The 1,152,049-nt window shown below is 36.2% G+C and overlaps 1 protein-coding gene and 2 pseudogenes across 9 annotated transcripts; 2 read left to right on the top strand and 1 right to left on the bottom strand.

The window, feature by feature from the left end:
- Positions 1-224,678: 224,678 nt before the first annotated feature.
- On the top strand, positions 224,679-1,115,295 carry NLGN1 (neuroligin 1). 9 transcript variants are annotated; one of them, XM_060298408.1, is made up of 8 exons: positions 224,679-225,031; positions 401,439-402,251; positions 402,678-402,737; positions 617,955-618,014; positions 625,243-625,395; positions 1,104,110-1,104,322; positions 1,107,575-1,108,364; positions 1,109,164-1,115,295. In XM_060298408.1, the coding sequence occupies exons 2-8, from the start codon at positions 401,759-401,761 to the stop codon at positions 1,109,984-1,109,986; spliced, it is 2,592 nt and encodes an 863-aa protein (XP_060154391.1). In that variant the 5' UTR covers positions 224,679-225,031; positions 401,439-401,758; the 3' UTR covers positions 1,109,987-1,115,295. The 9 variants fall into 9 exon arrangements, with proteins under 9 accessions (XP_060154391.1, XP_060154386.1, XP_060154392.1 ...); XM_060298403.1 differs by having other exon boundaries at positions 224,679-225,486; XM_060298406.1 differs by lacking the exon at positions 224,679-225,031 and adding an exon at positions 226,617-226,883.
- LOC115856807 (mesoderm-specific transcript homolog protein pseudogene) lies at positions 659,850-661,886 on the top strand (annotated as a pseudogene).
- Positions 1,115,296-1,130,767: 15,472 nt separating the features above from the next.
- Positions 1,130,768-1,131,142, bottom strand: LOC115857551 (anaphase-promoting complex subunit 15 pseudogene; annotated as a pseudogene).
- Between the last annotated feature and the right edge of the window lie 20,907 nt (positions 1,131,143-1,152,049).

Here is a 1,152,049-nt window from a genome sequence, read left to right as displayed (position 1 = left end):
GGAATCTCAAGTTTAAACAGCTTTAAAGGTAACTATTATTCAGAAAGAACTTGAAAGCAGAAGAACGTGGCCTTCACCTTCTCATTAAATATGGAGTCACATATTCATCTTCAGTCTACTCTATTCATATTTTTGTAGCAATGGTATCAATATTGTATTATATGAAGATGAGGCATTTTCCTAAATCACTTATGTTCAAAAAATATGACTAACAGTCTTTCGACTCAAAGGTTTCTGCATACAATTTCTGCTTCTAGATTAGTTTCAAAATATAAAATGTGTTAAGACCTAATAATGATGGAGTCAGTTTGGTTCCTATTTTTAAGACTCTTTCACCTATCATATCCTGTCCTGGAAACAACTCTGTAGGATAAATAGGAGTAAGGACCACATTTTTCAAAGAAACTAAGGAATAGAGAGGGTAATTTGCTTGTCAAAGTCACATTAGCAGAACCTGGATTGCTATTTCCTCCCTGGGACTTCTACTCACTAACTCCTAGTCCGGGGTACTTCCTCTAAAGCATGCTGTTCTTTAGGATAGCTAATAGGAAACTCACATCAGAACACAAGGAAAAGAGAAAATGCAAGAAAGAAGGGCTGAGTATTACAATAAGATAATAATGAGATAAAAGCTAACATTCTTGCTTCTTTTCATCTACTACAGGGACAGTGCCTGACTCAAGATAAAGTCTTGACTAGCTTGTCAAATCTTATGATTTTGTTAATGTTGTTGATTATTTTCATTTGTTTGCTTGAAAGACTGGTGTGCCCCAGAAAACCTTTAAAAGACCCTGAAATTTGACACAGTGATTCTTAAGGAAAGTACAGGAAGATACAAAACTGTATGTATGACTCTAACTTTTGAGGCACTTTCCTCCTCCCCACCACTGTACTTGTGTCATCAGAAAAAGGTTTAGGTCAAACGTGGACGTATCAAAACATCTACTATGATGATCCAAATTATCTCATATGAAAGATGGCATTCCCAATAATTTTAATAACAGCTGTCTTGGATGTTAATTAGCAAAAGTTGAATACTAGAAAAATATTTCCCCAGTGATTTATAATGATGTATTAGAGTTTTGTGTCTATGGGGGGGAAGACACCTAAAAGATTAAAAATTTTGCCAGTCTGTGTTAATGCTCAATATTGAAGGAGATAGCCATGACTGGTCATCATGAGACCCATTACTGCAGCTTTACTTCAGGAAGGGTCCTGTTTTCTTTTCCTCTCTTGGATTCATTGCTGGCATCCAGTATATCTTTTGGGCCCCTAGTGTGGCTACTCAGGGTGGTGAGGAAAAAACTGTCTGCCATAAGTCTATCTTACGTTTGCCCTTTTATGCCGCATATGGTTTAGTTTGAGAAAAGTTAGCTTCAGTCCTTGAATTAAGATCTCCAGTGGATGGACACTTGAGATATACATTTATACTGATAAGTTTCAGTAGCAGAGATGCGGAAATGGAAGTAGCACAACTCCAGTGCCCCACATGCATTGTATGATTCTTTTAAGCGTTATGTGAAATTTTTAGTAAATTTATATACTGCAGTGTGGCTAAGTTCCAAATAAAGCTTGATACTTATGAATACTATAGAAATTATATTTGTGTTCCCCTCTTTGTCAAATACTATCTGTAATGCAAAAGAGATGTGAAGCACTGGAGACTTGTTTAAAGCTCAAAATATCTGATTTTAAGGATCTCTGATTCATATCTGTTCTTACAATCAGCTTTGAAAATACAAACAGGAAATGTCGGTGAGCTATTTCAAAATTTTCATAGTATCTCCCACGTATCTTTTCTAAACTCTCTCCCTACTTCAAGCAGCAGTAGCTAAAATGTGTCAGAATATCTGTAGTTGGTTGTAGTTAGTAACAGTTTTAACATCTATAGTAGCATTACTTCTCTCTTTCATATTTATTTCATATCTCTTGAACATATAAACTTATCTTTACAACCACTTCTTGTAGAAGGTAATTGTTTTTTTTTCCTCTCTCTCTCTCCCTCTTCCCCTCCACCTCCCTCCCTCCCTCCCTCTGCCTCTTTTCCTTCAAATTCCCCTAGTCCAATCTTCCTGTCAGTCGTCTGCACCCCCATCCCAACTTTGCACCTTTTTCTTTGCAAGAAAGAAAGTTTTATTGTTTTTAAGAAACAGGTTTCTGGGTATTTCTTCATTAGTCCTTAAACCTCTCTATAGAAATCATAATTTTGTTCTTCAGTGCAGTTTTTTACAAGAAACAATAATAGAGGGGGAAAAAGTTTACACTGTATATATAGCGCAATCAGAGGAAAAACATTTGTAACATTTTCAAGCACCTGGAAGAGCAAGTATTCCAAATTTGTCCAAGAAACATATAATTCAGGTCCCCACAAAAACCCAGAATAAATATCCTAATGTCAAAAAAAAAGGGTGTAAATGTACAGGCTGAAAAAGCATGGCCAAACCCAACCAATATTTTTCAGTGTTGTTCCAAACAGGGTGACGTCAGCTTCAGATTTAGAGCCTGTTCTTTATAAAAATTGTTGCATGTGTACAGAAGAGTTATGAAACTGCTCACTTACCGCTTTTTAAAAAAAATATACAACTCTATTTAAATAATTTGGAATTTAAGGCCTTTCACCAGCTAGCTCAATGTGTGTTTCCAGATTTATTTAGCACACCTTCTGTAAACTGCTCTGAAGTCAAGGGGAACTTCTTGTTACTTCCAGAAAGATACTTATTTTCAGTCTGTCTGCTAAGAATTCGCCCTCTTCCTGTTCTCACCTCATTCTACCTGTCCAAACCTAGCCAGAAGTTATCCGCCCCTCCCTCCTCAGAATACTGACGGCATTCATAGTCCTATTTTCTACATTGCAATTATGCACGAATGACTTATTTCTTCCACTAAGCTCCCTAAAAGTAGAAATGTGCTTTACGTATCTTGACATTTGTTCAATGCTTTGCATAGAGTAGAAATTCAATAGATGTTGATCAATATGGATGCTGTGAATCAGAGGCTAATTGAAACATTTTAAGAGAAACAAAATTGGATTTTTTTTTTAAGGTATGGTTTTGTAACTTTGTGAGAGGTGTTTCGCTAGATTTTGTTTGGTTTTGTTTTAAATTTGGTCCTGGGTAAAGTACATTTTCTTCTCTGATAGTTCAAGTGAATCACCTACCACTAGATTTAAATTATCAACCTCTTCATTTTTTTATTTTATTTTTTTAGTTGTCAAGTTGATTAACATGACATGAGTCAGTGTTCCTGAGGCACTGAGTTACACTTTAATCATTACTTCAATAAAAATACATTTAGAGAAAACTATCAGACAATCATTATGTATGTCAAAGAAGTATTCACTGATAACATTCTGTAAAAATGCCCATTCTTTCATTTAGAAGACTGTAAGATTGATTTCCTCATAGAGGCATGCCTTAAGAAAAGATCTCCAGCAAATATTGATATGAAACAGAACAATCTTGAAAGTTTTATAATAAATACACGTACTAGAAAAAAGGAGAGGTTAATGTTCAATCATTTCCAGGGGGTAACCGTTAAAAATGTTTTCAGTGGATTTTCAACACATCTATTTTTTTCTACAAGCATTTCATTAAGCATTCTGTTTTACGTGGGAGATTCTATCGCTTCATAGATACAATCAGTGGTTTACATGGCTATTAGTAAAACAAATTATTTATTAGCATTTTGATTGAAATAGGCAGCTCAAACATGGGTAATCCAGTAAAAGAGAACCCTTAAAAATTTGCTCTTTGAAACATTCAACATCACAGTTGCTATGGTTTTGTTTCTTAAAAAAAAAAAAAGAAAAGATCTAATTTTAACTTGCTGTTAAATGTAACCAGAGAGACATCATAAGGAAAAACATCTTGCTTGTTAGTCCACTAGTACACCTTGATATTTTAAAAAACACACTACGAAAGATTTTTTTTTTGATCCAATAATTATTTATTGGACACCTACCAAGAGCAATGTACTGTGCTGTGTGTTATAAAGGAAACTAAGGATGACCAAGACAGCGTTCTTGGCATTCTAGAGCTCATAGCTGGGAGTAAAGGTGTAGGATGGGGAGAGGGATGTACAGAGAAATAACTTTATACAGAGGAGACATTCTCTTACAAGACTGTGAACTGCTGGAGGGGCAGAAATGTATCACAGTCTTTTTTCTATACTGATGTTTAGTTCCTTCAGAGCCTGGGACATAGTAGGTCCTCAGTACACATTTGTTATTCATATGAGTGCATGGTTGGTGTGAGTAGTATGGTAGCAATAATGAACATGCTTCTGTGGGAACATGGGACTGATGGAGTTTAAGAGATTCGCTTTTGAGAGGAGGAAGAATGAGAGGCATCCCTATACAGGCGATTTTTCTTCTCTTTTATCCAGGTAACCATAAGGAATAGTTCACCATTATCAGAAGGGAGAGTGAATTGGGCTCATGACGCTTATTAAGAAATACAAAATAAAACCTACTGTGTAGTGTTGTATGAATAATAATAGCAGCCAACAGGTACTCCCAGTGTACAAAGTTATCTCACTGGACTATTCCCCTTGTTTCTCACAGCAACTCTTTTGCATAAATATTATTACCCTTATTTTACTAATGAGGAAAGCAAGAGGTTAAACAACTTGAGGGATCACCAAGAGAATCTACCAGATCTAAGACTTGAACTTGGGACATTCGATGTCAAATTCCATAGCTTTTGGACCATAGGATAATAAATTCCTCTGCATTTCACCGTCATTGATTGGGATTTATACTTTCCCTACCTTAGAAAACATTTTTAAAAGTTTCGTAACTAGGTATTCAATTTTACTGCTATTTTATTGGGTAGGATTCCTTTTTAAATGGTAACAAAATGAACTGGCGATTTATGGTTAACAAGTATATGAACCAACTTTGTTGAGAAACGCATTAGAATTTAATTGTTTTTCATAAGATCTTTAGTTGCCAGTGTAAGGATGGCCCTGTTGTATTCCAGAAGTCATTAAATTCAGAAAAAAAATAATGTGGACATTATGTGGACTTCCACGCTGAGTGGATTCCAGGGATTTCAGACTTGAAATTGCCAAACCATTTGCTGATCACCAAGTCACCGAATGGGAATAATGGCATCAAAGCAACTGTGCTTCATTGTACCTGGTACACTGTGAACAACTGCTGTGTTGCATCAGAGAGAGGAGAGCATTAGAAAGGTGCCTTCATTGTGGTATTACGCAGTGGAAAGAACATCCAGTTTGGAGATGCAAGAAAGGTTTGATTTCTAGATTTATTACTTATGAACTGTATGCTCTAGGAGAAGTTATTCAATCTCTCTAAATGATATTTTCCTCCTCTGGAAACGGGAATGATTGGGTACAGGAGAATCATGTGAGAATCAAAAAAGATAATTTATGTAATACTCCCAGAAGTTCAAAATTGTGTACCCCACTGTTTATGTGACATCTCTACTTGGTTTGACTAATATGCATCTTAAAACTAACAAGCCCAAAACAGGTTTCTTAAATCTCATCTCATCTTAAATCTTGCTCATCTCCTAGTGTTCCCCATTCCAGTACATGCCCCCACATCCATTGGCCAGGACAGAACTTTACAAGTTTTCTCTGATCCTTTCCTTTACTTAACTCCAATCCATCATGAGGTCCTGTTGACTCTTTCTTTCAAAGGTCCACCTCTCCATATTCATGACGATACCCTCTAGGCCCCATGATCTCCTGCCTAGACTATTGCAATTGTTTTCTCACACACAGCAGCCCAAGTCGTCCTTTTAAATGAAAATCAGATCCCACCATGTTCTTGCTTAAGACCTTTAAATGGCTGCCTACAACACCTAGAATAGAATACAAATCCCTTATCCCCCTGCACCCTCTGAAAATTCGTTACGTACTTCCTCCCTTGTCTACTGTATTCCAGCCACCTGGCTTTTATTCTGTTCTGCTAATTTAACAAGTTCATTCCCACCTTGGAGCCTTTGCATTAGTTGGTCTAGAGTGTTCTCTTCACTGTTTTTCATGTTACTCAGATCATAACTTAAATGTCTATTCCTAAAGAAACCTTCTCTAATGAATTAAAGTAACAACGCTCAGTCATATATCTATTTTAAATCTCACCATACCACTTATCACAGATATATTTACTCATATGTATATATGTGTGTGTGTGTGTGTATATATATATATATATATATATTTCATTCATATATACCTTTTATCCAACAGAATATAAGCTCCCTGAGAGAATACACCTTGTATGCTAGTTCACTGCTATATATTCAGAATGTTCTAGACACAGAGTAAGCATACAGTTAATATTTTTTAACTGGACAGATGACTGTATCTTATTTTATTGTACATTTATTGAAAAATTCAAAATTACCTCTTTTTTCCTGCTGTACCATATTACAGAAACTTAGACAGTTTAGTTGGGAGTCACCTAAATATAAGCTAGCTTTTTACAAATGGACTTCACTATGGAATGCTTCTCCAGACACTGTGGCATCCTTATTTTGTCTTTTGTTTTGTTTTGTTTTTCCTATTTTTATTGTTTGCTACTCTCATTCAACAATATTTATGATGTGCCTATCCTGGTCTCTTTTACTTTAGTTTTTGTTGAGAAATAAATAATTTCCCTGATTCTTTGTTGACATAAAGTGTGGCTCATTCAGAACCAAAAGCATCAGAAAAATCAGAGCTTTTTGGGGAAGTGATAATGATACAACTTGCTCTCTTTACAAGTGTGGTCCATGAGGACACAACTGTACTTCTCAAAAATCCTTAATCTAATTTGATGGTAAAAACTGTAACTCATTTGTTGTGGGAGGAATATGAGGGTAGGGCAAGTCATGTTTCAATGTACTTCAGAGACATTTGGCTACATTTCTTCTTGAAACACAAATGCAGTCAGCCTGCCAAATTCACTGGCATTCTGAGAGAAAGTTCTGTTTCTTTGCAAACACTGCTCTGTCCTTCTATAAAAGTAATCCAAGTTTCTATTTACCTAAGAGGCTGAGACTGTACAGATGTATAAAGAAAAAAAAATTTTTCCCCCAACTTTGGCCATCTCTTTAATTCTGTTGATATGGCTCTTACTTCTTAGACTTTAACGTTTTATTTCTTAAACTATAACTCAGAATTGTAGAAGGATAGAGATGGACAGCCTTCCCAATACGCTCTCATCTAATATCCTTATTTTGCTGATGAAGAAATGGAGTCTCATGCAGGTGAAATGACTTGCTCATGGTCACACAGCAAATCAGTGCTTTCAACCACATCTTGCAACTCTCAGAGTTCTTTCTACCTCACTCCACTGCCTCCCCCATAATACACAAGGTAAATGGTTATCGCAGTTGCAGTTTCCAAATGAAGAAACATATATTGAACAGTTCGGTGCTTTGTTTGCAGAAAGTCACACAATTAATGAACAGTAACCACAAAGATTTCTTATCCTTTGATTTACCCTTTAAATTATTAACTTTTCTCAAACATGTTTTAAAGTTATATCTACCCAGAGGTAGGAAATGTATCTTTAAAATGAACCAATTGAGACCTTCAAGATGGCGTAGGAGTAAGACGTGGACATCACCTTCCTCCCCACAAATACATCAGAAATACATCTACATGTGGAACAACTCCTGCAGAACACCTACTGAACGCTGGCAGAAGACCTCAGACCTCCCAAAAGGCAAGAAACTCTCCATGTACCTGGGGAGGGCAAAAGAAAAAAGAAAAAACAGAGACAAAAGAATAGGGATGGGACCTGCATCTCTAGGAGGGAGCTGTGAAGGAGGAAAAGTTTCCACGCACTAACACAGCAATAGGGGCAAAGGGCAAAGCTGAGAGATTCCCTCACAGAGGATCAGTGCCGACCAGCACTCACGAGCCCGAGAGGCTTGTCTGCTCACCCGCCGGGGCGGGCGGGGCTGGGAGCTGAGGCTCGGGCTTCGGTCTGAGCGCCGGGAGAGGACTGGGGTTGGCGACATGAACACAGCCTGCAGCAGGTTAGTGCGCCACAGCTAGCCAGGAGGGAGTCCGGGAAAAGGTCTGGACCTGCCTAAGAGGCAAGAGACCATTGTTTCAGGGTGCGTGAGGAGAGGGGATTCAGAGCACCGCCTAAATGAGCTCCAGAGATGGGCGATCAGCACAGACCCCAGAGACGGGCATGAAATGCTCATGCTGCTGCTGCTGACACCAAGATGCCTGTGTGCAAGCACAGGTCGCTATCCACACCTCCCCTCCAGGAAGCCTGTGCAGCCCACCACTGCCAGGCTCCCGTGATCCAGGAACAACTTCCCCGGGGGAACACATGGCACACCTCAGGCTTTAGCGATGTCATGCCAGCCTCTGCCACTGCAGGCTCATCCTGCATTCGAATTATGACTACTGTACCCCTCCCTCTCCCTGGCCTGAGTGAGCAAGAGAGCCCTAATCAGCTGCTGCTGTAACACCCTCCTGTCTGGGCGGGGAAAAGCCTTTAGGTTTTGGCAAAGCCAAAAGCAAAGCTGAACCCCAGGAGCTGTGTGAACAAAGAAGAGAAAGGGCAACTTCTTCATGCAGCCTCAGGAGCAGCAGATTAAATCTCCACAATCAACTTAATGAACGCTGAGTCTGTGGAATACCTGAATAGACAACGAATGTTCCCAAAATTGAGGTGGTGGACATTGGGAGCAACTGTAGACTTGGGGTTTGCTTTCTGCATCTAATTTGCTTCTGGTTTTTATGTTTATCTTAGTTTTTAGTGCTTGTTATCATCGGTAGATTTATTGGTTTGGTTGCTCTCTTTCTTTATTTTTAATTTAATCTTTTTAATATTAAAAATTTTTTTTTTCTTTTTGTGAATGTGTATGTGTATGTTTCTTTGTGTGATTTTGTCTGTTTAGGTTTGCTTTTACCCTCTGTCCGAGGGTGCTGACAGTTTGTATTTTTTTTTTGTTGTTGTTTGTTTTCTTTTCATGACCATGTGTGTATGTTTATTTGTGTGATTTTGTCTGTTTAGTTTTGCTTTTACGATTTGGATTGGGGTTCTACTTGTTGGTTGTGTTTTTTTTCTTCCTTTCCTTCCCAGCCATGTGGCTGGTATGGTCTCGGTGCTCCAGCCAGGTGTCAGGCCAGAGCTTCTGAGGTGGGAGAGCCAAGTTCAGGACATTGGACAACCAGAGACCTCCCAGCCCCATATAATATCAATCAGCGAGAGGTCTCCCAAAGATCTCCATCTCAACACTAAGACACAGCTCCACCCAACAGCCAGCAAGCTTGAGTGCTGGACGCCCCATGCCAAACAAATAGCAAGACAGGAACACAACCCCACCCATTAGCAGAGAGGCTGCCTAAAGTCATATTAAGTCTACAGACACCCCAAAATGCACCACCGAATGTGGCCATGCCTACCAGAAGGACAAGATCCAGTCTCACCCACCAGAACACAGGCACTAGTCCCCTCCACCAGGAAGCCTACACAACCCACTGAACCACCCTCACCCACTCGGGGCAGAAACCAAAACCAATAGGAGCTACAAACCTGCAGCCTGCAGAAAGGAGACCCCAAACACAGTAAGTTAAACAAAATGAGAAGACAGAGAAACATGCAGCAGATGAAGGGGCAAGGTAAAAACCCACCAGACCAAACAAATGAGGAGGAAATAGGCAGTCTACCTGAAGAAGAATTCAGAGTAATGATACTAAAGATGATCCAAAATTGTGGAAATAGAATGGAGAAAATACAAGAAACAGTGAACAAGGACCTAGAAGAACTAAAGAGCAAAGAAACAATGATGAACAACACAATAAATGAAATTAAAAATGCTCCAGAAGGGATCAGTAGGAGATTAACGGAGGCAGAAGAACGGATAAGTGACCTGGAAGATAAATTAGTGGAAATAACTGCCACAGAGCAGAATAAAGAAAAAAGAATGAAGGGAATTGAGGACAGTCTCAGAGACCTGGAACAACATTAAATGCACCAACATTCGGATTATTGGTGTCCCAGAAGAAGAAGAGAAAAAGAAAGGGACTGAGAAAATATTTAAAGAGCTTATAGTTGCAAACTTTCCTAACATGGGAAAGGAAATAGTAAAGTCCAGGAAGTGCAGACAGTCCCATACAGGATAAAACCAAGGAAAACATGCCAAGACACATATTAATCAAACAGTCAAAAATTAAATACAAAGAAAAAATATTAAGAGCAGCAAGGGAAAAGCAACAAATAACACACAAGGGAATCCCCATAAGGTTAACAGCTGATCTCTCATCAGAAACTCTGCAAGCCAGAAGAGAGTGGCAGGACATATTTAAAGTGATGAAAGGGAAAAACCTAAAACCAAGATTACTCTACCCAGAAAGGATCTCATTCACATTCAGTGGTGAAATTAAAACGTTTACGGACTAGCAAAAGTTAAGAGAATTCAGCACCACCAAACCAGCTTTACAAGAAATGCTAAAGGAATTCTCTAGGCAGGAAACACAAGAGAAGGAAAAGACCTACAAAAACAAACCCAAAACAATTAAGAAAATGGTAATAGGAACATACATATTGATAATTACCTTAAATGTAAATGGATTAAGTGCTCTAACCAAAAGACACAGACTGGCTGAATGGATACAAAAACAAGACCCGTATATATGCTGTCTACAAGAGACCCACTTCAGACCTAGTGACACATAACAGACTGAAAGTGAGGGAGTGGAAAAAGATATTCCATGTAAATGAAAATCAAAAGAAAGCTGGAGTAGCAATACTCATATCAGACAAAGTAGACTTTAAAATAAAGACAAGAGACAAAGAAGGACACTACATAATGATCAAGAAGGTGTTAATCCAAGAAGAAGACATAACAGTTGTAAATATTTATGCACCCAACATAGGAGTACCTCAATACATAAGGCAAATGCTAACAGCCATAAAAGGGGAAATCGACAGTAATAGTAGGGGACTTTAACACCCCACTTTCACCAATGGACAGATCATCCAAAATGAAAATAAATAAGGAAACACAAGCTTTAAATGACACATTTAACAAGATGGACTTGATTGATATTTATTGGACAGTCCATCCAAAAACAACAGAATATACTTTCTTCTCAAGTGCTCATGGAACATTCTCCAGGATAGATCATATCTTGGGTCACAAATCAAGGCTCGGCAAATTTAAGAAAATAGAAATTGTATCAAGTATCTTTTGCACCCACAATGCTGTGAGACTAGATATCAATTACAGGAAAAAAAACTGTAAAAAGTACAAACCCATGGAGGCTAAACAATATGCTACTAAATTACCAAGAGATCACTGAAGAAATCAAGGAGGAAAACAAAATATACCTAGAAACAAATGACAATGAAGAAATGAAGACCCCAAACCTATGGGATGCAGCAAAAGCAGTTCTAAGAGGGAATTTATAGCAATACAATCCTACCTCAAGACATAAGAAACATCTCAAATAAACAACCTAACCTTACACCTAAAGCAATTGGAGAAAGAAGAATAAAAAAACTCCAAAGTTAGCAGATGGAAAGAAATCATAAAGATCAGATCAGAAATAAATGAAAAAGAAATGAAGGAAACAATAGCAAAGATCAATAAAACAAGAAGTTGGTTCTTTGTGAAGATAAAATTAATGAACCATTAGCTAGACTCATCAAGAATAAAAGGGAGAAGACTCAACTCAATACAATTAGAAATGAAAAAGGAGAAGTAACAACTGACACTGTAGAAATACAAAGGATCATGAGAGATTACTCCAAGCAACTCTATGCCAATAAAATGGACAACCTGGAAGAAATGGACAAATTCTTAGAAAAGTACAACCTTCCAAGACTGAACCAGGAAGAAACAGAAAATATAAACAGACCAATCACAAGCACTGAAATTGAAACTATGATTAAAAATCTTCCAGGGCTTCCCTGGTGGCGCAGTGGTTGAGAGTCCGCCTCCGATGCAGGGGACGCGGGTTCGTGACCCGGTCCGGGAGGATCCCACATGCCGCGGAGTGGCTGGGCCCATGAGCCGTGGCCGCTGGGCCTGTGCGTCCGGGGCCTGTGCTCCGCAACGGGAGAGGCCACAACAGTGAGAGGCCCGCGTACCGCAAAAGAAAAAAAAAATCTTCCAACAGGGACTTCCCTGGTGGCGTAGTGGTTGAGTGTCCGCCTGCCGATGCAGGGGACACGGGTTAGTGCCCAGGTCCGGGAGAATCCCACATGCTGCGGAGCGGCTGGGCCCGTGAGCCATGGCCGCTGAGCCTGTGTGTCCGGAGCCTGTGCTCCGCAACGGGAGAAGCCACAACAGTGAGAGGCCCGCGTACTGCAAAAAAAAAAAAAATCTTCCAACAAACAAAATCCCAGGACCAGATGGCTTCACAAGTGAATTCTATCAAACATTTAGAGAAGAGGTAACACCTATCCTTCTCCAACTCTTGCAAAATACAGCAGAGGGAGGAACACTCCCAAACTCATTTTACAAGGCCACCATCACCCTGGTACCAGAACCAGACAAATACACCAGACAAAGATGTCACAAAAAAAAGAAAACTACAGGCCAATATCACTGATGAACATAGATGCAAAAATCCTCAACAGAATACTAGCAAACAGAATCCAACAGCACATTAAAAGGATCATACACCATGAGCAAGTGGGGTTTATCCCAGGAATGCAAGGATTCTTCAATATATGCAAATCAATCAATGTGATATACCATATTAACAAATTGCAGGGTAAAAACCATATGATAACCTCAATAGATGCAGAAAAAGGTTTCAACAAAATTCAACACCCATTTATGATAAAAACTCTCCAGAAAGTAGGCATAGAGGGAACCTACCTCAGCATAATAAAGGCCATATATGAGAAAAACAAAATTCAAAAAGAGTCATGTACCAAAATGTTCATTGCAGCTCTATTTACAATAGCCCGGAGATGGAAACAACCTAAGTGCCCATCATCGGATGAATGGATAAAGAAGATGTGGCACATGTATACAATGGAATATTACTCAGCCATAAAAAGAAACGAAATTGAGGTATTTGTAATGAGGTGGATAGACCTAGAGACTGTCATACAGAGTGAAGTAAGTCAGAAAGAGAAAGACAGATACCGTATGCTAACACATATATATGGAATTTAAGAAAAAAAATGTCATGAAGAACCTAGGGGTAAGACAGGAATAAAGATGCAGACCTACTGGAGAACGGACTTGAGGATATGGGGAGGGGGAAGGGTGAGCTGTGACAGGGCGAGACAGAGTCATGGACATATACACACTAACAAACGTAGTAAGGTAGATAGCTAGTGGGAAGCAGCCGCATGGCACAGGGATATTGGCTCGGTGCTTTGTGACAGCCTGGAGGGGTGGGAAAGGAAGGGTGAGAGGGAGGGAGACGCAAGAGTGAAGACATATGGGAACATATGTATATGTATAACTGATTCACTTTGTTATAAAGCAGAAACTAACACACCATTGTAAAGCAATTATACCCCAATATAGATGTTAAAAAAAATAAAAATAAAGGCCATATATGACAAACCCACAGCTAACATCGTTCTTAGTGGTGAGAAACTGAAACCATTTCCTCTAAGACTGGGAACAACACATAGTTGCCCACTCTCATCAATGTTATTCAACATAGTTTTGGAAGTTTTAGCCACGGCAGTCAGAGAAGAAGAAGAAATAAAAAGAATCCAAATTGGAAAAGAAGAAGTAAAACTGTCACTGTTTGCAGATGACATGATACTATACATAGAGAATCCTAAAGATGCTACCAGAAAAATACTAGAGCTAATCAATGAATTTGGTAAAGTAGCAGGATACAAAATTAATGTACAGAAATCTCTTGCATTCCTGTACACTAATGATGAAAAATCTGAAAGAGAAATTAAGGAAACACTCCCATTTACCACTGTAACAAAAAGAATAAAATACCTAGGAATCAACCTACCTGAGGAGACAAAAGACCTCTATGCAGAAAACTATAAGACACTGATGAAAGAAATTAAAGATGATACAAACAGATGGAGAGATATACGATGTTCTTGGATTGGAATAATCAACATTCTGAAAATGACTATACTACCCAAAGCAAGCTACAGATTCAATGCAATCCCTATCAAACTACCAATGGCATTTTTCACAGAACTAGAACAAAAAATTTCACAATTTGTATGGAAACACAAGAGACCCCCGAATAGCCAAAGCAATCTTGAGAAAGAAAAATGGAGCTGGAGGAATCAGGCTCCCAGACTTCACACTATACTACAAAGCTACAGTGATCAAGACAGCATGGTACTGGCACAAAAACAGAAATAGAGATCAATGGAACAGGATAGAAAGCCCAGAGGTAAACCCACACACCTTTGGTTACCTTATCTTTGATAAAGGAGGCAAGAATATACAGTGGAGAAAAGCCTCTTCAATAAGTGGTGCTGGGAAAACTAGACAGCCACATGTAAAAGAATAAGATTAGAACACTTCCTAACACCATACACAAAAGTAAACTCAAAATGGATTAAAGACCTAAATGTAAGGGCAGACACTATAAAACTATTAGAGGAAAATACAGGCAGAATATGCTATGACATAAATCACAGCAAGATCCTTTTTGACCCACCTCCTAGAGAAATGGAAATAAAAACAAAAACAAATGGGGCCTAATGAAATTTAAAAGCTTTTGCACATCAAAGGAAACCATAAACATGATGAAAAGACAACCCTCAGAATGGGAGAAAATGTTTGCAAATTAAGCAACTGACAAAGTATTAATCTGCAAAACATACAAGCAGCTCATGAAACTCAATATCAAAAAAACAAACAACCCAATGCAAAAATGGGCCGAAGACCTAAATAGACATTTTTCCAAAGAAGACACATAGATGGCCAAGAAGCACATGAAAGGATGCTCAACATCACTAACCATTAGAGAAATGCAAATCCAAACCACAGTGAGGTACCACTTCACACTGGTCAGAATGGCCATCATCAAAAAATCTACAAACAATAAGTGCTGGAGAGGGTGTGGAGAAAAGGGAACCCTCTTGCACTGTTGGTGAGAATGTAAACTGATAACAGCCACTGTGAAGAACAGTATGAAGGTTTCTTAAAAAACTAAAAATAGAGCTACCATACGACCCAGCAATCCCACTACTGGGCATATACCCTGAGAAAACCATAATTCAAAAAGAGTCATGTACCAATATGTTCATTGCAGCACTATTTATAGTAGCCAGGACATGGAAGAAAAATAAGTGTCCACTGACAGATGAATGGATAAAGAAGACATGGCACATATATACAATGGAATATTACTCAGCCATAAAAAGAAACAAAATTGAGTTGTTTGTAGTGAGGTGGATAGACCTAGAGTCTGTCATACAGAGTGAAGTAAGTCAGAAAGAGTAAAACAAATACTGTATGCTAAAACATATATAGAGAATCAAAAAAAAAAAAAGGTTCTGCGTAACCTAGGGGCAGGATAGGAATAAAGATGCAGATGTAGAGACTGGACTTGAGGACACGGGGAGAGGGAAGGGTAAGCTGGGATGAAGTGAGAGTGTAGCATGGACATATATACACTACCAAATGTAAAATAGATAGCTTGTGGGAAGCAGGTGCATAGCACAGGGAGATCAGCTCAGTGGTTTGTGACCACCTGGAGGGGTGGGATAAGGAGGGTGGGAGGGAGACAGAAGAGGGGGGGGATACGGGGATATATGTATACATATAGCTGATTCACTTTGTTATACAGCAGAAACTAACACAACATTGTAAAGCAGTTATACTCAATAAAGATATTAAAAAAAGAAATAAAATGAACTAACTTTTTGGAAATAATTTTAAATTTATTGATGAGTTGTAAGAATAATATCAAGAACTCTCAATTGCCCTTTACCCAGATTTACCAATTTTAAACATTTTGCCCTTATTTATAATTGTGTGTGTGTGTGTGTGTGTGTGTGTGTGTGTGTAGTGTAGACAGGTATACAGAGACACATACACATATATACATTTATATTTTTTTTTTCAGAGTTATTTGTGGGTTAGGTTGCATGTATCATGTCTCATTACCCTTTATTACTTCTGTGTACATTTCTTAAGATCAATGAGATTTCACTTATGTAACACAATACAGTGATTAAATGCAAGGTTTTCCTAGAGAATTATTCTCTTGGTAATGCTACTTTACTGGTGCTCTAAGTATGTCCAAGGTCAGTCTACTCCATTGGAGTCTGATATAGGTAGTTGGGTGACCATGCTGGCACTGAGCCAATGATGTATATATTTCATCATGCTGTGGTAAAACTGGTACCTGGGCTGGCACTGATGAAGCAGTCTAATAGGTAGATAGATGCTTCCTTTATCTGATGCTAAGGAAATACTTTAAAGTCTATGTGATTAGCGTCCCGAAAAAGAAGTTTATAAGGATGGACTATTGTTAGACGTTCATTCATCCATTTAGTCAACACTTGTTGAGTTCCTACTAGGGGCAAATACTAGGCTCTTTCCTGGGGAATTATAAAGGTGAATAAAATGGGTTGTGCTTCATAGGAGCTTGGGAGTAAGAGCTCAGAACTGCTATCTGACTTTCCCGGGAGGGTGCTCCAAGCTCAAGAATTGAAATGGCATAGTAGACAGGACCTGTGTTTTAGAGTTGAGGACATATAAGCTCAAATCCTAACTGTTTCTTCTTTGCTGAAGAAGCTTTCAGTAAGTTATTTTACTTTGATGGGTCTTGTTTTTTTCATCCAGTTCATTCCTCATAAGGATGACTGAAGGATTAACAAAGCAACATTTGTTAGGAACTAATGCATCATTTAGCATATAAGTTCTCTACAAAGGGTAGCTATTATGGTGTTACATATAGTATATATACTGTATCATGAGCAAATTATAAACATCATATTCATATATAAAGCATACTAATGACTTAATAATTGATGCTTTGCTTTACCTTGTGAAGCTTTGTTTCCATTCGCATGCGCACACACACATCATTTTTCTTCTTAAATTTCAAAAGTTGGCGACTAATATTTACATAAAAATTGAATCTCAGGATATTTATTTTCTGGGAATTTTGTGTCCTGGAGAGCAGTTGGTCAAATGGGAGAATAGCCACACAAAGAGGGATAGCTAATCTATTTTCACTGTCATCATATATAACCAGTCACATAGTGCGTGATCCATAAAATGGGTGCACCATGGGTAATGCATGAATAATTAATATTTGCCACTCTTACCTCACAAATAGAACCTGAGGCATGAATATGAGACTGCTCCTAAATTATTTTCCCCTGAGGCCGAACTGGATATTTATTTTCACCTAAGATCATTATAAATCTCTGTAAACTATTTTTTGGGGGTGGGGTGGAGACAGGTAGAGAGTGAACATAGAAATCCCCTAATCTCCAAACATATTGTATAACAGAATTATCACTATTGTCATTTTAATATTTTCTAGTATGTTTACAGTGCCTTTTAACTTACCCTAAACTGTCGTCTCCTTTAGAGGCTGAAGAATAAAAGGCATTTTTAACACTTGAGAAACTATTGGATAAGGTATTTTTGTATGATTTGCCTGTGGATTAATGGTACAATGTTATATGCACTTACCATGCAACCTGGCAGAGAAGAGAAAAAGAGTGAGAGAGAGAGAAGGAGAGAGAGAGAGAAGGATTAGAATATGAACTATTTATCTACCTTCCTATGCATGCCAAGCCATTTCACATCATAAATATCTGAGCTAAAAGTAGGGTTTACCTGATTCTTTGCCAGAGTTTTAGTTTGATATTTTACTAAAGATAATTATGAAGTTCTTTCAAATGGAACTATTTATATCTTGTATATATTTGTTATTTTTGCACAAATGACTCATATTTAATTTGACTTCACTGCTCCCCTCTTGAAGCCAGTAGGCTCAGTTTACAAATCTGTGAGCTGCTGTTGGTGGTGCCCTCCTTCCCAGTGAAACATGCAAAGCAATAAGCATCATGTATCCTCCCCAATACCCCTCTGCTTCTGGCTCAGGTTGCCCAAAGCACAGATCCTCTCTTACCCCTGTCCCCAGGTTTGAAGCCATAGCCTCATTTCAAGGCAGAGGCAGCTTCCCTCTACTTTCCTTTAGGATATAAAAAGGGGGTAAAGGGGCAAAGAAAGTCCCCTGGGCCTCTCCTCTCAACCACACTACACTGCCCCTTCTTCCCCCATGAAAAATAAAATAAGTAAAGAAAAATAATAATTTAATTTCTTGTATAGTTTTTAGTACTATTATTTGAAGATTTCTTCTGACTCTTTTTCTAGTATAAATAATTATACTTTTTCTAGAATACATAATTTCTCTCATAGACAAATCAATACATTTGTCTATGAGAGAAATTAATTTTGGAATTAAGCTAGAGAAGATATCAAAATAGTTTAGAAATACATTTTTTATTTTTTCAATCATATTTCAATTAAATTTAATGAAGATTTACAGGTTTACAGAGTTGAATAATATTTGAAAACTGGTTGTATATCAATCATCCACTAATATTTCCCCACTGATCTCAGAAAAAGAGAACCATGAAATCAAAGAACTTCTTGGGGAAAAAAATAGTTTTGATGTGTATCAAACTTTAAAAAAGTCATATTTCAAAATTACTATTTCAACAATTTGAACCTGCCAAAGTATATCATTCAAACTATTCAGTTACATGTTAGCTTCTGCTTATCCGAGTGGAGTAGTTTGTAGCAGACCAGAATTTCTGTTGAGACCAAGTAGAAAAGCAGGATTAAATACCAGGTAATCAGTATAAGTGTACTGGCAGGCAATGAGAAATGGATAGGGTATAACTTCTTCATGGAAATGAGCTGACTTTTACAGCCGTTTTGAATCAGGGCAATGTTTGCCAATTTGGTATGGGGAGGGGGCTGAGAATCTCAGCATTTTACTTAGGGTACTGGGTGAAACCAGTATGGTTTTGGGTAGCTATCTGGGGAAATTCAAGCACAGAGATGTTTACTATCCAGAGAAAAGGCTAACTTGGGGGGCTACATGGGGCAGGATGCTAAAGACCTAAGTAGGAAGCCTCTGCAAAGCAATGCAAAGTTTTGGCAGTCTTGTGAGAGCTGCAGGAGAAATGGCCTCAAAGAAACATCAGACTTACAGCTGAAAACTCTTGAGAACCAGCGTGAACTAGAGATAGACCATTTCCAGGCCTGCAACCCAGTCTCAACATGCAACAGTCCCCGATTAAATTAAGATGAATTACTGTGTTGTCTGCCTAGTGAAGGGAATGATGAATCCATTATAGAGCAGGATACATCACCTGGATCTTCTACAGTCTCCTATACAAAATAGTCAACATTTAATAAAAAGTTACTGGACTTCCCTGGTGGCGCAGTGGTTGAGAATTCGCCTGCCAATGCAGGCGACACGGGTTCGATCCCTGGTCCAGGAAGATCCCACATGCCGTGGAGCAGCTAAGCCCATGCGCCACGACTACCAAGCCTGTGCTCTAGGGCCCACATGCCGCAACTGCTGAGCCCGCGTGCTGCAACTACTGAAACCCACGTGCCTCGAGCCCGTGCTCTGCAACAAGAGAAGCCACTGCAATGAGAAGCACACGCATGGCAATGAAGAGTAGCCCCCGCTCGCTGCAACTGGAGAAAGCCCCTGTGCAGCGATGAAGACCCAACACAGCAAAAAAAAACCCAAAAAATTACTAAGTATGCCTCAAACACCCCAAGAAAACATAATCAAAAATCAAAAGAAAAAGTAGACAATAGAAACATATGTATAGGTGATTGAGATATAAGAGTTAGCTAGGAATTTAAAATATCTCTAATATGTTCAAGGCAATAGAGGTAAGACTTTCCCAAACACATGCCCTTTACTCCCCCACCTACAATCTCTGCTCTGTTTGAGAATACAAGTAATAAGGCAGGGAAAAAATTTGACAGTAAATCAGAAGGTGTTTTTCTACAGAACTCTCCAGGAGGGCAAAACCACACAAAACAAATGAAATGCGGTTCATGTGACTGGCTTGGGAATTATTAGATTGTGTGTAGGGTAGGTAGAGTAAAAGAGATTCTCTGCCTGTGTTTCTGAAGGCCCTGAAGAGCCTGAACAAACTGCACTGGGCATGAATGATTTGCTTGCTATCATTATCATAATTTTTTAAAGTTTAGTTATGGTAAGGGAAAAAAAAAATCCCTCCAGTCTTGCTTTTTTATGACCCAATCTCCCTGCAACTGTTTGATATATTCACTGGTTAATCTGATGACCTGAGGACCAGATCAAGGAACTCAGGATCAACTGTACCGTACTTCAGTCAACACTCAATCCTGGGGAAAAGGTGGAAAGAAGGATGTATCAATAGAGGCCAGGGAGGACTAGAGAAGGCATTGACACAAGGCCTCTTCCCATTTCGGTTGCCATGAAGGTAAGCTTCCCCTGTCCTGCGTCTTGGGGAGGAGGAAGATATTTACCCAAAGAGGCTATTTTAAATCATTACTGAGTTATCTCTGATTGGTAAGTAGAAATAGTCCCTTTCTGCATCCCTACTTTCCAACTTTAAAAGAAATGAGGCCTCAAGAGCTCACTCAATGAATTCTGCTACAAAAATTAATGGAATCGTTTTTCCTCTGCCCTCACTTTAAAACATCCATACCAGCATAGGTAACATCTCCTGGTATGAATGTCCCAAAGTGAAGCAGTGTTCTCAAGGCTGGAGGAAGAGATGCGTCAGGCTCCTGGAGGGACATTTTTAAACTACCTCTCCCTCCCCACCCATAACCCAACTCTGTCCCGTTATTCTTGACAGCATATTGTAGATATGAAAGATCTGGAAGAATGAAAAATATTGAGAATTAGGGAGAGGGAGAGATAAGTGGAAAACAGATAGTCACCTACTACTGGAAGATAAGACCAAAGCCAGATGACCAGTGTAGTGTGGGTACTGGTTGAACAAATTCTGTGACAACAGACAGAATAACATGAAGGCCCATGGAAGGCAGAATCTCTGGGAGGAAAATGGGAAGAAATGGGAACTGCATGAGAAGACGGAGCCTCTGTGAACTGCAGATTACACTTTTCTGTATTCATGGAATTGACCAATGAATATATGGGCAACATCTGAAGGGATTCTGTACGCAGTCAGGTTGGAATGTTTAAATTAATAAATGTTGTGATTTTTAACGTATATCAAGTCTTGCCCATCAGTCTGGTAATGGCTCTCATATTTAACACGGTGTTCTCTTCACTGTGAACTAAATTAGTGAATATAAAAGATGAGGGAAGATGAGGGAATTAAGTGAGGTCTGAACTTTTGAGTCTTTAATTAAGCCTTGCTCCCAGTACCTAAGAACATTGAGATGCCTTCCTCCATTATCTTCATCATCTGAGTAGGATCCCATGGGCTTTCAACACACACACACACACACACACACACACACACACACACACACACACACACACACACCCCTGCCTAAAGTAGAACAGATAAGTTACGTTTGGGAATATAAGCTGAGAGCTGATTGTGGAGGTCACGGGACTATTGCATTCCTTTTTTTCTGTGCTTCAACCTACGTTTCCAAATGTCTGTTGAACAGAGGTGTGAAGTGGTTTCTATGTCATAGTTTTGCTCCTTATACCTTCCTTCAAACTTAACAAATCTGAGCTGATTTCTAACAAGTTAATTGCACGCTTTTTTTGGAAGGAGGGGTGACAATACAATGTCTTTTCAAACTATAAGTTAGGTGATCTTCAAAGACAGCATTGAATTCTTCTGCTTGAGTTATACTGGCTAATAGGAACTTAAGTGATAACTGGTAGGAGAGCATTGAAGCATTCATGCATGTGGAATCAGATGAACACCCAGAATTGGAATTTCCTAAGGAAAGTTATTCTAGTGGAGAAACACCACCCAGGTTGAGTGCCAGTAGCTTTTAAACTAACATGTGGAACTATCATCCTAATAAGTAACAACTAAAGGTGCCTGAAGAAAAGCAAAACCAATATTTTCAAGTCTGTCTTTTCAAGCACATTTTAAAAACAACAGATTAAACAGAGTTATATACAAGTCTCTTCCTTTGTTAAAGGGAATTTAATCCTACTGTCTTAATTTTGATTCCATATGTTAATGCTTACCCTTGAAAAGCACACATGCAACTTAAGTAAATCTTGAGAGAAAAAATTGTATTATTTACTTTAATAAATTTTATTTATTAATATTTTTAATCAATTAATTACTGTTTTATCATGTATCTATTACAGTTTAATAAATCATTTATTTAAGTAAATAGATAGAACAACCAATTCATTTATGAAAAGAAATTGCCAAGAGCTCTGATTTCTATTGGTAATTTCTGTTTCTAGCCGGTGATAATAACACTCGTCTTCCTGAAACATTTCTTTTTAAATGATCTACTTAAAACCGTATCAGTTTTCCACTTGTCATGCAATTCTAGACTGCAATGTGACTACAGCTTCAGCTTCTACTAATTAAGGTTAAAGGGACACATTCTAATGCTTATCCTGTGTAAAGTCAGCTCAGTTACCTTTCAAAGTTGCCTAAAATTTGTGAAATATTAGTGGTTCAAATACATGAATCCTCAACATTTTATAATAGACATACCTAGGTGTATACAGATGTATACCACATCATATGGCATGTAAATAAATTTACCCCTTAAGGCTTTCTAAAATGTAGAGGTAAAGCTGAATCGTTGCCATCACAGTTATTTTTCCCATCGTATGGAGAATCTGGAATGATGTTGATATTGGTAATGGCTATTGTGTTCTCAGTTTCCTCATTTACAAAATGAGTTAATGATATCTGCCTCATAGTTGTTGACAAGAGTAATAGAAGAAGGTTGCCTGGTAATAGTAAGTGCTTGAAAAATGCTGTTATACTGTTGTCATCTTTTTTAGTGTTGTTATTATTGCTCAGCAATTTAAAAAAATTAGACAGGAAAATGCTCTTTCTATTGGACCCCTCACTCATGCTCATTCATCATGTGTATTTTGAAATTTAGCCAGAGCTGTGATAAGTTATAGTCTCTACTTCAGTGATCTTTAAACTAGACTGCTGTAATATTTTATTAACAGCCTGAAAAAAATTCAACAAGGCTCTTCATGGGTGCAAAATGTTACAACTTGAATGTTACTTTCCAGGAAGATGACTCAATATATTTTACACTAGTTGAGAGACAATAATCCAGGCTCCCTGATATAAAAGGATTTAAACACCCATGAGCATATGGTGTTTGTATGGCTTTTGTTACCATAGCCTTCCATTGTTTGGGTACCTATTCATCTATTTTAAACTGATATGTCACATAAAAGGAAAAAAAAAAGAAATTGCAGTCAAATGCTGTGTGGAGAGATGTGGCTTTAGTCATTGTGTTTATTTTATTTTATTTTTTTTGCGGTACGCGGGCGTCTCACTGTTGTGGCCTCTCCCATTGCGGAGTGCAGGCTCAGCGGCCATGGCTCACGGGCCCAGCCGCTCTGCGGCACGTGGGATCTTCCTGGACCGGGGCACGAACCCGTGTCCCCTGCATCGGCAGGCAGACTCTCAACCACTGCGCCACCAGGGAAGTCCCATTGTGTTTCTTAATTAGAAAAAATTCTCCTGCTGTAAGGAATGAACTGTGGGTTTATGCCTGGAGACCATTTTAAGGTCCTGTATATCGTGATTATTATTCATGTCCATTTGTTGTTTTCTTTTAAGCTGTAATTAATTTCCAGCTTACTGGTTTCAGTGCTCAGAAGATGAACAGCTTTATGAATTTAGGGCAGATACTGTTACAAGTAGTTATTTTCCATTCCAAACTCTGACAAAGAAAAAAGAATAAAGGAGAGGGTATTTTTCTCGAATGGCCTTTAAAATTATTTCTCTTTGGAAAGATCTTTGAAAATGACCAGATTGGAGGTTTTAGCTATTTGGTTATAATAATAGGGTTGAAAAGGTACTTCAGCGAAAATTTCACTTTGGGAATAAAAGAAATCTCAGTTCTATCTTGATTATGTATTTGTGTTAAACACCATGACAACTCACCAGTTTACGTTGTTTCTATGCACTTGAAAAAGAGGCTTAAAATTAAAAGCCTCTTTGAAATACTACACAACACAGTCTCGCCTCCGGTCGTATCCCTTTCTCCCATATCAGAATCAATATTTCACTCCTTATTCAGATCAGGACAATGAAGAAAAACTACATGCTGTGTGCAGAGTTAGGTGGTTAGAAGGATTCTGGCCTATCTCTTGCTTCCAGTGCATTCTTTTTCTCTTCTACCTTTATTTACCTTTCCTTTTACAAAAATCCTTGAGCTCTTGTCTCACATGAAGGGGGGGAAAAACCTGTAAAATGTTATAATTGGGTCCTAATTTATTTTTCCATTTGGAGGAAAAGAGTCCATCCGGCCTGCAATAATATGTAACAGAGAGCACCTGTATGGCGCCCAAGGTCTTACTGGTGACATGTGAAAGACCCACAGCCCTTTGTTGTGTATAATAACATTATTAGTACATTAAATGTAATCATAGGGAATTAAACAAAAATATTTACCATTACAAATAAATTTTTATGCATTTATTTAAAACTAGTGGCTTACTAAAAGTGGTAAATATTCTGCTGGTGTTCCAAAAACAGAGATTCTTACTGATACCTATAAATATTTTATAGACAAGTAATGTGCAAAGCAAACTTTAAACAAGCTTGATACAATTTTTCATTGCTCATGCCGAGCCACCTTTGAATGGAAGATTCCTTTTAAAGACAATCATTCATTCAACCATTCATTCAGTCACTCATACATCGAACATCTCGGAGCACACATTTTATGCCAGGTATGATGTTAGAGTACACAAATGAAGAAATGGTCTGTGTCTTAGAGATTGTCTCTCTGACAGTTGTCAAAGAGAGAATTGTGTCAGATTGTCTCTCTGCCTAAAACCACACTCAGTGACACAGGATGTCTTCAGTTCCTCAGTGATGAGTTACAGACACAGTAATATCATGAGTTAGGGAGAAAACAGGTGGTAATAAAATCTGGACTCTGCACTAGTGATCATCTTTCGCTTGACCAGAGGTCAATGTCCTCATATTATACACTTTATGAAGGAATACAAGTTAGGACAAAACAAAATAAAAAGTAAAAGTCTGTTACTCGGGAACCAAATAGGATCTTGGCCTTTACTTTCTCATCAAATGTGATAGGGGGTGCCGCGTATAGGGGACAGGGAGCCACTCGGGAACTCCCTGTCTTCTAACTGCCTGCAGGAAATGATTTCTTGGCTACTTATTAGGGTTATCAATAGGCAACGTTCTTCGAGTGGTAAGGAAGAAAGGAGGTCCTACTTTCTCCAGCTTCCTCGAGCTTCTTCCTGAAGGCCCCCTTCCTTCTCACCCAGCCAGGGGAATTGAAAAGTTTTAACCGACCAGACTTGAATGGCCTCCTACCTACGCAGTTGTGCCTCAGCCCAGCGGAGGCGGTGCGAAGCTCTGGATTCCTCCCAGCTGCCGCATCTGGCCGTGTCAGAATCCAAACGTCCCAGTCCGAGGCCACGCTGGTCTGTGTGCTCGTGGAAGCCCAGGTTTGAAACATCACATTCGCAAGGCCCCGCCCCTCTGCACGCGGCCCCGCCTCTGTGCACGCGGCCCCACCCACAAACCCTGCCTGCCCGTGACACCTGCGTGGCACCTGATTTTTTTTTTTTCAATCGTAGAAAGAGTTTGTATTTTTCCTTTCAGATTCTAAAAGTAATATTATTGTTAAAAATACTTTGGAAAATACAAAAAGATGTACATAAAATAAAAATAACCTGTAGTCTTAAGAGAAACACTAAGACCATTCTAGTGTATTATCTTTGCAATCTCTTTACCATGAACAGATAGATAAACAAATAGATCATGCTTCTTCTCTGCCTCTTTCACACACACATAAATGCACAGGTAGGGTATACATAAATATACTTCATAAGATTTTGTATATCTTTTCTCTTTTAAAGAAAAATACTCTAAAACTTTTTTTTTGTACTCTAAAGTATATGTATGTAGGAGTTAAAGTTGTGTTGTATACATTAAAAAGTTAAAAAAAATGAAAAGATCAGCCATATACCTTCCACACATTTCAGGAAGTAGAACATTATCCATACATAAGGATTGAATCTTTCTCCTCAACAGTGTTATGAATTGTATGACAAACATTCCCTTGCTTTTCTTTATACTTTAACAAATATATGTATAACTTTTATTGAAGTATGGCACACGTACAGAAAAAGGAGTCAACTGCAAGTGTGTTCAATGAATTATCACAAAGTGAACCCACCAGGATAACTGCCACCCAAGTAAAAGAAATAAGACATTCTTAGCACCCCAGAAGACCCTCTTAATCACTATCCCTTTTCTATTCCCCAAAGGTAATGACTGTCTTTGGTTCTAACACCATAGTTTAGTTTTGCCGATTTTTGAACTTTTTAAAAATAGTCCAGTCATTGTTTTCCTGTTCAGTACTGCCATTGATTATAGTTATCTTTTACAAAGTACACTCCATGTGCTAACTACACATATTGCAAGTCTATATCCTGCCTTCCTTACTTGACATGTATAGAGTCATTTTGCATGCCATTTAACATTCTGCTTTTAAAAAATAGTTTTTGCCTTATAGTCTATTGGATGGATGTACCATGATTTTATTGGAAGTACAGGGTTTGGTTTTTGGCGGGGGAGGGCAATTTCTCCCAAGCACATGTACTCTCTTGCATATCTTTTTTTTTTTTTTTTTGCGGTACGTGGGCCTCTCACCGTTGTGGCCTCTCCCGTTGCGGAGCACAGGCTCCGGGCGCGCAGGCTCAGCGGCCATGGCTCACGGCCCCAGCTGCTCCGCGGCATGTGGGATCTTCCCAGACCGGGGCACGAACCCATGTCCCCTGCATCGGCAGGCGGACTCTCAACCACTGCGCCACCAGGGAAGCCCCTCTCTTGCATATCTTTTAATGTAAATCTCTGGGTTATTTCTTTAGGATTATTCCTAAAAATGGAATTCCTAAGACAAAAAGCACTAACTTTATTTTTTTAATTTTTAAATTTTATTTTATTTACTTTTTTATACAGTAGGTTCTTATTAGTCATCAATTTTATACACATCAGTGTATACATGTCAATCCCAATCTCCCAATTCATCACAGCACCATCCGCACTGCCCCGTAGCTTTCACCCCTTGGTGTCCATACGTTTGTTCTCTACATCTGTGTCTCAACTTCTGCCCTGCAAACTGGTTCATCTGTACCGCTTTTCTAGGTTCCACATACATGCATTATATACAATATTTGTTTTTCCCTTTCTGACTTACTTCTCTCTGTATGACAGTCTCTAGATCCATCCACCTCTCAACAAATGACTCAATTTCATTCCTTTTTATGGCTGAGTAATATTCCATTGTATATATGTACCACCTCTTCTTTATCCATTCGTCTGTCGATGGGCATTTAGGTTGCTTCCATGACCTGGCTATTGTAAATAGTGGTGCAATGAACATTGGGGTGCATGCATCTTTTTGAATTATGGTTTTCTCTGGGCATATGCCCAAGTGTGGGATTGCTGGGTCATATGGTAATTCTATTTTTAGTTTTTTAAGGAACCTCTGTACTGTTCTCCATAGTGGCTGTTTCAATTTACATTCTCACCAACAGTGCAAGAGGGTTCCCTTTCCTCCACACCCTCTCCAGCATTTGTTGTTTGTAGATTTTCTGATCATGCCCATTCTAACGGGTGTGAGGTGATAACCTCATTGTAGTTTTGATTTGCATTTCTCTAATAATTAGTGATGTTGAGCAGCTTTTCATTTGCCTCTTGGCCATCTGTATGTCTTCTTTGGAGAAATGTCTATTTAGGTCTTCTGCCCATTTTTGGATTGGGTTGTTTGTTTCTTTAATATTGTGCTGCATGAGCTGTTTATATACTTTGGAGATTAATCCTTTGTCCATTGATTCGTTTGCAAATATTTTCTCCCATTCTGAGGGTTGTCTTTTTGTCTTGTTTATGGTTTCCTTTGTTGTGCAAAAGCTTTGAAGTTTCATTAGGTCCCATTTGTTTATTTTTGTTTTTATTCCCATTACTCTAGGAGGTGGATCAAAAAAGATCTTGCTGTGATTTATGTCAAAGAGTATTCTTTCTATGTTTCCTCTAAGAGTTTTATAGTGTCCGGTCTTACATATAGGTCTGTAATCCATTTTGAGTTTATTTTTGTGATTGGTGTTAGGGAGTGTTCTAATTTCATTCTTTTACATGTAGCTGTCCAGTTTTCCCAGCACCACTTATTGAAAAGACTGTCTTTTCTCCATTGTATATCCTTGCCTCCTTTGTCATAGATTAGTTGACCATAGGTGCGTGGGTTTATCTCTGCGCTTTCTATCTTGTTCCATTGATCTATGTTTCTGTTTTTGTGCCAGTACCATATTGTCTTGATTACTGTAGCTTTGTAGTATAGTCTGAAGTCAGGGAGTCTGATTTCTCCAGCTCCGTTTTTTTCCCTCAAGACTGCTTTGGCTATTCGGGGTCTTTTGTGTCTCCATACAAATTTTAAGATGATTTGTTCTAGTTCTGTAAAAAATGCCATTGGTAATTTGATAGGGATTGCATTGGATCTGTAGATTGCTTTGGGTAGTATAGTCATTTTCACAATATTGATTCTTCCAATCCAAGAACATGGTATATCTCTCCATCTATTGGTATTGTCTTTAATTTCTTTCATCAGTGTCTTATAATTTTCTGCATACAGGTCTTTTGTCTCCCTATGTAGGTTTATTCCTAGGTATTTTATTCTTTTTGTTAAGAACACTAACTTTTTAATGGCTTAGTATCCTTCTGTCATATTGCTTTACTAAAAAATTATGCCAATTTATAGTCTTGCTAGTGGTGTGGAACAGTATCTCATTTCAACTTCCCCAATATTTTTTAAGATTTGTTAATTTGATAAGTGAGAAATATTTTCTGCTTGATGTTTACATTTGCACTCCTTTGATTGCAGGTGAGGTTGATTACGCATGTTTATTATTAATTTATTTTTTTTATTACGATTTATTTATACATTTTTTCCCCAGTCTCCTCACGTTTTGATGTTGGTTTCTCCATGATTTAGCAGCTGTTGTGCTTGAGTCCCTTAGGTTAACTGAATGAATTGTGGTCCTTAGGTCAACGATTGGCCTAAATCTCAGGACTATCATAGGAATTCCTTCAGGGTTCTTTAATATCTGTTGAATCCCCTGCCCTCCCTGTAGATGACAGGATTGTGATGGATGATTTCAATTTCATTACCTCATTGCAGTAAGAGAGTGAGGAAAGTCGGGTTTCACTACTGTCACATTACCGCTGAAGAGAGTGAGGTTGAGTCCATAGGTGACTTGCTCAGGTTGCTGGATGGGCATTTGAACCTGTACATTCCCGCTTAGATCCTCTACCTCTGATAGTTTTAAGCTGAAAGTTTTCCCTTTGTCATCACAGATCAAGTAGTTGTGGTTCTGTTGGGTATGGTATCTGTGAATTTGAGACCCAGGGGAGGAGTTTGCCAAACTGGGCTCAGGAGGTAGTAGTTGCTGAAGAGTGTGAAACGTATGAGATCACCTCTTATAATTATAGGAAAATGAGCCCCCAAGGAGATGATGCCACTCGCATGGCCATGCAGGTTGTACATAGCACAACCCCAGAGGGGGCACCATCCACATCCATTATGACTTGAATGGCATCCCTTGGAATTCTACTGATCCACACCTGCATCATCAGCAATTTCTCAATATTTATTTAATTTTTGTAATAACAAGTGCTTTTCAAGCATAGGTCAGTGTAAACTAGAAATAGAATAAGTGATGGGGGATTAGAAACCTCATTCTGAACTTTGCTCTTAGCTGTCAAAACAATTGATACAAAAATTTGGTACCTCAGTGCCATTCATTGTTCCCGAAAACATAAAATAATGCTGAGGCAAAAATTTAAAGCAACTTTGTCCCTGTAGAAATACAGTCAAAGCACTCTCTGTGGGTGTATATAAAGACTTCTCATGTGTCAAAAGAGAGTTGGACATTTTCTTACAAATACCAGGCAATTGCAATGCAGATTCTGTAATAGCAGTTACTTGGCAAGCCAGCACATAGGAAAGTACTCATGTGGATAAGAAAGTGACCATGCACTTAGCAATGAGCATTTTACAGTAGAAGCCATTTTAGAGGCCTTCTTGTCTTGCAATTACCCGTTGTGGTTACTTGGTCAAAGTCATTCACCACGAAGTTAGGAGGAAGGATTCGAGATTGCAGATGGCCCTAACTAAAGCCACCAGCTGAGGCTCTCTTGGGTTGCTGCAGGTAGGATTATCCAGGCTTCATAGTATTTTGCTTTTGGTTAACCTGCTTTGCCCTCACTCCACCTGAATTGTTAAATATACCACATACTTTAATATTTTATACCCCTCAGTCAGTAGTTATTAAGGTATTCCTTTTCAGGGAAGCAGTGTATCATAGTCTTAGAAAGAACACTGGTTTCAGAGCCAGAAGATTGGACTTGAGCTCTTCCATTAACAAACCAGCAGAGTTTCCTCATTTGTAGCATCTAGGCTTCGAATTGATTGATTACTATGATAATTTTCCTGCTCTAAAACAGTAAATACATATATATATACACTTTAAAATGAAGATTTTCTTGAATAATGAGTTTTTAAGTATGAGTTTTTAAAAAGAAACATCAAGAAGGTTTTTACATGAGCTCAAAGTAGAAAGCTCAACACACACACACACACACACACACACACACACAGTATACCGTATACTTGTACTTAGTTTTGATAATATCCCTAGTCATTATTTTACCTATTCTTTATAAACTGACGATTACATTTGCAGTAGTAAGTAAAATAATTTCTCATCAGAGCAAAAGAGATGAATGCTCTCTCTTGCACATACTGGGTAATTTCATAATCAGAGTTGTTTTAAAAATTCTTTATCAGGATTGGCAAAACTTTTGGTACAGAAAATATAAGAAATGTGTTTCTTTTCTGTTCTTTGGAATAGGCTTAGCAATTATCTCCTGCTTAAGTGTAAAAGTGATGATCTGCTTGCCCATACAAACACAGATTGTCAAAGGTTTGTCCTTGTCTTGAAGTTACAGGAAAAGCAAATTAATGGGCAATTTTGATATTGTTGAGCAAATTCAGGGGCTACCCCTGAGGGTGCCAACTGAAGCGCTGTTCATGTATTTGGGGCTTTTACTGGTGTGTGGGGGTCCTCTGGACTCTCTGGAGGCAGCTTTGCAAATTCCAGGTATAGCTCTGCTTGCTCAAATAGCTATTAGTTTCTGTTTGGAAATGGGCAAAGTTTAACTTTACATCCTTCTTGCCATTTTGGTATCTCTGTCCCACTCCCTGCCCTGGCTCCAGAAACATCATTTGGGATTATCAAGACTAAGGTTTAGAAACAATACTCCTTAGGACAGCAAACACAGGATTTGAAATTGTTTTTAAAGAAAATTCGGGAAGCAAACAAAATAAAAATAAAAATGTGCATGTTTACAGAGCATTGATTTCTAAATATTATTTAAAATTTACATGTTCTCTTTTCTCTACCTCAACGTAATTTGAGATAAACTGCTTAAATTTCTATTCTGAATTAGTTTCAGATAGGTAGGACTTTTAAATCTGGGGAAATTATACCAGACTCTTCTTTCCAATTCTATTTCTGGGCCTGCCTCTTCTGCCTCAATGAACACGTCCTCTGGCCCCAGGCCATCTTCTTTGAAGGCATCCTGGGCTTGTTGGTGCTATACCATTCCTGTCATGTTTCTTCTACTGGGTTTTAGATAGTGGGCAGTGCTGTGTATGTAAACTGGCTCTCAGGAAAGCAAAACACACAAACACTGATTAGTAGCATTTGTCAATTTCCATATATAAATATTCCTACCATGGCCACTTTCAAACTACCAACATGAGACGCTGGGAAGAGAAGTACACCACTGGCCCCCAGAGGCTAGCCAGAGCTGGCTCCAGTACCCTGTATATGTCTGTCTTTACAGGCACAATCTGAGTTTCAGTCCTAAATGTCTCTATGGCTTTTGCACCTGATCCATTTCTCTCTGTCTTCTTTAAGTTTTATGAATTGCATTTATTAGTAGACCAGGTCTTCTTTTTGCTTGGTTTTCTAGTTCCAAGCCAGTTTTTCTGTGTGGTTTACATAGTCACAGGATCCCTTTGATCACGTACACTGCCTTTCCCTTGTGCCTGACTACATCACATCACTCCAGCCACCAGCACAATGTAAACCTGTTACTCCTTCTTGTTCCAAAGCATATGCTAAATTCCCACTTAGCTCACCTTCAAGACAGACAGCAGACAGGCTCTGAGCTTCACGTATTATGAGGCCTTTCTCTGCTCGGAGTGTTATTTCCATTGAATTCTCTGATGGCTGCGTCCTTCAGGAGCCTGGGTATGCTCTTGAGAATCATATGTCTGAGAGTTTACAGTATTAAAATTATAGTACACTTCAGGAACACACAAGAGAAGCCATATAGATGGATGTTTTATCTGTGGGGGAGTAGAGTGAAAGTTCATGAGAAGACCAGGCCCATACTTGGACCCACAAAGGCAGTTGTCTCTAAGCATAAATAAGTTGAATATGTTCAGATATACATGTATCATTTTATGTTGATTGTTTTCTGATGTGCCTTTACATTGGTAAGTATCAGTTGTGCCACGCAAGCCCATCACTGGTTTATAAAGGCTCTTGTACAGTCCTGAGGAGAAACCATCAGGGTCCCCAGGGGCTTTTCTGCTTCCTTGGACATGTAGACACCTCTAGTGCTAACTCTTTTCTGTGTCCTCTTGCTACACCTCCATATACATATTCTTATTCCTGGTTTAACCACTGGTTTGCTGAGCATTATACTGCATGCAGTTCAATTAAGTGGATATTTATGTGACCTTTCTACTTTCTAAGAGAGGACATAACCATCTCCCACCCAACCAAGTTTAGCTATCTTTGTTAGTGGCATTCTGAAGAAAATGACTCTGCTTTTCCCCCCCACAGTCTAAGACCTTTAGAATGCAAGGCTTGTAACTAATAACAACAACAATAACAACAGAAAAATGGGACCCCTTCCAGCTCCACTAGCCCATTACTGTGTGTCCTTGTTGAAGCCACTGAACTCTGAACCCCTGTTTCCTCAATGGAAAATGAGGAGGTCGGGCTTGGATCTGGACCTGAACAGCTAAGCCCTTTCCTGTTGCATCTCTGAGTTGGTAACTTTTATGGTGAGGCTTTTCAGGTAAGGAGATGAGATGGTGGGAAGGGTGGGTGGGATGTGGCTGGCTAGGAAATAGAAAGTGATTTTTGAGATGATCTCTTCCTGGCTTCAGCCCTCATAGCTAGGCTTACTAGATTTAGCAAATAAACTTAGAGGATGTCCAGTTAAAATTTAATTTCATTGATTAATGGATAATTTTTAGTATAATAGAAATATTGCATGGGATATTACATTTGAAATTATTCATTGTTTATCTGAAATTCAAATTTAACTTTGTGTCCTGTATTCTGACTGGCAACTCTGCATAACGGTAAATAACAACTTATTCTGTCTCAACAAGTTAGACTGGACAAGTAGGGCATTACAGCAAAAAATAGAACATTAGTTTGTAAAGACAGAAGCCAGGTAGTTGTTTGATACCTATGCAGCATGGGATGGGGAAGGTGTCATTTTTTCTTTTTTTTTTTTTTGGCCCAGGTTGTAATACCACTTCTATAATAAAATTTAAAAGAACAACAACTGTGTGACATTTTAGTACTGACATAAGAAGTTGCCAGGCTAATCCCTGAATAGACCTAAAGACTCTACATGGAGTGATAGATAGGAAAGGTCTGTTACCAGAAGAAGAGAGAGATGAAAGAAAAGCTATCAGACTTTTTACTTAAAGCAGAAAATACTAAAATTGTGTCTGGCTTAGGAATTGAGTTGAATACCTTTGTAGCTTGTATATTAACATGGAGAAAGAAAACTTAGAAGAGTTTAAAATTTTAGTAAGTGTTAAGTAAGTGTAACATTTAACTAGTGGGCTGGGCCAGTATTTTCTTAATCTTCAGCTGCTTGTGAAAAATGATGGTCGTGTGGAAAATTATTGTACTGCTCCCTTTTATTAACCTATTGTGTATTTAGTAGCTAGAGCCTATGAGCTAGATAACAGGAGCCACACATTAGCTTCTGTGACTGCTGACATTTCTGCCATCAATTCACTGGTTGATAGGCCTTATTACTGATGGCAAATGAGAGGTCCAGCTTCTGACCTGCCTGAGTTCAACAGTCTTAAACCACATCCAGTTTTCATATAATATATACTCTGTCTCTCCCGCCTGCTGAGAGATTATCATATGTTTCAACTTTCTGTTTTAAAATGAATGTACTTATTCAGCTAAGGAGAACCCACATTGTGCCTTCTTTTCCATATTTGTTTGGGAAATGAATCATGGATAAGGTATAAACACTTGTACAACAAATACCTGCTACAGGGTGACTTAATTTTTCATGCATTCAAAACTGTTTACATAGCACTTACTCCGGCCTTGCCGTGATGCTAGTTGGATAAAAAAATAAGAGAAAATCATGATGCAGTATGCATGCCAATAAAGGGCTAAAGCACAGGGTACTGAGGAACCACTGTGAGGGCAACTAACCTATGGCAGGGAGTGTAGCAGAAGGGTTTTCTGCAGGTGATAACCTCCGAAGAAAGACTGGGGAAACAGGAAGAGGAACTACACAGAGGAAGAGGGCGGGCTGAGTAGGGAGATCCAGGCATTCTAGACAGAGGTACGGACATGTGCTAAGGCTTGAGAGGAAAGAGAACATTACTCTTGTGGGGCATTTCAAAGAATTCAGTTGGATTGGGATGGTGGGTGACAAGGGATGAGGTGCAGGGCTGAGGAGGGACAAGATAGTGATTTTGAATTTTTTTTTTTTCTTGCCCTGCCATGTGGCATCTTAGTTTCCCAACCAGGGATTGAACCAGTGCCCCCTGCAGTGGAAGCACAGAGTCTTAACCTCTGGACCTCCTGAGGAGTCCCAAGGCTGTGATGGTCTCCATGTCATGCTCAGGTTAGAAATTCCTGAGGATTATGGAAAGGGATTGAAGTATTTAAAAAGGATGTCTGTGTTTTATTATTATTATTATTTTTTTTTTTGCGGTACGCGGGCCTCTCACTGCTGTGGCCTCTCCTGTTGCGGAGCACAGGCTCCGGACGCGCAGGCTCAGCGGCCATGGCTCACGGGCCCAGCCGCTCCACGGCATGTGGGATCTTCCCAGACCGGGGCACGAACCCGTGTCCCCTGCATCGGCAGGCGGACTCCCAACCACTGCACCACCAGGGAAGCCCAGGAGGTCTGTGTTTTAAACAGTCAGTCTGGCTGCAGTGTGCGGTATGTAGGAAGGACCACACGGGAGGCAGAGAGATGAGCTGGAAGCTATAACGGTAGTCTACAGAGGGTTTCCTTAGGTGCCCTCTCTCCCAGTCTCAAATCGGCAATTTCAAACATCCTCCCTCTCCTCACACCTCCTACCTCATCTCCTGATTTGTCCTTCTCAACCCAAGACCTCTCCTCTCATTCAGAGAGAGACAGCATTTAGATCTTTATTGCTGAGTTCCTCCTCCCAAGCCTGGCTGGCCCCGCCTGGGTCCCAGGCCCCACACGTCTGGCCTCCTCAGAGAACTTGCCCTCACACTCAGGCCCTCTCCCTCCTGCTTTTGTAGCATCCCTCTTCTGCTTACGGCTTCCTTCCCACCAGCACTAACCCAGGTATGATGATGGTGTGAATTAGGCAAGCAGCAGTGGGCTTAGAGAGAAACTGACAGAATCAAGGTATATGGAGAAGGAAGAATTGCATGGATTTTATGTTTAAAGTGAAATGATGTTATAAAAAATGTGTACACATGTGTGTGTATGTCTGTGTGTGTGTGTGTGTGTGTGTGTGTGTATATATATATATATAACTCAATTTATACGTGCATACTTACATATGTTTCTGGCTTAAGAAACTGGGAGTTTGAGGTGCTACTTACTAAACCAGAGAAATTCACAGAGAACCAGGAGAGGGTAGATGGATTTGCAGCAGGCAACCTGTCCCTGTCCAGTTATGCTTTGAACATACGAGTTTTAGGACTCTATTGCACGTCTCAGTGGAAATATCTAGTGAGTAGTTATATATAAGGGTCTGAGTTTCAGCAGAGAAAGCTGGGTTATAATTCTGGAAGTTATCAGCATATAAGCGGTAAGTGAGTCTACAGAAGTAGATTAAATCATCAAAGGACCGTATTTAACATAACAAAAGAAGCAGGCTGAGGGTGGAGCCTTGATAACCTGCCTGAAGAGGATAGGCAGAACACCTTGACTGGAGAGCTAGAAAGAGCATTGAATACTGGACAAGGAAAATCCAGAGAGTGTACTGTCATAGAAGATGCAAAAAGGAAGAATTTTAGGAAAGAAAAATAAATAGTATCACAGAGACCGAAAAGATCAAATCAGAGTAGGATTAAGAAGCATATATTGGATCAGTGAGAAGAGATCATTGGCGGCTTGGCAGGGGCAGTTTTGGTAGTTTGGGGATGGGGTGAGATGTTAGGAATTGGGCAATGAATGGGAGGAGAGTAAATGGAGTAACTCGTATAGGAGAGATCAAGAACGTTTATTTATTTATTTGTTTATTTATTTATTTATTTTGCGGTGCGGGCCTCGCACTGTCGTGGCCTCTCCCATTGCGGAGCACGGGCTCCGGACGTGCAGGCTCAGCGCCCATGGCTCACGGGCCCAGCCGCTCCGCGGCATGTGGGATCCTCCCGGACCGGGGCACAAACCCGTGTCCCCTGCATCGGCAGGGGAACCACTGTGCCGCCAGGGAAGCCCAAGAACGTTTATTTTAATGTGGGTAACACTTGGGAAGGTCAAGGCTAGTGGGGAGGAGGCCATAAGCAGAAGAGGGATGCTGCAAAAAGGAGGGAGAGGCCCTGAGTGTGAGGGCAAAGTTCTCTGAGGAAGCCAAACATCTGGGGTACAGGACACACATGGGGCCAGCCAGGCTTGGGAGAGGGACAGTTCAGCAGTAGGGAGGATCTAAAGGCTCTGGATGCGAAGAAGAGTCCTGTGATGAGAATGACAAATCAGGAGACAAGGTAGAAGGTTTGAGGAGGGGGGAGGATGTTTGAAATTGCCAATTTGAGGTTGGGAGAGAGGGTGACTACAGAAACACAGAGGGTTTGCCAGGCAGTTTGTGAGTGCCCAGTGAATGTGGAGGCCATAAATTGGAATCGATCTGAGCCATTGTGTGATTTTCTCCATCAGAGCTCAGAAGCACTGATGTAGAGGCTGAGAAAGCAGGCAGTAAAATTTGTTTAAGGCTGGGGTGTGCCAGGCAGTGTGATGAATGTCAAAAGGCTCCTAGCCTGAGCGGCAGAATTGAGGAACAATAAGACGAGGAACTTCCCATCTTCAAATGAAGAGATAAGGATTGAAGGACATGGAGAAGAACTTTACATCTTCAAGTAAAAGGCCCACATAGGAAGTTTGATTTGCAAAGACAGGTGCTTGCCAAGACTTTCTAATGAAAGTGGTAAAACTAGAAGTAAATTAATTACAAATTGTCTCAATTAGCCATGTTGAAATACTACCTTATTGTAGAAAAATGATGGAATATTACATGAAAATGAAAACTGCTATAATGTCAATGGGAATTTATTGTACATAAGTATACTTTAGGAAGATATAGATGTAGCAGTTTCCTAACTAAGGGGCACATATTACAAGCAATAGGAAATTGATTTTTAAATTTCTAGGTAATAATTGTTGAAGTCAGCAAAAAAATGTTAATAGTTCCTATGTCATTTGTAAAGTCTCTTATCATTGATGAACTTTCCTTATTAGCATAAATATGCAGTTGGACAAAAATAGCGTTACATATGGTACATGAAGAACACACTGACAGTATTAAAATATATGAAATTAATAGCAATCAACCTCTGAAGCAGTTTTCACTGATGTCAAAATTATGCATATTCCAGGTTAGAATCAAGTGGTTTTGGAAATAATACATATGAGATAGAGAGAAACCCCTGGATCCTCTAAAGTCTATATACATAATGCTATCAAATTTCTTGGTACAAGAATAGTATAGAAGTCTACCTTGGAGTATGTAATTATTCTTATTAAAATGCATTTTAAAATGGTAATCAGAAAAATACTAGAGACTCTACAGTTGCTTACATCACCAGAACAAGTCGCTCAGATTATGGTGGGCTGCTTTTTATTGTTTCACTTAGTTTTTCTGCATATTGCAGGGCTTTTCATACATTTAAAATGTCTCCCAGACAAAAAAGTGAAAATATACCTTGGCACTCATTCAACCTATACATGTAAATCTGGCTGAAGTATATTTTAATTCAAATTGCTATTTAATACCACGTGGAGTTCCATCTTTAAAAATGGATACTGTTGGACTTCCCTGTTGGCACAGTGGTTGAGAGTCCGCCTGCCGATGCAGGGGACACGGGTTCGTGCCCTGGTCTGGGAAGATATCCACATGCCGCGGAGCGGCTGGGCCCATGAGCCATGGCCGCTGAGCCTGCGCGTCCGGAGCCTGTGCTCCGTAATGGGAGAGGCCACAACAGTGAGAGGCCCGCGTACCGCAAAAAAAAAAAAAAAAAAAAAAAAGGATACTGTTCATATTGAGTAACATTATTTCATAAATACCTTAGTGGTTCTAGTGTTGAACTTCATTAAGGTCAGTTAGAGCCCTACAAATATAGCCATGTGCCCAGAAATTATCTTTAAGCTGTTTCTAAAAACAAAATAGAAAGTAAATGGAAGGCATGTGCCAGTGATTGGTATCTTATTCCATGAGTAGGGCTGCAAAAAGTTTTAATTTTTCCCCAAACTCCTTTTTTACTGGGATATGTCTTCGGTTTCACATGGTCCACTATCTGCATCATAGCAGCAAATTTTCTGGAATATGCAAAGGGGACACTGTTTTTGGGAGCCCACTGGTAAACTGCTACCAGTAAGGAGGAAGATCTTCTTCTTCCATAAGGCTTCCTCCCTCTATGGCTATACTACAGGGATATATATATATATATATATACACACATATATGTATATCTATATATATATGTGTGTGTGTGTGTGTGTATGTGTGTGTGTACATACATACAGGTATGGACCTTCTTCTCATCTTGGTTGAGTGTGGAAAAGGAAGAAAGTAATAGAAGGGGAGAGGCAATTGTATTTCTACCGTTAGCAGCAGACATGGGTGAGAAATAATGAAGAGGATGAAACGGAAAATGGAGGAGCCATGAGATCAAATGTGGTCTATCTGACAGTTTTGCCTAGAGCTAGCTTCTATCCTTTCATGCATTAGGAGCAAAAATGTAAAATCTTGGGAGCCAAACATGACTTAATATTTATGTAAGCTTTAGAGTTTACAAAGGATTTTTACACACAATATCTCTCTTGGGCTGGGCAGTAACCTAAATTACAGATAAGGACCCTGAAGCTCAAACTCAGTGAGACTCAGGTCTCATAGGGCAGTACAGGCATTTGAACTCAGATTGTTTGATCTAGAACTTATGTTCTTTGTACTACATGACAATTTATTTTAAAAATAAATGCTTATTAGTGTAGTCCAACTACAGCAAAAATTATAAATGTTAACTTCATTTAATTCTCTCTCCCCTCTTTCATTTCTCCTTTCTGCTCTCTATATTTAAGGCTTCTATATCCCAAGAGTAATAACATTTTAGCAAGTGCTGAACTCAAATTGAAAGAGGGAGAGTAAGAGAGAGACAGAGGCAGAGAGAGAAGAGGAACTTTTCTGTGAAACACTTAGAAATATGTAAGAAAACTTGTTCAATTACACGTAGGTTTTTAATTTTTATTTAAAAAAAATGTTTTCTAGGGTGTAAAACCCATGTTTTATTCTTAGCCTTGCCATGAGTCATTCTCTGCCCTTGGGCACCTCACTTAACACATTGTAACCTAGTAAGGTTTTCCTTTTTTTCAAAACTAAATTGTGTTCAGAAAGAGAAAATTTTAGTTTTCCTCATCGTGCTGTTCCTCTGTTTTCTTAAAGCACTTGAGATCCTGGGTGTCCTGCTGTGACTTGTTCAAGCATAATTTGTAACAGAAATAAGATTGAAAGTTTTCTGGACTTAGAGTGAAGATCTCTTCAAAAGCCATCTTTCAAGTTGGAGTATGGCTAACCTATCATTTTCTTGTCTATTGCCTTGCATTAGGTCATCCTACAGCAAGGTATTAGGGAAAACATCCGCTCGCTGCCCAGGCCCCAGTGAGGCTGTGATGCTGTCTTACTATGCCACAAAGAGGACTTGACTACCAACATTATTTTTGGTTTGTTTTTGTTTTTTTGGTTTTTTTGCGGTACGCGGGCCTCTCACTGTTGTGGCCTCTCCCGTTGCGGAGCACAGGCTCCGGACGCGCAGGCTCAGCAGCCATGGCTCACGGGCCCAGCCGCTCCGTGGCATGTGGGATCATCCCGGACCTGGGCACGAACCCGCATCCCCTGCATCGGCAGGCGGACTCTCAACCACTGCGCCACCAGGGAAGCGCTGACTACCAACATTTTAACCTGATTTTTGTTTCATGAGTGGGAATAGGATTAAATTTTGTTTTTCATTTTTAGGGTTATTTAATCATTTAGGACCCTGCTATGGTTATTTTCCTACTCATGTTCCATGTCTTTTATGAGTAGCCCAGTCATTTTCACCCTCACATCTTAAGGGATGTCTGCAATTAGAAAATTAGGCACTCACAGTTGTGAAAACCAAGATTGTAAAGGTTGATCATTAAATTTGATTTTCCTAAAACTTCTTTATAATTCCATGTAAACTTTGAAAGTCAGTCATCACTGATTTTTATTCGTTTTTGATTTTAATTGATGGTTTTTGTTTGGATACCAATTTTTCATACATTTGAGTACCCCCAAAAAAGTTTATTTTGTTGGAATACAAAAAAAGATTCATTAATACATTGGGTAGGTTAGACTTCAGATGGTCGTAGGTTAAAAGTAGGTTTAAAGATGAAAATTTTCATTTATTTCTGTATAAGTTAATGTTTCAGATGGTTTTTTTTTTTTTACGGTACGCGGGCCTCTCACTCCTGTGGTCCCTCCCGTTGCGGAGCACAGGCTCCGGACGCGCAGGCCCAGCGGCCACGGCTCGCGGGCCCAGCCGCTCCGCGGCACGTGGGATCCTCCCGGACCGGGGCACGAACCCACGCCCCCTGCATCGGCAGGCGGACTCCCAACAACTGCGCCACCAGGGAAGCCCTCAGATGGTTTTTTAATTGACATCTGTATGCTAGGTACACTTTAGCTGGTGTAAGTATTCTATAAAACCAATTCCTGCTTTTGAGGTACTAATAATCTAGCTGAAGAAATATTATATTTACATTAAATATCAGTGGGAGTTGAAAGCAATACTCATATAAGAGCTGCCACAAAATAGTATGTGCTTAACTGTCAAATGACTGATATAGGTAATAAAATGTCACTCTATGGGCTTGGAAGAGGAGAAGACGTAGATAGAAGAGATGGAACAAACCAGATCTTGAAGGATTATGAGACTATTTGTTATGAGACTAGAAATAGGGAAAGCTAAGCATGTAAAATAACTTGAATAAAGATAAGGAAGTGGCAAGGAATAAACCAGTTAAAGGGCAAATTGTTTCCTAGTGGGGGAGAGGAAATAAGGTTGATCAAGTAGGATAGATCAGGGGAACAGAAGAGAGGTTAGAAATAAAGAGCTAAAGAAAGCTTTATAGAAGAGGAATTGCATGATGAAAATATCATGTAAGCAGGAAAGATAGTTGAAAGGCATACACATAAAATAGGTAGAAGAGATTCGTGGAGGGCAGTTCAGTCGAGTAACATAGTAATAAGGACTCAAGGAAAGATATGTCAATAATAGTGGTAAATGATTTATATAAATCCAAATTTTTCTGTTAACACTTATGTACTTTTGTAATTGTGGTAGGCAGCTTATAAAATAGCTCCCAATGACTTCTGCCTTCTATTCCTTGTGTAATCCCCTCCTTTGAGTGTGGGCTAAATTTAATGACTCTCTTCTAAAGAGCAGACTATGACCTAAGTAATGGGATGCCACTTCTGAGATTAGGTTACGAAGAGATTGTGGCTTCCATCTCATCCTTGCTTGCTCCATCTCTGGTTTGCTCTGAGGGAAGCCTGCTGTCAGGTTGTGGAGAAGCCCATGGGGCAAGGGACTGATGACCTAGGCTACCAGCCAACAGAGGCCTCAGTGAGTGAGTGAGCTTGGAAGCATATCATCCTCCAGCCCAGCCTTGAAATAACTGAAGCTCCAGCCATCACCTTGATGGCAGCCTTGAGAGAGACCCTGAGCCAGAGACACCCAGCTAACCTCCCAATCCCATGTTGAATTCTTGACCCACAGAAACTGTGAGCTAAGAAATGCTTGTTGTTTCAAGCCACCCAGTTTTGGGATAAGTTGTTACACAGTAAGAGATAACTAATAAATCATTAAAGAATTTTATGTTCTTCTACCTCTACTAGCACAGCTGACTGAAAACTATGAAGGACTCTCCCACAATAATACAACAAAATTCAAGCTAAAATATACATTTTTTAATGTACTACTTGAATCACTAACATCACAGAAAATAAGAGATACTTCTAAGGACAAAATAAACTAAAACCTATGCATGGAAATCTTCCCCTAAGATAAATATCAACTTGTTTCTGGCATTAGGAGACCAAGACTGAGTTTCACTGCAAGACAGGAGACCAGAAAAAATCCTTAACTGGGACTCATGAGGCTCCAGAGCAATAGTGCCCCTGAGAAGTTTACCCAATTCAAGCCTTTAGGATAATCCTTCCCAAAAGTTAGATTAAAAAAATATGAACTCACAAAGAAAATAAAACCAACAGCAAACCAAAGGCAATAAGCAACTTGATGTGGAAGAAACATCAAGATGTAGATCTTCAAGGACTTCAGTGATTGGAATTATCAGATAAAGTGTACAAGTTAAATATTTATGGAACTTGCAAAGAAAAGGAATATAAATTGAGAAAACAATAAGTAATCATTAAAAACTTTCAGTTATTCTTAAAAAAGAAAGAAAAAGAACTTTTAAAATGTAATTATTGAAATTAAAAAGTTAAAAAAATCCAAAATGATAGAGGTTATATGATGAAAATGAATAGCTCCTTTTTTCTCTTTCCTCACCTAATTGCTAGAAAGAATAGACTGTATCTGTTGATTCCCCACCGTTAAAGATGAAGAACTCAGTTCACTTGGTCTGCACTTTCTCTTCTCCCTTTGCTCCATCTGCATATTTCTGATAGTTGTGATTTTCCTTTTAGGTCTTATTAAATTTAAAGATTCATTTACCATCTTAGTCTTTATCATCTGCCAATGTTAGACAGCACTGCTTGCATTTTCAGAATGTAAACTTAGGAATTAGTGCCCTTATATATTCCTTCATCTTTCCACGTTCTCTCCAATTCTCAATTGCCTATTACTACATCTTTATATTTTTGTTGTCAAGGGTATTATTACTCACCTTCTGTTCCATTACTGTATATCAGTCTTCCTTGCTATGCTTATAGGTTGTATCTAAAAACAGAAACAATAGCCAACATATATAAAATCAAAATTATGTAAATATACACCATAAAACAAAGGTGAAATTTAATCTTTTAAAAGAAGATGGTGTGCTCCTACTTTACAAAACCTGTGTTGCTCAGAAAGAAACATAGCTAACAGACATGGTGGAGGTTGGAAGAGGGAGAGTGGGAGAGTACATATAATGCATTATAATTACTGTATTTCATTCATTTGAAGATGGACTTTTTGTTTTTAACATTTGAACACTTCTAAGTTTAGGATGCACCTTATAATTATGGTTGGCCAGGCAGTGGTCAGTGATCTAGTAGTAATTGCCTACTTATATGAAAACTTGATCACAGTTGCTCATAATATCATCATTTCAATTGAATGATTCACAATGTTGGTACTACACACATTGAGTTTAATTGCTATTTAAAATATCATCAGGGAGAGTACATTATGATTCAGCAATAATACAGAGTCATTGTGTACGTAGAAAGATGGGAAACAGCAGTGGATATGTGCGAAAATGCGTATATAAATAAAACTTGAAAACTTAACACAATAAGTATAAAATAAAAAGTCTAAATAATAAGAAAGCATTGTGGCGTAGTTTAATGGGAAATTTTCTTAGTGGTTATAAGATAGTGGTACATCTAATAATCATTTAATTGGTGGCTTTTTAAAGTCAATGAAATATGATATTAAAATGTGTATGATCTTTCAGTAAAGTCTTTCACTAAGATCGTCAGCTTCCTTAATGTAGTATTTGTTGTAGGGAATCACTTTCTTCTTGATGTCTATGTAGAACCTTTTAACAGTCTGATCTCATTTGGTTTTCAGTCCTCTGTGGTAGAAGCAGCAGCTGTGTCACCCCTCCAGTCCTCATGTACATTACCCCTTTCTAAAGGAACAGTGGTTTTTGACTGAACACATTTCCAATCTCCCTTACAGCTATGACAACGTGAGTAGGTTCTGCCCATGTGATGCAAACAGAAGTTATATATGCAATTTCTGGCTCGGACATCTAGAATAAAAATAACTTCCTCCACTTCTCTATCCTTACATTCTTCTTGCTCTCCCTCCTCCCTGAGGTTGGAGTGTGGATATGGTGGGGAGCCATCTTTGACAATAAATCCAAGGACAAAAAAAACAAGGATGCAAAATAAGAAGAAGAAAAAAAATCCCTAATGCCCCTGAGTCATCCTACTAGCATTGGACTATCTTTGCTTATCCATATATGAGAAAACATAATTTTTTATTTTGTTTAAGTCCACATATTTTAAAAGACAATAAGATCGCTATGTTAACGTGAGGTCGGTTCACAAAAGTTTGGAGGATTCACCTTAAAGAACAGATGAGATATACCAAAGTCTAACTTCACCTTTTTAATAACTTTTTCTGGAGAGAGTTACTGAGAATTAATCCAAAAATTAAATTACCTGGTAAATATTATTAAACTCTAATTTTGCATATTAGGAAATATGAAAATCATAATTCCATGTGTGAATATAGAGACCCAAGAATCACAGGGTGTGGGAAAAGCAGAAAGGTACCTGTATTAGTTAAGGTAAATGCTAGATACTGCAGTAGATTCACCCTGAAAGCTCAGAGACTTAATAATTGTTTAATTCCTTGCTCATATACAGTGTATGCCAGTGGGCTGAGGACTCATGTCTTCTAAGTCCTGCCAGTCATTTCTATTCAGTAGGGGAAAGGAAAAAGGAGTGAGGATCACACATGAGAAGTTCTAGTGGAAACGTCACTCATCATTTCTGCTCATATTACCTTGATCAGAACTCAGAAACGTGGTGTTAGCTGTCAGAGCCCCATCAGATAGAAAGAAACTACTTTAAGGATCTAAAATAAAGAATTTGTTACAAGAAATTTAATGCAGAAAATGACACAGATGATAACAAAGCTGAGTAGCCAAACAAGGGACACTAAACTAGCCTCAGGGATTAGCAATAACAGGAAACTGTTAGCCCCTCTCACTGGAGGAGGCAGTGTTATCAGAATCTACATCATGTTGCTTTTGGGAAGCTGAAATCACGGTGGCACTGTCTGGTGGGAGCTGGAGCCCTGAAAGTCTTTCCCTTCCTCCTACGCCCTGATATTCCTCCAGTACCTCTCATTTGCCAAATCCAGCTTCAAGCTACTACTGCAAGCCTGGGAAAGACAGGCTTCAGGGGTCAGTGCCCTGAAATGCAGAGCTGATAAGGGAAAGGGCTGAAGGATCTGGGAGAAAATAGGTCACAGATGGACACGATGACCCAGCCTTACTACAGGGAGGATAGAGAATATTGTCCCTGTGCCCAGAGGAGAATACTGATGTTGATGAGCCAGGAAAACCCAAATTAAAGGGAGAGGTTGAGGACTTCTAAAGTCAGTTGATGAATCCTTAATAAAAGGTACCAAATCACTGTTGATAGTTTTTATAAATCAGCTTCTTAATATATGACTTAGTCTGCCAAAATTAGCAGAGTTTAAAGTCTCATACATTTTAAATAAATTTGATTTTTAGTGTATTTGTTATAAACTTAACAATTTTGCAGAAAGTACCGGGCTATCAAAAATAAAAAAGGTATATTTGATTTGAATTAATTGTGCTAAGAATTCAGTTTGTAGTGAGTGCAGTAAGAGAAGTCTAGAAATATTCATTTCTCTAATCTTAGTATATTACAGTGTCTTAAATTTTGGATTCTATAGCTAAAATCTTATTGGTTGTTTATTTTCAGCTAACAAAAGGTTTTGTTAATATTTGTTAGAGAACACAAGAAGGGAATGTCTTCAGTCTCTTGCCTGGATGTTCAATGCAACAATTTTTTAAAGTATATAAATGGTAGATATATTCTTCCGTTCTCTGACTATTGCTTTCTCTGACTCTATATCACTCTCATTTGACTTTTCCACCTTATCTACACAACTACTGCATTTTTATTTAACAATTATTGGTATCAATAACTGGTCTGCAACAAGGGATTGTTTCTAGTTGAGAAGACCAGAGGACTCTTACAATCTAGTAAATTGGTCACCTTGGAGAAAAAAGAATTTGGGTTTCAAAATAACAAGGAATTAGATTAGAGATGATTACACAAATAAGCATTTTTGTTCTAAAAGTTGTTTCCTATATTAGCAATATACATTAACATGGTGAATTTGAGGTGGACATATTAGAAGGTCTACTCCAAGGAAGAAATAGTGCTTAAGAAGTACTTATTAAAAAAACAGAATTCTTTGATGTCATAAACAAGGATATTTGTTTTGATTTGACTACAGCTGTTTGAAATCTCAGTTTTATGTGTCATTTTAGGAAACTTGCATGTCTTTTTCCAGTTTGCTAGAGGTAGGCAAGTTAAAACACTTTGAAAATAATAATGTATCCCTGTGCACTTTCAGCCTGTTTCACCAAATGCACTAAAAAAGCATAGCAAATAGTAATTCATTTTAACTCACATGGTCTCTGTTTCATTTGAAGCTAGAAGATGCCATGATGGTTTTAGTACTGCACTTCTGACTCCTTGATTTAAATCATAAATATTACTCTCCTCATTTTATAGCTATAGAATCTGGATCAAGTAAGGTCATACTAATGGAAATTCAGAACAAGGATGGCAAGTAGTTTCATCTCACTATAATGGTAGTGGCTGTCTCAGGTACTGTGGTAAGAAAGATTCTGAGGCCATACCTGGCTCAGAAGGATAGAGCATGGTGATTGATACTGATGTCTTCTGTAAGCATGGGAAGGGAAGAGATGTGCCGTTCCTGTTTCAATAGCTGAGATATCTAAATTTCTGTTCGAAGTGGAAAATAAGATTAAGTTGGAGCAGATTTCCAGTGGGTAGTACTATATAGATAATTTTCAAATTAATCAAGAAATTATTTATTGAATGTGAAGACAACAGAGTTCTTTCCACTTGCCAGCTGGGTATAAAGGCTTTTCCTTCTTCCCCTACTGCTTCACAAATGACTCTTCCAAAGATTAACCATAGGTGAGAAGGGATAATTTACCAGCCATGAGGGAGTGCTGTTCAGTCACAAGTGCATGAGTGTCTGTGTGTCTGTTGACAGGGCCAATAAAGAATGTATTGGATTGCTACTCTGTGTTTTCTCCTTTTGTTTTCTAAGAAATCAACAGAAATTGATACTCAAAGAAGAATTCTGTTTGCATGTTTTGCAAAGAGTCATTATATAAAATATATGATGAAAAAGGAAATGGACATAATGGAAAAAGTGGAAGTTAAAAATTTGAATGCTGTCAAGTTTGTGGTTTTAAAACTTTCAGAGAGCTGAAATTACCTTTTACCCCACTGTTTTAGTGTGGGGCTGATAACTTCCTAATTTTAGGATAAATGCCCTTTCTAAGTATTTATTGAATAAATAATGTGTTTCAGCCACTAGGAATGATAGAACATTCACTAATTCTATATGTTTGCTGAGCCTATTTTTTATTTTATTGTAGTACTGGAGATAAGAATGTGAAAACAGTTGGGGTGTAAGCAAACAGCAATCAAAGACAATTTTAGGATATTCTAATTGAAAGCCTTTTATTCAGTGGTCATTTTACTTTCTCTTTCTTCTACAAGAATTATAGTTACCCACTAATAATAGTAATCTTTCCAGAGGAACAATTTTTATTTATTTATTTTTCTTTTTTCTATTGTTGTATAATTATTGTACAATCAAATGCACATATCTTAATTGTTTGGCTCGACTGTTTTGACAATTGGGTTCACCACTGTAACCACCACTCTAAGTACAGAACATTTTCATCACTTATAAAAAATTTCCAAATGCATTTTCCCAGTCAACTCTATTCCCATCCTCCTTTTCCTGGTCAGTCATTTTCTGATGTCATTACCTATAGTTAGTTTTGCCTTCTGGCACTTCTTATAAATGCAGATATTCAATGTGTACTCTTTTGTGTCTGGCTTCTTTTGCCCAATATGATTTTAAGATTCATCCATGTTGTTATATGTATCAGTAGTATATTATTTTTTATTTCTGAGTAGTATTTCATTATGACTACACCAGTGTTTGTTTAATCATTTTCCTGTTGGTTTGTTTCCAGTTTTGGGCCATTTATGAGCAAGGTGGCTATCATAATTCTTACAGAAATATTTTGGTGGTCATATATTTTTATTTCTCTTAGCTAATACTTTAGGAGTGAAATTTCTGGATCATAGGGTATATATATATTATAAAAAGTGCAAAACAGTTCCCCAAAATGATGGTATCATTTTATGTACCCATTAACAAAGAATGAGAGTTCCGGTTTCTCCCCATATTTGACAACATTTAATGATGTTGTTTTTCTGTTTGTTTTGTTCTGTTTTTAATTTAGCCATTGTGAAAGCTGTAAAATGGCATTCTGTTGTGGTTTGGAGTGCTTTTACATGTACTTATTGGCCACGTATTTAACTCATTTTTAAAATATCTGTTCAAGCCTTTTCTCCATTTAAGAAAACTGAGTTTCTCATCTGTTTATTGACTTTCCTTTTCTCATTCCATTGACCTGGCACCTTGATGGAACATCATTTTATTCTATATTTGTAGGTCTATGTCTCGACTCTCTATTCTGTTCCATTGATCTGTTTGTCCTTATGCTAATAAAACATCCACACTCTCTAGATTATTGCAGTTCATTAGTGAGTCTTGAAGTCAGGTAGTGTAAGTTCTCCAAATTTGTGTCTTTTTCCCAAGATGGTTGTGACTATATTTAGAGTCATTGCATTTCCACATATATTTTTAGAATCAGCTTGTCAATTTTGTTGTTGTTGTTGTTGTTGTTGTTGTACTCGGGCCTCTCACTGTTGTGGCCTCTCCCGTTGCGGAGCACAGGCTCCGGACGCGCAGGCTCAGCGGCCATGGCTCATGGGCCCAGCCGCTCCACGGCATGTGGGATCTTCCCGGACCGGGGCACAAACCCGTGTCCCCTGCATCGGCAGGCGGACTCTCAACCACTGCGCCACCAGGGAAGCCCTCAGCTTGTCAATTTTTAAACCAAATCCTGCTATAATCATGATATGAGATCTTGTTGAATTGATAGATCAATTTGGGGAGAATTGCGATCTTAAAAAATTGTCTTACAGTGCACAAACATGGCATATCTTTCCATTTATTTAGGTGTTCTTTACTTTCTTTTAGCAAAGCTTTGCAGTTTTATCCTAGATGTTTTACACACCTTTTATTAAATTGATTCCCAGATTATTTAATGTTTATTGATGCTATTAAAATTGAATTTTCTAAATTAAATTAAATCTATTTTCTTTGCTAGCATTAAAAAAAATAGATCTTTGCATATTGACCTTGTAACCTGCAACTTTGCTTAATTCATTTATTAGTTCTAGTAGATTTTATTTTTGTAGATTCCATATAGTTTTCTATGTACATAATCATATCATCTACAAGTAATAAGTTTTCTAATCTTTGTGCCTTTTATTTTTTTTCTTGCCTAATTATTGACTAGGTACTGTAGTCATTGTTTACTAGAAGTGTTGAAAGTGGATATCTTTGCCTTATTCCCAAACTTAGGAGAAAAATATACAATATTTAATCATTAATTATGATGGTAACTAGATTTTTTAAAGAGATGTACTTTACTGACTTGAGGAAGTTTTCTTCCATTCTTAGTTCATTGAAAGTTTTTTCATGAAGATGTGGAAAATTTGGTCAAATACTTTTTATGTACCTACTGAAATGATCATTTTACCATTATGAAATTTATCTATTTTAGTCTTACTCTTTTTCGTGAAATCTATTTACATTAATATAGTCGCTTCAACTTTCTCATGCTTAGTATTAGCATAGTATATCTTCCCACCCTTTCACTTTTAACCTACTTGTGTCTTTGTTTTCAAGGTGTGTTTCTTTTAAACATCATAGAGTTTGGTTTTGAATTTTCTATCTAGCCTGACACTCTGTTTATAGTTAGTTCACTACAATTAATGTAATTATTGGTGAGTTAAATATATCATCTTAATTTTGTTTTCTGTTTCCTGTTTACTGCCTTATTTTGGGTACATTGTATATTTTTTAGTATTCCATTTTATCTCATGCATTTATTTTTAGCTGTATATAAGTCTTTGTATTATTTTACATGTTTTCTCTAGACATTACACTAGGTATCACTAAGTTGGCACACTTTGCTATAGCACACGTTATAAGTGATATTGTATTGCTTCATTTACCTTACATCAATAAAATTTCCTTTACCCTCCTTCTACCCTTTGTACTCTTTTTGCTTTATATTGTTATTTATTCCACAGCCCCATGATACATTGTTTTAATTTGTGTTTTATGCAGCCAATATTCTTTTAAATAAATTCAGAAATAAATATAAACTATATGTATTTATATTTATATAAGCTTTACATTTATATGTATATAAATTTAAAACACTTTTTATTTTCACAAACATACTTACTTTCTTTTATGCTCTTCATTTTCCCCTGTGTTTCAGAATTCTATCTGGTATCACACTTATACTAGAAAGGGACTGCTGCACTACGGTCAGCTTTTGTCTGCCTGAGAATGTTTATTTTGCCTTCAATTTTGATGGATATTTTAGCTGTATATCTAATTCTGAGTTCACAGTACTGACCCCCTCCCCCCAGCACCTTATAGATATTATTTCCTTTTCTTCTAGCTGCCATTGTTTGTGCTGAGAAGTCAACTATTATTCTACTCTGCATAATGTGTCTGTGATACTGCGATTTGTAATAAGAAATATGTATTTGGTCTTCATCGTCATTCCTGGCACAGAGCTCCTAAAACTAAAACCCTTGGAATTTCCTAAGTGATAAGAACAAGAGTGATTAAGGTATCTTTTGTTATTCCTAACAAGCCTCTTTCAACCTGAGTTTATGCTAATGAGGTGACCTTTGGAAAGCCCCTGAGGATGGGGAGTTGTTGCTAGGAGGAACCAACCATGTGATTAGAGGGTTGGAACTTTCAGCTCCACTCCTGACCTCCAGGGAGAGGAGAGAGGTTTGAGAGTGACTTAATCACCAGCAGCCAATGATTTGATCAATTACGCTTGTGTAATGAAGCTTCCATAAAAACCCAAAGGAAAGGGTTTGGAGAATTTCCAGGTTGGTTAACACATGGCAGTGTTGGGAGGGTGATGTGCCCAGAGATTTGGAAGCTCCCTACCCTTTCCCCCATACCTTGCCCTATACATCTCTTCCATCTGGCTGTTCCTGAGTTATATCCTTTTATAATAAACTGGTAATCTAGTAAGTTTTGAGAATGTGAAATTTATGACCAGTTGGTCAAAGTGTAAGGTCGGATCTTAACAAACGGCACCGCGAAACAGAGGAAAGTTTCAAGTGAGCTTTATTAGGGAGCGCTCTCGGGCGAGGTTCACTGGTCCGAGAGAAAGGGGCCAGAGAAGTCGCACCCGGGCGAGGGTCGTGCAAGATTTTATAGGGGAAGAAGGGAGAGGGGTGTGGTGAATCTGGGAGAGCGCAGAGTATTCCTTATTTGGTGGTCTTTTTGGGTATCCTGGGGAACCGTTAGTCCCGCCCCTCGAAAGGCGGGAAGGCTGGGCCGGGTTCAAAGTCCCCAGGTCAGTTCCTGGAACTGGGTGGTCCGGAATGTCTCCAGGGCAGTTTCTGGAACTGGGTGGTCCGGAGAATTTCGGTCTGATGCAACCTGTGAATCTGATTGTGTTCCCCTGCCTCGGGCCAGTTGGCCTTACAAAAAGCAGAGGTGATTACCTGGATTTGAGATTGATGTCTGAAGTGGAGGTGAGGGTTCAGTCTTGCAGGACTGAGACCTTAACCTGTGGGATCTGATGATAACCCCAGGTGGACAGTGTCAGAACTGAAGGAAATTGTAGGACATCCAGCTCATGTCACAGAATTGCTTGGTGTGGGAAACACCTCCCCCATTTGGTCCCCAGAAGTGTTCTGGAAGTATAGTATGAGATGAGAGGAGAAACTCAGGGGCATATTTTGCCTCTATGGTGTCCTTGTTCTCTAGATGCTTTAAGACATGCCCTTCGTCTTTGGTTTCCAAAGACAAACTTGATTATGATGTACCTCGAGTTTTATTTCGGTTTTTGGTATGTATCTTGCTTATAATTCACCGAATCCGTTGAATGCATAGTTTGATTTTTTTCCATCAGTTTTGAAAAATTAACAGCCATTATCTCGTCGAGTAGTTTGCCTTATTCTTTCTTTCATCTTTTTTGGGGCAGCCTAATTACATATGTATTACACTGTTTGATACTATCCCTCATATTTTAGATATTCTGTTCGTTTTAATTCCTATTTTAATTCCTATTTTTATTTTATTTTTTTCTCTATGTTTCTGTTAGGAAGCTTTTTATTGATCTGCTTTCAGTACTGATACTGCCCTCTGCTGTGTCCAGTCTATTAAGTCCATTTTTTACCACAATTTTGACATATAACATTTCTATTTAGATCTCTTAAGTCTTTGCTGAAACTTAACATTTCTTCATGCTTATTTATCCACCATTTTAACTATATTCTTTAACTTTTTAAAAAATCATGGTCATTTTAAATTGCTGGTTTGATAACTCTAACATTTGAGCTCTCTCTAGATCTACTTCTATTCACTATTTCCTCTCTTGTCCATTGGTCATATATTTTGCTTTTTTTGTTGTCTTATAACCTTTCATTTTTTGCCACGTATTTGTATAAAAGAAAGAAGGAACTGAAGTAAATAATATTTGCTTTTAGAAAGGAGCACTTTTAAATTAGGCCACTAGAGCAGGGACTGAGTCTATATGATCTAGTTAAGCTGGGTTTGACTTACTTCAACATTAGCTTATTTTTGTTTCCCACTGTCTTCAAACGTTTCGAGGATTGGAATCAGGACTTTTCCTTCTGCTAGGCTTGAGGTCAGAGCACTGCCAAGACTCCAGAGATCTGCATGTGCTTCAAAGCTGAGCTGTAAGCTTTTAGAACTGTGGAATATCTCCCCCGCATAGGGAGATTTGTACTCAGTTGAGCCCTTGTACATGTCGGTGGGGCTGTTCCTTAGCTCTCATTCTTTGACACCACTCCCCACTGCTTTTAGTGTATTACTCCTTACACTTGAGCAAGAATTGGCGGGTAGGTGCGGATTTGGTCTGTGGGTGGAGTTCTAATTCCAATCTGCAGTGCCAGCTCACAAGTGACTGTTAACACTTTAAGTCTGTATCTAATGTCTACTTATGCCCCTCCCACACTCCACCCTATGTCATTCTTCCTCAGCACCTTTGTTCTTTTCTCTTCTATGAAGAACTTGGCACTTTCTGGACATTAGTTCATTGAAGTTTCATTGTGTCCTCAACTCTTCAATGAGTTTTAAAAACTATGATTTTTGTAGCTTATCTGGCTTTTTGTTTTTATTGTTAGAGTGGGAGTAATAGTCTCTTGTGACTTTCTTATCTGATTGGAAAAGAAACTTCATTTACATTGTTACTGTCATCATTATAATTATTATTATTAATTTGAAATGCCCTCATTATGCATGGGATCTCTAGTATAGTTGCAAGTGACACATATAACAGAGGAATCAAACAACTACAACGCCCCCTATTCTCACTAGAAAATGCTTGTAAGAAATTAGATGTTTTTGTTCTCTTCTGAGTTTAGCAAACTGAGTTTTGTAGTACTTAAAACATGAGGGAATTTTGGAGCAGGGCATCTTAATGACTCATGCTCTCCTTCTGGTTTCTTGAAATTCAAATTTGGAAACATTTAGCAGAAATATTTTGGTGCTCTGAACTGGTGATGGTGTATATAGGACCCTAATTGTCACTGACTCATTTCACAAAAGATCTTTTTCCCTGCATTCTATTTCCTACTTCTCTAACTTCCAAGAAATATTTTTGATAATTAAGGAAGACCGACCTGTACTTTCATGTGTTGCTCTTCTTCTACTTTACAAATTAAGACATCCTCCATATCCATGCTACAGTTTTTTCGGATGTTGCGTGATGTGATTATGCTATTAATGTTTTTACTTTCAAACTTCATATATTTACTTATTTTAGTCTGTCCTTGTACATCAGTGCCTTTATCTATTTAATTACTTTCATTCTTACTTGAATACAATCCATGGTGTTTATATAAAATTTCTGGTACACTTATCCAAACATAGTCATGTACACGTGTATGTGTGTGTATATATATATATTACATGTATGTGTATATATTAGGTGTGTATATATATATTACATGTATGTGTATTCATAGATAACAAATATTAATAAACATGCACACATTTTAACAGAATTTCTGTATCAGCATAAAGCTTTTCATATTACATTAGTACCATCTATACTCTGAAATAGAATAGACAGTTTTGTAACTTGTTTCTCCCATTTACTATCCATATATTCTTAAATATATGGATATTGATAGCCCATTTTTCCTTCTGTTGTGAGAATTGTCATATTTAAAACTTCAGTAGCTTATCCTAGCAATTTGATCATGCACCTTGCCGTGATGGAATTCTGCCTGGACAAGGATTAAGTAGCAATTTGACACATATTTGTTTTCCTTTGGTGAATATAAATCTCCCATTCTTGGAATGGAGAATAGGTACCTTTTTAAATTTATTTTTTAAGCACTGGTTTGCAAACTCTTCAGAGTAATTCCCATTCCTAAAATCTCTTTTATTGGTTTTGTATTGATGAGTTTTCTTGGTATAGTGGAAAGTAAAATTGCATAGAAGCAATGATGAACAGCTTTCTTTACTTTTTTATATTATAAGTTTATTTTAGTCTGATTGTCCAGTGTTGGATGGGACCCAGTGGACACTACTCCACAGATGATTTACTTTTCTGGGCTAGGGAAGTACAGATGGGGTTTGAAATATTGCATACCATTGTCAAACAAATTGGACAAAAGTAAATCATATATGGAGTTCCTGATTAGGTTAACTTGAAACAACATTGAGGGACCTTTCCAAGTTTTTAGAATTGCTGGCTTCTTCAACAAATGCTCCTCTAACATTGAAAATAACCTATGACCCCTAAACTTGACCTGGACAAAAGGGTCTCCTTCCTTGGGTCAGCAAGTTAGATATTCCTTTATAGCACAAACAAACACAAAAATACAAAATACAGACAAAAAACAACCTTTAAAAAAAGGATACCTCTGTCACTTGAGATCTGGCACTCAGCACTGGCATAACATGGCTTATAGTCCTAAGCATCTATTCTTGTGGCCAGCTCCATTCAGGCACCAGGGAAAAGCGTCTCCACGTCTTTAGTTTTTTTTCCTAGAAATCACAGGAGATGGCCTCCACATGTGGTGAAGGTTTGGGGATTATGCCTTCATGAACATTGAAAATTGACAATGTTTTATAGTGCAGGAAGGATTTGAGAGGCAGAAATGCTTCATTGGCAGAAAAGACATGTTAATTAACTTGTCAGATGCTTCCTTCCAGATAGCATGACTGCAATAGATTTTGCAGTATAATGAAATATTGTTTCTCAGTAGTGATGAGAGTCCTTTATTTTGCTTAGTTTCCTGTTCTAATTCATGGTTCTGGATGTACTAATGACATAGCATGAAATTTACAACAGTTGCATATGATGACTGAGAAATTTTTACAATAAAAAATCATTGGTATTTACTCACCTTGTGTGTGTATGTAGATCTAGAGGTAATTTAGGTGAAGTGTGACACTAGTTTTTTACATTAACAACAAGATGGGCATTGATTGCAAGAACTGAGAATAGTGGTCTTATCAAAAAGTAATGGCTTAATTAAAATTTTCAAAAATTAAGCACAAACATCAGATTTTAAGTAATGGATTTAAATTTTAATATTATTAATTTTATGATTTTAATAGTTGACAGAATATTTTATAAGAAAATAAGACAAAATAATTTTAATTAAAAAATTTGATAGCATTTAATGAAGTATATTCAAATTTAATAAACTTTTGAAAATATGTATCAATACAGCACAAGTTATACTAAATCATGATCAGAATGATAAAAATCAGTGTTTCTGTTGAAATCAAGAAAAATAAAATATAATAAATAAGTTATGAATTACATATATCTGTATTTCATTACACGTCCAAACATTACCAGCTGACCAAGGAACACCCAGACATTTGCAGTAATAATAATCTTTTGATATTTTTTAAACTTTCAATTATATAAGAACCATAGCTGTATGCATATTTTTCAAGGTTTTTATTATGTAAAGGTATATTTGTCAATGTAGACGAATAAAAATAATGTATCTAGTAATTCATTTGCTTGACATATAGTTTTAAAATTATTATTTAGTGGTTAAATATTTAGTATAAAATTTTAAGTATTTAATTATGATATATGGATCTCATTTGGCCTTTGATTCTGCATTTGTTAAGCATAGAACTGCACTTAATTCAAAAAAAATGTAAACCAGTTATTATATATTAAAAGTTATCATTGATTTCCTTAGGTATGATAATACCATTATACAGTTAAATGTCTATGTTTTGTAGATACTCTTACAGAATTATTTAAAAGTTGAAGTGATAAAACATCAGAAATTTGCTTTTAAGTATGACCCCCAAAATCATTGTAAGTTCCCTTGGTTTTTATTATCTTAATGGAACTCTATTTGAAAAGAAAACGAGTAGGCAGATGTTCCATTTGTAAGTTAGAGTTTAGTGAAAAAATGTCTCTTATTCCATTTGATCAAGAACTTTATTTTCATTTACCTCAAAGTATATTTTGAAAGTCTTAAAAAAGTCCTGGTGGCATTAGAGTTCAGGGGCTAAAACTGTGTGTTTTAAAATGAGTCCGACCTGGGTTTCAAGTCTACATTTTTAGTAGCTTTTTGACTTGTGGGTAAGTTGTTTATCTATCCTAAATCTCAATTTTCTCATTTGAGAAATGACAGTAATACTACTTATACTATTGTCATAGCATCATAGTGAGAATTAAACAAAATAATATATTTTGCTTAACACAGTGCTTGATACAGAACAAGCACTCAAGATGATAGGTACTTAGTAGCATTAGTCTTCATGAGTTTGGGGTTATAAAAAGACTAGATATGAAAGTGGTTGTTCTCCTTTGTTTATGGAAATAGATTATTGGCAATGTTTATAGAGCATTTATGTTTTTCTGGGCATTCAGTTAATTGGACCTTTAGCTAAAAGTGTATCTTTTCTTTCCATCTAGCATAAGTTTCTGAAAGGAAAGTGAGCGTCTCTGGTTTGGACATGGTGAAGCTCAGAAATTCTGAGGTTGTCATATTGGATGTTTGTACTTGAGCAGACATCATTGCCTGGTTGAAGTGGGATCATTGGTAGTGGGAGAAGAGGGCTGAGGTTGGATGGGAAGAGAAAGAAAAGAGGAAGAGAGAAGAACAAGAGAAGGATTTAAAGAACTAAAGAAAGAAATATTGGTGCCTGTCACTTAAAAATGGCAGACAATAGGAGAAAATGTTCTAATTTTCAGAGTAATAGAAGTCTTCAAACTACATAATGTGAGTCATTTTTAGTATTAAAGGTGGGTATATATACAATAGAAATATATATATAGTACATATTTTGTATATATTCCCACATATGTATATATGAAAGATGAAAGACAGAATTAGAAAACAGGTATAAAAATTAACAGCCATGCCTTTGCTGCCTATCATCTGAAATCAAAGAGGCTGGGAGTTTTCCTTAGGCTACCACTTACAGCCAGATATTGTAGATTTTATATATATATATATATATATATATATATATATATATATATATACACACATATTTAAGGAGCCAATTAATTGACATGCTAATTGATAAGTCAGTAGCTCATATGAGTTTTCTGTGGTATGACATAATATTAATGGAACAAAAAGTGCTCCAAATACTCTTAGAAAAATTACACTGCGTTAAGTTGCTCATTTTGGACATCTCCTGGGTGAGAGTCATAGACTTCCTGCATATATACTCCTCAGCTAATGTTAGGGGCTCCAGAGCTCTGGGATGACTAGAATAAAATTCAAATAGCTTCAGGATAATTTAAAATTTTAATATTATGTGAGCTGTTTCCTCTTGATCTTTCTGACCTAAAATCTTAGAGTTATTTTCAGCACCGTTCTCTCAACCTCACGTTCCAATATTTATAACACCCTCGCATTACACCCATTTCTCCTCTGCAGTTACTCAAGAAAACAGTAACTTATTTATTCTCATGCTGACAGTCTTTTCCAGTTCCAGATTCCATATAACATAGGAGAAGCAGGAAATGCTACCAAGGCATAAATGCCCATGAGAGAGAGTGAATTCTGTTGCAAGGTTCTGTTGTATATTCTTTGAGGGTGAGGGTTCCAGAGACAGGGTTGAAATCTTGTTTAAAGCTAACCTTCTACAGCGGGTTTACAAATCAACAAATAGAAGAGGATGAGTCTTAAGCACGTCATCAGTAGCTCTTCCCTAGGGAAACAGGAGCTGCAAAGAGGCAATTCCCATAGTATGTATATGGAGAAATATATCAGGGGAGCTAAAGAATTACTCCTGAGACCCATTACATTGGAGCATGGTGGCATCTGTCCCAGTGATCTGTAGCTTATGTGCTATGCATGTATTTTTGCTTTGGATGATCATTAGCTATGTGTAACTGCAAGTGCATCTCCATGCTAGAGGAAAAGGGGAAAGGAAACCTTTGGCGAATGCTCTTTTATTGAAAGGGTGAATTGTTCTTAGGCAGGTTGGAAGAAGTAAGCCAGGTAGGCATGGGAACAGAGGAAATCAATGATAGGACGTTTGTGATTAGAAGTTTGTGACTCAAAGTAAATAGTGGAGAAGAAAACCGTAGCAACAATAAAATGCACAAACAGAAAACCTATCCACCATGGAAATTTTAGCCTAGTTAAGAGGATTTCCTTGTTGGAGTGTGTGGGAACTGTTTGAAGAAACACAGGATATCGAACAGTGGGGACTGTTTGATACACAGGAGAATCATGGGCTCCGCCAAATGGGAAGAACCTTGCTAATAAGCCGGGAGGAAAAGACTTAACATGACAACCCTCCTCTGAGGGGTTAAGAGGCAGCTGCAGGTGGGCTTGCCATGGCTGTGAAGAAAGCTTTTCATTCAGTGCCCAGCACGGGGAAAACCAGAATAAATGGGACACTGTTGCTCCCTTCATTGCATCAGTTCTCATAAATGCCTCCGCTCCAAGCAGGCACATAAAAACTCGAATCGGATACCACCTGAATTCTAGCTCAGAGAATTTCTCCAGTTTCACCTTTCCTTCATATACACTTTAAATTTTTTCATTCATCAGATCATGCTTCATCAATTCTTGATTCATCAATTCCTGACATACTTAGATTAAGATATTGGTCTCCACCATTTAACTTTATCATGTTTGGATTAGGTCACCCTGCTTCAGACAGTAGACTGTGTACCCATGTAAGGTGTTACTTCTGGTAATTGCTCCTTAGTTCTCTAGCTGCCAGCATGGGCACAAGGTCCTGAAATTCTGGGCAGAGCCCTGTTCCCTGGGACACTGCAGGCTTGATCCATGGTTCCATTCAGCTTGCTGGCATCTGACTTCGAGGTGATAGAAGTAAAAACAAAAACCATAAGGAAGTGCTATTACAGAGGTACAAACTAAGTGCTGTGGGAACTAGTGGATGGAGCAGACAACTAGGTTTATTTTTATTAAGGCCTCTGAAAAATATCTCACTATATCCAGTGGGAAAGATGGGGAAAAAGTAGGTGAGTAGTTTAAGTACTTTTCCATCTCGTTGGACAGCTATCCCCAAAGTAACTAATAATGTTAATCAACTAAGTAAATGTTGGAATGAAATCCTGAATCGCAGCACTTAATACCAAGCAGAGGAAAACAGAAACAAGTGGTGACAAGGACTAGTACCTAGGAAGACAACAGCAGTGGCAGCTACCACTTATATGATAGTTGAACTGTACTGGAGCTTTGCAAGTATCATAGTTAATCCTCTCAAGACTCTTATGAGCTGAGCTCGGTCCTTATTTTATAGAGTCGGGAAGGGGAGGTAACTTGCCCAGGTTTGCACAGCTAGTACAAAAGAGCCAAGATTTTACCCCAGGTTGGTTCACATAGAAGGCCCCTTTATTTGTGTTAACTCATTTCATTCTCACAGCACAATGAGCTAGATTTTGTCAGCATCTCCCTTTAACAAACAAGGGAATAGAGGTAACTCTAGCTCCAAACTTTGGCTCACCACTAGAACATAATGATAGTTGTAATAATAACATAAACACTTGGTAAAAGCTAATGGTCAAAAGCTTGGTTAGAGTAGAAATTAAGGCTTGAAAAAACACATATGATTTATTATTTTGTGGATCAGAAAAGAGAAGACCTGGGTTATAGTTCTATTTTATCATTTATTAGCTATGTGCCCTTGGGCCAGTGTGTTAAACTCTCTGTACCTCAGTTTCATTATCTATAAAGTGTGGAAAATAATACCAGCCTCCATACCCCATAAAGCTTTAGAAGGAGAAAATGTGACAACGTATATGAAATTGATTTGAAAGTATGAGTGTTATGCAAATCTATGCTTTTGTTTTGTTGTTATTTTGAAAAGGCAACTGGTCAAAAAAAATAATCATCTGAAAATGGTGCAATAAAAAGTGTTATTTTACGCTTACATGAATTAAAATAATTCAGACACATGATTTTAAAGATCAGGGAGCTAGAATTTTGCCTTTGCAATGAAAATGAAAATTAAACACACTTAAAAGCCAAGCCTAATAAGGTAACATATGGGTCTGAAGTGTAGCTGTCCCCTTAATATTCTTAGGGCTTTTTATTCCTTCAATTAAAGACAAGAAAAAATGAGTCTTATAGACAAGACAACCTGTGGGTAGTAGAAGCACAAAAGAACCCCTCACTAGACACAAGTATATATTTTAGGATATATTCTTTTGACTCTTTGATGTGAGTGTAAATCTATTTATTTACAGAATTGCAAACCCACTTACCCACACTATCATCCAGGCACAGCATTTCTAAAAGAAAAATAATTATCAATAAAGTTTCCGCCTTCCACAGGATCAAAGAAAATACAATAAAAGAGAAGTTAATTGAAAACTAATTTAATTCCAGTAGTAGATTAAAAAAAATTATAATTTGAAATAAAATTTGAATTCCAATTGTGTGGTTTCTTTTCCTTTTAAAATATGGGGTCTTTCTCCCAGGTTTAAATAACTATATTCCAAAATTGTTGGGGAGAAAAACCATCAACTATTCTTTTCTCACTTGCTTTCGTCGTGGTCCCCACCACAGAGAATGACCATGGCTTAATTTACTTGAGATCATCTTTTGAATGTTTCTGTCTTTAGAGTTTTTAAAATTTATGTCCTTCACTCCTATAAAGTAAAGGAATTTCCAGCATTGGATAGCAGAGAGAAGGTCTGTTGTATTCATAGCTAATACTAAGGGATGAGAAATATATGTAAAATGGATTACGTGTCATCTTTTGAAGCTGTGACCCCTATGGGTCAATCTCAGAGTAATCTCTCTTGCAGAAATGTATAGTCTAAACAAGAATTTTATTGTTTCTTCATTTCTCTAGAAGAATATAAGGAGCCATGTTTCACAGGAAAGCTTATAAAAATTCTAGGTTGTCTCCTATTCTCTAAAACCCCATATCTCTTAGGTATTTACCTCATAGGACTATTACAAGGAATAAGTAAGGTTTATTGAACTGACTGATTGTAAGCACCTAATAAACATTAGCTATTTTCAATAGCATCTGAGAGGACCCTTCTCCTCATTCATGACTTTCTGTCCCTTCCATTTCTCTCCATCCCCCATCCACAAACACAGAATCCCCTCTGAACTCCTCTGGAACCCCTTTGTCCTCACCTTGCACCTTCACTATCACAGCCCACGGTTTCTCTTTTACTCCCACTGTATTTCTCTCCACAGCCTACCAGGAAAGTTATAACCTTCTATGTTTTGACCTTTTTTTCCCAATTCTGCAATGCTGAAATCAAAAACAAAAAACAAAACAAAACAAAAAAACGAATGTGGCAACAGCAGAAATTTCCTTAGAGGGATGAAGAGGACCAAGAACTGAGCAGGCAAAGCCAGGACCCTCTGGCAGACCAAGGGAGAGAAAAGACTGAGAACACTCACACTTCACAGATACACAGGATCAGGGAGTGGAAGTTATTTTTTCCTGGTCTCAGGGATAGGACAGGACGCTGACATTTGTGGAATGTGTTCTAAATGGCAGCCACTTAATCCTCCCACAACTCGGTGATGCTGGTATTATCACCATCATCCTTACAGACAAGGGATTTGTATGACATTAAGTCATGAATCTGGGTTGCAGCTCAAAACCTTGTTTCTAAAGACCCTACTCTCATGAATAAAAGGTGCTGATTCACCCAGCTGAGGATGAAGCAAAGCATTTGGTGAAGGAAGTTTGATTTGTGAGCTTTCTACCAACAAGCATTCAAAATGTTTTTATTGAGGGGCAGTTAGGCACCAAATATTGGTTTAGGTACTGGAGTGGTTTATAAGACAACAGCAAGTTTACATCCTAATAGTGAGGGCAATGAAGAAAGCCAGGAAGCAAGGAAGGGAAGGTGGAAGGGAGGGAGGAGGGAAGGATAAGAGTTACAGTAGATTCAGATCTACTAGAGATTGGGTGGTTAGAAAACCAACTTGATAAGGAGAAATTTGGATTTTATCCCAAATGCGATGGGACTTTCTTTCTTTCTTTTTCAAAGACACTTAGATTCTCAAAGTAACTTGGTGACCATACTTCCTTCATCATCGGCAATGGACTGGAGATTTATTTTCTGGATGGGTTGGAAAAGAGGGAGTCTGGGTTTATTGACGTTAAGCCAGATGAGGATTTTGGTACTTTATTGAAAATAAAAGAATTCAATAAAAATTTACTCAGTTAAAAATGAAACTGTCCAACTGTCATTCCCTCGGTGGCCATCCATGCTTATATTCTCATTCCACACCGTGCTTTGCCCACTCCCAGAGAGATTAGGAGATTTTCCTTGGATAAACAAAATAGGAAAGTGATAATACTATAGATGCTAATTACAGTGATCCCCCAACGAAATGTCTGAATTCACACTGTTACCTCAGAGTAAAGCCTGCCACTCCCCAGGCCAACCCATCACTCCAGAGACCTCTCACCTATCACGACAGTCAATAGATGCTACCTAAAGCAAACAAGCAGATAGAAATAAGAGTTTAATCAGATTCTTTAAAATGATATAAACACCAGAGGAAACAGTTAAAATGACTTGAAAAATGGTTGCTTCTGGAAGATGGAAATCATGGGTAAAAAGGGTTGGGGAGGTCCTTTATTTAAAGTGTTTATAGAAATATTTGACTTTTAAATTATATATATGTCTCACTTTAATACACGTAAAAATTAAATTTAAAGGGTGAACCATTATTAAAATGTGCCCAAATTCCTCCAGAAAAGACTATTGGTCAAACAACATTTAAAATCTAAATAAAAATTCACGGAAAGGCTTGATGAGAAGTATAATAGAAAAAAACATGATTCACTAGGTTAGATGAAGGTGATTTTATGTGGCTCTAGTGAGCGTTAAGTTTACATATTCTGATATATGATCTCTATATACAGAAAAATGTCTTTGGATATAGACAGAGGAATACTTTAAACTTATAATCGTACACAAAATATCCCATAACATTATTTTTTGTTCTTTCACAAGAGAAGCATCAGTATGTAATGGTTAGGAGCCCAGAAGAGCCAAACAGCCTGGGTATGAGTCCTGTCTTTGTCATGAACTAGCTGTGCCTAATTTCCCAGCTGGAAAATGGGTGTTATAATAATACCTAGCTCATGGCATTGTTATGAAGAGTAAATGACAATATTTGTAAAGTTAAAAGAGTATTTGACCCATAGTAAGCACTAGATAAGATTTTCTTAAATAAAAATCACAAACATATTTTTTTTGTTACAAACTTTATTAATGCTATAGGCCCATTCCAAATTTATTAAGTTTTAAAACTAATATCTCAAATATTGAAAACTCTTTAAGACATTTCTTATATTAAAACTTACTACAATTTATTAAAAGAAACTAATTCTCTATTTTATCCATGCATATAAAATTAAATATTCATGTATATAAAGTACACATATCTCTGCATGTACCTTTAAATGATAGTTCTAGTGGAATAAAGTTATGAACAATTAACCAAAGTAGACAAGAGATGGACACATTTAAGATAGAAAGCTTTGCACTGAAAGGCAGCATTTATAACTTTTCAGTGTCAATTTGATTATGGGTTTGTTTTAACCTGTTCTCTAATGGTTAAAGTTAAATAGCATTATGAAGACATTGTAACTAAGAAAGGACTCTGGGAAAGGAAGTTGCTTATGGGATTAAAACTTAATGAAAAGTAGACTTGAACTGGATCCTTAATGGTAAGTTTTAAAAGCATTGTTAATCTGTCAGCATGTGGGTAGTATTTGTAGTATTTGTGTGGACATTTACAGGGTCCAGGCTTTATAGTTTCCATCAAGGAAAAAAAAAAAAAAAACTCTTCTTCTGTTAAACAACTGAGGGAAATTGCTGTGGCTTCAATCAACCAATATTATTGAGCACATACAAAATTTCTAAGGCATACAAGAAAAATTACACATTGTTCCTGGCCTTGTTAGGGAGATAAGACATAAACCTGAGTTAAACAATTCAGGAAAAGTTCACCTAATGTCATAAAACCATAGGAGTCTTAACTGAAAAACAAAGACTGATATAAAAAAATAAAAAGTACCTGAGGGTGAAGAAAGGAGGGATAACTGGTGTGGCTGAAGTGGTGTGGAATTCAATCCTTTATGGAGAAAGTGGAAGTCAGCAGGTTCTTGGAAGATGGATACAATTTGAGTATTCAGAGAAGAAAGGAAATGATATTTCCATTCATGGAAGATAAAATGGGGCAAGGTCTGTCAAGTAACTAGTTTGGTTAAGGAAGTAGAAAGGACTAGAAATAAGGCTTCTAGATCTCTTTTTCAACCAAATAAATGGTCCAGGTGCACTGACTTGAGCTGAGCTTTCTCAGGGTTGAGCCCTGAAGGAAGTACAGGTATGATCTGTGACTTTGAAGCATGGAATAAAGGGACATCTGAAAAAATAACACCAAGGACAAAAATAAATGAAAACTCAAAGTGGACAGCCCAGAAAACCATGTGTGAGTTAAAGGGACTGCCTTTAATGAGAACAGGATGAAAGGAACAAATTTAGGTGGACACACAATAGACAGATGTTGAGGAATTCTCCAAAAGTTCTCCTCTAGAGAGTCAGGGATGCACGGACATATGGCCTCATCTATGGCTGGTGATGGAGCCGTGAAGGACACCATGCAGGTTCCAATGTAAGTTGGAATGCTAGTTTGGGACCAAGTTATCAGAAATCATGAGTTTTAGGGCAGGCATGAATTTCACTCTGGAGGCAATAATGATCTCCTGGATCATTAACTAACTGAGATAAGGAAATAATAAATTTAGGAAGACCACGAAGGAGGTTATTCGTGTATCCCAAGTGATAGGTGGTGATAAGACATGAACCAGAAAATTAGAAATGGGAATAGAAAGAATGAAAAAAATATAAGAGACATTGAGGAAGAAGGATTGTTAAGGTTCAATGATTATTTGGCTTCCAAGAGTGAGGTCAAAAAAAGAAATGAGTCAAACATAATTCTCAGGACTTGAGAATAGGTAACTGGGAGAATCTTCTGGGGGAGCTGCTGAAGGAAGAGGAAGGTGAAGATTACATTGCTTTCAGTTGGCTGGCATTGAAAATAAATTGTAAAAGTAAAATCATTTACTGAATTTAATTAATGAGGAATTCATAGCCAACTATTGGGCTATGCTATTTTAAAAAGGTAAAAATTCTTAGGCTTTGCTATTTTAAAAAGGTAAAAATTCTATATCTATTAATACTGGTTGATTCATAATTAATCTTGATTAGCCTATGGGTCTCATGCTATTTTTCTTGCAAGCTGATAGACAATATTTGTATTTGCCTCAGCATTAATTAGTTAAATTTAACTCTAATGGTTTTGATTTAGTTTCTTGGGGATACATGTTATTTCACCTTTTGCCGTATTCTTAGAACTAGCTATTAGGATGAAAATTATATCATTGAGGCCAAAGTTCACTCCACCATTGAAATTTCTTCAAGTTACAGGCCAGTCATGGTCCAACACAGCTTTGAAAATTTTACAGAGTTGGAAGAAGAGACACTAGGAAAGGATACATCAAGGCAGTGACCAATGAGGTAAGAGATAGGGGAAGAACAAATATTTTAAGACTTGAGAACGATGGTTCTGAAACTTTAATGTGCATATAAGTCACCTGAGGAGGGATTTTGTTAAAATGCAGACTTCGATTCAGTAATTCTTTGGAGAGGCCCAATACTCTGCATTTCTAACATGTTCCTAAAAGATGCTGAAACTGCTGATCCCTGGACCACATTTTGAGTAACAAGGCACTAGAAATCAAAAGAGAGGATTTTTAAATGAAGGAAGGTGTCCGTGCTCCTCGCTTTCAGTTTCTTTTCAGATGCACCCTCCACCCTTCTCCACCTGGCACTGTGCCCCAGGAGGCTGATGTTTATGGATTATAACACTGGGCTTCTTTGTTTTGGTTTTCTGTTGCTTTGGGTTAGTAAGAAGAATTGGCTGAAAATGGAAGGAGGCATGTGAGTGAGATCTGGGTATGTACAATTAGCTTTGCTATAACAGGACATTTCTTGTCCTAAAAATCACCACACAGTGCAAAGTCATGCAGTTGAAATCACAGGGTTGGGCTTCCCTGGTGGCGCAGTGGTTGAGAGTCTGCCTGTCGATGCACGGGTTCGTGCCCCGGTCCGGGAAGATCCCACATGCCGTGGAGCGGCTGGGCCCGTGAGCCATGGCCGCTGAGCCTGCGTGTCCGGAGCCTGTGCTCTGCAACGGGAGAGGCCACAACAGTGAGAGGCCCACGTACCACAAAAAAAATAATAATAATAAAAACAAAACAAAACAAACAAACAAAAATCCCACAGGGTTATGGGAAAATGGGATTAGGGGCAGAACACACAAAATCTTTATCAGTGACACACACACACACACACACACACACACACACACACACTCAAAGATGGAAACCCAATAAAAAATATAGCACAGTTTTACACATGTTAAATTGTTAAAAATACACAGATATATTACAATAAATATGGCACTTTACCTCAAAAAGGACCTGCATGCAGTTTGATGGCAGAAGTGGGCATTGGAAAAGTTGTAGAGTATGAGTTATCGTAAAGTGGTGGAAGGTGGATTATCTGAAATTGGAAGGAAAGTTGTAACACCAGATGTGTGGGTGTTCGTGGCTCATAACACATATGGTGAACTGAGGTAGCAGGTAGATATTTGAGGTGTGTGCGCATGTGCCTTTTGTGTGTTCCTGCTCAGTATAGTTTAGCTATGCACTTTTCTCTGTTCGCTCAGTATTTCTCATGGGTGAAATTGTGCATAAGCAAACATCAAATTTAGTTATGCTTAAATTGTTCCCTAATATATCAGTCACATTGGAACAAATCTGCATTTTCAAAATAAGAGTTTTGTTGCAGGTTGCTGCCGATCGTCTGCATTTCTCTGTGTAGGTACGTGGCTCTTGTAGGTATCCCTTCCTACAGCTACAGAACTTACTTCTGGCTTCTGGTAACCACCGGTCTCCTGTCCACTTCAGAGAGGGTATGGTAACAACTCCGTTATTTCTAACCCTGGGTGATTTCACCATTGACTGTTAGTTTTACTTAACCTTGCCTACGCCTTTGTAAATAGTCCTTTTAATGTCGTATTACCTACAATTACCTACACTGTTTGAGTTGCCCAAATGTGTCCTTGCAGACCTGGATAGTGTTCAAATGTGATTAGTGATGTGAAGAGGTAAAGGAGAATGAGGGCTTGGTGGAGGACTTTGGATATAACTTCTATTGGGGTCCACTAACAGATATTTTAATGAACTGGTTCTGCACACAGCAGCCTTTAAAAAGTAAAAGTAAATCAGATCACGTCATTCCCCTTCTCAAGAACTTACAATGGCTTTCCTTTGATCTTAGAGTAAAGGCAATGGTCCTTTCAATGGCTTACAAGACTCCGCATGGCCTGGTTTTCTGCTCCATCTCTGAATTCTTTACTCTCTAGTACCAAGTCTCCATTTTGCTCCCTTTGCTCCAGAGACCCTGGCCTCCTTGTGGTTCTGGGACACAACAGGCGGTGTTTTCAATGATGTAGGCAGGAGTTTGTGGAGGCATCTTAACTGAAGAGATTGGAAGGCTATTTTCTGGATTAGGAGTATAATTTGTAACAAGGAACAAATTTCCTAAGTATGAAGACCCTTGACTTTTCTGGCTGGGTCAGACAATTCATTCATCCACTGAAAAGCTAAGCAATGTTGTTCAGATTAAAATGTTTTCAAATTGTGCAAATATGACTTGAATGAAAAGGGAGGGCTACAGAACTACCACAGGCTGTTGGAACTCATTCAAGAAGCCCACTGCCTGACCCATGCAGGAATCTTACCATCTGTGAAGCTGGTCATCCAGTCATGGCCTGAAAATATTTCAGGTTCTGTCTTACATTTTATTAGGATTCAATTGTAAGTCATTTTTGAGTAAAAAAAAAAAAGTGTGTCTCCCTGCCCAATAGCTCCAGCCAGGCACTATGGCAATAATATACCACTTTGTTTCATTAAAATTAAAATTTCCTTTCGTGTTTAAGGTTAATCCCTAAAAAGTTCTGAAACGCAGCAATTCTCCTTCAGATTCTAACAGTTTCATTCAGCTTTGCTCCAGAGCACAACCAGAATTTTGCCCACTTTTCAATGTTCATTTATACTTTGCTGGAAAATGTTCTGTTTTACATTCTTATAACCATCACCAGCATCATAAGCTCTTAAGTGATTTAAGGCAGACAGATGAGGGAAGCTCTTCTAATGATGCAAATAAATTACATCTCATAGTTTGAAAGATTAAAGAATGTGCCTGATTTTTCTCCCAACATTCTTAGCTTTAGTTAGAATAGATGAATTCCCCAAGTTTGGAGTTTCCATATGTTTACACATAAGAAAACCAGGGGATCTATTTTCTTACATTTCTATCTGAGAATAAGTTTTATTGAACTTTCAAGACTAGTTTAAGGTGAGTGTTATTAAATTGAAGTCACTGAGTTGGCTATAAGACAAAGCTGTCATTTGACTATGATGCCTCTATTATAGGAAATATTTAAATTAGGGATCTATTTCACTGTTCTTAATTGAATGGTTCAAAACAAAGAGGAGAGTAAAACTTTAATTCATATACCTAAAACAGTTTCTGTGAATGGCAGTTATATAAATTCTTATAGGGCGTGAGTAGAATAATGACATCTAAATAATCACAATATTCATTCATTTTCATTTATTTGATGTTTATAGAGCATTGCTTATGTGGAAATATTACACTAAAATAGCAAAGAAGAGTGGTGTTTAATAGTGTTTCATGTTTTTTTATTGAAGGACACATTAGCCTTAAAACTGATAAATGATAGACTCTTTGGGCAACTAAATTACAGTTTTTGCCTTCTTATGATGAAAATCTTCCTGACATAGATGTTCGAAGATAAATGCTATTCTCCAGCTGTTTATGGTAAATTCATTTATGTCTCACGGACTAGAAGCCAGACACAAAGAGCAGGAAACTCACAGTTCTTTTGTGTTCCTCAAATGCCTAACTGAAGTGTATGTAAAGGCAAGGAGTGGAAACTGAATGTGTTGAGTGATGTAAAATAATTCACGTAATCACGTGGATGCTTAGTGACTCAAAGTGATGAAATATCTGCAGAATTGAATTTATGTTTATGTAGATGTTTTGTTACTCTTTATTCATACTCTCAGGTTGAAAGCCTTTATTATAATCATATAAATACTAAGTATGGAATGAATTGTAAACACTATTATCAAGCTTTTGCAAAAGTTTTATGTGGGGAAATCTTAATCAGGAATTATTTCTCTTCAGATACTGTGTTTTCGCTTTCAGAAAAGTCAGCTGCCCAGGAAAGACACTAGGGGAAAATACTACAAAATACAGAAGACAAACAAAAAACGATGTTAAAAAAATCCATGGCAATCATTTTAGACGGTTACACTGTAAAATAACAGAACAGCCGTTGTACAGTTTGACCAGATAGGAGATGTGTATAAAAGTGGCATGGAAAGAAATAATTTAGTATATTTGTGACAGCTGGCTTACAGTGAGACTGATGGACAGGAAGGTGAGTTCTGAGGAAGGCATTGATGGTACCAGCATTAAGTGAAGATCAACAGAGACTTACTTTCCCAGCCAATTTTCTGTTCTTGTGTAGAAACAGAAAATGTACAGTGATGAGTGCAACATCTGTTGAATTGTTTTCAGTGTGCCAAGCTAGAATGGGCTTTTTAGTTTGAGAAACAGGTTTTAAGAAAAGAAATAAGGAGAAAAATGTGGCACAAAGTTAGGAAAGAAAATATTTATGTAAAGAAAGCTTTACAAGAAATACTGTAAATTTCTGACTGAAAATAGGTTGACAGGCAGCTTCACAGCATGGCTGAGGGAGACAGGCAAGAAATTCTGGGTTCTATTTTTTCATACAATGACAGTTAAATGCAACAGCAGTTTGGTACAGTTGGGCTTTAGGGAAGACGTTTTTGTCATGCATGTTCCTTCTGCTTGCTGGTTTATGGGGAGACGGTTGCATTGAAGGAAAGGAGGGGAACAGCTATCTGTCTTAAGATGAGGAAGAGCCCGTGCAAGGTGGCAATTATAGGGAGGTGGCAGGAAGCTGGCCGAGGGTGGTGACGCCTCATTGTCAAAAGTCAAGGAGGATTTAACAGCAAACAGGAAACCTCACCATAGAGAAATAGGAGCACAGAACATGGATGATGTGATTATAGGAAGCTTAGTGAGGATGACATCTGGGCCTGGCTGAGTATAAATATATGTATCGGTCTAGAAATTAATGAGATCTACTTATGTTCAATACTGAATATGGATTATTACCAACAAATAACTCCTTGCCTACCTGTCTAATTCTACTGGTTAAGATTGACATGTAATTAGGTGGGTATATAGTCTATTTAACTACTAATCTACTAAGGTCCTTTTACCCAGTTGAATTCTATTGCTGACTGAATCTGATCCTGTTGCAGGGATGGGTCAGTGAAGAACTAGCTAGGGTGAGTGTGAAGAATGAGCTGCTTGTCAAAGCAGTTACCTATATTCATAGGAAGTGGGGCTAGAAAAATAATGACTTCTTTATTTCTTGGCTAGGTCCCTCTTTCTCTTTGGAATAATTCACTACATTCATGACAGGCCCTTAAAAATATCAGTTATTAAACAATTATAAAACAGTGGCTTCTCTACAGTCTACATCTTGATGTAGCATTTGTCAGGAATTCCAGAGTTTTTGAAAGGAAATTTGTCTTATTTCTATGAATACTACAGTTGCTATAGTCCCAATAATTCCACATTGCAAGTGGTATAGCCTCTGGAAAAAAAAAATTAAAAACGTTTTATGGAGAAAAGAATAAGAGTTAACAAAAAAACTTGCTAGAAATACAAAGAGAAATAGAAATACATTGGTAATGAAAGGCTTTATTTCACATGTTACTGTCCATGCATAAGCTAAGTAACATAATAAGGTACATGTAAAAATCTGTTCCCTGAAAACACTACCTTTTCACATGCATGTGGATTATTTATAAAAATTACAAAACTAACCCAAGTAAAGTTCTTTAACTCAAATAGACTAGTTGCCGTGGTAAAAACGAAGTTTCAATGAGCAAATAATATACATCCATCCACTCTCCATAGGCCCCAGTTCTTTATTTTTTTATTCAAACAGAAAGTCACAAAAATTATAATCATCCTCATCAGTTCACTCAGTCCCATGTAATTAATTATTTTTTTAATCTTGATCTTTTGTTAGCACTTTTATGAATTCACCAGTTTTCCATCAGAGTTCTGAAAATGCTTATTCATTCAGTTCAGCAGTACAGTCAGTTACCAGAAACCTGTGCTTGTCAGAGTCTTTTCCATGAATTCCTAGAAGATGAAACCCTTTTATAGGAACATTTTTGCGAAAGCATCAGAGTACACCCGAAACTGTCTGTAAATGACAAAAGACTTAAAAATGACCACGGTTAAAGATTTGATGAAAGTTCGTAATAATGCAATTGACAAGGAAATTTAGTTGTTTCTGAGATATACATTTTAAAGTAATAACTAGAGTTATGACTTATAACATTATACTGGAACATATGAGATTTTTAGAAATTTCATGTAATGTCTGAAACATTTATATTAACTTATTTCCATACAAATAACCCAAAGAAAGTTTAGTATTAGTTGGTTTCTTTTGTTTGTGTGCTTTTCTTTTTTTATACTGCAGGTTCTTATTAGTCATCAATTTTATACACATCAGTGTATACATGTCAATCCCAATCGCCCAATTCAGCACACCACCATCCCCGCCCCACTGCAGTTTTCCCCCCTTGGTGTCCATACGTTTGTTCTCTACATCTGTGTCTCAACTTCTGCCCTGCAAACCAGTTCATCTGTACCATTTTTCTAGGTTCCACATACATGCGTTAATATACGATATTTGTTTTTCTCTTTCTGACTCACTTCACTCTGTATGACAGTCTCTAGATCCATCCACATCTCAACAAATAACTCAATTTTGTTCTTTTTTATGGCTGAGTAATATTCCATTGTATATATGTACCACCTCTTCTTTATCCATTCGTCTGTCAGTGGGCATTTAGGTCGGTCCATGACCTGGCTATTGTAAATAGTGCTGCAATGAACATTGGGGTGCATGTGTCTTTTTGAATTATGGTTTTCTCTGGGTATATGCCCAGTAGTGGGATTACTGGGTCATATGGTAATTCTATTTTTAGTTTTTTAAGGAACCTCCGTACTGTTCTCCATAGTGGCTGTATCAATGTACATTCCCACCAACAGGGCAAGAGGGTTCCCTTTTCTCCACACCCTCTCCAGCATTTGTTGTTTGTAGATTTTCTGATGATGCCCATTCTAACTGGTGTGAGGTGATACCTCATTGTAGTTATGATTTGCATTTCTCTAATAATTAGTGATGTTGAGCAGATTTTCATGTGCTTCTTGGCCATCTGTATGTCTTCTTTGGAGAAATGTCTATTTAGGTCTTCTGCCCATTTTTGGATTGGGTTGTTTGTTTCTTTAATATTGAGCTGCATGAGCTGTTTATATATTTTCTTTATATATTTTGGAGATTAATCCTTTGTCCGTTGATTCATTTGCGAATATTTTCTCCCATTCTGGAGGTTGTCTTTTTGTCTTGTTTATGGTTTCCTTTGCTGTGCAAAAGCGTTGAAGTTTCATTAGGTCCCATTTGTTTATTTTTGTTTTTATTTCCATTACTCTAGGAGGTGGATCAAAAAATATCTTGCTGTGATTTATGTCAAAGAGTGTTCTTTCCTATGTTTTCCTCTAAGAGTTTTATACTGTCCGGTCTTACATTTAGGTCTCTAATCCATTTTGAGTGTATTTTTTTGTATGGTGTTCGAGAGTGTTCTAATTTCATTATTTTACATGTAGCTATCCAGTTTTCCCAGCACCACTTATTGAAGAGACTGTCTTTTCTCCATTATATATCTTTGCCTCCTTTGTCATAGATTAGTTGACCATAGGTGTGTGGGTTTATCTCTGCACTTTCTATCTTGTTCCATTGATCTGTGTTTCTGTTTTTGTGCCAGTACCATATTGTCTTGATTACTGTAGCTTTGTAGCATAGTCTGAAGTCAGGGAGTCTGATTCCTCCAGCTCCGTTTTTTTCCCTCAAGACTGCTTTGGCTATTCGGGGTCTTTTGTGTCTCCATACAAATTTTAAGATGATTTGTTCTAGTTCCATAAAAAATGCCATTGGTAATTTGATAGGGATTGCATTGAATCTGTAGATTGCTTTGGGTAGTATAATCATTTTCACAATATTGATTCTTCTGATCCAAGAACATGGTATATCTCTCCATCTGTTGGTATCGTCTTTAATTTCTTTCATCAGTGTCTTATAGTTTTCTGCATACAGGTCTTTTGTTTCCCTAGGTAGATTTATTCCTAGGTATTTTATTCTTTTTGTTGCAGTGGTAAATGGGAGTGTTTCCTTAATTTCCCTTTCAGATTTTTCATCATTAGTGTATAGGAATGCAAGAGGTTTCTGTGCATTAATTTTGTACCCTGCAACTTTACCAAATTCATTGATTACCTCTAGTAGTTTTCTGGTGGCATTTTTAGGATTCTCTATATGTAGTATCATGCCATCTGCAAACAATGACAGTTTTACTTCTTCTTTTACAACGTGTATTCCTTTTATTTCTTTTTCTTCTCTGATTTCCATGGTTACGACTTACAAAACTATGTTGAATAATAGTGGTGAGAGTGGACATCCTTGTCTCATTGTTTATCTTAGAGCAAATGCTTTCAGTTTTTCACCATTGAGAATGATGTTTGCTGTAGGTTTGTCGTATATGGCCTTTACTATTTCGAGGTAGGTACCCTCTATGCCCACTTTCTGGAGAGTTTTTATCATAAATGGGTGTTGAATTTTGTCAAAAGCTTTTTCTTCATATATTGAGATGATCATATGGTTTTTATTCTTCAATTTGTTCATATGGTGTATCACGTTGATTGATTTTCGTATATTGAAGAATCCTTGCATCCCTGGGATAAAACCCAATTGATCATGGTGTATGATCCTTTTAATGTGTTGTTGGATTCTGTTTGCTAGTATGTTGTTGAGGATCTTTGCATCTATATTCATCAGTGATATTGGTCTGTAATTTTCTTTTTTACTAGTATCTTTGTCTGGTTTTGGTATCAGGGTGATGGTGGCCTCATAGAATGAGTTTGGGAGTGTTTCTTCCTCTGCAGTTTTCTGGAAGAGTTTGAGAAGGATAGATGTTAGCTCTTCTCTAAATGTTTGATGGAAGTCACCTGTGAAGCCATCTGGTCCTGGAGTTTTGTTTGTTAGAAGATTTTTAATCACAGTTTCAATTTCATTACTTGTGATTGGTCTGTTCATATTTTCTGTTTCTTCCTGATTCAGTCTTGGAAGGGTATACCCTTCTAAGAATTTGTCCATTTCTTCCAGGTTGTCCATTTTATTGGCATAGAGGTGCTTGTAGTAGTCTCTTAGGATGCTTTGTATTTCTGTGGTGTGGGTTGTAAGTTCTTTTTCAGTTCTAATTCTATTGATTTGAGTCTTCTCCCTGTTTTTCTTGATGAGTCTGGCTAATGGTTTATCAATTTTGTTTATCTTCTCAAAGAACCAGCTTTTGGTTTCATTGATCTTTGCTATTGTTTTCTTTGTTTCTATTTCATTTATTTCCGCTCTGATCTTTATGATTTCATTCCTTCTGCCAACATTGGGTTTTGTATGTTCTTCTTTCTCTAGTTCCTTTAGGTGTAAGGTTAGATTGTTTACTTGAGATTTTTCTTGTTTCTTTAGGTAGGCTTGTATAGCTATTAACTTCCCTCTTAGAACTGCTTTTGCTGCATCCCTTAGGTTTTGGATCATCGTGTTTTCCTTCTCATTTGTCTCTAGGTATTTTTTGATTTCCTCTTTGATTTCTTCAGTGATCTCTTGCGTATTTAGTAACGTATTGTTTAGCCTCCACGTGTTTGTTTTTTTTATGTTTTTTTCCCTGTAATTCATTTCTAATCTCATAGTGTTGTGGTTAGAAAAGATGGTTGATATGATTTCAATTTTCTTAAATTTAATGAGGCTTGATTTGTGACCCAAGATGTGATCTATCCTGGAGAATGTTCCGTGCGCACTTTGGAAGAAAGTGTAATCTGCTGTTTTTGGATGGAATGGCCTATAAATATCAATTAAATCTATCTTGTCTATTGTGTCATTTAAAGCTTCTGTTTCCTTATTTATTTTCATTTTGGATGACCTGTCAATTGCTGTAAGTGAGGTGTTAAAGTTCCCCACTATTATTATGTTACTGTCTATTTCCTCTTTTATAGCTGTTAGCAGTTGCCTTATGTATTGAGGTGCTCCTATGTTGGGTGCATATATATTTATAATTGTTATATCTTCTTCTTGGATTGATCCCTTCATCATTATGTAGTGTCCTTCCTTGTCTCTTATAACATTCTTTATTTTAAAGTCTATTTTATGTGATATGAGTATAGCTACTCCAGCTTTCTTTTGATTTCCATTTGCATGGCATATCTTTTTCCATCCCCTCACTTTAAATCTGTATGTGTCCCTAGATCTGAAGTGGATCTCTTGTAGACAGCATGTAGATGGGTCTTGTTTTTGTATCCATTCAGCCAGTCTGTGTCTCTTGGTGGGAGCATTTAATCCATTTACATTTAAGGTAATTATCGATATGTATGTTCCTATTCCCATTTTCTTAATTGTTTGGGGTTTGTTATTATAGTTCTTTTCCTTCTCTTGTGTTTCTTGCCTAGTGAAGATCCTTTAGAATTTGTTGTAAAGCTGGTTTGGTGGTGCTGAATTCTCTTAGCTTTTGCTTGTCTGTAAAGCGTTTGATTTCTCCATCGAATGTGAATGAGATCCTTGCTGGGTAGAGTAATCTTGGTAGTAGGTTCTTCCTTTTCATCACTTTAAGTACATCATGCCACTCCCTTCTGGCTTGTAGAGTTTCTGCTGAGAACTCAGCTGTTAAGCTTATGGGAGTTCCCTTGTATGTTATTTGTCATTTTTCCCTTGCTGCTTTCAATAATTTTTCTTTGTCTTTAATTTTTGCCGATTTGATTACTATGAGTCTCAGCATGTTTCTCCTTGGATTTCTCCTGTATGGGATTTGCTGCACTTCCTGGGCTTGGGTGGCTATTTCCTTTCCCATGTTAGGGAAGTTTTTGACTATAACCTCTTCAAATATTTTCTCTGGTCCTTTCTCTCTCTCTTCTCCTTCTGGTACCCCTATAATGCAAATGTTGTTGCATTTATTGTTGTCCCAGAAGTCTCTTAGGCTCTCTTCATTTGTTTTCATTCTTTTTTCTTTATTGTGTTCCACAGCAGTGAATTCCACCATTCTGTCTTCCAGGTCACTTATCCGTTCTTCTGCCTCAGTTATTCTGCTATTGATTCCTTCTAGTGTAGTTTTCATTTCAGTTATTGTATTGTTCATCTCTGTTTGTTTGTTCCTTAATTCTTCTAGGTCTTTGTTAAACATTTCTTGCATCTTCTTGATCTTTCCCTCCATTGTTTTTCCGAGGTTCTGGATCATCTTCACTATCATTATTCTGAATTCCTTTTCTGGAAGGTTGCCTATCTCCACTTCATTTAGTTGTTCTTCTGGGGTTTTATCTTGTTCCTTCATCTGGTACATAACCCTCTGCCTTTTCATCTTATCTATCTTTCTGTGAATGTGGTTTTTGTTCCGTAGGCTGCAGGATTGTCGTTCTTCTTGCTTCTGCTGTCTGCCCTCTGGTGGATGAGGCTATCTAAGAGGCTTGCTGGGAGGGACTCGCCCCCAATTCTTAAGACTAGCTAGTGTTAAAAGGATATTCTACCAAATCTTTAAAATTAATATATCAAAAGAGAAAAATAATGGTGATCATCTCCATAGATTCTGAAAGGTGTTAGGTAATATTTAATATCTAAAATAAGCATCTGTGCATACTTCTACAATATGATGAAATATGAATAAATATCATAAATATAAATATAAGAGTAATAGAAGAATAATTCCCCAGTATGTTAAAATTGAAATAGATGAGACTTTCATAGTTGTGGCATAATTTGTTAACCCAAAGCCAGCATCATGCTTTAAAACTAAAAGCAAAAACAAGATATCAGATATCACCTTTATTATTTAACATTGTTATAGAGGTGGCAGCCAATGCAATTAGACAAGAGATCAAAGTAGGAGGTATAAAAGTAGATTGTAAAAGAATCATTGCTATCAGACAAAGTGAGTCTTTACCTAGAAAACCTAAAAGAATCAATGCAAAAACCATGACAAAAAAAAATTTAGTAGATGGCTATGTATACATTTCATATACAGAAATAAAAAAAATCAATTATAGAACTAAAACTAGTTAGAATTAGTTAGAAACTAGTTAGGAAATCTGATAGAAGAAATATCCCATTTACAAAAGCAACACAATAATAACATACCTACAATTAAATAAACCTACACACACATTGGACAGAAGTACAAAGCTAAATGGGCAGATTCCTGATCTTAATGGTTGCTTTTGACACACTTTTTTCTGACAATGAGTGATCAAGCAGAAAAAAATCGATTATTGAGGATAGTAAAAATTCAGACAACATAGTTAATAAGCTGATATGATGAATAGAATCTTGCATTCATAGAACATGCTTACTCATTTCCAGCACATATGAAGCATTTAACAAATCTGAGCAAACAATAGAACTAAAAATAAGAACCTGCAAAATCATTAGTTTGTGTTTCTTATTTTATAACCTCAATGCAATGAATTTAGAAAGTGGAGAAAAAAAGCTCCAATCCCTATATTTTTGGAACCTAAAACAAACAAAAAGCCACAGGCATTCTAAGATATTCATAGTCCAAAACAGAAATTAGAATGTGAATTATGAAACAATTCTAATTGAATGACAAGGAAAATAAAAACTTGTAAAATAAAGAACATAAAGATATTTACATTCAAATTCGTATGTTAAAAAGGCAAATAAAGAAATGTAATATTCAACTCACAGGCTCAGAAAATGAAAAACCATGAGGACCCAAATTAGTAGAAGGAAAGAGGTTAAAAAAAAAATAGTTAATGAAGTTGAAGACAAAGGAACAATGGAGATGTTTTATAAAACCCAACCAAAAAAAGATTTACAATAAAATAAGCAAATAATCTAAAAAAGTTGATCAAGAAAAAATAAAAAAACAGAGCAAAATTGTACATGTCAGGAATAGAAAAATAGAACAACAGATTTTAAAAATCTCTACAATGAGAAAACAAATTTATGACGTGGATAATTTTTAAAATAAATTTAAATTAAAAAACTGATTCAAAAGGAAAGAGGAAAATGTACTAGATCTATAGGCATTAAAGAAATTGAATTGGTAGTTTAAAATTTAGTCATTTCTCATTATTCATAGTAGATATGTTCTATGAAGTTACTGTGAACACTGAATAAGGAAATATCAACCATTGCTCCTTGGGGAAAATACAAGGTGAGACTCCTGCAAGCTTCTGATCACATTTTCATCAAGCATTAAATATGTAGTCTTGTTTTATGTGTGTTTCTGTTAAAGACACTGTGTATAATATGTGTTGATTCATTAACATTGAACTCATGGCCAACAGCATTATAACATGCCTGAACAAAGCTTATCTAACACATGTAATTCTCTGTAAGGTCTATCACAGTCTTCTTTCACTTAGAAACACTAGACAGCACTTCAGCACTACACTTGAGGACTATTTTAAACAGTAAAATCACCAGCTAACAGTAGAAAAATGTGAAAACGTGGCACTAAATAGACAATAAAAAGGACACTTGTTTACAATATGAGATCTGGAACAAGAAGGCAGAGTGTCACCTGGTTTGACCTCAGGTAGAAACATTCACATTGCGTAACTGAGATTTTTCAAAAATATCTGAATGTCTGTGAATGACTTAAAAAGAGCTGTGAATATCCATTTTGGGGTTGCAAATAAGTTTTAGTGATTAGGCAAATTCAAAGATACAGAATCCTCTAACAATGGGGATTGAATGTCTATCACAATAATTACAAAGCCCAATTTTTCTTTATAGAAAGATTTTATAAAACTTTGAAGACATTGATAATCCCATTTTATACAAACAATCCCATTTTATAGGGAGAGAAAAATAGAAAAGCTTCCCACCTCATTTATAAGATTGATGGCAAAACTAGATAGGGAAGAAAAATTATCAGCCAATTCACTTACTAACATAGAGAACAAATTCAAATAAATTATTAACAAACTAAACTAGAAAACTATTCAAATAACCAAGTAGATATGAAAGAATAGTTTAACAGTAGAAAACAAGAAAGCAGTTCACACTGTTTACAGATTGAAGAGAAGAACCCTACAATCATCTCAGTAAATGCAGAAAATAAACAAAAGGATGGCATAAAACTCAACGCCTTTTCATCATTAAAAAACAAAACAGGGCTTCCCTGGTGGCCCAGTGGTTGAGAGTCCGCCTTCTGATGCAGGGGACACGGGTTTGTGCCCCGGTCTGGGAAGATCCCACATGCCGCGGAGCAGCTAGGCCTGAGAGCCTGCGTGTCTGGAGCCTGTGCTCCACAACAGTGAGAGGCCCACGTACCGTTAAAAAAAAAAAAAAAAAAAAAGAACATGTAATGGTTTTAAACAACAACAAAAAAGGTTCTTGTGATATAGATTTTTGCTCAACGGAGTTAATGTTTCATTTTAATTCAGAGAAGAAAATAATACAAATTAAAAGTGAAGCATAACTGTGCATTTAACTAGGATTTTCAGTTACTTATGTGAGAAATCATGAGCAAGCTTACAAACATGTTAAAATGAGGAAGCTTGATTAGTGCAATAATCATTTTTCTAAAATTCAATATACACAATTTTTTTAACATCTTTATTGGAGTATAATTGCTTTACAATGGTATGTTAGTTTCTGGTTTATAACAAAGTGAATCACCTATACATATACATATATCCCCATATCTCCTCTCTCGCGTCTGCGTCCCACCCTCCCTATCCCACCCCTCTGGGTGGTCACAAAGCACTGAGCTAATCTCCTTGTGCTATGTGGCTGCTTCCCACTAGCTATCTATTCTACATTTGGTAGTGTATATATGTACATGCCACTCTCTCACTTCATCCCAGCTTACCTTTCCCCCTCCCTGTGTCCTCAAGCCAATTCTCTACGTCTGCATCTTTATTCCTGTCCTGCCCCTAGGTTCTTCAGAACCAATTTTTTTTTTAGATTCCATATATATGTGTTAGCATACAGTATTTGTTTTTCTCTTTCTGACTTACTTCACTCTATATGACAGAATCTGTGTCCATCCACCTGACTACAAATAACTCAATTTCGTTCCTTTTTATGTGTAAGTAATATTCCATTGTATATATGTGCCACATCTTCTTTATCCATTCATCTGTCGATGGACACTTACATTGCTTCTGTGTCCTGGCTATTGTAAATAGAGCTGCCATGAACATTGTGGTACATGACTCTTTTTGAATTATGGTTTCTCAGGGTATATGCCCAGTAGTGGGATTGCTGGGTCATATGGTAGTTCTATTTTTAGTTTTTTAAGGAACCTCCATACGGTTCTCCATAGTGGCTGTATCAATTTACATTCCCACCAACAGTGCAAGAGTGTTCCCTTTTCTCCACACCCTCTCCAGCATTTATTGTTTGCAGATTTTTTGATGATGGCCATTCTGACTGGTGTGAGGTGATACCTCATGGTAGTTTTGATTTGCATTTCTGTAATGATTAGTGATGTTGAGCATCCTTTCATGTGTTTGTTGGCAATCTGTGTGTCTTCTTTGGAGAAATGTCTGTTTAGGTCTTCTGCCCATTTTTGGATTGGGTTTTTTTTTTTGATATTGAGCTGCATGAGCTGCTTGTAATTTTGGAGATTAACCATTTGTCAGTTGCTTTATTTGCAAATATTTTCTCCCATTCTGCGGGTTGGCTTTTCGTCTTGTTTATGGTTTCCTTAGCTGTACAAAAGCTTTTAAGTTTCATTAGGTCCCATTTATTTATTTTTGTTTTAATTTCCATTTGTCTAGGAGGTGGGTCAAAAGGGATCTTGCTGTGATTTATGTCATAGAGTGTTCTGCCTATGTGTTCCTCTAACAGTTTTATAGTGTTGGGTCTTATATGTAGGTCTTAAATATATTTTGAATTTATTTTTGTGTTTGATGTTAGGGAGTGTTTTAACTCCATTCTTTTACATGTAGCTGTGCAGTTTTCCCAGCACCACTTATTGAAGAGGCTGTCTTTTCTCCATTTTATATTCTTGCCTCCTTTATCAAAAATAAGGTGACCATAGGTGCATGGGTTTATCTCTGGGCCTTCTATCCTGTTCCATTGATCTCTATTTCTGTTTTTGTGCCAGTACCATACTGTCTTGATTACTGTAGCTTTGTAGTATAGTGTGAAGTCTGGAAGCCTGATTCCTCGAGCTTCATTTTTCTTTCTTAATATTGCTTTGGCTATTCGGGGTCTTTTGTGTTTCCTTACAAATTGTGAAATTTTTTGTTCTAGTTCTGTGAAAAATGCCATTGGTAGTTTGATAGGGATTGCATTGAATCTGTAGATTGCTTTGGGTAGTATAGTCATTTTCACAATGTTGATTCTTCCAATCCAAGAACATGGTATATCTCTCCATCTGTTGGTATCATCTTTAATTTCTTTCCTCAGTGTTTTATAGTGTTCTGCATACAGGTTGTTTGTCTCCTTAGGTAGGTTTATTCCTAGGTATTTTATTCTGCTTTTGCAATGGTAATTGGGAGTGTTTCCTTAATTTCTCTTTCAGATTTTTCATCATTAGTGTATAGGAATGCAAGAGATTTCTGTACATTAATTTTGTATCCTGCTACTTTACCAAATTCATTGATTAGCTCTAGTAGTTTTCTTGTAGTATCTTTATGATTCTCTATGTATAGTATCATGTCATTTGCAAACAGTGACAGCTTTATAGTATCATGTCATCTGCAAACAGTGACAGCTTTACTTCTTCTTTTCCGATTTGGATTCCTCATATTTGTTTTTCTTTGTATTCCTCTTATTTGTTCTCTGATTGCCATGGCTAAAACTTCCAAAACTATGTTGAATAATAGTGGTGAGAGACCCTTGTCTTGTTCCTGATGTTAGTGGTAATGTTTTCTGTTTTTCACCATTGAGAACGATGTTGGCTGTGGGTTTGTCATATATGGCTTTTATTATGTTGAGGTCAGTTCCCTCTATGCCTACTTTCTGCAGGGTTTTTATCAGAAATGGGTGTTGAATTTTGTCAAAAGCTTTTTCTGCATCTATTGAGATGATCATATGGTTTTTATTCTTCAGTTTTTTACTATGGTGTATCACATTGGTTGATTTGTGTATATTGAAGAATCCTTGCATTCCTGAGATAAACCCCACTTGATCATGGTGTATGATCCTTTTAATGTGCTGTTGGATTTTGTTTGCTTGTATTTTGTTGAGGATTTTTGCATCTATGTTCATCAGTGATATTGGCCTGTAGTTTTCTTTCTTTGTGAAATCTTTGTCTGGTTTTGGTATCAGGGTGATGGTGGCCCCATAGAATGAGTTTGGAAGCGTTCCTCCCTCTGCTATATTTTGGAAGAGTTTGAGAAGGATAGGTGTTAGCTCTTCTCTAAATGTTTGATAGAATTCGCCTGCGAAGCCATCTGGTCCTGGGCTTTTGTTGGAAGATTTTTAATCACAGTCTCAATTTCAGTACTTGTGATTGGTCTGTTTATATTTCTATCTCTTCCTGTTTCAGTCTCGGAAAGTTGTGCTTTTCTAAGAATTTGTCCATTTCTTCCAGGTTGTCCATTTTATTGGCATATAGTTGCTTGTAGTAATCTCTCGTGATCCTTTGTATTTCTTCAGTGTCAGTTGTTACTTCCCCTTTTTCTGTTCTAATTCTATTGATTTGATTCTTCTCCCTTTTTTTCTTTCTGAGTCTGGGTAATGGTTTATCCATTTTGTTTATCTTCTCAAAGAACCAGCTTCTAGTTTTATTGATCTTTGTTATTGTTTCCTTCATTTCTTTTTCATTTATTTCTGATCTAATCTTTATGATTTCTTTTCTTCTGCTAACTTTGAGTCTTTATTTTCTTCTTTCTCTAATTGCTTTAGGTGTAAGGTTAGGTAATTTATTTGAGATTTTCTTGTTTCTTGAGGTTGCTATAAACTCTCCTCTTAGAACTGCTTTTGTTGCATCCCATAGGTTTTGTGTCGTCATGTTTTCCTTGTCATTTGTTTCTAGGTATTTTTTGATTTCCTCTTTGATTTCTTCAGTGATCTCTTGGTTATTTAGTAGTGTATTGTTTAGCCTCCATGTGTTTGTATTTTTTACAGATTTTTTTCCCTGTAATTGATATCTATTCTTATAGCGTGTGGTCAGAAAAGATGCTTGATACAATTTTAGTTTTCTTAAATTTACCAAGACTTGATTTGTGACCTAGGATATGATCTATCTTGGAGAATGTTCCATGAGCATTTGAGAAGAAAGTGTATTCTGTTGTTTTTGGATGGAATATCCTATAAATATCAATTAAGTCCATCTTGTTTAATGTATCATTTAAAGCTTGTGTTTCCTTATTCATTTTCATTTTGGATGATCTGTCCATTGGTGAAAGTGGTGTGTTAAAGTCCCTTACTATGATTGTGTTACTGCAGATTTCCCCTTTTATGGCTGTTAGCAGCTGATTAGGGGGCTCTGACTCAGTCAGGCCGGGGGGAGGGAGGGGTACGGAGTGCTGGACGGGCCTGCAGCGACAGAGGCCAGCATGACGTTGCAGCAGCCTGTGGCGTGCCGTGTGTTCTCCCAGGTAAGTTGTCCCTGGATCACAGGACCCTGGCAGTGGCGGGCTGCGCAGGCTCCCGGGAGGAGACGTGTGGATAGTGACCTGTGCTTGCACACAGGCTTCTTGGTGGGTGCAGCAGCAGCCTTAGCGTGTCATGCCCGTCTCTGTGGTCAGCACTGGTAGCTGCGGTGCGCACCGTCTTTGGAGCTCGTTTAGGCGGTGCTCTGAATCCCCTGTCCTCGTGAACTCTGCAACAATGGTCTCTTGCCTCTTAGGCAGGTCCAGACTTTTTCCCGGACTCCCTCCCAGCTAGCTGTTGCGAACTAGCCCCCTTCAGGCTGTGTTCGTGCAGCCAACCCCAGTCCTCTCCCTGGGATCTGACCTCCGAAGTCAAAGCCTCAGCTCCCAGCCCCCACCCGCCCCAGCGGGTGAGCTGTCAAGCCTCTCGGGCTGGTGAGTGCTGGTCGCCACCGATCCTCTGTGCAGGAATCTCTCAGTTTTGCCCTCTGCACCCCTGTTGCTGCGCTCTCCTCCGTGGCTCTGAAGCTTTCCCCCACCACCCGCGGTCTCCACCAGTGAAGGGGCTTCCTAGTGTGTCCTCCTTCACAGCTCCTTCCCAGAGGTGCAGGTCCCGTCCCTATTCTTTTGTCTCTGTTTTTTCTTTTGCCCTACCCCCGGGTACGTGGGGGAGTTTCTTGCCTTTTGGGAAGTCTGAGGTCTTCTGCTAGCGTTCAGTAGGTGTTCTGTAGGAGTTGTTCCATATGTAGATGTATTTTTGATGTATTTGTGGGGAGGAAGGCGATCTCCATGTTTTACTCCTGTGCCATCTTGAAGGTCTCCCAATATACATACATTTTTATTGTATGTTCATTATTTCCTGTGTCTTTCCATTTTAGATTTGTTGTTCCTAGTATCCAGAAATAGTGTTTAGCATCATATATTGAAGAAGGAAAATCCAAGAGAAACATAAAAGCTTTTTGATCTTAGCAACACATTAGTTGATTTTTATATAATTATTTTTGTTCTAAAGATATTTGTCATAGTGAGACATTTGAAAACATTTTATAGTGCTTAAATTAATATTTAAAAGGAAACAATGGTACTCGTAAATCTGTGTCATTAAAATTGTTTTCACAAATTCAAAATAAGTATTTTCCTTTCAATTTAGTATTTTATTTCTATTTTAAAAGGAGAGGCCAAATTTTGCTGTACCATTTAGTGATTGATGAATGGTAGAGAGTGCCCCTCTCTGATACTTTAGCCTGAGAATGGGGTCAAGTGCATAACTGCCCAAAGGACCAGGGTAAGCAGCAGACTGGCTCCAAAATGAGCCTTATGTTGATGAAATAATAAGAATTTCTTTTCTCCATGAGGAGACAAATTGAAATAGGGGCGAAAAATGGATTGGATAATACAAGTCATAATGAAAAGTTTTCATTCACTTCCCTTAACTTTTCTTCAAGATAGGCATTCAAAATACAAAGAAAAAAGAGGCGTGAATTTTGCATTTTGTATGCAGAATCAATCGTTCACATCCTCAAAAGATTTATTTTGGTCTCTAATATTTAAAGTAAATCATATTGATTCTGTGGATCACTGTAAATTCTCAACTGTCATTTAGACTTTTTGTACCTAGGTGGAGTTCTTCATTCAGGGAATGCTTTCTTAAGTGACTTATACATCCATGACTTTAAATTCTTTTCCCTCATTTGTCTTTGAAGTTCAATTTTTATTTTATTCTCCTTCTACCTCCAAAGAAATCTAAGCTTTAGTTTTATGTTCTCTTTGTATCCCCACATTTCTAGGTTTAGTTGGCGTTCTTTCTGATATCTTTTGAATTTCTGCATCACATCAGTTTCATTCTGACAGATGCAGCCTCTAAAATAAGCTGTGCGATGCACTCGAACCTAAAATAAATGAGGGTTAGGTGCGTCATACCTGCAAATAACACCATTTATCTAGAGAAATGTATTTAATGCTTATTGTATGAATACCAGTGTTTCCACGTGCTGTATAATACCATCTGTCGCTTCTTTTCATACAATACATAATTCAATATATCCCTTATTCCAATTTTTGAAATGCAGGATTCTTGCATATAGCTGTACATACTGTGACTAGAATCCAGGTGTATTATGAAAATTATATCAAATATTATCCAAGACAAAATTTAACTGCATGTTGAATCAAGTACTTTCTCTGTTGCTAAGATATGCATCAAGGTAAGCTCATATCATGGCATCTTTCACCAACTTCATTTAAAGTATATTTTAAACACAATGTTCTGGAAAGTAGAAAAGTACCTGCTGTTTCTATTAGGGGAATCAGTTTGTCTCTGGTTATGTCACGGGGGCTCCTCAGCTAGAGTAGCAGAAGGGAGAAAAACGAAAACATAAAATGGCAACATGTTATTGGGAAATGGGCATTCTTTTTCTCATACCTTGCTTGAAATGTAAGAATAAGATCTTAATTGGATTTATATTCACTGGAACGTTGATCCAGAATATATAATATAAAGAGGTTAGATTGACAACCATTTGTTGAGTGAACACTAAGTGCCAGGCCTGAGGCTAGGTTGAGGACCCTGAGACAGATCAGATCCCTGGTGCTCAGGCTCTGATAGACAGACTTACACATAGAGGATGGTTATGGAGCATTAGTGCTACTGGCACCAGGGATGAGAGCCTGGGGACAATGGAGCTGCTGAAAGAGGTGTCTAATTCAGCTGCTGGAAGGAAGAAGGTGCCAGGGAGAGCTTTCCAAGGGAGGTTTTACCTGAGCTTCAATTTGAAGAAAGAGTAGGAGTTAATTGTTTAGGTTGTTTTTAGATCATGTATCATCTAAGCAGTTTTAGGAAATAGAAATTCTGAAATTATCTTGTCATGCACAGTTTAGTAGGTTGGATCAAAAGCCGACAGTTCGTACATCTTCTCTTTTCTACTTTCTTACATACACACACAATTTGTGTGCGTGTGTGTGTGGCTTTACTATCAGATATACTGCATTATAGCTAGAACTATAGGATGTGTGTGTGAGAACAGATGATAGGAATTATATATTAGATCATCATTTTAATGTGACTAAAATTTACCTTCTAAAGCATAATTGCATATTTCTCTTCACACTGACGTTTTCTCTAAACATAAAGAATACCTGTCCTTAAAACACAACACAGAAACAGGCAGTTTTATTGGGTGTGGTCTGCATTTCTTTTGGACATATTATCTCATTACTGTGGCAGATTCCTCTTTATTTCAAAATTTCCAAAGGTGAAATTAAGAGAATGAATGCGTGCTTGCTTCATGGGTTCCCCTCAAGGGAAGGAATAACTTCACATTCTAGCTTAGACACTTTCCATTTCACAGCTTTGGAGAGAGGATAATATATATCCCATCCCACATATCTTTTTGTCAATATATTTACAAAATGTGCATGTTACTAGAAACCAGGTTGGTCTTACATTGAACAGGAGTTACTTTGGCTATGAGTTAAATTTTATGGATAGAGGAAAGTGTCTTAAGAGATGATTTTAATCAATATGGTACAAAAACCTAGAGAACATACTCCTTTGATAAGCTGTTTGGTTGTCTTCTTCAGAGAAGAGCCTCTGGCAGATTAGTAAGAACAGGCAAAGATTCATGAATAGTGAATAACATTTTCCTCTATTTATTCCTGAAAGACTTTTTATTGATCCTTCTAAGATCTATCATTCTAAGTTCTAACAAGGTCAACATAATCGCTTTAGGCCATAATGTGCAATACATTTTTTTTCCTTATCTGGCTGGATAGTTTCATGGTATTTTAGTTATTTTTCTTACTCATTTACATTATGATACACTTCACTTACAAAAGAATACAAAAGTAATACACTGTTCTCCCTTGTATCTGCTATATAGCTTAATAAAGAAAGCATTACAAATACAGATGAAGCCCTTTTACGTATGGCTCCATGATTTCATTGTGTGAGATCAAGCCTAAAAGTAACCACAATCTTAAATTTGTAGTTTAACCTGCTGTGTGTTTATACTTTTACCAATTAAATGTGTATTGTTAAATAATATTTGATGTCATTTTGCATATTTTAGTATCGTATTCTCTGTGTATACTGGGAACTGCTTTTACTCAACATTATGTTTTTGATATTTTTTCCATATGTGACTCCAGCACATACATTTTCATTGCTGTATAATATTCCATTGTATGACTTCACCACAATTTGTCCATTCTCTTGTTTCAAGTATTTGCTATTGCAAACAAATCTACTATGAATATTTTTATAATTGTCTCTTTGTGTATGTGTGTAACTGTTTTCTATGTCATATGATATAACAGTGAAATTGCTTGCTTATAAACCATGTGCTTTTGAAACTATAAAATATTGGCAAATTGACCTCCAAACTCTCTTGTACCAATTTACTTTTCCACCAGAAATTTGCAAGACTTTGGATGCAAAAGAAAATGTATCTCTTCCCTCCCCAAATACATGTTTTTTATTCATTGTTGAATAAAGTGATGAGAGCTGGTATCCTCGTTTCTTAGCTTGACGGAAGCATTCAGTTTTTCACCCTGTGGATGTTACTTGTAGAATTTTATAGATGCCCATTATCAGGTTGATGAAATTACTTTCTACTTTTAGTTTCTGAGAATTTATGCAACTGTTTGTTTTGCTTATGGGTCACAATTTCTGGTTTCTTGGCCTTTCTGTTGTTTTCTGGGTTGTTTTTGTTTGTTTTTTTGATTGACTGCTGGACATTGTGATTTTATGTTGCTAAGTGCTTAGATTTTGTTATCTTCTTTTAAAAATTCTTTTGCTTTGTCTGGAAAACAATTTAATTATTATGGATCAGTTTGACTCTTTTGAGGCTTATTTTTAGAATTTGATAGCATCGTATTGACCAGTCTTTAGGAATAAATTAGTCTCCACTGACTGTCCTGATGATCATCAAGGATGGTCCACTCCAGTTGGTCAGAGTTTGAATGGCTCCCTATACTATGTGAACTCTGGAAATGCTGCAGTTTTCAGCACACTGGTCATTATTTCCTGACCTCAAGGAGTTTTATTGTGTGCATGTACTGTTTAGTGTTTAACAACAGACTCAAAGGGATTCCTATACAGATTCCTGGAGTTCTTTTTTTTGAATAGTTTATCTTTGCAACTCTGCCTTGCAGCTTCTAGCTACCTCAGATTCATTGAACTGGAATATTTTTCTCTTCAGTTGGTGAGACCACCATGTCATGCTTGTGATTTTCCTGATTCCACCATAATCCAGATAGTGCTTCCAGGAGGAGCGACATGGTGCTTGTAGGGCTCATTTCTTTCATTTCCCTGTTTTGAGAAGTCAGTTTCACCCTGGGTATATTTTCCAGTATCTTAAAACAGGTTTTTGATGTATTTTGTCCAGTTTTCTAGTTGTTTCCAACATGAAGTTAAGTCGAGATTAAGTCTTGTCCCTCTATCATGGCTGGAAGCACAAGTCATTGTAATATTTTTAATTATAGTAAAGATTTTAGAGCATCTTTAGGTTTACAGCAAAATTCAGTAGAAGGTACAGAGATTTCCCATGTACTCCCTGTCCCTACGACACATGTGTAGCCTCCCGCATTATCAATATTCCCCACCAGAGTGGTACATTTGTTACAATCAATGAACTTACACTAACACATCATTATCACTCAAAGTCTATAGTTTACATTAGGATTCACTCTTGGTGTTGTACATTCTATGGCTTTGAATAAATGTATAAAGACCTATGTCCATTATTATAGTATTAGACAGGGTTGGTTTCACTGCCCTAAAAATCCTTTATGCTCCACCAATTTATTCCTCCCTCCCTCCTAACCCCTGGTAACCACTGATCCTTTTACTGTCTCCATAGTTTTGCCTTTTCCAGAATGTCATATATTTGGAATCATACAGTATGTAGGCTTCTAAGATTGGTCTCTTTTGCTTAGTAATACGAATTTAAGTTTCCTCCATGTCTTTTCATGACTTGATAGCTCATTTCTTTTTAGTGCTGAAGAATATTCCATTGTCTGGAAGTATCACAGTTTATTTATCCATTCTCTTACTAAAGGACATCTTGGCTGCTTCCACATTTTGGCAACTGTATATAAAGCTGCTAACAACACTCATGTGCTGGTTTTTGTGTGGACATAAATTTTCAGCTCTTTTAGATAAATACCAAGAGGTATGATTGCAGAATCATATGCTAAGAGTATGTTTAGTTTTGTAAGAAAATTCCAAATTTTCTTCCAAAGTGGCTTTACAATTTTGCATTTCCACCAGCAATGAATGCAGTTCTTTTTGCTCCACAAACTCACCAGTATTTGGTGTTATCAGTGTTTTGTCAGTGTTTTATTGACTGTTATAATAGGTGTGGAGTGGTATCTCATTGTGTTAATTTGTATTTTCCTGATGACAGATGATGTAGAGGATCTTTTGTGTGTATGTATGTGCTTATTTTCCATGTGTATATCTTCTTGGTGTGATGTCTTTTAGATCTTTGTCCCATTTTAAAATCTAGTTGTTTGTCTTTTTATTGTTGAGGTTTAAGAGTTCAATACATATTTTGGGTAACAATCCTTTATCAGATGTGTCTTTTGCAAATATTTTCTCTCAGTCTGTGGCTTGTCTTCTCATTCTCTTGACATGGTCTTTAGCAGAGTAGAAGTTTTTTTATTTTAATGGACTCCAGCTTATCAATTATTTCTTTCATGGATTATGACTTTGGTTTTGTGTCCAAAAAGTCATTGTTATAACCAATGTCACCTAGTTTTTCTCCTATGTTATCTCCTAGGAGTTTTATAGATCTTTATTTTACATTTAGGTCTATGATCCATTTTGAGTTGAGGGTTTTTGTGTGTGTGGAGGATGGAAGGTCTGTGTCCAGATTAATTATTTTGTGCATGTGTATGTCCAATTGTTCCAGCACTATTTATTGAAAAAAAGTATCTTTGCTCCACTGTATTTCCTTTGGTCTTTTGTCAAAGATCAGTTGACTGTATTTATGTGTGTCTATTTCTGGACTCTCTATTCTATTTCATTGATCTATTTGTCTATTGTTTCACCATACTATGCTGTCTTTACTGATTACTGAAGCTTTATAGTTAGTCTTGAAGTTGGGTAATGTCAATCCTACAACTTTGTTCTTCTCCTTCAACGTTGTGTTGGCTATTATGGGTCTTTTGCCTTTCCACATAAACTTCAGAATAAGTTTGTCAATATCCACAAAAATAACCACTGGTATTTGATTGGGATTGCATTGAATCTATAGATCAAGCTGAGAAGAACTGACATCTTTACAATGTTGAGTTTTCCTATCCATGAACATGGAATATCTCTCTGGTTCTTCTTTGATATTTTTCTTCACAGCTTTGTAATTTTCTTCATATATGTTATGTACCTATTTTGTTAAACTTATACCTAAGTATTTCATTTGAGGGGGATGCTAATGTACATGGTATTGTGTTTTTAATTTCAAATTCCAGTTGTTCATTACTGGTATATAGGCAAGTGATTAACTTTTGTGTATTCACCTTGTATCCTGCAACCTTGCTATAACTGTTCATTAATTCCAGGAGTTTTTTGTTGTTGCTGTTGATTCTTTTGGATCGTTCACATAGACAATCATGTCATCTGCAAAGACATGATTATTTCTTTCTTCTTAATCTGTATACCTTTTAGTTCCCTTTCCTATCTTACTGCATTAGCTAGATTTTACAGTATGATGTTCAAAATTACAGTGAGAAGAGACATCCTTGCCTTGTTCCTAATCTTAATGGGAAAATTTCAAGTTTCTCACCATTAAATATGATGTTAGTTGTGTTTTTTTGTAGGTATTCTTTATCAGGTTTAGGAAGTTCCCCTCTATTCCTAGATTACTGAAAGTTATTGTTACATTTAAAAATCACATTTATTATTACTGGAGTATGGAAATTTTATGGTTTTGTATATTAACCTTCTATCCAATATTCTTGCTTAATTCTTCTAATTAATTATAACAATTTGCCTGTATATCCCTTCAGTGTTTTTCTATGATAATTACAGTTTTCATTTCTCTCTCCCAAATCTCATAGATTTTAGCTCTTGTTCTTGTCATCCTGGACTGACAAGAACAGTCAGTATGCAGCTAAACAGAAGCAGTAATGGCAGGCATCTTTGTCTTGATCTTAATTTTTAAAGATAATGTTTCTAGAATTTCAACATTAATTATGGAAATCATTGCAGGTTTTTGTCAGGTAATCTGGATCTCTTGTGGATGTGTTCATTTGTAAGGTGACAGAAAATGTGACAAGAATCTAGTATCTCAAATACAAGAAGTTATCTTTTCTCATGCAAAAATAAGCCTAGATGTAGACCTTTCTCTCATGCTTTCAGAATGCCTGCTGCAAGTTCAGCTACCCAGACTAGAACTCTTTTAAGGCAGGCTGGGAAAGTGAACATTTGGCTTTGTGGCTTATATAATGGAAGACAGCATTGGTAAAAGGGTTTTTAGATTATACTAACCCAAACTATTGTGTCTACATAGTTCATTTTATTTGTATTAAGAAGATTCTCTTTTATTTACGATTTGATAAGTTTTTTATTTTAAAATATAAATTAGAGTTGATTTAACAGAATGCATTTCTTTTTTGCATGTGCAAAAATTATGCTTTCTGCTCTTTATTAATGTGTTGTATTACGTTACAAGAGCTTTTAATATTATATCATCCCTATACTTCTAAGATATACGCAACCTGATCATTATTTATTTTTTTAAATACGTTGCAGATTTCAATTTGCAGATATATATTTTTAGGAGTTTTGTGTATATTTGTAATAGGCTACAGTCGAGCCTGCTACAGAGCCAGTAATGCAATAAAAACACAATGCATTGATGACACAAAATTGTGGTCATCTTAGTGTAAAAAGGAATTGCTTTGTATAGTAGTAGATAGACCCTTGAATGATATGACCCCTCTCCTTTTTCTAAAGCACAAATGGAAGAAAGCTGGTTACTTTGGCTCCTTTGATATGGTGGGTTTCTCCTCCTGCCCTCTCTTCATTGAAAACAAAACTTAAGAAGCATATCTCTGAGAAACCAGGCAAGAATTGGGAAGCTGTATCTACTTTCTCACTTGTGTCTTTATCTTATATATTTTGTATTTTACTTGTTAACTGATTCCATAGGAAACTGAAATGAAGGTCACCATGTATTAGATTTTAGTCATCATTCTCGACAATCTTTAAACTGAAATCAAACCTTTTTGTTCTAGCATCACACTGTATTAAAAGTGAAATTGGCTTATAATTGTTGTTTCTTATAATGTCTTTTTTGATTTTGTCTCAAACTTATATTAATCTTATAAAATTAGTTGAGGGGTTTTCTTTTCTTTCTTTTTCTTTTTTGGAAGTTTGGTATACATTGCTAATAGAATTACTTGGCCTTGTCCTTTTGATATTATTCTTTGTGTTTGTGTGGGTTGGAAGGTAGATCTTCATCTACTGATTTAATTTCTTTAATGATCATAAGTGTTTTTAGAATTTTTCTCTTTCTTCTTGAGTTAATTTTGGTAAGTTATGTCTTCCTAGAAGGATTTTTTGTCTAAGTTTTCAAATTTATGGGTTTAAATTTAGTTATAGTGTTATTTTATTTGTATGCCTCTGCCATAATTCTACCTACATATTCCTTATCAATCCTTTTTTTTATGAGTCTTCAGAAATTCTTTTCTTGATCAATCCTGACAGAGATTTGTCTCCTTTGTCTTTTCAAGAGTCTGCGTGTGTGTGTGTGTGTTGTGTGTGTGTGTGTTTGGTTTTTTGATTCTTTTATTGTATCTTTTATTTCTATAAATTTGCCTTTTTTTCATTATTTTCTTTCTTCTATGTTCTTTGGAATTATTATCTTTTTCTGGCTTCACAAATGGAGGCTATGATGGTCATTGACTTATTGACTCTCAATTCCAAATTCATGCTTTCTTTTTGTTAAAGGAGCTTAGCCTTATAAATATTTCTCCTTAGTCTGCCAGAAAGATCTTGGAGGACTTTCCTGCTTCCAAAATAGCTTGCTCACCAGATTCCTGAAGAATGTGGCTTGTTTTGCACCGCTTGGTCTGTAGAGAACCTCTTGTTTTAGATGCCTGTAGGGATCAGCATTCTCCAGAATTTTCCTGTTGTGTGCTTTCTGTCGCTCTTAACTTAGGCAGCAACAACATAGCTAGGAGCTCGTGACAGCATGAGCTGGTGCCTCAGCCAAGATCTCTGCTCCCTGTACCCTTCCCTCCGTCCTATTGGTACCATGCTAGGAGCCTCAGTGGGCCTGCTATTTAGTGGAACTTTTGCCCAACTTAAAGCTGGCCCAGAACCCCACAGGCCCAAACTGCTCACATGAAGAGCACTAAGTTCCTGCATAGAGAGTCTTCTCCAGCTCCTGTCTCCAGTAGCAACATCAGCAGTGCCCCCTTCTCCCACATCAACCAACCACCTCCACCTTGCGACACACCAGTCTCCCAGGGCTTACCTGTCAGCCTGGCTTGCTTGTGTCTTGGAGGTTTATTTCCTCCACTCATCCTGATGTGAGCACAGCACTATTTATCAAATCCACAGTGATGTCCCAACTCCATCTGCCACCTGTTCACCATCAGCCTCAATTTGTCTGTTCTCCAAAGTGTTGTTCCTGCTTGTCTGGCAAGTGTGGATCAGCTCTGGCTTGGCAATCTGGCAAACTTCTTTGTTATCTAATTGGCTGCAACCACACCTTCTTCAACAAGGTTTGAACCACCCTTTCAAATTTGTCCTTCCTTGGACACTCTCCCACAGGCATAGGATCGATTCCCTTTACGGTTTTCTTTTTATCTTTATTGTAACTTTCCAATCATAACTAATAATTCTTTATTATATGATATTAAATGATATCAAACTTCCTCTTGTTTCTTTCTCTTGACTGAACCCAACTTATTCAGATGCTAACAATTTCAGCATGTTTTCTAATAAAAATATTTAAGGCTATTAATTCCCCTCTAATAGTGAATTTTTACATATGGTAAGACTCTTCTGCTATAAGGTTTTCTGTAATAAGAATTAGCCCATGTGTGATGCATAAGAGAATGATGACAGCATAATGCATACATTGCTTTGGTTCATGCATTAAAAAAAAGTTAACATGTTAATAGTTTATCTTACCAAAAGTAAGAGCAGTAGAACAGAAAGTACACTAAAATAGAAAATGCACTAATATTGCTGAATGCTGCTAGCTGGGTGGGGGGTGGAATATGGTACTGTTCATGGTACCTATTCACTCAGTGTTTTTCTTTTTTATTTAGTTAAGCCGTGTGCTTCCTCTTGCAGTTGCTGATTGTGTGATTTTTCCTCATCTCTATGCCTTTCCCCCTTGCTATAATTCAGCACCCTCAATGCTTCCTTACAACCCTTATTATATTTGCCTATCAAAAAAATAAAGTTTTATATTTACTACAGCACTTATTTAAAACAAAGCATGTCCTTTAAACTATGCTATTTATTATTTTAGTAGGATTGTTATTCTTTTTATCAGTTCTCTAGTTACAAAGTACATAAAGTTTAAACGTTTCACTCCTAGACCTATTATTCTGACATGTTCTGTTATTTTTAGTCGGTGATTTTGCAGAAATCAATGTTTTGTAGCAGATAGCTATATCATATTACACACAGAAGCTTATGTTTCTCAAGTTCAAGTCTTTCCTAATTTCCTTTTTAATTTATATTTGATACATAGATAATTTAAATACATGTTATTTAATTTCAAATGTATGGAAATTTTTATTTTAGTTTTCTTATTGATTTTTAACTTAACTGCACTTTAGTTGGAGAATGTGGTATGAATGGTACAGATGTGTTAAATTTATTGAGCATTGCTTAATGGCTTTAATGCACTGGACAATTTTTATAACGGTCTTCTGTGTTCTTGTGTATTGTCTAATCGCTGGATTCAAAATTCTATATATCAAGTGCTATAGATTGAATTTTGTCCCTTCAAAATTTATATGTTGAAGCCCTAACCCCCAGTGTGACTGTATTTGGAGATAGGGTCCTTAGGGGTAATTAAGGTGAAGTGAGGTCACAGGGGTGGGGCCCTAGTCCCATAGGACTAGTGGCCTTATAAGAAGAGGAGAAGGGAGATTGATCATTCACTCTCTCTCCACCTGTGCAGAAAGATGAGGTCAGGTGAGCACATAGTGAGATGGTGGCCATCTACAAGCCAAGAGAAAAGGTGTTAGTATCAAACTTACCTGCTGGCACCTTGATCTTGAACTTCCAGTCTCCAGAACTGTGAGAAATACATTTCTGTTGTTTAAGCCATCCAGTCTGTGGTGTTCATTATGCCAGATTGAGCAGACTAATACATCAACCTTCTTAGCTGTTCAAATCTTTCTCTCTCTCATTCCCTTTCTCTCTTTCTCTTTTTTGCTTGAGCTCTCAGTTACCAAAAGAAACAAAAACAAAAACTGTATCAAACTTTCACACATTATTGTGGATTTGTCTTCTGTAAAATTCTGTCATTTTGTTTTAATAGTTTTGAAAAATACTATGAAATGTATAAATATTTAGAATTGTAAGAGACCTGGTGAAATTCATCTTTTAAAATTATGAAGTATATCTCTATATTCATAAAAACTTTTGATCTCAGAATCTGTTTTATGTAAACATCTATAAAGCTACAGTATCTTACTTCTGACTAGTAATTTCCTCATATATAATTTTCAACATTTTAATTGCAACCTATTTGCTTTCAAGTTTTACATGCACATCTTGTAAGCAATTTTTAAAAATCTGTTCTTGCAATTTCTGCATATACTGTCAATCCTGATACATTCTGTGTTTTCCATTTAGACTTCTTTTTCTGTAAGTTGTTTTTCTTTCCTGTCTGTATTTTGATATTTCAAGTTTGTTTTGTTTTTATTCCGTTTCCCTCCCTGTACAGGTTTTGCAATTTATATACCTTCTTTATAGTCTTTTAGTGAGTGTCCTTAAAATTTTAACATGCATGCATATGATATTTAACAAACTCTAAGGTTAATCAGCATCTCTGTTTATCTCTAAAACCATACAAAGATCTTAGAACAATTCATTTCTGATTTTTCTTCTTGTCTTACATGACACCATTGTCATTTTTTAGTTTCATCTTGTTTCATAACCCTTAAAATAATTAGTTATTATTGTTGTTTCATTCAGTCAGTATTTTGTGTTTATTCACCTTTACCAATTTCTTTCCTCACTTTTCTTTTTGAAATTTCAAACCTTGTTTCAGTTTATTTCTTTCTGAAGTATATATATGTGTGTGTGTGTGTGTGTGTGTGTGTGTGTGTGTGTGTGTGTGTGTATATATATATATATATATATATATATATACTTTAGGCCACAGCATGTGAGATCTTAGTTCCCCCCTCAAGGGATTGAACCTGTGCCCCCTGCATTGGGAGAGAGGAGTCTTAACCACTGGACCACCAGGAAAGTCCCTGAAGTATACTCTTCAGATGTTCCATTTTTGAGGGTCTATTGCTGCTAAATTTTTCAAGATATTTTTCTTTTTCAATCTAGAAATGTCTTTATTTTACAATTGTTTGCAAAGATGGTTACATCAGATATAAAATTCTAGGTTGATAGTATTTTCCCTCAATATTTCCAAATTATTATTTGCCTGTTTTTTTATTTTTCTTGTCTTTGGATTGGTTTTTTATCCATCCATCATTCCTTTTTAGATTTTCTGTCTTTTAAAAACAGCTAATAAGATCTTCTCTTTCTCTATGGTATCCTGAAGCTTATAAGAATATGTCAGGGTTTGTACTTATTTTTATTTATGCTAGTGATGTATTTTCTGAACAACTTTTATCATTTCTGGAAAATTTGAACCCATATTTCTTCTAACTTTGCCTCTTATCCATTCTCTCTATTCTTCTTTAATATCAATTAGGTGCATGTTGGACCTTCTTATTCTATTTTCCAAATCTCTTAACGTTTGCTTATATTTTTCATCTCTTTATTTTTTCTGCTACATTCAACCTCTTCAGAGCTACCCTCCAGCTTATTATTTCTCTATTCCCTTGTGTCTGTTTAACTTGCTAATTGAGTTTTATGTTCAATGGTAACGTTTTTCATTTCTAAAATTTTATTTTGTTTTCTACAAATATGCTACATATTATTTTTAATGGTTTTGTGCTCTTCTGTAATCTTTCCACAACAGTTTTAATTCTTTACACACTTTAAACATACCTACAGTGTATTCTAAAGCTGAGAATTTCATTGTCTGATATTCTTAGAGGCCTGTTTCAGCTGTTTTCAGTTTGTGAAGTTATTTGTTTCCTCATGAATTATGTAATTTTAAAGGTGGGTTTATATTTGGTGAGATGTTATCTGTGATAACCCTCTGAGGCATGCTTTAAGGTGTATCTTTTCAGAAAGAATGTGCATTTTTTTCAGGTGCAATTGATTTCTATCAACCAGAAACTTCATTATATTATGAGGTTATCTGGATCATGTAAGTAGTCAAATTCAAACCTATGTAACAGAAAACAGTTTTTTGCTTTTTTTTTTTTTTACCTCATGCAGATCCTAGATAAAGATAGATAAGTTTCCTTTTTGGATACCCTTGCTGACAGGTAGATTTTTTTTTCTTTCTAGCTTACTCTTCTTGAGGGTTTAGCCTTTAAGGATTTAAGCTCTATGAGGGGGCATTAGTTCCAATAACCCAACCTGTTTGGATCCCATGTGATATCTCCTGTCTCTGTGAGGCCATCAAACCCAAACCTGTTGGTTATTAAAATCAACTAATGTAGTTTTCCACTCTGGTTTTTTGGTTTTTTTTTTTGTGTGTGTGGTACGCGGGCCTCTCACTGTTGTGGCCTCTTCCGTTGCGGAGCACAGGCTCTGGACGCGCAGGCTCAGTGGCCACGGCTCATGGGCCTAGCCGCTCCACGGCATGTGGGATCTTCCCGGACCAGGGCACGAACCCGTGTCCCCTGCATTGGCAGGCGAACTCTCAACCACTGCACCACCAGGGAAGCCCTCCACTCTGTTTTTTAGCCTTATAATCTCCCCACCCCCAGCTTTTTTTTTTTTTTTTTTTTTGGCAGTACGTGGGCCTCTCACTGTTGTGACCTCTCCCGTTGCAGAGCACAGGCTCCAGACACGCAGGCTCAGCGGCCATGGCTCACGGGCCCAGCCGCTTCCACGGCATGTGGGATCCTCCCAGACTGGGGCACGAACCCGTGTCCCCTGCATCGGCAGGCGGACTCTCAACCACTGTGCCACCAGGGAAGCCCCCCCACCAGCTTTTTTTACTCTGAATTCCATTGCTTTCTTGTTTGCTCAGTTATGAATTTAAAAGATGCTTCTTATATTAAATCCAACATTTCTAGACATTTTGTATTAGACATTCTTTCAGGTTATTTAGTCCACTTTACTGTTTAAGTCAAAGCCCACTATTATTTTTTAGAGGGGTTCTACCACAATTCTCATTGAGACATGGATTATTTTATCACATTTGATTGGAAAGAGAGACAAAGAACTAATATTTGTTGAGTAGCTAAATGTGACAGGCACAGAAGGTGTGCTTCAAATGACAGTTTTTCTAAGTTTAAATAATTGACATCTTGTGTCTTTAGGAATTAATTGTAGTCAGTAAATTTAAAAGAAAAAAGAGGACCCATAATTCAGGAAAAAATTCTGGAAAATAAAGAGCAATCTTGCTCTATATTTCAGGGACTCTGTAAAATAGGTAGTGAGAGGAGAGGAGAATATTGAAGACAGAATTAATTTATTTCTCACCTGGTTGTAAGATAATCTTATTTGTCACTGGGGCTCAGTTCTCTCCATTCCTTGGTACAGCTTAGCTCTGTTATTGTTCTTACTGTCTGTTGACTTAATTCTCTGACATGATTTTTTATTATTGCCACGGAATGACTGCTATACTGCCATTACTTACATTTTCTTCTTTTTCATAACTTCACACCCAGTGGAAAAGAATGCAAATCTCTTTAAATAGCTTTCACCGAAGTCCTGAGATTCATTCTGGTTGGCCTCACTTAGGTCATATTCTCACCTAATCATAAGGATTAAGCAAATGTAATGCCCTGATTGAATTAGAACTAAGTCAGGTGATCCAACCAGTGGATGGGTACAGACTTAGCTCCAATAGGAGAACATAGACTGAGAGTGACAGAGATTCAAATATAAAAAGGTTTTTGGTATCTGAAAATGATATATTACCATTGCTACCTGACCAGTTGCCTATTCTATATTTACTATACATATCCATCTGTCTTAGTCTATGCTCTATATTAAATATCCTCACCCTGTCCATAAAGGAAGGCAACAGAAGTCTCATCTAGTGATAGATTGTAAATCTCTGGATAATGTGTAAGCCTTCCAAGTCAATTCTAATTTTAGATCCTCATGATTTTCTACATATGGATAATTGGTAAATGTATTTATCCTACAAATACTCAATGTAAAATAAAAGAAAAATGAATGTAATTACTGCAAAAAAGTGAGTGGGAAACAAAACAAAATCATTTTAGATTTTTATAATACATAGTATGCTTCTAGGAAGGAATAATAAGGAATCACTGCCCTGGAAGTGGATTGAGTTGCTGGGTCGGCTAATTTGGTTTATTTTTGGAAGAACCTTCCCCATCCAGGATCTTCTAATGACAACATTTGGGGCAATCATTGGGAGCATCCTCCAAGTGGAGAGAGACTTTAAACTAGAACTTTGAGAACCATCTTGTAAAATTTCTTGTACTTCATCTTAGTAGTTCACATCATTCTGTTCCTCTATTAGACTCACAACTCTTTGACAGCATGGACATATTTTATTTGCATTTTATATCCAACATGAAGCATTGTGATTCATATAAAATAAGCAATTGATAAATGTTTGCTGAAAGAATGAATGAATGGACTAATAGTGATCAAATAACAGAGTTAGAGGGGCTCCTAGGGGATGACCTGGTCCTGCTGTACTTTCAGGCAAATAAACATCTAAATGAGGAAACAGGACACCAAAATAATTAGTTACTTTATGCAATACAAAGTTTGACATGTTTTGTTCCACATAAAATTAAATTTTCCTTTGGGATAACTATGTTTAATAAGTAATAAGATCTTACAGAAGAGTCCAAATAAAATTTTTCTTGGGTAATAATCTTGAAGATTTTGAATTACCTTGAGGAAGTACAATACTTTCTATTTCCAAGTCAGTCAAATGTCTGATATCATATGAAGATTTAATCATCCACACCTCAGTGGGGCTACTAGATTTAGTTGGTGTTTTTGAAATTGCTTTTTCCCTGATTGTAAAGAAAAATCTGCAAAGCAATTGTCCATTTATAATATGTATATTATATATACATATGTGTGTATGTATATATTTGCTTGTTTATTCCTTATTCTTTGCATGAAGATCATAGCAAATTGACTAAGGTTGTCATCTTCTTCATTATTTTTATAACTCCTTGTCTGAAAGAAAAAGCTGGATGTTGACTTGTATGGCCTTTGGAAAATTGCTACTTTAATCTGATTCTCACTGGGCTTGTTAACAATTATAAGACCTGCTGAGATGTCAGTAATGTTCTGGAAACTTTTTCTAGTCTTCTGTAAGGATGATTTTATAATTTTTATTACTTTTTGAGTTATTCCTTGTCTTTGAAACAAACTTTATTTTAAATCAGTGTTTCCCAAACTTCAGTCATTTATTAACTACTTTTATGGTTTTTACAAACTGTTGGAAACCATTAAATCTTTAGTATTTTTCTTGAAGTCAATTCATATTTTTATTTAAATACTATATTTAAGGAATCTTCATCCTATTACTAAAATATAAAAGAAATATCTCTTTTCATAGATAGCTTGCTGTAACAACAAATTCAACAGAAGCAAACAAAAATCATTAAATTCTAGCTAGGTATCACTGTCTGCTAAAGTATGGAAGATTGATATTTATTATGAAAAAATAAGGATTAGTTCATGTTAGAGAGATATTAAATAAATCTTAGCCTTAAATTGAAACTTCCTCTTTGACATCATTAGGTTGAAAGAAAAGGAAATAATGTTCTTTCTATCTGAATTAATATTATTTTTACAATGTCCTGTTATCAGATGTCATGTCCAATGTTACCTAAAACCATGTCTCTATCACTAATATAGTTTCTGTTCCCTATCTTGGGGAAATACCATTCTAAAGAAATATCATCAGATATATCATATACTGTTTTAAATTGTGTGTGTGTGTGTGTGTGTGTGTGTGTGTAAGGTGAATATGTACATAGGGGTATGAAATATCAAAAGCTTATAGCTTATATATACTTACAGAGCTAGACCAACACCCTCATTTAGGTATACTATATTTTGCATAAACATTTTCTTCAACTTTCTGATTTAACTCAGTTTTTAATTTAAATAGCTATTTAGTTGCATATCAGGAAAATTAATCTTTGGCCATTTTTAATAGAAAGAACAAAATTAAAGTTCATTCGGATTTTTGTTTTATCAATTTTTGCTCTTGGGTCAATCTTTTGCCTCCCTCTCTTCTTCTGCCCAAGCCCTAATACATTCTCTACTCAACAGCCAGAATGATCTTTTATGAAATCAGATAAAAATCTTGGCTCTGCTTTAAAACCTTTTGTGGATTCCCCATGCAGCTTAGAATAAAATTCTTAGTGCGTGCATCCACTTGCGGACCTTCCGTGTTCTGGCCTCTGCGCGTCTCCTGCAGCACCTGTCACCCCTAGCTCGCCAAGTGGAGCCACTATGGCCTTATTTCTGTTCCATTCATGCCAGGCTTTTCCTGCATTAAATCTTTTTCACATGCTGTTTTAGTTTTTTTCAGTGGAATTCTCTTCCCCTGGGGCTTCACTAGGCTGATTCTTTCCCTCCCTTAAATCTCAGGTTAAATGTCTTTTAGACTGCCCCTGTATACCCCTTATAAGTGGATTGTTCCTTCCTGTAATATTTTCTACCTGTTTCTTTCTTTTGCTTCATTTTTTGGGTTATATATTTGTCTTTTTCCTTGTTTATCTTTTACTTCCCTAGTGCTCGCTAAGCTCTGTGAAGGCAGGGCTTATGGCTGTTGGTTTCAGTTGCTGCTGCATACGCTGTTCCAGTACCATTTTGGGTGTATAGAAGCACTAAATGTCTATTAAGTGAATTTTGTTTTCAAAGAGTTGTTTTATTTGTTTCGTAGACTGAAAATAATCTCCCTCTTAAATAATTACTTTGTTAAGAAAGAAGTGTGTGCTGTGTTCAGTATTCAGAAAGAATGAACAGTTGAATAAACAGCTTCCCTTAGTTTGTAATAGTGCTTAAAACTAATCGTAGTGACTGAACAGAAGGGGCAGCATAAGCATCAAAGATATATGGCTTTGCAGCAATACCATTTTAAATCTTCTTCTAATGATCTCTTTATAATTATGAATCCCTAAGAAGAAATTAACTGCTTTCTGTGTTTGAAAATATGCTTAACTACGCTTAATTCTTTTGCTTTGGATTATCTCCAGACTCTGAAACTTTCTTTGCCTAGATAGAATTGCATTTGGACTTTGGAGGAAACAGTTATTGTTATATTTTTGTAGGTGTGAGCACCAGCTGCCTGTGGAAATTTGAACACATTAAACATGTGAATTCATAAAAAAAAATCAAAGAAAACTTTGAATGCGTGGATTTAGCCCAAAGACCTGAACCTGAATTTTACTACTGATTTGCTGTGGAAAATTTAAGCCATTGGTCAGATTTTTGATGTGTCTGTTTCTTCAATAATAAAATAAACATATTTATTCATTCTTATCCAATTTTCACAGGGGCCTTATTTCATACTTCTGGAAAATGTCTTCAAATACTCCTAATGAATATTTTTGTAGGTTGCAAAATGTCACATTTTGTGTTTATAATTCTGCCAGATACTGCTGGCTGACCACTAACAATTTGTTCACCCCCCTGCCCTAGTGTGGAGTTGTTGTTGGACCATGACTACCCCTTAAGGGACTCCCTTTCTCACACTCTTTCCCTTATACCCCCATGACTAATGGAATGTGTGCCCCCCAGGCTGAGGTAGGTAAGCATGGAATATGTGATCCTCAGTGTTCTGTTCCTCAGGACTGCTGGCAGGATGACACTGATATGTCTTTGAATGGTGGAGCCTAACAATAAAATCTGGGGTCCCTGAATCACAGCTTGTAGGTGGGCTGCCCAAAGAGCCACCCACCAGGAGCATCATCAGCCTTGGACTCCACAGGAGTGAGAAATAAACTTTCATTTGGTTGTGCCACTGAGAGTTAGGGTTTGTGTATTATAATATTCACCCTGATAAAAACAATTTAAATTTATCATATATATTCTATATATATGTGTGTGTGTGTATTACATACATTATTACAGGGCTAGTTTAACTCTCATTTCACACAAGAGGGATCTGAGGAAAAAGAGACCTTGAAGAGGACTAAGCAAACTTACTTAGGTTACAGAATACATTAGTTAACAGCTAAACTAAATCCAGTGCTTTACCCATTATAGCAATGTTCAACAAATGATGACCCCCGAGGTTAAATCAGGCCCACTGCATGTTTCTTTATAAATAAGTTTTATTAGAACTCAGTCACACCCATTCATTCATAGAGTGTCTAAGGCTGCTTTCTTGCTTTAAGGCAGAATTGAATAGTTGTGACAAAGGCCATATGATCTGTAAACCTTAAAATATTTACTGCATGGCTTTTACAGAAAAAATTTGGCTGATCTGGGCATTGTACTACACTCCAACTGACTCCTCAAGTTAACTCTGAATATGGAACGTGATTAAAAAAAAAAAGTAGGCTCTAAATTTTATATCCCTCCCATACTTGTGGGCACACAGGAAAATCCTTTAACTTCACTTCATATTTCTATGTGTTCTTCCCTCCTTTCTATGTTTACTTGATGAACCGTCCTATCTCTTAAGTACTATTGGGGAATAGGTGGATCCAGCTTTTCCTCTTGCTTCTGATATGATCTAAGATAAACTTCAAGGAAGGCAGGATTTCAGAGTGAAGTGGTAAAATAATAAGACTTGCTTTTCCATTTCTCCTTCATCCCCCCCGCCCCAATGCTGAGCTTGGGCACTTGCCGATCAGTGCATTCCCTCAGATTCAGCCTCAAGCTGTCTGGCCAAATGCTCAAGAAAGCAAGGGACCTGGTATTTCTATTACAAAAACTCTTTCTCTCTATAAAGATTCTGTAACCAAGCAGGACCCTATGGGGCCTTCTGGGGACAGAACCCTCCCCCATATCCTCTGCTTTGGCGCCTTTCTGAGGAGCTAAATACCTAGATAATAGTATTTGATGCATATTTCCTGAGTTGTTTTGCAGATGTAAAAACCCCCACCAAATGGAGGATGCTAACTACTTGATGACCATGAGCATAGCCCCTAGGCCTACTGGAGCCTAAGGACTTAATGTTAACCCATGTGACACCTCCCTGTTATCTCACCATCAACCAATCAGAGAACTGTGCAGGAGCTGATCACATACGCTGTGAGCCCCCTCCCTCACCTGGCCTATAAAAATGCTTTCCTGAACTCCGTTTGGGAGTTTGGGTTTTTTCAGCACTAGCTTTCTTGAACTCCTTGTCTGGCACCTTAACAATAAACGCTGCACTTTCCTTTACCACAGCCCGGTGTCAATAGATTGGCTTTACTGTGAGCAGACAAGTGGACCCAAGTTTTGTTCGGCAACAATGTCATATTTTCTACGGAGGTGTTTCTTAACATTTCTTACACATTGTCACTCAGGACATGTGACCCATGTTTGCATTGATAAGGTAGATTGTAGGCGCTTTTCAGTTCCTTATTTATATGTACGTAATCCAATTACTTTCTTTCCCCCTTTACAAAAACACATCAGAATGCGAGACAAAGACATTTATTAGAGGACTAACCCTAAATTCATTATAATTTATTTTTAAAAAAGATATTTGTCCCATCACTCATAGATGATTCTGATAAACAAGCTTGCTGTAACATCACATATGAAGACAGCTGAGTCTACGTGAAAAGGAAAAACCTGAGAGGCTCATAATAGGACATCCTGTTTGTTTCCACATCATAAGTTGTCGTAAAAGTTGATTTAAGTAGACAAAACTCAAAGAAAATGAACACTTTGGAAAGTCCTTTTCAGCTTATTTTAAGGAAAAGTCAAGTAGGAGAAAAGATGCAAAACTATGATACTCTATTTCGAAGTGTTCTTGAGAGGGAACAAATTGGAGTCAGACTCCAAAGGTGGTGTTATCAGAAATCTTATAGCCTAACTCATCACTATGGCTGGTAAGAAAAAACAAAAAAGATTGGTGGCAAATGACAGTTGAAGTGTTTACAAGACACCAAACACCAATGGGCCTCCATTCTTAGCAATCATCCCTTCCACCTTTCTTCCTCCAGCTCCAGCTCCCATGGTTCCTACATCAGCCTGAAGCTGATAGATTCTCTGTTCTGCCAGATAAGTAAGGATGGAGCTCAAAGGAAAACTGCCTATCCCACTACAGCAAACATGAGGTGTGTTCCTTGCACTTCTTGAAAAATCAATAACTGTGGTTTCCAAAGAATTCTTGTTATACATACTTCCTATAATTTGTTCTATAATTCTAGTATATCATGGGTTACATTTATTTCTCTAGTTGACCTGAGAATATATCACCTTGGAAATCAGTGTGAGTCTGACAAAATGCATTCGAATAGCCACTTACAAAAGGTGTTTTAGAATACAACTTAATGACAAGTTAGAGATTGCATGTACATTTTGCTTTTGTAATGAAAAGTTTGGTGGTTGCAGGGTGGTTAAGACTGGCTGGGTCCGTCTTGGATATCACCCAAGTTGTATTTATTTAGTGGCATAATGACAACTATGATAACAAAAGCCTTTTATAAGTATCAATAGTTTTATCTATAATTCAGTTCTGTGGCATAAGTTATGGCATAAGTAAGGAAAACATTCTTTGTTTTATCAGTTTTAATATGAATAAGAAAATTTAGAAACACACCTACATCAAAGCAAAATCTCGTAATTATAATGCTAGTTGCCTCTGCAATACCTTTTTCTACTTTATTTTCAAAATGTTTTCCTTAGGTTCATCAAAAACAGCTAAAATTATATGCTGTTATTTATGGTATTATATTGACATTAAATCATTCTTTACTTAAGTTTTTATCTTTATTTTGACAATTCATTGTAAGTGTTGGGCAAATTATGACATTTGCAGTTCAAGTGAATCAGTCACTCTGAGCTTATTTCATTTGTTAAACCTATGACTAAAATGTTAACAGCTTTTTCAGGTAGTAGAAAGTAAATAAAAGTGTATGTTATCATAAAAAAATTCATATGTGAAGAGTGACACAAGAGGGCAATTTTAGAGATCTTTATAATGTGATGTGGTGACTAACATACTATTATTTTTTCTTTTTATTTCTGGCTTCAGCCAATATGTGTCATTTTTGTAAGTACTAAATTCATCATTTTTCTTTTAAATACAAGAAGTCAACTCTGGGTAAATAATATTGTACTTTCACTTGATGTATAATTGTATTTCTTTCAATAATACAACTTGGTAGAATGCATAGTAAAGGGAGTCAAGGAACTTTTTGGATTAATACAAAGGATTCTCTGTTTGTTTCAGATATCCTTGCTTTTACTGTCTGGAAAGTCTCCTCCTCCTTTTTTTTTTGTTTGTTTTTTTAAATTTGTTTCATAAGAATGAATGTTTCTCCAGTTTTTCAAGGCCAATCTCATGATATTTACCTTTTTTTTCCTTTTTTGAGCAAAGATTTAACTTTTAAATTTCATTAAAATTTAGCCTAACGTTTGAGCAAGCAGTTTTGCTGATGGCGGAAAACTTAATTTTGCTGATTCAGAGTAATATAATGATTTCTAGAATAAAACTGATCCTTCCCCAAATGACAAGAAATAAATCTGACTTAATATTTACATAAAGGGCTGTTTGTCCTGTGATTACTCCTCTGTTGACATGGGCTGGTAATTAATTTATTGTCTATTCTCTTGTGCTTTCCCTGTCAACTTCGTTCCTGCCCCCACTGGCTCCCCCACCACCAGAGGCAGACTAATAAAATCCAGGCATCCTGGCCTCTCATCACTCAGGCCTGCGGGAGTCCTAGTAATATACTGGATGGTCAAGTATTTTTATAAAATTTAGAAAAATAGGAGAGTTTAATGGTGATCATTTAAGACCACTGTTTCTCTCTATACTGACGTTTCCTCCAGCGCGTCATCCCGGTGTCTGGGTGGCACTGGAGTAGCCACTGGCATTTTAGACTCAGTTAAGGAGAAGTTGAATTGGGGATGCATTTAGTTTGGGTTTAGCTGGATTTGTTCACGTGCTTGCTGTCATTTTTGCATATTATTATTTCTACCCATCCTGGTGTAGGAATTGCTTCAGGTAATACTACCACTAACCACTTACCATTGTGACAATGAACTGCAGAACCAGACGTTGTATCAGGATATGAATGTGCCCTACAGCACTGAAATAATACATAGGAAACAGAAGAAGAAAATGTTTGAGCAATTTGATTATAATGTGTGTTGGTATGATTTTTTTGTGTATTTATCCTGCTTGTGCTTCACTAAACTTCTTTAATCTTAATTTGGCATTTTTCATCAAATATGGAAATGTTTAAGTAATTATATCATTAAACGTTTTTTCTGCTTTGTCCTCTTTATTACGCAAGTGTTAGATTATTTGATATCGTCCCACAGACTACTGAGGCTCTGTTTAGTTTTTTAGCCTTTTCCCCCCTTCAATTTCTACCTAAGTTTGAATAATTTTATTACCCTATCATCAAGTTAACTGATAGTTGCTTTTGCGTTGTCTCATATTCTGGTATACCTATCCAGTAAACTTTTCATTTGAGATATTGTATTTTCAGCCTTAAAATTTTCATTTGTTTCTCTTTTATAGTCTGTTTTTTTTCATAATTATGTCTGCTTTCCTTTTAATCCTTGACTACATTTATAATAATTGTTTTTAAAGTCATCATCTGCTAATTCCATCATCTTTGTCATTTCTAGGTCTCTTTCTATTGATTTGTTTTTCTTCTTGTTTTGGATCATATTATCCTGCTTCCACATGTCTAGTAATTTTATTTTGGATACTGGACATTATGAATGTTTGATTATTGGGTGTCTGGGTTTGGGCTTTGTTTTCCTTTAAAGAGTTGAAAAGATTTTGAAAGATTGAAATATTTGTAAGTTGGGAGGTGAACTGTACAGACATATATTATAAAAAGATTACTCTGGTATGGATGAGAAATGGGAAGCTGGGAGAATAGTGACAAGCTATTGTTATAGTTCAATTGAGAGTTCTGACATTTCATAAAGGCATTAGCAGTGAGGGTGGAGAGAAGAGACAGCACTGAGAGATACCTGAGAGATAGACTGATATCTCTATTCTCTTTTCAATGACCAATTCTGGAACCAATTTGAACTTATTATTTCCCAGGTATAACCTAGGTGTTTTTACCTCTGTGCTTTGGTATTTATTTTTTCTCTCAGCCTGGTATCTTATTCTTTGAGGTCCTGTTCAAATGCCAGCTTCTCTTTGAAGTTCTCTCTACTCTTCCCGCATTCCTAAATGGTATTCTTCTAATGCCAAACACGTAGTAATCTCTCAGTGTATAGTGTTGATGGTGAAATGTGATCTTGGACATCAGTCTTTTACATAATTTTCTATGAGCCTAATAACATGGCTTTTGGGTGTGGAGAGGAGAATATGATCTTAGTCATAAATGTTTCTTAAACAAAGAGAGCACTGCCTAGAAGAGATCCAGCACCATCCCCTCATTCTTATAGAGCCCAGTTACTTCTGCGCCTGTCCTTAGCTGTGTTCATTGTTTTGGAACCAGAACAAGTTCAGGTGTAATTATCAATAGAGGACAAAGTACTCCCATAACATTTGGTCTCTGCTACATAGAGATACAGAAAGAGAACTTGAACATAGAAGGAGGTGGCTTCAAATTTTGTCTTTTTTTTTTTTTCCAGTTAATAGCTGTTTCACCATGGGAAAAATATTTAAATTTTCTGGTCTCAGTTTGTCATTTGCAAAATAGTGACTGTGTTTTCCAACTTACTTGTTTTTCGGAATTATTAAATAGGAATATATATCTAAATGCCTAGATTCATGCTGTGCTTTGTAGAAATTCAGCAAAAGTTAATTCTCTTCCTTGTTTTTCCACCTTTTACCTTTAGCATTCTTCTCAAACAACACATGAGTCAAACAACAGGGTCATCCTGGTAGATTTCAAATATTTAAATTTATATTTTGTAGATTTCTTTGTATGTCCACATACACTGTCCTAATTGATCTTCTTACCAACATAATGAGGTTAGCTGAGGAGCTAGAGAATGTATCAGTCAAAATGAACCCTAGGCACACATGCAGATGCACACACATATACATACCTGTTTGTACAGTTTTAGACATATTAGTATACGCTGGCTGAATATTACCCAATTTTGGTGGGTAGGGGAGCTAGGGTCCCTAAAATTCAAGTTACTTACCAACTTGAATGTTGAATGTAACTGTATGTTACCTCTCTTTGACACCCTTTCCTCTCTCATTTGCCTGGCTTAACTAACTCCTGTTTACCCTTCAAGAGTCGGTCATGTGTCTGTATCCCCTCCTTTCCTGTCACCTCCATCCTTGCCAGTCTGGGTTAGGTGTCCCTCTTCTGTGCTCCATTGCTTCCTACACATCTCTTTCATAGCCCTGATCACACTGTTGTAATTATCTGTGTATTTGTCCTCTACTACACTATATACTCCTTAAGAACAAATAACATTACTTATTCATGATTTTATTGCACAGTGTTTTTTTGCAATATGTTAAAAGTTGTCTCTTGAATGAAAGAACAAAAGTCAATAGTGACTGTGAAATTGAGAAGATTTTTTCAGGAGCATTTGTGAGAAAATCCAGGAATTACCAGGAATTTAATAATTACCTAATTATTAAATTAGATAGAATCAGGATCCATTGATTTTTGTTCATGAGGCAAGGGGGATAAAGACAAAGACAACTATTTTATTATTGATAATGGGGATAATATCAATTCTTACCATAACCCTAGCTGGTTTGTTTGGTTTTTTGTTTGTTTATTTACTTACCTGCTTGTTTACTTACTGATTGATTGATTATAGCCCTATACTGGTATAATCATTATATACAGAGTATATCAGGCTGCAATAGATATTGTGAGTCTTGGAGAAGAATAGAAGTCACAAAAGGACAGAGTGGAAGTTACGTTTGACCGGGGGAAGAGTCAAACTCATGCTTTTGCTTTATAATGGTGTTTGACAAGAGTGAATTATAGTGACAGTAAGATTGACTTATTCTTCTGAATCCAGTATCGGGAGGTATCTTTCCTCCTTTTCCCCAAGAAACTCTGCTTCAGAAAGGATAAGAAGGGAGGAGCTCTTTTGTAAGGATATAGGTGACTTTGATAACTTAATTTGAATCTAAGTGGGAAGAAGGAAGAAAGGGAGAGAAAGCTTAAGTTCAAATCCAAAGACTCTTTTTGTTTTTTCTTCTCTTGATTCTTCAAAGACTCTTCTACAGAGAGCTGTGCACTCTGTGGACCTAAATGATCCAGAGTCCCTACTCTTGTGGCAGGGTTATGTTGGTGAGAATCACGGCAGACTACATTCACCGCCCTCCAGGAAGCTGCCCTCAGCATCCACCCTAGGGACAGCTTTGAATTCACCCACACTTTACTTTATAATAAATAGAACATTTGCCCACAGATTTCACTTTGCTCTAGTGTCTTAACGATCATCCCCCAGTGCCTCTGACAGACTTATACATAATAGAAACCAATTTTGACTCTAATTCAATGTTCTCTGTAGGAGAGGATGACTGAAGTTTAATTACAATTCTTTTATACCAAATGTGTGTGCATACTCCAGCATTTGATGTGATTCCTCCAAAATTTCCATCTCAGAATCAGCCCATCAGTAGAAAAGTCACATGCAGCCCAGTTAATTATAATGGAATGTGATGGTTTGGGGCTGTATTCCAAACAGAACACCATGGCATCTACAAAAACAAGCTTCTAAAAAACTGATAAGCCTGTTTTCATTTTATTTTGTTTTTTTTCCTCCTTATGTAAATATACTGAAAAGAGACTAATAAAAAATGTCCATTATACAGTCTTTTTTTCATCTGTGCAGTCCATTTCATTGCCCCTAATCTTCTCTCTCTCCTTTGTATAGCTGAGACCCAAAAGTTGGACATGTATTCTAGAACAGGTTGAATTTAAGGCATGTCCACTGTTACTTTTGAAGAATAAATTGCTCCAATATAATTTACATTTGGAAGGGCACATATGATGGACTATATATTGAAGGCAATAACCAAGTTTTATGTTTATTTTGTGTCTCCTAAATCACAGACCTGAATGAGAGATGCTGAACAGTAAATTATGTGTTTTGTAAGTTAAATTGATATTTTTGGATTACTATATATGCTTCATATACATGTATGTGGCATGAGATTGATTGGGGCTCTATTCCCCAAACAGCACAGAACAGAGAAATTAATAGAGAAGGCAGAGGAGGTACTGATCTGAAAATATTGATCTCAAAATATTGCAATCAAATTTTTGCAATATTTAGAGCTGCTGTAGCTGTTCCTTAACAACACAAGATAGGGTGAATCAGTAGTATGTTAGCTGTCTTTCAGGTTGGTGGCAGTCAGTTAGAACATGTATAATATTCTCTACCTGGTCTGTAGCTGTAACTGTGATGTACAGGCAAAGCAAAAATTAAAGAAAAAAAAAACTTATGAAAACACATAATGCAGTGATATTAGGATATATACTTTTGTATTTTTATTCTTATATAAGGATATTTGCTGGCTATTGTTGGCCTCTAGTTCAGTCTGTGTTATTTAAAATCTAATATATGAATTATTTGGATAGAATTCATGTTCAGGGCCACGTTGTTATATGTATTGATGTACAGCCTTGAATGTGAATAATTATTGTAAACTATATTTTTCAACCTTTTTTCTGGCTTTATTATATAAATTTTCTATTTGGTCGATGATTTAATCATATCATAATTTAATGAATCTGTTTATTCTTTTTTTCAAACATTTGTACACAGGAGGTACCATCAGAAATGTCCCTGGGCAATTTCCAGAGGGGTTACAAGTATGGAAACATCTCTGATGGGAAACTTATGAAATGAACAAAACTCTATTTGCTGGAACTGGTCTGGCACAGGGAGAATACAAACATATGAAAATACTGTGATGAGCCCTTTGTAGCTGAAAGTCAGATCCCAAGAGGTGTGCTTGAATGACAATAGATAATCAGTAAACTGCCTTTCAGGAAGGCAGATCTGGTTAACCAAGAAGCTTTTATTTTGCTGAATGATAGTATGAGAAATTTTCACCAAAACTGAATTCTTCAGAGAAATAGAGGAGAGGCTAAGTACTAAGAAGGTACTCTTTCTTCTCCATCCTCTTCTCTCACTGTGCTGTCTTATCTCTAAGTGAATGTCAAATGAATGCTTAAAGAATCCCAGTTTGATAGGGTACCATCATATGCTCCTGACTGGGAGGATCCCATGGGTCAGTGTGCCTAGCCTAGTAAGAGTTTAGCCTGACTAAGAACTTTGGTTCTAGGTGCAGAGGTGGACACAGAAGAAGCTTGTTTTTTCTTTAAATGAGTGTGCTCCTAAAGAGATCCATACTCAGAAGTGCAGATAAACCCAGGTAAACATTAATGCCCTCTTCTTTTCACTATAGATCAAAAGAAAGGGCAAAGGCCTTAGATCAAAAATAGCATCTAAAGACATCACTCCAAATATAACCCAGTAAAAGAAGTCCTGTGGGGGTGGAACATGAGGATGAGAATGAGAACAACAAATAAAGTCTAATTACACAGGAGCGAGTATTACTGATTTGAATGACTCAAATGTTGGTGAGGTTGGTTCATGGCAGTGTAGATGAGCAGGTCAAATTATATTTTGTAAATAGGCCCATGCCCTTTTACTGGTAGAGTAAAACCCAAAATTTGCAGTAAGGTTGAATTTTTTTCAAGATTTTACTTTGTGAATTTTTATGCCTTTATCAACTTCATAAAGTGAAATTATGATAAAAATCTCAACCTCAATAAAGGTATTGCAGTATATTTGTATAGTCCTTTACATTTTATAGAGGATATATATATCATATATTATAGATATACAGACATTCATTTATTACATAGAATTTTAAATGGTATAAACATGGGATTTTTCAAAATGTAATACATTCTAGCAGAAGTATATATCTAATTTTGGCCCTAGTTTTACAAGGTACTGTAATTTTTTTCAGTAAAAGGGCCATAGTTAAATTTAATCTTCCAATCACTGTAGAGGAAAATAATATACTCACATTAAATGGAATTAGTTGAATATATTAATGTTATGATGATAAATGTAGATAGAAATATGTAGATGCATTGTATTACACTTTAAATACTTTTTCAGATTGTTCAGACTTAGTTTACAATTTAAACTGTTGCAGTTAGAGTTAATGAAGTAATAAAAATTATATGTAAGTTGTTTCATCTTTTCCCCTACTTATAGGGAAGTAAAATTGCTTGAGCAATAACTTTTAGGAAGGATATCAAGGAACATCTTATGTAACTAGTATTAAGCTTTGCGTTTTTCCTTATTTGTCTCCTTTACCTCATTCCCATGTGAGCTAAATGAAAGGATTTCCCTGAAACAGCATGCACACGTGAGAGCCTGGAGGACTTAACAAGGCTAAACTGGGTCCCCAAAGGCTTCACCTCTTGACCTGTCATTTCCATCATTAGAGATTTATTACTTTGAGCCTTGAGGATTTAACCTATAAGAGAAACTTATTGAAATGCAAATATTCCTAGGAGAAATAGCATCTTAAAATGTAGTCTGCTGATGTTTCCTTAGCAATTAGTTAACTATAAGCTGAGAGCATTCTAGCACTGAAGGGAAGAGGAGACAGTTTGTATTAGGAAACAGAGGTCTCTGCCAAAGTCCTTTTCTGATTCTTTCACTTTTCTCCACATGATTGCAGTAGGAAGGAAAGTATAAAATCTCAGAAAAGAATGGCTGCATCTAGACAGGTTGCCAGGACCAAGGGTTCGCAGAAGTTTCTGTACCCCAAGCATGGCAAGGAAGCAGCAGAGCCAGAGGACATCAATGCACTGGTCTGGCTTGGACTATGAGAATTTAACAGCAAACAGTATGGAGTGAAGTATGAAGGGTTCTGAGTTTAAGACCCTGGAACCCCAGCATGACCAAGATGGGGGGATAAATATCTCAAATGACTGATACTGAATCCCAGCTTGGGTGATACAATCAAATTTAGATGGCTATAAAGAAAATGAACAATTATAAGTTTTCTTTCAACCCAGACTTTTCCTTGCAACTCAGTTACAAATGAATACTCACTACAATGGTCAAGGTCTTTTCTGGGAGGTTGATTATATTAAGCAAACGGTTGCATTTGAACGTGGTGTTCTTGTTGAACATGCTGTATCCTCTGCAGGTGAATGTGATTGAAAAGTAGACTTTTGGGCTAACTTTTCTTTGACTGTTAAAAGAAAAAAAATTCTGTAAAAAAAAAATAAAAAGAAAGAAATGTCTTCCCTTCAACTGCTAAAATTGCCTCCCTCAGAGAACCATTACAAGTTCTGCCAAAAGTTCTGTTCAATCATCAACTATCCCTATACTGAATATTAAATATATGAACTTATGATTCTATCTCTTATTCTATATCCTGCTTAATTTCTTTTATCAAGATTTTTACCATCTCTCTCTCTCTCTCTCTTCTAAAAATTTCCCTCTCATATTCTCTGAAAAAGATTTTGTAGTTCTAAGGCTTGTGAACCCACAGTCAGGTTTAGGATGAACCCTGTTTCTTGGAACATGATGTCCCCTTCTCAGCCTATCTTAGCCCTTCTCCTGAACCTCTTCCTGTTAAGCTTTGATGACTGATAATGTTGCATATGTTCAAAATATATTTAGCTCTGGGAACTAGGCCTAAGGGGGAGATTCGTTTTATAAAAAAATCATGCTGATTTTTTACTGCCTAGGATACAGTAGACCCTAATAAATATTTGCTGACTACGTAATGGTAGCTACGTATGTATATATGAGATTGATGGACAGTTATGTTGTATTTCTGACATCAATGATAGTTGCTAACTGAAGGCTTAGCTTGTACAAGGCCTCATTCTATCAATAAGTATTTTACATGCTTTAACTTATTTAACCTTCAAAACAATCAGATGAAGTTGGTCTTATCATTTTCCCCATGTTCCTGAGGAAGCAGAGAGATTAAATAATTCAGGTCACAAGCAGCAGAGCTGGGATTTAATCTAGATGGTCTGGCCACAGACCCCATATACTTAACCATGAATGCACACAAGAAACACTAGAAACATAAAATTTTTACACTCTTTTAAGAAAGAAAGAATACTGTTATAATATGATACTGTTCAGTGCATTCTCCCATATCAGGCAACTGTTTCAAGATATATTCTATAGTGTGGCATTTGTTAAATAACCAGTCTCACTATAGACTATTAGGTGTATGTATTTGTATTGAGGGACATTTGAGGAACTGACCTCTGTAAGGAATCTTTAATCCTTTTGGAAAATCTTTTGTTAAGAGGCCTATATTTAGTGATCGATTTTGTAATTTGCATAAGACAGATTTGCAAAACAAATTGGTTTAATTTTCAGGTGTGAAAACTCTCTGGGAATTGGTAGCTTTTCCTTGATGTAGCAAATATCTTGATCATAGAGACTAACATTTCAAATAACATCTCTGTTTTCACAATCAGGGAGCTTTATTTTATAAAGTCAATAAGATGTAATTACATCAGAGGTTTTATTGAAAAAAAACAACAAAATTAATTTACATTGCAGAGGGCTATGGTGAGTTTCACACTCATGTGTATTAACACACAGAACTTTAAACAGAAATATGAAACAATTCTAAAAGTTGGATACCACTGAAACTTTCCAATATAATGATAAGCAATAGTTTCATCACATATTTTAAGAAAGCAACAAAGAAAGCATTTCACTTTTGACTTTATCACATAGCTTTGCAGCTTATTTCTTGATATGATATAGGCCCTTGTGGAAAGTATTCAAAAACCTGCATTAGTTTCCTACTGCTGCTGTAACAGACTACAACAAACTTAGTGGTGACAACACAAATTAATTGTCTCACAATTCTGGAGGTCAGAAGTCATTGGACTACAGTCAGGGTGTCCGCAGGACTCATTCCTACTGGAGATTCTGGATGGGAATCCATTCTTTGCTTCTTCCAGCTTGTAGAAGCTACTGGCATTCTTTGACTTATGGCCCCAAAACTCCAATCTCTGCTTCAATCACAGTACCTTCTTTCATTTTGAGCCTCTTGCCTCCCTCTAAAAGGACCCTTGTGATTATATTGGGCACATTAGGATAATCAAGAATAATCTCTTCATCTCAATGTCTTTAGTTTAATTTCATCTGCAAAATTCATTCTGACATATAAAGTAACATATTCACAGGTTCAGGGGTTTAGAATGTTGACATCTTTGCCAGACCTTTATTTAGCTTTACACAAATCCTAACTTATTTTTTATATCTTATTTCACTCCATCCAAACCTTTCCAATCCTTCATTTCTACCTATTGATGGTGTTATTGTAAGCAATATAAAAAAGATTTTCTTGAGATGTAAATTAATGAATCAGTTAAATCAGTCCATCCATTTGTGCATAATTATTATGGTCCAATAGTTTTAATAGGCTTCCTCCACTTTACTGTCTTGTCCTTGGTACTATTTTCTATAGCCAAGAATTGGATGAATAGACCCCTTTTTAAATTTTAAAGTAATATAAAATATTTATCTTGAATTTTTTGACATTCATCTCTCCTTTCTTAGAGACCTCATGTTTAATTTTAACAAGACTCCCTTCTTAAAAGATTTTAAATGCGTGTAAGAAAGTAACATCTTTAAAAGCTGCCAAAGAGGGAAAGTATAACAGAGTTTCAAAGCTGGATGAAAAGTAAACAAACAAAAAAGAACAATTCAACTAATGTATCTCTAAAATGACCAAATGGTAGGAAGCCATGGGATGACTGCAGACTTGGGGAGCCAGTCAGGGAAGGACAAATGGCCGAGGCATCGGGAGCTGCTCATTTCAGGATGAGTGTGTCTCTAGGTTCACACTGTCTACATGTCCATTAATGAAACCTTAAGACCAACACTTTTTTTTTTTTGCTGTAAAATTACACTGGAAAAGAACTAGTAGTTTTGTTTATTCACTGTGGAACATCCTATGACAATGAGTAATGCTGTACAAAGGGATGCTGTGGTAAAGAATTGGAGTAGAATACCTGTTTTTTACCTTGTCAGAAAAGAAATGTTTACAAAAATAAAGGGCTTGGCTGTTTTTACATAATCTTCAGGTATTGAAAGTGTTTTGATTTGTTTTGGGAGGTGGTGATGGTGCTGTGAGTTCTGAGGGATCTTTCTGGGAAGAACAAAAAGATGTGCCTATAATTACTGAGAAAATGGGAGAAAAATGATGCTTGGTAAATTAGTGAGCCTTTGAGTCCTACTTTCTATACTTTGGCCTGAGAAATGAACAGTTGGGAGAGAGGTTGGGAAGGAGTAAGATTTTACTGATAATCATCAAATGTTGAGATGAGGTCAGGAATCATTGCATGATGCATACAATTATGTACTGTATACTTGATGTTCAAACACATAATAGACACCTTGAATGAAGACTTCAAGTTTTGATTAAACGAGTAACATTTTGGTGTTTCCCCATATGTTTTCTCATTATATATATATATATATTTTGCGGTATGCAGGCCTCTCACTGCTGTGGCCTCTCCCGTTGCGGAGCACAGGCTCCGGACGCGCAGGCTCAGCGGCCATGGCTCACGGGCCCAGCCGCTCCGCGGCATGTGGGATCCTCCCGGACCGGGGCACGAACCCGTGCCCCCTGCATCAGCAGGCGGACTCTCAACCATTGCGCCACCAGGAAAACCCTCATTATATTTTTTAAAATGTAATCAAAAACATTTATTGAGTGCTTGTCATGTGTCAGACACTTGGCCATGCCCTAAGTTGACGAAAACAAGCACCTGACTTTCTAGGGCTTATTGTCCATTAGAGAAAAACAGACATATGAATAAATAATGGAAAGCAACCAAATAAGGAAAGAGCATAAACTAATGCAATAATTCCAAAAATTGGCACCCATGGAGAGAGATAAGATTCTAGAGTGGAACAGAGAGACTTCCTGAAGTCCTGAATAGTAGAGATAATAACGAAGTACTGAACTATGGATTCTTACCAGTATCCCCAAAGTTGGGGAGAAGCAAATAAGTGCTCATATCTTTTTATTCTTCTTACTGGAGAATAATAAAAACAGCAGTTGGGAAGGAACAAGTATAAGTGAGAGACTTGGCTAGGTTGGATATTTCTCAAGAAAATAAAGTTCTACAGCTGGACACCCAATTGGAGGAATAATGCAAAGAATGGGGTTATCTCAGATAAGAGTAGATGGAGTGGGCTGTGGTATAGTGAATGTAATAGGCTCTTAGAGAAGCAGCAGCCCAGGTATTCCAACGAAGGGTACAAATTTATATCAGCTGAGCTCTGTTCCCCCTCTTGTCAGGCTACAAAATTGTGGCTGGATGAGAAGTCCCTGGCCATGAAAGCTGTTTAGGTGGTAACAATTTGCAGCCAGGACTGACTGAGAACCACTGGTCTAAGGGAAAGAAAATATAACCCCCGCCAAATGAAACACAGCCAAGGTGTCATCTCACAGATGAGAGAACTCAGGCAAATCCAGCATTCATGAATCAAAAGAAAGAAACCAGGAAGGTGAAGCTTTGGGCAATCTTGCATATACCCATTAACATACAAAACTACTGCAGGACAGCTTACAAAATAAATGATCTGTGAGCATAAAAAGGTTATGATCATGAAAGACAAAGACTGAGGATCTGTTAAAGATTAAAATAGAGTAAATGACATAACAACTAAATGTAGTGAATAATCCTGGATTGATTGTGGATCATAAAAAGAACAGTAGTGGGACAACTGGTGACATCTGAATGTAGTCTGGAGTTTAGATAATACTATTACATCCATGGTAATTTCCTGATTTTTTTTTAAACATCTTGATTGGAGTATAATTGCTTTACAATGGTGTGTAGTTTCTGCTTTATAACAAAGTGAATCAGCTATACAGATACATATATCCTCATATCTCCTCCCTCTTGAGTCTCCCTCCCACCCTCCCTATCCCACTGCTCTAGGTGGTAACAAAGCACCGAGCTGATCTCCCTGTGCTATGTGGCTGCTTCCCGCTAGCTATCTATTTTACATTTGGTAATGTATATATGTCCATGCCACTCTCTCACTTTGTCCCAGCTTAGCCTTCCCCTCCCCATGTCCTCAAGTCCATTCTCTACATCTTCATCTTTATTCCTGTCCTGCCCCTAGGTTCTTCAGAACCTTTTTTTTTTTTTTTTTTTTTTAGATTCCAGATATATGTGTTAGCATATGCTATTTGTTTTCCTCTTTCTGACTTACTTCACTCTGTATGACAGATTCTAGGTCCATCCACCTCGCTACAAATAACTCAATTTTGTTTCTTTTTATTGCTGAGTAATATTCCATTGTATATCTATGCCACATCTTCTTTATCCATTCATCTGTTGATGGACACTTAGGTTGCTTCCATATCCTGGCTATTGTAAATAGAGCTGCAGTGAACATTGTGGTACATGACTCTTTTTGAATTATGGTTTTCTCAGGGTATATGCCCAGTAGTGGGATTGCTGGCTCATATGGTAGTTCTCTTTGTAGTTTTTTAAGGAACCTCCATACTGTTCTCCATAGTGGTTGTATCCATTTATATTTCCACCAACAGTGCAAGAGGGTTTCCTTTTCTCCACACCCTCTCCAGCATGTATTGTTTGTAGATTTTTTGATGATGGCCATTCTGACCAGTGTGAGGTAATACCTCATTGTAGTTTTGATATGCATTTCTTTAATGATTAGTGATATTGAGCATCCTTTCATGTATTTGTTAGCAATCTGTCTATCTTTTTTGGAGAAATGTCTATTTAGGTCTTCTGCCCATTTTTGGATTGGGTTGTTTGTTTTTTTGATATTGAGCTGCATGAGCTGCTTGTAAATTTTGGAGATTAATCCTTTGTCAGTTGCTTCATTTGCAAGTATTTTCTGCCGTCCTGAGGGTTGTCTTTTCATCTTGTTTATGGTTTCCTTTGCTGTGCAAAAGCTTTTACATTTCATTAGGTCCCATTTGTTTATTTTTGGTTTATTTCCATTTCTCTAGGAGGTGGGTCAAAAAGGACCTTGCTGTGCTTTATGTCATAGAGTGTTCTGCCTATGTTTTACTCTAAGAGTTTGATAGTTTCTGGCCTTACATTTAGGTCCTTAATCCTTTTTTTTTTTTTTTTTTTTGCGGTATGTGGGCCTCTCACTGTTGTGGCCTCTCCCATTGCGGAACACAGGCTCCAGACAGGCTCCAGACGCGCAGGCTCAGCATCCATGGCTCACGGGCCCAGCCGCTCCGCGGCACGTGGGATCTTCCCAGTCTGGGACATGAACCTGCGTCCCCTGCATCGGCAGGCAGACTCTCAACCACTGCACCACCAGGGAAGCCCCTTAATCCATTTTGAGTTTATGTTTCTGTATGGTGTTACGGAGCATTCTAATTTCATTTTTTCCATGTAGCTGTCCAGTTTTCCCACCACCACTTATTGAAAAGGCTGCCTTTTCTCCATTGTATATTCTTGCCACCTTTATCAAAAATAAGGTGGCCATATGTGCATGGGTTTATCTCTGGGCTTTCTATCCTGTACCATTGATCTCTATTTCTGTTTTCGTGCCGGTACCATACTGATGATTACTGTAGCTTTGTAGAGTGTGAAGTCTGGGAGCCTGAGTCCTCCAGCTCCGTTTTCCTTTCTCAAGATTGCTTTGGCTATTTGGGTTTTTTTGTGTTTCCATACAAATTGTGAAATTTTTTGTTCTAGTTCTGTGAAAAATGCCATTGGTAGTTTGATAGGGATTGCACTGAATCTGTAGATTCCTTTGGGTGGTATAGTCATTTTCACAATGTTGATTCTTCCAATCCAAGAATATGGTATATCTCTCCATCTGTTTGTATCATCTTTAATTTCTTTCATCAGTGTTTTATAGTTTTCTGCATACAGGTATTTTATCTCCTTAGGTTGGTTTATTTCTAGGTATTTTATTCTTTTTGTTGCAATGGTGAATGGGATTGTTTCCTTAATTTCTCTTTCAGATTTTTCATCATTAGTATATAGGAATGCAAGAGATTTCTGTGCATTAAGTTTGTATCCTGCTACGTTACCAAATTAATTGATTAGCTCTAGTAGATTTCTGGTAGCATCTTTAGGATTCTCTACGTAGAGTATCATGTCATCTGCAAACAATGACAGATTTACTTCTTCTTTTCCGATTTGGATTTCTTTTATTTCTTTTTCTTCTCTGATTGCTGTGGATAAAACTTCCAACACTAGGGCTTCCCTGGTGGCGCAGTGGTTGAGAGTCCACCTGCCGATGCAGGGGACACGGGTTCGTGCCCCGGTCCGGGAAGATCCCACATGCTGTGGAGCGTCTGGGCCTGTGAGCCATGGCCGCTGAGCCTGTGCTTCCGGAGCCTGTGCTTCGCAACGGGAGAGGCCACAACAGTGAGAGGCCTGCATACCGCAAAAAAAAAAAAAAACAAAACAAACATAAAACTTCCAAAACTATGTTGAATAAGAGTGGTGCAAGTGGGCAGCCTTGTCTTGTTCCTGATCTTAGTGGAAATGCTTTCAGTTTTTCACAATTGAGAACGATATTGGCTGTGGGTTTGTCATAAATGGCCTTTATTATGTTGAGGTAAGTTCCCTCTATGCTTACTTTCTGGAGAGTTTTTATTATAAATGGGTGATGAATTTTGTCGAAAGCTTTTCTGCATCTATTGAGATGACCATGTGGCTTTTCTCCTTCAGTTTGTTAATATGGTGTATCACATTGATTGATTTGCATATATTGAAGAATCTTTGCATTCCTGGGATAAACCCCACTTGATCATGGTGTATGATCCTTTTAATGTGCTGCTGGATTGTTTGCTAGTATTTTGTGAGGATTTTTGCATCTATGTTCATCAGTGATATTGGCCTGTAGTTTTCTTTCTTTGTGACATTCTTGTCTGGTTTTGGTATCAGGGTAATGGTGGCCTTGTAGAACGAGTTTGGGAGTGTTCCTCCCTTTGCTATATTTGGAATAGTTTGAGAAGGATAGGTGTTATCTCTTCTCTAAATGTTTGCTAGAGTTCGCCTGTGAAGCCATCTGGTCCTGGGCTTTTGTTTGTTGGAAGATTTTTAATCACAGTCTCAATTTCAGTGCTTGTGATTGGTCTGTTTATATTTTCTATTTCATCCTGGTTCAGTCTCAGAAGGTTGTGCTTTTCTAAGTATTTGTCCATTTCTTCCATGTTGTCCATTTATTGGCATATAGTTGCTTCCGGTAATCTCTCATGATCCTTTGTATTTTTTCAGTGTCAGTTGTTACTTCTCCTTTTTCGTTTATAATTCTATTGATCTGAGTCATCTCCTTTTTTTTCTTGAGGAGTCTGGCTAATGGTTTTTCAATTATGTTTATCTTCTCAAAGAACCAGCTTTTAGTTTTATTGATCTTTGCTATTGTTCCCTTCATTTCTTTTTCATTTATTTCTGATCTGATCTTTATAATTTCTTTCCTTTGCTAACTTTGGGGTTTTTTTGTTCTTCTTTCTCTAATTGCTTTAGATGTAAGGTTAGGTTGTTTATTTGAGATTTTTCTTGTTTCTTGAGGTAGGATTGTATTGCTATAAACTTCCCTCTTAGAACTGCTTTTGCTGCATCCCATAGGTTTTGGGTCATTGTGTTTTCCTTGTCATTTGTTTCTAGGTATTTTTGATTTCCTCAGTGATCTCCTGGTTATTTAGTAGTGTATTGTTTAACTTCCATGTGTTTGTATTTTTTACAGAATTTTTCCTGTAATTGATATGTAGTCTCAAATCTTTGTGGTTGGAAAAGATACTTGATATGATTTCAATATTCTTAAATTTACCAAGGCTTGATTTGTGACACAAGATATGATCTATCCTGGGAAGTGTTCCAGAAGCACTTGAGAAGAAAATTTATTCTGTTGTTTTTGGATGGAATGTTTTACAAATATCAATTACGTCCATCTTGTTAAATGTGTCATTTAATGCTTGTGTTTCCTTATTTATTTTCATTTTGGATGATTTGTCCATTGGTGAAAGTGGGGTATTAAAGTCCCGTACTATGATTGTGTTACTGTCGACTTCCCCTTTTATGGCTTTAGCATTTGCCTTATGTATTGAGGTGTTCCTGTGTCGGGTGCATAAATATTTACTATTGTTATATCTTCTTTTTGGATTGATCCCTTGATCATTATGTAGTGTCCCTCTTTGTCTCTTGTAATAGTCTTTATTTTGAAGTCTATTTTGTTTGATATGAGAATTGCCACTCCAGCGTTCTTTTGATTTCCATTTGCATGGAATATCTTTTTCCATTCCCTCACTTTCAGTCTGTATGTGTCCCTAGGTCTGAAGTGGGTCTCTTGTAGACAGCATATGTACGGGTCTTGTGTTTGTATCCATTCATCCAGTCTATGTCTTTTGGTTGGTGCATTTTATCCATTTACATTTAAGGTAGTTATCGATATGTATGTTCCTGTTACCAGTTCTTAATTGTTTTGGGTTTGTTATTGTAGGTCTTTTCCTTCACTTCTATTTCCTGCCTAGAGAAGTTCCTTTAGCATTTGTTGTAAAGCTCATTTGGTTGTGCTGAATTCTCTTAGCTTTTGCTTATCTGCAGAGGTTTGAATTTCTTCATCAAATCTGAATGAGATCCTTGCTGGGTAGAGTGATCTTGGTTTTAGGTTTTTCCCTTTCATCACCTTAAATATGTCCTGTCACTCCCTTCTGGCTTGCGGAGTTTCTGCTGAAAGATCAGCTGTTAACCTTATTGGGGTTCCCTTGTATGTTATTGGTTGTTTATCCCCAGCTGCTTTTAGTATTTTTTCTTTGTATTTAATTTTTGATAGTTTGATTAATATGTGTCTTAATGTGTTCATCCTTGGATTTATCCTGTATGGGACTCTCTGTGTTTCCTGTATTTGATTGACTATTTCCTTTCCCATATTAGTTATGTTTTCAACTATAATGTCTTCAAATATTTTCTCAGTCCCTTTCTTTTTCTCTTCTTCTTCTGGGACCCCTATAATTCGAATGTTGGTGCATTTAATATCCCAGAGGTCTCTGAGACTGTTCTCAATTATTTTCATTCTTTCTTCTTTATTCTGCTCTGTGGTAGTTATTTCCATTATTTTATCTTCCAGGTCACTTATCCATTCTTCTGCATCAGTTATTCTACTATTGATTCCTTCTAGAGAATTTTTAATTTCATTTCTTGTGTTTGTTTGCTCTTTAGTTCTTCTATGTCCTTGTTAAACGTTTCTTGTATTTTCTCCATTCTATTTCCATGATTTTGGATCATCTTTACTATCATTACTATGAATTCATTTTCAGGTAGACTGCCTGTTTCCTCTTCATTTTTTTGGTCTGGTGGTTTTTTACCTTGCTCTTTCATCTGCTGTGTGTTTCTCTGTCTTCTCATTTTGTTTTACTTACTGTGTTTGGGGTCTCCTTTTCACAGGCTGCAGGTTCATAGTTCCCGGTTTTTTGGTGTGTGCCCTCAGTGGCTAAAGTTGGTTCAGTGGGTTGTGTAGGCTTCCTGGTGGAGTGGACTGGTGCCTGTGTTCTGGTGGATGAGGCTGGATCTTGTCTTTCTTGTGAGCGCACCATGTCCGGGGGTGTGTTTTGGGGGGTGTGTCTGTGACCTTGTTATGATTTTAGGCAGCCTTTCTGCTGATGGGTGGGGTTGTGTTCCTGTCTTGCTAGTTGTTGGCATAGGGTGTCTAGCACTGTAGCTTGCTGGTCGTTGAGTGGACGTGGGTCTTAGCGTTGAGACTGAGATCTCTGGGAGAGCTTTCGCTGTTTGCTATTATGTGGAACTGGGAGGTCACTGGTGGACCAATGTTCTGAACTCGGCTCTCCCATCTTAGAGGCACAGACCTGACACCCGGCAGGAGCACCAAGACCCTGTCAGCCATACAGCTCAGAAGAAAAGGGAGAAAAGAATAAAGAAAGAAATACATAAAATAAAATAAAGTTATTAAAGTAAAAAAACAATAAATTACTAAAAATTAAAAATGTAATTAAAAGAAAAAAAATAAAAGAAAGAAAGAAAGAAGAGAGCAACCAAACTAAGAAAAACCCCACCAATGATAGCAAGTGCTAAAAGCTATACTAAAAAAAAAAAAAACTGACAGAGAGAACCCTAGGACAAATGGTAAAAGCAAACCTATACAGACAAAATCACACAAAGAAGCATACACATACACACTCACAAAAAGAGAAAAAGGAAAAAAATATATATTTTTTTAAAAAAGGAAGAGAGCAACCAAATCATTAAACAAATCTACTAATGATAATAAACTCTAAATACTAAACTAAGATAAACATAAAACCAGAAAGCAGTCAGTCGCATACAGCAAACCCCAAATCTACAGTTGCTCCCAAAGTCCACCACCTCAGTTTTGGGATGGTTCATTGTCTATTCAGGTAATCCACAGGTGCAGGGTACACCAAATTGATTGTGGAGATTTAATCCACTGCTCCTGAGGCTGCTGGGAGAGATTTCCCTTTCTCTTCTTTGTTCGCACAGCTCCTGGGGTTCAGCTTTGGACTTGGCCCTGCCTCTACATGTAGGTCAACTGAGGGCATCTGGTCCCGCTTAGACAGGACAGGGTTAAAGGAGCAGCTGATTAGGGGGCTCTGGCTCACTCAGGCCGAGGGGAGGGAGGGGTACGGAATTCAGGGCGGGCCTGCAGTGGCAGAGGCCCACGTGACATTGCAACAGCCTGAGGCATACCGTGTGTTCTCCTGCGGAAGTTGTCCCTGGATCACAGGGCCCTGGCAGTGGCGGGCTGCACAGGCTCCCGGGAGGGGAGGTGTGGATACTGACCTGTGCTTGCACACAGGCTTCTTGGTGGCTGCAGCAGCAGCCTTAGGGTGTCATGCCGGCTCTCGTGTCCGCGCTGATAGCTGTGGCTCGCGCCCATCTCTGGAGCTCGTTTAGGCGGTGCTCTGAATCCCCCGCTCCTCTTGCACCCTGAAACAATGGTCTCTTGCCTCTTAGGCAGGTTCAGACTTTTTCCCAGACTCCCTCCCAGCCAGCTGTGGTGCACTAACTCTCTTCAGGCTGTGTTTACGCAGCCAACCCCAGTCCTCTCCCTGGGATCTGACCTCTAAAGCCTGAGCCTCAGCTCCCAGCCCCCACCTGCCCCAGCCGTGAGCAGAGAAGCCTCTCAGCCTGGTGAGTGCTGGTCGGCACTGATCCTCCGTGCAGGAATCTCTCCACTTTGCCCTCTGCACCCCTGTTGCTGTGCTCTCCTCCATGGCTCTGAAGCTTCCCCACCACCACCACTCGCCTCCGCCATTGAAGGGGCTTCCTAGTGTGTGGAAACCTTTCCTCCTTCACAGCTCCGTCCCAGAGGTGCAGGTCCTGTCCCTATTCTTTTGTCTCTTTTTTTTTTTTCTTTTGCCCTACCCAGGTACATGGGGAGTTTCTTGCCTTTTGGGAAGTCTGAGGTCTTCTGCGAGCGTGTAGTAGGTGTTTTGTAGGAGTTTTTCCACGTGTAGATGTATTTCTGATGTGTTTGTGGGGAGGAAGTTGATCTCCACGTTTTACTCCTCTGCCATCTTGAAGGTCTCTCCCTAATTTCCTGATTTTGATAATTGCACTGTGTTTATATAAGCAAATGTCCCTGCTTTTAAGAACTACACACTGAATAATTTGTAGGTAAAGATTATGTCTGCAACTTTCTCTTAATCTTCTCAGGTAAAGCAATTGTGGTAAAACATAATATTTGAGGCATCTAGGCATAAGGTAAACTGGAATACCATGCACTGCTTTTGCTACTTTTCTGTAGGGTTGCATCTATATCAAAATAAAAAAGTTTTTTGGAAAAAACAAAGTAAGTATTAAAACCTGAACAATATAAAATTAACAATATAACTAAAAAATAGAACAGCAGAGGGAAAACATAGAATTATAATAGTATAAAAGCCTTTATGTTCCTTAGCAAGAAGTTAATTAATACTGTCTGAAACTTAATGGTTTGGGGGAGAAAAAAATCTGAGTCCAATGTCTTTATGCTTTTTGTAAACTTATTTGCTAAACTTGTAAGTCTTTTAAACAGTAATATCTGTTATCCTGAGGAATGATTTCCTTGGTTAAGTATTGATAGTTCCTTTGGCTGTTTTATCATTTTTCTTCTCTTGTTAAAATCACAAAATTAATATCTATAATATGGTTCCTTTTAATGTCAGGTAACCTGGCTTTCATATTCTATCTGTATATATGTTTTATATGATGACTTGAACAATAATTACATAATAATAATAAAGTTTACTTCTGGATGATAAAGTTTTGAGTTTTCTTAAACTTTAATCTTCCTGATTTTGAGCACTATTTGAATTATATACTGTGAACAGAATGCACTTTTAAACAAAAGGGATTTTATTTTTAAAAAAACAAAAAAAGATTAAAAGCGATAAACCAAAAATTTTACCTTGATAAATTATAGACGAAGGGAATATAGATTCTTGTTACTTTCTTCTTCGTACTTTTCTGTATTTTAAAAATTCACCATATTTAAAAGAAATTAATTAATAAAGTTACAGAACTGAATTTGGGTCCCCTTGCCCAGCACATAGCAAAGCCAATCTACTGATACCAGGTTGTGGTGAAGGAAAGTACAGCATTTATTGCAAGGCTTCAAGCAAGGATTATGGGCAGCTAATGCTCAAAAGACTTCTGATGGCTTTCAGGAAAGCATTTTTAAAGTGAGAGAAAGGGTCACAGGGTGTGTGATCAGCTGATGCACAATTCTCTGATTGGTTGTTGGTGAGGTAACAGGGTGGTGTTTCAGGAATCTCAGTCATCAACCTTCTGGTTCCAACTGGTCTGGGGTCTACATTGCTGGTTGTCAGCATGCAGTTAAATTCTTCCACCTGATGGGGATTTTAGTATCTGCAAAACAACTCAAGGATATGGCTCAGGATATTATCTATAGCCTTGAGGAGGAAATAAAGGTCCTTGACTTTGTTTTATGGCTAAATTCACTGTTTTCCTTTGTTTCTGTATTTTCTCACTTCTCTGATTTAATTTGCTCTTTGGAACCCCAGGAAGGCCAAGGAGGCTAAAGCTTTTCTACAAACAAGAGGCAGGGGACATGGGGGTGGTGGTGTCTGTCCCTGGGAAGGCACTACAGGGTCCTACTGAGTTTCAGTAATAAACATAATACAATTTTATAGACACTGCATTGGGAGTATATATAGTGTGCAGTTGGAAAGGTAGTAGGAAGTGGTCATTTCTAACTGAGGGGCCAGGAAATACTTCCTGTGCATGGTGATCCCCTAGCTGAACCTGGTGAGATGAGACGTGATGGGTAGATGGAGATAGGAGGGAGGGAGGACTGCAGAAGGAATCCCATGAGCAACGACCATTCTCTTGAAGTAACCTGGTAACCAGTAGGCTTGTGTAGAGAGTGTGTGGAGTGGGGGCTTGGGGGAAGCAGTAGTGGCAGGGGTAAATTGGTGGCTGGGAGGGTGGTGTAAAGTAAGAGATCAGAATAAAAAATTAGGAATGGGCCATTGGAAGTCTTTAGTAGCCATATTAAAGCGTTATAGGCTTTATCTCATAGGCTAGTGGATTTAAGATCAGGCTTTCCAAGATGAAATAGCACCTGGAGGGACCTCCATGTAGTGGAGGACAAAGGACGTGTGATGGGGCGTAGGCAGACGGAAGAGTAAGTGAGGTTCCATTGCTCAACACAACTTCAACAGGAGCAACTCCAAGTTTACCTGGTTGACATGTTGAACTTCTATTTTAAGAGAGGTTTGATGGCAAAATGTTCCAGAATCCATAGCTCCATGGCCTGTAAACTCTTGGGGTAGTTAAGACAGGTAGCATTTGGCTTCAAGTCTTTAGAATATCTGATTGGACAGATTTTATTCCTTTGGTCATGTTGTCACAGGGTGAAGTCTGACAGAGAACAAACACATTAGAAGTATCCCATTACTGTATTATTCTATGGCAATTCCATTTGCCTCTTACCACACCATTTCAACTACTCATATCTACAGGAAGGGAAGGAATACCCATTGGGAGCTAGAGAGAATCTCATGAGAGTAGGGTGGTGGGGATATTCTGCTGATTCAGCTACCTTTGCTTTTTGTCCTGAGAGGTTTGGTATTCACATATGCTATACCACACTCTTCATTGTCCCTTGGTAAAAATTTGAAAAAAAGAAAAGAAACCCTTAAGTATGTATACCAGATATGGGGAAACATGTCCTTCATCTTTCAAGAATTAGTTGAAGAGGAAAGGAAAAGCTATTCTGACAGGGAGCTCTATGGAAGAAGGGTAGCAGATTTGACATTTTCTGTCTGATTTTATATCAATTCTACTTTAGAATTAGATGTTAAAAAGATTATTAATATTTTGACAATTTTCTGACACCTCCTTCCCCCACGTCCCAATATGTGAAAACTATGTTTTAGGACCATGAAAAGCTAAAAGAGGTGTTTCAGTGGAGAAGTAACAGGACCAGATTCACATTTTAGAATCATTACTCTGGCAGAAATGAGGTTTCTACAGTTTATGGAAATTACATTGGGGCACAAAACACGAGATTAAGAAGATGAGGGATTGAAATGGAGAAGACTTTCCAGAAATATTTGCTGACTGGATGGATGGGTAGATGAAAGAGATCCTGAGCTGAGGCAACAAGATAGGAGCATATTCAGCTGCAAGACTTCGAGGTATATCAAAGAGGTAGGCTACAGGGCACACAGACTGGATGCTGAGAGAAAGATGAAAGAGAGAATCTGGGTAATGTCTAGGTTTCTGGATAGGACCACAGAGCGTCATGATGATATCTTTTATTTTTTTTTTTCTAAGATAGGTACATAGAGAAGAGAAGGAAAAGTGATACATTTTGTTCTGGATAAACTGCTTTTGAGATGAGCATGGGATATCTGGGTAGAGATGTTCAGTAGACTTATGGAGAGAATGGAAGAAGCCATCCAGACTGAATAGAAATATCTAGGCTTACCAGCATAGGGGAGTAACTGAAGTCAGTTATAGGGAAGGAAATTGCTCAGGGATAATGAGTAGATAGGAGGAGGAAAGAATGCCAAGGAACACCAATTTTAAGGAAAATCAGAGGACGAGGAACCAACAAAAGAGACTGAGAAATACTAATGAGCCAGGAAGCATATTCTACCCCACCCTTATCACAGTGCATATTTGCGTATGTGTCTGTCATCCTTTCGGGACTAAGTCTGTTAAGGAGTGGAACCATTTCATTCCAAAAACCTGAAATAGGGCAAATAGTAGATGATAAATAAATGTTGCTTAAGTACATACACATGTTTTCATTATAATATATATTTTTGATAACTTTAAGTTCTTTCCCTATGTATTTGGTGGATGTTCATGTTCATAACTTAGTAAAGTTATCCATTTTTGTGTAGCACTTCATTAACTGTAATTATTACCCTTACATAACTGTGGCCAGAGAAACATTAGCCCACCATGGCTGAATTTTAGGAACATTGGCCCAAACAGTAGGAGCAAATAACTTGAGACAGCATACAGGCAATACCGATAATGCTCACAGAGTTTTGCAGGCTTCCATAAACCACCAGGAAGCCAAGGTACCTCAGCAACAATAACTTGACTACAGATGTAAAATACTCCCTCAGAGAACAGGAAAAAATACTTTCCTTCTGTAAAGTTACTTAACATTCTGAACCACTTTGATAAATTAATGTGCAGTTGAAGTAATAGCATTTCTACATATGTATTTTGCATTAATGCAAATCTAGATCTAATATTCAGGAAAATCATTTTACATTGTTAATATTATTTCTAGCTATAGCCTGAGTGGCTGACATGACGTGCCTACAGGGATGATTTCAGAAGCACTTGAAAAGCCCTCTGTCCTCTCAAGTACAGTCCTCATCTGCTCTCTGACTCTTCTCATTTCCTTATTCTATAAGATGGTTATTAGATTTAAGGATTACAACCGAAACACCCATTACAAGGAGGGCATAGTGACTTACTTCTTCAATAACAAGTTATGAGCAATTGTGAAATTTGGAAAGTAGAACAATCCTACATTTAAGTGCTGTTTTTGGAGGAAATTGTTAACTTTCATGTCATAATTAACCCTTGTCAATTACAGAAAAATATATTCATTTAATCAATTTTATAGCCCTTTGTTACTGATTCTCTTAAATCTCAAAAAAAGCAGTCCTGGCCATTAAATCATAAGCTCTTTGAGGGTAGAAAGAGCCTCTTAATCACCTTTATATCCTGCCCTTGGTGCTAGCATCTAACAGGGTCTTGCATAGGGAGGAGAAAGAGAGAAGTGAAAGGTATGTTCCAGAGTAGGAAATGGTTAAGACAAAGCAATCAGGGAACACCAAGAATAAATGACCCATAAAAATGTGTGATGACGTGAAACAATATGAAGGAAAAAAAAAGGAAGTTTCCTTCTTTTGAGAAACTGTGTCCAGGATTCTTCTTGGGGAAGGAGTTTTTGTTACAGGGAGAATGTTCCCTCCACAAGGCACAGAAGAGTTGTGGACAATGAAAGAAGCCCCAGGGAGCCCTCAACCTGATGCTGAGTTTATGCATGCTGTTTATGCATGCTCCAAAAATAACATCTCTTTGGAGTCCTGGCTTTAGAGGAAACTGATAGAACTAAAAGTACATTTGACATGTTCATTACTCAAGGAAATTAATCCATTATGGCAATTAGTGTACTCTTTTCAAACTAAAGTCTAAATACCAACTGAAGGAAATTATAAAGATAAGTAATTTTAAGGAGCATTCCAAGTTGTCTTTTCACAAAGAAAACTGAGAACATTTGATTTAATAAAAATTAAAAAAATATTTTATTTTACTATTTAAAAAAAAAAAAACTTTCCAAAAAGTAGAAAGAGAACATTTGAACAAGGCCAGGGTTTGATCTTATCAGAAAATGATTGCATACACCCAAGTTTCACTAACCCTTTTAAAACCACTATCATTTTTAGCACAGCAGACAAGAATAACACAAGAGTATGATTTCCAAATGAGAAATACGTTGTCTCAATAAATATTAAACCATACATATAAAGTAATATTTCAAATACATAAAGTAGAATTAATGTAGAAAAATATGTAAAGTAGCATTTCATTTAAAGAAAAAAATCCAAAAGACTAATATTAAAATGTGAATGTGATTTTACATGTCAATGTGTATGAGTTGTAAAGTAATGCATGTTACAATATTTATCTTCTTGAAATTTCACATATCATGTACCTACCATTGGATTCATCAGTAGGTGGCAATATATTTGTTTACTATGTCCAGAAATGAGTTGAAGGGGCAGATGGCAATATTGATAATAAATATGCAATGGAGATATAAAAGGCTTTTCTTATACTAATTCAACTTTTTAAAAGCAAAATATTAGGATATATTTATGTAAATTTTAAATTTGCATGTTGGAAACAAATAGCAAATAGAACATTTTTCCCCTAGCATAAGGTTATGCTTAAAACATTAACATTTAAATTGCATGAAGTTTAATAACGTCTCTAAACAATGTGTTTTCTGGCATTTATTCAGGAACTGAGTAACGTACTAAAACTTGTTTTGGTCAAAAGCTTTCTGGGAACTCTCTCTTGCCTGGCATGCTTACGCTTCCTAAAGGCCATGGGATAAAGGATCAAAGAATATGTTGAAATCAAGCACTGAATGTTAGCACACCCTAATTTCTTAATTTTTTATTTGAATGTGATACACATATAGAAATGTGCGCATATAAGTATAGAATTTGTTGAACGTTCACAAACAAAATAAACTGTGCAACTATATACAGATTAAACAATAGAAAATTACCAGCACTTTAAAACCTCTCCGTGATTCTCTCTGGTCACTATGCACCCCGCACCATCACCGCCTCTCAAGGACAAACTCTATCCTGATTTCTAACAGCATAGTTTAAGTTTTTTTGTTTTTTATACTCTATATAGAGTTAATGTGTATTCTTTTGTGTTCATCTTTGTTTGCTTAACATTGTATTTGTGAGAATCACCCATGTTATTATTTCTAACGTATACCATTCATTCTTATTGTTAAGCAGTATTTCTTTGTGTGAATATATCACAATTTAGTCAACTGTTGATGGTCTTTTGTGTAGTATCCAATTTGAAGCTGTTTTGAATAGTGTTGTTATGAATATTCTAGTACACATTTTTGGTGGACATGTGTATGCATTTGCTCAGTATATACTTAGGAATGGAATTGCTGGGTCACAGGTTATGTCTCTAGCTTTAGAATAATAGATACTACCAAACCGCTTTCCACAGTGGTTGTTCCCTAGCATGATTTTTAATCAACCACTAACATACATGGGCTCTTTCTATTTACTACATTCTTGATTCAGCCTGAAACCATAGGTGAACCCACAATTATTTTAGACCAAATTCCTTGAGACAGTTCTTTCAGACTAAAGTAAAGTTCTATAGAATAAAGAAATTATTTAATCTACTTTATGCACCTGTGAACGTATGATTCTTGCCTCCATATTTTTGTGATGTTTCTTGTCCAAAGAAATAGAATGACTCTAACGTGTCTGGGGAAAAGATGATCTCAGCTATCACAACTCTTAGTGTATGTTACATTTTCCAGTACTTTTCACAGGAATCTCAGGTATTATTATCCTCATTGTATATGTGAGGAAACTGAGTCTCAGAGAGGTTAAGTGACTGCCCAAGGTAGAACAGCTGGTGAGGGGCAGTGCAGAGATCCAACCAAGTCTTTCTTTCCTCTTTTTTACGTTAAAAAAAATTATTTTATACTGGGGTATAGTTGATTAACAGTTTTGTGTTAGTTGCAGGTGTACAGCAAAGTGATTCAGTTATACATATACATGTATCTCTTCTTTTTAAACCTAAGTCTTTTTTGATTCCAAAGCCCAGATCTTTCACTTTGCCAAGTGCATCTCATGGCACTATGCCACCTGATGATTCCTTTTCATGCTGCCTGTTTAATATCGGCCCCTCCTGCACAAAGAGGGAGTCAAGTGTGAACCTCCTTGAGGGTTGACTCTGCCATGTTAATTCAGAGTGGTTGCTTTCTGATAGATTGTTTCCCACTGACTTTCATAATTAAAACATATGCAATATGAAAAATAACTTGAAATGTCACACAATCTTTTCTCCATATTAATACATATATAGGGATGTAGTATTCTAGACACAGGTACCAAAACAAGGCTGTTTTGTTCTTTGCATTTTTAGTAGGGGTCATAATTTCATATTTGCAAATATTACAAGTAGAAATGCTAATGCTGTGTCTTCAAGAGCTCTTCCCTTTTGAAGATATAAGCAAAGGCAGTTGCTATCTGTGACCATGACTCAAAGGGCTGTTTTCTTCCCTAATGCATTGAGGCTGCATATTAGTTTACAACTGGAGTCACTAGTCATTCTATTTCTCCCCTTGCAGTTTCATCATTTTGCGTAAAATGTACCATTTCATGAGCGCTTGCCATGTTCCAAGCTGCCTGTGTGGTTTTTTTTTTTTTTTTTTTTTTGCAGTACGCGGGCCTCTCACTGTTGTGGCCTCTCCCGTTGCGGAGCACAGGCTCCGGACGCGCAGGCTCAGCGGCCATGGCACACGGGCCCAGCCGCTCCGCGGCGTGTGGGATCTTCCCGGACCGGGGCACGAACCCATGTCCCCTGCATCGGCAGGCGGACTCTCAACCACTGCGCCACCAGGGAAGCCTCTGCCTGTGTGTTTTAAATGTACCTGCTGCACAGTGGTGCCACTTCATTTCATCATACGGCTACTGCCAGAATGTCCAAGCTTTGCACCCATCAAACTTGTGGAGTTTGTTGAAGCCAATAGCATTAGTAGACTCCAGTGTCAGTACTCTGGCTTCATTCCATGACCTCCAAGTTGGTGATCCTCTCTTGCTATTTAGTGCTAATTATGGCTTTAAATGATGTTGGTGAGATAGTCAAAGAATTAGATGTGATTAATATTAAATATAAAACATCTAAATCTCTCATGGACATAAAGTAGATTACACAGTTATCTTCATTCTATATGCCTTTACTTTGGTCTGAAATAATTTCTTTTACATTTTCATTTGGATCATAATTAAGAAATTAAGCTGAATGAGCCACATTTGCTCTAAGAATGAATAGAATTAAATCACTGTGCTGTCATTCTCCCTTGGGCAACAGATCTTTGCCCTTGAAAGTGTATCCATTAAGTATCATAGTGTTTTGTGCTTGGCCCTGTGTAAGTCACTATTGTCAGCAATGTTTGGATGAAAGGATGAGAGGAATGCTTATGAAATTTTCAGGACACTAGGAAGTATCATAAATTCAGTAAATTAGGATTAAGATTTAAAATTATTCCAGGAGACTAGACTATTTCAGCAAAACAAGTGGAATAAAATTTAAAATAGAAACTGGGAGGATTATGAATTTAAACATAAAGGTTTAACTTTATATGTAAAAGATGTAGACACCTGCACAAAAGAAATTCCTATAAAAATCTGTAGGATTTAGTTCACATGGAATTAAGTTTTGACCAACAATATGATGCTAGTACAATCCGTCTCAATTTTATTTACTGTTACCATGTATTACTGTGTATCTGCCATTTAACTAGGTAGTTTTACATATTACCTGGGGAAGATAAATAAAAGCACTTCAAGTGGTGATTCCTTGTATCTTCTTTAAAATTATGAGCATACCACATAGGAGTAATTAACTGAAGGTATTTCTTTAGGAAGTTAAACTTAGGTATTCTAGGGACATTCCTTTCTGGGCATCTAATGAATATAAGAATAAAATAAAGAACCATGAGTGTTCATTAATTCTTTCTTTGACTATGCCCTCTTAAATTCCATTTGTTCCAGCCATGATTTTAGCAGTCTTAGTCAGTTGGTGTCAACATTTTCTGACACATCTGATTTGACAGTTTACACTGTTGAAGAAACAGTCCTAATGCCAAGTATAATGTTGAAGAAACATTCCTAACAATGTATTATCTGTAGGTTGCTACAGATATTGAAGGATAAGTTTTTGTCTCAGAAAAATAGTTTTCTTTTTAAATACACAAGTTCTTTGTCAAATGTTTGATAGAAACTCTGGGGTTATGCACTGAAAAGAATAAGAGGTGATTTCTATCTGGAAGTGTTGTTGACAGCTATTACTCATAGCTCCCTCGCCTGTGAAAGGAGCTTACTGTTGTCTTTGTCCAACTTTAAGTGTGAGTAGAGGTGCACCCGATGAGTGTGTCAGCATGAGTTTGCTTCAAAATATATCTCTGAGGTAGGTAAATAAATTTAACAATGGCACATTGGAGAGACTCATTCAACCTTATCTGGGACCACCCTAGTCATGAATGCTGTAGAAGTGATTCTTAATCTTGGGTCTCAGTTTATACCTGGTGAGCTCTTCAGTCTCAGAAAGGACAAAATTTGATGTTTCTTAAGCAATTAAATGTTAATTGCTTAAGCTCCACATAACAGTAGTAATACTGTTCTGATTTCCATTTACACGTGTTGATCCAACAAAACATAAATTGACTGTACTCACAGATCCAGTGGCATATTTGAACACTGGAATGAAAATAGTTTTGTGATGGTTATTAAAATGTGAAAAAAAATGAATTCTTAGTATGAGAAACTTAATATTCAGTAAATGTTCTAAGGCATGTCTTGTACTCTTATACGAGGGATTGGAGGTTTTGTATGTGTCTTATGAACAGTATGCGGATGGCCTTTAGGGTCTAGGAAGTTTTAACCATCTTTGGACAATTTCAAAGAAGCTTTCACAAAGCGACCAAAATTATTCAAAATTGATTTTCTGCGGTGTGACATGGACATCTATGAGAAGTAAGACAGGAAATAAATTTTCATTGAAGTACATCCCTCTTAAATATCTTGAAATCGCGTATGGTAACTGTATCCTTCTTCTGGAATGTATAGATAAGAAGGGTCATAATTCCCATATTTTTGGAATCTAGAATGGGTTGCCATAAAGGAATAGTGACGGAGAGTTAGAGACCATGTAGCCTGAGAGGCTACGAGTCAGAGATTAAATCCATCTGTAGTTCAGGAGATGGGGACAGAAAATAGCTAGGTACTGAAGGTGGTGCCTGTGAAAATATATTGAGGCAGGGCAGTTTGAGTTGGGGAACTGTAAGAACAGAAGCAGTGTATGAGCTCCTTGAGATACGTGGGTATAGGACATTTAGAAAGACTGAGAGCATAGCATTCTTCCATGAGCAGTTTTGTTTCTCTTACAAAGAAGCCATACATTTCTTTTTCTCCTATATGAGCTGCACATTAAAATATCTTTATAAAAATATCTTTATATTTCTTGGAAATATCACCTCATGCCCACTTTAAATTTTAAATGCTGTTTGCTGTTACTTTTTCTTATTTCAAATTCAAACCTTTGGGTTCCTCTTTAACTAAATCTCAGATCAGAAAGCAATTGCATTTTTAATCAGGTAAATTTATACCTACCTTTTAGACCTCTTTCACTTTGGAAAAAAAATTTGCTGACAAAATTTATGCTATTGAAATTTTTGGAGTTATGTGTTGAATGGGTCCTTTTTCATGGGTACTCACACTCATTATAAAAACAAATAGTTTTTACTTTCTCTTAGCTAATTGTCTATTTGAGTATCCTGCCATCAAGCCCCTTAGGCTTGGAAGGAACATTAAACATTATATAGCTCATTTACTCTTATATTACTGAATCTACAGCATTTCTGCTAAACATCTGTGTGGTCTGAATCGATACTTCAGTGAATGGGAACATAATACCTTTTGAGGTGGTCTGTTCTTTCTTTAGAGAGTCTGACCTATTAGGCAGTTCTTATTATTGAACAAAACCTCTCTCCGACAAAATTGGGGACCGATAATAAAACAAGTGTGCTTTTTCTTCCTTTTACTTCAGTTATTTGCATGTTACCATCATGACCCCTACATGTCACCTATCGAGTCTTTTCTCCTTCATGTCTGTTTTGAATCTACATGCCTTTCAACTAAATATTGTTTTGAATTCTTTCACCGTCTTCATCACTCTCCTCTGGTCACTCTTGTTGATACACATTATGTTAAGTGTAGCATCTATACCTGACCACGGTTGTCCAGAATAAAAGAGAAAGGAATTGCCACTTCACTAGTTCTATTAGAATAGCCTTAAATGCTATTAGCCTTTTTGGTGGTCATATTTACTGCTGCCATTCACTGTGCTTACTGTTTTTTAAAACCCCTCAGCCTTTATATTACTTATAGTTCTTAAGGCACCGTTCTTTTCCTCTACTTGTTAGGCACTCAAGCAAAACTCTGCCACAAACTACTACTCAACAGGCAGTTCGTGACTATCAAATAATCTTTCCTACTTTCCTTTAGTCTTACAAGTTATTTTGTCCATATATAAGGTTGGAGGCTCAGAAAAAACTATTCACTTTGTATTTGTTGTTCTTTCAACTTTTATTCCTTAGATTTTGACTGTCTGTGGGGGGTTAGAAAATTTTTTTTAAATAAAACTAAAATGTGGTCACTGAAATGTAAGTGCTATGCATTTGAAAGAGTACCTTTAGCTAGGTATATACGCCTAGTTTGACTAAAATTATAGCTTCTTTGACATTTCTATCAAGTGCAAATTTTGAGGACCCTTCATTTCTTTTACTTTCTGTGCGTTACTTTAATACTCATATAAAGACAGTCCTAAAAATAGTGACTATTATGGGATAAATGTAACTTTTAGTACTAGCTCTCTCTTGCTCTGGGTCGTAACTGAATGAAGGTATGTGATATTTTTTGTTTGTTTTTGCTCTTTTTATAATTAGAGATGTTGTATTCAAATCCTATACACATTCTCTTTTATTTGTGCTATTAATTTTGTAAGCCCCAAACAAAGGATAATTCTCTTATGTTCATATATGCTGATTTGGTCTTGATGTGTACAACCAAAATAAAATTGCTATTTTTAAAGTCAATGGAACAATCAAGTGAAAGATATCACTTTTGGTGATTATGAGCCAAGATTTGTCAGGTAGCTTTGACAACTGAATTTATTTAAAACATTGCCTATACTGGCTCAGAAATATAAGAGCCATTCAACATAAAGCACAATTCAAATCATATTTTTGCTCTGGTCCACTGGTATCAATAGCAGCTGGAAAAAATATAGCATGTATCAGTCATTAGTGTGAAGGCCAGATCTGAGAAAAGACTTGATGAAGAACATGTACTTACAAAGTTAAAAATTATAAATAATAGCCAAATGCAAGAGGAGTTTTCTGTTATATTTGACTCTTGAACAACACTAGTTTGAACTGCCCGAGGCCACTTGATGCAGATTTTTTTCAGCAGTAAATACTACTGTACTACACAATCTCAGTTGGTTGAATCTGCAAATGTGGAACCTCGGATAGAAAGGATCTATGGATATGAAGAAACCATGAATACAGAGGGCTGACTGTAAGTTACACATGAATATTCGACTGTAGGGAGGGTTGGTGCCCCAAGGGGTCAACAGTATATGTAATATACACATATAATTCCTTAATGTCATTTCAAGATAATTAAGAACACCATTATCAACCCTGAAGTACATATCTATATTCCTGTGTATAAAACAACTAGAAGACATCTCTAAGATACCCAATTATGTCCTATTTGGACACATTTTCTCTTAAACAAGTGATTTACTCATTTAACCATTAAGAATTGTTCCAGTCTTAAATAAGTTCTTTGGCAACTCAAAACACATCTGAATTAGTTTGGCAAACAAAAGAATAAATATAATCATAATATATTAGCATTCTAACCTTAATGAATATTATTCTAATCAGTTAATAACAACTAATGACAACACTCATCATTTGAATGAACAAAATATTGCTTTGTTTTTGAAAGTACAAATATTACATCATACATGAATTAGACAAAATCAACTATGGTGACTCAGAAAAGGAGAGATATTTAAATATGTCAGAGCCTGATATTTCACTCAGTGAGTATAAGCTCCAAGGTTTGACTCTACTGTAGTTCAAAGGTAGTTCAATTTAAGAAATATAGCATATAAATACATAAATTTCAAGATTCTATTAATGCATTTTTCTTTTTTGTAGGAAAAAAGGAAAGCACTTCTACTATTTTCCCTATAATATCTCATACTTAAGTAACACTAGTGCTAAACTATTGTTTTATATATATATGTATATAGTTCCAAAAATATGATGAATTAAATGTTATTACTATTATCCCATTTTCAAGATTAAAAATCTGAGGTATAAAAGGGATGTGTCTTGCCAAAAGTCACAATATTCATGTGAATGTTGACCACAAGCAACTTGGCTCTAAAACCTTTCCTATTAACTACTGTACTCACTCAGTACACAAATAAGTTCACATGTACATGTTCACTATACAAGTTATTTCATACACCTGGGGTGTTTGGCTTTCTACAGTTTATATATTTTAGAGGAATTATATGGTCATCTTAGTTTGGGCTGCCATAAAAAAATACCATAAAGTGGGAGTCTGAAACAACAGAAATTAATTTTCTCACAGTTATGGAGCCTGGGAAGTCAGAGATCAAGATGCCAGCATGATTGGTTTCTCATGAGGGCTTCTTTCTAGTTTATAGATGATCACCTTCTCCCTGTGTCCTCAGAGGAGAAAGAAGAAGAACAAGCTCTCTGGTGTCTCTTCTTCTAAGAATACTAATCCCATCATGAGATCTCCACCCGCATGTCCTCATCTAGACCTAATTATCTCCCAAAGCCCTTTCTAAATACCATCACATTGGGGGTTAGGGCTTCAACATACAGATTTTGGGAAGACACAGTTCCATTCATAGCAATGGTAGATTGAAAACTTGTGAGTTCGTGGACCATGTTTTGTCCATCTTTGTATCTCCATGACTCCTGTAGTAGGGCTTTGCATATTTTGTGCTCAATAAAGGTATGGACTGCTTATCAAAAACTAATCATAATAATCAATATTATTTTTAATCTCATTTTTCCTGATTCCAAACCTAGGAAATATATTTTAGGACCACCATATAATTGATTGACTTAGCTGAAACACTTTTGAAAGAGAAAAAGAGTGGTTTTAAGAATTACATTAGGACAACAGGGGGATGCTGGGACTGTCCCTGGCCAATCGGGAGGGATGGTCAGCTTGTGTATGTGAGAGTAGGACTCTGAGGCTCAAAGGTTTATCCAAATGGAAATACTTGAACAGATTCTCTGGCTGCAAAGACTGTGCTTTTTTAATTTTATAACATAGAATCCAGAATCATAACATTTTAGAACTAAAGAAGACTTTAGGAACTATTATTATCTATTAGTGTTACAAACCACTGGTAACTTAGTGACTTCACAACATCCACTTATTTAACTTAGTATTCTGCTGGGAAGTTCTTCTAGTCTGAGCTGGAATTGGCTGATCTCATTTGGGATCACACATGTGCTTTGCAGTTAGCAAGTTGGAATGGTGTCTGGTTGGGCCTACATGATCTGACCAAAGCCAGGTGATCAGGTGGTGGGCTGGCTGCTGACTAAAGCAATGAGTGTGAGTGACAGCCTAGCATGTTTCTCATTCTCCAACAGGCTAGCTTGGGCTTGCTCACATGTCAGGGTTCCAAGTGCAGCAAGTGGGGACATCCCAAATGTGAAAGCACTGTTCAAATCTGCTTGAATCACATCTGCTGTTGCCCCTCTGGCCAAAGCCAAGCACATGGTTGATCCCAAAATGAGTGTGGAAAGAGTTACCCAAGGGCACGGATACAAGCAGTCTGGAACAAATTGGAGGCCATCTCTGCACCAGTCTTCCACAGAAACCCTTTGGTCCTACATCACTGTTTTCACATTTGAGGAAATTAAGACCCTGGGAGGTCAAGGGACTTTAGCAAAGCCACACAGCTAATTGGTACATTGCCCTGAATTAAAAATAGTATGATGCTTTAAGGCCCACTTAAGTACCAAGTCAATCTGAACAATGTCTCTTCCATGTACTAAAACTTATTTTGAATAATCTTTATTCTCTTCTGCTAGTTGAAGTTAAATTTTTTTAAAGTGAACATCTAAACCCATAAAATTGTTATGTGTCAAGTTTTTTATCTTTGTCTAACATAGTTCTCTGAACATACAAAAATTTTAAAATGACATAAAAGGGAGAGGTTTTTCTTAAAATATTTAAGAAAATTTGATGTTTCTCTTGTGATATTTTGCTACCCTAAAATTATTTTAAATGATTTTTCCTTTAAGTCTCCTGGGCTATGAAAGACATGCAAGGAAAATATAAGTTGATTAATTAGGAAATACAGCTATCAAATGGTAGCTTAACTTTAGCTGTACTTTTGGCCTGTTGGTGGATGAGTTTGCCATCTTTGTCGACACTAAACTTTGTTATGAATGTATGATGTATGTTGGCATATGTGGTATTAATGTCAGTGCTTATTCTTTCCCTAAACATTTGTAACAGTTGCTAATAAGCTTGTTGATTGTAATCAAGGGGCTGAGACCTGTCACAGAAAATATTACTACATACTTCTTGGTTGTCGCTAATGGTATAGAAGATGCAGGGAGAGACAGAGAGACATCAAACATGGGCAAAGACAGTTTGTCTATTTTGAGGACCATCTCAAGACAGAATTTAGCCTAAATAAACCTAGAATTAGGGCCAAGGCACATAGTAGGTTCTTATTAATTGCATTTATTTTATTGCTTTCTTGACCATATTGTAAGATCGTATTAGTCAGCTAGGAGTGCCGTAATAAATACCCCAGACTGGGTGGCTCTCTCTCCTTGGGTTTCTTCTCGCTCCCTCTTCTCACTGTGTCTTTAAATGGCCTTTTCTCTGTGCACACAAACTTTTGGTGTCTCTTCCTCTTCTTATAATCCTGTTGGATTAAGTCTTCTCTCTCATGACCTCATTTAACCTTAATTACCTCTTTTAGGCCCTGTCTTCAAATACAATCACACTGGGAGTTAGAGCCTCAATATGTGAATTTTGCAGGGACACATTTTGTCCATAACAAACATTATAACAAAAATTTGGACCCTGGTTAAAGAACGTGATTTTCATGATTTTCCTCAATAGTATATTATCTCCCCTTTATGTAAGCATCCATTAATATGCAAACCTTTCTATCATTTTTTACTACCCATATTTACATACTGATATTTTTCTTTCATATTTAACCCTTGGAATTCTTTTTATGAAATAACTGGGTTTTGGGTTTTCTCCATTTTTTCCTTCTTTTTCACTAATGTGAACTGAATTTTGGCGCTTCACCAAGCTAAAATATGAGCTATATTATAAACATTTCAAAAACTGGCCTTGTTAACATTTCTTACTAATCCCCATCAAACCTTCAGGTCATCTACAATCATTTCCTGTTTTTTATCTATTTGTATACATTTAGGCAGCATTAGAGAGAGAAATTTTTGCTTATCTGTCTCTTGTGGTGGTTTGTGTGTTTTGTATTATTTTGAGGTGGCAATGTTTTCATGTTAATGAGACAGCAAAGGGGAATCAGGAAAGCTCCTTCAGTCTCACACCTCTTCCACTAAATTTATATTTGGCACAGGAAAATGAATCAAACCCAATCACATGAATTTTATAAAAATATGTATCATCTTTGAAATATTTGGATGTTCATTTGAGAAATGTACTTTATAGCCAACTTTCTCTCATCCATGCTACCAGATAGAATATGTCTGGCCTAGATAATCCACAATAGCCCCAAATCCCCAAATTCTTTATTTATATTTATAACATGGTATATATGATTTACCTTTTACCTTATTAACTACTTCCTGCTATAAAATTATTATTTACAAACTAACTGGTCAAAAGGACATTATGAACAACATAGGGGAATCAGAGTTATAGCTGAGTAGTTTATCTGCAGGTAGTTAGAAATGATAGTTTTACTTAAAGACAGAATATGTTATGTTTAAGCTCAATTGTGGTTAAAAAAAAACCCCAGAAAACCGAAACAGTGGCTTGAGAAATGTAGAAATGTACTTTTCTCTCACATAAAAACCGATCAAGTAAATATTGCAGGGCTAGCATGGTATGCTACAAGTGTCAGAGACTCAGGCACCTGTCTTTTTATTCCATTGTACATAGACTTGCTCCCTAGTACAAGATGAAGAGACCTAAAGTCCAAGAAAAAAGATGGAGGATGGAACCAAGAAGTCGGTAATATGCACTATTCCCTAAAGGAGGTTCTTGAAAGCCTCTACACACTTCTCCTTCCAGCTCAGTGGCCAGAACTGATGAATGAACTGCTTGCTATCAACAATGCATGATTGCTATAGGTTGGAAAATAAACTCTATTCTGGGCAGCCATGTGCCCAGTTAAGAATTATATTCTGAAAGAAAGGAAGGGGGGACAACTGGAAATCAGTACCACTGTGCATCCCTTTTGCAATCGAATATCTGTGTACAGTTGATTCTTGAACAACACAGGTTTGAACTGTGCGGGTCCCCTTTACATGGATTTTTTCAATAGTAAAACCTACAGTACTATACGATCTGCCGTTGGTTGACTCCACAGATATAGAAAATCGGATATGGAGGAGTGTCATATAAGGAGGGCTGACTATAAGTTATACACAGACTTTTGACTGCAGTAGTGTTAGTGCCCCAACCCCTGCATTGTTCAAGGGTCATCTGTACATTGTCGCCCATCAAACGACTACATGCAGTTCAAAGTCCATATTTCTTGGTGGTGTGTAGTTTTCTCTGTGTGGTTGTGGCTTGTCATAGTCCAGTGAATCAAAATTAACAGGTAGATTATTTGCCTCCACATATTCACTATACAGTGGTAGGTGTGCAAGTTACCAATTTATCAGCTCTCTACTCCAAATTCACCTTTTCTGCCTGCTCCGTGAAAATGTATGTGGATCCTTTAAATATTTTTATTTTCCCAGCTGGCACTGGAACCTTGTCAGTAGAGGGTACTGGAGAGACATTGCAGGAGGAAACCTGCTTCCGTTCCTGGTTCAGGGGCTCACTTGCTTTATGGGTTCCTGAAGCATGTGTAGTCTTCTCCAGAATCGGGCTCCGGAAGCACTCCCAGATTCCTCAGGCTCTAGCTCCTGTAGTGCACAGTGGCAGCAGCACCCAGCAGCCCCCTGCTTCCCACGGCACATCACCCTGCTCAGGCGATTTGGTAGCAGACTGCCTACTACCTGTAGCACCCTTGGATTCTCCCGTGCCGGGATTTCCAATGCACAGCAGTTAGCAGCATCCCATGGCCAACAGCTAACGCCCATCACACACACCTCAGGTGGATATTGTAGTGCAGTGCCTCTGGTGAGACACCTCCACATGAACAAATTTCCCTGTCACCCTAGAGGGTAGATTTCTGACACGTTCCAGAGGGCAGTTTTCTAGCAAGTTACACTGGCCGAGCTCCGCAGTGACTGGTCTCCTCTGCAGTGGGCCATGTCGTGTCCTCTCCACAAAGGTCAGGATCTCAGCCCTGTGGATGTAGGCTTTCTTCCTTGGATACTCTGTCACAGTCCCAGGGGTAGTGACTGGTCTTTATATCTGCTATTCTTATATTCTTTAGAATTCTCTTTATTCTTACTAGCCAATTTCCCATTATTTAAATCCTCTGTTATGGTTAATAATTCTTTATATTAAACTTTCCCTGTTCAAATAACTGTGTGGTTTCTCTCTCTTGATTGGATACAGTGGACTGATACAGTGGATCATATCCACAATAAAAGCTCCAATCCAGAGAAAAGAGACAATTGGGGTTACTATTACAGAGGATTTATCAAATTACCATGGGCAGGAAGAGTGAGGACTGTCTTCTCTATCAATAAAAGGAGTTCCTTGGTTAGATCCCCTAGTAAGTATTGCTGTCTTAGTAGAAACTGTCTTGTTCATTGGCCTTCATGCCTCCTGGTAATGGTTTCTGGTGCTTTTCTTCTTATCTATTATCCATCTTAGTCTGATCTAAGTTGGGTATTGGAGAGTGTGCAGTATGACTTTTAGAAGCAGTATGATTTTCTTTGTAAACCACTTCCTGTTAGTGCACATGTGAGGTCTGAGGGTTGCTCTAACAATTGAAAAATAACTTCATTTTCAAACCAAGTTATGTCTATCTGCCAGTAACTAGAGTGGCAGTCTATGATGTTGAGGACTCACAATTAGTTTGAGTGGCTCCACTTTATGAGGTCTTGACTTCATGGTTCAGGATGTCTGCATCTGCCCCAAACAATGAATAGAGAAAGAAGTAAGGGGAGGCAAATGGTGCAACTGCATTGTTTCTTCAGGAATATTCCCCAGAGATCTCACAAGCTGCTTTTCTTTACTTTCTCATCTCATCACATTTCTTCTCATCACACTAGCCAAGCGTAGTCACAGTGCCACAACTAATTTAATTGCAAAGGAGACTGGGAAATGTAATCTGTATTCAGAGTGGCCATGTGCCCAGCTAAAAATTCTATTAATACGGATGAAGGGATGAAATGGACATTGGGGGACAAGTGGGAGACTGCCACATATGGCTCCTGTGATTTGAAATACATATGGACCAATATAAGAAAAGTACATGGTTCTATACATGACGTAAATTATAAAATAATACATTTTTTTTTCTCATTGAACATTGGAAAGCTTCTTTCTCTTTAAAAAAAAAGACTGGTTAAAATTTACTAAGCACTTTAAGGCAATATTTGAGGAGATAATAATCGTATTTAAAAACAAGCTCTTCCCTTTGTTTAGTTTTAGAAACTGATTTCAAATTCCTGTTTTATGTTTCAAGAATTCTAGGTAGCATCTGTGTGGCAGTGGTTGGAACCATTCTTTGAGATTTTAACAACATTTAGGCCCCCAGAGCACCATGCATATTGTAAACTTCAAGTGGAAAGGGAGAGAGAGAGAGAGAAGCAGGGAGAGAGAGAGAGAGAGATTTCCTTCAAGTTAGGAATAACTAAGAAACCAGAAAATTTAATTCACTTATTCATTCGTCCAAGGTCGTCTTACTAAAAGAGTGACAATCTCTTGTTCTCTAGTTTAAAACCAGTTATGTCTGTGTTGTAGGTCATATAAGCAGCATAGGGAATCTAAGATGAGTCACTTCAACATTTGAATATGTACACTACCTGATATAACTGAGTTTTACAGAAACTGGTAACACTTTGACAGTGTGTATTTTTAAAAGTATCTTTTCTACAAAAGTCTCAAAGCACTTTACATTTGAAACATTGAAAACTCAAAAGAAAAAAGGTAGAAATCTGAAGCAGTGGGAAGCATAGATCAATTTGGGAGTAATTACTTCAATTATTTCTAATAAAATCATTTTGTATTAAATGAAAATAGTCTTAAGTTTTAAACATTCACTGACGATTAAGAGTGGCAGGCTCAAGCCTTCATCTTTCCATAAAAAAATGAGCCCTATTATTCTTTACAGAGTTAATAGACTTTTGTAGTTTTTTTTTAAGATAAAGGAAAGTATATAATTGCTTAGACTAATCAAGAGGGACAGCCAAATCCATTTTTCTTAAGTACAGTCACATTGCAATAATTGAAAATTGAAAACATGAATGACAATGGTCATACATTTTGCATGTGATTCCAATACAGTATTTCTATCCTCGTTGTAATACTGTCTACCTTCATTTATTTAGAAATGATTCTTAGACTTGCAGTGGTTAAGAACACAGATTCTGGAGCCAATTTCTAATCCCACCTCAAAAATTATTAAGCTACATGACCTTGGGTAATTCACTAAACTTCCTGTCTGTGCCTCAATTTCCATCTGTATATAACGGGAATGGTAATAGTAGCTATCCTATTGTGTTCAGAATCAAATACATTAATATTTTTAAAGTATACAGAACAGTGGCTGTCACATAATTAGTGTTATTTGAGTTTAGCTATTGTTATTAGGTTCTTTCCAGCTCAAAAATTTTATGATTCTGTTATCTTCCCTATAATCTTCTTTAAATGGAAATATAAACTATTGATAGATGCTTTGTGTTTTAGTGCATTTATAAGCATTGACATCATGCTGCAAATAATGTGACAGTTTATGATTTGTGATATGTGGTACATACAGTAAGAAATTTGTTTTGATAAAGCACCTTCTGGAAAGGGTGCTGCTTAACTGGAGAGCCTATTTTGGGTTTGAAATAGGTAGGATCCACAAGTCCAAGTATCTATAACAAATAAGTCATTTTTTCCCCAACTTTAATTATATATGCATGTGTGTATGTATGTGTGTGTGTCTGTATATATATATATATATATATGTATGTATATACACATATACATATATGCTTTTCAATGATGTGTAGGTAGAAATTTCTAATTCCTCCTCAGTAAGGAAGTGGTGAAAATCTTTAGCCTGGAAGGAAGACAAGAGAAGTCTGTCTCTTTTGGAACAGTCCTAGTGTATCTATCTGCTGGAGATTTCTCCGCTTTGTGGGCAGTTCAGGTTTTCGTTATAATTTTGTATTGCTTCCTAAGACATTCTTGTGCAGGGGTAAGCTGAATATCTGTGTACTTGTATAGCAAGACATTTAATCCTAAATGCAAAAAGTTTTCAGTCACTCAGTCTGATATTGTTCAATGTGAAAAATTTAAGGCAGAGATTTTTTTTTCTGTTATTCTGGATATTTCTATATTTATGAAGGGTACATTTTCCCTGATGTGCCCTTTGAAATATTGGATAAAATCTGTTTTTTCCTTGGCTAGAATACCTGGCTACAGAATATGGTAATTCTCAGCTTTGAGTTTGAATCATACAAATGTATCACCTATTCATAAATTTTAATCAATAATTTAAAAATACAAAAATAAATTAAAAGATATTTTTAAAATTAAGGACTTTGTCTTATTGTGTAAGGCAGTATTAATAAAATATAAATATTAAATGAAGCTCTAATAAAAGTCTCTCCACTCAGAGTTTTCTTTTTAACTATTTTGTTTTCATTCTCATGTAGTTTGCACTACCATCAGTATATTCCCAAATTCAAAACTTTTAAATTCCATTGTATCTGATAAACTTTTCTTCACTTTCATATAAATGCTGTTGATTTTAGAAATCAACTGGGTGCTTAGGGTACAGGGTGGAAGCTTAACTTGATCTTCCATTCAGTGGTAGTAAAACTTGAAGGACGCCAAATTCCCTCACAGTGAGAAATGGATCTCTATGAGGCTGACACAATGTCTGAAAATCTCACCATTAACATTGCTCCTTGCGGGCTTTGTGGAGACAAGCATTTTAATTAAGTTAAGGCATCATATTTCCTGGGTAAATCATTTGCTACCAAACACAATAGCATGCATTTTTCCATCTTATTAAAACTTATTAACACACAGCAGAACCCTGAGGAAATGACATGAGATAGAAAACAAGTGTTTGTCTTGGAGGAATGAAGAGGTAGGAAAGGTCAGATTCATGAGAGTTGCCAGGTCCCCAGTGGGCATTTCTAGACCAAAAGGGAGTATCGTGAGGTTTCAGGAATCTCTTGTAGTTTTTCCTAAACTCTTCACCATGTTATTTGGGTTAGAACTTTTTCTGTTTGTTTTCCATTTTTGTTTTCTGTTTTGTTGGTTTTGCTAACTGGCTCTTTAAGACAAGAGCTACCCACATTTGATGTGACCTTGTATTGTCTCTGTACTGGTTAGCTGTGATCTCAAATTGTCATTCTGTCTTGGTGCTGCTGCAAGAACTTGCTTTTGCCACACATGTCTGAAAGTTTCTGTGGACTATTTACTTAAAAATAATAAACAAAAACAAAGAGTACAGTTAGGCAAGATGGTAATGACAGAGCAGTGCATGGAACTCTGAACATGAATGATAAATTAATTTTATTTTTTTTAATGAATGTGAAAATGATATAGACTCCCACTTCTGGCTAACTATAGCCATTAAGTATCCTAAAAATCCCCCGATTTAAAACAATTAAAATAAAGTAAAGCCATCAAAAATCTAAGAAATCAAGAAATTAAAGAACAATCAAAACAAAACACACGAAACCCCAAAAATGGCTGAAATCCAGAGGAATAAATTGATCCTGGGGCTGCAAAACTCCTGGGGGAATTTTGTAACCTCTAAAATAAGAGATTTGCATTTTATTAACTATGCAGAAATAGGTGACAAGTCCTTGGTTCCATGTAATGTGAGAATTGGGAGTGAGGTCTTTATTAAAGTGAAATTTTTAATGAGTTTCATCTGTAGTAAAAGAGTAAACTAGTAAAATCTAACTCATCAACAAAGTAAGAAGACAAGGAAACTTCTCTATCTTGCCTTAGGGTCTAAGTAAAAAAAAAAAAAGTTTATCTTGAGAAATGGTAACTGAAGCCCAACTCTCATGCAGGTTTGGGTTTCAACATTATACTATTCACATAATATGTGTACATATTCTGGCACAGTAAACCCCATGTTGATAAATTAACAGGAACAATGCCACTGCATGGTGTTTTGGGTAATTGAGCTGAATAAAATACAAATTCTCTCTGGAGCAATCACATCGGGCTCATGAGGGTTTTATCTCATGAGTGTAAGAATGGTTCAGTGTTGGAAAATCAATCAAGATAGTTCACTATATTGAGAAAATTACATCATTATATCAATTGATGGAGAAAAGTCATTTAACAAAGTCTAATGTCTCTTCATGATGGACACTCTTGGAAAACTAGGAAGGGAAAAACACTTTATAAGTCTCATAAAAGGCATGTACAAAAAAGCTAAAGCTAAGAAAATACTTAATGATGAAACACTGAATGATTTTCCCTTAAGATCCCTTTATGCTTTTTCCCTTAAGGAACAAAGCAAAGATATCCACCCTCACCACTTTTAGTCAACATGATACAAGAACTCCCAGCCAGTGTAATAAGGAAAGAAAAAGAAATAAATGGCGTAGGAATTTGAAAAGAAGAAATAAAAGTCTCCCTATTCACAAATGATTATCTATATATAGAATTCCAAGGGTTCTGAAAAACAAAACACAACTCCTAGTACTAATAAGTGAGTTTCCAATGTCACAAGCTACAAGGTTAACACATAAAAATCAATTATAATTGTGTTTCCTTTTTGTTCAGAAGGAAATCAATTTTTAAAATATTATTTACTATAGTTCCCTCCAAATGATCACCTTAGGTATGTATGTTACAAAATATCTAGAAGGATCTGTATGCTAAAAATTACAAAATTTTGATTAATCAAAGACCTAAATAAATGGAGAAACATATAGTGTTCATAAATTGGAAGACGCAACATAGTAAAGGGAACAATTTTCTTGGATGTAATTAGGAGCCGATTAGATGCTGCAGAGGAAGATATCAATGAACTTGAAGACATAACAATAGAATCAATCCAAGATAAACAGAATGAAAAAAAAAGACTGCAAAAGGAATGATCAGAACCTCAGTGATCTGTGGGGGAAACATCAAGTGATATGACATGCATTTAATTAGAATCCCAGAAGAAAGGTGTGGAGAAGGAAAAAAAAAAAAACATAAGGAAATTAGGTCTGAAAAAAAGATGAAAAGTATAAACCATGTTTCCAAGATACTCAGAGAATCCACACACAGAAATTCCATGCCAGAACAGATAATAATCAAATTGGTAACTACTAAAATAAAATAATTTAGAGCAGGCAGATGAAGAAAGCTACATCGAATGCACAGGACCAACGATAGCAATGACTTCAGAAAACTTCTCTTCAGAAACTGTGCAAAGCAGAAAACAAAGGAACAACATCATTAAAGAGCTGAGGTGGGGAGGAATACCTAGCATTTTATATCCAGAGAAAATACTTCTCAAAAACAAAGGTAAATTAAAATTTTTTCAGGAAAACATAGTATCAGAGAATTTATTGCCAATACAGCTGCATGACAAGAAATGTCAAAGGAAATTCTTTGTGATACAAGAAGGAAACTTAGATGTAAATAAATAGAATAAATAAATAAAATAAATAAAAAATAATTTTTCTCCATTTTAAATCTGTATAAAAGCTAATTGACTAGGGCAAAAACGCAAGTAATTTATTGTGGTCTTCGTAACATATATAGAAGTAAAAATGTATGAAAACAGTAACACAAAGGGCTGGAGAGGGAAATGGTACTATGTTGTGATAATCCTCTTAATGTGGAATATTATAATATTATTTGGAGGTAAATTTTGTTAAGCTTATAAACTCTCAAGAAAACCCTAAGAAAATATTAAAAAGGAGTCTTAGTTAAATAACCATTAGTAGAGATAGTGAGATACTGAAAGTTATTCAATCCAAAAGAAGGGAGGGATAAAAAAACAGAGGAACAAAGAACACATCAGACAAGTAGAAAACAAATGGCAAGACGGTAGATTTAAACCTAAACATGTCAATTATAACATTAAATATAAGTGGTTTTAACACACCAATTAAAAGACAGAGATTAGCTGATTGGATGAAACACAACCCCAAAATCTGTAGTCTGTGAGAAATTCTATATATAAAGAAAAAGGTTAAAAATAAAATGAGGGGGCTTCCCTGGTGGCGCAGTGGTTGAGAGTCCACCTGCCGATGCAGGGGACACGGGTTCCTGCCCTGGTCCGGGAAGATCCCACATGCCGCAGAGCAGCTGGACCCGTGAGCCATGGCCGCTGAGCCTGCGCATCCAGAGCCTGTGCTCTGTAATGGGAGAGGCCACAACAGTGAGAAGCCCGCGTACTGCAAAAAAAAAAAAAAAAAAAGTAAAATGATGGAATGATATTTGCTATAAAAATATTAAGCATCAAAAGATTGGCTATATTAACATCACAAAGCAGACTTCAGAAGAAAGTATGCTACCATGAATAAAGAGGGGACATAAATGTTCATATCAGAATTAATAGCTGAAAGCTGGCCCTATCACAAATACCTATAAACAGTTGAATGGATAAAAAAAAATTGGTATACCTAAACAATGTATAAAAGGATAAAAAGTAATGCACTACTGAGACACATGACTGCATGGATACATCTCAGAAATATTATGCTGCTGAAGAAGTCAGACACAAAAAGTTACACTGTGTGATCTCATTTACATAAACTCTAGAAATGTCAAATACAATATCTGACAGAAAGCAAATTAGTGGTTTTCTGCATCCAGGGATGAGGACTAGAGGGAATTGACTGGAAATGGGACAAGGGAGCTTTTTTAGATGAAGGAAATATTCCATATCTTGATTTTGGTGGGGGGGTACATGAGTGTTTAAACCACCCATACACATGTGCACTTAGAAGGGTTCATTATATTGACTGTAAACTGTATCTCCATATGTTTATTAGAAATGAATGAATTAATGAATATAAGAGTAAGTAAAAAATCTGAGGCAGGGCTTCCCTGGTGGCGCAGTGGTTGAGAGTCCGCCTGCTGATGCAGGGGACACGGGTTCGTGCCCCAGTCTGGGAACATCCCACATGCCACGGAGCGGCTGGACCCATGAGCCATGGCCGCTGAGCCTGCGCGTCCAGAGCCTGTGCTCCGCAACGGGAGAGGCCACAACAGTGAGAGGCCCGTGTAACGCAAAAAAAAAAAAAAATTAAATAAATAAATAAATAAAAATTGTATCTCCGATTTGCATATCTTACTGCCATTGAAATTGACATTTAAAATTTTTTGTGTATTTTATTTCTTTGGTAAGTTTTTTAAATTGAAATATATTTGACATAATATGTAAATTTAAGGTGTATAACATGTTGATTTGATATATTTATACATTGCAATATGATTACTGTTGTAGTGATAGCACCTTCATCACATCACATAACTATCATTTCTTTTTTGTGGTGGGAATCATTAAGATCTAGTCTCTTAACAAGTTTTATGATTATAATACAATATTGTTATCTATAGTCACTGTGTTGTACATCAGATCTCCAGGACTTATTTGTCTATTAGTTGCAAGTTTGTACTCTTAAATAATTTCTCTCTTATTCCCCCATCTCCCAGCCCCTGGTAACCAGCATTTTACTCTTTGTTTTTATGAGTTTGGTTATTTTAGATTCCACATATAAGTGATATCATACAGTATTTATCTTTCTTTGTCTGATTTACCTCACTCATCATAATGCCCTCAAGTTCCACCCATGTTGTCGCAAATGGCAGGATTTCCTTCTTTCTCATGGCTGAATGCTATTCCATTGTATGTATATACCATATCATCTTTATCCACTCATCTGTTGACAGGCACTTAGGTTGTTTCAATATCTTGGATATTGTGAATGATGCTGCAGTAAATATGGGAGTGCATATATCTCTTCGATATCTTGTTTTCATTTCCTTTGGGTTTATACTTAGAAGTAGAATTGCTGGATCATGTGTTAGTTCTACTTTTAATTTTTTGAGGAACCTCCATCTTGTTACCATAGTGACTGAACCAATTTAAATTCCTACCAGCAGTGTACTATGGTTCCCTTTTATCCATGTCTTCACCAATACTTTCTATCTATTGTCTTCTTGATGATGGGCAGCGGATCTAAACAGACATTTTCCAAAGAAGACATCCCACTGGCTAACAGGTACATGAAAAGATGCTCAACATCATTCATCATCAGGGACATGCAAATCAATATCACAGTGAGATATCACTTCACACGTATTAGAATGGCCATCAGTGTAAGCTGTTTATTCATCATCTTTTGTCCCCTTTTCAATCAGGAATTCTCATTTTTTATTGGTTGGTAAGAACCCCTTTTATTTATTTACGTTTATGTTTTAGAGTAACTATTTTAAGTTTATACATGGCTTATTTATTGTAAATCTTTCCCTCAGTATCTACATTGTCTTTCAGTATTTGCTTTTAGAATTTTTAGCTGCTAAGCTGTAGATTTTTTAAACCTGTGAGGCATTGATCTTTTCTTTGTTGTCCCTTTCTTTCATTTTACCTTTAGAAAAATTCTCTCATGCAGCGTTTAAGTATTCAATGAGCATTTATTCTACATTTTGGGGGGAGTTAAAATTGTACATGTTTATGTAGTACATATATAATATTTAATAAACATACATATAAAACATATATAATACACATAAAATACATATTATGTATATAAATTAATTAATTGCCACTCAAGGAAAGAGGAGAAAGAACAAGAGCTCTTACTCTCTCCCCTTGACTTCCATATCTCTTTTTCTCTCTCTCATATATACGTATATCCCCCTAAGTGAAAGAGATTTTTATTTTAAACTTTAGGATAAGTTGAAACTTTTATAATAAGCATTTCTCAAAGAGCTAGAATTTTATATATATATATATATATACACACACACACAAATATATATACAGTATATATATACACACGTACATACACAGATATATACATGCACATACACACAAACACAGTAAGGATCTAACATTATTTTGGTTTCAGCATCATTTATTTATTGGATAAAGTAATTTTTTATTTATTTGAAATGCTTTATTATTTTATTTTTTTCTACAAAATAGAATCTCTTTGAGTGTTTTCTGTTTTTTAGATATTTATACACCCACGTACTTAAAAAACACTTAAGGCATCTTCCATATTGAATAGATTTAGACATATGTAAACGAAGCATCATTGAAAAAATTTAGAAGAAAAAATGAGAAACTTATTGTACCGGAAAACGTGAGCAAGGTTATAATTGCAGTAGGGGAGAAAAGCTAGATATGCCAATTATGGCAGGAGAGAAAAAGTGTGGGTTTATGTATTTCTCATAGTAAACATAATGTTGAGTGTTCACTATATATAAGATATTGTAAAGTATATTACATGTATTAGCTCACTGAATTCTTAAAAATCCAGGATTTCAGGACTTCCCTGGTGGCGCAGTGGTTGATAGTCCGCCTGCCGATGCAGGGGACACGGGTTGGTGCCCCGGTCCGGGAAGATCCCACATGCCGCGGAGCGGCTGGGCCCGTGAGCCATGGACGCTGAGCCTGCACGTCCGGAGCTTGTGCTCTGCAACGGGAGAGGCCACAACAGTGAGAGGCCCGCGTACCGCAAAAAAAAAAAAAACAAAAAAAATCCAGGATTTCTTTTTTACCAATGAGAAAACCAAGACTTAAAAACTTAATTTCCCTTCTCAGAAAATGTTGCGACTAGGCCTCAAATCCAAATCTTTCTGACTCCAAAGCCATCATCTTAACTATTGTGCTATATTACTTTTGTCAGATTATAGAAAACATAAAAGTTTATCTGGTGAGACAAATACTCTCCTATCCCTATGTTCTAGATGAGATTTATTGTGTGGATGTTGAGTAACAATGATGGATGATGTCTTCAACACACGTTTTACGGAAAACAGAGTAACACTTTAAAAATGGGCATTTCTTGTATCAGCTTTTGATAAGAGCTTAGTTCATGACATTGAATTATAACTTAGTGCAGGCATTTCTATGGACAACAAGGCTGAGACAGCTCAGATATGTTGCTATCTATGATCAACTTTGATCAAGAATGTATTTCTCATATGCCATCATAGGGAGAGCCACAGGGGATCAGAAGGCAGGGCTTACTTTTTTTAAAATATCAGGTAAATGGCAGATTCTGTTAGAGAGGAAAACAAGTCATGCAGAAAAGCCAATGTGAGTTAGCAGTTATCTGTCCTCAAAATAACCAAGCTAGTTCCCTAAAGAAAGAGCAGAGTTGAGAACTGACGCTGGTTTGATTACTTGTTCTCTGCATGTGAAACTTTGAGTTATGTGGAATTAAACTCAGTGCCAAGTCAAAAAATGCTAGGATTAAAGGGCTCTTCAGAAGCCTGATTCACCACTGTATTCCAGCACTCAGGAAGTGCTGGGCATAGAGCATATGTTAGATAAATATTTATACAATAAATAAATGAATAATAGCATGAAAGAATGATTTTCCAAGGACATAATTTTTTTTTAAAGAGGTATGTGTGTATCTTCCTGATCACTTTTGGGATCATATTAAAACTTTGACAATATATGAAGATTTGATTATGTTTCAATTTTTAATAACATTCATTGACAGGAGTTTTTCCTTTAATTAATAATGTAACAGTCACATACAAGCACTGTACTAAATTGTTCCTTGTACATAATGTCAATAAATCTTCATCAAAACCATTATAATTTAGATATAGGTTCTTCCTTCTGCAGTTGAAGACAGTAAAGGCTCAGAGAGGTTAAGCGTCTTGTCCAAGGTTGCACAGCTGTGAGTAGCCAGGATTTTGCCCTGTCTTCCCAAACCCATGCCATTTATGATTCTGTAAACCAGATATGGATCCACATTTTCTCCATTTTATGTCTTTGAGAATTATAAAAGTTTCAAATTATCCTAAAGTTTAAAGTAAGGAGATATATGTATATTTAAGTGAGGAAGAGATATCAAGCCAAGGGGAGAGAGCAAGAATTTCCTTTTGTCCTTTCTCCTCTTTCCCTGAGTGGCAACTGACTAACACACCTCAGAGACTACATGAATTGAGCCACTTATTTTTTTCTGGGGTAAATCACACAGCCTAGCAAAACGGCATTGCTGTTTGTATGCATGATCTCTGATTCAAATGAGCACCCACCCCTATTCAGCATTCTGTATTTCTCTGTTATGCTCACTATTCTCAGAAATGTCTATTGTATATATTTTTTTACCTTTCTAATTCGTTCAGTCTCTGTTAAGGTACCAAGTCATTACTGCCAGATAATCTCATATTTTATAGAGAATATAAAAGTGATCAGATGGATGATTTCTCTAATTCCACCACCAAATCTGCCAACAATCCTGGATCTGCTTCCATACTAGTTTTGTTGTGATTCGATGAAGGAAGAGCAGGACATTATGGCTTTAAAATTAATGAAAACATTTTTGCGGACCCCTAAAATCATTTGTAAGCCCCCAAAACTGTTCCTACTGTGCTAATGAGTAAGTGGGCTCTGAGGAAGAGCCTTTCTCACTATCGAATACTAATCCTTCTTAATGCACTGGATTGCATCTCCTGCCACCTGCTCAAAGAACTTTCTATTTGTTTTCTCTTCTCACTATATTAACCACTTTTAAAAATACTGGATTTTTACCACCAGTATGAAAACAAGCTTTAGTGTCTTCTAGTTTTAAAACAAAGAACAAACAACAGAACATTCATTGATTATCTTCCCCCTGTTGCTAACTGCTGTCTCTGCTCCCAACTGGAGATAAGCTTCTCTCAGTTCTGCCTTTCTTTGAGATTAACCAAACATTTTTAATAATAATTATTTTCTTCTATTAACTTATAGTAATGCATTATTCTTTTGTTATCCAAGGAACTTGCACTGCCTGTATCCTCTACTATAAATTGAATACAAACGGTGAGGGCAGACATCCTTGCTTTTTCACAATCTCAGGGAGAAAGCATTCAATTTTTCCCATTACAAGTGACGTTAGCTGTAGGATTTTTAGTATATGCCCTTTAACCAAAATCGAAGAAGCTATTTCTATTCCTAATTTGCTGAGAGTTTTTAACACATTGCTTTTTCCACATTTATTAAGATGATCACATGATTTTCTTCTTTAAACTGTTGATAGGGTGAATTGCACTGACTGATTTTCCCATTTTTTATTGTGGTAAAATACACATAACATAAAATTTACTATCTTAACCATTTTTAAGTGTACACTTCAGTGTCATTAATTACATTCATATCGTTTGAAACTGCCACCACCATCCATCTCCAGAACTATTTTAATCTTCTAAGGCTAAAGCTTTATATCCATCCAACAATAACTCCATTCCCCCTTATTCCCAGCCCATGGCAATCGCTATTCTATTTTCTATAGCTATGATTTTGACTTCTCTAAGTACCTCATAAAAATGAAATCCTACAATACTTGTCTTTTTGTGACTGGTTTATTTCCTTTAATATCCTTGAGGTTCATCCATGTTGTATCATACTGAAGAATTTTTTTTAAGGCTAAATAAGATTGCATTGTATATATATGCCATGTTTTGCTTATCTGTTCATCCATGAATACTTGGGTTGCTTCCACATTTTAGCTATTGTGAGTAATGCTGCTGTGAATATGGGTGTACAAATATCTCTTTGATACCTTGCTTTCAGATCTTTTGAGTATATACCCCAAAGTGGAATTGCGGGATCATATGGTAATTCTATTTTTGAAACAACTCCATATTATTTTTCACAATGGCTGTATCATTTTACATCCCCACCAGTAGTGCACAAGGGTTCCAATTTCTCTACATCCTCACCAATACTTGTCATTCTTGTTTTCATAGTATCCATCCTAATAGGTGTAAGGTGGTATCTAATTCTAGCTTTGGTTTGCATGTCCCTAATGATTAGTGATGTTGAGCATCTTTTTATGTGCTTACTGGCCATTCATATATCTTCTTTGGAGAAATGTCTATGCAAATCCTTTGCCGCTTAAAAGTTTTTCTTTGCTTTTCTTATTCAAAATTGTTTGGGTTATTCTATGTCATATGTATTTTTTAAACATTAGGATTAACTTGTTGATTTTCAGAAAAAAAAACTTCATGAGATTTCATTGGAATTGCATTGAATCCATAGATCACTTTGGAGAGACTCAACATATTAACATTATTGAGACTTTTAATTCATGGAAAGCACTGTATTTCACCATTTATTTAGGTCTTCTTTAATTTCTCTCAGGAATTATTGCACATATCTTATTAAATATAATCCTAAATATTTCATAGTTTTGCATTATATTATATTAAAACTGACATGTTTTAAATTTCAAGTTCCAATTGTTGTGTTAGAATATAAAACAATTGATATTTGTATATTGACTTTTTATCCTGAAACTTTATCCTAAACTCATTTATAATTTTGAGTAGTTTTCAAAAAGATTCCTTAGGATTTACTACATACATGATCCTGTCACATGTAAATAAAGACAGATTCATCTCTTACTTCCCAAAATGCATGCCTTTCATTCATTGTTGAATAAAGTGGTGAGAGCTGAAATCCTTTTCTTGTTCCTGAACTTGAGGGAAGCATTCAGTTTTCCAACCTGAAGTAGATGTTAGTTGTAGGATTTTATAGATGTTCATTATCAGGTTGATGAAATTACTTTCTAATCTTAGTTTCTGAGAATATATGGGACTGATTGTTTTGCTTACGTGTCACAATTTCTTGCTTCTTGGTCTTCTAGTTATTTTTGATTGGCTGCTGTATAGTGTGATTTTATGTTGTTGAGTGCTTGGATTTTGTTATCTTCCTTTAAAGATTGTTGCACTTTTTTTTCCAGAAGACAGTTTAGTTATTCTGGATCAGTTTGATCTTTTTGAGACTTGTTTTAGCACTTGACAGGGTAGGTATTGACCAGTCTTTAGGAATAATGTAGTTCTTTCACTTAAGTATGGCTCTCTGGAGTCTCCAATGACTGCTCTGGTGATCCTCAAGAATTGTCCAGTCCAGTTGGTCGAGCTGAATGATTCCCTTTCCTGTGTGAGCCTTGGGAGGACTTCTGCAGTTTACAGCACCTTGGCCTCAGGGAGTTTTTTCCCTGGCCTCATGGAATTCTGTTGTATGTATGTACAGTTTAATTTTAACATCAGATTCAAGGGGACTACTGTGGAGATTCCTGAAGGTCTTTTTATGAAAAATTCTTTTCATCTGGAACTTTGCTTTTACACCCTGAACTGAAAAATTTTTGTTCCGTCAGTGAGATTACCATGTCCTGCTTATGATTATCCTGAATCTACCCTAGTCCTGACTGTGCCTCCAGAAGGAGAGCCACAGGGCTTGTAGGGCTTGTTTCTATCATTTCCCTTTTTATCAGGGATCACATTTTTATACTATGTAGTTCCCAATATCTGAAAACAGGTGTTTGATGTCTTTTTTCCAGTTTTCTGGTTGTTTCTAGGAAGTTAAGTACAGACTCTGCAACTTCCTCATGGTTGAATGCAGAAGTCTTGTTATATTTTTAAAAGTTGACTTTTATTTTCTTTTTACTGCAGTTTTAGTTTCACAGCAAAATTGGGTGGAACTGAGAGATTTCCTATATACTCCTGGCCCAACACATGCATAACCTCCTCCATTATCAACATCCCCCACCAGTGTGGTCCATTAGTTACAACTAATAAACCTACATTTACAAATCATTATCTCCCAAAGTTCATAGTTTACAGTAGGGTTCATTTTTGGCGTCACACATTTTATGAGCTTGGACAAATATATAATGACAAGTTTGATATTAGTAATCCAGATTTAGGCCATTTTAATAGATGTGTAGTGATATCTCACTGTTGTTCTCATTTGCATTTCCTGGATGACATATGATGTAGAGCATCTTTGCTTATTTGCCATCTGTATATGTTCTTTCGTGAGGTGTCTGTTAAGGTCTTTGGCCCACTTTTTAAAATTGAGTTGTTTGTTTTCTTATTTTTGCGTTTTAAAAGTGTTTATATATTTTGGATAACAGTTCTGTATCAGATATGTCTTTTGCAAGTACGGGTATTCTCCGCTTTTCAAAAATTTGCTTTGCACCACTTCACTTTTATGAAAGGTCTACATTAGCAGCTGTTTCCACTAACCTAAAGAAGAAATGATAGCATTCAGCGTTTGTTTTGCAGCAAGCAATTATAGAAGCAGCTCGCACCTGAGGAGTGGTAGTGACACTGCCAGGTTCCTTTCCCAGGAATTACGCTCAGCATCAAACTGCCATGGCTGTGAACTGTATCTTGAGCATCTGTGCTTTATTTGATTTATCTTGTGCATCCATTAGCAAGATGTGCCCTGAGGTATTTGCTTCTTTGCTTTATGTCATTTCAGCTTATAAAAGGTTTCATAAGAATGCTTTACTTTTGGATAGTGGGGGAAACCTGTATTATTTCCCAGTAGCCTTTTGTGTGTGTGTGTGTGGCTAGCCTTTTCATTCTCTTGACGTTGTCATTAGCAGAGCAGAAGTTTTTAACTGCAAAAAAATCCAGCTTATCAATTCTTCTTTTTTTTGGCCATGCTGCAGGGCATGTGGGATCTTAGCTCCCTGACCAGGGATCAAACCCATGCCCCCTGCATTGGAAGTGTGGAGTCTTAACCACTGGACCACCAGGGAAGCCCCACAAATCCAGCTTATTAACTCTTTATTTCATGGGTCATGACTTTGGTGTTGTATCTAAAAAGTCATCACCATACCCAAGGTCATCTAGATTTTCTCCTATGTCATCTTCTAGGAGTTTTACAGTTTTTAATTTTACATTTAGGTCTATGATCCATTTTCAGTTAAGTTTTGTGAAGGGTGTAAGGTCAGCATTTAGATTCTTTTTTTTTCACACGTGGACATCCAATTGTTCTATCAACATTTGTTGAAAAGACTGTCTGCTTCACTGTATTGCCTTTGCTCCTTTGTCAAAGATCAATTGACTATATTTATGTGGATCTATTTCTGTGGTCTTTTTTCTGTTTCATTGATCTGTTTGTTTATTATTTTGCCAATACTACACTGTCTTGATTACTGTAGCTTTATAATAAGTTTTGAAGTTGGGTAGCATCAGTCCTCCAACTCTGTCCCTCTGCTTCAATATTGTGTTGACTATTCTGAGTCTTTTCCCTCTCCAAATAAACTTTAGAATCAGTTTGTTGATATCTACAATGTAACTTGCTGAGAATTTTATTGAATGAGTCCTTGGATCAAGTTGGGGAGAACTGACATTTGACAACATTGAGTTCCCTGATTTATAAACATAAAATATCTCTCCACTTACTTAGTTCTTATTTGTTATGTTTCATCAGAGTTTTGTAGTTTTTCTCACATAGATCTTGCACATATTTTGTTAGATTTATAACTAATTATTTCAATTTGGGGAGATGCTAGTATAAATGGTATTGTGTTTTTAATTTCAAATTCCACTTTTTCATTGCTGGCATATAGGAAAATGACCGACTTTTATATATGACCTTTGTATCCTGAAACCTTACTATAATCGTTTATTAGTTTCAGAAGGGTTTTTTGTTGTTGTTTATCCTTTTGAATTTTCTTCATAGACAATCATGTCTTCTGTGAACAGCTTTATTTCTCCCTTCTCAATCTGTATATCTTTTATTTCCTTTACTTGTCTTATTGCATTAGCTAAAACTTCCAGTGTGATGTTTAAAAAGAGTGGTGAGAGGGGACATCCTTGCCTTGCCTTGTAATTTTTCTATGTTTTTGAGACTTACAGAAGTTTATAAAAATATGAATGGACAAGGGCTACAATGCTAGATTTCCTCTTTTTCCCTTAGCTCTTTTTATGCCATAATTTATATACCAAATACTTTAATCTGCTGTATTTTTTTGTGACATTCAATTTGCCAATATATAGGGCATGCTATAAATATTACTATAATATTTAGAAATTGGAAATCTAGACAGTAAATAGGTATTCAGCAATCTATAGAGAAATGGCCTATTGCTAAAAAGACTATTTTTACATCTGTTTTGGTATATTGATCCTATTTTGGGATTAGATCCTATTCCATCAGTACACAGATTTACTTTTCAAATTTTTTAAAAGAAAAATTGTCAAGTATTCCTTAAAAATTCCATTTAAAATCTCCTCATTGTACAGCACTCTGTTTATGTATACCAAGTCACCATATGCCATTGCACAGTAAATTTTTCTAAAAAGAAAAAAGAAAGGCATAAATATACTTTGAGTTCCTCTATTCATTCTGAATAAAAATCCCCCAAATGATATTGCCCTAGGCCAGCAGTCCCCAACCTTTTTGGCACCAGGGACCAGTTTCGTGGAAGACAGTTTTTCCACAGGGTGGGTTGGGGGGATGGTTCAGGTGGTAATGAGAGTGATGGGGAGCGATAGGGAGCAGCAGATGAAGCTCCGCTCGCTCACCAGCCGCTCACCTCCTGCTGTGTGGTCCGGTTCCTAACAGGGGGTTTGGGACCCCTGCCCTAGGCATCAATGTATAAAAATGAAACTATATTGTACTGACAGAGAAGGATCTTCATTTTGAGGGTTTTTTTTAATTGTTGAGTAAACTTTTTATAAACCACATACAAACTCTCTTCCACTGCCACTAATTGTTATTTTAACATAGTATACAAAACAAACAACTAGATTATTTCATCTACTGAATTCACAGCACATCTAAAAATTTTATTTTCCATATCCATAGATGTCAAGATATTATAATTTGTTATTTACCACAAAAGTAAAAAAAAAATGTGAAGCATGGTGATTATAGTTAACACTGTATTACATACTTGAAAGTCACTAAAAGAGTAGATCTTAAATGTGCTCACTACAAAAAAAAAAAGGTAATTATAATGAGGTGATGGAGGTGTTAACTAATGCTATTATGATAATCATTTTGCAGTATATGTATATCACATGAACACATTGTACATCTTAAACTTACACAATGCTATATGTCAGTTATATCTCAATAAACATGGGAAAAAGTCAGCAAAATTAATTAATGTCATTAATGTCATTTTTCACCCTTTCTTTGCTTTATACTTCTAGGTATGTCAGGAAGAAGACTGTAATAAGGACATTCATAATTTATGTGGTAAGTCTTGGGTAACTTCCAATGACAAATACTTTCAGTGGTCGAAAGTTATAAAAAGTGAGTTATGGGATTGAAAATCTCTAATTGAATTGATGGAGAAATATTATTAGAAACAGGTATAAAAATACTTTATAATTTACCCATTAACTGAAAGTAAAGTGGCTTTTTAAAATCACTCAGACATCGCGTTTCATCACAAACAGTCTAAAATCACTGTAGTCTGAAGTCAGAATTTTTCACATTAAGAAAACTTCAAGGAGCAGTTCCCTGTGGTAAATATATGAAATTTGATATATTTAATCTTTGTGTTTAATGCATTTTAATGAATATAAATTTGTCTGTGTCACTTTATTTCTTTGTTAATGGTCATTTGTTTTCTAAACATATATTAATTCAATATATTAATCTTAAATTTTGAAAAAGAAGACATTCCTAATCTAAACTTCTCTACCTGTACCTGAAAAAAAAACTCTTAAATTTTGTGAATAAGGCATATTTACTAGAATACTTGAAATGGAATTTGATACATTCATTTGGACTGATTTTTTTTCTAGCCATATCTTTCTTATTATATATTTTATGTGTTTTTAATTCAATCATTAATTTGATTATTTGCTTTATGGGATTATGTTATTCTTTTATACCACTCTAATTGCTTAAGTATTTGTAGCCACAAATATTTCAATATAAGAATCTTGTTTCTATACCAATCTGATTAGTCATCATTTTAACTTCTATGGTATTGTTATCATGGTATCCTCTCTGTAGGACATATTTCAGCTCCCTTGGTTTTCCCTTTTTGGTTTCTTTCATTAAAATTTCACCTCAGCAGGGATGCCTCTTGGTGCTAGTTTAAGTTAGTAATAATCTCCAATTTTACTGAATCTTCTAACCTAAACAGACCAATGCTACTTTTCGCTAAGAAAACTTCTTTGTTGGCTTATCTGCAAGCCTTAGTCAACCACGGGGATTCAAACATATTGCTTGTTGCTAAGATCATACTCTTTTGACATCTGATATTGTATATAGTTATAAAATGTTGTTCATTAGTTAATGCTGGGAAGCAATTTGATAAGCTGCTTATGTCTTCTCTATTGACTAAAACTAAGCATTTCAACTTTCTTTTAAATCTAAAAAAACACCTCTTCTTCGAACAAAATTGTAAGTGAGACCCTAATATTTGAAAGAGGTAAAATTTAAAACTGTTCTGGCTGAGACAGAGATGGTTGCTCCCCTTTCAATCTCCTCACCTCTCTCTAAAGGATATCCAGAGAGAGAGAGAGAGAGAATGAGTATGTGTGTTGATTCCTCTTTGAGTAACTCTAATGTATACGTAGCTTGTCTGTGTATCTATGGAGTCATCAATAACTGGCATATTTATTAACATGGACATACATTGTTAATTGAAAAGAACAATATGGTCTGAGGCTATCCGTGCATACAAAAAGTCATATGCCAGTCTTTCTTTTAGCTCTATAGCACTAGGCAAATTATTTGACCTCTCTCTTCCTTGTTTTTCTCATCTATAAAATAGGTATAATGGTAATAACAATCTCATAGAATTGTTAGGTGATTTAAATGAATTATTACATGTAAAGACATAGAATAGAGCCTGGCAGATCTACAAAAGATCCTACAAATATTAGTTGTTATTTTTCTGTCTTTATTGTACTTTAATTTATGATTTTTCTACATTAGTATGTATAATTTTTGTGATATAAAAATTATAAAATGAAAAATTCTGAGGGAGCATATAAAGCAAGGAAAAATACTCCCTAAAAATGTAAAAGTGCCTGCATTTTTACCAAACCTTAAATGTTAAGGTTACAAAATTTTTGGTTACCATGATATCTTTACAAGAGGCTGAAAATCGGGGCTGTGTCCAGGATTCTGTGCTTTAGATTAGCAATCTGATTTTTGATCTGAGCTTTACTGGATGTTAGGGGTTCTGCTGAGGTGCCTCTGGGGTTGGAGCAGGAAATGAAGGGAGGATGAGTGAGTGGGGTCCAATACATTCCTCCTTTTTTCAACAGTACAACTTCATTTTTATCAGTTTTATATAGTAGATGTCTAGAAAAATAGTTGAAAAAAGTGTAATGAATCAAGTAGAACATGTCCTACAAATATTTGAATCACATCAAGCCTATAAAGATGACTCACTTGAACAAAGAGAAACATAGTACAATGAGCAGAAGCTTTTCTTGAAATAAACATTACGTGTCAATTTTATGAGAATGATTAATGAGACCATTTTTTAAATAAGATTGGATACCATGATGACCCAAGATCCATTGATTATTATAGAAAACTTCTCAATTGTACAGTGCTTCTCATCAATTTCCTGAGTCTATAAACAAAAATTATCAGATCACCTCTCATGTTATTAGAATTTTGAAATCTAAAAAACCCTGAAGTATGTCAGTGCCAGTTTTCACAAAGCAACTTAATTTTAAAAGAACCTATAGAATTTGTTGTCCCCAAAGGAGAGGCTTTTCCAGACACGACTCACTGAAACTCATTTGCCAGCTCAAGTTGGAGTCTCAGAGCCTCTTTGTAATGCTGAGATTATAAACCAGATGCCTCCAATCAAGATCAATTCCAGGAAATGCTGGCCCAGCTTACACTCAAAAAAATGCTCAGAACTTTTTGGATTACACCCATCTATTCATGGTGAGTTAAAATTAGAAGGAAAGAGATCTTTCTTTAGAAATCATTCAGTGTTTCTCAAAAATCTTCCTGTGACATCACATGTTTATTTACCCAGGAAAGTATGAAGAATTAAAAGTGGATTTATAGAGGTGGTGATTTTGCAGGGTCTCTGATTTCAGCTGGAGGCCTTGATAAGTGGCAGGTGCTTTATCACGAAGACTAACTGGCATGTTCCAGACACAGTGTGTTTTCTCCCTCGTACCAAGGACCTTTCTGATGATACAGCCTGAGAGCTTGTCTCCTCAAATCAGAATGATGAAATTTTCTAAGTGGCAGATAAATAGCCCTTTCTGTCTTTCAAATAATCAACGCAAAAGCAAACCACAGAGAGAAAGGCTCAGATGGAATTTTTAGGGCCAAGAGCAATATGGATAAGTAATAGCATTAAAGGAAGCAACAGTAGCATGAACAGAGAGCTCAGGAGAATTAGACAAGAGCAGAACAGTCCAACAGCATAGAAACCAAAAAGGAAGAAAAGTGAAAAAGAAAGAAATCTAATAAGAAATAGTATTCACTAGAACTTCTTATCTACCTAAAAACTAAGTAACTTGCAGAAGTCTCCCTCTGCAAGTTTGCTGCAAACATAATACTGTAAGAGGAGATGTGTAGTTTAGTTGGCAAGATCTGTGACAATGTTAGGCTTAAGGTGAGAGTGTTGGACCATGAAGTGAAGGAATAGACTAAGACAAAGACCTAGCAGTCTCCAGACCAGAAAACTGTTTCCATCTCTCTAGGGTAAAAGGAATAATGGTTAAAATGGACTCAGAATTGTACAGTTGTCTTATAATGAAGTTGAGTACATTTGATTTAACTGCTTTATTTGATTATAATTTATCCATACTTCAGCAACCAAGGAACTCTTAAATCATTTATCTAAGCCTTGTTTAAGAATACTAAAGTAACTATTTGTTTTTAAGGATGCTGTCACATCAACGCTAATAATATTTCTATTTATGATAGAAATGCATAAATACAGTTGGATCTAAGTGCTTTTGTATGCTCTAGAATATTGACCATTTGTATTTTCTAGAAGTACAATAACTTCTATCCCATTCTATAGAAGCAACTAGGATATTTTATGTAGATTTTCTTTATCAGTGCTGGGTTCATACAAGACACTCAATAAATGTTTGTTGATAGAATGAAAGATTGATTCTTTCTCAGCCACCTGCAACTTTTCCATAGTACATATTAAAAACTGTTACTTAAGGGATCAACAAAAGATTACTAAATTTAAATGAAGGTAGTACTTGTGTTTTCCTTCTTGATTGGGGTTTTCTTGTCCAGAAATTTAAACTGGTTAACTTTTGCATGAATTAAAGTAAAAAAATTCTTCCTGCATTTTTATAATTTCAACCTATTTCCAAAATTCACTTTGACTGAACTGACTAGCCAAAAGCCAGTTGATGCCTGGACTAAGTTAACATGACATACTCGATTTAAAAAAATTAAAATGTAGAAAAAATAGCACCATTGATTGTAACTGCAGGCATAGCCGATAGCCACAGTGTTTAAGGTCTAAACTCAAATTTGCAAATGATTTAGGAAAAAAAATGGAAAGGCCATAAATTATGTTTTTAAAAGTACTGTAATTCATGGAATATTGCTTCACCTATCAGTTTAGATAATTAGGGAACAGTGATCCCCTCATTTTGTTAGCTGTCAGATAACTTATCCTGGTAAACATAGCTTCCTATGGTCTGGGGGCAGTGTAACAAGTTGGTATAATCTTTTCAAAATGTCAATAAAATTGTATTTCTTAAAGGTAAACCTAAGCAAGGCACTAGCAAACCAGGCAGTGCCTCCAAAACAGCCAACTCAGAGAGGGAATCTTGCACGTCATTCAGCTACACCCACAGCAGGTAATTACAATCAAGGTCCTGCCACTTGTTCACCATAAGCACAGTGCTCTTACCTTTCCACTTAAACATGATTTCATTCTAAAATATCTAAAGTTGTTGGCTCCTCTACCTCTGGGCAAACAACTTACCTCACAACATGCATTACCCCATAGGAGCAGGTGTCAGTCAGCAGCCATATTGTCAAACTTCCCCACTGTTCCCTGTTATGACCCTATTATAACTCATCCTCCTCAAATATCGTTATCTTATGGTTAAAAATGTCTACACTTCGAACAAAGCCAGGGCCTGGCACTGGTGGCTTTGTTAATGCTTTTCCCAGCTTTCAACAGTGACGGCTATTTTAATTAGGAGCACAAATTTATGTACAACAAGCTTAATGCAAAATCTAAACCATATGGATGTACTGCAGCTTCTCCTGCTTAGTGCAATTCTCTGCACGGCTTTAAACTGACCTTGAGGTTTCCATAACATACTGATGTTTTATTGTTACCTAACATGTTGGTATTTTATGGTGGTGTTAATTCAAAGATAATTCAAGTTACATTGTTGTGATTAATTATGACCAGAGGCTCATAAACACACTCATAATTTTGTATTAAAGAATGAATTCCAGCATATAATATAAATGTTCCAGGTTGTGCAAGTAATAGTGTGTCTGTACTATTGAATAAATTGTCAGTGCCTATTTGCTGTCATTTTTATCAAACAGTCAGTTGTGAATCATTCCACTAATCTTGTCTTTGAGTAAGGGATGAGTATCATGGAAAATAGAGAAGATGATTAATATATGGACTCTATCTTCAGGGAACTTACAATCTAGTGGGCAGATGTATCTAATAAACTAACGAAATACAAACACCTAAGAGAGACCAAAATATGGGCATAAGAAGAAGAAATTATGTCTACTCCAAGGTTTCAAGTGTCAGTGACTCAGAGAATTAAGTATTAACAAAAACAAATATGTTAATAGAAGGATCTGATTTCATGGGAGAGGAGGAGAGGATGAATTTGGCATTGACCATGTTAAACATCCAATGTGAGTCCTACAAAATGGACACATCAAAATGGAGATATTCATATTGAAAAACCAGTTATGTTTTTATGAATCAAAGAGTTATAATGTTTGAATTGTGTTTTGAAGCAATGGTTATCACATTTTTTGGTCTCAGGATCCCTTTGTATTCTTAAAAATTATTGGAATCTCCAAAGAGGACCTTTCTTTATATGAGTTATATCTATCAATTTTTACATTAGAAATTAAAACTGAGAAATTAGTATTAAATAATTTAAAATAATAGCTTAAAAGGCTTATATATCACCATATTTAATGTATTTTATGGAAAAAAAAGAACTACTATTCCAAAAAATATCAGTGAGTAGAGTGATACTATTTTAATTTTTTGAAAATATCTTTAATGTATGGCTTAATAGAAGACAGTTGGAGTCTCATATCTGCTTCTGCATTCAATCTGTTCTGATATCACACATTTGTAGATTCTGGAAAACTCCACTGTAAATTCATGAGAGAAAGAGACTGAAAAAGAAAGCAAATAATGCCAAATTATTATGAAAATAGTTTGATCTTGGTCAGAGATGTGCTTTGTATGACGTGAGCCTTTCAAGTATGTTTACACTTATTTTATTGCTCAGAATATGGTATATTTTTGTAAAATTTCCATATACATTTGAAATGAATGTGTATTCTGCTATATTAGTGTGAAATTCTCTATAAATACCAATTAGGTCAAGATGGTTGATAGTATTGCTCAAATCTTCTATATCCTTACTGATTTTCTGTATAATTATTCTATTAGTTACCATGACAGTATTGTTGAAATATCTGACTATAATTGTGGATTTGTGTGTTTTTCCTTGCAGTTTTATCAGTTTTTGCCTTGTGTATTTTTAAGGTCTATTATTAAGTGTGTAAGCAACCAGATTTGTTAAGTCCTCTTGAAGAATTTAACCCTTTTTCATTATGAAATGACCTTATTTCCCCGTGCTGTTCTTTGCATTGAAATATGCTTTGATATTAATATAACCACTCCAGGCCTTTTAAAATATTAGTATCAGCATGTCTCTTATTTCCATTTTAACCTATTTTTCTCATATTTAAAGTGTGTTTCTTGTTGTCAACATATAGTGAGGAGTTGCTTTATATTCAATCTGACAATCTCTCTTTTATTTGGAGTATCTAGACCGCTTGCCTTATATGCCATTAGGTTTGATTGACACTGTTAGGTTTAAATTTACTATTTGTTTTCTATTTGTCACATCTATTCTTTGTCCCCTTTGTGTTCATTTTGTCTTTTTATAGATTAATTGTATATTCTTATGATTCTATTTTATCTCCTTTGTTGGATTATTAACTATAATTCTTTGTTTTGTTGTGTGTTAGTGGTCATTTTAAGGTTTACAGTATACAGCTTTAATCTATCACAGTGTACCTTCAAGTGGTATTATACCACTTAATATATAGTATTAAAAGCTTACAATAGTATACTTCCATTTCTTCCCTCCTGACCTTTACACAGTTATCATATATTTTAGTTGCAAAACATATGCAACTAATGTTTTGCATATGTTGCAAAATATTCACTACATTATTATTTTTGTTTAAATAATTTAATTTTAAAGAGATTTACACAAAATAACAAATATTTTATATATTTATCCATGTAGTTACCACTTGCAGTGCTTCTCATTCATTTGTATAGATCCAGGTTTCCACCCAGTGTCATTTTCCTTTTATCTGAAGACTGCCCTTAATAATTCTTGTAGCATGAGTCTGCTGGTGATGAAAACCTCAGTTTTTGTGGATCTGAAGAAGATATTATTCTTACGTTATTTTTGAAAGATATTTTTATTGGTTATAAAATTGTAGGTTAATAGTTTCTTTCTTTCTTCTCTTGTTCTCTTGCTTGCATTGATTCCAACCAGAAATCTGGTATCTTACCAATTGTTCCTCTATACATAATGTGTTATTTTTCTCTGACAACTTAAAAAATTTTCTTTTTAACACTTTTTTTTATTATGATATGCTTTGGTGTAGTTTTCTTCATATTACTTGTATTGACGTTTGTTGAGATTCCTGTTATCTGTGAGTTTTCGTTTTCATTTAAATTTGGAAAAAGTTGGGTCATTAAAAAAAATATTTGCTTTGTACTTTTCCCTTTACTTTCCTTCAGGGACTCCAATTACACATTTAGTAAGTGGTTTGAAGTTGTCCTACAAATTAGTCATGATCCATTAATTTCTTAAATGCTCTTTTCTTTCTTTGTTTTATTTTGGATAGGTTCTATTACTTTGTCTTCAAGTTCACTTAATTTTTCTTCTGCAATGTCTAATCTACCATTGATCCTATAGTGTGTATTATTAACTTCAGACATTGTGGTTTTCATTTTTAGAAGATCAATTTAAATCTCTTTTATCTTTTCTATATCTCTACTTAACGTGTTCAATCTTTCCAATAGGTTTTCCAATTTATGGGATACAGTGATAATAACAGTTTAAATATCCTGATCTGCTTTTTGTTATAACTGTGCTGGATGTGGTTTGGTTTTGATTATTTTTTCTTCTTATTATGGGTTATATTTTCCTTATATTTTTGCATGACTAATAATTTTTTATTGGATATCAGACACAGTGAAGTTTACCATGTTGGTTCCTGGATAATTTTATATTACTTCAAATATTCTTTTTTCTCCATTTATTGAGATCTAATTGACATAAAACATTGTATAAATTTATGGTGTGCAATACACAAAAATAAACTCAAAATGGATTAAAGACCTAAATGTAAGGCCAGACACCATCAAACTCTTAGAGGAAAACATGGGCAGGACACTCTATGACATAAATCACAGCAAGATCCTTTTTGACCCACCTCCTAGAGAAATGGAAATAAAAACAAAAATTAAAAAATGAGACCTAATGAAACTTAAAAGCTTTTGCACAGCAAAGGAAACCATAAACAAGATGAAAAGATAACCCTTAGAATGGGAGAAAATATTTTCAAGTGAAGAAACTGACAAAGGATTAATCTCCAAAACATACAAGCAACTCATGCAGCTCAATATCAAAAAAAACAAACAACCTAATCCAAAAATGGGCAGAAGACCTCAATAGACATTTCTCCAAAGATATACAGATTGCCAACAAACACATGAAAGAATGCTCAACATCATTAATCATTAGAGAAATGCAAATCAAAACTACAATGAGATATCATCTCACACCAGTCAGAATGGCCATCATCAAAAAATCTACAAACACTAAATGCTGGAGCAGGTGTGGAGAAAAGGGAACCCTCTTGCACTGTTGGTGGGAATGTAAATGGATACAGCCACTATGGAGAACAGTATGGAGGTTCCTTAAAAAACTAAAAATAGAACTACCATACGACCCGGCAATCCCACTACTGGGCATATACCCTGAGAAAACCATAATTCAAAAAGAGTCATGTACCACAGTGTTCATTGCAGCTCTATTTACAATAGCCAGGATATGGAAGCAACCTAAGCATCCATCAACAGATGAATGGATAAAGAAGATGTGGCACATATATACAATGGAATATTACTCAGCCATAAAACAGAATGAAACTGAGTTATTTGTAGTGAGGTGGATGGACCTAGAGATGGTCATACAGAGTGAAGTAAGTCAGAAAGAGAAAAACAAATACCGTATGCTAACACATATATATGGAATCTAAAAAAAGAAAAGAAAAATGGTCAGAAGAACCTAGGGGCAAGACCGGAATAAAGATGCAGACCTACTAGAGAATGGACTTGAGGATACGGGGAGGGGGAAGGGTAAGCTGTGACAAAGTGAGAGAGTGACATGGACATATATACACTACCAAACGTAAAATAGCTAGTGGGAAGCACCCACAGAGCACAGGGAGATCAGCTCGGTGCTTTGCGACCACCTAGAGGGGTGGGACAGGGAGGGTGGGAGGGAGGGAGATGCAAGAGGGAAGAGATATCGGGACACATATATATGTATAACTGATTCACTTTGTTATAAAGCAGAAACTAACACACCATTGTAAAGCAATTATACTCCAATAAAGATGTTAAAAAAATTTATTGTGTACAATGTAATGATTTGAAATGTTTATCATGTTATTGTTAGTTAACACAACCTTCACTTCACATTTCATTGTTTTTGTTATGGTGAGACTATTAAAGCTTTACTCTCATAGCAACTTTCTAGTATACAATAGAGTATTTTTAGCTATAGCCACCATGCTGTATATTAGATCCCCAGAACTTATTCATCATATAACCGAAAGTTTGTATGCTGTGGCCAACATCCCCCCACCTCCACTCTACTCTCTGTTTCTATGTATTTGACTTATTTGAATTTTTTTTTTAAGTTTCTACATACAAATGATACCATGCAGTCTTTCTCTCTCTGGCTTATTTCACGTAGCATAATGCCCTCCAGTTCCATTCATGTTATATATATATATATATATATATCACATTTTCTTTAACCATTCATCTGTCAGTGGACACCTAAGTTGTTTCCATGTCTTGGCTATTGTGAATAATGCTGCAATAAATGAAGGAGTGCAGATATCTCTTCAGGATAGTGATTTCATTTCCTTCAGGTATATACATATATATAGTTCCAGAAGCAGAACTACCAGATCATGTGGTAGTTCTATTTCTAATTTTTTGAAATAACCTCCATACTGATTTCCACAGTTGCTGTACCAATTTATATTCCCATCAACAGTGCACCAGGATTTTCTTATCTCCATATGCTGGTCAGTATTTGTTATTTCTTGTCTTTTTAAAAGTAGCCATTCTAACAGGTGTGAAGTGATATCTCATTATGGTTTTGCCTTGCATTTCCTTGATGGTCAAGAATGTTCAACAGCTTTTTGTATACTTGTTGGTCATTTGTATGTGTTCTTCGGGAAAAAAATGTCTATTCAAGTCCTCTGCTCATTTTTAAGTTGGATTTCTTTTTCTTGCTATTGAGTTGTATGAGTTTCTTATATATTTTAGATATTAACTCCGTATCAGATATATGTCTGCAAATATTTTCTCCCATTCCATAGATTGCCTTTTATTTTGTTGATTGTTTCTTTTGCTGTGCAAAAGTTTTTTAGTTTGATGTGGTCCCACTCGTTGACTTTTAATTTTGTTGGTTATGCTTTTGATGTTACTGTATCCAAAATATCATTGCCAAGACTTATGTAAAGGAGCTTTTCCCTTAAGTTTTCTTCGAAGAGTCTTATAGTTTTAGGTTTTACATTTATGTCTTTAATCCATTTCAAGTTAATTTTTATAAATGGCATAAGGGTAGGAGTTCAATTTCATTCTTCTGCCTGTAGATATCCAGTTTTCCCAGCACCACTTATTAAAGAGACTATCTTTCCCCATTATGACTCTTGGCTTCCTTGTCAAATATTAATTGACCACATATGTGTGGGTTTATTTCTGGGCTCTTGACTTTGTTCTTTTTGTCTATGTGCCTGCTTTTCTGCTAGTACCATACTCTTTTGATTGAAATAGCTTTAAATAGAGTTCAAAATCAGGAAGTGTGATGCCTCCAGCTTTGTTCTTTCTCAAGATTGCTTTGGCTATTTGGGGTCTTTTGTAGTTCCATACAAATGTTAGGAATTTTTCTATTTCTGTGAAAAAAATGCCATTGGAATTTTGGTAAGGATTGCATTGAATCTATAGATGGCTTTGAGTAGTGTAGATATGTTAACAGTATTAATTATTTGGATCATGACATGAGAAATCTTCTCGTTTACTTGTGTCTTCTTCAATTTCTAAACACCTTGACTTTTTTCTGAGATGCAGTTAAGTTATTTGGAAATAGTTTCGTCTTCTTGGAGCTTGCTTTTAAGATTTGTTAGGCAGGACTGAGACTGGGCTCAGGCTACAGCTATTTATTTTCTATTGTTGAGACAAGACTGTTTTGAGTACTCCATACAATGTCCTGTGAATCATGAGTTCAATCTGGCTATTGGAACAAACACTGTCTCCAGCCCTGTATGACTGTTGGGCACTATTTACTTTTCAACCTTTTGAGGATTTCTTTCTTAGTCTCTGGTAATTTCCTCATCCATGCAATGATTAATACTCAGGTAAATACTTGATGGGGGTCCTCTGACGATCTCTGGGGCTCTCTATTTGTGCAGCTGTTTCCTCTCTGGTAGTTTTTCCTGGTAACACTAGTTGTCTAATGTCTCCCTAGACTCTCAACTCTATCTCCTCAACTCAGGGAGCCCAACAGGCTCTGATTTAGTTCCCTTTCCCAAGGCAACAGCCTGGATATTGCTTCAGAACCGTAAGTAGGAGCAATTATAGAGCCCATAATTTTTTTCACCTTCTCAAGGATTATTGTCCTTTATTATCGGATAATCCATTGTCTTGAAAATTACTGTTTCATATAGTGGTTCCACTTCTGTCTTCTAACTTCTCTTTTAACTTAAAGGTGGCTACTCTGAGGTACAAAAATTTGAGTAGGAAAATAGCACCTTTAATCCCAGTTTTTCTAACAGTACCATCGAATCTTCTGTAGCAAGACACCTATCTTGTCTTTCACTATTGCTGCCCCTTTCAGTTGCTGTTCCCACTTCTGGTACCAATTATTGTATTGGTTAGAGACCAGGAGCTGCAACAGACACTATTTTAGTTTGTGTAAAGCAAAATTGTTTTATTACCTGTTGTTTATCAGTATAATTGAGAGAGCTAGAAGAGTAGACTCCAGTGAGCTTCTAGCAACAACTCTTATGTCATAGAGTTACATCATTTCTACATGAATAGAAAAGCAACTTTTACTTTTGCAGAGAAATATCAAATCTGGAAGTGCTAACTACTGAACCAAATTGCCTTTGCCGTGATCTGCATCAGCAAAATGGTTTCCTCATGTCCTCTGCCTCTTTCCGCGCTCATTTATGAATCCAATTTATGAAGTATATTTAATTGAGAGGTATTCTGACATAGTGATTAAGAACATGCAACTTAAAACCAGACTATCTGGTTTGAAATTCCACCTTCACTACATCGTACCTATCTGTGCCTCAGTCTCATTATCTGTAAAATGGAGAAAAATATTAGTGCCTATCACATCACACTGTTGTGAGAACTAAATGTTAAATGCCTAGAACCAGGCTTCCCTGGTGGCACCGTGGTTGAGAATCTGCCTGCTAATGCAGGGGACATGGGTTCGAGCCCTGGTCCGGGAAGATCCCACATGCCGCGCAGCAACTAGGCCCGTGAGCCACAACTACTGAGCCTGCGCATCTGGAGCCTGTGCTCCGCAACAAGAGAGGCCACAATAGTGAGAAGCCCGCGCACTATGATGAAGAGTGGCCCCCACTTGCCACAATTAGAGAAAGCCCTCGCACAGAAAAGAAGACCCAACACAGCAAAAATAAATAAATAAATTTATAAACTCCTACCCCCAACATCTTCTAAAAAAAAAAAAAAAGTGCCTAGAACCATTTCTGGAACACACAGAGAAAAATGTTAGATAAGGGTTAGGAATTGTTTTATTGTTGTTGTTAGTAGCCGCATCAAGGGAGTCTAGCTTTACAGCCTTTTCAGTGTAAGCAGATCCACTAATAAGATGTCAGGATATCTATCCAGTTCACCGTATTGGGCCTTACAGTTCTGGATATAAGAACAATTATATTCATTGATGTAAACCAAGCTTTAACGTAGATATAGATATTAATTTGAATATATTTGGCTCATGAAACTCAAACAGATACATTTCTGAAATTAAAACACCATGGACCAGTGCCTAAACTATAGGGAATTAACCAAAACAACATCACCATTTGGGAACCTATTCTCTAGGTGGTGTTTTCCATATTGTATTCTCTCTCTCCCTTTAACCATAATTGTGTCTAGGTTTGGTAGTAGTAATAAATAGGATATGACTGAGAAGAATAGGGAGATGAGAGGACTGTAATCCTGAGTACAAAAAGCAAACTTAGAGGGGGTGAGAAATGGGAAAAAAGGACAATAAGTCTGTATGGTTTTAAGAATACACATTTTGTAAATTAAGTAGTTCCAATTGATGACAGTTTAACAGTGGAAACTAACATAGTGTGATGACTGCCATTGTATTATACAAGATGCAATGGGAACAGAGAAGAAACGTCTTTAATCTTCCTGAGGGAGTCAGGACTAAGTAAACACAAAAGTGACAAGCAAGGAAGTCATTAATTTTGAGGAGATTAAGGATCTGTAGGGTCAAGGTATCAGTAGATACACCATTATTAATACTGAATTTATTGAAGAAAATATCAGATAAAAGTACTATTTTTTTAAGCAAGAAAAATAAATACAGCAATCGAATATTTTCATGAGCAATACAAGAAATGTTACAGGCAGTGCAAAAATAATTGCTAACGTAAATAGTTATGGTAGCTCAAAGAGTATACATGTGTAAATGTCATAAATGGTTTTGACTACTTTTGAGTCATTACAGTGGTGTGACAGGTAAGGTGAAATCTAAATAGTTAAAAGAAAAACGAAGCTAAAGCAATGATACAGTTTTAGAGCAGAAAAATATTTTATTTCAGATGGAGTTTTTAATACCTGTCAATTGACCCGAGCATACTTTATGACAATAACATAAAGCTGTCCTCCTTACTAGCTGCTGAATAACATTTTTGCTTTTTTTTTACATACAAGAGATTAGAATCAGCAGACCTGCTAAAAAATAATACCAAGACGAGGAATAAGCTTTAAAATTGCGCTTAAATCACACAAGGTGTGTTTAATCAAACATAAAGGTGTTTTTCTCTTTCTGGGAAGAGTATCATAACTGATGCAAATGAGTAAATTAACATATCCATTCTAGCATAAATAACCATACAGTGACTTATCATCGTAAGGAACTGTCAAAAAAAGAAAATTTTTTTACAATGATTATTAACACTAAAAAATATATTTGAGGATTTATAACATGAAAAAGGTAAGAGTAAGAAAAATGGTTCTTTCTCTCTTTCCTTCTACCAGAATTGAGATTCTTCTCCCAAGCAGCACAGAATCTAAAGGCTAGAGGGATGTTAACATTGGAGCTAAACTTGGTCTGGGAAGTAGCTACTGGGAACTTCATGATGCCTCTGTATACCATAAACTTTCTCATAATATCCATTTCATATTTCTAAATCTCCAAGTTCGATCCTATTCATGATCTACCTTTTACTTTATTTCTTCTAATTCTTACTTATTGTAAATAATGACAAGTTTTTTTTGTCTTTCCAGTTTTTCTTCTAATCTGGTGGGAAGTTTTATTCATAATGATGGGCTATCTCATGCTCACTGTTCTTTCTTTCTCCATGTGTCTTCGTTCCCTCTAACACAAATGTTGACCTTGTCTGTAGTTGCCTGCTCTCAAGTCTCTTCCATCTACTTGATTTCTAGCATCATCTTGCTTTTCTCAAATTTACCTGAGTCATCAGCAAGTTATCATTTTGGAGGTATGAGATTTACGTAAAATAGATGCCTGATTGATGAGTTTTGATAATTGTATAAACTTGTGCAACTACAACCTCAGGAAAGATAGAGGTAATTACACCCTAGGAACTTCCCTCAGGCCCCTTCCTAGCCAGTTTACCACCTTCAAGAGGTAATCAAGAAGTAGTCTTCTAATAATGTGCATTAGTTATGCCTATTTTTAGCTTTCCTATAAATAAAGTCAAATAGTCTATACTCTTTTGTGTCTGAATTCTTTCGCTAAGTATTTTTGAGATTTATCTCTATTGTTAAAATTACCAGTACTTTGTTCATATTTATTTCTGAGGAGTACTCTATATTGTGAATCTATCACAATTTGTTTATCCATTTAACTCTTGATGGATATTTGGGTTGTTTCTAGTTTTAGCTATTATCACTGAAGCTGCTATCAATATTCTTCACATAAACAGACTAAGTTATATAAGTCTTAGTATAAACATATATATATTTTTTTATTTTGGGTAAATATTTAATGGTAGAATTGCTAGATCATAGGGTAGATTTATGTTTAACTTCATGAGAAACTTCCAAACAGTTCTCAAAAGTAGTTGTACCGTTTTATACTCACACCGTTAAAAAATGGGAGATCCAGTCGCTCCACAAATTTGCCAACATTTATATTTTTTTAATCTTAGCTATCCTACTGGGTGTAAAATGATGTTTCATTATGATTTTAACTTGTGTTTTCTTGAAGATTAATGATGTAAACACCTTTTCATGTGCCTTTTGACCATTTTGTGTCTTTGTGAAATGAATGTTAAAGTCCTTCGACCATTTTTAATAGATTTTCTTTTTAATTATTGACTTGTTACTTTGTATAATTTCTGTATATTTGTTCTTTCTCTGAAATGTGTTTTGCAAGTATAATTTACCTCATCTGTAGATTGACTATTTTTTTAACAGTACCTTTTTTTTCCCCCAGCTTTATTGAGGTAATTGACAAATAAATTGGTAAGATATTTCAGTTTACAGCAGAATGATTAGATATGCATATACATTATGACAGGATTCTCAGTAGTCTATTTTGATGTTCAAAATTTTTACTTTTAATAAATTAAAATGTATCAATTTTTTATAGTTTATCAAATTTATGTTTTGTTTAAAAATCTTTGCCTAGAGAGTGATGCCAGAAAGCTGGCAGAATATGAAATCCCCAGCTGATATCCCCCCAGAAAAATAATATTTTGGCAGTCATTCACAGACAAAAGTGTCTTATGGGAGCTTTAGGATCCAAGTAGGAGGTTACAAAACTCTGGTGGAGCCCAAGAACAAAAAAGGCCATTTTGAGAAGGCAGGTCTGTGCCCATCTGGAAACAGTGCTGCTCGCTGTGGACTCAGCTACAGCACTGTTTGGCCTGGGTCCTGCCACCAGCACCATCTGCCAAAGGACAAGGGAGGAGCCACATCTGCTCATGCCTTGGGTACTGGGTCTGCTAACCTTGTTCCTGGCTGTGGACCCTGAAGTGGCCCATGATCCAGCTCCAGTCCCACTCAGCATAGGCCAGGTACCAAAGTCAGATAAGGACACTACAAGAAAAAGAAAAGAAAAGAAAAGAAAAAAAGCTACAGGCCAATATCTCTGATGAATATAGATGCAAAAATCCTCAACAAAATATTAGAAAAACCAAATTCAACAGTACATTACAAGGATCATACCATGATCAAGTGGAATTTATCACTGAGAAGCAAGGATGTTTTAACATATGCAAATCAGTAAATGTGATGCACAAAACATTAACAGAATAAAGGACAAAAATCACATGAACATCTCAAAAGATTCAGAAAAAAAGAATTTAACAAAGTTCAACATCCATTTGTGATAAGAACTCTAAACAAATTAGGTATACAAGGAAAGTTCTTCAACATAATAAAGGCCATATATGATAAATCCACTGCTAACTTCATACTCAATGGTGAAAGGCTAAAAGTTTCCCCCCTAATATTAGGAACAACACACAGTGTCACTCTCACTACTTCTATTCAACATAATTCTGGAAGTCCTGGCCAGAGGAATTAGGCAAGAAAATGAAATAAAAGGCATCAAAATTGGAAAGGAAGAAGTTAAACTGTCATCATTTGCAGATGAAATGATTTTAGGTATAGAAAATGCTAAAGATCTTACCAAGAAACTTTTAAAACTAATAAATTCAGTAATGTTGGAGGATACAAAATCAATATACAAAAGTTAGTGGCATTTCTATACGTTAACAACAAACTATCCAAAAAAGAAAGTAGGAAAATTGTTCCACGTATAATCACATCAAAAAGAATAAAACACTCAGAAGTAAATTTAACCAAGGAGGTGAAAGATATCTACACTGAAACTTATAAGACACTGATGAGAACAACCGATGAAGACACAAATATATGGAAAGATATCCTGTGTCCATGGATTGGGAGACCTGATATTGTTAAAATATCCATAATACCCAAAGTGACCTACGGATTCAATGTAATTCCTATCAAAATTCTAAATTTCACAGAAGTAGAGAAACAATCCTAAAATTTATGTAAACCCACAAAAGACCTTGAATAGCTAAAGCAATCTTAAGCAAGAAGAACAGAGCTGGAGGCATCATACTTCCTGATTTCAAATTATATTACAAAGTTATAATAGTCAAAACAGTATGCTAATGGCATAAAAACAGGCACATAGACTAATGGAACAGACTAGAGAATCCAGAAGTAAACACATGCATATACAGTCAACTAATCTTTGACAAGGGAACCAAGAGTGCACAATAGGGAAAGGATAGTGTCTTCTGTAATGGTGTTTGGAAGACTAGATATCCACATGCTAAAACATGAAATTGGATCCTTATCTTTCATCATACACAAAAGTAATTTGAAATAAATGAAAGATTTAGATACAAAAACTGAAACTTAAATCTCCTAGAAGAAAGCATAGGGAAAAATCTCCTTGACATTGGTCATGGCAATGACTTTTTTTGGATACAACACCAAATGCATAAGCAATGAAAACAAAGGGGGAAAGTGGGACTACATCAAACCACATGAAAGGGCAACCAATGGAATAGGGGAAAATATTTGTAAACCATATATCTGATAAAGGGTTAATATCCAAAGTGTATAAGAAACTCATGTAACTCAATAGCAAAAACAAATAAACTCAATTTTTAAAATGAGCAAAGGACTTGAATATACATTTTTCCAAAGAAGACATACAAATAGCTAATAGGTATATGAAAAGGTGCTCAACATCCCTAATGATCAGGGAAATGCAAATCAAATTTCAATATCATATTACCTCACACCTGTTAGGATATCCGTTATCAAAAGGACAAGAGAAAAGAAATGTTGGTGAGGACATTGAGAAAAGGGAAACCTTGTACACTGTTGGTGGGAATGTAAATTGAAAACAGTATAGAAAATAGTGTTACGGCAAATACAATATGGAAAACAGTATAGAAGATCCTCAAAAAAATCTAAAGTTAGAACTACCTTATGATCCAGCAATCCCACTTCTGAGTATATATCTAAAGGAAACAAAAATCATTATTTCAAAGCGATAGCTGTACTCTCATGTTAATTGCAGCATTATTCACAATAGCCAAGGTATGGAAAAAACCTAAGTGTTCATCTACGGAAGAGTGAATAAAGAAAATGTGGTATACATATACAATGGGATATTTTTCAGTCATATAAAAGAAAGAAATCTTGCCATCTGTAATCACATGGATTGAACTTGGGAGGTATTATGTTAAGTAAAATAAGTATTATGTTAAGTAAAATAAGTTTCTTATACAGTATTTATATAAGAAATACAAATACTGTATTATCTCATATAATACTGTATCATCTCATATATATGTGGAATCTAAGAATCAAACTCATAGAAACAAGGAGTAGAATGGTAGTTGCCAGGGGTTGGGGAGCAGCATGGGGGAATTGGAGAGATACTGGTCAAAGGGTACAAACTTTCAGTTATAAAATGAGTAAGTTCTGGGGATCAGATGTACAGCATGGTGACTATAGTTAATAATACTGTATTGTATATTTGAAATACTCAAAAGGCTAGATCCAAAGTATTCTCACGACACACAAAAAAGAAAGGGTAATTATGTGAGGTGATGGATGCTTAAATAGCTTAATTGTGGTAATTATTTCACAATGTATATGTATGTCAAATCATGACATTGTACACCTTAAACTTATACCATTATTATTTCGCAATTATACCTCAACAAATATAGAGATATAAGAATGCTTGTGTTTATGAGCACAAACCATAAGCATTACTGCAAACAGCTGGTACTTCCATGTGACAAGTTGGATGTTTTATGCATTTCCACAAAAATATTGAAACAAGTCACACATTTTATGCGTCTCTACAAAATATGAGTGAAGACAACATAATTTATATTATGTGCATGTAGCGAGAACTTTGACAACAAAATGGGTAATACATAATATCTTTTCAAAGAATATTTAAGATTACTTCTTGCACAAGAAAACTTAAAATGTTCTGAAGTCTTACAGGTCTTAAATAGAAGAAACTGAGTGAGATTTTTTCTAAATTTAAAAGCAATCCTAAAAATTTGTGTTACTGTTAATGCAAATTTATGAAGCTGAAAAAGAATATTTTCTAAAAGGTTAATAAGTGAAATTTTTTCATCAACTATATTAGAGGAAAGACTAAATTATTTTGAGGTTTCTCTGTAGAAAACATTGCAAAATTGTCATTTGAGAAGGCAATCAAAGTGTTTGCAGCTAGAAAACATTTGGGGAAAAGTATTATAGAAATATGCCAAACAGATAATTAATGATGGGTCTATTTAAGGTTATTTTCTTGGATTTTGTGATGCTTATAGTATTTGTTGGCATTTTAAAGTTTATAATTTATTTTGATTTTTATTCAAAATAAATACACTCATTCATACTTAAAAAAAAGAAATCTTTACCTACACCAAGTTCTTGAGGTTATAGTCTTATAGTTTCTATTAAAATCTTTATGGTTCTAGCTTTTACATTAGGTCTGTGATTATACCCTAAATAATTTTTGCATGTAGAATGAAATAGGGGTGAAGTCATTTTGTTTTTCATAGAAATCTCCAACTGTTCAAACACCATTTGTTAAAACAAAGCAAAACTCTCTTTTTATAACTGAAGGAACTGTATACCTTGGCAAAATTCAATTTACTATATATGTGTGTGAATTTTGCACAGATTATCTGGACTCTCTATTCTATTTAGTTAATCTTTAGTCTATCTTTACAACAATTTCATACTGTCATGATTACTGTAGCTCTATAAAATGTTTTAATATCAAGATTTGTACATTTTCTGAAATTTTAATTCTTTACATGATCATTCGGGTTTCTGTATGAATTTCAGAGGTTTCTTGTCAATTTATACAAAAATTCCTGCTGGAATTTTGATTGGGATTGCATTGAATCTATAGATCAATTGGGAGATAATTTGCTGTCTTAATAACACAGAGTCTTCCAATACTTGAAAATGACACCTCTCTTCATTTATTTAGGTTTTCTTGAATTACTTTCAACAGTGTATTTTAGTTTTTGGAAATAGGTCTTGCACAGTTTTTTTTTGCGGTACGCGGGCCTCTCACTGCTGTGGCCTCTCCCGTTGCGGAGCACAGGCTCTGGATGCGCAGGCCCAGCGGCCATGGCTCACGGGCCCAGCCGCTCCGCGGCATGCGGGATCTTCCCGGACCGGAGCACGAACACGCATCCCCTGCATCGGCAGGCGGACTCTCAACCACTGCGCCACCAGGGAAGCCCTTGCACAGTTTTTATAGATTTATGCTTAGGCATGTAACAACATTATTTATGATATTATAAATTGAGTTTAAAATGTATTTCTCAAGAATTTATTTATAGTTTATAAAAATAAAGTTTACTTCTGCATATTGACTTTATATCTGGCAACATAGGTAAGTTTGCTTATTAACTTGACTTGTGTTTTATTTAGGGGGGAATTCAATCAGGTTTTCTAAATATAGACCCCTTTGTTTTCTGTGAATAACAGTATTTTTACTGCTAATTTAAAAAATTATGCCACTTATTTTTTTGTCTTATTGCAATGCCTAGGACTTATATAATTCAATGTTCAGTGGAAATAATATGAAAGAGCATCCTTCTTTTGTTCTTAATTTAGAAGAAAAAATTAAATATGATTAAATATGATGTTAGCTAGAAGATTTTGGAGATGTCCTTTATCAGATTGAGACAATTACCTTTTATCTCTAGTTTACTGAGTGTTTTTTCTCATGAATGTACATTGTATTTTGTCAAATGCTTCTTGAGCATTTATTTAAACAATCATGTTATTTCTATTATGCTTTTAATGGGATGAATTACATTAATTAAATTTTAATGATTAAAGCAACCTTTCATTCTGGGATACCACCTTCTTTGTTACATAGTATTATTTTTCTTCTATACATAATGGATCTTTTTCCTCTAGGAATCTTTAAGATTTTTCTCTTTACTACTGATTTTCAAAAATTATGATGTGCCCTGGTATACTTTTCTTCATGTTTCTTGTGGTTGGGATTTAAGATTTTTGGATTTGTGGGTTATCTAATTTTCATCAAATATGGAAAAATTCCAGCCCTTATTTCTTCAAATATTTTGTTTTGTCTTCTACTTTGGTGACTTCAGTTATTCATGTAGTAGGCCACCTTAAGTTGCCCCACAGCTCACTGATGCTCTGTTCATTTTTTTTTCAGTCTTTTTTTCCCTTGTGTTTTATTTTTTATAGTTTCTGTTGTTATTTCTTCAAGTTCATCAATCCTTTCACCTTTCACCATATCTGTACCTAACATGCTCAGTCTTTTCTACCTGGTCCAATATATAGATATATGGAATATGGTTACTATAATGATTCTATTTTAACATCCTTTTCTAAGAATTTTATCATCAGGATCATTTCATGGTCTATTTCTGTTGTTTGACCACTCTTTGCACATTGCGGACTGCATTTTCCTGCTCAGCAGACCTTGTGGATTTTACCTTTTAGAGTGCCTGATACTGTTGTATTTCTATAAATATTCTTGAGTTTTGTTTTGTTTTTCCCTGGGAAACAGTTAAATTATTAGGATATGGTTTGATCCTTGCTTTTAAGTTTTGTTAGATGGGACCAGAAGAGCCTTTGTTTAGAGTTCATTTTGTCCCGCTACTGAACAGATACCATCTTGAGTACTTTACCTAGTATCCCATGAATTCTGAGGCTTTTTACTGTCTGTTGGGAATATAAACTACCCCTGATCTTTGTTAACACTAAAAGTTGTTCTGCCTGTTTCTTTCTGTTGCTTTTCACCCCAAGCCTTAGACAGTTTTCTCACAACACACATGCTGATCAATACTAAGCTAAAGACTCCACAGGAACCCTCTGTAGATACCTAGAACGAACTCTCTCCGTGCAGCTGTCTTCTCTAGCTGCCTTGGCCTTCCTTGTTTCCCACATCCATCCCCTCAACACAGAAAGATCTCCACTTCCTGCACTGCAAGCTGGAAACTCTCTTGGCAGTAAACTGGGAAATTTCAGATTTCAGCTTGTTTTTTCTCTCTCAGGGATCACTGTCCTATACCACCTGATATCCAATAATTGATATTGCATTTTTAGTGTATTTGTATAATTCATTAGTTTTTTCAAGAGGGAGTTAAATATGATTTCTTTTACTTCATCTTGGCCAGAAGTATAATTTCTCCTGCTTCTTTTTGATCTCCTGCTTGTGCTTTCCACTGGCTGAACTCAAGCCAAAGTCAGTGGGCAAACGAGCCAGTTAATATAGACAGTCAAGGTTGGTCTTATGCAATTAGAGCAGGGTGGAGAAGGTCAGAGAGAGGATCAGAAGGGCAAATAGAGGATATCCAGCGTAAGTTACTAACGTGATTTTCATTTTAGCCACTTAAGAAAAGTTATTCTCAGAAATAAACTGAACTAAATTTTTTGGCCTCGTTTTCTTCTCTAAGCATCCAAAGACTGTAACATATGATAAACTCAATCATTCTACAACTTCATAGTTCTGAAAATACATAAGTGTCTCAATTTACACATTTTATTCCAATACGTAATTTTGAATATATAGTCGTTTTGGCTATTTGTTCATGCATATTATTTAAAACAGAGGGGAAGTTTTATAAATTTAAAAGTTAAAAAGCCAGTCTCTTTTTATTTAGTTGTTTCTCAGGATATACACTCAAATTCAGTATATGTATTCAATATACCCAAATAACAATAATGGATATAACTTAATAAGGGATGTCTTTGTACAAAGGAAATAGTATACTATTTACAGGTAATTTTCTTTTTAATTCTCATAATACAATCGTAAGGTAATTATTATTTTCATACCAATTTCTAGATGAGAAAACTGAAATTAAACTGATTAAGAATATTCACAAGAATCTTATAAGTAAGTAGTGGTGATTAGATTCAAGCTCTGGGCTTTCTGACTCGAAACCTGTTCTCTTGTTGCCTCTTTCTGCTTTGATAAAAGAACAAGAAACAAGTAACAAGTTCAAAGACCGTCTTCGTTGTTAGAATCCAGGGGAAAAATGAAGAGAAAATTATTCACATTTTCAATTCCAATATGAAGGTTAACCCAAGTGTCCCTTTAGGCAAGTTGCCCAGACTCTACTGTTTCTTCCCCATAACTGCTTCTTTCACTCATTTGGCATCTCTCTCATATTGAACGATGAGTCTGCTTTCAACATTTTTCTGTTAGTAAAAGACAGAAGGAAAAAGAGAGTATTGAGCTTCAAGCCTTTTATTTATTACAGTTATTGAAATATTTTCAGAAATAAAGGCTGCAAAACTGTACTCCTAAAAGGGTTGCTTAGCATTTCAAAATAGTACCATTTATGTAAAGATAAGAACATGCTATTTACAAATCTTCCTTAAGACAAATGCATATGATGTTTCAAGGATTCTTTTCATCTTAAAACTGCAATGCTTGTATCTGTTTTCTATCTGCTACTGCATTAAAAGTAACAAAAATAAAAAGCATGAATCCAGCTCTGACTGCCCATACATTGTTATGCACAAATGGATAGAAGCCAGCTCCTTCCACATTAGATTATGTGGCCTTACCGACTTACTTACAGGTGCACAATATCTTCTATCTGCTGGAAAAAATCTGTAGTGTGTGTGTGTGTGTGTGTAAATCTGAAATAAAAGAGAAGTAACTGGGTAGATGATGAATTGTAGAAAAAAAGAGAAAACAGTCTTTTTTTGGATCTTTTTTCACAGGGCAAGGAGAAGGAGAGAGGCCTTTCATTGTCTTTAAAGTAAAGTCCCTAAGAGTTATCATCATCTGCAACTGACACCAAAATAAATGTCTCAAACAAGTCATAGAACCTGATGCCAGCAAATTGGCACATAGATGTCATGTATTAAAAATTCTCTCTTATGGGAGATGTTCTAGAAGTGGGGATATATTGGGGATATTGGGGATATATTGATCATATTGTACCAAACTAGAGGTTTGGTGGAATACTCAGAAATCCCTTACAGCTCTCTTATTTTATGATCTTTAGAGTTATATGGATTAATAAATCATTCCATCTAAATACATTACTATGCATTTGTGATGCTGATAGAAATTTCTGTCACTAAGGCAACAGAGTAAGTACATAACATATTTCTGGCCTTTCCATTGCAATTCATAAAATAAACAATATTTTAGAATTGTGATATTTAAAAATTATTACATTCAACAATTCATCTTACAGATGAGAAAACATAGACTCAGAGAAGTGAATTACCTTATTAAAGGTCCCAGAGCTATCTAGTCATAGACAGTGTGCAAGAAAGGATTATGAAGTTTACTACTTCTTAGAACATCACATTAGCTATTAATATTGTATACATTTCACTGCTCCATCAACATAACGAATAAACTAATATCTTCTTCCCAGAAGTCATATGAATGTTGCTTCATATTTGTAATTTTGAAATGATCATATGAAAGGTACTCTGTATATTTCTATTTTATACTTATATATATCAAGAAAGAGATTAAATGGATAATTTTCAAAAGTAGAGCATGGGTTTACAGGAAACTTTAAGTTTATCTAGACATTTAATAGGTTGTTCTACTACTAATAAAGTATGAAGAATATACATGTATAATTTAGTAGCATTACTAGCTAGTTATCTCTAAACACTTGGCATCAATAGGTGGTTTCAAACCTTCTTAGCTGTAGACTTGGTTGCCTGAAACAAGGCTTCCTGATAATTCATGATGATCCTGCAACTGACAGTCAGCTGAGAGGCCCTCTGTTCCTTGGAGTTCTGTATATTACCTAAAAGACCTCAACTCAACTCCATGGCCAACATAAATCTAGGGATCTCCCAAGCTTTCTTCAGATTTGCAGAGAGTTCATAGTTTCATGATCTCCTCTATTACCCAACCTTCTGCTTCCACATGCTAATTTCTCACAAAATGTAACTCCCTTGCCAATTTCCACCTGCAACTAAAACAATTATCTACAACACCCACTTCTTACAAATCATTCATGAAATTGATATGATATAGTAGTTTCCTGAAGTGCTGAAGAACTGAGTAATGGGGAAGGCTGAAGTGGTCTCTGCAGGCGGTAAACACTTTTAAGTTTGAAATTAGACATCTCTTTTCTGTAGTCCTGTGATCTCAGGACTCCCTCCCTGAAGGCTCCTGGCTTTTTGGCTCCTGGCTCCCTCCCCGTGTAGCACTTCTGTTCTTCCCAGGTTCCTTTTTTCACTGTCCCCATTTCCTCCTCATTCTCCTTTTCCCTTATCTCTCTGAAGGGGAAAAATAATCCTTCCTTGTCCCAAAAAAGACATTCCATCCTTTGATCTGAAGTCTTCGGAACACCCTTGAGATCTTCTATACCAGGCAGTTTTTTTTTTTCTCTAACCTACACAAAGGCAGTTTTCTCTCTAGCAATTCTGGAGTATGTTTTAAGATAATCATTTGCCTGTCACTTTTCCAGTTCCAAAGTAAGTATAGGGAGGCTACAAGGGAGCTAGTAATCTAGAATCAGCTGATGCAAGACACCCAAACAACCAGGAGACCCTCCTGGAGCAAATCATGAGCCTCCAGATCTAGGAGAGAAGAGATAAAGTAGGGTTTGCAAATATTCATTTGCCTCTTTGAATGTTATTCAAAATGTAATTTTATCAAGGCTACTGTGCTTAGTAATTTTAACTTAGCTGACCATAATAATGAAAAGTGTTACTCTTATAAGAAAAGTGTATATTTTTTATAGTTGCTAAGTTATTTTATATACGTCATTTGGCTTGCGCTTCACAAAAACCTTCTAGGACAAATAGTTGAGGAAATGTCATTAGTTAAGTTTTATAGATACCAAGAGAGTAAGTGATTTTTATACATAAATGGGATTTCAACTTTAGTCCTTTCACATTTACCTACTTTTCTGTATCTAGGGCCACTGCTTCCTAAATGCTGACCTCCCTCCTGTCTTGAATTTCTCCAATTCAATCTCCCTTTGCAACCAGAGAGATATTTTAAAAATCCAGATTTGCTCACTTCATATTCTTTTTTTAATTAATTATTTTTTTAAATTGAAATATGGTTGATTTACAATGTTGTATTAGTTTCAGGTGTACAGCAAAGTGATTCAGTTATACATATGTATATATATTCTTTTTTAGATTCTTTTCCCATATAAGTTATTACAAAATATTGAGTATAGTTCCCTGTGCTATACAGTAGGTCTTTGTTGTTATGTATTTTATATATAGTAGTGTGTATATGATATTTATCTTTCTCTGTCTTACTTCCCTTAATATGATAATATCTAGGTCTATCTATCTTTCTGCAAATGGCATTATTTCATTCTTTTTTATGGCTGAGTAATGTTCCATTGTGTGTATGTACCACATCTTCTTTATCCATTCATCCGTCAGTGGACATTTAGGCTGCTTCCATGTCCTGGCTATTGTAAATAGTGCTGCATTGAACATTGAGGTGCCTGTTTACTTTTGTGTGTGTGTGTGGTACGCGGGCCTCTCACTGCTGTGGCCTCTCCCGTTGCGGAGCACAGGCTCCGGACACGCAGGCTCAGCGGCCATGGCTCACGAGCCCAGCCGCTCCGCGGCATGTGGGATCCTCCCGGACCGGGGCACGAACCTGTGTCCCCGGCATCAGCAGGCGGACTCTCAACCACTGCGCCACCAGGGAAGCCCAGCTTCATATTCTTTATTGAATTGTTTTAATGCCTTCTCATTGCCTGTAAGGTTAAACTCTTTAATATGGCTTGCCAGGCCTTGCGTGCTCTGTCTCTGATCCTCTCTTCATCTTCTTTTCTCCACATTATAGGCTATGTAAAATTTTTGTGATTTCTCAATTATACCAAACTCTCCCTTAAGGGCCTTTTTACAGGTTCTTCTCTCTTCCTAGCAAATGTCCACCTCTAATCTTCTATCTCCTTCTAATAATTTTGTCACATATTACCTCACCTTTGAAGCTGAGTTAGGTCTAGCAAACTATACTACATCATGACACCAGACACACTGTAGTACAGCTGCTTTTTTATTCATCCGTTTCTGCTAGTACACTAAGTTTTATGAGGACTTTGGCCATATTGCTTAAAAACACTTGCATGAATTAAATCAGGTGTCAGTAAATGATACCTGTGGGCCATATCCAGTCCACAAACTAAGAAGTTTTTAAATCTTAAAGGTTGGGGTGGGCGGTTGGGGGTGGAGAAGGAAGAGGAGGAACATATATATGGGCCTTGAAGCTAAAAAAAGTTATGTATCTCTTTACAGAAAAAATTTGTCAAACTCTGAATTAATAAATGAAACAATGAATTTTAATTTCAAAGCCTTGACCTTTCAACAAACCAGGGTCCTCCTCAAATATCTTCCAAATATCTTTAAAATCTTTTGATTATAGGGAGAAAGTCGCCACGCCTGTTATATGCACATTCTAAACGTCAGTTCACCTCACTGATTAATAGCAATAATAAAAACCTCTGATGTGTATTGCCAGGTAACAGTGGCTGCTTGTGGCATTAACCAGCTTCATGAGATTGATTCAAAAGAGGTGCCTTATATCTGCCAAAAGTATGATGAACTTGGCAGGCTACACAAGAAGTAGAAGAAAACTGTTTTCAAGAGCAAAATCAACCCGGTAATTCTGACTCTGTTATACTTTGTTTCCCAGAATATTTTGTATGTCAGTTGAGGGCCCGTATGCGAAAGAGAAGAAACAAAGCTTTCATTTTAGTTGGTGGCACAGCCTCAACTGCTTTTACAAGAAAAGTGTGGTCTAGGTAGTTTTCAAAGGAGGAAAACAATGCTTTTTTTAAAATTTCTGCTGTTTTTTAATATGTTTTCACAGTTGTTATTTCAGTAGTTGGCATCGTTAAGGTCTATTATGCATTCAACCACATGCAGTTTTATGTATTTTGTCCTTAGCAACCATAGTTTCTTTCTTGTCTGCATCAAAATGAAGATAGTTACCCAAAAGTTTTCACCTTCCAATTTTTCTGTTTACTTAGCAGATTTGCTGCATGATGGCTGATTCTCGAAAATATCAATTAACAGATAGGGTGACTAAATAAAATAGACTCTTATTGGTAATTGATAACTATTTTGAAAACATATTGGCCCTAGTGCTTTTTGTAAAATCATGAAAAGATAAATTAGTGTACATAGCCACTTCCTAACAAAGTGTTTTAATAGGCATTGAACAATAAATTATGAAAGTTTTAAAATTTTCTTTACAGTATTTATAAATTTACTAACTTGAGTAATGTCATTGGAAAACTATGGCTTGACAATTTTATAGCGCAATTACTGAAAATGCATCTTTTTGTTCACTGGGTTGCTTATAGAAAGTCTACAAACTTTAGGGCATGATTTATTCTCTGCCAAGCAAGAGTATGACCATTCAAACTGAAGGACAGAAACCTAGTCAGACCTAGGCTCTCAGGATGAGGGGCGGGGTGAGGAATTTGAAAACAACAATGAAATAGATACTGTGCTGAAAACTCTATTTTTACTTACTACGTATTTTACGTTATTTATTTACTTATTTTAATTACTACTTTGCGTAGTGAGGATAATTAAAATACTACCTATACTCAACATATATAGTCAGCTAATAAGAGAAATGAAATCAGAATTCCTAAGTTTGTTTACTTGTTTAAATTCTCATTTAATTTCTATATATTGCTTACAATAAGTGGTGTGTTAGTCTAAGCCCAAGCCATGGTCAGTTCCCCTTAGAGATCCTTTACTGGGAAAGTCTCAGAAAATGTGGAATCTATTACTGGTTTAGTGAAGAGAGCACAAATCATAGACTCATCATTCAGGAATTAGGTGCAGATAGGGCTTGGAATATTTTAACTGACTTTTTTATAATTCTCATTCGTTTACTAAATCATATTGCATTTTAAATTACCTAATACATGCAGGATATTTCAAGATAAATAAGACCTGTGTCTTCTCTCAAGGAGCCAAAGTTTAACTGGGGAGAGAAACCTGTCAATATTATCATCACAAACAGTGTTAAAGTATGACAAATGGTCTGTGAAAATGCAGACGAGGCAGGGAATAAGTCTATCTAGTGGACTCCTTATTAGGTTCATATTGGCAAATCACCAAATAACTGTGATGAAAGGATAGGAAAGAAACATGTTTGAACTTAACAAAAAACCCCATGATTTTCTAAAGAGAAGCACACTGAAATGTTCTAAATATTCCTTTTTGTTGTATTGTGTTGCACCTAGCCAGGTAATTAAATTAAGGGCAAGGAAGATCTTGCAGATGTTGGTATCATAAAATTCAATTTATAACAAGTTCCTCTGATAAAATGTATTATGGACATGTTTATTTAGTAATTTATTATTAGAATATAGTGAATAGTTGTTAATGATTTAGCTCTCTTTATGTGAATGAAATAACTAATAATAATGCTAATATTATCTACTTTTAATTGAGCTTTATGTTAAGCTTTCTGCTGAATGTTTTATATCTTTTTTTCAATAAATCCTTTCAACAACATGGTAAGCTGTATACTAATATTATCATCACTATTTTATAGATGATGAAACTAAAGCATTGAGATGTTAAGTAACTTCAAGGGCAGACAAGCAAAGTATTCGTGGGTGGAAGAGCTGAGACGTTAACCCAAGGTCGACAGACTCAAAGATGTGCTTTTACCCACTGTATTTTACATAAGTAAAGGCAAAATAAAGCTCAACATGCTTACATCTGAAAAGTCAATAACAAAAGACATAGGTTCAGGTTAATATACTCTAATTTGGGCAGAGTCACTCATATATGTTTATTTGAAAATAAAGTTTAAGATCTTTTTTGTTGTTTTCCCTGAGATTTTTGATAGGCTGAATCCCAATTGTATAATTTTGCTCTATTTACATACTTATTTTGAACTTGTGTGGAATCAGGAAGTCGAAATTTTAGGATAGGGTGAGAATGCATTGTTTAAGACAAATCAGGAATAGAGAAGGATGAATAATAATCAAATGGTAAATATAAAACATTTGTTTGTGGATTAGATTATATGATATAAAATCAAAGAGCCTAGCTGATGAATAGTCATTTTTATCCCTGCTTCTTAGAAAAATTTTTATATATCTTGTTGCCAAGAGTCACAGACTTGGGTGAATTTTGAAGTTTAACATTTCCTTTTTCTTTTCACACATGCCCCTTGAACTACTTTTATGGGACCATGTGTCCTTAGCACCTTGCTGAGTTCCCTGTGAACTTTGATTTTAGGATTGCCCTGTGCGGTGCATCATATCAGTGAGATCACTTCAGTATTCCCATTTTTCCTGGACTGCCTAGGGCCTCTCAGGACTCAGAAACCTAGCTTTACAGTTTTTCCAAACCAAAATTTAACTTTAGTATCTGTGTTAGTCTCCTATTGCTGGTAATAACAAATTACCACACATTTGGTGCCTTAAAACCCACAAATTTTTTATCTTGCACGTCTGGAGATCAGAAATCTGAAATGGGTCTTAATGTGGCCAAAATCAAGATGTCAGAAGAGCTGCATTCCTTCCATAGGTGCTAGGGGAGAAGCTCTTATTGCCTTCTCCAGCTTCTGGAGGCTGCCTGCATTCCTTGGCTTATGCTGCATCACTCTGACCTCTGCTTTCATTGTCACATTTGCTTCTCTGACTCCTGCTTGCTTCTTTCCTATATAAGGACACTTGTAATTACATTGGACCCACGTGGGTAATCCAGGATAATCTCTCCATTTCAAGATCCTTAACTTAGTCACATCTGCATAGTCTCATCTTCCATTTAAGGTAACAGATTCTGAGGATGGAGATATGGACATCCTTGGAGGGACGATATGCTGTCTATCACAGTATCCTTTATTTGGGACCACGTGTCCCTAGAAACTATGTGGCAAAGTTTGTAAGACAAGTCATGCTTGCAATCTGCAATGTATGAGCAACATCCTTTTCAGTTATAATTTGCTCCAAATAATCACTCTAGTTCTGTCTGACTTTTTCTTCCTTCCTTGTTTCAAATGTTTGGAATAAAGTAACTGAATATGAGCATACAAGTAACTTTACATAGCAAATTAGTTTTTTGTTGTTGTTGTTGTTATTCACCAATGAATACTGCTTCACAGCCATCATAGTCTAAAGGAGGATGTACCATGACATGGATCCAAATTACATGTCCTAGTTACATGTGTCTCAGGAGTTACTCTGACATCACAGTCTGGTGAATGGCACTCAGCAAGCACAGGACTGAAGTTTGATCTTGCTTTCTCCATATCTTTTAAAACCTAGTGCAATCTTTAGGAAGAAATCCATCTGTTCTTGAGCATGACCTTTGAATGGTCATTCTGGCCCTTCCAAATGTCTATCTCAGAGGTTTGTATTGAAACTGGTGTTTACTGAAATTCTTGGAACTGTCCAGTTCCTGACCAGAGATAACTTCAGTCCTTCACCAGATGGTGCATAAAAGAAGATTATGAATTCTGCATTATGAAACAGAACTTGAGCTGGAAGATTTCAAGGGTAGGAGTTATCAGAGTAATAAAATCTATGGTGTAGAACAGTGTACAACTTAAGAAATGACCTGTCCCCTCGCTCTATGCTTCCTGCCTCTTTAAAAATACACCTCTGCGCAGAAAATATGAAACAAGGAGAGCTTGCTTTGGGTTCCTTGGTGTTCCAACATTTGTTTCACTTAAAGTTTTTACAGTGTCACTTCATTAATCCCTATTTTCGTTTTGGTAGGGAATCACTGACATGCAAAAGCCATTTTATTATTATGGAAACAAGTGAAATAGTGAGAAACTTTTTATTCTTAAAAAAGATTACAAAAGCATATTTAATTTCCAACTGTTTGGTTTTTAAAATGAAATGATGGACATTTATGAATAATGTTTTTCATTTCATTTAAAAAGAGATTAACCTAGATTCTTTCTGTGAGCTGTTGTGCCAATGAGCCCTTATCAACTGAGTCCTGTGGAACCCTGGTACTTACACCCTGGAATTTGTCTAGACTTACCATAAAAGAACCTCAACATTTTTTAATTACATTCAACCAACAACCACTTAGTGCCTGCTGTGAACTAGGCATTCCACTACAAACTAGCACTGCAAATGCAAATAAGATATAGACCCTACCTGCAAGATGTTTATATTCCAACACAGAATGCAAATTCTGTTCAACTATAAGAACAGCACTCCTGCCCAATGGGGACACCAAGTTAAATAAGTTTGGTTCCTCACCTGGGAAGCTCCGAAGCTAATGTGGAAGATAGACAAGTGAATGAAAAATACAGCACAGAGTGAGTGTATGTGTGTTAAATGGAAAAGCTTTATCGTGGACAGGCTCAGCAGGCAAGTGGCCTCATGGGATTGGATGGCATGGGCCAACTTACTATAGTCCAGAATGTGTTTATCACCCTGGTAGGTCCACAAACTAAACAATATTAATGCACTCAGGAAGATGATTAGCCTCTCAAACATGGAAATATTAACTAAATTCTGGACACTAATGAATAAATCACTGAAAATGTTCTTTGCCATGGTCAGAATGTTCATAGTACCTTTCTAAGTTACTCCCCTTTCCTGTTATCAAGAGCAATTCCAATCCAGAAACAATATATGCTGGAGAGGGTGTGGAGAAAAGGGAACTCTACTACACTGTTGGTGGGAATGTAAATTGGTACAATCACCATGGAAAACAGTATGGAGTTCCTTAAAAAACGGAAAATACAGTTACTATATGATCCAGCAATTCCACTCCTGGGCATATATTCAGAGAAAACCATAATGTGAAAAGATACATGCACCCCAGTGTTCATCACAGCACTATTTACAATAGCCAAGACATGGAAGCAACCTAAATGGCCATCAACAGAGGAATGGATAAAGAAGATGTGGTACATATATACAAGAGACTATTACTCAGCCATAAAAATAGAATGAAATAATGCCATTTGCAGCAACATGGATGGACCTAGAGATTATCATACTAAATGAAGTAAGTCAGACAGAGAAAGACAAATATCATATAACACCATTCATATGTGGAATATAATTAAAAATGATAAAATGAACTTATTTACAAAACAGAAATAGACTTACAGATATTGAAAACAAACTTACGGTTACCAAAGGGGAAACGTGGGTGGGCTAGGGATAAATTAGGAGCTTGGGATGAATATACACACACTACTATACATTAAATAGATCACCAACAAGGACATACTGTATAGCACAGGGAACTCTGCTCAATATTCTGTGATAACCTATAAGAGAAAAGAATCTAAAAAAGAATGAATATATGCATATGTATAACTGAATCACTTTCCCATACTCCTGAAACTATCACAACATTGTAAATCAACTATGCTCCAATAAAATTAAAACTTACAAAAAAAGAACAATTCCAAAGACTTATATAGAGCTTACTATGGGTTACATATTTACTCATTTAACTGTCAACACAAACTTTTGAGGCAGAAAATATTATCCTCATTTTACAGGTAGGGAAAATGAGTCATAGAGAAGTTAAATAATTTGCTTAGTTTATGGCTAGGAAATGGAAGAACCAGAATTTGAACCCAGTTTGGTTCTAAAGTTGATGCTTGTAACTTCTATGCTATATTGCTTAAAGAGTCTTTGCAAGAAACTGATTAAAAAGTGCTTTCTTAGAATAGGTTATTATTATTGATTAAACTGCAACTAACTATTTCAGGAAGACATGTCTCCCCAAATTATGTGTTATCTAAATAGTGTTAACTTTCAGAGGGAAACCTTATTTCCCTGGGTCTTATTTCTTGTACCTCTAGATATGCATTGAATAAGAAGCAGAATAATAAAGCTGTGAACCAAGTGTTGTGGAAACAAAACAGAGGGATGTAAGTATGGTTTTAAAGCCGTGTCAGTAGACACATGCAAATTAATGAATACCTCATTTCTCTCATTCCAGTATAGCGTGTGGTAAAATGCCTCCAAGTGATGGAAGCGATGGCATATATTGATAAGAACATATTTAATTTTTCTCATCTCATAGTTGTCTGAAAGATATCTCAGTGCCATCCAGCTCTAAAGATGGTTATGAGTCTATAAAGAACCCTTCCATTTCCTTGTGTATATAAAGTTTTTGTCTTAATTGCAGAGTTAATGTAATTTCCTGTTGTGGCTATTAGTGTCAATCTCTATGTACAATTTGCTTATTACAATAAAGCTTGGCTCTCTGGAGACCAGGCATCCTAAAACCTCAGGCTTTGGTCCAAATCTGAAGACAACTGGAGAAAACATGCACACATGATATCACTTTGGCCTATTTCTTTTTTTATCATGTAGACCTATTTCCTATAGACATTTGAAATAAACAAATGAACAAGCCGGGATGAAATAAAGACCCAAGGTTAAGCCCCATGTTGTAATTGATTGGTTCTTCAAGAGGAAAAAAAGGAAGACTAAATTCTAGATAAGATGACATTTTGTGTGGGTGTGGAAAAGAGTAGCATGCAAAAGGAAACAAAGCAATAAGAAGGGAGAGAAACGGAAATTATGGGCATCTTTTCTCTTACTGATAATGGGGAAAATGAGGGTGAGGAGAGGAGGGGTCAGTAATTGATTTAGGGAATGTTAATTAAAAACAGTATAATAAGACCAGAGGGGCAAGCTCACCCTGAAGAGTCTGTAGTAGAAAAGGTTGAGATGCTGAAGATGAGTGGAGGATTAGAAAAAATGCTTTAACTTCAAGTCAGAGGTCAAGAGCAACATCAGTATGAATACAGGTATTGGAACTAGAAGCAAGGTGAAACAGAAGCAAACCAAGATATAAGATAAAGAAAAGAGGAATTCTGTGGGGTAGTTTGTAACGCAGCAGTATTTGGGGTTTTCTTTTAGGTCAGCAGGGAGTTTTTGCAATGGTGGGTCAATGAGTTGTAAAGAGTCAGTGATGGGTTTACCTGCAGCCACAGTGGTGATTATACATGAATGAAGTGTGATGTTGGCAGATACTCCAACAGTGGTGAGCAGAGCTACAATCAAAAGGCAACGTGATGGAGTATTCCTAAATCTCAAATTTTCATTATTTCCTAACATTATAGCGTATTACTGTGTGTCTGTTTGTGTGTCGCTGTGTGTATTAACAGCATCCATGCATCAACACTGCAAACCTCCTGACATCACTGACACTTCAGTGCGAGTTGCCTTGAAAATGTTCTCTCTCCATTGAAGTGTTGAAATCACCTATCTATCGCAGGTACCATTAACCCAGCGAAGGATGAGATCACATGTTCAGTAACTACGGCTTAAGACCACTGCCCTGTTAGCTGTGAAGGGCCCACAAGACCTGTCTGACTTTCCACCAGTGACCCCAGGCCATGTCATTACCCATAGTAAATCCCATGGTCAATCATTATACTACTTCCTGGTATACTTGCTTAACTCCATTGGGTTCTCTCCCCTTATCATCGCAAAACAACAACGCTGGTTAAATCGGACTCTTTGCCAACTCCATGTCTGTCTCTGTGCAGCTGAGTGTGGTTGAAGCAAACACATAGCCACAAAGGGTTAAATTCATGACTACAACCTCAAGTGAGTCCTTCATACCATGTCATAATAATATTAGACTCCCATAATTTAATTACTTTCTCACTCTTCCAAACTAAGAGTCATCTAAATCCTCGCTACTCAAGCATGAACCATGGGCCCGTGACACCTTCATCACCTGGGAGATTGTTGGAAATGCAGAATCTCAGGCCTCATACCTGACTTCCTGAATCTGATTCTGCATTTTGATAAGATCTCCAGATGACTCATGCACTTTAAAGTTTGAGAAGCGCTGATCTTCTGACCTCTCTCTCACTCTGCTCTAACCACTCTGGCTTCTGCCTACTCCTGAAACATAACCAGGCACACTCCTGCCTTCGTGTTTTTTCACTGGCTATTCCATCTACCTGGAACGCTCTTCTCCTCAGGTATCCACATGGCTAATTCCACGTCTCCTTCAAGCTTTGTTCAAATATCACTGTCTCATTGAGTCCTAACCTGACCACCCTACATCATTTGAACTCCTTCTTGTCATGCGTGACTGCCACTTATATGCTCTACATTTATCATTTCCATTGCACTCATCACTTTCTAACCTGCTAAGCTATGCTCTCATTTGTTATGTAAAGCTACTTATCACTTTTTTTGTGTGTCTTACGCCTCTTGAACATAAGCACCGTAAGAGCAGAGTGCTTTGCCTAGTTAGTTCACCAACACATTCTAATCATCTAGATTGGAATAAATCTTTGTTGAATAAGTAAAGGGAAGACAATGTGAAAAGGAAATGCCTGGACCTAAGCCCCAACGTCTTAGGCCTTTGGTTGGGGCTACTGCTGAATTTGGTTAGGTTGAAGTATCCTTAATTGTACAAGGCACTAATAGAATGAAATCACTGTTCCCAAGTTTGCTGTTTTTGTCTAGGCTAAGTATTGAATATGTTTCATCTGCTTTTCTTCATACAGAAAGCTACACAAAGGTGTGTACTTCTACTCGGACTTCATTTTTCTTTCATTTCCTCCTTTTCCTGAGCCCCTAGGATTTCGTGATCAAAATGTTCCTTTATATTTTGAAGCTTTTAAGAATATTCTCTCAACTTTCTTTTTTGTGTGTGTGTGTGGTACTTTTTTTTTTTTTTTTTTTTTTTTTTGCGGTACGCGGGCCTCTCACTATTGTGGTCTCTCCCGTTGCGGAGCACAGGCTCTGGACGCGCAGGCTCCGCGGCCATGGCTCTCGGGCCCAGCCGCTCCGCGGCGTGTGGGATCTTCCCGGACCGGGGCACGAAGCCGTGTCCCCTGCATCGGCAGGCGGACTCCCAACCAGTGCGCCACCAGGGAAACCCTCAACTTTCTTTTCCTAACTGAAAATTGGCTATCCCCTGAGGAGAACGCACACTCTGCAGAACTCTTACTTGGAAGATGTTTCTACTTTCATAAGCTGCTAACCTCAGATGGTGTTGGTGTCTTCTTTGCTCCCATTAGTTGCTTTCATTCCATTGTTCCTTCTCTATACTGGCAAACTCCCTGCTTCTATGCAGTCTCACCTTCTCTCCCCTGCATTGTTGTTAACCTTCTGATCACTCTGCTTCATGATTTAGTGACTGTGGTCACTGAAGGTTCACTGTGCAAGTCTAGACAATACTCTGGGCTCCATGACCTCCATATCCTCAGGGATATTCTCCATCTCTCCACCTCAGTCACACAACTTCCATGGTCACAATCTTGGTTTGTTATTTTCCCAAATTGCTCCATTTGTGACATCAGTGATTCAAACGTCTCACTCTTGGATGACAACTTCTTCAATTCAAATTATCTGCTCATCTGCATCTACTACAAGCGTTCTAGCATCATCAGGATTTTCAGACAATGGTTCTCTTCACATTCTTCCTGTTAGTCAACTTTTGTTGCCAATTCCATCTGCATCCAGAGTAGAGTGCATGGCTCATAATCTTAATCACCCTTTTGTCAATACCCTGAAGCCATTTGCCACCTACCCAGCCAATATGCAAACCTGAACGAACCCAACTAATCAGCTTCTCCTTTTCTAATTGCTAGAATCCTCTTTGAAGAAACCATGCAATTAAGACTTTTTCTCACTCTGAATTCATATTCATCATGAACTGATTCCTCAGTAGTGCCTGGGAATTCTATTATGTCTTATAGTCAGATCACTTTTCATTCCCTGCAACAATTATTTCAGTTCTCTGAATACCTCTTCCCTCTGATCTACCTGCAACTTGATGTTGCTTCCTAATTCACCAAGAAAAAAAGAAGGAACAAGTCTGGCTTTTTCAGAAGGGTTTCTGTGACTCTCTGAGCAGCATTCTCTTTTCCTCTGCCCTGCCTCAATGATGTTACCTACTGTTATTGTTTTTTCTTTTTTTTTAAATGTTTATTTTAAATTGGAGTATAGTTGATTAACAATTTTGTGTTAGTTTCAGGTGTACAGCAAAGTGATTCAGTTATACATATACATGGAGCTGTTGTTTTCAAGTTCTTTTCCCATTTGGGTTATTACAGGGTATTGAGCAGAGCTTCCTATGTTATACAGTAGGTCCTTGTTTGTTATCTATTTTAAATATAGCAGCTTGTACATGTCAATCCCAACCTCCCAGTCTATTCTTCCCCTGCCCCCACCTTTCCCCCCGGTAACCATAAGTTTATTCTCTAAGTCTGTGAGTCTGTTACTATTTTGTAAATAAGTTCATTTGTATCATTTTTTTAGATTCTGCATATAGCAATGTCATATGATATGTCTTTGTCTGACTTACTTCAAGATTTCAGGTCACCTTTTCTCCTCTTTCTCTCTTTCCATACATATAATTTGTTTAAAGTTGTACAGTTTTTCTTATATCAATGTCCCATAAGTCCTATGAGCTCCTATGAGTTCTACAATCTAGTACAGTATTTGACAAATATGGTGGGCATTCAGTGCATAAATGAATGAATGACCATTCTACCGTTTACCATAATTACAATAATAGTCATTCCTTTGTGCTTGTAACAGCACCACATGCTTTGTGTACATTACTTCCCAGCAAGCCTAACAGATAGGACAACAGATTATTGTCCCTGTGTTACAAAGGAGTCAGGTTCCGCAAAGTTGAGTCACGTGTGCACATATTCAGGGTGGAGGTGTGGTGTAGATGGTGCACAGAGCCATTTGCTTCTCAAGGCTTTGTCTTGAAGGTCTTCGGTCTGCTCGCCTTGGGCATGTGGAAATAAGAGATGCCACCTCCTTCCTTGAGAAGCTTATAGTCTGGTAGAACAGTCCAACTATATGTATGATTACCATAACATGGGACCACAGGAAAGACACAGTTAAAGAAAGCTTGTTAAGGTAGCACACATGTGGGGCACCCTGTCCAATGCACTGGACGAGGAGTAATAATCAAGGAAGGAATCCTGTTGTGGGTGAAGACTATTTCTCTGATAACACACAAAGCCATGAGACATTATAGGAAGCTTCCCTCCCTCGTAAAATGCTCTGTGCACACGCAACATTTTAGTTACCTGTCTCAGAGAATTAATTCTAGATCAACAATTACAAAGAAAAATAAAGAGCAGAAACCTCAGAAGGTGGTGCTAATTTTGAAACCAAAAAGGAGAAAAGTACAACAAGTAAAAAAAAAATCTGGACACACTTTTAAAATGGTAGCTATAAAAAACTAATGTCAGGGAGGCAATGGCCAGGTGTGACAGGGAGGAAGGGCAGGCCAGCGCTTAGAATCAGACAGACTGGTTCTTGTCCCAGCCTTACAACTTCCTCAGTGTGTGACTTCTTTAGGATTTCTAAGCTATCTATTGAAAAATGACAGCAATAACAAATGCTTAATAATACTACCAACTTCATAGGGTTGTTGGGAGGATGAAATGATACATTAACGTGGACTTTGCTTAGCAAACATTTAATAAATGGGAGCTGTTATTATTAATCAATGAAATATATACATCTGATTAATGCAGATGTTCTTCATGCTAGCCCACCCTCAGAAGGATTCGGAAAGCTCTAGCTCTGAAGATTCTGAGTCAGTGTAGGTCTGGGATGGAGAACAGGCATTTGTATGTTTTTAAAGCTCTGCAGATGACACTGATGCACACAGCCAAGGTAGAGCAGCCTTCGTGTGCACAGTGATTTTCAACGCTATGCATAAGGAGTATCTGTTTAGCAGCTTGGAATGCAGATTTCCAGGCTCCACTCCACAACGTTTGTGATCTGTGCATCTGGAGTAAGACCAGGAATGATATTATGAAGAGGGAACCAGACCATATTTTGAAATACACTCTATGTTATTGGCTTTCTGTGAACGAATGTGAAGATCTGGCCCAAACTCACTGGAAGGGTAAAATATTTTCATGAACACATGTCGACTAAGCCACGTGATTTTTCAAAGTTTACTTTAGTGATTCAAACAGACCCAACTCAGAAAGTCAGATTTTGCTCTTCCAAATCGTCTACAAGAGTATGACTCTTAAGACATTTTTTCTCCACAGAACTTATTTCTGTCTACAGCCTTATTTCTCACAGAAAGTGAGCACAGACAGCTAAGCAGTGCAACCTGGGTAACTGATGCTGGAAGCAATGTCAGGTCCTGCAAACAAGTAATCTGGATTTCATGTTTTCAGGGCAGAGAGGGAGCCTTTGTGAGGTACGACTCAACCCAGAAGCTCCAGCCAGCTTTTGTTGAACAGAAATGGACCGAACTGCCGTCATCCTGCCAGAAAGTTTAATACGCTGTTCTCTTACAGCCGCAGCACAGTTCAGAGGGGCCCAGAAAGAGTCAGCAGGCGCAGAGCAGAGAGCATGCAGAGCAGAAAGGCCATTCCCAGGCAATGAGTGGCTGCGGCTGGCACTTTTCAGAGCTTTTGGAGGGAGAGCAAATCTTAAATCCCAGAACTGTGCGGACAATGGGAGTAGCTACAGGTTATAGAAACAGCACTGACAAAGCCTCCAAAGAGTCTGAGTGTAAGGCAGCTCTATGCAGGGAGTTTGAGAATTTTCTGCTACATATTAAAATTAATAACCTCTGTTCTGATCTAATACAGGACATGAAAAGTGTAGGATGCAGAAGAGGTCAGCAGATGGCAGCACTAGGTGATGAAGAGAATCCAAATGGCCTGAGACAGAAATATTTCCCTTGGCAACCCCTGGCATAGGGTTTCAAGAGGAGTGCATATTCACAGTGTAATTATTTGTAGTTTTTGATATACATTCATATACACTCACAGTTTTTTTAGTGCTGGGTATGGCTCGTTTTTTAGTCCGTGTGTTCCATTATCCTATACTAATCCTTTTGTTTCTTTGTATATTTCCATATAGATCGTTACTTTAAAAAAGCTCATTGTTTGCTAAGTGTGCTGCACTCTACACAAGCACAGTCCAACTGCTGAGCAGTTTTACGATGCTGACTAAAGCAATCTTTTTGGATATACTTAAAGAGGAAAAAGGAAATTAACTCTCTTTGTATGTAATAATTGCTTCAAAATTCCATAAGCGTATTGTAATTGTTAGAAAATATCATTGTCCTAGACCTTGCAATTATGGCAAGCATTTTTAAGAATCTTAGAGGTTGTTCACGCAAAAGTTGAAGTTTCCTGTGATGATGGCAAGAGTTGTGATGGAAAGAAAATCATGAGTCATTTTATCAAATGTTCAACAAACAGAGGGAAATGATCAGAAGGTCAACAAGTGACAGCAGCAGAGAAAAGTGGTACAAATACTATATGTCAAATGAGGAAATATTTTGCACTCAAGAGAGAAAGTAACATATCTAGAGGCAGCAATGGTGAGCTAAGAGATTGCCAAATTTCCTTCTGCTCTCTGAGGTAACAGAACCAGGATGTATGAAATATGAACAGTTGGTACTTGACAAATTTTTCAGGGGATGCTATTCCTTGGCTTGGTTTTGGTTAGTATAGGAGGTTTAAAAAAACACTGAATGAAAAAGATGTAAATAAATATTTTTACCACAGAACTGGGATTCTAGAGAGCACTAGGATGGGTTGAGAAGAAATCAATTTGAATTAAAAAGACTCAAAAGAACCACAGAGTCGTGCATGGATAGCGGGATTGACAAAGTAGTTCACTAGAGGGTCTTGCATTTGCCCAGTGACCAAGGATAAAAGTGATAAGGAACATAGTTAATACCGATAGTCTTTGAGGCTGCTGTCTTGGAAAGACAGATTAGGCTACTAGAGTCAACATACATACAGTGTGTTCCTGAATTTTTCTGCTGTTTTGGTTTAGTGTGGTTTGGTTTGGGTTTAGAGGGTGTTGATTTTGTTTGTTTGTTGTTTATGGTGAATTCTCCCTGGGCAACAGAAGGAAAATATTTGGCTATTGAGGTTTTTGTTTTGTTTTTTTGCGGTATGCGGGTCTCTCACCGTTGTGGTCTCTCCTGCCGCCGAGCACAGGCTCCGGACGTGCAGGCTCAGCGGCCACGGCTCACGGGCCCAGCCACCCCGTGGCATGCGGGATCCTCCCACGGCTCACGGGCCCAGCCACCCCGTGGCATGCGGGATCCTCCCAGACCGGGGCACGAACCTGCGTCCCCTGCATCGGCAGGCAGACCCTCAACCACTGCGCCACCAGGGAAGCCCCAGCTCTTAAGGTTTTTAACCTCCAGATATAATCCCATTTGCTCAGTACTCTGAACAAGCTATTGATGACACTGAACTTGGATAAAAATAGTCTTTCATTACAGTTCTTTATGGGTGGTTGTAGGGTATTAGTTCGATCCTGAATTCTTACCTCATTATTTCATTTAACCCCTAAACAATCCAGCAATTTATATCATAATCCATTTGAATGATGAAGCTAAAATAACAGTTTCAGCAGGACAGAACTGCAAGCATTTTAAACCTCTTCTCAACAGGAGGAAGGCACTAGGGAGGTAATCACTTGTGCCTGGCTCAAAGTCAGATTTGGGGAAAGTCTGGAGAAAAATGTGGCTAGTGTCATGTCAGCAGTCGTTCAATATACTCTTCAGAGTGATCAAGGTCTTTGACGGCTCAAGAATACACTTTTCTCCAAAGAGTCTAACAAATCCTTGAACAATGAGGAATATTTTATATTCATCACAGAGCACGTAAACTTGGATAAGTATGTTGGCTGATGAAGAGGTATTTGGTCATGGTGTCATTGAAATGAAAATTATTGATGACTTTTAAAAAATAATGGTGGTAAAAGCCCAAGGGGTTATACAGCAACTGTGAAGATCATGATTGTCTGAAGAATAAGAAAACATCACTTGGCAAAATCTGTAAGCTAAATTTAAGCTATACTGCCCAGGAAATCATTCAGCTTTATGCATTGTTGTATCTTCATTTTAAAAAAAAAAAGGGCAAAAGACCTAAAATATGATGTTAGGGGGGAAAAAAGCCACTATGCTATCAGACTTATATCTGGCATCATCTGCAATGTAGAGTGTTGTTTTTTTTTTTTTCTTTTCCTCTCCCAGCTGCAATCAATGGGCCTTCTTCAGCTGTGCTCTGGGGGTGATAGTTTGCTGCCCTTCCTCCAGCGACTGAAGGCTTTTGTTCCATAGGATCTAGGGTCTGGGTGGGGCCTTCTGTTTTTCCTGCAGAAAGGACCTTTTCCCTCCTCCAGGCCTTCACTGATGGGAGTCTTCTCCAGTCACTAATCCTGCCAGTGATCTTTATCATTAGCACCCACTGGAAGCCCTTAGAGAAGAGACTGTAAATGGGTGTGGATTCCCCTTGTATCTGTGGCTCCCAGGAGTTCTATTATCTAAAAATTGCCTTTAGCAATTTGTGCACATTTTAACTGAATTTTTCTTACCTGCTTGTGTGCACCTGGCATCCATCGCTTCCTCTCCTCACTGGAGACCACAGGTGAAGTGTGCTCATGTCCTTGTCTCTGCTCTGGGATTTCAGGCTACTTAGTTGCCCTGCAAACTTAGCTCTCTGGTACGTTCAAGAGAAGTTATGATTTTGCAGTTTATCAGGCTTTCTTGTTGTTGTTATTCTTAGTGTAGGAGCAATACTCTTTCCACATTTCTACATCCTAAACATAAGCACCAGGCTCTGTAACTTCTCTTAATATTTACTACCTTGCTCTTTTCCTGTTATGTTTTGGGTAAGGACCTCAATACGATCACTGAATTTATCCAGTCTGGAGTTTTTTATTTTTTAGTTATTTTTAGTAATTATAACTTTCTTCCAGGACTACTATTTTTTTTTATATTTCTCTGTTCTTGAATTATATCTATATGTTTTTGATTCTTAGTTTTTATTTTTTATGAGTGTCATTTCTTACTCTTTGACAATATTAAATATATTTATGTAAAGAGATTTTTAGATGGCTCTGTTATTTTCAATTCACTGGCAGTGAATTTGTCTCTTGGATTTTAATTTTTGTGAATTGATTTTCTCAGCAACAGTTTTTCACTTGTGCTTTGGAATACTAATTTGCAAACTTTTTTGAGTAGTTGATTTCTCTCTCTGTGTGCCCGTCACCTGTCTATAGAAATTTTAGTGGTCTCTCTATCCCTGGGTCCCAGGTCTGGAACAAGATCTTATTTTTGTAACATGGAGCTCTTGCTGCACATACAGCGACATTGCATATCTCGCCTCCAAGCCAGCGGGTAGCCTGGCCCATGTCCAAGTTGCACAGCTGCCTCTTACCCTGCCCATAGGAGCAGACCTGGGTAGGGGTCACCACTTTTGTCAGTCCTTATTCCTGATGTCACAGAACGTGGCTCTGGTCATATACAGATATACACACACACCTACATATGTGTATATATATTTGCTGTTTTAAATATTGATTGTTTGGTCATTTCAAACCTTCAGTACCCCTTCAGATTACACACTTACACACACAATTTATAGATGTCCTTGGATCTTATGTCACCAAACAAATAGAAACTATCAGGCAGAATCTCCTCAACTTCCCAGCAATTCTACCAGTAAACTTATATCTGCACTTATCTCCTTTTTAGAAGGGCAGTATCTTTTCTCTTAGCTTGAGTATGCAGGCCCTTTTACATTCTCAGGAACCTTATCAATGTTCCTTCTCTCTGTTATCATTAATTTGACCTTCTCTACTAACTTCTTTCCATCAATATTTCAAAATTAATCTCTCCATTAATAAAAACTAAAATAAAAAACAAATCAAAAACACCTCCACTGACCCAATTTCTCTCTTCAGCTACAAATCTCAATCTTTCTCTTTACAGTCAAACTCTTGAGTGAATTTTCCATAACTGCGGTTTTCATTGCCTCTCCTCTCCCTATTAAACACACCTCCGTCTGGCTTCCACTCTGAGTGCTCTTCAGGAACTGTTTTCACCGAGGCCACCCATGTCCCTGCCGGACACCTTCAAGTTCTCATTCTGATCCTTCTCACTAGTGTTGGATACTTTTTACTCAGTCTCCACAAATTCCTTTTTTACCTAAACCCTAAAATTCTGTTCCTTTGATTCTAGGACCTTTCTATTCCCTGTTGACAAACTGGCCCTAATAATCTATCCCAGTCACTCATACAGCTTCAGTGACCACACATGTACCGACAATTCCCATATATATATCCACACTACTCTCACTCCAGATCCATAATCAATTGCCTGGTTGGTTTTTATCACTTGGGTCTCACAAGCACTTAAAATTCAACATGTACAGATAAAATGAATTATTTTTCTCCCTCAAGCTGCTATTTCTTCAGAATGCTCTATCTTTGTAAATGGTACAATCAGCTGCTCATTTCCTCAAGCAGGAAATCTGGAAATAATCTTGAATGCTCCCTCTCCCTCACTTTCTTTGCCATGCCCTACTAATTCTATCTCCTGAATAGCTTTCATAATTTTCTGCTTACTCCATTTCCACTTCTAGCAGCCTAGGGTATATCAACATCATACTGGTATGAAGGGTGAGAACACCACTGAATGACTGGAATCGCCTCTTAAATGTTCTTCTTTCTAACATATCTATTTTTCACTCATTTATATATTCACAAGTGTTTTTGAAGTATTTATATGTGCAAGATAACCCATGTGACAGGCACTCTAACAAGTATTTGAAAAAAGAACAAAAAACTTTATAAACCATTTTTCAAATAGGGTAAGTGAGAAATGCATAAAAATTCAGTGAGGCAAATTGTTGATGCCTGCAACAAGGGTACTACAGATAAAGTGCCAGACAAGTTCAGAAGAAAAAGTTCTACTTCCACCTTGGGGGAAAAGGGAGGAGGTTTCATGGAAGAGGGAATATTTGAGCTGAACTCTACTGGTTTGGTCTTGAGAGTATTGGGTTGGAAAAGATAAAGGGAAGGGAGTCATGGAAAGGAAGGAAGGAAAAAAAGGAGAAAACAGTGAAGTAAGTAAGACCCGGAGAGTGCAAGGTGCATATCATTGAATCTGGCAACAAGGCAAGGTGCTTGAAGATGTTTAGTAGAAGATGAGCTGAGAAGTAAACACTTAACATAATTAATGGAAGCGCATTGTTTCCACATTCCCTGCCCCTCGATACACTGCATTTTGTTACAAACATATAGAGATAGAGAAGGCCATGTATGAAATTCTTAACAGATTGAAGGAGGAAGGAGATCCCTCCAGCCTCTGCAAAAATGATGAAATGACCTTTCAGTGCACATTACTCATCACATCTAACAACTTTAGAGTCACATTTTGCCTGGTTCCTCCCTCCACATGTGATTTTTACAAGAGAAATTTTCTATTGGCGGAGAATCCTTCTAATAGGATGGGAGGCTTCATTACTTCCCAGTACCTGTAGGAACAAACATCTACCACTTTCCAGTGACCAGAATGTTTTAGTTATAGTTCTGACTGCCACATAAATACACAGAAAGCGTCTAAGAATATGGGTTTAAGGTAAAGCCTAAAATGTTCCTCTTCATAATTACGTAACAAATATCAAGTTCTTCTAATACATTTTCCATTGTGAGAGCCCTAGAGTAAATATGCAACTGCTACTTTAGGCTTGCAATCTTGTTCATGAATTTTAAAATTATAATTATTATTTTAGGTATCAAATATAGTACTTTTATTTCTCTAAAACGGAGAAAATGAGAAAGAAATGTGAGAGGGCAATTATCTCCAACTTGAATCCTAAGATACTTAAATCATCTCTTGTTTCCTTTGCATTAAATACTTATATTGATTTCCTAATACTGTAAGGGACACTTAACACCTCTATTTATATATAAATGACTGGAAGAACACTTTTATACTTTCTGCTGAAGTAGATTATTAAGAAATAGGCACTCGATATTGTATGAGGAAGTATTCTGTTGCTTTAATGTAGTCCATAAATTATAACTGAGCATATTTAAAACAAAACACAGTGATCCATTATAAACAGAGAAATCCACTCTAATCTTTGCTATTTTAAATTTAAGCCAATTATTTAAAGAAAGGCATTTTCCTATAGCACTTTGTATTTCTTTTTTTTTCCTAAATCTATTTAAGATTTTTTTCCTTAGAAGATTGGCTTTAATGCTCCATTTATTTTCTGAATCTCATTCTCATCTTTCCTGGACCTGAATCTTACATCTAATTTTTCTTAATGAATTTAGTATATCCCATTTTGTATTTTTCTTCAAATAGACTCAGTTCTTCAAATAGACTCAGTTCTCTAACTTAAAAAAAAAGAAAACATCTTTTCTTGACTCCACTACTTTTTAGACTTAAAAACCTAATCTTTCTTTCTTTATGGAAGATCTAAATTTTATATGCTTTATCTGTTTTTTCATTAATATCAGTTCATTCATTTGTTCATCTATTCATTCAAAAAAAAATATGCACTGACTCTCAATCACTTTTAAAAGCCAAATCAAACACTTCCTTCTTAACAAAGCCTTTTCTGAAGTCCATTTTCCCCTGCCCTAAAATGTCCTTGATCCTTTCTTCTCTGAATTCCCATTACTCTTTTTAATTCACTTGCGCTGTTTTGTTTCATACTTTGGTTATTTGTATGTGTGTTTTCTCTAACCTACTAATTAAATGCTCTTTGAGGGCATAATCTTGTCTCCTGAATGTCTAATGAATTACTTAGACAATTCCCTTAAATGCACATTCATTCAGCACCTGAAATATGCCATGCATTAGTTTCTAAAATTTATATTTCATCAGACAGGTTTAGAGAAGGAACTCAAAGTAGCATAAACAAATTGAACAAAGACTCAGAGATGGGAAAGTGTGAAATGTGGTTTCACAACATCTAATCCACTTCTGCTAGATAGAAGGAACTGGAAAGGAGCTAAGGGGAGAAAAATTGAGAGCAGCATGTGGTAAACTATTATTATGGCTGTAGTTGAAGTCTGCCCAGAAAGCTTTTTCACCTCTCTTCTTCTGGTAACCATCCCCGGGCCTTTCCTACATCAGCCTCCACTGTATGTGTAAGTCTTGGTGGGGCACCTTACCTGGCGTAGGGGTATACCATGTGTCAGTGGGCTTGGTACAGCAAATTAATTTAATCTCTTGTTGCAGAAAAAAGGGTGTGATTCAAGCAAATTATTTAAAGTCCTTCATGTGATTTCTTTTTTAGAGTTAACAAGGTAATTTTCCCTAGGGATGCTTAGCTGAAAGGGCTTATCGGGAGTTGCTGACAGGCATTCAGCCCCAGATATGAAGAGAGTCTGCCTGCTAATAAAGCTGAGGCAAGCCAAGGAATGAAAAAAAGGGAAAGAGAAAAACTTAATGACCTCAGTTAAGTCTCTGAATACAGTCATGTGAGAGCTCAGTGCATCCTGGACTTCTCAGTTACATAACCCAATAAACTGTGTTTTTGCTTTTCAGGAGTTTGCTTATTTTACTTAATTGGACTTGAGTTTCTGTCAGTTACAGGATAAGAGGAGTGGATGCTGTTGAAAGGTAGTTTGTGCTTTTACGCTAAAGATGGAAGACCATTGAAGAGATTAAGAAAAGTATCAGGTAATCAAAGTTATATCAGCTTTTTATTTATTCATTCTCTAATTAGTTTTCTTAACTCCAATGGTCTTCCCCTGTTTCTTCTACTCAAACGTCTTCCACAAAATTGTTGCTAGATTCAATGGTTCTTTCTCAGTTTGTAGTTTCCTTGACTTCATTATAGTGTGTGATGATATTAATAATTTATTCTTTCAATATAGACTAGGGCCAAAAGAATGGGATTTGTGCCAGATTTTAGTTTGAATCCAGTTTTATGGTGTTTTAGCTGTGTGATCTTGAACGATTTATTTTAACATGGGACTTTAGTTCTCTCATCTGTAAAATGGGGTTAGTAAACCTACCTCATAGTTTAATTGTGAGGATTAAGAAAGATAATAAATGGGGAGCAACTGACATGGAGTAAATGTTCAATGTGGACATATGCCATACTTTTTATGGCATAAAAAGTAAAAACTGTAAATTCTCACTCTCTCCCAATAGGTAAACACTGATGAAGTATTTTGAGTGAATGCTTTCATGTCTTAGTTTTACATTTATGTGCAGTATTTTTAATTTTTTCTTTTATTAATGAACCATATTCCTAATAACTAGTTTCTTCCTTTGAAATGTTTCATATGCATCCTTTCCTTTCCATTCCAACTGCTACCATGTAAGGTTTGACCTGATCACGTGGACAGATCTCTAGCCCATATTGCTTTCTCTTTTAGCATATCATGTATTTTGCTGTGAATCTTTCTAGAGCATGGATTTTTTTTTCTTAAATAAGAACTTGCATTTTTTTCCCTACTGCTAACTGCACTAGGTTCCTTCGCTTCAACTGCAAAACCTTCCATAAGATTTCACATTAGCTTTTCAACTACATACCATTTCTTTATTTTTATTTAGCTCTATTAGGGTATAATTTACATACAATAAATTTCGTTCATTTTAAGTACAGAGTTTGATGAATATTGGCAATTGTATACAGGCTTAGAACCATGACTATGATTAAGATACAAAACATTTCCACTGGTCTTAAAAGTTCCCTCGTGACCCTTTGCCATTGATTGACTGCGCAACCCTGGTGGTAGGCAACCACTGATCTTCATTCTATTGCTATAGTTTTGCATTTTCTAGAATTTCATGTCAATGGAATCATGGAGCAAATGCTGTTTTGTGTTGGATTTCTTTCACTTAGCATAATGTTTTTGAGATTTGTGTTCTTTTTGTTGTTTCTGAGTAGTACCGCAAAGTATGGATGTAATACAATTTGTTAATCCATTTACCAGTTAATGAACATTTAATGACATGTTTCCAGATTGGGGCCATTATGAAAAACTGTTGCTATGAAAATTTGCATACAAATCTTTGTGTAGACCTATATGTTTATTTCTTGTGGTAAATACTTATAAGTAGAATTGCTGGGTCCTAATACAGACCCTGGCATGTATATGTTTGTTGTCATAAGAAGGCAGTAAACTACTTTCCAAAGTAGATGCAGCATTTTGCATACCACCAGCAGCATATGAAAGTTTCAGCTACTATTTAGTCTTTAAATATTTTTGGCCCCCTTATTATTGTTCTCCTTCTGGAACTGCATTATATTATGTTTATTTTCTTTTTATTTTCTCTGTTCTTTACATTGGATAATAGATTCCTGACTCTACTAGACAAGAATTCTCTGTCTCTTTCCTCAGTCATCACCATCATTTCACTTTTATGCTTATCCAGTGAATTTTTAATTTCAAATATAGTACTTGTCAATTATAGAATGTCCTTTGGTTCTTTTTATTATTTATATTTCTCTGTTTAAATATTTTGTATTTTTTATGTATTGCAAGCTTATATTCTTTTATTTCATTGAGGATTGTTATACTGGCTGTTTAAAAATCCCAGTTGGCTCATTCCAACATATAGATAATCTAGAGGTTGGTGTCAACTGTTTTCTTTTTTCTTGGCAACCCATTATATTTTCCTGAATTTTTATACATCAGGTAATTTTGGATTCTGTCTTGAACATTATGAATGTTAAGTTGTGGAGACTCTGAATTCTATTGTTTTTCCTCCAAAAGTATTACTTCTTTTATTTTAGCAGGAAATTATCTTGGTTAGATTCCAGCTGCAAACTGGGCAATGGTTCCAAAACTAATTCAGATCTATTTTCTTTAACTGAACTGTAATGGACCTACTGCACAAGTGTGTGGTTCAGGAGTCAACCAAAGATGTAGGCAGACAGAATTTGAGCATACCCTTTATGTCTATATTCTTTTCCCTCAGATTCCCCCTCTTTACCAGTTTCCCCTGGACTCAGTCTTCTGATTCCCCAAACCAAGGAATCACTGGTTTTCCTGCCACACTGACTGCTCCTGGCTCCAGGCTAACAACTGCAAAAGTGAGAACTCATCCTGCAGAACTCTCCTTCTCTGTGTGTGGATTCCCTACAAGAATCTGCCTGCTTCTGTTTATTATAAACTGCCTTTATGTAACTGCTGTTTTTGTGTTACATCCATGAGTTTATAGTTATCTTCAGGAAGGTTAGTCTAATAAGATCCTACACAGCCATTACCTGAAGCCAGTTCTTCATATTGCTTAAAAATACTTGTGTCGATCTAGAAAATGAATTTATTCAGGCCATTAACTCTTTGTCCTTTCCTCCACGTATTTAAGTCAAATTGATACTATAAGACACACTAGAAACTCAATCCTCAGTTGACATTTTTCTAGCTGCAGCTTGTGTTGCTTCTCTCTCAATCTTTCTCTCTCTTCCTTACTCCCTCCCTCCCTCCCTTCTTTCCTTCCTCCCTTCTTTCCTTCCTCCCTCCCCTTCCCCCCCTCCCTTTTTTACTTCCTCTCTTCCTTCCTCCCTTTTTCTTTTTTTTTCTTTCTGTATCTCTCTCCTGTATGTTTGTTGAAGTTTTGGACAATTCTTGACATCAAACATACTAACTTCTTTTAATAAACAATGCAGAATATCTAAACTTTACACATTTGCCAGTGATCTCCAGCTGAAGTAGTTTTTTCCTGTACTCATATTAAATACAAAGTTGACCAACTTGTATTTGAAAGCCATAATCTCATACCTGTTCGTTTCTTTTCTGTTCAGGAGGATAGTGTGTGATGGTGGTAAGTTAACTGAACTTAAAATCAGAGGATATAGTTTCACATTTAAACTTTTATGCCTCGGATCTAGTTTCTCCATCTGTGAAATAGGTATACTAAAAATTCCTACTTTGTAAAGATATGATTGACAGTACCATTCATCTTGTTGCTCCTGCTTTAAAACCAAAAGTCTTTTAAACTTTTTCTCATGTTTCCAAGTTTTTCTTGAATTAACACACTGCTCTTAATTCCTTTGTTGTTGTTGTTGTTATTACTATTGCAGTTGTTACTACGTAATGCAGACACCCCCACCTCTTTTCACTTCATTTCAATAATTTCATAACTGGCTGCCTTACCCTTGGTTTTACCATTTCTTCCAAATCCGTTCCTCATGCTGCTACAGACAGACTTTTCTAAAAGGTAAACATGATCCCACTACTTTGCTGAAAGCCCTCCACTGTCCTTGCCTAAGGGTTAAGTCCAAACTTCATTGTCAGACATGCAGGTCCTCTCATTATCTGACCCCGCTTACACAAAACCTCAGTTTTTGCTACTCCTCTACATGCCTCCTATGCTCCGGCTAAACTGAACTGCTTGCCTTTAGTAACACATTTTGCACTCTTGTGAGCTCATGCCTTTAAATATGTTGCTCCTGTGCTTGGAATGCCTTTCCCTGGAAAGTCTTTTTGTATTGTGCATGAAGGCATCATATTGTCTAGGTATTATCCTACCTCAGACTCAGAGGTACTGTACAATACAAGTGGGAAGGGACCACATCTCATATTTCTTCTTATCCTTCCATAATGAAATAATAGGTACAGACAGGCAGTCAAAAGATTGGTGAGAATTCAGTTACTGAATAATACAAAATAATCTTGACTTATTTAAGAACTAACTACACAGTGTATTATTAATGTGATTTTACGGTTTTATAACTGCTTCTATAAATTTCAAGGGTTTTTTTGGCATTTTTTTTTGGCCGCAGGCATGCAGGGTCTTAGTTCTCCAGCCAGGGACAGAACCCGTGCCCCCTGCTGTGGAAGCTCGGAGTCTTAACCACTGGACCACCAGGGAAGTCCCATATAAATTTGTAGTTTTTAAGTAATAACAACAAAGGTATTTTAGAACATAAGTAAAAGAACATTACCTAGATACTCTATTTCAATAGTAAAACTCTGGGAAATGAGCAAATGTGAAATCTAAGTCATATGTAATAAAGTACCATTGGCTCTTAAAGGAACAGAGTATCTTTGGAAGTAGGGTATCTCTGCTTTATGAATACATTTGGGGCTAATAATGTCCATTCTAAACATTATCTCAAAAAGTGGGGACCTATGTAATTATGGCTTTAATGTATTTTAAGTAAGACATATATTTTAAAAATATAACTTTCAAGGATACCTGAGCAAATTTCTATGCCTTTATGTTCAATTGCTGGATGAAATCGTGATGGTCTGTAATCATGCCCCCAGAATTACTATTAGTGAATCAAATTGACTGCAATCATTCATTCATTTGTTTGTTCAACCATTACAGACCACAACAAGTCAGGCATACTTCTAGGTGCTTGTCATACAGCAGTAAACAAAACAGGCTAAATTCCTGATTTTGTGGCAGTTACCTTCTGGTAAGGGGAAACAAATAAATATAATCAGGTTATAATAAGCATTCTGAAGCAAATATAAGAAGTTAAAAAGACAGAGAATAAGGGAGGAGGAAAATGCTATTTTAGATAGTTAAGTCAGTGAAGACATCTTTTGAAAGTGACATCTGAGCAAAGACCTCATATAAATGAGGGAGGGAGTCACAGAGCCATTAGGAAGAGGAGAGACCTGGGAAGAGGGAATAGTAAATGGAAAAGTCTCAGGGTGAGAGATTGTTTAGTATCCTGTAAACAAGCTAACAGAGACAAAAGATCCAGAAATAATGGTAACACAAGAGAGACTGTGCAACTGCATTATGAAAGGTGCGCATTAGTTACATTCAGAGTAAATAAGGGAAAATAATTTCTGATTGAGGGAATCTTTGAGGTAGTATTTTTGGAAGTGTTTAGAAGGTAGGGATGGTGATTTGAAATCACCATGAGAATAAATCATTAGAATTGTCCTTAGGGACCAGCAAATATTATCTTTCAGGAGAAATGTAGAGATTAGGAAGAGAAGTAATGGGAGAAGAAGCTGAATAAAGGTGTGTGGGATTGAGAGTATGCTAGATTTGGATTTTAGAATAAGGACTTTGTATTTCACATGATAGGAGATACAGGTTCATTAAGCATTTTCATGAATGGCTTGATTTGGTAAGGGCTAGGTAAAAAGATGAATTTGGCCATGCTATACAGACTATATGGGATGGAGAGGGGGTTTGTGGGTACGCTGGACTTGGAGACCAGGTGGATTGTGGCCAAATGGATACTAAACTCTATCAGACTATGCTGGTAATTCTAAAAGTCAGTATCTGTCTTTTCTCTATTAATAACGTCTATATCTTTTGTCCAGGTTATAATAGTCTGCCCAGGAAGCTAGGCAGGTGGTCTACCTTGCAATGCCACTTGACAGATTATGAGGCTTCATGTTTTATTTCTTTCACAGCTGAAATGTGAACTCTCATAGCCCCCATAAACTCGTTCTCAGTATATTATTTATATTTAGACCATTTTAAGTAAAATACATATGATTTATGAGAAAGGTTGTAGTAAAATTTTATCTAAGCATAACAGTTTATTAATACTTTCTCTTCTGAAGCCCCTTGAAAAAGAAAAAAAATGTGCTAACCTCCTGCTGTGAGTCTTTGGGCTTTTCCAAAGAATGAGAAGTACTCTTGCTTTTTCTTTACTTTAGGAGAACATGCCATTAAATTTTCTTTATATATATAATTACTGGGGAAAAAAATCTTTTGAACCAATATTTTCAGAAAATGCTAATACGTTATATTTGTGTTATCTTAAGATTTCCTTCCAAATCTATGATAAGCCCATATGTTTGGGCAAATTTCACACAGTTTTTATTTGTAATTGACTTTACAGAGAGTTCCAGTATTCATTCTAAACAGTATGTAACATGGTAAAAGGCCATAAAGTCCAGCGCGGTTAATGTCACAGCCTGGAAGACTACATGATCTGCAATGTAAATTGAATCCAATTTCTTACATTTTATTGCTGCCTTCATCATCTATTCATGTGTTTAATATTTTCTTTTCTGTCTCATCCACATTTAATATGCTCCCTTACACTAAAGTTAGCTAATAGAAGACAGATACACACCATAAGGAAAAGAGAAGGTAGGGAGGGCCTAGGGATTCACAAATCACTAATGATTTTCATGTTATAGATAGCATGTATGCAACCAAATTTCATGATAAGTTTTTAACACTAAGCCCAAATGTCACTACATATATTGATGTTTGAAGCAGTAGAGGAAACACATCCCATAGATACTAAAAATAGAGTGAACCCTGAAAAATTACTTACTCATATGTCAGGTGCTTTACATGCATTATTTTAGATACTCCTCACAACATTCCTGCAAAGTAGGTACTATTATTATCTGCATTTTGCAGAGGTAGAATTTGAGGTTCGGAGAGATTAGGAACATGCACCAGGCAATAACATATTAAGTGCAGATCCAGGATTCAAACCAGGCAATCTGATTCCAGAGTCCCAGCTCTTAACTGCATACCAACAAAAGAAGAAAAAAATAAATAAAAAGCAAAATTTCTTGCTTTTTAATTGCTTGTGGGATTCAATGGTATGGTATGGATTTATCTCCCTCAGGGGGTTTGTTTGGGAAAGTGGAGAAGAATAGGCGGGAGAATTTGGTTCATTTGCCTGTATTTACAGATTATGATAAATGCTATTTGTGTGACAATTCTATTGTGTTAAAATTCTTGGGCTTCGTAAGACTAACTCATAAAAATGAGATAATAGTGCCCAGCTGATAAAGTGTAGCTGTGAAAAGAATAATGAAAAAACACAGTAGAACCTATTTAGAATTAATCTATACTACAAATGCCAAATATTAAAAATGAAAAATGTTCAGTCATTACCTTTAGGGTTCTGATATTAACCTCAGCAGATGCATTTAGAATATGGTGCCCACAGCCTTGGGAAACAAGAGAGTATACAAAACTTTACATTCTGCAAATTACAATGGACAGTTTATCAAATAAGCCCTATTTCTTTTTTAAAAGTTTGGTTCTGCAGTTATCATAATGATACCCTCTATTAGGCTACCTTAATTGTGTAGTCCCATGAAAGATGAAAGGATTCAATCAGGTACTTTCATTGACATTGGAATACTTATATCTCATCTTTTCTAGGAAATTTCCAGAGAACTCTCCAGATTCCAGAGACCTTTCACAGGATTTAGGATTTAGACAAACTGGGCAGGGTAGATCTGTCACCAAGAATCAGATACATGCTTTAGTCGAATGAAATTTCACTTTCCTGGGAGCAATATCAAAATCTACTACAATATTTGTCAACACATCACCTAAAGGTTACTTCTAAAAAGAAGGAAAAAATGACAAGATACACTGAATTCTAAAACTATGTCGGGAGAATGTGGTACTGAATTCCTTTTAAGGAAATGGAATGTTATGTCATATTTCAGATCGTTTTTAAAAATCAGATCACATATTCTGGAACCTTAGGTTTCTTATTTATTATTATTGGTAAATTAATGAGTAATACTTCAGAGCAATTGCATTCTAAGTGCTGGTTATTTTAAAGTTCCTTTCTTTGACCTGAATTTTACAGATTAAAGGATACATGCAAATGAGAAATATGAAGCAAGCTCTTAAACAAGAAAAAACACTTTTCAAGACCAAGTGTGACGGACTTCTCTTAGGGATTTCCTACTGGTGAATTTTATTATTATTATTATTACACGTTGCAGTCAATTAATTCAGTGGTTCTGTTGGTAGGCCCCTGTCCCCCAACTCACTTGCATTTAAAATTCACACAGAGAAGCTGGTAGGAGGTGGGTAGGTGTAAACATGTGGTATAGTGAGTCACACCCGTCACAAAAGCCAACACTGATTAGCTACGATGAATTTTTAAAAATCACCTATCCAGCAGCAGAAGATGTGGGCGCAGCCCGCGGGAAGAGGCCAAAGGCAGTGGCTTTGCATTTACACTACTCCCACATAGGAGACTACAACCGACACGTCAATTCGGAGCTTACTCTGCCTCTAGCTGGTGCAAACAGAAAACAGGGGCGAGTTTGGTGGCAAGGGATCTACCAAGGGGGTGGGGGGGGGAGAGGGAAAAAAACAAAAACAGAAACTGAAGAAACACAGTAGAAGGCTGTTGCCTCTAACTCCTCACTCATACACCAAGACGAAAACGCCTGGGAGGGAAGCACAGGGACTCCGAGAACCGAGAAACCCGTTGCGTCCGAGGCCTCGCGGCTCCGCGGCCGTGCGGCTTCACTCACACGCTCCTCCGAGTGAACGTCACACGTGACGCCCGGGGCCTTTAACCCCTCCTGTCGCCGCGGACGCTGCGGGCGCTGCGGGAGGAGGGAGGGAGGAGGGCGGAACTTGTAAAGGGAGGGACCACCGCCAGCCTCAAGTCTGCCACCGCGGGACCCGCGCCCCCGAAGCCCACCCCCACTGAGATCGTGGCTCCGGACCCGGGGAGGGGACTTGCGGGGCGGGGGCGGGGGGGGCGAATGCTGTGCCACAAACCGGGAGAAGAGACGGTGGCAGGGGTGGGAATCGTGGCTCTGAGGGGGCTGGACGGGGTCGGAAGGATGGGTCTAGCTTGATTCAGACTCCTGCACCCGGCAACGCCACGAGAGAGGGGGGAGAGGGAGAGGAGGTTGTGCTGTGTGTGTGCGCGCGTGTGTGTGCGCGTGTCTACAGGTAGCAGCGGCGGCGGCGGCGGCGGCGGCGGGGACCGGAGCAGGGGACGCATCTGCAGCCACCTCCCCTCCTGTGGCTTTCGGAGGCGATTGCTCACTTAGCTGACGGATCTGTACCCTCGGGAGCTCTTCTCATCCTCTCCATTTCCACGCGTCTTAGGCGTCTTCCAGTTTCAAGTGTGTGTTTTGGGTATTTTATTTTTATTTTTTTTCCTTCTCCCTCTAAATCTTTTCGGGAATTCTTCATATTGAAGCAGGTGGCTCCTGGGACGAAGTCTTTGGATACATTTGGCCTGCCAAGTTTTTCTTTTCCCCGTCCCCTCCCTCTTTCAGAGGCATCTGTGGTGCTTTCTTTTTGGATTTACATACAGAAAACGTTTATATACCGACCGCTTAATATATAAATACATATACGCGTGCCCTAGCGCTTGGTTTTCGTCTCTCTTCCTGACAAAGCGGAATGTTTTGGAGCCGATGGATAACGAGAACAGTATTAACATTCTTTTGAGCCTGTATTTTAAAGAGGGGAGGGAGAGTGAAGAATTAACATTCGGCCATCGTTTGGCTGCACACTAAGCATCACGAAATATTTATGGTTGCAGATCAGGTGCAAACGGGGCTTAGAGAGAAAGGTAAGGGAGCTTCCTGCGTCCGCCGAGCTCCGGTGTTTTTCTTTATCCCGGGGATTGCCGAGAACTTCCTACTCCCTGCCTCTCCCTCTTCTTCCCCACCTTCCACCCACCCTGCCCCGCTCTCTCCTCCGTAAGCTTAACCCTTTCTCAGTTACGTTGGGTTGGGGCGGGGGCCGGGGGAGAGGGTTGCTGGAGGTGTAGACTTCTGTTAGAGTTTAAATGCTTCTTTCCCCTCTCTTCCCTCTCTTTCTCTCCCTCCCTCCCCCCCCCCAGCTGAGTAACTGAGTTTCCCAATCCCCTTTTAGCTGTTTTAGGAAGCCCATTTTGTCGTTTTGAAAAAGAATGCTACCTCGATAGCTGTTTTAAATATTTCTTGGTGCCAACCCCTACCTTGGTGCGTACCTCTATCCTCTGACGAAAATAAAGGCAATAAAAATAACGAACTTTCATGAACTGGGTGGTTTCTTTAGCACTGGGGGTCATGGAACCTCCCAAATGGTCATTTTCATTTAAAGAAGAGCCAATACCTCAGGAGGACTCCACAGTGGAGGAAATTCAGCTTCCGTTTCTGCGTACTGCCAGTTCATTTACTTGGAGGGTCATTTACCAGAGTTGAAGGGGATGGAGCTGAGTCTAGTATAGGAAAAACTACACGACACTTAATGCCTTTTTAAACCCACCCTTTACAACAAGATCAGTCCCTGTTTAACTGTCTCTGTACTTGGGAAGCGTTTTCAGACTCGACCTTTTGGGGAGAGGTGGGAACTTGCCCTTATTTTTCCTTTTTTCCTTTCAGCCTCCTTCCTCCTCCGCTCACCAGCTCTCGCCCCGGCACTTTGTAAATTTCCCGTTTTGCCCACCCCTCCAGGTGGGTGTTCTCGGCTCTTCTCCGCTCCTGCCCCCTCCGTCCTCTCTTCCTTGGCGCTTTCAGAGCAGATGCCTCTTCTCTTTTCTTGGGCTCCCTCTCCCCCCACCCCCTCGCGCCGCCCCCCGCGCTCTCCACCTGCCCCGGCTCGCCTCGCCCCTCCTCCCCGCCTCCCGCGGCGCCCTGACCCTTCCAGCCCGAGACCGGGTCTGCGGGCCGGGGGGCGTCGTGTCAGCGCGCCGACGACCCGGCGGCCGACGCGGAGCGTGCGGCGCGCGCGACGCGGGTGTGAGGAGAGACCGCGGGGGAGGCGAGCCGGAGTCGGGCTAAGAGGCCGGGAGAGCCCGTCGGAGCCGGAGAGCCCCGGAGAGAAGGGAGGAAGCGAGAGTGAGGCGCACACGCCGCCCGAGCTCGGGCGGAAGAGTGCAGTCGCCTCCGACGCCTTAGAGCGGCGCCCCAGTCGCTGCAGCCTTTCACCTTAGAGCGGTGTCCAGGGACCACAGAACCCAGGAGCCGAGAAATCGGCAGAGAGGTACCAAAGCAATAGGGAAAAGATTACGAGAGAGCGGGGAGGGTTTCCTGGCGAAACACGAAGGCTGAGCTGCTGGAGGAACAATGCCGCCTCCACTAGAAAACCCTTGCTTGAGGCCGGGGCGGAGCGCGGAGGAGCTGCCTCCAGCCTCGGGCTCTCTCTCCCCAGGCCCGCCGGCTCGTTCCGGGACCGGTTCCGCCTCGGAGTTTGACGGGGATAAGAAAGTTGCGCTTCCGCACAACATTTCCTGCGAAGTGGTTTTCAGATCTGCCTGGTTTGAGTCAAGATGTCACTCTCGGTAGATCCCCGCGATGAGCAGTTAATAGATTATGCATTATGGGGCAGTCAAGTCCCCTGGGCACAGAAGGTAGTCCAAACATTGCCGACCTTCTCCCTTGGCTCCCGACCGGCCAGCACAATGCTTTGGGAGGAGAGATGAAAAGCCGCCTGCAGTGAATTTAAAATTATTTAGGTTGAGATTTTTCAATTGGGAATGATTTATTCCAGAAGAGGTTGTTAGAGGGTTATAAAGATGAGAAAAATTCTGTGTTTATCTGAATCACGAGCAGTTGGCGTCCACAAAGGTATTCTTTCTTTTTTCATTTCCAGGACCATAGTGATACATGTAGGACTTAGAAAACATGGAATCAGAGAACTAACCCTGTATCTATTACTCTGCCTTTTTATAGGTACTCAATATACTCATTTTTCTTTTTTTTATACTGAAACTACAGTAGACTATTTTTGCTTAAATAAATGATCATGCTCTACATGAAAATTACAGTTATGTATTTCTCAAAAATTAATTGTGCTTAATTATAAATAAGACCATAGGTATAAAAATATCACTAAGGAAAGGTGTGGGTGCATGTGTTTGAGCATAAAACGTATAAAATGTCTCGGCATTTCATTCAGCCATTGTAACCTAGCAGAACACCAGCTTTCTGAAATGAGCTCAGAAGCAAGGGCCATGCACGTACTTAAAATATTAAGTGTTAAGTACAAAAACATTACGTTTACCGTGCCCTTGGCAGAGAATGAATCTCAAGTCTACCTGCTCTGCGGAGTGATTCACAGAGCAAGTGGAAGTTAATTATTACTCAGGCCTTCTGATTACATGGTTTGATTAAAAGAAGTAACTGTTTTCTGTAAGCCTGCTATTCTGCAGTTACTCTTTCCAATCCTATTAACGTAAGCAAAAATTGAGGGAGTCAGTCTTTCAACCGACTGTACTAGACTTCCTGCAGTGTGGGCTTCAGAAAAGCCCTCTTAAGCAACTCTCCTTTCCATAGTCTCCCTCCTCCCATGCCAAAGTACTTTCTGTCAGTCTTTTATTCCCTTAGTGGCGGTTCATTGTGTGAAATTTTCCTTTTATATTTAGGTATAACATATTTTCAAATATAAATGTCTGAATTGTTTTGAAATTGAAGGTGGAATATATACTTACAGAAGGTAGGCTGAGAACTTCATTTGCTGCAGGCAGAGTGTTTGAAGGTTTGATCACTCTTTGCATGGTTGGCTGACTTCCCTGACTTTAGAAAGTCTCTTCCAACCCTGAAATTCTCATATTTTATTCTATTCTTATTATTTCCACATGGTTATCCAGTAGCAGGGTCTATATCTTCCTTCAAATTTCTTTAAATTAGTTAGATACAATTTTATAGGATAATTAAGTAGCTATAACTAGAGAATACAGATATAAATAAATCTAAGCTCCAGTGTTATTGACAACTTTTTGAGGGGCAATATTGATATAGTAGGCATAGTTGAAAAATACCTCTCTGGGATTCCGTATGCTGAAACAAACCACTTCTAACATTTTTCTTTTTAAAGCAAAGCATAGTAATTTTTTATTTCTAGAATTCTTTTTTAAAATTTTTACACAAAGGAATTATTTTATGAATTATCAAACAAATACTAATTTGTAGTTTCTGTAAGCAAAACACAATTGGAATTAGCAATAACATTGGAAACTGCAACAGTTCAACAGTACACTTCTGCTACATTTTCAAGTATTTTGAAGTGAAGTTTGGTGTCTGTTTCTATCTTATTAGATTGTAAAGAGAAAGATGTGGTTCCTCAGTTATATTTAATTATTTGTAAATGGAATCACCCAAGTCCAGTTCACCAAACATTTATTTATTTTTTTCTAAACACAGTCTGGTCTTGCAGATCTTCTATCAGCCATGGCCAATGGCTCCTTATAGCTTGGATGGTAATATTTAGACCTCTGAGGGCATTCAGGTCTTTTCACAATTTACTCCCCAACCTTCCTTTTTAGATTAAAACACCTTCCACCTGGAACTCCTCCCAATTTACTCTGCATTCCATTCACCTGACTCCTTCTTACCATTTTTCCCCAATACTACTTGACATTTTAGGCTTCTGTGCTTTTCTTATACTAGTCTTTCTTTATGGATTACTTCCCAGCACATATACCCCAACTGTAGGATGGGAAAACATTTTGTTTCCTTAGAGTGGTCTTTTCTCTGTCACCCTGCTGTCCTTACTCTGAGCTCCCACAACATGTTATTCATGCTAGGAGTCCCCCACCTTTCACACTTGCTGATGATTGGCTCCCTCCCTGGAGAGTAAGTTCCCAGAGGTCAGAAGCCATGCCTAATTTATCGTTTCATTCAGAATGCTTAGCTCCATGTCTAAATATAAAGCAGGCCATAAGTGAATGATAAATGTATTATTTAGAAATACGTTTGGCTATGAGGCAACAGAAAATCTGGCTAACCGTGGATTAAGCAAATAAGGATTTATTTATCTCACATTATTAAAACAAAATCAGGAGAAGACAGTTGCTTAAGCATTTAAACAAGGAATCAGGTTTCATCTATCATCTAGGTGCTTTCCTTCTTATGGTCATAAGATCACTGCTCTGCCTCTGGCATCATGTCTGCTTTCTAGACCCAAAGAAGGAGGGGGCAAGGGAATGTAACAAAGGGTTTTCTAGCTCAGGATTTCTCAACTTTGGCGCTAGTGTCATGTGGGACTCATAAGTCGTTGTCTTTGTTGTGGAGGGAGTATCTTGCATGTGGGAGGCTGTTCGGTAGCATCGCCGGCCTCTACTCACTAGATGCCGGTAGCACCCTCCACCCACTCACCCACCTGGTTCTGAAAACCGAGACTATCTCTAGACGTTGCCAAATGTCCCTTAGAGGTTAAATCCTCCTGGGTTGAGAACTTGAGAATGATTAGAGTCTGAAGGAAGGAAATTCCTTGTTTCCTACTTCCCCATTTTTGCATTGCAGTGGTAGTGAGGATCTGTTTGATTTTTGTTTAATAAATGGTAGAGGGCTCTTTATGAGATTAAAAAAAGAAAAAAGGGAGAGGAAAGGACCAAACGAGCCTTCTCCTTGAGCATTTTGTCATTTTTGTGATGTGGACATTCTCCCCGTAGACTTCTATACCTACCAGAACTGTGTCAAATCACTACTTCTACATACCCGACAGGTTGGGAAACATGTTTTTCCTCTGGCATACCACTACCTTGGAGAAAATCAGAATCTGTGAAAAAAGAAGGGGAAACTGATTCGGGATTGGAAACTAGAAGTGTTTGATACTGTGACAGAATAAATGAATATGTAAAAATCACCTAAATATTTCAGAAAGGAGAAAAAGTAAAGAAAAAGTAAATAGCCATAAAAGGGGATAGATATAATTTTTCACATGCTAAATATTCATAAAATAACTGTGATAACACTGTGATTTTATTTTTCCTCTGGATGATAGTTTACTTGGAAAATAACAGCAGAATGGAGGCATCCTACTCTTCCTGGCATTTTTTTTTTTTTTTTTTTTTGGTCAGAGAGCACCCTGTCTTCTTCAATCTATTGAATAAAGCAATAAAAGTTGCTATTCATGCTTACAAATTAGTCATCAATCACATGAGAAATGTTGTCAAGGAAAGAAAATGCAGATCTTTGTTTTAGTACTCTTTTCTAATGCATGTATAAAGATAGCACATGCGAGTGATGGCATTTGGTAAAATAATGGTTTTTTGTACAGGTGTATTAGCATGGACTGTAGTAACTTTAAATTAGGTTGCTCAGTTATTCACCTCAGTGTAGTTTACCATTATAGGGAAGAATTCTGCCTTACAAAGATGTATCAGTATTGCCCTGATGACCAATGATCTTATCTGATTGATACAATTTTTTCCCATGAGCTTGTTGAATGCTGATTTTTGCTCATGTCTGTGTAGAATATAGAAATATAAAATATGGTGTCTGTTACGAAACCTTGGCATGCAAGCAACACAATACCCAATTAAACATCTAAACAGTAAAGAATCATCTCTCAGGACAAGGATTATGGAGGTATACTGGTCCACAGTTGGCTACCTCAGCAGTTCAAGGATGTCACAGCTCTGGGACAGCTTTGCTGTAATTCTCTTGGCTCTCCATTTTGGAAACAAGATAAACAATATGACTACCACCAAGCCAAACACTACCTCTTCAAACAGTCCCACCCAAAGCAAAAAGAAGAGAGGAAGTCTTCTTCTCATGGAAATGTCTCTTGTAATCAAAAAGGAAAATTTTTTCCAGAAGCTATCAGCAAACTTCCCTTTATGCCTGATTGACTAAAACTATGACATCCCACTCCTAAACTAATCACTGGCAAAGAGATAATACATTGCATGACTGGTTTTGATCAATCATAGTCCTTCCCCAGGGGCTGGAGGAGAGGTCTGCTTTCCCTGTGGACATGGCAGTGTTACACTTAGACAAAATCAGAGCTCTTGTTAACTGACAGGAAGGAGGCAATAGTTGTAACCTAGGGTACCTAATAGGATGTGCCATAAACATCATGCCCTGACCTGCTTGAAGTTCTTATAATATGGAATGTCTACACTGGAATTAAGTGCACACGCCCACGCACACACACACACTCATACACACAAGAATTAAACAGTCTTTGGATCCGTGGACATAAACTGTACACATGTCAGGCTGCATGCTTCTGATATAGAATGATTGCTTTCATAATGTTCCAGAGATTTTTTTTCCAGTATTATCTGGAGAACTATTATGCTACATTCCACATATAAATCCAGAACCCTACATTTTCAACTTATAACTGTATCATAATAACAGAAACCACAGTTAAAGCAGAGCATGTTCTTCTTACTAAATAAGTCATCTATGTTTGTCATATTATCTTATATTCATAAATCAGAAATAATGTGAGAAATGACTGAACACTGTTGCCAGTTATTCTCATGAAGGACTTGATATCAGTTATGCCCAATTAAAATTACTTCCCTGCTTTTGATAATTGTTTACTTGGAGAGTCTAGGGGAGGGAACTAATTTTTAGCTCACAAGGCAGTATCTCATTAAGCATTCTGAGTCTTTTTTTTAAGCACAGAAAGCCGTATTTTCATTTTTTTTTGGTCTGACTTCATGGATGCTCAGAGCCAGTTTTGTGTTCAGTTGAAAAAGAGGTCCTGAATTATCTCCTTTTACCCTGTTTCATTATTTGAATCCATTTTAAAACTTAAACTTTGGTTGAAGATTTGATTGTATTTGGGCTTTTTATCATAAACTGCTTCAAATTATTTTTGGAAGGAGGAAGTATATGTACATGTATATATACATGTACAAAAAATGAATGGTGTCATACATCACTCAATAAATGTTTTCTTCCTGAAAGAATATATGTTTAGAGATTAGACAATATTGTGTGCAATAAACTCTGAATTATGCTCCCATCAACATGTACAATAGGATTTCAGGGAAAGGAGATGTGAGTGATGCCTGGGCCATTCGAGAGAGATATACATTGTACTTTTGCAGACAGATGGAAAATTAAGGCAGGGTGGGTGGAGGATGTATAGCTGAAGTCATTATATGTATTTTGCTCTATGACCAGATAGCAATTGGTTTTCAGTTTTTTTACCCTCTATCCTCAGTATTTCAATAACCACCTTTCTACCCTATAACTTCTCCCCAATATAAAGGGGCAATTAAACTTTAACACCAAAGCTACACGGTAAAAGAACCGTGAACTAGAAAAGAATGGATCTGATTTCTCTCTTTGTTCCAAAGCAAATTTTGTGGTCGTTGGCAATCTTCTCTGTTACCCCTGGCGTTTCAGAATGTATGTTCAGAGTCACATCTTTGCATCGTCAGTGCTCTATTTTCAGGCTCCAGGCCTGAAGCGGTTTGCAGCACAGCTACCACCTCTGACCTGGGCTCCTTGCCTCCAGGGAAACTGATTTTTGAATCAAACTTAAAATGATAATGAGTAACTCCATTTGTGTTTGGGGTCAGAAACATATGCTTCCCCTTTTTGTTTTAAGAAGGCATATTTGAAAGTGAAAACTGAGTGAAATTGGGTTTTAAATAGTTCACATTTTAGTGGACACATTTGTATCAAGTAAAGACCACGAGGGGAGGGCGTGTTCTAGGCATCTGTCTGACCTTCTCTCCACTGGACTTAGCAGCGTCTTGTACTTCAGCATATCCACTGTGAAATAGTATGGTTTACAGTATTGACCCTAAGGTACTGCAAGTTTCTGAGGCTTCCCTTAGGGAATAAAATGTTTAATTTTATTGAATACTTTACAAATATTTCATTTAAACTAAGGAACCACTGACTACAGGACACATCGTTATTTTACGAATGCTTTAGAAAGAAGCAGCATCCCAATTAAATCGTTATACAATGCTTTCCTACCACTTAGAATTTTATACTTTAACAAAGAGCAATTTAGACTTAAATAGATGTAGATTTTTCTAATATATTAATCTTATGCATGTATAAAAAGTATATTAAAAAACACATTGGTTTAAGAATTCAAAAATTTTTGTCCTATTTAGATTCTCACTCTTTTGAATCATTTTTTTTTTGACTCAGAGTCATATCCATATCCATGTTTTTCCCGACAGTAGTCTGTGTGTGTTGGTGATAGACCCTTTCTTAAGCGTACTTCATGGTTGTCTTTAGGATTTCATTCCAAGCAGCTGATACCTTCTGAAAGTTTTGATGGTGGTGTTTTGTTGATCTTACTAGAATGTGACAGTTGAAGATTTTCAGACAGCAACCAGATCTCATATTTCTTCCTTCAATTGTCCTAAAATATCAGGAGTGATGGTTGTCTGGTCGTGGCAAGAGAAATACAACCAATTTTCACATACAAAGTCAATGGCAACTATGCCTCCACTACTGCTTGGCTATAAGGAATTATAAAATGCATCCTGATTTCAGAGATATTAAAGGTTAAAAAATAGTGTGTCAGAGTCAGTGAAATATGGCAACTTTAATGATATATGTGTTCTCATTTTTAAACAAGCTAGTGGAATAATGATAATTAATTAACCAAGCTATTTAATTAATCTCTAAGCTTTTGGATAAGAGAGAATAATACGTAATTCTTAGAGAGTGTGATTAGAATCTAATTCTAACCCTTTTTATTCTCTATTTACCCTCCCAGTTTGCAATGTACAAAATGTAGCTAGTCTTCCAGATGGATAATGGTAGGATGAAAAAAGCACAAGACTAGGAATCAAGGGACCTGAGTTTATAGAGCAGACTCTTCTGATAACTATGTGTCACTTCCTATAATTCACTTCATCTCTCTGGGCCTTGGTTTCAGTGTTTAAAATATATAGTTGGACAAATTGAAATTAAATGTGTCTTTTGGGTCTCAGAACTGTTTTGGGGAAAGATTATCAGTAATAAAGAATGTTTATAATAATAATATATATATATATTTAAGCTGGTATTATATAGGTATATAGTAATAGAGATGTGTCACTCTAAACTGGTAAGCTTAAGATATACAATATGTATTGTATATCTTTAAGATTATACAGCTTTTTTGGAGGTTTACACATGCATATCTTATTTGCTATTTAAAACAACTGTAAGCAATGCAGAAGGTTCAAAAGAACACAGTTAAAACTGAGGACCCTTCTTCTCAAACATACTGGAATGGAAAGATTATTGAATAAATCAAAGCCAAATAAAGGATGTAGACCTGGGAAGAGGCAAGGAGATAATGCATTTTCCATCAAGAACAAAGAAAACTTCCACAAGGAATGAACTATCACTATATATAAATGTTCTGCTTAAAAAGAGAGTCATCAGTAAAAAGCAGGAGAAAATTAGCAGGTAAAAATGAAGTTTCTTTTCTAATTTTTGTTTTATCATTACTCAACGCCATACTACTGATTTTAAAAAATATGAATAAAAGGAAGAGGAGTCTTGGCTTGGATCAGTCAGATGCTACTATTTGTGGATATATCTTGACAGTTCTTACTGTGCAATTCCACAGACAACAGTGATTCTTCTCTGTATTGTATTTGAAAATTGCCACTGCTCTTAAGTGGTCAGAAAGCTGGGTACTTACTTTCTGATGAATAACAAGCTCTCCAAAGGTGCCCCACTCTCTTTTCTCTCATTGTAGCTGTAGTCACCACAAAGAAAACATGATGTTGCCATAAAAGTGAGTTGATTTATACAGCATGAAGAAACCTTTCCCTATTTTTTTAAACTACATATTCTGGAAGCTCTCTTTTAAAATAATCAAAGCGTGGAATATGTAAGATAGAGATATAATATTGCTGCAAGTAAGTAGATTTTTATTGAATAATTAATTAAATTATTTTAATCCTCTATGTAGGTCCATTTGTCCATAAGAAAAATATTCAAGATAGTAGTATTTAACATGGAGAATATTATTTAATGGTAGAGTCTTACACCATAAAATAGGATGTTGAGATTATATTTACATTGCAATCACTATTTTATGACTAAAAGGGAAAAATCACAATTTTTGACCACAGATGATCTGTAAAACATGTTTTAAAAAGAGAACAGTTCATTTTTAAAGCTCTCAGTAAATATTCAGTGGTATTTCCAGCTGAGAAACTGAATGGGCCATAATGGTTTTTTTAGACAATTATAGGGCAACCTTCTTAGATTGCAGGTGGCAAAACTGAGGCTGAGATAAGAAATGACTTGCTCAGTACATACAATGATAGAACTTGGACTGGAACATCCCAATCTTCATGTAATATTTTCATGCATCAGTTTTACATACAGGACAGTAATACATATACCAGCATCATATATGATTTGTATCTGTGATTATAGAATTATTAGTTTAGAAGTATAGGCAATAATTGCCAGAATATAGGAAGAAGAGAGTTTTATTTTTAGGAAGGTTTAGTGAAGAAAGTGTTACTTGAAGGACATTGGGATATGAATGAATGAATGGAGAAGAAGAGGAAGTAAAGCACGGCTTGATCAAAAGCAGTAAAAATTAAGAATAGGACATGTTACAGAGGTAACTGGTCATTCTAGACTTTTTCAAAAGGAAAAAAGCAAAACCAAAACCAAAAAACATACCAATCCACAGTAATGTTACTGTAGAAAAGAAAGAAATGTACTCATTGAGAAAATTCATCTCATTCCGTGTTCAGTAGTTTGGCTTAGGACCTATGCAGATCAGAAATATAAATTATATACTTATCCTGAGATAAACAGGTCCTTGGAAAAACTGGTTTATATTACTCATATAAGAAGAAACTCATTTCTACCGGAAAGCAAATTAAATTATTTAAAATGGAAAATATGACTTTCTGAGTATGTGTTTATGCATATGTGATTGATGACAAATCCATCTGAGATCATTTGATTGTTTGTCATCAAAAGAGGAGATTCTTATCATAACCTGCCTAGATACTATTTTCTAACCTGGGTACCCTCTCCGCAGGAAGTACTAGAAACACTCTGCCTCTCCAAACATACCTTCTTTCCCAACCTCCCTTTCAATATAATGCTTGACTGAATCCTTCCAGATCTGCTGATTATAGGACACTTATTGAAATGTCCCATTTGCTTAAGGGAGAGAGGCTCTAGTTGGTGCTAATCTGCCTTTTAATACCCAGCAATCATCCTCATCATCACTTAAACAATTGTCACATTTCTAAGGTCTTGGAGGTGCAGTTTCAAGTGAGATACATTCCTCAGTTTCTACGGAATTGCACATGAAATCAACATGTCCCTCCTGACTTTCCTTGAATCCACTCTCTGTAAAAACAGCAGCTCATTTTGGGAATCGGTGAGTAGAATAACCAGCACCTAGGGAACAAGGAAGGAATCAGTTAGAAGAGCATGAGCATGTTTTCTACAGAACTCCATAAACATGGTCATGATTTCTCACAAATCGGTGCATTACGACTCTGCTAGTCAGAAATACGCTGGGAATAGTCTTGGTATTCAATTTAGAATGTCATTCCCTCACCAGTCTTCTCTAAAACTCTAAAGAAGCATGAGGCTTCACAGAACCACCTCTCCTCCTGGGGCCCTGTCTGTACCATGCAAACCCATAAAGAACAAGAGAGTGAGGTGATGCTGGTATAGGGCAGAAAGAGGGCATAATCACTGGAATGGAAACCTCTATCAGGGAGATAGAATATAAAGAGCATATTTACGTTTGCAATATGCTTTAAATCTGCTATACTTAAGCTTGCAAAACAGTTTTATATATGTGTGTGTGTGTGTATCTATTATCTATCTACCTGTCTGCCTATGTATCTATCTATCTGATTTAATTGAAAATTGTAGATGACTGCCTGATATCAGAAAGTATGAGAAGAAACAAGTACTTTTTTTGGAAAGGTTATTAATATTCCATATACTCTTTAGATGAGAAAGGGGAGAGACACTAGGAAATGTGCTCCTGGCTGCTGGGAAGATTAACCCAGCATCCATCTATCAGTCTGTATATGTTTTTCTTATCCTCATGAATCTTATTTCTCTCCTGCCTCCCACCCCTGTACTCATGACTCCTGATCCCTGCAGTATATTCTGTGGTTCCCTTTCTGTATCTAAAACCAACACTCAAATTAAAAATGTTCCATTGTACCATGGGACTATTGCAAAAGCCTCCTAACTATGAATGTCAGCAACTAACACTCTAGTACAAATATGTTTGTCTGAATTTTTCCCTCCCCCATGTGATACTTGGCTAAAATGGATGAAATAAAAAATAGACAGGTATTGATGAGGAAGGCCTGGAAGATCAGTTTAAACTAGGACCATTTCCAGTGAGATGAAGCCTCTGTTCATGCCAGGTGCTTACCAGAAGAATGCTTTAGGGTTCTAGAGAGAGTCCAAGAGGCAATCCCTGGAGATGGTGGGGGATTGAGGAACTGGGCCATGGGAAAGGGGCAAAAAATGAACAAGACTGAGGAAAATGAACTTATTCTGCCTCACTCTTTAGCCCCAAAGGTGATCCTGTTGCCAAGATAGTACAAAATGCGTTATTCTTTGTAGTCTTCAAACTTTCTTTGATTTAGTTTATGTATCTGTCCAAAAGGGTTGATGTTGTCAACTTCATAGGGCTGTTGTGGGATTAGATGAAGTAATGTATTATAGCACCTTTGTCCGGCACATAAAAAAATGTCCAAATGTGTTCTTATTACCATGATAACCCTCCACAAATATATACAAACACACTCTCTGCTTACTCAGTAATAGGCACTTGATACATATTTTTTTATGCAGCAGGTTAGACATAGTGCTAGGCATAGTAGAGAAGGCAAAGCTAAGTCAGACCCGGTCTGAGACATTCAGGGAATCTTTCTTTTTGCCTCTGGAGGCTTTGAAATTAGGCTATAGGGTGTTCTACATCATTGTTTTGGCTAATGCAAGGAAGATAGGGCTGTTTTTATTTTACAAGCTCATGGAAGGAAGGGTAAAGCATTTAGAAATGGTGAAATTGGCAGCTTCAAAAAAATTCAAGGACTCTATCAGCATTAGAATGTGAAAACATTTGAGTCAGGCTTGCTAGGGAGTGAGTGTTTAATAGGCGCCTTCGTAAAATCTCCAAACTAAGCTGTATCATTTTCTATACATGCTTAAATCTATTAATTACAAAGCAACTTTAATTATACATAAAGTATGCCTCTTCAATCATGTTTTAATCTCACATGAAAAAAAATTAAATTTATCCCAAAGTTATTTTCTGCATTTCAATTCTGATTTTTAAACTCTGGCATATTCTGTACCAAAAAATTGCATTAAGCTAATGTTTATGCTTGCACATAATCCCACACTTTCAAGGCAACACTTAAAATATTCAGAAGAGCTTCACAAGACGGGGTAGTTTAATTCTGTTGTTGACTCAGAGCCATTGTTCTTCACAGTTAGAGCTCTGCTGGCATAGGCTACATATGGTCACTTGTTTTCTCAGTGTACAGAGTGATATAATGCATTAACATTCTGGCTGATGGTGGAAGCTATGCTGTGCTTTAGAGGAATGTATCAGGGAGGATGTACTGCCTCTTGGAGAGAAAGGAGGACAAGATCAACATGGGAGAGCCTGAAGATTGCAGATTGCCTTTGACTAATCACCATTGCCTTACAATGTGGAGACTGACCTAGGAGCCTAGACTTCAACCATTGGCTGTCTGTGGGTAGGACTTGTATTGAAAGAGCAGTCATTGGAGACAACTATGGATCGCAGCCATGAGAGGAGATTTTGCTCGCTTCTTTCCCACTGCCATTAAGTGATGCTGTTCTGGAGCCCTCAGTTGCCTTTTGCAACAGACTATTTATGACACCATGTTTGCTCCAATCACTATTATGGAGTCCACAGGTCAAAGTGGAATCCAGGGCTGGAGAATTGATGGCCGCATGGAGGTCTGTTAGAAGTACTTAAGAAGTTTCTTGGGGCATTAGAATTTCAGGAACAAGGATGGGGGTATCTGGCCAGGGTTTAGTGAACATGACTTTTCTTTTACCTTTTGCAGTTCTCTTTGGTGTATATGAAGTGAAGGAAAAAGGCCAAGGAAGAAATTGTGTCTATTCCCATATCATAAAGGATGTCACCCTTCATCTAATTTTATTCCAAGTGGAATTGTATTCCAAGAGACAATTCTAGTGATGCAGGCCCTCAGGGCTTCTACTTACCTTTCCCAGCAGCTAATCTGGTTTACATCTATGGCTGTGAATATTAAAAACAAACAAACAAAAAAATAAAACAAAACAAAAAATCCCAAAACTAATACTAGTGGCAGCACCAGAGGGAGCCACTTACACAGTTTTGTCCCAAGCATCAGCAAAGCTGACACTAAGGCTTGAAATGCAGAAATATTAAGATTTTATTGTATTTTCTAAAAAAGAATAGCAGAAAAGTTGATGATATGTAAAATCTGTTAGCAGCAATCCCAAATTATGGGACTAGTAGCAACCACTTCATTTCTCCCACTTGAAATATTTGCCAGTGGTAATTGCCTGGCTGTAGTCCAGAAAGTAAATCATATTTCAAAATGTTAAATTGTATTTGGAGCAAGAGGTATCTCTCTGATCCTGCCATTGTCCCTTTGCAAAAAACTATCAGCAAGTTTGTATGTTTGAAACTTATGCCAGTTTACTGTTTTTGTAATGTAAATGATGCTATGAAAAACAAAGATGAAGGATAAAATTCTAGATGCACGTTCCAGTGCTCAAACACATCCTCTCTCTCTCTCTGTCTCACTCCCTGTCTCTCTCTCACACACACCCATACACATGCAAACAGACACATACAAACACATGCACACACATATTTGCACTAGAGATTTTGTTGTAAAACAGTGGAACCAGGATTGCTTTAAAGACATCAGGTAAGCTTGTCTTTGAGTCCCATAGTGGGGAAGAGAAAATCTGTACACTGAAAGGAAAATAGAAGGCACATAACATTATTAGCATACTGACATTTTTTATGAAGAGTTAGTCAAGTGCATACAGTCCTGAAGATAGTCTCTTTAATACCACGCTTGACAAGATATTTCAGGAAAATGTATTGATTCCAACTGTCTGTTCTTGGAGGGGAGATTTCTAGGTCCTCTGTTGTTTTACCTTTGCCAATTCTAACCCCAATCATAAAAACATTGGAAAGGGAGAATTGCCTTTGTTCTTTGAACAAAAGGGCTTTATTCTTAATACTGCTGAGCACCCACCAGCCTTGACAGCATCAGGTAAATTTCATTACACACAATCACAAGAAAGAATGATTCTATCAAGTAAAATGATCTCCATGCTCATGTAATGGCACTTTCTTGACCTGATTACGGTAAAGTCTGCAGTGCATAATGCTGACAATGAATGCTTTTTCAGGTTCCTTTCCAGGTAACAGTCATTCTCTTCAAGACAGTACTTGATTATTTGTGGTTTGTGCTACAGATGGAAAGGAGAAAATGAGAGAGAAGATTAGTTGCACTTGACTCTCTGGCAGTACTTATCCTTCTTTGTTTATAACAGTCTTTCATTGTCTTCCTGTACTGCCGCCCCAGCCAAACTGCTCCCCTGATAAATTGCTCATACTTAATCAGTTTATGAGGGAAGTGGTTGAGGGAGGGTAGTTGGGGGTATTTAATGTGATCTGATCTAATGTCCTTCTGCCTGTGGGACTTCAGTCATACAGATTTGCCTCTGAGTCAAAGAAGCATGTACCGCTTATTTTTTGGTTGGTTTTTCTATCTATCTACCTATCTATCTACCCACCAATGCATCTCTGTCTATTTTATATTTCATTTTAAAAATAGTACTTCCAAATCTAGAGAGATGAACCATTACTGGGGAAAGAATCCAAAGGAATTTTGCCAGCTGCCAGGAGTCTAGCTGACATCCATTAGCACTTCCTCAGGGAGCCTTGGCTCGCAGATGTCTAGAGAAGTTCTGGGACTAGGCCATGGGTCATGTGGGGAGGCCTGGATCTAAAGATATCAGGTGATCTGCCCACTCCATGGGCAAGAAGGGAGGAAGAGACCTTTTCTTGCTTGGAAGAGGATGAGGGAGAAATCATCAGTGGCGATAATGTGGAAGGCAGCCATCAATGGCAGAGGGGTTGGTGTGAGCTTTGCAGAGAGAGGGTGCCCCAGAGTGCCTCAGTGGCATCTCCATTCTTAGGTCACTGGGATGTGTGACATATCAGAACAGGAATCCCAGAGAAGGGGGCATGTAGGATCTGAAATGGTCATCCTCACACCTTGTTGACCCTGGGCTATGTCTTGCAGCAACGTGGTAGCTGTACCACTGGCTTAAGAGAGAGAGGAATTCCTGAACATTGATTTGAATGTGAGAAAGGAGGTACTTATTATGTAGTACTTGTCTTATTCTGTTCTGGCTGCTATAACAAAAATACCATAGACTGGGTAGCTTAAACAACAGAATTTTTTTCCTCATACTTCTGGAGGCTGGGGAGCCCAAGATCAAAGCACCTACAGATTCAGTGTTTGGTGAGGGTTTAGTTCCTGGTTCCCAGACAACTGTCTCCTGGGGTCTCTCTTATAAGGGCACTAATCTCATTTGTGATGACTCCACCCTCATAACCATATCACCTCTCAAAGTTTCCACCTCAAAATATCATCACATGGGTGATTAGGTTTCAATATACGAATTTGGGAGGGACACAAACATTCAGTCTATAACAGTACTATTATTGGTAGTATGCAAAAAGCTGGGCAAGGGCAGAGGGCAGGGCAAGTAGAAGGCCCAGTCTCTGCTCAGGAATGATTAGATGGTGATATTTGCGTTGGGATGGCAAAAGAGCAATCTTCAGGCAGCTAGAATAGCAATGGACTTAAGGGATCAGTGTTTTTTTCTTTTAATCTTCCCAGAATTACTGCTATACTTTGTTTAGCAGAGGGCACATGGAGGCTTCAGTTTGCTACCTCAGAGGGAGATCAGGAGCTTTAGATAAGTAATTAGAATGACATTGTGTGTTGTACTACTCTTAGTTTCCCTCTGTGATTAGCAGTAAAACCCTTGAAAGGAAAAGGACCTGCACGTTTATGTCTTTGGGGAGAGCAAGGAAGGAGGATTTGGGGGGCAACGTCTCACTTTGAAGTCAGATTTATTGGAGCTGGACCACAAGGGGTGGAGTGAGTGGTATTAAGGCTGAAGGTATAGGACCTAAAAAGATAAACAGTAGGAAATAGGAAGTCTGACATGGGAAAGAATCTTGGGAATTAACAGTGGAGAGGCCCTAAGACATCCACATATGAAAACCTCCATCAAAGAAATTCACCTGGAACTCCTAAACAAATAAATTGAAATAAGAACTCACAATAAGATGCAGAAGGAGACAAGGGGCACTGAAGGAGGAAACTGCAAAGTGAACAAAACTCTTCCTTGGTCTTTGGTTCAATGTTTATCAAAGCAAAGTCAGAACACCTGGAGTATCTTGAAAACCATATTTGTTTTTTGAACTAATTGTGATTAAAGGGTGATTTCAAATGCTTTGATTTAACATTCCTTCAAATAATTATAGTAACTCAATGGTATATAGTTAAATTCTGTACCTTCAAGTAATGGTTTCAGCAAAAACCTCTTTTGTCAAGTGCAAAATAGGCAAATTTACAGCTCCCTATTATACAGGGATTGCTGTTTAAATCTAAGGAGATTGCAGGGGATGGGAGGGGGCGATAATTTAAGGCAATTGACAGGCATTATATCTCTTTCTCTGATCCTTAATTTTTTTAGTCCTCGACAAGTAATTTAACAGTGTGAAGACAAATGTTGGTTGTTCCTAGAAGAAGTCAGATGAAGAAGAGCTTGATGCAGTGGATAGTGCACTGCATTTAGAGTTGGATGATGTACATATAGGTCCTGTCCTAACTTTGCCATATATTAATGATTGGTGGAAGCTGCTTAACCTAGCTCAGTTTTTACCCATGAAATGGGAAAGACGACATATCCTTGCCTATTTCACAAAGTAGTTGTGAGGATCAAGTGAGTCAAAGTCTGAAAGGGCATTTTATACACTGTTAAGCTCTATGTGAATATAGGGTACTGTTGAATACAGCAGAGCTGAAGGTAGAATCCTCTAGTGGAGTCAGGAAGTGGAGTGATTCAGAGTATAGGCTTACAGTCAGAGGGCCTAACTGTCAATTCCAGCTTAACCATCTGTCATTTGTCCTCTCTATGCCTCAGTTCCCTTATTTATAAAGAAAGATAAGGATAGCTCTACCTTTGAAGCATTTGGAAGTCTAGGGAGAATGTAGATAAAATGCTTGGCACAGAGCGTAACACATAAGGATAAGTGAATCAAATAAATATTAGCTATTACTAGGTGTGATTATTATGGTTGATTCTGCTGAGTTTATTTAACTTGGAAATAATAAACCTTTGAACTTCACAGAAAGGGATCTCGAAACCCAAGCACTATATTTCTATATAATACTCACATCAGTTTATCTGGATATGTAGTTTGGAAGAGCGAAGGACTGAAATCTATATATTTTACAGCTAACAGTGTACAAGAAGTACATCAATTTTTTTTTTCACTTGGGGAATTTGGTGACCCAGAATTTAGCATTGTATTATTGGGATCTATCTATCTATTTATCTATCTATCTATCTATCCATCTGTCTATCATCTATCTATATCTATCTAGTTTTATGGGCTGCTGCATCCTTCAGCCATCATCTCTTGTGTCACATCAACATCAGGAGGGTGAATGAACATCATGCTGAAGGGGCAGACCTGTTTGGTCACAATGAAGGAATCCTGAGAACTCCCCTTCCCCATTCTATGGCCACAACCATGTTTACTGTGAGGCAGAAAAATACAGTATCCAGTGGTGCACAGATGTTTTAGAAACCACAGATGATTTAGAAAAGGGAAGTGCAGAGGTGTTTCTTTCAACTCCTTGTCTCTCTATTTTCTGCTATTACCTTCCTTTTATTTTTTTCCTCCTTTTCTTTTCTACCCTAAACATGGCCCATCCACATTCTTCCCACCTTCTCTCATTTTTTCTTTTCTTTTTTTTTTAACATCTTTATTGGAGTATAATTGCTTTACAATGGTGTGTTAGTTTCTGCTTTATAACCAGGTGAATCAGCTATACATATACATATATCCCCATATCCCCTCCCTCTTGTGTCTCCCTCTCACCCTCTCTATCCCACCCCTCTAGGTGGTCACAAAGCACCGAGTTGATCTCCCTGTGCTATTCGGCTGCTTCCCACTAGCTATCTATTTTACATTTGGTAGTGTATATATGTCCATGCCACTCTCTAACTTCGTCCCAGCTTACCCTTCCCCCTCCCCGTGTCCTCAAGCCTATTCTTTAGTAGGTCTGCGTCTTTATTCCTGTCCTGCCCCTAGGTTCTTCATAACCTATTTTTTAAGATTCCATATATATATGTGTTAGCATACAGTATTTGTTTTTCGCTTTCTAACTTACTTCACTCTGTATGACAGACTCTAGGTCCATCAATTTTGTTTCTTTTTATGGCTGAATAATATTCCATTGTATATATGTGCCACATCTTCTTTATCCATTCATCTGTCAATGGACACTTAGGTTGCTTCCATTGTCCTGGCTATTGTAAATAGAGCTGCAATGAACATTGTGGTATATGACTCTTTTTGAATTATGGTTTTCTCAGGGTATATGCCCAGTAGTGGGATTGCTGGGTCGTATGGTAGTTCTATTTTTAGTTTTTTAAGGAATCTCCATACTGTTCTCCATAGTGGCTGTATCAATTTACATTCCCACCAACAGTGCAAGAGGGTTCCCTTTTCTGCACACCCTCTCCAGCATTTATTGTTTGTAGATTTTTTGATGATGGCCATTCTGACTGGTGTGAGGTGATACCTCACTGTAGTTTTGATTTGCATTTCTCTAATAATGATGTTGAGCCTTCTTTCATGTGTTTGTTGGCAATCTGTATATCTTCTTTGGAGAAATGTCTATTTAGGTCTTCTGCCCATTTTTGGATTGGGTTTTTTTTTTTTTTGATATTGAGCTTCATGAGCTGCTTGTAAATTTTGAAGATTAATTCTTTGTTAGCTGCTTCATTTGCAAATATTTTCTCCCATTCTGAGGTTTTTTTTTTTGTCTTGTTTATGGTTTCCTTTGCTGTGTAAAAGCTTTTAAGTTTCATTAAGCCCCATTTGTTTATTTTTGTTTTTATTTCCATTTCTCTAGGAGGTGGGTCAAAAAGGATCTTGCTGTGATTTATGTCATAGAGTGTTCTGCCTCTAAGAGTTTTATAGTGTCTGGCTTTACATCTAGGTCTTTAATCCATTTTGAGTTTATTTTTGTGTATGGTGTTAGGGAGTGTTCTAATTTCATTCTTTTACATGTAGCTGTCCAGTTTTTCCAGCACCACTTATTGAAGAGGCTGTCTTTTCTCCATTGTATATTCTTGCCTCCTTTATCAAAAATAAGGTGACCATATGTGTGTGGGTTTATCTCTGGGCTTTCTATCCTGTTCCATTGATCTATATTCCTGTTTTTGTGCCAGTACCATACTGTCTTGATTACTGTAGCTTTGTAGTATAGTCTGAAGTCAGGGAGCCTGATTCCTCCAGCTCCATTTTTCTTTCTCACGATTGCTATGGCTATTCGCGGGTCTCTTGTGTTTCCATATAAATTGGGAAATTATTTGTTCTAGCTCTGTGAAAATGCCATTGGTAGTTTGATAGGGATTGCACTGAATCTGTAGATTGCTTTGGGTAGTATAGTCATTTTCACAATGTTGATTCTTCCAATCCAAGAACATGGTATATCTCTCCATCTGCTGGTATCATCTTTAATTTCTTTCATCAGTGACTTATAGTTTTCTGCATACAGGTCTTTTGTCTCCTTAGGTAGGTTGATTCCTAGGTATTTTATTATTTTTGTTGCAGAGGTAAATGAAAGTGCTTCCTTAATTTCTCTTTCAGATTTTTCATCATTAGTGTGTAGGAATGCAAGAGATTTCTGTGCATTAATTTTGTATCCTGCTACTTTACCAAATTTATTGATTAGCTCTAGTAGTTTTCTGGTAGCATCTTTAGGATTCTCTATGTATAGTATCATGTCATCTGCAAACAGTGACAGCTTTACTTCTTCTTTTCCAATTTTGATTCCTTTTATTTCTTTTTCTTCTCTGATTGCTGTGGCTAAAACTTCCAAAACTATGTTGAATAATAATGGTGAGAGTGGACAACCTTGTCTTGTTCCTGTTCTTAGTGGAAATGGTTTCAGTTTTTCACCATTGAGAACGATGTTGGATGTGGGTTTGTCACATATGGCCTTTATTATGTTGAGATAAGTTCCCTCTATGCCTACTTTCTGGAGGGTTTTTATGATAAATCGGTGTTGAATTTTGTTGAAAGCTTTTTCTGCATCTATTGAGATGATCATGTGGTTTTTATTCTTCAATTTGTTAATGTGGTGTATCATATTGATTGATTTGCGTATATTGAAGAATCCTTGCATTCCTGGAATAAACCCCACTTGATCATGGTGTATGATCCTTTTAATGTGCTGTTGGATTCCGTTTTGCTAGTATTTTGTTGAGGATTTTTGCATCTATGTTCATCAGGGATATTGGCCTGTAGTTTTCTTTTTTTGTGACATCTTTGTCTGGTATTGCTATCAGTGTGATGGTGGCCTCATAGAATGAGTTTGGGAGTGTTCCTCCCTCTGCTATATTTTGGAAGAGTTTGAGAAGGATAGGTGTTAGCTCTTCTGTAAATGTTTGATAGAATTCGCCTGTGAAGCCTTCTGGTCCTGGGCTTTTGTTTGTTGGAAGATTTTTAATCACAGTCTCAATTTCAGTGCTTGTGATTGGTCTGTTTATATTTTCTATTTCTTCCTGGTTCAGTCTCGGAAGGTTGTGCTTTTCTAAGAATTTGTCCATTTCTTCCAGGTTGTACATTTTATTGGCATGTAGTTGCTTGTAGTAATCTCTCATGATCCTTTGTATTTCTGCAATGTCAGTTATAACTTCTCCTTTTTCATTTCTAATTCTATTGATTTGAGCCTTCTACCTTTCTTCTTGATGAGTGTGGCTTATGGTTTATCAATTTTGTTTATCTTCTTAAAGAACCAGCTTTTAGTTTTATTGATCTGTGCTACTGTTTCCTTCATTTCTCCTTTTTTCTTTATCATTAGCATAGATGATTTTCTTTCAAGAACCATTAGAATAGTATTTATATATTTCAAATATTTTATAATGTTTTGCAAAATAGTGTTTTTCTTACAGTAGCTTATGACTTGGCAGGTCTGCAAACAAATGCTTAGAAGTATAATGAATGCAAAAATTATTTTTACCTTTATCTTTGTTGGCCCCTCCTAATTCTTATCCTCTGCAGTTCTTTCCCAAAGCTAATGTAAATGGAGCAATAGCTATAGCTATAGCTGCAGTAAGTTACCACCTTACTGCTTGAGAGCATAATGACATAAACTTGTTGAAAGGCTCTGGGGGCTTCCCTGGTGGAGCAGTGGTTGAGAGTCTGCCTGCTGATGTAGGGGACACGGGTTTGTGCTCCGGTCCGGGAAGATCCCACATGCCGCCGAACGGCTAGGCCCATGAGCCGTGGCTGCTGAGCCTGCACGTCCGGAGCCTGTGCTCCGCAACGGGAGAGGCCACAGCAGGGAGAGGCCACAGCAGTTAGAGGCCCGCGTACCGCAAAAAAAAAAAAAAGAGAGGCTCTGGAATTTGGGGGTGCTATATGTTAGTGGTAATTTGACTTCTGCCCATCCCATTCCTATTTTGTTGTTCATCAGTTGGTAAATGGATACCTGCCTCATAAAGAGATACTTTGACAGGGAATGGGCCCCGGAGCCTTACCTGAGAGACTGAGGTCCTGCTACCTGCTCTCTGCACACCCTGAAGCCAACTCATCATCTGTGTTATGGTACATGCTTCTAAATTTCCCTAGCACCATGCCTGCCCTAACACTGGATATTTTATTGCTCCTGGTTCCCTTCCTGCCCTGATCCATGCCCAAGGCTGTACTCTATGCTTTTGTAGCCCATTACCATCTATCTCCCTCACTCTGTCTGAACTCCATGAAAGGGTGGTGCTATGGTCAGAATGTTTGTGTCTTCCCAAAATTCATTATGTTGAAATCCCAATGCCCAATGTGATGGTATTAGGAAGTGGGTATTTGGCAGGTGATTGCCATGAAGGTGAAGACCTCATGAATGGGATTAGTGCCCTTATAAAAGAAGCTCCAGAGAGCTCCCTTGACCCTTTTGCCTTGTGAGGATACGAAGAAAAATCTGTGACCTAGAAGAGGTCACTGGACCAATCTGGCACTCTGTTCTCAGACTTCCAGCCTCCAGACTGTGAGAAATTTCTGTTAATAAACCACCCACTCTGTGTTTTTTTTTTTTATAGCAGCCTGAATGACTAAGACAGGAGGATAGTGGTGTTTAGCTCAGTATTCCTAATATCAAGCAGATTGAGAACTTAGTCTACTGGGTTCTCAGTATAAGTTTTTAAGAGTGATGGACCACTCTCATGCCTCCCCCAGTGGTTTGTTGCCATACTACTGGAAGACTTCCTCCCAACCTCTGCTGGTAGGTTTGCATAGATAGAGTAGTAAATGTTATTTGTTGGTGATTGGTGATGCTGTGACAGAGAAGGGCGCATGAATTCAGTCTCTAAAGGAGAGTGGGAGTTTGCCAGTTATTGAAGTCTTGAAGTAGGATATTCAAACAAAGCCATGGTGTTTTTTTGTACCTGTGGATAGTATGGTATGACAATCCTATTTTTAAAAAAATTCCAGCTATCTTTGCCATTTGGCTCCAAAAACTTTTGCTTTGACTTATAGCAAAATTCTAGAAGGTTTTGCTTTCTGAATTGTATGAGTGAGCTTTAGAATCAGATAGAAATGGTTTCTAATCCACTGTTTCTGGCCATTTCATGATCTCATTAAGTTAACTAACCTCTTTGAGCATCAGTTTGTTGCTAAGTGCCCGATATGTGATGGAGGATGAGCTCAATAAAGGTTCATTTCCTTTCATTCTTAACTCAGCTTTTTCTGGACAGATATTCACTTGCTTTCTCAGAAAGTGTGTGATACTGTTCACCAGTAGCTTGATAGGCTAAATATTTCAGGTGACTTCTACCCTTTTTCTTTTATTCTCATTCCTTAAGCTTTTGTAGAGATTTTTTTCATGATTCAGATCTTGAAACATTAATTTCCATGTCATGGAAATTAATCTTTCTTGATGACCTTTTGTAAATAATTTTTCTGATTTGTCCTTGCATTTATCTTTCACTCTATTCTTTCACCAGATTCTTTCATACTTGACCATTTTCCTGATTTTGTTCCTCTGGCCATATATTCTTTTTTACTGAGAGTAATAGAAGATAAAGAATTAAGACATTAAGATGGGAATCTCTGCAAAAAATGGCTGATGAAAATTAAGTGGAGGATAGACATTTTCATGTATGAGTCAGACTGGTTAAAACATGGCATGTTTTTATGAAGATTCCATTGCAGCTGAACAATCAGATGTTTATGACATTTATGGTAATCAATCCCAATTACCATAAACTACAAGTAAAATTCTCCTTAGTGAGAGACAAACAAAGAAGTGTGGCTAGGTAGAATTAATAGTGAAAATTGACTAATATCCAAAGTTAGGTTGATTCATTCACTTTGTCAAAGGTATTTATAATGCTAGGCTCAGTTCTAGGATCTTGGACTACAACAGTGAACTATACAAAAGGAAATCCCTGAGCTCATGGAGCTCACATCCTACTTTTGGGGAGACAGACTATAAACAAAATGAATAAATAATTGTATAGTGTGTTCAAAGATGATAAGCACCACGGAGAGAAAATGTGTGGGGAATATTGAGGAGAAAAGGTATCATTTCAATTCAAAATCAGATGGTCAGAGTAAGTCTCACTAAGAAGCTGGAAAAGACTTGAAAGAAGAGCTCTTTAGGTGAAGAGAACAGTCAGTGCAAAATTCCGCCTGGTGTGATCATCAAGGAAGCAACTAAGGCAGGAGTTGCTATAAGGGGGAGGAAGAGAGAAGTAGGAGATGAGGTCACAGAAGTCAGGGGAGTGGTGCAGATCATGTAGGACCTTATAGGCCCTTGTAAGGACTTTGGCTTTTAGTCTGCTTAAGATGAGTCCATTGAAGGGTGTGACCAGAAGACTGATGTAATCTGACAATTTAAAAGGACAATTCTGTTTTTTGGGTCAGTAACAGAGTATAGGGAAACCAAGTTTTTAAGTGGGGAGACCAGTTACAACACTATTGCAATAATATAGGTAAACAGTGTCTTTTACCAGGATGGTGATATGGAAGTGGTTTTAAAAAAATGCTTGGATTCTGGAAATACTTTGACAATAGAGCCTACAGGATTTGTTTGTGGATTAAAAGTAGTTTCTAGGAGAAGAGTTGAGTACAGGATAACTCTAATAAGGTTTTGGGCATGAGAAAATGGAAGGATGAATTTGCCATCAACTGTGATAGAGATGGCTTAGGGTGGAGCAGGTTTTGAGAGGTGAATTCAGGAGTTCAATTTTGGACATATTGAACTTAGTAGTCTTTTAGGGATTCAAGTAGAGATGTCTTTTGGGCTGTTGTACACAAGAATCCAGAGTCCAGCAAGAGATCTAGGCTTGCTATATCTCTGTCTCTATCTCTGTGTATCTGTATCATCTATAATATATCAATATGTATTTGGCAGTTGTTGACATACAGATGGCATTTAAACCATGAGACTGAATTAGATCACCAAAGGAGTAAGCAAGATCAATGTCCCAAATATGCATTCCATTCCGCAAATTTATGAGCTGTATAACCTTAGGCAAGCCCCTTATCCCTCTGAGTCTCATTTTTCATCTGTAAAGTGGAAATAGCAGTATTTTCCTCTTAGCATAAGAGGATTAAATGAGATAGAGTATATAGAATACATGGTACCTCATGGATTGATTTTATTCTGTTCTTTCAATGATAACCCAACCTTCAAAAATGGCATTGAAGGGTCAAATGAAAAACAGGGCATCAAGGAGGAGCATGAATTTTTTTCCCCTTAACTCACATATCTTTTGCTTTCCCAGTTTCTAAATGACTGCTTCAGTTCCGAAAATATTGTCTTTGATCACAAAGTAGACGCCTGTCAAGTATAATCCTGAGACTGCCCAGTAAAGCCATGTAAAAATTTACATGTCAAGTAATGTCTTTATTCCTTACTTGGATACCATTCCAAAACATGGAGGAATCAAGATTGGAAAGGAGGGATACAGAGATATATGCTTGCAAATGATAATTGTATTCTTTAGAACTCAGTATGATCAAATTTATGCTGGCATGGTTCAAGCACAAAGATTACATCCCTTTAAAATATATAGCTGAAGTGAGTCTAATATACTTGGTAGAGATATAAGAAAACCCAAGTGTTTATTTTGAAGTCTACAAATATGTTTTTATAATTTTTTATAGAATAAATCCTTTTGTTACCATGGATTGAACTGTAGCATTTCACCTGTATGTTTTAATTCAAAGCTTATGTCCAGTAATATCAATATATGCTTTTATAATTGTAAAATTAAAACTTTTTGTGAGTACAGTCTGGTGACATTGGGAATCGGTTATTTGGAATTAGTACTTTGTGTTATTTGTTTGTTTATAGAAAATGATCTACCTTTTTGTATTAAGTATTGTATTTGGACATATTCTTCCATGTCATGAGGTATTCCCTGTGGCTGCACAAATTACTTTTGTATGTCATTTATGTCATTGAATTTTAGAGTCCTATTTCAAATATTTAGTCCAAGAAAGTTTGTAGTGTAGAAAATAAAATGATTTTTCTGATATTTTTTAGAAAAATGGTATCTTTCCCATTTTAAGACTATAGAATTGGACAGTCATTTAAAAGTTTACTAATTGAAATGACTTAAAAATAGTTCTTGATATGATGCTTCAACTCAATTCTTCAAATAATCTGTTTACATTTAAAATATATGTTTTCATATTTTGCTTAATTATTTGAATCAAATATAAGCATTTCTAATTTCATGGAAACAGTCATTCTCTTCATAAAATTAGTAATTCATATTTTATCGTCATGTGGATTTAAATTATCTCTTAGAAAGTATGATTCAAATACCATTGCTAAATCTTTTGGGTTGCTTAGTTTTATGTCATACATGACACAGAAACGTACAAATTTATAACATTTCTTGCAACAATGACTTGCAGTTTTATAAATATAATGTTGGATCCCTATCAGTTATACAATTCTTCTGTAACTTAATAGCAGATATTTTAAATTGCATAGCAGATAATGTTATACAAAATATGAAGAGAAGGCACAATATGAAAAATTAACTACATTCTTTAGATGTTTTGTTTCTTCATTAACTAAAAATTTTGTAAATTTTCTGCCTCCTTATTCTCAGATTGTTTTCCTCACAACTTTTTAAAGCTTTTATTATTTTTATTAAGTAAGAAACACATGCTCACTTTATAATCATTAGAAAAGAAATAGTGCAGATAGAAAGAAAAACCCTAGAATCCTATCATCCTGAGATAACTCCATTTATCCTTTCAATTTCTTTCTCTGCCTTTCTTTTACTCTTTAATTCTCTCCTTCTGAGAAGTGTCACACACACTTTTTAATACAAAAATGACCTCTTAAGCTCTGTCATAAATTTATCTCTCATGTTTATATGTGAAATTTTAGATGACGTAATTATTAGCTTGTTTTAATGACATAATTTAACACTTACTTGATTTTTTTAATTGTTTCTAGATTTATGGTTTGTTTTTCCCGTTATCAACAACAAACATTGCATACACATTATACAGTTGTTTGATTATTTCCGTAGGGTAAATTTTTAATGGGGAATTTTTTTGGTGAGGAATCTGTACATTTCCAGTCTTTTTAATGTATATTCCCAATGTGCTCTCCCTAACGGTGGTGGCCATATATAATCCCTCTGGCAAAGGTTCATTGTGCGCTCTTCAGTACCGTACATTACATTCCTTTTTAAAAATATTTTATTTATTTTTGGCTGCGTTGGGTCTTCGTTGCTGTACGCAGGCTTTCTCTAGTTGAGGCAAGCAGGGGCTACTCTTCATTGTGGTGTGCGGGCTTCTCTTGCTGTGGAACACAGGCTCTAGGCATGAGGGCTCAGTAGTTGTGGCACACGGGCTTAGTTGCTCCGCGACATGTGGGATCTTCCCGGACCAGGGCTCGAACCAATGTCCCCTGCATTGGCAGGTGGATTCCTAACCACTATGCCACAAGGGAAGTCCCTACATTCTTTTTAATATATGCCATTTTAATAGGTGTGATCTTCTTTCTCATTGCCTAATTGGAAAAACTTTGACTACTAATGATTTAAACACTTTATTAGCCAAATGAATTCCATCTTTGAGATTTTTCTAATCTATTGTCCCTTTATTCTATTTATGGGAATATAGGTCTCCTTTACGGTTTCCTTCTTTGACTTCAAGCTTAGCTTCTGTGACACCAAATTATATACATATTAACCTATATTTTCTTTAGATACCTTTATGTTTTGAGTTTTTTACAATTAAACTTTTACTTCACTCTTGTGAAGTAGAGATAAAGCTCTAAATAGCAGTATTGAAGAGCGCATCTTTCCATCCTAATTTGAAATGTGTTCTTTATTATGTCCAAAATACTTACATGTACATGCATCTTCTGGACTTTTTCTTCAGTTTTGTTGATCTGTTTATTTTTGAAAAATGCTACATTGTTATGATTTATTGTTTATTTCTGATATGTTTATAATGTCAAGTAATACAAATCCTGTGTATTACACTTTTTAAAGTATTTTATTTCTGTCTTATCCAGGCTTTCTTGCAGATGGATTGTAGTATATTTGTTAAGTTAAAATAACATTCTTAGAATTTTATTAACTTAACCAAATGAATTTTAAATAATCTTTATGCTGTTAAATTTTCAGAATCAGGAACCCAGTCTACCTATCACTTTTTTCAAATTATTATACACTTTTTATTTTGAAACAAACAAACTTATAGAAAAGGTGCAAGGAGAAAACAAATGCCTGTCTTTCTTCTAAGCCATTTGAAAGTAAGTTGCCCATCTCCCCTTCAAATACGTTAGTGAGCATTTTCCTAAGAATAAGGACATTCTGCTTCCTAATCACAATATAGCCATCAAAATGAGGAAATTAACATATATTACTCCATCTAATTCTCAGACTCTGTTAGTTTTTGTCAAGTGTTCCGTTAATGTCCTTTATAACAAAAGGATCCAGTTTAGAATCATGTTTTGTATTTCGTTGCCATGTCTCTTTAGCTTTTTTCAATCTGATACAGGTTTTCAATCTTTTTGACTTCATAACCTTGACAGTTTTAAGGATATAGGGCAGTATTTTGGTAGTCAGTCAGTTTGTTTCATGTTTCCTCATGATTAGCTTTATGAGCATGAATCTTTGGGAAGAATATCATAGACGGGATGTTACGCTCTTCTTCACTGAATCCTCTCTGGTAGCATTGGATTAAGGTGATGTCTCCTGGTTTTCCTCTTTGTAAAGTTACTCTTTTGCCCTTTGTAATGAATAATTACTTTGAAAGCGATGCCTTAAAGTTACATAAATATCTCATTCCCAGCTAACTTTTAATTAGTTATTTAACTGCTTTTTATCAGGATGTACTCATGATATTCAACTTTATTTAATGGGGGTACAACAAGTTAATCTCTTCTTTCTTTTTTCTGCTCAAATTTTCCCATATTTGACCAGTGGAGTGCTTTGGGGCAGAACTTGTGACCTTTTGACATGCCTCTATCATGCTTGGAGAAATAATACCTTGCTTTCTGGCTCAGTAAGATGTTCCAGGCTCATCTTGTACTTTCTCTTCTCCAGCCCCGAAACCAGGAATTTCTCCAAGGTGCACTATTTCCTTTTTTTTTTTTTTTGTCACTTAACGCTTCATTTAGTTTTTCTAGGGAAAGAGTAGTTTGGGGCAAATAGGAAGTCAATATCTGTTTTCAGTCAGTCTACTTTTCTTATCAAATCTAGCAAATATATGTAATATATAATATATAAAATCTTTATCTCATATATATTAATGTTTTTATTTGCATGGCATATTTAGTGACATTTTTGATTAAACCAATATCTGTAAGCATATTTTCATTTTGGTAATTAATTTCCTTTGTATGATTTTGGAAATAAAATAGACTAATTTTTAGAGCAGTTTTAGAGTCAATGCAAAATTGAATGGAAGGTACAGAGATTTCCCATACACCCCTTGCCTCCACATACATGTAGCCTCCCTCATTAATGCCACCCAACCAGAGTGGTACATTTGTTAAAATTAATGAACCTACACTGACAAATTGTTGTCCCCCAAAGCCCATAGTTTACATTAGGATTAATTCTGGGGGCTATACATTCTATGGGTTTTGACAAATGTATAATGACATATATTTACCATTGTAGTATCATATAGAAATAGTTTTACTGCCCTAAAAATCCACTGTGCTCTGCCTATTCATTCCTCTGTCCCCGCTAACCTCTGACAGTCACTGATCTCTTAACTGTCTCCATAGTTTTGACTTTTCTGGAATGTCATATAGTTGAAATCATGCAGTATGTAGCATTTTCAGATAGGCTTTTTCCATTTAGTAATATGCATTTAAGTTTCTTTTATGTCTTTTCATGTTTTGATAGCTCATTTCTTTTTCGTGTTGAATAACATTCTATTACCTAAGTGTGGCACAGTTTATTTATCTATTCTCCTACTGAGGGGCATCTTGGTTGCTTCCAAGTTTTGGCAAGTATGAATAAAGCTGCTATAAACATCTGTGTGCAGGCTTTTGTGTGAACATAAGTTTTCAACTTCTTTGGATCAATACCAAGAAGCGTGGTTGCTGGATAGAATGGTAAGAGTATGTTTCCTTTTGTAAGAAACTGCCAAACTATCTTCCAGAGTGGCTGTACCATTTTGCATTCCCACCAGCAATGAATGAGAGTTCCTGTTGCTCTGAATCCTCAACAGCATTTAGTGTTGTCTCTGTCCTGATTTTGGCCCTTCTAATAGGTGTATAGTGATAATGTTTTATAGTGCATTAAAGCACTATAGTTTTATAGTGTTTTAATTTGTATTTCCCTGATGACATATGATGTGGGACATGTTTTCATGAGTTTATCTCCGATGTATGTATTTTCTTTGGTGAATGAGGTGTCTTTTAAAGTCTTTGGCTCATTTTAAAATCAAGTTTGTTTTCTTATTGTTGAATTTTAAGGGTTCTTTGTATATTTTGGATAACAGTCCTTTATCAGATATGTATTTTGTAAATATTTTCCCTCAGTCTGTAGCTTGTCTTCTCATTCTCTTTCACAAAGTCTTTCAAAGAGCAGATGTTTTTAATTTTAATGAAGTCCAGCTTATCAGTTATTTCTTGCATGGATCACACATTTGATGTCTCTAAAAATCATTGCTATACCCAAAGTCATCGAGATATTCTCTTTTGTTATCTTCTAGCAGTGACTATTTCCTTTTAGAGGAAAATAATATATAAAAGCAAAAATCTGGGTGCTAGGTACTGCTATTGGAGTGTCACTCCCTCCAGGCTCTCTCAGTAGACAGATCTGGGAATATATATTCACAGACACTTACATCAATATTACTATGTCTTTCTACCTATTTAAAACAATGAGTTATCATTAATACTTCAAATCTAATCAAGTACCACAGAATTCATTCTGATCTTGTTCCTTCCCATATTTGCAAATTGCTTATCTGTAAGTGAGGAGCACATCTTCCAGTATTCTTAAGATATTTATTCATTTGATCAGTTGCCCTGTATGAAAAATTTCCCATTGCTGCCACTGCTCCTTCCTCTGCATAGATGCCCTCTTCACCCAACTTGTACTCTGACAGTCCTCGTTGGGCTGCTCCCCGCGTGAACACCCTCCCCATCTCATTTGGGCTCCAACAGCCTGTGTCTGGGCTTGCCCCTCTATGTATACTCTCGTTGCCCTTCTAATGCTCTGATTCCCCACACTGGGTTGCTTTCCTCTGTGAAACCCTTCCTCAACCTGCCAGGGTCTGACACCTTGCTCTGGGCCATCATGGATCCATGCCCTACCTTACCCTGCTTTACCCAGTTATTTTGACTTGATTGTTTAGTGATGAAAAATAAGGGGGAGAGAAGAGAGACAGATTTTTTATGTCCTTTAGTGAAATTTATACTTTGGTGTTATTTTCTTTGTTAGATTTCTAGCCATTTTATATTTTTGTTTGTATTGTGAATGCTTTTTTTCTATTTTCATGTTATGTTTGGTATATAAGAAAGTTTTATTTATATGTTGAGTGTTTAATTTATAGCCAGCCAGCTTCTTAAGCTCTTCTATATAGATTTAATCATTTTCAATTTAGGAATCATAATTTCATCTTCAAATAGTGATCTTTTTGCTTCTTACTCATATGTATTTAATAGAACTTTTCCTAGAACATGAGTTTCTTATTTTATGCATAATGGAAGTTTCCTTAAATAGATAGAAGTCCTTTGCATTTGGGAACCTCTTAGCTTAAGTTGTATAATTTGTATTTATAGGAAAAAAGTTACTTAAATAAACATTTTTGTAAAATTTATTGCTTAGTATTAAGATTTATTTCTGGTTTATATTCTGATTAATATATTGTATTAATGTATATAAAATTATTAAATTTAAAAGAATGAGGGGCTTTTAAATATACTTAAGAATCAGCTAACATACTGATTGATCATTAAGTTTAGATTTTTTTCCTTCCAGACTATAGAAGTAGAAAATCCATGATTACACAGAATTCTAGAATCTACTGAATCCAAAATCCTTAACCAGAAGATGGGGGTCAGGTGGGATGGGAAATTTATGAAATTAAAACTATGTATTATGATTGATTCATATTAGACAATTTTTGAACTACTTAAGTTACTCAAAATATTCTTCCATCATTTCCTAGAATCTTCTAAAAGTATCAGAAGCATAGCAAAATAGATTCTAATTTTCATATTCTTCTGAAATAATGCATGAGCTCTTTGTAGCAGTGGTTTTCAGACTTTAACAGGCATATGAATTACCTGTGTATGGGGGCTGGGAATTCACATTTTCATCAAACATTCCAGGTGACAGCAGGTTTGTGAGCCTCATCTAAGAAACATTGATTTAGAGTGAGACAATGTTTGAATAAATATTTCAACGAACACACAATACACTTTTGTTCCAAGTGTAACAAGCAGTTTCCCAATGAGGATATCAGAATTCATAGAATAGAAGGTATTATGTAGTTGGAGTCAACTTCACTCTATAAAATCTACTTCTAAAATACACTGTTGATGTTCATCATCTGTCTGGGACCAAGACCTAAGTTCTTTGAATGTTCCTATCATTTTTTTTTAGGTTTTTAGGAAAATGACACAATATAAAATAGTCTAAAAGGAGTTGCAAATCTACTCTAGTTATTTATCCAATTTTCAGTCTTTCAGAAGCTTTCTTCTAGGCAAGAGTAAGTTTAGAATTATCTGTGAGTAGCTACAAAATATCTGCTGTTGCTTGGAACTTCCTAAGTATAGCATATGTTTTGGAGGAAATTATTTGGTCATTTAGTCTAATGTAAAACTGAAAAGTGGCCCGAAGTTCGCCCCACAACTTAAAATATGTTGGTGTTCAGTTCTGTGTAACTAACTGTCTCTGTTGGTCTCTTTGCTATCTGTCACTTCTAAGGGCCAGAACTGTGAAGCTTGAGGCCACTCAGGTTCCAAATTTGTGACAAATCCCCCAGGGCTCACTGGAGTGGCAGTAAGTTCTCACAGTTTGATTTCCTTTCAACCACTGAAGTGTTAGAAAAGTAGCAACAAAAGCTCCCATGGAAAACAGCAATTCTGTTTCCTGACTGACCGCCATGGTGATGACTTACCTCTTTTGTTCCATTGATTTTTGTTGTTGTTGAATAATTTTAATACTTCTCTCCATATAATATATGGTATGGTTTTCACAAACTGGCGTAATCCTTTAACTGTGCTGTGAATGTAGCCACTGTTTCTCACATTCTTCTTCCGTCTATCCCCATCATCTGCCATAGAAAAGTTGATTTTATTTTTAAAGATTTCTTTACCCTTTTAAGCTGTTATTTTCACTTTAAATATATGGTGTTTTTATGTTATAAAGTTAGATCCTCTTTTAATAGTATAGATATGAATAAAAACCTCATGTTCACTGAAACATTATTTTGTGATATTTTAGCATCAGTCCAAGTAAAAGAAAGTCATTTTTAGGGAAAAATGTAGTATAGTCTATGCATTCAGTCAAGAAAGAAGACTAACATTTTTAATGAAGGAGGGATATTACGAGGGGGAAATAATGACTTTTGAGTCAGACAGAAACACCAGTACCAAACCAAACTGCTTGGCTTTTTGTAACTCTATTCAGAAACTGACTAATCTACAAGGACAAGGGCAAAATCAAACGCACATGATCTCTATTACTAGCAGTAATGTTTTTACTTTTGAGCATATGTCTAAAACTTCCTTTTAAAATCAACTTATCAAATACTAGGCACTTGAACAAAAAGGCAGAAATGATTATTATGTAGCCTTTGCTAAGAAATTAAGCATCACCTTTAAATGACCGACATTAAAAGCAAAATAGTTTTTCATCACCATTCAAATATATTAATAAAGAAAAATCTAGACTATATTTCCCAATATTCAAATTATTTCAGTGTTTTTAGAAACAAGCAAAAAGCTGCTACTTATCATACATTTTCTGTTTGCTCTGGCTTATGGTCCCATTCTTTGGCAAATAATGCATGGCACACATAGGAGTTCTGGAACGTATTTTAATAACTTTGAATTCCCTACCACTCATGACCCATCTGATAATTTGGGGACCCCATGCTATAGGGAAGTCAAATGGGGAAGACTCTGTGCTCAAGAGAGTTGATTTCTTGGCATGGTTTAACTATGCATCCTGTTAATGCTATAAACATGTACTGGTTATTATCTGTTCATGACCCCACCTCACCCAGGTCCCTGTTCTGCCCTTCTGTCTTATTCTATGCCCTGGGAGGCTGGCCTTGACCTCTTTGAGCTGCATTTACCCAGGCTCCCTGGACAGCTGGCTTCCTGTTTAAATCTAGCAGGTGCCAGTCAATGGCAGGAGAATGGAGGGTCGTAGAAGAGAGAGTTTTGGGTTATTTTTTCCCCTTTCTTTTCCTCTTTGGGCCATGGTTTCTGGCATCCTTCCATGACTACAACTTCAACAAGTTTCTTTCTTTCCACCCTCCAGCTCTAACTGTACTCCAGTAACACTGTTATTCCTCTTGCTCTGGGCCAGGAAATGACTTCCTTCAGTTGCTCTTCTTTAGGTGCTGCAGCATTCCTTTTTGGTTCCCTTTACCCTGCCCTCACCTCTATAAGATGTCCTCTTAAAATCTTCTGAGTTGGGTTCTGATTCCTGCATGACTGACACAGCATGAAACAGCAATAAGATGCACTACATGACACATTTGATTGACAAAAATTCCATTTTTGGATATAGAAATAAGGTGGGAAACCTAAAGAAAAGTCTTAAGGCCTGATCTACCTAGAAGGTCCTTACATTTCATACAGCTTGACTATTGCTCCCTACTGCTTCTCAGCTCCTGCTTTCTCGATGACTGCAACCAGCTCCTCAGCTACTGGCATTACCTACCATTCCCATTGCCAGGACCCTATTGCCCACAGTGATCAGAAATCTTTTAAGGTGGGGTGAAAGAAGGCAAGGCTATTTCAGGAGCATTAGTAGAAGATAGTTGAGGCTGCAATAAAACATGCATTGGGATTTATCTAGCACTCCTGTGGGCAGCCACCGCACCTCTTGCTATTGAATCTTGATGGAAATGACTTTTCTTCTAATCCCAGTTGTGATCCTGATACTTGGGATCCTGATCCCTACTCTGACCTGACTCTTTGTTTGGCTTACTGGACTTACTCTCCTCTCATTTGTCTGTGCATTTTTGATGTTCTTTTAAGTCCTACTCCAAGACTATAATATGCCAAGTATCACGTAGACGCTACCATCTTTGTCTCCTCTATTGCTGTTCCTGCCACCATCACTCTTGGCTTAGCCTCTGCTAGTGCCTTTACTTTCACCACTGCCATCCCCTACCCTTCACACGCCCCTCTACAACCCACCACACGTGCCATCCTGCTGTTCCTTGGTCTGCCATCATTGCCTTCCTTGACTCTGCCTTCCCTGCCGTTGATCACCCTTCAAGCACTGCCATGATCATCTCCGCCACCAGCTCTGTATTTTGCACCAGCTGCCAATTTAACAGTCTGTTTCCTTCTGCATTTCAGCCCTTAAACTGAGCTCCCAAATATCTAGTCCCCACAGATTGTGGAGTTTGGTATTTTAAATTTTGTTTTTAACACTGCAGAAAATATAAAGAGAGGTTAGTTCTCAAGGATTCATTAGTTTGTGGTTTATAGCAGATGCACATGAATATATTTTTCTCTTGAGGAAGTAGGAATATGCCTTTGATCACTTTGTTATTTTGAGATAAATTTCATTTTTATAGTGTTTCTTTTTTCTTCTTTTGGACTCTGTTTCCAAACCCAAACCTTGTTCATTTGACAATGGAGAAAATCTTATATCCTGGATGCATAAATTTTTTTTAATTTTTAAATTTAATTTTATTTATTTTTTTATACAGCAGGTGCATAAATGTTTTGTGCAAAAAAGTTTCTATAATAGAAATCCAATTTCCTGGTTAACACAGGAGTCAAGTTTAAATAAGATGATGAAAAACTGAATAATATACATATTGTCTTTCCTATTAAAACAATGTAAAGAAAAAAATGACAGAAATGAAAGAGATAACTGAACGAGGAGACCCGCCAACTTTCTTCAGAAAAATTTCTCTAGATTCTGGGCTATACCACTAGTGCTGGGATTACAGACATAGTATGCAGCCTTTCCTAAGCAGTGTATAATGTCACACTCTTATTTTTAAAAAATGAACATAATCACTAAGACAAGCTTTTACTTATTTTTATAGTTTTATTTTCAAAGTTTATGGTTACCATTTTTAAGAAAGTCATAGACAAACTGTAGAAGATTTAGGAAGCATTAAAAATGACTCAAGAGTTTTAAAGTGGGAGCTCTGAAGAAAGCTTAAAGGAATTAGAATTATTCAGTAGAGAGAAAGATGAAGGTCCAGTTGCCTTCAGGGGATTAATAGGGACTGAATGTTCCTTTTTCTTCCTTAAATGTAAGGAGAGGGAACAGTGATATATGTTAGTAAGAAAAGTAAAAAACAGTTTCTGTGTGGACATTTTTAGCATTCTCTTTTCTGAAGTTCTTCAAAAATAGACTTATCTGGAAAATTTTTCCAGCATTTCCCAAATTACATTCAGTAGAGACGTGGTTTTTCAGCAAGACTAATTTTTCTAAGATTTCCTTGGTCAGAGATGCTCTGCACCCCATCCTCTTGCATACCCCATCCTCTCCTTGGATGTGAACAGTACACATCAGCGTATTGCAGGCTCTGAGAAGTCCCGGAAAGACAGGAGCTTGCTGAGGTCTGTTTAATGCTTAGGCGACAGTGTTTATTTCCAGAAGGGAAAATTTTTTATCCGCCTGTAGCACACATCATATTCTTTAGATTTCTCTTTAATACCTGTCTAGGAAGCACTGGTTTAAAGGCTGGAGAATGAATTTCCAAACCTGTTGAGGCTCACTGTTGACTTTTAAGATTACATTAAGAAATGGTTATGAACTTGTGGAATTTAATCCAAGAGATGAATGGGAGTTACATAAGAAATATGTAGGAAACTATACAAAGGAAGTACCTGGAGGTTGGGTAAATGCTTTATACTTCTATTCCTATGAAATATGTGTACCAGGATGGAGAATACAAGGAAAAATGTGCTGGTTCCACATATTTGGAGAAGCTGAGGTTTATTTTATACTATTAAAAGTGCTCTCCATGCACCTGCAAAATAACCTATATGAAGTGTATGTTAAATATATTAAGCCACCAGGCCCTGATGTAAATGTCTGGATGCTTTTTGCATTAATCTAATTTTAGAATTTTGAAATAAACCTATTTTTATTATAGAAAATTTTATTATAGAAAGTAGAGGTGCATATTCACCCTTTTAACTTAAAAATCATGACACTTGCATTCAAATTATGTAAAAAGTATGTATAAACAGCAATTAACTTAAATTTGGAGGAAGGAAAGTGTCTTTGTAGGTTGGAAAAATGCCAGCAACATTCTGGAGCTTAATTCTATCATCCAGTATTCTTGCAATGATTTATGTTGAGTACATTGTCAATTTACTCTTGATTTTAAAATTATTCAATACTGAAAATTGTAATGCTATAAAGAACTAGAAAGGATTTTCAGTGTATGAAGAATATTGAGTTATTATAGTTGTATTTAACATGTGTTGAATGGTTATTTTTTCCCCTTTGAAATGCTAATTATATTTTCCCTCTAATTTGTTCTCATTTTCATTATAGGGTTAACTTGGTTTAGTCCCTCCATTTAATGAAATAGATCACATTTTCCTTTTATCCATCAAAAAATAATGTATAACATGCAAAATGTAAAGTATTCAGTGTTCTCCAAGGAAGGAGAGACTCCTACAGACTAATTTTTGTAACTTTACTTTGTTACCATGTGACTGTATATAGATGTCTGTGTTAAAGGTTTAACTTTCACTTCAGTTCTCTTGTATATTTTCAGTAATTAATGAGTCTTAACATTAGACTTGAAACAACTATAATATATATTTTCATGATTATGTTAAAACTTTTAAAAATTACATTCTTTTTGAAAGGTGCTTGATTTATTCTATTAAAGTTTTACAAGATATGATAAGCAGTAGGGGAGACAATGAAACCTAGGGGTCTTAAATTTAAGAATATTAATGACCTGTCTCTTTTTATTTGTAGTTATAAATCTTTAAAAATTTTTACTCTGCCTAATTAATTATAGTATGACTTGGTCGAAAAACTAGGATACACACATTACATACATATATGTGTGTGTGTGTGTATATATATATATATAATATATATATTTAATTAAGCCAGCAACCTTCAGAATTCACAAAATATAATATAACTCTGTATAACCAGTTTAGAGGCATGACAGAGTGGTTTGAAGCTAGTTGGTGTAATAAAGCATTTGCATCATTAATCTTTCCAGGGGATGCAACTAGCTGTATATTTTATTTTATTTTTTATTTTTTTAATTTTTTTTTTTTGCGGTACGCGGGCCTCTCACTGTTGTGGCCCCTCCCGCTGCGGAGCACAGGCTCTGGACGCGCAGGCTCAGCGGCCATGGCTCACGGACCCAGCCGCTCCGCGGCATGTGGGATCTTCCCGGACCGGGGCACGAACCCGCGTCCCCTGCATCGGCAGGCGGACTCTCAACCACTGCGCCACCAGGAAGCCCTAGCTGTATATTTTAAAGTGGAAACACAAGATTTAAAATTGAGTACCACATTTTAGTTTTTTCTCTTTGATAACATGTATTCTTAAAAGAATAGATTGAGGTATTTTTGTTTTTGAAAATGTACTTTACTTCCAATACTGTTTTACACAATTGTATCAATTATGATTTCTGTTGCCTTGAGATTTTTCTAAAAATTGTTTCCTAATTCTGAAAGCAGTTGATGAGAAGGGAGGAAGGAGTAAACGAGACATATATGTGTATTTGCAGTATTGACAGATTTGGCCTCAAGTCTCTATAGATCACATCATTGATTATGTGGAACCGCTATGTACATGCTGGCCCATAGCAGATCTTTTAAATTTATTTTCAGACTTGAACTTTGGATATTTAATTCTCAACTTTCAGCAATGTATATTTTTCTGCCAATTTATGAATTTCCATTGCTTAAGGAGGAAAAAAGTGTAAACATTACTTTTAAGCTGGAAATTTTTTCTAGAGAACAATTGCATTGTATTTTCTCAGTAGGAAGACTATTCTGCCAATTAAACCCATTACCATTAAGTACTGAAAATTGGAATGCTGTAAAAAACTAGAAGGGATCAAATTCTTGCAACGTAATTCACTTTTGATATAGATCATTTATACCCACTCATAGTTATTCACTGGCAGCATGTCCTCTGTAAATAACAACTTACTTAACTGACCAGTGAACATACATTCTTGGCTAATAAGCTATAAATGATTGTATTGACACTTTGGTATTTATTTCATAATTTATGTTCTATTTTATTTTTGGTGATATCTATGTGTAATTTTAACTTGAAAAAAATCTTCAAAAAATGCAGTTTGAAAAGTATAGCACATACTGGTCACCTTTTAACAAATCTTGGCGATATTACTGGAAAACAATGCAAAGATTATTGAAAATCAAATTAACAGTCCTCTTCATAAAACTCTGACTTAAAACACCTTTTCAAAAAGTTCAGTATCTGCTTTTTAAAGGTTATTGTGAAATCTATTTCATATTTGATATCATGTTGTATGCCTAGATAAAACGATTGATAGATTTCTGTGACTGTCTGTATAGCAGAAGGAGAGCAGGTAATGCTGCTCATCAAAATGGGTAGACTCTAATATCCATAAAATGGAAGATAAACCTTAGGCTTCTGCTTGAGTTAAATGAGCCACTGATGTAATTTCATGCTAGTCCAGGATACATTTATTTCACCTTTACTTCTGCCATTCTCTTCTTCCAATCTCGACAAGGTAACTTTTATATAGTTGATTTGTGATCTAGGTATTACAACTGTTACTTTAAATACAAATGTGTAGATTTTGGTCTTTAAAAACTTCCTGCTCCTGACTCTTACCATTTTGTAAAAATAAAATCAAAAGCCCAAAATATATCTTCCTTATTTTACTTTCTTCAATTTGGCTGCCCTGAAGAAAATGGGTAATGATCAAAAAGGTTAACATTTAAAAGTGCCTTTATCATATTAGTTTATTTATTATACTCTCTACCTTCAAAAGCTAGATGTTCACCACTATAGGCTGCAGGAGCATACTGAGATAATTAATTCATATATACATGCATATATTATATTTTATAGCTTATTTAAATTATTTTTTTAAAGTTTTTTTTGGTGTTTTGTTCTGCTGCTTCAGAAATGAAAGCTGTAAGGAAATACATAAAAAACTTACTCGTGTGGAGAATCATCATGGTTTTCTGTCAATCAGTGCCTTTTCTTTTATTGGATATAATAGTAGAATGATCTGTTTCATATGTATGACATTGCCAGGTTAATTAAAGCTTAATTCCCAGGCTCAAAACAACTCTTCAAAGAAGGCATACATGTTTCAGATTACAGAAGCAAAACCTGAGACTTGGAGAGATTAGGTATTTTGCCAGTGATCACACAGCTAGTTAATGGCTGAGCTGACTCCAATTCTGAGCTTGTTGCCCTCCACTTACAGTGATCTCAGTTGTTACCCTCTGCAGTAATACACTAATGGTTTTAGATCCTGCTGAGGTATGTTGGACAGTTTTCTTCAGCACTAAATAGTTTCAGGTAGCTAAGCCTTTGGAACATTGTGCTTTTTATATGTCATCAGCCTTCTTCCCCCTTCTTGGTTGATTCCACTAGGGACTGTTTTCTTTGTGTTTGCACCAGGGCACCTGAGCACTGCTGGAGGAAATCTGAAAACAGAGAAGTTTGGGAATACTTCAAATTCATATTGACCAACCTCAGCTGAGCTCTCAGCACAGCCTAAGCAATTCTAGTGCTTTTCTCTAGTCTCCTGCTCTGCGCAATGAGGATTTCAAAGCTTCTTCACCTTTAGCAGACATTTGCTCTATCCATCCTCCTATTACTTTGAACAGATAACCCCTCTTTCTGCTTCATAGAGAAAATAAATGCTATCAGATATAAATTCTGTCAACTTTCTGGCCAGCATTGACATTCAAACTTTCTTACTGCTGCATTGAAATGAAACTCATATTTTGTTGAAAACTTAGGATATATAAACTTTATTCTGTGCATTGTGTGTGTAGATATTAATAAGCCAAACTAGTTTCCTGGCCTCATGGAGTTATCATTTCTATAGTAGAGACAGAGAGTAAACTCCTGTATAAATATAAATAATAATTTTTAAAAGTGAGAAGTTCTAGGAGAAGAATAAAGAGGGTTTGGGAGAAGGCAGCATTTAATAGGGTGGCAAGGAAAGATGCTTCTTGGGAAGCAATATAGCGTGGTGATTAAGAATATAGATTGAGATCCAAATTCTACCACTTATTGGCTGGGAAACCTTGAGCAAGTTAAACTTAAGCTCTGTTCCTGAGTTTCCTCATTTGTAAAGTTGAAGCCTTGACAAGACCTTTATAATAAGGTTAATGTGAAGATTAAATACATGCAATGTGTTTAGAATAGTGCCTGGATTGTAGAAACTGTTTAGTGATCATAGCCATCGTATCTGTCAAAGGTCAATTAGCACCCTCAAAAGGTTCAACTGAAGAGAGTTTAATGAAGGGGGTATTTACAGAGGTGTGGACTTAGTTAAGGGAACTGGCAGGACATGGCAAATCGCCCAGGTAATAGTAATAATGGGAAGCCATTACTACCTTTAAGCCTAAAGGGACAAAAAGAAGGAATGATGTTATTTACCAGAGCCTGTGGGACAGAAAAGTAACTATGGTTGAGGATCCCCCAACAAGAGCTGAGGTGATGGGGAAACTCAGCCACTGTTTGAAGAATGGCTTGAAAGAGGAGAAACTGGGGATGGGAGTGTGGGCAACACCTTGACCTCTTTCTTCCCACCCTTCAATCTCCTGGCAGTGTTTACTATCAGGACACCCAACCAGAATTCAGGGATAAGAGAATTTAGGTGGGGCCATCATTGGAGGTCCTCCCTCCAAGGCACAGAACAAGGGAGAGAAGAGTAGAGAAATAATTTGGGGAAGACAGTAGGCAATCAGCTGTTATCATCATCATCATCATCATCACCATCATTATTTTGCCATTTTCCAAATTTTATTTTTTAAAGAATTCAGATTTCAATATTCAACTTTTTAAGTTAGAAAAGCTGCAAAAATATTGGGTTGGTCAAAAAGTTTGTTCAGTTTTAAGTACAAATAAAAGACACGTTTTTCATTTTCTCACCAAGAACTTTATTTATTCATTAACCGAATGAACTTTTCGGCCAACCGAATAGTACACAAAGTTCCAATATCCTTCACCCAGGTACATTTCTTCCATTTCAGAATTGTCATATTTTATCTTATTATTTTATTTTTTATGATTTGATATGCATATATATTGGGAAATCATTGTCATCATTATTAAGTATATTTGGAGCTGAGAAGTCAGGCCATTCAGAGATCAGGGTGAAAGTACCAGAAAGAGAGAAAAGTAAGTAAGTGTCAGTGCTCTGAAGCAGACTTGCTGCATTGGTTGTGCAGATTTTGTAGGGGCTGGTATTCACAGAGGCTATGTTCCCAAAGCAGAGAGATGAGTGTGGTTTGAATAAAATAAATAAGGGAAATTGAGGGAGAGGTGCAACTGAAGAGATAGGCAGGGCCAGGTCATGTAGGTTCTTATAGTCATGCTAAGGAATTTGATTTATTTTAAATGTAATAGGAAGGCCCTTGAGGTTTTAAATGAGGAAGTGGCTTGATTTGGTCTATGCTGATAAAAAACAACTTTGGGTGCTACCTGGAGATTGAATTTTGGACAGGCAAACAGAGAAGCAGGAAAGTTGTCACAGTACTCTTGTGCGAGACTATGGTGGCTCGGACTAGAGTGGAGGAAATGGAGAGAGAAGTGGACTGAATCTGGGTATGTGGGAAGTAAAGCCAGTAAGGCTTTCTGATTGGTTGAATATGAGAAGAGTTGAGGATGATGAAAAAAGAGGAATCAGGGATGATTCCAGACCTTTGGTTTAAACACCTAGGTAGATTAGATTGGCATTTACCAAGAGTGAAGGCCTGGAAATAGAAGAAATATCTGTATTTTGCATGTGTGTGGGGTTTGGGGGAGGGCAGGACTGGAGGGAGTGATATGTGGTAATTGCAGAATCAGGACCAATGTCTGTGAGGCAAAGAAGTAGGCATATTGAGGAGATAATGCAGCAATCGGGGGTTAATTAAGACCTGAAATATACATTTAAATGTCATCAGCATATTGATGGTAATTAAAATTATGGAAAGTATAGTTAAAGAAGAGGATTAAGGATTGAGCCCTCCGGGTCTACCCCAACACTGAGAGATCCCACAAAGGTATAGACAACATAGGAGAGTGAGAATAAGCTGACAGTGAAGTAGGGGAAACCAGGAGTGTTTGTGACATGAATGTCAAAAAAAGAAAGAAAGAAAGAAAGTAAGTGTTTTAAGGAAGAAGAGATATCCTGTGTCCTGTGGAGCTGTACATATCATTTCCTTTCAGTTTCAGTAAGCTTATGCTAAAGTTGATTCTTTTTTTCCTCTGTATCATTTATCTTCTCCTAAGTATTGTATCCTTCCAATCATCACTTAAGTATATTCAAATCTTTTCTCTCTTAAAAACAAAAACTAACCAAACAAAAGAAAACCAAAAAAAATTTAAAAATCCAAATCTCTCCCCAAACTCCTGTTCCCGCAACTTCCCCACCCCTCAGTATTTCAGTCATTTCCAAGAGCAATCTAAACTCTGTTTCCAGTTCTTTATTACCCAGAGAGTTCTTAATCCCCTTAACAGAGATGTGATTCTTTTGGTAGCAAGTTACTAAATGCCCAGCTAAAAGTGACTTTAAAATGAGGGTTTATTTTCTATGTCAGATGATTTCTATGCATTTTTATGCACGTTTAAGTCAACAATTCAAGGGTGTTATACTCTGTGATCTTGGCTTTCCCCTCATGGTTACAAGGCAACTGCAGTGGTTCTAAGAATATGTCCTCACGTAAGACATGTTTTTATCTCTCAGTGTTTCACATTTCATTAAGGAAGAAAAACCTTTCAAGAAGCCACCAGCACTCGTCACTTAGGTTTCACTGGCCAATACTAGGATACATTCTCTAGCTACAAGGGAGGCATCTTTAGCTTCAGTGGTGGGAGACAGGCTCTGTCAACGAGAAAAAAGAGGGCAACGGCCATTAGGTAGGCAACAGAATGCTGTCTTCCACACCACTCCAGTATTGCTCTCACCAGATCCCTCCACTAAGAGAGCTTTTACGTCGATTAGTGATAGTAGCTCCATCGTGATTTTTAGTTTTGATTTCACTTGATCTCCCTCCTTTTTGGAAAAACTTTTTCCTTTGAATTCAGCGTCACCATGCTCTTCTGGATTTCTTCCTCATACGTCTACTTCTCAGTGGCTTCCCATTGTTCTTAGGATAACCCCAAATGCCTATCCTACCCTACTAGCCCAAGTAAGTTTCATCACTAGATTCCCTGCCATTTCAGCTCTGCCAAAGAGCACATTACCTCATGATCTCTGCCCTTCAGTTACATGGATCTGCTTTCAGACACTTGAACCACACTCCCATGCCTTAGGACTTTCCTACATGCTGTTTAGCCTTTTTCCCTGGAGTTCTTGCAATGCCTTTATCTAGTTCATGCCTGTCTATCTTCCAATTTCAGTTCAAAAGTCACTTCATAAGGGAAGTATTTCCTAATTCCCTCCACCTGACCTGCCCCATGCTGCCCGCCTTTTTCAGTCTTACAATTTTCTGTACTTTTGCATTGTTGCGTTCATCAGTTTGTATATGTATTAGATTACCAATGAATGCCTACTAGACTAAACTACTTGATCTTATAGCAGTATCTGTTTTGTTCACCATTTTATTCTTGTTTTTTTTTTTTGCGGTACGCGGGCCTCTCACTGCTGTGGCCTCTCCCGTTGCGGAGCACAGGCTCCGGACGCGCAGGCTCAGCGGCCATGGCTCACGGGCCCAGCCGCTCTGCGGCATGTGGGATCTTCCTGGACCGGGGCACGAACCCGTGTCCCCTGCATCGGCAGGCGGACTCTCAACCACTGCGCCACCAGGGAAGCCCCACCATTTTATTCTTAATGCTCAGCTCATTGCTTAACTCAGTTAAAATACCGTTGTTTAATGGGTGAATGAATGAATTTCAGTGTGTCTTTTCAATTAACTACACTCAAAATTCTAATTTTCTATTTCCACTTTGCTGGAGATTAGCCAAATCCCCAAGTCCTTTCAGGTGTGTGTGTGGGTGTGCGTGTTCACGCACATGCATGTTGGTATGTGCATATCATAGCAAATAGGCTTGGCAAGAATGACTGACAACTCTCGCATAACAATGCACAAACTCTGTGACATTTATTTAGTTACTCAGAAGCCTTACATGCTAATTTTCTGCTTCTTGAGTTTGTTAAGGTCAGCAGAGATTGACAAACAGGTGGCATCTAGACCAATGAGGTTATTTAATTTCTTGTTGAAAATAAGATTCTGAGAAAGTATGGCAAACTTTCCTGTATTCACATTTTTTCCTAATAACTGAAATAATCTGAAGAAATTAATGCCTGATTGCACTTAAAGAAGAAAAGTAAAACTATTACCATAACTGTATTTATGATAATTTTATGGTAATGATAAGACATAAACAGACCCATTTCAAGAATCTTTATAACAGGTTTGAGTGAAAGGCTAGTCTTAAATAATTTGGAGTTAAACACTGTAACAGCACTTTTTTGTAAGAGTGTCACATACATATTTTTATTTTATTTAAAAAAGAAATTATAATCAGGGACCTTATTTATAAATCTGTTATCCTGGGTTATTGGGAATTTTTAAGCTTTTATTTAAAATAAAAGAATTATATGAGATGCAATTATTTTTTAGCATGTGTGGATGAAAATTGGCTATGCAAAATTATATTTTGGTATGAGAATTCTTAGATACATACCCTAAATAGTAATTTAAAAAATCAATATTTATTAATTAACATTAATTAACACATATTTAGAGAGCTACTAATGTAGGCTAGGCACTGTGGTAATGAGTTGATTGCAAATTTCAGAGTTGCAATATGTATTTTTATAAATCATGTAGGAATTTTGATGTGCTGTAATTACCCTTTGGACTTAGTGTAATATAGGTATCTTAGTTACTTGTGAAGTACTTCTAAGCTAGCTGAAAACAGGCCAAAAGAAAGAAAGAAACAGTCATACATTTAAAAAGCCAAAATGTTCATAACTAAGACAACAGCATGGCTTCTGGAAAATTCTAAACCTTGAGTATTTTATTGTTCAAACACTGGCATGTCTTCCTCCTGTAATAGTTCAACCAGCTAAGATTGAACTATTAAAATGTTGGATGTTGGGCTTCCCTGGTGGCGCAGTGGTTGGGAGTCTGCCTGCTGATGCAGGGGACGCGGATTCGTGCCCCGGTCTAGGAAGATCCCCCATGCTGCGGAGCGGCTGGGCCCGTGAGCCATGGCCGCTGAGCCTGCGCGTCCGGAGCCTGTGCTCCGCAACGGGAGAGACCACAACAGTGAGAGGCCTGCATACCACAAAAAAACAAAACAAAGCAAAAATGTTGGATGTTGTGACCCAAATATTACCTAGAGCTCAAGAACTCAAGGTATGTTTTATTGATTTTTCTTAGGAACCAGTAAGGGTAGAAGTACCAATCAGTAGAGTTCAGCAATTGATTGGATCCTTGCATTTGTACTGTTTGCCAAAAATTAGATGTGGTCTATATTGCAGAATTCCTATTTCCCTGGCCCAGACAAGAGTTGGATCTACAAAGGATAAAGAAAGTTTAACTTGGTTATAATCAGTTTTTTGGTGTCTACATGACAATAAAAGAGAGGTTTTCAGAGATAAATCATCTTTGGGGATAGGCATTGGTCCCAGGTGACTCTCATGTTCCCACAGTGTAAAGATCTGTCTAGGAATTCTCTTTCCAGACCTAAAGCACAGTTCTGACCATTCTGTAACCATCTTACAGAGTTGGGTTTGAAAGGGACTTAGGCTGTTTCCCCAGGGACATGTAGACAGCATTAAACATGGGGATGAATCAGAGAGAAAGGAGTATGAAGAGACAGGAATTTACTCTAGAAATTATTGAGTGACAGAGAGGTCCATTACAAGCAAGTCAGATACATCTCCCGATCAACTTCAAGCAATTAACACCTATATGAGCTTTGATGTAAAAGAATCAATCAAACAGATTGAACTGTCTATGCATGGCTGAAATCCTTGATTCTGAATTAAAAGGGTGGTAAAGTACCAAATTCAGTTAGAGCTTTTAGTAGCACTTGGGGAATTTTACAGTCTAGCTAACCATATGGTTATCCAGTCCTCTTGGGAAAATATAGGCTCCTGAGTACACTCGTTCCTCCCACCTCATTCATTTCTATTTTTATTTTTTGAGCCTTTGCATTAGTCAGGCATTGCACTGAGTTTTACACGGACCACATCATTTAGCTCTCAAATGGGGAAGATTCTATTATCACTACCATTATGTAGATATGGAAACTGAGGCTTAGAAAAGTTATCAACTTACTTAACTTCACCCAATTAGAATATCTCCTTCCCCCAGGGCCCACCTTTCAGCATAGCCGTATGTCATACATGTAGTAGGCCTTCAATACATATTTGAGAAATAGAATAATAACTCACAAGTCCACATTAATACCATTCTTTTAATTTTCAGGTTGGTTTTATCATTGTTCTATAAACATTCGTGATTTAGGCCACAGATATTCAACCATGTGCTGTGTACTCACAAAGGAAACTAGAAAGATTCTCTCCCCATGTGATATTTTCTTTATACTTTGAAAGTGTACTGTAATATTCTGTGAAAAATCTGTCCTTCCCTTGCTGCTCCTTCCTTCTCCTCATGCATTGTTTTAAACCTTCTATGTAGGTTAAATTTCTTACCACTTAATTGTTGTATGAGTTTGCTCAGTGCCTAAATTCTTCACCTGTACAGTGGGCATGAGAATAATGCTTCCTGGCATAGCTTAGAGAAATAAATTAGATAAAGCTTGTGAAATTGTGCTTTTCAGACTATCTCTGGTGAAGGACCATTTTTGGAAGGACTGTTTTCCTTAAGGAAAAATTAAATGAAAAATCAAAAGAAATTTTTATGGTTAGATTCAGCAGATGATGTTACTGTGCCAAATTGCTATAAAATTTTGCAAAGGTTATTCTCATTTCTGTGCCTGTCTCATGGCAGACTGATAGGGAATAGATCCCTGAATGGTGGTAGTCCTCTGGCCCTGTTTTGAGTTAACACTGATATAAAGCCCCTAAAAGACTACCCTGCACATAGTAAATGCTCGGTAAGAATTTGCATTTCCACTGAAAATAAGCCAGATACCAAAGACACTAGGAGTCATTTCTTGCCCTTTTAACCCTCCCTGTCCTCCAAACTACTTGTTTCTTTCTAGATTTTCTCCCTTAGATTTTTAACCACTTCCTGTCTTCCTCTGCACCTTTATTGCTCTTGTTAACTTATTTTGATCTTCCTTAAAATTTAACCCTTGCACTCGAGGCTCTCTCTTTTTCCATGCATTTCCTTGGGTCGTTCATTTCATGAGAAGGTCACTTCTAAATCTGTATCACCAAGTCTCTCCTCCCTGCCTCTACCACTTCCTCCCGGGTTTTGTGTCTTTCCATAGCAAGTCTCTAATTCAGATAATTCTGCCTTCAGGGTGACTTTAACCTTCAGCTTTGTTATTGCACTCCCAGATTAAGGCAACAACCCCCTACTGCACTCTCTACTATCACTTTCTTTCTGTTTCAAATTATCTCGTATGCAGTGGTTATTATTCACCATCTTAATACCTCCCTCTACTTCAAATGATTGCCATTTATTAATTTTTCCTTTTCAAATTTCTATTAGGAGTTGATAACTTCGTATTTCCAAGCAAATTCAAGAGGAGATGTTCATTTTCTCTTGAGGTTTATTTTAACTCCAACAATGTCTTCTACCTAGCTCTTCTATTAAAAATTCACAATCCATCTCTTCTTAGCTTCTTTCATTTATCCATCCACTGTTCATCCCTCACATCTTCTGTGAAGACTGTTTATAACTCTGGTCATGGTGAATTGTTTTATGTAAGAGAGGCACAGTCTTCGCTTTGTTCTAATCCCTCTGGGACATTTTCTTTGTCCAAATCTAGCTCTGTGAAGAAATCTTTTGTTCTCAAACTATGGGCTGAAGATCCTGGGGGAGTGCTAAAATTTCTGCAAGTGATCGGTGACTCTATATGTACCCTAAGCATCAGTATTATTAACTATTCTGAATAATCAAAACTCTACTTTCACTAGTATGAATCATTTTGCTCAAAAACATCAGCAGAAGATTATTCATCTAAAACAACTTGAAAACAAAATACAAGTCAATACAAAATATAAATACAAGTATGCTTACTCCCAATTTCATTCAGAAGTTTTCACATCCCACATTTCCTCCACCCCTGAGCCCCCCAATTTATCTCCTTTTTTTTCTTAGTTCTCTTCAGTACAGATCTATTACCCCTCCTGACCTGGTTCCCTGATGATATTTTACATTGGGTACGTTCTATTCCACATTTCAACTTTCGCCATAGATGTTACCATTGCCTAGAATGTTTCTTTGTAACTTTTCTGCCAATTAGTATTCATTTATTATTGTTGTTATTGTTACTATTATCGTTGTCATCTTCATCATGGTTGAACTGACTTAATGACTCACTTCCTCCAAGAAACTATCTTGACTAACTTTAGGCAAGCTGTTTTCAAAGTGTGATCTGAGAATCCCTCAAAGTTCCTGATATCCTTTCAACTCCATATCTGTGTGTGGACAGATTTTCTTGTAATATATCAAGCAAAACAACATATCCCAACAGATTGAATGTAGAAGTAGATATGACAACCCAGCTGTCTTATAATAAGCCCAGCATTAAAGACACTTACAAAAGTGTAAACCAGTGCCACTATTCACTTCTCACTGAATAGTTTTGATTTTGAAAATATTTTTATATTTATAAATATATGTTAATATTGATATGTAATGGATTCATTACTGTTTAAAAATAAATCAGTAAATAAATATTTTAATTTAAAAAAAATTAATTTCTATTATGGTAATCCGTAGGTGTATACAAAATGAGAAAAAGTCTTTGGAGTACTCCATAATTTTTAAGAGTCTAAAAAAAATCCAAAGACCAAAAATTTGAGAACTGTTGTTTTAGGCATTAAGATGTAAGGGGCAGGGCTTCCCTGCTGGCGCAGTGGTTGAGAGTCCGCCTGCCGATGCAGGGGACACGAGTTGGTGCCCCGGTCCGGGAAGATCCCACATGCCATGGAGCGGCTAGGCCCGTGAGCCATGGCCGCTGAGCCTGCACATCCGGAGCCTGTGCTCTGCAATGGGAGAGGCCACAACAGTGAGAGGCCCACGTACCGCAAAAAAAAAAAAAAAAAAAGATGTAAGGGGCATTTTGTTACTATTTATCTGCTCATACTCTCTAGCTTTATAAGTAATAATAAATATCATTTACTGAGAGTCTACTATAGAGAGGCATGTTATGTACTTTATCTCTAATCCACATAATAACCCTGTAATAGCTTTCTTATTCTAATTTTACAGATCGTAAACTGGGGTTTAGAGAAATCAAGGAATCCTCCAAGTTCTCCCAGAAATTAAGTGGTAGAGTCAGACTACTGCTCGACTCCAAATCCTTAGTGCTTCTTACTATTTACACTGTCTTTCATTAACGCGTATTATTCCTGAAACCACCTCCTGTGGCATGAGTTAAAATTCTATGCACAAGGAGTTAATGAACAAAATGATTATTGAATAGATATGGACATTCTTCAGAAGCCCTTAATGGTGAAGGTTAATCTTAAAATGACCTGTTTATCTTTAGAAGTATTTTTTTCCAAAATATTTTCAGTTCTGGATTGCCTTCTGTAGACAGTGGATATTGGTTTTACAAATCAATACATTTCAAAGAATGAGCACAATTCATTCAGCTTTTCCTAAGGTAAGCTTTTGAAGCCCAATTCTATATTAATTCACCTGTAGATGCTTAATTTGATCTGGAAACATATCATAATTCCATTTCTCAATAATATGCTTAGTCATTTCTCAACAGAGGAATTAAGATTTTCAAAGTTACCAGTGCACAATTAAGCTTTGTTCAATTAACTAGTCTCCTACCATGCTTGCAGGGTGCTGTGTCCTGCAACTCAGAGAACTAAAAACAGCATCACAGAGGATACTGGCTTTTGTAGACTGAGCCAACATTGAAGACATAATGCTTAGGGGAAAAAAATGAATAATTGATTTTATTTGTTTCTGAGAACTTCTTGGAGGAAGTAGTACTGCAGGACAACTGACTCATCTTGTAGGAGCCTTATATAAACTTTGTGCTGGGAAAGATCCTAGTGGATGAGACCTACCAGGGCAACAGGGAAAAGAGAAACACCCCAGCTTAGCATACAGAAACACAGTAGTTACCTGAGGAAAGGAATTGGTAAAAAAGATAATACATTTAGTTTTAGTCAAATTTGATGTAAAGGCTAGACTTTCAAATGGAAATGTCAGAGTAGGCAGTTAGAAATCTCTGAGCTTAAGGAAAGAACTGGATGGAATTTACAGAAGTGAATGTTTTGGATTAGAGGTGAGAGATGAAGCCATATTGTTTTTGAATGGAAATCACAAAGAACTAAGCTTAAAGGGATGACTGCTAAACATTGTACAAATCCTATGTTAGACTGAAAGATGAAGAAAAGAACAAGATAAAAATGGCCAAAATAAAATATGGTAGAACATGCAATTATAATACACAAGTGCCTTCAAGTTCTAGTGAGAAAGAAGTTTCAGGAAAGAATATCAACAGTATAAAATGTTTCAGAGGATGTGGAATTAAGAGAGGAAAAGAATATTGTGCTTATTAATCAGGAAGTCACTGGTGACCTGTGAATTGTTGGCGTGAAGGGTAGATCCTGGAAACATGAGAATAGAAATGAGACGATAGCTTAAGGAACTAATGGAAAGACAACAATTATAAACAAAGAAATGAAAATAGACAAGGTTTTAAAGAAGACTGATAGATGAAGTTAGGGTGATGCATGGTTGACTTGAGAGAAAAGTTTATCTGCAGGTATCTGGTAAACACATGAAACATATATTCACTGAGCACCTATGGTATACAGGCACTCTTCTAGGTGCTTGGAATACCAGTGAGCATTTTAACTCCAAAGCTCTACACTGTGAAGCCTGATGTCTTTTTTGACTACTTAACAATCTCCTGGCCCTGAGTTAATTAAGCAAAATCAGAAGAATCATACTGTTGTGTATATGCTGTGGTGTGCTAGTAAACTAGCTCACTGAAAAAAAAAAGATAAAAAATAAAAAGCCCTGATGTAGTATTTGAGGACTTCCTAGGTGTAAATATTACACGATGGCCAGTTCCTAGCTACAACATGATACCACTGACATGAGTTGGGGAAGATGTGCAGAATGACCTCCCAGAAGCCAGTACAGCTGGCTCCAGCATGGTCCTGGCATGTCTTGTTTTGTGTTCTAGGTATATATATATATATATATTTTTTCAAACTTTTTATTTTATATTGGAGTATAGCTGATTAACAATGTTGTGATAGTTTCAGGTGCACAGAAAAGCAACTCAGCCATAAGTATACATGTAACCCTTCTCCCCCAAACTCCCCTCCCATCCAGGCTGCCACATAACACTGAGAAGAGTTCCCTGTTCTAGCTATATTAACATACCTCTCTGCCTTTAGTTCATTCATCTGTACAATGGAGAAAATATTTTGCAATTATTATGGAGAGGGAGTTTATTGTTGAATAGTTTTGGTGGAATCAAAAACAGGAGGAATGCAAGCTATCAAAAAATTTACCATAAGTCATAGATCTTTATATGTGAAAATAATTTTAAATTTAGATGTGAAAAGCAACAGACAATTAAAAAATAAACTCACAGATGGTAGACAACTTTTAGAAATACTGTAATAGCACTTCACTTATCTAACATCATCAGGAAATGAGCTGCTTCACATAAGTGAATTTTCCTATTAGAACTTGCAGATTTAAGCACTAGCACTTTTTAATTTTAAACAAATTTATGTGGAAACTTCAAAAATGGATTAGAAAATTCCTTGCCTCCTTTATTTTTATAACATATGTTGTGAATTCAAAAATAATATATGATCATTATATAACATTTTAAAATAGAGACAGAAGATAAAATAAAGATCTATTTCTAATCCCACCATCTAGAGACAATTAATATTAACATGTTGGTTTATTTCATTTTCATCTTCTTATTTGCATTCATATTTGTAACAAGTTGAAATATTTTGTATCTAACATATGTCACATAAATTTATTCGTAAGCATTTTCATACATTATTAACCATTCTTGGAATACGTGATTTTTAATGGGTGCATAATATTTCATCAAATGGATATATTAGAATTATTTAAAATATATACATAATGTTAGTTATTTAGGTGGCTTCAGTTTTTTTATAATTATGTGCTGAATGGACAATCTTATTTATCTCTGTGTACATCTTTGACATTTCTTTTTTTTTTTTTTTTTTTTTTTTTTTTGCAGTACGCGGGCCTCTCGCTGTTGTGGCCTCTTCCGTTGCGGAGCACAGGCTTCGGACGCACAGGCTCAGCAGCCATGGCTTACGGGCCTAGCCGCTCCACAGCATGTGGGATCTTCCCGGACCGGGGCACGAACCCGTGTCCCCTGCATCGGCAGGCGGACTCTAAACCATTGTGCCACCAGGGAAGCCCCATCTTTGACATTTCTGATAATAAGTTCCTGGAAGTGGAATTTGTGGGTCAAAAGATAGACTCTTAGTGAAATTGGTCAAATTTTAGTACAGATTGGTCAAACCTTGACTTGAGAAAGATTATGATAATTAATACTTCCACAAGAAGTGTATGAGAGTACCCATCTCTTTGTGTTCTTGCCATCAGCAAGTATTGCCATGTTTGCCATTGTTTTCAAACTTTGTGCTGTATGTCATAACGATTCAGAGTCACAATCGTTCATATAAGTGGGATAAATGAGATCATGTAAGGGAGAAAACTTACTATACTCCCTGGCACATAGTTATTATTTAGTAAATAGCTTCATAGGTCCGAGTTGTGAGTTCACGCAATAAAGATTTATTTCTCATTCACATTTCAGTATGGGTCAGTGAGGAGTCTGCTCCATGCAGGCATTCAGACATCCAGGCTTCTTCCATCTTTTGGCTCCACCATCACTTGGGGCCTCAGAATCCTTCTTTTTATTTCTTTTTTATTTTTCCAGCTTTATTGGGATATAATTGACATATAAGGTTGTGTAAGTTTAAGGTGTACAACGTGATGATTTGATACACATATATGTTGCACAGTGATTACCGTAATAAGGTTAGTTAACACCTTCTTCTCCTCACTTAATTACATGTGTGTGGTGAGAAAATTTAAAATTTACTCTTCGCAACTTTCAAGAATACAATACAGTATTGTTAACTATGGTTACTGTGCTGTATAGTACACCTATAATAAGTGAGTTCAATCAGTTTCATATTATGGTTGAAGAAACTGCAAATAAAACTTGTTCTAAATGTTATCCACTGCAATTGAATTAAAAGTTAGTGTATAATAGGGAAATTCATTTAAGTATTCTGGAATTGAGAAACTGATCTGAATTGGTGTATGACTAGGGTATGTGAAAGAGCTACTTGTGATTCCACAGCTACTAGATGTGTGATCTTCATCTAAAAGATGTTTTATAATACCTGTTCTATCTCCATCATAAGGTTGTTAGGCTTGGGTGAGATCAAGTATTCAGAAGAAATAAAAATGATATCAAAGCTTAAAGTAATACTACTATATTAAATAATATACTATTTATACTTTTTGTAAAGTTTTAAGTTTTAATCATCTCTTTTTTCTCTATCTATTGCTAGTTTGGCTATATTTTACACAAAATTACAATAATTTATCCTTGACATTACGATAGATAATGCACCTTTGAAATAGTTACTGAAACATCTCTTCAAAGAGAGCAACTTTGTAGATTTCCAACTAGGTATCTGACCACCAGTAGGCCACTGAAAGATAGCAGTACCCTCCCATGTTGTTAGTTAGTTCTCCTACTCCCACTTATAGTGGTGGTTGCCTCCTTTTCTCTAATTGTTCCTGGCAAAGCAGTCCCATTACATAGGCTGCTGTATGTTTAGTTGGGTGATTAGTATCTGTCATTTCAAAATGCTCCTTGGCTTGTAGCACTTGTACCTGTTAACCTTCAGAGATTCACGAGAGTATTCCTAGGGTAGCTGGATTGAAACTGGCATTTGGGGGATGTCTACAAAGCAGAATTAAGTCCTCAAACTGTTGGTGTATATATCTAGATCTATCTATCTATCGATCGATCGATCTATCTATAGGAAAACACAAAAAAATCAGTGGTATTTAGCACATTCACAGTGTTGTTCAACCACCACCTCTATCTTGTTCTAAAACATTTTTATTACTACAAACTAAAACCCCTAACCCATTAAGCAATTTCTCCTCATTTCCCCACCCTCCCGCAGCAACCACCATTCTGAATTCTGTGCTTTTAAAAACTTTTTATTTAGAAATAATTTCAAATTTATGAAATGTTGCAAAATAAAAATAGTACAAAGGACACCTATATGCACTTTATCCAGATTCACCTACCATTAACATTTTACCCCTTTTGCCTCTCCCTTTATATATATAATTATTATAATTATATATATATATTAATTATAGATATATTTTCTTATATATAATTATACCTATGTATATAGATATAATTCTGAACCATTTTGTGGTGACCCTTGGAGACCCGTGTGGTTTGGACAGATTCGACTTTAGAACTGGCTTGTCTTCTTCCACAAGCCACCAGGGCTGCATCTAAAGCACAGACAAGGCTGTGTCTCTCATATGCTCAAAACCCAAGGAAAACTCCTTTTATCTTACAGAGTAATCTGCAAACTGCTTTGTAGGGCATTCAGTGTGCTTCACACTCTGTCTTCAATTTCTCTCCCACTTCTTCTGCTGCCACTATTTCCTTATCTGTCACCAGCTCCATCCATACTAAACTGCTTCTGATTACCTGTGTCGTGCATTATTTTTCTGGCGATTTCTTCTTCCAGATATATACATCTCTTTATCTCCTTGTCAGATTCATCTGTGGCTCAGCTTAAATGCATATTTTTGTTACGGCTTCCCTGACCTCTTCCCCCACCCCTAACACACATAGCGTTTGTAGCAGAGACACTAAAATCATAGATTTGTTTGGTTGAATCCTGACTCTGTCACTTTTTAGGCATGTGATTTTGCTACATTCCCTTGTCTTTTCTTCTGCCGCTCACCTGTAAGGTGATAATAATAGCAGTACCCACCTCCTGAAGCTGTTACAGGATTAAATGACATAAGGATTCTAAGTGCCTAAAGCAGTATGGAAAATAGTAAGCAGTCAATAACATGTTAATTACAGTTTTTTGCAGAGCACAACTCAGTATATTTTAATTAGTTGTTTATATATCAGTCTCCCATGGAAGATTATGAACTTCTTAACAGTTAAAACCTGTATTTATTCATCTTCATACCTCCTGCCCAGCCTTCAGTAGAGTTTACTCTTGGATAATAAATACTGCTAATTCTACAGGTATTGCAGAGCAGAGTAGATTACAAGAGGCATCTTGAAGTGACACACTGCATTGAGGAGTCTTTAATTCATAACTGCTTTTGTAATCTGTAATGAGCAAGTAAGAATTCTAATGTTTTTCTAGGAAAAAATCAAGTGAAAGAATATGTTGATCTTCAGAAAAAAAATACAGTAGAAACCCTTGTCATTTCAGCAATTTACTGAAGGAAGACATTACACTTTGGGATGCTTCTGTTGGTGCATGTCATTCTCGAGGAAATAAAGGCAGTTTCTAGGAAATGACTCCCATGCGGTGCAGGTGGCAGAAATATGAAGGAGATAGACTACAAAGAAACACATCCATTAGAATAAAAGTTCACAATAAGCCAACAGTATCTCTAAGTCAGTTACTAAGGTCAAAATTTATCATAGATGTATTAGGGGTGCCATAACAAGGTACCACAAACTAGGTGGCTTAAACAACAGAAATTTATTGTTTCATAGTCCTTTGAAGTCTGAGATCAAGGTGTCAGCAGGGTTGATTCCTTCTGAGGGCTGTGAGGAAGAATCATGCCTCTCATTGAGCTTCTGGTGTTTTGATGGCAATCTTTGGTGTTCCTTCGTCTATAGATGTATCACCCCGATCTCTGCCTTTGTGTTCACTTGGCATTCTCCTGGTGTGAGTGTCTGTGTTTAAAATTCCCTTGTTTATAAGGACGCAAGTTATATTGGATTAGGAGCCCAACTTACTGTAGTATGACTTCATCTTAATTACATCTGAAAGGACCCTATTTCTTTTGCTGTAGGTCACATTCTGAGATATTGGGGGTTAGGACTTCAACATATAAATTTTGGAGGGACATCATCAACCTATAGCAAAAGATTTTAGAGAATGTGTTTAAAATTTATTAAAGGCAGAATTTCAATGCATGTGATTTTGTTCTTCTATTGGGCTTGGAATAGCATTGTTTTAGATGCTGCTTTTTGGAACTTAGGTGCTGAGACCAAACCCATTTAATGTTTCTCAACTTGTGTCTGTGATACTCGATATTCCTGTGTACTAGAGCAATTTCCTATCCAAATAGATAGATTTATGATTGCTTAGAGATCATGAACCTGAACTTTGCTGAAGCAGGCAGGTTTGCAAATTTTAGCAGTATTGACATCCCAAGAAAAAAGGTAATGAATTCCAGCTTTCAGAAATTCAAATCTTATTATTCATGCAGAAGTGTTTGGGGTTAATATGAAACTCACCAGAAGTAAAATATTTAGGAGAACTGTGGAGATGTCATAGAATTTAGGGACTTGGGAAACATGCAGTCCTTCTACTAAGATAATTATGTCCAAAATAAAGAATACTGTATTCTCAGTCACTAAGCACAGAGACAGGATGCTGGTTATATTACAGTGTAAGATAAATTTGAAAATGCTTAGCTTCTTAATGTGCCCAGTGGTGGTATCTCTTAAATTTGACCGTAAACTTTAAAACTATCTCTTTCTTTCTTCTTTCTTTTTTCCCTTTTCTCCAACAAAGAAAACCATCGCCCCTATCTTCTCTATTATTTTATCCTTTTTGTAATGTCTTTATGAATGATTTCATTGTTTTATCTCCTTAAATCTTGACCTATATAGGAAATGTATATGTGAGCCCTACAGGGAATTATGTTCCTTACCCAGAAAGAATATTTCAAGAATAAAATTTGTAGTTAGGAATTATATCAAATATTTCAAATAGAGAATAACTTCAGTTAGCAAATTGTATTTGAGTTAACCTTGAGGAACTGCCAGTATGTAGCATGGTGCCTTGGATAGAAGGAATTTATTAATATTGCCAACCCCCTTGGACTTCTTCAAATTATCCTCTATTCAATATTTTTTACTAAAAATTAATATTTTGCTCTTTTATTATTACTAATAAAGAAATAGTCCTACCTGGAATGTAAACACAAAAAATGTCACAGGGACACAAGTTCTCAGAGAATTTAATTACTGTGCCAGCAGTGTCTTGTTCTTAGTATTTTTCGATTATCAACTTTAAAAAATCTGTTATTTATACTGTGTTAGGTACTTTTATTCAACGCTGAGTTTTTAACCCAAATAAGATAGCAATTTGTTTTTATCTGTCTCCTCAAGAATCTTTTGGGTTGATGGATCTCTCATCATGAATAATTGAACAGTGTTGGATTGTAAATTCCATCGAGAACGCAGTATCTCAGAGATTAGTATTTATTTCACAAAAGACAGCTATATTGAGGAAACAAATCTGTCAGTTCTATATAAAGCTTACTTTCAAGTGTGTAGCATGAGAAATTTTTCCTGGAATGAGAAGTCAAAACCCTTGATAGCCAAAGAGTCAATAAGCACACAGTAGAAATCCATGAATGGTCCATTATCCTTCCTAGTATTAAGATCTATGAAATATTTAAATACTGTCTCTAAGTATGTGAATTTAAGCTATACAAAGTAAAAGAAATATTGAGAAGCTGTATTGATAATTACTGCAAATTGAGAATCTGTATTTTCCCAGCAAGAGTACCAGGCCTTCCTAGAAGAATGAAACAAAACTTCAAGGAAGACGTTGTTTTCACTGTTCATTTTGAATGTTGGCCATCGGGTTAAAAGTAGAGATGAATTCCCCACTGTGGAAAATGAGCTTCGAAGTTCTATAAATGCTGATTTGCAGAAAAGATGTTTAGAATGAATTCAGTTTTCTCTGCTTTGACCTTCAAATATAGACCTTGAATTCCAGAAAGAAAAAAATTATAAACATGAAACTTTAGTGAAATAATTGCCACTTGAGGAATCTGAACCTTGAGTACTGCTCCTCTCAGATAGTGACACAACATGGTCTCTTCCAGAAAACGCTCTCTCTCACCCCTCCCCTCTGATTTTCCCACTGCCAATGGTCTGTTTTTAAATAGGAGTATTATATAATAAAATGATGACTTTCTTTATCCATCGGGCAGTAATTCCTAGTTTACTTTCATGTGTGCATTCCCTTTTCAGTCCCCAAAGAAGTATTCTTAAGTCAGCTTCTCAGCATCTTCTTAATGGTCAGGAGGACAAGCCTGCTGTGTGCTCTACAGCTGCCAGGATGCCAGCAGGCTGATAACACAGGGCTCCCTTTAACGAGGTGGCGGATCTCCTGCCTCTGAAAATTATGAATGTTGGTCTCTACTGTACTTTGGCATAGGGTTGCCTTTCCCTTATAAAATTTCTTCCAGTAGCAGCAGAAATAGTGCCACTGTCAGCCTCAAACCCAGAACAAAGGAAAGGAAGTAAAATATATGGTTAACCTAGGCCAGGTCTCTAGTGAGGTTTATAGTCCCGTGTATATGTTTTTCTTCCCCTCCTCTCTCACTTTTCCTCCTCCTCCCCCTTCATCATCTTCCTTCAAGTTTGGTTTGTCATCTTTGGGAGTCTTAAAACCACCCTCAGCTAGTATGAGATAGGATCTTTAGTACTTGGTAAAAGAATTATCTTTCTTTTACTTGAACACAGAATAAACCTGAATCAGCAGCTGATTGAACAAACTGTTCTGGGATTGTTGCATGGGAAATATGCTGTATATTCTGTGGAATGTTACAACATCCTAAAATATTAATTCCAAATAATTTCTTAAAACTATCTATGTATCTATAGATATAGATATGTTCATATAGGTACAGACATAGATGATACAGATTTAGATACATACATATATGTATATATAAAGTATCTGCACATATATATATGCAGCATTTAACTGAAATGTTCAGTTACTCATAAGAACAGAAAAAAATGAGAACATTTTGCTAATATTTTAAAAGTTATTCTGATGTAGTTTGATCTATATATACACACACACACACACACACACACACACACACACACACATACATATACTGATAGCCACAATTTTCCGTGCTTACTTTAAACATAAAATATACATATTTTTTATTATATGTCCTAATGAAATGGTGGAAGTTATACATAGCAAGTTAATATGGTCTCTGATATTTTGATATTATATGTAAACTTAAAAAGTTTTCACATCAAGTGCAGAATGAAATTTTTTTTCTCTTTTTTTTTTAAGATCTTTATTGGAGTATAATTGCTTTACAATGGAGTGCTAGTTTCTGCTTTATAACAAAGTGAATCAGCTATACATATACATATAACCCCATATCTCCTCCCTCTTGCGTCTCCCTCCCTCCCACCCTCCCTATCCCACCCCTCTAGGTGATCACAAAGCACGGAGCTGATCTCTCTGTGCTATGCGGCTACTTCCCACTAGCTACCTATTTCACATTTGGTAATATATAGAAGTACATGCCACTCTCTCACTTCGTCCCAGCTTACCCTTCCCCCTCCTCGTGTCCTCAAGTCCATTCTCGACGTCTGCATTTTTATTCCTGTCCTGCCCCTAGGTTCTTCAGAACAATTTTTTTTTCTTTTTTAGGTTCCATATATATGTGTTAGCATACGATATTTGTTTTTCTCTTTCTGACTTACTTCACTTTGTATGACAGTCTCTAGGTCCATCCACCTCACTACAAACAACTCAATTTCGTTTCTTTTTATGGCTGAGTGGTATTCCATTGTATATATGTGCCACATCTTCTTTATCCATTCATCTGTCGATGGACACTTAGGTTGCTTCCATGTCCTGGCTGTTGTAGATAGAGCTGCAATGAACATTGTGGTACGTAACTCTTTGAATTCTGGTTTTCTCAGGGTATATGCCCAGTAGTGGGATTGCTGGGTCGTATGGTAGTTCTATTTTTGGTTCTCTAAGGAACTTCCATACAGTTCTCCATAGTGGCTGTATCAATGTGCATTCCCACCAACAGTGCAAGAGGGTTCCCTTTTCTCCACACCCTCTCCAGCATTTATTGTTTGTAGATTTTTTGATGATGGCCATTCTGACTGGTGTGAGGTGATACCTCATTGTACTTTGATTTGCATTCCTCTAATGATTAGTGATGTTGAGCATCCTTTCATGTGTTTGTTGGCAATCTGTATATCTTCTTTGGAGAAATGTCTATTTAGGTCTTCTGCCCATTTTTGGATTGGGTTGTTTGTTTTTTTGATGTTGAGCTACATGAGCTGCTTGTAAATTTTGGAGATTAATCCTTTGTCAGTTGCTTCGTTTGCAAATATTTTCTCCCATTCTGAGGGTTGTATTTTCATCTCGTTTATGGTTTCCTTTGCTGTGCCAAAGCTTTTAAGTTTTATTAAATCCCATTTGTTTATTTTTGTTTTTATTTTCATTTCTCTAGGAGGTGAGTCAAAAAGGATCTTGCTGTGAGGTATGTCGTAGAGTGTTCTGCCTGTGTTTTCCTCTAAGAGTTTTATAGTATCTGGCATTACATTTAGGTCTTTAATCCATTTGGAGTTTATTTTTGTGTACGGTGTTAGGGAGTGTTCTAATTTCATTATTTTACATGTAGCTGTCCAGTTTTCCCACCAACACTTATTGAAGAGGCTGTCTTTTCTCCATTGTATGTTCTTGCCTCCTTTATCAAAAATAAGGTGACCATATGTGCAAGGGTTTATATCTGGGCTTTCTATCCTGTTCCATTGATCTATATTTCTGTTTTTGTGCCAGTACCATACTGTCTTGATTACTGTAGCTTTGTAGTATAGTCTGAAGTCAGGGAACCTGATTCCTCCAGCTCCATTTTTCTTTCTCAGGATTTATTTGGCTATTCGGGGGCTTTTGTGCTTCCATACAAATTGTGAAATTTTTTGTTCTAGTTCTGTGAAAAATGCCCTTGTTAGTTTGCTAGGGATTGCACTGAATCTGTAGATTCAGTTTTGTTTTGGGTAGTATAGTAATTTTCACAATGCTGATTCTTCCAATCCAAGAACATGGTATATCTCTCCATCTGTTTGTATAATCTTTAATTTCTTTCATCAGTGTCTTATAGTTTTCTGCATACAGGTCTTTTGTCTCCTTAGGTAGGTTGATTCCTAGGTATTTTATTCTTTTTGTTGCAGTGGTAAATGGGAGTGTTTCCTTAATTTCCCATTCAGATTTTTCATCATTAGAGTATAGGAATGCAAAAGATTTGTGTGCATTAATTCTGTATCCTGCTACTTTACCAGATTCATTAATTAGCTCTAGTAGTTTTCAGGTAGCATCTTTAGGATTCTCTGTGTAGAGTATCATGTCATCTTCAAACAGTAACAACTTTACTTCTTTTCTGATTTGTATTCCTTTTATTTCTTTTTCTCCTCTGATTGCTGTGGCTAAAACTTCCAAAACTCTGGTGTATAATAGTGGTGAGAGTGGACAACCTTGTCTTGTTCCTGATCTTAGAGGAAATAGTTTCAGTTTTTCACCATTGAGAATGATGTTGGCTGTGGGTTTCTCCTATGTGGCCTTTATTACGTTGAGGTAAGTTCCCTCTATGCCTACTTTCTGGAGGGTTTTTATCATAAATCGGTGTTGAATTTTGTTGAAAGCTTTTTCTGAACCTATTGAGCTGATCATATGGTTTTTCTCCTTCAATTTGTTAATATGGTGTATCGTATTGATTGATTTGTGTATATTGAAGAATCCTTGTCTTCCTGGAGAAACCCCATTTGATCATGGTGTATGATCCTTTTAATGTGTTGTTGGATTCTGTTTGCTAGTATTTTGTTGAGGAGTTTTGCATCTATGTTCATCAGTGTTATTGGCCTGTAGTTTTCTTTCTTTGTGACATCTTTGTCTGGTTTTGGTATCAGGGTGATGGTGGCCTCGTAGAATGAGTTAGGGAGTGTTCCTCCCTCTGCTATATTTTGGAATAGTTTGAGAAGGAAAGGTGTTAGCTCTTCTCTAAATGTTTGATAGAATTTGCCTGTAAAGCTATCTGGTCCTGCTTTTGTTTGTTGGAAGATTTTTAATCACAGTCTCAATTTCAGTGCTTGTGATTGGTCTGTTTATATTTTCTATTTCTTCCTGGTTCAGTCCCGGAAGGTTGTGCTTTTCTAAGAATTTGTCCATTTCTTCCAGGTTGTTCATTTTATTGGCATATAGTTGCTTGTAGTAGTCTCTCATGATCCCTTTGTATTTCTCCAGTGTCAGTTATAACTTCTCCTTTTTCATTTCTAATTCTATTGATTTGAGTCTTCTCCCTTTTTGTCTTGATGAGTGTGGCTTATGGTTTATCAATTTTTTTTATCTTCTCAAAGAACCAGCTTCTAGTTTTATTGATCTTTGCTATTGTTTCCTTCATTCCTTTTTCATTTTTTTCTGATCTGATCTTTATGATTTCTTTCCTTCTGCTAATTTTGGAGTTTTTTTGTTCTTCTTTCTCTCATTGCTTTAGGTGTAAGTTTAGGTTGTTTATTTGAGATGTTTCTTGTTTCTTGAGGTAGGATTGTATTGTTATAAACTCCCCCCTTAGAACTGCTTTTGCTGCATCCCATAGGTTTTGGGTCATTGTGTTTTCCTTTTCATATTTTTCTAGGTATTTTTTGATTTCCTCTTTGATTTCTTCAGTTATCTCTTGGTTATTCAGTAGTGTATTGTTTAGCCTCCATGTGTTTGTATTTTTTACAGATATTTTCCTGTAATTGATATCTAGTCTCATAGTGTTGTGGTTGGAGAAGATACCTGATACAATTTCAATATTCTTAAATTTACCAAGGCTTGATTTGTGACCCAAGATATGATCTATCCTGGAGAATGTTCCATGAGTGCTTGAGAAGAAAGTGAATTCTGTTGTTTTTGAATGCAATGTCCTATAAATATCAATTAAGTCCATCTTGTTAAAAGTGTCATTTAAAGGTTTTGATTCCTTATTTATTTTCATTTTGGATGATCTGTTCATTGGTGAAAGTCGGGTGTTAAAGTCCCCCAGTATGATTGTGTTACTGTTGATTTCCTCTTTTATGTCTGTTAGCATTTGCCTTATGTATTGAGGTGCTCCTATGTTGCGGGCATAAATATTTACAATTGTTATATCTTCTTCTTGGGTTGATCCCTTTGATCATTATGTAGTGTCCTTTTTTGTCTCTTTATTTTAAAGTCTATTTTTTCTGATATGAGAATTGCTACTCCAGCTTTCTTTTGATTTCTATGTGCATGGATTATCTTTTTCCATCCCCTTACTTTCAGTCTGTATGTGTCTCTAGGTCTGAAGTGGGTCTCTTGTAGACAGCATATATACCTGTCTTCTTTTTGTATCCATTCAGCCAGTCTGTGTCTTTAGGCTGAAGCATTTAATCCATTTACATTTAAGGTAATTATCGATATGTATGTTCCTATGACCATTTTCTTAACTGTTTTGTGTTTGTTTTTGTAGGTGTTTTCCTTCTCTTGTGTTTCCTGCCTAGAGAAGTTTCTTTACCATTTTTTGTAAATCTGGTTTGGTGGTGCTGAATTCTCTTAACTTTTGCTTGTCTGTAAAGGTTTTAATTTCTCCATTGAATCTGAATGAGATCCTTGCTGGGTAGAGTAATCTTGGTTGTAGGTTTTTCCCTTTCATCACTTTAAACATGTCCTGCCACTCCCTTCTGGCTTGCAGAGTTTCTGCCGAAAGATCAGCTGTCAATCTTGTGGGGATTCCCTTGTATGTTATTTGTTGCTTTTCCCTTGCTGCTTTTAATATTTTTTCTTCGTATTTAATTTTTGATAGTTTGATTAATATGTGTCTTGGCGTGTATTCCTTGGATTTATCCTGTATGGGACTTTCTGTGCTTCCTGGACTTGATTGACCATTTCCTTTCCCATGTTAGGGAAGTTTCCAACTGTAATCTCTTTAAATATTTTGTCAGTCTCTTTCTTTTTCTGTTTTTCTTCTGGAACCACTATAATTTGAATGTTGGTGCATTTAATGTTGTCCTGGGGGTCTGTGAGACTGTCCCCAATTCTTTTCATTGTTTTTTCTTTAATCTGCTCTGTGGTAGTTATTTCCACTATTTTATCTTCCAGGTCACGGATCCATTCTTCTGCCTCAGTTATTCTGCTATTGATTCCTTCTAGAGAATTTTAAATTTTATTTATTATGTTGTTTATCATTGTTCGTTTGCTCTTTAGTTCTTCTAGTTTCTTGTTAAACGTTTCTTGTATTTTCTCCATTCTATTTCCAAGATTTTGGATCATCTTTGCTAGCATTAGTCTGAATTCTTTTTCAGGTAGACTGCCTATTTCCTCTTCATGTGTTTGGTCTGGTGGGTTTTTACCTTGCTCCTTCATCTGCTGTGTGTTTTTCTGTCTTCTCATTTTGCTTAACATACTGTGTTTGGCATCTCCTTTTCACAGGCTGCAGGTTCGTAGTTCCCATTGTTTTTCGTGTGTGCCCCCAGTGGCTAAAGTTTGTTCAATGGGTTGTGTAGGCTTCCTGGTGGAGGGGACTGGTGCCTGTGTCCTGGTGGATGAGGCTGGATTTTGCCTTTCTGGTGGGCAGGACTGCATCCAGTGGTGAGGTTTGGGGTGTCTGTGACCTTATTATGATTTTAGGCAGACTCTCTGCTAATGGGTGGGGTTATATTTCTGTCTTGCTAGTTGTTTGGCATAGGGTGTCCAGCACTGTAGCTTGCTGGTTGTTGAGTGGATCTGGGTCTTACGTTGAGATGGAGATATCTGGGTGAGCTTTCGCCATTTGATATTATGTGGAGCGGGGAGGTCTCTGGTGGACCAATGTCCTGAACTTGGCTCTCCCACGTCAGAGGCACAGGCCTGACACCCAACCGGAGCACCAAGACCCTGTCAGCCACATGGCTCAGAAAGAAAGGGAGGAAAAAAGAGAGAATGAAAGAAAGAAAAGAAAAAGAAATAAAGTTATTAAAATAAAATATATTAAATATAGAAAAATGTGATTTAAAAAGAAAAAAGAAGAAAGCAACCAAACCAAAACACAAATCCACCAAGGATAACAAGCTCTAAAAAGTATTAAAAAAACCAAAAAAAAACCCCCCAAAAATAACGGACAGGCTGAACTCCAGGACAAATGTTAAAAGCAAAGCTATACAGACAAAATCACCCAAAGAAGCATACACATACACACTCACAAAAAGAGAAAAAGGAAAAAAAAAAAAAAATATATATATATATATATAAAAGAGAGCAGCCAAATCAATAAGCACATCTACCAATGATAATAAACCCTAAATACTAAACTAAGATAAACATAAAAGCAGAAACCAGCCAGTTGCATACAGCAAACCCCAAGTCTACAGTTGCTCCCAAAGTCCACTGTCTCAATTTTGGGATGATTTGTTGTCTTTTCAGGTATTCCACAGATACAAGGTACATCGCGTTGATTGTGGAGATTTAATTCGCTGCTCCTGAGGCTGCTGGGAGAAATTTCCCTTTCTCTTCTTTGTTCGCACAGCTCCCGGGGTTCAGCTTTGGGTTTGGCCCCGCCCCTGCGTGTAGGTCGCCTGAGGGCGTCTGTTCTTCGCTCAGACAGGACCGGGTTAAGGGAGCAGCTGATTCAGGGGCTGTGGCTCACTCAGGCTGGGGGAGGGAGGGATTCGGATGCGGGGCGAGCCTGCGGCGGCAGAGGCTGGCGTGATGTTGCAACAGCCTGAAGTGCACCGTGTGTTCTCCAGGGGAAGTTGTCCCTGGATCACGGGACCCTGGCAGCAGCGGGCTGCACAGGCTATCGGGAGGGGAGGTGTGGATAGTGACCTGTGCTTGCACATAGGCTTCTTGGTGGCGGCAGCAGCAGCCTTAGCTTCTCATGCCCGTCTCTGGGGTCCGCGCTGATAGCTGCGGCTCGCGCCCGTCTCTGGAGCTCCTTTAAGCGGCACTCTTAATCCCCTCTCCTCGTGCACCAGGAAACAAAGAGGGAAGAAAAAGTCTCTTGTCTCTTCAGCAGCTCCAGACTTTTTCCTGGACTCCCTCCCAGCTAGCCGTGGTGCACTAACCCCTTCAGGTTGTGTTGACGCAGCCAACCCCAGTCCTCTCCCTGGGATCTGACCTCCAAAGCCGGAGCCTCAGCTCCCAACCCCCGCCCGCCCCGGTGGGTGAGCAGACAAGCCTCTCGGGCTGGTGAGTGCCGGTCGGCACCGATCCTCAGTGCGGGAATCTCTCCGCTTTGCCCTCTGCACCCCTGTTGCTGCGCTCTCCTCCGCGGCTCAGCAGCTTCCCCCCTCCGCCACCTGCAGTCTCCGCCTGCGAAGGGACTTCCTAGTGTGTGGGAACCTTTCCTCCTTCATAGCTCCCTCCCACTGGTGCAGGTCCCATCCCTATTCTTTTGTCTCTGTTTTTTCTTTTGCCCTACCCAGCTACGTGGGGAGTTTCTTGCCTTTTGAGAGGTCTGAGGTCTTCTTCCAGCGTTCAGCAGGTGTTCTGTAGGAGTTGTTCCACATGTAGATGTATTTCTGATGTATTTGTGGGGAGGATGGTGATCTCCACGTCTTACTCCTCTGCCATCTTGAAGGTCTCCCAGAATGAAATTTACTGAAATAAAGTTACACTCTAGTAAGTTTTCCAAAAATGAACAAATAATAATGATACTTTATCTTTTAGTAATTAACTTAGACTTTCAAGTCACACCTCTATAATTACTAATATTTGTGAAAAATAGAATATAGTTGCAAAAGTAATGTTACTGTGATAACTTGTTAGTGTAGTTAATGCTATTTCTATATGTAAAAATTTACATGTTTATAATGGTTTAAACTTTTTCTTAAACAAATTCTGTTGTTTTCTGATTAATTAAGAAAAAGCCTTATGAAATAACTGTAATCTCTGTGTTTATGCATTTGTATATATACATGCTTGCATGCATCCCTCCATACATGTGTATTTATTGCTTAGTGTTTGATTACTCAGCTCTCTTACCTGACCTTTAAATATGTAGAGTTGTTTATTTTTTTTCCAAATTTCCAACAAAATATATGAATTGCAATCAGCTGATCAAAAGCAAAACATCTCATATGATATGCTATTTTTTGCTTACAAGTCTGGCTAAATATTAATACAATCTTTTGGGGAGCAAGCACTATATCTTGTCCACCATTGAATTCCCAAATCCTTATATGGTGATCGATATGTAGTGGCGATCTAATAAATATTTGTAGCATGCATCAGTGAATGAATGATTGATTTGCTTAGTGAATAATTATTACTAATCATTCTTCAAGTGTATGTTTCATCTTTTCTGACTAAACACATTACTCTTAACAAGATTTATAAAATTTGAAGGTGATGTAAATACTTTAATCTTTGCATCTGGAACAGTTTCTAAAAGAGTCCATCTGCTAAATGTTGTTGGAAATCAGTTAATTGGATTCATTTATTAACCAAAGAAGCATTGTGCTTTAAAAGAATTGGCATCCAGTACAGCTAATGGGGTGAAAGGAAGGAAGGGAGTCCTTTTCTACTCTGAGAAATTAGAGAAGTCGGCATGGTGTTATGATATTTTATGACTGTAGTTCTCTGCCTCCAGTGTCTCATAAATATTGATTACTTGAGAGTAGAGTGAGATAAGCTGGAGAATTACCTAAGGAGAAGGCCAAGAAGAGAACAAAAACCCCATTGGCAGGAAGACATAATTCAACCCAGAAGCAAGCTGATGTCTCCCTTTGACCAGCAGAGCATAGCCTGAGCGGGGACTTCGTCCTCTAGAGACAGTAGTAATGCTGTAAGTTGAAGATAGGTTTCCAGACAGGTATTAGCAAAAAGTCAAAATTTTATAGTAAGCTATATAAAAATGATTTTTCTTCTCTTAACCTGTATGTGGAAGAAAGATTTGGATAATCTTAATATTGTAGCTTTTAGGAGTTAAACCATTAGGCAAGATAACCGCATACATTATTTAAATCTATTTATCAAGTCTTTGAAGATTGCTGTAAAAATTGGTGTTTTTTTTGGTGTACCTGAGCCTGCTTCACAATGGAGTGGGTGTTCCAGGAAGAATAAACAGGATGGGCAGAGCCCTAGAGGCATAAGAGAATATGGAGCATTTAGGGAACTGTATAATAAGTAGATATCATAGGTGGTTAAGATGGAATGCAGAAATAAGAAGGACCTGAAGATGAAAGGTCCTTGTGTGCTAACATAAAGAATCTGTGCCTTATTCATCATTAAAGTGGAGTGAAACATTAAAGTTGTATTTTGAAGGGCCATTCTGACATCTCTATGGAGTGTGAGTAGATGGTGTTGTACCAGAGATACAGAGACCAGTAATAGAATATTTCAGTATGCTAGAAGAGGTAGAAAATTTGTTCATCTGCATGTAAAAGGTAACATCCATAAGTATTGATTATGGATTGCTTATGAGTTGGAGAAAGAGGGAGGAATCTAAGGTGTTAACTTGAACCAGGGTCATTGTGGGAGCAATTGAATGGTTGGTGGTGACATTGACCAACATAAGGAAAGGAGGAGGAAGAACAGGGGAGAGACAAGTTCATATTTTGATATGTTGAGGTTGAGGTATCTGTAATATCTAAATGGAATGAGCATTGGCAGCCAGTTGTATATATTGCTCAGAATTCAGAAGGGAGATCTGGACTAGAAATGTGGACATGGCTGCCATTTACATATAGGTGGTAGGTGAAGCCATGGAAAGTGAGATGAAGCCAAGAATTAAACTCTAAAAAATAATAAATTTTAAGGGATAGTCATGGAAATGGAGCCTCTATAGGGACCTGAGATTGAATAATGAGAGAGGAAAAGCAAAGAGAATGGAAGCATGGAAGCCAAAGGAAGAGTAAGTTTCAAGGAGTTAGTAATCAACAACATCATGTGTTGGAGATAGGCCAAGTAAAACAAGGACAGAAAAGTGAAACTTGGATTTGGAAAACAGTTATATCAATTTTAACTGTTGCATATTGCATTTCAACGGAGTAAATAGGGTTAAAACCTGTTGAGGAAGTGGATGAAACAAGTATAGACTTTTCTTTCAAGAAGCTTAATTGTGAAAGAAAGTAGAATGAGAAGGAGGTAAATAAAGCAGGATATGCCAAGGAAGCTGTCTGTGTTTGTTTGTTATATGAAAAAAGACTTTACATGCAATGGAAAAAATACTTAATAGAAAGCCATGATCTGAAGACATAGAAAATGAAGGCTGTGATGGAATGAGTTGGTGAAGCAAAGTTCCTGAAATGATGGAAGGAATCCTTGGGTAAGAGTGAGGATGAAAGAAGTAAGAAAATAAAGGAGGGAGGCAGAGAGGGAGGGGAAGAGGGAGGAAATGGAACTGATACATATTTTAAAATACCAAACCAAAATATCACAAACAAAAAAGGGAATTTATTGGTTGTCATTTTTTGTGTAACTCAGGGCTGGAACTGGCTTCCATAAAGCTAGATCCAAAGGATCAAAGTCATTGCAGCTGTGACAATCATGGTCCTTTATGGTTTAATTCTGTACACAGGCTTTCTTTGTGTCATTAGTTTGGTGGTCTCTGAGAGGTCCAGATTCCACTCCTCCCATTTTAGCAGCCTCTGGGGAAAAGATTCTTCTACTCTCAGTGTTGATATATCAATCCAGAGGAGTTCTCTGCTTGACTTTTCCTGGCCATGTGCCTGCCCCAGATTACAGACAAAGGTGGGGGTGGGGAACATTGTTGACAGCCTAGCCAAGACCACAGGAGATGGGAATGGGATGTGGGAGGAACCATCAAAATTGTGTGGGACAGGGAAGAAAAATCAGCAGTATTCAACAGAGAAGAAAATTTGATATGATTTGAGAAAGGGCTTAAGATTGAGGGAGTAAACACACAATCATTTTTATCTTTTGTGTGTGTGTGTGTGTGTGTGTGTGTGTGTGCGCGTGCGTGTAAAGTAGAAAGATGTTATAAAAGTGAGAAGTATTGGCGTCAAGTAGGAGACTTGCAGACAGTGATGGAGGTTTGCAACTGTCATTGAAGAGACCTAGAAAGGAATCTGACCTGAATATGTAAAGCGATGGACAAGTTGTAGGATGTTTCTTATATAAGACAGTTGAAAAGTTACTAGATTTGGTTCAGAGGGATTGGAGTATATTCTAGTGCTGTCACATGTTGTTTGTGTGAGTTTAGGCAACTCCTCTGACCCTCTATTATTTTCTTTTTTTCATTTTTTACAAATGAAATGTGCAAAGCATGTGGATCTCAGGGCTGGCCACAAACTGGATATTACATTATGGATTTGTAGACTCAAAATCAGATGAATGACATTAAAGTGATAGGAGACAATGCATGACTTGCTTCTTGGAAAAGAAATGAATAATGGGTTTCCACTTGAAATGAATATTTAACTTTCACTGAACAGAAAATGTAAAAAAGAAACCAAAGTTCACTTTTCTTTCTCTTGACATATTTAAAAACTGAACCTGTTATATTGGTGATGCTCTGCACGTGTGCACTCAGATTTGAATAAACCGATGGAGAATATAAGAAGAATAGGTCCAAGATGTTACTCACGGGGTCTGGACAGATACTAAGATTTATAGCAGTTACTTTCCATATCTCATTACATAATTACCCAATCAAGGACATCAACAGGATTTAGTCTGATTAAATTGGTAGTAAATTTTCTAATTTGTCAATAGGAAATCTCTGGATAATTTGGCTAGGTGATAGTTCTTGCTTTTTAATTATTCAGCTTAGTCAATCACTTATCTTGGTCTCTAAGTTCTTTCTCTAAGCTCATTCAAATGTTACTTGAATTTAGTAACTACAGAATCTTTGAAACTACCTAGACTACAGCAAAACTCCAAACTGTTTAGTTCATTTGTTCATCACAAGTAAAATAAGATCAATTGCATGTCAGGTAATTAGTGTTTCATGAGCACAATGAGCGTGTGTGTGTGTGTGTGTGTGTGTGTATGCGCGCGCACGCACGTGCGCCCATGTGCACACGTGCGTGTGTGTGTATGTACACAAACCCTTATACTGTACTTTTTGTGGCAGGCACTGTTATAAATACTTCACATATATTAACTCATTGAAATCTTCACAAACATGCCTGGAGGTAGATATTCATGTTATTATTATTAGTCTAGTGGTAGTATTCTGAATTGTTAGATGAGGAAATTAAGACAGAAAACGCTGGTGTTCAAACCAAGGCAGTCTGGGTCCGGAGTCCATGTTCCCAATGATACAGTGATTATGCTTTAAATATTTGCTATTTTAGAGAGGTTTTATGTACAGAATTTAATTTTTTTCCAGAGTTATTATTTTCCAGTAATGATTCATAACTACAGAAATATTTGTAGTAACTACCTACTATTTTAAAATAACATTATTTTTCTGACTATAAAGTAATATGAATCATCATGGAAAAAACAATAAAAACTAAATATTACACATAAACTATCAGGCAGAGCTATTAACTGTTAACCAATTTGGTCTATTCTGGCCTTCTTAGTAAGATATTAATTTTTTTGTTTTATAAAATTTGGATCAAATTTTAAATAAATTTCTGTATTTTGCCTTTTTCATTCAACATTTGATGGGGACCATATATTTTCCTAAATTTATACATATTCTTTAAATTAAGTATGTTTTTGGATATGACATTTTCATATGGGTGTATCGTGATATATTAAATGTCTTCTATTGTTGGATACTTTGTGGATCCAGTATTTTATTTACTTAAATAATGTGATGATCATTGTTATGCATTTTGAAAAATTTGTAAAGGTACTTACTTAGATGTTGAATTGCTTAGTTAAAATACGTGGTTTTTAAGGCTCCTTGAAAGACACTCCCAACTTGCTCTCCAGGAATATTATTATGCCAGTTTACATTCTCACCAGCAGAGTGTGAAAATACCCATCTCATCACACCCTAATTAGCATGAATATTTTCACTTAAAAAAATCTTTGGCACTTTGATAAGTGACAAAATTACATTTCATTTGTACTTTAATTTTCATTTCTATGATATTAATAAGATGAAACACTTTTGTTAGTCATTTTTATGTCTTTTATGAATTGCTGATATCTTTTATTATTTATCTCTTTCTTATTAACTTACACATAGAGACTTTGTTTTCCAGACCCTCTCCACTCTCCCTAAATTGTCATTGGTCTTCCAATTTTGTTTGTAGTAGTATTTGATATTTCCCTTGTATGTAATCAAATAAAGTGGCCCTTTATGTGTTATTTTCAATTCTGATGGCACATGGAAACATCTTCTTCACTCTTATGTTATGCTAATCTATGTATATTTCTAGTGTTTTTATATTTTCATTTTCTACAATTAAACTTTAATATTCCTCAATTTCTCTTTTACATAAGGTGTGAGGAGGAGCTCACATTTCTTACTAAAGTACTTTTGAAATTACTAATTTATTATGCAATACAAATGTTTTAATATAATTGATTATTTTTCCCAGTATGGATCTACCTTTGTCTTTTGGTTTTGGTAATCATTTATATTCCTAACCACTATCCCCTCCATCTCCATACCTCCAATACACTATCAAAAATTTCCTGGATATAAGTTTTCCTTTCTACGTGAATTATAGGAACATTTTTCTATTTCCTCAAAATATCACATAGGAATTTCAATTAAAAAATTTGTAAATCCCTTGGTACTTTGGATGAGCTCTATTGATTTTTAATGTTTCTCTTGGAGCTATTATAGGTAGAGTGGTCAGGGAGGTCACTCTTTTCTTCTCCCCCTTCCCATTTCCCCCATTTCTTTTCCCTTGGGAGTGTTGCCTACTCTGTCAGATGATCCTTATGGGGAAGGCTTAGATGATAGCCCCTGTTAGCCCCAGTGAGCCAGGGAGTGAGGGGGAGTGGGTGAACCATAGGGAGTGGAGTGATGCCCAAACAGTGCAAAATCATAAAAAGTCTATCTTGTGCCACAGAACAAATCCTCAGGTCAAGGCCTCCCTCTTTGACCCTCAGGAGAAGCAGCATTAGGGGAAAACATTGGATCAGGGGGCCCATGAATATATAAAACAAAATCACATTTTTATTTAAGGCTCTTTGAAAGACAGTTACTATTATCTAACTGAATTTTAGGATTTTCTTTTCTTTTTTTTTTTGGTTAGTATGATAACTTTTTATTTGACACCTACAAGATTGTGGTATATTGAAGCTTTTGACCAGGTTTATACAATCTTAGTTTTTCAATAGTGCAACCTGTGCAAGCAAAAAAAAGGAATGAAAAAAAAAAGAAGCAAAAAGACCAATTGCCCCATCACTTGTTTTTTTATAAACATCTATTATAGGTGAAACAAAACTTACCCATATTATAGATGTGTCTGTTTACATTTGTACATTACCATTTTTAACAGCTTGAGATAAACTCTACAATGTCTTACAACACATTAAACAATATTCAAGTTACTGGGTAACAACAATAACAACAAGAAATAAACATACAGCAGTGTAGACGTTATCACAGTACATATCACAGATCTTTTCATGCCCCTTATAGTTAGAGATATATCAAGTATTATTTCTGCTTATTATTATTTTGAAATTACAGTAAGAACTAGTCTTGTAGCTATCATAGTTAATGCTTTATTTTTTAAGAAAAAGCGCACACAGTGCTATGTCATAAATTTAAAAAAATATTTTGGTGGTTGAATTTTAATTTCTTTGTAATGCTGTATTTATGGACATTTCGAGATGAAGTTTATAGGTTTCAACAGACTGTCGAAGGGGCTCATGGCACACAAAAGCTAAGAACCTTAGACTGTAATTATATGTCCAGGGATTTGGAGCAAAAGTTGTGGAGAAAAGACTTCCTAAGGCTCTTTAGTACTCCTATTTTTTATCCCTCCACATACACGTGGCTCTGTACCACACTGATGTACTTCTTAGATACTGAAGAAGAGCTCTGAGTCACTGCAGCTCTTAGAACAGGCATTATTTGGCTCAAGGCAATGGCAGGAAGGAAGCAAGAGTACAATGCTAGTTGTTCTTTACTATTTTATCCTCCCACACTCGTGGATGGCTGTCTCCTGCTCAAGATGCATACCTGAGCAAAACAGTCCTCTTCAGTTTTGGAGTTTCTGTTTTCTCAGTTTCTTTTTACACAATCAACTTGTGCCTGATTTATTCTAACTAATCTGTATATTTCATTAATTTTTGTTCAAATAGAATTTCCTTTTAATGATTTCAAATTTAAAAAAAAATTTCTAATGTCTTAAGTTAGACTTCTACCTTGTTCTTTTTTAATCTTTCTTCTTTTCCAATATATGCCTTTAAGATTATGAATATTCCTCTAAGTACTGCTGTAGGTGTATCCCAGAAAACATCTAGTGTTCTTATTACCATTTCAGATCTATATATATACTAGCTACTTTTGTGGTACCTTCTTTGACCCATGAGTTATTTAAAAGTATATTTATAAAGTTTCAAACCATGATATGGAGGGGTTAAATATTTGTGATTTTGTTGCAGTGTGGTTTGTATATCATTCCTTTTGTCTTTGTTAAGCTTTTTTGTGTGATCAATATTTGTAGATCTTCTATGTGTGTTTGAAATAATGTTAATTCACTAATTGTTCTTGCTAGAGTCTTGTACTTGTCCATTAGGTATCATTATTTGTCTTTTCCAAATCCTCTGTATCCTAGCTTTTTTGTTTGCTTTGTCTGTCAGATATTAAGAAATCTAGGTTAAAACTGCCAAATTAAATGTTTGTTTTTGTTCATTTCTTCTTGTAATTCACTCAGTGGTTTTCCTGGGAAGATATAGGAGAAATATTATTATGTCTTCCTAGTGAACTGTTCTTTTTTTATCACTGTGTAATTAATTACTCAGTTTACCTCTAATATTTCTTTTTGTCACAAAATGTATTTTCTCTGAAATCAATATAATTACACCAGTTTTCCTTTCTATTTGCTTAATTTCTTCTTTTTCATTATTTTTATACTTTCTCTGTTATGTTTTAGTTATTTTTGTAAACAGTATACACTGTCATTTTTAATGCATTCTAAGAGTTTCCGTTTCATCTAAACTTATGAGTTTATTTAATGTATATTCATTGTGGATACTGATCCATTTTAATTTCTTCTTTTTTATCTTATATGTTTCATAATTACTAGTTTTTGTTTTATTTTTTTTGTGGGGAGGTATTTTGCTTTTTCATTCTTTTTTCCTGCCTTATGTTTGTTGACATTTTTTGTTCTATTTTGTATGTTTTATATTCTATTTTTCAGTATTATACTTAAATTTAAAAAAAAAGACTTTTCGTGCCAAAACAGTGCCTAACATTAAACAATACCTGTACCTTCCTTTCTAACAATATAAAATCTTAGAATACTATATACCTTTAATCACTACTACCTCATCATTTTGTGTATTGTTTTACCTTTTTTTGGATTTCAACTTCTTTTGATACATGTGTACTTCTTATGAGTCAATACAGCAATATGTAAATGCAGAAAGGATTGAAAGTTATAAATGGTAGCATTTTGTTACCTTAGGATTTCCTGTAGATTTGGATGTTTTCTAGCGAAGGTTAAGATTGGTGTGCGTATATGTGGTTCATAGTTCTATTAAAATTATAAATATATTAGAATATAGTAATGAATTAGTCATAATTACATAATAAGAAATAAAGTTAGCAAGGGAAGATAGTCTTAAACATATTGGATCAGAATCCATTTCACATACAATACAGTTGGCCCTTCATATCCATGGATTCTGCATTCTTGGATTCAACCAAACTTGGATCAAAAATACATGGAAAAATAATTCCAGAAAGTTCCAAAAAGCAAGACTTACTTGAATTTGCTGTATGCTGGCAACTATTTATATAACATTTTAATTGCATTTACAACTATTTACATAGCATTTGTATTGTATTAGGCATCATAAGTAATCTAGAGATGATTTCAAGTATATCAGAAGACGTGTGTGAGTTATGTGCAAATACTATGCCATTTTATATAAGGGATTTGAGCATCCTTGGATTTTGGTATTGGTGGGGGTAGGAGGGATGGTCCTGGAACAAATTCTATGTGGATATCAAGGGATGATTGTAATTCACTGAATCAGTGGGCCAATAGAAAGGTAGAATAGGTAGAAGAATATCAAAGGATAAAGGAAACAGTAACCTTTGATTTATTTGCACTGAATTATTAAAGAGCATGATAGGTGAATAAATTGGTTTTAAGGCATTGAGCAACTAGGCAACAAGAATGGTGTCTCTTCGAATTTGTGATTGGTAGTAAAATGCAGACTTTTTAAAAAAAATATACTTAATGCCTCTCATTTTTAAAGTCCAGAGAGGCAAATAAATTACCTGAGAAGGTGATATCAACTCAAAGTAATAAAATATTCAAACAATGTGAATGTAAACTATAGAGTACTATGCATAATCCATATTTCTCAGGAATTTTTTCAGTCATATTTCTCTCTGGCACTTACACAGTTTTTTGGTTTACATTATAAAAATAACGTAGTAAAAATACAAATAATAGTCTTCATATCTGGAAATTTAATTTTGCTATTGCAACCCTCTTACCTTGGGCTTAAAATTTGGGACACTGATATTCTAACATGGCGATTATGAGTATCTTCCTAAGAGTCCTGGAAGAAAGAACTTTCTGGATCTTTGAGCCTATCATCCAGCTGCAGGTCATTGTCAGCAGTCCCTGAGACATATTATTATATATATATCAATAAATATTTCTCAAGTAGTAAAAAATGAGAACTCCACTTATTGAGTTTATATTATATGCCATACTCTGTACTAAAGTTTTACGTATAGTAAATTTCATTTATTCCTCAGTATATGCCTGTGAGGTATTATCAACCTCATTTTACAAATGAAGAAATCGAAGTTCAGCAACATTAAATATCACGCCCCAGGTCACACAGCTGTTAAGTCACTTGTCTGAGAATTTAATCCAGGCATGTTTATGAAGTATGAATCACAGTCTCTGCCTTCTGGATATGTGCCATATTTTGCCTACGTAGTGAAGGAATTCTTTTTTACATGCTCCCTGGTCTAAAGAACATAAAATGGCTTTGTTTCAGCATCTAATAACAGACGTCAATTTGTGTTTATCAGATGAAACTGCTAATAAAAACGGGGATCAGTTATTCAGCAATTTCAGTGTGTACTCTTGTCTGTTGCAAATACATGTGGAGTGGATGATGTACTTGAGTTAATTTGTGTATGTCATAATATTATAATAGGTAACATTTTTAAGTATTTATCTTGTGCTAGGTCAAATTAGAAGTGCTTTGCATGCATAAGCTCTTTGAATGCTTACAGCAACCGTACAAAAATGGTACTCTTATTACTCATATTTTACAAATGAGGAAATTGAGGCACAGTGACGTTAATTGTTTCATCCACATCCACTCAAACGGTAAGTAGAAACCTGAAATTAAAACTCAGCCAGTGGAACACAAGAATTTATATACTTGACCACTACTCTGTAAAACAAATACTACACGTAGAAAAAGATCTAACACATGCACAGTGAATGATTTATTTGCTATATATATATATATATATATATGTGTGTGTATATATATATATATATATACACACATATATATATGTAAATAGTATTTCCTTGGGGTTTATACTCTGATTTTTAAACTTTTTTTAAAAGCTTCTAAGTTGAAAGAAAATTACAAAAAACTTCCATATAGTCACTGCCCCATATTCAACAATTACTGCATTTCACCATATCAGAATGATTGTTCTGTAGTTATTGTGGTATCTTATTGTGTTTTTAATTTAAATTTGTCTCCTGACTGAAGATGTTGAGCAGTTTTTCATGTGCTAATTGGCCATTTGTAAGTCTTCTTTAATGGAGTGTTTCTTTCAGGTATTTTACTCATTTGTTTTATTGGTTGCCTTTTTATTATTGAATTGTAAGTGTTCTGTAATATATCCTCAATACTAATCCTATGCCAGATTTATGTTTTACATATATTTTTGTGAGTTTGTTGCTTTCCTATTCATTTTCTTAATGATCTTTTTTCTTTATTGAGTAGAACTTTTTGATTTGATGAAGTCTAATATATATATATATATATATTTTTTTTTTTTCTCTCTCTCTCTCTTTTGGTCTGTTTTCTGTGGCCTACCTAAGAAATTTTGACTATCCTCAAATTATACAGACATTCAGTATCTTTCTCCAACAGCTTTTTATTTTGCATTTTATGTTTAAATGTATAAGCTGAATTATTTTTATGTGGTATGAGGTAGGGCTGAGAGTCTTCTTTTTTCCCGCTATGGATATCCAGTTATTCCAGCATCATTTGCTGAAAAGACTTTTCCACTATCATTTAATTGCTTTTACATATTTGTCAAATAAGTGGGAATTTGTTTCTGAGCTCATTATTCTGTTTCATTGATCTATTAGGTTTTATGCCAGTATTATTTAGCCTTGATTACGGTAGAATTATACAAACTCTTGAAGTCAGATAGTATGCATCCTCTAATGTTGCTATTCCTTAATAAATTGCTTTGAATGTTCTAGACATTTCCACGTAAGTTTTATAAGCAGCTTGACAATTGTTTTGGCTGTGCAAAATCCTTTGTATATACATATAAATTTTATAATCTGCTTGCCAATTTCTATAAAAAAGCTGTAGGGATTTTATTAATGATAGTATTGAATCTATGGATTAATTTGGGAGAATAGATATCTTTCAATTCATGAACATGAAATATTGCTCCATTTATTTACAACTTCTTTAATTTATGTCAGCAATGTTTTGTGGTTTTAACTGTCTTGCATAGATCTTCCACATCTTTTGTTAAATTTATCTCTTAGTATTTTGTATAGTGATGCTGTCATAAATGGAATTGCTTTTAATTTTAATATTCAGTTAGGTATTGGTCTATATAAATATAATTTTTAATATTGACCACATATCCTGCTAGTGTTAAAAAATCACTTTCTAGTCTAGCAGCTTTTTGATAGATTCTTTATGGGTTTCTATACATATGATCATGTTGTTCACAATAATGTTTTTACTTCTTCCCTTCCCATATGTCTGGTTGTATTATTTTTTCTTGCCTTGATTCACTGACTAAAACTTCCAGCAAAACTTCCGGTCTGCTGAGTGGTAAAAACAGATATTCTTGATTTGTTTCCAATCTTAAGGAAAAGTGTTCAATCTTTCACAATTAAGTAGGTTATTAGCCACAGTTGTTGGTTTTTTAAAGAGACTTTATCAAATATGAGTTTATTGCTTTTTTAACATAAGACTATCTGGAGGTATGTCTCTAATTGCACTTGTTTGGCTAGTTGACAGTGCCAGAGCTATCAGAAATATACATTCATTTTTATACTTATTTCTCAGAAATCTAAGAGATGTCGTAAAAGGATATCAGTACCCATTCACTTTTTATCTTGTTTTGAGCTGTAGACTTTAAAAAAAATAGATGCCCTTTATCAGTTTTAGGAAATTCCCTTCAAATCTCCCTTACTAATTTGCTGAGACTTTTTTTTAAACCATAAGGGGTATTGAATTTTCTGAAATTGTTTAAAAAAATATCTATTGAAAAAGTCATATTGGCTTCTTTTTTAGTCACAGTAGTTAGTATGACTGGTTACACACTGAATTTCAATCATTAAACCAACCTTGCATTCCTCAGAAAAGCCCCACTTAGCCAAGATGTATCATTATTTTTGTATATTGCTGATTTCAGTTAGCTAATATTTTGCTCAGGACTTTTTTGCATCCAGGTTTATAAGGGTTACTCGTCTGTAGATTACATTTCTTAGAATGTCTTTTTTTTTTTTTTAATTTTGCTATCCCATTAAAGTTAGCTTCATAAGTTGTAAAGTTTTTCCTTCTATCTTTTGAAAGTGCTTTCGTGGGATAGGTATTATTTCTTCTGTAATTGTTTAGAAGAATTCATAAGTGACAACCATCTGGGACTGGACTTTTATTTATTGGAATATTTCTCAATTTATTCAATTTCGGTTTAACTATTGTTGCGTGGCCTTTATAGATTGTGTCTTTCAAGGAGTCTGTCTGTTTTATCTAAGCTGTCAACTATATTAGCATAAAGCTATTCATATTATTCCCTTATTACCCTAATGTCTGTGACAACTGAGTGGTATTTCTTCTGGCGTTTCTTGTTAATTTGTGTTTCCTTTCCATATCTCCTCATCATACTGATTATGTGTTTACTGATTGTTTTGAACTTTTCAAAGAACCAGCTTCTTTTTTTCACTGATTTTCTCTATTGCTTTATCATCTCCTATTTCACAGATTTCTGCTAACTTTATGATTTTATTTCTTTCTACTTAGTTTCAATTTAATTTTTTATTTTTTCTATTTTTCTTAAGATGGATGTTTAGATACTTGGTTATGAATCTTTATTTTTTTCTAATAAAGACATTTGAAACTATAGATTTCCTTAAAGCACTGCTTTATGGTTTTTTTCCTGTACATTTTGTATGTTGTAACTTTCTTATCATTTAGTTAATTTTCTACTATCCCATGTGATTTTGTCTTTGACCTGTAGATTATCTCTATGATTTCAATACTTTTTTAAATTATTGAGGTTTTGTTTTTAATGGCCAGTCACATTGTCTACCTTGGTGAATGTACCGTGTTCTTGGTGAATGTACCAAGAGTGTGCTTTCTGCAATTGTTGCATGCTCTATTCTATAAATATCAAATCTAGAGGATTAAAGTCTTGTTCAGATCATCTATGAGCCTACTTAATTTTGGTCTGGTTTTTAAAGAATATACCTACATATTCTTAAAAATGGGTATCAAAATCTTCAATTGTTATTATGTAAATGTCTTTGTTCTTCTCTAATTCTTTTCATTTTTGTTTCATGTATTTTGAAGATTTCTTATTAGGCCCAAATATCTTTATGAATGTTTTGTATTCCTGATGAATTAATTCATTTATCATCAGTAAGTGCATCCATGGCAATATTCTTTGCTTGAAGTCTATTTATCTGATATTAATATAGATAATCCCCATTATGCTTATTCTTTTGCATGATATATCTTTTTATATCTTTTTACTTTGAAGTATCTCTCTATATTTAAAGTGTCTCTTTTGTGGCTACCATAAGTTTAAGTCTCTTTTTTAATGCATTTTGAGAAAGTCTGCCTTTTAATTAGAGTGTATATTAGTCCCTTATCATTTTATGTAATTATTATTATTAATACTTGAATCTGTGCATACTATTTTTATTATTTTTCTGTTTGTCTCTTCTCTTTATTTGATCCTCTTTTCCCTTTTTCTGGTCTTCTAGATTATTTAAAATATTTTTAGAATTTTAACTTAATTTCCTTATTAATTTTTTACTATATCTCTTTGCTTTTATTGCAGTTACTGTAGGGATTCCAGTATATACCTCCTTAACATATTGCAGTATGCTTACAGTTAATATTTTATCACTTCACAGAAAAAAATACAGCAATCTTGAATCCATAAAGGTCCATCTACCCTTATCCCCACCATTCTTTATTTATAGTTGTCATATATATTATACCTACATATATTATAAAGCCCACAATATAATAATGTAATTTTTAAATAGTCATATGAATTTTGAAGAGATTATAAGAAAAAAAAGTCTTTTATAGTTACCTAGATACTTTCAGTTCCAATGCTTTCATTCTTCCCTGAAGATCCAAATTTTCTGTTGGTAAAAATTACCCTAACCTAAAGAATTTTATTTAATATTTATTTCACTATAGATTGGCTGACAGTGAATTCTCCTTAATTCATCTTTATCCTTGAAGGATATTTTCAAGTGATATAGAATCCTGGATTGACAATCCTTTAAAAATAACTTTAAAGATGTTTTCCTGCCTCTATAATTCTGATGAGAATTTGGTGGTCATTTGAATCATTTTGTCCCGCACATAATATATCCTTTTTCTCTATATGCTTTCAAGACTTTTTGTTTATCTTTGTAGGTGTGTTGTTATAATTCTATTATTTATGTGCCTAGGTGTACTTTACTTTCTTTCTTTTTTTTTGGATATACCCTATGTGTATTTAGTTTATTAAGCTTCTTGAATAGGTAAATTTATGTCTTTTACCAAATTGTGCAATAGTTAGCCATTAATTCTAGTATAATTTGTGTCCCTTTTTCTTCCTTCTATCCTTCCAGGACTCCTATTGCATGTATATTAGACCTTTAGATATTGTCCCTGAGGTCCTTAAGGCTCTGTTAACTCTTTAAAAATATTTTTTCTCTCTGTTCTTCAGATTGTATAAATTCTATTTTTCTATCTTTAAAGTTATCTGTTCTTTTCTCTGTTGTCTCCATTGTGATATACAATAAAGTATTTTATTTCAAATATTTTATTTTCAATTCCATATTTTGTTAGTTATTATCAATAGTTTCCTTTTTTCTGAGAGTTCTTTAATTTTTATTTGAGGGTATTTTAACCTGTTGTGTACGGTTATAAGGACTTCATTAAATTCTGCTAATTTCAGCCTCAAGATCATCGATCATCTGAGCATTATCCTTCATTATTTTCTTGAGAATAGTTTGTGTTTCTTGGTCTTTCATATGCTGAGCACTTTTGGATTTATCCTGGACATTGTGAATGTTATGTTGTAGAGTCTTTGAGCTTTATTTTCATCCTGTCAAGTGCTATTTTTGATTTTATCAACTAACTTGGTTGGATTCAAACTACAAACCGTTTTGGGTGCCAGCTTAAATTTCAGGTTTGTTTTTTTTTTTTCTTCTTGGATGTGCTGTTTTTTTGTGTGTTATTGTTTTTTGGTTTTTCATGTTATTGATTTTATATGTTAATTCTTTCTTATTTTTAATTCTTGGTTAACTATTTTTTCTGTAATAGTTATTAAATCTCTTTTTTTACCCTTTGGAGTTTTGCTAATAAACTATTTTAAACTTTTAGCTTTTGTTGTTTAACATATTTTTTCTTTATGCTTTAATAACTCATATTTATTAAATCAAGCCAGTCACCATGGATTTAGCAGTAGACTTCCCTCTCACTCATCAAGGAGGATTGGTATACATTTCTTTTATTTGGCTTTCTCCTTAATAAATGCATACTATGTATACCACCCACACCCTGCCATTCCCTTATCATTCTTGCAAATATGAACTCTAAAACTGTAAACAGAGACCCCAAGGCTTCTCCAGTCTTCAGATATGATAATAATAACAGCAACAACAACAACAGTAAATGTTTAATATGTGACTATTATGTGAATTAAGGGAAGTGGCCACTATGGATTTTATTGAAGGTTTTCCTTTTGAAATTGAGTAAACAGTATTTTCTCAGGTTACCAACTGACAACTGAACAAGGAGGAGAATCATTATCTGGATATATTTATCACCAGTGAAATTCAGTTTTAGTTTCTTTTATAGTTATCTAGCCAGAAATGACCAGAGTTAAGTACTGAGACCCTGCCATAGGCTTTACTTTCTTTATATTCTTTATATCTGGTATGTATAGAATCTAAAATTGTACCTTGCTTCTGAGACTGTGCTGATAGATCAGTGTGTTGACAGTTGTTTTTATGTCTACCTAGATGTTTTATGTCTATACCATCAGAATATAATTTATATACAAAGGTATTACATGATATTCTGGATAAGCAGAGTTCTATATTGAATCTAATTTCACTCTATTATTGTTAGAAAAGCTATCTCTGGCATAAAGCAATAATTGAGATTTTAGTTACTCTTACATACAACTCCTTTTTTTCTGTACTTGGTACAAAAAAACCCAACACATTTTCTTAGTTATGGAGTATATATTTTGCCTGCTATTTAACTTAACTATGTAATTAAGTTTTCCTGGATCCTAAGGTCAAGCTCTTCCTTGTCTCTGGATAGCAATTAACAAATATTTTATCCATTCTTTTTGTACCGTCTGTATTATTTATGACAGCTGTACATGTACCCCATCTTCTAAATGTCTTTCCTTGTCACAGTTTGGTGTTGGTTCAGCCCTACTTGTTTTTTTCTCTTTCTCTTTTACCCTTTTCTTTTTTCTCTTCATTATATCTTCCCTCCTAATTTCCAATTAATTCAAATAAAGTTTTGTTTCATTACTTACTATCTTTCTGCCATTTTGTTATTTGTCCGTATTGCAGATTCTGGCTGCAAAATTAATTACTTCCTTCTCCCTTTCAAAGTTCACAATTCTAGACCCTTTTTTTTTTTTTACTAGACAAATCTCTCTATGCTTTTGTTCTCATCTCCCCTCAACTTCCATGGATTTTGTGCTACCAGTTACACTTGGATTTTTATATCTTCATGCCTTTTCTTATGGTTCTTCCTAACAGGATTCTATTTTCTTTTCGTCACCCAATTCTGAGAATAGAGATCATGTCTTCATCATTCTGTATTCATCAATCAGTCCTTAACTGAGTGCCTGTGTTGTGTCTGTATTGTTCTGAGAATCTAGGTTGCAAAGATGTAGTTCCTATCTTTGCTTGTGTAGAATGCGCACTCTTTCATCCCTCATCTTTACCACTCTCATCAGTCCCTAACTTAACACTTTGTAATAAAGAGCGTATTACTGAACTGAATAGCCACCAATTATTTAAATAGTCTATAATTAGATGCACCCTCACTTAAAATTTTTTGTCATACTGCATATTCTTTTTAAAGTTATAGTTAATTTTCACTTATGCAAACTTTGAGCTCTAGACTAAACTTCCAACTTCTATTGAAATTGTAATATTTTATTAAAATTTTTTTCTTATTTAGCCCATAATCGTCACTACTTGCAGTCCATCAATAGTTATCTTAACCTGGTGATTGAGACAGTTGTAAAATATCCTGGTAATTGCTCATCTCTAGTGATACTCAGAAAGTTCTTAGAACAGTGTTTCATAAATTTTAATGTTAGTATGAATTATCCAAAGATCCTGTCAAAAGAAGATTCTGGTTCATAAAGTCTTGGTGGGCCTGGGTTTCTTTATAATGGGCTATTAAGTAATACCTGTACTGCTGGTTCAAGAATCACAATTTGAATAGCAAACTTCTAGAGTATTGTGGGATATTGGGGACAGGTAAAGGTTAGATCAATAAATATTTTCCTGTCTAATAAAAATAAGAAATGTAGTTTTATGTAAACATACAAAATACTGAAATTTATATTCATCAAGAGGCAGCATATACCACAGGTGAGCAGGACTAAATTGAAGATATATAAACATGCAGTAAATTTTATTTTTTTTTATTTTGCTGAAAATTGGAACCAATTAGGTGATCGATATTAAATAAACAAATACTTTTAACAAAACATGGGAAAATCTGAGATACATTGAAATCATGAGCAGTGGAGAGACTAGCTATGTAGATTTTTCAATCAGGGGCACATTAATATTTAGCCTTTCTGTTGCTATCTCATCACAATTAACAGAGATCCTTTGGTTGTGAGTTTGGAATATGAACATAAATATCGCTGATAGAGGAAAGAAGAAAAGATTTTTCTTGGGGAGAATACATAAAAAAAGATTGGTGTAGCTATTAATGTTACTCATATGTTTAAACAGAGCGCATACTTAGAGTAAGATTTAAAGAAATATGACTTCTTGTTTTAACTAGATGTCTTTTAATCTTTATTAATTACTAAATCCCTTCTTAATCCAACTCTGAGATTTTGAAGCCCTGGGGCTTCTGTTACTCTACCAGCAGCTTTTTTCAGCTTTTCTTATTCTGTTTTTTCATCTTTTTTAGTAAAGCGTACCAATTACTTCCAAAATGACGGAATAAGACAGTTATGCAACGGTGTAAGAGCACTGTTCTCCATGAATCACTGTGAATACATTTTCTCTAGACAAAGAATTTTTGTTTTCTGACTTTGTCATTGTTTCTTTAGAAAGCCTTTTATTCATGTCCTCTCCTAAACTTTTACAGATATCCAGTAAACCAGCAGAATCAGCTCACAAGATAATTTAGATACTTCTTTTTATGAAAATCTTGAGATTAAAATTATTCAGATATACATATATACCTATTTCATATCATACTTTTTAATGTACAGTTAAGTAAAACAAAACATTCCCACCTGCAGGGTGGTGAATTCCAGTTTTCTTAAACCCTATCCCAAAACTGAGCAGGATTATTCCTTTAAATAGCTTCATTTGCACAGAGAGGCCTTTTCTAACTCCCCAGTGTTGGTTTACTCCCCTTGCTACTAGCTCCCATGACTTCCTAGGCTTATATTTACCTAATCACGACATTTAGCACACTTAGTAGTATCACTTGACCAATTGTGTGTATTCCTTGCTCTACTGTGAGTTTCTTGAAGGTCTGTGTCAGGTTCTTCTTGTTTACCCCAACACCAAACACAAAGCTTGATACATGGTGGACACTAAAGAAAATATCTGCTGCATTTCAGTGGTTATCTAATGACTATGTGTATGTACAAGCTGACATCCTCCAGGTTTATTTAACTCTTCCAATAAGATATTTCAGAGTTGTGAACAGGAAATAAGATGACCTCTGAAGACCTGGCTCTCAGAAGTCTAGTACTAATTATTTTGTAAGAACATAGGCAATATTAAAAATAAGCAAAAACAAAACCCAAAATTGAAGAGGACTTTCCCAACATACTTTTCTCACTTAGAAGTTTTCCTTTAGCATACAACAATAATTGTTTTCTATGTACCATTTCTGTTACCACTTAATTAATGATTTTCAGTTATAGATTTTGTTCAGTTTTGAGAGAAGGGAAAAATGTGAATGGAAGATAACTGTAAATATATTAATTTCTTTTCTGTTTAGTACATGTAAAAAATTATCATTAGTGTAAAGAATAGATATAGTTTATAAAATTTTTATCAGAAGAAAGTTGGCTTCTTCCTGACTCATTAATTAAATGCTGCACAATCACTTAAAGGCTGTTGACTGGAAGTGTTCCAAATGGTTAGCCTACCCAGGACACCCACATGCCTTAGTATAGTCATAGCCCTATAATAATAAGACAGTGTGTTTGAGTACCCACAGTTTGCAAGTCCATGGCTGATCCCAAAATTGTATCCTTTCACTCATTCTTGATTTAATAATACCTGTCATGACCTACACTTTGAAGTTGCTAGACACTTAATGAGTTTATATTTTAACTCATACTGTAATAATTTTTCTACAAAATATTTTTGCAAGTTTAAACATTTCAAGTGGTAAGTAGTTCATTTCGACAACAATCAAACTCTATTATCAAGAATGGATTTCTGTTTTTCAGTGTTCAGAAGTGATTATTAATTTTTTTGGCCATAAACATTAAACTCTAGTTCTTGGCAATTTTCCTGGAGACTTAGGAAGATAGGATCTTATGTGTCAAAATCTCTAAAGTATATAAGTAAATCTCCAGGTCTAAAGGGGTAATTTCAATGAAATGTGATACCTTTATTCATGTGTGAACTCTTAGATGACACAAATTAAGTTGATTTGAGGTTTGCGCCATGTCAAGTCATGTATTTAATAAATGCTTCCAGAGAATATGACTACTACTCTGATGTTGCCACAATTCTCAGTTTTTCACAACAGGACTGTATGCTTTTCTAGCTAATGTTTTCTTCCTGTGCCCACATATGTTTCAAGTTCATTTGTGTGTGTGTGTGTTTGTGTGTGTGTGTGTGTGTGTGTGTGTGTGTGTGTTGCTAAATATTTTTTATTCTTCATACTGAAAAATATATGGGGGTTTTGTTTTTTTCTATGACATCAGTCACCTGCAGGAGAGGTATTAATAATTTGGTGCAGAGTATAAATACTAAGTGTAGAACAACTGGGAAAGAGATCTAGCAAATGCCACACATCACTGAATTTTAATTGACATCCTCTCCCCTGGCAGTACTTATAAGTTCCTATATGACCTTCACAGAGGGGTTTCATGTTAAAACATTTAGAGGAAGCAGTGTTCAGGTTAGCAGCAGAAGCTAAAAATGCACTTCTAAGTCTTGGAGGCTACTTATATTTGAGTTGCTGTTTGTTGTAGTTTTATAAACTAAAGCTGAATTATATGTGAATTACATTATATTTATTAATTATATATAATTTTATAGACCTTTTACAACTTATTGAAGCCTTATTGTGTATGTGTATAGTATCTCCTTTTTTCCACAATAATGTGCAAGAAGATATGGATGTTTGTGTATATACATTATATATATATATATATATAACATAATTATATGTACATATTATATTTATAAAATTAACCGCATTTACAAATGAGAGAACTGACACTTAAAGACATCAAATGACTAACCTGAAGCCTCATAGCCATTAAGGCCTATACACAACAGCTTGGATACTTAAAATCTTGGTTAAAGCCTACTTCAGTAAATATATAAGAATTAAGCAATATGGCAACAAATAGAACAAATCTATTGGCAAATATTTGCTGAGTGCCTACTGTGTGCAAAGCGGTGTAGGAACCTCATTTTCTCATTGCTTAGTGGCACTTTCTAAACTCCTTGGCTGTTTTATAGTTGCATTTTCCATCATTATAAAGGCATGACCCTCTCCTGGGCTTCAAGCCAAATACTGAACAGCATGAGATAATGTGCAAAAAGTTATTCTTGTCATCTGATAATTTATAAGAGCAAAATTGTCCATGAGAAAGATCTCTATAAATATGCTTTATATAAAATCATGTGTAAGATTTTACTTTTTGAGTTAAACCACTTGTTTTCACTTATATTTTAAGACTGTTGATCAAGGTGGCCTACTTAGTCGTTACAGAAGCAGACATTTCTAGTGCCTGCTGTTCTCCCTGGGAAGGCTTGTCACTTTGCAGGAACCATATTATCTTTTTGAGGCCACCTGGGGATAGTTTATTAATTTGTTGGTTTACCAGTCTCTAATTATCCTGAAATACTTAATGCCATTTCCAAAGGTGCTACAGAGAACAGCACTGTAAGTCTGATACTTGGTAATTTTCACTTTGTGATATCTTTCCATGGGAAATTCTAAATGCATATCTAGAAGGGAGCCGTGGCTAGGGTTCTTTCTCCTTCACTTAATATTCTCCACTGAAGACAATTTGTTTCCCTTGCTCAGTGAAGAGAAGAAATAACACACGAGAGTTATTGGCAGCAAAATAGGAAAATAGCAACATCAGAAATGTGACAATTAAGAGGCCTGTAATGGCGCATATGTGTCGTAAACTGCCAATTAACCTTGATTATAAGAAATGTAGTCAACCTCATTTACCAATATTCCTCTTCCAGAAGATCTTGACCACCATCAATGGTCAGTGCAGTGTCTAACTTGGCTTTTGTTTCATTGGACCACTATGGGCAAACCTTTTTACTTCACTTCAGAATTCTCATCTGGAGGTTACAAGGGAATGTTGTTTCTAGTTATTGAGTATAATCCATGTATTTGCTTATTTGTACATAATACAGAACACATGTATAAAGCAATTGGTGAATTCATGAAGAAACATGTGGAATATATTCCAAGACTTTTAACCTGATGGTTCATAAGTGTGCTTCAGCATTTCCAGAAATAGTCAATGTTTTGATTTCCTTTACATCAAATTTATTTCAAGCTTATTTTTTCCATCAGCTTCAATAACTCAAAATTTAGCCTAAAAAGAGAAAAAATGTAGTTTGCAAAATGCATATCTTGTGGTTCAAATGTTCTGATAGTATGAGGACCCGTGAAATCTCTTGACCTCCCATTTATTTTCCACACTAGTCTGCTACCATTCACAGTCCAAGGTTAAAAAAAGAACTGTTTACATCCAAGTTTCCATGTCCTCTTTTCTCATTCACTCTTCAGACCACTCCAGTCTGGCTATACATCAACTCTGCACCAAAATAGATTTGATCAAATAACATCTTTCGGTCCTCTTTATTGTTGATCTCTCAGCAGCATTTGACCTCATTGGCTACTTTCTCTTTTCCTTATCTTTTCTTCTTATCTATCTCATTTCTTCTTTCAGAATTCCCTGAAGGCTTGTATTCTTAAATATGACTGTTAAATGTCAGTTTCTCAAGACCAATAACTCCTGGATGTAAACGGGCGAGGCCCCGATTCTAAGTAGCAGGCTCAGAGATTCAAGATCCTGCTTGATATCTCCAGTTGGGTATCTCATAGATGTCTCAAGTTTAACACATTTATAACTAAATAAACTATAATAAATAAAGTATACCTTTCTTTTCCCCTCACACACACACCACACACACACATCTCACACATCACACACATACCCCACCCCACCCCACAAACACACAACCACACACCACACACTTCTTCATAACCAGCCTTCCTCTTGTGTTCTGTATCTCAGTAAATGGTGTCCCCCTTCAACCACTGCATCAGAAAACAGGAAATTATGCTGGGCATCTATCTCTTTTTCATCTTCTTTATCTAGTTATAAATTTAAATTTCCAAATCCTCCTTGATTTTGCCTATTTCCAGTTCCCACTGTCATAACCCAAGTTCAGGTTACTTTCTTCTCTTGCCTGGATTAGAATCTGCAATGGCCGATCCTCACTGAACTCCCTGCATTAATCTAGCCACTGCATTGCAGCCAAAGTGAACTTTTGAAAGCATAGATCTATCATGTCCCTACCTTACTTAAAACTCTGTGTTGTTTTAATGTAACACAATTTAATTATATACTATAATTCTTAGGATAATGATCAAGTGTTTCATACATCCCAAGATGCCCTACAGAATATAATCCCTGCTACCTCTCCAGCTTTATTCTGTGCCATTCTTCTCCTAAGTGCCTTTCAGTGTACCAGGTTCCTTTCTGTCTCAGGACTTTGGCATAGTCCATTCCCTCCATTTAGAAAGCTTTCTGCACCCATTGAACCCTATCTCATCTCCCTTCACCCAGTAAATAACTACATATTCTTTAAAGCTCAGTGAAAATGTTGGTTCCTCAGAAGCCTTCCTGACCATTCAGAATCCTCTTGTTATAAAGTCTCCTTGGCTGTCCTTTTCTGTTGTTGAATCTAACAAAAATATTAAATAATGGCTTAGTTAACTACTTGTTTGAAGTTTTTCTCACCTGCTGTAATATATGCTCTATGGGATCAAGAACTGTATTTATATTGCTTGTTACTGCACAACGCCCAAATAGTACCTTGCTATGAAAGCAGTTTCATTTATGTGTATTTAATGAATGATCAAACGAACAAGTAACAATTTAAATGATAACTGATATTAGGAATTTCTAAAACACTGACACATAGTAGGCACTTAATAAATGTTTATAAATCAATCAATGAATGTTTAAAAGATACCATTTTTTGCTTAAATAAAGAATGCTCCTGGTAAATATTGAAACCTGGCCAGATTATTAACTATACCTTTTATTATCAAAATGATGTTTGTTATTTTTTGCTTTGGCAGAGGGAGTTTTCTATTCTCTTAAAAGCATACAATTCAGAGAAGAGAACGTGAAATGCTTGAATGCCATCATACTAAAGCTGATAGTTACCATGTTATATATAGGAAGTTTTTTCCTGTCAGAGTCTACGTATTTCAGATTTTTTAAAAATGGGGTGGAATAAAATTTTCTGCAACTCTTAGGTTTAACTGATTTTGTCATTATATTATTCTAGATGTTTTAAACTCACAAGACTTCACTGACAAACTCAGTAACCTCTGCTGAATTGTAGTATTTTCTTTAATTATGAATTTAGGCAATACACACACTAGTACTAGCTCTAATTGTGACTCCATTACCTATAGAAATTAAAAGCTTTTCATATATTAGAGTGGCTGCAGACATCTCAAATATCATTTTAAGTAATCTCTACTTTGAAATTATGGGTAGTTACATTTTGTTACTTAATGTTCTAATAGAGACATAAAATGCTATATTACGAACTTAATCATTTAAAATATTGATGACTGTATATTGGTTCCTTTGAAATTCTATGTGTTTTTAAAATGAATTTTAAAACATTACTCTGGAACGAGGACTTTAGGTTTTACCAGATTGCCAAGGATTCCATATCACAAAATGTAAAGAACTCTTGCATTATACTATTTTTTTAGTTGTGTCATTCATTGTGTTTAGTGTTCATTCAGAAAACAATTCTTTAGCGGGGAGACTCCAGTCTTCAAAAGAAGGGTCAAAATGAAAAAGAATGCCACAGGTCCTACATTCAAATTCAGTTGTTAAAATCTTGGTTTTTCAAACTGTTTTGTAAATTTCTTGCTTTAACATGTAGTATGTTCTTTTCCATCCCTATCCTGTTTGAACCCAAATTCTACTCATTTCAGGCTGAAACTGAGGTTTTGAAGTAGAGCTGGGTCCCTAAACACTTGCCACTTCACACCTCTCTGCATGGAAGTAATTCTTTGGGACTAAATTTTTCTCTTTCCCTGTAGGGAATAAATACATGTTTGCTGACGATGAGAAAGAATTAACCTCAGGCTCACTCTATTCTGGGCCGCATAAGCCTATGGTTCCGAATGGAAGGAGGTTGCAAGAAGCATTCTTATTATTTTGTCACACTGAGGGTGGAGGAGTTGGTCAGTGATTGCTAATGAAAATACAGTCAGACTCAGTATTTCCACCATGCTATAATGGCTTTAAACAAACTAGCAATGAACTGTCTGTTTTAGTGAACTTTCTAGGTAATTGTTGAATTGTTTTTGTAAATGTAGAAACTTTGATCCATATTATTTTATTGATCAGATTATTTATAAATGCATTACATATCTTTTTGCTTTCCTAAAGTGTGTTTGTGGATGTATATACAGATATATACACATCCACACACACACATATTTCTTGCCTGCATTCTAAAAATGATTTAATTGTGACCATAGTATTGCATTCTGTTAATTATGGTTCACTTTTCCTGACATTTTCAGATTACCTATAATGAGAGCAAATGTTGGTATCCCGAAGGACATTGGCTTTGAAGCAAGACATCTGGGCTTGATTTCTGTCTCTTCTGTTCAACAAGCAGTTTTGTGACCATGGGCAATTTATTTAGCCACAGCTCAGCTTACTCAACTGTAAAAAGAAGGTGTTAATACTGCCTCATTAACTGAATGAAATAGTAGATGTACATTGAGAGGTACATATCTGGTACCTAATAAATGGTAGTGACAGAATTAGTGTGTTATAAAATTCTATCTTCAGGACAACTGAATACTTTGTGCTTTTTCCTGTATGAAAGATCTGTTCTAGTGTTCTTTTGTCTACTTTTAGTGGCTAGCATATCACTGCTGAAAGAGTAATTGTACTTTCTAGCTCCTTCCTTATTTTTGCCTTGTTTTATTCTTCCTCTCTTTGTAATTTTGGTTCATAACTTTTAGTGTTATGATTACCAATTCTTGCATTTCATAGGCAGGGTTAGCCATTGCACATGCTTCTTCCATTTGATCAATGAACTAATGAATTATACTTTGAAGCATGCGATAATTTTTTCTCACGTATCCTATTGTCTTTTGGGAAATTTTATGTTGTTCAGAGGCTTTTCTTTTTCTTTTCTGTTTGGTCTCTTTTGAGATTATGGGAACTACCATGAATAAACAGGTGTAATCTGTGGTTGCTTTCCTGTGTGATGTCCCCTAGGCTCTGCAAGTCATACATCTGGGGGATGTCACTACTCCTGCTGTCCCTCTGTTCCTGTGTATGCTAGAGATTTGGGACATTTGTCAGTCTCCTGAGTTGTGCAACCTACTCTTCTTTTCCTGTTCATTAAGAGAGAAGCCCACAACACTTCAGTTTGCTCCCCCAGGAATATAGTTCTCCAATCATATGAAACTGTCCTCTCCAAGGCAGAGAGCAGCCACAGGGTGAGGTTGAAGGCATGTTGGGTCCTGGTGGGGTTGAGTTCAACCTAAACTGTATGCCTGGATTGACTGCACATTCTGACACCCATCTCCATTAGATGTCTCTTACTCATTGTCTCACAATTTTCCTTGAGAGTCTCGCTGTCTTCCTGTCATTCCAAAGTCATAATTCCATCATCCCAAGTCCATCAGAAAGATGCTACTTCTGGAATAGGTTCAAATGTATTTCCTGCGGGGCCCATATTTAAGAATATTTTGGGACAGGGAGTTCATCAAACACTCACTAATAGAAGGTTTCCTTCTCTTCTTTCTCCCCTCCATCCCAAACAAACACAAAGTAAAATTCTAATAAAACCTTCACCTCTGGCTGAGTTAAAATATGCTGTTACAAAAGTAATTCTGACAGATTTTGATGTTTTCAACATTTAGATATTTTGAAGAAAGATTTTAAAACTCATTTTCATCCTGTGTGAAGCTTTCACCGTACATTTTTCCTCTTACCCTGTTTATATGGATTTACATTTTTAAGTCAACTTTTTTGCCATCAAAAATGTACTTAAATTATAAATAGTATTTCTATATTCATGGATTTTTCTTTTCACTAGCAAGCAAAAAGTCAGGATATCTTAGCTGTGTAATAGTTCTAAAACTTTTAGGTAAATTTGTGAATATTAGAAATTGTACTTCACATGAAAATATAAGGTTCATGTGGTACCTTTTTGAATTTAAAAAATATTATGGTATAATTCTTTTTCTTTGAATTCATGAATTCATCAACAAGTTAATCTTAGGAGAATGGATTTTCTTTAAAAGGACTGTGGTAAATCTAACTTCAATGTTCAAATGACCCATAATGTGAAGGAGATAAGCACATGGAAGATGCTTCAGTACACAGAACAGAGTTTAGTCATAGGAATAAATTTGATAGGAATCACATTCGGCTGTAACAGGAATTTACATGAGGAGCAATGTAGCGAGGTAAATTCTCCACTTAAGGGATCAAAATGTAAGGCAGACTTACATAGCTTCTAGGTTTGCTGCATTATGATTATGCTGTTGTTTCATCATTCACTCCTAGGGTTTATTTTGTGCCTCAATGTGAAAGGGAGCTTTTGTTTGTTTGCTTTTTGTGGGTTTTTTCACCGTTATTTGTTGTAAGCTGTTTATTTCTTCAGTAATGTTTCACAATTTCATTCAACAAACATTTATTCCATTTGGCTTTTTCCACAGCAAAATCTGGAAAAAACTGTGTCAGGTTCTGTGGAGAAACAGAAATGAATAAGGTATGAATTTGCACTGTCTTCTAATCCACTAGCGTAAAGAGACATACAGACAACTAATTCACACAGAGTGGAAGGAAATGAGAGCTGTGGCATGTATGCAGAGGGACAGCGTTAAAGTGGATGTGGAAAGGAATATGTCTATTTCATGAGCGAATTCTTGAAAAAGAGGTGGGATTTATGGTTGCTGGACCTAGCATTCAATTAATAGCTTATGAATAATATGGATTGTTATTAGAGATTTATTTATTTATTTTTGTGTTCAAGCACGTTAGGTGAAAAAAGTAATAAATTTTAAAACCAAAAAATTGTGACAAGTGAAAATGCATACAAGCATCCATGTCACATTTCCTTTTCTTTGGGGAGCAATATTAAGTCAAGTCAGAGAACAGGGAAGTGGCTTTATCTGAAGGGTTCTTTTAGGAATCACTAACATTTGAGTTCAAAGTAGATAATTACTTCAGATAAATGTAGTTTAAATATAGTTTTCACCCCAATGACTGTGTTTAAATCTTAGGCTATCTAGTCAACAGAAACATGAAGTTTCACATTGCTAGACACAGTTAAGCATTCCACAATTGCCCTTTCTTGCCGCTGTGTTTGCAGTTTTGAACAAAACTGATTAACTAAATCCAAAAGTTTTTTTGTTTGTTTTTTTTTTGTTTTTATTTATTTATTTTGAGAATAAGTCAAATGGATTTTAAATGGCTTAGGAAAAGATACTTATTTTTATTAGAGGGCTTACTTTCCTGTAAGAAATTCAGCAAGTTTTATGGCCTTATCAGGGGCATATTTAGAAATCAAACAGAGAAAAGGTTTTAACAAAACCATGTTTCACAGTATTTGTCTAAAACTTCCTCATAATCATTAGCTCAGCTACCAAAGCTGGTACCATTTTGTGATGGTGGAACTTTAATATGTGCCCCTATACCCCTCTTCTAATTGTTAGGCCTGAGAAATGTATTAATTGTCTTCATACTAAAAAAATATGCACAAAATGGTAAATCACGTGGCTAAATCCAGAAAAGAAAGCAATAAAAAATATGACTAGAGCCATTCCTCAACATTCTCTCTTCCTTTCCTCAATACTGCACAGTTTTAGCATATTTATTTCTGTACAAATTTTATAAATCGACATGCTTTTTTAGAGTCAGAGCTGTCTTTGTGTTCCTTGCAACAGGTAGCATGGTCCTTGCCTATAAAAGACACTTGGTAACTATTAGACCGAACCACATAAATTACTCTTTGTATAGAGTCAGAAATACTCAAACACTAGTGATATCAAATGGTTCAATCTAAATTTGTTGAGTGAATGAGGAAATCAGTGCATGAATTATTCTTCCAACTCATAGTGTATGGATTTTTATCACATAACATAGAGCTTTTACTGGATAATGCACCTTACTGAGCTTTGTCACTCTAGAACATTGCTCTCCAAGCTCCTTTGATGACACACCCTCATTAATAAAACATGTTTGAGATGACACATCCAAACATGTATTCTTATTATAATCTATATACTTACGTTTTATTACAATACTAAGGTATTCTTGCAATTCTGTGCACCATCTATCAGTTCCCTGGTGTATGCATGCCTCATTTTGTAAACACCATTCGTAGCTGAGCTCTCTGGTTCTTGCAGAGAACTACAAGTATGTTATAACTGATCTTCAAAGTTAATAATTTCTGAATAATTTCATCTAAAAATATAACTTCTGTGTAAAAATTTAATGATGGATTCCAATCAAAGTGGGAGAAGAGATATTTCTCATATACAGACACATTAATTAAACAACAAAGGGAGCCCTCATGCATCCTAGCAGATTCCCCCTTTTAGGATTCTATTTTAATTCAATTAAATATGGCCGCTTTTTGTTCAAGGTCATGTTGTTTTCAATTTGTATCTATTCAATCTTTCATAAATTGCAATGTATTCTACCTAGGAGTTATGATTTATACCATTTATACTGCCTCATAAAATGTCTTTAATACTTTAGCCTACATTTATTTCTCCTTAAAAATTCTAATGGCATGTATTGTCTAATTCAAACAACTGCAGTCATTACCATATGCTGTTTTTGTTGGGAAATCTAAGGAAGGGACAGAGGCTTGAAGTGGATGATCTGCTAAGTTTGGTTCTAAGATTTGATGCTTCTGAGTTTATGAGAAGGCTTTTAGGACTTGAATGTCACCTTTCTCGATCTATACAAGCAATAACCACATAACCAAAATTATTTTTCTGTTTTTTAAAAAAAAGAAAATAAAAAAAGGATGCTGGAGGACAGTTAGAGAAACTGAGGCTCTAATTCGTCCTTTAAATGTGGCTCCTTTATTCAGCGTGAGGATCAACATCACTCACCTGTCATTTAATTTGATACTCTACTCTTGGCAAGGTTTATTCTCCATTAGGCTCAGTGGGTGATATCGTCACTGTCCATATGATTAAATGACACTTAGTAATATGGATTTTCCAAGTTGTGTAATATCTTCCTACTATGTCATCACTATCCCCACTTTATAGCCAGAACACAGGCAAATTTGGCTCTACAGTGAAGGGTTCAGATAGATAAATACGAGAAGGGGAGGTTTTAATTTGGCACTAGCGTTGTTTAGCATTCATAAAAAATTGTTTTACTGCCCAGATGTTGGAAATTTATTAATTATCATATTGGCTCTTGGACCTCCTTCTTGCAAGAACTATAGTAGGTGCCAGAAGCTAAATAACCTTTTGTCATCTGCTGAATAAAGGATTGTTTGTGCTCTCCAGTTGATGAATTATCTCTGTGCCTTGTCGTTATAAAAAGAAACTCATCTTGTTCACTGGCCTGGCAGGAGATGAGAAGGCCCTAGAGAGAGCACAGAGGATTTTTCCTTTCACAAATCATATGTAGGATGTATGCTGTGAGTCCTGTCTGGAAATGAAAGTGAAAAGAACTCAGGACAAAACATAAAACTTTCATTGTTAGTAATAGTTGATATATGATAGATCATTACAAATTTATAGGATTAAACATCTGCTTTTACCCATACTAAATTATTTCAAACTAGAAATCAGTTGTAGCATAGACAAATGTACTTTTGCGTGTGCTTTGGAAGTCAAGGGAAATTTAAAATTAAAATTCTAATGAAGCTAAGATAATACCAATAATTTTATGTTATTATACTCGTTTATGACAGATTTATGGAAACATTTGATATCAGAGCATATCATTGTGTATTGAAGAGAAAAAGCTAAGTTATTCCTTATAATCATTATGTTTCCACTAAATAGAATGGGTCAAAACCTGCAACTGGATTCATTGCTTTGCTGTTTTTTCTTTTTTAATTAGTGAATAAACTTTATTTTTTAGTGCCGTTTTAGGTTCACAGTAAAATTGAACAGAAAGTGCAGAGTTCTCATGTAACCCCTGTCCCCACATTGATAGTGGGTGATAGATTCACCCACTGTCAATATCCCACACCACATGGTACATTTGCTATTATAGGTGAACCTACACTAATACACCATTATCACTCAAAGTCCATAGTTTACATTAGGGTTCACTCTTGGTGCTGTGCATACTTTGGGTTTGAACAAATGTATAATGAACATGTATCCACCATTATGGTATCATACGGAATAAACTAAGCTCTCTGTGCTCTACCTATTCATCCCTTCATCCCCACCCCCAACCAATGGCAACCATTAATCTTTTTCCTTTCTTCAGAGTTTTGTCTTTTCCATATTATTGAAAACATACAATATGTAGCCTTTTCAGATTGGAATTTTTTCACTTAGTGAGATGCACTTAAGTTTCCTATGGAGGACTCTCTTTTTAAGGCTTGATAGCTCATTGCTCCTTGTCTGGGTGTATCACAGTTTATTTTTCTATTCACCTACTGAAGGACATCTTGGTTGCTTCCAAGTTTTGGCAAGTATGAATAAAGCTGCTATAAACATCCATATACAGCTTTTTGTGTGGACATAAGGTTTTAGTTTTGAGGGGTAAATACCAAGGAGCACAACTGTGGATCACATGGTAAGAGTATGTTTTGTTTTATAAGAAACTGCCAACTGTCTTGCAAAGTGGCTGTACCATATTGCATTCCTACCAGCAGTGAATGAGGGTTCCTGTGGCTCCACATCCCCACCAGCATTTGGTGGTGTTGGTGTTTTCTAGTTAGCCTGTCTAGAAGCTTATCAATTTTTTAATCTTTAAAAAAAATCAGCTTTTGGATTTGTTGATTTTCTCTTTACAATTTCTTTGATTGTGGCTATGATTTTTATTGTTTCTTTTCTTCTGCTTACTTGAACTTAATTTGCTCTTTTTTTCTAGGTCTTGGGGGGAGTTTAGATTATTGATTTTTAGATCTTTCTTCTTTTTAAATATATGTGTTCAATGCTATAAATTTCCCTTTAAGCACTGCTTTTACTGCATCCCACAAATTCTGATAAATTGTATTTTCATTTCCATTTAGTTCAGAATATTTTAAAATTTCTCTTAAGATTTCCTTCTTTGACCCATGTGTTATCTATAAATGTATTGTTTAATCCCCGAGTATTTTGGATTTTTCAGCTATCTTTCTGTTTTTGGTTTCTATTTTATCTTCATTGTGGGCTGAGAGCAGACCTTGTATATCTATTTTTCCAATGTGTGAAGGTGTGTTTATGGCACAGAATGTCATCTGCCTTGGTGATCGTGCCATGTGATCTTGAAAAAAAATGTGTAATCTGCTGTTGCTAGGTGAACTGGTCTATATATGCCCATTTATCTAATGAAGTGATGATACTGTTGAGTACAACTGTATCCTTACAGATTATCTACCTTCTGGATCTGTCCATTTCTAATAGGGGGGTGTTACAGTTTCCAACTATAATAGTGTCTTTATTTCTCCTTGTAGTTCTATCAGTTTTTGCCTCACTAATTTTGATGTTCTGTTGTTAGGCACATACTCATTAAGAATTGTATGTCATTTTGAAGTATTGACACTTTTATCATTTTGCATGACCCCTCTTTATTCCTTATTGTTTTTCTTGCTCTTCCACTGTGAGCTTGTGGGCTTAAATGAAGTAATGAGGAGGGAATACAGCAGGAGTTAGAACGAGAGCATTAGGGAGGTTTTAGTTGGAGGAAGAAGGCACAAACTCTTTTCACCAATCTCACTTATTCCTCAACCAAATGCAATTATGAATTCTGCACACATAACTCATTTATGAAATTACTTGTTCCAAGTCCAATTAACTAATATTTAGTCTTTATCTTATTTGTTCCCTCAACTGCATTTGACACACACAGACTACTAGACTACTCTCTTCTTTTGAAATATTCTCTTCCTTTGCTTTCTGTGATACTGCAATCTCCTTATTCTCTAACTTTTCTTTCTACTCTTCTCTGTTTCAGATATTTCATTCTCTCTTACCCTGCAAACTGTGGTTCACTTTATGACATTACTTTAAAGCCTCTTCTCCCTTTGAGTACTTTCCTGGAACAGATGTGTCCACTTCTATGGCTTAAGTTTCAACTGTTATAGTTATGACTCCCACGTCTACACATCCAGCTTAGGTCAATCTCCATAAGCTACAGACCAGCATATTCAAGTGCTTACTGGACAACTCCACTGGGAAATCTTTCAGACACCCTGAACTCAATGTATAGAATACTGAATTCAAAGATTTTCTCCATAACTCTAGTCCTTTTTCTGTGTTCCTTAACCTAGTGAATGATATCAGTCCACCATACCATGTTGCTCTAGCAGAGAAATTTGGGATAATTCTTAGCTCCTCTTTCTCATCTCCAGTATACAATCAATCATCACATCTTGTGTATTTGAACTCCGTAAAATCTCTTGAATCTATTCAATTTCCCCTATCTTTTCAAATTTGTGTTATTATCATAGTTGAATGGAATTGCCACCATTAGCCCCTAATTGGTCTTCCTCTCTCCAGCCTTTCTACTTATCCATTCTTTATCAAACTCTTTTTTTTTAACATCTTTATTGGAGTATAATTGCTTTACAATGGTGTGTTAGTTTCTGCTTTATAACAAAGTGAATCAGTTATACATATACACATGTTCCCATATCTCTTCCCTCTTGCGTCTCCCTCCCTCCCACCCTCCCTATCCCACCCCTCTAGGTGGTCACAAAGCACCGAGCTGATCTCCCTGTGCTATGCGGCTGCTTCCCACTAGCTATCTATTTCACGTTTGGTAGTGTATATATGTCCATGCCACTCTCTCACTTTGTCACAGCTTACCCTTCCCCCTCCCCATATCCTCAAGTCCATTCTCTAGTAGGTCAGTGTCTTTATTCCTGTCTTACCCCTAGGTTCTTCATGACCTTTTTTTTTTTCTCTTAGATTCCATATATATGTGTTAGCATACGGTATTTGTTTTTCTCTTTCTGACTTACTTCACTCTGTATGACAGGTCCATCCACCTCACTACAAATATCTCAATTTCGTTTCTTTTTATGGCTGAGTAATATTCCATTGTATATATGTGCCACATCTTCTTTATCCATTCATCCTGTGATGGACACTTAGGTTGCTTCCATGTCCTGGCTATTGTAAATAGAGCTGCAATGAACATTTTGGTACATGACTCTTTTTGAATTATGGTTTTCTCAGGGTATATGCCCACTAGTGGGATTGCTGGGTCACATGGTAGTTCTATTTTTAGTTTTTTAAGGAACCTCCATACTGTTCTCCATAGTGGCTGTATCAATTTAATTTACATTCCCACCAACAGTGCAAGAGTGTTCCCTTTTCTCCACACCCTGTCCAGAGTAGTTGAAGTTTCAAACACTTGAAACTTCTTTCAAAAAGGGTAATGGGTTTGCTCTCCTGTCTAAATGTGCACTCAGGTTGTTTTCCTTGAATGGAAGTCATTCTCATGACCAATTCCCTTCTACTTATCTTTCTTGTGTAGGTTAAATGTTGCTTTCTCTTGAAATCACTTTATGGACATCCAAAGTGTGTGTCCCATATGGTCTACAAGTTCCATATGGTCCTGTATACTCTGTAGTGTAAGACTTACTGCACTGTTTCTTTACTGCCTGATTAGTTGTCTCCTCCCTTGGCCTGCAAGCTCCTTGACACTCCTTGGCCTTTTTCACTATTATGCCTCTGGAATCTAACACAGTGTTTGACATGGAATAGGTAGGTAAAATTATTTTCTTAATGGAGGAATAAAAACTAAGGCAGAAGAGAGAAAACAATATAAATAATAGCAGGGATTTTTGTTTGTTTGTTTGCACTTTTGAAGTTCTTACCCATAAAGATTTCTGATATTTACACAGAGAGAAAGGGGAGGCTACATTTGAAAATGCTTGGAAGCAAAGGAAGGAAGGGGAGCAGCTGGAAGATGCTTCTTAGGAAAGATGTGGGAAAAGTATTGGAGAGAAGGGATATCTCTTACTTTAAATATTTAAAATAGATTTTGTTTATCTTCATGAACTAATTTATACCTGTTTTACAAAATTCAAAAGTACAACAGGGTGTATAGTGAAAAGTTAATTTCCCATGTTTCCTGTCACCCAGCCATCCTTTTACTCACCCTGGGGACAATCACTGTGATTAGTTTTCTTCTTTTCCTTCTATGTACAGTCTATGTATTCCTAAACATCTATATATGTTTATATGTATGTTTTTTAAAATATATTTTATAGAGTCAGCAGCATGATATACACTTTTCTATTCTGTGCTTTGTTTCTGCTATTATCTATCATCTATCTGTCTGTCTATCTAAAGTATCTATCCATCTATCTATCTGTTTATTTATCATGTGCTCATCAGCATAACCTTATTCTTTTTAAACTTTCATAGAATTCCATAATATGGATGTGTCATATTTTCTTTAATCTGCTCCACACTATGGACAATTGGACTGTGCTCTATCTTCTGCAGTGACAAAGAGCATCACAATGTATACCCTATACCAGCATCATTTTGCTTACATGAAATATAAATACTTAACATTAGAAATGTCACATAAAAAGATGGAAATATTTTTAATCTTGAAGGACTTTACTAAGGTGCCTTCATTGGAAGCTGCATTAGTTATACTCCCACCAGCTGCATCTTCAGCTGCCTTTACTGGCACTGTCACCAATGCAATATGTTGCCAGGCAAGTTTATTTTTGCCAAACTAATGGGTTAAAATACATCTCATTTTAGTTTTAATTTAAATTTCTGCTAATATAGCTGAGAATACAGTGTCCTTTTCTATGTTTAAAAGCCATATGTTGTTGATTTTTTTTCTTTTTGGTAAACAGTCCATATGCGTTGCTCATTATTTTCTTAGTGGGCTATGAGTATTGTGATGATTTATTTCAAAGTTCTATATCATTATAAATATTTATGTAACCTATAATTATATTTAAATATTTATAATGGTAACTGTAATTATTATATATGTATGCGTATATATATATATATATATATATAGCTATAGTTACATATCACAAAGATATATGTGTGTGTGTGTGTGTGTGTGTGTGTGCATGAGTATGTGATACGAATAGAAAATATTTCCCCCATTTATCTTTTATCTTCTGACTTTGTTCATGAAGTTGTTACCCCTTTGGAGAATCTTTTAGCACTGCGTAGTCAGACTTATCAGTTTTTCTTTTACTGCTTCTGAGTTTTGTGTAATTTGGGAAGTCATTCCTCATTTTAAATTATGTTTTAAAAATTCTCTGCTGTTTTCTTTGAGTAATTAATTTAATTTTACATCTAAATCTTTAATTCAACAGAATTTTATTTCATTATAAAATATGAGGTCATATCCAACTTTTTTTTTTCAGATAGTTTCCCAGATTGTCACAGTGTTATTCAATGTATGATACATATTTTCTTCACTGCTTGGAAATGTTATTCTTTTTATATATGTCAATGATGATTTGCTCAGTTTTCATATGTGATTTATTTATAGGGTTTTTGTTTGATTCAGTTTGATTCTTCTCTCTTTCTACTTCTCCACCAGATCAATTTTTTAATTATTAAAGCCTTATCTAATATATTTTGATATCTAATAAATACTTTCTCATTAATCTTTATTTTTTTACTACCTAGCCTTGATTGTTTATTGTTCTATGTGTTCTTTAGACTATCTTTAGACTAGTTTGCCTAGTTTTTACAAAATCTGTTGAATATTATCATTAACGCATATTAAAATAGATTAACTTACAGATACTAACAACTTAATAATAATTTTGTATCTTCTGCAAGAACATGTTTTTTATTTGTTTTAGTCCTTTTATGTTCCTCAGAGGATTAAAAAATTTTTCTTATATAGAATTTGCACATTTCTTATTAATTTATTCCTCGATCTTTGATATTTGATGCTATTTAAATGGAATATTTTCTTTCATTATTCAGCACGATTGGTTTTTGTATGCATGTATGAAAGCTATAGATTTCTGCATATTAATTTTTCACTTACTCATTGATATCTTTGAATTTCCAGATAAAATAATTTAATAATTATATTAATTGAATTAATATTATATTAATTAATATAATTAAATCAATTGATATTTGTTTAATATATCAATATCAAATAATATATTTTTCAACTCTCTTCCAATTTGTATTTCTTTTCTCTATCTAAATGTGTTGGATAGTACCTCCTTACTTATGATGAAAAATGTTTGTAAGAGAAACCATCTCTATCTTGTTTCTGACATTAATGGGGGTATTTCTATTGTAAACTTATTAAACTCATGTTGTGAGTTTATGATTTCAGGTAAATATATTTATGTTTTATCATATTAGTAAAATAATTCTTTATTCCTCTCTTCTCATTAACAATTGTAATCATTATCAAGAATGGGTTTTGATTTACATAAAATCTAGTATAGTATAAAATGTAATATCTGTACATAATAATAATAATTGTATGATTTTTTTTCACTTTAGATTTGTTATCATGGTGAATTACACTAATGCATTTCTTAATATTTGGTTTCTTCACATTTCTGGGAAAAAATACTTGGTATTTTAATATGCTGCTGAAATCTGTTTGTACTTAGACTAATATGATGGGAATAGATGGAAAATTATGTTGAGATAGGAACAAGCAAATGTATGCGCTATGTGCTTATTATTAATAACCTTGGTCATTTCACTGAAGTAAGAGGAATGATAATCTCTTTAATTACTAAACATTTTAAATGCCCATCCTAAAAGCGAGGATTGTGCTTAACACTGGGGTTAAAAAGATGAGTAGGACATTATTCGTATCTTCAAAGATCAGTCAGAAAAACATTCAACAAATCATAATGCGTTGTGGTCAGTGCTTTTATGATGATAGCGGCCATGGAAATTCAGAGGCTGGGACAACCTGGATGTATGGTGGTGTTGGGGAGGGCACCACAGATGGTGACACATCATCTGGTTTGGAAGGGCAAGTTTAGGTTTTGCCCTAAACTTGGGAAGTGGAAAGAAAGAAATGCAGAGGGTGGCAGGTGGGACATCCTCAATTCATGATGATGTGCTGGAGACTGAAGTTTGATTTGAGGTGTACCTGGAGCAGCAACAGGGTGTAATTTGTTAGGAAACAAAGTGGAGATGGTTTCTGGTAGCCTGTACACAGAAGGAAGTGCCAACTTGACTAGAATTATTATATAAAGGCTGAAAAGAAACTTAGGACTTATTTCATTTATATGGCTACCTTGGTTGACAGCACCTTTCTCTAGCCTGAGAGATGGTACTAAAATCACCCAGGTGTAACCAGGTGGTAGAAGTCAATGTGTGCAAGAGCCTAGTGAGGTTCTGGGCACAATGAGCATTTCTTCCAAAGAGGGGTAAGAATGATTGCACTATGTAAAGAGAGAGGCATTGAGAATAAACACATTCTGATGGTGTCAAAGAAAGAAATCAGCACTGCTTATTGAAGGGGGCATCTTTTCTCCATTGTATATTCTTGCCTCCTTTGTCTTAGATTAGGTGACCATAGGTTGCGTTGGTTTATCTCTGGGCTTTCTGTTCTGTACCATTGATCTGTATTTCTGTTTTTGTGCCAGTACCATACTGTCTTGATTACTGTAGCTTTGTAGTATAGTGTGAAGTCAGGAAACCTGATTCATCCAGCTCTGTTTTTCTTTCTCAAGATTGCTTTGGCTATTCAGGGTCTTTTGTGTTTCCATAAAAATTGTAAAATGGGGAGGGGGAGGGAGGCCCAGGAGGGAGGGCATATAGGTATACATACAGCTGATTCACTTCATTGAACAGCAGAAACTAACACAACATTGTAAAGCAATTATACTCCAATTAAAAAAAAAAAGAAAGAAATCAGATGAGACTGTGTAGCTAATATTTAACAACTTCCAGCTGAATGCATGCCAGACACTGTATATGTACTATCCCCAAACCTCAAAGCAACCCCGAGAGATAGGTATTTCATAAGTGAAGGGTAAGATACACTATGTAGTGTGCTTAAGTCACAAAGCTGGTAAGTGACTGAGTCAGGATTAGAACCCATGTCTGCCTGGTTTTGGAGTATAGTGAGAGACACAACATCACAAACCTGAAGGGATGCCTTGAGAGGCCACACAAGTCCTGTGTATGTTCATGCCAGTGTGCAGCTTATGTGAAGCTAGAGATCAATTATGGAGAAGTATGTAAGAGCTCCCTGGGGGACCAGCCTTCTGTCTCTACAAACTGCCTACGTTAAGATCCCAGTTCTCCTTGTGGCCACTATGTGCCTACAAGTATTGAACACCCAAATGTGGCAGTGACTCTAAAAAAGGGTGGCAAAGCCTAGATTCAACATTGTGCTTATGGTCTGGTCTCTTGTTCTTCACTAATTTTTAAGGTCAAGAATTCTTGACCCCTTTTCTGACCCTCCTAATTGTATCTGCTCTCATAGAAAGTTTGACCTCTATACTTTACATACAAAGTCCTATACATTAGAACTTTGTTGTTTCCAGAACCTACCAGCTCACTTATTCTGAGTCTAGTAATAGTAATGATAGTGCTTATATAGCATTTATCATTTGCCAGACACTGTTCTAAGTGCTTTACATATTTTAACTTATTTAGTTCTCCCAGCAATGCTGAGGTAGGAACTGTATCAGCAAGAATTAAGCCACAGAGCTTCTAATGGCAGAGCATGATTTGGCTCAGACCTTAACAGTGAAACTAATTTATTAAACATTTTCTATGTGCCGAGATGCAGTAGGTGCTTTATTTGCACTGTTAGCTCTAATTCTCACAATAACTCTGTGAGGTGGATATTATTATCCCCATTTGATAAATGAGGAAAGTAAGCATCATAGAGGTTAAACAACTTGCTAGTAGGTGGTGGGTGAATCCGGGATAATTGAAGCACAGGCCTGTTTGACTCCAAAGCCCAAGCTATCTCAGTCCATCCATGCCTGGAGCCTACCCGTCATTCTGAACTAGCTCTACTCATCCATGTTGGGTCCTAAGAGTGGGGAATGAATAAAGGACGCTGATGGATTCAATGTGCTGTCATACTGGATAATAAAGAGAGATGGTGGGGGGAATGAATGGAACAGAAGCTAAGCTCTCTTAAGGAAGAAATGTTCTCTTCCGGACAGTAGTAGATATTATCCTCATACACAGAAGATATTTGTGAGGGTAATTTACAGAAGTGAGCTTAGTTGGATTACTTTCAGATATTTGAATGAAGAATTTCCATCATCTGTACTTAATTTAGCACTTTTGACTGAGAGCTACTGGTGTTGGTCTTTTACCAGCAGAGAAAACATTACTGAGTTAATTGTCACTTAAGGTGTTAAACTGCTGGTTCTTTAATTTCTCATCTTTCTACTCATAAATCTGATTTGATGCTAAGTAAATGCCTGCTCCTTTTCTTTATGTCTGAAGATAGAGTCTAAATAATTACTTCATAGACTATTTCTTTACACTTCATCACTTTTCTTTTGTCAGTTGCTTAGTGTATAATTGTATTTAAAATATTTGGTTTTAGTCGATGCTCTTTTTTAAAAATTAGGCTTCTTGAAGTATTTTTGATTGTCTGAGGCTTTGCTTTAATTGACATAACCTTCCAGTTCTCCAGCTTTTTTGAAACTTTCCAAATGTTTTTTTTTACTTCCCAAATTCCTGCTATTGTTTTGGTATTCTGTGACCTATACAGCTCTTCACTTTTAACATATACTGTTACCCTATTCAAAAAATTATATATTAATCTATTGTGACACTTATTTTTCTTGAAAATAACATATATTCCATAAATTTTGTGTTCAAGCATGTAAATCCAGAGAACTTTTGGATTTTGCCTTTATCATTTTTTTATTACTATTATTTTTCCAAACACCTTGATGTCAGGATATATGTTAGAAAATAGGGGAGAAAATATAGAAGTATAGTGCTTGAAGACCTTGATTTTTCAAGAATTGTGAAACTTGGTATAAACAGAAGAAGGGTATATAGGCAAAATAACATGGCAATAGGTATTGCAAAAACTTTTCTGGAATTTCCTACTATTGCTAATTCTGTAGGACATTTAAAATTACAAGTCTTTATGGTATTCAATTTTGTGAAAAAATTCAATTATTGTCTTTAATTTTTTCTTCATTCTTAGGCTATTTCTAGCTTATGTGATAGACTTGATTTTGATTCCTTTTTATTTTTCCTAAAAATTTTATTAATTTTTACCTGTATGGAAAAATACATACACATTTCTATAGAAATCATGTTATTAGACAGTCAGGTTCTTATCTTCTTTATTGCAGCTAAACTTCCAACTACCTATAAATCCCATGCCTCCTTTCATTCAAAGGCAAGGTAACCAATTATTTAAACATGTAATTCTCAATAGATCAAAGATTTTACCTTTGGTTGGCAGACAGTCTAAAGCTCTACCTTACATTTTCCTGTAAGGAAATAGGATATTTGATCCTTGGTCTAAGTCCTCTGCTATTTTTTGCTGTGATGCCACTCATCTCCTTATAAAATCCTGCATTTCATTATTAGCTTCATGCAGATCTGCAAATGGCTGTTTTCTCTTATTAAGTTTCCTTGGGCTCTTCAGCTAAAATGGGGCTCTATTTTATAGAAATGCATTTCTACTCTTACTGTTACTGTATCCTTTTAGTCATTATTTCAATTTCCTCCTCACTAGATTTCTTTTGAATTTCCTTTAATTTGGTCCCTTAACTCATGAATTCACCAAAGCTATATTTCCAAATGTCACTAATAATCATTTCTTGTTAAAAACCCAAAGCTTTCTCTCTGCTCTTGCATTTCTTTCACTCTTGATTACTTTAGACACATTTAAAACTCTCTTTATTGCTTATATTTTTTTCTCAGCTCTAAGACCCTATGAGTTGTAGATGTTTGATGTCATCTCTTTCAGATATGTCTTTCAAACTTTTAAAAGTCATTTATATTATTTGGTCTCTTGAGGACCAACTGTGGACATTTCAAGGTATAACTCCTCTATTTTCAGGAACTGGCAAAGTGAAGGATAATTGGAACTACATTTACATTCCTAATGCGTTTTTTCTTCAGTTTTCACACTGTCCGGAGGACATATCCACTGGAATAACCCATTGCCATCTTAAAGCAAACCAGAATTTACCAACTCTTTCCTATTTCTAAGCCATTTGTCTTACTATGTACATGTATATGTGTTTCTTGAGGGAATCTCAGTGATTAATTAGATACTATATATTGTCTGTGTCATCATAATAAGCAAAATCTGCTCTAATACAGTAGTTGCTAGCCATGTTTGGGTGTTGAGCACTTGAAATGTGGCTAGTGATTAGCTTCACTTGTTTCTTTTTTATTTTTAAACGCAAATGATATATTTTCTATCTATAGGGATAAATATTAGTAAAAGTTTCACCTGTTTTTGCATTTTTAAATGTGGCTACTAGAAAACTTAAAATTACATATGTGGCTTACATTTTATTTTCTTGGGCAGTTCTGGGAAAGGTTATGCTACAGTCACAACTCCCAAATCTTAGTGATTCACAACTACAAAAGTTTAATTCTCACTCATGCTTCATGTCTGTTGCAGCTTGACTGCAACTTATGCTCTAAATCCCCTCACTTTAGAATCCAAGTTGATGGAACAGCCACTATCTCAAAGTCTTTCAGTCAGTGGGATAGAGGGAAAGGGAACTCCAGGGGTCTTGAACAAATAATGAAATGCTTTAGCCTGGAAGTGACTCTCTTTACATCTCTAGTTTTGATTCATTTATCAGCAAAGGTTGCATGGTCCAACACAGCTGTAAGATCAGGAACTACAGCACTACTATGTCCAGAAGGTAGAAAGCCAAAACTATATAACAAATAGCATTAATCTACTATACAGTCTTTTGGAAAGTTCTTTCTGATTGTTTTTCTCCATTGATTTTAGTGTCTTTAATGCAAAATGGCCTCAGTTGTCTGTTTTCCTTTAGTCGCCTATTTGGAAATGCTATTTTCGCAATCATACCATTACATTTTTTATAGAATAATGGAAGTAGTTATTTAATCTTCAGAGGTATCTTGAATTATTTTCAGTTACTGATTAGAACTTAGTCATTATTGGATGTCTCATACAATTGTTATAGTTCAAATTAAATACGTATTAGAAAATTTAGAAAAGTAAATATTGGCAGTTTTCACTTATCCTCTTTGTTTATAGATTATTTCCTCATGATTTTTTCCCAAATTAAAGGACTTTTATATTTTTCATAATGCTACAGAGATGTGTTTCCAGTTTAGCAGAGACTTCATAGCAATTAACACACTGTCACGAGCTGTAATCACTAGAAGAACAGAAAATTTTGAATTATTTGTTACCCTATGATCATGGGGGCAACCATTCTTTCTATGAGACACTGCTGGAGTTGGTGTCACCTGGTTCTTCTGGAAAATAAAGCCTGTAATTTTACTTATTCAAATTCACCTTATGCTTTTTTCAGAGAGTTGATGTAAAATCCTATATGAGATGCTCACTCTCCATGAAAACGACCAAACTACATTATTGACACAATCACCACAAAGATCCCATAAGATGCAGTTATGCAGAGAGGTGAAGGGTGATAATGAAAATATCACAGGTTTTGGAACACAGACTTTTTAGCCAGGAAGCATCTCCATGTTACCATTTGCTAACTGACCTTAATTAAAGTATTTAAGCTTATTAAGCTTCACCTGCTCTGGAAAATGGGGGTAGTTCTTACTGTGTAGGACTGATATGTGTCTAACTGACTTCTGGCATGTATTAATTTCTCAGTAAATGCTAGTTGTTATGAGAAGAGCTATAATGTAGCCTCATATCCTAATTGGTGGCAACAAAGAGCATATTACTTTTCACAGATGGATTCCTTTTGCAGAAGAAGTGTTCTCATTATTAGTTTCTTCTCGATAGCTTTTTCATTTTATTTTGAAATTATACAGTCTGTTTCAATTTGTCCTTCAACCCTGAGTCTTGTTGTACCTTTACTATGTGTTCTCAAACACCTTAGGTAGCCCTTCATTTAAATCACTAGAGGCTTTCCTTCAAGTTGGCCTCACAGCTGGGTCTCTGACTTTGATCATTTCTTTCTGCGCCTTTCCCCACTATGCTTATGCCACTTTCATAGCATTTATTACATATGCCCTTCTACTATAGTCTTATGTATAAGAGTTATTGCTCTATAAATCTTAGGCTTTTAAGGGAGGGAACTTTCACAGTAAGAATCAATTAAAAGTAAATGGAAAACACATTCTGTACTAAGCTTTCCAATGCCTTTATCTCAATTTAAAGCTCTAAGGGACACAAAAAGACAGATGCTGTGTTATTCCTGTTTTATAGACAAGGGAAACTGAGGCTAAGACAATAAGTACCCAAAGTAATACTGATAGGATTCAAAGCCAAGCTGGCCTCTATTTAAAACTCAGGTTCTAAACCACTGCCCACATTTCCTGCCCCACCTCTGCTCGACTCCTGTGGACCTCTCCACTCCCTGTAACACTCAACATACTGTCTTGATTCATGCTTTCACTTGATTAATAAATAAATTTAACTTTTCTTAAACATCATTACTTTTATTAGTAGTCAACTCATGTTATTCATGAAAACCGAAGGGATCAAAAGCATCAATAACTTAAGAACTACAGAAAGTAATACCTCTCTCTTCCATTATTTTAGATAAAGAAGACCAGTCACAGAACATGCTGAGAGGACCTGTTTCAACTGGGCAGGAGCTAACTTCTAAGCTTAGGGCCACAGTTTTGAGCTTCCTTCATGGTGCATGGTTCCTCTACACTCTTGATAACATTTCCTCTTCTATTTCTATTTATTACCTACTTATTACTTCTACTTTTTTAGCCTATGTTTTGAGATAGTTCATAAAGATACAATTTAATAGAATTACAATGAAAAGATGGAAAAAATAAAACATGGAATAAAGGAAAATAAGAATAGAAAAGCTAGATGCCAGGAGTATGGTTTGTTCACAAGGATATATCGTAAGACCCTAGACAGCTAGGGGGAAAAGACTGGAAATTTGTTGCTGGTCTTCTTTACACCTAAGTAAAGTAGAAATGTAATCAAATGTGAGGTTTAGTGTTCCTAATATGGAAAAGACTGCTTTCTCAAGGGAAATTTAACATATGCAGGCATGTTTTGGTGTAGTGAAAAATATCCTCTATTAAATACATTACATTTTCCATGGCTACTTGATAAGTTTTGCTTTGTGTCACAGCAGTGCAACAGAACTCGCTTATTAAATGGTGTGTATTCTGTCTTTCCACCAGATGCCCATCTTATTCCCTACTACATTTAGATATCAGGCTGCAGGTGGCAGTGGCAGGACTGAGGAGGGAACTATGAGTCTTAAAATACACATATAAAATGAAGGGGAAAATGTAGGTAGGATTGTATTTAGGCTACCAAAAAAAAATGTAAGTAGGATTGTGTTTAGGCTACCAAAATGAACAGACTCCAAAACTGGAGTGAGATGGTCCCACCAGACTAAACAATGACCACAGATGTTGACTCACTTACTTTTGATGATGATGAACAAGACCTATTTTCAGTAATGATTTCACGTATATTTAATACTTGCTCACATTTCACTGTTGTTTCTTTAGCACCCATTGCTAGCTTTTGGTTTTCTGCTGTCAAAATAAGTGGGAAAAAGAGAAGGTCAGGGCTTCCCTGGTGGCGCAGTGGTTGAGAGTCCGCCTGCCGATGCAGGGGACATGGGTTCGTGCCCCGGTCCGGGAAGATCCCACATGCCGCAGAGCGGCTGGGCCCGTGAGCCATGGTCGCTGAGCCTGCGTGTCCGGAGCCTGTGCTCCGCAATGGGAGAGGCCACAGCAGTGAGAGGCCTGCATACCGCAAAAAAAAAAAAAAAAAAAAAAACAGAGGTCAAATGGATATGGCATTTTTTATTCCAAAATAGGGCATGAGATTTGAGTATAGCCAAGGACATGCACAGATGAGTTTTGACTAAACTAAGAATACGTTCACAGTCATCAGGTCAGCTGTCATGATCTGAAACTGATTAACTGATTTACAGAGTCACGTGGCAAAAACGAAGCACTGTGACTAGGCAGCAGAAGTGAGTTGGAAAATATAAACCAAGTTGCCTTTTGGAGTGATCTTTTTGAGTGACGTTGGGGTCTCCAGGAATTTGACTGGCTTGGTGAATCCCTTTCTCTTTGACCCTCCTCTGCCTCTCCTGGATGTGTCTGTAGAGATGGGAAGATGGCCATTGATCCAGTTGATATCTTACCAATCACTGAGCTCTTCTGAGAGGTGACCAAGCATGACTCTCTGGTTTCCACTCTGTCTTAATCACAGTCAGTTCTTTAGATGGTTAATCTTCCCTGATAATGAGGATTTAATAATGTTTTAATTGTGATTTTTACTTCCTCCCATTTTCCATTTCCATTACTTTTTTCACTGAGAGTTAATCATTCATCAACATTTGAAGCAGAAAGTAAACAATCTTTTGAACTTTAATGTGTAAATAGTAAAACATTAAGGCAGTATTCTCAAAGTGTGTCTAAGGGCTACCCATATCAGAATCTCTTCGTGTGGGGACTTCCCTGGTGGTCCAGTGGTAAAGAATCCACTTTCCAATGCAGGGAATTCAGGTTCAATCCTTGGTCGGGGAACTAAGATCCCACATGCTGTGGGGCAACTAAGCCCACGTGCCTCAACTAGAGAGCCCGCGTGTCACAAGCTACAGAGCCCACGTGTTGTAAGCTACAGAGCCCACGCACCGTGGAGCCTGCACGCCACAATGAGAGAGAGAAAACCTGCATGCCAAAACTAGAGAGGAGCCCCAGTGCCAAGGTCCCACGTGCCGCAATTAAGACCCGTTGCAGCCAAAAAATCCCCACTCCAGACTCATTGAAGTTTGAAAAGCAGTACCTTATGTAAACTAGCATAGCAAAAAAGTAATTTTTACTTACTCTTCATTGTTTTAATTATTTAAAGGTATAATAATGCTAGCTATCTTTCCATGAGTTACCATACTAACTCCTGTGGGGACTATGGTTCTCAACTGGTGTCCCACAAGGAATTAAACCCTAATGACTTAAGGCATCTGTTATATGTAATGAGCTTTTCTATTATGCCTCTAGAATGATACTAGTTATGTAGCAACTACCAGAGAGTGGAAAAAAATAATCATTCAATTTTCTATGTTCTGAGGTTCAGAGGGGCAACCTTATTGAGAAGGAGAATTAAAATCATTTTATTGAGTTTATAAACTTGGCATTCTCATCCGTTAACAAAGACATGATATTTATGTTACTTAGGACAAATTAGAAATTGGCAATGTCTTTTGATGTTGCAAAATGTCTTATTATCAAAGTAAATCATGCATATGTTTAAAAAAAATCAAGTAGCATTCTTCCCCTAACTTCTGCTGCAGTGAAAAGCAACTCCAAAGTTGCATTGGCTCACAACAGCAAAGGCTTATTTCTAGCTCATACTGCATATCTATCCCAAGTTGTCTGGGGGCTAGCTCTGAAACATGTATTCTCATTCAGAAACTCGGGCTGATGATTAGCCACCAGAGTTTCTGATTAATGTTACAAAGAAAAAGGGAGAGGGTGGTGAATTATGCACTGGTTCTTAAAGCTTCCGCATGTCACTTTCACTCAGCTCCATTGTCAGGAAGTTCAGTCTTGCCATATTCTCACAGGGCAGAGACTGGGAATATACAGCACTAATGATTACAAGTTTACTGAAAAGCAAGTTTATTTTTAAACTCCTCCCTCCTCCCAGGCTCCGTCCCCAAGCGACAACCACTTCTGTTTCTGTGCTTACCTTTTCTGATGTTTATTTTTAAATGATATGTTTATACCTCTTTTTTTAAAAATATACTTACACATAGTATATTGATTTCCTGCTATGAAAGAATAGTTTAGTTCATTCACCCCATCAACCTCTCTGTTCCCTGCCCCTGATCCCCAACTATCTTGCCTTCTTTGGAAGTGAATTGAAGATGTACTATAGTAAGAAGAGGTTATACCAAGGAAGATGAATACATGTCGAGGAAAGAGTGGCCTTAACTTAGAAGCACAGTCACATGCTGTCCTACTATGATAGCTATACTGCTGACTTAGAGAAGAGTAGAACAACTGGTTTTGGGTAGAAGACTGGAAAATAGGAGTCTGTAAGATACAAAGAATGATTTAACAACTTGCACAAAATTACGAATATGGTAAAGGCATTTGGTGGAGGATTAAAAAATGAGAATTCATTCTAAATGACACAAAAAAGTATTTTCCTTATAGAAATATAGGGGCTATTGGACTTAGATGAAATAAAATCCTAGTATATGACTCAAGGTTGCAACTGACTATACTTGCAGCAGCAGCATCACAGTAATAACAATTACTAGGTTTGAGAGTTTGGAACTAATCTAACTATATAAATATAAAAGTAAATTTAAGGCTGTCAAAGCTTAGGTAGAGCAAAAAAGAGGGTGAGGAATGGGTGGGAGCATTAATGTCCTTTCTCATTCTGCAAAATGTGGAGTCAGTGCGTATTGTCTGTGATTCCTGACATTTGAAGTGGAGGTTTGAAATTTCAAAGGTATCAATGAGGGGACTGAGGATAGTGATTTAATTATATGTGGATTGGAAGATTAACTTCCTGAGAAAGGAAGCAAGAGTGGTAAATTTTCTGATACTTTGCGTACCTAAAAATGCCTTTATTCTACCTTCATATTCAACTGATAATTTCATTTTACATAGAATCTTTTTTTTTCATTTATAGTCCATTACTTTGAAGGTTTTGCTCTAATTTGTTTTCATACTTCCAGTATTACTAGAATCCAATCTGATTCATGTTCCTGCATTGCTGACCTATTTTTTTTCTCCTTAAAAGAATTTGTGATCCCATCTTTGAACTTGATGTGGTTAATTTTTACAAAGATGTATCTATACGTGGATTTCTTTTTTCATTCTTTTTACTAGGTACTTGATGAGCTCTTTCAATTGAAAAGTCATATCCTCCAGCCCTGGGAAATTCTCTTCTACTATTTCTCTGATAATTTTTCCCCTACATTTTTTTTCCTATTCTCTCATTCTTGAATTCTGGTTAATCAGATAATGGACTTCCTTGTTTGACCTCCTGCATTACATATTTTCTCTTATTTATTTCATCTTTTTAATATATTTTTACTCTTTCTAGAATATTTCCTTTAATGTGACTTTCATTTCTTCTACTGAACATTTATTTTGGAAATTTTATTTGCCTTTTCCAAGAGCTCTTGTTCTTTTATTGTTCCATTTTTGTTGAATCCATTTCTTATTTTATGCATTCAATGTCTTCCTATATCTTCTTCCCAGATACTAATGAAAACCTCTTTTAAAGTCTTATTCTGTTCTCTACATTTTTTCTGTCTCTTTTGGAGTTGATTTTTCCATTTGCATAGTTAGGCCATTTTTTTTTCCACATTGCTTTTTTTTCCTTAATGATTGGCTACCTTTTATGGTTAGAAATGAAGTATATAAACGTTTCCTAGAAGCTCTATAGATGTGGACAGAATTGATCATTAGTTTTCTCTTTATGGTGAATAGGAAAGAGGCCAGCCCTTATACTGGGGTTCTGTAAATGTCAGATACTGAGTTTTCTTATATTTTCATTAGAAAAGAACTCTCTGTTTATTGTTTGTTTGTTTGTTTATTTTTGACCTGGGATAAGTGATGGACTACTGGGTATTTTGCGGGATCAGGAATTTTATTTAGACTTCCGTTTAATCTCCCTTTTTTCAGTTTCATCCCTCAATTTTAGTGTTATTTATATAGAGTTGTCCTTTACATTTAAAGATGTTGTTGCTGCAGGTGTCAACTATTACTCTAAGAGCGATTAAAAATCCATGCTACATGTCTGTTATCCCTTCCATTCCAATAACTATAAAATACATATTTTTGTTCAAATAGCTGTAGCTGGTGTGATTTTTCTCCAGAGTTCTGAATATTTCCTTTAACTTTTCTACCTCATCTACTCACATGACCTGTGTTCAGCTTTTCGTTTGCAGTAGGTAGTCTATTGTATTGAATGTATTGAAGAAAACTCAGTATTTACTTGCATCATTTTATCTAGTTCTCTTGCTACCCTGGCTTTAGACAACTCAGGTGAGCATATTACCTAGCTTAATTTTGTCCAATTTCTTAATTCTGTTTGAAACATACATTATTGGTTTTATTTTGGGTTTCTTGGGGAGTTATTTTTTGTTTTTGTTTTTTTGCACTAAAATGTCAGAAACTATGTCATTGAAACAGAACTTTTCATCCAGAAAAGAAAAATCATTGCTTATATAGCTTCCAGCTAATTTCACAACATATGTTCAGATTTTCTACTTTTGACTATTATCATAGCACTTAACAATGTTCTACAAATATAGCAAAAACGGATGTGCTACTAATGAAATCTGTCACTTGGATGTGGGGCTTCCCTGGCACAACTTAGTAAAGAACTCAGAGCTTCTTCAAGATAATGATTAATTTTAGCACTAGTCTGCCTTTTCAAAGCAGTACATACACTCCTGATGTATATACATATGACATATTCATTAGGATAAAACCAGTTCTTGAATAGTCTTGAAGTTTTCTGATAATTTCGACAGTGTCCAGTGAGTTGAAAGTTTATCAGAAGATAGCAAGCATATTCTAATATTATCTTATATTCTGAAACATGACTAAAAGAGATTAAATAAAGTCAGATATCATAAGTTAAATTCTTATAAGAGTAGCCAAAGAATCTTGGATTTCTGAGACTAAGACATCAATAAGATTGATGATGATTCATTCATTTATATATGCAATTAAATGTTTATTGAACTCAAAATCTGTGCTAGTCACTACACTGAAAGCTAGAAATAAAATGGTAGAGAAAATAGATGCAGTTCTTTCCCTCATAAAGCTTAGAGATAAGTAAAGAGAGAATTGTAATACAATGTGATAGTGTAATAAAATATTGTTTGTCATGGGAACACAGATGAGTGACCATAAACAAAGACTTGGGTGGAGGGATGGAGGTCAGGGAAGTTTTCTCAGTGAGAATAATGTCTTAGCTGAAATCTAAATGATGTATGGAAGTTAACCAGGTATATAAGAGGTCAGGAGTGTGTTTTAGAGAAAAAGGACATGGAAAATTCTGAAGCATGGGTATAATTGAGTACCAAAATAATGTTTAGAGTGACTGAAGTATTGTGTTGAATCATGTGTGAGAGTGGAATAAGGTGGTAAGTCATAATAGTGTGCTAACAGCAAAGGAAACCATAAACAAGACCAAAAGACAACCCTCAGAATGGGAGAAAATATTTGCAAATGAAGCAACTGACAAAGGATTAATATCCAAAATATACAAGCAGCTCAATAACAAAAAAAAAAAACCCAATCCAAAAATGGGCAGAAGACCTAAATAGACATGTCTCCAAAGAAGATTATACAGATTGCCAGCAAACACATGAAAGAATGCTCAGCATCACTAATCATTAGATAAATGCAAATCACAACTACAATGAGGGCTTCCCTGGTGGTGCAGTGGTTGAGAGTACGCCTGCCGATGCAGGGGACAGGGGTTCGTGCCCTGGTCCGGGAAGATCCCACATGCCGTGGAGTGGCTGGGCCCGTGAGCCATGGCCGCTGGGCCTGCGCGTCCGGAGCCTGTGCTCAGCAGCAGGAGAGGCCACAGCGGTGGGAGGCTCGCGTACCACAAAAAAAAAAAAAAAAAAAAGCTACAATGAGATATCATCTCACACCGGTCAGAATGGCCATCGTCAAAAAATCTAGAAACAATAAATGCTGGAGAGGGTGTGGAGAAAAGGGAACCCTCTTGCACTGTTGGTGGGAATGTAAATTGATACAGCCACTATGGAGAACAGTATGGAGGTTCCTTAAAAAACTAAAACTAGAACTACCATGTGACCCAGCAATCCCACTACTGGGCATATACCCTGAGAAAACCATAATTCAAAAAGAGTCATGTACCAAAATGTTCATTGCAGCTCTATTTGCAATAGCCAGGACATGGAAGCAACCTAAGTGTCCATCAACAGATGAATGGATAAAGAAGATGTGGCACATATATACAATGGAATATTACTCAGCCATAAAAAGAAACGAAATTGAGTTATTTGTAGTGAGGTGGATGGACCTAGAATCTGTCATACAGAGTGAAGTAAGTCAGAAAGAGAAAAACAAATACCGTATGCTAACACATATATATGGAGTCTAAGGAAAAAAAAAAAGGTCATGAAGAACGTAGGGGTAAGACGGGAATAAAGACACAGACCTACTAGAGAATGGACTTGAGGATACGGGGAGGGGGATGGGTAAGCTGTGACAAAGTGAGAGAGTGGCATTGACATATACACACTACCAAACGTAAAATAGATAGCTAGTGGGAAGCAGCCGCATAGCACAGGGAGATCAGCTCGGTGGTTTGTGACCACCTAGAGGGGTGGAATAGGGAGGGTGGGAGGGAGACGCGAGAGGGAAGGGATATGGGAACATATGTATATGTATAACTGATTCACTTTGTTATAAAGCAGAAACTACACACCACTGTAAAGCAATTATACTCCAATTAAAAAAAATAAGTGTGCTAAGTCATAATAAAGACTTTATTATTTTAAAAGTAATAGAAAGCACTTATTTAATTTTAAGTAAGAAAGTGCCGTGATTACTTGTGTGTGTATGTGTGTTTATTACTCTGCTTCTGTTGGAGAATGGTCTAGAGAGAAGCAGCTTAGGATGCTAGAAAGGCAAAGGGCTATGCCTTCAACTGTGTAAGAGATAAGGACGTGGCAATGAAAACAGAGAAAGGTAGATGTCATAGAATTTGTACATTCTAGTAATTTATTGGCTATAATGAATGAGGAAAAAGGACTCAGGAAGCACCATATTTCTAGCTTGGGCAACTAAGTGGTTATCAGTACCATTCCCTGAAAAAAAAAAAAAGGAGTACATGGAAAGAATTGGGTTTGGAGAAATCCTTGAGATAAGTTTGAGATATATTGAGTTTCAAGTACTTGGTGGAACATCCAGAAAGAGGTATGTAGTAGATAGTTAGAAAAATCGGTTTAAAAAATATTTGACATAGATTTGGAAATTTTCCATATATTGGTGGCAAACTAAGCCATAGAGTTCATGACACAATCCAGAAAAAGACTGCAGAATGAAAAGGGAAAGGGTCATAATAGAAAACTGAGGAACCTCAACATTGAAGGGATGGGAGACCAAGAAGGCCCTAGAGTTAGGAGAAAAAAACCGGGAAGGGGTATTACAACAGCATCAGGGAAAGAAAGTGCTGTGACATGGAGGGAGAAAGTAATCAAGAATGTGAATTGATACTGACAAGTCAACACATGATAAAGAGTGTAAGTTATCTGTTAGATTTAGCGGCAAGATAGTCATTGACGACTCTGCAAAAATTTTATTGTCAAAGATGAACTGACGCCTAAGAGGTAGTGTAAAGGCAGAGATAGAAACAAATATACATCCCAGAAGACTTGTAACTCTAAGAAAGTAAGTGAGAATTAGCTTTCTTTGAAGCCCTGTCCTGCAAGAATAGAGATTAAGCTAGGTAGATAGATTAATTTTAAGTAAAATTTGAGACTTTCTCACAAGAGTAATAAAAGAAAAATGCATATGAATTAGATTTCACTAGATCCTCTGTCTGGTACGTATTGGTATGATAAGCCTGGGCAGTGGGTTGTGCTGTCAAATCTCTGCATTATTGTTCAACTGACAATGAAATGATAACAAATGTTCAATATCATCTCTTTATATATACTTGTACTTATACACATAAGTTGAGCAATACTCACAAATCTGCAAACAAAAAAGTATTCTGCATCTTGAATGAAGAAGAAAATAATTCAGTATCTTACTAAATTCCTTAACAAAAAGAGCAATGCTCTTTTGAAATACTGTTGTAAATTAATACATGCACATGCTTTTTTAAAAAGAAAATACTGGGCTTTCCTGGTGGCGCAGTGGTTAAGAATCTGCCTGCCAATGCAGGGGACCTGAGTTCGAGCCCTGGCCCGGGAAGATCCCATGTGCCGCAGAGCAACTAAGCCCGTGCGCCTCAACTACTGAGACTGCGCTCTAGAGCCCGTGAGCCACAACTATTGAGCCTGCACGCCACAACTACTGAAGCCTGCATGCCTAGAACCCATGCTTCTCAACAAGAGAAGCCACCGCAGTGAGAAGCCCGCACACCTCAGCAAAGAGTAGCCCTTTCTCGCTGCAACTAGAGAAAGCCCATGCGCAGCAACAAAGATCCAACACAGCCAAAAATAAATAAATTTTTAAAAAATTTTTTTTAAAAAGCAAATACTGCTCAACTCAAAAGGTATGAAATAAAAATATAACATCTTACATTAAGCCCCCGGGTTACTCCCTGGAGAAAACCATCTTTTCAGAACTTTTCTCTGAGTCTATAAGTAAGATATGCATTCTAGGGGAGGCTTATCCACTTTGGGGCACTTGTTAACTGAATTTGGGACTAGAGTGACTTGCATTATTTAAATTGTTCTTGGGTACAATTACTATTTTCTCTTGTGACTATCTCAGTGCATACCAGTCTGAATCTTTCCAAATCTTATTTTCATACCAGAGGCCACCATCAGCTGTCATTTGAGTTCTCTCTCATTCTGAACTACAGTCTTGTAAATTTTTTATTCACTCAACAGGATTATAGCCCATACTTTGAAAGGGGTACTTCATGCTAATTAGTTCCACAGGTGCCTTTCTTTTCAAAAGGAAATAGTTTCCACACTGTCTCCAGAAGAATGTTTTTGGGTCATTATCCCTTTGATAAATGAACTCATTGCTGAGCTGGGGTTTCCTTAAAGGGTCTCTGTGATGCACAGAAATGCTGTGTTATAACTTTTGATCCATGACTGCTCTAATTTTCTCAATTTATCCAATATTATATCCAGATATGCAATCCCAGATCTCCAATGAACCACACTGATACTTCCTTGTTAATTTTATGTACTTATTTTTTCTCATGTTGCTACTAAACATAAGTTCTTCTCTTCATACTAGTTATCATGTGTCAGCATTTACAGAATTAGGTTGTTTATGGCATTGGTATGAGAATAAAGCATTCACAGACAATGGATTAGTGGTTTGAATTCTTCCCATGCTATCAGTAATCAAAAGTTGTTAGTATTCTCTTGGGGTCTATATAAAGTGAAGGTGGTCAGAGTACAATTCTAAGGCAGGAACAGAAGTCTTGGTAAAGAGACCAGATGTCTTCTTTGAATAGCCTGTTAAAACAAAACCTGAACATGTTTGAATTTTTTTCCCAAAAGTTATATCCGTGGAGTAGCAATAAAATGTTTCATTCTCTCTTCCCAGCAATTTGCTCATACTATAGTAATTTATAAATTTATTAACTTACCCATTTACTGCTTTCTCCAACGGTAAAAGCTCAAAATGTTCTTTGAGATTGTTTCTGTTTTCCTTGTTCCAAACCAAAGCCTGCCAAAACCAAACATCTTTGGTCCTTCACTTAACACCTGCAGCTACCTTATTACTGATGTTTCTCTGGATCTCATAGTTTATCATCCTGTCAAATGATGGCTGTAAATCTATCCTGCGTCTCTAAAATTAATGCTTGGTCAATATATCAAAGAAGCTTTATGTACATTTAACCAAGTCAACTAGGATACAAAAAAATATATAAGATGATTTTTGAATGCTTCTATGATATCAGCCAGACTTTAAAGTTTTGCATACCTTAATATAATAAAAAGGTGAAAGAGAAACCATTGAGGAAATCAAACTGGAAACTGTGCTTGAAATCTAGAATGTTTCAATGCACCTAAACTTTCCTTTCTAGACATGTGATGCTTCTGAAGTGGTTACAGAAATAATGTGATCTGTCTGGAGAGCTAATAGTGGTCAGTATGTTTTAAGACAATTTTCTGAAGGAAAGTACAGTATATGATTTTTGTTTGATAATAAAGACTGGACTTTGATATTATTTATTGAAGAATTTTTCCATTATTTTTTACTGTGGCCCGCAAAACATGTATTATTTTATATTAGGATCAAGTATACACAAACACACTGACACGTATGTGTATGTGTAAATATATATATATAAATATGTTTAGATTTGTATGTGCATGTATATGATATGGAGCAGAGATTTTATTAAACGATTCTTACTTTACAATGTGCAATGCTCTCTGATATATTCTATTCTCTTCTATTCTACTGTGTACCATTAAAAAATAACTAATCATATTCCATTAGATTTATTTCATGCCCGATTAATGGGTTACACACTACAGTTTGAAAAACACTGCTCTATTGTGATTCCTTGAGAATTGTGAATGTATATTTCTATATTATGTTCTTCCTACCACAATTGCTTTCATTTAAGAAAAAGATTTGTCATAAGATATATTTATGTGTTAGGGATTTTTTTAAACCACTAACTCTGAATTTCTGTTAGATTAAAGGTACCACATGTTCTAAGGGAAGACCACAAGTATGGTCAGTATCATTGTGGATCAAAATAGTCCATAACTATTCCTCTTTCACACAACTAGATAGTAAATCCAGGTAAGCTATGTGTTTAAAAGGAGTATCAAGCGAGAGAGTGGCATGGACATACATACACTACCAAACGTAAAATAGATAGCTAGTGGGAAGCAGCCGCATAGCACAGGGAGATCAGCTCGGTACTTTGTGACCACCTAGAGGGGTGGGATAGGGAGGGTGGGAGGGAGGGAGATGCAAGAGGGAAGAGATATGGGAACATGTGTATATGTATAACTGATTCACTTTGTTATAAAGAAGAAACTAACACACCATTGTAAAGCAATTATACTCCAATAAAGATGTAAAAAATAATAATAAAAAAATAAAAGGAGTATCAAGATTTTTCTTTTCACTTGTGCTTATCTGTTCCCTGAATAAATGAAAGCCTGCTTCCTAGACTAATATTCCAGCATACTTACAAGCTCTAAATATTCTTTAGCAAAAGACAAAAGTAAATATTTCAAATTTTGGTTGAACAAAGTGATTATATAATATCTTTCACTCTGTATATCTATTTTAATATAGTTTCAGTGAGCCATACATGTTTTTTTTCCTGTTTACTGATCTATGCTCCTGTGTCAACAAAAAAGTTGCCTATCATTTTATACTAAAATTTACTTTCTCCCTGAATGAAAACAATGCTTCCTCTTTTTTTATTAGATTAAATTATTTACAGGAGGGATGCTAAATCATGCAATGCTTGTTATAAAAATTGTTTGAACCAGTTCTTTATGATGCTTACATTCTTGGAGAAGATGACTGTGCATATTTCTGAACCAAATTTAGCCTGCTGACAATGTTAACCCTTAAAATTTGGAGGACAAAGCAGTCCTTTGTAAGTTATGTTCATATTTCCTTTGCCTGCAAGTCATCTAACATTTTTCACTCTATTACAGAAGTCAGTCACATAGTCTCTCCTAAAAGCTAACCCTTCCCAGTGGGCCATGATTGGTGACATAACCTTATCTTCTACCTCAGTGATTAATTCCACAGGTCACTGGCAGATGATGGTTTTCAAAATGCAGAAAGTGATGAGGAGATTATGAGGATATGTGTCACTTGAGTTAGACTCTGAAAGCCTGAAAGGAGTCATGAATTCTATTGTTGGCTCAGTCAAGGTTTGACTTTTAATATCTCAATTGAACTTACCCTTTTCGCTTTTCCTGCAGAGTATTGCAGTTTGTTATAATTTTTTTTAGCAATCTTGAAGATTTTTTACAAGTGGAATGTGAATGAGAAGTACCTTTAGGCAATTAAGATGGAGAAAATTTTGCTTTTAATAAATACATGCAGAGGTTTAGAGCAAATATCAGTGTAATTGGCTATCGGATCCAATATATGTCACGTTTTGATAAATAGTGCGTTTAGGCACATGTGCCTGGTGTCAAGGAAGGATCTAATGCTTTTATGTCCTTCATCAGTCTTCACAAACGACTGAAGTTTAGGGAGAGCAGGAAGAGTAAAAGTAAAGAAAAGAGGGCTTCCCTGGTGGCGAGGTGGTTGAGAGCCTGCCTGCCGATGCAGGGGACACGGGTTCGTGCCCCGGTCTGGGAAGATCCCACATGCGGCGGAGCAGCTGGGCGTGTGAGCCATGGCCGCTGAGCCTGCGCGTCCGGAGCCTGTGCTGCGCAACGGGAGAGGCCACAACAGTGAGAGGCCCACCTACCGCAAAAAAAAAAAAAAAAAAGTAAAGAGTCTAAATGAGTTAATAAGAATAATGTTAGATATTTACCTTATTATTTCCCTTCAACACATTCATCACATAGAATTTTCGAATGACCTGGGAGTCATCATAGTCATCATATGGCTACTGGGTATTTAGTATATTTCCTAAAACTACTGAAAAAATGTTGAAAGTATTTGCTAAATTCTTAAAGTTCACAAGCCGCATTTGTAACCTGCGAAGTCTTTGTGAGACTATTATGCTAATATGTAGTGAAATTAATTTTACTAACATAAACTTTTCTCTTAGACCAGCGACTAGAACAATAGAATGTAAACTAAGATTTTATCATGAAACATCTTAGACATTGAGAAGTTCTGACTCATTAAAATATGCACTACAATTTAGTCACTTATAGCTATATCCTATAAGAATATTTTTAATTTAAATTCCCTGACATTCTTCCAGTTTTTTTCCCTACACATATGGTCTTTTTTCATCGCAAACATTTCTATAATCAGATTTCTTCACTGCACTATCACTTTAATTGAAAAACTTCATTCTGTTTCTTTCTTCTAATCACCTCCACTTCTGTCTTAACCCTCATGTGTAACTTTTGCAGCAGAGGAGTCACAGATTGAGTTGGGCTGGAGTTGCGGACAGGTGGTGAGGTGATGACTACAGAAAGTAAAGGAATATCAGTGATGAGCGGTGTAATTGTCAGATTCTTACCTGAGTTTTTACAGAAAAAAAAATAAGTAAAAAATGGAATTGAAGTGAAGGATCATCACATCTTGGGACAAGAACACAGAGCTAAGCCAGCTCGGTGCTAGCTTGAACTAAACATTGGAGATGTTAGTTCTGCTACCGTCTATATTATGGATTGATTAAATTGGTTGGATACTCTTCGTCACTTAGTTAATATGCAAGATTTAAACGGCTTAACGGCTGGAGTAATTGTTTTGTGTTTTTGAAAGTATTGTGTTGGACATAAATTTTTTTTTAATGATCTCTGATCCTAAGAAGGGTTATATTTATGCCCTGAGGATCCACCCTTTAAAAGATCCTTTTGTCTTTTACATAAACTTTGGATCTACTTTGATGTAATCTCTCAATTTTAAAGGTAATTACTTTCTTCAACAGAAAATCTCTTTTTAAAAAAATTTTATTTTATTATTTTTTTTTAGCTTTTTATTTTATATTAGAGCATAGCTGATTAACAATGTTGTGATAGTTTCAGGTGAACAGCAAAGGGACTCAGCCATAGATATACATGTATCTATTCTCCCCCAAACTCCTCTCCCATCCAGGCTGCCACATAACTTTGAACAGAGTTCCCTGTGCTATACAGTAGGTCCTTGTGGGTTATCCATTTTAAATATAGCAGTGTGTACATGTTGATCCCAAACTCCCTGACTATCCCTTCCCCCCATGCTTCCCCACCCCAGTGTGGTTCATTCTCTAAGTCTGTGAGTCTAACAGAAAATCTTTTATGCATCAATATGAAATCCCTTCCAGAGGCAGGCAGAGTTGCACTGTGATCATGGAATCAAAGCCATACGGCTCCAAACCCCAACTTAACTATTTACTACTCAGGTGACCCAAACCAAGCTCTTTCATATCTATAAACTTCTATTTCTTCATCTATATAATGGTACCAATTGTACTTACTTATTCAGAATTCTGTAAGCATGACCAATGACAGTACTTTGCAAGAAAAAGGCACTTAAAAATGGTAGTAGTAGCTGTTTTATTATTGTCGTTATTAACAAAGCTCTGTATAAAGTTCCTAGGCACTATAGTAAGTTAGCAGTAATTACAATTTATATAGTTATAAATTACAGTGATTCCTATCAGCAAATTAGTAGAAAACTAAATAAAACAAATATATCCAAAATGATAGAGAATATTCTTTGTAAGCCAGCCATAAGATGATGACTGTTAAACAATGGATGATCCTTTCCTTAGAGAAGAGAAAATTATTTATTCCATATTGAAATAGATGCACTGTGTAAAATTCATGCTGTGACACATGGGAAATTTTCTGTAGAATGTGTGACTAATCCACTGTATAATAAGTTCATTTTCACCTTTGTGAAAACATGGAAAAGTCTTTTTGATGGCAAAAGTGAGAGCTGGCCACCTGGGAAGAAAGGAAGTCAGCCTATAGAAATCAGATTCTTAACAGGTACAGGGTCAGAAAAGTTACGGTGGTTTTAAATACAGCATGACTTTTGAGCCTCTAAATATTGAGCCTCTAATTATTGGCCTCTAAATAATCCAAGATAATTTGAAAGAATATTTTTTTCTTAGCTCAAATCATCCATACTTCAGATAATAATTGTTGGCAGTGGAGAATTAATGTGATAGTCTCTAATTTTTCCTACACATTTGAGATTTTTGTATTAAATAGCATCACTTATTTATATATATGTACTATTGTTAATGTTTTGCCTTATTTATATGTTTATATAATACAGTAGTGTAGAAAAGCACACTATATTTTTGAAATTTAATGATTTCTATATAAGAAACTATTTAGATATTCAAAATGTGATCTGTGGACTAGCAACAAGGAAGCTTATTTAAAATGCACGCTCTCAGATTCTGCCTCAGAACTATTGAATCAGGTATTGTGTTTTAATAAAATTCCAGGTAATTCAGTGCACATTAAAGTTTGAGAGGCCTTGGGTTAGATCCCAAAGTTATTCCTGACTTCGGAGATCTTTATATTTCCAAATTATAAATACTTGCAAATTAGTCCTGCAGATCCAAATTTCCAAAGTGATGGGAATTACCATAGTTAAGTGGTTCATTAAGAAAGAAATCCTAATTAAACAAACAAAAAAAATCTAAGTGCACATAGATATGTATGAAAAGGAAATTACATTGTTTACCAAGGCTGATACCAAATCCAAAGCAATGACAAGAGTCTCTAAATATATGAAGGGCTGTTCACCAGAAGAGAAATTGAAATTACTCCATGTATTGTATATGCAGAGAGAATTACTGGCATCAATGAATAGAATATAGAGGAAAAGAGATTTTGGTGACAGGTAATTGAACTGTGCATATGTGCATTACATTCCTTCACAAGTAATATGTTTATCTCCCTTCCCCAAGCATAGGTTACCCAGTTATCTGTCAGGAACACTGTTGAAAGAGCTTCTTGGGTAGGAGGTTTAAACTGAAACACCTCAGAAGAATGACCTCCGAGGTGACTTTCAACTTTAAAATTCTAGGATTTGTCTACTCAGGTACTAAAAATGCCTGTGAATAGTTGGATATATGTGACAAGTGAAAAGAGAACTGTTTGAATGAACATAAGTAGTGGTTAGGTTTAACAGCTGATAAGAATAATCAGCTACGCTGCCTGTGTAGATTTAAGAGGCAAATTACATGTTTAACAAAGCTGACTAACAGAGGTGCTTCAAACTATTTTGTGAAGACGTGGAAATTCTCTCACTGAGCCCTCTGCTGGCTGATATGCAGGGCAGCACTGATTTTGGGGTAGGAGAGGAGACAAAACTTCCCCTCTGGGTATAATGTTAGCTGGTGTTTGTACATAAAAGAGAGGTACAGAGAAAGAGCAGGGATCAGTTGACTAAGATGGCTTGTGAGAGTTGCAACTTGTTTGACTCTTGGAAATTTATTTTTGATTATCTTTGTTATAGCAGTTGATTCAGTTGGTGCCATGTGGTGACACCAGTAGATAACTTATCAATTTTTAAATATTAAAACCAAATCTATTTTCAAAAATTATGCTGAAATTTATAATTATATAAAGCTTTAAAAAGTATAATTAATAATTGGCAGTTTCCTAAATTAAGAGTGAAAGATAATTCAAAATTACTTTAGAAGAGAAACAAAACTGTATAAAGGTCTACCCCTGCTTCAATATGTTTAAAACTAGGTTTGTTTAAGACTGAATCAACAGTGATGGTTAATTCACTATCATTTTCAGGATGCAGTGGTGCTATTGAGGGAGAATCCAACACATGGGGGGAAAATACCCTAATGTGGAATGTTTCCATTATCCCCCAAAGTTCCTATTGTGCTTTTTTTCCAGTCAATCTCTAACACCTACTTTTCTGAATTGAATCACACTTTAATCAGCATAGCTTAGCATTGCCCATTCTTGAATTTCAGTGTATATGATTTACGTTTGGCTTTTTTGAGTCTGAAAGATTCATTCAGGTTTTTGACTTTATCAGTAGTTTGTTCCTTTTATTTATGAATAGTATTCCACAATTTATTAGTTCTCTTGATGGTGGACATTTAGCTTGTTTAAAGTTTTTGGCTCCTATAAATTAAGTTACTATGAATTTTTTTTATTTCTCTTGTGTAAATAGGTAGTAGAATTTTTTCTCCTAGGGTAACTGTGTAAATATAAAAAAACTAACAAACTGTTTTTCATAATACTCAAACCTTTCTACATTCCCACTAGCAATGTCTGAGAGTTCCAGTTGCTCCACATCCTTGTCAACACTTGGTATTTTTAGTATTTTAAATTTTAAGCCCTTCTCGGCTGGGGGGGGTGATTATGAAAATGTATTTCATTGTTCTTTTAACTTACTTTACTCTGATGATGTTGAACACCTTTTTGTGCCCTAATGGACCATTTATGTGTCTTCTTTAGTGAGTGGTTTGTTCAAACTTTGGCTATTTTTTATTGTGCTGTTTATCTATATATTGTTGATTGCTTAGTGTATTTTATATATAAGTCCTTTATCAGATCAAGAAAAAATCCTGTTATTGTTGGTTTGCTTATAAATATTTTAAAATCACAAATGGGTATAAAATTCTATAGTTATTTTTCATCAATTGAGATGTTTATATAATTTTTAACATTTAATTGATGAATTACATTGAATTATTTTTGAATGTTAAGCCTGCCTTGAATTAATGGGAAGCTACAAATTGAAGCTTTTGTATATATTGCTGTATTCATTTTACTAATATTTTGCTAAGGACTGTTACTCCTATGTTCAGAAGGAACATATGTAGTTTTGTGTTTGATCTCCTTGTCACGTTTTGGTATCAGGATTATGTAGAGTTCATAAAATGAATTGGGAAGTATCCCATACTTTTCTAACGTAAAGAGTTTTTTACGTAAAGAGTTTTTTAAAGATTGAAAGATTGACATTATTTATTCCTTAAATATTTGATAAAATGCAACAGGGAAGCCTCTAGGCCTATAGCTTTTTTGTTGTTGTTACTTTTTTTTAAGAAAGATTTTTAATTATTCAATTTTTAACATAGATATGGGGCTATTCAGATTTTCTCTTTTCTCCACTACTTTTGATAGGTTGTGCATTTCAAGCAATCTATTTATTTTATTTAAGTTGTCAAATTTATTGGCATAGAGTTCATAGTATTCCTATGATTTCCTTCTGTTATCTGAAAGTTTTGTTTTTACTTGATCTTACCTCTTTCATTCATGATACCAGTAATTTATGTCCCCTTATTTTGCTTGACCAGTCTTCTAGGTGTTTTTCAATGCTATTGATCTTTTCATAAAAACAGCTTTTGGTTTTGTTGGTGTTTTACATTGTTTCTTTGTATATATGTACATATTTGGGGGTGTTATTTATTCTCTTTCTTCTAACATTAATTTATGGCTATTAATTTCTATCTAAACACCATTTTAGCTGCACCTCACAAATTTTGATATTTTATAATTGTATTATCATCTACTTAAAATGTTTTCTGAATTACCTTGTGATTTGTTCTTTGATCAATGTGTTTTCAGGAGGGTGTTTTTAATTTCCAAATGTATGAAGTGTTCTTTTTTAAGATTTTTTTTTTTTTTTTGCTGTTGAATTCTAAGAATTAATTGTGGTCAGAGAAAATACTCTTCATGATTTTAATATTTAAAGGTTTTAAAACTTATTTTGTGCCTCAGCATATATTACATCTTGGTAAATGTTCCATGTACATTTGTAGTTTTTGTTTGGATGAATAAATACATAATAAATATGTAAATAAATAAATATCTATTAATTCAAGATAGTTGATACCTTAATCCAAATTTCCCTAGACTTAACTGACTTTTTAATATGCTTGTTTATTAGTTATTGAGAAAGTAGTGATAAATTCCATAACCATAATTGTGAATGCATTTACTTCCTCTTCAACTAAGTTTTGAAGCTCATTTATTAGGTATATACATATTCAATTTTTGTGTCTTCCTAATGAATTGACTTTTTATCATTATGAAATAATGATAAAATTATCTCATAAAACTCTTTATCTTAAAGCCTATTTTTATGGTATTATGATAGCCACACCAGTGCTCTAATAATTAGGGTTTGCATGGCACAGGTGTTTCTATCTTTTTTATTTTTAACCTATTTGTGTCTTTATATTTGAAGTGTGACTCTTGTACACAGCATATAATTCATCTCACCTTTTAACCTAATTTTAGTCTGGTCTTTGAATTATTTAATCCACTTACATTTAATATAATTATTTTAAGATTGTGTTGAAGTCTCCTATCTTCTTTTATTATTTTCTGTTTACCCTATCTAATCCTCTTATTTTGTTCCTGCTTTTTTATATTCTTTGAATTAATTGAGTGTATTTGAACATTCCATTTTATATCTTCTGTTAAAATTTTAGCAAAACCTCTTTGTTTTGGTGATTGCTTTAGAATTTATAATATGGATTATTAACTCATCAAAGTCTACCTTAAATTAAGTATTTATTACTTACCACTTCACAGAGCCCCCTCCCTTATATTTTGTCCTATTGCTACACTTATTTCTATATTACTAACCCCTGACACTTTGTTATCATTTTGCTTTGTTTTTAAACAAATTGAGAAATAAACTGCAATGCAACACCCTCCTACTTCCAATATTGTAAGTTCAAAAAGGCAGAGGCATCGCTGATGGTAGTTGGTACACCTAAATGTAGATGAATTTAATCTAATTAAATATGAGTGCCATTGCCAGATCAACTCAGCCTGCAAGGATGCTGAAAGAGCAATCGCTCATATTAACTACCAGAGAGAGGAAAGAGCTTGTACTTTCAGATATTTGGGTTTATTTTGGATTGATCCTTAGCAGAGCCCCCAAATCTGAGGTGCTGGGAATACTGTGCCATCTCTCAACTTTCAGCCCCTCCTCCACTGCTGCTTTCTTGGAAAGATTCAGGAGGGAAGAATTGATGGTCCAAACAATTTGTTCTAACATTTGGGTATCTTTTAGATACACACACAACCTACATGCCCTACACTGTTATCTAAGGCATGACTGATTTGCCCTTGTCCTTGAAAAGTCTCTCTGTCTATGACAGACCTAGTCTCTCTCTGCCCAGATCAAGCACTTAACTCAGTGTGTAGAAGCTGCTACACTCATGGCTCACCTATTAAGTGCCTGTTCTTGTCTGGAATTTGGTTCATCAAGGCTTCCTAGCATCTACCATGCTTCATTCACCACACAGAATGTTATGATTTTTTATTTGTCTAGTTTTTCCTTATTATTACAAAGGTAGTGAAGGTGTTTTGCACTCCTCTACATCCTATTTGGAAGTAGAAGACTCACCAGCAAGTAAATACTTTAAATCAATACTGTCTTTCTCTGCAGATATAACTAGAGATAGAGATATATAGAGAGATAGAGACAGATATACAATAGATTTAAAGAAATGTTTTAGCTTAATGTATGTTTTATGCTCTGTGAATGCTAGAAAGCTTTATATATATATTTTATATGGCTAGTTAAATGAGAGTTATATATTAGTAGACTTTAAAATAGTATATGAAATATTCTCTCCCATGAAGAGAATACATCTGATCATTAATACAAGGCAGTAAAGTATATTATCAATTGACTTCAGTGATAAAATTACTTTATCTAGGTCAGCTTTGCAGTAAATCTGAGCATTACAACTTTCCTTATAGTCCTAGAGATGTAGAATTGTAATGAAGAGAGAGAGAGAGAGAAAGAACAGGAAGAAAGAGGGGAGGGAAGGAAAAGGGAGATGCTGTGAAAAGTATAGAGATTACTTGAGACATTATCACTGCCTGGTTATTTACTGCTGTAAATTTAAAGCAGTCAACAGAGTGATTTTTTTTCCTTGTTCAAATACTCACCAGTTTTAGGTCAGTGCTAGTTTTTCTGCAGACCTTTACATTTTGGACTAGATTCTTAGATATATTCTAACATGTTAAAATTGCAGAGGTTTATAAAACTTACAGAAAATTTTAGTTAGTTGCATTTACCCCAAGATAAAAAGGCAAACATTAGAAATGGTGAAATTACTCAAGATTAACTAAAATGCCAAAATAACTTATATGTATGCATATCTATATCTACCTACCTACCTATCTATCTATCTATCTTTATATATATTTGTCTCTGGAAAATTCTTCTCTTCAAGACTGTAAGACTGTTCAGGCCTGGATATTCTTGGGCTTTCACAAGGTAATATAGCCATACCTTCTCATCATTTGCATCAGTGATAAGGATTAAATATGTTGAAGAACACAAGATCATATACTGCTATAAGCTATTTAGCTGAAAAATCAAGATGTTAAAATATATAACAGCTTATCAATTATCATCTATACAATAAGGTTTATTTTATTTTGTTTTCTGTTTGTTTCCTTAGTCTTATATCAAAGAGAAGCCTAGATTGTTCCTGTCAAGAATTGTCTACAATACACTCGAGAATCAATAAGTACTTCCTTCTGGGCTTAGATTTCAGCCACTGCAAAAAAGTTTGTCATTACTTGACAGAAGCTTTAGGTGGCCTCAGCTTAGTGATGGCTGCTCTCTAGGAAGGTTATCATTGGGTCCTGCTCTAGCAGGCAAACCATCAGAGAATTTCTATCTGAGGAAGCATCGCCTTCACTTTCAGCCTCTTGTCTCTGCCCTGAACACATTGGTTGCTTATATGGTTGTGATGTTGACTTCTAAGATCTGTGCTCCCTTCCACATTTTTCCTAGTCTTTGTTTTCAGATCTCATGTCTCCCTAGGTCTTAGCTCAAAACCCCATCCAAAAGCTTTATTATCTTCTGGCAGAAACAGGGGTGTAGGTCACTATGGTTGTAGATATACCTCTCACATCAAGATCCCCTGAGGGCCACAAACAGCACAGGGACTTCCACCTTCAACTTAAAAACACAATAGCAGGCATTACATATGTTTGGCAATAATATAAAATTAATTAAAAAGTACTATATCATAAGAAAAATATTAGTTGAAGACTTTTTGCTGCAAAAGAAGTAAGACATTGCTTAAAACAAACATATGTATTACTTTATTCATTAACCGATTCATTGGATTAGTAGTTAATTCATTGAGCCCATATGACATATTAAGCACTAAATTAGATGCTGTGAAAAGTATAGAGATTACTTGAGACATTATCACTGCCTGTAAAGAATTTAGCCATCCAGTAGGAGAGATGAAATATGTACATTAAAAAGTATAATGAGAGGTATAATCTGCTGAAGGCTATACAACATTCTGGGAAAATGCTTTAATGGTCCAATTTCTTCGAAGTGTTGTGGCAGAAGGATTGAAGAAGTTGGGTCATGGAAGATCAGCACAGTTGGACCTTTTATTTATTTTATTTTAGTTTTTTAATTAATTTTTATTGGAGTATAGTTGCTTTACGGTTGTGTTAGTTTCTACTGTACAGCAAAGTGAATCAGCTATACATATACATATATCCCCTCTTTTTTGGATTTCCTTCCTATTTAGGTCACCATGGAGCACTGAATATAGTTCCCTGTGCTATACAATAGGTTCTTATTAGTTATCTATTTTATACATAGTATCAATAGTGTATATATGTCAATCCCAATCTCCCAATTCATCCCATCCCCGCTTTCCCCCTTGGTATCCATACGTTTGTTCTCTACGTCTGTGTCTCTATTTCTGCTTTGCAAATAAGATCATCTGCACTATTTTTCTAGATTCCACTAATATATGATATTTGTTTTTCTCTTTCTGACTTACTTCACTTTGTATGGCAGTCTCTAGGTCCATCCACGTCTCTACAGATGACCCAGTTTCATTCCTTTTCATGGCTGAGTAATATTCCATTGTATGCATGTACCACATCTTCTTTATCCACTCCTCTGTTGATGGACATTTAGGTTACTTCCATGTCCTGGCTATTGTAAATAGTGCTACAGTGAACATTGGGGTACATGTCTCTTTTTGAATTATGGTTTTCTCTGGGTATATGCCCAGTAGTGGGATTGCTGGGTCATATGGCAGTTCTATTTTTAGTTTTCTAAGGATCCTCCATACTGTTCTCCATAGTGACTGTATCAATTTACATTCCCACCAACAGTACAAGAGAGTTCCCTTTTCTCCACTCCCTCTCCAGCATTTTATTGTTTGTAGATTTTTTGATGATGGCCATTCTGACTGGTGTGAGGTGATACCTCATTGTAGTTTTGATTTGCATTTCTCTAATAATTAGTGGTGTTGAGCATCTTTTCATGTGTTTGTAGAGAGGCAGAAGGGTGAAGATATTTCAGACAGCAAAAAGAATGTGAGCCAAGAATAAAGGGGAGCCCCTGAGAAGCATATGCTCAAGGAATGAAAAACAGTGCAATTTGAGCAAATGCTAGGGAATGTGGAGATGGTATAGCTGGAGATAATCCTAGAGAAGTAGACCAGGATCAGATGTGTATGTGTGTGTGTGAATGTGTGTCTTGGAAGTGGGTAATGATGTAAGGGGCCTTACATCGTTAATTCAACCACTAAAGACTGCAGTAACTAAAATATATATAGCAATCTACATTTATATATATCATCTTATTTAATCTGTCCAGCAATTGTCGTCACTCAATCTCCTTTGTTGGTTACTCCACTTCCTCTAGACATTTTAACATTGGAGTGCTCTGAGGTTCAGTTCTTGGTTCTCATCCTATGTGTTTACATTCACTACCTTTGTTATTTCATTCGGTCTCATGGCTGAAAGTAGCATCTATACGCTATAGTTTTTCAAAGCTGCATCTCTATTCCAGGAAGTTCTTTTGAATTCCAAATTTTTATACAAAGGCACAAGTCAGTACTGCCTACTGGACACTCCACCAAGATGTCTCATAAACTTTGCCTAACATATCCAAAGTTGCAATCCTTATCTCTTCACATCCTCCGAAAAAAAAAAAAAAGCCTATTCCACCTGCAGCCTCGCCACCTGAGATAATATTGATTCCACCATTCCAGTCACTCAGCTTGTAGTATATGTTGCAATAGTAGAGAAACGTGCTTGCAGTATGGGTCATCTGAAGACATGAGCTGGCCACAGCACGAGCCTGCAGCTTTGCAGTCACCAAACATTGTGTAATGAGAACACAGTGTGCCTGCTCAGAGTGAATTGCTGTTCGATAAAAATTCGAAAACAACTTGGAATTACTGATAATATACATGCATTTGCTAGTTGAAAAACATCAACGGGGCCTTTTAGAGATGCTCCAAACTCACCTGAAAAGGTATTGCATGAGAAATTCAGAATAAACAAGTGTATCTGTAGGAAAAGCTAAAGGAAGTTAAATATAGGTAAATGGGCGCCAAAAGCCAGGAATGATTTAAGTTTATTGACTATCAAGAGACATTTATTTACATCAAGTAGTAAAATTATATTACTAAAAAGATAAGAAAAACAACAACAACTTTATCTAATTAAGAGCCTCTAGCATTACCAGGACTCTGGATTCTCTCCAATCTGCTTGTATATGTTTGCTCTCAAACAGATTTATATTTTACTGAGATCTTTGAAAATGTGGTAATGTTATGCAACAAGGGCACAGACCTTAGAGTCATCCTTGAGTCATTTCTTTTTCTCACTCCCTCCTATATTCAGGAAATCTTCTTGCGTCTACCTTCAAAAGATACGGGAATCCCACACCTTTCTCACTACCTCCATTCCTGTCACCCCAGTGAGAGCCATCAGCATCTGCCATTTGGATTTCTGCAACTGGCTTCTCACTGGTCTTCCTGTTTCCACACTTGCCCCTCTACATCCATCTTCAACACAGCAGGAGACTGAGTTTTTACAAAATAAAACTTATTTTCCATTCTCATGTTCAGCATCCTGCTAGGGGTTCCCATTTCTCATAATAGTCAAAATCCCTATAATGGCAAGTAAGATCCTATGTGATCTGGACATTATTACCTGTCTGACCTCATCTTCAGTCTCTTTCCCCTTTCTCTCTGCTCTAGCCACACTGGCCTTGTTGCTGCTCCATGAACAAAGATACCAGGCACACCAGGTACTTACTTGCTCTTCCATCTGCCTAGAATGTTTTTCTCCCCAAAAGAAGTTTGCTTCTTTGAGCACCTTCCACCTGTTGTAGGCACAGGTTTCTGTTAAATACCTCTGCTTTTTCTCTATGCCGTTTATAAACCTTAGTGAAGGGAACAATATAGGGATATAGGATTAATAATGAAGAGTGCAGGTTTCTATTTATCCTACTTGTTCAAGTAGAAAGACATTAGGTAGAACTATGCTGATCCTACTGAGAAATGGATGCTTAAGGATATCATCCCATCAACTCTGAGCTCCTGAAGAGATGGAAGCATCACAAGATGGTTCAATCCTCATTCCCTGAACTCTTCAGTGTCTATGAGGACCAGAATCTCTACTGAGTCATGTTGTACATGCCATGCACAAGAAATCAATCTTTATTGTTATAAATAACAGGAATTTTAAAGTTATTATTATAGCCCAACCTAATCTTTTCTGAATAACATACTATTGTTTTAATTCACTTAGCATGTTTACCAAGGTTACAATTAAGAGTTCAGAAAGCTAACAGGAATGAATGAGGAAAATCTTCCATTCAGTTAATATGTGTTAACCATGCCTATTTTCTGGATACTGGGAATATAGTGATAAGTAAAATTTCCTGTCTTCTTAGAGCTTACAGTCTAGGAGAAGTTGGAATCAAGTGTTGGGTAGAGGGAACTATGAAGCAAATGTCCTGCCAAAAGGGAAACCCAGCCCAAGGTGATGAGGATGAGGAGCACAGGGCAAAGTTGGACGGGATGTGGAGCTAGATTACAACCATTTTAAGTTGGGGAGGTCAGCAGAGGACCATTAGAACTCAGTCCTGGGAAATGGGGAAAGCGAGCACTGTGAGGATGTGGAAGAGAGCAGGCAGCCAGGTGAGGAATTCAAGAGAGTAGTCACCATATAACTTACTTTGGTCATATGGGAAGATGTTAAAGGTATGCTGTTTGTACATCTAAGAGCCAGTGTGCAATTATCCATGCTTTCTTCTCCTTTGTGAACTCTGAGCTCATGAAGAGACGGCAGCATCCCAAGAAGTCTCCCATGTAGACTGAATAGAGTAAGATAGGCTGCAGGCTGCCTTACAGATGGAGGATAAAGCGGATGCCAAGGTGAGAGCAAGTATTTTGCAGTGGTGCAGCATGGGAGTGGGAAAAGGGAGATTACCCGAAAGTGACTGGGATTTGGTAGCTGAGCAGCAAAATTATATTTTGCAAACTCTAGTAAATCCCAGGATCTGGGCTGCTGAATTCTTACTTGTTCTACTTCCCTGAAGCCAGGAAAAGAACCAGAGTGCATTTAGAAAGCTGGAGCCTTCTTCTAACAATTATGATGGGCCTAGGAAAGGCTAGGTACTAAAAGATGGTGGAAGTAACATGGGCAGTTCTTCAGAGAGATAGCTTTATTTTTCCCATTGCATAGGGAAAAAGAGAGAAGTTGTAAGATATCTGTCACCACAGAGAAAGGAGGAAAAGTTCCAGAAACATGATTTTGAGACATGGCTCTTCAGATTCCTAGTTATATGTAATATCACATAAAGATAAACTGATTCATACTACCACCAAGGTGCTTTGACAGAAAGAAATGCTCTGACAGACTTGACAGTTTCAAATTCAGAATTAATTGGAGTGAAGATGGAGCAGATGTTACAATGAGAATTTTATTAAGACTATAGATGTATGTATTGAAGAGCATTTCCTTTGAATGAAAGAAAACAATGCCAATTAAAGCTGTTTTAGGCATATTAGAATTCAGTGAATTAAACTGATTTTTTTCATTAATTGTGAATAGAGATTTAATCCATCATTATGTTCATCCTCTTCAAACTCAAAGCAAACAGAATTATTCATAAAGAAGAGGGCCTGAGAGAAGTGGGACTAGGTAAAGAATGGGCTATAAGGGGTGAGGTATAATGGAGAGATGTAAGCCTATAATTAATGGCACTGAGAGCAGCTGATGTCAGGCAGTTATTACAAAATAGTACTTTATTCTTTCAAATTAGTCTGAAGAGGGCTTGAAAGCATGCATCACCGTATCTTGTTTGTTAATGGGTTAACCATCCACAAATTTCATGCGTCATGATTTCAACAGGAAATAGCTTTAGGATGGAGATTGAAGCTACAGAGTCTAGCTTTTCCCCTAGGCTTTTAATTGTTAGGCATTGTTCTTGACCTTCCCTCACCTCAACTTCAACAGCATTCAGACAAATTAGTTAATTATATGGGTTAGTAGGTCACCAAAACATGTATAATTGAACAAACCATATGCAAATCAAGACTAAATTATTTGGGAATTAAATAATGCTTGTAAAATTAGATTCTTTAGTGACACTCATTAACAAAGTTCTATGAAATCCTTAAATTCCGAAAAAGAATCTGCATTCTAAAATAGTATCACTCTCTGCCCCACTTTATATCTCAATACTAACTGATGCTCATCTTCCATACTTAGCCTTTCTCAAGTATTTTTCCCAACATCCTCTATATCCCCATCACACAAATGATTAAACATTTTCTTGTCTATGTGCTGTCGATAGCTCTACTTCAGCAGTTATCTCTTTGGCTCATACCTCTTTATTTTTTTAAAATAAATATTTATTTATTTATGGCTGCATTGGGTCTTCGTTGCTGTGTGCGGGCTTTCTCTAGTTGCAGCAAGCGGGGGCTAGTCTTCATTGCGGTGTGCGGGCTTCTCATTGCGGTGGCTTCTCTTTTCGCAGAGCACGGGCTTTAGGTGCACGGGCTTCAGTAGTTGTGGTACATGGGCTCAGTACTTGTGGCTTGTGGGCTCTAGAGTGTAGGCTCAGTAGCTGTGGTGCACAGGCTTAGTTGCTCCGCGGCATGTGGGATCTTCCCAGACCAGAGCTCGAAGCTGTGTCCCCTGCATTGACAGTTGGATTCTTAACCACTGTGCCACCATTCCTAGACTGCAAATCCTTTAAGGATAAACTGTAACTTAGGCATCTCTTTATCTCTAGGGCTTGGTAGACGGCCTGGTACATAGTGTGTCTTCAAATTTTTTTGGTTAAAAAAGGAATGAACAAATGAAACGTAAAGAAGAATTTTCCTGCAGTTTGAAAACTAAAAAAAAAAAAAGATTTATCACCCATAAGTCAAATATATAATGAATTATTCTAATATCAAATGGTGTCATAAGATGACACTAATGTAGAAGAAGGGTTTGCAATGAGTTTCATTCTATGACCCCATAGGACCTTAGGAAAAATTTTTAACCCCTTTACCTGTTAAAAAAGGATGATAATACCTATAATACCTACTCCTATTATCTACTTTAATCTTTGCTTTGAAGATAATTGAGAATTGCATAATCGTGTGTGTATGTGTGTGTGTAAATTCTGAAAACCATGATATGTTAAAACATGTAAGTTTCCAGTGCTCCATTAAAAGTGGTCACCTTCTATAAAATAAGTTAAATTAGAAAAGGCATTAATCAATTTCAAGAACCCCTATTTAATATTACGGTTGAATGTATGAACCATACATATATTTACTATTAATTCTAAGCTGAATCATTTTTTTTTCTTTTGGGGTACTCTTTTTTTTTTTTTTTTTGCGGTACACGGGCCTCTCACTGTTGTGGCCTCTCCCGTTGCAGAGCACAGGCTCCGGACACGCAGGCTCAGCGGCCCTGGCTCACGGGCCCAGCCGCTCCGCGGCATGTGGGATCTTCCTGGACCAGGGCATGAACCCGTGTCCCCTGCATCGGCAGGCGGACTCTCAACCACTGTGCCACCAGGGAAGCCCTCTTTTGGGGTACTCTTAATCTCACTAAGTTTGAGATATTAATGGGAAGGATGGAAAATTCTGTTTTATTTTTCCTTTTTAAAAATCCAGTGTACTAGTTTTATTAAATAGAAATAAGGGAGGTATACATTGATTCAAATAAATCAAATATTTTATGTTTTTGTTATCCTTCAAAATTCTTCAAATCCAAATGTTTACATTTTTATATAATTGAAATCAGAGCAGAAATTTAATTTTGAATACTGTTTCCTTTGCTTGCATTGTATCTTGAATGTTTTTCCAAGTTGCTACAGAATTTCCTAATAATATTTATCAAGCATATTACCATATTTTACTTAAATATTTCACTAATTCTGGATATTTTGATTGTTGCTAATTTTGCTATTATAAATTATATTGGAAGGAACGTGTTTCTGTAAATAGGTTTTCCTTCTTTGGGATTATTTCTTTGGATTAAATTTCTAGAGTAGGGATAAATTAAACCACTCGGCTAAGTTTACCTCCAGTAAACACCTATATAGGAAAGGGGAAATATTTTCCTTCTTAATAAAGAATTCTTCTGTTGAGCGTCAAAATCCTGAAGCTAAATTAAATGAATGACAAATAAGAATTTGAGATATGTCATGAATATTTAAAACCATTACTTAACAAACAAAACTAAAAAAAGAAATTGGGGAAATAAAGGTGGCTTCAGAAAACAAAAAAAGATTCCAGGACTTATTTCTTCAGCACTATGTGTTTGTTTTGTCACTACTTTTGCCTGAGGTGAAAAATGCAAAATTACAATGGAAATATTATGGTTCTTAAAAAGTTCAGTAAAATTACTCTCCAAAAGTATTTAACACCAATAATGTACTAGTTTATCCTATCAGTTTTGTGAGAGTGTTTTGTACTATGGAAAATATGTTTGATTAGACTTAATTTTAATAAAATTATTGTATTGTTTACCTTAAAAGCAAAAGAAGTAAAAGAAAACAAGGGAAAGCCCAGGATTGTGAGCCTTCATACAAATGTTTCTTCACAATCTATTATGTATTAGATTTTAAAACAGAGATTTTTACTTCATCTTCAGTTTATGACTTAATCTGTAGCCATGTTCATTTGGTTACTGAGGGCTTCTATTAAATTTTTCATTTCAGTATTTAAATTCTATAAGAACTCATCATTCTTTTATAGGTATGTTTCAGAGAAGCCTATTTTTGTTGTCTTAAAACAGTAGTCCCTTGAGTCTCATTAAGAGTAACAGGTTAGGGCTTCCCTGGTGGCACAGTGGTTGAGAGTCTGTCTGCCGATGCAGGGGACACGGGTTCGTGCCCCGGTCCGGGAAGATCCCACATGCTGCGGAGCAGTTGGACCCGTGAGCCATGGCCGCTGAGCCTGCGCATCCGGAGCCTGTGCTCCGCAACGGGAGAGGCCACAACAGTGAGATGCCCGCGTACCGCCAAAAAAAAAAAAAAAAAAAAAGAGTAACAGGTTAAATGAAAAAAAAAATTTCCTCTGTTTTCTTAAATATATATTTCCCCACCATGGTTTTCTTTCTTTCTCTTTTTTTTCCTATTTATTTGTTCTTTCTTTTTAATGCTATGGGTTTTCCTTAAATGCTTGCTGGTTTTCTGTTCAAATTTATGAATAAAAGATTAGATTGTTTAACATAGGTATCTGGCAAGGTTGTCCTCTCATGGTAATGGAAAGTTTTAGAGCTGTGAATTAGGAGCCGCTGAGGATCATGGTTGCCCTATTTTCTGGCAGTGTGATACAGTATATGCAGCAAGTTCAAGTGAGGCCCACTTCTCTGGAATGTATACCACATTGTCCCACATTCGTGCTTTTTGTAAAAAATTACTTAGAAAATAGCATTCATTCATTCTTGCGTTTTTTCTTTCAACAAAATTTATTGTTGTGACACTGAATAAGTTCAAAGTGCTTGTGAATAAAGGTGACTCTCTCCCTCAAAGAGCAATTAGTAAAAGTGCAAGTGTGGGGCTTCCCTGGTGGTGCAGTGGTTGAGAGTCCGCCTGCCGATGCAGGGGACACGGGTTTGTGCCCCGGTCCGGGAAGATCCCACATGCCCTGGAGCGGCTGGGCCCGTGAGCCATGGCCGCTGAGCCTGTGCGTCCGGAGCCTGTGCTTCGCAACAGGAGAGGCCACAACAGTGAGAGACCCGTGTACCGCAAAAAAAAAAAAAAAAAAAAGTGCAAGTGTGATAAAAGAAAAGGAAAAGTAAAGGTTGACTAAAATTCCTCCCTAACCCAGGTTGGGAGTGAGACCAGAGGCTGGTAAGAGGTGGGGTTGGGTGGAGTGAGTGGTGTCATGATCTCTAGAGTCAGTGCTGACTATAGTAAGATTTGATGGATCTGTACAGTTAAGAAAGGTGAATTGGTTGAGAAAGAGGGCTTTCAAAGAGAACTTTCGAGACAAAAGGAAAGTCATGTGAAGAAGTCAAATGCTTAAGAAAGGCCACGGTGGATTTGAAAAATCACAAGTAGCTCAGCATGCTTAGAGAAAGTAGTGTGTGCAATGGCTGGACAGGAGGAATCAAGAGACATGACGTCACTAACTGGATGAGCTTATTGGACGAATCACTTGATTACTTTGTTTTCTTATCTGTAAAAGGAGCAAGTGGTTTTCCAGTGGTGCTCCAAATTGCCCTCCTAGGGGCTGGAGGAGCATGGTGGGCAGACCTCTTGGTCCCCTGCCTCCTTCCCTTCTACTACATCAGTTCTGTTTTCATCTGAAATATTTGACTTATAATTTCACGTAATTTTTTTGAAAAACTTATCACCGCCAAAAATATTTTGGGAACTAAAAGACTAAACTATTTAGGTCTTTCTGCCAATTTAGGAAAAATAGCAATGTGTACTGTTAGAAAAAAACGTCAGACTGGGAGTCCAAGGTCTGATTTCTACACTTGACAAACCCCTGCGTGACCATAAGGAACTCAATTTTCCTCTTAGTCAATTTCTTCAGTAATAAAAAGGAACAAATATTATCTGCTCTCTTGTCTCAAAGGTTTTTTTTTACAAGTCAAATAAAATTAGATTATGCTAAAGTACTTAATACTCAAAGTACAACCATGATTGATATTCTTAAGGAAAATATCACCTATACTGAAAGGTCTTTCTATGTGCAAGAATCTCTTATATCAAAGATGCTCTTGGCATGAAGGATTTGGTTACTTAAGGGAAGTATCACACTTATGTCACACATTTCTTGGCTCAAATTCCTTTACCTAGAATTGAGATAAAAATCTCTGTAGTGGACAACTTTCTCCACAACTTTCAAGATATATCAGAATGAGTTTTATTTATTTTAAAGTTTTATTTTAATAAAATTTAATATTAATAAGCATTATATAGTTCATTGACCAGTGATGGTAACCCTGTATCCCAGGATTTTTCCTTTTTCCTTTTTTTTCCTCTTTTGGCTGTGCTGCACAGCTTGCGAGATCTCAGTTCTCTGACCAGGGATTGAACCCAGATCACCGCAGTGAAAGCACTGAGTCCTAACCACTGGACTGACAGGGAATTCCCTTCAGGATGTTTCCTTGAGTTGTACATTCCCTCTCCCAAGTATATAGAGATACTATGTATGAAATGAAATGTATCTGTTGTTCATAGTACATTCCTTACAAAGCTCTGGAGAGTAGGTTTAGATGTTTGGTTTTCTTGATTGTTGGCAGTGTTTTAGTAGAGCATTTACAAAAGCAACAAACCTTTCTCTTATTAATGCTGATCATTCCCAATAACAGAACTTAGACATGTGTTAGGTTAAGAGATCTTTCTCTATCCAAGATGAATAGGTGAAAAAATTGAGGAAAATAGATAATTCTGCTTTTCCACAAATAATGAGGCCATTTCAATATTGCACATGAGGAAAGAGAAACTCAGAGGAAATAAAGTGTCACTAGCAAGTGGAACACTTAAGAATTGAATCCAGATCCATATGATAGCAAGCAAATCCTGTGCACATCACTCTGTGCTAGAAGGTCCAGTTTAATTCAGTTAAATATATTTAATATTATATACACTTATACATTATATATTGTATTGTATGTATGTTAAAAGAGAGGTAGAAGGGGAGAAAGAGAGAATGAGAAAAGGAGGGAGGCAAGCTATATTGAGACTGTATTCTGTTTTCTGTTATTATTGCTATTATTATTGTTATTATTTTGTCTTTTACATTGGTTCCTGGTCTACTTCTTGAGGTATTCAGGGAACAAGAGGATAGAGAAAGATTTTTTAATTTCACCAATATTAGGAGTCAAAAAAGATGAAAGAACATTAGCATTATATCATAAAATTTCATTTCAAATGTATGTAGCCAAAATTAAGATTGATATTGAGTTGTAGTTTGACTAGTTTTTTTAGATTTGGATTAATTTTGAAGCTTTTATTAAAAGCACTCGATTTATAACCCAAAGTTCTTTGTAACTCAATTAAATGCTATCAATAAGAAATACCTTTTGAGTATGGTGTAAGGTAGTGTTCTAATTTCATTCTTTTACATGTAGCTGTCCAGTTTTCCCAGCACCACTTATTGAAGAGGCTGTCTTTTCTCCATTGTATGTTCTTGCCTCCTTTGTCATAAATTAGGTCCCATATGTGCATGGGTTTATCTCTGGGCATTCCATCTTGTACCATTGATCTATATTTCTGTTTTTGTGCCAGTACCATACTGTCTTGATAACTGTAGCTTTGTGGTATAGTTCAAAGTCAGGGGCACTGATTCTTCCAACTCCATTTTTCTTTCTCAAGATTGCTTTGGCTATTTGGAGTCTTTTGTGTTTCCATACGAATTGTAAATTTTTTTTGTTCTAATTCTGTGAAGAATGCCATTTGTTCACTTTATTGTACAAAAGAAACTAACACAGTATTGTGAAGCAATTATACTTCAATAAAGATCTGTTAAAAAAGAAGAAATACCTTTTGATAAAAATATGGTTGATTAATTAAATAGAAATATTCACATAATATTGATGAGTAAACCAGAAATAAGGAGACCTTACTGCACTAGAAGATAGAGCAAGATACTAGATGTTAAAATTTGATTAAATAAAATTAAAATTCAATTTGAAATTTAATATTTAAATAATTTATATCAGGCTTCCTATAAATAAGTAGTTTGAAAAAACATTATTGGAAAGCATATTTCCAAAAACACTTGATCATTTTAGGTATTCTGTTTTTAAAAGTGTATGATCCAAGGCAGGCTCCTACCAAAGTTTCTCATTTATACCCATCATTAGACTAATTTGCTTAATGGACAGTCTTGATTACAAAACAAATTCCTTTGGAAACTTTAATCCTCAAAGAAAGGGAAAAGAGAACAGGTCATCAAAGAACATTCATTGGATACCACAGAGAATGATTATTCAACTTTCAAAGGATCTACTCAACTACTCCATCATTCAGCTTCAGAAGAAAATTATGAGTGGTTTTTATAAAAGGCCTTGGATGGAGTCAGGATAAACAAATCGAGCCACATTTTTGATCTGCCACCCCAGTAATTCTAATAAAAAGATTTTATTCTGATTTGTCATACACTTAGTGAACACATGTGAATGTGGGTTCTAGAATTTCAGTTAATGTCCAGAATAGTACACTTCAGTTTCTGGAATTCTGTTTGAAAAACAGGACAGTTAACAATTTTCATGGCATTTTTCCATGGTGACTCAAAGATAATAGATATTAGTTCCCAGAATACATCTTCATGTATTTTTAGTATCCTATTAGGTAATTGATTTAGACTTGGAATCTTAAAACTAATTTAAATCACCTTAGGCTTTCTTACCATCTCCTCACCATCATATTCTTTTCTAGTTCGAACATCATTCTTCTCTGTGGAGAAATTGGAAGCTAGGGTTTAATGGTTTGCTTTTCTATTGGTCGTTTGTTCATATTACCTAGTTGGCCCCAAGCAATGTCATTCTTATCCTATCCTTGATTATCTTTTTGCTCTGAAAATATCAGAGAAATTTCTTTTCTTATATCCTTAGCATTTTTCACAAACATCAGACAACTCAGTATTGTTAGGTATTCATATTCTTCTTTCATGTTATGTTGTTCTTCCTTTCCCAGTTTTTCTTTTTAAACATACTTCTTAAGTGCAAAGTTACAAGAAAATCGGCCATATAATCATCCTGATTTCTTTAGATTCCTTTATGATTCTTAATCTAGATTGTTATAGATAAGAGAATATTAGAATCAACTGTAGAATAATATATGAATTTTTCTTTTTAATTTGTTTCTTACTGTCTGATGCTGCACTGTTCAATGTGGTGGTCACTTATATGTGGCTTTTGAGCTCTTGAAATGGAATTGGATACCAAGATGTCCAATATAAAGATTAGATTTTATACTTTGTATGAAAAAATTATAAAATATCTCAATAATTTTTAATAGTGTTGCATGTTGAAATGATACTTTTAAAAAATATATTGAGCTAAATAAAATATTGAATTTACTTTCACCTGATTCTACTTCTTTTTAAAAAACATGTTAGAAAATGTAAAATTGCATATGTCACACACACTTGTTTCTGTTGGGTAGCATTGATTATTCTCAGAATACTTCTAATATTTTTAATTAATTGTATTATCTTCCTATTGCTGCTGTAACAAATTACCATAAATTTGGTGACTTAAACAATAAAAATTTATTAATTTGTAGTTCAGGAAGTCAGAAGTCTAAAGTGGGTTGGCAAAGGCTGTCTTCTTCGGAGGCTCAAGGGAGGAATCCATTTCTTTGCCTTTTCTAGCTTTTAGCGGCTACCTGTATTCCTTGGCTTATGATCCTTTCCTCCATTTTCTAAGCCAGCAGTGTAGCACCTTCAGATCTCTCTCTATTTATCTCCCTGTGATCTCTGCTTCTGTTATCACATTTCTTAGTCTGACTCTGACTCTTCTGCCTCCTTCTTATTAAGGACCCTTATGATTACATCAGGCCCATCTCAAGATCCTTAATCACATCTACAAATTCTCTTGTGTCATATAAGGTAACACGTTCACAGATTGCAGAGATTAGGATGTGGATATTTTTGGAGGGCCATTGTTCTGTTTACTATATTAAGTACATTTAATGTTATGCATCCTTGGTTTGTTTGTTAATTACAATTTTTTAAATTTAGTTTAAGAACAATGACACTTTAATACAAGCAACCAAACAGAAACAGAAACAAGTCTGAAGTGGCATGGTGCAATGGTTTCTCATCTATCAATGCCATGGACCACAGTGTGACCTTAGTTACATCAGTCATTTGCCTTCTTGGGCTTTTTCTATTTAGCAAAAGGAGATTTGGGGTGTCTATGCAAGGACTATAAAACTGTAATTCTTTGGGTCACAGTTCAAATATACTCTACTTTGTTTAATGATTAGTTTGAATCCTGGTAAAACTAATTTCAGCTATTTTTCCTGTATCTTTTATCAGATTTGTGAATGAGAATATGAATTATTAATTGGTTTAATGTATTGCAGATAGCTAAGAATTATACTTGCTTCATTGTATAATAGGTAAACTCCATTTTTCTAAACTACCTTATAGTCTGTTAACTTTGTGACTTATAACAAATCTTGCTTTGAACTTTTTTGACATTATCTTCTCTGCATAATGTACTTAAGCAACTACTTTTTAAAAATTACTATTTTGTCTCTTTCCTTCTCTCCCTCCCTTCTAGTAAACTTAGATATAAGTGGTCAAGATTTCATTTTTAAAATAACAAAACATCATTTATTAGCTTGCTTATCTCTAGGGAAGTTTGGGAAGTTTTTAGAGAAAAAACCAAAATGCTTAAGCTGAAGGTCATGATTTTTAGAATGGATGGTTGGAAGGTTGAACAACTTCTTATGCATTGAGTGTAATGTGGTTTTATCATTCTGTTTGATTGCATCATTCTACTGTTTGTTTCCAGGTATCAGAAATGATTTTATTCACATACAATCAAAAAACAAGCTCTAAATCCAAATACATGTGATTTTAGAAAAACATTCTTTTGAAACATTTGTTACATAATTCCTAGTTCAATGTAAATAATCAGACATTAACTAAAGAGGCAGATTTATGTATTCAGAGATCCTGAGAGGGAGAGACAGACACAGACAGAGAGAGAGAGGGAGAGAAAGAAAGAGATGGAGACACACACAGAAACATACAGAAACAGAGAGAGAGAGAGAGAGAGAGAGAGAGAGAGAGGGAATATCCATTCCTTTTTAAGATGTAATTTAAAGGTCTCCTTTATTTAATGTTTTAGGAAATTATGGAACTAAATATTTTGGGACAGGTAGATGATGCTCATTAAATCACTAATTGAACAATAATGAAAATCCAGGCTAGTGTTTACTTTTAATTGTGTAATTGGCATAAAATCCTATTCAGAGAAGAAAGAGTAACCAACCCATGTGTGTGAAGTCAATGAGATGGCAATGCCATTGGGATAGAACTAAAAATTTTTTTGCCAGCTTGAACTACAGAACATTAATTTTCATGTGACTTTTCCATAGTTAGGTCAAATTTTACAATAAATTTTATTAATACTGGAAGTAAGACTCAAATAAGCTAATATACAATAAACTTTAATGGATGATGTACAATAGGATGGCTTCCTGGTTTCCTGGTTGTATTTATTTGGTACTAAAGGAATACTTAAGGAACTTTTAATACTTATTATAAAATACATTTTAGACTGCACTACAATGTATTAAAATTAATCATGGTATGATGGAGTCAAAAGCAGCTAAAATATCAAGAGAATCTGCTGTGACAGTTATGAGAGGGTCAGCATAAATGCTATTCAATCTTACAAATATATAAAGATCTACAATTTAAAATAAATCAGATTTTCCACAAAATGATAATGTATTAAGCTATTAACTAAAATCTTTGAAGTTGAAAATGTATATATATATATATTTTTTTTTTTTTTAAACATCTTTATTGGAGTATAATTGCTTTGCAATGGTGTGTTAGTTTCTGCTTTATAACAAAGTGAATCAGTTATACATATACATATGGTCCCATATCTCTTCCCTCTTGCATCTCCCTCCCTCTCACCCTCCCTATCCCACCCCTCTAGGTGGTCACAAAGCACCGAGCTGATCTCCCTGTGCTATGCAGCTGCTTCCCACTAGCTATCTATTTTATGTTTGGTAGTGTATATATGTCCATGCCACTCTCTCACTTTGTCACAGCTTACCCTTCCCCCTCCCCATATCCTCAAGTCCATTCTCTAGTAGGTCTGTGTCTTTATTCCCGTCTTACCCCTAGGTTCTTCATGACCTTTGAAAATGTATATATTTTTAAGTAAAGAATAATTGTACCAATTAAAGATAAGTATCAATAATAGGTATTTTAAAAAAGAGCTCCTTCAAAAAGAAATGAAACAGATTCTTAATTATTAGCATATTATTAGCATAATAGCACAAATATTTGGAAGTTTTTAATAGATCAAAATGATTTAAGCTTGTTTTGAAATTTTGGATATATTTCTGACTAAGTCCCTGAGCTTTGAAAATATGTTTCATTATCTCATACAACCCTTGATGAAGAAGCCCCATTTCTCTATGTAATAGTTTCATCCTAAAATATCTAGTCTTGATCATTCCTTCTTTGGTTTCCATTACAGGTCTTCAAACCAGGAAATATAAAGATGCATCTGGTAAATTTAGCATTCAAGCAGGTGTGTTCTCCCAATACATACCTGAAATATTCAGTATCAGTCAAGTGTTTTAAGTAGTCTTTTCTAATTAAGCAGGCTTATGTGAGCAGATTCTTCCCTGTAGAAAGAACCTCTTCGTAAACAGCCACCCTTGCAGTAGTTAGACCTTGTAATGTTGCAACACTTTTTATTTTTATGCCTTTCATAATCCCCAATTGCCATTCATTTAGATTCAAGACTTGAGCACTTAAAATGAGGTTACATCAGGGGAGTTCTGAAGATGGTAGAGGAGTATTTTTTCCGAAGACTTGCTTTTGAAATATGTTTTATAATATTTTATAAGGTATTTTTTTTTCAGACATAGACCAATCTTCCATAACATCCTAACATGTTTACTACCAGGCAGAACTTGATTGATTTGACCTGGTCATAAAAGTGTGCTTTTATATCAATTATCCAAAAAAAAAATTACAGTTCTCTTTTCATAATGACTCTTGTATTAAAAGCAACAATTAAATACTTTCTCATCTAGTTTTTCATAGAACCATGCAATTTCTTTATATGATCCATTTGGTATTAATCATTTTTTAAATTTGTTTACAGTAAAGAAATTGAAATAGGATGTGTAATCCTACCTACTGTGGGTTTTTTCAGCTGAAATTTTAGTGACGCAATCAAATTAGAATCCCATATTCCAATTGGCACTCAAGTTTGCCGTTCTTGGCCCTTCATTTCCCATTATTGTTAGTCATAGTAATTTTTTACTTCCCTCCTCTATTTCATTCTCTGAAGAGAGACTAGTGAGCCCATCCAGCATAGAGAATAAATTTGTTTTCTTCATGTACTGACTAGTTTCACTCTTTGATCTATTGAGTCATTCATTCACTAATCATTTGCACTATGAGGAATATAAAGATTAAGTAAGTTTCTATCATCTCTGTAAAGTAAACCATCAGGGAAAGAAGTGAATTTTATTCATATTTTATTCTCATCCTCCTACTTCTTCTTTTACTTTTCCACCTTCAGTGACTCTTTCAACCTGTCAAACAAGTTTGCACTTAAACACACTAAAAATGAACCTTCATTTTTATATTAATATCTATATCTCTTCAGTATGCATGGTGACGTATTAATTCAGAATAACTGGTAACCATTTACAATCAACAAATCAATCATCAATAGCAAATTCAGGGTTTGTGGTTGTTGTTTGTTTTAAAGTCAAGTCTTCTGTGATATGCTTTGTACCGTGCCCAGTATGCAAGAGGTATTCAATAAGTGGTTACTGAAAGAATATGTCAACCTCTCCAAATTTCAGAAATATTGTATCTGCTTCTTGTAGACCCCTTGTCTGCTCTATTCTCAAAGGAAATTAAATTGTTCTCTTACTCTTTCTTTATAACAAAGCTTCTTTGCTTATTGCCCAGGAACACTGTTCTGAATGGTTGACAATCTATTGTTTGACGATTTGTCCAGACATCTTTCCTGAGTTCACTGTGAGTTGAGAATATTAACTGCTAATATAGCTCATTTTACTTCTAAGATTGGGCTCTAAAAAATTCTTCCCAAATATTTGGTACCTTCTCCTATTTTGTATTAATTATGAAAAATACTATCTAATGACTTTGAAATGAGATTTCCAGTTCTCATGTTTCACATCAACAAAGTCGCCTTATTTGAATTCACATGTGTGTTTTAAATGTTCTGGAAGAATCTTCTTTTGTGTTGTAGTTTGGCTTGGGGCTACTCTGAATTTGGTGGTTTCCAGTTAACTGGTCAGAACTGAACATGGTCAATTAATTGCCTGTTTCACAATTTCAGAGGCCCAGTTGCTATATGTAAGATCAAAGGAAAATACCGCCCCCCAAAAAAGCTAGTTAAGCATTACTTTTTCCCCCTATTTCAACCATATTTTTCTCATTTAGGTGGTGATTTTTGCTTGCTAGCTGGAAATTTTTATACCCCTTATAGAAATAAACAAGCATCTATGCATTTCCAGTTCTTAGAAATATAAAGAACTACAAATTTAAAAAAATCTGTATAGATTTAAAAAATCTATATAGACTTCTATGCAGACAGTACCTTATGAAATTCTGAACTCTCATATTATTTTTTTCACTTCTACATATACTTATTCTAAACAGAAATTTTTCTAAAACTACAAGCGTTCGTAGAAATCATCTAATTTAAATATTTCATTTTAAGAAAATGGTTCAGACCTACAAACACTTTACAATGTGATATTATAAATACCTGTGTGGTCAACATTGAGTATGAGAAAGAAAGCGCTGAACATTGGGTTGAGGCTTCCCACAATGTCTTTCCAATTTCATTAACTTTGGTTCATCCCAGAGATAACCTATGCCCTGAATTTCATGCTTATCATTATCATGCATGTTTATATAATTTTGCTACATACACATATGCTCAAAAACAATAGATATAATTAGATATAATAATGTTTTAAAACTTGATACATAAATATATCATCCCACAAGTACCTTTCTGCAACTCTGCTTTTGTTGTTGCAGCTCCACATTGCACTTTTGAGGTGCAGTCATGCTAACTCAAGTAGCTATAGTGCATTCACTTTTCTTTTTACTGCATCTAATATTGCAGTATGTGAATATTCTATAAATTCCTTGTTCACTAATGTATCCAAAGATGTTTTTATTTTTTCTCTTTCAAGTAATTTTGCAATGGGTATTTTCCATACATGCATAGAGACCTAGAGAAGAATGCACGAGTGGAGAGACTGGATTTTGGGATGGAAGAATCTTTATTGCTCATTCTCTTGAAAGTTGTACTATTACCTGTTCTTCACCGTTTCTCCACATCCTCATAAATATTTCATATTGCTGGACTTATAAAATTTTGCCAATTTCATAGTTGTGAAATGATATTTCATCATTTTAACTTGCATTTCTCTACTAATTAGGGAAATTGAATACCTTTTTCAGATGTTTATTGGACATTGAGAATCCTCTTCTGTCAACTGACTGTTCATCTTGTTGGCTCATTTCTATTCTATAATATTTTTGTCTTTATCGATTTATAAGAAATCTGTATGTACTTGGATACCAATCCTTCTTTGGTTATATAACCAGAGATATCGCATAGCAAATATATTCTCTCAGTCTATGCTTTGACTTTTTGTATGTACATACATTTTTTTCATATGCCTAATCTATTGTCTGAATAATTCATCTTTCCTTACTGCCCTCTAATGCCACCTGGTATTTATCAAGTTTCCATAAATGTGGGGATAGATTTCTAAGCCCTCTATTTTGTTCCCCTGGACCAACTTCTAGCTATGAACCAAAGCTCCATTGCCTCAATTACTGTCATTATATATTAAGCCTTAATAGTCAATATAGAAATTCCCCATACCTTGTTCTTCAAAATTGTATTGACAAGTTTTGACCCTTTCCTCTTGTATAAACACTTTAGAATTAACTTTTCAAGTTCTATGAAAAACTACAGTGGGCTTTCAATAATAATTACTTCAGTTTTATAGATTAATTTACAATTGAGTCTTCCATCCAGGAGCAAGTATACTTGTTAGTTTATTTGAGTTTACTCTTTAATTTTAATAGATAAATTAACCCTGGGTCAGAAGTGACTGCTCAAAGTCACATAGCCAATTAATAACAAAACCAGTGGTAGAAGGAAGATCTCTTGACTCCTTAGTAGCTCGTACACTAAAAACATTTAATTATTTAGTCAGTTAAGAAAGAAGACCTTGGAGTCCTTGCAGCTACTGCACCCACCAGCAGGAAAGTGAATTCAACTTCCCGAGTTTACTAGGCCCTTGATAAATCAGAGTGTAGTCAGAGGGCTTGCTAGAAATGCAGAATTTCATCCCTTCCCTGGTCCTACTGAATCAGAATCCTCATTTTTAAAAGATCCCTGGGTTATTGGTAGGCACATTAAAGTTTATGAAATATTGCTTACCAAACAATCCTGAAATTCATTGCATTGGTTGTTTTTCTCTAAAACCTGCCAAAAATGCATATATATATATATACACACACACACACACACACACACACACATGAATATTCCTTTAAAGGAAACAAAATGTTAAGGGTTTTTCTAAAAACAGCATATCTCAGGAATACTGAGTCTTCTTTTGATATCTGTAGTTATTCAGGAAACAAATACATTTGCTTTGAAATCACTAGCTGCCCCAAATTGGCCTTTTAGCTACTATAAGCCATTGGGGAAAATTCTGTAGAAAAAAGATGGAATACTGCAGAGACAGAAGCACAGAAGATTCAGTCTTTAAAGTAAAACAAAGAAGAAAGATCAGACGATTTTTTCAAGTAGTCACATACTATTCATGTTAATCTCTGTTCAGCCTTCTTCTTGTTTCACTACTATAGCAGCCAGTTATCTACAGGGGGGAGAGGGGAGGGGAAAAAAAAAAACGGTGAGGAGAGGGGATTAAAAAAAAAAAAAGTGAGATCCCTGCAATATCACGTCAAGCCACTAGGGGTATCTTTGTACCATTTTTCATCCTGCACTGATTTGGAGTAGAAACCTCTATTAGGGGAAAACCAGGGTCCTCGGCATTTTTTGCGAGCAGTGCACCCAGAATCCAAAAAAGACTTTAAAAAGAAAGAAGGAAAGAATCCACAGTTCTTTTGGTCATCTGAACAGGGCTACGAAATCGCTCTACTGGACATCAGCACCAGGGATTCATTTTTGAGGTCAATTTCCAATCGAGATAAATCTATTGGATTAGTAGGATTATCTGATTGCAGCTGAAAGAAGTAACGTTGTTTGATCATTTGTATTTTTCGCCTGATGGTCGGATTTACATGGAGGTGGCTTTGAGTCTCAAGGATTCTGGATCGTGGTTGCATCTGGAGAGAAAAAAGGATCAATCGACACGTTTTGGAAGTGTCCGTGGGTGAATAAAAAAAAAGAAAAAAAAAGGAAGGGGGGCGCAAAACTGGGGTTGCGGCTGCTTAGAGAAGAAAAAAATAAATAAAATAAAGGAAGCATCTTGAATTCTGAAACAAGAATTAACCGGGTGCTCGAGATTCCAAAATAAGCGTCTAGGAACTGGTAAATACTTAGAGCAATTCAGCTTGAATTTGACGGCGAAGTGTTACAGAAACTGTCTCCTTGAATTATTGGAAGGGGACTGGGGGAAGATGAGGGGGCTCCTTCTGTGGATTTATCTTACTGAGGGTAAGTGTGGGGTTTTTTATTGGGAAGGGGCTGCCTGGGTCTGTGTGCCGCCGCGCGGAAGGTGCTGCGGACACGGTGCCTGTGAAATGGAAAGAGAAGTGGGGGATGTAGACCACCTCGCGCATCTCCGGTGGATCGCTAGGGAGCTACCTAGATCGAGCTTAAAAACCTTATTTTGTGGCGTCGGTGGGGAAGCCAAGCAACCCTCCAAGCTCTCAAGTTTGCATTGAAAATCTCTCAGTTGGGAGATCCCTCTTGGATCTAGTGCTTTCTCCTAGTGATACTTTAAGGAGAGGCGACAGCGATGCCTTGGAAAACCTGCATGTGGAAGGGGGGGGGAAACCCAAGTAGAAATCGCTGCTGCCTTGGCCGCGGTTTTGGTGGCTGTCTTGGCTTCCAGGGGGAATTGGCCGTTTCATATTGTCTCTTTCTCCCTCGCTCTTTCTTCCTTCCCCTTCCCGCCTCTCCCTCCTCTCAGAAACACCAAAGGGTTACAGGGTCACTGCATCGGATAGAGACAGTAGAAGTGGGTGACTGGCCACACATGTTGTTTTGTAATTCACTTGCTCGACTTTGCATAATACAGTACGAGGTAACTTTCTTCGAGTTGGACGAGTCCAGGAAGGCGTTGCAGCCTTTCTGCCGAGGGCCCAGGCTGGCAAGTGCGCCAGGCAGCCGGCTGCATTTCTGATGGATCCCTACCCTGGCTCCCTCGCCAGTTACTGGCTTTTCTTTCCAACTGAGCGGTGCGCGCGTTCCCAGACATTTTCTTGCAACTGAATTCAGGGATTTTTTTTCTTTTTCTTTTAAAATGTTATTTCATTGCTCTCAGTAAAAGCTCGTCGTTATTTACAGTAGGAAAATCAATTTCAGCAGATATAATTAAAATTAATCACTCAAATGAGTGAATATTAATTGACTTAGGAAACTGTAAGTTGCTTTGGAATCAGAAAAGCATATTATTCTGAACCAATTTTGGAGTCCACATAGGTTCAGAACAATTATATATAAAGAAGTGGTTCGTTTAAAATATGTAGATAGATATGTTAAACAAGTTAATGCACTCCCCTCCCTTTATAAGCTTCTAATACCTCAGCATCATAGTTTTAGTTGGCTTTTCCTATTTAAGGCCAATTTGTTAAATTTTAAACCTCAGACATTCAGCTGTATTAGAATAAAATGGAGATATATAATAGTTAAACTATAAAATAATGTATTTTCTACATTTTAATCTTTTAAAGAAAAGCATCAAATATTTTTTCAGGGGTTTCTGTTTATAGATTATGAAATGTGACCTTTATGGTTTTAACATTGAAACCTCTTCATTAAGTGTGAACTCATTGAAAGGCAACTCTTCAATATCATCTAAAGCACTCATCATCCCAATACTTATTTCAGGAATTCCAGATACATCAGACGTTCAGGTATTAAAAGAGGAGCCTCACCAAACTTTCTTCCTGGATTTGTGTGTGTATATGTGTTTCGTAAATCTAAACACTGAAACAAGAACAATGCCATTCCTTTTTTAAGATTAAATAGTAAAATATGAAACTCTTGTCTCCCAAGGATTCTACAGTGGGAAAGTTACTTATTTCTGCAGGCTTTGCGTAAGTTTTTCTAGAGATGATAAAAACAGTAAGAAATAGTTTCTACAAGCCTAACTGTTTTAAGAAGATATCTGAGAGGTTGGGTTTGCCTTTTTTTTTAAAAAAAACGCAGCTCTAAATCACGTGGTTTATGTGCAGCAAGAACTAGAAGAATGGATATTCTGCATTTTGTTACATTCTAGCCACTGATGCTGGCCACAGAGTCCACTAATATTAACATCTTTTTCAAAGTTTAAGTTAAAAAAGACAGCTAGCAAGTAACACATTAAATGATAATAGTAAATCAATAATGAAGGTGAATGGGAGATGGGCTGGGATTCCTCTTTTTAGACTAGTAGAGAATATAATGTTGATACTATAAAAGTAGATGGAGAATATGAAATATGAAAGAGGAAGTCATTTTAAAATTTAATTTGCATATTTCACAACCACTGACGCAGTGGTCATGGCATGTGCCATAGTGCTAAAGCCAGAAGAGTCAGCTTAAAGGACCTTTGTAATGGCTGAACAATATTTTCGTTTGTCAAGAATAATCAATACTTAGTAGTCCCTCATTCCATTTTCTTTTGGCAGTAAAAATGAAAAGGGGGAAACTTCGGCCCACTCTATGGTTTCTACAAGCGGTTCCTACATAAAACTCTGGTAAACTTTGTAGGTGGTAGATCCACTTTGGAAGGTTAATAATGATAGAAATAAAAATAAACAAAATGATACACCACAAAAAAATTTTAAAGCTGTAGCCAGTAAATGAAGAGCAAGTTACCCAGTTACATAAAAGTTCTCTATTAATAGAGTGGATGACTCTAAGAACTATTGAAAAACCTGAAGAGTTCATTTAGAAAATTAATTACATTTGCTCTACTTTATCCAAATACATGTTTTTTGGGTCATGATTATTAAAAAGAACATGGTAGCCTTGATCAGCTGTTTCAATTTTGCTATTGAATAACACAAAATGTGGTAGTTTGGGGTAAAGAAATAGAAACTCTCAATTAGCCCTGAAAGTTGCAAGCACAGTTCCTAATGTATGTGACAAGAAATAGCGTTGGATTCCCCCAAGCTTATCACCATGGAAAAACTGATGTTGATTCACTGGAGCTTTGCCGCACCTGTCTCTCGAAAGCCTTCCATGTGTTCTAGCTGGCCTGACATTCAGGGGGTGCTGAATACATTTGCTGCAGATTCGTTCCATGATTTTGAGACATTTAAATACAGTTAAATATTATTCTACATTAACTGATTTTTTTTAAAGAAAATTGCTACACACTCTTAATTGAAAGAAAAATGAAAAGGGCAATCCTTTTTTAATGATTTGTTGAAATTTAACACATGGCTTCTCAAAGTGCAAATCTTCCATCTCTTCTGCTTTATCAAGAAATGCAAAAAAATAAAACCCTTAAAACTTAAAAAGTTTCAATATTTAATTTTGCAAAGCACAGAAACATTAAAAAAATTAACATATAGAACACTCACGATGAATTTAAGGTGTCCTTTTAAATGCCTTTTAAAAGGTAATTTAAAACATTTTGAGGTAGCTAACCTCTTAATGTTGTGGGATAGCTACATTCTCAACTGTTCCTAAGAATAATTCCTTAATAGTAACAGGTTTGATTATTTATGCTTTGTTATTAATGGCATCACATTGACAATGTCAAATTTTGCTATGTTGCTATAAAAGGATATGATATGTTTCTGCCTTCAATATCTCCCCCCCAAAGAAAACCCACCTATTTGGTAGCAAACATGTTTGAAAGAGAAAGACTGCCAACTCTAAGCTTAACTGAAGTCAGGGAAAACTAGTAAATCACTCCAGACATTTGAAATTATTAGACATTAAACTTTTGGGGGATTTTATATGAAGTCTTTTTATAACAGTCGATATAATCTCTTCTGTGTCTATTTCCGTTGCATGTAAGAGAAATTCTAGTCAATGGCAAAATGCTTTACTGCTGCCATTACTGCAGACTTTATAGATGAGAGATGTGTCAGCATGTTAGCTTTAGCAGTAATGCCTCTTTTGTGTGAAACCTTATGGGCCTTACAGGCACTTTCTCATCCTGACACTCATAAAACATTCAATTCCCCATATTTATTATTTAATTTTCTTCCTATATATAGCAACAGAGCACTTCAGTATATGAATGCGTACCCAAAAAAATAACAGGCAAGCATGAATGGGACTAATGAGCTTTAATAATACACATATTAGGGGTTGCTAAAGGAAGTTTAATTAAGAAAAACAAGTTGAGCATGAAATTCATTTTGGAACAAATGCAAGTTAAGTTATTTCTACAGATGTAAAATCAAAAATCACAGGGATACATCACAGGAAATAAAGTTCCAGCCTGAGACTAGACCTACTAAATGCAGTTGACATCTTAGGACCTGCCTTTAAGTTGATGAGCTTGGATCTGACTTATGAAATCGAAGAATATACACTTTTTCACAGTTTTCACTCTTCTATAGCAATTTTGGTTTAGTACATTAACTCTGTATCCAGGCATGTTCTGTATTAGTCCCCTTGAGACAGGCCACACAGTAGCCTTTCATTTTTCTATGGTCTACTTTTCTAATACCACATATGCCTGCAGGTAGGGCTACCTGCCAAAACCCATGCCATCCCTTTGGGTGTGCTGTAAGTGGTGCTTCCGTAGGAGATCTGCTCATATATCAATTTACCTGCACCTATAGTTTAATTTTTGGCATAATTTAGAAAATAAGTGGATTTATTTATCTGTTTGCTTGCTTATTTATTTATTTGGTAGTGGCATTGTATATTGGGGCAGAAATTGAAGGAGGGAGAGAATATTGGGCAAATATTTCCTTAGAATGTGGTTTTCTCATATTTTGTCTGTATTTAAATAATCTAGGTACATTCTGGGAAGAGTGAAGCAGTCAGGCAATAATATGAAGGTCTTCCTTCACATTATTATGTGTGCTCCTCAACAACTGCCTTTTTGGAAACATCCAATTGATAGGCTAATTTATTATTCATACAGACCTTTGGCATCACTTGTGTGTAACAGTAGTTTTTTCTTCCTTGAAACACCCAATGAATATTGAGTCTTCAGAAGAAAGGAGGTTAGTTGTAACATTTCAAAATGAATTGAAAATCTTGCCTTTTTTTTAGATAGTTATGGTGAATACTTTCATACTGTCGTATGGAATACTCCATATTGGAACTTTAACATGGTCACACATTAAATCAATAAATACTGATTTGATAAAAAACTAACTTAGAATTATCACTGGCGTAAGTTTTTCCCATAGGACAACCATTCCGCTTATGATAGAACTGACCAGGAAAACAGTGATTACTACATATCACATTGACCAACAGTTATCACAGTATTCACACCTGAAAATAATACTTGAGCCATCAATTCGTTAACCGTAATGCTAAAAGGAGTAAAATTTCACTTCTGTAACCATTATGTTTCAAGTCAGTGCATCTGTCATTTTTAATTTAAATCTATATTACTTAGCTATCCAAAACTTTACGTGCAAGTGACATTGTTATCTATCCTTTCTATTATGGGTTAAAAAAAGAAAGTTACTAGTTTCTTTACCTCTTTAACTGTGCCAAGTATTCTACTGCATGTGTTGCTCTAAGATTGATGCCAAAAGTTTCTATTATTTAGAGCTGTGGTCTTTAGTAATAAATCTGAGAATTATTTAATATATAAGAGTAAAACATTTTACATGCTGCAATAATACAGTAGTAGTAGTCTGTATAACAGGCATAATGGCAGGGATTTTTTTCTGGCTTTTCAAAGCTATGTGTGTTTCTCCCCAACTCCTAGAACAGTGCCTGGTATATCAGTAGTGACCAATAAATATTGCTAAATAAATATAGAGACCTGGTTCTAGCCTTGGATGTTAACAACTAAATTGGTAACCTCTTGCTTAATACCTGATCTCTTCATTTTTGCTTTTAATTTTTTCTTAACATAAATCGTTGTTTGAATTGATAGATATTTAAAGCTATGTGCAAAATTCCAAAAGTAGAAAAGAATATATTTAAAAGATTGCATTTTAATCAAAGATAAATAATAATTAAAACTTTTTAGTGAAATTTTTATACAGTTTATTTTATTTTGTTAAATTATTTTATCAAGACTCATAAGTATAATAGGATTGTTTGTGGTTATACTTTACTAAAATGTACATTAGAATTATTTTCTGCCATGTAGAAAATGTGATATCTCAAGGAACTTTGGAAGCACCAAAAATTATTTCAAACACTTAGAACACGGGCAGTAAGATCTAAAATATAATGATGTTTGGCATTTTGGCCATTAATTCTTTTTTCAATTTTTAAAGCCATTTATAATTACAAATTTCCTATTGTTTGGTTTTATTTAAATGGTGAAATAATTTAAACTTACTCCATGTGTATATTAAATTCTTGTGAATATATATTCATTGATGTTTTGTTACACAAATGGCCCATGAATAGAGCATTGTTTTGAATTTTGTTATTATTAGTACTAATAATACTGTAATGCATCAGTGTATAATGGATCTGTAATACGAAGAGAAAATAAAAGATGTGGATATCTGAAGAAGATTGCAAGTGTAATAGCCTTTCCCCTTTGGGGCACTGGTTGAGCTCTAAGCCAGGTCAGGAGTGACAGAACCCTTATTGTTGTTTGGTGCCTTACACGAAAGGAGTTGGTGGTCTCAGTCCAGTTCCTAGCAGACAGTTACTGCTTAAACAATGGTAACTATAGTATTTGCCAATTCCAGCAGAAGCCTAGGACTGAATGGGCACAAAGGTTTAACTCCCCCCTCTCTGCTAATCATCCTCCAAGGGGTCAAGATTGACTCACCCTGGCACAGGGCCATACTGAGAAACTTAGCCCTTCCTCTGCCAAAGTTGTAGCTATTCTCTGGCAGCACGGGGTTTTTTAAAGAGGAATTTAATTAAACAGGGCACCAGGAATGGCAATTCTCCACTCTTCCCAGGCACAGCAACTCACCACAAAGAAAAATAGGCTTAAATACTGAATTGAGAAGGTAGCACTACTCTTAGGTTGTACTGTCTTCTCTATAAAGATACTGGCGGGCACAATTAAGTTGCTTCTGGACACGATGACTTGCAACCCAAAAGGGGCTCTTGTCAGACAAAAGCCTCCTTAATATCAAGGGAAGTAATCAGCTCTACCTAGCTGTCTCTCCTGAGCTCTTGAGTGATTATTCATTTCTTTTGGGAGAATCACAGGGTCACCAAATGGTTTTAAAAATGTGTCCTGTGGTATTTTACATATACATTAAAACTGTTGCCCATGCTTTTTTTTTTAACAACCTGTTTTACTGTTCTTGCCCTTCTTGCCCCCTTAACCTTCTTGCTCCTCAGTAGATTTTAAATTTAACAATTAATATTTAGATATTCTATCTGAGAATAGGTTCAGAGTAAACAGAAAGTAAAACTTGTTTTATACAGTTAGATGTTAAATGGATTGTTTTACTTGCATACCCAAAACAAAACAAACAAGAACCACCCAATGTTTAGCCATTTGTGTAATGATGGTCTTAGTAGAAATATTCAGTTGCAGAATGCAGAAGGAAACACTACCACTTAGATCTCTTTTTCTTTGTGTTGTCAGAAAGCTGTTATGGCATCTTAAAATCCCAATTTTTGCCAAACAGTAATGGAATTAGTCACCAGTCTATATGACTGTCCATGCACACCTCTGCATGATGAGGAATTTTCATTGTACTTCAACTTGTCATCGCCTCTTCTCTGTTTTATCTTCTCTTGCTGCAACTGTAATTAAGATAATGCCTTCACAGAGGTCAGGTATCACAGATGAATAAATAAAATCTGAGGATAGGGTTAATTAGTGAAAAACAATATAATGAATGAATGGGTTATTCATTCAAGAAATATTCTCCAGTGACCTACAATGTAATAAATTGTTTGGGGGATGGTAGTTACAAATCAGCAATTCAAAAGCCATAGCCTCTGTTCTCAAAGATTAAGGCTAATCTGATTATGTTATTTTTGTGATTATAATTATTCTCATCATACTTGGAGTAAGATCTCACATCCCTAATTTTTTGGCCTAGAATTTCTTGAAATGTCACTTCTTCTCCAGCCTGATGCCCCACCCTTCTCTCAAGTTACACTGATCTCTTTGTTAATAGGGAGCCCCAGGCTTCACAGCATTTGGGTCTCCCCTTGCCTCTGTCTGACACAGTTTGCCCCCTGACAACTTCTACTCATCTTTCAGAACCCAGTTTATAGATCACTTCTTCAGGAAGATCATCCTTTCCACTCCAGACTCATTAACTCTCCCCTCAGAGCATTATCCTTCTTGGCAAAGCATTTATGACTAAATAGTTACCTGTGTGATTGATTTACATAAAATTTGTCTTCCCCATTGAACTTTAGTCTCTTTGGGAATCATCACCATGCCTCTCTCCTTCATGTTGGCCTTCCCCGTGCCTGACAATAAATGATGTAATAATATAAGAATGAATAGGGAATCCAAGTTTACAAATTACTACAGTAAAAAGTACTACAGGTTCAGTTACAAGAAAGGCAACAAATGCTTTGAGAGTTGCAGGGAGGGAGTGTTTTTGTGACTGGGAGGGTCTGAGAAGGAAGTACTGACATTTGAGCCAGACCTTGAGGGATCCTAGCTGGAGTCCCTCCAGGCAAAATCTGATGGGGAGAGTATTTTTCAGGAAGGAAGATCTTGGTAAACAAGTTAGGTCCAATTCACTGACCATGGCTCCCAGTGCTGTGTTTTGTTTGTTTTAGTTAATATTGTTTTTTCACAAAGATAGTTTGCTACCAGGTATAACCTCTGTGATATACTTGTGATTTTTTCCTGTTAAAATATTTTGTTGGTAAAATTTTTTTCTCCTATTTCTGTCAAATTTTAGTTTGCCTTTTCTCCGTAACATTCTATTTTCTCTGTTATTTACTTACATCATTGGAGAAGTTCATTCAGAGTAGAAATAGCCCAAGGAGAGAGAGAACAAGTAGAACCCTGCTTACATGTTCTGTGAAGGAAGGGAGAACAGGATGTAACCTGGGAACCCACTGAGGCCTGCTTACCCTTCCTCCTAGAAGGAGGCTCTGGATAGAATTGAGGAAGAGGCAGGGTTTATCTTTAGAGTCTCTAAATTCTTCTGCCTTATCTCTTTCTATTTGTTGGAACTCCCTACGTTCATAAAAATGTTTTCTTTTTTTGTTGAAAAGTGTTTCAGTGGTTTTGTGTTTCTGATCTTTAGTTTAATTATCTGTTACATAGAGATGATAATTGTCTCTAACTCATGGTATTTAGACACAGCTAAATGAGATGATATAGTTAGCTCACTGGCCCCAGTCCATACTTGTTGGTGCTAGCATTAATCAAGTTATTAATTAATTAACGATGATCATGCCAGTATATACTTGTCACCATGTTGTCCATAGCTACGGGTTGGCATGGCCACAACATGGGCTGTGATAGACCTTGAACTTCTACATGATTAAGGTTTTGAACTTTGATATTCCCATCTTTGTGATTTTTGCTTCTAATTCTTTCTTACGTTTTCTCCTTGTACCCTTCTGGTTCTGCCTGCCTTCCTACCCAGATTTAGTTAATCTATTCAACACTAGAATTACCATTTCTTAAAACCTTTGCTCCTTGAAATTCTACCATTCTTGCCTTGCTTATCCCTATTCCTAACTGCTGTCATTTACTCTCTGACCCAGGTTATGGAATGTTGCTGGAAAAACTTTCAATACCACACCATTTGGAGCCGCTCCAAATGATGCCTATTAATTAACCTCAGCAAGCTAATCAGCCACCTTCCTATTTCCCTCCTGTTGGTGTCCTGTGTATTTCACTCTCCTGAATACCTCCAAACTGAGCGTACGACTTTATTGAGTTTGTCTCATTCAGGAGCAAAGCAAAATGTCATGTATCATAAAGGTTCAGGACATATTCTTTAGAGTTAGGGAGTCTGCCTTTTTATTTATTTATTTATTTATTTTAGCTTTGTGGCCTTAAGAAAGTTATCTAACCACATAAAGCCTCATTTTCCTCATCTCAGATAATAATACTTGGCTTATAATTTTGTTGTGAGGACTGAATATAAAGTGCTTTGGACAGAGCTTGGCAAATATTTGATGATCTATAATGTTAGCTTTTCTTGATGTCATTTTCACATAAATGTGGATGTATTTAGCTGTACTTCAAACTGTACATGAAAATAAAACTGTTTGCAGTTTCTTTCCCACCAATTCATTCACTAAAGTAATGGTTTCCACACCTTTGTGGTCACATAATCCTCTGTTTTTGATAACCAAATCATAAAAAAGTATAAAATATATACTTATACTCCTACATAAATATCTCTACCATCAGGTTGCAAAACATACACAAAAATAGACACTAAGTGATGAGAAAGATGTCAGTTTTTTTTTTTTTTTAACATAAACTTGATGCCTTCTTCCCATGATTCATTAATAGCTCAAGATGTAGAGATTCTTAGGGCACAGTTCACAGCTACTAAAATGGATATAAATTTGCATTTCAAAATTATCTTTATGATGTTTGCAAATATTTTTGTCTGCTTGTTATTATATATGATTAGATAGCCATTATTTTCAGTCTTGCAATGTAGCTGAAAAAGAACTTATGCTAGAACTAGGAGAAGTTTCATTTCTGCTCTGTTTTTGTCCATATATATATATATATATATGTTTTTGTTTTTTTTTTTTTTGCGGTACGCGGGCCTCTCACTGTTGTGACCTCTCCCGTTGCGGAGCACAGGCTTCGGACGCGCAGGCTCAGCGGCCATGGCTCACGGGCCCAGCCGCTCCGCGGCATGTGGGATCTTCCTGGACCGGGGCACGAACCCGTGTCCCCTACATCGGCAGGTGGACTCTCAACCACTGCGCCACCAGGGAAGCCCTGTCCTTATTCTATTACTAGTATTTCCTTTAATGTATATCTTGTGGGAAAATCTTAATGTAGTAGCCAATTTTTTGAGTGTTACATGAACTAAAACATGATGAAAAAGGTATACATCTGCTTATCCAGTGATATTAACTCTAATACATCACCAAACATTGAAAAGGAGCGGTAACAACAACAAAATGCCACCTGCTGGCAAACCCACCGCAGTGTAGAACCATCACCTTCCAAAGAACATCTCAAGTGTTTTGTGCATCACACAACCACGTGAAGACACTGGCATGAAACCATATATTCATATTAGCAAAGCTTAATTTCTTCCTCTTTTTGCTTTATAAAAAAATTACAATACATAGAAGTTCAATGATTTACTTCCCTTCTCTCATCTGGTACTCTTGTGGTGGGGTATGAACACACTGCTTTGGGTATCTCTGCTCCACAGTACTGCCAGTTTAATTTTCTTGTGAATAGATTTGATAATACTCTTCCCCTGCTAAGAACATTTAATGGCTTTTCATCATCCAGTGAATAAAATCCAAACTCTTTAGCCTTTTAATTAAGGGCTTGCTTGATTTGGCTGTAACCTGCCTTTCCAGTCTCATCCAGTGCTCAACCTCATTTACTCTGTGTTCTGCCCAAACTAAACTGTGCCCTCCTCAAATGTGGCTGCTGCTTTCCTTTCTGTCGTAGGTCAGGTTTCCCAGGGAAAAAAAAATAAAAAGACTCTGAGATGGAGGTTTGCCTGCTTAAAGTTTATTTGGACATACCATTGGGAAAAACACCTGGGAGGGCAGTCAGGGAATCACAACCAACTCCTCCCTCGGCCCCTTTCCACAGGGAGCTTTGGGTCTGGGATGGCCCCTCAGAGTGGGTCTGCATTGAAGCAAGAAGACCAGACCTTTCTACACTGGTGTGGACTTTCTACTTGGAGTGTGAGCTGCTCCCAGGGAGGTTGAACACCACACTACCACTACATATCTTTTCCACTGTTTCTAGAATATGCCCTCTACCTGGAACCCCTTCTGTAACCATCAGTGTTTGTCCAATTCTTTGAGGCCCAGCTCATATTCCCCTTGATTCATGAACTCTTTCCTTATCCACTAATTCAAGGTAGACCTGTCTCTCCTTTTAAAGCCTAAGAACACTTTTTTTTCTGATTGCATTCATTTGTGTATTCATCTCATTTTTAATTACTATGTGAATTAATTACACATTATTTACTTTAAGTGGTCAGTTACTGAACTGACCCACAGGACTCAGATAGGTTATACTCACTGGACAGCTTTATTACAGGCAAATAATATAATAGAGCAACAGCAGGAGAAGGGTATGCACTGAATAGGGTCTGTAAATCTCAGACTCAGGCTTCTTTGTTCTCCCGTTCCTGGATCCCACGGGATACCCCTTGTCTCCAGGTCTTGAACCACCAACAGTGTGCATGTGAAACATCTTGGTATAGGAAGCCCACAATCTGCTGGTGGTCAGGTTCTCTTACAGTGAGCCGTTCCCATAAGCGCATTTCAGTTACATGGCCAGCATTGGCCATTGTAAACTGCCACACTCCACTGAATCCAGTTATTACTAAATGCAATTATTATTAAATTATTATTACTAAATCCAGCTCTTAAATCCGATTATTATTACTAAGTGCTGTTGCCAGGCTATGTTCTGACTTCAACTTATAGATTCATAGGTATGAAACATTATTTATCTTTAGTTAATACAGTCAGTCATTTATTTCTGGATCTGGATTGCAAATTTGCATGTTCACTAAAATTTATTCATAGCCCCAAAGTCAATACTCATGGTGCTTTTGCAGTCATTCACAGACATGAGCAAAGCAACAAAAAATGTGAGTCACCCCATGAGCGTGCTTCCTGCTGAGGTTGAGCAAGGTGATGATGTGACTTCTGGTTTCAGCTCTCACGCAGAGATGAACAGAGGATGGAGATGGTAGAGAATGCAGTATAGTGAAAGAAGCTCCAGCTCTGGGGCCCGGTGGAGGGGATTTGAATCCCAATTCTGGCATCTATCAGTGAGGTGGCCTCAGACAAGTCACTAAACACTTCTGAACTTTGTTTTCTCTTTTGTAAAATAAAGAAAATAGACTCTACTAGGATGAATTGTTTTAAGGGTTTAAGATGATAATTTGTAACTATGTGAAATATGTATATATAATATATGTTTGTGTGTATATGCACATACACATTCACACATGCATGTATGTATACACATGCATTTCCCTCGGAGCAATGGATTCATATTCTCTAATTCAGTGTTTGCAGTGACTTTATAGAACATAACTATGGTAAATAACAACCATCAGTTGTGTAGCATTGGCCAAGCTCCATGCAGCTCTGGTGATAAGCGTGTAGTCAATTCAGATCTTTACAATATTGTAGCTGCTTGGGAATAATGACTAGATTGTACTTATCTTTAAATTCTCATAGGATTTAGCACAATAGCTTATACGTTATAGATATCCAATAAATGTTTGTTGAGTGAAGGAAAAATTGGATGCATGTGGCCACCCACTGTGATTATTTAATGTCCTAGAAATTTCTCTCTACTCTCTCCAGCATCATCTCTTTGATCTGGGTCACTCAGGAACAAACTAGTTGATGGACCAGGTGTTATGATAAATTAATGCAAGGAGGTAATATATTCCCATCTATTATGTTTTTTTAAATGTTATTTATTTTTGTTTTATTTATCTCAGTGGGATTGCGCATGCTTTAACCCAAAGGGAAGAATAATGGAAGAATTTGTGAGCTAGTATCTCCACCTACTGCAAAGTCAGAGAAAGCTAGTCCTGTGTGGCTTGATAAGCTCATCTACTTGCCTGGACTACTGAATAAGGCTTTTCTGACCTCATTATTTTAATGTATTTATTATAAAATATTTCAAACATACAGAAAAATACAGAGAATTCCATAACAAAGATGTGTGTGCTTGTGTGTGTTTGCGTGTGTCACCCAACACCATCAAATCTTAGATTTGTAAAACTTGCTGTAGTTAATTGTGGTCTTTTAAGGCCTCACCCCAGATTATCATTCAGAGTTCCGATTAATCAATTAATAACATTAATTGCTAGAACTAATTTCATACCCTTTTCTCCCTACCCATGGATAGCAAATATTCTGTTATTACATATTTATGCATCTGTGAATAATATATAGTTTTGTTTTTCATATTTTAAGCTTTATTTAAATAGCATTTTACTATATCTAATCTTTTTCAAAAATATTGAGATTTATTCTTGCTGATATATTTAGGTCTAGGTTCTTTATTTGCTCTGAAGTATAGAATTCTAATTTGTGAATATATCATAATTGATTTATCAATATCTGTTAATGGACATTTATCCTATTATGAAGTTGGGATTTTTGGGGTTACTCATTATTTTAACATGATCTTGCGTAAACACATATACATACCCAATCACTGCATTCAATGTAAAGTAAAAAAAGGTAAAAAAGGTAACAAAATCTAAAGTGCCAGTAAGAACAAGGTAGACCATTTAAATTTCTGTTTCTATGAAATCGTCAGAGTATTTACCTCCATTCTGTCTTCTGAAGGAACATAAAACACTTTTACAATTCAATTTTAAATGCACTAGGATCAGTTTTTAAAAAAGTGTTCATTGTGAAGTGAGAGACTGTATCATGTGTAATGATCAAGGGGATGGCCTTTAAATTAGATGCCAGTGGGCTCCTGGATCTGCTGTTGTTTAGCTGAGAGACCTGGGCCAAGACACTTAACCTCTAAGTCTCAGTTCCTTGTAAGCAAAAAGGAGATAACTGTTGAAGCTAGTTTTTAGAGTTGTTGTAAATGAGATGTAAATGCCTAAAAACTAAGGGTTTGGCATATACTGTACTAATAAAGCACCAATAAATAGGGAAAAAAAAAAACCCTGCCAACAAATTTGAAAGTCTTTATATTTAGGCATATATATACACGTATGTATGTAAATTTTCAGTTATTTAAACAAGCCATATTTTTACATTAAACTTGGGCAACTGTTATTATTATAACAGTGACCTCTGAAAAATATTTGGGGTCGATACTGTAATTATACAGGTAAGCCCATGTATAATGGGATATTTATGTAACCTTAAAAGCTAACCATTAGAATTTGAAAATTTACCATGGAATGCAGAATTCTCATCCTCCACAGTTTGTGTTAAAGTAGCACATTAAAGTGGGAAACAGCAGCCCTTTTATTTTTAACACAGTTAAGGATTTGTGAGTACAAAAATGAGCGTTATTTTGTTAGTAACCAAACAAGTACTTTTTTTTAATTTTTAAATTTTATTTTATTTATTTTTTATACAGCACGTTCTTATTAGTCATCTGTTTTATACATGTTAGTGTATATATGTCAATCCCAATCTCCCAATTCATCCCACCACCACCACCCCACCCCACTTTCCCCCCTTGGTGTCCATATGCCAATCAAGTACTTTTTATTCTGGATGAGATACCAAGTATGTAAAGAAGAATTTTTAGAAATCACTGTATTTGAAAATTAAGCTGAATAAAATATGGTGATGGAAATTTTTAAGTCCTCACCACAGGTTCTCTATTTTAGGTATCAAAATGCTGCTCTTTAACACCAAAAGGTGAGTAGGGAAGACTGAGTCATGCTGTGGCCCACCACGATTCTGTGCAAGAATGAGCATTATGTACTCTTAACAGAAGTGGGTTTGTGTAGCTAAATCTTCAATACATGCTAGAGTTCTGGCACAGAAATGGGATGGGTCTAAGCCTGTCTTTTGTATGTTAATGTGCTTTCACAACAAAGGTATGAGCATTAACACAGACAAGTATTCTTGAAGAAAGGCATTTATCTTATTGCCATCTGTGATGAATTGTTCAGAGCTAAAGGAACACCAGGCTTGAACCAAATCTCCTGCTGCCCTAAATAGTTTTTGCAATCTCCTTTTCAATAATATAAAGTCAGGACAGCCTCACTGCCAGACCAGCACTTCTTCAGGAATCTTCCCCATAATATGACAGGATAGAACCATCTATAATACAAATCAACACTGTTATTTTCAAACTATGCACTTTAAAACATTGCTTGAACAAGAAAAGACAGATTTGTCCAGTTGTGTGCTATTTTGCAGTTAACGCAAGATTACACTGTGAATTGCATTGCACTGAATGTTACATTTTATTCTGACGCATCCTAAGTTGGACTGGGTAAAGAGTGTTAGATGTTTGATTAATGTCAGTATGCAACGCTATGATTAGGTATGGTTGCTCTTTGAAACTGCCGCACTCTTCTTTTTGTGTTGTTCCTTTGACCTTTAACAGGTAGTGAGAACATTTGTAATTTAAAATATATTGACTGACTCAGAAGTTAATTTTCCTGTTGCAGATTTACTGATATCTAAAATATATAGCTAGCTAGATGGTAAAAAGAAAAAGTCTGCAAAAAATGATGCCAACTTCTGTCTCTTTTTCAAGTTGTGTCTAAAGGCATTTTGTCTTTTAAATTCTTGAATCTTAATTTAAGGTGAATGACCTTATAAGGTAGTTGCATGTAAATGATCATAGTTGAGCTAATATTGGTTTTCTTGTTCTAGCATAATCTTTGTTTTTTCTATATAGCACAGGATTGGGGAACCATCCTTTTATTTGTTTGTTTAATATATATAGTCATTCTTAAAAAGTTTGTTTACATTCCACTAATTCCTTACCTATATATATATATATATTTTTTTTTTTTTTTTTTTTTTTTTTTTTTTTTTTTTTGCGGTATGCGGGCCTCTCACTGTTGTGGCCTCTCCCGTTGCGGAGCAGAGGCTCCGGACGCGCAGGCTCAGCGGCCATGGCTCACGTGGGCCCAGCCGCTCCGCGGCATGTGGGATCCTTCCGTACCGGGGCACGAACCCGTGTCCCCTGCATTGGCAGGCGGACTCTCAACCACTGCGCCACCAGGGAAGCCCCCTACCAATATTTTTAAAAAGTTTTTCTGCTACTGAATTCTAATTTTTAGTATGTTTGGTGATTAATACTGTGGTCCCTTAAAGTGATTGAAGACTTTCAATAAAGGGAAAACTTCACACATAACCTTCAGTATTTTAAGAAAACTATATTGTGAAATGCTCCTGAAACTGTATATTTTAACAAGGCCTGCTTTCTATTAAGTGTGTATAAAGCCAGGAGGCAAGTTTCTCAATATTCTAATTATCGGTGATTTCATCTGTCATCTCACATCAAACCATAATTTTCCTATGGTAGTATTTAACTCACCTGAGTCCAGCCTATAAAAGTATTTCTGTAGCTTGTAAAACATCTAGTTATCACTCTGTCTATTTTAGCTTGTTTGTACTAATGATTTATTTTCATTTTCTCTAGGATATAGACCTGCAGCTAACTGGATTTGATTTATAAGAGGGAAATGTACAGTCAATGGCCACTCTCACTATGTTGCTACTATGGAAAACAGAATGGTCAATAGGATATGGCCTGATAAATAGCGATGATTGAAGATGCTACTTCAATACATGTGAAATCAATGGGAGATACTGGCTGCATGAAGAGCTTTCTGAGCTTTTCTTGACAAGCTCGCCTTTGAGAAATCTGAGGTGTATTCTACCGTTATACGGTTTTTCTCAAGTGGATACAAACACCTTTGCCTCACTGCAACCAGACAACTACACAACTGATGTGGGACCATGGCACTGCCCAGATGCATGTGGCCAGCTTATGTTTGGAGAGCAGTAATGGCATGCTTGGTACACAGGGGATTGGGTACCTCATTGACTCTTTGTGTGTTGGGCTGTTTGCTTCAGGCTGCTCACGTGCTCTCACAAAAATTGGATGATGGAGACCCACTGGTGACTACCAACTTCGGCAAGATAAGAGGGATTAAGAAAGAACTCAATAATGAAATTTTGGGTCCAGTTATTCAGTTTCTTGGCATTCCATATGCAGCCCCGCCAACAGGAGAACATCGTTTTCAGCCTCCAGAACCACCATCTCCTTGGTCAGATATCAGGAATGCTACTCAGTTTGCTCCTGTGTGTCCCCAGAATATCATTGATGGCAGATTGCCAGAAGTCATGCTTCCTGTGTGGTTTACTAATAACTTGGATGTGGTTTCATCGTACGTACAAGACCAGAGTGAAGATTGCCTGTATTTAAATATATACGTCCCAACTGAGGATGGTGAGTTTACTACAGGAAAAACAGGGAGATATATTTATATTTTTCTATTCTAACAATATTAATTCATGTGTACTGGTAGCATGCATGGCTTTTCCTGTCGGCATGTAGACATATTTTACATGTGTGCATGCAGCTCTTTTTGTTTATGTGTGTTGGCGTTCTTATTTTTTTCCTGTGCCTACTCATTTTCTTTCCTCTGCAGCACGTATATTTAGGTAGAAATGGGTTCCTAATTTCCATTTCCTACCGAATGACTTCTGAGAAGATGCATCAACATTTCTCCATTGCATGTGCAGGCTCACCGAATTGGGGATCTTTCGCACTCAGTAAATGCAGGAGCGTATTAAGTTAGATAGTGGTGTTGCATGTTCCGGCGGTCTGTGATGGAGCGCCATGTTATTTTCTAGTCTTCTATTCATTTTTCAGTAAAAAGAATATCCAAGGAATGTGCCAGAAAACCCGGCAAGAAAATATGTAGAAAAGGAGGTATGTATAAAAGTGAAAATAAAAAATGGGGGAAACAGCTTGCAGAGGAAGAACAAGATATTCTCCCTAAGGATGATTTGCTGACGCTGGGAAGTGAATGGTTAGGCGATATTTGGAATTTATTGAAGGCTGTCAAAGAATAGAAAGATGGTTGAGGAGAGCTCTAGCTGAGTAGATGACATTGACAAAGCTCATTGGTGGTGCCCTGTGTGCTGGCGCTGGTGGCATGGACAGGAGTTGAATCTCTGCTTTGAGTTTGTGTATACAGAAAAAGATACTTAGGTTGTTACATTGCCTGCAGGGAACCCAAAGATGCTGCCTTCCCAGCTGTTCAGCTTTGATCTCTGAACCCTTTTCTACAGATAATAGATTCCTGTTTCTGTTAAAATTGATCAGTTCAGTCACAAACCTAGTTTTTTGTTTGTTTATCCTTAGTTCCTTCTGAACACCCTATGAACTTTCTCATGTAAGGGTAAATTTTCCATAACTGTTGGGCAATTACCATTATTAAGTAATGGTATTTTTTCCCAGACAGTCTTTCTGTTTTCAGTCACTCTTCCAGAAAAAAATGAGATTTTGCAGCTTTTTATACTAAATATTTACAGTCTTAAAATTGCTTTAACATTTTTATATTTATGTTAAACAATTTAAAGCATAGGGAAGAACATGATTCAGAAGCTACAATTAAATCAACCTTCAAAGCATCCTCTAGCCAGATTGAGCAAATGTAGACACTGACAGCTGCAGGCTTGCATCTGAATGTAGCTTGTCCACACTCCATTTTTATAGAACATCTAGTAAATCACTCATAGGAGAGTATGATTTTCTCTGGCAGTAAATTATCTGTGTTATTTTGACCTTATTATAACTTTGTAGAATTTTCAATCTTCATACAGAAGTCATATTAATATTCCAGTTCTGTACATTCTCTCTCTCTCTGTGCATTTCTAATCTCCTGGCTGGACCAAGTCAGATTTCATTACAACATTCTTGTGGGGTGGGGAACGTCTAAACTGCTTTTTTTCACTGGGATTGCATTATGTGGAAGAAGCTTCATATCACCAAATCCTCAATTGCAGATCAGACGTATTTGCATTAAATTGAATTTTGCTTTGTTTTTGTTCTTATTTCTTTGGTCAGACTGATAGAATGGAATTTAACCTTTATTTTATTATTAATGTCATGATTTGGGTTAAAAGAATAGTATACTTAAGAAGGTGGATATGGAGGCAACAAAGATGTTTTAGATAACTAAAAAAGTCTCTTGTTTTTTCCCCAATGAGAATAACTGCAGTAATTTATATGCTTTCAACTAATGTACAGTACTGCAGTGGTTATTATTATGCAGCTTATCAAGCACGTGTAATTAGCTAAGTGACTTTTGCCTCCTATCACAAAGATGTTGATTCACAAAGTCATAAATAAAGATGCCATTGAAGAATGCATAAATATAGCATAATACATAAAAATGTGTACAATTAAAAATTGATAAGGACATCAAAAGGTAAGCTAGTAAGTGAGAAAGTGACCTTCTTCTCATACAACTTCAGAAAGAAATGGATTCATTAAAAAATTCTTTTTCATGGTTCTTTCGATGGTTGGTTCCATCTGCTTTATGAGAGAGTTGGCAAAGAAGTATGTAGGCTGTGCTATTTACTTTGGCAAACTTTTAACTACTTTATAATTAGCCTGAGGACAAGATCTATAGATACCTACATCAGTCTGTGGTTTATAGTCCAAATCTACTGTGTTTTCATATTAAGAATTCTAAAACATTTGTTCACTTTGGTATTTAATATATTATTATAACTAAGTTATGCTGTTTATTAGCTCTTTGTATATTATCCTAACATCTAAATAATAAATAATTTAAATGTAATTTTCTATATAAATAGTTTTTTTAAAAAATAAACAAAATCAAAGTTTAGAGCTTGACTTTTAAGCAGAGGAATAGAACTTTTTCCCCCAAACTTTCAGCTTTTTTTTCCTTCTCTATCGTGAAGGGTCTATTCACTTCAGGAAATCATATTTTCCTGGTTCAAAAAATATTAGTTATTTCATATTTATGCATATGCTAATATATATACTGCATATGGACTTAGAGTTCTTCAACAGAATTGTGGAAGTTTAGGAAGTATAGAAATAGTTGTGTTGCATTTTATCTAGGTGCTAATAAAATTCTGGCTTATTGTTTATCTCTTTTTTTTTTAATTGTGTATGGTCATCTGCAGAGGCAGATGGACCACCACCCTTGTGCCAATCTGTGTATGCTGTATTCATTCAAATCTGTTTCTTAATTGCCTATTATATGCACTATCAGTAATGAATGAAACAAAGATCTCTCTTCCCATAGAACTTATGTTCAAGTAAGTTTACAAAGAACAGAGCATTTTCTGCACTTTAATCTGTATGAAAGGAAGAACATCTTCTCCCTCCTCCAAAAGATGCTTTGCTGTAATTTTTAAACAGAACTTTTATACTATTTTTCCTATACAATTGAAAAAAAAACATATTTTTACCAATAGGCTGCCTCTCATTTACAAAAGGTCCCAGTTGCACTTTTTAATCCATCTTTTTAAATTTCCCATGATAGTTTTAGCCATATGTTAACTACTCTTGTAGATATTTCTTCAGGGCTTTATCCTTGAAAAACTGAAAGAAAGGATGAGTGCTTAAAATGAGATAACTGTCAGCACTTGGCCAAATAGGCAGGCAACATGTGATAGAAGCTAGAATTTGGACGTAGAGACTGACATAATTTATCACCAAACTTTATGAAGAAAGTATATGACTGTCCTTATTTTACAAATTTGAAAGAAGGTTCTCAGAGTTAAGCATTCTGACCCAGTTTCTACTGCTAGTAAGTGGGTGGAGTCAGGTTTGGCCCTAGTTCTTGCTTATATTAGATGCATTTCCATTATGTTAAATTACATCCTGTAGATGATTTCTACAGCAGAGGCTTGTATGTCTCCACCCCTTTACCCTCCTTTTCTTCCTGCTTGCTTTTGCACATTCAAATATATTGTGAATTCTTTTTATTCTATCAGTTGACTCTATTTTAGATGGGTTTAATGCTCACCTTATTGAATTGGGTCAAGCCAATGTTAGCAACTGATTTCCAGAAAACATGCTTAGTACACATTTTAGTGAATACTTTTAAATAGTACACGTTTTCTCACTGTCCAGACAAAGATCCCAGCGTATTCCTCCTGGCTGCTATCAGGAGTAGCTTTAATTTGCTTATGTTTCATTTTGCTTCTCTAGTTCACTCTCTTATGAGAGTTGCCAACAAACCGTAAAGTGGTCAAATATTAGGCAGTAAACATGAGAAGAGGAACAAGAGACCCGGAGAATCCACAGCAAATTGATTGGCTTACGGATACCCTAGAGTTGTTTAGCTTTGTATTTCTCCAGTACTTTGACTATAATTTGCATAGCTCGTGTGAGACGAATACAGAATTAATTTTCGTTTCTGCATAAGTTAACTCACTTTTTTCACTTACCCCAATTTTATTGTATAGAAAATTACAATCTCTGTAGATGGCTGTGGTACAGTTCTTGACTCCTTGAGAATTTTATTCCTGATTTTCATAAGTATTTAACATTTACACACTCTGCTTAGTAGTCTTTACCTGAGATAATATTGAATTCATTCAAGAGCCTTTTCCATAAATTTAGGGTTTATTTGGTCATTTGTTGAACATAGAGACTGATTTTTTTCCTAATTAGATATGTATAAAAATGACTGCTATCACTGTCAGTGTGTTTAGGATTTTAAAAGGGGATTATATTCCAGAATGCTCTTCCTTCATGCTTATACATTTCTATCTGATTTATTATTCACTTAACAAATGTTTATTGAGTCCTTACTCCGTACTGATTAGATTACTGCTCTAGGCCCCTGAGATACATCAGTGAAAAAAAAAAGCAATTAAAAAATCCTTGCCCTTCTGGAGCTTATATGCTAGTGTGTGGAGACACATTGTAGACAATAAACACAATAAACAACTAAATTTAGAGGGTATAAGAAGATGAGAAATAAACAGAGTATGGAGGCTTGGGTGTGCTGGTGTGGAGGGTGAAGGTAATTTTAAATAAGTTAGCCAGTATTGTCTTCTTTTGGACAAAGCCCTGAAGGAAACGAAATGAGTATCTGAGGAAAGAACATGACAAAGAGCAAGCACAAAGGCATTAAGATGAGATTCTGCCTTGTGTATTTAAGGAACAACTAGGGGTATGGTAAATCTGGAAAGAGTAGAGAGAGCGAGGCAATGAGATTCAGAATGATCTGACTTTATGTTAAAGAGATCATTCTGACTGACTTATTGAGAGTAGATTGTAGGAGAGTATGGAGGAACCGGGAGAGCAAAGAAGAGGTTGTTGTAGCTTGGACAAGATGTCAGCCTGGTCCAGGCTCAGACCAGAGGAGTAACAGTGGAAGTCATAGTCTTGATATATTACAAACATCACATTTCTTGCTCATTTGGTTATGGATTGTAAAAGAAAATGAGCAGTCAGAGAAGATTCCTAGATTTTGGTCTGAATGTCTAGGAAAATAGATTTGCCATCAATTAAGACAGAAAAAAGGAATGTAGAATAGTGTAGGAGGAGGCACAGTAGAAGAATGATGTTTAGCTTGGACATGTTAAATCTGAGGTGACTCTTAGACATCCAAGTGTAGACATCAAGGAACCAGTTTGGCATTCAGGAGAGAGGTATAAATGGAGATATATATCTGGGAGTCATTGTGATATAGAAGGTGGAGTTTTAAAGTCATGAGTCTGAGTGAGAATAAAAGGAATTGAATGAAAATAGAGTAAAGAGATGACACCAAAGATTAATCCAGGGACATTCCAACATTAAGAGGTCTGGAAGAAGAGAAGGAAAGACTATGGAGACTGAGAAAGTGTCACATGTGAGATGGGAGGTAAACCAATATATTTTTGTTGTCCTAGAAGCTAGGTAAAGAAAATGCATCAAAATAGACAAGAGTGATAAACTCTACCAAATGAACTCTTGTGGGGTGGTGTGGGTCTGACACACTGGAGTGGGTTGAAGAGAGAATGGCGGAAGATTTGGAATCACTAAGCATAAATGATTATTTTAAGGAGTTTTGCTGTAAGAAGGAGCAGAAAAAATAGAAGTGTAAGGACAATAGAGGTTGTTTTGTTGCTATAGGTTAAGATGGAAGAAATAGAGAAATGTTTGTATGATTAAGTTTGACATAAATACACTACCATGTGTAAAATAGATAGCTAGTGGGAAGCAGCCGCATAGCACACTGAGATCAGCTTGGTGCTTTTTGACCACCTAGAGGGGTGGGGTAGGGAGGGTGGGAGGGAGACGCAAGAGGGAAGGGATATGGGGATATATGTATACATATAGCTGATTCACTTCATTGTACAGCAGAAACTAACACAACATTGTAAAGCAATTTTATTATAATAAAAGAAAATTTAAATAAGAGAAATGTTTGTATATAGTAAGAAGGGAACAATTAAAAATATAGAGGAAAGATGATAGACTTCTAGAATAATATCTTTAGAGAAAGTTGGGATCTAGTATACAATTGGAGGTTTCAGATTAAAAAGAGCATTAGTAGATAATTTAAATTAACATGTAGCTAGGCAGAGTACATGAGTATGAGTACATGGGTAGAAGTAGTAATATGATTCTATTCTCATCTGATTGTTCCTATTTTAATTGTTCAGTGTGTAACATTAAGGGAAGTGGAGATAGAATTAGCATTGGTGAGCTCTTAATATGTTCTAGACATTTAGCCTTATTCATTTATTTAATATCACAACAATCCTATGAGATTTTTATTCCCACTTTACAAATGCAGAAATAAATGGAGGACCAAAGAGGTTAAGTATCCTGCCCAAATATACGTAATTTGTTAGTGGCCAACTGTATTTTCTTTAAGGAGATGATTTTAGAACAGAGGGAATAAAGCAAAGCAATATAGCAGCAACAATAACAATTCTGTTTATGTGGGATCCCAGATCAAATAGAAAATTTGGTGGCCAATTTGCTAGTAGAAAAATCACTACATACTGAAATAATTAAAACGTCTGGTTTATTTGGGGTCTGAAGATAAATGGGAAATCAGATTAAACCAGAGATTTGGCTTCATATTTGAATTAGTATCCTTGGACAGATGTGGTTAAGTCTTCTAAAAGCTAAACAGTTTAAGTTGGAACTCTGAAATGAAGCAGATCTAAAAGGGTTGTAAAGTTTTAAAAGAACAACATCAATTGTTCCATTGTCTACTGATAGGCAGAGAGAGTCTCCTGAAGCTGATGATTAAAAGACTGTTATAGGTGTCCAACTCATTTTTTCCAGAGAATAAATACTTTTTTTCTTGTAGAAATTGGGGTTGAAGTTGAAAACATATGACATGCCACCAGCAAAAAGAGCTATGTCACAGAATAAATCCTCTGTAGAAAATGCTTTCCTTTCTACTATCCAGTGTAATGATACGTGTTTTAAAGTGTTGTTTTCACATATAGAATATACTACTAGCTTCATAATTATGATGTAATCTTTGCTTTAATTAACTTCTACATTACTTTCTTTTACAGATTTTGTTGATAATCTTTTGTCCTCTCATATTTCTCCCCCTCTTCTTCTTCCTCCCATGGAGGTACATGCTGAAGTAGTTTAGGAAATGACCAACTTCAAAAATCACACCAGTACATATATTTGCTAGTAACAATCACATGATCTCATTCTGGATTTGATCATCTTAAGCTCTGGACTAGATGTGGAAGCATAATTTCTAATCATAAATCTTCACATAGTCCTTTGTAAGTGGACAGAATACTCTATGTAATACTCCCTATATTAGATTCCTAGGGCTGCTGTAACGAATTGCCACAAACTGTGTTGCTTTAAACACCAGAGATTTATTCGCTCACAGTTCTGGAGCGGAGAAGCCCAAAATCAAGGAGTTGGCAGTTTTGGTTACTTCTGGAGGCTCTAAAGGAGAATCTTCCTGCCTCTTTTTGTAGCTTCTGCTGGTTGCCAAAAGTCATTGGCATTCTTTGGCTTGTAGTTGTATTGCTCCAGTCTCTACTTCTGTTGTCCTGTGGCTTTCTTCCCTGGGTGTCTCCCAGTGTCTCTGTGTCTTCACATGGCCTTCTGATAAGAATACCAGTCATAAGATTTATGACCCTTCCCAATCCAGTATGACTTCATCTTAATTACATTTGCTAAGGCCCTATTTCCAAATAAGGTCATTTCTTTGCTAGGGTTGCTGTACAAAGTATCACAAACTGCGTGACTTACACAGCAGAAAATTTTGGCCTCACAGTTTTAAAGGCTGGAAGTCTGAGATCAAGACACTGGCATGGTTGGTTCTTTCTGAGGGCTGTGTAGAAGATTCTGCTGTAGGTCTCTCTGGCTTGTAGATGGCTATCTTCTCCCTGTATCTCTTCACAGGACATTCTCCCTTTTTCTATTGAGGCATGATTGACATGTAACATTATATTAGTTTCAGGTGCACAACATTATGATTCGATATTTGTATATATTGTAAAACAATCACCACAATAAGTCTCGTTAACAGCCATCCCTATACATTTTTTCTTATGATGAGAACTTTTAAGATTTAGCAACTTTCAAATATGCAGTACAGTATTATTAGCTATAGTCACCATGCCGTACCTTACATCCCCATGACTTATTTATTTTATAGCTGGAAGTTTGTACCTTTGACCCCCCCCTTCACCCATTTTAACCACCCCTCACCCCCAGCCTCTGTTCTATCTATGAGCTTGCTTTTTTGTTTGTTTGTTTGTTTGATTTTTAAATTCCACATTTATAAGTGAGATCATACAGTATTTGTCTTTCACTGACTTATTTCCCTTAGCATAATGCCCTCAAAGCCCATCCATGTTGTCTCAAATGGCAAGGTTTCATTTTTTTATGGCTTAATAGTATTCTATTATGTGTTCTTTATCCATTTATCTATCAGTGGACACTTAGGTTGTTTCCGTATCTTGACTATTGTAAGTGATTCTGCAATGAACATGTGGGTACATCTTTTCGAATTAGTGTTTTTGTTTTCTTCAGATAAATACCCAGAAGTGGAATTGCTAAATCATATGGTAGTTCTATTTTTAATTTTTTGAGGAACCTTCACATTATTTTCCATAGTGACTGTGCCAGTTTACATTCCCACCAGCAATGCACAACTGTTCCCTTTTCCCAACATCCTTGCCAACGATTATTATTAGTTGTCTTTTTGATAATTACCATTCTTATAGGTGGTATCTTATTGTAGTTTTGATTTATATTTTCCTGATGATTAGTGATGTTGAGCATCTTCTTACATACTCATTGGCCATTTGCATGTCTTCTTTGGAAAAATGTCTGTCAGATCCTCGGCCTGTTTTTTAATTGGATTTTTGTGTTTTTTTGCTCTTGAATTGTTAAATTACCACTTTTTATAAGGACACCAGTCATATTGAGTTAGGGCCCACCCTAATGACCTCCTCTTAACTAATTATATCTGTAAGACACTATTTCTAAATAAGGTCACATTCTGAGATACTCAGGGTTAGGACTTCACTATATGAATTTTGGGGTAACACAATTTAACTTGTAAAGTCACATTCTGAGGTTCTAGTTGGATATGAGTTCTTGAGGGATACCAAGCACTCTTCCATTTTTTTCATTCAAACTGAATCCCTGGAAAGATCTCAAAACGGTGTTATAATTATACCCATTCTATAGTTGAAGAATTATTGCTTGTTGGGGTTAAATAACTTACCCAAGGTCACATGGCTGCTAGTTAGGAATGCTGGGGCTCTTTTCAAATCAAAACTCAAATTTCACTTGATATCCAGTCCTTCTAATAGACACAGATTCTCTCTCCTCTACTGAGAAGTTCCTTTAATTTGTTTTTAAGCATTTTTCTATCAAGATAGTGTACTATGCATTAATCTAGATACTTTTAAATATCTAAGTGTTTGACTTTGTGTAGACAAAATAATTCAGACTTTTAAAAAATTTTCCCTGAATTTTAAACATTTTATCCAGATGGTTGCTTACATGCAAACATTGTTTTAATTAAGATTAAGATCTTACCAATTTAAAGCTGTAGTAGCATTGATTTTCAATACTGTTTCATTTGTCATATTTAGGAAGTTGGACCAAGTTCTTTTTAAAATAATTTTTAATTGAAGAGCTATTTCTTTGTTCACTTTAATCCTATTCATCTGGTATCTATGTAATGATAGCATTAGAGCAATTTAATTATAGCCCATAATTTTCATTAAAGTATGTGAAATGTTGCAAAAATTAGTTTTCAACAATGACAAAAAGAAATCTTAATAAAAGGCTGGGGTCTTTGCAACCATTATTATAATTTTCAAAAGTAGAAAAACTGATTAATCAATAATAGTCTTAATATTCTGTTCCTTGTTTCAGGACTGAAGGAAGAAGTTTTCACTCTCCCCTTCATCCCTTTCCTTTGAGGCAAAGACTTTTGCCACTGTTACGTCAAAAAGGAAATGACATATTGTCTCCTAGTTAGGAGGATGATACAAAAATACCTTCCCTCTCTTCTTTTTGGCTCACATTCTGTTCTTCCAAAAACGGTTCAGGGCTCCTCTTCTAGAACCTTCTTTTCCAAGTTCTCCAAGTGGAAGGAGGAAGAGAGAGGATAGAGGGATAAGTGTGCACAGCACAGGGATGACACAAGGACAAATGTAACACTTCCAAGTAGATATGAAGCATTTGTAAATATTGCTGCTGCCAGGAAAGGAAGAGGGAGGCCTGGGTAGAATTGTTAAGAACATTTATGCTCCTTCTGATTTGGATTCCTAGGCCTCTCAGGAACAGATATGTCCCCATGAAGCGGGTCTGTGGAAAGGGGAATGCCCCTGGCTAGTGATCACTCTCCATTCCTGCTAAGTTCTCATTCACCATCTTCTTCAAGCTCACCATCGTTCCAGGTAGTGAAAGGTCAGGCCTCAGTTTGCAGCTCTAAGCTTTGGCCAGAAAGAATTGATATGTCCCTTTGGCACAGTAATTTACAAGCCAGGCAGTTCCTGAGGATTCTGAGTGCCAGCACCTCTCCTGACCCACACCCAAGTCCCCACCATCACCCAGTGCCATGCCCTCACACATCCACACCACCAGCACAACTTGGCTTTCATTCCTTACACATATAGGGAGAGACTACCTACCGTGTCAAGATTTCTTAAAAAAAAAGAAGAAAGGAGGGGCGGGATTCTGTTGTTTAAAAAAAATTGGAAGTCATTTATTTAGGGGATTAACTTTATTTCAATGAGAACTGAAATATCTATAAATTTGGATTCGGAAGAGGAATATTTTCTGTAATGACCATTTAAAATATTTTGTATTTCAATTTACTCTGAAAGACCAGGGATGAGATTTTTTTCCTGTTTTTATTTTATGAAGATCTTTGGTCAGCTGTGCAGTTTAGCAAAGGGCTTTTTGAGGGAAACACACATACACGAACACACACACCACACACACACACACACACACACACGCACACACACACACGTAAAATGTGGAATATTTACTGGGGCCTCATATTGCCATTAGTGGACTCTGACTATCCAAGCCGTGCTTTTCCCTATCTATATCTATCTATCATCTATCTATGTATCTATCTATGTATCTATCTATCTATGTATCTATCTATCTGTATATCTATATATTTATGTATTATTCTTTTGGTGTTGATGTTGCTTTGCTCTGTTTTGTGTTCTGCATCCAGAAAGCGGTGCTTCAGATTTCCTACATGACTGTTTCTTCTCTCTGCCTGAGCCCACTGTGGACAAAGCACTCATGTCCAGAACTGCTGGAGGCTCAGTTGGGCAGGACATATTCTTTGCTCTCAGGGAGCTTAACCTGCAGTGACAGCCAACAGGACATTTTTGTTAGTGACCATGTCAATATGACCAAGCAAATGTAAGCCTGATCTGTATTGAAATCTCAAAACAAAATGAGGGAATGGCTGTTTCTGTGAGAAAAAAAAAGGTAATGAGGCTGATATTTGGCACTGTGTTCCCTATAATAAAACATTTAATTAAATCTTTAAATGTGTTTGGAGAACAAAATATGCACATCAGGCATAACCAAAACTATAATTATATCAGTCCTGTTGCCTGAGCCCACCTTTGTTGCTCTGCCAAGAAGCAATGGTTTAAAACTTTCTATCCATCTGTTTAAAAAAAAAAAAAAAAAACAGCCTATGCTGTACCTCTGCAAATCTCTGTAAACCTTGGGAATGCTTTGGCTACTGATACAACAGCTGCCAAGTTTCTGGGCTGCAGGCTGTCTCCTCTAGAGGTAGGTTGTCAGCTGCTGCTCTGTGGTTCTTTCCACACTTTTGTTGAGCATCTACTCTATGCAGGGCCCTGTGGTGGGCCCTGGAGATACAGAGATAAAAAGGGCATTAAAGAGCTGTCCTCAAAGCATTCCCTGTCTTGTGTGGGTAGCAGATACAGAAAGAGAAAACAACAAGGTAGTAAGAGCCCTGAGGAAGGGAAGCAAGGACCATTATGGGAACACACAGGAGAGGTGTCTGTGGTTTAGAGATGTCTCGTGGTAGAAAGTTGTCCCCTATGTGAGCACCCAGGAATAAATATTGTAGTCCCTTCATGCCTTCAAAGGCTAGCATGGTCTGTGGGACCATTTTACCAAGTAACTCCAGATTAAAATATCTCTGAGTGTTTATTTCAAATGTTTGCTTGTTTATTTGTGGGTAGGGATGTGTAAGTATGTATATCTGTGTGTCTCCACCTTCTTTGCCCAGATATCAATTGTCTTCTGTTACTGCTCTTACTTTGCCAGGCTTTACAAACACTGCCTGCCCACTTCTGAGGTAATGAATCTGATCTGTCATGGGTTGGGAAACTGAACAATCACAATTAAAAAGAAACAACAAAAAAAACTTGTTTGTGAAGTAAAAAATAAATAGGCTTGAAATGACTGTCTCCACTATGAGTAATCCATAGCAACTTAAATATATGGTCTTTCTTCAAAGATTTTTTTTTAATTTTATGTTCTAAATAACTGAGGCTTTTGAAGATGTAGCCTCCGGATAAGTGAGGTGTTTACTAATTGTGAAGCTATAGGAGCCAACCTCGTCCTCATGAGGTGACCCCTCAGGGATGTGTGCAGGCATCACTTACTCCTGATACTCAGGATACTGCAGGCATTATCCCTCCACCTCAGTGCACCCCTTCCCTCCTTCCTTCTCCACGTCCCTTACCTTAATCTAGAACCTCCATCATTTCTTGCCTGAACCACTACAATAGCCTTATAACAGGTCTTTCTATTTCCATTCCTGCTCCTGCAGTACATTCTTCACATAGTGGCCAATGTGATCTTTAAAGTCTGAAATCAGATGCTATCACCCCTTTCAAATCCCTTCAGGGGTTTCCTATTGCTTTTAGAATAAATGTAGTACTACCAACCATGGTCTACGAGATCCTACATGATGATTCCTGCCCATCTCTGCAGCCTCCTTCCATATATTTCCTCCTTGCTCTCTAAATTCTAGCCTGCTGATTCTCTTTAGATAACTGGAATAGCCAATTTCTATCCTGCCTCAGGACCTTTGCACTTGCTGTTCCTTCTTCCTCAAATGTACAATGTCTACCTCTTTTCCTAAGTCTTGTAAATCAAGTCTTGGCAAAATGCCACCTTATCAAGGGAGCCTTTGCTGAACACTCTGTTAAGGTAACCTCACCTCACCATTTTCTTCCACTTATTCTTTTACATCCCCTTGGTTATTTCCTTCATTATATTTTTATCTCTATATGAAATTATCTTGTTCATTTATGTGCTTACATATATACTTTGCCCCAGAAGAACATTTCTCTTCTTCACTGCTCTATCCTCAGTACTCACAAGGGATTCAATAAATATTCATCCAAAACATAAACAACCTTAAGAAACAATGCACTTTGTTGGAGAAAGCCTTCATCTCCCACCATCTACATTTATTTGAGTAATACTGCACCTGCTATCATTCCTCACCAGACAGAGCAAGTAATAATATATTCTGCTCCTCTCTGCTATGCAATCACTATTTGTTTATGGCTCCCAAAATAAAGAAAATTTCAAAGCCAACACCAGAGTCCTTAACTAAGAAATAACAGTGTTCAGTGGCTCAGTGTCTGACAGATATAACCTGGACTCTGTAGCAGGGGCCCGAGTGGCTGCCAACAGCCGAGCCGAGGCTCTTGGCCCTCTGCCTTTGCACGTTTCTGCCAGCCTTATTGCCTCTGCACTGAATTTATATTTTAATATAGGACGCCAGCAACGCATTTGTGTAATAGGAGCACGGAGAATGATTTTCCTTTTCCAGGCCAGATGCTTCATTTTCCCTTCCCACCTTCTAATTTAATTTTCTTTCCCTCTTACCCAACCCCAAGTTCCCTCCTGTGACAAATATATTTTCTTTTGTAATTATTTTACCTTCTTTTGTCCTTGTTCTACCATCTACCTCTGTGATAGGACTCCTCGCCACTGTTTCTACTAAGGCATTTCATTTGAGGTTGCTCAAGAAGCAGCGCCTGAGTGCTAGATGAGCTAAGAGGAGGTCTAACTGAATTTGCTTAAGGGATTTTCTAGATAGTATGAAATAACTCCTCCAGTGGCCTGTGCTGGGGAGCTCCTTCCTTATGATTTAGCCTTCAGTTCGTTCATATCACCATTAACATGTGCGTGTATCCAGAGGGTTATTTTGCCCTTTTCTTCTTTTATTAGGTATTATCAACTACTGGCTTTCCTATGAAAAACCAGAAATTTCTTTTTAAAATGAGGCAAACCAGAGATTGAGACCTTCCTATATGTACAGCACCATAGGCAGAGTTTTGGAACATGGTTTGTGCCCCCAAATGACTGATAAATGAAGGAGTATTTTGAGCCTGACGAATAATGGGCAGCTTATATTACTGAGATAAATGGAGAGGCCAGTGGCTTTTCTAGTGGATGGTGGAGGCTGGATCTTGTACAATTCAGGATGGAGAGGCATAGTAAGAGCATGGTAGACCTAGAATCTCTTAATCTAGTTGAGAGAGACAAATCTGGCAGTAACGTAGACTAAATCTGTGTTTCAGAACACATTGCAGAGCTGATGAGTAGAGGATATTAGATTCCTAATACGGCTGGCTTCATAGGAGGGTAGTCTGTGCAGTCAAACTGATCCCTGTATGCAGAATGTCTTCACACTTAGTTAAATGCTCTACTGTTGCCATCTTGAAATTCATAAGAATTTTTGAACAAGGGATTCTGCATTTTCATTTGGCATTGGGCCTCACAAATTATGCAGCCAGTCCTGCTTCCTGGCTTTGCTGGCATTTTCCCCATTCTGCATACCCATAGATGCTCTTGTAATTCTGAGAGACAGTAGAACAGAAACCCTCTGTGCATGTCGGAAAGTCTGATTAAAACTCTCAACTGAAACGCTATGAACACTTGTGTTTGTACCCTTAAAGTTCCCTTCACGTCTAAGGGGAACAATGAAAAAGGGACATGTTGTAATTTGGGGAAATAAAAGGTCTGTTTTTCTCTTATTGCTATTTTTATGCATTTGTTCATTTCATGAAGCAGTTACTGTGTCTAATATGTCCTAAGGACTATGCTAGAAGCTGAGAATAAAAACAACTAGATATACTAGATATGGTATTTGCCCATAAGGGGCAATCAAGCAAGGAATAATTTTTAAAAAATAATTATTATAATAGCTACCATTTGTGCAATGCCTATCGTGGACTAGCCATCGATTTAAGCATTTTATATATTAACTTAATTCTCGTAGAAGCTCTTTGAACTTGTTACTGTTTGTGTCCCCACTTTACTGATGAGAAATGTAAGGCACAGATAGGTTCCATAAACTGTATGAGATTCCACACCTAGAGAGCGGTGGAGCCAGGATTCAGAACCAAGCAGCTTAACTCCTTTGACAGTGCCCTCCGTCATTAAGTGTAACAGATGTTAGGGGTGCTATGAGGGAAGTAAATAACAGTTACGTGTGGTAGGGTGCTGTCCTGAGGAGGGAATGGCTAGTTCCATCTTGGATGGGAGCTGGAGAGAAAAGGGCTTATTGTAATCATCTTGCTTGAAATGGACTGTGAAGCATGAGGAGGTGGCCCATCCACTGAGGAAGAGGATCTCCTGGGATGACGAGGGAGGGGGCTTGACTAGGTAGAGAGCAGCATGTGGTCAGAGAGTACACTGAAGCCTTGATAAGGCAGCTCCCAGATCTTTGTGTCTAAGGACCTTGGAGGTTTTATCTAGGTGATGGCAAGTCATTAAACATTTTAAGCAAAGACTTGACATGATCGGATGAGCACTTTAGAATATTCTCTCTGACAACAGTGTAAATCCACGAATGAAAAACCACAGTAGAGATGAGTAGAGGGCTATTGTAATGGTGTGTTAGTGACTATGCAGGCCTTACCAAAGGCAATGGCTGGAGGGTAGAAAGGAGGAAATGAAGGATAAGAGATGTTTATTGGCAGCCTGATAGGATTGGGGGGTTGACTAGTGTTGGGACGGCGAGGAAGGAATGGAGCACAGGATGTCTGTGGGATGTCTCGGTGCCCAGCGCCTTCCATTCTGACCCATTGACCTTGCTTCCCCTAACCAGCCTTCTCTAACGTGCTTTTTCACCAGGACTCAAGAGGGAAGGGCAGGATAGAGAGTGAGTTACAATAAAGAAATGAAGTTTGAGGGAATTTCCTGGCAATCCAGTGGTTAGGACTCCATGCTCTCACTGGCAAGGGCCCGGGATCAATCCCTGGTCAGGGAACTAAGATCCCACAAGCCACATGGCAGGGCCAAAAAAAAAAAAAAAAAAATTAAGAAATGAAGTTTGAGAAAAGGGAAAATGTCAGTAGCAGAGGAGAAAGAGAAAAGGAAAAAAGCTTCCAGAAAACAAAACAAACAAAAGGACAGAATAGTATACTGAACAAGATTTTAATCTCCCATATGCCAAATGTAAGTTAAACTTCTGAAAATAATGCCATATATATATATATATAAACTGAGTCATTTTTTAACAGTAGAACTTAGAGGGAGAGAGAAGTATGTCAGCACGAGAAAGACTTAGACGCTTAGAAAGAGTCCTGAGTCTGTAACCTACCCTTGGTTGGTGCAAGCTTGAAAGTGATAAGAAAGAAATGCATAGACAGCAAATCACAAACTGTCAACTAGAAAGAGAGTAAAATTATTTAGTTACATGTAAATTGTTAAAAAGAACATACAGGTGCATAATTTATGTAGATTTGTATTAATGACTAGACAAACGAACGTAAATTTTCAGAACACTGATAACTCAGAAAATACATGTTGATTGAATTCAACATGTATTTGTGGAGCATTTACTGTGCGGTATGCCTCATGCTAGCTATTGGAATATAAACTCCAGTCTGTACAAATTAATGACACATACAGACGTACACATTATACATGCTGTACTCAGGTACTTAAAATCTAGTATGGGGCTTCCCTGGTGGCGCAGTGGTTGAGAGGCCGCCTGCCGATGCAGGGGACACGGGTTCGTGCCCCGGTCCGGGAAGATCTCACATGCCGCGGAGCGGCTGGGCCCGTGAGCCATGGCCGCTGAGCCTGCGCATCCGGAGCCTGTGCTCTGCAACGGGAGAGGCCACAGCAGTGAGAGGCCCGTGTACCGCAAAAAAAAAAAATCTAGTATGAAGGTAAATTATAGATAATCAAGTATGTGTACTAAAAGACTAGAGAGGTCATTAAAGAAAGACATGTTATAGATCCTTTTAAGAATGCAAGAACTCATCAAGTTGGGTGTGAATCAGAAAAGTTCCTTAAAAGAGGTAATATTTTGAATCAGCCTTGAAGGATGGGTAGACTCTCAGCAGGCAAAGATGTAGGACTTGTATCCAGCAAAAGGAAAGGCATAGCAATTAACAAAGACTGGGGACAATAGTATTCAGTAATTTATATCACAGAAAATATTGAATTATAGTAAAAGATCAATACTAGTTTTAGTGAAATATTAGAAGGCTAAGATGAGTGATTTTACTATCAACGATTATGCATTAATGATTTTGGGGGCAAGGGATTATGATAAGTGTGGTTTCAGAAGAAAGTGGGCAAGGAACAGGAAGGTTGGAGAATTGACTAGATTACAGGAAAGGGGACTAGATAGGAAATAATGGTCCTATAGTTCAAATGAAAAGTGGCTTGCAGTGGAAACAAAAAGATGATGAATTTGAGAGAGATTTCAAAGCAGAATTAGCAGAATTGGAAATTGATTGCAAAAATATGGGGGTGGACAGTGAACAAGGAGCCATTGTCAAAGTTGACAGAAGATAGGAGAGTGTATGATCCTGAGGAAATTGATGCTGTTAACAAGTCATATTTCCAGATCTACTCCAGGAATAGATGAGCTTGTGAAGTTTTCAGCAAAATTGATCATGGGAATGAATATGCCCTCCTTTCCTTTATTCTTATCAAAATGAAAGTACAAGAAAAGCTATTTTTGCCTTTGTAGTGTGTTCAAATAAAATATTAACCTCATCAAGGCAAGGAAAGCCCCTGAAAAAAACCCTACATTCATTTTTTTATCAAAGAGGGGAAAAAAAGATGATGCATCTTCTGCACTAAAATTCCTCTATGACTGTCATTTCAGAGCTGAGTATAGCTCTAGATTTCCAAAAGAGAAATGAATAGGGTGCATAATACTTTGCTCAGAAAAAAGCCACCCATATACTGCCATAGCCTGTGTGAGTATAATTCTCATTGACAAGCCAAGATTGAGAAATGTATACAAGGCCAATTACACAGACTCAGCCTGTTTTTCCAGCTATTTAACTGTTCACATCAAGGGCTGTGTTTACTTGCATGGAAGTGGAATGGACCCAAAGAACCTGAAAGCAGCATAGCCGCATGTCTTGCTGTGAGAAGTACATGCAGGGGCTGGTGAGGCTTTTCCCTGAGACTCATACTCCTAGATCATTAAAACCACATAAACCTCAGAGAAAGACTGAGAATACAGAATGTGGGACATGAGGTAGAAAATTATCTAAAGCAGTGGCAGGAACATCTGGCAAGATCAGAGCATGATAGAATGCCCAAATTGCTTTCTGATGCTGACCTGCTAGAAGAAGAAGAAAAATAGTCCCAGGAAAAAGGGGGAAAAAAAATCAAACTCATTTTGAGATTTTAGGAAAATGAAAGTTTACATTTCTAAAGTGATCACAGTGATCACTTTTAATAATAAGTTTCAAATAGGAAAATTACTTATTTGGGGGGATTTCTGAAAAATAAAAAGAGAACAAAGTAACTAGCCAACCCAATTAGTAAACACAGCAAGTTGCCATATTTCCTGCCCAATAACAGATGCAGGCCTTAGGGGAGCTGCACGCCGCCTTCCAGATCATAGAACAAATGACTTCTGCAGTGCACTAATTATGCTGAAAGAGTTAAAAAAGCATCTAAATATGTTCTACACCCAAGGAAATTTTGGGTCTCAGGGAAGCTCAGCTGTGGGAAGAACCAAACTATGACTATTCCTGAAACCCCACATGCCAGCATCCAGCATCCTGTCCCATCACCATCCTGTCCCATCACAGCAATGCATGATGTTTATTCCTCTCTGTCCATCTTGTTTGCCATGTCCATGTTGGTGGCCTGCCTCTAATATGGGCTTGCACATAAACCTCAGTGAAGGTTAAACTTAGTGAATGTTACATCATTCTTATGTGTTTTGTCCTGAAAATCCTTTGGCATGAAAGTCAGTGATACTGATTGCATGTTGACAGCAGGGGAGCCTATGACAGGGTTTTAAAAGGGCTCAGTGGATGGGAAAGGAAGTTAGGACAGGTACGTATATAATGTAAGTATAAGGGAGTATGATAATCTTCATGAAAGAAGAAAAAAGTGGAGTCTTTGGAGGCTTAAAAGATAGGAGGGATGATATCTAATTGTGAATGTGTTTTAGATCAGGTTAGAGAGTGGGCAATCAGAAAATGACAGTATTTAAGGTGACCTGGACTTTTGACAAGCAGATATGGAAGGAGAGCAGGTGTGCCAAGAGGACAGAAGAGCATGAATGAGAAGAGGCAAGGAGGTAGGAAAGAACAAGGATTGTTACTGTCTCCTGGCTGGAGTTGGGCTGGGAAGCAGGCAAGGAGTACCGGGAAAGAAAGACTGATTGGGACTTTGTGAAGGACTTTGAATGCCAGTGTGAGGATATTACATTTAATTTGGTAGGCAAAGGAGAGCCGCCAGATGTTTGTGCATAAGAGAGTGACATGACTAAAACTGTTTTATGAAGATTAATTTGGTAGTTGTCTTTGGTTAGATTGATGTTGCAAGAGGCTGGGACTTGGAAAAAATTGGTTAATAGGCTTTTACAATTGTGTCATCTGATCAGTAATTTAAAAAATCTTATAAATATTTAAAATTTCCTGTAGTCCCACTGATATCTGTTTAAAAGACTCCAAAAGAGTATAAAGAACATTATTAGCTTTTTCTTTCTTTCTTTCTTTCTTTCTTTCTTTCTTTTTTTCAAAGAAAGAAAGTTGTGCTAGGAGAACCAGTACATGAAGTTGAAAGGTTGTTTTCTGGGAAAGGGGCTGGGCCCTCCAGCCTCCTGTCAGCACATTAGCTGTGGAAAGAGCTCGGGCTGGATTCATGGCTTCCTGTTCTCCTTCTGTCATTGCATCGCTGTGTGACTTTGAACAAGTCGTGTCACCTCTTTGGGCCTCAGTTTTCACCTCATTTATGAAATGAGGTTTGGGCTCCATGACCTCTAGAGTCATTTTCATATTTCACTCTTTCAGTTTTTTTTTTTCTTTTTTTAATAGGAACAAAGGGAATTGCAATGGATAAAGGATTAATGTCTGTCTACATTTTCTTCCGCCTATTTCACTGACTCACCAAGAATTCTAGAGAGGAGGATGAGTTGAACACTTCACTTCGTGCGTGGATTTAATGTAGCATGAGCTTGTTTCATTTCTTGCAACAGTTTAAATGCCATCTTTAATGTTTTCTTGTCATGCTACTCTTGCTGTTTTTCCCTGTTTCCAGGAAACTAAACTGTTGCAGATGTCTGTTCCCGTCTTACAATGAATTAAGGATACCTTAAAGATATAGTTTCTTCTTTATATTTAAAAAGACTTAGAATACCAATTTAAATAAATTAGCTGTGGTATAATATTGGTATATCTTAGTTTTATCTGCAAGGGAATAATTTAAATCAGCTAGCTATGAAGTGTAATACTTTAAAGACGTGAATGCAAGACAGCTGCCGCATGCAATAAGAACAAACAGAGGCTATTTCTACTAATTAATTAAATTATAACAGAACATAGCTAGCATTAGGCAACCAATGGTAGTATTTCCAAGACTGATTTATAGCTCACAGGTTGCCTAATTTTTCTTAACTGGGGAGGTGATATGGTTTATAATTCTTATATTTTTTTCTTTCCTTCTTTATTTATATATTTTTTCTGGAGGCTTCCAGATAGTCTTATAAAAGGCTTGTGAGGATAACATTATTAATATGTATTTCAGTGAGAATCTTCTTGAGTTGTATGTAATTTCATCCATGTCAGTTTGGTCAGACAGATAGGTCAAATATTCTTAACTCTACTCCCTTGCCACTTTCCTGATTCTATTTAGAGAATCATCAACTGTTTCTGGATATACTCTATTATGTTTAAACAGTATTCAGCAAACAGAGTTTGAGTCATTGGGGGACTGGAGATACTACTGTTAGAAGTACCACTCCCCTTTTCTTTAATTTTACAGAAAAATGGACAGGTGAACTACGGTGGTAAAGAATTAGGGTAAAAGAATGACATTAATACATTAGGAACAGTATCCTTCATATGAGTTTTAGAGATAAGCTAATGTGAACTGTTTTCTGAGACGTGGACAAGTATTTTGACTTTGTAGAAAATGGAAAATTTTTGCCTCTTTCCCACCCTAACCCTCCCTCAGACACACATACCATCATTGCTACCACCTGGTACTTTTGCTCATATTGCAGTTGAATAAACAAATTTGGATTTATTTATCGGTTTTAGTATATTTGATTAAGTGGGGATATGTGTACATTTACTCATGCTTCTACATCGTCTCCCAGGTAGCATTTCCAAATGGGTCTTGGTCTTTCCCTTTCCTCTTTGAGAAGATACAAAAGACATGTTTGTTTCAAGCTACAAATCATGAACCATTTACTAAATAATCTGTTATGTATTATTTATGAATTAACTAACACATCAATATTTTAGTTATTGATCCAAAATTAAGAGCAACTGTTAACTAGTAAAATAATAAGGTAATTAAGAAGTATTCATTCAACTTGCCTGACCTAGTCACCTAAATCTGCCTCAAAAATCTTGGAATGTTTAACGTAATAAAATAAGTATTTAAGGAGTCTACAGATACAAATCAATTGACTTTTAACAGAGTTATCAGTTTGAAAAGCTCAGTACCAAATTGAAAAACCTTAGTGTTAGGACTATGGACTTTGATTAATATAAAGGGTGATAGAAACATCTTTGAAATTTAGTGTGATTACTTCTTCTTGTAGCTAGATATATAGCTTTGGCAATTGAATTTATATTAGCATCTGTATCACAATACATTCAAATTATGAAGTCTCTTCTCTGTTTATAGCCTGTAGATCAATGTTGTCTAATAGAACTTTCTGTAGTCATAGAAATGTTCTATATCTGCTCTGATTGGTATGCCAGCTACTAGCTACATGAGGCTATTAAGAACTCAAGATATAGCTAATGTGACTGAGAAACTATTTAATTTTACTTAATTTTTATTAATACAAATTAAAATTTAAGCAGCCATCTATGATTAATTGCTACCATTTTGGACAGTGAAGCTAGAGGATGAATACTAGTATCACCAGAAGAAAGATAAGGGTTATCTAGGATTTTCATATATGAGTAAAAACTTAGTATCTTTATTTTCATGAGTTTGAATTTAGAAGATAATAGCTATTAACTGTTACAAAAAAGGAACTTATTCAAATGGAATATGTCAAGTATGATTATTTTTAATTTCAGGCATTTTTAGAATAGGACACTATAAAATTTATTTTAACCAGCTCTTTGCAAAATTTTTTCCTTGAAATTTTATCATCAATGAAAAATTGAAACAAAAGATATTCAGAACAGTCTGTTGCATCAAAGGTTATTATTTTATACAGGGTACTCTTGATAATATTTTTTTCAGAGAGATAGATACTTAAGAGCTTCTTTTTGTTATTGAAACTAATGTTTACCAAATTTTCTCTCAAGGACATATACCATTGTGGGCCACATTCCCCTAGCTATTCTAGAATTGGTCTCTGAATAGTGACTTAATCATTTGGAATTATTTTTATTAGTTGTTTTTATGACTCTCAGCTTACAAACTTGTCATATGGTTTGTTTTTAGAGATTTTAAAGTGACCATTATAACTGTTGAATTTTCAAATCGTTTTCTAAGACTGTGCTGATGAATCATAATCTATCCTTCATTTTCAAAAACTAGCTGTTGCCAAAAATGGCAAAACTATCCCAGTGGGAGACAAAAGTAGATTTTCCTCGGGATCTTTTGAAACTCACTGTCTGGGGAACAAAAACATTTTCATGAGATTGGTTCATGAGGGCTTCCCTGGTGTGCAGTGGTTAAGAATCCACCTGCCAATGCAGGGGACACGGGTTTGAGCCCTGGTCCGGGAAGATCCCACATGCTGCGGAGCAGCTAAGCCCGTGCGCCGCAACTACTGAGCCTGCGCTCTAGAGCCCGCGAGCCACAACTATTGAGCCCGTGTGCCACAGCTACTGAAGCCCACACAGAGCCCGTCCTCTGCAACAAGAGAAGCCACCACAATGAGAAGCCCGTGCACTGCAACGAAGAGTAGCCCCCACTCGCCACAACTAGAGAAAGCCCGCGTGCAGCAACAAAGAACCAACTCAGCCAATAAATAAATAAATAAATAAATAAATAATAAATAAATTTATTTAAAAAAAAAGATTGGTTCATGAGTAAGCCAACGTCACCAAAAGTGATGTCTTCTTTCTTGCCTTTCTTTCTTTACTCTGATTACTATGGTTTTAAGCTGAATGCATTATATGGAAACATTTGCAATTTGTGATTTTCTAGTATATTAACTTGCAGTATTGCATCATCTCACCTAGCGTGGCTTTTGATGTTGTTGTTTGTTTGTAGCAAATGAGTTCATTGCAGCCCTTGGTACAAAACCTCTTGCTTTTAAGGCTATTATTCTTTTACTCATGATTTTCTTAATAGCAGCTTGAGTTTTTTCTAATTTTTGAGAAGATTACATGTCACTTATTTTGCATACTTTTTTTGTCACAAGGACTCATGCTTTAAGCTTTCAAGAAGCTGGCTGTGCTTATCATCCAGGTGAGACTTTTTATCTGCTGCCTGTTCAGCAAAAGAATCGTTCCTGAAAATCTGTATTCATTGTCTGAATTCTTCGGCTGTCTTCCCATGAAGCTTTTGTTGATGTTGTATCTGAATCCAGTATTTGTCCTTTGAACTTCTCTCTTTTATATCTCCGTATCTTTCTCTTTTACGTGAATGCTTGCTTCTCTTCTTGTCAGATACTGCTCTCATCTTCTATCATTTGCATAGCTGGGAGTTTAAGCAGTGAAAAATAGTTCTTATTGACTTGAGCCTGTCCTGCCTGAATAAGCAACCTTCCTGAAGCCCCAGGGTCATCTGAACCGGCTTGGATTCCTCACCTGTGAGATAATCTTGCTCTGTAACATGCTCTTCTTAGTGAAGACTGTTTTCTGTTCTTGTTTATAGATGTGAGGATGTCATTTGACATTAACCTTAGGGTGAGCTCACTCATCTGGAGGGAAAAAAACCCACAAAACCTCTTTCTTATTCTTTCATTATTACTGAGTTTTTCTGCCTGCAATTCATATGAATTTCCACACATTTCACGAATTTTAGGTTTTGCCTTTTAACAATAGTCATCGAGCATCCAAGCTGTGCAGAGCAACATATTGGCCTTGTGATTGGTTACATATGAAGGAATCCATGTAAATATGCACATAAAGAAAGGAGTTAGAGGGTATGCCAAATGAGAGTTTTAAACATATATTCACTCAATATGTAAAACATTGTATAGTTACTGTCTAATAAAATTGAGGAGAACCTTAGAGATACTTTAAGCCACATTATTTTTTAGGAAAGTAATTTGTTTGGGACCTGACATAACTTTAAAATTTTGTCTTAAGAAGCTAAATGTAATATTTTCATTACTTAATGAAGTCAAGGCACTTTGTGGAGCTTTATATAAGTAATTATTATTACTTTATAAGCAGTTTTAGGATTCCTATAATCTTTTTCTTTATTGTTTATTTTAATTACAGTGGTAAGGGGCATATCTGACTTGTAGAATATCTTGTTGCCTTTTTTTTTTTCCAGTCCTCTAACCAGGAGGATCTAATTATTTCCTTGCACATGGACCAAATCCTCAGACTAGAGTTGATCCAATGTTAATTAGGTTGGCAAACACCATCTCTAAGTTCTTAAAAATTAGACTTCAAGAATAGCAAAATGATCAATAGACAATTACCTTTTTAATTAACAAGTACTTCTCAAATTAAAAAGAAATATTCTTTATTCAGAGACTTAGCTTTGGTTATCATTAAAATAGAAAAAAATAATTTAGGTTTAAAGGAAGAGCCATGTAACAATAGGTTGTAAAATATCCAATGAAAGGTTATTTGAAACTTGGGAATCCTTAAAGGGCTTTTAAGCAAGTTTCTATTAGACAACTCCCTTTGAGTCATGTATGCATAACTAATCCCTTTATCTCCAACCCCTTCGCGTCTTGTTTAATATTGCTGGTTTAAACATCTGTACCTTCATTGCTTTAAAAAAAGAAAAGAAGGCTTGACTCTGTTAAGACATTGAAGAAATCGATCTCCATTTCAGACTTTATCAGACTTGTATAATTATAGTTGAAAAAGCCTTCAAAATTCAATAAATTCTTTTTCTAACCTTTATAGAAAAGTTTTTTAATACTGTATACCAAAAATTCAAGAGAACTTGAAAAATGCTGAAAGTTAAAAAAAGGTAGGAGTTGTTTGAGGAGGATTTCTTTTCTCTAGCAAAGGAAACGAGAGAAAAATGCATGTCTTTAGAATAAACTATGTTTCTTGGTTACTTATGAGACATGCCTGGGAAAACGAACAAAAGCAGAGCCAGTCAAGTGTAATTGGGAAGCTAAGCTATTTTGGAAGGAATTACCAAGTCTACACAGACAAGGAGAAAAGTATTTCCAGGGAAGCGCTTAAATGGCTGACATTCTCTCCAAAGGATGAGGAAAATTTTCAAGGCACAGAGCTAATGTTTTCCCCTGTTGGCATCATGAATAGAGAACAGTAATGTTTTTTAAAGTAATGAATATGAAGTTCTAGAACCCCTAACTGTACTATAATTATTCATAATCTTACCTGTTTTTCTTTAATTTTGGAGTAAGTCTGCTATGTTTAAGAAGATAGAACCAAAAAAAAAAAAAAAAAAAGAGAGCGAGAGAGAGAGAAAGGAAAGAAAAGAAAATTTTATTAAAATATGTGTGGATGGCAGTGTTCTGCATTTCTCCCCAAATCAAGTGGTTCAGTATATTGCTTTCAGGTAGTTCCTACTGACCTTAGATACTTAGACAACACCCCCCACCCCATCACCAATTTTGTGCAGTAATCAATTTAACAGCATTCTTATTTAATATTATCATCCTTCAGAATATCTTCTTTTCCATAGAGGGAAGCTCAATCCTTTGTGAGGTCTATCTCTGCAAGGGCATCTGTCAGGTACCAGCATTCTTTAAATTTCCTTTCTTACATGTTTCCTCGATGTAGAACAATATGCTTCTGACGTGCCTTGCTTACATTTTATTTCAAGTGTTATAAACCTCCTTGACTTTGTTACCCCAATTAACACTGCATACAAATATTAGAGTTGTTGAAGGTTGAGGAGGAAGCCTCTTGGGAGAGATGAGACTTGAGGGATGTAGTAAGGAAGAGGTATGGTTTGGTTGAGGTTGGTCCATATGGGGAGCCTCAGATAAAATTCCAAGATAAGAGCCAGTAGGTAAGTTGCCTTCTCAGGACTTAAAATGTGGTATGACAATTTGGCCTTCTCAGTGATCTTTCTGATTGGTAACTTCATAGTTTTAGATTTCAATGATTGGAGAGAGACAAGTCCATTCTGAAAGTGCTTACTTTATATCAAATGTGTGGTTCAAATCATTATTATTAGCAAGTATCTATTAACTGATCACTGAATAAGAAGTATTCTATTAAGTAAGCAGGCAGGGGATTCTTACATGTAGAGAATACAGATTCTTTGTTTTGAAAAAGATTGTTTATGATGCTATTTGTTCATCCTAAGTGTAGATTTAAAAAAAATCTTTAGGGTTAACTTTTCTTTCCTTTTTTTCTTATTTATTTTGGGACTTAACTTTCCTTTTACTCCTGAACAGCCAAAAACAACAAAAGACTTTGTGCTTGGCTCATATGTTTCTGTGTTTCTGTGTGTGTATGTGTATGTGTGTGTTTGGCGGGTAGTAAATATTTCTATGAAATATGTATATATGAAAGAAAGTGCTGCTACTAGGAGCAAGGGTTTCACTTCTATCTTTGTACTTCAGAAATGTTGGTTTTTGTCTGAGAGTTATTTTTGAAGTATAATATCATTTGACAACTCAGTAAGTGTAGATATTTGTAGTTACCTATAACCATGGTTACAAGAGTAAATCCAGTCCAACTACAAGTAAAATCTACTCTGGAATAACAGTTATTTACTTGGGAAATTATTTTCCAGCATGCCTTCAGAATAAGTGAAAATGGGTTTCCATCTCACAAATTTCTGGTCATTATTTTTCTTGCATTGTACATTAAAATTAAGTTGTGGCACAAAAGCCTTGAAAATTGTTTTTTGGTAATTTATAATTTAAAGATGGAGGTTAAAAATGTTCCTTATTTCATAATGAACTTTAATATTTTTCTCCTTTCTTAAGCCTACAAAACTTGATCCAGGAGCAGATTATTTTACAGCTGGGGTATAAACTTTTGGAAAATGTTTTTTATAATAGAAATGCTGCCATAACTTTAAATCTAGCAGTGAAAGGAGGCAACCTTCAATCTTCATGATTTGCTGACAACATAGAAGTTTGTTTTCAGATGCATCTGCAATGTCTATCTTGAGCAGTCCAGATTGTAGGAAATAAAGTATCTTCCTCTTAGAGAAAAAAAATTCATTTTGCTGAGGGCAGCATCAGTGGAAATGGGTTTAGTATGCTGTACATTTCACTTAGTGCTTCTTGAATTTTGCTATATATTTTGGTTATAACATGGGGCTTCCCAAATGGTGGTTGTGCAAACATTTGTTCTGCATTATTTTTTCCCCAGAGTGTCTGGAAACCGTAGCTATGAAGTTTCTAGGAATAGAGTAAAAAATTTCATCTTACTTTCCTTTCAAAAATTTTGGTGCATCCTAGTCTTGTGGAAAATGCCTGAAGTTACTGTGAGATTATTTTATCTGAAGGGATGCTTCTGTTGATGGTCTGTATATTATAAACAGTCAGAAAAAATGGCCATAAACTGCAGCAGAAAAAAACGACCTTGGTTTACTTTTCGCCTTGTCATTTTGTGCTTTATGTCCAGGTGAAGGCCAGAGAATTCAGTCAATCAATCATTAGATATTTGAATACCAGCTGGGTGCTTGACTATTTCTAAAAATTTTTATTGGGGTATAATTGCTTTACAGTGTTGTGTTAGCTCCAGGTGTGCAGCACAGTGAATCTCTGCCTGTCTAGCAAAGCTCAAGGAGGCAGGGTTGCTTACAAGTCACTCTGCTCCCTCTGTCCATTCTTTCTCTCTTGAAATTAAGAGACAGGGAAACCAGCTCCCAGATATTTGTGTTCCTCTAATACTGTGGGCTCACTAGGTACACAGACAGGATTTTTGATAACTACAGAGGGTTCACCTTGAAGGATGGTTTTCGTAGTTGTCTTCCAAAGAAGGATTGGGATGAGATTACTTCAGTATCTAGTCTCAGAGAACTATGAGTCTAAGTGCTTCTGGAAAGTATTTTCGGTAGTGAAAAGTTTGTAGTTCTTAAAATATTCCTAACTTTTGATACCATGAAATATTTGTTATATAAAAGAGGTTCGTGGGAGCTAAAATCTGATAAATGGCGGGGGAGGGGTACGGAGCAGATCATAGAAAGCCTTGTAGGCTACATTATGGACTTTAGCTTTTACTCTGTTTGAAATGAGGAGTCTTTGAAGGATCTTGAGTCAAGAATCATCATGAGCTGACTTTTTTTTAGCTCGTTTCAATCTTAATAATAGTATATCCAGAACTGATATCTTCAAAACATGACAGATTATTCTACCATCATTTCATACTCTAGTTAAAAACCTTCTGTGGTGTTCATTTGCTCTTCATATAATATCTTTCGTGGTTTGGCCTCTGCCAACTTTTTCTAGATTTATCTGGTTCCACACTCACCTTGCTATCTGGACTGCCTTCACTTTGTCCTTCTTTAACATTTCTAATATACTTTCACTAGGACAGTTTCTCCTATTGTATGCTCTTAGCCATATATATGTATATCATTAAGTGACAAGATGGGTGTTTACAACTGATCTGATAGGAAGTGGGAGATTTTGTAAGTTCCTAAAAAGACGTATTTTGTAGCCCAGGAGTTCACCCTTGGAAGAAACTTTGGAGGTATCTGGTTCAAACAATTTCCTAGCATTCCAAAATGGCGACTTGGGTTCTATGTGGACACCTCCAGCGACAGGCAAAGGAATTGCCACCTGTGAAGAAAGCCCAGTCCTTTGAGCTATTAGAAACAACTTCTCTGAGAAAAGAATTCCTGGTGAAGTGTATCAGGTAAAGAAAATTAGACTTCTAGGGCCACAACAGAAAGAAACTTCCTGATTCTCCTTCTGGCTCTCATTTAACAGTACAGTATTTATAGAAAAACAGAATATATTGGTCTGGATTTATTTTTACTCTTAACCCTTACTGATCTCCCACAGCTTGTTAAACTTCTTACGCATAATCTGCTTCTCTTAGCTTATACTAAAAACGACACTGCAGGGCATTGTTCTGTTGCCTATTTTAGTAGAATTCTGAGATGGTGTGATGAATGACAACTTGTCTAAATAGTTCCCTACTATAATAAAGACAATCTACTCAAGGCTTTATATTCCAATAAAGGTAACCTTGCCTAAATCCATATTTTTAATTTAAAACATTATAGGCCTTTAAATTTTTCAAATTACTTGTGAAATACATATTCCTTGTTTTTTTAAAAAACAAACAATATAATATTAGATAAAACAGTAAGTGAAAATCTCCATTGACCTCTTGCATCTCACTAGATAATTTACTGACAGAAAATATGAAAAATATGGTTATAAAACACAAATTAAACAAAATGCCCATTATATGCCCCATAAAAGAAATGAATAATTAAATAAAATCTCCTCCCTCATGCTCCCCAATCCCATCCCACAAATATGATTACTATGAACAAATTTATAATCCTCTATATTTACATATATTGCTGTGCCTCATGTAATATATTCTTACATACATATTACAAATATCTATCATATGAATAAGTATATAATTAACTCTTTTACAAAACGGGATAACATAATAGATGTTATTCAGCAATTTGCTTTTTTTCACTTAGCAGTAAATTATAGACATCTTCCCACATTCCCTTTTTTTTCTTTTTTACTAATTTTTAAAACATGTAATAGGAGGTTTTACCATGGTTCATTTAACCATTCCTGTCTTGAAAATGTATTTTAAGATGCATACTAAATATTATTTTATTTAGTGCATTTATACTTTAGCTTATTTACTGTTGTTAATGAAAACTGTGCTTTAGGAAGATTGCTCTGTCGTCAGTGTTCAGGAGAAATTGAAATTGGGAAAGAAGGTGCACGAGAAGAGCAATAAGATATTATTTCTCCCTGTGATCATCCCGATCTGAGATGGAGAGAGACTGGGATGGTGCAGAGGAAGGGCTGAAGCTGAGAGCTGGAGGAAGCACAGTCAGGGAAGGGGCCCATGGGATGACAGTAGAACATCTGAGTGGACATGAAGAAGATGAGAGGGCTTTGTCACACAGTGTAGGAACGTTGCCACTGTGACACATAGATAGATTGAAATTTTGGATCTCTTCTAAAATAAAACACACTTAAAAAAATAAAGTCATCAACAGAGTCCATGAACATTAATTTTGCCTAAAACCCACTGATAGTTATATAATACCATAAATAATAACAGAAAATATTTACAGGCCATTGTTATGTTTCCACTTGCCATTTGCTTCTTATACACATACCATCCACTTTCCACAATCCCCCTGTGAGGCAAGCATTGTCATCCCTATTTTATTTTATCTGTGTGGCTCAGAGATATTAAGTAATTTAAGTTTATAAGGAGTTATTATCTTTGGAGCTATGCTGCTTCTGCAGATAAGGGCAAGGGAGCTCCTGCTTCCTATATTAATTCTCATTAGTTCCCTAATAAACATGAAATAAGGCATGATGGCAATAGAAGTAGAGTCCTCTGTCTAGTTTTGAAATACAGGTACTATCGTTCCACTTTTCTGTTTTGAATTGAAAGTTTGGGTTTATTTTTTCTGTTTGTTAGAAGAGAAAAACAATCACAGAGACCTATGGTGTCTTGACTATATTTCTAATAGGAGTATACAAGATTTTTCTGAAGAAAATGATTTCAGAACACACTTTTCTGGAATGTATGCTCAGGCCATTCAAGAAACTGACTACAATTTGAATTCTCTCCCTTTGTTTGGGTTTCTATACTCAGAAATAATTTTTCTTTATTATCTTAATTTTTTCATTACTGTTATTGATTGGAAGACATTTTATATGCATGAAAAGCTTAAAATATCATTCATTCGTTCCTCAAAATTATTAGAGACTCTGTCTATGGGGAGCTCATTATATAAAACATTTTTGAAAGGACTGAGTTTTATGTTTAGTAAAATGAGACCCACAATTCTGTGGAATTATTTTACTACTGAGTCTGTTAATAAATAGATATGGAAGAAGATAGTGATCAAGAACCTTAGCCTCCTGATGTGCAATTCCAAGCAGAGGAGAGCTATAGTTTATTTATTGGCCATGCAAAGACATCAAGGAGGGAGTGTTGTATTCCCAACTTCTAAATTATTTTAATTTGGTATTTGCCAAATTGCCTACCCTAGTTTCTGTATGCCTACTAAAAAGTAAGAAGGGACCTTAACAATGGTGTTTATCAATTGATTGTTTAGTAGGATATAATTAGTCAGTATATGGAAAAATTGCTCTGTATAAATTGTATCTGTGATTCCCCCTACCTCACCCCTCATTTCTTGGGTTCCAGGAGAACTCATCCCTGTTGAAAGAGAAAAGAAAAGAAAGAGGGAAAAAAAATGCCTTCTGTCAACCACCTGTTTCCTGTATAATTAATTAATAGAGCAGTGAAGTGGTCCTATTACACTTAGAGGTAATATAGAGCCCCAGAGAAAAGTAAGACTCACAGTACCAGAGTTGGAGGGGGAGGGTAAACCCTGAAAGGAAATTATAACCTAGTATAGATTACAAAACTGAGATTCAGAAGTTGAGTATCTTCCCTAAGGTCATAATTTGTCCATGACATTTCTGTCTCTTCTTCTGCCTTTCTTCCTTTTATTTTATTTTATTAACCAGAAAACCACTCATTCCTCATCTTTAGTGTGTCCTTTTTTTAAACTCTTCAGCCTGGGATATTTTTGGTATAACTAAAAATTTCTAAGCAAAAGAGAATTGAGTTCATGGTATGGAATTTCAGAACACAATTATAGTAAACTTTTTGTTCATTTTTGGGACTAGCTGGAAAATTGTTCTGTGGGTACTGTTAACTTGACCAAATTTTAAGAATAGGAAGGATATTAATCTTCCAGATAACACAGTGACTCTCATATTTCTATTGGATTCATACACTGTTGGGGTCATTAATAAATATAATGGAAAAGATTACAATAACAAACAAAATTAGAAATCTAAAAGAATTAGGATGAAAATGACTTCCCATGTAAAGAGGTCAAAAGAGGACCTTTGGGTGTCTCATGACAGTGCTGTGCTTAAACCAGTGTAAAAAGTAAATTCTCCATTGTTAACTTTGATTCAAAGTAGAATAGAAATAAGATAAGCTCTGGGAAAAATTTTTGTCTCATATTAGTCTCACAGTGAATAAGGTAATGTAGGTTACTCTGATACATTCATAAGAAAAGTGTTACCTTGGCTGAAGACACATACTGGGTCCTTTATTCTCAAGAAAAGGACTTGGCTCACCTATCTGTAAAATCTGAAGGTCAAGGAAAATCAAGAGGCCTGTGAGATGTCTTAGCATATTATACATGGAGTGAATAGGTAGCTGTATCTAGGAGACATTTTATTATAAAATAGCTTTGGAAATATGCAGTTTAAAATATTGAGAATAATTTTAGTTTCCTCCTGCTTTTTCATTTGCTCTGCTATTATAATACATAAAAGAAACAGTGATCACAATAGTCCATAGTTGGTTTCTGAATAACATTCAAATTGAATGACCCACACCTGGTATGAGTCAGATAGAAAATAATTTTTTTATACCTATTCCTCTATAGGTAAGTCTTTTACATGACTTTGTTTCAGTCACTAGAAAATGGTGAAAGTAACATTTAAAAAACGAGTTAAAAAACAGTACCGTATACCTATTTAAGGCTACTAATATAATCAGAATTTGATTTTTATGACCGTTATTGCTTTTACAGGCATTATTTTATAGTTGAGATATTGGGATACTGTGATGTTATGAGGCGTGTCTACATAGCACAGATGTTTGTTCTCTGGAAGCTGAGCTTAGGGAAGCTTCTGTGATGCCTTAACATATAGAACTGAGTTATGGGTGAGAAGGCCATGGGGAAATTACATCACTAGCTATACTATTATGCAAGGACATAAAGATGGTTTCTTTTGTGCCTAGGTCACTATAATATGCACATAGGATATAAACTTTGATGGGTGCTTGTGCTTCTCTGTATCTATGTATTGGATTTGGCCCTCTGGACCCAGATAAAAATCACGAGACACTGTTTCATTCCTTACCTTTCAGCATTTGGAAGTGGAAAGTTGTGAAACTGATGGTAAACCACTCACTGCAGTTGAAGGTGTATGCTGTTAGGTATATTGATAGATTTTAGTAGAGGTGTTTTCTTTCCCTACATCCTCCAGAGATCTAAAACTTGAGATAAGACTTTTTTTTTCAGCTAGGATAAAATTCTGGTTTTATGCCACTTCATGTTTATCAATACAGTTCCTGTTCTTTTTTTTAAAACCAGTGAATAGATAGGGGAATGCATTTGCTAGAATATTTCTTTTATATACAGTAAAGGTGAAAAACCATGGATGTGCCTCTATTTTGATGTTCCAGGCTGAAGAAGTGTCACTATAGCTGTGAAATGAAGTGGGTGTGAAATGAGTTTGATGGTTCCATCAACTTCAGTAGGCATATGTTTATTTTATCCTCTAATAGGAATAGATAATGCAAAAATTGTTATAAAATTAAAAGTACAATAAGTTGAGGAAGGAACCAAGATGGTGGAGTAGAAGGACGTGTTCTCACTCCCTCTTGTGAGAATGCCAGAGTCACAGCTAACTGCTGGATAATCATTGACAGGAGGACACTGGAGCTCACCAGAAAGGGTACCCCACATCCAAAGATAAAGGAGAAGACACAATGAGACGGTAGGAGGGGCACAATCACAGTAAAATCAAATCCCATAACTTCTGGGTGGGTGACTCACAGACTGGAGAACACTTATACCACAGAAGTCCACCCACTGGAGTGAATGTTCTGAGCCCCACGTCAGGCTTCCCAACCTGGGGCTCCGGCAACGGGAGGAGGAATTCCTAGAGAATCAGACTTTGAAGCCTAGTGGGATTTGATTGCAGACCTTTGACAGGACTGGGGGAAACAGAGACTCCATTCCAGGAGGGCACACACAAAGTAGTGTGCACATTGGGACCCAGGGGAAGGAGCAGTGACCCCAGGGGAACTGAGCCAGACCTACCTGCTAGTGTTGGAGGGTCTCCTGCGGAGGCAGGGGGTGACTGTGGCTCACCATGAGGACAAGGACACTGGAGGTGGAGGTTCTGGGAGGTGCTCCTTGGCGTGAGCCCTCCCGGAGTCTGTCATTGGCCGCAGCAAAGAGCCCAGGTAGTCTCCACTGTTGGGTTGCCTAAGGCCAAACAACCAACAGGAAGGAAACCCAGCCCCACCCATCAGGAGTCAAGTGGATTAAAGTTTTACTGAGTTGTGCTTACCAGAGCAGCAGTCAGCTCTACCCACCACCAGTCCCTCCCATCAGGAAACTTACACAAGCCTCTTAGATAGCCTCATCCACCAGAGGGCAGACAGTAGAAGCAAGAAAAACTACAATCGTGCAGTCTGTGGAACAAAAACCACATTCACAGAAAGAAAAGATGAAAAGGCAGAGGGCTATGTACCAGATGAAAGAACAGGATAAAACCCCAGAAAAACAACTAAATGAAGTGGAGATAGGCAATCTTCTAGAAAAAGAATTCAGAATAATGATAGTGAATATGATCCAGGACCTCAGAAAAAGAATGGAGGCAAAGAAGAGAAGATGCATGAAATGTTTAACAAAGACCTAGAACAATTAAAGAACAAACAAACAGAGATGAACAATACAATAACTAAAATGAAAACTACACTAGAAGTAATCAATAGCAGAATAACTGAGGCAGAAGAACAGATAAGTGACCTGGAAGACAGAATGGTAGAATTCACTGCTGCGGAACAGAATAAAGAAAAAAGAATGAAAAGAATTGAAGACAGCCTAAGAGACCTCTGGGACAACATTAAATGCAACATCATTTGCATTATAGGGGTCCCAGAAGGAGAAGAGAGAGAGAAAGGACACAAGAAAATATTTGAAGAGATTATAGTCGAAAACTTCCCTAACTTGGGAAAGGAAATAGCCACCCAAGTCCAGGAAGCGCAGAGAGTCCCATACCGGATAAACCCAAGGATAAACACACTGAGGCACATAGTAATCAAATTGGCAAAAATTAAAGCCAAAGAAAAATTATTGAAAGCAGCAAGGGAAAAATGACAAATAACATACAAGGGAACTCCCATAAGCTTAACAGCTGAGTTCTCAGCAGAAACTCTACAAGCCAGAAGGGAGTGGCATGATATACTTAAAGTGATGAAAGGGAAGAACCTACAACCAAGACTACTCTACCCGGCAAGGATCTCATTCAGATTCGAAGGAGAAATCAAAAGCTTTACAGACAAGCAAAAGCTAAGAGAATTCAACACCACCAAACCAGCTCTACAACAAATGCTAAAGGAACTTCTCTAAGTGGGAAACACAAGAGAAGAAAAGGACCTACAAACACAAACCCAAAACAATTAAGAAAATGGTCATAGGAACATACATATCGATAATTACCTTAAACGTGAATGGATTAAATGCTCTAACCAAAAGACACAGGCTTGCTGAATGGATACAAAAACAAGACCCATATATATGCTGTCTACAAGAGCATATATATGCTGTCTAAAAGACCATATATAGACTTTAAAATAAAGAATGTTACAAGAGACAATGAAGGACACTACATAATGATAAAGGGATCAATCCAAGAAGAAGATATAACACTTATAAATATACATGCACCCAACATAGCAGCACCTCAATACATAAGGCAACTGCTAACAGCTATAAAAGAGGAAATGGACAGTAACAAAATAATAGTGGGGAACTTTAACACCTCACTTACACCAAAGGACAGATCATCCAAAATGAAAATTAATAAGGAAAGAGAAGCTTTAAATGACACAATAGACCAGATAGATTTAATTGATATTTTTAGGACATTCCATCCAAAAACAGCAAATTACACTTTCTTCTCAAGTGCTCATTGAACATTCTCCAGGTTAGATCACGTCTTGGGTCACAAATCAAGCCTCAGTAAATTTTAAAAAATTGAAATCATATCAAGCATCTTTTCTGACCACAACACTATGAGATTAGAAATGAATCACAGGGAAAAACACATAAAAAAGACAAACACATGTAGGCTAAACAATACGTTACTAAATAACCAAGAGATCACTGAAAAAATCAAAGAGGAAATCAAAAAATATCTAGAGACAAATGACAATGAAAACACGATGATCCAAAACCTATGGGATGCAGCAAAAACAGATCTAAGAGGGAAGATTATAGCTATACAAGCCTACTCAATAAACAAGAAAAATCTCAAATAAACAATCGAATCTTACACCTAAAGGAACTAGAGAAAGAAGAAGAAACAAAACCCAAAGTTAGCAGAAGGAAAGAAATCATAAAGATCAGAGCAGAAATAAATGAAATAGAAACAAAGAAAACAATAGCAAAGATCAATAAAACTAAAAGCTGGTTCTTTGAGAAGGTAAACAAAATTGACAAAACATTAGCTAGACTCATCAAGAAAAAGAGGGAGAGGACTCAAATCAATAAAATTAGAAATGAAAAAGGAGAACTTACAACAGACACGGCAGATATACAAAGCATCCTAAGAGACTACTAAAAGCAACTCTATGTCAATAAAATGGACAACCTGGAAGAAATGGACAAATTCTTAGAAAGATGTAACTTTCCAAAACTAAACCAGGAAGAAATAGAAAATAAGAATGACCAATCACAAGTAATGAAATTGAAACTGATTAAAAATCTTCCAACAAACAAAAGTCCAGGACCAGATGGCTTCACAGGTGAATTCTATCAAACATTTAGAGAAGAGCTAACACCCACCCTTCTCAAACTCTTCCAAAAAATTGCAGAGGAAGGAACACTCCCAAACTCATTCCATGAGGCCACCATCACACTGACACCAAAACCAGACAAAGATACTACAAAAAAAGAAAATTAGAGACCAATATCACTGATGAATATAGATGCAAAAATCCTCAACAGAATATTAACAAACAGAATCCAACAACACATTAAAAGTATCATACACCATGATCAAGTGGGTTTTATCCCAGGGATGCAAGGATTCTTCAATATACGCAAATCAATCAATGTGATACGCCATATTAACAAATTGAAGAATAAAAACCATATGATCATCTCAATAGATGTAGAAAAAGCTTTTGACAAAATTCAACACCCATTTATGATAAAAACTCTCCAGAAAGTGGACATAGAGGGAAACTACCTCAACATAATAAAGGCCATATACGAGAAACCACAGCAAACATCATTCTCAATGGTGAAAAACTGAAAGTATTTCCTCTAAGATCAGGAACAAGACTAGGATGTCCACTCTCACCACTATTATTCAGCATAGTTGTTTTTTTTTTCTTTTTTTTTTTTTGCGGTATGCGGGCCTCTCACTGTTGTGGCCTCTCCTGTTGCAGAGCATAGGCTCCAGATGCGCAGGGTCAGCGGCCATGGCTCACGGGCCCAGCCGCTCCGCGGCATGTGGGATCTTCCCGGATCGGGGCACGAACCCGTGTCCCCTGCATCAGCAGGCGGACTCTCAACCACTGCGCCACCAGGGAAGCCCTCAGCATAGTTTTGGAAGTCGTAGCCACGGCAATCAGAGAAGAAAAAGAAATAAAAGGAATACACATTGTAAACTAAGAAGTAAAACTGTCACTGTTTGCAGATGGCATGATACTATACATAGAGAATCCTAAAAATGCCACCAGAAAACTACTAGAGCTAATCCATGAATTTGGTAAAGTTGCAGGATAGAAAATTAATGCACAGAGTGGCTTCCCTGGTGGCGCAGTGGTTGAGAGTCCGCCTGCTGATGTAGGGGACATGGGTTTGTGCGTCGGTCCGGGAAGATCCCACATGCCGCGGAGCGGCTATGCCCGTGAGCCATGGCCGCTGAGCCTGCGCATCCGGAGCCTGTGCTCCTCAACGGGAGAGACCACAACAGTGAGAGGCCCGTGTGCTGCAAAAAAAAAAAAAAAAAAATTAATGCACAGAAATCTCTTTCACTCCTATACACTAATGATGAACAATCTGAAAGAGAAATTAAGGAAACACTCCCATTTACCATTGCAACAAAAAGAATAAAATACCTAGGAATAAACCTACCTAGGGAGACAGAAGACCTGTATGCAGAAAACTATAAGACACTGATGAAAGAAAATAAAGATGATACCAACAGATAGAGAGATATACCATGTTCTTGGATTGGAAGAATCAATATTGTGAAAATGACTTTACTACCCAAAGCAATCTACAGATTCAACACAATCCCTATCAAATTACCAATGGCATGTTTTCCAGAACTAGAACAAAAAATCTTAAAATTTGTATGGAGACACAAAAGGCCCCAAAAAGTCAAAGCAGTCTTGAGGGAAAAAAACAGAGCTGGAGGAATCAGACTTCCTGACTTCAGACTATACTACAAAGCTACAGTAATCAAGACAATATGGTACTGGCACAAAAACAAACTTAGATCAATGGAACAAGATAGAAAATCCAGAGATAAACCCACGCACCTATGGTCAACTAATCTATGACAAAGGAGGCAAGGATATACAATGGAGAAAAGACAGTCTCTTCAATAATTATTGCTGGGAAAGCTGGACAGCTACATGTAAAAGAATGAAATTAGAACACTCCCTAATGCCAAACACAAAAATAAACTCAAAATGGATTAGAGGCCTAAAAAACTCTTAGAGGAAAACATAGAAAGAACACTCTTTGACATAAATCACAGCAAGATCTTTTTGATCCACCTCCTAGAGTGATGGAAATAAAAACAAAAATAAACAAATGGGATGTAATGAAACATGAAAGTTTTTATACAGCAAAGGAAACTGTAAACAAGAAGAAAAGACAACCCTCAGAATGGGAGAAAATATTTGCAAACGAATCAATGGAAAAAGGGTTAATCTGCAAAATATATAAACAGCTCATGCAGCTCAATATTAAAGAAACAAACAACCTAATCCAAAAATGGGCAGAAGACCTAAGTAGACATTTCTCCATAGAAGACATACAGATGGTCAAGAAGCACATGAAAAGCTGCTCAACATCACTAATTATTACAGAAATGCAAATCAAAACTACAATGTGGTATCACCTCACACCAGTTAGAATGGGCATCATTAGAAAATCTACAAACAACAAATGCTGGAGAGGGTGTGCGGAAAAGGGAACCCTATTGCACTGTTGGTGGGAATGTAAATTGATACAGCCACTATGGAGAACAGTATGGAGGTTCCTTAAAGAACTAAAAATAGAATTACCATAAGACCCAGCAATCCCACTACTGGGCATATACCCAGAGAAAACCGTAATTCAAAAAGACACATACACCCCAATGTTCACTGCAGCGCTATTTACAATAGCCAGGACATGGAAGCAACCTAAATGCCCATCAACAGACAAATGGATAAAGAAGATTTGGTACATATATAGAATGGAATATTACTCAGCCATAAAAAAGAACGAAATTGGGTCATTTGTAGAGACGTGGATGGATCTAGAGACTGTCATACAGAGTGAAGTAAGTCAGAAAGAGAAATACAAATATCATATATTAATGCGTGTATGTGGAGCCTAGAAAAAATGGTACAGATGAACCGTTTTGCAGGGCAGAAGCTGAGACACCGATGCAGAGAACAAATGTATGGACATCAAGGGGGGAAAGCGGTGGGGGGTTGGGGTGGGGGTGGGATGAATTGGGCGATTGGGATTGACATGTATACACTGATGTGTATAAAACTGATGACTAATAAGAACCTACTGTATAAAAAAGTAAAATAAAATTCAAAAAGTGAAAAAAAAAGTACAATAAGTTGCAGCTTTGTGAACATTTTTAAAAGAACTGTATATGGAGAAGTTTAAAATAAAGTTTTTGGTCATAGTCTTATAAATATTTTTGTTTCATTTTTTTAACAGTTACCTCCTAAGTATGTGAGGTTAGGTCTCTAATTCCTTTGATATTTTGTTTCTCATTTGTAAAATGAAGGTGATACCTACTATACAAGGATTAATGAGCAGTTAGATGAAAAAATGTGAAAGAGTTGTAACTCTATCACCCTTTGCATGTAATGGGTTATTTTGTCAGAGATGAAATCTCCATGAAGTGCTTTTTATGGGAATATCAATTTTTTAAATATGATCTATAATCTCATGGTTCTATGATAATTTTTCCTATAAGACCATTATAAGAAGCACCCAAAGTAGCTTTGGAGAGAGGAATTCTTTTGCTGTATTAATTTTCATGTACTAATTAAAGGCATTAATTGCTTTCCCAGCTGATAGAATATAGGCACACAGTACAGGAAGGTATTGCCACACATTAAAGGAAGTGTTGCATAAATTGAAGAAGTATAGTCACAATGTTTAAAAGTCAAAGAAGTGGGAATTTAGGAAAACGTTCGAACTTAGCTCCAGGTTTGATACCACCCATACTTACAAATTATAACGTATTCATATTTGCTGTTACCAAAGGTTAATCATTCTTGTAAAATATGAATTAAGGGATTCTATTTTTAATAAAAATAGAAAAAAAAGAATTGAAACTTTAAAGTGAGTGATTGTCACGCCTTGTATTACTTTTAGCCTGTTTCATGTGCTAAACAGGAATGCTGAAGGCCTTGTGAGACCTGCAGGGGTAGGGAAAGTAGCAGTATTGTTGAACTTGAATCTTTGATACAAGGTACTTCACCCAGTTAGAATTTGATTCCACTAGATTTGTTTTCTGACTATAAATGTGAATGGGACAGACCATTAAGAATAAAATATCTAATCAATAAACAGTTTTCCTGGCCAGCATGCTCTTTCTGACTCAGGGCTACATCCTAGGGAAAATGCTGCTGATTAGCAATCTCTCTCATACCTACCCAATGGAGTGAGATAGTTATTTGGGGTCTTACAGTCCTGAAAGTTCATAGTTATTTGGGGTCTTACAGTCCTGAAATTTCAACCAGGCAGGTGACTAATTTGAGTCCAGAAGTAGAGTGAAGGGTGTAGAACTTGGTCTGACAGCAAATAACATGGCAAAATGACAAAGAGGTTAAGAGAACATAGCCAGCCTAAATGTTTATGCCCTAATAGTAGTTCTTCAAAATACATAAATCAAAACTTGATCAAACTTCAAAGAGAAATAGATAAATTAGAATAATCTTCTCTAAATAATTGATAGAATCAATAGGCTGAAAATCAACAAGAACGTAGAAAAGGTGAACAGTTTTACAAACAATTTGAACTAATTGACACATATATAACATTCCACTCAACCTAGAGCAGAATACACATTCTTTTCCAAGTGCACACAGAACATTTACCAAGGTAAACCATATTCTGGGCCACAATATTCTCAATGAATTTAAAAAGATTAAAGTCATGCAAAGTATGTTTTTTTTTTTTTTTTACCTTAATGGAATTAAACTAGAAATCAGAAAGAGAAATTCTCTAGAAAATTCCCAAATATTTAGAACCTAAATAATATACTGTTAAATAACACATGGATCAAAACAAATCAAAATGAATATTAGAAAGTATTTTAAACTGAGTGAAAACAAAAATACAATATATCTAAATATATGAGCTGCCCCTAAAGCAGAATATAGGGGGACAGTTATAACAATAAACTCCTATATTATAAAAGAATGGTCTCAAATCCATGGCACCAGCCTCTACTTTATGAATCTAGAAAAATAGGAGCAAATTTTACTCAAGTTTAATATAAAAACACATGAAGTACTTAGGGATAAATCTGCCAAAAGATATTCAAGACCTGAAAAATATTGTTGAGAGAAAGTAAAGAAGACTGAAATAAATGGAGATATACCTTGATCATTGGTCAAAAGAGTCAAAAGAATGTGTATTGTTAAGGTGTCAGTTCTCTCCCTAATGATCTATGGATTCAGTGTAATGCCAATAAATATATCAACAGGCTTTTTTCTTAAAACAAAGATTGATACCTGTCTCAAGCTCATAGAGAAATGCAAAAAATCTGGACTATCTAAAACAACTTTGAAAAATAAGAAAAAATTAGGAGAATTAGTACTACCTGATTTCAAGAAAAATATTAATAAATTGAACATCACCAAAATTTAAAACTCTGGCTCATCAAAGGATACTGTTAAGAGAATGAACAGAGATGCCACACACTGGGAGAAAGTATTTGCAAATCATATCTCTATAAAGGACTTATATCCAGATTATATATAACAAAACCTCAAGAAGCAATAATGAGAAACCAAAACACAAAATAAAAACTGGTCAAAATATCTGAACAAATATTTCACCAAAGAAAATTTAGGGATAGGAATCAAGCACATGAGAAGATGCTCAACATAATTATTCATAATTACTCACAACAGCAGTATACCACTACATATGTATTACAATAGATAAGACTGACCATGCCAAGTCGGTGGAGGATGTGGGGGAATGAACACTTTTGTACATTGCTGGTGGGAATGTAAAATGGTACAACTACTTTGGATAACAGTTTAACAGATCCTTAAGAATCTTAACAGACACTACTATATGATCCTATCACCTGATTGCTAAGTAATTAACACAGAGAAAAGACAGCATGTGTCCATGGAAAGATTTATATGTGATGTTCTTAAAACCCTTATTTGTATTAGCCGAAAACCTTAATCTACCTAAATATCCATCAACAGCTGAATAAATTGTAGAATATTCATAAAATGGAATACCACTCAGTAATAAAAAGAGAATAAACTACTGATACAAGCAACAACATGAGTGAATCTCAGAATAATTATTCTAAATGGAAGAAGGCAGACTGTCTTTTTGCCTACATTTCTCTTTCATCATTCTTTACTCAAATCAGTTTCCTATAGATAGCATTTAGATGGTGTCCACTATTTTGCCATGGCAAATAATGACACAGTGAATAATCTTTTGCATGTACTGTTTTTTACTTTTGGAGGATTATCTTCTGGATGAATTCCTAGAAGTGGATTTGCTTTTATTGGGGAAGAAATTGCCAACTTCCACTCCATGTGGTTGTACATTTACATTGCCACCAGCAATCTATAGTCTACTCATTTCCCCCACAGCCTCTCCTTTGTGTGTGTTGCCAAACTTTTGAAGTCTTACCGATTTGACAGATTAGGAATGGTCTCACCTTTTAGGTTAAATTTGGTATTATTTTGCTATTTGGGTTATAATGAGGTTGAGTACCCTTTAATATATGTTCAAAGACAATTGGTATCTTTTTATCTGTACTTTCATCTCTGTCAGTCTCTCTAGGTCTCTGTCTCTGTCTCTGTGTCTCTCTGTTTTTGATTTTTAGAATCTTTTTCTATATTAGGGTGGTTTTTCTGTGAGATAAACTGCAAATATTTTATTGCAGTTGGTAATTTGTCTTTTGTCTCTGCTTATGGTATCTTTTAGAACATGGTAGGTTTTTTTTGTTTGTTTTAATTGTAATTGAAGTTATCAAACTTTCATTGTTTCTGGATATTTGGTTATAATTAAGAAAGCTTTAGTTATAATTTAGAAACCACACTCAGTTTATAAAGTGATTCATCCACTTATATGTCCTTTTAGTATCAACATGGTTTACTTTTTTTTCACTTAAATGTATTTCATTTGGAATGTATTCTATTGAGTAATGTTAGATGCAGAGCCAGGTTGATTGTTTTAAAAATGACTATCCACTTGTCTCAACATAATTTATACACTCCATCTTTTTCTTATTGATTTAGAATACTACTTTTTTTTTTAACTAATTTATTTATTTTTGGCTGTGTTGGGTCTTCGTTTCTGTGTGAGGGCTTTCTCTAGTTGTGGCAAGCGGGGGCCACTCTTCATCGTGGTGCGCAGGCCTCTCACTATCGCGGCCTCTCTTGTTGCGGAGCACAGGCTCCAGACGCGCAGGCTCAGTAGTTGTGGCTCACAGGCCTAGTTGCTCCGCGGCATGTGGGATCTTTCTGGACCAGGAATCGAACCCGTGTCCCCTGCATTAGCAGGCAGATTCTCAACCACTGCGCCACCAGGGAAGCCCTAGAATACTACTTTTATAATACACTAAATTTTCACATATCCTTGAGTATACTTTCAGTCTTCTGTTTTGTTCTATTAGAGCTGCGTCATATAGTTTTAAGATTGTAAAGGCTGAAGAATTTGTTTTCATATGTGGCAGGACTGGTACTCAATTATTCACATCTAGGGATTTCCTAGCTATTCTTGCATGTTTATTTTCTTACGTAAACTTTAGAATTAACTCTCTTAGCTCAAAAAATGAAAAGTTAGCATTTTTATAGACATCATAATGAATTTATGTGTTGATATGGTTGATTGAAGATGGCTACAAATTCTTGGTTACTCATACATGAAGACGTGGAGTTTAATAGCCCTTCCGGTTTAATGGTCTAGCAGTATTAAGGAAGTTGTATGGCTTTGGGATCCCATGGTGTGTTTGCCTCTTGAATTCCACTCACTATGGTATCTCAGGTAGGAGCCTTAAATTCTGGGGATGAGGGAATCTATGGATCCTTCTGCTTGTTAAACAGATTTTCAAACAATCCTGAAGTTTTTAGGCTTGATTCACCACCCTTTTAACTACTTATTTGCCAATTCTTGGAACATTTGGAGTTCTGCAGTGAAATTGGGTTGGTGTTTGACCTTCCTACTGCAGCTTAGAAATCAACTGTTTTAGCTAAGTACTTCATTTCTTGTTTTTCAGTGTTCTAGCTTCCAAAATGGTACGATTGTCTGCTTTTTCTTCTTTTGTTATTTTGATGTTTTGCCTCTTTCAAAGGATCTGAACTGTCATTTTAAGGGGAACTGGGGAGTAGTGAGGACTGCTAACACAAGGTTTTTGCTTTGAATTCATTTTTTTCGAAGTATAAATACTTCCTCCTTAAAATCATTAGTTAGAAACCTGATAACACACTCTTGTTTTAGAATGTTTTAAAATATGGTGCATATATTCTGCCTTCAGCTAAAAAAAGAAATTAGAATTATCCCACCCACTCCAAAGTCCCAGATTCACTCACTTCATCCTCAGTAACACTAGATAACTAACTAACTAAATAAACAAACACCAGGGCTTCCTGAGAGACAGAGCCATGAATAATGGATAATTTTGAGAAGTACTGGAATGATGATCCTTGTTGGAAATGTTCTTCCCAAAAGTTTCTTATTACTTCATGTTATTTTTCTCATAAAAGCTGATAAATGTGACAGCAGATGTATGCCCGGATCTACTGTGGGAGTGATAAACCTAAGTTTGAAAGTGCATAGACACTTTCACCAAAATTCAGTAAAAGGGATTGAAAGAAATTAGGATATAGCAACTCTACCAATAAAACATAGGTAATTAAGGAGAGGAAAACAGTATAACTTGTATATCTAAGTTGAAGTAACTTAACAGACGAGGTGACAGTGTATATATTAGTAGAAGCTGTGGCTGTACATATTTATAACACAAGTCCAAGATACCACATCCTACAACTATTAGCATTCAGCAGGATCTTAGAATTCAGGATAGTGACCTACAAGAATGATAATCTGAATTTTGTACATGCTAGGATAATGCTACTTCTGATTTCTATACTGAAACATTTTGGCTACTCTAACCTTAATCTGGAAATAGCATAGAACCTTCCTGTTCCATCAGATGACTTCTGATATGTCCGCTCTCAGGTGTGCATGCTTTTGCGGAGCTGGCAAAAATGAGTCAGGGGTGAAAAGGTATCAAAGGCTTCTTGCTACTTTGTTTTGGTTCAAAGCTAAAGGTGCTGCTAACCCAAGACTCTCTTTGGGTTAATCTTGCTAGTCTCTCCCCAGGGCCCTGTTTCAAGGGTACGAAGGTGGGGTGTTGATTCCAGTGCTAGCCATGGTCTTTAAGTGGGGGCCCCAAATGATCCACTGGGCCTAATATCTCTGTATGGTTTATAATGTACATTGCAATCTATTCTTACAGGACTGTGTCTGTATGATTTATACACATGCATAGAATGGAGGTCCATCCTTAAAACATTTGTAAAACTATCCTATAAAGTAAAAAAGTTATTCAAAGAGAATAAATATCCCAGATAGCCTTATTTGGCACTTCTGTGAAGACAGGCATATAATTATCACAGCCCTCTCTTCTCCAAGGGAGAAATGTAACACGAGGAATGTAAAACCTAGTGTCGTCTCATTAGGCAGATGAGTCTCTTAACTTCTATTGCCTCTATTTTTATATTTTAACCAGAGAATCTTGGCTTACCATTTGTGTCACTGTGAGCAATAGCCAGTGCAAGTAATAATAAAATATCCAGTGAAAATAAAATATAGAAGAATTCTAGAGTTCAAAAGGGTGCCAAGTTAATATATACATATTCTCATATTATATTTAATTGTGATGTATTAGCTGTTAAAAACAAAGTGGATTAAAGAAAAGGCACTTGTATTGTAATTTTTTTCAAATAAACAAGTGGTGATTTCTAAGTCTATTCTATTTGCTGACTTCTCTTTTTGCTGTGTGTCAACTCTTTGTGACACAGCTAAAATGACAATCACTGCATGATATAACCATGTACCTGGCGTATACAAGGATATGTCAGAAATATTAACCATGTGGAAGTCATTTAAAAAGCAAGTAAGTATGACCAGAATCATTTAGCACTTAGAACCTTCCAGAGGAGCAGTTTAAAAAATAGGCTTGGGCCACAGGGTCTTCTTTGACAGCTAACATCCTGGGTTTATTATATAAGAGGGACACTGTGATGCCTTGATCCCTGATTCACACATTTTAGAGCATTGCTAGCTTCAAATCTTGACGTGTGTATTGTTGCTGCTTATTTGTGACTCTCTGAGCTTCTTCGTGTGCCTTTGAGTGTATTTTCTTCACTGCTTTCATCATTTGCATGCTTGTGTTTGTCTTTAGCTAGGAGTTATATGTGTGTGGTTCTGTTTTGTCAAAATCCCCTATCATAATGGTCTCCCACCTCAATATCTTGTAGGCTAAGTGTGATTCCTGAAAGTCATGTGTTTTGTTCTGAATTTACTTAACTTCTTGTATTTAATTGATAGAAAATAAGTTTTCTTCTTCTGTACTCTGTTGGTTTATGTAGGTCTCCTATCCTAAGTATATAGCAAGAGAAGATGTGATACATGTTGTAGTAAAATGAGTGGTTATTCTTGCCATTCTGTAGAAACCTCCATGACATAGAGACAGCAGAGGCAGGTGAATTATGTTCCTCTATGTCAGCCCCAAGCTAAATGGGGCTTTATCTTTTCCGCACAATGAAAGCATCTAGAGAGAATGCAAAGTAGTTTCCATTGTACAATGAATCACTCATTAAAGTCAGTTGACATCCATGGAACACTTGTTTCAGGTATCACAGCCATTGGGGCAAAAGCTGGTTATCAAAGAAAGACAGAACACTACATTGGACTAATTGTACTTTTATATTCTTTTCAAGTGAAAAACATATTTGGGGGTACATTAGAGACATTTTCTGTATATGTGCATTGAAATTTATGTCCCCCAACTTTCAAGTGTTGTGTTTGTTATAGGTTTCTGAACACATGTGCGTTATTTTAACTTCTAGAAAGTTGTCAAACCTCTTAAATTGCCTGAATGATTGAGGATCAAAACCATTCTAGTCAATTAATATGAGAATGCTATTTGAGTGAAGATCTTTGGAACATGATGCTTTATATATTAATTCAACTTTACAACTTGGAATTAAAAACAAAACAATTTTGTGCAACAAAAACTGCTTTAATATACTTTATCTTATCTAAGACACTATTAAAATGCTAAAATGTACTACTACTAGTTTAAAATGAGGAATCAGAATCAAAGAAACATGAGGTTCTCCATGATAAAGTCCTTTTGACTGGTAACAAAAATACTGGTTCATATATTATATGAGTCTCCCCAGTCTGTCCTCTCTTCATATTACACTTTGAGGTATCATTATGCCCTGGAAAGATGTTTGGCTCAATTTCAGACTCAGTTATTTACTCTGTATGATCTCAAGTTAATGAACTTCTCTGGGCTTGAGTTTCTTCAGCTGTAAACCAGGAGAGTATGAGAGTGCTTTTAAAACATTCTTTGAAGAGACTGGAGAGCAAGCAGGAATGAGTAGTGTCCAGTTAAAGATCTATTATAATAGTCCACTTGAGAATGATTGTGCCTTTCGTAAATGTAATAGCGGCAGAATTGAAGAGAAATGAACTAATTAAGGAAATGTTTAGATGAAGAAGATCAAGAGAATTAAAGGTAGAGTAGTGCGTTGAAAAATTTTGTAGAGTTTCTCTAGGACTCCAAGAGAAAATATTTGGTTGATGACTATGATAATTATAATACTTAATGTTTATTAATGGCTTACTGCTATGTGTCTTAGTAAAGGTGAATGATATTATCCACCTTTTTCAGATGGGGAAATTGAAATCAGAGAAGGCATGTGCCTTCCTTAGCATTACGTGGCTGGGAAGTGGAAGCATCTGGATTTGACTCTACATCTGTCTGAATTCAAAGTCTAAGCTTCCAGAATTAGGTACAAACCAAACTATATGGTAACAGTATATGGTTAGTATTGATACTACATTACATAGTGGTAGTGATGGTATGTACAAAGCACTAATAATTCCCCTTAGGATTCTGAGTTTCCTTCCACCATTTGAAAGAAGAATTTCTTCTTTGATTAGATATTTGGCATGTGTATTCCTAGAGCTATGTATCACCAGACATAAGTCTTTGTTCTCATTAGAGAAAGGTATACTATTACTTGTCTTCAGCTGTCTCTTAAATACAGCTGCCATTCATGACTATAAATTATCCAGAATCATTAGGTAAAGATTGTAATCCAGCATTTTGGGCCATTTAGTGAAGGTCATTAGAATAACCATTTTATTGATTAAAAAAGAATATTTACCAATATAGTTAATGTAAACAGTGATCTACTTACGCTATGTGCATAGTAATGCAAATCAGAACAAGAAGTAGTGTGTGCAACAACATTTGGGATCCCCATTAATCAGACAACCGCAGCTTTTTACTAATTAAGTTGCTGTGGGATGATTGCTGAAGGCATTGGTCTGTCAGAACTCAAATGACAAGACTCATGCCAGTGTTTGCACGGGTAAATTCTTTAATCATTTCACTCTTCTTTGTATAGCTTATAATTCTGTTACCCTTCCAGTGAAAGATAAACAAGCTATCTTTCACTGGTTACTGAAGTCTCCTTTCAGCCCATGTGCACTCATGACAAAGGACATTATGGGATCTTAAGAAGAAAAATATTAAGGCTGTTCAATTCCATTGTCAGATAGGCCCTTGCAGGTCCTAAACTTAATACATAAAGAAGGGATGATAAACTTAGACTCAGATAATTTGCTTCTAGACATAGTTCTGCTACTTACAAAAAAAAAAAAAATTCAACCTTGACAAAGTCACTTTATCTCAGTTTCCTCACATATGAAATAAGGAGGTTGTACAATTTAGGGTGTCTCTCATCTATAATATCCTAAAACCTGGTCATCTAACTATGTTTAATTTCATAAACTATATTAAAATTGTTAGAATAATCTGTGCAGTTTAAGGTTGATTCAGAAATCCATTTGTGGTATCTCTTTCAAGATAGCTACAGTCTTTCCTTTTTTATTCCTTATAAATATTAGATGTTTGGTTCTCTGGAAAATTGGATTTTTTTAATTCATTGGCATACAATTTTATTAATTTCCTTTAACTTAATCAGTAATTCCCAACTGGAAGAATTTGGCAATGTCTGGAGACATTTTTGATTGTCACAGATCGGGGAATAATACTGGTACCTATTGGTAGAGACCAAGGATGCTGCTTTATATCCTATAATGCACAGTACAGACCCCTACCCCCAATATAGAATAAAGTGTCAACAGTGGCAAGGTTGAGAAATCCTAAACTAAATATGCACTTTAGAGTAAATAGGAACTAGTCTGGGGGTCTTACTTTGTACCATATTATATAACATATTACAGGGAAAATATATAAATCAATTCATTACCTATTTTAAATCCATCAAGCAACATTGAGTTGTAAATAATGTTTTTCAGTTTCTACAGAGGAATATTTGAAAGGCAGTGGGATAGATAGTAAGAGAGATTCTGGAGTGGGCAGATATAACTTCATAGCCCATATTAAAAGAGAGTATTAAGTGCTTATAACTAAAAGCTGTTTAAAACTGACACATGGCAATGATTATGTTAACAATGATTTCAATGAATAGTATACTTTTGTTAATTGATTTCCTAAAAAAATTCTATGAATCAAAAATTTCTTTGTACCAGTTGTTTGACTTATTAAGGTTTTACAGCAGAAAAGGAATACTGAACGATGCTTCTGTTTCTTATTGAAATTAGAAAAGAAAATAGGACAAAAACAACTTTCAAAAAAGTTTTTTCCCATTTTTAAATAATGTATGGAAAAAAATAATTTTATATGCTGTAAGAAAGAAAGTACTTGCATATATAGAAACTGGTGCCAAAATAATAAATAGCATTGGAAAGATACTGTAAAGAACTGTGCTGAACAAGAGAAGCTCCTAAAGATATTAAAACCACCCACAAATGAATCAGAAAAAAGCTACAGTTGAAAGATGACTAGAAATGTACTGGTAATTGAGCTGGGAACCATCTTCAACATGCTCCTTTTCTAAATATTCCATCTTTTCTGTACTAATGTGACCTGTAAGGGTCAGTAACCATGATCAGAAAATGGTCAAGTGTAGAGCAGTGAATTCAGATACTTGAAAGCCGAGCTTCCTGAAAATGATCAGTTTAAAATCTATAAATCAGTGCTATTCTTTCCCATTATGAGCAGTCTTTTTCCCAAAGGAATCCTGGCTGATGAGTAGGAGTGCATTGTTGGAAAGAACTGCAGGAGTACTTCTTAGGTGTTTTTCCCCTTTAGCAAACCGTTGGGTAGCTGGAGGAGTATTCAGCATGAGGTATACTGTCATTATATTTATTCTAGGGCTTTTTCAGCACTGTAATTTATTTTTGTGCCAAAACAATATAAATTGTTAAAAAATGTACTTCTTCACAATATGAAACAATTGGACTGGATCCCTATGGAATTATGCACATATCTTAGCTAAGAGGATGGTATTTTCTGAATAATAAAAACCACATCCTTTTGCAAAAACAAAACACTTAAAATCTTTATCAGTACATTTTTAAGGGCTACTCTTCTAGTTGGACCTAAAATGAACTTTTGAAAAATTTTAATGATGCCCTGAAAGCTCACCACATCTTTATTTTACAACACATTACATCTACTATCTCTTGCCTTTTTACTGAGCTGCTTCCTTCCGGAAATGAACACTTAAGTAGAAGCAGTGTCTAAATTTTAGAAATACAGAATCACTTCATTGTGCAGGGAAAAAGTTCTAGAAAAAGTATGGCCAAATCATCCCCTTTATGAGAAAGTAATGGGCAGCTTAGATAAGAGAAAAATTAAAAGTAAAAAGTGAGCACTAGACAGAACTAGCAATTCTCTCCTCTGTGATCCTAAGGCAAAGGATAAGGAAGTTCCAGTCACTGAGCACCTGCAGTGGGTAAAGCACTCTTCTGATGCTTTCACATATGTTCTCATGGAATCCTTTGAGGCACCATGCAGGGTGAGTGGCACTGTATTGTGTATATTTCATAGATGAGACTACTGAGGTGCAGAGAGGTTAAATAAGCTCATTCAACTAGTGAGTAGACAGAGTTTGAGTCCAAATGTGAGGTCTCTAAAGTTTGATACCCTTTCCTCTAATCACACTGCTTACATTCTTTGCTGTTCTCTTATATGTATTTCTATTAAAAAAACTTCCTCAACCACCTTAAATCTCCACTGCTAGATGAGTTAGTTCTTCAGAGTCAGAAGCCAGGGTTTACACATGTTAGTGCTCATCAAATACTCAGTATTACTGACTGGCATATGGTTGGTCCTTACAAATATTTGTTAGATAGATGCCAAGATTGAAAACATTCACAAAGTGCATCATCCTCCATTTGTCAAGCAAAGGTTGTAGAATGGCATACCTGTCAAAGCATTTATATATTCTGAAGGTCAATGTTAAATAAACGTGTGGTTTTAGTTCTGCTGAAGTGACAGAGTTTACGTAATTGACACTGAAGACTTCAACATGTGTAAAGACTGCTTAACTTCTGTCTACTTGAATCACCTTACGAAAAAAAACCCAATTCTTTAGGTATGTGTTCAAAAATAGTGTTTGTCTAAAACAACATGGGAAAAATAAGAAGATATGTATTTCAAAGGAAAACATTTACATTTACCTATGTGGTGTGTGTATTTCTCAATGTGCAAAGGGAACAAATCACCTGTAATTAGAAGATCTAAAGTAGTGGTGACCAAATCCTTTTGGTAAATTGTTTCTATAATAGGAACTTTGTTATGCTTGTTCACGTTTTTTTGCATTTGTAATTGGTATTAGTTTCTAGCCCCAACTGATATTATAATGGAGCACTGCCCAAGTATTTTGTTTATGTCTGACCTCTTCTCGTGAACTCCTGGTGGGCAGGGACTGGCTATTCATCTTTGTATCCCTGCTGATGGTTAATGGGTGAATTCGTAGTTTACAGTACTGTTGTATGTGATTGAGGATGCAAACTGTGATATAACTGGAAAAAGCATCATGCCTGGACTGGAAACTCTAGCTCCACATCTTCTCTTAAATGTCTCTTGACTTTGAGTTCCTGATAAGTAAAATTATAGCATTGCAGAAGTTATATGAAGCCTTTTCCCCCTCTGCCAATCATATTCTATTGACATAGATACACACAAGCCTAAGGATCCTCTTCTCTATTAATAGAATACACTGATGCAATTCTGGACCAAACCATACGCTCTGACCAAGATGTGTATCATTTTGAGTGAACTATATTCAGTGAGAGTTAAAAGTTATACTCTGCAGGGAGTTGAAAGCATGCCTGATGTGTTCATGTTAAAACAATTTATTGTTTTTGAAGGAAAATTGTGTTCAGTTAGATCTGTCTTAATCAGAAGATGTCAGAATTTAAGGACCTTTTCTCCTGTACAGAGATATGACTAACAGATCAATCATTCCATAACAGGGAGTCTCCTGATGATGTTGTCTTTCTTTGAAAATGATCCCAGTTCTTTCTGAATGTATCATAGCTTCATTGCTATCCTGAGGGTGAAAACTCTGTTCCAGTCACATATTAAAAAAAAAAAGGCCTACATTTCCATGAATACTAACTAAATGGATAATAAAGATGAGCAGCTTTATTTATAATATTACTTTTTATTTATTTATTTTTTCTTATTAGTCATCCAATTTATACACATCAGTATATACATGTCAAACCCAATCTCCCAATTCATCACACCACCATGCCCACCCCGTGCCGCATTCTCCCCTTGGTGTCCATACGTTTGTTCTCTACACTTGTGTCTCTATTTCTGCTCTGCAACCCGGTTCATCTGTACCATTTTCTAGGTTCCACATATATGCGTTAATATACTATATTTGTTTTTCTCTTTCTGACTTACTTCACTCTGTTTGACAGTCTCTAGATGCATCCACATCTCTACAAATGGCCCAATTTCGTTCCTTTTTATGGCTCAGTAATATTCCAGTGTGTGTGTGTGTGTGTGTGTGTGTGTGTGTGTGTGTGTGTATATATATATATATATATATATATACACACCACATCTTCTTTATCCATTTGTCTGTCGATGGGCATTTAGGTTGTTTCCATGTCCTGGCTATTGTAAACAGTGCTGCAGTGAACATTGTGGTACATGACTCTTTTTGAATTATGGTTTTCTCTGGGTGTATGCCCACTAGTGGGATTGCTGGGTCTTATGGTAATTCTATTTTTAGTTCTTTAAGGAACCTCCATACTGTTCTCCATAGTGGCTGTACCAGTTTACATTCCCACCAACAGTACAAGAGGGTTCCCTTTTGTCCACACCCTCTCCAGCATTTGTTGTTTGTAGATTTTCTGATGATGCCCATTCTAACTGGTGTGAGGTGATACCTCATTGTGGTTTTGATTTGCATTTCTCTAATAATTAGTGATGTTGAGCAGCTTTTCATGTGCCTCTTGGCCATCTGTATGTCTTCTTTGGAGAAATGTCTATTAGTTCTTCTGCCCATTTTTGGATTGAGTTGTTTGTTTTTTTTAATATTGAGCTGCGTGAGCTGTTTATATATTTTGGAGGTTAATCCTTTGTCCGATGATTCATTTGCAAATATTTTCTCCCATTCTGACAGTTGTCTTTTCGTCTTGTTTATGGCTTCCTTTGCTGTGCAAAAGCTTTGAAGTTTCATTAGGTCCCATTTGTTTATTTCCATTACTCTAGGAGGTGGATCAAAAAACATCTTGCTGTGATTTATGTCAAAGAGTGTTCTTCTTATGTTTTTCCTCTAAGAGTTTTATAGTGCCCGTTCTTACATTTAGGTCTCTAATCATTTTGAGTTTATTTTTCTGTATGGTGTTAGGGAGTGTTCTAATTTCATTCTTTCACATGTAGCTGTCCAATTTTCCCAGCACCACTAATTGAAGAGACTGTGTTTTCTCCATGTATATCCTTGCCTCCTTTGTCATAGATTAGTTGACCATAGGTGTGTGGGTTTATCTCTAGGTTTCTATACTGTTCCATTGATCTATATTTCTGTTTTTGTGCCAGTACCATATTGTCTTGATTACTGCAGCTTTGTAGTATAATCTGAAGTCAGGGAGTCTGATTCTTCCAGCTCCATTTTTTTCCCTCAAGACAGCTTTGGCTATTCGGGGTCTTTTGTGTCACAATACAAATTTTAAGATTTTTTGTTCTAGTTCTGTAAAAAATGCCATTGGTAATTTGATAAGGATTGCATTGAATCTGTAGATTGCTTTGGGTAGTACAGTCATTTTCACAATATTGATTCTTCCAATCCAAGAACATGGTATATCTCTGTATCTGTTGGTATCATCTTTAATTTATTTCATCAGTGTCTTATAGTTTTCTGCATACAGGTCTTTTGCTCCCCCTAGGTAGGTTTGTTCCTAGCTATTCTATTCTTTTTGTTGCAATGGTAAATGGGAGTGTTTCCTTAATTTCTCTTTCAGACTGTTCATCATTAGTGTACAGGATTGCAAGAGATTTCTGTGCATTAATTTTGTATCCTGCAACTTTACTGAATTCATTGATTAGCTCTAGTACTTTTCTGGTGGCATCTTTAGGATTCTCTATGTATAGGATCATGTCATCTGCAAACAGTGACAGTTTTACTTCTTCTCTATCAATTTGTCTTCTTTTATTTCTTTTTCTTCTCTGATTGCCATGGCTAGGACTTCCAAAACTAGTTGAATAATAGTCGTGAGAGTGGACATCCTTGTCTTGTTCCTGATCTCAGAGGAAATGTTTTCAGTTTTTCACCATTGAGAATGATGTTTGCTGTGGGTTTGTTGTATATGGCCTTTATTAGGTTGAGGTAGGTTCCCTCTATGCCCACTTTCTGGAGAGTTTTTACCATAAATCGGTGTTGAATTTTGTCAGAAGCTTTTTCTGCATCTGTTGAGATGATCATATGTTTTTTCTCCTTCAGTTTGTTAATATGGTGTATCACATTGATTGATTTGTGTATATTGAAGAATCCTTGCATCTCTGGGATAAATCCCACTTGATCATGGTACATGATCCTTTTAATGTGTTGTTGGATTCTGTTTGCTAGTATTTTGTTGAGGATTTTTGCATCTATATTCATCAGTGATACTGGTCTGTAATTTTCTTTTTTTGTAGTATCTTTGGTTTTGTTATCAGGGCGATGGTGGCCTCATAGAATGTGTTTGGGAGTGTTCCTTCCTCTGCAATTTTTTGGAAGAGTCTGAGAAAGATGAGTGCTAGCTCTTCTCTAAATGTTTGATAGAATTCACCTGTGAAGGCATCTGGTCCTGGACTTTTGTTTGTTGGAAGATTTTTAATCAAAGATTCTATTTCATTACTTGTGATTGGTCTGTTCATTTTTTTTGTTTCTTCCTGGTTCAGTGTTGGAAGATTATACCTTTCTAAGAATTTGTCCGTTTCTTCCAGGCTGTCCATTTTATTGGCATAGAGGTGCTTGTAGTAGTCTCTTAGGATGCTTTGTATTTCTGCGGTGTCTGTTGTGAGTTCTCCTTTTTCATTTCTAGTTTTATTGATTTGAGTCCTCTCCCTCTTTTGCTTGATGAGTCTGACTAATGGTTTATCAATTTTGTTTATCTTCTCAAAGAACCAGTTTTTAGTTTTATTGATCTTTGCTATTGTTTTCTTTGTTTCTATTTCATTTATTTCTGCTCTGATCTTTATGATTTCTTCCTTCTGCTAACTTTGGGTTTTGTTTGTTCTTTTCTCTAGTTGCTTTAGGTGTAACGTTAGATTGTTTATTTGAGATTTTTCTTGTTTCTTGAGGTAGGCTTGTGTAGCTATAAACTTCCATCTTAGAACTGCTGTTGCTGCATCCCATAGGTTTTGGATCATCGTGTTTTCATTGTCATTTGTCTCTAGCTATTTTTTCATTTCCTCTTTGATTTTTTCAGTGATCTCTTTGTTATTTAGTAATGTATTGTTTAGCCTCCACGTGTTTGTGTTTTTTACGTTTTTTTCCCCTGTAATTGATTTCTAATCTCATAGTGTTGTGGTCAGAAAAGATGGTTGATATGATTTCAATTTTCTTAAATTTATTGAGGCTTGATTTGTGACCCAAGACGTGATCTATCCTGGAGAATGTTCCATGCACACTTAAGAAGATAGTGTAATCTGCTGTTTTTGGATGGAATGTCCTAAAAATATCAATTAAATCTATCTGGTCTATTGTGTCATTTAAAGCTTGTGTTTCCTTATTAATTTTCATTTTGGATGATCTGTCCTTTGGTGTAAGTGAGGTGTTAACGTCCCCCACTATTATTGTGTTACTGTCCATTTCCTCATTTATAGCTGTTAGCAGTTGCCTTATGTATTGAGGTGCTGCTATGTTGGGTGCATGTATATTTATAAGTGTTATATCTTCTTCTTGGATTGATCCCTTGTTCATTACACAATGTCCTTCTTTGTCTCTTGTAATATTCTTTATTATAAAGTCTATTTTATCTCATATGAGTATTGCTACTCCAACTTTCTTTTGATTCCCATTTGCATGGAATGTCTTTTTCCACCCCTTCACTTTCCATGTGTATATGTCCAGAGGTCTGAAGTGGGCCTCTTGTAGACAGCATGTATATACGTCTTGTTTTTGTATCCATTCAGCAAGCCTGTCTTTTGGTTGGAGAATTTAATCCATTCACGTTTAAGGTAATTATCGATATGTATGTTCCTATGACCATTTTCTTAATTGATTTGGGTTTGTTTTTGTAGGTGCCTTTCTTCTCTTGTGTTTCCCACTTAGAAAAGTTCCTTTAGCATTTGTTGTAGAGCCGGTTTGGTGGTGCTGAATTCTCTTAGCTTTTGCTTGTCTGTAAAGCTTTTGATTTCTCCATCGAATCTGAATGAGATCCTTGCCGGCTAGAGTAATCTTGGTTGTAGGTTCTTCCCTTTCATCACTTTAAGTATATCATGCCACTCCCTTCTGGCTTGTAGAGTTTCTGCTGAGAACTCAGCTGTTAAGCTTATGGGAGTTCCCTTGTATGTTATTTGTAATTTTTCCCTTGCTGCTTCCAGTAATTTTTCTTTGGCTTTAATTTTTGCCAATTTGATTACTGTGTGTCTCGGCATGTTTCTCCTTGGGTTTATCCTGTATGGGACTCTCTGCGCTTCCTGGACTTGAGTGGCTATTTCCTTTCCCATGTTAGGGAAATTTTAGACAATAACATCTTCAAATATTTTCTTATGCTCTTTCTCTCTCTCTTTTCCTTCTGTGACCCCTATAATGTGAATGTTGTTGTGTTTAATGTTGTCCCAGAGGTCTCTTAGGCTGTCTTCATTTCTTTTCATTCTTTTTTCTTTATTCTGTTCTGCAGCAGTGAATTCCACCATTCTGTCTTCCAGGTCACTTATCTGTTCTTCTGCCTCAGTTATTCTGCTATTGACTCCTTCTAATGTATTTTTCATTTCAGTTATTGTATTGTTCATCTCTGTTTGTTTGTTCTTTAATTCTTCTAGATCTTTGTTAAACATTTCTTACATCTTCTGGATCTTTGCCTCCATTCTTTTTCTGAGGTCCTGGATCATCTTCACTATCATTATTCTGAATTCTTTTTCTGGAAGATTGCCTATCTCCACTTCATTTAGTTGTTTTTCTGGGGTTTTATCTTGTTCTTTCATCTGGTACATAGCCCTCTGCCTTTTCATCTTGTCTGTCAGATTTATTGAGCAGCTACTATGGGGCCAGAGAATGTTTTATTCTCTGGCTTTAGAGTGGATTCCTTAAAGAGAAAGAGGATTTACATTTTAGTACAAATATTGCAACATTATTTGTAATAGCAAAAACTTGGAACCATGAAAACTTAATACTGTGTTATATTCTCACCAAAAAGAAAAAAATTGTAAAATATTAGGTGATGGTTGTGTTAAGTTGATGGTAGAGTCCTTTCCCAATGCAGATATATATCAAATCATCACATTGTACACGTTAAATATCTTACAATTTTTTTGTCAGTTTACCTCAATAAACCTGAAAAATAATGTTATATCTCATTCATTTATTTATGTAATCCATAAATATATGTTTATTGTAGGTTGTAGGCCCTAGGGATACAATGTGCTTTCCTTAAGAAGCTTACAGTCTAGAAGGAGGATATAGACCTGTGAATAGTAATATAAATGTCTAAATACTATAATTGGAATTTTTCCAGGTTATCATGAATTCAGAAAGTAGGCAGTGATCATCAAATTTTCCTTAAGGAGAACCTAACTAGACTTCATGGAAATGGTAGTTGACGGGTCTCAAATATGAGAAGGCAGTTGTCAGTTTGGTTGAGATTTCAAATCTGAAGAAAAAGAAAGGTGTTAGCAGAAATAATGAACAGGGAAACCCCCAGCTAAATTAAAAGGCACATAATTTAAAATGAGTGTATGAGAAGGTAGGTAGGGTAGTGGGAAGGTTGGTGTGACGTGAAGAAATAATCTTGAATTACAACACAAGTAGAAACCATATCTGAATGGGCCTTTCAGTTATTGTAGTTTTCACATGGTCCATAACTATCTGTGCTCTCAAGAAAGACAATCCTGGGTGAAACCCTGGCTTGGCCCTTCTTTAGTGGTATTGCCATGGGCAATTCACTTCCTCACTGTCTTATTATTTTTTTAATCTTTAATATGGGAATACTAATGCTTAATTCAGAAGGATGCTAGTAGTATATACTAGTTGTGGCTAAACCCCATGCATAGCCTGTAGTAGTTTATCATAAATATTAAAGCTATCATTGCTGTATTTTTGTGCTATGTTTATTTTTTTTCCTATAGACGTTGAGAAGTCATTACTGTCATTTTAAGCAGGAAAGTAAATGATTACATTCTTTTATTAAAAAATTGGGATGGGATAATTTTATTTTCATTTTTAGTTTAGTTGAGGAAAATGATCACATTCTCTTTTTTCTATCTATTATCTCATGTATTTTTCTTTTTTCCTTTTTTTTGTGAGAACATTTCAGTTCTATTCTCTTAACAAATATCAATTGTACAATTCAGTGTTATCAACTGTAGTCACCACATTATACATTAGATCTTCAGACCTTATTCATCTTATAGCTGAAAGTTTGGACCCTTTTATCAACCTTTCCCTAACTCCCCCACCCCCAACCCAAGGCAACCACTTTTCTACCCTCTAGGAGTTTGACTTTTAAATTTTTTTTTAAGATTTCACTTATAAGTGATACCATGCAGTATTTGTCTTTCTCTGGCTGGCTTGTTTCACTTAGTATAATGCCCTCAAAATCCATCCATGTTGTCAAAAATATCAAGATTTCCTTCTTTCTTGTGGCTGAATAATATCCTGTCATATATATATATTACATCTTCTTTATCCTTTCATCTGTTGATGGACACTTAGGTTGTTTCCATATCTTGGCTACTGTGAGTAATGCTGCAATGAACATTGGAATACAGATATCTCTTTCATATCTTGTTTTCATTTCTTTTGGATATATACCCTAAAGTGTGATTGCTGGATCATATGGTGGTTCTATTTTTATTTTATTTTTTTTGAGAAACATCCCTTCTGTTTTCCATAGTGGCTGCACCAATTTGCATCCTCAAGATGATTGTGTTTTTAATTTAAGAAAGAGCAGTGTGGTGGCAATTTGGGAATGACTTGAAGGGACTTAAGAAACAGACTTCTTAGGAAAGTGTTACATTTATTGAGTGTGTAGAGGGTAATGTGGGACAATCTTTTAATATATTGTTTGTATTAGTTTCCTAGGGATGTTGTAACAAAGTACCATAAACTAGGTGGTTTGGAACAACAGAAATTTATTTTCTCACGGTTCTGGAGTTCAGAAATCTGAAACCAAAGTGTCAGAAATGCCGTGCTCCCTCTGAAGGTGCTAAGAAGGAATCTAGCTTCTGGTAGTTCTTTGGTTTGTGACAGCATCACTCCAGTCTTCTTACATCATTCTCCCTGTGTGAATGTCTGTCCTTCACATGGCTTCCTTTTCATAAAGACACCAGTCATATTGGATTGGGGCGCATCCTACTCTGGTATGATCTCCTCTTAACTAAATACATCTGCAACTATCCTATTTCCAACTAAAGTCACATTCTAAGGTCCTGGGGGTGAGGACTTGAACATATGAATTTGGGAGGACACAATTCAAGATATAACATTGTTGTTTCTGACTTCAGAAAGAGCATTGTGGTAAAGATTACAGAGTGAGAATTCAAAGCTACTTTGTAGTTATAAGGTCAGTTTTATTATAGAACCAACTGCCTCTGTTCATCAGTGCTAATCAGAAACAAACCTCACCATTCAAATACTGGGCAAGTATGGGATGGTGCCTATAACTTCTCTTAATTATGCATGTATTCATGGATCAGGCAGTTTAAAATTATTAAGTGATATCAGGTTTTAACAAAGCAAAGTATAAAATTTTGTTTATAATATAATTAAAGCTATATAAGGAATATTCATGTATGTGCATGTCTAAAATTTAACATACTAAAAAGAAGTGTTAGTTTTATTATGATGCTATGATTATGAATTTTTCCAAAATTGTCTTTAAGTTGATTTTTCCTATAAATAAAGAGAAAGCAGATAAATCCAAAACATCAGCTGATTTGTTAAAACTGATTGCTTTGACTTCTAGATCTTGATTTCCATGCAGTTTGAAACCTATCATCATTATTCTGAGCATATAGAAGAAGCTTAGTAAATGCTTCGTGCCTTGATGTGATTATTAATACCACAGCTCAGATGTGACATGGAAAGTGAGTAGAGTGCTGAATTGTTTTAACTGCATCTATTCCATTTTTGTTTTAACTGTTGGCCCATTTCTTGATGTTGAGAGAGATAATGTTTAACTCAGTCTCATTTTAACTTAGAGTAAGGATGAAAAAGTGTTGATCATCTCATTCATTTACAGAAGAATTATGGTAGCTTTTTCTTTCAGGAAAAAATAATTTTGGACGCCACCTAAAAAGGCACTGCTTTTGAGTAAGATGAAACGAGAAATAGAGGTGTGCCGTTTGTTAATTATGAGTTATTGGTGGTATTTTTAGAAATTCTATAAGTAGCTCAATTTAAAAATGGGCAAAGTGTGTGAAGTTATTTTGAGAACAAAATGTCATTACCGAAGGTGTACTTTGTCATATACTGAACTAATAAATAGTTCAGAAAGTCCTTTGCAAATTTATCAAAATGTCATCTTCAGGTACTGGGTTGGAAAATTAGTAACTGCTGGAGTGTGTGACTACTAAAAGGTGTCACTGTAGGCAGGGGCCTATCAGTTTTTAGCTTCAGGCATAAAGCAAAACTGTTAATCATCAGTGTTGAGATTTAAAATGTCAGAAGTTCTTAACATAAAACATAAAGGTTAAAAGTTAAGCATCTATGGTAGTGTATATCCCAATGTACAAAAAGAAAACAGAATGCTAAAAATGTACTCAAATAAGTATCTGAGTACTTTAAAAATACTCAAATAAATTACAATAGCTAAGAACGACATAGGTAGCAAGCACCTTTATAGTATATAATGGCATGTTCTTTAGTTTTATTCCTATAAGATGATTTGCCTTGGCTTTTAACTACTATAGGTGGGCTGAGGGATGGTTAGTATACCCTTCACACATACACCTAGATACACATACACATAGATACATATGTGGCTATTAATGTGTTTGGGAAAATATAATTTTGCTTCCTCAACGAAATTCTTAGCATGTGGAAGTAGCCTAAAACCTTTAATGAAGTGATATAGAATTAGACCATTTTACTTTAACATGTTTATCCACTTGGAAGAGAGAAGACCTGCATAGGAAATGACTCTATGCTCACTATACCTGCAACAATATTTCTCCTGACACTTTATATTTGGCTCTTTGCTCAACTTCCCAACACTTTCACATACACTTGGCTCATTTGCTCCTCCCCAGGATGCAGATGGAGCCAGTAGGAAATCCCTCTTGACAAACGAGGTCAAAAAAGTGACCCTCTGGTGTTTCTAGTATTTGACCCAAAGGCAAACACAGGCTAGACCTGGGACGAGAATTTGGGTCTTCTAGAGGTCAGAGATCCACTACAAAGTATTGTGGATAAAATGATATTTTAAGTGCAGAATAAAGATTTAGGGCTCATCAGAGTTCAAGCAAGAAAGGAATAGCTTATTTTTAGTCATGAAGCTATACTGGTCTTTAAGATTTGAGCAGAGTAACACTTGGGATTTATCTGCTACCCTTCCTTCAAAGAGAATACATAAATATTTCAAATGCTATTAATCTATACCAGTGAGATAGCAGATGGTGACTATTAGAGTAGATAAAGACTGGCCCAAATGCTTAAGGGACCTGCATAAGGCCACTGTTTACAGCACAGTCTATTCTGACACCTAATGATTTAGAAACCCTTGGAGAGATAAAGATTAAATCCTGGCTGAATTCTCAATGGCTTTGGACAAGTTATTAAACCTCTGAGAGCCTCTGTGCTTCATCAGTACAATGGGCTGCTGGTAATTCGTCTTGGATAGAGTTGACCTAAGGATTAAATGGGAAAGCGCATGTAAATTCCCTAATAGAGGCCTGACACATTCAAGAAAACATGCTTCTTCCCTTTCTCTCTTCTCTCCATCACCTAAGGCACTTCTTTATGATTTCAGCCTAGTTTACTTCAATCAAGCCTAGTTACTATTTACCTTGTTATCATATTTATAGTATTTTGTAGTTTTATCCTCAAGTTTAAGTACTTATTATAGTGTGCCTCTTTCAACTGAATTGTTTTATTCTCCTTGCTGAAAAATAGAGGTCAATGTCACTTTATAACAGCATAAATGATTATGCTCATTATTTGGGGGACATTTTAGAAGGAAGCAGACCTTTAGGGACTCATTGGAGGTTTTGCTGGCTTAGGCCTTCTCAGTAAGCAATTGATCTCTCAGAGTAAGGGAATTTGGAATGACAGAGTTTTATTTTTAAGAACTGTTATGGTATAACAAGGGAGCTGGTTTGTGGTAAATAAAAGTTGTTTTTTTAAAGGACTAAATGGATATTTTAGGAAATTTTATTTATAATTCAAAGATTTGTATTTGTATTTATTTATAATAAATTATAAATTTATTTCCTCGTGAATAATATGGAAGAGACAAAACAGCATTTTCTGATGCTATGAAATGTACCCCTGGGTAACTGAGCAAACTAAATTGCCAAAAGACATAGTGAGTCGAACTGTGAAGAGTGTCTCCAAATACAGTGATTTTACTTGAGCATAATTCATGTTATGTCATTTGTTTGGCAATAATTAGGTTCCAGTCCTAGTTAATCCCTGATAAAATCTTTAATGTATGATGATGTGGTCATGCCATCCACATAGAGGAAGAGAACGTCTTCCTATTTGCTACAGCAGAATCCTTGTGCATTTACTCTGAAAGCAGTATCAGAGCTTTAGGATATATGTTAAGAGGAGAAGCTTTAAAATACGGCCGCCTTTTGAAATACTGGTCTGGTCTGTCAAGGTAGCATACCTTCTGACCATGATTTTTGCAGTGATGTTAAAATGCCAATTTTTAAGAAAAAGAAGGGAGTATCAAGCATGATACCAGTATCTTACCTACATTATTGTATTTAGTTCTTAGAATAACCTTGTAAGCTCAGTGGTGTTATCTCATTTTACACATGAGAAAAACTGGGGCTTGGAAAAGATTAGCATCTTGTTAATGTCACACAACTAGCTAGACATTACAGTGCAATCTCTGAATACAGTATCCATTTTTGTTAGTTTTTTTTATTTTAATTACGTGCAGTCACCCAATAATCATTAGTGTCTGGAGATCCATATTAAGGTCATGAAGGTTTGTTTCATTTTCTGGAGTAATAAGAAGTGAATGAAAAGTGTACAATATTAAAAATTTCTTTTGGCAGATTTCTGTAAAAGATAAAAGAAAATATAAGGACAATCAATAGTAAAATGGTCTTGTCTGAAATTTACTTATTTCATATAAGAATTATTCGTCATTTTATCAAGCATATTTATTGAGCCCTTATTGCATACCAAACGTTAAGCATTCACATTATTATCTCAGTTTTAAAGATGAGGAAACGAAGGCTTAGAGAGTTTAAATACCTTACCTAGGTCACCAGGCCTTAACTGGAAAAGCTAAGATTTGAGCCAATGTTTGGATGACTTCAAAGTGTGTGCACTTAATAGCTTTGTTTTCTCTTGGGCTGAAGAGGAAGCCCTGTAGGGGAAAAAATGTGGTAAAGTTTGAACACATTATTCAAAGCTGTAGGAAAATTTGTTAAAGATATAAAAGACTATCCTTTCAAAAATGGTATCTGTATAAGAAACCAGTACTGGGGAGTTTTTAGGACAATAGTAAATTAAGGGTTGAAGCCCAGTAATTATTAGGGTAGCTTTAAAAATTTCCATTGCAAAGACCTTTCCTGAAGTTAGTTTTTTTCTGAAATTATGTAAATAAGACATGGTAAAAGAATTTAGAGAGTCTTAGTTGGCATAAGACATAAGTTCATAAACTTGGAGGAAGTGATCCAAATTAGGCAAAGTTTTCTGTCCCCAGGTATCTGTAATGGCAGTAATAGGACCCTGAGATCTATTTTTATTGTTACAAAAAATCTAACTCTTTTCATGTTTTTTGCATGATGAGGTTATTCAGGTTCACTACATTTCTTTGTTTTTTACTCATATCCATCAACCAGCAAGGTAACATTATTCTCCCCAAGCTGACCAGGAGTTTTGATTGACAGCTATATCCTTTTAATTTATAAAATGCATTGATTATTAATAAATGGTATTTGTTAGTCTTTAAAAATATGAAGCTTTGGATTTAGTATAAAGAAGGAGTGAAGCAATAAAAAAGAAATCTTTGTTGATTAAATATTTGGAAATGATTATACTGAAATCTATGTGGATCTTTTTTAATGAAATCTTTTTACACAAATATGGATGAATGTCAATAGAATATCCTTTTTTTGTTCTTTTTGGTCTTCAAAGTAGTTGATTTTCAAAATGCCGGTATCCCAGGCTCATTTCATTGCACATACATTTCTCAATTGACCAGCCAGCTCAATATCCAGACCTGATCATATTAATATGTTTAGGAGCTTCAGGTAGCAGAAGTAAACCGAGCAATTTATTAGAACAACAACAAAAACAAAAACAACTGAGAAGTCCTTACATATCAGAAGTAATCTGAAAATCAAACTACAGGTAAATGAGAAAAAAGCGGTTGTAAGTAGGGGAAGTATCACATTACCCAATAGTTTTTTTGTTTGTTTGTTTTTTTTTGCGGTACGCGGGCCTCTCACTGTTGTGGCCTCTCCCATTGCGCAGCAACAGGCTCCGGACGCGCAGGCTCAGCGGCCATGGCTCACGGGCCCAGCCGCTCCGCAGCACGCAGGATCCTCCCGGACCGGGGCACGAACCCGTGTCGCCTGCATCGGCAGGCGGACTCTCAACCACTGTGCCACCAGGGAAGCCCTACCCAATCGTTTTAACCAATTCTTTTATTCTTGGTGTCTGCTAATACTTTATTAACTATCATTTATTGATGCCAGGAACCAAGCTAGATGTTTTGTAAATATATAATTTCATGTTCTAAAAAACATTCGAGGTTGGTTTATACATGAAAAATAAGGTTAAGTAACTTGTATAAGGTTATATAACTTGGGATTAAACCCCTGCTTGCTTGATGCAAAAGCCCATCTCTTCTATCATGCCATTTTTAAATGCAGTGTAATAAAAGATGTAGCAATGGTACCATGGCATACTACTCAGCAATAAAAAAATAATGAATTGTTGATACACTAAACAACTTGGATGAACCTCAAGAGAATAATGCTGAGTGAAAAAAACAAAAAGCCAATCCCAAAAGATTATGTACTATGTGATTCTGTTTATATAACATTCTTGAAATGACAAAATTGTAGAAATGGGGAACAGATTAATGGTTGCTAGGGGTTAGGAGGGAGTGTATGTGGAAAGGGGCAAGACGGAAGTGGATGTCTTTACAAAAGAATAATACTAGGGATCTTTGTGGTGATAAAATTGTTCTGTTTCTTTTTTTTTTATACAATTATTACTTTATTTATTTAAAGTTTAATTTGATTGGCCTGCAGCTGGTTTACAATGTTGTGTAGTTTCAGGTGTACAGCAAAGTTATTCAACTGTACACATACATATATTTATTCTTTTTTAGATTCTTTTCTCTTATAGGTTATCACAGAATATTGAGTAGAGTTCCCTGTGCTATACAGTATGTCCTTGTTGGTTATCTATCTTTTATATCGTAGTGTGTGTATGTTCATCCCAAGCTCCTGATTTACCCTTCCCCCAACATTTCCCCTTTGGTAACCATAAGTGTGTTTTCAATATCTGTTAGACTGTTCCTTTTTGTAAATAAGTTCATTTGTATCATTTTTTAAAAATTGGATTCCACATATGAGTGATAACATATTTGTCTTTCTCTGTCTGATTTAATTCACTTAGTATGGTAATCTCTAGGTCCATCCATGTTGCCGCAAATGGCATTATTTCATTCTTCTTTATGGCTGAGTAATATTCCATTGTATATATGTACAGCATCTTCTTTATCCATTCATCTGTCGATGGACATTTAGGTTGCTTACATGTCTTGGCTATTGTGAATAGTGCTGCAGTGAACATTGGGGTGCATGTATCTTTCTGTTTCTTGACTCTGGTGGTGGATACATGAAACTGTACAAGTGATAAAAGTGCACAGAACTACACACACACACTGACACCACCCACATATACACATGTACATATACACACATACATATACACACATATATATACACATACATACATATACACATACCTACACACAGAAGTACAAGTAAACTGTGGAAATCTGAGTAAGGTCAGTGGATTGCATCAATGTTGATATCCTGGTTGTGATATTGTATTAAAGTTTTGTAAGATGTTACCATTAAGGAAACTGGGCAAAGAGTACAGGGGATCTCTCTGCAATATTTCTTTCTACTGTATGTGAATCTACAATTGTCTAAAATAAGAAGTTTAATTTTAAAAAGGTAGGAAAGGGAGTGCAGAAAGGGAAACCTTCAGCAAACTTTGGGGCTTGCTAATCTTTCCTGCTTTCTGAACGGTCAGAGAGGTGGGGTAGTGATGCCTTGGACAGATTGTAAAATCTCAGCAGGCTAACGGGCAGACCAACAGGACTGGATGTTAACAGGGTCCAGATGGAAAACTGGAAAAAAAAACAAGGCCTGGTAATAGGGCCAGAGCCCTGCTATATTTCAAATAAGTGCAAATGCCATGTAAAGAATTTTAGCCAGTCCACCCTCCTTGGGCCCTGACAGTGGCCATTTAGCCCCCAATAACTGATAAAAGAGAGAATACACAGGCTATCTTTTCTAGATAAAATGAAATTTTAGGGTTTTTTCCTAATAAAGGTACTATGTTAAATGTATAATTGATTTTATGTGTATACCTTTGGTGTACTGTTCATGAACATTTATATGTCAGAAAATACATTTAATACAAATGATATTTTTGTTGTGAACATATAGTTGCTACATACTGGAGATGTTGAGTAAATATCCATCCTTAGACTTAAGAATGCCTAAATTTCCACTGCACATCTCAATATACTCCAAACAAAGCAATTTTTCATACTTTCTTTTCATTATTTGTTTTCATGTTCTCCCCTGTCTAGACATTGAGTCCTAGGATTGTGGGCCAATTCTTCATTTTTTTTAAATCTCTTCTTCTTTTACTGTGGGCATAATACCATGCAAATAGTGATCTTAATTAATGTGTGTTGAAATAATATAAAAGTGAATGGTGAGGAGAAAAAGGGTAAAATAGCATGTATAACTGCCCAGAGCATATTAAATTTCCAGGGAAGGAGAAGGCTACAGAATTGGAACTGAAGGACCTGAGACGCAGAGAAAGAATATTTCTAAAGCCATCAGACAAGTGCTTTGTTGAGGGACCAGGGCAGGATATACAGATGTCCAAACAGGTATGGAATGAAAAATGCCTATCATCGGGGCCAGAAGGGTGATCTGGAGACCAAGATTCACACCTGAGGATACAAATAGGAAGCCAGCCAATTATTAGAGAATTTTGTCTTTTACCAGACCTAAAAATAGTTCCATTTTACATCTGCTTGGAGCTAGATGCTGGAATATATTTCTGACATCCAGTCTAGTCCAGAAAGTGTACGAAATTTAAGCTCTTCTTGCATGTAATTCTATGCATTTCATATCTCTTTTGTCTGCTTTTATTGCTTCATTTTCATTCCTCATAACATATTAATAAATTTATCACTTAAGGTCTTCAAGTTGCCTTTAAACTGTTTTGGAGAGAATTTGATTTTGACTTCCTTAGCAACAATTTTTTTGAACTAAAACAGTTTCTTTACAGATAGACAGAAATATTGTTGTTCAGAGACCACCGCATAGACTTGATAACTGTATAACCAATATATGAAGCTTATGTATTCTGAACGTGTATTCTTAAAAATATTTTAACATAGATAGAAATAGAGGTGTAAATATCTAAACACTTACATCCATGGGACAAAAAGAAACTACTATAAATGAACCGTCTCACGATCAACCAGACACTGTGTGCTAACCACTCATATAATCTTCCTAATAATCATCCCTTCATTGTGTACTAATGTACACATTTGGTAGGTACAGAAACTAAACTTTGGAAACATTAAGTAATTGATTGAAAGAGATACAAAAATACTTGAGGTGGGATTAAATTTGATGGCTGACTCCAGAGCCCTGTTTATTCTGTGACATCAAGTGGCTATTTTCAGGGAAAAAAAAAAAAAAAAGACCCAGTAAAATATAATTTAATTTTCAGTTATCTATAATTTCTGCTGTAATGTTTAAAATTTATGTTCAATTCTGTCAGTGGGATACATGCAGTTTCCTCAGTTTGTCCCTTATCTTGCTATATGTATGTGGAAGCAGTTATGATTTAAGCTGTTGAAACAGTTTCTGAATTGAAATGCAATACATCTAGTCAACCTGAGTGCCCACAGGCCTTTAATGTGACAAGAGCAGTTCATTCTCACAGTGTCTCTGATGTAGTCATACAACAAACATATAGTAAATGTCTACTATTTATCAGTACTTGTTCTACATACTGGAAACACTAAGATGAATGTGACATGATTCCTGCTCTTAAGGAACTTATAGATTGGTGGAAGGGATATGTAAGAAATAAGAACTCCATAGAGTAATTAGCATTAGAGGTAAAAGAAAAGGCCATATTGCTCGTACAAAGAAAGGAGAGCTTATCGTTGCCTACTTATTATGAAGCTATGAGGAAACTAGGGCAGGCTTCACAAAAGAGATGATGCTTGACTATGAATTGAAGGAGTAGTAGGAATTATCAGATAGACACATCTCGGGTCATTCCAAAGAGAAAGATTCATGCTCTGAGGTTTCAAGGGTGCTGTGATAGTTCATTGTTGTTATAATAACTACAGAGTAAAAAGTTGAGGAGTGGCTGAAGAAGAGGCTTAGAGAGGTACACTGGGGCCAGATTTTAAAGGAACTTGTACAGTAGCCAAAGAGTTTAGTCTTCATGTTGTTGGTAATGAAAACCATTCACGAGCTAGTTTTTTATCAGGAGAGTGACATGATCAGATAAAAATTTCGAAATGATCATTTTGGCAACCGCATGGAAAAAAGATTAAAACAAAAAAAAAGCCGTGGAAGCGGAATACTGGTTAGGGGGCCACGAATGTAATCTAGGTGAGAAATACAGGGGTCAATTCAATAGGAATTGAAAAGAGGGGCGGATTTTAAAGATATTTAGAAGAATGTGTTGCTCTGTAACATGTTGGTGTTGAAGAGTCTGTAAAAGCTGGGTGGTTCCATGAACTGATATAGAGAATATAGTTAGTGGAGCACGGTTTTGTTGAGAATTAAATAAATTTGGTGTAGCTATGTTGCTGAGTTTGAGAATACTCTGGAGACCATCAATTAGTACTGACCCAGCCTGTCAGTACAAAGAATTCCATTCTGCAATGTTATGCAGTCTAGATGTTAAAAATGTACAATTAGATTTTAGAAGCAACCTAAGGTTGATGAAGGACAAGTGGATGAGTTGACTGAGGTTTTTTGTGAAAGAAAAATGTGATTCACTAGGGCTGGTAAAAATGAATAAGTACAGGGAGAAACTGGTAGATCAGCAGAAAATACACAGATCAAGGACTTAGAGGTCCCAGGATTTCAGAAAGAATAAGGGAATGAAAGAGCTGAAAATAGTTTTAAAGATTTTACAGGTAGAAGAATTCTGAGTCATATGGTACTCTATAGATTAAGGTTATATGAATGGGTTGCTGAAATTATTTGGGGATAAATTTTATTATAAAAGAAGAGATCAAAAAACTGAGAAGCTAGGAAATTGGATACATGTACTGAAATCACTCAAAATCATTACATGAGTTAGACTGGAGAGGGAGATTGTAAGCCAAGTTATTTTTTTCTGTGAATATAGGGGAATGATTTGAAGATCAGTAAAAGAAATGATTAGAGTGAGGAGTGAAATATAGTATAGTAAAATATTTTGGCCTGTAGGAGAAAGGACTTTTTCAAGAATGAATTAATAATATTCTTAAAATTGAAACCAGAAGCCAGGACAATGCCTGAGGTAACCCCTGTGTCTGATGAGAAACCAACTGCATGAGTACTATCACCAGATGCTGACCATGGATGACTAAGTCAGGGAAACCAGCTCCATGTTCTAAAGAATATGGCCTGTTCTATGATAAAAGTTCTTTGGAAAGTGCCTGCTGAAGGAACAATTAATTATGATTGGGGGAAGTCAGGGAATGTTCTACAAAAGATAAAATATTGGACTAATACTTGGGAGGTGTATAGGATTTTCACTGGAGGAGAAAAGAGGAAGAAGTTGGAGGGAAATATTTCAGAATAGCAAATATTTTGAGGCTACAGTGAAAAGAAGATGAGGTTGGAAAGCTTTTATCCTGTCTTTTAAAGTTATTTTTTTTTCTTTAGCAGGGTTATGAGTTTTGTGCTAATTTATGTGAATATACTGCAGGTTTCTTAGAAATTTTACTTGTATATTGCTTACTGATAAAGTCATTTGTCGAATAGTAACTTAGCATTTATTTGAAAAAGGAGATGCCATTTTAGGGGTAATCAGAGATATACTTTTAGTATGAATCACCACTCATAGTTTTAGAAAAGCCTAAAAGTAATAAAAAGCAAAGGTGGAAAGGTCAATAATGTAATCTTTTGATTAATTTAAAATATAATCATTAGTTTTTAGAACACTGTTCTCTATGTTATGGAGGTGGTAAATTTTAAAAATTCTAAACAACTAAATTCATTTTAAATTCTAATTCTCTGAATGTCAGGCGGCAAGATGGATCAAGGTCGTGCATGGTCCCTGTGCTTTCTCAATAATACCATTTTATGGCAATAATGATATTCCAGCGTGAATTTGAAATGTGTTAAGGGCAAATAATTGAAGGAGAGGAAGTTGGTTGACAATCCATTTAGACCTCTGTCACTAGGGGATTTGTAAGGAAACTGAAGTAACTTTGGGGATTGAATTATATGTATATATAATTGTTTCAGACCTTGGTGCAGAACATTTTTGATCTGATTTATATATATATATATATATATATATATACACAAACACATATGCACACACATACACATATATATATATACACACACATATACATACACATATATATTAAAAATATATATACAATACATATATAATATATAGTACATATTAAATATACCTACTAGATATGATATATTTATATATTATGTATATGATATATATAATATATATATATCTCATATACATAATATAAGGTTAAAGAATGTTCTGAACCAAGAACTGAAACAAATGCACCCTTTCTAACCCAAATTAAGCAATCTGATGCCTAGGAATTGGAATCTGAGACATGGGAAATTGGGTCAGACTTTCTTTCTGCTTCAGGCTACATTAAAAAGAAAGCTAGAACAATTCATCTTAAAGATTGCCCATTTGTCTCATGTTAAAGCAGTATTTTTCAAGAAAATAATGTTTACCAGTAGGGATTTCAGCTACATTTTTTATTTGAAATTTGTTAGTCTATCAAATACATGATGACAAGATTGACTGTTAACTTGGTATACCTTCAGACTACTCTCTCTTCAAAATACATGTAGCATTTTCTGTCCTGTAAGATGAGATAAGCAGAGGTTGTTTTATATGCTGAGCACTACTTTTTTAATACGGTAAGGAAATATAAACATGAAATGTTTTCTCCAAGCCAAGGTAACAAAATGACTTTATGGTCAGTGTTTGGGTATGAAAGAGGAATAGAAGATTGATGTTTTGATGGATAATGATTGACTCTTAGCTGTTCTCACTCTTCTAAAGGCAAGGATGAATTTGCACTGATGCTTCCTTGCTGTCATTCTAAATAATATATTTCTGTTATCAGTAATTGTAAGAGGGTATTTTTGTGACAGTCAGCCCTCTGGAGCCTGTGTGATGAATCTGTCCTTGGCTTCTTCAGCCCTCCCTGGCTGCTGTACTTGAGGTGTGCCTCTGCACTCCCTACCTCTCAGGATGAGACCTGCACAGTCTTTTCAAACTGTTTTTATGACGAACTCCCTGAGTAAGAAGCAGTTGAATGCCTTGATTAAGCACTTGTGCTCTGGACTCAAACCTGCTGGTAACTACCTATTCGATATATGATCAGGGCAAGTTATTTAAGCTCTCTGCACCAGATTCCTGCACTGAGAATGGGAATGCTGACAGCAACCTACCTCACAGGAATGTCAAGCTGAATGAGCAGGCGTGGAATGCCCTCAGTAAAGAGCTCATATGAGCTCAATGAATGCTCAGTACTGTACTTACTATGATGTTTGTTTGGGAATTCATCTAACTACCCCACTCAACCTCCTTATTTTTTAACAATATTTGTAACAGATTCTGAGATTTGTAAAATGAACTTACTAAGAATTGACAGACGGTGTAAGCCCTATTAAGTAGGAAAGCAGGCTATGAAGTTTGTTAGACCTGATTTGAACTTGACTGTGCCATTTACTAGTGTTGTCTGTGGGCAATTCATTTAAACTCTCTTTGCTCTGTTTTTCATTTTTGAAATGGTGATAATGCTAGTAATATCCACCTTATAGGGTTTTGAAAGAATTAGATGGGAAAGTATATATATACCACTTCACATAGTGGCTGACATAATGAATTCAAGAAATGATAACTATTGTTATTATTAATATTACTCTGAAATTTTTCATTAAGTGATTCCCTTTATGAAGTTATCTCTGCCCACCTACAATAACAATAGCTATTACTATATATGCCATGATTTTCCAAAAGATATTCCTTATCTTTTAAATTGCTGCCTGAGGTGTCAATGAATTATATATTAGAATGTCATGGATGTTGAAACCTGAGGGTCATACCTAAACTTAGGTATCTCTTTAGTTGAAGAAATCCACCAAAGCCACTGTAATTTAAGGAGTTTTCTCCATCATGAGAGAATATTTAGAGATTGTTATTAAATTGTCATCCTGTATAAGTTGCTGCTCTTGCAACTATTGACAGAGATGAAAGCTGTGCTTTTCATTATAGGGCATTCTGTATACAGCATGCGTTTTTGTGGTTAGTTTTACAAAAATAAATTTAAATGTGCTTTCTTTCATTTAGTATTAATATGCAGCTGGCATGTATTTATAACTGATGTATAAGTAGCTATTTTTTGCTCCTTTTAAAATACAGAGATTTCATTTGATTCACTTTTCTTTCATTTTAATCCTCTTGTGTTCTCAGTGGAAGAAATGATCATTCCTGCATATGTCAGGTTCTCCTTCCCAGCCCCCTCCTCTGCTCCTCATGAATTTAATGCTGCTTCATGCACTGTGTGTTTGAAAACACCATGTTTAGTGAGTGCTGGCATTATCTTTCTGGAAAATAGGGTTGAAATTTCCCCAGATCCCACTAAGTTTTCCTCAGCCTGTCACAATTGAGGATGTGAAATTGACTCCAAATGGGGGGAATCTCCCAGTGACAGAACGATGACCAGTGCTGAGACATGTAAAAGGTAAAGAATTAGAGAAAAGACTAGATTTGATAACCTAGAGGTAGTAACACAAAATATAGTTTTCTTATCCTCTTTCTCGCACTCCCCATTTTCATGGTAATAAAAAAAAATGACTTAATTACAAGTTAATCACTTCCTGTGAGCAAATCATTTATACTTAACCTCAGGTCCATACAATTAAGACACAAGTAATTCCCTTCACTTGGTTGATAGGATCAAATAAGATAATGTATATGATGAAGGCACAGGATAAACTGTGAAGTTGAGAAGGGTATGTCAAGTATTATGCTTTTGTGAATTTTTTCAAATTTAATCATCCTTTCAACCCTAAGAGATGCATATTATCACCATTTGGCAGATGAAAAAACAGACTCTAAGGATACATGTTAGTAATTGTCTGTAGGGTTTGATTTTAACCAAGATGCAGCTGATTCCAAAGCTAGTGGTTTTTGTTTTTTATCACAATATGCAAATGTAAGATATTATTATTATTACTTAATTATATATAACAAGAGTACCTTATTTTGTTCAGTGAGTTAAAATTCAAACCTGCTAAAACAGAAAATAATTCAGAGTGATTATTAACTTTTCAAAAGAATTCTATGCTTTTGATGACACAATAGTGTCTTTTAAATATAACTTTTTTTTTCTAGTGCAATTAAGATACAATTTGATATTTAAAGACTTCATTTATATTCAAATTTCCAGAAACGTGGTTTGCCTAAATTGACATGTCCCTTCAGTGCATTTTCACTTTGAGCTCAGAAAGTAGATGAAGCATATTTGACAAGGATAAATTTGGAGGTTAAACATCAGAATCTGCATAGTGTACTTGCCATGTTCAGCATAGTTTAAGTCTGAATTGTACCTGAGTAATAAGATATAAGCGATGTTTATTGCTCTAATATACTTACAGGCCATTAGCTTTTCTCACATCTGGACTTTGAAGACCTAGGCCAAAGAAAAATATGCTTGTGATGTCCAAAGAACTCAATGTTTAAAATGTGCTGAAATGGTCCCATTAGATCTGTGAGCTCATGTGATACCCAATTTAGAGCATATTGGAAGTGCTGGTCACTGAGTCAGGTTATTGTTTGCTTCTTTGTTAGTTTTAAAATTATATACGGAGAATTTATGTGGAATTTATATTTCCTGGAGAAGAGATTTAAAATCTGAAAGTTGTATGTAGTTTAATTGACTATATAGTCATCTCAATTTAGTATTTTCCTGGCCATAGCAGCTAAGACCATAACTCAGCTATTCTAAAACTTAAGCAAATGAACAATGGAATGATACTCCAGAAGCTTTAAAGGTAAATAATCCTTGTCCTACATCTAATGATTCAGAAGTTACTGTTTTTAATAAAATTCTTTATGTTGAGGATAATATATTACTTCATACTGATAGAACTTAATTTATGTCACCATTTTAAGCCTCTATGCCCCAGTATGGTGCCAGATGAGTCCTACCGTGATGTTAGCCTTCATTATTAGACTATCTAAGGGCCTTTCTCTTTCATAATGGAAACTCATTTAATAATGTACGGTTTGTGTTACATAAAAGATAATTACAGGATACCCAGTAGTTGCCCCAGTTGAAAATCAATTTAAATAAATTGCTCCCAGTATTACAATAGACACAAAATGAAACATATTGGTAATTACTAATTATGAGACAAAATCATTAAGAGCTCTGTGGACAAGAAGAGGACACATTTGAATCATTTTTTATATATGGTTAAGACATATCCTCAGGTTTTATGAGCTATGTGGGTTGAGGTTACTAATATCTTAAGAAAATTAAGTGCTAATGTTTTGGAATGCATCAATAATTTGAAGTGTTCTAAACACTATGGTAAAAATGTTCCCAAGATTCCTACCCACACAATATTGCTGTGTGGTTTTTGAGACCTTAAGTTATTAGGTATCATTGTTATTCCATAGCTGCTGCATAGAACATGGGCTGCTAGGCATGAAGAAAGGAGGATATTAGGATCTAATTATCAGAGATAGGTTGAAAGTCAGTGATTCAAGAAGGTGAGCTCTGTGTTGATAGGGAAGGGAGATGAATATGTCAGGTAAGAACCCAAATCCAGGAAATTCAGTAAATCAACCTAAATCAAGGTTGGGTGATTCTGAGTGACCCTGAAGCAGGGACTGGGATTTTCTATATACACTGTATCAAACAGGCAAGCCTTAAGAGAGGGTTTAAAGTGGGTGTGGACAGATCATTACTTTTTGTAAACCTCAGATGTCATCACACAATTAAAATCAAAATAATAAACTTCTCCCATTTAAGTATTTTTGTTTTATTTTCATTACTCGAGGAGGTGGGTCAAAAACAAATCTTGCTGTGATTTATATCAAAGAGTGTTTTTCATGTTTTCCTCTAAGAGTTTTATAGTGTCTGGTCTTACATTTAGGTCTTTAATCCATTTTGAGTTTATTTTTGTGTATGGTGTTAGGTAGTGTTCTAATTTCATTCTTTTACATGTAGCTGTCCAGTTTTCCCAGCACCACTTATTGAAGAGACTGTCTTTTCTCCATTGTATGTTCTTGCCTCCGTTGTCATAGATTAGGTGACCACAGGTACATGGGTTTATCTCTGCATTTTCTATCCTGTACTATTGATCTATATTCCTGTTTTTGTGCCTGTGCCATACTGTCTTGATTACTGTAGATTTGTATTATAGTCTGAAGTCAGGGAGCCTGATTCCTCCAGCTCCATTTTTCTTTCTCAAGATTGCTTTGGCTATTCAGGGTCTTTTGTGTTTCCATACAAATTTAAAAATTTTTTGTTCTAGTTCTGTGAAAAATGCCATTGGTAATTTGACAAAAGCTTCTGCATAGAAAAGAAAACCATAAACAAGACAAAAAGACAACCCTCAGAATAGAAGAAAATATTTGCAAATGAAGCAACTGGCAAAGGATTAATCTCCAAAATATATAAACAGCTCATGCAGCTCAATATCAAAACAGCAAACAACCCAATCAAAAAATGGGTGGATGCCCTAAATAGACAGTTCTCCAAAGAAGACACACATATGGCCAAGAGGCACATGAAAAGATGCTCAACATCACTAATTATTAGAGAAATGCAAATCAAAACTACAGTGAGGTATCATCTCACACAGGTAAGAATGGCCATCATCAAAAAATCTACAAACAGGGCTTCCCTGATGGTGCAGTGGTTGAGAGTCCGTCTGTTGATGCAGGGGAAACGGCTTCATGCCCCAGTCCAGGAAGATCCCACATGCTGCGGAGCAGCTGGGCCCGTGAGCCATGGCTGCTGAGCCTGCACATCCTGAGCCTGTGCTCCGCAACGGGAGAGGCCACAACAGTGAGAGGCCCGCATACCACAAAACAAAAACAAAAACAAACAAAAAAAAATCTACAAACAATAAATGCTGGAGAGGGTGTGGAGAAAAGCCAACTCTCTAGCACTGCTGGTGGGAATGCAAATTGATACAGCCACTATGGAGAACATTATGGAGGTTCCTTAAAAAACTAAAAATAGAACTACCATATGACCCAGCCATCCCACTACTGGGCATATACCCTGAGAAAATGATAATTCAAAAGGACACATGCACCCCAGTGTTCATTGCAGCACTATTTACAATAGCCAGGACATGGACGCAACATAAATATCCATTAATAGAGGAATGGATAAAGAAAATGTGGTACATATATACAGTGGAATATTACTCCACCATAAAAAGGAACAAAATTGGGTCATTTGTAGAGATGTGGATGGACCTAGAGTCTGTCATACAGAGTTGAAGTAAGTCAGAAAGAGAAAAATATTGTGTATTAACACATATATATATGGAATCTAAAAAAATGGTACAGATGAACCTATTTGTAGGGCAGGAATAGAGACGCAGACGTAGAGAATGGACATGCGGACACAGAGGGGGAAAGGGAGGGTGGGACAAATTGGGAGATTAGGATTGACATATATACACTACCATGTGTAAAATAGATAGCCAGTGGGAACCTGCTGTATAGCACAGGGAGCTCAGCTTGGTGCTCTGTGATGACCTAGACGGGTGGGATGTGGGGGGGGAGGGAGGTCCAAGAGGGAGGGGATATGGAGATGTATGTATACGTATAGCTGATTCACTTCGTTGTACAGCAGAAACTAACACAACATTGTAAAGCAATTATACTCCAATTTAAAAAAATTAAAAAAAAAAATCTTCTCACTTGGTTGAGAGGATCAGAACCTGAAACTCATGAGGGGGGTGTGTGATGTGTTTGGTGTAGTGACATGTGTCCAGGAAGAGTAGTTATCATGTGTGAGAAAGTGTGTGACACTGGGACATTGTTAATCTATGTATGTTGGGTTCTCCTGTGGTTGCGAAGAAACTCCAAATGGAATCTACAATCATGTTGTTTTTCTCGGATTTGGGACTTAACCATATGTTTGTAGAACCATGATAGATTCCCCTGAAACAGTGGTTTGCAAAATGATCAGACTCAATAACTTGTTTGTATAAAATCTTTTGTAATGTACTTTAATTATACTGAAATGAAGCTAATAGAGAATATTCTCTACCTACATATGCCTTTTTTCAAAACTAATTTTAAAATGAATATGTACTTTATTATGTAAATGCATGGGAATGGCTTCACTAGAAGATAGATGAAGTAGTCAGATGTCTATGCCTATGCATAGAATTGCTAAAATGGCTAAAATGCAGACAGATACAGGTAAGCTGTGTTGGAAACACAGACACCATCAGCAGTTCTGCTGTCAGTCACCCTATTCTCCAAAATGGTAAGTGACTCTTGATAATGTTCTGGAAAAGAAAATACAAACTTCCCTAGATTTATATAAATAGTTGTATTTGGGGAGAATTCATATTTCTATTCGACTGTGACAAAAATAAAATGTTTAAATATTGATAAGCAAAAAGGAGTCAAATTATGGGCTCAGATAACTACATATAGTCTTTTTACTTTATATATATATGTCCAGCAAGGTGTTTGAAAGGTGTGTGAGATGAGATGTAGGATAATTCTTCACTCTACAGGATTGTTCTTAGAAACAGAATATCTAGCAAGTAGTGTCCAACAATCAATGAGAGAGGCTCCCAAATTAAAAACAAACAAACATAAAACAGGCTAGAGGACACCAACCACTGTAGGTGGAAACTGTTGCTCTATACTAGTTTTTAAATCTGAATTAAATTTCAGGAAATATTAGTTTTCTAACAAAGGTCTAAAATCAAATAGAATGGTAAGGAATGCAATCATAAGACATGTTAGTGTCTAAAGTGCCTGATCTTATGGTCATTCTGCAGTTCATACATGGAAATGTATGTATTTGTTTGGGTTGTGGACCTAGACCGAGTCTGAGTGAGAGTGTGCCTTGACTTTTCAAAGCCCTTTTCTTCAAATTTTAAATGACACTACATGACATGGTGTATGTGAACATGCCTTGTAAACTGTTAAGTCAAATATGAATGCTAGCAATTCTATTATGGAAATTTCCTTAAATACTGACATAAGGGTTTGTTAATGGCTCCTAAAAGGCAATGGAATCCTTTTAATTTGTGTGCTCTCCTGGGGTCGTAAGTTTAAGTAAGCTTAGACAAAGTTAATGACTCATTAGGATTTGAACTTTGGCCCCCCAAAACAATACTGTTTTCTTAGGACTTTGTATTCCTCGGAGTGCTGCATGGCTGGGAAGCAGAGAACAACTAAAAGGTCATTTGCATTTTCTTTTTAATCTTAGTAATCCACTGGAATCAAAGAATCATAGTCACTCAGAGAGCTCTTTAATTGTTTTAGTCCTCAAAATAAGGCTGTTTATCGAATACTAAACATATGCCAGGCACTATGTTATTAAAGACATTGTAGGCAAGTCTCATGGTCTAACTCTCCCTCTAACTGGATGTGTAGGAAAACTAATCTTGCCTTCCTCTACATCTGTTTTAAACAGTCCTTACAGTCAGTATTCAAAAGTGGTCTTCAAAATCTCACGGACAAATTGCCAATTTCTGAAACAAACTTTTCTTATTGCCTTTTCTCTCCCTAAAACTGTCAAGGAGTATTTGGAAGGGTGTTATGTATGAGACGATGGCAAAAGTTGAGTTTCTCCATTTCAGCATCCTGTTGTCAAATTTAGTCCCTGCACATTCCACGTGGGTGTACCAATTATTTGTACTAATTACTGACATCTGAAACTAGTGCAATTTATGTCCTGCTCTGATAGACCTTACTCTGCTCTGACTGGCTGCATTGGCCCCATTTGGCATCAAGACAGTCAGACCCTGTTTTCTGCCCTAATTCACTTCCAGCCTCTTCTTTGAATTCTTCTACATTATCCTGGTGGACTACTCAGCAGGTTTGCTGGTTCTCAACTCAATATCTTGACCATGTGAGATAGTGCTTGCAACATAGCAAAACCTACCCAAGAGCCTTTCTTTGTCTGACTACTTATGCTTCTAAGGGTATGAAATTTAGTTGTGTTCCAAGACCATGTGGGATAGCACATGAGTTGGCTTCTTCCCCAAGTCATAGAGACTAGATAAGAGTCATGGTGGAGCTTGCAACTAGTACAAGACCCATTCCGCCCTTAAGGTTCCTCGCACTTACCTGATGCTCCTCCCTATGTTTTGGACAATCTAGGAAAGTCAGGACATGCATCTACTGAAATGGCTCTTCTACTTTCCTTTCCTTCTTTCCAGTGTTCTCTGGGGCCAGAATGGGGAGAGTGGGATTTGGCTACATGGCCTTTTCCTGTTGACCCTGCCAAGGTCTGACCCTCATTACCCTAAAGGAGGAGCCTAATTAATTTCGACAATTATTTCTCAAGATAACGGGAACCTCGTTTGCAAGGCTTAGATGTGCACAAAGATCAGATATTGACTAAAATAAAAGCTAACTTTTATCTCCATTTTTTCTTCCTTTTTGTATTTTATCTTTAACAAATCCTGATCTTCCCATTCTACCTTGCCCCATTCAATTAGGTGCTTTGGGTGAACTGCAATAAAAATCCTCTTCTCATGATAAAAAAGCACTTTGATAATTTTCAAAATATATCCCCAGTAAACTAAGCATTTAAGATAACGGTGGTAGAGAGGTAGACATTATCCCTATTCTCATGGAGTCCACATTCTATTTGTGGAGAATGGACACAAGATAAGTAAGTATTAATATAAATAAAATAAATTGAAATGAGTATACCAAAAAAGTAAACAGAATGTTAAAGCAGGGAATATTGGTAGGCTTGAAGATATTGGGTGGTTCTGATTTTTTGTTTATATTTAAAGAAACTGAGACTTAGAACTTTTCAAATATTAATCACTTAGTTACTGGGAGAGTCAGGAGTAGAGGCCGAACTCCAGAATCCTTTCTGAGTGAACCCATTTTACAGGTGACATTTAAAAATAATAATAATAATGATTCTGGCGTGAGTGTCGGTCTGACTGGTTTGTATAAAATATTATGCTATAAAATATCCTCTGCTCCAATTAAACTAGGGTGGTCACCACCTCCGTCATAGCTTACATATTTCATACCTTTGTGCTTTTTTGTTTTTCATTCCTGGAACGTTATATGCTCTCACTTCTAGGCATCATAATTCTCTTCCAGCTTAGACACATCCTTATTCATGAATCTAATTCTGAATACCACATCTAGAAATAAGCTCTCAGCTCCTGTAATTACCTCATATGGCATTTTTCACATACTGCCTGAATTACTGTTTGGTTTCCTACTGAGTTGAAATCATGTTGTGGTCCAAATACTATATACTATAAATGTATATAGCGCTTTGCTCACAGTTATTGGTAATTATTTGGTGACTAAATACATGAAGTATGTAATAAAAACCCATGATTCTAGATTCCATAGAAATTCCTGGTACATAAATCGTTCAAGGGCCTCATTATCTAATCTAGTTAATGAAGGACACAGTTTCTGCTTCTGTTTACAGCAACACTGAATGCATGCAAGAATAAAAGCACAGTGAAGCATAAATATAGATACGTGACTAATTTTGTATATGAGGAGATCAGAGCCAGGTGTGCTTAGTGAAGGGAGCCGAAGACAAAGAACTTGAGTTTAAACCGTTTTTGAAGTACAGGCTGAAAAAGTTGTGGTGCCTTGGAAAAAGTGGCTTAGGAGAAGCTTTAGAAATTGCAGAAGTTATAAAGGGTGAAGACAAGTTCTGTGTAGAGTATAAGTTGATATGCCTGAATGGAGTATTAGCTGGAGAATCTAGGGGATGGGGAGGTGGAAGCTTTGAAGCCTGTGATTAGGAGTTTTAATTATATTCAAGGGATAATTGGGAGCCATTGTTGGCTTCTGAGAAGGGGAACTTGAAATAACATTTAGGGAATACTCCTACTCCTGTCCTTTGCTCATGCTGTTTTCCCATCTGGAAGGTTTCTTTTCCTTTCTTCCCACCTCTCTTTAGCCCATTTTCCTTCAAAGATTTGTTCAGGCCCTCCATCTCTGAAGCTTTTCTGATGATTCTAGTCAACGTGCGTAATCTCCTTCTCTCTCTCTCTTTCTCTTTCTCTCTCTCTCTCAATGTCTCTCTCCCACCTGCACCCCACTGCATTCACTACAAAATTAGCACCCTTCTTAATTCTTTCTTCTTAATTCATAATTGACTCCTTAATTTTTTTTTTTTTTTTTTGTGGTACACGGGCCTCTCACTGTTGTGGCCTCTCCCGTTGCGGAGCACAGGCTCCGGACGCGCAGGCTCAGCGGCCATGGCTCACGGGCCCAGCCGCTCCACAGCATGTGGGATCTTCCCGGACCGGGGCACGAACCCGTGTCCCCTGCATCGGCAGGCGGACTCTCAACCACTGCGCTACCAGGGAAGCCCCTTAATTTTTGTTTTATTTTATGGTCATATTCAGTAGTCCAGAGTTTCTTGTGTACATCGATGGAAAATAAGGTCTCTGCAGGAAGGTATTGTATATTATATTCTAGAATAGATCTAGGTGCATGGATGATTAATACATATCTTTAAGTTACACGGGAAAAACCTATGACCCAGTTATCAGCTCAGAAATAAATAAAGTTTAAGGGTTAGAAGGGACCTAGAGTCCTCTTCAGAGCTTGTGTTGGGATCAAATATGGAATCAGTACCAATGGTTTGTATCACACTTTTGACCCTCGGTGGTGTTTTAGACTGATCATATGCTAGGTTCACCATACCTGGTTCTGAATGATATTGATCTGTCTCAAAAAGAAAATAAAATTAAGCAGCAGCAACAAATATTTCCTCTAGGTGAAATGTTTTCACTGTTGAAGGTTTTGGAAAAGTTATTGGCTTCTAGGTGGTAACTAATAGACAAGTTGAATTCCCATTTGCAGAAGGACTTTAGTCATGTGAAAACCAAGATGGTCTAGCACAATGCATCTTTTTATAACTGAATACAAGATTAATTTAATTGCTCTTAGATACATATATCTTGCGTACTGTGGATTTAATATATCAGAAATTAGTAGAAGATTTATTTTTCTGGTAGCAATAATTAGTAAGTAAAATTCAATGTACAAATAAATTCAGTGTACTGATTATTATGTCAAATCTGGCATCTTTAGAAAAAACTGGCATCATTATGATTTCCTTTGTATTTAGTTTCTAGAGATAAGAAATTCTTATTTGAAATCAACATTTTGTTAAAGCCAACTAGTGTTTAAAGAAAGAATTGTTCTGATATTAACCTGGTAGATGTCATTGCATCACTTACTTAGGTAGCCACTGTCTTTTCGAGTATAAAATAAGTAAGCTGTAAACCTTGTTTGGCAGATATCACTCCTCTGTGCATGGCAGAAGTGCATTTTTACTCAATTATTTTTTAAAAAGCAATGATATATTTACATATGTGGCATAAGAATTAACTGATAAATATCTCTGAGGCCCAAATACCATGTGACTGCTGTATAATATAGCAAGCAATCTTTGAAAATATAGAATACTATATAAATGCAAACTGTGACTCTTTTCAACCACATTTCTCTGAAGTACAGAGGTAAGATTGGACTTATCAAATATCTGCAGTGGGTGTTGAAAATCCTTGGTAACGTACTAGTTTAACTTTTATATTATTTTAGAAATGTGTTTGATAGCTGAGATTTGGAAGTGCACAGAAATCTTCAGAACCCTGAAGGCAAAGATGAGCTACTTGAATTTAATATGAACTAAAATGGTAATACCTTATACTCAAAAGCTAACTTTTTTTGCAAGATACTCTGAAGTCTTTAGCTGCATTACGTCTAATACTCAGAATACATCTGTGAAGATGGTCTCTGTGAACAGGGTTAAATGCAACGGAAAGAACACTGATAGAAATAAGGAGGGGTCACTTCCCCATTAACAGTTACTGTAAAGAGTGAAAAGTACGTGCCTGATTTCAGAAAGAGCTGATTACACAACTGTCTTCTCCACTAGTGGGACAGGTCAATCAAATCAAATATCTTTGCTGTTTCACATGGTACAAATTTGTGGCCTTGGAGAGTTTTGTTATATGATTTCCTCAAGAATACACTAAGTGAGAGTAAGAATTATGAGAAGCTGGCTTAGGAATCTTTCTAAGATAATTTTATGGAAAAATAATACAGCAAGTAATTTTGACATCTTAAAGTAGAGTGAGATGAAATACTGAGGATCTTGCAATATGGGGGAAATATTTTGGGTGACCAGTGAACCATCTGTAAGGTCAGTCTTATTAAGGACTGGGAATATGTTTTAACTATAAATTTCAAGGAGCAACTGAAATAAAATTTACCTATCAACTACAGGAAACAAGGGCCATTATTGCAAATTCCTGCATAGGTGAGTGGTAGCATCAGAGGTAAAAGCAAAGGAGAATAATGGAGCGTGTAGGAAAGTGAAGAATAAATAACCCACCATGTATTCAAATCCAACTTACACTTTTGCATTTGGGCCAGAAAAACAAACATCTGCAGGCCCAATTTCAGGTTGCAGTATTTTAGATTGAGCTCTCTGATATATGTCAAAGGGTTTTCCAGAAATATTAAGACTGTAATTAGAAAATAACATTTTGTAGAGATTCTAAACCATGAGTTCAAACTTTACCAATACTTCAAACACTACATAAAAAGTTACCTAAATATTGATATGGTATTTATAAGTTAAATGATCCATTTATTGAAGAGAATTTCTGTAAGCATCGCTTTAACAACCTGGTTATACTTGTGTTTTATTAGAACTTTAATTCATATTAGCCTTTATTCTCCTGAATTTAGTAGCATGAATTAAAGAATTTTTTCTCTCTAATACTGGCTGTAGGACAGAATCGCAGATAACTAATATTTGGGGTTGAAAACATGGAAAATAATGAACAAAAGGAAAACAAGAAATTGTGGTTAGAAAGATGAAAAAAGAAGTGAATTTACCAAAAAAAGGTTTTTTCTTGGGCTTTATTTTGGGTCTCCAGATATCCAGAGCAAATATTTTCAGGGGGAATTGGAGATACTGCATTGGAGAAAAAGAAAAAGTGATTAGAAAACTCTTAATATAAGAGATCTTAATTTAATCCATGCCGCAGAATGAAATTTATAAAGAAAGCATAAAAGCACACACTTTGGGGCTTCCCTGGTGGCGCAGTGGTTGAGAGTCCGCCTGCCGATGCAGGGGACACGGGTTCGTGCCCCGGTCCGGGAAGATCCCACATGCCGCGGAGCGGCTGGGCCCGTGAGCCATGGCCGTTGAGCCTGCGCGTCCGGAGCCTGTGCTCCGCAACGGGAGAGGCCACAACAGTGAGAGTCCCCCGTACCAAAAAAAAAAAAAAAAAAAGAAGCACACACTTTAAGGGCAACACACTGACAGCGATATGAAGACACAGGAAAATAATAGTTCTTGAAAAGCATGGCGAAAGTCCAGAGGAAACTGTATCCTTATATATATAAACAGAGAGTGCTGTGAAATTGACCAACCCTATTAGTAATTTTGTGGGACATATATTGGTTGCTACTGGTTAAAAGTGTAAAACTCAGGGGTTTTTCTCTTTGTGCTCTAAATTAAATAATATCAATTATCAATTATACCTATTTTTCTATATGTTTAAGTCAGTGATTCATTGTGGTTAGGGTAGGACAAAATAGGGCAAGATGAACCACCAAATAAAGCTAAACATAATGTAGAGGTGCTAAGCAACCTGAAAATGAGTTGGACGCTTGAGGGGCAAGTGGTGTGCTGAAAGCTTGTGAACAATAATGACGAGGTCCTATTTAGTGTCTCAGTGTGTTTGGTGCATTGGGACACATTGAGGGGTGCATGATCGAGGGCTTCAACGATATCAAGATATGAATTGATTCAACAACACATATTTTGTTATTACATTGTCTTGTGCTACAAAAAGAAGCAGCATTGCACAAGCTCTTGTTTGTCTGTCAGAGTATATGGTTGGATAAATAAGACATGCTTTTGTGCCTAGTTTCTGGTATCCAGATTGAAAGCCTGCCATTGTTGCATAGGCATCATTGAAAATATTACTTGCCTGATGGATTTCTGCCTTGATTGTAAATTGAAAAGTAAGATTATTAAGCTAGGACCCTCAGCATATGTATGCAATGCTCCTGATTGGAAGGTTACTCTCATGTGCAATTTTGTGTTGCCTTTTATTGACTGTGACAGAACATACTTGCAGCATTCGTACAACCAGCTGCTCCAAAGAGTATTAACAAGAAATGAATTCCAAAGGTGGAAAATAGAAATATATTCTGCTGCCAGCCCTTCACTGAAGTGTAGACAGATAGTTGAGCTGTTGAAAATTTGCAGGTTTATCAGATTCTACTAATAAATTTCTACCTATATCTTTATTTGTCCTCCTTTTTTGTAATGATATTGAGACTCTTTAGCTTTGTTATATGACACTTTTCCAGAGACTTTTAACCATGTATATGGAGACTTATATGTAGTCACAGACTTCCAGTTTTTTAAAATTAGTCAATTTTTAAAGTATTACACATTTTATGGCCAAATAAAGTTGCCAATAAATAATGCATTTCAAAATACACTAATTTTTCAGAAGAAAAAGGGAAGAATATTTACCTTCAAAAGCTAAAGTACTTTGAAAATGTAGTACTGTAATTTTAAATATTCTATCAAACTGAACAATATTAATACAGTCAGTCCCCAAGTTTCAAAGGAGTTGTGTCCTAACATTCACTTGTTAGTCAATTTCTTGGAAGTAAAAAGTATACATACATATTTTTATGTAGGAAATGGTGATTAGGTTCCCAGACTGACTCACAAAATCCTCCTCAATAAGTGCCGCTCATGGGATACATTCATACTGGGGCTTTTATTACCACCCATTTATTGTTCTGAGTTACTGGTAAAGTTTTAGTGTCAAAACTTGGCCTCATATATGAATCTTTTTTTTTTTTTTTTTTGCAGTATGCGGACCTCTCACTGTTGTGGCCTCTCCCGTTGCATTGAATCTTTTGATCCTATTATTTTCCAATGCTATTTACACTGGTATGCTACCTCTAAAATTTTTGTTTTTGTTTGTTTCTTTTAATTGGATATCGGTGAGTAGTCCATAGACTTTCTGGTTTGGATATAGGAGGCATACCTGCAAGTCAGTTTTGTCTTCCTCACTCTTGCAGTAAAATCTTGGGCAATTTACTCTCTGACTCTCACTCAGTTTCTCTCTCTACCTGTAAAATGCAGAGAGTAATTCCTTTATCATAGGATGTCTGTGAACATTAGAGAGAGAGTTTGTGAAAGGTCTGTCACAGTGCCTAGCATATGTTGAGACACTCAATATGTGGTAGCCATTTATGTGTGACACTTTATGGTGCCTCTGAAGAGATTAAGTTCCTACTAACTTGATCAAAAACTGGAAATCTATTAGATTATATATTTCAAGGAAAGAGTGAACAATAAAATAGTGGCATGCGACAGGAGCAACTGGCCCTCAGAAATAACTACAATCAAAGCTTTAACTGCTGACAGCATTCTCTCCCTAGCTTTTATTTCTGTTTGTCTTGGTATCTTGACTTCAGGGCCTCCCTGAACACTCTATGTAATCTCCTAAGACCTTCTTTTTCATCTCTAGTTCTTTAAATCTAGGGAAAGGACTTTGAGTTGACCATGTTGGTTAAGTGGTCTACTCACTGCTAAACCAATCATCTGTGGCCCCAAATGGAGTCATTCTGAGCTAAAGTGAACATTCATATGGCAACTGTCTATGAGGAGGGTGTAGACTGAAGTTTCTAGAAAATGGAAGACAAATGCTGGGCAAACAACCCTGTTTGTTATGCTTCTTAGTTCTTTCCTCTCCTTCACGTTTCTTCTCTTTCCTTTACCTAAAAATATGGCCAAGTGACAATTGAAGGAACACCCGTTAGACTTGTTGCCTTGTTTCTAACACCAGTAAGACTTGTTGCCTTGAGCCACATAGACATGTTGCCCCACATACACAAAAAATTCTCAATTTCTGCAGTCTAATCATACTTCCATGATTATATTATGATCATTATTCATCTGCAAGGAGTTCTACAGACATTATGGGGTAAATACCTAACAGAGTAATATGTTTCATAGGAGTGTTTTGCCAAATAAGAACATGTTTGTTGTAAAGAAAACGATCGGAAGATATGACTCTTCCAAAAGTGGACAGTCTACTATAGCCATAGAGGAGGCCCGAGTATCCCTGGCTGTACTTACCAATGCTACTCTTCTCATATAACTTTAAAAATATGATCAGAAGTAATATTATCATATTGGTTTTGATCATGGGGAAAGTTAAATTATCAGTTTTTGTGCTATCTTTTATTAACTAATGTATAAATACATATTTTAATTACAGTGAGATTTCATAGCTATGCATAGAGAACTCTGATGAGAGTCAACGTGGCACTGTGTGCGAAGCACAGGTCTGGGAGCGGACCAGTGATTTTTTCTTTGTTTTTTGTGGATATTTTGGGGGTCTGGATTTCCAGGTCTATGTGACCTCAAGCAAGTTATTTTACCTTTCTAAGCCTCAGTTTCTACATCTGGTAAACAAAGAAAATGCAGATATAAATAGTGCTTACCTCATAAGATCTTTTTTGAGAAATATAAATAATGCATGCAAAGTATCTTGCACACAGCGCTTTCATATAGGTTAGTGATAATAGTGATTATAAATGAATTAGTGACCATTTTTATCTCTTGTCTGATTTTATGGAATTTTTAAATAAGATTGAGAGCAATATGCAAATGTTTATACTGTTTGTTAGGGAGAGGGAAAAAGATTTTCAATCTAATTTTCATGCCTATTCTCTCGTATAGGCTGGACCCTCTCTGTAATTAGAGAGTAAATTACTCGCCTTTTATTGTTACATTAATATTTTTCAGATTACTGAGGCCATTTTGTAAATGTGTGTTGCAGTGCATTGAATGGTAACCAGTGGCCTAAGAGCATTAAGATAAGGCTTAAGAAGTGAGAAAAAAATATGCCTTATCTCTAGCTAACTTAAACACTATCTGCTTTTCCATGTTTTAGTGTATCAGTCCATAAATTTTTTGGAGAATCATTGCTTTGTTGCAGGAGGTTGTTGATTTGTGGAGCTTTGTATTTTTTTTGCAACTATTAGACACTCAATAAATGCTACTTGAAGATAATGGTGGTATTTTCTTTTCCCCTCAAGAAATGGAAATTCAGAAAAGAAAAGCATCACATTGCAATAATGAATTATCAAATTGAAGATTTGTTTTTCTATATACAAGTGAAAATAAAATCAGTGTTCAGGTGTTCTTTTCAATACTGATTCTTCCACTGACGAGAAGTAAAAAACCTTTCAAACTATTCCATTAAATAGATTCCATGCACTTTCTAATGGGAGAACAACAAAATACTCCCTTTTGATATGTTAAGACTTCACCCACTGATGGCAAAATGCCTTAAAGTGGGGGCTTCCCTGGTGGCGCAGTGGTTGAGAGTCCGCCTGCCGATGCAGGGGACACGGGTTCGTGCCCCGGTCCGGGAAGATCCCACATGCCGCGGAGCGGCTGGGCCCGTGAGCCATGGCCGCTGAGCCTGCGCGTCCGGAGCCTGTGCTCTTAGTCTACACCTTGTTCTTTACCATGCCCCGTGGGACATACTAAAGAAATATGTCCTCAAAAAGCAATATTTTGCTAGATAAATTTTCTACATTATGAAAAAATATCTGAAATTCTTAACAACAAAAACTAGGACCATTTACCTCTTAATCATGGCAAAACCATTTCTTAGATTACTAATCTGTTTGGTCATGCTCATAAACCATGGTTAAATCCTTGCAATAGCCAATCTTAGGGACATATATTTATTGTCCCTACTTCTCCCAATTTTCCACATTGTGTATTGTGTAAAAAAAGTAAGGCAAATGCCAGTTCTAAATAACAATTTTAGATGAACTAATTATCCAGTAAGGCTGACAAATATATGCTTTGACTGGTATTGTAGAATTACCTCATTTGTTTTAATAATAGTATGAGTTACTGTATCACTTGTCACAGTGTTTCTTATAATTAATTGAAGGGGGTTAATCTAAAATTAATCTAAATTTTCTTCTGTTTGAATTAATATCATTACATAATTTGTGAAGCACATATGACCTCACTCCTGTAACCTGTAAGATAACTGTTTTTATTTTAGTTGTTATATGCACCCTTCTAGCCTTTCTCCTTGCATTCATAGTTGTAATCAAAATTGATAATAATATGGATACTAAATTACATTTCTCTTTCAAAAACAGGACATGGCCTTAAAATTATGGGATGCCTCATTTAAAAAACACCTTACAAAGCCTTACCTCAAAGACAAATGTTTGTATGACTCTGATTTAAAACTTAATGACAATTTGTGCATTATATAGCTGTGCATACGTAGATATTTTCAGCAACTTGATTGTTGATTTTCGTAATGTATCCTATTTTGACTTGGTTTTTATTTCCTTGGATATGAATAAGCATTTTTTTTTTTTACTTGAAGGAGAGATTTAAAATGTAAGTACCACCTTCATCTTAATTTTATTCTGTGTTCTATCCACTTTATCTATTTTTCCATTTCAGAGGCCAAATTTCATGATGATTTACCAAGCATGAATATAAGATAAAGGAATCCAAACTAAATGTCACCAATACAGTTAAAAACATACATCTATAAATTTTAGGAAAAATCCAAAATCAACCTGATATTAAATATGTTAGTCTACTCTTGTGAAGCTCTTTTCTTCTTGGTTTGCTTTGACCTAAATTTCCAGCCTGATATTCTGATTCATATGTGTCATGAGGGCAGCCAGATGGCCTGATTTTTCCAGGCCAGAAGCAAAAACTGTTCTGTTTTCTCATGGATTATTTGAAATAAGTTGCTCTTGCAGTGAATATAAATGTAAGCTTCCTGTGTCAGTGAGCTAAGCAACAGAATGGGCAGTTTAAAGTCACAGGCCTGAGTCCTCGTCTCCAATACTGTCATCATAGCCTCTGTGACCTTGACCTGTTTTTCAGTCTTGAAAATGGGAATTATAATATGATCGAGAGCATTTTATGTCCTAAGGCTTGGAGGAAAGAATAATGTAGAAAGGTATAGGAGTAGCAGCAGGTAATTTGGGGGGGACTGGATAATAGAGACATTGTAAATTGCCTCACAAATAATGAGCTCTCTTCTCCTACCAGTGGGGAGAAAATTACCTACTATTGCAAGGTTAGAGGATGATAAGAAAAGAAAAAGAAAAAAGAATTTTGCTGGTCACAGAGGTACCATTTAGTGCACTGGAGTGCAATTTATTAAGTGGACCTTTGTGGCTAAAAAGAGCTAATTCACCTACCAAACTGAGCAAATTTACATTATTCCCATCCGAAGGATGAGACCCTGCATAGCTAGTTATTCATCTTTTGGGAAATAACTTGGTAAGATATGAGCAATGGAGTAAATCAGCAAAATGAAATGTATTCCAAAATGCTGAAAACCACAGGCTCCTGGGAAATATACTAACATATTATTGTTAGTTGTATATCTACAAAAATTCTTGTAAATGCACTCATGTTAATCACTACTGCAGAAGCGCTCTATTTCCTTATGTCTTATAATGTTCTGTTTCTCAGAAAAATACAAGATAATTTAAAAATTAATCAAAAGGACCAGATTAGTTCATTTTAATTAAATCTTATGGAAAACTGCCTTGTTATAGATGTGAATCCTAGTTAGTGACTTTCTCAAGGTGAGAAAAGATATACCCAAACCTCCATATTACTATAATGTACTTTGTACTCTACAAGTAGAAACAAATAAATTCCACCATCATTAAGACTCTATGAAGGAAGCTGGGCAGTAGTGGTTTATGTTTTCACAGTGAGTTTCTGGTGTTGAATGGAGAATTTCTATCATATTTTCATTGAGTTTTCATAGCATCTGTACATAACAAAATGCCTCTTTTTCCTCTCTGATGCATCATTTTTAGGCAGAAACTTGTGTTTGTGTTTTTGGTGTTTAGCTATTACCTGAATCTAATCCAGTCTCCAAAGATTTCTGCCACATTTATCTTTTGCATGCAAAAGATTTTTCTATAGAAGCTATGACTGATATATGGCAGGGCAAGCCAGTTATCAAGAATCCAGAATAGAGGGCTAATGTGTGTATTTGGGAGTGGCCAATAGAAATCTTAAAACCTAGGCTTCACAAAGGTGCCAGAAAATCCCATTAAAGTTTATCTAAAGATTTTCTGAAGCATATAGTCAGAAAAATGCCACCCCCTCACCGAAGGATGTCCATGTTCTAATCTGAGTCTATGAATATGTTACGTTATATGGCAAAAGGAACTTTGCAGATGTAACTTATTTATTTTTTATTGAAGTATAGTTGATTTACAGTGTTGTGTTAATTACTGCTGTACAGCAAAGTGATTCAGTTATACATCTATACATTCCTTTTTTATATTCTTTTCCATTTTGGTTTATTATAAGATATTGAATATAGTTCTCTGTGCTATATACAGTGGGACCTTGTTGTTTATTCATTCTATATATAAAAGCTTACATGCAGATATAATTAAGTTAAATACCTTGAGGTGGGGCAATTATGCTGGATTATCTGCGTGGACCCAATGTAATCACAAGTGCCCTTATAAGAGGGAGGCAGGAGAGTTAAGGTTAGAGGAGATGTGAGGAAGTAAATTGAAAGCAGAGTGATGCAGACTTGAGCCAGGAAAGAGGGTAGCTGCTAGAAGCTGGAGAGGGCAAGGAAGCAATTCCCCTAGAACCTCCAGAAATAATGCAGCCCTGCTGACACCTTAACTTAGCCTAGTGAATCTGATTTTGGACTTCAGACCTCTGGAACTGTCAGATAATAAATTTCTGGCATTTTAAAATCAGTAAAATTTGTGGAAATTTGTTAACAAGAAACTAATAGACAGTTGTTAATCTGACTTTTCAACTTTAGAATATAGATTGAGGTTTAAATTAGAATAGAGTGATTCAGACACGACCCTGAGCCATGCTCTTAGTTCTTTTCAAATAACAGAGCTAGAATATATCTTAGTGATATAAGCCTATTGCACTTGAGTACTTAAAGCCAGAGGAGATAAATGATCTGCTCAAGGTAACACAGCTAGTTACAGTGCAGAGTAACTTTGGGGCTACATAAGACTCTTAGACTACTGATATGTAATTTCTCTTCAGCTGCCTCCGTTTCATGATATGAAAACATTTGCTTACAAAAGGTCAGTGCTTAAGAAGTGTTTTCATATGTTGTGATAAGGAACAGGGGTAAAAGTGAGTGTGACGGTGAGGGCATAGGGCTGGGGAGGGGTCACTTCAGAACAAGAATTTATACATGTCCTACTGAATTCAAGACTAGGCAGACAGTCATGAACTGATTAGCCATGGCCCCTGCCCTCTTGGTTTCTGTTAGTTAGGAAGGCAGACATAAACAATTATAATTAATAAATAACTTGCAAGGAGGAAGATTCTGCAAAGAAGCCTTCAATCACAATATGCAAGGAATTTTTTCCATAATCTATATGGTCTTTGAATAAGATGATAACCAAAAAAGAATTTAGTTTCACCAAGAGACCACCATAATTTTGAGCTGTTGTTCTTGCCCTGTAGAGATTTCATAATCACCTGTTACTTTGGGGAAGGATGGATATATGTATTTTTCAATATCTTTGGAAACATACTTGTGTATTTTTTAGAAGCCCAGGTTTGCTGATGACACTTTACTGCATTACCATCAGTTTCTATGGAGACACTAACTATTGTGCAGTTAAGGGGGGGGGAAAAAAAAGACTCCTCTGCTTCCCTGTGGCTTTAAAACTGTTTTTACTTGTTTTCCTATTCTGCGTATTCAGAAATAAAATTAAAATGGTTTTCTTTTCAAATAATGTTATCTGAATGCCAATAGGATTCTCTTTTATTTCCCCAAGACTGTAAACATTTACAAATTAAATACAGTCCAACAGAAAATGAGATCTTCTCTGACCATCCCATTCTAATGGCAAAGATAGTGTTTCCTCTGTTTGCTTTATAAATCTAGAAGTTTTTGGCATTATATTTCTTAAGTTCCTTTTTAATAACTTATACATTAAACATTACCAATAACTTTACCTTTGATCTTTTGTACAACTGTGGTGTGTAGATAACTTCCATTTACATTAACTGAAGTTACATTTGTATGCTAATAGGAAAGTACCCTTTATACAACCAAATTAGTATAAAGCTATATGAAAGAACAAGTCTTTTCTACTTAGAAGAGGCATGTGATTCTATTTAACAAAGAAATTCACATTAGCGTTTGTTTCCTGGATTCTGGTGGATCCATTCTGTTTTCTTTTGCATCATTTAAAATAAGTTTTTAAAAATGTATTTGGTAAACAACAGATAGGATTTCCTGCTCCAAACTCCCTTTTTACACTGGCTTTACTTACTGGGTAGATCTTTTGATTCATTTTAATTCCTCCTTAAAATAGGATTCTCTGCCAACTGTTTTTTTTTTTTTTTTAAGTTCTATGAAATGCTGAATTACATACATATCAGTAAATATTAGAGTTGGTGAAGGCTTAAAACCTTTCCTAAAAATGGTTGTAAGATATTTAAAAAAAATTACTCCTGAATTCATACATTCAAATGCACTTTAATATCAAAGTTAAATGTTAAGTGTTAACAGTGAATCCATGGAGATGGTGTCATACTTTGCAGTCTAAGTACTTTTAAGTAGCACAAGGTCTTTCAACATAATTAGCACAGAATAGTGAACCCTGCCAGAAATATGGGATTCACCATTAAATTTAGAGGCTTCTTTATCTCTCTAAGTCTAATCATGTGTGCAGAAGACTAATTGTTAATAGCATGGTCTTTATTGCTCATAGCTTTCTTTTATTTTAAATGGAATGGTCTGCTTTGTGAGAAATTATTAGGTTTTATAGGCCTACCTACATAGAACCTTTTGTTGAATGTCTTATGGTTTTGCCAATTCAGATCCTGAGAGCAATTAGAGGCTATGGCAGAACTGTTCCTTTAATCACACACATATTTTTTATTGCCTGCTTTTTATTTTTTTTACCTGCAGTAGCAGGTGCAAAAGCTTCAGTTACTTGCGAGTACACAGAGTAATTGTTAGCCAGTGCAAAAGCTTGGATTGGGAGGCATAAGCTAGGAAGAGGAACATGTTACATAAGTCTGGCACATGGCAGAATGTGTCCTGATGTCCAACATTGTCCCCACAATGCTTATGTTCTCAATCATAGAAGAACAAGTCTTTAACCATTCTCTAAAATGACGGGGTGGTTTCATTGTTTAAAATGACGGTCAGAGTTGGTCAGACTGCAGTCTTTTCGGACGTATGGATTTGTTCAACCAAAATAATTTATTTGCTTCCCATAGTCAGTTGGGAATTATTTGTTGTTCAGTGAGGTAAATAATGGGGACACTTTTCAAACGTGCTCATAACAGTGGTCACAATCAACATTTCATTTCTGAGAGTTCAATTTATATGATGAGTCAGAGACTCCCCTGGTGAGATCCGATAGAGGCATTGTCAAAAATGTTGCAAAGTTTGATAGTATTTTGAGAGAAATTCATGTTACGGTAGAAAATTTTGCTGAAACATTTTGGCCACTTGGCCTACTGAGCTTCTCCATGTCACAGAAGGACTCAATGAGATTACTGTTAATAATTTAATGATGATGAAAGTCACTGTTGTTTCTATATTAAAATGCCTGTATAAACTGCATATTACTTAGAGTTGTCAAATAGTGATGAAGAGTTGGTATTTACTTTCCAAAAAGCTTTCATCAAATGACAGTAAGCTCTATGTGTGTACTGTTGCATGTGCCTTGCACTTAACAGTGCTTTTCCTTCTCTGTATCTTCAATTTGTTAGCCAGTTACCGGTTGCTCAGGCAACTCTACTTCTGCTACCATATAATCAATAACAGTCAGGGTACTCTCAATCTTGACAACTTTCTTTAGTGGAAAATTACTTTGCATAGGCTTTTTACCATCCCGACTGGCAAGCCATCTTCACTCAAATCTACAGTGTCAGGCATTATCAACCCCCAAAAGGTACTGACAGCTTTAGATATATGCATGTACAAATCAATATTATTTTTCAACTAATATCCTTTGGAAACATTTTTTTTTTTTCCTGAAATAATAAAAACTAGATAAATTTGTGACCTAAATCTAGTGGCAAACCTGAAGCTAACTTTGAAGAATGTCATGTGAAGTTTCAGGAGCCACAGTGAAATATACCGGTGGGGAGTGGGATGACCTGTCATTTTTGATATAAAGAAATAGGTCATTGTGAAAATGTTGTCATAGCAACCAGTGGTACTAAGATGTTTCTTCCTCCCTTTCTCCCCCTTCCTTCCTTCCTTCCTTCCTTCCTTCCTTCCTTCCTTCCTTCCTTTCTTTCTTTCTTTCTTTCTTTCTTTCTTTCTTTCTTTCTTTCTTTCTTTCTTTCTTTCTTTCTTTCTTTCTTTTTCTTTCTTTCTTCTCTCTCTCTCTCTCTTTCTTTCTTTGTCTTCCCCCCAAGGTAAAGGAAAAAATAGAAAAACACCTTTACGCTACCTGGTAGATTCCATTTTGGGTAATGGATTTTAGACAGGTAAAAATGCATATTGTTGCTTTGAAGCATACCTGAGATCTTTGAAATCCTAAGAGGGGTTTACAGTTGTATAAGTACTTGTCTAATTAAAATATTGATGAGAGATTGAGGGAGTATTTCTTTTTATGGAAAAGATATGAAGAAAATAGAAAATCCAAGAATAACTTTAGCAGGTAGGAAGTTTTATTTGAAATAATCTGACTTCTTTGGTTATAAAAACATGGAATAATTATTCTGTCATCAAGTGGAAAACCTAACCTATCTGTCCTTTTTCTTCTTTGGACATTTTGGCCACAAAAAAACCTTGTTTGTATTTATGAAAATTAGTTGTTGTAGCGCTGTTTTGTGGTCTTCAGATCAAACGTAATTAAGAAAAAAGTTCTAAAAGAGGTTGAGAGTTTTTGAGTAATTTACCCCTCAAAGGCAGTAAGGTTGGGGAGAATAATGTGTTATGAGTTATGACGACTTATAATATTTAAACTTAAAATAATTAAACCTACTCCTTGCAAGTATTCAAACAGTGCTAGTGTTAAGTAGAACTTGAAAGTTCCTTGTAGTTCTACTTTCAGAGATAAATATTGTTTATGATTTGGTATAGACTTTTCCGTACTTGTCATACATATGTACATATATTTTATCTACTTAAATGCAGGCATACTGTATTTACTGTTCCATCAGTTGCTCTCTTCACTTAACAATATATATAATGATGATTTGTTAATACACGTAGATTTACCAGTTTTTAGAAAAAGATGTTCTGTAATTTATTTTTTAAATTCCATATGATTAAGATTCGGACTGTTCAAATTTTCTCCATTATAAATAATAATACTACCATACTATTCTACTATAATAAATGTGCGTATGCATATGTCTTTGAGTACTTGTTCAGGTACATCTTGGGTATCGGTTTCTGGAATTGGATTTGCTGGCTCCAAGGTGTTCAGGCCGTTAATCCTATTTTACATCCCCACCAGCGATATATGAAATTTTGGGTTTCCACATCCCTCATTTACAATGTTCTTAACTATCTTTTTTTGTTCTGTGTTGCTATGATAAGTGAAAATATATTCAGTTGGTTTTTGAATCCGCTGCTCTCTGTTATTAGTAGACTATTGTTTTTTTCAGCGATCAGATATAGCAGGCATTACCAAACGTGTAGACATGGATATCTCCCTATAGATATCTATGATTATAGATCATATAGATATAGACATAGTTATAGATATAGTTACAGATATAGTTGTAAACACAGATGTAGACATAGATATAGACTATAGACATAGACAAAGATACACACACACACACACACACACACACACACACACACACACACAAACACACACATTTCTTTTCCCCATCGCTAGCTTCTGCTTATGCTGTTTCATCTATCTAGAAACTTGGATTTCTCCCTATATACCTTGATTCATCCTGGGAAGCTGAGCTCATGTTCTTCTATCCCTACTGAGTCATAACTCTTTTGATTGCAAGAGTCAGAAACTGTATCTCCCTCCTTAGGACGTCTGTGGTGCCTTGCACTCCTCTGGGACACTTAGACTTATCCTATCTCTTTAATTTGACATAGGCATTTCTCAACTTCAGTATTAGTAGGTACACTCCCTGATTGCAGGAACTATGTCTTACCCATCTTTCATCCTCCACAGCTACCTTATGATTTGGCAATATTTATTGATTTGGGGAAGGTAATAAGTCAGTGTTGTATACTTATGAGTTCCCATCATTGTCTGCCACAAAAGGTGTGATGTTTGAGAAATATGGTGTTTTGGAAAAAAAACATAGGATGTGGAGTCAGAGAATTTGCCACTTACATGCTGTGTGATTTGGGGATGTTCCTCATCTTCTGTGCACTTCAGTTTAATTAATCTGTGAGATTAAGATAATAACAATATACTTCACAAAGTAGTAATGAAGAATAAATAATAGTTTGATAAGTGCTTTGTACATTTTTCTATAATCATAAATATTAGGGTTAAGATGTGAATTTTTGTGTCAGTAGAAAGTAAATAAGAAGGCTGAGTCCCCATCTCCCAATGTGTTTCCAATGATGTGACTCTTAAGTAGGTAAGTAGATAACAAGATTCCAGTTGTAAATGTTATGACCATATGCATCCATCAGAAACTGTTTAGTAAAAACCGAAAGAAAAATCAACTCACAAATAGGGTTATACTCTCTTTCCTGTATGATAGAATAGTTAAATTAATGGCTAAATCTAATTAAGAAACTGAAAAATTACAGCATTGCCTGCTGCCAATACAAAACCCAATGGACTGTGAGATAGGGGTATGGTAACACTTGAAATTACCTCACATTGTTGAATATTAAGGCAATTTTGCTACCTGTCCTTAGAAATAAAACGGCCCTTGCAATTACATTTTGTAATTTATCATTGGTTCAAAAATTAACGACTTTTACTGTAATAAGTGGATCATCACCGATGACAAAGCACAGTTTTAATTAACAGTGACAGGTAAAAGTCCTTACAGTCAGATTGAATTTATATTAGCAATTATATAAGAAATTCTATTTTAATTATCGCAATTTTACTTTGAGGTTAAGAGTACTAATCATATATAGTCTTACCCCTAACAGTTTGTAAGGCATGAGCAAATATTAAAGAATTGTAAAATTCTTAAATATGTTAAATATGTTCTTCTTGATAAATACATTTTCATAATGACCTAGAAGACCAGGTTTGAATTTAGAATTCTCTAACCCTTGGGTTTCTATGTCAGACCTTGGCTGAAGAGCAGGTCTCTCATCTGTTGACTGAGGCATCACTTTTCTATCCCCAGCTCAACGCTACACCACAAGGGATCTCATGCTCCGATTCTAATGAATCCTGTTTCTAAGTCCCTTGATGCTACTTCCCAGCCCCCAAAGCTCTGTCTTGGCCAACCTTCTGGTCTAGTGATACACATATTATACCTTTAGGAAGATGGACTAGGAAGGAGTCCTACAAGTTCCTGGATTAACCTTAGGAAGATTAGGGCAGGAAATGTCAGAGTTTTACATATCCTGGAGAATGGTCTAGAAAAGGTACCATAACCTGCAGGTGGGCACATCCATTTGGCCCTGCATATTCTTTATCACTTGAGGAGAGCAGAATCACAGGGAGTCATAGATAGGCCTTATAAAGTACGGGGTCCAGGGGCCCACCTCACCTGGGTCTAGGGGTGGTAATGATTGCACATGAAGGACTTGAATATATCTCAGAGTTATCAATAGATAATGCCACAAATATCTCAAAGATAATAATGTCTCATATACTGATTTTAAATTATATACACTTTATATGATAAAGAAAGCTTTATATTTAAACCAATGCATTATTTGGTATATTAATTTTGTTTTAAAAACAAGGTTTCTGTTTGAAACAAAATTTCTGTGATTTCTGTTGAGTTGTGGTATGATTTCTTTTTTAACATTTTTGTAGGGCATGTAGTTATTAAGAAATCTATATGTCAAAGGCGTATATGTCAAAGTCACAAAGTGTACCAAATAGTTCAGATAGACAATGCTACAGCTATAGGTATATGCACAAGTCTGGAGAGTCTAGGTATTTGTCCAGCAGGACTAATGACTATCCTGTACACTGTATAGAAGTATATATATAGAAAAGCATAAGAAACATTAGAAGCATATGCATCAAATTGTTAACAATGGTTTCCTTGGGGGTGGAGTCTACATTTCTAATGTTTCGTGCTTTCAGTACCTTTGTAATATTTTTAAAACTAAAGCCATTGATAGACTTTAAAGGTATAAATACCTAATGCAGTACTTATATGTTGAAATTTCAATATTTGTCTACCTAACATTACTTTTTCTTTTATGCCATGCCAAACTGGTGATGGACATATCTTTCATTAAATTTGACATTCAGTAGACACAACTAATTCTGGATTTTCAAATATTTAATGAATGAATATATATTTAATCTGACACTGTAAGAAAATTTTAATGAACATGTGAAAAGATACAGTAGAAAATATTAGCCTTACATAAAATAGAAAAGGAACAAGAAGGTACCCTTGTTGACTTCTTTGGAATCCTATAGGTTCTGGAATCTCACTACTGTCATGTTTAACATTTCATTTAATAATACTCTATTTGCTGTATTCCTACTCACACTCACAACAAAAAAAATCTCTGCATTGATTTCCCAGGATTCATGCTTTTCTTTCTTACTTGACTGTCTAGCACAGTCTAATTTTTCAGCATTTAAGTACCCAAACCTAGTTTTAAATGCTAAGTTTCTGAATTATTTCCAGTTATTACCTACTGAAAGCAACTAAAAACAAGTCATATTGCTTAAAGATGATTTAATTTTCTAAAGCTTGGTTTACGTAGAATACTAAGTCTATGTCTGCAATGACCATTGAATGCCTCACAGTGCATGAGTGCAGTGTCTCTGATAGCGGGGCTTTTGTTAAATTAATGAAAGCTTAATAATTGCATTTTTAATTGTAGCCATAAATTTTTTGTTAACTGAGGATCTTTTCACAGTGAAGTCCCTTCATACCTGAGACAGTTTAGAGGTACTACATACTTTTAGAGGCATCTAATTCAGGCTTAGCAAACTCCAAAGCATGTATAACTGATTTACTTGCTGTACACCTGAAACTAACACAACGTTGTAAATCAACTATAGTCTAATAAAAATTTAAATAATAAAAAATAAAAATAAATTAATTAAAAAAAAACCCAAACCAGTCAAGTACTATGAGAGAGTAGATCGGGTAGTCTATAAGAAAAGAGGAACTCATGGTTCGTGTGGTGACCTGGGAGTGCATACGCCTCCTAAAGGCATCCGTTAGAGCTCTTTTAAAGTGTTGTGCCAGTGAAACTAAACACTCTTATGGGCTCTGAGTTTGAGACTCTAGAACTCAGATTCTCACTTATTATACATATTTAATATTCTGTATTGACCAATGCAGATAAGAAGGTCCATAGATTGCCATATTCTAAATTGAGGAAACAGGAAAAACACAAAATCAAGAGATGCAGACATTTGTGGATGGAAAATAGTATTGATTTTATGATGGATATTTGGTATTATTGAGCTCATTTGGGCTATCTGTTAAGATTTAAGTGATTCAGGGTACTATTTCACAGATATCCCAATTTAGATGTTTTCTGGCTTAGAACCAACAGTGGGCTTATTAGCTTGTGTCTGGTGACGAGGGAGAAAAATCAGTGTGTAACTTGCTTTTCAAGTCAGGGAGGTAAAAGGCAATCTCTTAAGTCAAAACATGGAGCATAAAGAAAAGAAGTCCCCCAATGAAACAGAAACTGTTAAAGCTACCACTTACTGCACGTCTGTTTTCTTTGCTAACATATGAAGGCAGCAAGGCTCATAATTTTCATATTACTAGGTTCAGGTCAATCAAAGGGTTAAAAAGAAATGGAGGCTGAAGGGACTTGTCCTTTTGCCAGGGGATGTGTCTCCATCATTCTTATCTTTTACCTGCTCTTAGGGGTACCCAGTAAGTATGGTGGCTGCTTATACTTGTTATGGGAATTGGCTCGCCAAGGTGTTGCCAAGTCCCCATGAAATGGGAGCCCAGCTACCTAAGGAGGTAAGGTTAGGGCCTAGAACCTGACTGGCAGTGAGGCTGTCTGGATGCCACCTGACATATTGATCAACAGCCCTTTACATTTCCCAGAGCAGGGACAATACTTGTTCCAGGTTTGGAGTGGCACAGAGATCACGGCTCACTAAGTGGGTCAGAGAGTGAGCAATAGAAAACTGTGAGGGCACAGAGCAATACAGGTCATTTTACTTTTGAATCTGACATTTGTCAAGAGCCACGTGTATTATTTGGTTCCTGCTTTTAAGCAGCTTTAAAAAGTGAACAGAATGTAGATCAGGAAGTACTGTACATTCTTCTATGGCTGTGCCTAATAATAATTTATAAGGCATGTAGTATATGATAGTGATCTTTTTGTTTTTAGTGGATTTCCATCTGAGGACACTGAAATTTAGAGAGGGTGAGTTGCTTGCCCAGGAACACATAGCTAGTAAGAAGGGGGATTCACACCCATGTTTGTTGAATTTCAAGCCTAAGCTAGCCACTCTTTATTAGCTATGATTAAGCTAGCTACACTTAAGATTCTGAATCACTAAACTTGTCTAGTCATTTTAGCATAATGGCTAAGATTTGGACTCTATACAAGGCTGTCTGGGTTAAGAACCTGGCTCCACCACCTGCTACTTGTGTGACCTCAAGCAAGTTACTTTACTTTGTTGAAGCTCAAGTTTCTTACTATAAAATGAGGATAATAGAATTCAGTTCCTAGGGGTCTCATTAATATTAAACGAATTAATACATGGGAAATGCTTAGACTAAATCCTGCCTAGCGCATAGTGAGTTCTCCATAAATAGCAGCTATTATTGCTATCATTATCATTACTATTACTAATTATCAAATACCACCAACCCTACAAGTAAGGGCTAAACAAAGCCTTATAAATAAATGCATGACTTTTTTTTTAACTTGAGGTATTAAAATTCAAATTTTTAAAGTTATGATGAGCAATGTGCTATATGTTAAGTAACAGATTAATTTCAACACCTCAAAACAGACTGACAAGGGTCGAGAGAAATGCAAAACAGCAAGAAAACATGAGAAGGAGAGAGACAGACAGACATGGACAAAGAGACAGTGAGAGACCTATACAGCAGCAGCCAGGATAGAGTCAATGATAAGCCCAAAGACAAAGAGGCAAATGTACATTCTAAGAGACTGTTCATCAAGCAATACAATTAGCTTGTGATTTCAAATGAACTATTACTTTAAACAAGATTGCATTTTCATAATTCTAGGCAGACATCAAAATATCCTCTCTTTGTATTGATTCAGATGGAGGCTTAAATAAGGCTTTCCAAAAAAATAGCTGTCACAGTATCACTGAGAACTCTGTGATAATGTGGAATCAGAATAAAGAACAGAGGCTAGGTCCCAAATAAGCAAAACATAAGAAAATGGATACTTTATTTGTGTTCTCTTTACTCAATAAAATATTACCATCTTGGGGTTTACAAATTACAGAGACACATGGCTTCATAACTTAGTTCTCATTTGTTTAAAAATCAACTTTATTTTTTCTTTATCTGTGGGGAGCAAAGTGATAATGAGTTAGTACAGTGTAAGAGTAGAACAGTTAAAGAAAGGAAAAGGATGGCACAAATGTTAGCTTTATATTTTCAGATATGATGCTTAGGACACTGAAAATTGCCCTCCTTTTTGGGAAAAACTGTATATTATTTCCGTTTTCAAAATTATAATAATCCTATAATATATGGCCAGATTGCCTGGCTTTGAATCCCAACTTCACCACTTACTATATGACTGACTTTGGATAATTATTTGACCTTTCTGTACTCTTTGTCTTTAAGATGGGATTAATGATAGTAGAGGGTTCTTGTGGGAATTAAGTAGGATAAATATGCAAAGTGTTTAGAATGCTGCCTTACACCTATTTGTACTCAATAGATGTTTATTATTAGCAGTAGATATTATGTATGTGATTATGTTCTTTAGCTGACTTTCCATTAACCAGGCTACATATGCACTCGTTAGATGTTATAAAAATGTTTCAGTGATATTTTATGGCTTTATTCCTAAAGAGTTAATGCTTTTTATGTTTTGCTCCCTCCAACCAAGTTAGAGATGGCCCAGGATACAAAGATAAAAGAGAAATATGAAGAGACAAATAAACTAAGGAAAAGAGGGATGAATATTTGAAGGCAAAGAATAATGGGAATATATTTGTAACTCTGTGTTATTAGAAAATAATATCTTTTAAGGATATTAACTTGTTAAGATTCAAATTACAATGTTACATTAGTTGTAATAATTGGTTATAACAATGTTTTGAAAACATTCAATTTTTTGTGTTATATCATCAGCTCAGCTGAGAATCTCTTGAAAGTGGAAATGCAAGTGTTGATAACTCTAAGGACATAAACTTTCACTCATCCATTTATAGAGTCTTTGTTAAATACTTAAAAAAAAAATGGCATTTAAGAAAATGGGTTCTGGGGACTAGAACAGAAAATTTCACAATTTGTATGGAAACACAAAAGACCCCGAATAGCCAAAGCAATCTTGAGAACAAAAAACGGAGCTGGAGGAATCAGGCTCCCTGACTTCAGACTATACTACAAAGCTACAGTAATCAAGACAGTATGGTACTGGCACAAAAACAGAAAGATAGATCAGTGGAACAGGATAGAAAGCCCAGAGATAAACCCACGCACATATGGTCACCTTGTCTTTGATAAAGGAGGCAGGAATGTACAGTGGAGAAAGGACAGCCTGTTCAATAAGTGGTGCTGGGAAAACTGGACAGGTGCATGTAAAAGTATGAGATTAGATCACTCCCTAGCACCATACACAAAAATAAGCTCAAAATGGATTAAAGACCTAAATGTAAGGCCAGACTCTATCAAACTCTTAGAAGAAAACATAGGCAGGACATTCTATGACATAAGTCACAGCAAGATCCTTTTTGACCCACCTCCTAGAGCAATGGAAATAAAAACAAAAATAAACAAATGGGACCTAATGAAACTTCAAAGCTTTTGCACAGCAAAGGAAACCATAAACAAGACGAAAAGACAACCCTCAGAATGGGAGAAAATATTTGCAAATGAAGCAACTGACAAAGGATTAATCTCCAAAGTTTATAAGCAGCTCATGCAGCTTAATAACAAAAAACCAAACAACCCAGTCCAAAAAAGGGCAGAAGACCTAAATAGACATTTCTCTAAAGAAGATATACGGACTGCCAACAAACACATGAAAGAATGCTCAACATCACTAATCATTAGAGAAATGCAAATCAAAACTACAATGAGATATCATCTCACACCAGTCAGAATGGCCATCATCAAAAAATCTAGAAACAATAAATGCTGGAGAGGGTGTGGAGAAAGGGAACCCTCTTGCACTGTTGGTGGGAATGTAAATTGATACAGCCACTGTGGAGAACAGTATGGAGTTTCCTTAAAAAAACTACAAATAGAACTACCATATGACCCAGCAATCCCACTACTGGGCATATACCCTGAGAAAACCATAATTCAAAAAGAGTCATGTACCAAAATGGTCATTGCAGCTCTACTTACAATAGCCCGGAGATGGAAACAACCTAAATGTCCATCATCGGATGAATGGATAAAGAAGATGTGGCACATATATACAATGGAATATTACTCAGCCATAAAAAGAAACAAAATTGAACTATTTGTAATGAGGTGGATAGACCTAGAGTCTGTCATACAGAGTCAAGTAAGTCAGAAAGAGAGAGACAAATACCATATGCTAACACCTATATATGGAATTTAAGAAAAAAAAAAGTCATGAAAAACCTAGGGGTAAGACAGGAATAAAGACATAGACCTACTAGAGAATGGACTTGAGGATACGGGGAGGGGGAGGGGTAAGCTGTGACAAAGCGAGAGAGAGGCATGGACATATATACACTACCATACGTAAGGTAGATAGCTACTGGGAAGCAGCCGCATAGCACAGGGAGATCAGCTAGGTGCTTTGTGACCGCCTGGAGGGGTGGGATGGGGAGGGTGGGAGGGAGGGAGACGCAAGAGGGAAGAGATATGGGAACATATGTATATGTATAACTGATTCATTTTGTTGAAAAACAAAAGAAAAAAATTTTTTTCTTTTTAATCATATACTGAATAAAGTAGGACCCTGAAAATGGAAAAAAAAAAGAAAAGAAAATGGGTTCTGGGGGCAAATGACATAGTGTTCAAAATTCATTTCCATCACTCATAGCTACAACCCTGGTTGACCTCTCCAATTCTTGATTTCCTCATCTGAAAAAAAAGGGCAAACGATATGTCTATCACAGAGGTTGTTGTGAGATTTATTGGACTAATGCACATAAAGGGCTTAGAACTGTGCTTGATGCCACATTTACATTCCCTAATTGTAACTTATTATATTAATCCTTGGGTTAGGAGGGACAGTGATCAGAAAGTTGCTGTTCTTTTTTCTTTTTATTGGAGTCTAGTTGATTTATAATGTTGTGTTAGTTTCAGGTGTACAGCATAGTGAATCAGTTATACATGTACATATATCCACTCTTTTGTAGCCTCTTTTCCCATACAAGCCATTACAGAGTATTGAGTAGAGTTCTCTGTGCTATACAGTCTGTCCTTAATATTTATCTATTTTATGTATAGTAGTGTGTATATGTCAATCCCAGTCTCCCAATTTTTGCCTCCCCCGACCCCTTGTTCTTGGTCTCAAGCAGATTGCAAGTCAATTGGAAGACACTGAAGAGTAAATAGCCTTCTGTAATATGGTATGGTAATTATTCTGCAGCAGATAGAAGTATGTATAGGTCGCTGCTTATAATGAGTAATGAGAACCCAATCATTTTAGGGAATGAAGGATGCCTTTCTGGAGAATGTGATCTGTGAACTGGATTCTAAGAAAATGAGATTTAACCTGAGAAGAGAGTGGGAAGGGTATCAAAAGTTGAGGGCACTGCATGTGCCCAGGATACTTTGGGAAAATTCAAGTTGTCTAGTATTGCTGGAGAAAAGTGAGCGAGTAGGTTGAGGAGAGCGGAACAGTTGATAGAAGAAGAAAAGTGAGCAGGGGTAAGATCAGAAGGGTTTTGTTATAGGTGTCAAGGAGGTTAGACCACCAGGGATTCCTCAGAATAATCACATGTTGAGAATGAAGCTGTAGAAGGTCCCTTTGGTACAACATAGAAGATGGAAGGAAAGAGGTTTCTGGCAAGGCAACCCCTTTGGAGGCACTTCCTAAACTCCAGTCATGAGGTCAGAGTAGCCCCCAAAAGGGCCCAACAGTGGGGAGAGGGATAAGTGGATGGATTTTACTCAGGTGGAATCAAGGGAACTTGATGTTTCCTCACTTCTTTAAATATGAATACAGACCTTCCCTCAAATGATTATTCCATACCCATTTTCACTTTATTTCCTAAGTATAAATCTGGACCTTGTAATTTGTTTTGCCCAATAAGAACTTATAATATTCATGTTTGATGGCCTCAGTATAAGCATTGTTCTTGCCCAATTCCACAACTATCATATAGACCATTTCTGCTTGAAATGTATTAGGTCCGTGGTTCCAATACCAAGAGAAGAAGAGGCAAAATAAATATGCCACTTCTTTTTTCCTTATTTCATAAGTGACAAACAATTTTCTTGGTGTGATTCATCTCACTTATTAAACAGCTTTAACATTTGAGGATCTGATTTTGTGCTATTACAGAATAAAGGTAGCAAAAAAGGGACTATTTCCCTGTGAGAGGAGAAAGGTTTTGCATCCTTTTTATTACAAACAAACTTGACTTCAGTTTTCTCCTCATTTTCTATCCATTGGCCAGTATATAGAAGTCTTATTATGCTTTCTGATACTGCATTGATGAGAAAAATTAAGTTACTTAGATAAGTAGCATCCATTGTTTTTATAGTTAGAAAGTTTATTGGTCAAAAATATATAAACTATTCCACACAGTGCATTGGTTGATAGTTAAATGAAAAAATAAAATCCTTGTTCTGTTCACACTGTCTTTTATGTTATAACAATAAGAAAACAGGGTTTCAGACTTATTTTTTTTCTTTATTTAGAGTTAATGAATTTTTTCAACTCTTGCTGAACAAATAAAATTACATAAGACAGCAGAGAGTTGTATTTTAAATTATTTGGAGGATTTTAAAAATCCCTAATAAACATGTTTACTATGTTTAAAATCCCTAATAAACATGTTTACTAATAGCTAGAGATATTCATAAAACAATTCTACCATTAATATAAAAAGCTTTGAGGTTTTTTTTTTTTTGCAATACGCGGGCCTCTCACTGTTGTGGCCTCTCCCGTTGCAGAGCACAGGCTCCGGACACGCATTCCCGGACCGGGGCACGAACCTGTGTCCCTTGCACTGGCAAGCGGACTCTCAACCACTGCGCCGCTAGGGAAGCCCCGCTTTGAGTTATTTTACAAAACAAAATTGAATCTACAACCTTATTGGTTTCCTGTCAAAATTGACTATATACAAGATCTGGTTGAGAAAATGAATTTGAAGTTTTAGAAAAGGGATTTAAAGGAATTAATCTTTACAGACATTTTAAATTTCTGAATTTAACTAAAATATCTCATTTACTGGAAAGATGGGTCACAATTTTTTTAGATATATTCATTTTACTTAAACATGAGTGCTTGTCAGTAGGATAATTTTTTATTTATGTATAATATATACCATATATACATAATGTTTGCGTTTCAGGTAAAGTATCATTTATATAATCTATAAGTAAGTGACTCATTTAAACTCTCTTACAGAAGCCTAAGCACTACTAATATATAGGAAGCAAGAGGCAGCGCGGTCTTTACCTCCAGAGAACCTCAGATCTCACACCTTTGGAGCTCATCAGAGCCCATTCAGATTTATCCCGAGGGGTCACTTGATGCACTGCCTGATTCTCCTTCTTCCTGGGGGCTGAACGCACAGCTTCAGTAAGACACCCAACTCCTGCTGGCTTAAGAACAGTGTTATTTTAATGATGATTATAATGAGCTTTAGTGTTGCTGGGAGCCAAATGTATCCTTAAGTCCAAGAGAGAACACTGCAATCAGGGTGAAGTATAACGTAGCTTAGATTATTATTTGATAAGTTGGCCTTTTAATTTTTCCCTTCTTCTGTACTCATTTATTGCCTACTGTTCCAAGGTGAATAATTACCATGTATCTTTATGAAGATATCACAGCAACTGAAACACATTGAAGGCACTGAGGGGAGGGAACTGCCTCAGAACGTCTATCCTGACACATAAATCAGTGAAACTGTGCCTTTGATCCCAGGACCTGAATTCATTTCTAGTATTTGATTGCGCCTCCAGCAACCATTACAAGCTACTTTTTATTAAGTGACTCCGCCTTAGCAGATGACTTTTAACAACTGCTAAGCCCATCCTTGCACTGCATTGTCATGAGAAGTTCATTTAAGAAACATCTAATAAAAGAAACTTCAGCTAGCCATTCGATATGTTGATGCCGTGGCAATCCTGAGGGTTAGTGGACATTGCGAGTGAACTTTGGTTTTAATAGAATTTGATGTGATCTGGTCTGAAGTGGTTCTGTTTATTTTCTCTCCTGCCAGACTTTATGGTTGAGAAATTTGTGGAAAAGAATCAAGTCAAGTCGTTTTCATTTTTAAGCTGTTAAAATCTCTTAAGGGAAGTGCATTCACTTGATATTGCTCATTTCCATTTTCACGAAAAAAGGTTTATCCCACCAGATAAAATTGGGAGTGCATAAGAAGCAGGAAACTAGAGGTCTTGGTCCCAGCTTGCTATGTAACGGCTCCTAACCAGTGGCTCCCGAAGTGTTTAGGGTATGATCCTTAGTAAGCAGCACATTCTCCATACAGTATACACAGTATGTTAAAAATTGAAAAAAAAAGTTTCACAGAATAATACCTTTTGTAACAGACAATGGACTCTATTTTCTATTCTATTTGATTAAGAAGAGATGTTGGTCACAAATCACTAAATTGATTTCACCATCCATGAATGGGTCTCAGTTTGTAAAACACTGCTCTAGACCACAAATTACACGACTCAGAATAGAGGGAGGCATGCAATCTATTTCTAAAAGTTCCTCCCAACTGTAAAAATCTATGACTCTGACTAGAAAATGCATGTAGATATGATCCTCACGTGGTAGATTCAAATCAATGAATATCCTGACTAGGCCGATAGATGCATCACCTGCCTGTGTGATCCCATTCAATATGTGGCTCTCTGATGCAAATTGTTTCTAAAATAAGTGGTAAAATGTAAGATTTTTTAAAGAACATTTTTTTAATAATCACCAAAAAATGCTTATAAAAATACCTGAAATTTTACAGTTATTGTACAATATGTGAGTATTACAATTGGTGAACTGAATGTGAAAAACTTTTTTTGAACCACTAATATAAAATAATTTCCTAATTGCTGAGCCACAGTTGAAGGTAATTTATGTAATGAGATCCACTTTTCACACCACTATCATTTTCTCTGTCCCCAGGATAGACCCAGGCTGGCATGGAAATTTCATGGGGACAGGGCCATTGTGTCTTTAAGACCCATTGACCATTTTTTTCCCAAAGCAAGGCACTATTCTAGGCCCAGTTCCATGGCACTCACTGGGTATTTATAGAGTCTATGAATGTAAATGAATGGATGAATGGATGGATAAGTAAGTTAGTTTTATTAAGGCTTGTACTAGACAACCCAGAAGTAACAAAACTGTCTTATTATATCTGGTTTTACTTTCTTTTAGTCCTTCCTGGACTTAATTCCCTTAGTAAATGTACCCATTCTGATCTCTTGTTTCACCTAAACCACTTCCTTCTGAGTACCTTCTTGCCTGACTTAGCTCCTGACCATCTTCTTTTTACATTTTCCTCACAAAACTGACCAGCCTATTATCTGGTTCCTCAGATCATTAGTTACACACTAGTGCCCATTATTTGGTTCTTCAGGCCATTTAGTTAAACACTAATTAATTCATGTAAAGGAATGAAGAAATCTCACTAATTGCTTATAGTATAACTGCTTTCAGAAGAATTTACATCTCTTTTCTGGGAGAAGGCATCCTATTGGATGGTGTTATTAGCACTGTCAGAAAGATATGGGAAAGTTAAAGGAGCATATTTTGTCACTGTCTCACAAATAACCTCATATGGTTGATTTTGAACTTTCCTCAAAATACGGACACTACGCTGGGGACATAGACCTTTCTGTGGTCTAGGAGAGTTTTCTTTTCTTTCTTTCTTTATTTATTTATCTATCTATCTATTTAACATCTTTATTGGAATATAATTGCTTTACAATGGTATATTAGTTTCTGGTGTATAACAAAGTGAATCAGCTATACATATATATATATATATATATATATATATCCCCATATCTCCTCCCTCTTGTGTCTCCCTCCCACCCTCCCTATAGGAGAGTTTTCTCAAACTGTGGTTGTGGATTTTGGGGTGCTTCTAAAAAGGGTCAATCTCTGAGTCATAAATCAGACCTATTAAATCAGAATTTCTGAATATAGTAACCAGAAATCTTTATTTTAAAATAAACTGTCTCAAGTGGTACACACGCATTAAACTGAAGACCCACAGTTTAAATATTTTTTTTTGCATGTTGCAAAGTATCTGTGATAACTTGTTTGAAGATAAGTTTCAATGTCCCCCCTATTCAAATGATCCAAACATCACTTATTTTTCCTCTTGCATTATAAATGGGCTTTGGGACCATGTGACATGAAAGCACAGTTTAGTAGGAATGTACAGTGAATTCTAGACTACTTATCAAGACTTATCAAAAGTCTGCCTCCTTAATAATCAGAGCTAGTGTTCATTTATCACAGATTATTTACTTAGGAATGACCAAAAATGTTTGAGACGATAGAGGTAGATGATCTTTTAATCCTGTTTCAGCTCCAGGGGAAAAAACCCCAAAACTTTCATCATACTACACATTATTTGGAAGTTAAATCCACTAAGGAAAAAACACAACAAAACTAAATGTTTTACTCGTATTTCTATGCAAATATATTCTGAATATTCGAGACCTTTAGATTTTCCATCTGAGTTTCTCTACTAGCAAGGGTAACAGAGTTAAATTTATTCTTTAAATGAATATTATTAAATGCCTACCAGATAGAAGGCATAGTGCTAAGATCTGGAGATGGAGGAAGAAACAAAGACTTCATACTTGTTCTCATGGAGCTTTTGATAATTCTAAGGAGATAATTATTTGTGAAGTTAATTTTTAATGATACCGAAGTACAGTTGCAATGAGAAGTATGTGAGTGGGAGGCCAGGGCACCTGATTCAGCCTTAGGGGTCAAGAAGGGCTGCCTTGAGGAATAATATTTCATCACAGTCCTGAAGAATGAACAAGAGGTAGATGACCAGGCAAAGGGTCAGGCAAAGCATTTCAGGCAGAGACAGCATCAGTGAAGAGCCTATCCTTTCATTTGTAAAAGATGTTTTGTTTTGGGTTTTTTTTGAGTGTTCATGTGCAGCACAGCACGTATTTTCTAAGTAAACTCTATCGTTTTAGTTGTACATAATCAATTCTTTACTTTCTACTTCCAAATTTGTCAGTTTGGTCACCAAACTCTAAGGTAAAATACAAATGCGTAATAATTTATAATAATAATACTATGTTCAGGATGCTTGCTGTGTGCTAACTACTGCTCTTAGTATATTTATGAATTATCTTATTTCATCTTTACAACAACCCAATGAGTTTTTCAAAGGCAAAACACTATATAAATTTTATTTAATTATTTATAGAGATTATTAGAGAAGGCCTTGAGATAGTAGAGAATTTTAAAAGTAAGAAAATATGTTTATTACTGCTAGAACAATTATAAAATAATTTTGTATCATCTCTGCAGTATAGTAGTCACAAAACTACGGCTTGCTCTTCTCTCTGCATACCCATTTAATCATTTTAATGGAATGGAAAAGTGGCTCCCATTTGGCCAGGATAAGGTACCAGGCAGGCATTGGTCCTGAGTAGGAAGCTGCTATGACTTGATGGACATCATGAATATATGCTGGGCAAAAAAAGGGCCCCCATGGACCTGAGTTAGATATTTAATTATTAGAGTTTTAGAGTCTTTTGTATTTTTCAGGAGTCTGTTGTAAAACTGTAAATTTCTTATAATGAAGAAATACCTTAAGCAATGGCACCTCTGAGAGATTAGTAAAATAACAGAATTGATTGAAAAATTGCTCCAAAGTTAGTATCTACAGACTGGGTTGGTATCCTTTGCTGTCTCAGTAATAAACTCTGTGATAGCTTTGTAAAAGCCATTACCCTGTACAGACTTTGTTTTTTTTTTATCCTCATAAGCGGTCTTAGACTGTACTCATATATTAAGCCACAGGAGACAATACTAAGAAAAGTTTCATTGTGCAGGCACTGTAGCCACACCAAATCCAGGGTCTGACAACTATACTATCATGTGACCTTCATAAACTTACTTAACCTCTCTGTACCTCCCTTTCTTTATCAGTACAATAAGACTGATAATACTCTCACTATCATTGATAAGCTTAATACCTATCATAAGATTTTTGTAAAGACCCATTCATTCATTCATTCATTTATTCATTCAACACATTTTTAAGAGCACCTACTATGTGCTAGGTACTATGGTACTTTTCAGTGGAGGAAAGAAAGACATTAAATAAAAGAAAAAAATAATGGAGTATGGAGAAAAGTTAATTTGAGAGGAGGAGGACTGTTTTAAATAGCATGTGTAGGGAAGATATTGCTAATAAAATGGCATTTGAGCAGAGAACTGAAAGAAATGAGTGAATAAGTCTTACAGGTGTGGAGGGAGTGGGAACATATTGGTAGAAGGATTAGCAGAGGCAGAGGCATGACATGAGTGTTCATGACATAGTCATAGAACTGCAAAGAGGCCATTGTGGTTAGGGGAGAATTTTGCAGAGATAAGTTCAGAAAGATATCAGGATGGTAAGAGCATATAAGGGCCTTGTAGAACATTATAAGTACTGGCTTTTACCATATATCATCACATTTAAGACAGTTTTAGTTTCACCATTATTCCATATATGACTAAGAAAAAAACAAACCTTCCATGTAAACAGTGGTACAGTGTTTTCCAATTAAATTTTTTTATTTTGTTTTTATTTAAAGAGCTCATTTAGCTTTATTTAGGCAAAGATTCTTTTTTATGCCATTCATTCTGGCCTGCCACTGTGTCTTGTTGCAAACACAATAACTTCTAATTTCAATGTTGAATCATAGTAGAAACTTATTGAAGATGTTAACTCAAGATATGTAGTCCCAACAGCATCTATAATTCAGCTGAAGTGATGGTGCTGTGAGCACCTATGACCAAGTTTGCTCATGCATAAGCAGTGACCACTGTATCAAAACTGCCACCTGGCTGACAGCAAATATCATACACCTTTTGATTTCATATATAAAAAGTAAATGTGTATTATTATCAGTTAAATATAGGCCTAAATGAGATAGAAATTCAGAAGAGAGTGTATTGAGAAAAGGGGTAATGATTTACTTCAAGAATCATTCTTGTCCCCATAAAGGGAATAGACTGACTGAAATGAGCAAAGGTGGAGGCAGAGAGTGGGCAGGAGGTTTATTTTAATTACAGTAATTCAGTTAGATGGTAGTGGTTTGACTCCAGTGGTAGTTCAGAAATGGTATGACATGGTTAGGTTCTTATATATTTTGAAGGTAGAGCTGACAAGGTTGTTGATAATTGGGTATGGGGAATGAGAGAGAGAAATCAGAATGACTCCCAGGTGATGGGGAAGACTGTGGGCAGTTGGTTTAAGGTCCACAGAGAAGGTTAGGAGTCTGATTTTAGGCATGATACATTTGAAACTTATTACTCATTCAAATAGAAATGTTGAGTAGGCAGTTAGAAAATGGGCCTGGATTTCGGAGAAGTACAGTCTAGAGAATCAAAATTGACATAAAATGACTCCATCCTAAGATAGATGCTGTTTAATACCATGAAGCAGGATGGCATCACCTAGGGCAGTGTTTCTCAATATTTTTGGCACTATCCACACTTAAAATAACATTTTACATCACAAAGGTACACAACCTACACACTGGAGAAAGAGGTATTGTTCCATGTAACTTTATCTTACTATGTGTGATACATTTTGTTTTTCCTGTCTCCTTTTCTCCTTTTGTTCAAAAACCACAAGTTACTGCATGTTTCTCACCTTGAAAAACAATAGCCTAGAATGACAATGAGGATGGAGAACAGATGAGTTCCAAAGACTGAACCTTGGAGTTCTCCAACATTTAGAAATTTAATTGATATAGTATATGCAAATATCTTCAACAATGCCTAACTCGAAAAGTTAAGTTTTCAAAAAAATGTTCATTTTTATTATTAAAATGCACTCCCTCCCCCAAATATTCCTTGATTTATTGTTATCGGTCTTACAGTTAGAGGGCTCAGGCTGTAGTTTACAGAAAAAGAAATAGGTACTATGTTAGTTTTCTATGGTGTATAAGTAATAATCACAAATTTAGTAACGTGAAACAGCATACCTATATTATGTCAGTTTTGATGACTTAGAAGTCTGAGTACAGTTTAGATGAGTTTTCTCTTTCAGGATCCCACTAGGTTACATTCTAGGTGTTAACTAGGGCTGTAGTCTCATCAGAAGCTCAACTGGGGAAATATCCAATTCAAAGCTTCTCAGGCTGTGGGCAGCATTCATCTCCTTAGAGTTGTAGGACTGAAGTATTTAGTTGCTGGCTGTCTCCTAGGGGTCACTCTTAGCTCCTAGATGCCACCTCCTTTTTCTATTCCTTGACCCTCTCCATAGACAGTTCAGAGCATATATCTTACTTCTTCAAGCACAGCAGGTGAATTTCTCAAACTCTAGTCTGCTAAGATGGACTCATATAATGTAGCATAATCATGAGAATGACAACACAACCTTTGCCATACACTATAATATAATCAAGGGAGTGAAATCACTTTTGTCATACTCTATTGGTCAGAAGCAAGTCATTTGTTATACCCATAAGGGGAAAGGACTATAAGAGGACCTGGCTTATTGGAGGTCACCTTAAGGTGTGTCCTCCTGCCTTTCTCCTTTTTATTCAGGTATTCCTCACAACCTGGAACTTGTAGAAAAGAGTTAAATTTCTGTTCTTCATCTTGATTATGAAATAGGAGAGCACAAACTAGGGGTTAAAAAGACATGACCTCTACTATGAGTACTTTCACTGTTATCAGGTGAATATGACAATGTAATTAACAGAACCTCAGTTTTCCCATCTTTAAAATGGTGGTGGCAGTGTCTTTCTAGAATCTTTTCTCACAGGACTCTCATGAGTATGATATGAAATAATTTATGTAAAATTGAATTTTAAGCTATGAAGTAGTGACAATACAAAAACTCTAAGGTGACAATACTCTATATGATGATTATACTCTAATTCTCTAAACTCTCATTGGCCATCTGGGAGGATACAGCAATATTATAAATGGCTTATGGCTTTTCACTTTGCTCTAAACCTTGTCCATAGCAAGCTCTCAAATATTTATTGGACAAGTAAGACGTGTTTTTCCCCATTTGGTTTATAACTAGTTTTGTTTATCTTGGGAGCCATAGATAGTTTTACCTTCTTTTATAAAGTATGTTTGATTTTTAAGAGAAACCACAAGTGTTGCACAGTTTGTACTAAAGGACTACTTTATTGCTTTTTTTATTACCTGAAAAATGCAACAACAATTTAAAATTAATAACAGTCAGTAACAGGGAATAGGGATAATAAAGGTTATGATACTTGCTTCAGAAGCAACTGACTTTCCATTTCTTATTAAAAAAAAAAGATGAGAAAAGCTTCTGGTGGTTTATCAGGGGAGTATTAAAAAAGGAGATAGAGAAAGAAATAAGAAACTTTTAAACTTGAAGCTTAAATTTGCTACTTAGCATCTTTCAATTGAGAACAAAATTGGGGATTTGCTTGATTTGGATGGTTCCTCAACTCCCAGAAGAACCATATTCATATTTGGGAGGAGAAAACAATGAAACATTAGGGGGGGAACAGAGCAATCTGGGTACCATAATTATTTCATGGGACCATGTCAGTTGGTCAAAGTGGCAAGCTTAAATGACCATTCCCAGAAAACTTATGTGATATACAGAGCTGAATCCCTGGGAAAGAAACATATTTTCTTTGTAGAACAGTATCTATTTTGTATTTGTTTTAATTTTTTTTATTTCATTAAACACATCTTCCAGTGCTCATCATTTAAAATAATTGCATCTTGTCAGTATCTTGCATTTATGCCTGTCACTGTCTTTCTAGTGCTGGAGTTTTATGCTCTTTTAGCATCTCAATCGATCTCCTAGAAATAATATTAACACGTCCAGGGTCGCCTTTCACCATCTGCTGGGTATTTCCAAATAAATCTTCTTCTTTCAACTGAAATTCACTTCAGCAAAAGCAAGTTTCTAACCTTTCAACCTGGTTCTTGCCCAGCCACTTTTCCTTCTTTATCTATATAAGGACAAGAACATCTACACCTGGCATGTGCTATGGGGCCTCAGTCCACAAAAATGTATCTGAACTCTTTATCCTTCATTCAGGGAAGACATTCTGGTACATTTACCAATCTTTTCTACCCTGGAACATTGGTTTATAGTGCCTTTTGAGATGAAGGCAGAATTATTCTGATATAATGTATTCTGTACATTTTTTGATATTGCTGAGAAAGAATTTTTGTAATTACTGCCTCTTGCAAGCAAGAAGTGAAGGAGGGCAAAAGACACAATACACTCGGGCTTACTGGAAGTGATGTTTCCCATCTAGTTGTAAAAGAAAGTATATTTGAGTAGGTGAGTCAGGTCAAAACATAAAAGTCTTTGTACCTGGTCTAAGGAGTTTAGATTCTACCCCAAAGAAATAGGGAGCCACTGAGAGTTTAGGGATTATGAGGAAATGTGAAAAAAAGTAAGAAAGTAATCTTTAGTGGTTTGTCCTATGATTCAATCATACACCTTGAGGCCGGTGTTGCTTTGAAGGTGGTTATACTCATGCTGGTGTGAGGTGCTGAGGTTGGGTAGAATTAGAAGTGAGAGAGAACTGGATGTGTAGTAGAGAAAAATGACTAGAGTTAGTGATAGATTTGAGTGACAAATGGTTAAGATGTGGCTAGACTGTAAGTCCTAAGAAAAACAAAAACACAAAAACTTTCATAGAAGCTCTCTTAAAGGCAAGTTTTGGAAAATGGAAAAATAATATTTTTACACTACAGATCTAGGTAAACATTGCAGGTATGTATGAGAAAACAGTGTAAAACAGAGGTGATTATTTTGTTTTTTGACCTTTCTCTTATCTTGCTTAAAGCCATGTGAGGCTTAGAATTAGTTAAGTATCTATAGTGGTTTGAATAGTGCCCCTCCAAAATTCATGTCCACCCAGAAGCTCAAAAGGGTCTTTGTGGAGGTAACTAGTTGAGTCATGCTGGGTGAGGGTGGGCTTTATATCCAAAGACCTGTGTCCTTACAGGACAAGGAGAGAATACACAGGGATACACATATAGGGGAGAATGCCATGTGAAGACAGAGTAGACTTTGGTATGAGGCAGCTACAAGTCAAGGAACACCACATATTGTTGAGAGCCACCAGAAGCTAGGAAGAGGCAAGGGAGGATGCTTCCCTAGACTTTAGAGGGAGAATGGCCCTGGTGACAGCTTGATTTCAGATTTCAAGCCTCTAGAATTTTAGCAGAATAAAATTCTCTCATTTCAAGCCACCAAGTCTGTGGTAATTTGTTATAAACACTGTACTTAGTGCTTTGTTCAGATGAGTTCACAGAAATCTGTGTTGGAGGGCTTATTATTACATACATTTTAAATGAGGAAACCAAGGCTTTGAAGGACTTTGGACCTAAGAACACAGTGGTAGTATCTGGTGGAGCTGGGATTCTTAAAATTACAGTTGGACTCAAGATCCACCAAGCAGATGACCTCTCCTCCATTCCTTCAGCTTCAGAGCAACTCCTAGGAAATGTATTTCAAGGTTTAAGGGTCTCTGAAAAACATTTTTCGTTGGAGTAATTAGAATCAGGAATGGGTCAAGTGTTTCTGCCCCAGATAAGACATCTTATTCCTGTGCTTAGACTTCTTGGGCTTTCTGTGGGCCTCTGAGTCTTTGGGGATCACAAAAACTTCATTTTGTTTCCATCCTTCCCAATTCTCCAGTCTTTGGTAACTAAAGATTTTTATAATCTCTAAAGTTTTTTACACAGGGACATAAGTTGTGTGGGTGGTTTAAAATACACACACTTCCATAAACTTGGAGTCTCAGTGAAGCAATATGCAAAATATTTAAGCTTTTTTTAATGATTTCTTCTTAATTTATCATAATGCCTTTGATGGAATGCAAATCTGCACTTTGGAGTTTCTGCTGTTTATAGAAGATGTACACTGGCAAGTGAACTTTTTTCCTTTTGAAGGAGAAATATCACCAATATTGAATAGAACGCTTTAAAAATGTCTTTCGGGCTTCCCTGGTGGCGCAGTGGTTGAGAGTCCGCCTGCCGATGCAGGGGACACAGGTTCGTGCCCCGGTCCGGGAGGATCCCACGTGCCACGGAGCGGCTAGGCCCGTGAGCCATAGCCGCTGAGCCTGCGTGTCCGGAGCCTGTGCTCCACAATGGGAGAGGCCACAACAGTGAGAGGCCCGCGTACCACAAAAAAATAAATAAATAAAAATAAATGAATAAATAAATAAAAATGTCTTTCATAGCCATGCTTGTATATATTGAAGGTAAATTCAATTTTTAAATCTCCAGGTTTCCCACATTATAAATGTATACATTGTTGGATTCATAAATGGGTGATTCAATAATATCATATAAATTTTTATTTATTGCCAATTTCCATATTATTGTAAATGCTTCAGAAATCTCATTTTTCATTTACATGTCTCTTTGTTTCAAATATTTCATTTATCGGACTTATAATTTCTGAGTGGGTCTAGGAGGCAAATTCTCCTCTGCTTGCCCTCTGCTCTGAATTGTGTTTACTGCTAGAAAAACGCATTGGTTCGTAATACAATCAACATTTACTTATTGAGTGCATACTATTGGCCAGACACTATTCTAGATATTGAAAATATAATAACGAACAGGAGAGTGTAAAATATGGTTATATGCTTATGTGTATGCATACGTAAGAGATTAATTTGATCAATTCTCTGGGAAGTACTAGGATATAGAAGAAATAGTAAAAGAAAATTGTTTTAGGAAATATCACGTACAGAATATCAATGACTTCTGACTCAAACTGCCTCAGGGTTTGATTTTCTAACACAGTGCAGTCCCAAAGAAATAGAATGTGAGCTACAAATTTCACCATATGTAATTTTAAATTTTCGAGCAACCATGCTTAAAAAATGTAAAGAAAAATAGATGGAATATATTTAATATATTAAATAAATGTATTAAAATATGTGGTAACTATATATTTTATTTAACCTAATATTTCCAAGCATTATCATTTTAACAAGTAATCAGTGTAAAAATTATTGAGATCATACATTTTTTGTACCAAGCATTGAAATTCAATGGGTATTTCACACATACAATATATCTCAGTTTGGACTAACCATATTTCAGGTGCTCAAAGCCACACGTGGCTAGTGGTTACTATATGACACAGTGCCTATCTAATGCCTTGATTTTTTTCCTTACCTTTTCCATTTAAAATAGGGACATCCGATCTTTTTTTTTTCTCTAGTTCAACATTCTACAAATGGAAAAGATGGGGGAGAAAAGCGAGGATTTATACTCAATTATTTTCTCCAGTATTCCAATAAAAACACAAAGTATAGGATTTATTAAAAGGACATTTAAAAAATATAAAGCTAAAATGTTCATAGCTTGCTTATAAAAGTATCAGATTTGGATAGCAGAAGCAGATAATAAAATCCCTGATATATGCTTTTTGAAAATAACTGAGCAAATGATATTTTCTAAGTTTAGAAATTTAAAGAAATTTGGAAAAGACTTCAAAAGAAGCCATGATATGAGCCTTGAGAGATCTTTGGCCAGCACCAAGGGATTTTTCTTTCTCTTCGAGCAGCTCTGCCGAGGAATTTTATAATATAACCTGTTACTGTTTTCTTTCCAATATCTATCACGTTGAGTCTCAGATGATGATTTTTTCTTTTTCTCTGGCAGAATTCAGTACTATTTTATGCATAATTTAGATTGTGTTATTACTCTGGCTTTAACGAAAAATAGGTTTTTTGCAATTCTTAGGTTCATTTTATTCTTGATGAGTTTATAGTTTTGATGAGTTTTATACATTTGTTCATTTAATATGACAATGAAACCTAGCACTGAAATCTGGAGAATGAAAAGAGAAATGGAGTTACTTTATAATTCTGTTTCTAACACTTTGTAAAATCATTTAATTATAAGATAGACTATGTTTAATTTTAAATTTTTACTTCAGAGGTGCACAAATGGTATGAAAACTGTATGGACTTTGAATCTTGGGTCCCACCAGGATTATGAGTTTCCTCATTGTGAAATGGGAACAATACTACCTTCACTGCAGGTCTGTTGAGAGGATTAGATGAGATAAATGTGACATACAGCGTTGTAAGAGTATCACAGCATTGTGTGACTATTAGTAAAGGTTAACTACTCCTTCTCCCTTACCATAATCACGGCTTATTTTTCTGTTAAAACAAACAAACAAACAAAAAACCAAGTTCTATCTTCAATCTGAACAACAGCAGATGAAACATTTTTTTTCTTCTTAAGGAAACTGATAAAATTTAAAAAAAAACTTGGTTTTAAAAAATAATGCATCAAGAACAAAATGCTGCTCCTATAATTTATGTAGGCATATAAATATTTAAACAAAAAGTGCAAAGTAACATGCATTTAGGTTCTTCGATCATGACTGATTAGTTGAAGCAGTCAAAAAATAAAAAATCAAAAATGAAAATACTGCTCTTTGCCAACAGGTTAATCAAAAGACAAAATCACTGAAGAATTAACTCAATAAAAATCATTAAAGAATTATAGTTTAGAATAACTGATGTATATTTTTTCAAGAGAAATACAGACTAAATTATTTTCTACATTTATTCTAATGCACACCTCCAATTTATCAGTGGTTTGGACAGTATTTTAAGCTAGTTAAGATAAAATATTGTCTGTCATTTAAATTGCTTTAAACCTGCTTCACTAGAACCCTACATGCCCTAGTAGGATGTCTTAGCATAACTAGATGTTTTCCGTCTTTTAATTACTATGACTAATTTTTACAGCTCAGTTACAAACCCTTGAAAATAATGAATATGGTGACACAATCTTAATTATAATGGTGCAAATAGCACCACTCTAATACAGTGTGAGGCTTACATTGAAAAGGAATTTCCCCGGAATTGAAGCTCCTCTGATTGCTTTCCACATCACGTTTTAAACAAACACTGTGGTGCTTTAGCCATTACTTGGTTGCCTAGGATACACAGTTAATGTAGCCCTAAGATGCTGCTACCAGTTAGGCTTTGAAGCCATGCCTGGAAGTGCTGCATATAGCTGCTTTTTAATAAATTAGAGAAATTTAACAGAGACACTTTGGGGGAGGTGCATTTTGATTAATGAAATAACCAACTATATTTTTTGAGTAGTTACATTGCTAATAGTTATTTTTATTTTAGTTTAGTGTAATTTTCTGTGAGACAGGCTAAAAGTGACTGTTTATAAAACAAATGCAAAATTGATTCAGTGACCTAATTCTCAGGCCATTCTCCAAGATTATAATTTTCTTTGTTACTGAAGTACTGAAAAAGGTAACTAGCTAATCAGATGGAGTCATCTCTATAAGCTTCTTCATTGGATAGTTTCTTTTATTGTTACATTTTTATTTAGTCTGTGTGACATACCACAGTTTATTTTTTTAAGATAGTGCAACGTTCATATATTATCATAAAAGTTTTATTACAATAAAAATAAACATTAGCAAGACAGTATTTGTAACCAAGTAACTAATGAGATGCTGAACCACAGAAATGTACATAAATTTCAACAGTTGGTGTATAGGTTACTATATCTTTCGGATTAACAAGTTACCTTTCAATTCCTGTAATAGTACATTTTTAATGTTTCACCAAAAGTTGGTTTGCGATTAAATGTAAGATGGAAATACAAAGCTAGTTTTAAATCTTAGCAAAATTTGGGGTTATCTGATTTTAAAAATCAGTAGTGGTCTTGCCTTATTCCTATGAAAAATTGAATTGTTTTCGTGGCCGACTTGAATGCAAATCAAATTGGAATTGCTGTTGAGTGGGAAAATCCAGCACTGAGCCAGCAGGTGGTGCTTGAGTTATAAGTGCATTTAGGATAGAGTTTTTTTTTTTTTGTTTGTTTGTTTGTTTTTAAATCTTGCACAGTCTTCAGGGATGGTTGCTCTTGTTTTTGTTTATTCTGTAGGAGTCCTTACATTTTAGAGGGGAAAATATTATTTAGGGATTCTGAAGTATCTCTGGAATTGAGAGGCTTAACTCTTTTCCTTTCTTTCTTTCCCTCCCTCCCTCCCTCTTTTCTCTAATCATTGTTTCTTGCTCCACAGTGGCTTTCAGCAGCTGTACTGTCAGGTAGGAAGGGTGAAATCTTTTCTCCAAAGCAGAGCACCTGGGTGGTAGGAGTGTAATATATTGTTTCTACAGTCAGGTGCACAGGGAGAGATTCCGGCATGTAGTGTGCAAGTGCATCACTTTCTTATCTGGGAGGGATTCAGGGAGGTTCCTACCTTCATCTTGAAATCTTAGTATATGTTTATGGCTCCACTTTCCAAGTTCACTGTTCTGTGCCTGCTCTCTTTGCCTGTGGTTATTAGCATGCAGCATTCTTTATTGTGACTTCACTTTCTTAAATCCTCAAAACACATATGGTCTGAAAGGTAACAAAGTTATGTCTTTTCGCATTTGTTACAAGTAGGAAGGATGGTGTTTATGTACTAAATTCTCCAGAAAAGAGTTTACCATTTGGCCAAATTCAACAGGACATCAAAAATCATTGCTTTTCGGTAGATTGTGCATTTTTTATTGAAATATAGTTAATTTACAATGTTGTGTTAGTTTCAAGTGTACAGCAAATTGATTCAGTTTCATATATATATATATATATATATACATATATATAAACTAACATATATATGTTAGTTTCAAGTATACAGCAAAATGATTCTTATATATATAGTGCACTTTTAAGTTAGATGTACTAACACTAGTGAGTGACCATAGTACCTAAATAACAAAGGACATTATACTGCTGCATACCTAGTGTTTTTTCTTTCCATGAGCATATCCAGTATATTTTACTCTTACATTTTGATTATTAAATCTAAAAAAAGTGCCAAATAGTCCACTATTGCTACAGAAATAATCAGAGAGCAATTTATAATTGCATTAACTTTAGAGAATCCCTTTATTGGTTGTTTTTATTAAGTAATATTTTGTTTTGTAGTAAGGATAATTTTAAGGTCCTAGAGTTTATTTGGACCGTCAGGTTTCTGATGCTTTAGTTTGGGTGTTAACTAAGTTATATTCCTAAAGTAATAGGTGTGCTGTTTTTCCATTTATTATGAATTATATTAGATAATAATTAGACTATGTGGATAGTTGATTCATTTTAATATAAGCAATCTGAATAGATCACATTTTTCCTTTCATAAAACGTCCCCTTTCTCCTATTTTTTTTTTTTTCTGTAGGAATTTTCCCTCCCAGAGTTAATTCTTCAACCAATTATTGTAATGGTTCCTTTCTAACTCTGATTTAAAGTGGTCAGACCAGTTGGTATCGGCAATGGCAGAGTAAAGCAAATAAAATAATGGGCCTTCCTTCTGTATGATTAACATGGCATCACACATCCTTTTCTTCAAAAATTTTTCTTTTCCCTCTTAGAATTAAACTTAATACACTATTTGTCAGTTATAAATCAGGCTATGAAAATGGGGGTCTGCTAGGTCTCTGATGAAGGGAATGAAATTCATTTTGCCTGTGTAAGCTCCATTGGTTTGTACGTTACATTAATGTTCCATTTTCCAGGTTTTTATTATTAGGAGTGGACATAGATGCAAAATGTATACATGGTTCATTCAGACTCCAACTGCTATTGAAAAACATAATAACCAAAATACAAAGTCCTAATGATCTTGGGTCCAGGGAGTGACTATTTTGTTTTTTATTCATGGGAGCTTATTTTCATATCCTTTCTCCCTTCAGATCTTGCACATAGAACCAGTGAAACAAATTTCTTCTTTCCCAGTTCATCCTTGGCTACTTGAATTTACTGTAGAGCTAGAGAAAAGGAATGTAAAATACTAATGAAACAATGTCAGCTCACAATCCCAGAGTGCCGCAAATCAAACTCAAAGGGTTAGGAAAAAGACCCCTCTTACGAATTTATGAGAAGGACTAAAATTTCTTACCAGTTCACAAATTATATTTAACTTTTCATTCTTTTTCTGCATATAAAGCTTGTTGTCAGCTGGCTGATTCTTTACACACCAGGCCAACTCTTCTGTCTCAAATCTGCCTAGAGATAAGTTTTGAGAGGAGCAGAGACCCTTGGGGATGAAATTCGGTTTTGCTAGTTTTGTTATTCCCTTTTCACAGGACACTGTATAATAATTTTCTGCTCTGGGGTCTTGAAATAACATTAAAGATTGACAATTCAGTTAGGCTTGTCACCTTCAGGTCTAAAGTTGACTCATATTGTACAGGGGAATTATGATATCCACATGACTTTTAAAAAATACGTTTTATATATAAATATTATTTTTCCAATTACAGGTGGCATTTCAAAATACTTTCCTGTGCTGTGGGTCATTCAAACACATTATAAAAATACGTATTTTATCTTTGTATACCCATACTCTCCCTTAGGGTGATTTTGGTCTTTGGAGGAGCTCTTAGAAATTTCTTTCTCAGGCAGACACCAAGCAGATGGGAGCACAGAAAAGTTGGAAGATTCCATGATTGGAAGATAGGCAAAGACTGAAGGAAGTAGATGCCCTAGGTTAGAGATAATTCCCAGGATTTAGGATTGTGGGAATGGGGTAAAAATGAACTCAGCTTGATTCATTTTTAGGCTTTATATTTACGACTTTGTACAATATATGAAAATGAGAACTCTTTCTACCTACCTTTGTTTTTGGCCTTCCTTCTTCCCCCCAGCCTTCTCAACTATGGAAGTGAAATTGCTCATTGATTTCTGTGGTTGAAGAAGGAGGAAATTTATCCTGTGCCCCACCCTCCTTCCCTGCAAAGCCCTGCAAATGTGATCACTGAGCTTAGAAAAAGCATGTAGGTTCATTATGTACATTTTGTATGTAATGTCTTGGCAAGCTTAATGTCCAAGGAACATAATTTATAGACAGGAATGCAGAACCAGTATCAAAGGAATGGAGAAGAAATGCAAACAGAGAAAGGGACCAGAACATAGTTATGAGATGTGATTAAGCCTTCTCCCTTTTGTTTCTATTTCTGAACAAAAATGTTTCCTTTGTCACTTCTCGTGGAGCTTTCTCCTATGTAGGAGGCAGGCTTGGGAGCTTGGGGAGGATTGCAGTGTGAGAGAGGAGTCATTAGAGTGACCAAAATGAGTTTTCACTTGAAAATCCATGTACCTATACAAGTTCCTTTTTCCTGTTCTGTGGGTGGTCTTTTCAGTTTCTTTATAGTATTCTTTGCAACACAAGTTTTTAATTTGGGTGAAATCCAGTCTATAAATTTCGTCTTTTGCCATTTGTGCTTTTGGTGTCATATTTAAAAAGCCTTCACCTAATGCAAGGTCACAAAGATTCACTCCTATATTTTTTTCTAAGAGTTTTATTGGCTTTGCTCTTTAGGTTTATGGTCCATTTGGGTTAATTTTGTGTGTGGTGTGAGGGAAGGTCCAACTTCATTCTTTTACATGTGGATATCCAGTTGACCTAGTACCATGTGTTGAAAAACCTATTCTTTCCCCATTGAATCGACTTGGAATCCTTGTCAAAAATTAGTTACTGCAAATGTGAGGGTTTATTTCTAGACTCTTAATTCTATACCATTGATCTATATTTCTATCCTTAATGCTAGTACCACACAATCTTCCTTGGTAGTAAGTTTTCAAACTGGAAATTGTGACTCTTCTAACTTCGTTATTTTTTAAGATTATTTTGGCTTTTTGGGGTCCCTGAAACTTCCATTTAAATTTTAGAAACAGCTTGCCAATTTCTGCAAAACAGTCAGCTGAAATTTTGATAGGAATTGTGTTGAATCTATAGATAAACTTGGAAATTACTGCCATCTTAACAAACAGTAAGTATTTTGATAGATGAACATGAGATGTCTTCCTTTTATTTATGTTTTTAAAAATTTCTTTCAATAATGTTTTATAGTTTTCAGAGTATGTTTTACACTTTTTGTTAAATTTATTCCTAACTCTTTTATAATTATTTTTATGCTTTAATAAAGAAATTGCTTTCTAAATTGATTTTCTGATTATTCATTGCTACTATATAAAATTAGAATTTATTTTTTATATTGATCTTGCACAACACAAAATTGCTGAACTCATAAGTTTTAATAGTTTTTGAGTGGATTCCTTAGGATTTTATATAACAAGATACATCGTCTGCAAATAGATTTTTTACTTCTTTTCTAAAATGGTGCCTTTTATTTCAAAATCAAAAACATCCAGTCCAATGTTAAATAGAAGTATCAAGAAAAGACATGCTTGTCTTGTTTCTGATTTTATGGGAAAGCATTCAGTATTTCACCATTAAAATGGTAAAATTAGCTCTGGGTGTTTTGAGCATGTCCTATGTCAGGCTGAAGTCGTTCCTTTCTATTCTTAGTTTATTGAGTGTTTTTCTCATGAAGAGCTGTAGATTTTTTTCAAATGCTTTTTCTGTATATGTTGAAGTAATGGTGTGATTTTTGTCCTTTATTCTGTTGTTATGGTGTATTACATTAATTAAATGTAAAACCAAACTCAGATTCTTGGGATAAATCCTACTTGGTCATGGTAGATGATCTTTTTATATGTTCCTGGATATAATTTGCTAGTAGTTTGTTTAGGAGCATACTCACTTCTACAATGCAAAGCACTTGTAAAAGCAGGCTGAAAGACAGATACAAACAGACTATGCATCCACCCTTGCCCTGTTTTCATTCAACATGTTTGTCATCAGCAGCAAAAATGAGGAGATACAAATTTAAAGTATTTGGTATCTTAAATATACGTGTGCATTAGTGACATAGCTAAAGAAATACATAAGATACCAAAATCATGCCAATCCTAACCTCCAGTTTATAACCAGGAAAAACATTTTGAATCTGAATCTAGGTGTCCCAGAAAGAAAATGTCCCTGCCTCCATTTTGAGGTAAGGAGAAAAAAGTTGTAGATGTAGATCTATATATCATCTACCTATCTTATCTATTTATCTATATCTATCTACCTAATCTTCTTCTCACAAAAATTAAAATATATTTGCTGAGGAATGTCACTTTCTATGGGTTTAGCCTTTACTTGGTGAGCAATGGAAAAACACTGCCATCTTTTGATTAAGGATGTGCTATAATAGACGTGCAAAATCTGGTTAGATGAAAAGCACACGTATCTGTAAAGGTTTTAACCTGCACAAAAGGCTACCGACTAAAGGTCCACGCTCTGACAACCAACCTAGTAGATCTTCTGGAAAACAAAGGGAACCATTGTTTATCTTGTCAATGGAAGGGGTTTGCATATATTAATTCAGGTTTAATAGCAAGCTGAGCCATAGGGAGCTGCTATCATGATGATAAACGCCATTGGAGTCCTCCAGAAAAGGTACTTGTGATGTAAAAGACCTCAGGGAATGGTTTCTGGGGAATCCATGATTAAATGTCACATCATGGCAAGGGCAGAGATAAAAAATGACTTGGAAAATGATAAAATACGAATGTCGGGTCAAAATATTTTTATACCGTGTAGAAAAGGCTGGCTCTCTATCTAGTGGCTCTGGACTTCCCATCAAGCAGCTTCGGTGAATAAACTATTTGTAAACAAAACAAAGATAGTGAATACACTTCAGCATTGCTTGTCTTGATAATGTTGATAGAAATTCCTGGATTCTAAACGGGATTTGTTTCATTCTGGATTGATGTTCACAAGAAAATTGAACAGAATGATACAACAGTAATTTGTTTCCTAATAGATAGTTTAAAATATGTTAGGGATGAAATAGTTGTACTTGCTTTCCTCACTTTCCCTAATTTAGTTTGTTTATTTAAAAAAGGAAAAAAAAAAGAAACAAATAAACCTACTTTAGTTTCTGGTCGTATAGTCTGATAAGAGAGCATTGTGATTCAAAACCAGTTCATTCCTCCATGTGGATCCAACTCACTGTGTTAAACACATAAAATATGAAGGTAGGTAAATTTATACACAGTAGTACCCCTGGGGGCTGCCATAGAAGCCAAACAATTAAAATTGCTGGGCATCAACTGAACTAGGTAGTTGGAACGACATCAGTGATTTTGGAAAATACTGGTTTAATCCTACAGTAAGGGTAATTGAAAAATTCTGATCTTTAAAAAAGTGGATTCCCACTTTCATGACCTTCTTAGGTGAGTTTAACAGTGAAAGAATGGACCATCTTTTGCACAAGGTACAGAATGAATATGACTCTTTAGATAAAGTCAGATATAAAACCAATATAAAAGCAGTGTCCTGGCCATAGTTTCTCCCTAATCTCTCACCCAACCCCCTTTTCCCAAGAAATGCTGACTGGTAAGAGAAGAAAATGAGTTAAGACAAAAAAGAAAGAAAAATCTCAGGAATAGAAGTTAAACAAAATACAGTGAAGTTTAGGAAATAGAGAATACAGAAAACAAAACTAATGACGACAGGCAACAACGTCTAAAGTGAAAATATGCTTGCTTTTTCTCATACCACAGGTCATAGGCAAGGAAGCATTCTTGGATAATGACAGATTTTGGAATTGAAGGAGAAACTGAAAGAATAAATTGTTCTCAAAAACTAAAATAGCTGTACACAGGTGGAAGAGGTAAGGGCTAAGGACCAGCACTGACAAAGAAGAACCAAATGAAAGTAGATGAGATGTGAAATCAAGAAGGAGTCAAATTATCTTCTGTGACACTTTCAAGGCCTATAGAAAAAGTTTTGACCTTATACAACACACACTGTATTATTAACATCCAAAAACCAGCTAGTAGATTTAGGAAAACTCTTAGCAAATAGATATGGAAATAGTTATGAGAATGACTAAATACAAAGAAATTTGACTTAGTCAATATTTTATAAACTAATAGAGTTTTATAAACTAATTAAGATAGTTATTAGTACATAAGTATTATATCTTAAATATCATAAGAATCAATGCAGTAATAATCCATTAACTTGCTGCTTGATTTTCATTAAGTGGCACCAACTGTATTTATGTGCCTAGCACAATATCTGGTACATAGCAGGCAATCAATAACTATTTCTTGAGTTAGTATATAAATACGTTTTATCCAGTGCCTTCATAGAGCAGATGATATTATTGGCCTTCACCCAATATTTCTTACATGCCCATTATGTGCCAGATAAAAGGGACACAGGACACACATGTTCTGAGGGGTTGATAAACTTTGAAATGGCATAAATGGGCTCATTGACATTTATTCTATTTACTGTGGTCTTTTATAACAGCTCTCGAACTCATGAAAACATAGTTATGTTACAGCTAAGAAAATCTAAGATACAAAGACTGGGAAAAGTAAGAAAGCTTCTATCCCTGAGAAAGTTGAGTATGTATCCATACACCTACCGCATCCCTCTATTTCATGCTCCCTTCATGGAAGCTGGCATTCTTGCTCCCTCTAAGCCCTCTGGGGAGCAAGCAGAACTGGTCTCACTTCAGTTCTTACATCAACCAAGTCACAGAGATGTCTTAATTTATCCTGCAATGCTGTCCATCCTTTCTGTAATATGATTTGTTTCAACCATCTCTCTTCCTTCCAGAACCCCATTCCACTTCCCTTTCTCCAAGGATAACTATATTACCTCTTTTAGGGATGAACAGTATATCTATTTTCCCTTTAAAGGAGGCTGACACTTTTAGTGAAACTGAAGACTCAAGTAGTTATCAACAGGGACATTGAAGAAGAAGAGGGAGGAGATAAAAGAGCTGAGATTCTTTAAAATTATGACCAATTGTTACTGTACCAGGTAGTATATATAGAATTTTTCTATTTGTCTCAATTGATTAAATGTAGTTAATGCCATTTCCAAAATACTTTGTTTTCCTTAATAAAAGAAAGTGAGTGAAATATTTTCAAGCTCCTACTACATGCTATACATGACTACTACATTATGCATACATTTTATATACACTATCTTACTTAATCTTTACAATGATCTTTTAAAAATGTAGCTATTGTATTCCCATTTTACAGATGAAGAAACAGTGTCAGAAAGATTGAGCTTTCGTTAAGGACTCATAACTAGGTATATTATAGAAATAGCTCTAGACTCTTATACTTTCTTTCATAAAACATTATTGCCCATATATGAAAATAAAGATTTAATTTTTTATATGACATATTGATGCAACAAATTCTGCCTGAGTTCAGGCATATATTTCTCCTTCACTTTTGATTTATGCTAGATACCTTTGCAAGAGGGCAAGTTGTGATTTTGTTCTCATGAAAGTGGCTCTGGTTTCCTTATTTTAATTGAGGTTTTAGGAACCTGTTCCTATGGGTCATCCCTAATGTAGGAAAAGCAGAAGCATATTTAATGCTATTTTGGATAAATTATTTTTCTAGATTTGGGGGTGGATTGTTTGTATATTACCTGTAAAATTATTTGTACATGTTTGAATTTAGTATATTTCCCCCAAAACTTGTAGAGATTGCCTGGCTAGACCTATGTCTTAATAGCAGCAACTTTGCTACAGAAGATCATTACGGGGCTTAGCTTGTTTCCCTCAATATGCTTTGTCTACCAAAACTTGTATTATTATTGAGACCTTTCTGTAGATGGAAGTTTTCTGCTGTTGACCCTTAAAGACTCATAATAAACTCACACTTCAGCAATATATGGCAACAGTTGAGTTCTGCAGTCTAAATTTAATTTATCATTAATATTTGATAGCAGCTTTAATATTTAAAATCACACAAATATCTAACAAGGAGTGGTGACATGTATAGCATCTTGAGTAGCTTGTCCTGGAGTGTAGTCTAAATTATGTTCTCTGTGATAATGATTTCGTAGTGACTAAGTACTCATCAGCTCAAGGGACAAATACACCATTTACTCTACTGTGTTATATTTCCTTCTTTGAACAGCTGCTACTTAGTATTCTTATTACTTCATGTCAGGGCTTTGTACTATCAAATATATCATAGCAAATATCCATTTCTTTGCTTCCTTCACATAGAATTTGAGAAGAGAATCAGTTTTTTTCTTTAGAATTTCCTCTTCACTTTTTTCAGCTTTGAAACAGTATTGCCAACATTCTGTTTTCTGTGTCTTAGGGAAAAGTGTTTCATCCTTTGTGGGGCTACAGGGATGAAATAACAGAAGCAGCAAGCTGCTGGCCTCTCATTGGGCAGTTTGATGTGGAGGGGGTGGGAATTGTTCAAGAATGAACTCTGATTCACTAGGCAAGTTCTCTGTCTCTCCTTCAAGGTTAACTCCAGCCTCTGCAGTTTCTTTGACTACCTGCAGAATCCGATGTTCAGAGATAGACACTCATATTTCATTTGTCATATGTTTAATGTTTAATATAGTAAAACCTGTCAGAGGAGGCAGTTGTCAACTGTGTAAGATTTCTGAACACTGGAGCATCACCATTTTTTAAAAAATTTAAAATAAGCCAGTTAGGAATTCAGACAAATTTCTGTAACATAAAGAGGCAGCATGATATAGTAAGGAGTAGTGGAAAATGCATGGATTTGGGGCTACACTGATCAAGGTTTATGTCTGTGCTCCACATATTTTAGTTATGGAACCTAAGACCATTGACTTCATTCTCTGAGATTCAATGAAATGCAAATAATAGGACTCACCTTGAAAGGTTGACAGGAGAAATATATGTCATATCAGGATAATAGATACCACACAATATGTATACAAAAGTTTCTTTAATTTCTTCCTTCCGTTTCTTCCTCTTCCTTTAAACAGACATTTATTGAGCCCTCAGACACTATGCTTTGGTCTAAGGAGACAGTGATAAGCAAAAGCAGATGTACTATCTGCTCACAGGGGGTATATAACTGAATGGAGAGAACTACAACAAAAAAACAATCATACAAATAGAGGTACACTGTCATTGGAACAGGTACTACAGAAAGGAGGGACAGATGAGAGCATATTTCAGAAGAATTTGAGTCTGCCATGAAGGTCTGGGAAGACTTTTGTAAGGCAGTGACAGTTGATCTAAGGTCTAAAAGAGAATTAGGAGTTAACCAGGCATAGTAGGGGGTGAAAACCCATCATCATCATCATCATTATCATCATCACCACCACCATCATCATCATCATCATTATCCCTACCATCACCATTATAAAACACGAGCCTCTTTTAATGTTTTTCCAGAGAAGGAAACTCCATTCCAAATTTTGCAATTCATTAAATTGTGCTGTGTATCACATCGTTGTCTTTCCTTCTGACTTTCTGTATGCACATCCCTGCCTTTGGTCACTTTTGGAGGCTGCTGATCAGCAGTGGTACTGAAGAGGCTGTTATTAATCTTTTGTTTTCTTTATTGCTTTGTTGGGGTGAGGCTGATAGATCTACTGTACATACCTTCCAACAATTAAAATCCTCTCTCTTCTTCAGCAGAGTCCATCACTCACTCTTTGTCCACATCACCAACTCCAGATGTTCCTAGCATTGTTAACAGGCTACCTGTCTTTCCTAGCACTAAACTGAAACTGGGAAGTCCAGTTGGGTCAGTGTTGTGCATTCCTAATGGTCCATTCCTGACCCTAGTAGATGAGCCCTGTGTATGAGCAGGCCATGGCAAACATGCACAATGGCACTTGTATTCTTCATCTATTGTGAAATGTCTGTAGAATTAATGACTTGATAATTCAACTCTTACCATGTTTTCTGAGTTCAGAAATGGCTTGCTTGTGACTAATGTCCTTACTACAGTTTAAATGAAGAAAAAAGGGAAATGGGGGCAGATGATAGCTTTATAGTAACAGATATCATAATATAGTTATGTATGCAATTATTTACTCAAGATATGTAAATTACTTATCTTCTTTATCACCGGAAGATAAGTAATCCCCACGAAACACAGATCATGTCTTTTTGTTCAATATATCACATAAGGAAAGTGGAAGTTATTGAATATAATGGAGGAAATGGTATCAATATCTACCTAGTATGTGTGGAACAATTTTTGACACCTGGTGACAGCTTCTGGGAAGAAAATGTAATGGTGGGATGGTTTTCGCTCAGAGTTATCCACCAATGTATGTGAGCAGAAGAGTTTTCATCTCTGTATAAACATTGCCTGTTTGCCTTCCCATATCTAAGTGAGGGAGGGAGAATAAGAAAAGGATGGATGTGAGGAATTAGCCTCACAGTGACTGGCTGTATCTACATATTATCACAACATCCAGATATAATTTTTTTTAAAAAATCATCTTTCTCCATATGATCAACCATTAATGACTAAAAACTGCCTGAGCATGGCCTTATGTTTTTACTTTTCATCTGGAGAATGAAAAGTGTAGACATCTACCTGTCTAAAATGTGTAGACATCTACCTGTCTATAAATGTGGCCGTTATATCATAACCCTAAAAAGTGTATTTAAAACAACTGCAACACAGCATTGGAATATTGACATAAGGTCTGAGAAGTAATTCTGATGGTGGCTCCAAATTCTTCTCGATGCAGGTGTCAACAACTTTTTCTGTATGAATCTATCATGGCTAGATAAACTGCTATTATTTACTAATAACAATATTGTCCAACATTTGAATTACCTTTGAAAGTTTACCTAGTGTTTTTGTATATGTTTTCTCATTGAATCTTCACAATGATTCTCTGAAGGATGTAAAAATATTATCAGAACCTTATCTTGATTGAGGTGACAAAAACATTAAAGAAAGGAGTCAAATCCAGATTTTCAGATGCCAAGTCTTATTCTCTGAGCATAATCAATTTAAATCGTGTCCATTAAATATACAGCCAGATAAAAAATAGTTTCAGAAACTTAGTATATAAACTCTTAACATATTGTACATTCAGGTTCTTCTATTGCTAACATTGCCCCTTGTTAACAACAATATCTATCTCATTGAAAATACTATACTGGTAATAAAGTGTTACTTGGAAATAGTTTGGAAACACAGCTTGGAAATATTTAGTTTGTGTACACAATTTAATTTGCTGTAATTCTTTATATATATATATATATATATAGCAGTATATCTGTCAGCAGATATAATTAGCATTAGTATCTGTCAGTCTTTTGGAAATATCAATACTTTTAAAGTTACAGGTAAAAAGATACTCCAGTGATTTTCTATCTAGCTGATAAATTTTGTTTTGCCTCTAAAATTTAATTTGAAATAATTTTAGTAGCATTTAATGCTCATTTTTTAATTTAGTAAGTTGAAATCACTACCCTTAAAATTAATTTTACTTGGGTATATATGGATTACCTATTTCTAGCTTATTTTATGTGGGTGTTTAGGAATGGAGAGTTAGCTGAGACGTTCTCCTTCCCCATAGATGACCAGAAATGTGGCACTTTCACTATAACTATCTAAAAAGGCCTCTGTGGAACAAAGTGGAGAATAAATAAGTAAATAAATAGATAGATAGATAAATAAATACAGATGCATGCAAAGTAGAAGTGGCATTGGAAAACTGTCAGAATTTCAGCCTATTTACATACTTTCATATTTTTTTACAGGGGTTATAGCTCATAGTGCATTTCCATCAGCCTCTGAGAAAATGACATGGCCCCTGAGAAATGATGCACTTTGGACTCAAACCTGTCTCTGACCCCCATCTCCGCAGTCATCATGTGTAAACTTAAGGAGATTTTACCCCTTCTGTAAGATAGGAAGAATGATTGATCTCCTGGAGAAATGGAGGAGCTGAGACGATTATGTGCATATGCACAGGAGCACACACATGGCGTGGTGGTGACCAGCACAGTGTGGACCCATATCCAGTACTTAAAACATAGGAAAGTACATTCTCTTGTGTTCTGTTTAAAGTCAAGGAACAAACTAGCATTCTTATAACAGTATCAAATAGAAGAATCTCTTCTCAATATAAGATGTGAACTATACAATTAAAAGATATAAAAAATATTTATAATTCAATTCCTCATATAGGGGCTAATTTATCCATCATATCTCAAGTTACCTAGAAGTAGAGCCTGAGGTGGAAAATTCTTGTACAGGTGGTTATTGAGGGAGTGCTCATGCAAGAAATGGCATGAGAGAAGCAGGATAGGGTAGGAGATAAAGCTTATAAGTAAGGTGGTCTTAGTGAGAACTGAGCTTTAGCCTGATGGCTCCAGGAGTCCTAGAGCATTAATTACCCCACAGAGCTGGTCCCATCTTGCTGTATGGGGGTGTGGCCTTTTGTCCAACGTGTGCATGATGGGGGAAGGCATGCCAGGGGTGCGATATGTAATCTCCTGGGCAAGGTGGCTCCTGTGTGCCCAAAGACAACTCTCCAAAGAAAGGGGAAACTGTGACTGTTAGCGGCCACTGAGGAGAGTTCACTTGCCTGATAAAGGGTATGTGGGCAAGGCCACCACAGTGGTCACAGCAGTATCTTATTATATTACACTGTATCTCACATGCCAACCAAAGGAAGAGACACGTCGGGTAAAGTCTGGGAGAGTTCCAAATGAGAAACTTCCATCATTTTCACAGATGAGTTACCCTCCTGACATCGATATATGACAATACTCAAAGAGTATTGCCAACCAGGAAACTCACCTGAGCCTTTTGTGTCCAGCATTTTGTTGAGGCTTCATCACCTGGGCATTATTGATTTAATTATTGCCAGGAGAGTTAAATTCAATCAGCCACCTTCTCCTCCTTGGACATATGTAGAGATATGTGGCTCAAAACCATGTGGTTGATTTTTGTTTTTTTTTTAAGATTTGTCAACCCCCAATCCCAAATCACCTTGTTAACATAAACTATCAGGTATGGTCCATGGGGCCCTCCATGAGTCATCCGGTTAGGAAAAATGATTAGGTAAGAGAGGAGGGACACGATAGGTACAGACACTCTCATCACTCAGGAAATTCCAAGAGTTTAAAAAGGAGCCCGGGCAAAACCCAGACCTCTCTGTAGGTGAGGCCAAATTCTTTACTACACATAGGCAATAATTCTATTCTTTAAAATAGTTTGCATCTTCTTATGATAAATGCTTTGCTCATTGGTTTATTGGACCTGAATTCTCACATGGACTCCAAATTAAAGTCTATTACAAATTAGCCTAAGGCCTAGATCCTCTCTCTTAAATATTACTCTATGAGTGTGATCCAACCTACCTATACAATTCTCATAAAGAAATGATCAGAAGAAATTTTAAAGTTCCTGAAAGGAGAGGATTTTGGTAGCAATACAGTTGGAAGAATGGGAGATTTGTGTCTAAGTATCCTCTGAAAGCTACATTTGTAGATCAAGCCTGCAGTTTAAGACTGCTTATTTATTTGGAGAAGTTTTGATTGCTGCTGAGAGGCTAATTGATGAAATAAAATGGCTACTCCTTGGTGCTGCCTCTGGGTATAGAGAATCCAGGCTCTTTGTGGCCCTGTGATTGCAAACATGTGGAGTCATGATATGCATATAGTATGATTAAGTTGTGAAATTGAGTTCAAATGCATGCTTATATTTTGTTTGCATATATGTGGCATCTTCTGTGTGCTTGATGCCATCATATAGAGGTGAACAGAATACCTGGGTATCACTCAGGTGTACTCAGAGGTTCTGGTACATGGATTAAACCCCTCTGGCTGCATCCCCTATTTTGACACCTAATTGGATCTGTGGTCATCTTTTCCCGGTCATACTCTTAGGCACAGTTTCTTTACTTTTTTTTACCCTTTCTTTTATTCATCTACATTCTTTCTGTTTGACTTCTTTTTCTAGGAAACCAGAAATGCTATGACAGAGAAAGAAAAACCTTAGGTAGACTATATTTTATTTTATGCCTAATTTACTCTAGTTAATCAAAGACTGAAAAGTGAAGGTGAAAATATAAGGTGGAGAACACTATGATTGAATTAAATACACAGCTTGTCTTCAAAACATGTTTCACTTGTCCTTTTTCTTTTTTTATTTAAGCATATTTTTGCTATAATTTAGAAAGCAAACTTGGAATAAAGTCACAGGAAAAAATAAGACGATGATTTATGGCCTGTGAGATTTACAAAGTCATTTTTTCGTATGATCACGTAGTTTAGTCAAAAGGCTATTGAACAGGCCCTGAATGGATCAATTTGTCTTTCCTAGCCCTCAGTTTCCTCTTCTGTAAAATGAGATTGTCCTAGCTGAATGGTCTCTAAGGATCCCTTCTAATTGTAATATTATACGTTTTACATTGGGTTACATGACTTGAGAATTTGGCATGTTAGTGACAAATTCAATTAATGTAGACAAATAATTTGATGTCAGTAAACCAAAGCATAACTAATGATTTCATTAACCAGAAAGACCTTTTGTCCAAAATAAACGCTCAACTTTCTAGTTTGAAACAACACCAGTGATCCTTATTCCACATGTAAGACATCATTTCCTAACTAGTACTTCTACTGTGAAAATTAACTGTGAAGGTAATGTGTTTATTCAAAATGTTTCTCTTCTGGCAAAAGGTGATTATAACCCATTAAACACTGCTGTCACTGGGCTGTGATGACCAATACATACTAACTAAGAACAGAATGAAGTGTTTCTCCATCACCTGGTTTTCTGAGAATAACTCCCTGTGTAACAGAGTAAAATTTTTATATTACAATAAAATCTTCATAAACTACATTAAGTTATCTGGACAGTGGGAATGTTCCACTGGTAAATTTTGTATACTTTTTGTTTATTCGTGCTCAGTTGAAGATAACAGTGCCTGAAGTAGGTAAACTTAATGAAGTTTGTCTCCAGTCTTCTCCCCTGTGCTTTTCCTCTGCTCTGGTCAGAAATTTGTCCAACTGGAACTGTGGAGACCTAGACTGAGTTGATTCTGTCATCCCATCAGAGGCTTCTTCCAGAATGTGGATACTGCCCTGCCCTGATTTACGCTATACCAAAGCAATCTTTCTTACGCCCTGCCCTTCTTCTCTTTCCACCCCTTGTAACTCTGCTCATTATTTTGGACTTTCTGCTGAAGCCTATTTCATGTTGTCCAGGCTTTGGGACTTTATTTTGCTCCATATTTAATGAAATTTTATTATCACAACAACCCTTTTCTCATGTCTTATACCATAACCTTATGCTTCCTGTATTTGTTTTAAACTTGGGTAATGAAGTTTCTGGTAACAGTGTGTCACTGAATTGCATCACCTCTGCAAATTGGAGGTTACTGAACTAAGATAGAAAACTCATTTCCTTGGCATAGTCAGGGTATTATATTTTGTACTTAACAAAACTTAACAAAATATTAGCTTACAGACTGAATGGAATTTGCCAGTTTTCTAAGAATTAGAACGCGGTACAGTACAAGTAGTTGTGGATCTGTACCAAAATAATTTTATATCTGTTGAGAATTCAGAATGCACTTCTGTGCCTCAGAGGAATCATTATGCACACTAATTACTATTGTACACTGCTGAAATAGCAGTTAGTAGAAGTTTCTTTTGATAGAAAGGCAGATAAATCAGGTTCCCTGTAGTTTAATTCTTTAGATGGTACATAATCTCTTTATGCAAATGCAGGTGTCCTGCAGTTTACATTGAGGTCTAAACTCCAACAGAGTTGTGTGGAAGAAAACTCAAAGGCAAAAAAGTTCTTTGTAATGTACTTGACCCTGGGATCATCAGAACATTTCAGCACAACTCAACTGCCTGAAGAAAGAACAGTGCTGTAGAGGAAGAACTTTAACTATGGTGGATGGTGCAAAAATCACGTTAAGTGTAATAGCTCCAGAGAACGTGTTTCAAAAAACAGTTGGAAGGCCAAGTGTTCAACCATGTGACAGATATGTCCCTTGAAACTGAATTCTGGTTACAAACTATAGAAGTATAGCTTTGAATTTTAAAATATGATTTTAGTGTAGCCAAAGTAGGGGAATATCTATAATTGGACTATACTAGTTATAATTATGTTTTGTGCAAAGACAGACCATTTGCTTTTTTGGAAAACAACAACAACAAAACCGACATGATCCAATTTCAAATGACTTAAATATTCTGCATTTCCATTCATTGCTTGCCACAGAGGATCATAGAAGCATATAATATGTTTGTCAATTATTTAATATATATAATAAAGACATCATGGTCATAATGAAACCACACAACTCAGATTGGGACTTGAACCCACTGTCTTTTAATTGAGATTACACACATGGTCTCAGAACTTGGTGAAGCTCAGGTTCTTGATGTCTTATCTCAGAAAGAATTTAGTGAGAGACAAAGTGATAGGTAAGAAGTGGATTTATTTAGAAAGATACACATTCCACAGACAGAATGTCGTCTGTCTCAAAAGGCAAGAATGGCCCTGGAAGAAACACACACCACAGAGTGTGGGCCATCTCAGAAGGCAAGAGGCCCCAAAATATGGAGTGGGTAGTTTTTATGGGCTGGGTAATTTCATAAGCTGATGAGTGGGAGGATTATTCCAACTATTTCAGGGAATGGGTGGGGATTTCCAGGAATTGGGCCACTGCCCACTTTTTGATCTTTTATGGTCAGCCTCGGAACTGTCATGGTGCTGGTGGGTGTGTCATTTAGCTTATGCTGATGTATTACAATGAGCATATAATGAGGCTCAAGGTCCACTGGAAGTCAAACCTTCTGCCATCTTGCACCTAGTTGGTTCTAACCAGTTTATGTCATATCCTCACCTCAAGGGCTATGTTATTCTTTTAAAGGTTTGGCCCTGCCCCCTTCCCTCCTGTTCCAATAACTTGTGGATTTAATCTAACACTTATTTATCAGTTTTCTAGTTCTTAATGAAGTAGTTTTAATTCCGTCCATTTTATTTGCTGTATGTTTTTGTAAAAGGAAACACATGTAAGCACAACTATCACATCTTCCTAAATGCAGACGTGTTGCATCCATTTGTCCAATTCATTCAAACAGGCCTTAACTAAGTTACCTCTGTGAGTGAGAGTCTACTGTGCTAAGAATCAGACACTGATAAGACAGAGTCTTCCGCCAAGGCATCAAGAGTCTAGATAAACAAGTCAACGATTTTGTCGTATACAGGAAGGAAAAGATTATCCATAAAAGAGAACAACAGAAATAAAGTCATGGAAGTGTGAAAGCTTAAGAGAATTTGGGAATAAAACATAATAATTGTTAGTAAGCCCTGTTCTAGGTACTATGCTAGGAACTTTATTATCTAATGTTATAATATAATAATCTATTTTATTCTCTAATATTATAATATTAGTGTTATCTATTATGAGTCCCATAACCATCCTTCAAGTTAAGTTTACTTTCCCAATTTTACAGATAAGAAGCTGAGGGTTAAATAACTTGAGCAAATTGTCAAATCTAGTAAATCATGGAGCTGTGACTTGAATCTGGTTCTGACTCCATTTCCTGTGATTTTAAAACTCTGAGTCTTAGACTGAGTGGTTTGTCACAGCTGGAGAAAAGAATTCTGGGAAAAGTGGCTGAAACACAGTCTCTTTACCAGGCAGGTGAAGATCTTATGGACCCTGTGCACTGCATTTGTATTTTTCTGGTCTTCAAAATTTCATTCACGAATGTGAGTTATTTCCAGGATTATGGTGATAACAAATATCCCTCCTGCCAGACTTCTGAGTGGCAAATAACATATATTTTCTGGTTTCTGAAAAATGCAGATTTGCATTCTTGACCTGACTTTTTTTAACTTGGAAAACGTACGCAGTTTTTGCTGTGAAGACTGTTGACCTCTTGAACTCTTTTCTTTCCTTCTTGCCCTCAGCCCTATGTCAACCACTCACTCCCACAGACACACCCTGTATCTTCCATCAGAAGCAGAAATTCCTCCATGAGCTTGCTTTCAAGTATTCCTCTCTCCAATCACCAACTACTCTTTTCCAAGCTTACCCTTGATGCCCCAAAATCTTAAAATTCTTCAGTCCTACTCAGTAATGCATCTGTTGATTCAACCAACTCTTTCTTGTTTCTCATCCCATTGATATCTTCTTCCCCAGGTTTAAGAAGCTCACAGTCCATCTTTGTTATCTCTTACCTACAACTATATTTAATTCCCTACCCCTCTCTTCCTAGACCCTGATTGTCTGCTTCTTCACTCATTCTGCTAAATATGATAGGAAAGGCCACAACCACGTTGAGTGGCTGGCCACTCTAAATATACTGCCAACTTCAAGTGGTTCTCAGGCTGCCCAGTAATTATATTATAGTTTCCTTGTTTATTTTCCTTCCTTCTGTCGTTGACCTCTCCTGAATAACTCTTTCTGAGTTATTGTTTTCTCAGGATATATGCCCAGTAGTGGGATTACTGGGTCATATTGTAGTTCTACTTTTAGTTTTTAAAGGAACAACCATACTGTTCTCCATAGTGTCTGTATCAATTTACATTCCCACCAGCAGTACAAGAGGGTTCCCTTTTCTCCACACCCTCTCTAGCATTTATTGTTTGTAGATTTTTTGATGATGGCCATTCTGACTGGTGTGAGGTGATACCTCGTTGTAGTTTTTGGTTTGCATTTCTCTAATGATTAGTGATTTTGAGCATCCTTTCATGTGTTTGTTTCATATGTCTGTATGTCTTCTTTGGGGAAATGTCTGTTTAGGTCTTCTGCCCATTTTTGGATTGGGTTGTTTGTTTTTCTGCTATTGAGCTGCATGAGCTGCTTGTAAATTTTGAAGATTTTTCCTTTGTCAGTTGTTTCACTTGCAAATATTTTCTCCCATTCTGAGGGTTGTCTTTTCCTCTTGTTTATGTTTTCCTTTGCTGTGCAGAAACTGTTAAGTTTAATTAGATCCCATTTGTTTATTTTTGTTTTTATTTCCATTTTTCTAGGAGGTGGGTCAAAAAGGATCTTGCTGTGATATATGTCATAGAGTGTTCTGCCTATGTTTTCCTCTAAGAGTTTGATAGTGTCTGGCCTTAAATTTAGGTCTTTAATCCATTTTGAGTTTATTTTTGTGTATGGTGTTAGGGAATGTTCTAAATTCATTCTTTTACATGTAGCTGTCCAGTTTTCCCAGCACCACTTAGTGAAGAGACTGTCTTTTCTCCATTGTATATTCTTGCCTCCTTTATCAAAGATAAGGTGACCATATGTCGGTGTCTTATAATTTTCTGCATACAGGTCTTTTGTCTCCTTAGGTAGGTTGATTCCTAGATATTTTATTCTTTTTGTTGCAATGGTAAATGGGAGTATTTCCTTAATTTCTCTTTCAGATTTTTCATCATTAATGTATAGGAATGCAAGAGATTTCTGTGCATTAATTTTGTATCCTGCTACTTTACCAAATGCATTGATTAGCTCTAGTAGTTTTCTGGTAGCATCTTTAGGATTCTCTATGTATAGTATCATGTCACCTGCAAACAGTGACAGCTTTACTTCTTCTTTTCAAGTTTGGATTCCTTTTACTTCTTTTTTTTCTCTGATTGCTGTGGCTAAAACTTCCAAAACTATGTTGAATAATATTGGTGAGAGTGGACAACCATGTCTTGTTCCTTATCTTAGAGGAAACGGTTTAAGTTTTTCACCATTGAGAACGATGCTGGCTGTGGGTTTGTCATATATGGCTTTTATTATGTTAAGGTAAGTTCCCTCTATGCCTACTTTCTGGAGGATTTTTATCATAAATGGGTGTTGACTTTGTTGAAAACTTTTTCTGCATCTAGTGAGATGATCATATGGTTTTTCTCCTTCAATTTGTTAATATGGTGTATCACATTGATTGATTTGCATATATAGAAGAATCCTTGCATTCCTGGGATAAACCCCACTTGATCACGGTGTATGATCCTTTTAATGTGCTGATGGATTCTGTTTGCTAGTATTTTGTTGAGGATTTTTGCATCTATGTTCATCAGTGATATTGGCCTGTAGTTTTCTTTTTTTTTTTTGACGTCTTTGTCTGATTTTGGTATCAGGGTGATGGTGGCCTCGTAGAATGAGTTTGGGAGTGTTCCTCCCTCTGCTATATTTTAGAAGAGTTTGAGAAGGATGGGTGTTAGCTCTTCTCTAAGTGTTTGATACAATTTGCCTGTGAAGCCATCTGGTCCTGGGCTTTTGTTTGTTGGAAGATTTTTAATCACAGTTTCAACTTCAGTGCTTGTGATTGGTCTGTTCATATTTTCTATTTCTGCCTGATTCAGTCTTGGCATGTTGTGCATTTGTAAGAATTTGTCCATTTCTTCCAGGTTGTCCATTTTATTGGCATAATTGCTTGTAGTAATCGCTTATGATCCTTTGTATTTCTGCAATGTCAGTTGCTACTTCCCCTTTTTCATTTCTAATTCTCTTGATTTGAGTCTTCTTCCTTTTTTTCTTGATGAGTCTAGCTAATGGTTTATCAATTTTGTTTATCTTCTCAGAGAACCAGCTTTTAGTTTTATTGACCTTTGCTATAATTTCCTTCATTTCCTTCTCATTTATTTCTGATCTGATCTTTATGATTTCTTTCCTTCTGCTAACTTTGGGGGGGTTTTGCTCTTCTTTCTCTAATTGCTTTAGGTGTAAGGTTAGGTTGTTTATTTGAGATGTTTCTTGTTTCTTGAGGTAGGATTGTATTGCTATAAACTTCCCTCTTAGAGCTGCTTTTGCTGCATCCCATAGGTTTTCAGTCGTCATGTTTTCCTTGTCATTTGTGTCTAGGTATTTTTTTATTTCCTCTTTGATTTCTTCAGTGATCTCTTGGTTATTTAGTAGTGTATTGTTTAGCCTCCATGTGTTTGTATTTTTTACAGATTTTTTCCCTGTAATTGACATCTAGTCTCATAGCGTGTGGTCAGAAAAGATACTTGATATGATTTCAATATTCTTAAATTTACTAAGACTTGATTTGTGACTCAAGATATGATCTATCCTGGAGAATGTTCCATGAGCATTTGAGAAGAAAGTGTATTCTGTTGTTTTTGGATAGAATGTCCCGTAAATATCAATTAAGTCCTTCTTGTTTAATGTATCATTTAAAGCTTGTGTTTCCTTATTTATTTTCATGTTGGGTGATCTGCCCATTGATGAAAGTGGTGTGTTAAAGTCCCCTACTATGATTGTGTTACTGCAGATTTCCCCTTTTATGGCTTACCATTTGCTTTATGTATTGAGGTGCTCCTATGTTGGGTGCATAAATATTTACAATTGTTATATCTTCTTGGATTGATCCCTGGATCATTATGTAGTGTCCTTCTTTGTCTCTTGTGATAGTCTTTCTTTTAAAGTCTATTTTGTCTGATATGAGAATTACTACACAGCTTTTTTTTGATTTCCATTTGCATGGAGTATCTTTTTCCATCCCCTCACTTTTTTTTTTTTTTTAACATCTTTATTGGGGTATAATTGCTTTACAATGGTGTGTTAGTTTCTGCTTTATAACAAAGTGAATCAGTCATACATAAACATATGTTCCCATATGTCTTCCCTGTTGCGTCTCCCTCCCTCCCACCCTCCCTATCCCACCCCTCCAGGCTGTCACAAAGCACCGAGCCAATATCCCTGTGCCATGCGGCTGCTTCCCACTAGCTATCTACCTTACTACTTTTGTTAGTGTGTATATGCCCATGACTCTCTCTCGCCCTGTCACAGCTCACCCTTCCCCCTCCCCATAACCTCAAGTCCGTTCTCTAGGAGGTCTGCATCTTTATTCCTGTCTTACCCCTAGGTTCTTCATGACATTTTTTTTTCTTAAATTCCATATATATGTGTTAGCATACGGTATTTGTCTTTTTCTTTTTGACTTACTTCACTCTGTGTGACAGACTCTAGGTCTATCCACCTCATTACAAATAGCTCAATTTCGTTTCTTTTTATGGCTGAGTAATATTCCATTGTATATATGTGCCACCCCTCACTTTAAGGCTGTATGTGTCCCTAGGTCTGTAGTGGATCTCTTGTGGACAGCATATATATGGGTCTTGTTTTTGTATACCTTCAGCCAGTCTATGTCTTTTGGTTGGAGCATTTAATCCATTTACATTTAAGGTAATTATCAATATGTATGTTCGTATTACCATTTTCTTAATTGTTTTGGGTTTGTTATTGTAGCTCTTTGCCTTTTCTTGTGTTTCCTGCCTAGAGTAGTTCCTTTAACATTTGTTGTAAAGCTGGTTTGGTGGTGCTAAATTCTTTTAGCTTTTGCCTGTCTGTAAAGGTTATAATTTCTCTGTCGAATCTGAATAAGATCCTTGCTGGGTAGAGTAATCTTGGTTGCAGGTTTTTCCCTTTCATCACTTTAAATATGTCCTGCCACTCCCTTCTGGCTTACAGAGTTTCTGCTAAATGATCAGCTGTTAACCTTATGGGGATTTCCTTGCATGTTATTTGATGTTTTTCCCTTGCTACTCTTAATATTTTTTCTTTGTATTTAATTTTTGATAATTTGATTAGTATATGTCTTGGCGTGTTTCTCTTTGTATTTATCCTGTGTGAGACTCTCTGTGCTTCCTGGACTTGATTGACTATTTCCTTTCCCATATTAGGGAAGTTTTCAACTATAATTTCATCAAATATTTTCTCAGTCTCTTTCTTTTTCTCTTCTTCTTCTGGGACCCCTAAAATTCAAATGTTGGTGCGTTTATTTTTCTCCCAGAGGTCTCTGAGACTGTCCTCAATTCTTTTCATTCTTTTTTCTTTATTCTGCTCTGCAGTAGTTATTTCCACTATTTTATCTTCCAGTTCACTTATCCCTTATTCTCCCTCAGTTTTTCTGCTATTGATTCCTTCTAGAGGATTTTTAATTTCATTTATTGTGTTGTTCATCATTGTTGTTTGCTCTTTAGTTCTTGTAGGTCCTTGTTAAACGTTTCTTGTATTTTCTCCATTCTATTTCCAAGATTTTGGATCATCTTTACTATCATTCCTCTGAATTCTTTTTCAGGTAAACTGCCTATTTTGTCTTCATTTGTTTGGTCTGGTGGGTTTTTACCTTGCTCCTTCAACTGCTGTGTTTCTCTGTCTTCTCATTTTGCTTAACTTACTGTGTTTGGGGTCTCTTTTTCACAGGCTGCCGGTTTGTAGTTCCCGTTGTTTTTGGTGTCTGTCCCCAGTGGCTAAGGTTGGTTCATTGAGTTGTGTAGGCTTCCTGGTGCAGGGAACTCGTGCCTGTGTTCTGGTGGGTGAGGCTGAGTCTTGTCTTTCTGGTGGGCAGGACTGCGTCTGATGGTGTGTTTTGGGGTGTCTGTGACCTTATTATGATTTTAGGCAACCTCTCTGCTAATGGGTAGGATTGTGTTCCTGTCCTGCTGGTTGTTTGGCATAGGGTGTCCAGCACTGTAGCTTGCTGGTCGTTGAGTGGAGCTGGTTCCTAGCACTGAGATGGAGATATCTGGGAGAGCTTTCACCGTTTGATATTATGTGGAGCCAGGAGGTCTCTGGTGGACCAATGTCCTGAACTCGGCTCTCCTACCTCACAGGCACAGGCCTGGCACTCGACCAGAGCACCAAGATCCTGTCAGCCACACGGCTGTTGGGAAGTCTGAGGTCTCTGCCAGCGTTCAGTAGGTGTTCTGTAGGAGTTGTTCCACATGTAGATGTATTCCTGATATATTTGTGGGGAGGAAGGTTATCTCCATGTCTTATTCCTGCACCATCTTGAAAGTCTCCCCATGCTGAAGTTTATAGGTTTGAAATGATATGATTTCTGAAAATTGCTTTGAGATACTTTGTAACAAAAGAAGAAGTAGGACGTATAATTTAAAAATCTTCATCAATCTTGGATGATGGGTGCTGTGGACTGAATTATGTTTGTCTCAAATTCACCTATTGAAGCTCTAAACCCAATGTGACTTTGGAGATAGGACTCACAGGAGATAATTTAGATCAAATGAGGTTATGAGGGTGGGATTCTAATCTAATAGTACTGGTAGCCTTATAAGGAGAGGAAGAGTGAGGGCTCTGTTTTTCTCCCAATGCAGTCACATACCGAGGAGCAGTCATGTGAGGCCACAGCAAGAAGGTAGCCTTCTGCAAGCCAGGAAGAGATTTCTCACTTAAAACTGAATTAACTGGCACCTTGATCTTAGATCTCCCAGCCTCCAGAGCTGTGATAAATCAATTTTTGTTGTTTAAGCCACCCCATCTATGGAATTTTGTCTTGTCATCCCAAGCAGACTAAGACAATGGATGGGGGGAATTGATTATATTAGGCTTTCTAATTTTATGTATTTTGAAAACAAAAAATTCTTCTGCTGACAGTTTCTGACCTATGTCAGTAGAAATAAAATGTTATTTAAAAATAGAATTCTCATTTTACTACTCTGTCCCCTAACCTCAATCCATTTGATCTTGTAGGTTTCCTGCTAATATGTCACTAGCAGCCTGCAGCCTATAGGAGACAATCCAAACTGCTTAGCCAGCCAGTCTTTCCCATAATTAAGCTCTAAGTAAATATTTCCAGAAATGTCTCCCTCTGCTCTCTGTAACACATCTTTATACTTTAACAAAAGAAACTAACTTTACATTACCAAAAATGCCCTCTCTCCATTTATATTTGTAATGATTCTTCAAGTTCAGCTCAATTTTACATTAAAATAAAAATAACTAAACAGTTACTATATCCAATTATATGCAACCAAATAAATGAAGGCTGCATAGGTTCCGACAGCACCCCTTGATTTTTCCTTCCTAGGGAAATGGTAATAACCTTCAATCAGTGTGGCTGTGAAATTACTTCAGATAGAACTGTACATCCTCTCTTATGACTCTCATGCTGGGAGCCTCATTGGTGCAGGCATGTTTCCTAGTTTCAATACCTTTATTGATGAGTTCATAGTTTTGCACTTATATACTTGCAGGATGTTCAGCCCATATTATTGTGTTGCTTTTCTTTTACCTTACACATTTTCTTTCCCATCACCTTCTTTTTACATAACCCCCGCCCCCCAGGATATTGATTTTAACTTGCTACTTCCATATTCTTTTAATTCATGTAATTATATACACACACACATATAAAAGTTTCAGTCTTTGGTTTACAAAATGGGAATATTTCATCTATACTTCTCTGCATCTTGCTCTTTCTCACTTAACAGCTCATTACAGAAATCCCACCTCATCAGATGATGAAGATTTAACTCATTCTTCAAAATAACTTCATAATATTCTCAGCAGAGATAAACCACAGTTTACTCAACCATTTCCCTATTGATAAGCATTCACTTGTCCTCTTCTAGTTTTGCCACTAACATCTTGTGGGAGTGGAATCACTAATATGTGGATTTTAATTTGAACACATGCTTTCAAATTGCTTTCTGAAAAGTTTGTGAGAGTTAACATTTCTTTAAGCAATGTCTAAGAGTCCCCTAGTACATGGGGGCATGCTAGGCATTATTACACTTTTGGTCATATGCCATCCACTGGGGAAAATAGTCATATCTCAGGTTTACTTTCATTTGCATTTCTCAAACTCTCCATGGTGGTTCATCATACTTCCATCTATCTTTGCCCATTTTGATTTGCTCTGTAAATTATCTATTCTTATCTTTGGCCCATTTTTATGAGATATAAGTCTTTTTGTTATCTGTTTTTAAATAACTTAGAATATTAAGCATAATAACCCTTTTAAATTATCTACATTACAAGTATTTGTTTTCTCTAATCTATCATTTATTAACTGCTTAAAATTTACTTTGGGGGCTTCCCTGGTGGCACAGTGGTTGGGAGTCTGCCTGCTAATGCAGGGGGCGCGGGTTCGTGCCCCGGTCCGGGAAGATCCCACATGCTGTGGAGCGGCTGAGCCCGTGAGCCATGGCCGCTGAGCCTGCGCGTCCGGAGCCTGTGCTCCGCAACGGGAGAGGCCACAACAGTGAGAGGCCTGCGTACTGCAAAAAAAAAAAAAAAAATTTACTTTGTTCATAAATGAATTTTGAATGTTTATGTAGTAAATATGTTTATCTTTTGTTTCATACCTTCTAAGTCTTTTGTCTTGTTTATAACAAACTCTCAAACATCTAGGTTGTATTATATAATCTCTAAATTGTCTTCTAAGATTTTTATTGTTTTATAATTACATCTTTAATCAACAGGAATTGGGTGAGACAGGGATCCAATGTATTTTCTTCTAATGGATAGTCAGTTATAATATCCACTTACTAAATTAGACCATCCTTTTCAAATAAATTGAAAAACCTCCTTAGTGATTCATTATATTCCACAATATACTGTGATCTATTTCTGAGCCATGTGTGCCTCTCTGCCAGTGGCTTTAAAATTTTACATTCATATAAAATCTTCTCTCTTACTAGTTGGAAGTTCTGTCTTCTTGCTTTGGGGTCCCATAGTACTTTATTTTTACTTCTCTTAAGACAATTACCACTTCCTACCTCAAATTATCTTTGCTTATACACATCTCTATTTTGCTATAAAATCCTTTAAGGGAAAAATGCCCATCTAATTTATCTTTGCACGTTCCACAGTTTCTTGAGCAATTTAGAAACTTTGGACATAGTTATTGAATGAACACACTAATGATTAAACACAAATTATGAAACCCATAAGAGTTTCATACAGTTTTAGAAACCCCAAATGATGGTGATTCTAATCAAGATGATGCAGGATTTGTTCTTGTTTTACCTCAGAAGTTCTTGCTACAGTGAATGGATTTGAACCAAGAAATTTTATTTATGTAATCTCTTAATGTTTTACTCATTGGTGTATAAACTCTTCTTGCATAGTTCATTCTACTATATGAACATTTAGTAAGTGGTTCAGTTTAATTTAGTTTTATACTTAGTACCTTTTCTCACTTATAAAGTCATGAATGACATAAATGAGTTCATACATCTACAAGATCCAGAAAACTTTGATAATATTAAACCAAACCAGAGAAAAGCATTTATTATTAAAGGTGGTTTATTCACATATTTTTCTTAATCACAGCTTTTGAAATGCCAATTTTGCTGTAATATAATAACAAACAACAATCAGAGCAACTAAAATTTCTAATTCATTAATATGTTCGCATCACATAGATCTTGATATTCAAGTCAGCAAAAAAGAGGGATTAACAAATGTTCACCTGGAGCTACCTAAAATCTTGCAGCTTTAGCTCTGGGCCTATAACAATTTGCAGAGGAACTGTTTGTGGTAGCCTCTGGGTAAGATAAGATAGGAAATTCTGCTTCATTTCCAGCCATTCTATGAAATACACTGAGAAAACCTGAAAGCTGACTCAATTTTGCCCTTTTTGACATAATGTTTTCTTTCTTTATATTCCGCATATATATATAAGGCAGTGTGCAAAAAATTTTAATACTCAAATGAGCATGTAATGATAATACTGAGATGCAGTCCTTGTGTTAAAAAAACACCCTAATTTGCTTGTTCTGGTAGGGTGCTCAAAGTGTGAATCAAAAGTGCAGCTGCACTGGGGCAAAAGCTAAGGGGTCCTGATGAGGCAGACTGATAGGCTGGATTTATGGAACATTGCCACTTTTAAATATGGTTATTCAGCTCATTTTGGACAGCTCTTTCTGAGATTTTTTATTAAATAAATCATCATATTTCTGAGATCAGGAGCACTCCATTAATGTTTTAATAGACTTCATCTTCCTTAATGACCTTCATTTCCTACAGAAATATTTCTTCTAGCCTGGTAACGCCAAAATTAGCAAAATGAGCAAACAAGGCCTTGGCCATTGTTGTATGAATTGAGTGGATGCTCTTTTTGTCCTTGTTACTTTTTTTTCTCTGATTTAAGCTTCTCATTTGAGATAACATAGACTTTTTACCAGGAACAAATCAATGTCAGAAGGCCAACCTAATAACAATAAGCCAGGAGCCATCAGCTTAATATCAAAGTCTTTGATTAAATCCTTGGAATGGGCCAGTAGACACATCTAGTTCTCAGAGTTCAAAGCAAAGAAATAATCCCAGAAAGCAGTTGAAGGGTTAGAGAAAGTCAGAGGGACAAGAATCATATGGCTTGCTAGTAATTTTAGTGCTAGTCAGTAATATTGAGACATTCTTCTGATTTAATCCTGATTATTTTATTTCTCCAGTACAGGAAATAAGCCAAGGGTGGTTTGGGTGGTGCTGAGTTTAGAGGAAATGCAGAGAAGTGACTCCCTTGGAAAGAAGGGAAATAACAAAAGAACAGTGTTAAAGTAGACACCAGAGAATGATGTTCTCTGACAAGCAAACATGCTGGGTCTAACTTGCCTTCCCTGGTAATGAAGCACTTTTTGTTTTGTCATAAAATGAAAAGCAGTTTACTTTAACAGTGGGTTGCTAAACGTGAGATCCATCATAAAAGTGATGATGTAAACAGATATTTGACCCATTTAAAAATATAATACATAAAAAGAAGTGAACAACAAAACAGTTGAGTGATTAAAATCTAAATGAGATTAAATATACCATGGTTACATAAAATATGCAAATGATCTGATCTTTTTCTTCATTTCCTATGTCTTAATGGTCCAATTGATACTAAAAAGAAACTGTTTTATTATGTTTACTACACAATGAGTCTGCCTAAGGCATTCTCTAGTTATGTTATACATTATTAACTGTTATAAACCATTACTCTGAATAGCACCCAAGAGTCCTGGAAGTTAATGTATCTCTTTAAGTGCTTAGCTCACTACAACAGGGTAACTTAGACATTGAAAAGTGACTGCTTGTCCATTGACTCTGATTCTGCCAAGATTAGGATAAAGTTAGGAGTGGGGTCAGAGCATGTCATAAAACATAAAATGAAGAAGAGGGGAAAAATTCAATTCATTGAAACAGAAATTCTCAATGCTGATTTTATGATACTCTAGGGTATCTATTTCAGTAACTGTCACAGAATTCTCCAAACGATCAAAGAGTATGGCTCTGACATGCCCTTCTAACCGCCCCCTCTCATAGGTCCTTAACAGGCATGAGGCATGTCTGTGGCCTTTCCCCTGATACCACTGCTGATAAGGACATGATTAGAGAAATGTACAGGGTTTGGAGAACTTACTTCCCTCTTTCTCTTCCTCCAATCTGTTAAACGTATTTGGTCAGAAAATTTTTCTATACTTCCTGTACTGCTAAGGACAGAGATAATTAACTGTTGATTATTTCATTAATGTTATCCCAACACATGATGTAAGGGAAGCTCCCCTCCATTTTTTGTTCCAATCTCTACTAGAAAGTATAAATACATATTCCCTTGTCTGATTGAATTTATTTCTTTATTCAGCAAACATTTATTCACATATCTACTATGTGCCAGGTAGTATGCAAGGAGTAGGAAAAAAATAAGATATATATATCCATGTCCTTTTGAATAAAATTGGAAAACACTTAAGAGAAACTCATGGTTTTGGTTTGTTTCTATATTACAAGTATAATTTTGGTTTGATAGGACATTTGTGATTTTTTTAGTTTACCTTTCTTTATATCTCATTCATTGTGAATTTTTCCTAGACCTGTAAAACATTTTTTGATACCATGAAGTCTCTCATTTAATTTGCATACATGGTACAGCTAACAGAACTTAATATTAGTTAACAGGTAATAGAACTGTCCCATGCCTTCAACTTTGTTCTTTCTGAGCTTCTTCCTGGTGGACTCTCCTTTATTATATGCCAGAGATATAAGAAAAAGGAGAGATATGAGGAAGAAAAAAACTGAAGAGGGAACACAAAAAATGGAAAGAAATAAGATGGAAAGGATAAAGGGATAGTATGTAACAGGAAGACAAGGAAATTCAGAAGTGGGGAAACAATCAGTAATGTTAAAGACAGAAGCAAACTCATACTTATTTCTTGTTTCACACATCAAGCACAGCCCCTCACTGTTTCCTAAGAGGTAAATAAACATTTATTATCCAAACATTTACAAGCAGATCCTCACTGTGTCCAATAATCTAACAAATGTCTGAGAGATTGCATTGAAAAAATTACAAAACACTATTCATCTATTGTTTTTAAACCTTCTTTTCATTGGGCATGTTCAGTTTTTGAAGTTGTCTGTGAAGTTTTTGTATTCTCACAGATGAGTTCCAAACAAACAGCACAAAACAAGCAAACAAACAACAACAACAAACCCTCTACAGTTCAGGATGGAGAAAAGTTTAACGGGAGCTCATGACAAAACACACCTTGGGATTGCAGTAGAGTGGGGTCTTAAAAATGTGTTGAAGTATAATGTGGTCATCAGGAAAACCAATATGATCTTAAGTGACATAATAGAAGTATAATGTGCAAAAAGGAGGTGATAATTATACTGTGTCTGATTAGACCTGCCTTAGGTTTTACATTCATCACGGAGGACTGCAGACAGACTATACTCCTATACTCCGTTTAGAGGGTATGACCAGGAGAATGAGTAAACTGCCTCCTGTGGGCTTGGACTGTTGAGTAAGCAAGATGAGAGCAGAACTAGGGGTACAGCATGGCTGTCTTTACTTACCTGAAGGGCCACCATGTGGAACAGGTATGTTTGTTCCTATGGCCTCACAGCATTAGGAGTAAGAAGTATATTCCAGCTCACATTTTAAAGGATATTCTCGTCCTCACAGATGCCAGTAATAGATTGGGCTATGCCAAATTCCTATTAGCCACAATTAGCATAATCTGGATACCTACCCGGTAAGAATATTGTTGAAAGATTCAGTCATCAGGTGGATAGCTAAATGAAAGGATTTCTATGTCTCCTTCTACTCTAAAACATAACTTTCTGAATATTAATAGAAAATAGAAATATAGAGTTCTCTAGTCTATCAAAAGATATATGTATTAATAAATATCTTAGTATAGTTTTCCTCAATAAATAATTTTTATTACCTTATGTCAATGAACCAGTCATTTATATTGGTTTTTATAACACTGCATGATACTATATGATAATTTCTATCTTATTCATTAGAAAAAATATCCTTATGTCCATCATTAGGGCTTCAAGACGGATAAGTGAAGACATGTGCCAGAAATTACACATGTAGATGCGTATGTACACAAACATTTGTATGGAGGAGGTTGTCTATTTAGGAATAGAATTACTTCTGGCTCACAGAATTACTTCTGGTTTGTGAATATTAGAAAGAAAGAAAGAAAAAGAGACACGAAATCTGGCGTAGCAGAGAAAACTTTAATTTCGTGGAGAAAGATATACAGGAAAATGAGTTTTCAGAATCTAAAACAGTGTGAGGGGAAAGTTCCATTGGTTTAATAATAATAGGTAATTGACCAGATAGGCAAGAGCTGTTTCTACATTGTAGACTAAGCAGATTGAGAGAAATCAGTGATAATGTCCCTGGAGAGATGGTAAAATGATATGCAAAGAAACAAAGAGAAAATTTACCAGTATGAGCAGAAGGTGAAAAAGGATCTGGAATTTCTTGTTTCTTATTTTGAAATTGAAATCTTTCTCCTATAGCCTCCTTCTTTCTCTAGAACCCAAAAGAGTAAGCGAGCATCTAATTGGAATGGTATCCTGTTTTAGAGAATTTTACATGCTCTTTTCACACCATACATTCCATTGGTCCAGTCTAAATCTATAACTCTGTCCAGTTTCCTTTAATTATTGGGTTTTGGAATGAGCACTGATGCCATGGAGAGTCCTACTCTTATATTATGAGGTTAGGACTCCAAGAAAAGTTGCTTTACACACTTTTACTATCTGCTTCAATGAGAAAAGAAAAAATTGATTTCCATTTCTTTTCAGCACATTTTATTCCAACATATAATTATTTGGTCAAGATCCTTCCATCACCTTTGTGTTACATCCATTATGTCCTTTGGAGGTAGGTCATACTCAGGGTTTTGGTGACATAGTAAAACTTGGTGGAGGACAAAATCTATTTTCTAAGTCACTGTATTCATGTTATTATATAGATGCATATATATATATATATATACATATATATATACACGCACAAACATAATTTCTTTATTATGTTTTGTCTTTTCTTCCTCTTTTCCTCATACTTTTTCTTATTCACCTTATTCTCCTTCCTCCTCTTCCTCCTACTTTTATTACTAGTAGCAATAGCAACAGTAATATCTTCTACTTATTGAACAATGACCATATGTTTGGTGTGTGCTTGTCAGCCTACATACATTATGTGTAGCATTAAAAATGTTAGTATTTCCCCACTTTATAGGGGTAGAAACAGAGGGGGGAAAAAATGTTAATTCACAGAGTTAGTAGAGCAGGATCCCTGCATTGAATTATTCTAAAAGTCAGGTAGTGCTGAAACTAAAATTTCACAATTTGTAAAGTTAAGAGGACTGGTCTCAATGGATGTTGAAAGAAGCAAAGGGAAACTTGTTTTACATATGCAAGTAATGATAAATATTTCCATTTGTATAATTTCGGGACAAGTTTATAAATGAAATCACGGTGTGGACATGAGTTATTTCTGGCTGTCATCTTATTATAGTGCCATTTAAAAACTCCTGTGTTAATTGAAAATGATTCTTACCAAAGTTTTATCTAGATAAATAATAATTTCAAAATTTTGGTTAAAAGTTTCTGCTGCCTATCTCCCTAAAATATCTCCTTCATTGATGCTCCATTCTCTAGATCAGTAATGATAAATAGTAATTACAGTTTATCTTGAGAGGGTACTTTAAAACTTCAACTATAACTGGCTGTAAATGTTTAATGTGTAATTATAATGTGGAAATAAATTAATAACCTGGAAAAACAAAAGAAGGGGTTGGCATGTGTTCCTTTCATATTGAACATTTGTCTTCCAATAGACACTGAATCAGTAATATGAAATTGGTACTTAAAACAATAATGTAAGCCTAAAGGGATTTCTTACACTTGATGACCAAATTATGTTTGGTACATAATTGATATTCAGCATATGTTGGTGAATAAATGAGGGATGGACAACGTAGACCGAAGTTGGCTTGTACTTAGCATAAAAGATATTTTCTAATATGTAAGGAATGATGGCCAAAATCTTGGAGGGTCCAAAGGTATTTACAAGGGAACAGGCATTTTCACCTAAAAGATATTAAAAATAATAATACTAGAGAATTATTCAGACAGTCTCAGATACTGACTTTTCAAGACCTCTCCACCAGAAATTTACTATTTGTTTTAAATTATCCAGCTAATTCATTAAATCATTCAACATATGAATACATTGTTTAGTAAATAAAAAGAGTGGACTCAGAGTAAACAATGGTGACCCATTCAATCTGGAGGAGTAAGGCACACATTAATTGATATTCTAATTGTATATGTTTTAAAGTTTCAAAATTTTTTTGAAATTAAATGATAATTTCAAAATCTAGAAACTAGTCTGGACAAATCAAGTCATTTGGCAAAGTTCAGCGATTAAAGGAATCTTCATATTTGATACAATTGCATCCCTAATCATTTCACTTTCTGCTTTTGAACAATAATTTTTTGTAATTTAAATTGTAATTTTTAAGGTTCCTTTGAACGTTTAAAGATTAATTTTATTTAAATTTCTCTGTTCATCTCAGTATTACCTAAGCACAGTTATTCAGAAATAAGTTCCTGAGGGCTTCCCTGGTGGCACAGGGGTTGAGAGTCCGCCTGCCGATGCAGGGGACACGGGTTCGTGCTCCGGTCTAGGAAGATCCCACGTGCTGCGGAGCGGCTGGGCCCGTGAGCCATGGCCGCTGAGCCTGCGCGTCCGGAGCCTGTGCTCCGAAACGGGAGAGGCCACAATGGTGAGAGGCCCGCGTACCGCCAAGAAAAAAAAAAAAAAAGTTCCTGATATTGCCTTCTATTTTTTTTTTTTTCCTATCTGAAGTTCTGTCTCAAATTCATATGTATTCGTGAAATACTTAGAAAATTTATCCACGTTAGAAACTGGAAATTAGGTAACCAAAAACAATTTGACTTTCCAATACCTGAGTTTGGCCAAAAAAAAAAAAAAGAGAGAGAGAGAGATTAGAGTTATTTTTCAGAGAATAGTACTTCACTGATTTTTTAGAAAATATCCAATTTCTGCTATGTGAGAGCTGAGATGTTCTTTGTGAAGCTCTTATCTGATAAAGAATGAGTTTACTCATCACTTGTCAGTTACTCAAGATGATTCAACAGGAAGTGAGAGAAAAATTGCTGAGACAATGCATGCACTAAGCAGTTTATTAATGAATGAATAGCCCCCTCCTCCAATTCTAGTAAACAATCCTGTGCAGATTTGCTTCTTAGCATCTTGAGAAGATTTTCATCTCAAATGTACCTCTTTCAAAGATGCTCAAACTCTTGGAATGGTCACCATTCATCAGCTTACACTTTACATATTACATATGCTAAGTATTTCCTCAACGTCACCTTTTATTTACCTCTCCCTAGGACCGTGTATTTTTAAAAGAAAATTATTTCCATCAAACTACATTTATATTTTAATTAATTTTCTTCCTTTTACCTATCAAATACATATGATATCCAATCACAAGTACTAAATTATTTTTTCAGTCAAAAGCAAAACAACAAAACTTAAATTTTAATTGACCTAGGTATATCTCCATTACTTTATTTGAGACTCTTCATGGCTCAAAAAGTCTGAATCAGGAAGCATAGTTTTGTTTTTTGGGTTTTTTTTTTTGCGGTACACGGGCCTCTCACTGTTGTGGCCTCTCCCCTTGCGGAGCACAGGCTCCAGACGCGCAGGCTCAGTGGCCATGGCTCACGGGCCTAGCCGCTCCGCGGCATGTGGGACCCTCCTGGACCGGGGCACGAACCCGTGTCCCCTGCATCGGCAGGTGGACTCTCAACCACTGCACCACCAGGGAAGCCCAGGAAGCATAGCTTTGATTATTGTGATTAATAGTGATTTTTTTAGTATTAACTGATTTTTTCCCCTTTAATCCATCTTCTTCACAACTGTCAGAATATCATATTTACCATGAAACTCCTCTGCCAAAATCTTTCAGTGATTAACTGTTTCTTCCAGGAGAAAAAACAAGCTAATTTGCATGGTTTACAAGAGCAGCCATAACCTGCCCCATTCCTCATCTTCCACCAATGCTTGAGTTACAGTACATATTCAAGTGACTAAACCATTTGCCTTCTCAATCTGTACTTCACTTCCCAACATTCTCCCCAAGCATATATACTAGTATCTTGTGTTCTCTGCCAGTCATACTTCTTCTCAGCTCAGAAAAAACCAACTTTCCACTCAGAAAACTCTTTTGAACTTTTCAGCATGTGCTCCCTTGGCAACTCATGTGTGTGTCTGGAGTAAAACATGCTATGCATGCAGCTGTCTGCCTTTCTAGGTGCTTAGCTCTTTGAGAGGTGGGTCTATGTCTCAAGAATCACGTACTCAGTGCTTGGCACACACAATGGCAGGATTGGAGACAGGCTTTAAGCTGGTGAGAGAGACACTGAATGGAAAGATAGAAGAGTATAAAGTTGAGTTCATCTATTTAACTTCCTTTAGTCATATGCCAGTGAATAAATGAACAGGAGCATCTTGTTATGATTTGAAATACACAAAAGAAGAGTTCAGAGTCAGTTGGCTTCTGATACACTCTTCCATTACATCACCCACCCCATTGGAAAAAGGTGGCGTTTCTCCTACAGGACAACAGAAAAATATACAGTATTTTTGTTTTTTATATTTTCTTCATGCAAAATCTATACTTTTCAAAGCTCAAGGCAGTTAATGGAGGTCCCCAGTTTCTACTGTGTTCCAAAGATGCAGCAAAGTTTGGAAGTTACGTTCTTTTCCTGGACTTCTGGAAAATGTTATACCCTAATAGAATTCTCAAGCTGGTAGGAATCTTAAGAGATCTAGAGCAACTCCTTATTTTACGGGTGAGGAAACATTTGCTTATTTATCCATCATCCATTTCATAGTTGAAAGTGCCTGGTGCCATGACAAAAAAGAGTAAGCATGCTCTTATTCGGGGAGTTCACTGTCTAGTTAGAAATAATGCCATTTAATAAGGTAATTACACAGATAAAACATTTACAGAATTTGGACCCAAAGAGGTGAGTTGATTTGCCCAAAGCCTCATGCACAGAAAATTGGTGGTTGATCTAAAGTGTAGGGTACAAATGAGTTAACTTCTGTCCTTTGCTCTTTCTGAAATTGTTTTTAAAAGTTTTGTAAACTATAGAGTGATATATGAATATTTTAATTACTTTGTTGTTACCCTTTGATGTTTTGCTTTTCTACTGGTAGAATATTAAATGAGTATTTACTGCAGTATATCTAAAATTCAGGTCAGTACTGTCCCTCATAGACTCCTAATTCCTTTGAGAGAAGGTATGGTATAATGATAAAGACAACAGCCTTTTGAGTGAGAGCCACGTGAATCACAGCTGTAGTCCACCACTTAACAAAAAATACAACCTCAGACAAATTGACCTTTCTCTCTTAGTTTCCTCATCTGTGAAATAAGAATGGAAGTGTTCCTCCCACATATGGCTTTTAGGGGATTTAATAAGACACTGCATGCAACATACATAGTAAGCACTCAATAAAATGGAAAAAAGTTTGCTATTTTTGTCATTTTGCCACTTATATACAGTCTTTATAGTACAGTCTGTGAATCAGAAAACATACTACCAATAACATAGCACTTCAGAACTGAACTTGGAGTTCACTCAGTTTACAAAGTAAAAATCATTTGCTCACTCCTTTGTTCAAGCTGATTCCTCAACTTGCAGTAGTCTTGCTCCTGTCTTTCACCTCTCAAAATCCCTATGATTCTTTAAGTTTCACCTCAAATGCACTTCCACAAAGAAGCCTTCACTAAGACTGCACAGAAAAATTGAATCCCCCCTTTTTTCCCTTCCCATAGTAGTTTGCTGTTATCACTGGTTTCAAACATCCTGATTTTAAAATTGTCTGCAAGTCTATCTTCCCATAGTATGATGAGATCTGTAAGCATATGGGGAATGGTTAGCACAATTTTGTGCATAGTAGGTTCTTCTAAACTGAAAAGAAAATGAGGAACTTCATTATCCTTGTGACTCATCTTAATTTTGCAATCATATGCCATCATTTAGAAACAAATTTATAAACTTAAATGCAGATGTGATGATTAGGGTATTTGAGCACATTGAGGAATATCATAATTCTAGAAAACTGTAGAGGAAGTAATTTTCTTGACTGGAGAGCAGTGGTAAATTCACTCATTTTTCATTTTTTATTTTAGTTTTTATTGAACTATAATTGACATACAATATCCTGTTAGTTTCAGGTGATTTGATATTTTTACACATTAAAAGTGATCACCATAAGTATAGTTACCATCTGTCACCACCATACGATGTTATTACAATATTATTGACTATATTCTCTATGCTGTACATGACATTATTGTGACATTTATTTTATCACAGGAAGTTTATAACTTTTAATCCCCTTACCCTATTTAGTCTGTCCCCTGACCCCTCTCCCTTCTGGCAACCACCAGTTTGTTCTCTGTATCTATGAGTCCATTCCTGTTTTGTTTTATTTGTTCATTTGTTTTGCTTTTTGGATTCAACATAGAAGTGAAATCATACAGTATTTCTTTCTCTGTCTGACTTATTTCACTTAGCATAATATCCTCTAGGTCCATCCATGTTATCACAAATGGCAAAATTTCATTCCTTTTTGTGACTGAGTAATATTCCATTGTGTGTGTGTGTGTGTGTGTGTGTGTGTGTGTGTGTGTGTGTATCACATCTTCTTTATCCATTCGTCTATCGATGGACACTTAGGTTGAATACATATCCTGGCTATGGTAAATAATGCTACCATGAGTATAGGGGTGCATATATCTTTTTGATTTAGTATTTTCTTTTTCTTTGGATAAATACCCAGAAGTGGAATTGCTGGATCAAATGGTGGTTCTATTTTTAATTTTTTGAGAAGCATCCATACTGTTTTCCATAGTGGATGTACCAAGTTACATTCCCACCAATAGTGCACCAGAGGTCCCCTTTTTCCATGACCTCACCAACCCCTGTTATTTCTTGTCATTTTGGTAATAACCATTCTAACAGGTGTGAGGTGGTATCTAATTGTGGTTTTGATTTGAATTTCCCTGATAATTAGTGATGCTGAGCACTTTTTCATATACCTGTTGGCCATCTGCATGTTTTCTTTGGAAAAATGTATATTTAGGCCCTTTGCCCATTTTTTGATAGAGTGCATGCTTTTTTATATTGAGTCATATATGTTCTTTGTACATTTTGGATATCAACCTCTTATTGACATATGATTTGCAAATATCTTTTCCCATTAATGGTTGCCTTTTCACTTTGTTGATGATTTCCTTGGCTGTATCATGTATTCCTATTTGTTTATTTTTTCTTTTGTTGCCCTGGCCTGAAGAGACATATCCAAAAATTATTGCTAAGTTCAATGTTAAAGAGCATGCCGCCTGTGTTTTCTTTAGGAGTTTTATGGTTTCAGGTCTTACATTTAAGTACTTAATCCATTTTGAGCTTATTTTTTTATGGTACAAGAAAGTGGTCCAGCGTCATTCTTTTGCATGTAGCTGTCCAGTTTTCCCAACACCATTTATTGAAGAAACTGTCTTTTCCCCACTGAATATTCTTGTCTCCTTTGTTGTAGATTAATTGACCATTTGTGCCTGGGTTTATTTCCAGGCTCTCTATTCTGTTCCGTTTATCTATGTGTCTGTTTTTGTACAAGTACCATAATGTTTTGATTGCTATGACTTTGTAGTATAGTTTGAAATCAGGAAGCATGATACCTCCTGCTTTGTTCTACTTTCTCAAAATTGCTTTTGCTATTTAAGGTCTTTTGTGGTTCTGTAAAAATTGTAGGATTATTTGTTCTATTTCTTTGAAAAGTACCATTAGAATTTTGATAAGAATATCATTGAAGCTGTAGATCATTTGGGATAGTATGGACATTTTAACAATGTTAATTTTTTCAATCCATGAACATGGAATATCTTTCCACTTATTTGTGTCATCTTCACTTTCTTTCATCAGTGTCCCATAGTTTTCGGAGTACATGCCTTTCACCTCCTTGGTTAAATTTATTCCTAGGTATTTTATTCTTCTTGATGTAGTTGTAAATGGGATTGTTTACTTCATTTCTCATTCTGATAGTTTACTAGTGTATAGAAGTGCAACATATTTCTGTATATTAATTTTGTATCCTGAAATTTTACTGAATTCACATAATACCTTTTTTGGTGTGGCCTTTAGGATTGTTATATATAATATTATATCATCTGCAAACAGTGACAGTTATACTTTTTCCTTTCCAATTTGGATGTCTTTTATTACTTTCTTTTTTGTATGTGTAATTGCTGTGGCTACAGCTACTGATACTATGTTGAATCAAAATGGCAAGAGTGAGCATCCTTGTCTTATTTCTAATCTTAGAGAAAAAACTTTCAGCTTTTCATCACTGAGTATAATGTTAGCTGTGGATTTGTCATATATGGTTTTTATTATGTTGAGATATGTTTTCTGTATACCCATTTTATTGACATTTTATCATAAATGGATGTTGAATTTTGTTAGATGCTTTTTCTGCATCTACTGAGATGATCATATGATTTTTATCCTTCATTTTGTTCATGTAGTGTATCATGTTAATTGACTGTAGATGTTATACCATCCTTGCATCCTGGAATGAATCACACTTGATTATGATATATGATCCTTTTAATGTATTGTTGACTTTGGCTTGCTAATATTTTATTGAGATGTTTGCATCTATGTTTATCAGGGATACTGACCTATAATTGTTTTTCAGTGTCTATCTGGCTTTGGTAGCAGGCTAATTGTGACATTGTAAAATGAGTTTGGAAGTGTTCCTTTCTTTTCAATTTTTTGGAATAATTTGAGAAAGATAGGCGTTAACTCTTTTAAAAATATTTGGTAGGTTTACACGTGAAGCCATCTGGACCTGAACTTTTGTTTGTTGGGAGTTATTTTTTGATTACTGAGTCAATTTCATTACTAGTAATTGGCCTATTCAGATTTTCTTTTTCTTCATAATTTATTCTTGAAGATTATATGTTTCTAGGAATTTATCCATTTCTTCTAGGTTGTCTAATTTGTTGTATTATCTTTGTACATAGTTTTCTTTTATGATCCTTTGTATTTCTGTGGTATTGGTTATACTTTCTCCTCTTTAATTTCTAACTGTAATTATTTGAACTCTCTCTTTTTTTCTTGATGAGTCTGACTAAAGATGTGTCAATTTTGTTTATCTTTGCAATGAACCAGCTCTTAGTTTTATTGATGTTTTCTTTCCTTCTATTCTTTTAGTTTTAGTTCATTTATTTCCACTCTAATGTTTGTAATATTTTCTTCCTTCTACTAACTTAGGGCTTTGTGTATTTTTCTTTTCCTAGTTCCTTTAAATGTAAATTAGATTATTTAAGAATTTTCTTGTTTCTTCAGGTAAGCAGGCATTGCTATGAACTTCCTTCTTAGAATTGCTTTTGCTGCATCCCAAAGATTTTGGAACATTGTGTTTTCATTTTCATTTGTCTCAAGGTGTTTTCTGATTTCCTCTTTGATTTCTTCATTGACCTATTGGTTGCTTAATGGAATGCTGTTTTGTCTCCATGTGTTTGTACTTTTTTAAGTTTTCTTGTTCTAATTGGTTTCTAATTTAATACCGTTGTGGTTAGAAAAGATACTTGATATGATTTCAATCTTCTTAAATTTATTGAGACTTGTTTTGTGGTCTAAATGTGATCTATCCTAGAAAATATCCCACGAGCATTTGAATAGTATTTGTATTCTGCTGTTCTGGATGGAATAGTCTATATATGTTTATTAAGTGAATCTGATCTAATGTGTTGTTTAAGGCCAATTTTTTTTAAATTGATTTTCTGTCTGGATGATCTACCAATGATGTAAGTGGGTGTTAAAGACCCCTACTATTACTGTATTACTGTCAATTTCTCCCTTTATTTCTGTTAATATTTACTTTAAATATTCAGGTGCTCGTATGTTGGATGCAAAAATGTTTATATTTATCATTATGTAATACCCCTTTATTATTATATAATACCCTCTTCACCTTTTGTTACAGTCTTTGTTTAAAAGTCTATTTCATCTGATATAAGTATTGTTACACCAGCTTTTTTTTTTTCCATTGGCATGGTATGCCATTTTCCATCCCTTCACTTTCAGTCTGAATGCCTTTGGATTTGAAGTGAGTTTTGTAGGCAGCATAGAGAAATGTCTTATTTTTTTTTAGTCCATTCAGCCATCTTATGTCTTTTGTTTGAAGAGTTTAGTCCATTTACATGTAATTATTGATAGGTAAGTACTTAATGCCATTTTGTAAATTGTTTTTGGATGTTTTTGCAGTTCCTCTCTGTTTCTTCTTCTCTTTCTCTCTTCCCTTCTAGTTTGATTGTTTTCTTCAGTGTTATGTTTAGATTCCTTCCTCATTTCCTTTTATGTATTTATTATAATTTTTTTCTTTGTGGTTACCATGAGGTTCACATATACTATCCTATATATATAACAGCCTCTTTTAGTTTGATAGTAATTTAATTTTGAACACTTTCCAAAGCTTTATATTTTTACTCCCCCTGGCACATTTTATGTTTGATAACACATTTTATGTATTATCTTTTATGTATTCCTCAAGTAATTATTTTATGTCAATTAATTTTACTACTTCTGTCTTTTACCTTTTATACTTGCTTTAGAAGTGATTGATTCACTACCTTTATCAAGTATTTATATTTTTCTCTGAAATTTTTCTTTTGTATGCCTTTTAAATTATTAGTCTCTTTTAGTTTAGAGAAGTCCCTTTAACTTTGCTTGTAAGGCTGGTTTAGTGGTGATGAACTGCTTTAGCTTTTACGTATCTGGGAAACTCTTAATCTCCTCTTCACTTCTGAATAATAACCTTGCCAGGTACAAAATTTTTGGCTGGCAGTTTTTTTCCTTTCAGAGCTTTGGGTATGTCACGTCACTGTCTTCTGACATGTAAAGTTTCTGCTGAGAAATCTTCTGAGAGCCTTATGGGGTTTCCCTTGTACATAATAAGTTGGTTTTCTTTTGCTGTTTTTAAGATTCTCTCTTTATCTTTAACTTTTAACATTTTAATTATAGTGTTTCTTGGTGTATTTTTCTGTAGGTTATCTTATCTGGAACTTCCTGGGCTTCCTGGACTTGGATTTCTGTTTCCTTCTCCAGATGAGGGATATTTTCAGCCATTATTTTTTTCAAATAAATTTTCTGACCATTTCTCTCTCTCTTCTTCTGGAACCATATCATGTGAATGTTATTCCACTTGAAATTGACTCAGAAGTCCCTTAAGTTATCCCCACTTCTTTTCATTTGTTTTCAGTTTTGCAGCTCTGTCTGGGTGTTTTCCAGTGCTTTCTCTTCCAGGTCTCTGATTTGTGCTTTACTTCATCTATTCTGCTGTTGAACCCCTCTACTGTATTTTTCACTTAAGTTATAATGTCTGTTTGGTGCTTTCTTATATTTTTCTATCTCTCTGTTGAAATTCTCACTGTGTCCATCTATTTTTCTTTCAAGAATGGTGAGCATTTTTATAACCATTACTTTGAACTCTTTATCAGGTTGGTTGCTTATCTCCATTTCATAAAATCTTTTTCTGGGGATTTGCCTTGTTCTCTGTTTTGAAATATAATTCTCTGTCTCATTTTGCATATCTCTTTGTGTTTGTCTATATGTATTTGCTGAAATGGCTACCTCTCTCAATCTTGAAGGAGTGGTCTATATAGGAGCAGATCTATGTAGCCCAGAACCACAATCTGCCCTGGCCACCAGAGCCAGGCACTCTATGGATGTCCCTCATGTGGGCTGCATGCATCCACTGGCTGTGATAGGGCCACGACTGCTGTGCAGGGAGGGAGGGGCTCAGTGCACTCCCCCCGACCAGATGATGGCTCAGTCATCGCATGGGGAGGATCAGATTTGAGTCACTTAATTGTCCTGGTTACAGCTTCATCTTCGTATGAGATAGGCAGGGCTTGGGGCATTTGCCTGGGCCAGTTGCAGCTCAGCTGCTGGGAGGATGTAGCTCAGGACTCTCATCCTTCCTGGTGTGGCATGGGATGGTCAGAGCCCTTCCTCTGGTACTAGCAGGATATAGACAGTGCACCAAAAGTGACAGCTGTAGGCTCCATAACCAGCAAGTTAGAATGAGATTATAAAAATGGCATCCACCAGTGCTTCCATCCTCAGATAAAGTTCCTGTTGGTCCCTAACTCTCTGACAGATGGTTTAGAATTAGTAGGTGGGTCTCCCTCACTTATGGTATAGCTGCTTCTCAATCTGTTGCTTTTGCACTGGATCTCAGGGCCAGTGGGTTTGTCCACAAGCCCTTTAACTGCAGGATCTCTCTTCCCTACCAGCCTATGATTCTCTTTATCGTAATCCCTTTTGATTTTCAAACCAGACCTTTTGGAGGCTCATCTTTCCAGTCCCAGCCCCCAGGATTGGTGTGGCTGATGTGGGGCATAATTCCTTCACTCCTAGAGGGAGAGTTCTGTAATTTTGGGATCTCTTCTGATTATGAGGACACCACAACTGGGGGGGGAGGGGGGTCTGAGGAAGGCTGTGTTTCTGACTCTCCTACCCTTCCTGATACATCTCTTTTGTTTTTTTACTATGGAGGTACTGTTCATTTACTGCTCAGGTCCTTTTCAAGGAAAATTATTTCATATGTAGGTATAAATTTGTTGTATCCTTGGGAGGAGGTGAGTTCAGGGTCTTCCTACATGGTCGTTTTGAATGCCTTCATTTTTAATTGATGGGTTAAAGAACTACTCCTTGAATGAGTAAGTACTCAAGGGATAAAATGAGAACTTGAGTTGTACAAGGTTTGAATGTGACACTGTATTTTAAAAATAAAAGCTAGTAAATGGGTAATTTGAGTTTCATTCATTTATCCATTCATTTCTTTCAAATATTTATTGAGCCTTCAATAGGGCTCTAGAATTTAAAATATTATTACCTTACCCTCCAAGATTTCAATATTGTTAAAATATGGTAATATTAGACTTGATAATTAGAATGTTTACACCTGATTTAGATTTTAAAAATAAGTTTTGATATTTATTTAAACAAATTATTTTGTACATGCTGTATTGTAAGAATGGGAATCCTTTGAGGAAGAAGATGGGGAAACAAATTAAAATATTCTAATTCTAAATATATATATACATACATATGTATATATATATATATACATCTTCAAATAGTTGTGCATTCAAATTTTAACATGTTATAATTAACTTGAAGTCTTTTCAATCTTGAATTTAACAAAAAAACAGTAAAGTGTAATCTTATTTTTAAAAATTCTATAGTTCTCTTTGATGAATGATAGTAATGATCAGTACACTGATAAAAGAGAACTATAGAATCATTAGTATTGATCATTATTGATCATTAGTATTGATCATTAATCATTAGTATTGACCATTCATTAGTATTGATCAGAGGGAACAAAATCCTTGGTACATTTTTATTAGTCATATAAATATGTGTTTCAGTTACTTAAAGGGAGAAGAGATTTAAAAGATTATTGACTCATTTCCATTTTCCCTTATGTAGATGTTAAAGTTTTGGGGGTTTTTAAATCAATTAATTAATTTATTTTTGACTTCGTTGCTGTGTGCGGGCTTTCTCTACTTGCAGTGAGTGGGGGCTACTCTTCGTTGTGGTGCGTGGGCTTCTCATTGTGGTGGTTTCTCTTTGTTGCAGAGCACAGGCTCTAGGCACACGGGCTTCAGTAGTTGTGGCATGCGGGCTCAGTAGTTGTGGCATGCGGGCTATAAAGCGCAGGCTCAGTAGTTGTGGCCTACGGGCTTTGTTGCTCTGTGGCATGTGGTATCTTCCTGGACCAGGGCTCGAACACATGTCCCCTGCATTGGCAGACGGATTCTTAAACACTGTGCCACCAGGGAAGTCCCGAGGTTAAAGTTTTGACTAACTTATTCTCATCTTAAATAGTGTACAGTGGAAAGAATTTTTTTTTAATTTGAAAGAACACTTTTTATTATAATGAAGTAAAAATCAAATTTTTTTCACATTTTCTCATACTGAATAATGAAATTTTATAAGATACTCTGTTTAAAAAAGAATATGAAAAAATGAATAAAGCAAAATTATAATGATTGTGCTTCTCAAATTTACACAAAATCAAATTTTCATATATGTTTAAATTCACTTATTTCCTAACAAGTCAATGTATTCAGAACTGTATAATCTCTTTCCTTTATTTTACTTTACCTTTGCAAAGTTATAATTACAAAAAAAAAAAGTGATTATATTGTGTTTGTAAACACTCACATTCTAAAGATAAAGTTAAAATCTCCCTTTACCCTTATCCAAACTCTCTTCCATTCCCAGAAATAACTACTGTAATCAGTATATCTGCCATCATTTCCTATATATTTACAGGCCTACTCATTGAGTTTGCAAGAACATTTTATGTGTATTTTAAAACATACACATCATTCTGCACCCTTTTTCTTTGGCTTTTTTTGGTCTTTTGTACGTTTTAGTAAGTTAATGGCTTTATCTCTAATGCATTTAAAATTTTTTAAGTTTAGCTCATATTCTTGGTTACTATTATGAATGGACACTTTTCTTTATAATATTTTCTGATTGCTCAAATATAATTATTTGAAAGCTTTTGATTTTTATGTGTTAAACCTGTTGAACTCATTCCTATAGTTTGACCTAGATTCTTAAGTCATCTATGTAATTGCTAATATTTCTTACAGATTTTGAAAATATTGTTTCTTCTTTTCCTATAAATACATCTTTGTGGGGGGGTTTCTATTTTTTGGCATAAAATTCTTCTCTATTGAGTAGAATCAATGATGGAATTAATGACTCATCATATCACAATCATAAAGCAACTTCTTTTTTTCCTATTGTGCCTTTTTATCCACTTGGTGGACAATTTCCTGTTCCTTGGAGGAAATTACAGTGGTCCCCTAGACCACTGTAATTGTGAAAAACTCACATTTTATTCAAAGTTAAACTTCTCTTCTCCCTCAACTTGCTACTGCTACTTGCTACTGCTTCAGATCAGAAGCTTGCACCAGAGAATGGGGTGTGGTGGCCTTTTTCTCTTCCCATTCCTGCTCCTTAGTGACTCTGATCCTCCTTCCCACTCATTGAGTGTGTTCTTTTTTTCTTTTGTGGGTTGCCTGACTCCTTCAACTGCAGCTTCCTCTCCCTCTGCCAGCAGGTTATAATCCTCTCAATTTTGCATCCAAGGGCACCACTTGGACATCTTTTGAAAAAGCTGTTTTACTGTGGCTAAAGCCTGCTTGGGTAAACTTTCTTTTCAAATAACCCGTGGTCAACATCTCTACCATGAATTCCATATTCACTCTCCTGGAAGTATTCACCTTTGGTCTTCAATCAGTGCAAGGGCAGTTACTGCCCCAGTACAACATTCTGCCCCTCTGCCATGACTCATTTCAGTCAATTTTTTTTTTTTTTTCGTTACGTGGGCCTCTCACTGTTGTGGCCTCTCCCCTTGCGGAGCACAGGCTCCGGACGCGCAGGCTCAGTGGCCATGGCTCACGGGCCCAGCTGCTCCGCGGCATGTGGGATCTTCCCAGACCGGGGCACGAACCTGCGTCCCCTACATAGGCAGGCGGACTCTCAACCACTACGCCACCAGGGAAGCCCCATTTCAGTCAATTTTTGCCTGTACTTTTTCCCACTGAGCTCCAAGGCATGCATACCAAGCTCTCCAATCCACTCTTTGAAGCTGCTCATACTGAATGGGAAGTGAGGCAAAGCATTCATCTTCCCTCCTCCATGGGGAGGGGAAGGAAAATGTGTCCACATATAAATCATTTATTTCCGTATAATCAGTATTGGGGTAGGAGTCACAAACCAGCTTTTTGGTCACCTCCTTTGCTAGTTTTACATAGACAATCTAGAAGCTCACTTAGGAGTAATTTTGTTCTTGACCTTGTCTAAGAAAGAAAACATTCATATAAATTCATATAAACATCTTTTTTAAAAAAGATTTTTTGATGTGGACCATTTTTAAAGTCTTTATTGAATTTGTTACAGTATTGTTTCTGGGTTTTTTTTTTATATGTATATGTTTTGGTTTTTTGGCCCTGGGGCATGTGGGATCCTAGCTCCGCCACCAGGGATTGAACATGCACCCCTGGCATTGGAAGGTGAACTCTTAACCACTGGACCGCCAGGGAAGTCCCCCTAAATATCTTGTTTTTAAAAAAATCCTGGGGCTTCTCTGGTGGTGCAGTGTTGAGAGTCCGCCTGCCAATGCAGGGGACACGAGTTCGTGCCCCGGTCTGGGAGGGTCCCGCATGCCGCGGAGCGACTGGGCCCGTGAGCCATGGCCGCTGAGCTTGCGCGTCCGGAGCCTGTGCTCCGAAACGGGAGAGGCCACAACAGTGAGAGGCCTGCGTACCGCAAAAAAAAAAAAAAAAAAAAAATCCTGGCCATTCTTGATTTCAGCTGATCTGTTACCACTAAATGTGGGTTTTGTTATAAATTTCAAGTAGATAACTTTCATTACTTTATTAAAATTTGTTGAATTAATAATTAAATTAAATACCTATTTGTGCCATGCACTGTTTTTGATCCTGGAGATATAACAGTAGGAGGAAAAGTACTCTGTCTTACATTGTAGTTGGAGGAGGAGTCATAAATGTATAATACACACAGATAATTACATATATAAATATATCCAATATTTTAGAAGTTGATAAGTGCTATAAAGTAAACAAAACATGGTTATGTAACAGAGTGACAGAGTGACTTTAGAAGTTGATAAGTGCTATAAAGTAAACAAAACATGGTTATGTGACTTGGGTATGAAAGCAGATGAATTGGGGGAGAAAAGGTTTCTTTATAGAGATGGCATTTAAGGTGGATTATCAAGTGGAACTAATCGTGTAAGGAACAGAGAACCTTCTAGTCAGGGAAAGTAGCATCTGTGAAGTCATAAGATTAGGATATAATTACATATCTAAGAAACAGAAAGAAGGACTGTATAGCTATAGAACAGTGAGGAAGGCAGAGAGTAGATTCATTCAAATATCAGAGCATGTGGACCATGGTAAAGAGTCTAAATTTTAATTTTTTTTTTACATCTTTATTGGAGTATAATTGCTTTACAATTGTGTGTTAGTTTCTGCTTTATAACAAAGTGAATCAGTTATACATATACATATGTTCCCATATCTCTTCCCTCTTGCATCTCCCTCCCTGCCACCCTCTCTATCCCACCCATCCAGGCGGTCACAAAGCACCGAGCTGATCTCCCTGTGCTATGCAGCTGCTTCCCACTAGCTATCTACCCTACGTTTGGTAGTGTATATATGTCCATGCCTCTCTCTCCCTTTGTCACAGCTTACCCTTCCCCCTCCCTGTATCCTCAAGTCCATTCTCTAGTAGGTCTGTGTCTTTATTCCTGTCTTACCCCTAGGTTCTTCATGACATTATTTTTTCTTAAATTCCATATATATGTGTTAGCATACAGTATTTGTCTTTCTCTTTCTGACTTACTTCATGCTGTATGACAGACTGTAGGTCTATTCACCTCATTACAAATAGCTCAATTTCATTTCTTTTTAAGGCTGAGTAATATTCCATTGTATATATGTGCCACATCTTCTTTATCCATTCATCCGATGATGGTCAATTAGGTTGCTTCCATCTCTGGGCTATTGTAAATAGAGCTGCAATGAACATTTTGGTACATGACTCTTTTTGAATTATGGTTTTATCAGGGTATATGCCCAGTAGTGGGATTGCTGGGTCATATGGTAGTTCTATTTGTAGTTTTTTAAGGAAATTCCATACTGTTCTCCACAGTGGCTGGATCAATTTACATTCCCACCAACAGTGTAAGAGGGTTCCCTTTTCTCCACACCCTCTCCAGCATTTATTGTTTCTAGATTTTTTGATGATGGCCATTTTGACTGGTGTGAGATGATATCTCATTGTAGTTTTGATTTGCATTTCTCTAATGATTAATGATGTTGAGAATTCTTTCATGTGTTTGTTGGCAGTCTGCATATCTTCTTTGGAGAAATGTCTATTTAGGTCTTCTGCCCATTTTTGGACTGGGTTGTTTGTTTTTTTGTTATTAAGCTGCATGAGCTGCTTATAAATTTTGGAAATTAATCCTTTGTCAGTTGCTTCATTTGCAAATATTTTCTCCCATTTTGAGGTTGTCTTTTGGTCTTGTTTATGGTTTCCTTTGTTGTGCAAAAGCTTTGAAGTTTCATTAGGTCCCATTTGTTTATTTTTGTTTTTATTTCCATTTCTCTAGGAGGTGGGTCAAAAAGGATCTTGCTGTGATTTATGTCATAAAGTGTTCTGCCTATGTTTTCCTCTAAGAGTTTGATAGTTTCTGGCCTTACATTTAGGTCTTTAATCCATTTTGAGCTTATTTTTGTGTATGGTGTTAGGGAGTGATCTAATCTCATACTTTAACATGTACCTGTCCAGTTTTCCCAGCACCACTTATTGAAGAAGCTGTCCTTTCTCCACTGTACATTCCTGCCTCCTTTATCAAAGATAAGGTGACCGGGTTTACCTGGTGGCACAGTGGTTGAGTCTGCCTGCCAATGCAGGGGACACGGGTTCGTACCCCGGTCCAGGAAGATCCCACATGCCACGGAGTGGCTGGGCCCGTGAGCCATGGCCACTGAGCCTGCGCGTCTGGTGCCTATTGCTCTGCAATGGGAGAGGCCACAACAGTCAGAGGCCCACGTACCGCAAAAAAAAAAAAAAACAAAGAAAAAAGATAAGGTGACCATATGCGCATGTGTTTATCTCTGGGCTTTCCATCCTGTTCCATTGATCTATCTTTCTGTTTTTGTGCCAGTACCATACTGTCTTGATTACTGTAGCTTTGTAGCATAGTCTGAACTCAGGCAGCCTGATTCCTCCAGCTCCATTTTTCATTCTCAAGATTGCTTTGGCTATTCGGGGTCTTTTGTGTTTCCATACAAATTGTGAAATGTTTTGTTCTAGATCTGTGAAACATACCAGTGGTAGTTTGATAGGGATTGCATTGAATCTGTAGATTGATTTGGGTAGTAGAGTCATTTTCACAATGTTGATTCTTCCAATCCAAGAACATGGTATCTCTCTCCATCTATTTGTGTCATCTTTAATTTCTTTCATCAGTGTCTTATAATTTTCTGCATACAGGTCTTTTGTCTCCTTAGGTAGGTTGATTCCTAGATATTTTATTCTTTTTGTTGCAATGGTAAATGGGAGTGTTTTCTTGATTTCACTTTCAGATTTTTCATCATTAGTGTATAGGAATGCCAGAGATTTCTGTGCATTAATTTTGTATCCTGCTAGTTTACCAAATTCATTGATTAGCTCTAGTAGTTTCCTGGTAGCATCTTTAGGATTCTCTATGTATAGTATCATGTCATCTTCAAACAGTGACAGCTTTACTTCTTCTTCTCCGATTTGGATTTCTTTTATTTCCTTTTCTTCTCTGATTGCTGTGGCTAAAACTTCCAAAACTATGTTGAGTAACAGTGGTGAGAGTGGGCAACCTTGTCTTGTTCCTGATCTTAGTGGAAATGCTTTCAGTTTTTCACCATTGAGGATGATGTTGGCTGTGGGTTTGTCATATATGGCCTTTATTATGTTGAGGAACGTTCCCTCGATGCCTACTTTCTGCAGGTTTTTATCATAAATTGGTGTTGAATTTTGTCAAAAGCTTTTTCTGCAGCTATTGAGATGATCATATGGTTTTTCTCCTTCAGTTTGTTAATATGGTGTATCACGTTGATTGGTTTGTGTATATTGAAGAATCCTTGCATTCCAGGAATAAACCCCACTTGGTCATGTTGTATGATCAGTTTAATGTGCTGTTGGATTCTGTTTGCTAGTATTTTGTTGAGGATTTTTGCATCTTTGTTTATCAGTGATATTGGCCTGTAGTTTTCTTTCTTTGTGACATCCTTGTCTGGTTTTGGTATCAGGGTGATGGTGGCCTCATAGAATGAGTTTGGGAGTGTTCCTCCCTCTGCTATATTTTGGAATAGTTTGAGAAGGATAGGTGTTAGCTCTTCTCTAAATGATTGATAGAATTCGCCTGTGAAGCCATCTGCCTGGGCTTTTTTTTGTTGGAAGATTTTTAATCACAGTTTCAATTTCAGTGCTTGTGATTGGTCTGTTCATATTTTCTATTTCTTCCTGATTCAGTCTTGGCAGGTTGTCCATTGCTAAGAATTTGTCCATTTGTCCAGGTTGTCCATTTTATTGGCATAGAGCTGCTTGTAGTAATCTCTCATGATCTTTTGTATTTCTGCAGTGTGAGTTGTTACTTCTCCTTTTTCATTTCTAATTCTGTTTGAGTCTTCTCCCTTTTTTTCTTGATGAGTCTGGCTAATGGTTTATCAATTTTGTTTATCTTTTCAAAGAACCAGCTTTTAGTTTTATTGATCTTTGCTATCGTTTCCTTCTTTTCTTTTTCATTTATTTCTGATCTGATTTTTATGATATCTTTCCTTCTGCTAACTTTGGGGGTTTTTTGTTCTTCTTTCTCTAATTGCTTTAGGTGCAAAGTTAGGTTGTTTATTCGAGATGTTTCCTGTTTCTTAAGGATTGTATTGCTATAAACGTCCCTCTTAGAACTGCTTTTGCTGCATCCCATAGATTTTGGGTCGTCGTGTCTCCATTGTCCTTTGTTTCTAGGTATTTTTCAATTTCCTGTTTGATTTCTTCAGTGATCACTTCGTTATTAAGTAGTGTATTGTTTAGCCTCCATGTGTTTGTATTTTTTACAGATCTTTTCCTATAATTGATATCTAGTCTCATGGCGTTGTGGTCAGAAAAGATACTTGATACAATTTCAATTTTCTTAAATTTACCAAGGCTTGATTTGTGACCCAAGATATGATCTATCCTGGAGAATGTTCCATGAGCACTTGAGAAAAATGTGTATTCTGTTGTTTTTGGATGGAATGTCCTATAAATATCAATTAAGTCCATCTTGTTTAATGTATCATTTAGAGCTTGTGTTTCCTTATTTATTTTCATTTTGGATGATCTGTCCATTGGTGAACGTGGGGTGTTAAAGTCCCTTACTATGAATGTGTTACTGTCGATTTTCCCTTTCATGGCTGTTAGTAGTTGCCTTATGTATTGAGGTGCTCCTATGTTGGGTGCATAAATATTTACAATTGTTATATCTTCTTCTTGGATCGATCCCTTGATCATTATGTAATGTCCTTCTTTGTCTCTTCTAATAGTGTTTATTTTAAAGTCTATTTTGTCTGATATGAGAATCGCTACTCCAGCTTTCTTTTGGTTTCCATTTGCATGAAATATCTTTTTCCATCCCCTCACTTTCAGTCTGTACGTGTCTCTAGGTCTGAAGTGGGTCTCTTGTAGACAGCAAATATATGGGTCTTGTTTTTGTATCCATTCAGGCAATCTGTGTCTTTTGGTGGGAGCATTTAGTCTATTTACATTTAAGGTAATTATCGACTTGTATTTTACTATTCCGATTTTCTTAATTGTTTTGGGTTCATTATTGTAGGTCTTTTCCTTCTCTTGTGTTTCTTGCCTAGAGAAGTTCCTTTAGCAGTTGTTGTAAAGGTGGTTTGGTGGTGCTGAACTCTCTCAGCTTTTGCTTGTCTGTAAAGGTTTTAATTTCTCCATCAAATCTGAATGAGATCCTTGCTGGGTAGAGTAATCTTGGTTGCAGGTTTTTCTCCTTCATCACTTTAAATATGTCCTGGCACTCCCTTCTGGCTTGTAGGGTTTCTGCTGAAAGATCAGCTGTTAACCTTATGGGGATTCCCTTGTGTGTTATTTGTTGTTTTTCCCTTGCTGCTTTTAATATGTTTTCTTTGTATTTAATTTTTGACAGTTTGATTAATATGTGTCTTGGCGCATTTCTACTTGGATTTATCCTGTATGGGACGCTCTGTGCTTCCTGGACTTGATTAACTATTTCCTTTCCCATATTAGGGAAGTTTTCAACTATAATCTCTTCAAATATTTTCTCCGTCCCTTTCTTTTTCTCTTCTTCTTCTGGAACCCCTATAATTCGAATGTTGGTGCATTTAATGTCGTCCCAGAGGTCTCTGAGACTGTACTCAGTTCTTTTCATTCTTTTTCTTTATTCTGCTCTGCAGTAGTTATTTCCACTATTTTATCTTCCAGGTCACTTATCCGTTCCTCTACCTCAATTATTCTGCTATTGATCCCATCTAGAGTATTTTTAATTTCAGTTATTGTGTTGTTCATAATTTCTTGTTTCGTCCTTAGTTCTTCTAGGTCCTTGTTAAATGTTTCTTGGTTTTTGTCTATTCTATTTCCAAGATTTTGGATCATCTTTACTATCATTGTTCTGAATCCTTTTTCAGGTAGACTGCCTACTTCCTCATCATTTGTTAGGTCTGGTGGGTTTTTATCTTGCTCCTTCATCTGCTGTGTGTTTTTCTGTCTTCTCATTTTGCTTATCTTACTGTGTTTGGGGTCTCTTTTTTGCAGGCTGTAGGTTCGTAGTTCCCGTTGTTTTTGGTGTCTGTCCCCAGTGGCTAAGGTTGGTTCAGTGGGTTTTGTAGTCTTCCTGGTGGAGGGGACTAGTGCCTGTGTTCTGGTGGATGAGGCTGGATCTTGTCTTTCTGGTGGGCAGGTCCACGTCTGGTGGTGTGTTTTGGGGTGTCTGTGGACTTATTATGATTTTAGGCAGCCTCTCTGCTAATGGGTGGGGTTGTGTTCCTGTCTTGCTAGTTGTTTGGCATAGGATGTTCAGCACTGTAGCTTTCTGGTCGTTGAGTGAAGCTGGGTGCTCGTGTTGAGTCTGAGATCTCTGGGAGATTTTTGCCGTTTGATATTATGTGGAGCTGGGAGGTCTCTTGTGGACCAGTGTCCTGAAGTTGGCTCTCCCACCTCAGAGGCACAGCAGTGACTCCTGGCTGCAGCACCAAGAGCCTTTCATCCACACGACTCAGAATAAAAGGGAGAAAAAGTAGAAAGAAAGAATTAGTAGAAGAAGAAAGAAAGAAAGAAAGAAAGAAAGAAAGGAGGGAGGGAGGGAGGGAGGAAGGAAGGAAGGAGGGAAGGAAGGAAAAAAGAAAGAAGATAAAGGAAAATAAAATAAAGTAAGATAAAATATAATAAAGTTATTAAAATAAAAAAATAATTATTAAGAAAAAAAATTTTTAAAAAAAGCGGACGGATAGGACCCTAGGACAAATGGTGGAAGCAAAGCTATACAGACAAAATCTCACACAGAAGCATACACATACACACTCACAAAAAGAGGAAAGGGGAAAAAAATCATAAATCTTGCTCTTAAAGTCCACCTCCTCAATTTGGGATGATTGGCTGTCTATTCAGGTATTCCACAGATGCAGGGTACATCAAGTTGATTGTGGAGCTTTAATCCGCTGCTTCTGAGGCTGCTTGGAGAGATTTCCCTTTCTTTTGTTTGTTCTCACAGCTCCCCGGGGCTCAGTTTTGGATTTGGCCCCGCCTCTGCGTGTAGGTCTCTGGAGGGCGTCTGTTCTTCGCTCAGACAGGACGGGGTTAAAGGAGCCGCTGATTCGAGGGCTCTGGCTCTCTCAGGCCGGGGCGGGGGAGGGAGGGGCACGCAGTACGTACGGGGCGGGCCTGCGGCGGCAGAGGCCGGCGTGACGTTGCACTAGCCTGAGGTGCGCCGTGCGTTCCTCTGGGGTAGTTATCCCTGGAACCCGGGACCCTGGCAGTAGCTGGCTGCACAGGCTCCCCGGAAGGGGGGTGTGGATAGTCACCTGTGCTCGCACACAGGCTTCTTGGTGGCAGCAGCAGCAGCCTTAGCGTCTCATGCCCGTCTCTGTGCTCCGCGCTTTTAGCCGCAGCTCGCGCCCGTCTCTGGAGCTCCTTTAAGCAGCGCTCTTAATCCCGTCTCCTCGTGCACCAGGAAACAAAGAGGGGAGAAAAAGTCTCTTGCCTCTTCGGCAGGTCCAGACTTTTCCCCGGACTCCCTCCCGGCTAGCCGTGGCGCACTAACCCCCTGCAGGCTGTGTTCACGCCGCCAACCCCAGTCCTCTCCCGGCGCTCCGACAGAAGCCCGTACCTCAACTCCCAGCTCCGCCCGACCCGGCGGGTGAGCAGACAAGCTTCTCGGACTGGTGAGGGCCGGTCGGCCCTGATCCTCTATGCGGGAATCTCTTCGATTTGCCCCCCGCACCCCTGTTGCTGTGCTCTCCTCAGCGGCTCCGAAGCTTCCCCCTCCGCCACCCGCAGTCTCCACCCGCGAAGGGGCTCCTAGTGTTTGTAATCCTTTCCTCCTTCACAGCTTCCTCCCAGTGGTGCAGGTCCTACCCAGGTACGTGTGGGGTTTCTTGCCTCTTGGGAGGTCTGAGGTCTTCTGCCAGCGTTCAGTAGGTGTTCTGTAGGAGTTGTTCCACGTGTAGATGTATTTCTGGTGAATCTGTGGGGAGGAAGGTGATCTCCGCGTCTTACTCTTCCGCCATCTTCCCGGAAGCCTCTAAATTTTAGTTTAAAAGCAACTGGAAGAAATTAGAAGGTTTTCAGCCAGGAGAGTGAATTAAGGTGTAAACTGAAGTTGTCACAAGCAGACATTGATGTGTGATCACCCTAATTATAAGACTCCTGAGATAGCCAAAGCAAGAAATGTTAGTGGCTCAGATAAAGCTATTAGTAGTGGAGATAGGGAGAACTCATAGGAAGTGTGCATGGGGGAAGAAAAGGACATCCTGCAACATAAGGTGCTTCAAATAGCCAGTCTTTGCCTCTGGGCACTCCCTAATCTTCCTCTGAGTTTTTGGCTACCCGGTCAGCCTATCTTTCCAACACGAATTCTATATTTAAAAATCCTTTCAACAAACAGTGACTCCTGTTTCTGGCCTGGCCCAAGACAGGGGTAGGAGGACATTATAAGGTTCCACAACTGCTTCTACTATCATATCCCAAATAGCTACATTATGGGTTCTTTGGAGTCCTTTCTACTTCTGGTCTCTCTTGGTATTGAAGCCACCTTTTGTGGTGTTTTCAGTGAGTGTTTTGATGGTGTTTTCTATGTTCAATCCAATTTCATTTGTTTTCTGTATTTCTGGAATTCCGTGATATTTCTGAGTACATTGGTAGTCTTATTCATATCTTTTTCTTGGAATTTCAAGGTATGTGGGGAGTGAGAGAGATTCTAGCTTTTCTTTAATCAACTGTCTTGATCTTGAACGTCTCTAATACAGCCCTGCAACACACACACACACACACACACACACACTGGATATTACATATCATTTTAACATAGAGTGCTTTTCCTTATTGCTACAATATTTAAACTCATTCAAATCTTTTAGTTGCACTTCTAATGTAATATCTACTAGTTTTGAAAAATCAGGTTTGATACATTACAGTTGTCTTCCTCAGGTATTGAAAATGTTGTCTAAACATTTTATCATCGCATTAAATTAATGCAGACAATCTTAAGTCAATAAAATAATTTTATATTTCCTGAATTTCCTGTCTTTTTTTCATCTAGATGCTTATTGCCATAATCGAATATGCTTGTCTTTTCTGAGTATTTATGAGAAATACTAGATTTACTAAATCTGCATTGAATTTGCAATAATTAAAAATTAAAGTTACAAGAACTTAAATCTTTCAAATATAACTCATTATTATATATTCAGATTATATAATTTAGATTATTTCATGGCTTTACATCCTTCATTACTTTTATGAGTTTTAAAATACATATGTGTCTTCTGTCTACTTTTTAATCTTTTAATGGGAATGTGCTGCTCTCCCTTAAGACTTTGGTCTTTGGAGTGGACCAGACCTGAATTTGATTCCTAGCTGTGCACTCTGTAACCTTGGGTAAAATACTAATCTCTGTTACTTCTTTTTCCCATCATAAAATTGGGATGATGTCTACTGCAGGAGGTAGTGGAAATTTGGTGATGTAATGTATTTAAGGCTTTTTCATAATGCCAGATTTTTAATAAACATTCATTGCTATCGTTCTTCCTGATTCCACATTCGATTTCAATTTTGGCATCACCACTTATTGGTTGTGTTGATATAATCTCACATAAGCAATTTAATAATTCTGAGAGCATAGAATTTAGGGGTTAATTAAATATGAGTGTAGATTCTAAAGTACTTTAAAAACAATAAAGTATTTGATAAATGCAAAGATTGCAAAACAGAATTAAAGTGACACTTTTCTTGACTTAGGACATCAGAAAATACATCACTATTACATAATTACAGAATAGAAGGAAAGATAAAGACAGTAATCATGTAGTAGGGCTACACAGCACTGAGATTAAATGTGCACAGTCATAATAGACAATCAATATCAGATATGGAAACATCAGCTCTTGTCTATCTACTTCAGATTTTCTGCTGGAGTTCTTTACCGTGCATTATAGCCAGTTTCTACCAGCAACATTAGCTTGTCCGATCAACTTCTATTTTTCCTACAGGTTCTCTCCCCTTTGCTTCATCACAAAACATCCAGGTAAAGAGGCCCCATTCATATTTTTCTTTAACTAAATTTCTGCCTTAACCATTAGTCCCAAATGTGCAATTCTAAATAATTGCAATTTCTTACAAATATTTGGGTACCAAACAAGAATATTTCCTTAGAAATTATCATGTTTTACTACACCTATCATTAGTAAACTTCATCAGCGGGTTTTAGGGAGCCCCTAAGCTAAATATAAATAATATGCTCATAAATGGAATTTATTTATTATGGATTATATGAAGAATTCGGTGAGATATAATAAAGGAATAATGGCTTTTTAAAAGTATAATTGCATCTTTTATCCTTTCTTATTTTAATATTTGATGATATGAGTTATTTGAAGAGATTTGGTTTTCTTACTGTAGATTGATATAATCAACTGACATCAATGATAAGGTCTAATCTACTGTAGTGTTGCCAATCTGATACAACTGGGATTACTCCAGTAATGTGTGTGGAGAAATTGATTTAGTTGATGGACCTTCAGCAACTGCCATCGAGTACCACATTTTCAGTTCTTTCTTTGTCTTTCTTTCTTTCTTTTTTGTGTCAACCTTAGTGCATGTATTTTTTTAATTGAAGTATAGTTGATTTATAATAATATATTAGTTTTAGGTTTACAAAAAGTGATTCAATATTTTTATAGATGGTACTCCATTTAAAGTTATTACAAAATAATAGCTATATTTCCCTGTGCTGTACAATATATCGTTGTTGCTTATTTATTTATACATAGTAGTTTGTGTCTCTTAATCCTGTACCCCATCACCGCTCCCCACTTCCCTCTCCCCACTTGTAATCACTAGTTTGTTCTCTATATCTGTGAGTCTGTTTCTGTTTTGTTATATACATTCATTTTATTTTATAAATTCCACAAGTAAGTAATAATATAGAGTATATTTCTTTCACTGAGTGTAATAATCTGTAGGTACATCTGCATTATTGTGTGTGTATATATATATATAATATATATATCCCACATCTTGTTTTATTCATTCAGCTGTTGATATGCGCTTAGGTTGCTTCCATATCATTGCTACTATAAATAATGCTGCTGTGAACATTGGGGTGCATGTATCTTTTTGAATTAGTATTTTTATTTTCTTTAGATATATACCTAGAAATGGAATTGCTGGATCACTTGGTAGTTCTATTTTTAGTTTTTTGAAGAACCTGCATACTGTTTTCCATAGCGGCTGCACCAATTACAATCCCACTGACAGTCTACTAGGTTCCATTTTCTCCACATCCTCACCAACATTTGTTATTTCTAGACTTTTTGATGATAGCCATTTTGACAGGTTTGAGGTTATATCTCAGTGTGGTTCTCATTTGCATTTCTTATCTGATTAGTGATGTTGAGCATTTTTTCATGTGCCTGATGGCTGTCTATGTATCTTCTTCAGAAAAATGTCTATTCAGGCCTTTTGGCCATTTTCTGATTTTTTTTTATATTGAGTTGTATGAGGTATATATATATACACATATGGTATTAACCCGTTTTGGTCATATCTTTGCAAATATTTTCTCCTATCCAGTAGATTGTCTTTTCATTTTCAGTGGTTTCCTTTGTTGTGCAAAAAATCTTTTAAGTTTGATTAAAAGATTTATTTACTTTTGGTTTTATTTTTTTTTTGCATTAGGATATAGAGCCAACAAAATATTTCTGTGATTTATGTCAAAGAGTATTCTGCTCATGTTCTTTATTTTCTAGTTTTATGGTTTCAAGTCTTACATTTATGTCTTTAATCCAGTTTGAGTTTATGTTTGTACATGGAGTGTGATTCTTTCCTTGGAACTGTACAATTTTCCCAGCACCACTTATTGAAGAGACGGTCTTTTCTCCATCGTATATTCTTCCCTCCAGTATTGTAGATTAATTGACCATAGATCTGTGGGTTTATTTCTGAGCTCACTGTTCTGTTTCATTAGTCTGTGTGGCTGTTTTTGTGCCAGTATCATGCTGTTTTTATTACTTTAGCTTTATAATGTAGTCTGAATCAGGGAGCATGATCCTTCCAGCTTTGTTCTTTTTTCTCAAGATTGCTTTGGCAATTTGGGGTCATTTGTGGTTCTCTATAAGTTTTAGGGTTATTTGTTCTAGTTCTGAAAAACATCATGAGTATTTTGATTGGGATTGCATTAAAACTGTAGATTGCTTTGAATTGTATGGGCATTTTAACAATATTAGTTCTTCCAGTCCTTGAACACAAGGTATCTTTCCATTTCTTTGTACCATCTTTAATCTATTCATCAATCTTTTATAGTTTTCAGAGGACAGGTCTTCACCCCCTTGGTTAAGTTTATTCCTAGGCATTTTTTTCTTTTCGGTTCAATTTTAAATTGGGTTGTTTTCTTGCTTTCTTTTTGTTATAGTTAATTATTTGTTTATAGAAAAGCAACAGATATATGTATATTAATCTTCTATCCTGCAACTTTACTGAATTCATTTGTTAGTTCTAGTAGTTTTTTGGTGGAGACTGTCTGCATTAATTTAATGCATTGATAAAAAATTTAAACAACATTTTCAATACCTGAGGAATACAACTCTAATGTATCAAATCTGAAATATTTTCAAAACTAGTAGATATTACATTAAAAGTGCAACTAAAAGTTTTGAATGAGTTTAAATATTGTAACAATAAGGAAAAGCACTCTTTTATTTCCTTTCTATCTTTATTATTTTCTTCCTTCTGACTTTGGGCTTTAATTTAAAAAAATTTTTTTTTGCAATACGCGGGCCTCTCAGTGTTGTGGCCTCTCCCGTTGCGGAGCACAGGCTCCAGATGCACAGGCTCAGCGGCCATGGCTCACGGGGCCAGCCGCTCCATGGCATGTGGGGTCTTCCCGGACCGGGGCACGAACCCGTGTCCCCTGCATTGGCAGGCGGACTCTCAACCACTGCGCCACCAGGGAAGCCCTAATTTTCTTTTTCTAATTCCTTTAGATGGTGGGTTAGGTTGTTTATTTGAGATTTTTTTTGTTTCTCAAAGAAGACCTGTATTGCTATAAACTTCTCTCTTAGAACTGCTTTTGCTGCATCCCATAGATTTTGGAAAGTTGTGTTTCTATTTTTCTTTGTTTCAAGGTATTTTCTGATTTCCTCTTTGATTTCTTCATTGACCTATCTTTGTTAATTAGCATGTTGTTTAGTGTCGATGTGTTTGTTCTTTTCTCATTTTTTCTTTCTGTAATTAATTTCTAGTTTCATACCATTGCAGTTGGAAAAATTGCTTGATGTAATTTCTATCCTCTTATAATTGTTGAGAATTATTTTGTGGCCTAGTATGTGATCTATCTTGGAGAATGTCCCATGTGCACTTGAAAAGAATATGTATTCTGCTGTTTTTCGATGGAATGTCCTGTAGGTATCTGTAAAATCTAACTTATTTATTGCATCATTTAAGATCACTGTTACCTTATTGATTTTCTGTCAGCATGATCTGTCCGTTGATGTCAAGGGAATGTTAACGTTCCCTACTATTATTGTATTATAGTCAGTTTCTCACTTTATGTGTGTTAGTATTGCTTTAGATATTTAGGCACTCCTGTATTGGGTGCATATATGTTAAGGAGTATAATACCCCCTTCTTGTATTAATCTCTTCATTATTATATAAAGCCCTTCTTTGACTTTTATTATAGACTTTGTTTTAAAGTCTATTTTGTACGATAGAGCATTGCTACCCGTGCATTCTTGTCATCTCCATTTGCATGAAATATATTTTTCCACCCCCTCACTTTCAGTCTTTAGCACTTCAAGCATATAGATGGATCCTTTTTTAAAATCCAGTTAGCCACCCTATGTATTTTGATTGGAGCATTTGGTCCACTGAAATTTAGAGTAACTATTGATAAGTATGCACTAATTGCTATTTTATTATTTGTTTTCTAAACAGTTGTTTGTAGTTTTCTCTGTTTTTTTGTTTTTCCCTGTGTTTTGATGATTTTCTTTAATAATGTTCCTTTCTTTCTTGTTTCGGTGTATCTATTGTAGGTTTTTGATTTGTGGTTACCAAGGGGTTCCTATATGTTGACCTATAACTATATCTATGTGTTCTAAATTTGTAGACATTTCAATTCAGACACATTCTAAAAGATCTGCCTTTTTTACTCCCCTCCCCTACATTTTGTGTTTTTGTTGTCTTACTTTACATCTTCATGTTTATCTCTCTACTGCTTATTGTAGTTATAGCTGCTTTTACAATTTTTTTGTCTTTTAATCTTTGTACTAGCTCATTTAATTGGTTGATCCTCTGTTCTTACTACCTGTCTTTCCCTGTGGAATTTTTCCTTTCCTATAGTTTCTTTCTTCTTGTTATAACCTTTTCTTTTCCACTTAGAGAAGACACTTTACAGTTTCTTTTAGTGTAGGTTTAGTATTGATGAACTCTTAATTTTTGCCTGATAAGGTCTTTATATCTTTTTCAATTCTAAATGATCTTGCTGAGTAGTCCAAGTTGCAGGTTTTTCCCTTTCAGCACTTTGAATATATCATGTCACTCGTTATGACCTGCAAATTTTCTGCAGAAAAATCAGCTGATAGCCTTACAGGGGTTCCCTTGTATATTACTCTTTGTTTTTCTCTTGCTGGCTCTAGAATTCTCTCTTCAACTTTAACTTTTGCCATCTTAATTATAATATGTCTTGGTGTGAGTCTGTTTGGGTTCACCTTATTTTGGATGCTCTGTGCTTCCTGTACCTGGATATCTGTGTTCTTCTGCAGGTTTGGAGAGTTTTCAGCCATAATTCCATCAAATTTATTTTTAACCCCCCTCTCTATTTTCTCCTTCTATGACCCCATAATGCAAATGTTGGTACACTTGATGTTATCCAGGGATCTCTTAAACTGTTCTCATTTTTAAAATTTGTTTTTCTTTTTGCTCTTCTAATTGGGTAATTTCCATTATTTTGTCTTCTAGATCACTTATGCATTCTTCTGTTTCACTTAGTCTGCCATTCATTCTTTCTAGGATTTTTCATTTCAGTTATTGTATTCTTCAGTCTGATAGGTTATTTTATAATTTTCTAGTTCCTTGTTAAAATTCCCATTTTGTTCATCTATTCTTTTTTCTAATTCAGTTAGCATTCTTATTACTAATGCTTTAAATTCTTTATGTGGTAAATTGTTTATTTCTGTTTTATTTATTTTTTGAGGGATTTTCTTTTTCAGTTGAGACCAGTTCCTCTGTCATTATATTTTGCTTAACTTTCTCTTTCTCTATGAATTTAGGTGAAACAGTTACCTATTGAGGTTTTGAAGAGGTGTTCTTATGTAGGAGTATTTCTATATAGTCTGCATGTGCCCATGCCTTTTGTGGGAGAGCTGGATTTGTTGTGAACAGAAGTCACGTCTTTCTTCAGGGTGCGGCTGTCACCTTGGTAAGAAGTGGGGCTGGAGATGGAAGAGCTAGAGCTGGAGCTAGGTGTGAGGTGGGGCTCCCCCTCTGTTCAGTGACTATCGTCTTCATATTGGGGGTGGGGTCAGATACCACGGTGATGGAGCAGAAACTATGAGTGTCAGGGCCAAACTGGCTCTATTCCCAGTTCTCTCTCCCAGCACCAGCATCCTTGCCCCAAAGGGTAAAAGTATTGGAGCAAGAGGGGCCCGTGCAGGCTCTTGGCTTATGACATGGTGTGAGCTGGAGTAGGCTGGCCGCAGACAGAGGCAGTGCTTCTGATGCGCTGCCTGTGCAGATGCTGGCAATGGCAGCCTCCACTGTCTCAGAGTCTCCACTGTCCTTTACAGCTGATTGCTCCCCCCAGCCTCTGCTGCCCCCACCCTTTTGTGGAGCAGGCAGGCCTGCATTGGCTCTTAGTGTGTATCAGGGTGCAGACTGTCACAGTCCAGCCACTCTCAAGAGATCAGGACCACCTGTGATGTGCAACCTGTGTAAGCGCCAACAGTGGCCACCCCCACTATGATCAGACACTGCCCAGGGTCCAAGTCGCCTTTGCGACCCATGGCTGAGGGCTGAGCTCTCTCACCATTTATGGCAGCCCTCACTCCAGTGTGGAATTGCGAGGTGAAGCATGCAGAGATGGAGCATTCACTTGGCTCAAGCTGAGGCCCATGCCGGGGTGGTCATGGGAAACTGGGCAGCCACTGGAGCAGTCCTCAATCCACCCTCCCACCCTACCTTGTGAGTATGTCAGCACTTGTACACTCCTCCCAAGTGGAGTACACACTTCCCACAGCCCTCTTGTTCCAATGGCCCTCCAACCAGCCAAGGGGGCTCATCTTCCATGTCAGACTCCAGGACTGAGGCACCCAATTTATGGCTCGAACTGCTCACTCCCCAGGCTAGATCTCTGCCCATGTAATCTCCCTTTCCCTCTGAGTCCCCTCCTAGGGGCACAGGTTCTGACTTGATCATTTTCCTTCCCTTCCTACCCAATTCCATGTGGATCTTTCTTACAGCCTTGGTTGTACAGGAGTCTTTCTGCTAGCTTTCAGTAAGATTTTTTCCCCATGTTGATGTATTTTTGATGTGTTTGTGGGGGGAAGTGAGTACCAAGTCTTCCTACTCCACCATCTGGATCAATCTTTGCTACTTTAAGTGTAAGAGAAGGAAATCAATTAAATGATTAAAGGGGATTTCCTCATAATTGATCACTCTCTGATGGCAAATCTGATTCCTATGGAAGCCATGTGAATGACTTGGCTGTTAATATGTTTATTTTCCTCTATACACAGAAATAATATGTGTGACCCTACAGTGATTCTCCAACGAGAGTGACTGGTTTTTTTTGCCAAACTAGATGCAGATACCTCTCCAGCCTTTTCTTATGATTCATTGAAAAGGAACTCTTGTAGGGAGGTTTGATAGATGGGTTTTTGATAGCAATGGAATAGACTTTCATAAGACAACATCAACTGAACACAAATCAAACCTGTGAGTCTGACTTCATTATTGCCAGTATCTTTATATCCAAGCCAACAGTGTAGACTGTGTAGAGCATAGAGAGGTGTTGATGAATTAAAATTTTTAAAAATAAAACTTCGTCAAAATAGAGTATCTATATAACTGGGTAAGCAATAATAATGATTAAACTTGCAGGCTCTGTGACACTGCTTTAAATTCAGGTTCTCCACTCATTGATTTGGACGAGTTACTTAATCTTTCTAGAAATATCAGTTTACTCACTTATGAAATGGGGATAATAACAGTATCTACCTCACAGAGTTATTGAGTAGAATTAATAAGGTAATTCATGCAAGGTTGTTTTGCCAGTGCCCAGGGTATAATAGATAATAAAAGCTAGCTTTATTAGATTTTATTACCACCATAAGATAGTACTTTGAATATCCAAAGTAGTGTGTTATAGATTCTGTGAGTGAATCTTCATAAATAAGTGGTAGAATCTATCCCTGAACACTCAAATGACTTATGTTAAAGAGCATTTACCACTCTTTTCCAAATTCCATGCTGGTCTGAAAGGGTTCATGCAACTTTCCTAAGTATCTTTTTCATGCATGAAAAATCTAGCACATTTGTGACTAATAATGAGAATAAACATTTTATTAAACAACCGATGCTCCAGTGGTTATTGCATTCCTAAGGAGTATAATCCTATGAATATTAATCAAATTCATTTTTCAATTAAGGTGTTAAAGTTGATGCTTGGTCCCTGAAAGGCCATTCCTGATGATAGAAGCTGGGATTGTAAAAGTGTATTTTAAAATAGCATACAGTTTCTTTAGTGTTCTTTTTTTAATCACGTTTTTCATAGCCTGTGATCATACATTTATATTTACAATATGAGTGTCTTATTCATGTGGGTCCACTTTATTTTTTTCTAGCTTTATGAATCTCTTATTTATTTTGAAATTAGACTATAAATTGTCCAAAACAAGTACCTCAGTATCCCTATCATTGTTGAAAAATAAGAAAAATGGAAAAGACTAGAGCCCTGCAAAATATTCAGCAGACTTTATTAAGCAGTGGTTTTAGGAAACAGAAGTGAATTTTTTTGTGTGCCAGTGTTTCCATCTTATTACAGATGGCTCTTGCTGGCAGAGGATAAGGGCAGAGGGAAGCCAATAAACTTGCCATCTTTTTCCTAAGAAGATATGAATAATATAACATATACCTCTTAAAAATATTTTTTGCCATCATTCTCTAATAATATGTTTCCTCTTGTTTATCTGCCTTAAGGTTGCTATAGAAAGACAATATTTAACCTCCATATTTCTTGTCAAAAAATATTATATTACTGTTGAGTGTATTTTGTGTCTTAGTCGTCTCTTTCTTAACAATGAAGTTAGTGTTCCAAACATGGATGGCAGAAATCAATTTTAACTGTCAGGTGATGTGTTTTCAATAAGCAACTTAAATCACTTCATGTTCTTTAAATAGAGGAACAAAGGTAGAATTTAGGATTATACATTACAAAAAATAGAATTTAGGATTAAGGATTATACAAACAAAAATAATAATCAATGTGATTGAAGATTTTGATATATTACTGTTTAACCAATAATACTTATAATGGTAAAAATTATTCTTATGGAGTAAAAATAAATGCAGAATTATCCTATTTAATTTGAATATCTAATATATCCCTGGTATAACAAATAATTTAAAGTAAGTGGGCTAGTATCACATTTAATGTTTTATTCATAAAATATCAAATATTTTAATAATAAGAATGTTCATTAAATAAGAAATAGTTATACTTGATGTATTTTACATCAATAATCTGTGGAGATAAATAGTAGGATGGTAGAAATAGTAAGATCTGATAAGCTAGAAAATTTGAATATTCTCATTAATTAGACATTAGTTCAAATATTCATTTTATTTTAATACTTCATTTTTTTTCTGGAAAATATTGCTTGATTTTTCTTAGTTGAGTGTACGTTATTGAACACAGACTGCATTTTTTATTTTTATTTTTCATGTATAAGGTGTCTGAAAAGCCTCAGAATAAACATTGTGAATGCTATCAATTAAACTTATAGCATGTGGTACCTGTAGCTATATAGGTAGAAGAGATTTGTTTGACTCTAGAAGGCATCCAGTTTAGGTGAAGTGCTACTTTGATTCAAGTCATTTCCCTTAATTTTTGTTACTCCCCCTTATTTATTTAACAAACCTTTACTGAGTTCTAAAATGTGTCAAGCTTTGGGCAGTGACTTCAGGTGCAAAGATGAGTTTGACATGGCCTCTCTCCTTCAGATGCTCAAAATATATTGGAGAAACCAGAGAAACATCAAACCAACTGAAAGCAGTATGGCAGGGATTAATGTAGTTTGGACTAATTATTGTGGAGCATAAGTTAAATCTGTATATTACAGAAATGTTAAAATTAAGCTGATTGTATTTCAGTTAAGTAGATTTTGAGAAGAGTTGTCAGCTACAAATCTAACTGTATGGGTCCCAGGCTTGGGCTAACAGACCTTAAGGATGAGTAGCTGAATATGGAGTCAAATAACAAAAAATGTTTTACTAGTTTTCCCTCAACTACTATTTTTACAAGATTATATGAAATGTTCACAAATTGATGCTTCAGTTTACAACTAACCATTTTTTAAAATTTTCTGTCAGTTATTTATTTATTTTTGCCAAAAAAGTGCTATCCATTAATCTGCAAGGTCTGTGAGTCAGGGAATTAAAATGCATGAATAAACTTTCAAACTTGCTCTGCAAAAATGTAAAAAGCTACACGTTTTCTAGACAGCTGTCCATGGAATATGTCATTTGTTCTTTGAAAAGTCCTTATTTAAACTTAAGGTTGACACTTTGTCCTTAATTCATGCTGCAATGCTTCTAACTTCCCTACATAATAATGTGAGTTAAGGACTGTATTAATGTATAGTTGCTAGTGCTGTCACTTGGTTCATATATGTAACAGTATAATAACAATGACTCTTACATGTTTCTCTCTGTATGATACAGAAATACATGCATACATGTGTATGTATGTGCTTATTGGGATCATAAATGGATTCACAGGTTATATTTATGTCCTAAATGTGAGTCTCAAATCATACTCTGTAGTTTATCAGCTGAAATAATTGCTGTGGTAAGTTCAAATAGCTGGAAGACTTAAAAGGTTCAGAGAATGTTTCATGAAACATATACACTTTTGAGTTGCCCATCTGCATCTTCAATGTCATGTACACTGGTAATCAAGATAATAGCGTGTGTCTTGCTAATCCAACCGGAATATCATTCTGAGTGGCCATTTTATTGATGAGGTAAAAATTCAACACATTTATCCCTGTGTAGTTTAAACTCCCCACTAGCGTTATAATTAATTGGAGAAATTAAATATTTATTCAGAAGTCAATAGAGATTTTGGCACAAATAAAGTCAAAGCATCATAGAGCAAGAAGTAATCTAAGAAAAGCAGACATTTAAAGGTATGCCTTGAATATTTATTTGATTTGTCCCAGGTTTAACAGAAGTTAAAAATTATGACCATATGATATTTTTAGTGATAAAAAAATGGAAACACTGAGAAGAGTGCAGGTGAAAAAGTAAACGTTCACACTCTTTCCCTATAACACATACCATACTAACTCCCTAGAGAAAACAATTTATAACAGTTTCTGGATATCCTTCCAGGGAATATCTGTGTACATTTAAACATGTGTGTCTTTAATTCTTTTTCTATACAGATGAGATGATGCTTTCCATATTGTTCTGAAATTTGCCTTCTCTTCTTAATCATGTGTTACATAACTTTAATATCAGAACATATGGATCTAATTCATTTTAACAAATGCCTAAGAGTGAATTGGTTCACTGCTAGTGAGTAGATGAACTTTAATAGATATTTTAGTTTCCATTTTGCTTTTTTATCATTCCCATTTTTGGATTGACTTAATTACCGTGTGTTATCATGGGCAGTTGGTTATTTCTGAAGCTGAAGATGGTTTAAGTTGGTCTCCATGAAAAGTATTGGATCAAACATGGGTAACAGAGTTGCCACCACTAGTTAGTGATGGGATTTTGGACCAGTGGAGTTAACTTCCAATGTTTCTGTGATTACATTTATAAGATAGATATGTTTTATTTTTATTGTTCTTTTAGAGCTTTCCTTTGACTCTTTTTTATTTTACTTATTTATTTTTGGCTGCCTTCCGTGGCATGTGGGATCCTAGTTCCCTGACCAGGGATGGAACCCGCACCCCCTAAAGTGGAAGCATGGAGTCTTAATCGCTGGACCTCCAGGGAAGTCCCAGATGGATATATTTTAAAACAGGAACATCAACCCTTGACTTACAAGGTGGTTAGGAGAACACAGTGAAAGAATGTGTGTTTAGTATTTTGAAAAAGATGAAGTCTCTTTTAAATGTAGATTTAGCGTCCCATGCTCTTATAGAGTTGTAAACTGTTAGCTCAAATCTGGACAATGTTACATGTCTCAGTCATGGAAAAAGAACTTCTGGTAATTTTATTTTATTAGACTTTACTTAATCTGAGACTTAAGGGAAGTTCGAGGTCTCACTGGGCAACACACAAGACACAGTGGATGAATCTGCCTCTCCTTGTGCCTTTAGTTACTGTTATTACAACTGGTCCTGTGAGCCCAGCAAAAGCAATCCTACTGTCGGAGAGTCTTCTGAAGTTTTTAGTTATCTTTGTCTATCTGTAAATTGTGGATAGAGAGGAGTAAGACAAATCAGTTGTGGAATCTAATTTGTGGCCCTGTGGCAATTGGGGAAGATAGGACTTTGAAAGTGCTAACTAGGCTAGGATAAAGTACATGCAACACCTAGCAAAGTTCCCTCCTATTACATAGATAACCAAGTTAATCGTAATGTAGTACAGGGGTCGCCAATCCCCGGGCCACAGACCAGAACCGGACCGCACAGCAGGAGGCGAGCGGTGGGCGAGAGAGCGAAGCCTCATCTGCTGCTCCCCGCTCCCCATTGCTCGCATTACCACCTGAACCCTCCCCCGCCCTCTGTGGAAAAATAGTCTTCCACGAAACCGGTCCCTGGTGCAGAAAAGGTTGGGGGACCGCTGATGCAGTAAAGGCAATAGGTAGTGGAATTATAATAAAGAAAAATCTCAGCAAGATATTTCATTTTACTATAAAACCATAAAAAATGTACAAAACTGTGTGTGTGTGTGTGTGCTTTGGTAAACTGGTAACTTACTATGGCAGTTCTGAGCACTGCATATTTCAAAAAATTCAGTACCTTCTAACAGCTCCTATTTTATGAACGTTTGTATTTTATGGACTTTTGCTCCTGGGAGTAAATAGTAAAATAACTGCAGGTATTTTATCTACTCATTCCATGCCTCAGGCAGCCCCTGGGAGAACAGGAAAGGGAACAGGTGTGGTGTGGCCAGGCAGCTTTTATTGTGTTCTCAAAGCTTGCCTACTCCCTTTTCTTTGCATTGTTCCTTAGCACCCATGAATTAAAATTGTTACAGGAATTTCTCAAACTGTAGACTTATATCTAGTTACCACATTTCATTCCCCCCTTCTTTGGTTTAAGTATTCACAACTAATTAGATTTCTTTTCAAAAATCTAAAATCACTATGCAACTGTAAAAAAAAGATGAGAAAGTTTTACATTTATTGGTATAGAAAGATCTCCTGGATATATCATTAAGTAAAAAAAAGCAAGGAGCAAAACAGTGAATTTAGAATATCATCCTTTATGTAAAAAAGAGTAAAAATAAAAATACATATAGTTAATAATTGCTTGTGTCTGTATAAGTAATTTCCTTGAATTTGCATGAAGGATACAGAAAGGACACACACAAAACTGAAGAGTAGTTACTTACAGGATTGGGAATAAAAGGCAGGAATAGGGGAGTTAGGGGTGGATGAAATGGGACTATGACTTTTCAATGTACTTTGATATTTATTGATTTGATTTTTCAACTTTGTGAATGAATTATCTATTTAAAAGATACACTAAATGAAAAAAATTTTTGAAATTCATAGTGGATGTAGCAAAATGCATTGCAGACAGCACGGACTATAAACCTGAAGGGAATGGGTTTTTGTAGCACATGTGTCACTGTAGCCTGTAACTTAGGACAAGTTTCTGAGACTCTCAGTCTCCCTGGCCTCAATGTCCTCACCTGCTTCAGATGAAGAGGCTGCAGTAGACTATCTCATGCCCTAGATGTCATTTGGGTTGTATTTTAATTGATCTAAGACTGTGCATAATCTAGAGCTACCGGATTAGTGCCATAGGCCACTGAAATAATGGAAACATATCTTCTAATATATTTTCCATCCAAAAAGTTGTCATAATATTTCTTTGAAGAGGTCCCTTTTATAATGTTTTCTAGCTGTATTTTTTAAAGGTAGGGACATTGCGTGAAATAATCTCTCTGTAAAATATTTGATTATATAGCAGTTTCCCTTAGAGGAATTTAACTTGTCAACAAAATTTTAGCCTAGAAATATGCCCTGATGATAGTGATAGAATTTATGGAGTATCACCTATGTCCCAGGTAGTGTACTAGGAAGTTTACGTCTGTAATTTTCACACCAACCCTACAAAAAGTTGCTTTTACCCGTATATTTCCTCTTGAGGAAATAGGGCTTAGAGATATTTAGATCATGGAATAGCTATTCTAAGTGTAAAACTTGAGTGTCAACAGAATGTGTTTGAAAAGGCAAGGAAGATGAATATTAACATCCCTCCATAGAATATGTTAGCTGTAGCCCTGTCTAGAGGCAATAAAGGGCTAGATAATTTCTTTAAGTCTTTTCACTGACAGACTGGGTCTGAGAGAGGGTATGTATCATGGGAGCTTCTCTTGTCTGCCTACTGTCCCACAGGCATGCTCAACAGAGAGACATATAGAGAAAAGCGGACACACTGAGACACCCACTCAGTGATGCCCATGTAAATGGGAGCAAACAAGCAAGACCCACAAACTATACCCACAGGCACAGAAAGAAAGAGAGAGAAAGGGAGATACATACAGGGAAAAATGCAGAAACAGAGATACATGCCCTCAGAAACACAATCTCAGAGACAACCACTGCAGAGATACAGTGAGATGGATCCGGGAGGCTCACGGAGAAATACACAAAAATACAGATAGAATGGGACACAGAGTGTCAAAGACATTCAGAAGCAGCAAAAGAGAGACTCATAAATGGAGACCCAGGGAAATATATACAACAGATAGGAAAAAGTACGCGCCTGGTCAGAGAGATACACATGGCAGAGCGAAGCATGCAAATAAGCAGCAAGACATAATTGGGCAGAGTCTCATACATTCAGAGCCATTTAGACACACAAGAAAAGTGGTGACATGTAACTCCACAAGAATGAAACATGCACTTAACTAGACAGAAAAATTCACACACCTTCACATACAGAGAAATAAAACACAGAGAGACAGATGTAACATTCATGCACACGAAGATAGGCACACACATAAACAGGGGGGGAGACATAGATACCCATAGCCTGGAGACAAAGAGAATAAGACTTTAGTTCTTAATATAATAATTGTTCCAAAGTTTGCCTGCTTCCCTGGCTCCTGCTTCAGGCAGAGGGCCAGGAATTCCTCGTTTCCCAGGCCACAGATGGCGCCACCACCCTTGGATTACTGTGCTCTGTTCTTATTACATTTTTATATTTCTGTTCATTTCATTATGTTCTAGGGAACAAATTTCTTTCACTCTTTGATGTTTATCCCCCTTGGATATTTCTTGACAATTTTCACATCTTCCTTACATTACACTCCTTAATTATCCTAAAGGAAAGTTCTGAACTGCTTCAGGTTGGGGTCATTGTTTTGTCTAAAAATGACATTTTCCTATTTAGGATTTCCTACATAGCATTTTTTCCTATATTATGTATAATAGTAAAGTGAATATTCTTACTAATAGGTGAACCCCAAAGAATCAAAAATATTATCCGTATTAAATACATTTTATTTATTCACACCAATATGGTATAAAACATTTTGAGGTAAAGATTATTTTTTGACTAGACATAAATATGAAAGCAAAGGAATGGCGCTACTTAGTACTTTTAATGGCACATACATGTTTACATGGAGATCTCTATATATGTGTGTGTATATATATACACACACACACACACACACACACAATCTATCTGTATATATATATCTATTTACTTATCTACCTATTTAAATATTCCCACGAAATACAGCATTTTTGGGGAATGGGCAACCCTCTTTCTTCTGGGCATTGTCTTCTCAAACAGAAAGCACCATTGGCCTTCAGCTTGCAGTCACACAGACATTTCCAGCTGATGTTTGTCATAGCCAGACATGTACACAACTTGGTCAGTTTCATATACTTATGTACAGCTTTTCATTTTACTCCACGTTGAGAGTTAAAACAGAAAAAGAGTCAAGATTCCCCAAATAGGAAAAGGGTCTAGAACCCAAGTTTTCCTCAAAGTATGGCCCAGGGACTTCCTTTATCATTAAATTGTTGAATTCTAGACTGAACCCTGACCAATCTCAGGGGGAAGGGGAAGTAAGAATTGTCATTTTTAATAAGCTCCTTAGGTATTTTTTATCCACACATGTTGGAGAAGCACTATCTGGAGAACTAAATTATATTGATTTTCTTACAGGGATTAATTCTGAAAGATATGTTCAGATACAGATGAAGGACAATGTGGGAAAATATTCCAGCTGTGAATCTTGTGCAATGAAATTGTCCTGAATATCCCTATCTATTAAGTTTTCTTTCTTCCTTTTTTAAAATGATGAACCATTTTAGTCTTTTTATGCTCCTGTTCTCTTGTGAGTTTCTTCACTGCCCTTCTGCTTAATAAGGAATATCTAGAACAATTAAGTTGCCTACAGATTTCTACACCATTCCAACAAAATAGTGTTGAAACTCATTCATTCTCAAGGAAAAGTTATTTTCAGGTGAATCACAAAGGGTAAATGAACGCTGATTCTATGCAGTTAAAACATTAGATACTGTTTCTTAATGTGTTCCAGAAAAGGTGAGTTTTAATACTAAATAAATACAGATGTAATCCTATTCAAAGGAAAAATACCTAGGAATGGTAACTTAGAAAACTCACATTGGAGTGATTTTTCTCTTATAAAAGGGATTTATTTATCCAAATAATTCACCACAGGGTGTTCAACAATGCAGCATCTCTTAGTGTCTTTGAAATTTACAAACATTGATTCATGTGCAAATTTTTGAAACACATCTCTTGCTTGAAGTCAACTGCATATTTTTTATTGCTTTAAATTTTAGTACAGCTGTTTTGAGCTTTCTGTATTAAAATAAAAATTCTGTGATATTTGTGACATGGCTGTTTAACTAAATGTGAAATATTTCACAAAATCAAATGTGATTTCCATATATTTGAAAAATGTGCTTTTTGTTTTCATTGTAAAAAACTGGAGACTAAATATAAAAGTGTTTATATGGGTAAGATTTTTTTTTTCTTCAAAGGAAATCTTGACTGCCAGTAGCAAAATATAAGTTATTAAATATGTTGTTTTTGATAAATATTTTTATTCTGAACTATCTTACAGAAAGTAGCTTGATTCGAGGCATTTTAATGGCTTAGAGGGAAGAATGAAAATCAGAGGAAGGAGAAATCAATAAAGCATGGGACCTCTTATCCTATATTGATTCTTATAATCCAGTAACCATTAAATACTTGAGAGATAAGCCTCTTTTAAAATGGCATGTTTATATTTTGAAGATCAAATACGCTAATTTTGCTCATGGGTTTCCCAAAATACAGTTCATGCACAGGATAGAATGCAAGCTTTCAGTGGTCGTGCTTCCTATTACAGATATTCTTTTTTTTTAATTTAATTTTATTTATTTTTTTATACAGCAGGTTCTTATTAGTCATCAATTTTATACACATCAGTGTATGCATGTCAGTCCCAATCACCCAACTCATCACCCCCCCCACCCCCCTGCCGTTTTCTCCCCTTGGTGTCCATACGTTTGTTCTCTGCATCTATTACAGATATTCTTAAGCTGAGTGTCTTAAAGGCACATTGTGAGTGGGATTACCCTCAAGCAATCGCTTCTTACAATGCGATTTCACCTTTTAAGCAATGCTACACATTATAAAAGTAAAGCTAGAACATCCAAGTTGGTAATAGAATTAACAATAATATTTTAATATTCAAATAATTTAAAAGCATAATGTCATCCAGAAGATCATTGTTAACCTTTCTGCAAAAATTTTTGGCATCTTAACTGGATAAAGTATGAGGTTTGTCCCAAACCTGAACTCACTTCTTGATGAGTATGATTACAATGGAAATAAAGAATTGCTGTGACATTTTGCTTTTAAATTTTCTTTTTTTTTTTTCCTCATGCTACAAACTCAGACCTGACATTTTGCCAAAAATGAAAAAGTACTTTTTAATCCTCATTTGCTGGTAATCATTTTCAAATCTATAATGACTAAAAATTAAATGGGTAATGGTTATATTAAATACATTTGGAACCTTTTATAAAGACACCATAAAATACCTATTTTTTTCTCGTGCAGTTCTAGTATCAGTCTAGTTTTTTAATGTTTCATTTACTGTGTTTTATTAATAATTCTTAATATTTAGTGTGTCCTTAAAATGTTCCAGGGACTGGTTTATTACTACATTTAATGTATGAGCTTGGTGTTATTTCTATTCCCAATTAACAGATGGTTAAGTCAAGGGCCAGAGTTATCAAGTAACTTGCCTAAAGTCTGATAACAGGTAGGATAGTGCAGCCAGGGTGCAACAACAGGAAATCTGATTCCAGAACTTGTATTATTAATAGGCATGTAATAGGAAGCAAGGGGATTTTAATTTTTAAAAAATTGTTTTAAGTATATATGGACTTTCTTCTTTAAGATAATACAAATACTCTTCTTTTGCACATGTGATGCAGTCAGTTCTTTGTGTCATAGCCATGACCTTTGTAACTGGTAGTCCCCACTATTTCCACTTCACTTAATTCCAATAATACAAAGCTCCCACGTTACATGTGAAAAGTCTTTCACAATATGTTCAGAACCATCATCTTATTTGATTCTACAATAATCTCCTGAGATGGCTAGAAGGCAGTGTCTTTTTCTTTTTACAGCTAAAGAAAGGGAGGCTTAGAGATGTGTAGTAACTTGAACAATGTCACACAGATTATCACCTAGTTAAGTGGCAGAGTTCAACCTAGAACCCAGGCCTTTTGTTACTAATTTGCGCTCTTTCACTACAGAATCTGACAGCTGTCATTTTGAGATGAGCCATCTCATGCCGCTAATTCCTCTGGGTACTTACTGTGAGCGCAATTGCCTTACAGCTTCACCATCTGGGCCCTAGTGTGCCTGTGGGATCCATACCGCTGGGACGAAGTAACAGACTCAGGTTCAAATGTGATGTTCTCCATTTAAATAGATCATGCTTCCTGCCTTCTTCCAGGCTGCCTTGCTTGCATGAAGCTAATTTCCTGCTTACTTAGCATCTCTGTTAGGGACAAGCCCCTATGAGACCCATTCCTTCTGCAGACCACAGTACTCACGTATGTCTTTATTGTTTTAATCCTGGGTATACAACCTTGTTTCTCTTTCCTCATACCATAGAAGAGTTACTCAGCACATCTTATCTTCCACTTTCCCACATTTGTAAATGATTCATTTACTGTTTTCTTCATCATTTTAATGCACCTAATGCCATATAATAAATTAGCAGCAGAGTTTACTCTGAGTGGGTTGGGAGTCTCATATATATATATATGTCTCCCAATGAGACACTCCTGGATTTTGACTGCTATTCCATTGATCTCCCTGAAAGCAATTTAATGACATTTTTGTGATATTCCGCAGGGGCACAGAATAATCCTGATGGTATGAATTCCAGAACAATATAGATCTGGCTCCATATCCTGGCTCCCTACTTATTAGAAAAAAGATACTGGACAAATTTGTCATTTTTCTAAGCCCTGGACTCCCCTTCCAACTCACCCGTAAATGGAATAATAATAATTCTGGGATTTGGAATAGTTGTGAGGAGTCAGTGAGATAATCCCTGTGGAGTAGTTAGTATAGCATGTTTTCTTAAACAAGTTTATTCATCTCTATTTCCCAAACTATTAAATGAAGTTAATACCACCTACGTCATTACAATAGCTAAGATTTTGATTGACCATTACATTGCATCAAGTAAGCAATTTGATATATTGACTAATTTAGTTCTTATTACAACTCCATAGATAGTAACATTATTAATATCCTTATTTTACAAACCAAGAAATGGAGAAATAGATAAATTAAGATCACAGAGCTTTTAAGTAGCAGAAGCAGGATTTGAACCCAGGTAGCATAATTCTAGAACCTCTACTTTTAATCACTATGCTGTATTGCTTGGCTTAGCCTATTAAAATTATATGAAATTCCATTATGTGTTAGACACAAGATAAACACTCAGTTGATGGCTCATCCAGAAAACTATTTCTGCCAGATGGTCATTGTCAAAATATGGAGCTATGTGTAGCTAATAGGGAAATTGTTCTTGGGTGAAGAAGTACTTTAACATAATCTTTCTGGATTCTGTTCAGTTCTGTTCCGTGGGCACTGTCCAAATTTACATTTGAAGAAACAGTAATACAGAGGGTAAGAACATTACAAAAGTCACATAACTAGTAGATGCCTGAGTAGGGATGACCTAATTCTAAGTCTTTTTTCTTTAGTACATGATATGGTAGGAGGTATATGTGTGAGTGTGTGTGTGTGTGTGTGTGTGTATGTGTGTGTATGTGCATATTAAGAATTTGGTTTGAGGCAATGGATAGGAGAGAAGTGAAAGACAGACAAAAATTTAACCAAACTTCTCTATGTTAAGCCCTTTCCTAGCCATTTATAATTATTACAACAATATTTTTAGGGGGGTTAGCATTGTGCTACTAAGAATCTCTGAAGTTAAAAAAACATGTCCAAACATGAATGAGTCAGGATCTGAACATATATATATATGTGTGTATATATGTGTGTATATATATATATATATATATATATATGTATAGGTTTGGAGATATATATATATCTCCAAACCCATTACAACGTAGTGGCAATATCAAGAAGTATTAATATATATTTTAGGGAATACATTTTAGAGTCATAGACTTCTGGGTTTGGAAATGTCTTTGAGATTAATCCAGAGGTAATATTAAAAATATAAATTGTCTAGTTAGAAAGAATATCAGCCTAGCAATGTGGCTAGGTGCTAGGAGCCCCCTGCTATGCCAGGCATGAACCCTTTAGTTTCTTAAACCTGCTGCAGTGAGGACATCTGGGGAAGGGACTAAAGCCAAAGCATCTTAGGTCCTAGAGTACAGGGTTCTGGGCAAAAGTAATTTGCTAATCTGTGCAAGAATTTCACTATTTCATTGGCCTATATGGCCATACCTTAGCCCTAGCTATTCTTGTTCTTCTTTTAAGTCAAGTTGACTTTAATTTGTCCACACTTAAATTATTCCATAAACAATTCAGTTTAATAATATGCATACTGGGAAACTGTTCCTCTTGACTTGTATTACTTATTTGGTTTAAACCCTATGCTCTTTGTCCTTCCTAATCTGTTGGCTTGTTTTTGATATTTTTCTGGTTTTCTATTTAAAGGCATTTCTATGACTTCTAAATAAAATGCTGATTAGGGGAATACTAATGGCTTTATAGTTGTTATATAATTATGGTAGGTCTATTGGTTTGTGGTTTATTTAAAAGAGATCTATACTACATCAGATACTTCCACACCCAATTTTTCCATTTCTCTGCTTGTCTTTTATTGCCATGTGACTTATTGTAAAGGAGCTAACTAGATAAGAAATTTGAGATCTAGACCTGGCTCTACTTTTGACTAGCTCTGGGGCTAGGCAAAGTCATTTCACACTCTTATTTTCTTCAGGACCTGTGAAGTGAGAGGGTTTGATAGTCACTCAGCAGGGTCCCTTCCAGCTCTAGTGTCTGCCCTATGAATCTGGGCATGTATGATCACTGGATTCAAAAGTGTTTCTGTAGTATCTAGTGTAAGCTTTACACTTACTGTGTCAGGCGAGAAGGAGCACAGAATTGTGTCCCCAGCAGATTTCCACTTGCATGGTAAGAGAGACAACCCGTGTGGAAAGGAGTGCATGGAGTAGAAAGAGGATAAAACTGCTTCACTGAGGATCACAGATGTTTAACAAGGACGGGCATGTGTGAGACTGGAAACTCAAGAAGTTATCTCAGGAACACACACTCATCACTAGCCTGGCTTCCTCAGGACTTTAGCATTCGAGGGCTTGTCTTCACTGGCTTATTTCTCAATGAGACCCACTTGGATAATAGGAACTTAATAACTGGAACTTCATAATTACTTGTTCAATTTATTTATCTCACTTCTGGAGATAGAATGTAGTACGGTCGAGGAATTAAGGTATTTTCACAATCAGGTCTTGCTGAGGAGTATAGAACTACCTCTAGTTCATATCCTGAAGACAGCAGTTGAGGCTGAAACACACAGTAGTACTCCTTTTTTTCGGTGTAAAAATTTTTACACATTACTCTAGAGGAGATACCCATGATTATCCATCTCTTTTCCTCCTCTCTGAGTTGATTATAATTAGAACTTTAATGAGTTAACTCTATGGTATAAAACACACAAGGTGTGAGTGTGCGAGCTCTTTTCTGTGCAACAGTGATAAGACTCACACTGGAAAAAGAAGTATTCTGTTTTTATTGTTTGTTTGTTTTTTCCTCACATATGATTTTTGGTAAGAACATTTAAGCTCTGCTCTCCTAGCAAATTTCAATTATACAGTACAGTGTTATCAACTATAGTCACCATGTTATGCCTTAGATCCTCAGACCTTATCCATCTTATAACTGAAAGTTTTTACCCTTTTACCAACCACTCTCTATTTTCCCCACTCCCCAGACCCTACCACTTATTTTTCTACTGTTTCTATGAGTTCCACATATCAATTGATACCATGCAATATTTGTCTATTTGTCTTTCTTTGTCTGTTTTGCTTCACTTAGCATAATGCCCTCCAGGTTCATCCATGTTACTGCAAATGAGGGGATTTCCTTCTTTTCTAAGGCTGAATAATATTTTATTGTGTATGTGTATGCTACATTTTCTTTATCCATTCATCTGTTGATGGACACTTAGGTTGTTTCCACACTTTGGCTATTGTGGATAATGCTGCTATAAATATGGAAGTACAGATATCTCTTTGAGATAATAATTTCATTTCCTTCGGGTATATACTTAGAAGTGGGATTGCTAAATCATATGGTACTTCAATCTTTAACTTTTTGAGAAACCTCCATACTGTTTCTATATTGGCTGTACCAGTTTACATTGCCACCGACAGTGTACAGGTGTTCCCTTTTCTCCACATCCTCTCCAGCATTTGTTATCTCTTGTCTTGTTTGTTTGTTTGTTTGTTTTTTGCGGTACGCGGGCCTCTCACTGTTGTGGCCTCTCCCGTTGCGAAGCACAGGCTCCGGACGCGCAGGCTCAGCGGCCATGGCTCACGGGCCCAGCCGCTCCGCGGCATGTGGGATCTTCCCGGATCGGGGCACGAACCCGTGTCCCCTGCATCGGCAGGTGGACTCTCAACCACTGCGCCACCAGGGAAGCCCAATCTCTTGTCTTTTTGATAAGAGACATCCTAAGAGATGTGAGGTGATATCTAATTGTGGTTTTGACTTACATTTACCTGATGATTAGTGATGCTAAACACCTTTTCATGTACCTGTTTATCATTTGGAGGTCTTCTTTGGAAAAATATATATTCAGGTCCTGAATTTTTAAATTGTGTTTTTTCCTACAGAGTCGAACATGTTGCTTATGCATTTTAAGGTATTAACCCCCTGTTGGATATGTAGTTTGCAAATGTTTTCTCCTGTTCCATAGGTTGCCTTTTGATTTTGTTGATGGTTTCCTTTTCTGTGAAGAGCTTTTCAGTTTGATGTGATCCCACTTGTTTATTTTTGCTTTTGTCGTGTTGCTTTTGGTAAATTCAGAACATCATTGTTAAGACCAACGTTAAGGAGCTCACCCTCTAGGCTTTCTTCTAGGAGTTTTAATGTTTTATATTCAAGTCTTTAATGCATTATGAGTTGTTTTGTGTATGGTGTAAGATGGGGTTCTGTTTCAGTCTTTTGCATGTGGCTGTCCAGTTTTCCCAACACCATTTATTAAAGAAGCTATCATTTCCCCATTGTATATTCTTGGCTTCTTTTTTGAAAATTAATTGACCATATATGCGTGGGTTTATTGACCATACTGTTTTGATTTCTGTAGCTCTGTAATATAGTTTGTAATCAGGTTGTGTGATGCCTCTAGCTTTGTTCTTCTTTCTCAAAATTGCTTGGGCTATTTGGAACCTTGTGGGTTCCACACAAATTTTAGGATTACTTGTTCTATTTCTGTGAAGAATGTCACCAGAATTTTGATAAGGATTGCACTCAATCTGTAGATCCCTTTGGGTAGTATGGGCATTTTAACAATATTAATTCTTTCAACTTGTGAACATGGAATATCTTTCCATTTATTTGTGTCCTCTTCAGTTTCTTTCATCAATGTCCCATAATTTTCAGTGTACAAATGTTTTACCTCCTTGGTTAAATCTATTCCTAAGAATTTTAATCTTTTTGATGGCATTACTTGTGGGATTGTTTTCATAAATTCTCTTTCTGATATTTCATTGTTATACAAACACAGCTGATTTTTGTATATTGATTTTCTATCCTGCAACTTTACTGAAATAGTTTATTAGTTTTAACAGGTTTTTTTTTTGATGGAATCTTTAAAAATTTCTATATATAATATCAGATCATCTGCAAATAGAGACAGTTTTGCTTCTTCCTGTCTGATGGATACATTTCATTTCTTCTTCTTGCCTAATTCTTTTGGATAGGACTTCCAGTACTATGTTGAGGAAAAGTGGTGAAAGTGAGCTTCCTTTTCTGGTTTCTGATCTTAGAGGAAAAGCTTTCAGCATTTCACCATTGAATATGATTTCAGCTTTACATTCGTCTGTCATATATGACCCTTATTGAATTGAGATACCTTCCCTCTATACAGAGTTTGTTGAAAGCGTTTTGTTTTGTTTTGTTTTATGAAAAGATGTTGAATTTTTCCAAATGCTTTTCCTAATCAATGGTCCTTGATTTTTATCCTTCATTTTGTTAATGTGGTCTTTTCACATTGATTTGCAAGTGTTGAACCATCCTTGCATTCCTGGAATAAATCCCATTCAATCATGGCATATGATTCCATTAATGTGTTTGAATGATAATGTATTTGTAATGAATTTGGTTTGCTAACATTTTCTTCAGAATTTTTGCTTCTGTGTTCATCAGGGATATTGCCTGTAATTTTCTTTTCTTGTAGTGTGTTTGTCTGGCTTTCATATCAGAGTAATGCTGGCCTTGTAATATGAATCTTGAAGCACTCCCTCATCTTCTGTTTTTTGGAAGAGTTTACAAAGAATTGGTATTAGCTCTCCTTTAAATGTTTGTTAGAATTCAGATACAATGTATTTTGTATCTTTTCAGTGGAATGAAAAGATAAAATCTGGAAACAGTAGAGAGGGTCTTATGGTTCAGTCTGGGGCATTTAGTCTAAGATAATACAGAATAAGGAGATAGTAAAGGTTTTTAAATAGAGTAGTGAAACAATGAAAGTGGTGTTTAATGAACACTAATCTGAACTGTATTTTAAAAAATATTTTACATGATTTGTTTCTATTTTGAATTTTAAAAAATCTTATTTTTGCTCATGAATTTCTAAAGCATCAAAATGAGTGCTAAACTATATTTAGTTTTCATCTGTCTTTATAGCTATTTTAAATCTCACAGTACAAGATTGTTGTATATACTTTTGCATTCCCATTCCCTTGGAGTGCTTTCAGTTTTAGTCTTAGAAGGAGTTGAATGTGTGTACATTTTAGCTGATGATGATTATTAAATCCTTTTCTCCTTGGGTTCACCACTATTATAATCTACTACTTCAAAAACTTATAGAATACAAAATGGCTTGAGAGACAGTCTAGAATCTGGATGATTGTGGGAGCAACTACAAGACTACTGTAATAATTCAGGCATATGGTAACTGTGGCCACAGACCAGGTTAAAAATAGACAGTTTGGGGAGAGGGTGACAAGAACAAAATTTCTCTTGGAAAATTTATGAAATCTGGCTAAGGTAAAAGGGAGGAAGAAGGAATGGTTCAAGATTATTTCCACATGTATAGTTTAGAAACAGAGGGAAGCGTTATACCTATGAAAGCAAAACCTGTGTTGGGAGGTAAAACTGGTTTTGAGGTGGACATGCTGGGCATCCCTGTTATACTGAGATAAGAGTGAGATATCCAAGCAGAAATAGCTTGTGGACTATATTTTTCTATGAATATAAGAATAGTTAGGATATGTTAATTCTCAGGCAAAATAGATCTAAATATGTGTTTAATAGAAAACTTTAAAATATTCATAAAATCTCAGATATGCTGGAGTCTTAGATTTTATATTTTGTGACATTCATTTTATTTGCAAACAAAAATAGAATAAGACATTGTAGGCTCTTTTTCCTGATCTAATTTCTTCTAATAAAGCTATTCTCATCTGATAAAAATATAATGCAAAACCTCTGTATAAAATATCCTCCGCCATATTTCTTCGAATGACTTTGCCTCTTTCTAATTTTCTGTTTAAGATTCAGATAGGGCAGAGTTTATCAGTCTGTGCTTAAACCTTTTAAATGGCTTCCTATTGCTTTTAGGATTAAGATAAAAATCCCCAGGCTAGAGGAGCTGCATGCTCTGAATGATGCCTGTCTATCTCTTCATTCTCACCACGCACTACTCTCTCTTCTACTCCCCATATGGCAGCCACAGTGACCTTCAGGCTCCCTCTCATTTTAAGCCTTTGCACACGTCATTGTTTTCTGTCTGGCATCTTCTTCACACCCTGCCTACCCATCTGCAGCCTCCGTTTTTGCTTAGTACTCACTTATCCTTCACTCTGCAGGCTACATTGCACTCATTCAATGAAGACTGCCTGGGCTCAACCAGGTCCCTTTGTACAACCTTTGGTAACATCAAGACTTAATATCCTTAACACAATTTGTGTGTGTTTATGTGTGTGATTATTTGTTTAGTGTTTCTTTCTCCAACAAAATTAATTTTCATGCAGGCAAGTGTCTTGCTTTTTTTCCCACTGTATCCTAAGGACCTAGCATAATATGCATTTGTTGAATGACTAGATGACTGAATACTGGCAGCCGTGACAGGGAGGTTGGACTATTGATGCTATCTCAATCTTCCAGCCTTGTTGAGATAGTGCTGAGCATCTGGTGGTACTTGTGTCCTCACCATACTCCAGGTACATCTCTGGATAATATGTGGAAAGCCAGGGCAGTGGAGAGTGTATCTTCACAAAGTACTGAAGGGTTTATATAGCATACAGCCATGCTGCTCCAGATGGGAAGGGAACATTATTCTGACATTCTTCAAGCTATAAAAATACTGCATCTGCATGTTTTAAAAAAATCAAACAAATATAAAAAATAATGAGCATGTGCAAATTTGGTGATGCTCAGATTAGGGATTAACCTATTTTAGTTACTTTTTATCTAGTTAAAAAAATTTTCCCCAGATCCTATAATTTTTATTTTAGACAGGATTGCTTTTGACTTCAAAGTGTTGTAATCAGGGTAATTTTATGAAGATAAAACTTGTTTTTCATATAAATATAAATAAGGTCTTCTTAGTATACTGGACCAAAAAGATTTTTCTTCCCCTCTCTCTAGATTTTAACATCAGATTCTGTTTTTCCCAAGAGTCATGTTTTCTACTGTGTTCTTCCTCTAAAGAACTGTCCAAGGGAATATGTTTTGTGTTCATACTGGCATTTTCTTCCAACACAAAGATAAACATAAAGCATGCCTGCTGCTTTCATACCCTTGGATGCCAGTTTCCGTAGCATGTGTACATATGAACCACTAGCCTAAATAGTCAGCTCACCTAAAAGATACTCAAAAGTCATGAATGACATGCTAGTGCCACCAAAATTCACACAGGTATGGATTCTTTGAAAACTATCAATTGTTCCAAAGTTTGCTTCCAGTGTCTCAGCACAGCTGTTTGCATTACATTTTAATTTTATCATAATGTAGATTTATGACATTATTCAAAGATGTTGTCTTTTAAATCGACAAATTTTCAGGAAAGAAAGTTATTTTCCAGCCATGATTTTTTGATATATGTTCGTATAATTGATAGTTTAAGAAGGGTGATAACTTTAAGTAATACAGTAGTATCAGATTAATTATTATTCCAAATCAGTTTCTTTCACGCATTTCTCCATTCTTAAGAGGTGTGTATTGCAGTTATATAAAATCGACTAAATTTCAACGGGTAAAATTTAATACCTTTGCAATGACACCAATTGTTGTGATATTTGATTTCTTAAAGTCATTGTATTTTAATGTTTATCAGTTTGGAAAACAATCAGATACAGTAATATACTGCTATTTTTATCTAAAATGGATCAAATTCTGGTATTGCCCTCCATATGTTCTTCAGACGTAGTTAGATTTTTACATCCTTGACCTTAGTTTTATAAATAAATTTGTCCTAAGAACATCCCTGAAAAGATTTAGCCTGCTTCCAGTTGTTCCAGAACAACAGTGGTAGCATCCTTAAATTTTCCCATTCTGTGGAAACTGCCTTAGGAATCCTTTAGAGTCAGTTTACCTCAAAGGCTGTTGGGTAAAGAGGGTGGGGAAAGAGTATAGCAGTGTCATTAGCCAGGGCTCGCCATTTATCCCAATGGGACTCACTGGAGCCTGGAGCTCTCAATAATCCTAAAAATTTCAAAGACATATTCTCTTAAGAAGGACACATATTCTCATGGACAGCTTTCTAAGTCAGGAGCTAATGATACCCTCAACCTACTTGCCTTTTTGGGCAGATATGTGTGACACAAAGTACGGAAAATTTCTGCTGAATTGAACCTGTAATGAAGGAATTTATAATCAGTTCTAATGTAGGTGAGACCTAAAGTATATTAGACTTTCATCAAAGGGAATGATAAGAAGCAGCATTAATGTGGGTGGATAGTAATTATTTCGAAGCTCGTAATTATTCTCCAGTTAACTACAGAGAAATGCTGGTATTTTTATTCCTTTTTGAAAAAGTAAAAGGCACTATGGTCAGATTCTGAAATGTAAGAATGCATCATACATCTTTTGTAAAGGCTGATAACTTTGAATTATACTTATGTTAATAGCAAAGGAACTATTTTAGATTTAAGTGAGTTCAAAGTTCATGGTTAGGAGTCCCTTTACCTTTCATAGTACTGTTGTTTCACCACTGAATCTATTTGTTGCCCTTAGGAGATATAAAATATAGTATTTACTCTCACTCCCTTTCAAAAAGACATGAGGTCCACTTTCTTATTAACTCTAATAAGAGTTATGTGTGAGTTCCTCAAGGAGGACAGACCCTATAGTGTTTCAAGATAGGATAAATCACTTCTACACTCAGGTTTTAGAGGACTCATTTGCTTTATATTTTGGTGATTTAAGATACCCCTTTAAACTGCTGGTATTGAAGATGCACTATCTGTAGTTTAAAAGAATCATAAGCTGTGGTTGGAATGTTGATAATGATTGTTATTTATTATGACGGATAAATGTTTTACCCTTTAGGGAAATCATGTTGATCAACTTGCAGGAATACATAATCTAAATAGTGGTTGCCTAATTTTCATAAGAAAATTAATGACAGTTACCCCTTACGATATTTTATTTCTGCTTAAAATTTTTTAACATCAGGAATTATATCAACAGTAATAGATTAAAAGAAAAGAAAAATGAGCCAGAGTTGCTAATATCCTTGAAAGAAGGGAGATCAAGACAATGGTTTTCTTTCCAGCCTGGGAATAATGAATCTTGAGATCATATAGGGATGTTTCTGTAATCCACAAACATATGTTTACTCTACTGAGGCTTCCTCAGGGAAACCAATGTTGAATTAGTTTCTCAATTTGCAACCCAAAACCTCTCAGATATGTATTCTCAGTTTCTTTAGGCACACGACATAAAGGAAATCTGCTTTCTTTCTTTTTATAATCTTTTTTTTTTTTTGGTGGGAAAACTGTTATCAGTCCTCTTTTTCCCAGGTAACCTTCAAAAAATCAGATGTGTAAAAAATTCTTGATGTTAAGAAAACCCAGCTATGCTTGACTCACTAAAGTACTGCTGGAACCCATAATGTGGGAACAATTTAATATCATCCAATAATAAGGTTTTAAATAAAACCTATAGTATTCAATAAATGAAATTCTTTAGCTGGGAGAGTGACTTTATCCTTCCCTAGGGTAATGATGCCCTCATCTACTCATGATGCTGAAGCAATATCTGTAATCTGTTTCTAACCCTTCCGATTTGCTACAGTAAAGGATGTTCTATATAGTGTATGTATGTAATCATTATCCCACATCAGTTAGAGGCATGCAGCTTTCTGAATAGGGAAGGTGATAATAAATAATGTAGCAAAAGGCTGGTTCAACCATTCCCTTCACAGAAAAATTCTCGTATATACAGTATCATTTCCATGGTTTATCTACTAATGCAGACCCAGAGTCAAATAGCAACTGAGATCTATGTTCCCCATGCAAACAACTGGGAGATCATATGTTAATAAAGATTCTGTTACTGTCCCATCTCATGAAGACCAAGAGCTAACAATTCTGTATGTGTGCAAAGTATGTAAAACTATTGGCTCTTGTCTGTAGAACCTGAATGATTTCCCAAAGAAGGGAGTCATGTAAATTGCCTTGGCTACCCTAGGAGGAGAAATAAAGATAATCATCCAAGAGACACCTTATAAAGCCCCACACTTAATTTAATTGTGATAGGTTTACATTTGTCTCCAAAAATTATTGAACTAACAATTCAGCAAAGAAAAATTTGAGCTCACATTAACAGTTTCCTAATATAGCCAAGAGTCAAGCAAATTAAGTAATTTAACTAAAATTGGAAAACAGGTGTGGTTTTGGCAGCAATAAATAACTACCACTTAATGTGTGTCGTTAACTAGTAAATAAAACCATAATTTTTATATAGTATCCTTGAAAATAAAAATGCAAGAAAATATTTTTGTTGAGGTTTGTCCATTTACTCCTTTAGGTAATTACAGAAAAATTAAAATTTTTCTAAGTCTAATATTTTACATGATATTTTAAAATTGGAAATATTTCAAATATAGTTCTGATACAGCAATTTTTAAATTTAAATTTATTTTTTTTTATTTTTCAGAAATGCAGCAACATTGTTGCATGAACATTAAATAATACTGAGATACTTTCTGCATTTAAACAGGGTCATATTCAAGACATGTAGATTTCTGTGAACTTGCAACTGAGTGCTAATTATAAACTATTGCTTTAATCTAGGTTTTTTCTTAATGGAATGATTGCTTGCAGAACTGTGAAATATATCATTTAACTTACTGTGTACAGCTCCTCTGTCTGTATTTGGAATGGCCTTGAAACTATGACCTTACAATCAAGTAGTCAATGGGTCCCTTCAGTTACATCATCAATTTCTCCATTTCCAATCTTTAGATCTTTGCCAGTTTTTACTGTTTTTCATGGCTGTCTCTCTGAGCTGACGAAACTCATCTATATCTCATATTTTCCTTCTGTTTTCTGGGATGGTGTTCTTGAATTCTTTGAAGACTGTCATATTAGGTGTAGTTTTGAATTACAAACATAATGCATAGTAATCGCTGAGAAGAGTTCGAAATCTTTCTCAAAATGTTTAACAATCCTTCCCTATGAAGTGTGCTTAGAGTTAATGCCTGCTTCTTTACTATTTATATTATTGAAATCAACATATGACTTTCAGCCCTCTTTTTTTTCTTCCTTTTTCTATAACTATTATTTTATGCATGACAAAATTCTCTTGCTTACCGTTATGTGGTTGTCTGTCTTTTAACTTGAGTGTTATGTGTTTGTAATGATTGCTTTTTGCATGAGGATTATGAAATGCCATACAAATTAAATGGTTGTGAAATGCAGGGCTTCACCTGCTTTTTTGTACACTGAATATGTCAATCATGTGACACTTAAAATTACTTTCATATGGCCTGTGACTTCCCCTTTGGTGTGTGCCTTTATTCTTAGCAAATTAGTGTGGTTAAGAATAATAAAACATTTATTAAACATCCACAGTATTTTAATACAATTATTATCCTAAAATATGATCCCATTATAAATAACTATACTGGGCATGGAATTGCACTAGGGAATAATTCCATTATATTTCTAAATTGATTATGAAATATAAGCCCTGACTCTGTAACTACCTTAATTGCTAAACACCAACTTCTACAGTGGTACCTTTGCTCTACCAAGTGATGAGATTATTTATTCATACATTTGTGCAAGTTGAAATTTCTTAAATCCACAGTTAATATTTAATCAAAACACATGGGGAAATATTTGTATAATGACAAGTAATTTTAAAAAGTCACAGTTTTGAAAAATGTATGATATAAAAATGTATAAAACTTAAGTGTTAATGCTTTTACAAAAAAAACAGAAGAAAAAAGAAAAAAGAAGCCTAAAATTTTTCGTATCTCTGTTTTCCCTAATGCTATTATACTGTCCCAAATTAAAGAATGAGTTTGGCCTACTTTCTTTATTGTTGTCTCCAATTCAGATTAGAAAAGACACTGAATAAATTAAGTTCTTTCATCTAATAAAACTGTTTACTTTTTTTGTATGCAGTGGGTATTTAAAAAAAAAATCATTTCCTTTGCTTATGACTTGAGTTTCAAACCATAACGTATTTTTTTATGCTGGATATATTCACAAACCAAATCTTCTATGAGATATTTTAGGGAAAGGGTATTTTTTCTTAAACAAAATAGGTAATCAACTTTGATGTAACCACTTTCCCACTCTTTTTTGGAAATATCCTTGAGAATTTTGGTATTTACATTTATTTTTTCCCCTCAGTCTTGTTTATTCTTGAATTGTCTTTTTTTTTCCCCTCCATTTCTCCGTTCTCAATCCTAGGTCCCCTTACAAAGAAACAGACAGATGATTTAGGTGATAATGACGGTGCTGAAGATGAAGGTATTTTTTTCCACCAAATCTATTTGCATGACAAGGGCCTCAATCACTTTTTCCACCCCTTTCTATTTTTTTACTTCTTGTCTTTTTTTGAAGAGTTGTTTTTAATTCCCGTTTTTGATGTGTTTTGTCTTCTTGCTTGTTGTTACATATAAATACGCATTTTTAATTTTTTAAAAAATGAGTGTTAAGTTTTGCTTTTGATGCCAACCATTACAACCTTTTAAAAAGGGGGCATTTTTTTGTTTTCTTGAACTGACTTTTGATATGTTTCATCCCACATTTTGACTGAAACTTGTCCATATTCTCTGAACTAACAATCTCTCCCCTGTAGTCTCTCTGTACCCATTTTGCATGTTTTCTAATCTATGTAAATATTTTACCCAATATCAAAATGTTTCATTTTTACATTTGATATTTGTTTAAAAAAACCCACACCCAATAAAATGAAGGACAAGCTAAAGACTGAAATAAAGTGTTTCTTGAGCAGTATAATTTAGATTAAAAAAATACTGTTTTCTGTTGATGTGCTTAAATATCACATAAATAAATGAAATCGTATAGATATGAAGGATATTACACCTATTTAGATAACTGTAGTAAACATTATGCAACCACTTAAGTACCCTGAGAAGATTAGATGGATATCCCTTAATTTCAAAGGCACGTAATTTTGAGATTGACAAATGAAAATATTCTGAATTTCAAATTGTTGCCAACTATAAGTAATAATTTTTTCCTACTGTACTAATAACAAAATTCTTTTCTCTTTCCAACTTTCTTATGACATACAATTCTGACATACTCTGTAAATGTAAGTACTCACTAGATTGATTTGATATTTCTCATTCCATTGTGTACCTTTACCTGGTATTAAATGGAGTGTCTAGAGAGGACCGTTGATTCTTTCAGTTCATTTTGGCTCCAATTAGTTTTTTTTTTTTTAATACCATCCTAGTTATGATTCTTATAGAGATAATTAATGTAATCTCAGGCTTAAAAATAATTCCCAGAACCCTAGCAATTAAATCTCATAAGGATATTAATAATATGGTAAGAAAGATTTTCCAAAATAAAATAATCCACAAGCAAGTCAGTAGACATGCTAGTTCCATGAGGTACAACTATGAATGAATGCATCCTTAACTGTTTTCATTAAGATATATATATTTAATAAACTACTTCATAGTAGAAAATTAAATTATAGAAGTAAAGTATTAAAAGCTTAAAAATTATATTGAGTGTTAATATATTTATAACATTTAAGAATTCTTCTGATTAAATGAAATTTATGACATTTGATTAAAAATTCATTTATCATGAACACCACCAGTGGATTAAAGATTAAATACAATGCAGTCATTAATAGTTGAAATAAATCATTATAGCTGCACAAGATTGTCATTTTGAATGCGAAATAGCTAAAAATAGACATAATATCAAAATGCAAATTGTGATTGTTTTTAACGTTGTTGGAAATCTGAAGTATTAAAACATCAAAGACATTTATTCACTTTGAGGACATGGGTTTTTGTTCCTAGTGCTCTCCCTATGAAGAGTGCTGCCACTTGGGGGCTTTGAGATTTGTTGAACCCTCTGAAAATCCTTAACTCTTAGACATTTGTTATCTAAATAATACCTAAGACTTCCTAAATTCTTAGTGTATACTCACAAGGTTAGTATACATCATTTTCCTGTTTTAAAAATATTTTGATTGCTGATTTAATATGCTTTTTTTTTTTTTTTTGGTAAAACAGCATTAAGTGAGATATTTACATGTTTACAGATGATACCTCTGAGCAACCACAGTGAGCTAAGCCCTATAAACATGAATATATCTCAGAGACCTATTTTGAAGCACGTGTAACATTTTTAAATAGCCATTAAAAATATCCTAAACCCCTACTTAAATTGGCAGGTAGTATTTAGGTTACGTACTAAGCCAGTCGTCATAAGAGTTATCAAATCAATAAATATATTTAAATGCTCAAAAGTGTAGAGTCAAAGCAGTTCAATTCAAGTTCTGTCAATTCCTCTGTGTTATTTGGGTAATTGTTTAGAAGACAAGAAGGATAAATTCAAATACCCTCCAGACAAAAACCTTCATAGAAAAGTCTGAGCATCTTCTGTTGAATTTGTTTGAAAATTTTTCTGTTGATGTGAGGGTGAATGAAAACCGAGGCCGATTTTCACATTTAATTTGTTTCAAATCTTGAATCAGCATTATTAGATAAAGCAACAGATTTAAACTACTTGATAAACTACTCCTTTTACTTCAGTCAGAAGTCTAGTTATCTGGTCATTTATATGGGATTGTCCATTGTTTCCTGATAGCCCAACTCTTTTACTTGATTTCTAGCTTTCTGTCTCAACACTGTATTCAGAGGCTACCTGAGACATTGACTGGGGCGCGCCCCTCATTCACTTAAACTCATCCAAAGCTTCTCAGTGGAGCACTGTTCTTTACTTCTAATTCTCATTTGTGTTTTTGCCATTATTTTTTGCCACTTTTAGGCCAAACACAATTGTATCAAATTTTAATAATAATCATAAGAGCTGCATATTTTATTGGCTTTTTCCCTAGTTTCAGAAAGACTAATCTGAAGTGATTAAAAATGGGTCAAAGCAAAATCCTAGGTTTCTACCAATTTATTTTGGGAATTTAAGAAATATTTAATTTTTTAAACTGTGCTGGGAATACCTTAATTTTTCAATATTCAAATGTAATTTTCTATCCTATATAGAGCTTTTTAAAAGTTACTCTTGTAGATTTTTGTATATTTTTTAACTAAAAATTGTACTTTTGATCATAAGTCCAGTTTAACAAACGCAGATTTATCCAACACTTCTATATTCTTTTGCTGGTCCTGAATAATAGCTGAGGTTCATCAAATGAGTAGGGGGCAAAAAAAATCTTGAAATATCTTTAAATGTATCAGGGAAAGATTTAACTGAGGCAATACCCCACAATTTAAAAACTGCTAAATGCTCCAAAACTCAAAATTATGGGCAATTAAAAACTTCATGAGTCCTTTAATGAAAGAGAAACCAGTAAACATGTTTAAGGAGTTATGTGACTAATAATTATTCACTAGGACTATTTTTTTTTTGAATTTTATTTTATTTTTTTTAATACAGCACGTTCTTGTTAGTTATCCATTTTATACATAGTAGTGTATACATGTCAATCCCAATCTCCCAATTCATCCCACCACCACCAACCCCGCCCCACCACTTTCCCCACTTGGTGTCCATACGTTTGTTCTCTACATCTGTGTCTCCATTTCTGCCCTGGAAACCGGTTCATCTGTACCATTTTTCTAGGTTCCACATATATGCGTCAATACATGATATTCGTTTTTCTCTCTCTGACCCACCCCACCTTGCATGACAGTCTCCAGATCCACCACGTCTCTACAAATGATCCAATCTCATTCCTTTCCATGGCCGAGTAATATTCCATTGTATATGTGTGCCACATTCCTCCCATCCATTCATCTGTCGATGGGCATCTAGGTTGCCCCCGTGACCTGGCCACTGTAAACAGTGCTGCAATGAACATTGGGGCACATGAATTCACTAGGACTATTAAAGGGAATTATGACTTCAAACATAGGTTGTCAGGCAAAAATAAATCCACATTAACTGCTCTAGAGCTGTTGGCACTTGCTACATTGGCTTAAATTTTTGGTTTATCAGAAAGATAAAAAGTTACTAAAGTTAAAAATCAAGATGTCTACTCAGATTCCAGTTTATTATTTTTTAACTTGAAAATCTTCAATACTTTCTTACCATAAAAATTTTAGAAGAAAAATAATCATCAGTGTAGTATTTCTCTTTTATCTTCCCACTTTTTTCAGAGACCTAGATGCTTAGCAAAGCTTTAAAACATTGCAAATAACAGAAAATATAAACATGCTTTAGGAATATTTGTAGTTTTACTAAACCTGAACTAGTGTTTTAGTCTTTGGGTATTCTTTTGGTTTTAGTAAGGTCAGTAGCAGCTAGTTTAGGCAAACTCAGATATCTTAGGTAAAATCTACTTTATTTCTAAGGGAAAATATGAGACAAGGTTTAGAGGGACAACATGGCTCTAATAAATTCATTATAAGCCACTACATCTAATATATTTGAACTAAGACACAGTGGCCACCCGAAATTTTGTTATTAAAATGATGGCATTAGCAGATAGCATTCAATGGTAGGCTATATGATATATCAATTTCACTTATAGAGGTCTGGTTCTTTTTAAAATCAAAGTAAATAGAGATATAATTTAAACTATTTACATTTATTGTTATATTATTATGATATTATATTTATCATATTTAAACAATTTACTATTATATTTACATCAAAAATGAGCTGTAGTGCTTCCCTGGTGGCGCAGTGGTTGAGAGTCCGCCTGCCGATGCAGGCGACACGGGTTCGTGCCCCGGTCTGGGAGGATCCCACATGGTGCAGAGCGGCTGGGCCCGTGAGCCATGGCCGCTGAGCCTGCGCGTCCGGAGCCTGTGCTCCGCAACGGGAGAGGCCACAACAGTGAAAGGCCCGCGTACTGGAAAAAAAAAAAAGAGCTGTAGACTATGAAAAAAAGTAAAGTCTAAGATAGAACTTATGATAAAACACTATCAAAAGTAAAGTCTAAGGTTGACCACTCTGATAAAACATTATCAAATAATTCTAATTGCTCTGTAATATAAATATGGCATTTTCCAAGCTTTATTAGCAATATTGAGTTGTTATGTACAAAAATTGTACCTATTTTGGCAATTAATACACCATACAGCATTAACTTCAGGGTTACTTCAAGCAAAAAGAAATACTGTTCAGAACACAGCATTAGAATTTTATAAAACATTCTGGAAAAGAACTGCTGGACACACTAAGTTCTTAGGCAAATTTGAAATCATTGAGAAGTTTGGGAAGACAAATTGGAAATTAGAATCAGCCCAAACAATCAGTAATCTTTTCAAATCTAATTTTCAAAGAAAAATAGAGATATACCACTCAAAATTGCTCCTAGCATCTATTATTGTATTTTCAGTGTTTCCTGACAAAGTCCACTTCATTCTGTTATTAGGTATAAAATATGGCAGGTCTTCCCAATGTGTGCCTGCATTGTTTTCCAGGTGAACAGAACGATTCTACCAAGATTTCATTACTGTTCACAGTTGGTGCTTTGTAATTCTATGTAATTTTAATTAAAGAAGAATTCTGAAACAGCCTCCCTCTGTGCTACCTCCAAGCATACAATTAGAAGAGCACAGAGTCTGCTGTGAACACTCAGTTAATGGCTTCAGTTTAATAATTTATTATTGCTTTTTCAGTGCCAGACATACTAGAAAAACACGCTAAAACTGTGTGCAGCGAATAGGCGTTTAAGGAGGAGAGTTTGACAATTTCAGAAGAATTGTTTTCTCTCTGTAAGCCTAACATCTCCACAAGCCCCCAGATCTTACAAATGAGTGAATATCATTTTCCCTCCCAACGATTTAAGGAGAAAATAAATTTAGGTTTTTTTTCACTAAATGTAGCTGAGTCTGGTGAATGTCAAAGTATCCTCATCTCACCAGTTAAAAAATTAGACACTCTTCTCAGGTACACCCTCACAGGGAGAGGGGGAGATTTTGATAAATTTATACACTGATATTAAATACTAAGTCAAACATAAAGTAGTCTTTTTTTTTAAAGTCCTAAATTCTGCAATTAGCTATTTCCCCAACTTGAAAATCTGGACAAACAAGTTGAGCTACAATTCCTGATCTTAAAATGATTTTCATTGAAGGAAATCACTTTATTATTATAGTAGAAAAATTGAAGCATTTATACTAGTCATCTTTTTTACAAGAAATGTAAAGCAGCCTCTAAATTATCACCAGTTTTTTCAATGAGTTTATATCATGTTAGTCCATTCTGAAAGTTGAAACCTCAGTTGTTATGATGTAGGAGATTTGTCTGATAAAAAATGTCAAAAGCAAAGGAACAAAGCCATACTTTTAAATGACACTTTTAATATTGTCATAAAAGAAAGATAATACACGATGTAATTTTGTTTCAATTGTGGGCAGAAGAGATCATCGACCATTATCTAATGGTAATGTTTTAGGTATGTTTATATTCATAATCATATAGATACATGTACACATATAATACTTCAATCTACATAATAGTTAAAACCATGTTCACCAATATACTGTTTAGCATTTTTATCTCTAGAAATTAGTATCTTTTAATACCAATTATAATTATCCTATGTTTCCCTTATGTATTATTTCTAGACCCTTGTTGAAACTGCATAATCAGGGTAAAGTATCTTAGAAAAGCACATACATTTGATTAAAATTTAGAGCTGCAGAAATCACTTTAACATCACCCTAAACTTTAGCATTTTGCACTTGGATTTAGCTGTATTCTGTCTCAAATCTGTATGACAAAATCTTAGAGCCAAAGTGGGGCTAAGAAGAGTAGAATATTTACAAAAAGAGGGTAAAAAATAAGTTAATCTGTTTTCTTCTTCCAAAGGGTAAGGGTAATTGGAGTGAGCAGAAGACCTGGACTGAACTGAAAAATATCATTTAAATGAAAGTCCCCTAAATGCAACAAAGACAGAAATATAGATGTTTGGACTCTATTGCCTAAACATTCATCTGACAGTACTTGAATAGTTAAATGAAACTTCTTGCAACTTCTATAGCACAGTGTTGTAATTATGTTCTCAAATTGGAGCATAAGTTATTCCATGTAATTATGATGCATTCAGTACATATCTTTACAGTAATTAAGAAATGGAAAAACAGTGTTTTATTCATAGTAGCAGTGATACCATTGTACTTAGTTTATGGTTCATAAATTCCATATGAAGTTTATAACATTTGTAAAACGAAGTTTTAAGAATCATTATCATTCTATTATTTCTTTTGATTCTACTGTCACATCAGGAATCAATAAAAAAAAAAAGCACTGAAATTCACACCTACTTCCAATTTGTCCAAGTTTTGTAATTCAGTTTATGATATTTAACAAAATTTTAGGTAGAAAACAATGGATATCTATTGCTCTTTTCTGCAATAGATCTTAACATAAGTTGCTTAAGAAACACTTTAACAAAGACAGTAATTTAAGGAACTATGTTAAAATCATTCCCTCTTGTCCCTAAAATGGAAAATGTATGCTCTGCTTCATTATGCGTGTTGAGGATAAGAACAATTGCCAACCATTTGTTTTTCAGATATTCGGGACAGTGGGGGTCCCAAACCAGTGATGGTGTATATCCATGGTGGCTCATATATGGAAGGGACTGGAAATTTATATGATGGGAGTGTCTTGGCAAGTTATGGCAATGTGATCGTCATCACAGTCAACTATCGACTTGGGGTACTCGGTAAGAAATTTCTTTTTTCCCCCCCATTAATCCATGAAATATGTGATAGTTTTGTTTTGAATTGTTTTGTTTTGCTTTGCTTTGTTTCACTCATTGTTCTATGCTTGCTGATTCTGAAGCAAAATTTTTGATATTTTCAGTAAATTCTATAAATATTCATAAATTACTTGACAAAAGACAGCTAGGGTTGGTTTTAATATTTAATATAAAAGGTAATGAAATTATTCACATTGTTATGGAGTGCTCTTCTTAGCTTGGCTTTATAGAAATGTGAAAGGCAGCAATGGCAGGGCCTTTCTTAAGAAGAATTAGTCCCTGGGCAGATTTTTCTCTCTTCTACTTTTCTTTTTTACAGTGCTATAAAATTGCCTGAGGTTTGCCATGAATGTAGAAATAAGTTTTTATTCTCTTCAAGAATATGTGTATGGACTAGCTTTGGGGAATGATTGCCATTTCTGTGTAGGTTTGTTTGTTTGTTTCTTAAATTTATCAAATATAATTAGAAATATTTTGTTTAAATGTATTTTGATTGAATTATTTGATTTGCAAAACATGCATTGATTTCATAAAGTGTCAAAGAGTTCAACTCAATAATGTATATACATGTAAAACAAAATCAAACTAGTTATCTTTCGTTTTGAAGAAAAGTATAGAACAATATTATTTAAAATAAATTTTTAAGTACTCTGAAATAGGCATAAACTTTGCTATTCTACTTGTATAAATTTATTTTTTATAGTATTGTCACAACTTGGTGAGTAAAATAACTGTATCATTTAATAAGACACCTTTATCTGTGGTATTAGTTAAAGGTATTTGCTAAGAGTACAATTCATTACAAAAGTTTTTTTTTTTTAATCTTAATTGATCAAAGTCTTTTCCCTTCTTATGCACTTAAAAGTTATCATTTGTGTTATTTGGGCACAAAAAGATACCTCACTCATTCTTTACTCTGAAATATTTTGAAAAAATTATTTGAATTATATTCTCCTTTATAATAATTGTTAATATAATTTATTTTAGCCATTGAGAATCAGTTTATTTTTCTCTTCAGTGTTAGTTATTATTATTCTAATCCCTTCTATGTAATCATAATCTGTGTTTATGCCAATCTCAAAATATAAAAAGGAATGATTTTTGTCAATCACGTTTGTGTGTCTTGGGGAAGGAGATATGTTAGCAAAGCAAAGTGAGAGCTTGATCTTTTTCTAGTTTTCTATTTTGAATTTGGAGTATGGTGGACGATATAATAGATACACTCTGTCAATGTAGATATAAAGTATTTCTGTACCATTGTTCAAGTACACATTAGTTTCCCCATCATGTCTAATCATGCATTGCTTCAGTTATTCTTATAATTTCGCTGCATAGGGATGAATGACTTCCCACCAATGAAAACTCTCTATATTAGAATATATATAAAGAGATGTTAATAATAATCTTCTTAAATTAATCTTAAATATTATAGTGTTGTCATCTGTTTCTTAGGCAAGATTTGAATGTGAGGATCTGCACTATCTTTAATGCATTTAACTTTAATCATGGCATTGTTTATAGCTTAGTTGTTTTTAGCGATTATTATTCTCATATTTTTGTGAATTTCTTAAATTGAAAATCCTGATGCAGTGACTAGTTTTCCAATAGAAAATTTCAAATTAGATGCCAAATTGTGGTAACAGTATTTTTAAGGACTTGAACATCCACAAAGTCATATACACTGATTTTATTTTTAAAAAGTCTTTTAGCCACCCCTTACGTTGCCTCACTCTGTTACTGGTTGTACTCACATACAGTAAGGTCCCATAAAATAAACTGTGTTATGTTGGTATAAGCTTTGCCCATTTTAAAAAATGTGTTCAGAACTGATGAGGACCTGACTTTGATCCAATTTGAATCCTATATTCATGTTCATATACTATCTTTAAATTCCATACTCTGAATAATTGGATTTCAGGACAAAAGATTAACCAGTTAAAAAATGAAGAACTTTGTCTGTATAATGGCAGGCAGTGTTGGTGTTGATGATGGATGATTTTTCCAATGGTAAATATTCGTTCTGGCTCTACTGCAGTTTAGGATTTAACCTTTAGTTGGCTCCTTTGTTCCTCTTAAAGACGTTGTAAACTAATAATCACTACTAAGAATCAGCTGTCCTTTATAGACCTCCTCTCAATATGATAAAGTACAAAACTTTGTTAGTGAAACATTCTTAGGTGAGTTTTGGGACATTAGTTCTAGAACATATGTATTCTGGTCACTTCTAAAATATGTGTTGGGCCTTGTGAAAATGTATTTAAATGAATTAATTCATGAAGAATAAGTTATCATAACATTTGTTTCAGCACACTTTGCCTGTGTGGTGTACCACAACCAGCTCAACAGCTGATCTGCCAGGAGAACTGCAACAATAAAGACTGTAGGGTTTTAGTTGTTGTTGTTAATACTTTGTCTAACAGTAACAAGGTAAGCCAAGGTCTCTTGGGTGTAGGATCCAAAAGTATTGCTGTTTAGTTGGCACTTGGAAGAGTTTTGGACATTAAGTAGAAAATAAGGTTTGATCCCATGTCAGAGGAAATCCTGAGCTGTGTTTTAATTTGGATGTTTTGGTGTTAAGGAAATGAATTTTGGGGTCCAATGTACAAATTGGCTAATTAAGAGACTTACTGTCAGCTGATTGCCAGGAAATATCAGGATGTCTGAAACAGATAATATAATTCATTTTGAATTGAATTTGCCATCCCAGAGGAAAAATATATTACAAGTTTATTTGTTTTAGCAGTAACTAAAAAGGTGATAATGTTTCAGTAAAAAATTTCATACAGCTATCTAGCAGCCAAATTTCCAGTTTAAAGTATTTAATGTTAAAAACATATTTTGTTCATTACAAAGAAGAATTAGCATAGAAGAAAAAAATACCTCCTATGATAGCATTGTTTTGAAGAAGCTATCAACAGGTTGGAGTTAGTTTCTCAACCAAGACCCTTTTGTGGTTTCCTTTGAAGTGGTAACACAGACTATCAACATCATTGCATTGAAAATGCTACTGGTGGTAAGAAAAACTGCAATAAGTTTGGAAAAAAAAAGCCTAGGGGGTAGTGGATTCTGCCTGCTAACCTCTCTTCCCCAGTTTCATCTTAGAGTTCTCCATAATCTTATCTCATTCAGTCTCACACTTCTTTTAGTAAACAGTTAGACTTTCTTTCACTTTTGGTTATATACATTCTTTGTCCTCAGCCAGTTTTAACTCTTTGTCCTTGGTTATCTAATACATGTTATATAAATGTCCTTTAAAATGTATTTAAAATAATTATTGAGTTATTTTTTAATATTCTGGTATATAGTTAAAATAAAAATAAAAATTATCGTGTTGGAAACAGTGAGAAATGCTTTGATTAGGTGGTCTTAAGAGAGGAAAATAGTATTAAATATTTTTACTGTAAATAGGGTAAACATATGTACTTATGGACAAGCATTGAAAGAGAATATGAAATAAATTCTTCACTATTAAGATGAGGTATTATACAGTAAACGTATTTGAAAATAGAAACTATCTACATATATTTTCAAATATTAAAAATGAAAAAATACATTAACTAATTTAGTGTTAAAAATGTGTTTCAGCCCCCTCTCTAAATTTAGAATAAAATTATGTTATTTATTAGAGAAAAATTTTTAAAAATTATCTTTGTGGAGATCTAACTTAGGCAAACATAAGATTTTTATCTGATGGAAATTTAATAAGATACTTTTATTTTGCTATGGATATTTTAGCGACAATTGTGCATTCATAATTCAAGCACATGTGATTTATATTAGAAAAAAATTCTCAAAGATTTCAGAACTACTGATATCTCTGGATATTTGGCAAATTTTTAGTAAAGGGTCTAATTAAATATTTTACTTAGTAATCTTATGTCTCTACTACCCATCTATGGAAAAAATAATAGAGTGCTAGTTTATTTACTAGTTACATTTGAAGAATTACATTTAGCTAACTTCATAATGCCATGTGAGGCTAAACCACTTAAAACAAGCTTTCATTAACGTTACTGTGTATCAATTTTAATGAACAACTAAATTTATATTTATTCTATTAGAAATGGTTGTGAGACCTGTTAATTCTTATAAACTATAATGTCTATGCAATAATAATGCTTCAAGTATTATCAGACAAATGACAGAAATAAATATAACTTTGGTGTGGCCAGTCATCAAATATATAACACTTGTTTGCAGAACTGTACATCTTCTATGCAGGATAAAAAGTAAGAAAAATACAGTCCTTATCTTTACAGAGTTTTCAATCTAATTGAGGGGGAAAACAAGCAGTCAATAGAGAATAATAATTGATTTTGTACTTCATAATAATATATATTTATTAATTGATTTGTATGTACATGGTCACTTGATATATAAAAAAAATCAGAACAATGAAGAAAGAAAGGAAGCATAGAATATCAGATGGGTCAATATGAATGCAGTGATCAAAATTCTTATTTGAATCTGAGCAGTCTAGCAGAAAGGAGATTTGGTAAACTCTAGGTAGTTATGATTTAAAAAGAAAAGCATATTCATTTCTCAAGTGGCACAGTGTTTTGTCATTATTTTTCTTTTTTTTGCATTGTTTTTATTTGTTTGGCTCTAAATCCTAAAGCAAAGAAACAATGCTAAATGTGACCTTATATTTGAGAGTAATATATAATCAATTATTAAATTTTATAAGATGATAATAACCCACTATCATCCAAATGTGTTCTTAGGAGGTGGGAGACGGAATCAGTCTGTACTTGAAGAGTCAAAAATGTCTTCATGAACTTGGTAGTATTTGAGCAAAACCATGAAGGATGGACTGTCTCTGGGATTAACTAAAGAGGGGAGAGAAGGAAATCCTTTTTTATTTTTATTTATTCATACTCTTTCTACTTCAAAAAATTGGATGTAATTTGTGGCAAAGACACACATATAAATAGGTCGCTAAAATCATATTGAATATGAATACCCATACTATAAAGAAAGAGGAGAAACTTAGACTACGAATATATACTGGAATTGAACATAAATGTATATCCCAATTTCCTAGAAGCAAGGTAAAAAGGATAGTGGATTGAATTTCATAATTGTTATTATCAGATAAAGGCAACATATATATCTATATTTTATAAAAAATACACAAAGTTTTTTTTCACACTATAGTACAGAGAAATTTATCATGAGTTGTTTTTAGTTGGAACACCAAGAAAACTATAGGAATCGTGTGATAGTCTTTATGTCATTAGAAGATGCAGAAATATTCTCAAGCATATGATTATGTATTAACCCTCTGTAAAAGCCAAAGACAGAATAATAAATGACCACAACTTCTATAGTGTCATTTCAGCAAAGAGGTAACCAAATACAATTCAAGTAAGAATTCACTTATAATAAGGTAGAGCTAAAAACCAATTTAGAGCAATGACAGTTAACTGAGTCCATAGATTTCTTCTCTCAAATACCAGTTGTGTCAACTGAGTTTTAATAAGGGCTGGATGGTAATCAATTTTAGATTGAGTGCTAAAATGATCTCTTGGAGTAGAGATATTGTTTGTCCTTTGGAAAAATAGAAACTTTAGATAGATAATGATACAGTGCAAAGTAGACTGTTCATTATTTTTATTCTACTTTTTCCCTCCAAAATGGTAGGTTGCAATAAAAGCAAGTATTTAGTTATGCCAAAAACATAGAAAACCTGAAAGTAAGCATGTCGGTCAGTGTGAGTGTTAGTTAAAAGAAGTTAGTTTAAAAAACAACAAAAATGTGTTTTAGGTACAGTCATGTAGTATCATTCATTAATTGATTAATTCAGCCATTCATTAATTCTGTATAAATTGAGCAATATTAAGTATCAGGCATACTTATTGAGCATATTGTGAAAAACAAGATGGATGTGATCTCTGCTGTCCAGTAGATTACTAGCTATTGGGGGATATAGAAAATAAATGAATCATTACAAAAACGATGTCCTTTACATAGATAATGATTTAGTGCAAAGTTAACTTTCTTTATAATTACCTAGTAAGTGCAGTGAGAAGGCAGCTAATCTATTCTACACACTCAGAAAAGGTTTCCCAGAGGAGGTGACATTCAGGTTTCCCTTTCTTATACTTTACTGAAAAAGGCCTTGTTGAGACTCCCTGGGGCTTCGAGATTGTCGATTCCATTGGTCACTTCTCCGTTCTCATCTTATTTCATCTCTCCATAGCACAGGACACAGTTAAGCAGTCCCTTTCGGTCATGCTTGTTCCTTGGCATCACACCAGGGTTTCCTCCTGCCTCACGGTCTGCTCCTTCTCAGCCTCCTTTGCTAGCTCCTCTCTTACCCTGAAATCTACATGTCGAAGTGCCACTAAGCAGAAATTTTGGCTCCCTTTCTTCTCTCCCTACCATATCTCCCTAGGGGAATTTATGCATGGCTCTAAATGCCATCTGTAGATAAGTGACTTCCAAACTGTATCTTCAGGACTGACTGTTCCTCGGAGCATCAGACTTGTGTACTTCTGCCTACCAACATCTCTAATGACTAATGAATATCTCAAGCTTAATGGCTAAAATATGTTGATTTTCTCAGGTCTGCATATTTCATTGTCTTCCACATCTAGGTTATAATAATACTTGCAACAACAGTAATAACAATCACAGGCACATTCTTTGAGAACTTATATTCCAAAAGCTGTTTGGGCAGTTTGTATAGGTGACATTTTTTTTGGCTCCCCATTGAGGAGTCCAAGGATTACATTATTAAATTCCCACAGTAAGCCTATGCGGTAGAGTTGTTATTTTCCCGATTTTATAAACACAGAAACAAATGAGTAGAGAGGTTAAGTAACTTATTCACAGTCATATGGTCAGTGTTAAGTGGTGGAGCCAGAATTCTAACCCAGACAGTGTTCTCTTGGGCACAGCACTGCACTGATGGCATTGGCACTGCCATCCATCTGGACGATCAAGCAAAACCTCTAAAATTTTTTTCCAATTTGTCTTTCCTTTAGGCTGAACATACAATTCATCAGCTTCTCTTACTGAATTGTTCCAGCGTACACCCTGGGTCTGTCTCCTTTCCATTTCCCCCTCTGCCAAACTAAGCCAATTCTCCTTGAACCTTATATTATTTATCTCTTTCACTTTTGCTCCCTACCTGTAATTCATTCTCCACACAGCAAAATCAAATTATCTTTTTAAACCATAAATTATACCAGCTCACTTTTCTGCTTATACCCTCCACTGGCTTCCTGACTGTTCACTGAGAATAAAATCCAAAGTCCTTCCCTGCCCTTTGTCTCACAAAACCCTGCATGAATAGGTATCTGTATCTCTCAGTACCTGTACCTCTTGTACCTGTATCTCTTAGATTGTCTCAAAATGCTCTTCCTCTCTATGCAAGCCATCTTTTGTTCTTCATACACACCAAACTCATTCCCATTTTAGGGATATCATACTTGCTCTTCCCTCTGCCCCAGATCTTTGTGGGGCCAGTTCCTTATTCTCCTGATTTGGTTTAAATGTCTTCTTCTCAGAGAGACTGTCCATGTTCATCCAATCTAAAAAGAGCCACCATATTACAAGTCATCTACCTTTTAAAATTCTCTCTATTACATTGATCATACCCAATTACTTCCTATTTATATTTGGATGGTTTTTTTGTTTTATTATTGTCTAGCTCTCTAAAGCCTAAAGTAGTCCCTGGCACATGGTATTCGCTCAGAAAATATTTGTTAAATAAATATAAAGTGGATCTGAAGAGTCACTAGGTGTTGATTTGATGTGGTCATGGAGTGAAGGAGGCCAGGTTTGAGGCAGAGAAAAAGTCTGGGTGAAAGCCAGGGGAAGAGAGAGGCTTGGCATGTTGAAAGAGATGAGCAAAGCCAGCTGTAATGCTTTGAGTAAGGGGTGAGCAGTGTCAAGTAAGGCTGAAAACAGGCAGCAGGCCACACAGTATCTCATTAAAGATTTAGGAATTCTAAGAACAATGAGAAACAGTGATAGGGCATTGAGCAGATAAGTGAAATGATTAGATTTGCATTTTAAAAAGTGTGTTGAGTAGGCCTAGACCTTGATCAAAGTTGACATTCTGCTATGGATACAAAAAAAAAACATGGCTTGTGCCTCATTAGGGTGAGATGCTTGGTAAAGTCAGTGAATGAGACAGATATTTCACTCATAGAGGATCAAGGGATAAGCTGGGCACTGCCTGACTCAGGTGAGTATGGGAATCTGTCCTTTATACAAAGAGCAACACAGGGGTTTTGCTGCTTTTCCCTCCTTTTTTTGATAATGGAAAGAATCAAACCATCATTGTGGAGAGGTCTACTGAACTCCTGCTTTGAGGAGTATGAATCAATATGATCACTATTATTCCAGAGACTGGCCAATAAAAAAAACTGTAATAAATTACTGTATTATGATGTTTTCTTATTTGAGTTTCTGTGTTATTAATATGACCTCATTTAAGCTCTGGGTTGTCCTAAAAAAGAGACTTTTTTTTCAATTCTAAGACAAAGTTGGACGTCTGTGGTTTAAGATTTCATTAAGATCAGTGATTTTGAATAAGGCCTAGAACATAGAAGAAACATTTCCCTCATTTCTAGTCAAGGTGTTCTTCTGGGGCCAGAATTGAACAACTTTCAGGCACTCAAAAGGACTGCAACTCACCAATACATGAACAAAAATATATTTTGTTTCCCTTTCAGAGCAGAGGCCATCATCTTAACTCAGTCATTCACTTATTCACTCATTAATTCCACAAACATTTACTATATGCCCACGATTGGTTCCTGGTAGTTGGGGGTCTGTGTTCACAATGTTGAGAAAAGATCAGACCCAATCCTTCCTTTCTGAGCCTCACAGTGAGTAAAAAGATTTCCATTAAACAAATAAACAAAACTATTAGCACAAATATGATAAGTTGTATTTCCAAAAAGAATACACTGTTAAGAAAAAGAATATTTGTGGTGAAATGTAGGCCTTTAGGAAAGGCCTCTATGTACCTTTCATGCCAGCACAGTTGTAGTTTTTAGTTTTCTCCATGCATTTACACAGTTAAATATTAAAAGATAGATAAATATTTTGAAATAATTTTAAAAGATGTAAGATAACTAGAAGCAAAAAAAGTCATTTAAACAAGCAGCTGGGGTAAAAATGCAAAAATCCAGACAAACAAGCAGACCACCCACAATCAACCAGGCAAAGGTCTCTATCAGAATTAAGTGAGCAAAATTGGTTTGTGAAATACAAATACACAGGGAAAGAACCCCAGAGAAGGACTAGCTCTTAGCTATTGGATCTATAAATTGAGAGCTAAACAGTAGTACTTTTCAGAGACAATTGAAGGTGTCCTCCCTCACCTGCCTTATATCCCTGAGATGATCTATGCAAAGTAGTAAGTTAGTCCCATTACTGACTTTTTTATTATTATTATTAAACGGAGATATGGGTCCCTTCTTCATCCAGCGTCAGTTTTTCCTCTTTGTTCCAAACAAACAATGAGGGCTTGGAATTTGCTTTTAAGTTCAGTTTGCTTTCAAATGATCCTTTCCTCCCTCTGATGAGTCCTCAATATCAGACCAAGGCAGGACTCCCCCAACTTCCCATGACCTAGTGCCGTAGTCCTTGATATCCCACTCACTTTCACTACTTCGCCTTAAACACGTACTGCAATTTCATCTGCCAGGACATGTCATGAGGTCTTTCTCTTTTTCTTTCTAAAGTCTTTCCTTGAACTACTTCATAAACATTCAAATTTTGCTCCTTTTCCTTTGTCTTCCTGTTTTTAATTGGCAGAGTTTAAAAAAATTTTAATTGCTTATATTTGCTTCCTTCCTTCTATTTCTATTGCTACTAACTGTTCACCTTGGGTTAACAGGCCTTCTAGCTGACCTTCCAGCCGCTAGACTCAAATGTATGTGTCATTTCATTCCACACCACAAGCAGGCAAAATACCTTAAAAATACAAAAGAGTATCAGTTTGGTTTTTTTCGTTGTTGTTGTTTGTTCTGTTTTATTTTCCTCTGGTCTACATCTCTAAATGGTTTTCATCAACTCTGGGATCCATTCCAGATTTTTCCTGCCATTGCAGATCTGCTAAAGTATGTTGCTCTTCATCTTAGCAAACTGTATCTTCTGTTCATTTCTGGAAAGTCCCTTCCACCCAATCCAGAATGACTTCTTCACAGCCTACCTGGATCATTTCCAACCACTTACTTGCCACATTTTGCCCAGTCTCCAAGAATCAGCTATCACCCTACCTTCTGCAAAACTAACCCAGGCCAGATTGATCTATCTCTTCTTTCTGCTTCCATAACTTTCACTTTGGCATGCAGAATGCATCTATTAACTGCTTAATATGGTAGCTGCCTTGCAACCCAAACTAGAAAAAAACACTGTATGTTATCTGGTTTTCCAGTTTCCTTAAGACGAGTAGAGTACTCTGCATATATAATTCAAAAGCTATTAATATTCACTGTGTCCTCTTCTCAGGATATACATGTCTTAGGATACAGAGCAGGTGGAAATAGTGGTTGCTGCTGGAGGATGTGGATAGTAAAGAGTACTAACCATGTCCATACACAGGCCTCATGCCTAGTTCCACGTAAATGAGGTTAGATCTTGTTAATGGTAGCAATACTTTGCCCGCAGTAGCAGTGGCAAGAAAAGCCCCTGGATCCTCTGGAGAAACACCCTGTGTACTGGAACGGTAACACATGAAAGCTGTAATTTATTTTAAACTGATTAGTGATTTCTGCACTTACCATGTATTTAATATTTACAGTATTCTGTTTCCTGCTTAGCACGGGGTAAGTGAAAATATTGGTGCTCCTGAGCAATAGATAAACTTAAAAACAGTGTTAAGGGATTCCCTGGTCGCGCAGTGGTTGAGAGTCCGTCTGCCGATGCAGGGGATATGGCTTCGTGCCCCGCTCCGGGAAGATCCCACATGCTGCGGAGCGGCTGGGCCCATGAACCATGGCCGATGAGCCTGCGCGTCCGGAGACTGTGCTCCGCAATGGGAGAGGCCACAACAGTGAGAGGCCCGCGTACCGCAAAACAAAAACAAAACTGTTAAAACACCACTCTTTGAGTTAAAATATATACAATATGGCAGAAAGGATAACTATTGACTTTATATGTGTAATGGGCTATGAAATCTATAAATTTTTTGAACTCAGCTTAGGGTTGCTCCTTTGTAAGGACAAAGGGAAACAAAAGGAAAAATTTTTTGTAATTTCTTTAACTTTGCCTTTTGATACTTTACCTATCTTGAATAGCATTACAGGTGCTCAACTATTGCCATGAACAGACAGCGGTTGGGGTGAGAGATCTTAAACTGACTGTTGATTACCCACATTCCAACCCATTTTTTTCTGATAGTGCAGTTAGGACCATAGGTTTAAATATTATTCTTCGAAATTTTTTCCATATATGAGACAAGTTATATTTCATAACTGATTCATATATCAATAAAGTCACCATTTAGAAACCTTTCTAAAGAGCTGAGACATATCCCTGCGATGAGACAGATCCAAGAGAAATATTAATTTCTGTTCTGGTGTGTGCTAGCTTCCTGTATTTGACCTTTGAAAAACAGCACCTTTTCTAGAAAAGTCAGTTCTCATAGAGAATATACAACACACTCAAATAGAAATAAGTTTTAAAAAGGATTTTTGTGTTAGTATCATCATAATTAGGAATAGTTTTTCTGACAGAAAATAGGTAACTATTCTTAATGTTATTTAATTGTGCTAGAGTTGTTTTTTTTCATTTTGTATGAAAATAAGCTTTAACAAATATTCATTATTCATTTTTAACATAAATAAAAACAGTGCTCCACTACATAGTGTTTTCCCTTGAAACATATCATAACGTTATCTGTTTAAACTCATAAGAAATTTGTTTTTCAGAGTGTATGTTCGACCCTTCTGTTTTAGAGCCAATGTGTAATATTTACCAAAGCAGATTTTTTTTAGTCTACAGTTTATATTTAGATTAATTTTCTAGAAGAACATGTTTAGAGGAACCACAGCAAACCTATATAACTGTTCCCTAATTACAAGCAACTCTGCTTTGAAATGAGTAGTATCTACATACTTCCTTAGGAATACTTCACCATAAGTTATATAATCTTGATATTTAGAAAGGTTATTAACTACTTATTAAATAAAGACCTATTTTTACCCTTCCATTTTCTAGAAAGTATTTGTGGCAGCTTATCAGAGTATATACAATAAAATTATGGTTATATATAAATAATGAATCTGGTTTATAGAAAATAGAAGACATGGAAAAGGGGAAAAACATAGTCTCAAAACATTTTCAGAGTTGAAAATTTGGGCTCTGAGCTGGGACTCTACCAAGTTTCATTTATGTTTAACTGTGAAACATGACAATTCTTCAGAGAAATCAAAGATATTCCAGGCATTGAGTTTTTCAAAAAAAGCTCCTCATGTGTTATTTCATGTTCAAAGGACAATTATACAAATAGAATTCTATGATGAAAATGCTTAGAAATAAACAGCCAAAACCCTGTAATTTAAGCTTAATTATGCACCATTTTTTTTTTTTTTTTTTTTTTTTTTGCCGTACGCGGGCCTCTCACTATTGTGGCCTCTCCCGTTATGGAGCACAGTCTCTGGACGCGCAGGCTCAGCGGCCATGGCTCACGGGCCCAGCTGCTCTGTGGCATGTGGGATCTTCCCGGACCGGGGCACGAAGCCATGTCCCCTGCATCGGCAGGCGGACTCTCAACAACTGCGTCACCAGGGAAGCCCCTATACACCATACTTTGATGTGCTCTGTTTACCTACAATCATCTACCCCATAGGGTACCTATTCTCCACCTGTTGCTAGAGTCCAGCAAAATGAATCTTTCAGATAAAGAGCAGGTGGGGGCAGGAGATGTTGAAAATAAAGCATGTAGAGGGACGGATTTTTAAGCTATGTGCACATTCTGTAAGTAAGTTTTCTAATTGGATATTTGTTTTGTATGAGAAAACTACTAGTTATCTTATTTTGCTGACCCATTATTTTTATAGGCAAACGGAATCAGAGAGTTTGGATTAAAAAAAACAAAAGCCTCTCTGTGGCTGGCCCAGTTCATCTGCTATTCTTAAGAGGAAAGGATAATACACTTAGTTTTTTGTGTTTTTTTTTAAATGGTATCATATGATCAAGAACCCAAATTTGTTTCTGTCTATTATTCTCTTAAAAAGATCAACTTGCTATATTATCTTTTTTTCTTTTTTCAGTTCTCGTTGCTCCAGTCTTTACATAGAAGTAAAAAATCTGCTCTTTTTCTGAAGTAGAATTAAAATTGGGTAACTACAATTTAATGTCATGTCAGTTAACTGTACATGATTTCTATATGACTCAGTAGATGTCAATGGAAATTCTTGATTGTATTAAACTGAGTAAACCCTAATTAAAAATATCTTCACATTATTTTGAAGTTGTATATATACATGTACTTTTTCAGGTTAAAAAAATGATCTGTTAGTCTAGTTTTGAATCTTGCAAAGGTTATGGAGCTATTCTCCTAAATGTTCCTTTTGTAAAACTCCCTATCTAGCACTTACTGCTTCTAGCCCAGCTGCCCAAAAGAATTATAATGCAATTGATATATGTAATTTTAAATTTTAGAGTAGCCACACTAAAGGAAAGAAACAAATAAAATTAATTTAAAAAATTTTATTTCATTCAACTTAATATTTTATTCAACCAAAATATAATCATTTCTAGATTGAATCAACATGAAATTCTTAATGGACATTATGTATTTTTTCTGTTTTGCAATAAGGTGTATATTTTAAACTTACAGAATGTCTCAATTCGTATGCTTATTTCCAACAGATAAAGTAAAATGTAGTTCTACCAAAATAATACAGTTGAGTTTAACAGAAAACAGCATTTGACGCTGCTTTGTTTTTAAAATTAAACAAAAATTTTAAATGTAGTTCTGTAACACAAAGCACATTTTAAGTGCTCAATAGTTGCATGTGGATAGTGACTACCATACTGGGCACCATTTATTCTAGACCTGGGTTCCCCAAACCCGGGTCGCAGACCAGTAGTGGTCCTCAGCCTGTTAGGAACCAGGCGGCAGAGCAGGAGGTGAGCAGCGGGCTGAGGGAAGCTTCATCTGGCGCTGCCCATCACTCCCCATCGCTCACATTACTGCCTGAACCATCCCCCATCCCCACAAAACCGGCCCCTGGTGCCAAAAATGTTGGGGACCGCTGCTCTAGACTGCTGTTTCTTAACTTTTTTGATTATACTCACCTGTTGGGATACACTTTTGAAGTAAGAACCCTCAGTTCATGAATATATTTGTAAATTATATACATATATTATGGTACTAATATATTATCTATATTATAAAAATACATAGAAAACAGAAGTTTTAAAGATGAAATATCATTTTAAAACAATGGTTATTTTATCTTACTCATTTTTTTTAACATCTTTATTGGATTATAATTGCTTTACAATGGCATTAGTTTCTGCTTTATAACAAATTGAATCAGCTATACATATATCCCCATATCTCCTCCCTCTTGCATCTCCCTCCCTATTCCACCCCTCTAGGTGGTCACAAAGCACTGAGCTGATCTCCCTGTGCAATGTGGCTGCTTCCCACTAGCTATCTATTTTACATTTGGTACTGTATATATGTCCATGCCACTCTCTCACTTCATCCCAGCTTACCCTCACCTCACACCAGTCAGAATGGCCATCAAAAAATATACAAACAATAAATGCTGGAGAGGGTGTGAAGAGAAGGGAACCCTCTTGCCTTGTTGGTGGGAATGTAAATTGATACAGTCACTATGGAGAACAGTATGGAGGTTCCTTAAAAAACTAAAAATAGAACTATCTTACTCATTTTTAAGCACATTTAAAGCCATGTGCTTTAAAAGCATTGCTCTGTTTAAGATATTAGTTTCATGTTTTGTCATCCAGATATTCAGAAGACTGTTTCTAAGATCAGTCTAATGTTTAGTTTTAATGGCAGTTAGGGTTGAAAAAGATGATTCACAAAGACACCAAAGTACATTTAAGGAGCAGTTCATTACTAATCATAGTATATTTAAATCCATATAATGTCTTGATAGTTCTGAAGGCTGAATTCTTGTTAGATAGGATTAGACTGTCATGGTTTCTGCCTTGGAATGTAGTTGGCTACAAGCTCACTCTTAACAGAAAAATAAAAGTGTCATTTTGTGTCTTATTGGTACTTGTAACACCTTCAATCTGTGGGTTTATTGCAGGAATCCTTTGAAGCCACTTGCCCCCCCCCCCCCGTGAGTGCTAGTTTTGTTAAAATTAGATAACATAAACAATAAATCTACCTAACTGGGCTCATGTAATGTGCAGTATGCCTTAGAACAATGAAATTAACAAGGACATAAAAGGCTGCTAGGCAATGTCCTCCCTGCCCTCAGGAGTTGTCATGCACTGTATATGACATGTGTATGTGACATGTGCACATAAATGGTGTGTTTGATTTACATACCCAAGGAAGGCTTCAGTGTCATTTTATATATTAGAAAAGTTAGATTTCTTTTTTTCTTTATGGTAGATAAATATAAATATATGTTTTGCTATTTTCTTCTTCCACTCCTTTGAATCACATCATGACTCCCTTGGGAAAGCACTTACCATTATGAAGACTACTGATCTAAGTTTAAATGTTCCTTATCATAAGGAGTATGATTCAGTGACATTATGTACAGATATTATGATTTGAGGATTTTTCTCATTGATCATTGGTAGTAGTTTCAATATATCAAATATAAGTAACTAGAAATATCTTTCATTGTCTAACATTGAACACCATGATATTATTAAAGCAGGCTAGAAATTTTATATGGGCTCTTTCAACTTTGTGAAAGTTGAAAAAACTCCATCCAACATCTCACAGCCTAAAGTGGGCCCAAAAATCCACTTAATCCTCCTCAAACTGTTCCCAGGAGAAGAGCACAGAAAACTGTGCCAGCCAATGAACAAATGTAAGAGTGGAGGAATTAAGATCTCTATTTTTAAAATATTCCTCATATCACTCACTTCATAAGAATTCAAATTAGGCTTTATTACATTTCAGATTATGATACTCTGCTAAAAGGGATTGAGAAAGCTTTTTAGCAAAAAAAAAAAAACTTTTTTAAAGGATGTTTTAAAGTGTTGGAAGTATGATTTTCATTTATTTTTCACTTATTTGCAAATGCCATTATGATAATGAGCACTTACAAAGATCCTTTTTCATATTTCATGGTGGGAAAAAACATAAGCATATATCATTTTTCAAAACTTTCAACTTGATTGTGTTTTGTATATCCTTTGCTTGGCTTGCTATATTTGTAGTGGCTAATATCAGTAAAATGTATTCTATTATTTAATATTTTCCTTTCTTTCCTATTTCCCCCAAATATAAGGCCTTTTATTAGTCAAAAAATAATTGGTGTTTATACCTTGCTCTCCAAACTCAAGAACTTTCTGGCCAAATTTGTTGGATGCTCATCTCCATGTAACATGATCTTTGCCTACATGGTGCTTGATATGCTCTTTTCCACTAATGAGAAGTAGATCTAAGAGGATTAGATCAAAGGAATGATAAAATTGAAATCACCATATGCTTCCTTTTGATTATTCAAATTATCAAATTATTTGATTGGTCCTATTATTTCAGATTCTAAAATACTTGAGGTTTCCCAAGTGAAATATTACTCATCTTCTGCTCTAAGATATTTTCTCTCAGATAGCTAAGAAGGAGCCTAATCCTAAATTGTGATTTTGGTTCATATTGTAGAGCAAATTACAGTGCATTTTGAGTCAAAGCTCTGATGGAAATAGGCAAGGTTAAGCCACCTCACTGAAAATGGACACTCATCTCCTACTTTTCTTATGTAGTTGCACCCATGAGACATACTTATTCAAGAAGCTGACAAATTTATGCAATTTAATTCCAGAGTGCTTTTTATAACAAAGAGTGCATTGACTATTGACTGTGTGTGTGTGTGTGTTTAAATAGGAGGATGTTTCTCTATTAGTCAGAATAGGCTAAGTTTTGCTGCAGCAATAAAAACAAAATATCCGTGGCTTAATATGACAAACTATTTTTTTCTTGCTCACTCAAATTCTTTTGGAGATACAGGCAACTCTGTTGATCGTCTGTCCTCTGTGTGACATTTCTATAACTCAGATTGTCTTGATCTTGACCTGTGTCTCTGCCATCGCAATACATGGCCTCCTTGTTTCCTGAGGCAGAGGAAGATCACAGAATTTCACATAGCTTTTCATTGCCTCAGTTCAAAGTAACTGATGGCGTTGGCCACAACAAGTGATATGCCTCCAACTAACTGCAAGAGTACACATAGGGAAGCAATAGAACATGTTATTACTATTTCAGCCATGATGCTTTAGTCATTTAAGGCAACACTTAAACATTGTGTGTCTGATTTCTCAGAGATTCATTCTAAGGTTCTGTCTGAATACTTTTCCTTAAAAAGCCAGTTTGCAGTGTTTTGAAAATAAGGGCTTCTGGTGAAGATATTGATAATGATTAATTCATTTGAAAAACAATAATTAAACGGTTAATTTATCCTAAGCTAGATATTGGGGATACAAAGAAGAGTGAAACATAATCTTTCTGCTCTTAAGAAGCTTACTGATTTGTGAAAAAGATACTTAAACGTATACATTTTGAGTTCTCTCACTTATTCAACAAGTATTTATTTATCACCAGTTAAGTGCCAGGTCCTATAATAGGAATCAGGACAAAGTTTCTGGTTCATAGTGATTATATTCTACATGAGGGTAAAGAGAGTATATAAGAAATCTAATAAAAACAAAAAAAGTTATATCAGAGAGTAGTAAGTACTGCAAGGAAGAGTAAAACATTATGATGCTCAGAGATGAAGCTAAAAAATCTACTTTAGATTAGGTGATCAGAAAAGACTGCCCAAGGTGGGGCCCTTCCTGCTGAGACCTGAGGAGCCATCCATTCCAAGATGGAGGGACACAGCATTATGGGGAAAGACCAGGAAGGACCAAGTTTCTTAAATTGTGATTAGTTAGACTAGAGAAAACAGACCAGTGGCGCTACAGCACAACATATCAGGAGTAGTGTGATAGGGATTGAATCTGGAGAGGGAGGCAAAATGTAGATTACATAGGGTCTGTATAATGAGATGAGCATTCTAGTGAAGCAATGTAAATAAGCTTATGCTATTTAGGGGCACCAAATTGGACCTATTATCTTACAGCAGGGCAGGGATCAATGAGAAAAACTGCTTGGGGAGAAAGGGTGCCTGAGCTGGATTTTAAAGAATGAATATGAATCAGCTGGCCCAGAACAGTTGAGGGTCAGCACATGCAGGGAATGTTAAGCTGTACATTATTATTAGAGCTGAAAATGAGAGGAAGGGAATTGTAAATATATATCTGACTGTGCCGAGAATTTGCAGGCATGGACAGCAAAGGGAAAGCACCTTAAGCCATTTTATTTTTGTGGGCCCCACAAAAAATATCAGAAAAAATTGCACCATTTCTCACATTAACATTTTGCTTATCTAAAGAAAACAAAATTAAAGGACGTTTTATAGTTTTCATAATCGTGAGTTCGCTAAAATCATTCCTATGATTGAAGCTTCTTCATTATATGTATATATAATGGCATGATTTGTGTTGCTGTCATGTTATGTAGACACTTATTTAAACACGTTAATTTTGACATTGCAGGTTTCTTTCTGTAGTGTGAATTCTGTCATGTTTTTCAGGACTTCAACTATTTTAAAGGCCCTTCAAAAGCTTAGGAGATTTAAAAACCTAGGCTGAGGGTATATGTCCAGAAGTAGGGATCTCTTTCTATGTGATAAAGACAGGTGATTCCAGGTAGTAAGAGTCCTTCAACATTCATCCAACTAATATTCACAGTCTACTCTACCACGCTAGATGCTGTTTTAGGTACTGGGGACACAACAGCAAACAAGAGAAAAAATTCTCTTCCTTGTGCCTCATATTCAAATGAGAAGAGAAAAGCAATAAACAAAAATAAGTAAAATACAGAGTATGTTATGATAGTGATAGGTGCTGAGGAGAAAAACACATCATAGAAGGTAGATGGTAAATTTGCAAAAGGAGTAGTGAATTTTAATAGGGTGGCCAGAGAAGGCTTTGAATAAAGCCTGAGAGTCTGTACCAATAGATATCTGAGGAAGAGGGTTTTAAGCAGAGGGAAAAGCAAAAAGCAAAGGAACTGAGCTGAGAGAGGGACTATGTGTATTCAAGAAACAGCAACTCAGCCTACAGATAAGTCAGATAGGCCCTGAGGACTCTGCAGATGATGCAGAGTTGCCTTTGGAGGGAGTGTGGCTTCTTTTTTTTCTTTCCCTGAGTAATATGGAAAGGCTTTGAATGGTTTTGAGCAGTAATACCATGACCTGAATTACTTTTTAACTGTGATCTTTTGGCTTCTGTGTTGAGAATAGGTTGGAGGCGAGCAAGAGTGTATGAAGGGCGATTAGGTGGGAGGCTACCATGATTATCCAGGCAAAATATGATGGTAGCTCAGACCAAAGTGGTAAGTGTAGAGGTGGTAGAAGTGGCTGGATTCTGAGTGTTTTGAAGATAGAGCTGATAGGATTTGAAGGATGGACTTACAAAGTCAAGAATGGTTCTAAAGTTTTTGTCCTTAGCCACTGCAAGAGGGAGCTTCCATATCCTGAGAAGAGGATGGGGGGAGGAACAACTTTGCAGTGGTGAGGCAGGAGCTCAGGTCTGGATATCAAATTGGAAATGCCTATTAGGTATTAAAGTGGAGGTTTCTACTTGGTAATTGGATATACAAGTCTGGAGTTTAGGGGAGAGGTCCAACGAGAAAGAAAAACTGGGAAAATTAGTGGTTTTTCATAATCCAAATAATCATGACTTTCGGGGTTTGGATTCTTTTGTAGGGTTTACCTGATTTGTTTCCTCAAATCTGTTTCATTCAGATTTTTATGTTTTTCTTCTGCCCTCTTGTATTCTAACAGTTAACATGCAGCCCATCTTATTTAATACTTGGCCTCGAGCATAGTCGTATATCTAATGGTCTTAAACATCATCTGTGATGTTTTCTTCTTATCTACAGCATATAGGTAATTGATCCCAAGATCCCCTGCTGAGTGGCCATAATATTATTTTCAAGATGAGTTTTATCAGGTTATAGAATAACTGGAGTTGGGGTTTGTACATATATGTATTATATATGTGAATGTGTACATATATATAATATGTATGTATGTATGTATATGAATATATATATTCAATCAGTTTATCAATATGTTTCCATGTGTTTAGCCTATGTTTTTATTTTTACTTGGACTTATCTGAGCATGTTAAAGAGATACCTATTTAATATAGTAAGCTATGCATACAGCCCAACCTGTCCCATCAAGATTTATAATTCTCTAATTTCATAGGTCAGTTAATAGGATTCCCATTCAGCTCCCAGGCTGTCATAACTTGTGACATTCAAGTATATGTTTCGGTATGGTTTTAGCCAAGGGAAGTCATGTAGCCAGTGAAGCAGAGAGAGGAAAGAAGATTGCCATACTTGAATCTGTACCATCAAAATGACAAAATGGGTCTATCTGTAATAAACAATAAGTTAGTGCTTGATATGCCAACAGCGTCAACTGTAATGCACAACAGGCAAGTTATTTATGAAGTGAGCCTCTTGAAAATATATAGCTCTTATAATATGAATCTCATTTCTGTGTTCCTTCCAACAATATAGTGTGGCATTATCCATCTATTTAGAACACATGGTTGCTTTATTATTTTTTAAAAAAATATGATGACACCATAGAGCTAGGAAATATCGAAGAAATTCAATCATGTAACGAATGGAACCCAACTATTTTTAAAAATGTTGTGATATTTAGCTTTTTTAAAATTTAGGAAAAAATAAAATATAATTTTCTAGAACACAAAGCAGGCTGTGCTAGTGTTAGGCATGTATTGTTAACCAAAAGGGGAGAGGCTTCTCGATAAAAGATCTGTTTAGTTTGCAACTGATAGTCAATAAAATTTTCTTTCTGGAGTGATCATTTAAATTTGCAACAGTAAAACTTAGGCCCAAATGTTTTCGTTGGGAACACATTTCATTGTCAATAATCTAAGTCAGTGGGTTATTCATTTTAATAGAGATGTAGTATATATTGAACAATATACATGTTATTATTATATGCAATTAATATAGATAATAATATAGTCAATATTGCATGTACACACACACATTCTTTTATCTATGTCTTCTCTATCTCCAAAATGATTTAAAACAGCATTTGGCTACCACAGATACATAAAAAATTTTTAATATTGAATTACAGTCATGAGTCACAATCCAAGAATACTAGATGTTTCCTTCCGGGAAGAAAAAAAGAAGTGGTCATCTGTCTTTCTCACCTTGAAAATGAGAAACTTAGAATTGGAGAATGAATATAACTCCATAGACTAAAGGATGTTAGAAAAATAATAGATTTACATATCACTGACATTTATGAATTGTTTTCACAGTTCTTTTCTCATTTGATCCTCATAAGATCTCTGTAAAGTTGGCAAGGCACGTATTAATAATTCCAGTTTGTATGTGGGACGTGTGAGGCTCAGTGATGTGAGTAAGGATGGCACTGCTGATAGGTTTGCATGCCAGAGCTGGAACTTGCAACCAGGTATCCTCACTCAGGATAAAACGTAAATTCAAAATGGTTAAGATAAATCTGTAATATAAATCTACAGCATCATGACTATAGGGGCTATTAAAGACACTAGAATGTTTTGAAGTACAGTCCTAACTTTATAATGCCTAATATATCGTCTCAACCATTATGACAATTCTATAATGACGTGAGTCCTATAATGTTATTGTAAGTAAGACGTATATTGGAATTTTGAAGTGTTATTCATACTATGAAGTTAACTATTCTTCGAGGTTACCACCACATTACTACAACTGCTGTTTCTATTATTACTACAACTAATACTATAGTAGTAATAATCATAATACCAGTAAAAACAATATTAATGATAGTTTATTCATTTATAGACCTTACTGTATATACAAGTTGGAGGATTTTATAAATTTATTTTTTAAAGAAAAAAGTATAAAGTCCTGACAACATATTCTCACCGATGGAACAATATAAACTTGGGGAAATAATTGTGGTTTCATGGAATTTTCTTTAGCAACTTCTTCCAGGCAATTTAAATTTAACTGACTTTGTTAATTTCATATTTTAATGTGGTATTATGATTCATGAAAGAACTTTCTAGACTTTTGAGACTCTATTACTGAAAAAGAAAAGTTTTCAGACCCCTATTACTATGCCTGTATCATAATTTTTCTATTCAGACAGTGTGGTACAATCCATTAGTGGCATCAAAAGTTAGAACAATATAGCATTTTCTATAACTTCAACTTAAAATGAGCATTTCTGGTTGGGATTTTTTTCTAAGGCTGTCAACAAAATGATAATACTCACATGGGGAAGTGGATATAGAATATATAATTACTTGCTAAATTGATCTCAAGGCCCCTATATTGATCTACTAGGTAACACGGTAGTCATTTTTGAAAATCACTGTAATATGTGTTACGAAAATCATCTGAAATATACTTACATAATAGATGTTAATATCTCCTTTGGAACTTTTGCATCCCTTTTACATGTTAACACAATGGACTAAATAATTCTAAAATTGTATGTTGAGGAAACAGTTTTGTTCTTTTTCCCCAAACTATGCATGAAAATGACAAGAAATAGGAAATTCAGCGTACTCCATTTTCATTCTTAATTCTCCTCCTTGCCTTCAAGACAAAAATGAGGATTTTTTTAAGTTCTTAATGCATATAAAATTAAATAAAACCATACATATACTTTAGGGTAACATTTGAATGTGTTTATCTATATTTAAATGTGCTCGTCATAGAAACTATAGAATAAAGGAAAATCTGCTTTAGGACAGTAAACATAGACAAGTCCCCCTTCTTTATGAGACAACCTGAATTTTAAAAGAACGTCTGCTGTAAACGTATCTGAAGACTCTGAAAAGCCTTTTGTTCCATAATGATATTCATTAATGTACAATATGTTGAGCAAAAGGAATAGCTGTCACCTGAGGTAGACGCTGAGTATGTGAGTCTTAGCATGGAAGTGCAAACTCAGTGACACACTGAACATTCAAATTCAAATGCACTGTATGTTCTCATTTGTATCCGTATATTAAAGTGCTAATTAACTCTTTCTACTGCAGAGTATTTAGCATATTTAGTAGTTATACATTTAAGTTATTTTTCTTTTTAACTGTGGTAAATCAAAAATAAGTAAATAAATAAAACAATAACTAGCCAAAATGTATGTGTGTGGCTATTAGGTTCTGTGCAGAGGAGGTCGGTGGGAAGGGGTGGAGATTATGCAACTCTAGACAATGGGTAATCCTGAAATTTTTATATAATTTCAAGTCATTAAATAATCAACTTGTATTTTTGAAGGAGCTTTATTGAGGTGTAATCGATATACTAAAAACTGGGCATATTTAATGTAGATAACTCATTGAGTTTGGACATATGCATGTACCCACTAAACCATCACCACAACCAAGGTATCAGTCAAGGTATCAAGCCATCACCTCCAAAAGTTTCCTTGTCTCTCCTTATTGTTATTGTTTGTGGTAAGAACTCTTAAAATAAGACTCTCCTCTTAAAAATTTTTTAATTGCATAATATACTACTGTTGACTATAGACACTACACTGTACCACAGATATCTAAAACTAATTCATCTTGCATAAGTGAAACTTTATACCAATTGAAACAACTCCCCATCCTCCTCTTCCCCCAGTCCCTCGTGATACTATTCTGTTCTGTTTCTGAGTTTGTCTCTTTTAGGCATTTCATATAAATGGAATCATATAGTAGTTGTTCTTCTGTGATTGATTTATTTCACTTGACATAATGTCCTCCAGGTTCATCAGTATTGTCATAAATGATAGGATTTATTTTCTTTTTTAAGGCTGAATAATATTCCATTAAATATATATACCACATTTTCTTGTTGTTTTTTTTTTTTTTGCGGTACACGGGCCTCTCACTGTGGTGGCCTCTCCTGTTGCGGAGCACAGGCTCCGGACGCGCAGGCTCAGCGGCCATGGCTCATGGGCCCAGGCGCTTCGCGGCATGTGAGATCTTCCCGGACCGGGGCACGAACCTGTGTCCCCTGCATCGGCAGACGGACTCTCAACCACTGCGCCACCAGGGAAGCCCGTATACCACATTTTATTTATCCACTTACCTGTTGATGGACATTTAGGTGGCTTCCATAACTTGGCTGTTGTGAATAGTGCTTCACTGAAAACTTGTGTTTTTGAAATTTTACAAATGGCACACTTACAGTTGAAAAAAAAAAAACTAGTCTTACTTTGATTGGACAGAATAGGAAATAGTGCTGTGCAGGTAAGTGACAGGAAGTAATGGAGGAACTGAGTCTAGAACCAGATTTTTTGATCCCCAAGTCAAGGCTTGTTCTTTTACATTGTGCCTGGTTAACCTGAGAATTTTGTTTAGTGTGAACAGTTGAAATTGCATACCACCTGGTCAACTTGCTATTTTGACAAGGAAAAATTGATAACCGGCTATATAAGAATGTTTTATTTGTATCAGTTTTAACATCAGATTTGGCCAAATTTGTAGCCTTGTAAATAAGTATGACCCCCTAATTTTGGATAATTTACATTTAGCATATTTGGGATACTTTAAGTGTATCAGATTTTGTTCAACCAACTGCACATTTATGACATTTTATTTTGAAAGTTAACTTTTAGCCTTTACATTATGGTTTGTTCAATTACTGATTCAGGTTATCACACTTACCAAGTGAAAATTTTCTTAGTAATTTTGTATACCTTGAGAAGTTAAGTTCTTCTTTAGTATGATAAATAACTTTTGCCAACCCTAGTCTTAAAGTCATTCCACTAGAATGTATGTTTAATATGAACTGGGGATTTGTCTGCCTGATTCAATGCTGGATTCCCAGCCCTAAATCCCTGCCTGTCACAAAGAGCCTTTCAAGAAATCTTTGTTGAATGAATGAATGATTCATTGCTGCTTTTCTATAGAACTTGTTTTAAAAAAAAGTAGATAATGATGTTGGTGGAGTTTCAGAATATTTCCAAGAACTTCTGAATTGCTTAGAGAGAGAATAAAAAAATTGGGACTTACGATTGCTGAGGCAATGGATTCTATACTCATAGAGTGAAATTGTCTCTATGTTTGGAATCCTGAGAGTGCGAATAAAAATATGATGTGCAAGCAGTCGAGGTTGACTGATGCTTCACATGAAAAGTCTTACTGACATTGAGCTATAGTTTTCTTCTGCATATATTCATCCAGTTCAAGATGTTAGAGTGTATGAATTATTTTTATTCAGGAAATAGGTTTTCTTGGTTTAATTTAATATTATCAAGAACGAAAGTTTGAAGAGAAAATTAGACCCTCACACTACTGTTTCTTTAACTCCTTGAATTAGATAACTACTTTTTCTTTAGAGATTAGGATACAAGCCAGTAATGTATTTCACCTTTGGTTAATGTGAGTAAAAGAAAACAATCCACCAACCTTTTCTTAAATCATTGAACTTAAATCATGTAACACAATAGCTATCGCCCTGTCATTTTTTAATTTTTTTTAGTTTCAAGTGAAACTTGGATTTAGAGTGTTTACCTATTATATAAAATTGTCGTGTTTTTTTTTTCTTTTTTTTTGCTGTGTGGGGGCCTCTCACTGTTGTGGCCTCTCCCGTTGCGGAGCACAGGCTCCGGAAGCTCAGGCTCAGTGGCCATGGCTCACAAGCCCAGCCGCTCCGCGGCACGTGGGATCTTCCCGGATCGGGGCATGAACCCGCGTCCCCTGCATCGGCAGGCGGACTCTCAAGCACTGCGCCACCAGGGAAGCCCGAAATTGTCGTATTTTTAAACAGTGAGTTTTTACCCAGTGTTGAGCTAGGTCAAGTCATCAGCATGATGAGACCCTGAAGACCCTCTGAGGGGCTCTAAAAACTGTGTGCTTTTTTTTTTTTTATTGTGGTAAGATGATTTAACATGAGATCTACCCTCTTAACAAATGTTTCAGGCTATGCGGATAATGCTTAAATCATCCAAACAAGTGTGGCAGTCAGAGAGGAAATGTGTTATTACGGATGTACCTAATAGCCCTGTTATTGTTGTTCCCTCTTAACTGATAAAGCAAATGAGGCACAGAAAAATACAACTTGAAATAGTTACACTGCTAGTAAGTGGTTTCTGTGGACACTGGAACCCAGAGACAACCTGAGGCAGAGATTCCAGCCTAGCTACTGTGCTGTTTTACAAATGAAAACCTGGGTAAGGGTATATTTTATACTTAATTTGACAGACAAATTAAGATTAGAAATTTAGTGATGGTTTTTGAGGTAAAAAGATATGCTTGGACTGTGATTAACAAAATAACAGAGATAATAAGTATGTATATAATGGTGGGAGACTATAAAGAGGATATCACATACCTACACAGCAAGGAGGGTTGCACTATAAATGTGAGCATGAAAAGAAAGAGGATTTGTTGTTGTTGTTGTTTGTGAGAGACATTGTAGGACACCTCATGAATGGATGCAGGAAGGAGGAGTCAAAGGTGAAACTATGGGGCTTCCCTGGTGGCGCAGTGGTTGAGAGTCCGCCTGCCGATGCAGGGGACGCGGGTTCGTGCCTGGTCCGGGAGGATCCCACGTGCCGCGGAGCGGCTGGGCCCGTGAGCCATGGCCGCTGAGCCTGCGCGTCCGGAGCCTGTGCTCTGCAACGGGAGAGGCCACAGCAGTGAGAGGCCCGCGTACCGCAAAAAAAAAAAAAAGGTGAAACTATGTTTTTGATATTCCCTACCCAGTTTTTAATACTCTCACAACCTGACTTCAACTTACCTGTACAACTTCATTTCTTCCAGCATCTCTGTGAATATTATAGCTGTCAGCCCACTCTAAGAATTACAACACACAGATCATTTTGCACTGTGAGCATAGACGCTACTAGCTTTATAATAATTATTCCTACTTTTTTTCTCACTGTCTAAGTAAATCTAAAGTTTTTGGAAAAATTTAAACACTCTACCAAATTAACTGTCTTCATATTTGTTCCACATGTATATATCCCAAATCAAATACCAGTCAAATGTGGTAAAATTGTTTGTTGTATTATTGTAAATGGATCATTATTTTCAGTGTATACATTTTCCCAAATATAGATCATCTGGTATGACTTCATCCCACCCCTCTTAAATGAGAGTATATTTATCCGTTAAGGCAGCTTTAGAAAAATTTTGAGTCTAGCACCTAAAGTAGATGAAATTGGAGAATTGTCTTGGCATTCACAAACTACATGGGATAAGAGAAAGTTGTTCGGGGGATGGAGGATGAGTTCAGTCTTTTACATGTTTGCTGATTTAAGTTTGTAGTGAGATAGCAAGGTGGAGATGCCCAATGAGCAATAGCAAACACTGATCAGTAGGTCTGGAGGGACCTGTTGTTGGAGATGGACGTTTGGATGGTATCCATAGAGGGCATAGGTGAAGTCTTGGGTGCAAATGAAATGACTAAAGGAGAAATATTGGATGGCAAAATGTGTTGAAGGTAGAAACCTTGGGTAATTTCTACATAGAAGAAATCACAACGAAGAAGATGGATCAGCATAAGTAAGAAAAAACACAGAAGTGAAAGGAGATCCAAAGGATGAAGTATGATGAAAAGGAATGGTTAGTTCTCCAAGAAGGCAATGGAGAAATGCTGGTGACTTTGGTGGTCATGCGTGACATTGGGGAACATTGTTTTTATAGAATGATAGGGCCAGAATTCAAATGGCAAATGGTTAAGGAACCTGTGTTTAGCTGGGGTTGAGGTGGCAGTGAGGTAGCCCTTTTAGATTGCTCTATCAAGAACTCTGGTAATGAAGGAAAGTAAGACAGAGGGAGTGTTATGAGGGGAAAGTAGAGTGGAGGGAAGTGCTGTATTTATTTTGTTTTCATATATTGATGGAGTGTGTGAGTTTGGTTGCATGTGGGTAGGTATGTTTGGAAGGGTGGTCCTAAGGAAAATTAAATGTGAAAACATTTCTAAGGAAAAATTAAATATGCAAACAAAAGCTGTGGAGAATAATACTTTGTTAAGGGGATGCAAATTTGATGCAATAAGTTCTTGAAACACGAGGGAGGGGCTGAGGTATTAAGTTTTCTGTAAATTTAACAGCTGAGTAAGAAAAGTTTTCAATTTGTTTCATCTGCTTCTACATTTAAATTTCTTGAGTTAGGCTGTAAATATTGGAAGGAAGGAACAGTGAATAATAATGTTTTTCATTGTTTCATTATAGACATTAACAGAGTAAGCATAGTTCTAAACTTATTTGGCATGATTATTCAACATTTGCACTCATTTGACAACTTTTATTGAGTGTCTAGTTTGGTTTACACACTATACCAGAAAAGACAAAAACAACACAGAGTTGCTGCCAAGTTCAAGGAGTTCACAGTTCAGTAGTTTAAAATGACCAACCGTTATAAAGCAAAGAAGATTATGACATAAGAATAAAGACATTATCTTACGATCTGTGGAAATTCTTTGAACTGGCAAAATACCATGCATTTAAGATGGTATCTCTAGGGAGGAAAAGGGTTTGGGGAAAAAGCCACTGGATTATGTGAAAAGGAGTTTCTCGGTGATCTTAAAAGATAGTGATTTCCATAAAGGTAGCTCACTCTTCATTTTGTTAATTCCATACTCCCACCATCCTGCTGATGTTAGTTGAACAAATTCTAATATATTAACAGACATATCATTATTTATGGTAGAACAAATATAATTTTGAAGTAGTCATGTAAAATGAGTCTGTGCCTTAATGGGCAAACCCTGCAATTTTATTACAGTATCAATACATAATAGGGCGTGCTTTATTGGGCCTTCACTATATGGCTGGTGTGCTGTGAGTTGTAAGGCCAAATCCTATCCACTTTCTACTGTAGAACATCTAGGCTAATGATCTTCTATAAACAAAAGCAAAGAAACAAAATAAACCAGAACACATACACACACACACACACACACACACACACACAGACACACACAGACACACAGACACACACACACCCTGGAATTATAATGAGAAATTTATATTGTTAAAAATCTACTCTTTTCAGATATTTCTTTAGGATTCAGTAATATTCATGATAGATAGATAGATAGATAGGGATATAGGAATTAATCCAGGAGCAACTTAATAGGGAAAAAAGAATGTTAAAAGTGAAAGGGATTTAAATAGTATCTAGTCCAACTCTTTCTTTATAGGTTAAAAATTGAGGTGAGGTATTAGAAGAAAACATAGGGCTGAATCTAGTTCTCTTTACTCTCATTTTAAATTTTAATTTAAAATGTTTTGATATCATAGTATTTAACACTTTGTCCTATAACCATTTGTTTAGTCATCTATTTATCACTCACCACTGGGATGGTAATTTTCTTGATAGGCAAGAGCTATACTTTGCTAGTTTGTGTCCCAGGTACAAGTACAGCTCCTAGAACATAAAAGATATTTTAAAATATTAGTTTGAAAATATTAGTAGGAACGAATGAATGAGCCATCTTATCTAAGATGCATATTTATAAATCCTCCACTCAGGACTCCATCCAGTGTTACTGAATGAAGCCTCATTGAACAGAAAAACCTGCCCACACTCTGTTAGATCCTCTGGCTTACTAGGGTACACTCTCAGCAGATAACAGGAGACCCAGGGCTCAGTGCTTTCATATAAAGTAAACTGGCCCTGGTATTTCAGGGACATTTCTAAGCAATTTAGAATGGAAGTTAGAAACAGATCTGGAGATTACCTGGAGTGTCTGGGATGAGAGAAGATGGGAGGAGGATAGGATGGACCCAAGCTGGGGAAATCCTCATTCAGATCCCACCAAAATTGCAAGTTTCTTAATCCTCTGGATGCTACAACCATGACTCTTGACCTGGAAAGATGGGGAATCTGATTTCACTGTGTGCCATCCCCTCCCATTTCCACAAATGAATTGAACCAGAGAGAATCCTGCTGGGGAGAGAATGATGATATTTTACTGAGGAGGAAATTAAGACATGGGAAGATTAACTCATTTGCTCAAGGGTAAGATGAATTACGTTTGCTCACAGTATTACACCTAACTGATACTCCCCTTCCACGTCTTAGTATCACTGGACTCAAACCGATATCACTCACCTTAAGGATGGTAATTTTCTTGATGGTCATGAGCTATGCCATCTGTGAGTCTGAGTTACTAAATTAAATGGAAGCTTTTCTTTTAATATCCATGTGAATGGTGGACAGACATTGCCCTTATGTCTAAATGAATCAAGAACCACTCTAATACATATCTCCCAGAAGCATTAATAGTCTAAAAAAATTTTAGAACCTTCCTTTGTAGTCAACATTTGTTTCTTTCCTACTGCTCCATGAGTGCACAAGAAAGGAAAATGTTAAACTGCCTCTGATGCTTAATAATATTCCAAAGTAGTTGTCTTAAAAAGTATATTAAAGGTGACTCTCTTACATGTCTTCCTTTACCTGATTAAATGTTTAAAGAACAACAGTTTGAAATGATGAACTTGCAAAAGACAGTTAAATATGTTCTTGTTTAAAAAAAAAAAACACTGCAATGAGAAGATTGTTTAAAACGTATCTTGGGATTGCATTCTGAGATGACAACTGATGAATAGCTTTGTTTTGCTCTTTTTTTGCCAGAAAGCTTTTTATACATTACTTAGATCTCTCAATGCATTTTTCTCACATCTCAAAGATGGTATGGTTTTTATATTACTTACAAAATGCAAATCAAACACAAAGGGAAAACAGACATTTTGATCAAATCCTCAATTCTTCAAATAAATGTTTCTAACAATGACTGTTACCAGCTATATTAGAAATGTTAGCTTTAAAGACAGTGGTTTATTCTGAAGAGAAGTTTTTAAAAAGCTATATTATTGTATTACTTTAGGCACTCCTAAAAAGTGTATTCATTATAAAATTATTTTCTAAGTATGTAGAGAAAAAGATAAAACTTCTTTATATTATGAAATTCATTCACTTTCACCTTTTCCTACCTGTATTTCTCTAAAATACAGCCTTGGCTGCATGGGAACATTTTTATAAATAATAATAAAGTGAACCATACTAATTATTCCCCTTAAGAATAATTATTTTCATTCAACCAATAATATAATAGGAGAAAAGCTTACATTCACTGCTATGTACTTGTATAAGTCAAGAAACATTTATTGAAGATTTGAAACAGGTTAGGTGATTATAGTGTCAAAGAGATGAATAAAAGTTATTCAGTAAACAAAAACTTTCTGTTCTCAAGAAGCTTACCGTCTAATGAAAGGAGTAAGTAACAAACAAGTATATTAAATTTCCCTCTACTGAACGTTTACTCTATGCCAGACATCTTGTTAATGGCAGGGCATGATTTTTCAAGCCCTATTACCTGGACTCAGATAAAAATTCGCCAATTACTAGCTGTGAGACCTTGAGCATGTTACTTAACCCCTTTTTCCTTTTCTGTAAAATAGTGATAATTGTAATACCTGATGTTGTTATGATAGTTTAATAAACTGATAAGTGTAAAAATCCTGGAAGAGTGCTTGGCACACAGTAAGCATGAAATCAATATTAGCTATTAGTAACTTGAATCCTCATTCCACATTTATGAGGTAGGTGTTGTAATCTCTGACAGACAGAGAACCTTAGAGACATCAAGTCTTCCCAAAGTTGTACCCTAGAGAGGACAGAGCCATGAGTTAGTCCCGTGTCAGCTCACCAGACTCCCAATTCCACTGGTCTTCACAATGGTTTTCAAATTAATTTTAACGATTAGAAACCTTCAAGTCATGTATCTCACAGGGTAGTAACAGTATAAAGCTATATATTTTATTTCTATTGCAAATGTCATCTTTGTGAATGCTAAAATATCTTACTCTTTCACTGCTTTTAGCATTAAAATATAGAAATGTATACATTTCTACATATATTTGTATGTATAAATATATGTATATATTTTATATAAATATATATATAAAATGCCATTTTCCTCTGAACTGCTAAGAAAAGGAAGATGTGAAATAAGCAATAGCTCTTCTAGAATATTGACCTGCATTTATTGAAGTATACACAGTCACCTTCCAATTTGGAATACTTTGTTGATTTTCTCAGCTAATTTTTCTTCTATTTTTAATAGATATTTCATTTAATTTTTATGTGAATTGTTTTACCTCCTATTGGGTTTTAATGAGATGTGAAGTATTTTATTTTCCAGCTGTTATAGAATTAAATAGTATCTATTGACATTAAAAATTAGCTATAATTACCTGCAATAGATGTATTTTTAAACCACCCATAAAGAACAGAAAAGCTGTTTTCTAGGCATAAAGAAAGTGTGTTGGGGAAGGGTGGGTGAGTGGCAAGTTGCACATGAGATGAGAAACCAGTTGAAGGGTTCACAACCTCCTAAAAATGCAGGAGGGACATAGGATATTTCTAATCATTTTATGTACAGCTTATCAGCAACTCTTCCTGGACTACAGATGATTTTTTTTGAAATACTATATAAGCTTTACAGTAAGTAACGTATAATTAAAAGATCATTTTTTTCCATGGGGGGAAGGGTTATATTTTTTCCTTCAACTTGATATTGTTTTGTTTGAATTACTCTATATGTGGTTCCAGATAAATATGTGCTTAATTTTAGTTCACATTGATTAGTCACTTTTCTAAGGCTCTACTGAGCTTTATAGACATTAAGGGAAAAAAGGACAAATTCGATCTCTAGTTGACTCCATGTGTTGTCACTCAGCCATCTAAAATACCATAAGACCAATTAGGCAAAGCAAGAGACTGCAGAGTGCAGTGGCTCCTTCATCTGAATATGTCTGACAACCTACAAACATTAGAAGGGTTCACGTTACTAGAAGCTTGTTTGAAAATTCATACTGTTTTGGACTTCACTGGTGGCACAGTGGTTAAGAATCCGCCTGCCAATGCAAGGGACACGGGTTCGAACCCTGGTCCAGGAGGGTCCTGCATGCTGCGGAGCAGCTAAGCCTGTGCGCCACAACGGTTGAGCCTGCTCTCTAGAGCCCGCCAGCCACAACTACTGAGCCCGCGTGCCACAACTACTGAAACCCTCACGCCTAGAGCCCGTGCTCCTCAACAGGAGAAGCCACCGCAATGAGAAGCCCGCGCACCACAACAAAGAGTAGCCCCCACTCGCCACAACTAGAGAAAGCCTGCGTGCAACAACGAAGACCCACCGCAGCCGAAAATAAAATAAATAAATAAGCAAACAAATTTTTAAAAAAAGAAAAAAGAAAATTCATACTATTTTATTAATACAAAACCTGTGGTGTGCAAAATGTTAAGTACTTCTTAGGATTCGTAATTCAGCATGAATTAGGTATGAATTCCATGCTGTCTTAAAATACTGCTTTAAGCCAATGCTAATTACTTGTCCTTAGTCAAGCACTTTAGGGCAGTGTTGGGAACATGGGAAGCAAACTGTGTGATACAGTAAAAAGGGTACTGATTAGGAAATTGTCCCTGCTTTGGCGTTAGCCTCTAATGTGGATTTTGGTAACTCATCTCAACTACCTGAGGCTCCCTCTTCATATATAGTATTATGACAGATGATTAAACCAGATGATTTCTATGTTCCTCTACTGTGATGCAATTCTCAGATCCCATGACTATGGAAAATTTTCCATTCAATAAATAGATGTGTTCATAGTTCATTGATATAACCAAGTACATTTGAGCTCAAATGTAAGAGTCATATATACTAAAATGAAATATATTTACCTAAGCATAATGTTTTCTCTATATTAATGTATTTGTTTTAATTACACACACACACACACACACACACACATTTCTTCATATAAGTGTAATACTTCCTGCAGAAAACTCAAGTAATACAGAAAAAAATATAATGAAGGGTGTAAAAAGCCCTAAAGTCTTACTGCTCATAGACAGCCAGTAAAAATAGTTTTGTGAACAACTTTCCAAACATTAATGCTTGCATTAATGCATTAATCCTTACAGACTAAGGTAATGTAAAATTTTATATAAACTGCATTTTATACATATAAATCTGTATATGTATATATTTATATATTTTTCTATTTAGCAATATAGCCAGACATCTCTCAATGATAATGACCATACTTATTAATGATGACATGCAATAACATATAATAATTACACAAGGTGATCCTCTTAGGTCCCCGGGGGGCAAGTTCTCATCTTAAGAATCACCGTGTTAATGCGCAACCGGGTCCCCAAACATGGAGTCTTGTAGCCCAGGTCTTACCTGAATCAGGATGAGGGAGTGGTGGGTCCAGGTGGGGCTGTTGGCTGTGCCCCTGCTTGCAGCCTATCTGCACATCCCGCCCCCCCAGCTTTCCCCTGCTCTTCACTCATGGAAGTCATCAGGCAAATTTTTTACCTACAAGGGACTGCGTATCTTCTACCAAGACTCTGTGGGTGTGGTTGGAAGTCCAGAGATAGTTGTGCTTTTACACGGCTTTCCAACATCCAGCTATGACTGGTACAAGATTTGGGAAGGTCTGACCCTCAGGTTTCATCGAGTGATTGCCCTTGATTTCCTAGGCTTTGGCTTCAGTGACAAACCGAGACCACATCACTATTCCATATTCGAGCAGGCCAGCATTGTGGAAGCTCTTTTGCGGCATCTGGGGCTCCAGAACCGTAGGATCAACCTGTTGTCTCACGACTATGGGGATATCGTTGCTCAGGAGCTGCTCTATAGGTTCAAGCAGAATCGATCTGGTCGGCTTACCATCAAGAGTCTCTGTCTGTCGAATGGAGGTATATTTCCTGAGACTCACCGTCCTCTCCTTCTCCAAAAGCTTCTCAAAGATGGAGGCATGCTGTCACCCATCCTCACGCGACTGATGAACTTCTTCGTATTCTCTCGAGGTCTCACCCCGGTCTTTGGGCCATACACCCGACCCTCTGAGAGTGAACTGTGGGACATGTGGGCAGGGATACGCAACAATGACGGGAACTTGGTTATTGACAGTCTCTTGCAGTACATCAATCAAAGGAAGAAGTTTAGAAGACGCTGGGTGGGAGCTCTTGCCTCTGTATCTATTCCCATTCATTTTATCTATGGGCCACTGGATCCAGTGAATCCCTATCCAGAGTTTTTGGAGCTGTACAGGAAAACGCTGCCGCAGTCCACAGTGTCGATTCTGGATGACCACATTAGCCACTATCCACAGCTAGAGGATCCCATGGACTTCTTGAATGCATATATGGGCTTCATCAACTCCTTCTGAGCTGGAAAGAGTAGCTTCCCTGTATTACCTCCCCTATTCCCTTATCTGTTGTGTATTCCACTTAGCAAGAAACGCCCAAAAGAGGTCCTGGCCACCAAACACTATTCTCTCACAAAAGTCCACCTGACTCACACTGGTGAACAGCATATAGTAAAAAGCCAGCAGAAGCTCTAAGGGTGACCTTCTAATAGTCCACCTCCCATTCCTTTGACATCTGATCAAGTGTGTGGACTTGCCTTTGTGTTATTAGGAAATTCTGATGGGCACTACTACTCACTGATGCAGAAAGACAGACAGACAGACATTCTTTTGCATAAAAGTCTTTGAAACACTTCTATGGACTTTTCTGAAATATTTAGAAATGCTAATTTCTGGCCCTGGTTGGAATTATCTAAAGGTGCCACCTTCACCTCGCCTTGAATGGCTTTAATTCTCTAAGTGGCACAGCTTCAAGTGAGAATGAGTCTCCCTTGTCATAACTTTGGATTTAATTTCATTAGCTGCTTCTAACTGTAGTCATTTTGTTAGACTTTGGTTTCAATAACACAGTATTCTAAGTATACTTTAAGACTATGATTTACCTACACGTATTATGTATGTATTTTATAAGGACACTAAACCAGCAGACAGTTACTCTAGCAGAGTAGTTTAACCTTATTAAACATGTTTCATTTCTGAGTAAATTGAAGTAAAGCCAAGCTATTTACAGAATTTCCTAAAATCACAGAACATTAAGGACAGTAGTCTCTGTGCCAGAGATTTACTGTTATTTGCTGTTAGAACTGGTCTTTCCAGCTAATAACAGTCGGACTCGTCATACCTCAGTGCTTAGAAGCATGTCCCTCCTGAGCCAGAGTGGAGAGGAGGGGATCGTTGTACAGTCCAAGTTACCAGGCTGAATATATACTGATTGCTTAACTTCTCGTTGGTTGTCCCAGAGAGGGTTCCTCATGTAGCTCAGCAATTCCTGTACTTTACAGACGGGAAGGTTCTAGAAACTTTAAGAACAGAGTCTGAAAGTTCTATGAGCAAATGGTGCTGAATACTTTTTTTTTTAAGCCACAGTTTCATTGTCTTAGTTAAAACAGGATTATTAAGTGGTGATTTTAAATTCTTTTTTTTTATTAGCAACTTCAAGTATAACAACTGGAATAAGTGTTTATTTTCTATTAATAAAAATGAATTTTGACAAAAAAAAAAAGAATCACCGTGTTATAATTTCTGGGTTATGCTTAGATTTTCCTCACCAAATGATTAGAAACATGTTTATTCTTACTTTCTTCTAGTACTTCCTTTGTGGGAATTTAAAAAATATATTTAATTCTTGACTCTGTCTGGAATTTAGTATAAAGAATGAGGTAAAGACACACATCCCTGTTTGATGGCCATTTCTCTACTCTTTTGGTTGAAACAAATATTTTCCTTACTAACTTTAAATAATTTTGTGAAGTACACATTAAGAATTTTATATTTACTTGGGTCTATTTCTAGACTCTCTTTACTCTTCTATTTGTCTTTTAATCTTTTATGTTGCTTATATCATGGCATTTTTACTTAGCTTTATAATATGGTTTAATATTTGATGGGTCAAGATCACTTCACACACATTCATTACTTTTTTGTTCATTATTTTCCTATGTTCACAAATTTATTTTCTGACAAATTTTAGAACATTTCATCAAATTTAACTTCCTGAAATTCATTATAGGGTTGTAATTATTCTGTAGTGAATATATAAATTAATTTAATGAAGATAATCGCTTTTTACAATGTCAAGTCATTCATTTTCAAGAATAAGGTCTCTTCTATTTTCAGGTCTCTGATGTTTATTTCAATAGACACATATATTTAGGCCATATAAGTTTGTGATTATATGTATTCCTTGATTTTTCAGGGTTTTGTAAAGGTACATTTGAGACAAGTTTTTTAAACTGTATTTTACAAATGATTACTGTTCTGAAGTGATTCCTAAACATCCAGCTTAAAGAATGATTTTTATACTTTCTAATAAGTTTTCTAATAACTTAAATTTTCCAACAACCAAGATATTTGAAAATATTAATAATGTTATCTCTAGCTTTCCATACACATTAACTGAATGAGGACTAGATCCAGGTTTGGTTGCTAACAATATTATCCCCTTCATTAACAATGCCAGGCACCTGGAAGATGCTCAATAAATAACTGTGAGTGTGTTAAAGATTTTTATCTCGTGGTTCTAGCTTAGGATTTAAATAAGAGAAGGAGCAACCTTCATTTTGCCTAATTTCAAGAATGCTTCAAGAATTCTACCATTAAACCAGACTTGGTCTTTTGATCAGAGTCACAACATACTCATGTTAAAATGTTAAAGAACTACTCATCCATTTCTTATACGCTAAGAGTCTTATTAAAATAGACTTAAAATTTTTATCAAATGCCGTTTGATATCATTTGGCACTTTTTCCTTTCACCTATCAATATGGTAAATTAGAGTGTTTCCAGTTTATACGGGGCCTAAAACGTATACAATTTAAAGGACTCTCTTTAAGAAAGGAATACAGAATTATGAATGCCTAGTTGAGTCTGCAAGTGAATAATTGTTTAGGATGGAAAAAGAAAAGCTGCCATGGAAGAGTTCCCTAGGAATAAAAGGTACTGAATCTAAAGCTTTATCAAATTCATGTTGTCGTGAATTACAGAGAATTTCTAATATTTAACTAACCTTGGGTTTCTGAGCTGAACCCTATTTGGTCATGACATAATTCATTAAATATCTTGTTTACTTCTATTTGTTATTAATATATTTGTAGGGGTATTTTTGCATTAAGATTCATGTAAAATTGTGAATCAGTGACGTTTATTTTGTAAAAACAAATGAGAAACATCCTTTCCTTTCCTTTCTCTGTAGATTTTATATTCCAGTGGAGCTTAATGCTCTTGTTTAAATTATAAGTCTTTTATATTCTTGAAATTATCAATAACAACTTGATGAGTTGTTTTTAATCTCATCAAGCTGATACTGATAGAGCATAAATGCAAAGATGTTTCCAGTTAGTCTCAAGTGAGTTTATTTGTGATCTTCCAATCTTCCTATATTATTGCTATTTTAATATAATTGCTGATCAGAAATTTAGGAGAAATACACTGAATCTTCCACACCTTTATACCCATATCTTGTTCACCTTGCATACTGTTCTATCTTTAAGACACAGCCACAATCACATGTAACCTGCTTCATTAGTCATCTCCTTAGATGTCTTCCCAGATATTAACTGTAGGTTGTCAGCATGGTGGTGCTGCCACAGAAAGAATAGCAACAAATGATACCTTTCCTTACTAAGCTTGGCAGGTAGTCAATTATTTGTGAGATGGAGAAATACTTCTCTCTCTTAATGTTCCTATTGCTGATGCTTTTGGGGCTTAAAGAATTAAGTTTAAGTATGAACCAATAAAATAGTTTCAGCACATCTGAAAAGTCAGGAAACAGTATGAACTGAATTTTATACAACGTTGGTTACATTTTTAAATAATATCCTTAATAACTTTTTCTTCTAAACTCAGTCCCTTTTACAGAGGAAGTACTTTTGTAAGTAAAGCGGTAGATCCAACATTAAATCCAATCTAAAATAAGTATAACAAATACACTACAGAGCGTCCCAAAAGTCTAACACCGAGAAAATTGCATATTTACACTGCAGCATGCTCGGTGGCTGAATTTCACAAATGGATTGAATTATACACTAACACATCAACTATTTCTTGTATGTGTCTACTAAGTGCATTTTGACTGAGTCTTTGTACTGAATACATGTCTTTTAAAAAAAAATTTTTTTTTTATTTGGACCATTTTTAAAGTCTTTATTGAATCTGTTACAATATTGCTTCTGTTTTATGTTTTTGTTTTTTGGCCCCGAGGCATGTGGGATCTTAGCTCCCTGGCCAGGGATCGAACCCACACCCCCTCTTTTGATAAACTGATACAATCTTTAAAACTTGCATTACTTAACAAAGACAGATTGTGTTTAAGCTTCATGTTTTCTGCAGATTTTTCCTGTGCCTTAAGAAATTTCACGATTTTAAACATCAAAATAAATCAACCCAATAGTGTGTTAGGAACTCAGGGTCAGCAATAACGGTGATAGTATCTTTTCTGAGTTTTAATTAAAATTATTGTGATAATCATTTTACAAGTTAGTTACCAAAATGAATATACTTTTGATGGTGATGTACCTTGTTTTATATAATTGATATATTACACCCCAAATATTTTTATTCATTATATGTAAAAATACTATATCTTTAATGTATTTATAAATGCTATTTGTAAACACTGATCAAACACTTCAGAAATGTGAAAAAACAAAGCAGGTAACTTTTTACCATTTACCAAATGTCCAGGTTCTCATTTTATCACTTTTATGCTGTAGAATTTTGTTAGTTTTTTTTAATTTTTAAGCAAAATGCACCTTTAATATAGGGAAAAAAACCTTTTTTTCCCAAATAATTCAAATATCCATTTTCCTTTGCAAAGTACACCAGTATAGATTTTTTTAAAATGTTAGCTACTTGGGAACTCATTTTAATTAAAGTAATCAAATTATATTTGTACCTAAATTAAATGTCCCATAACCACTCATTTTTTTTCTTTTATAAATTTATTTATTTTTGGCTGCATTGGGTCTTCGTTGCTGCACACTGGCTTTCTCTAGTTGCAGCAAACAGGGGCTGCTCTTTGTTGCGGTGCATGGGCTTCTCATTGTGGTGGCTTCTCTTGCTGTGGAGCACGGGTTCTAGATGCCTGGGCTTCAGTAGTTGCGGCACACGGGCTCAGTAGTTGTGGCTCGCGGGCTCTAGAACGCAGGCTCAGTCGTTGTGGTGCACGGGCTTAGTTGTTCCACAGCATGTGGGATCTTCCTGGGCCAGGGGTCGAACCCATGTCCCCTGCATTGGCAGGCGGATTCTTAAACACTGTGCCACCAGGGAAGTCCCCCCATAACCACTCCTCAATTTCAATATACAAAAAGGGAAACAGTGCAAGAATGCCAACTGAAGGCTTCACTTCTTTTTGGGTTTGCCCAGGAAGACCCTTTCCTTTGAAGCATATATGGAAATAATTATTATAAAGAAAGAAGGGTAGGTTATGTGAGTATGAAATTGTGCTTTCTGTGTGTATATAATATTCACTCATATCATAACCAGGACTAACTTTTTATCTACAGGATAACGAATAACTCCTTTAGCTCTTTTCAAATCAATATTTATTCATTCTTTTATTATAGTAATGACAGCCCAAGAAGAAAGTTACATGATAAATTCAAAATTATTGACTGATAAAAAAATATGGAAATACAGCGGATGGATTGCCATTAAAATTGATATTCATTGGGAAAAACATGGTGGAGGAATTGATAACTGGGGCTTGAAAGACATATAGCCCTGAAACAGAGGGAGACATGTAGAAAGGTGTCACTACTGTTTTGCCAAGATGAGGTTTGGCAAGATTGTTACCTTCCTACTTATACCTAGTTGCTAGAAAAGTCGAACCAAAAAAGTTCAGATCTTTGCCAGGCTGGTTTGCTTGTTTGAGTATACTACAAGATCAAAAATCAGAAGAGACTAAACATTTTGTTCAAAATCATGAAGAATTATTTTTTGGTAGAGCAAAGTGTATCAATCCTGTCTTATAAATATTAATGCACTATATCACATTTTTCACTATTAGAAGGAAGGAGTAAAAAGGAAATGTGACATAGTCTGTCACTTTAGATGCTTTAACAAACAGTATTTGCCAAAATGTGGATGAATTTTTTTAGGATCGTTACATTAACAATTGATGATAGTGTTCATAAAAGTGGTGATACAAAAAACTTGTATTTTAAAATTAGTCCTGTTTGTGCACCAAGTTACTGACTAAAGTCGACTCTTTGGAAGAATAATTATAATACAATTAATATGAAAACATTTTCTTTGCTCAAGTTGTTTCCTCTGGATGTTTGCATGTTGTCATTCAAGTGTGTATGTCTAAATAAAATTGTCACTTAAAATATACATGAAAGGGCTTCCCTGGTGGCGCAGTGGTTGAGAGTCCGCCTGCCGATGCAGGGGACACGGGTTCGTGCCCCGGTCCGGGAGGATTCCACATGCAGTGGAGCGGCTGGGCCCGTGAGCCATGGCCGCTGAGCCTGCGCGTCTGGAGCCTGTGCTCCACAACAGGAGAGGCCACAACAGTGAGAGACCCGTGTACCGCAAAAAAAAAAAAAAAAAAAAAAAATATTCATGAAAATATTTAAAATTTTTCGAAGTAACTGCACTTTAAACATTGTTTAATAAATGTCTATTTTGGTAGGTTAACTAGAAGCTACTAATAACAAAATAGTCTTGATTTTTTTAAGTTGAGATGTACTTGGCAAAGGAGTTTTCTGCACTAAGCCTACATAGTTGAAACATTAGTTTTAGATGTGTCTATGGCAACATAATGCATTCTTGTAGTCTTCCAAGATGTGCCACACTTTGTAATCTTTCCTAAGAGTCACACACCAAGAGGCCTGCCATATGTAAAGTAAAGGATGACCATGACTGTTCAAAGAGAGTTGCCAATGCTAACACTTTCTAACAAACTTCTATTACTCAACATACATGGCTTGAATGTCAAGAAATACTGTAACTAATTTTAACATGAAATTCTAGATAATTCTGAGTATTGCCCATCATCCCCAGTAGAGACAAGGCAACATTACAATTCAACTCTATAAATAAATATGCCAAATCTTTTATAATTTATATTATTATGGTGGCCACACTGAAGGTTGGGGACCATACACTGCCACAGCACTATCATCCTCTAAAAAAACATTTAATTTCACATTTCCTCATCATATCGGTTACTTTGTGATGAAATAGTAATGCTGTTCAGAATCTTCTCTCTCCCTGAATTTTCATTGCCAGGTCTTATTTTTCCCACCAACAGCAAAGAGAAGGAAAGATACTAGTTCTCTTCTGTTATTCAGCTGTGTCCAATATCAGGATCTTAAGGCATTCCTCTCGGGGTATTTTGTCAAGTGTACAGCCTCCTATTCTGGTGTGGATAGAATAAAAAAGAGGCTTTCCTAATGTTGCAGACTTCACTTCTAAGGAGTGTAGTTGCAACACGTTTATGCTGTTGCCATAGTAGTAATAGTAACATTGCCAAACATGAGTAGCATTTTTGTAGCTCTTTCACTACACATTATCTGCTTGCTCATGCTATCTCATTTACTCCTTAAAACCACCTGTATTTTGGAGGTGTTAATCCTGTTTTCCAACTGAGCATAACTGAATTTTAAAGAGTGTTTAAAAACTTTGTCTAAGTCACATAGTTGAAATGGGAATATAAGACAGATCTCTCTCAGGTGAAAACTGTCTGAATACAGATACAAAACTTGATATTTAGTAATTGTATTTGCCAGAGGTTGAAAAAAGAAAGTAGCACTTATATTTCTGTCACAGAAAACTTCCCTTGTAGCCAGGAGCTATTGTCCAGCAAAAGTGGCAGCGATATTATACACCATAGGTGTGACAGTTCGGTCCAAATTAGATTCAAAACCAGCTCTGCAAAAACAGAGAGGCTGATGATCCTTCCTGGAATCTATTTGCATGAATGCGTATGCATGGAGACTGTTCCACAGGGAATCGGAAGAAAATGAGAGTTGGTTTGTAAATGGAAGACCAGGGAGTAGTAGAAGACTAGAGTGTTGGGCAAATGGCAAGAGGTCCAAAATATCACTGGAAAGCCAGAGGTTGACGGACGCAATTTCATAACAGGTTTTGTGAGACTCAGTATAGAATGAACTTTAGAGCTCATATTCACAGGGAAGTACAAATTGCACAGAGTCACCATTCTACCACACAGAACCCAACATTACTCTGGCTTTGGGGACACTGGGAACTTGGAAATATAGAAAACGTTCTTTTGGCATTTTCCCAGGGCATTAATTAAAAAAAAAAAAACTGAAGAAACAAGATCTTTCATGTGGCTCATGTTTTTATTTAAGACTCACTCTTGAGCACAAGAAGAAGTTCATGTAAGAATTACTGGCTAACATTCTAGAAACATGTAAGAATAACTGCCAAAGGCTTTGAAGTGGATGGAGCTTGAGTGGAAATGCCGTAAGTCAAGCAGACTGAAGCCGAGAGCCACGGTAATTTGGGTTGATCCAAATTTTTCTGTTGATCCAACTTGAACCCACTGGCTGCTGATGCCCGGCACACTCGTGATCAAAATCCTAAAAAACTACTTGATGTCTCCTGTATACTCTAAACATCCCCAGTATCATGATTTGAAACACACAGTCTTCTCAACCTGAGTCTCCCTCCCATATCAGTCTTGGAGATTTTATCATTTATTTTTCAAAACCCAAGTTAACTTCCAATTTTCTTAACTAACCTGAATGATTTTCCTCCTCTCTCACCTCCCAGTCCTACGAAGTGGACACGAAATAAATACTTTGCGAATTGTCAATATCAAACAAGCTTTGAAAATTGACCTACAAGTACAAAAGAAAAAAAATTGCGAAAAATCATGTTACCACCTTGGAAGGAGAAAAGAGGGATAAAATTCTTAAAGACTGCGGCCTCTGAAATAGATTCCATTTATTGGGCTCTATTGGGTATCTTCAGGATATTACTTTTTTTTATTTTCCTGCCCAAGAATTCCAGGATCCCCTTATTCCCTCTCTCAAGCATATTTTTTAAAAATTAAATCAATAATGACCAAGTGCTAATAACAGAAACAATAGTTTTTAAAAAACTGTTTAAATCTCAGTATTGCCCTCGGTACAAAAACATTTCTCTTTGTATTTTTTATATATATACACACACACACACACACACACGTATGTGTATATATATATACACACATACATATATATCTTACTATTTCAATGACTTCATTGAATACACACATACACGTGTGTGTGTATATATATATATACACACACACATACATATATATCTTACTATTTCAATGACTTCATTTTGCAGTTACCTCTTTGTTATCATCTCCACTTGCATAGTGAGCCTGGAAAGAGATTTCCAGCCTTTTCTTTTCCATTTTGAAATCTCAGAGGACAACATTGTGCTGGATTTAAAAGAAGCATGAGTGAAGAAAAATGAGGTCCATCAGACTTCTCTGCTTTAGACTGAGTCATATATTTGCCCTATATCCATACACCAGGCAAAATAGAAGGATAGAATGATTTGTCATTTCCTGTTCTGGGATGTTTAATTTCAGCCACCTTTTTCAAGGTTTGGAAAAACAGTTACCTTCTGTTTTAAAGTTATAATCTAGTAATCAAACCCATGTATGGCCTGGGTAAAATGTTAAGATTTGATATATTTCAGAGAGCACTGCCATTTGGATAGGTTTCCAATTTCTGAACTCTCTTATTTATCCCAGTTGTTGATTAAAATGGGTCATGATTTCTATCATTAGTTATCTCACTGTAAACATACAACTTTAATATCGAAAGGAGTCAGCATAGATGGTTCCCATGATAATTCCTAACTCATACATTATTTGATTTCATTTCATTTGGAATGTCAGTTTTAAACCTGTAAGTACTGAGCCCAAATGAAATTTTTATATGAAACTCCTTATTCATCATTAGGAATAAATTGCATGTATAGTTCATACAGGTAGCTTTGGATTTTTCATTACTACAATGTCCCTGCAAAATACTCATTCTAGGTCTGAAAATGATTCTCAGATCACTTATACACGTCTTCACAACCATAGAAGCCACACTAGTAATGTCAGTAGTTAATTGAAATCATGGATCATGTCTTAGTTTGAAAATGCCTCTCTAGCTTTTGTATACAGTAAAAACTTCTAAGGTTTTGGATTGGAGAAAATCATAGTATAATTTCAAATTGTTTCTCTACTTAATAAAAATATGTATATTTAATATTCTGTTTCTGTATGGCTTAATTTCACTTTGTTGTTGTTGTCTCACTTTGCACAGCAATGAAGCCTGAAATACTTCAGGGAAAGAAAAAATAAAAAGAAAGAAAGAAAAGAAATGAAATCTTCCCAATTCAAGGGATTTGGTATTTTATCTAGTTTGACAGTAAATAAAAGTACTTTGAGCATCTTTCTAATAACTAATACTATGAAAACGATATCACACTCTCAAAGAGCTTACAGTATTGTTATACTTAAAAAAAAATCAGCAACACAACACTGTCTTCCTGTTAGTACTCTTGCACTCTAAAAATGTATGCCTTTGGGCCTCTTTTTTTTCCTGCCTCTCAGGCATATGTAACTGTGACCTAGCAAAATTATTTTGGCTTGTTTTTTAGTCTATTGCTTTGTACCAATAACAGGCCACACCCAGTATATTCAGAGAGACCACCATGCAGGTAGGAGTCTTGGAAAATATTTTTAAGGGCTGTTATTTTAGTCCTTAGGAGACAATACTCTCATGTGATATGAATGAGAGAGATAACAGTTAAAGAGACATTTGATAATATTTTTTGACTCCATTGATACAGTAAATAAAATCAGTTAATTAAAATACTTTTCCCCCCATTGAAAAGCTGAATTTTCTTCTCTAGGCCTCAGTTTCTTATCTGTCTATTTAGGGGCTTGAACTAAATAATGTATAGATGGGTTCTCTTATTTTACATATTTGAAATTCTTAGATGTTATACAGGGCATGTACACTAAACATTGTCCATTTCATCCAAATTTAAAATTTTTTGGCATCAAGTTGTTCACACTATTCTCATGGTATTTCTAAATCTCAAGGGTATCAGTAGTTATATCACTCCTACTCCTTTTTAGTCTTAATTTTTTAAAGTTTGTGCTCCTTTGTTACTTTCTTAATCAATCCTACCAGAGTTTTGTTTATTTTATACATCTTTCAAAGAGCCAATTTTTGGTATTATTAACCCTCACTGTTTTGTTTCTTTATTTTCCATATTAATAGTTATTTATTTTGTTTATTTTATCTTCCTTTTTATTGTTTGGGTTTTACTTTGTTATAGTTTATAGTTTTTATTAGAACGCTTAGTTTATTAACCCTAGTTTACTTTTTATTTAACATTAGTAAATATTTTATTAATTATTTGACATTAACATTTAGATGTATCTCAGATACTTTATAGGTAATATTTGACTGTTGTTCTGTTCCACGTATTTAGAAATTTCCACTATGGTATCTTCTTTGACCCAATGCATTATTTATATGCATTTTTTTTGTTTTTGAATTTCTGAGAATTGTTGGCTACTTTTAAATTTCTAATTATATTGATTTTTCTGACTGCAGTTTGTAGCCTATCGGTTATTTTATGTCTGTTCAGATGTTCCTCTGTGGCCCATTGTTGTTATAAAAATATTATCTATTTCATTCCAGAGGTTCAAAAACTTTTTCTAAAATTAATAAATCAAGGTATATATGTATATATATATATATATTATAGCAGGAGGAAGGATGAGTGTCATCAACGGATTAGTTAAAATACATCTAAAAGAGTAAATAACCTACCCTTGTGAACAATGTGATCAGGTTGATTCCTGAAAGATTCCAAAAGGCAAGGACATTTATATCCAAACTTCTGTTTTCTTATAAAGAGAAATACTGTCTAAAGAGATGAAATGTAAATGATTTTAATTCTTTTTTTAATATCTTTATTGGAGTATAATTGCTTTACAATGGTGTGTTAGTTTCTGCTTTATAACAAAGTGAATCAGTTATACATATACATATATCCCCATATCTCTTCCCTCTTGCGTCTCCCTCCCTCCCACCCTCCCTATCCCACCCCTCTAGGTGGTCACAAAGCACCAAGCTGATCTCCCTGTGCTATGCTGCAGCTTCCCACTAGTTATCTGTTTTACATTTGGTAGTGTATATATGTCAATGCTGCTCTCTCACTTAATTCTTCATAACATTGTTCTTAAAGAAGAATCTTCCACAGTGTCTGTCTGCCTGCCCTGCTTCAGTAAGAGGGCACATTCAAGGACAGGCCTATGGGATAGAGGCTTATAAGACTGTCACAGAAATGCATGCCAGTTGCCTATACTAGTCAGCATAAACATAAATGGACATCCAAAGAGTATTAGACATCTTCTTTGAGTTACAATATAGGTTTGTATATCCTTCTATAGTTCAGTATAGTACATGATTTATACTCTTAATGCCATTTATCTGTTTTTAGGTGTTCTTAATTAGCCTAATGTAAAGTTAGGGAAGACTTCATTATATCTCAAAATTTAAAGTGCATGTTTTAAACCTTGAAAACATAAAAATAATAATTATAAAATAACACATATTAGATGGTGGTAAAGGTACGGTTTTGAAAGAACAGTGACTACTTCCTCTTATCTTTATACTGTGAAGTCTACAGATGATGCATGATTTTGGCAAATCAAGAGAAAAAAGTAAAGGTCTATAAATCTTAAAGTCCTTATGGCAACCACTAGAAATTTTTTGAAAATAGTGATAAAATAAAAGAAATAACAAAATCCAGAGTTGGGAGATGGAGAGGAAGAGAGGGATAGTGTTTTGTCTCCTAAATTTCTTATTTTTTGTATTGGTGAGTTAATAGATATTGTTATGAGTTGGTAATTCCAGTAATTGGCATGTATGTGTTTATGTAATTGTAAATACACAACTATAATATTTAACAAATAACAGTAAAAGTTAAAATGACTGCCAACAAAACAATTAAAAATAAAACTTTGGGTAGTGCAGATGGACTGAAGTTTATGTATATATGTGTGTGTGTGTGTTTCTGAACTTTTAGTTTTATACCTCTCTGTGTGGTTGAAAATATTTAATTATGAGTCTGACATAATAATTTATTTATCATCCTATATTCAGGCAAAGAATACTGTTCAGATAAATGTTTCACTACATCTGTATTTACTGATACAGAAAGAGGACTACAATATATTTATAAGTAAATAAAAACATAATACATATAATGGTGTGTATTACATATTCTGATTGTTTAAGAATGATAAAGATACATATATGTTTCTATTAATCAATTCATGGAAAGTATCAGGAAAGAAACACACCAAACTAATAACAGTGACTATTTGGACAGTGCTTTATCTTGTATTCCGTTGTATTATTTAAATAAATGTTTCACTACAATAATGCATTGATTATATAGTACAATTTTAAGCATAAAAGAGATTCTAGGTAAGTTAGTTGGCAGGATATCTAACTTAACCTAGTTTACTTTGTGCTTCCAGTGTTCAGGTTTTCAACTCTGTACGTATAGGAACTCTCTGTGCCTTGGTCACGGCTCAGCAGCCAGACCAGGTCAGTCACAAAACCACAACAGCAACTCTTTAAATATTTCTGGAATGAATTCATAAATTTAAGCAAATTTCTTAATATAATATGTGACATATATTAATAGAAGGTATGCAATAGATGAAAGCTTTTGTTTTGTTAAATAACCTATATGAACTAGTAAGAACGAACAGCTTTCAGTAATTAAAATTAAAAATCATTCAGATAACAATGTGAGTGATGGCTGGTGGAAAACTTTATTTTTTCTATTATTTTCCTCTCTGTAGTTTTTAGATGATCTATTTGTACACACATTTCATTTTTAAAATAAAGCTATTAAAAAGTTAACTCCAGATTGTTTTGGCTCAAGATTACAAACAGAACATTCTCACTTGTGCCTTTTTATTTCTGTCAGTGGCATATACCTGCCTTTCTTCGCAGTTTATGTTTAATCCAGATTTCTCCAAAATGGATAATACAATTCCTAAAGCTTCTTCATTATCATCCTTCATACCAGCAAATCTTTGCTTACTTTTAGGTTTTAGAATTCTGATAAGCAGTGATGCTTCTTTCTCGTAAGTTCTACCTACAATAAAATCCTGTTGAGTACAAGAGTATGTAATGGCATTTACTTCCTCAGTTAATTTCATTGTGAATGTGCTAGAACTTGTGTCAATGAAGTTATTCTGAATGTCTTTAATAGACAATAAGCCTCAGTCATGAACAGAATGAGGAAAAGGGAGAATTGCACATGGACTAATTGGATGGTTATGGCTTCCGATGAGTTTCCATTTCCCTTCAGGCTTTGGACTAAAGCTGAAAGCAAAAGTATTTAAAATGCAAGATGCCAGAGGTACTTTGCTGCTCTGATTTAGCTTTAAGTAAGTCAGTTGTGTTACTGACAGGACTGGCACTCCACAGTAGGATGGTAACCATAATACAGTAACCTAGAAGATGAGGTCTGGAAGTTTTCAGGCAGAGAACTTGGTCAGTTGTCATGGAGTCTGCATCTTATATTAATAAAGGGAAATTGATCAGTCTCTTGCAAAAGACATAGTTAATTTTCTCTTCAAACTCAAAGTACAACCTGACATAGCTGTTTCTGATATTCTGATGATGGTGGTGAGAGGAAAATTGAAAGAGTAATGATCTGTCTCAAACGGAAAAATTATGATCAGAAAGGAAAAATTTAACCATTTTGCTTTGGTATAAAGCTGTCAGTCCAATAATAGGCTGTTGAATGGCTTGTTTAAATGCAAGAACTTAGTATAGTATTCAAGAAATACGATATTATACTCTTTATTTAACTAGCATAATATGACAGGAAAAATAACCACTTGTCTCCATTTTAGAAATGAGATATAAGTAACATATTATAAATTTGTCCTAGTTCGTGGATGTGACAGTTAATTGATGTACATATTGGCAATTCACTTAGTAGATTATCATTTACTGTCACTTTTTAAATTAGAATGTGATCTTCCATTGTCTTTAATCTATTTACGTCATGGATGACAAATTTCTTTCCCTTAAGCAAAATCTTTATTTATCATAAGGCAATTTTACCAAAACAGTTACATAAAGGAGGAAACCATAATAAGAATCATTTAATTTTTGAATTTTCAGACTACTTGGCATCTTGAAAAAAATAATGAAAACTATTTTATTTTTAGTAAAAATATTTGTGATATTTGCCTTCTACAAAATGCTGAAATTTTCCTTTACCTTCAATATGTAATTATTTTGCCATTAATTTCGTAACCACGCCATGAAAAATTTGAGTAGACTAAGGCAGTGTTTATGTATGCAACTGAAACTTAAGTGCAAGGTATAATCACACACTTCTGGTCAGCTCTGAAGGCAGAAGCCACTTCTACAGTTTTAACTCTGACACATGCATCCCTTTCACCTATAAAGGCCTAAGTAAACAGTTCTACTGGTAAAAAGGGGTTATTTGTAGAGGAACTCTGGGCGCATGGGTTGTGGAGAAGAGAGATGGAAAAAAATAGAGTAAAAGAGTCTGAACTACATTTTGAGGGGAAAAAAATCACGTGTGCCCATCCATCAGCTTTTGTTGGGAGTAAAACAGAAAGTGTATGTAGATGATGTTTAACTAATGAAACTTTGTTTAAATTATTTCAGATTGGACTACCAATTTGATGGTATAGTTAGCTAGTACTAATTCCAGAGTAAGACTGTGAGTGCAGTATGATATTTGTCAAAAGTAAATGCTACTCCGTACTAAGTGACATCTTTAGCTTTATTTTAAAGACTTGGTATGAAGTAAATATAACCCCAGTTGTATTTATTCTTCACTTTTACTCTTTGTATTTATTTTCAGTTCATCCATTTTTTTTTTAAATCTCAGTTTTGAAACTCACTTTCAGCCCTTTCATCCCCTAAGGTCTTAACATCACGATGTATTATACTATCACGTATATACTATCGTTTCAGTGCCTTTAGGAAAGATATTAATACTTCCTTGCCTCCAAAATGCTCCAACCTCAATGACTGTGCTTAGTTCTCATGCATGCATAATTATAGCCAACATTTATTGAACATATAATGTGTCAAGAACCACTCTAAGTGCTTTACATACACTAAGTAGTTTATTCCTGACTGCATCCCAATGAGAGAGGTACTGTTATATTTGCAGGCTTACAGAGGAAAACCTGAGACACAAAAATGAAGAAACTTGATCAAGGTAACCTTGCTGGGAACTAAAAATTTTGAAGTTTAAATTCAGGTGGCTTGATTTCAGACTTTGCCCTAAATCTTAAACATGGAGTTTTGATATTAGGAAATACAGATACCTCTTGGAAGGATGCTCTTTAATGTGGCTAGTAGACATTATTTATGCTTCAAAATGAATGAATGGAGGAAAACTTGGATGAGTATAAATTTGACATTGGAAGAGGGATGGCTCTTTGGGAATGAAATATGACAAAGAGCTGAGATGCTAGAATCTTAGAAACACAAGACCCTTGCTTGACAATTTTGATTAGAAAAATGTGTGAGAATTGTATTATGCTGTTAGCCATGTGTTCTGGAGTCTGAGAAGTAAGGGGTGGTAGGCTCCCTCTTCAGGTGACTAGTTTAACAGCACCAGGCCTGCACAGTTGAGAGAACCCCCTAAAAAAAGGACACCTATGAACACATCTGCTTCTTTCCCATGAGCCTGACATCTGTTCTTTCATGAGGGTAATTTTGTGGTTTAGGAGATCTGGTTGCAAGAATATTTTTGTGAAAGGCTCTGCAAGCAAATAATAAGGCAGCTCATTACTTTGAGAATTTCTAATGGTGGGGGGCCGGCATTTGAAAACAGTAATGACAGTAATTAAATAGACAGTAATCCTTTCTCTACATTATACAGTTAATAGGAGCTAAGGTTTGTTTCTTTATATGAAAGACTAGATAGTGAGAGAGGCTGAGAGAATAATGCTGTTTTTTTTGAGAAAGCAGTCATGTGTTTGGTATCACCTATTATGAGTAAAACTATTTTAGAAATTGACAATTGACTTACATAGAGTTGATTTTATATTCTCAACTAAGTTTTAGTCAATATCAAATTCGAAACCTCAGCAGCATCCAATTGATTTTCAGGTTTTAAACAAAAAGGAATCTATCTCATGGAAGATGTTGTGCCTGTGTTAACACGTAGCCACCGAAGAGACCACTTTTTCAATAAAGCCATGTTTTCTTATTTAAGAATATATGTATTAGGTTGGTAGTGGAGATTTATACAGTGATGATGTTAGTTACCTAGCACCCTTTTGGGGATAGTCATTATCCTGTACTTAGATATAATAGGGTTTAATTTATTCCAGAAAGATGTACAACATTTCTAATGTCTTTATGGGGAAAGAGGAGTAAAAATGGAGAAGAGTTAAAACTTAGAAAATTACATCATTCAGAACTGCAAGTTTCCAACTGTATTTGAATGTTTATGGCTGTCTTAGGCACAATACTATCTTCCAACAATACAACCCATCTGTACTACTAGGAAGATCTGAGCAGCACATTAAGGGTCAATTTTGTGATTAATTAGCACTCTTAAAACTGATTTGTATAGAAACCGTCAAGTAAAATTTAAAATGTAACCCTGTCTTTACCAAGTCTACAGAAATGATACCAGATCCCAGCACAACAATCAGTCAGCTGTGTCTCCTAAATTTAGTTTCAACCTAGCAAAAATGTGTTTGCTGTATTGACCAGAAAGTAGAGGCAATTGTGGCCAATAGCTTGAGTTCATACATCTAGTAAACGGGCTGTCTTAGATGAAAAGAAATATATATTTTTCTGTATTTGCTAATTTAGAAGTTTTTGCACAAGGTTACTGAAACTACCAATGTGTGTCACTTATATTATGGTTTTGATTTTTATCTATCTTTGATAGATAAACTGATTTTTATGGATATTTATGAATAATTCTATGTCAAATATAAATATTACAAATCCACTTTCCAGAAGTTAAACTAACTATACTAGTTTTTAAAGGAACATACAATCTACATATATTCTCTTGCCTCATGGCTTGTTAGTAAACTAACATATTGGTTAATATTAATTATCAGGCAGCTGCTAATTAACATTGTGAACAAAGGTGGTTTATTATTATTAGGTGATGGTGGTTGGGAGGATATGTCAATTACTCTTTCTATTGTAATAATGTAGGCACATTTCACTCCTAGAAAATAATCACCTGAAGAGGCAGGGTAAGGGGGACATGTGATAGGCTGAGAAGTTTCCAATTCAGTTACTAAGAATACTTGGATGTATATATATTTTTTCAAAGTGAGGTGGACCAGGATTCACTTGTTCGAACTGAGAGTTAGATTTGCTTTAGCTTTTCCAATTATAGCCCTGGAGAGTGTTCTTATGTGGCTTTATTGCCTTTTTTTTTTTTTTTTTTTTTTTTGGCGGTACGTGGGCCTCTCACTGCTGTGGCCTCTCCCGTTGCGGAGCACAGGCTCCGGACGCACAGGCTCAGCGGCCATGGCTCACGGGCCTAGCCGCTCCGCGGCATGTGGGATCTTCCCGGACCGGGGCACGAACCTGTGTCCCCGGCATCAGCAGGCGGACTCTCAACCACTGCACCACCAGGGAAGCCCCATTTTTTTTTTTTAAAGTAACTCGCTATCCAAAACCTTAATCCCTGCAAAGACAATAGTCCAGATTTTCTACATGTCTTCGAATTTTAACGTGGATTTTAAAACTGTAGCTTTCTAATATTTCCCGGTTACATTCATAAATGCCATCCAATTCATATCTGTGGCTTTCTCTTCACATCAATGATTGGTAAATGGTTGGTAAAAGTGCAACAATTGGAGAGTCCTGAGCTTTTTTTCAGCAGTTACAGAATCCTATGGGTCCAATTACTGAGTGGGGGGAGAAGTAGTTGATGTGGGTGAGTATGGAGGAGGTGAATGTGAGAATATAAGGAGATTGGATAACCAAGAAGTTAAGGCAAGATGCTGAAGGCAGTAATATTTCAAATGATTTATCTGCATATGTTCAGTCAACACCTTTGTCTATATTGATATCATTCAGCAGCTGAAAAATACCATGTTTTCGCTACCCAAAAATTCTGGTTTATATGGCATCATGTAGAGTTTACTTGGGTGGTTGTTTTCAAATAATTAGGATACAGTAAATCACGAAGTAAAGTTACATTGACCACTATTCACTTATTAGTGAATAAAAAGGCACTCGTACATCTGTGTCCCTCTTGGTTGTGGTTTCCACATCTTTAAGTGAGAGTAAAATGGTTCTAGTTATGGCCAAAAGAAGGATTCAACCAGAAATCAGGCAGGGTCTGACTGCTTGAAGTTTTACATAAAGAAAGTCTAGAGCAGTGATTCTCAAGCTTCACCAGGCATATCAAACTTCCGTAAAAATGTGAACTTAACAGGGTCCTGTGGCCAAGGATACTGATTCATTAGTTCTGGTGGAACAAGACCCTTGCATTTTACACACACTTCAGATACTCTAAGGCATATTTCCTCTGACCATATTCCATATCTTGAGGTACTCTAGTCACCAGTTGGGCCTAAACCCATAATATTTGCATGAGGCATTTGGAAAATGGGAAGAAGCAAAGAAGGAGGGAGGCAGCAAAGGAGGGAGAAAGAAAGGGAGAAAGAGAGAGTAAAGAAAACAGAAAGAGGAGAAAAGCCTTGGAAACACCCTCAGTTGGACTAAAAGGCAAAAGTTATCGATAGATTCTGAAAGAGCATAAGATAGTCTATTCTCGACTTAGATGTCATTTTTCATATTTTTGAGTATATTTTTACTGAGTGATATTTCACACTTTTAAGGAACATAGCAATAGATCAGAAAAAAGTTAATTCCAACTGCAAAGGATATCATTTGGCTACACCATTATTTTTTTTAAGTGCAGATAAATGGTGAGTAGCATTAAATCTGAACTTTGTAGTTTAAATGGCAGAGTCATGCACCACTATTGAAATTGCTATCAGATTCAGGAAGAAATAAAAGTAATTACTAATTGCTTATATTTGATAAAAATGAGCTGTTTTCTCAACATAGAAATGAATATATGCCTTTAAAACCAGTTCTACATATAAAAATCCTACTAAAGAGTGCCCATAAATTTGATGAAAATGATAAATAATCTTGAACTTTGCGAGATGATCTTATTATCTAGGATTGTATATGTATGCTAACTAATGGCCTATGGAAAATGTTGTTTGGTTTTATTCCCTGGACACCAGAAATCTATAATCTTTTATTGTAAGGAAAAATGAAGTTTCTCTTAAAATCCATACCCAGAACCTACCTTAAGAGGACACTTTTTATTTTTTGAATAGGAAATGAATGAAAAAGTCTGTCTTTAGGAAGCCGCATTTGCGGGTGGTCAGTAACCTAACCTGACCACATCAATGGAAACACAGGCTCCTTGGTGTGGGAAGAGGCCCTCAAATCAGCATGAGAGAAAGCCCATCTTTCCACCTCTACTTTCCAATTTTTGTACTGGCCTCTATGGAATTATACATATATATGTATTATATATATGTGTGTGTGTATGTGTATATATATATATGGCAAATGAGGCTCTAATTCATTGTCTCTTTGACTAGTGTTTTTGTTGCTGCTTGCATCAGATGACCGACAGAGGACAAATTAGTTTCAGTCTGTATCGAGAATTCCAGCAGGCAGAGGCATCTGATTCAGATAAATTAAGCACACATTTGAAAGAAAATCTTTTATTCTAGACACGGCTGACTTCATTGCTAGCTGTGATGTTCAGCAATAGATCCAGAGGCTGAGAGAGAGGAAGTGCTGACCAGTACAAATACATTTCAGTGTATGAAGCATGCTGGATTATCAGAAAGTCTGTTCAGAACACATCCTCCTAGGTTTTAGCAGAGATCCTTACTTTTGCATCAAAAAACTAGTGTTTACCATACACGTTACCATGTGTCTCTTCAGGCCTGTTATTAAGTTGCCTAAATATATTTTTGTCATTATTTTTATCTTATTTGAAATTCAAGCTTTTAAATAAATTTATTTATGTATATCTGCTCCTGATTTCAAAACCAAAAACTATAAATTTCCTGAAATTAAGGACCACATCATCACAAAAACCTAATAAAGTACATCTCACCTAGTTGTTGACTATTTGTTGAAATAATAAATACTTGCTTAGTTAGAAGCAGCTTGGGAAATTAAAAATAACTCGAAAAACATGAGCCCTAGAGGTTGGTTTTAGGTAAAATTTTGTGCTAATGTAGCTCAGTGTTTTCTTCTTTTTAAGGTTTTTTTATATTTTATTGATGTATAATTGATATACAACATTTTATTAGTTTCAGGTATACATCATATGATTCAATATTTGTATATTTTGCAAAACGTATACAACAATATGTCTAGTTAATATCCCTACATAGTTACAGATTTTTTTTTTATTGTGATAGGGGCTTGTAAGATGTACTCTCTTAGCAACTTTAAAATATGCAATATAGTGTATTGTTAATTATAGTCACTATGCTGTACCTTACATCCCCATGACTTATTTATTTTATAATTGGGAATTTGTACCTTTTCACCCCCTTCACCCATTTGCCTCCCCCCCCCCGACCCCTCGCCAATGAGCTTGGGGTTTTATGTTTGCTTGTTAGTTGTTTTGTTTTGTTTTGTTTCATTTTATTTATTTGGCTGTGCTGGGTCTCAGTTGCAGCATGTGGGATCTTTGTTGGGGCATGCAGGATCTTTAGTTGCGGCATGCGGGCTCCTTTGTTTGCAGCATGCGGGATCTAGTTCCCTGACCAGGGATCGAACCAGGGCCCCCTGCACTGGGAGTGCGGAGTCTTAACTACTGAACCACCAGGGAAGTCCATGCTTGTTAGTTTTTAGATTCCAAATATAAGTGAGATCATAGATGTTTGTCTTTCTCTGTCTTAGCTCAGAGGTTTCTGATAATTCGAGCAAAAAGGGGAACTGTTTGAGTTTTGCTGTAATGGTCCAGTAAAAGGAGTACCCAGGATGAGAGATTTACCTGATTCTGAATTTAAAAATATATCAAGCTGGAAGATAGTTGAAGCTTTATAGTTTTTCAAAAGGGACAGAAACAATCTTCATGTTTCTTATATTAGCCCTCAGTGAAATGGGAGAGTGTGAAATTAAATGTTTACTCAGTGAGGATTTTACACTGAGGAGCCACCAGAGGCAGAAAGATCTTCTTGACTGTTGTTTCCCTAGGAGTTAACAAAATGCCTGGCATATAAGAGGATCTCAGTAAATGTTGTTTGAATTGAAATATCTCAATCTCAGTTAAAAGGCAAGTTGGAGATAGATCACTGGTTTTTGTTCTCCAAAAGATAGTATAGCCCTACTAGTAGCTAAACATGTGTACAATACCTGAAACCCAGACAACTTGGTACAATAGAGTCATGTCTGGACTACAATCTTGATAATGTATCAGGACAAGCTCCCAACTGGGTCAGACCTGCATGTTGCTGCTGTTGATACCTTTCTTCTGGAAGAAGAATGGTCCAGATAGAGACCACAAGAGCATGCATTCAGGTACGCTTGCTGCTTGGTCTAGATAGAGGCCACAGGAGCATGGTCTAGCATGGTGCAGATATGGACTAGAATGGTCTTGATAGAGGCCACAAGAGCACGCATTCAGGTACACTTGCTGCTTCAGGTAATGTGTGAAATACCTAATCGTTGTCGTGATTCGGCTGGGAACTTTTGGGACATTACTTAGGATATAAAATTTTAAAACTTGAAAAAAAGATTTCTTTTAAACTTGCATGACATTAAAATAAAATATGAAATATTTATTATCCATAAAACTTTTTATTGTCAAACAGTCATGGCAGTTTACTGGAATTCATGAGAAATAAATTGCTGAACAGCACCTTTGGCTTATAATTTAAACAAATGAAGACTGGCTGGGTGATCCACCAGGTGAGGCAGTGCTAGCTGCAGCCAGGGTAGCTGGGTAATGAGACAGGGGAGTGTGATCATGTGGGTAAGGACATTGAAGTTGCCTCCCTCTCATGGACCGAGGGAGTCCCCTGGCCAACACTACACAGTCAGGAGGACAATTTGATTTGACAGACTAACTGGCTAGCTCTTTAGTCTAAATTGAACGTGTGGGCAATAGAAGGGTCTTTAATGTTTCTCCAGGGTGGGGCTGTGCTAATGACTGAGCGGCTGTGATTTAGACTGCAGTGTAATCTGAACTAAAACGAAGCAAAAAAATCTAGAATTACAAATGACTTCTGTACTATCTCTGCCATGTTCTCGTTATCTCTGTGGGCAGGCAGGATCTCTGGGAAAATGCCTAAATAATCACTAGATTTGTCCAACGATGGCTTGACTAAATAAAATTTTGTTGGTTGTTTGTTTATTAAGGGAATTTGTTTTTCTGCTACTTTTGCTGTAGAAAAGTCTTTGTGTGTGTGTGTGTGTGTGTGTGTGTGTGTGTGTGTGTGTGTGTGTGTGTTAGCTTTCTGAACCTCCTTAGTTCCCTGAGGCTAACCAGAGGGCCCACTGCATAGGATTCTTCAGTGTTTGGGGTGAGCCTAAGTGCCTTCAGGGCTAGAAGAATGACTCCTTTTCTTTTCCACTGAGGCCCTGCAGCTTGCTTTAAGGATTTTCTGTTTGGTTTCTATTTGGCTCCTCTAAAAGTAAAGTTTTGAAGTGGGTTTTAAAGCTTATAATCTCACTAAGTATCTAGTTTATTTCCATGCACAAAGGGCTTTCTCTTGGATAACGTCTGGAACTTCCCTTCATCCTTTGGCTGCTTTGTCTTTTGTTCTTTATTAGACAAGGAGACAGGATATAGGAAAAGTAGGTGAATGAGGATGTGAGCCAGACCTTAGAGTCTGATGACATGATGTCACTCACATCGTATTACGATGAAGTGACCCAAACCCTGAGGTCAACAGAGCCTGGCACATGAAGGAACTCAATTATTACTTGCTAACTGCAAAAATCCATGTATTACGGATTTTAAAATATTGTAAGCTAAGGAGATGCTTTAACATTTTTTATCAATATAATGAAAATTAACTTATAACTCTATTCAAAGTTTTAACTGTAAATTATTTAAAAGATGGATCCATTTGTAATTCTAGACGTTTGTGCTCCATATTTATATAGAACAAGAAATTCTTTAAAGTTCTTGTTTCGTTTCACTGTGGAATTTTCTTTCTTAGTAAAAGATACTTACAAATATTGTAAATGTTTTTGAAGTAGTCTTTTATGCAAGTTAGAATATCCTGGTCAACTGTGAAAGCTTAGTATTTCTAAATTGTCATGACCTGGTTCCAGATATAATATTTTCTTCCTTCAGCTACACATCCTGTTTCTTGGACTGTAGACTTTGGACAGTAACTATCTTATGATATTGGACAGTCAAAAGGCTTCCTACCCTTACCCCTGGAGGTATACACGTGTGTAGACTGTCAGCTTTTCACTTTTAGAAGAGATCCTTAACGCTTTTTGGGCTACAGACCCCTTTGGCAATCTGATGAATCTTGTGGATCGCTTCTCAGAATAATGTTTTAAATGCGTAAAATAAAATATGTAAAATTATAAAGGAAACCAATTATATGGAAATATAAAATATCAAAATATTTTTAAATGTAAAGTTTAAGATTATATGGACGTTCTTATTAACACATTGAATAACAATATCTAGCAAGTGGGTCTAATAACAAACATCATTTCAAAGTAGTGATGAGCATAAATAATATTTTGGCGTATCTGTATCAATTATAATGTGATATGAAAATACCTATGCTTTGTAATGATGACATAGTTATGGTACTGTTAATACTACTGTGGTTTATTGCCTACATTCAAAATGGAACACAATGCAAAATTTCAGTTAGAGGTTAGTGATGATAGACATGTAATATTTTTCCTCATCCAAGTTCACAGACTGAAGTCATGAACCCCTGTCATAGAGCAGTAATAACAGCATGATCTCCACTGTATAAAAAGGTAAAGATTTGAGACTACCTAATAGGAGGTACATTTTGAGAAATAAATTTGCACAGATCTATTCCATCTCTTAATTATTCCCTTTTGTGACTAGTAGAGTGTTTTAGAAAGGTGATGAAAGGAGGGAGCAATCTGATTACAGATGGAGAGAACCTAACCCGAGCCCTAAGACAGTGCCCTTTTAAATTAATGGATTTTGAAGTGTTTAGGGAGTACATGCTCTAAAGGCAATGCAACTAGTCATGGTTAGTAATTTTAGCAGGCTTTGGTTTTCAAAGGCAGAGGAGTATTGGGGTATAAACCCTGTCTTCTCAGGTTTTCCTGTAACAGAGCAAAGAGTTTTCACAAGCTTCCTCACTCCCTGTCAGACTGCCAGCACCACCTGAGCACCACAAGAAAAGCACAAAAGATGTTTGGCTACTGCTAGAATGTGTGGTTTGGTGGGGTGGTGTTCTAGTCTGTATGTGTGTGTCCCCCCCAAAATTCATGTTGGAATCTTAACTCCCAAAGGTGGTGGTGTTAGTAGGTGCGGCCTTAGGGAAGTGATTAGGTGAAGCAGAGAGCCCTCATGAATGGGATTAGTGTTATTAGAAAAGAAACCCCACAGAGCTCCTCAGCCCCTTTTACCATGTGAGGATGCAAGGAGAAGCCTGAGACCTGGAAAAGGGCCTTCACCAGACCATGCTAGTCTATTGATCTCTGACTTATGGCCTCCAGAACTGTGGGAAATAAATTTCTGTCATTTTATAAGCTAGGCAATCTGTGGTATTTTGTTACGGCAGCCCTAAAGAGCTAAGACACTCAGTACAGAAATTCATGAATCCACAGCAATTATTAGTTGTACATGTGGCAGTGACTTTCAGCTCCCTCTTCCTTTCATCCAAACTTTACTTTCCAGGCAAACTCTGTGTCTGGAACCTCCGTTCATAAGATCTGTACTTAAGTCCTGACTCTGCACTGTATGCTGAATTTCCTTCACCCTTGGACTACTCATTTATAAAATCTGTTCTGTCTTCTGAAAAGATTTGTTGAAAGCATCAGATGTAGTAATACATGCAAAAACCATTTATTGTAAGTTGTGAAACAATGCACATACGGATAATAACATGATAGTAAAAATAAGCATACTGAACATTGTACTCATAAATGAAAATTAATGTAGCAAGACTTTTTATTTATTCAAAACAATTTTAAATAAAAAATGGCATCACAATTTTTTTTAATGAGAAAGCACTTTGATTTTAAATCTTTAGTCCAGAAGTATTCCTAATAATGTCCTACATTTTTACAGAGTTATGTTTTCAATTGGTTTTATGATATTAAACAGGATAGATGTTAGGAAACTTCTGTCTTTCTAAAATTCTAACAAGAGTTCAGCATTTCAATTGAACCTTTTGTCTAATCAAATGACAGACTTATTTTCATTAGATAAGCAAGCAGAACCTCAGATGTACTTTGTAAATGAAATACAACTACCCAATAAGAAATTAAGAGATGCTTACAAAGAATTTAGTGCAGGTCAGGCTGGGGTAGGTAGGAGGTTTTAAAGCTTACCACGTGCCTGAAAAGCCTCTCAAAAAATCCCTGAGGGGGCTTCCCTGGTGGCACAGTGGTTGGGAGTCCGCCTGCCGGTGCAGGGGACACGGGTTCGTGCCCCAGTCTGCGAAGATCCCCCATGCCGCGGAGCGGCTGGGCCCGTGGGCCATGGCCCTCTGGGCCTGCGCGTCTGGAGCCTGTGCTCTGCAACGGAAGAGGGAACAGCAGTGACAGGCCCGCATACGGCAAAAAAATAAACAAACAAAAAAAACCCTGAGAAAATTTTAAAACTGAAGATGGTGATTGATCAATGTGATAACATTCTAAGTATAGTAACAGTGCTAAAGAGCTGAAAAATCAAATTGATTTTCCTGGAAGGCAGGCACATACTAAGAAATGTCAAGTTGGTAGGAGTTCTTAGAGGAAACAAGATGTTTACGTTTTGAACAGTAGGTTATGACACCTGTGGAAGTGGGTAATTTTGATAGCACATTTGCAGTGGTTGTGCGTCAGAGCAAGTTAAATCACTTTTACAAAATACTTTTTCTTCTTTGTAACTCAGTCATCGAATATTTATATCTCAGTTTAAAACATTTGGGGAGCTTCATTTTATTTAAAAAATTTAGCAAGAATTGATTAATTTTGATTAAAATAATGGTCAGCTGTTTTTTTACATGCATAAAATTGAAACAACACCTTTCAGTTTAGAACAATTAATGAAGGGACAATATTAATTAAACAAATTAAACAATTAAACAATAATTGGAAAATTTTAGACCGATATTGTTAATTTACATTTCTGTGAAAGAAATATGGAGCATTGCTAAAAATAATGTGATTTAAAAAGTTATTATATGATTCCAGAGCTGGGGCAAGAAAACATAAGATAAGCCTGGGGCATCTTGTGTTGCCAGAAAGTAAAAAGTGCTAAAAAAATTGGGGCATATTCAAAAGGCACAGAAGCTAACCTGACATAGCTCCCAATGGCCAAAGCTAGAACAACTTAAGCAACAAAATAAATAGCATAATAAATACATTAAATAAATGAATAATTTTTAGATTATATCCCAAATCTTAAATAAATATCTGTGAATCCATACTGACACAAATACGTAAGTAGATAAATACATGAATGGGGTTGAAGTGACAACTTTTTCTAGAAAAGAATTCCAATGAATAAATGTAGAATGAAGAAAATAAGAAAAATCACCATTAAACCCCAAAGTAATAATTGCTTTAGTCAAGATCCACTGATGAATGCTAAAATTGGTGAGTAAAAGTTTAAACAGAGGGCTTCCCTGGTGGTGCAGTGGTTGAGGGTCCGCCTTTCGATGCAGGGGACACGGGTTCGTGCCCCAGTCCTGGAAGATCCCACATGCCGCAGAGCGGCTGGGCCCGTGAGCCATGGCCGCTGAGCCTGCGTGTCCGGAGCCTGTGCCCTGCAACGGGAGAGGCCACAACAGTGAGAGGCCCGCGTACCGCAAAAAAAAAAAAAAAAAAAAAAAAAGTTTAAACAGAAACTGGATGTTTGTATAGTCTCAAAGTATCCTCCTCCCCAAATGTGAAATTACAAAGGAAAAAATAATAACATTACAATAGAGAAATCCTGACAGATACTGCATCATGTTAACCAAGTGATCAAGGTTAACATCACCAGCAATACATAATGATATGATTGATATACCTCCCTTCCACACACTGAGAAAGGCACAATGCTGCTGTGGTATCTTTTCTAATAATACATAAACTGAATCTAATCATGAGAGAACATTAGATAGACCCAAATCATGAGCCAGTGTATGAAATAATTGACCATTACTCTTCAAAAGTGTCAAGGTCATAAAAGATAAGGAAAGACTGAGAAACTGTCAGAGAATGGAGGTGACTAAAGAGACATGACAGTTAAATGCAATGTAGGGTTCTGGACTGGATCCTGGAACAGAAACAATATGTTAGTGAAACAGACTGGAAAAACTTGGATAAATTCTGTACTTTGGTTGATAGTAGAGCAACCAGGTTAATTTCTTACTTTTGATAAATGGTCTCTGTTTATATAAGATGTCAACATAAAGACAACCTGGGTGAAGGATATATGGGAACTGCTACTCTTATATCAAGTCTAAAATTATCTCAATATAAAAAGGTTTTTTTAAAGCTATTATAATAAAACTGACATATACAAGTATAAGGTAATGACTAACATTTATACAGCAATGTGTGCCAGGTACTGTTTTAAATGCTTTATATATACTAACTGGATAGTGTTTACAGTATTATCATATAACTGCTATTAGCATCACCATTTTAAAGATAGGAAAACTGAGGCAAAGAGAGGATACCTTTTTCTTCCAAAGTCATCCTTCTTGGTAATTGTGGAGCTGGGACTTCAACTCAGGCTTGTAACTCTAGAATATGTACTCTTAAACCACTGTCTAATGGTCTCCAAGATAAGTGACTTACCTATAAGGAATACAGTTACCGTAGTGGTTTTACCTTTGTTTTAAACACCTTGGGAATTTATTTCACAGTTTGTGGCACTTTTTATAAAATAACCTGTATGCTAGCTAATGTTTGTCCTTTGAGAATGTCTTTGGTCTTTAAAAATCATATAGGGCCACGTGAGCTAGGTAGTTTTAAATAAAAAGTAAGATGTGGTTATTTAGTAATGACCTCAGCGTTTTTTTGTTTTATTATGGGTTTTATTTTTAAATTTTAATGAAAAGATTTTAATCACATTTCTCTATTAAAATACATGGCACGTATATACTGTTCTGCAACCTGCTTTTTCACTAAACATTGTATCATGAATATATTAGAGATAAATACTCTTCTTCATCACTTATAATATGAAAAGCATTTAAATCAGTGAATATATTAGACTTCATGTAATCAAGTTTGGATATTTGGTATTGTTTTAAGAAACAATGCTGCTATAAAGATCCTTGTATATACAATTGACCCTTGAACGATGAGAAGATTAGGGCCGCTGACCCTCCATGCAGTAAAAAATCTACGTATAACTTATAGTCAGCCCTCTGTATATGCAGTTCCTCTGGACCCGAGGTTCCACATCTGTGGATTCAACCAATCTTGGATGGTAGAAATTGAAACAAATCCACTTATAAGCGGGACTTTGCAGTTCAAACTCGTGTTGTTCAAGGGTCAGCTATACATTCTTGTATCATTTTCCATCTATACATTTAGGCATTCATCCATACTTTTTCTCATTCATTCTTTCAAATATATTTATTTTTACCTACTAGTGCCAGGCACTGTTCTAGGTGCCAGAAGTATAGCAGACAAAAAAAGAAGTTATCCTCTGCCCTTAAGGATCTCATATTCCTTTTTTAAAAAATAAATTTATTTATTTTTATTTATTTATTTTCGGCTGTGTTGGGTCTTCATTGCTGCGTGCAGGCTTTCTCTAGTTACAGCGAGTGGGGGCTACTCTTTGTTGCGGTGTGAGGGCTTTTCATTGAGGTGGCTTCTCTTGTTGCCAAGCATGGGCTCTAGGCGTGAGGACTTCAGTAGTTGTGGCATGTGGGCTCACTAGTTGTGGCTGGCGGGCTCTAGAGCGCAGGCTCAGTAGTTGTGACATATGGGCTTAGTTGCTCCACGGCATGTGGGATCTTCCTGGACCAGGGCTTGAACCTGTGTCCCCTGCATTGGCAGGCAGATTCTTAACCACTGTGCTACCAGGGAAATCCAAGGATCTCATAGTCTTTAGGATAAATTCCTAGAAGTACAATTGCTGAGTCAACAGTTATATGGATATTTATATATTTTGACCTATTTGCAACATTATTATCTAAAGAAGTTATGACAATTTAAAAACCCATCAGAAATGTTTTAGAAAGTCCTGGTAAACTGATTCTGCAATGTTTTCTTCTCTGTTCTTTAGATTGAATAATTTCTGTTGTTTGATCTTCAAATTCACTGAATTTTCTATTGTCTCCCTTAATGTTAACTCTATCTAGTGAAATTTTATTTCAGATAATATATTTTTCAGCTCTAAAGGTTCATTTTTTTGGACAGCTTCTGTTTCTCACCTGGTATAATTTATTATTGCATTAATGTTGAGTGTAGTGTCTTTACATTCTTGAGTATAGTTATAACAGCTGTTTAAAATCCTTGTCTATTCATTCAGACCCTGGGGTACTTTAGAATCAGTCTTCATTAGTTGCCTCGCTATTGAGTGTGTATCATGTTTTCCTATTCTTTTAATGTAATTTCGAATATATCAATGGATATTATGAATGATATATTGTAGAGACTCTAGGTTCTGTTATGTTCTTCCAAAGATATGCGTATCTTTGCAGTTGTTGTCCAGTGTCTTCAGATAGTTTTGTGTGATTTATAGTTGTCAGAACTTATAGTTGTCATCTTAGGGATAGTTGTTCCAACAGAAGCCACTTGGCCATGACCAGAAACGTAATTCCATGTAAAATGATTCTTGAAAGCTTTTCTCAAGAATATCTTAAAACCATTTGCTCTAAGATCAGGAACAAGACAAGGTTGTCCAGTCTCACCACTATTATTCAACATAGTTTTGTAAGTTTTAGCCACAGGATTCAGAGAAGAAAAAGGAATAAAAGAAATCCAAATTGGAAAAGAAGAAGTAAAGCGGTCACTGTTTGCAGATGACATGATACTATACATAGAGAATCCTAAAGATGCTACCAGAAAACTACTAGAGCTAATCAATGAATTTGGTAAAGTAGCAGGATACAAAATTAATTCACAGGATTCTCTTGCATTCCTATACACTAATGATGAAAAATCTGAAAGAGAAATTAAGGAAATACTCCCATTTACCATTGCAACAAAAAGAATAAAATACCTAGGAATCAACCTACCTAAGGAGACAAAAGACCTGTATACAGAAAACTATGAGACATTGTTGAAAGAAATTAAAGATGATACAAACAGATGGAGAGATATACCATGTTCTTGGATTGGAAGAATCAACATTGTGAAAATGACTGTACTATGCAAAGCAATCTACAGATTCAAAGCAAACCTTATCAAACTACCAATGGCATTTTTCACAGAATTAGAATAAAAACTTTCACAATTTGTATGGAAACACAAAAGACCCCTTGAGAAAGAAAAATGGAGCTGGAGGAATAAGGCTCTGGGACTTCAGACTATACTACAAAGCTGCAGTGATCAAGACAGTATGGTACTGACACAAAAACAGAAATATAGATCAACGGAACAGGATAGAAAGCCCAGAGATAAACCCACGCACATATGGTCATCTTATTTTTGATAAAGGAGGCAAGAATATGCAAAGGAGAAAAGACAGCCTCTTCAATATGTGGTGCTGGGAAAACCAGACACATACATGTAAAAGAATGAAATTAGAACACTCCCTAACACCATACACAAAAATAAACTCAAAATGGATTAAAGACCTAAATGTAAGGCCAGACACTATAAAACTCTTAGAGGAAAACATAGGCAGAACACTCTATGACCTAAATCATAGCAAGATCCTTTTTGACCCACTTCCTAGAGAAATGGAAGTAAGAACAAAAATAAAGAAATGGGACCTAATGAAACTTAAAAGCTTTTGCACAACAAAGGAAAGTGTAAGCAAGATGAAAAAACAACCCTCAGAATGGGAGAAAATATTTGCAAATGAAGCAACTGACAAAGGATTAATCTCCAAAATTTACAAGCAGTTCTTGCAGCTCAATATCAAAAAAACAAACAACCCAATCCAAAAATGGGCAGAAGACCTAAATAGACATTTCTCCAAAGAAGATATACAGATTGCCAACGAACACATGAAAGGATGCTCAACATCACTAATCATTAGAGAAATGCAAATCAAAACTACAATGAGGTATCACCTCACACCAGTCAGAATGGCCATCATCAAAAAATCTACAAACAATAAATGCTGGAGAGGGTGTGGAGAAAAGGGAACCCTCTTGCACTCTTGGTGGGAATGTAAATTGATATAGCCACTATGGAGAACAGTATGGAGGTTCCTTAAAAAACTAAAAATAGGACTACCATATGACCCAGCAATCCCACTACTGGGCATATACCCTCAGAAAACCATAATTCAAAAAGAGTCATGTACCACAATGTTTATTGCAGCACTATTTACGATAGCCAGGACCTGGAAGCAACCTAAGTGTTCATCGACAGATGAATGGATAAAGAAGATGTGGCATATATATATATACAATGGAATATTACTCTGCCATAAAAAGAAATGAAATTGAATTATTTGTAGTGAGGTGGATGGACCTATAGACTGTCATACAGAGTGAAGTAAGTCAGAAAGAGAAAAAGAAATACTATATGCTAACACATATATATGGAATCTAAAAAAAAAAAAAAAAGGTTCTGGAGAACCTAGGGACAGGACAGAAATAAAGACACAGATGTAGAGAATGGACTTGAAGACACAGGGAGGGGAAGAGTAAGTTGGGACGAAGTGAAAGAGTGGCATGGACATATATACACTACCAAATGTAAAATAGATAGCTAGTGGGAAGCAGCCGCATAGCACAGGGAGATCAGCTGGGTGCTTTGTGACCACCTAGAGGGGTGGGATAGGGAGGATGGGAGGGAGACGCAAGAGGGAGGAGATATGGGGATATATGTATATGTATAGCTGATTCACTTTGTTATAAACCAAAAACTAACACACCATTGTAAAGCAATTATACCCCAATACAGATGTTAAAAAAAAAAAAGTGCTTTGAGCATCAGAATAGCGTTTTGCATATAGACCATCACTGGATAGATAAATTCTCTAGACTTTGTTTAAGTTTCATTACTTTGTACCTGTAGTCTATAAGTAGATATGCTTTTTTCTTTCTAAGTTTTAAACCTATTGACGTGTTTGATAATTCAGAGATTTTCTTTCTTGTGAAATTAGATCAGCATTAAAAAAATAATAAATTTACATTGCCTTTACACAGAATTCTCTGTAATTGACAAGAATTCTCTGGAGGAGATAGAATTATAAATAGATATTTTTAAATATTAAAAATAAGCCAGAAAAATCGGACAGAAGGGATAAACTTCAATTTATGACTTTGTTTCCTAGAATCTAATTTCTATTTCTGGGCATGCTAAAACTACCTGTCTTAGTCTTAAAGTTTTACCCTTATGTGCTATTTGTAATGAGGCACATTAGAATATAGGTGGTTTCAGATTTATGGCCTGCCCTGTTCAGAGTGATCTTCAAGTAAGAAATATAAATATAGCACTTTCTGTACTATTGGCTAACATATTGTTAACAGTGAGTGATGGGAATTTCTGATTTAGGTTACTTAATAAGGACCTACATACTTTGGAGTGAGCTGGAATTTTTACACCCACATATACCCATAACACACAGAGGAAACTGAAAGGAAGTCTCCTACGTATGTATATGCATAAAACCCTAGACTCTATCTGTACACGTATTTTTATCTCATATAAATTAAAATCAGATGAACACATATATAATCTACCAATACAGTAAGATTCAGCTAAACTGTCGCAACTGTTTGCAATCCTCTGAAGATCATTCCTGAGGAATCTAGCAAATATTAATGTTTTACTGTGAAATTATGTTGCACATTTTTCCCTGACCTCAACTTTATTCTTTAAAGTGGTTTTTGTAATCAACTCCCCACGCAATTTAGAACAATATTCACATCCTGTATTCTGTTATTTTTTCATAAATACATTATATCCGTCCAGCTCATCTGAAGCACTTTATTTAAAGGAAACTTAAAGTACTTGTGCTAGGTACAGTAGATGATTGAGAAGTGAAGGAATGGCTAAGTTGTTTATTGTCATTGCCATATTAGAGTTTGAAAGCAAGGAAACACTTTAAGACAAAACTGAAATACTTAAGATAGTAAATGCTATATAGTTAGCCTAGAAATAGATTCTGTTACATATAAGAATTTGATATATGTACTATATTAAATACATGATAAATAAGAATTTTAGATCATTAATAAAAAGGAAGGTCATTCAGTAAGTGATTAAGGGATAAGTACAGGAAATAAAATGTATGTCAACATTATCAATTCACGAAATATTCAGTTAAACACTTGAATATTTTTTAAATGCTGAAAATCAAAACTCAGGAAACAGAGAAAACACAGAGAAGAAATAAGCTGCAGGAAAGAAAAAAAAATTAGTTGTCTGAGACATCGTTTTCAGCAAATATTAAAAAATACAAATCTTTATTACTAAAGCATTAAATACTGAAATATATTAAAACTCAGAAGATAAATGGACAAAGACATGAAGTAATCACTGCCAAAAAAAGTAATTAATAAATCTATAAGAAAGAGTTAACCCCTCTGTATTTAAAGAAATGTACATTGGGGCTTCCCTGGTGGCGCAGTGGTTGAGAGTCTGCCTGCCGATGCAGGGGACGCGGGTTCGTGCCCCGGTCCGGGAAGATCCCACGTGCCGCGGAGCGGCTGGGCCCGTGAACCATAGCCGCTGAGCCTGCGCGTCCGGAGCCTGTGCTCCGCAACGGGAGAGGCCACAATAAAAATTTAAAAAAATGTAAATTTAAATGACATTAAAAATCTATTTTTAGTCCCGAAATCAACAATTGTTAAATAATAGTATCTTATAGTATCAGTTGTATTTTGATTGGTAAAAATTTTTTTAGAAAGTGATTGGAAATTTGTATCAGGAATCATATACATGATAACATTGTCATTATTTCCTTTACAAAGAATGCATTAATAGGAAAGAATCCAAAATATGAAAAAAATTTTACCGTAGGGATGCTTGTTTCAACGTTATTTAAGACAGAAGTACTTCATACCACCTGGAGGCCCATCAGTAGAGAACTATTTAGGTATATTATGGTACACACAGACTCTTACGCAGCCATTACAAATAATGGTCACTAGACCCTGTAAAGTTATGGCAGCATGTTTATTATATAATGCTATATGAAATATCAGCATGCAAAATGATAAAAACAATATGATTATAGCTATGTAAAAGAAGGACACTTAAAAAGAAAATGAAAGTACTTCAAAATTGTAAAATTATGTGCATTATGGAGACACTATGAATAATATTTGTCTTCCTTGTTCTACTCCTCAAATTTACTGTTATATAGATACTACTTTTTAACTGCAAAAACAAATGTTAAGGGGCTTCCCTGGTGGCGCCGTGGTTGAGAGTCCGCCTGCTGATGCGGGGGACGCGGGTTCGTTCCCCCGTCCGGGAAGATCCCACATGCCGCGGAGCGGCTGGGCCCGTGAGCCATGGCCGCTGAGCCTGCGCGTCCGGAGCTTGTGCTCCGCAATGGGAGAGGCCACAACAGTGAGAGAGGCCCGCGTACTGCAAATAAATAAATAAATGTTAGGTATAAAAATTTTTAAATTTGCATGTTGAATACCAGAAATACTCTAATACGTAGTCAACATTTTTAACACTTTCGTCAGTTTTACCAACTATTATTTTTCTTTCCTTATGAAGACAGAGTATTAAACAGGAGGCAAGTGCAAGTATCCCTCTGGTTCTCAGGATTTCCATAGCACTTAAATTATAAACTAAGCCCTTAAACTGTACATAAGGCAAAATATTTTAGAAGCAAAAATAATTTTAATAATGCATTTTATCGATAAAAGCCTAAATAGTTCATAATTCAGATCTCATACATCTTTTCTCAATTTTGTTTCCTTGACTTCTTTCACCATCATAGCTAAATGCTGGACTTGTAAAGTCAAAATCCAGTCAAAATGTGGACTTAACTTTTCTAGTGATCTTGATAAAAAAGTATTTGGTAAATTTTGTCTAAAATATCAAATAAATATGTTATATTTAGAGCTGGAACAAGTCGTAAAAACTGTCATCCAATTCCCACTCTCCACCTCAAAAAAATTTTGAAAACTTTAAGTGAAGGGCAACAGCTAATTAGAGACAGAGTTCTCACAGGAAACTCAAGTCTCTCAACTCCTGTTCAGTGCTCTATCCAATATATTATGCTGCTATTGAGGATAATTTTAATTTTAATTTTCCATGGTTAGTCTTAAAGCACAGCCATTTCCTAAATATACTAGGGAAACATATTTTTGGCTTTCTAAAAATATCCAGCTCTGAAAGAGATCTTTCCAAGTTTTATCATATTTTAATAACTGTTTTTTAAAATTATCAATCTGTATTTATAAAAATTTCACTCTGAAAATTCAAAACAACATTAAAAAAAAAACACTTCAGCCACTACCATCATCGCCAAAATATGAGCTCTTTTCAAGGAAATAATTTATGAACTTTAATTAGAACTTTCTAAGTGACTTTTAACTGATATTCTAACTGTATCTCATTCCTTAAAATAATGCATATATGTAGCATCAATAGGAAATGTTTATTGCCAGTGACAGTGGAACATGCTGGTGTATGTGATATGCATATGTGAGGCAGGGAATAGAATCTTTGTGAATCACAATACCCTCTTTATTCTATTCCCAGGACTCTCAATTATCAGCATATCTGAACTTCCCAGTCCAATAATAATTGATGTATTAACAGCTATCCTAAAGCAAAATAAGATACTGAAGTGCTTCTTGACATCACAGATAAACTAAAGAGTGTTGAACATATTTCTGTGTTATGCTCATTTCAATATAGGCTAATCTTTTGAATGAATGTATATTATAGTATGAAAATGTATTAATATGAATATTTGATTCCCCAGAACTTCTACCTAAAATAATAGATAGCAGAAAGTTATTGTGAAGTGTGTCTTTCTCTACATTATGTACCTACATGATTTTTTTTTCAGGTGTTGAAGAGGGCATTGTGATTTTGGGGAGTATTTCAACTCTGCAGTGTCCCAGTTAAAACCAAAACTCAGAGGTCCTCATTTTTTTACCTTCTTTGTCATTTGAATATGGACTATTGACAGCTCATCATTTACAAGACATGCACAAAGACAGGGTTATCATGACAGGGTTATTTAGTTGTTAATTAACTTCTTTGGCTGGAAGCTTCCTATTATTAGGGTAGAATACTACATTCCACAGCAGCTATAGAAATATTTTGTTTGTGTTCACTATTTGCATGTAGAATAATTTTGAAACCAAAGTTGAAAGCTTCTAATTTTATGCAGAATGACAGCTATGTATTTCCATAAATGTCTGAGCATTTTGATGTGAAACTGTTTTTTCTCATCTGAAGTCATAATTGTTCAGGGTGAAAGTAGGACATGGGAATGAATAATAATAATAATTTGCCTTTTTGAGATCATGGCAATAATAAGCATAATTTTCAGAGCTGCATATAAGCAAAAGGAGCTTTGACTATAGGCAGCATGACAAGATGGTTATTGAGGGGAGGAGGTTTGTGAATTGCTGACAGGTGGATTACCCATCTTTGCAGCCATCTTGCTTCTCTGTCCTCTTTCTGCATAACTGTAGTCTCTAGCCACCTACCTGCTACTGCTATACTGGAGACTGTGACAAAGAGAGCAAAATAGAGGTCAGTGTAGGAATCCCAAAGGGTTAATACCTTTTATCATAAAGCTCGGTGGCATGACCATTTAGATGTGACATGCCGGTTTTTTAAGCAACCTGTTCCTCCTTAGAAGGATCCATTACTCTGGGTTGTCAAGAAGTAAAAGGTTTTTCATTGTTGTTAAATGATGTTTTAAAATCCTGTCCAATTTATGTTAAAGAAGGTAGCTAGGATGGTTGTGTCTGAAAGACAGCGAAACATGAAAAGGAATAAAAGAACACAGCAAACATAAGATCTGGCAACAACCATGCTAGTGGTTTGGCTGCCAGTACCAATAATAAGGACTAGTTGTTCTGGTTGAGAAAGCTGTTTAATTCAGATGCATCCAACAAAATACACATCCTTCAAAAGATATACAGTATATAAATGTATACTCTAAAAAGCACCATCACCAACTCCAATTCTGAATGACTCGAAAAAACATTTAAATTCCTCAATCTCATAGACATAAAAAAGAGTGTGTCGAATTGTGGGAATCAGGAGAGATTTTGCCAAAAATAAAGTGTTCACTGTTTGTGTGTGTGTGTGTGTGAGCATGTGTCTGTGTGTGTATGATTAGGTAAAATTTTATGAGTTTATTTGTACTCGGTATCATTTTCTGGTTACCCAGTAATCATTTTCAGTCACTCCACTTACCTATAAAGAGTATAGCATAGGAATCTGCAACCAAAAGCTGTCCCCATTAACATTCTGTATTAACCTGGACTATGAGAGGAAATTCCCTTTTAAATTCCCATTTCACACAGGGAACTGTCTTTCATGTGTTCAGACCAAAATACTGACCCTCATTCCTGGGACCTATCCCCTCAGTTGTTTTTCAGAGAGCGGTGAGAGGTTTATTCAGAACCACCCACACATGCTTGTCTATTTCCTGGGTGATTGACAGAATGCATTTGTGAAAAGGCTGCTTGGATCAGAGATGCAGCCTGTGCCTTTGGTACAGAGATGCTCCACAGTGTAAAATCTAACCGCCCTTATTGGATATTGCATTAGCATCATGCACAAAATGTTCAGCTGCCTTACTCTTGAACCCTTTTCCCTGACCCCAAACAAATGCTTTCTGGAGATATAAACGTGTGAAAGGTGGTCATTTATATAAACCTGAAGAAATACAAGGAGATAGCATTGGAGGCAAATTGTTATTGCACTCTGACCTTGAAGGAAAATTGATTTATTATCATGAAATAACAAAGCACTCTTAAGGCTAAAACATTTTTGCCTTACTTCAACCTGATGAAAAGGTTTATTTCCAAGTTATAAACCCATCCAAAGTGTGGCCTCTAATGGAAAATCTGAGAGCTCCTTCACACGTGGCAGTAGGAGCCACTGTGCTAATAAAAGTCTTCATTAAAATATGGTCGGAATCTGTGTGCTATGGCAATTTTCAGCTACAAATAGAAAAAGAATTGGTTGCACCTGTAATGAGAATTCAATTAAATAACTTTGGGGAAAAAAACTAGAAGGAGGGCTTCCCTGGTGGCGCACTGGTTGAGAGTCCGCCTGCCGATGCAGGGGACACGGGGGTTCGTGCCCCGGTCTGGGAAGATCCCACATGACGCGGAGCGGCTGGGCCCGTGAGCCATGGCCGATGAGCCTGCGCGTCCGGAGCCTGTGCTCCGCAACGGGAGAGGCCACAACAGTGAGAGGCCTGCGTACCACAAAAAAAAAAAAAAAAAAAAAAAAAACTAGAAGGAAATAAATATTGAATCCTTCATCACTGAGTGTTTATCTTGAAGGGAACAATGTATAGACTGGAGAAGAGTGGAGACGAGCAGACATGGCCCCTTTTCTGTTTATTCTTTCCTGCTAAGGACCTGTTCTCCAACCAAAGCCTTGCCTGCATGTCTAGTTCTGTGAGAAACAGGGTGAAACAAGACCACTTGTTCCACGCAACACAGAGATGTTGGAAATGTTGACAGGTAATGTCAGTAAAGCACTGTGAACTTTCTGGACACAACAGTAATACTGCACACTGTTCATTTTTTGGACTATTGATCAGATGCAATGGTTACTAAATAACCAAAAGTAGCAAATACGTACATTGATCTCTTGGTTCCCAGCTGGGAGCATTGTAGGCTAATAATATCTCCCTAGATTCTCTGTAACTTGATGTGGTATTTTGTTGGATTTTCAAGTTATCTGAATAATCTGAAAATCATTTAAAATATTTATAGAGAAAAAGGGTTTCAAATCCCTGCAGTGTATTGCATTTGGTCAAAGCACAACCCTAAAATAATTTCTCTTTTTTATGTACATTATGCCTTTGCCCAGTACATCCCTCTTCACCTGTATGCCTAGCTTGACCTTTACCTTTTCCTCTAAAATTCCCGAATCCAATTTTTTCTAGCTGAAACATCCACAAACGTTGAACAGCGGGGATGATTTACTCCTGGCCAATGTTCAGGGCCATTTGCCAACCTCCGCAGCACAGTCCCAAAGCTTACCAGGATGGTGGGTGTGAGTGGCCCCCACTGAGGTTTCCTGGGGACTCTTCTCAAATCCAACATATTCAAATTCAGAAAGGTTGGTCCTTTCTAATACCCAGTGATCAAATGAAATCTAATTATGCTATCCCTAAATAAACCCTCCAGCTCTGTCCTAATCAAGTCATAATAATGCCCATCGCGCAGAAAAGACAAAATTGCTTCTAGCACATTGCCTCACACCTAGCAGTAAGTAATAAATACTTGATGAATGAATATGCAGGCAAGTGCACTAAATAGCAGAATGCATATTCTACAGCCAAGGTCAGAGCAATTACGTTTTGGAAGCAGACTTCACGGGGAAGTAACAGTCGCCTGCATCACTGTTCTGCTGAAGCACATAAATGAAATGGTTTTGTTTATCGTGGAAACTTGATAATTGAGAGAAATCATCTATTTTTACTTTATTAGTATTTACTTATTTTAAATATATTTGATATCAGAGTTTGTTACACATATTTAAATAGTTTTTTGCAATTGCCTTATTTTATGCATTTTCATTTTTTATGTATTTTCGTTTTTAGTTCCCTTTTTCTGTTTGGGCCTGTGAACACAGACTGCTTTGTAAGTTTCTATATCATGGCCTCCAGTAGCTCTTGCCATCTCTGTTCTCTGTTTCCATTTTAGGCAACTTCTTTTTTCAGATGTGATGCATTCTTTCTAAATGTGGTTTGGCCAGAAGAAGGGTGAGAGGAACAAAACATTATTAGGATTTTCCTATACATGTTTGGTATGCATCATTTTCTTTTAAACTTCAGAAAAGCACTGTTAGGTAACTAACAGTAGCCTCAGTTTACAGAGGAGAAAACTTGAGTTTCAAAAAGTGTATAACTTCCCGCAGGCTAATGTATCAGCACACTATTCAGAACCAGGAAAAGACAAAACAACAAAAAAAGAAAATGACAGTTAAGAAATGAGAGACATAAGACATTATATCATAACATCTATAAATTTGAACGCTTACTATGACTTCCATATCTCTCTACTCTTGTGGGGTTCCTACCCAGCTCTATATCCCAATTATGGTTCAGGAACCACGGGACAGGCAAATGTGAGGTAACAGACAACAGTGACTGCAGCAAGTAGAGGGGAAGGGGAAGTGAAGAGTGCCAAAGGGTTATTGCCATAACCAGCAGTGAGGTTTTAAGCTGACTCAGAAGATATATTGTCCTTGACAGTCATTGCAGTAGGTGGCGATATTGTACTACCTTGGAAATTTGGGGAATTTTTTTTTAATATCTGAAGTGAATCTATACTACAGCTATGAATCTCCTGGGCCCCTGCCTCTTGTATACCTGCTAGTTACATTAATTTTTGACCCAGCCTGAGCTTCAGACAGGAAACAAGTATCTCCCTTCCACAACTCTCTCTGAGAAATCAGATCCCAATATCTAAGGGCCCTTTGGCTCTCCACCTGGATGTCTCCTAACACCTCAAACCCACATCCTAAATTGAATATATTTCCAGCCTCAAGCTATTTATCTCTCTTTTCTGACTTTTCTAATTAGAGATACCCCCGTCCACCCAGTCATCCAAGCTATTAACATGGGGGTAAGCCTTGTGGGCAATGACATAGTGGTTAAGAGCACAGCTTTTGTAGTAAGTGGGTTTTGAGGTCAATTGCCATGATTTGGAATCCGGCTCTCATACTAACAGTGTGACTTTGAAAAGGTTAGTTTACCTCTTTAAATCTCAGTTTTTCCATCTTTAAAATGGATATAAGAATCATACCTTTCTCTTAGTATTATTGTGCAGGTCACATGATATAATCCAAGTTAAATACTTAACATAGTGACAAGCATATATTAAGACCCAGCAAAAATTAATTATGGTGATGACCATGATGATTAATGATGGTCCTTGACTCTTTCCTCACTCATCCTCACCACAGGTTACCAAATCCTACACATTCTAAGTACTTTCAGATCTTCACCTTATGTCTGTCACTTTGCCTTAATCCTTGATCTTTTTTTGTATAATCATTATTGTATGGGCTCCTAACCTGTCTCTTTACTTCTTGCTTAACCCACCTCCATCTGTCCTTTATGCTGCCCCAGAAGCATAAATACAATTTTGTTTTCCTCTGCTTAAAATTCTATAGTAGCTGGCCTATTGTTTATAAATCCCAAACTCCTTTTCACGTCATAAAAAGTTTTGCGTGATATGAACTCTGAATATTTATCTAACAACATCTTTGGCCTCCTGCCACTTATACCCTTTATTCTTTTTCATGCAGGATGTCAATGAGAAGGAACCAAAGTCGTTCCTCCTCTTCGTGCCTTTACTTGTGCCCCTACTCCTGCCTGAAACATCCTGCCAATTTATCCAACTTTCAAACTCCTATTCGCTATTTAAAATCCCATGAAGCACCTCCGTGTCCTCTTTCCTACCCTTCCCAAACTGGTTGCTTTCTCTCTTATGACATACTGGATTTGGTATTGAGTTCCATTGTAACACTATCACGGAGTATTGCAATAATAATAATGCAACAGTATGATAATTATTATTACCATTATATAGCTACTCTGGTCCCACTGGATGCCGACATCTAGCACAACACCTAACAGGAACCTGAGCAGAAACCTGGGGAACCAGTGGAGCATAGTGACTTACCAAGAGGTAAAAGGAAGACATACAAGCTCATTGCCAGGCACAATTGATCTCAGAGACTCAAGTTTATAAGAATGGAGTAGTCCTTGGTAGCTGATAAGTTTTCCAACCACTTGGGGTGGGGGAAGGAGTCTCCAAGTTGTTCACTGACCTGGAAGATCTTCTTTGATGTTCTTATTTGAGTGTAAAGATACACTCTAATAGATACTTCAGTCATACAGTATATGAGTTTTTTTATTGCTGCCATACAAATTGCCACAAACTTAGTGGCTTAAGATAACACATATTTATTATTTTATAGTCAAGGAATTAGAAAGTCTTTCACAGGTCTCACTGGTCTAAAATCAAGTGTCAGCAGGATTGCGTTAGTTATTGCAGGCTCTACGGTAAAACCTATTTCCTTGTTTTTTCAGGTTGTCGACAGAATTCAGTTTCTTGCAGTGGTGGGGCTGGGATTCATTAAGAACTAATGTGACTAGATTAGGTCTATCTGGATAGCACAGCTGCAAAGTTCCTGTTGCCATGGAAGGGAGCATATTCACATGTTCTCAGGATTAGGGCATAGTCATCTTTGGGGAGCATTATTCTGCCTAGTGTACACAGAACCCAATAATTACTGTCAGGCTGGTCCGTCTGAGAACTAGGAGGTTTATAGTATGTAGAATAAAAGTCTCTTTGGTTCTGGGAAATAGGACGTCTCCTTTAAGTTGAGTCTTCCAAATAGCCTGCTGTGAAGTATCTGAAAGAACTAGATAGGCTTCCATCTCCAGTGTAGCAAGGCTTGGGGGTTGCTTGTGTGAATTCCCCATGCCCTGGAAAGGCATTTTACTTCCCTCGTATTTAGGACCTTAGTTGGCATGTGTTTGTTTGGTTTACAAAATATAGGCATGTGGAGCAAAGTTAGTATATGCTCTATTAGGAATTCTCTGACATTACCTCTGCTTTTCATTCTCTTTTCCATTCCAACCTTGGACTGTAGTTCCCATTCACCCAGTGGACATTGGCATACATCATTATAAGGTGCCTCTCAGCCCTGAAATCTCCAATTCTTTCAATCCAGCCTTCTTATATAGCATCACTCCCACTCCCTTTTCTCACCTAATCATATTCTTCCGCAGCAAGGGACCTTGACTTCAATTCTCATTTCACTCAAATAGATACTTCCTTCCTTGTCACACTCCCTTTTCCCCTTCCTTGAACTGGATTGTCAGTTGGTATTCCCAACCTGCCTTGATTCCCAAACCTACTAGTAAATATATCCCATCAAATTTTCACAATAATTATTCTTATGCCTTACCAAATGCTGTTTCCAGGGTCCCCAAAGATCTTCTTTGTCAGACCAATGTTCTGTCACTCACAAGCAAGTACCTTACTTCTCTTTTGCATTTAGCTACTTCCTTTTTGAAACTCGATTCCATTGAATCTATGATTTTTTACTCTTTTGTTTTTTACATATTTTTAAAGTCTTACCATCTTTCTGGGCTTTTTTTGCCTCATAATAAGATCCCCCAAGATTCAGCCTCACTGCTTTCCCTTCTGGAAATCCTAGTAGAGATCATCACCTTTGTAGCACCTAGATGTCTTTGTAATAAAATCTTCAAGCACCTACTATGTCCCTAAATAACTACCATGTTAAATTGAGAGAGTGAGATTTGGTGCTTTCCCTCAAAGGGTACTTTTCCATATCATTGCTACCCTTTTCAATTCCTATAAATATATTATTAAATAAACACACTGGCTGATGCCCACTGTGGATCTGTAGAACCTAGAAATTAGGTTGTAAATATGAATATCTAAGATTGGATAAGTTGTTAAGCTACTAACTATAGTCTAAATATAGTCTCAGTCACCAACAGGCACGGTTCATCCTAATAAAGAGATTTTACTTTTAAAGTGTGTACCCTAAATCCAGTGAGAATTTACATTTTGATCTTATTATATCTAGGTTAGGTATACTGTCATACTGATACCCCCACTTGAATGTAGAACAAGTAAAGTGTTTTTGTTCTAACTAGTGAAAGGCAAGATAAACAATAAATATCTTAACAAGAGGCAAGTCTTTCACTGAGCTGGATAAACTTTAGGGACTCAGTTCTACAAGGAAGCTATAGATTTCTTCTCTCCTTGCCATAAACATCTACGACTCATGTTACAAATCAATATTAATAAAATAGCAGGGTGTTCTTGCCCCTTTTAGACTACATGAGTCATTTCAATCAATCAAATTTATTCTTAAAAGCCACGGTGTACTGTAAAAAGTTAATATTGAGGAAAAAAAGAATTTAAAAGCCACACATAAAAGAAATGCATTTTGAGATTATAGTTGAATTGTCAAGATTTGAAAGAGAAAATATATCTAATGAAATGTTATGTCTTAACAATTAGCTTCTACTGACGTAAATGATCATCTTTCTACTAGATGTCTCCTCGTTATATGTAACAATTTTGAACTTACTAAAAACTATAAAGTGTCAAGCTCTTTATTTGTAAGTTATCCTGAAGATGTATTTAAAGGCCAATATTTTTCCATCTTTTAATCATTTAGAGGATTTTATTTTTATAACTGTACATTTATACAATTATATTTCACCATGCATTTTTATTTTACATTTTGCTTAAGTAAATATAGGAAGGAGTTTTGCTTTTCAGTTTCTCTTTTAGATATAGGGAGAAAAATTACTATAGTTTCTTAATACAGTAGCAGGCAGTGATGTGCTGGAGCTAGCTCATACTGGTTTGTAAAAGCCAATTGCATCCATCTTTCCCCAATTCTGCATTCAAATATGTCACATTCGTAGCTTAAAATTGGGCATGGTGGGCATATTCACACCATAGAAATCAGCAAAAGCTACAGATCAGGGCTCTTCTCCCCAGACAGCTGGTTTTTAAAGTATTAACCAGCATACCACTGACATTAGGGTATATACATTTCCCTAATATACTTAGCTGCTAGATCTGGGGAGCCAAAGGACCTGGTTAATTGGCTTTGTTTTGTTTTTGTTGTCATCTGTGTGGTGGTTGTTGTTTGTGTGGGGTTTTTTTTGTTTTTTTTTTAGCAGTTGACTAGGGACTTATCCATTTCTGTGGTAAAACTGCCAGTATGAACTGTGAATCCTTTTTTAATAGTGGGGTTGTGCACTCCTTGACAAGGCACCAACCATAGTGACTGTAATAAACAGACTATCAGCCACAGAGTCAACACACTTTCAAAGAGATCCAAGGACTTTAAGCAAATTGAAATTTAAAGGAAAGATGAAATTGTCCTGTGGATGATTCATATAGAGCTTAAAGGAACATTGAAAATGATAGTAGCAATAAAAAATCAAGTTTGATCAGTGGGTTAAGAAATTAGTTTTTCCCAAAGATAATAGAATTATTTGATAATATTGTGTTAAAATAATTCAGTTTAGAGAGAGAATGATAGACATATACATCTCTGAATCTTTTAGCAAAATAAGATAGACAGGAAGCCAATTCCATTCCTTCTACTTTTCCTTCCTCACCCTCATTCCAATCTCCATGAAACTGTGGGCTTTGATTACTTTAGCAGAGGTGAAAAGCTTTGAGGTGTTGGGGTACATAAGCTTCAAAACTTAAAGGATGATCTCAGAAAACAAAATTTTGCTGAACTTGAAAGAAACAGAGTCTGCATTAATGATTTTTGTGATTAAAATTAATGCACTGAAATTTTTTTCAAACTAACTGGTAAAAAATAATTGAGTGACTTGCATTAGTAGAGTACATTGTTTAACTTTCTCTCAAAAAACAAGCCTGAAAGATGTTACCTCTATGAAACTCTTCAGTTGGGAACATGAGTGACCCTTGGTCACTGCTTTACAGCTCCTACTTAAACTAGACCAGCGAGATTAAACCAGGCTTGACAAACTCTGGCTGGTAGGCCACATGTAGCCCACCACCAGATTTATACAGTTGCTGAGCTCAGTATGATTTTTACATTTTTAAATGATTGAGAAAAATCAAAAGAAAAGTATTTTGTGATGTAAAAATTATATGAAATATAAATTTCCATAAGTAAAGTTGTATTGGAACACAGCCATGCCCATTCTTTTACATGCCCTTATGGTCACTTTCAGGCCATAATGGCAGAGTTGACTAGTTGTAACAGAGATTATATGGCCTGTAAAGCCTAAAATATTTACTGTATGTCCCTTTACAGAAGAAATTTGCTTAAGCAGGGACTAAATTATACTTATTTTTTTTGATGGTTTTATTCCATTCCTTTACTTGAATCAAATTAGCAAAATCAACAGTTTTCTTAAGGGCATCAAAGAGCTACATAAGTTAATTATGAAACATCTAAACATGGAAATAAAACAATGCATATCAATCAGGTGAGTTCATTGCAGATTATGTGTTCAGATTTTCCCTTTCCCCTCAGTTGTCTCCAGCCAGTGGCTCTTGAGCAGCTGGTGGATCTTCTACTCCTCATGTTCTCTCCTCACCAAAACACAGAGGATAAAAGGGCAAAGCCTTTTGGAAATACTGAAAAGAGATCAGTAAAGATAATGCTCAAGACAGAAAATAAAGAAGAAAGCTCATAATGATATTGTATTCTTTTTTACTGAATGCTAAAAACATTGATTTCTCAAACATAAACTTTAATATGCGCCCAAGTTTTTGACTGGAATAATCTGGACCTTCTCAGAGTCTGACCATAGCTTTGGGTGCATCTGTTACATTGTAGATGTGACTATACACTAATGTCATTTGTCCTGCTTATATGCAAATGCAGGTAGCCAACCAGAGGAAAAGAAGTAATTATTGGGCTTCCCTGGTGGCGTAGCGGTTGAGAGTCCGCCTGCCGATGCAGGGGACACGGGTTCGTGTCCTGGTCCGGGAGGATCCCACATGCCGTGGAGCGGCTGGGCCCGTGAGCCATGGCTGCTGAGCCTGCGCGTCCGGAGCCTGTGCTCCGCATAAGGGAGAGGCCACAACAGTGAGAGGCCCGCGTACCCTAAAAAAAAAAAAAAAAAAAAAGTAATTATTGCTGGATTAAGGCTGCCCAAATGAAGAAAAAAATGGATTTTAAAATATCATGGATTTCTCCCCATGGTTCCCTTTTAATTACTTTCCTTATAATTAAATGTGGTTTTGAATAACTCTATCTCCATCTCTATCCCGTGTAGGTTTTCATAACTATGGGGGGACGGCAGTGGGGGGAGTAGAAGAGGGAATCTACTGTAACTTCTCATTTTTAAGAGGCAGGGTTTACTTAGGATTACCTATCCAAATCCCAAACCATCTTGAGGTCTTCAGAGTTTCAGAGGAAGGCAGGTATGCAAAGTGCAAAGGTTCAGAGACAGAATTGACACTGAGACGGGGCAACATTTATTTTGACCAAGAAAGTAATCCTAGAAACTCAGTGAAACAATTCAGGCTTAATTATTATTTGCTTAGCATTTTATCCTGATAGGGGATGTGTGATATATTGCCAATACTGCTGCAGAGAAAACTAGGTAGTTATGAAGTGACTATTTTAAGGTCGTAAAAGCGATAATTAACATAGTCCTGTTTTAAAGCCAAGTCTTCTGTCTCCAAACTCCTATCTTTTGCAACTGTTCTTCAAGGAAAGCAGCATAGAGTTCAAGAAAAGCACATAGAAATTCTCTCTTAGGACTTTTTGACCATCTAATTTAAAAATATTCAGTTACTGTCGTTTAGCCTAGCAGAAGCTAGAATATAGATATATTTTCCCTCACCTTCCAGAAGAACGCTTTTCCAGTTTTGAACATGGCATTGTGACCGAGCATGCATTAGGAATTCACATGCATTGCTCTCTTCAAGATGTTCGTGTACAGTGTGTGGCCCACCATGGTGTGGGGAGGGAGGAAGGAAGAAGCACAATTAATACATAGACTCACTTCTGAAACCAATAACTAAAAAATAGAAATAGAAACAATATTTGGAAGCTAGTGTGATTTTTTTGTTGTTTGTGTGATTTTTTTTTTTTTAAAGAATGTGTTTTCTTTTAGCAGCTTGGCGTTTTTCTCTATTGCGTGTTAGAGTTGAATAATAAAATTATGGTTAAATCTGTTTGCAATCTCATTTTGGAGTTTGTTCCATTTGTTAGCTGCCCCCTAAAGAATATTTCCTATTTTGCTTTTTCAAGATTTGCATATTTTGTGTATAAAACTTAGGTAAGTGAGATCCTCATTTCTAAGATCCCTACAAAGTGATAAAGGGTTCTGTTTTTCAAAACTGAAGTGTAAAATAGTGATAACTCTCTTCATGGTACTTGGGACATTTTGATTTTGTTCATTTCATTTTGGAAACTATGTTGGGAAATGATCTGAATTTACGCAGGGGATTTAACTTCTTTTTCAAGAATAGGCCCTAAAATGGTGTGGAATTTTATTGATTTACTTTGAAAATCACTGCACCACCCTTCAAGAACTCTGAACTGAATTGAAAGGACATATTGCAGTTGCTATATCAGAGACAGAGTCATTTGTCTCACAAAATTACACAGTATATATTGAAACTTCAGATAGATTTTGCTTGTCTAAAATACAACTTTTATATTTAAGTCATTTTAATGACAAGCTAGTATAAAAACTAATGATCAGATCTTCTGGTGTAGATTTTCTTTTTGTAGATTTTGTAGATTTTCTTCTGGTGTAGAAAATCTGGTTGCTTACACAGATAGCCCTTGAATAAATGTTATTTAATTATCCTAATCAGTGCTCATACTTTTTCAAGAAACCCTCCAGTTTCCCTCATTCTGCCATATCTCTGTATCCCAACTTCTTTTAGCTTGGATACTTTAACTTTTTCCAAATCCCACAGTTTTCCTATTCCTCTTGGATAGGACCCATTAAACAGTCCACATAGGGGTCTTAGCTTCTGTCCTTTGTGTTGGCCTTCCCACAGGGATGGATACATGACTGGCCTGTGTCTTCACATTCCTCCTTGTCTGGTGAGGATTTCAGGACTAGAAACAGCGGATTCTTGGGACTTCCCTGGTGGTCCAATGGTTAAGACTCCACACTTCCACTACAGGGGACAAGGGTTTGATCCCTGATCGGGGAACTAAAATCCCACAGGCCATGCAGTGTGGCCAAAAAAAAAAAAAAAAGCTGATTCTTGGCACTAAAAATGTGATTTTTAAGAGAGTTTGTGTAAGGATAAAGAAAAATGTGATATCTCAAATTTATAGATCAACTTGATTTCATATAGCAACATTTTCTAATGGTTACATAAACTTGCTTTTCACAAAATGGAATAATTTAAAATTGTATTTATTCTTCCACATGATCTTTGAGTAAACAGGGCTATTCAACTCAGTTTTTCAGCTGGCAACTATATTTTACTATTTGATCATTGGTTCTTTCAACAGGCTAGATAGCCTTACTCTTTTTTTTTTCTTTGTCATTGAGAAAGCTTGGAGTAGACATGGAATAGTGCATTTTGGCTTGCTTCTGGGCCAGCTGAGAACACGATTGTAATTGTATTAGACTATAACTATTCTGTGAACTCACAGCGTCCAGTCTAAAGATATCAGGAGCATCTATTTAACAAATATGTATTTCCTGACTACTATCTGCCAGTGTTCTGGTGTTAGAAACAAAAGTGAGACTCACTACTTGTATTAAAGAGCCTCCATAGGATAAGACAAATAAACACAAAGTACTGTGCTATTACTGCCATGATGAAAATACTATAAGAGCCCTTGGGTTTGCCACCTAACTTAGCTTTAGTGGATCAGGACATCCTACACAGGGCAAACAGCACATGTAAAAGTCTAGAAAAGTTTAGCGTGGAGAAGAGACTTGTGAAGTTAACAATGGCCAGGTCAGGAAGGGCATTGCCTCTTTGATTAAGAAGTTTACCCTGGGGACAAAAGGACACCACACTGATGGGCTTTCAGGAGGGCTATGGCCTTATCAGATCGGATCTGTAACAATCTGGGAGAGTGTTGATTAGATCTAAGGAAGAGGGATTCCTATGAAGAGAAGGGATGGTTTGGAGAAAGAACAGACCAGACCTGACTTGGCTACTGACTGAATGAATGAAGGAAATGGATTAATCAGGAGTAATCATGACCTGGACAGATGATGAAACTTTTACCTTAGGACATGTATGTGCTAATGTTAAAAAGCTTTTGTATGATAATGATGATCTAATTTTGTGCTTTGACCATTTAAAAATATGTATAAAATATTTATATAAAATATAAAAATGTTCCTTTAAATTCTTTTTTTTTGCGGTACGCGGGCCTCTCACTGTTGTGGCCTCTCCCGTTGTGGAGCACAGGTTCCGGACGCGCAGGCTCAGCGGCCATGGCTCACGGGCCCAGCCACTCCGCGGCATGTGGGATCTTCCCGGACCGGGTCACGAACCCATGTCCCCTGTGTAGGCAGGCGGACTCTCAACCACTGCGCCACCAGGGAAGCCCTCCTTTAAATTCTTTAACAAATAAAGCTCTCTACTACTACTTTACTACTCTATTTCCTTTCTAGAAGGGACAGATGTCAGCTTCAGACTGGGAAGAGGTGATTAAAAAGTGAGAATTATCTATTGGTGAGGCCAGGGCTACCTCATCAAGGCAGTTGCATTTGAGGTACAGGACATAGGAGAGAAGGTAGGAAACTATACCTGTGGGTATATACCTTCTGAAACAATGAAGCGGTTGCTGAAAGCTGGGACAGTTTGTCTTCTATTTTAAAGTCTCAAATGAGAGTCCGTGTCAGTCTCAGCCAGATTCCTTGAAATACCGTCATATATTTCAGGGAGCTGTAAGGGGATCTTTTATTACATCCTTTCTAATCCTGATGTGCCCTCTAGAAGTTGGCTTTAAAATACTTATAGTCTTTTCTTCCCCAGCACAGACTCAGAAGGAGCTCTCTTTTTTTTTTTTTCTTTTTCCATTTTCAAGTAGCTACAAAGTTTACTGTTGAAGTAGAGATTTACTTTTCCAAGAAATTTTGAAGGTCTTCTACATGATGGTACAATTTGAACTTTAAGAACTTTGTAATATATTCATTTTATGTGACTTCAGGCTGCCAATTTTATTTTATTTTTTGAAAAGTTAAGCTCTCTGAGGTTCTTAGTCCGCATAGAAATTCTTGTGGGTTCCTTTAAGCACCACACGTTATTTCATTATTGTGTGGACTTTTTTAAAAAAAAAAGAGGTATGGTGTAAAAATCTTCCTTTCTCATTTTTTCTGTCTCCTTAGCTCTCCCTTTCCTCTATTCAGTTTTGGCCCAACAAATATTTATTCTTGGGCTAATACATTTGAGGCTTTGGAAACTCAAAAAGAAAAAGAGGCTATCCCTACTGTCAAGTGTTTAGAATCCCTTTCTCTCCTGCTTTTCTCTTTTTAACTTTCACCTCTTTTAAAAATATATCTTGCCTTATTTGTTCTGCCTTTTTTTCCCTAAGTGGACTACACTTTTGTACGTATGTGAGTAGATAGCATTTTTTTTTTCCATTCAGCGTTCAAGTAGGCAAGCACAAATACGAGACATATAGGCCCACGGAAAGTTTCCATCCTCAGCACGGCGGCTGGAGGAAGATATGGATGGTTTAGCTTTTCATTTCTTCTTCTGGGTCACTTCTACTTCTGGGAGGGAATGCTTGGGGCCAGATCTGACCATATAAAGATATGTTTGTGTTTGTGCGCCTGCTTGGTAGCCAGCAAAGTGATGGTGATAAGATTTGACAGAAAAATGCCAACGGATGTAGACTAGAGTGAGCTCCACTCAGGGAGATGCAGGATAAGCTTCCCAATACAAACTACACAAAGTTGGAGACACTTCGGTGTTCCCGGTGAGAAGACCAAGGTGCCCTGGATTTCTGGGACCCAGAAAGACCCTGATACCACTGCTTCCACCATATTCTTGAGGTGAGGCTCTTATAAGAACTTTGGAAAAGCTCTCCTTTCTAGTATCATGGGGTTTTGAACACCCTTGGCACCTCCTGACAATAAGTTCAGGCAAGTTCTGGTTACTTGCCTGAGGCAAGTAATTGGTAACAATTCCAGAACCTCTGTGCTTGCCTAAGCTCTATTTCCCAAATGGACCATCTCCATAGCAGGATGAGGCCTCAGGCCTGCTGAGGTCTATTCCTACAAGTTCCAGATTATATTAATTTTCTACAGATGAATGGCACTGTGAATGTCTTAGTTATTTCTTTATTCTTATTTTGCACAGTTTGAATTTGCAACTTGAGCCCAGTTGTTAAAATGACTCTAGAGCAAGGAAAGCCAAAGATTTCATATTAACTTCCAACCCCAATTTGTACTGCCTGCTTAGAGCAACACGTTAAGGAGGATGCCAAGGCTTCATGCTAGTTCAGTGAGAGAGAGCCCTGGTCTATCAGGGATATATTCCATTGGCAGGGAAAGGCAGCAATGGCATGTGTTCCTGACATTTCCCATTCCTGGCCTATCACTATCCTAAATCTTTAAGAGAGCAGAAGACAGACCTCTCGTATGGCCCGCCCTGTGGCATACACTGGCCTGTTGGATGCCGTCTGTGAGTTAGATTACCAGATCTACCAGTGACGATGGATGTGATAAGAAATACATCACTTGGGGCATTTCAAGCAAGCACAGAGATGTTTGGTAAAAATAACAGAAGACACGGATCCAGAAGCAATTTCTCTAGCAGATTTGCCTCTATAATTGCAGGGAAGTCTCAGCACATAGTCTTTTCTTGAAGCAAAACGGATGTCACTGACATGGTAGGACTTGTGGGGTTCTGAGAACTCTTGCCCTAACAGAAATAAAATTTTCTTCCATCAGTTTGTGGGCAGTCCTTGAAATTTAATCACAGGGAACATATCCCTGTGATATACTAAGGAAACTGAGCTCTGCTGCGTGAATAAATTGTAGAATTAAAGACCTCTTGGAGTGAGAAGGAACACAAGGGTCATTGATTCCAGTACTATGGCTTTCTATTCAAGGAAACTGAAGCACCCTAACCAACTAGTTCTCTTTGATTTCAGGGGGAAAGAAAACTAGTATTTATTCACTAGCTACTAACAACTATTATAGATTAGGAGACTTGAAAGCAGAGAGTTTAAGTAATATGTTTATGATTATACAACTAGGTTAGTAGCATAGGTAGAACTTGAACCCAACTTTATCTGGCCCCTAAGTGCCCGTGCTCTTTGCACAAGATTATATCGCTCTCTGTCTTATTATCATTCTTCCCATCTATTCTCTTCTTTATCCAACTCACCCACTCTATAGATCTCTGCTACTTTTGACTTAGTAAGCGCCTGATAAACTAATATATGACTTGTGTTAAGACAATGTCTTATGACACTTATTGTGTACCTACTTTGTGATAGTTTCTAAGAATGTAAAAGAGATATCACTCTGCCCAGAAAAATTCCAGAGCATTAATGCACTGCCATCTATCTAGACAACCTATTACTATTTGTAAACAAATTTGTGATAAAGTTATAACTACATTTTCCATCATTCCCAACACAGAGCCAAAACAGTGGCTGCTTCTTTGGGCTATTTCAAATCTACTTCTTCTGTAACACTAGATTTCTTTCCTTTTTTTCCCCTTCTTTTAATGAAATATTAAGAATGTCTACCTTACTCAGGCTCTTTTTGATTAATTAATAACTGCTTGAAAAGGTCTTTGAAAGCCTCAAATCCTAAGCAAATTATAAACTATTTTCTCCTGTAGTTTTTGGCATTTTTCCCCTCTAGGAACAGTTGAAGGGCTTTTCCATTGTCTGGGCCTAGTCATCACTAAAACCTAAAGAGGAAAAAATGGTGGCATGAAATATCTACTTATTATTGCCCCTGGCCAGGCTCAGCAGGCAGGAAAGATTCGAAACCCAGAAAGCCTACAGCTCCGCTTCATTATAAAGAAATGCCACCACCAGCATTTCTCACTTCACTTTCTGAAAGGATATTTAAGTGTAAGAGTTTTTCCCCAGCAAGTCCTTGTTATTCAGATTGAAGTATTATGTCAGGTGATACCCTCTGACTTTGAGGCACAATTTAAAATGTGCATTGCCCCTTTCAGTTGGTGGAGAGCAGTGCATTCATGGTATTTCCAGAGTCCAGGATTCCACAGAGGGTTTCTTTGGAGTCAAGGACAAACACTCTCCTTGCCCATGTCCCTACATTTCTGTCCTCAAGCTAAGTCATTTTCTCTCTTCTTATCCCATATGAAGAGTTGAGACTGACTATGAAAGAAGCATCCTGGAGAAGGTGTAACTTACAGTTGCTTCAATTATTTTTCACTTTTCAACATACTGTAGAGCTAAAAGGAGAAAACAGCACATTCTGCAGAAATAAATGTATGTCAGTTAAAGCTATAAAAATAAGGGATTAAGGGAATACTTATAGTTACTAAATTTAAAAAAAAGTATTTAAATGTTAATACCAAAGCTAGTTTGATTGCAGTGAAAACATCATACTCATCTGGTAGTTTCAACTCAGGGCTGTGCATCAGAACACCCTGGGGAGTTCTTCCAACTTTCCAATGCCAGCCTCCATCCCCACCCCAAACCCTTAGGGATGGAGCAAAAAGTGCTTTCTGAAAGAGATTTTCATAATATTTAAAGAGCAACAAAGATGTTTGCATTTCTAAACCTCATCATCTCACTGGTAGTAAATTATCCTAAAGAAATAATTCAAACTAAGCGAAGAGCTACATGAGAAGAGTTCAGAATTATTTATTATACATAAAAATTTAAAGAGTTTAAATATTTAATGGACAATAATAATTTCTATCCCCATCACCCCACACCCACCAATATAGCACCACCTGCCTGTGTTGGGCTTGAAGCCTGTCTAGTACAGAGTTGGCTCTGGAACCAGGCAGAATGAAGCCTACTGGTGGCAGATATCTGTGACTGTAGTGGGGTTGGCAAAGCCAGGGGCAATTAGTACTGATGTCATTTCTGAAATTAGACTTTAAAAAAAGACACTGCTTGTAAAAGACCAGAAGGAAATAGAGAAAAATGAAAATGATTTGGCTTGTTGAAATAGTGGGCCTGCACAATAATTATTTTTCTTTCATTTGAGAAAAATGAAAATGATTTGGCTTGTTGAAATAGAGGGACTGCACAATAATTATTTTTCTTTCATTTTGAATTCTGTTAACATAATTTTAATGTCTGTACAAACCTTTTTAATGGGAACTATTGGCAGGCTAAAGATATTTTTTAGCTTTATTAATTTATCTAAAGATTAAAATGTAATAACATCAACTGGCCAGACTCAAGCAGCTTAAACCCAGTGCCTTAAGAGTCACCATTTGTCTCAACTATCACAAAGTACCTCTTCCTACCAGTGGGACAGGAAAATGGATCATTCTTCCATTACTGGCACACATTTGGATTAGGACATTGTCTCCCAAAATTAATGTTATTCATTTTTAGGAAATGACTAGCATATGCATGTTATTATGTTAGCTAGTTACTAAGTCAGGAAGTCCTTATGGAATGATTCAAGGCGAGAAGGATTTGATTGAGGGGGGTCGGGGAGGCTCAGTTAAGATATAGAAAAAGCCCGGACACTGGCATTTGGTATCTCGAAAAGAAAAGCAATGCAAACTTCATTTTAACCCTGGGATTAACTCATTATCAAGGCTAGCAAGCTGTTGATCTTCTGTTTCCTTCTGGATACTTCTGTGGATAAATTGTTCCCAGGGGCCTATGTTGTGGATCATCCTTTATCATAGGACTTTCCCAAACCAAAGGATTGCCAGCTTTGGGCCTTTCCCATAACAAAGTTTTATTCAAAAGGGATTGTGTGTGTGTGTGTGTGTGTGTGTGTGTGTGTGTGTGTGTGTGTGTGCGTGCGTGTGTGTGTGTGTGTGTGCGCGCGCGCACTGTGCCAGGTACAGTCCCTGGCATCCTAGACCTTACAATCTCATTTTAAGACTCAACTTGTTTAGTCTCTGCTATTGAGCAATCAGTTCACCTGAAGATGCTCATTGTTGCTGATGAATTGTGTGGTTTCTCATCTGTCAGGTCAATGGGCGAGAAATTTATTAACCCAGAGGTCTCCTAGTTTTAAACCCTAAAGTCACTGTAGTCTTAATCCATGCACTTGAAACCACTGGGGTTGATATTCAATATCTTTCTTCTTTTTCCTGATTGTTGGTAAAAGTTCCAGTGGATACAGTGCTTCTCAAATATTAAAGGCCACATAGATCATCCGGGGCTTTGCTAAATGGCAGATTCTGGTTCAGTGGAACTGGGGTGGTGCCTCAGATTCTGCAGTACCAGTGCCCTCAGGTGATGCAGGTTGTGTTGCTTATCCATGGGCTACACTTGGAGAAGCATTGGCTTAGGAATGAGCCAAACCATGAAGGACAGAGGAGGAGAGAATGCAACCTTTTCCTTCAACAAACTGAATACCAACCTTCATTTTCCCTTCTAGTAATTCATGTGATCATTCTAAGTCAAAAATTTGAAATTTGCTACTATTTTATTCTGCTCTATTGTGACTCTCTTTTTTCTTTCTTCTTTTCATTTCCCACACAGGAAAAAAATGGGAAAAATTATGTAGAAAATTCCTTAATAGAGCTCATATTTCTTTGGTATCCTTTTTGTTTTAAGTTCTATATATGGTATACAGATTTACATGCAACTTCAGCATATATATTCTACTGTATTTAAGATTTTAAGATTACTGAAGTTTTATAAATAATATATAAGGCTCTCAGCCAATGTGTATATTATGTAAATAATTATGTGCTTGCTTGAGGAAAACAATCACCTTGGTAGTGATGCAGCATAAAGAATCTATGTTTGGAGTCAGATACTTGATTTTGTTTGGGCTGTTTTAATTTCATTTTAACTGGCAATTTTCTTATCTTCTTAAATTGTTCATCATCTGTAAAATGACTATGATAATTAAAAGAGGAAATTTACGTGAAACACCTTGTAACTGAAAGCATTTTGTATCGTTGCTAAATATTGATGATTCATTGTTTTCGTATACCTTGTCTGAAATCACAATATGTTTTATTGCATTTCACATGCCAGTATCAACGAACCTCATTAAATTTAAGTAAAAGAGAGATAGTAAATTAAAAAACAAAAGCAGAACTCCTTAAACTCACTGTACCTCTAGAAAGAAACAAACTGTTATAATACACACACAGAATTTATTAAGAAAGTAATCCCCTAAAAAATAAAAATGTGCTAATTTTTGAGAAATAATTATTTAAGCTATTACAAGCTCCAGTGGTTTTATAGCTAACATTTTTTTCTCTAGCTTTGCGAAATCTAATAGTTTATCTCAATTATTATGTGACACTAATATGCAAGTATCTAAGAGGTGAAATAAATTCATATTAACCTTGCATAAAATGGCTTCTAAAACAATGATCAAACTTCATGAGAATGCAAAAATACTCCTTAAATATGATAATCATTCAGAAACACTGACACATATATCTAATGAGTCAAAAATATTAATTTTCTTTTACTCTCCCCCAATATATGTAAATGTTAGCTTGCCTGCTGAAAAGGTTGAATCAGAGATTAGCTCAAAACTGTCAAGGAGAATATCAAAACGGCACCTTCTAGGGCATGTAGGCAAACCAGATACTTACTGGAGACAGGCTAATTTATCATAGTGCAGTTGCGATGGCAACAACAGTTCTTGGTGCCATGTGACCCAAAGCAGTTTCTGTTGACTGGCTCTAACTGACTGTCAGTTCAGCAAAGGTTCCACTGTTTCCAGTGAAAAGGAAGAGAGAGCATTGATACTTGTTGAAAAGGCATAATAATAATAGTGTATCTCAAACCATGAAAGCGTCCCTTTGTCTCCTTGACGTTTATTTTTATTCTGGCTAAAGGGACCCCTCTAATTTTTGTTACACAAAGCCCCCTTATTTATTCACAGATTAAATATGTGTTTCTCTGTTTACTAAGAATTCCATCTACGCCAATAGAGTTACAAACAACAAGTATTTAAATCGTTTATGATAATAATGATATTTTACTTACAATGTGCTAGATTTTGAGCATCATTTTTCTAATATTTTTCATAAAATCACAAGAAGTCTGGTCGCATGAAATATGAGCTAATAATTAAATTTCCCTGCATATCATTTTCTCAAATATAAAAAAATATAGAGCCTGATAGTGTTCCCCTCTGATCAGAAAGAGCATGAGATCTTTAGGGAAGGTAGACAATAGGCTTGCACATAAATTTTCTTGTCTCCTTTTCACTGTTAATTTTCATTGATGTGTAAGTAACAAGGGCCATTGAGATAGTCACACTCCTTGATTCCACAATTTCACTCTTGGGATTTTTGTCTTGAGGAAATTCCACTAAAGAAAGAGTTCTGTGACATAGGGGAGAAAGAATGAGATTCGGAGTCAGATAGATATGAATTTCAAATCCTGGTTCTGCCACTTGCTCACTGAGTGCCCTTGGGGAAGTATTTTACCTCTGTGAGCCTCAGGTTTCCTCATTTGTAAAACAGACTGGAGAGTATCCATCCTGAACAGTGATTGGGAGCCTTATAAACCATATGTGTTAGGTGTCTGGTCTATGCCTCGTGTATCTATCAGAGCTCTCAGTATGCAGCCCTTCTCAGTGCAGCATCGTCTGTAAAGCAAAAACCTGGAAACAATCCACATGCCCTGAATTAGAAATATGAGTTAGTAAATTCTATACTAGTAAATTAGGTATATCAACAGAATTAAATATGATGTAATCATTTAATATTTTGACCTTAAAAAAATAGGACTTATGGGGGAACTTTTATAACTTAATATAAAAACAGCAGCATTACAAATAGCAGAAGTAGAATAATGGGCTTTATATTACACTATCATGTGAAATATACATTTATGAAGAAGGTAGTTTTCCAAACGAAAATAGTATAGGTAGTATGGCTATAAGTGATTACTGTATTAATGTAGAGCACCTCCTTTATGGTACTTTACTATCTTTTCAATTAAAAATATATAATGAAAGAAAAAATGTAGAGGTTGGAGTGGCAAGGTGAGCACCCTCAGTGGCCTACAGCAACTGGAATGCCCCCTACGTCCCTCTTTCTCTTTCACTTAAGAGAAAACCATTCACCCAAACTCCAAGACAGGAACTAAAATGTGGCTCTGCTGACACTGTTGATGTCCCCAGAGCAGTGCTGCTTCATGTGAGAAACAGAAAAGACTTTTCAAGAAAGAATCCATGTGTGAAAGAATTGCAGTTTATGCACCAAGGAGATAGTGAGTGGAAGTGAAAGCAATTTGCAAGGTTGATTAAAAGGTGTGGTTTGCATTTGGAACGCAATTTTCTTTCAAATTTAGGACTTAGACCTTAGATATCCTAGCATATGGAAGGAACAGCTGTAAGTCCACCTTCTAGTTTTTTCCGTAGCATTAAAAATTCATTATAACCTCAAACTAATGACCACAGGAACTAAGAGCCATGATTTTCTAGCTGAGTTTTTTTGTTTCTTTGTTTGTTTTTGCGGTACGCGGGCCTCTCACTGTTGTGGCCTCTCCCGTTGCGGAGCATGGGCTCCGGACGCGCAGACTCAGCGGCCATGGCTCACGGGCCCAGCCGCTCCGCGGCATGTGGGATCTTCCCGGACCAGGGCACGAACCCGCGTGCCCTGCATCGGCAGGCGGACTCTCAACCACTGCGCCACCGGGGAAGCCCTAGCTGAGTTTTTAAAGTAGCAGTTGAGCGGTTCATTGAGTGCCAGGTTCGGTGCTGACAGCCCAGGAAGGAGTGAGGAAGACAGATAAGAAGGCATTGAACGAGGCAGCTGGATGAGTCTCACAGTGAATGCTGACATGCTCTCCTCTCTCAATATCCTAGTTAAACTGGCTAGTGTCCAGGTACGCTTATCTACTCTGCCAAGGACAGGCCACATTTCACTTCATGCAAAAAGTATGTCAAGCAGAAGAACTCAGTGATAGCCAAAGAAAAGTGCTTGATGCCTTTTCACAGTATTCTTACCAAGACTGCTCTGCTTCCAACCATGAGGTGATTCTTAATGTACCTGAAGAGTCTCCGTTGAGTTTTATGTTGCTGTTTTAAAGCAGAAGGATATATATTGAAAAAGATTAAAAATATAGACTGAAACTCTATCCTGTTGGTCTTGGTAAATTATGTCTCATTCATTGTCTGTAGGCCAAAGTCACACCACACTCCAGTGGACTTATATGGTATACTCAAAACAAGGAAATTACACTTTAGTCAAGTACTGTGTCATTGGCATTCTCACCGACAAGCCCAAGTGGCCTCTTGAAATTTGGTGGCCCTGTGCTTCCTTATGACGCATGGGTCATAGTTTTGGACCAGTGTTCTCCCTCCCTAGTTCACCCATCTTTCCCTCGTTCATCCATCTGTCTTTGAGATCTCATCTCTCTCTAGGATGTGGCTAAGTTCCCATTGCTCTGTTAGCCACCGGCTTCTCCCCTCGCCCAAATTCCTGGGCAGATCACTTTTGAATCAGAGGGAACCTCTGCTCCACTTCAGCCTGTGTTCAAAAGGTTTAGGCTTTTGTAAAGCAAAAGCCAGCAAGGCATTTGCTTTTTCTCTTTCTGACTTACTTAACTCTGTATGACAAACTCTAGGTCCATCCACCTCATTACAAATAACTCAATTTCGTTTCTTTTTATGGCTGAGTAATATTCCATTATATATGTGTGCCACCCTAGGGGCAGGACAGGGATAAAGACGCAGATGTAGAGAATGGACTTGAGGACACGGGGAGGGGCAAGGGGAAGCTGGGATGAAGTGAGAGAGTGGCATGGACATATATACACTACCAAATGTAAAATAGATAGCTAGTGGGAAGCAGCCACATAGCGCAGGGAGATCAGCTCTGTGCTTTGTGACCATCTAGAGGGGTGGGATAGGGAGGGTGGGAGGGAGACACATGAGGGAGGAGATATGGGGATATATGTATATGTATAGCTGATTCACTTTGTTATACAGCAGGAACTAACACAACGTTGTAAAGCAATTATACTCCAATAAAGATGTAAAAAAAGAAAAAAAAAAGCCGGCAAGGCTTACAGGCTCTGCCTGATTTGTGATCAGCCTTATATATCGCCAGAGGCAATGAAGCATAGAGGCTACTAGAATAGGGAAAAAGGTAAAGGAGAACATACAGAGAGAGGAAAAACAGTTATTATCTACTGAGATGCATACCTTCACAGTCCAGGACAAAACACACAATAAAGTCATGTGTGTGTATGTGGTGTGTGTATGTGTGTGTGGCTTTTGTTGCTATGTGAAAGTGAAAGTGAAAGCGTTGAGGCCTAGAGACAGGGAAAGGCTAAAGCAAACATGAATCAATAACGACAAGATCACCAGGTTGAGTGGAGTAACGATTTGAGTTCCCTGATATAGGCCCTTCAAACTAATGCTAGGTCAGCTCCAGCGATCACTGTTTCATAAATCAATAACTGGTTCAAGTTTATTTGTTTTGACTTTGTTTTAACTTAAAAGAGTGCCATACTTTGTGTGGTGGGATGTTCATTAGATGATGTGCCTGTATTTGAATGAGGCATGAGATTTTATTTTGAATGACATATGATCTTTGATTATGAGTTTTTAATAAAATTACTAATAGCATTAATTGTGACTTTTTTTAATCATTTCCACCTTAAGTTTGACTTTGGCCCTTTAGATTAGCTTGTTTGGGCAGCATATTAACAAGGCTGAGATTTCAGGCATTAATTTCTTCGGACCTGGCTAACCTGACTCCATTCCATGGTTATAGATTAGACTTCTAACCCCAACCTGCCAGTTTTAAATGACTCTTCTGGTCTCAAGGGGTGTTTTGTAAGAGAATGTGACCAAATCAATGGGAATCGATTTCCTATTGGAAAAAGACTCAAATTTTATGACCTACATCTTATGAGTAACCAGCGTTTTGCATATGGAAGACATAATTGATTCATTTATTTTCAAATGTCTACATGGATATCAAGATAAAACAAATTCACATTAAAAACATTGTTTACTCTTGACAGGTAGACCGAAGTCTATATCTGCAGGCAGGAAATTTATTGCTTTTGAATAATATACAATTAAGTTTTTCAGCATTTTCTAAGAGCGTTCAAAAAGGAAAAAAAATATGTACATACTCTCCTGCCTATGATTCTTTACCTTACAACTAATCAAGTAACTTCTAGAGTTATTTTCAGCGTTGGTAATATACAAACTACTTAATAAAGACCCATTTCATTTGTTAAGCCAGTCAGATACTGTAGTAAATGTGTCAGAAATAGTGATGATGAACTGCTACTTTATAAGCTCAAGTCATGTAACTTGTCATCTGCTGCTCCCCTATTCAGGCCTTGACTAGTCTTTTAAATTTTTTTTCAAGAACCGTAATGCTTATGTGTTTGTCTCCTTTTGTTTCCAATGTCCATGCAGCTTCTTTTTCCAATTCATGCTCATGTTTAACGCCTATCTTACCTATCCTAATCTTTCTTATTCTTTTCTCATTTCTTTTGTTTGTCTGTTTTGATTAAAGTATCATTTTAGGCTGAATTAAGATTGTGTGAAAGAGGCAGCATAGTTTGAACATGGATGTCATGAGATGATTTTAAATTATCTAATCCTGTTTTCAAATCTGTAAAATTTAGGTAATGATTCACTCTATCTTAGGCTTCTTGGGAGGATGAGATCAGATAAGCACATTATTTAAACTGGCACAGTGTAAGCATATACAGGAGTATCAATACATAGTAAAAGTTAGTGTTTTGATGATTACTTATTATGATCATCAGGCATTGAGGGGTCTGAGTCCAATTCCCTTTCAGCTACCCCACTATTGCTGAGGTTAATGAGCTAGTTGTAGGGAACTATGATATCTGATAACTAGGTCCTTTCATGTTGCAACACATCATGAAACACTCAGTAACTACAGTTAACATCCTATATAAAATGTATTTAAAAATTACAAATCCCACACTTTGGAAGATATTAATATTGTACTGAAGATATTTTATCTATTGTATTATGAAGCCACAAACACAGTTGGTCAAACACACCTGTGGCATGCTAGAAATATTTTGTTCGTTCATTGATTCATTCATTTATTGATCACTATAAGTTGAGGGATTTTCGGAACAAAGAAATATTAAACTCCAGCTTAAGGAAATATATAAGGGAGGCACATAATTACCATACAGTCTAATTATAATATTTAGTATCAAGTAATTGGATACATGTAAAAGTTCTTTGTAAATGTTGTCATAATAGTGACAATAAAGGATTGCATGAAAACCACTAAAAATGGTGACCAGTTAATCACTGGTGACCTTCAAGGTAGCAGTTTGAGTAGAATGTATCCTTTAATGCAATTTTTAATTATTGTAAAGCCTAAAAAGATACATAGCTTAGTGAAGATTACACAAAATGTGTGGGAAACAGAGATGAGGCTACCTTTTCATAAAAGTGCTTGAATTTGACCTGACTGTAATATAGAATGAATGTTCCAGTTTATCCATAAAGGATATCCTAGTATTATGAGGCTGAGGGTTCACTGGCTCCTGGAGAATACTGAGAACAAATCTAAAGGCTTTAATTAGAGTAATGTTGGAAGATGAGAGCAAATGAAATGTTCTGGATGGTTTCTGGTGATTGAACCAAACTGTCAAAGAAAGCAGAGAGCAAGAAAGCAGACCTTGTTTTATGTCAATTCGGGTGGGTTTTTTTCTCCCAACTTCAGACTACAGTTGCAGAATAAGCGACTTCCAGCATACTACTTAATTAAGTGAGAATAACTTAGAAAAGGAAGAAGGTACACATTGCTTAAAAACTAGTTCTAGCAAGAAAATCTGAGTAAGTTCACTCCAAAGGGAATTTGAGAATTTACATAACAGAAAATAGGGCTAAATTTAGAGATGAAAGACCTGATGTGCAGAATCTGATATAGCTTCACTGGATGAGGAGGAAGTTCTTGGATTTTATCATAAAGGAAGATTAAAGGAGATAATGATCTTTTGGATTATTTTGTATTTCTCTGGATTGATACTTTTATCATAACTATTGGAGTCAGTCACGCCTGGAATTAAATTGACTGTGTAATTTTAGACAAACTTTGTGAGGCTTAGGTACCTCTTTTATAAAAATGGGAACACTAATACGTATAAAATATAATATGTTATGGTGACTGGTATAAGACCAGGTAAAAGTCAATATTCATGAAAATGGCAAGCATTAGAACATCATTTGAATACAAAAGCAGATTTTCTATGAAACACAGTATGTAAACATACCTTTTTTTTCCCCTCTAGATTTTTCTAAGCCATGACCTAAAATGGCCACTCCTGAGTTCTCTAGTGATGGTTAGACCAGTTACTCCCTATTAGGAAAAATATTCAAACTAAAAGTAAGGCAGAAATTCTGGGATGCCTGATGCCTTCCACCTTGTTTGAGAGGCCTCATATCTATGACAAGTTTAAATACTATCATCTGAAGTCAGGAAGGAGGTACTCACAAATTTTTCCCACAGAGCAACCTCTTATACTTCAACTTTTCATTTTTGGTTCCTTATCTCAATTTATTTTTGGTGAATAACATGGAATTTTAAGTCAACGGACTCTGGTTAAAATCCTTTCACTTTCTTTTTGTTTGTCCTTTTCAAGTTAAACATAGATTTAGTTTCTCATCTGTAATACTGAAGTATGAACACTTATCTCTATTTTCAGATTTAAATGAGATAGTGTTTATAAAATGCTTATCTCATTGATGCATAGTAAATATTCAGTCAAATGTAGTAATTTTTATTATTATTTATTAATATAAACAATACATTAAATATTACTTATTAATATCTTCAAAGTTTGATGTTTGTAATCCTTTTGGTATATATTTTTATGGGATCTTTACTCTACTTATTCAATGCTACATGATGTGTTCTCCAAAGGGTACTAGACAACAAAATGTTAAAATGCGTAGAGTGGCAGCCTTTTCTAAGTCATTTCTTATCTTCACTAATTGTGTAAATTTCCTATTGCTGCTGTAACAAATAACCACAAACTTAGAAGCTTAAAACAACCTAAGTTTATTATCTTACTGTTCTAGAAATCAGAAATCCAAACATCAAGGTGTTGGCAGGATTGCATTTCTTTTGGAAGCTCTAGTGAGGCATATATTTCCTTGCCTTATCTGTCTTCTAGAGCTGCCTGCATTCCTTGGCTTGTAGCCCCTTCTTCTGTCTTCAAAACCAGCGGCCCAGCATCTTCAAATTTCATTTTCTCTCTCTGACCTTTGCTTTCATCATCACATCTTCTCTGATTCTCAGTGTCCTGCCTCCTCCTTTCCCCTGCAAGGACTCCCATGATTTTGCTGGATCCACCCTAATAATTCAGGGTAATCTCCTTTTTCTTTCATAAAAGACAATTAATACTTTTTTAAAGGTTTACATACATTTTAAAAGATAAATAATATTAAAAATGTTAATATGGTTGCTGAAGAGTGTTTACTTTACTTAATCAAATGAGCATGCTGAGATGCTATTTCTTTTTTAAGTTGTAGTAGAGGGGCCCTAGACTGCAAACTGCCCTGAATAGTTGAGATATTTCTCAATGAGACATTGAGAAAAGAGGAGAAAACCTTATATCTTATGAATTCAGCAGTTCCAATATTGATCTTCCAATCTGATAAGACTAAATACAATTACTTAAAGGTACTAAAGTGAAATGGAAGTAAGATTATTACTTATAGTTATCAGGTATTCTACTCCACCTTTGTAGTAACCTAGCTAATCTCTAGCCCAACCTACAGGTTTTAAACAGTTTCACAAATTCATTTAGGAGCCACCAAAATGAAGAAGGAAGGATTCTTGAGAAAAGGAAAACTAAGTGCTCCAGGTCTCCCAACCTATGTCAACCAGAGCTTTTCAGTTCTTAGTTTGTTTTGACTGAGAGAGAGAGAGATGGAAGGAGGGAGAAATGTTTGAAAATCACTGTTCTAGCACTTCATACCTGGTTGACAAATGCATTAACATATTTAAAATTAACAGTTTGTAATTTCAAACATGGAATTATAAATTCAAGGAACATAATATAAAAGTAAATTAAAATCCAGCGTATGTGTTTCAATTTCAGGATCTATTGACTTATTTTTCAACTAACATGTTAACTTCAAGTTTTGAGACTCAAAATGAGTTAAACCTAAAAAAACCCTCCAAAACAACTTGGAACTTACATGGAGTACATCATCTATTTTTACAACACTTCGATGCTTATTGTGTACACAGTAGAAACAATGAAGTTGACTTTAGTAATCTATTGTTTTGGTCGTAGTGATTTATTTTTTCTGTGTTCAAGTTCAGTTGATACTAGCAATGCATCTGGAGACATTCAAAATAGCTTTCTTTCATTCATCTAAAGGCTTGGTTTCTTTTATATTGATTGTGATCAAATCTCATCTACTTTACCCTAAGAAAATAATCCTTTCTCAACAACTCAAATTTAATTGAACCTATAAATATGAATTTTCACTTCACTTAAGAGATTATCAAGGCATTTTTCCAACAGGATTGTATTATCCTCATTGAAGGAAGCAATTAAAGTGTGTATGAATTCTATGACTTGTCCCAAATTATACAGTAAATGATTGTCAAAATGAGAAAGGAAACTAGACTCTTACCAACTAGTATGTGTTCTCACCATGATGTTTCTTCTTCTGTATATAAAAACTTGGGCAGCACAAACATCAGAAATTGACACCATGAAGAATTTAGTGCTGTTGATCTTTGCTAATTGTAGTACTTGGGATTATTTGAATCGCTTGATTGACTGAAACAGACCCCGAGGACATGACTATTCTTACTTGTCACTCACTTTCTATCCTGAGCAGAACATTTTCCTCTGTGCCATTCTGAATGCGTTACAGCAAAAGATATATAGCAAGGCCAAGTTCAAGACCTTAGCAACCAGGGTGCTGCCAGACAGTTCCTAAGTCTTGTGTAATGTCTTGGTGTTCCTTGATTATTTGCTAAATATAACACTTACAAAATAATGTTTTAAGGAAACAGCCTCAGTGATCCAGGCAATACAACTAGAAATCTTTAAGGAAGAATATAGTAATAGATTTTCTTTCTGACTTGGAATAAAAACCAAGTTGTATACAAAACTAAATATTTATGTTCTAATATTTTTGATCAATTTTCATTAATAAACTCTCCTTGGACTTCAAATGGAGAGAATCAGGCAAACATAGGTTATTTGCCAAGCATGATAGAAGAAAGAAAATATAAATATAGTTCAGGCAATTTGTCTCTATATTCATGTTTACTAAAATAAAATCAAAGAGAATTATTTAATCATTTGTTTTCATAGCACCTTCAAATGAATAATTTAAGGTACATGGCCTAAAGGTTTGGAGGAGTTGTCTTCTGGAAGAAAGAAGTAGTTTTAGATTTTGGGGTGAGGGGAGTGGGAATTGGGCACTTGGGAGAGGATTTGATGGCTTGTTAGACACGTGTTTGTGAAAGGTATCTGGAATGACTCAGTAATAAGGCAATTATTTCAAATCAAATTGTCGTCTTCAGATGAAAACAAAATCAAAAACATTGAATTGGCAACATACGCTAATCAAATGTATGTCAACTGAGCAGCAAATTATAGCAACCATTTCAAATAATTTAAATCATATTTTAATTTTTTTGTCTAATATGAGGTCAAATGATAAAACAGCTCAATATGAGAAAAAGAAAAGAAAATCTATTGTCTGAACTCTTCAGTGTAATCAAGATGTTAAAATACCAACATAAAATAATATTTTGATGAATATTTCTTCATAGCCGTCAACCCTGGTGGTCAGTGGGCTAATATATGCCACAGGCTAGCAGACAAAGGTCATAGAGGCCCGCAGGCACATGTTTGTATGGCCCACAGGGTGCCTGTTCTGGTTATCCATTGCCACATAAACCAACCCAAAATGCAGTGGCCTAAACAACAATTTATTTTTCAGTTGTCTCATGATATTGTTGTTCGCTGGGCTCATCTGGGTGCTTCTCATTTAGGTCTCATGGGTTTTCAGTCAGATGATCTCTTTGCTTCTAGTCATCTGAAGATTTGAATGGGCTTAACATCCAAAACGGCTTCCTCACTCACACATCAGATGCCTCTGTATTCCTCTGTGCGGCCACTCTTTGTAGCAGAGCAGCACGGACTTCTCAACAAGAGCCAGGAAGCAGAGATGGCAAGTCCTATTCAGGGCTTCACAGATTGTATGTAATTTGTGAAGCCCAGAGCAAGGTAAAAATGCAGGGCCCCACGTGAAGGTGGGGTCCTGTGTGAAGCTGGCCTTGACTTTATTAAAAAGTATGTCTGCTGCTGATACAGTGTCACTTGTGCCAGCTCCCTGTTGGGGAATGTCATGTGCATATAGAGCTTAAAGAATTGATAGTGGCCATCTTGAAAGTAAACTAACATAGTAGTTTAAAAAGAAATGGAGCCAATGGCTGATATTGAAAAACTGGAATATTTTACATTAAAAAAAAATCCGTATTTCTGTCTTCCACTGAACTCTGGCAACCATTTTCTGTAACTGACTAATGGCTACCTCTTTTAGACAGAGAGTGAAACTTCCCTTTCCCACACTCTCTACCTAGCCCCCTTCATATTTATGTTACCTTCCTGGCCACTGCAGGCATTTGGGTTTGAGACTTGTGCTATTAGCATAAAGTGCTGTTTTTTTTTAAATGATATAAATATACCTGTTTTATAACTATCGTATAAAATTATGTGTGCTAGTCTAACTTTTTATATATTTTCAAATTTGATTTTGTGCATTTATTATTTCCTTCTTTGATTTCTCATTGTTTTCCTTTTAAGATAAACTATGGATTCAATTTAGTAAAAATACAATATGATTTACTTGGACAAAACATGAATAAATAACAAAGCCTTGTATTATCTAGCAAGGGCCCATTCATACTTAATTTCACAAAATATATTTTGTCATGGTGGCATAGATTTTTATCTAGTTATTTTAATCATGACTGATCTTGTTTATAGCTATTAACATATAACAACATAGTAAAAGAAACAAATGAGCAAGAAAAAAAGTTCTGACCAATAGTTATCTTACAAACCATATTCTACAGATTTTCAGAGATATTTGATGTGGCTTATTGAAGGAAACCAGAACTTGGGTATATGAAAGCAAATATTACTATGTTAAATAATCTTTACTAGTGCTAACAATGATTTACAAAGATTCCATATCATAATTATGTGAGCAAGAGTATTCACTATATATTTTTATATACTTAATAGTACTTTTAAAGTAAAAATACTATATAAATGCTAAGGAGCTGCATTTTTGACCATTAAAAAACTAAGGTATCACAATGCTTTCCTTTTGTAACTTTCAACTAATTATAATTCCTGCAAGAATATTAAATGTGAAAATATAATCCAATGAAAATTGATAAGAAAATTGAATGTCTTTCAAATACCCCATCTTTCACTTTAAAACCAATCAACTCAATTTTGTGGCTAATTATTTCTCAACAAATTTTCATATATAATGTTAACTTTGTTAGGAAATATAGCTCAAATTTAGAAAGAACCATTTCTCTTCATGCATCCAAACACATTTGTACACTTTTTGAAATTGAGAAGTTATTCATAGGAAATAGATAAATACTTTAATATTATGTTTTATAAAAGCTATTATACTTTCACACAATTATTTAAAATTTATCCCAAGTGGGCATTGGCTGAATTTTTTCAACCTAGTTTATTTTTTATTAATTTTGTGTCCATCTTCAAGAACTGCAGAGTTTCTTCTCAGAATAGGGAAGATGGCAGATTTTGGGTAAAGGTAATTGGAAAAAAGAAGTTGGAAGTTCTTTATTGGAAACAACTTATCACATTGCCTTTTTGTTCTAATGCTATGTATCTTCTCTGGAAAGCAGTTTTATTGACTAATAGTATGACTTTTTTCTGGGATACTGGTAGGTGTGCAGTCACAGCAGGCATACTGCTTGGGGGTTAAATATTATGAGCAAGTCACTTAACCTCTTCATTCCTCAGTTTCCTTATCTGTGAAATGGGAAGAGCAGTAGTGCCCATCTCATAAGGCTGTTCTGAGATTTAAATAAGTTAATGTATGAAAAGCTTTTGTTATAGTGATTGGCAAAATAAGTGTTACGTAATTGTTTGCTCTCATCATCATTGTCATTTTTGTGGTTTCATATATATATATACATATATATATTTTTTTTTTTTCTTAGCAGAGTCTTACCTAAAAAGCTAAAGGATGAGATAGATGTTCTTGTCCAATATTTTCAAATCTTTTTAATTATATTGGTCTTAGAATTGGAGACGAAAAGAAAGGCTGAGAGGGAAAAAGTCAAATCACAACCATGGTTTCAGGTACACAGCAAAGTATATATATATATTTTTTTTTTTCAGGTTCTTTTCCCTTATAGGTTACTACAAAATATTGAATAACTTTGTTGTGCACCTGAAACTAACACAACATTGTAAATCAACTATCCCTCAGTAAAAAAATGTTTAAAAAGTAAGTGAAAAAATAAAATAAAATCTTAGAAGAAATGGTGGAATTTAGTCCTACAGTACATTTTATAAGATACAACTTCTGACAGTATTGAAACAATATGCAAATGATATTAATTGATATATTAAGCTACAAAAAAGTTATGTAAAAATTACCCATTTATACAAAAACTATTTGCACAGGAAAAGGTATGGACAGATAACATTATAAAAGTGATTATTTGTGGTTGATGAGATTACACACATTTTATATTTTCTCCCTCTTACTTGTCTGTATTTCCTATTTTTCTGTAATGGACGTGAACTGCTTCTGTAATAATTGAAAAGATCATACGCAATTTAAAACAAATCATAACCATGGTCACTAGGGTCTGTGAGAGAGGGCAGAGGACAAGCAGGAGAGATTGGACTTTTTAGTAGAGGGTCCTGTTGATAACTGTGATCCTCAAACTAAACCAGCAAATCCTGGAAGTTCAAGATATTCCAAAGATTTCAGAATCAGTATTTCTAAAGGAATCAATATCCATCCTGAATGGTGATACACACTCCACTCTAAGATGGATCGGTCTGAGAAGGTGACTGCTTTGGGGGTATTACACGTGCTCCTTTTCTTCTCCTTTTATAAGTGCACTTCACAGAGAACAACATCCATCTCTTGCTTTCCAAAGTTTACTGATCCCTGTGGTTTAAAATTCTCAGGGATGGGTTAAACATCTTCCAAGATGAAGCAATCTTGAGGAAATACTTTTAAAATTTTCTAAGTGATATATAATATAATCTCCATCTTCTAGCTCATGGAATCTTCAGTATATAGCTGATAAATGAATTAAAAAATCTTCAGAGTCTTCAAGAAAATTTAGAATATTGGTGATTTTATTGAGAAAGAGAATGGCTGAGTAAAAAATCCTTTTACAAGTCAGTTAATTTCCAGTTCTTTCTTTTCAACAAAGTTGAAGGTGATGTTAATTGAGTTGTCAGCTAAGAGATCATTAATGGTAATTTTTTATTACAGATTACTATGTGATTTCTGGCACATAATTTGGAAGGAATTTAAAGAATCAGATGACACTTCTATAACAAAAGTCCTTCTATTCTCACTTTCTTATTTATGTGAATTAGTTTTCTCAGGACTGACATATAAAAACTAACAAAATTTATTTTGAATACCATCTTTTTAGAGCAATAAAAATATTCAGCCATGAATACAAGAACTGGTTGTAGAATCAAGGGCCATCCATCTCATGAAGAAACAAATTTCCAACATTTTAATTTTGGTTAGTAATTATCAAAACTTATGTTTATTTGTCTTGATCAAGTATATACTAAAAATAGTTATACTAAAAGTTAAAACTGGAATAAAAATGTTAACACAGATTCTCACGATCACAGGAAATTTTTACTTAAGTTTTTTAATATACATATTTTTGTGGCAGAAAAATTGTAAGAGGATGATCAACAGAGGTCTTTCATATGTAAAACATTTATTCTATTAAAATACAATGTTGAGGGAGAGGTGAAATCAACTAAAGTTCAAGGGTAGAAAGAAACAATTCATAGGAATTCCCTGGCAGTCCAGGAGTGGTTAGCACTTTCACTGCTGAGGGCGCAGGTTTGATCCCTGGTGGAGGAATTAAGATCCCTCAAGCCACGGGGTATATTTTTGTTATACCAAAAATAAATAATAAAAAGAAAATGCAAAATATTTTAACTGTTTCAGCAAAGTTTATTGATTTCATTTATTTTGTAATATATGATGGTGGTTATTAAGTTGATGTGACAATTAGATACAAATAAAAGAGTTACAAACATTATTTTAACCTGCCAGTATTTATGGTGTATTGGGAATTACATATTTTCAAGTCTTAAATTTATGAGGAAACATTTTAGATGTGAAATGTATAAAAGTTCATAGTTTTAAAAATATTCCTTTAGAAGGTATATGAACAAAAAAAACCTTAAAAACCACACACTGGTGAAACCTTTTAAGGAATCATCTGGTCCTAAGATTATATGATTATTTTGAAAATGAAGTAATATTTAAGTGCATTTAATAAAATTTTTTTGAAATCTTATCAAGAATTGCTTTAGAAATATTTAGTGTTACGATCTTCAAAAACCTATTTTCAATTTTTTATGGTTTTTTTTTTTTTTTTTGGTGTGGAAATTCTCTTTGACAACTTGATAGTCTTCCTGAAAATTAAAAAAGGATTAAGAACACACACATAGAGATACATGATGGGCAAGACCTTTGGGGTCGTTTGGGCAGAAGAGTAGGAGGGAAGGGAGAAGCCAGGAATATTCACTAAAGCACTATTTATTGTAATAGAAAAATCCTTTATGTAGATGTTAATAAGATAATCCATTTTAAGTACTTAATTAAAAAGTGACATTTTAGAAAGCTGTCTGTGGATAATGAAATTAAGCCACTGAGGTTCTTTTGGGGATGTTGGTATTTTGATGTGAGTTTTGGATTAACAACATTTTGAAGAAAAAAAATAGTTCATTTAAAAAATTCAAAGAGTAGTAACTCTCTGACTGACAAACCAACCCAGTGCATTCAAGAATAAGGAGAGAAACTTCTGGGGCAGATGCTTTTTATTTTACCAATTCAGAACAATTAAAAAACATCTACTTGTGCTATGTGACTGCTTCCCACTAGCTATCTATTTTACATTTGATAGTGTGTATATGTCCATGCCACTCTCTCACTTTGTCCCATCTTACCCTTCCCCCTCCGCGTGTCCTCAAGTCCATTCTCTACATCTGTGTCTTTATTCCCATCCTGCCCTTAGGTTCTTCAGAACCTTTTTTTTTTTTTTTTTTTAGATTCCGTATATATGTGTTAGCATATGATATTTGTTTTTCTCTTTCTGACTAACTTCACTCTGTATGACAGGCTCTAGGTCCATCCATCTCACTACAAAGCAGTTATACTCCAATAAAGATGTTAAAACAAAAACAAACAAAAAAAACAAAAAGAAAATCTACCTGGACAAAATGTAGACTAGTAACAGCTATTATTGTCCAGATGTTTTCTTTAGCTGCCCACCTCACAGAACCACCATGCTTCTTCCCGCTAACCTGGGAGCTGAAGGAATTACAGTCCCATTTCCGGATATAGAACAAAAGAAAAGGAGAGCCTGCTCCCAGAGCAAAGCCCATCTATAGAACAGGGGAAGATAATTATGGGGTTTCTTCCCATGAAGAATGGATCTGTTGACAAATATATATTTGTAAATTTATTCTAAAAAGACTAATTTGAAACATTTCTAACTTATAATTTTTATTTTAAAATATACCATAGATTTAAAAGTTTGAAAAATATATATTCATAGTTTACATAATACTAAATCAGCACCCAGATTAAGAACTAGAACAATACCTTTAAAAAAAATTATTTCTTTAAAGTAACATCTATGTCATTATTCTGATTTCTCCCACTCCAATTAGGATGCAAAGATTTTTAAAAATTATAAATGTCATTCAAAACTTCTCTAGCTGTCATTCATTTTTATTTTAGTGCTGTCCTTTTCATTAGAATCGTGGTGTGCTAAAAACTCTAAGATCTTACTATAGTCTAGTTCTATTTAAAAATAGTTTATAGTGACCGTGCAGTGAAATACTTCTAAATCTGTAGGCCTAAAGATAATTTGTTAAAGTATAATTTCATTCTTTAAATGCTGTGTTTTTTTCTGTTTTCATGTTATCTATGAATAAACAGATCATAAAAGACTACCTTTCTAACTACCAAAGTTATCTCTTGTGTTCTGGAAAAGGTCATTTAGTTTTCCTAATTGTAATTGAATTATACCGTGAAACCTCACAAAAGTCTATGTCCCCAACTCTAGTTTCCCTAGATAATACTCTTTTATTTCATTTTCCCTTTCCAACCATAAAACTCAAAGATCAACTTCTAGCTTCCCATAGAAATTAAAGTTCACCCGAGTCTGCTTTGTAGGGATTCCTATTGTCCAATTCCAACCTTATTTCCCACTAAATTCTGAGAACAATCTGCTTCAAACAAACCCACTTGTCTTATATATTCACATATCCTCATCCTCTACCACCCATCCAGATTCTTTCCACATTAAAACTTAGTTCCCTTTCTGGACTAGTACACAGTGAATTTCATCTCTTTGATCTCATGAGTTTTTTATTACTGGTTCTATCTCTAGTACCTATCGTATATGTGTCTTGTAAAGTTCTTTTACATGTATATGTGGCTACATGCTCCACGAGGGCAGAGAACACATCTATGTTAAGAATTTTAAGAAACTGAGTTTGGGGGGGGATGGGTGGAGGCAGTGTCAGATGCATTATAAGTTCTGACTTTGATATTGTTGCCGGCGAATTTTGAGGTTCTTTCTTTGTTGTGAAAGAATTCAGAGATGAAGTGATAGGTAAGAATCAGATTTATTTAGAGAGAAACACACTCCACAGACAGAGTGTGGGCCATCTTGGAAGGCAAGAGGCAAGAGGCCTTGAAATATGGCGTGGTTAATTTTTATAAGCTCGGTAATTTCATAGGCTAATGAGTGGGTGGATTATTCCAACTATTTTGGGGAAGGGGTGGGGATTTCCAGGAATTGGGCCACCTCCCACTTTCTGGCCTTTTATGGTTAGCCTCAGAACTGTCATGGCACTGGTTGGTGTGTCATTTAGCTTATGCTAGTGTATTACAATGAGCATATAATGAGGCTCAAGGTCTACTGGAAGTAGAATCTTCCGCCATCGTGGACCTAGTTGGTTCTCACTAGTTTTTCTCAAGTACTATGGCTATGTCATTCTATTAAAGTTTGTGCCCTGCCCCCTTCCCTCCTGTTTCAATATAAGCCTTAACCCAGTGTTACCAAACCTAAGACAATCCAGTAATCCAGTACCTCTTTCAAAATATCATCATAGCTGTATTGTAGTTTTACTACCTCTTGATTTTGGTAGAGTATATGCAAAAAGCCAATTGAGTCTTTATTATCACTTCCCCTTTTAATAAGCTTTGGCAAATCATTTTTTTCTTCCCATAATTGAAAATATTCTTATACCTTTCCTGGACATTTTGTGAATTAATTTTTTTTTAATTTTTAATATTTAAAGTCTACTGTCAAAGTTGAAGTATCTCATCTAATTTGAATTCTCCCCTCTCCTAACTCAGGCCTGACCCAGGCTCAGGAAGTTATGGGCAGGGATGGGGACACAATTAGTCTTTTCTAGCTATTGTACTAGCTAGCTATTGTACCTCTCTGGCCTTTGTACCTCTAGCTATTGTACCTCTCTGGCTTTCCCCGGGCTTTGGAAAGAGAGGAAGAATAAGAGAGAGCTTGAAGTTAGAAAGAGCTTTCTTGGAACTGTGAGTGTCTGTACATTTTTCAAGAGTGGCCTCATTTTTGGATTGATGGAGACAGTGGGGACCATTGGGGGGACCTTGGTCTTTCATTCTCATCCAGCCATTATGTGTGCCAAAAAGAACATCAAAGCCTTTCTTCATTCTGAGCCAGGGAGCAGCTGGTGAGGGGTCCTACCCCTTGTGTCCCTGTACCCTGCCATTGCAGTGGTAGGAAGAGGGGCTCTGAGAGTCTCATACTTCTCTGAAGACCTGGTCATGTCCAGCCCAAGGCCTTGTATGTAGGAACTGTAGAACCCTCTTCTGAGTCCTTGAAATTCCCCAACATTCAGGGTCACACACAGATTTCCTGGAATACAAGTGTAGATAGATTTCTATAGTTTGTTTTTATTGCCATGACCAAGGAGTTGTTCTAAACAACTTTTAATATAAAACTTCAGATTTTACATCCTGAGTGCTGAGTTACGTATTGTTAATCATAGGGAGTGGTTAGTATTTGTATTCTCTTATGTGTAGAAACTGAGACTTAGAAAGTTTAATTATTTTCCCCACAACCACATACTTGTGACAGAGCCTTTTGATCCTCTGTTCTTTAGGAAGCCAGTTAGACTTTGATAACTTTCCAATTTGCCTTGTGAGGAGTGCTGTGTACCCCAACTGAGTGGTACATTACCTTCTGTGATCATGGACAAAATATTGAATTTCAACGATCTTATGTTAAAATAAAATAATCTTAATAATATCTACCTCAGGGACTTATTGAAATAATTAAAATCTACAATACCTGAGGGCAGGGACTATGTCACATAGTGTATGACACATAGAAGGCACTTAAGATTGTTTGAATTGAATTGTTTCACAGATAATAAGATGGCTTTTGCCTTAATTTTCAACTTGAGATTTGTTTTTCTCTTCCTCTATCAACAATGTCATGACATTTAGAAGTACCCTCACATAGACAATGTATAGTTAACTTCTGAAAGGAATAAAATTTTAAAAGAAAGGTCAATTATAGTTGTAAATACCATTCTTATAGAATTCTCTATTAATAGAACATCTGAATTTTCTTGTGAAAGTCAGTTTCTGTAGACATACCTAATCCAGAGGTTTTATATCAACTTGGCAAATGAGATACATTCCATTTAATCCATGTTTCATGAACAAAAGTTACATGAAATTCTTACTTTCCCTTGATTTGAGAGGAGCAAAGTGCTACTTGCATAATTCAATGCCTCACAATGGCTTCAGATGGAGGAAAAACTTGTAACAGTTGCACCGTGATCAGCTATGTTCTTGTCATCAAGGGTTTACAATCTGAGCACCATATGGTTGGCGTCATTTATTTTGCATTCTTGCATATTCTTTCTTTCTTGCAAATTACCAGCTAAGTTGTACATTCACCTTAAAGGAATTTAAAGTATATGGCAGGTTGTCAGATTTGCCCACACAGTATCAGATGTCAGACCACCCACTTTTAATTTAAGTTAGCTTTTTGCTGAATGGATGGGAATTATGTGACTTTTGATTCTGTAGTTATAATGGAATATTTTATAGGTAATCACTGTCATTTACAAAAAAAGAAGAAAAAAAGAGCAACTTAAATTTTCCCAAATCTTTTCTGGGAGGAACAAATCTCTTTATTAAAGTGTATGTCTATCCAATAAGCTCTTTCAAATTAATTCCTCCCTAGAACTCCTCCTGATGACACCTGATAGTGAAAGAACTAGTAGATGTTATTCATGGCAAGAAGAGAATATGTATCCCAGCATCTGCACGTGGTGCTTTTAGAAATGATGAATGTTTTAGCTAGGAAACTCTGCACCTACTGGGAGACTTATACTTTAATGTCATCTATCAAAAATGTAAATTGCATCTTACCCTGGGGTTGGGGCCGATTATTCTAATTATTATTATTTATTATTTTTTTATCACCATCAGTGTTGCACCAAGTGACTCTGGTGGAAATGTTCCAGTTAGAAGAGGAACTGTTATTTTCATATTTCCTAAGCAATATCGATTTGTGTGGCTAACATTTTAGCAATAAAAAGCAAAATGTAAAACTGCAGCCTGCTGTGAAGGGAAGTCTACACATCGAATGAACACTGCAGGGACGTACTCATAAATATTCATTAAACAGGGTTTCATTTTCAATGAAAATGAAATTTAAGTACTGAAGGTAATGCAACACCAGTAGGTGAAAAGCTATTCCACTTCAGCTAAGGAAACAGGATAGAATGAGATAATCTAAGAAAGGAGGACAGAGTTTAAAGCATGCCTTTTGTATCCCAAACTCTGAAGTAAGAAGATGGAGAGTTAATTCAATTGTCATACTTATCCTGGTGCTTCTGATGCCCAATTTTCACAATAAAAGGGAACAGAGCATTTTTTAAACATCCTATCCAAAATAATCTGAATTGGGGAGGTGGTTTGAAGGTCTAGAGAGTTCCCTTGGAAGAGCTAGTGAAATGTAGTCTTCTGGAGATAGCACTGTTCAAGCACTCACAGTGGCCTGCTTCTTCAAATCTGTGTGGCCTCTAGTAAGTTGCTAAGATCTCTGAGGCTGTTACTTACCTGTAAAATGAATAACACTACCTCCTCACTCACACGGTCTTGTTAAGGAGAGAGAGAGTTTGTGTATGCAGAAGTGTTTTATAAATGATAAAGAACTATGAAACTATTTACTGTTATAATTTCCTAGTATTTACTTCAGTATACTTGTGTAGCCTAGTTCCAACCTCAATGATTGCTTAGTTATACTGACACTTTTACATTCATCGACTCTATTCTCTTTTCTTGCAATAGATGAATTAATAAATGAATTCAGACACTCGATCAATAAATATTAAGTGAGAACCTATTAAACTGCAAGCATCATTCTAGGGGTCGGGTAAATCAATAAACATAACAAACAATATATCCTACCTGTGTGAACCCTATGTTTTAGTCAAGGAATGTCAACAAGAATCTAACATAATAACTACATAACAAATTAAGTTTGTTATAGATGAGAAGTGCTTTGGAGGAAAATAAAGCATGGAGGTGGAATAAGGAGTATAGAGAGTAGCAGGGGATGTAGGAGAGCTGGGTACAGTATTTTCAAAATAGATTGGTCATGGAAGCCTTCAATATGCAAATATTTAAAGACAGACTTTGAAGTGCACGAGGAAGCAAGTTCTATGGATATCTAAGAAAGAGCATTTCAGGCAGAAGAAACAGCAAGTGCAAAGGTCCTGAGGCAGAAGTATGCCCCTGGTGATCAAGGAAGATCAATAACTCTTGAGGAAATGGAAAAGAAGTGAGTGTGAGAAAAAATAGGTAGAAATAGGGTCAGAGATAGGAGGCCAGATATCATAGGGTGTTTAAGGTCATTGAAGAATTTGACCTTTTACTGTGCATGCATAGAAGAAAGGAAAGCACTAGAAAGTTTTGAGGAGACACATGACAGATCTGACCTATATATTAATAGAATCATTCTGACTTCTGTGTGGAGGTGTTAGGTGACCACGTAAGAGACCACTGTGATAATCCAAGTGAGACAAGATAGTAGATTGGGGAAGGGTAGTAGCACAGAGAGGAGTGAGAAGTGTTAAGATTCTAGATGTCTTTGGAGGTATTGCCAACATCATCTGTTCATAGTTTGGAGGAGAGATGGGATAGGAAAAACAGAGGCAGGATGATGCCAAGGATTTTCACCTGAGCAAATGAAAGGATTTGGTTCCTGTTAACTGAGGGCAGATTTTGTTTTGCTTTGTTTTGTTTTGATTTTTAGTGTGTTTGTGTCTGAGTGAGCTCGTTGGTACTTAAGATTAATATTAGATGAGTTACTTGTTTATTTTTTAACCACTTAGTAGTATGAGTTTTCCTGCAACTATCAAGCAAAAAGTGGTACTATTTCAAATTGATTTATGTTATTGTGGCAATAGGTTAGTCCTTAGTTTTGTTTTTTTAAAGATGGATTCATAAGGAATAAATTAGGCTATGACTCCTTTTTCTATGTCATTTCTGTTATTTATTACTAAACTATAGATGTATAGAGAAAAATACACTGGTATGTTATGATTAATTCCAGTATGCTGAGAACAATGAATTGTGTTCCATCAGAAAATAAACCCATCCTCAGCTCGGAAGTCTGTGAGAGAAAAGGAAGGTTCGTATTATTTTTTTTTTAAATTGATAGAATATTTCTACATGTTAAATCTGGGAGAAAAATAGAAAGAAAGTAGCTCCAATATTATTGTTCAGGAAAACTGTTAGGATAGTAGCATCAGCCATGGTTACTGAATTTTGGGTGTGTGAACAGATTCTTTAGGGTTGTGGTGGCAGGGGGTAGAGAGGACTAAACTGATAGAATTATTAAACTGGTTTTTACTTGTTAATCTTGATTAGAGTGATGGTTTCATCACATGTCTTATGGGCTAAAGAGAATGAATGAGTTAGCACTCTGGAGGACCACCTGGTAGATGACTGACTGAAGACCAGGGAATGACCAATATGTGTGCAGGATGAGTCCCTGACACTACTGCCTCAGGTAGCTGCTGTGTTACAGCTTAGCTTATGTGTAAGTGTGGGATATCTGCTAAGTCTCTTTTGGTATAAGCCACCTGAAATCGAAGGAGATTAACATAAGCATAAAGGTGGCTGGTGTGATGGGTGAGGGTTGCCTTTATTGGAAGTATGCTCAGAGAATCACAGGAAGTCCTAAACAACCAGACCTTGAAAAGGACAGACAACAAGGAAGCCTAGGGAATCTTAGGCTTCTTAGGAACAAGTAGGAGAGGTACCAGTGATGAGCAAAAATTGGTATCTTGGGAGTCATAGAACGATCAAGTGGGAAAAGAAGGAATCAATGGTCTAAGAGATGAGAAAGCAAACAAATTAAACATTCAGAGGGGTACTGGAGACATCCAGGGCAATTTTAGAACTTGGATTAGAAAGGACCATAAATCAGATGTCAAAGTCTCTAGTGACTGATGGGACCACAAGTGAGACACTAGAAGTTCAGTGAATGGCAGCAGAAAGGAAAGTAGAAAGGTAGTGTTTTGGAAGCCTTATGGTGCAGAGAAAGGACATGCCTCCCACCACTGGACCAGCAAGTAGATAAAAATTGAGCCTCCATTAGCAGAACATTTCACAGTAAACCACAGTTCAGTTAAGACCACATGTTAGGGGTAGGAAAATGGCTGTCTTGGGGGTTGAATAAAAATAGCAGGCATTTGAGACAGTGTATTTAGTTTGTCACAGAATTACAAGTGACTCAGACCCACTCGTGCTTGGGAGGACCCCAAGCACTTTAGGAGAAGTCAGATCTGATGTAATTAGTTATTACTCCTTCTGGCCTTTTCTGTTTCCTCTTTCAGAAACGTATGATGAGATGATAATGACTATCAGATAAATCAGCGGAGGTTTCTTGTGATATTTTATTTACTTTCTCTTAATGTAGACACAAATCCCATTAGGCAATGACTAGGTTGTTTCTGTGTTCTGAATAACATCAAGCAGACTCTTAGAGCACTCCAGAGATGTTAATCTCAGCTACTTTGCCAAATCTCAAAGGCTCAGATTGGCTTTGATAGATTTTCTTTTTCTTAAGATATTTGTCAGATCACAGTGTTTTCTATAAATGTATATTGTAATTGAGTAAGGATGCTTTACTAAATAACAATGTGATAAACAAATGCTTCACTCATTGGAGGAGAAATGTTAACACCTGAACAATGCGCAGTGCTACTCTCAGTGTTAGGGGAGCTGCAAAAGACATTTGATTGTTTTCCAAGACTATAATATCATTAGAGAAAAATCATATGCACAAGTAAAACAACTATATGTAAATGAACTGTTTTAAATGCATCTAACAATTTACCAGAATCACACACACACACAGAGAAATCGGGATGGTTTACATTCTGTGGCAGATAAATTAAAAATTATCTTAGTTGCTCATTCTACTTTGTTGTTTTATGAAGAAGTTGCAAGAAAAAGTGAATAGTAAAGATTTGCATTTGAATTATAGGCAGATATTGTGATACAACTCAAATAAATGAAGGATAAGAATTATTTTGAGTAACTATCCACTTCTCATTGGGCTGCTTAGCTTTCTGGCCCTTTTCTACAACAGAGATCACATTGTATACATTGTCTTTATTCCTAGCAATTAAGATTTTCCCCTTATATATCCTGGAAAACCACATTCTATAAATAAGTTACAATTTTCTTGTTTTTCTTTGTTTTTGTATTCTCAAACTGCTTTCTTAGAAAACCTCTTGATGGATCAGTTATTTTTATATATATAATTTTGTATTGAATGAAAGATTTTAAAATCTTTATAGTGCTTTACAATTTCCAAAAGTTTCACACACGTGACTTCATATAAACCCATGATAACCCTTTTCTCCCCACCCCTATATGCCCACCGCCACAAGTGGTAACCACTAGTTTGTTCTTTTTATCTGTGAGTCTGCTTCTTCTTTTTATTTATTTATTTTTAATTTTTTTAATTTTTAAAATATTTTTAATTTTATTTAATTTATTTTTTTATACAGCAGGTTCTTATTAGTCATCAATTTTATACACATCAGTGTATACATGTCAATCCCAATTGCCCAATTCATCACACCACCATCCCCAACCCCTCACGGCTTTCCCCCCTTGGTGTCCATATGTTTGTTCTCTACATCTGTGTCTCAACTTCTGCCCTGCAAACCGGTTCATCTGTACCATTTTTCTCGGTTCCGCATACATGCGTTAATATATGATATTTGCTTTTCTCTTTCTGACTTACTTCACTCTACATGACAGTCTCTAGATCCATCCACGTCTCAACAAATGACTCAATTTTGTTCCTTTTTATGGCTGAGTAATATTCCATTGTATATATGTACCACTTCTTCTTTATCCATTCATCTGTTGGTGGGCATTTAGGTTGCTTCCATGACCTGGCTATTGTAAATAGTGCTGCAATGAACACTGGGGTGCATGTGCCTTTTTGAATTATGGTTTTCTCTGGGTATATGCCCAGTAGTGGGATTGCTGGGTCATATGGTAATTGTACTTTTAGTTTTTTAAGGAACCTCCATACTGTTCTCCATAGTGACTGTATCAATTTACATTCCCACCAACAGTGCAAAAGGGTTCCGTTTTCTGCACACCCTCTCCAGCATTTGTTGTTTGTAGATTTTCTGATGATGCCCATTCTAACTGGAGTGAGGTGATACCTCATTGAAGTTTTGATTTGCATTTCTCTAATAATTAGTGACGTTGAGCAGCTTTTCATGTGCCTCTTGGCCATCTGTATGTCTTCTTTGGAGAAATGTCTATTTACGTCTTCTGCCCATTTTTGGATTGGGTTGTTTGTTTCTTTAATGTTGAGCTGCATGAACTGTTCATATATTTTGGAGATTAATCCTTTGTCTGTTGATTCATTTGCAAATATGTTCTCGCATTCAGAGAGTTGTCTTTTCGTCTTGTTTATGGTTTCCTTTGCTGTGGAAAAGCTTTGAAGTTTCATTAGGTCCCATTTGTTTATTTTTATTTCCATTACTCTAGGAGATGGATCAAAAAAGATCTTGCTGTGATTTATGTCAAAAAGTGTTCTTCCTATGTTTTCCTCTAAGAGTTTTATAGTGTCCGGTCTTACATTTAGGTCTCGAATCCATTTTGAGTTTATTTTTGTGTATGGTGTTAGGGAGTGTTCTAATTTCATTCTTTTACATGTAGCTGTCCAGTTTTCCCAGCACCACTTATTGAAGAGACTGTCTTTTCTCCATTGTATATCCTTGCCTCCTTTGTCATAGATTAGTTGACCATAGGTGCGTGAGTTTATCTCTGGGCTTTCTATCTTGTTCCATTAATCTATGTTTCTGTTTTTATGCCAGTACCATATTGTCTTGATGACTGTAACTTTGTAGTATAGTCTGAAGTCAGGGAGTCTGACTCCTCCAGCTCCATTTTTTTCCGCTCAAGACTGCTTTGGCTATTTGGGGTCTTGTGTCTTGTGTCTTGTGTCTCCATACAGATTTTAAGATTTTTTTGTTCTAGTTCTGTAGAAAATGCCATTGGTAATATGATAGGGATTGCATTGAATCTGTAGATTGCTTCGGGTAGTATAGTCATTTTCACAATATTGATCCTTCCAATCCAAGAACATGGTATATTTCTCCATCTGTTGGTATCATCTTTAATTTCTTTCATCAGTGTCTTATAGTTTCCTGCACACAGGTCTTTTATCTCCCCAAGTAGGTGTATTCCTAGGTATTTTATTCTTTTTGTTGCAATGGTAAATTCGGAGTGTTTCCTTAATTTATCTAACAGACTTTTCATCATTAGTGTATAGGAATGCAAGAGATTTCTGTGCATTAACTTTGTATCCTGCAACTTTACCAAATGCATTGATTAGCTCTAGTAGTTTTCTGGTGGCATTTTTAGGATTCTCTATGTATAGGATCATGTCATCTGCAAACAGTGACAGTTTTACTTCTTCTTTTCCAGTTTGGATTCCTTTTATTTCTTTTTCTTCTCTGACTGCCATGGCTAGGACCTCCAAAACTATGTTGAATAATAGTGGTGAGAGTGGACATCCTTGTCTTGTTCCTGATCTTAGAGGAAATGCTTTCAGTTTTTCACCATTGAGAATGATGTTTGCTGTGGTTTGTCGTATATGTCCTTTATTATGTTGAGGTAGGTTCCCCAATGCCCACCTTCTGAAGAGTTTTTATCATAAATGGGTGTTGAATTTTGTCAAAAGCTTTTTCTGCATCTATTGAGATGATCATATTGTTTTTCTTCTTCAATTTGTTAATATGATGTATCACATTCATTGATTTGGGTATATTGAAGAATCCTTGCATCCCTGGGATAAATCCCACCTGATCATGGTATATGATCCTTTTAATGTGTTGTTGGATTCTGTTTGCTAGTATTTTGTTGAGGATTTTTGCATCTATATTCATCGGTGATATTGGTCTGTAAGTTTCTTTTTTTGTAGTATCTTTCTCTGATTTTGGTATCAGGGTGATGGTGGCCTCATAGAATGAGTTTGGGAGTGTTCCTTGCTCTGCAATTTTTTGGAAGAGTTTGAGAAGGATGGGTGTTAATTCTTCTCTAAATATTTGATAGAATTCACCTGTGAAGCCATCTGATCCTGGACTTTTGTTTGTTGGAACATTTTTAATCACAGTTTCAATTTCATTACTTGTGATTGGTCTGTTCATATTTTCTATTTCTTCCTGGTTCAGTCTTGGAAGTTATACCTTTCTAAGAATTTGTCCAGGGCTTCCCTGGTGGCGCAGTGGTTGAGAGTCCGCCTGCTGATGCAGGGAACATGGGTTCGTGTCCCTGTCCAGGAAGATCCCACATGCCACAGAGCGGATAGGCCCGTGAGTCATGGCCACTGAGCCTGCGCGTCCAGAGCCTGTGCTCTGCAACAGGAGAGGCCACAACAGTGAGAGACCTGCGTAACACACACACACAAAAAGAATTTGTCCATTTATTCCAGGTTGTCCATTTTATTGGCATAGAGTTGCTTGTAGTAGTCTCTTAGGATGCTTTGTATTTCTGCGGTGTCTGTTGTAACTTCTTTTTCATTTCTAATTTTATTGATTTGAGTCCTCTCCCTCTTTTTCTTGATGAGTCTGGCTAATGTTTTATCAATTTTGTTTATCTTCTCAAAGAACCAGCTTTTAGTTTTATTGATCTTTGCTATTGTTTTCTTTGTTTCTATTTCATTTATTTCTGCTCTGATCTTTATGATTTCTTTCCTTCTGCTAACTTTGGATTTTGTTTGTTCTTCTTTCTCTAGTTCCTTCAGGTGTAAGGTTAGATTGTTTATTTGAGATTTTTCTTGTTTCTTGAGGTAGGCTTGTATTGCTATAAAATTCCCTCTTAGAATTTCTTTTGCTGCATCCCATAGGTTTTGGATCGTCATGTTTTCATTGTCATTTGTCTCTAGGTATTTTTTGATTTCCTCTTTGATTTCTTCAGTGATCTCTTGGTTATTTAGTAATGTATTGTTTAGCATCCATTTGTTTGTGTTTTTTATGTTTTTTTCCCTGTAATTGATTTCTAATCTCATAGCATTGTGGTCAGAAAAGATGGTTGATATGATTGTAATTTTCTTAAATTTAGTGAGGCTTGATTTGTGACCCAAGTTGTGATCTATCCTAGAGAATGTTCTGTGCACACTTGAGAAGAAAGTGTAATCTTCTTTTTTTTGGGTGGAATGTCCTATAAATATCAATTGAATCTATCTGGTCTATTGTGTCATTTAAAGCTTGTGTTTCCTTATTAATTTTCATTTTGGATGATCTGTCCATTGGTGTAGGTGAGGTGTTAAAGTCCCCCACTATTATTGTGTTCCTGTCGATTTCCTCTTTTATAGCTGTTACTGGTTGCCTTATGTATTGAGGTACTCCTATGTTGGGTGCATATATATTTTATGCACCTTTTCTTCTCTTGTGTTTCCCACTTAGAGAAGTTCCTTTAGCATTTGCTGTAGTGCTGGTTTGGTGGTGCTGAATTCTCTTAGCTTTTGCTTGTCTGTAAAGCTTTTGATTTCTCCATCGAATCTGAATGAGATCCTTGCCGGGTAGAGTCATCTTGGTTGTAGGTTCTTCCCTTTCATCACTTTAAGTATATCATGACACTTCCTTCTGGCTTGTAGAGTTTCTGCTGAGAAATCAGCTTTTAACCTTACGGGAGTTCCCTTGTATGTTATTTGTCGTTTTCCCCTTGCGCTTTCAATAATTTTTCTTTCTCTTTATTTTTTGCCCATTTGATTACTATGTGTCTCGGCATGTTTCTCCTTGGGTTTATCCTGTATGGGACTCTCTGTGTTTCCTGGACTTGGGTGGCTATTTCCTTTCCCATGTTAGGGAAGTTTTCGACTATAATCTCTTCAAATATTTTCTCTGGTCCTTTCTCTCTCTCTTCTCCTTCTGGGACCCCTACAATGTGAATGTTGTTGTGTTTAATGTTGTCCCAGACGTCTCTTAGGCTGTCTTCATTTCTTTTCATTCATTTTTCTTTATTCTATTCTGCAGTAGTGAATTCCACCATTCTGTCTTCCAGGTCACTTATCCATTCTTCTGCCTCAGTTATTCTGCTATTGATTCCTTCTAGTGTAGTTTTCATTTCAGTTATAGTATTGTTCACGTCTGTTTGTTTGTTCTTTAATTCTTCTAGGTCTTTGTTAAACATTTCTTGCATCTTCTCGATCTTTGCCTCCATTCTTTTTCTGAGGTCCTGGATCATCTTCACTATCATTATTCTGAATTCTTTTTCTGGAAGGTTGTGTATCTCCACTTCATTTAGTTGTTTTTCTGTGGTTTTATCTTGTTCCTCCATCTGGTACATAGCTCTGTGCCTTTTCATCTTGTCTGTCTTTCTGTGAATTTGGCTTTTGTTCCACTGGCTGTAGGATTGTAGTTCTTTCTTCTGCTGTCTGCCCTCTGGTGATAGATCAGTCTTGATTAGAAAAGATCAAATCACGGAGCAGGTTGAGTCCATAGCTTTGCCACCAACATGTCATTATTTAAATATCCAATGAGGTTGATTTTTAAAAACTCATAAATTTCTCTTTGGAGAGATAAGAGATCATGCATGCCTCTGGCCAACTCTCCAATAAAAGAGCCAGCATTTTATGAAGACATACCAGTGCCTGTTGTAGGTATTTTATTTTCAGGAGTTCATTAAGTGCTCATAGCAGCCTTGTGAGGTAAGTACTGTTATCTCCATTATACAAATGAATAAAGTGAAAGTTAGTGGTTATGTGGGCTCTACTAGTGCTTTCCATTATTCACAGAGGTAGCTTTTCAGCCCAGCCATTGTTCTTAACTTCTATGCTAAGTTCTCTCCTTCTCAGAAATTTGGGGTCTTTTCGTTTTTAATTTGACTGCCTTAGTTCAGGGCTTCATCATTTCGCTCAAATCCAAACTAGTTCTTTAGCACATAAAGCCCTTCATGATCTTGCTCATGTCAGCTCATTTATAGTTAAATCATCTGAGGCTTATAAGTTAAGAGTCTTGCCTACAGTCATACAGCTCAAAAACATATCAGAGATGGAATTTAGCTGCAACTTAGGAATAAGAGATACAATTCTTAGTTTAAATCTTGCGACCAGAATCAATAATAAAAGTCTAACCTAAAACTTTTTTATGCAGTCCAGCATAAATATATGGATTTTCTACCTTCACCGAAAGTCAATAGATGCTAGTTTTATTGGAACCCAGGAGAAACGAAAAATCCAATAAAGCCACTCCTCCACAAAGTCAGCCAAGTTCCAGCCTCTTGAAGTTCAAAGTGGCTGGTTCCATGTGTTATGAGAATATGGAGTCTATGTAGCACACGCACATGCACATGCACACACACACACACACACACACACACACACACACACACGCTTTCTATTAAAGTGATGAAGGGAAAAAAAAAAATCCATTAAAACCAGAAACTAGATTTTTGATTGTCTAGACTAACGAGTTTGTTTGAGATTTTGTCTTATTTTTGTGTATGTAGTTTTGAGTCTTTGTAACCAATTGTTAGTGTTAAAAGCAATTTTTTTTTAGTAACCAGGGCACAAAAATTATTAGAATTTGTAAACGCAGATGAAATACTGAATTATACCATGAGGGACGGTGGTAACTGATACAGATATTTAGACCCGAAAGACATATCAATCCCCATGGACAGTGGAAAGACTTCAGCAATGCTATTCTGAGCTAGTTAAAAATTCTTAAACATATTTTCAAGGGTAATGCCTCATGGAAAACATTGAACTAGTTGCCAAAACTTCTCACAAACATGGATTCTGTTGTGCAAAATTATCATTTACTTCATAAAGATTTTTGGATCTCTACATTAATATTAACCCTTTAAAAGGAATAGTTTCCTCTTTTATGTTATTTTTATTTTTTTCCAAACATTTATTATTTTCACACAATAATTTCTAAGATCAGGGTTATTTAAGATAAGTGTCAGCAAACTGCAGCCCATAGGTCAAATCCAGCATGCTACTTATTTTTGTACGGCCCTCAAGCTAAGAATGCTTTTTACATTTTTATATAGTTGAAAAAAAATCAAATGAAAAATAGTTCAAGATGTAAAAACTATGAAATGCAAATTTCAGTGTCCATAAACAAACTTTTATTGGAACACAGACCTGTTCATTCATCTAATTGTTGTTTATGGCTGCTTTCATGCTACAGTGGCAGCATTGATTAGTGGAAACAGAGACCCTGTAACCCGCAAAACTGAAGCATTTAATATCTGGACCTTTGCAGTAAAAATTTGCTAAATCCTGATCTAAGGCAATAGCTTTGAAGTCTTCTAAAATTACTTTTAACGTGGAAGACATGTTTCCTTTTTTTCCAAAATGTGAACCTCCTTTGATTTACTTTTATCAGGTCTCTCTCAAGGCCTAGCCTATTCATTGTATCAGTAAAATTGGTAATGTCAGCCATTAAGATGATTAAAAACTTAATTACAAGAAATATTTTCTTGAGAGAATATTTTCTAAACAGAGGCCTGTGTTGAAAGGATGGCTCTGGAAATCTCATTTTTAAAAGAAAAAAACTTGTTCTTCTTCAGACTGTATGTTATAATTGAAAGAGTGTGAATGTTGACTCAAATTCCTGGGTAGGATATTCGATCTGTCTCATACAGTGAATGGGGGTAATTATATCAACTTCATAAGTTTGTTGTGAAGTGTAAATGTAATAAGTTTTATAAACGAGTCAAGTTCTGAGGGTACTATTCTAATTTGTAATAGCTTGTCAATGTATTTTAATCTTTCTCTGTGTCTAGTCGAATGCTAGCTGGGCTCTCTGTTGTCTTAAGGCAAAAACTAGATCTAGAATCCTATGTAACAGCTCTAACAAAATAGGCTAGGAGTGAGTGGTCAGATTTTGTATTTTTTTTTAATGTTTCAAAGACTTATTCTGATTTTTAGTTTATAAATCCAGTCTCTGCATGTGCTTTCTCCTTAAGGGCACCATGTTTCACCCTAAGCATGGCCATATAGGTGTCTACCTACACTTCCCCATAAGTACCATGCATTTTGTGTTTATTACAGTGTGTTTAATTTGCATTATTTCAGGTTCCTACACTGTGAGTTTAGACACTTCAGCTTAATAAGCATTATAAAAATTATTTCTCTCATTTATTCTAGCATTATAAAGGTAATTACATCTAAGTAGTGTGACACCATTGTGAATCTGTTTGGATGACCAGAATTACAATGGCAGACGGCAACCCAAGGACATTATTATTGCAGTTTACTGTTGTATTTTCACAAGTTTTAAATTAAAATCCTCAGCTGAAAGGGTGCTACAATATTGAAGAAAGTACTTTTAAAAGGAAACAACTTGTACAGCCTTTCATGAATCAGCATATTGATTCTATCATTCTTTTAGGTCTTCAAGGTATATGCCTTGTTTTGATGTACCACTGTGGTTGTAACATTATCGCCTGGAAAGGAAGACTTTATTGCCTCAGTTTTTACTCTAGCATTGGTACTTTTGCTTCAGCATTCACTATCATATGTGAGGCAGTGAGTATATTAACAAATTGGAGGATTTTTAAGTGATTCTAGTTGTACTGTTTCTGTCTTGAATTAATACATTTATTTTCATTGTTTAGAAATGTAACAAAAATATAGGTTTTTTTACCTAGAGTAGCATGTAAAACCGTGTAAAAGAAAACTCATGTGAACACAGAGACATATACATACATAGACATGTAAGGCAAGTTTTCTGAATTAACTTGTAACACAAATTTTCAAATCATGGAACTAATAATTTTATTTCTTTCCCGTCTGCCTCCTCTGATTCCATACAGCAGCTCCCAGACCATTTAATGAGCAAAAAGATCATCAAGACTGTTAGAAAAATGGCCAGATTTAAGACACTTTGGTTCGAAGTAAGGGCATGAGCTCTTAGTTATGAGTGCAGAATCTTCAGCTAACGCCTTTTGTGAATATATTAGCTTCTCAGGTGCCTTTTTTCTTTCTTAATGATAAATTGAGTCTCATTTACTAAGTTTATGAAATAACGTGCCTATCAACGAGAGGTGTTGGGGTACGTACAAATGAAGCAAAGATTCTGCCTCAGAGGACAAAATCAATAGATTTTACGAACCTTAGTAGTGGCTCAAATGGGGAGACTGAACTCAAATGAGCTCAGTTCTCACGATGATATTACAAGCAGTAGGTACACCTTGATCAGCTCTTTATTTTACAAGTGATTTATTACTACTGAGAATTCAATATACAAAGTTTGTTTTTTCATCAATTAGAATGCAAAGAAAGAGACCAGACTAGCATGCAGAAGAAAGCATATAATCTGTGACTTCTCCTACCTATACCATATCACTTAGTAAGCAGTTGTTAGACATGAACCACTAATAGCTACTACACTTGACAGGTGATTCTGTATCATCTGTAACTCTTTATTTATATCTCTCTAAAGTGTTGGGCATTGTCCAAATGTGATTAGCCTACGATAGGATAGTAGAGGCAAATGTGTTCCATTAAAAATTGTAAAGTAGTTGCTCTGTTCAATTTTGTAAGAAGATATATATTAGTGTTTGCAGTTTACAAAGTTAATACTCGATGTTCTGTTAACATTTCAAAATTTGTAGTTGTGACCCACTAATATAGTTGTCCTGATGTTGAAATCATGCTTCTGGGGTTAATATTAGGTAAATAGCACACTTAAATTGGTCATTGTGTTTTCAAATATTTATTGAGTATCTATTGTCAAACACTGGGAATGCAATGATGATTAAGTGAAGGTGCTTATCCTCAAGAAGCTTATTTTCTAGCATGGAAAGCAGAGAAAAATCGCATTGTAGTTTGAAGGTAGTTGAGTAGTCTCTGGTGCTGTTCACAAGAAATTCAGTTCTCTTTCCAAGCTCAGAGTAGAATCCCACTCCCCAGTTCCTCGAAGTTAGGTGTGGCCACTTGGATAAGTTTTAACAGATTAAATGAAGCAAAAGTATCACTCTATAGCAGAAAATTTAAGAGCTAAACTATGATTCACCACAATCCTATCCCTCCCCATGGCACATTGAGCACTGAAGCATGTGTTTCCTATAGAACCTCAGCCTGAGTGGCTGAGTTACTAGAATGAGCAGGCCTTTCAGTGATCTGCGTTGGATGTGCACAATGACTAGGAAATACTTGTTTGTTGTATTAAACCACTGAGACTTTGGAGTTCTTTGAGACTGCAGTCCATCTTGGCTGTCCATCTTAGCCTCTCTTGACTGATACTGCTAGTTGTGTATAAAATGTCAAAGAGGCACAAATTAGGAACTACATACTATTCCAGGCTATGACAGATAAGATCAAATGAGTAATTAATCATTAGCTTTGTTTCTGCAGTGTTATAGCTTGACAGGAGGACCAGAACACCTTCCAGATGGGGGGGACGCTCCTACCCCTTGTTCTCTACTCTGCATCCCGTTTGATCAACTCCTACGGAGAGAGGTCCTGAGAAAAAGTCTCACCTCAGGAGCTCTCGGCATCAGTGATTGATGGCAGATGTCCTTGATGGTAAGAGTGGAGTTTAGGGATGGTGATCTGTACCCCACACAACTTTCTATCTCTCAGCTGAATCAGGGATGATATTTGGGGGTGAAATGAGTAAATCAGTGTTTCCTAAATTTAGCTGATCAACACAATGGCCTGATGAACCTATTTTAAAAGTTGAATTTTTTTTTTAAGCAATTAAAGTTGAACACAAGGAAAACACAAGCCAGACCAAAAGGTTATAAGACAGTGAACATATATCTCTTCCCTTACCTAGACTGTAAATCTTATTTCAAGAAGAGATTAGTGTAAACAGTTTTTGTATGCTTCCAGAAATTTTCAATGTATGTATGTATTTGTGTAGCACATGGAAAAAAATATATGTATACAGTAAACACTTTTAATCTTTTATATTGCTAAAATAGATTTATTTATGATACCATTATACATGTGGCTTTTTCTTCTCAATATATCTCCATCTGAGGACCTTTTAAAAATTCAAATTACTAGGCCTCCACAGGCTCTGCTTGACTGTATCTAGAAGAAAAACTCCAGAAATATTTATATTTAAAAAGCTGATCAGGTAATTCCAATAGTCAGTCATATTGAAAAATTTTGCAGTAGGTAATCTATAATATTCCTTTTAGCTCCAAGAGTTTTAGATTCTGAGATATGTCTATATAAATGATAAAATTGTGACAGTATCATTGGTTCTTCATAAAACCATCATCTGTTTAGTCTTGACAATTAAATAACTTTGACCTTAGATCTTTGGGTCTTCACATTTCTTTAAAGTTAGAGAAGCACTGTATGGGTTATGCAAAATGGGCTTATAGAAATGAGTCATTAGCAGAATATTTTATAAAAGCCCACCTCAAAATGCCAAATATGCACATACTAGAAAAACTACAGTCCATGATGTAGCTTAAATTTCAACTGGAAACGTTCATCTAACTGTTCTTGTGAGTAGAAGCACTCAACTGTGTTGGACTCAACCAGCAACATTGATTTTCCATGTTCCTCTCCCTTCAGCTGAAAAGAATCAAGTTAAATCTGTAGGGAATGAAAACTAAACAGCCCTTAACGTGAAGGTCCGTGTCCTGTTACATTTATCTTGTAGGTTAAAATCACTCATTGATCGCTAATCACCTGTGGTTGTTTACACACAACAGGTTCCATGAATAGCACAAAACCACAAAGAGGATTATACATACCGCAGCAAGCAATCAATAAAAAAGTCTCATAATGATCTTCCTGAGAGGAAACTGAAAGATTTTCCCTTTGTGGCAGTCTGTATATGTGCAATAGGATTGTCAAAACAGACATAAGGGTTTCCAGCTGACAGAAACATGTTTTTTTAACATTTGGCTTTCGTATCCACTTTCCTTGACTCACTATAATGATATTACAAGTGAAAAAAAATCATTTTAAAAATTTATTTTAATAGACAGTTAAATTCTTGCTTTGTATTTTTGCCCAAATAGAAACATGCCTTTTGTCACCTTCAGAGTATTACTGGGTTATTTTTGCTTTTGGTTTTGTTTTTTGCCCTGCTTTTGCATAAAGCATCCGCTCAAGTCTACTTTTATCATCTAACAAGCTGGATGATATTTATCTTAGTGTTCTTAAAAAGTGGTTCAGTGCATCTTCAAGTCAAAAATGATTATTTGGTCTTAAAAAGCACATTGTGTATAATAAACTTAAATATATTGAAACTTATGCTTCAAGCACTGATCTACGAACAGAAAATAAAGTCATGATTAAATTAAAGCTCACCTTTAAAAATTTCTTGTATCTTGTAGATTCTGGTCTAGAGTATACATTATACCTCATTCTCATCAGAGGAAATAATGGAACCCATTAACTTGATCAACATGAGTTTATCTTTCCTGAGTTTTGTCCTGAAACATTTATATAAAACTATAGATTTGATATTCTCCATTCTGAAAAGCCAATGTGAACAAATTAAATTTCAAAATGAGTCTTTTACTCCAGCTCCCAATAACAAAATGAAGGAGACTGACCCATCTGAGAACACTTGAACGTAGGGAGACAACATCTCATCTAAAATTCCTTGAGATCTTCCCATAATCATATTCTGCTATTTCCTGATTTCATAAAGTAACCTTATAATTTCTCCCCAGATGATATTTGATAGAGACATAATTCTCATAAACAGTTTAAGATTATTGAATCTCTGTGTGCATTTGTCAACCAGGTGCTCTTGAAACCAGCCAGCTGCTTATTATTTTACATTTATAGTAATAAATATTGACATACTGTATTATATGAATGCTCACTATAAATGGCTTTAATGATCATCATTTACCACCATTTATTTTCACTGCTTCTGAAACTTCACAATTCTTACCCCATTTTCCATAATTATAGAACATTTGATTTAAAAGTTTTAAATGTTACACTTGGTACAGTTTGGTAAAAGGGCTTTAGAGGAGCTTTCACGGGTTAATTATGGGGAGAAAACAGTGGAAGTTGTCTAGCTGTATAAATGTGTATAGACTTTGAGAGTGAATGTCAATATCCACATGCCGGATAGTTTTGCTTGCTGCTCCAATTATATGAAGATCACAGTATGGAATCATAATTTGCTCCCCAAACTACCCAGGCCTTCCAGAACACTGCCTGGAATTAAATCTTCTGCTCATGCATGGCTTATGAAAAATGGAATGGCAGTTCATTTTCACTACACATGACAAACATAAAAGAAATTGTGAATTAATTTTAAACCCTGCTTAGTGAAGTCTTATCAAATTGATGGCACCCTTTGTCTCACTGAAGTCAGGCATCAGAGTTGATGTGCTTAATTAGAATCAGGCATCTCTAAATGTTTTCGAGTGACAGCTTGGATCATCCTATTGCACCTCCCCATGGTTTGAAGCCTAAAACAAAACAATTGGCTTAAAAGGTTGACTGGATATGACTTTCACTTCATGCACTACATTAAACACATCAGAATGTATTATTAAGCTGGATGTTCCAATCAACAAAAGCCAAAGGCTTTTTAGGGCTTGTTTAGATAGATGGATGGATAGAGAGAGAAGAGAGAGAGAGAGAAAGAGAGAGGGATAGATAGATGATAGATTAAAAAAATTTTTTGTATTGGCTTATGTGTCCTTGACTCTCAAACAGTTTTTCTTTAATTTCTTTCAAGGGAAAACAAGATGAAGTTAGAATTAACTGCCCTTCTGCCATCATCTTTGGATTATTCGGAAGCCAACTATGCATTTGATGAATTATTTAGACTTTGTCTCTCCCATTTTGGCCATTTTGCTATTCATTAGACACCATTATCAGCTTCTAATTGACGCTATACCATGAACACACGGGCATTATCTACCTTAAAGGTATTCTACTTATGAACAACCTCCACAAGGCTACAGGACACTGGCTCTTTGTTCTTAAGCAGATGTCAACACTGATGGAGGAGGCTGCCCACTGCTCCACATTTGTGGAACTTTGATGATCCTTCTTTACCCACTATTGTGTTCTTAGCTTTGGAGTATTTTTTCCAGGGAAATATCATGATCAGGAATATTGAGGAAAATATGTATTTGTATTTATATTTATGTAAAACACACACATTATATATATATATATATATTTAGTGAAGCACTGCCTGTATTTTTGCCAGCTTATAATGATTGCTATACTGTTTTAGAGCTAAGAGCTATCTGGTCGGGCAAGTTTAGACTTACATCTACTTAATTAACTCATAAAAGTAACACCAGAAAGAAAAACTGACTCTAATGGTATTGGTTCGAAACAGGATCAAAATGTAAACCTGACCTCTGTTATTCAATGGAGACTAGCCTAGTAGCCATTATAGGATGAGGGTGAGACACCTCAGGTTGATTCAGATGGTTATGATGTGGTTCAGATTTTACTGTTTTTCCAGCATATTCCAATCTTGGAACAGCACCAACATTTACTGAACGTGCGGCATGAGCTTTAGAGTTCGAGGTTTAAAGACTTTTTCTTTCAATTTGGAGGGGAAACAAGTTTCCATCCATTAAGAGCAAAATGCAGTCAAAAGAGAAGTGAAACTCTTGTGCTTATGGGAATAAACCTGTATTTGTTTCCCTTTTTTTCATAGTTTATTACAGCTTCAAATATTTCCTTGCATGACTGATAGTCTTCCATTAAAACAGTGAGAGTCATGACAAGGATGAAAGGTACAGATCTGGGTGTTAGTGTTAAAACTAAATTTTCATGTTAATTTAATTAAAAGTGCAGTTTATTTACTTTTAATTCTCTTTTTGGACTGACAGTTTAGCATATTAGTAGCCCTGAAAGTCATAAAGGACATAACATAGTCTTAAACATGTTTTCTTTGGAAGCACTCCCATATTAATTACTTTTTTAAAGGGGCCTTATGTCTCTCTCTATGCCTTGTAACTCCAGCGAGATCCTTGCTGAACCACCCATCCTTTCTTTGCATTTCAGAATCAGTTCTTCAGGTTTCAGTGCGGCACCCGTTACTCCCACTAGGAAAAGAAGCCAGATCAGGAAAGACTAGAAGTTAACTCCAGTGAAAGGCCATTCGCAATCAATTACATTTGCGCTTTTTTCTTCCTTAGGTACTTGGAGTGTCTGCTCCTACTTGAGTTGGGTTAACATTTTGTGTTATCTGCTTTATCAGGGAATGCTAAGAATTGAAAATGAACCAAATGATTGAAGCTTTTGGAGGAATTCAACTTCTTAGATTTGGAGGGTTTGTGCTTTTGTTGTATTTTACAGGCAAATTCCCTTTCCGGCCATCTGATTTTTCACATCTCCTACTATTATTGCCTATAAAAGTAAGAACAGCATTTAGGGAGCCCAGCAAAACTTCCCAAGTGTGACGCTATGACATTTTGTTATCCCAGAACCACTTCAGGAAGCAGTGTTGTATTTCTACTTAACATTTAATGTTTTGCAGCTGCTAAAGAATTATTCAGTAAGTAGTAAAACAGAGGAAAATCAATCTCTTCATAACATCATTAGTAATAAATATGTTTTCTTATATTTTCCAAGAGAAGTGACAAGAAGCGCAGATAATGAGCAACTATTTGACAGACAAATAAGTGTGCCAGCCAATATTAGACAAAGCAAAATACGAAATAAGAAACTGAAACATTTTATCATTTCTTGTAATAAAACCTCATTTTAAATGTCCAGTTAATATTACCAGACATTTCCCTGTGAAAGGAGAATTAAAATAAACATCCCAGGAAGAAAACATTGCACCCCTTTCTTAAGGACAATCAGTTCTTACAAGAAAATGTATTTTCATATTGTATTTTATGATAATTCCAAATTGAGCTCAATTAAAATGAATCATGAATGATCATATGGAAAAAAATACCGTATTTAAAAAGGACAAAAAGTGAACTTCTGTCTGAAGCTTTGTTTACGCAAGCAATGTGAAGTCAGTGGAAACCTTCCTGCAGCATCTCCCCGTCGCTCTATGCTGGACTGCAGGGAGAAACTGGGAGGGGCAGCCTCTGGTCCTGGAAAGGTTGGTCGGGACGAACTGTTATCAGTCAGCAATCCCTCTCCTAAACCCAGGGTGTTCACTGTCAGGGTGGAGTTTGACTAGCAAGCCTAGCTAGGAGGGAAGAAAGATGTGATTCCAGCAGAAAAGGGAATTCTCCCAATCTAGTCTCATTGATTTTTCCTATTATCGATTTTGGTGTAGCTGGAAAATTGTGAGACTCACTTGTAAGGAAGGCTGTCTTTCACCTTCTCCATCATCCCCAGGCTATCTGCTATTTGACTACCCCTTTGCTCCTTTCCAGTGTTTTCTAGCCTGACGATTTGATGCACCGTATTTTAATTATCCCTTTTGTATTTTTGTTTGCCTCCTGGATTGTTAGCTCCTTGAAGGAAATGACCATGCCAAATTCACATTGGTTGTCCAGAGTTGGTATTCAGTAATCATTATTTGTATAAATTAATATATAATAAAGAGAAGAGTTTTAACTAAAGCTTTATATTTGTTCTGTCTGAGAATTCTATGGGAAGCTTTATATTGACAGACTTTGATGGTGAAGAGAAAATGAGATGGAGGCCACTTTCTGAATAATTTAGATCCTTAAGTCCCCTTTACCTGGCCTTAAATAGAAATTTGATTGGATTGCTTTCATCCAATCTGAGCTTCATTTGACCTGATTTGAAAGTCAATAACATTATATGATAGCAGGACTCTAATATATGCCTCATCTGCTTGATATCAGGAGTTTTTTGGAAATTCTGAAATAGATGGTATTTTTCATCACATCTTGGCTTCCTTCAGAGAGGGTGGTGGTACCAGGAACCAGAAATCTCTCTGGTGATGTTGGTTGCATCTGTGCAGCTACCAGCATTTCCTCCTACACCTGTATCCTAACAAATACATTTTTGGATGTGTGTATAAACCTAATTTCCCTGTGCATAATGTTAGTGCCCCTGGAGTGTGCAGAGCTGGCTGGAATCTGCACTAAGTGGTTTGGGAATAAGGCTTTCCTTGTCATTATTTGCACAGTCTGTAGTATTCAGCTTCAAACCCATGCCATATTATTTGTATGATGCTTGGTGACAGCCTGTGTTGACTTTTAGCTATGATTCTTGACATAATTTAATGAGCTAGAATGCCATTTCCCCTGTAAGAAATATGCACATATTTTCAATGCCAATGAAAAGTTGTTTATTTTACACATATATTATTTTTCTGAATCCACGATTTTGACTCAAAACATATTAACGTGATACATTCAGTATACAAAAATGTACTATTTTCCCACTTGCATTTACAAGTGGTTTGGTCTTCAGCATAACTGAGGGAGGAAAATGTACCCACCTGGTTGTACAAGGCTTACTTCTTTTCTGCTCTTCCTAATTAGCTTTTAACAAGCTGTCAACCTTCCACTCTATGTGTTGCATTCCTAGGGAAAGGACAGGGGTGAGCTGCAGCCTCCCTGTGAAAGTAGACTGCATTTCTTAAGGGAGGGCAGCTCCAGGCTGTCAGGGTGGGTCTTAGTGCCACAACTTTGAGTCAAATACAGTATGAGGGGCTTCCCTGGTGGCGCAGTGGTTGAGAGTCCACCTGCCGATGCAGGGGACACGGGTTCGTGTCCCGGTCCGGGAAGATCCCACATGCCGCGGAGCGGCTGGGCCCGTGAGCCATGGCCGCTGAGTCTGCGCGTCCGGAGCCTGTGCTCCGCAACGGGAGAGGCCACAGCAGTGAGAGGCCCGCGTACCGCAAAATAAATAAAAAAAATAAAAAAAATAAAAAAAAATACAGTATGACTTTTCCTGGTGCCATAAACCAATGCTGAGCGCAGCATGTGTATTTATGTGTCTGTGTCATCTGTCTCTTTCCTTAGATATGTCATCAACTTCTTCTACAGAGACTAACTTTCATATAACTGGAAAAAGCCCATTCAATGTTTTTTCTTTTGTTACATTAGATATTTAAAAATAACACCTAATTTTTAAATAGGAGAAGTAATACACATTCAGTCTGAAGAAATGTAAGCAACTCAAAAAATTATACTGAATAAACCAAAATAACCTGTTAAGCCACCACACAGATAATCAATTTAATATTCTGGTGCATTTTGTGGGGGGGGGGTTTCATGTAAAAGTTTCTGTTCGATTGTATGTGTGTATCTACATACAGATGTTTATTGTTTATTGTTTTGTTCACAGGAAAGGTATATCGCATTTTATATTATTTTTGTAGCATGCGTTTTTATTTAGCAATAGTTTATGAACATTTCCCACGTCAGTAACTATTACAGTATGATTTTTAGTACACTGTCATGTGGCAATATGATAATTTACTTAACCTACTCCCCCATTAATGGATATTTAGCTCATTTCTTGCACAAATTATCTCTTTGCATTTCCAGGATCATATTTTTAGGACAGATTCCTAGACATGGAATTATTGAATCAAAGGCTATGTCCATGTTGAATCTTTCTATATCTATTGCAAATTGCCCTACAGAAAGATGAACTCTTCTCATACTTCTACTATTAGAGAATGACTTTCTCTGCACTGGCCTCTGCTCAATGGGACATTCATTGTCTTTAATCATTAATATGACAAGTGAAATACACATTTTTTTTTAATTCACATTGGTGAGGTCAAATGGTTATCATATGTTTAATAGTCATTTCATTTAGAAGGAAAAACGAACGTAAGTAGTAGCTTAGTGTCATTTTTGAAAGAGGGGTTTCTCGAATCACATGGCCTGGTCCTCCACAATGTTTCACCCATGTCATGTGGCCTGAGACAATTGTCTTAACTTATCTGTATAATGTAGACAATAGTGGCAAATACTTCACTGATTAGTTGTTAGGATTAATATATTCCCACATATAATAATAAGAGGGAAAATAATAATATTATAAACATCTCTATGGTACTCACTACATGCCAGGCACTGTCCTTAGTGCTTTATATATGTTAACTCTTTTACTATATTATGAAGTTATAGATAAAGCATTTAGCACAATGCTTGGTACCCTCAATAAACATTAACTGTTATTTTTGTAAATATGTTTTTCTCATGGCATGTGCAGCACAGGGACTAATGTTACGGATGAAAAGTAATTTTACTAAAACATTTGCAAATCATCCACATAAAATTGCTTTAAAATATCCAATACAGAAGTTAACTATTGTGAGCAACAATTTAAATTTTGTTTTTTTGCTTAATGTAAGACAAAATTATGAGAAGGATGGATGTGTGAAAAAAATTGATTACTAAGTAATATCACTATTATTGACATATCTAGTGCCAGTGTTCAGTGTTCTTACTCATTGCTGGAATTGGAACATACAGATTACATGGAGTAGAATCAAGTAGATATTTAGTGAATTGGAACAGCAGAGGCCATTTATTTGGATAGTCAAAAAAGAAAAAAAAAACAATGATTTCTCCATTTTACTGAATTGTACTATCTGCTGCTATCAGAGGTCAAGAAACTGAAAGATCAAACAGTTAACTATTTGTTCATTTGCCCCTCAAAGTCCTAATATTTGGCTTCCAGTGGAGATGAGTGAGTGTTTTATTTATTTTTTTTTACATTTGTTTTCCAGATAATATTTAACAAATATCCAATGCAAGACATCATGCTAGACTCTGAGATTTTTTCTTTTTAATTTAAAAATACTGTTTGCTTATGTTATCGTCTTCTGAAGGAGCAATCAACACTGGTTGCCTTCACTTCCATTTCAAAAACACATAACCTTTAAAATCATCAGTTGATATTCTTTTTGTTTTGTTTTAAATTTAATTTTTTATTTTATATTGGAGTATAGTTGATTTACAATGTTGTGTTATTTTCAGCTGTACGGCAAAGTGATTCAGTTATACATATACATATATCTACTCTTTTTTAGATTCTTTTCCCATATAGGTCATTACAGAGTATTGAGTAGAGTTTCCTGTGCCATACAGTAGGTCCTTATTAGTTATCTGTTTTATGTATAGTAGTGTGTATATGTCAGTCCAAATCTCCCAATTTATCCCTCTCCCCCTTCCCTGTTGGTAACCATAGGTTTGTATTCTACATCTGTGACTCCATTTCTGTTTTGTAAATAAGTTCATTTGTACCATTATTTTAGATCCCACGTATAAGCAATATCATATATTTTTATTTCTCTGTCTGATTTACTTCACTCAGTATGACAATCTCTATGTCCATCCATGTTGCTGCAAATGGCATTATTTTGTTCTTTTTATGGCTGAGTAGTATTCCATTGTATATATGTACCACACCTTTACCTATTCCTCTGTCAATGGACGTTCAGGTTGCTTCCATGAGTGAGTGTGTTTTAAAGTTAGTATCAACATTTAAGACTCTGTGAGGCAATGCAGGAGGAGACACAGAGATATGGCTATGAGCACACACTTTTTTTTTTTTTTTTTTTTTTTTTGCGGTACGCGGGCCTCTCACTGCTGTGGCCTCTCCCGTTGCAGAGCACAGGCTCCGGACACGTAGGCTCAGCGGCCATGGCTCACGGGCCCAGCCGCTCCGCGGCATGTGGGATCTTCCGGGACCGGGGCAAGAACCCGTGTCCCCTGCATTGGCAGGCGAACTCTCAACCACTGTGCCACCAAGGAAGCCCTGAGCACACACATTTTGGTGTCAGAAAAACCTATCTTCAAACCACAGGTCTGCCACTTCGAGCTGGCTGGCACTGGGAATGTTACTTAAATTCTCCAGGTACTGATTTCTTTACTTACAAAATGAGGATATTTACCTCAGAAGTTAATGTGAGAATTAAATAAGATAAGGAATGCCAAACGTATAACACAGGGCCTGGAACACAAGGCACATTACTAAACTAAATGTTAGTTGTTGATTTTATAATTATTACCATATGGACAATGCTGAATTATCCAACATGTGTTCTGTTGATGTGTCAAGATTTGATACTGAGGCATCTGCAGAAGATAAATGTGAACATGACCAGAAGATAAGTAGGTGTGGTTGCCTTAAATTCAAAAGAAAGATCTGAGCTTGAGAAATGGATTTGTTTGTCAATTAGTATATGGGCAAGTAAATGGACAGAGATAAAAGTTTCAGGAGAAAGATGGTACCTGAAAAAGTAGGCAGGAGTTGGGCCTAGGACACAGGAAGAGAACAATTTTTAGAGATAGGAAGAGGGAAGTCTATGCCATAGCAACAGGAGGGAAGGCAAAAATGTGTGGACAGATTCATGAATATTTATGTATTTGTCTTAAACTGTTCTAAAACTCCAGTACTTGTGCTTATGAATCTTAAAAAGTAATGCTTTTTATCTTGATTCTTACTAAAGTTTTATTTTAAAGTATTCTATGTCTGGAAGTTTTAATTGATTACAATAAACTCTAATTTACTGGCAATCCAGAAAAAAACCCTAGCTAAAATAAAGGAATTTGTGGAAATTGATAAATAATGCATTCTAAAAGACATTTTTAAAAATGGAAGGCACAGTTTGTTAAACTTTTAGGAATCATGATTTTGTAGCCTAGAAAAGTTTTGCCCAATGGGAGGACATCTTTCTTCACTCTGTTTTTTAACTACTGTCAACCCATGTAAAAAATGGTACTTAACAGGGCTTCCCTGGTGGCGCAGTGGTTGAGAGCCCGCCTGCCAATGCAGGGGACACGGGTTCGTGCCCCGGTCCGGGAAGATCCCACATGCCGCGGAGCGGCTGGGCCCGTGAGCCATGGCCGCTGAGCTTGCGCGTCCGGAGCCTGTGCTCCGCAACGGGAGAGGCCACAGCAGTGCGAGGCCCGCATACCGCAAAAAAAAAAAAAAAAAAAATGGTACTTACTCATAAAGAGAAACAGTTAAACAATTAGATAATCAGTATAAATTAACATCTGGAGAAAAACTCCTCGCACATTCTATCTAGACTTACAGTTCCCTTTATGTAAGGAGAGCATGTTTTTAGATGCCTTTTATTACGGTTGCAAATCCTCAAGGTATAAATATGCTTTCTGCATCTATTCTTAATTATTTCAATAATTGGCTACCAAAAGGGGAGCTTTATGTATGATGCAGCCTTTAGTCATTTTTCATTCCTAGCAAAAATGATACATTTAAGAAATATAAGACTTCTTAATCTACATGGTGGAAAAGAGCAAAACTGTAAACAAAACATAATTAGAAAGATTTATCTTCCTATGTGACTTGGGGCATTTTACAAGTTCTACTTCTGCTTATTTATATTTTCAGAAAAACTCCTCTAATAGCCAGTACTATAAATGTCAATTTATAGACTCTGAGGTGACAGAGGCATCTGAACTGTGCTTTTGAAACCCTGTCTTTACTACCTGGAGACTAAATATGATGAATAGTTAAATAGTCTTCCATTGGTAGAACCAAGTCCTAAAAAATGAAGGCATCTAATAAACATTCAGCTTAAAAAATACTACAGAATATCTGTATAAAATTGTGTCAGAAAGTGAAGTACGGCATTGCAATAATAAATGAAAATTAAATAAAACTAGAATTTATATGAATTTATTACCGTAGATTTACCAGAGTGTTGCTAGACTTTAATGTGTCAGGAGGAAATCATATGTCTTGCATTGCTGGATCAGTTACCTTTGCAGCTTCTAATAAATTTTGTCTTCTGATTTTGATGGATGTTTAACCATCTGCTTCTGGAAAGATTTCCATTTATAGACCTGGAAAATGCTTCAACAGAATACTTATTAAGTGTTAGCAATTGAAAGATGCAAACAGGTTTTGTGTGGTTACAGTGGCTTAAACAAACGTTGGAACCGTATTTTGTAACTAAGAAAATGAAGGGTATTTAATGAATTATTGTTTTTCTTCATTTCTTAAAATGCTCCAAAGAATATTTCATGGAGTAACTTACGTTAAACTTTTAAATTATATTAACGAAATGGAACAAATTGGTAAAAACTTTCAAATTTGTCTCTGTGAATATTAAGACTTTCATTTAGACAAGTTTTAGTCTCATTTATAAATATTAGTTAAGCATTTGCTGACATAAAAAATATAGTTACTGGAAAATATAAAATATCTTTTCATAGCTACAAAAGAATCTGGAATTGGAATGTTTAAGTGTGTACTGTAAATTTAATCATATTAAATATATGTTTATATGCAAAAGAGAGTTTAAATAAATATATTCATATTCACACTTATTCATAAGAGGTCCTAAGTAATAAAAACAAAAGATGTTTATATATGGAACTATGTCTCCATCCTACTTGAAAAATAAATATTAAGAAAATTTTCTTTGGAAAATTTGTGGTAGCTTTTCAGTTTGTTAAAATTAGTCGAATACATTTATATATTATCTGATAAAATCAGACAATGTCGAAGACTTTTCCTTGGCATTTTTAACAGTATTGATTAGCATATTAATAATACTGAAGCCACAGCACAGGTGATCTTGTTTCTTCCTATTAGATATAACCTCTTTAAGAGCAAGTATCATTCTGATCTTCGTATTCTGTATCTTATAGAATTTTTGTGAATTTTAATGTATGTCTTTATATATTCACGTAATTTCACCATGGTTTAATGTTACATCATTTTATGTAATTCTTCCACAGGATAATTCACGCACAGTGCAGTAGAAAGTACATGTACCTGTGATAAAGGCCATACTGTGGTGGACACATAATACCACACTTGATGATGTACCTGGTGTGATTTCCTCTTCTTTTTTGTAAAAACACTATTGTGGCAGGGGGTAGAGGATGAGGGGTGAGTATTCTCTGGGAAAAACACCTCTTTCTCACCTCGTCAGTCCATACACTTTAGGCATGAGAACTTCCTTCCTACAGACCCATAGATGGGCATGTGACCCGGGACTAGCCAGTCAATCCATTCCACCCTAAAGAGACAGGTATAAGGGTGGGTACGTGCCCCAGTCAGATCAGTGAGTCTCAAGTCCCAGACTTTGGTCCGACTCTTTCTACTGAGCCACGGAGATGGGAAATGAAAGCCTAGAGCTTCTGGCAGCCATATTGCCCATAAGAGGAGATATCCTGCAAGGAAGAATCCTTGTGACTCTTTGATTCTGGGATCCTGTCCCGTTTTAAACTAATACTACCCTGGATTTTTTAGTTAATAAATGACCTTATTTTTGCTTAAGCTTGTTTAAGTTGGACTTATATTACTTGCAACTGAAATATGTCTGACAGATACAGTAATCTGTACTGTGGTTATTTCATCTATAAAACAAAAGACTAGAATAGATGTTCCATGATCTCTCTTTCATAAATCAAATTCTATTTTTATGATTATATGGACTTGGTAACAGAGAGCACATATGTTTTTTATATCAGAATAAACCATAAGTATTTAGTGCTTTCCTTCATTTTATGTTTTTTCTTAACACTAGTTTTTAAAGGTACCTAGTTTCTTTTTAACCTCTATATCTTTCAGTGATTAATTACCTACTCTGCTATTTATGAAAATTCATCGTAGCTTAAAATTATTAATTTAAAAAATTAATAAAGGCAACCAATTGTATTTAACCATATAATTGACTGTGAAAGAAAAAATTCACATTTATAAATGAGATTATTGTACTAGGTTCTCTTGCCTAATACCCAAATCTTATTATCATTACCTAAATTGTTTTACCACAAGACAAACTTTGTTTAAACCCCCAGAAAACATATTAATTGTCTTGCAGAAAGAGCTTCACTGAAAAAAAAAAAAAGACTGTCACTTTTTTCTTTTTTTTTTTTTTTTGCCGTACACGGGCCTCACACTGTTGTGGCCTCTCCCATTATGGAGCACAGGCTCCGAACGCGCAGGCTCAGCGGCCATGGCTCACGGGCCCAGCCGCTCCGCGGCATGTGGGATCTTCCCGGACCAGGGCACGAACCCGCGTGCCCTGCATCGGCAGGCGGACTCTCAACCACTGCGCCACCGGGGAAGCCCGACTGTCACTTTTTGAAGTAAGTTCTGTTAACTCTTAGAGCTGCACTCCAAATGGGTGCAAAACTAGGGTGATAACCTAGTTAATGGTAGACAGTCCTGGATTGCCCGGGCCTGTTTCAGTTGACATCTGTTTTCCTGATGTAATTATTAATGGTCCCTCATTTTACCATCATAAGTATCTCAGTTTGGAGAAAAATTATATGGTCACCCCAGATACAGCCACCAAAGATACTCCATAGACAAATGGTAAAAGAAAAAGGCCAATAAATGATGCATTTGAGAGACATAACTACAGATGGTACATATGGAAACAATTTATAAAATCTAAAATATTATCATCATTATACTACTGTAATTTATGGAAGAAAAGAATGGAAGAAATGTAGATGCTTATTGATGAATTTTGCTATACTCACTAACCTTCAACAAACTGTTCCTGAAAAATAATAATCAAATATGACTCACAGATAGTACCTGGTTCATCGACATCAGTGCATTCTATAACAAAACTCTGTGGTAAATGAAGCATTCTTTACTAATCATCTACATCAGTAGTCACCACTAAGAAGCTCTTTCTAAACTGTAAATCTTGAGATAAATGTAAAATGTTATTATTGTTATTAGCATTATCATTGAAGTGCATAGAAGTATAACCATTTTCATTGGGAAACCTGCATTTAAAATTTACAGAAAATTTGCTTTGCAAGATGAATTTCATTTTTTACTTCCTGGATAAACTGTTAGGTTAAAGTGAAATCATCATTTTACTACATCTGCCACCTAGTCCAAATGTCACTTCTTGATTTGTTACTTCTCTTGTGTCCTGCTTTCTTCATGTATATTCTTTGAGTAAAAACACAATCTACTTCTGAAGCATTAAAAGAAACAAAAGCTAATTATTTAGAACTTACTTATAATTTATTATTCATATTAAACCACAATAAACTAGGTTCAGACACAGTGGACAAACTAAAACCAAAGCTGCTTTTCCTGGACTTTCTTTTTAAATATATTTCCATCATTTTATTTAGATTACCTTATACTGCCACATACACATATACACACAAATATAGGAATAGTGGGCTGGCTCACAATTATGATAATTATCCATTGAATCTGGAAATAATACTGTGTATTTGCAGGATCCATGAAAACCCCTTTAGGTATCAACAGACCATAGGGAAAGATTGGCAGACTTTTTTAGTAAAGGGGCAGATAGTAAATGTTTTAGGTTTTATGGACCATATGACATTGGCTGCAACTATTTCATTCTGCCGTTGTAGCAGACAGACAGCCATAGATAAAACATTAACAGTAATGTGTGGCTATATTCCAATAAAACTTTATTCATGGACGCTGAAATTTGACTTTCATATAATTGTCACAAGTCATGAAATAAAACTCTTCTTCTGAATTATTTAACCATTTAAAATACAAAAGCCATTCTTAACGCATAGGCCATAGAAAAACAGACAAGGGACTACAATTAGCCTGTGAGCCATAGTTTGCAGACCCCTGTCAGAGAGCATTAACACTGTGCCCTATCAGGAAGAAAAAATAATAAAGAATTGTGTGTGGTATTCAACCAGCCTTCCCCAGTGTGCTTCAAGATACATATAATGTGTTGAAAAAGAGAAGCTGTATCTTTTCTTCCCTTAGAAAATTCAGAATATTATAGCACTGGGAAAATTTTATAACAACAGCTTCTAACTGGTTTTTACATAAAGAGTCCATGAAAAATACACTGTCAAAAGAATGCTTTATTATGTGGAGATATGATTTCAGTTTCATGTATAACCAGCTTCCTTGCCAACCAAATAATGCTATAGATAGGTATGACATCATGTCTAAGCATAATCATAGTTTGACTGATAGGTTGGAATATGGAATATAAACAGGAAACTAGAGAATAATTGCTTGACTTAAACTTTAGGTAAAAATAGTTGAAGAGGAACAATATTACTAACATATGAATGTATTAGGAATTATCCTAAAATTGTCGCTTCTATAACTAAGACATGATCTAATGATGAAAGAACCTTGAAAGTGTTTGATACTTAAATTATTGGTTAGTCAAATACTTCATTTTGAATACATTTCCATATATAGATCAGTATTATTAATAGAATTATAGACCATTCCGAACACTCAAGAATCAATACAGGGTGGGAGGGAGGGAGACGCAAGAGGGAAGAGATATGGGAACATATGTATATGTATAACTGATTCACTTTGTTATAAAGCAGAAACTAACACACCATTGTAAAGCAATTATACCCCAATAAAGATGTTAAAAAAAGAAGAAAAAAAGAATAAATACAGCTTATCATATGAAAGAGTAAATTATAATCTAATGCTAATTATTAGCAAAATATAGAATTATTTTTTTATGTTTTTAACTAGTGAAGTAAATTCTTTTTTAACATAAAACTACATAGAAAAACCTTTTCTAGGTGTTATAGAGATCTTTAATGACATAATGACATTAAAATAAAAACATCCAAATTTGATGAAGCAGAGTTTTGTTTTGTTTTTTAACGTCTTTATTGGAGTATAATTGCTTTACAGTGTTGTGTTTAGAGGGTTTTTTTTAACATTATTATAATACTGTTATCTAATCTACAGATTTTATTCAGATGTTTTCAACTGTCTCAAGATATATATTTTAAAATTTATTTTTAAAATGTATTATCTAATATTTCATATGTAAGCAGGGTTGAAAATTATGAAGCATAATAATAAAATGATCATCTGTCAACCAGTCACTTAACTGAAGATCTAGAACAGGGGCCCATAAACTTTGTGTTATATTTATATAGTAGGCCAAATCCAGCCCGCTGCCTGTTTTAGTAAATAAAGATTTATTGGAACACAGTCACTTGGTGAGTCAGAGTTTAAATACTTAATTGCACCATGTGGTCTATCCAAGTTTTTCATTTTAGACAAGGAAATTAAGCAGAGATGTAAAGAGACTTATTTAAGGTTATACGGCAAATTAGTGGTAAATCAAGATAAGAATCCAGTTTTTTGTCTCTTACAATATTCTACAATGAAAGGAAGCAAGTGAAAGCCAGCTTGTAAACTGAGAAAAGAAAATGACAGTATTTTAAATTGGCCACAAGATCTTTCATTGCCATGACCATCTTCTTCTGCCTCCTCCTCTTCTACTCACTCCCCCCATTCTCCTCCTTCTTCTTCTTTAATAAGTTAGTTGTAAGCTTAATGTTGTAATTTAAAAGAAACTAAATTAATTCAATTTAGATGTAATTGAATATTATTTGTAGGTATTGCTCTCCTAAAAATGTATTCTCAATTAAATTGTATTTTATGAAACATTAATTCCTCCATGGTGGTCCTGATTGTATATTTGAATATTTCTTAACATTTCCAACACACTAAATACACTTAAAGAGTTGTATTCAGTTGTATTTGTTTTATTTAGAAGAAAGCATGATGATACTGTTCATGATTGAAACTTATTGATAAATAACATTAAATGTAATCTTCTTATCCATGAATCCTAAGAAAGATTAGCAAAATCCTGCATATTAAATAACTCACAGATTTCTATGGGGATGGGAAAATTTATTTTCCCCACTAAATTAAGCATATGAAGGATTTTCTTTCTTTAGAGAACTCACTGATTCCTACCGAGCTGGATATTTTTTAATGAGTTGATAATATGGTGAGCATCATGAAATGGTGATTTCAGGCATCTATGTGAAAGGCTATCAAAACAAAGAATATAAGAGATATAGCTACAGGACTATGATTCATGCTATAAAATTACAGAAAAAAACTTTCTGAAGGGTACTATATAAGATGAATTTTAAATATCTTAGCATTAAATGTGCATGTCTTTCTGAGGAAAATATGATATTTATCTGTGTAGATAAGTTGTTTGGATTAAACCAACCTTAATTAATCACTGCCTACATGAAGTCAAAAAGGGCAATATTATGAAAATTTTCTCCTCCAAACAGATGCTCAAACCTTGCAGATCATAATGCATATATAAATACCAAAGCTCATTATATTTTAGATAGTTATAGTCTATTGGGAACTTCTGAAATATTATTTTGCTTTGTCTATTTTCTTTTATGGGTTAGAATAAAATACTGACATATAAAAGAAACATTGATCTGAAGCAGATATTACTGGTTTTCCCCAATATCCATTCTTCTTGGATAACCCCTGATTTTTTTAAAATTTATTTATTTTAATTAATTAATTTTTGGGGGCTGCGTTGGGTCTTCATTGCTGCGCACAGGCTTTCTCTAGTTGCGGCGAGCGGGGGCTACTCTGTTGCGATGCACGGATTTCTCATTGCGGTGGCTTTTCTTGTTGTGGAGCACGGGCTCTAGGCGCACAAGCTTCAGTAGTTGTGACACGTGGGCTCAGTAACTGTGGCGCACGGGCTTACTTGCACTGCGGCATGTGGGATCTTCCCAGACCAGGGCTCGAACCTTGTGTCCCCTGCATTGGCAGGCGGATTCTTAACCACTGTGCCACCAGGGAAGCCCTTAACCCCTGATTTTTAGCCCAGAATAATGGCTGTATTATTTAGACAACAAAATAATCATTTAAATGGGGCATGTGCGTAATTTCTGTCTACTAGGACATGAACAGAAGTTTCTTTCCATCCCCCTCCTGTTGTCCTGAATAAAGATGTAGTAGTGAGCCCTCTTTATCCAGTTGGAAGGAGGAAATACCTAAGGATGGCAGAATGATAAGAAGACCTAGGCGCCTGAATCCTCCATGCTTGGAGCCAGCATATGAGCCCTGGATTGATGATTCTTACACTGAGGCATGAGAAAGATACTTACTTTTTATAACCTAACTGGTAAAGTTTTGTTATTTATCAGGATGATTCATTGTTTTTTCTTTAATGTTACGAGGAATTACATGAATATTGAATTTTAATATTCAATGAATGAACATCTTGCATTCTTGAAATAAGCTCTACTTGGTCAAGTTTGCAATAAATTCAGTTTGCTACTATTTTATTTAGGCTATTTATGTTAATATAAAAAGTTCTATTAGTCTGGAAATTTTTCTTTTTTTTAATGTTATGATATCAGATTCCTGCTAGTTGCTTTTGAACCACTTTGGTCCCAAACATTTTTGCCAGCTTTTCCAGTTTCTTCCATAATTACTGATATTTTAAGGTTTTCTTTTTTTTTAGGGGATGGGGAGGGTCAATTTGGTTAACCACATATATCTAGAAAATCATCCTTATGCTGAGATTTGTATACCAGATTTTACAGATTTGTATATCACATTCTCAAACTTTTTCTCAGATTTTGGATATTCTTTCATTCTTAAATGATGCTTCTTGGGTTTTTTCCTCTTTTTTCAGTATTACATAAGGCATAAATTTGTCTATTTGATTGCCTTTGTCAAATAACTTTCACTGATTTTTTTCTGCTTTATAATTCATTAAATTATTCACTGCAAAATTTGATTTATTAATTTATTTTTAGTTTTTATTGATTAATAATAAAAGCATTTGCAGATAAAATTTTAACTTCTGATTAAACCTTTGACCATGCCCTCCAATTTTTGATATGTAGTACTCTCACTGTCATTTTTCTACTAATATCTGAATGGAATTTTTCCCTCTCTTTGGCCCCAAAAGTTACTTTGTGGAGTCCTTTTTGTTTAAATTTCAGGGAATTTTGGAAGATTTGCAATTTTATTTCTAACCTTATTTTTTATAGTACAGTTATCCTTCCGTATCCGTAGGGGATTGGTTCCAGGACCCCTCCTCCCACTGCAGATACCAAAATCTGCAGATGCTCAAGTTCCTTATATAAAATGCTGTGGTATTTGCACATAACCTATACACATCCTCCCATATACTTTAAATTATCTCTAGATTAGTTATAATACCTAATGCAATGCAAACGGTGTGTAAATAGTTGTAAATATAATGTAAAATGCTGTGTAAGTAGTTGCTAATGCTCGACAAATTTAACTTTTGCTTGTTGGAACTTTCTGGAATTTTTTTTCTGAATATTTTCCATCTGCAGTTGGTTAAATTCGTGGTTGGCTAAATCCATGGCTGCAAAACCTGAGAGTATAGAGGGCTGACACTATTGGGATCAGAGAATATGGCCTAAGGGCTATCTACTATTGGAATTTATTCAGGTTTTTGGTATTTATATACAATAATTTTAAAATATTTTCATGGAGTTTTAAAACAAAGATATAGCATATAGACTTTAATTATAAACTATATAAAGAGAAATATATTACTTATATGTATTAATTTTATTTTTTAGATCCTTGGTATCCTTATCTGTTACATATTTAAGTAAAAACAGAGAGGCAAGTTATTTTTTTCCTTTATTCTAAAGTTTCTGCCCATTTTATCTTGAAATTATAAAAGTTTTTTTTTCTTTCTATGTTTAAATACAATATTATTCCTTTTGTGAATGTTTATATCTGGTCAGTATATTGTACAGATTATCAGTGTTACACCATCAGTGTCTGAAATACCACTTAGATTTATATTATTGTGATTCCTGTCTTCACATCAAATTTAGATGTTATTTCCTTATCTGTCTTTTTATTTTTAATTGTCCTATAGCACATTCTTTAGATGTGGTGTCATGAGTCACATTTGGATTTGGTATTGTAAGCCAATTGGATAACCTACTTTCAATTTTTGTGATTCTTTGCCATTTCCTATGTATACTTTACATCCTTTAGCTATATGAACTAGAATATAAATTATATCTGTCTATCTATCTATTTACCTGTCTATCTCTTCATACTTTTTTTTCAGGCTCCTCTCCTGCTTCTTTCTTTACTATGGTGGAAATAATTGAAGGGAAGCTCAAAAAATTAGTACCTCGAACGTATACCAAAGATGTGTAGCAGTTCTTGGGTTTGGGGACACCTTTAATCTACTCCCAACTTAACTAATCACAATTGTTATAATCGATTTCTCTTCCATCCCAGGGCCATTTTAGGAGTTCTATGAAAATATTGTTTATACATATGGACTATTTTTGAAAACGTTATAAAGTAGACAAGTCATTTGTAGTAGTTGAAATGTATGCACGTGTAGTTCTCTTTTGTATACTGCTTAAGATGAAGACAGAGAAGGGCATTAAATATAAGTGTTGAATATAAGGTGGATGTAATTTTTTGTAAACCTGAAGAAAACCCGTATGGCAAGACAAAGGACTCAGTACAGCAGAGATGGGGATGGTGCCTTCTCTGCAGATGAGGAAGGATAGACTCCATGCTGCATGGAGGGTCTGGATTCAGGCTTCTGAAAATTCCTCCTCTCTTTTGAGAAGAAAACTGAGAAAATAACTTCACATAAACTCCCCCACATCCGAGAAGCTTCATCTGTCACTTGACCTTAAACCTTAATGAGGGCAGTCCCTACTATCTACTTAGCTATCTTGAGCCCCAAAGTGACTTACAGCTGCTCTGTCACTCATGAAGGTCTTCTTCCTTAAAGCATCTCTCTGTCTCCTGCTTCTTAACTTTCTGCTGGTCTGAGTAAAAAGTGACAGGGAGACAGAAACGTAGTAAGCTGTTTTTTAAAGCCTTGAGTCTTTGTACTCAGTTCATGAACAGTTTCTACTGGGAAGATGATTTTTAGAAATGAATTTGGACTTTGAAAATCAAATGCAAGACACTGGGTTTGCAACAAGGTTAAGTTCAGAATACAGAATATACATATATATATATATATATATATATATATATAGTTTTATTTTCTGTGTTTTTGAAGTCATTTTGGAAGTCACTGAAAGGAGTCGTCAAATTTGAAGCTTCTTAGTCAAGTGCTATCTTAAATTGGAGGCCCAATGAAGAAAGTGTTTCATCCTCTCTTTTATAATACAATGTTGTTAAGTCAAACATCCTTTTCAGTCTGAGCTTACTCACCCAAATCTATTCTTGGTGAAAGTTTTACCATGAACTGTCACATTTTAGTTAAAACTTTCAACATGGATGTTTTATTTCTCCCTTTTATTTGAACATACTTGAAAGTAGCTTTCAATTCTAAAACAGATGCTAGAAAGGCTCAAATATTTCCTAAAAAATCATTTCTTTTTCAAATGGGAAATCTAGTCCCAAAGATTAAAGTTCTGTAAGGATAAAGAATTTACTATGCAATAAACTAGGAAATTCTGTTAATACAAAGGCCTGTGTTAGTTCCATTAACTAACAAATACATTCTTGGATGTGACTTAGTAACTACAAAGTTATCCTTCTGATACAGAATAGCCTTAGGGTGCTTTCTAATTAAAAATTTGAAAGCTGATACTCAGTATACCATATCTCTCTGCATTTCTAAATTAAGCTGGGATCTCTTATGTTGAGTTAGTCTATAGTCTTTCACTGCTGTGTAGCAGTTGAAAAAATGCTAATTTAGTAAATCAGACCAAGTTCAACCCTAAACTATTATTACTATAGCAAATAAAGTTAGTGGTAGTTATGGTTGAGCTGCAATTTATGGAACCCCATAATTCTACTGTAATAAAAATAATAATTCCAACAATAACAATAATCTACCCTTTATTGCACTCCTGCTGTGTCCCAGGCCTTTTAAATGTATTATTTCATCTGACTCATGCCACGACTATGTGAGAGTTATTCCAATTCTATGGTTAAAGCAGCTGAGGTGAGAGAAGAGGATGGTTTTAAATAAGACAAGGATGGAAGCCATGGAGTTGAGTGGGGGGTAAAGGGAGCAGTTAGAAAAGGGGTTCGTTAAAGAACTTTAAAAATCCTAAAAGTAACATTTTTGTAGATTTATAAGTTACTTTTGTAATGTATTTGTGCCTTAGATAATGTGGAAAGATAAAGGAAAATATAGAAGAAAATAAAAATGGCCAATTCCATTTCACACGTGTTGCACGTAACATGCTTTGGGAGATTTCAGGAGGGACTGCCGATTATTTGGTTGTAGGAATCAGGCGTTCAGGAAAGGGATCTGAGTTATAGTTTTGAAAGTCATCAGTATGTAGTAGAAGTTGAACTTTGAGGTATGGAGAAGGTAATTTAAAAGAACTGTGTGGACTGAGTAGAAAAGAGGACAAAGGATAGGGTATGGGGAAACATTGGTATTTAAAAAGCAATAAAAATTAGGGATATTAGGAGAATTATTCATTCAAACAGGAAGTTATCACCAAAGCTAATAGAAGAGAGATTTTATGATATAGAAATAGTCAAGAATGTTCAACTCTGGGATTAAGTAAGATAAGGCTTGAAAGTATCTAGTGGGTTTGCCAATTGGTTAACAAGGGAACAAGAGGATGTGGGCAGGCTTGAAAGCTCAGTGCTCTTTTCAGGAGCATGTGTTAGGTGGCTAGTGGCGAAGTGAGTGAAACTTTATAGAAGCCAGAGTGTGCAGAGAAGTAGATTACGAGGTCAATAGCTAGAAATCCAGAGAAGAATTTTATTAGAGGGACTGAAACACATGTATTTGTGGAGAGAGAGAATATCAAGATATAAGAGAGATAGATGATACCAGAAGGAGATCTTGAAGGAATTCCTGCATGTAGATCTCAACAGGATGTCCCAAGAAGGCTGCCCCAGATGGTGATGTAAGGCACTGGGGGAGGGGAGACTGGATGCTGAAATCCAGCCTGAGCCTTTCTTGCCCAGCCATGTCAGCTGGAGAAGATGGTGTTTTTTTGTTAATAGTCCCACCAAATGGGACTTTTTTTCTATTTAGTCTTCGCAGAAAGGACACCTTTTACAATTCATCCTCCCAGAAGAGGTGGCTTTTTTCTAATTTGCAAAAGTATTTGCTAGTAGCAGCCCAAAATTTAGCATAAGAATGACAGTGTTTGGGTTTTTTTTTCCCAATTCTCCATGTCATGTTATAGAAAATCTTTCAAACTTCAAACACAATTTTAACAGTTACTGTCAAATATCTTATTGAAACAGGAATGTAGCATACATTTTGAACATCTTTGGATAGCTAGATGAAGAAACAAATGACAAGCAACATCAGATAGACCTACTGTATACTTTTGTAGTTAGCCAAAATGTATTTGCTTTTTTATTTTTTAAGTACATAGCAAAGCAGAATCTTTATTTGTAATGATTGTAGCGTTTGGTTGGAGTTCATTACCCCTTGAGAAGAATAAGTAAATCTGTGTATTTTCATACATCTTCCACACTAAATTTTATTTTACTGTTTTTTAAAATTTTTATTTATATTGGAGTATAGTTGATTTACAATGTTGTGTTAGTTTCAGGTGTACAGCAAAGTGATTCAGTTATACCTATACATATGTACTTCTCTTATGTACTTCTGAATAGTGAGTGACAGCACAAAGTCCTGTAGTTCATCCCGTTACCGTACTGAAATGACAGAATGTTGTCATTAGAAAGTACCTCAAGGTTGTCTACTGCAACCTGGACATGTTACATTTGAGCACATTCAGGAGGGTGCAGGACTTGCCTGGGATCATGTAGCTAGTCAGCGGCAGAGCCAAGACGGCTTCTGATTCCCCATTCAGTGTTTTTTCCACTATGCCTGGAAACAAAGGCTTAAACTTTTGCTTTTGGTGGCAGATGTTAAAGCACTTCTTCGCAGCAGCGTCCTGAATGTCGAATTCACCTGATATGAGGTGGAAGCTTGAAACGCAGTCCTCTTGCTTTCTAAACTTGCCCTGCTCATGAAAGCTGGAGGAATCAGCTCTAATTCTGACTTTTTTTTCTTTTAATTTTTAATAATGGTTCTTCCTAAATGGATAAAAATGGGCATGGTTGAAATATGGCAGTTTCATTTTCCATGATAGTCTTATATATTTATGTCCTTGAACCCAAATAACATTTTTTGAAATATTATGCCAATATTTTTTAAAAATAAGAATATTGTTTGAGTTACATTTAACATTTTGAAGTAGTATGTGAGGATAGGATTGGCAATCACATGGATTAAATTTAGAGAAGATCTTGGATTTTGTGGTAGCTGTTTAGATATGAGATCTGCATGGCCGTTCTGAGTAAGAAAATACACAATCATAAGGAGCTCTGCAGGACAACACTGAAGAGTGGCGTGCCAGTGTCTTGGTTTATATTTTCAGCCATTGTTTTCCAAATTGTGTTTCTTGAGTTATTTACAGGTATTATTTCAATAAATAAGTCTGTGATCAAATGATGCTATACTTTTACTATTGCCTCTCCCTACCACTATGTGAAAACGTATATAGAAGTATTCCACAGTTGGGAGAAATTTTTCTTAGGTTGTTTTCTTTCTTCCTTCAGGACCTTTCATTAAGTAGGCAAATTTTTAAAACATCTTTGAACACAAATGCCTGTCTTCTCCTGAAGTAAAGGTTCACATGCTGCTCTAAAGGAACTGCTAAGCTAAATAGCTGAAAAGAAAACATGACACACTTTGCTATAGTAATGCAAATGCTACTGATACTAATACAGTAAAAAATAACTTTAAAAATATATAAGTATACATATTTTTATATTATGCACGTGTATGTTTGTGTGTAGATTTTGGGGGGAGGGAACTAGCAATGCAGCTATCTGTCTTTAGCCAGGCTTATTCATATCTTAAGGGTGCTTCAATTTTGTACAATTTAGTAGTATTTACCTTGTATTCTTTTTGACAATTAAGATTTTAACTTTGAATAGCATGAACTAATATTTGAGATAAATGTTATTTCCATCGCACTTTGGTTTCTTGTCCCTTTCTGTTAACAGTGGAGCCAGTGACCTAAAATCTCTTCTTCTTATGGTTAATATCTTTCTGATCCAGTCAGAAGTCTACAGCTCTGCCTTTCAAAGCACACTTTCATGCATTCCCTTTCTAGGGGATAGCATGTTTTCCTAAATCCCAACAGTGTATCACATGAGTTAATCTGAAGATGCCAAGATAGATATAATTTTGTTTGTTTTGATATGAAATACTAATAGGAAGTAAAAGGTCAATCTTGAAAAAGCTGTCATCAGAAACAAATATTACTATGTTACCCAACAAATAATAATATAAAGATAATTAAATAATAAACTAAGAAAGTATGTGAATTATTTGTACTACCCATTTGTTATATTACATAAAAGAATATGGAAACTTATAGACATCAAGTTAAGAATGTTCAGATGTCCCAGCTGATCGCTGATGCATTCCATACACTGACTATCTGCCATGTATCACCAGACTCAGTAATAAGCAGGCTTTGTGTTGTGATTCTTGCTCAGCAGAATCAACCATGATAATCTGATAGATTTAAAAAGACAAAAGTTGAACAGAACACTATACGAAAATAGAGGAAATATTCCCTTAAAATAGTGTCAATGTCTAGCATTGACCTTGGTAAACCCCCAAATTGAGAGTGGTTTCATGAACTAGAATACATTTTGCAAGGTAAGTACAGTATACAGAACTATGACCTGAACCAAGCCTTTACGTTCATTCAAAGAGAAAAGTCTAGGACTAAATAATGACAAGGCCAAAATTTCTTCAGTAGATGAATTGGAAATGAATATCAGAAGAAAAAATCATACAGTTTCTAGAACAGTTTTATCAACTTTGCCTACAAGTCGTACTTAACATCTAATAGCAAGACAAGGTCAACAACAGCAGGATCCTGGGACATCAGCATGGAAGTCAAGCTCACTGAAATTCAGATTTACTGGGCTGGACATGTATAGAAGATGAATAACAGCAGGGTGGTGAAGCAGCTGATAGAATAGCTGAAATGGAGTGACTGTAAGCACAGTAGGCCAAAGGAATACTCAAAGGCCTTTAAGCAATGTGGCAGAACTCCTGACTGCCAGACAGTGATTGCAGCAAACAGACCGTGCTGGTGCACTGCAGTCAGAACCTGCGAGCCTCACTTCCAGTGACCGTGCTGGGCAAGCTCTAGGACTCTTGCCTGAACTGTAATAAGGTCACTCTGTAGGGATGTATAATAATATGTTTTCTCTTAGAAATACTTTAAATACAGATAGGTCTTTATTGTATTGATTTGAACACAACTAATATTTCCTTTAAAAAAGAGTCCGTGTCAAAACCTGTCCTTTGGCATCTTCACAGGGGCCGTTTTTCACTCCTAAGCCACCCCAAAGTTCCCTATAACCTCTGGTTAAGTTTTTATATTACTACACAATTCAGTTTCTCAGAAATATTTATTTACTTTCTGCCCCCATCAGCATGCTCTGTGTGATCCTTACTTCTCGCTTTCAAGGTCTACTATTATTCATAATCCTTCCGGAAAGCATTTCATCCCATTTCCCTCTGCCTTACCCTGTCTTTGAACTTGTCTGTCCTATGAGTCCTTACTTTCACAGAGCTAAGAAAAAAAAAAAAGTAAATATGCATCATCTTATTTCATCCTTGCTGCCATTTCTTTAAACACTCATTTTTCTTCCTTAGACAAAAACATAAAGAAGACATAAAGTCTAAGGCCCAGCATGAAGTCTTCTCAAACTAACAAAGTTGATTGATTCAAGTTTCTAGCCTTAAGGAGCCTAGGCTCAGGCTTTGTAAGCTCTGATGGTAGGTGGCACGCGTCCCGTAATGTGTATATATAACTCAAATGTCATGATATCAAACTTGCTGGAGTTTTCAACATTACCTTCATCCCTTAAAAGTTGAGTGGTTCACACTTGTGTTTGTTTTTCCATAATTTATAGTAATAAATATAAAATTACAGTAAGAAATTATACAACCCTTGAAAACATCTTGGTATTTCAGTTGTAAAATAAGGCATGTAACTTATAGCATGCATTTCTCAAGTCTACGATATCTAATCTAGTTTAGTTACTCTTAAGAGTATCTCTTCCTCCTGTGCAAAATGAAGTTTTAAAATAATGACTGGATTTTGAATTGCCATTTTACCTGCCACACAAGCTATATGGTTACTGGACTTTTGCTTTTCAAATATAATTAAATCTAATGTCTTTTAACAATGGATTATGAGATATATCTTTATCTACACGCATACATACATATATATGTGTGTGTGTGCATATATATATATTTTTTCTATACCCATATAGGTCTCTCAAACAATTACAGCCCTGTACAATTTCACTAGTTCTGAAAAATGGGTTAATGACAATTTTTACTTCTTTGACACAATATTGCCTGAGGCTTTTAATACAGTGTGTTAACCAGAAAAATATATTTTATAGCCAGAAGATACACAATGAATGCTTTATTGAATCCTAGGCTTTCTGGAAAGTTATCACAGAGCGAACTTTGATGAATTCAAACATTTTCTCTCACACTCTACAGTTATTGAGAAATCTTCTTTAACACGACCAAATTGGATAAGACAGGAATATGCAAGGAGATTTAAAAGAAAATTTGCCTGTCACTGTGTTTAATAGGTATATATGTATTTTTCATTTTATTTATTTTTATTTCTTATTGTCTAAATGAAAATGACTTGAGGATGATTTCAGCATCAAAATGTGACCAAAGGGAACAAAACTTAAATTATAAGGAGTTTGGGCTTCCCTGGTGGCGCAGTGGTTGAGAGTCCGCCTGGCGATGCAGGGGACATGGGTTCGTGCCCCGGTCCGGGAAGATCCCACATGCTGCGGAAAGGCTGGGCCCGTGAGCCACGGCCGCTGAGCCTGCGCGTCCGGAGCCTGTTGCTCCGCAACAGGAGAGGCCACAACAGTGAGAGGCCCGCGTACCGCAAAAAAAAAAAAAAAAAAAAAAATTATAAGGAGTTTCAGTTTTCCTGCAGTCAAAGTAACAAGGACAATATGCCATGTGCCATGATTTTAATTATTTGCTAAAGTAGTGCAAACCAGTTCATCTGGAGAGACAAATTATTTCCTAGTATTGAATTTTATATGACTTTATCATATGAATCCTTACAAAGGGTTTTTAAGTAATATAGTTGCAATGTATTTTTTGCAGAAGAAAGGCAAAGTTTCTTCAAATATTTTTATATCATCCACTTATAAAAAGCCAAGAATTAAATACCATTAGTAAATATTTTAGGGATTATCTAAAACTTTGATAATTTATATTCTAAATTAACACATGGACAGCATATAGAAAACCAAAGCAAGAGTTAGCCTGTCCCTTAAACAGTCTGTCTCAAATATTCTAGATTGAAACGAGCTTGTTTTAAGATCAAGCTGTAGTCATTTCAGGGCTAGATTCTATGATGTCTCTGAAGTGTCAGTATTTTATGCTGTTGATTCAATAGCAATCCATATTCTTTAAACATGATATAAGTCTGTGTTAGAACTAACATTTGTTAGGAAATCTGGGAACGTGATTTGCCTTCTCACTGCTTTTGCACAGAGTGGTGCCTACAAGTAGAATCAAAATTGTTACCAAAAAAGAGTTCTGACTCATCCTAAGTAATTGCCCAATAATTTATTGAAAATCTCAGAGTTCTGCTTTGTGAAGCACGGAGACGCTATTTGTGCTTAAAAAAATCTAACCATAAAATAAAACCTTTAAACGGCCTATTTTTATTACATCACTATAATATTTTTAAATGAGCTATATGCAATTATTTTAATGCACTCAATAGATGAATATCATGTACTGTATTGCTGACAAGGGTTTCTCTTTTTAACTCTTTTCATATGTTTTGATACCTAAAATAATAGGAGTAATTTAGATTGGTATTTTCTAAATACATATCAATTTAAAAATGTACTCTAGTCTCTTAAGCCCCTAGAGGAAGGTAAGCCCAGTCCTAAAGACCAACAGAGTACATGTGTTTAGTCATGGGTGATTCAAGTAAATGTTAGAAAAGACTTGTGATAGTCTCTGGTAAGTATTATGAGAGAAGATATCCAGGGTGCTTTGTGAAAACAGAGGAAAGTCACCTTACCAGCCTCAGCCCTGAAGGCCATTTCATTGTTAGTCATTCTAGCTAGAAGGAACAGCATTTCGCCGAGTTGAATGCAAACCCAAGAAGTTCACTGTGGCTGTAGTCCAGATGTTTTATAGATAGGTAGGAAGAGATTAAGGAGGATGGATGTAGGAGCCAGATAATGAGGGCTTTGCTTACACTGGAAAGAAAGTTGGATTTTATCCAAAGTTATAAGGCAAGCATTAAAGCTCGGGCATTTATAGGAGGGGTAGATTCCGGAGCTACTAGAAGAGCATAGCATGGAGGACCTGTCTAGATCTGGATTTAAATCCTGGCCTTGCAAGCTAAGAGTTCTGTGACTTGAGCAAGTTATTTAACCTGCAAACATAAGTGTCCTTATCTACAGAATACTTGCCTAGTGTATAGTTACTGTGCAATAAATGATAGCTGTTGCTGATGACGCTAGCTGCTACTTCGACTTCTTAAAAAGTGAAACTGAAGATGGAATTCTAGAGGTAATGGAGGTATTGAGTGCTACCGGAGAACTGACTGGAAATAAAGGAAGAAGAGTAGGTTTGGAGTTTGGTGTTTCAGACATGTTAAATCTGAGATGGACAGTAGAGATCTTGTGGAAATCAGTTTGTGAGCTATTGGTAATGGTGTGATGAATGGTAAAGCTGTGTTGGTGATTCACCACTCATTCTACTGCCTAGAAAGAGGATATAGACAGCAAGATGTCAATGGTGAAAACCGGGGTGCACTCTCTACTATTTGAGGACTAGTCTGGAAAAAACAAACAAACAAACAAAAATCAAAGCCTCTGAATTAGGGAGAGGGAACCATAAAGGGAACTAGGGAAAAGTGGTGTCAACAGTCAAAAAAAGATTCCAAGGGAGGGAATTGTTTATACTATGGATGCCAATGAGAAGTCAGCTGTGATAAGAGCTGAAAAATATCCACAGAAAAGAGCAACTAGGGAGTCACTGGCAACTTTCAGGGAGTGAAAAGGGCTAAAATCAAATTGCAGTGGGATGGGAAGTGCTTGAAACATGAAGAAATGGAGAAAGTATAGAGATTTGGCTAAAAATGGAGAGAGAAAGAGAGACATGACTCTGAGAGGGGAGGTTAAGTATGTGTTTTATCTTGTTTTAATTTGAGCATATTACCACACCCCAGGGAAGTAGCTGATTAATGAGGATAAGTACACAAGAAAAGTGGTGAATAGTTTTGTAATAGAAATTTTATTTGGAAAGTTCCCCTGGAACACAGAGAAACAGTAGATGTGAAATTCTAAAGTCAGGTACCAGACCCCTCTTAGAGATGTCAGCTTAGGTTTCTTGGGCTTCTCTGAGTCCATCATATGGGTTCCCTGCAGTCACAGGGCACAGAGAACAGGTACCCAACTCACACCAAGAAGTTAAGACCTCCCTGTGCACATCTAGAAAGAAAGTACCCTCCCAGAATTTGCCCGGGCTAAGGATGTGTGAGGATTACCTCTGAACCAATACCGTTCACAACTGAGAACTGGCATGTAGACATTGACTCTTGCCCAAGTGGACTGCCTGGAATGCAAATGAGATGGAGGGGTCTCTGGAGAGTGGACTTCCAGGAAACCAGGAGCCAAAAAAAGGAGCAATTCATTGGCCACTTATGACAGCTACAGTGGGAAGTGCCCAGCTGAGGAGCTTCTGAAGAGCACACAACATCCCCATAAAGAGAATCTTTAAGCATATAACAGGACTAGAAAACATAAAGCATCTTACAGTAGCATTAATCAATTAAGAATGTTCCACCTTCCCTTTCCTAGTAGGAGAGGAAAGAGTAAGAAACACAGGCTACTACATTCCTTTCCTTGATGTCAGGAGACCTGCCTGCCTGCAATAGAAGTAGGTTCAGCTTGGATAAGAGTTCAGAGTTTTGATTACTTTTTAGGACTGGATTAGTATTTAGTAGATACAGTATTTGTGATTTAAAGTGATTAGTTTTCTACTACCTGAAAAAGACCAGAAAAGTCATGGATTGTTTGGATTTTTGTAGTGGTAGAGGAGAAGTACTTTTCCAGTGAATAAATGTAGAGACAGGAGACAAAAATAAAGTTTCAGTTTAAGTGCACACACAAGTCATGCTATTGAGCTTACTGGTACATGTTGTTAAATAAGGTCCCAAGGAGGTGAGAGTAATGAAGCCCACATTTGGGAAAATTGACCCTGAGCAACAAACTTTCACAAATGTGGAAAGAAGGAGATAATGAGGGACAATAACAGTAAGATGTAGTTGAAGGAGGGGTTGAGAGAACAGAAATAAGTTGAGAGAAGTGTCCTAGTTTCTTTGGGAAGTGATGAGCTTCCCTGCTGAGAGTTAGTAATGAAATGGTAGGTAGATTGAAAGATTGAGGAGAATGATAGAGGTTTGGGATATAGGACAGCACTGGTTCTCAAAGTGTGCTCTCTGGACCAGGAGCATAGCATCTCCTGGCAACTTGTTAAAAAAATGCAAATTATCAGGCCCCAGCCACACCTCTATGGGTGGAAGCCAACAATCTGTGTTCTAACAAAAGCAGCTGGTGATTCTCACACACACTGTAGAATTTGAGAACCACCCTGGTACAGCAGAGTGGTTTAAAAGCGCAGGTTCTATGTTTACAGCATAGCACAGTCACTTATTAAATCAGTGCCTTTTGCAAATTATTCAACCACTGTGTGCCTCAGTTTCTTCATCTGTAAAATGAAGATATCTAATAGCAACCAGCTCACAGTATTCTTGTAAGGTCTATATGACTCAATGCATCTTAAGTCTTTAGAACAGTCTCTGGTCTATTGAAAATTAATTATTATTATTGTGGAAAATAAAATAAAATGCTAATTATCCCTGTAAGACTGGTAGCTCTGATTAGTCTAATGGGCTATGCTTTGTGATATTTCCCCCCTTAGTGGCGTGGACTCATTGGTTTAATCCCTTGCCACAAGACTGTGAGCCCAGGAGCTGTGTCATCTTTTCCTTTTTTTGCAATGTCTTTAGCAGCATGAGGCCTGTGCTCAGGGACTGTTTGATGGAAGAAATGGAGGAAGGAGTGAAATGATGTGTGCAGAGCAATGCATATGCATAAGAGTTCTGAACAGAAATGTGATAACTCATTTTTGAAGAATAAGATTATAGTTTTGAATATTTTTAAAAACATTTGAAGTATTTCTTTGAAGAAATATTGCTAGGAGACCATATCAAATGTAGTGGTCCAGTGAAGGACAATTTCTGCGTTAACTAGAGAAGCCTGGTTTCCAGTGTATTTGAAAGAAAATGTCAATTTGCATTGATTATTTTTCCATTTACTTAGATCTACATGGCTTCATTCTTTGAGTGTTTAATAATGCTTTCCAAGACCCATATCCTTTGATCATAATGTTAGCCACATAGATGCCTCCCCAGTAGTTCTGTACTTAGTATCAGTGATAACGCTACATTTACAAATCTCCTATTTGTCTTTTTCTGGTGTTACTCTAATAGGCTGGAAATGTGTAATAAAATACCCTAATGACTACACCTTGAGAACTAAATCCCATTCTAATTGTTTTGATGCATGGGCTAGCAGGATAATTGATTGACACTAAGACCACTCAGTAAACAGCCGGCTAACAGAATTAGATTAATGAAAACATATGGTAATTACAACTGTGCAGAACAACTTGGAATCTGCAATGTAGCTTCAGGGTAAATAATCAAAAGTCTGATCAAAGAGCAATTAGAGTTAATAAAAGTCTTATAGTGCAATTAGGATTAAGAGAGGCTGAAAGATAAAACTGTAAAGTTTTAAGAGGGTATTTGATGAAAGATTTACTTCATTCCTAAAAAAATGTTTCGGTATTCTAGAGTAATCATTGAATTTTTGAAAGATGGAATTATCATTTAAGTTTTTATAACATTGTTTATGAAACATTTAAGACTTTTCATACTGCATTGGTATTTTTTATAAAACACTTGTACTTTTATTAGAGTCCTCACACTTTGACTCATTCATTCATCTGACAAATAATTATTAAGCACTTACTATATACGAGGCTGTAAATTAAACACTGTTGAGAAGAGGTAAAACAGCCACAAATCCTACCTTTGAAATTAGATTTTGGTGGAGAATTAAAATTTTAAAATCTATGATTCAAGGTGGAGGAAAGTAGAAAATCCTTTAGCAAAGGTATAGATAAAATACTATCAAAGATAAAAAAAGAAGTGAATACTTTTGTGGGGACTTCAGAGAAAGCTTTAGGATTGCTTCCTAATTCTTAAAAGTTTGAAGACTCTGTGACACATGTTGGTAAAAGTAGGAATGTTTTGTTTTACAGTACTCCCTAGGGGGGGCCCTATTTTATGTTTTATCCTTCCACGTGTATTTTTTTATGATTGAAAGTATATATTTGATTTTGTAGTCTCACTGTCTTATTTCCTAGATGAGTGAAACTAGAAGCAAAGCCATGGGTCATAAGTCCTAAATATTAGGCTTTCCACTCTTATTTTGATACAAGATCCAGTGACACTCTTTTCACTTGCTACCCTGAATATTTATTATTAGGTTCAATGAGCTCAAATATAGTGGTGACCCATGGTCATACCTCTCTAGATAAAGAAAGAACACGGGCTAATGGGATTTATATATTTCCAAGGCTGGGATTTGAGGTGGTGTCAGCATCACATAGAAATGGATTTTACCTACTTCTGAAGATGAGTATATTTATACCTTCAGCTGTCTTCAGATACATCCATTGTTTTTTGCTAGATACCTTGGCCTAAAAATAATCTAGTTTTTGTCTCATCAATTTGGGGATTCAGGGAAAGGAGAGAGTGAGTTCACATGGATATTTGATGGATGGGGCTCAGCACTGGGGATCTCCCCCAAATCCCTCCCTTGGTTCCCCTCCACTACTATCCACCACTTTCCTTTCCAATCAGTGAGGAGTAGTTGGCTGGGAAAGAGGCTGCCAAGTCCTTCCGTCAGAATGGACGTCCAGGTTCAGCGTTTGGGCTCTCCAAAACGTCCTGCAGCCCAGAACTCCGCCCTCTCCCCCCTCCCCCCAGCGCAGACCCTCAGCCCTAACCCCACTGCCCCTGCTCCCCCCGGGAACCCCCCAGGGCCCACTGCCGCCTCTTCCAGCTCTGGAATGTCCTTGGGGACCACCCACTCCAGCGCTTAGGGACCCGTGAGGTCTAGTGAGCCCTACTGTGCACGCTGCCCAGATAATTTACAACCTTTATGTCCCTTGAGCTGAGCTGTGCTAACTCAGGTCATGGCACCTGTGCCCTGGACTCCTCACACTTGGGCTTTCAACTCTTCTCCCCGATGCCGACGCCCACCCTGCTGTGATGGATGGAGGGCATAGTGCCTTCTTAAAAGATATGTAATAGGGAGTGTGTGTTTTACATTTAAATAAATGAAAGAGAGCGAGAATGACAAGGCAAGAATTATGGTATGAGAAGAAGGTGACAATTGGGTGCTGTGTAAACCAGGGGATAATATGGGTTCCAGAGCAAAAATGTAATTGATCTTCAAGGAGGGGAAATGCCTTAATACTAATACTTACAAGTGTAATATTTCTTTGAAGTATGAAAAATATGTGCAGGCAGGGTGTCTTTGAAAAGATGAGAAAATGGAGATGCAGGCAGGGTGCCTGACTTACCCAAGGTTGCACAACTAGTGAGCTCTTTTCTGGAGATAGTATCTTATGATTCCTCTTCCAGTGCCCTTTTCTCTTGGAACCTAAATGTCGAGGCCTTCCCTAACCATCCCAGCAGCTCCCTTCCACTCTGATCATCATCTATCATATTACCCTTCATCTTTTTTTTCGTGGCATTTTTGTGTTCATGTCATTTTGATTGATTTTCTCATGTTTGTGTGTTTATTCCACTAGAGACTAAGTCTCCTGAGAACAATAATATATCCTGTTCACCACTGTTTCTACAACTGGTTATCACTGCTGTATCCCCAGCACCCAGCACACTATTGGTAAATCCACAAGAAATATTTATTAACTGACTATTTACTATAAAAAAGCGGGTTAGGTGTTGATAAATCAGGGTAATTGCAACTGAGTGATATATTGATACATTGAGTGCAACAGGAGTTATGCAGATAACATAAATATTCCAAACCCCACGTTTGGGGGTTTTATTCTCTTATTTGGCTATATTATAAAAGCAATTGTTCTTTTACCCACATAAAAAAATTCACATCCAACCTACACATAATATTTTGTATATACTTTATGAGAGATTTATTTACCCAAGATATTCTGAAGGATTTGCTATAGGATACACAATTCAGCAGTGTTAACAGAGTCTACTAGGTGCAGTGGTCCATGCTAGGCCCCAGGGAGTGCAGCAATGAATAAGATGCAGTCCCTTCTTTTGGGTAGTTTATAGTCTCATTTCATGTATAACTCTTCTGAAATAACAAAATCAGAATTTTAGAACCATTAAAGACAACATACTGATGGTCAGCATAGTTAAGTGATTGAATCAGTCAAGCTGAGAGGTAATAGCAAAGCTAGAACTGGAACACAGATTTTCTGGCTCTCAGTCAGTACTTCCTCTGCTGTAAAAGGCTATGAACACTAGTTATTCTTTTACTGATTCTCTATCATGGATAAGTATGACTTACTACAAGCTAGCCTCTCTAGTTTTCTTATTTTCAGTTAGTATTTCCAAGCTACACCGAAGAGCACAATTCTACAAGCCAGCGCTTCTTTCCATGACATGTGCCCTTAAGGAATCTGTGACCTTTCATATTTAACTGTCATTTTCTCAAGTAAACACTGGCAGTTCTTTTCATCTTTCCTCATAAATACTTTTTTAACTTCTTAATAATTTGATTTTTGGCCACTTGCCAATTTATTAAGTGTATATATTGTCACTTCAGTGATTTGTATCCAGGTTCTATACTCAATCTCTGAGTACTACAGCAAAGAAATTCACTCACTCATTCATTCCTTCATATATTCTTTCATTTAACAAATATGTATTGAGTATTTACCATGTGCTAGGTACTATAGATATAATGTGAGCAAATATAGTCAAGGTCCTTCCTTTGTAGTTTCCAAACACACACACATACACACACACGGATATATGTATGACTACAACTGTGCCAAATGCTAGAATGGAAAGATATCCACGCTATGTGAACCATTAGCAAGGCTATTTGACATCTCCAAGTGGATAAGGGAAGGCTTCTCTGAGAAAATAACATTTCAGCTGAAATCTGAAGCATGACCAGTTGGTAATTAGACAAATGGAATAAAGCATGTTTCAGATGGAGTTGCAGATGCGGGGAGTTGCCTGTGATTCAGTGATGGGAGGGATTATGGCAAAGGATAGGCATAATAGTAATGTAATAGTGTAACCAGAATGTAAAGGGTGAAGGAGAGCTTTATCTGATTTGATAAGGTGGGTAGAGATTGAAGCATGTAAGGTCATCAACAGCATATTAAGGAGTTTCTTAACCCTAAAAGAATGGGCAACCACTGAAGTTTTTTAAGCAGGGATTTAAACTTTTCATATGAGAAGTTAAGGCTGACAAAGATGGCTTTAATGATCAGGTTTGTGTTTCTAGAAATCTAATGGTGCGATTTACTGAGATTGGGAACAATGGACAGAGTCCAGGTTCTAGGAGCATGAGGGAAGGAAATTCATGCATTCAATTTTGGCCATGTTGAGTTTGAGATGTCTTTGAAATACCCAGGAGGAGATGTAAAGTAGGCAGTTGGTTATACAAATTTGGAACTCAGAAGAGTGTTATGGCCTAGAGATATAATTGTATGAATCGGTTGTGACTAAATGATAATTGAATCTGTGAGCATGGATGAGATCACATAGGGAGAAAATATCAAGTTAGAAAAGGAGAGAGAGTTAAGGAGCAGTTTTAGAAGATTGTCAACATCTTGTAGCTTGAATGAGGATCTCATGCCAACAAAGTAGAAAGGAGAGGCAAAAAAATAGGAAGAAAACCAGGAGACAATTGTTTTGAAGCCAAGGGAAGAGAAAGTATTAACAATGTCATTGTCCATGGGAGACTAAGGAAAAGATGAAAGGTCATGACTCTCATTTTTACAGGTGACAAATAAATGGTATTTATTGACTCTGGCAGTTATAATATTCAGCATTGGTCTGGCTTCATGCAAGTCTCAGTCAGACACAATGCCACCAAGAATCATATATCTCCTCCTGCCTTCTGTGGCATTGGCCCCATCTTCATCCATGGGTGATTGGATGGAAGGATGAGTGAGAAGGGAATATTAAAGACAGATCCTGGGAGCTCCAGTTGCACAATTGATCAGTGTACAATACTTATAAAGATGGATCCCAGGTTCTGGCTTGTGTACCTGGTATATTGGCATTATTCACTAAGATTAATAAAACAGTGGAAAAACAGTTTTGGAGGGAAATTTTTAATTTAGTTGAGTTTAAGAGATATGTGAGGCATCCAAGTGCAGATGTTGAATAGGCAGTTAAAATTAAAAGAAAGTGGTATGTAAAGTTATGCAAGTGTATGGAATTACTTATATAAAGAAACTGAAGAGAGCCTAGCACCTAGCATTGAGATACTCCAGCATTTAAGGATTAGGAACAGATGTACAGCCAATGAATAAGAACAAAAAGTAGCAGTCAGGAAGAAGGAAAATCAAAAGTAGGTGGTATCACTGAAGCCAAGGGAATAAGGACTTTCAAGAAAAAGGGAGTGATCACCTTTGTCAAATTACCCTGAGAATCAAGTGAAATAAAAATGAGGACAAAAAAATATTCATTTTAATTAACAAGGAAGGACACTGGTGACATCAGGAATTGTTTCACTAATAAACTGGTGGCAAAGGCCGGTGGGGAGGGGAGAATTAAGTCAGATTGGAGTGAATTAAGGAGTGAAAGTGGGATCAGAGAGGTGATTTTATTTGTTTGGTGAGAGACACTTGGGAATGTTAAAAATAGGAATAATCTAAGAGAGAGGAAGAAATTAGAAATACATAAAATAAAAGGGAAATCAACAGATGGGAGGGGATGAGATTCAGCGTATGAAATACAGCTTTTACAAGTCAGGTACAAGGTCACAGGATTATTAAACATGAGAGCTTATTAAAATAGTGGCTCATAGAATCTAGGTTGAATAGGACATGCATGAAGATGAGACAGGGTTAATGGGTAAGAAGTAAAAAAGTACCAATTATGTAAAGACTCCAATGAGACAAACGAAGGCTCCGTTTAGTTAATTGAGCAGCAATATCTAAAGAACGTTCTGTCATAACATAGTCTGTGCTAAGCCTGGTACACAGTGCAAAATTTTTCAAGATAGCCATGAGACTGGAAGTCTTCCCAAGGTTACTGGAGGGACATTATCTTCCTATACAACCATGGGACTTTTTTTGTGTTCCTACTCTAGTCTTTTCATCATATCCTTTTTTTGATTGCTTATGTATCTGCCCGGCAAGTCTAGATTATGAGCCCCTAGAATACTTTTTTTTCCTTGCTTTAAGCACACCAAGGTTTTTTTTAATATAAAAGTACTCAATAAATGTGTTCAATGGATTGAGCTGAGATTTCTCATTAGCCATTTTTTTTGTTTGTTTGTTTTTTGCGGTACGCGGGCCTCTCACTGCTGTGGCCCCTCCCGTTGCGGAGCACAGGCTCCGGATGCGCAGGCTCAGTGGCCATGGCTCACAGGCCCAAATGCTCCGCAGCATGTGGGCTCTTCCTGGACCGGGGCACGAACCCGTGTCCCCTGCATCGGCAGGCGGACTCTCAACCACTGCGCCACCAGGGAAGACCTCATTAGCCATTTTAGTGATGACTGTATTTGTACTTTTGAGGTTAATGTTGAGTTCCCAGGTAGTAGCAATGGCAAAAATTTACTTCCATCTCATTTTCTGGATTGAGGAATTGTGTCTTAAGGGTATAAAGGTCTAGAATTAGTGTGTTGTTGCTCCTGGTCCAAACCCACCTACTCAATACAAATACAGTGGGTTGAACCAGCCAGTTGTGCCTCTTGCCAAATTTAAATCGCTGGAGAGTGAATTTGAAAAATGAAAAATTATTTTATAACATTAACATATAAACCTCCCATTAAAACATTAACTATCAAGTAAGAAGTAATGCATAAAGGACTACATTGACTAAAAATTACATTATCCTAAAATGTATGTTCTTTTTAATTTTCCTTCATGTTATTTTCACCTTTCATTCATACTTTCTATTATTTAATCATAGTATCATACAATACTATTTTTATTTCACTTTTCATTATATCATAAAAGTATTCCATGTTGCTATATAGTCTTTATATTTATCATTTTTGGTGACAGCAAAAAGTGCCACTGGGTTGAAACATTATAATTTACTCAGCTATTCCTATTTTGTTTGACATTTAGTTACTTCTATTTTTTTCCTCATTATAATACTTTAATGAACATCTTTGGGAATATAGTCGTTCTTTCTTGTTGGATTGTTTCCCTAGGATATATACGTATGGGTATATATTGCCAGATCAAAAGATAAAGACATTCATGTGATAGTTGATATGCTTTCAAAAAAAGGTTGTATAATGCCATACTGTTCCAGACTCATCTCATCAGGTATAAAAGTTCTTGTTAGTTTAATATATATAAAATGGCTCCTCTGCTTGATTTGCTTGGGTGGGGGTGGATGTCATTTCATATTAGTGTAAAGATTCCTCCAATATTTGAGTACTGTAATTGCCCATTTATATTTTGAGGAATATCAATTATTTATTATCAGTTTATTTGAGTTCTTTTTTGGAGAAACCAATTCTTTATAATTTGATCCATATATTCTTCCCAGTTCAGACCTTCCCAATTATTAAAGTTCAGTTATGTCTATTATACACAATTCTACAATTTATTTTATTAAATAAATTCTATCCAACCTTTACTTGCAGCCTATATTTAAGAGTATATTAGTGTCTGAGGCTCTGGACATTGTAGTCACATGAAACTTGATTTGGAGCCCAGCTTTGAATCTAGTTGTCCTACTGGTAACTTAAACCTCCGGTTTCCTCATCTGGAGATACTAATAACTACAGTATAGCAGTTGTGGGAGGATTCAATATAAAGTCCTGAAGCATTGTGTTCAACAAAGTTCAGCTATTCACTGATTTAATTTATCAGCCGAGCAAGTCAGGATAACTGATTTTATTTTAGTTCATTTTATTTTTATCATCCTCTTGTAGATTCACCAACAATGTGAGCTGATAGTATTTGGATGGTTTTATACCAGAAATAAAAACATAGAATGTTGAAATCTTTAGTGGGACTATTGACCAAATACATTTCCATATGAAGTTGTTTTAGCTCAAAGTGCTGGAGAGTTTAGGTCATTGCTCACAGGTATCACTGATACACTGTATAATCCCAACTATTTCTATGTTATATTAAAGCAGGGATCTCATTTTATTCAATGTATTACATCTGTTGTTCAGTGACATTGGCTAGATATGTCTTCTGTTTCTTATATTGCTATTGTAGGGGCATATTTTGATGTGCTGTTTATTTTAATGTTGTTAGATGTGTCCTTTTTTAAGATGTAGAATTAACTTATATCTATGTTATAGTGTCTACTCTTTGCATTGTATACCATGGTACCAAGCATATTTTCTTACAGATAATCATATTCTAGCGATAATACACATACTTATATAGCACTTTGTAATTTTTGAAGCATTTTACAAGCATTCATTAAGTCATACACATAGGAATGTCATAAATACAGAAATAACCTGCCATGTTGCTTTCTTTTTGTTTCAAGTAAAATGATTTTAATGACTGACACTATTGTACCATACTTATGACTTTCAAAACACCCTCACTCTCAAATTTTTATTTAAATCTCTTTTGATATTCACCTCAAACATGTCAGGAATAGAGAACATGTATTAGTGTCCTTAATTTACACATGAGAAAGTTAAGACTCCAAGACATTAAATAACATATTGCATGGTCATATGTATAAAAAGTTGAAACAAATAGGTCTAGGATCCAGGTCTCTAACCATTAACTCTATTCAAACCACTCATGTGTGCCATTCTTTAGTTTGGTATAAATGTAAATGCCAAGAATGAGGCACTCTGGTTCCTAAGGATGAAAAGAAAATAGACAGTTTTGCCGAGAAACATGCTAAGAAGCTTTATCTATAATAAAAAAATAGAAACTGCATAATTTATATTTTAATATTTAATTATTCCATGCAATTTTTTTCTTAAGAAAGAATAAGACTAATGGGAGGAAAAAGAAAATGCTTTTAGAAGGAAAAAAAAAATAGAACTCCAACAGCCTTGCTATCATTCTAACTCTACCACATATCTCTGAATGCTTGGTGCATAGAATTAATAAAGAGCCCACAGATAGGGAGCCAGAGGATGTCATGGATAGTAAATTTAGAGTAAGGGCAGTTAACTCTATAAGGTGAAGAATGATTGATCATTCTAGAGAATAAGAAAATTTAGGAATGAAAAGTAGTAAATGATTGATTAATGGTCATAGTCAGACATACCCTGTATCAATTTCTGAGTCAAACCTGCTTCCTGTCATATTGGTAAGGGTGATCCCAATTGGTAATAAAATTGATTTCATCTCTATTGCTACTGTGAGTTTCAGTGATGGCAATGCTGATATGTACCTGGAACATTTAAGTACCTTATAAATATGATATTCCCTTTTTGAAGTTAAGTTTTGATTGCAGTTTACTTTGAAAAATACATTCCAAATTCTAGCTCATGCATTACATTCCTTTGTCACCACCAAACATTTCTTTGTCGCCTGGCAACATGATGCAACTCCATATCTGGAGCCCATCTTGAAGAAGTATTAGTTGCTAGGTGAGTAGTATGTGGATAGTTGTCTAAAGACAGTGGACAGAGTTAGAATAATAGAAATGCTATTGGAATTCTACAATTTTCCTCATAAAAACATTTTTGTTTCCTATTACCTTTATTTTTTTCTTTCTGAAGGAAAAAAAGGAACCAAATACAGAATAATTAAATTTAAAACTACAGTTATTGATTTCTTCTGTTCTTTTCCTTTATTATTTTGGATAAACTCCTTAGCATATTTCTCATAAACATTGTCAGTCTTCTTTTATTTCACCTTCATGTTTGAAGGGCAACACATTACTTGGTCTTACATGGATTTGTCAGGACGTTTGTCAATTGGCATGTACTAAAGAAGCAACTAGTAAGTTACTTTATTTAAAGCGTGACTATAGGACACCCTTGCCTTAAATTTCCCCAGATCAGTTGTTGACTTCTTCCCCATTTTCCCTGAATATATGAGCTGTGAATGGAGAGCACTGGTCCCACTCTGCTCAGGAAATGCTTCTGGATTTTTTTTTTTAATTTTTTTTTAGGTCGCTAGAATGATTTAATATTTATAGATCCTTAGAATTGTAACAGGTATACAGAAACATAGGGGTTAGCAGGCTACAACTCTTGGACCAGATCCAGCATTTGGCCTCTTTTTGTACTGCCTGTGAACTGAGAATGGTTATTACATTTTTTTTTTACATTACATATATTTTATTCATTTATTTATTTTTAACATCTTTATTGGAGTATAATTGCTTTACAGTGTTTGAGTTCAGTGCATGCCCAAAGGATTAGTGCAGAATTTTCTTATGTGTTTTTCATGAACCTCCTGAATCAGAAATACCTGGACATTTGTTTGAAAGGCAAATCTGTCCCAGACCTATTCAATCAAAATCCTTGGGGCTGGCTTCCAGGAATCTGATCTCAATGCCCATCTCTCTACCTACCTCTTGGCTCCTATGCTCCAGCCTCTTTTGGTCTCTGACTCATGCCAAGTATGTCTCCACTAGAGGCCATGCACAGCTTTTCCTCTTTCTGGATCTCTCATTTCCCAACTTTCTCATGAAGGATTCCTTCTCCTCATTCAAGTCTCAGTTCAACTGTCACCTCTAGAAAGCAGAGTTCACTGACTCCCCAAAGTAACCCCCCACTCTCACCCAAGAGTTTCTATCTCATTAATATGTTTTATGCATATCAAAGTAGTTAGCAATGTCATATCTTGTTTATTTCTTTATTTTTAACATTTAGCGTCTGTCTCTTTATGATAAAGTTGAAACTCTACTAGCACAGGAACTTTTCTGTGCTTTGTTCACAGCTGTATTTGCAGGAGGTGCTCCAACAAGTACTGGTAGAATAAATGACTGAATTTTTAACGAGCTCCTCAGGTTAATGTCACACATCCTCAAAATTGACACCTTGGGGCTAGAGGATGTCTCAGGACTAGCATATGTTTCTCAATTAAAACCAAGCAATGTGGTGGCTGAGGTGATTCCAGTTCTTCAGCATAAGTAGATCTTCTCAGAGGCAAATCAAACCTAATTGAACCCTCCAGGAGTGCTCAAGTACATCCAAGAGCCCTGTGACAGCGCAAAAGTTTACTGGCTGGGACCAAAGAATCCTAGCTTTGGGTCCTGGCTCTGCTGTTTATTATGTACCTTTCATTTAGCCAAATAACCAAAGATTGTAGACTTTAGGGACTTCATGGTGATGCTTTATCTCTCAGAGTCTAAATTTCTGCATATATAAAACAAGAGAATGAGACCGGATTAGTAATCCATACTAGGTTCTACAAAATGCTAATTCATTAAAACCTAAATATTGGCTCACTAAAAATAATGCAAGAAATTGCAAAAGCTTGTATGGTACAAAAATGTAGGAAATTCTGACCACTAAGCTCTCTCTTAGAGATTCTCAGTACACATTTGTAGTTTTAAAATAATAAAAATCCTCTGGAAATAAATCTCTTTATATTTATTTAACCCAGAATTCATCAAACGTATCTGATCACAGCACCTTTGCTTATCCTGCTACAACTCTGAACTAATATTCCACAAAATTCAGTATGAGAAATACTGGATTAGATGATCCTAAAGCTGACTTCTGGTTCATGTGGTCCAAAATTGTCTGGTTCCACATTACAAGCATGCTTGCCACCCACTTCAGAAATTCCGTAATCCCCCTGGGACTGGCTGCACATCTGCAGTAAAAAAAGAACTATGGTGATTCGAAACTTTCTGCTTTCTGTGCTGAAATCACTCATCAACATCCACAAGGTTTGGAGTCATCCTGGATAAGATCAGCCCCCTTCTATGAGAGCATGTGCAGGCAGCCTCCCCACTCCATCCCAACAAATCCTGAATCTCAGAAGCTGTGCAAAATTAAAGGGTTCAGGCCAAGAGAACCTTTACTCAGGTAGCAGAAACTCATTCTTGTGCCAGATGATGGATTAACGAGAACATTTTGTCTATTTCTGTAGAAAATATGCATTGAAAAATTAAAACAGGGAGTTTTAAAAGTTTCCCTTTGACTGTTACTGACACAATGTTGCCATACTTCAGGTGACTCATCTGCTCAAGAGAATGCATGTATCCCTGAAGTCATGCATTTGGTAATAAAGTGATTTTTTAAAGAAACTATTGCATTATGGGTTGAATTGTATCCCCCCAAATTCATACGTTGAATTCCTAACCTCTAGTACCTCAAAATATGATCTTATTTGGAAACAAAGTCATCACAGGTGTAATTAGTTTAAAGTTAATAACATTAAGATGAGGTCATACAGGAGTAGAGAGGACTTCTAGTCCAATATGAGTGGCGTCCTTATAAAAAGGAGGAATTTGGACATCCAGACCAACATGCACAGAGGGAAGGTGATGTGAAGGGATACAGGGATAAGATGCCATCTACAATCCAAGGAGAGAGTCGTGGTATAGATCCTTCCCTCACAGCCCTCGGAAGGAACCGACCTTGCCAACACTTTGATTTCAGACTTCTGGCCTCCACAAACATGAGACAATAAATTTATGTTCTTTTGGCCACCCGATTTGTTTCAGCAGACCTAGCCCACTAATACATAGGGTCTAAATGTTGTAATCAGGTCTCTTGGTCCTATATATACGCTTATCCAGTTGCCAGATGAGTTCCTTCCTCCAGAATACCAAATGTCTGAGTGGTCCTAAGATGTGACGGAGCAAGTCAGTGAGTGATCCTCTCCAGACCACTTTCTTTGGTTCTTGTGCCCTAGAATAGCTCACGTCTCAGAGTAGATCCCTTAATGACATTTTGCTGAACTTAACTTTACTCTTCTAGAGTATTTGGCTTCAGCTGAAATAAGCAAAGATTGGAAGAAATTACAAACATTTGGAAAGATAAAAGGCAATGAAATTACTTTGAAACACACTTTGTACCGCCTCATAAGGTTGACCAAACAACATTTTGGGCAAAACTGCCTAGATTTTTAAAGTGGTTGTTAGAAGCAGGTAACATAGAAAATTGAAGCGAAATCTTCCCTGAAATTACTGCTACCCTTGCCAGTGTTCTTTGAGGACTGGCCTAATGCAATTCCTACCTCTTCAGCCTAACACAGAGGGGTCAGAGCTTTAAATGGCACTTGTAACAAAGGGAAGAGTTAAATTGCTCTTGTCACTAATTAGTTCAGATGCTACTTCAAATTGACTTTGGTCCTGTTATTGAATCAAGAAATCCAAATCTGAGGGAATCAACTGTGGGAATGCTACCAGTTCAGAAAATTAAATTAGAGCTCCATTTTCTTTTTGATGTTTTGCAGTTAGAAAAGGAACTAGTGCCCATGTTTAAATTCTGTAGAGCACTAATTTCAATATAAGAGGGTTGAAAAAAATATGGAAATAATATGAAAAAGATCAAGGCTTGAATCTAAAGCTTATAAACATTTCCATGACATTTTCTATATTTGTTTCTCTGTTTGTGGTTCCTTTCTATAGCCGTTAACCCAGTTTTCCTTAGTAGAGTAGTTTCATCATCAGCAACATCATCATCGTCACCATTAACTTCATTTTCATCAATTAAACAGTCATGCAGTGCCTCATCCCCCTGAACCTGTGCAAAGAGTAATGTGCAGACCCAACTCTGCCCTGTGGTTATTTATAATTATATCACTGTATTGAGTATATGCCATACTGTGATTCAGTGGGACTTAGAAAATGACTTAATAATTCTTTTCGGTTTTATCAGCAAAGGAGGTCTTACTTCTGAATTCTCACTTGCTTTGAGAATTAATGAGATTGTCTATTAGTCATGCCTTTACTGTCAAATATTCTAAATGCCTTTTCTTATCAATACCAACATTTTAAAGTATATTTTCATTTTATTAAAGCTGGTAGTTTCTACTCGGGTAATGTGACTAAAGCCACAATAGAGATGCACAGCTACATTTTGGGAAAGTGCACCATTTCTCTACCACCTAAAGAAAAATTAGGTACCCAATTACTGAATATACTCACTTTTGAAATGTAGCTTCATGTGCTCATTTCTTATTTTGTTTCCAAATGCATAAAAGATTTGGGGAAACAAACATTGGAGTAAACAGGAACAAGTCTATAAAATATAATCTGTCTAGTCTGATTACTATAGTGAGGGGGCTAGAACCAGAAGTCATCACAGTTTGCTTCTCTCTGTGGGAAAAGGGTTACCACAAACGGCAGATCCTAGCTTAAATGTTCTTTATTTGTATGGAATAAAGGCTCTGTGTGAGTTAGGGAAAAGCTCATTCTCAAAAAAAAACAAAAAGGTGAAGATGCAGAGTTTTTTATTCTCTCTTCTACCATGTTTCTGTCAATCCTTTGTAATAATCTGCTGTGTATTCTTAGAGCTTCCCGTAGCCACTATTTTTAGCCAGTTCTAGGATAAATGAAGAAAAAGAGCAGGTTGCTCTGACTTTAACTGGAAGAACCAAGGTGAGAGGGCTTTACCTTCTTCGCACAAGTCTACCTATCATGACTTCCAAGGAATACTAATATTTCTTCCAATAATTATTAATAATGCTTCCTGGAAGCGCAACTGTCCAGGCAGAAGTTAACCTTTTCTCCTGTACTTTCTTTGTTCCCTGCTCAACTTTCCTAAATTGCATATACTGCTAGTTCGGTTGTTAAAATTTATTTATCCCTAAATATTTTTTTTTTATCTAGTGCTTTCTTCAATTGAACTGATCGATTCTACTTTAATTTTTGTATTAAGTGCAGACCTCTTTTTTTCTTTTCCTTCATACCACTGCTTTCTCCTCAGCATCTTCCTACTTTCCCTGCCGTTTCTACTTATTCCTGTCATCTTATTTAATCACCTCTCAACTTTGCTGTCTCTCTGTCCATCTCTATTGCACAATCCACTTTTGTTTTTCCCACTTAGAATGTGGAAGGAAAGATAAGGCAGGAGAGACCAGCCAGCTGATTGACAAGAATCTTCATGAAGTGGCACTTAATTTGGTGAATGCATCAGGCTTTGGCTCAGCTATCTGCATTCCATCTCTCTCTCACAGTTTGTCACTCGTTAACTAAGCCCACAGAGCCTGAGATATAATGCAGCTGTTATCATAAAATGAGAACACCCACACTCACATCAGCTGCTATAACAGCATCAGCATGACTTACACATTCCTTACCTTTAGGCAAATCTGCACGGGAAATCACATGCTGTACTCAAAACAACCTGAGTCAGTTTTTCTTCAGAAATGATCTTTACCTAAGAGAGCTTGAAGAACTCTTGTCCACTCTAGAGATAACTTTGACAACAGCGTCATAATGCTTCAAGTGTGTTGCCAAAATCCCCTCTCCCATGGGCAGGCTTGAACGGACATTCAAGGATTATATTTTTCTCCGATGTTTTGTTTTTTCCGTACTTCCATGTCTGAGCAGGCTCCTTGAAGATTGACGGTTCTTTTTAAGTTATGATGACACATTGAGTCAAGTCATAATCTGACCTAGGAGACTCTTCCTCCATAGCTTTAAGAAGACTTTGTGTATCTTCAGTCTTACCCACTATAATGGTTAGAATGTGTCCAGCCAAAGGTAACAAAAGATCCCATTCATGGTGGCAAAAACTATAAAGACATTTAAAAAGAAGTCTGAGAGTTTGCAGTGTCAGGCCAAGTATAGCAAGCAGCTCGATTATGTCATGGAAGACCTTCTCCCAACCTTCCTTTCCCCCACGCTCAGGGTTTTGGTTTTGCATCTCATGATTCTCACAGCTTCAAGTCGTCATAGAACAAGTCAAGAAGGGAGGGACAGGGCCAGAAGGCTCTCTCATCTCTCAGCTCTCTCTCATCAGAACCCTTCCTGCACCCCACCTCATCCAAGCTCTCCCTCCCACTTTACTGCTCTTTGGGCAGACCTGGATCACCAGCTCAGCTCTAGACAAATTACTGGCATAGAAGAATAGGTTTGGCATAACTGGTCTAGAATAATCATGATCCATGGTTGGCAGCTGGGCATAAAATCACCCAGGAAGGGAATGGGGGATGGATTCTCTCAACCAGCAAGAAGTAGGAAATAGGCTAGAATGAATGACTGCCACACCCCACCCCACTGAGTGATTATATAGTTATACTCTTAGGAAAATGTGACTTCCTATATTTTTAAGTCTTTGGGTGCTAGGCAACATCACAATTTTCTCCAGGTACTGCTTACTTCACCTTTCTCATCCAAACTCAGCTGTTAACTGTTTTCTTTACTCTCCCTGTCTTGGGTGAAGACCTTTAAAAATGAGAGTCAACAGTACCTTTATAGAGAGATACATTTTTTTTTTTTACGAACACACTGAAGATTGCAACTGGCTTGAAAATTTTTGCAAATAAGCATGCAGATTTTTATATGACTTGCATAACAATTCCAGTTAAGAATGTTCCATTGCCTTAAAGTTTTATTTTTCAGAGGGTCTTAATCCATTTTGAATGTTGTTTGATGCAGCCACTATCATGAAAATCGTTTGCTCTATTGGCAACTTGATTATAATGGCAGTTCAAGCAGTATGTATCTTCTTGAGATAATGTCATTATAATTTAAAGGGAACATTAGTAAACAACTCACAGCTATTTGGTATGAAATGCGTGTGTATAGTTATAAATATTCATAAATATTGTATCCTAATAAAATATATTAGTTTTATTTTTTCTTAAGAAAGATAGCAAAGGATATTAGAATATAAAATGTGCTTTCTGAGTCTGTTTTATTTTCTTATTGAAAATGTTTTTTTTAAGCATATACTGATTTTTAATAGGCTTTATTTTTTAGAGCAGTTTTAGGTTCACAGCAAAATTGAGGAGAAAGTACACAGATTTTGCATCATCTCCCGGACCCCACACATATATAGCCTCCCCCATTATCTACATGCTCCACCAGAGTGATAGATTTGTGACAGCTGATGAACCTATATTTACACATCATTATCACTCAAAGTCCATAGTTTACATTATGGTTCATTCTTGGTGTTGTATGTTCTGTGGGTTTGGACAAATGTATAATGATATAAAACTACCATTTTAGTACCACACAGAGTACTTTTACTGCCCTAAAAATCCTCTATGCTTGGGCTTCCCTGGTGGTGCAGTGCTTGAGAGTTCGCCTGCCGGTGCAGGGGACACAGCTTCGTGCCCCGGTCCGGGAAGATCCCACATGCCGCGGAGCGGCTGGGCCCGTGAGCCATGGCCGCTGAGCCTGCGCGTCCGGAGCCTGTGCTCTGCAACGGGAGAGGCCACAACAGTGAGAGGCCCGCGTACCGCAAAAAAAAAAAAAAAAAAAAAAAAAAAAATCCTCTGTGCTCTACCTGTTCATCCCTCCCTGCTTCCTAAGCATTGATTTTTGAAATGTTAAAAAAACCTTAATAACTGATATAATCTAATAGAAAATACTTTGAAAATCAATAAAAAATATATTGTGTCTATGACTTATATGCATTTTAGAAATAATTGTATGTGATTCAATATCCTAAATGTATATGAATATATTCAATGTCAGAACACAGAGTGCCGAATTCTATAATTCATTGAAAACCTCTAGAGCAGGGCTGTCTGAATAAACTTCTGTGATGATAGAAATGCTCTATATCTGTACTGTCCAACACCATAGTTACTAGCTTGTATGTCTATTGAACATTTGATGTATAGTTAATGTTACTGGGGAATTGATTTCTCAAGTTTATTAAATTTTCATTAAATTTGAATTTAAATAGCCACCTGTGACTACTGGTTACTATGTTGGATATCACAGCTCTAGAAGGAAATGTAAATTATAAGGGAGAATATTTCTATCATACGTTATTGAAGGTTCTAGACACCCCCCTCTCAGAGTGTGGAGTCTCCAGTACAATGAATCCCACATATCAGGACACAGAAGAATTACCTGAAGAACCAGTTTTACTTGAAGCCCCTCAACATCAGAGTTGCTTGATCAGTAGGTTTTGAATGGGGTCTAAGATCAGGTGATTCTGATACAATTGTTCTGAGAACTACACTTTGAAGAGCATTGTTCTAAGGTCTGCCTATATCCTCTCCCCTGCCTGTCCACAGGAACCAGCACCAGGGGCTGCTCTCCCTTGTAGAGTGCCTTTCAAACATTGCTGCCTTTTTGCCCACAACTCATAGTAAGCAATAAGTTTATCGTTCTCCAGAACACACATACACACACATGAATGTATGTATGTATGTATGTATACACATATGTATACTACATATATACATAATGTATATGTATCACACCAAAATACATAAATTTCACAAAACCATATTTACCTTTATTAATGCAATGAACTCTGATCTTTTAAATGATATTCTGCTTTCAGTTTTTAAGAATCTGGTGATGACCCATTAAAATGATTTATGACTCAACAGTGTGTCAGGACTCAAGTGAAAAATAAAAAAAATTGTGGTAGAGTCATGATTCAGGCCCTGAAGCGGCACATAGCACCTCAGGGCAGAGACTCAGAGGCAGCAAATGGAGAAAGCTTTTTTGTTCCACCCTGCATTAAGCCATGGGCACTAAGAAATTTCTGATTCAACAAATGCACCAGTGGCTCTTTCTCTTTTTACTTTTAAGTGATTCAAGAGTAAACCACATATTTATGGTCTAGCTGCCATAAAAATCAAACATAAATGTCTCATGGAAGAATTACTTTCGTAAGTAAAATAGGCTTACCTTTTTTTAAATATGATGATGAATTGATCCAAAAATAGATATGGTGGTAACTTTTTATGCTGAATACTAAACGAGTAGTTTTAACACACTCTCAGTGTGTTAAATACAATACTCTCAATGTATTTTTTTTTCATTTTTATAGATCCAGAAAAGGCAAGAATATATTAATAGCATACATATAGTGTGAAGTTCTGTTCATTTTAAAAACCTAAATATTTATCATAGATCCTTAAGACAAATAATGCAGCAATGTTTGTGCTTAGTTGTTAAAAAAAATCCTGGGAGATATTTCTGTTTACAGCAATCTTAGTCTGTTTTTTCTCATGTTGGGATGGCTCTTAATTTTATCTTGTGAGTTATAAATCTGAAGCCATTAAAATTAATGATTGTCTGGTATAATAGGACAAGAGGCTATTCAATCCCTGGGGGATAAATGGTTCTTCATTATCATTTACTGTTCCTCCTGTTTCTTGTTAAAATATGTAAATAAATAGAAGAGGGACACCTTACAGGCATTTTCATTATTTTGATGTCACTGGGACACAGTTTAATACTCTCATAATGAGTGGTCTCTACACAGTTGGATCCCATATTCAGTGATATAACATTTTTATAGAGATGTCTTAAATGTGCTGTGGGAATATGTCAACCATTTTACAGATCAATTCCTCATGAGTTCACTTGTATGTGGCCAAGAAAATTCACCCATTTAGTTATTCATGTTGCTACTTGTGGTTTGTAAAAGATATACCATGTGTGCACTGAATGGTCCATTCTGTGCTAAATATATTTGTAGCATCATGTCAGATGGAATTTGGACATATGATTCACTCTCCTTGTTGCAGAGTAGCACAAGTGATTACAGCATGAAATGAATAGAGTTACTAGTGGCTAGGTCAAGAGTTAAGAAAGGATATGTGTGTGTGTGTGTGTGTGTGTGTGTGTCTGTATTTTTGTGTATCCCTACAAATGTTATGGTAACTTGCGATCAGTAGATGGAGTTGCAGGTCCCAGAAATTTTTTTTTTTTTTTTATACTTTGGCTTTATTCATAACAGTATATATAGAGATGTATAGTTCATGGTAGCTAGAAGTAGCTCAGATTTTCCATTCAGTAATTTAATTGTAAAATGTGTGTGTGTTTGGGTATGCATATACACACACATATATATATGCACACAAATCAATTAAAGTAAATACATTTTTTTCATGATATTATAGGTAAATATTTCACATCAGTCAGTATAAGTGGATTACCATAAAGGATTTTGCATGTTTAGCTCATGGAAAAAGTAAAATAAATTAGAAAACTTACATATGTTTCATACTTTACTTTAAAAACTGTGAAGCACATAGATGATATATTGGTAGATACTAGCTTAGTAAGATTTTCTTTTGTGTGAATATTTCCATATTTAACTTTGATAAGAAGCAAAAAAAGCTTTAATTTGTAATGCATTAACTCTATTTTAAAACCCATCAGAATTTAGCTTTCTATCTTACATCTGATGGCAAAATTTGAAGCTCATGTGAGATTTATTCCTCTTTTAGAGTGAAACATTTTGTTTATCAGAGGACCCAGACAAAATTAGGTGACAGCATTAACCCTTTATTTCTCTCTACCAGCATCTAATTCCTTGGCTTTAGGTTAGAATTAGGGACATGTGCTTTGCCTGAAGGAGATGGATATTTTTTGTTTTGAAAATCCCTGAACAATTTTTGGAACACCATGAGCACTTTACAAATGTCAAATAATTATAATAATACAAAGCAGAAGGCTAGACCAACATCAACAGCTTTACAGAGGAAATGTCTGAAGCTTTAACCTTACAAAGAAGAAACAGAAGGAGAAGGATGGAAGCTAACAGAATTGGGCACCAAACCTTCAGAAACTATTAGATATAAAAAAATATTGAATTTAAGTGAAAATGTCTAATGTTTGTGTTTTTCTTTCATTTTTCTTTTTTTACATGCTCACTTCTGTGGATTTTCTTGGTCCAAAGAATTTATTTTTCCTACTCCTAGTTTCTTAAAAATTATCTAGCTACCAGCCTAAGGTCTGCAACGTTTGGTTGCTTATGAGAGAAACTAACTCAGATGGCTTAAGCTATAAGGAGATTTTATTAGAAGATTATTCAGGTGTCATGAAACCCAAAGGCCAGAATGCCATTGTTCCCAAGCAAGGGACTACAGCAAGGGACTTGGAGCCTGCTGGAACCTGGTGCTTCTCTCTGGGCGCCTACCTCATTCTTTCTGTAGACCTGCATTTTCTCTTTCAAAGGCACATGGAGGGAAACTTGGCCACTGCTCAGCTCCTGAATTTATGTTTCAAATCTTGTTTGCTTAAAGGAAAATGAATGAATGAATCTCAATCCCAAATTCCTAAAAGGGAGACTCTGAGCTGGAATAGGTCAGGTGCTCATCCTGGTCCAATCAAATATGCACAGATGGCATCCTATTGTACAAAATGCTGCAGAGGACTTTCTGCCACGTGAAGCGAGAATTAAGGAAAAATTATTGTGAATTGATCAGACACTCCAAGATACCCCTGATTAATGATAGACTATTGTGTGTTTTGTTTATAATCATAACAGTGACTCTAATTAGTTCCAGAATGTCAACAAATATGTATCAAATGCTCAAGAGGAATAGAGCATCAGTCAGATCAGAATCCTAAGAGTATATTAAGTTTGCTAAGAATTGTGAAATTGAGGCCAATGTGAGTGGGGCTTTTGATCCCTAATCCTACTTCAATTAAAGCTCTTTATCAAATGGATTCTAGGGTTAATAATGTTTCTTGAATTATTACTATGTTCCTAGCACTATTCTAAGTACCGTACATCTTCATAATTATCCTGTGAGACCAGTAGTATTATCATCATCTCCATTTTTAATTAGGGAACTACAGTATAGTGCATTTAAGTAGATTGTCCAGGTTTTCAGATTGTGTTATTAGCCATCACACTACAGCTGTACCTCTCAGAGCACCACTACACCAGAGTTAAAAACAAACAAATCCATTTTTAAAAAATCCTGATCTAATCTAACCACATAATTTAAGAAGGAGGCTTTCAAAGCTCAATGAAGTAAAACACTAGAACCAAGCTCCACAGTTTCAGGGCTAGAATTGAGGTTCACAGTTTGTTTAGTGCTTTTCCCATTAAATAAGGAGTCATCCAAGGTCTTGCCCATCGTCTGTGCACTTTGACAACTAATATCCCGTGGGCAACATAATACCATCAGTGCAAATTTCTCTATGGATTGAGCCACACTTGAGATTAGGTGAAGGGATGACCATGGCTAGCTTTCATGATCTGCAAAACCTCCTGGTAGGTACTCTTTTTATACTCATTTTACAGAGGAGGAAAGTGAAGTCCAACAAGGATGCATAGTTTTTCCTATGTTATGTTTTAGTAAAGGGCATAGGTGAGCTTTACACTTTGGACAACCAGCCTCCAAAACATTCATTTCTTTCACCTCATTCATTGATATTTCACTTGCCAGGTACTCTATTGTCACCTTACTTCTGAATTTGGAATATGCTTACTTCAGAGGCAGCTTTCCTATTCATATGTAATTTATCCAAGCTTAAGGCACACTGTTACATCTTTAGAAGAAAATGTCCATGTGCCTTGAGTGTTTATGTGGAGAAGATAATAATGTTATGACTCTTTTTAGCAAGTGACTAAAATATATTAAGAAGAAATGATAAAGTATAATCTCAGAGTCAAGCTTCACTTGATTATGTGTATCAAATAAAAAACATCACTTTTATTAAAGCCCAAACTATGGCAATTTCATCCCTACCCACTAGGGATTAGCCACCTATACTCCAGTTATTGCACAGAATCCCCAGAACATTGACACGTGTTCCAGGTTAAATCTGTTTACACTGTTTTATTCTCATCAGGTGTCACTGCCTGTCCTACCACTGCTCCCATAGAGAAAACCAATGGTCCTGCTGATTTCAGTTCTCTCAAAGCAGCCAACCCCTGAGACGCTGGTATGATGCTAGACTCTGGACAAAGGTGAAAGGAGCATCATTCACTTATTGCACCCTCCAACTCCACACCAGACATTATCACCTGGGTCTGAAAGCATTATTACCCATAACACAGTCTACGAAAGATCCCTTGCAAATAGTTCTTTGTACTGCTGGTCTTCAGCTCCTAATCTCCTGTCAGAAGTTGTACATACCAACAAAGGAGGCACGCTTACTTCTATGATGGCCAGCAACAGTCTTCAGACATAGAGCATGCTTTCTCCTACTTAGATAACTGTCTCTATGGGAGCCAATATCTCCAGAGATGTGGTGAACTCTGGATGCCCTGTAAAATAGTCTTTGTTACTTGATGGAACAGTTGAACTCCTTAGAGATACAATTGATTAGTCATATCCATTTCAGAAGAGGGTGGTTCCTTGATATTCTCATAATAGAAAGTCTGGTTGGTATTTTTCCCAGAACACAAGAACAATCTTCCTCAAAACGGATTTCAAGGAATTTTGAAGAAAGCTTTTAGATGACATTTTTTCCCATATTCTACCCAGCAAGGTTTTAAACATTTTAGGACTGAATTTAATTTGAAGTACTTGGTCCTAGATGAATGACATTAGAGAAGTTCTAGGAGATGATTTTACCTTTGATATCTCTGAATCTATGTTGTAAATAGCCAGAAATATAATTTCAGCTGTACATTTTATAATAATGGAAAAAATTACTAACAGTAAGATGATACAAATAATGAACACCTTGTAGAATATATGTGGAAAAATTGTTAAAAATCACGGTTTAAAAGAATCAATATAAATTTTTTTCAAGAGTTATAGCTAAAGGGTACCTTTATTCTCCTGCTGCCACTTTGTATTTTAAAATCCTAATAATGTTTTGGGAACTTACCTCTTAATTTTCCTTCACAGCCAATTCATAAGACAAAGAGATTAATTTCCTTTCTAGTTACACCTAATTTTTGCCCATAGCTCGTATTAACCAGTGTGATCACTATTTTATTCACAAAAGTATCTTCAATTGACATTTAACTAATTCCAGAGAACAGAATCCACCCTTGAATAATGAAAGCATATCACTAACAAGTACACAGGGCAAAGCATTTCAAAGTAGAGTGGCATCTTCAAGAGAAGAGTAAAAACTTATTTTAAACAATGTGGTAATTCCATGTCTTTCTAAAGTTATTAATTTGAAGAAATAACAGACGTTTTCTTTTCTAATATGACTAGATCTTTGCAAGTCAATTAACGTAGGGACTCATAATAAAGAGTTGCATGAATACCTTAAACATTTTATTATCCCTAAACATACAAGTGCACATTACTGTGCCAATCTTTTGATGTAAGACCAGCAACTTTCCTTTGTGTCCTAGTCCATTAATGGGAATTCCTCACATTCTTTCTCATCTATAATACCCTGACTACAGATTTCCTGCTTTCATTTCTTTGAAGTGGAGTAAAAACTTTAAAAAAATTGCTCATCAGTATGAGAAAAAAATACTTCTAAATGTTTCCTATTTTTAATTATTATAATTCCACACCTAATTTACAGCAACTTGAATTATTCCAAAGTATTTGTTAGTTTTCATAGCAATGACTCTATTCACGTTCATTTTCATTGTTAAAGTAAATAATTAATTTATATACATAAACAAATTTAACTAGCATAAACAGTGTTGGAACAATTTTGCCAAGCAGACAACTCTACTTGTGGAAGCAAAAGTGAGTGGAGGAATCAGAGAAAAATCTTACCACCTCCCAGATTCTGTAGGTGTTGGAAAGCCGTCAGTAGATTTTACAAAGGTCAGAGAGATTGATGAATCCACAGAATTGTTTAAATCGAGGTTATATAAGAAAATTCTAGTACATTGAGAAATTATCTGTATGTCTTGTTTAAGGTATGTTAAACACCTAGTGTGAGAGTCACATAATGAGGGCAAGAATGCAAAGAACTCATTGGGTAGAGACGGATAGAGAAGAATTCATGATGTTAGTGGAACTTAGATGATAGGTAAACTTAAAAACCTGAGATAAAGGAGGGAAGGGTAAAATTGACCTGACAGGGGCAATATGGCAAGTACAGCATGTGTCAGGTGTGTTCAGTGGTAGTCAGGATTAAATTGCTTGACTGGGGGAAATGGGGTGTTCACTGGTCTTCCTTTGGGCTCTTCCAAATCCCAGGAGATCTAAGGAGCCCAGCCAGGGCCTGCCTTCTGTAGTGTTTGTTGTGTAGTACTTCAGCCTAATGCAAACTATCTCCCACCCCAGCCCCACCGCCACCCCCATAGTTCAGATCTACTTCATCAGGCTTAAATGCAAGATTTAATTGTGCTGAGGATTCATCAGCAAAGGACCTTTGTAAAGCATGCTAATCTAACATTTTCCATGGAAGATAAAGTTGACAAAGCAGATAAGGACAAAATTAAAATGGGCTTTCAAACTGACCTAAAATTTTCAATTTTATCCTTCAAGTTTATGAGAGAATGATTTGAACTGGTTATTTAATGAGTTTAAAAATCCAGGTTTTAAAAAGTTTTTTTTTTTAAAGTTGTACCAGTTTACACTGGCACCATTAGCACGTGCAGATGCTCTACTAGAGTTTGGAACACTTCTACATTTTACTTTTTTGTTGTTGTTTTTTTTTTTTTAATTCCATTTATTTAAACAAACAAAAAAATCCCCAGCAGAACAATTCACCCATTTCTCCCACCCCTAAACCTTCCCCTCTGGCAACCACCAATCTGTTCTCTGTATCTATTAGCTTGGTTTAATACGTGTGTGTGTGTGTGTGTGTGTGTGTGTGTGTGTGTGTGTGTATTATATACATATATATATCTCATAAGGTTCCACATGTAAGAGAGATGATACAGTATCAGTCTTTCTCTGTCTGACTTATTTCACTTAGCATAATGCCCTCCAAGTCCATCCATGTTGTTGCAAGTGAGGAGAATTCATTCTTTTTTATGATTGAGTGATATTTCATTGTATATATGCATGTATATACATAGGGCACATCTTCTATATCCATTTGTCTATTGATGGACACATGTTGTTTCCATATCTTGGCTACTGTAAATAATGCTACAGTGAACACACGTGTACATATATCTTTTCAAATTAGTGTTTTTGTTTTCTTCAGATAAATACCTAGAAGTGGAATTGCTGGATCATATGGTAGTTCTATTTTTAATTTTTTGAGGAACCTTCATACTGTTTTTCATACTTTCTGCACCAATTTACATTCCCTCTGCCAGTTCACAAAGGTTCTTTCTCTACAGCCTTGCTAACACTTGTCATTTCTAGTCTTTTTGATAATAATCATTCTAACAGCTGTGAGATATCTCTATTGTGGTTTTGATTTGCATTTCCCTGATGATTAATGCTGCAGAGCATCTTTTCATGTACCCGTTAGCCATCTGTATTTGGAAAAATGTCTATTCAGATCTTCTGCTCATTTTTAATGGGATTGTTTTTGCTATTGAGTTGTATGAGTTCTTTATATATTTTGGGTATTAACCCCTTATCACATATATGATTTGCGTATATTTTCTCTCATTCAGTAGGTCGCTTGTTCTTTCTGTTGATGGTTTCCTTTGTGTGCAGAAGCTTTTTAGTTTGATGTAGTCCCACTTTTCAATTTTTGTTTTTATTGCTTTTGCAAAAATATTTATCTTTGTTCAAAATAGAGTCTATGTTTAAAGGGAAAAATATAGGAATGAGAAAGGACTTTTAAAAGGCTATTGAGGACTACCCTGGTGGTGCAGTAATTGGGAATTTGCCTGCCAATGCAGGGGACATGGGTTTGAACCCTGGGAACCCTGGGAAGATCCCACATGCTGCAGAGCAACTGGGCCCATGTGCCCCAACTACTGAGCCTGTACTCTAGAGCCTGCGAGCACAACCACTGAGTCTGTGAGCCATAACTATTGAGCCGCATGCCACAACTACTGAAGCCCGTGTGCCTAGAGCCTGTGCTCTGCAACAATGAGAAGCCTGCGCACCGCATCGAACAGTAGCACCCCGCTTGCCGCAAAGAAAGCCCACACAGCAACAAAGACCCAATGCAGCCAAAAATAAAATAATTAATTAATTAATTTTTTAAAAAGGCTGTTGAAAGAGACAATCTGAAAAGGCCTATAGCTATTAAATAATTGAGTCAATAATAATCTTCCAAAACAGAAAGCACTAGATGTGGATGGGCTCATTGGTGAATTCTATCAAATATCTAAAAAATAAATTATTCCAATTATCTACAGTTTCTTTCAGAAGACATAAGCTGAAGGAATACTTCCTAACTCATTCTGTGAGGCCAGCATTACCCTAATACCAAAACCAGACAAAGACATTACAAGAAAAGGAAACTACAGACCAATGTCTCTCAAGAACACAGTGTGAAAATACTTAACAGAATATTAGCAAAGTGAAAGTAATATTGTATAAAAAGACTTATACACCATAACTGAGTGAAATTTATTCTAGGTATGCAAGGGTGGTTCAACATTTGAAAATAATGTAATCCAACACATCAATAGTCTAAGAAAGAAAAATCACAAGATTATATCAGTTATTGCAGAAAAAGCATTTGACAAAATCTAACACCCATTCATGATAAAAACTTTCATCAAACTAGGAAGAGAGGAGGACTTCTTCAACTTGACAAAAAACATCTACAACAAAGCTACAGCTAACATAATACTTAATGGTGAAAACTTAGAAGTTTTCCTATAAAGATCTTCAAAGAAGATACATAGATGGCAAGTTAGCATATAAAAAGATATTCAATGTCATATGTCATTAGGGAATTGCAAATATAACAAGGAGATATACCACTATACACCTTTTAGAATGACCAAAGTCTAAAACATTGACAACACCAAATGCTGACAAGGATGTGGAGCAACAAGAACTCTCATTTATTACAAGTGGGAATGCAAAATATTAGTCACTTTGGAAAACAGTTTGGTTGTCTTTTACAAAACTAAACATGCTCTTACCAGGCTATCCAGCAATCATGCTCCTTGGTATTTGCCCAAATGAATTGAAAACCTTTGTCCGCACAAAAAACCTACACACAGACATTTATGGCAGCTTTATTCATAATTGTCAAAACTTGGAAGCAACCAAAATGTTATTCAAAGGTGACTGGGTAAGTAAACTGTGATACATTCAGACAGTGGAATATTACTCAACACTAAAAGAAATGACCTATCAAGCTATGAAAAGGCATGGAAGAAACTTAAATGAACTTTACTAAGTGAAAGAAGCCAGTCTGAGAAGGCTACATACTATATGAGTCCAACTATATGACATGCTGGATAAGGCAAAACTATGGAGACAGTAAAAATATCAGTTGTTGTCAGGGTTTGGGGTTGAGGGAAGGATGAATAGACAGAGCACAAAGGATTTTTAGGGCAGTGAAATTATTCTGTGTGATGCCATAATGGTGGATATTTTTCATTGTACATTTGTCCAAACCCTTAAAATGTACAACACTAAGAGTGAACCCGAATGTAAATTATGGACTTTGTATGATTATGAAGGTGTCCAGTGTAGGTCCATGTGTAACAACATGTGGTGGAGAATGTCGATAGCGGGGAGGTTGTGCATGTGTGGGCACAGGGTGTATATCAGAATTCTCTGTACTTTCCACTCGGTTTTGTTATGAACCTAAAACTGCTCCAAAAAATAAAGTTTATTAATTTTTTAAAAAGTCCGTTGGAAAGGCCCAGGTATGAGGTACCTAGGAAAATGATGGACTTCCAAGATAAAATACTGAGAGAGTCAACAGGAGAACTTAGTACTAGAGTGAGAAACAGATGGAGATACCTTTGAAAAATTCAGAAAATTGGGAGTGCAGGTAGGCTTTGGATGAAAAACAAAAACTCATTGTTAGATACTATTCAATTTGATAAATATTAATTCAATACCTACCATGTGCTAGAAATTGAGGATAAATCATGTGATAAGCTTCCAGAGGGCTTATAGTCTTATGAGGAGATCTGCAACTAAAGAGTCTATGATGTAAAATAAAAATATACTGTAAGGGTAAAGAGCTTAGACCCTAGAGTCATAATCAGACAGATGTAGGTTTGAATTCTGCACCCATCAGTTTCCAGGCTGGGACCTCTGGCAATTTTTGTACCATCTTTGCGTCACTTGAGCTTCACTTTGCTCATAAGTAAAGTGTGTATTTACTTTATAACCATATTTTGAGGAGTAAATGAGATTAGATAATCTGTGTACAGCAGTTAGCTGTGTCTTGACATCTGGAGAATAATAGTTAATGTGATGGTGGTAGAAATATAATGACGGTAATGATGTAAAAGTAGGTTCTTAACATGATTTTTCCCACCAGGGGACATTTGGCAATGTCTGGAGACATTTTTTATGTCAAAATTGGGCGAATGCCATGGGCATCTATCTACTCATAGAGACCAGGAATGTTGTTAAACATCTTGCAACGTACAGGATAGCTCCACAACAAATAATTACCCAGTCCCAAATGTCCACACTGCTGGGGTTAGAAACCCTGATATAGAAGAAATGCTTTAACATGAGTAAAAAGATGCCATAGACGTAAAAATGAGGGAGTTTGAAATGAAAGTGGGATACGTTAATAGAATCGCCAAAGAATTTTTTTTTTTTTAAGTAACAATGCTCAGGCCCCACCCAATGGAATAGGACTCTGGGTCCAGGGACCAGTATTTTTTAAGACTTCCCAAGTGATTCCAATGGCATCTAGACAATGCTGGCCTAGATAAAATCACGAATAGGTAGAAGAATGTATGAAACTAGACCCTGAATTTTGTTTCCCAGAAGCAGACAAATGTTAAAGGCCACTGTGCATTTCTAGTGAAATTTTCTGCCCAGTGAGGAAGTCATTCTACACCACTTTTTGGAAAGAAATTTGGAAGAGCAGTGGAGGTATGTGGAGTGGAAGTATGTTGGTGCTGCCCCACATTTTCTCATTCATGGCTCTGTTTGAGTCAGCATCGTGACTATTCACAGCGAGTAGAAGTTTTCTTTATCAGTTAGTATTTTAAGGTAAGTTGGGATAAAGCCTTTTAAGTAATTCATTTATCCATAAAATGTCAATACTTCAGTAAAAGGAAATTAGAGAAGTGCATAGAAGACCTCTGTCTTGGCTCAGGCTGCCATAACAGAATATCATAAATTGGGTGGCATGTAACAGCAGAAATCTGTTTTTTGGAAGCTGATCTTGGATGATCAGGGAACAGCAATGTGAGGTTCTGGTGGAGGCCCTCTTCAGTGTTGCAGGTTCATACAGTGGAGAGCAGAACAGAGGAAGCAAACTGTCTCGTGACTCTTCTAAGGGTACCAATCCCATTCATGATGGCTCCACCCTTATCACTTCCCCGTGGCCCCACTTTCTAATGCCTTCACATTGAGGGATAAAGTTTCAACGTATGAATTTGGAGAGGGCACAAACATTCAGTCCGTAACAACCTCAAAAGCCTGTGAAAAGCAGTGCAGCACACCACCAAAAGGAAGTAGCAGGGAATTGAGAAGTGAGCCTGGGGTGGCAAGGGACAAGTCTGTGAGCCCTTTTGAGGTAAGAGAGGTGGGAAGAAGGACTTAATGTTTCAAAAGAAAAATAGGGGCATTAATCAGATGAATAGCATCAGAAATGCTAAGGACTTCTAAGGGAGAGAAAATTGCAAAGGTTCTTTTCCTCTTTAGAAAGTAATTTCTTTTATTTTACATTATATATTGAGTAGGAATTGTTTTAGAATAATTGATGGCACTAGTGAAGCAGAGTTCTTTAAATCCTTGTTAGTCAGTGAGTGGTCAGTACGGACTGGCAGCATCAGTGTCACCGGGGAGCTTGCTAGAAATGCATAATTTGAGGTTCCACTCCAGATCTGCAGGTGTATTGTATGCACATTAAAATTTGAGAAGCACTGCTCTAAATAATAAAGTTGAGCATATGTATATTAAAATAAAATGATTTTTGAGAAACCCTTCATATTCTAAATCCTGCTGAGCCTAAAAACAATTTTAAAAGATTTTTATCTAATAGATACTTTTCCTGCAGGAATACAAAAAAGGATATTTTTAAATTCTAGCATATCTCTTTAAGTAAATTTCAGTGTAAAAATAGGGTTTGTTTAAAAATGGATGGAAAATAAGATTTTTGAAGAACAAATATATTTGTCTATCTTACCTGTAAAGCCTATATGATTAGGCTTTCCTCTGAGTTAATAGGATATGATCTGGTATTGTTTCACAATTGAACTTATCAAGATAATAAGTTTGATGGAAACTCATATTTAAGAAGTACTTGTAGTGCATAATCAAAGATTATATGTACAGCATTTATGAGATTTGTTTGATATAAGCATGCTCTGCAGTAGTTTATACTTTCCATAGAATTTTAATGCTAGAATGGACCTTATAAATGACCTAAAATAATTCACATTCAGTTCTGCAGTTCCTTCCTCTGTGTCTATGTATGAGGTTTTGATTATCTGTATCACTTAAAATATGTTTCTCAGAATTGAACCAAGCACCAGATCCACAAGCAATGATCACTTTTTATGAACTGGAATCTATATTTCAATTTGTGTAGCTTGAAGATTCCTTTTATCTTTGTTATTACTCTATTTTTTATTAACATTATTTAGAGCATTTGTTTAAAATTATGCTTAACCAAAACTATCAGAACTCTTTCCCATGAATTCTTGACAGTGTTGTCTACCAGTCTAGGCTTGTGCAATAGAATTTTTTGAAAATAAAATATAACTGCTGCATTGACAGTTGTTTAGGTGTAGGACTGGCTTGTTAGTATTTGTCAAGATAAATCTGAATCTTGACTCTGTCACTTCTCATATCAGCTATCCCTCCATGTTTCATGCCATCTGCCAATTTTAATACCTTTTTATATCCTTATTTAAGTAATTGACCAAAATGTTCAAGCCTAAGGAAGTATGCTGTTAAAATCAAGATATTCTTGATTACAAATTAAATTAGTTTGGAAGAAGGTCCTATGTGATTCTATGTTGGCTCCTTCTGTTTGGTACTTTCTGAACAAAAGGATGCTAATTTGTAAGCAATAGGAAAAATATTTCTACTTTACCTTTAAAATGGAGTGATAGTCATCAAGATTTCAAAATGCAGAAATACTTTCCTGTATTTGATCAGTCCAAATATTAGCATCTGTTGTTTAAACAGAGTAAAAGACTACATAGAGAGGATGAAGTATGGCCAGATATGGCTACTGTGGGAGTCCTAACAGTGGCTTAAATTATGTTCGTGTTAAATCTCGATCATAACATCATTTTACTGTAAGGTTTTTTTTTTATTAACTTCTGATTTTACAAATTATAGCTTTATTACTGGTGGAGAAAATGATAACAACCTCTAAAGATTATTCAATGTATTTAAAATAACAAGTCTATCTGGGTCAAATCCAATAATTAATATTTCCCTAATGAAAATAAAATAAAGATTTCTTCTTATTAAATAGTATTACATGCTATCTTCAGTTATTAACATGACTTCACCTCTCCAATGTACCTTTTATTCAAGGATGTAATCGTCTGTTACAATTTGATCTCTGTTTCATTGGTGGACAAACTGGGATATCAGAGGTGTAATGACTTTCCTTGAATTGTATGTCCCATTAATGATAAAGGCAGTTTTATTATAATCTATGACCTCTGGTATAAAATAGTAGCTCCATTCTTCATCAAATTGCTGATGATCCGGGCTTCCCTGGTGGCACAGTGGTTGAGAGTCCGCCTGCCGATGCAGGGGACACTGGTTCGTGCCCTGGTCCGGGAAGATCCCACATGCCGCGGAGCGGCTGGGCCCATGAGCCATGGCCGCTGAGCCTGCGCGTCCGGAGCCTGTGCTCCACAATGGAAGAGGCCACAGCGGTGAGAGGCCTGCGTACCGCAAAAAAAAAAGAAAATTGCTGATGATCCCTTTAAGTGTCACTAGCTGGAAAATCCATAAGTTCTGGATCTTTCTTCATCATATCTTTAGATTCTAGCGTAAGTGCCAGGATGTAGTAGATGTTCGATAAATATTGAATGAAGGTACTAACAAAGTATCATATGTATGACTCTTTCACTTAGAAAATCACTCCAACTGCAAAGTCCAAATACATAAACTTTACTCATTCCATCAGCTTGCTCTTGTTTTATCTGTTATGTGTATACAACATAAGCCCACTGCTGCATTTGCCTGATCTCAGTATACACAGCCCCCAAACCCTCACCCACACAAAGATATGCCTTACTCATTCTTGTCCATATGAAATTATTCATGCTTTTCTTGCCACCTTAAATGATTTTTTTTTACCATCAAACTAAATTTATATAGAGAAACAAAAGAATGACAGTTATATATGTGTGTACTGGAGCGAGCTGCCTGAGGGCAAATCTAGCTCTTTGATTAACCAGCTATGTAACATTAAATACGATACTTCACCTGTGTCTCATTTTCCCCATCTGTATAAGAGGATTGTGATAGTATCTAGCTCATAGGATGTTGTAAAAATTAAATCACCAAATAGTTAGCAAAGTTGACTTTATCATATTTTCAGCTATATTTAAGACCTTGTTTTCATACTCCCCTGTGCAGTGCAATCAAGCTTCCTTCCCCAGCCTCCACCTTCATCTCCTCCATAACCTACCCCTGTCTCTCCTGGACCATTTGATAAGATTATCAATACTTCCCTGGTTGACAAATCTAATGACCTTTCTTGGAATTTGTTCTTGTTTTCCACATAAACAGTTTTAAAGATGCCAGTGACTTTGTAAATGCTCCCTCCTCTAATTTCATAGCTCGTTCCGGGATCTCTTTCTATCTCTCTAGACTGTATTTCTAGTTTCAAGACTTCTATTTCTCTTCTCATCAAGAGTTTTGACTTTGCGGCCATCAGTATATAGTCATCCAGTCACAAATATAAAATCAGTTATATTTTCATATTCATTATTCATTCTGTCTCACATTTTCTCTCACACATGTCCCCTTCCCTCCAACTCCACTGGCATTCTCTTTAATCAGGTCATCAGTTGCCTGTATTTGAAAAGATCTGTCCAGTCTCTCTCCTTATCTTATTTACCTCATGCACAAGCATGATCTATCTAAGCACAGTTCTAATTGTTTGTCCTGCTCTTTATTACACATTTTTAATTCTTTCCAGTTTCCAACCAGCCTCTACCTTATTTTGTCTGTTCACCTTGTTGTGGACTGAATTGTGTCTCCCCCAAATTCATATGTTGAGGCCATCACCCTCAGCATCTCAGAATGTGACTGTATTTGGATATAGGACTTTAAAAGAGGTAATTAAGTTAAAATGAAGTCATTAGGGTGGGCCCATATCTGATAGAACCAGAGACTTTATAAGAAAAGGAGATTAGGACACACAGAGAGACACCATGGATGCCTTTGCACAGAAGAAAGACCACGTGAGTCCACAGTGAGAAGGTGGCCATGGCAAGTCCAGGGGAAAGGCCTCAGGAGAAACCAAACCTGCTGACACCTTGATCTTGCACTTCCAGCCCCCAGACTGTGACAAAATACGTTTCTGTTGTTTAAACCACCCCTTCTGTTGTATTTTGTTTTGGCAGCTGTAGCAAACTAATACACACCTCTTATGTCCTTCACAGTCTCATACTTTAATCAAATGAGTTTTTATTTCCTGTTCTGTGCTTTTGATCATGCCATTCTCTTATTTTTTTTTTTTTTTTTGGTTTTTTTATTTTTTTTTTTTTGCGGTACGCAGGCCTCTCACTGCTGTGGCCTCTCCCGTTGCGGAGCACAGGCTCCGGACGTGCAGGCTCAGCGGCCATGGCTCACGGGCCCAGCCGCTCCGCGGCATGTGGGATCTTCCCGGACCGGGGCACGAACCCGTGTCCCCTGCATCAGCAGGCGGACTCTCAACCACTGCGCCACCAGGGAAGCCCCATTCTCTTATTTTCAAATGTTGCAATTCTCCTCCCATCAATCAACACAAAAAAACACTTCTTTGCGAAACATCCCCTGAATCCTTCCTGACTGTGACCTCCCAGAGCACTTTGTTTCACCTTCCCTTATGGCACGTATTACTTTATATCTTAGGATAGGTTATAGCTGACCATGTGCATATTTATATCCCCAGCTAGGAAGTCATCTCCTTGATAAGAGAAACCACATCTAGTAAGATGTGTTTGCATCATCCTCTGTACTTAGCACACTAAATGGGACAGAGCAGTGCTGAATGTAATGAAACGAGAACTACTTTTTCATGTTCCCAAGTTTTCATATGTGGAATCCCATCAGTATTGCAAGCCCTAGAAAGCAGGAGTCAGATCTTCTCACTGTACATATATCTGGAGATGCAGTTAGATTTAGATATAGATAGATAGATCGATCTCTATATAGGTACACACACACATATTTGTTAACATGTGAACATGCACAAACAAAATGATGCTGTTTAGGTGTGCAGTTGTTAACTGAGTTCTCCAGAATGAGTAGAGTGACTACAGTGATTTTGCTGGCCCAGACTAATCTTGGGGTGTGTGTGTGTGTGTGTGTGTGTGTGTGTGTGTGTGTGTTGGGAGTGTGGGGGAAGCCACTGCAGGGGTTTGTAGGAAGATTTAGTTGCCCTAAGAATAAACCCCAGAAGGGTTCTGTATTAGTCTGCTTTTGCTGGGTTATGTTGTGGTAATAATTCCCCAGTCTCCATCCTTGCAACAATACAGATTTTGGTTTAGCTCTGTCTCTGTTTCATTCCCTCTTCATTTCTGCCAGGCACATGTCAGTAGAGGGGAAAAGGTTAATGAAAGGACCGCAGAATATCTCCTAAAGCTGCTCCGATGTAGCATATGTCTCTACTGCTCACATTTCATTGGCCAAAGCGTGTCACATGGCCAAGCCTGATGTCAGTGGGATGGGAATTATATCCTCCCCCCACAGAGAGGGGCCCTTTATGAATAGGGTTATATCAGTGCCTGATTTTGAAGAAAATATGTGAAAATTAAGGCAGGTACAGAAAAATCCTAAATTCCCCTTGCTTCTCACCCCAACATTTTTCTCCCAAAATTCTTTTCTGTTTTCTCCTCACCTGTACCCTTGCCCCAACCTCCTAAGAAAGTGATTCACTCTTGGCTCTTCAGGCAGACACTCAGGTTTGCTTGTACAGGTATGCCCTTCACTAGAGGAGGAGAACATGTCCTGAGTATATTCAAAATACTGATCCTCACTCTACTGTACAAATAGAGCTCTGTAGAGTTAGGGAGAAACACAGATTAATGTAAGACAATGGCACCAGGGCCATAGCTTCATATATAATCACCTACCCAATAAGGAAGCAAATTTCTTTATGAAACTTGGTCCTTTCATGGTCTTGGATATATAGACAGGGTTTCTTGGGAAGGATTGAAAATGCCCTTTCAAATTATAGCCTTTTCTTCTTTTTTTTATTGACTAATTTCATTCATTTACTCAGTCACTAATCTAACAGTATTGAACATCTATCCTGTGTTACATTCTGTGTTCCACTATGAAAGATACTAAATAACTATAAAATATCTAATAGCTATGGAGTGTTTAGTATATGTCAGACACCATGATAAATGCATTATTCAAGGTGCATTATTTCTTTAAATCTTTACAGAACCGTAAGAGATAGATAGTATAATTGTATAGTAGAAGAAAAAAAGCTTAGAGAGGTTACATAACTTTGCCACATTTGCTCGCTAGAAATTGGTGGAGTTGGGGCATGAATCAATCATGGTTTCTTTGACTTCTGAGTCGGCACTCTCAACCACTAAGTGTACATAGTTTGCTTCTTCAGGAACTTTATTATATAGCTCATAATGAGTGGAAGTAGTGATTTCTAAATATCTAGGTTAAATTAAAATTAGAAAGCAAAATATGGTATTTGTAAGCTGTGTTTCATAGGAGAAGAGAGAAAAGTAGGAGTGATTAAGTCTAACAGACAGCAGAAAGGGGCATGGGAATCCTTCATCACGAAGTCAATGACTCAGCTGAGCTTAAAGGATGGGTAAGAATTCCATATGCAGAGGGCATTCATGGCTTGAGGAAGATCAGAGAGATGTGACCATGTGGAGAAGACGGCACAGATCTGGGTGATGCATGAATAGGATACGTATGAGATTAGAGAAGGTTGGGATCACAAAGAACCTTAGCAACTATAGTAGTGGAATTTGGACATTTTTATGGAAGTCAGTAGGGAGGTGCTTCCCCTCTAAATCATTATCAACTTTTTATGGGTATTCTAGTGAACATGGAATGACTACTTTAAAGATGGGTTACAAAAAGGACTTAAAAATTATCTTTAATCAAAATATACCTCTGAAGACAAACTTTGTGATATTTAAGGCCAATTTAGTCTCTGAAGTTCAAATGAGCATGAATATAATTAGCCATTTTCTCCCTCAAGATGAGGATGGATCTGTCTCATGTAGCTCGTAATTTGGCAATTGCATGTAAATCATGTTCTTCTGAAAATCACTGAAGTTATATAAAGGGACAGTCCTTTCAACATGTTAAACCCAAATGCTGACATTTTTCAAACATTATTTGATTTTTTAAATTTACAGCATAATAATATAAAGGGATAAAACTCTTTTCAGTTGAATTAAATATTATTTAAATGTTTCAGGAATAATTCTGTTAAGGCATCTATATGTAGTATTGTCTATTCCATATACTACATTTCTTCCTGATTTGATTTTTCTACAAATAGTCACAATTCTTCTGACAGATTATACATAACAGCCAAATTGCTTATTAGTTAATGTTTTATAGCAGGTAAAATATTGAATGAAAAACTTGAATCGGTGAATTAAAGTTGGGCTTCATCAAAATGACTTGTTTCTGTATGAAAATGAATGAGTTTGTTGATGATTTATTGCATTTTCCATTTGGAAGCATTTTATTTAGTACCATTGGGTTACTGTATAAAATATAAAAGGCTAGAAAAATTAATACCATATCTCTCTCAAATCTGATGATGGGATGAGAAGGTACAATCAGCCTTCAAGGTCAAAAAGGCATTTCTTGCTTGATTCAATTACTGCTCAATTTGATAGCAGTAAAGGAGTTAAGAGCATCTCTCCTATAATTTGGCTAGACTTTCATTATAAAAATAGAACACATTAACGAGAAACCATTAAACAAAATTTATGTGTGAATAGCACCCTCAGTAGAAGCTTTGCTCCTGCCACTTACAGGATAAAGTAGAGGTAGCTGTTTCGCATCAATTACCAGTCACTGTGGACAACATACTTTTATTAACTCTGTCAAAAGCATTCATATTTATATTTTAAGAACGACACAAATCCATTCTTTTCAGTATTAATCTGTGTCCCACACAATTACTGACCTGACATTTATTGGAGTAATAAGTTGGCTTTAGTGTTTGTTGGCTTTTTCCCTCCTTTCGGCCATCCTTGCTTTGCTGTATTGTCTAATGTGCCTTCATTTTTTTAACTGGCTGGAGGGAAAATGGTTCCAATTTCACATTAGTGAATGTGGCCCGTTTCTTTTAATTTCCTTGGTGTACCCCTAAGAGAAAAAAAAGTATATATTCAGAGTTTCAACTCAGAACAGTGGCTATAAACACAAAATGCAAACTAGCTTGGGGGTTTAAAGCTTCTTTTTATTGTCAAAGTTTTAGTTCATGCTTCTTGGATCCATAACTATGCCACAATGGTTGTAGCTGTGTAATTCTAATGAGGAGACCCAGGTTCAAGTCTAGGCTATTCTTCTCTCTCTTCTGAAGCCATGAGGCCCTGGCAGTTCTGTTAATTTCTTCAAGTTTTATTTTCCCACCTGTAAAATGGGGATACTACTAGCTGCTTTCAGAGTTATTGTAAGGATGAGACTAAATAACAAATATTCAACAATATTCACTGAGGCTCATCTTGTACCAGACACTGGGCTAAGCAAAACTTACAGGAGTAAACAAAACCTAGAACAATCACTTCTCCCTTGGAACTTTTGTTTTGTCATATGAGAAAAACAAATGGCAATTTTATGGTATAGAGTAGGTGTTCACTATTTCCAGACCTTTCCAGCCTATAACTGTGAGATGACATTCCTTTTAAATGCCAAATTGATAGATGTAGGGCCAGAACTTCTCTTCAAAGCATCATTCAGTGCTTCTCAGAGCCCCCAAGGAGCCTTCTAGTGTAGCTCAGAGAACTTGCTCAAGTTCTCTCCCTTCTCTCCCTCCTCAGCCCACCATGACAGTCAGTCTGTGCTTCTGACCTTGTGGGCAGCACAGCCCAGTGCCCCCAGCGTGGCCCTGTCCACCTTCCTTCATTACCTGCACTCGAGCCTCAGAGAATGCTGAGTCCACATTGCCCTACTGCCCGGTAGGCAAAACAAGAATTTACCCCAACTCCTTTTTTTTTTTTTTTTTTTTTTTGCGGTACGCGGGCCTCTCACTGTTGTGGCCTCTCCCGTTGCGGAGCACAGGCTCCGGACGCGCAGGCTCGGCGGCCATGGCTCACGGGCCCAGCCGCTCCGCGGCATGTGGGATCTTCCCGGACCGGGGCACGAACCCATGTCCCCTGCACCGGCAGGCGGACTCTCAACCACTGCGCCACCAGGGAAACCCCCAGCTCCTTTCTTGATGAGGCCCATTTCTCTAGCTGTTATCAGTATTTTCTAACCCTTAATTTGACCTTTTTTTTTTTTTTCCAGTATGAATGACCAGGAAATCTCACTGGTTTCGAAGGAAATACCATTTCCCACTCAAACGGCATGTGTCCTTACCCTCAGCTTCTGACAGAACAGAGCAATCAGCCTTGACTAACACTATGGGGTACCTATTGTCCAGTCCATGTTGTCTTTACCATTTCTCCTCCAGTGGAGGAGTTCTACAGTTCCTCCTGCTGTCCTTGAGAAAGCTTCTTAGTTTTGAAGCCAGCTACTTGAAGATTTGCAATTCTTTTCTCACCATCAGTGTCAAAGAAACCAGGGTCAAATTTTGGTCATAGCTCAGCCCTAAGATAATAGCAGCAGATGGTCTACTCCCTTTTACAGATCTAACTCCAAGAAAATAAGACTACATTGTCTTTGTCATGTTTTGTGTAATATGGTTGAGATTGTACATACCACTTTCAAGGGATGTAGTAGAGATGCTAGATTTGAATATAACAACCAAGAGCACTTCATTCTTTTGAGGATTTTTGATATGATGCTGTAGGAGAGGAAAATAATTGCCCCTTTACCCTTCTGAGTTCTTAGCTGAGGCTGCTATAATAAAAGATGTATTAACAAGAGAAAAACAAAGAAGTTGATTAACAAGTATATATGTACACAAGGGAGAACCCAGGGAAAAGTGAGTAACTCCCTGAGGTGGCTTAGAATTTCAGTTTAGATAGTATCGTCAACAGAGAACGATAAATTTTTGAAGAAATGATAAAGAAAAGCAGTTTCAGGCTTCTAAGGGTAAAGGCTAGTTAGTACAATATGTTATATAGATTCTTTTCTTGCCTTCTCCAGACTGATAAGGTCTAAAATTGTCTCTGGGGATTAAACTTTGTCCTTTTTGGTAGAGCAAGGAAGAGAGACACCTTTGTAAATTTATGTCCTGCTTTTAGGCAAATGGGGGAGAGCAGAGAACTTTCTTTGTATCTATTTCTTCCCAACTGCTTTCAACTCAAAATAATCTGTATGCCAAAGTGGCACCTTTTGGTGTATCACAATCTGCTACACTTCAACATTAAGTTACCAAGGCAGAGCACAAAGTTTAGAGCAATAAAAGTGAATCAGATAGTAAGGAGGAAACACAGGTGCTTTATTGATATTTACAGATTGCAATAAAAGAATCAAAATTGTCATCTTTAAATATAAAGAGCAGCTTCTGCAAAAATGTGAGGGGACAGTAAATTCAGAAATGAGAATAACTTTAAACTGTGATGCACATGACAGGTGAAGTCTTTCAAATAACTCCTCCAGATTTTGCACAAAACAGTGCATCTTGATGAGTCCAATTCTTGGTTAAGGGTATTTTCTTAGAATGATAACAGACACTTGGGATTTTGAGAGTTCTTGAATAAGTTCTTTATTCCTAGCAGTCCTCACACTGTTAATATTTTACTATAAAGAATTTGAAAGTCTTTAGTGCTGTATGATTTGCAAATAACTGTTTTTGCTTTCAAAATAACAATACGATTGAGTTTAAGACCAATATGCACACAGTTAGATGAAATCATTTTTTTAAATGCTAAAATAATAGTATCTTACTAACCCAGAGGCAGTTATGTCGTTGAGTGATAGTTTATCTTCAGGAAGATCAAATTCAATACAATGGTGTCAGTTTCTAATTAACTACAAGGTCATCTAGCAATTATTTAAAATTATTGGCGATCGAATAGACCTTAAAATTTCAGACTAAAAGACAGAACCTAAGCATATGTGATGCCTCAGATACATTCTTTATGCCAGAGAAAACATCAGAGAAATCTCCATTTTTCTATTCTCATCTAGAAGTAGTGTTTTCTAAAGATTATGGTTGATACTGCTACATGTTTTTAGTAAACTGAAACTTTGTCAAAGATCTTACAAGTGTTGCAAAGTTAACAAGATAGTGAAGAGGTTCTCAAAATTGAAAACAAACCAAGTTCCATGGAAAATGTAAAAAAAAAATTTTTTAATTGCCAAATAGCTTCTAAATATCTTAGGATATGTAAACCACATAGGTCTATATAAATGAGTAAGTGTCCAATTTATCCTTTTATTTGTCCTATATAAGAAACATCAAACTTCTTAACATATCATCTTAAACATTTTGCTGTATCAACACAACCTATGTTTTCAGATTTACCCATATTTTGCTTAAGTTTAAGCCACTTCTGTCAAGTGCTTGCGCATCTGTATTGTTCGCTCTCTTTTTGCCATCTGTCGACATTCCACTTATTCTTCACGGCACTATTTAAATGTTATCACTTTAGGAAGAAATAATCACCTCCCCCTCACCTGTTACACTTGGTGCATACTTAAACGTTATTACTGTCTCCCCATGTGACTGCATTTCATCCTTTACCTGTGTTTCACCATTAAATTGTATCCAGAGGAAAGAGACCGTACTTTATCCTTCCCTTTAGGCTCTGATAGCATGTCATAGAAGATAGAGGCTTTAGAGCTAGACAAACAAGGTAGGATTTTGAATCTTAGTTCACAAGTATTATGTCCCAGAGCAAATCGTTCAATCTCTACAACCCTCTGTTTGCTCATCTATAAAATAAGGGTAGTAACCTACCTCTCAAGCTTGTTCTGGGAATCAAGTGAGATACCACGTAAAGCACTTGGTACAGTACCTAACCCTGAGCAGAGTCTTAGTAAATGGTGATCACTATTCTTGAGAGAAGAGTAGTAGAAAGGAGATCATTTCCAAGTCTGAGTGGCAGTGAAAGTGGAAATGGTCAGTAGGGGCAGGGCTGGTGAACAAACTGAGTAGCTGGAGAAAATCTCCAGCAACTCACATATCTAAGTGATTTTCATATGAACAAAAGCATAGTTTTCTTTACTCTGTGACTCAAAGTGGTGTTTTTATCTTTATAAACTATATTTTTGCTCTATTTATTGCTATAGTTTTATGTTAAGTCATTATTTTAATTTTATGGCCATCAGTTAAGAAACAGCACATTATATTCTTACAGAATCTATTATCAAATTATATGCTATATATAAAAATATTTTAATATTTAACCCTAGACTCAATATAACTCTCGATTTTAAAGGGACTTAGTTTTCATTTATCTAAAGTCTCTCATTGTACAGAAGTGTATGGTTGCTTCACCAACATTTTAATCGAAGTCAGGTTTATGATGCAGATCTGTATACCTTAATCTCTGGGTTGTATATAATAAATCATTTCTTTGGCAACCTGGCCAAGTATTCTTAGTTGAGATCCATTCACGTGATTTTGTCTCTTTAGAGGAATCATAGAGATTGGTAGAGTTTGTGGTCATTTTAGAATGGATTTATTGAGAAGGTTCTACCTGACTTCTCAAGCAGTGAGATTCCACAGATACATTTAGGCACATACTTAAGACAAAATTTAAATTGCCTTTAGAGGACATTATACACAAGGTTCTCCTTTCAAGACTGTGAAATAGTCAAGTATGTTGATTGGTTTCCCTACTTTTCCTTTGCCTCTGCAACCTCATTTGTAGGTTAGAAAGTACAAGACTGAGTATTACCTTTGATTAAAGTAGCCAAATACTCCTGTGTATAAATTAGATCCCATACAATGTGGATTGTGTGTGTGTTTATTTGTGTGTGTGTGTAACTTTAATACCGTATTTTTTAAAAATAGGACCAAACCAATAACAATGCATATATATTTATTTTAAAATATAAGAAAGAAAACCTGAAAAAAGCCCTAAGCAAATATTAACTAAAAGGATGATCACCACAGCAGTGTCTTTGTATCAAAAATGGAAACTTCCAAATGTCACAAAAATGGAGTAATAGTTAAACCACTTCTTCAATAACACCAAATACTACCAGTAGTAAAAAATATATGTGTGTATATATATATATATATATATATATATATATACACACACATATATATGTATATACATAGTTGAATTTAGGCAAGGAAATGTGTTCCCAAATATATCTATATATTATACAAGTAGATTATAATATTATATGTACAGTAGGATGCTATTTTGTTGCAAGTAAACACTTACAAGCATGAAAATATACCTAGAGATAGGTACATAGAAAGGCACCAACATCTTCATATGAGTATCTCTGGATGATGGACTTATCAGTGATCTTTGCTTTTCTTCTTACTCATTTAGGTTTTCTGCTCTGGATTTGTATCACTTCATACTAGGAGAAAGGGAGAAGTTAGTTTTCACAAAGGAAAAAAAAAATCCAAAGAGATTTATTTTCTTTTAGCATTTGGTTTAAACACTTTAAAATGTTTGCATAGGTATGCACTAGAACAAGTGGTTGCCTATTATTAGAATAATAATATGTAAATAGCAAGCATGATAGAAACCATTCAAACAGTATTCCTTGACTCTTACTGTTACTCAGCCCTCAAGGTCTGTGTCACAAGATTGCATGATGAGTTTAGCAACGTTCAGTAACCTGCTTCTAAAACTTGAAGTAATAAAGCCTCCAGGTTGGAGACATCCTGTTACTGAATTTATGCTCTAATACATTGCCTTATGGTAGCTTCTGTTCCTTTTATATTTTAACGCATGTGTCTTTTTGAAATTTTTGTTAAAAAGAGAAATATCTTGGATAACATAAGTTGTAGGTCTCACATCCATCTGAACCTGTCATTTACCCAAATTGCAAAGCCATCATGTGTAATTTGTCTCAATTAGCAATTTTATAGTTAGTAATTAACTTTACTGTTAATTGATTCTCTCTGTAATAAATGCTTGAGGAAGTGAAATGAATATGATGCGATTTTTTTTTTTTTTGTCAAAGAGAAAAATTTTCACTTGAGCTTTGAGCAAAAGCTGCATTGCCTTGGAAGGACAGATTTGTTTTTCCTGCCAAAAATGACACGAAGAGATTGATGGGATTTGTATCAGCTCTTTTTGAAGACTGAAAATTATGTCGATAATTTTGGTATTGTTTTAGTTTTTACTTTTTAATTTTTTTTTTCTCATTAGAATGCAATTTTACCTAATCTTTTAAACACTGATGTCTAGGTCTTGATGTACTACTCTCCCTAAAAGGTGTAATTAAATGTGCTTTCATAAGGAAATCCATTACACTAACAGTTTGAGGAAGCCTGTATAAATTTGTAAAGGATTAATTTTATATTATATCTGAGTCATCCACTAATTTGAAAGCTTGGCTTGTAGTTGACTGACTGAATGTATTTCAGTGTAGCAGTTTGGGTTATGCTCTCTAGCACTGGAGAAGAACTTTCAGTTTAAAGACCTCATTATGCTTATGAATATATGGGAGGGATGGGTAAAACGCAATTAGAAAACAATACCAGCAAATTAGCATGCATGTTCTTACATGACTATTTGGAATTCAGAATTAATTTTGTGTCCTTTAGTTGGTGCTAAAAGTAAAGATTTAGGGGTGTGGGTTGTGTTTTTATATTGTGTAGCAGATTCAAAGAGAGGAAAGGATTTAAAAGTACATAGTCCAGAAAGTGATGAGATACTTGTAAGAGGAGGAAAACCTTTTCCTCTTAGGGTCTCTGACTGGGCCTGAAAATTAAACTGACAAACACAGATTAACAGGAGAAAAGCATGCACATTCACTTACCATAAGTTTTATGAGACGTGGAGCCCTCTTAAGAAAACGAAGACCCAAAGAAAGAGTTAAGCCTGAGCATTTTTATTCTAGGTTGATGAAGAGTGGAGAATCATGGAAAACCATGATAGGACAAAGGGTGTGCTCTAAGGAAGGTAAATTGGGGGAAGAGCAAAAAGGCCTGTTTGTTTGGACGCCTCGGGTGTGCCTCTGTCTTTGCAGATAGGATGCTCCTTTCCTGACGGTACAGGGAGGGCACCTGTCCTAGGAGGGGCTTCTGACCTGCTTCATGGGAGACAAGGGAGGTCAGAGAGGCCTCCCAGCACCTGCTGTTTCTATGACCTGCTTCAGGGGAGGGAATTTATGACAACTGAGTTCTTTGGGAGGCTGTGCTTTTAGGCAGAAGGTGATTTTAGGAACTCAAATGCCTTCAGCTCAAATAAATCTAATGTCAAAGTGGCTTACTTCCAGGTGTCATATCCTAATTCCCTTCAAGCTTCACACATTTCCCACAAATGATTTTTACCACTGAGTTTATCTCTTTACCTAATTGTTTTTTCTTGCTTGCTTTTTCCCCTTGATTTCTTCCTTTCGACAAGGCTGTCTTGGCTCTGGTATCTGGTAAACTAATGGATTGAGAGGGGTGGTCAGTGTGAAGAGAAACTTAAAACAAGATTGTATGGAGAGAGAAATATATTCATACTGCTTGCACATCCCCATAATATTTTTCTCACATCTCTTAGTATCACTGAACGATGATTTACAAGGACTGGTGCTTGTCAGTGATGAGACATTCATGGGTGAAATGGAAAAAATAAAGTTTTTCCTAAAAAAACTTTCCTAAAGCTAAATATATTCAATTTAAAGAACTGCCCTTTATTTTGAGATTATAAAACTCTCTTCTTTGAGTTAAAAATACCCCTTTGTTTAATGAAATGATAGTGTTAGTAGAAGAAAGTTTGTTTTGTTTTTTATATCTCTTCTGGGGAAAACAATTAGATGGAAATTCTGTTTTGGTTTCCCAGATATATATATTTTTTAATTTTAATTTTACTATTCTATGAAACACAATCATATCGGAAGCCAGGTAATAGAAACTAGCAGAAGTAAGAAGTAAGGCAGTTCCTCTCAGCATTCAGGTAAATATGCACACCTGGGAACTGCCAGATGCCATGATTCTAAGTGTGTGGAGAAAATAGATTTGAGAGAATAGATCTTTACGCATAGAGTCAGAGAAAAGTGATGAGAGAGAGACGGGGGAGAGAAAGAAAGAGAGAGAGAGAGACCCAGAAGTCATCACATTTCTGGTTTGTTATCTCTAAGTCCAGCTCTTCTCTTGATTTTAGTTACATGAAATAATACATTCCTTTTTTTGCATGAGATAGTTTGAGTTGGGTTTCAGTCACTTGCAAACAACAGTGTCCAGGTGAAGGAGTTTCTGGAAAAGGCAATCTCCAGTTTCTTTAGAGAGGCCCTTGAACATTTTCTTTCAAGAGCAATGCCCACAGGCAGACATGGGAGTGAGAACCTTGACCTGGGTTACGGGGGTGGGCGCAAGTCCAAGGGGAGGGTTCCGTGATGCTGCCTTTCCCTCTCTAGGCTCTGTTGCTTGGTGTTCTAACAGATGGCCAGTAGGTGGTGGAGATCTCTGCCACCTTTGGCAAACTTCTGATGTCTCTAGATTTCTTGGTGCATGCCTGCTTGATTTCTACTTAGAATAAACCTCCTTTTAATGTCTAGCACTCCCTGGCAGTCAGATGGGCAGCCCCGGGATCTCTCTTCAAACCCGGTAAAGCAGCTCCCTTTGTTTATTGCATTTGCTTTACATAGCCTTTTGCTCTGAGGCTGAGTTGAAATTTAACATAGGTTTGTTACCATGACGTAAAACAATCTAGAAAATCCTAGAATTACAAGGTGAAAAGGAATACATGAGCATTTAATTTTCAAAAGCTGTGAGTACACAAACAAAGAGATTGGGGGCTTGTATGATTTTCAACACATTATTTTCATATACTTGTATGAGTTCATATCTTGGGAACTCTTTATTAAAATATGTCTAGTATTTATTTCCAATTTTTTGCCTTCTTTCTCTTCTAATGACATATAGTTTTCATATTTCTATTATCTTAAGGCCATTAAATAATAAATCTTCCTTAAGTCAGACTCAAGCAATATATAATTTATGATAAGTCAGATAGGAAATTTATTGTAAAGTTATGTATCTTTATCCTCATAAAGAGGACAGTGTTTTTTACAGAGAAAATTAATAATATAAGCATGGTTATTAAGTTAATAACTAATTTTTGAAGCACCTCAAATCTGCATATACCTGTAAACAATTGCTATGCTAATTTTAGAACATTTAAACTTATCTTCTGAAGTACCTTCACTTGACAACAAACTGGTAATTACGTATGCAGTATAGTAATAATTAAAATTTAAAATTTTCAGTCACTCTCATTGACTATACCCCATGTTGAACTGAATAATTAGGGTTGTACCAATACAAGTTTACATAACATAAAAATCTTAGGGTTGTCTTCATAAATAAATCCTAATGGTTAGAGATTTTTTAAATTTTTTCTGAGTTATCTAACAGTGTCACCACAGAATCCATGTCTAATAAATACCATTAGGCCAACAGTTATGGCTGGTGGTGGGTTATCTTGCCTCTTGAAGCATGAATTCCCCATTGCGAAGACACCATTTATGGACTAGCTTGTAGGAAGATGCAAGAGAGAGAGTAACTTTTTAAACTAGATTTTAAAGAATCTAGTTTACTGAATATTTATTCCAGAAAGTCAGGAAAGAAATCTCTGGAGTGAAAGCCCTGGGGTAAATTGTTGAAACATTGCTGTCCCTGAGTACTGAGGCAGAGTTAGAGGAAGCGGGGGAAATCATGGTTCTAGATTTCTTCTTCTAAAGACCATTCATTTGATGTACAATGTATCATTTGTCCCCGATACAAAGTTTCTCAAGATCCTTTAAATCTTCTGGGTACAACTGGCTTGCTCTTCAAAACCTTACAGGACCTTAAAAAACAAACAAACAAAAACCTTACAGGACCTTGAAGGGGACAAAAGGGGTCTTCTGGAAGTGACGGTAATGGTCTCTTTTAGATCTGGGTGTCAGTTACACAGATTTGTTCACCTTGTGAATGTTCATTAAGCTCTAAACTTAAGATTTGAGCACTTTTCTCTGCATATGGTTTACTTAAAAATGAAAAAATCTAAAAGGATATTTTAAATACGACTGGAACATTTACTACCATAAATTACTGGAAGGGGGAGTCATTGAGAGATAAAAAGGAAAAGGCAAAAAATAAAATAAAATAAAATAAGAAGTAAGAGAGGCATCATCTCCATTTTACCTATGAAAAAACTGAAAAGATATATGATTCTAGGGTCCCAAACCTGGTATCTGCAGGAGCTGGGGTTCTCTTTGGAGACGGGCTCCTTCTCCCAGGTTATGTACAAGGCTTTTTGATAATCACAGGTGCTCCCTCTTCACAGGCATCTGAAATGCTGGCATCTGCCTGCTGTTTGCAAGGGTGAGGAATGTGATATGGGTAGAAAGGCATAGAATGAGTATCAAGGGAATTAATACCCATTACTTCCTTTGAGGTGGAAATCCATCATTGCAGTGTGGAGAGGCACTGCTGTTAAATTCTCTGCAAACAGCCATCTGTCTGAGATCTCCCTCAAGTGGCTGCCGTCCAGGATGACTGCAGCCTTCAAGTGGCTGGAGCGCTGTAATGTCTATGTTAATAGCTGGGAAATAGCAGCAGCAGCCAGACCACTTCAATAGAACAATTCGAATCTGGGTAAGTTTGAGCAAAAAAGTCATGCTGTGTGATGAAGAGGCAGAATTGGTAACAGTGACAGGCCCTGCAGTCAGCAGCTGCAGATTTTATGTGAAGGGCAGACTGATCTGGAAAATGGGAAGGGTCGACTGCCAATTAGCATTTCAGGGGGTTTTGTTCAGTGCATCCCCTGACTCCTTGTATACCACTCATCACATGTAGACACTTAGGAAATAAAACACACTTGTAACATCGCAAGTTGCAGAAGAGTATATACAGATACTAGTGTAGACAGAAGATAAAACTAGTGTTCATTGCAAAAATCCAAGCAGGGCACCAGGACTTTTTCTGCTACGTCCAGAAGTTCATAGCTCCCTGGTGTTCCTAGTAGCCCTATAATAATAACATGGGCTTGACCATAGTTAAACTTCCATAGTAACACATAGATTATCCATAAATCAGAAAATATTTTTTGAGTATCTGCTGGGTATAAGGCTTGGAGTGTTAGTTATTTAGGGGACTAGAAGAGAAGTCCCATGGTTCCTGTCAGTAAACGTTAGCCTGCTAAATGAGTAATACATGCAATGAGGACCACAGGGCTACCATGTCCTTCTTCAGGAAAACAGGTTATCTTCTGGGTAGAATCAATTATATTTTAAGGAATGGGAAAGAGGCTAGGATTGGGAATACTTTAGGTTTACGACTCATATATGACATTGCAGAGTTACACTTTCTGTATCCCACTGAGAAAATTTTTCTCCATGTACACAAGACAGTCATTTGTATGTGGTCCTCCATAGAGTTCCCCAGGGCATTTCTGGCAAAAAATAAAATAAAGTAATATTTTAAAAAATAGTCATCATTCAGAGTCATGAAAGATTCTGAAGTCTTCTATCAGAAGCATTGAAAAGGCTGGTAAAAGTCAGATTCCCCACCAAAGGGCACCATGAATTAAGTCTTTCATAAACACCAAAGACTCCTTGAATCCTTTCATCTGCTTATTGACAATATAAAATCACTACCGTACTGTCAGTCTAGCTGTAGTTAAATAGTTGGCTCTGTAGTGATGCCATTTGGAGTTTGTGGCATCTTTCACATAGAAATCTTTAAAAGAGAAAATAAACACGTTCCATTTTATCAGCATTTAGTTGCACAAGATAAACAAATAAAGATTGAATGCCTACCTCTAAATCACACCCGTCATTTTTCATGAGCCCAGATGGCTCTTTCTTTAACTCTTTCTGGCTGATAATCTCCTCTAATAGTAATAATAGTAACTGCTGTTTTGTATATGCCTCCTGTGGGCCAAGAATTAGAGATACTTTACACACATTATTTTATTTAACTACATTCCCAGTTCTGCCTAATCATAATATTATGTAGATTTTTCTAGAAATCCAGTTTTGAACAACTGATTAACAAGCACATAGGCCAAACTTAGATTTTCCAAATGAGGGCACCCATTGCCGAGAATTGTTAAGTAACTAGCCTGTATTCTTTCTGACTTAGGGTTACAAAATATGACTTAAACATGACTCAAGAAGCACAAACCAAAAGTACAAAGCGTAAACAAGAAAATTAAGATACTCTTTTCAGTGAACAATATTATACACAAAACTGAAAGGAAGATCACAGCTTAACAGAAGATATATTCAGCATCTAAAATTGATAAAGGGGATTGTTATTTAGAACATATTAGGAACGCCTTCAAATCAAGAACAATTCCAGAGACTCCAAGAGAAAATAAGCTAAGTATTTAGGAAAGGAAAGATGCAGAAAGGGAAGCCCAAATGGATAATAAGCATATAATACGATGTTTAAACTCATTAGTAAGGAGGGGAAAATGCAAATTAAAACAACGAGATGACACTTTATATCAATTCAATTGACAAAAACTAGAAAGGAATAACTATCAGGATTGCTGAGGATGTGGGAAGCTGGGAACACTTGTGCTCTGTTGATAGGAGTATAAACTGGATAAGTTCTTCTGGAGAAAAAGTTATTGCTGCAGAGAAGCATTTATAAGACTGCTCTGTGACACTGGCTACACAGCAGAACTTAGCTATGCAAAACTCATATAGTTAAAAAGTCACAAAGAGACAGCAACTTGTATTTTGTGGGAAATATCTCCTTATAAGAGGGAAAGGAGGCCATTTTATCAGTAGTTTTAAGCCTTTTACTAGACATTTAAATTAGTAAAAAAAATGAAAAAAATTTTCACATATAGTCATTTATTTAATCCTCTATTCCCAGAGGCCAAACACTATGCCCATTATTGTGCCTTGAACATGTTTGATACTAATAAATAGTTTTAGATGAAAAGAAAAATTAATGTAGATGAGTTTTTAAAATCCTAATAACCCAACATGTACATACAGCCATATGGCTAATTTTAAAAATGATAAGTGGGGGAAAAAAAAAGAAAAAACACAACTAAAATGTAGACTATATCACAAACACTACTCATATAAATAAGGAATAGATAAACATAAAATACTACTACATATTTTACAAGCATAACTGAAGACACATAACAAGCATAATAGAGTATGAGGTGGGGGAAGATTAGATAAAAGAAGTGGTCAGTAATAAAAGGGGAAATAAATAGCTTTAGGATACTCGTCATGACCATGTGCCATGAAATGTTAGGAATGGTTAACCCAATTCTCTGCCCTTGAGATCCAATAAGCAAACAAAACCCCCTCTATTATACAGTTTATTAACAACAAAGGCAGAACTTGGAGCAAACTCACAAAACCTCTGTTCCTAATCTTACCCTCTTTCTATATTGTGTACTGCTTTTAAACTAAATATTTCCACAATGTATTCATGCTATAAGGATCATTATAATTCAATTCAAAGATGTTTATTAAGTAGCAGTTGTGTGTGAGAGATTGTCTTAGGTGTTCAAAAAGAATACTGTGTAGCCAAAAGGGTAAGCCAAATAAAACTTATAAATAAGTTTTATAAAACTTATAAATAAAACTTGGATAAGTTAGGTCCAATTCCATTAAAAAAAAATAGAGAAAAACTAAAACAGAAACTGAACTTCACTAAGCCTTTGAAGCAATATAAGCCTATACTGAAATTGTTTCATAGTATAGCACCCAGCAGGAATTCTGAAAAATGCCATTTACCCAGCTGTCTACCCAAAGTCCTATTCATCCTGGCAACTACTCCCTCCAAAATGTATCTTCTTGGACTCTTTCAACAATCCCAACCCTTCTCCCTCACACCTTCTTTTCAAACTTTGTTTAGTTTTTCTTCTTCCTAATGTAGCTACTTCTGTTCTCATCTTGAGCTCCACAGCTCTACTTATTACCCTAATACGCAAAAAAAGGCTAGCACGTAAGGTTCAGGGAGGAAGATTATAAAACACTTACATAGGGTGACAGTCCTTTTGGAGACAGATGTATTTCAGAATTCCATTTTTTTTCAGATTTTTGGAAGTAATACAGTGCATAAGAAACACTATTAAGGAGACTCTGCTGCACTATTTATCACAGTTGTATTATTTTTTCTGCAACAAAACATATGAATATTCACACTATATGGAACTGAGACTTAACATAAGTTCAGGTCAAGTTTTACCCTGAAATAAATTCAGATCAGGTCAAGTTTTGCTGTCAAATGAGTTTTTAAAAGTTTGATTTTTATACCTTTGAATTATGAAATTGAGGATAAGGGAATGTGGTTCTGTACATCAATTTCAAAAATCATAATCATGAGTTAATATACATAAATTCATAGACCATTGTATAGGTCATGATAAATATATAATGGGTGTTGGCTATGATTATTATTAATAATAGTATACACTTTTGTGGCACTGGATAATACATTCACTGTTTTACTTAATCCTTATAACCACTCTTTAAATTAGATATTCTTATTACCCTCATTGTATAGAGAAGGAGAGTGGGGCTCAGTACTGTGTCCAGAAGCATGTGGGTAGTTTGTGGCCAAGTTGAATCTCCATGTAAGGTATGTCTCATTTCAAGGCATGTGCTCTTAATCATACACTATACTGTGACTGCTGACCTCAAGAAGAATCGACCTCTGGTCAGAGATGACAGAATAAACATACATTTACCTATTCTTCCTCCTGAAAGCATAATAAAATAACAGTAAAGGATATTTTAAAATGCTATATCCATGATGGGGTAGGGGTGTGGAGGAGAGAAAGGGTGGTAGAGGGAAAATAATAAAATTTTGGAATTTGGAAAGCAGATGAACAAATTATAAATGATTAAATACTACCAAGGAAACTAAATCCTAAACCAAAACCAACCCAATTTAAATTACAGAATCCACAAAGGCTCAGGAAATGACCAAATTAGATCTCTCTAGAAGTGAGGATAAAATTGGAATTTTAAAAAAGGGAATATTGGTTAAAACTCTTTAGAAGCAGAAAAATGAAACTTCTAAGAAAAAATAAAAAGGAAATGCTAGAAATCAAAGATATTGTAGGAGAAGTGAAGACTGCCCTTGATGGCCTCATTACTAGACTTGACACAGCTGAGGAAATAATCAATGAGCTTGAAGACAGGTAAACTGAAACTTCCCAAACTAAAATGCAAATTCTCTTGAAGAAAAGAATTAATAAGGCAGATTGGAATTTCCAAGAACTGAGGGGAGATTTCTAAAGGTGTAACGTATATGTAATTGGAATACCAGAAGGGAAAGAAAGAGAGAATGCAGCAGAAGAAGTAATAATGTTCAGGAACTTTATAAAATTAGTGACAGACACCAAACTACACATCCTGGAAATTTAGAGAACATCATGCAGGATAAATACCAAAAAATAAAAATAAAAAACAAAAAAAACAAAATACCCCTACAGTTAGGCATATCATATTCAAACTGCAGAAAATCAAAGACAAAGGGAAAATCTTAAAAACGCCAGATAAAAACAACTTACCTATAGAGGAATAAGGACAAAATTACATGGGGCTTGTCATCAGAAACCATGCAAGCAGGAAGAGGGTGGAATGAAATATTTCAAGTGTTGAAAAAAAAGGAAAGTCCCCACCAACCTACAATTATATATTCAGCAGAATTATTTTTCAAAAGTGAAAGAGAACTAAAGACTTTCGTAGACAAACAAAAACTGAAGAAAAGTGAAAGAGAACTAAAGACTTTCGTAGACAAACAAAAACTGAAGAAAAGTGAAAGAGAACTAAAGACTTTCGTAGACAAACAAAAACTGAAGAAGAAATTATTTTTCAAAAGTGAAAGAGAACTAAAGACTTTCGTAGACAAACAAGAACTGAAAACTGAAGAACTGAAAATCCCCACCAACCTACAATTATATATTCAGCAGAATTATTTTTCAAAAGTGAAAGAGAACTAAAGACTTTCGTAGACAATCAAAAACTGAAAAACAGACTTACTTTATTAAAAATTTTAAAAGAAGTTCTTTGGGCAGAAGGAAAATACTGTACACCAGATATTTGGATCTCCATGAAGAAAAAAAGCATCAGAGAAGAAATAAATGAAGGCAAAGTAAAATTTTTCATTTTTCCTATTCTTAATTGAATTAAAATGTAACTGTTTAAAGCAATAATAGTAACAATGTATTGGGTGATTATAGTGTATAGATAAGTAAAATGCCTGATAACAATATCACAAGAGATGAGAAGAAGGAATGGAGGATTCTCTGTTATAAATCACTGTACTACATGAGAAGTGGCATGATATTATTTGAAGGTAGACTTAGATTAGTTTAAATAGTGTACTGTAAACTCTAATGCAGCCAATAAATTTTAAAAATTAAGTAAAATTGATACACTGAAAGGGGAAATAAAATAGAATCATATAAAATGCTGTTTGGAACCAGGGAAGGCATAAAAAGGGAGGGTGGGCAGATAGATGCAAAGAACAAGTGTAACAAATAGAAAAGAGTTACAAACTAGATATTAGTCCAACAATATCAACAGTTACTTCAGTTATGAATAGTCTAAACAGACCAATTAAAAGGCAGATTCTGAGGGTGGATAAGAAAACAAGACTCTAATATATGTATCTATAAGAAACCTACTTTAAATATAAAGACAGGTCAAAAGTTAAGGGATGGGGCTTCCCTGGTGGCGCAGTAGTTGAGAGTCCGCCTGCCGATGCAGGCGACACGGTTCGTGGCCCGGTCCGGGAGGATCCCACATGCCGCGGAGCGGCTGGGCCCGTGAGCCATGGCTGCTGAGCCTGCGCATCCGGAGCCTGTGCTCCGCAACGGGAGAGGCCACAACAGTGAGAGGCCCGCGTACCGCAAAATAAAAAAAAAAAGTTAAGGGATGGAGAAAGATGTGCCATGCTAACCCTAATCCAAAGAATGCGTAGAAGACCTAAATAGACATTTCTCCAAAGAAGGCATACAGATGGCCAACAGGCACATGAAGAGATGCTCCACATCGCTAATTGTTAGAGAAATGCAAATCAAAACTACAATGAGGTACCACCTCACACTGGTCAGAATGGCCATCATTAAAAAGTCTACAAATAACAAATGCTGGAGAGCGTGTAGAGAAAAGGGAACCCTCTTGCACTGTCGGTGGGAATATAAATTGGTGCAGCCACTATGGAAAACAGTATGAAGTTTCTTTAAATATCTAAATACAGAGTTGCCATATGATCCAGTAATGTCACTCCTGGGTGTATATCCAGAGAAAACTCTAATTCAAAAAAATGCATGTACCCCATTGTTCATAGCAGCACTGTTTACAATAGCCAAGACATGAAGAAACCTAAATGTCCATTGACAGAGGAATGGATGAAGATGTGGTACATATATACAATGGAATATTACTTATCCATAAAAACAAATGAAATAATGTCATTTGCAGCAACATTGATGGACCAAGAGATTATCATGCTAAATGAAGTAAGCCAGACAAAGACAAATACCATATGATATTACTTATATGTGGAAACCAAAATATGATACAAATGAACTTATTTACAAAACAGAAACAGACTCACAGACATAGGAAACAAACTTACGGTTACCAAAGGGGAAATGGGAAAAAAAGAACGCTGGAGGAGCAGCGTTAACTTCAGAGGTAGACGATTTCAGAACAAGAGAGATTATCAGGAATTAAGAAGGGTATCACAGATGAAGCACCCGCTGTGTGTCTAATATCATGACACCTTTTTTCACTTACATTACCTCATTTATTCCTCACGGAAATACAACTGTTAGGAGGCATTTACTCATGGAATATAAGGAAATTAATAAGATGCAAAAAATGGCAGTGCATTGGTTTCATTTTATTAAATTCATTTCATTAAAACAGCAAACAGAAAACTGTCACTTGAAAACTACAAACAGGAACTCAAAGCGACATCATGTTTGCTCATCTTGTATTACACTGATTATTGTCATATAAGCCTATTCAAAACTGCTGACACTGTTGCTGCTCCCAGGTAGACAAGAGACCCAGGAAGACGTGTGGTCAGCAGAACCTTTCACTTCAGCCTGTTGCCTTGTGTGGTCTGTGGTTATCTTGTCTCGTCTCGTATGCTCCTGATGCCCTGCAGTCTCTGTCACATGCAATCTTGGTGGCAATTTCGACTGCTTCCCAGTGTCTCACAGTTTTGCCACATGGCTTGATGTTGTGTTTGGTATGTGCTTAGCAAATTTCGTCTGCCTGCCAAGTTTGCGTTTGCTCCACTTAATGCAGCTCCTGCCTCAGTATCCTGCTACCATCTATCATCCACAAACATCTCACCCTGCAGAGCAGAGCTGGTGGAAGTGTGGCTTCAGTCTTGCTGGGCTGGCTGGAATCCAGGGTCTTGTTGCCAGTGATCTGCAACTCCATTTAACAATAGAAAGGGCTGATGATGTGGCTCGTGAAACTGCCTGAGAAATCCACGTGCTGGCAAAGCTACATCTCATTACCACTGCCATGTACTTCAGTATTTCAGGCCACTGACCTTATTCATGGATACATGATCCTTTGGATTACCAACTTTATACACTCTCCATTTAAAAAGTAGACAATATATTATTTGGTCTGATGTGGAAAATGGCCTGGTTTTTTATATCTTTACAGTAAAGAGATAGTTGGTGTCATTCATTATTAAGGGTATGTGGCAATTCATTAACTTTAAGCAAGAAATTAACATTTTAGTGTTATAAATATTATTCTTTAAAAAAATTGTCAATCAACTACAGGACCATAATAAGTAAAGCCCAGATTGGACTTAAAAACAAAATAAAACAAGCAAGCAAATAGTTTAACCTGGATATTCATGCCCCAGGCCTCCTCCACACTTCCTGGCTTTGGGGGGTTATTTTATACATACAAGTTGTATTTAACACACTCTTATGTAGTGATCATTATATGCCAGATAGTCTTTTAGGTACTTTACAAATATGACATCATTTAATGCTCATAACAACTGTATGAAATAGGTACTATTATTATCCCCACTTTATTGATTAAGAAACTGAGACACAAGAAGCTTAAGTAACATGCTGTAAGTCACATAGAAAGTGGCAGGGCTGAGAGTCCACCTAGGCAGAGCTGCTGCATAATCTCAGATTATAACCACATCTGTGTTTTATCATCTCACCCAACGAGAGTGTATTCCCAGGGCTAAATTTCAGTATTACTTCAAGCCAGACTCTTCATTCTATGGAAGCGTAGTTTATTATTCTCTTTCACGATACATGTAAGGACACCCTAGATGTTTACTGATTGCAGAGAAACTAGATATGATGTAAAGCAGTTTTAACCCCAAACTAACAATTAAGTAGAGCAGTGAAGTTTAGCGAATTGCTAACAGAAACCAAATGAGATTTACAGGGTTAAGAGGAACAATCTGATGAGAATTATATTGTCTATCTCCACACTGACTGCGACCCCTTGGATAAATGGAAAACAACAACAACAGTGTCAAATGAGTGAGGCAGCCTGGTGTGGGCAAAAGATGACAGGTTGGGGATCCCAAGTAGAAGTTCTAGTCACTCTCATCTCCTGGAATATTTCAGTTATTTTGGGCGTCAGAATGTAACTCCAGTTTGTTTCAGACAAAGCAAGTCTCCAACCCAGCTTCCCCCTTTCCTCTCAGGACATCTTTGAAGGGTAGGTGCATAGCTCCTCACTTTCTTTTCCTTCGGGGCAGACATGTTTTCTACTTTTTTAATTTATTTTTGGTATTATCTGACAACATCTAACTGGACAAAGCAGATCTTACTTAAATGTATTTATTCATCCTGGTAGCCAACGAAATTATAAGTACCTACGTACTAGGTACTAGGCTGTGTAACTAGGTTCAAGGCTATGTTCTGAGAATACAAAGTGAGAGACTAGGCTTCTGTCTTCAGAAAGTTCAGTCTAGGGCCTTCCCTGGTGGCACAGTGGTTAAGAATCTGCCTGCCAATGCAGGGGACACGGGTTCGAGCCCTGGTCTGGGAAGATCTCACATGCCGTGGAGCAACTAAGCCCGAGCGCCACGACTATTGAGCCTGTGCTCTAGAGCCCGCGAGCCACAACTACTGAGCCCGAGAGCCACAACTACTGAACCCATGTGCCACAACTACTGAAACCCGTGCGCCTAGAGCCCCTGCTCCGCAACGAAGAGAAGCCACTGCAATGAGAAGCCTGCACACTGCAACAAAGAGTAGCCCCCACTCGCCACAACTAGAGAAAGCCCACACGCAGCAACAAAGACCCAACACAGCCAAAAATAAATAAAATAAATAAAATTTTTAAAAAAGCTCAGTCTAGTGGGAAAGATAGATGTTTAAGTCTGCTGAGGTAGAGATAGGTCAAAATTATTAGAGGCTCACAGAGAAAAGTAACACAGAGAAAGCTTCACAGAGAAGATAATGTTTCAAACGTTCTTGAGAATGAGTGAACTGGGTGGACCAACAGGGAAATGAATAGGGCCTGAAGATACATAGCCTGTGGGAGTACAGGTGAGAGCATAAAGTGCTTGGTAGGGGAGGATAATGGAGGAATGGTCCATGAATTAGGAAGGTGGCAGGTTATTCATTGGAAAAGATGAGATAATCAACTGTCCTCGGGGTGTGGTCTGAGCAGCCTCAGCATCACCTGGAAACTTGTTAGAAGCACAATTTTGGACTTCCTGGTGGCACAGTGGTTGAGAATCTGCCTGCCAATGCAGGGGACACAGGTTCGAGCCCTGGTCTGGGGAGATACCACATGCCATGGAGCAACTAAGCCCGTGTGCCACAACTACTGAGCCTGTGCTCTAGAGCCTGCGTGCTGCAACTACTGAAGCCTGCGCACCTAGAGCCCATGCTCCACATCGAAGAGTAGCCCCCTCTCACCGCAACTAGAGGAAGCCCGCACACAGCAGTGAAGACCCAACGCAGCCATAAATAAATAAATAAATAAGAAATGCAATTTTTCAGGACCTACACCGGACCTACTGAATCAGAAACCCTGGGGATGGGATCCAGAAATATGTGATTTAACACGATCTCCAAGTGATTTTCATGCAAGCTAAACCACTGACATAGAGTGAAAAGCGAAGCTCCCAAATACTCCCTTTCATATGAACCTTATCCCTCACTTTTCAGCTGGTTCCTTCAACAAGTCTGAAGGCTGAGAATTCCTAGGAAGAAAAATTAGGTAGCTAAACCAAAATAAATTCTACCTGGTGACTCCTAGTATTTATGGAAAGAGGTTTTTATCTATAGCTCAAAATATACAGGCATACTTACATTCACCTCTGTTTATGTTTCAAAACTGACTATTGTTAGTGATATTTTCTCCATAAACTCAGTTCAGAAACAAGTGCACCACCTTTCTGTTGAGTGGGCTGATCTCCACTAGCACGACTAAGCTTGAGAAAACTAACTCTTGACGTTAGAGATCACAGCGTTGAGTAAAGAACTACCAATGTAATGTCCTTCCGTGCAAAAGGCTTAATGACAGCTCCGTGAACAAGCCCAGTTGACCCTTGAACAACATGGTTTTAAACTGTGCAGGTCCACTTATACCTGCATTTTTTTCCATAGTAAATACTATCATCCTTCACCATTCATGGTTAGCTGAATTCATGGATACTGAGGAATTGTGGTTGGGGAGGGCCCACTATAAATTACGTGTGAAGTTTTGAGGGTTGGCGTTGTTCAAAGGTCAACCATGCATCTAGGTGGTGCCACCACACAAAATACTATTTACAAATACGCACAAGTGGGGAAATAGGAAGAAAAACTACTTACATATCAGCTAAGGTTGATAGTTAAGGATGAACTTCATTTTGTAGTGTGTTAATTTAGTATAATTAATTTTTTAAAGGCCACTGTGTCACTCATGCTATTTTGCATGTTTTAGCACCTTTTGTTTCCTCTGAAGTAAACACATGAAAAGAGTAATTAAACAGCCATAGAGGAAGGCTAAGACAGTGGTTTTGAGCATATTAATTGAGTGGTAATTTCAACAATGAAAAAGTACAATTGACAATGTGATGAAACATTATTGAAGAATGGTGCTCTGAGGACTGGGATTTTAATAGGTTGAAAGAGAAAGTGTTGGTGCAAAAAAGTAAGGGCAGGGCTTCCCTGGTGGCGCAGTGGTTGGGAGTCCGCCTGCCGATGCAGGGGACACGGGTTCGTGCCCCGGTCCGGGAGGATCCCACATGCCGCGGAGCGGCTGGGCCCGAGAGCCATGGCCGCTGAGCCTGCGCGTCTGGAGCCTGTGCTCCGCAAAGGGAGAGGCCACAACAGTGAGAGGCCCGCGTACCACAAAAAAAAAAAAAAAAAAAAAAAAAAAAAAGTAAGGGCAGAGATGATGCCTGATGTTAATGCCTCCAGTAATAATAAAAATATATCGAATGAATTTTATGACAAAAATATATTTGCAAATATGGAAAATTATGTTTCTTATTCAAAGAATGTCATGAGGTGTGAAGTCTCCTGAAGAATAATAACTAAAATAAGGTAATAAAGAGAGAATGTAACAGTCAGTGTGAATCTGAAGAATATGATTCTCATTGGGTTTTAACTCTCATTTGATTTCTGTGTGCAAGTTATGGAACTTTACTGCCCCAATGAATTGTTAGGTTTTGGTCAAAACTAATTTTTAAAAAAATCTATTGTCTAGGTGTTCTGTGGCCAGTGGGCACATCTTACTCATTGTACCAAGGAGATTCACTGAGGGTCAGCCATTATAGCCTCATTTCATTCTCAACTCATTCACCGTATTGACAATGAATGTAACTATATCCTTTGCTCTTCTTGTGATGTGAGACATGTACTCTACCTGAAACACCTTTCCATAAGAAGATTCTCAGCAGTAAGCCACTTCTACAACTTATTCTAAGGATAGTCTTTTCATCATGTAAACACATACTAAAAATGAAGTTCAATGCCAACTTCTGTCATCTTTCTTGTACAAGTCTGTTCGGAATGCTCCTGCAGGTGCTGTAGCTTATGAAATATCCTAAGGTTACCCACTGAGTCCATCACTGATTTATTTAAAGAAACCCCTTTCTTTCAAGAACAGCTACTACAAAGAGTTAAAGTCTTTTGCTTTGGAAAAAAATTACGTGCTGGGTCTAAAGATGTCCTAAATCTCTTATGTTTCATTTCCTGAGTGTTCAGGTGACCTTTCATAATCCCTACACATTCTTAAAGTGGTCTTCTTCCTCCTTGTCTAGGAATCTTGAAGAAGAACTGAAGAAACATACTCCAGCTCCCTTAATCCCTTCCCTTCTAGACCTACAGTAGCCAGTGATGCTTGATTATTTTGTTTTAAATTGGTTTTTTGTTTTTTGTTTTGTTTGTGGTACACGGGCCTCTCACTGTTGTAGCCTCTCCCGTTGCGGAGCACAGGCTCTGGACGCGCAGGCTCAGCGGCCATGGCTCACGGGCCCAGCCGCTCCGCGGCATGTGGGATCTTCCCGGACCAGGGCACGAACCCGTTTCCCCTGCATCGGCAGGCAGACTCTCAACCACTGCGCCACCAGGGAAGCCCCGGGAAGCCCCTAAATTCTTTAGTTATTTGATGTATATAACTCTTGAGGCAAAGACCATGTGACATTTTCCTTTTATGTGCTCCACACAACCCATCATAGTCTTGAGCATCGCAAATTGCTCATTGAATGTAAACATAATTCACTTAGCGAGCTCTAGTTTCAATTGAATTCGTTTCACATAGTACGAGACTCCTCAGGCAAAAGAAAACAAGAGAGGCTCCCTTAAAAGCCAGTCATTTAGGAAGGAAGTACCCAGTCTCCAGTGCCAGTTGCATCATAATTTTACCTTCAGATCCAGAACATAATTTTTTTTTTTTACCTCAAAAGAGGTTATCTTATGGGAAGCACAGTCCAAGATCCCTCAGTTAATTTCTGTATTTCCAAAAGCCTTTTCACTGGCTCCAAGGGATTTATTTTCCCTTGAGAATGAAGCATTCAAGGACATCAGGGAAGAAAGATAAGACTCAGTAAGTTAGTGAAGCTGTTGGAGCTCACTCCTTGCAAAGGACAAAATATGCATACCCGAAAAATGAAAACAGCAATGGGGTGACTTCCAGACCAACCAACGCAGTTGGGGTCTCTGGCAGTGAGGGTGCGGTGTGTTTGGAATTGTCTGTGTTCACGGTGCCTTTGTAGGCCTGTGACTGCCTGTGCTTAGGAAGATAAGGAACGTCGAGAGGTAACAGTTTTCTGCGTAAGAATGTGAGAAACTCAAGTAAAATAGGTAGGACCTTCAGGTTGGGGCAACGGTAGCTGGAAAGTTTGTTGAAGTTGAGCTACTGATAAGCCCAGAATAGAAATAAGGCCAATCCTCGCATGTTCCAACCATTTTCCTGAAAATGATGTTTCTGAGGTCAATATCCACAGTTCTCACAAGTCAAAGGCATTTTTCTCTGTCCTAATTCTCCTTGACTTTCCGTAGCAGTTGACTCTGGCTCCCCACTATTCGTGATAGTCTCTAATTTGACACCCAGCCTGCTACATTCTTCTGTCCTCTTTCTTTTTGCCTACTCTTTTCTTTTCAGAGAAAAGGTGCAGGAGGCTACAAAAGGCTGAATGTCCACCATGGATCTACTTCTGATTAGCTCTGTGTGTTGTGAGGGGAGAGAGGGAGAGGAAAGCCTGTTCCTAGGGCAGGTCAAGGACACCCTTCAAAAGAAACTGAGCAAGTGACTGCCAACTCTGTACAGGAGGGATGTGGAGTGAAAGTTAGGTGGGGAAATCTGAGTAGATTCTAGCCTTCTCAGAAAGGAGCTTCCTGTGAACCTGAAGGGGAATATAGGTGAAGTAAAGTATAAAAGAAGCAATACACATTGTAGGTCAACTTTGTGCTGGGCAACACATTCATTCATTATAAAAGGAAAAATTGTTAAACTACATCAAAATTTAAAACCTCTGTTTGTTGAAGGACACCACTGAGAAAATGGATGGGTAATCCACAGTGTGGGAAAGAGTAGTTGCAAAACATATGCCTGAGATGTCATGGTCTCATTTTATCTCAGGAAAATCCTTTAGGGAGAAATTAAAATCTCCTCTTTTCCAGAAGATGAAAAACATCAGAAAGTTTTAATTTTTTCAATAATTTTTATGAAAAATTTCAAACATCAACAAAGTTGAAAGAATTTTATAGTAAGCATTCATATATCTACTATTAAATTTTGTCATTAAAATGTTTTATACCTATTTTACTACATATTTATCCATCTACTTATCCCTCTATCTATCCATCAATCCATCTTAATTTTTGATGTAATTCAAAGTAAATTTCAGACATCAGTACATTTCTCCCCAAATACTTTGGCACGTGTATAACTAGAATTCAATATTTTGCTCATAATTTTTTTTTCTTTTGATAGAAAACACACATACAAATGCACAAATCTTAAGTGTTTTTTAACAAAGTTTTGACAAATGCAAACAGACCTGTGTAACAAAACTGTGATCAAGGTACAGAACACTGGCATCGCCAGCATGCTTTATCCCAGTCATTCCCCAATCCAAAAGGCAACCACTCTTCTGATATTTTTTCTAGAATTGTTTAATTTTGCCTGTTTAGAAGTTCTTACAGATGGAATCAAAGAGTATACACTTTTTCCTGTAAGGCTTCTTCTACTCAGCATAATTATTTTGAGAACTGTTCATGTCATTTGTATATTAGTACATTTTCCCTTTTTATTGTTGAATAGTATTTCATCCTATTATTATTATACCATAGTCCATTTATTTATTCTTCTATCAATGGACACCTAGGCTGTTTGCAGTTTGAGGCTATTATGAATAAAGCTTCCATGAATATTATTATACAAATCTTTTTATGAATATCTATTCTTATCTTTCTTGTGTAAATACCTAGGAATGGAATTTCTGTGAGATATTTCTCCAAGTGACTGTGCCATTTTGTATATAAACAATATATGTCAGTTACAACTGCTTCACATCCTTAACCAACACTGGTGTGCTCAGACTATAATATTATTCAGTTTGGTAGGGTTTGTAGTAGTTTTAATTTATTTCCTGGAGACTAATGATCTTCAGCACTTTTAATGTACTTATTGGCCATTATTTATCTATTTTTATGAAAGGTTTGTTCAGATATTTTGCCCACTTAAAAATTGGGTTGTTGGACTTTTTATTATTAAAATATAGAATTATATATGTCCTGGATACTTGTTCTTTATCAGATACACATTTCATAGATATTTTCTCCCACTCTGTGACTTCCCTATTTATCTTCTTACTGGTATCTTTTGATGAGCAGAAGTTTTAAATTTTGATGTATTTTAATCTATCCGTTTTTTAATACTTACTGTTTTCTATCATCTAAGCTAGCTTGTCTAGCTCCAAGTCATACAGATATTCTCCAGTATTTTCTTTAAGAGCGTTAATGTTTTGGATGTTACAAATTAATTTTTGTATGTGATATGAGGTAGTTGTTGAGTTTTATTTTTTTCCATGTGGATATCTAACTTTCTAGTACCCTCTGCTGAAAAGACTTTTCTTTCTCTATTGTATTGCTTTGGTTCTTCTCAGAGACTTTTAAATAAATTACCCAAGATTTCACAGGTAGTAGGCCAAGGAACAAAAGTCAAAAATCACATTTGACTGAAAAAAGCTATTTACGTCCTTTCCCAAAATGTGTATGGCTAATAAAAAACAGTGCTAATAAAAATAGCCAAGAATTAATAGTCACTGTGCTGTTTCTTAGCATAGATTGTTTCATTTAATTTTCAAATCCACTCTATTAAATAAACATTTTTATAATGCCAGCTACGAGATAAGGAAACAAACTGATAGTGGTAGAAAAATTTGTTAAAGTCACACAACTCCTAAGTGACAAAACCAAAACTTGACCCAGGTCTATTTGAATGTGTAAACTGCATTCCAAAGCAGTGTGCTGTATCACCCCGTAATGAAGATCAATATGCCAATCATACATTTCACCTGGTGAGAAGTGACGACATTAGCTAAGACTGCTTCTACTATCTAGAAAACAGGCAAATTTGAACCTATACAATACCTGGAGAAAACTGGAATTTCAAACCAGCATTTTAAAAAGTGGTATCATGATGTCTTTAATGACTTATGTTTTCATTTTTATATTTTGCTTATAGTGTTTAAATCTACTTGCAAATATGATTTGAAAATAGTGTAACAGAGATTAAGAATAGAGTGTTGAGCTTTTAAAATTCCTTTTTCTTTGTTGAAACAAAGCAGGCTGTTCAATCCTCTGAAATAATTTCTATTGAATATAACAAGAGGTCTGATCTCAAATCAGATTTTCTTAGTTTCAGGAAGTCTGAAAAAAAGGCGCTATGATTTAGAGTACTACTAAGGTAAAAACTACTTGTTTGGAGACTATTTGGTCATTATAGTCTTAGTGTTTCAACAATGACCTAAAGAAAAAGGTGTTATCTCAATATGTGTGAGATTTATTGCAAGCATATTACTAAGAACTGTACCTTCTATTTTGCAAAAGCATGTGAAAAATTGAGGCTCCAGACTATATTTTCTTAAATATAGTTTAGCAGTGACTTGAAATTGCTTTTATATATAAAAAGATAACAATAGTATTTCCTCAGATGGAACAAGAGTTTTGTTCTTTAAATAATAATGGAAAATTGAACATTGCAGAATAATATATTTACCCGTTTCATTAAGAGCAGGCACCAATGCCTCTAATAGAAACAAACAGACTTTTTAAAAAATTCTTTTCCTTTGTTTGTTTGTGTGACTGTTTAATGCTTCCTGGAGCTCTACATTAGTGCATGGGAAATGGGGCTGTGCAGAATTTCTGAGCTCTGCTAATGATCTTGCAGTCACAATCTCCACATTGTAACACTTGTTGGACTCTAGTTACCTCTTGTTTCTGTGTTTGAGCCCACATTTTGGGTCCAACAAACACATGCTTTTCTATGCTTACATGGAATAAAGAAAACAATCTAAGTGCAACCTAAGGACTATATCTTAGGAAATACAGATTTATACCTCTAATTCATAAGGGGCCTCCCTACACCCATGCTGCCTACATTTTAAAATTGAGGTGAGGATTAAACAAAATTGCTAAATAATTGTATATTTATGAAGTATCAGAGGGTGGGTTCCACTGCTAAGCAAAAAATTGCTTTCTCATTCCTTAATTTTATTTAGTGTTGTATCAACCATCCAACAGTGTTTACAAGAGCTAATAGTGAATATCTGTGAAAATTGTATAGTATACTTAAAATAGTTTTTGAAAGATTTTAAAGAGTTAAAAACAAATCCACCTTGAGTGTAAAATTAAAATTGTTAGGGGAAGTTACCAATGATGAATCGATGGGATTTCTAGAGTTCTAAATATTTCTATCTTCACATTGAAAGAAATATTAAATATAATAGAAATGTGTCATTAGGTCAGAAATTCTTGTATTTTTCTCTGCCTTTACTTACTATGTTTCTTATATTTAACTTATCATAAGCGCAAACCAAGATTACTAGATTCTGAACATTCTAAGTGCATTTGAATGTCATCAAGTTGCCCGAGTTTTGAATACTGTCTGCATTTAAATACAGGTATACTTCACTTTATCGTGCTTCTCAGACATTGCATTTTTTACAAATTGAAGGTTTGTGCAACTCTGTGTTGAGCAAGTTTATTGGTGCTATTTTTCCAACAGCATCTGCTTGTATCCCTGTGTCATATGTTGGTAATTTGGTAACACTTGGTAATATTTCAAACTTTTTTATTATTATTATATTGGATATGGTGGTCTGTGACCAGTGCTCTTTGTTTGATGTTACTACTGTAATTAGTTTGGGACGTTGCAAACCATGCCTATATAAGACAGCAGCCAATCGATAAATGTTGTGTGTGGTCTGACTGCTCCACCGACCAGCCGTCCCACTGTCTCTCTCCCTCCCCTTAGGCATCCCTAATCCCTGAGACACAGCAATACTGAAATTAGGCTGATTCATAATCCTAAAATGGCCTTTAAGTGTCCAAGTGAAAGGAAGAATCACACATCTCTCACTTTAAATCAAAAGCTAAAAATGATTACGCTTAGTGAGGAAGGTATGTTGAAAGCTGAGGTAGGAGGAAAGCGAGGCCTCTTGAACCAAAGAGTTAGCCAAGTTGTGAATTCTAAGGAAAAGTTCTTGAAGGAAATTAAATGTGCTACTCCAGTGAGCACAAGAATGGTAAGAAAGAGATACAGCATTATTGCTCATATGGAGAAAGTTTTAGGGGTCTGGATAGAAGATCAAAATAGCCACAACAGTCCCTTAAGCCAAAGCCTAATCCAGAGCAAGGCCCTAACTCTATTCAGTGCTATGAAGGCTGAGAGAGACGAGGAAGCTGCAGAAGAAACGTTTGAAGCTATCAGAGGTTGGTTCATGAGGTTTAAGGAAAGATGCTGTCTACAGAACATAAAAGTGCAAGGTGAAGCAGCAAGTGCTGATGTAGAAGCTGCAGCAAGTTGATCCAGAAAAGCTAAGATAATTGACGAAGACTTTCGATGTAGATGAGATAGCCTTATATTGAAAGAAGATGCCATCTAGGATTTTTATAACTAGAGAGGAAAAGTCAATGCCTGGCTTCAAAGCTTCAAAGGGCAGGCTGACTCTCTAGTTAGGGGCTAATGCAACTGATGACTTTAGGTTGAAGCCAATGCTCATTTTCATTGGCTAAACCTAGGGCCCTTAAGAATTATGCTAAATCAACTCTGTCTGTGCTCTATAAATGGAAGAACAGAGCCTGGACGACAGCACGTCTGTTTACAATATGGTTTTCTGAATATTTTAAGCCCACTGTTGAGACCTGCTGCTCAGAAAAAAAGATTTCTTTCAAAATATCACTGCTCATTGACAATGCATTTGGTCACCCACGAGCTCTGATGGTGATGTACAGCGAGATTAGTGTTGTTTTCATGCCTGCTAACACAACATCCATCCTGAAGCCCATGGATCGAGTACTTTCAACTTTCAAGTCTTATTACTTGAGAAATACATTTCATAAGGCTACTGTTGCTATAGACAGTGATTCCACTGATGGATCTGGGCAAAATAAATAGAAAACCTTCCAGAAAGTATTCACCATTCTAGATGCTGTTAAGATCATTCATGATTCATGGGGAAAAGGTCAAAATTAACAGGAGTTTGTAAGAAGCTGATTCCAACCCTCATGAATGACTTTGAGGGGTTCAAGTCTTCAGTGGAGGAAGCAACTGCAAATGTGGTGGAAATAGGAAAAGTAGAATTAGAAGAGGAGCCTGAAGATGTGACTGAGTTGCTCCAATCTCATGATAAAACTTGAACGGATGAGGAGTTACTTATGAATCAGTAAAGAAAGTGGTTCCTTGAGATGGACTCTACTTCTAATGAAGAAGTTGTGAAGATTGTTGAAATGACAACTAAGAATTTAGAATATTATTACATAAACTTAGTTGATAAAGCAATGACAGGGTTTGAGATGATTGAGTCCAATTTTGAAAGAAGTTCCACTGTGGGTAAAATGCTATCAAACAGCACTGCATGCTATAGAGAAATCATTGGTGAAAGGAAGGGTCAATCAATGCAGCAAACTTCATTGTTTTCTTATGTTAAGAAATTGCCATAGCCACCCAGCCTTCAGCAACCACCACCTGATCAGTCAGCAGCCATCAACATCCAGGTAAGACCTTCCACAAGCAAAAGTATTACAACTTGCTGAAGGCTCTGATGATGGCTAGCATTTTTTAGCAATAAAGTATGTTTTAATTAAGGTATATACATTTTTTAGACATAATGCTATTGCATCCTTAATAGACTACAATGAAGTGTAAACATAACTTTTTTATGCACTGGGAAACAAAAAAATTCATGTAGCTTGCTTTATTTTGATACTCACTTTACTGCAGTAGTCTGGAACTGAACCCACCATATCTGTGAGGTATGCTTGTATATTTTTATGAAGTGCAAATTTTTCCATTTCCTTTAAGTTAGTGAGAAGACAAGATTCCATTTACAGAAATTAATTTTACAGTAAACCCTTAGATTACATATCTATTCTATCAAGTGAAGGATTACAGTTTTAGCCAAGGTCAGGTAGACAGTTCTATATATAAGTGAGATGGTGACTGACAATTGAGGTATGAGTTAGGATTTAGCAATAGATTGAGAATCATCCAGATCCATCTATTGAGCTGCTACCATATGCACGTACTATTATGTTTGCTTGAGAAAATTACAAAGAAAAATTTCTAGACAGTTCCTGTCGTTGGGGATTTTATGATCTGATAGGAGGGATAAGAAGTGAATAAATCTTAAACACACATATATACCTACACACAAACACACACACACATAAGTACACATAGCAATATGTATCAAGTAAAATATAGAGAACAGCCAGACAAGATAGAGTGTGCTACTGGTAGTCTAGAGACCTTGTACCAAGTTCTATCTCTATCACTGTTTTATTTTTACAATTAGTTATTTTTTTCTGTTTTATTCCCCAGAAATATTCAAGATGGTCCAAAAAATAGCTATAATTTACAAGTTATTTCTTTCAGACAAAGATAGTTGATGACATTTATGTGAAGGAAATATTTTAGAAGGAACAGTAATTTGAAACCAAGAGGGACCCTAGGGTTCTAACTGGGAGCTCTGAGGTCTTAAACATATTCTATGGGTGGGCAAAAATTGGAGTATGAGCTTTCTAGAAGGCAATAAAAAGGAGATCTGATAAAGTTTGTCATTTAAAAGGTCTAAGGAAAGCAGTTGCATGGGAAGAAACTCATCTATTCTCAGAACTCAGCAAGAAGAGAAGTGTGTTCCATCTATCCTCAAGAAGAGAATGTTGTGGGAGAGAGTCAACATCTGCAACACATCATTGCTATAAACACAACGGATTTCATGAGATTGTTTCTAAGACATCCCTTCAGATCAGCTGGTGGTTTACTATTAATTTGGTCTGAAGATCAGTTGTGTTCTGTAGTTTTGGACTAGTCACTTGCCCTTTCTAAGCTTTAATTTCTTCACGTGAACAGTGAGAGAATTAGATTGATTAGATGATTTAGAGAATAAATTTCAGTTTAATGCGCCAAAGAGAGGTGAAGTCATTGGTGTCAATGAGGGCAAAGGAGGCTTAGAGGAAGAAGTGTGAGTTTGGTCACATATAAGTTGATATCCTCACAGAAACATTAAGGAGACAGTTGGAAGCAGGGCAACAGAAAATGATCAGGACTGAAAACAAAAGTTGTAGGTAACGACATGTATCACAAATTAGAGCTATGAGAAAAAGAACTTCTTCTGGAGGGAGTATATAGGTAAGAGACAAGAACCAATCCATAAAGAAGGATGTGACAATCAATCCATAAGGAATACCAGAATTAAGCGATGAAAGAGGAGCCAACAAAAGTGATAGAGAAAAACAGAGTTCAAGAATTTTAAAACGATATCATAAATGATGAATTGCAATGAAAAATAATACTTGAGGATAAGATACATTAATAAGTATGATGCAATAAAATTGATTTTTTTAAAGATTCTTTTGATGTGGACCATTTTTAAAGTCTTTATTGAATTTGTTACAATGTTGCTTCTGTTTTATGTTTTGGTTTTTTGGCCGAGACGCATATGGGATCTTAGCTCCCCGACCAGGGATCAAACCCGCACCCCCTGCATTGGAAGGCAAAGTCTTAACCACTGGACTGCCAGGGAAGTCCCTGATGCAATACAATTAATGAATTCAAATTAAATACATAAAAAACTTTAATTAGATCAGTAATTATAGATGCTAGTTAACAAAGAAAGTTTTAAAAATACTAGTAAAACAGTTATTGCTATAAAAATATTTTATATTGTATAAAAAGTGATGAAATAAGTAAAAAAAAAAAGAGAGAATAAGTTAGACTATCATAAATGCCAAAAGACAAGCAAAAATTTCTGCACCTATGAAAAATATAGGTTACGTCTGGCTAGCAGATCCAGGGTGAGCTTAATGGAAGTAGAAAAATTGAAAATGATCCTCAAAGAACAAAAGCCACAGGATTAGAGCATAGAGGGGGAGACATGTGTTCTGAGCATCAGAAACAACATGGGCAAAGACTTGGAAGTGAAAAAGTTTGAGACTTTCAGGGAACAGCTAGTAACTATGTTGGTCACATAGAGTATTCAAGTATATATAAGGCAGTACTTATTGATGTGTTTGAAAAATTAGGTTGAGTCGCTCAGATGCTGGTGTGAGAAAAGTTATATTTAATTTGTTGGACGATAGGAAGTTATTGAAGTGTTTTGAGCTAGTAAGTGACATGATCAGAGAAGTTCAGGAAGACACATTTGTCAGTAATAGGACGAAGCGGAACAGGATTGGCACAGGGAGTGTGGAATGGGAGGTCTCAGAGGAAGTCCAGTTATGGCAAAGTATATGTAGATGGCCTGAACTAGGGAAGTTGCAGTGGGAATGGAAAGAAAGAGATTGAGAGGGCTGGCACACTTGGCCAGGGGTTGAATGTCAATTTGTAACTACTGGAAAATGACAGCGTGACCTAGGCTAATTCCCTATCTTCACTGCCATCTTTCTTACTTAGTAAAAATGGATTACAGTGTTTTGCTTCTACCTGTCTCAGAAAGGCTGTCAGAATTGATTACACATATTTCCCCAAAGTAATCTAAAGTGCTTTAATTCCTTGGAACTGGATACTATGTAAATACGATTATTCATTATGTATAGAAGAGGAACACAGGATGATGGATGTGCCGAGCTTACACAAGAGAACTGTTTAAGATTACTGAGAGAGAAAGAAGCTGGATAATCAATATGTTGTTTAATGTGGAGGCTAAAGACATTGATAGAAGGATACTGAGTGAAAGGGAAATAGAGGAGGATAACGCATTTGGGAGTTAGGACTGATGAAAGAGGGTTATGTTACGTTAAATAATTTCTAAAGAAAGAGTAAGTATTTTAGGTTCCCTAGTAAATATTAAGTAAAAAGAAAAAAGCTTGAAATAAAAGTCACTTTATTTTAGATCATTGGTAACATTTATGAAAAGAGGTGAAAATGGATTAGAGCAGTTATACATATAGGTGTACATTCTAAATTTTACACCAAATGTGGTCAACATTTCCATGTACAGCCACATTTCTATAGAATAGCATTTTATTTCAAAGACAAGTCACTACAGTTCTATAGTTCTAGTGACTAGAGTCAGGCGACTAGAGTTCAAAAGAATGGGCACAGTTACAGGGTACCGGTACTGACATTAGGGGGTAGATGTAAAGTGCTCAGAAAAATCACGTTAGGATCAGGATTTTAGCTGATACCTATATCAATAACCATGAAAAGAAAGGAATCCAAGTCAGTGAAACTGAGAGTTTGAAACTTCTATTTTTTTTGCATTTTCCTAGTATGATTATGGATCACATTGACCTAGTATTTATCACAGATTAAAAGTCTGTAATCAACTGGTAGAAAATATTGCATCATTTAGCATCAAATAAGCAATGTCACAGATGGACACCTAATGTCGTGGCTGTGTGCAGAGAGGAGGCTCTATTTTGGATTAAAAGGTGAAGTTAATTATGTCTGGCTTTTGGCCCTTCCTTCTCTTGAAATGTTACCATCCCAGCCGCTTGGCCTCTTTTTCATCAAGAGTTTCTTTAAAGCTTTTTCTTCTCTCAGCTGATAATGTCTTTTCTAAAAAAAAAAATTATTGGAGTATAGTTGGTTTACAGTGTTGTGTTAGTTTTAGGTGTACAGCAAAGTGAATCAGTTATACATACACATACATCCACTCTTTTTTAGATTCTTTTCCCGTATAGGTCATTACAGAGTATTGAGCAGAGTTCCCTGTGCTGGACAGTAGTTCCTTGTTGGTTATCTATTTTCTGTAGAGTAGTGTGTTTATGTCAATCCCAATCTCCCAATTTATCCCTCCCCCCATACCCCCTAGTAACCATAAATTTGTTTTCTACAACTGTAACTGTATTTCTGTTTTGTAGATAAGTTCATTTATATCCATTTTTTCTTTAAAATGTACTCATGAATGCTGAAGAACATTCTAGAATCACAAGAGGAAAGCTATAATGGTAAAATGGGGACTAGAGTTATTGCTCTGAGGGTGAGAGGTGTCACTTCTTTCTATTTGTCCGACCAGTTGAGCATAATGAGTCTCATCACAGGAAGAAGAGAGTTCTGGGCTGAGAGGTCAGATATTGGGAAAAGGCTTGGCTAACTCTGGCATCCTATAGTCAGAGCATTGTAGAGGGATGCCCTTACCAGCACTTCTAAGGATGTTGTTAGTATAATTACCAGAAACTGCAGGGGCATTTCACAGGGAGTTAGATGGGTGTGTGAAATCACTGATCCCACAGTTTCCAAACAGAGTTCTATGAGATTCTAATGTTCCTTAGATTTCCCTCATGGCCAAATCCAGGAGGTAAGGGACCAAGCAGGGAGGCCTCTGGTTCCCTACTTCTGGTTCTGCTGCACCAACTCTGTTTTTACATGTTTTACTTGATGTGTTTACCATGTTCCAAGTATTATTATGCTAGGAAATAAGAGTCCACTCCTAAGGTCAAGTAACTGGGATCCGAGGAATAAAGTGACTCACCTAAGTTCCCACTGGTCTCCCGTTTGTGCCACTTAATGTTATTAGGCTGATTTGTGAAGAGACCCAAGTGGGCTGAATTTCATAGCCCGAGTCTAAGAGACAGAGTGAAGGAAGATTTGGCATGTCCCTCCGAAGGCTGCCAAGGCTGGGGTTTCACTGATGAGACCATTCCATTCTCACCTTTTTGAGCTGGTCAGCCTCCACATACACCAAGGAGAGCTCCCTTTTTCTTTATGCGCATTGGCTTTTGCTGTAGCAGAACTAACTGTCTGCAAGGCAGATTTCTTACAATCAATTTGGAATGGCTCTGAGTTTCTCTTACCCTTATATATGGCAATCAACTCTACATGGATGCCTGGAGGATGCTTCAGGGACTGAAGGACGAGAATGAGACAGAATACCTTATAAACCAGGGCATGTCACAAAAACTGAGGGAAGAAGGTAATTACAGTACTCAGTACTATGGGGAGAACTAATTGGATCAAACTAATAAAAGGAGCTACTGCTTGAAAGTAAGTGGCATTAGCCTGTGTGAGAGCCTCAAAAACAATGTCAAATGACGCTTTGTGTCATTAAAATCTTTTCCCCACCCATCCAGAAGTCAAAAGTATATCCCTGGCAGACAGACGAGCTTCATATGCTTTCGCTCTATCTAATTTTCTGTTTGTCTGAATAAAAACGCAATGCAGTAGTATTGAAACGAGTTGTAGATTTATATGCTTGACAGTAATAGCTCTAGACGTGGATTCTCTGCCTTTCCAGGGCCAGTAAAGACCCCCTTCCCCTCCGTGGAGAAATTTAGTTATTCATGTAGCATAAACTGTTTTAACACTGAACTCAAGGCTCACAAACTCCAAGCAATTCTTCAGTAAGATGTTCATTTCTTTTTTACTTGCAGCCTCACACTGATATTGAGATGTCACTGGATTCTTTCCTCTATGAACTTTATGAATGTGTCGGGTAGGAAATGTAAAATGAGGTTCATTTCAACTGGGGCAAAGAGAAGGCATGTATTGGGTAGGAGAAAAATTACTCAGTGCATCAGTCTGTAATGCATGTGTTAGACAGACTCGGACACAATTCTGGCGGGTAGGAGAAAAATTACTCAGTGCATCAGTCTGTAATGCATGTGTTAGACAGAACTCAGACACAATTCTGGCCTCTTTTGATAGCGTGTTTATTTTTCCTTTTTCTTCATAAGTATGTTAATTATTTTCTCTGGAGACTTCATTGAAGAGTTAACAAGAGAATTGATGAGATTTTTTTTAATTAAGCAAGGAATATACTTGAGAATGCATAATTTGTAATAAATAAGCATCAACACTTAAAACCCATGAAGCAAATTTCATTGGGACCTGCTTATTTTTTAACTTGAATACATTTGGTGAATAGCCATATTTCTTATTATTGCATATATTTTAATGCATTAAATAGGGTGATATACAGGTATATTTCAATATGGCAATAAAAATCAAATGGAACAAACCAAATTTTTATGATGGTGAGCCTGGAGGCTAATATTTTACTATACCATTTATTTAAATTCTCATCTTACTAGTCATTAATAAGAGAAAGGTGAGGTAATTGGTTGCTTCTTGTAGAGGGTGTACAGTTTAAGCATCCGTGTCACTGCCACTAATGGCGGAGATCTGTGAGATTTTCAGTACTGCAAATCTGACAACAAAACTTGGAACCAGTAGATTTCTAGAGAATTCCCAATTTGGCTTAATCTGTCGAGATTATTACATTACAGTGCCAACTGCTTTGTGAAAGTAGCAGCAATACTCTATCAAAAATGCTTCTAACAAAATAGATGTGGCAATAATGTTTTACAACTAACTAATCACTACCTTATCCAGGGAGGAACATTATAGAATGAGATTATTTGTACTCCACACCTATCCTTGTACTAGTCCCAAAGCACATGTATAGGACTTTTTAGAGTTATTGCATTCTGTCAGAGCAATATTATCTTTTAGCGGGATACTGGAGTGTGGAAGAAAGTGCCTTGAAGTCGACCTTAAAAGAAAAAAACAACTTGGGTGAGTCTCCTGCCTTCAAGACTTAATATCATGCAATTAGGGGCCAATTCCTCACTATCCCTGAGTCTCAGTCTGCTCATCAAAAACTTAGGAGTAGAATTCCTTGTTCCACTCAGGTCTCAGTGCCATTATGAAATTAAATATGATGATGAGGTTGATATTATTTGGCAAACTCTGAGGCAAGAAGCAAATGATCATTGTTTTATATATATATATGTGTGTGTGTATATATATATATATATATATATATATATATATATATATTTTTTTTTTTTGTGGTACGCGGGCCTCTCACCGTTGCGGCCTCTCCCGCTGCGGAGCACAGGCTCTGGACGCGCAGGCTCAGCAGCCATGGCTCACGGGCCCAGCCGATCCGCGGCACGTGGGATCTTCCCGGACCGGGGCACGAACCCGTGTCCCCTGCATCAGCAGGCGGACTCTCAACCACTGCGCCACCAGGGAAGCCCCCATTGTTATATTTTTAAAATCTATGCATCTAGTAGTCTTACAAACACAGTTTTACTAACTATAAATGCACCATTTGAAATGAACTCTATATTTATATACAGTTTTTTGTTTTTTTTACGCTATAAATGTTTTTAATAGAGATCAAATTGTCATAACCTGATGTTGTATGTCTATAATGCTTTGCCATTAATATTGCACAATGTGCTTAGCTATTTACCATAGGAAAAAAAAGCATCAAATAATTAATAGTATAATAGCATTCCAACAAAGCTGTTAAGAAAGTGTTCAATAGCTTTGAAGCTAGCAATTCATGTATATATTAAACAAAACAAAACAAATTTCTATCTAAAGTAGTCACACTTAAAGAAACAACATAGAATTGTGGTTTCCAGGGACTGAGGGAAGGAGGAAATGGTTAGTTGTTTAACAGATACAAAGCTTCAGTTTGCAATGTAGAAAAGTTCTAGAGAAAGAAAAAGAAAGAAAGGAAAGACATATATATGACACAGCATGTGAGTTTGTAAAAAGAACAGCCCTTCACAGATGATTCTTTTTTTTTTACATCTTTATTGGAGTATAATTGCTTTACAATGGTGTGTTAGTTTCTGCTTTACAACAAAATGAATCAGTTATATATATACATGTGTTCCCATATCTCTTTCCTCTTGCATCTCCCTCCCTCCCACCCTCCCTATCCCACCCCTCCAGGTGATCACAAAGCACCAAGCTCATCTCTCTGTGCTATGCGGCTGCTTCCGACTAGCTATCTACCCTACGTTTGGTGGTGTATGTATGTCCATGCCTCTCTCTCGCTTTGTCACAGCTTACTCTTCCCCCTCCCCATATCCGCAAGTCCATTCTTTAGTAGGTCTGTGTCTTTATTCCTTACCCCTAGGTTCTTCATGACATTTTTTACCTTAAATTCCATATATATGTGTTAGCATACGGTATTTGTCTCTTTCTGACTTACTTCACTCTGTATGACAGACTCTAGGTCTATCCACCTCATTACAAATAGCTCAATTTCGTTTCTTTTTATGGCTGAGTAATATTCCATTGTATATATGTGCCACATCTTCTTTATCCATTCATCCTATGATGGACACTTAGGTTGTTTCCATCTCTGGGCTATTGTAAATAGAGCTGCAATGAACATTTTGGTACATGACTCTTTTTGAATTATGGTTTTCCAAGGGTATATGCCCAGTAGTGGGATTGCTGGGTCATATGGTAGTTCTATTTGTAGTTTTTTAAGGAACCCCCGTACTATTCTGCACAGTGGCTGTATCAATTTACATTCCCACCAACAGTGCAAGAGGGTTCCCTTTTCTCCACACCATCTCCAGCATTTATTGTTTCTAGATTTTTTGATGATGGCCATTCTGGCTGGTGTGAGATGATATCTCATTGTAGTTTTGATTTGCATTTCTCTAATGATTAGTGATGTTGAGCATTCTTTCATGTGTTTGTTGGCAGTCTGTATATCTTCTGTGGAGAAATGTCTATTTAGGTCTTCTGCCCATTTTTGGATTGGGTTTTTTGATTTTTTGTTATTAAGCTGCATGAGCTGCTTATAAATATTGGAGATTAATCCTTTGTCAGTTGCTTCATGTGCAAATATTTTCTCCCATTCTGAGGGTTGTCTTTTGGTCTTGTTTATGGTTTCCTTTGCTGTGCAAAAGCTTTTAAGTTTCATTAGGTCCCATTTGTTTATTTTTGTTTTTATTTCCATTTCTCTAGGAGGTGGGTCAAAAAGGATCTTGCTGTGATTTATGTCATAGAATGTCCTGCCTATGTTTTCCTCTAAAAGTTTGATAGTTTCTGGCCTTACATTTAGGTCTTTAATCCATTCTGAGCTTATTTTTGTGTATGGTGTTAGAGAGTGATCTAATCTCATACTTTTACACGTACCTGTCCAGTTTTCCCAGAACCACTTATTGAAGAGGCTGTCCTTTCTCCACTGTACATTCCTGCCTCCTTTATCAAAGATAAGGTGACCATATGTGCGTGGGTTTATCTCTGGGCTTCCTATCCTGTTCCATTGATCTATCTTTCTGTTTTTGTGCCAGTACCATACTGTCTTGATTACTGTAGCTTTGAAGTATAGTCTGAAGTCAGGGAGCCTGATTCCTCCAACTCCGTTTTTCATTCTCAAGATTGCTTTGGCTATTCGGGGACTTTTGTGTTTCCATACAAATTGTGAAATTTTTTGTTCTAGTTCTGTGAAACATACCACTGGTAGTTTGATAGGGATTGCATTGAATCTGTAGATTGCTTTGCGTAGTAGAGTCATTTTCACAATGCTGATTCTTCCAATCCAAGAACATGGTATATCTCTCCATCTATTTGTATCATCTTTAATTTCTTTCATCAGTGTCTTATAATTTTCTGCATACAGGTCTTTTGTCTCCTTAGGTAGGTTTATTCCTAGATACTTTATTCTTTTTGTTGCAGTGGTAAATGGGAGTGTTTTCTTGATTTCACTTTCAGATTTTTCATTATCAGTGTATAGGAATGCCAGAGATTTCTGTGCATTAATTTTGTATCCTGCTACTTTACCAAATTCATTGATTAGCTCTAGTAGTTTTCTGGTAGCATCTTTAGGATTCTCTATGTATAGTATCATGTCATCTGCAAACAGTGACAGCTTTACTTCTTCTTTTCCAATTTGAATTCCTTTTATTTCCTTTTCTTCTTTGACTGCTGTGCCTAAAACTTCCAAAACTATGTTGAAGAAGAGTGGTGAGAGTGGGCAACCTTGTCTTCTTCCTGATCTTAGTGAAAATGCTTTCAGTTTTTCACCATTGAGGATGATGTTGGCTGTGGGTTTGTCATATACGGTCTTTATTATGTTGAGGAAAGTTCCCTCTATGCCTACTTTCTGCAGGGTTTTTATCATAAATGGGTGTTGAATTTTGTCGAAACCTTTTTCTGCAGCTATTGAGATGATCATATGGTTTTTCTCCTTCAATTTGTTAATATGGTATATCACATTGATTGATTTGCGTATATTGAAGAATCCTTGCATTCCTGGAATAAACCCCATGTGATCATGGTGTATGATCCGTTTAATGTGCTGCTGGATTCTGTTTGCTAGTATTTTGTTGAGGATTTTTGCATCTATGTTCATCAGTGATATTGGCCTGTAGTTTTCTTTCTTTGTGACATCCTTGTCTGGTTTTGGTATCAGGGTGACAGTGGCCTCGTAGAATGAGTTTGGGAGTGTTCCTCCCTCTGCTATATTTTGGAAGAGTTTGAGAAGGATAGGTGTTAGCTCTTCTCTAAATGTTTGATAGAATTCGCCTGTGAAGCCATCTGGTCCTGGGCTTTTGTTTGTTGGAAGATTTTTAATCACAGTTTCAATTTCAGTGCTTGTGATTTGGTCTGTTCATATTTTCTGTTTCTTCCTGATTTGGTCTTGGAAGGTTGTGCCTTTCTAAGAATTTGTTCATTTCTTCCAGGTTGTCCATTTTATTGGCATAGAGTTGCTTGTAGTAATCTCTCATGTCTTTTGTATTTCTGCACTGTCAGTTGTTACTTCTCCTTTTTCATTTCTAATTCTGTTGATTTGAGTGTTCTCCTTTTTTTTCTTTGAGTGTTCTCTCTTTTTTTTCTTGAGGAGTCTGGCTAATGGTTTATCTATTTTCTTTATCTTCTCAAAGAACCAGCTTTTAGTTTTATTGATCTTTGCTATTGTTTCCTTCATTTCTTTTTCATTTATTTCTGATCTGATTTTTATGATTTCTTTCCTTCTGCTAACTTTGGGGGTTTTTTGTTCTTCTTTCTCTAATTGCTTTAGGTGCAAGGTTAGGTTGTTTATTCGAGAAGTTTCCTGTTTCTTAAGGTAGGATTGTATTGCTATAAACTTCCCTCTTAGAACTGCTTTTGCTGCATCCCATAGATTTCGGGTTGTCCTATCTCCATTGTCATTTGTTTCTAGGTACTTTTTTTATTTCCTCTTTGATTTCTTCAGTGATCACTTCGTTATTAAGTAGTGTATTGTTTAGCCTCCATGTGTTTGTATTTTTTACAGATCTTTTCCTGTAATTGATATCTAGCCTCATGGCGTTGTGGTCAGAAAAGGTACTTGATAGAATTTCAATTTTCTTAAATTTACCAAGGCTTGATTTGTGACCCAAGATATGATCTATCCTGGAGAATGTTCCATGAGCACTTGAGAAAAATGGTTATTCCGTTGTTTTTGGATGGAATGTCCTATAAATATCAATTAAGTCCATCTTGTTTAATGTATCATTTAGAGCTTGTGTTTCCTTATTTATTTTCATTTTGCATGATCTGTCCATTGGTGAAAGTGGGGTGTTAAAGTCCCCTACTATGAATGTGTTACTGTTGATTTTCCCTTTTATGGCTGTTAGTATTTGCCTTATGTATTGAGGTGCTCCTATGTTGGGTGCATAAATATTTACAATTGTTATATCTTCTTCTTGGATCGATCCCTTGATCATTATGTAGTGTCCTTCTTTGTCTCTTCTAATAGTCTTTATTTTAAAGTCTATTTTGTCTGATATGAGAATTGCTACTCCAGCTTTCTTTTGGTTTCCATTTGCGTGAAATATCTTTTTCCATCCCCTTACTTTCAGTCTGTATGTGTCTCTAGGTCTGAAGTGGGTCTCTTGTAGACAGCAAATATATGGGTCTTGTTTTTGCATCCATTCAGCCAATCTGTGTCTTTTGGTGGGAGCATTTAGTCCATTTACATTTAAGGTAATTATCGACATGTATGTTCCTATTCCCATTTTCTTAATTGTTTTGGGCTCGTTATTGTAGGTCTTTTCCTTCTTTTGTGTTTCTTGCCTAGAGAAGTTCCTTTAGCAGTTGTTGTAGAGCTGGTTTGGTGGTGCTGAACTCTCTCAGCTTTTGCTTGTCCTTAAAGGTTTTAATTTCTCCATCAAATCTGAATGAGATCCTTGCTGGGTAGAGTAATCTTGGCTGCAGGTTTTTCTCCTTCATCACTTTAAGTATGTCCTGCCAGTCCCTTCTGGCTTGCAGAGTTTCTGCAGAAAGATCAGCTGTTAACCTTATGGGGATTCCCTTGTGTGTTATGTGTTGTTTTTCCCTTGCTGCTTTTAATATGTTTTCTTTGTATTTAATTTTTGACAGTTTGATTAATATGTGTCTTGGCATATTTATCCTTGGATTTATCCTGTATGGGACTCTCTGTGCTTCCTGGACTTGATTAACTATTTCCTTTCCCATATTAGGGAAGTTTTCAACTATAATCTCTTCAAATATTTTCTCAGTCCCTTTCTTTTTCTCTTCTTCTTCTTCTGGAACCCCTATAATTCAAATGTTCGTGCGTTTAATGTCGTCCCAGAGGTCTCTGAGACTGTCCTCAGTTCTTTACATTCTTTTTTTTTCATTCTGCTCTGCAGTAGTTATTTCCACTATTTTATATTTCAGGTCACTTATCCGTTCTTCTGCCTCAGTTATTCTGCTATTGATCCCATCTAGAGTATTTTTAATTTCATTTATTGAGTTGTTCATCGTTGCTTGTTTCATCTTTATTTCTTCTTTGTCCTTGTTAACTGTTTCTTGCATTTTGTCCATTCTATTTCCAAGATTTTGGATCATCCTTACTATCATTATTCTGAATTCTTTTTCAGGTAGACTGCCTATTTCCTCTTGATTTGTTAGGTCTGGTGGGTTTTCATCTTGCTCCTTCATCTGCTGTGTGTTTTTCTGTCTTCTCATTTTGCTTATCTTACTGTGTTTGGAGTCTCCTTTTTGCAAGCTGCAGGTTCGTAGTTCCCATTGTTTTTGGTGTCTGTCCCCAGTGGCTAAGGTTGGTTCAGTGGGTTGTGTAGGCGTCCTGGTGGAGGGGACTAGTGCCTGTGTTCTGGTGGATGAGGCTGGATCTTGTCTTTCTGGTGGGCAGGTCCACGTCTGGTGGTGTGTTTTGGGGTGTCTGTGGCCTTATGATTTTAGGCAGCCTCTCTGCTAATGGGTGGGGTTGTGTTCCTGTCTTGCTAGTTGTTTGGCATAGGTTGTCCAGCACTGTAGCTTGCTGGTCGTTGAGTGAAGCTGGGTGCTGGTGTTGAGATGGAGATCTCTGGGAGATTTTCGCCATTTGATATTATGTGGAGCTGGGAGGTCTCTTGTGGACCAGTGTCCTGAAGTTGGCTCTCCCACCTCAGAGGCACAGCAGTGACTCCTGGCTGCAACACCAAGAGCCTTTTATCCACATGGTTCAGAATAAAAGGGAGAAAAAGTAGAAGGAAAGAATTAGTAGAAGTAGAAAGAAAGAAAGAAAGAAAGAAAGAAAGGAGGGAGGGAGGGAGGAAGGTAAGAGGGAAGGAAGGAAGAAAAGAAAGAAGATAAAGTAAAATAAAATAAAGTAAGATAAAATATAATAAAGTTATTAAAATAAAAAATAATTATTAAGAGATAAAATAAAATAAACGGACGGATAGAACCCTAGGACAAATGGCGGAAGCAAAGCTATACAGACAAAATCTCACACAGAAGCATACACATACACACTCACAAAAAGAGGAAAAGGGGAAAAAATCATAAATGTTGCTCTCAAAGTCCACCTCCTCAATTTGGGATGACTGGCTGTCTATTCAGGTATTCCACAGATGCAGGGTACATCAAGTTGATTGTGGAGCTTTAATCCGCTGCTCCTGAGGCTGCTGGGAGAGATTTCCCTTTCTCTTCTTTGTTCTCACAGCTCCCTGGGGTTCAGCTTTGGGTTTGGCCCCGCCTCTGCGTGTAGGTCGCCAGAGGGCGTCCGTTCTTCGCTCAGACAGGACAGGGTTAAAGGAGCCGCTGATTCGAGGGCTCTGGCTCACTCAGGCGGCGGGGAGGGAGGGGCACGGAGTGCGGGGCGGGCCTGCGGCGGCAGAGGCCGGCGTGACGTTGCAACAACGTGAGGCGCGCCGTGCGTTCTCCCAGGGAAGTTATCCCTGGATCATGGGACGCTGGCGGTGGCTTGTGGCGGGCTGCACAAGCTCCCCGGAAGGGGGTTGTGGATAGTGACCTGTGCTCGCACACAGGCTTCTTGGTGGCGGCAGCAGCAGCCTTAGCGTCTCATTCCCGTCTCTGGGGTCCGCGCTTTTAGCCGCGGCTCGCGCCCGTGTCTGGAGCTCCTTTAAGCAGCGCTCTTAATCCCCTCTCCTCGCGCACCAGGAAACTAAGAGGTAAGAAAAAGTCTCTTGCCTCTTCTGCAGCTCCAGACTTTTCCCCGGACTCCCTCCCGGCCAACCATTGCGCACTAACCCCCTTGCAGGCTGTGTGCACGCCGCCAACCCCAGTCCTCTCCCTGCGCTCCGCCCGAAGCCCGAGCCTCAGCTCCCAGCCCCGCCCGCCCCGGCGGGGGAGCAGACAAGCCTCTGGGACTGGTGAGTGCCGGTCGGCACCGATCCTCTGTGCGGGAATCTCTCCGCTTTGCCCCCCGCGCCCCTGTTGCTGTGCTCTCCTCCGCGGCTCTGAAGCTCCCCCCCTCCGCCACCCGCAGTCTCCGCCCGCGAAGGGGCTTCTAGTGTGTGGGACCCTTTCCTCCTTCACAGCTCCCTCCCACTGGTGCAGGTCCCGTCCCTATCGTTTTGTCTCTGTTTATTTTTTCTTTTGCCCTCCCCAGGTACATGGGGTGTTTCTTGCCTTTTGGGAGGTCTGAGGTCTTCTGCCAGCGTTCAGTAGGTGTTCTGTAGGAGTTGTTCCACGTGTAGATGTATTTCTGGTGTATCTGTGGGGAGAAAGGTGATCTCCGCGTCTTACTCTTCCGCCGCCTTCCCGCACAGATCTATATACAGTTTTGACATCATATTTAATTTACTGTACTTTTTTCAGTTGGTTTTACTGAACTTCTATTCGTTTGAAATCATTCCAAGTAAACCTCCGTTTTGTATACTCTTGAAGTTGTCGTTTTGATGGATTAGTGTCTGGAAAAGGAACAGTAGGGAGTGGCTGAGGCTAAACGCTCGTTGACTCCAGGTACTAACAGTTAACAGTTGTTTCCCTTTTGGCTTTGGCCCTTCCTTACCCTTCTTTCTTTTTCCCCAGAGCCATCCTCTCTCATTTTCTAATTCCCTAATCCTTGTCCTTCTTTCCCAGTTGCTACTCTTCAATTCCTCCTTCATTTCATTTTGCTACCTTCTCCTGGGGTGTCTAATTATTAGAGAAGAAAATTCACAACGTTACCTAAAATTGATTACTTTAAAATTGTTGCCTTCCTTCACTATTATTAAAAATCTTCAGAATAGGAAATATGCATAATTTGTTCAAAATATTGTTCCATTGTGAACAACAGATATGACTCTTTCAAGTGTTTCCACTGAGTTATGAGCAACTAGACAGCTGGGACTGGGTCTAATTCATGGCTCTATTCCCAGCGCCTCACTTGGAGCTCTGAGTAACTAAACAAAATGGAAAATTGACAGATTGGTAAACCTAAGTCAGTGCTTTCAAACAGCAAAGAGGTTGCACTAACACATCAAGAAAGCTCAATTACTACATGGAGACCAACTAGACTCTTTCTATGGAGAAAACCACACACACAAACACATAATTGTACTCAAAAATTATTTGACAGTGCAGAACTGAGCAGCTGTGAGGAATACAAAGATGTCTAAAATAAAATCATTGACAAAGAGTTTATAACCTTGAGAGGACGAATTAAATGAGTTCTATAATAAAACTTGTTATATTAGTCCATAACCCTTCATGATCTGACCCTTCACTTCTTCTCTTTCTTAGTTTCTTGCCATCTCCTCTGACAGTGCTTCAGATGTTCCAAATCGGTGCTTCTCAAACTGGGTTGAAGGACCGAGTACTTTTGTTTGTTTATTTCTAATTCACATTGGACGCATACATGGTCCTACTGCATGTGACTAGGACGCTGCTTATGCCACATGTGAATCATTTGTTCAACAATGAGAATTGTTTTATACCATATTCAAGGCAATGATGAGTCCATTGATGCTTGATGTCACAGCAGGATCAAACTTCCACGAAAGTTTCTGCACACTTACTCCCAAATTCTGAACTTAACTCTTTTGGACAGTCTGCCATCGAGTTGGGGGATCACAGTTTTAAATAACACTCTTTTAAATTACTTGCAGTTTGCAAACCACGTGGCACCCTCTGCCATTCCACTTGTGGTTTCTCCTTCCTGGAATGACCCCGACTTCTTCTCCCAACTAACCCCTGACTTGCCTGTCAGAGTACTTAAAACATAAACCCCATTCTCAAATAGCTAATGGAATATCCAGACAGGCAGCAGTGGAACCTATCTCAAAATTTTGGGTGAGAATTAAATGATTTGCCACCAGTAGCCAGCACCTCAAGTCACCTCCTACAGAAAGCCTTCCAAGACTGTGACCCAAAGCCCCATTACTGTGCTTACCCTCTGCATATATCACAGTACTCATTACCTGCATTCAAGCATAAGGGTTTACTTTTCTGAGTATGAATACCTTAAAGGAAAGGTCTGTCTTTTCTCTCCAGTGCCTAAAAGTGCCTGGTGCTCAACACTGACATTTAATATTTAATTACTGAATGAATGAATCACTAAATGAACCAAAGCACATTAAGTGGCACCGGCAACACAGAATAGGGAGATGTTAATTCTGGTTGAAGGAACTGGAGAAGATTTCACTGAAGAAACTGTATTTGAACTAGCCCTGGAAAGAACAGGAAGTTGGCAGGCATAGGAAGGGGCAACACATTTTAGGCTGCAGAAAGGCCAGGGCAAAAAAAAAAAAAAAAGAGGTATTGATCATGAATTCGTGAACTTATCAAGAAATCGTGACTTGTTTTATAGGGCTAGAATGCTGGGCCTTTTTCAGATAAAGCTGGAGAGAAATCTGGAGAGAGAGACTTACCTTGGACTTGGACTTACCTTGTGGGATGTGTGAAATCATTAAAGATTTTGGGCATTTTGGAAAGATTCATTCATGGTTTCAGTCCATAGCTCCTAAGTAACTGAATGTCATGTACTATGTTTGGTCCTCCTCTTAAAACATAAACCCCATTCTCAAATAGCTAATGGAATATCCAGACAGGCAGCAGTGGAATCTATCTCAAAATTTTGGGTGAGAATTAAATGATTTGACCTGTAAACAGATAAAACAATGCTATCATAAGCATTGTTTGCATATCATTGCAAACAGTGGTAAGCACTCCCTAAATGTTACCCCAATACATGCCTGACTTCTTCTTCCTTGATCTTATTATAAATGAATTTACAACATTCTTAATGTCAGGTATGTCTATCCAATTCAACTGGACATTGAATTAGTTCTGTTTGCCTCTCAGAAGTATGTTACAGCCAATTTTATCTATTCCAGCAGAATCTAAGTCTACATTGTTTTTTTCCAGTATTCAGTATTCCAGTATGCAGAGCAAATTTTGTGCTCAGGGCTTTGCATGTGTTACTTCTACTGTTTAATCCTGACAACTCAATGAGGAAGATACTATTATTATCCCCTTTTTAAAGATGAGGAACTTAAAGGGGTTAAGGAATTTGCACTAGGGAATTTGAGCAAAGATCTGTCCCCAGAAATCAAGCTCTTAACCATGATATCTTATAGCCTATTTTTCCAGAAATACTTTTAGATAATTTGCAGTTATATAATAAGTGTATTGGGTAATTCCTTATGTTGCTTTTCCCCCTTACTTCATGCTTCATTCTCTTTCAAATGCGTTTTCTTACTAAGAGTAGAATAGTTTCTCTTTCTCTCTTTTTTAGAGTCAGGTTTTGGAGGTTCTGAAAGCAATTCATATGGATGGGAAGAAAGATGGACTGGAAGATCTTTTGTAATCTTTCCCTTCTGAGAATAATTTTTTTCTCTTTATTGAATTATATGTAATACAGAATTATTATCATTCAGATGTCATTTAAACAGTCTACTTGAGCTTTTTCTTACTAACTCAGTGTTATAATTTTCTTGAAAGGTGAGTAAACCTTAAATCTTTCATTGGAGCAGGTTTTACTTTCAGTACAAAGGAGAATTCAAAGTTCTCACCACAGAAGTTCTGTAAGACCAGTGTATATAATGGGATTTTTATAGTTACTCGTTGAAGATAAATGGCCATTTCTGTTTCTATTTTCCTGTAATGAACCATTTAATAAAACATTAAATTTCTCTATGTCATTTGCTAATAAGCTCAAGTGCTATATTTCAGATTTAAGAAAACCATTCTCCTTTCAGGCATTTTAATAAATTGAGAAGCCTTGTCATTTATTATGGTAAATATGAACTTGATCAAATTAATAGTAAAGGACTTCTAATTCATCTTTGGATGCTTTCATTCCCTTGGGAAATACAGTTTTTATAATATGACTTTTAAGCCACTTATATTTTTTTTTCATTTTTCTACATTAAGATTAATTACTTGCTGATTGACAGTTTGAGTTAGGTCCTATTTTCCTCCCGCTTAATTACATCTAATCATTTCCTTATCCTTCTATAATTTCATGACAACTCTGCTGAAAGTATTGTGACTGTAGATTGATGTTCCACAGCTTCTTATATTCTTGTAATTTAGGGCCTATTAATGGCAGACTGGGGGGAAGAAAACCAAGAACTTAATTGGCTTTAAATTGGCCTTAAACTGTAATTAGAGGAGGAGAGAAGTAAGTCATAACTTAGGTGTTTTTTATCACAACAAAATTTAGAGGCGTTGATGTGTCAGGGCACTGTTTTTGTGGGGGGAGAGGAAACTTCCTGGTAATTAGACATGTGTTAATGATGCAGCGCTTAGCAGAAAAAGAAGCCAGCCCCGGTGGAGATGCTGATGAACCTTAATTTGCCAGCAGGGACTCCTGGATGTCTCATTCTAACAGTCTAGCCCCAGGTCTGTAGGTGGCCAGGCAGAAAGGTGAAAGGATAATTTGACATGTATATGAAACCTCCCACCAAGACACAGGACATAAAAATGAGTTGCTCGGCAACTGGGTTTGAGGAATGCCCTTCCATAAAGTTTTCTCATCCTCCTTATATGTCATCCTTGCCACCAGTAGCCAGCTCTGGCTGAAAGTAACCTTGATCCTGCAGTGGTCGTGTCCATGGGAGGGCAGTCTGGCTGCCACATCTGTCATCCATTGATCCTCCAGAGTTGATTCTGGTCGTCTAACTTGCTAAGTGGGGGTCCCTTTTCTTTTCCCCTTCAACTGTCCATCTGTATCCATTGCAAAGCTCAGTCAAAAAGGATGACCTTCCAATATAGAGGAGAATCATCTTCAGTCAAGAGAATTGTTGAATTCCCTGGGTATAATTACAAAATTAGCTCTGCTGGGGGGTGGGGTTAAATCATTTCCTGTAATTTGCTAAGACCTCCTACCTCTTTTACAATAGAAAGGAGATAGATGCTGAAGAGAAGTCCTTGTGTAGTCAGAGATAGAGTAAAATATTTGGCTTGGTATTATCCCATGGCATTGATTGTGATTTTGAGGGAAGAGAGAGTTGTAGTTAAGACGATTTCTTTGCATTTGCAGTGAAGTGACTGTAGAATGCAGTAACAATACACATGGCAAATGGTAACAAGGCAGGTAAGAATATATTTACCAGAATTTTTTATGCCTCCTTTGTCAAGTGAATGAGCTCAGAGCCTTTTATATCATTATTCATGTAAAAGCAGTCTGTGCATGGGGAATTAGGCAGAGAGGCAGTTTTTATTTTCACAGTTGACTTTTAGAATTATGAAAATTTAACTTCTTTAACTCCCTTTGCTTGTACATCATTTTGACACATTCTGTAATGAAATTTTATGGCAAAGTAAAGCATTTATACTGGAGAGTACCTGTTTCAGTTAAACTAGATAAAAAGCACATGAATTGGACACACTTCCCATTCCACTGCAGATGAATCTCACTTTTACAGATTTTGGAGAAGAGCATTAGGAGTGCCATGTTGTAGCACTAATAAAGAGATTTATGTATTTCATCTTGGTTCTTTCTTGCCGTTTCCCAGGGCCCATGAAATTGCCTGAAACACAATAGGTAAATACTCATATATATTTGTTGAAGAATTCATAAATAAATAGATGAATACCAATCAAAAACTACTTGAGGAATTTGCATTATGAATCAACTTGCATATATATTTTAAATATTAATAAAAATATTAATCTCCTATCATTAATTTTTTCTGACCTACCTCTGCCAGAAAGTGTAAGGATAGTTTGGAAGTAGATATATGCATTGTACGGTTATTGTGAAAAAATAATAATCCATACCATTTTTCTAAGATTTTAAAGCAGCACATTTCTATGCAGAAATATCTAAAGCACTGAATTTGTCAATACCTCCTTGCCTATAGATAATTTCTGTTGCCAAAAGTTCAGCATATCCTTGGGCGAGATATTGAGAACTCTTAAGCAAATGCCAGGTCTTTCACATTCAACCCTGCAGGATTGAGGATGAAATGTGAGTAATCTGATCTACAGATACATTCACAAATGTGTATAACAGCTGTATGTAAAGAGAATATGAACAGTTTCCCATTGCTGTTTAATACTTTTCTGAGCTTCCACAATGTGCCTGGTGCTAACTAGGGCACCTCAATTATTCTCCATCTGTGCTCACTACCAAAGCTGCCAGCCATCAGACTGCTTGCGCCCTGAAGCCTATGGCAGAGAGCCTGACAGGGTAAATGGTGCAATCTAGTATTTCTTCCTGGGCAAGCCTAGGCAGTTAATCTAGTAAAGGGATCACTTTGTGCCCAGCATTGACTTAGACTATGAAATAAAGCCATGGGTTAGCATGTCCTCCAAGGCAAATTTGCATGGAAAAGATACTATGTTGGAATTCCATATAACAGTATTTTCAGTGCCGATGGGATAAGATGGCTTAAGGACAAAGATACTATAAATGAAGGGGTTTTAGGGGAGTGTGGGGGAACTTTAGTAATCAAATTTGTGAATAGGATATAATATGCATCAGCCTCTACTCCCAGTTTCACCTCCTATTAAATAGCGTGCTAAACCAAATCAGATGGCCTTTTCTGCAAAAACCTTGGGAAAGCAGTACATGTTCTTTAAGCTAATAGCCATTTTTAAATCTTGAGACTCTGGCTGGTGAAAATGAACATCTATGACTTCTGGCAATATTTGAATCAAGTCATATGCCACTCTATTTGGATTCTTATTTCTAATTCTTTTAATAACCACTCAAGTTAGATGTTATCACTAACTGACGGGAAGAAACTGAGGCACGGAGAAGTTAAGTAATTGTGCCGAATTTGCATGGCTGTCGTGTCTAAGCTGGAGATTTGAAGCTGGCTGTATGATATATAACTCTCATTGTTGTATACACTGCATCTAAGGGCTCAAGGCCCTCATGGATTTAGAAATAATTTATGTGGCTTCTGAATTCTCATCTTTGTCCCCTTTAAAACTGCTGGTGAGTGTGTGGGTTGGAGGAGAGGCACCCAAAGAAGTTACTTAGCTTTCCTAAGGGCATTGAGAGTAATCATCATGGTACCACCAATGTTGGACTAGAAGCCTCAATTCAGGATCATTTTTATTTTTCATTTGTGTTTTCACATGGCATTCAGTATGTACTCTATAATAAAAAAAGTTGAGTTGGGGGATGAATATGGTAGGGGAAGCAGTGAATTGGAATGTTTTCCCTTTTCCAGCTAAACCTGAACAGGCTACCCCGTCTTATATGTTAGCAGATCACACAACTTCAGCCATGCATAACTTGGACTTTTTGAGTTGATGTGAAAATAGAGAAAGAGGAAAGAGAGGAAGGGCAGGAAAAGAGAAAATGGGAACGACCCTGGAACTGATTTAAAACTGCAAAAAGAACCAGAACGTGTGTTCGCCTTTACTCTCCTTGAGCAGTAAGGTTTAAAGCAAGTGGAACCAAACATTTCCTTGAGGCTCCTTATCTTTACTCTCTCCCTCCCCAGGCAGATATTCGTTTTTCTTGAAGGAGATTGCTGATCAGAATCAAACTCTCCCTTCCTCTTTCTTGCCATATCCCATCCTGCCCTACAATTCAACTTGCTTCTTCCTACGCATTCAAGATTCCTCCACTTTCAGTCAATAAACGATGAGAAGAGCCGTGCTGTAATTTTGTGCTTTTCACATTCTTAACTTACTTTACAGTGGGAGTTTGAGGTGCCTTTTGCCGGCTCATGCTGATAAGAAAAAATATATAAGAGTGTTGGCTTCTTGAGCTTACATCAACGTTGTGAATTATATAATGAAACCTGTCTGGCTTGGAATTCTAAAGCTATTATCCTTCTAGCACTGAGATGGGACACCGGAAGAGCCATTTAGGATCTCTTAGCCATTTATAGCTTGTGAAATCAGATTCTTTTCCTCTTAAAAAACATTTGTTGAGGATAGTTATTCAACTTACCACCTTGTCAATATTTTGCATTACCAGCCCTTGGGGGAACACACAGAATCCTAAGGTATGATTTCTCCATAAGGTTATTCTGCCTCTTAAATGAGGTCTCAATATCTATTCTAGTTGTGTTTGAAAAGTTTTCACTTGGGATCTTCTGTGACCTTGGTGTTGTGTGCCATTTGTGCATCATTAAAATGTTGTAATGAAGTTCTGCCACACACAGATTGTAAAAGGTCAAGCAGAAAGTTGGGAGCCAGTGAGGTTGGGAGTAAAAATTGTGCTTGCTGCAGAAGTTGAGGGATTCATTATATTGATGCTATGGGGTTTTCAGCAGAGTAATAACTGGGTTAGCAATAGAATGTAAATCTTCTCAGCCACTTAGTCTGAATCTGCTTCTTCTTGATTTGTGGGGATATATTTTTAACACAGTACAAGGAAAGTCATTACACTCAGAGGAAAGCCAGTGGAATTGGTGAATTCACTGTAGATGGGTCGGCCATAAAGAAGAGTAGAACTAGAGGAATAAAGCACATCAGCCTTCCTGGTTGCCACTCTAAGAAGTATTGTCAACCCATATGAAATAATTGTCTCAGAAGAACTTTGCATAAATGATTACTTTAATTCTTAGACGGATATACAGTATTGTTTTTAGCTTCAGTAGTCCAGAAGTGCAAGTATAGCTAATTAAAATGCTTAAAATCATCATCAACAGAATTAATTAAATGAATTTGAGATGAAAATAACATCAAAATAGCAGCAGCTTCAAACCAGTTTATTAAGGACCAGCAAGATAAGCTAATGGGGTCTTGGCTACTCTAAAAGGGGAAGAAACTCTAAAGCTACTGGTTCTCTATTGAATATCCTCTGGATGCATTTTCTTAAAATGGAATTCTAGAAATTATGTGCAAAAGTGCAGCAGTTGATTGCATGTCTCACAAGCTTACATATGGAGTGAAATAATTTCTTCTTTAAACAAGCCCTAAACCATCTGTTGACTTAAGTCAGCTCTCTGAATTTTACTTGGAAATAATTAGAAGTCTAGATAATCCATAAGAATATGTGGCTCAGTGTGTTTCTTTAATTTATTCATGGGCTTTTCTCTGTGTGTGTATGAGGGGGAAGGGATAAGAAATCTTTTCCTCCAGAAGGATAAAGAGTCAGTAAGATATGTCATAAAATTAAGACTATTATTAGGCGTCTCAACTTGATTCAGCTCCATTGATCTAAGTTGAGTGATTTAAAAGCTTTAGAAAAATGAAAATGACTTTTTAGAAAGTTTTGGAGTAAAGGGCAATGGGAAATCACAGATAATTTTATTGAAAAGCTTGTTTTGTAATTATCAAATGTTAAGGTTTCAGAGCCTATAATTTAAGGTAGAAAACCTACCTATAGCTCTATTTTCAATAGGTGGCACTCTATTTTGTATAGAAATTGATTCATTTTCTTTATCAACACTTTATAAATGACCTCCTTGGGCCAAGTGGAGTATCTCTTGCTATTGTTCACATATAATAATCCCAACATTTAAAAAAAAAAATTTGTCCAAAAATTCTAACTGATTATACATCAACTAAGAAGACAGTGTAATTCGATGGCTTGAAAGTATTCCTTGAAAGGAAAACAATGATTGTATGAACTGGAATGTTACATCACAATCCTTTAGAACTAGAAGGACTTATGTGTGTCATATATACCATTCATTAATATAGTCTCATTGTTCAGAAGAGGTAGCTATTTTTCTGTCTAGATTTTTTTCTTCCAAAGTATGTGTTGGTGAAATCATTGGCTTTGTGATCAAGAAACATAGTCATTTATTAATATGTTATGTCTTTATTACTTTAGAACTGCCTTTTCTATTAAAATATATGTACCCAAAACACTCTGGTTACTAATTTAACAATGATTTAAGTATGATAATTATGTATAATAAATATTACATTCATTATGTTCACCCCTAAATATAATATTATATTAAATACTAATAATAGCAACCAGAGTGTTTTCTTGGCAATGGTACCAATCTCATTTATTTACTCATTTATTCACGCATCCAACAAACAATTTCTAGCAATTGCTCTATACCAGCCTGTTGTAACTTTCCCCTCAGAAAAGAGCCTATTATCTAGTAGAGAACCAGATATATAGGAAAATAATGGCAGTCCAACATGATAATGTATATAGTAGAAGCGTACAAGGGTACGTACAGCAAGTAGAATCATTGTCGAAAGGGTACTTTGCTATATATAAGAAATCAGGGTGGTTGTGAGAAATAAGTGAGATAAGGGTATGGCATTCAGAAAGTATTCACAGCTATTAGAGTTAACTGGATCACCATCTACCAAATATGTATTGAGGATCTTCTATGTGCCACACACTGTACGAGACTCTTTAGATATAAAAGTAAAAAGGACAATCTCCTTGCCCTCAAAGAGCTTACTGCCAAGTAAAGGAGACAATAGAAGAATAGGGGAAATAAAATCATTACATCATTCCATAATGATAAATGCTTAAATCATGCTTTTAGCAACCTGCAGGGGAAGGACTTATTAGCTTCCTGAGTGGATTGGGAAGACTTCACTGAAGAGAAAAAGTGGAGGAAGAAGAAGCAGCTTAGATAGATGAATTGGAATTTGCTGGACAAGGAAAGTTGATCCAAGGGGCAGGAATAAAAAATAGAACAGTAAGATGGTCTAAAAAAGCATGGCAAGGGAGTCGAATATTAGAGTATAAATTTCAGGGAAATGTCTCATAAAGACTTAAGGGGTAAGGTTGATCACACCATGAAATTTCTTAACATATGAGCATGCAAGTTTTTCTGAAAAGCATAGATCTTTCATTTTAATTTATAACATTGCAGTCTTAAAATGGCACAGCAAAGTAAAAGAAGATTTTAATACAGTTGACTCAAACTGCATGGGTCCACTTATATGCTAGATTTTTTTCAGTAGTAAACGCTAGAGTACTGCACAATCCATGCTTGGTTGAATCTGTGGATGCAGAGGAACCATAAGTATGGAGGAACCTCAGGTACTGAGGAACCAGGGGTATGGAGGGTTGACTATAAGCCTCACACAAACTTTCAACTGTGCAGAGGGTTGGCACTCCTAACCCTCCTATTGTTCAAGGGTCAACTGTACATCAATTTCACTCTAAGATAGGACAAAATGAAATAGATGTAGAAGAACTAAATAACATAATCAATAAGGTAGATACTATAAATATATATTGAAATGTACATCATGATAATAGAGCATATACAGTCTTCTCAGATGCACTTGGAACATTCATAAAAGTTGACCATTTATTAAGCTATAAAGCAAATCTTAGTACGTTATAAAGTTTCAATAATACTGACATGTTCTTATCAACATACAACAAAACTAAATATTAATTTTAAAAGACTTTTCAACCTGGAAATATCAGAATTCTCTACTAAACAACTTCTGAGGAAAAAGGAAAATACAAACACTGATTTCAGAATTTCCAAAAATTAATACTAAAACTCCACGTATTCAAATCTAAGTGATACAAATAAAGCAATGGTAAGAGAAAAATTCATAATCTTAAATATTTATATAAATATGAAAGAATGATATAAATGAATTAATTTCTCAACCCAGAAACATAACAAGTAAAGCTTTAAAAAAAAACCCACCAGAAAAAAGTAAATAATGAGGAAAGAGAGTGAAGTTAATTAAGTATTATAGAAATGAGAAAAAGAGAAGAAATAATAGACACATTACATATTGGCATTTTGACACATTAATAAATTAAACAAGCCACTATCTACCTAGATCAAGAAAAAAGGGGAGAATAAAAAATAAATGGAAATAAGATACATATCTTACTATATATAGACTGAAACAGAAAAAACTAAAAATTATGACACTCTTTGCCTAACTCTCTGAAAACAGATTAGATAATATATCTTACTGTATATTGAAACCAAAAAAAACTAAAAATTACGAGACTCTTTCCTAACTCTCTGAAAATGGATTAGAAAACTGAGATAACACAGATAATTTTCTAGGAAACAGTGCACATAGACCACAATACATGCACACAATGGAGCACTATGAAACTGTGAAAAATAATGAGAAATATCTGATTAAAAATATAGAATAGTCTCTATGATATATTGTGAATTGAAGAAAGCAAAATTCATAATATTTATGTTGACAAATATAATTTAGACTCTCAGCAATAATATCATCCTTAATGATTACTAGAAAAATTTTAAATTATGTTAGACGTGAGGAATCAAGGAAGTATGCCTCATAATCAACAAAATGGCAGTTAATAGAAATAGAACTTGGGTGATTCTTATTTTGGAACTATTAGAAAAGGACTTTAAAGCCTCTATTTTAAGTATATTCAGTGATTTAAAGGAGAGGGTGTTCACAATAAATAAATCTATGGAGAAATCTCAGCAGAGAAGTAGAAACTATACAAATGAGCCAGATGAAAATTTTAGAGCTAAAAATGACAATATCTGACATTTTAAAAATCAAGGAAGGGCTTAAAATAAAATTGGAGAATGCAGAAAAGGTTAGTGAACTTGAAAACAGACCAATAGAGAGTACTTTATCCAAAGAAAACAGGGAAAGCTTGAAAAAAAGTGGAGTCTCAATAACTTGAGAGACAATGTCAAAGTGATCTAAGTTACATGTAATATGAGTCCCAAAAAGGGAAGAGAGAAAAATTGGAGCAGAGAATTTTTTGAAGAGATCATAGTTGAATGCTTACCAAATTTGTTTTAAAATATCAAGTTCAAGAATTTCAGTCAATACTAGACAGGATAAATAGAAAGAGAACCTGATTCAGATAGATCTCAAACTGCTAAAATCCAATGTTAAAGAGAAAACCCCCAAACCAGCCAGAGGAGATAAAATACCATTATGTACATGGGAAAAGTGATACGAGCCATAGCAGAATACAGATAAGGATGGAATGGCATCTCAAACGTGTTGAAAGGAAGGAAAAATTGAACCCAGGATTTTATTTCCAGTGAAAACATCTTCCAAAATTAAGGATTAAATAAATACATTTTTAGATAAATGACAACAAACAGAAATCATCATTGACAGACTTGTACTATAAGAAATGCTAAAAAAAAAAAGTTCTTTATGCTAAGGGAAATGACACCAGTGGAAATTTTGATCTACAGGAAAGAATGAAGGTCACTGGAAATGATAAACTGGGAGGGGGTAAATAAGAGATAATCACCTTTTAAAAAATTTCTTTAAAAATTTCTGTCTGTTTAAAATAATAATGTACTGTGGGATTTATTCCACATGTAGCCTTAAAGTATATGACAACAATAACAAAGGATGGGAGAATAAATGAAATTATATTCTTGTGAGGTTCTCATATTTTAAAAGAAGTATTAAAATTTATTATCAAATGGCTTAGCAAAAGAATAATATGTGTGTGTGTGCACAGGCTTGTGTGTGTATGAGAGGGAGAGGGAGAGAGATTAAAACAGAGGATGTGGTAAAAATGTTAATAGTTGGTGAATTTAAGAAAGGGCTTATAGGTATTTATTAGTCTTTCAACTTTTTATAGTTTGAAAAACTTTAATAATAAAAAGGGAATAAAGGAAATAGCAGATTCTGAAGTACCTAACTGGATAAATTTTAAGGATGAAAAAGAAACAAACAAGGGAAGAGTCTAAGAAAAAGATATTGGAAGCTGCATAAAGACAATACTTTATTCTTAATATAATGCTAGAATTTAGTAGGTGTAAAATATTTTGGGTAAGTTAGTTAATGAATAGGAACTTGAGAGATGGGAGATTAGAAAGAAGAAAAGGAAAATAATTCTGAGTATTTATCCACCCTCTTAATTTAACAAACATATAGTATAGTAATTAAGAACATGAACTGTGGAGCCAGATTCATAGTTTGAGTCTGAATCTTGACTCCATTACTTACTACCTATGTAATATTGGACAAATTACTTAACTTCTCTATGTCTTACTTTTGAACAAGTTTAATTACAATACTGTCTGTATAGTTGATATAGGGACATACATATATATGTACATGTACACATCATATACACATATATATACACACATACACACATATACGCATCTTAATATATAAAGTACTTAAAGGAGTGGTAAGCACATGATAAGTACTATAGAAGTTTTAGCTTTTGTTATATTAAAATTTTTAAAATATTTTCAAAGAAAGCTGTATATTTAATGAGGTATCTAATTATTTTATTAATAAATACAATATATAGCCCCAGAATAAAATTTTTATGACAAATTCTTCATTCATTATTTGTCAGTTATTTAATCATATCTTCTGAAATATATGCGGAAAATATTCAAAAGACATAACCAAACCTTGACTTTTGAAAGAGAGATTCTCTTGGTGCAGCGGAATAACTCAGGCATGATCTAAACATTTTAAGACATTACTTTAAATCCATCTGCATGATGTGACAGTCTTCTTCTACACTGGCCTGCAATGATCCCACGTCCTCATAATCACACTCTTGTGTAATCCCCTCCCCTCGTGTGTGAGCACAGTCCCTACTGACTCTCTTCTAGTGAAGAGAATATGTCTAATATGTGAGGAGGTTATAAAAGAAAGTGACTTTTGTCTTGTCCTCAATTTCCTCCCCCCTCCACCAGCTCTCCTCACTTTACTTGGTCTGAGGAAGCCAGCTGCTGTATTGTGAGCGGCCCTACAGAGAGGCCCATGAGGCGAGGAGCTAGGGCAGCCTTTGACCAATGGCCAGAGAGAAATGAAGTCCTCAGTTCAACCCTCTAGGAACTGAATCCTGCCAACAACTACATAAATGAGCTTGGAAGCAGATCCACCCCCTAGTTGAGCCTTAAGATGACTGCAGCCTTGGTCCATACCTTGACCACAGTCTTGTTAGAGACTGAGCCAAAGGACCCAGCGAAGCAGCACCAAAATTTGAGACCCATAGAAAATGTAAGATAATAAATGTCGTTGTTTTAAGCCATGAAGTTTCAGGTTAATTTGTTGCATATCACAAAATAACTAATACACTTGGCTTTGTAAAAGTGTATTTTTAAAACAAATTTGAATAGCTGAATAGCTTAATGACATTTTTTGAGATCTTAAAAGGGCTGTTGCAATAGACTTAATGCCAACTTCACCACTATACAAATGATTCTTAGACTAATTATTCATGGTCTCACTAATACAAATTTGCAGAGGCAGTTTATTCTTTTTTTGTTTTTCCTTCTGTTCCCCTCATTTAGAACAGATGATCTAGTAACTAAACCCTCTTGAAAATAATGGACTTTTTAAAATGAAAAGATTTCAGAATTCTCTGGCTCAAAGAAAAAAGTGAAGTTATATCAAGATAGGTATTTGACATCCAGTCAATTTATTTCAAATCTGTATATAAGTAACCTGTCAACATATTCCAAGGTTGAGTATGCTTTTAAAAAGTTTCTTTTCTTATTTAGTTTTCACTGTTGACCAAGATATCAATTCTATCTCAATATAGCTTTTAGATGGATTATGGAGCGAATCTTTGTATGTGTATCAGTATGTGTATCTTGTAGACTTAGTTGATTTTAGGTTATGGTCAATTCTACTGTGGTGAAGTAACTAGTATCTTGTCAACAAGCATGTCTTACAGGATCTCGAGGTAAAACCATGTCTCTGTGACACCCTTTTTCTTTCAGCGCTAACCTTAAATTGGTTCTTGTTGTGGGCAAAGTGTGTTTTGGCAGGACTTCAAATGTGAATGACTTGTGTGTGTTGGAAATTATGACCTGTATACAAAAAATCAGAACCAACAATCTTTCAAGCGACTGGCCTTGTGTTTGATAGAAGAGAGAGTTGATAGCTAGTAAGTTCTTCAAATATTCTCACTGAAGTTAATGTGGTTTTCTCAGATTGTGATCCTCTTGGTGATAAAAATAATAACACAAAGGAATTTATTTGACACAATCTAAAATCCTTTTCCTTCCCTCTATTCCTGAGTTCTTTGCTTGATAAACATTATAACTGTTTCTCTGTTGCACTGAAAGAAGTTGCCTTTGGTAACTCCAGATAAGGAAAAAAATTCAAAAACATAATCACGAAGGAAAATAGGTAAATAATGATACTATGTTTAAAGTCATCAGAGTTGGCAAATCTTGATCTTTTTCCTTCTGTTGCTAAGAGACTGAAATAAATTTGATAAATTTACCTTTCTACCTGCCAGGCCCCATTAAATTAATCATAGTACAAATGGGAATTCAGTAAAACTAGAATATATTTGGGGGTTATATTTTTACTGACTATAGAGGTAGTCTGAACAGTAGTAACTTTTACTTCTACTGAATATTCAGAAATAGTAGATCAGTAATTGCAAATTCAACATCTGGAATTGATTTTCTTCTGTTTTAAATTAGAGAAGAGATTTATAATGGTGTTTGTTTAGAAAATGTGGCTTAAAAGTCCACATGGAAAGTGTTTACTTTTCTTCTCAGTGACATTACAGAGTTTGATGAAGTCTTAATTGGGTTAAAGTAGGCAGATCTGAGTAGATTCCTATGAAAATAATTATTGTCAGGTCCCCCTTGCTCTGATGGGCATACAGTGTTCTACCAGAGGAATTTCATTTGGCAAATTTGTTATGAATCTGTGCAGACCAGCTCTGTTGCCTAGTTTAAGTCATCTGTTACACCCTGTGCCAGGGTCCCCAGATGTCTAAACTTAGACACCCTTGAAGAAATGGAATAATCAAATTCATCTCTTTGAAGAAAATACTTTGGGACATTTGGGAGAATATTCAAAAGGACATAAATATTAAAGAAAGTAAGTGTAGAATGTTCAAGCAGAGAGAATTATCTTGAGAATCAGGACACAAAAGTCCCGAAAAGCACACCCTAGTTCTTTACTTTGAAGCTATACAGGATTTCCTCTCAGCAGGCTGGCCTGAGGCAGAACTGGGAAGTAGGTAAGGTTAGAGTACTTTTTTCCCCCTTGTGTCATTCCTTCTAGCACTATATGTGCATTTGCATTTTAACTGGGCTTCCTTGCTTTAACTATTGGAAATTGACATTTCAGGTGCTGTGAAAATAACTGAGAGAAAAGTGTTTCTGAGTATGGTGACCTTTCAGAGCTTTTCCAAGTTCACTATACAGCGGCTGCCTGCTCTGTCTAAGCACCCCAGGGCCCTATCTTGAGGATAAGTTAGTGAGTACAGTGAAAATGTTGTATGAAATGCAAACATTATATGAAATACAGAAACATCTATTGGAAAGCTTCAAGTCTGTCCCAGCCCACCACCATGAGCCCAGTCTGCTAGGTATTCTGACCTCTACGTCCCCCCTTTCAAAACCACGTGTGTACTTAATTTGAACCTGATAGGTACATTTTGCACTTAGAATTACATAACGTTAGTTGCCTTTCAGAAATGTTCACCTTAGACTGACTTTATTTGCAGGCTTTTAAAGTTTGTTTTAAAATATTAATTTAGAAAATGTTGGTGTACCTGAAGGAGTTATATTTGATATAGAAATGATCCTAGCCACATGTTCCCTTTAATCAACCTTAGTTCTGCTTCATTTTAAACTCTTAACATGATGTTTACCTAAAATAATAGATGGAGTAAAAATACATTTTTAATTTTTAATGTAAAATATCAAACTGAAAGCATTTTGTTGAACAGCAAGTATACACCACATTAAGGTGTGTGGGGATGGAGTGATATCAGACATTTATTTACACCTGTAACATGCCAGGTATGGAGAGAAATGAGTTGGTGGGGAGAAAAGCGTTATCGTTGTACATATGTGTGTATACATCTGTGTGATTCTGTGTTGAACTGTGGGGTAGAGTCAAGGTTTCACAGGAGGGAATCATTAGCAGACAAGAGACGTGCACAGGCTTTGGAGAGGGATAAAGAATGGGGTTTAATCTTTCCGGAAAAGCCAGAGAAGCTGCATGATATAGAAGTCAGAATAAGTCATGTGTTACCTGTAGCAGAACCTCACAGGGTAGTAAGCTTAAATACTTAGGAAGAACTTCATTGCCTTTGATGCAGGTGTGCCCTGCAGTTTGTGAGCCTGCGTGTAATATGATCAACATGGTGTTTTGGAAATGTAAATGATAGCCGGGCACAGGCCAGATTAGAGAGGAAGAGACCAGATGAGGGAAAGAAGCCAGGAGACTGTTGCAGTGACCAGACAAATGACGATAGTGGGAATGAAGAGGAAGGGAATACCCTGGGAGATATTTTGAAGAAGTAATTAATGAGACTTTCTGTTTCTATAAATATAGCACATGAAGGAGGCTATGAGACCCCTAAGATACCCAACTGCATGTGTATCCTACAATTTCTTCCTATATATGGTAAAAATAAAATCTGTGTTATCTAAACATTTATTTTCTGCAGCAAGTGAATATTTTAAGGTTGGATGAAGGAGAAATACAACCAAGTGAGTTGATAGTAGTGCATGAAGGTGTGAAACTGGACCACACAGGGGACAGTGTAGGGAGTTCATTGCTTACGCAGCTGTCTAGGTAGCTTTTGGCCCGGAAGTCAAGAGGTGATAAAGAAACCATCTCAGTGTGTCATGTAAGTGTCAGGAAAGTAGTTTGAACCTCAGTCTTGTTATTTCTGAGAAAACTGTATTCTCGAGTGGTTATTAACACATGTAGGGGAGGAAAACTTTTCCCTTCTTCCTTTTGAGGTGCTTTGGCTGATCTAATAATTAAATTGACATAAGACATATTACCAGGAGAAAAACAAATTTAATTTTTTATGTATGGTAGCCCCAAAGATATGAGAGTCAAAGAAGTGACCAAAACAGGTAGCTTTTATACCTTTTAGGAAAAGAAACAATAACTTTGTGTTGAATTGACAAAACAAAGGGTTTGGGGCTTGGGGTAACAAATTAGTGAAGAGGTAACAAGATTTCTTTATACAGACTTTGGCCCTGAATTCCCTGTCTCTGGTGATAGGATGTCTTTTTATCTCCTGGGACAGGGAGGTTCCCCTTCACCTGGGAGATTTATTTCTTGCTTTCAGGAGAAAAAAGGAGGATCAGAGTGTCCTGCTGGCACCTGTAGTTTCTTAAGTAAATTTAAATCAAAATAATCAATATGCCAAAGTGGCATATTTGGGGTGGCATATTTTGCTCCCCTTCACACAGGATCCAGAGGCAGAAAGAACAAGTTTTGGTTCCAACTCTAAACCTTACTACTTGTGCAACCTGGGCTGGGTGGAAACATCACTAAGTCTCAGTATCCTCATTTGCAAAATGGAAACAATAGAGCCTCCCTATAGGGTGATTATGAGGATTAAATGAGACAGCTAATGTACAGTACTAAGGGTGGCATTCAGTAATTGATCAGTACATAAATATTAGTTGCTGTTGTTATTACGGTGCTGTTATAACATGGACAAATGAACTTAGAATGATGATTTGGGAGATGGTTAGAGGCAATGTTGAAGTTGGATCTTTTCTGCAACCCTAAGGGGAAACTAAGGCTGTAAAAGGCTGAATTAAAGAGAACTTAGATAGAAGATTTCTGCCTAAGATTTTTTTATTAAATTGAAAATAAAAGTCTTGTAACTATGCATTATAGTTGGTTATTATTTGCCAGATAATTTATAACATGCACCTCACAGTCCCTGACATTTTAGTATAAAAGTTTGTATGCTAAATATCAGAATATTTATCTTATTGAAATGTCTGGAATGGCTAACTATATAAACTGATAAATTACTATGAAGTTGGTCTACTAATTAAGAGTAAGGAGCATGGCTAACATATGACATTTTTTAAAAAATGAAAGTCTAAATAGGAAAACTTTTCTATTTCTTGGTGCCCACATGAAAGAAGAACAGGGATTTGAGGCAGCTTTTAGTTTTCTGTTACTCTATCATTTGATAAGCCTTTATTTTAAAAAAAGATGACTGATGATTTGATCCTGAAAGCCAGAGAAATGTTGGTAGAATATTGAAGGACATAGGTTTGTAAGGAAATAAATTTAATTAAAAAGGAGGTGATGAATGCTTAATTGTGTTGTGTGGAATGTGAGACAAAAAGAGTTGGCTGTACCACCTAAGAAGATGTCAGCTGCACATTTGAAAATATGAAGCTGGCAAGCAGGTAAGAAATAGTCTCAGGTCATTCCGTTATTTATTAAGCACATGTTTACTGTGAGAAACCACGGTAAGAATTTCCAAGGACATAGAGATAATTTTCTGCTTTTAAGTAGTTTATATACAGGTTAGATCTGGTTGCAGAATCAGGACAGCCAATGCCTTCAAGAAATATTTAGACAAGCAAAGATTAGAAGGCGTTCCATATGGAAGAGATCTGAATGAATAAATGAGTAGAAGAGGTGTATGGTTGCTAACGTAGCAATAAAAACAGTTGTGCTACTTGGCTACAGAAAAGGGCAAATATAGTAGAGAATCTTTGGAAAGTAAGTCTGGGGTAGGCAAATACTTTTGCATTATTGTATTTAATACAGTTGCACTAAGTGGTAGTTGCTTGCTTTTTCTATTCTACAAATGAGAAATTTGAGAATCAGAGAATTCATTGGTTTGTCTAACATCATTTAACCAGAAAGTGTGATATGAGGACTCCCAATTCCAAGGAGAGACTTTATGTCTTTGGGGAAGGGGACAGAGGAGGAGGAGGTTTTGATCTTGGGTGAGCTGAAAGATGGTGTTGTTATACAGGGACCAAAGAAAGCCAGCAGAAAACTAACTTTGGCATGATCATGAAGAGTTTGTTCTGAGATTGCCATGTAACAGATACCAGCAGGACATCCAAATCAAGACTGGAAAATGTAGACTCAGGAGTTAAAAGTTGACAACTTATAATAATAAAACTATGAAAGTGGTGGGCACATCAAAGGTACTGACAACAAAATAAAGGGTTGTGTTTCAAAGGTGAGGTCTGAGTTGAAACTGGGCAACATGAATATGAGGCCAGCTGGATCCGTAAAGCTGTCTAATTGCTTCCCACAATGTTTTCAGTCCAGGGCAGGAACAGACAAAGCAGACACTGTGGGTGTCAGAGGCAAAGGTATTGGTGTGGCTGCTGTAGCATAAGGTAATAGGTTACTGAGGATTGTTTGGGGAACCCCACAGAAGTTCATGACCGGAGCACCTATGAAGAAGCTAATGGTGTACAAGTGACTGGGGAATAGAAGAGTGAATCATTACCACTAGAAAGTGTTCATACCTGTGCAGTGTATTTGAAACATAAAAGACTCAAATTAAAGACATTAAGATATATTGCTGCTCCCAACGTAAAGAGTATAATATTCCCTTCTTAATAAAGTGAGTGACTCTGAATAAAACATGCCTTTTTATGTGGAATTTCATCTGCATCAAATAGTTCCATTACCTAAACAATTCCTTAAGTTTTCTTTGTATGGTATTAATATGTACAACATATAGCTCAACTATTTTATTTTCTCAGATTCTCAAGAGAAAACAAATCAATAAAAAATAAAATTTTAGGTTTAATGTGTTCAAGAAGCATGGATTGTCAAAGGAAGACCTAGAAAATATTTAATCCAACCTTTTGGTTTTTTTTTTTTCTTGAATGAAGAAACCATGTAAAGTTATACTAGGGGTACAGAGGCCATTACTTTAATACCATTAGAATAACAATATTCTAATCAATCATGAAGTTTATATGCAACTTTTACATATTTCAGTATTTTATTTCATTAAGATTAACTAAGAGTTTATGCTGTGTATATTTCAATAACTTTTAAGGGATAGATTTCAGAGTTTTTGCTGGGGGAGGCTGCTTTAGAATATCTGAGTAGCGTCAGGATGAAATGTTTAAGAGTGTATCTTTTGAGCATAGAGCTGACAAGATTTACCTAAAATCATTTTCTCCACTGGTAGAAAATTCTAAACCCTGAAATCACTCCTTTGGATTAAGACACTGATTCTCTGCCTCAGTTCTCTTCCTTCTAGAAGTCCACATAGGTAGCAGTGAAGCCTAAAAGATTATTTTCAATATTTTGGAAATCCTCATAAAAACCTTAATTTACTTCTTCACATTTGGTTGAACATATAGCAACCCTAATTTCATGCTAATCAGAAGCTCAGATTAACTGTTAGTGTCATCACTGAAACTTCTGGGATGTGATGGATGTAGAAGACTCGCTTATTGGTCATCACAGTGGCCATTTCGATCACTTATTTCCACAAAAATACAAAGTGATAGCCAAAATCTTGGAAAACATGAGATCAACGGGGGGAAAAAATAAAGTGATCCTCTGTGGTTTAAAAAAAAAAACAAGAACCACTATTTTTAAAGTAATCATAATATCCTGACTTAAAATGTAAATATTGCCTGGAATGACACAATAAACTGTTGACTCCCACCTCATACAGAAGCAAAGACTGGGTTATCAGATACACTAGCAGAAAGCAAAAGCCAATACAATATGCAGAAAAGATGTCAATCAAATTGAAAGCAGTGAAAAGGTCAGGAACAAGACTCTTCTGGGAATGTTTGTAACATAAGCTTATTTGGAGTTCAGTGTAGAAAGATCATCTCAAAATAAAAGACTTGATTCCAAATGGAGGATTGAGGTAAGTGATAACTGCCTCAGACAAGCTCTGTTTAAGTCCTAGGAAAATAAAGAGAATCAAACAGACTTTATAAATCACAATTATTGCCCATTTTCTTTTGGCAAAGATGATGATGTGCTAATATTTATTGTTAAGCTTCTGTGATTTAGGTGTTGCTTGTGATTATTTCCCACTAATTTAAATTATGTTTATTTTAGTAGAAACATAGACATGAAAAAGGAAATATTTAAGTCAAAGCTATTTTTCATAGTTATAACCAATTAAAATATGAAAAGAGTGAGTTTAATTTCTGAGGTATTATTTTCTTGTTGAAAACATTTTGAAAATCTGGAACAAAATGGAAGTCATAATATTCAGGATTAGACATGAATTTAGCTTTAGCAAATTACACAGGGTTTACTTTTCTAAAGAACAGAAAGTATAGTTAGCACAGTCAAAGTTGACAGCAGAGAAATCAGCCACATTATCCCATAGCAAACATGGTGTAAGTTTCTGGGCTTCCCCAAAGAGGCCTCACTAGTAGAAACAATTGTGCGTGATCTTAGTGCTTAAGGGTCACATCAGATCTTCTAAAAGCTCAACTGCTCCCTTCAGCCCAGCCTTAAAAAACACGAAGGTTAAGCTGACTGGGACACAGCCTTGTCCAGATATATGCTGATGACCACCACACCTGAGCCAGGAGTTTCTGATCAATCTTAGGGTTCTACAATGCACAATATGATAGCTAGTGTATACTAGAAACCTTGTTTGTTTAATTCTGAACAAACTTCTCCTCCATCACTCTTGCCCTTCCTAAGATTACCTCACTTGAACCAAGCACATTCCTGAATTTAGTGCTGTGGAACCAGAGCAAGGTTTAGTTACCTAGATATCTCTTGGAGTGATGCTAACAGATCCATGGATGAGCTGTAGGAGCTGTTTGACAGAGGACTACAGGATCTACCATAAATTTTCATCCCAAATTTGAGTGGCACTTAAAAGGGTGTTCTTACAATAGTCTAGCTTAATTTTTAACGCATCTAAAAAAAAAACAATTCCAGCAATATTTGAAAAATGTATATTTCCATGTCCTCAGATCTGGAGAAATTTAGGATATAATCAATAATTTATTTTAAAGAAGCAGAGTATCAAGTTAAGTTATTACATGAAGATAATGATTTTAAACCACATAATATTGGTTGATTGTGTTCCTTAATCAATAAATAAATAGCAAATCAATTTAAATGATAATCAGAGCCCCTGGATTAGAAACAATTTTGATTAAGTGGATCTTTAAAATAAATGACAGACATGATTTAAAATGTCACAAAATGAATCAAAATTTATTTCTGATACTCATGTTGGCAGTATAACCTGCCCAGAAATCACACATCCTAGCTGAGGGCAGAATGGAGCCACATAGGAGTAGACATTTCTGCAAATTAATATGACTTTTCCTTCAGTTTTTAACCACTAAACCTCATAAGCATTTGTGTATTAAAGAATATCTTAGAAGAAAAAGAGTACATAGAAGTAATCCACATGTGGATTATTGATCCTTATGTATATCAGTATTTAGATATGTCTCCATGCAACCAAAAATAAGCTATTAATATCTTAATTTCATTGCTTTAATTAACTTTATCAGTATCAAATCATGCATGGAAATAGCTAATTTAATACTAAGAATATACACTACACTGTTCTATGAAGAATCACTGTGGGTGTAACAACATCTGAGATAGTAATTAAACTAAGCAACAGCACTTTATTTTACACATCTCTGCCCACGCTCTATCATTCAATTAGCTTGTAATTGCTAACCCAATTAAATTATAATTTATATTATATTACTTATACCATATAACATATTATATGTTATTTGTCCAATATCTCATGTCCAAAATTGGACCCATAAATCACCAAGATATTTTGTAATTTTAAAAATAAATATTTTTTCAAATGAATTTTGTTCTTCTTAGAAGTGATACAGGCATGTCATAATTTTAAATTTTAGAATATATTTAAGATCTGGTCTTTAACCATTAGACCCAATTTTCCTTTATTGGTTTAGCTGCTTTGTTGGCATACAGAGAGAGAGCCTTAGCCTTCTTTCCATCACTCTATTCGAACTTCAGTGAGGTTTCCTGAACACTCACAGTGGGTCTGGATCCACACCAGATTACAGCGATTCAGGATGGGTCAGAGAAGACCCAGACAGTGTTCCACTGTGTTCAACCAAAGCTTTCATCACAACTAGAAATGCTTCTCTATGTTCTCTTTCCCTAACAGACTCCTACACATCTTTCTCAATACAATTAAATTGTCATATCTCCTGTGAAACCTTTCTTGAATCTACCAGGGAGAGTTAAGGGTTGGTTCCTCCCTCCTCGGGGACCATAAAATTAGAGTGCTTGTGTGTGTGTGTGTGTGTGTGTGTGTGTGTGTGTGTGTGTGTGTTTAAAAGTACTGTGGGTGGATTTAAGGTGGGTAGCCCAAAGATTAATTATCAGGATTAACTTGTAATATTACTGAAATGCATTTGAATCATTCACACTCACTGTAATTTACATGACGCTAACGAAGCTTAATATTCAGGACTTCTTATTTGCATAGGCTCCTGTGAGTACTGGCAATTGCCTGAAGGTATATAATGAACCACTTGCTTGTATTTCTGGTGAAGAGATCTCAAAAGAAAGGCATTTGAATCCCCAAGATTTCAATATTAGTTGTGTTTTACTTTCTTATTCTAAATAAATATTTACTTTGTGCCTAAATTAGTGTTAGGATTTTTTTTTTTTAAAGAAGTTACCCCTGATTGCATAAGCGTCGGGCAACACAAAACCTAAATCATCTTCTTTTGAAACTGCAAAGTAGATGTAAGAGAGCAAGTCACTGAACTAGTGAGTAAGCTTAGCATTTTTTTTGCACTCATCACTGCATTCAATAGAGTCTTGCTAAGGTCCCATACTAGAACCATAAAATTCTTTGCTTTTTTCCCCTTATTTCCTCTTCACATGTAATTTTTGCAAGGCAAGTTTCTGGAGACCCAAAAATAAAGACATTGTAGTAGAGAAAGAAGAAACAACAAAAAAAGAAGAAACAAACACACTGAAGTCAGGGAAATCAAAATTGGAGGTTCAAATCCTACACCTAGCCTTTATTCACTGATATAATCATAACTAATCAATTTAAAATTTCTGATCCCTTATTTCTACATGTGTGGAATAAAGACAATAGTATCTACCTGGCAGAGTTTAGAGATGATTAGAGGTGACATATTTAAAATCTTTCATAAATCACAGGTAATCAAAAACTGATGTAACTGCCATTAGGATTATTTACCCTCTTAGTAAAAAATGTTTGGGGGAGTGGCTTCTGCACATATCTCTTTCTTAATTCCAGGTGTAGCCATGAAAGAGTTTTAATTTGGTGCTAATATTACCTTTAACAGCTCTCTTTAATAGTGGGTAGCTTCCGATCTTCCCCAACAAGGAAAGACCTCTGAGTTCCATTTTTATGAGAAGGACATGGCCTTTCTTAACTCAAGATATTTACCTTACCCACTAAGAAAATACCAGGGAGAAGGCTGACAGAGGACACAGAATATTTTAAACCAAAACAATCAAACATGCAAGTCAAGAAGATTTCTTCTTTAATAATATTTACTCTTTCTGGATGACTATACATTTTGGATACAGGAAAAGGCTAATATATTCTATCTGTATGCCTTCTATTGATTTTAAAGAGCACCAATCACTTGGTGAAGGAGCTGAAATCATTTGGAAATCTTGGAAGTCACTGAAAATGGTAACTAGATAGCTCAAATTTCTTCTGTCCAAAGCAGCTCTGGGTAGGCCAGCATGTGAACGATTAACCTACAGAATTTTCTGCAGCTGTTAATAGAAGCTGAATTGTTCAAACAACTGGATATTAAACACATTCCCAAAAGAATGTTTACTTTATGTATCTTATATGCATATTTTACTGCTAAATCAGCACTCTGATGGACACATCAAGTGACAAATTACTGTGAAATCTCATTTTTTTTAACATCTTTATTGCAGTATAATTCTTTACAATGGTGTGTTAGTTTCTGCTTTATAACAAAGTGAATCAGCTATACATATATATATATATCCCCATATCTCCTCCCTCTTGCATCTCCCTCCCACCCTCCCTATCCCACCCCTCTAGGTGAACACAAAGCACCGAGCTGATCTCCCTGTGCTATGCGGCTGCTTCCTACTAGCTACCTATTTTACATTGGGTAGTGTATATATGTCCATGACACTCTCTTACTTCATCCCAGCTTACCCTTCCCCCTCCCCGTGTCCTCAAGTCCATTCTCTACAGATGCGTCTTTATTCCTGTCCTGCCCCAAGGTTCTTCAGAACCATTTTTAATTTTTTTTTTAGATTCCATATATATATGTGTTGGCATATGGTATTTGTTTTTCTCTTTCTAATATACTTCACTCTGTATGACAGTCTCTAGGTCCATCCACCTCACTACAAATTACTCAGTTTCATTTCTTTTTATGACTGACTAATATTCCATTGTATATATGTGCCACATCTTCTTTATCCATTCATCAGTCGATGGACACTTAGGTTGTTTCCAGGTCCTGGCTATTGTAAATAGTGCTGCAGTGAACATTGTGGTACATGACTCTTTTTGAATTATGGTTTTCTCAGGGTATATGCCCAGTAGTGGGATTTGCAGGGTCATATGGTAGTTCTATTTGTAGTTTTTTAACGAACCTCCTTACTGTTCTCCATAGTGGCTGTACCAATTCACATTCCCACCAGCAGTGCAAGAGTGTTCCTTTTTCTCCAGACCCTCTCCAGCATTTATTGCTTGTAGATTTCTTGATGATGGCCATTCTGACTGGTGTGCATGTAGCTGTCCAGTTTTCCCAGCACCACTTATTGAAGAGGCTGTCTTTTCTCCATTGTATATTCTATTCTTGCCTCCTTTATCAAAGGTAAGGTCACCATATGTGCATGGGTTTATCTCTGGGCTTTCTGTCCTGTTCCATTGATCTGTATTTCTGTTTTTTGCCAGTACCATATTGTCTTGATTACTGTAACTTTGTAGTATAGTCTGAAGTCCAGGAGTCTGATACCTTCAGCTCCAGTTTTCTTTCTCAAGATTGCCTTGGCTATTGAGGATCTTTTGTGTTTCCATACAAATTGTGAAAATTTTTTTCTAGTTCTGTGAAAAATGACATTGGTAGTTTGATAGGGATTCTTTTGAATCTGTAGATTGCTTTGGGTAATATAGTCATTTTCACAATGTTGATTCTTTCAATCCAAGAACATGGTATATCTCTCCATCTGTTTGTATCATCTTTAATTTCTTTCATCACTGATGAAAATGTATCGTTTTCTGCATGCAGGTCTTTTATCTCCTTAGGTACGTTGCTTCCTAGGTATTGTATTCTTTTTGTTACAATGGTATGTGGGGGTGTTTCCTTAATTTCTCTTTCAGATATTTCATCATTAGTGTATAGGAATGCAAGAGATTTCTGTGCATTAATATTCTATCCTGCTACTTTACCAAATTCATTGATTAGCTCTAGTAGTTTTCTGGTAGCATCTTTAGGATTCTATGTGTATAGTATCATGTCATCTGCAAGCAGGGACAGTTTTACTTCTTCTGTTCTGATTTAGATTCATTTTATTTCTTTTTCTTCTCTGATTGCTGTGGCTAAAACTACCAAAATTATGCTGAATAATAGTGGTGAGAGTGTGCAACCTTGTCTTATTCCTGATCTTAGTGGAAATGGTATCAGTTCTTCACCATTGACAATGATGTTGGCTGAGGGTTTGTCATATATGGACTTTATTATGTTGATGTAAGTTACCTCTATGCATACTTTCAGGAGAGTTTTTATCATAAATCGGTGTTGAATTTTGTCAAAAGCTTTTTCTGTATCTATTGAGATGATCATATGGTTTTTCTCCTTCAGTATGTTAATATGGTGTATCACATTGATTGATTTGCGTATATTGAAGAATCCTTGATTCCTGGGATAAACCTCACTTAATCGTGGTGAACGATCCTTTTAATGTGCTGTTGGATTCTGTTTGCTAGTATTTTGTTGAGGATTTCTGCATCTGTGTTCATCAGTGATATTGGCCTGTAATTTTTTTTGTGATATCTTTGTCTGGTTTTGGTATCAGGGTGATGGTGGCCTTGTAGAGTGAGTTTGGGAGAGTTCCTCCCTCTGCTGTATTTTGGAAGAGTTTGAGAAGGATAGGTGTTAGCTCTTCTCTAAATGTATGATAGAATTCGTGTGTGAAGCTATTTGGTCTTGCGCTTTTGTTTCTTGGAAGATTTTTAATCACAGTCTCAATTTCAGTGCTTCTGTTTGGTCTGTTTATATTTTCTGTTTCTTCCTGGTTCAGTCTCAGAAGGTTGTGCTTTTCTAAGAATTTGTCCATTTATTCCAAGTTGTCCATTTTATTGGCATATACTTGCTTATAGTAATCTCTCATGATCTTTTGTATTTCTGGATTGTCAGTTCTTACTTCTCCATTTTCATTTCCAATTCTACTGATTTGAGTCTTCTCTCTTTTTTTCTTGATTAGTTTGGCTAATGGTTTATCAATTTTGTTTATCTTCTCAAAGAACCAGTTTCTAGTTTTATTGATCTTTGCTATAATTTCCTTCATTTCTTTTTTGTTTATTTCTGATCTGATCTTTATGATTTCTTTCCTTCTGCTACCTTTGGGTTTTTTTTGTTCTTCTTTCTCTAATTGCTTTAGGTGTAAACTTGTTTATTTGCGATATTTCTTGTTTTTTGAGGTAGGATTGCATTGCTATAAACTTCCCTCTTAGAACTGCTTTTGCTGCATCCCATAGGTTTTGGATCATCGTGTTTTCATTGTCATTTGTTTCTGGGTATTTTTTGATTTCCTCTCTGATTTATTCAGTGATCTCTTGCTTATTTAGTAGTGTTGTTTAGCCTCCATGTGTTTTTAATTTTTACAGATTATTTCCTGTAACTGATAACTAGTCTCATAGCCTTGTGTTTAGAAAAGGTACTTGATACGGTTTCAATTTTCTTAAATTTACCCAGGCTTGATTCGTGACCCAAGATATTATCTGTCCTGGAGAATGTTCCATGAGCACCTGAGAAGAAAATGTATTCTGTTGTTTTTGGTTGGCATGTCCTATAAATATCAATTAAGTCCATCTTGTTTAATGTATCATTGAAAGCTTGTGTTTCCTTATTTATTTTCATTTTGGATGATCTGTACATTGGCGAAAGTTGGGTGTTAAAGTCCCCTACTATTATTGTGTTACTGTCAGTTTTCCCTTTTTTGGCTGTTAGCATTTGCCTTATGTATTGAGGTGCTCCTATGTTGGGTGCATATTTACAATTGTTATATCTTCTTCTTGGATAGATCCCTGTTTCATTATGTAGTGTCCTTCTTTGCCTCTTGTAATAGTCTTTATTTTAAAGTCAATATTTTCTGATATGAGAATTCCTACTTCAGCTTTCTTTTGATTACCATTTTCATGGAATATCTTTTACCAACCCCTCACTTTCCGTCTGTATGTGTCCCTTGGTCTGAAGTGGGTTTCTTGTAGACAGCATATATATGGGTCTTGTTTTTGTATCCATTCAGCCAGTCTATGTCTTTTGGTTGGAGCATTTAATCCATTTACATTTAAGGTAGTTATTGATATGTGTGTTCCTATTACCATTTTCTTAATTGTTTTGGGTTTGTTATTGCACGTCCTTTCCTTTGCTCGTGGTTACTACCTAGAGAAGTTCCTTTAGCATTTGTTGTAAAGCTGGTATTGTGGTGCTGAATTCTCTTAGCTTTTGCTTGTCGGTAAAGGTTTTAATTTCTCTGACTAATCTAAATGACATCCTTGAGTGGTAGAGTAATCTTGGCTATACGTTTTTCCCTTTCATCATTTTAAATATGTCCTGCCACTGCATTGTGGCTTGCAGAGTTTCTGCTGAAAGATCAGCTGTTAATCTTATGGGGATTCCCTTGTATGTTATTTGTTGCTTTTCCCTTGCTGCTTTTAATATTTTTTCTTTGTATTTAATTTTTGATAGTTTGATTAATATGTGTCTTGGCATGTTTCTCCTTGGATTTATCCTGTATGGGACTCTCTGCACTTCCTGGACTTGATTGACTATTTCCTTTTCCATATTAGAGAAGTCTTCAATTATAATCCCTCTAAATATTTTTTCAGTCTTTTATTTTTCTCTTCTTCTTCTGGGACCTGTATAATCCAAATGTTCGTGCATTTAATGTTGTCCCAGAGGTTTCTGAGACTGTCCTCAATTCTTCTCATTCTTTTTTCTTTATTCTGCTCTGTGGTAGTTATTTCCACTATTTTATCTTTCAGGTCACTTACCCGTTCTTCTGCCTCAGTTATTCTGCTATTGATCCCTTCTAGAGAATTTTTAATTTCATTTATTGTATTGTTCATCATTGTTTGTTTGCTATTTATTTCTTCTAGGTCCTTATTAAACGTTTCTTGTATTTACTCTATTCTATTTCCAAGATTTTGGATCATCTTTACTATCATTACTCTGAATTCTTTTTCAGGTAGACTGCCTATTCCTCTTCATTTGTTTGGTCTGGTGGGTTTTTGCCTTGCTCCTTCATCTGCTGTGTATTTCTCTGTCTTCTCATTTTGCTTAACTTTCTGTGTTTGGGGTCTCTTTTTCGCAGGCTGCAGGTTTGTAGTTCCCTTTTTATTTTTGTGTTTCCCCCCAGTGCCTAAGGTTGGTTCAGTAGGTTGTGTAGGGTTGCTGGTGGAAGGGACTGGTTTCTGTGTTCTGTGGATGAGGCTGGATCTTTTCTTTCTGGTGGGTAGGACTGCATCTGGTGGTGTGCTTTGGGGTGTCTGTGAACTTATTATGATTTTAGGCAGCTTCGCTGCTAATGGGTGGGGTGTGTTCCTGTCTTGCTGGTTGTTTGGCATAGCATGTCCAGCCCTGTAGCTTGCTGGTCATTGAGTGGAGCTGGGTCTTAGCATTGAGATGGAGATCTCTGAGAGATCTTTTGCTGTGTGATATTATGTGGAGCCAGGAGGTCTCTGGTGGACCAATGTCCTGAACTCGGCTCTCCCACTTCAGAGGCACAGGCCTGACACCCGGCCGGAGCACCAAGACTCTGTCAGCCACACAGCTCAGAAGAAAAGGGAGAAAATAAAAGGAAGAAAGAAAGAAAAATAAAACGTTTTTAAAATAAAGAATAAAAAGGTAATAAAAAAGAAGAGAGCAACCAAACCAAAAAAACAAATCCACCATATGATAAAAGTGCTAAAAAGTATACTAAAAAAATTAAAAGGACAGATAGAACCCTAGGACACATTGTAAAAGCAAAGCTATACAGACAAAATCACACAAAGAAGCATACACATACAAACAAAAAGAGAAAAAAGAAAAATAATAAATATATATATATATTTAAAAAAAGGAAGAGAGCAACCAAATCAATATACAAATCTACCAATGATAATAAGCTCTAAATACAAAACTAAGGTAAACATAAAACCAGAAACAAATTCGATGCAGAAAGTAAACCCCAAGTCTACAGTTGCTCCCAAAGTCCACCGCCTCAATTTTGGGATGATATGTTGTCTATGCAGGTGTTCCACAGATGCAGGGTACATCAAGTTGATTGTGGAGGTTTAATCCACTGCTCCTGAGGTTGCTGGGAGAGATTTCCCTTTCTCTTCTTTGTCTGCACAGCTCCTGGGGTTCAGCTTTGGATTTGGCCCTGCCTCTGCGTGTAGGTTGCCTGTGGGCAACTGTTACCCCCCCAGACAGGACGGGGTTAAAGGAGTGGCTGATTAGGGGGCTCTGGCTCACTCAGGCTGGGGGAGGGAGGGGTACAGAGTGCCGGGTGAGCCTGCGGTGGCAGAGGCCGGCGTGACTTTGCAACAGCCTGAGGCGCACCGTGTGTTCTCCCAGGGAAGTTGTCCGTGGATCACGGGACCCTGGCAGTGGCGGGCTGCACAGGCTCCTGGAAGAGGAGGTATGGTTAGTGACCTGTGCTTGCACACAGGCTTCTTGGTGTCTGCAGAAGCAGCCTTAACATTTCATGCGCATCTCTGGTGTCCACGCTGATAGCCGCAGCTCACGCCTTTCTCTGGAGCTCTTTTAGATGGTGCTCTGAATTCCCTCTCTTTGTGCACCCCAAAACAATGGTTCCTTGCCTGTAGGGCAGGTCCACATTTTTTTCTGGACTCCCTCCCGGCTAGCTGTGGTGCAGTAGCCCCGTTCAGGCTGTGTTCACGCCGCCAAACCCAGTCCTCCCCCTGGGATCTGACCTCCAAAGCCAGTGCCTCAGCTCCCAGCCCCCGCCCACCCCGGCGGGTGAGCAGACAAGCCTCTCGGGCTGGTGAATGCCGGTCGGCACCCATCCTCTGTGTGGGAATCTCTCCGCTTTGCCCTCTGCACCCCTGTTGCTGTGCTCTCCTCTATGGCTCTGAAGCTTCACCCCTGTCACCTCCCGTCTCTGCCAGTGAAGGGGCTTCCTAGTGTGTGGAAACGTCCTCCTTCACAGCTCCCTCCCAGAGGTGCAGGTCCCATCCCTATTCTTTTGTCTCTTTTTTCTTTTCTCTTTTGCCCTATGCAGGTATGTGGGGAGTTTCTTGCCTTTTCGGAAATCTTAGGTCTTCTGCCAGCGTTCAGTAGGTGTTCTGTAGGAGTTGTTCCACATGTAGATATATTTCAGTTGTATTTATGGGGAGGAAGGTGATCTCCACATCTTACTCCTCCGCCATCTTGAAGATCCCCCTTGAAATCTCATTTTTAAAATGAGATTATGGAGACTGTATTGTGGGAGAAAATGAAGTGTATTGCATTACTTTTGAAGTGTTGCTCCATTAAGATCAAAATGCATCAACGTAGATACCCTGACTAATTTTACAGGAATTTAATGCACTACCACATCATGGAAATCTGTGAAATAGCTTCACAAACTTGGTTTTTAAGTGAAACTTGTCTTATTTAAGCGAAGCAGTTTACTTTCTAAAGTTGTTATAATAGAGTAGGTAATGTAAGGCTAATTATATAGATAATAGCGAATGCTCAGAAAATAGTCAAATAACATGAAGAAAGTTGGCATATTTAGACCTTTATCTTCATTGCTCAAGTTTTTGGTTAACAGCAATCAGGCAAGGAAGGCACATTTTTATAGAGCTCAAAATATCAAAAATTTGGTCTCTAGAGGGAACAAAAGCCAGAAACATCTCACTGATGTGCAGTTACTCTCTGATGAATTACAAAGCTGTTTCCTAAAGTCAGTCCATGGGGATGTCAGTGATGGAGGAACAAATTCAAACAGTTAAATGTCTACATATGCTATGTAGCCTTTTGCCTACAGAGGGAAAATACTCAGTACTGCTAAAACTTAAGTAGAATATTTTTAACATCTAATTTATATGATGGATTTATTGTATTATTAGAAAAAGAATTACTATTTAGTGAGGTTTTTAAGGAGAGCAGCAAATGTAAGTTCATTTTGCTAATCAATTTATGACATGTCATGTTGCAAAAGGATGACCAGCATATGTGTTAGATTCATCCCTTTTGGAGAAAAGTTTGCAAACACTCGATTGTGTTATGTTCTGGAATCAGCCCAGTCTGTTCACTGAGGAAATCAGAGGTGTTCAATAGCATTTATTACAAGTATTAACAGTAATCAATTGTCCATCTGAAGGGTTCTGGGCAGAAATTTAGACCATATCATTTCTGAAGGCTCTTACAACACTAAAATTCTATGTTGTCTCAATTTTGTTCTCCTATTCATGTATATATAGGATTCTTCCTCACAAGAAAGCATATGGACGTTTCAAAAACAAAAAGCAAACAAACAAAAAATGGTAATGGCCTAATGGAAAGAGCTTATTACTCTTTAGGGTCAGAAGAAAGATCAAAACTTAAATCCTGACTGGCACTTCCTACATAGGTAACATTAGGGTTATCATCCAGTCTTTGCGACCTGGTTCCTTTTTCATAAGGTGATATTAAAGATAGAAATTACTTTCCCAGTTTTACATTAAAGTCTCTGAAAAAGAAATGGACTGGCAATTTATTTATGGCTATTTTACATTAGAAGCAACATTGGATTTGTCATTTTAAGAGAAATTTTATTTCAGTCATGCTTTTCAACTTCCTACTCTGGGAGTATCTTGCATAATCCTTCCCCATCTACAATACTACTTTTATATTAGCTGTATTTCTGTAAATTCAGATTACTTTTCTTTATTACTTTAGTGAAACAAAATACCATGATCTAATTACGTGTGTGCATGTGTGTGAGTGTAAATATAAGTATATTTTTCTCCTCCTTCTTTTCTGTTAGATTGCAGTGTTAATGCATTTGGCTAAAGACTGTGCATGATCTCCAAGTATTACATCTGATTCTTTTCACTCTGCTGTCATAATTTTTGTCCAAAAAAGCATTGCACCAAAAATGCCTACATCCAGAACGTATAGCCAGTGGGACAGAGATGCTAAATCATAAGAGACAGAATAAATTAACCCTTTTCTGTCATTCTGGTAGAGATTAAATATCAGAAATCTGGTTGCTGTATTGTGTGGGTGACTGAGTTTGAAGATCATATTCATCAGTGGGTGGGCTGCACATCTCTGCAATGGACTTAACTGTGAGTTGTAAACTGCACAAGAAAAAGTCTGCATTGCTCCATGTTACTTATGTCAGAGGGAGAAAGGCATGCATTGTATTTATTTATAACTTGGAAAAAGAATGTCACTTAAATTATAGAAGTTTACCTTGAATTATTTAATCAAATTTAAGGACATTTCTACTACCCAGTTTGTTCATATCAGAGAGCAAAAGAGGGGTTCTTATATGAGGTATTTAGGCTGTAAGACTGATACTGAAAAGTGTACAATGGCTACAGTATTATTATTATTATTTGACTTGTGATATGTGTTAAAATGAGAGTCTAAGAAATGAATTTCATTATTCAGATTATACTTTGTACTTGCCTCTCTGTTTAAGTGAAAACATCAAGCAATTTTAAAAGAACCTTCAATTTGGGGATTTTCCAGTGAGGCAAAACACACATTTATGTGAGATGTATACATATATTCTCAATACTTTCTTGATATGACTGCCCATTCTTCCCTTTTTATATGCATCTTAATATACTTTAATCTGAGACTTTATTTAGATCATTGGGCCAAGGAGAAGTTCATTAAAAAAAGAAAGTAGCAATTTAAAGAGGTAGATGGTAGATATTCTGTCAGGCTTATTCATACTAGCTTTAGCAATCATTTTTCTATGACTTTTGGTTTAAAACAAGACCAGTATGTAAGCAGTTGGTGGCATTTTATTCAGTCACCGAAAAATAATAATCAGAAGAACTGCATAATAGATTGGAGATTTTTAAGATATAATAGTAAATTGAATAAAAGGATATATAATATATCTCAAACATGAATGGAGCTTTGTTTATAAAAAAATGTGAAACATTTTAAAAATAGGAAAATATACCAAAATAGTAAGTTTCTTTTCCTTTGTGTGGTAAAATTCTGATCCTTTTTTTCTTTCTACTTTTTTTTTTCCTATTTACAGTATTCTTTTCTTTTTTTTTTTGAATTTTATTTTATTTTATTTTTTATACAGCATGTTCTTATTAGTTATCCATTTTATACATATTAGTGTATATATGTCAATCCCAGTCACTCAGTTCATCCCACCAGCAGCACCCCCCAGCCACTTTCCCCCTTTGGTGTCCATACATTTCTTCTCTAAATCTGTGTCTCATTATCTACCCTGCAAACTGGTTCATCTGTACCATTTTTCTAGGTTCCACGTATATGCGTTAGCATACAATATTTGTTTTTCTCTTTCTGACTTACTTCACTCTGTATGACAGTCTCTAGATTCATCCATGTCTCTACAAAAAACCCAATTGCTTTACTTTTTATGGCTGAGTAATATTCCATTGTATATATGTACCACTTCTTCTTTATCCATTCATCTGTCGATGGGCATTTAGGTTGCTTCCATGACCTGGCTATTGTAAATAGTGCTGCAGTGAACATTGGAGTGCATGTGTCTTTTTGAATTATGGTTTTCTCTGGGTATATGCCCAGTCGTAGGATTGCTGGATAATATGGTAATTCTATTTTTAGTGTTCTGAGGAACCTCCATAGTGTTCTCCACAGTGGCTGTATCAATTTACATTCTCACCAGTAGTACAAGAGGGTTCTTTTTTCTCCACATGCTCTCCAGCATGTGTTGTTTGTAGATTTTTTGATGATGGCCATTTTGACCAGTGCGAGGTGATACCTCATTGTACTTTTGATTTGCATTTCTCTAATAATTAGTGATGTTGAGCTTCTTGCCCATCTGTATGTCTTCTTTGGAGAAATGGCTATTTAGGTCTTCTTCCCATTTTTGGATTGGGTTGTTTGTTTTTTTAATATTGAGTTGCATGAGCTTTTAATATATTTTCGAGATTAATCCTTTGTCCATTGATTCATTTGCAAATATTTTCTCCCGTTCTGACGGTTGTCTTTTCATCTTGTTTGTAGTTTCCTTTGCTTTGCAAAAGCTTTTAAGATTCATTAGGTCCCATTTGTTTATTTTTGTTTTTATTTCCATTACTCTAGGAGGTGGATCAAAAAAGATCTTACTGTGATTCACGTCAGAGTGTTCTTCCTAGGTTTTCCTCTAAGAGTTTTATAGTGTCTGGTCTTACATTTAGGTCTCTAATCTATTTTGAGTTTATTTTTGTGTATGGTGTTAGGGAGTGTTCTAATTTCATTCTTTTACATGTCGCTGTTCAGTTTTCCCAGAACCACTTATTGAAGAGACTGTCTTTTCTCCATTGTATATTCTTGCCTCGTTTGTCATAAATTAGTTGACCATAGGTGTGTGGGTTTATTTCTGGGCTTTCTAACCTTTTCCATTGATCTATATTTCTGTTTTGGGGACAGTACCATATTGTCTTGATTACTGTAGCTTTGTAGTATAGTCTGAAGTCAGGGAGTCTGATTCCTCCAGCTCCGTTTTTTTCCCTCAAGACTACTTTGGCTATTCAGGGTCTTTTGTGTCTCCATACGAATTTTAAGCTTTTTCGTTCTAGTTCTGTAAAAAATGCCATTGGTAATTTGATAGGGATTGCACTGAATCTATAGCTTGCTTTGGGTAGTATAGTCATTTTCACAATGTTGATTCTTCCAATCCAAGAACATGGTATATCTTTCCATCTGTTGGTATCATCTGTAATTTCTTTCATCAGTGTCTTAAAGTTTACTACATACAGGTCTTTTGTCTCCTTAGGTAGGTTGCTTCCTAGGTATTCTATTCTTTTTGCTGCAGTGGTAAATGGGAGTGTTTCCTTAATTTCTCTTTCAGAATTTTCATCATTAGTGTATAGGAATGCAAGAGATTTCTGTGCATTAATTTTGTATCCTGCAACTTTACCCAATTCATTGATTAGCTCTAGTAGTTTTCTGGTGGCATCTTTAGGATTCTCTATGTATAGTATCATGTCATCTGCAAACAGTGACAGTTTTACTTCTTCTTTTCCAGTTTGGATTCCTTTTATTTCTTTTTCTTCTCTGATTGCCATGGCTAGGACTTCCAAAACTATGTTGAATAATAGTGATGAGAGTGGACATCCTTGTCTTGTTCCTGATCTTAGAGGAAATGCTTTGAGTTTTTCACCATTGAGTATGTTTGCTGTGGGTTTGTCATATATGGCCTTTATTATTTGAGGTAGGTTCCCTCTGTGCCTGCTTTCTGGAGAGTTTTTATCATAAATGGGTGTTGAATTTTGTCAAAAGCTTTTTCTGCATCTATTGAGATGATCATGTGGTTTTTCTTCTTCAGTTTGTTAATATGGTGTATCACATTGATTGATATGCATATATTGAAGAGTCCTTGCATCCCTGGAATAAATCCCACTTGATCATGCGTATGATCCTTTTAATATGTTGTTGGACTCTGTTTTCTAGTATTTTGTTGAGGATTTTTGCATCTATATTCATCAATGATATTGGTCTGTAATTTTCTTTTTTTGTAGTATCTTTGTCTGGTTTTGGTATCAGGGTGATGGTAGCCTCATAGAATGAGTTTGGGAGTGTTCCTTCTTCTGCAATTTTTTCGAAGAGTTTGAGAAGGATGGGTGTTGGCTCTTCTCTACGTGTTTGATGGAATTCACCTCTGAAGCCATCTGGTCCTGGACTTTCGTTTGTTGGAAAATTTTTAATCACAGTTTCAATTCCATTACTTGTGATTGTTCTGTTCATATTTTCTATTTCTTCCTGGTTCAGTCTTGGAAGGTTATACCTTTCTAAGAATTTGTCCATTTCTTCAAGGTTGTCTTTTTTATTGGCATAGAGTTGCTTATAGTAGTCTCTTAGGATGCTTTGTATTTCTGCGGTGTTCTCCTTTTTCATTTCTAATTTTATTGATATGTGTCCTCTCCCTCTTTTTCTTGATGAGTCGGGCTAATGGTTTATTAATTTTGTTTATCTTCTCAAAGGATCAGCTTTTAGTTTTATTGATCTTTGCTATTGTTTTCTTTGTTTTTATTTCATTTATTTCTGCTCTGATATTTATCTCCTCTTTCCTTCTGCTAATGTTGGGTTTTGTTTGTTCTTCTTTCTCTAGTTCCTTTAGGTGTAACCTTAGGTTGTTTATTTGAGATTTTTCTTGTTTCTTGAGGTAGGATTGAATTGCTATCAACTTCCCTCTTGTAACTGTTTTTGCTGCGTCCCATAGGTTTTGGATCGTTGTGTTTTCTGTGTCATTTGTCTCTAGGTATTTTTTGATTTCCTCTTTGATTTATTCAGTGATCTCTTGGTTATTTAGTAATGTATTGTTTAGCCTCCATGTGCTTGTGTTTTTTTACCTTTTTCCCTGTAATTGATTCTAATCTCATAGCATTGTGGTCTGAAAAGATGCTTGATATGATTTCAATTTTCTTAAATTACTGAGGCTTGATTTGTGAACCAAGATGTGATCTATCCTGGAGAATGTTTCATGTGCACTTGAGAAGAAAGTGTAATCTGCTGTTTTTGGATGGAATGTCCTATAAATATCACTTATATCTATCTGGTCTGTTGTGTCATTTAAAGCTTTTGTTTACTTATTAATTTTCTGTTTGGATGATCTGTCCATTGGCGTAAGTTAGGTGTTAAAGTCCCCCACTATTATTGTGTTACTGTTGATTTTCTCTTTTATAGCTGTTAGCTGTTGCCTTATGTATTGTGGTGCTCCTCTGCTGGGTGCATATATATTTATAATTGTTATGTTTTCTCCTTGGATTGATCCCTTGATCATTATGTAGTGTCCTTCCTAGTCTCTTGTAACGTTCTTTATTTTAAAGGCTATTTTATCTGATACGAATATTGCTATTCCAGCTTTCTTTTGATATCCATTTGCATGGAATATCTTTTTCTATCCCCTCACTTTCAGTCTGTATGTATCCCTAGGTCTGAAGTGGGTCTCTTTTAGACAGCATATATATGGATCTTATTTTTGTATCCATTTAACAAGCCTGTGTCTTTTGGTTGGAGCATTTAATCCATTCATGGTTAAGGTAATTATCGATAAGTATGTTCCTATTACCATTTTCCTAATTGTTTTGGGTTTGTTTCTGTATGTCCTTTTCTTCTCTTTGTTTTGTTTTGTTTTTTTTTTGCGGTACGTGGGCCTCTCACTGTTGTGTCCTCTCCCGTTGCGGAGCACAGCCTCCGGACGCACAGGCTCAGCGGCCATGGCTCATGGGCCTAGCCGCTCCACGGCATGTGGGATCTTCTCAGACTGGGGCATGAACCTGTGTCCCCTGCATCAGCAGACGGACTCTCAACCACTGCGCCACCAGGGAAGCCCCTTTTCTTCTCTTGTGTTTCCCACTTAGAGAAGTTCCTTCAGCATTTGGTGTAGAGCTGGTTTGGTGTGCTGAATTCTCTTAGCTTTTGCTTGTCTGTAAAGGTTTTGATTTCTCCATCGAATCTGAATGAGATCCTTGCCAGGTAGAGTCATCTTGGTTGTAGGTTCTTCCCTTTCATCACTTTAAATATGTCATGCCACTCCCTTCTGGTTTGTAGAGTTTCTCCTGAGAAATCAGCTGTTAACCTTATGGGAGTTCCCTTGTATGTTATTTGTCGTTTTCCATTGCTGCTTCTAATAATTTTTCCTTGTCTTTAAGTTTTGCCAATTTGATTACTACATGTCTCAGTGTGTTTCTCCTTTGGTTTATCCTGTATGGGATTCTCTGCACTTCCTGGACTTGGGTGGCTATTTCCTTTCCGATGTTAGGGAAATGTTCGATTATAATCTCTTCAAATATTTTCTCGGGTCCTTCCTCTCTCTCTTCTCCTTCTGGGACCCCTGTAATGCAAATGTTTTTGTGTTTAATGTTGTCCCAGAGGTCTCTTAGGCTGTCTTCATTTCTTTTCATTCTTTTTTCTTTATTCTATTCCACAGCATTGAATTCCACCATTCTGTCTTCCATGTCACTTATCCATTCTTCTGCCTCAGTTATCCTGCTATTGATTCCTTCTAGTGTATTTTTCATTTCAGTTATTGTATTGTCCATCTTCGTTTGTTTGTTCTTTAATTCTTCCAGGTCTTTGTTAAACATTTCTTGCATCTTCTTGATCTTTGCCTCCATTCTTTTTCCGAAGTCCTGGATCATCTTCGCTATCATTATTCTGAATTCTTCTCTAGAAGGTTGCCTATCTCCACTTCATTTAGTTTTTTTTTCTGGGGTTTTATCTTATTCCTTCATCTGGTACATAGCCCTCTGCCTTTTCATCTGTGTATCTTTCTGTGAATGTGGTTTTTGTTCCACAGGCTGCAGGATTTAATTCTTCTTGCTTCTCCTCTATAGTTTTCTTTAATGAACACAGATTTCATTCTTAAAGGAAAATAACATATATGTTAGATGAACATATATTAATATGATGTTGCATAGTATAGCAAAGTGGTTAAGCATGTAGATTCTGGATCCAGACTGACTGAGCTTGAGAGGTGATTCCTCTTCAGCAAGTTGTCTCAACTTTCTCTACCTCCATTTCTTCATCTATGAAATGTGGATACTTAAAGAGTTCTCACTCATCTCTCTGTTGTGAGTAATCATGTTAATGTATATAAAGCAATTAAAATAGTGCCTGGCACATTGGAGGTAGTCCATATGTATTAACTATGATGGTTAAATTTATAATTTAAAGAACGTTGCAAATTGAGAACAACCTAACATTCAGTGTTCTTTGAAAACACAGTTATATCTAGAATTGGATTTATAATATTCAGTAGCATCCCATATTTTGAGGTCACTTACTTAAAATTTGTAACATAATTAGCTATTTGGACATAGTTAAAAATGGATATTTAAGTCTTTGAATATTTAAAAGATAGATGTAAGAAAGTTCATATATAGTTCTTGTGTAATTCATCCTTTAAAGACTCTCAAACCTTCAGAGTAATTGTCCTTATTTTGCAACCAGTGCTAATACCCTGATCTCAATTTTTTCCCTTCTAACCACAGCAAGTAAGGCAGATGAAAAATGCTGGCCATAGTAACAGGGTTTCTGACAAGAATACGGAGAGTTAGCCAGTAGCCAGATTGTTAGGACAGGGACATTATAGCCGTGTAGTATGAAAAATAACAACAACAACCAAGTGCCCAAGAATTATTCTTTCTGTGGAGGACAGTTTCTGGGAGAAATAATATAATTTTGTATTTTGCAGTACAATGAATACAAAAAGATGATGCTTCTGCTAAATTGTTAGTAAGTTACAATTCGAATTCACTATCTCATAAAGCAGAAACATTTTTTCACACATTTTAGAAGGTTTTTTTTTTAATTTAGTACTTTTGTGTGGGAAGGGATATGGGAAGAAATAATTACATGAAAAGGCTGATCACCTAATTTCAGATAACTGAGTACTAATACAGAAATTCCAAATTACAGTTTTTAAAGTTCTCTCCTTTTGAGTTTCTCATATATTTTTCTAAGATCGTACAGGCACTTAAATTACAGCTACAGTCAATTTATTTAACTAACATACATTCCTGAAGATTTATTAATGAGTAGATTACAATAAAAATCCATGTATCTTCTCATAGCCCTTTCTTTCTAGGTTTTACTTGAAACAAAAACAAAAACAACATACTCTTTTCCACTCTTCGAAAAGATGGTATGGAGTGAAAAACGGGGATGCGGGAGGGAGACTCAAAAGAAACTGAACATGTAAATTATATTCTTTGTTCAGGAGAACCCAGATAACTGAAATAAGGGTGAGATTATGGTTGGGTTTGTCAATATTCAAAAGTAAAGAGTGATTAGAAAGGATTATCTGGTCTAAATAGAGTTATGTCAACCTGTTAATAACTTCTCTGAGAAAATATTGTTCCTAACATTTAATTCTCCAAATTCTTCCTATAATCTTTGTTTCACTCTTATATGCCACAAAAGCCGATTCTTCTGTAATTCAATCATGATTCATGTTTTTACACTAGAATGATGAGCTTCAGTCTTGATAGCTTACTAAAGTTGACTTCAAATATTTAAACTGTGCAAACTAACTCTTTTTAAAAAACCTAATGGGAAGACAATTGTAGTTCATCTTTTTTATCAAAACTAAGACTATATTTCCTCAATTATGAAATATCTTTGATTGTAAGAATTATCACTGGGCTTCCCTGGTGGCGCAGTGGTTGAGAGTCCGCCTGCCAATGCAGGGGACATGGGTTCGTGCCCTGGTCCGGGGGGATCCCACATGCCGCGGAGCGGCTGGGCCCGTGAGCCATGGCTGCTGAGCCTACACGTCCGGAGCTTGTGCTCTGCAATGGGAGAGACCACAACAGTGAGAGGCCCGCGTACCGCAAAAAAAAAAAAAAAAAAAAGAATTCTCACCAAGTTAGAAACAATCCTTGAAAGAAAAACAGCACTATCATATTTAAAACATATGTTGATAGTTGGTTGTGAAATGCAATCCAATTTCATAAAAGCTACAATTATAAAAGTATAAAAATGATTTCTTAAAATTTGCACCTTAGGAATGGATAGGTGGTACATACGTGATAAAGCAAATGTGATAAAATGTTAGGTATAGTTGTTATATGAATGCTTACTGTATTCTTTTGACTTTGCTGTATATTTGAAATTTTTCCAAATAAAATGTTTGGGAAAATATACTTCTTAGAATGGGACAATTAAAACCTCCTGATTGAAATTAAGAAAATAGCATTTATTAGGCCTTCAGTTGCTTCACTGAAGTATCTTTCTATTATCACTCACTTATGAATATGCTTTCATGAAGCTGTACTCTCATAAATCAAGTATGAGTCAAGTCATTTCCTTGGCAATATAGTTCCTGTAAGTGATTTCACTCTTATCCAGTGGGTCTTGTTCAAATTTCCTTCTTCCATTACTCAAAACTTCATGCTGAAGAATTTTCATAACACATAGCTCTTCCTCTTAAGCTACCTCCCACCTTCTAATTGCATTGTAGTCACTGTGTCTGATTCTTAACATTTTGAGGGAAGATCCTTTGTATTTTTTCCTTCACAGCAGAGGATTACAGAGTGGGAAAGGAGACCCTGAGGAAGAGAGGAAAGAAGGCATTTTTTAATTCTTCAAATTAAAAATCTAATTGGTAAAATTCTAATTTTTATCTATTGTTAAATAGCTTATTGAAAGTGAAATAGCTAGTATACCCAGTTTATTGTCAAACAGATTTTTTAAAATATTGGAATCTAAGTTCAGATTTTTTAAATGAATTTATTTATTCTATAGTTTTTAACAAATAGTATTTTAGCTCTTACCATGGTCAAGAAAAGTCTTTGAATAAAAGTCTTCTAATTTCCATTGCAAAAAAGATTGTCAATTGATTTTCAAGTAAATGAATGCATTTTTGGATCAAATCATTAATATTCATCTGTGATTTTTTCTTTTTTCTTTTTTTTTTTTTTTTTTTTGCGGTATGCGGGCCTCTCACTGTTGTAGCCTTTCCCGCTGTGGAGCACAGGCTCCGGACGCGCAGCCCCAGTGGCCATGGCCCACGGGCCCAGCCACTCCGCGGCATGTGGGATCCTCCCGGACCGGGGCACGAACCCGTGTCCCCTGCATCGGCAGGCGGACTTCCAACCACTGCGCCACCAGGGAAGCCCCATCTGTGATTTTTAAAAAGTCAAATAGTACAAAAAATATATATAGTGTAAAGTTATTCTTCTGTGACCGAATGTACCAAGTATCTCACCAACTTCTTATGTCAACCACAATCAATTTGTCCTTTCATAAATATTTGATGAAGCATGTATATATATATATTTTTATGTGAATATATACAATTTTGGATTTAATGTGACTGTTAAACAAGTCATTTTTAACTTTTTTTCCTGATCTTGAGACATTAATTCAATTATTAATAACTTTAATTTGTACTCTTAGAGGAAAAAAGTCATATATGTAAAAATGGTCATTACAGCCTTTGAAACGATAGGATAAAAAGCTTTGGTAGAAATACAGAGAAGTAGGACTTCCCTGGTGGTCCAGGGGGTAAGACTCCATGCTCCCAATGCAAGACGTCTGGGTTTGATCTCTGGTCAGGGAACAAGATCCCACATGCATGCCGCAACTAAGAGTTCGCATACCACAACTAAGACCCAGAGCGGCCTAAATAAATATGTTTTTAAAAGAGAAATATAGAGAAGTGAATACAGCATAATGTTAAGTTCAGAAAACAGTACAAATTTTATAACTTAATGTAAGCAACTATATAAATCATATACTTGCTTAAAATGATTGGGACGGAAAACTCAAAAATTTTAATAGCCTTTGTGTCTCTGTGGTAAAATCCATGAAAACTTTTCCTCCTATTTCCTAAAACAATCTCAAAACCTTCAAAATATTCAAAGTATTACTTTATTTGAAATAAATATTTGAGAAATGCAATCTTAGATAATATATAATACAGGAATCTATTTTTTCTTATTATAAATCAAAAGATTATAGCAGAATCTCTATAAAGTTAAGTTTGTATTGTTGTTTTAAATTTTTTCTAGTTTTACATCTCCAAAGACAAATTCAGAATCTTTTTTAGCATCCAGAATGCAATTAATCTGGGGACATAATGTAAAATCTTTTCTGAAGGATACTATCAGTTTTTCATAGACAAACCATTACTTTTTTTTTTGTAAACAAGCAGGTAGGCGTTTGTTTCAAGCACTCATCTCCTTAGAGCCATTTTGTTTTATATTTGTCACAGTAAGAACAAGCTGATCAACCTTTCTATAATAGTTAAGTGTAAAATTACAAAGCTTACCAATGCATATGTAAATTGCTAAAGGTATAAAATGCCTTTATTATCTTGAGCCACAAAGATAGTATGAAAGAAAAAAAATGTATACTGTTGCCAAGTTTTAAGTGATTTAACTAACAAGTATGCCCTACTCTCTCTCTCTCAAATCTAGATCCAAATATGAGGTTTAGATCTTTGCATAGACTCATTCTCTGGGATTTTTCATGACTCTGTATCCTGGCCTTTAAACGTGGTGTAAAGTTGTATGACACAGCTATACCTGTGGACACTACAAAATTACTTTTAGCATGTTTATGTTTGCCCATGTTCTTATGACACTCTTCATAATTGACCGTAAGGATCCATTGCCCCATGCTTTTCTCATTTGGATAGTTATGAGTGAGAACTGTGGTGAGGTATGGAATTCTCTTAATCCCGAACTACATAACAGAGAAAGAAAGCAAATGAGTTCTCAATCTGAGGAAGGAGTGTTTTTTGTTTTGTTTTGTTTTTTGTGGTACATGGGCCTCTCACTGTTGTGGCCTCTCCCGTTGCGGAGCACAGGCTCCAGACGCGCAGGCTCAGCAGCCATGGCTCACGGGCCCAGCCGCTCCGCGGCATGTGGGATCTTCCCGGACCGGGGCACGAACCCATGTCCCCTGCATCAGCAGGCGGACTCTCCACCACTGCGCCACCAGGGAAGCCCTCAGGAAGGATTTTTTATTGTCATCTTTTGCTTTGTATTCCTGCAGTGTGGCACCATTTGCTGCCCAAGGCAGAGACTTTTAAATCATTATAAATGCAAACAAAATTTTAATAGGTTTTACTACATGATACTTATTTAGCATTCATTACATTTTGTGTTTTTCCCTACGATGTCATGATGTAAAATAAGGTAATATCATAGAGTGATGGGAAAAAATTCATTTTGTTTCAAGATTTACTTTGCTTTGACTTTAATAGCCTAAGTTAAAAGTTAATTTGTAGAAGTGTAAACAATTCATTCTGGGGCCAACAAAGTTCAGATACCTTCCTTCAGGAGAGAAGGCAGTAAGATTCAGAGGCAAGTGAAAATTTCAAAAGTGACCAGAAAGGAAAATAGATTACTTAGGAGCCTTGAGAGAATATAAAAATAAAAACCACATGAAAAGTGCCCATTTTGCAACCTCTGTTGTCACAGTTGAGGCCTTGTTTATTAAATTGTCGAAAGAGGGGAGAAGAGAAAAATCATCAACCAAAAGAAAATGATTTTTTATTCTTTAAAATTAAACAAGTATCCAAATTTTTCAAGACAGTGTAAGGAAGGTGCCTAAAATGCATTACCAAGTGCTGGACCGTCTGCAGTAAGGACCCATTTTATGACAGATTTCAAATAGAAGTTGAGGATACCAGAGAATAGAGCTACGGTCTCTTTTTAAAAAGTCATTAGCTTTTAAAATCCCAAACGCTTTCATGGCTGAGTTTAGTAAAGACCAAGAATCCATCCTGAACACACACGATGACTTCTAATACAAAAGGAAAAATGAAAACACTGCTGTTACTGACACAGTCAGTAGATCCCACCACAGTGTATACTGTACTTTCTATATTTTTAATTTAAATGCATATAGTTCCAGGGACTGGAGAATGATCAGCACTCTTTCACTGCAGAGCATAATAGAAGATGGGAAGTTTGTCCCATAAATAAACATATAACCTGCCTTGGGTACCATTTTGCTTAAAATATTTTCCCTAGAAACTTATCTAGCCATTCTCAGTATGTGTTTCTTCCTCTAACCTGCTCTTTATTACTGCTTTCCTTCTTTCAACTAGAACTTGAGCAGAATATTATGAAATTGTGGCTTTTGCCTCAGGCTTGTGTACATGTAGTCCAGAGTCCACAAAAACAGAAGCCTTGTTCCAAAAGAAGGTATTAAAATATTTACATTCAGAGTTTCGCAAACTTAAAGAAATGCACAATTTACAAGCACATAGTTTTTCCCAAGGACCTGGAAGTATTTCTTACCCTTTGTGTTTATAAGTCCTTGGGGTAAAAGGGACCTCTACTTAAAAAAATTTTAAGTAATTAATAAATACTAATGTAAAACATATTTCAGCAGCACTTTTATTCTTACTGTAAAGGGTTAGGCTACCAATAAATCATCCAGGAGAGCTCTGCAGTATTCATGTGGAGTGTGCAACAGATCCATTTCATCCAGTTATGTTCAAGAAGTGATTCCTTCACTGATAGGCATCCAAAATTTCTATGGCCAATTCACAAATGTATCCAGAAAGCAAAATATACTACACAATATTTGCCTTAGAGACTGTATAAACAGACCATTTTTTCTTTCAAGGCCCAGGTTTTTGTGGTGGTACGTTTACTGTATCTAGATTTATCATTTTTCTTTAACCCATTAACTCTTTATCAGCCAAAAAGCAGTTCAGTAGAGATTTGCTTTTCATTAAGGATCTGCCACCATTTGTCTCATAACATAGGCATCCACTCAATGCATTAATTTCTAAATTGAGGAATAAAGAAAAAACTTTCCATGAATATAAGACAGACCAGAGGTGTACAAGTAGAGAGAAATCAACCTGCCTGTTGTAAAGAAGAACATGCATCCCTATGTGTAACCATTTGGTTTCTGTGTAAGAATCAATAAAATGTTCTATATATAATGCAAATTACTTTGCATTGGAATTTTAAATAGAAAAAAGAAACAACATAGATAGTGCCTTAAGAAGGAATGGTTTATTGCTCTAGAAGCCTTCACAAAGATATTTCAAAGGGAAAGAACACTTGGATCAATTCATACAGGGTGAGTTGGCTATTTGAGAACCAAACTAAAAGGAACTCTCTATAACCAAACCAGTAGAACTCAGGTTGAATACAAAGGCACATACGGATCAAAAACCCGAGGACTGGCAATATTTGTACATGATCCATATGAAATTTAAGAAAACAAAAATTTTTTGCAGGAAACCATAACAATTTTCCAGAAAACCCAGGGATTTCTAGTTGCTTTCTGTTTAAAGTGTGGTCCTCAGGGCTTCCCTGGTGGTGCAATAGTTGAGAGTTCGCCTGCCGATGCAGGGGACACGGGTTCGTGCCCCGGTCCAGGAGAATCCCACATGCCACGGAGCGGCTAGGCCCGTGAGCCATGTCCGCTGAGCCTGCGCGTCCGGAGCCTGTGCTCTGCCATGGGAGAGGCCACAACAGTGAGAGGTTCGCGTACCGCAAAAAAAAAAAAAAAAAAAAGTGTGGTCCTCAGACCAGCAGCATAGACATCATCGGGGAGCTGGTTAGAAATGTTGATCTCTGGCCCTAGTCTGACCCACCTAGGTGAGTTTTACTCACTTTAGAGTAGTAATGTCTCATTTTCAAAGATATTTGCTGCCTCCTCCAGATTTTCACAATTGTAAATCACATTGCAACCTTGATGCATTGATAGACCATAATCTGTGTAGCCTGAGGAAACAGTGCTGAAGCAATGAGGCAGAATTTCTCTTTTCCAGACAGCTCTGACCTACCCAGAGCAATGATTGATCTTAGATGACCTGGTGCTTGAAGGAAATTAACCTGGTGTTGTGAAACCAAGGTGAAAATTGTAGTTATCTCTAATCAATCTGGCAAATGGATTATTTGAGGGCTTCAATGCTGCTCATCTCTAGTTAAACTTTTTAGAACAGCTATTTGTTTTCAGTTTCTATTTTGATTGCCAGTGCTTCATGCAGTTTCTCTATTTATTCAACAAGTAAAGAATGTATTTCCATTCTGGGAATTTTTTTTTAAATTTCTTAAGGTGATTTATGAATTAGACCTAATGATAGGAAATATTTTCCAATTACTTAACAAGGAAAATCCAAATTAATAATAAGCTTGCCTTTAACCTTTGCCTGTTGCAGAAATATTTTCTTTAGCTAGTATAGTATAGTATCTAGCCAGGGGTCATACTAGATCCAAAACTATTGTTTGATCTTTCACAGTGTTTTCTTCTTTAAAACTAACAAAGAGATCATACTGTGTTTACTATCATTTTTAATCCAGAAATATCATTCTTTAAGATAGTTTGATAAATTATTTATTTCTCCTTTCTTTAGCTACTGGAAAACATATTTGTAAAACCAAGTGTTAAACTTTGGTTTTCTAAAAGTAATAACATTTGTTTTGGGGAATTTTCTTTTGCATTTAAGATATATTATAAAACCTTATAAAGTCTACCTAATTCCAGTTAAATTTATAAATATGTTTAAAAGGCAATTTATAATTCATTAATTACTAACCAATGGTTCCCCTCTTTCTGTCATCTAAACTTTGATTTATCACTACTATTATAAGTCTCCTCAAATATGGCCAAGTCCCAAAGTGAAGAGCAAATGAAGTAGCTGAATCTACTCTACAAATACTGTGCTAAAGAAATCCTAGAATAAATGACTTGAAAAATAAATCTCTGACTACCTCTGAGCTTTTGGATCTCCTGTATATATGAAAGAATAGACAAATGTATCTAAATTATAATTACAAATAAAAATACATTGAATTTTAAAAAGTATGAAGAAAGAGAAAAAATATGTTTTGTGAAAAGCATCCCTCAAGTACCTCATAGCCACATGACTGTGGCTATAAAGTGAAGGAGTTATTCTGAGAAGGTACCAAAAACAGGTGACTCTTTAGAACTTTTAAGACAGTAGTGGACCGGCAAATGCAAGGAGGCAACTATGAGCTGGAAAAGACACATAAGAAAAACCAGAGGAAAGAGGGTATGCAGAGGATAATATACAAGTATAATAGAAAAAAGAGAGAGAATAATCTCATTTTAAAAAATGGACAGCAGTTACCATTGGTATGACAGATAAGATTTGTTGTTTTCTTAGCAATTATAAGAGAAAATTTTGTGGAAGGTACCATGAGAATTTTGGTATATCAGAAGGTTTCATTTATCCATAGGTACACTGAGCTGTGTTTATGTCTTATTAAAAACTGTTATCAAAATAAGTTGCCATTTAGAAAAAATAAATGAAAGTGATACCAACGACAGGATCCTGTGTTTCACATTTTTGAGACAAACCAAAAAGTGATATTATTCATAACATTTCTCTCTCTCTCTCTCTCTCTCTCTCTCTCTCTCTCTCTCTCTTTCTCTCTCTGTCTTTCACTTCAGAGGGGAAAGTGGGTCTCTGGAGCACTTTGGTACATGTTGGTACATGACAGTTCTGGTCATCTCATGAAGAAATAGTTAGTCCAATCATAATATTCCTAAAGAAAACATGAACATTCAGCTTTATGGTTATTCAAAAGTTAATGGGCAATTGCCATTTCACGTGGCCCATGGATTCTAACTTCAAAGCGGTCCTCTATCTCCCTTCCCCCTATCTTTAATCCATCGAGTCTTTACATTTTCTAGGCCATTATCAAAATGAACTGAATCTGTACCAGGATTCTGGAAGGGAGCAGCCCCGTAGCTCATTGTTATTCCCCTGAGCTAGTCAGTTCTAAGGGCCATACCTAAAACAGTGAATACAAAAAAATAAATCAAACTCTAGGATGGCTTTATTATTTTTTTTATTGGAGAAAAATTGCTTTACAATGTTGTGTTAGTTTCTGCTGTACAATGAAGTGAATCAGCTATATGTATACCTATATCCCCTCCCTCTTGCATCTCCCTCCCACCTCTCCCCATCCCAACCATCTAGGTGGTCACAGAGCACCGAGCTGAGCTCCCTATGCTGTACAGCAGTTCCCACTAGCTATCTGTTTTACACATGGTAGCATATTTATGTCAAACTTAATCTCCCAATTCATCCCACCCTCCACTTCCCCCTCTGTGTCCACATGTGGGATGGCTTTAAAAAGCTTAGTTTTCTTATAAGAATGAAGCTTTAGCCTTGCCTGGCACATCAGGATCTAAAGGAATACAATCTTCCATTTATTTGCATTAACTAGAAAGGCGTTGTGACAAGGCGGAACCTTATTTTCTGCAAACACAATTTTGCAGGAGAGAAGGAAAAGGAAGAATTGAGATATCTATCTGAAGTAAATTTAACCAGATACAAGGATCCAGTTATGGCTAAATAAGTGCAAGCAATAAAGATACATGTTTTCAGAATAGTGCTTTCTTTAATAAGATCCCACATAGCCTGTTAGAAGATGAGGGCATTTTAGAGGCACAGCTTCCAGCTAAGCCACTGTAATACATACCCCGCTGTCTGTGAGATATTGGTTAGAGGAAGGAAAGAAAGGCAGATTACAGTGTAGTTAAGAAAAATTAAAACAGTAGCTTGTCTCTCTGAAGCGAAGTGATTAATAGTTACACACAAACTCATCAATAATGCTAATACCTAGCAACAGATTAATGCAACACTTTAGCCTACTTGATATAAATGAAACCCCGGAAAACATTTAATAAAGGTGTGAATTTGATTGCCTCTTTCCCAAGTTTGACCTTATAAATAAATTGTTCAAACCTTGAATATAATTTTTTCTGCTAGCTGGTATACCTTTAATATTTGGACAATCCTTTTAGCCAATGTCACAATAATTTAGTTAATATCTATTTATTACTATACATATTTATTAAAATACAAAGATTGAGCCTCTTTCCTGCTTCTTCGCATCCCAACACATACTCATTCTAAAGTGTTTCATAAATCTTTTTTTTTTCTCCCTCTCTAATGGTCTTCTCTGTATTCTTATATATCTAAAGGGGAAAATATAATAAAATTTAATATTATGGTTTTGGAATATAAGGAAAGGAAATTATATAAGGAAATTCTATTTTCCCTGGAAATTAAGTTGAGGAAATTTGTCTTTATTACATGGATGTACAAATCTGAACATTATCCAAGAAAGTAAAAATCTATATCCTAGTGTTCTATATAGTATAGACTATACAATTATAGTACAGTGACCCTAATCCAAATCTAGGGTAGCAAGGCGATTTTACATATTTTCTTTTTTGTTTTATTTTGTTTTTTAATGTTTATTTTATATTGGAATATAGTTGATTTACAGTGTTGTATTAGTTTCAGGTGTACAGCAAAGTAATTCAGTTATGCATATGCATATATCTATTCTCTTTCAGATTCTCATACCATATAGGTTATTACAGAATATTTACATATTTTCTTAAATTTTTTAATAACTTCATCTTTTACTAATAGTCTAAAAAGCAATTTATGGATTTTACATCCTCAAAATAGCATAGTGTAGAAACAAAAATGAAAAGGTGGTTTCTACCTTTTGTTTTACATCGAATATGTTTTAAACATTTATATTTTAAGGACTCAATATCTCTTACAGGAACTGGTAGCTACAAGGTGAAGTCACCATCTTGCAGCTTGACTGAAGTTTGTATGGCTTGAAGCTCAAGTCCTTTCATGTCACTTTGCCTCAGTGTCCCCATATGTGAAATGGGACTTATTATCACACCATATGCTATTAAGATTTAATAAGTATCCTTTGGATTTTATTTTGGTTGGACTCATATTTGAAGGTTACAATTTCTATTAATCTACGCTAAATCTGTGTGAAAAATTCTACTTGAAACTTTCGTTGTGAAGCATAATTATCTCATGGAATAAACGTGGGATTTTAGGAATGTCTGGGCTTTAACTATCTGCAAGTATAATGCCCTAGGCAATTTTCTTCTCTCTGAGCTTCAGTTTCTTCCTTAATAATAATAATAACAACATTTGTCTCACTAGATTATTGTAAGAAATATTCGATAAATGGATGTGTAAAAATCTTTTTATAAATTGTGAAGTTGGACTACATATATATTGATATCAATCAGTAATATCACTCTCAAAATTGCCATTGCCAGGTTTTTTTGTGTGTTTTGAAAAGCAAACAAAATTTTGCATTCACATTTGAAATAACAGATTTTAAAAATGTACATTCCATGTTAGATGGTATTTATAAACACATGGCTTTCTTCTTCTCAACCATAACAATAGTTCACATGGATTTCACCTTCCCTGTCTCATAGCACAGACCCACAATGATGAAACATCACTCCTGCATTTTCTCCATTGAATTCCTGCTCTGCTTCATTTCAGTGAGATGCTTCAGAATGGGGGAAGGAGTGATGTCAGTTGAATGGAAATCAGAAAAATTTGTATCTTTTCAAAGGAGTCCTTTGTTCTTAGTAAACATCCTTCCTCTTTCTGGTCACCAGCAAAACTGGCTTCTTATCTGACACATACTTTACATCTCCATTTAGAGGTCTCCATCACTGCAAACTTAACTTGCCCACCCATTTCATAGCACAGTACAATGTTCTTGAATTCCTAAAATTGGCAAGATCTTATGGGCCTCAGGATCTATATGCACGTTGTTCTTTTTGCCTAAAATAATCTCATCTTTTGAGTCTTAGGTTTGATGTCACCTCATCTGAGAGGATGTCTCTGGCTACCAAATCCACAACACATTCCACCTATACTACCCTTTCCTTTTCCTTCATAGCATTGATCTCACTGTGTAATTATGTATCTGTTTATCTACTTACTTGTTGTTTGCCTCCTCCAGTTTACTGTGAACTCCATACGAGAGGGTTACCATGTCTGTTTTGTTCCTCTCCATGTATCTAACAAAGTACCTGATACATAGAAGGCATTCAATAAATGCTTATTGACTAAATGAGTAAGTTAATAAAAGGAACAGAGAAAATATAATTTTTAGTGTCTTGTGAAATTAGAATTTGTCCAGAGGCACCATCTCGGAAGGCTGGATTAGGTCATTGTAATTGTTGGACGAACATCTCCTTGTGCATCTTTTGCCAACATTTTAGCTTAGTATGCCTTAAACTTAATTCATTATTATTTCTCTACTTGCTGTACTCACCTGCTCATCCTTATGCACTGCCCAGCTCTTAAAATGGCTCCATCCACCTCCTAGTCTAAAAGTAAACTTGGGGATCATACTTAGGTCCTTCATCTTCTTCACTCTATACATCCAAATAGATTTCCTTCTCTGAAAGTTTCTTCTTCATTCTTATCTTACATTCATGTGTCTCTTATCTGAAAATCTGCATAACTCCTGACTAGTCCATGTCTTCAGTTCCTCCATCCTTATTTGTATGCTGCTATCTCCTATTAAATTATAAAAATCTTAAGGGCAGGGATTCTCTTAGTTACCACAGTTCATAACATAGTGACATACACATGGTCAGTTCCTGCTTAGTGCTTATTTACATACCCTAAGGTTCAGTAGTTCCTATAAGTCTTTGTAGAGCCAAGCTATGATATGTAATAACGATGAGTTATATTTGTAAAGTTGTTTACAACACACCTTCAAATCCTTTGTCTCATAATTTAGCTTTAATTTGGTAACCATTCAAACATCATTTAAAACCTATATTGCTGATTCTTCTGTTTCTTTCAGGCAGTCTGCCCTGAGGGTATAAATAATAGTATCTATTATTTACTTTTTAGGATTTCCATGTTATACCCTATTAAACCTTGATAAATATTCTCCCTGTGTGTTTCTAGGGAAAATAAATTGCTTTTCTGCTCAGCATTCCTTGGCCCTACACACAAAAAAGAGTTAAGCATATATTTTCAGGTAGAAAAGGGAAACCTGGTGACCCAGTCACAAAGACTAACTTTTTTCATCTCAGCAGCTGTGGGACTTGGCCAGCAGCGGTCCCACCTTTTGAAAAGTAATAGCCTAATCAGAGTGGAAAGAGGCAGAGGGATCAGGTTGATCAGAGGAGGCTTGTCCGTAGCATCTCACCATTTCTCTCTGCCCCAGCAAGGGGCAATGAGAGTTCATCAGGCATGCAGCCCTCATATCAAATGTTGTGGACACTTTCTTGGGGGCATTTGTGGATTTGTGACTGGACAAGCCTTTTTCTGCCTCAGCACCCTTGTCATGTTGTTTCTTCATGGTCAACATGACTGAGTTAAATGTACGAGGGTAACTTGACAGGGTCTGAAAAATAGATAAACAGACCTTGAACCTGCTGAAGAAGTTTCAAAAGTTAAAGTTATAAAGGTGCTTATGAAAAAAAAAGTAACACAGGTATGGAGCTGGATTTAGTTCAAGAAGAAAAATCTAATTTTAGTAACAAACAGGTAGCCTGAAAATTAATGAAATCAATTTAATGAAAATTAAATTAAGGGCAGTTGTCACACATCTTGCAGGTTACCTGGAAAGTCACTAGCAATAGCAATGATGTGTGCTAAATTAGATTGCTAAAAAACATGATAGGGGAGTCACTGTCTTGTGTAAGAGCCCATATATACATACATATTATATGTGTAACATTTTACAGACACTACTATAAATATCACATTCAAGGAGTGAATTTTCAAACATGTTTACCAGTAGAATAGTTTTTCGTATGATATTTTTAATGGACACTGAGTGTATAAAATAGATTAAAATGGAACTACTGTGGTTAAAACAATTATGGGGAAGAATCGGAAACCCCACGCACTTGGCCTTCCCACCTGTCTCCCATGGTGACCCCTAAAGGTCTTCTACACAACTTGGGCTGATTTAATCAGGTACCAATACAATCTATATACTTTAGTAGTGTAAAACTTTCTAAAATGCACTTAATATAATCATGGAAACCTTATTTCATAGAGCATTAGTTACCTTTGTAAGTTATATGTCTTACCTTATTTTGTAGCAACAAATCAGAAAGTAAATAAATATTTCACAAATGTTACTGAATTCAGAAAGGCTTTGAGGGAAATTTGACAAATGATTTTGAAGAAAATGAGGCTCATAGTGGTTTTATTCTCATAACTTTTCCTAGGAGGGCATGGGCAGTAAAGAGCAAATGATTTCTCTGCATTTGACATTAGAAATCCATTTCCTGGAACTTGCATAGCAAACATATTCATCCATGTGTTAGTCATCATAAGGGTCGTGAAGAATATCAGATGTAATGACAGAGATCAGTACATTCACAACGACCTCAGATCAGAGTAGTCTGAAATTAGAAGATCAAAGAAGACCAGATCATACAGTAAGACAATGCTCTTTTTCTCAAGCTGCTCAATATATTTAACTGTGTTAAAGGAATTTGCAAATATCCAAGTATACAGTTCTTTGCAAATTTTAACAAAGTAGACTTCTATTAATATTCAAATGTCTGAATGGCAAAGCTTCGGACTCTAGAGGGAGGTCAGAAATCATTCTCATCACCTCCACTCCCAAAGAGAAAGAGTGAAATGGATTTCTTCTATTCGTCATGCCCCAGGCATAGAAGGATTCGTGGCCTCAGAAATCAGTGTGGTACTAGGGGAAAGGAGTCAAAAGGTGGACTACCCAAGTCGATCTCCAGTCCAGACTAGCTTTCTACTTAAAGATTCCCAGGATCACACTTACTTTGTTTTGGCACAAAGTCATGATAGAAGATTATATTCATATTTAGAAATGAAGTAGGCAATAGGTAGAGACTTCCAAGTGTAGATTCATTGCTAATCTATGAGAGATGCATGCTGGGTGTAAGTGGACTAGCTTCTGGCCCCAGAAACCTGGGAGAAGTAAGTGATTTGTTTAAGATTTGCTCCTCATTTCTTTTCTCAATCACTACTATCAGTATGCTCTTTCAGGTTCCCAATAATGACAACTGCTGTATGAAATCCATGAACATTTTTGTAGACATCATGAAAATAAGAAGTAAATCCAAAAATAAGAACGTGCCAGAGTAATTATAATATTAATTATCATCATAATCCTTAATAAAAATTACAAATGTGAGTTTTCAAAATCAGTATTGAAAAGGACATGAACATTGATGACTATTGTTTATTGAGGTAGAGTTGATTTACCCTATTTTATTAGTTTCAGGTGTACAACACAGTGATACAATATTTTTATAGATTGTACTCCATTTAAAGTTATTACAAAATAATGGCTATATTTCCCTGTGCTGTACAATATATCCCTGTTACTTATTTATTTTATACATAATAGTTTGTGTTTCTTAAACCCATACCCCTATCTCATCCCTTCCCTTTTCCTTTCTTCACTGGTAACCACTAGTTTGTTCTCTATATCTGTGAGTCTGTTTCTGTTTTGTTATATACATTGGTTTGTTTTATCTTTTAGATTCCACATATAAGTGATAATGTAGAGTAATTGTCTTTCTCTATCTGATTTATTTCACTAAGCATAAAACTCTCTAGGTCCATCCACGTTGTTGCAAATGGCAAAATTTCATTCTTTTTTAAACCTGAATAATATTCTACTGTAGAACCTGGATAATATTCTACTGTAGGCATTTAGATTGCTTCCCTCTCTTGGCTATTGTAAATAACGCTTCTATGAACATTGAGGTGCATGTATCTTTTCAAATTAGTGGGGTTTTTTCCCTTTGGATTTATACCCAGGAGTGGAATTGCTGGATCATATGGTAGCTCTATTTTTGACTTTTTGAGGAACCTCCATACTGTTTTCCACAGTGACTGCACCAATTTACATTCCCACCAACAGTTTATGAGGGTTCTGTTTTCTCTACATTCTCACCAACACTGTTGCTTGTGCTCTTTTTGATGACAGCCATTTTCATAGGTGTGTGGTGATATCTCATTGTGATTTTGTTTTTCATTTCTCTGATGATTAATGATACTGAGCATCTTTCCACGTACCTGTTAGCCGTCTGTATGCCTTCTTTGGAAAAATTTCTATTCAGTTCTTCTGCCCATTTTTTAAGTGGGTTATCTGTTTCTCTGATATTGAGTTGTATGAGTTGTTTATATATTTTGGATATTAACCCCTTATCGGTCATATCATTTGTAAATATTTTCTCCCATTCGGTAAGTTGTATTTTTGTTTTGTGAATAGTTCTCTTTGTTGTGCAAGTGTTTTTAAGTTTAATGAGGTCGCTTTTGTTTTCTTTTGCTTTTGTTTCCTTTGCCTTAGGCAGCGAACCCAAAAAAAATATTGCTGTGATCTATGTCATATAAATGTTCTGTGTTCTGCCTATGTTTTTTTCTAGGAGTTGTATGAGTTCACGTTTTACGTTTAGTTTTTTAATCCATTTTGAGTTTATTTCTGTATATGGTGCAAGGAAATTTTCTAATCTCATTCTTTTACATGTTGTTATTGTCCAGTGCTCCCAGCACCACTTATTGAAGACACTGTCTTTTGTCCATTGTATATTCTTGTCTCCTTTATCATAGAATAATTGACCACAGATATGTGGGTTTATTTCTGGGATCTCTATTCTGTTTCACTGATCTATGTGTCTGTTTTGTGTGTGTGTGTGTGTGTGTGTGTGTGTGTGTGTGTGCCAGTACCATGCTCTTTTGATTACTATAGCTTTGTAGTATAGCCTGAAGTCAAGGAGCGTGATACCTTCAGCTTTGTTCTTTTTTCTCAAGATTGCTTTGGCAATTCAGGGATCTTTGTGGTTCTATACAAATTTTAGGATTATTCTAGTTCTGTGAAAAATATCATGGGTATTTTGATAGGGATTGTATTGAATCTCTAGATTGCCTTGTGTAGTATGGTCATTTTACAGTATTAATTCTTCCAATCTACAAATACAGTATACCTTTCCGTCTGTTTTGTGTTGTCTTCAATTTCTTTCATCAGTGCCTTATAGTTTTCCGAGTACAGAGCTTTTACCTCCTTTGTGAGATTTATTCCTAGGTATTTTATTGTGTTTGATGGGATTGTTTCCTTAATTTCTCTTGTTCATGATCTTAGAGGATATGTTTTTAGGTTTTCACTGTTGAGTATGATGTTAGCTGTGGGCTTATTATATATGGCATTTATTATGTTGAGATATGTTCCCTCTATACATACTCTGTGGAGAGTTTTTAACATAAATGGATGCTGAATTTTGTCAAAAGCTTTTTCTTCCTTTATTGAGATGATGATATGATTTTTATTCCTCAATTTGTTAATGTAGTGTATCACATTGATTGATTTTTGGATATTAAACCATCCTTGCATCCCTGGGATAAATCCCACTTGATCATGGTGTATGATTCTTTTAATGTATTGCTGGATTCAGTTTGCTAATATTTTGTTGAGGATTTTTGCACCTATGTTCATTAGTGATATTGGCCTGTAATTTCCTTTTTTTGTGTGTGATATCTCTGTCTGGTGTTGTTATCAGGGTGATGCTAACCTTGTAGAATGAGTTCAGAAACTGAACATTGATGATTCTTTTTGCTTCATAGCACTTGCTGTGAGTTTCTATTATGTGGAAACTGTTCATTTTGGGAAACACAATTGAAGTAATTTTTTTTAAAAAATGAAAATAAACCTCTCCTCAAATTGATAAGCATTTGCTGTATTTTCTCTTGACATATTATTAACCTCTTCTTCTGGCATGGTTCCAGTGAGTGGCTGGTTGCAACTTCATTAAGTTGACTGAAATTCTTCTTGTAACCTGTTCACAGAAGCTTGTCATCAGTCAGTCAGTGTCAGTGCTGCCTTCTTTCTTTTTCTGTGTGGATGAGAATTAAGTAAAAATTAGGACATCTGACATAGGACATTAAAGAACCATCTGAGATTTAGGAACTCTTGGTTTCATATTCTTTCTCATGCTTTGCTGAGAAATGGCAAAGCAATTGTAGTTAAGTATTGAAATCTCATCTGAACACACTAATACAAGGTGCCCTTCCTCTGACTCCCTTTTTCAACTGAATTTAACTCTCTAATTCCCCCAGGCTGGGCCAGCTACCTCTTTTTTCTATTCCTTTATCCCCTAAGACTCCATCATAATGCTTTTCACATGGTCCAGGAGGTACATGAGTATTTTTGTGGGTGGTAAATGAACCACAGATTCTGTGAAGACAGAGACCATGTAATGTTGTCACTGTAGCCACAGTATCTATCACAGCCCCTGGTCCTTTGGAGACTCTCAATTTTACATTAATATAGGAACATTAATTTTATGAATGGATAAACTCAAATCATGCCAACAAATAGCACTCTTGATAAATAAGAATGTAGATAAATTCGTTTTGGAGCGAGATAGCATGACTCCTTTATGCTTCTGCTTTTAATTAGGTAACACCCTAAAATACTGATGGGAGAGCAGGAACAGATGACACAGCTCCCCAGTTCTGTCCCTGAGAACCACTGATAAGAAAGCCAGTTCTATCATTGATACCTCCTACCATCACACTCATTTATACAGATTCATTTTTTTCTTTTACAATCTGGATTTCCATATGAGAGTCAGCTCATCTGGTAAACGAATTCACAATTAATTTATGATTAATAAATATGTGGTATTATGATTAATAAATATGTGTTATTAACACAATAGCTTAATACCTAGGTCTCCTTTACTCTTGCAGAGAATACATGCATTTAAAATGACCTATAAGGCTTAATCAGAGGGAATAATCCTAACTGGAGTGTTAGGGATGCAATGGCAAGAGGTTATGACTATATCTCTACTGCTAGATTACAAAAGTAGAAAGGAGTTCAGTTTGAAAATGGATAAAATTTAAATGTGGAAACCCCCCCCAAAATATGTAAATTATTATGTTTGACTGAGATGGGATTTCTACTAATATTTTGTGATTTTTTTGAATAACAGAACTTATAACAATGGAAAACCACTGGTTTCTTTTATATTATTTAGGTTTTTGTTAGGAGTAATAATTTTTGAGAAAACCTACTGAATTATGTTATTTTAGTGGGAACTCTCAACACTGCTCTTATTAATTAAGAATATTTGTTAATTTTTTTTTAAATGTGATTGACTTTGTGGAACCCATGTTAGTGGTATTTAGAAACTCTCTGAGACTTTCATAGGTGACCTTAAAAGGTAAAGCAATATCTTTCTGGGAATAACATCTTGGAGTAAATGAAGTAATTAAGTAAACAAACACACAAACAAATGTGTGTGTGTTTATGTGCATATGTGTTTGTGTGTGTGTACTTTTTTAACTAATAACTTGTGGCTTTCACCACCACTGAATATTCAAAGGGCTTCCCTTTTTCCACTCTGGCAATGATTTGAGGGTTAATGAGACAATGGGTCTATGAGTACCACTGTAGAAAGATGCTAGCTACATATAAATGATTATAATTATCCAATTTTCTGAATGTTTTCTTAATAAGCAGATGGGAAATTTCCGTTCATGGCAAGGAATTTCAAAGGCTTAATCATTTCATTTTTGTAACTATTCAAAGTTTCAAGTAGAGCTCTGCTTAGAACTCAAATCACTTTTAGAAACCATTCATATTTATTCTTCAGAGCAAAAATTAGTGAATGAATGTGAATAACTTTGGACGGTCTACACACCAAACAGCAAAGTGAAAACTTGGCAGCTGTTCAATTTATTTGATCAGTGTAGATTGTCAGATGGAATATTCATGGCCCCAAAGGGAGCCTTTAAAATTGTTTGGATTTAGATCTGCAAAGAATTGTTTTTATGTATTAATATAATGTATGTGAGTCCATTCTATCAAGCCTGTGTTAAAAACAGATAATTCCTCTAGTCACTCACTCAGCCTTTTGAATAGTCAATCATTAAATCCAAAATTATTTCAATTGATGTGAATATAGGGTACAATTATGTAGTGTTTTGGAGTCAGTGTATCCAGCTGTGAATAAAAACACAGTGTATAATGGAACATCTCTGCTCTAGGTTTACAAAGAAAGCAGTTATAAAGAGTAACTGAAATAGCTCCTGGAGTTTCATAGAGAGATCAAGTCCTGACAGAAGTAGTCAGAGGTGTGGCACAGCCTCTAACTAATGACAAAGATACCCGCTCATTATCACTCCACACCAGCTCCCCCTAATAATGCAGTGATTCATTGTCAGTGAGTGAGTGGTATGTACTTACAAGCGTAACTGCCCACAGTTTAATTAATGTAGCTCCAAACTTATGTCTGGATTAGCTGTTTTATCTGTCTTTCTTCTCCAAGTACTTTCTCTGCAGCATATCACTGAGGTGGTATTAACATTCATCTGATAAAATCAAAGCGTTTCCCCATGAATGTTGGACCAAAGCAAACGCAATTCACAGGAAAAGGAAATTTAAATACAAATCTCATGCATAATGCTGCTAATTTGTTACAACTTGCAATAAAGCTCTTAATGAGATTTTACAGGATTGGACCTGTTTCCACTGAGAGTTTCATTAACCTCCCTGAACAAAAATTTTTCCTCTGTTTATGGCTGTATACTTAGTATATTTGATTATCTATATTTCACATCTTGTAATTCAGTCTTTGAAAATTTGTTTTATCGTAAAAGTAGAAAATTCAGATGTGAATGATAAAATTGTTCTTTGTGTAATATATATATGTCCATCTGCCTATATACCCACTTAGAAAATTATTTGGTAAAGGTAAAAGGAGGAGAACATTTTTATCAATAGCAGGGAATTTGCTGCTTCAAAGGTTGTTTCAAGTGTGGAAGACAATAAGAAAATATGTTAAAAGTTGGGTGTCTGGTAGTCACAGTTTTCTGCAGTCCTATTCAGAAGTGATACACTAAATAGAGTATAAAATAATACTTTTCAGACTTTCATATGCATCTGAGTCACTTAGGCATCTTGTTAAAATTCAGATTTTGATTAGTTCAGTGTGAGCCCTGAATCTCTGCATTTCTAACCAAATCCCATAAAGGCGGCTGCTCCATAAATCAGTAGCACTTTGAGTAGTAAAAGGATTGTCTATTAAACTACTAATAGGTAGAATCACTTCCAGTTTAAAGAACAGAACATAAAGCAAATGAGTGTTATAACCAAAAATCAAAAAGTGAACAATGTCTTAAAAATACATAAGCCATTAGAAAATCCATTACATAAAAGCCTGGTTATGCATTTATCAGGAATCTTAGCTTTGTTTATTTAAATAAGATCTCATTAATTGAATGAAAATGCCACAAAATGAAGGTATCAACTAAGTTGGGCTCCCTGATGTGAAATTCTGATAGTTACTCATATTAAAGATAAATTGCTTTATTAAAACTGGACATTTCTATTAAAACCAAAAGCAGTCCTTGAATCAACTGTATAAATCAAAAAGCAAATGTTCAAGGGAAAACAGTAGGAGGTATGAAGCAGACATTTTAGTCCAGGTTCTGCGTGGAACCAGCTTTCTTTTTCTATAAATTGAAGATGATAAACATCCGATCCAAATCTCATAAATGTGTCGTGAGATCTGAATATGAAAATCCACATGTATGCATTTTGAAATAATTTATAACTTATACCTAAAACCTTTTTAAAATTGCAAATATTATTTTCTGCTGTAGATACCAGGCCATGATATAGGCCATGCTGGTATATGTGCTAATTTACAGTGTTTGATTTTGTTTATGATCTCCAGGTTTTAACATACGTGAGGGAGAGAGCGTTCAATTTTACTTGGTAGTACACTTTCAAAAAGGCCCGGTTTCATCTGAAAATATGCTAGAGATTCTCTTGGCACAGATTCCATTTAAACGTGTGGTAACATTATTCATTCTCATTGAAGGCTGTCCCTAGAGTTCTGAGATTAAAGGAGAGAATACAGTTCCGTATCTGGATAAACAGTTACAGAAAGTGATTAAAACTTATTAGTGGTAGGTATCAGTGATTATGTTAACTGGCAGTATATATGCCATCATTTTAACCATTTAGTTAAACATGGTAAGGAAATTGAGAAGGAAGCCTTAATTTAATTAATCTCAGAAATAAAAAGTTCAGAAGAATTTGCTAGCATGAAATAGGTGCCCCTGTGAAAAGAAAACTTACTGTTAGTCAATGCAGAGACTCAAAGAGAGATAAACTGTGAAAAAATCTGTGGAGTTAATTCTGTCAGGCAATGAATTTTTTTCCAAAAGTTGCAGTGTTTCTCGATGCTCTGGCTGGGATGCAGTGCTGATGTGATTTGCTGAGTCAGGGATTCCTCATGGCAGCTGTCAAGGTTGATGCGTCCTCTTTAAAGATGTCCCCTAAAACTTTGCTATGACCCATGGTGACTCTTAGAGCTTTCTGTGGATCACAGAAGGCATGATTAGTTTAGTTTATTCAGGTTTTGCATTAATGGAGTATGGAGTTTGTGTTTCTTGTCGAGCAAAAAAATGGGAAGAAAAATCTTCCTTGAGTTTTCCAATATTTTACTTAAAATGGAAACCCACAATGCAATCATATGCTCTCATTGCCGCTCACATTTTGCTAAGCCAGACTCTAGACAACATAGGAATCTTTCAACATGGGTTAAATTTTGCATGACTCAGCACATCCTTATGTTAAAAGTGTTTACCTACCCACAGTTGTTTTTTAATGTCCACCATGAAGTAAATTATTTTTATGAATTTAACATGCTTATATTAAAGCTCTGCCTCACTGCTGAAATCATCTTTTAAAAGTTCATGGCTAATCTTGTCTCTCGGTTTGAAGTCCTGAAGTGACTCTGCTTCCCAAAGCTTTTGAATAAAGTCAAACCACTTTAGTGCAGCAAACAAGGTTCCTTGTCATCTGACCATGCCTGCCCTGATTTACAATCCAATTTCTTCATTCTCACATCCTGGCTTCCAGTCATATTAACTTCTAAGGGTGGTTTCCCCAGTGGCCCATTGGAGGAACCACTGTCTCAAGCCACCAGGCTTTTACACAGGCTGTGGTTTATATCTAAAAAGTTACTTTGTGTTCTTTCTCCCAAATTGCTCAAGTTCAGTTTACAAGTCATCCCCACCAGAAGCTTTCTAAAATCCTTGTAAAGGGTAAGGAAGGTACCTCTCTGGGTAGAGTGTACATTTTTCTAGGTTTTCTAGGGACAATCCCGATTTATGTGTCTATTTTCAGCATTCTGTTTGGTTAGTACCCCCTTTCCCTCTCAATATAGTATTTATATTGTCCTGGGTTGGGTGATATGTTATGTGGCCATCCTGCTTCTAGGGCCTCCACATTCCCTTGTGCAGCAAGAAAGATGCCAAGAACATGACTGTTGTGAAGTTGGCCAGGTCTGACTTCAAAGGCTTCTACCTCTATCAACTGTGTGATGTGAACATAGGCAGTTAACTGACTCTTTTTGGCCTCAATTTCCTCCATAAAATTGGGACAATGATAACTAACTTTTGGTAGTTTGTGATTTAAATCCAGTTATGCACGCAAAGCACAGAGTTTAGCGCTTGCTACATTGTAAGCTCTCAGTAAATTACAGTTGATTTTTAACTTAGTAATGGCAGTGTGTTTTAATTATATAGTACCTCTTTCACTGGACCGTGAGCTTCCTAAAGACAGACTTCTGTTTATCTTTTATCTAATTTTCCTTGATGCCTAGCACAGTAGCTACCACATTATAGATTTGTAATAAATGTTTATCAAATGGATAAATGACTAGAAGAATGATTGACCAACTGACTGAGTGAATGAATGAATGAAGACTTACTACCTGTCCTCAAGGGAAGAAAAGTGCTTTTACTATAAGCCATGCTATGTCAGAAGTGCCCTAATAAATCAAAGACAATGGGAACAGTGAAGAAATTGCAGTTGTTTTCATAGGGGAGATCAGGGAGTACTCACAGAGAAAAGGGTACTTGAATAGAGCTTCAACATGTAGAGAAGAAATGACATGTCAGACAAAGGGCATGATCACTATATTTTCATTGTACAATGAATATCTTTGTAAATAATATATTATATAACTTTAAAAAAATCAAGAGTATTTCTAAAATTGAATGCAAAAGTTCAGACTTTCCACCCTCTGAAGAGACCTTTGTGGTCGCCATTTTTTCAAGGACACAGGTATTGCTGAATGTGAATCCTCCTATGTTGATACACACTTTTAGAAAATCACAGTCAGGTTTTCTTTTTCCTCTTGGTTTAACGGTTGAACATTCATGTGTATGTGTGGTGGTGGAGTGAGGTGTTCATTTTTTCCCCCTTTGCTTTTTAATGTAATCGTCTCTTAAAACTAGAGTTAAAATTAATAAAGATCTTTTTTCTAAAATTAGAAGGATCTATTTGCTTTGACAAGTTCTAACTGTTTATAGTGTCAGATTATTTTCAAAATATTACAGATGTGGAAAAGGGGTAGAATTAGTTTTGAGTAAAATTATGGCTTGTCGGCAGATAACACAATCAACCTTTCAAAAGCAAACACCTCTTTCCAAGTATAGTTGTTAGGAAATGAAAACCTTATTCAAATGCTAAATAAGAAAAATGAGGATAGGAATATAAACTCCTCTGGAGAAAAAATAACAAAGAACAGTATTTTAGGCATGGTTTTCAAAGAGATTCCCAACTGCAGGTGCTACCTAGTTGTTGACTGGTTCATTGGATGGCCTTGATGGTGTTGACAGTCCATGAAAGTGGGGAATTCAAGTTAATGGACAGCTAATAACATGACTGAATGGTGCCTGATCTATCTGAGGGTGGAAAATCAATAGTGTATTAGATTCCTCAGGAGAAGATGGGGAAGGGAAAGCAAGCTGTATTTGCCCTCATCACCATGGCCACACTAATTAAGCACTGCCTGAAGATGGAGAGGAGCCTGGAGAAATGAACTGGTAATGAGATTCAGGCTTGAAATAAATGAAGCAACTTCACCATAAGGCACACTGACAGACAATTAAACCTCTTTATCAATGCAGCTTTCATCCCGAAATAAAATCTCATATGGCTGCTATAAAATAAATGGGGGACTGGGAGGAACTGTAAATCTTTTTCTCAGCTTGCAATTGTTCTTATAACTTCCACATTGTTTTGACATTTGGGTTTATTTGCATTAGAAGTTAGTCATAGTGAGTAACATTTCATTTTGCTACATAGAATTTCCTGGTGTGTCACATTTGTTGAAATGTTTCAGGAAAGGTTTTGATTAAGCATAAAACTGATTATAGATAAAAAGCAATTTCCTCAAAAATTTTTGGACTGGAAAGAGGGAATATTCTAAAGAGTAATAATTGCTGTTAGCATATCAAAAATCCTTTCAAAAATATTTCAGAGTAGTTAATTTTATAGATAAAGGCTCATTTTTACTTATCCAAATATCACCTTTTCCTCCAGTTAAAAATTCTCTGTTGAGAAAGACCGTCACAAATAGCCAGAGAACCTTCTCATCTAAATTTTTGGAACTGGAGTAGATTTTATTTTAAACACAATGATGGGAGAATGGGTTTTTATTGGCAGGTAAATGTTCTGGAGAATGGACACATATCAAATATATTAAATATAAAAAATATATATATAAACCCATCAGCATTTTACAAAAATGTATGTCTTTGAATCAGAGGCCTTTTGCTGTGTTGCAGTGTATTAGTGTTATGGTGAACTGCTGTACATAACATAAAAATATTATTACCTATTAGAATCCCACCAAAATCCCTCATCACCAATATTCTTGAATATAATTTGTACTGTGTGGCATAGCCGTGCATTTACCTATTAAGTTTCTATACACATGTTGTAAGATTTTGAGGGGAAATGGCTAGGGCATAACAACATCTTTCCTTTTTTTTTTTTCTTTCATGTATCCCTGATACCTAACACTGTGTACTTCACACAACTGACATTTATCATTTTCCTTTTGCTATATATTGGTTTTTAGTAACATTTCCTAGCTTAGCTTCTGTGTAAAGGCAGAAAAATAAAAACAACTGGCTGTTTCCTCTCATCTCATAGAGTCATGATATTTCACTTTATCTTTTGTTTACTCTTACATATTTAATACAGTTTTCCATTTCCCACTCTTTCACAATGGCTTCTCATTTCATCCTTCAGCATTACAAACTATCCTTTCTTTAAGCTTTTGTTATTTCCTTATTTCTTCCGCAGTTGTTTATTTGTCCTTCTATCCACGTTCTATGGCTTGGCTATTTAAGCTTCAAAAATATTATAGTGATGCTTCACTCAAATTGACTCTGTGAGTTCTAGAAATATAATAATATTTCACTAGAGCTATTTTACTCAAACAGCTTTTACTGGGTATTTACTAGATATATTGCACTGTGGTATATTCGTCCAGGGATACAGATGTGTGCAGTCATTCCTTCATTTACTCAAAAAATATCTGTTGAATGTTTAGAACTCAGTGTACTGTGTGTGGCGAATACCAAGGAGCATAGCATACTGTGGATTCAAAGATAGTCTTACTAGGCATAAATTCGGCCTTTGAGTATTTATAACATTATTTTTTAATTCAACATACAATCCAAGTTAGATATATTAAAATTAAATATAATCTAAGTAAAAATCAAAGAAATAATACAATAAACATATTTGATGAGTTGTAGTGCTACATAAAAGTTGAGTTTTTTCTGTTTACTTTCATTGTTCTTAGGAATTAAAAGGGGTTTCAGGGAGGAAGTAGGATTTGAGTTCATTCTTGCAGATGAGTAGGATTTTTGTAAGTGATGGAGAAGTGGAGAGATTCCCATATTCATGAAGATGTGCAAGTCAGCAGGATTAGAGTTAGTTTCTTTTGGCAGGATCATAGATTGTGTTGAGATGGGTGGCATGAAATCGGGGTCAGATCACAGAGGATATCAAGTGCCATGCTGAGGAGTTCAGACATTATGCTGGAGCCAATGGAAATCTACCAAAGATTTCTTCTGACCAGGAAATTACGTGACATTATGAGTTTTCAGGATATGGCTAGTGGTAATCATTGGAAAGAATGCGCAGCGTAACTGTGTGTTCTCAGATTGTAACTAGCAGCAAGAAAAGAATGAGCATTCAGAGTTCAGTGAGGAGGCTATTGCATAGATATAGGTGAAAAATAATATACACTTGTGTCTTGGCCAGTAGGGTAGAGCTAAGGCTGAAGAGCAACCAAGAGGTAGGTTAGAAAGTTTAATTCATGGAACTTAAGTTCTTGCTGGATGTGGAAGGTGCCAGAGGGGGAGGAATTGAAACTGATTGAGTTTCTAGCTTGACTGAATCAAAGGGTTTTGTTGTTGACTTAACTCAGTGACCCCAGATTATTTTCATTCTGGGAAAGTGTCTTCACCATATTGAAAGGATTGTTTTCTTTCTTGGGTATATACAACTCTTTCTGACTCTTCAGGTATTTCCACCTTTTTAAATTTTAGCTAGTGAATTCCTGCCACTTCTCCATTAGAAAATAATAGTACAGAGGACGCTTAGGGACCCTTGGAAATGTATGTTACCAGTGATGCTGGTTTGGGAGCCATTGTATGAATGGTTACAATATCCTACGGCCATGAAGTGTGTGCTGAGCACATGGGTAAACTGCTCAAGAAGGTGGAGGCTTGGTCTTTGCCTCAAATGCTTGAACCCCTGAAAACAGTGTAATAACTACCATTGATTGGATATCTATACTGTACCTGACCCAGAGATAAGACCTTTACACAAAATATCTCATTCAGTCTTTGGTAGGAACCATTAGTCTTTTACAGATGAGTAAAATGAATTTCAAAAAGATTAAATCATGTGACCAAAGTCTCACTACCAGAGTCACTGAGGAACGATTTCAACCGATGTTAGAATCTAGCCCTAGTTTAAAGTTTATAAGACATTGTTAACTTTTTGAGATTAAGGAGCTCTTTCATATACGCTTTTTTCTCCAAGAACTTAGGGTTATCCTTTGTATATAATACTTTCTCAAAAATTCAAGAATGGTTACATTTTTCCATTATAAACTGAAGCTAGATTTTTTCTATCTGATTTTTCGCTCAATATTCCTGGATATAGAAGCAAATTATAAAATTCTCTCAGACATCCATGCTCAGGCTTCCTCAACAAAATATTCTCTTCTTGTCTTTTATAATGGTTTTTAGAATTATTTTACTTCATTTCATTTATTCAAAGTGATTAATAGCCATGCATTTCTGTAACACCATAATTTTTAATTGAACATTTTATTTGAGATAATTGTAGATATACATACAGTTGTAAGAAATAATACAGAGAGGTCCCATGTTGCCTTTACCCAGTTTCCCACAATGGTAATATTTTGCAAAACTATAGTACAGTATCACAACCAGGATATTGATATTGACACGGCAAGATAAATAATAACTCCATCACCACAAGGATCTCTCATGCTTCCTTTTATAGCCACACCCACTTTCCTCCAGCTTCACCCCATCCTTAATCCTTGGCAGCCACTTCATTTCTATAATTTTATCATTTCAAGAACATTGTGTAAATGTAATCATCTGAGTAAGATTGGGGATTGGCATTTTTCACTAGGCCTAAGTCTCTGGAGATTCATCCAGGTGATATCATATATATTTATATCTATATTTTTGCATACTAAAATATAAGCAGTGTCTTTAATATTGAGTGAATCTATGTATTTTATAAATGTGGGTGTTTGATATGTTTATAGCAAAAAATGCTCTGTAAATTTTAATAGAACTGTGTAGAGTTGCATACTGAGTATTTTAAATAACTTTTATGCTGAATTGTCTTATTGTTTTGTTTTGTTGCTAAGCTTTTAGAATTAATTGGCTTACTTGGAAAAAGAAATGGAGAACAATTAATGGTATAATATAATCTGAAACAAGTGTCTTCTAATAATTTTAAGGTAACATTATTGTACTTTATGGGTGATTTCTCCTTCTGGGGAAACTTGTAAAATTAATAACCTCCCTTATCTAAAGTTTCAAAAGTACTTTTCCCCTATGTCTATTTGCAGCCCCCTATTGAGTGGGCATTCTTTCTTGTTCATCACTTTCTAGTTTGGATTTAACTAGCTTTGAAGTCATTGTTAGGTGCTACTGAATGGCCATTACAGCTTTTTGGAGTTGCTTCTCAGTTTTTATTCTCTATGCCTAACTTACAAGGACTCCTTCCTCTTGTTTGATCATGCACATTTTATTAAGCCACTTAATTTTCATAAACATTTTATTTGACCTACACTGTCAAAAAGGTTCTCTTTCTTTTTCTTTGATAGTATTTTTCTTTATTGCTGAACTTATGTCTTTATAAAGAAACTAACATATTAAAAATTTTTTTTATCCTTTTTATTTTGGCTCAGTTGAATTTTTATCCAGGGTGGAAAAAAGCATTAGCCATTAATATGTTGTACCTTGTTGGAATATTTATGATAAGCAAAAATGTGAAGATATTTTAAGCATCTAAAGATTCCTTTCAGGGTTACATTTGATGTTACTCTCCAGGAACAAATCCTTTGAAATTTAAATGTGGATTCGTGTCTGCTGATGCTGTAGCATTCATGTCTGAAGTAAAATCAGAAGCTGTCCATAAGTTCCTAAACCATTTCTCGCTTGGCCAACTGAAAAGGGAGACAATGCAAAGGCCTTTTTGTGAATTAGGGCATGTTAAAGAACTGCAAAAATCTAAAACATTGCCTTCGCTGAATTCTATGAAGTGTTCCACATTTTTTGGTTTTCAGGGTGGTATACACTTGATATGTCATTTTTAGAAGTGAACATTCTACCAGTACATACTTCCCCAGACTTGTTAAAGCTTGAAACTACAGATGTTCACTTGGGTGGCTCTTCCTCAGCGAACATTTCCCTGATTTGTAGTTATTTAATTCCCTATTCCATCGGGTCCTATGCTGCATTTCCTTGTAGATTTGTACTTTCTTTTCCATATCTCTACATCCCAAATGAACTAATCACAGCCTTCAGTTTGGCTGTGTCTGGGTGTTATTTCTATCTAGCTAGTTTAAAGGGATGTTTATTTCCTGATACTTTTTTCAGGTAAGGTTAGATATTATTCTTCTTGCTGTTTGGATCTAACATCCAGAAGAGAAGCATAAAAACCTGAAATCAATAGAAAACAAATATTTTATTTTTTTACTAATTGGCTTTTCAAGTATTTTTTCTTTGGGTTTAAGTACATTGTGGCAATGAATGAATAGTATCAAAAGAGAGCTATTATGACATAAACCTCAAGGACAATGCCTAGCACATAGTAAATACTCAAAAAATATTCCAGTGTATGAACAAATGAATAAGAGATAAAGAATGTTTGCTTGAAGTAGACTGCCAAAAAATGTCATTTTGACCAAGGACCCTAGTCAAGGATATTATTTTCCTAACATCATGGCTCTTTGCTTAAGTTATCTGGATGAATGCTTCAATTTGTCAATATATTTTGACTATATAAACACAGAACCTTAGAACATTTTCTTTTAATAAATGACCCAGGGTAAAATGTAGATAGGTTAAACAAATTTAAAGCACTAAACAAGAAATGTATTATTCCAGACCTTTTCTGGCTTTTGGTAAATAGTTACTGCTGCTTTTTAAAGGTCACACTCAGAAAGACCCAAGGCAAGTGTTGAGAAATATTTATTGTCAGTCCTTCTTACACACGCTTGGGTACCACCTGGTACTGAGCAGCAGTAAATTTGTCCTCATGAATCATCCGGAGTAGATCATTTTTAAATTATCATTTTAATTTTTTTTAAAAAAGCATTTTAAAGGGTTGAGGTTCTGTGATTTTCATAACTATTAGCTATTACTTTTATTAATTACTAATCGGCCAGTCTAAGAACAGAGGTACCAACTCATATTCCACAATATGGCCATGTGAGGTAGTGAAGTTGGCAGGGGTGGGACTGTAAAGCATGCACACTCCCCAGGGAAAGCAGTAGCTGCTTCTAAGCTCTGATAGGTCATGTTTAAGACTGCAGACCAAATAGCTCCAGATCATACAATTGTTTCAGAGAAGCTGGAACTTTGAGTTTTTATGTAAACTCTCCTCTCCCAATCCATAAATGTAGACAAATATTTCCTGTGTTTTTTAACTAACTGTGATTAAAACAAATGAGCTACAGGAAGATGCAAAATACAGATGAAGCTTAACAATATATTAAATAAAAAATAGAATCCCAAAATATTTCATATAGCTTTTTTAACTTTTTGTAAAGTTAAAGTTATAAAATCTACTTTTAATGAATATATGCATGTGCAGTAAAACTCTAGAAAAAGGAAAGCAATGAAATGATGAACACAAGTGATACAGAATGGTAATTATATTTGGTGGAGGAAGAAAAGGAATGAATTATTAGATACATGTTATCATTAAGGTCCTGTCTTATGGATTGAATGGAGGGTTACTGGATACCATTACATTATTAAAAATAAAATACGAACTAAATAAATGAACACATGAACTTACTCATGAACTTAAAAGGAAAGTATGTCATAAGACAAGGGTCAAATTCTGTGCATATTAAGTCTAATTAAAAAGTGTATTAGACCAAGCTAAATACACATGCTATTAGATCTACCAGTGAACCTAGTCCTGGAACCACGAATTTTCAACCTAAGAGAAAAACCCAGCTAGCAAGATTATTATGTAGGTGAGAAGTTGATATGTAAGATCAACAACAGTTTAATAGAATGACTAAAGAAAGGTCACAAAGTAATATCTAAATAATTGCCAAATTAATATATAGGCAGTTGACACTAGGTCATGAATTAGGGAAGTCTCTAATTGCTTAGGAAGATGTATGTATGAGGTATAAGAACCAAGTCTTAATGTATAGGTGGTTTAAATGTAGGAACTTCACAAGGTCAGACTATCCAGTTGAAAAATAAAGTCACCTAGATATTGAAATAGATACATAGATAGATATTAATTTAAACTTTCTCTTACTCCATTGCCATATGTATAAATTTAAAAAAACAAAAAAACTCCCTATACTTCAGAAGGCTGTTATGAATATAAGAACTAATTCCCAAAATAGAGTTTGAAGTTCATGGATACAGTCATTAAAGTAAATGTAGGAGAAATCAGTGTTATTGTTATTATACTGAACTAATCACTGAAATTCCTATTTTTCTCTCTTTTTTTTTTTTTGACTCAGTGCTATTTCAGTGATGTTTTGCTAATACCACTCTGTTCTGCTCATTGTTCAATAGATCCAGGACACAGATTAACTGCCCAGGTTGGATGCAGAATGTACTGTGTATCTCCAGCTGTATTGAAAAGTCATTTTAAAATGTCACTCATTACTCCTGCTTCTCTATTAAAATGATGAATTTAAACACTAGGAGACCAAAGTAAATTGATTTAAAAGTCTTTATTTATAAGCCAATACTATCACATTTTTAAGATATGTTATACTAAAATCCAAATATAATTTATTCTTTACTTTGGTCTCATTATTACGTAGTAACAATAACAGGCACAGTGATTAGCATTTAAGTAGGTATTCAGTAGTCAGTGAACAAATAGATTAATGGTTTGCCTTTTTTTCTTTTTTAATTGATCCTCAGAACAATGATACAAACCACAAACCTTTATGGCTAAACACAAGCATGTATGTTATTCCTGTAGAAAATGTATATAAGCATATATGCCTACATGCACATGGTATCCTCTATAATTTTTGCTTTTTCATTTTCAAGGAATATTAGCATTATCATAGAACAGATAAATTAGTAAGGATAGGAAAATGAGAAAAGTCAAAATAGAAATAATCCCACTACTCATACCAGATATTTAATGTTTTGTTTTTTTAATGTTCTATACCATGAGTAAATGCTTTGACATTTTTCTTCATTTGAAGGCATCACTCCTAAGAGCATCTGCTTATCAACACTCTATAAGCTCCAAAAGACACATTTTCACATGCAAGTAGATTAGGGTATTAATTTCATATACGTTCAAAGAATTGATCTTCAAAGAATCAAACAATAACATACAGAGATTTTGAGCTCCTAATGTTTCTGAGGAAAAATGGTAAAGTGAAAGCAATGCATAAAGGATGTGTTTTATTTCCAAAGTAAGACAAAGTTTTCTGACACATATTCTTTACTATTTAAATATATTCTATTCTAGTGTTAATTAGGGGAAAGTGTCAGTAAAAAGTGATTTAAGACTTTGATTTAAAACTATGACTTTCTTTTCATTCTTGCATCCCTTAGCTAAATGAATTTAAATCCCCTTTTGTCTTGAGAACTTTGCAACAATTATTGCCATAAAAACAACTGGAGATGCTCTGTGTTGTTTTAGATCTGGTAATAGGAACTAGTGAGCTTAACTTCTACACAATTAAATAATTGGAGCTAAACTCAACCTCTCTAGGTTTGCATCCTGGCTTTGCCATTTGTTAGCTGTGTGGCCTTGGAATAATCACTTAACTACTCTGAGACTCATTTTAATTATTTAAAATATGGATACAAATAGCACTAGTGTCATAGAGCTGTCATATAGATTTAATAAAATGATTCTTGTATAGGTCTTAGGTGCCTAATATTTAGAAATATATTAATACTTTAAAATACTTCTGATATTTGATAAGCCTACTGTTAAATTTTTATATATCAGTAATTGTACATGGATGAATGAACTTAAATCTTAAGACCTGAAAATTTGAAGGCTCTATATCAACCCTTTTTTATAATCACACTATAAATCTTTGGAAAACAGGATTTATAACACCAGCTCAGACAGAACTTAACTACAGTACAGCAGAGGTAGGTGCCACTCTAATAAAGGTAATTTTTCACTTCGCCAGAAGCTCTCTTCTCTACCTTTATCTCCCCCTCCTTCTCTATTTTTAGATTGAGTGGTACAAAGATTAGCTAGAAATTTTCAACATGTTAAATGGAACTACTCTTGTGTAACAGAAATATATTTCTGCATCATATTTATTTAGGCTAAGGTACCAGTTTTTTCAGTGTTGTACATGAACAAGCTTTGGTTTTTATGCCAGCTGATCCAGCCTGCTTGTATTTCCTTGCTGTTTTCACCTTTGTGGCTATTAGAGTATTAGAAGTATTTAGGCATTTAAGTTCTTAGAAACACAGCTTGCAGGAACAAACATATGTCATAAACATTAAGAGGGAGACTTTATGTAGCTCATTAAAATACCAATCTATGAATATCAACTTAAAGCCCCCAGTAATATGACTGAAGTTGTAAAAATGATCTCTTCTCTCATTTTGCATAATCCTCTATTTTTAAATGGCATATAAAGAGTTTCAAAACTCCCAGGAGTGCTCTAAATATTGTAAAGTGGATGCTTCACACCAGTTTATCTGATGCCTCACTCGATGAGCCTTTCAGTTTCAACTAGATCAAGTCACAAAAATAATTACTATGTCAAAAACAACCCCAAAAATATAAACGTGCTTTCTTTCCTTCAAAATCTGTTTCCTCTTAAGTTACAAATTTGGTAAACATGATTTTATTCACATACTTTCTGGTTATGTTTGTCACATTTACATTATGCTGCATAGTTTACATGCATTTCTACGTTATTTGTAAGGTGCTGTTATCATTGTCTACCTCACAGATGTACCCAGCAAACACATCTTTCTGTCGAATACTCATTTTTACCTTGGCTCGAAGGTTCCAACAATGCTTCTAGGTCTCCTCTCTCAGCGACTACGGCCCTCCAATTTATAGTCATCTCTCACTCTCCAGATCTTGATCTCAGACCTCTACTACAAACTAGTAGGCATAATTATTCATCTGTTAAAGGCAAGGAAACTGCAGTTCAGAGTGATTTGCTCAAGATTATAAAGCCAATAAAGAGTAAAAGTTGGACAGGAACCTAGGTTTTCCAAATATTGATAGAGACATCAGTGCTGCCTGGTTAGCAAATGACTATTGACTACACTAACATATAAAGTTGTTCCATGATTGTAGACTGTCTCTGTCCAAATTTTTTATGATTTTTGGTTTCTCCTATTTGCAAATTAAAAATTAAAGTCAGCAGAGTATGGTCGATGGAATAGTACATTGAAGTTAGATTTGGTTCAAATCCTGTATGGCTGCTTGCTAACACTATGACCTTGGAAAGTGATACAATCATCCTGGGTTTACTTCTTTGCCAATGAGAAGATTAAATGAGATAACTAAAGTGCTTAGTTAAGACAGCGCTTGTCACTTAAAGTCAATAAATAATAGCCATTATTTTGTAAAAATTAAAATGTGGGAAAAGAGGATTAGATATCAGACAATACCTAGCCCTGGCTAGGTATCACTAACTGCTGTGTGACCTTGAACAAATCTTACTGTCTGGATATTGTTTTCCTCATCTGTTAAACAGATATAAAACCATATTACAGAATCCATATAAAGATAAATGATTCATGGAGAGGTCCTTTAAGCAGAGAGCCTGGAGGTCATGGAGATAACTTTTGAATTCCTGATCCAAGAAATTAAAGGTATAAAAATGTCTAAGAATAGGTGAGAAGGGAAAGGTGGCAGGATTAACTTAGACACTGGGCAGAGATAAAGGAAGCCTGGGGCTATTCTTCCATCTTAGAAGATATAATAAAAAAGACAAAGCCCTAGGGTTTAAAAGCTTGGTCTGTAATTTCTCCTCTACTGCTAATTTGCTGTGGAGCCTTAAAACTGTCACTTACCTCCTCTGATCTTCAAAACCCTATCTGCTTAATTAAGATGTGGAACTGGATGACATGTGACTGTGGTCACCTCCAGCACTAAGGTTCTATGTGTCTATACATTAGGTGACAGCATCATAAAATATATTCCACTAAATACTTAATATTTTCAATATTCTACTGATGTTTTAGGGTGAGAGAATGAAATGTTCCCATAGGGAGTTCTGTATATGCCATCTACCTCCTAAAAGTTCATAAAAGAAAAATTTCTTGGAATATTAAACATCTAGGAAATCAGCATAGAAGGAAAACAATCAACCCCTCAATTTACAAGCTTAGTAGCCTCCACGGAACTTGTATTATCACTTTTATAAATGTTGCACTAGATAATATACGAGCTTTAGAAAACACAGAGGTTTAGTCAAATGGAAGAGATTTTTATCATCATCATTACTACCACCATCATTGTCAACAGCATCAACATTACTACCTTACATTTATGAACACCAGTTCTATATACTGCAAAATGGATTGGGACATGAACAATTTTGGTTCCTCACAGGCTAAAATAGCATTTGGAAACTGTATGCTCACATTTCAGGAAGCTGAATGTTGATTTTGGACTTCAGTATTAACTTGGTGCATGTTTAGAATTCAAATATTCTTAGATAATGGCAATTGAAATAGAACACATAGGAGCCATGTTCCAGTTAAATTTCATTTCAGTCCTGAATGACTTTCACTTATAATATTTTCTCACTTCTTAGAAGTAACAGAATGATGCATGTAAAGAGAGTTTTATTCCACAGAGGGAGAAAGTATAAGCTGGCGTTGACAGCCAGCCTTATAATTTAATAATACACAGTCTCCAAAACACTTTTACATCCACTATTTTATTTGGTATTTGTAACAATCATATAATAGTAAGATTAGAAGATATTATTTCATCCATTTTATGAACAAAGTAAGAATAAAAGGTGAAGTCACTTCTTCAAGGGTGGAAACCATTTTGAATTTTAATGATCATTATTGTTTAACTTTATTTTGTTTTGCTTCCATTCCCTTCAATTATATTACCATTTGTATTAGATATTTATCCAAAAAGCTGGTTTATGTGAAAGAATGAAGATTGCACATAACAGATCAATGTTTCTCAAGTTGTTTTGTCATAGCACACAAAGAAAATGACTGGGATAACTGAACCAGCCTGCTTATGGCTGGTGAGGAATGGGCCATGAGGGTTGCTAGAGGCAATACCTAATACACCTGCAACCTCTGCAACACCCCATTGTGAGACTGCCCCCCAGCTGGGAAGCTCTGAAACCCATAAAAATATATGATTGATTTATCCAAAGAATAGAAGGAAACTCTGTTACTTTCATTTTCCTAAGTCATTTTTTCTGTTGCCCATTACAAATCCTTTATTAAACATATAATCTTGGGACTTCCCCAGTGGCGCAGTGGTTAAGAATCCACCTGCCAATGCAGGGGACATGGGTTCGAGCCCTGGTCAGGGAAAATCCCACATGCCGTGGAGCAACTAAGCCCGTGCTCCATAACTACTGAGCCTGAGCTCTAGAGCCTGCAAGCCACAACTACTGAGCCCGCGTGCTGAAACTACTGAAGCCCACACGCCTAGAGCCTGTGCTCCACAACTAGAGAAGCCACTGCAATGAGAAGCCCGCGCACCACAACTAAGAGTAGCCCCTGCTCGCTGCAACTAGAAAAAGCCCGCGTGCAGCAACAAAGACCCAACGCAGCCAAGAATAAATAAATTAATTAATTAATTTTTTAAAACATATAATCTTAACAGACATTCAAGTCCAATACTCTGTTTCAGGATCTGAATCTAATCTGTTTTCAAAGAGAACAAAGAAACGTTATAGGTAGGGGATAAATTTGTGTAACAAGGAGGTTTATTTTTTTTTTTTGCTAATTAGGGTCATGTCATGAATACTTTTTTGTTGTTGATTTTTCATCTACCTTTAAAATTGCTAATTTTTCTTTTTTTTAATTATTTTTATTTTTAAAATTCATAAATTGTTTGAGCCACTACCATTTAGCACTGCTGAGGGTTGTTTTTACAGGGAGGAAGGGAATAGCATATATTTTCTCCAAATTTCTCTCATGACCCTGATCACTTTCTTAGTATTATACTTATTTGTAGGCATTTAACTTGCTTTCCTAGAGGGAGCATACATGCCTGCTTCAGTTTCAGAGCCGTCAGAGAGCTTACTGTAATATATTGCACGTAGCATCCTAACACCACAACAAAAGCCATCCATTTTCTGTACACTTAATTGGGCACCTACTATGAACCCTATTGTATGCATACACTAGGAATTAAAAATAAATAAATGAAGATGTATTTAGGGGGTACATAATTTAGCGATAAAAGCTAAAGTTATACAGCAGTTTCATTCAATACATTATAATAAGTGCTAAGGTTTACATTTTTAAAAGCATCCTTTATTCACTTGTAGTGCACAAGGAGCTAAGTCAGGAAACATTTCATGAAAGAGTAAAATCCTAAAGTTATTCTTGATGGATTCTTAGATGTTCAGTGAGACCATGAAGGTGATATGGGAGTAGAAAGAAGGCTCTCTCTAGCATTTGCCTACCAATGGGATCAAAAAGAGACACAAAAAAATCTAAGCATTTGGCAGGATCTGGAAAGAAGTTATGTACAAGTGGAGTGTAAAGTAAGGTACCGGTGGGTTTGTGTTCCATACTAAAGGCAATAGTGTGCCTTTTCCTGTTAACACCCCTAGCTTATATAGGTTGCATAGTTGGATGTGAGCTCTACCTAATGTTGTCCATAATCTATAGTAAATAACCCTGTGTACTCTCAATATTCTTCTCTGTAATCTTTTTAAAGGTGATAATAATTGATATTCCAACTCTAGCTAAGGCAGAGGAACTAGGGGAAAAAACACTGGAATATCTTATTTGTTCATGGTTAGAATATGTGTGATTCAATTAAAATAAAATTCATACAAAAGTAATACATGTCTGTTATGAAATGTCAAGTAATACTAAGGCTTTTAGAGTAAAAGATGAATATCTTTCTTCATCCACAACTCATCATCCCACAGAAATAAGCCACCATTGAGTGTTTTGTGTGTGTATTTCCAGACCCATTTCTATTCTTTTCTAAATGTGCATGTTTCTTAACATTATAAGTGCAATCATTATATAATGTGCTTTCTTCATTTTGTTTCTTTTTCATTTAGTAATATGCCATAGACAACTTTCCCTACAATACATATAAGTTTCCTTCATTCTTTTTAATCACTCCAAAGTACTCCATAGCTTGGATTTACTGTAATATTTTTTAAATCCCCCCATCTTAAAATTTTGTGCAAACTCATTAAACTAGACAATGTTGTATTTCACATAGATCTATGAAAGCTTTGCCATATACCCAATTATTCTGTGGACTTATATCAGGACCCTCTTGTTCCATACCACATGCTCTTGCTAGGGGCTCTAAAATTGCTTCAACATAATTGTTTCTTCCTGGAATGACTGCAGGATTACTATATGACTTACTTAGACGCCAAGCCCTCAGGTGGTAGCAGGCTTTTTTTGACTAAGAAAGTGTTCCAGGAACATTTGCCAAGGACTCATCACTCTAAGATTACTTTATCTAGATCAGAATTTCCCGAACTGTGTTCTATAGAATACCAGTGTATCTCCAATAGGCATTCAACCAAAAGGAATTGCTTTGTCATATAATACAGTATTACAATAGTTTCCCATGGATATTCACAATGCACCAACTTCTATTAAAGGTCAGGAAGTTCCTATAGTAAAAAAACACTTATATTTGCTTAATTTAGGATTTCTTAATATGAATGCTGAACGCTTTTTAAAGTAATAGCTGTATCTCATGAAATACTGGTATGCACAGCTTGAGAACCACTGGTCCAGATGCCTAGATACTTCACAAAATGTCCCTTAACGTTAAAAATAACAAATATTAACAAATTAAATACAAAATATCATAAAATAATAGAGCTAGAAATATCTTTAGAAATAGGTGTTAGGTTGTTGTGAGGATTAAATGAGATGATAATATGAAACATGTGGGCATCAAGCACATAGCAAGCATTCAAAAAATGCTAAGTCTTGTCATTATTAGTCCCCTCTATCTGGTCATCCCATTGGTTCATTTATTAATTTAACTCTCTAGAAAATATTTACCAGAGATCCACTTTGCCTTCCTAAGGAATTCAAATTTTACCCTGTGGCACTGAGTAACAATTAGAGATTTTAAAGCAGGATATGACACGGTCATGTTTGAGTTTTAGAAAAATCTCTCTCTCTGCACTGTGGAGGTTACATTGACAGAGGAGAGTTAAACCCCCGAAAAGGTAAAGTTTTAATCCTCAAAAATATAAAGTTTCTTGGGCAAGTTATCACAACTTATAAGTGCTAGAACAAAGACTAGAACTCAGATCTACTTCAGTCCAAATCCAGGCTTCACTCAACAGTACTCTGCTGGCTGTGTTCCCAGCTATCAGTAAAATAAGGCCCAGCAGTCATTATTTGACCCGCAGTATATCTGAATCTGCAGGGCAGTAGGCTTTGTTGTTAGCGATTCACTTCAGTGACTTAATAGCTTGCAGTTTTCAAGTCTCTGTAACTTATACACCAGGAAGTACCTTAGAGCCATAGAAATTCAAGTTCAACTTGAATGATACCTTTAGAGTCAACTGCGTAGCCTTGAGTGTGAACTATAGTTGGTAAAACATGGAGGGTTCAGGCCAAGTACATATGCCCATTATTTCTGCTGCTCTGGAGCAGAGACTAGCAACAGCATTTGAAAGAACAAAAGCAGTGAGTTCTGTCTGAGAGCCACTTGACCTTTTCAACTCTACTTGACCTCCACTCTGCCCACAGTTCCAAAGTGGAATGAGTGTTCCTGAGAGTGCTATTGTCTATGGCAGCATGTTATTTTGAGATTACTGACCATACACATTTCCATCCAATAGGATGACCTGTGTTTTATGTGAAAAGATTGTCTGTAGAGCACAGGGCAACATTGCCACATTGGTCCACGTATGTATTCTGGACAAGTTGGCAAGTGTATGAAATTAGCTAATTCAATCAGCGATTGGGTCTTAAGCTTCAAGTCACCATGTAAACTAGTTCTAAAGTAGGCTTTCAGAAGTCTACTGAGAAGATGGCGGAGTAGAAGGACATGCGCTCACTCCCTCTTGCGAGAGCACTGGAATCACAACCAACTGCTGAACAATCATTGACAGGAAGACGCTGGAACTCACCAAAAAAATACCCCACATCCAAAGACAAAGGAGAAGCCACAGTGAGATGGTAGGAGGGACGCAATCACAATAAAATCAAATCCCATAATTACTGGGTGGGTGACTCACAAACTGGAGAACAATTATACCACAGAAGTCCACCCACTGGAGTGAAGGCTCTGAGCCCCACATCAGGCTTCCCAACCTGGGGGGGGGGTCCAGCAATGAGAAGGGGAATCCCCAGAGAATCAGACTTTGAAGGGTAGAGGGATTTCACTACAGGACTTCAACAGGACTGGGGGAAAGAGAGACTCCACTCTTGGAGGGCACACACAAAGTAGTATGAGCATCAGGACCCCGGGGGAAGGAGCAGTGACCCCATAGGAGACTGAACCAGACCTACCTGCTAGTGTTGGAGGGTCTCCTGCAGAGGCGGCGGGTGGCTGTGTCTCACCGTAGGGACAAGCACACTGGCAGCAGAAGTTCTGGGAAGTACTCCTTGGCATGAGCCCTCCCAGAGTCCACCATTAGCCCCACCAAAAGCCTGTAGCCTCCAGTGCTGGGTTGCCTCAGGCCAAACAACCAACAGGGAGGGAACTCAGCCCCACCCATCAGCAGGCAATCAGATTAAAGATTTACTGAGCTCTGCACACCAGAGCAACACACAACTCTACCCACCACCAGTCCCTCCCATCAGGAAGCTTGCACAAGCCTCTTAGATAGCCTCATCCACCAGAGGGCAGACAGCAGAAGCAAGAAGACCTATAACCCTGCAGCCTGTGGAACGAAAGTCACACTCACAGAAAGATAGACAAAATGAAAAGGAAGAGGTCTCTGTAACAGATGAAGGAACAAGATAAACCCCAGAAAAACAACTAAATGAAATGGAGATAGGCAACCTTCCAGAAAAAGAATTCAGAATAATGATAGTGAAGATGATCCAGGAACTCAGAAAAAGAATGGAAGCAAAGATCGAGAACATGCAAAAAATGTTTAACAGAGACCTAGAAGAATTAAGGAACAAACACCTATGCTTCCTCTTGGAAGAGCAGTTGCAGCAGCGATGCTTCAGGCCCGATTCAGCCATTCTCGAAGCTGCTCCAGACACTCAGGGCTTACCAGCCCATCATACCTGGACCCGAGCTGAGTCCCCTGACACACTTGAGATGCCATATGTGAGCTGCCCTATGGAGAGGTCCCTATGGCAAAGAACTGAAGGGAGCTGCTCATTCACAGTCCTTGAGGAACTGACGCTGTCAGTCCAACAGCCCTCAAAGAACTGAATCCTGCCTGCAACCATATAGCAGCTTGCAAGCAAATCCTCCCCCAGTGGAACCTTAAGCCATGTGGCTGACAGGGTCTTGGTGCTCCGGCCGGGTGTCAGGCCTGTGCCTCTGAAGTGGGAGAGCCGAGTTCAAGACATTGGTCCACCAGAGACCTCCTGGCTCCACGTAATATCAAACAGCAAAAGCTCACCCAGAGATCTCCAACTCAACACTAAGACCCAACTCCATTCAATGACCAGCAACATACAGTGCTGGACACCCTATGCCAAACAACTAGCAAGACAAAAACACAGCCCCATCCATTAGCACAGAGGCTGCCTAAATCATAATAAGGTCACAGATTCCAGAAAACACACCATCAGATGCGGTCCTGCCCACCAGAAAGACAAGATCCAGCCTCATCCACCAGAACACAGGCAACAGTCCCGTCCACCAGCAACCCTACACAGCCCACTGAACCAACCTTAGCCACTGGGGGCAGACACCAAAAACAACGGGAACTACAAACTTGCAGCCTGTGAAAAGAGGACCCCAAACACAGTAAGTTAAGCAAAATGAGAAGACAGAGAAATATGCAGCAGATAAAGGAGCAAGGTAAAAACCAAGCAGACCAAACAAATGAAGAGGAAATTGGCAGTCTACCTGAAAAATAATTCAGAGTAATAATAGTAAAGACAATCCAAAATCTTGGAAATAGAATGGAGAAATTACAAGCAACGTTTAACAAGTACCTAGAAGAACTAAAGAGCAAACAAACAATGATAAACAACACAATAAATGAAATTTAAAATTCTCTAGAGGAATCAATAACAGAATAACTGAGGCAGAAGAACAGATAATGACCTGGAAGATAAAATAGTGGAAATAACTACCAAGAGCAGAATAAGGAATAAAGAAGGAAAAGAATTGAGGACAGTCTCAGAGACCTCTGGGACAACATTACACACACCAACATTCGAATATAGGCATTGCAGAAGAAGAAGAGAAAAAGAAAGGGACGAGAAAATATTTGAAGAGATTATAGTTGAAAACAACCTTAATATGGGAAAGGAAATAATCATGTCCAGGAAGTGCCAAGAGTCCCATACAGGATAATTCCAAGGAGAAACATGCCAAGACACATATTAATTAAACTATCAAAAGTTAAATACAAAGAAAAAGTATTAAAAACAGCAAGGGAAAAGCAACAAATAACACACAAGGGAATCCCCATAAGGTAAACAGCTGATCTTTCAGCAGAAACTCTGCAAGCCAGAATGGAGTGGCAGGACATTTTTAAAGTGATGAAAGGGAAAAACCTACAACCAAGATTACTCTACCCAGCAAGGATCTCATTCAGATCAAACCTTTACAGACAAACAAAAGAGAATACAGCACCACCAAACCAGCTTTACAACAAGTGCTAAAGGAACTTCTCTAGGCAGAAAACACAAGAGAAGGAAAAGAACTACAGTAACAAACCCAAAACAATTAAGAAAATGGTAATAGGAACATACATATCAATAACTACCTTAAATGTAAATGGATTAGATGCTCCAACCAAAAGACATAGACTGGCTGAATGGATACAAAAACAAGACCCATATATATGCTGCCTACAAGAGACCCACTTCAGACCTAGGGACACATACAGACTGAAAGTGAGGGGTTGGAAAAAGATACTCCAGAAAATGGAAATCAAAAGAAAGCTGGAGTAGCAATACTCATATCAGACAAAATAGACTTTAAAATAAAGACTATTACAAGAGACAAACAGGGACACTACATAATGATCAAGGGATCAATCCAAGAAGAAGATATAACAATTGTAAATATTTATGCACCCAACATAGGGCTAACTCAATAAATAAGGCAAATGCTAACAGCCATAAAAGGAGAAATTAACAATAACACCTTCATTGTAGGAGACTTTAACACCTCACTTTCACCAATGGACAGAACATCCAAAATGAAAATAAATAAGGAAACACAAGCTATCAATGATACATTAAAGAAGATGGACTTAATTGATATTTTTAGGACATTCCATCCAAAAACAGCAGAATACACTTTCTTCTCAAGTGCTTATGGAACATTCTCCAGGAAGGATCATATCTTGGGTCACAAATCAAGCCTTGGTAAATTTAAGAAAATGGAAATTGTATCAAGTATCTTTTCTGACCACAAGGCTATGAGACTAGATATCAATTACAGGAAAAAATCTGTAAAAAATACAAACCTATGGAAACTAAACAATACACTACTAAATGACCAAGAGATCACTGAAGAAATCAAAGAGGAAATCAGAAAATACCTAGAAACAAATGAAAAAGAAAACACGATGCCCCAAAATCTGTGGGATGCAGGAAAAGCAGTTCTAAGAGAGACGTTTATAGCAATACAATCCTACCTCAAGAAACAAGAAACATCTCAAATAAACCTAATCTTACACCTAAAGCAATTAGAGAAAGAAGAACAAAAAACCCCCAAATTTAGCAGAAGGAAAGAAATCATAAAGATCAGATTAGAAATAAATGAAAAAGGAATGAAAGAGTGCTTCCCTGGTGGCGCAGTGGTTGAGAATCCGCCTGCCAATGCAGGGGACACGGGTTTGTGCCCTGGTCCAGGAAGATCCCACATGCCGCAGAGCAGCTAGGCCCGTGAGCCATGGCCGCTGAGCCTGCGCTTCTGGAGCCTGTGCTCCGCAATGGGAGAGGCCACAACAGTGAGAGGCCCGTGTACCGCCAAAAACAAAACAAAACAAAAAAAGAAATGAAGGAAACAATAGCAAAGATGAATAAAACTAAAAGCTGGTTCTTTGAGAAGATAAAGAAAATTGATAAACCATTAACCAGACTCATCAAGGAAAAGAGGGAGGGGACTCAAATCAATAAAATTAGAAATGAAAAAGGAGAAGTAACAACTGACACTGTAGAAATACAAAGGATAATGAGAGTATACTACAAGCAGCTGTATGCCAATAAAATGGACAACCTGGAAGAAATGGACAGATTCTTAGAAAAGCACAATCTTCTGAGACTGAACCAGGAAGAAATAGAAAATATAAACAGACCAATCACAAGCACTGAAATTGAGACTGTGATTAAAAATTTTGGGGCTTCCCTGGTGGCACAGTGGTTGAGAGTCCGCTTGCCGATGCAGGGGACATGGGTTCGTGCCCTGGTCCGGGAAGATCCCACATGCTGCGGAGCGGCTGGGCCCGTGAGCCATGGCCGCTGAGCCTGCACGTCCAGAGCCTGTGCTCCGCAACGGGAGAGGCCACAACAGTGGGAGGCCCGCGTACCGCAAAAAAAAAAAATTTTGCAACAAACAAAAGTCCAGGACCAGATGGCTTCACAGATGAATTCTATCAAACATTTAGAGAAGAGCTAACACCCATCCTTCTCAAACTCTTCCAGAAAATTGTAGAGGACAGAACACTCCCAAACTCATTTTACGAGGCCATCATCACCCTGATACCAGAACCAGACAAAGATACTGCCAAAAAGGAAAATTACAGACCAATATCACTGATGAATATAGATGCAGAAATCCTCAACAAAATACTAGCAAACAGAATCCAACAACACATTAAAAAGATCATACACCATGATCAAGTGGGATTTATCCCAGGGATGCAAGGATTCTTCAATATATGCAGATCAATCAATGCGATACACCATATTAACAAATTGAAGTATAAAAACCATATGATCATCTCAATAGATGCAGAAAAACTTTTGACAAAATTCAAAACCCATTTATAATAAAAACTCTCCAGAAAGTGGGCATAGAGGTAACCTACCTCAATATAATAAAGGTCATATATGACAAACCCACAGCCAACATCATTCTCAGTGGTGAAAAACTGAAAGCATTTCCTCTAAGATCAGGAATAAGACAGGGATATCCACTCTCACCACTGTTATTCAACATAGTTCTGGAAGTCCTAGCCACAGGCAATCAGAGAAGAAAAAGAAATAAAAGGAACCCAAATTGGAAAAGAAGAACTAAAAGTGTCACTGTTTGCAGATGACGTGTTACTAGACGTAGAGAATCCTAAGGATTCCACCAGAAAACTACTAGAGCTAATCAATGAATTTGGTAAATTTGCAGGATACAAAACTAATGCACAGTAATCTCTTGCATTCCTATACACTAACAATGAAAGATCCGAAAGAGAATTTAAGGAAACAATCCCATTCACCATTGCAACAAAAAGAATAAAATACCTAGGAATCAACCTACCTAAGGAGGTAAAAGACCTGTACTCAGAAAACTATAAGACACTGATGAAAGCAATCAAAGATGACACAAACACATGGAGAGATATACCCTGTCCTTGGAAGAATCAATAGTGTGAAAATGACTATACTACCCAAAGCAATCTACAGATTCAATGCAATCCCTATGAAACTACCAATGACATTTTTTACAGAACTAGAACCAAAAATCCTAAAATCTGTATGGAGACACAAAAGACCCTGAAGAGCTAAAGCAGTCTTGAGGGAAAAAAATGGAGTTGGAGGAATCAGACTCCCTGACTTCAGACTATACTACAAAGCTACAGTAATCAAGACAATATGGTACTGGCACAAATACAGAAATATAGATCAATGGAACAGGATAGAAAGCCCAGAGATAACCCAGGCACCTGTGGTCACCTTATCTTTGACAAAGGAGGCAAGAATATACAATGGAGAAAATGCAACCTCTTCAGTAAGTGGTGCTGGGAAAACTGGACAGCTATATGTAAAAAGAATGAAATTAGAACACTCCCTAATACCATACACAAAAATAAACTCAAAATGAATTAAAGACCTAAATGTAAGCCCAGACAGTATAAAACTCTTAGAGGAAAACATAGGAAGAACACTCTTTGACATGAATCACAGGAAGATCTTTTTTGACCCACCTCCTACAATAATGGAAATAAAAACAAAAATAAACAAATGGGACCTAATGAAACGTAAAAGATTTTGCACAGCAAAGGAAACTATAAACAAGATGAAAAGACAGCCCTCAGAATGGGAGAAAATATTTGGAACAAATCAATGGACAAAGTATTAATCTCTAAAATTTATTAACAGCTCATGCAGCTCAATAGCAATAAAACAAACAACCCAATCCAAAAATGGGCAGAAGACCTAAATAGACATTTTTCCAAAGAAGACATACAGATGGCCAAGAAGCACATGAAAAGCTGCTCAACATCACTAATTATTAGAGAAATGCAAATCAAAACTACAGTGAGGTATCACCTCCTACCAGTTAGAATGGTCATCATCAGAAAATCTAGAAACAACAAATGCTGGAGAGGGTGTGGAGAAAAGGGAACCCTCTTGCACTGTTGGTGGGAATGTAAATTGATACAGCCACTATGGAGAACAGTATGGAGGTTCCTTAAAAAACTAAAAATAGAACTACCATATGACCCAGCAATCCCACTACTGGGCATATACCCAGAGAAAACCATAACTCAAAAAGACACATGCACCCCAGTGTTCATTGCAGCACTATTTAAAATAGCCAGGTCATGGAAGCCACCTAAATGCCCACCAACAGATGAATGGATAAAGTAGATGTGGTACATATATACAATGGAATATTACTCAGCCATAAAAAGGAACAAAATTGAATCATTTGTAGAGATGTGGATGGACCTAGAGACTGTCATACAGAATGAAGTAAGTCAAAAAGAGAAAAACAAATATCATATATTAACGCATATATGTGGAATTTAGAAAAATGGTACAGATGAACCAGTTTGCAAGGCAGAAATAGAGACAAAGTTTTAGAGAACAAATGCATGGACACCAAGCGGGGAAAGCGGAATTGGTGGTAGTGGTGGTGGGATGAATTGGGAAATTGTGATTGACATATATACACTAATATGTATAAAATAGATAACTAATAAGAACCTGTTGTATTTCAAAAAACAAAATAAAATTAAAAAAAAATAAAGTAGGCTTTCAGCACAGGAAAGTATTTTAAAAAAAATTTTTAAGCTTTGCTTCATAGCTATGTTAATAAAATTTAGTCTAATAGATTCATTTCTGGATGTTCAAGTCTCCAATATTACCATGGAATTTTCCATCAAATATAAACAACTAGTTTTCACTTTTAAACTTCAACACCTTCAGGATCTATACACCCATCTGTTAAAGCACCCATCATTTCAGGTACATGGAATTTTATGGGGACAAAATCAAAGCTTAGGATGTACTACTAGGGCATGTTTCTAATTTCTTTTCTTTGTAGAACTGAACTTACATGAGCATATAAATATGAGAAACTGAACTCACTATTCTTACACTTGTCAGTTTCTTTTTTAAATCAAGCAGACTCTACTGCTTCTAATTTACACCCACACTCTCCTCCATCTATTCTTTTACCCTATTTCATATATGTGGAAAATTTTCCCATCTTTCACAAGTAAAGACTTCTCTTTTTCCTCTTCGAAATCCCTTTACATGTGGACTGGCTCTTAATCATGCTGCCTTGAAGTGTCCTGTGGAATAAAGGAAATAGATGAAAAGAAAAATGGGTAAACATTTTTCCCAAGCCCAGTCATACTGTCTATTTTCAGTATCCATAAAAACATAGCAATCTGTGTAATGCTGCCTGCATCTAATTGTTTTTTCTCTTTCCGGAGGTAACCTTCTTGAGAGAAAAATTTTTTTCACCTAAAACTTTAACCCATTTTGAAAACTGTCTTTCTGCATGTTCTATAAGAGCTTGAGCATGAAGGAAAGGCTTGATAACCATAAAATAAAAATAGCAGGGTTGTACAAAAGAGATGTAACCTTGCCGCATTCTTTCTTGCTTTAACTGAAAGAAGGTTGTGCCCTCTGTTAGCTGAAAATCCACCAGGATCCCTTAGTCTTTTATTATCTTCTACCTAGAGGGGGAGATTATTTTTTTCCACCTCTCTGATGACATTTTCAAAATAATCCTTGTTCTATAATAACCTCTTCAGGGAGAAGGAAAGAATGCAATTTATGACATCCCCATGATTATCGTGTGGCAAATTTGCCCCTCAGATTCAGCAATGACATTGTTTTTAAGCCAAAACCTAGAGCTAGGTCTCCTAAAGCGAAGATTGCTTGCTCTGGCTTCTCTGTCACACGGAAAATCATGCCTAGCCTTGCTTAGTTTATGTTTTTAAATAACAGAGAGAAGAGAGATTCCTCTTCTCTTTTTTTATAGCTGGATCTGCCATGCTTACACATGGCATGCTTACATGGTGGTAGATTCTGTAGTCACAGATGTACCAAAAAATTTTGTTTCAGCAGCATGTTATTTAAAGACAAAAATAAAAGATACACTAATCAATGAATACATATCCCATCCTTCAAATAAATAAGGAGGAACCTTTTTAAGATGGTAAGCATATATTCAAATATTCGCTGATATTTGAGCATAATTTGGAGCCACCAAGAATGGGGATGCCAAATGCTACCAGTTATGCATTTAGGTAGCTGGTAAATATAACCATAGATGTTCAATCTGAGATAAATTCACCTAACCTGAGGCGCTCTGGTGTTGACTCTAACTGTAAGGGAAAACTAGATTTTTCTTCTTTTCTCTCATGACACCAGATGTGTGGGGATTTTTCTACATCAAGCAATTCTTTACTTCTCAGCAGACAACAACTGGGTGTCCTACAAAGTTAATTCTAATACTGTCTACCTGCAGATAGCATCAAATCCCTCAGATTAAGGGCTCAATCCCATAAGACTGCCCCCACTGTGGATGTCAATCTCAAATTCAGGTGTCGTGGATACTTCTGACCAATCAGCTGTAATTCTGAGTTCCCTCAATCCACCTCCACAGGTTTGATAATGTACTAGAATGGCTCACAGAACTCAGAGAAATATTTACTTTCATTAACTGATTTATTATGAAAGGAAACTACCTAGAAACAGCCAGATGGGAGATGTGCATATGGCAAGGCATGGGAGAGAAGGCGTGGAGCTTCCTTGCTATGTCTGGGTGCACACCCTCCCAGCACTTCCACATATTCACTAACCCAGAAGCTCATCAAATCTGCTTGTTCAAGAGTTTTTCTAGAGCTCAATCTCTAGCCTTCTCTGCCCTCCTCCCTTCCTGGAGGCGGTGGGTGGGGCTGAGAACCCCTCCAGTCACTTGGTCTTTCCCATGACCAGCCCCATCCTGAGGCTGTCTAGGAACCCTACCCTGTCACCTCATGAGCATAAATTCAGCTGTGCTCAAAGGGCTCCTTATGAATAACAAAAGACACTCCTATCACTAAGGAAATTCCAAAGGTTTCAGAAGCTCTGTCCTAGGAATCAGAAACAAAGACCAAATATATTTCTTAATATACCACACCGGCTCACCAGGATTCATAACTGGGGACCCCAAGGCAAAAAGAAAGCCATTTGCAGGTAGGTTTTGAAGATGAAAATCAGTGGCAAAGGCAGAAAAATTATGGTCACCTGAACATTGGGATTCGTTGCTGATGAATTACAGGATAGAGAGCAGAGAGCTCCTGTACCTGGTGTGGTGGTCAGATTTCTGCCCATGGGCAATCAGTGCTGAGTTTGTTGTCAAGTGGCTGTGTTGTTTTGTTTGCAGGTCTACCTTGAGATCTCTACTCCAGTTTAAAATTTTTTCCTTCACAGCCTCCTCATTCTTATAGTGCTTTTTTCACCTTCTTGCCTCATAGAGTCATAAATATATATATTTTTTCTTCCAAGCTGTTATAAGTTTATTTTCTCTTTCTGTGAAAAATTCTCCTAGAATGACTCTCTTCCATCTATTCCCATTGTCATTACTGAAGCTCTTGCTTCCATGCCTTATGCATGGTTGAATATCATAGCCAGAACCCATCTGATCCATCCTGCCTATACCTGCTGTTATTTCCTAATGCCTCCTGCACTAATCAACACTTCTGCTTGGCTTTTAAAATCTGTAATATATACTATGTACTTTAATTTTCTTCTCCTCCCATATACTTTGGCCCATCTTAAGTCTTACCTGTTTTATGAAACGTTATGCTATGGACTGAATTGTATTCATGTAAAATTCGTATGTTGAAATCCTAACCCTCAGTGTGATTATATCTGGAGATAGGGTCTTTAAAAGGTAATCAAGATTAAATGGCCTGTATGGGAAAAGAATCTAAAAAGTGGATATATGTATATGTATAAATGATTCACTTTGCCATACACCTGAAACTAACACAACATCATAAATCAACTAAACTTCAATAAAAATTTTAAAAAAAAGATTAAATCAGGTCATAAGAATGCATCCTAATCCAATAGGATTGGAACCCTGTAAGAAGAGGAAGAGATCTCTCTCTCTCTCTCTCTCTCTCTCTCTGACATGTGGGGACAAAGCAAAAAAGGTGACCATCTTCAAGCCAGGAACCCAATTGACCAGTACCTTGATCTTGAACTTCCTAGCTTCCAGAACCATAAAAAAATAAATTCCTGTTGTTCAAGGCAACCAGTTTGTGGTATTTGTTATAGCAGTCTTAATAGATTAATATACATTGTAACTAGTATCATTGTTGCTCTATTAATAGCCACCATTTCTTGAATCCGCTGGACATTGAACATTAATCCACTGGACATTGAACACTGATCCACTAAAAATGTTTCTTGAACTCCTATTTTGTATAAGGCCCTGTAGTGGGTAGGGGAGATAGACTGGAACTGGTGAACAGTTGCTGCCCTATGAAGCAATCTTCAGGGGGAGATGGAAGATATATATATATATATATATATGTATATGTACATATATATATGTATATATACATATATATGTATATATACATATATATATGTACATATACATATATATAAATAAATGCTCTAAGTATTAGGAAGGAGAAATACAGAGTTCTATGAAAGCATGTAACAAAAGAACCAAGCTTAGTCTGCTTAATTTGGAGGTTCCTGGAGGTTTCTCTGAAAAGTTTAAGCTAAAACTTGAAATTTGACAAAGAATTTACTAAGCAAAGAGGTAGGAAGGACAATAGGTGCAAAACGTGTGACTCAGGAAGGAACTTGGGGTATTTGAAGAACTTAAAAAAGAATAGTCTAGCTGAAGATTATTGAATGTGATGGTGAGTGGCATGAGATGAAGCTGGAGAAATACTTACGTGGCAAATTACAGTGTGGCAGTGTAGGCAAAGGCAAAATTTTTATTTTTATACTCTAAGAGCAATGGAAAACCATTGAAGTGCTTAAAGTAAAGGTATGGTGTGAGTGGATTTTCAACTGGTTGGGGGAGTTGGTGTGATCCACAGAGTTCAGGTGTGGACATAGTCCCCTTGGGAACTGGTCAAGTAGACAGTCAATGGAGGTATTGAATAGGCAATTGTATAATCCACTTTGGGACTCAAAAGCAAGGTTGAATTCTGAAATACCTTTGGAGTTATCAGAATATACATGTATATGTCATGGTTGTATGTGAGATTCTATAGAAAGAGAGTACAGCGATAAAAGAAGCAGACTAAGATCCAGCACTGAGCCCTGAAAAAAATCAAGAAGTTCCAAAGAGGTAGGAGGAAAGCTTTAAGACTGAAATCTCAGGTCATGAGGAATGAAGATGTTTCTAGAGAGTTGTCACCAGTCACTTTGTCAAAAATTATGTAGGTCATTTAACGTGAGGCAGAAAATGCCCATTGAATTGCATGACACAGAGGTTCTACTTTGGGGCAGACATTATGCAAGGTGTTTTACATCTAGCTTTAATTCTCACAGTGCAGTACATATTATTGTCATGGGACAGATGAAGAAACTGAGCATCAGAGTTCAAGGTCACAGAGTTGGAAAGGGTGAGGGCAAATCTGGGCTTCAACCGAAGTCTATGATGTTGGAGACATAGAGCCCTATACTTCTATTCTGCCACTTAAGCCCTTCCCTAAACTGGTTTTGGTTTTGTTGTTGTTGCTACTTGTTTGTTTGTTTTGGTATTAAAATCAAGGCCACAGAACTAGATTCTGTTTATTCTCTTACTGCTTTATATGTATGTAGTAGCCTTGTCTCTCCCACTGGATTTATGAGTTCACTAAGGGCAAGCACCAGAGCATAGTGTAGGGAAAGAAAATAGACTTTGCAACCTGACAGACCTCGGTCATAGTTTAAAAATTATAATGTTCATGAAGTGTCTAGCGGAGTGACAGGTACAGATGAGCCAAGTGTTGAATGCGACTTTCATTATTTCTTTGTATCCCTTTCAGCCCAGTGTGCTGTACAGAGTAAGGTTAAATAAATATCAAATTTAATTCTTAGGGTACTGTAAGTGATAATAAATTCTTTATCAGTTAATTGTACCCATCATAATTGCTAATATAGTTTAGGAGTCAATCCACTCCCAATAATGAAAACTTGCCTTACCCTGGGACTGAGAAGAGAATAGATAATGAGATACTCTGCCTTTCCTTAAACTTGTGCAAATGCCACATTGGAAAACTAGACCCCTGAAAATCACGAGCTCATTGACAACAAGTTCTTTGATTTCTCCAAGCTACCATTTCCATTGTACCTAATCTAGCCCTAGGTGCATGGTATTTACACAGTCCTTACTAAAATAAAATAAACAAATTGCATGTTGATGAAGAAGAGATTTCTTGGCCCCTGAAGACATCAAAAGTTTTCTTTTCTGAACTACAAAATGTCAGGTGCTAGCATGGCATTCTAACTTCCTAACTACCACACTCACTTCTGTTTGTAATACAGTTTATAGGCATACACAATAGGGTATATCTTATCATCCTTTCCAAAAATGTCATGGAAAAATATGATTTCAGAGGTTATTTTTGACACACGAACAAGCTAAAAATGTTTCTTAGACTGAAGCCAAGATTTAATAAGTACTTTACTATCATGACTCATCAAACTTAATATACTGGAATGCTGTGTGAGAACTCTTATCTGAATGGTTCAGTCATGCCCAAGTATGAGGGAATTTATTTGGGACCAAATGTAGATGTTTAAAAACTGCTCAGTTGTCTGTTTTTCTCCCTTTCAAAGCTTTACACGTATAGTATACTGCTCATTTTCTATTATATAGGTATTATAAGAACGTAATATTTTAAAACCACTTGATTCTTTGTTATCCTGTTTTTTTCTGGAGGATTTGTTTACCTGTGATTGCTAATTTTTTGGACAGAGTGACAATAGTACCTTTTGGATCATGTGTAGGGCCATGAAATAGTGCTGTTCTCTCCCTCATCCCATGCTCCTGCCAAACTGGTCTCTTCAACATTTTCCAATGTGCCGGTTCTACTACCTTCTCCTGAAATGGCATATACCTCCCATGCATCCTACTGTGGAAATTCCCCTCCTTCCAAGGTTCAATTCCCAGACTACCCTCTCCAGGAATGTATATGTAGCAGAGACTCAATAGAGGCTTGAGTTGAATTTAATAACAGACAGCAATTTTCTTCCTAACTTAATCCCTCATGTACTATTAAGAATGAATAATTTGGGTCCATTAAATGTCTCTTTCTACAACTTGAATGAGTATGTGCAAACTGCAGGTGTACTGCAGGCATCTCCAACACAAATGTTTACGGGGACCAGACAGTTAAAATAAATGAATATAGTGGGCTTGATGGTCAGAATGTAAAGTAGGGGTGGTATGGCTCTGATAAAACTAAAGAACATATTCTTGTATGTAGTAGCAGCTCCTGCTACTTTTAGCTGATTTTTGTCCTACTTTGTTCTGTCATGTTCTTAATGCCTAGAAATGTGCCTGGCACATAGTAGAACCTCAATAAATATTTGTTGAATGAGTGACTGAATGAATGAATGAATGCTAAATGAGAAATCAGGCTCCCAAATCTCCCACTTTCTCAATAAATAAGAGAAGTTCAAATTTTTTTTGGAAACATTCTGAATTTTTAAATTTGATGACTAGTCCATTGAAATGAAAAGTATGCTCTGACCAAATACATCTACTGATCAAGCTTGACCTGAGAGCCAGCAGTTTGCTACCCATCCTACATTTGATTTTTAAGAGGGAATTCTCTTCTAACAATTTTGTAAAGGGTAATAATTTGGGTACTATTTCTAGCTTCTCTCTGGCTGGAATCATGAAAACTAGTTAAATACTTAGAGAATGTGTTGGATAGATAGGAATTACACTTAACATTTTCTGAAACATTTTCATTTGGATTCTCACTTGATCCTTACAACAGCTCAGTTAAATGGAAAGAAAGTTACTCTCACCTCCATTTAATTGCCTTTGAATACATCCAGTCTCTTCACTGCTGTTCTGATTGAATGGTGATTATTTATTGACCCATTTTAAAAGCAGCCCCAAAGTCAGTATAGTTCTTGTCTTTGTACATTTAGTCAAACTGACGGACCTTAGAGAACCCCGAGTGCAGTGCTTTTACCTACTCAGTTGGGAGCTTGTCACTTGTCCATTTTGGGGCGAGCTATTTCAGTGGCTTCATAAAGGAGCCACATGTGTGGACATTCAGGAAGGCTGGGTTCTTTAGATATGGTGCTGCGTAAAGCAACCTGAAAAGAACATCATAAAACATGTCCTGATTCTTGCCTTCCTCACTGCCTCATCTGGAAAATGTGTCTGCCTGCCAAATACAGCAGGCTTAGGAAATCAAAATAGAAACAGGAAACAAAGGAAATTAGAAACAAATTTATTTTCAGAGTGTGTCCTTGTCCTGTGAAGAGCAAAAGAACAACTGCATCTGTTTGAGGCTATTACCTAGACATTATAGGAAACAATCCTCAATGCAGACATGTCCAAATACGTGTGGTTAAGCCTGTTGTCAAATCTGGAGATGAAAGACTTAATACAAGCAGATAAGTATCATATAAAAGTGGATGGGGGCTTCCCTGGTGGCGCAGTGGTTGAGAGTCCACCTACCGATGCAGGGAACACGGGTTCGTGCCCCAGTCCGGGAAGATCCCACATGCCGCGGAGCGGCTGGGCCCGTGAGCCATGGCCGCCGAGCCTGCACGTCTGGAGCCTGTGCTCCGCAATGGGAGAGGCCACACAGTGAGAGGCCCGCGTACAGCAAAAAAAAAAAAAAAAAAAAAAGGTATGTATAGAAAAACATCTTGAATGATATATACCAAAATAATAGAAAAGATTATGTCTGGAAGGCATAATTAGGAGTGATCCTTGTTTTTCTTTTTATAATTTCTGTTAATGGCATATCCAATTTTTATATTCAGAAAAAACAATAAAGGAAAACCTCATATTTCTATCTTAAATCATAAAACCAGAAGATAAGCTTGTAAAATGACAGGCTGACTAAACCAGTTGGGTAACTCTAACTCACAAACTCAGGTTTGCAGATGAGCTGTGCTTCTTCACATGTCAGAGACTCCCATCGCTTTGTACTCATTCAATCCTTGATTTTGGTAGTGTTAAAACGGTCTGAACTAGAGAAATTAAGGAATTCTTTCCATTCTTGAAGATATCCTTTTGTCTTTCTAGTTTAAATTACTTTTATGATCTTATTGTTCATACTTCAAAGGTATTTGCTGTTTATGTGATTTTTCCCCTCCTATGTTTATTCTTTCATGGGAGGTGATTCTAATATGCTTGCTATCAAACTGTTCCAGATTCTCATAGACTAAGTAACCAACAATTGATGAAGACCACCAAAGTGGTCATAATGACAAACTGTAAAGATTATCCTCTTCAAACTTCCCTAAATCTTTGAACTATTTTTCAAATATCTGTTCCATAGAAGCAAATATGTTCCACTATGTGGTTGACATATCCCATCTGCTATCTGTTTGTGTGTGTGTGTGTTTTTTTTAATTGACATATAGTTGATTTACAGTGCTGTGCCCATCTCTGCTGTACAGCTAAGTGACTCAGTTATACACATATAGACATTTTTTTAAAATATTCTTTTCCATCATGGTTTATCCCAGGAGACTGGATATAGTTCCCTGTTCTGTATAGTAGGACCTTGCTGTTTATCTGTCCTATGCTGATCTGGAGGCTTCCAAATGAGTTCAAGACAAAGCATTTTTATTAATGGTTTGGCTTCCTCTTTACACTTCCTCTAGGATATCACTTGTGTCTATAGTAGTAATAAAAAGTGCTGAGTAATCCCCAGTGAAACAATTGATAGATCACCAATGGATGCTAAAGCCATTATGTGAAAGTTTGGAGTGGGAGTGGTGGTAACAGAATAATTGCAAGGTTTCAAGGTATTACTCTATAGATTACTTATTAATTGCAAATGGGAAAACTTCATTTTACTATGGAGAAATCGGTGGGAACCACCTTAACCAAGAGATCAAATTTAACTTCATTAATAGTGGGATAAGCTGACATTATGTGCCTTCTGATTTGAAGTAATATGAAGAACAAAGTATTGCTTATAGGGTATTCTTGCCAAGACTATTTAACTTAAATCTAACCAAACCTTTAGATATAACTTCCAGTTCACAGGAAGTACAGAGGACAGAGGCACAGGTTAACTAAAACCAGGAGGAAACATAGAAATCCAGATTGTAAGCCCTTCTACAAGGCAGTTGGCCTGGTCTTTTCTAAAAGTCAGTGTAATGGGAGAAAAAACTGGTGGGGTACTGCTCTAGACATAACAGACAAATGCAATATGGGAACCTTTATTGGATACTGGTTTTAAAAAATAGCTATAAAAGACATTTTAATGACAATTGGGAATATTTGAATATGAATTGGATATTGAATGATATTACAGAATTGTATTTTTAAGTGTGATAGTGATATTATAGCTACATAAGAAAATATGCTTATTCTTAGAAGATGAAAACTGAATTATTTGAGAGAAAGACTTATGTATGAAATTTACTTTCAAATAGTCCCTCCCAGAATGAGAAAGAAAGTAAGAGAGCAAGAGAGAGGGCAAGCAAACATGGTAAAATATTAATTGTTGATTTTAGACGGTGGGTATATGAGCACTCGTTTTATTACTCTTTCAACTTCCTGTTGTTGAAATTCTTCATAACAAAAAGGGGGAAAAGGGAAGGTTAAACCAAAAAAATCAAGCCCTTTATAGTAATACTTGGCATTCTGATTGTATTTGCAAACCTGTATCATAAACATAGGATATTTAAAATTTTCCTTTCATGGAAAGGAAAATTTCTTTTTCTTTTAAAGAAAACTTTTCTTTTAAAACTGCTTCAGAGAAAATAAGATTGTAAGACTGACCCTGTCTTGAGGGATTTATGGATTTTTTTTTTTTCAGTCTGTTTGTAACCTCCTGTAAATCTTCTGGAACCTTTTGGATTAATCATCAATAAACATTTACTAAGCACTTCCCAGAGTTCAGGGCACTCTGCTAGTCACTGTGGGCTTAACAGTGTTCAGAGTAGACTCTGTCACTGCCTCAGGTGTCAGGAAAATGATTCTGTTCTTTATCCAGTAATAGATTATTTTAAGTGATCTCAATAAGGAAATTCAGTCTGGCAAATGATTATGTTCTAGGTATAAGACTCAGTGCTCTGTGCCAAGCGAGTAGATGAGAGAACCATAGGGAATGTTCACCAAGCATGGAATCCAAGAATCTGCTAGGGTCACTCTGTCCTTTGGCCACAGATAAGCTAGGCTCAAGCTCTAGTCCATGATTTGTGGAAAGTCCAGCGCCCTCCCCAAACTTGCTGTGAATTCCTGGGTACCACAAAGTCTCATGGTCACCTCAGACTCTACTCAGCTTCTGCCAGTGAATCCATTCTCATTCCATCCATGTCAGTTCAGCCCCATTTCTTGATTTTAAAATAAGGATTTTATGATTTATTGGAATTTTGAGAGGTCATGTGGTCAATAACATTAATTGTATGTTGGAAGGGGAGAAATGTAAAACCAAAGAAAAAGCAGCCAAGGAATTAAAACCTTCACAGATCATAAACGATTCCAGAGCGTATCCTGTTTCCTTATCTTTAGGTTGAGCCTCACTGGAAAAATGTCTTTCTATCCTTTGCCGTCTAAATTTCCAACTACTTTTTAGGCAATCCCATCTATTTAATCTCTCCTTCAGGATCCATCTCTCTTTCTCCCAACAGTACAAGTCTCACGTCTAAAAAATTCAGTGTGAATTAATCCCTGGGTGACCTGCCAGTTAGTTCTTGGAGGGATATTGCCCTTTGAATCGAGCACAGTTTTGACTTTTGTTAGGAGGTGGGTGGAAGGTTGGGTACCAATGAGATGGAGGATGGGGGAAGAGGCTTTGGCACTCCCAGTCAGGCGAAATAGTCTATGGTGGACAAGACCTCCCAGCCTAGTCCCCTTGTAGGTCTTCCCTCTAGCGAAGACCTTAATTACTCCTCTGACTGTAGGAGCAAATTCACACACTTTGCAAAGATAAACAATAACTTTTTGGAAGCAGATTGTCAATCTTATGAAAGAAAACTTTTTCCTACCTGCCTTCTTAATTAGCAAGGCCATCTTTCTCACAATGGAATGAATATTTCTTATCACAAAAAATAGTGATTTTTAAAATCTTTCCCCTACCATCCGCCCCATACAATACACCCCCCCAATACTATTAGCACACACAACCTCACACCACAAGCCCATACATACCCCCCACATACACACCCACACACATTTTTTATTTGAGCCTTTTTAAGCATTGGAAATAGACCTGGGTAACTCTTTTGGTTATTCCAATACCCAGAAAATACTTTGCAGCTACAACCAATAAGGTCTTAAACTGTTAATAATTTCTTAGGCAAGGCATTCCTCATCCTCTGTTTTGATCTTGAAGGTGAAGGAAGAGGGAAAATTATTTTATTGTAGCTCTAAGACCAAGAAGGAATGGCTGTGATTCAAGAACAGAAATAGGAGAGTAACCTGAAAAGTAGTCAACGACTAAGGAGAGAATCAAAAGGACCATTTTAGAAAGTGATGAATGGGAAAGCCAGTTTGCAAAACATTAAGGAATGAAAAGATTATGAGGAATTGGTGAGGTAAAAATGAACACTTTTTACACAGTCTACGAGAGAAAAAGAGAGAAATGAGAAAGCAACATGGCCCATCTTGTTTGGTTATCAGCTCAGTACTTTCATGTACATGAAGCCATTTACTTAGCCAAAAAAATGAATTAAATCGTTTTGGGAATCTTTATAATTTAAATTATATCAGCATTTAAGGCTTTGGAATAGAAAAGCTATATTTCTTTGTGAACCTGAATGAGATGTCCTGTCCCCTTCCTGACTTTGTACTAAGAGGCTAAGTAACCGACCCCATGGTGGGTACCCAATATGACACTACATAAAGAGACTGAGGTATGTGAAGTACTAAGAGAAACCTGATTTATCCTCATATTTCTGGACAGCCGAGAGGAGCCTGCAGCTTCTGAGTAAATGACTTGCAGCTGGATAGTGTGGGCCCCGGCAATTTTGAAGAAACTCTCTTATGCTACCATGGGAGTGAAGACTTGATCAATTTATCATACACAGTGAAATGCTACCTGAGCAGTGGCAGTACAGCTGGGTGCCCAGGTGCAAGCAGAGGCCAGGGTCTAATCCCGTCTTCCCAGATATCAAGCAAATTCTCCAAAGGGTATGCAAGAGAGATCCAGGGCTGTGCCCTCTTGTCTTCCTGGAGGGGCTGGCGCTCTCCCTGCAAGAACCTGCTATTTATTCTTTCCTTTCAGAAACAATTGTAGCTACTTCTGATATAGAAAAAGGCAATTTAACGTTCTGCCAAAGTTCTGAGATTATTCAAACCATTTTCCTAATATCTTTATTATAATAGCTATCATTCTGATCATCCCACTTCTAACATTATTGTTTCTTAAGATTTCTAATGCATCTTAATCAGACGTTTGGTTTCCTAAGTTAACCACTTTTGAGGCAATTTCATGAAGATTATATTACTCAGAGCCCTTATTTTAAATCATGTGTTAGGTAAATGTCTAAAAATACTGAGTAAGTGGATAGGGTACAACTTTTATTTGTATTTTTTTGCAAATAAAATTGTGAGTAGTTAACTAGAACATATAGTAGGTTTGTTTTCTGTTATATCCTAATGACAAGCAGAAGATGGGAAGGTGTAACATGTGTTTGAAGGTTAACAGTGTTAAATATGCTTGGAGAGGGGGGTAGTTTCCTATAAAATTCATAGTTGAAAGCAAATATTTTTCTAACCCTCTAACCCTTTCTAACCCTTAATGATTCCTATTAATAATCCAAATATATTTTTGAAATAGCCAGCTTTACTGTTTACTCTAGTTCTGGGTAAGTGGGTTTAAAGTTCTAACAGTTTTGACGTTTAAAAATATATTCTGTCATCTCCAGATCTTTCACAGAACAAAATGTACCCACCTATAGGGTTCAAAATATGGCCTGTTAAATACTAGGGGCTACAGGGTCCAGTGCTGAAATGATCACTGAGGTCCTCTGATGCTTTAGCTTAATTTAAAATAAAAATTGAAGTTTATCTATTACTAAGTATGTAGCATAAAATTTACAGAACTATCTTGACTAAGTAATTATTATTTTAAACTAGTAGCTTCTGGAAAGCCATTTTTAAGATTCAGACCTAGATCAAATCTGGTGAAGTAAAGAAATAGATATTAGTGTATCATTGGAAATTAAAATTCAATAAAGAGAAAAATGACTATTATTTGCAGACTATTGTTTTTAAATTTTAAAATTCTACCTTCCTTTTTTTTTTCTCAACCAACATGGCTTAGTTTCTGTTCTAATGTGTTTAAAGCTATGCACATACATAGGGGGCTTTGATCTTTGCTTAATCTGCAAATAATTCCAAAACCATAAGATTGAAACAGTCCTCGATTACTGAATACTTTGCAACTCACAGGATATGGCAGATGTCTGTAAGCTGTGAAAATGTGTCTGATGTATTGGTGGGTTCACATTAATGTTCAGAACAGGAAAATAAAAGCCACATCACAATACTTATATTATTGGCATTTGTTACCTCCACTTTTAAGATGCTATAGGAAGGAACCAAGTCAAATGAATACTCAAGACTTTTCATGAACCCTAATGCTAAACATATGTGTCTCACTATCATCAAATTTTGACTTAGGTCACTGAATTCCGAGGCTACAGAGGCAGGTAAAATATAAGGAAAACTTTATACTTACGGGGTAGACAGAGCAACATTTTTCTGACAGTGAAAATTATCTAACTATAATTTTCTTTTAGGAAAAGCATACCTAGTACAGACCACCTGATTATTAAGAGGAAGTTGGGGAAGGGATTCTACTAGAAGCAAGGGAGAAATACTCTTTTCTTGACATTTTTCACTAGGTTCAAGTGAAACAACTCAGTTTACCATGAATAAACTAGCTCTCTTCCATTTGAAAATATGTCTGCTGTAGGCAGGTCAGCTTTGCATGAGACTTTGGGACAGGGAGTTGGATTCCTGTGTTAGGCAAAACCCTCTAGGTTCCTTAAATATCTCTAGAGTCAGATATGACGAAAGAGGAGCCATCACTCAGAATTGTAATAGGACCTAAAGGCCATTTTGGTCCTGGCCCAGAGTTACTAGCATAGCTTGCAGTGATCTAACCCTGCAATTATCTTGCTGTGCAACTCCATGCCTGAGGATTTAACCAGATACACAATACTGTGTATTATGTCACTGCTTTTCACCTCTTGGTTAAAGAGTGTTTTCCTGAAAAATTATTTAGTGAGAAAAAACTCTGAGAAGAAAATAGTAGGAGTTTTCAACTGAAGATACTCTTAACTCTCTGGCCCAGTGAGAAAACTAATCAAATGATACTGAAAAGGGAAGGACTGATGGTACACTCATTCATTGATTCATTCATACAACATGTGTCTACCATATGTCAGCCAAGTTCCACGTACTGTGTGATGAAGGAAATACAGTCTCTGCCTTCATGGGAGTTAGAGTTTAGCCATAACATTCTGCTAAAGATGTTAAAGTGTTACACTCAATGTTTGAAGATACGCACACTTTCTTTCATGAAAGTAAGTGTTCAGTCAATGCACTGCCCCTCCCCACGGTGCTATATTGCATTTATCTTACTTAAAGAAATGTGTGTGTGATTGTGTATAATTCTAGTTTATCTTGTCAATAGTGGAACCAATTTTCCCCTGTTCAAGTGGGGATTTTGCAGGAGAAATGTGATTTCTGCCTCTTCTTTCGGTCTCTTGCAGAGTAGGATGCATTTGTATTCTCATCTGAAAAGAGGAGAAAGATCTCAAGGTTAGAGCTCTCATCTTTTTTCCTTGTCACTTATTTATTCAATTCAAGGAAAATTATTACAAATTGGTTATAATTTGTTTTTAACTTTTAATGCAGTAGCATGTTCCTCATAGTAACTCCATAAATGTCTGATCATTGTATTCATATATGGAATCTAAAAAAAAAAAAAGGTACTGATGAACATAGTGGCAGGGCAGGAATAAAGACGCAGCCATAGAGAATGGACTTGAGGACACGGGGAGGGGAGGGGGAAGCTGGAGCAAAGTGAGAGTAGCATCGACATATATATATATACTATGTAAAATAGTCAGCTAGTGGGAAGAAGCCGCATAGCACAGGGAGATCAGCTCGGTGCTTTGTGACCACATAGAGGGGTGGGATAGGCAGTGTGGGAGGGAGGCTCAAGAGGGAGGGGATATGGGGATATATGTATGAATATAGCTGATTTACTTCGTTGTACAACAGAAACTAACGCAGCATTGTAAAGCAATTATACTCCAATAAAGGTGCATGAAAAAAAAAACAAACTTACCATTGTGTGCCCAGCAATTTTTAGTTAGTAGGAAAGAAGAGGATGAGCAACATCTAGTATCTGCCCTCTAAGTGCTTAAAATGATGATAATTTAATCATTATAACTAGTGACAAGTCAAGGCTTTTTTACTAGAAAAAGTAAAGACTACAAATAATTTATTTTTCATGACATTTTCTCAAAAGAAGTATTTCACAAACTGTTCTAAAGTCAATTATACTCTAATTCAGTCCATAAGAAAATCAATTTAAGTTATATCATCGGTGCACGAGGGATACGTAACAAAGTTAAACAGGCAGCTTTACTGCAGGACTTAGTACACTGACTGTTCAAAAGGTACTAATATGCTAGATTTCCCAAACTAATTTGACTGTAGAATCTGTTTTTTTTCTGGAATACTCATTAACTTCAGTCTCACAGAACATGTGTCCCACTGAAGAGTTTGGGAAACACTGCTGTAAATTTTATTGCCTTGAATAATATCTCCTGGAATATGTTTCTACATGACCTAAAAGAAAATGAAATACACCAACAAGCACAACACAAAAAAATCACAAACAAATGTGAATTATGCAGTTTCTTAACACTGTTTAAATATTGCACTCTAACATTAAGAATGTAAACAACAGCATTTTGCAGCTAAGAGGATTTGTTTAGGAGTCACTAACCTAGGTTTTCATGTAGACTCCACCTAACTTACTAGCGAAATGATCGTGGGAAAGCAATGTCAACTCTCTGAACCTCAGTTGCTTTCATCTGTTCTATGCGAATACTAATATCTATTTTGACAACCTTGCTGGAACATTGAAAAATCTCAGACAAGGTCATAGATATGAAACAACTTTCAAAAATCTTGCATGGAAGGATTATTATGATGTACCACCAGAAATACTATCTGTCATTGAATGTCCTGGTATAACAAAAGGCTGTAAATATGTGTAATGAATCAGTACAGACATATTAATTTTGACTTTTCTTTGGGTAAAAAAAAGAATAGTCTGTATTATTTCAGCTATTTTACATGTGGGGGAACTTAAATACTGAAAACTGAAGTCATTTTCTCTGGTTTTATTGGGCAGAACGGGGCAATAACATCTATTCCAGCTCCTGATTTCTAGAAAGAAACAAAAACAGGCTTTATTTACACATATGGTGCTCAAACTATTCTGGAAACCGTTTATCTGGTAGTATTTGGTCAAGTGTCATTCTGCTTGTTAACACCATTAGCATAGAAGAAATTGATCATTCCAGTTGGACTGCTAATCCATTTGACTCAAAGTTAGAATTGACACTGTTTTCTAACCATTCTATCCGTTAATCTATAGGCATCATTCAGAACACTAGGAAATTTCAGGTCCCCTAAAATCTAACATAATGCTTAATATAAAATACAAATAACTTGACACTGGGGTAAATAAAATAGCGTAACAGATAGCAAGTTTGGTCTCAGTAGAATTTGCCTGTTTTCATATATATATATATATATATGAATATATATGTAAGTATACATATACATATATAACTGCCATATATATATATATATATGGAAATTACTTGAAATTTGGCATAAAAATTTAGTCTCCAAGGAATAGGGTCTCTTGTTAAGTTAATTCAAGCTACTAGAAAGAAATGTTGGTTGCCAAAATCTATGCAAATTATTTTTAATAAGGTTATTTTTTACCTCTTCAAGGCTTACTCAAAGTTGCAATTCAGAATGATATAATTATTTTTTTAATTGAAGTATAGTTCGTTTACAAATTGTGTTAGTTGCAAATGTACAGCATAGTGATTCATTTTTTTCAGATTCTATTCCATTATAGGTTATTGATATCATTATTCTTAAATTATAATTTATTCTACATTCACTACTATTACTAATTTATACAACTCTTGGCTTAATATTTAGTTTGTTCTGAATAACTCTATAATTGTAAATGTTTTTATGAGTATATCACTTCAATTTTCAATCTTTATTTCCTCAATTTTGGGTGTTCACAAAAATATAAAAAAGAAGGGCCAGGTATTTAAGGTAAAAAAATTAAATCACCTAGTTGATTAATTTTGGGCAGTAAACTTGCAACTTTTTTGTTTGTCTATCTGAACTTAATTTTCTAGTTGTTTTATAATCATGGCTAAAGCATATATAAGCAAAACATACTTTCAATACCTAGTTTCAATTTCTTATGCAGAAAAATTAGATTCTATATTCTGCTAACATTACTGTATTATTGCTTAGTTGATATCTACAAGCCAGATACTTTTTTTTAATGAATAGACTTTATTTTTTCAGAACAGTTTTAGGCTCACAACAAAATTAAAGGGAAAGTACAAAGAGTTCCCATTAACTTCTGTTACCACATATATACTACCTCCCCCACTATGGACATCCCCTACCAGAGTGGTACATTTGTTACAAATGATGAACCTACATTGACACATCATTATCTCCCAAAGTCCATAGCTTACATTAGGGTTCACTCTTGGTGATATACATTCCATGGGATTCAAGCAAATTAGGACAAAATTAGGACAAATATATGACATGTATCCACCATTGTAGTATCACACAGAATAGGTTCACTGCCCCCAAAATACTGTGCTCTGTCCCCCTAAGCCCTGGCAGCTACTAATCTTTTTACCGTGTCTATAATTTTGTCTTTTTCAGACTATCACGTAGTTAGAATCATACAGTATGTAGCTTTTTCAGATTGGCTTCTTTCACTTAGTAATATGCATTTAAGTTTCTTCCATGTTGTTTCATGGCTCGATAGCTCACTTATTTTTAACGCTGAATAATATTTCATTGTCTGGATGTACCAGAGTTTACTTATCTGTTTACCTCCTGAAGGACATCTTGGTTGCCTCCAAGTTTTGGCAATTAAGAATAAAGCTGCTCTAAACATTTGTGTGCAGATTTTTGTGTGGACATAAGTTTTCAGTTTATTTTGCTAAATATCAAGAAGCAAAATTATTCAATTGTATGATAAGAATATTTTAGTTTTATAAGAAACTGTCAAACTGTGTTCCAAAGCGGGTACCATTTTGCATCAGCAATGACTCAGAGTTCCTATTGCTTTAAGTCACTGTCAGCATTTGGTATTGTCAGCGTTTTAGATTTTGGCCATTCTAATAGGTGTGTAATGCTATCTCAGTGTTGTTTTAATTTGCAATTCCCTAATCTTTTCATAAATTTACTTGTCATCTATATATCTTCCTTAATGAGGAGGCTGTTCAGGACTTTTGCCTATTTTTAATTGTGTTGTTTCTTTTCTTATTGTAGTGTTTTAAGAGTTCTTTTTTATGTTTTTGATAACAGTCCTTTATCATTTGTGTCTTTTGCAAATAATTTCTCTTAGTCTGTGGCTTGTCTCCTCCTTCTCTTGACCAGATACTTTTCTTCTGTCGAAATATTAGCTATACCTTTCAGGTGACTTGTGATATATTATTTATTTTATCCTACTTTAAAGACATCCTGTATTTTAGACAAGCAAAAAACATTTATAAGAATGTAAACATAGAGTTGATCCATGGTTTCTTGCCAGATAAATTTATATGCTAACTTGACTATTTCTAATATATTTTCTCAGCTTTTTTTAGACATGTTCATTGTCTTGTTAGGCTTCAAGAGATATTTTGTAAGACACCCGTCATTTCTTTCACACAGAACTTAAGAGTCAAATACATTAATCTTGACATTTAAAGTTTTGTATTTCAGATAACCAATGGTAAAACATATACTATATGCTGGGGGTATTCCAAGTATTTTATATGTATTATTTCATTCAACCTTCAAAACTCTATGAGACAAGGACTGCTATTATTATCCTCATATTATGGATGAGGAAACAAGACAAAGAGAAAGTAACTTTCTGAAGGTTAGTGCCTGGGCAGCAAAAGTAGTATTCAGACTCCAGCACTATAGTCCAGAAACCTGGGGCTGAGCTATTACATCCCATTATGGTAGGTCATGTTTCTCCTCTCTGCAGCATTAAATCTGTGATTGTTATTGGTTGGTAGTATCTCCTTCAGTTTTCTATCTTGTGGATTATTATTATTTTTTTAATCAGCAATTTTTTACAGTGATTAAATTTTGAGGAAAAAGCTGAGAAGGAAGATTAGGTTACTTCATAAATTGTAAAGCCAAAAGTGGAATGGATTTTTTTATAACTCTGTGATTGGAAAAAAAAATTATATTAGCTAATGACTCAGTTCTTGGGAATGATGTTAGGAATTTATTTTTAATCTCTACATTAAAGTATTAGCATTTATTATTTCTGAAATAATTAAACAGCCAAAGAGTCCAATTTGAGCAAAAGCAAAATTTTAAAATACATATGCTAAATGTTCTTTAATGGCTTCTTGGCCCATTTTATAATTGTTGTTACACTTCACTTAACATTTTTCTGGTCTTCCTTTAGTAATTAAGTACTTCTGGCTTTTCCATGCCATTTAAGTAATAGTTTTCACACTGTTTTTCATTAAGAAATTAACAAGAAAAAGTCATTCCTTTAATACAAGCAAATTATTTTTCAGGCAGTTAACAGGAATAGGATTACATCCTTCAGGAAATTTACGAGTAATTTTCCTATCCAGTGATAGAATAGATGAGAGGAGGGTTGCTGAAGTGTTTCCTAATCTTTCATCTTGTCACATTAGGATTCATTAGATGTCAAAATTAAAAATGCCTCCCATGAAGAAAATAAAATCACACGTTTCGATGGTCAGCTATTCAAGGAAGAGCAATGGGTGCAGAAACAGGAAACTCAGTTTGATGAGAAAATGGTTTGATTCACTGAAGATATAAATAAATCCAATTAAAATCTAAGGCCCCTACAGGATCAATATATAAATACCTAAAAATGTCTCCCTCACAGTACTCTGTAGTTAATATATCTGTAATACATACTCACTAGTGATTCATTAAATCAACAGATTAGTATATTCAGTGCTTACTAAGTGCAAGGTACTCTCTTATTTTGAGCCCAGAGAGACCAGGTACCAGTTTTATCCTGCAGTCTGGTGGGGAAAAGGAGAGAGACAAATAATAAACAGATCATCAGTAAATGAATATAGTAATTTCAGTTAGTGATAAGTATGAGAAAATAAAACATGAATACAGAGGGACGGATGGCCAATTTAATACATAAAAATATTATTATTTATATTATTTATTCCATGTCTATACCACATATATAGAAATAAAATACACAAATGTGTAAAATCTAGCTTAGGAAATAAAACATTTGAAGCCTTCATATACCTGCTGATCTCAACTTCTCCATTACCACCACCTCCAGAATTTGCCACCATTTTTAATTTTGTTTGTCATTTGCTTAGTTTTCCTAATGATTTTACCACACACATATATACGATTGTCTAGTTTTCCATGCTTAAAATGTTATAAATCATAGCTTTTTCTGTTTGTCTGCAACTAGCTTTTTTAGGTCTACATTTTGTTTCTGATATTCATCCATGCTGATGCATATTTATGCATATTCAGTGCTATGTTATAATATTCCAGTGTGTGAATTCATCACAGTGTATTTATCCATCCTGCTCTCTATTGACATTTGGATTTTCTTCAAGTTGTTTGTTCTCTTCTTGTTTGCTATTACAGCTAACATAGCTCTGATCACTTTTTTTAAATCATGCTTTTTATCTGATGCATATGTGTTTCTCTATGGGTATGTACCTAGATATGGAATTTCTGTGTCACAGGGTAAGTTTGTGTTCACATTTTCTAGATACATTTTCTGTTCTTTCAAGTAGTACCTATGCACACTAGAAATGTGACTGTTTGAACACAGAATGTTCCACCCAAAGAGAATACAAGCAAAGGCCATAAGGTGGGATGAGCTCGGTTGTTCTAAGAAAAGAAAGAAAGGCCAAAAAGCTAAAACATAGCAAGAGGTCTAAAAGCTGGGAAACAGCTAGATCAGATAGAGCCTTTAGGACCTTTGAAATAGTGATCAGGATAAGAACATGATTGTATGTACTACACTTAATTGTCAGTAATCTTCAAATATATATACATTAATTTATATCAATATATGTTGATAATAAATAGTAATACATTATAATACACAGTTATGTATTACAAAATGTATAATACATGTTATCATGTAGAATAGAGATATAAAATAATTTATAAGATAATAAAATTATATATATATTATTTATAGACTGCTACAGACTACGTAGAACAGGGAGACAATTGAAGCCACAGTCAGCCACTGGGAAATTTGTGTTTTACAAAAACTCCAAGCTCTGAAACCAAAGTGAAGAGAACCACAGAAGCTAAGGTGCTATGATTGATGTTTGGCCATAACTTTACAATTATTATTGCATCATAAGATGCAATTGCTTTTCCCCAAGATGTCACCTCTAATTATCTCTCTGCTCCAAGTGGCCTCAGTGGTTGTGTAGCCTGGCTAAGAAGTAGCCAGCAGAGACTTGTATTAGATTAAAATCTAGCTTTCTTTATTCAGGGTGAACTTTGTGAGGTGCTGATGGAGATGATCGAGGCGGAAAGCCTCTCTCCACAACACACCTGTCGGCACAACCACAGAGAAAGAGTTCAAGTATGAATTTATGGTCAGTTATTAGTTCCCAAACAGGCCCCCTTACACGGAGGGTAGGGAGAAACTGAAGAAAAAGGCAGACCACTTCAGATTGGTAGACGGCAGGTTTAATTAGCAAGGGAACTTCCTTACAAGGCTCCTCTTGGGCGGCCACAAGAAGAGTAGATCTTTACACCCCTCCTACCAGCATCTTAAAAGTGTATATAGAGGCCTTACCTGGGTTCAGTCACAAATACCGTCCAGATGGTCTTAGCGACACATCGCTGTCTCAAGGCTGCGCCCTTGAAAATGGCTCCCGCTGTGGGAACAGTGGGCAGGATGTACATTCCAAGGACAGGGAGGGGTTGAGGAGCCTCTAATTACCCAGGTCCAGTTCTCAGGACAAGGCAGTCACATCCTCTCAATTACCTCCTCCAACAGTTATTTAAAGCTCCAGTGTGTTTATTTTTCTCCATCAGACACGAATTTAGGATTTGTTAACAAACTCTTCACAGCAGAAATTAATTACTGATTAAACAACATCTACAGAGCTGAATAAATCAATGTTGCTTGATTAATTAATGTGTCTACCTTGTATTCATAGAAGATAGAAGGCATGTAAGATAAAGTAGACAAAATAGTTATACAAAAAGACATTGAAGAAACATATTGCACTTTTTTTTAAATGAGGCATCAGTCTTAAATCTCTGACATTGCTGCTTGCATTTTGCAGCACATTGATTTTATTCTAATAACATTCTCTGTTTTAAAGTACCAAAAAATTCCCTGAAATCTAAGATACTACCATTATTCTTAGTTTGTAAAATTATAATACATTTTAGTAATTTTTTGCACTATAAAGCTAAAGGAACATAATGTATTTAAAAAGATGTTCAAATCTAAACTCCGTATCTACCTAAACTAGTAACACAATTTCATTAAATATTATCAGCTCTAACAGGTGGAGACAGTGTGCTCTAGTGCAGTGGCTGTAAACTTTTTGACCACATTTCCAGTAAGAGAATATTTTACATTATTCCTAGCATGTACACACACATGTTTACGCATGTATATACACACACACACAAATCTTATAACTGCATCAAAAGTTTCAGAGTCAAAATTTACCACTAATATATACAGGTGCCAAAATATAACCCCTTCTATTAATCGATTCTATTCTATTCTATTCTACTCTCCTCTATTCTTTTTTTCCTTCTTTCCTTCTTTTATCCTTTGCAGTCTTTCTTTTTTTATTTTTTTTCTTTCTTGTCTTTCTTTCACACTGTTGTAGTGGTTAAGAAACATGACTCTGAAATCAAACAAAAGTGGCCTCAAGACGACTTCACCACTTTCAGACCTTAGGGAAGTTATTTAATCTGTAGCTGTAAAATTTGGGTGTACTTCATACGGATTTTGTGAGATTAAATGAAATAATGCATATAAAGATATCAGCACTATTTTATAACCAGTAGTAATTGCTCAATAAATGTTAGGTATCAATAAAAGTGTTAGTAGTTTGAATTTTAAATCAAACCAAATACTTTCAAATATTTGAAGATAATTCAAATACAATTTGTTGTTATACAATAGCTGACGTGAATCTGAATTACAAAAAGTGGGCCTTTAAAACAGTAATCCGAAATCTATGGTATACTCTTTCCCTTAGTAGGGTTTACATAGAACAGGTTTATGAGAGAAAGAAAATCGGTTCATGGACACTGTGCTTTAACAAGGGTGAAAAACACCTTTTTAAGCAGAATTGAAAACTTTGTTTCTTCAAGATGTTTTATGGATATAGATACCCAGTGAACCCCCCTAATAGTTGAGATTGGCTTTATCATTCATCCCCAGTTACAGAAACAGCATTCCAAATGTAGCCAGTATTTTTTATTCACGCCAAACTACAACTAACACCATAGACTATTAAGTTGAACTGGGCTGCGTGTAAGGATGTCATGAGTTGCTCTAAGTGTTCCCAGAGCCTGGAGAAGTCCTCTTTAGACCTAAGGAAGACTAGTCACGTGCAGTGGGGCATGCGTGGAATCAGAGCGCAAGGGTGTCCCCTACAGGCCTACCGAGCCACAGCAAGTCGTTGGCATTAGAAGTGTAGGCTCCCTGTTGCCAGCTCTTCTGATTTTTTTTACAAAAGGGACTGAAAATCTAGATTTTTGTGTAATAGCTTCCTATTTCTAGATTCTGGCAAATAATCTTTAAAATATTACACACCGTGTGGGCAAAACAAAACACACTGCTAGCTGGATCTGGCCCATGAGGTGCCAGTTTAGAGGCTGTGATATAATTCATCCTGAAGATTTATACTTGCTGAAACCAGAGGAAGGGAGGGTGTGGGAATTAATTAGATTATTGTGAATAAGAGTTTCTTAATATATTTGGAAAGACCTCCACTTCAAACACTGCATATGAATAATACATGATAATGACATGAATATTATTGTACTTTAAACATAAATGTACTACCACGTTAAAATAGCTTCTAAGTCCTCCTCTTGTTCTTAGCTGCAGAACAAATTTGCATGCCCCAATTACCAACATTCTGGTGTGCATTTAGCAGAAGAACACTTCTACAAAAGAATGTGTGTCATTCAGTGAAGAATGTGACATAACAGGGTTTCAAGCTACTGAACTGAACAATGAATTTTTAATTTTGTCAGTGACGAACATCAGCTATTCTCCAATTTGATTAAGGGGTATGGGTGTTTTCCCACTTTTGCACCCTTTTTCTAATTAACAAAAAAGGCCTCAGGAAAATGTGTCACTTATGAATATACTGTTTTTCTATTCAGTTTCACTAATTTAGATTTCAAAAGTGACATAATATGTCCTGGACAATCTTACAGAAGCCATACATTATCTATAGAAGTTGTAGGGTAAAAGTAATGATTCCTAGATGGGAGGTATTTCCCCATTACTTATATATGCATAAATATATAAATTTATGAAATTGTCCCCTAGCTAATTTGGAAATATATGACAAATTACCATGATCCAATAGCTACACTTACATCTTTTTCTCTGCTTCCCACTCTCTTGCATATATTCCTTTAAATTCATTTTCAGTAACATATAATTAATACTCAGCAGCATAACTGAATTTACTAGCAGTTAATTGTGTCCTCCCACTTAAGTATATAGATCTTGATAATTCAGATACCATCTACACGTATACATGTATTCTAAGAAATTTTACATGTTATAAATCCAAGTAGGATTATTAAATAGGGGTCAAAGATATTAAGCTATTAAGAATTATTGAAGACTCTATAATAACTATTTGTGTGGTTTCAACCCTTCATTTATTCATCAAATATTTACTTAGCACCTGCTGTATGCCTGACCGAAGTATACGTGTGAACAATACAGCAGTAAAGCTTTTATTACTTATACTACTCATTTCCACAATTATACTATTCTGCTATTATAGACCTACCAAATGAAGTACAGGTTGCCGTAGTATACCATCTGAAACCTGTTGCAACAGTACATAAGCTCTTTCTGACATTTTCCCCTACTCTTCTTGTATGTACACTAATAGAATACTTGTATTTGCAAGGACCTGGTGAATAACGACATTCTTAAGGTGTGATTTCATCCAGCAGTCATGACCTCATCTAGCTCTCATATTTTTATGTTTAATAAGAAGGATAACTTTTCAGATAACATTAAACCCCTCCCTAATTTCCACCAGGGTTCAATTGGCCAGAATTGGATCCCAGTGATGCCCTAGCCAGAAGTATTGAGCAATCACCAGTAGCATCTGCCACAAACGCTTATTGTAACCCAGATTTAACATCCTCTCTTAAATCTTCATCTTCCCTCATAGGACCCCTCTGAAATATCTTCTTCTTCTGACATCTTCACCTGTTAAAAACCTCCATTTCAGTAGCCAACTGAAACTTATCCTGAGGTTTGCATACACCTCTCCTTCCCAAAGAGAAGAACTTCTGTATTTTGAACATTTAGTCTGTCCCTATCTTCTTCTCTAATTTCTCTGCTTTGTTTAATAGTTATTAGCCTGTATATCTTCAATTGCATTTCAAATAAACATCCTTTAATGTAAAGACAGGTTTTTATTTTTTATGGCTTTCAAACCTTTCATTACTTTCTTTAAATGATATAGGTGCTGAACAAATATTTGATAAACTGAATAAAATTCAAAAATTTTAACCCAAGTAATTCTAAAAATATTTGAAGTGATTTATATGTCAAAACCAGAACAACATATGATAGATAACAGGTCATTTGTCTTTAACAGCCTTTTCCCCATTGCAGGTACTCTCCTCTGCCTTTGAATACCCTGGGCCGTAGACATGTTTTCCCCAAGTCTGGAAACATTTCTACTGCTCACATAATTCCCTCTTTCTTTTCTAAGTGTACGTCTAACAGAGCAGGGCTGTGATATCATATATTGGCAAGTGGTGGCCTTTACACATAGAAATCAACAAAAGCAATCTTCATTTTGAAACAGTGAGTTACATAAAAGAAGTTAATTCCTCACTTTTACTTATACAAGTTTAGAAAAAGCTGTTTTGTATTTTTTATATATATATATAACGTTTTGCTGTCTATCTATCGGTTATCAATCGATCTCTACATGCTAATATTTAAAAATTTTACTTTCTACCTTCATTACCGCCTGACAACCTCCACAGGTGTTTGAAATAGTTTCTCATGTTGAACATGCTGATCGTGTGCACAATCTTTCAAACATTCTTCTGACATCTCAGCCATAGTATGTGTGTGTTTGCATTTCTCTGGAATGTTGAATTGTCCTCAGGCCTCTAAGGTAGAACATATTTATGTTCCCAAATAAATTTCTCATAAGAACTGATCACAGACAGATTAAGTTCCCAGGAATCTCTAGAATATTTGGTCTTTGTAAACCTTTACATAGCCTCCAGAAAACAAGCACAGCTTGGTACAGACTTATTCAGATCATTGTGTTCTGTTGACGGATTTCTTTGTGAGATCTAGTGCTAAAAAGTTTTTTGCATCAAGGACTGAGTGACTGATTTAGGTGAAATATGCTGCCTGAACCATTGTGTATTAAACAGGGATCCAGATATTCGTAAAGTCTTTGAACAGAGTTCCTCTTCTTCTCTTTAGCTGATTCCCACACTGCAAGTGCACAAAAGATTTATTTCAAAAACCCATTTCCTAGTTAAAAGTTAGCTGAGAAAAAGAATATCTCATGAACATTTATTAGCATTTTTTTGACCTCATAATGTAAATAGAAAAAAAATGGCTATGAAGGAAAGAATACATATACAAAAACACCTCTGTATATCAGTTTTCATATCAAAACTTTAAGAAAAGGCTTCAATCACAAACCATGTGCAAAAGCAGCCAACCAAAATAGGTCTGATTTTTTTTAAATAAATTTATTTTATTTTATTTATTTATTTTTGGCTGCATTGGGTCTTCGTTGCTGCACGCAGGCTTTCTATAGTTACGGTGAGAGTAGGCGCGTGGGCTTCAGTAGTTGTGGCACATGGGCTCAGCAGTTGTGGCTCGTGGGCTCCAGAGCACAGGCTCAGTAGTTGTGGCGCACGGGCTTAGTTGCTCCATGGCATGTGGGATCTTCCCGGCCCAGGGCTCAAACCCATGTCCCCTGCATTGGCAGGAGGATTCTTAACCACTGCACCACCAGGGAAGTCCCAGGTCTGAATTTTTTATTCTTCTGAATTGCAAAATACAATGGTGGGAAATAAAAATTATTAACTAAAATGCTAAACTGCTTAAAGAAAAGTAGAACTAAACTTTTCATCTAGGCCTGCCCCAAAAGTACCATATACTATTCAGATAGCGTACTTATAATATCTATCTACCTACCTACCTACTTATCTATATTTATATATATATAAATGTATCATCTGAACCATATTTAGCATACTTAGGATTCTTCACCAGAAGGAAAGAACCAGATGTTCTCAATTTCAATGAAACAATAAAATAATTTAAAGATGAATAGTATTTTGCTTACCAAATATATTAGTTTTAAAGGACATATCATTTAGGCCTTCATATGTAGTATTCATTGAGGATCCAGAGAGTTCTATCATATTATGGGAAAATTTAAACAATTCTATACTCAACTACGAAATCCAGATAATTAATGTAACATGATGATCCTAAACCATCTATTCCTATGTACCACCTGCTGTGACCACTGTCTATTTTCGCTGGCATTAGCCTGTATGATCATTTTTAAAAGTTTATAAAATCATTTTATTCATCTGCTTATAAGTCTACAATAGCTTTTCATGCATTTAGAATACAATGCAAATTCCTTGCCAGGCTCTACTAGTTTCTGTATGATCTAGCCCTTGCCTACCTTTCCAACTTGACCTCATTCTTTCCTCTCTCTGTCTCACTACACTCCAGGCAGCCTGAAAACACCAGCTCACGTGTTTGTCTTCCACATGGGCAGCTAGGTTCTTCTGTTGGTGACTTCTCTATCTTCAAGTCTTAGTTTAAGTGGTCCTCCCTTGAAGAGGTTTATCTCTAAAACGTTACTCTCTTACGTCTTCCCCAGCATGTCCTAGAACTTACCGCAATTTATAATTTTGACAAATTATGACAGTTGTATTTTATAGGCCAATGGTCAATGTAATGTGTGTACTTAATATAAGCAAGGTAACATTTCAAGGACAATTTTCAACTCAATTTCCCTCAGGTTTGAAAAAAATGTATAGCTAGACGTGGTGATATTCACTTTCCCAAACGTATTTAAATTACCCATAGGTATAGATATATGTAGCATTTTGCTTACAGAGCAAATTATACTAAAACAACATATAGTCTGGCTAGTCTTATCTTTTATCTTAGTTCCCCAATCAGGGATTGAACCCAGGCCCCCTACAGCAGAAACGTGGAGTCCTAACCTCTGACCAGCCAGGGAATTCTCATCTTTATCTACAATGTCAACTGTACAACTTAATAATTACATTCATATTTATACTTAATTTTTCGTGATTTTAAAATAGCAAACATCTTTGAAATGCTTATGATTTTATTAAATTTAAATTGAATTGAAGTTGGCACATTATCACAGAACAAAACTACAATATGTTGTAGGATATATATATTTTTTTAAATCAGCTGCACTTTGAACCCTAAGGATTTAAAATTTTTAAGTGAGTGCTGTTTATATTTTTATGTTTATATGTTTATATATTTTTTATAGAGTAGCATTTTCAATTACCAAATTTCAATTGCCAAATGGTTATTTTTTAAGTTTTTTCTTTTTTCTTAAACAGTACTAGATTATAATAGCTTAAAATATTTGGGTCCAATCAAATTATCAATATAATTTGGCTAAGAAATAATGGATGAATATGAATTTAATCACTTCATTTATAAATGCAGATAATGTAAGTGAATTCATCTGAATTTTGTCCCTTTAAAGCCTCACCATTTTTCCAAACACTAGCCAATTCAAAATGGCTATCCAGAGTTTTCTCAAATAGAGAAAACCCTGGATATCTTTGGCATTTATAGAAGAGTCACAACGTAGCCAAAATAAATGTAACTGTGATTCATTTCCATACTTGGTTAATGGCTCATGGCAAAATCTTGAAGGTCTTCACTGAATTATATTAGGTTATTAGAGAATTAAGAAGGAGTCTAAAACTATCATTATTCTTTAAGATGGCATATTTTTCTTCTCAAAGCAGAAGTTAGCAGAAGGATCCTGGACAGAAAATGAATCTCAAGAGAGATAGTTTACACTTCATTTTATAAAGAACTTCAATATTAAACTGATTTTAAATAAATTTCTCTATTAGAGTGATAGTATAATACACTTTAAGATTCTACAAAGGAAAAATGAGGTTGCATTTCTGTGGAATAAGTGGTGACTTTTCCAATTTAATTTAGGGCTCTCTGTCCTCAAGTAAATTGTTCTGTAGATGACATAAAGAAAGCGGTTTGGTCCTTTCTACACAGGAATTTTCAGATATTTTATGAAGAAATATTACTACAAGGAATTTTACTGAACCAGAAAGTGTAAATGAAGGATCACTTATGAAATGTGTTGAGAGGAGGGCAAAATGTGAAATGCTGCTGAACTAAAATGAACTTTGTTTTGTCTCCAGGGCAGCCCTGACTTAATGAAATGCAGCTATGAGCAGAATAAATCAGACTTTGCACAGAAAATTGGCAATGAAAGCACTTAAAAAGAAACCACAATGTTCCCAAAATAGAATCTATATGTGTGTATATGTTTGTGTATATGTGCTTGTGTGTGTATATAAAAGATTTTCATTTTCCTTCCTGAATACATCTGATATATTTGAAACACTTTTGTTCCTCGGTTATTGAGAGATCAAAAGCCCATCATTTTAACATCAACTAGCATAACTTGAATTTCTTTTTTTATTAAAAAAACCCTTGCCCTTACTAGGTCTTTTTTCAAAGACAAGACATTGGTGCTCTAGCTGGAGGCTGTTTACGTTTCTTTCTTTCAAGAGATGCTTGACAGCTGCTCCCTGGAGAGGCGCTCAGACTTTTAAAATTTTTATTAGACTATGGTATTTGAAATTTGGACAGTAGACATTAGCCTTTGAGGTGCAGTGTTTGATGGTATGAATCTTTTAGGCCGTAGTACTGTGAGAAAAGATTTTAGAGATTCGCTACAGACCATTTGTCAGGGGACAATATTGTTCAATATTGTGAACAATATACTGTGAAAAAATGCTTGCAAAGTTTTCACTAGACAATATGGGAAAATCTTACGGGTATGTTTTTCAGGATTCAATGAGATGTCAAATAGCATAGCTACTAAGGGTGTAATGGATTTTTTTTACCATTTAGTTCTCATTTTCAGACAAAAGGAATGTCTCCTTGGCTAGAGTTGTTTTATGTTACAGAAGTAGTATATAGCACAAATTGCAATGAAAATAAGCAAGAACATGCAAAGTGAATAATGAAGTATCAAAATGAATAAAAAAAGTAAGGATGGCAAGAGCTGGAGTGTGTGTGTGTGTGTTCACATTTTTTTTAATGTAAAGGAAACACTGTGGTTCTCAGAGAGCAAAGTAGATCTTAGTGAAATCCATTTTATGCACTTACAGAAAGAATGTTATTCCTTTAATTTTTTTCCTTACAATTGTTTCCGTCTTCATTTGTAATCTAGCCTTTCCGTGGTAACATAAACTGGCAGGAGGCCAAATTCAAGGCACATGTTGATTATTTTAAGTAGCATGGTACACAGGCTGTGAGAAGAAAATTCATCAGCGTTAACCAGCCAAGGCATAAAGAGCAATGGTAGCGGCTTTGGTAAAAAAAAAAAAAAAAAAAGTTGTGTTTCTTTAATAAATAACATCATGCTCCGCTTCTCTTCTCCTCGAAGGCCTATATGGGGTAAAGGCAGCTGAAACATGCTGTGTGCTGGATAGTGGCTTTAGGAATACCATTTAAGCCAGTCAGCTGCCGTAATACTACAGTAAGCCTTTTTAACTAACAGCTATTTCCAGAATAGTTCATTTCTCTGGGAAATCTGTCCAGGAGATATTTCAATTAGGGTCAGCTGGGCTTCCAGAAATATGTTCACCGTCTTGTGTGGTATCTTAGTCAGCTCAGACTGCCATAAGCAAATACCATGGACTGGGTGGATTAAACAGCAGACGTTTATTTCTCATAGTTCTGGAGGCTGGGAAGTTCAAGATCAAGTTGCCAGCTGATTTGGTTCCCTGATAAGGGCCCCTTGTCAGCCACCTTCTCACTGGGTCACATTGTGGGGTTGGGATGGGCAAAGTGTGAGGGAGAGAGAGAGAAAAGAGAGAGAAGAGACAGAAGGCGGAGAGAGAGACTGAGAGGGAGAAGAAAGAGACAGAAGGGACAGAAGGCAGAGAGAGAGAGAGAGACTGAGAGGGAGAGAGAGAGAGGAGGTGTTTTGTATCTCTTCCTTAAAAGACACTACTTCCATCATGAGGGTCCCACCTTCACAACCTCATCTTAACCTAATTATCTCCCAAAGGCTCCCATCTCCAAAGACCATCACCTTTGGGCTATGGCTTCAACACATGATTTGGGAGAAGGAACAACACAACTTAGTCCATAGCACCTGGTTTTCTTTTTGACCTATTTTGTTTTGTTTTGTTTTGTTTTGTTTTTTGGGTACGCGGGCCTCTCAGTGTTGTGGCCTCTCCCCTTGTGGAGCACAGGCTCTGGACGCCCAGGCTCAGCGGCCATGGCTCACGGGCCCAGCCGCTCCGCGGCATGTGGGATACTCCCGAACTGGGGCACAAACCCGTGTCCCCTGCATCGGCAGGCGGACTCCCAGCCACTGTGCCACCAAGGAAGCCCTTGTTTTGTTTTTTTTAATGCTCCTAGTTTTCTGAATAAAAATGAGATGATCAAATTTGAATGGAATATTTAGAAATCCTTTTCATTCAATGGCTTCATATAATTACTCATCTGTCAATAGGAAGAGTGAGTTTTTTCCTATAAAATTATGCTATGTTAACATATAATGTATATGTTAAAATTATATACATTAAAGGTAATCGTTTTAAGAATGATGTTAAGATATCTAACATAAACCATAAGGGGGTATCTCACTTAAGGAGGTCCTCGTTTTTAAGAGGTAAATATAATTTGTAATGTGCAGATTTAAAAATATGAAATTAATAATACTAACAAAGTCTGAGTTTTGCACAAAATTTACAATTAATGCCAAAATTTAAAACAAATTGATGTTGAGAAACACTTATGGGGAACAGTGTTTTTTGTATGGGTGTATATGTATCTCATAAGGTCAGGGGCTGGGGAGGTGGGAAGGGGGTGAGGGGAGCCAGGGCAGGATATATGTACTACAGTTTGAAAAAGCCATTAATCAAACTATCAAGGCTTACTTAATACAGACGTCAGGCTCATCATGTCTGAGCTCCTGAATTCCACCTTATAAATCAATTTTCGTCATTCTTCAGGTCTTTCCTGTCACCTTCTATGTTAATCTAGACCATAACAGCTGCTCACAACTCCTGGATGCCCTTATCTTTTTTTAGTCTTCCTTTCTAAAATCTTGTTTCTGAAGTCTTCACAACGTATATGAAAGATATAAAAATTTCCTTTCTGAGGGGTAGAGAAGAATTCCCTCCTGAGTAACCACTGGGTCAACTCAGGAATAGCCAGGTTGATATTCATCCAGTATGCACTGGACACCATTTTATCTGTAGTAAAATATCTTGACTAGCTCCCTAGGGAACGGCCACAACAACAAAAGTAAGACTTCCTATTCTTTATCCACAGTTCTCTGAATTTATGGCACTCTGAAAACCAGTATGAAATAAGATACTTGAGAGATTTTCATCTTTGGTGTCTGTACCTACCTGACTACAGTTAAATTTTGATCCATTTTTAGAACTGATAAGTGTCACTCAACCACCAACCAACCAACAAACAAATCAACAAAGGGCCAAATCCAAGGAAATAGCAATTTGAGGGTAGTTTTTAATTGAGAGAAACATTTTTAAAAACTCAGTTCTAAATATGATAAGGCTCACATTGTATTCACTAAATACACCAACTCAATTTCATAAAGGCCAATTTATTCTGATTATACAGACAGGAAAGATAAGAAAGAGAAACAGGATCTAATGAACATCTGGGAGAGGAAAAGAGAAAGAAAGCTCAGTAGGGAAAGAGATTTTCTAAAAGAGGTGGAGAGGGAAGAAATATTTACAAAGAGAAGATCACACAGAAGAGAAAAACTTTAGAGAGGCAGCAAGAGACAAGTTCTCTAGGCTGTGAGGTTGCTGTGTTAATCAAGTTAGGCTTCCAGTCTGACTCCAGTTTATTTGTACTATAACCATCAAAGGAAGTGATCACCTGTTATCCCTCTCCTTTGAAATTCCAATGAGCTTTTCAGCCGTTATCCACTAGACATTGCTCTTCAACGATTCTTATTATGCTTAACCTTAAGAAGGCATTTAACAAGATGCCATGACAGCCTCCACAGGGGATTGATTTCATTCTCTTAGATGCAGTGTTACAACCATAGCAATATCATTTCATAAGTACTTAGAATGGAACAGATGAAATCAGTTTCTTGTGGGATTTTCTTTTTCATGCAAAGCATATATTCCATTTATTCCCTGATTGTTAGCATGGATTCTTTTCCTTTCACCTAGCTCCAGAACCCCCAAATAGATACATGCACACAAAAGCACAGACTCTACAAACAGAATCCATTACTTGTTTTTCTTTTTCAACTTCTCTTCATAAATAATTTCAAACTTACAGAAGTGTTATAAGAATTATACAAAAAACTTCATCAAGATTTTTCAAATGCTGATATTTTATCACATTGGCATTCTCTCTCTCATTTTTTATCTGAGGCATTTGTGAGAACATTGTAGACCTGTAGATCCTGATGGTCTCTTTCTCCCAAGTACTTCAGTATTTCCATCCCTTCAAAAAAAAGAGGAAAGAAAGAAGGAAAAAGATTTTTTTTTACATTTAATTATAGTAATCAGTTATTTAAATATTGTTTCTACTGGTAAGATTGTTTGGCCTCCTCCACCACTGTATTACCTTATATATAATAAAATCGAGGTTAAAGAACATCTTTTTAATATAACATTTGTTTTTCCACAAGAGGTTTACTTGATTTGCTGATATCTCGTTTCTCCATATTCATTCTTATACTTTTGTGAAGTATTTTGGAGGAGATGACTGCAAAGCATAATACCTTAAGTGAACATTTTTTGCTTTTTTCTATAAATATTTATCCCCATCTCCTTCCTAAACTTCGTGCTTGACCCTACAAGTAGTGTGATGCTATCTCACTTCCAAACAGATCAATATAATATACACCTTTAACAATGGCAACTGAAGAACTGAAAATGGTTTATTTGGGACAGTCAGTATCAAATTCCAGAACAACAATTTTTGCACTTCTAACTTCACTGAAATCATGTCAACTTGGCTGTCTGTACATAAAGTTTTTGAGGATTAAGTTTGCTAATAAATGTAAAGCACTTAAGAAAAATGTTTGGCAGGTAGTAAGTTTTGTATGAGGGCTGCTATTATTACTTTTTAATATCAGGTAATTCTTCAAAACCGTTTTCCCTTCCTGTTATTTTCCTACTACTCTCCATGGTTATGTCATATTCTTAGCCACATAGGTTCAATTTCTTAGAGTGATCGTCAACTTTCTCTCTTGTTCTCCTGTCACTTCATTCCTACTTCTACCTCTAGGCAAACACATCTGATTATTTCTACTTTTGTAATTGCATTTGTTCCTGACGTTACTGCCACCAGTCTGGGCCAGACCTCACCACATCATATGTCTGCTGTAACATTAGTACCCCAGTTCCAACTCTTCCTCCCATCCAGTCTTTCTATACAACATTATCAGATTACCTTCTCCAGGTGATCTTCTTCCAAGGTCTTGGAAACACAACATCCTACCCCAGCCTCTTCACACCAAATACTCCTGCTCACTGCAATGTATTTCTCTTTTTATCTAGCCATTAATTGAGAATACTTGTGAATGTACTTTGTAGAATATAAAGTCCTATGTGGAATTTTATTGTTATGCTACATTTTAACTGAAATATCTCTGTATTTAATCAGTTGTTAGGAGAAAATTCTATTTAGTGTTATCTATAGTTCCATTCTTGAATCAATGTGGCAACACGAGAAAACTGAAGATTAGTGTGTCTTTAAAGGGTTAACATAACTAAATGTCAATTGTAGTACTTCCTTTACATACATATTTTGTCACTTCCATTTTTATGGAACAACTAGTGACCAATTTTTAAACAACCTGATAATGTAGATTTTTGTGTTTTCTTTATCTTTCCCTTTTTCTATTCAGTTGAGTAAAGGATTGTGAAAGCAATTCCAAATCTGTGATGGAAAACTGTATGAATAATATTCATGCTCGTGGATCATAGCTTAGAAATGCAATAACAACCAAAACAATTCACCTGAAAACTGTTTCTCACTGGCAGATTTTCATATGTCAGAAGTAAAATATTTACTTAGGAAGGAAAATATTATTTTTTGGCTTCCACATAGTTTTAGTCAGTGTCTACCAGAAGCTTCTGGAGGAAATCAAGAAAGGGAAATATTTATTGAGTATCTACTATGTGCTCAATAAATGTGTGCTTATATGTGCTTGTATAAAAGTCATTTCAGAAAGAAGAGGTGTTACAACTGTTACCACAGAAATGCAAAGGATCATAATAGACTACTATGAACAATTATATGCCAACAAATTGGACAATCTATAAGAAGTGGATAAATTCCTAGAAACATACAAGCTACCAGATTGAATCATGATGAAATAGAAAATCTGAACAAATTACTAGTAAGGAGATTGAATCAGTAATCAAAAACCTCCCAACAAACAAAAGTCCAGGACCATATGACTTCACTGGTGATTTCTAACAACGATTCAAAGAAGAATTAATACAAATCCTTCTCAAGGTCTTCCAAAAAGTAGAAGAAGAGGGAAGTTCATTTTATGAGGCCAGTATTACCCTGATACCAAAACCAGACAAGTCTATGACAGGAAAAGAAAATTATAGGCCACTATCCCTGATGAGCATAGATGCAAAAATCCTTGACAAAATATCAACAAGCTGAATTCAACAATACTTTAAAAGGATCATACATCATGATCAACTAAGATTTATTTCAGGGATGCAACAATGATTCAACATCCACAAATTAATCAATGTGATATACCATATTAACAAAACGAAGGATAAAAACACATATGATCATCTCAATATATGCAGAAAAAGAATTTGACAAAAACATCTATTTATAATAAAAACTCTCAATAAAGCAGGTATAGAGGGAACATACCTCAACATAAGAAAAGCCATTTATAACCAGCCCACCACATGACAGCATGCTCTACAATGAAAAGCATGTAGAGAGGAAAAACTCTTAGAAGTAATAAAGGCATTCATAATGTTACAGGATACAAAAGCAAAACCAAAAAATCTGTTGTGTTTTTATACACTGAAATAAAATGAAATATCAGAAAGAGAAATTAAGAAAATAGTTCCGTTTACAATTGCTTCAAAAATAATAAAATATCTTGGAATAAATTTAACCAAGGATGTGAAAGACCTATATATTGAAAGCTATAAGACATTGATGAAAGAAATTGAAGAAGACAAAAATAAATGAAAAAAATATTCCATGTTCATGGGTTAGAAAATTTAATATTGTTAAAATGTCCATACTACCCAAAGCAATCTACAGATTCAGTTTAATCCCTATCAAAATTTCAATCGCATTTTTCATAGAAATAGAACAAATAATCCTAAAATTTGTATGGAACCCCTAAAGACCTCAAATAGCCAAAGCAATCTTGAGAAAGAAAAATAAAGCTGAAAGCATTACCCTCCCTGATTTCAAGCTATATTACAAAACTATAGTAATCAAAGCAGTATGGTATTAGTGTAAAAACGACACATAGATCAATGAAACAGAATAGGGACCCCAGAAATAAACCCACACATATATGCTCAATTAATGTATGACAGAGGAGCCAAGAATATACGACAGGGAAAGGACAGTCTCAAATAAATGGTGTTGGAAAACCACATGCAAAAGAATGAAACTTGACCATTGTCTTACACCATACACAAAAATTAACTCAAAATGGATTAAAAACTTGTACAGAGACTTGAAACCACAAAACTCCTAGAAAAAAACATAAGTGGTAGTCTCTTTGACATAGGTCTTGGTGACAATTTTTTTAATAGGACACCAAAAGCAGAAGCAATAAAAGCAAAACTGTTAACCAACTGGGGCTAATGCAAACTAAAAAGCCTCTGCACAACAAAGGAAACCATCAACAGAAAGAAAAAGCAACCTGCTGAATGGGAGAAGTATTTGCAAAATATATATCAACAGATATCCAAATGGCTGATTTAAATATCCAAAATATATAAAGTACTCATACAACTCAAGAGCAAAAAAAAAAAAAAGGCAATCCAATTAAAAAGTTGACAGAAGATCTGAATAGACATTTTTCCAAACAGGATATACAGATGGCTAACAGGTAGACAGAAAGATGCTCAGCATCATTAATCATTAGGGAAATGCAAGTCAAAACCGTGATGAGCTATCACCTCACACCTGTTAGAATGGCTATTATCAAAAAGACAAGAAATAATAAGTGTTGGTGAGGATGTGGACAAAAGGATACCCCTGTGCACTATTAGTGGGAATGTAAATTGGTGCAGCCACTATAGAAAATACTATAGGGGTTCCTCAAAAAATTAAAAATAGAACTACCATATGATCCAGCAATTCAACTTCTGGGTATTTATCTGAAAAAAACAGAAACATTAACTTGAAAAGATATATGCACCTATGCACCTCCATGTTCATTGCAGCAACCAAGATACAGAAACAACCTAAGTATCCATCAATAAATGAATGAATAAAGAAATTGTGATATATATATATATATTATTCAGCCATAAAAAGGAATGAAATCTTGTCATTTGCAACAAAATGGTTGGCCCTCAAAAGCATTATGCTAAGTGAAGTAAGTCAGGAGACAGAAAAACAAATACCACATACCATATGATCTCTCCTACAATTAAATGTAAAAAACAAAAACAAGATCATAGATACAGAGAAAGGATTGCTTGTTGCCAGTGGTAAGGGGTGGGAAGTAGAAGAAATGAGTGAACTGTTCCTTATTTGTTTGTTTGTTAGTTTAAATCAACTGAAAAAAAGCACTAAACTTAGTTTTACCCCAAAGTTCTTTGGTGGAAAAATATGAGAGAACAATACCAAAAATAGGGTTCAATTAAATGTTTCACTTCATTGACAAATTTCTGCAGTGAATATAATCAATATATTAGTTACAGGTTGATTAAGAAGTAATATTAACTTCTAACAAGTATTAGCCAATTTTTATTATAGTCACCATTTAATTCGTAAATACTTAGCTACTACTCCTCTCTGTACATAATTAAGTTTTTTTTTTTTTTTTTTTTTTTTTGCGGTACGCGGGCCTCTCACCGCTGTGGCCTCTCCCGCCGCGGAGCACAGGCTCCGGACGCGCAGGTCCAGCGGCCATGGCCCACGGGCCCAGCCACTCCGCAGCATGTGGGATCTTCCCGGACCGGGGCACGAACCCGTGTCCCCTGCATCGTCAGGCGGACTCTCAACCACTGCGCCACCAGGGAAGCCCCATAATTAAGTTTTAATATAATTTTTAAAGTATTATAAGGTTAGTTTTTGTTATTGAATTGACATTATTTAGAATCCAGACAACTTGTGGAAAAAGAGCATAGTATCTACTGAAGTTACTTTTTTCTACTTAGGAACTTTGTGCAAAAAACTGAAGAGCTAAATAATAAAGAAATATAATATTAATTTCAGCACTGTGCATATTGCTTAGAAATTTCAACTATCTTGATGGTAGGAAGATCTTAAGTAAATAGGCCTAATTTTCTGATGAACAGATTTCTAAACCGGAGAAAGAGATTTCCATTTTGAATTTTTAAAAATAAGCTTTTAAATTTTAATTGTTTTTATTTTTATTATAGTATATTTTTCTTTGCATTGATCAAGTGCATGGCATTAAAATAACAATCTATTAAGAAGAGTTGATTGCCATTGAATATTTGTACCTTTACATAAAATAGTTTGAGGCACATGAGGAATATGCCAGGCTCAATTTCCCTGCATATATCACAGTTCATCAATACAGAGACAATTTTTCCCCTATGTTTTGACTCAATTCTAAGAGTTGATGGCATCTTACAATCACTATGAGCCAGACAGCAATTTTGATGTGATTGTCATTGACTGTGATGTGATTACTTGGCCATAACTGTTTATACTGTTGTCATTTCAGTTGAGTTATATGAGTTATAGTGGATACACAAGTGGACTTTAATTATTATTTAAAGTCTTCCACAATAAAAAATGAAAGCATATTACTAGTATTTAAAAATAAATGAAGAAACACCAGAGGTATTAAAAAATGGTGAATTCTTATTAAGCTATAATGAAAAACAATGATATCTTACCTACCTATTAGTACTCTTAAGGGAAATTAAGGAATGACTGATTTATCGCTTCCCCTCTGACTATATGCACAGGATGTCAAGTATTCCTTCTACTGTTGAGAAGTTCAGGATGTTTAACAGCCACTGACCAAGATTCACTATGTGTTTAGGGAGACTTTGAGCGCTTAATACAGGAAGTTTCCAAATTTTCTTCATTTCTCTTCTCCATAAAATTTCTTGAGCCTGTTGATTAATATTAGCACAAATACAAGCCTGAGATATTTTCATTTCTATGGGCTGTCTCTTTTGTGTTACAGTTTCAAATAAAAGAAAGTAATGCTATACTATACCACTTTTTAAAAAGCACTGGAGTTCTAATTGTCTTCCTTAATTTTCCTTAAGCCTAATAAACAAGGCCTACAGATTAGACCAGAAGTTCTCAATTTTTTTCTGCCACAATATAAACCGTGGAAAACACTCCCACAAATATCGCCGATTTTGACAAAACACCAAAAATATTTTGTAAAATAAAAGGCTGTTTCAGTATGACTCAAGATTTTCATCATCGTGAGCCTCAGCTTCCATCTGCTTCCACAAAATCAGGAATTCCAGGGTTGGAAGGGCTTAGAGGACTGATCCAAATATACATCCAATACAGGAATCTTCCAGCATGTAGTTCAACAATTTCCTCGGTAGTCACATAAAAAAGCAGCAGAACCTATTTCAGGACAATTTAGTATCTAAAGTGAGGAACAATCTGGCCCCCCAGTATCTCATACAATGTGTCCTAGCTATGACTTCTGAGAAATATAAACATGATTACCCTGTACCCCTCACCCACAAATAGAAATTAGAACTCTCATGTTCTTTTTAGGGCTTTTTTCCCCCCTTCTCCTGGCTCTACGTAGTCAATTTTTCTGTGCCTTACTAACATGAGATGGCTTCCGGACTCTGACATCATTCTTTAGTTTGTCAAAATGAAACATCCAGATCCGCATCAAGTAATCCAGGTATGGATTGAGTTTGACAGGACTATAAACTCTAATCAAAAGCTGTTCCCATTTCGTTAACTTCCAGAGCAGCTGCTTCATAGTTTTTCATTCATTAAGAAAGTAATCTATAAGACAAATATTTTTGTTCTGCTTTTTAATATCAATTGCTATCAACTGAATTATGTCCAGTTCTGTATCGCGTGATTGGTTTGTTGAATTTACTCAAGATTTTGTATTCATTCTTCTAAATTTTACTTCATTATTTTCCAAAGAAACGATTGGATTGTTCTCAGTGATAAAATGGCTGTGGATCCGGATTAGGGATTTGCACTAAGAAACATGACGAGTTTAAAGCATTCTAATGGCTCTTCTGCCGTCTTGTGAATATGCAAACTCTCCATGGGTTAACATCGAGGATGTTATAATAGCCTATAATTCAAGGCAGAGGCATCTGATTACATGAGGATGAGGGAAAGGAAAGAAAAAAAAATCACTTTAATTCTTCGGCTGTTCTCTGTCAGGCACAGGATTAGGTATATGAATTATCACTCTTTATTGACACCCAATCCTAAGAGGAAGATATATACAGATCTGTTCTCTTTGTACTCTACCACACTGGTTTTAAAGTCCAGAGGCTTAGGTTTATATCTTTTCCCTACCATTTGCTAGCCATGTGTTTTAAGCAAGTTCCTTGAATCTACATTTTATAGTGGAGAACAAATGAGATTAAACCTTACAAAGAGAATTCTCATTAAGTGCTATTTGTATTAAGATTATTACTAACTACAGGACACCACTATCTACTAGACTAGAATATTTTCTAGATAGGACTGGGGATAATACCAACCTTCTTCCGAAGGTTAGGAAGTTAATTTTTTTCTTTTTCCTCCTTTCACGAGATCATCATTCACTACCCATAGTTATTTCTAAGCTCTCTAATCAAACTTACGTTGTTTCTTTAATATATATGAATCAGAACCTAGAAAACTTTGTTTTCTTTTCTGTGATAACTTTTAAGTTTTGTTCAATTTGTCCATCAACGTTTCTCACCTGCTACAACCTTTAATAATATCTTTTGAGATTGAAAAATAAAATCCAAACAGTGCTTTTCCTGGAATCTTTACTTCTTTAAAAGCTACTTTGCTTTTGTGCCCCAGTAATGGTGTATTACAGAGTAGAGCGACAGGTGGACGAACCATTGCAGTAATCCATCAACAGGGCTCCCTGGCTCCATGATGGATTATTGTATTACATCATCAGCCCAGAGGCTGACAGGAAAGAAAGTGCTTCAAACAGGCCTGTTTCATAAATTGTTTTAGTCCTAATGAATTAATGATTTGAAAGGGTATAGATGAGTAGGAAAACTCACTATACCTTCCAGCTCTAGTTTGAATTATACACACGTGAGAGTAGCCACCAAAGTTTTCTAGTTCGCAAGATGGAATTTTCTTTTTGTTTTAAAATGATAATACCAGCTAATGTGCGTAACAGTGACCACCGTATTCAACAACATCTTGAAGGGACTTTGGATCATCTGAATTAAAGAAAAGATTTAAGTAATATCAGAATAAGTTTTATAATACGTGAACTTTGGTTCTTCAGTAACGTATTACATATGTATGCTATTGCTCTGTTAACCCAAATGTTTAATTAACTACTTTCTGCATTTTGTATCCTTATTGGGTAACAGATTTGTCACTAAACTTAAATATATCTGTTTACATATTTATACATGAAAAACGTGAAACAAAAATTTGCATTCTTATTAAGGAAAAGCAGTCATGAGTCCTGTTATCCATTTACTCGACACTTGACATTTAATAGGATTTTAATAAGTTTGTTGGAAGAATAGGTAGACAATTATATGATTAAATCTCTAAGTTAATTTCTTTCTTTTTCTAAAGAAATCAGTTTGAAAAATATAGTAACATCATGTTTTTGAGAATAATAAAGTCAAATATTTTTGCAAGCAAATTCAATAAATATACAACTCTATGAAAAATAATTTAAAATCAGGTATCTCTTATTGATTGTCTTTAGAGAGTTGTATGAAAAACATGAACTTTGCAAGAGTTAATGTGTATTTTAATTTGCCTATGCTGCTCTATTTTGTTCCTAAATTAAATAGCATCATGAACAAAATGAGTTTTAGGACAAAGTCTGTTATATCTCTTACCCTGAATATGCCCCCCTCTGCACCATTTTCCAACTGTAGGATTTGCTCATTAAAAATAAATAGTGGCACACTATGCTATGGGCAAAGAGAACACTGATTTGGAATATAAGCTTGTAAACTAGTTTTGACCCTTTTCTAATAACTCATTTAGTGTTTTAAAGAGATCTTTTATGTTGAAAATTTAATATTAAAGTCTTTAATTTTCTTCTAAGGCCACTAATAAAATTGGGTAAAGTGAATTCATAAGCATTTTCCAGAGCTCTCATAATACCAGCACCTCAAATCATATTTTACTTCACGATTTTGAAGTTTCAGGTATGACATTACTCCCAAACTTGGAACATTTAGTTACATCAATTGACTTCTTCTTTCATAGTCCCAGGACTCTCCTTGTCACCAATTTTCTCACCTCTCACTCCAAGGTTTGTGGCCTTGAGAAGCTCACATTCCACATGTCAGGGTCACCAGCTTGGGTGACAGTAAGTCAATTCTGTCATTCTTCTCCCAAACTTTTATTTCTATGCCAAATTATTCATCATTCTGGTCAATATAACAACATCTTCCTAATTTACTTGCTAGACTCCAAATTCTAATGTAATCCTTAGATAGGGTTTAAACTTGGATATTTGGATCTTTGGATGCCAAGAGTTTTCCCAGGGCTTTCTCTATTATGCCAAATATCTCTTTTCGAAGCTCTTCTGGTCTTTAAAATATCCACTCACTACTTTAGTGACATGGATATTGCATGGAAGATTATCATTAAAATTCCACTCCCAGAGCCCTGTGCTATCTACTAACCCCTCTACCTCACATGTGCAGAAGGTATTAGCATTTATAAAGTGCTTCAATACTTAATTATTGTAAATTATTTGTGAGGGACCACAAATCTTCTTCACCATTTTCAGAGTGAGGAAAAGGAGACTCAGAGGAGGTTAAAAGACTTGCCCAAAGTAATGCAATCCTAGTACAATAAAGAGCCAATCATGGGTGGCTCCATGCTAGAGATATTATAAGGCATTCTGAACAACTCTGCCATGCTTATCACTGGTGTGATTGCCAATGAAAAATCTTTGTAATATTCCTCTTTTCCCACCTGTGGTGAAAATATTAGATTTGTCTTTCCCATTCACCACACTCAGCATATGTTTTCTGTATTAAAACCACATCCACATCCACAAACAGGTCAAGGAGTACATTATTAGGAGGGTTTTGTACTTAACACACATCCATGAGCTCTGTTTTGGGGTCAAATTTCTGGCTCTGAAATCAGTTTTGTTGAATATTGTATTTTACGATGTAGTTTACAAGTCATGTCGGGAAATAGGAAAATGCAATTGTATATTTTTAAGTGCAAAATACCCTTCACCTTTTACCTTACAGTACCCTAGTAAAGCCTCATTAAATATATTTATATCAAGTAAATATAGGAAGCAGTCAAATAAGAATTTTCCTAATTCTGTTACCTACATGAACATTCAGAATTTTTACAGTAAAAATTTTCAAATGATGTTTAAAACTGTCTTAAGTTAACTCTAGTTGTACACAGATATAAATAAGATAAATCACTAGAGGCATTTTAAAAGTTCCAACCATGATGTATGGAAAAACAGGACTTTGTGTTTATAGTAAACAGCTTTTCTGCAGGCCATCAGCTGTAAGATCCCTTTCTCTACTGAACAGACTGCCTCCTTGGGAAGGAGGAAGCCATAACAGCTTAGTATTCTGAATTTTTTTTTTTTTAGAAAGATTGTAAATTGTTTTGCCTGTTCAAGTGCAAAATAGTGAAGGAACAGTGAATAATGACTTTGTGATATAGATTGGCTATCCAAAGGGAAAAGAACAGAGGCCAGTAACATCATTTTAATTGGACCTAAAAATCAAAAGCATACATCTTTTTTTTTTTTTTTTTTGCGGTACGCGGGCCTCTCACTGTTGTGGCCTCTCCCGTTGTGGAGCACAGGCTCTGGACGCGCAGGCTCAGCAGCCATGGCTCACGGGCCCAGCCGCTCCGCGGCATGTGGGATCTTCCCGCACCGGGGCACGAACCCGTGTCCCCTGCATCGGCAGGCGGACTCCCAACCACTGCGCCACCAGGGAAGCCCAAGCATACATCTTTAAATGCAAGTGTGCACATGCAATCATTCAGACACTCATGCACACTCACAGTTAATATCATTTAGCCATAATTTATATGCATAACATACAGACAGAAAGGAGAGTTCCTAATAATGTGTACAGAAAGGAGAGTTCCTAATAATGTGTATGTCTTGCCTCAACTGAAATTTGCCTTAGTTTTGATGACTCAAAATTAATCCACGCAAACCTTTAACTGCTCAATGCTAAATTTTATGGAACACATCAGATAAAGAGTTATCTAGTCAACCCTAGAGAAGGAGATTTTTACAACCTGACAAGCTATAAATATTTAATTTGAAATGATGCTATTGTACAACATAGAAATAGTTTAGAAAAATATACTCTTGTAATTTAACTGTGCACTATACTGAAAATTTGGAAATTATTTCAGAATTTTTGGCTACATAGACACTCTACTTCAATAACAAAAATATTCATGGAAAAGATTTGGAAGGAAATGTATCATTTTTTTTCTTCAACTGAGGGTACTGTGGGTGATTTTTTCCTACTTTTTACATTTCATTTATAGCTTTGGGTTTTAAAAAGCTACTTTAAAAATAAATGAGTATAAAGTTTTAATATCTACTGAGAAACATTCATTTGTATTATGATTAGAAGGAGTGGCCATATTGACGGGTGATAAATTCTGTTTGACTCCTTTGTTCATAAGCTCCATTATTGATTATATATATGTACTGTATGTGATAAATACGAAGAAATAACTAAGTACAAGGCACTGTCTTCAGCAAGGGAGAACATTACTGAAATTTATGGAACACAATTCTTTTCAGTTTTATAGTTAAGGAATAATCATTTGGATATCAAGTAAGAGATGGTTCTTTTATTAACAAGTCTCAATATTTTAAAAATGCAAGGTTTTTAATTTAATATACTTCCGTACAGTCAAAATATCACTCATGACCTTTCATTGTGTTATATTCCTGAGAAATATTAGTCTAGAGAGTAGAAGTAAAAGCATAGTCACAATTAATTAACTTATGCTTTATTCTTCATGCTGCAGTCAGTCTTTAACCATGACGTAATGACATTTCAGACAACAATACTGCTCGGTGAGGCATTTGGCTCATCCTGGGAAAGTAGAAGAGTGAAGTGAGGAGAACACAGGCTCCAGAGTCAGGCCAAGATGAATTCTAAGCTCTGCCACACACTAGTTTCATGAATTTGGGCAAGTTCTTTAATCTCCCTTTGCCTCAGTTTTCTCATCTGTAAAATAGGTATAAAAAAAGGTAATGGGCTTAATAGTGCCTGACGTGGTAGGAAATTCTTGATGAAGATTAACAATTATTATAGTCATTAGTGATTTCTACCAATTATGGTTGTTGATAAAGGAAGCTCTACATACTTTGTGGAGTATTCACAAATTATTTATAAAGCAGGCAGTGCATTATTTGTTTTATATTTGCCACTTAAAGTGCTATCTCTGTACTCACAAGAATAAGCGGAAAGAAGAATAAACTAACTAATCTAGGGCAAAAGATTTTTCCCCTTGGTTTATTCAGATAACTGACCCCTGAAGTATGCTTTCATTTTTAATTGAATTATAGCTATAATTTTCTCCATTCTCCACACAATATGTGTAGTCAGCCTAGGTGTTATTCAATAGACCTGTTCCAACGTCTACTGTAATTGATTTATTTAGAAATACCACCAGACCAAAATGAGAATGAAAATAAATGGAACATATCACAACATTGTAAAACAATTATACTCCAATAAAGATGTAAAAAAAATAAAATAAAATTTATTCTTTTTAATCCTAAAAGAAGAAAAGAAATGAAATGGAACAGATAAAAGTGCCCTGCTGCAAGCAAGAGCTACAAATTAAGGTTAAGAGTAATTACTTTGGCTTAATCGTTATTTGTAATCTTAGAGCAAATGCAAATCTTCCATTAGAAGCAATAAATCCGGTGCATAAAGTAGAAGATGAGTATTTCACTGCCTAGCAATGGGAAGCCATAGCTGAATGCTAAATGCAGCCATGTAAAAATTTCCTCAGGTCCTTCAACTGAACTGATAATGCAGGGGATATGGTGGACACAGAAATACCTCAGAAAATGAATATCGAGGTATGATTTATTTGCTCTATGTATTTTCTTTTTCCAAGACACTTTATAAAAACTTTGTCTTTGTACTTACAAACTCTTCATGTGCTCTTTCTCAAAAATACTTTATATTTATCCTGAGTCTGGCTTTCATAAAGCCTGATGTGCTTTTTGTGGTTATGAGTCCTCACACCTTCATCACTGAAGTAGATGATAAGGTGAAGTTATTATCTTTATTTTAGAGAGATGAGAATAGAAATATTGAGAGGTTCAGTGACTTTCCCAAGGTTATAAAACCATTCTGCGATAGATCTGGGGAGAGTATAAAGTATATGCAATTCAAACTCATTTCAACTACCATATCATTGTTTTTCAGATTATTTTTTAAAGTCAGTAGGTTATTATTAGTAGTGAAATTATGATAACCATAGTGATAAACTAAAGGTTGTCATTAGATTCCTCAAATATTCAACAAATGCAGGGCCAAGATTATGATATAAGAAATGCCGTATTTATTTTAAAATAAATGGCTTGCCTCATAAGAGAATAGTATTTTAAACTATTAAAGCTTAGATAGGATGATATTGAGTTTTTGGCTATATATCAGTTACCTTGTTGTCTTCATTATGAAGAATAAATGAGATTCCAAGGTCTATGTGTACCTACAAGATTATTTAGAAACATAAGTTGCAGAAAAGACTTGGGTAGGTAAAATTGAATATGTGTATTTGAGAAAGTGATGGCTGCAGTGGGAGAGAAAATATATTGGAGTGTTGCAATAGAATAATGAAAAACATCAGTATTCAGACAGTTTCTGCTGTATATATAGTCAGGGTCAAGCATCAAGTAGATTGTTTTAGTCTCCCCGACTGAGATCATGCCACCTTAAGATTATTTGTTAGATGTTGGCAAGAAGAAAGGTTAGTATGGTATAAATGTATTTTAAACTTAATACATTTATTTTGTTGATTTTTAAAGAATACCGTGTCAACCCTTGAGAGGAAGGAGGGCAACGCAGAGTCTGTGGCAAACCCAGAGTAGTTACACTGCTTTAGACAAATGAGTATGTTTCAGCTCTAGCGAAATGGAACATTTCTGGGGGTTATTACCCTAAGACTGCTATCCAAATGTGATCTCAGCTTTCTCACAAGATCCTTAACAGTTTAAGAAGAGAATTTTAATTTGAAATCCATTTCTAAGGGGCAACATCCACAAGGCCACCCTACGACACCTTCTTTTAATGTGTGACCTCCTCCTGTAGAAGCCACCTAGTGAAGTTTTGATCTGCACTCATAGTTAATCATTTATGATGCCCTGGATTGGGAGGGACATTCTTTCCAAAACAGTGACAGAATTATAGCAATATCATCCCAAGTTGATTCAGTGAGACCATCTATTTTCCTTTAATAAAATAAAATAAAAGAGCTCTCAAGAACCATTTATGCCCCACGCCGCCATTTCTATATGAAAAGAACGCGGCCACCTTCTTTCAATTTAGTAAGGAGGCAAAAAAGTCAAAGAAGAGTTAGAGATGAAAGAAAAATTAAACACAATGCAAAAATGAGAGTGCCTTTTAGCATACATTAGGGAGATGAGAGTAAAATATCAAGGACACTAGTATCGCGGGCAGTCGTTCCCTCACAAAAAGAAGCCACCAGTAACTGAAGGAAAGTTTGCAGCTTTATCACTCTTTCTTTCTCTTTCCTGTAGGCTACAATGTGTTGTCCAATTTTCGTGCGAATTTGACCTAGCTGAATGGTTGCATTTAGCTAACAAAGAAAATTAACAAGTGCAAGTCTATTTTTGAACTGTTTGTAGAGAAATGTCATGCCATTATAGCAAAAGCAGATGTGGTCAGAAATATTTTACAGGGTACAAATGGCTTTAATGAAGGGGCAAAGGTGTTAATCCTTTGCCCCTTAAAGCCTAGTGTTAAGTTACTGATGATTTATACATATAAAGCAAATGTGGGAAAAGCTCACTTTTAATTTTATTCCTGTAAAGATGGTAAATCTCACCTTCATCAATTATCTGCCTCATTCAATAATTAAGAATCCAGTTAATTTGTCTGAGATAATACATCTGTTCTCTGAGCACCTACTCTGTACCAAGCATGATGTCAATGACTGCGATGTTTATAAAAATAAATAAGATAATATTCCTTACTTCCTGGATATCATAAGCAAGTAGAAGACTCAGACTATAAGAAAGAGAAAAGGCAGCCTATGAATTTTGAGGTACAAAAAACTTGGGAACTATGGAAAAGGGAGAAAGAATATGGTTTAGCTTCTTTAAAAAGAAAAAAGAGGTATTTAAATGGGTTTTGAAAGATCAACAAGAGTCTAACAAGAGATTGGCTTGCAGAGAAAACAGATTTATATTTGATTTATTTCTTTGCAAATGAGGAGCAAGGATATCACTAAGTTGCTGTGTTTTTCACGTGAGAGACATGGTTTGCAAGAAATTACTGTGTACCTTGATCTGCAATAACCAGACGAGTGACACTTCATAATATTATTTACCTGTATTTTTCAATATAGCAAACCTCCTCTTGACACAGCATACTACTGCCACATGGAACAACATAAATTTACTGAACAAACCCTCTCGCAGGCCTTCTCTGCGTGGTTTCCTTTGTCTTCTGGGAGTCCACACCACCCTCCCATCTTATCCACTGAACATATGCACATATACCTGGCTATTTATTAGGTCTTGATGGCTCATTGGGGAAGTCCCCTCTTCTGAGAAGCATTTTCTGAAATCATGCATCCCAAATCTAGATTAAGTATTCCTTCTCAGGGCCACCAGCCCATTGCTGTTACCTTTATCATAGCACTTACTTCATTCTATTTCAGTTGTCAGTTTGTTTTTCTGTCTCTTCCGCTGGACTGTAAATTCCTTGAGGGCAAAGACCAAATAATATTAGGATAAGCCTTTTTATCTACAACACCTAGAAAAGAGCCTGCTTTCTGGAAGGCACCGACTCAATAAATATTTGTTGACTGGGAAAAATACAAATAGAAAAATGTAGAAAGAATGGCTCTGAATAAACTTGGGATCTCATCCAGGCTTCAGTTGGCCAGTAAAATCAGTAAGTGATTATATTCACCTCACCATAGTTCTTGTACTTCCTCTCACCTTCACTTTTCATATCTGTAATTAGCAGAACCTACCAATGTTTCCTTCAAAATATTTCTTTTCCCTTGCCTCTTCTTTTTTTATCTCTACTAACATTGCCCTAATGTAGTACCTCATTTTTCACCTGGACAATATTGCAATAACCTCTTAACTGGTCTCCCAGTTGCAGTAAATGCCTATTAAATTGAAACGGCTGAATTGTTTAAAGTAACCCTCTTATTTTGAAAATAAATCAACCAGCAAATACCTGCTACCCGCCAACAATATGCACTGTTATGTGCTTTGGGGGAGTCAGAAGAAGCAGAGCATAGAAAGTGCCACTCTACTCCCAAAACACTGTCATATGGGCATGGAGAACCGTTAGAAAGTGCTTCTTAAAGTGCGTCATGCATGCAAATCACTTGGGGGTCTTACTGAAATACAGACTCGGTAGGTCTTGGGTGATGCCTGAGATTTTGCATTTCCAATAAGTTGCCAGGTGATGCTTGTGTCGCTGACCTGTGTACCATCCTTTCAGTAGAAAGACAGTAAAACCCATTAAGTGACTTAGAGTGGCCTTACAGTGAAGATTCTAAGGGCAGGCAGAGTTCCGAGGCAGCAGGAGATAGAATGAGAAAGTCTTCAGGTTGAGAAAAGAATGTAAGCTGAGAAGACGCAAGTCTGTGCCCTATTCCAATCAGTTTTGGACTTGGCTCACTTCTCATCTCTTTAAAGGCTGTGAATCTCCGCAGCACTGCTTCTCTTCTTCCCAACTCCATTCTTATCTGTCCTCTAAAGTACACTCCGAAAGATCTGTATAAAATCCAAATCTGATGTTGCCACTCGTAGGCTTAAAGCCCTGTAGTGTCTTCCCATCACCTGCCATATAAATTCCAGACTTGAAGATCTGTCCCCCAGGAGCAGTGCCCAGCTCTCTAGCCTCACTTTCCACCACTTCCACCACACGTAACCTGTGTTTGCCAGCCTTTACCTCATGCTTTCTTACCTCTGCTTTTCACAGGCTGCTGCCTTTGTCTGGAAAGCCCTGCCCCGTTGTCTATCCTGTCTGTCATGCAAGGCAGAATTAGGTGTCTCGGTGCCCCTTTTAGTTCCATAGCACAAAACACATGATTGCATTCTTCTGTTTATTTCCACTGATGCCATTGCTCCCATATGAGCCGCTATTTGGAAGGATCTGAATCTCATCTTTCTTTGCATTTTCTACCTATAAGACTTTGTTCAAAATATCGAAGGTGCTTCAATAACCATTGGCTAAGAGAATGAATGAATGAATAAATCCCAACTAGTTACTTACTTAAATATCTTCACTTACTAAAAAATAATTTATAACAGCACTAATAAACAAAACCAATACATACTGGGATGAGTTTTCAATATACGGAGGAAGCAAATGTTGGGGTGAAACGGGAGGAGAAAGAAGGTAGAGGAGGGAAATTCTAGGACACCCTGCAACAGGAGAGGGAGGACAGATATTTGTCACTTACACTTGTCTCTGCTCTCCTGCACATGCACACACACACGCACACACACATGCACAGGACATTCGTAATTTAAGCTGCCCTAAAAAATCCTACCAAATCTGAGCTCATCTCCAGAAATCAGTAGAAAAGGCAGGAAAGTGTGTAAATACTCCTTATTTTCAGGTCACTTATTATTTGCCTAAGTCCTGGAAGTCGTGTCTCAGATATTGGATTGAACTGAAATGAGGGTCTCATGGTGAGAACAGTCAGTGTTCCCCCTATTTACAGAAGGCATGGCTGGGCTTATAGACAACATATATGAATTATTATTTTTCAGTTGAAAGCGAAGCTCAACCTTGAATGTCAGGGAGCAATTCAAAGATGATCCTGAATAAAAATAAATCATGCCTCATAGCAACGCCTAAGAAAGCCACATAAATGATCACGTTGGTAAAAGAGAAAATATCTTTAGCATCTTTTCTAGACCACCTCTCAATAGAAAAAATATAAAAGTCAAAAATATTAGATACAGTGATAAACAGTCAAACAGATGAAAAGATTACTTGCCATTTACACTGAATAAATTATATTATCAGAATTGTTACTCAGAAATCTTACATCATTAATATGAAAGGAACTTGACAATAAGTAAAATGACTTAAAAGTATTCTGTACATCTCACTCCAAACAAAAAGCACTAAATCAAAATTAATGTAAATAGAAACATCAATGGGCAGTTATAGTGTAAAGAATAGTGTCACATTATGTAAGTATTAGCCTCAAGTTTACTTCAGATAATTCTTCTATAACAATTAAATATATGTAATTTATTTCCCCCCAAAATTGTAATATTACTTTTCTATATCATCCTTCATTTTAATCTTTTTTACCCCCAGTACTTTAGAGTGTTTTACCAGGTTATAAATGCAATGCTTATTGAAGTCGAACAAAAATGATTTATGATTAGTTACCATATCAGTCAATCAGAGCATCTACCTATATGCCGAGCACTACACTGAAGGAAATATAAGAAACAGACACATGGGCACTGCCTACCTTCCCGGGCATTAAAATGTAGACAAAAGACAATACAAACAGTGAGAACAGTGAGGAACTGTGGAAGCTAGTACATACGCTCTATCCTGTAGCTCAGAATGAAAGTGCTGTTGGGATTCAATGTTGCGAAGTTCTACAATTCAGGCTTGATTTTATGGGTTGGGGATGGAAAGATGAAAAAGACTTACAGGAGGAGCTAGGTATGAAGTGAAGTCCAGAGTGAAGAGACACGAGGAGATGTAAAGCTCTTCGGAGTCAAGGAAGGGTGTGATTATAGATCTAGAGACAGGAATAAGTATAATACACAGCCAGGTAGGTGCCTGTAGCACAACTAAGATTTAAGTGGGACCTTTTAGAATTGCTACACGCACAACCTGCCCATGTATTCAGAGGCCCTGCTGTACAGCTCCCTGAACACATGGTGCTGTTTTAAGCCTCCTTGAACTTACTTGATTCTGTCCTTTGAGACCCAAACATTTCTGCCTCTGTGAAGCCTTTCCAGATCCTCAACCTTGCGTCCAACTCTGTACATCTATTAACAATTCTCTCCATAGGCCATGATTCTATATAATCAACCTACCAACTCCTCTACTAACCTCCCCACATATTCTAAACCAGCACTGCTCAGTAGAACTTTCTGTGATGATGAAACTATTTCTGTATTTTTCAATAAGAACCTCTAGCCACGTTGGCTACTGAGCACTTGAAACGTGGCTGTTACAGCAGAAATGAATTTTTTACGTTACTGAATTTTGATAGATTAAAATTTAACCAGCCATATGTGGCTGGTGGCTACTGTATCAGACAGTGCAGTTTTAGACTGTGAGCTTCCTGAGGGAAAGAATTGTGTACTATCATCCATATACCTCGGCACGTTCAATCACGGTGCATATTCAACAAAGTAATCAAGCAAGTTTTGTTGAATGAATAAATGAGTGAATGCTCAAATCTGAGTGGATCCCAGTGTGTATGACAAAGTAATGAATGTAAATATTAGATACATGAAAAAGTTACAATTCTTAATGGCACTTAAATTAAGTATTAAAAGATGAGAATGGGGCTTCCCTGGTGGCGCAGTGGTTGAGAGTATGCCTGCCGATGCAGGGGACACGGGTTCGTGTCCTGGTCCGGGAAGATCCCACATGCCGCGGAGCGGCTGGGCCCGTGAGCCATGGCCGCTGAGCCTGCGCGTCCGGAGCCTGTGCTCCGCAACGGGAGAGGCCACAACAGTGAGAGGCCCGTGTACCGCAAAAAAAAAAAAAAAAAAAAAAAGATGAGAATGGAAAGTAATGAGGCATGTAGGTATACTTTTAAATAATTACTGGCAATGGTGGCCTAGAATAGAAATTAACAAAAAAAAATCTGCTGAAATACTGATGCTCCATACAGTTTATATACAAAGGTTTAAACTACATTTATCCCCTTACATTGTACTTTCTTCATTATATTTAAGTCTTCACATGCTAAGCTATGACCTCCTTGAGAACAGGGACTTTTAATCTCACTGTATTTCCAGATCCTAACATAAAGCCTAGAACATAGTAGGCACTCAATAAATGTTTATTGGGTAAATGAAACAAATGATAAAACAGGAAATAAACTATGTTAATAAAACTAGCAGAGTCAATGTTCAGAAAGGAAAGATAGCTATTTCAAAGGCCCTAAGTGACTCTCAGCAATAAAGCATCCTGAAGCATCTACTTTATGTGTACATTTACACCTTGTGCTTGAGAAAGTTGTAAGTGTTATTTCAAGTAACTTTTCCTAAAACAAAATCTCAATTATCTTTTTCTCCCTGTCCCCCACCGTTGTTCTATAGAGTCCCATTGCTTTTAGTTTTACATTTGGTGTCAGCCTTTTCAGGTCTTTCACTATTTTCTTTTAGTATTTTTGTGACCTTAAGGAATTGGAATGGAGTTTCTTTTACTTTCTCATAGTAGGTAGTTAACATTATGCAAGGAGAAAAACGTCACCATAGACTAATCAGAACAGATTGCAGGAGTTTTGCCTAATGCTTGTGCATCAGACCTAACACATCGACTAGCATATCCAATTTATCATTTCTGATAGACTAGAGTCTAGTTTATATTTTCCAGCCAGTGATGGTTCTCAAAGCATAGTTTTCCACCCTGTCACGTCAGAAGGGATTATTTTTACTTCTCCAAGTTTGGTTACCTTCTTTACTTTTTTCCGTCCTCCAAGGGGCTCAGGAATCAATATGAAAGCAGGTCTTTGATTGTTAATGCTTAAATGAAACATAGTAATTCCAAAGATATTTATTGAGCACTTACTACTCAAGACCACGTTCTAAGTGCTCTGAGGGATGTAGAGGTAAATTGTGCATGAACCTGAACTCAAAGAACATGGTCTCTTCTGGAACTTCAGATATGTATATATTAGTTCCAAAGCAGGAATGAATAAATTTAGTACAATGGTTTAGAGCACAGACCTGGGAAAGCAACCTTGGATTTGTATCTTGCCTCCCATGTTAGGAGCTGTGTGACATCAGACAAGATACATTAACCTCTCTGAGCTTTATTTTCCTCATCTGTGAAATGAAGAATACTGATTTCTGTTTCTGGATTCTTGAGCTATAATTTGAATAAAGGCAAACCCTCTGGTGGAGTATGAAAGAGACAAAGCATGTGCTACCTTAACATTGTTCTGTTCCTGGCACACGTATGAAACACTTAGCCAGTACCTGGCACAGAGCAAAGTGCTTTCTAAGTTTAGAGAAATGATGTTTCTGCTGTATGGATTACCTGAATTTTATCTGAGACAGAAAGACCGATAAGATTTAGATATAGAAAACGCAAAGGCAAGGTGTAAGAAGAAGGGTGTTAACATTATACACAATAATTCCAAAGGCCGGGAGATTTGGTGTAGGTTATTAATTTTCTTAATAGTTGTATTTATCTAAATATTAAATGTCTACAGTGTATGAAGTACCATGCTAGGTGCCGTGGGGAGGGATGGCACAAATATAAATGGTCTCTGCTCTCACAGGAGTAATTAACTAGTAGAGGAAAATACGTACAAACATCATGGTGAGGGATAAAAAAGAAAGGGGCCACAGGACCAGGACTCAGTGAGGGGTAAGTGTGAAAGTAGCCATTCTTTATATCTCAAATCAGGTCAATTCCTTCATGATGTATCCTGTCTTAAACATGGTTCCAGACCTGTGGAAATAATGGTTGGTTATTTTATCCTCATCTAGTAGCTAGATCAGGGGCCAGAGAGAAGAACAACTTCAAATCCCATCCTAGTGGGACTTCCCTGGTGGCGCAGTGGTTAAGAATCCGCCTGCCAATGCAGGGGACACGGGTTTGAGCCCTGGTCTGGGAAGATCCCACATGCCGCGGAGCAACTAAGCCTGTGCGCCACAACTACTGAGCCTGCTCTCTAGAGCCTGCGAGCCACAACTGTTGAGCTGTGTGCCACAACTACTGAAGCCCACGGGCCTAGAGCCTGTGCTCCGCAACAAGAGAAGACACTGCAATGAGAAACCCGCACACCGCAATGAAGAGTAGTCCCCGCTCACCTCAACTAGAGAAAGCCTGTACACAGAAACAAAGACCAAACACAGCCAAAAAAAAAAAAAAAAAACCCATCCTAGTGACATGCTTACTAAGATCAGAAGGTTGGGGATTTGTAAGCAGAGAGCTGCCTAGGAAATTTGGCAACCATGATAGGGAGTCAACCAAATCCGACAGGGTCCCAAAAAAACCTGCAGATCTTAGGATGAGGCCTCTAACTGGAGAGCTTCTTAGAAGTCATGAATGATGACATTAACTATTTCTAGCTCCACCTTGACTTGATGGGCTCCTGGGAGAAACATTTCCTAATCACTAACCTCTACTCATGATTTTCTCATTGGTAAAAGTTAATATTATGTGTTTGCCAGGATGTCCTAGATGCCAAGGACGATGCTTCAGTTACCTTTGTATCCTCTAAGCTCAGCTCTTAGAACACAATAGATACTTGTTACATATTTATGGAATGAATGAATCAAACCACATATTACTGAATGAATATATTCTAGTTTTATTCAATAGTAAAGTTTAAAAACTTGTAAAACAGTTTTTTAAAATAGCTATTTGAGTTCCAGAATGTAAATACTTAAATGATGTTTATCAAAGAGAACAAAGTTTTGAAGGCAGAACTAACAGCTGCCGAATGATTTTAATAATAAAAATAGTATTTATGATAATATCGCATGTTTGTATTGTACTTTATGCTTTTCTAAAGTTCTTTCGGTTTTTAGCTTTATATTTTGTATTTTTATGAAATATGGTCATCTGAATTTGTTTAAAATAAGTATCTTTTCACCCAGAAAGTTTCGAGAAATGAAAAGGCATAAAATAATAGCCAATTATAGTAAAAATAATAACAGCAATAAGGTCAAAAACATGAGCTACCATTCACTGAGTAGTTGCTATGTTCCAGCTAGTATAATAAGTACCTTTCATGTGCCATCTTATTTAATCCTCACAGCAATCCTATGAAATAGGAACTATTGCAAGCTCCCTGACACCATGGCGGAAACTCAGAGTTAGAAATCTTAGAATGTCAAAGATCATACAGCAGGGATATAGCAAGACCAGGATTGGAACCCAAGTCTGTCTGCCCCCAAAGTCCTTGCTCTTAACCACCCTGCTAAGCTGCCTCCCCAGTGCTAAATAACAAGAACTAATACTATTTATAAACCCATCATGTGCTCCATGTATTGGATCTTCATTGTATTATTTATCCTCAAAACAATAGGAAGTTGTAGGTTTGATTATCCTGTATTCCAGATGAGAGAACCGAGGCTTAAAGAATCTTGGCTCCTTGCCCGTGTTTACAAAGCTAGTCAGTGGTAGAGTAGAGAACAGACTCAAATTCACTTCAAAGAGCCAGCAGGGTCCTTAATCACCACCTGATGTTAATGAAAATTAAGTGTTCTGGTTAGGAGGAAATTATTATATTTAGAGTATATGAATTTTTACTATAGCTAGAATAAAATAACATACCTACACTTAATATTAAAGTCATACCAAGTGTAATTTCCTCTTTCTACAATGATTAGAAAGGCACTTCAGAATCTTGAAGTGCCTCGTCATCATGCCCATAATTAGCATATAATAATATTTTTAAAGTGCTGGTATTAGAACCTTTGGGCCATTTAGCTTCTGAGGATGTGGGAGTTTGCTTGAAACATTTTCCTTTACTGCAACTGTGTTTGAGTAAATTTGTTTTGAAATCAAGTATGAATGGAAGGCACAGAGTACTTTTAATCCAAGCCGTACACCCTCACATGAGAGAAAAAATATCACCCTTCCCTAGTGGAATGGAAGCATTATGGGAGAAGGGTAGCATAGCTCCAGTGTCCTCAATTTTTTAAATTACTCTTTAACATCTAACTCATTCCATTAATAGTGCATTCAACTACCACCCTATTTAAGTAATTGTTAATAATCAGGAAAACTTTCCCCATCCTTCGAATCTATTTCATGAAAGTGAAATTTTCCTAGCACCATGAGGAAAAAAAATTCAAGTTATATGAAAGAACTTGCCATTGCATTTGAGGTAGTGGGATTTAAATTATGTATATGTCCATCATTCTTGAGCAGATTTCAAAATCTGCTGTGTATTATCTTTTTTACAACTAATAAAACTCATTAGACTAATAGTCTAGTATTATGTAAATGTATTTTATCCAAATATCTAGTATCCATAAGTAGTTTATTCTCTATATCCCTAATGTAATATATCAAACAACAACTCATTTGTCAAAGGGAGACAGTTCATTAAAATTCAACAACCATTTGGCCAGGATAAAACAGCAACAGTATAAAAATTGATGTTGCGAAACTTAACAAATGAAGGAATAAGGAAATTGTGAATCAGGAAATTGCAGGCCTGCCCTCTAGGACCATTTTTGGGTCACTTGTCTGAATTTTAATATTACAATTGTTTTACAAAAAGTCTCCAAGTTATTAGGCTGGGAGGGAAGCCAGTTTACAGCTAGGTGACTTGAATATCAGGGGCATTCAATAAATGAGAACATGATACCACTTGGGATTTAAGAGTAGAAAAGGTACAACACTTGAGCGCTCTACTACAATTCAGTTTCTAAAAGTGAATTATTATGTGATTTAGAAAGTATGTTTTCTACTTTGTTGAGTCGTATTTAAGTAGCACAGTGAATAAGAGTTTTAGACTTTTTTGTTTATGATTTCAAATGCAATTTTTGCTCCATATTTTTAAAAAGAAAGAAAATATCAAGTGAAAAAAATAGCACCTACCAGAATTTTGGACTGTTAAAAAAGCCAAAAATAAAAACCAAAACCCTCATCCTATTGTGAAAGTATTATAAAAGGTAACCACTTTTAGAAAAAAAATGAAAACATGCAACTTTTTAAGGCACTTGGAGAAGTACAATTAGTTTTAAATTAACAATAAAAGATTATAATTATATATAATTATATATATTATATAATATGTATATATAATTATATATTATTATAAAAACATCAGATATTTTTAATGTAGGTTATGTTCACCAAGATTATTTTATTCTAATCATTAGTATATTCATTTGTGCATGTGTACACATTTAAGGAAGAAAGTTCATTATGTTTACATACAGTTACTGGTTTGCACATGATTTATTCGTTGGCTGTGTATAATTGTTACCTAAATACCTTAGGCTCACATCACTTTAGTGGTATCTGTACATTTCCAAAATCCTTTCCCTTGTGCCCAAACAGGTTCTGATCTACATACAGTTATCAGGGAATGTCACATTTGACTCTTCACATAGCCAAAGGAACTGATTTTCCAGAAATCTGTCCTTCCAAAGGCAAATATTAAGGGTTTGATTGGGAGCAGAGATACCTAATACTTGCTATGATTTTATTCTATTCTCTCCTCTTTCTGTTGACAGTAATACATTATATAAACTATATATATATTAACTTATTTAGGTATCAGTTATATACAGCCAACTAATAAATCATATGTGTATATAACAGTATATTTATAAAACTGTATATACTTATATGTTATTTATGTATATCATGTATTATATATAATATGTAATACAGACTTATATATAAAACTTACACAGATTTTATATAAATATATTTGCATATTTTATATCAATATGTATTTATGTTTAAATAACAGATGTATTTATAAAACTTATTTTCCTACATAAACCCAATATATTACACTTGTTTTTTTCAGTTAACAGAAGCTTTTGCATGTGGTAAAAATGGCATGCATTGTGAAAGGAAGCCAAAGTTGCCAGACTTGTTTGGCCCTTCATAGATCAAGTCTTCCTTAGAAATCCACTTTCTGTTCTCCATAAGTTTATTGTGGGGAGATTTTCTTATGCAAATAACCAGACCTATACAGTGATCTCCCTAACATATTTCTGCCCTATCGGAGTTCCACCTGCTATTAGAAAGGAGCATTTGGTGTCACAATTACTGCTTTGCTATGCACATGAGAAGAAGTAATCAAAGTACGGTATGTAGTTATTTATTAGTACATAGTGAGTGGTACAGCTATGCTTCCTTTTAAGCTGTTAGTCAAATTATGCAGCTAATAAGCAAAAGACAAATGAGCGAAGTTATTTTTGCCTCCCAGTTTTTCTCTTGACAGAGATCAAAAAGGGGGCTGGCTTGCAACTCTATGGCCTGTCATTATGTAAAAGCGTGTTCCCTGCCAAAAATGAAACTACAAATCACATGTTGTTTGATAGTGTTCATGTACTTGTTTGAACAGACCGCCTCGCTGAAACTATGAAGAAAGTTCTGACAGCCACTGTCTGCTTAGCAAAATTACAACTGCAATAACGCATCAAGTGGAATCATTGAGAATACTTAGAAGCTGCATTCCAGGCATTGGGGCTTGAACCTAGACTTTCAGATTTCGGGTTTTTGTTTTTTTTTCTGTTTCAAAGGTCTGTCTTCAAATAAGATAACCTGACTGTTTGAGCATGGTACCTGTCTCTAAAATTTACTTCAGGTGGGTTCCTTATTCAGTCCTGCAAATGACATCTATTAGAACTACTTGTCCATATAGTTTAATAGAGGTTTATTTAAACAAACAAACAAACATGATTGTGGCTTATAATACTTATACTTCAATTTTTCTACTGTGCCTAAACCCCTGAAATTTCACTGTGTGTTGGCCATATAGCAGGATATCCAGAGCAGATATATGTTTTATTTTTGACGGTGTCAGATTGTAAAAAAAACAATGTTTCATTTGAAGAGATCATAGAAGATACACTGTAATAGGATTTTTGAAACACATTAGAGAAATTTTGACTTGAAAAATTCAGTCTTAAACAGAAACCTTATTTACTCTCAATTTAATTTTTGAAAAATGATTGAATTCACTCAAGTGACCAGGGTTTTTTGCCTACTTGATGACTAGTAATTTCTTCGGGGAACATTACCTTTTCAACTAGGTGCTTAGGTGTCCTATCTAAGATGCAATTTAAGAGAAGATTAAATTCTTACAGAAATCAGTGATACTGGGCAGATGTTATAACTCATGAATTTTTTTCTCAACAAGTTAACAGAGGAAATATATTTATTTAAGTATGCATTCAATATTTATTTATTAAGTGGCTGCTCTGGGCTTAGCATTGAACTGGGCTCCCAGAGAAACATATAATACAGACAATGTAGTTCCTGCCACGATTACTGTTGCTTAGTTTTTCTGTGTTTTTGTCTTGTCTTCCTCACTGGCCTGTAAGCTCTTGGGGAAAGCTGTATAGTCTTATGTGTTCTCCAAAGTGCTTTCCACAAAGAACTATTGATAGATTAGTAAACTTTTTTTTTTTTGACCAATAAAGAGCATGTTTTATGAGCTTCCTCCCTTCACATTCATTTCCTGCCACTCTCTTTCCCCCAAGGAACTCTGACCATACAGACTACTCACTATTCCCCAGAATGACTTGTGTTTCCACATCTCAAGGACTTTGTTATTGCTCATCTCCTGCTAAAAAACTGAAAAAAAGCCCTATGCCCCTTTGTCCTTAAACTTAACTCCTCCTTCGAAACTTGCCACTATTAAAATACTTACCTCATTGGTATGTAATTAATTGTCTCCCCCCTTCACTAAGCTACTAGACGTTTGGTATCATTTTGTTGTTGTTGTCTTTGCATTCACAATGTCCAGGAGAATGCCTAATGCCCAGGAGAGGTATTCAAAAAGTGTTAGCTGAATTCAATCTAATCAATGAGACACACATAGTTATTACTCCTTTTTTTTTTTTTTTTTTTTCTTTCCGGTACGCGGGCCTCTCACTGTTGTGGCCTCTCCCGTTGCGGAGCACAGGCTCCGGACGCGCAGGCTCAGCGGCCACGGCTCACGGGCCCAGCCGCTCCGTGGCACGTGGGATCCTCCTGGACCGGGGCACGAACCCGTGTCCCCTGCATCGGCAGGCGGACTCTTAGCCATTGCGCCACCAGGGAAGCCCTCCTCCATATTTTTGAAAAACATATTCTAAGCTTTTATTATTTGCCAGCAACTGTGGGACACATGCTGTTTTGCTGCCAGGGTTATTTTGAAACAATCTAAAACAATAAATAAATATCAGCCTTTTAAATTTACCTAGTAATCTATAAACAGACCACATATGAACCCTGGTCCACATGCCTCGTGCCAGATACGATGAGAAGTGGAATAAGGTTCAAATATAGGGTGAGAACCAGTGATAGGTTAGAGGTTAGTGAGAAAGTGAGAGTGAGGGATAGGATGACCATAAAAGATATCTATTGGCAAATTGGCAGTTTTACATTTTGGTATAGCCTCATCAAAATTACCATATCAAATACCCAGCCACATATGAACATCTATAAGATGACACAGAACAGTTGGTACAGTGGAACAAAGAAGATGACCATATTATAGAAAAATGGAGTTGGGGATATTTCAGACTTTGTCCAAGAATAATCATTGCCAGTATTGGCTAAACTATTAAATGGGATAATTCTGTCTTGTGGTTGCTTCCAACTTTCTCCCTTTCCTTTAGACTTCTCTGCTCTTCGGATTCCCTAGCGTACCTTCCCCACATATCCTCTGCTTCAAAAGCCTCTCACCTTAAAGTCTTCCACACCACAGTTTGGAAAGGGATCATTGGTTTAATGATGATACTCTTTCCAGGGGTATTTATATTTCAGTGAGAGATAAATGAGCTTAAGCCAAAGAAGTAGATTTTGAATTGTGAGGTCTCAGGCAGCAGCAGAAATAAAGGTAGGAACAGTTTTCTCAGAGGCCTACACAACCCAAAAACTTCTTCCCACTCCACCAGTATCAGTCCTGTGTCTCCTGATGAGGTTTTTGTGAGAGATGGACATATTGCTATTATATGGGAAATGAGTTATGATTAAGATTATTCCATCCTGCCGTGGAAAAATAGTGTAAATGGGCATATGGGAAGAGTGAATGAATAAGTGCTTTTATGAAGAGAAAGCCAAAAAGATGATCCATCTCTCATTTCTAAAAACACCACTGTGCTATCTGGTATAACATTACTATTTTTAAGTGTTGCTTCAGATAATATACATTAAAAAATTATTTTCTGGTATTATAAGGTTTTCCATTTGTTGTTTATTTTTAAAATTAATTTAAAAGCCAAGAGTCACCCAGAGCTTAGAATAAATTTAGGTTTTTTTATTATTTTTCTTCATTTATATTTACCCATGGAATTCCACACCACACCATTGTTAAATGGTGCTTCTATTCACTGTATCATGATGCTCCTCTATTTATTTATACTAAAGGAACACCATATTTCTTAATTGGATTTCAGATTCACTTTCTAAAACTTTCCCCCAATACCAAAAGTGCAAAATCTTACTCTAAATTTGAGAAATAATCTCTATTATTCTCTTTTATACATTTTCCACCTATCCATTTTCAGTGCTTTCAACTAAATCAAATTATTTAGGTTATATCCAGAACTAAAGCTAACTGTGATGTAAAAGCACTATTTGTAGAGAAAGAATTAAATTCTTTGAAAAGAAATTAGATTGATAGGTATAGATGATATAGATATAGATATAAACATAAATAGATTTAGCACTACCTTTCATAACTAAGAAGAATCTTGTTGATAATAAAGTACAACCTCTTCACTCAAAAAATAAAGGAAAAAAAAGGCCCAGAAAGATTCAGTGACCTACTCAGGGTCATATTTTTTATTCCACGCAGACCTGGATACAAACACAGAAGTCTTAACACTTAGACTACTTTCTTTCCATAATAGGTAATAATTATTGGAATTTTACGTTCAAAATAGAGTAAACAAGCAAGTTTATGATCTCACTTGTTTGGAAAATGGAGGGTTTTTTTTAACTTCTTTATTGAGGTATAATTGCTTTACATTGTTGTGTTAGTTGCTGCTGTATAACAAAGTGAATCAGCTATATGTATACATATATCCCCATATCCCCTCCCTCTTGCGTCTCCCTCCCACCCTCCCTATCTCACCCCTCTAGGTGAACACAAAGCACCGAGCTGATCTCCCTGTGCTGTGCAGCTGCTTCCCACTAGCTATCTATTTTACATTTGGTAGTGTATATATGTCCATGCCACTCTCTCACTTCGTCCCAGCTTGCCCTTCCCCGTCCCCGTGTCCTGAAGTCCATTCTCTACGTCTGCGTCTTTATTCCTGTTCTGCCCCTAGGTTCTTCAGAACCCTTTTTTAAATTATTATTTTTAGATTCCTTATGTATGTGTTAGCATACGGTATATGTTTTTCTCTTTCTGACTTACTTCACTCTGTGTGACAGACTCTAGGTCCATCCACCTCACTACAAATAACTCAATTTTGTTTCCTTATATGGCTGAGTAATATTCCATTGTATATATGTGCCACATCTTCTTTATCCATTCATCTGTCGATGGACACTTAGGTTGCTTCTATGTCCAGGCTATTGTAAATAGTGCTACAATGAACATTGTGGTACCTGATTCTTTTTGAATTTTGGTTTTCTCAGGGTATATGCCCACTAGTGGGATTGCTGGGTCATATGGTAGTTCTATTTTTAGTTTTTTAAGGAACCTCCATACTGTTCTCCATAGTGGCTGTATCAATTTACATTCCCACCAACAGGGCAAGAAGGTTCCCTTTTCTCCACACCCCCTCTAGCATTTATTGTTTGTAGATTTTTTGATGATGGCCATTCTGACCAGTGAGGTGCTACTACATCATTGGAGTTTTGATTTGAATTTCTCTAATGATTTGTGATGTTGAGCATCCTTTCATGTGTTTGTTGGCAATCTGTATATCATCTTTGGAGAAATGTCTATCTAGACCTTCTGCCCATTTTTGGATTGGGTTGTTTATTTTCTTGATATTCAGCTTCATGAGCTGCTTGTATATTTTGGAGATTAATCCTTTGTCAGTTGCTTCGTTTGCAAATATTTTCTCCCAATCTGAGCGTTGTCTTTTCATCTCGTTTATGGTTTCCTTTGCTGTGCAAAAGGTTTTATGTTTCATTAGGTCCCATTAGTTTATTTTTGTTTTTATTTCTATTCTCTAGGAGTTAGGTCAAAAAGGATCTTACAGTGATTTATGTCATAGAGTGTTCTGCCTATGTTTTCCTCTAAGAGTTTTTATAGTGTCTGGCCTTACATTTAGGTCCTTAATCCATTTTGAGTTAATTTTTGTATACGGTGTTAGAAAGTGTTCTAATTTCATTCTTTTGCATGTAGCTGTCCAGTTTTCCCAGCACCACTTATTGAAGAGGCTGTCTTTTCTCCATTGTATATACTTGCCTCCTTTGTCAAAGATAAGGTGACCATATGTGTGTGGGTTTATCTCTGGGATTCCTATCCTGTTCCACTGATCTATATTTCTGTTTTTGTGGCAGTACCATATTGTTTACTGTAGCTTTGTAGTATAGTCTGAAGTCAGGGTGCCTGATTCCTACAGCTCCTTTTTTCTTTCTCAAGATTGCTTTGACTATTCATGGTCTTTTGTGTTTCCATACAAAGTGTGAAATTTTTTGTTCTAGCTCTGTGAAAAATGCCACTGGTAGTTTGATAGGGATAGCTTTGAATCTGTAGATTGCATTGGGTAGTATAGTCGTTCTCACAATGTTGATTCTTCCACTCCAAGTGCATGGTATATCTCTCCATCTGTTTGTATCATCTTTGATTTCTTTCATCAGTGTCTCATAGTTTTCTGCATACAGGTATTTTGTCTCCTTAGGTAGGTTTATCTCTAGGTATTTTATTCTTTTTGTTGCAATGGTAAATGGGAGTGTTTCCTTAATTTCTCTTTCAGATTTTTTGTCATTACTGTATAGGAATGCAAGAGATTTCTGTGCATTGATTTTGTATCCTGCTACTTTACCAAATTCATTGATTAGCTCTAGTACTTTTCTGGTAGCATCTTTAGGATTCTCTATTAATAGTATCATGTCATCTACAAACAGTGACAATTTTACTTCTTCTTTTCTGATTTGGATTCCTTTTATTTCTTTTACCTCTTTGATTGCTGTGGCTAAAACTTCCAAAACTATGTTGAATAAAAGTGGTGAGAATGGGCAACCTTGTCTTGTTCCTGATCTTAGAGGAAATGGTTTCAGTTTTTCACCATTGACAATGATGTTGGCTGTGGGTTTGCCATATATGGCCTTTATTATGTTGAGGTATGTTCCCTCTATGCCTACTTTCTGGACGGTTTTTATCATAAATGGGTGTTGAATTTTGTCCAAAGCTTTTTCTGCATCTGTTGAGACGATCATATGGTTTCTATCCTTCAATTTGTTAATATGGTGTATCATATTGATTGATTTGCATATATTGGAGAATCCTTGCATTCCTGTGATAAACCCACTTGATCATAGTGTATGATCCTTTTAATGTGCCGTTGGATTCTGTTTGCTAGTATTTTGCTGAGGATTTTTGCATCTAGGTTCATCAGTTATATTGGCCTGAAGTTTTCTTTCTTTGTAACATCACTGTCTGGTTTTGGTATCAGGGTGATGGTGGCCTCATAGAATGAGTTTGGGAGTGTTCCTCCCTCTGCTATATTTTGGAAGAGTTTGAGAAGGATAGGTGTTAGCTCTTCTCTAAATGGTTGGTATAATTCACCTGTGAATCCATCTGGTCCTGGGTTTTGTTTGTTGGAAGACTTTTAATCACAGTCTCAATTTCAGTGCTTGTGGTTGGTCTGTTTATATTTTCTGTTTCTTTCTGGTTCAGTCTCAGAAGCTTGTGCTTGTCTAAGATTTTGTCCATTTCTTCCAGGTTGTCCATTTTATTGGCATAGGGTGCTTGTAGTTATATCTCATGATCCTTTGTATTTCTGCAGTGTCAGTTGTTACTTCTCCTTTTTCATTTCTAATTCTGTTGATTTCAGTCTTCTCCCTTTTTTTCATGGTGAGTCTGGCTGAAGGTTTATCAATTTTTTTTATCTTCTCAAAGAACCACATTTTAGTTTTATTGATCTTTGCTGTCGTTTCCTTCATATCTTTTTCATTTATTTCTGATCTGATCTTTACGATTTCTTTCCTTCTGCTAACTTTGGGGTTCTTTTGTTCTTCTTTCTCTGATTGCTTTAGGTGTAAGCTTAGGTTGTTTATTTGAGATGTTTCTTGTTTCTTGAGGTAGGATTGTATTGCTATAAACATCCCTCTTAGAACTGCTTTTCCTGGATCCCATAGGTTTTGGATCATCAGGTTTTCATCATCATTTGTTTCTAGGTTTTTTTTTGATTTCTTCAGTGATCTCTTGGTTATTTAGTAGTGTAATGTTTAGCCTCCATGTGTTTGTATTTTTTACATTTTTTTCCTGTAATTGATATCTAGTCTCATAGTGTTGTTGTCAGAAAAGATACATGTTATGATTTCAGTTTTCTTAAATTTACCAAGGCTTGATTTGTGACCCAAGATATGATCTGTCCTAGAGAATGTTCCATGAACACCCGAGAAGAAAGTGTAATCTGCTGTTTTTTGGATGGAATGTCCTATAAATATCAGTTAAGTACATCTTGTTTAATGTATCATTGAAAGCTTGTGTTTCCTTATTTATTTTCATTTTGCATGATCTGTTCATTGGTGAAAGTGGGGTGTTAAAGTCCCCTACTATTATTGTCTTACTGTCGATTTCCCCTTTTATGGCTGTTAGCATTTGCATTTGCCTTATGTATTGAGGTGCTCCTATGTTGGATGCATAAATATTTACAATTGTTATATCTTCTTGGATTGATCCCTTGATCATTATGTAGTGTCCTTCTCTGTCTCTTGTAATAGTCTTTATTTTAAAGTCTATTTTGTCTGATATGAGAATTGCTACTCCAGCTTTCTTTTGATTTCCATTTTCATGCAATATCTTTTTCCATTGCATCACTTTCAGTCTTTATGTGTCCCTAGGTCTAAAGTAGGTCTCTTGTAGACAGCATATATACGGGTCTTGTTTCTCTCCATTCAGCCAGTTTATGTCTTTTGGTTGGATCATTTAATCCATTAACATTTAAGGTAATTATCGATGTGTATGTTCCTATTACCATTTTCTTAATTGTTTTGGGTTTGTTATTGTAGGTCTTTTCCTTCCCTTGTGTTTCCTGACTTTAGAAGTTCCTTTAACATTTGTTGTAAATCTGATTTGTTGGTGCTGAATTCTCTTAACTTTTGCTTGTCTGTGAAGGTTTTAATTTCTCTGTCAAATCTGAATGAGATTCTTGCTGGGTAGAGTAATCTTGGTTGTAGATTTTTCCCTTTCAGCACTTTAAAAATGTCCTGCTTGGGCTTCCCTGGTGGCACAGTGGTTGGGAGTCCACCTGCCAATGCAGGGGACACGGGTTCGTGCCCTGGTCTGGGAGGATCCCACATGCCACGGAGCGGCTGGGCCCATGGGCCATGGGCGCTGGGCCTGCGTGTCCGGAGCTTGTGCTCCGCAATGGGAAGGGCCACAACAGTGAGAGGCCAACTAACTGCAAAAAAAAAAAAAATGTCCTGCCACTGCATTCTGGCTTGCAGAGTTTCTGCTGAAAGATCAGCTGTTAACCTTATGGGGATTCCCTTGTATGTTATTTGTTGCTTTCCCCTTACTGCTTGTATTTTATTTTATTTTATTTATTTATTTTTTAACTTCTTTATTGGGGTATAATTGCTTTATAATGGTGTGTTAATTTCTGCTTTATAACAAAGTGAATCAGTTATACATATACATATGTTCCCATATCTCTTCCCTCTTGCGTCTCCCTCCCTCCCACCTTCCCTATCCCACCCCTCCAGGCGATCACAAAGCACCGAGCTGATCTCCCTGTGCTCTGCGGCTGCTTCCCACTAGCTATCTACCTTACATTTGGTAGTGTATATATGTCCATGCCTCTCTCTCACTTTGTCACAGCTTACTCTTCCCCCTCCCCATATCCTCAAGTCTGTTCTCTGGTAGGTCTGTGTGTTTATTCCTGTCTTACCCCTAGGTTCTTCATGACATTTTTTTTTCTTAAATTCTATATATATGTGTTAGCATACGGTATTTGTCTCTCTCTTTCTGACTTACTTCACTCTGTATGACAGACTCTAGGTCTATCCACCTCATTACAAATAGCTCAATTTCGTCCCTTGCTGCTTTTAATACTTTTTCTTTGTATTTAATTTTTGATAGTTTAATTAACATGTGTCTTGACGTGTTTCTCCTTGGATTTGTCCTGTGTGGGACTCTCTGCACTTCCTGGACTTGATTGACTATTTCCTTTCCCATATTAGGGAAGTTTTCAACTATAATCTCTTCAAATATTTTCTCAGTCCCTTTCTTTTTCTCTTCTTCTTCCGGGACCCCTATAATTCGAATGTTGGTGTGTTTAATGTTGTCCCAGAGGTCTCTGAGACTGTCCTTAATTCTTTTCATTCTTTTTTCTTTATTCTGCTCTGCAGCAGTTATTTCCAATATTTTGTCTTTCAGGTCACTTATCCGTTCTTCTGCCTCAATTATTCTGCTATTGATCCCTTCTAGAGAATTTTTAATTTCATTTATTGTGTTGTTCTTCATTGTTCGTTTGCTCTTTAGTTCTTCTAGGGCCTTGTTAAACATTTCTTGTATCTTCTCCACTCTATTTCCAAGATTTTCTATCATCTTCACTATCATTACTCTGAATTCTTTTTCAGGTAGTCTCCCTATTTCCTCTTCATGTGTTTAGTCTGCTGTTTTTATACCTTGCTGCATATTTCTCTGTCTTTCCATTTTGCTTAACTTACTGTATTTAGGGTGTCCTTTTTGCTGGCTGCAGGTTCATAGTTCCTGTTGTTTCTGGTGTGGGTAAGGTTGGTTCAGTCGGTTGTGTAGGCTTGCTTGTGGAAGGGACTGGTGCCTGTGTTCTTGTGAATGAGGCTGGATCTTGTCTTTCTGGTGGGCAGGACTGCGTCCAGTGGTGTGTTTTGGGGTGTCTGTGAACTTAGTATGATTTTAGGCAGCCTCTCTGCTAATGGGTATGGTTGTGTTCCTGTCTTGTTAGTTGTTTGGCATGGGGTGTCCAGCACTGTAGCTTGCTCGTCATTTAGTGGAGCTGGGTCTTAGCATTGAGATAGAGATCACTGGGAGAGCTCTTGCCGATTGATATTACATGGGGCCAGGAGGTCTCTGGTGGTCCGAAGTCCTGAACTCGGCTCTCCAACCTCAGGGGCTCGGGTCTGAGTCCTGGCTGGAGCACCAAGACCCTGTCAGTCACACAGCATAGACAACTGTGGCAAAAATCTGACTGGTGTCTTGGATTTTTCTTTTCTCGGCAGTTTATCCAAGCCAGGTTCCCTTTGTCAGAAACACAGCAAGACAAAATGCTGAGATATACAAGGTTTGCAGTGAAGACAGGGCTTATTCACAAGGCAGCCAAGGAGAAGACAGGAGAACAAATCTCAAATCTGGCTCCCAGAAGACAAGGGGCTGGGGTATTTATGAGATAAAGGATAACACAGCAGGGCGGTCTCCAACTATGCATTTTTGTTCATCACAGCTCACACAATTCCTTTTTATTTTGTTTGAATAGTGAGCATAATTCTTCCTCTCTTGACCAGGTCACAGATAGAGATCTGAAGAGCTGACTTTGGTAAGAATTCTCACCCCTTGCTCACTTCTGCCAGTTTTCCCAGGATTCTGTGTCTGGAAAATGGAGCTTTTAAAGATATCATTGATGATATTTCAGAGGCATAATTCTTAACAGCAATTATCATTGTATCATTATAACACAAGTTAAAAAGCTGCAGTAAGTAGATGTATGAATAATTAAGCGTTTATTATATTAACACTCAAAGGGACAATCTGAAGAAACAGATTAATAAACCAGGAAAAGACACTACAGATATTAGGGGGCCAATTAATCTATGAGATCGTACATCCAGCCAAATATCAAGTCTGAATTTGGACTTGGACTTCGTGGGGGCTTAGGGAAATCTCTAGGGTCAAACCCATTGATTGTACAAGACAGGCCAAGTGTCTGTGTACAAGCAATAGCCCTCTCCTGATGTGCCACATCATCTTGATTCCACGTGTTTCATCTAGGTTAGAAGAGATGTCACTAAAGAACAGCAGGTACAGAACACATGGCCCAACTCTTGGAAACCACCAGTGATGCAGGCTACAGTTTAGAAAAAGTTGCCTGTTTCAGGAGAGATGAAGTATAATCAGAGGTTAAAGTGGAAATCTACTAGTGGAGAATGGCCAAACATTCATACGGATTGGGGGTAGGCTGCAGTTCAGCGAGCTCATTTCAGGTTCACCAGTTGCCAGGCCTGGAGAGTAAACCTAACTCCTAGACCGCAAATATTGAAGGTCATTGAACTCCTAATCTGATGAGGATTAACTAGGAAAGACGCAGCTCTAAATTTGTAAGTTGAATCTTCAACAGTGTGTATAGGTAGACTATTCTAGAAGGCATAGACTGACAATAATAAACTTAAAAATTTGGTTCCTAAAAAGATTTTCATTAATGTAATGCATTCAGTTAAGTAGCATCATTTCATTCACAAATGCCTATTGTGTACCTGGCGGTAGTTTCTAAACTTTCCATAATCTAGGATTTTGTCATACTCAGTTTTTATCTCCAGAACCTAACATAACTTTATAGTTGTTGATAATTCAGAGGATAATTCTGTGTATCAACTTTTCTCTTATTTTATTCACATTATAGGTAATCTGAAAATCCCCCAATAGTCATCCAAAATTATACTTACTTAGATTTTCATTAATATTCACTTATAAACTAAAGTAAAACTGAAATTTATTTTCAAAAGTTCTCAATTTGACTTTTATCATCTTGGATACATCTTGTATGCAAGACTATAAGTTAAAATACATATATGTTTAAAAAATTATTATAACCATCTACTATGACTACTGATCCTAACTCTTCATGCACAGAAGTTGCTATTTCTTTAGAGTTTTGGTGTGTTTTTATAGAATGGACTCTTTTCTGCAGCATTTTCATTGACCATAGATCAAAAAGCACCCTGAAATATTTTGGGGTTTATTTTCTATAACAGATACTCATATGGCACTTAAGTTATAATGTGAAAAATAAATCAGTTACATTTTAAATAGTGGCCAATAATCAACGTTGTCAAGATCAACAGTGTGTAGAAAAAATTAACTAACACACGTAGAACTTTGTATATGCCAGGCTCTATCTTAAGTGCTTTAAATATGTTGACTTTATTAATCTTTACAACTCTATGAATAGGAACTGTTATTATCTCAATTTTACAGGTGAAGAAAACTGAAGGTTAAGTAGCTTTCCCAAGGTCATTTAGCTTGCAAGTGGAGAAGTAGGAATTAATTACACCACTCAGGTGGTCAAGCCCCTGAGTCCATGCTCTTAATGAATATTTCATTTGATCTATTTGGAACAAAGTATTTTGTAGCGTGTCTTTTCATTGCGGATCCATGAATGGCAAAAAAAATCACTATCCTTTTCAGCTATCACCTTTGCTGAAATGTTGAGTAGGCCATACCCACAGAAAGTGAGAAAGTTTTATGTAAACAGTTTTAACAAATAGAGCATAGGACTGAAAAAACAAGGCTACATTTCAGCAATGTAGTGCATGTGTTGTGTTCTAATAATGAGCCAAAATTCTTGTATATCTTGAAGCCAACACTAATAAGCTAATGAGCTTTTCTTTAGCCATTTCTTCAAACCTATAGATTAAATACAAGTGAAGTGATCTCTGGTTGCAAGAAACAGAAGACAACTCTGACTACCCTAAGCAAAAGGAAATGTACTGAAATACAGTGGGAGGCCACAGAATCACAGGGAGGTTGGAGAACTAAGCTTGGAAATGCAAGAACCAAGTCATGTTGCTGGAGAAGTAAGACAGAACTATAGGTACAGTTTATATCAGGTACAGTGTGGTCAGGGGAGCCATACCAAGATGAGTGAATTCCAAATATTTACAACCTGTTTGCTGGTCTACTGAAATTCTAGATTCAAATTCTAATAAAGGAGGAACCGATTAGCTTGACTTTGAAAAAATGCTAGGAGAGGGAGGGAACTGGAATACAATCCTGCTAGGCTATGTTCAGTGAGGACAACATATGTTTCCTAAAGACAATTGAGCCTGCTATTAGGAAATGGAAATAGATATGGTCGGTCAAAATCCCACAAAATCCATGGTTGCAACCTTCAAAATAATTACCATTATCTCATGTGTGAGTGTGTTTGTATGTTTATTAAAGCAATCTGTTGTGAAAACTGTTTTAAAATTATATTTTAGTATATTTTTCTGATTATAAAAGTAATGCATATCCACTGTAGAAAATTTGGAAAATACACAAAGGTCACCTACAATCCCAAGAGCTCTCTAGCATTGACATACTAACGTTTTCCCTTTTTTCTTCCTACAAACAGTTATGCACACACACATATACACATCTGTCCAAAGCCCACATTATAGTCAAGTTCGTCTGCCATTTTTTTCCCCTGCCAGTGACCATTTTTCTGGACATCTAGGCATGAAGACCTCTCTCTGGAGACCAGATTTGACAGGGAAAGTTTGGGAGTTCCTGGTCTGGCCAGCAGAGGGCGTGGGTTCCAGTACTAAGGCACCAACAGCCCTGGCTTTGAATTCTGCCTCTGGCCTCTGCCGTTTACTCATTATGGCCCCCTGGACAAAGTACTTAATTCCCTGTTTCCTCATCTGTAAGGTGGAAATAATAACAGCTACCTTTCAGTGTCAATGCTGGGAGGAAATGTAACTTTGAAAGCTCCTAGCACATGATAGTAATTTATAGTTATTATTAATAATAACTCAGACACTGGCCACTCAACTTCTAAGGCTTGAATTCTGTGTTCTGAATTCAATTGTCTCAAAATCAGCACAGAGCTTAAGTCTTCATATCCTGGCCCAGAAACAGACCTCCTCTACTGCTTCTGTCATTTATACACCAAATGTAAGGTGAGTGCTTACTGTGCACAGGCTCTATCTAGGTGCTGTGGAAGGCATTAAGATTAATCAGACACAGATTCAGCATTGAACGTCCCTACAGTCTATCGGACGCGATGAGGTGCGAATTGGTACACATAGCAGAAAGTGGTAAATACTTCAGTAGAATAAGATTTCAGAGACAGTGCTATGAATGTTGAGGAAAGATTAATTTCAACTAATAAAGGTCACAAGGTAATAATATTAACAACCCTTTCCTCTTCTATGGGCTTTTATCTGGGACTAAAATCTCACTCCAGCCTCCCTCTCAGCCATTAAAGTGGGCAACTTTATCTTACTCGACCTTAAAAAGACCAGTTAGCCCTCCTCTCACTAGTTATTCTCCTTAGCTATCAGAAGAAATATTTCAATAGCGTGGGGGTCCAAAGTGCTGATAACCTTTTTAGCTCATCTAGAGAAGTAGTATCCTCAGAATCTGTAAATGCTTAGATCCCGAAGGTAGAAACTGGTTTGTTCGTTCTCACCCCTGCTAAGGTCTCTTTTCCTTAGTGGCTCTGCTGAGACTGATTCCAGGTCTCTCACCTCTTTACTCTTCTCCTTACTGCATGGCATCACCTCCCCTCAGCAATGCTGGGTCACTGACAGCTTTCTCACCCTGTGGACAGTTGGGTTAAATTGCAGCCTGGAGATCCAGGGATTGTAAGTTTGGATGAATGAGGTCTAACAAGAAGTAGGGATCAAGATGTCAGAAAATCCTCAAGTTCTTCTCAGAGCTTAAATGTAAAAGGTGAGGGCAACCTTGAAAGAGATTTGTCACACATAAATATCTCCCACCAGGATTGCCGTCCACTCTCAACTAAAGTTTGTGCCTGTTACTGAACCAAACTTGGTTCCACTCACCTGCTTGCCGTAAGGCCAATCTACTGACACCGGGTTGCGGTGAAGGAAAGTGCAGCATTCATTGTAAGACACCAGACAAGGAGTCCAGGACAGCTAATGCTCAAAAAACCCAAACTCTCTGATAGGTTTCAGGAAAGCACTTTTAAAGGCCAGGTAGGGAGGGGAGTCACTGGGTTTGTGATCAGCTGGTGAAAAATTCTCTGATAGGTTGAAGGTGCGGTAATAGGGTGGTGTCACAGCGGTTAACATTATCAATCCTCAGGCTCCAGTAGGTCTGAGGGCTATGAGTTCATGATCATCAAGTAGTTAATGTCTTCCATTGTGTAGGGGTTTTGGTATCTGTAAAACAACTCAGGAAATGTGCATCAGATATTGTTACAAGTTCTGCTGGCCTGACTGTTCCTTGTGTCACTACATATTCACATCCTTTCAGTCATTCATTCTGAGCCAGGCTTTTTTGACTCAGGGGAGGCCTGGGACACTATAGTTTTTCTACAAACAAGAGGCAGGCAGAGGACATGGGGGCAGGGGTCGGTCCCAGGAAGATGCCATAGTGTCTTGCTGGGTTACATGCTTAGGGTGTGAGGAATAGAAACCTCATTAAATGGACAAGATAATGAGTCCATGACAATGTTAACATGCACTGAACTTACTTCTTTCCGTGGTTCCCCTTCACCTAATTTTCCCAGACCTTTTAGGTGAAGTTTCTTGTTGAAGGCAGATTTTCTTCCCCTTTGTGTTCTCTTTTTCATTCATATTTCTTCCCATTCATTTCCTCTCTCTGCTCATTATTCTTTGATCATACCTTCTTTTTCTCTTATGCATCTTTCTTTTCCCATTTCTGTTTCTTCCTTTTGCTTCTTACACTCTCAATCCACTTCTTTTTTCTCGTCTTACTATCTTGACACATCCTATCTCTTGATGTCTCTCTTTTTTCTTCTCTCTCTCCCTTGACACGTGTCTTGTATGCACAATACCCATGGTACCTGAGGAATCTGGGATAAAATGACCTGGGTCCCACACAAACCTTCTTGCTCCACTAAGCTAAATACAGAGGCTGGTTCCCGGCATCTCTTAGTCACGTCTATTTCCAACTGAAAAGACTGCTGATGATCTAGCAGGTTCACTGTGTAGATGGAATCCAATTATCTGCTGTTTGCTGCACAATGGCCTTGTATCTGCCAGCCATGTGCCAGGTGGTGAAAATAGTGAGCCTACTTTATTCCTAAGCATGAGGATGCTTTTCTACTATTAAAAAAAAAAAACCCAAAAAGTAAAAGACAAAAAAAAAAAAAAAAAAACACCTGAAAAATAGTTTTGAAACTCAAAGTATTTTATCTAAAAGGTCAAAGATTCAATGGAATTCTGTTCTTTTTTCCTTGTTATTCAAGTTGCCATTTTTCTGTAATATTAGCTGTGGTATGTATATGTTCAACCTGAGTTCTTTCTGTCCCCTACTTATTAGGCTTTGCCTTCAACTCATAATCCTGCCTGCTTTTCAGAATGTTCCTTTTTCCATGGCAACAGAGATGCAGATGAAATATTCTGATGTTACTGTGGGGAAGAAGTAGAGGAGAACCTGAGTGTGACTCATCTAAAAAAGCTGTTATTTGAGACTAAATATCTGGCCGGCCCTCACCAAAGTCAGTGAGTTGCACAGGAGTGGCGGAGGGCAGGATTTTAGCCCTCAGTGAGTATTGATACATATCAGTCAGGTAAATTGCCCTTATTTTTTTGTTAGAACTTCTGGATTTTTTTTCTTATAAAAGAGAAAGCACTTCCTTTACAATTTTTTACAGCCAGATTTGAATGTGTCACTGAACAGATACGTCTGTATGAAGGGCTTGCTTACTGAAACACACACTTAAGATCTCTTCTCCTATGATTATTAGAGTTCTTGGCATGGGTACCCACCATCTCACATCCCCCCTAGCAGAAATTCCCTGATGCTGCAGTGACCTAGACGAGACAAGTAGTATTCTGCCCCTGTGCAGTCTGGCAAAGGTTACTATTCCAATTGCTACTGAGGATCTCCTTCATTGAGAGACGTTTAGAATTCTTGTTGGAGGGTCCTGGGGTGGGCAGAGAGTGACAGGAGGATGTAAGCATTCACCTGGCAGATTAGTTGGTTGCACATTTGTTCTGGGACAGCTCAAGGTGTATGTTTCCTGTGGTGTTTTGTCTTAGGGCTTTCTTCCCTTGCCCAGGGCACTGTTATCCCATCATCAACCATGCTGTTTCAGCTTCAGAAGGCAGATATAGCTCCGATTCATCCAGGGTACCCAGATATATGAAGAAACTGGATGAAAGACCAGAGAACACCCTTCCATCCCCTCTCCTCCAGCATCATCAACATAGGATGCTGTCTGACATGAATATAGACTAGGAGTTGTGGAATTTCTCATGAAGCAAGGTCTTGAAAGAGGCAGGTTTTTTTATTAGGTCTACTTCTACAGAATTTCTAGATTCGAGTGATAAAGCCGTGGCTATTCTGTTATTATCAGAGACTTAATCAAATCATTCTTTATTTAAAAAAAAAATCTCCATAGCAACATAGACACAAAACAGATTTTCTGGGTAATATCATAATTTGATTCAGATAATACAGAACTTCTATTTTAAAATTATAATGACTGTACAGATATTTTTCTTGAAGCAATAATATTAAGATTTTTAAGGAAAGGAACTCATACCCAAAACAGGTTTTATACTTTTCTATTAAACGTAAGAGAAAACAGACATATAGCTCCATAAGTAAAATTAAATCAGATGATAATCATTAATTAAATATGGTTTATTTCTCTAAATCTCTAATTTTTTTTACAGTAGTGGGGGGTTTTGTTTTGTTTTTTAAAAACTTCATAAAATTAGCATATCATTAGCTCAAGTCTTTAATAACTTCTAATGCCAGAGTAGTTTTGTTGTTCTTTAAGGACAATGAATCAGAATATATTTTAAGATTCTACAACACCCTATATGTGTTCCCAGAGGGCGAAGTAGTCTCTGCATGTTAAAAAAAATTTTTAACTTAAAATTTAATTAAGCAAAAGCATGGATTAATTGTGCTTCCACTGATGTAAAGAAGTCTTTATTGGACATTTCAGCTGATCAGTCACTGGATTAGTTCATAAGATAAACTCATTCATGAGTGGTAACTGAAGTCCTTGTGGTTTCAGTGGAGTGTGTCAGATTCTGTTGGTATTTTCTCCACTAAATATAGGGTTTTTTCTTTCCTAAACAATAAACCTTGGGGTGAAAGTTCTGAGACAGTATAAGCTCATGAGGAAGCAAAAAATGTAATCTGATTAGTTGGATTTGTATCTGAGCATGGTAAATTATAGAAGATTATGGTGTTTCTATGACTAACACCCTAGAAAAGCTTCACAGATGAAGACTTTGTTGTTAACACGGATACTCTTTTATGTCTAAGACAGTTTAGTATATCATCTACCACAACTTTCCAACTTTTGAATTTCTAGGCAGGCAAAATATTAAAATGCATATTAACTAAACTTCAGACAGGTTTTTTTTTTTTTAGATGCCACCTGTAAATCCTTCTGGATTACACACCTCCAGATAGCATATCTTAGTCTGCAGGGGTTTATTAAAGAAGGATTTAAACGTGATTACCGGCAATGAGTTGGCAGAAATGGAACTTAGAAAAGTAGTCACGTGATCATATGGCCTCAAAGCCTCTTGATCCAGAAATTATTTAATTGTGCTTAACACAAATAGTTAGCAAATTATTGTGGCACTTTTATTAATTTCAATATGATTCAAAATAAAAAACCATTTTTATATGTTCAACAGATATCTCAAGTGACATGAAAATATATTTGTGGTAAGTTTACCCTTAGGAATCCACTGAATTTCCCTCTTAAGAAAACTAAGATATTGAAATCAAAGCCCTTGAAAATCTTAACATTGATTCTGTCATATTCCCTTTTCAGAATACAATTAGCCTGAGGTTAAAGCTAAATATTATATCATTACAATTTTCAAAAAGAAAATGGAGATGTTTAGAATTCCATTGTTCACAATTACTTCAACACTTCTTTTATAATTAGTCTGTACAACTGTCCAAACATAATAATAAATGAACATTTTAACTTTAGTTAACATTGAAACATCAAAGTAACTGTATTTTTGTTACTGAAAATATTTTAATGCTTATATTACAGCTGCCATTTTTTTCTCTTCCCTTATGGTTTATCACAGGATATTGAATATAGTTCCCTGTGCTATATAGTAGGACCTTGTTCATCTATTCTATATATAATAGTTTGCATCTGCTAATCCCAAACTCCCAGTCCATCTTTCCCCCCACCGACCTTGGCAACCACAAGTCTGTTCTCTATGTCTGTGAGTCTGTTTCTGTTTTGTAGATAAGTTCAGTTGTGTCATATTTTAGATTCCACATATAGGTGATATCCTATGGTATTTGCCTTTCTCTGTCTGACTTACTATGCTTAATATGATCATCTCTAGGTCCATCCATGTAGCTGCAAATGGCATTATTTTATTTCATTCTTTTCTATTATAGCAGCCATTTTTAAAGTTTTCAACTCTTCAGGAGTTTTATATGTTTTTGCAGTCATAGTACCTATATATGTGCAGTTCTTTTGTATTTCTTTTTAAGTTGTATTAGCATAGGCATTTGGAAGTTAAGTTTTACAACAGTAAAATAATTAAACCACCTGAAAGTATATCCCTCTTTCTAATTTCTATGATTTTGCATTTAAAAAGAAAATATTGAGACAGATGACTATATATTGTATATATTTTTAAATAAGAAATACGGTAGCACTTAAATTCTGATTAGTAAATGTGTGCTCTTTTCATTTTAATATGCTTCCACAATATATTGTAGAGAAGGACTCTGTTTTAAAGACTGTTTGTCAGGGCTTTTATTCAGTAAGTTCAACCTTACAAGGCTCTTGTGAAGGTTACTGAGATAACTACATGTAAAGTGCTTCAATATAATGCCTGATATCCAGTGCTCAATAGCCAGTGGCTGTGATTATTTTTATTAAATATTTTAATCAACATAGTGAAGTAAATATGGAAGTCATATGGTTAATTTGATTAGTCTAGAACCTAGAATAACAAATGGAGCAACTGGGCAAACACCTCAACTGTTAAAGTCCAAATGAGTCTACCAGAACTCTTTAGCTATGTTGACCATATTTGTTTCAAACCAAAAGTAAGAACACATGATTTGATTTCAAATCAAGAAGATGCAGCATGCATTCTCAGAATAATCCCAGGTCATCTCCTGAGCAGATGCTCCAAAGGCCTTGAGGAGGCATCATGTTCCTTTCTTCCTTTGGTCTCCTCTGTGTCTGCGGTGGGAGGAGTGAACTCAGATGGTGTTCTCCAGGCTCACATCAGCTGTCAGCCACCAAGGTCAAGGAGGCAGGTCCAGATCGAGGAGGCAATATCAGGCACCACGGAAGCAGGGCCAATCCTTGACAAAATTATGAATTGCATTTTAGCTACAACACCCTTCCATCTTTCCGGAGAGAGCCCTTCTTTTACCTCACACCACTTCCCTTGACTCACAGGCTTCCGCTCAAACCCCTTATTTGCTCAATACCTCTCATCACTGCTCTCTACTGAGGTCCCCTACTCCCAGACAAGAAAGGAATGCCTTATGTTCTAGACTCATCCTCTCACTGCTCTTCATTCTGAACTGCTTTGGACACCTGTCAGTGCTCTAGAGAACTTGCCTCCTGGAGTTTCCCAGACCTTCTTTTCATCTCCTGGTGAGATAATGCAGGCTAAGATCTCTACTGAGAACTACTTGCTGGGCTTCCCTTCTTAAGTAGCATTCTGAAGACCTGTGTGGAAAAGGGAAAAGAGCATTAGAACCCAGGCAGCACCAGATGTTCCTATTCTTGTGAAACTAATAGGCTTTAGAAGGCAGAGATGTGCCTTTATTTACCCAGCAAGACCTAGTACAGGACTGGAAAAAACTTGATACTCGATTGGCATGAGCCTCCTAGATTATTCCATATTTCTTGTTGGGAGTGTGAAGTATGATTTCCTGCATATTTGCCTTATCCTCCCTTTCCCTAGACTCTGGACTGCTTTCAGAGTTACACACATCAAAGACTCACAATGGGTAAAATAACCCTGCCCAGCCCCAGGAGCTGCCGATTTAGCCTTCTGTGGGAAAAGTGAAAGGATATTAAAACTTCTTTTTTCTCTTTCCTCTTCTTCCAGCCCGATGAGATTTGAAAAATGAATGGTGCTTATGTTTTGAGGATTTATACCTCTGGAGAACTAAGTAGGTCTGAAAAGAGTGAAAAGAACAGTAAATAAACACGATCTGGGTGCTCAGGCCTAGTAGGTTGGCATTTAGACTTGTAGGGGTTCCATGAGGACTCTACAGTGTTTTGTACAGCTCATCTGTGATGAAGAGGGCAAGATTTACCAAAAAAAACATGGTCATTATGAACAAAGACAACATACTTGGCCAATGTAACCTTTTATTCTATTCAATATAATGGCAATGCCCAGATCCTACATAGGATGAGACCCCAAAAGATTCTTAGCCTCAGGCACAGGACCTGGCATGTAGTAGGCACTCAATGCTTATCTGTCCAACAAATGCACCAGGACAAGGATACAGACAGAATGTATGCAGTACTGTGCTTAGCTCAATTAGAAATGAAATGAGTATTTTTTTATTACAAAGAAATTGATTCATATTGTCTTGCCAAGCTAAGTGTGTGAACTGAATAGACTTTATTTATAATCCAAATGTATATGGCTCCTGTACATAGGTGCCACAGATTATGAGACATTTTTACTATAAGGACATTTCGTACTCCAGGATTATTTTCTTATCCTATTTTCCAAGTAAGACAGAAATAACTGTCCCCACAGACATTTGCTTGTACTTTTTATAACTATTAATTCTTTGTGTGTCTTGCTGCCTGGCCAAACTATAATCTCTTTTTCCTCTCTGAACCCCTCATGGTGCCAAGCATAGAAATTTACACATTCTAGACCTTCAGTAAAAGTTGAATTAATATTCTTGTTAACGATGTATAAATGAATTTCTCTTAATACAAATATATGCAAACTAGAAGTGCTTGCCAAATTCTAATTGGTAAATAATGCAAGCACCACATGTGTTTGCTTTGCTTTCTTTGAATACTGCCTATATTTTTCAAACCCCTTGACACGTTATAAAACAAAGCTTTCGCAAAAGGCAAATCAATTTATTTTAACAGAGACTTCTTAAGAATGCCTTTGGGGAACATGAATGAATGATATAAAAAAGGCATCCGCTCACCATTATTTCCAGATCATGAAAATATCATTCATTTCCAATTCTGTGCTTCCTGCCTGACCACCCAAAGGAAAGCAGCAGTCTGACTTTTTATCCTCATTTCAAACAGAGGGTAGTCTGTTGAAGACGCAGTTGAATTCAATCAAGTCAAACTTTGTCTTAGCAAAGTTTGTACTAAATCTACGAAGCAAAGAGCAGGGTGAGGGTGATCCAGTTTGCTACCACAGCTTAACAGTGAGTTTATTCAGACAAGAGGAGGAAATAAATGGTAGGCCAAGGCAGATGATTCACCATTACTGTAGCTGACGTGACCCCCATTTCAAACACCTAATTTAAATCTGATCAGATCTACTTCAAAGAGCTAAGACTGGGATCAGATATAGTCTGAGTCCTCACTGAAAGTTCCCCAATCCTCTGTAGTATTGCTGGCACATAGCTGGCCTTAGGTAACTTGCATTTATAAATCTGACCGCCTGTCTTATATTTTGCCATCAAAGGTGTACCATTATTACTAGATAATGCCATTACAGAGTAAAAAGAGAATGATAATTCATCCATCTCAAGAGTTAAGAAAATAAGCACAGTGCCTAGAACCTCAATTCAGTCAGCAAAGACCCAAAGGAAATCACCAACAGCCGCAAAAGTACTGAATACTCATTTTTCTTTCTTCGTCTGTGTTTGTGAAGGTCTTTAGTACATTTGCGGCAGGGAGCAATGTGTGTCTTACCCTAGTGGTATAGGTAGGTAGTAATTCTATGTTTTTAACTGAGGTGCTGCTACTTTTGTTTTGATGATTTGTTAAATTCCTCCTTCATCCTTCCCTTTGACCGTACCATTACTCTGTTTCTTTCGTATTGCAATCTTTAGCCCTTTGCATTATACATTCTTCAAATCAGAGTATGGAAGAACATCACAAAGTTTGTTGTTACTTAGTTCTTGTCACCATTAATATAGTATTTACCCTAGTGGATCTCTCCATCACACAGGGGTAGACACATTCCTGCAGGTAAATGTTTAATGAAGTGGTTGGATCAGATGGGATACGTGTTGATTTGAGTAGGCATGTTGTCACTCTGGAGAAGGATGATGTTCACCACACTGGTACGTCCCTACTGGCTACCCTGTCTACCTTTCTACCCTTCATCTCCTCCTCTGCTCACCCAGATCGCTATGCCTTGGGCACCCTGGCATTATCTCTCTTTCTAGACCCACTGAGGTCATCCCTATCTTAGGGACTTCCTGTTGCCTCTTCCTGGAATGCTCTTCCCTCAGATTGTCACACGACAGGCAGGCTTCCCCTTAACATTTCCTTCTGAGCTCATATGTTATTTCCATAAAAGTCACATCGCCTATATTCCCTGACCTCTTTCTTACACATTAACACCAATTTTTATCTGTCACATCCCCTTGTTTGATGTTCTTCATTTTACTTACCACTATCTGAACTTACATTGATTTTCATATTTGTTCCCTGTGTATTTCTCTCTTCTCCACTGTAATAAAAGATCTATGAGACTAAGGGCCTTGTCTATCTTGCCCACTGTTGTATCTCCAACACCTTGAGGAGTGCCTGGTACACAGTAGATGTACAACAAATATTTCTGGAAAAATAATGTGCCCTTCAAAGAGAACTGTAGGCAGGATTAGTGAGGTGACTGATGTTAGCAAAGGTCGGAGAGAGGGGGAATCACTGCCTATTTTCCCCGATGACTAAATTTTCTGAGACCCTGAAATGTCATAGAATTTAGAAGCTGGAAAGAGCTTAAGGCTCAAAGGAAATGAGATTCTTAGTCTCTTGGCTGATAATTGGCAAAACTGAGGCTAAGTTCAAAGTCTTTGTACTGCTTTCCCTCTCCTTACCAACCCCCAGCTTAAGAACCTGAGGCTCTAAACTGTATTCCCCTATTAGCTTTATTACAAATGGCATTTTTAAATGCAGAGAAGTTTGTTTTCCATACCTGCTATAACAAATTACCTCAAATATAGTGGATTAAAACAGCACAAAGTTATTATCTGACAATTGTGTACGTCAGAAGTCTGACACAAGTCTCCCCGGGCTAAAATTAAAGTGTCAGCAGGACGGCATTCCCTTCTGGAGAATCTAGTTGAGGAATCCATCTCCTTGCCTTTTTTGGTTTGTAGAAGCCAACCATGTTCCCTTCCTCCAACTTCAAGGCAGCCAACAGCTGGTCAAGTCCTTCTCACATCTCATCACTCTGACCTTCTCTTCTGCCTCACTCTTCCACATTTAAGGACCCTTGTGATTACACCGGACCACCCTGCCTAATCTAAGATAATGTCCTAATTTTAAGGCTAGCAATTTAGCCATCTTAATTCCATCTGCAACCTCCCACTGTGTAGCAGATTCGCACATTGTGCGGAATAGACTATGAAAATTGGGGAGTGGGGGGGGTGCATTATGCATCCTCCAAGAAGCAATGTGAAAAAAAAAATTGATAACTCTCCCTCTTTCAAAATCCCTATGGTTTACCTTTTGGAGTATGCACCATTTGAGTTGTAGACAATTTTTAATGTTAATAAAATTCTGATGAAATAGTTGCCCACAGACGTAGTTAATTTTTGTGTTAAAGTATAATTTTTCAAAAGTTAAAAATAGGACTCTCATATATGTTTAAGATAAACACATGTTATATTGAGTTTCTAAATTATGCAATTATTTACCTGAATTTATATTAGCTATTCTGAAATGCTTAGTAAATTTCTGTGAAACTAGCTTATAGAAACAGACAATTATTAGTGAACTTAGTCTTTTTTGCCATGCAACAACAATGGTCCCTATTAAAAGTGTTAATAAGTACTTAACACATTTATGGGCATATATTGTAGTGTTATCTTTTGAGATAATGCTTGTATCTTTAAGAATGGAGCCATACTCACAAGACCCTTTGGTACCCCTTTTGGTTACCCAAGATGGCAGATTCCTAAACATTCAGTTACTGAGAGTTTTTAGAAAGCTTTCAGTTGTTTTGTTTTGTTTTGTTTTGTTTTTATTTTTTAAGTATAGAATAAGCTAGTGAGCAGTTAGATTAGTCTTGACTATATGTAATATTATAGAAAACCCAAAATATAGTGGCTCATAAAAAGGTGATCATTTGTTTCTCAAGTAAAAGAAGTTCACAGATGATCAGTAGGGTAGATCTATGGTTATCAGCAACCCAGGCTTCTATAGTCCTAGCCTGAGTTCCTTCTTAAAGTCATTTTACAATCCAAGATGGCAGCTTCTTAGAAATTGCACCAAATCCTTACACTTAGATGTTATTGTCTGAAATGTACTGGGAAATGCAGTGTTTTGATTGGATGCATGGATGCCCCAAATAAAATCAGAAAAAGAAGGGAAAAATTAATATTCGGTGGCAATGAGTAGTTTTTGCCATGTTTAATTAATTATTTAAACTGTTAGAATCTGATGGAATTGACAGGGAGCTCTAATCAAAGTCAAGACTTCAGAATTTCAGGTCGAGCTATTATTAATTAGGAGTTTTCCCTGGTTAATGACCTAAACTTTGAACCTCAAATCGTCATCTGACTTAACAGTGAACATATCTTGGGTTTCTTCCAGTTCAAAAATCCAGTGATTTTATAACATTTATTTATAATAAAATACAAATTATAAAATTTATATTTTCCTATTTTTATAATATTTCTTTCTTGGCCTAAGAAACAAATTATGGTTGGATTTAACTATTATTATATAGGCTTCTGGAATGCTCAAGACAGAAACTAAAAACATTTTGGAGAAATTTTTAAGCATATGAGTGCCACTTGCTGTCCCACTAATAGAAATGTGATACTTCCAGAAGCCTGTGCATAAGCCTCAAAATAAAAACACTATTTAAAATTATATCTCCTGCCTAGGATTGAACCAACACACTGAATACTTTCCTTCATATAAAAATCTGAGAACTATTTGCATTTTAGGAGTATACATTTTAGCTAAGCTAGCAGGAGGGAAAGTATTTATTTTGTACTGAGAAAATTTTGTTTCAGGAAGAGTGAAGATATGTGACTGACGATTGTCATCTTTTATATGCCTTGTAACTGTGATAGATGGTCTCGAGCTTCAGTGCTTCATAATGGCATTTGGAGGCATGTACAAAAAGCAGCTAATTCAAATGAAGGAGTCAGTAAAACATTACAGCAAATGTAGGTCGCAGAGAACCATGGAAATCTAACAGAAGGGCAGTGCGTTGCCAGTGAATATACTTGAGGACAGTAAAAGAAAACTATTTCTACACTCATCACTGGCTCCAAATAAAATGGTGTTTTTATCTTTTCTACTCCAGCTTCCCAGCATGACAACCTTCCTCCCTCCATTCCTTTCACTCTTGCAGACCCCTTTACCCCACAGAACCAAATGGTTTTATGCTTTCCTCTTAAATATTCAAATCTCCTTAATATTCAGAAGAGAAAACTGTGACCCAGAGGAGATTCATGAACACCCCACGGGTGAAGTTTTGGCGGTACAGAGATTAGAAATCCAATTTTACTGGATTTCCAATTCACTTTCAATTGCAGTGTGGTGTTCATTAATAATTCCTGTTAAATTGTGCCCTGTCCAGGCTGAGGCCAGTATCTGGACTCCTCCCATTGACTCCTTATACCTCCCTCTATACATCCTGTCATCAGCAAATGGGTTTGCATTCTAAGATTTTTAAAAAGGCTTCATGGAACCAGTGAGAGAGTTAAACAGAGAGACATAGGGCTCCCCCAGTACAGGTGACAGGCGACCCCTATCAGGAGGATAAGTCAGCTCAAGTTTTCCAGACTGATCATTATCTCATTCATTCTTTCAAACAGGTTTTGAACACATGCTCTGTACCATGCACTATGCAAGGTGCTGAGAATTCAAGGGGAACAAATATTTCTCTTCCTCCATCTGTCAGTTATGTTGGCCTTGAACAAATGGGTAGAGGGAAGTGCCCCTTCCTAAAATGGAGAAGGCTATCTGAGGAGCAAAATTGCAGGAGAAGACCAAGAATCTACAAGAGCGCCTGATTCTTTAGGCTCTCAACCAATGATAACTACATCCCTGGCCATGTTCCCCTCTGTATTTGCAGTATTTAGGAAGAGCAATATTTAGGATAGTTTAGATGTCAGATTGTGAGATTGGGTAAGCTCAGAGAACCCTGACACCAGGATCTGTCATGTATGGTTGATGGATGCCACACATCCCTTTCCATCTCAAAATACCTTTCCCCTTGACCTGTCAGGTACCTGAGTCACATCATTAGTAGGATTGCTTCTGCTATGTCTACTGAAGGCCTTATTGTAATAGACATATGCAAGTTATTCAGAAATAACATTTTAACAAATTAGGCTCTGTATTGGTGTTCTAGGCCTGCCACAACAAAGTACCACAAACTTGGTTGTTTTTTTTACTGTTTTAAGTGCTCTATTTGTTTTTAATTTTTAAATTTTCTGTACAATATTTAAAGGTTACTTTCCATTTACAGTTATTACAAAATATTGGCTATATTCCTTGTGTTGTACAATACATCCTTGAGCCTGTCTTATACCCAATAGTTTGTGCCTTCCCCACACTGGTAAGCACTAGGTTCTTCTCTATATCTGTGAGTCTGCTTCTTTTCTGTTATATTCACTAGTTTGTTGTATTTCTTAGATTCCACATATATGATATCATACAGTATTCATCTTTCTCTGTCTGACTTATTTCACTTAGCATAATGCCCTCCAGGTCCATCCATGTTGCTGCGAATGGCAAATTTTCATTCTTTTTCGTGTCTGAGTAGTATTCCACTGTGGTTGTTTAAGTAACAGAAATTTATTCTCTCACAGTTCTGGAGGTTAGGACTCTGAAATCAGGTATTAACAAGGTGTAATTAGTTAATAGGAGGTCACACTCTATTAGGGTGGGCCATAAGTTCAATATGACTGGGGTCCTATAAGAAGAAGACACATGAAAAGAAAACACCATGAGATGTCAGAGGCAGAGATTGGAGTATGCTGCCACAAGCTGAGGAATACCTAAGGCTACCAGACATTGGAAAAGGCAAGGGAAGACCTCATGTTCACTAATTACACCTGTAACTAATTATACGTGTTTCTAAATAAGGTCATATTCTGAGGTAATGAGGGTTAGAACTTCAACATATCTTTTGGGGGGACACAATTCAATCCATAGCAGTTTCCATTAACACATAAAGTTGTTTATCAGATTAGTTAGACCTTACCCCAGCAGGAAGCAAGAACCCTGGAAGAATGGTAAAGAGGGCTGAAAAGTTTGTATGAAGTGAAGGGGGAGGGTGAGAGGGCAGGGAGGAAATATGAAGGAGAACGGAATGAAGCCACTATGGCAACCCCAAGTAAGATGCAATGATGAAAAATCCTTGGTCAACCAGAAGACCACAGAAACATATCAGGCATCAGAGGGGGCGGGGGGGGGGCACCCAAAGACTATGCCAGCAAAAAGAGTGAGGGTGGTGAGGAAGACTTTACCTACTTCGTAAGTTTGCCTGTGCCAGAAGATAAATGAACTTTAGAAGCAGAGTTTTGCAATTTAAAGTCAATTAAGTCAATGAATAATTTCCTCAGAAAATTGTCTTTGGCCCTCTCACAGTACTTTTATGGCTTATACTATATTTTTCATGGGAAAAATTAATGCTTTAGACAAGTTGAATCCATACCACTTAAGTTCCCTTTAAATAATCAAGCAAGGCTAAAATGAGAATATTCATGGTAATAGAACCTGCCACCAGGGGAATATCTCTTACCAAGTAAACTATGACTAATACCATTCTTTGACCACCCCTTACCTTCCTGAGAGTAATAAGGTAAAGTTGCAGTAGGGAGGATTTAAGACAGATAATAAAAATGCTCCCAATATGGGTTTTTTGTTTTTTGTGCTTTTTTCCATAATTGCTGCATCATTTTTCATTGAGGGAGATTAAGGAATAGTAAGGAGGTTTTCAGAAATGGTTTAAGTACGATGCTGCTTTACTTCACTGAGTCTTATAAATTTTTCTTAGTTTAACCAAAATATTTCCTAGCACAAATACTCTTTTTCTTTGCCCCTCGGCACAGAGAGTTGCTTTTTCAATAAACAGCACTTATGTCCTTGAGAACTTCACCTCATGTAGTATTGCAGCCAAGGTCCATGTTGTAGACCTCCTTCAAAAAAGGCATTCTCATCTTTGGAAAACTCTTGGATGGAAGCCAATGTGTCCCTTCAAAAATAAGACCACCCTGAAGAGAAGTATATCAGAACAATGTAATTGAGGCATTGATCATTAAGCCTTTGATCAGATAGGTCACCAACATTTCCCAAGCTTTATTTTCCCCCACAGAATTCACCGTAATTGTAGTTTCTTGGTTCTTGACATTCTCTAAGTTTCCCACTCTGTGCAGGGATCCAGATGACAGTAGCCCTTTTTCTGTTGTTTGGAAGCATTTCATCAGTTCCCTAAAGTGGGAGGATCGCCTCTGGCTGTTGTTGCCATTTATCGAGGTTGAGATGATGCTCTAGTTCTGACAGAACAATTCTGGTTTATGTTCAGCTGGTGACTCATTCTGACCTAGATGATTTTCTGCCATATTTGTTCATACTCAGTCTTCCCTCTTTCAAATAAGTACGAGATACCCAACTTTACTGCAGGTAACTTGTCAAGATACCCAAAAGGTGGTTCCCTATTTTCTAATGCATTTGTATTAGTCAGAGTTCCACAGAGGAACAGAGCCAATAAAAGAATACACACACACACACACACACACACACACACACACACACACACACACACACACACACACACACACACACACACACACACACACACACACAGTATATATATAGTATTGGTTCATGCAATTATGGAGGCTGAGAAGTCCCAAGATTTGCAATCTGTGTGCTGGAGACCCAGGAAAGCTGACAGTAGTTCCAGTCCAAAAGCCATCAGGCACAAGACCCAAAAGAACCAGTGTTTCAGTCCAAAGTCCAAGGACCAGAAAAGACCAACATCCCAGCTCAACAGTCGGGCCTTCTTTCTCAGTTTTTTTGTTCCATTCAAGTCTTCAGTTGATTGGACAAGGTCCACCCACATTAGGGAGGGGAATGTGCTTTACTCAGTCTACTGATTCGAATGTTAATCTCATCCAGAAAGTATTGTTAAACAACACATATAGAATAATGTTTGGCCAAATGTCTGGGCACCCCATGACCCAGTCAAACGGACACATAAAATAAACGATTGCAGCTGTTAATAGTGCCAGCTAGTGCCGTAATCACACAGATTGTTCGGGAGACCACTCTGAAATGGAAACCAGGACCCATGGAAGAGACAGGTAAGAGGCTTTGTGAAGGAGTAGAGTGGAAATGCCAAGGATTTTAAAACCAGATAGACTAGGTTTTGACCCTGCCTCTTCCACTCTTCAGTTGGGAAAGTTACATAACTTTCCACTTCTCGGTGTCTCTATCTGTAAACAGGGGATTAATAAACCTACTCCATAGACTTGTTCTGAAAGTACTTCTCAAGATAGGGTCCTCAGGTCATCTGCTCCATAATCACATAATCATAGTGGTTGCTTTCTTAGGCAGATTCCTAGACCCCACCCCTGAAGCTTCTGATTCAATAAATTTGGAATGCAGCCCAGATCTCTGACATTTTAGCAAACATCTCAGATCTTACCAAGCCTGCCAAGCCTAGAAAACCACAGCTGTGAGATTTAAGTGTAAACCACGTGGTACATAGTAGGAGTACAACAAAACAGATCTATCCTGGACAAATCATCAGCTCCTGGAAAACAGGGCTGCTGTCCGTTCACCCTTGCATCACCATTAGTCCAATACCCTGGCACATGACAGATGCTCTGTAAATGTCTGTTGATGTGGATGGTTAGAAATCACTAGTCAGAGTTGGAAGCAAAGACCAGGAGAGTCAGAGAATGTTTGGTTCAAGTGCAACAGCATAAAAACAAGACATCCCATCAGAAAATAAGCAGGATTGCTCACTGCAGTTCAGTTTTCCAGATGTCAGCATTCGTGGGGAAAAGCAGCCACCAGGTATCAGGTAGAAACCATCAGGAAGACAGTGGAAGGAAGAAGTTAGAAATATCATGGATACTGTAGCAGGAAGGAACCAGGCAGAGAGATGATGCAGAACTCATTGGCAATCAGGATTAAGGTGTCCACAAAATCTGAAGGACAAGACACCACAAGATGAAGAGCAGAGACTTTGCCCTGAGAGTGTGAAGCAGAAAATTTGGGCACCCAGCTGAGTGTGGGAATTTTCGGGGAGATCTGGTGGGCAAATCATCAGAGGTTGGCAGTTTCAGGGGTGGTACCAGACTAAATCAAAATTAAAAACATACTGAAGAAAACTAGAAGCATCGTTAGTTGTATGATAATATCAGACAAATTGAGCAGGCCCAGTTAATCAAAAATTTGGTTGTAAATTTGTATGGCGATCTCCTGCAGAGATGCACCTGTTGGGACCCTATTTCACACACTCTCCACCTCTGATCTAGACCTAGGAATATATATAATTAATGTTTTATAACTGGAGCAAACATGGTTGTTAGTGGAATCATAACCAAGCAGTGATTTGATCCTTAAGTGCAGAATATCCTGACAAAAGTACTCTTTGCCTGCACACACACACTTGAAGACAAATTAAGAGGAAGATAGCGTTATTCCAAAAATAATAGCGAATTGACCATGTGAGAATGAGCTCACGGATTTGAGAAATATACCTGACATATGTGTACCTAAAGCTTTATTCCTCTTTCATTTTACAGTTGATTACCTCAGACATTGTCCATATGATGTATGGATCTATTTTCCTAGTCTTATCATAATACGGTTTTCTAGGGCATCACTTTACACATGATTGTGCTTTCCCAGTACCTGAGTTATAGTCGTATATCTTATTATGCATATGAAATATTTAGGCAGCAATCAGTCCAGCAATTCAGTGTATTAATTACTTGATTTTTAGAAAGTAACTTGCCAGCAATCTGCAAAGAAAACCACAAAATAATTCTATGGCAGTACAAGCACTTGTGTGTTTTTACACATAAATCCATTACAGCGAGTCATTCATGGGGAATAAATGGCAAGCAAAAATAGGACTTATCAGGGTAAAGCCCTAAGGGTTGTAGGAAACACAGGAAAGTCCAATTAGAACTGCAGGGAGTTGGTTCCATCTCTTAACCTGCAGCACAGCAGATTAATATTATTGCCTACTATTTAAACTTTATTACTCCATTTTTCTGTCTGTGGTCCTCTGCTTTGCCAGCCCACCTTGAAAAGATGGCAGGGAGAACCATATAATACTTTTTATGACCTTGGCATCAGTACTGTTTTGTGGCTTGAAAGATAAGTACCATTCTAGAAATGATGAGGTAAGGAAGCAGGCGACACTTTAGCTTGTTTTACAAGCCAGAGTGTGGGCCTGTTTGCACTGCATTCTAATCAAGAAAGCCATCAGCACGGGTGCTTTGCCAGCTCCTACTGACTGACAACAGAATTTACAGGAGTCATTTTTCTATAGCATTATCCTCATAAAGTCAGAGGCATCAAGAGACAGTGACTACAGCAAAGACTCCAAATGGGTGGTGGTCTTGTGTTCCAATTATAACAATGACACAGATTTACCAAATGACCTTGGACAAGTCACTCAACTTCTTGGTGTCATGAACAGTCCTTGAAGTTTATTTAAAACCAGTTTCCTGGAGCAGCAGTACTTAACACAGACATACATAAACATTTTCTTTTCTGAAAAACTCATGCAGATTGTGAATTCCTTCTTGTATTTTACTTTGCAAGCACTTCAACTAACAAAAGACTTCTAGGCTTAAGAGTACATTCTTCTGCTGTGTACAGAAACTTGGTAGGCAAACGCTAATCTGATTCAAAGTTTAGAAAACTGATAAATCAGAGCCTTCTCCCTGCCCCAATCTGTGCACACATTATTTCATATAGTAAACCGACGTAGTATGTGGCTTGCAAAGTAAATAACTTCTTATTTCACAATCAACATGGTGCTGTCTCACTTAATCATATTTTTGCATAAAAGGTTCCTAGGTTAGGTTTGGGGTCCACTTTGCATTGGCACAAGAACTCATTAGATTCAGCGCAGTCAATATATATGGCCAAATAAGATTCCTGTTTGGACAAGCAAAGTTTTCTTTTCTCTGAGTTTGCAATTCTCTTCCATTTTTCATGTTCACAAGACACATGTAAATGTAATCTCCCTTATGCACACCACGGATCCACTTCTTTCTTCCATTTCTTCCCAGGTGTTGATTAGACAATCCCAGTTGCCGTTTGTATCTATTGTACCATACAGAGTTGTTGAATTGATACAAATGGAAGTGTTTATTTGAAAATATCACTTTTCCCCTTAGCCTTTTACTATTCTAAGGTCATACTTTACTTTTTAAAATGTACCACTCATCATTTTTTCACATTTTCAAAATCAATTCTCATGTTTCATGGAACTTATTTGCTGGGATTCTTACATGGTTTGTGCCACCAGAGAGGGGAGTAGCCAATCTCGACTCCTCGGGGGTTTTATATTTCTTCCATATATTACTGAGAATATTTTACCTTCTCCTCACAGGGTTCTCACATGGATCAGAGGAGAGCTGACAACTTCACATTGTTCCCACCCCCAGAACCTCCCACATCTACCCTTGCCTTCCTAACTAAATATGCGCTTTATTCTCCCTTTGTGCCAAATCAGTGTGCGCTTCTGCTTTTTATATTTATTGTTAATCTGGTGAATGCCTTTTTTGGTCCTTGATGATAAAGGGAAGGTTCAAATCTTTTTTGGCACTAAACCAAAGTATCACATGCGATTAAGTTCCTAACAAGCTTGGTCTTCTTCCTTCACTTTCACTTTCTTTCCCTGTTTCCTTTTCCTCTGTCAGTCCCTTCATATTGTTATTCTACAGGGTTTCTTCCTTCTCATTTTGCCTTTTCCTAATCTCACCCACTCACCTGCCTTTAACCAACCTGCCCGCTGGTAACTCTCAAATCAGTGTGTGCAGCCAGATGTCTTTTGCTGACTTCTAAATATGTGTCCTAGATCCAGAACAAGTACTTTGTTGACAACTGAATATCTCATGTGTACTTTTCCAAGAAATGTTTTTCAAACTTTGTTGACTTCTTTCCACAGAAGTAAATGCATTTTGCATTTCAAATCACAAAGTATACCCAGAGACACAAAAGGGCTGCGTGACTTGGCGCTCCCAGTAACATGACCATAATGTAACAAATCATCACTACTTCCAAATTGCTCTTCCTTCTGTATTCTCTCTCCTGGTTTATGAGACCCTAATACAGAAATCCAAAAGTTATTTTGGACTCTCCTACATCTCTTACCAAGTTGGCCACCAAGTCATTAGCATTCAACTTCTTAAATATCTCTCGAATTTAACCCCAACTGTCTATCCCACCGCATGGACTATTATTGCATGATAATTCCGATAGTGCTGCTTGTCTCTTATCTGTCTCATGACGTTTAACCCATCTTCCATCCTGTTGCATACATTATTTAATGATGTTTGCTTATCTTTCTCCTTCCATATATCCACCACTTTCTAGGTTCTAGATATGAGCAAGAAATAATGCCTCTCCTGAGTTACTTACAATCCAGCAGAGGAAACAGAATTGTAAACTAATAAATATAAGATATAAAATATAGATCTAAATATAAAATATTAATAAAATTATAAATATAAAATATTTTAGAAGTTTGAAGAGTTTCAACATCTCAAGAAAGGGATGACATGGAAATCCAAAGGAATTAACTTAAAGCTGTTGTCTTCAGAAAGCAAGTGTATACACATACACTCATCTGGTATCTACCATCTCTACCTTTCCCTTTAGGAGATGTGTGAAGCTAACTGAACTTTTTTTGCACTAGTCTTTCATCTTTGGAGAGTCACTCAAATACTTTTCCAGAACCCCCAGGATTTTTCACAGAACATGCTTTGAACATCGCTGATATAGCCCAGCACACTCTGTTTAGAGGTAAGGGACCTGAGGCCAAGAGGGGACAGTTGATGTGTCCAAATTCAGAGAGCTTCTCAGAGGTTGAATCAAAAGGAAAACCCAAACCTTCCAAGTAGTAGCCCTTGTTGTTATTTTAGGTTTGATGCAGGTTCTTTCCTCATCTCTGCTGCCCTTTTCCCCTCTCCCAGAACAGAAAATGACAACAGTCCTAAGTATCTCATTAATTCAATACCTGAGTTGGGAAGGGCTGTCTGTGCAGTCTGAGATGTTAGTTACAATATAATACTCTGAAAAAAAAATCCCAAGACAGGAGTTTTGAATCTTGTTTGAAATTTTAATGAAAAATATAGCCTTTTTCTCCAGACAAACAAAAGTATGCCCAGAATTTTAAGGGTTTTCAGATGCCACTAAACCCTTCCAGAGATCCCATGGACTTTCAATTTGTGTAATGGGCAAGGGGAGAAGAAATTCAACAACCAGCATTTGGTCCAACCAACTTGCAACATAAACAGCCAAAGTGATGCAATATGCCTTGTACTGTTGGTCTATCCTTGTATTATTATTATTAGATTATTCTTGCAAGTCAGAAAGATAAGGGAGGAGACTTCCCTGGTGGCACAGTGGTTAAGAATCTGCCTGCCAATGCAGGGGACACAAGTATGATCCCTGGTCTGGGAAGATCCCACATGCTGTGCAGCAGCTAAACCCATGCGCCACAACTACTGAGCCTGCGCTCTAGAGCCCGCGAGCCACAACTCCTGGAGCCTGCGTGCCTAGAGCCCGTACTCCACAAGAAGAGAAGCCTCCGCAATGAGAAGCCTGCTCACCGCCACGAAGAGTAACCCCCGCTCGCCGCAACTAGAGAAAGTCTGCACACAGCAATGAGGACACAGCACAGCCAACAAATTGATTAATTATTATTTATTTATTTTTTTTTTTTTGGCGGTACGCAGGCCCCTCACTGTTGTGGCCTCTCCCGTTGCGGAGCACAGGCTCCGGATGCGCAGGCTCAGCGGCCATGGCTCACGGGCCTAGCCGCTTCGCGGCACGTGGGATATTCCCGGACCGGGGCATGAACCCGCGTCCCCTGCATCGGCAGGCGGACTCTCAACCACTGCGCCACCAGGGAAGCCCTAATTAATTAATTTTTTTAAAAAAGAATGGGTATTTTAAAAAAAAAAACGAAATATAAGGGTGCAGAAAAACAAGGTTTATAGTTAGGACCATGAAGTATCTTCATTTTGGGGGGTATTTTGAGTCCTTTTTGTGTTTGTTTTTTTGTGTGTGTCACTATAATTAAACTCTAGAAAAGCAAGATATATTACGCACATCAAGGAAAAGATTTCTAGAGCAGAAATACCAGTATGAAATATAGCAAAAAAGCATAAAGACCTTATTTTATTAGAAGTTGTGTAGACATCATCACAAAATTCCATATAGTTTTCTCCTTTATACTGAATGTCGTGTTTCCTATATGAAATAAAATTGAAACTCACTAATGGCCACCAAGACTTAATTACCCCCTGGATCATCAAAATCTGTTCAAAGAGACAGATGGCTGGAATTGTCTCTGTTATGAAGAGAGCGTGGAAGTTCTTTATAAGCACAGCTAGGAAATGATCGTGGATGCTAAGAAAGTACATGGTTTCTAATTAAAGGCATATACTATCTAGAGGGAAGAGATGGACTGTTAGCTGCTCCCCCCTCATTATCGAGGTGTATTTGTGACCATCCATTTCTCATATAATGCAAGACCTTGACCTAGCTCAGTATGAAGAGCTAAGCAGGCCATACTGTGAGAGGGATTTTCTCCAGAGTTGTGTTTTGTTTCTTTTGTTTTTCTTTTGTTTTCCAGGTTCAGTTAGCATGACACAGAAGTGGTAATTTTAAGTTCTAGTTTGAATGTGACTTTCAATATTGCTGTAACATTGGAATACTATTAAAGACAATATATAAGATGCTTTTAGGCTAGTTTTTGTTGAGCTCAGCTTTTACTAAACTCATGATGCATTGAATTTTATTGTTACTTCCCCTACTTTTTAAGTATCTTACAACATAAGGACCAGGTGCTGTATGTCTGTTACTCAATTAAAAAGGGCTATATACCATCCACTAAAATTTAAAACAACACTAAAATGAAGAAGTGACTTGCTGAAATGTTCCTTTGTGAATATTCCCCCCATTTCTTGGGCTGCCTGATTATGGCCTTTCTATCCAAATTGGCAGTTCAGGGAATTATTCACTTCTGGAGGTGATGACTTTTTCCATTTGTCCCAGGTGCAAAGGAGTGCATGTGTTTTAATGAAGTTACATCTTAAAGACCTGGTTATTTGTTACTGGTATACAAAAATTAAAAGCAAATAGAGATAGGATCCTTGACTTTAAGTGACTCAAATATTGAAAATAATTCCAGGCTAGGTCTAGTAAGGTTTATAATAGGCAAGTTAAGGATAATAAGGATTAATTTCATAGGCTTTACTTAAATTTGTAAATGGGAACGAGCAATTGTTATACTTACCTGCCAGGTTCACATAGACAGTATATGAAAAACATAAGGCAATGTTTATTACCTGTACAATTAGCTAATTGAACACTTAGGTAATTTTAAACACAATGAATTCATTACGTCAACCGAATTCCTTGAAATTGTGACTAAAACATAGCCACCCAAGGGAATACCCACTCTTGCTACTTACTGGGGAAAAAAAAAATTAAGATTTTTACTATCATCTCCATTTTAGTAAGGAGGAATCTAAAGATTAGAAAAGTCAATGGAAGTTCACAAAACTCATTTGAATGTTTTCAGTTCCTTAATCTCCTCTTGATTTATCTACAGCACACAGTAGTCATAACACTTCATATAATTATTTTATTTTTACTTCCAATTATTTCATAATTTATCAGTGTAGTCATATTTTTTAAGAGTATAATTTTTATAACAGAAAAAGAGTTTCAGAACTCATCTAGTTCAACCTGTTTATTTTACAGATGAGAAAACTGTGACCAAAAAAGGCAAAGAAAATTTCTTAAAGACTAATAGATGTCTGGTGGTAAATATTTCAAGTGTTGGAACCTAGATTTCCAAGTCTTTTAAAAATATTTATTAAATAGTGTTATTTAATTAATTCAAGTGGAATTATATTTAAAGTACAGAGATGGAAAAAGAAATTAATGCTATCATCATAATCTAATATTTATTTGTCATACAAATATACCAAGTGTATTAAAAATATAATTTTGTTTGTTGCCATTAAATTTGGCCAGAGTATGAGCACAAATAACAGAATCAAATCTGACATTACTTGCACATTATATATACTTAAATGATTTTTTTTTTTTTTTTTTTTTTTTTTTTGCGGTACGCGGGCCTCTCACTGTTGCAGCCTCTCCCGTTGCGGAGCACAGGCTCCGGACGTGCAGGCCCAGCGGCCATGGCTCACGGGCCCAGCCGCTCCGCGGCATGTGGGATCCTCCCGGACCGGGGCACGAACCCACGTCCCCTGCATCGGCAGGCGGTCTCCCAACCACTGCGCCACCAGGGAAGCCCTTAAATGATTTTTAATATATATTTGTATGTATACTTATGAAAGTTCTTACATCATATTTGATAGTAGTGAGAAAGTTTGATATTAGTTCAGAATTGTGTTTTTTCTCTTTCTATTTCCTTATATTGAAATCATTTCTCAGTTGGCTTTTCCAAAGGGAATTCCTCAGTTAATTATGTAGGTATTTATTAAGAAAATTGATTCATGAAATTAAGATTACCTTTGTTCATTTGATTTTGGAGGAGCACTACTGTAACAAATAAACAACCTTGTCATTTGCTACTGTTTTCCAGTGAGTGCTCAGGAGAGAAATTAAAATGATACATCATCAGTGTATCTTCCTGTAAAGTCAGATGGAACAACTTTTGCAAATCAAATGTCATGCAGTTCCACATAACAGAGATTTGGCTCAATTATGAGTCTAATCATTGTTCTGTTAGCGTAGATCATTTACCTTCATCCCCAAAGGCACATACTTGTAGGATACCTACTACATAGTAGGGACTAAGGAAACAAAACTAAAGACATCAATGTATTTTCTTTACCATGTATATAAGAGGATGTAAAATATCTTTTATTTTTTAACATCTTTATTGGAGTATAATTGCTTTACAATGGTGTGTTAGTTTCTGCTTTATAACAAAGTGAATCAGCTATATGTATACATATATCCCCATGTCTCCTCCCTCTTGCATCTCCCTCCTTATCACACCCCTCTAGGTGGTCACAAAGCACGGAGCTGATCTCTCTGTGCTATGTGGCTGCTTCCCACTAGCTATCTATTTTACGTTCGGTAGTGTGTATATGTCAATGCCACTCTCTCACTTCGTCACAGCTTACCCTACCCCCTCCCCATGTCCTCAAGTACATTCTCTATGTCTGCGTCTTTATTCCTGTCCTGCCACTAGGTTCTTCAAAACCATATTTAGGGCTTCCCTCGTGGCGCAGTGGTTGAGAGTCCGCCTGCCGATGCAGGGGACACGGGTTCGTGCCCTGGTCCAGAAAGATTCCACATGCCACGGAGCGGCTAGGCCCGTGAGCCATGGGCGCTGAGCCTGCGCGTCCGGAGCCTGTGCTCCGCAACGGGAGAGACCGCAACAGTGAGAGGCCCGCGTACTGCAAAAGAAAAAAAAAAAAAATTATATTTTTTAGATTCCATATATGTGTTAGCATACAGTATTTGTTTTTCTCTTTCTGACTTACTTCACTCTGCATGACAGACTCTAGGTCCATCCACCTCACTACAGATAACTCAGTTTCATTTCTTTTTATGGCTGAGTAATATTCCATTATATATATGTGCCACATCTTCTTTATGCATTCATCTGTCAATGGGCACTTAGGTTGCTTCCATGTCCTGGCTATTGTAAATAGAGCTGCAATGAACATTGTGGTACATGACTCTTTTTGAATTATGGTTTTCTCAGGGTATATGCCCAGTAGTGGGATTGCTGGGTTATATGGTAGTTCTATTTTTAGTTTTTTAAGGAACCTCCATACTGTTCTCCATAGTGGCTGTATCAATTTACATTCCCACCAACAGTGCAAGAGAGTTCCTTTTTCTCCAAACCCTCTCCAGCATTTATTGTTTGTAGGTTTTTTGATGATGGCCATTCTGACTGGTGTGAAGTGATACCTCACGGTAGTTTGATTGGCATTTCTCTAATGATTAGTGATGTTGAGCATCCTTTCATGTGTTTGTTGGCAATCTGTATATCTTCTTTGGAGAAATGTCTATTTAGGTCTTCTGCCCATTTTTGGATTGGGTTGTTTGTTTTTTTGATATTGAGCTGCATGAGCTGCTTGTATATTTTGGAGATTAATCCTTTGTCAGTTGCTTCATTAGCAAATATTTTCTCCCATTCTGAGGGTTGTCTTTTCATCTTGTTTATTGTTTCCTTTGCTGTGCAAAAGTTTTGAAGTTTCATTAGGTCCCATTTGTTTATTTTTGTTTTTATTTCTAGGAGGTGGGTCAAAAAGGATCTTGCTGTGATTTATGTCATAGAATGTTCTGCCTATGTTTTCTTCCAAGAGTTTTATAGTGTCTGGATTTACATTTAGGTCTTTAATCCAGTTTGAGTTAATTTTTTTGTATGGTGTTAGGGAGTGTTCTAATTTCACTCTTTTACATGTAGCTGTCCAGTTTTCCCAGCACCACTTATTGAAGAAAATAAGTGTGACATAGATGCTATTCAGCATGTGATAACTACATAGTTGCTATTTTAATTCCACAATGATATGCTCCTGCAAATAAAATTCCATTTGCCCTTTATCTACATCAGGTGAAAAAAAAAATCATTTCAGGGCTTCCCTGGTGGCGCAGTGGTTGAGAGTACGCCTGCCGATGCAGAAACGCGGGTTCGTGCCCCGCTCCGGGAGGATCCCACATGCCGTGGAGCGGCTGGGCCCATGAGCCATGACCGCTGAGCCTGTGCGTCCGGAGCCTGTGCTCCGTGATGGGAGAGGCCATGGCAGTGAGGGGCCCGCGTACCGTAAAAAAAAAAAAAAAAAAAAAAAAAAAATCATTTCAAACTGTAGCATGAAATATGCCCATCCTTTCCACAGCTCTTCTTAAGAGTATGCCTGCTCCCAATAAGTATGTTTATACAAATCTAGTGATGAAATAATAACATGGTTTTTCTAGTCTGTGAGGTTTCTGTGGGAACCAAGAAATAGCACAAATATCATGTAGGTAGACTTGTATTATATAGATTATAAAGCACACATTGATAATTTCCTGGAGGGTGTTACCACATAGAAATTAGTCTGTAGTGTCCTCTTCCCACTGAAGATCAGCGATTCCATTTGCTTCCATAGCACATTGTGGTTCATTGCACAGACTATAGCCTCAGACTGTTTGGATTTTAATTTTTAGCTCTGCTACTTACTAGCTGTGTGGCCTTGGGTAAATTCTTTACCTCTCTGTGTTTTAACTTCGCCACAGTAAACTAGGGGTAATTATAGTTCCCACCATATAGAATTATTAAGAAAATTAAATGAGCTACTATTTCTAAAGGACTTATAGACCTGAGAGACAGAAAGAAAATGTGCTTTGTTGCCAGACAGAAGTAGATTTTAATTATGAGTCTGCCACGTATTAACTGTGTAATCTTGGGCAAGTTTCTTAAAATTTGTGTTTCAAATGGGACTAAACTGGGACTGAGATCTCCATCAGGCCTGGCTCATGATATACACCCACCCAACCCCTTTCCCCTTCTTCTCAAATTCTCAGTTTACAAATTTGTAACAAAATCAAACTATACAATTCCCAAATCAATAAAATTGGAATGATGTTTGTTTTAGTTGCTTGATTTGAGGTATAATACACTTTCTTTCAGATCTTTGTCTTAGGCAAAGTTCTCCCACCAATGAATGCTTAAAAAGAAAACTAGCAGATATATATATTGTATCTGTAGGATTTGCTAATTAATTCAAGGAAGTTTTCAATAAGAACAAAAGGATATAATAAATTTTCATGTTTTTGTAATTGTGATGTTGTGATACCACTTTTAGAAGGATTTCTTTCAGTAGGAAGGTGACTACTGATTCTTAGGCCTGGTTTCCCTAAGCCTGTTTATATTGCCTGCATATGGGGACCTATCTCTCCACTCCTGTCTGAGCAGAATATACTTGAGCCTCCAGTTCTTGTGTGATATTAATTTGACAGGAAACACACTCATCCTAAATTGATGAATTAAAAGAAGTTCAGAAAAGTGCTTAAATTCCTTCTCATTAAAAAATTTTTCCCCGGGCTTCCCTGGTGGCACAGTGGTTGAGAGTCCGCCTGCCGATGCAGGGGACACGGGTTCGTGCCCGGGTCCGGGAAGATCCCACATGCCGCGGAGCGGCTGGGCCCGTGAGCCATGGCCGCTGAGCCTGCGCGTCCAGAGCCTGTGCTCCGCAACGGGAGAGGCCACAACAGTGAGAGGCCCCCGTACCGCAAAAAAAAAAAAAAAAAAAAATTTTTTCCCCCATTTCATTATAGTCTTCCAATACACTTTTTCCAGAAGATTTTCTTTCACGTGAAGGCCTCCCATGTTCCTAGGTGAAAGTGTAGCAAGGTTCAAATAAGGCTCTCACCCTGATATATCTTGAACACCCACTGTGTGCACAGCAACTTCCTCTGTGCCTCATGAGCCCCCATCATTGGAGAAGTGTAAAATTGAAAAAACACTGCATTCAATCTCAAAAGCTGACTGAGAATTGAGATGAATATTTTCCTGGAAAATTTCAATCAAGAAAATTTAAATGTGTTCATGAACAACATGAGAAAATTTGCAGCCTCACTAAAAAATCAAAGAAATATGAATTAAAAGAAAATGAGATGCCATTTCCCCCCATGAAGTTATCAGAGATGATTACAAAAATTATAATATCCAGTGCTAAGATTAATACAGTGATATGGAGCTAACATTCACAAGTATTGGTGTGTAAAGTGATATAAACTTTCTTGAAAGAAATTTCATAATATATATCTACCTTAAAATATGAATAGAGTTCTTCCCAGTGTTTTCACTACTAAAAATCTAAAGATCAGAATATAGAAAAAAATGATTTATGAACAAAGCTGTTTACTTCAGCAATATTGGTTTTAGTGAAATATTGTCATTAATCTAAACGTTTAAGTATAAAGATATAGCTAATAGATTATAGTACACTTATAAGACAAAGTATTATCCTGTTATTACATATTATACTTTTAAGTGACTTTAATGGTATAAGAAATTATTTCTGATACAATTTTAAATGAAAAAGCCAAATGAAATTTGTACATATTGTGTATATAAATGTAAGAAATTCTCTTATCATTTAACAGTAGGTACTCGGATGAAGAAATGATGGATAATTATTTTCATTTTCATAGTTTTCTTTTTCCTAATTCTCCAGCAATGGCATGTACTGCTATTACTGTCACTTAAATGCCTTTTAAAACTATGGAAATGTGATTACAAATGACATTATGAAACACAACAAAGTATTCAAAAATATTAACATATGGTTGGCTTATGGAAATTAATTTAATCCCTAATCCACATGGCAGGAAGTTTTCTAATGAATTCAAAGGGGAAGAAATTCCATTGGCACAGAGTGTTTTCTGGTATTTTCTCCTCTCATCTCAGTGTCAACTTGCTGTCCAGCAGCAGCCCAAAAGCACATCTGACTTGTTGCTAAATTTTATGCTGCTCAAACTCTGAGAGTTTTTTGAAAGCTTCTGCTGTATCAGTTACAGTCCAGCTGGGTTAATGGAATATTCTGCCCCTTCAGCTTTGTCCCTCTGAGGAGCTCAGAGAGAACTAGGGGATGTCCCAAGGAAGAGTATACTAGAGCCAGGGGGAAGTGTGTGGTATTGAGAAATCGCCCCAGTGAAAAGTTAGTGGTTACAGTAAGTCTGGAAGCTTCTAAATGTTGGGTAGCTTTATATCTGATAGTCATAGATGAAGAAGTATGCACATCTACCTTCTGCTTTCCAAAAAACACATTGAGTTAGGTTTCAGCAGGGCAGTCTTTCAGAGCTGACCACTTGTATCTTAGGTATTCTGAGGTGTTTCTTTCCTTTCCACCCTTAAGTGACCTCTGTCAGTTTACCACTAGTTTCTTAAAACTAATTTAAACAGGTTACCTAGAATAGTCCTTCTTGCTTTATACCTCCTGTCTAGATACAATTGTTAATAGTGTCCCCTTTCATTCTCAAAATGCCCTAGTTTAGTGAAGTTGTAACCCCTGAAACTATGCAAATATACCTCGAAGAGTAGCAGATTAAACTGTTGTTTATTTGCAACAAACCGTCTACTATTTTCCCTTCTCATTATTATGGCTTTAGTTTTAGGTGACATCATACCACACTAAAAGTAATCCAATAGCCTTTGAAATAAATTCCCTCTCTCTAGCCTTACATTTCTCCAAAATACCTTCCATGTGGATGCCAAATTGACAGAAGATCCATATAACCTATTTCCCCTGCTTATTAAAGCCCTTCTTCAATTCCTCATGGTGTAAGGTTAAAAGATAAGCTTTTTAAGATGGCACATATGATCCTTCATAATATGGCTTCTACCAACAGCATAGAAAATACTCAACGAATGCTAGCTTTTGTTTTTATTATCCTGCCCAAACCAGCTATATCAGCTCCTTAAGGAATCTTTCCCTAGTTCTTTTGTGCAACCTCACTGTTTTCTACACCTTTTATTGTTACACTTTTCATACTATATTTTACTGTAGGTCTGTGTTCCTTATTGATCTGCAAAGACTGGATCGTATATGTCTCTGTTTCCCAGAGTACCTAGGAATTGGTGCTCAAAAATGAATATTTAGTAAATGAAATTTAATTTTTGATGTTTATCAGTCTTTCCAATGAGTCAGCTTGTTAATGGTGGATTTACAAAGGGGAATGGAGAAAATTAGGGCCTTAGGAGTCTAAATATGGGTGACTAACTTACGACAAAAAAGAAATACTTATGGTAGAAGTGAGGGGAGATAAGTAGTCTGGATAACAGACTCTTCCACAGTTTCCCAAAACAATGTGCCTTCAATGTTCAAGACTGCAGGCTGCCAACAAGATGGCATTGACGAGTGGCATTGAAGGTGAGGATTTTGCCTTTGGTATTTTCCATCTTCTCTGCAAAGTATCACTCTTCCCTAATTTGGGGTCTCCACACTCATGATTCCTGATATCCAGGGCTCTCATACCTTTCTGTCACCCCAGAACCCCAAACTGGGATATCGCTTCTAAGTCAAGCTGGCCTCGCCAGTGCTGGCGTGCTCCACACTTGCCTCTTTCCTTATCTCGACTCCACCTCCAAGGTTCCTTTTCCTGGCAGTTATGTAGAGAAATGGGTTTGCCTTTCTAAGACTGGGTTGATCTTCTATAAAATTGTGGAGTTGCACATTCCTTGGCTTTATGCATAGTGATAGCTGAACCTTTAGATGAGTATTCATTCTCTGGAGCCAAAGGAATGATTTGCAAGTATGGGAATTTCAGCCGCGAGAGTGTCCGGCACTGAAGATGGCATTTAGTGAATACAAATCTCTGAAGAGTGGTCACCATTACCACCCCAGCCTTTTACTTCTTTGGTAATAATGCAAATTCAGTATTTATTACAATCTGTATTATATGCTAATTTCTAGCTTATTTTTGGTTGTGCCTATGACAAGTTGACATATAGTTTCTCTTTCCTTTTATTCTTTATGTGGGCATTTAAACGTTAATTTTCTGTATTTCTTTTCAGTAATCTACTTTAAGCTTCATGTGAATAAAAGAATATGAAACTTAGTCCTGCCCCACTAAATCACTCAGTTATGCTTTTAGCACCAAATTAATGTAAAATAAAATTGTGCAGTTTATAACTGCACTTTTTAAATATATAAGAAAACCTTCTCTTCCTAAAATTATCTTGTATCTTGAATTTTTAAACAATTTCCCTTCACATTTCTTCCTCTGATGCATGTTTTATATCCCATCCTGCTGGACTGTGTAAAAAAAAAAAAGGCACTCGTTACTCTCATCGTTCTAATGATGGCTAGTTTGTTGTTTGTAGCATTAACACATCATCAAACCAACATGAAGAGCATTAGATCGGAATTTTATCAACCTTGTCACTGACTTGGGCTGAGAATTCATAATTCATATGTTCTGAAGTTTAAGGATGTCTCCCCTAAATTCATTTAGAAATCTACTCTTGAGAACATTTAACCCAATGAAACCGGGAACTAAACAAGAATTGTCCACCTCCTTACCCCTCCTTGGTATATTCAAAACCTGTAACTCCCACTCATTCCAGCTCCTTCCCCTGAACTTTTCTTCTTGGCTGAGACCTCAGTTCTAGGCAGTGATAATAATTAACTTCAGTGAAACTGGTGTGAGGAAAAAGGAACAGTGGAGAGCACATACTTCTTAATTCAGTTACTTCTTCACACTCCAGCACTTCTCTGTATCTGTGTGAGATAATGTGACTCCAGCTCAGTGGTTTAACAAACCTTTTTTAGTACATGTTACCCTATTATCTCTTATAATATCCTGGTCCGATACATCATAACTTCAGATTCCTAAGACCCGGAGAAAGTAAAATAGGGGATGTGTTTTAATTAAAAATGGAAAATCCTCCTTAATAGGCTTGCTATTTTATTGATTTATGTCCTTTGTGATTAAAAATAGGATTTATGGTTGCTACTTGAATACTAAAAGTGTGGATTTGTTAACTTATCCTCTGTATGATGGTCAGATAGCTTATATAAAATTATAAAAGGCTTCATTCCAAATAGAATAGTGTTCTCTTAAAGAGCAGAACTAAGAATAGATTTGAGAAAAATGACCCAAACAGACAAGGAATAAATTGAACTCTTCCAAAATCATCACCCCCTGTTCCCCTTTACCCTTCTTTTATTGATCTCTGTAGAACTTTTCACCTTCTGATATTCAATATATTTACTGGCTTATTAGTTTACTGCTGTCTCCCTCACCTAAAATTAAAATGCAAGAAGGCAGGAGTTGGTCTGTGTTGTTCATGGCTGTATCTCCAATGCTTGGAAGATTGCTGGTACATAGTAGACCCTCAATGAATAGTAATAAATAAATGATGGAATGAATATTATTGATATGCTTTTTGAAATCTACAAAGGTTTGGGGCCTAGCATGTGATCAATTTTGGTAAATATGACATAGGTCGTTGAACTTGTGTTCTCTGTAGGGTGCTTATGGTATAATACAGGCAAATTAATCCAACCTGTAATCCAAACATCACAAAATTCAAATCATGTAATTCAAATTCTCTGTGCCCATTTATATTTACTGCATAGTCTGTCAAATGCACAAAGAGTTACATAAAATTCTTCTAAAATAATTGTTCTTCTACCAGTGTTTTCCTTATTAATTTTTAAAATTGTTATATTTCTAGGAGGCTTATTTTTATATGGTTTAATGTTATTCTCTTTGTCATGTAAATATTCATGACAACTATTTTCAATGTAGGTTATAACTCTGATCCAAAATGTGGATTTTTCTTTAGGAAATAAATATGTTATTTAATATTTTCTTTCTTGACTTTTACTTTATCTAAATTTAATACTGCCCTCAATGCTTGCTTTTAGTTTCTTAACCTTGTAATGTTTTTCAATCCATTGACCTTTATATTTTTTACATGCTACTTATAATCAGCATGTATTCGGATTTTGTTTCTTAACCAGTCAGAAATTCTTCATCTTTTAAAAGTAGAATTTATCCTATTTATATGTATTATCATCGCCACTCTCCTGGCTGTATGTATTTTAGCTTTAGTGTTTTCTATTCTTTATCTCGGTTATAATTCCTGATAGTTAGTTATCTTTATTTTAGTAGTTTTTATTGTATGGATTCGGTTTACTTTTACTTTTCCAGTGAGTACAGGTATTTCCAAATCTACAGAAGTAAATGCACATACACACTGTGCTTCTAACTCTAAAAGTAAGTTCATTAATTCATTCAACTAATATTTATTGAGCACCTACTATATGCTAGGAAATGTTCTAGGCAGTTGAGGTACATCAGTTATCAAAACACAAAAAAACATGTACCTTGAATCCTAGTGAGCTGCTTTTTTTTTAACATCTTTATTGGAATATAATTGCTTTACAATGTTGTGTTAGTTTCTGCTGTATGACAAAGTGAATCAGCTATATGTATACATATATCCCCATATCCCCACCCTCTTGCGTCTCCCTCCTACCCTCCCTATCCCACCCCTCTAGGTGGTCACAAAGCACGGAGCTGATCTCCCTGTGCAATGCAGCTGCTTCCCACTAGCTATTTTACATTTGGTAGTGTATATATGTCAATGCTACTCTCTCACTTCCTCCCAGCTTACCCTTTCCCCTCCCCTTGTCCTCAAGACCATTCTCTACGTCTGTGTCTTTATTCCTGTCCTGCCCCTAGGTTTATCAGAACCATTTTTTCTTTTTCTTTTTAGATTCCATATATATGTGTTAGCATTTGGTATTTGTTTTTCTCTTTCTGACTTACTTCACTCTGTGTGACAGACTCTAGGTCCATCCACCTCACTACAAATAACTCAGTTTCATTTCTTTTTATGGCTGAGTAATATTCCACTGTATATATGTGCCACATCTCTTTATCCATTCAACTGTGGATGGACACTTAGGTTGCATCCATGTCCTGGCTATTGTAAATAGTGCTGCAATGAACATTGTGGTACATGACTCTTTTTGAATTATGGTTTTCTCAGAGTATATGCCTAGTAGTGGGATTGCTGGGTCATATGGTAGTTCTATTTTTAGTTTTTTAAGGAACCTCCATACTGTGGAATGGTATGGAAAGACCAGAGTTAAACCCACGCACCTATGGTTACCTTATCTTTGATAAAGGAGGCAAGAATATACAATGGAGAAAATACAGCCTCTTCAATAAGTGGTGCTGGGAAAACTGGACAGCTACATGTAAAAGAGAGAAATTAGAACACTCCCTAACACCATACACAAAAATAAACTCAAAATAGATCAAAGAACTAAATGTAAGTCCAGACACTATAAAACTCTTAGATGAAAACATAGGCAGAACACTCTTTAACATAAATCATAGCAATATCCTTTTTGACCCACCTCCTAGAGAAATGGAAATAAAAACAAAAATGAACAAATGGGACCTAACGAAACTTAAAAGCTTTTGCAAAGGAAAGGAAACCATAAACAAGACAAAAAGACAACCCTCAGAAATGGGAGAAAATATTTGCAAATGAAGCAACTGACAAAGGATTAATCTCCAAAATATACAAGCAGCTCATGCAGCTCAATATCAAAAAAAAAAAAAAAAAACCCAATCCAAAAATGGGCAGAAGATCTAAATAGTGAGTTGCATTTAAGAAATTAGAAACAATAGTTATATTATAGTTAATTCACGGGTAAAGTCAAAAATTAAATAAAGTCTTTTTTGCTTTCCTAATTTAATGTGAAGAATTTCAAATACGTTATCTCCACCTTTATTTGCTGCCCTCCATTCAAAGGCCTTATTAATATTATCTACTTGTTTAGACCTAAAATTTTACATTAATTTTTATTTACAGCTTAAACAGCTTCTATTCCAGTAATGTTTTATGTTTTATTCATTTGTCTATCCAAAGCCACAATTACTTAGAGTATTAACTATGTTTTATAATTTTACATCACACCAGTCCTTTAATGATACATTTTTCCAGTTTTTAAATTCTGAGTTTTAATTCGTCATTCAGTCAGCTGGAATTCATCTTTAAGTAATATCTGCAAAATGGACATAATTTCTGAGCCAAGCATATCTGAAATTCTCACTCTTTTGCTTTCATGTGTGCATAAATATTTAATTAGGATAAAAATTTTTAGCCATCGGTTGATATCCTGCCCTCGAAACTCTGTAGCACCTTTTTAGTTGTCTCCAGATAGTTCATGTCTCAAAGTAGTCAGTTGCTAGTCAGACTTTCATTCCTTTCTGGGGAACCTTTTTACCTGTATAGTTGACAGTAGGATGTATTAATTATACTTGTGATTCAAACATTTTGTTCTAGTAGGTGTTTATATATTTGTTTCTTTTTATTCTAGGCCATTATAATACTGATGTTTAAACTCAGGGAAATATCATCATTGTACTTAAATTTTTGCCCTGCTAATTTGCACTTGCTAATCGCCTTCTTTGCAATTGCCCTGATGATGTTTTCCTCTAAAATGTATATCTATAACTCTCGGGTTACATAGCCATTTTCTCAAACTCTAATTTCTTTCCTTTCTTTGTTTTTGTATTGTTGTCCTTTATGCTTTATTATAGGGGAGCTTCTTAAGTTTTTCTTCCTCCTTGCAGATTGCATTTTCAGTTCAGACTTATTTTATCTTTATAACAACTTCCTAATCCAACTTCATATACTATATATTTTTGTACCACACAAAGAATGCAAAGTAGTATTGTCCATATTTGTTTTCCAATCCCCATAGTAAAAATTTTTAGAGATAAGCACTGGCTCTCAGTCATGCAGATATTTTCTCTCTCTGTCTCTTTCTCTCAGTGTCTCTAATTTTCTTTTCTTATTCTCAAATGGAACGTCATCTACACTGACTGAATATTTACTACTCAATAGGGTGGGTGAAATGTCCCGGCTCTGATTTTTGATAACCTACCAGCTAGTTACATACCCATTTCATACCTATAGCTAAAAGGCAGAATGTGTTGCCCAAATCCGAGAATTTGTATCCTGGCATCTAGCATATTTGTACTATACTGATATCCTCTTGGCTGCTTGTATCTAGAATTTATGCAAGAGAGGGTCCTGATGGTAGAGGAGATTAAACCTTTGGATTAACCCATGCATGATGTCAGTTACTTTTTAGTTATTTTATTATATGACCCAATAAATTCCTTTTATTATTGTTGCTTTTTTTGCTTGATTCCTTTAAACATTTTCCTTTCTTATAAATTAAAAGAATCTTAGCTAATACAATAGTTATTATTTCTTTATGTGTTTTAGCATGTTAGAGACTGAGGCAGTCTGTAAAATTGTAACTGCTGAAAACCAGGTCAGGGAGCACGTTCATCAACCAGCTATTCAGTCTTAGATCTAAGAAGGGAATTTTGCCAGTTGAAAAGTTGACTGAGTAGGACTAAGAACAAGTCAAAACTCATAATTTGACAGATTCCAGGTCTGGATACCATGCTCAAGGGAAAAAAAAGGAGAAAACATCAAAACTAAAAAAATATTTTCCTTTTTAAAAACATTATCAAGCAAAAGAAAGGTATCGCCATACTGAAAGAAAAGCAGACCTTTGAAAATGATACAGAAACCAGAATATAATTTTAGAAATTTGACATTCTTCCTAGAATGTATAATATATTACCTCTGCAACAGAGGTATAAATCAACTTAGAAAAAATAAATTGAAATAAAAGACATCAGTCTGATATTTTAAAGTGGGTGGTGAGATAAGGAAGGATATCAAGAGAATTAAAGTGGCAGATTTTAAGTCAACAATGATTGATGTTAACAAAGAGTAGAATCAATACAGTAGAAAACTGATTCATTGATGTGGAGGTTATACTTTAAAAGCCCACTTATAATCTAGGGAAAAAAAGAGACTAGAGTTGCAATGAGGAGGGAGAAAATGATAGGTATGATGTTAAAAACATAGAAAACTAACTTTAGAATAGTAGAGTTTTCTAAGAAAGATATAAAAATTGGAACAGAAGCATAAAGAAATGTATTATGGAAGAATTTTCTTGAGTTGAAAAAAATGAGTAACCAAATTGAGAGAGCTTTTCTTATTACAAGCAAAGGCTAAAAAGAGATACCCACATTTAGACAAGCCCTAAAACTTTTTTTTAATTACAAAGACTGAAAAAATGCATACTCTCACCCCCCGCCCAAATAAAGTATATAAAGAAAACCAACACACAATAGGATACCTAGAAAGGAACAAAAAAAATCAAGCCCTATATCCAACTTCATTCCAGAAGACAACAGAGCAGCACACACAGAGTTTTAGGCAAAAACATTGTGACCCAAGGACATTACACACAACAAAATTCCTGTTCTCAGATATTCAAGGGCTCGGAATTAATACCACACCTGCATTCATCTTGAAACAAAGTAAGAACTCAAGTACATGATATATGTAAGAGAGTTTATGGTTCTTTCCCTACTTCGGTCCCAACTCAGGAGTCCAGGTGGAAACTGTCTTGTCAGGGAATTCTGCAACCTAGGGGAGATACTAGGTTCTACATTTTTCCTCAGCTCTTTGTCTTCTGCTTCCACACTTCACCAATTTCCAAGATGTGCGCTTTGTGCCACACCTTCCACTTTACAACTAAGATGGCCTCGCATGACTTATCTGGTGTCTACTTAAAATAACAGGTGCTATCCTAGCCTAACAGTTGCTAACAATTACAAAACTTAGTGTTGAGAGTTACACAATGCTTTGAACACCACATCTTTTTTTCTCCTTTATTTTCCACCTAGAAAAGCAGAGGTGAATGAAGTCCTGTTATAATCATTTTAATTACTAGAAAATGTAATTGCAGCCCTCTGTATCTTTTGAAAATTCTTATTTCAAACCTAAGACAGTTTTTCTGTCTTTCTAGTAATAACTGAGTGATTTTTTTTCTCCATTTTATGTTTTTATTGTTTTCTTTTACAGGTTTCAAGTTTTCTTTAATGCACTGCTTTTTTCATTAAAGAAAAAACAGAGGCAATTAAAAATTTTTAAAGTAGTTCTCATGCAGTAGAGAGATGAATTCACCACCAGATGTTGACCTTGGACTTTTGAGACAGGAGTCCTTGGAAACAGTTTCCTAAGCAACCAACATTCAGGCATACACTTATTTGCCAATACAAAAAAAATTATTTTTGAACACCTTCCTGGTACTTAACTTACATAAGAGAACAAACTCAGCACAGCTCTTGTCCTCAAGCATCTTACAGTCTTTTGGGGAGACAGGTTCTAAACCAATAAACCTACCTACACACACATCCTTGCCAATTTGGCTGTGTGTGCAGCACTGCAACTCTGCTCCAAAAAGTAGTCTTTTATCTGGTTTTCACAGTAGCAGAGTATGTTGGTTTTGAACATGGACTTTGGAGTCAGAGCATCTGAGTTCAAATCCAGGCTCTACTACTTATCAACTGTGTGAGTTTGAGCTGATAATAATAATTATCAGTTAATACTACTGACCTAATAAGATTAATCAGGATTGAATGAGTCAACATTTGTAAGTTGCTTAGACTGCTAGCTATATTGTAAATGATGTATAGGTGTTAAATATATAAAATCCAGTTTGATCAACTTTATGATCAGTTCAAAGTTCTCCAAGATGTTTGTCATAGTCTAACTTTCAGACTTGATTTTTATTGTCATTTAAAGTGTTTTATTTCTCTACGTCTTTTTCATTATTTGAGGGAAAGTTGAGAGAGGGTGTGTTGGGCCTGTTTCAATCACACACCATTTTTAATCACAAATCTTGCAAAGCTGAATAGAATATCTAAACAGGCCCAAGGCACTGGGGTATTTAAATGTTCACTTACAAACATTTCTAATTTCTAAAACAAGTATGCCCTTTGCCTACTGCTTTGATAACCCTTTGCTTCAAGGAAGACAAAGATCATACTTAAATTCCTCCTTTTAAACATGTCTGTGTTCCCAGGTCCAGGGCCCACAGAATGACTTAACTGGCTTTTCAGGCTTGTGGGTGGGCAGGCTGGAGACCACAGTCACTATGGCAATGACAGGTTTAAATAAACAGTGTCAGCAATATAAATAAGCGGCTGCCACAAAGCAAGACTTCCAAATCAAACTCAGAACCATAACTCAGAACCATGACTGTAAGCTCAGAAATTTTTACCTAACATTAGATTAGCCGGGTCCCTACCCCTGGGTCTTTTCTTTCTCGAAATCTCTTTCAAATCCCCCTCTGTATAATTTTTTCTGTCCCAGCTTCTTTTTAAACTTTCCTAATATGTTCTCTGGAAGTCATGTTAGGTTGGTGATATTTCAGGCTCTCACTAATTACAGTATATATAATTCCTTATTCTTAAAAAAAGAACCACAAAATACTTGTTACAGATAGAAATAAACATTTAAAAGTTTTTCTGGGATCCTACTTGAAAAGTACCCTATAAAAATGACAACTGCCCTTAGCACATGGGGTCAACACATGTTAATGCATTTAGTCAACACAACAACCTAGTGAGGTGTTGTCCCAGTCTTCAGAGAACACTGTTTCACAAGAGGCAATATATTCACTGAAATTCACACCTCTAATAAGTGGGAGAACTCACCTTAGTACCCAGATTTTCTGACTTGTTAGGTCCAGGCTCTCTGACACTTCCATCATCACAGAGAAAGGGGGAAAGTCAACTTGGTTCACTTGTGTTTAATTGTGGTCTTTCATCTCTTAGAAGAAATTACTAACAACTGAAAGTAGACCATTTTCTTTCCTAATAAAATAAGTGCAGGTTTTCTTTATGTTTTAGTTTGTTTTTCTTCAGACAATCACTGAAGAAGGGAAAGGGAGTAATGATTTCAATAAAGCTATTTTTAGTCTTTTTTTTTTCTTCATTTAATGTTTCTTAACCATGTCTTTAGACACTTAAAGAAGATAGTACTGATTTGAGAGCTGATAATCAAGGGATAATCCTCCTGCTTAATTTGTGGAGAGTTTAAAATGGTCAAATATTATGCACAAAACTTTCTACATGATAATCATCATCAACTAAGACTTAAAATTCTAGTTTGGAGAAAGCAGTAATTAAGAATCTGGTCTCTACTACGAACACCACATTTCCTCATTGAGAGTTAGTTATGTATGCTCATTGAGGTGGAAATACAATACAGAACATTTGAATAACAACATTATTCCCCCCCAAATGTCTTTTTATTGTCACCTTATTGAAGAAAATGCTAAGTAAAACTTGAAGAATTGAAATTTAAAAAAAGTGTAGGGAAAACAATAGAAATATAAGAGGAGATTAAAATTATTACTGCAAAACAGTGTGTTTTGGAGAATTTTTAAAAGGCGAAGTCATAGATGTGCAAAACAGGTATACTGAATCTTTTAAAAGGCAGATTTAGAGTATTCCTAGTTTCTGACCAGATATTAGGACAAGAGGTGACAGAGAGACCCCCATTAAAATGCTTGGTGAGCACTCCAGAGGCCACCTTTCAGTTAATCGGTAATTTTTCACAGACGTCTAATCTATGAGTTTAAATTACTTTGCACTCTTATTATTCTTTAATTGAAATGCACAAATGTGAAATTGCCATAGATATCACAGGAATGATTCTAGCCTCAATTAACTTGGGTGGAATTGAAGCCCTTTTTTCCCTGAACTGGGACTATTGTCTGACATCTTGTATTTATTTGAATTGTTGATAGAAAATTAGAGGGAGACTGTGTGTGACTAGGTGTTTTATAAGGATGTTCTAGAGCCAAAAGAGCATCTGCACAGTCTATTGCTATTTTAATCCATACCCCCTGATGCAGCTGTTTTGTGTAACAGATGTGCAGCCAGCAGTAGCTTAATCTCCCCAGATTCCATTTGGAAAGCGTAGATTCATAGCACTCATTTTTTTTCAAAGTGGCATTTACAGTCCCCGTGATATTTAATTCAAAAGACAACCACCCTATTGTTTTAAACTAATTCTACATAGCTGCTGTTGTTTAACATATGAAACATGACTTAAGCTTTCTGTTGAGATTGTGGGGAAGGGCAACAAGAGTGAATGCCTATATTAGGCATTCCATTCTATCAATTCTAAAAACTTGGAAGAATATATTGCCAATAACTGATGAATATTAATAGGCAACTGATTTAAAACTATGGTCTTCTGTTTTTTCTAGCCAGTGTCACTTGGGAAAATATTCTTGTTTGAATAGTTTTTACCTGGAATTAAAAACCATGAGGAAAATAAATCTGGTCTCTAAACACACAGTAACTGAACAGATATAGATACAAGCTCTACAAAGGCTGTAAAGTAATGATGAAATTATTCCCTAATTCTCCATATTACTAGTAAATATTATTTATATCAAGGATTATACCTCTAGGTGTTTTCTAAAAGTAAGTTTTATAAGTTCTCTATATGGACAAATTGATCAATTTATGTTTTGAGTCAAATATTCTGCCCAATTTCTTTTCACATTCTTAAGACTCATAACCAGCTCTGAATGTTATATCCAAAAGTCTCCTATTACATGAAAATGTTACCTGGTATGGTAACCTAATATGTTATCTAGTATGGAACCTAATTGGCATTACTTGGAGATTAACATCAAAGGTGATTTTCTAGCCTTGACAAAATTGTGCCCATTTTTTATTCAATTCAAGGTATATTTGAGTACCTATTATGTGATAAGCCCTAGGGATATACACCAAGTGGCTCCTAGGCATTCAATAGTCATTCATCAGATTATTTAGCTAGTCCCAAAACAAGTATTTCAGAAATGAAAGTGGTAGTGCTGACCCTGGTTAAGGCCTGCTGAGATTAAAAGAAAGCAAAAAGCTCTAAAAGAAATGCGGAAATGGCAAGATTCCCACCACACGCTTACTTATCTATTTTGCCTAGTCCAATTTAATGAAAATGAAGTCATTCATCTTTCAGTTGTATTGGTTGCTCTATATATGATTTTATCTCTTAATCCAACTGGTTATAATTGCAAATCCAGCTTTCCACACACAGACGAAATTTTGTGGGAAGAATAGGCAAGGCTATGCTTTAGTAAAAATCTCACTGGGATGGCCCTAGTTTCAGTTTTAATAAGACATTTTCTTGATTCTAGAGGAATCACACTCATGAATGAATGGGTGGTTAGGTTTCTCGCAGTGAAGAAAAATGGCTCTTGATAATCAGCAGGGCCACACTGTTGGATGGAATCAGTCGGAACCAAAGAGAGCATGGTTAGTCTACCTTAGGAAAGTGACAAGTAAATTGAGCTAATTCAACTTAAATGCCCATCGATCCTTAACAGTATTATGTTATGGGCCAGGTAGGCATATGGGCCAGAATAATCCTCAAGAACCAATAGCTCAAAAGCCTATTTAATTGGAGCATTTCCAAGTCTGAAGATTGATACATCTTAAGCCTCTAAATTACTGTAAATCAATCATGCATTAGGGAAGATTATCTATGCTTCTTTATAATGCCACTAAAATTTATGAATCGTCCATGTTTTTAGGCATTACTTAGAGACCAGCATCAAATATGATTCTCTAGTCTTGACAGTACTGTGTCCATTTTCAGTTCAAGTCCATGGACTTTTATTGAGAGCCTATTTTATGGTAAGCCCTAGGAATACACAATTCCTGGAAATTGTACAAATAATCCTTCACTTCAACAGGCTCACCAATCATTGAGTTTCTTCTTAACATGGGTTCTTCATCCTTATCTGGCAGAAGGTATATTCAATGTCTTTGAAAGAAAAGACCACCTCCATTTCTCTCTTAAGAGTCTGTTTCTCAAAACCTGTACGAAGGGCCTTGTGACAGGTCTCTCTCGTCCCAGCTCTCTCTCACATCTCTACCTCTTATTCAGACTTCTTATCTAAATGATTTTATCAGTTCAGCAGGGAAGTCTCTCCGATCTTTTAACTTGACTCACAGTTATCTATAATCCCTGCGTAGTAGACAGCTGTCAGCTAGACCAACTTGCATTCATCAGTCACCAATAAAGAAGATGAGATAGCAAGCCTACGCCAACAGTCCATCACAGCTATGGCAGGAAGTCACTAACAGCCATCTCAGCCGGAAACCTCCCGGCTGTGAAAGACTAGCTGTTTCAGGCTCCACAGCGATGGCTACTGCTCTGTTTTGCTCCAATGTCTGACCTCATCTGAATAAGGACTCAGAGTGTCTATAAATTTGCCTGAAAATTTGCCAATGTGTGACGTATGTAAATTACAGATTCTTGAAAACATAATCATCCACAGGACATGTTTTTAGCCTGTGTCTGTACACAAGAAATAAACAGACCGGGAATGCCTCAATCATTCACACTGGCTGTGTTAGCAAGCAACGTGGATCACTGCACAGTCAGTTCAGTTTCGGATCTGGTAGGGGCCAGGCTTCCAGCTCCACCTTCAGATTTGCAAGTGGAGTTCAGCCAGATCATTAGCAAGTGAGGGGATGCACAGAGGGAACAGCAAAGTCAAGACCCCAAACTGGCTAGGAGAAATGATACTCAAATTCATTTATACGTTGTATCATTTTACAAATCATGGCCTACTGTGTGCTAAAGGCTGGCAGGGGATACAAAGCTGAAATTTTTTTCTCTCCCCTCAATCTCATTCAAATGTTTATAGTCTAATATGGAAGAGTCATGTATTTATAAAGATTATCCACAATAAATATGTACAGTCACCAATTCACACATTTATTGAGTACCTATGGTTTGTTAGGAAGTGTACTGGGGACATACTGCAAAATAAAGAATTCTAATATAAAGATTGTATTTCAGATTATAGCGTGGGAGGTTAGAACCAAAAATGGACACTATAATCCCATATACAGCCTTGATATTAGAGTTCTTTATATTACTTCCATAATGTCATTTTCCCCACCCTTGCTTCTCTGCCCTCTACTCTGTGGCTTTTCCATGTCCAAAAGATTTGTGAGGGCTCTCCATACAATGGAAAGTTTCAGATGACAGTGTAAGGAGCCCTCAAGGGAATGTAACAGTTGTATTAGTGCGCATATATTTGTCTCTTAATGGTACAGCCTTAGACTCTGAATAAAATGTTGTACACCTGAAGTCCTAGTTTCTAGATGTTAAAAACATACCTGTTATGGATAGTGCCCTTCCCCTACCTTTAATATTTTGTCACTGCTTCATTTAAGAACAGCAATAAGCTGAGAACTGCATTTCGTCCTTCGTTTTTATTATAATGTGATTGTTCCAATGTATGTGTTGCTTATTTCCCATGCCTCTCTAAACTCGGTGCCCAGCGTTGTGCCTGCACATGCTCCAGTGCATTCTCCCTTGAGCTGAACTATAACGTATGTTATGAATATAATTAAGAGAGCCCCCTCCCGCCAGAACCGTATGGTCCTATATAGAAGATATGAAGAATGGAGCACTCAGGCAAAGATCCAATGCCAGTCTCTTTAAGTTACATGACCAGGGAACATAGATAGCCCCTCCTTGAAATAAGACTAGACAGTTCTGTCCCCAGGAGCTCTGACTGACAGCTGGCTTTCTCTGAGATGAGTGCTGATTTCAAGTGAAGCTATTTCACATTCCCTTTAAAATTAATGTAGAAATGAATAAGTACTTTATCCACTTACCTACTTTATGAAAAGTGAGTCCTATTCTACTTACATGAAGGCTGAAGAAACCACAAGTCATTAGCCTGGAAATACTTTTGATGAAAGACAAATTTTCTCTTGAGTTATGTTTAAAACCAGAGGAGTTTCCTTCACTTTCCTTTTTTGCTTCGTTATTTTTCTCTTCTCTGATTGTGCCTTTTGTATCGTAAGAAGGAGGCTGCTGTGTTTCATTGTTCACAAATGGATCATGCATTTGTTCCAATGTGTGACCTATAGAAAGGAGAAGATTATATTATCAAGGAAGAAAAGGAGGTTATGTAGGTTGGATGATTTGTTAAGGGAGAAAAAAGTTAAGTGTTCAGAAGAGAAATGCTTAGAAGCCCAGGAAAAGTCATCCTTTAGGTTGCTACAGCAGATGAATATTTGGCTTAAAAAAAGATCATACATAAAGGCAAACTTCTTTATCAAAATATTAAGTGCATTTTTTTTTTTTAGGACAAAACCTTTATCTTACTCTGTCAATAACTCACTAGGTGACCTCAAACTCTTATCTACTATTCAGGGTCATTATCTAGATTAAATGAAACATGGTATGCAAAGTACTTAGCCAAGAGCCTAGAATAGTGTAAGGTTCTCAATAAATTCTAGTTATATTACATAGGACAAGAATTATTATTAATTTCTACATAGTATTAGAATTGGTATTACTAAAAATCATGTAATTAGTCCATATTCTGGAAAGACCATATATATATATAATTATAATTATATATGTATTAAAATAAAAACACATAATTTATTATAATATATATTAAAATATTTTAAATTTTATTTATTTGGTTTAAATTAAGGGGTTTATTTGTGTGCAGGGGAAAGGGTTTTGTTAAAAGAAAAAATGGCGGCTTGAGGAGTGAGAATCTAATGCAGAGAAACTTTCAGATGGTAGAGGAAACACAAGTAGAAGGACATCGACTTAACTGAAAGCCTGGAGGAAGACTCTGGAGAAAAAAAAGGAATAGAAGTCTGACCTGGCTTAATCAAAGAGGCTGAAAAAAAGAGAAGGAGAAGGAGGTCATACTAGTGGAACAGACTTGGTGCTGGGTCTGGAAGTTTGAGAAATTAACATTCTTTACTTCTGATCACAAATAATTTAAGAGGAGCTGTGGCCCAGCTCAGGAAAGGAGCAGCTGTGACCTGGGATATATATAATCAAACATTGATCACCCCTTCTTACCCTCGGAGCCGTACTTGTTCCTCTGAGTGAAGTTTCTCTGGGCAGGATCTGACATGCTGTTTTTAATAAGGAAAGGGCTTTTTTGTTTTACCACTGTATAACTATACCAGCTCAGCTGAGGAGGAAATCAAGGTTTGCTCTATTGCCAAACTTGCACCTGTAACTGGGGCTATTTTTTATGAGTCAGCCCACCATGTGTGCTTTGGTGGCATTTTTTATCTTTGATACTAGTAATATTAACCAACTCTAATTTTAAGAAACACAAAGAAACTATGTATAAAATAGAAAACTGCTATTTTTATAACTCTAAAATATTCACAGAAATGATTACTAAGAAATGAAAACTTTACAAATAATGTGCATTTAATATTGGAACAGTTTGCAGAGTATAATTTTTTTTTCTTTGTAAGAATCGTGGGGTAGGGAAAGAGTCTAAGCCTGTTTACACACATATATAATCCTAAACAATTGGAGGAAGCGTGTTGTGGACCTCTTGGACCAGCTACCACTAACTCATAATGCACTTATGTGCAAATTAGAAAAAGGCGCCCCCTGCAGGCCAACTCCCTTGTGCTGCAACAATTTCCTCACACAGGTGGCCCTGTTTATGTGCAACCCTATGGTACCAGGGCAGAGCTGGTCAAATGCAGTATGCCAGTGGCCTCTCCTCTTAGATAAGCTGAAAAAAATCCTTATCATGCTGCATGATGATTTTTCTCTTGGCATGGATAAGAGGTGAAAAACCTAGAAAGCAAATTATTTTCTGTAGAATTTATAACATTGCTTTTGTTATAATTAACTTTATTCAAATAAATTGCAAATTAAACTATTATAACTTGGCTCTGATCAACAAATATTCATCTATATTATGTATTTATCCATTTGTATAAGAGCCGGGGAATATCTTCATACAATGTAGACCAAAAAGAATTTGGATTATTTTGCCTGAAGAGTAAAGATTTTCCTTGAATATCCTGCCAGAAGAACCCACCAGATGTTTAGCATCTCAGAGTGCAGAACAAAAGGAAACTGGCTTGAACTACATAGATATTTCAACTCTGAAAAGAATTTCCTAGCAAAGAGAATAATAAAATTAGTTGATAAGAGAACTTTTCTTCCCAAGGTAGCTAGAACTTTAAAAGTAATATTAAGGATTTTATTGCCCCACATTTTAAAATCCAGTTTTTCCTTTCCTTCGGAAATGTAAGGATAATTTGTAGATAATAATCGGCATTCTTAACTGCAAGAAAAATTAATAAAGGTACATAGAATAGGCTTCACACATTCATTTTTTGTTGTGGGAGAACTGATTTTTGCATGAGTAAATACCCCTTCTTGTCTAGAATAAAGGGCAGATGAAAGGTAGTCTGGAGAACAGGTCAACAGAGCACATAGCTTCATATAGCAAACTTTTGCCATCATAGTCCTATAACACAAAACACTATTACATGGAAATAGTTGATTAGTAAAGCAAAAAGAAGAGGAAACAGACAAGGTAGTGAATAAGTTTGAGTAAAGAAATCCACAACCTATTTCTTACCCTTTGCAAGCATGGGGCTTAGAAGATAGGAAACCTGGAGTCCTAAACAGCTGTGTGACATCATGCAATTTATATTCACTCTCTGATCCTCAGCTTCTCATCTGTACAATTGTTTGGTTACACTAGTTATTAACATTCCTTCCAGCCCTAATATTTTTGGTAGGAATTCCTTACACTCTTTACCTCTAAGACAGAATTCTCAAATTTTAGTGTACATGGAGATTCTGGGCTCCTTCCCCAGACATTCTGATTTCCCAGACATAGATTCCAAAGAATCTTTTTCACATACTTTCTCAATGTTGAGACTGCAGGAAGGCCAAGAAATATATTCAAGAGACATTTGAATAAAACCTAACTTTCTGAATAACAGAGGACATGTCTTATTAGACTTTGTACACTGAGTAACAAGCAGAGTGCTTGGGAAAAAGTAGGTACCCAATGAATGTTGATTCAGTGAACTAATTTTCATTAAAAGATTCATATTTGTGATATTAATTATCTCCACAATTATCTGATTCTCTAAGAGAAAGAAGGGGTATTTCTAACAGAGGGAAGATAGGCTATATATAGGTTTCTCAGAAACTACAAATTGATGCAGAAGTACTTTGTAAGTTAGCATTTTTTTTAATCATACTTTCTCTTCAATGTGGCTCCCTTACAAACCTCAAAGTAAAAAAAAAAAGAAAAAACTTGAATTCTGCCCTTGTATGCCTTTTGCTAAGTGGCATAATAACAGGATGCTCTTTTTACTCTGAAAAGAGGACTAACTCTTTACATTTAAGTGCAAGAAAGTCAAGCTGTCACTTCAACCCACAGCAACTGTCTCTTGCAGCATCTCTGCCAAATGTCACCCTTCCTCGCTGGGGTTTGATTCTGCCACCGGATCCGGGGGAGTATGCCTCGCTGCACAGCTTGTAACATCAGTCTCTGTGCCTCCAAGCCTCAGGTTCTTTCTCATTTCACCTCATGTACATTAATACGGTGATTAGTTTCACTTTTTTCTTGAACAGCTAATCACTTGGCAGCCAACAGCCTACTGTAACATTGCAGGTCAAAAGCAGCTGAAAAGGACAGTGACTTCAAGCTGGAAAATATAATGCTTCGTGAAAACTGCACCCGGGACAGGACCTCGGACTTGTCATCCAGACATGAAAGATTTATTTTCAATTACAAATCCAAGCTTAATGTGAGGGCACCCTGGGGGAGATTCAGATCACTGCTTCTTCTCAATTGACCTTCTACTTGTTTCAATATTTCCTTCGCTATTAAACAGTATTCCGTGACCCTCTAAGCTGAAGATCCATATTAGCTACTGTAAAAATTGCTGGGCTAGGAAAACTTTTGAAGAATTTCTCAGCTGAAAGCCAAGTTACACGAATAATTTCCTCTATGATGAGCCTTCACTGGTTAACACAGCAATAGATTTGGGGCTTCAGGCAATATTTCTGATGCATTGCAGGGGCCAATATCACCAAGCTACTTAGGCTTCAGTAGAATCCAAAAGCAAAGATTTATGCCAGTTTTCAATATTAGGTGGATTTACTGTTAACATCTAATCAAGACCTATCGTATATCCCTTTGGCATCAGTAAATAAGATTACCCTAGGCTGGCTGTTGGTGCTGCTACCTTGGACTCTGGAATTAGAGATTTGCCTCAGGATATTTTGGGTCTCTGTTCTAGTGCCTTTATGTATACACTTAGCAGCTGCTCCAAAATGCATGCCATATGGCCCTAATCTAGGGTTCACAAGCTTGTCTTTGAAGAACCACTAATTGAAACTTCCTAGGAAACGTTAGGTTTTTAAAAAATCGTTATAATTTAAAATTTGCAGGAGTGAGACATTTGGATTTTCATTCAAGTTTAATCAGAGATCTGATTATTGGGAAGTAAGTTAGTGTAATTTTCTTTATATTGCAGATTTCACTACTTTTAACCTGAGACTTCTCTTTTGACATATGTTTCTAGATCATTTATTGTAGAATACTTACAGCATTCTTGGTTTTCGCCTTTGAATCTAACTATTATGCCTATAATCATGGATAATTGTATTAGAGGAGAGTAAACATATTACCTTCACTAGGTTTATCTTGTGAATGTTCAGTTTTTACTTAGTGATTGTGTTTATATAACATCAGGAATGGTGCTAGATTTTTCTGGTATTTGTAAACCAGGATAGTCCAATTATATGCATATTTAGGCTTGCATAAAAAAATCATTAACTAATTCTCTCTTGCCATATGTATTTTTAACTATTTTTTCCTAGAATCAAAGGTACTTAGAAAGAGCCATCTTTAACTTCACAAACATTTACTGTACACCTACTATTTGTATGGTACTGTGTCCCATCTGGGGATAGGGACAAACAAATAATTACAATCCAGTGTTCGTATATACTTACAAAAGAATGTCCAGAGTAAACTGGGCATTTAGAGGAAAGTGGACTAGCTGTGTTTGAAGTGCTCAATAATATTTGAGCTGAGCCCTGGAGACTGAGTAGAAGTTGACCACTTAAGCAAGCCAAAGAACAGTGGTCCTCTGCAGAGAAAAATCAGTGGATGAGAGTGATGAAGTGATGCAATCAAAGCCAGGTTCTCGCTAACTGCAATGACTGTAGTATTTTGGTGACTTTTGAGATTTAAAGGGAATATTCAAGTTTATTATAGTGCTTAGGCTTTTTCTTAAAAGAAAGTTTTTATTCAAAACGGACAAAGGGGGTTCTGAATGTATTACAATAGTGTATATTAATATTATCGCATTCCTAGGGTATTTTGACAATCAACTGAAGGCACTATACAAATTTAGCTACATGCTCCATCAGGCAAGAGAGCATAGTGATAAAAGTTCTACTAGGAAATTCATTCATTTGTTATTTATGGATTGTTTCATGGAATATTTATTCAATGGTAATTAAGTGTCAGGAACACAAAGATGGTTTCTGTTTACTCAGGGAGATAGACCTATACACCAGTGATAATACACTTTGGCAAGAGCTCAGGTAGAGATAACCCAGAGACTGGGTGCTAAATAAACCATCTTGTATATATCTTTCCTGTCTTTTACAGTTTTCAAAGTACATTTGAAGTGTTCAAGGAAGGAGTTGTTCCCCTGTTCTCCTTATTGCCTTTATTTTATTCTGTTGGCATCATCTAGGTTATTCAAACGACCAGCTATTTCCATAATCCTCAAACTTTAAGTCATTAAAATTATTCTTTGCTAGGGAGAGTTATAGATGTATTATCGCTACCTGTTTTGTTTGATGTGTGCATGTGTGTGTGTGTGTGTGTGTGTGTGTGTGTGTGTGTGTAATGGGGTGTTGGTACTTCTATATGTGGTATTGGTGAGATTAGTGTTGCTCCAGATTAGCAGTTTTAACCTCATTATATGCCACTTTTTCACAAATGAGATATCCTATACTCCAAAATTCAGGATGCTTCAGTTTCTGTTTTTTGAAAGTACTAAAATTTTTTGTAATCTTTGTAATTAATTTTTGTAATCTTAATGAATATACTTTACTAAATTACTTTGTAAGTTTACTTAATTTTGTAATTACTAAATATTTTTTATTGCTTTATATATGAAAACACTATTCAAAAATTTTAACCAAAAGGAAGTTAAAGACCCCAACTATTAGAGGTTTCTTGCAAAACATGCTATTTTACTGCATCAAAGAGAAGTAAAAATGTGCTCAAAGATGATGGATACATGTCAAAATGACATAGGAACCAGTATGGAGAGACTCCCACTGGCCAAATATGGGACAATTTAAGCATCAAAATAAATAATAATAGTAAAAGATGATAACCCCCAGGATAAAATAAGAACCCATGAGGCTATAATGATAGGAAGGAATGAATGAATGCAAATTGGGGAGAAAGAAAACCTTTTTCTTACAGCCAATTCCAACTAATAATAAAATGTGGTAAAATTGATATTTGTTTCAGATAAGAATCATGAACAGATACTAAAATTAGTGGATGAAAGTGTGATGAAAAACAGGATTTCACATAGTCTCAACGTAATCTCTCTACTTTATACTTACTAACTGGAAAGGGAAAATAAGTTAGTAGTAGAAAAACCTGGCAAACAGTCACGGGACAGATCAACCAAGTGCCCCCTGTTACGATGCACTGAGATAAAAACAACATTACTTCTATGATTTTTCTGCAAAAATTCATAAGCTGAGGAAATATAATCATGAGGAAACAGCAGATAAACCCTAATTGAGGGACATTCTACACAATAACTGACCTGTATTTTGCAAAACAATTTCAAAGTCAAGAAAAACAAAGACCAAAGAACTGTTTGAAGTTAAGGAGATTAAGTGGAAAACTAAATTCAACATGTGATTCCAGATTTGATAGGAAAGAGAGAGAGAAGGAGGGAAGGAAAGATGGAGGAAGAAAAGGAAGGGAGGAAGGAAGGGAGGGAAAAACGAAGGTGTTAGGATGTGAGAAATCTGGGTGAAGGGATACATGGTCATTTTTTATTCTATTTTTTGAAATGTTCCTGTAACACTGAAAGTTTTCAAAACTAAAGAGTATTAAAATCATTAAATCAGTCAGATTAGCTTTTAATAGAGAAGAATATAATAAAAACAGCTGGTCTTTTAATAAAGACCAGATTTTACTAGTCATACCTTATACTGATGTTTATCTTCTCAAAAAATCCTATGATGGTAGAAATAAAAGAATCTGCTTTGGATTGCCAACAAACACATGAAAGAACACTCAACATCGTTAATCATTAGAGAGATGCAAATCAAAACTACAATGAGATATCATCTCACACCAGTCAGAATGGCCATCATCAGAAAATCTACAAACAATAAATGCTGGAGAGGGTGTGCAGAAAAGGGAACCCTCTTGCACTGTTGGTGGGAATGTAAATTGATACAGCCACTGTGGAGAACAGTATGGAGGTTCCTTAAAAAACTAAAAATAGAACTACCATATGACCCAGCAATCCCACTACTGGGCATATACCCTGAGAAAACCATAATTCAAAAAGAGACATGTACCACAATGTTCACTGCAGAACTATTTACAATAGCCAGGACATGGAAGCAACCTAAGTGTCCATCAAAAGATGAATGGATAAAGAAGATGTGACACATATATACAATGGAATATTACTCAGCCACAAAAAGAAACAAAATTGAGTTATTTGTAGTGAGCTGGATGGACCTAGAGTCTGTCATACAGAGTGAAGTAAGTCAGAAAGAGAAAAACAAATATCATATGCTAACACATATATATGGAATCTAAAAAAAAAAAAACCATGGTCACGAAGAACCTAGGGGCAGGATGGGAATAAAGATGCAGACCTACTAGAGAATGGACTTGAGGACACGGGGAGGGGGAAGGGTAAGCTGGGACAAAGTGAGAGAGTGTCATGGACATATAGACACTACCAAATGTAAAACCGATAGCTAGTGGGAAGCAGCCGCATAGCACAGGGAGATCAGCTCCGTGCTTTGTGACCACCTAGAGGGGTGGGATAGGGTGGGAAGGAGGGAGACACAAGAGGAAAGAGATATGGGGATATATGTATATGTATAGCTGATTCACTTTGTTATAAAGCAGAAACTACCACATCACTGTAAAGCAATTATACTCCAATAAAGATGTTAAAAAAAATAATAATAATAAAATAAAATAGGTAAACAACAAGGTCCTACTGTAGAGCACAGAGAACTATATTCAATAGACTGTAATAAACCATAATGGAAGAGAATATGAGAAAGAATATGTATATATATGTATAACTGGATCACTTTGCTGTACACCAGAAACTAACACAACATTGTAAATCAACTATACTTCAATTAAAAACAAAATTATCTCAGGAACAAAAAAAAAGAATCTGGTTTGGTCAATATTAGTATGAAATTAAGTAAATTGTTTTGTCAGCTTTTTTCATTGCCCAGACTTTATGTCCTGTTCTTCCCTTTTTATTTTCTGTGTCCTTCTCAGGGGTCAGCTAGTGTGGGATTGAGGAACACCACCTGTCTCCTTCCCACTCAGGTCCCAGCTCTGTGCAGTTGACTACTGCTGCTTGTTTTATAATTGTCAAAATTACTCAAATATCACTTGTCTTCTTTTTTTTTCTCTATTTCCTCCTACAGTCTAAGATATGTGTTAACAATTTTGCTAACCATTCTAAAATAATGAGCCATCAGCAAGTCAAGACAGAGCCTTTACTGAACCAAGTTCCTATGCCCAGTGCACAGTGAGGCCAAACAAATGGAAACGCTGAAGTTTGGAGCAGAGAAAGCTTTATTGCAGGGCCAAGCAAGGAGAACATGTGGCTCATGCTCAAAAAACTCAAATTCCCTGAAAAGTTTTTACAGGGAAAATTTAGGGTGAGGGCGGCAGGGTGTGTGACTTTCTTCTGATTGGTTGGTGATGAGGTAACAGGGCGGTGCTCCAGGAATCTTGGGCTCAGCCTGAAGTTACCATCTTCCACCTGAGTGTGGGCCTTAGTTCCTGCAGAAGAACTCAAAGTGTTATATATATTCTTTAAGCAAGAATCAGGATACCGCTTTAATCGCTGCACTACTGTTTCTTGACTGCTCGTCCTTTGCTTCTGCATTCCCTCACTTCCCTGATTAGCAACTGTTGAATCTGCCCTTTGGAACTCAGGGAAGGTCTCAGAGGCTGAATGAAGCCTGTTTCCTACGAACAGGAAACAGGCGACAGGGAAAGAATTTGTTCCAGGGAAGACCCTGGGTTTCACAATGTCTTCTACTTAATCAACATCATAGTATTTTGGTTCACAAAACTGTTCTCGTTACAATAAACCCAATTAAATGTTTGACTTGAAATTCTAAGGCACTACCTGCAGTGAATACAAACATGTCCTTTACCCTTAGTGGGATTCCTTAAATGGGCTTATATCATAGCAAATACCCTTACTACCTGAATAAGACTTAGAGGGCAACATAGGTATTTTCAATTGCCTCACCAGCTGCAGTCTGTAGAACAATTAAAAAACCTCTGTGGTAAATTTAACCTTGTTGTGTGTATCTATATCTATATATATATATTCAACTATTTTATAATTTTCAAACATTTTTTAATCTTTTTGAAATTTGTATTGATTTTCAATAAAAATGGAATAATGGCTTATTTTTTTAATAAGTGATAAAGAAAATGTCCAATTTAGTTGATTAAAGCCAAAGCATTTTTACCCAACATACACTAAGCCCTCCTGTGCACCAAAAACATTATCTCCTTTAATAATGATAACTGTGCAGGGTAGAACTGTGATTGTTAACACTGTCTACTAGGAAATAGTCTCAGAGGAGCTAACAAAAGTGCTCACACTGTAACTTTCTTATACACCCAAGTTGTCCTACTACGTCCGGGTGCTCTTTTCACAACACCAGCTACTGAGAAAAGCTCAAATGCCTTTCAAATTCTGTGTCCCTGGGCAATAATCTGGGCCAATATTTTGGGCCAGCCTGCTGGTCCATGTGTTCTCTTCTTTCATGTAGGCCTTACCCAGTACTGTCCTATTTTTCTCCCTTTAAAATTACTGCTACCCACTTTATGTCTAGGAGCATTTTCCCCAGAGATTGGCTGCTTGAGAGGGTTTGCTCCTAAATTTCACTCTGCTGCTGCCATCAAAGAAATACACACAGACCTCTTTCATTTGGAAAGTTTAGTTGTTTGTCTCCATGTGGTAACAGAATTGTAATATATTAATGCCTGTTCAGCAAACAGGTATAGCATGGCCATTTGGGGCAGATATAGTGGAACACCCAATCCAGAAAAGATAAAGATGGGCAAATTATGAATACAAATTATAATTTACAAAGTACACACACATACACACACACATTGCAATGGAGTGCATGAGAGAGACCAAAATATATGTTAGATGGTTAGATATTTACAAAAATTTTTATAGTCCTTATTGTTCCTAAGGCAATATAGCATAGCTCTAAATTACATAGTTCGTGAAAATTTTTCTTTATATGGCAACCACTGTGGGTCCCTCATTGTAAGGTAAAGTATGCATTTAAATTGCTAGACGCATTCCTGCATAATCAAAACAGTTAGAAATGAACAATGTGATTTCTTTTCTCTCAGTAGGCCTTTTAAAAGGGAGACTTCTCTTTTTTCACTTCTTTGTGAGAACAGGTTATTCGGAAAGCACAGAACAGGTTATTCGGAAGCACAGGTTATTCGGAAAAATTTTTTCAATTTTGGTACAGGTTTGTTGTCCAGATTCAAATAGACAAGAAGTACACAATAGCCTAATTCAGTGGATGTTGGATAAGCTTTTCTTGACATGCAGACCAAGAAGTGTGAACATTAACAACCTTAGGTTGGGGTGGAGAATAGAGGAGAAGGTGTTGGAGCTGGGGCTGGGGATGACTTTTTCCCCAGCATCTTGAGCCCTTCTTGTAATGGAAATAGCATGCATAACTCAGGGCTAAGCAAATCATGGCCTTTTCCTCTCTATTACTATCTATATTCAGAAGAAATTGGTTAAAATAAATATTTTAGTCCTGTTTGGGGGAAGGAATCACAAAATGTTAAAATTAAATTATAATATAGAAGGATCAATCTCACCTACTGACCTTGAAAATATTGAAAATACTGAGAATTTGGGGACTTAGAAATATCTACAGGTGTTTTCTTTCCAGGTATCTGTTAGCAGTCACCTTCTTTCCCATTGTATTCCTTCATGTTCAGCTACCAGGAATAAAAGCCTTGGCCAGTAACTCAATTTGCTCTTCCCAAAGATGGGTCATTAAAAAGCAAACTATCTCACAAGACACAAATAAAAAAATGCACCAAAATATAAAAGTTTAGAAATACCACCAAGTTATATGATATTAAGATAGCAGCCTCATTTTACAGCAGTTTTTTTCCAGAGTATACATACAAAAAGGAAATTATTTTGACTTTATCTTTTGTCACTTTCCAAGAAGAATTTGGACAGTAGCTCTCAAGAGAACACAACAGCAAGGAAGCTAGGTAGGGATGATGGGTAATTAAATGGTGCTGTGTGTTCTTTTTCCCTACACAGACCCCAAGTTATCCAATTTGAGGAATTTTAAGCCATCATATTTTAAACAATCTTGACTCAAAAATATAAAGGGAAACTATCCAATTATGTATTAATATGAGGGTTTTCCCATATCTTTTTTTTTTTTTTTTTTTGGCCGTGCCACGCTGAATGAGGGATCTTAGTTCCCCCACTAGGGATCAAACCCAGGCCCTCAGCAGTGAAAGCATGGAATCCTAACCACTGGACTGCCAGGGAATTCCCAGTGAGAGTTTTATTTGGGTATAACAGTGTCCCCCATCAGAACAGAGTATTTTTCAAAAGTGAGTTTGTGGACAGAAAAAAAGGAATCTTGTTTGCTGGAAGATTGAAGGTTGAGTGACTAGTTAGAAGGATTTTATGGGTCTAAGAAGAAAAGAGGAGGATCCAGACTAAGTCAGTAACATGAGTAGAAGACAGAAGACACAAACATAATGCAGAGGAAGAACTGACTTGACTTGGCAACTAAGAAGATAGGGAGAGTTAGCCCGTGGGATTTCCAAGTGTATTTTTAGCCAGAGAAGTTGAGCTACTATTCCCACAGTTTTAAATTCAGTTATGTTAAAGGTGCAAAATTCTTAATGAGCTAATTTGCTGATCCGTATTCCCAAGTCCCTAGAAGGATGCCTCACTACTATTCAAAGTCTCATGTCTGCAAGGCTGGCTTTTTACTAGTCATTATGGTCTCTTGAAGTGCTTTATCAATTTGACTCAAGGAGTCAACCACAATCATCTGTATCCAGACAACAGCATTGATAAGCACAAAAGATTTCTTTTCTACTCTGTATATCATGAATTACATACTGTAGAATCTAAAATGTATATATATTCTATTTAACACATTTAGAAATTAAACACAATAAACATAGACATTCAAATCTCCCCCCTCCCAAAGAAAAGAAAGTATAGAATCCCTGATATCTTAAACTTCTGACATTCTAGATGTCATCTCAAATGTAAACATTCTGCATTTTTCCTAATCCCAGGTTTCTCCTTGAATATGTTTAGATATTTTTTTCTACTAAGAAACACGATTCTTTCCTTTCATTTTACATTCTAAAGATGTTGCCTATATGGTTGTATTGTAAGAGATTTGAATACAGATTGGGTCAACCACTAAGTTGCAAGGCTCCTGCCAGACAATTTAACTTAGTTCTTCCCACACTCCTTAGGGTCTGCCTATCAGAGAGCTATCTGAGTTCATTGTGCATCAGTAACCCAAGCCAATACCTTGGTCACAGTAATTCTTTACTTTTTTTCCCCTTTCCCAATTTATTTTAGGCATAAACTGATTTTTCTACTCCAAGGGCCTGTGGACTTATGATCAATTACGTGGTTTCTCAGTAATACCTAGAAAGTAATCCTAGTTGCTAAATCAGGTAATCATCAAATTGAAGCCAAATCTGCTCAGCAAATTAATCAGATCAGTAGTAGTTCCATGTAGGTAGGTACAACAATATTTGGAGATTTTTAAAAAATAGAATGAAGTTTTAGGTGGGAGGAATGACATTAAGTAAATTATATTTGAACACATAGTTGAATGGCAAATGTAGTGGATACATGAGCCAGTGACATCATCCTTGACAAAACTGTAATTTTGAATTTTGTTAAGTTTGCCTTAAATTTAAAAGTAATAATTTTTTCATGGTCTTGTAGTCATGAGTCAAGTAAGTTAAAGAGTTGAATACAAATGTAAAGTTACAGCTAGAGTGATCTGAAACGATTCTGCTGTTAAGGACATGACAGCTGAGTCGATATTAAAAAGAACTTTAAATGAATACTTCATTCAATAGCAAGGTATAACGAATACTGCCAATGCACATAAGTTGGACAATTAGCAAACTGTGGCTCTTTCAAGGTAGCAATTTATTTAACTTTCTTCATTTTGTGCCCTTAGCTGAGCCACAAAGTTTTGTTTGGATATAGAACCAAAAATCAAAGAATTCATACAAGCATATAATATCACTTTAACAAGTCTAAAGAGATACGATTTTATTAGTTGGCTGGCCTTAATAAAGCACATGGTTACCTTTTTTTTTTTTCTTTCTTTCTTTTTTTGCGGTACGCGGGCCTCTCACTGTTGTGGCCTCTCCTGTTGCGGAGCACAGGCTCCGGACGCGCAGGCTCAGCGGCCATGGCTCACGGGCCTAGTCGCTCCGCGGCATGTGGGATCTTCCCAGACCGGGGCACGAACCCGTGTCCCCTGCATCAGCAGGCGGACTCTCAACCACTGCGCCACCAGGGAAGCCCTGCCTCAGTTAATCTTAAAACTCTTATTTTGCAAAGAGGCAATTTTAGGCTCCTGATAACATTTGGAAGCTTCAAAATACCAATTGAAGTACGTATTACATTCAGTTTTTGGAAATTTTAGAGCTATGGTTGCCCAATTCAGTTTCAAGAAAAGTAAGTTTGGGGATTTCAAAAGCTTCCCATAATGGCCACTGATATTCTAAATCACCTTTAGTTAGGTTGGTCCATTAGTTAGAAAGGTACGTGAGGAAGGACCATAGTTTTTGGGGTTTCTTTTATTTTTTATTTAATATTATTTTCATTTTTTTTTCCACACACACACTGTATTTTATTCTTACAAGAGATAAATAAACTGACACCAAGCATTGTAAATGGATGACCACAACAAAAGCAAAAATGATTGCAATTACTAAACACGAAACACTCATACTATGTCATAATATTGACATTCAGTACAGTAATCCTCCACTGTAACAGCTCCTTTACTTTGCAGTGAAAATTGATTTGTATATTTTTTGCCTCTGTTGTCAATTGCATTATTATGAACTTTCATCAAATCTTTAACTGTGGTCATTTTTAAGTCTTTTGTCATTTACAGACAGTTCTGGGTGTACTCTGATGCTTTTGCAAATATTTTCCTATAAAAGGGTTTCATCTTCAAGGAATTCATGGAAAAGACTCTGACAAGTACAGGTTTCTGGTAACTGACTATACTGCTAAACTGAATGAATAAGCATTTTCAGAACTCTAATGGAAAACTGATGAATTCATAAAAGTGCTAACAAAAGATCAAGATGAAAAAAAATTAATTACATGGGACTGAGTGAACTGATGAGGATGATTATAATTTTTGTGACTTTCTGTTTGAATAAAAGGACCATAGTTTTTTTTTTTTTTTTTTTTTTTTTTTTGCGGTACGGGGGCCTCTCACTGTTGTGGCCTCTCCTGTTGCAGAGCACAGGCTCCGGACGCGCAGGCTCAGCGGCCATGGCTCACAGGCCCAGCCACTCCGTGGCATGTGGGATCTTCCCGGACCGGGGCATGAACCCGTGTCCCCTGCATCGGCAGGCGGACTCTCAACCACTGTGCCACCAGGGAACCCCAGGACCATAGTTTTTAAACATAAAACTGGTCAAAAGGTCCCTGTAAGTGGGGCATGCTCAAAATGTTTAGTTAACTGGGATCCCATTCCTCAGAGGTTTCAACCTAGAGTAAAAGAATCATTTTCAAACAGCCTAAACAGCTCAAGCAACTCAAAGAGCTCAAACAGCCTGCAGGCCTAATACCAGCCAGTTGAAAAGGAACAGTCTAGTCCAGAGGGAGCCAAGCCAAAGTATGCTAAATACAGCTTTAATGGAGCAGCCCAATTTGAAGGGAGTCAGGCTTAATAGTGCAGTGCCAATGGAACACCCCTATTATAAAAGGAATTGGGTCAAAAGCTGAACTGGCACAGTTCTAAAGAAACAGCCCCTGTTCCTGAAGGATGGGCAAAAAGCTAGGCGATTCTAGGATAAACAGCCAGCCCCGTTCCAAAAGGAATCCTGCCAAAGGTGAGCACAGTTCCAATTCAAAAAGCCCAATTTCAAAAATCAGGCATAAGTGCCAAACAAGTACTTGCATACAGAACAAAGTCGTAGCCAGAGAAGAAAGCCTTAAAATAGATCCCCAATAAGATAGACTCATCCACCAGAGGGCAGACAGCAGGAGCAAGAAGAATTACAATCCTGCCTGTGGAACAAAAACCACATTCACAGAAAGATAGGAAAAATGAAAAGGCAGAGGGCTATGTACTAGATGAAGGAACAAGATGAAACCCCAGAAAAACAACTAAATGAAGTGGAGATAGGAAATCTTCCAGAAAAAGAATTCAGAATAATGATAGTAAAGATGATCCAGGACCTCGGAAAAAGAATGGAGGCATATTGAGAAGATGCAGGAAATGTTTAACAAAGATGTAGAAGAATTAAAGAACAAACAAATGGAGATGAACAACACAATAACTGAAATGAAAAATACACTAAAAGGAATGAAGCAGAATAACTGAGGCAGAAGAACAGATAAGTGAACCTGGAAAACAGAATGGTGGAATTCACTGCTGCAGCACAGAATAAAGAAAAAAGGATGAAAAGAAATGAAGACATAGGCTGACATAGGAGACCTCTGGACAACATTAAATGCAACAACATTCACGTTATAGGGGTCCCAGAAGGAGAAGAGAGAGAGAAAGGACCCGAGAAAATATCTGAAAAGATTATAGTCAAAAACTTCCCTAACATGGGAAAGGAATAGCCACCTAAGTCCAGGAAGTGCAGAGTGTCCCATACAGGATAAACCCAAGAAGAAACATGCAGAGACACATAGTAATCAAATTGGCAAAAATTAAAGACAAAGAAAAATTATTGAAAGCAGCAATGGAAAAGCGACAAATAACATACAAGGGAACTCCCATAAGGTTAACAGCTGATTTCTCACCAGAAAATCTATAAGCCAGAAGGGAGTGGCATGATATACTTAAAGTGATGAAAGGGAAGAAACTACAACCAAGATTACTCTACCCGGCGAGGATCTCATTCAGATTTGATGGAGAAAGCAAAAGCTTTACAGACAAGCAAAAGCTAAGAGAATTCAGCACCACCAAACCAGCTCTACAACAAATGCTAAAGGAACTTCTCTAAGTGGGAAACACAAGAGAAGAAAAGGACCTACAAAAACAAACCCAAAACAATTAAGAAAATGGCCATAGGAACATACATATCAATAATTACCTTAAACATTAATGGATTAAATGCTCCAACCAAAAGACACAGGCTTGCTGAATGGATACAAAAATAAGACCCATATATATGCCGTTTACAAGAGACCCAGTTCAGACACAGGGACACATTAAGACTGAAAGTAAGGGGATGGAAAAAGATATTCCATGCAAATGGAAATCAAAAGAAAGCTGGAGTAGCTATACTCATATCAGATAAAATAGACTTTAAAATAAAGAATGTTACAAGAGACAAGGAAGGACACAACATAATGATCAAGGGATCAATCCAAGAAGAAGATATAACAATTATAAATATATATGCACCAAACATAGGAGCACCTCAAACATAAGGCAACTGCTAACAGCTATAAAAGAGGAAATCGCCAGTAACACAATAATAGTGGGGGACTTTAACACCTCACTCACACCAATGGACAGATCATCCAAACAGAAAATTAATAAGGAAACAGAAGCTTTAAATGACACAAGAGACCAGATAGGTTTAACTGATATTTGTAGGACATTCCATCCAAAAACAGCAGATTACACTTTCTTCTCAAGTGCACACGAAACATTCTCCAGGATAGATCACATCTTGGGTCACAATTCAAGCCTCAGGAAATTTAAGAAAATTGAAATCATACCAAGCATCTTTTCTGACAACAATGCTATGATATTTGAAATGAATTACAGGGAAAAAAACATAAAAAACACAAACACAGGGAGGCTAAACAATACATTACTAAATAACGAAGGTATCACTGAAGAAATCAAAGAGGAAATCAGAAAATACCTAGAGACAAATGACAATGAAAACACAATGATCCAAAACCTACGGGATGCAGCAAAAGCAGTTCTAAGAGGGAAGTTTATAGCAATACAAGTCTACCTCAAGAAACAAGAAAAATCTCAAATAAACAGTCTAACCTTACATCTAAAGGAACTAGAGAAAGAAGAACAAACAAAACCCAAAACTAGCAGAAGGAAAGAAATCATAAAGATCAGAGCAGAAATAAATGAAATAGAAACAAAGAAAATAGCAAAGATCAATAAAACTAAAAGCTGGTTCTTTGAGAAATAAAACTGATAAACCATTAGCCAGACTCATCAAGAAAAAGAGGGAGAGGACTCAAATCAATAAAATTAGAAATGAAAAAGAAGAAGTTACAACAGACACCACAGAAATACAAAGCATCCTAAGAGACTACTACAAGCAACTCTATGCCAATAAAATGGACAACCTGGAAGAAATGGACAAAGTCTTAGAGGAGTATAACCTTCCAAGACTGAACCAGGAAGAAATAGAAAATATGAACAGACCAATCACAAGTAATGAAATTGAAACTGTGATTAAAAATGTTCCAGCAAACAAAAGTCCAGGACCAGATGGCTTCTCAGGTGAATTCTATCAAACATTTAGAGAAGAATTAACACCCATCCTTCTCAAACTCTTCCAAAAATTTTCAGAGGAAGGAACACTCCCACATTCATTCTATGAGGCCACCATCACCCTGATACCAAAACCAGACAAAGATACTACAAAAAAAGAAAATTAGAGACCAATACCACAGATGAATATAGATGCAAAAATCCTCAACCAAATACTAGCAAACAGAATCCAACAACACATTAAAAGGATCATACACCATGATCAAGTGAGATTTATCCCAGGGATACAAGGATTCTTCAATATACACAAATCAATCAATGTGATACACCATATTAACAAATTGAAGAATAAAAACCATATGATCCTCTCAATAGATGCAGAAAAAGCTTTGACAAAATTCAACACCCGTTTATGATGGAAAAAAAAAAAAACCTCTCCAGAAAACAGGCATTGGGGGAACCTACCTCAACATAATAAAGGCCATATATGACAAACCCACAACAAACATCATTCCCAATGGTGAAAAACTAAAAGCATTTCCTCTAAGATCAGGAACAAGACAAGGAGGTCCACTCTCGCCACTATTATTCAACATAGTTTTAGAAGTCCTAGCCACAACAATCATAGAAGAAAAAGAAATAAAAGAAATCCAAATTGGAAAAGAAGAAGAAAAACTGTCACTGTTTGCAGATGACATGATACTATACATACAGAATCCTAAAGATGCCACCAGAAAACTACTAGAGCTAATCAATGCATTTGGTAAAGTTGCAGGATACAAAATTAATGCACAGAAATCTCTTGCATTCCTATACACTAATGATGAAAAATCTGAAAGAGAAATTAAGGAAACACTCCCATTTACCACTGCAACAAAAAGAATAAAATACCTAGGAGTAAACCTACCTAGGGAGACAAAAGACCTGTATGCAGAAAACTATAAGACAATGTTGAAAGAAATTAAAGATGATACCAACAGATGGAGAGATATACCATGTTGTTGGATTGGAAGAATCAATGTTGTGAAAATGACTCTACTACCCAAAGCAATCTACAGATTCAATGCAATCCCTATCAAATTACTAATGGCATTTTTTACAAAACTAGAACAAAAAAATCTTAAAATTTTTATGAAGACACAAAAGTCCCCGAATAGCCAAAGCAGTCTTGAGGAAAAAAAGCGGAGCTGGAGAAATCAGACTCCCTGACTTCAGACTATACTACAAAGCTACAGTAATCAAGACAGTATGGTACTGGCACAAAAACAGAAACATAGATCAATGGAACAAGATACAAAGCCCAGAGATAAATCCAGGCACCTGTGGTCAACTAATCTATGACAAAGGAGGCAAGGATATATAATGGAGAAAAGACAGTCTCTTCAATAAGTGGTGCTGGGAAAACTGGACAGCTACCTGTAAAAGAATGAAATTAGAACACTCCCTAACACCATACACAAAAATAAACTCAAAATGGATTAGAGACCTAAAGGTAAGACCAGACACTATAAAACTCTTAGAGGAAAACATAGGAAGAACATAAATCACAGCAAGATCTTTTTAGATCCACCTCCTAGAGTAATGGAAATAGAAACAAAAATAAATGGGACCTAATAAAACTTCAAAGCTTTTGCACAGCAAAGGAAACCATAAGCAAGACGAACAGACAGCCCTCAGAATGAGAGAATATATTTGCAAATGAATCTACGGGCAAACAATTAATCTCCAAAATATATAAACAGCTCATGCAGCTCAATATTAAGAAAACAAACAATCCAATCCAAAAATGGGCAGAATACCTAAATAGACATTTCTCCAAAGAGGCCAAGTAGCACATGAAAAGCTGCTCAACATCACTAATTATTAGAGAAATGCAAATCAAAAGTACAATGATGTATCACTTCACGCCAGTTAGAATGGGCATCATCAGAAAATCTGTGAACAACAAATGCTGGTGAGGGTGTGGAGAAAAAGAAACCCTCTTGCACTGTTGGTGGGAATGTAAATTGACACAGCCACTATGGAGGACAGTATGGAGATTCCTTAAAAAACTAAAAATAGAATTATCATATGACCCAGCAATCCCACTACTGGGCATATACCCAGAGAAAACCATAATTCAAAAAGACACATGCACCCCAGTGTTCACTGCAGCACTATTTACAATAGCCAGGTCATGGAAGCAACCTAAATGCCCATCGACAGACGAATGGATAAAGAAGTTGTGGTACATATATAGAATGGAATATTACTCTGCCACAAAAAGGAACGAAATTGGATCATTTGTAGAGACGTGGATGGATCTAGAGACTGTCATACAGAGTGAAGTAAGTCAGAAAGAGAAAAGCAAATATTGAATATTAATGCATATATGTGGAATCTAGAAAAAATGGCACAGATGAACCGGTTTGCAGGGCAGAAATTGAGACACAGATGTAGAGAACAAACGTACGGACACCAAGGAGGGAAAGCAGCAGGGGGGTGTGTGTGTGGGGGTGTGATGAATTGGGAGATTGGGATTGACATGTATATACTGATGTGTATAAAATGGATGACTAATAAAAACTACTGTATAAAAAAATTAAATTAAATTAAAAAAAAAAAAAACAGATCCCCAGTAAAACCTGGAGGACTTCAAAATGCAAATAGAGCAGACACTTTAGTGGATAAAAACTTACTCTTCAATTCCAGGGCTGGCGAGTAAAGCAGTGAGTAACAACAGGCTCAATGAGGGTATCACACTTGTTTGCCACCAACCTGGAAGTCATCAAGGGTCTTCTCTTGATCCCCATGCAGGCTATCAAAAGGTTGACCTAAAACAAGTAGACTGCCAGCTATTTCTGCAGTAAAAATGGGTTTGTTTGGGATCAAGAGAGAATTGCTGTTTGGGTCTACAACCATGGCAAGCCACATGCAAGTCCCCTCACAGCAAGGAGAGGAGAACTTTTTTAAAAGGGGGAAAAGGAAGCTGGGAGGGCTGTAGTAAATAAAGAGTCCATTGGAGGAATTGAGAGTTTGAAGTAGAGTGGCTTTTCACTGGCTGAGTTGTGAGAGTCTCTCATTGGCTGAGTTCTTGCCAGGCAAGGAAAGTTTTTGTTCTTCCTGCTGAGCTCTGCTATTGTCATAGGGCATGAGCGCTTTCCTTTCTGACCTCCCAATTCTATTTTAATTGAGGTTTCTTTTCATTAATTTTAGACTGTTCTTCTCCTTTTTTCTTGAATTGCCTTTTCCACTCTATCAGTTTACATCTTTATAATGTCTCACCACCTCCATTCTTTCTATTATTCAACATATATTTCTTTTCATTATTAAATTCACTATAAAATGGAGCTTTGAGTACTGGAGAAATATGAATCTCAACTTTTCAAAAATCTTCAAATATTCTACACTGTTTTCTAGTTGAGCAGATCTCCTCAGTTTAGCATTTAGGGCGTTCTAAAATGTAACCTCAAATTACGTCAGGTACAGTGATTCTTAACCATGGGGCATCATCAATAAAAATGTGCATACACCTATATATGCAAAGAGTTGCGTATAATTTTATGCACGAGTCTTGGAAAAATACCCCTGCTCTATACCGTCATATCCTGCCACTCTGCCACACATACCTTAAATTCCAACCATATTAGACCATGAGCAACTTGAGGACTGACAGTATTTATGCAAAAACACATTCTCATACACCCCATGATACTATCCCAAATATCTCCACCAGGTAACTTGGCCCCTAGAATATCTCCCTTGAGGTCTTTCAGAATGTTTTCATTCTCTTTATCTGCCCCCTGTTACCTGTTACCTGGATAACTTGGGAACATCTGGGGAAGATAAATGTCATTTTTCAGATTTTAGTCTCTGCTATTCTTCCTAAAGTAAATTATGCTATTCTCGTGGGAAATAAATTTTTACTAAAGAACTTGGATTGTACCCATCTTGATGAACACAGGCTTCAATTTTATTTAAATTTGATGTCTATCTGATTCATGTCAACTCAAAAGGGTGTTCTTTGATGTCTTTTTATTTCTGTTTTCCAGGTTTCTTGAGCACAGGGGATCAGGCTGCAAAAGGAAACTATGGACTCCTTGATCTCATACAGGCTTTAAGATGGACTAGTGAGAATATTGGATTCTTTGGTGGTGACCCCTTAAGAATCACTGTTTTTGGATCTGGTGCTGGGGGTTCATGTGTCAATCTGCTGACTTTATCCCATTATTCTGAAGGTAACCGTTGGAGCAATTCAACCAAAGGTATTATGCAGGTTGCAAATTTTGACAAATTTGGTGTCTGCATGCCACGACCATCAGTAGTATGTGATGCTCTGTATATATTTCTCTGTTTAAACTGTTAGGTTGAACTCAATAACTGTTTACAACTTTGTTTCTTCAGCTTCTCTATGCATGTTTAAATTTTTGTCAAACTCTTTTCTTTGTCTCCTGTGGCGCTTGGTATGGATGCCCTTTCAAACACACTTCAGAATAATTAACATTACACTACTTTCCTCTCCTCCAAAGGGTGATTTTGGGGAAAATCAAAGATGTTCACAGTTCTGTTATCTCTGTTTATTCAGTAATCAAAATCAAAGACAAGGGTTTTTTTATTTTTTTTAATGCAAGGCTTGTATATAATCTATTTTCTAGATAGTAGATGTTTTAAACCCCTTACTAGTATGAAGATAATACGGAGGCAGTTGTAAGCTAGTTTGTCTGGAAACGTGATTTTCACTTGTTGTCTGAGTAGAGAATGGAGTTTGATTATTTTGCATGCGTGATCCAAAATTGTCAAAGCATCAAGGTCGCTAGTAGAGCTTTTGATTAAAAAGAAAAATATGTTTGAATTTGTGCTTTTTCTATTTTCAACTCCAAAAGTGTTCATTTTTTTTCCCCTGAAGGCTGGCAAAGCAGCATGGAGCACTGAGGGTGCTTAAATCCATGAAATATTGTTCTTGTCTCCATTTTCTGGCCTTGACATCCGTTTTCCAAAATGCCTGCCCAAGGCTTATCATGCTGGTCTTGATGGAATCCCATTTTACCATGAGTTTAGTCACCCATTCTTAAAGCATTATTAACTTGAAATATCCACAAAAGTATACACTGTCAATTGTAATTCATGAAGCTTCTTAATTTGTAAGACTGAGTTTTATGATATGAGCAACAGACATAGAATATTTGGTTTTGGTATCAAAGACACATTAATGTGGAATTTCAAAATAACAGTCATTAAATGAGTTTGTATATTTGGAGGATCATATATTATTATTGACTTAATTTATAGACATAGTTTATGTAACATCTCATTTGTATTAGTAGAGTTCTGAACCGAGATGACAAAATGACACATGTGTGAGAACTCTTTCAATTGTATAGAGATTTTGGTCTGTAGTGAAATGACTTATTTTGAAATAACAAACTTCGTTGCTGTTGTTTTTCTTAATTGAACAGACTAGACTGTTCTAGCCTGAGGACTATACTAACGCCAATACTTATCTAGGATAACATTGGACAATCTGTTCAGACTTCTTAGGATCATTTGGTCTCAAATGCTCTTTGTGCTGATTTTTTCTAAAACTTTTTCTAAATGTAAAAGTGAACATGGGCACCAAAGCCATTTTCAGCCAGTATAACACTAGCATTGCATAAAGAGATGAATCAATTAGTTCATCAGCTAGCATTGCTATTCATCAACTCATAATGTGGTAAACAGTGGCAAATGGCTATGCAAACAATTGAAAATATAGCATTCCATCACACTCTTCAAGGAAATCTGTCCATGCCTGGCTAGATAAATGGACTTACGTTTGATCTAGTCATAAGTTTATCTCTATTAGCAAAGCTGCCTGAATTGACCAGGAGATGCCCAGAAGAGGTCTTGAAATCATCAGGCTAATTTTATCTCCATTGCAGACATAGACTTTAAGGTCTGGGAACTTCCCAGAGCTGCAACAATGCTCAAGCCTGTATCTATCAGGAGTCAACCACACATAACAAGCACTCTCGCTGACAACAGAATATGTGGTTTTTCCCAGTATCATCTACATGGCATATTTCAGACTATATCAAATGTGATGTGTATTGTCCTTAAAACCTTTTTTGGTATATTTAATTAATGTCATTAAGTCCCTAAAATGGGAAAGAATCTTATAGAAGTCTTATTTTAGCTATAAAGTTTTTAAGGAGTACAATATTTCTCTGAGCAAATGTTGACAAACACATAGCCTATATAATTTTTTTAAATTATTTGTATTTATATTATTTGCTCTGGCAAACTTTGCTCTAGCAAACTGAAAATATGTTCATAAAGATGTCAGAAACCAAAACAAATTTAAATTAGTATTGTTTGACTTTTTGAATTTTTTATAATTATCTAGAAACATATTACAGACATTTTGAATACATATATGTGTTTGGAGAAAAAATGAAAACTTTGCTTCTAATTCAGTCATTACTTTAACACCTCTGTGGAAGAGTTCTTACACATTAACACATATGAATGATTGAGCATGTGTTTGAATAACTGAACTACAAAGCTGTATTTGGAAATTGACAATAAATGTAATTTCTTAAATAAAATAGATAAATTATATTTTAAAACAAGAATTTTATTAGAGAATACCTTAATAAGTAAAGTTCATTTATAAATTTGAATGGTATGCAGCTCTTATCAAGCTGCATATGGGACCATGATTTATAATTCTTAAATGTAATTAAGTGAAATGCAGTGGACCATGTACTTTTCATCTTTTATGATAAAATAAAGCAGTGCACATTCAACAGTGGAGAAACTTAAATCACCGCTCCACTAAATCCTTCTGCTGATGGCTTTTTCTTTAACCTAGTGAAGATACTTCAAATGTTATAACTTCTTCTGAAAGATGAATATTCAGCATACTATGTCTGACATAAAGAACTGGAAAGAGTATGTCTAAAGTAATATTCTGTTTCGTGTGCCTTTAGGGCCATCCCCAGGGTATTAGCAAATTCCCAGCCCCAGTAGTTATGTGAGGTCTGAACAATTTTTTTTCAGATAAAATCTGATTAAAACAAACACACAGAGCCATTTTGAAGAAAGATGCTTGCAGCCAAATTGGAGGAAATATACTCAAAAGACAATACAAAGTCTGATGATGAATTAAAGGGGAGAGAGTTAGCCGCATCTGGTTGGCTATGGTAACAGCGTAGGTGTTTACATGCTGAGCAAATAAATACTTGGGCCAAGTATTTCCACACTCTCCTTCTCTCCTTGCTTACTGCTTTTTTGAGACATTGCACAATTTAGATCTCTTGATCCCAAAGTAGTTGCTACTCAAAGCAGATGACTAATGTCCACCTCTCGAATTCATTATACCCTGGGGATGACTTTATGTACCTTCTCTTAAGCAAAACTGTCTCTATCTCCCTGTTTCTTGAGTCATATCTGGGACATGTCTCAAATATCAGATTTTATTGTTTTACCACAGCATTATTCAAAGGTCATCTGAAACTCTTTGTTGTTTTTTCCTATAGGACTTTTTCAACGAGCAATAGCTCAAAGTGGAACTGCCCTTTCCAGCTGGGCTGTTAGTTTCCAACCTGCAAAATATGCTAGAATGTTGGCCACAAAAGTTGGTTGCAATGTTTCAGATACAGTAGAGTTAGTGGAATGCTTACAGAAGAAGCCTTACAAAGAACTTGTTGACCAAGATATTCAACCAGCACGATACCACATAGCCTTTGGACCTGTGATTGATGGTGATGTAATACCAGATGATCCTCAGATACTGATGGAGCAAGGAGAGTTTCTCAACTATGATATAATGTTAGGAGTTAACCAAGGGGAAGGGTTAAAATTTGTTGAAAATATAGTAGATAGCGATGACGGTATCTCCGCTAGTGATTTTGACTTTGCTGTTTCTAATTTTGTTGATAACTTATATGGATACCCTGAAGGCAAAGATGTTTTGAGAGAAACCATTAAATTCATGTATACTGACTGGGCTGACCGTCATAACCCTGAAACCAGAAGGAAGACATTATTAGCTTTGTTTACGGACCATCAGTGGGTGGCACCAGCTGTAGCTACAGCAGATCTTCACTCAAACTTTGGTTCACCCACATATTTCTATGCCTTTTACCATCATTGCCAAACAGATCAGGTTCCAGCTTGGGCTGATGCAGCTCATGGTGATGAGGTTCCCTACGTACTAGGAATCCCCATGATTGGACCTACAGAGTTATTTCCTTGCAATTTCTCCAAAAATGATGTGATGCTGAGTGCAGTCGTAATGACATACTGGACAAATTTTGCTAAAACTGGGTATGTACCTAAGGAATGAAGTTTGCTATAATTTAATTAAAATATCCTCTTAAGCACTTAAAAAATACATATTTTGTGTCCAAATGATTTAATTTAATAGATTAATACCAACAATACATTAAGTTCCTTTATTCAAAATTTATATTTGTGGTGTTTCAAAAAAATCACTGCTTTATTCTTCCTTTGTAAAGTTTAAGACAGTCATACCTTTATTGCATTACTCAATAATTAAATTTATCTTGTTTTTTTAATTACACAGGACTTCTTATTATTGTTATTCAATAGTGACAAATATTTTATAAAGACTTTTCAATTTACAGTACTGTATGCCTTTTGATCCTCCCAACTACCTTGTGAGGTGAGCAGCTCAGATACTATAATCCCATTTTACAGAAAAGGGACGTTAGGCTACGAGAGCTTTACCTGGATATTCATATGTTTAGTGTACAGCAGCATCAGGACTCAAATCCTCACCTGCCAATTCCAAATGCCAAGTTTTTTCCAATGCTGTCTCTGCTAGCTTACCTATGAGACAACTCATATGTACATGAATTTTTAAATCTTTGGGTATATAGCAGCCCGTGGGTAGAGAGAACAAGAATGTGAGATTTCCTTATACTACATTATCATCCAACAACCTGCCTGAGCTGGGATTGATATTTCTAAATTGACCCAAGTTATGTTAAAACACAGTCTAAAGCCTGGCTGAGTTCACCCTCTTCAATTAGATGTTAAACCAGTATTGTTTTGATTTTTAAAAGAATAAAACAATTTTTTTCTCATAATTTCTCTTTTCTAGCGACCCAAATCAACCAGTCCCTCAAGACACAAAATTCATCCATACCAAACCCAACCGCTTTGAAGAAGTAGCATGGACCAGATATTCCCAGAAAGACCAACTTTATCTCCATATTGGATTAAAACCAAGAGTTAAAGAACATTACAGAGCCAATAAAGTAAACCTCTGGTTGGAGCTGGTACCTCATCTGCATAATCTCAATGACATTTCTCAGTATACCTCGACAACAACTAAAGTGCCATCAACTGACATCACTTTCAGACCTACGAGAAAAAATTCTGTATCTGTCACATCAGCCTTTCCCACTGCCAAGCAGGATGATCCCAAACAACAACCGAGTCCATTTTCAGTGGATCAAAGGGACTACTCAACAGAGCTGAGCGTCACTATTGCAGTTGGAGCATCACTGCTGTTTCTGAACATCCTGGCCTTTGCAGCCCTGTACTACAAAAAGGATAAGAGGAGACATGACGTTCACAGGAGATGCAGCCCTCAGCGCACGACTACGAATGATCTGACCCACGCACAAGAAGAGGAGATCATGTCCCTCCAAATGAAGCACACCGATTTGGATCATGAATGTGAGTCCATCCATCCACATGAGGTGGTTCTTCGGACCGCCTGCCCCCCAGATTACACACTAGCTATGAGGAGGTCACCTGATGATGTTCCCTTAATGACACCCAACACCATTACAATGATTCCCAACACTATACCAGGAATTCAACCCTTACACACATTCAATACATTTACCGGAGGACAGAACAATACTCTGCCCCATCCTCATCCCCACCCCCACTCACATTCAACAACCAGGGTATAGCCAGATAAGAGAAGCAAACTCTATTTTTTTGATGGATTGCAGTAAAAGATTACTGAAGATTCCTTGGCTTTCAACCTACAAGACGCTTACTATTTAAATAAGGAGGAATACTATGTGAATATACATATCAAGAACTTTGGGGGCTTTGAAAAACACATGAATTGTACATATATACACAAATCAACTTTAAAAATGAATTTCAATTGCTTGAAGCAATTGTTCTGAATGATACTTTTTCATTCACATTCAAGAATTAATTTTTTGAAGATTTATGTTACATGATGGAATTAGGCATGTGGAACACCAAACAGGAAAGAACTATGTCTGAAATATAAAATATAAAAAATTTAAAAAACAACCATGAATATGCACAAGGGACACACCAATGGAATGTCAGCTAATTTTCACCAGTTTTTATTTGGAGCTGTTTTATTGTGTAGACCATATTTACATATTTGGATAAGTACACAAAGCACCAATGCTGTTAATGGCCTTAGCGGAGGCTCATGCTGAAATTTGCCAGTAAAACAACGAAGTTTAAAGACTGGCAGGTACAACATTATCACATAAGTGCTGTCAGTATAAAGTTGTGGGGATAAAGGAAACTGGATATTTTTAGCACGATGTGCATGATAATTTATATGCTTGGTGGCTGTGCTGCTGATTAAGCTGTAATTAAAATTCTTCTCATCCCATTGGAGTTTTTAATAGAAGCTTCCTCCATCAATTGGCAGAACCTAAAGAAGATTTTAAGGGGCAAAAGTAATTACAATAAAATAATTCACAGTAGTTTTGATAATAGATGGAATTAGTTATGAAAGGTATTTGAAGAAACTATAGGTATAGTGGTGAATACTCGCTGATATGAATCCCAGAAAAAAAAATTCCTATATTTTTAATATTCTTTTCATTCCCATCTAAGTACTTCATGGAAATATAACCCTAATTGGACATGTGTTACAGGATCTATACTTTGCTGTGGTTTTTGTTACTCTGTATTTTGTTCCTTTTGGTAAGGTGAAGTGTGTCCAAAGAGTTACTTACTAGTCTTTTATGATACAAGGATGCCCCAAATTACCACTCTGATTACAGTTCTCAGTTCATTGATTTACTCATGTTGCATGACAAAATGTTTACTAATAATAACTCAATATAAAGTTATGTCCCTTCTCACGTCACTTATCTTTCTCGCTGAGGTTCATTCACTGGAATTTATTCACGCAATCTCAGTAGAGTGCAACGTAGATGCAAAACCTAAAAGGAGAGTCAACACCTGGAGGATTTTAGTCTTACACATGCGTGTGATTTTACATGAATATTCTAAGACCACAGGAAACTCTTCATCCCCCTGTTGTTTACCAGTAACAGTATATCACAGACCTTTCCAAATGTTTGTATATGTAATCAGATGTACATTTGTATTAAAAAAAATTGAGATGGACTTAAAGAGCACATCCTGATAAATACTTTCTCTCTTACCTGTACTATATTTCTATTAGACTAAAGTTATGTGATTTTTTTTTACATTTTTTCAGATGACTAGCAATTTTGATAGTTTGTAAGATAATGCAAAGAACTTTCTCTGACAAACTAACTGCAGTAACAGAAACCTTTCTTTTCAGTTACTCTTTTTCAAGAATGAAAGCTTATTATACAAAAAAAAATTGTATACTACTTGATGGAAACAACTTTGTACATCTTGGCCATGTCACTGGTCATTGCGTGAAATAAAGATAATAATGACTATTAGTCCAATGCTAAGAGACATGATCTTTGCTCATTAAAGAGCTAAAATGTTTATTGCTGTTTTGTCTTTTTTTAAAAAAACAAGAACAACAGAAAAAGAAACATGACTGTCTCAGAGAGTCATTTTTCTAGACAAGTCAGGTTTTTGAAGACATATAGGTAACTTCTACAGAAAACACACCATGTATTTAAAGGCAAGTCTCATCTAAGATGAAACTGATGAAACTTTAATATTTTGAATTTTTAAGCCCAGGAACTCATGAAAAAAATACTAGCTTTGTATTTTTAAATACCTCTTATGTGAAAGTGGTGTGGAAATAAAATGTGCCAATTGTTTTCAGTTAGAAACACAGGTTCCAATTCTGATCATCAAGGAACAGGTCTATTGGAAATAAATGTGCAATATTCATGAAATAGGATAGCTAGGTTCACAATATAAGGGTGATTAAATTATCATAAAGTAGTGGTTAGAAAGTTATCCTTCTAAGAAAATTTTAAAGTGCTGAGCAAGACATTAAGCTAACACTAAAGATAAAAATCTTTTCTTTCAAGGAATTTGTTTACTTATAATTCCCCCTCCCAATTATTAACTATCAGTAAAATGTAGATATTGCTCCGTAACTTCAAATAAAAATCTGTTAGAAGCAAAAAGTCTTCAAAATCCAGAGCAGTCTACGTGCAGTTTTTGCCTGATTGGTTATGCTTTTAGACTGTGAACTGCCAATGTAAACAAATAAAAAGAATTGTTTTAACATCTGAAATATTGTTTAATCAGAAACTGTCTTTTACTGTATTGATTAAACAAAAGATAAAAACAGAAATAGAAATGACAACAAAATAAGATATAAATGAAATCTTTCACATGCATTACTTCACTTAGCAAAACCATTCTATTATATTTTAATGATGGCCATATTTATATCTATCTACCTATCTGTTGCTCTAAACTTATCTATTACTTGATCTACATAGCTATACCATAACAGACATCTATTTTATACTAATTTAGGGAAATGATTTAGGAAAACAAAGCATAGCCCTATTCTTTTTTTTAAAATTAATGTAGCATCAACTTTGTGGAAGATAAAGCAGCTCTAGGTTTTATTACTGTTTCAGGTCGTGATGAAGTCATTGTGAATGAGTGTTAGTTGCTAGATTTATAATTACAACAGCTAGTTTTCTGAATGTAAAATGATGTCCCACAATAAAAAGAACATTAAGAACTGTTTTTAAAGCTGAAACATAAATTTTAAATGCAAGAAATATTTTGAATATTGTTATGAAATTTTACCCAATATGTTTAAAGTATATTTATTTAGATGATAATTTTCTTTAGAAAAAGAGTTGCAAAATTGAAAGAATAGTCCTGTCATCACTTATTACTTCAGATTTTCCTGCCTCTGATGAAACTGCAAATAGTCAAGGCTGCTTACAGTTTATACAAACATTAAGCCAAAATTGACTTTATTTCATTGTCTTGCTAGTATACAAAATTCTTGCCAAATGTTTTCCAACAGATTAATGTTGTTTTAGAGGATGGCATTAGCAATATAAGAGTGACAGATCTCATAGTTTTAAATTTTTATTGAATATGTTGACTGTGAACAAAATCTAGTTGACTGCTACAGATATATCATGAGTTTCATTATTAACTTTAGGAAACTGGAAAGTCATTTGCTAAAGCATTAAAAATACCCAATTTGAATCTGGAGAGATCATGCTAATAGCTCAAAGTAGAAAATCTGAGTAAAGTATAGATTATTTCATTCTTCATTTCAAATTTAAAAGTTGACCATAATAATTCTTTAATTCAATTTTTTTATCTGTATAACATAAAAACAGCAACAAATTTTTTTAAAAAACAATCAACCATACGTAATACTAAAGAAGAAAACAAGGATGGCACTAATCTTCTTACAGAAAAGAAATACCAGAACTCAATTGTTTTATCTATAACATATTATTCTCAGTTATTTCACCTGTTGGCACACTTATACTGACACATGTTAATGTAATGAAAGGATTCAGAGAATGTGGTTTTGTGTTCCAGCTTTAAAGACACTACTACATAGAAATTACTGGGATTCTTTTCTTTGGCGAGTTTCACAGAAATATTTTCATAGGGCAAAATGATGAATGGAATTCTTAGGAAGCTGTCGAATATGGTGGCAGTCCTTTGATATTTGTTTTCTTCTGTGTTATTGGCTCAAAGTACTGGCCTTTCCCTTCATTTCTAGTAATTAGTTGTTATAGACTATCACTTTTTAATATGAGTGAAAATTAGATAATTTGGTTATACATGTGAAACATGCTCCCAAATAAATTCAATTAATGGGCACTTCCCTGACGAGATTTTGTTATCATTCATTTAATTATCTTGTCAAGCTTTTTGTTACAACAATTGTTTTGGCTTTTGAGTCAACAAACTAAGGAAATTTCTCCAACAGCCTTATACCTCTCCTGCACTTGATATAACAGCATACACTTCAAATTTCCATCAGAAGTCTCTAAAGAAATTTCCTACTGATGTGAAACATTTGGTAACAAACTTGATTATTTTCCATAAGCATTCTGATATTATTTTATTCTGGCACTTTGCTGTATTTGTATGCAGGCCAGAAACCAGTTTCATTTGAAAAGGGTTGTAGCATCTACAGACTGGAATAACCATGTGCAGGGCATAAGTGCCTTTCTTTCTAGGATTTTATTTATGAACATTATTGTCTTTTTTAAATCTGCAGATCCTAATAATTCAATTTAAAAGTTATAATAGGGTGACCATGTTATAAGTTAACAATAAGAAAATTTTATTTAGAAAGGTCTTTTCTTGCATTTACTTTGATTTTTGTATGTTATCAAATGGGTCCAAATGACTTCTGGAAAAGAGCAAGATGAATTTTTGAAAAGCAACAGTTATTTAGGAATTTGATTTAATTGTACGTGTGGAAACTTAAATCTCTAGCAAACTTAAACTTTTTCTGCCAAATAAGTAATTTTAATGTAAAAGAAGTCTGAAGTTGTTAGGGACAATCAAATCAGACAGGTATATAATTTTATCTAGTCAACCATCATATATACCATGTGGTATATATAGCCTATGAACTATATAGTTTGTAGGATATTTATGATGGCCCTTTCAGACTCATATATTTCCAAATGACATTGTATACCTCCCTACATATGTACTAGTGTGATAGAATTTAGTCCTCTATGAAAAGTCAAGCCAAAGTGCTAGCAGTTTTGTGTTGAAATGAATGATGACAATTAGAGCTTTAAAGAAATTTGTAAAAGTACAGTAACAAAAAATCAGCAGATGAAATTAAAGCAGAGGAACTATTTTTGAATGCCGTTTCCAGAATTGATATCTATATTAGATGGTGTGTTTAAAAGGATTTTAGTGTTTTTGATTCATCCTTCTCTGCACTCGTATCATTTAGCAAATTAATGGGACATATGTCATGTTTTTTGTAACAAAAGGCCATTGGGTTGTCATGATTCAGTTTGTGTTTGGACATCCATGGATTTCATTAAAAACAGGTTTATTATCATGAATAAATATTGCCATGTTTTCCAAGTTGTGTTGACCATTTTTAAACTCAGAAATAATTTCATCTCTGTTTGACACACACACACACACAAAAACATTTCCAAGATAAATGTTCCCTTGCAACTCCTTTCTCTTGCCCACACATGTGCTGACAGTTCTGATTTCATGGAAACAGTATTTTATGGTCTGTTCACCTCTTGGTGAAGGCAGGGAAAGAATTTGGAGGGTAAAAAGTTTGGGAACTTGGATACAGTTGTTACACAGCTTGTCAGAAAAGAGAGAGGAAAGTGGGAGGAGGAAGAGAAAAATGAAAAAGGGAAGGACTGAGGAAAGAGGGAGAAAGAAAGGAAGAAAAACTTCTCAATTTTTAATTAATGACTTCTTGCCTCCAAATAGTTTTTTTTTTCTAAGCAGAGATATATGACAGTTACTCAAAAAGAGCACAAAGGGATTTAAATAAATCCCTTTAAACCATAATCTATTGTCCTTAGAGAAGAAGATTCATAATGTTTAGGAAGAGGCACAAAATTTAATCGTTGATACAAGTCTTTGTCAAATTGTGTCACTAGAAACAAAAATAAAATCTAGAGATATGTACTTCTCGTCTTGTACAATCTAATCAATAATGATCTCTGTAGGGAAGACTAAGTGAAGTGTGGACATCTCTCATCTGACTATCATCCAAGATAAGAGTACAGTAAACAATTAGGACATCATAGAATTTCCCCATGCATGGTCTAAAGACCAATATTTTCAAACTGCTAAATAGAACTGTCATGGCCTTGCTGGTCTCTGTGACCACATATAGCCATCAGTACCAAATAAACAAACAGTTCAAAAACACATTCTAAGAGTTTCACTTTCCACAAAAGGATTTTGATGTTTAGTAGGATTTCATGTTGTTTTATATGATTACACTTTTTCATTACATTTTTACATTTCCTTCCAGGTTACAGAATGTTATTTTTGAGTTCAGAAGAGATGTCCCAAATATATTCTATAAATGTTCATATGAAAGCAAGTTTTTCTAGTGGAGTGCCATAATTTGAAGTACTTTCTGTACTGCCCCCATCCTGGAGAGTTGCCTTGAATCTCCCCTTAAACATTTCTATTTCTCTCCTGAGAACCCTCAGCCTCACTCTCAGAGCTGACTTCCTCTGCACTGCCAGAGATCTCCCCACCAGTTCCTGCAGCTTCCATTCCCATGCCTTCTCCCATTATTATGTGTGCCTCCTTCTTCAAGGATGTAGAATTTGTAGGGAAAGTCTTAAGGTGAATTAAATAAATGGTGCTTCGGGCAGGTTGGAAGCTAGTGATCACCAATCAAGCAATGAGAGGAATTAGCCATCCATTCACTCAACAAGTGGTGCCCAACGTGTGCCAGACAACGTACTGAGTGTTAGACACATGAACCAACTCTGTGATTTACCCAATAACAATTATTGCCACACTAGGAATAGTTTTAAACACTTAAACTACTCAGATCACCTTTTGTGCTACCAACTATATCACATCATTATGCAACATCTTGTTTTATCTATTTGATAGGTCTAAAAATAGTAAAGATAAAACAACATTTGTTCAGTTCCCACAATATTATATGAATTCTATTGAGCAAGTCCATCAACAGAGGCAGGTGTATAATAATGCTTCCTAATAATAAATATGGCCATATCTGAAGTCACCCTATATTAGGCCAAAGTAGATCATGGAATACGAAATACTCAGCTTAAAGCTCATCTGATCCAACCACGTAACTAATTCCTTAATCCTCTACTACAATCCTAACATGTGGTTGTGAACCCTATCATTGCACAATACCATGAATCAGGAATTCTAAAGCAACTGGCTACGTTTGGGACCATTTGGACTTTCTTCCTTATACTGATCTATTGTTCTTTTTTTTCCCCTAAAAGTCATAAAGTCTCCATCATCTGACTTCCTTTTAAATATTTTAAGACAGCTATTATATCTTCCATGAGTCATTCTCTTCTCAAAGGAAGAATTTCTATTTTCAATACACCATTCTGAACACTTTTTTGAATATCCTACCAAACTAAGTTTCTCAGGAAGTATGATGTCAAGAGTTGAACATAACAAATGTTTCAAGTATAGGTTGATCTTTACTTCACAGAACACCACTATAAGTGTCCTCATTGTAGAAAATATTTTTTAAAATAAAATCTATGATAGTATCACCTTCTTTAGTGGCCATAGCACACTAGTAATTCAGGCTGAGACATACTCCTTACTAAGACTCTTTAAAATCTTACACATACAGCCATTAAGGAAATTCTACCTTCACCCTGTCCTTGATAATTTGAGTTTTACCTCATCTTTAGGATACTGAACACTATTAAATGACACTTCATTAGATTCAGCACATTGTTCTAGCCTATGAAGTTCTTTCCATTCAAGAGGAGTGAAATCCATTAAAATGATGAACATCCTTCTATCTTTACCCAGATCATTAACAAAAAATACTGTCCAGAGTTAAGTTGAGGACAAAGCTCTGGAGTAATAGGAATAGGAGTATGTATAGTACTGAGAACAGCAATAGATATATTTGCTGAGCACTTGCTAAATTCTAGGTTCTGTATTTACAACCCACAACAAACCACCACACACCACCCTCACAGTACCTATCAATCATTTTCTATGCACTTATTCATTAATTCATTCTTTAAAAGATACTTATTAAAGATCATTTACATACAAGTCACTGAGCTATTTGTGATAGAAAAGTGAATAAACTATAGCCTTTTTCACCCATTACTAGCAACCAAATGATTAATTCTTCATCTTGTTTACACACATAGCCTGAGACATTATCAGATAAATTTGAAGAATTGATTTTCTGCTATTTAAAATATTTGAATGACATCATAGTCATCTTTAGTAAGAAAATTGGGGTAATTACCCTAGAACTTCTATTTAAAGATTTCTGAGTGGCTAGAGCTTTGTGGTAAATGGTAGAAGATATCACAAAAAAAGACTGTGGTTTTGCCACTTCAATATTTTCCCCAATTCTTACACTAATCATCTGTCATAATTAAGATGCTGGCTTAGGCAAGACAACTGTACTCTTCAAATGGGATCATTTAATAGAAAACTACCTCATGAACAAAGTAGAAAAATTGAAATAGTATAACATATTTTACAGTGAAAAGTAAACATCTGTCTCACTTCAGATCTCAATTCCTTCCCCAGAAACATTGACAGTTACTAGTTTTTATATATATTTCTATGAATATTCCATTCATACATGAACAGGTGCAAATGTGCATTGCCTATGTCTGGACGTGGAGAATATGTATATATTCTTTTTTAACTTATCTGGAAATGCTCCATGGGAGCACAGTAGGTCTGCTTTATGAGATAACTGAAGTAAATAAAAATAAGTTTCAAATTTATCCATGAATCCAAACTACTCTAATCAAAATTGCAGCAGAGTATATTTGTTTCTTTCCAGACCTTAGATGGGTAAATGTCAAGAATGACCAAGATCATTTCGAAGCAAAAGAATAAGGAGCAACAACTTCACCTACCATATTTCAAGAGTTACTAATAAGCTGTGGTAATTAAAACAGTGTAGTATCAATTAAGAGAGACAGATGGAGAAAAACAGTGAACTCATAAATAGACCAATGAAAAAGGAGGAATTTGGTGTATGCCAGAGTAACATTACAAATCAAGGGGAAAGGAAAAATTCTTCAGCTAAAAGTAGCTACCTACATGACAGAAAATTATCTCTATGTCTTACTACACACAAAAATTAATCCCACATAAATTAAAGATAAAAATATGAAAAGCAAACTTTAAATGTTTTAGAAGAACACATAAGAAAATATTGTCACATCTTGAAGTAGGGAAGAATTTATTAAACAAGAAATAAAATAGTATAAACTATAAATGAAAGGATAAGAATTGAAATTAAAATCTCAATACCTCAGACAAGATTTTTTTAATGATGACAAGCACACACTGAAAGTAAATATTTACAACATATGTAAGCAATGAAAGATTAATTAATGAGTTGAATAGAAATCTCCTGTAAATAATAGGAAAATAACCCACAAGAAAAATGGGGCTGATGAAATATTGTGGATTGAAAACATGTCTTTGTTTCTTCCCTCTCCCTAATCCTCACAAAAATATGAGAGATGAAAAATACATAAATCCATCAGAACAAGAAGAATAGAAGAAGAGATTACAGATTGGGATTTCTATAAAGCTTCTGGATGATAAAAATTAGATAAATTAAATGATATTAAGGAAATAATACAAACTATAAATAATAACATAAATCAGAATTAGAGAGGTTAAAAAGTGCCTTAATTAGAACTCAAGAAATAATTGTAAATAAAAGAAACAATGATTTCAAACGTGAAGATTAAATTGAAAGAAACACAAGAGCAAAGAATGCTTTAAGAAACTTAAAAAATGCCTCAAGACAAATAGAGGTAAAAAGGAGAAAAGGTCCAAAAATAAAAAAGAAAAGAAAGAAGAAGAAGGATTCAAGTATAAATGACAAATAAGGAGGCAAACAAGAAGACTCAACATATGTGTACATGGAATCTTCCAAAAAGAAAACCAAAACAGAGAACAAAATAAATACAATAAAATATAATTACAGAAAAATTTCTCAATGTAATAGAAAAAGATTTGAAATTACATTTTGAAAGGATGTACTGAGTATCTGAGAAAACTGATAAAAAATGACTAACATTAAGACATATTCTATTAAGATTATTGAATATCAAAGAAAAAAATTCTTTGGGCATTCACAGCCAGGTAAAAAGATCAAGTCTCTTATGATGGATAGTCTCATAATATAATTATGTTATCATCAGAGTTTTCAAAAGCAACGCTTTATGCCAGAAGAAAATCGAGTAGCATATGCAAGATGCTCAAGGAAAGAGAATGCGAGCCAATGATTTTTATATTGAGCCATAAACTAACTTTACTTAAGATACAAGTATGAAGGCCGTAGACAAATCATTAATGACATTCAAGAGCTTAGGGAATATTGTTTCCATGAACACTTCTTGAGAAATTTAGCAGAAAGTGACCTCAGACAAACAGAAAGATGACACTGATGTAAGGACTTATGATGAACACTAAATATATATTCACTCAAAGAACTATGACTAAATGAGGGTTATAAGGTAGAGAGTACATTAGACAATGGCTATATACTTTGACAATGTAGACATAATACATTTATAAAAAATGTGAGAATAGGAAAATCATATGCAAAAATTTTCATTACTTTCAGTAATCATATTGGTGTTGGTAATAGTGCTACTGCTACACTGAAACTGTTACCTGTTATGAGGGATACAGCAAGTGAGGAATATTGTGATATGCTAATTCTATCATCCCCACTGTTTTGAGAACCAGCAATAGTTTTTTATGGAATTTTTGAATTTTATTTTATTTTATTTTTTTATACAGCAGGTTCTTATTAGTTATCCATTTTATACATATTAGTGTATACATGTCAATCCCAATCACCCAATTCATCACACCACCACCACCCCCGGCTGCTTTCCCCCCCTTGGTGTCCATACTTTTGTTCTCTACATCTGTGTCTCAATTTTGCCCTGCAAACAGTTTCATCTGTAAAGAACCAGCAATCTTAATGTAGAAGAAAGGATATTCTGATGCAAGATAGAATAGGTTAAGTAAAAGCCCTGTGGTTTGGATTTTAAAGTAGAAGTGTCAGAATAAAAACTAAAAAAAAGTTAAGCAAATAATGACCAAGCCAGTAGCAATGAGAATCTCCAGAGCTCACATTGTGGTCTTGAAATAACAGTCACTACTTTAAAAGCAAATCACAGGGAGAGAGACAAAGAAGGAGAGAGGGAGAAACAGAGAGAGACACCTGGGGAAAAAACTGTCCGAGATGAATCTGGAACATCTTGTCAAAGACTTCTATAAATATATCAGAAGGACTCAGGAGCCTCCTTGAAGATCTCACTATCTAAAGATGGGACGATTTGAGTATCAATAAGGATCATTTCAATTGATTGAAACAAATCAAATTGAAATCCACAAGTCAGTAACAGCTAAAAAAAAAAACCTCTTCTGTCACTTATGGAGGATAACTGGAATTCAACTTATTGTTTTGAAAACGATAAATAAAAGGAAGCATTAAAGAATTTGTCCTATCATTCTTCTATAAACTATGTAATTAGGTAGCCAAATCATAGATGAAAGGAATTTACTCATTATAGAATTATTTCAGCTAATAAAAGAAGGATCATTGTATTAGAATTTCAGATTTTCTCACTTCCAATAAATTAATGGAGCTAACTATTGAGCATTGGTATCATTATAAAAATAGAAGCAACCAGTCATGATGTGCCTCTGGATGGAAATTCATAGCACCAATTCTGAAGAGGTCTTGCACCCAAAAGTGAACCTATATCTGATGAAGTCTCTATGTCCAACTACTAAGAAATACATAGGACAAAGAAGCAGCTTAAAATACACCATGGGAATAAAAACAACAAAATTCATACTATAGGATATTTTATCAATTAAATTTCCTGGCGTCTTCAATGAATAAATTTCAAGAAAAAAATATGGTGAGATATTCTGTAGATTAAAAGAAATTTACAAAAACAAACAAACAAAAAAACTGCTTAGGGAAGTATCCCTGGGTGATAAAATTATAAAGAAAAGCAAGATGGGTAACAAGCACCCAAGATGGTGTTAATTTAAAGGAGAGGAAAGAAGTTGTGATCAGGACAGGGCATGTGGAGGACTTTTGAGGTGGTCTGCAAAGTTTTATTTCTTAATCTGGGTGGTTTTTTCCAGAGTATTTTTCTTACAATGATGTATTATTAAATAAACATTTCATGAGGTTTTTCTGTACCTGTATCATAATTTACAATAAAATAAAAAGAATTGTAATAAAAGAGGTAATACATGAAAATGTTTCAGCCTTAAAGGACATGAGTTTATTAAATGAAAGGGTCTACCAACTGTCTAGTACAATGGATGGAAAGAGCACCCCATCAAGGCAGTCATGAAATGTCAGGGCATCAGAAGAAAAGTTTCTACAGCTTCCAGAGAGAAAGAGAAGTGGTTCTCAACATCAGCTCTGGAAACAAATGCCTTCGCATTTTTTAGGGGAAATTATGATCTACTTAGAATTTTATATATAAACAAAATATTAGTCCAATGTATCAGTCCAAGAAGACATGGATCCAGGAGACAGAGGGAGGGAACAGCCAGGACGACTGCTCAGGAGGCCAGAGAACAACCAGTCCCGCTCAGAGTGTGATGCTGGGGACCCCAATAGAGAGGTCTGTAGAATAAAATTGAAACTGATGGAGTATCTGATATGTTTCATCATATAAAAAGAATGTCATTTGTATGGATTTTATAATTTTTTGCTGAATTTGAGAAGGATGTAGAAAACTAAGCAACAAATAAAATGATCATTGTTGATACGGAGAAAAACAAAAAGTGCTATAAGAAATGGAATGTAATCCTTGAACATATATTTGTGCACATGAATGGAAGTACACTTAAGGGATTATTCTTACAAGTAGAAAGGTTGGATCAAAGGATATTTTCTCTTTTTTGACTATTTCCTGATTGATTTTCAAAGATGTTATACAAATTTACACTCCCACCAACAGTGTATTAAAGTACCCATTTCCCTCCACTATGGCCAAAAATGTAATTATCACTTTTTTATCTTTTCCATTTTACTATAAGTGGAATGTCATTATTGTATTAATTTGCATTTTTAAATTGAGGTAAAGCATCTTTTCTTATGCTTATAAGCCATTGTATTTCTTTTTATATTAAAAGTCTTTCTTTACTCTGTATATTTTTTCTATTTCTTTATTAATTTCTTCATATGGAATTATGAGAGCTCTCTATAGATAAATAAAATCAGTACTTTTTGTCATGTGTGTTGTAAATAATTTTGCTCAATTTTCCTTTGAATTTTATGTTATTTTGTGCTGGGCAGAAATGTTTGTGTTTTGTTATTTAAGTGTATTGTGTTTCCTTTATGTTTTCTGGATGTTGTGTCTTGCTTAGAAATACATTTCGCATTCCAATATATTTTTTTTAATTTGCTCATATTATCTTCTGTATTGACAGTCTCATTCTTTATAGTTCAATTTTTTGATCCATCTGAAATTTATATTGATGTGACAGGTAAGGAGGAATTTAGGTTTTGGGGGGTTTTTTCCCCAGCTAAGTCAAGATTTTCATTCATTTCAGACCTGAGTAAAATGAATGTTATTGTATTGTGAAACTGAGAACTTTTTAGTTTTAGCTACTGAAATCTACAAGACTATAGAAGAGCAAGATGTTAGCTAAACCACATGTAGGTCATTACTACCTCTGTCTCCTTCCATGCCTATGACCGAAACCTACCTGTTTCCTTAGTATGTGACATCTTACAACCAGATGGGAAATTCCCAAGGAGTTTAAAACTCTCTAGCCAGTGAAGGGAAGGTCCTCTGGCTTATGATCCCAGTCTGCACATGGGTGCCATCATAGGGCTTTGGGTTATTAAGTATATTTACATCTACAGACCATATTTTCTAACTGCTACTCACTATCAAACTAGCTTAAAAATAACAAATTTGCTGGCCCTATAATCAGAAGAAAATCAGTAGTAAGAAAAGTATTGTGGTGTGTTAGTAGTTTGATCTAGGTTGGAGTCAGGAAAGAGCAACAACAAAAGTATATCTTCACCTGCACCTGGATTTACAGACCTAAACCAAATGCTTAATAAATGTTGCCACAAGATTGCATGGGATGTCTCCCAAGTAGGGTATCTTAAAGACAAGAGTGGTTGTCTTGACATCTTTAAGATACCTTACATGATGGTCTTGAGTTTCTTCCCAAATTGTACAGCAATAGACAGTCCTCTAATCACTTTTTCCCCTGCTACTGAGAAAGATCTTATTTAATTGCTTGCTTAATTTCTTTATCCATTGCCCAAGATGTCTGTTGCAACTCTAATTTTCTGGCCATCTTTTTTGAGGTTGATTCTTGGGGACCACACTTTGCTAATGCTATATGACTTATAACTATGCTTTTTTACTTTAAGTCCCAAAGAGCTTAAGAACAGCTATTAGCTATTTAAAAAAAAAAAAAAAAGTAAAAACTAAAAGGAAGTGATAAAAGAAAGGATCCACATTAGAGTTGGAGAATATCTAATGGAAACTACTTTTGTTCAGATTTCCATGAAGCCTTTTAGCAAAGATGAATGAGCTCATGCCATGAAGCTGTGTATGTTTTAAAAAGTGATAAAAGGTTAACTGGGTACAGTGTGAGCAAGACTGTATATAGAAGGAACCCTTTAGTTGATGATTTAAGTACACTTAATATTCATATATCTTATGTCTACATCAGGTTGCTGTTCTACACAAAGTCTACACAGTGTTTTGGGAGACAAAATAAAAGAGCTTAGCAACATGTGCAGAGTTTATAATAAAACATTTTTGGGGAGTTAGGTAAGGAAGGGAAAGGGTAAAGAACTGGGATGCCCAGCAGATGTGAAAAGATGTGTTAAAGAGAGAAAAGTTTAAGTATTTATCCCCCCTGGCAACCAAAAGGTTCTTTGAAGAGTAAGCACATATGTCTGTTTCAAGGGCTCTAAAACTATGGGAAAAGATTGAGGCCCCCCCAAAATTAGAGCTGAAGCTGACAAATCATCATTCTTAAGAGGAAGGAAGTAGTCATCAAGACAGTATTCTTTGATAGGATTCAATCTCATCAATTTCCCCTTGAATTTTCCACAGTTCAAATTCTATGTGAAATTACATTTTCTTTCCCTGTCCTAAATCAGAAAGTTCTTTTTACCTAAAACCAAGAAACATAATACTATAGCTCTATATACATTTGACATGGAGGTAACTATGCTAATCTATCAGAAAATATTTTGTCCTTTCTTTGCTATGTGGACCAAAAAAACAGTAAAGTGGAGAGGTGAATTAAGACTCATGAGATTGCTTTTTTCTTGTGAGGATTCAGCCTTAAATATCTTGGTCAAATTGTCAAACCACTCTTCTGTACATTAGATAAAAAGATCCGTCAAGTTGCATTTACCCAGCTAAGGTGACTCCATTGCAAAGGCTACCTTCTACCTACCTTTTTATTTTGGTGGGTTTTTTTTTTCCTTCTACATAGTTTTGTCTATACTCACCTCTATGCAAATGAACATCTCATTGCAAATCCTGAGTTTCTCCCTCATTTCTCCTGCCCTCCATGGCCCCCAACCTTTCTTTTCCTATTTGTAACTTATTTTGCCCTTTCTCCTCAGATGCACTACTTAGTCTTTCTCACCTCGACTTTACTCCTGAGTAGGTTTTCCTTATTGTTCTCTATAGCAATGCATTCGTAGAGCCCACTTTTAGTGCCCTCCCAGTTAGACAGGTTTCTAAGGAATCTCCTTTCATGTATCTCATATCTATCTCATCTGTAACATCTTTATTAATCCCCAGTGACATTTTATAGTTTTGACTCTCAATCACTCTAATCTGGAAGTTAAAACAGCCTTCTACATTGTCTCTAAAATCCTGTATCATCCAGCTGCTGCTTACCATCAATAAGCTTCTTCATCGTCTTCTCCCAAAAGCCTAGACTTCAACCACAAAGAAATTTTCTGAAGTTCTTCAAATGCATTGTGCTCCTGGTCTCTCTGCTCTGGGTCTTTGCACAGACATCTCCATCTTCCTTCTCTTTGCTTGGCCAACTCAAAGTCATCCCTCAGGACTCAGCTCAGGTGGACCACATCCTCTGGGTAGCTCTCTCTAGTCTTGGTGACTTCTAAACTAGGCAAAAACTGGGCTCTCTGTTTTGTCTCTGCCACAATATAAATCACACTTTACTTGATTGTCTTTCTCTGTACCTTCCTCAAGGCTATAAATTCATCAGTCAGGGACCATCTTCTTTGCAGTTTCACTCCCCACGATTACTGCTCAGTTCAGATTTGGGGAAAGAAAATGACATGGAAGTCCCTGAAAATGACTTGACTATTCTACCTCTGTGATTTTTTACCTGCAGCTCTATTTGCCTGAATTTCATCCCTACAAATTTACCCTCCCTCCAGCCCTCTGACCATGCCTTCGTCTATTGTAACCCTGCTTATTCTTCCAGGTCAGACTCAGGTGTTCTCTCTTTCATGAGCATTCCCAAATCAGACCCGCTAGAATTGATCCGATTTATCTCCTAGCCATGTAACGTGAACCATACATGGCTTTATCATGTACTCAATCTCTTGTTTTTTCTCCCAAAATAGATGGATTAAAAATAGAGACTATGTCTTAAAATATTTGTATTCCCCATATCATCTATCACAGTGTTTTGCAGAGTGCCAGTGCTTAATATGTACTAAATGATTTATTGTAAAACAATTTTCCGAATTTTCTGTGTTTCCTCTAGAAAACGTTCAGTAATAGTACTTTTCCCCCTTGGGAATTTCTTAATCTTTCCTTTTCTAACAAGGAAGTATGTGAGTTATTTCTATACATTTTCCTTACCAGACTGCAGCAGAAATCCTTCTGAAGATTTGGTGGGAGCAATAGAAATGTGTGAATAATTCTGTTTGGTACAGGTGAAATTGTAATTAGAATTCACATCTGTTCAACTGATGTTTCAAAGACTCAAAGATATCTGGCAGGAACGTTCCTCTCCTCTACTTAAGAGCAATGTGGAGCACATGACTTTTTAACGTTTTCTCTCATCACCAATGTAACCAAAGCCCAACCACCCTTCCTTCAATACTCCAGCTCAAATCAGACATTATTTGCAAAGTCTTCCCTGCTTCCTCTAACTTGAAAGTACTCCCTTCCAGCCCTGTATACACACAATATTATATATGTATCTCTCTTATGACAGTCATCTCTTTCTCCCTCATATTTTTGTAAAGATGTATGCCCATGTCTTGTATCCCTTCTGAATTGTGAGTTCCCGGACAGCAGAATTTGTGCCTGATTTGCTATTCCCCTTTGCCCATAGAAAAGTGCCTTGCATTTATGTATTGGTTCTATAGCTTATATTAGCTGTTAAATGGCATGTTGCATATACATGAAGATTATGTGTATAAACATAGTAGTATGTACATACAGTACCCATATTTGTATATTTGCAGCAGAACTAATATCTATGTTAAGCCAGTCTGATGACCACTGTAAAAGTGAGAGAATCAGATTGATGTTATTAGAGTCTAAATTGCTATACCAAACTTATTTTGGTGCCATTATTCTCCCTCCTAAGATGTAACAAAAACCTCAAATCGAATTTTAGTCATGTCTTAGATATCACTTCATTCCAAAGTCTTTCCTGATTCCCAAAGAAATTCTAGAGTTTTTATTATAATTCCACAGCAGTAATTACAGAATATTGTAGCTGCCCACTCATCTAACTGCTTTGTCTTTCATCTCCTTGAGGGCAGGAACTACATCATGATGTTGACTTTTTTGTTCACACTGCTTAGGAAGATAGCTGTGGTGGATGGAATAATGTTCACCTACCCACCTCTGCCCCCACCAAAGACATCCATGTCCTAATCCCCAGAACCTGTTCACGTGTTACCTAATACGGCAAAAGTAACTTTGCAGACATGACTAAGCTACGGATTTTGAAATGGAGAGATTATCCAGGTGTGACCTCAATGTAATCACAAGTGTCCTTATAAATGAAAGCCAGAGGCAGGAGAGTCAGAGTCAGAGAAGACGTGTCAACAGAAGCACAGGTTGGACCAACACCATCAGTAGCTTTGAAGATGGAAGTGACACAAGCCAAGGAATGCAGGCAGCCTCTAGAAGCTGAAAAAGACAAGGAAGTGGAGTCCTCCCTAGAGCCTCCTGAAGGAACACAGTTCTGCCTACACCTTGATTTTAACCTGGTAAGATCCATGTTGGACTTCTAACTTCTGGAAGTGTAAAATAATGTGTTGTTTTAAGCCATCAAATTTGTAGTTAAACGTATACAGTAGCCAACACATGGCGGGTGATTCATAAATATTTGTTCACTAGAAGAACCACAGGATATTAGGCCTGAAAAAAATGTCTGATAGAGTTAATGGATATAGGTAACACAGAGGGTGTGCCTATGAGAGAAGGGCAGGTAAAGGAAAACTTCCCATCGCTCATTGACAGTGAGCTTGTGAGAGAGGTGTAGGTAAAAAAACAAAGCAAAAACAAAACAAACCCCCCCAAACTCCCCATTTTATGGCTTAAGCAACTAAATAGATAATAGGAAATATATAAGGAAAGGTTGTGATCTTAGTTTTGGACACTTTGGAATTAGGATCACTATGGAACAACCAGATGGAGATATCCAGGAGACAGTGGAAAATTTGGTCCAGGAACTCAGAGGAGATCAGATATAACCCAACAGCCTTGGAATATGAGGTTAGAACAGTAAAATAACTGGTGATAAGACTAGAAAGGTAGCATGAGGTTTCTTAAATGCCAAGGGAAGCCAAACCCAATTTATCAGAAGGAGGTTGGAATGGGCATCTGGAGGTATTTGGACTGGGAAATGATGACATCAAACTGATGATTTAAGAAGACTCCTGTGGTTGTCTTATGTAAAATAGATTGGTAGAAGGAGAGAATTAAGGCAGAAATACTATTTAGACTTTATAGATCACTTTCAAAGACACTTTCCTATTTGATCCTCACAGCAACCTTGTGAGACAGTTAAGACAACGCATTATCAAAGGCCAACCTTTTTGTTATATCACCAAAAACCACCTGTATTATATTGACAATTATTTCAACTTACTTTTAAAGCTTTGCTTGTAACTTGCAATGTGCTCAGTTTCTTACTACTCTAATCAGTGTATCAGGGTTCTTGGTCAAATTCTTAGTCTCTAATATTCAGGATCTATTTATCAATAGAAAATCAACAGAAGTGAATGATTATCATCCATATAAAATATTTCAATCCTTACATAAACCAAGTTGTCCTGAGGGGAAGTGGGGAGAATATTGTATTTTCATTAAAAGGAATAATAAAATATTGCTGTCAAACGAGTCGGATCAGGTGTTTTATCACAAATAACTTGTTATGAGAGAGTCATATTAGCCCAACCTTGTGAACCAAGTAAAAGCATTTGGATGAACCAACTGCAAACCTTCTCTATAAAGTCTCTGACATGACACCTTGAGATTTCAATTTTGACTCTAACATCCACCTGACCAGGCTTTAAAATCAAAGAGCTTAAAAATCACATACTGCAATGAAAGAGTCTCTGGGGCTATATTTAGGTGCTGCTAAATCACCAGGAATGATTAGGTCAGAACAAAAGAAAGATAACTGAGAGAGTGCCCAGGTAAATCAGGTTAGGAGCTCAAAATTTCTCACCATTACAATTCCCAATTCAATTCTCGCCATTTGATTTATAGAAGGCTGCTCTGAAGCACTCGTATGAATAATTCAGCACTTACAGACATAAGAAACAATGTAGGCTTATCGTCACATGGATTAAGACAAGTTCTAAAGCTGATTTCACTATGACTGAAGCTCATCCTGGAGTTTACTTTTGACTCATGTTTTGGTTCTACACCATCATTAATCCAGATAAAACCACTATTTTCAAAATGCAAATATTAGCAATTATTTTAGGGGATCTCAGTGTTTCAGCAACCCAGAAATGGTCAACATGGTCTAGAGCCCTATTGCTCAAAGTACTGTCTGAGGACCAGCAACATCAGCACACATGGGAGCCTGTAAGAGAAGGGAAAACTAGTGACTTCCCAGGACTTACTGAATCAGATTCTGCATTTTCACAAGATCCCCAGGTAATTCACATCCACCTCACAAATTTGAGAAGCTCTGATCTGAAGCATAGAAATTTCAGAAACTGCTCTGAATTTTGTCTCCTAAAATCCTTCCAGCAAACATTTCTATGACATCACAGGAGCTCCAAGCCCATATACATTTCTTATTTCTTTTACTTCTGATCACTTTCCATGAGATCATAAATAGCCAATCATCCAAAGGGTTTCCAGGCTCCTTATACTGGAGCATCGTGGTTGAATGCATGTAAGGGTTTATTTTTTTTCACTAAACACACTTCTTACTTTTTTCCAACTTAAGTTGTACAAATCTTAGTATGGGAAGAAGAGAGAGTGCAGTTGGCAGAAAGAATGTGTTGGGATGAAGTGGAATGCATTACAGGTCAGTATCTATTTCTCCCTAGTTCCACTTCATGGGTAACAATTTCAATTACTGGATGTATGATTTTAACCAATTTATGTTAACTAGATATTCACTCATGAGAAACAGATAAATCTCTGTAATTTAATAAATTACCTACAACTTTATTATCTGTATTTTCTTAATCGGAGATGGCTTGAGTGTGACATTTCCTCATGAGTAGAACAGGTGAGCAGAAGTCTTTCTTGCTGTGTTTCATTTTTGTTTTTCCTAAACAACCAGCAGCTGGTTCTGCATGGGGTGTGGAGCACGTTGGCTGGCATGGAATCTCCCTGGGGCTACCCTGCCCTGTCTACCTCGATTATCCACTGGTCCTGATCCTGTCTGTTGTCTTCCAGGTCCACCTCAGTGACTCTCCATCATCAGGCTACTCACTGTAATCATTCATCTCGTCCATATCCTGGATGACCTCATTGCCCTCTGAGTCTTCACTCTCCTCGTCTTAATTACCCTCCTCCTCCTTCTTATCATAGTGTTCTGAGGCTGGCTTGCCAAGAGATACCAAGTTGCTGTCTTTCTGTGTGATGCTCTGGAGCTAGGCTTAGTGCTGCTGTTCCCGCAGCTGCAGCTCTCTCCTCCACCCAGGGTCCATCCAGATTCAACCACAGTGTCTCAGGCACACGAGGCAAGAGCTAGGGCAATAAGGTAGACATGGCTCCTAAATAGCTGTTTGACCTTGGACGAGTCTCTTTACCTCTGAGAACCTCAGATTCATCATCACACCAGGAAGCAGCAGGCTGCAGTGGTATCTTAGGTTATGGAGTTTGCATGGTAGCAGGATGATAGCAAAGGTGAGGAATTTCCAGCTTCCTGCAGGAATGTGCAGTCTCAGCCCAGAGTTAAAGCACAAGGGAACAGGTATGTGCATACGCTTTGATTCCACTCCTGGTTTTGTTACTGTTTGCAATCCTTTGCCAGCCATGTGGCCTTGGACAATCTTTTAGCCCGTCTAAGGCTCTACTTCCTAGGCAGTGTGATGGGGAGAGGTGTCTTCACTTATGTTCAGTGTCAAATATGTATCACATGTCTTTATACTCACATGTCACTCTTTCCTCCCAACAATTCTGTAAGACTAATTTTTAGCCTTAATATGAGAAAACTGAGGCTTAGAGAGATTAAAGAATTATCCCAAGATCCCATAACTTACAGATAGCTGAGAAGGAAGTCAAACTCAGGTCTGACTGACTCTAAGACCATGTAAAAGATCATTTATTTTTTTTTCTTTACACCAATGCAGCCTACTGATATAGGATATTGTGATATTCAAATGAATTTTTGTAAATTAAAGAACTCTTTAAAAAAGCAAAACATACAGAAAGATGTGATTGTAATACTTTAACTAACTTCATTTTTATTTTAGTAGGAAAGCAAAAAGTCTCAAGCCTTGTCCCAAAGATGCTGCCAGTCTGGCTGTGACAAAGCCTCATAAAACAGATAATGGATATACTATATCATATACATTTAGTTCATTGACCTAAGTATGTAGTAAGAGTGGCTGGGTTTGATTTTGTAAGAGATACAAAGATGAATAAAATAGGCTCCTTCCCTCAAGGAAAGAATATCATACTATAGTAAAGGTGATATGTAAAGAGCTTGTTGCAAAACAGGGCAGAATGAAATGAGTACAGAGAAAAAAACACTGACTGAGCACACCAAGGAAGAGTCTACAGAGCATGTCGCTTTTCAGGGTCTTGAAAGATGGGCAGAGAATGTGAGAACACATTCCAGGCAGAGAAAAAAACGACTCCAAAGGCACAGAAGCGTGAAGGCACACATGTGAAAAAGTTGAGTTGACGCAGTTACATCTGGGAAGGAAATGGTCCTGGAGAGGAAAAAATAGAAAGACTTACCATTTTAACTATAACTATTTAGTATTATTTGAGCTCTTTTCAACATGCCTGCTCCCATGGTTTTTCTTTTCAATTTAAGTGATGTCATATCTGAAGGAAAAAAATGTGTTACATGGTACAATGGAAAAAAGTTGGAATAAAATTTTCTACTGCGTAATGTGCTAACTACAGGTGCCAACGGTAAAACCAAACAGGTTAGAAAAAAGCAGAGGGTTCCCAAAGAAGAAAATTTGTACAAAAGAAGCAGGGTTTGAGGTGGCCTTAAATAATAGGTTAGAGACGACTAGCTAGAGAGGAGGAAGAATTGAAAGAGAACTCGGATGATTTGTCATTTCAGTCATGCCTCCTTGCCTGACCCAGTTTGCCTGAGTGGAATTGTGCAAACAATTGTGGAACGTCTCTGCCACCATGAGTACATATCGCTGTGGTTAAGTTTAAAAACCCATGAAATGAAGCATGCTACAATGAAATAGAGTGTTTTTCAGTTTGTCTTTAAAGTTCCTCCTTAGCAATTTGTACCTTCTCTCCAAAAGCTTAGAACAAATTTAAGTTCATGGCATTTAAGTTCATCTCTCTCTTTTCTTTGCTCTCACATTTCAGTGTGAATGGTGAACGTATAAGTAGAAAATCTGGGAACCTATATTTGAGCTTTTTAAAGGATATTATGACATCATTCGTTCTTTACAAACACACACAGGCACTTAATTAAAGTCTCTATTTTTCACTTCAATAATTACATTTGTGAACCTAAGTCCAAGTTTTTTGAGCATTGGCATAGTTCTATCCCTTTCCTAAGAAGAGGGTCAGAGTCTGCATAAGGGCCTTACCATCTGCAAAAGGCAAACCAACTGGATGGAAGAGAGAGTCGACCTAAGAAAACCAACTTAGATGTTCCAGAGACAACTTTCTATATTACTGAGGTCTAGTTTTTGCCCTGGACACCAGGAGTCTGATTGTTCACTAGGAGAGAAACTCAGATTCAGATACTTTTAATGAGTGAGTAAGAGAAAAGTTAGGTACTCTGAGGATTTCCCAAGTACACGGCTAACAGGGTACAGAAAATGCACACTCCTTACCTAACAGCTCAAATGTGGGTATCCCATAAAAGACATCTTTCTCCCTCAGTGTCCCATTCTTCCAGGACACTTTTCCAAATCTCCCCACACATCCAATGGCATCACCCTCTGTCTTTCCCCCTATATCTAGAGTTCCATTCTGGTACCTTATCCAACTCTGGGTCCTGGGACCTCAGCAAGGTCTACAGTCCGAGTCAGCCTGGCCCAATTAGCAAAACAGAGCTCCTGACATGTAGTTCAAAGGGACCTTAAACACAGGGAACTACTTACATATGTGTTGGAAAAGATGCACAACCAAAATGGGTGATGAGAGAACCCTTAACATTAGCAACAGCAGAAAGCTACTATCACCCCTCAGGCTGCAGGGATTTAAAAAAGAATATGAAATTACTAGAACCCTGGACTCAGGGATGCCTGATACGAAAAAATACCACCAGGGGGTAAACTGAACAGTAAGCTGGTACCACAAGAAAAGGCACAACCGTTACGTTAAACATCTCCCAAGTCAGAGTACAAGAGGGAGAACAGAACTCTGGCTTCTTGATTTTGCTTTCCAATTTTCTGCCAATTCCCTCCATTGGCCAAACCAAATGAAAACCAGCAGGGTTAATCCCTTGTGATACAGATCAGGAGAAGGCTGGCAATGGATCTGAGACCAAACGCCCAATGACTGTCATAGTCCCCTTCTCATCCAGGACTGGAGATCAGGCAGGTATTTGATATCCCGTCTCCAGGAAGATGTCTGGGACCCACACAACCAGAATACCCTGGAGTAATATCCTTCATGAGCCTCTCTCTCTCTTTAAGTGACTGATTTTTCTCTCCCCAAGCAGCAACTGAGATGTGCTGCAGAGCCTGACTTGTGGCAGTTTGCTGAAGTCTCCTACCCAATTCTGCCAGCCAGGAACCACGACCTAATCACAGATGTGGAATTTGCTCTCTCACTGTAGAGCTCAGCACCCTTATCTCCGCAGTAACTCTGAAGTCTTTGATGCCTTGTAGTGATTCACTGTGGAACTGGAGATCTTCCACTTCTTTCTCCAAGTCATATTGCATCTAACGGGGATAATCATCTTTAGCTGTCACAATAATGATACCGAATCTTTAGTCATGATCTAACATAATAAAGGTTTATTTCTCATTTGCACAAAGACTGATGTGGGTCAGGATCTCTCCTCCATCTTTAAGCCAAGTTGTTAGGATTGCATGGCCTCCAAGGCAGCTCAGCACTGAGCTGCAGCTTCTGACAATCTCTAAGGAGACAGCCACTAAGGTCATTTATCAGCTTTGACAGGAGGCAAGATCCGAAGTCCACAAAGCTCTGCAGTTCTGGCACCTCAGCCAGGAACAAGAATGGAGTAACAGAGCAGAGACAGGGGACTGGCAGCCCAGATTCACTGGCACCAAGATTCAGAACTATCCAGCAGCATCAGGGTCCAAACCTTGGTCATGTCAGCCTAAATCTCTTGTCGAAATTGATGATTGTCCCCATTGATTCATATGTTGGGAGCATATCAACTACTTAGTCCTATCACTCACCCACCAGCCAAGCTGCTCAATGGTGCAGTGTCCACCCTGGCCATCACCTATGACTGATACTTCCTTTGAGAGATCAAGGCTGAGGCCATTTCAACGCACATTGATACAACTTTTGGAACACAGATAAGTATATCATCAGGATTCCTCCTCTTCTTAGGGCACCTGGTGTTTTTGTTCAAGAGGTAACAACAAAATAAAAACATAAACAACCAGAATGGTGAGCTCTTTCTCCATTACAATCATAAAATGTGAGGTAGCTCTCTGCGTTCCTCTACCCACAAATGATCTCTGACCTCTTGAGCAAGAACCAGTAGTTAGTAAATTGATTTTCTAGGGCGCCTACAATGTGCCCATGAAGCTGAGGTATAGACGATGACCTATGTCACCTATGTCAGTAAAAGCATGTAATGATTTCATTTGATTTGGGAAATAGCCTAGCTCGGGTAATCCTTCATGAATAAATTATCTTGTATTATCTCTTAAGAAAGACTGAACTGAGTGGCCATAGGGAATGCTGTCCTCTCTCCTGACACGCAGACTCCCTGTATTTCATCTTTGACTTGTCCCGCATATGGCTATCACCCTCTTCTGGAGTGAATCCCAATGAATTGAGATGGTATACTTCTTTTTCCTTATACACGTATATAAAACTGCTCCAGCATATTTATCAATGGGTTTTCTGATTCTGTGAAGCATCTGGCAATCTGATCTCTTAGTCTGCCTATTTGACTTTTTTTCATTTAAAGCCAGTGTTTAGTTTTTAGTCAAAGTGTTGCACTCATAAAGACTCAAATAGTATTGAGTCATATAATGAAAAACAGCAGACAGCCACTATTATCAGGTTTTTCTCTCCAGAGAATCAATTTCAACTCTTTTGACTAGTTTTATGTGGTATTTACCTTTATATTTATAAACATGCTTGTATTGTTTCTTTTACTCTCCAACTTTCATTTTCAAAATTTTCGAAGCCCCAGAAGCATTTAAAGAATGGTACATTCACTGAGATTCACCAGTCGTTAACATTTTGCAACAGTTGTTTATGCCTCTCTCTTTTGACTTAAGTAGTTGGCTGTATGTTGCACATATTATGACACTTTACAACCAAATACTTAAGCAGATATATTCTAAAAAAAGGGTATGTTTGTTCCAAATGTCTTCCAGCTTTTGACAGTACTATTTAAGGAGCTCTCAGGCTCCATTAACACATCCGCAACTCAGAAATCAAACTGATGACCTAGTGGAACACATCCATTGATCATTAGAGAATTTTTAATCCTATACTGCCTACTAGCACATACCTGGTACATCTACTTGACACCATAGAATTTCAATATAGTTCCCTGCATTCCTCTACCTATAATATTCTCTTCCATGGAAATTATAAGTTCCATTTGCACTGCTTTCCTTCAAACTTCAGTGCCACATCTGCTTTTTACATCCACTAATAATTTCCAGCTGACTTGTACAACTGGGGACCAAGGAGGACCTCAAACATACTTGTAACTGTATAAGAATGACATTAAGCAGCCACAGGCTCTGGTGTGAGATGGTCTTTGCATCTTCTTGCAAATTCTACACTTACCTTCATCTTAAAAGCAGGATGATTTTCATTTTCCTTTTGTAATTTTTGGTGACCACATATCTCTCCTTGTCAGACTTCCCTTTTTGGCCAATAGAGATCCAAATCCTTTATAATGATGCTTGCTGAGAATGTTTTGCAAAGTCTATTTAACTTTCTTGAACAGGGAAAGCTTTTGTTTCTCTTTCTAGTGAGAACCCCTGCTTACTTACAACTTATAAAAGAGCAACCATTAGCTTTTCTTCACAATGATCCTTCTACTCCCAGAACTTTGGCCAAAGGTTTTTAGCTTGGCTTTTAAGTCTCCCCATTTATCTTTTATTTGTCTGCCTCTCTCTTCATGGGCCGAGACAGAAAGACAAAGTAGATCATCCCAAGCATTTCTCTACCAGAAGAATGATTTTCTAATTTTGCTTTAACCAATAAGAGAAATGCCTTTTTGTATTGAACTACTATTTATTTTTTCTAATAGAAACGCAAATTTATTTCATCTTTCCTGAAGAGTGCTTCAGCTATGCAATTTATAAAGCTTCAGCTATGCAATGTATAAAGTTAAATATTTAATAATCCCCATAGCAAATATTGTAGACAGGATCAGAAACGACTGCTTTCTAAAACTAATACCTCCTAAACGAAGGGATAAATCCTCAATTTATTTAGGAGTATAGCATATAGATCTCATTTACATGAAACTTGAAAGTCATTTAAACAGAGAACAAATGTAAAATTATCACAAGAGGAAATGGCAAATAGAACATTGATGAGTTCTAAATATTAATATTTACGATGAACACAGAGAAAACAACTTTAAAAGTGGACTTCACATGAAATACTTTACTTTTAACCTCACTGAATTACTTTGAAACTCTAGTATGAATTTCCAAAGTCATGTTTCTCAAAGTGTGTCCCACAGATCAGCAGTATCAAAATTTCCAGAATGTGTGTTTAAACTACACATTCTTGATCTCTATCCTAGATGCTTTCCTGATGATTCTCACCCACACTAATGTTTGAGAACTATTATGAGAGAGAAGAGAAAGTAATTATTTGAGAGAAAGGATTTTACGAACATAAAACATCAATGGTAACTATGAAAATGGCAATAAACATCCATGTCTTTGGAGATGAGTGTTAAAATATTATTTACTAAAGAAATTATGTGGTGTCCAGGTTGAAAACAATTAATCCTGAGTTGATCATTATTGAAGCTGGGTGATGGAAACACGGAGTCATTATTATCTTAGTTTTATATATATTTTAAATTTCCCATACCACAAAGTCTTTTAACATGTTGTTATATAATGTTCCCAAAATAAGGAACAGACATTGGCCGTAGGGTGACCTATCTTTTTTCACATGATGAACTAAAAAAGATTAATCCCACATGCCCTGAAATCAGTTAGTGTACATCTGGTATTTAATCTAATTTCAACTGAGCTATATCTGATTGAACACATGCAAATTTGTCTTTGAAAGTATTTTTTCTTTTTAAAACAACATTCTAGATTATAATAGTCATTTAAAATTATGTTTTTTACTTTCTCAACATTTCTCATAGTGTTTCCAGCAAGACTTATTAATTATTACTACTCTGATGTAACATCACCTTTCATTTTCTGATCTTTTTCTTTCCCACATGACCTTGTCTCTCTTGAAGAATAAAACTCTTACTTTGGAAAAGCAACTTTAATATCTGGGATCAGGGGAAATGGTCATGTCTCATTTATTAATGTGTTGGACTCTTTGTCCCTTTAGTCTTTTTTGATCTGAAGAAAACTAACTTTATTTTTATCTACTAACCCCAAATACTCTGAGGTATTGAACTCTTAGCCTCTCTATGCCCAGCAGCTGCTTTTTAAAGGACTAAACTCTTCTTAGATTGGTTTGTACAAGTAAAACCATTTGAAGTACATCTATAAGTTTTACGAGATCAATAGACTAGCCTACACAGGAGATGGCAGAATGGTACTGAGAGTTGTCCAAGCCACAACTTTCTTTCAAACAGCTCAACAGTCTACAGACATCAGCAAGATTGAACTAATCAATACCTCCCAGCTTCTGCCAGTCGCACTGCTGTGTAGGGAAATAGCAATTGATTAGCTTAATCAAAGTCAAGGTTGGAACAGTCTACAGCCATGAATATAGAAATAGCTCATGACTTTAAAAAAAAAAAAAGCATTATTATGAAACTATGTTTAACCTTTACATCCAGTGACATTTTTTTTTTTTTTTTTGGCGGTACGCAGGCCTCTCACTGTTGCGGCCTCTCCCGTTGCAGAGCACAGGCTCCGGACGTGCAGGCTCAGCGGCCATGGCTCACGGGCCTAGCCACTCCGCGGCAAGTGAGATCCTCCCGGACCAGGGCACGAACCCGTGTCCCCTGCATCGGCAGGCGGACTCTCAACCACTGTGCCACCAGGGAAGCCCCAGTGACATTTTTAAAGAAGAAGGGAGATTAAAAAGAAGGAATCAAGAGGAAAAGAGTTTAAATGGTAGAAAATATTGCTTGAAAATCAATTAACTTCTTGTTAACGAAGACACAGCTAAGCTGTTTGGGGGGAAGACACTGCCTCTCATGTTGTCAGTGGAGCATGTTGGCTGTGCTTAATCAGTACTGAATGGTGATGACCTGGGCTTCTGCAAATGCTAAATCATTTCTAGCCAAAAATATGCTCTCTTCATAAACAAGCAAAACTAAATTCTACTGTTTAAGAGTTCAATCTTTGGTGTGAAAATTATCAAATAAAACAAAGAAGTGATTACCATAGAAGCTGGAACTGTGGTTACTTCTAAGGGGGAGACAGAGAGTTGGCATTGGGAAAGGGGACACAGGGGTTCAGGGGTGCGGACAACATTCTCTTACTTGAACTGAGAGGTCGCTACACGAATGTTGGTGTATACAATAATTCAACTACCTATATATTTATGTTTTATGCCTTTTAAAATGTATTTTGTATTATACAATTTTTCTTAAATGTGTAAATAAAACAACTACCTAAGCTAGTGTGATTTATACATCTGGTTTGCTAACAATGGTTCTGACCAATCTGGAACAAGAAACAACCAGAATTTTCAAGAGGAAATTCCACCCTTTAAGAATATTATGTAGGGAATTCCCTGGTGGTGCAGTGATTAAGAATATGCCTGCCGATAGGGTTTCCGGGAAGACGGCGGAAGACTAAGGCGTGGAGATCACCTTCCTCCCCACAAATACACCAGAAATACATCTACACGTGGAACAACTCCTACAGAACACCTACTGAATGCTGGCAGAAGACCTCAGACCTCCCAAAAGGCAAGAAACCCGCCCACGTACCTGGGTAGGGCAAAATTAAAAAGAATAAACAGAGACAAAAGGATAGGGACGGGACCTGCACCAGTGGGAGGGAGCTGTGAAGGAGGAAAGGTTCCCACACACTAGGAAGCCCCTTCGCGAGCAGAGACTGCGGGTGGCGGAGGGGGAAAGCTTCAGAGCCGCGGAGGAGAGCACAGCAACAGGGGTGCGGAGGCCAAAGCGGAGAGATTCCCGCACAGAGGATCAGGGCCGACCGGCACTCACCAGTCCGAGAGGCTTTTCTGTTCACCCACCGGGGCGGCAGGGCTGGGAGTTGAGGCTTCGGAGCGCCGGGAAAGGACTGGGGTTGGTGGCGTGAACACAGCCTGCAGGGAGTTACTGCGCCACGGCTAGCCGGGAGGGAGTCCGGGGAAAAGTCTGGAGCTGCCGAAGAGGCAAGAGACTTTTTCTTGCCTCTTTGTTTCCTGGTGCGCGAGGAGAGGGATTAAGAGCGCTGCTTAAAGGAGCTCCAGAGATGGGCGCGAGCCGCGGCTAAAAGCGCGGAGCACAGAGACGGGCATGAGACGCTGAGGCTGCTGCTGCCGCCACCAAGAAGCCTGTGTGCGCGCACAGGTCACTATCCACACCCCCTTCCGAGGAGCCTGTGCAGCCCGCTACTGCCAGGGTCCCGGGATCCAGGGACAACTCCCCCAGAAGAACGCACGGCACGCCTCACGCTATTGCAACGTCACGCCGGCCTCTGCCGCCGCAGGCCCGCCCCGTACGTACTCCGTGCCCCTCCCTCCCCCCCGGCCTGAGTGAGCCAGAGCTCCCGAATCAGCGGCTCCTTTAACCCCGTCCTGAACACACGTCCTCCGGTGACCTGCACGCAGAGGCGGGGCCAAATCCAAAGCTGAGCCCGTGGGAGCTGTGAGAACAAAGAAGAGAAAGGGAAATCTCTCCCAGCAGCCTCAGAAGCAGCGGATTAAACCTCCACAATCAACTTGATGTACCCTGCATCTGTGAAATACATGAATAGGAAACGAAACATACCAAATTAAGGAGGTGGACTTTGAGAGCAAGATTTATGATTTTTGACCCTTTTCCTCTTTTTGTGAGTGTGTATGTTTCTGTGTGAGATTTTGTCTGTATAGCTTTGCTTCCACCATTTGTCCTAGGGTTCTATCCGTCTGTTTTTTTGTTTGTTTTGTTTTTTAATTTTTTTTCTTTTAATAATTATTTTTTATTTGTATAACTTTATTATATATTATCTTATTTTATTTTACTTTATCTTCTTTTCTTTTTTCCTTCCTTCCCTCCTTCCTTCCTTCCTCCCTCCCTCCCTCGCTCCCACGTTTCTTTCTTTCTTTCTTTCTACTTCTACTAATTCTTTCTTTCTACTTTTTCTCCCTTTTATTCTGAACCATGTGGATGAAAGGCTCTTGGTGCTGCAGCCAGGAGTCAGTGCTGTGCCTCTGAGATGGGAGAGCCAACTTCAGGACACTGGTCCACAAGAGACCTCCCAGCTCCACATAATATCAAATGGCAAAAATCACCCAGAGCTTTCCATCTCAACACCAGCACCCAGCTTCACTCAACGACCAGCAAGCTACAGTGCTGGACATCCTATGCCAAACAACTAGCAAGACAGGAACACAACCCCACCCATTAGCAGAGAGGCTGCCTAAAATCATAATAAGTCCACAGACACCCCCAAAACACACCACCAGACGTGGACCAGCCCACCAGAAAGATAAGATCCAGCCTCATCCACCAGAACACAGGCACTAGTCCCCACCACCAGGAAGCCTACACAACTCACTGAACCAACCTTAGCCACTGGAGACAGACATCAAAAACAACGGGAACTACGAACCTGCAGCCTGCAAAAAGGAGACGCCAAACACAGTAAGATAAGCAAAATGAGAACACAGAAAAACACACAGCAGATGAAGGAGCAAGATAAAAACCCACCAGACCTAACAAATGAAGGGGAAATAGGCAGTCTGCCTAAAAAAGAATTCAGAATAATGATACTAAGGATGATCCAAAATCTTGGAAATAGAATAGACAAAATGAAAGAAACATTTAACAAGGACGTAGAAGAAATAAAGATGAAACAAGCAACGATGAACAACACAATAAATGAAATTAAAAGTACTCTAGATGGGATCAATAGCAGAATAACTGAGGAAGAAGAACGGATAAGTGACCTGGAAGATAAAATAGTGGAAATAGCTACTGCAGAGCAGAATAAAGAAAAAAGAATGAAAAGAAGTGAGGACAGTCTCAGAGACTTCTGGGACAACATTAAACGCACCAACATTCGAATTGTAGGCATTCCAGAAGAAGAAGAGAAAAAGAAAGGGACTGAGAAAATATTTGAAGAGATTATAGTTGAAAACTTCCCTAATATGGGAAAGGAAATAGTTAATCAAGTCCAGGAAGCACAGAGAGTCCCATACATGATAAATCCAAGGAGAAATACGCCAAGACACATATTAATCAAACTGTCAAAAATTAAATACAAAGAAAGCATATTAAAAGCAGCAAGGGAAAAACAACAAATAACACACAAGGGAATCCCCATAAGGTTAACAGCTGATCTTTCAGCAGAAACCCTGCAAGCCAGAAGGGACTGGCAGGACATACTGAAAGTGACGAAGGAGAAAACCTGCAACCAAGATTACTCTACCCAGCAAGGATCTCATTCAGATTTGATGGAGAAATTAAAACCTTTACAGACAAGCAAAAGCTGAGAGAGTTCAGCACCACCAAACCAGCTTTACAACAAATGCTAAAGGAACTTCTCTAGATAAGAAACACAAGAGAAGGAAAAGACCTATAATAACGAACCCAAAACAATTTAGAAAATGGGAATAGGAACATACATATCGATAATTACCTCAAATGTAAATGGACTAAATGCTCCCACCAAAAGACACAGATTGGCTGAATGGATACAAAAACAACACCCATATATTTGCTGTCTACAAGAGACCCACTTCAGACCTAGAGAGACATACAAACTGAAAGTAAGGGGATGGAAAAAGATATTTCATGCAAATGGAAACCAAAAGAAAGCTGGAGTAGCAATTCTCATATCAGACAAAATAGACTTTAAAATAAAAACTATTAAAAGAGACAAAGAAGGACACTACATAATGATCAAGGGATCGATCCAAGAAGAAGATATAACAATTGTAAATATTTATGCACCCAACATAGGAGCACCTCAATACATAACGCAAATACTAACAACCATAAACGGGGAAATCGACATTAACACTATCATAGTAGGTGACTTTAACACCCCACTTTCACCAATGGACAGATCATCAAAAATGAAAATAAATAAACACAAGCTTTAAATGATACATTAAACAAGATGGACTGAATTGATATTTATAGGACATTCCATCCAAAAACAACAGAATACACATTTTTCTCAAGTGCTCATGGAACATTCTCCAGGATAGATCATATCTTGGGTCACAAATCAAGCCTTGGTAAATTTAAGAAAATTGAAATTGTATCAAGTATCTTTTCCGACCACAATGCTATGAGACTAGATATCAATTACAGGAAAAGATCTGTAAAAAATACAAACACATGCAGGCTAAACAATACCCTACTTAATAACAAAGTGATCACTGAAGAAATCAAAGAGGAAATCAGACAATACCTAGAACCAAATGACAATGGAGACACGACAACCCAAAACCTATGGGATGCAGCAAAAGCACTTCTAAGAGGGAAGTTTATAGCAATACAATCCTACCTTAAGAAACAGGAAATATCTCGAATAAACAACCTAACCTTGCACCTAAAGCAATTAGAGAAAGAAGAACAAAAAAAACCCAAACTTAGCAGAAGGAAAGAAATCATAAAAATCAGATCAGAAATAAATGAAAAAGAAATGAAGGAAACGATAGCAAAGATCAATAAAACTAAAAGCTGGTTCTTTGAGAAGATAAACAAAATTGATAAACCATTAGCCAGACTCATTAAGAAAAAAAGAGAGAAGACTCAAATCAATAGAATTAGAAATGAAAAAGGAGAAGTAACAACTGACACTGCAGAAATACAAAAAATCATGAGAGATTACTACAAGCAACTCTATGCCAATAAAATGGACAACCTGGAAGAAATGGACAAATACTTAGAAATGCACAACCTGCCAAGACTGAATCAGGAAGAAATAGAAAATATGAACAGACCAATCACAAGCACTGAAATTGAAACTGTGATTAAAAATCTTCCAACAAACAAAAGCCCAGGACCAGATGGCTTCACAGGCGAATTCTATGAAACATTTAGAGAAGAGCTAACACCTATCCTTCACAAACTCTTCCAAAATATAGCAGAGGGGGGAACACTCCCAAACTCATTCTACAAGGCCACCATCACCCTGATACCAAAACCAGACAAGGATGTCACAAAGAAAGAAGACTACAAGCCAATATTCCTGATGAATATAGATGCAAAAATCCTCAACAAAATACTAGCAAGCAGAATCCAACAGCACATTAAACGGATCATACACCATGATCAAGTGGGGGTTATTTCAGGAATGTAAGGATTCTGCAATATACGCAAATCAGTCAACGTGATACACCATATTAACAAATTGAAGGAGAAAAACCATATGAGCATCTCAATAGATGCAGAGAAAGCTTTCGACAAAATTCAACACCCATTTATGATAAAAATCCTGCAGAAAATAGGCATAGAGGGAACGTTCCTCAACATAATAAAGGCCATATATGATAAACCCACAGCCAACATCATCCTCAATGGTGAAAAACTGAAAGCATTTCCACTAAGATCAGGAACAAGACAAGGTTGCCCACTCTCAACACTCTTATTCAACACAGTTTTGGAAGTTTTAGTCACAGCAATCAGAGAAGAAAGGGAAATAAAAGGAATCCAAATTGGTAAAGAAGAAGTAAAGCTGTCACTGTATGCAAATGAGATGATACTATACATAGAGAATCCTAAAGATGCTACCAGAAAACTACTAGAGCTAATCAATGAATTTGTAAAGTAGCAGGATACAAAATTAATACACATAAATCTCTGGCATTCCTATACACTAATGATGAAAAATCTGAAAGTGAAATCAAGAAAACACTCCCATTTACCATTGCAACAAAAAGAATAAAATATCTAGGAATAAACCTACCTAAGGAGACAAAAGACCTGTATGCAGAAAATTATAAGACGCTGATGAAAGAAATTAAAGATGATACAAATAGATGGAGAGATATACCATGTTCTTGGATTGGAAGAATCAGCATTGTGAAAATGACTCTACTACCCAAAGCAATCTACAGATTTAATGCAATCCCTATCAAACTACCACTGGCATTTTTCACAGAACTAGAACAAAAAATTTCACAATTTGTATGGAAACACAAAAGACCCCGAATAGCCAAAGCAATCTTGAGAATGAAAACTGGAGCTGGAGGAATCAGGCTCCCTGACTTCAGACTATACTACAAAGCTACAGTAATCAAGACAGTATGGTACTGGCACAAAAACAGAAAGATAGATCAATGGAACAGGATAGAAAGCCCAGAGATAAACCTACACATATATGGTCATCTTATCTTTGATAAAGGAGGCAGGAATGTACAGTGGAGAAAGGACAGCCTCTTCAATAAGTGGTGCTGGGAAAACTGGACAGGTACATGTAAAAGTATGGGATTAGATCACTCCCTAATACCATACACAAAAATAAGCTCAAAATGGATTAAAGACCTAAATGTAAGACCAGACACTATCAAACTCTTAGAGGAAAACATAGGCAGAACACTCTATGACATAAATCACAGCAAGATCCTTTTTGACCCACCTCCTAAAGAAATGGAAATAAAAACAAAACTAAACAAATGGGACCTAATGAAACGTCAAAGCTTTTGCACAGCAAAGGAAGCCGTAAACGAGACCAAAAGACAACCCTCAGAATGGGAGAAAATATTTGCAAATGAAGCAACTGACAAAGGATCAATCTCTAAAGTTTATAAGCAGCCTATGCAGCTCAATATCAAAAAAACAAACAACCCAATCCAAAAATGGGCAGAAGACCTAGACATTTCTCCAAAGAAGATATACAGACTGCCAACAAACACATGAAAGAATGCTCAACATCATTAATCATTAGAGAAATGCGAATCAAAACTACAATGAGATATCATCTCACACCAGTCAGAATGGCCATCATCAAAAAATCTAGAAACAATAAATGCTGGAGAGGGTCTGGAGAAAAGGGAACCCTCTTGCACTCTTGGTGGAATGTAAATTGATACAGCCACTGTGGAAAGCAGTATGGAGGTTCCTTAAAATACTAAAAATAGGACTATCACACATCCCAGGAATCCCACTGCTGGGCATATACCTTGACAAAACCATAATTCAAAAAGAGTCATGTACCAAAATGTTCATTGCAGCTCTATTTACAATAGCCCAGAGATGGAAACAACCTAAGTGTCCATCATCGGATGAATGGATAAAGAAGATGAGGCACATATATACAATGGAATATTACTCAGCCATAAAAGGAAACGAAATTGAGCTATTTGTAATGAGGTGGATAGACCTAGAGTCTGTCATACAGAGTGAAGTAAGTCAGAAAGAGAAAGACAAATACCGTATGCTAACACATATATATGGAATTTAAGGGAAAAAAATGTCATGAAGAACCTAAGGGTAAGACAGGAATAAAGACACAGACCTACTAGAGAATGGACTTGAGGATATGGGGAGGGGGAAGGGTAAGCTGTGACAAAGCGAGAGAGAGGCATGGACATATATACACTACCAAACGTAAGTTAGATAGCTAGTGGGAAGTAGCCACATAGCACAGGGAGATCAGCTCAGTGCTTTGTGACTGCCTGGAGGGGTGGGATAGGGAGGGTGGGAGGGAGGGAGATGCAAGAGGGAAGAGATGGGAACATGTGTATATGTATAACTGATTCACTTTGTCATAAAGCAGAAACTAACACATCATTGTAAGGCAATTATACTCCAATAAAGATGTAAAAAAAAAAAAATCTGCCTGCCAATACAGTGGACATGGGTTCAAGCCCTGGTCCAGGAAGATCCCACACGCTGCTGAGCAGCAAAGCCTGTGCGCCACACCTTCTAAGCCTGTGCTCTAGAGCCCACGAGCCACAACTACTGAGCCCATGTGCCACACTACTGAAGTCTGCACACTGAGAGCCCATGCTCCACAACAAGAGAAGCCACCACAATGAGAAGCCGGCGCACTGCCAAGAAGAGTAGACCCCACTTGCAGCAGCGAGAGAAAGCCTGCACACAGCAACAAAGACCCAATGCAGCCAAAAATTAAAAATTAATTAATTAATGTAAAAAATAATAATATTATATACAGGGAGTTCCCTAGTGGGGAAGGATTAGGCCTAGTGGGGCCTAGTGGTTAGGATTCTGGGCTTTCGCTGACAAGACCCAGGTTCAATCCCTGGTTGGGAAACTGAGATCCCACAAGCCAGATGGTATGGCCAAAAAAATAAGAAAAGAAAAAGAATATTATGTAGTGAGAAATATTATGTGTTTATGTATGTATGTATGTACACATGCACATTTTTGTACATGGTTTTATTTCTTCAGTAAAGATGTACCTGCAGCAACATTTCTGACATCTGGTTAAATCTAGAGGAGTCCACTTTTGGCTAATATTTCAGAGTTAACTTTTTAAGTTTGACTATGAATAGCCTCAAAATCTTTTCTCAGCTTTATATTCTTTCATAATACAACCTCACATTTCTTAATCTTATCCTCTAGACTGTCTTCAATAAGGTCTCCCAGACAAAAGACCTGTATGCAGAAAGCTATAAGACACTGATGAAAGAAATTAAAGATGATACAAACAGATAGAGAGATATACCATGTTCCTAGATTTGGAAGAATCAACATTGTGAAAATGACTATACTACCCAAAGCAATCTACAGATTCAATGCCATCCCTATCAAACTACCAATGGCATTTTCACAGAACTAGAACAAAAAATTTCACAGTTTGTATGGAAACACAAAAGACCCCAAATAGCCAAAGCAATCTTGAGAAAGAAAAATGGAGCTGGAGGAATCAGGCTCCCTGACTTCAGACTATACTACAAAGCTACAGTAATCAAGACAATATGGTACTGGCACAAAAACAGAAATATAGATCAATGGAATAGGATAGAAAGCCCAGAAATAAACCCACACACCTATGGTCACCTTATTTTTGATAAAGGAGGCAAGAATATACAATGGATACAAGACAGACTCTTCAATAAGTGGTGCTGGGAAAACTGGACAGCTACATGTAAAAGAATGAAATTAGAACACTCCCTAACACCATACAGAAAAATAAACTCAAAATAGATTAAAGACCTAAATGTAAGTCCAGACACTATAAAACTCTTAGAGGAAAACATAGGCTCTACGACATAAATCACAGCAAGATCCTTTTTGACCCACTGCCTAGAGAAAGGGAAGTAAAAACAAAAATAAACAAATGGGACCTAATGAAACTTCAAAGCTTTTGCACAGCAAAGGAAACCAAAAACAAGACCAAAAGACAACCCTCAGAATGGGAGAAAATATTTGCAAATGAAGCAACTGACAAAGGATTAATCTCCAAAATATACAAGCCGTTCATGCAGCTCAATATCAAAAAAACAAACAACTCGATCCAAAAATGGGCAGAAGACCTAAATAGACATTTCTCCAAAGATATACAGATAGCCAACAAACACATGAAAGGATGCTCAACATCACTAATCATTAGAGAAATGCAGTGTACGCTAGCTTTCATTCAGAGCTACTTCTGGAATAAAACAGAAAACCCTTCTGGAGTCTAGGTTCAATTTACCAAAGGAAAATGAGGGAATTTTAGGGTATGGACTGTGCCCAGGCAAAGGAGTAAATGTTACCACTCCAGACTCTTTAGGAAGGTGCTGCCTGCTCTGTGCACTTGACTGTGTGAGCTGAACCAAACCTTGGCACAAGAGATCTAGAATTCTTGGAACCCAGACATCCATGAAGTAGCCACGGTAATCCTAACTTAAATATTTGAAAAATTCTTAGAGAAAAATTCTATTTTCCCAATATAAGACCACAGTAAATTATTGTAAACAGTTTACTTGGAAGACAAAATATTTGTCTGAACCGTCAGTGGAAAGACAAATTACAATAAGGGCTCTTGGTGGTGTAATGTTGGGAACTACTGCTCCAGGGAACAGAGATTTAGGCCATTTCTATACTGCTCAGAATCTAACATATACGAGAACTCTATAAATATTAACAACTACCTTTCAGAAGTGACATTGTGGTGAGTAGCTGATACTTTGAAAGAGATTAACAAGGATTCCGAAAATAAATTTTTGATCTTATGCCATTACAGAATGCTAGTGCAAGGAGATTCCACACAACATCAACTGAAGCATTATAATACTACTCTGTTACAGGCCCTAAGAGATTTGGAAGAAACTGATGTACCAATTACTTTAGTACTGGCAATGAAATCTGTTTATGAATGGATGTACTTTATTGTTGTTAGGGATTTGTTGGTTTGTTTTAGGAAATAGGGTACTTCTGCTTTTCTTCTCAAGGCTGAATACATGTTTCATAAAACACACACTGAACAGATATGTTCCTAACAGTTTGTCTGTAAAATATGCCCTTGAATGACATGAGTTCAACTGGCATATTTGCCACATCTTTGAGATGAAAAATGTTGCAGACATTGCTTAACTTTTCTGAACTTCTGACTCATGAGGATAATAATATGGAGTTGAAAAAAAAAAAAAGACATGTGAAAGCATTTTGCAAACTGTAAGGGCGAAATTTTATAAAGGACCAAAAAAAAAATATTCTTTCATAATATGACCTCACATTTACTTCCATAAGGTTTCCCAGTCAAATTACTTAGGACACTTGGCGCTCTTGTTTTGGTACTCTATGGAACCATTGTTTTCCCCCACGAACTTCTGTTACATTATTAAGTATGCTATTATTCTGGTCAGGTTCAAGAGAGAATTATTGGCATGATTTATCACCAAGACAGCATGTGTCAATTACATCTGAGTCAAAAAAATTTCAATTCCTTAAATACAGCTGGGAATCTCTATTTGTGATTAGTAGGAATAAAGGCTTGCCAAATCTAGACAAGTAAAAATTAAACGTAAGGCAAAGAATATATAGGTATAGACAAAAGTCTTTTCTGGTGACAGAAAAACCCTTTCATGTAAATAAATTTATGATTGTATGAGTATATAGATATTAGATGAAATATGTAAAACCTTAAAAATTAACATTAAAGCAAATTATCTTTGAAATCTGTCCAAAGCAAATTGAAATATAATATCACATATTGGTTTTACAAGTTTAAAACTGCTTTGGTTGCTGTAGGCTGAGTGATATGCAGTGAGCGATTGATTTATATGAATTCTCCAGACTTATTCCTTTTATCTTTTCCTCTGGAGCACTGTCTGCCCCTAAACTTTTTCTAAAAATTTTCCCGTCTTTTATTTCACTGAGAGAAACAACAACAAAAAAACAATATAACATTCAGAGAATTAAAGGATCAGCTACCTGCTTTATTTGAACAGAGGCTTATGCTCAAATGTGCTGCTTCTCTAGAGCACTAAAATTACTAAAATCCATATTGCCCTTGAAGAGGAAAATAAAATAAAACAGTTGCAGATAGGTTGAAAACCGACAATTCCTGTGTTAGCTGCTCCAGGGATATGGTAGGAGATTGACTTTTTTTTTTTTGGTTGCGTTGGGTCTTTCTCTAGTTGCGGTGAGCGGGGGCTACTCTTCGTTGCAGTGCGTGGGCTTCTCATTGCGGTGGCTTCTCTTGTTGCGGAGCATGGGCTCTAGGCATTCGGGCTTCAGTAGTTGGGGCACAAGGGCTCAGTAGTTGTGGTTGCTCCGCGGCATGTGGGATCTTCCCGGACCAGGGCTCAAACCCGTGTCACCTGCATTGGCAGGCAGATTCTTAACCACTGCGTCACCAGCGAAGTCCTGGAAATTGACTTTTGTAATGCAGTGTTATTCATGCCTTCAAACACGGATTACTTGTTGTGCTTCCTAGGGTTAAGACATGGATGTCACTCCTTTCAAACCCTCATGCTTCTTAAAATTGTGCTGGCTTTCTGAATTCAACATTTATGGCATACAATTATTCCTGGCACATATGTTTATTGATTGGTGATGTTAGAACACACGTGACACCACTAATATTTAAATCCATTAACTTATTCACAGATTCAGCAAACCATAAGCCATCAAAACACTGAGCTAGGCACTGTGAAGACTAGATGAGAATGTGCCTTCAATGTACTCTCAATCCAGGCTGCTGTGTGCAGTTGTATAAGCAACTATTAGAATGGAATGTGACATGTATATTATAGAGATGGGCATGGGATGCTACAGAGAAGAGAGGAGTTGCTAAATGTCCCATAGGCATACAAATTTAAAAAGCAATTATCATGAAAGCCATATACTAAAATATTCATTTAAAAGTCTATCACGAATAGGTGGAAATTAAACAACATACCTTTGAATAATCAATGGATTAAAAAAAGAAATCAAAAGAGGAATTAGAAAATATCTTGAGACAAATAAAAATGAAAACACAACATACCAAAACTTATGGGATGCAGCAACAGTAGTATTAAAAGTGAAGTTTATAGCAATAAACATCTACATTAAAAAGAAGAAAAATCTCAAATAAAAAACCTAACTTTACACCTCAAAGAACTAGAAAAAGAAGAATAAACTAAGTCCCATGTTAGCAGAAGGACGGAAACAATAAAAACTAGGGCAGAAATAAATGAAATAGAGAAAAGAAAAAATCAATAAAACTGAGTTGATTTTTTGAACAGGTAAGCAAAATTGACAAATCTTTAATTAGACTTACTAAGTAAAAGGAAGTTGTCTATCTAGCCATAAAACGACATGGAGGAAATTTTAATGCATATTGTTAAGTGAAAGAAGCCAGTCTGAAAAGGCTACATACTGTATGATTCCGACTGTATGAAATTCTGAAAAAGGCAAAACTAAGGAGACAGTAAAAAAGATCAGTGGTTTCCAAGGGTTGATGGGAAGCGAGGGATAAATAGATGCATCACAGGGGATTTTTATGGCAGAGAAACTATTCTGTGTGATACTGTAATGATGGACACATGACATTATGCATTCGTCAAAACCATAGACTGTACAACACA

The sequence above is a fragment of the Globicephala melas genome, chromosome 4 (assembly GCF_963455315.2).
Source record: "Globicephala melas chromosome 4, mGloMel1.2, whole genome shotgun sequence".
In the NCBI taxonomy this organism is placed as follows: Eukaryota; Metazoa; Chordata; class Mammalia; order Artiodactyla; family Delphinidae; genus Globicephala; species Globicephala melas.
The sequence above is the reverse complement of the archived record's forward strand: the minus strand, read 5'-3'. Positions and strand labels throughout refer to the sequence as shown.

Coding starts and splice junctions, on each gene's coding strand:
- NLGN1 (XM_060298408.1), top strand. CDS start 401,759: ATGGCACTGCCCAGATGCATGTGGCCAGCTTATGTTTGGAGAGCAGTA. Junction 402,738..617,954: donor GAAAATATGTAGAAAAGGAG/GTATGTATAAAA, acceptor TCTCAATCCTAG/GTCCCCTTACAAAGAAACAG. Junction 1,108,365..1,109,163: donor ACAAATTTTGCTAAAACTGG/GTATGTACCTAA, acceptor TCTCTTTTCTAG/CGACCCAAATCAACCAGTCC.